Raw genomic sequence first — 1,104,432 nt, forward strand, 5'->3', positions numbered from 1 at the left:
TGTGGGGTTTGTGCCCAAAAGGAAATGGGAAAGACAAATAAAGAGGAATGAGAAGGAAACAGGAAGAGAGGAGTAATGAAATCTCCAGAGATGGGGTAAGCATACATTATCCTTATTTTCCCCAATGCTATTATGTGAACCTCTTCTCTCATTCATTTCCAGAAACCACTAGTAAAATCTACCAGGATCATGATCACGCTCACTTTGTTTGAGAGTACGTGTGTGTGCATGCGCACCCGTGCACAACTTGAAGAGAATGAATTTCATATCTTGGCTGTCACGATGCATAACCAAGGTTACTGATGCAAAGGAGAGAGACAGAGGAACAGAGAGAGGGAGAAGGAGGGAGTGAGGAAGGGAAGGAGGGAAGAAAAAAGAAAGAAAGAAAGAAAGAAAGAAAGAAAGAAAGAAAGAAAGAAAGAAAGAAAGAAAGAAAGAAAGAAAGAAAGAAAGAAAGAAAGAAAGAAAGAAAGAAAGAAAGAAAGAAAGAAGAAAGAAAGAAAGAAAGAAAGAAAGAAAGAAAGAAAGAAAGAAAGAAAGAAAGAAAGAAAGAAAGAAAGAAAGAAAGAAAGAAAGAAAGAAAGAAAGGGAGAAAGAAAGGAAGGAAGGGAGAGGGAGAGAGAGAGAGGGAGGGAGGGAGGGAGGAGACATGGAGGGAGGGAGGGAGGAAGGAAGGAAGGAAGAGAGGAAAGAAGGAGGAAGTATTCCCTTGAAAGTAGAGAAAGGAATTCAGGAAAATCTTGGCATGCAACTTCCATAGGCCGAGAAATTGGGGAGGGTTCTGGAATAATGTTATTTAGATCTCAACATACAGGTGGCTCCAGCTGATTCCTTACTGGCACTAGGAAGAGATGTTCTTTGTGAGGTTGAGGTACTTTCTAAAACTCCTCTAGGGCCTTATTACTATTCAATCTTTTTATTCTGATAGACTCTGCCCTGCCTCCCTGAGTTGATCTTTGACAACTGTGCAAAGTTAGTCATACCAATAGCAGGAAGGATAACAACCGTGTTTCCATTACACAGCAGGAATTGGGATGCAATGTTAGGACTTGGATGGGATGCACCAGGGACTCTCCTCCCCTAATAAGGGATGGCTCAGTGCACAGAATTCCACCTGAAAGTGCCCTGGCTATCCTGTATCATGTTGCCACTCTTCTTCTTTAGTGGGGTCAGACCCTGAAACCAATGCCATTTGATCAGAGCCATGATTTAGTATCTTGACAATTCCATGCTCCAGGGTTTTCTACAATGGAGAGGTCCTTCAAAACTGTTTTGGTCCAACCTCCAGATTAAGACTCTTGGTAATGCACCAACCTAACCCACACCTGGACAGCTTTCTTTGGGGGGGGACCCTGTGTGTTGGATCATCCAGCTGTGATTGCTGGGGTCAGCCTTAGCAGCCTGCTGTGTTTCTCCCCACCAGTGCCCTTTGCCTTTGAGCTGAGTATTCCAGAGCCAAACTAACCATATGATGTAACATCTTTTCTATTATATTTCTGGGAGGAAACTGCAACTCAGAGCTGTTAAGATGTTGCTCAAGGTCACATAACTAAACTAGATTCTCAGAAACAGTTTTGTCTAAATCTAGACCATCTGTTCTCTCCACGTTACCACCCAGCCTCCCATTATTTATATTCTGAATCACTCCAAAAATGATTTACAGCTTTAAAATTAATAACTGAATTCTGGTTTATAAATCAGCCTCCTGTGGATTTGGGTAGCATGAATAAATTCCAGTGAAATTTAACCTAATGATAAACTGGTCCTCAGTACTGTAGATCCAGAAACTGGACCGACGGTGAGTTCACCAAAGTGAAGACACCCCATAAAACGACCTGAAACAAATGCTCTGATCTTTTGCAAGTATTAGAACTACAACGGGAATAGTTTGGCTTCCATAAGTCTCCATGTAACCATATACACTCTGGATAATGCCACTTAAGAGACTATTATACACTGAGACTAGAGATCATTTGCAATTATCCTCACCTCTCAATAAGCCGCCTTAACAGCAAATTGAGTTCAACGATTAAACCTTATCTGTAAGCTCAGAATAGCTGCACTGGGGACTAGAATGAGTCAGTGCTTCCAATACATTCTCGCCTTATCTTGCCACATTGCAGCACCACCCAGCTGCTGGCACAGAGATCCCTCCATAATTCTCAGCTCTTTCAGCTGGATCTTAATTTTGGAAGCACGGTGGGTATTTGATGTGCTTCACTAACACATTTGGACCCACTTCTTTTCAAAGTGATTCTTACTGATCTCCTTTAAATAGAACTTTGAAGTTTTCTTCCTTCTTAGTGGGCCCATCTCATTGGCTATCTACCTAAAGAGTTATCGCCAACAGTCTGACTAATATTACAAATGCTTTTAACATTATGTTAAGTCATTTACTATCCAAGCCTCAAAAGCCAATTTTTCAACCTCTAAAAAGAAACGAAGTTTTTCTCAGAATGGCAGGGCATTTCTTTACTTGGTCTGTTCTTTAGCACCACGTTGGTTAGGAACAAAATTTCTGTGTTCACAGCTGAGTACAAATGCCAGCAACAGCCCCAGTTATGTGGTCTCAGGCATGTGCCTTAATCTGTCTAAACCTCGGTTTCTGTTTCTGTCAAATAAGACTATCTACCTTTATATACATTGAAAAATGTATATAAGGCACTTAGAATAGACTACAGTACCTAACTATGTGCTCAGAAAATATTAGCTATTGTTATTCATTAAAGTATTGTCATAAATTAAAAATAAATGAATATCCTTAAAAAATGCAAGTTATCGCTTGGAGATGGGGTAGAGGAAAGCATTTGTGTCTCCAAGGTATTTATATGTGTCCGTGGATTAGGCTTCCATTTAGCTTTAACAGGTCTTCTTTCAACTTTTCTCCTGTATGATTAATGTATTTAGCAGAGGACTGACAGAGTAATCTCTCTAAAACCCATCACTAATCTGGTTACATTCTGTTCAGAAGAATTCAATGGATCCTCATCATCAAATAATTCAAACACACTACAATCTCTTTGTCTTGACACCCCTCACCCCTCTTCAAAGGGCCTCGAAATGTTAACTGTGAAGAATCTAGCAGAGGGCTTGGGACATAATTAGCACACATTAAGTCTTGCTCTGTCTTCCTTTCCTTGAATATTATTGCCCAACTCAGCTACAACTCCCTCTGCACTTCTGTGGGTAGGGACCGCTCAATGTCTCCTGAACATAACTAATATTCCCAACTGCCTCCATGCCTCATCCTATCGGTCAAACTTCCTTTTCCTTCAAGCTCAACGCAAACGTTAACCCATCTATAACTCTCTGCCTAGTATTCCCATCTGAGGAAGCTCTGTGATTTTTCTAAACAACTCCCTACTCTTGTACAGTTTACTACACACTTCTGGAATTCTCCAAAAGTTTCATACTGCTTTGGAAATGCTAAGGAGTCCTCTTTTAGCCAAAGGTAGTGCTACATGGGAAATGGCCTATTAGGAACCCAACACCCCTCCAAATTTAGGAATTGACTGAGGCTTGAACATGTGAAAAAGACTTTGAAGTCTAGCAGACCTGGGTTTGAGTCTTATCTCTGGGATTTAACAATTACTTGGCCACGGGCAATTACTTTACCTTTATGGGAATTGTTTTTCCTCTAATAGGACTACTAATACCCACTTCTGAGGTTTTGTTCTGCAGATTTGAGGTAATATATGAAAACCCAGAGCCCAGCCAAAAAGGATCTGCTAAGTAAACAGCAAATATAATTATTATTTAGTCAACTGGCAAAACTACTGGCTCTAGTGGTCAATTAGTCAAGCCTGGATCATACCGAAGCCTCACAGGAGTTCACTGAGTTTTTCTAGGGTATAGGTGAGCTGTGTCAGTCAAAGAGTTCAGTTCAGCTATGGCTCAGTGCAAACCCAAGTGATACCTTGCTTTGAGAGGTCGAGTCAGATTCCTCTGGAAGAATATGAATCATTTTCATGAGTATATTAAACCACAAAGGAAGTTATTCTGACTCACTGTTACATCCATGTTTCCCTTTGAGAAAGCAGACACTGGAAAACACACTGATCCTACATCTTTTAGTGTAGGTATCAGTATTACATCTCCATGTGTAACTAAGGAATATGAGGCCCAGGCATAGATGTGTGCTTGTCCAATATTTCAAACTTATCTAATAATAGAACTAGGTCTGAAACTAGGTTTTCTGACTCCTGAATCAGCATTCCTTATATGAGGTACATGAAAGGGCCGAGCATATCACTAGCATACTCAATAAGTATTCATTTTATTTTCCTTTGTTCTTCTTTTCACCTATTCCAAGTTAAACCTCTATTAATTACAACTGCTCCAAGCTTGTTTCAGTTGGGAAGTTGCTTTTGTTTATGAACAGGAAGAGAAGGAGTCTAAAATGATGGCAATAAAATCCTTTTTCCCATGGTGAAGTTGTATATTGTTCATACAATGGAATCAATTTGGCTAAAGAATTCAAACTTTAAAGGAAAATCTCTTCATCTCTTCACAGTGGGTAAGAAACAAGCATTTCTTTTCTCAGTATGAAGAAAATTGAAGTGCAGATAGATGAAAGTTATGTCTAAAAGATATCAAAACCTTTTTCATTTTGCATCTGGATGTTTTTGACATTATATAGAGTCAAAGCAAATTTCTGCAAGTCTTAGAAAATCAGAGTAGAGGAATAAAGAATAAAATCGAAATTTTCTAGGCCTCTCTTTTATCATCACTTTATGCTTTTGGCAGCAATGCTTCTGTATTCCTCATTGTTTCTAAATATATCTATATTTTTTCTCAAAATCACATTTGCTTTTGAAAATGTTTATCATGCTTAAGGTAAATGAATTACTTCGCAACCCATTGACTGACAAATTAATTCTTTTTGGAGACAAAGTAAGCAATCATGTTAGATTAAAATTCCTCATTGATGAACATTCCAGGATGCCATTTACCAAGTATTCATATGTTTGTTAAAAAAAAAAGGTAATATTTGATAAATTGGTGTTTATTCAGTTTTTTATGAATTAGCATTTTGAGTAGGCATAACTCAGACATATATTTAAAAGCCTTCAGGAGGGGTTACCTGATCTATGTGTTTCTTGGGAAAAAGAAAACCTTTTTCTTTAATGTTTTATAGGTCAAGATAAAGAGTATCTGAAGGAATACAATCTTTATACTAGACACAGAGGGGCCGCAGCCATTCCACCACTCAGGAAAACATTCTCTCACTTTTTCTTCAAAATTTACACCAAAGGAAAGCAGAAGTCGCTATATAAATAGTTGGATTATTCTCCATATCTATAAAGATCCAAAACCTAATTAGGTTAAAATTTTGTATACAGGTATAATGTCTTCAGTATGAGACAGGCAGTCAATAAGAGCAGTCCATTAATTGCAAGGGAAGAGAACCTGTAACAGACACTTTGTTGCCTATTAACTATCCATTTCCCTTTATTCTACACCATCAGAATCCCAGTTGTTTCTGTGATATCAATGTTTCCTCATTAAAAAAAAAAAAATTTCCCAGCCTCCCTTGCAGGTACGTATGGCCAGTGACATTCTCCTGGCTAATGAAATGTAAGCAGAAGTCATTATGTGTGGCCTCTCAAAAAGCTCTTTAAAAGCACATTGACAAAGACCTTTGACTCTGCCCTTTCCATTCTTCCCGCATGGAACATCGATGTGATGCTAGAGGCATTGCAGCCGTGGGTCAACCCTTAGGACACATGCATGAAGAATCTGAACACAGGCTGAGTGGAAAGAGAAAAAGCCAGGGCCTCAAGCGGCATCATGGAACCATTTTATCAGTCTGGGAATTCCAACTTCATGCATTCCTTATTCTAGGGGACAAAAAAAACAAAAACAATTTAAAGAGCTCTAACTGGATAATTCATAATATAGTGAGTTTTCTGTTATGTGCATCAAGTATTTCTTTTTCTCTTAAATATCAGGCTTATTTATCCTTTGAAAGGGAAAATTTTAAATTAACATTTTTTCTTCCTTGTGGAGTCATTTTGTGGTAGAATGGACATTTTATCAGCAGCATAAGGATTTCTATATTGATCATGCTCACCCTGGAAATGTCCACAACCCCAATTATACAGAACTGATTAAATCATCAAAGAAGATAGGAGGACATATTTTATATGGACCCAAAGCACTGTCTCCTTACTATTTGTACTGTTACTACCACTACTTCTATTCTACTACTATTAATATTGATAATGCATAGAAACAATGAAATGGGAAGAGTAGTTCTCTTTTCAGATATGAATGACTAAAGCAGCTTTTTCCAACTTAACATTTTATTAATTATGAAACTTTTTAAGAAGCCACTTTTAAATTAAGATATAATTTTCAATAAAATGTACATCTCAAATTTTCAATTCAATGACTTTCATCAATTTTCATCACCCATTTATTGTCAGTCTTTTTAATTTTAGCAATATTAGTGCTATCTCATTATGGTTGAAAATTATTTAATAACTAATGATGTTGAAAATCTTTTCATTTGTGTATCTTTGGTGAAGTGTTTGTTTCAACCCTTATTTTTTACTTGGTTATTTGCTTTCTTATTGAGTAGTAAGAATTCTTTACATATTCTGAATGCAAAGCTTTCATGGAATATGCGCTTTATAAATATTTTCTCCCAGTCTCTGGTTTTTCTTTTCATTGCTGTAACAGTGTCTTTTGAAGAGTCAAACTTCGAAAATCAGTCTGAAATCAATTTTGTGTTAATTTTTGTAGATGTGAGGTAAGAGCTAAGAACTGATGCTTAATTTCTTTCCCTTTTATTCCTTATTTTTATATATAGTTGTCTGATTGTTTCCACATCATTTGTTGAAAAGATCTTTTCCTTCTTTGAATTACCTTGGCACCTCTGTTGAAAATCAATTGGCAGTTTTGTTGGATATCAATTAGATTTATACACATACCCCACTATGTTCCATCAATGTATGTCTTTATTTACCCAAATACTGTCTTGATTACTATAGCTTTAGGGTTAAGCCCTTAAACCAGGTAGTACAAGTCCTTCAACTTTGTGTGTGTGTGTTTTAATTGTTTTGACTATTTGCAATTGTTTGCATTTCCATATAAAGTTTCCATGAAGTATGATGTTAGCTTTAGGGTTTTTGTAGGTGCCCTTTGTCAGGTTGAAGAATTTCATTATTTTCCTAGATTTGCTAAGAATCCTTTGTCTAAATGGGTGTTGAATTTTGTCAAATGATTTTTCTGCACCTATTGAGGTGATCATATGATTTTTAATTTTTAGTTTGTTAACATGGTGAATTACAATGATTTTCTTTTCTTTTCTTTTTTCTTTTTTTTTTTTTTTTGTCCTGGCTGAAGGATATATCAGATATTAAACTGATAAGAACAGAAACTACAGTTGATCTTAGCCAGAAGACTGAGAAGTGATCTACAATTTTGATTTTCAAATGTCAAACCAATCTTGTACTGCTGAACTAAATCCCACTTGGTTATGATTTTTTTCTCCCTTTTATATATTGCTGAATTTGATTTGCTAAACTTCTGTAAAGAATTTTTTGCATCTATGTTTATGAGAAATGTGATAAACAGTTTCCTTTTTATTGTATCATCTTTGGCTTTCGTATCAGTGTAATGCTGGCCTCATAGAGTGATTTGGGAAGAGTCTTCTTCTATTTTCAGGAAGCAGATTCTAAACTTTACATAGAAATACAGACAACTGCAAATAGACACAAAGAAACACAATTTTTTTTTAAGAAACACAGAGTTGGAGAACTTAACACCACTTGATTTCAAGACTTAACCTTAAAAATTATGTAGAATTGATAATATTTCTCCTTTCAGTGTTTGTTAGAATTTACTAGTAACTTTTGTGATTTTACCTCACAAGAAACTTGTTCATTTCATACAAGTTGGAAATTTATGGCCATAAAGTTGTTTATTTTATTCCCTTATTAATCTTGTAATATTTGCATGATCTGTAGTGATGCCTTTTCCCTCAGTCCTGTTATTGGTAACCTATGTCTTCTCTTTTCTCATCAGTCTGACTATACCTTTTTCAATTTTATTGATCTTTCAAATAGTTTTTTGTTTTATTGATATTCTATATTGTTTTTGTATTTTCTATTTCATTGAATACTCATATTTATTATTTCTTTCTTTTTGCTTACTTTGGTTTAACTTTCTCTCTTCTTTTTACAGTTTTTTAAGGTAGAAATTTATATTACTGATTGAGGTCTTACAAATATAAGCATTTATTGCTATAAATTTTCCTCTAACCACTACTTTGGCTGCAACTCACAAGTTTCGTTGCATGGTAGTTGCACTTTCATTTAGTTCAAAATATTTTCTATTTTTCCCATGTAAACTTTTTCTTTGACTCATGCTTTACTTAGAAATGTGTTATTTAATTCACAAATATCTGGGTATTTTCCAGATATGTTTCTGATGTTGATTTTTTTTTATTTAATTTTATTGTGGTCAGAGAACATACTTTTTAAATTTCAGTCCTTTTTACATTTATTGAAATTTGTTTTATGTCCCAGAATATGGTCTGTCTTCATAAATGTTCCATGAGCACTTGAAAAGAATATACATTCTGCTGTTCTGGGTGAAGTGTTCTGTAAATGTCAATGAGATTAAATAGGTTGATAGTGTCATTCAAGACTAGTGTGTTCTTACTGATTTTTCTGTCTTCCTCTTCTATTAATTATTGAGAATAGGATGTTAATATATCCAAATATAATTGTGGATTTGTCTTTTTTTTTGTTTTATTGGTTTTTACTTCATGTACTTTAAAGCTCATTATTAAGGGTAAACAAAATTAAGATTGTTATATCTTGATCATTTGACACCTTTATCACTAGGAAATGACCTTCTTTACCTTGTTTAGTATTTTATGAACTCTCATTTTCGATCCTTTTACATTAAACTACCTGGTCCTTTATAATTAAACTGAATTTTTCTAGATAGCATATGATTGAGTCTTCCTTTTATATCAATCTTACAATCACTGCCTTTTAATTATACTATTAATTTTTAATGAAATTATTGATAAAGTGAGGCTTAAACTTACCTTCTGGCTATTTGTTTTCTATCTGTCCTACCTAGTGTTTGTTGTTGGAGTGTTTTCCTTTTTTCTTGCTGTTTTGGTATTAACTGAATGTTTTTGATTATTCCACTTTACCTACATTGTTGGATCATTAGTTAAACCCCTTTTGGGAGTTTTAACAGTACTTCTAATATTTGCAATATACATATTTACATACATCTTTAACTTCTACATTCAAGTAATATTATACAACTTCATGTATAGTATAAGAACTTACAACAATGTACTTCCATTTCCTTACTTCTTTCTGGCCTTTGTGTCATATTTTATTTTACATATGTTATAGACCCCAAAATACACTGTTATTTTTGCTTTTAAAAGCCTATTATCTTTTAAAGTCTTTAAAATACTTTTGAAAGCTTTTAAATGTTCCCATATAATTACTGTTTCCAATGTTCTTCATTCCTTTGTGTAGATCCAAACTTCTGGTAACATTTTCTTTCCTCCTGAAAGATTTATCTTAACATTTTTTGTAGTAAAGTTCTGATAGTCATAAATTCTCCTTAGCCTTTTTATGTCTGGAAAAAGTCCTTATTTTTATTTTATTTTTAAAACATAATGTTTCCCGGATATAAGAATTTTAGGTTGATTTTTCTTTTTCCTTTCAGTTCTCTAAAGATGTTTGACCATTCTCTTCTGGGTTAAGTGTTTTTTGATGACAAGTTGGCTGTCACTCCTCTATACTTAACATGTCTTTGTTTTTCTAGGCTGATTTTAACATTTTCTCTTTAGCACTGATTTCAGCCGTTTTATTATGATATGCTTTGTGGTGGTTTCTTCATGTTTCTTCTGCTTGGGGTAATTTGGGGCTAATCTGTCAACTACTGAGATAATAACTTCCTGAAAACTGTATCCAATGCCCTGTGTATGAAGATATTTTCCCACTCTGGTTTTTGGGAACATCAATTGTTCCTGACCCTATGTGAGCTCTGGGGATTGTTCTGCCTGCTCCTTTCTGTGATTCTTTCCCCTGACTCAGATAGTTTCCTGATATGCAAACCTAGATCAGTATTCCAATAAAGATTTGAGAAGAAGACTCCTTTGCAGACCGCTGGAGACATGCACATTTTATATATATGATGAATTGAATATATAGCTATACAGTCTTTATTGCTAGTCCTCTGCCTCTGCCTTCCTTGAATTTCCAAATTCTGAGCCCTCTCTTCTTCCTTTAGTAAGATCACTGGGTTCTAGGCACATTTAAAAAAATAGGTTAAGTTTACCTTTGCTACTTTCCTAATTCATTTTCTCACCTCTTTTACATTTCTAGTCCCTTTTTTCAGGCCTCTGGGACAAAAAAGTTCCAGGACCCTTCCCTTATGTCTTCAGTACAATGTATGATTATTTTTTTGATACAGATGGAATCACAGTATGATGGAATATAGGGAGTTGCAATCTACACCTACTAGGAATCAAGTGTTCTATATTCCAAAATTACCTATCCCTCCTTCTTCCAATCAAAATTCCTCTTCCTTCTGTGGAGGATTAGAAAATCCTGAAATAACAAGGAAGAGTGTTGGTTAAGAGGGTGGGCTCTGGAATCAGACACCCTATGTCCATACCCTGACTCTGCTACTCACTAGCTATGTTACCGGGGCAAGTCACTTAATCACTCTAAGCCTCAGTCTCTATTTGTAAAGTAGAAATAATTACAGGTTCTGTTATAAGGCAACGTAAGGATTGAATGACACAATCCATGTAATGAATTTGGGACAACGCCTAGTGTAAGTGTTACAAAGTATTGAGTATTAGTATTATTTGCTCATGCAGTATGTAACTGATGAACCCCTTGGAACTTTTAGAAGACATTTTTACAGTTTTAAAGGATGTTTATTAGTCCAGATAAACCTTAGATTGGTCAAATGTATGCCTCTTTTTCCTTTGTATTATTCCACTTTCAAGCAAAATGAATAGGGAACATTACATGGCAGGTTTATCTTTCCTGGATATCTATTCCTGTGTGTTACTGTGTTGTGGCTCTCCAAGACCACCCTCAGGTTTCATGACTTCTAGAAGAACTAACAGGACTCAGCATAGTTATACTCATGGCTGTAACTTATTACAGGGAAAGGATACAAAGAAAAATCAGCAAAGGGAAAAGGCAGATGGGCCAAGTCCAGATGAAACCAGGCACAAGCTTCCACGACTAAAGTCTCATAGGACATACTTAACTCCCCCAGCTTTGAATTGTGACAACATGTTGTCCACCAAGGAAGCTCATTAGAGACTCAGTGCCCAAGGTTTTTACTGGAGTCTAGTAACATAGGCACCCTCAGCCTACCATGTATCAAAATTCCAAGTTCTCCTAAGGAAAGCAGGTGTTCAGTATAAACCATATTGTTTTTACAAATAGTTTAAGCACAGTGAGCCACTCTTTTATTTAGGGGAAGTTTTGTATCAGTGTTGAGAACTGTTTACCAGTCAAGTTAACAAACGCTAATCAAGGCTCAACTTGCAAACAGGCCTTTCTAGGAAGAGCAGTATCAGGTCTACTATGTTCATTCTTTTCTGCATAGTCACCTTCTCCAAGGTCTTAAGCTAGCTTTTCAAGGCTTCCTGCCTTGCTCAAAGATTCTTCAAAACTCCCAATACCTGCAGTGCCAGCAAGAGTCTTAATAGAATGCAGTGAAAGGGAGAGGCAGGCGAAGTGTCCAGGATTATCAGCACTGTTTTTCATTATAACCCCGGCCTAATACAACATGTTTATGGACCCTAAATTGCTGCAGATATTTTTCTTCAGTATCACTGGGTTAGGGGCAAGAATTTAAGAAAGATAAGGCCTACTGAAGTAGGATTAACTTGATATTTAAGAAGAATACTCAGCTGTACAGGCTCTTTCTATCTCAGTTGTATTATCAGAACATGTTTTTGTAATTGTTGTTAGAAATAAAAATGGTATTGCGCCGATCCCCCAAGGTTGAAGATTTTGTCAAAAATAACACATTTATTTACTTGCAGGTATTAACTACTTTGGAAATAAGGGTTTTTTTCTTTACCTTATTGACATACAATGAAGAAAGATACTTATAAGATACATACATAAAGGATTGGATCTCTGTCCATAACCCTGACAGCAATACATCCTCTCTCTGATCACTAGGTGGGAAAACTGTAAGGAGTCGTGTCATGCCTCATGCTGAGATCTACAGCTTAACAATGTGCTCATTTGTCCAGTAACTGATCCCATGAAAATGCATTTCAAAAAAGAATGTACATATTCTTGGATACAGCTGGAATCACATTATGGTGGATTACGGAGGTGTACCAACTTTGGCCTAGATCTGGAAATCAGTAACAACAACTACAAACCTTATTTTTTAAAATTCATATGTCTGGAAATTTAAAACCTACATGTTTGAACAACTCATAAGTCCAATTCAAAGGTCAATTAATAACTCACACGCTTAAATAATTCTTAGGCCAAAAATATATGCACACGTGTGTGTGCATGCTTTTTTCAATTACCGAAGACATTGTAAATTGATACAATAATCCCGTTCTTATTCTGTTGTATTTGGATTCTACTTTCAGTAGCTTATATTTTAATCATTTCTTTCCTTCCACTTCAATTTTCAAACTTTCTGCTTATTTAAATGCATATCTTAAGGCTCTAATTTTTTCTTGTAAATGCTATTTTAGTTATTTCCCACTAGTTCAAATGTGTAGCATTTTCATTAGATTTCAATTTTGTCATTTTTAATTTTTTTTATGATTTCTTCTTTGACCTATGAACTATTTAAACATCTGGGTTTTAAATTTCCAGGCATATGCAGTTATAAAATGTACTGATTTCTAAATGAAATGCATTGCTATCAGAAAACTCTGTCCAAATTAGACTAATTCTTTGAAATTTATTGACACTTGCTTTACATCTGAACATGTGCTCAATTTCATCCCCAAGTTGTACCGTTCAGAAATACTGAACTACTTGGTATCCCCTCAAAGTGCCAAGTTCTCCCACCTGGAACTCTCATTTCTTTGCTTGGGATTTTAGAACTCTTCCTGGATTCATTCTTCTCTTGCTTTACTCCTATTCAGCCTCCCTGAATCGTTCTAACCAAATTAACACTCCTTCTGTGTGTTCTTACCTTTTTTATAACATTCATCCCCCATATCAAGTTTTCTTCTAATGTGTCCCCCATGTCAAGTTTGCATTAGGACCACCTGACATGCTTTTGAAAAATACAGGTTTATGGTTTTATCCCAAACCTACTGAATTAGAATCTCCAGGAGTAAAGCCCAGGTATCTTCAATTATATCAATTTGACATTAAAGTCAATCTTTATGGATATTAAATTTGATGAACCACTGAGTTATACTGTAATCATTTGTTACTTTGTCTATCTTCCTAATGGTCTTTGTTTATTTATGACTGTGTCCCCAAAACCTAACATAGACTTATTATGTTGATAAATAAAAGAAACAATAAATGTGTTATAAATTTTAAATAATAAACCAAGCAGTTGCCCATGTGGTATGATATAAGGGAAGGCTACTTGTTCAGTCTAGGATTGAAGTCTAGGCAACTCTACCAGCTTCTGGTGCCTCAAGTAAATGCTAACACTTCTATTAAATTTAAATGATCTAATCAATTTAATTAATTTGTTCATGACTTCATGGAGTTTCAGAATTGTAAGAGATCATATAATATAAATGAGTAAACTCCTGTCATTATGCAGATGTGTAAACTGAGAATGAAAGGTACAATTGCTTATCTGAGATGTTTAGCAGGAAGATGATAAAATTGGGATTAGATCCTTCACTATTTATTCATGAACAAAGAAGAGGAATAACGAAGAATACTTGGGAAGAAAGGGACTACAGGGTGAGGAAACACCAATATAAAATTTACATGATTTTGATTTGTTGGAATGTTAAGTAGAGCAACCTACAAAACTCAGATGAGCGTAAAAAAACAAAACCCAAAAAACCCGAAAACCTAAATGAGGCTAATCCACAAAGGAATACAAACGTTAATACAAAGTGTCAAAAACTAAGAAAATCTAAGATAGAAATTTTTGAGTTTAGGTTTTCCTGAGTTTTACCTCCATGTCTAAGCAACCAAGTGTGAATTATAATTTTAAGAAATGCCCCCAGTTTGGACAGTAAATTAATAACTTGAAGAAGAGTATAATTAAATACCACTTCTTTTTCTTTGGTTCAGATTAATTTAAGTTTCATGTGGGCTTGGATTAATTTTACATGGCTTCAGTTAAATGAGTATACTGATTCAATGAAGAAATTTTACCTTGTTCAGTATTTTTAATGTTTTAACTAATCTAGTTGCTGTATTTCTTGCCCCTAAAGTGCTCCACCAGATGGCAGTAACTGTACCACCTATTCTTTTAAAAATGGAAACAACCTGTGAATTAAACCAAATTTATCTTCAAGTATTTGGTAGAGTTAAATTTTCATTGGCGGGAGGAAAAATTTGCAGAAAAAAGTAGGTTGAATATTTTGTATGTTAAATTAGAGGTATTGTCACAAGGCCAGTGACAATTAAAAATTAAAAAGAAGAACCAAAACGAAAAACACTGACCTTTGTAAAAAATGTATAAATTGAGCCAATAAAAGTGAAAAGGCCAAATTGGCCACATATTGAATACATTTCAGTGAAGTTTCGGTTTTTTATACTTGGTAAATTATGGTGTCTTTGAATTAATTTCATAGATTTTACTTGTAAATATTTTTGTTTGACCATAATCCAACTAAAATACTTCAAATAGATAACAGAAATCACTGAGGTCTCCAAAAATCAATGGAATTAACATTTATCTTCAATCTCTTTAAATTTACTGAAACCAGTCAAGAGAATTAAACTTTAATTCTATCCAGTATTACAGCAGCACATAGAAGAGCTTTCTTTGACTAAACTTAATCTGGGTCAACAGATTGCAGGACTGGCAAAATGAACCAGTATATACAATCATAGATTGAATGAACAGAAGAATAGCATTCAGAACAAAGGAGGGGTAGTCTAGTCTACTTACATTGGTTAAAACATAACCTGAGGCATTGGGCTTTGGGACTGTGTCTTCAAGGTAAATTGAAAAAGTAAAGAGTATCTAAAGAACATGGACCAAAATCTGAGTAAACTGAGTAACAGGGAATGTTAAACCTATGGAAGGAAATAGAATGCCATATCTGCAAATATGTAAAGGACTGTTATGTGGAAAAGAAACAAGACCTTTTGGGTGACGTCAGCAGACAGCTGGAAATTGCAGTGAGAAATCTTACAAGAAAGGAAACTCTCCATAGCACAGAAGGAAGAAGAAAATATGGGATTAAGATGGGATGAGGAAGAGGACTGTTGTTAGACCCAGAAATTCACCCTAACGGACAATGGCTCTAACACTGAGACAATGATGGAATTTAAGATCTTGGGTTCCAAAAAGGCAGGCAGTTGGAACAGAAACCCCTGCAAAAAGGAGAAACCTGAAAGGGTGTACCCTCGATATAAAGGTGGCTGCAGAAAACTGCCTGCCAATTCAGAGAGAAGTTTGTCTGTACTATGGTGGAAGGAAACTCTTCCAGAGCCCAGGTTTCCCAGGTTTCCCACTGTAAGAGAGACTTTTCTCCTAACTGACATTTCCCAGAAATCGGATTTACTGCCTCAGGGGCTGGTGAGCTCCGAGCCATTCATACCATGGAAATAATCAAGCAAATGCTGACTATGGCAGAGTCCTGAAGCTCTGCCCAGCATCTGGCAAAGGGGCTTTTTAGGTGAGATCCTTGAAACACACTCATAAATACAAGTTTTAGCTTTTGTTAAATGACACATCCGATAATATACAGAAGTATTCCAAATTATACTGAACCTATACCATTGCCAGAGTCAAAGCCTAGCTTCTAAGAAAAGGAAACAAAGCCTTGAGTCAACTTTCTGGAACATCTGACTGTTTCCTATTCTGAGCCACAGATATTGAGGGAGGAGATACACGGCTTTCAGGAGACTCGCCTGCTTTTAACTAAAAACATTTTGAAGTTATGTCAAACAATGTTTCCTCTTCAGCTATATTTAATTAATTTAAACATACTTATGAAAATAATAATAACAAGAGCTACCAGATATTGTGTCAGAACTCAGTATGTGCCATGAAACAAAGTAGGCACTTTGCTTTTTTTCCAGTTTATCCTCAGAAAAACATTATGAGGAAGGTATTATGAAGTAGATGAAGAAATCAATATTTAGGAAGGTTGGAAAGTTTATCCAAGGCCACAAACCATGTAACAGTCACCATGGGACTTAGGTCTTTGCGAAGCCTCAGCTCCTAACTAGGCTCTATTGCTCACTGTGTATTATATAGGGAGAGGTCAAATGATCTATTCTGGGTCTTGTGGACGTGACAGAATGGCCGAAGAGAAGACACCTGGAAACTTCCACATGCAGACTCCATGTCTCCGTACGGGAGATTCTGATACTGAGCTAGGGTCCAGATGCCTTATTTAATTGACTGGTTCCCTTGGTGATTCTGAAGGACATCTACTTTTCATAACAACTATCATAGGGGACATGAATTCATATTTCCCATAATGAGCTGGCATATAATAATCCCGTCTCCTTTCAACCCGAGATTATTTTAATTACGTGAGAAATTATTATGAACCCTTAAGCTCAGAGAAGCTGGCCATCCAAAAGGAGGATGAGTTAACAGACCCAAGTTGCCTGCAAAAAGAAAGGATTCCAGGTTTAAAGATCTTTTAAAACACTGCATTTTACACCTTCCTGTGGGAGAAGGACAATCTACTGCAGTATGTTAAAGACTGACAAATCCTGCAATAAAGAAACCTGTTTAATTCTATTTAATCCAGGATTTCCCCAACATAGTTTACCACTAAGTTTTCTCTTGTAGCACCTCTGAATCCCACAGCAGTACTTAAGGTTCAAGCACAAACATTCAGGGAGCTGTGCCAGCAACTATTGTCAGGACGTCCCAGCTCTCTGTCATGTAAACCCTTTGCTTCCCAGACCCTCTCTTCTTTTAGTCTCGTACCCTTCTGCCCTTGCCTGGCTATCTGACTTCACAATTACCAAGCAGGTCTGCACAGCACACCACACTCCTGCCTTCCACTTTGCCCTTAGCTCATTGTAAAGTGGATTGGAAACCTCTGAGGTGTTTAAACTTTCTGAGCCAGCATTTCTCAATAGCTGGTGCAAATACTGGAGAAGTCCAACTGGACAGAGTAACAGGCCAGGAGGTTGATTCTACCCTGATATTATCTTCATGTATTTAAGAAACAGTCCTGTCTTCAAATATTTAAGAAACAGTCCTGAGACGGAGGAAGACTTGGCCTTTGTTTTTTCGGCGGCCATAACTAGCACTTTTGGGAAAGGACTTTGCACTATCCAACACTGGAGTGGAATGCCCCATCATTCATTAGTGAGTTACCCTTGACATATTCAAGTGGTGGTTGGATACCACCTTCCAAAGTTATCTTAAAAAGGATGCCTGTAGAAGGCTGGGCTAGATAATCTAATTCTAGAAGTCTAGTCTTTTTTTAAAGAGAGTACACATCCTTTATAGAACATTTGCTATGGGTGAACTGATTAAATCATGCCTCCAGTGGTTTTATTGTAATTAGCAGGGCCTGGCAAACAACTGAAGCAATGACATAACCAGTACGACTGTTTAAATTTTCAAAGCCAGACTCAGAGAGGACCCCTGAGGATGGAATAATTGTGTGCTCCACTTAAATATATGCCCCATACTAAAATGAGTTTGCAAGTTTTGATAGTTTAGCCATTTGACTAACTTAGTGAAAAGGCATTACAGGAGAATAGCATGCACACGTTTATACATGGAAAAATGTAAAATATTTAAATTGCTTTAAAAGCAAGTAAAATAAAATGATTGTTAACAGATTATATATTGTGTGGTGGGAGTGGCATTGTCCTGTTTTCTTTCCTTCTGGGAACATATTCCTGTGTATGACAATGGGAATAGGTGATTTGCTATAGGAAATATATCTCATTACATACAAATCAGAGAGATCCCCTGATGTAAAAATGAGGATATCTGACGTTGAGATCTTTTTGCCCATTATTTGCAAATGAATTAGTGCTTGATTAGATTTTTGCAAAATGAAGTTTCTGTATCAGACAATGTAAAAGAAGATAAAAACCATAATAAACCCAGTTGTGATACTTTGTCAAAAGCTGAAAATTTTTATGGCTGATCTTAGTTTTGGCAAATCTTCAAAGAGCTCTCAGCAGACTTATTAACAGAATTTTGCAGTGGAAGAAACTGATGAGGTTACACAAAGAATTGGTAACAGAATGAGGGGGAAAATAATTTAAGACTCCAGAGCCTTATTTCTGGCGAAGCACTGTCTATCAGATCCTTGGTAAGTGGTGTCTAAACTCTTTTTTAAAATTCTAGTTAATCTTCAGTTGAGTAAGTATCAAGAAGGCACCAAAATGTCACCAGCAAGAGTCAAGTGTCATAGTGATGAAAACCAAAGAAAATCAACTGTCATAGCTTGAATCTGTGACTATCTGGGACATTCTAAATGTGCTGGGTAAGTGTCTCTGGAACGACTTGGACAAGGACAGATGACAAACGTAAATGAGCTCTGTGAGGTAGGTCTTACTCAAGTTAGTATCTTCATAACCTAGGGAAACAGCAAGCACTAGATAAATGCTATTGAATAAATATTGTTAGATGGATAATTTATTATGCTTTAAAATTTAATTTTAAATATACAAATAAAATTTTGGACAATATGATTAGTCAACAGTGTAATTCAAGGGTTTATTAATAGAACAGAAACTGAAGGGAAATAGTATAAAACCTGAAAGAGCATTTTTCAACATCGGGAGATCTTAAAAGAGAAAGAGGGTCCATCGTACGGGAAGAGAAGAAAGAGAGAAATCAGTATCCTTATTTTTTCAGGCTACTTAAAGAGTTAGTTCAAAGTTATCACTCCTTTTTTCCTCTCAAATTAGAATAAGCTTAAAAGAGCTTAGTCATCTTCTGAGGTACTACAAGTCTATGACTCTTATTACATTAAAACTGGCTTAATTAAAATATATTTCCATTTCCAAATTATTTTCAGAAAACTGAATTCAGTTTCTTTAATAAAGTCTGATTATTTTGTTCTGTTTTGTTTGAAAATAATTATGCCTACCATTTTTTAATGAGTCACATAAAACAGACATGAATAAAATAACAAAATTAGAAAAGGCAATTTATTAAAATTTGATAGATAATGAAAATTTGCAGCATGTCTAGCTTGCTTTTTTTCCTAATTATCTATTCTAATTAGCTATGCTTTTATATAGTATTGATACTGTATCTTATCCCTAGGCCATATAATAAGAGAAGCGGAGTCTTTTTATAGGAAAGTATACTTTTTCTTTGTGCCATTATCTGATGCCAGTGCTACGCTGAGCCAGACCATTCAAGAATTCAGTTAGTGATAATTCAGCAATGAGAACTTTAACTACTCCAGGAACTGGGGTTAGAAGCATTTGGAATCAGGCAGTGTTACCTATAATAGATTTAAATACAGTTTAGGAAGTACTTCAACTAATCAAACTGAACATTTACTGGATCACAACCATTTTTAATATTCACCTATAAAACATGATCTGTATGGTTAGCTTGCTTTCTAAATGGAATAGCTCAGATATCTCAAGCTAACACCCTACAGAGTTAGAGATGGACCAGTGAGCTGAACTGGAGCCTGACTCATTCTCTGTGTCCCCTGATCTAAGTAGTTAACACAACACAAACTCACATCTGTACCCTGTCCAATATAACCTACAAATATCACTCCCTCTTTGGTGCAAAATGAGATATTTTCCTTTATCAAATTTTGTTTTAAAAAAAATTAGTTTTCCTTTTTCAGTACTTACTATATGCCAGGCACTGTGCTAAGTGCACTAAATTTACTACCTCTTTGGAGCCTCCTTTCAGCTCTGCTAATAGGTTATTATCCCTGTTTTTCAGAGGAAATTGAGGCCTGTTAAGATTGTTATTTAGTCAAGTTATTTTCCAACAGCAGTTTTCCCTCTAAAATAAGTTCTGGGGATTGGTTTGAATCTTGGGAAACGTTCTGTATCTTTTAAAGAGAATTGATTTGGTTACAACAGGATGGACTCCATTCTTACTACTAAACATGTCAACTACTTGACTTCAATCTGGAATTTTATTTGGCCCTCATTTTACTGCCTGTCTACCCTAGTTTATCAAGTCAAATATGAGTGTATTGTAACAAACTGGGTTCAAGATCTTCAGAATGAATATCAGAAATCTGACTCTGAATGTCACAGGATATTTCCCACCAGACGGAAGAAGAAAAAAAGAAAAGATTCCAGTATTCCCTGCCATCCACAGAATCATAAATGTATCTGAGGTGATCACAGAAAGACAGAGGCAGAGGTCAGAGAAGCAAAAAGAGCTAAACCAACCCTTGTTGTTAGGGCTCAGGGGAAGGTAGGAGCCGAACAAAAATGATGGGCACTGTACAAGTCGATTGTAATATTTTGTTCATGTGGCAAATATACCTTGGGTTCTAGGTTATCCCTCACTTCTAGCTGGTAACACTTCATATTTACCCAGTGTGCCTGCATCTAGAGTTTAAGGAGACCATATTACAATGGCAGTGTGCACACGATGGGGAATGGGATGGGATGGCTGAGGGATCAGGTCAGGAGACTTAGGGCCAGCCCAGGTCTGTGAGTAACTAGCTAAGGAGATTTTGAACAGATCCCATAATATCTATGGAACTTACTGTCCCATAAATCCAAACACGTTACATCATCTTTCGGGTGATTTACAGATTTATGATTCTAAAACTCCATCGATTTTTTTTTTAATTTCAGTTTCTTTTTCTCAGTTATTAGTTAGTCCACTCCATGCTCACCTGGCTTATATTGTTTCTGTCTATACCTGTCACACTGCTAGTATTAGAAATGGTCACGTACACAGTACTCACAGACCCTAGACACATACCAATATAAAATACCAAATTCTGCCTTCTATATGTGTGACTAAATTAGACCATATGGATGTATAAGTTAGTAGTAAGCTAACAACTATTAGCTTTGGAATATCTATTGGTTTGTAAACCATTTCTGATGATTTCCATAATCCTGTGGAATACATATTTTACCATTACCTAAGCTAAGAAACTGAGACTCAGATTACATAAGCAAGGCAAGATTAATCAATGGATGACTGTTGCATTAGTTGACCCATGTTATTCTAACTTAACAAATTAATTTCCTTTCACCGTATCATGTTTTAAGTGGCACAAACATACTGCATTGTTGCAATTTAGATTCAAGAGTGAGAGATAGAAGAGTTATGAAAGTTCTATTTCCAGATTAAGTGAGGCCAGAAATTTTGTCTGCAGCCAGTGATCAATGAAGGAAGCCTATAGGCTGACATGGTCATCAAAGGGGTTTCCAAAAAAATATTTTCTGAAATAATACACGACCACTACTGGGGAAATTTGTGCTTATTTCCAGCAGAGTCTAAATGATAGACATTTCTTCTTTCTCCTGCTAGAATCCCTAAGCAGATAGTGAGAATTAGAAGATCTAAAGCATGTGACGTTAATGACACATTTATTAGGACCTCTTAGATCTCGTCATGGCAGTCAGACAAGATGCCAAGGAAGCAGAGGCTCAATGAGGAGTCGACCGGATGAGGGAGATGTTGCCTGCTCAACAACAGAAAAAAACTGGTGCTCAGGGAGAAGCTCATGCCGGGAGAGCAGAAATTCCCATTGCCGCACCAAGGATCGTCCCTCCCACCACGAGAGGCACAAACCAGCCCCGAAGCCTTAAGCCATTTAATACGAAAGCATTTGCTTTCTCCTGCTAATGGCTACGAAGAAAAGTGCCTTGCCAATCTTCCTTAGAACTTTCTTTAAGGGCTACAAAATTTAAAGAGAGGGAGTATCCCTGTGAAATTTCTTTTCTAATGATGGAGTGTGGTTTGAAGCTGTCCAGGAAAGTCTTGTAAAATATTCCAAAAAAGGACACCCCAAAATGAAGGTGGCCTGGCTACAGCAGACATGTCTGTTGGTATCAGCTCAGCACAACCGCACTCTTTTTTCTCACTGTTTCAAAAAGAATTTTGGCCAGAAGATTAATTTGCCCAGGAAGAGGCAGAAAGACAACAAACTAAGTTAAGATGATGCAAGAAAAGCCCTTAAAGAGCTTCATTTGTACTAAATTGGTCCTGAGGAAGACGATGCTGCTTTAAAAGCCTTGCAAAGAGCCTCTTACCCCCAGGCAAGCTCATGGATGGAGATAATCACCCCCAGCTGACCTATAATTACCTAGTTTGGACTGAATCCACTCCGATTATGTGCCGCCAAATGGATTTAACTGAAATTCAGATTTGCTAAAAATAAAACGGCTAACGACCCAGAGCAAGTAACAGTCTCTAGATGATTCATCATAAAGACTAAACTTAGCTGGATTATCATGTCTGCTTGCCAGAGCAGTTGCTGTCTTGTTTTTGTGGATATGAAATTTCATCTTCCTCTAAAATGCTTGAAAATCAGCAATTCTGTTGAAAGCCACATACATGTATCTGGGAGACTGAACGATGGCTTTCTGAACAAAAACTGGCCCTCTAGCCAGAGGCTACTGCCGTGATTACAGCAAGCCGTGCAGGGAGCCGACGTGATTGCTCAGCCATGCTGCACTGAGAAGGAAAAGCACCATTGCACTAATGCACAAAATTCTATTATCCATCAGATGCATGACAGCACTTACTGACTTGCCGCTGTGTGCAGAGACTCAATATGCTGGGACTGGAGGTCATACTATTGAAGACACAGCCCGTGCATTGAGGGAGCTCCTCCCATAATTAAAGAGTGGCTGTGAAAAAAGAACTATGTGTACCTGGAGGCTCTCTCCTACAATTTACCTGCCGGGTGAATTAGAACAAGCCGTAGAAATGGAATACTATAAGGATAATAATATTATTTTTTTTAATTAAAAAAGTTTATTGAGGTATAAGTGATGTATAACATCATATTAGTTTCAGGTGTACAACATGATTCAGTATTTGTGTGTATTGCAAAATGATCACCACAATAAGTATAGTCAACATCCAACACAGTTATAAATTTTGTTTGTAACTATGATGTGATGAAAACTTTTAAGAACGTCTATGAATCTTTTTCTGTTTAAGAAATTATTCTTAAATGAGATGCTCTTTTGCAAATGGAAAAGCAAACAAATATTAGTTTCCACTTATCAGAAAAGATGACAGATATACTTACTGAGAGCTTGAAGCCTCATGTGTTTGAGTTCCTCTTTACCTCCTTCTTCCTGCCCAGTTTGCTTTGCTGGCTCTCCCTCAGCCCAAACAGGGTAACAGCATCTATCAGGGAGCTCAGCAGAGCGTAGTCACTAAAATAATGTTCATGCTGGAGCTCGATGATAGAAACCTTAGGCAAGCAACATTTTAAAACACTATCACTCACAGAAGTGTTCTTCAAAACCATGTACTGTTGATCTTTTGTTACTGGTCCCTCGTGTGAACCTCCCAAAGTAAGGGGAAATGAACAGATTTGATGCAGGTGCTTCTACTAGAGATGAGAGGAGACTTCTCAGTTTGGTACGCTGCCATCCTGTTAACTGAACACAGTACACCCTACCTGTACTCACTGACCCAGATCCTTCTTTCCAAGGATGACCATCCTCCATGGAAAAGTTCTGCTCTGCTGTTCAACCAAGGTTGAGAGTGGCCAGCCCCTCAACTAACTTTCACAAGTAGTGAGCTGACATCTACAAAGTGGGGCGAAATACCTCTCTAAGATTCATGAGACAGAAGCCTGGCATAATGGGAAAAACAAAGCAAATGTTTTCTGAAGTTGTTTGTAAATAAGCCAGGACTATTTATATATTACCACTTCATTGTCAATTTCCATATGTGAAAGATGATGGATACCATTTCAAAAATGCATTGAAATGGCTTTCCAAAGGAAGGGTCCACCTCCTGCTTGGCTTAGGCTGACAATGTCTGGGGAGATATGTTCCGAATCAGGGACAATTCTCTTCCATTTTAGACAGCTTTGTGTTTGGGATCCTATATAATCAGACTTTTACAAATTAACATTTCAAACCTAGTCATTTAGCAGGTAGTGGAAACCTAACTTAGAGGGGAAACACAGAGCTGGAAGATCAAATTGTATTTTCAGCTCTGCCAGTTACTCTATGACTAACAAATATTTATTGAGCTGACAAATAAAACTAGGACTGACCTTGGGCGAGACTAAGCTAATCTTTCTGAGCCTCAGTTGCCACATCTGTATGAAGGGGAGAGTAATATTTGCTTCACTCTTTTATCTCTCAGGGCTGCCGTGAAGACAAATAGGAGGATATAGGAGAACACAGTGTCCTTCAGAGTAAATGTTCCAACTAAGTTTTTCAGTATTTTTAGTATTGAAAAATGTGCTGCTTAACACAGGTAAAGGAAGCACTTTAGTCCATCCTAGCCCGATTTTTCCAATCTGACATGCTTCAAATGTAGTAAGGGGAAAATGCTGCTAAAAGATACTGAACCCTTCCCTGAGAGTTCTGAATGATAAACCAAAGGCTATATGACTTTTCAGCCCTTACAAAGCATGAGGAAAGCCCATTTTATAAGGCAGAGAAAAGACAGTGTCACAAGTATATAAGTAATGATAGAATCCAAGGCCATTTTATTTTCAGTGGCACTGTGTGTTCTCTCTGCTTTAGCAAAGGCCTACCACTTATCAGTCTAATAGAGGAAGTGAATTATTCCCCAAAATGGAACTTTACATTGACATTTCCAGGAGGCTACAAAATGCACAAAGCAGAAAAACAAGGAAGAAGGAGCCTATCGTCTGAGGTGTTATGTCAACATAATATACTGGAGGACTTAACACTCTCACCATCACCTTGACAATAACCAAGATACAGAACTATGTATCGGCCCTCTGTAGCTACCATGTTTCCTGTCCTGTTTGGAAACGCCCAGCACAGTGCTGGGACATAGTAGGTGTTTGATTAAAACTCGTCGATACTGAATCTAATGTGTCACACCGCCCTCATCAACACTCTTCTTGTGTTGAATGTCCATTCTGAAAGATCAAATTTCATTGCTCATTCAAAGAAATTTTCACATACTGAAAATCTTCTGAGAATTTAATATGTCCAAAGGACATGAAACCGACAGACTTGAACATAGACCTTATCTGTGTTATGGAAAGGAGAGCTGCAAACTGGATCATGCCATCACTCCTATGCATCAACCTCACATGAAGAACTCCTCCCCTGGTCATTCTGAATGACCAGGAAACAATGCAGCTGTCGTCCCTTCTTAGAGCCCAGAGGTCACAGTCCCTGACCATGCGGTAGTCAGTGATGACTGAGGATCTACTGTGCTGACAGCCCCAAATAGAGGAGGCAACACCGATATTTACAGCAGCACTATTTACAATAGCCAAGACACGGAAACAACCCAAGTGCCCACCAACAGACCATTGGTTTAAGAAAATGTGGTGTATATATATATACCATATATTCATACAACAGAATATTACTCAGCCATAAAAAAGAATGAAATATGCCATTTGCAGCAACATGGATGGACCTAAAGATTATCATACTAATATGTGATATAAGTCAGACAGAGAAAGACAAATATCAGATGATATCACTTATATGTATATCACTTACATTTCTCACTTAACTGTCCTTTTCCCAAGAAACGCCCATGTCTTTCATTTAGTTTAACATGTTGGGTTTTTTAAACATATACCTTGATTTTATTTTGAGGTTTTGTTGTCTTGGTTAGTTGTATTTTAATTAGGTGGCTTCTCTTATATTGATGATTTATGAAATGTCCATTCCTGTTTATACTATTGCCTTCTTTTTTATTGGCATATGCAGATTTTATTATTTTGAGTTTTGAGACACTGATAATTAACATCATAACTAGATCTTCATAGAAAATTCCATGATAAACATCAAGATCTTGATCTTGATGTAAACAGAAGGGAGTGATCCCCCCAAATCCATTAAAACATCACAGATTTTGTAGAGTAAAGTATGAGAAAACTATTCAAATCTTGATAAATAAAGCACCAAGATGCCACTGCACTGCAGCCAAGATTCATCTGCAGTGCACCGCGGGCACCGCGGGCCGAGCTGACATTAGATGACCTTTCTGACTGGCCATCTACAGCCCATAAGCATTCCTCAAGGTGTCAAATGAAGGTTAATAAAAATCACTGAGAAAACAAGAAACAAAACTGACTACCACTTTGCAGTATTTGCTAGCCTAAATAAATAAGACAATGACACAGGACAATTTTGCTGGTTGTGGATCAGTGCGAGTAAGTGGCACTGAAACTGTAGTTCTCATGAATGTGTAGGCTGAGATGGGAATATAAACAGACCACCATCAGCGTTTGACAGGGTAGGGTAGTGGGGTCTGGCTTACAAACTCACGCCTTACCTCCAGTACTAGCACTATGTAGTTCTATCCTGTTTCTGCAGTTTAGATTTTGATGGGCTTTAGAAAAGGACCGCAGAAGATCCCCTCCCCAGGAGACATGAGAAGAGGGGATGGTGGCTCTGGGGATACTTCACAATTTTAACCTGGAGTCCTGACCAGCCCTCCATGCTTCACCGACCCTTTTTTGTTTTTCCCATTTGTCCTCTTTTGGTTTCCTGCTTAGCTTCCTGATCCACTTATTTTATATCCTACTCTTGGGCGCCCTGTCCTTCCCTCCCTTTTGACTGTTTCCTGAGCACCTACTATGTGCCAAACACAGTATTACATTCTGGGGCACAGAAAGGTACAAAAGACAAGTTCTCTGCCCTCAAAGGAGGCATAGTCAAGGCTAAATGTTATCTCCTTTAATCCTCACAAAACCCTGGGAAGCACTTATTTTCCCATTCATGAAGGAAGAAACTGGAAGTCAGAATGGTTAGGGGATGTGCCCAAAGTAACGCAGCCAGGGCAAGGCCCCCATGAGGCTGATCCAAGGGTCAGCTCCTGTGCTTCTCCACCAGACCTCAGCCTCCTGGATTCCCCTCCTTACTCCACCCTCATTCTTCACTTAGTACTTCCCCAGTTCTTCTACTCTAACTTATAACAATTTCCCTTCTCTGTTCTCTTTGGAGAAGGCAGACAATTATTTTTAATTGATAAAAGTCCATTGGTTTTCAACCCAGTTTTTAAAAGCCCTGTGAAAAGAACAAGACTTGATGTTGGTCCAGCCTTCCACAGATGATCATGAAAACCAGACTTCAAAAGGACTTGGAGAAAATTTTACTGATTCCTTACAGAACTCCTGCCTAGTTCTCCTTTGGCCTGTCTGATCTTTTTGAAGTTTATGGGTATGAGGATTGGACCCTGATTCATAATTCAGTGCCTTCAGGTACTTTCCCCAACTATTATTAAGAACTGAAATATGTTGCCCAAAGCAGAGCTGGCATATTATAGGCCAGGAAAAGAAGCCAGGCAAAGAAAGGAGGGCGGGAGGGAAGGAGGGAGAGAAAGAGAGAGAGAGAAAGAAGGGAGGGAGACAGGGAGGAAGGGAAGAGGAAAAAAGAAAGAAGGAAAGAAAGTCTACCTTCCAAGTAGAAAGAAGAATAGAATGTTTTCATTCGTATATTGTGAAAGTTTGCTGTTAACCAACCACAAAGTATCATTATTAAAATAACTTTCTACAAGAAAGCAAAGGGAAACAAAAGGAAGACCATGAATGCTTTGACACCAAATTAAAGAAGCAAATAAATAAATATAAATAATAAAATAAAATGAGATCAAGCTACCATTCCAGAGGAAGAAGACGAGAAATAAATAAATCTCTTCAAACCAAACTGTAGGAAAACAGTCTCGTTGGAAACAAACACGCCTACAACAGAATTGATCACTTAGGACAAGAGAAAAGAGCAGAAACCAGTAAATCAACAAAGTATGAAACTGAAGTGTAGGGTTAATGTTCACCTAATCAATACCTAACACCGCAGATTAACGAGGCCCTGGCAAGAGAGTCTAACTTTTTCATATCACCAACACCCAATGGGGGAGGATGTGAATATCAATCAAAACACGGTAACAAGGGAAAGGAATCAATCACCTGCTTCTCAGTATTAAATAAAGGTAGCCCACAGAAAGAGCTGGTGCCTGCCTACCACCTTCCTCAGTAAGAAAACAAGAAGGCATTAATAAGAGTTCATCTGTGAAAACTTTCTGTCAACAGTCACAAGCCACACTATAAACAAGACTTTCTACCAGGACGGGAGTCTAGAGGTGTATTAAAAACAAACAACAAAGCTTTACCTCTGATTCAATCTGCAACTAAATAATGTAATAAATGGGATGCTTTTAATGGCAGATTGCAAAGTTTTCCCCTAAATCATAGTTTTTAAAACATCATTACTTTTCTGGCAAGCACTCTAATCTGATTACATATCTTTTAACTTACTTCTATCTGGACTTGTAATTACATATATGAACAAATGCAAATCAATTCATTTCATAGCCATAATTAAACTATTTAAGACATTCAAAATTTTTTAATAATTTTGGTTCTGAAATATATATTTGGTTAATAGAATTTGCAGCACATTATATAGAGAGAGGAAGAAAGTACTTTATGTCCATCAAACAATAGAATTACATCCATCTGTTATTTTTTAAATGGTGACAGCAAAATCAATTCTAAGGGGGTGAAAAGAAAATGAGATTCTGAATTTCTCACCATACCTTCTAGTTCCCCTTGACACACTAATTAGTTTCCCACCCTCTTCTCTTATGCCTTACAGCATGTTTGCCTGGAGGAAAAATGAAACTGGCAAAACAGAAGAGAAGCAGTGACTAATGAAAAGGACAAGAGAGAAGTGACAATTCCTTTGAATGGAGCCATTAGCTACACGCTGTTTTCAGGGCTCCGGGCCTCAATATTCTAACACTTTCAATTGTTTTCAGAAATTCCTATGGAGAGTTACAGACTGTACAAAGCTCCATCCTGGATAGTTTGCTATTTGTACAGTTAAGGATGGCATGCCCTTTCTGTATCATTTTTCAAGATTATTATTGCTTTTCTCCGAGACTCAAGAGAAGAGACATAATGAATACTGTCTCCTTACTACAATCATCCTGTCATGAAGTTCAGAAGAAAATCTTTTCAAAGTTTTGAATATCAAATGACAGCAAAAATCTCTGATAGCTTTGAAAAGCAATTATGTACAGTTTGGGATCGAATTTGATATTTTAAAACTTATATATGCTTTTCAATAAGGGGAACTATTTGAACGCATATTTTTCAGGGATCCTTGAAACAGAACAAAATTAGAATTGAGGTTTCACTAAAAATTACCCAACCCTGGAAAGCATGTGACTGAATCCAGTGTCATCAACATCTGGCAAGGTACTAACACATAAGAAATGTCTCTGCCATTGTACTGTTTCAGGCACATTTCTACCCTACCGTAACTTTTTATTCAAATGTCCTGTTATATGCCTGAGGAAAAATAAAGCACATTCAAAAGGAAAAAGCAAAAAAAAACAAACAAGGAAATGTCTTTCAGCTCTTTTATCTTCAGCTATATCTTCCAAAATTGATATGAGCTAATTGATTATGTTTTTCACTACAGCGTGGTCTAGGGTTATTTATGCCTGTTAGAATTCTGAAAAGTTACAAATGGAATTAGCATTACCTAAGATATGATTTTAAAATTTAGAGTAAAATAGCAAATTGACATTTGGGGCCAATGCTCGGGGGAAAAAATCCTGTTGCTGTGGAAATGAGTATAGATGCAGACCTTAAATTTCTCTGTATTCAAAGGCTAATTCTGACTTGAGGTTAATCTTATACACACACACACACACACACACACACACACACACACACACACACCATTGAACTTGAGGAGACAAAGCACCAGGCTTTACCAAAAGAAAGTAATTTCCTGGCAGTAGTCCCTTACCTATTGTTACATTCAAAGATGGTTCCTACTAGTTGGCAAGGTTGGCTGGATCTTAGCATCCAATTCATTTCCTTAGGGAACACCTGCCTGGGGATAGTTCTGTCCACTTCATGGGCTTCTCCTTGGGTCTCCCCTCTATGGCTTGGTACCTTCTAATACTTGAGTGAATTCGGTGGTTCCAGGGCAAGCAGAGGAAACACCAAGAAAAGACTTGAACTTCTACAAAGACAGCTGATCATGCAGCTCTCCTTGTCAGCTTCTGATATTAATGGACACTTCAACTCTCTCTGCACCTCTGATTTCTGTCCACAAAATATGAGGAGCATTCTTTCCCTATCAGAATGATGAGTACTTAAAATAAATTTCTGTCATATCTTAGAAACTGTTTGCTAAAATTAATGTCAGTAATAGATATTCAGCAGTTTAGTGAAGGCACCTGAGGCATATGGGCCTCAGGTAAAGGGCCCATAAAAGTGCCTTTCAAAGACGCATACATAGAGAATGGACTTGAGGACACGGGGAGGGGGAAGGGTAAGCTGGGACCAAGTGAGAGAGTGGCATGGACTAATATATACTACCAAATGTAAAATAGATAGCTAGTGGGAAGCAGCCGCATAGCACAGGGAGATCAGCTCGGTGCTTTGTGACCACCTAGAGGGGAGGGACAGGGAGGGTGGGAGGGAGACACAAGAGGGAGGAGATATGGGGATATATGTATATGTATAGTTGATTCACTTTGTTATAAAGCATAAACTAACACACCATGGTAAAGCAATTATACTCCAATAAAGATGTTAAAAAAAAAAAAGTGTCTTTCAAATGTCCACATGGACTAATTACTATGAATGTGTGGATTTTATTCTGACTTGGAGTGTATAACAGCTATTTGTAGTGACCAGGGGCTCTGGTGTTTAGTGTAAATTGCTTCTCTAGAACAAAAGAATTTGGGTTTCTTCTTAACCAGCAAAATCAATCCACGAGTGCTACCTTCTTGATAGCTGAAACACCATGGCTTTCCAAAATGGTAGAAGTAGAGAATCCAATATCAAAATATTTTGATTTAGTTTTATTCTGCTTTTATTCAGTCCTTTCCTCCTTTGAGTCTTGATTAGCCTTTAGTTCCTGTTCTGCCTATCTCTGTCAAGAGAAGAGATAAACAACTAGAATAAAAATTGCTACTAAACTATATATTGAATTTTAACTCAGTATTTTCTTTCTTCATTTACTGACCAGGACTGTCAGAGCAAAGGATGGATTAGGATCTTTGTTTTGAGGTTATTTTGTCAAGTGGATGGAGATTTACTTTTTTCTAATTGTCCTTATCACTTGGAAAGCTGTACAGTGAGCAAGAGGTACAGGTTTCAAAGGTAACCATATTTTAAATATCCCATTTCCTATTTAATACTAGTTCAGAATATTTCAGATCAAAGGAACAGAATTGATCCAAAGTGCTTTAAGAAAGAAAGAAAAAAGAAAATAAAAAAAGATTTGGTCAGAAAAAAATTTTGGTCCCAAGCCAGGTTGTCTGGAGGTTCACCATGTCATCTGAACTTTTGCATTATTTTTCTGCAATTTTCTCCAGTTGGCTTCCCCAGGTAGCTACAGCAGTTGTTAAAGAAAAAAATTATCCTGACACTTGTTACAACAGTAAGGCAGACACAGGACTATTGCAATAGGCTATTGTTATAATAGGCACTATAACAATGAGGTTCTGCAGTACGGGAAAGAGATTGAGCTCAACTCTGAATACAACAAGGAAAACTAAGGACTGATAGCCAAGAAGCAAGGTGAGGGGGTCAGTGGATGGAAAATTACTAAGAGGAAACATCAGCGGAAAAGGGGATTCTGCCTAAACCTACCTGAGAGGGTTCTTGCTTAAGGCAGACCAGGGTGATCACATATCACCTGTGGGACGGTGACAGATGAGAAACTGGATTAGATATTGAGGGTGGTCAAATAGTGAGGGTGAGGGAGTCTCTCTTGATAACCTGAATTAGCAGGATTCTTGCTAAAACTGGGTCTTGAGGAGATGTTCAAGACAGGGTCTAGCTGGGCTCAGAGGCATCTGTCTAGAGTCTGGTCAAGAAAAGAGTCTTTGTCCCAGTTCCAAACTCCCTGTCCTCAAGGGACACCCAGTCACGGGAGAGAAGGAGCCCCAGCCCCAGCCTTCTCTGCAATGGTCCAGGGCACACTGACTGGACCATCCCAGGGCACGTACTGCCCCCAGAAAATGAGGACACTCAAGTTAACTGAAAGCAATCAGAGCCCACCTCAAGAACTGGAGTGGGGCCGTTGTCACTCAAACTACACAGGGGATAGGTAAAGAAATTCAGGTAGTATTACAAGAAAGGAAGAGGAAAGATGCTGCTGGTCAGTAAACAACAGAAGTGCTTGGCATCTCTCTGAGCACTGATGGCCTCGTAGCTCTCCGTAGGACAGACAGTAGGACAGTCAGTGGTTAAACACCTCTGCATATAAAGTCCCTAACACAGCATTTGGGTTATTTCACAGACACATGCAAATATTCAATTCCTTTCTATGCTCTTCCCGCAACTCATAAATAATTGTGCATTTTTTAGAACTTTGGTCAAACTTAAACATACTGCCTGTAATTCATGGAGCACAGGTTTCTCTGACCCCCAAATGTCCCCAAACTGGTATATTAGCATAGTATTAACTGACTGCACTAAGGGACAATGTAAGGCAGAGCACATTCATTCCTTAGGCCTTCCTGACAACCGAACTTCCCTTTTCTCTGTAGCAGTCATGAATGTCTTAAGATGATCATGCTAGGGACGAAACATATCCAAAGGCTGCCCCTCTACAATAGGATCCTGTCGCTTCTGCTTTTCTCAGTCACCTTTCACAAGTCACCATTGCCCCTGGTCACAGAAAACTTTACTCCTAGAAACTCCCCTAAAGGCTCATAAGCACTAAGGGAATATTGGAAACATAATGGAGGTCACTGCATACTTTTAGCTGCAGCTTGTGACATTATGAGAAACCCAATACCTGTATTTTGCAGATGGACTAGTTAGTATACAGTGGAGTCCCTTAATCTGTTTGCAATTCACTGGGCTTCCTACGTGTAAGGATTGGTGTCTTTCAACAATTCTGATACATTTTCATTCACTATCCCTTAGCTATTGCCTCTTCCATTTTGTTTCTATTACTTATCCCTGAAATTATATATGAGGTATACATTATATATGTATATGTGTGTGTGTATATATATATATATATATATCTCTCTATCTTACCACTCCTATAATCCATAAGCACACATTATATATGTATATATATCACTCTTATCCTCCATAAGCATAGTAGTTATTCTGCTTTTCATAATTTGCTTCATTTTGTCTTTTTGGATCTATATTCTCTATTTTTTCAGTATTTTTTTTTTGTAAATGAATGAGCAGGGCTCTGTTCCAATAAACCTTTATTTACAAAAACAGGCAATGGGGTTTTGGAACTGGATAGAGGTTGCACAACACTGCAAATGCATTAAATACCACTGAATTATTCACTTTAAAATGGTTCGTTTTGTGACACGTGAATTTCACCTCAATAAATTCTTTTTAAAAAGCAAATAGGCAGTTGTTGGGATTTGGCTCACAAGTAGTAGTTTTCTGACACGTGACCAAGATCAACCTTTAATTCTCTGCTTAAATTCATTCCAGGCAACACTAATTTGCAGTTATGTAACATCTACCTGCATACTTATGACAGGTCACTCACTACCCCACAAGGTAATTTTTTTTCACTTATGGACAGACCCTGATCCTATCTGGAGGGTTTTTTCATACACAAAATCTCCCTCCCTATGCCTTCTATCCACAGAGAGTTTACTTATGAGTGTCTGCTTCACTAAAGGGACTCCATGCCAGGTTGATTTAAAGGATGAGTTCACTCTAATTGGAGAAATACTGAAGGGGGACATGCTTATATGCTAAAGCACCAGGCAAAGAGAAATTGAATCCCTTAGTTAAATATACTCGACAGGATGGACTGACTTCTCACGTACACACACATCCATCATCAGCAGATTTTTATTAGATGGAAGATACCTAGGGTTGGCTCAAAGGAAAGTGGTGACAATCGGCAAGCACTCCTCCCCAGAGGAGAGGAGGCACTCCTGGCTGTGGAGATGGGTACTTATGATATTGAGGGTCAGGGTCTCCTGCTTGACTTTGGCCACCCAGGAAGCTCTTCCCCTTGCCACTCAGTATCACCAGCGCTGGCACGAAAGGGTCTGCAGTGAGCTAGTTCAACGTGGCTAGCAGTTCTTCCAGTTCTGGCCGAGCTCTGAACCTTCCTTTGAAGTCTTCTTCAGTGTGCTCCCTCACTGACAGTTTGACTCCTTCAGGAAGATTGCTTTGGATTATTTCCAAGAAAATCTCTGCAAATGTAGCGCTCAAACCGCTGATCTGAACCACTCGCTCATGGGTGGTAAGAACTGAGTCCAGGAGCATTTTGCTGCCTTGGTCCTGCAACTGCAACGCCTCCACGGTCTTGGTGGGCATCGCCTAACTTTCCTCGACTTTAATGGAGAGATGGTTGCAGAGGCTGTGAACGTATTGGGCATAACTCTCTGCCAGGGCCGTATCATATGCAGTCAGGTGAATGTTTAAAACCCCATATTCATAATCTGTCCCCAAATTAATGGGTCTTACTTCCACTTTTCCCCTCTTCTTCCTGGGCTGAACAGGAAACAAAAGAGAAAGAAACTCTTGTGCTTTAACTAGGTGCTTGTATCTTCCAATGCCATGCGTGGGCTGTGACCTGCGGTGCCGACCGACGCTCAGCAGAATGCCACCTGCAGAACAGAGGGGATTCTCTCCTGAGGTTCTGAACCTCAAGAGGGAAAAGGCTTGCTTAAAAATGGTGTCATTCCTCAGACACAGCGCCTTTCCCAGAGCTCCATTCATCCTTTGCTGCTGCGCGGCCTGTAACTGTGCCAGCTGAAGATCGGCCCAAGAAGCCGCGACCGCTGGGCGTCCGAAAACACTCTATTTTTTCGGTTTTATCTTCCAGTTCACGGAGTTTCTTTCTCTTCAGCTCTATCTAACATGACATTTAATCCATCCATAGGATTTTTAATTATTTTTGTACATTTTAAATTTCTACAAGTTCTATTTGATTCTTTTTCCTATTTGTTAGGGAGTTTTTTTTAATAGTCTTGTCTGCTCGAATTTTCAAGCTTATTTTGAATTGATTTAGACATATTCCATTTCATATTCAATTTCTGATAATCCCAAAGTCCCTGTGGGTCTGTTCTAGTGTATCTTGTCCCACCTGTTCTCATGGGACTGACTTCACATGCTTTGTGATTTTTGACTATGGGCAGCTCACTTTCTTTGGAATTTTTTTCTGTAAAAACACTTCAAGGGCTGGGTTGAAGTTAAGTTTCTCCAAAGGTAAATTATATTTGCTTGCGTCACTAGCTTGGGATCACTTCGAAACAAGGAACACTTTAAATTTGCTGCTTAAGGTTTTTCAGACCACATAGATAGAATAAATCCAGCCCACACACATTCACAAGGGCTGAATTTAGTCACACAGTCTCAGATGTGATTAGTTTTTTCCTCTACCCCACATCATGGTAAGCATAGTTAAGTTTCTTTGCTTTCCCCTTCTTCACAATGAGGTTTCTTTCTTACTTATACTAAGAATGTAAAGGATATACTTCTCCAGAGTTCCAGCTTTATTCATAAGTCTCTTGTTAGGTTCTCTACTTTATCCAGTTCTGAGGACTTGTATCCATCGCCTTTGCTTGTACAGCCTCAGCAGGAAAGCTCAAGGTCTCAGTGCAGATAACTCCAGAGTAAAAGGCAGCATCAACACTTGCTTGCCCCCAGCATTCCCATTTAACTTTGGTTTTGCCTCTGCATATTCCTTCCTTTTTATCAGTGTGTTTTAAAAGGTTTTCAAAGTATATTTTATCCCGAATTTTAATCGTTTCAATCACAAGAGTCATTTACGGTATCTAACTTACTACGTTGATAGAAATAGACATCCCTGGGAATAAAAAGTTTTAGACTTATTTTTTATTCTGTTTTTGTTTTGTTTAATTTCTTAACTTCTGTTATTCAATTTGGAATAATATAATTCATGAATGTCCTACTCTGGTTTCATTTATGTTGGGTAATGTTTATAAACTGATGCTTGATAAATAATCGCATACAAAGTTAAATATAGCTAACTTGTCTAGGATCCCAGTGTCTACCTTTTAGACAACTGGGGAAAACTGTGTCACTGATTCTCCATCAATCACAGTGTACGACCAGGGCTAAAATAGATTCTATGCATGTCACTTGTTTGTCAACCACAAATCCTGTACAAATTGCTATAGCACTGACTGGCACAAAATAATCTGGGGTAGAGTAATGCACAGCAACAGAAAGTCAAACAATGTTGAGTAGAAAATCAACTATCAATAAATAGTGAGCCTATTTACTTTGGTTTACATTATGTCCTTATATCTTTGGGCATTTATTTTTTATCATTATTTGTGAAATCACACAAATAAATAATCATTCAGTTTCATAGGTTTTCTTAATCAATGATCAGTTTGAACTTCAAATTTTTAAGTCTAAAATTTTTCTCATTCTATTCCTAAATATTATTGGTTAAGTAGTTTGCTATTTTTTGTCAGAACTGTTCTTTTTTAATTCATTCTTTAAAGCTAACCTCACTTTGCTCAGTTGCTGACAATTGTTAAAAGCTTTCTTCCAAATGTAGATGATAAACTAAAATCGAGAAAGCTGTTGCTCTTTTGACATGAAAAAAAATTAACTCTCTTGATAGAGAGAGTGTTACTTGTATGTCTGCTCATAATTTTTGGATGCATCAGTAATCCTAGAAACATATGAACTATTTTGAATAGTCATGAAAATAAAACTCTAGTCTTGTTGACCACCGATCTTATCATCTACACAAGCCACTATCAACATTCTAATATTTGCTCGCCACAAGCTTTATTTTGCCTTAAGAAAATCAGTTACCAAATGACACTGGACATCTGGATTTCTTTTAGAAATTAAGCAATAGCTTATATAAACTGACCACAGGTTTCCCACACTGAACTTCAAAACATCAAATAATTTAAAAAAGAAAATAAGCCTATTTATTGGGTGTTATAGGCAAAAAAAGAAAAATGTGGAAGTGACACCAATCACCAAACTCTTATTCACATACTCTTGGTCCAAGACATTTTGTTCTCAAGGTTTCTTCTACAAATTACATGTAACCTTTAGCAGACTTGATGCTGATGGCTCCTACTGAATCATGCTTTGGTAACTGTTGGACCATTTTACTCAGGGATTTTTGCTCTTAGAGCAAACAAGGTAGGCCACTCAGTTGCCCCATACCTGAGTTAACTATTCATCAGAAACAGGCATGGTCCCGGGTTGTGTATCTTACCTAAGCTGTTGAAAAGTTTATTTCTCACTGATTTATTTTTTTTCTAAAACCCATTCAGAGAATTTGAGTTTTATTAATTATTGATTGAACTGATTTATCATACTTAAGAAAAATCAAAATATTCTCCCTGCTTGTATTATTGACCAGTAAATACTACGTTTGATTTATTGTAGTTTTAAACCAAAACACATTCGAAATCTAATCCTAAATGAGCCTGGATTTTGTGACTTTTTCTATAATCTTTATATTCTGTGGAATTCTCCCCTACCAGGTAAGAAAATCACAAACAGAGTTAAGAAATCTATTCAGAAGTGAAAAGGGCAGGCAAGAAATCAAGAATGACTTGGAGATTTGGAGCTCAAATGACAAAGAGATTTTTGGGAGCCATTAATAGAAATAAGGAAGTCAAGAGAAGTGAGTCTAGTGAGAGGTGGAAGAGGAGAAATCAATTTTTTTACATATTGATTTTGAATTAAAAATGCAAAAGTGAAAGGAATCACAGATATAAATGTAAAAAATGAAACAAGGATTGTAAATAGCACAGGTAATTCAAAATCCAGGAGCAACCTAAAATATTAATAAATATGACAACATAACCATGAAAACTTTTGAATGACAAGAAACATCAGCAAAGTCTGAAGACAAGTGACAAATTGGATATAACATTTTGGCAACTGATAAATAAAAGGCTAATATTCTTAATGCATGAAGGACTCCTAAAAACTGAGAATTTGAAAACCACATACAGCAACACAGGAAAAAGTAGCAAAAAAAATGAATGAGCAGTTCACAGAAAAATTAATTCAACTGGACTTTAAACATGGGAAACAATAATTAGTCTCACTCACATTAAGAGAGATACAAATTTTAACTCACTAAGAAACCACTTCGCACCCATCAAGTAGGCAAAATCCATAGTCTCTTTTGATAAGACTGTGGGGAAACAAGTACTGTAATGCATTGTTGGTGGGACTGCAAAATTATATAACCCACATGGAGAAAATCTGACAAAACACAACCAAATTACATGTATATTTATTATCCATTGATCTAGCAATCCCACTTCTGGGAGTCTATCTCAAAGATACAGTGGGAAAAAATGATATATATGTTTATATATATCATATGTAATATGAGAGAGAGACTGAACCAGGAAGGAGCTACATTTTAGACCCCATCAGTACACAGGGCTGATGATGATCCTATGACTGAAAAGATAACAAAACGATGCCTAACTTGCGAAGGGACAAAAGAAAGGATGGATATCAATATTAAAATGGGGCAAATCTCAGCATCTCCCGAGGCTGGGTCCCTGGGAGGAACTGTTCTAACTCAGCAAAAAAAATTCATTTTTCCTCTATTTGCAACCAAGAAATAGGCAGCTTCTCAGGCACAGATGCCTGGGTATTGAGAAAATGAAACTAGTTGCATTTGACATGACAAGAAAGGCTGTATCATTGGCATAGAATCCCCTTAACAGAGTGTTTCTCTCTGATGAGCAGACACAGAGTCTACAAAATCTGCCAGAAGAGAAAGGGTTGATGGTTCTAAGATATCTTGATGAGATGATAATATCCTGCACTGAGAAAACACCATTTCACGTTATTCTCTACTATGAGGTCTACAATCAATACCCACTATGCACCCTAATTCTGAGTCTTAAAAACAGTCTTCAAAAACATTGAATTCAATGTTTTTCTTCCAATTCTTGAAGGATTTTGGCTTTGGGTACCTCTGGGTATAGGTACTAGAGATATGGAACTGTGGAAGGAATTTTTAAAAATATTTTCTCCTTGACTCATCTAGGTTCTTTCAGAGGCAGGCAGCATTTCTCCCACCACATTCCAGTTTTACAATGTCCTTTGTCCAACCTACCAGGTATAAAATTCAGGCTTCTTATTGCTGAAACCTATAAGAAAAATTAATTCCCAGCATATCGTCATGTATAATACATCTGGGAAAGCAAGTGACTCATGGCCTCAGTGAAATTTTGGCAGGATTTTTACTGCCACACCATTAGCGCCTACAAATGGGGAGAACATATGTATTAACAACTGGAGAAATCTCATATGGGATGACATCATCTGCATACGAGCTGAAGTGTATACTCCTATAAAATAAAACCAAATATTTCTCTGGCAGCAATCTAGCTCATTAAGAATTCTAAATCATGTACCCTGAAAACCTGAAACAAAATTCTGAAAAGTTGGCATATACAGGTGAGCTTCATCAGTTCCCAGGTTTACTCACATCCCCTGTGACACAATATGGTGATGTTTTGATATGCTACGAGGGAGCACGAGTGCCCCTAAAATGTGATTCTTTTCTATATTTTGGGATGTGTTTGGTGGATTAAGTTTAGGGATATTTGGTCAGCCAGCAAAGGTGAAGAAAATCCTACCAATCAAATGTGTCTCAGTAGGTGATAATAATGAACTCAATCAGACGGCTGTTGCAGGGTAGATATTAGACAGAACAAGTTGGTATAATAGAGTGAAATGTTTGAATGTTACCAGTCCTCCTAAGTGTTGATCATACACCAAATCTTTGGGTACCACCAGCCAGGTAAAAAGAGGATACCCTCAGATCATACGAATTCCTCGATTAAAATCCAGTTAATTGATCCAGCCCTTCACTCAACCAACAAGCAACCTGAGATGTTTGTGCTCCCATGGAGAGGTGGCTAAAGTGTATGGAACACTCGGTTACTCAAAGGCCTGAGTGCATGTCCTGGCTCTGTCACATAGCAGCTAAATGAACTTGAGCAAGTCAGTGAACTTCTCCTACATCCTTTCCTCCTGCTATAAAATGGGAAAGATAATAACCATCTCACAGGATGAGATTAGTGAATATATGTAAACGTTTTCCTCTATTTTAAACTGGCTCTTGAACATCAGGCCTGGAGAGTCCTTGTTTTCCCCCCAAGATGTTGACATATTTGTGTTCCATTTTATTTCTATTGATTAGCTAATTAACTTGGAAATAGTTTTCTTAACTGCATTTCATATTTTATTAACTCTGCTTGCTTCTGACATTTGCTTAAAAGTTGGTTCTAACTTTTAAAAGGGGCATATTCTTTCTTAGCTTTTTACATATTTAAAAATTAATTTTTAAAGCATCTTTATGATGGTTTTTCATGTCTCTTTTATTAGAGTATTGGGAATTTAATTAGATCCGTATAGGGCTTAATCCCAAGCCATGGAAACTAATGGTAGGAATTTAATAGGCTGATGAGTGAATGATTTGAGAACAGGTGGACTTTTCTAGTGACCACACAGTAATTTTACCAAAGTTATAACTGAAAATGCCTCTGAGTATGAAAGGCATGGGTGCTGAGCTAGCATCTCAAAAGGAAGTTCTCCACGAGGAAGCACTCTAGCGCTGTCAGTAGAACTCTCTGTGGTGATGGATATTCTACATCTGTACTATCCAATACTACAGCCACTAGTCACATCATGACTATTGAGCACTTGGAATATGGCTAGTGTGACTGAGGAGCTGAATTTTTTACTTAATTTTAATTTTAAAATAAATTGGATGAGATTTTATATACTTCCTTAAAACCAGAACCCCTCCAACCTTCACTAGTTGTCTTTTTCTGTCTCCTGTGTTTATTGTCAACAAGTCCTACTGGTATTTCTTTTCTGATATATATCTGGTAGCCATCTTTCTTTTTCTTTTTCTACCTTGTTTAAGGACTTCCTCAATCCATGCCAGTGAAACCCAACAGCTTCCAATCTTCCTGCTTCTAGGCTCTCCCCTCTCCAATTCAGTTGCCAGAGTATCTTGATAAATTACCAAATTCATTATTGCTTAAAATCCTCCTTTGCCAATAGTATGAAAATTCACGTCCTTAGCCTGGTCTTCAAGACTATAGTATGATCCAACCTTAAGGTCTCTAAATACATCTTGGCTTCAGAGTTCACTTCCAAACAGATGACTCATTTATCTCTCAAAAGATGTCATGTCTGGTATCCTCTTATCACCTGTTCATTCTGTTCCTATATAACCTTCCCCCTGTCCTATCTATTCACATATTGCTGTATTCCAGGATCCTCTGTGACAGTGGCTTTTAAACTATTGTTTTTACTATAACCTATAAAAAGAAATTATTTAACATGATTCTATAGCATACACACTGATATTTTCTATTCTGTTGTACTTCATTCTATTCTATTTCTTTTTTATGCTTATCTTAAACCACTAAATTGACTTCATGATGATACTAGGTCATGGGCTGAATTCTGTTCCCTAAAATTTATATGTTGAAGTTCTAACCCTCATTACCTCAGAATGTGACTGTATTTGGAAATAGCGTTTTTAATGAGGTAACTAAGGTATGATCAGATCATACGGAGGGCTCTAATCCAATGTGACTGTTGTCCTTATAAGAAGAGAAGATTAGTACACAGACCCACATAAAGGGAAGACCATGTGAAGACACCAAGGGTAGATGGTCATCTATAAGCCAAGAAGAAAGGCTTCAGGAGAAAGCAAACTGCTGACACCTTGATGTTGGACTTCTAGCTTCCAGAACTATGAGAAAATAAATTCTGTTGTTTAAGTCATCTGTTGTTTAAGTTTGCTAGGGTGGCAGCACTGGCAAATTAATACAATGCTTTAATGGGCTGAGATTCACAATCCAAAAAACACTGCTCTATGAGCCTTCCCTCAATTCCTACAGCACATTTTAATCATCTTATTTTGTAGAACTTACTTTCTCTACCAGTCACTTAGGCATGAAATTATATACTACTCTTTAGCTTTGTGTGTATGCCTTGCCTCCCTGCCTTTATTTTAAGATCCTTGATAGTACAATATAGTCTTGTTTTGTTTTCTACAAAAAAACAAGCACTTTCTTAGACACATAGTTATTAAATATATTTTTGTTCAATGAATGAGATTGTTCTTTTTTTTAAGGCAACTAAGCAAAATCTAACCACTAAACACTGTCATCCCTCTTTAACATCATTTTTTCATACCTGTCTTCCAAAATCCCAATCTAAGTTAAGGACAGCAACGTGCTGTCAAACGCAGCCCCACAGTCCTTCTCAGCACTGCTCCACGCAGCTATTCCCTGTCCGTCCATGCTGCCATCTTCGGTCTAAACCAAGAAACCAACATCAGAGCTAGAATTAATGGAGTGGAGATGCAAATATATTCTACATTCTCCTTGTCCATAAAAATTATTTTATTTAACTTATTAATTTATTTAAAATGAAACTACCTAGTACCATTCTGCCCCCTTCAGTTTCAGCTCCTCCACAGTCAAACATTCCAAAAGATTCTATATGCACCCTGTCTCCACTTTCTCATCTGCCATTCTCTCATCTACCCACACTAATATGGCTTCTTTCCCGCTATCCACTCAAAGGACTCTTGCCCAGGTCACCAGGAATCTCCAGCGAACTAAATCCAATAGATGGAGTTCTTCCCTCATCTGTCCTACCTCCCAGCATTACTAAACACAGTTGCTCATTCACTAATACTTGAAACCTTCTCTCTGGAATTCTGTGACCCCTCTATTTCCAGTTTTCCTTACTCCAACACCAGCTATTTCACCGTTCCTCATTTGTAAGACCTCTGAGTGTTGCTGTCCCTCAGGACTTAACCCCGGGTCCTCTTCTCTTCTTTACTCTCACCTTAATGACATGTATGTCAAATATATATGTACACATATGTGTGGGTGTGTGTATCTCTCTATATATACACACACATATACATAAACACATAGTTTACTGGAATTATCAGTTTCACAAAATAAATAGTTTATGAGACTATATGATTCTCTCTCATACTTTCTACTCCACTATATGATACCTTATTCTATTTAATTTTTTAAAAATATTGGTCTTAACCCGCTAAATTGATGTGATAACACTAATGGATCGTGACTCACAGTTCTAAAAACACTGCTTTCCCGTGACTTTAAATAACATCTATATGCTAAAAATTCCTAAATTTATCTCTCTCTTCTCACTTCCAGACTTGTAAATCCAACTGCTTATCCATTTGGCCATCTAGTAAGAAAATCAAATGTAACCTCATGAAAACTGAGGTCTTTATTTTCTCCACATATCTTTATTTTTCCCAATTAGCAAATGATACTACATTGAACCCTGTTGAGCAAGCCTGAAAACTCTAGGTTGGCCTTGTTTTGCCCTCTCCTTGGCTCCCTTCACTCACACAGAAGGAATGGAAGATCAGGTCTTGTCAATGCTACACAGGGTCAGAGATGATCAGAATCATTGCAACAACTGCGTTCTGATGTCAAACTGTGACTTTTTACCTGAAGTTACTCAAGGCCCTCCTCACTTCACTGCTTTGGGACAGCTGTTTAGTACCAGGTCTATCAGGGCAGGCCAGCTCTCTGAAGGGTCATGAGCTCCTTTTTCCATGAAGCCCCGAGTCTGTTTCTGCCTCATCATCTCTGGATGGATGAAGAAGTACAGCTGAGGACTGTACTGACCCATAGTTCTACAAGCCTGTGAGTTTCACCCATCCCTCCCTTCCCGGTCCCAAAGCCGGCCTGTAAACAGCATCGTACCTTGGCTGTTATAAGAAAGAGAGGCTACAGTGGACTCCGAGTGTCTCATCCTGAGTCTGCAGCCAATGAATAGTTCACTGAGAGGCCACACATTAAAAGATCAAGTCATCAAATGATTAATTTTCCACATTTATGTATTTATCAAAAATAAATTACTTAAATTGTTCATAACGCCTTTAATACTTAATATTGGCTGGATTGGCAGGGTCTACAAGAGTCGTGGGAAGCCGAGGCTGCAGGGTTCTGGATCTTCACACTCCCTCCCTCAGTCTCTTCTCCTCTGCCTCAGTCCCCCGCTTGCCTGGGGCTGGCAGCCTCTGTCTTTCTTCCACTAGCAGTAAGTTCCCACCCTTCGCCTGCCAGCAGCTGAGGCAGCAGGGAGTAGGGACACATGAAAATTAAACATTCTTTTTAAAAGCTGTTATGAAAAGACAGAACCATCCTATGGTATTAGAGGTCATAATAGAAGTCAGATAGAGGCCTGGAGGGTTATGAACTGGAAAGGGGGTGCAGGGAGAGGGCTTTCTGGTACTGGAAATGTTCTATATCTGGACCTAGTTATACAGACATATACATATGTTAAAATTCATTGAGCTATATATCCTTACCACTTAATGCATTTTGCTATTTCCATGTTATACTTCAACACAGAGTAAAAATACTGAAATCCATGAAAATAGTTACAAATATTCCATGCCATACTAATTGTTATAAACTTTCTACACAGAAGAAGAATTATTTTTTTTTCAAAAAAGAATTATTTTTTGATAATTTGGTAAGTTTTGTCATTATTCACACAGCAAAACCTAAATCCTAAAACTGCCAAAACATTTATAGGACGGAAAGTGACTTCAAAAGGATCTGCAAAAGAGAAAAGGTTAAAACTGAAAAGTTCAAAGTGAAATGCTGAAATTTGGGAAGTATTCATAAAAATAATGTATTTAATATACTCAAATATATATTGGAACACAGTATGGTGTTTCCTTAAAAATATTAAAAATAGAACTACCCTATGATCCAGCAATCTCACTTCTCGGTATATATCGAAAGGAAATGAAAACAGGATATCAAAGAAATACCTGCACCCCCTTGTTCACTGTAGCATTATTTACAATGGAAACAACTTGTGTCCATCAATGGATGAATGGATAAATAAGATGTGAAAATGTATATATATATATATATATATATATATATATATATATATATATATATATATATATGCAAAAAGGAATATTATTTAGCCATGAGAAAGAAGGAAATCCTGCTGTTTGTGACAACATGGATACATCTACAGGGCATTATGTTAAGTGAAATAAGCCAGACTGAAAAAGGCAAATACGTACTGCATGATATCACTTATATGTGGAATCTTTTTGAAAAAAAAGTCAAACTCAGAGAAACAGGGAGTAGAAAAGTGGTTTCCAGGGGCTAGGGAATGGGGAAATAGGGGGAACAAACTTTTAGTTATAAGATGAATAAGGTCTAAGGATCTAATGACAAACATGGTGACTACAGTTGATAACACTGGGTTCTATAATTAAAACTTGCTAAGAGAGTAGAAGTTAAATGTTCTCACCAAAAAAAAAAAAAAAATTAAATCTATGCGGCACTAGATGTGTTAATTAACTAGATGAGAGGTTGCAGAGAAAAACAGAAGTAAGAAATAAAAATGAAATATGTGACAAATTTTGGGGGTAGGGGTCATGAGGGGCAGGAGACGCACACAGAAGCAGGCCTGGACCAAATGGCAGCCTTGCAAGGGACTCCTCAAGACTGAAATTTGGGCTGTAAATGTCATGTCTCTCCCCTCCCCCACTGTCATAGGGCTTCAGCTTCTAGCAAATACCTTTTATCAGCAGAGAAACTCCTACTGTGGCCAGGCACCCACATGTTCCTACTGCTGCAGGCCTATGCTTTGGTCTGGTTCTTCCTGCCACAGAGGTGTAAGGAGCCAGGGCCTTCTGAGGTTGGAGACCTCTCTCTGTCCCCCAGCCCCACCCCTGCACATCCGTGTTCAATTTCCACTTGTTTTGGCAGTCCCTTGACTTATTTTGTAGTTCGGGTTTCATCTGGAATTTACATTCCCGTTCCAAGTTCTCCTTGTGAGGTTTGTGTGATTTCCAAGAAAAGAAGGGAAAATGATGACTTTTACAATCATTTTCAAACCAGACGTGGCTATTTGGGAATTTTAATGAATGCATAAAGATCAAGGGAATTGTTTTTACCTAAAATACTTCTTAATTACAATAAAATAGATTTCTGTGAAGGAAAAGCATCCCATTTCAAAGTAGTCAAACACATAACAAACAGACTTGTGGTTGCCAAGGGGGAGGAGGGGTGGGGGAGGGATGGAGTGGGAGTTTGGGGTTAGTAGATGCAAACTATTATATATAGGATGGATAAACAAAAAGGTCCTACTGTAGAGCACAGGGAACTATATTCAATATCCAGTGATAAACCATAATGGAAAAGAATATGAAAAATAATATATATATATGTATATGCATAACTGAATCACTTTGCTATATAGCAGAAATTAACACAACATTGTAAATCAACTGTACTTCAATACAATACAATACAAAAAAATAAAGTGTCAAACAAACAAAAGCCTTTTAAATTTGGAGTGAAGAAGAGCTACAGGAAGAAAGTCTCTGGATGGGAGGCGAGGTCCCACCAAATCTCTTTAGGAGCCTCTCACTGATATTTCTCCTTCCACCATCAAATCAGGTCCCAAGAGAGCACACTATCTCCCTTTAAAACTCTGCTTCTAAGTGCCCTTCTCTGTTTTCAAATTAGAAGACTGAAAAAGTATAAAGGAGGCTCAGGGAGGAAAGGGTATCTCATCAACTGAGACTGATGTCCCCTGAAGGATAAACCCTGCACCAGCATACTAAAAAAGGGCCCCGCAAGTGAGAATGGGAGGAAAGAGGAGGCCAGAACACGGCACTCTGTGCTACACCAGAGATTCAACACAACGTAACTAGACTCATGCAGCCAGTTGTCAGGGCCAGTAGGCTAGAGAGGAGTAGGCTGATGGGTTCAAGCACTCTGGAGATGTGCAGGGATCCATGACCCCAGAAATTTTTCCAAAACCTTTTATGGATTCAGAGCAGGAGTGGACTGATGAAAGTGACATATCATCCCTACAAGGGGACTGGCCTGTGTATTCAGTGGAAGGTGGGGGGTCTGAAGGCTGGCCAACCTGGAATAAAATCTCACTCTGGGGACACAGGCAGTTTTCTGGAATCCCACACCCCCGTAGCTCAATATTGACTTATTTTACTTTCAACCAGACTTTGTTATGTCCCTTTTTAAAGTTGTGAGGCCCAGCAACTTATCAAATCATCAATCATTCAATCAACAGATAACACTAGTTGAAAAATCAACAACTCAAAATTCTATCTCTTTGTTTCCCTTAGCATAATTGAGACAAGAATTTTTCCTGTTGTAGCTTTCTTTTAAAAACTAAAGAACCCATAAATAAATTAAATGTACAAAAAAAGAACAAAAAACATAAAACACCATGCTTTTCAGAGTGCAAATTTCTAGTCCTACAGTAGTTAACATCTGTTAAAAATGATTAAAGAAAATAATTTAGGGGATACAAACAAACATTATTTAACACTTCATGAAGCAGGCAGTCTCTATTCCCAAGGGTCCAGAAAACTCCAAAATGGGGTAGAAGGCAGAGAGCTTTCACAGGGTAAAGAATAAGAAACAAGGAAGAGAAAACCAGAAAATAAAGAAAGAACAAGGAAATAAGTAGAGCCCAGAGCTGATGTGGCATTTGGGGATTGGCTACAGGATGTACTACATTTCTGGCCAAATGGAGAACTTACAGGGACTGGAAAGTTATCTCAGTTTCAGTTTGCTGATGTGGCACTGTGGCTCCATCTTGGGCCTAGAAATTTCTTTAAACAGTAGGCAAATTTGAAATGAGGTTTCAAAATAGACAGACAGGAGAGGGGATTTCCAGGAAGAGGAAACGGCGTGTGCAAAGGACAAAAGCGTGAAAGAGTACAATGTTTTGGAAAATTTATATGGCTTTTTTTTTTTTCTTTCCCCTTTTGCTGAGCCTAAAGTACAAGATTAGGAAAAGAGGCAACGTCATGAGAAGATGGGTTAGTCAATAAGAGGTGAGTTAGAAAAAGGATCTAATAGAATCACAGTAGGAGAGGTTGGTTGACTGTGTCAAATTCTCTTGTGGGATCAAATGACATAATGACTAAAAAGAGTCCCGTGGATTTAGCAATTTGGAGGTTGTTGATATCCTCAGCAAGGGAAATGGGGAAGGGTTAATGTAGTGTAAGTGCCTGACAATTAGCTTTTTTTATTGTAATGTAAGTGCCTGCCATTAGGCTTTTGATTGCCAAGGCATCTGTTTCAAAGACATGCATCTCGAATAAGCATATTTCCAGCTACACAGCTTAGATAGTCACCTCACCCATGAAGTTCCCCCTTATAAAGTGCTGGATAACCTAGATAACTGATCCCTTGTATGACCCCCCTTTTCCCTTCCTGTGCTTTAATTCCTGCTCTTAAAATCACCAGTAAAAGTAAATGTCAAACTCTTTTCCACAGTGTTTTTACCATCAGGACAGGAAGAGAATTCTTATTATTCTACATCCTTGCCAATACTTGCTATTGTGAAACTTACAAAAAGTTCCTAATCTAGCATGTTGGAAATTATAAACCATTACGGTTTTCACTGACATATTGTTGATTACAAATGAGGTTGACAGATCTGCATATACTAATTGGCTATTTGGATTTCCTCTTCTAGAAAGAACTTGTTTACCTGACTTTTTTTTCAATTAGATTATTTCTCTCCCTTATTGACAGGAAGGAGTTCATTATATATACTAATTACTAGTCCTTTGTCAGTTATATATGTTGTAAAGTCTTCTCGTTTATTACTCATCTTTCACTATTTTTCATTAATGAAAAAGAACTGCTTAATTTTAATGTAGGCACATTTATCAGTGTTTTCCATTAGTTTTGTGTTTTGTTTAGAAATTCTTCCCAACCCTGGTTCATAAAGACATTCTCAAATATGCTCTTCCAAAGGTTGAAAATGTTGCCTTTCACATTTAAATCTATACTCCAACTGGAATTGAATTTTGTGCTATTTAAGAAGTAAGATCTCAGTTTAATTTTTTTCCATATTGACATCAATTGTTCCCATACAATTTATTGGAAAAAATCATTTTTTCCCACCTCTCTTCAATAAAACCTCTGTCATATACCAAAAAAAAATTTTTTTTAATCACCAGTAAAGTGTGAACCCATGAAATCGTAGGTACCCCACCCTGGACCCCAGTAAGGGCAGAACCCCAGGTCTGTGCTAGCATTGTCTCTCTCTCTCTTTCTCAATCTCTCTTTCTTTCTCTCTCTCTCTACCTGCAACCACACGATATAGCCCTGGGTGTGCCGTGTACTCTCCAGGACTTGTGAGTAATAAATCTTGTTTTTTCAAAGTTCCCTGATGGTTGTTGCTGAGGTGCATCCTGTAATCATAATAAGAACCACAAAAGCTGGCCCAGACACCACTGACTCCCTCCATGTCCGTGGGGCCCACCACAAGTAGTATGGGCCCCAGTGAGTTCCCCCAGGTAGTCCTAGTCAATAGCATCACTAAGGATAGGCTGAAACCAACACAAAACAGTTCATTTCATCACAAAAATAAAGTCTAAAGCCAGTGCCAACTAAAAATTGTCACTTGCCATCTGCCCTACGAGGATTAAGTCACTAGCCACTGAAGTCACTGACCTTCATCACACCCTGGAAGGAGTTCAGGGTGGAGATCAGGAATGAGGCACTCTGTGCTCTGGGAAAAACTGGAAGAACAGGCCTTCAGATAATTAGATATTTTCAGGAGAAGATTTTATGAGCCCAAATTCTTGCATCTTCTCATATCTAGAAAAGCACTAAAATCACAAGGGAGACATCTGCTCCTGGTGACTAGCAGCACCCTTCTCGTGACCAGCAGTAACCTTCTGCCAGAATGCGTGTTTGATTGCATGTATCCCCTTTCGCCAGAATCACATATGTACTGATCTCTCCCCCCAACCTCTTCAGAGCAGTTCCTCAGAGCTCTCTGAGAGGCTGTCTCCTGGGCTATCGATCTCATTTTGCCCCAAATAAAACTTAACTCACAACTCTCACGTTGTACATTTTTTTTCACTCGACGTCAGATTGCAGTGAGTTGAAGCATGGGTGGGAGAAGAGAATACAGAGAAATACAATATAGTTCTTTTTTACTTGGCTGTAAAAGGAATAAAAATATGACTAAGAATACAAATGTAAAATTAATTCAAATATCAGAAATGCCATAAAGTCATTTTCTACCCCAGAACCTCAAAACTTAACATTGAGTAAAAATTGAAGTAGGCCCAGTTTGGATCCCTAAAACATCAAAAGTAGCTTGCTAGAAAAGTTTTGCTTATAAGGCAGGTTCCCTGAAGAAGCCCAGATCACTCACTCTTACGGACTCCACACATACACTCAGGAACAAGGAGGCACTCTTCATTCATTCAACATTATGTGAGTGTACACTGAAGGTCCACAAAAGACCAGGCCCTACACCTGGTGCTGGGGATACAACAGCAAGAAAAATGGACCCAGTCCATGTCCTCTGATTACTTATACAGATTCACAAAAATATAATTCTAAGGGCTGTGAGGAAAAGGTACAGGGTGAGATCTCTTAATAGGGGGATGTGAGTTAGTCTGAGCGATGGGGGCTGGGTAGGAAAGACATCGCCAGGAAAGTAGTGTTTGAGGTGAAATCAGAAGGATGAATAGGAGTTAATTAGACTAAAGGGGGAGTGTTTGCTTTGGGGGAGGGGAAGCATTTTCAGTGTAGGCAGGAGAAGGTGAATGAAAGATGAACTGTGGTGGGAGTGCTGAGGCCGACGGGATGGGTGATAATAAATGAGTGAAGAGTCAGGTAGGAGTAAGACTGTGAAGGGTCTCATGGCATGTTTCCATGACTTTGGAAAACCATGGAAAGCTTTTAAGCCAAGGAATAACATAACCAGATTTTAATTGTAAAACATTCTAGCTGAAAGAAGATGAATGAATTGAAGGAATGTGGTGGTGATGGTGGAGGTAAAAAAAAAAAAAAGACAAATTAAATAAATAAATTTTTAGTGACATTAACAGGGCTTGATAGATTAGTGAAAGAAAAGTCGTAAGGGTTGTGGAATATAACGAGCATAGAAATCAAGAATATTAGGAATACTCGTTCCATTGGTCCCTTGAAATTCTGAAGAACAGGAAACAGCAAAATGAGACACCAAAGACATACTAAATTTGCAGATTCCTATTTCTGTCCATTTATATGTCAAAAGATGATATAAAACCAAGTGCAGTAGCTTGACTGAGTATCTGGCTGGAAGGCAATCACACAAAGGTACATCTGCAGGGTCTTGGCCAGACTTGATTAGAAATCCTGAAGAAAAGTCAGGTCATCTCTTGAAAACTATGCTCTAGGCTCTTTGTCCTGTGTAGAATTGCTAGCTGGAAATAGCAAGAGAATCTTCTCATATGCTATTTGTAAAACTGAGCTGGGTGTTGTTTGCAGCTAAATTAGAGTAATACATCTAGCACACCCAAGAACATGAGGGCACATAGCTTTTTCCCCTCCTTGATTGTGTGTACTTATTCTTTAAGACTGTGTCTGTAGGTCAAGTTGTGAGCTGTCTGTCTTCCTTACCATTTAAGGTACACATCCCAAACAAATGGCCTGCTTTGACTTGGCTTGACTAGATACTGTAGAGCAATCTAGTCACATGTTGGCAAGATGTGTTAATTCTTTTAGGCAGGTGCAGCACCAATTAGCACTTCGGAGTGGTTATTTGGTCAATTAAGTTCCATTCAATCAACATTTATTGAACATCAGGTACTAATATACCAGGCACTGTACACTAGGATATAAAGATCCATAAGAAATAGACATTGTCTTTGAGGAATTTATAGTGTAGTGAGGAAGGAAACATAAGTAATTAATTTAGTTCAAGTCACTTCTCTTTATAGAGGACCTACTACACACCTACTACTCTCATTACCATGTTGGCACCCAATAAACCACTGACTCATGAGTTTAAGCACACGAGAATGTATATCTTCCTGAAGGGTGTTTGAACAAGGTACAGAATGAGAGAACTGAATTGATACCATGTCATTTTCTAATCAGCCTTATGATGACAAAAGTTCCGAATTTTGGCTCACACCTAAAATTAGCCTTTGATTTCTAGGCCTGCCCTTCATTATTGCTACCCATCTTTTATATGAAAAGTTTGTTCTACTCTATTTAAGCCTGACAACAGTAAAAATATCTACCACCTCAGTCTTTTACACATAAAATGGAAAAAAATGACTACAGACTTACAGGGCACAAAGTCATAAACAAGGGCACATGGTAGAGAGACCATTCCATTTCTGTCCTTCCAAGGACACACATGAAGGATGGGTCTCGCTTGAATGTACTGGTACTTATGTGCTTTGGTGCCCGTTAACCCGAAACATCACTGGGGAATGAGGCCAGGCTAGAGGGGATATGACAGAGCCTAACTCTCTGAATCTATCTGACACTTGCTGCTGTAAATATTTACTCTGCTAGATTGTTCAGCCACTTTCAGATAGATATAGAAATTTGTGTTGGCTGAGAGGTGTCACAATGTAGTGATTCTCTATTAACATAGGATACCTTTTTAAAAACCCATAGCTGATCATGTATCCCTCATGCTTATAAACTTGTTGGTTCCATGACGATAAATTACAAAATCATTTAATAATAAACTTAATTATTTGGCTCTTGTTAACCTCACTAATACTATCTCCTACCACTTCCCTACTCACACTCTGGGTTCCTCAAAGTTACTGAATTTTGAATCTCTGAACATGTGAGGTCATGTCACACCTCTGTGCCTTTACACAAATTCTTTTGCCTGCCAAGAATGCCCTTCCCCTAATCATGGTTCTAGGCTCACTTTAAATATCCCTTCCTTCTGGAAATCTATACTCAGCAGTAGTTCTGATTCTTTTCTCTTTCCAGACACATACAAGACTGCATTTTCCCCACATGCTTGAACTTAGGTGTGGCCATATGACCTGCTTTGGCCAACGCAGTATGAGAAGTTCATTTGTCCCTTCTATGTGAAAACAATTAAGAGCTTATGCACAACATTCTATATTGTCTCTTCCTTTGACAAACCAACTGAGGAGACCCACTGTTCAAGATTACAGAGCTACTGGATGGTGAATATTACCACAATCCTGAACCATGTCACCACATAAAGAACAGTTGCCCAGGTGAGTGACCTGATCACAGGAGAATTTTTAAAATGTGAGAAACATCTCAAAAAACAAAAACACTAATTCGAAAAGATACATGCACCCTAATGGTCATAGCAGCATTATTTACAATTGCCAAGATATGGAAGCAACCTAAGTATCCATCAACAGATGAATGGATAAAGAAGATGTGGTATATATATGCAATGGAATATTACTCAGCCATAAAAAATAATGAAATTTTGCCATTTGCAGCAACATGGATGGACTTGGAGGGCTTTATGCTAAGTGAAATAAGTCAGACAAATACTGTATGATATCACTTATATGTGGAATCTAAAAAATACAACAAACTAGTGAATAAAACAAAAAAGAAGCTGACTCACAGATATAGAGAACAAACCAGTGGTTACCAGTGGGGAGAGGGAAGGGGGGAGAGTCAATAGAGGGGTAGGGGGGAAAATGAGTTATTATGGAATTATATGAAATCATGTAAAACTTTTGAAAATTGCGAAGCACTATAGAATTTTAATAATAAAAAAATACATAATAAAAACTAACAAAAAAGTGAGAAATAACTCCCTGTTGCATTAAGGCCCTAAGAGTTGTTTGTTCCCAGCTACAACCTCTCCATCTTGACCAATAACACCCACCTACCTCCTCCAGGAAGATTCACCTGCTAATTCTTCTGTACGCCCACATGTTTCATTGAAATCTGTTTTAGTGAATACCACATCGTATTCCTATTGAATTCTTATACATCTGTTTCTCTCGGTAGCCAGTGACTTCCTGAAGGACGAGGGCCATGTCTAATTAATCTCTATATCCCCTAAACTGAGTGCAGTATCTGTAATATAGATGTCCAATACATATTTATTGAGACCTAGGTTTTATCCCTGGCTCTATTGAGCAATTCATTTAATAACTATGTGCTTTTAGCCTCTTCTTGTGAAAATGTAGATGAGAATGGCCTGTCTCTGCAAGGTCAAACAAGTTAATAGGAGTGAGAACACTTTGAAAACGAACAGGACAGAAACCAACAAATTATTATCGTTATGAGCTACAGCCAGACTGTCAGGAAAGCAGCTGAACTGGAAGTTGTCTACAGAAAATATGGGGAGACTGCTTTTGTATTCCTCTTACTTATATGCAATTCTTCAAGGTTTTTTCATTTCTTTTTGGAAAACACTTTTAAAAATCACTAAGGAAGATGGAAGACAAGAGGAGGAGCAAGTTCCCAGGCCCCAGAATGCTCTGACCAAATTCTCATCCTACATCTCCTGTACTGTTTAGTTAGTGGTTCCCCCCCACAGGAAGTGGATCACGTGCACTGCAGCAGATGGTACTGCTGTGCTGTCCATCTCTCCCCAGCACTCCCCACTCCCAGGAACACCCACAGCTTCTTACTGACAACTTCTTTTTGTTCAAGGGCTTTCTCTGGCTACAAGAGTGTGCTCTGTCTATACGAAACCCAGGCTCAAATTTCTTGGTGCTAATGCCCCTGGCAGCAGCCCTCAACCAATGATGAAGTAGATGTTGGTGGATAAATACTTCAGCTTCCTTCCCTTTTGGATGGGAGAACTCTGAGCCATGCTTTACTAAGTGGCTTAGAGGCCACTGAGGCACTGAGCCCTAGATGCCCAGAGCAGTCCCTGCCCATTGCACATCTGCATTGGCTTCCTTTTTAAGTCAGTTCTTTTTTCTCCACTTCTTTGTCAGTATTTCCTAGGATCCCCCTGCAAGGAAAATATTTGTATCCAAATCCTTGTCTCTGGCTCTGCCTCTAGAGAATCCAAGGCAAAATAACCCACCTTCCACAAAGTTTTATGTTTTAATATAAAATAATTAATAAATATATAGATTTATGAAACAATAATTATAAATATAAAATATATAAAATAAATAATGTGAACATATAAATAAAAACATATAAACATATATAGGCACACCTCAGAGATATTTCAGGCTCAGTTCCAGACCACCTCAACAAAGCAAATATCACAATAAAGGGAGTCACGTGAATTTTTTGGTTTCCCGGTGCATATAAAAGTTATGTTTACACTACACTGTAGTCTATTGAGTGTACAATAGCATTATGTCTAAAAAAGTACATACCTCAATTAAAAAATACTGCTAAAAAATGCCAAAACAATTACAATAGTAACAACAATGATCACTTTATCAAAAATCACAGATCACCAGAACAAATACAATAATGAAAAAGTTTGAAATATTGTGAGAATTACTAAAATGTGACAGAGACACAAAGTGAGCAAATGTTGTTGGAAAATTGGCACCAATAGACTCAGTCTACTCAGAGTTGCCACAAAGCTTTAATTTGTAAAAAATGCAGCATCTGCAAAGCACAATAAAGTGAAGTGCAATAAAACGAGATATGCTTGTAAAATAAATAAAACGATATGAAATTAAAAGTTACTACTTACTCTTGCACAAACAGACCTTCTTTGGATTCATAAACAGTCTTTAGTGCAATGTTGTCTTATCAAAAGAACCAAAGTGCAAAACACGTTACTCCAGACACTGTCATCACAGGAAATTATTTCAACAGCATCCTTCCAGGGGGGCAGGTGGGCATGAGGTCGATCTACTGCCCCTGGGAGGGTGTGCGATGGTGGCGGCCCAGGCTCAGATCTTCAAGAAGACATCAGTCCTTCAGATGTAAGATGAGATTTATCGCAAATGACCCAAGAACCTTCACCCTTAGCACTGGAGCCTCAATCTGTCTCTTTCTTGAGTTTCTTTCCAGTCACTGGGAAGCAAAGTACAGGACAAGTCCCTTGTCTTTTTCTTTCTCCTAATGTTGAAATGGCTGATTAAAATGAAGAGAAACTGTCTTTTATCAGCATTCCAACAGCCATGGCAGTATTATTCCTCAAACCTTATTACCTTTTGATTTCTAGCTTCTTCCGCAATATTGTTTTCAACATTTCAGAGAATAAATTAGATACAATTTTTACTGTGGCTTGAGTATACAGCATGGACGTCAGAGCTGAAGCTTGCCTCTTTACCAGTAAAGCAGGCCCCAGAGAAATAAAAGTCAACCACAGAAATGATTTAGTCCCACAACTGTGGCAAAGGGAGAAAAAAATGTCATAGAGAGTATGTTAGAAATTCAAAAAAGCATGCTCATTTTACCAAATGGCATGAAATCGTTTACTTTTTTTTTTAATTCACATGAAATCTCTCAGGTTATAATAAAGGCCAGTTATTAATAACAAAGAAGCTTTGAGAGGCAGGTGGGGAGGGAAAATATACGCAAACTTGGGCTGAACATATGTGTGTGCTCTGGCCATTTCGACCACTTTCCCAATCAGCCCTGATGGCAGAGAGTAAGTCACACTGATTACTGAACAGCTGAAGTGATTATGTCACCCGCTGTGTAACAGTTCGGGCATTTGAGGGTAGGAGTGCGTTTGCTGTGCAAAGTGACCCCTGGCAGCCTTTCAGAAACCCTAGCTAAATTTGAAAATGGGTTTGAGAACAATAGCAATTTATGCCAAACCAATTCAATAATTGACCCTAGGTGGAGAAACTAGAAGGGAGCCTGTTTTGGAAGCAGAACATTTTCAAATTAGAGGGTTGACTTTTCTCAGATCATTTTCATTCTGGGATTCTTTTCCATTTGTGAATTGTTTATTTTACTGTGTTTCTGCACAATTAATATAGTAAATTGTTCACCAGGCACTTCACATTTCATGTGTTCATTCATTCATTCTATAAATAATTATTGAAGACTTACCATGCTTAGGGCACTATCTAAAATCTACCTAAAGAGAATAACATTACTGAGGACGTGGACCATGTCATCTATGTGGTCGTGGTGAGCTCAGCTGGAGGTGCTGGCAGGGTCTGGCACGCTGTGTGGTCTCTCTTCTCTCTTCTCTCTCTCTCTCTCTCACACACACACATTCAGAATCCTGAGCGTCTGAGGTCAACATATAAATAGCGCAACTGTAACAGTAGCAAAATACCTCCATGATTTCTGGGAGTTAAGAGACCTGATGGCTAAGCTAGATTTTGCCAGTGACTTTCAATTTGGCCTTCAGCAAATGAATTCACCTCTCTCCACCTCAATTTCCTATAAAGGTGAAAACTTTCTCTGTTAGTTTTTACTACTTTATCCTCAGCTCCTAGAATAGAGCCTAGTGCTGGTAAAGCTCAATAAATCTCTCTTGAATGAATGAATAAAATAGTTTGGTTTCAGATGGCTAGGGTCTGGGCTAGCCCACAGAGGAACTAGAAAGACTTATTGACTGTCTCTGGCCTATGGCCTTCACTAAAAGCAGACTTAGTCACCTCTTTGGCCCTTCATTTTAGACCCAAAAACTAATCGGAGTGTTAGTATCTAGTCACTCTGACGATGAGGGCTGCTGAGGCCGAGAAAAGAAAGGGCAAGAGGAGAAATTCACCCCAATGCCTCACACAGAACTGGTCCAGGTGTTGGACGTAGGAAGGGTGGAGTGGGGTAGATGTGGGGAGATGGCTTTGGTGGTGACAGAACACATATGAGTTCAGGTCCATCTAAGCTTTTAAGATGTCATAGGAAAAAAGCACCAAGTCAAAAAGTCCAGTGACATCTTTTCTGATTACTTTGGGCAAACTTCGGTGCTAATTTCTCTGTGATTTCATTGCATCTTGTATGTACCTCTTTTATTGCCAGCACTGTAGGTCACTGTCTATATTTGTTTGCATAAGCACAAGGGTATGTGTTCACGGAGACTAAAATGCTTAGAACACAGCAGATGCTTAATAAATGTTTGTGGGAAGAATACACTGTCTTTCTTGGCATGGACATTCACAAATATCAGGTTACTGCCTCCCGACATAAACATTTTAAAAGTTTAGTTTTATACTTGATAAACTTTCTTGCCCATCAGGAAACAAAGATGTTAATGCACCTTCACAAAGTGAAAGAGGGAAGCTATTTCTTCACGGCTCTCCTCTGAAACATTTCTCAGCTCACTCCTTCTTCCATGGAAATGATTAATCACTTCCAACAATTGGTGCTTTAGGTCACCCACAAAACTCACATTACAACCTTTAGAAAACCCAAATATAGATGTACCACAAAGGTAAATTGGAGAGCATCTTTTTTCTGTTGTGACAGTATTGTGTTTGCAATAAATAAAATCAGAAGGAAATAAAACATTGTCTTCATTACAGAGAGTGATTCCCACACAGCCAGGAAGTGGTTTTTACATGGGTTCATCAGGAACTGTCATTAAACAAAACTTACTGTAGGCAAGGAAACAAATCTGCAAAGCATTGTTACAATCGTTCATCTACCTGTTATCACAGAAATAGCCTCTTTGCAGAGTCCTTAAATTCATTCTAAAATAAGTTTCACTTAAATACACTTTAATATGTGACATGGCATTATAAGTAGGGAAGGGACCCCTGAGAACAACCTGTCTGTTCATTTAATTGGCAGGGGGCACTGTTGCCAGTTAATAATTGGTTCCAATGTTATGAAACTTGATGCATTCGCTCAAAATTTGATTTCCTACACAGGGATTCTACTTGTTGAGGACCACGGATCTGAGTAAGAAGGCAGAGGCTCTGCTTCCTTGCCAAGCAGGTGGGGTCTCCTAACTCTGTCTGGTTTACTTCAGGTCACTAGGGATTCTCTAACCTAATTTTCTACCTAAGTTCTCTTAACTAGTTCGCTTGGGAATTGCTGACTTTCCTGTCTTCACTCCCTGGTATCACCAGAGTAGCTCAGTGGACATGCTTCCTTCACAGGCAGTGACCTCCATAGAAGGAATGCTGGCAATCTTTGGTCCTAGGGCTTTGCACCAGACTAAAGCAATAATAAATGAGATTTCTTTCAGGCTGGGCATGGTGAGATGACCACTCTCTTACTTTGTTTACGTGAAGCATTTTAGGCTTAGAATGAATGCCTTATTTCACCTTTTTATATGAGTGGGATTCATCAGTTTAATTTGAACAGCCAACTGTTCCAGATCTTAGGTTAAAATATGATAAGAGTCAGGGTGATTTTATTTATTATAAAATTAAATTTCATTTATTGTAAAAATTTTCTTAGTAAAATTAGTAAAGAAACTTTAATTAAAACATTGGCAGGGGCTTCCCTTGTGGCGCAGTGGTTAAGAATCCACCTGCCAATGCAGGCGACATGGGTTCAAGCCCTGGTCTGGGAAGATCCCACATGCTGCAGAGCAACTAAGTCCGTGCGCCACAACTACTGAGCCTGCGCTCTAGAGCCCGTGAGCCACAGCTACTGAAGCCTGCATGCCTACAGCCTGTGCTCTGCAACAAGAGAAGCCACCACAGTGAGAAGCCCGCGCACCTCAACGAAGAGTATCCCCTGCTTGCCGCAACTAGAGAAAGCCCACGCACAGCGACGAAGACCCAACGTAGCCATAAATAAATAAAGTAAATAAATTTTAAAAAAAAACAACATTGGCAAACTATTCTATTCATTCAACAAATTTGTACTGAAAGTCTATTATGAGCTGAACTGTGGGTTGGTTTCTTTAAATGCAAAGACTCTGCCCTAGAAGAACTCAATCTATTAGAGGAAATTAAGCCAAAAATATATTACAGAATAATAACTACTATGTAAAGTGAAAGTGACAACATTGAGAAAGGACCTTAACTCAATTTCACCTGAGTTTCTATCCTGTTGTATCATGTTCTCCTGGGCACTTTACATTTATTATCTCACTGCTAAAAGACACTGACATAATCAAAGAATCATTGAGGATTAGTAGCTATTTTTAAAACAGTTAAGGCCTTAAAAAAGACATTTTTAAGCACTCATATGAAATATGCATAAATCATTTAGGAATGAGTGACCTGTATAAGAATATATGTTTAATCTTTGTCCAAATGGAGAAGGTGGCTAGAAGGAAACAGAAAGCTAGAGACAAAGAATTTGAGAAGGGGGTTCACTGAGAACTCCAGCTAATGTAATAGCCGGAACATTTTCATTTATCCATTTGTTTACTAACCAAGTACACATACCCCACTACACAGAAGCGTTCATTTAAAAGGAAAGAGAGACCAGGGCAAGAAGAGACTGGTTAGAAAGAAGAAACCAGGTAAATGTGTCTGGGGAAATAATCTGTTTCCACTTGTCCTGCCACAGGCTACTATTAATGGGCATCAACTCTGCACGAGGCGCTAAAGCCAGGTGCGCTGAGAACGTCAACTCAACTCCACATCACTGGTACCAACCAGGCATTACTATCCAGTCGAACAGATGAGGATGCTGGGCCCCTGAGCATGAAAGGATTTATCTAGACTGACTCCTAGTGGCAGAGCTGGAGTATGAACCCGGATCTGCTGGATCCCACTAGCTATATTCCACCACCACCCCACTTTAGTATTAGATAGTGAGTGCAAAAGAATTTGCAAAAGCCAAGATTAAATAGGGAAAATATTTAAGGATGCCCTTGGAAAAAAACAGAACAAAAACATATTCACCTGCATCACAGAGGAGATAGACAATAAATTCCAAGTTGCTCATTTCTGCCTGGCTTGCTTTTGCCTGCTCATTTCTGGGTCTATATTTGGTATTGTAAAAACTGTTAATCCTATAACATAGAATTAATGAGACTGAAACAACAAAGGCTATAAACAATTAAAGAGACAGATTTCATTTAATACTAGCAAGTGAAAATGTATAAAAAAGAAAATAAAGTGGCAGGTTTTGTAAAGCTGAACTTCTGCAATCAGCAAAAGAAAAATATGTTTCATGTGCTACTGATAGTAGCAAATGTATCCTTTATGAGTTGTCATGTAAATTTAAAAATCATTCAATTTTTCCCTTCCTTTTCTTATTTTACAATTGCTTATATTGATTTTATTCATAATATCTTCCTAATTACTAGTTTTCTTTAATTGCCTAGTGAAATAATTAGCAAACTCAGGCTTGCAGTGAAATTCTTTAAAATTAGGAACTCTTGGCAATGATACTATGTCAATTCAAACTTCTGAATTTTTCAGAATTGTTGGCCCAGGAATAATGTTTGCTTTGCAATCTTTGTTAGGAGAGAGTTCTTAACTTTCAACTAAAAAAAAAAAATCTTTGACATCCTTCAAAGCATCTCTATAGGCCAATTATTTTCTCTGTGGGTTATTTCTAAGATCCCAGCATGGTATACAAATTTTGCTTTCTGTTGTATGTTTTCCCGTTTTTCCATTCAAAATGTAATTTCCTTATAGACAATCAAAAGTCTTGATCTTCAATACTGTAATAACTTGAAGTTATAGTTAGACTAACTGTGATGATACAGTGTTAGAAAAAAAAAACAAAACAAAACAGGAATAGAAATTCGGCTTCTTGTTTCCCAGACTGGGAATTTCCATACCTCAAGAAAACCCTTTTACTTGTTTGCTTGAATTAATGGCCAGACATTATTTTCAAATATCCATGCCTTCAGATAATATGAACTATCAAAAAGACTTCTAGGACAGGTCCTTCCAGCCTAAATCTGACCTCTCTATTCTCTCTTGGCTGGACTGATTTCAAGAAGTCTCCTCTTCCCAGTGTTCACTCTTAGGAATACTGAGTACACTGTTTGCCAGGTGTGTACCCTTACGAGATTGTTCAATATTCAGCTAAAATCGGGATAGGCTTTGTGCTGTTACTGCTCGCAAAAGTCTTAGGTAATAATATCAATGGCTTTTTGGTGCCTGATATTGGGAGAATGGGGCACAAGCAAGACCTCACATCAACCTCCAAGTAATGAAGGCAGAGATCTTTGAAGAAGAAATACCCAACTTCATCGCACCTGGCGGAAAGAACACTAGCTCTACAGTTGCAATTCAGATACAGTGAATGGCTGAACTCACCTACAACGCAGAAGAGCACTGCAGCTCCAAAGGTGATGTGATGTGATGTGATGTGATGTGAAGATGTGATGTGATGTGATGTGATGTGATACAATACGGACAAACAGTTGGCACACCATGAGATAAACTTCAGGGTACACAAAAATGGTTGAATAGTGAATATTTGGACCATCTTTTTGAGTGAGCATTTCTTCAACCAGTATCTTATTTCAGGAATATCAGGTGCCACTCTGGTGTTCAGGCAGGTGCTTTGTTCTCTAAGAAGAGTCTGTGAGAATAGCTACAGAGGACTGCATAGTGTGATCAACCTCCAGTGACTCTAGTGGAGACCATCACGGCAGCCATGACCACACCTGTCGGGGAAGCACCCGGGATGAATAGATCTTCCACTCAAAAGGGGAAAGAGGATTCATCAAGGACTTCGCAATCGCTGTGGAAATTTAGGGCCTGTATGTGTATCAGGAATTAATTGGGACAGTATCTCTTGAGATACTAGAACTTTGTAAAAAATTTCTAACCACATGCTTTTATAACATGAAGAATACACATTAAGCAAAGAAGGGATACTTAATCAAAGAACCAAGTCCAAGGTCAGTATCAAGGATAGCATTTGTTGGGAATAAAGGCAACACTTAGCTCTAATTCTCCTGGGAATTAGGAGAAAAAAGATCCATACAGGGTGTCATAACCTTTACGTTAACCACAAAGTAAGGACAATAATAAAGGAAGCTAACAGTTTATCAAACATGCATGTTTTTCTAACACGTATATCCAGGTATACTTTACTGCATGGCAACTCAAATAAAATGCTTTGATTTTCATGAATGGCCTTCTAAGATATTAGAGAAATAACTAATTTTTGAGAAACTTCAGTTGATGGGAACAGACGGATTAAGAGACATTTTGTTGAAAATTGGGGGACAGACTATATATTCTTTATCTAATTTCCAGCCACTTAACTTTGCAATTCTGATAAACAAATATAATCAATATATGCTTAATGGCACAATGATAAAATGAATAGTATTCTGATTAATCAACTAGTATGTCAGAGACCTTAATTTTAATAATTCAGAGCTCATAATTCCTATGTGACTATTTGTCAGTAAATCATATGGAATGTCATTAACCCAAACTTTATATATTGTGATGCTAGGTGTGTCTGTGTGTGTGTGTGTGTGTGTGTGTGTGTGTGTTTATTTATATTGGTATGAATCTTGAAAGATGGATAAATGAATTTTTCAAAAGGCAGGTAGGAATAGATAAAGAAAGAGAAGTGATTGAATGAAATAGCACTGCACAACAGCCTGGTTTAACTCCTGATGCTAGTAAATAAAATATACTTGAAATATCTGGGAAGCCTGACAGATGAAAAATATTGAATATATTTTTAAGTTTTTTTTCTTTTTTTAAAGTTTAGATTGAGGCTTATAACAAAACATTCCGATAGAATGGGAAAAAATTCAATCAATTGTATGAATGTTGTATCTCAAGATGCAAAGCATCCAGCCATGGCTGAATGACCAATTTTCACATTTTCTCCCTCTGCAAACATTTCACTCAACATTTGGACTTATGCAGATAGAGCTGAAGTAATATATCCCATAGGATTGAAACATAATCAAATGAAAGAAGAGATAATGTCCCTGAAAACATTTTGTAAATTACAAACAACCACATAAATATAAGGTATTATTTTTAATTAGTGATCCCCTTAACAGCATTAACTATAAATAATAATATAAGATAGACGGCAGATTTATTGAGAGCTTTCAAATAGATTCTGTTCCTTTGTGCTGTCCTTACTTGCTGGCCCCATGAAAATACGGATGAGGAAGAAGGCTGAAGACAAGCTTGTGAGATTGTGAGGCTATTCCTGACTTAGAGAACCTCTGAATGTCTTTAACAGCAACTTTGGGGAACGTGTTTCCTCTGTGCTACATTTATTGAACAATTTTTGAGCACAGTGGTTCAAAGCCTGAGGTTTGGCATCAAGCAGAACAGAATTTGTCTCTTATCAGAAGTGAGACCTAGGGCAAGCTATTTAACCCCTATAAGCTTATCTCCTCACCTATAAAATGTGAGGATCAGTAGTTATCATTTATTCTCTGCAGGGTGCTGTGCTTTCTTACACTAATGCTTACTCTTCAGCATTTAAGTTGTGCTCTACAAAGTCCTTAGCACCTTGACAGCACACAGAATCCCTGACCCACACAATAATGATTACATTGTTTTTAAAAATAGAGGCAATAACTCTATTCAACACATTTGCCATTCCTTAAAATATAGCAAATCAAGCAATATATAACCAATATGCAAGAAAAATATTCTTGTTTTGTTTTCATGTCCATCTCTCCAACCCATCAGAGCAAATCACAGCACAGTAAAAGGAGTGTCAGGTAAAATGAGCAAATCCACATGTCCGGTCCTTTGAATGTGTCCACCTACAGGACAGAAGACCTCAGTGTTCTGGGGATTCCTAAGTCTGCCGCTGCGCCATGCCTCCCCTCTGCCAGCTGTCTATTCCCTTCCCCAGTGCTCAGGCTCTTGACCTCTCAAACAGTCATCACTCAGGCTGTGCTCTTACCTCGTGCAGATTTACATCAGCTTAAAAACCACACCTCCCCCAACTTTGGTTACTCTCTAGATACCCTTGATGTGCTCTTGGTCCTTGCCTGACTCCTGAAGGTTTCCAGTGGGAGAGAGAGGGCCACCTCACTCTCCACTCTGTCCTTCACTGTTCCCCCTTCTCTCTGAGAGAAGTTCGTGAGACATAAGGAACACTTAATGATACAGTCTGAGGCATTTACATTTGAATAACTTCACCCATATCCCAGCTTCTCCAACACTGGTAAGTGACTATGCTCTTGGTAATTATATGACTAGGGTGATTGGGCCCCTTCTAAAGAAAGAAGGCATGCTCCAAGATACCTTGCCATCTTGATCGGCAGCTAAGTTTTGCCATCAATTTTAATGCAAGTGTTTCAGAAAAGAAAATAGGTAGGTAAGATAGATAGATAGATAGATAGATAGATAGATAGATAGATAGATAGATAGATAGACTAATAGCTATAGACCTAGGTCTATTAGCTGTATAGATGTGCATATAGATCCTAAATATAGTTATGGCTAAAGAAAGAGTTCTAGACTACATCCTGCCTCACCACTCATGGGCTAGATCAGGGTGAAGAAGGCTTCTGTGCACATCAAGCAAGGGCCGTAAGGGCCTCTTCAACATGGTGCTGGGGTAGTCCTCCACATGTAGGCACAGAAACTTAATTTTTGCAGCCCAAGTACTTCTCTAGACTCACAAGAAACTGGTTTTATTGCTCAGAATGTTAACATACTGCTCTAATTGCAGATAAACTTAGGAATGAGGATAGATTGGCCACATGCAGAGGGCAAATGAGTGATCATATAAAAGGTGCATCATGAGGAAACCACTCAAAGAATACTTGCCACAAAAATTTTTGCACCAAGCCAAGATAGCCTGGTAATTTACCTCTGTACTCTAAGGATATTTATCTCTCAAGAACATTTTGGCCCAATATAGGACAACTCTAATGGGCCATTTCAGCTCCGGACACCCTGTGTGATGAGGTAAGGCTGTGACTGAGGCTTCATCACAGTTCCATATTTTCCTCTACTCCATCTGACTTATATGTAAACTAGAACTAACCCCTATATATTCCATTTGGTTTCCGTGTATACCCATCTGTGATGCTCTATTCAATAACTATCCATTCTTTTCCTCTTTTCTTTGAAGTTTTGTTCACTTTGAAGACTGTCTCTGTTAAAACAAGGAACATCTAAATTCATCATTTAAAAAAGTGGCTATTTCCACAGGTTTCATCATGGAGTTTTGGAATCAATACTGATTGCACTAGTCATCCTAATTAGTGGAACTATTTTCATTTTATAGATTTGGACTTAGAGCCTCTTGAACTTGGTATATACATCTGAGCAAAAGCATTCGTGTATTTTTCATTTTCGTTAAGAAATGAGAGCACTTGAAGAAAGGCCCATGGTAATGGCTACCATAAAGAAAATAATCCAAATGTTGATGGAACAGAGAGATTCTGAAAACAAAAGGAAGTTAAGATATTTACCCAAGGTCAGGAAGCACATTTGTTGTAGCTCTGAGAATAGAATGCCACCTAACTCCTTGGCCAGCATCTTATACAATAGCTTCCTATAGTCAATATTTCTTATCTTGCCATGAAGGGCAGTAAACAAATCTCTTTAATATAACAAATGTGAGTCCTGGCACCTTGGCTGTTTACTTGAATTTACTTCCATCCTTAAAATCTCCTTTTCAGTCCATTCTCAGGAGTACTTCAGTCCGTTTTTGCTGTTTTTTAAAAATTATGTAAATTTATTGAGTTTAAGGAACTGACAGGTAGCCCTCATTTTACAAATTAGTTACATGTATGAAATTTCATGCAATTTCTATCATAACTCTAAGGCACAGTCAAATACTGAACAGTTCTTGATACTCTTTCTCCAAAATATCCAAATTAATTATTCTGCCCTCCATAATCCCATAATTCTTATCATATTTATTTGAATTATCTGTGTATTTATCTGGCTTCTTTAAATGCAGGTGATTTTTCTTATTTATATTTGAATCTCTAGTTTTTAGTAGTTTCCTGGTATAAGTGTGATTTAATAAATGCTAAGAGAAAAAATATTTATATGCACTTTTTAATGATATTTTTTGTTCTAGCTTCCATTATATTTCCAAGAACTACATACAAGAAAGAAATGGAAACCCAATGATGCAACCCATGAAAAGTATCACACTTAGGGTTTTCCCAGTGTTCACTTTACATGGCATTTTGCTCTTGTAATTGTGCAGCAGGGAAGGAAAAATCTCTTGGCTCTGCCAGTGGTAGGGGAAAGTGGTGGATACAGGGGCAGAGTAGAGGAAGGAAGAAACCTCTATGCCTTGACTATTTCTTTATAACAGATGGGGTAGAATCATTTATTCATTTGCTACCCACTGTTTTCCCTGGGAATGCAAAAAATATTGTAGGGTTCAAAGGAAAAGATGAAAATGGAGAGAGTGCAAGAGCTTCAGGTGGTTATCAAAATTTCAGGACTGAGACTCTCCAGTAGGGGCAGAATGTGTTTTAACTTTCTGAGATTTAAATTTCTGAGCCTTGCAGGGCAAATCCAGAGCCATTTGGACACCACTCACTGGGTGTGTGGTACCTTCTACTTCTGCAGATCTGAGAGGGCTGTTATATGAAGATAAATTGCAACTCATGTCTGATGAGGGAGCTGGAATGGATAGTTTATATCTAGCAGATCTGAGGGGTGAATGCAGAACTGAGGCAGGGGACAAATCAAGAAGTCAAAAGGTTGTCAGCCTGGGTTGTACAGAAGAGAATAATTTGGAACAAAGAACATGAAGGTACATAAAGTTGGACGCATAGCTTATTAAAAATGTGTGGTCTGTGTATCTGTGTGTGTGCAGGTGGGGGTGCAAGTCAGCAGACTTAACATATACACAAGTATCTATGTATATGTGAGTATATACATATATATGCATAATGAGTGTATGTGTTAGGACATGTTGAAAATGATCAAAGAAGACAATTTAGGTGATACAAACAAACTTAACACTTCATGAAGTGGGGAGTCTTCATTCCCAAGGATTTAGAGAACTGCAAAATGGTGCCAAAGGCAGGACGCGTTTATAGGATGCAGAACAAGGAACAAAGAAAAGAAAGATAGAAAATGAATAAGGAACAAGGAAGTAAGTATAGAGCCCAATGGCATTTCACGATTGCTACTGGATATACTGCATTTCTAGTCAAGCGCAGCATCTACAGGTACACGAAAGTTATCTAAATTTCTGTTTGCTGATGTGCCCACCCCCACCCCCGCTGGCAGGAGCGGGTCCATCTCTCGAGCCTAGACAGTTCTTTCAACAGTCTTTAGTGAAGCCTTTCATGACTCCCCAAGCATGTCTTTGCTTCTTCAGCAGGGCTCCCATTGTACTTGTGTATTCCCCATGAAAGTAATTTTCTTACTGTTTGTCTCCCTCTTTCCCATATTTGGCTGCGAGCTGCTTGAGGAAAAACTTGTGTTTTTCATCTTTGTATTTCTAGCTCTAGAAAAATTCCTAGTATGTGGTACACGCGGGAACAATGCTTTATAAAATATCAACTGTCAACAGAAGTTTGGCAGTTTGGGTACAGTTGGAGGCTCTATTTTTTCCTTGTATTCAAAATTATGATTCACATAGTTGGGGCATTTGGGAGACCTTATGGGATTAGGAAATGGTTGTCCCTAAATCTGAAACTGTGGAAAGGAATGAGTAGTCCCAGCTGCCTTGTGTGTATATCTGTGCCCCAGAGCCATATTCTCATGCTGTTTGTACTTTTAAAGGAATCAAGAATTACAGATTCTAGTGCTGGCTCTGCCACTTTGTAATCTGTAGCATTTGACCAGTTACAAAACCTTGATCTCTAAAGTTTTTCCCAGCTCCAAAGTTATTTGTTGAGGAGAATTGTGCCTCTGCTATGGCAAAATATCTGATTCAGATCAGCTTTCCCACTGAGAAGATCTATAAAAACTGAATAACACATTTTTAAAAATAGCTGTTTGAAAAAAATGGGAGAACAACTAAGGCAGCCAGGACCTGAGGGCAAAAGATCCTGGAAAGAAGGAAGGCACATTGTATTGTGAATATTCACCATTTTCCTTCCTAAGTATTTGCTGATCCATAAGTAGTACAACACTCAGGCTGAGCAGAAACTGATTGTTGAAGTTTTTGGCAGCCAGAAGTTCAGAGGTAAACATTCAGGACTCGAGAGATCAAGATCCTCAAGAAAAGATAACCTCAAAGAGGTGAGCTTAACATTCTGCACCACGTTTTTCCTCAAGGTATTTACTTATTTTTGAGCTACAGGGGGCAAGAGTGGATATTAGACAATATGTTAACTGGATGATAATGAAAAATATGACATAACATAGTTCATGTGATGCAGCTAAAGCTATACTTAGAGGAAAATGTATATCCTTAAATGCATATATTAGAAAAGAAAAAAATCTGAAAATTATATAAATATCCATCTCAAGCAGTTAGGAAGGGAATGGCAAATTAACTCTGAAGAAAGTAGGAGAAAATAGTAAGGATAAGAACAGAGTTAACTGAAATAGAAACAACTGTATAATATAATTAAAAAAAAAAAATTAACCCAACCTAGAGTTGGTCCTTTAAAAGAATAATAAAATGAGTAAACCTTAGTAAGAAAGATTAAAAAACAAATGAGAAAGTAGCAACGAATCATAAATACTAGTAATAATTACATAATTATTATTTATATAAGTATGTAACATAATTATATGACATAATAATTACATAATATATAAATAATATAATTACAAATCTTATATACATTAAAAATACGAGAACATACTATTACTATTATGACAATACATTTGAAAATGTAGATAAAATTCCTTGAAAAACATAAACACCAAAACTGACACAAGAAGTATATATACTTATAACATATACACATAAAGCCCTTAATTTAAAACATTCCAACAAAGAAGATTCCAGGTTCAGATGGTATAAGTAGTAATTTATTTATCACATAGACAAATAAACCAATTTAGCAGAACTGAGTACCGTATATGGAAATTCATTTGTGACAAAGTTGACAGTAAAGTGCAATGGGGATTGAATGGCCTTTACAATAAATAGTACAGGTTAAGTGGATGTCCATAGTGTAAAATTGGAATTTTGAACTCCACCTCATATCACACAAAATGTCGTTTCCGAGTGGCTTGAAGAATGAAATGTGAAAGGTAAAGCAATAAAATTTCTAGAAGATAGACATAGAAGAATATCTTTTTATTTTGAGATAAGCAAATTTTTCTTAAACAGAGCACAAAAAAGTACTAACTATGAAGGAAAAGATTGAAAGTTGATTGTTATTGAAATCAAGGTCTTCTGTTCATCAGAAGATACAATCAATAGGGTGAAATGGTAAGTCATAGAAAGGGAGTAGGTATTTGCAACATGTACACCCTAAAAAGGCTTTGTGTCTGAGAATATGTAAGAACTCCTATAGGTAGACAACCTAATTTCAAAAGGGCTACTGGAACTCTCATACAGTTAATGGAGGTAGAAACTGGGGTAATTACTTTGGAAAACTGGCAATATCTATTAAAGCTGAATAAATAAATATACATATATGTGTATATGTGTGTGTGTGTGTGTGTGTATATATATATATATATATATATATATCTATAGATAGATATATAGACATGACTTGCTATGACTTGGCAATCAACTTTCTCATACTATGTGCTCCAAAAGACCAAAGAGACAAGAACAACCAGGTTCATAGCAGCATTAGTTGTATCAGCCAACATCTAGAAACTACTCCATTTCCTTCAACAGCAGAATAAATAAATAAAATGTGAAATATTCATATAATGGAATGTTCTATGGCAATGATAATGAATAAATTACTGCCATACAAACGATGAATCTTACCAATACAGCATTAAGTAAATGAAGTCGGACACCAAAAAGTACATACTATATAATTCCAATTATATAATTTATGGAATGAAAGTCAGAGTTGTGGTTTCTTTGGTGGGGACAGGATTACTGGGGATCCAGGGATGATGAGGGAGGCTTCTGGGTATCTGTGATGCTTTATTTATTGATCTGAGTAGTGGTTACATGGGTGTATTTACTTCAAAAAATTCACCGAGGTAGTAAACTTATGATTTTTGCATTTTTATATAACTGTTAAATTTCAATTAAAAATTATATTTAAAAAATGATTTCATACTGTTTTTCTATTTAGTACACGCAATCAAACTCAGAAGTTCGGGACAGAAGGACAAGGGAAGTAAACTGACATTCAACTTCTGAAAGTACCAGAAGGCTCTGGACCTCATTACCTGGCAATACACTCTTTGCACGGTTTACACCAATGTGTATTTAAGCAAGTGGAAAGAGATCAGCCCAGCAGGCCAGCCAGACCAGTCTCCAGTGTAGACAGACTATGAGGTCATATTGGGGGGTTATTAGAGTTTCACTAACCCCCAGGTCCCACCCTGACAAAACTTACTTCCCAGTAAGCAGCTACAGTCCCTAAAGTTCATACCAGCAGGTCGAGATAGCACTTATAAAAAGTGGGTCTGAGGTTCCCAATAGAATTTTCTAATTTTGTTTGTTCTTTTATTTACATGAAAGTCTTTGAACACTCTGTCATTATAAAGATTGATTTCTCTTTTGCAGTGAGAATCCACAATTGAAAAATATTTTCAGAGACTAAGATTTAATAATTTCTTAAAGTGATGTATGTGGATCTCTTGAAGTCAGGCTACTTACTCTCCAAGGTCCAGAAGAAATCTTTTTACCCAGGAAAGGACTGTTTCCAGAATGCTGCAGCTAATGTAAAATTAAGCTACCCAAGAAGGCTAATTTTTTACCTATTACTACCTATTATCACGTTAGCCTAGATAAAGGGTCAGCAAACTATCGTACATAGACCAAATCCTGGACAATGCCTGTGGTTGCAAATAGTTTCATTGGAAAAACAACCACGCCCATTCATTTACATATCGTCTGGGGCTACTTTCAAGCCACAGTGACAGAGTTGAGTCGTTGCAGCAGAGACCACTTTAGGCCCACAAAGCCGAATATATTTACCATCTGGTCCTATGCAGAACAGATTTGCCAGCCACTGGCCTAGATTTTTGTATTACCTTCCTTATCTCAGGAGAAAGCATGCTCCTATGGGAAGAAAACTCAAAATATGTACTTTTTTAAATGCCAGAGTCAATTAAGTTGAGATAGAGAGCTATCAGAAAGATCTAGACAGAGCAAACAGCACAGCAAGGGGCACTGCTCATGTGGAGAGTAAGCAAACCCAGCAGCCATTCTTGATTTGGAAGGATGCTGATTCCTTTGTAGATTAAAAAAAGTACTATTAGATAGAATTATTTCCAAAGAGTATGGTTTTCTTCTAATGCCTTAAATGATGTAGTAAATACGACAACTAAGACTAATGTATGAGCCCCAAGTGGATCTTGGATTAAAAATAAAACATAAAGGATATTATTGTGATTAATGTGGAAATGTTAATATGTGCTATAAATTAGATAATAACATAAAATCAATGTTAAATTTACTAAGTTGATAATTGTAGTTTTATAGGAGAAAGTCCTTGTTCTTAGAGGACTGAAGGTTCATGATTATCTGCAACTGAGATTAAAATGAAACATCAAATAATCAGAGAGAGATTGAAAAGGAAAAAGCGAATGTGGCAAAATGTTAACAATTGGTGAATCTGAGAAATGATATATGGGTGTTGATTGTACTATTCTTGCAAATTTTCTGTAGGTTTGACAGTTTTCAAAATAGACTGTCAGAGGAAAATCTTTTAAAAATAGATATTGAAAGTTTTTTTCCTCCAATACTTCGGGAAAGAATGAGAAAGATAAAACCCCATTTTTTTTTTACTGAGAAGTTAAATTTGTCATTACCATATTTATTTAGATAGTCACATAAGATTATATTTCCTTCTCTTTTTACCAAGTTTTATCTCAGGCCTCACTGCACCCCTAAACTCTTCATTTGATTTCCTACACACAAGAAAAATTGTGTTAAATATTTTCTCCAGGAACACATTATACATATTACACATGAGTATACCTACAGCACACGTTATAACCATATCCCTCAAATAAACATTCCCTCTAGTTAAACCTCTGTTTTAAAATCTTTAAGGAATTTGTCACATTATGGCACAAACAGAAGATAAACAAACCAGATCCAAAGGGATCTCCAACACATGTCCCTCGTCGCTTCTCAGAAATACGGTAGCATGTAACCTCGCAAGATTGACACATTCACAGATGACAGTAGAGGATCACCAGGGGGAATACAACTATGTCTGGCATCATAATCTTATGTTGTTGCCAACTGCTGACAGATATTCCACACGGCGCTTAGCTACTGTGGCTTCAATATGAATTTTGAATTGTATTTGAGAGTCTACATCTCTGAGAAATAGAGGAGTACTTTTCCCAGTGTCCTTCATGGCAATCCCTAAATGTTAATGTGTCTACCTGCAAAGAGAAGTGTGAGCAGCAGCCTCTTGGATGCCAATCATCTTGATAAAGAAGGGGGCCACTGCCCAGGTAGCTCAGACCTCACTCGAGTTGTTAAAGAGAAAACAGTACAGGTCTCTGGTTCCCAAACCTACATCTGATGTAAAAAATTAGGTTCCTCTCTCTAGGTTCTTAATTTGAATTCAGTCCTTCTGTGCAGAAGACAATTTACTTAACTGACTTGGAGATTGGCTCTTCCTATATTCTAGTTCTTTCACTTTTTAAAAAAATTCCAGGGCTTTTCAGTAGACACCACTATTCTTTAGAGTTAACAGTTGGAGCAGAGGTACACCACAGTATTATATAGGTGGTCAAGACAAACTGTTAAGTGAGGAAGGAGAGGAACAAGGGCAGAAGAAGCTTTAAGTGGAACTGAGTGTACAGTAAAAGCTCTACATGTATCTAATGAGGCTAAGATTGATAGGTGCTTAAATATGTCAAGTCAGCCAACATATCCAAATGACAAATTCTGCCCTGTCCCATGGTATGATTGCAACATGGGCAAATGGGGCCACAGAGCTGTAACATTAAACTATCACAACAATACATAACATCAAGAATGCTGTGTTACTTCACAATCCCTGTTCATGTTCCGAATGTGAAATGAGCAACAAACCTAATGATCCATTTTGATGAGGGGGTCAGCAATGTGTATCCTCTCTGGGTTAAAATACTGAGAGCATCTCAAGGCAATTTACTTCTTTTCTAAGACAAAGGAAATAATCCTTTATCTTAAATAGGAAGTTTGTGCATTTTTTTTACCTCCCAAAATTATCTAGGTAAGATCTAAGTGCTTGTTGTATTGACGGAGGTAGATAGGATAATGATAAAAGATGCCATCTAAACTCCTACTTATTTACCAGTTACACTGTGGGAAGAATAAAACACAATGTTGTTTTTTGGGGGCCCAGAGCTAATTCAAATAAGCCGAAAAGTTATGTGGCTTCTACAAAGTCAACATATATGTCAGAATAGTAGAATATTGCTCTTTTAAAATAAAAGAGAAGACTCAGTAAGTAAGGTCATGGGCACTAATTAGGAGAGAACCATAGATTACATCATTTAAGTTTTCTTCTCTACTTCAGCCATGACATCTAAGATCAAAACAATCTCTATGTTCCCCACTGCCTACCCCCTTTTTAAGAGCTTCAGTAGATACTGCTTATGACTTATAAGGACAAGAAATGAGATTAGGAAATTAGTCTGAAAGCCTTGGGAAAGCAAAAGAGGCAAGATTTAAGTGAAGTCATTATTTGTTTATCTAAAATGAATCCTTGGGAGCAATTACCACCTCGTTCAAAGAAATAAATATGAAACAGTAAAACCTGCATCAGAAGCCATCCACACCTGAAGGAAGACTTTGTCAGCATCCAATGAAAGAATATACAGACAAAAGTCTCTTTAGAATTGCTTGCAGGGGATAAATCTCTACCCCAAGCTAATTGTTCTCATAATTGGAGAGGAAATGAGAACTACTAAAAAAAGAAGGTTAAGACTCCAGGGTTGGGCTGACTGGCTGACTTACTTAACAAAACAGTCTATATTTTGTTTAAAACTGGAGCTCATGACAAAGGTTTGATTTTGATGATATACCACATCAATAGCACTGACCACAGAATTCACCCCATCCACAATATTCACACCCCATTCACAAGATCCTGTCCTATCTACCTTGGAGCCCTGTACATAGTAGGCACTCATGAAATATTTAGTGAAATTAAGGAAGGTAAGAGGGAGAGAGTGAATATGTGAGTGAGTGAGTGAATGTGTGAGTAAATAGAGAAATAAATGTTGAATTGATATAAAGTACAAGAAAAATTATTCACATTAACAAATATCAGAACGTCATTATAAGAATCTGTGGACTGTACAGCCTTTTATAGCAGGGAGATTAATTGCTCATGGTATACTAAAAAATACATATATTGTGTCTAGACTTTAGAAAAACAAACTTAGAAAGCTGTGTCTATCATTGCTGTCAGTTCAGAAAGTGCTGAGAGCAAAATTGAATGAGAATTTTCACAAACTCTCATCATGAAAGATTTGGTTTGCATGACTAACTTGTCTCACCCTGTCAGATCGTTGCCCTTGACTTCTGAAGGAGATGCTATGGGCACCAAGCTCTGTATGGGGCGAGGGGGTTGGGGAACGGGTGCTACCCAGATGAGAGAATAACCAGCCACCCTTCCCAAACATTCCTGTTCATTTCAGGTTTTTGTTTTGGGGCTGTTTGTTTGTTTGTTTTAAAGAGCCTTTAGCTCTTTGGGTAGCCTGCCTTCTCATCAGATATGGTACTGATGTTTTTGTCCAAAATATTTTATAACAGTCTCCCATGATACTTCTGTGTAGCAATTTGCATTTCTTATCTTGAGAACTGTCTGATTTCTTTTTCTGTGCTTGGTGTTTGGGTTTCTTCTGTTTTACTATCAAAGGAAGAAACTGCACAATCTGGTAAGCCTCTTAAGAAAAGCCACAGAAGCACTGGCAATCTACTTTAGGGAACATATGAGTGATCGAATATGGTTTTCTATACAATTAGGAGTAGCACTGAGAAGACTGAGGAATCCATACCTGAAGCTGCCACCTAAGAGCTTTTCAGCATGGATTGATGCCTTAACCTCTCTGATCTCCTTTTCCTTCACTCTAAATGATTGGGGGAGGGAAGGGGAAAGGAGGAGGGTGAAGAATGAGCGGCAGCTTGTTTCCTGTCTTACTCAATTTCAGGGACTACTGTGAAGATCAAATAAACTGTGAAAGGATTTTGAAACAGAAAAGGGCCTTACCAGCTCACTGGGGTTGTTTTAAGTTGTCAGACCTTACTTGCTGCCTGTCATATTCTCCCTAATTCTGGTGCCTGCTGCTACTCACCCTTTTGATTCTTGGCCTATACAAAAAGCTGAAATTCCTCCAAATCCACACAGTGTCAGGCAGAAGGTCTGTAGCTTCTGAACTGGTCTAGGTTCTTACTTGGGAGGATGAATGGGACTAGGGAGAGAGGTGATTTAAATTGGGGCATTTCTGGTAGCCCTTGATTGAGGGTGGTAAGCAGAAACTGGCCTGGATGTTTAGGTGATACCTCTGTGGTAACTTTCCTTCAAGGATGCTCTTGACCTAGGCAGGATGAAGAAATTTCCTTCCTTTCTAGGTACAAGTGGTTAAGAATCTTACCTCATAAATGCCCACAACCATGAGGAAATTATTCTGAGAGAAAGAAGATGACGACAGAGAGAAATCAATGGGTGACACTGAGAAAAACAGTGTCCTGAGACCAGCATTTCCCCTGCTCTTTTTAGTTTGGTTTCATGATTTTTTTTTAACTTAAGCCAGTTTGAATTGGGTTTCTCTCACTTGCAACCAAGAAAGCTGGCTGATGGGACAAAATTCAAATTTGCGGCATTTCCGAATAAGAGCGTTTACTGACCCCTCTCCTTCTCTCCCACTCCAGGATGCAGTCCATCAGCAAATTCCATTGGCTCCTTCTTCAGCAGCTATCCAGGATCCCACCACTTCTCACCTCTTCAAGAACTACCATGTTTCTAGTCACCATCACCTTTCCTCTGGATTCTTGCCTTCTAGCAGTTCTCCTGTTTCCACCCGTTCCCTGCCATACTCTCCTCACAACAGTCAGAGGGATCCTTTGAAAATAATCACTTCTCCAATCAAAACCCACTTCTCAATCTCACCCAGAATAAAACCCAAAATTCTTATCACGGCCTCTAAGACCCTCCATGATTTAGCCCCTTCTGCACCTTTTGACCTCATCTCTATTACTCTGGCCCTTGCCCACTGCACTATATCCATACTGGCCTCTTTGATGTCCCTGGAACATGCCAAACACCCTCCCACCTTAGGGCCTGAGCTACCTCTGCCGGGAAGGTTCTTCTCCCAGATAGGGCATGCCACCCCCCACTTTTCACACAGGTCTCTGCTCAAATGTCAGCAGAGAGACATTCACTGCCCAACCCAACTAAAATAACATCATTCCAACAGTCCCAGACCCATTTCAATCTCTATCATCCTTACCCTGCCTCATTTTTTATAACACTTAGCACTATTATATTAAACATGTACTTATTTATTTTCTTTCTCCCACCGAAAAATTCCTGAGGACTGGAACCTCAGCCATTTTGCTTACTGCCATCAACACACCTAGAACAGCTCCTGGCATCCAGGAGGACTCTGCAAATATGAGCTGCATAATGATGCATGCATGGCTGAGGAAATCCTGTGTTTATTCCAGAAAGAAATCAAACTACAGGTAACTGGCCTGTGAAAGCAAGCAGGTGCAATCAGAACTTCATCAGTTATTGCACATTCATCCCTGGGAGGAGCCCTGGGACACATGCCACTTGCGGATAACATGAGTGATGCTGGTCTCAGGACCCACTCCTCTCAGTCTCTCCCAGGAGCACAGTTGGCAGTGAGTCATCCAGCCTACCCAGGTGACAGTAATGACAGTAATAACAGTACTCATAATCCAAGATCACCTACTTAATGCCAGGCACTATTTTAAGTGCTTTGCTTTTGTTAATTTCTTTTAGTGACCACAACAACCCTGTGAGAAAGGCCCTGTTATTACACTTATTTAAGATTAGGAAATTATGTCACAAGTGGTCTGAAAAATTTGCCCAGAGTCACAAAACTGCTTAATTGCATAGCTGGGGTTTGAACCACTGCAGGCTGGTGTACAAATCCAGATTAGCCACACTACCGCTGGACTGCAGATGGTCTTTACCATGACCTACAGTTTGAAATATAGTCCTCATTGTCTCTTAGTACACACACACACACACACACACACACACACACACACACAATGTATAAATAAAGTAAAAGCTTCACAAAACAATGCTTGCCTGCTAATGGATTATGACCAGAGAGACAAAAAATAAAGCAAAGGGCCCTGTTTGAGGTCCTCTCTACTCTCCATCACACACACCTCCATCTCTAATTCTGCTTTTAAACAGGTTCCAGGGGTGAATTACACTTAAATCCCCACTGGCTCAGTGAAGGGACGTTATTGGACAGCTCACTCTATAAGGAAAAGGATACATCTAGGAGGACCCACCTAGAGAGAGGGGGAGAAAATATGACAAAAAGAGCAAGAAGGAGATATTAACTTCTCCTACTACACAATGTTGCCTAAGGCTAGCCCCATCCTGCTTGTTGGAGAACTTCTACAGATCGAGAGGTGAACCACTGTTGTGTAAATTAAAAAGTTGCTTCGGACTTCCCTGGTGGCGCAGTGGTTGAGAATCTGCCTGCCAATGCAGGAGACACGGGTTCGAGCCCGAGTCTGGGAAGATCCCACGTGCCGCAGAGCAACTAGGCCCGTGAGCCACACTACTGAGCCTGCGCGTCTGGAGCCTGTGCTCCGCAACAAGAGAGGCCGTGATAGTGAGAGGCCTGCGCACCGCGATGAAGAGTGGCCCCCACTTGCCACAACTAGAGAAAGCCCTTGCACAGAAACGAAGACCCAACACAGCCAAAACTAAATAAATAAATAAATAAATAAATAAATAAATAAAATTAAAAAAAAAAAAAAAAGTTGCTTCAACTGAGGCTTATTAATATTCCTCCAGGTCTGAGGAATGTTAGCTCAGCTCCCCTTCTGCCATTCAGAAGGCAGTGTCATTCGTTATACACTGAGGTACCTGCTGGGAGAGGATAGGACGGTCAGCTATTTTGTCTAACTTCAGTTATCTAATTGAGGTTATATTCTGCTGTTCTTAGCATTACTATTAGATCTTTTAAATATTTTAATTAATTGCCTTTTTATCTTTCATATTTGTGCCTTAAAACAGTTTATAGATAAACACTTTCAAAATAGCTAAATAAACGATTGACCTCTGAATAGAATGATTATCAGTCTTTAGAAAACAACCCCTGCTTTTCACTTGTACAGTCACTGTGTTCCCCGAGGTAGTTTTAAAGTTCTTTTCTAGAGGTTCTGGAAAGCACAATATACTTTATTTGAATGGCAGACGTTAGTGAAAATATTGGGATACATTAATAGGCTTTATAACTCACCATCCTAAAGCTTAATCCAAAAAATCAGCTATGGATGAATTTACTTGGAAAAGTTTTATCTAGTTGTATTTATGGCTAGTTGTATTCATGGCTTTTGACCCACTTTCAGCTGATTTCCTAAACATGGCACAGGGTCTTCAAAGACCTCAAATCCTGATTCAGGTACTATATAGAAATGTCTTTTGTGTTGTTTCTGCTCCTTTTTTTCCCTAATATTTCACCACCCACTTTTAAATTCCCAGGGGCTCCTCTTAGAAAATCAGTTCAGGCTGACCCCCAACTCACAGCTTGCCTCTGAGTTACAATCCCCAGTTACAATCACCCCAAGAACCTAGTCCTAAATTTAATTTTTAATCTTCTCTGTGAATATGCAAAGTCCCTTAGAAAGTAGTTTTGGAAGCTCTAGAATTAGCTCTTAAATTATCCCTCCTTCCAAAATAGATTTTAGAGTACACAGTGAAAACTTTAACCATCTTAGTGACACTGAACTGAGTAAAAGTGTGTGGTCTTGGAAAGAACAAAACTCAAAAGATCAGAGTTCATATCCCAGATCTACTCCTTATGAGCCATGTGAGCTCTGACCAGTTCTTTGGTCTTGGTAAGCCTCTCATTTCTCATCTAGAAAATGGAAGGCGATAATATCTCCTTCACCGCTGTGGCAGGTATCAGCAATGTCACAGGTGAGGCACCTGGCACATGTACTCAACTAGATGACAGGGCACAAGATAGCCTGGTGCTAAGAGCACAGGTTCTGGAGCAAGTCCGAGTTTGAACACTCCCTCTACTGCCTAAGGGTGGTGGAGCCTTGAGCAAGTTATTTAATTTCTTTGTGCCTCCATTTCTTCATCTGTAAAATGAGCATGATAACAATAAAAGCATATAGATCACATAAGGGTTAAAAATATTTTTAAACATTCAGAACATATCTAACAAATCTTGTCACATAGTAAACAAAATGTTAGCTTTTAGACCCCAAAATGTTAGCTTTTAGACCCTTTTTTCATACATATCCCTTGACACATTCCAGGGATAACTTGAGGGACTTGGATATTTTCTTCAAAATATAGAAATTGCATATATTTTTCTCCCCAGATAGGCATTAAAAAGAGAAACACTGAAGGAAAATTTTCTCTGCAACTCATTTATGTGTTTGTTTACTGAACATAAGGCCATTAAAATCACTTAAGTTTATAGAACATTAAAACATATATTAGGCCAAGGGAAATGCTGATGCTGAAAACATTTGCTTCCATTATATTCCTGGTTAAATAAAAGAAGCATTTTATTTGGCCAGTGAAATAGTGCTTCCTCAGAGAACTCGGGGAAGATGAATTTCCCAAATGCCCCCGAAAGTTGCTTCTGCATAAATCCAATCTATCCTAGAGGTATAAATAACAGCAGAAAAAAAAAAAAATATCTTAGCAAAAGCTGAGCTTAATGTGTACTCCACCTGGTGACAAATAATTTAACTAGTCTCCCAATTTTTGAGAATCATGAGAGGAAAAGCTTTATTGTGCATATGACAAGGTATAAACAGGAGTGAAAGCCAAGAATATTTTCCCTTTTGGCAATAATGGAAATGTCCTAGGTTAACTGATTTAGGACACCTAGGGAAAAGTTTCTGGAATTGTACTAGTTCAGCTTTACTTCCATCATCGTAGTACACATTTAGGAATTAAAAATTTTAAAAATTGCCCACTGGTATGTTTTTGAGTCGCAATAAATAGTAGAAAGATCAAGTCAAGCTGAGAAGAAAAACTAATCTCATTAAAAGTATAATTTAAACTGTTGTGTGTTTTCAAATTACATGCTTAATGCCATCAGAGCACTATTACCATAAACTGAAAATGACTAGAAGCAGTATTATAGGCCAATATGCTGTTTCACCTCTGTGTGGGTTTGATATTGCATTTGCTTGGGGCCTATCTGGAGCCTGTTGAATGAACTATAAGATTTTGGAAGGTCCCCATCTGGCCTAAGCAGCCATGGCTCTTTTTATAATGAAAGATTAGAACCTGAAGAAGGACCTCTACATGGATGGTAGTCACTGGACTATCGAGGCCCACGTATATCCTAAGCCCCACTTACCTTAGAAAGCTCTCATCATTTCCCACTGCTGTCTCCACACTGATCTCAGAGAGCCCTGCACTCTTTCAAATAAGTAGCAGAAGCATAGCTCCAACCTGACCTTGTGCACCTGATGGTATAGCTGATGCAAGGCTGAAACATTTGGGTAAGCCTTTCTCAAACTCTCAGCCATAACAAAAGGAAAAAAATACATTCCTAGAGTGAAGAGACTGCAGGTACTTCTACTTAACAGATCTCACTTGCTTTCTGGGGCTCACAGTATCTAACTCATCCTCTTTCTGGGTTCATCTCCCCAAGTGGGTACCAGCATGTCCTCCAAGTCTGCTAGGAACATGGAACTAGATATATACACTCTTCTGTTTAGAAAAAAGAGAAAAGACTGAGCCGGACAAAGACTGTGTTCTCTCCCCTCTACCTAAGACCTACCTTCATAGTCTTTATTTCTTACTTAAGAACCTCCTCTTGCCCTTGTAATTGACATCAGAACAACGATTCCCTTAAGAGAGGCCATAAACTCTCTACAAAAAGAAGTCGCCTATGGACCTCAACTGAACAACCATATCTCAGTACATAATGGCTCCTGAAGAAGAACAAGCATACATATTTTATTTCATCCTTACAGCACCCCCTTGATTTGAATAATTGGCCTCTTCTAACTAGTAGATTTTACCTTCTAGATGGTAAAGTCTGTATCACTTTGGAAGAACTGAAAAAGTTAGGTGCTACCAACCTGGGAAATGAATTTCAAAATCAACTTATTATCAAATAAAACTTTTTACATGATAAATTAACACCATTAAGTCATAGCATTATACATAGAACATTTAATATAAACTAAAAAGGTCAATAGAAAAAAATCACCTTATTTTCCCAGGCACATGGCAGTATTGCGCGTTGATAGGACCTGGGGGGGAGATACCAAATTTCTGCTTTGCCTGTCTCTTCAGTGACTCTATGCATGCCATATAAGGCAATATCAAAAGAATGAAAGACTGAAAGCTTCAGTATTTACAGTCTAGGTTCCTACAGTATTCAGATTTAAAGGACAAATTAAAATAATATGGAAATAAGTTATTTATAACTTATAAATTACAAATTATTATTATTATAACTTACAAATTATGACATGAAAATAAAAATAGTATTCTAATTTTGGGCATTTTTCTGGATTCTATTTCTTAGATTTATTACCCACCACTAAAAATACTTGGGGGTTAAGCCCCAATAGTTAGAGAAACATAACTCAGAGAGATACACTTAAGATTAGCTCATGAAACTTTGTACTTTTTCTTTCTAAGATAAAGAAGTTTTCACTCCAGGTCTTGGAGGTGATGAAATGAAATTACACTGAAAATGCCATGTGATTACTTACACCGGATGGGAAACCTGGAAACAATTCATAAGAAAGAAAGAGAAAGAGAAAGAAAAAAAAAGAAATGAATTCGTGAAGTTTCTAAATGTACTTAATTGAGATATATTATTAACTAAATTGTAGTTTGCAGTTGTTCCTTGTTACGGTTTCTGATTCATTTACTTCTGGTTCATTTGCTTGTCATAAATTGTAGAGCCCCTATATACTATATAGGACCTACTATAAAGCACAGCAGAGTCACTGCAAATGCATTGCTGAATTGCTTTTTGCCTCAGTAACCTTTTATCTCACCACCTGAGACATACATTTTTATGATGTGGGTTTATCTGGGATAACATCAAGTAATTCAGACATAGTGCAGGCTCAAATGCAGCCAACAAACTTTGTAGAATTCAGACAACTTCCTACTGCCTTTGGCCCCAATTTTTCCCTAAATCTACCATCTACTCATTTTCCTTACCACCCTCACTGACCTTCTTTTATCAAGACTTATCCCTTGACACTCAAACTCTTTGGAGACAGTGAAACTTTACTTAAAATGTTCAACCAGAGAGAGAATCCTTTCTTCTTTTGTTCCTTCCTCCCTTCCTTCCTTTTCCCCTTCTTTCCATCGATCCTTCCTTCTTCTACATTCAGTGAACATGGAGAACCAACAATATGACAGATACTGCCTAACGGATACATATGTAACTGTGACATAGTCTTCACCATAAAAGATTTTACAGTCTGATGGAAAAGACAGACCTTCCAACATATTGAGTTGGCCAAAAAGTTCGTATGGGTTTTTCTGTAACATCTTACTGAAAAACCTGAATGAACTTTTTGGCCAACCCAATATTATTACATGGAAGTGGGAAGATGTCTGAACACGTTTCTTTGGGAGCATGGACACAGGTGGTCACGTAACTCTGTTTGGAAACAAGATGGACTGTTTCCAGGGTGTGGGACATTTGAGCCAGTAGAAGAGTGGAGCTGAAGAGGTAGACAGGAGCAAGACCATGGGGAGATCAACTGTACCCAGGAGAGTAAACTTCATCCTGTGGGCTAGAGGTTGGCAAACATGGCCCTTGGGCCAAATCCCCATCCCACCACCTATTTTTGTAAATAGTTTGGTTGTAATACAGCCACACCCAGTCTATTCAGCATTATCTGTAGCTGCTTTCATGCTACAATGGCAGAGTTTAGTTGAGACGGAGACCATATGGCCCCCAAAACCTAATTATTCACTACCTGACCCTTTACAGAAAAAGTCTGCTGACCTCTGCAATAGAGCAATGCCTTCCAACTTTTTCCCCCACCCCACATCGTGGTATGCAAGGAAAATGGTAACATTTGAGCAGTAAGCTGAGTTAAACAGAGATGCTGCTCATGGCCAGAGGCAACCAGACTGGGGCCCTGAGCTATGCAGAGCCCTCTGTGAACAATCTTAAGCTGGCAGGAGTGTTAGTATTTCATCAGGCTAGGACCTATTACTAGTGATGCTGAAAGCTCAGCCTCTGTACACTGGTGCCAAATCCAATCTCAGAGACAGAGTTTTGGGTGAAGTAGAAAAGCACGGCTTTATTGCTTTGCCTGGCAAAGGAGGACACAGTGGGCTCATGCCTCTCTAAATTGTGCATCCCAACCCGGGAGGATCTGATGAGGAGCTTTACAGCAATAGTTCAAGGGTGGGGTTGCTGGCAAGATTAGGGTGTGCAGGGCCTGTACTTCCTTAATCTCGTCTCAGGTGGTCTCTTCTAATCTTGATGCGCTCCTCTGGTCCCTTTAATCTTGCTTCAGGGGGTTTCCTGGCTGCTCCTCCCTTGATAAGCAACTGTTCCAATCTGTCCTTTGGAACTCAGGGAAGGTCGCGGAGGCTGGAGTCTTGCCTACACGAAATGGGGGACAAAAAGGCTTTCACGCCCAGGAGCCCCAAAGGGTCCTTTTCAGTTTCATTAGCACATGAGTTGGGGGGAAAAAAAAAACACTCTTTGTAATGAGAAGTCACTGGAGAATATTTTAAGCAAGAATGTACATATGTAATGTTTAGCCAGGAGAAAAAAATGCAATGAAAAATTCAAAAGTAACTTCCTTAGGGAAATCAGAGATTCAAGGATTTATAGTTCTAACCAGCAAGTTGAAATCAATCACGCAAAAAAAAAGTATGTATTTTAATAACTTTTATCGGAAAACTATCCTGTTAGGTTCCGACGGGAGACAAAGACATATGCCTGACATCACAGAGCTTGAGTTTTAGACCATGCTTTCCTCAGAGGATTGGAAAAAGGGACACCCCCTGTCTGCCAGTTTATTCAGGAGCTGAGGAGAGATGGAAGCCTCTTCTTGGCAGCCGTCTGTGACTAGAAGCTCCTGCCTGAGACAGAACCCAGAACTCTGAGAAATGTCAGGAGTTGCCTTGTGCTTACAAACGACAAGCAGATTTGGGCGTGACTTTATCACCGCTCTGTAAAGCTAGCTGCTCACGTTTGTGGCCCTTGACTGTGTCACATTGCCAGAAATTCTGTCATTAGAAATTCTAAGCTGAAGAATTTCTTATTAAATTGTAAACCCTCCCAACCCCAGAAGTGGCTGAGATACTTTCATCTAACAGCTTATTGAAGCTTCATTCACTCATGAAAAATTTACTGGGCACCTTCAGTATTCCAGGGGCTTTGCTAAGCCCCTGGACACAAGTTAAAGTCAATGGCCCCAGCTTCGTTGAGAAATAGCTAGATCAGGCTCTGAAGGAATAAGACCCAGGATAGCTGCAGGAGGGGAGTGTGTGTGTGTGTGTGTGTGTGTGTGTGTGTGTGTGTGCGCGCATGCACGCGCGTGTATTGAGGGCATGTTGGAGAAATGTCAAGGTCTTTAGACAAGAGGCAGAAGCAGGTACAGAAAGTAAATGTTCCAGAGACAACTTTCAGCCACTTCACACTTTTGCCTCAGGCTGTCTCTGTAAGATAATTTCTTTTTATAACGTGTCACAAGAAGCAGCACCACCCATGCCTCACGTGCCTGCATGAGGTATTTACATAGTTTCCTCAGTTTTGTTCTCTGATGCCTGATTACTAATTTCCCACTTAAAAAACCTGACCACTCTGATGGCAAACCAGGAAAGCAACAGAAACAAGAGAAAGATTCTTATCAGAACCAACTGACACACAAAGCCAAACTGGCGTTTTGATCCATAGCCGCTGAGCAACTTGGTAACACAACAGCCTTGGAGGTGCCATTCTGCATCCCCCTGACCTTCATCATTCCTTTCCATCTTTATACCTGCCCTGTTCCTGGCTTTAGGATGATGAAAATGACCTGGCCAAAAGACAGATTTCTCAACAGGTAATCTTTCAGTAGCTTTTGAACAACCATTTCAGGGACTTTGAAAATAATGTCATAAATGCTAGGGTGTACTTTACACCCTAGGTCTTTTCAACTTTATCCATTTGTATTCTATCTTCATTGTCCTGAGACACATAAGTTGCATTCTGATTCCCAGCCCATTTCTTTGCTGGGAGTAAATCCAGTGTCACTTTCCTCGCAGGTGTGGACCATTAAGACTAGATTGCCTTCGAGATTATTTACCTGATAAATGACTTCCATCATACTCCAGCAATATAGCCAATCCTTTATATAATTGCATGGTTACAAAGGGAGCAGTTTAGAGTCTTTGCCAGCATAGGTGATCATCCAGTTCAACGAGTAAATTTATTCTAGTAATAAGGCACAGAGTGAAGCTTGGAAATGTCATCTGGTGTTAAACCTTAGAAGATATGATCACATCTGATTAATCTGATGTGGTGCTTTGCCCTACACTCAAAAGATAATAGAAATTTGTTGTGGTATTTACCTTTTTCTTGCAAATTGCTCTTGAGATATTGCTACTCCCCAGGGTCACCTCACTAAATACTTGTTTTTCAGAACTTGCTTCTATAACATTCAAGCCAATATAATCAGTATTCTTGGAGAATCTACTATACTGTGTGCGAGGTTTTGGGCTAGGTACTAGGAACCCAGCAATGTACAAAATGCTCCTACTTCCTACCCTCAGGAAGCCTGGAAGGAAAGAATAGGAAATCAGTGAAATTGCTATCTACCTGGGCTGCCACATATTCTCTGTTTGTATCCCCCACCTCAGATCCTATCTCTGCTTTTCCCAGTCCTCTGTACCCCTGAAGCCTAACCTACACAGACGCTGTGATGGTTAATTTTATGGATCAACTGGGGTAAGACATGGTGGCCAGCTGGTTGGTCAAATATCACTCTAGATGTTCCTGTGAAGGTATTTTTAAGATGTGATGAGCACTTAAATTAATAGACTTTGAGTAAAGCAGATTATTCTCCATAATGTGGGTGGGCCTCATGCAATAAGCTGAAGACCTAAGAGCAAAGACTGAGGTCCCCTGAGAAGGAAGGAATTCCACCTTTGGACTGTGTTCTGACTCAAGATTGCAGTAGCAACTCTTCTCTTGTTCTCCAGCTAGCCAGGCTGCTCTGCAAATTTCAGACTTTCCAGGCTCTACAGTCAATAATGTGAACCAACTCCTTAAAATAAATCTCTCTGTCTACCTCTTTCTCTCCCTCTCTCTCTCTTTATATATATATATATATTTATATATATATATATATATATATATATATATATATATATATATATATACACACACATATATATATGTATATATATATATATGTATATATATGGTCCTGTTTCTCTAGAAAACCCTGACTAATATATCCATAGGCTCCCTATTCTCTGGCTTTGGATTTGGATTTGATTTTGTCAATAGGAGGCACAGACAGAAGATCGGAGTGAAGGGGGAAGAGTGAGGTATTCCCTGGCTCCCTTCCTGTGGGTCCATGTGTTAGCAATGACTATGTCCATCCGACTGATGGCTGTGGCACCTGTCCAGTGGTCCTTTCCTATCTTAATGTTCTAGGTTTCTCTTTCTCTGGGTTATGAAAACCACTCTGTCCTCTCACTTCTTCAGGCCTAGGGGAAGCTACAGTTTCCTATCGCTGTTTACTTGGGGTATTCACCATACCTTGTTGGTGTCCTTCAATCCCACTTATATCTATGTAAATAGTTATTTCACCTAAATTCTCCTAAATGTGTCCATTTGAGTGTGCCAGCTATTTCCTATTGAGACTGTGACTCTGAGTCACAAACATTCAACAAAATCTCCTCTCTTCTCATACTTTAATAAAAAATAGTTTTGTAATACATAGTATACTGGCCTCCAATGAGTGGATTACTATTTCATGGTGTTTATGAATTTTTTACAGGTAAATTCTCTTCAGTGTCAGCCTGTTTACAAACAAAGAATTTTGTCCAAAAAGTTTTAGAGCAAGAAGGAAATTGATTAATTGTCCAGTTCAACCATGATCCAACACAATTTTCACACTGAAGAAATTAAATGCAGAGAGCTGAAAAGACCACACAGCGTTACACAGTTAGTGTTAGGACTGATTCTAAAAACCATGTTAAACTTTAAATTGTTAAGGAAAATTTTATGTCTTAAAATCTATGATTTCAAAAATATCTTAGATGACAAGATTTGTCCTTCACAGACTGTAGAAGAGCTGATATAAAGTCATTCTGCAGATAAAAGGCGATCTCACTGATGAACTGCTCATCGGATGAGCCAACATTGTGTTTTATTCTCAGTTTGCTCTAGTTACAAGTATTTCATCCCAAAGTATTGGCAGCACACCGTCTTAGCCTAAATATATATTTGCACAAAGACCTATAACTGCCCAAATGCAGAGACCTCCTCCCACCGTGATAAAGTACAATTAACAGATAATGACATCCATGCCTTGGGTGGTGGTCAACGTTTGGTGAATTAATAAAATTGCACAACTGGTTTCCATCTTTGCTTATTTCTAATCTTGTTTATCAGTATCAGAGGCCATGGCTCCCTTCTGATAAATTATAATTTATCAGAAATTTATAATTTCTGATAAATTGGGTCAGCTTATCTGTTATGGGCTGAATGTTTGTGTCCCTGCCCCAAAATTCATATGTTGAAATCCTAACTCCAAATGTGATGGTATTAGGAAGTGGGGCCTTTGGGAGGTCATTAGGGTCATAAGGGTGGAGCCCTCATGAATGGAATTAGTGCCTTACAAGGCGCTGAAGAGACCAGAGTTCTCCCCTTCTGACACGTGAGGACACAGGCGAGAACCAGGAAGCAGGACCTCATCAGACACCAAATCTGTTGGTGCCTTGATCTTGGATTTCCCAACCACCAGAACTGTGAGAAATCAATGTTTCTTATTAAACCACCTAGTCTATGGTATTTTTGTCATAGTATCTTGAATGAACTAAGACACCGATCTAAAATAGAAATTGTTTCTGAATATGGATCTTAATATAGTTGTAATAGTTCACATCTGGGCAATTCTCTCTTGTTAATGTTTTCAGGAATGTGGAGTAGACATATGTGAAACTATATCACATATAGTCAAGATCCCAAGGTAGACTTTTTTGGAGGCCTATAGAATATTAGTCCAAAAGAACACAGCAGCTACCCACACTCAATTCTCATAACCACTGAACAGCTGACAGGCCTCACTGAGATACTCTTAACTGTCTTGGCTGGATCAAAACCACTGAAGCTGAAGCTGCTGTACTACACTTGCTAATCCCTGAACCAGGCAGCCCTCCATCACAGTAAAAGAGAGATCTTTTTCTGGCTTCCTGCAGGCTCAAGAGGAAAAGGGTTCATTTAGATTTAGATAAGGCTGAGAATCCGCCTGAGCCCCAAAGCCGCAGGAGGCTCTCCCCAGCTGAGGGCTCAGGCGCCTGCATCTCAGTGCCCCTGAGAAAAGGGGCCACAGCTCCAGCTGAGCGGGTAATATTGGCTCCTCTCCTCCTCTCCCTCCTCCAGGGCCTTGCCATTCCTGCCACATACTTTTTCAATATAGATTAAACACTTGTAATTCCATTTTTAGTTAAACTGTATTTTGTCAGCTCCCAGGTGTTTCCTCCCAGACACCAGTGTGGAGGTGAGCTTGTGATTTATCATCCGAGTCCTACACAGGATAACAGGAAAAAAGAGTTTCAGGAGCTGATCTTCTTTAGCGCAGTGCATTAAGGTATCTGGAGGAAGAAATGCATGATCACTTAATATAAAGGAAATGGCCACTGGCCTTTGCATCTTTAACCTCACGCTGTGCAGAAATCTACCTCCACAGGAATGTGATGCCTGCCTTGTGTGAAGCCCAACACATGCTCCAAAAGGCCAAGAACCACACCTGTTTAGTTTCAAATGCTCTAATCAGCTAGGAAGAAAGGAAGGAAGAAAAGAAGATGGGAGAAAGGAAGGAAAAAAGAAAGGAAGGGAAGGAGGGAAAGAAGGAGGAAGGAATGAAAACAGGAAAGAAGGAGCTCACATTTTCATACAGTTCATTTATCTGATCTTTATGAAAATAATGGACCATTATGATAGGACCAAGCCAACTTGATACCTCTCCACCCTATTGAAGGGGAAGGAACCTAACACGTGCTGAGTGCTTGCTGTGTGCTGGATGTTTCACATATTCTCTAATAAAAATAATAGCTTAAATTTATTAAACTCTATGTCAGGGATTATTGGGATGCAATTGATGTATGTTCTTTCATTTAATGCTTACAATCTTTCAGGTACTATTTTTATGCCCATTTATCCCCAAACTAAAATTTGAACACAGAACACTACAAAATCAATCACCTTTAAGTTTAAAAACTCCTCACTGTCTTAAGAATATTTAGTCCTGTTTTAAAACAGAGCTAAACAAGAAAACTGAGATTGGATTTAGTTATCTGACTCATCGAGAATCAGGCTTCCACTGAGTGGTGGGAACAGGATCTGAACCCAGTTCTATATGATGCCCAAAGCCCAAGTTCCATCCGCTGCACCATCTTAACTTCTTGAATTCCGACTGAAATCCATGTGTTTATAATCATCTAAAAAGTGCTGGATGATGGAGCCTTTGAATTGCAGTGGTCTCACCCCACCCCTCCCCTCCTCTCTCCTCCCATATGGGAGTCTTACAAGGAGTTGAATTTTACCCTCACCTACATGGCCCCCTCATTGCCACCACTCACCCTGCCTGTGTTCTGGCTCTCAGCCTCAAGACCATGAAATCCAGGATCCAAGGAAGGAAGGTTCCAACAGTCATTCAGCAATTTTGCCCTACACTAGATTCCAGACATGTATCAATCCTGGCATTCCTCATGCATTCATTCCATAAACATTTAATGGTTATCTCAATATAAACTATGAAAGGTCTTAAGGCTACAGAAATGTGTGTAGTGGAGTGAGCGCTCCTGCCCACAAGAAAACTCAATGTCCACTATAGAAATAGACGTGCTAACCAAACATTTATGAATAAATAAATGCCCTGGGGGGTTTAAATCAAGTCTAGATTCTATAAATTAGACCTAAATGGAAGTAGACCAAGAAGGAGTACTGAAGTTGTCTTATGGGAGTCCCAGAGAAGTTAGCAATTGGCCTGTCTTGAAGGAAAAACAAGAGTTTACCAGACCTCGGGTTCGAGCCCTGGTCTGGGAAGATCCCACATGCCGCGGAGCGACTAGGCCAGTGAGCCACAATTGCTGAGCCTGCACGTCTGGAGCCTGTGCTCCGCAACAAGAGAGGCCGTGACAGTGAGAGGCCCGTGCACCGCGATGAAGAGTGGCCCCCGCTTGCCGCAGCTAGAGAAAGCCCTCACACAGAAACGAAGACTCAACACAGCCATAAATAAATAAATAAAAAAATAAATGAAAGTGGATGTGTTGTTTATAAAAAAAAAAAGAGTTTACCAGACCTAAAAGCAGAAGTATCAGGCAGAAGCCCTAGCATGCACAAAGGCAGAAGTAAAAGAACACATACGATTCTGGAAACGACCAGAGTTCCATGATGGGGGTGGGGTGTAGGGAGAGTGGCAGGATCTTGTGCTGCAAACAGGTTTTGACTATATTTTACAGGCCACAGAGTCATTAAACAATCTTAATTCCTGGTTGCAGCTCGAGAGGAATGATTCCATCACTAGTCCTGCTTGAAGGTGAGACATAGGCTCCAGGAGACTGGGCGTTCCGTTGCTGTGCCTGCTTCATCTCCCTCAGATCTGAGCGGATGGAATGGAACAGCCTCCCCAAGGCCTCTTGTCCCTCCAATATGCTAGAACATCCCAGCCAAAGTGCTTACTGGCCATCACAGTTTCCCTGTCTCAGCTCTCCTCTCTCTCCCTCCTCCTGGCAACATTTTGAATCTAAAATAAAATCTGCTTCTGCCTATAGTGAATAATTACAATAATAATGGTATTTCTAAGAGCTTTTTGTCTCCCTCCCCGCTTCTGTCCTATGGAGGCCCCAGGGGACTGATAAACTCAGCAAATTTACGTGATGTGAAAACCAAATCATTTATCCAAAAGCTGCCTAATGAGGTTACTTTGGAAAGGAACACTACTCATAAAACAGAAATCAAAATGCCAAAAGGCAGAGGAAGAAATGTTTCAATAGTTGCATTCCTGATACCCACAGGCAAAGGAAATACAGGACAAGTGATACTTAAAGTTATCAAAAGCCATGATGTTATTTAAGGCAGATCATCACACAGGTGAGAATATAAATAACTCTTTACATTTCCAGAGCAGCATAGTTCTTAGCTTTTCCCAAAATGTTTTCACAAATACCATCTCAGTTGAGACACACAGCTGTTTTGTAGAGGTTGCATGCTCAAAGAAACTAGGAGCCAGGTGTTTGAATAATTACCCAACGTCATGTGACCCATAAGTGATAAAGCCCGGATAGAACACACACCTTCTGCCTCATGGTCAGCATTCTTGTGATAAGCTGAATTTGATGCCCCCCGCCCCCCCAGGAAGAAGCTTCTATTATTCCACAAACATATGTTAGTGCTGATTATGTGCCAGTCAATATTCTAAGTGTTTAGGGATATTGACACATTTAACCCTGATAATAACCCTGAGGCCCAGAGAGATTCAGTAACTTGTCCAAGCTGCCATAGCAGAGCCAGGACTTGAACCCCTGTGGTTGGATTCCAGAAACAGAGTTATTCCAGAAACCATGAGGTTATGCTGCTTCTCTGAGCTCATATTCATAATTTTTAAACGAAGAAAATGGTTCATCTCTCATTTATTATCTACTAACTTTCTAAAGGCTGACTGACTTTTTACAGGTTCACTCTTTTTTTTAAAAAATTTATTTATTTTAGCTTTGACCACATTGGGTCTTCGTTGCTGTGCGCGGTCTTTCTCTAGTTGCAGCGAGCGGAGGCTACTCTTCGTTGCAGTGCGTGGGCTTCTCATTGCGGTGACTTCCAGTTGTGGAGCGTGGACTCTAGGCACGCGGGCTTCAGTAGTTGTGGCACGCGGGCTCAGTAGTTGTGGCTCGCGGGCTCAGTTGCTCCGCAGCATGTGGGATTTCCCCAGACCAGGGCTGGAACCTGTGTCCCCTGCACTAGCAGGCGGATTCTTATAGAGGTTCACTCTTGAAAGTTCTTCAAAGTCAGTGCATTTTAATGTCTTAGACCAGGGGTCTCAAAGCCCTTTCATGGGATCTGTGAGGTTAAAATTATTTTTATAATAATACCAAACATTATTTGCCTTTTCACTCTCATTCTGTAGACAAGTGTACAGTGGAGTGTTCCAGAGGTTACCTAATGTGTGACATTGCAGTAAGTGGCATGCAGAAGCAGATATGATAATGTAACTCTCATCTATTAAGCCAGACATTAAAGTAATTGGCAAAAATGTAAAACAATTCCACTCTTCTCACTAAATTGTCTTACTTAGGAAAACAGTGATTTTTCATTAAAAAAAATATGGTAACATGTGATGGATTTATTACTTTTCAAATAAGTTTATTTAAAATTTTTCATTTTTAATTTTTAATAAGGTAAATATTAAAAGATAACTCACATAAACAAAAACTTTTTGGGGTCCTCAATGATTGAAAAAGTATGAATGGCTTCTGAGACCAAAAAGTGAGAATTCCTGTCCTAGATTACTTAAAATCTACCATCATAGAACCTAGTAATGAAGAGCTTTAGGGTAAGGTTCAAGAGGTGTTAAATACTTTAACATTTGGAAGTGACATCTTCAATGTCATATTTACTTCTACTCATTCCTTTATTAATAAGTAAGGAAACCAAGGCCCAAATTGATTAAGGGCTTGTACATTTAGTACAAAACTGGTACTACAAACCACATTTTCATCATAAATTAATTCTTTTCAAACTTTTGTTGAATAATAAGTTTGAAGGCAGAGTGGGAAATTGGAAAATAATAGTAGGTAAAATGAAGCATATGGATAGTATTTTAGAGTTTTCAAAGTGCTTCCATTCTCATACACTCCAGCATACACTCACAATGTGATTCCTAGGCAGGATAGATAGCCCCATTTTTTTGGTTGATTTTTAATTTTATTTTATTTTTATCAGATAAAAAAAACTTATTTAGCTTTAAAAGTGAAATAGCACCATAAGACTTTCAACTATTAACAGCGGTCCCTGCCTCACCTATCCCTACCCTTCATATCTTGTTCTCTAGCACCAAATACTTTTATCTCTTTGGGTTGTTTCTTGTCATGTTACAACCATGTGTCTAAACTCTATACTTACACTTCTATTTCTTGGCTAGTTTATACTCTGTTATTTGACTTCCAACTAGAAAATTGAGGATTTAGCCCTTGTTTGGCTCACCTATTGCTTTATTAAAATCTATCCTCAAAACGTAAAACCTTAATGCAGTCATCTATTATAATCTCTTCTCACAGTTGCGTGGTTCCACTAGACTCAGGTGGGCTTGTCTAGGTGTCTCAGGGTCCTTCATGTGGCTGCGGTCAGATGGTGGCTGAGGCTGGATGCATCTTGAGGGAGTCGTCTTCTGCACTCACGTATCTAATTGTTGCTGCAGTGGCTAGCATGGCTGAGGACTGCTCCAGCTGAGGCTTGTGGGCCTCTATATGGTCTCTTCAGCATTGTGGTCTCAGGGTAAGCAGACTTCTTAGATGGCAGATGAAGGTTCTAAAAGCAGGAATTCCAAGAGAACAAGATCAAAGTCATGATGTTTTCTGACCTGGTTTTGGAAGTCACTCAGCATCACTTCCACTGCATTTTGATGGTAACAAATGGGTCATGAGGCCAGAGGGGAATAAGACTCCATCTCTGCATGGGAGATTGGCAAGACCACATAGTAGCAGAGCACATTGATGGGAAGCATTGACAGGGGCTTCTTTGGAAAATGCAATCGGCCACAGCACTCTCATTCCAACCTGCACATCCCTCCTTCCCTCCTCCATCTTCTCAACATTCAGTGTTTACATTATTATTTAATCCACGTAAGTATTTTCCACAGCTGAGCCACAGAGTATATATTGATTATGTCACTTTTCTTTTACATGATTTTATTTTTCTGGAAGTTAACGATTTGTAATTTTTCCTTTTTAAAAATTTTTTCTTAATTTCTGTGTTCCTATGACTAATTCTTTCCCAAATCTTCAACAGAACTAATAAAATTCACCACTCAGTGCAGTCATACACCTCAAGGAATCTAACACGTCCAGTTTTTTTTCCTTTTAGAGATTCTTCCTACAGCCTTGGCCCTTCTGATCCAAGATGTGCTGTGTGAGCTAGTCACTCTCTCTCTCCCTGATATGCAGTAGGCTACATGGGGACTTCCACTAATCACTAACCCCTTCCCTTTCTCCTGTGTTGAATCATCTGTTTCATGGATGATGTGTCTTCTTCTTTGTTGATTTATTGAGTAATTGTTCTATTAGCTTGACAAGAAGGGCTGTATGAGAGGTAAAATTTTTGAGAAATTGCCTGTATGAAAATGAATTTATGTGACATTCACACTAGTTTTTCTGGATATAAAATGCTAGGTCAGAATTTTCACTTGGTGTCTATAAAGTCATTGTTCCATTACCATCTAGCTTCAATGTGTTGTTGAAAAGCCCAGTGTCAATCTGATGCTCAATCTTTTTTGTGAGACCTAGTTTCCTCCTTCTCTTTAGCTGTATTCAGATATTGTATGATGATGGAAGTTCTTTGTTATTCATTGTGCTGGGCGCACAGCGGATCCTTCCAATGTGAAATCATATTCTGTATTATTTCTTTGACAATCACCCCCAACCACCACTATCATTTTATTTATGATTTACTTTTGAAATTTCTGCTAATCAGATATTGTGCCTTCTTGACAGCTCCTGTAAATTTTTTCTTTCCCTAATTTCCACCTCTGTATTTCAGCTCTACTTTCTGGAAGATCTCATCAACTTTTGCATTCCATTCTTCTATGGATCTCTTTGAAATTTCTACCATCATGTTTTTATTTTCTAAAAGCATTTTCTTGTTTCCATTTTTTTTTTGTTTTTTTTGTTTACAGTATTCTCTTTTCAATTAATGGAAGCAATATCTTCTGTGAAGATTATCAAATACAGGTTTTTAGGTGACAGTAGTTTCCTATTTATTCTTCTGAAATTTCTTTTTGTTTATTTTAGTTTCTTTCATGTTGGAAGCTTTCCTCAAGAGTCTGGTACACTTGGTTTTTCATTCATATTTAAGAATGGGGTACTACAGATTTAACAACTGTTTTTCTGATTGAGAAGGAATGAGGTGCTTTTCCAGGGGTGCTACCGAAGTGACCATATCTATTGGTCTTTTCTCCTTAGCTGGTAAAGAAAAGCTGAAGGTCATAAGTCTGGTAGTCAGCACTTTGGGAACAGGGTAGAAAGAAGAAGATGAGATAGAGGAATTAACATCTCTATTGTAGACTTTTATTTAATCCTTTGTTTTTTAGCACTTTACCCCTGATTTTCAGTTTTCCAGGAGCTACATGCTACTGTTTTGTTTAGTTTGGAGTCTTTTTTCTCCTTTGTTTTTATTTGTTTGGTTTTTGGTTTTTCTTTATTTTTTTAGATCAAATACATAGCTTGTTTTTTAATGCAACTGGAAAAAGTTTAAAGTTATGCCAGCTCAATGCACAGCAGTTGTAGAGACAAGAATATGGTTGAATGGACAAATCCACTGATCTTGCACCTGAGTGACGCTCTCATGAATCTACGATGATATCAAATCAAACTAATAAGAAAAACATTTTTTTTGGAAAAGGGTACTCATTGTTTTTCACTATGATAAATGCCACAGAGGAGGAGGTGGATGATATAATATGAAAGGCTTCTGATGGCGCTAGTTTTAAGAAATGAGAAATATAGTAGTCACAAGGGATTTTCCCAACAAAGACAACAATCCAGCAGCTGAACCGTGGCTAAAGAGCCAGTTGGCCTTTGGCTCTATTTAATAATGTCTATTTGATAATGCAATTATTTCCTCACTAAGCTGAAAGTATCTATTTGAGAAGTGGGAGAAAAAAAGAGAGGTACAATCAAATATTATTTTCTCCTCTGAATACTAACTTTACGATGAATTTTTTTTTTTAATGTTTTGTTTTGTTTTGGCCACGCCCCGGGGCTTGTGGGAACTTAGTTCCCTGACCAAGGATCGAACCGGAGCCCTCAGCAGTGAAAGCCCTAACCGCTGGACCAAGGAATTCCCTTTAAATTTGTTTTATTGCACTAATTAGATTAGACTTAGATTACACTAAGTGTACAACTCAACGAACTTTTCATGTGTGTATACCTGTGCAACCACTATCTTGTCAAGAGAGAGAATATTCCCAGGGCCCAGCAATTTGCCATGTGCCCCTTCCTAGTCACATCTTCACTTAGAGGTAATCACTATGCTGACTTCTAAATCTATAGCTTAGCTTTGCTTATTCTTGGACTTCATAAAAATATAATCACAGTTTGTACTCTTTTGTTTCTGGCTTCTTTCACTCTTACATTATATCTATGAAATTTATCTATGTTATTATGTGTATCTGGAGTTTCTTCTTCTTGTTTTTTTTTCTTTCTATTTAGTGTTCCATTATATGACTATTCCACAATTTATTTCCATTCCCATTGATGGAAATTTTGGTTGTTGTTTCCAGTTAGGTTATTATGAAAAAAGCTGCTATGAACATTGTTGCACATGTGTTTTTGTGGGTACATGCATTCATTCTCTTGAGCATATCTATAAGAGTAGCATTGCTGAGTCATAGGTTAGGCATATGTTAATTTTGGTAGGTACTGCCAAATCATATTCCAAATGCAACTGCTGTGTTCTTTACTCTCATCAGCAATGTAAGAGAGTTTCAGGTACTCCACATCTTCACTAATACCTTTAAAAAATATTTATTTATTCATATGTTCCAAAATTATTCTATCAATTGATTTTGTTCCATCAAATTTAAATTGAGACCAGTTGACTGAAATGTCCTGATTTTAATGATCATTGTAGGACAAGTTTGCCATAATAGTACCTACCATCCACACTCTGATAGCTAGAGTTGTTTACAATACTTCCTACATGACTTCTGGGGCTTTTCTAGGTCTGGCACTTTCTACCTCCTCCCATTTTCAATGTTACTGTTAATTCCCTGAAGTGTCCTTGAACACTTTTCACTTTGTGCTTTTCATAGAAGAACCTTTTGAGACTGAATCACAATCATTAAATCTAAATCCCTATTGCTCAACAAGCAGCTTCTTATTTCTTGGCTCAAGCCAATTTTTTAAGTTGATTCGATTACTTGAAAGAATATGGAAGAAATTGTGATCTATTGACCAAATGAGAGAATGTAGTTCAAGTACAAAGAGCCTCATAACACTCAATAGGCTTTTTTTAATGTTAAAGGGGAATTATTCCTGTAAAAAGAATTCAGCAGAGTGAAGATCTGTCCTATTATCTGGGGGAGATTATCTATTCCATGTTCAAATTGACTTCTTTCCATTGTTCCTCTTTTCCACTTTACATGTAAAACTGGAAACCTGAATTTAATTCCAATAAAGGTCTGATTCTTTACTTTTTTATTTAGGTTGAATGAGCTCATGAAGAGGGGGCAGCTAACTGGATCAAAGTAAATTTAAAACATTATTTAGAAAAAACTCTGTTATGGGTGAGCTGCTCTATCCTTTAAAAGTATATTTTATTAATATATTTGACATGTCCAAAAAGGGTCACACAGGTTATTCTTGAACCTGTATGAATAATTGTAAATATTAAAAGGTAAATCTCATGGCAATATCAAAGTGTCACCAAGAAATGTGCTTGGTTATGTCTTTACAAGAGGTCAACTAACTCAAAAATTATGCAATACCCAGTTTGTGATCCTAGCTTTTAAGTTTAGCAATTTGATTTTGTCAGCACAGAGAGAGTAAATTCATCTCTTAGGACTAATTCATACTAAAGCAAGCTCACAAAAGACTTGTGCAAAAACCAGAATTATAGTTTATGAATTAAAAATGAGAAGCATAACTGTTTTAGTGCTTCGAACACATCAGCATTTTCAGTGCATTTTCTCCCAGTGGACACAAATGATAATCATGAAGCTGTCTCATGAGCAAGGGGGTTATAGTTAAACGTTTCAATGGCATCAGACCCTGGTAATTCAATGCATACATTTCCACGGGGAGAAGAGTGAAGGATACTTTGTCCAGGGCATCCCCTACTCTAGTTGTGCAAATAAAAATATCTACTCTAGCCAGCGTAAGCAGAAAAGCTATTTATTAAAGAGCATTAGTTAGTTTATGGAATCTTGAAAGGGCCAGAGGCTTGGAGACTATGAGCCAGGGGCAACACCAATCACCATGCAAGAGCTCTGATGATGTCACGGCTTCTGGCCTCGCTGAGCACAGACACCACTGCTCACGCTGCAGATGCTGGGTGTGAGAATCTCACCCACTGATTCCCGAGAAAACAAAACAACTCCACTGCTTCTCACACCGGAAAATGGAGCCTGCTTTTAGCACCTGCTTCGTCATGTTACATTCTTCAGATGCAAGCTTTCACGCAGATGCATTTAATTGGTGAAGCCAAGGTCACATGACTGCTGCAAGGAAGGCGAGGAAAGTGAAACATGGCTTATATCTCATGTAGATGGGAATCATAATGTGGGACGTTCCCAAAGATCAGCAAGTGTTCAAAAGAAGTTGAGTAGCCATAAAACATGACAAGTAGGGACTTCCCTGGTGGTCCAGTGGTTAAGACTCCATGCTTCCAGTGCAGGGGGCACGGGTTCAATCCCTGGTGGGGGAACTAAGATCCTGCATGCCACACAAGGAGGCCAAAAAATAAATAAAATAAAAAACCATGACAAGTGCCCTGTAGAGGACACTGCCAAAGTTTGTTTAATCCTGTGACTCTTTCCTCTGATATGCGAGAAGTGCACCTACTATTGCAGTCAGGGAGGGGGTTATGGATGTGGCTGTATAAACATAAAATTTGTTGAATTTTTGGATTAAGATTGGTGCACTTTATATATGTTATAGCTCAATTTCAAATTATAAATGATAAGCAAGGAAAAATACACTTTAATATTTAAGGACTGGATGTCATTTCACCATGACCCTTTATTAATTTATTCCTTAAGCATTTAATGTTTATTTGCCCATATGTTTCTTATATTATATGAGGAAAGTAAGCTCTGGTACATCTTTGGGTGCAAGGCTTATTCCATGGGAGACATTATTGAAGTGAAATTACTGGTGAGACATAATGAACATTTTTAAATCTCTTAGTGCATATTGCTGAATTACCAGAAAAGTTGTACCAATATATATGCCCACCATCAGTACCTGGGTGTGATTTTTTCATCCCCCTCAGCAGCTTTATGAGTTACCATCTATCCTATTGTTATAAAATTTATTGACCAAAAAAGTTCTCTCTTTGTTTTAATCTGCACTTCTTTGATAACCAGTGCTGTAAATATCTGTGAATGAATATGAAATATGAACATGACTGTGAAAGTGCTTTCTTTACTGTCAATACATGCCACCCAGAGAGCAGAGCACAGCCACACTTAGGTCACTCATTCTATTCTCGTGAGATGGTTTATATAAATCTTAATAAGAGAACGAGAAGAATGGTATAATCTGTTCTTTAGGCTTCATTGTGTCGTAAAAATTTTCAAGTATGTACAATTTCATATCACTGTTGGAGAACTGAGGAAACCTAACTCTAGTGCCAAAAAAACCCAACCAACCAACCAAACCAACAAACAAACAGAAAAAAGGAAAGTTGTATTTGATGACATCGTTGTCTTTTTTGGTCCTTAAAGAGGGAAGCAGGTTCCTTTGGAGGAGAAGCTGAGACCACAGTTTCACATGAGATGGAGGAATAAATCCCCAGATTTCTTTAGACATTTAATAGAATTCCAGGAAAAAGTTGCCATCAGCAGAGGGCTCTGAAATCGATTCAGGTGATAGTTTATTTTAACTTAATATCATCTTGGGGAGAAAATCAAGTAACTTTATTGAATAACCCTTCAAACTGATGTCTGTCTCATAGCTCTTACACTTTCATCTACTTCCCTGTAAAAAGACTCTATTAATTAGGGGCTTGACAAGGAAAAGAGACACTCTTTGCTATTTAAACAAAAATAAAAATTCCCGAAACAGTTATTCTCACCTATAAATTTTTCCTAAAACGTTACTTTCATTTGTCAAGTTCAAAAAAAAAGCTATACGAATTTAAATTGTAGTAGTATTATAACATTAATTCAAGAAGGATTTATACCTTTAAAATAGTGAGTCCTTCCATCTAGCTAAAAAGCCAATCTTCTTTCATATCTTTCTTCAGCTTTTGTAATTTTCTTCATATAAGACCTACACATTTCTTTTTTTATTGGTTCATGATTAGTTAATGGGTTTGGGGTGCTATAGTAAATGGAATTTTTTTTCATTATGTTTGCTTACCAGTTGTTGCTGGTATAGAGAAGTATTGACTTTTGTGCATTTCTCCTGATTCAGATGCTTTCTGAACTCCCATTAATTTAAAATCTTTCAGTTGATTCACTTGGATTTTCCAAGACAATTTTCGATGTATTGATGCTGAAGGCAGGCCATTCTACTGCTATAAGATGACTTTGCCTCACCCTGTTCTGAGCCTTTCCATGCTCATGTTTACAACAGTCTCATTTCAAACTTGGTTGGCCCTTGTGCCTACTCACACTGAATGCACATGTGCGTGTACACACACACACACGCACACCCAATCTTGCCCAAACAATACTGAAGAGATTTATAACATGACATCATCAGGAATATTCTTTATCCCCATAGAGCCCAGCTTTAGGTAAAGCTTGATCCAATAGCCCTGACACTTTCACCAAGGCCCTAGTTTCCCTGTCTCCCTACTCTGCATAGTGTCTGGTTACCCCCCGCACCGAGACACCCACTCCATCTTCCAAGAGCTCCAAGTTTTCTTCCTGTGGAAGCCAAAGCCGAAAGCAAAGAGAAACAAATTAAAATTTAAAAACAAAACAAAATACCAATAATAAAAGACACAGTATCAGTTCTGGAACTTACTTTCTTACATTATCCAAAGGAGAGAGAAAGAGAAGGAGTTTCTTTCTTATAGAAACTTCTCCCTCGTGGCTGCCTCAACAAACATCTCACATCTAATTCTGTCCACGGGTATGACATGAATATCCCTGATCCAGTCACTCTACTGAGGGAAAGAGACACACTGGTAGATTCAAGACAGTCAAGACCCATCCCTGGAGACAGCACTGAGGTCAAAACCAACCCCTGATGGCTAAGAATGGGGAGGGGCGGCCAAAGGAGAAATAAGAGCGAGGACGAATGCTGGGCAGCAGACAAGAGATATACACCACAGATGGTAGGTGCTAGCTACAGGTTCTTTTAGTTCCTATACCCTACAAATCTATACTTACCTAGTGCATGCTGTCTTAAGGCAGCGTCCCTCGCAAAAATTAAAGGTCCCAATCAGTGCCCAACCAGCATTAATTCATAGTTCCTATGATTTTACCCTGAACAGAACCACAGTATCAGGATGTGTGTATGACTTCCCAATTCCTGTCTCCCCTCTTCTGAGGAAGTGAAGACAGAAGGCTTTATAACCGGAGGGTCTTTGGATTAGCTCCCCACTAAAGCCTCAGACTGAAGCACTATCCCTGGCTTGCCACAGTTCCCAAAGAACCCAAGAGGGAGAGCACCAATAACTCAATGAAAAGTCACCACCTGCCACTGAAAACCCAACTCACAAACAAATAATCACCCTCTTCCCTGCTCCCCATGGAATACCTTTCATTGTAAAGAATAAATTTGCTTTTAAATAAGAGTGCGGTCTTGCTCATACTCATACTGAATTTCTACCTTTGCCCTGGAAGATGCCACCAATTCATTCCAGATGCAGCTATTTCCCCTGTGACACAGGACTCCACTCCTCTGGACTCTGCACCTTGCTTTCAGATCTGATCATTTCCCACCAAGCTGTGTAGCTGATTCTGGACAGGCCTTATCTCAGGATGCTTGCCTGATTCGTCTGTCTTCTCTATAATACTTTTGACAATGCTATAAACATTCTATGCACTCAATAAATATCTTTAATGACTTGAGAATTTTATTCCCTTGGAAGAACTATATATCCCTTGAAGTGGAACAAAGCAAGCTGAGACTGTACACATGTCCATGGAATACAACCCATATTAGTAATTTCTCAGCAAACTTCCTCTTAGATTTTAATATGCAAATTTCATAAAACACATGTACCTTTAAATACAATGTTTTCCAGTCAATAATGATAAAGGAAAAAATTTATGTCACCAAACCTCAGTGCAACATTATTACGAACACGTCGTGCAGGTAAAAGTCTTAAGTTACATCCAAAATACAACATCACACAGAGTATAAAGAGTGTGGGAATATCCCAGCTGTTGCTGGTGTAAGAGAGTGGACCCTAAGAGAGGATCATAGCACAAGGGGTCATGAAGATGCGATGACAAAGGTTATGCTGGAACACATTGGTGATATGACAAGAATCTGGTGAAAACCTTTTTAAGAATAAAATAAGCAAAGTTGGTTGTTTTGAGTGTTTCTGCATCCTAAAGCCTCAACCAGCTCCTTGAAGACTAATCACAGTCTTCTGCTTAGGAGCCTTTAGAGAAGCCTCAGAAATGTGGCGCCTCTCTACAGTTCCTCTCATTCTGATAGTCTGCCTGAGATTGTGCTTTTTTCACCCAGTCAACGCCAACTCCTTACAGCACCTCCTTTCATAACCCTTGACAAACGATGGCTTCAACCCTTCTCCCCAATTCCATTCTCAACTTCTTTCAACCTGCAGATGACAAAGAATTCATTACAAGAAATGAACATTTTCTTGTAAACTTTTATTAGCTTTTTCCCTAACAACTATATTTATTGCTGTGTATCCATTTCTATGCCCTATCATAAACATAATATTTAGGACACAGAGTAAAAACTGTACATGTTACTGCATAAAAAGCATTATTAATAGTCTTACTAAGCGTTTGCTGATCGAAAGGGATGGTTAATTTTTTACTTCCTAACATGGTAGTTACTTCTGCCTAGACCTTTTACTGGGTTTTAGTTACATTTAGGAAATTGGCTGGTTGTTTTGTGTTGACATGTAATGGATTATAATTTTTCTCCTTTTAAATGATGAGAAATAGGATTTGGTTAGCGTTTTCATGCAAAATGCCTGATTTTCAGGAACAGGTTCTTATAATTACCATTTCGTTATATTAGACTGGACAAAATAATTTTTCAGCATTTTTGAAGATTCTACTATACTCAAAGCACTGGGCTGGGTGATACAGAGAAATCAAGGCTATCATTACGTGATTCCCCCACCCTCAAACAGCCCCAGAATAGCAGGGGAGATAAACATCTATTCATCAAACTACAATACAGGTCTAATTGTGGGAAGCAACAAAATTGAAGCAGAAACAAAGCTCTGTGTGAGCAGAGAGATGCATTAATTCCAACTGGAACAAAGGATAGAGACTTGACAATGAAGCTTAAAACTATCAAGTTAAAAAAGAGAGTTTACAAGCATTAACAAATGTGTTTGTGCATGTTAATCACAGCATTAGGGCTCTAAAGAGAATGGCACATATGTCAAATTCTCACTTATCCCCTCAGTAGTAGGGATGAGGTACAATTTTGCATTGTTGGTGAAAAGGAAAGTCTATTAAAAAACAAATAGGGTAAGCAAGAATATGAATGAAACATCTACTTCTTAAGCAAATAAGTGCTTGGATTATTTTAAAATTATACATTAGTCATATAACCTTGAGCAAGAACTTAACTCTGTTGGCTTCATTTTTCTCATATGTAAAACTGGGACATGAATTAAATGATGTCTGAATGTCTCATAAAGTGAAAAATGCTATAATTATATAATGTGCATACAATTCAAATTATTGAGTGCCTGCCATGTATACAATGCCATATGCACTGGAAAGTATTAAATAAACATAATGCACAACCTCTGACTTCAGAAACATCATCTTTTTGGAGAGGTCCATCAGTGTCAGGATCTGTGCCCAAGTGCCAAAAGGCAAGGTCCAAATAATAAGCAACTTGGGAACTGAGAGAGCAAGAAGGTCTTGGAGCTAAGGGAAACATCTGTGGGCGGGGGGCGGGGGGGAGGACTTAAAATATGCCGCAAAAGAAGTTTGGATTTGAGGAGAAAATTAAGAGGAAGAAGCCACCAAACTTCTCTGCCTACCTCCCACCCCTGACTAAAGGCAACCCCAAAGGGGGTGTACAGGAATCATTAGAGCTCCAGATCACTGTTTGGAAAATACTACTTTATCATTCAGCAGTTAGCCACTAAATGCAAATATCTAGGCCATGCATTAGAGCAATTGGTAACGGCTGGTTTTCAAGGCTTCTATAGTATGTTAACTTACATTTTGTTATTTCTGTGAGTACTGTTCTTAGTTTTATGTGGTCATCAATTCAAACTTTGAAAATAAATCTACAGTCTGAGCAATAGCAGTAATGATGAAAACCTTGATATCTTATTCTTAGTGTTTATTATTAATAATGGTTGGGTCTGGACCTAAATGTAAGGCCAGACACTATAAAACTCTTAGAGAAAAACATAGGCAGAACACTCTATAACATAAATCACAGCAAGATCCTTTTTGACCCACCTCCTAGAGAAATGGAAATAAAAACAAAAATAAACAAATGGGACCTAATGAAACTTAAAAGCTTTTACACAGCAAAGGAAACCATAAACAAGATGAAAAGACAACCCTCAGAATGGGAGAAAATATTTGCAAATGAAGCAACTGACAAAGGATTAATCTCCAAAATTTACAAGCAGCTCATGCAGCTCAATATCAAAAAAACAAACAACCCAATCCAAAAATGGGCAGAAGACCTAAAGAGACATTTCTCCAAAGAAGATATAGAGATTGTCAATAAACACATGAAAGAATGCTCAACATCACTAATCATGAGAGAAATGCAAATCAAAACTACAATGAGGTATCACCTCACACTGGTCAGAATGGCCATCATCAAAAAATCTACAAACAATAAATGCTGGAGAGAGTGTGGAGAGAAGAGAACCCTCTTGCACTGTTGGTGGGAATGTAAATTGATGCAGCCACTATAGAGAACAGTATGGAGGTTCCTTAAAAAACTAAAAATAGAACTCCCATACGACCCAGGAATCCCACTACTGGGCATATACCCTGAGAAAACCATAATTCAAAAAGAGTCATGTACCACAACGTTCATTGCAGCTCTATTTACAATAGTCAGGACATGGAAGTGTTCATCAACAGATGAATGGATAAAGATGTGGCACATATATACAACGGAATATTAGCCATAAAAAGAAACGAAATTGAGTTATTTGTGTTGAGGTGGATGGACCTAGAGTCTGTCATACAGGGTGAAGTAAGTCGGAAAGAGGAAAACAAATACCGTATGCTAACACATATATATGGAATCTAAAAAAAAATGGTTATGAAGAACCTAGGGGCAGGACAGGAACAAAGACGTAGAGAATGGACTTGAGGACACAGGGAGGGGTAAGGGTAAGCTGGGACGAAGTGAGAGAGTGGCATGGACTAATATATACTACCAAATGTAAAATAGATAGCTAGTGGGAAGCAGCCGCATAGCACAGGGAGATCAGCTCGGTGCTTTGTGACCACCTAGAGGGATGGGATAGGGAGGGTGGGAGGGAGATGCAAGAGGGAGGGGATAAGGGGATATATGTGTACGTATAGCTGATTCACTTTGTTATAAAGCATAAACTAACACACCATTGTAAAGCAATTATACTCCAGTAAAGATGTTTAAAAAAAAAGGAGAATTAGGCACATAGAAAAATATAAGGTGAAAAAATATAAGGTGATAATTAACTCAAGGAAAAACCAAAAGCTGTACCACAAAGTAAACTTTATTATAGTATATCTAGCTCTAAAGTGATTGGTATTTAAACAATCATAATGATATAAACACTGATTACTGATTTATCTAAGATCATGATATAACTATTTGAAAGGATGGGAAAGAGGAATCAGGTGGCGGTGTCCATTAAATCCTTATCTATCATAAAGGGAAGGCAATTAGGACTCAAAGTCACTCATATGTGGAATATAAAAAACTGATAAACAATAAATAAATGAACAAACCAAACAAAACAAACACATAGATACAGAGAACAGAGAAGTGTTTACCAGATGGGGAGGAGTTGGGGTGGAGGAGGAAGAAACGGGTAAAAGGGATCAACTGTATGGTAACAAACAGAAACTAAATCTTTGGTGGCAGCATGTTGTAGGGTATACAGAAGTAGAAATATAATGTTGTAACCATGAAACTTATATAATGTTATAAATCAGTGTAACCTCAATAAAATAATTTTTAAAGTAAAAAAATAAAAAAATAAAAAAATAATGGTTGGGTCTGTTCAACGATTCATACACCTTCCTCCCTGAGTGTTCAGGGCTGCTATTAGCTCATTATTACAGGTATTGTCACTGGGCATAGTATTCTATGAAGTGTAATGGTGTTCTGATTATTACATTGTGGCATGTGAATAATGCACTCCATCATTTCATAGGCTATCTTGTATAAGGGTATCTTACTATTACTTTAACATATCTTAGGAAATGAGAATGAAATTTTAATATCAGAGATGCTTTCAGTTAAACACAGTGACTTGTTCCCAACACAGTAATCATACACATTCATTGTACTTAACAAGTTGGGAAAACTGAAAAAAAAAAGTAAAGTACCTGCATTATTTTTTCTGTAAAAATGCATTTTAAACCTTCACCAAAAAAAGGAAACCAAATTATGCAAAGGTTTTGTAGCCTTTATACAGTTACAAAGATAGTCTATTTTATAACATACATACTCAATACTGTATTTTTTTAACTAACTGCCTTCATGGCCAGACCCTCTGTCAACCTTCCTCATGTACCATGTGAACTTATGACTAATTACTTCCTGTCAGTCTGTCTTTTCTTCTAACTTCATAAATCACCATCATGACAAACACCTCTGGATATTGTACAATAAGGTAGGTTTTTATCCGTTTAAAAGGGGTCTGAGAGCACTCAGCTGTTCATGTAAACATATTATCAGGCACTGCGTAGATCCAGTGATCAAATTCTACCTTGAGGGAATATGCACCATGAGGACAGGTCTGGCTAATGGCTGGATCACACTAAATATCATGAGTTTCCCTTCAAGCTCTGAATTTAAATCAAGACTTGCTCCTGATTTTTAATCTCCAAACCATAAATCCACCTTCGAAAAGCTAAGTGGAAACGGAAGACCAAGATTTCAAAGGGAGCAACGGCTATGGTCCTATTTGTGACAAAGACATTTAAAACCTCAATACAGCAAGTCCTTTATATCATCCTTTGCCATCACATCTAAGGAATCTTTGTCTCATAATTTCTTTTTTTTTTTTTTTTAATGATGACAAACTCAATTTTTTTTTTTTTTAATTTTATTTATTTATTTATTTTTGGTTGTGTTGGGTCTTCGTTTCTGTGCGAGGGCTTTCTCTAGTTGTGGCAAGCGGGGGCCACTCTTCATCGCGGTGCACGTGCCTCTCACTATCGCGGCCTCTCCTGTTGCGGAGCACAGGCTCCAGACGCGCAGGCTCAGTAGGTGTGGCTCACGGGCCTAGCCGCTCCACGGCATGTGGGATCTTCCCGGACCGGGGCACGAACCCGTGTCCCCTGCATTGGCAGGTGGATTCTCAACCACTGCGCCACCAGGGAAGCCCTGTCTCATAATTTCTAATTTGACAGGAAGCACCAAAACCCCTTTCCCTGGACAAAGGGACAAGCTTAAGGATAGAAAGAAATTTGGGAACAAGGTGCCATTTATCTGAAGAGTAGCATTGTCAATTAATGTGTAGCTCCACTGAGATGTAAGGTGGAGGGACACCTGAAAAACAAGGGAACCATGTGCTTTTGTACATTAAAAAGGCCAGGTTCTTTATTTCATAAAAAAGTAAGACTAAGATTTGTTAAAAGGAGGAATACACATGTCTCATGAAAACTAGACTTGGGTGATTTTTGAAAGAAAACAAATTAATTCTCATGGTCACCATATTGTTTATGTCAAAAACTTGACGAGAAAATCAAATCACAGCTCTGCTATTGGGCAAAGATAGAACAAGAGTTGAAGCACCTTCCATTCTCTCAACCCCAACTCCCTAGGACCAGGGCGCCCCCTTCAGCCATGAGGAGACTTTTAGAGCAGACGAAGGTCCACTGACATCCAGTCAAGATAACTGAGGACACAACTGGGAAGGCACACGGTACTGAACAAGTTCTCCCAACACTTTGGTGTGTCCCGAGACAGAATGTGGAGACGCTGAGTAGCAAAGGGTTAAAGAGAGTTGCATGGGAGGGGTTAGAACATAAAAAGCATTGTCAAGGAGAAAGCTTAGCATTATGGAAGTAAGGAGCATGTATATGAGTCACTCTCTGATGGAAGACTTACCAAAGGAGCCCCTATGTTATACCAGGACGTAATTCCAAATACTCACACTCTGCTCTGGTTCAGGACGCTTACAAAGGAATCAATGAATGGGCAACTCAAACCTCCTTTGGAAACCAGTGTGTATTCATTTGAGGAAAATAGGCAAGGAGGTGGCATCTGGAGGGCACTGGCCAACTCCAAGAAGTGTGCAAACCTGTATTCATCTACCCAGCCTGGGGGATTTTACCTATGATTTCCCAGACTCTTCACCATTCCCCTGCACAGAGGATCCCTAGGAACCATTCTCCAAATCTCAAAAGCCCTCTGCAGGAACATAAATTTCAGTCTATCTGGTGGTGCTTAAGCAAATCATGTCTTACGATGTTTTAGAATAAATTCACACATGGTAGGAGCTTGAACTGGATAACATCTTTGTTTGCATAACTATTCTATAACTTTACTGGTAGCTATTCCATAACTCCCTGGGTAAAATCAGGGTGCTCAAGATTTGATTTTCTATAGGCACAGAGAAGAAGTGGGAGGAGGAGGAGGGACAGAATGACGAGGAGGAGAAGGGAGAGGAAAACACGGCGCAACCACACCAGAGCACTTTATTTAGCCTTAAAAATCCCAATGTTCCAAAGTCTATAAAAATTAGGTTGCTTTCCTTCTCTAGGCAAGATGGTACTTCGACTCTTACTTACTGCACTGGGCCTGAAAACTCAAGAGCACCACGAGACAGCCAAAAGGGTTCCACTGAACATTTATATCCTAACAAATGTAGAACCAATTAATATCCAGAAATAACTTTCACTGCTTCCCCCTGCCTGAAGATTGAATTTTCTAATTGTCCAGACCATCTTGAACCCACATAGAGAGATTTTCCAATGAACTTCTTGATTCCAGGGATAGCAAAACTGCCAGCAGTTTCTTTCCAGAAACCTTTCCTAAATCCACCTTGTCCTCTCTGAACTGGCTTTGGTGGCTGGGAGGGGACTGTAGTGGTTCTTTTTTCTCCTCTCTGCCACCCTTGACTGAGGTCCCGGACATTGATGAGTCATTTTTAAAAGAACTGCCACATCTGGGTGCTGATAGGCTTCCACAAAATGGGAATGATAAGATCTGGAACTGTCTACACCATTGCACCCCCGTCCCATGCATTTGGAAGTAATGTCCTTCTTAAGGTAAGTAGCACTGATACTCAGCTTCCTGTGAATCACTATTGTCTAACACTCTTACATCAATGAATTAAGTGCATGCTTTCGTACTAAAGTCTCCATGCAGTTTTCCTGTGCTGTCTCCCTTTAGGGTCATGATTCTTAACCTTGTTATGAATTTGATTAAATGACCAATCTCTCTGTATAGAAAAAAAAAAAAAAAACAGATGCACAAATACACAACATTTCAGAGGGTTTCTGGGTTCCCTGAAGCCCATGAACTGATTCCCTAGGGGCCCATGGACATTTAGTTACTAAATCCTATGCAACCACATTGCTTCTGGAAATACTTACAACATTAAGTTTTCTGCAGCTGTACTCTGAAAAATCAGCAGCTCTAACTCATTCTAAAAGGCTCAGTCACTTACTTTCATTCAAATGTATCTTTAAGATGAGGAGATGACATTCTCCCAGAGAATGGAGGGAAATTGCCCTAAATGCCAGTAACCAGACTTTAAGCATTACACATAATATCACAAGAACTTGAGCAATAGGACTGCAAAAGGACAGGACACATGTCACAGATACTTGGGAATACATTTAGATAAAGTCTATTGCCTACATTTGGACTGAGAGTTTCCATACACTTGACATCATTGGAATACTCAAGAATTACAAATATTTGTCATATTTTATACTCTGCAAATCTGTCTTATTATATAGCCAATGTAGATAAGATCTTGCTAGAACTTCTTTATTTTAGTACTAAATCTCACTTTATAATAAAAGCATGCAGCTCAACCCCAATGGCAGAGTTTTAACTAAAATTTTATATTATGTTGACATGAAGCAGCGAAGTCAGTAACAATACCTTAAGACCCCAAAGAGCAAAAATACACACAATCAGCAGGAAGAGAAAGGACAGTGAGCCCAGAAAGGGAAAAAACACTGGAGGCAGAGAAATATGAGACTCTAATCCTTTAGACATAAACTCTAATCCTAGAAAAATACAGAAAAGAAGACATGAAGGAAGATTTAATATATAGATTTACATAATATAAAAGATAGAAACATTTTAAAGGAAGCATGGACTTATTCCAAAGCTAGGAAGGTATGACATACATACAAGGACAACACCAGCTTAATCCCCTAAAACAAACCTCAAAATCATCATAAAGCACTTAGAATTTTCTTGGAGAATCAATTTAACTTGTAATTTAAGGTGACGTTTAGAATTGAAGAAAAGCTGACAAACAAAATTCTTCCTGCATGTTGGTATCAGATTTCATATCTTTCTAATGAAGAAGACCATCTGGCTTTCTTTATTCATGTATGCAATCTTTTCAGATGCGGCACTATTTGCTTCTGCTTAATTTTGTAATATTCTCTTTTCTTCCTTCACAGCTTTCTTCTCGAGCATGCCTTAGAGAACAACATTCTCTAGAATACTGCTGAATTGCATGACTTCTGAGATTCTTAGGGAAACCTTTCATTGTTTTTGCTACGGGAAAAATCTTTGAGGAAAGTTATTAGTATAGTACGTTAAAAACAAGAAATATTTATTAGCCCAAGCAAGTAGGAAGCTGGACTAGATTTTTATACAAGAATATTTTCTACAAGAATCTATGGCTCTATCGCATGTAGGTTAGAAAAGATTGTTCCTGTGCTCAGAGGGCTTGCAATCTAGCCTTCAGACAGAATAAATAGATATGAAATTTCAGGCACTAGATGATCAGTGTCAAATAAGTGGTACATACAAGTGTGCAGAGAAAGCAGGGGATCATGCAGGGTTGGGGTAATCATGAAGTTTCACGGACCAGTTTCAAGGAACTGGCTGCTCTCCGCATGGATGCCTGAACAAGATGGAGCTGCATGAAATATACTGATCACGATTTCAGAGACCTCGAACCTCATTTCTTACTTATTTCCCTAGTCAAACCAGCTTGTACTCTTGGTGGCAAGTTCTATATATCTACCCAGAGAACCAAATTCTAATAAAATTCCAGGAATTGAGAAATCAAATTTAGATTAAAATCAATCTTACACTTGTTCACTCACTTGGTATAATAAACACAACATGAAAGAAGAAAAAAAATAAAGTGGGAAAAACATAAAGCAGTAAATGGTGTATATTTAGTTGTATTCCATTAGCCATTTTTCCCTTCTCAGGTGAAGCTAAAAGTGGTTCTGGGAAGAGAAGATTATAGTGACTTTGGTTTTTTTTAAAAGCTTAGTAAATTTGGTGATTTATTAACATGCTATCTTACTACTAGTGTACTAGTATTTTGAGGCTCAATGAAAAATGGTTTCACAACTTCTTTTATGATAACAGATGCTAGCATTTTAATGCCAATCCTTCTCACACAGTGTTGGATCATCTAATAGATGTGTAATAACTAGAAATGACTCTGGATAGAGGAATTTGAGAAAAAACAAAAATGCTCGTGAATACTTGAAGAAGATGATGAACAAATATACACATCTTCTGTGCCCTGCTACTCCCTTTTGAATTTAAGTTCAGTTTGGTGATTTTTGTTTTTGACCCAGATTGAATGGCGCTGGTCTAATGAGTAGAAGAAAATGGATTCAGTCATCTCAGTAAGTCAGGAAGATATATGTAGACTCCTTGTACTGGGTGTATATTCTAGTTAATTTCTAATAGGAAAGTGTTTAGAAAATAAATTTGGTTAAAAGAATATGTAGTTATATAATTAAAATATTTGTCCTACAAAGGTCTTTTACTATCATCAAGTAAAATTTACCAGGTTTCAAGGGGATGCACGGATAAACTAGGAGCAATAATGTAAAGTTTAAAGAGTCTAACTCAGGTTTCCAATGCTGTATCTCCTTTCCTCCTTCTCATCTCCTACCATCTGGCCCTCGGGCAGTAACCCGGCAGTGTAAACCTCAGTTGATACCAGAAACTACAAACTACCTGCTGCTGAGGCATTGAGGCTCCGGTGTCCTGGAAACCACAGGCACCGAATTTGTAATCTCTATTCCTAAAATCTGAGGCAAATAGTAGCTCTTCTCAAAAAGCTACATCAATCTGGGAAAAGAAAACCAAATCACCTTGGCGTCTGATATGCAAAGTCAGCGGGATTCATAGGATACTATTTTCAGCAGGTTAGGATTTAGGGCATTCGCCCAGAGTAGGGGTGGGGTGCTGGGCGTTTCCAGCAAGTTCCCAGGTGATATTACTGCTGCTGCTGCTTAGGAGACCTTACTCTGAAAACCACCGGTCCATCGGTAAACTCCCTTCTTCCCGTCATCCCTGCCCACACGGCCGTTTCCAGGCAGGCTGAAATTATGCAGAATGCCAGGGCTTCATGTCTGCAGGGACAGGCTCTTGGTGGCACATGGTGGCACAGCACCTAAAATGACTTCCCATATTTATTTTGATAATATTACAGTATCAAATTTGACATTCCTCAAACGTCACTAATTTTTTTCTATGAAGATTAACTTTTGAAATTAGAGGCGACAAACTCAACAGAATTATAATTATAAATTTATTCTTATTAATGATGTTATTTCACTCTTGTTTTCTCTCTGCCCCTCACTCCTGATTCTGCCTCTTTGTAAAATGTCTCAGTGGGAATAATGAAGCAGCTTTTCCATTCTCATGGACTTCCCCTTGCTCCAAAGACATCTGAATAAAGAAGAACAACGTGAATGGTAATTCTGTCCTAGTTCTATCTCATGTGCTTGGCCAAGAATTCACACACCACCAATATTGGAATATTCTCTATAGGGCACTGTGTGACTAAAACAAATTTCCATTCGTTTCCATTCTGTGCATCTAAAACATTAGCTCAGATTCCTAATTTTTATATTAATTCAAGAACATATGTAAAAACAGTTTTGAAAGTTAATGATATTATGTAATTGTTCTGGTCAAGACTCTTGGTTGCAAGGAGAGCAACCAACTCAAGCTAACTCAGACAGAGCCATTTGCATACATCTGGAGTTTCAGGAGAAGTGGGTCTCCGATTCAGGGGAATGTCAAGGAAGCACAGTTGGGCCCTAATTAACTACAGCTGGGAAATGGTACGCAGAGCGGCCAGGGACTCTCTCCACCCTCTTTCTCCCCACTCCCACCATGACTTCTCTCATAAATGATGCATTTTCCCTCAATTTCTCTAACTCCACTAACTTTATCCCCTCTCCCGTCCCACCCCATTCCAGCCAAACACACACTCTACACGGCCTTTCGTCTTGGCTCCCCACAGCTTAACTGTTCCAGTTTCTCAAGGTCCAACCCATAACCTTACAGGAGAAAAAAATGGCCCCAGTAATTTCAGCTCCCCCGCCCCCAGTGTGGATTTTTCTTCCTCAGCAGTGGGGGCTGGTCCCCCATAACAAGCCTGTTAGCTAGGCCTACTCTTTCACAGGAAAAGTGGGAGCAAGACCAATGAAGGAGGAGAAAGGAAGCAGGATCGTGTAGAGAGATAAGTAAAACCTGACACAAGGCTACCAACAGCCTCGGTCAGCTCATGGCAACCATCAGAGTTGATCCGAGCTGGGGCAAGATCCAGGGCCAATATGCCCCTTCATTGACAGTCACTGGATAGGGGCTACCCCTGCAAAGAGGCGTGACCTTGGGTGAGTCACTTTCCTTCAGCTGAAGCAACTCTCAAAGAGGGCTGACAGCCGAGGACTGTCTTCCAGCAGCACTCCCAGCGGCTGGAGACTGTCCTTCATTCCTGAAAGACATCTGGGCAGCACATCACACCATACACTGCAGCCTACCCTTGCACCATATGAATCCACTCCTTTCTATAGGTTCTGGGAGCAACTCCTCCAGGACTCTGGTAGACTTCTCCTCCTGGCGGAAGCTTAGAGGAAGGCCAGTGAGAAGAACCAGAGCCTCCTCTGCTGGAGCTGGTCTTAGTGCCACAACTGATGTTCACTGTCTCCCTCCTCTACCACCCAGTATAGGTTCCTCTCACCCGCAGCCAGCACATCCTCTGGTCACCATTATTTACCTGATGGTGTAACTCAGAGCCTCCCTGGAATGGCCTTCTCTGATTGGGGTTGCTGTACTTGTCTATTTACAGTCAAGGTAGGGCAAAGGAGCACCAAGACGTATCCAAGTGAATCACGCCTGTGCAAGATGTATTCCTCCATGTTCCCACGTGTTCCAGCAGCCCTACACCCTCCTCCTGATCAGGATCAGTGAGCTCTGCCAAAAAGGAAATCCATCTTCTTGCCTGCTGTTCTTTGGCACAAGGAGCCCAAAGTACCTAGACAGCAGTTTTAGCTTGCGGTTCAAGGGGAGTTTTGCTGTGTCCCCTGACGAAAGTGATTCCTCTTTGAGAAAAACAATCTCTAAACTCACAGGAATGGGAAGCGCAAATTTCCTAAGTGGGTCGATGGGAGTTATGGCTAGTGGGAACACTCCTGTTTCCCCCACACCTGATTCCTGAACTATATGTTTCCACCTATTGGAGACATAGCACCATTGAAAGGTCTTTGATTTAAGGTATTTTGCATCCTAGAGGATGGAGTCTCATCCTGGCAAAGTATTATTTTTGAGTTAGCTATTCAGCCGGGTCTTCAACAGTCTGCTCCTTTATTCTATCAAGCTGGCAACTACTGGATGATGCAGTATGCATTACACAGTGAATTCTATGGTCATTGACGCCCACCTGTACCTCCTGTTCAGGTGTCTGTGTGTCTGTTGGCCTGATGTATAGGGATCCTTGCTTAGGGACTGAACACTCTGTAAGCCCCATGAGAGTGGTATTGGCTGAAGCCCTCCAGGCAAGAAAAGCAAACCACCCATACCTGGGATATGTGTCCTTCCTGCAAAATTGAATTCTGTCCTTCCAGGATAGAAGGGCTCAAATGTAGTCAACTTGCCTCCAAGTAGACGCTGGTCTTCCCAAGGGATGGTGCTGTATTTGTGGCTCATTCTTTGTCTCTGCCACTGGTATTGTGGACATGAATTGTCCGCTTAATTAGCCTTCTTAAGTGCTGTTGAGCTTATGTAGAACTCCATCTCTGCAATCATGGCTACTTACTTCATGCATGTATGTGAGCACTGGAGTAAATGAAGAGAGAATTTGGCTGATTTTAACAATCTATTTTGTTGTTCAGTGCCTCTTCCATGCTGGGTATTAATATGCAATAGAAAGATCTTCACACTTTGTCTTCATGCCATATGCCCACCCATGTGCCTCTCCCCCAGATCTCCATGTCCCCAATCTTTTAATCTTTCTTCCTCTAGACCAGCCAACCAAGACATTCACTACTGCCCATGTGTTTTGTTTCATCCTTGAGCCACAAAGTAAAAGACCAGATGCACTGCCTGAAGCTCTACCCACTGGGAGGGCTTTTTATCACCACTTTTTTTCAAGAATATGCCTGAATGGTACTATAGTGCAACCACTGTTCATTTTCAGCTACTCCTCTTATTAACAATGCTTAGACTTTTTCCTCTTCCATCAGCTGTTATAAAGGATGACCCATGTTACCACAGATGCAGACTGAAAGAGAGCCACTAGGACAATAGTGGTAGAGAAAGTGGGTATCTGCCCTACATGCTAGTTCAGATTGTTTGTGCCCCTAGTTCTGTTTATGATCCCAGATGAATATCTTCCATCCTATGAATGGTTAGTTGATGTACCTGACCTTACCATACAGTGGGTCTGATAAAATCCAGCTCATAATGGACAGTTCTGCCCAAATGAGCACTTGGTGTCCCATGGTCAGGTGTTCTATCTCTCCTAAGGCCAGTAATATGCCAGGAGCTATCTTTTAAAAGATGTATAATTCTCTGCTTCAAATGGCATAGTCCTTCTCCAATACCCTGTGGACCTGTGTTGTGGTTTTTCCCAGTAAGGACTTACCATAAATTCCACATGATGCGTTTTTCCACCACAAATATCTATTACAGCACTATATGGCCTGATAGATCACATACCTCGAGTGGCAGGGCACTCGCGCTGCAGCCGGGACTTGCTGAAAGACTTTCTTGCCCTGGGCCTAACTCAAAGCTGGCAGCCTTTCGTGTCACCCAATACATAGGTCAGAGTATTATTCCCAAGTGTGGAATACGCTGCGTCTAAAACTTAAAAAGGCTACCAAACATTGGATTTTCTTCTTTACGGTAGAAGTTGCAAAATAAATAATCTGTCCTTTACTTTGGAGGAGGCGCACTGATGTGGAGGATGTGAAGAGTCCCTGAATGTTTAGTCCCCATTCTCTATAGCACATGTGCCCTTACCACGTTCTCCAACATACTAGCCATTCCTTGCTCATCCATGCTGTTTTACATGATATTATCAATATAGCAGACCAGTGTTATGTTCTATAGGATGTTCATCTGGTCCATATTATGACAGCTGAAGAGAGAGTTGACACATAACACTGGAAAAAATGGTAAATACTACTGTCCAAAGTGAATACAAACTTTGTTTCTCTTTTTGAAAAGAGACAGAAAAGAATGCTAAGGAAGAATTCCTAAGGAAGACTGATGGCTAAGGGTCATTTTCTGTTAGCCCTTCCATCATCTGGGAATAAGTACTCTAGTCCTAGAGAAGGATTCTGGGCAGGACCACAAGCATGTGTACTACACAAAAACCAATATTCTAAGAATTAGTATTATTAAAACTAATTTTTAATAAAATAATGTGACTATAGGATACTTTACTATTCATGAAGTATTTTGAAAAATTACATTTTTCTTTACAACAACTCTGTGAGGTTATCAGGTTGGGTATTATTACCTTTAATTTACACATTTTTAAAACTCTGAGGCTCAGAGAATTTAAACTAATTCCTTATGTTAGAAAAACTATCACTCACTTGATGTTTGATGTTTCCACAAATATCAAACATTTGATATTAGTATAATTATCAAATGATTAAAAAAACCCCACACAACCTGACTTCAGATTAAGAGGCTTTCCACTCTCCCACTGAGGATTTCTGTATGATAAATGAGACCAAAGATTCAATAATAAGAGTATAACATCAAGCTTCCCCTCTAGAATATGTGAGTGAATTTTTTAAAACTTTTCATTACAGCTCTGCTCTTTTACACTAAGAAATAATTATAAGGATTGACACTCAAGAAACAGGTCAATCAGTGAATTAAAAAAAGGATTATTTTTAAAGTAAGAGTACTTGACAGTTCTCGTGGGCTGGAGGGAGGCATCTCTTCAGACTCTGAAATAAAATAAATATCTTCTCTGAGAGTTAAAAAAAAAGTCAATGCTTAAAGGATTAGAAAAGAATTACGCAAATTCATCTTTGAAAGAAAGACATACCTAGACCCACAAATTTCAACTATAATCAGAATGAAAATACAGTTAAATCTAAAGAACTATAGTAAGCCATATTAAAGGGGCTTAGTTATCCATGGAGGGAGAGAACGAGTAGCTCCAGTGGCAATACTGGCATTATCAAGTCAGCCCTGTCCCTATTAGAGTGTGTCCAGCCCAAGAACTGATGGCCCAGGCCCAGTGGGAGGCAGATTCAAAAGATGAAGATGGATGTATAAGGCCATCTTCGCTTGAACTCACTAAACATCTTTATGAAAATAAACCCTATGCTGATGTTGGCAATGATGGTGTTAAAAACCAAGTGCTAGTAAAATTCCACTCCTATAATTCTACTGTCAGGGCTCCTTGTTCCCACCTTCCCCATCACCCAAAAAAAAAAAAAAAAAAAAAGGTCATCAAGCCTTCATGCCTTTCTTGCATGGCAGCCAGAACATTTGGTGGAAACTCCCCAGCCACTGAAATGTTTACTCTCCTAATTTTTCACTCAGTTTGTTCTTGGCACCTAGAGAGGAAGAACAGTAACTATCATAAGACCCATATGGCAGGAGAAGGCCATTGGCTTTGCACAGACTGATGGATGTGCTTATTCCAGAAAGCTTCAATTTCCAGCAGGAATGACAAGCCAAAATCTGTATGTTTTCTCTTCTGAGGCAGCCAGGATTTCTTCAGCAGTGCCCAACCGTCACAAAAACCCTATAGTAGGAAGATCGTGTGCTCGCCATGGGACTGGACTTAGGAAGAGTAAGTTCGCAGAAAAGTCTCTCCCTCAGAAGATTCTCCTTTCATTGCAGCCCTGCCAATGATGCTCCTAAGTAGAATCATAGCCGTACAACATCCTAACGGCACAGCTCCTCCTCGGGCTCAGCCTCCAGTCACAGATCATGCTCTGTAATCAGCCAGGTTCTGGCAAGGAGTACTCTCTATAAGCTACTTCAGTGTCATGTGCTGATAGACATCCTGGTGGCTGTAATGTTCCTTACTGCTTTGTAGATGTAGGCTAAAGAGTATCAGGGGCTGTGTTCCAGAAGCAGCAGCTCCATCTAATGATGATGGAACGCCATCTACATTCCTTGGTTTCCTCAGCTACAACTGAACACAAGTCTCCCAAGGAATCCTCAGGCTACTCCAACTTTCTTCACCAAAAGTGAAGCAAAGTGATACAATAAAATAAGCCAGTCAAGGAAAAAAAGGAAATATCTATTACTCCCTTTTTTCTGCATTAGATTGCTTTGCATATATTAGTGTATGATAATTATATGTTTAATACTGTCTCTCCCCACAAGGCTGTGAGTTCCTTGAGGAGCTGTGGAAATAAACAATTCCATCCAAATGAAAAAAAGCAAAGGTTATATCCATTCAGAGCTCGCTATAGCAAGGGAGTCAGCAACCATCACTTTTATTTGGTAGAAACTCAAATGCAGGCAAGGGAAGAGAGAAAGCTTTATAATGCCAAAAATGGAAGGGTTCAGGTAGGCTCTGATTGGAACTTGTTGGCATGAGGAAGCAGAGGTGGGCAAAACAGAAGTGGTGCATCTTATGTGATGAGCTTGGAGAACATGTTTGGCTTTCTGGTTGGTCCTGATTTGGAAACAGAGGCAAAAAATAGGGAAGCTGGCACTCATAGGCCAAGTCCTGACCATTCTTGGCTGATTGTTACAGACTGTGGGTCAGAATTCTTTCGTCATATGTAGTCTGACAATTGTCCATTTGTATATCAGTCTCTCAGTCTCCCCATTTTATCACTGACTCTCTTGCAGAAAGTTGAACAATTCAGGAAAGGTAGATATCAAGACCTTTACCTTCACTGCCTGAGGATTCTTCAGTTGTCTCCATGGTCAATAGTATTACAAAATCTTTTTGACCTTTTTTTTGTTATATCATCATGACAATCACATGAGTAGGTTGTACAGAAGCATTTAAGACTCTGGATAAATTACAACAAACCAGCATCATAACCACTATGACAAAAAAAGAATAATGAATAGTCCCCGTAAGATGATTCAGAATCAGGAACCCTAGTTGCCTAACCAAGGTCAGGAGAATAAATCCTACACGCTATGAAGATCAGCCTTAGAGAGCCAGGATTTTTCCTTAAGGCTTTTTCCTTAAGCCTCTTCTACCTTCCTTGTGCCCATTTCATTGATCCAAGTATAGCAAGAAATATTAGCAATGTCACAGATGCCACCAGAACTAGCCAACAAGAAACAGCAATAGAAGCGTGCATCACTACTCATGCCAACTGATCTGTTTTCCATTTAAGGCAGAGGTGGTATTGTTAATACCATCTGACTATTTGTCTATTTGTCTGGTTTCTACTACTGTGAATACTGCTCTGTTTGCATAAACAATGAGTCATTAATTCTTCCAGGTAGAGTATTTGAATAATTATGAGTACCCTCATTTAGGAACTCACATCTGATTTATGGAATTGTAAATAATATAAGATTTTATTATTTATAGATTTGTAATAATAATATATCTTCTCTCCAGCCTTGGTGACTTAGAGAATTAAGTTCTCTATCTACAGAAAACTCTCAGAATACCTTTTCTGAGGTAAATGAGATGTTAGTGTGAAGCAAACAGGACCAGTGTGTCGGCCACAAAGGAAGTAGTATCCTATAGGGGCACGTGGAGATCCAGGGAAAAAGAAGTCATTTATGACATATAGTTGGAACTAAGCCATTACACTATCTGGTTACATATTTGGATCTCTATTATTCTTTTCCAAATGATAAGTGTTTGGTCATTGCCCTTCAAAGGTTGTTGAATTAAAATTTAGAATTATCTAGGATCTGATCAAGAGATTATAATAATTGGTCCTTTTCCTGGAAAAAGAAGGACACTAGCAAAGTCACAGGTTGATTTTTTTAAGGTCATCTGTTCATGCAGATGCAAATGGAAATATCACCAGCTGTAATTCCCTATGGTCTCATTTGATGAGACCAGAATTGCCCAGAGGTTTTTATGATAGGGATCTGGTAATAGCTGGCATTTCTAGCAATCAGTGAGATTGAGGGGAGTGGATAGCATTTAGGATAATCTAAGAATGGCATTAGAGTATACACTGACTAACAACTATTATTATGAAGGAATAAAAAAAGAAAAAGAGCTGCAGTTAGTCAAAAACCAGTGATCTTTAGAAACTGAGAAAAAGAGTGAATATACACAAGCAAATCAAAAACAAAACAAGAATTAGGCAGGTGTTTTGGTCCAATGTCTTGGGGGAATCTATACATTATCTGAGGTCATCTGTTTTAAAGTTCTTGAGCTAGTGCCTACTTCTGAAAATAGAGCTGTTCTACAGGATTTCTGAGAATCCTCAGTTTGAGGTCCCCTATTCGAGTAGTCTTCCAATTATGTGGAATTTTGAATTGCCTCTTTAGTTGTGAAATGTGAACGCAAAGATTGACTCCCTGGAGTTTCACTGCTGTGTTTGTTGTTAACACTACCAGATCAGGTTACTTCCAGGGAGGTTCAAGGGCAGTTTTTCTTTGATGTCTCTTCCAATATATGAAACCTCCTGGTTGAATATCATACAGAGCCTCTTTGGGAAGATGTTGTAGGAAGGTGGCTTTCATCTGTTGGTGATAGGGAATGGGTATAGTACATGAGCCCCTTGCAATATTTTGTCCTATCTGCATGCAGTAGGGAAGAGTTTAGTACTGAAGATGAAATCACTAAATGCATGAGACTTCCAGTTACCAATGTGTCCCTCAGGGAGTGGACCGTATGACCATAAGAACTAGTGAGAATACTTTGGCCAAGGGAGCTCAAGGGTTTCTGAAGGTTCTCCTAATTCTAATTTAAGGAAGCCTTTTGTTCTTTTAACCTTTCCAGAAAATTACATGTGGTAAGGACAGTAAAGGTTTTGAGAAAAGGGTAACACTTTACAGAGTTCTTTTTTTTTTTTTCCCCATATAGTGTGTGCCTTGGCCACTGACATAAAAGTTGATATCCTACAGGTTGGAAACATAAATTCAAGCAGATTTTTAGCAACTGTAGGGGCTATAGTTTTTCAGCAAGGAAATGTTCCAACCTGTTCTGAAAATAGATGTGCAATAACTAAAACATAGTCAAATCCCATGGAGGTGGAAGCAGGATAAAGTGCATTTGAGGGTGTTCAAAAAGCCCTTGAGGCTTTGGTTTCTGGCCACGTCCTACCTTTATAATTTTTCCAGCATTATGTTGTTAACATGTGGCATATGACCCCAAAATAACCTCAGCTGTGTTCTTTAAATTCCCCCCCACCCCCGGTGTTGATTTAAGATAGTAACCAATTTGTCTGTACAATGATGAATAGTTTCAGGCCAATGAATAGTTTCAGCATCTGAGGGAAGCATGCAACCAGATTTTTCCCATTCTTCCCTTTACAAACCAGGGGCTAAATGTTGGTAATTTATAATGGCCTCTTTGAATCCCTCCAGGACTTATCCTTTCAGGGATTAGACAGGATAATAACCTGCTTGTTTGACATACTGATCTGCTAGAGCATTTCCTTTAGTTTCCATACTATGTCTTTTTGCATGAGCCTCAACTTTTATAGTAGCCACCTCTCTAGGAAAGCAGGAGTGTGTCTAAAAGTTCCTTAACTTGCTTTTCATTTCTAATGGGGGTTCTAGCAGAAGTGAGAGTCTCCTTTTGTTTCCAAAGCACACCAAAGCCATTACTATGCCAAAAGCATATCTGCTGTATGTATATATGTATATCTGCTATATGTATATATGTTTACTCTCTGGTCTTTGGTTAATTGACAAGGTCTAGTAAGTGCAGTAAGTTCTCCATTTAGGCTTATTTTACATACGGTAGAGGACTATATCTACCTATGGAAGAGGACTATATTCTAAAGGGGAGCTTAAATTAGTGATATCATATCCTGTTTGATAATCTTCAGCTTCTGTTTTGAGGTATGACCATCAATAAATAATCAGGTCAGAGTTCTCAATAGGAGTCTCCAGTAAACCTGGGCAGAGTACAGAGAGTTTCCTAACAGAGGTATGACAATCATGAGGCTCCCCTTCCAGCAAGAATGGGAGAGCGGTAGGATTCAGGGTATTGCAATGGAGAATAATAATGTGAGAGGGAGAGTGAAAGAATTTCATAAAAAGTTAACTGGCTGGCTGAAAAGTGTTGTGTGTTCTCCGCCAGCAGTAATATCTATACTGCATGAGAAGCCATGAGGTCAAGCAGGGAACCCAGATCTAGTTCAACAGAAGCACCAACAAGCTTTACGGCAACAGCTGTCATATCAGGAGTAAGGTTATAGTAAGCAATTAGTTTTTGGTGGTTCCCATGAAATTGAGTTACAACGGCAAAATCTTGTCTAGACTGCACAAATAGACAGAAGGGTTTTTTGTAGTTAGTGGTGTCGAAGTAAGGTTGCTGAAGAGCCCTCTTCAGGTTATGGAAGGCCTGTTAATGTTTGGGCTCTCTTCAGAGAGTTTCATACCATAGACTCAGTCAACTCCTAAAAAGGCATTGCAATTTCGGTAAAATTTGGCACCCATTGACTATAATATCCAGTTAAACTTAGAGATTCTCTTAATAGTTATTTTTTGAAGGGGCTAGGATAAGTTTAGATTGTTTTTAGTCTATCCAGAGAGAGTGCTTTTCCCTCGTTTATATAGGTCATACCCTACATAAAGAACCATATTTTAGCAAAAGTTGTCTTTTGAAACTGTATGTCCCTTTTCTGCTAAGGCTGAGAGAATGTAAACTGAATACTTTTTTATGGGCTTCCTTGTTCTCTGAACAAAGTAGGAGATCATCCACATATTTTTCACAATTGAATCAAAAGGGAAATTTAATCTTTAAGTATTGATGTGAGGAAAAAACCCTGTGGTGTGATTGTCCCGGTGTATTGTTGTCTTATTCAGGTAACGGCAAAAAGATATTGCCTATTCTGTTCTAAAGCCACACTGAAAAAGACAGAGCAACAATCCAATACAGTGAAGCAAGTGGCTTCAGGCAGAGTTAATGACAGGATGGTATTTACATTAGGTACTACCCGGAACCAAAGGATAACAATTTTGCTGATGGCCCTAAGGTCTGAACAAACTGATATCTTCATCTGTCTAGTTTCTTTACTGGCAGGACAGAAGTGTTACAAAGGCTATTGCGTTGTATAAGACCTTTGTATATAAAGCTTTTAACTAGAGGTTTGATCCCTTCTTTTTGCTTCTGGCTTCAAGAGATATTGGGGAAGTCTGGATAATAGTTTGGTAGGATCCACCTGAATTTTGCTAGGTTCTGCTTGTATTATTTTTCCTATGTCAGCTGAAATTTTAGCTCATAGTGTCAGGTATGATGTAAAGACCTTTATCTGCGCCACGTATCAAATATAATGGAGAAGACAAAGGACTATCCAAAGAAGACACAACTTGATTACAAATAAGAGTATCCTCAGGAAACAGTCCTTCTGGTGTGTATTTAATATTACAGTCTCGTTTACAAAGTAAATCCTTCCCTATTAAGTTTGCAGGGGTGGTATCACAGAACAGGAAGGAATGTTTTTAGTTAAGGGCCCAAGGGTTACAGTTAAGGGCAGCGAGACAGGCAACATCTGTGATTATTTGAAATACATACCATCTGAGTGGTGTGTTTACTCTCAGGAAGAGGTTGAGCAAATATGGCAAAGCCTAATGTAGAAAGAGGATTGTCTATGTCTACCAGTAATTGATGAGGTTGACCATCTATATTTATATTTAATTCACCCTGAATGTTTAAACTTAAGGAAAATATTGAGCTCTTTTTCCTTCCCTGAAGCATCCCTCATTCATCTGAACTAAAGAATTTTTCTTTGCCTTGGTTTTTCTTTGGTTAGATGGGACTGCCTTTTTTTCCAGTGTCATTTCAATTTATAAATATCTACAAGTGTCCTTGTTAATAGGTGGTTAGTTGGGAAGTGTGCCACCTAACTATTTGATCTATAGGACCTTAAGGTTATTTGGGGTTTCATCTTGGTTTTGGTTCTAAAGCCCTTTCAAAATGTTCTGTCAGGTGTAATTCAGGCAAAGGAACTATTTACCATTCCAATCTCATCTTTGAATTAGATCTCCAATTTCATGTTTAACTCCATTGTCAAAATGAGAGGAAAGGACTGCCCCTTCTTTAACTCCCAAATATTTTTGGAAGGATTTTCTAATCTTCCTAAAAATCTCTTATTATTTTATTACTTTTCTGTTTGCATGATTAAACTATCGTTCAACCAAATTTTAAAATGTTTTAAAATTTTTTTTAATTTTAAATTGTGGTTAAGAAACACATAACATAAAACTTAATCTCCTTATCATTTTTAAGTGTTCAGTTTAGTAGTGTTAACTACATTCACATTATTATGCAACAGATCTTCAACTGATTTTTACTGGAAATATTTTGGGTATGACTTTTAGGGGACTGCTCTATTGCAGGGGTGTACATTTTTTGACTCTCAAGTTTATTGTGGAAGGAAGGATCCTTATAGTTGCCTTTCTGGGTCAGTCCAATCACCTTTTGCAATTCAGAATTTAGCATCTGAGGTTTCAACCAACATGTGTACAACTTAATATAGATCAGGTAACCATGGGTCTAATGCACCCCAAGGAATTTTAAATTCTTCTATGAATATTTGCTGGTCTTTCTGGGTTTAGGGAAATCCTAGTTATAGCTCTTGATTAATTTGGTTCCAAAGTTTAAATTCTACAGTTGCTTACACACTTGACTCATGGGAGGGATGGATTTTAGAGGAAATTGGAGTTTGGATTCTTAAAAGAATTAGGTGATCTGGACAAGAGAAAGAAAGGGAGGAGTCAAAAGAGGTATAAAAGGAGAGATCAGAAGGGAAAAAAAGAAGAGGAATATTTGGTTAGTGGGAGGCAACTGGAGGACGAGGACAGGGAAGATTTACGTGGGAAATGAGTCTTATGTTTTGTTATATGAGTTTGTCAAATTGCTCGTTAGCATTGGCAAACAAATCTTCTAGTAAAGAAATCGTTGATGAGAATTTTATTTGGAGGCCTCTGCTACCAATAAAAATGCTGCCCATTGGGCCTGAAAAATATTATTCTCTTCTTTCTAAGGTGTCTCTCAAATGAACAATTGGAGATTGGAGACAAGATGGCGGAGTAGAAGGACCTTGAGCTCACCTCCTCTCATGAGAACACCAAAATCACAACTAACTGCCACACGACCATCGATAAAAAAGACTGGAACCTAACAAAAAAGATATTCCACATCCAAAGACATAAAGAAGAAACCCAGCAAGAAAGCAGGAGGGGCACACTTGTGATATAATAAAATCCCAGACGCCCTGGTGGGCGACCCACAAACTGAAGAATAATTATATCGCAGAAGTTCTCCCACAGGAGTGAGAGTTCTGAGCCCCATGTCAGGTTCCCCAGCCTGTGGGTCTGGAGGAAGAGCCCCCAGAGCATTTATTTGGCTTTGAAGGCCAGTGGAGCTTGATTGCAGGAGTTCCACAGGACTGGGGGAAACAGAGACTCCACTCTTGGAGGGTACATACAAGGTCTCATGTGCACCAGGACCCAGGGCAAAAGCAGTGACTTCATAGGATCTTGGGCCAGACTTACCTGCTGGTCTTGGAGGGTCTTCCGGGGAGGGAGGAGGTACGGGTGTGTGGCTGTGGCTCTCTCTGGGTCATAAAAGTTGGTGGCATAAATATCAAATGAACAATTGTATTCAAGTCAAATGTTCCCTAGAGTGGCCACTGAAAGCCAAATCATCTTCAGTGAAGTTATGCCATTAGAAAAATAGGTACAAGACTTAAGAGAGCACCTAAAAGAAGCAGAAATTTTTCCAACAAAAAGAGATGATTTAGTCTTAGACAACCCCATAGCAATGGTCGCTAAAAAGTGATGATTGTGAACCTCATGCCTTGGGCCTCAACTAATACTTATCTGCCTCCAACCACAGACCGGACAGTCTGCACCCCCAACAGGCAGAAAACTCAGAACTTTCAAAGCCAAGTTCTCACATCAGAAATTAAAGGTGGAAGGAGAACCTTATCTAGTTTTATTGATGACACACGACAACATTTTTCCAAATGGATACTAGCTTGATGAGAAACCATAAACTCAGTGGTCAGTGAAGCTGGCTTTTGAACAACAGGCTTATTATACCCTGTAAAGGTCTGACTATGATCTGTTTGGCGAGTCTCCTTCTGATTACAACACTTTTAGACACACAACAAAAAATGGAAGCACAAAAGAGAGCAAAAGAGGACGAAAAGGAATGGCTTGATTCCACCAAGGATGCCAAACAAATGGGCACCAATAACAAAACCCTGGTATCAAACTGAGAATAAATAGCCAAGTTATACAAAAAGAGCCCAGTTTAGGCCTAGTGCTGACTTACCGCAGGGGCGTGGATTCAACAAGCCTCAAGCAGCAAAACACAGGGGCCTCCATTGAGTACCACACATCTAAGTGGCAGGCCATGCAGAGCGGATCTCAGTGAAACCTCCAGGAAAACTGTGGAAATAAACAAAGACCATCCAAATGAGAACAAACGGGCCTACTTATTCAGAGCTTTCTATAGCAAGGGAGTCAGTCACCATCACTTGAGCTTGATAGAAACTCAAAGGCAGGCATGGGAGTGGAAAGTTTTACAGTGCAAAAAAGGAAGACTCCAAGTCTGCTGTGACTGGAGGTTTGTTGACACGGGGAAGCAGGAGCTAATTGGAGGCAAGATATCTTATGTGATTGGTTTAGGGAGCATATTTGGCTTTCTCTCATTGGTCCTGAGTTGGAAGCAGGGACAAAAAAATAGAGAAGCTGGCACTCATAGACCAAGTCCTGACCGTTCATGCCTGATTGCTGCAGAAGTGTTGGTTTGACTTTCCAGGCTGGTTGCTGCAGAGATTATGGGTCAGAGTTCCACTGTTATATATAGTCAATCCATTGCCCATTTGCATATTTAGTGTCTCAAGGAAAACCCTATGACTTGTTTAAATTTTTCTCAATGGGTTCTAGCCCCAACCCTGGTAAAGAATAGAAGCTCAATAAATATTTGAGAAGAAGAAAGAGAATGAGGGAGAGAAATAAAAGGCCCAAACAGCAGTGAACCTTAATTAAGTATGATAAGCTAAAGGAAGTGTCCATGCGATGAAGCCATTCGAGAGGTCATAGGAGGCATGCCTTCAGGTGGCATTGCTTAGCTGTGACCCACAGCAACAGCAGTACATAACCTTCCAACATGTATGCAACAGTCCAAAAAGATGTCACTTAAACAGAGAGAAGCTATAGGACACCATGCGAAAATGAAAAGAGTCACAATGACTGGCAAAAAATATTACCCTCCCAGGCAAAAGGGATGGTCTTTGAGGTAGTGTCTTGTGGGACTACCTATTCAAGTGTCTTTTCAATCACTTGCTTCTGAGGAGTGAGCACTGTCAGAAACTTCTGAAATTTAGTAATAAATAAGAAGTGGCTGTTTACTTCCAGATGAAACTTTACATTGCTCTCATAGGTACCTGAGCTAGACAGGACATTACAGGGCATTAGTCCAATGCCTCTGCTTTGCACATACACCTGCATACGTGTACACTGCCCAGCCCCCCACCCCCTCATACACACAAGAAACAGAGAGAATTTAAATAGATTCCAACATTACCTGGAGAAAAACAGTTATGGGCTCTTTAAAAAGGAAGTAAATCAGTGCCTAGGGTGTTTGTGAGAGGCCAAGTTAAGAAGCTGGAAGTAAACCAGGGGAGGTTAGCAAAAAATAAATTGTATGTTAATTTCAAAATAGCATTTACACTGGTTCCAGGCTTCAAAGGGCAAGGATCTGAGGAAGAGGAAGTATTCAGAGGAGGAAAATTATTCATCCTAATTGAAAAAGGACAGTCTTGAGGGATTTACACTAGGGAGGCAGGCTCTTGGGATTATCGTAATCTGTCCCGTTTTTAGCTGAGCTGTGTAGAGCAAAAAGCCACCTCCCCTGGGCAAAAAACTGAAAAGCTGGGTAGCCCTTCAAAACAAGTGATGGTCAAGGGCATCAAGAGATATTAGGTTTTAACTCAGAGCTAAAAGAAAAACAAGGAAATTTTAATAGCTTGAATAGCCAAGAGCTATCTTAAGGTGTTGGAGCTATAGAGATAACTATAAAAGTCTAAAATGATATGGGGAGGAGAAGAGGAAAAATAATTTTCCCTCTACTCTTCTAAGTTCTTGGCTGAGACCCATGTAATAATAGAGATTAGCAAGAGAAAAACAAGCAAGTTCATTCATATGTATATCTAATGTATGCATGGGAGATACCCAAGGAAAACTGAGTAACTCAAAGTGAAGGCTTAAAACTCCAGCTGATACACAGCATCTTCAACAAAGAACAACAAATTCATGGAGAAATGATAAGAGAAAAGAAAGCAGTTTTTGACTTCCAAGGGAGGCAAACTGTGGGAAGGTAGATCTATGGGAGAAAACTAGGAGTAGATAAAGGCTAGTTAGTAAAGTTTGTTATGTAGATTCCCCTGGCGCCTTCTACAAGCTGATAAGGTCTAAAGTTGTTTCTGGGGATTAACTTTTGTCCTTCCTGGTAGAGAGGAGAAGAGGGACACATTTACGTGCTACAAAATTTATTTAGGCAAATAGGGGGAGGGCAGGGAGCTTTCCTTGTATCTGCTTCTTCTCAGTTGCCTCAGCTCAAAACAATTCTTATGCTAAAGTGGCATATTTGAGGTGGCATATTCTACTACCCTTCTGGGGTGAAGGATTCTTTATGCCTTATACTGGGTTAAATAGTGACCCCCCCCCCCAAATTCATGTCTACCCAGGACCTTTGAATGTGACCTTATTTGAAAATAGGTTCTTTGCAGATATAATCAAGTTAAGATGAAGTCATACTGAATAAGGGTGGGCCTTAATCCAATGACTGGTATCCTACTAAGAAGAAGGAATCTGACACAGACATAGGGGAGTAGGACAGAGGCAGAGACTCTAGTGATGCAAGCCAAGGAATAACAAGGATTGCCAGCAAGCACCAGAAGCTAGGAACTCTCTGAGACAGTATGGCCCCCACCAACAACTTGATTTTGGACATCTAGCCTCCAGAACTATGAGAAAATAATTTTCTGTTGTTTTAAGCCACCCAGTCTGTAGTAACTTGTTACAGCAGCCCTAGAAAACTAACATAGGCCAGAGGAAAAAATTGGATGAAAAGTTCAAAAATGGATGTTACATAAACTCAATACATATTTATTGTGCATTAACTATGCCCCAAATTGGGGCTGTAGAGAATACAAAGATACTTATGAACAGATCCTGCATTGGAGGAGCTTAGAATCGAAACTGCCACTGACTTTCACAGAAAAAAAAAAAAAAGATTTTCTTTTCCTTTCAGTGACGCTGTCAGGTTAGCCACATAGTGGAAGACTGATATAAGAGAATCAAAGTTGTGAGTACTCAGTAGGTGGGCCATATTGTGAAATGGCTTGCAAACCACTACAGAGAAAAAAAATTATAACTTCAGGACAAAAAGGTACAATGCAAATCAACTGGTTTCTTAAGCAGCTCTGTAGAGAAAAGTAAACTTTCTGAACTACTTTTTCTCCCCCTTCCCCCAGGATTCCTTTCTTTTCCATAATTAAGAAGCCAACATGAAGCAGCAGGAAGCAAAGTGTTGGTGGGGAGGTAACTACTAATAGCAACATCAGTGCTGACACTTGCTGGAAAAAAACCTGTGGCATTTTTACCTATAACAAACCTGTCATCAGTGAAGGCACTTAAGAAACGTGCCTTGCTAGTCTTCTGAACACTAGAAAAATAATTATGGTAATGTAAGGCATTTAACAAACACTTCATGAGTGAAAAAGGAGTGATTCTTCTTTTGCCCAATTCCTTCCCAAATTATTAGTTCATAGGGATGGAAATTGACTTCTCTTTTCCCCCAAATGATCAAATTAGAACAATTCTATCTAGTTTTAATCCCTGAAATTAAAAAAAAAAAATTAATTTATAAAGTCTGGAACTGACTATTCCTGGGGTTAATTCCTCATGTGACCCTCCACATCTTCTTATGTAGATCTCTTTGCAACATCATGTGGGTTTGGGATACATCAAAGAAAAATTGCACTGCATGGAGTTAAACAGGTAAGGGGGACTTTATTCAAGACCATCTCAGTAGAGGTCAAGACTACCGCAATAGGGGACGGAGACTGAACATAACTCTGAATACCACCAATGGCACCTGGGTATTTGTAGCCAATGGGCAGGGTGAGGGAGTAGATAGAAAGTTATTAAGAGGAACTTGGTTTGGTATCAAGGATAGAGGGACTCCTGCTAAACTGGCTTGGCAGGATTCTTGCTGAACTAGACTGGCAGGCCAAGGGTAAGACCTAAAAGACAAGAGGGCTCAGAGCAACCTGACTAATGTTCAGTCAAAGAGCGAGAGCCCTTGTCAGATGATACACCCAAGTAGCCTTTGCACTAACAGAGGTGTGTTAGCCCAAGGTCCAAGAAACGGACCAGATTTACCCACATGTTTGATTGTCTTTGTTTTATTTTCTTTTGGTTTATTGGCCAACTATTCAAATAATTTAGAAATCACCCAAGTAATTTTTTACTAATTGGTATTTGTGAATTTATAGAATGGCTACAATTCAAATAACTCGTATGCTTATATCAATAAAAACAAAACTATTAAAAATTGCTTTCGTGGTAAGTTTGCTTTGTTTCTTATTGTTCAATGGTTGTGACACATAAAGGAGAAAAGGAAGACAAAGAGTAGACATGAATCAGGAACAGGGTCTCACCAGAAGCACACACAGCTATGTCCTGAGGGTCTCCCAATTCCTCCCATTAGGAGAGCTTCAGACCTATTGGCTGACTTGCTCAGAGTCAAATGGAGAAGTCAGGATTTGAAGCCAGATCTGTCTGACTCCAAGATTAAGATTCTTTCCATTATACCAGCAGTTCCCAAACACCAGCTCTTGGACCTGGACCAGCTCAAAATTAAGTTGTAAGCTGTCAGAGCAAAATGAAAAATACGAGGACAATGTAGTGAGTTTTTTTTAAAACAAAATGAATTCAATTTAAAGCACTGTCCTTTTTCTGAGATTACAGCCCACTTCTGGTGTTTAAAATGTTCTTTCTCTTATGAAATGATAGTGGTTATGATGGTAATTATTTGTTTTTGGTTTTTTTTTGTTTTTCAATGTCCTTTGTTTTGTTTTTGTTTTTCAATGTCCTTACCAGACAAAATTTAAAATTTGGCCAAGCTATAAATGACACCTGAATGTTTTTGATATTTTGGTCACTCATGGAATTCCAGAACCCAGAAATCAGGACTGCCAAAAGGTAAGTTCCCATGAAACATAGAGGAAATAGGCAGCTTGGCACGTTCATTCAGTGATTTCCTCACCTGCATGTTCACTTCAACCTCTGAAATTTAGAGAAAAGTCACTCTGATTAAAAGAAAAGTTAACATCTCTAATTGTATTAGAGAACAAGGACAGACACCAAGGCACAGCTAGAGAGGATGAGAATCAAGATGATTCTAAGGAGTAGAAGAAAATCAGCCACTGGAGGGTCTAATGGCAGGAGGAGAAAACAAAGGATATTGCTCAGACTGAGAAGAAATGTGTACACTATTGCTTCTGCAGAGAGGACAAACAGAATCTTTATCCTCTGCGGAATCCATCTTGTTTTTTTACCTCTCCAGGGTTTTACCCACTGGAGGGATGCTTGCTTTCACCAAAGAGGGTGCATCTTCCTTAGTGAACAGGCAGCAGAAGTACGGGCAGATCAGCGTTCCTGTATGTGCAGGAAGGTTTCTCATTTTCAAAGGTTACTATTTGTAAGTGACCATTTTTAAAAATGACCAGACATCTCTGAAATAACAGGAGGTGTTCTATTTTTCACTTCTGTCCACTTGCTTACTTGAAGTAATAGGAAAAAAGAAGAAGAAGAAGAAGAAAAAGGTCTTGTTTCCTACCTAACCAAAAGAGACAGTGTGTCATGTTTTAAGAGCCTTACAGTCAAGAAAACCGGGTGTGTAACGGCCCACGTTCAGTGGGTAGCTCGGGACGGCTCTCTAAACTCGTGGTGCCTCTGTTTCCTTGCTAATAAAATGTGACTAATAATATTCCCCACTCAGTAGAGTTGCTGTGAGAATTGAAAAATGTATGTTCAATACTACATGTACCTCCAGGTATATCCAATAATGTTAGCTAATATTATGTGGACTATATTTACTGTAAGTAGGAATAGCTGAGCATGTCCCAACTCAGAATAAATAATAAGCACATACTACTAAAGAGAGCCTATTGACTAAACTTGAAGTAAAAAATTAAAAATTATTGTTCACTACATCAGCATACCGAGGGCCTAACAAGGACTTCTAGCTGTTGTTCTGACTCTCCCACTGATTGGCAGCTACAGAGGACTAGGAAGGATGCCCACCCCACCCCCATTCTTCCTCATTCCAGAGACTCGACCTTTAACACAGTCCCCTAGGTTTCCGCATTGGAATGGGCAGGGTTAGCTGTCTGCCTCAAGAACTCTAAGGATGTTGGTCCACTCTAGCCAGTAAAAAGCACTGTCCTAAAGTCAATAACTCTGTCCTTAGATTGACTCAGACTCTGAGAGAGGCAATACCATGTCAGGGCTAGGGCATAGGTATTACTCCTGAGACTGGTCAGCTACTTCAATCCTTGTCCTAAGTTTCGGTTGGACTCTTTTGAGGGAATCCATTTTCCAAAGCTCTTTCAAATTCTGGATAGCTCTTCCGAGTTTATTTCTAAGTATCAGTGTCCTTTCTTATTACTTCTGGATTATCTCATACACAACCTTTATTTTTTTAAGAAGTCATCAGAGTTCATTTTAAGCCAAGATTTCTTTTTCTTATCAATTTTTTTTCTCTCATTGTAAAGTTGATAATCTTTGTGCTACGAGATTTATGAAACAAAGTTGGATTGCTCCTGGAGGCCATCTAAAGCCAGATTCCTGAAGTCAGGGGTCGCTAAACTACGACCAGCTGGCTAAATGGGCCCGCAGCCTGATTTTGTAAATACACTTTTATCGGAACACGGTCACACCCATTCATTTACATATTCTCTATTGCTGCTTTCACGCTACAAGGGCAGAGTTAAATAACTGGGACAGAGATTGTACGGCCTGCAAAGCTGAAAATATTTACCATCTGGCCCCTAATAGAAAGATTTACCGTTTCCCTGCCTTATGAAGTCAGACGCTATAAGAAAAGCTGGTCAACTCTGAGAAAAGTTAGTTGGCTACCATCCTGATAATTAAGTAGCCATTTTTGTCCAAAATTTTCCAAGATCGCAACATGTCAAAAGGAGATCTGACACTTGAAAACATTTTCTATTTTGATGGTTCAAAATGGGACCAAAATTACCATCTTCCAATGGGAGTTACCCAGGTTCTTCTATGTGAAGCATCCTCTCCCAGAAACTACCTCCAGTTAATTAGAGTTGAATACCTAAAAAGCCACATTGGGGGTAATTTTGGTGGGAAAATAAGAGGATGTGACAGTCATAAGTCTAGATTACATTTAGTGACTGGGAAAAAAACCTCCAAATTTGAAAATCCTTGGAAGAAAATTTAAAGAACAGTTTAGTTAAAAATTAGTAAAGTTCCTGTCTCTTTTCTCCTCACAAGAAGCCAACTGTACATCACAGGGGCATCAACACCAATATTTCTGAGCCAAATCTGAAAACAAATAACAAGCACTGGGTATTAATTTGCATTAATAAAAGAAGCACATTCTTGATGGGTTGCTCCCTTTGCTGAATAAGAGACAAAGGTCTGGAAAATGAGAACATGAGATGGCAGGCCAGAGGAGCTACTTCTGGCTCCTTATGCAAAGACATGCTTTTAAACTTTAAAATAAGATATACTTCAATTAAAGAACAGGAGACAATCAAGTTCTATTAAAAATGAAGCTTTCTAATACAATTTTTATCTGTTTATTTGGCCACATGTTCCATGCATTTCTCCTTTTTTGTGTGTGGGTTGTGTACAGCTGGGTCACATACATTCTGGATGACGTTTAGTTTCACTGACTTTCCTTAATTCAGTCACTGATGAAATCTGCCACCCATTTAAAATTGTCACATCCCTGGTGGAAAGCAATTTGGAAAAACATTTTAAGAGACACAGAGTGTTCACAGCCTTTGACCTAGTTATCCCACTGTTGGGAATTTATCTTTAACTAAACAATTATTTATAATAGCACACACACAAAAAAAAACCTTTCCATCCAGAAATAAGAGAATAATTGAATTAAGATACATCAACTAGAAGAACTGTTAGTTACACAGCCATTAAAATAGTTATGGAAATCATGTAACAATACAGAAAGTATTTATGGAATAACGTTAAGGGAGAAAAGTAGAATGTAAAATTGTATCTGCATTACGATTACAATATGAAAAACGATGTCTGCATAAGAACTAGGACCGGAAGGAACACAAAAACGATTTTTTGATGAACTGAAATATAGGATTACTTAGGGTGGTGGTAGGGAGGCTGTATTTCTTTAATAAATGTTTATTTTTATGATGCTGTTTATAAGCTTAAAAACAGGGAAGAACATCTCACTTTTCCCCCTTCTCTTTAATATTTAAAATAATTTAAGAACTATATCAGTCATGGTCCAGTTACGAAGAAAAGAAACCATTCCAACTAGACTAAGCCGGATGGCGTTTATTCCCGGATCAGGGCAATGGCTGAGGAAACAGAGTCTAGGTTGAGTTTCCAGAAATAATTCTCAAGGCTCTAACTGGGCACCCCAAAGAGCTGCTTCTCCTGCCATGACCAGGAAGCAGCTTGCAAAACTAGAAAGCTCTGTTTACATCTGTTAGCTCCCAGAGAACATTGCCTCTGTATGATCTGCACCAAGGAGATTGAGCTTCACGCTTTCTTCTCTTACTGTGTAACCCAGTTCTGAATTTAAGTTTTGGACAAGTGCAACAGATCGACAATACCTAAATCACATGCAAAATGCTTTACAGCTTCCACGGTACAGTGAGGCACTAAAAGGAGGCTGACTAGGTGGTAAACAAGCCAGTTTCTAGTATCTGCCACAAAGAATTGCCAGATAAAATACAAGACACCCAGTTAAATTAGAATTTCAGATAAACAACAAATAATTCTCAGAATTTCCCAAATATTGCACGGGACAGACTGATACTAAAAAAGTATTCATTGCTTACCTGAAATTCAGACTTATTTGGGCATCCTGCATTTTTATTTTTTAAATATGGCAATCATACTGCCATGGAAACCAATAGAAATTGAAATCATTCCCAATTCATACAAAGCTTTGGTGATATTTATTCTCAGATACGGATTCTTGCAATAGAGTAGCCACAAATTTCTAATGGAAGCATTTTCTTTTTTTAAACTAATAAATATTCTCTCAATTCTTTATAATTTCTCCAAAAGTAGGGAGCAAAGAGGTGTTTATATGTTGGTTAGACTCATAACCAATCAGAATGTATCAGTGCTGGATGGCCCCTCTAGAGAGAATGTATTCCTTAGAGGTAATTTTTTCTCTACTGCTTTCTTTTAACAGACAAGAAGTTAAGTTAGAACAGAGTCAGAGTTAGCGCCCAGGACTCCCAGACTTGACTCTTTCAGTCAGGTGCCTCTGAAAAGAATAAACGTCCTTTATCAGTTGTGATACATTCAAACATAAGTGTCTAAGACAAAAACATGGAGTCCTGATTAACCTCTCATAATTACTGAATGCCAGGGAAAGCATGAGTTGCCACTCAAGAACTGTGGTAGGAAAATCTCTGGACTAGGATGGCCTGGATTTTAGCCCTGAATATATTACCACCCTGCTCGGTAAGCTTGAGAATGTGATAATTCTCCTGAGTCACAGTTACCTCATCCTTGAAATGAAGTCATTAATACTTTTCCTGTTTCCTTTACACATTGTCATAAGGATCAAGTAAGTTCACATCTGCAAAATTTTATGAAATGTAAGAAGTGCCATATAAGAAACTTTACAGTCTCATGATTGAAAATTACTAAAGTTTAAAATATTCAATATTCCAAAGATTATCCATCTGTGGTGGGCTTGTTATATGCAATACTTTCAATTCTTGCTTATTTTACCCTTGAGCAAAGTAGGTTTAAGTAGTGACAGAAGTCCCAAAGTAGAAATGGTCTAAACAAGATAAACAATTATTTCTTGCTGAAGTAAATGAACTCTGAAGGTAAATGGGACTTAATTATTCTTAGGGACTCTGGTTTCTTCTATTTTGTTCCTCTGTCATTCTCATCATACAGATTCCACCTAATTGCCCAAGATGCTGATCAACTCCAGCCATCACATTTGCATTACAGCCATTAGAAGGGGAAAAGTTTTGAAGAAGGCATACACCTTCCTTTTGTGTTGAACATGCTTCCTTGAGTGTAAACACCATTTTCACTTATATTCTGTTGCCATAATTTCATCAAGTGGTCACACCTAATTACAGCAAGCTGTAATTTCAGACAGCCACATGCTCATCTATAAATCAAGACCTCTATAGCTAAGTCAGACAATATTCTTTGCCACCGCAGGTAAAAACCAAATATCTTTCCACATGAATTAGAGAGAGTCTTAGTTTGGGCTGTTATAACAAAGTACCACAGACTGGGTGGTAACAAAAATGTATTTCTCACAGTTCTGGAGGCCGAAGTCCAAGGTCAGGGTGCCATCATGGTCTGGCTCTGGTAAGAGTCCTCTTTCAGGTTGCAGACTGCCTTCTTCGTGTTGTATTCTTCCATAATGGAAAGAAACTGAAAGAGTTCTCTGGGGTCCCTTTTATAAGGGCACTAATCCCATTCACGAGGGCTCCACCCTTATGACCTAATTACTTCCCAAAGGCCCCACCTCCTAATGGCATCGCATTGGGAGTTAGGATTCCAACAAATGAATTTGGGTGTGTGCGGGGGGTGGCGCAGACACTGACGTTCAGTTCATTGCAGAGAGGAATTCAATTAAAGCTTAGAATCTTTTTTTTTAATGCAGACATAGAGTGGAAAAGCCAAACAATAGTTGCTTTCATCATATAATTAAATTACTGTCTAACTAGATTATAAGCTCCATGTAACAACAGTAAAGTGTCTGACACATATCTGATCATTTATAAATATTTGAAGAAAAATCAGCTGTTAGAGGCAAAGAGGAAGGAATCACAAATTTTATCTCTGCAGAATCAAGGCGGCCAAATATGAAATTATTAAATTATTGAGAAAGTGAAACAGAACAACAACTTGCAAAACTGTCTTCTAACTCACAAAACAGGTAAACTATAACAAACTGTGACATGCAAGCAAATCACTGAAGATCAAATTTCTCACTTCATTCAGACCCATATGTTCCAAGACAAAACTACTTAACTTTGCCTGGATTCATAAAATCTCTAACTGGAAAACTCCCCAGTTTACAAATTCTGACCAGTTCCTGAGAAGCCCAGCCATATGATCAACTCCAGCCTGCAAGTACATTTCCCTGACTCCCTCTTTTTCAAAACACTCTGTAGTTACCTTGGTATGTATCAATAATAATATTAATGAATTTAACTTTGATACAGGTTGTATTTCTAATGTTCTTTGCTCAGTAGTGATAGACCACGTTTTATTAAATGTCACAGTTATTGTTAATGTCTCAGATTTTTCTTGAGCAGTAGACATGTCAGTGTATTAATATGGATAGATAACCAGTGTGAGAACTAAAGAAATTTTTTCTAACACAAATTGTATGTTATTTAAATTCTCCCTGGTAAAAGAGAGAAGAAATGAGCTGAGACGTGGGATCTGTTCAAATAGACAAGGTCAGGATAGGGAGCAGGTACAGGGAAGAAATATTTTGCAATCATTAAATGAGTCAATAAATATCATACAGAAGTGAGATAATATATCAAATATCAAACAACAAATATCAGTACAGAAGTGAGATTTATCTTTTTGAAAAGTATTTTACTCCAATGAATTTGGTCTTTTCTGCAAGCCTTAAAGTCTCATAACTTTAACACCAGGTTTACACTCAGAATAAATATATGAGTACACAATTTAATTTTGTTTCTTATAGTATATGACTTGGGGCGTATATTATCTGAGTTTTAATTATCTTGTTTGTAAAGTAGAGATATTATATTACATTTAACTTAGGATATTCAACCCAATGGCCCTCTTTTACATAATTAAAAACACTATAAAATTATATGTTATATCTGCATACTTCATTATATATAATCATACTGCAGACACTATATGCTGGTGATATTCTCTTTACTATGTATCATTGTATACACAAAATCATGTTTATTACACTTTATGAGCAATTCAAACAATTTTTCTCATATAGTTTTGACTATATACAGTATTTGCCTGATGTGCTGACTCTAGAAATGAATCATCAAGTAATTTTTTATTCCACTGCAATACCTACAACACAGATGGGTTGATATGAACACATCAAAAGAAAAAAATGGTAAAACTGTCAGCATGCAGTCAGTTCTCCATTTTGTTGGCCAAATCTGAATTTTTATTCCTGAAGCCTAAGACAAGCATATTTAAATGATATAAACAGTAACAGAGTAATCTCTATAGCAAAGAAAATGACTATGTTAATGATCGTCACATAACTACACTGAAGGCCACCAGAAGATGGCAGTCTTATTTCTTCAAGGAATAGGACGACTCTGAGACAAATGGGTGGAATATGAGATGACAGATAGCGTGGAAGATGAAATCGTTCAGGTCACTGCTGGCTACTGCCTGTCGGTGTAATTCCTTCCCAGGAAAGGCCAATGAACTCTTTCTGCAGGAAGTGCCAGAAACTAAAAAGCCTGACTTTCAATGCTATGGATTACACCACGAACGATTACATAAGGAGAGAAAGAAAGAGTTCACAAGTCATCGGAAACTTTTTCACCACTGGTTTTTTCTCATCTTTCTTGGCATGTTCCTCTTTCATGCTGTGTCAGCACACGTGAATGCTGAGATAAAACCTAGGGTATTCCTCTGATGTTTTCTCTAGACTCATGGACGGAAAGAGAAAACGGATTTACTGTGGTCAAGAAGAGACACTGAGGCCGATTAGCTAGTCATATCCACATCCTTCAAAGAAGGTATCCCAACCTGAAATACATCTAAATCCAAAATATATATATATTGATTAACCTCCTTCTCAGCCTCAAGGAATTAGGCATTAAGGCAGCAGATTGGGCCTTCATGCTGTGTGTCTTCAAAAACCCTCTCACTGATTTTTGTGACTTTCAGATGCACCACCATGAGCTGAGCACAAAGAAATCAAAAATTCTAAATTGAAGTTCTATAATAGTTACCCTGCTCTTTTATTTCCTACCTTTTTGATAAGCTGCTTCTCCCCAACCTATGCATATAGAACAGAAACAATTTGGTTTACCCTTGAAGAATCCCTCCCCCACCAAAAGAGAACACTGGCATTATTCACATTTTCCCAATATGGATTCATGTAATGCCATTTTTTCAGTTCTGTTCTGAAGGCTTGGAGAATGGTGAAAGTTCACATTAGTTAGCATAACCATTTAATTTCCAAAATTAATGAGTAGAACTCAACAGATTGAGTGCATTGTATTGGAATATCTGATTCCTTTGGAATTGCTCTGAAACTCAGAGAGGGTATGATGACCAAATGGTGCTAGACTAATGATCTTTTCATATTACGGATATGAAAAGAGAGAAACAAATATTGTAGCATGCATAGCAATATTGTTTCAATTTGTTGATGACAAAACACATTTCATCTCAATTAACAAGTAGACTTTGTTATGAAGTGCTAGCCAGATTGCTAATAATTAAAGACTTAATGTGTCTTCAGTCATTATAATAGGACAGTGATGAGAGGCTGTAAAAAGTGTTTGAATTCTGTTTGCTCTATTTATTTGGTGAAAGGGAAAAAATCCCTATCTTCATAATGATGAATTAAGAAATAATGCATATGATTATTCTGGGTCTTTGGGAAAAGTTAAGATATCATCTCTCAGTGCTTGCCAATGATGATACCCCAGTACAGAAATGGTCCCCAGAGGATCGCAGGCCAGTTCAGATACCCTTCCCCAAACAAGTAACTCCCTGGCCCTTGTTCCAAGTTCCTGTCTCCCACATATCTTTATAATAGACTCACTTTTTTAAAAATTAATAATTGAGAGCTTAATATATGTATGCTTTCCCATACTTGTTATACTCTTGGGTAACTGGCCTAAATGACCAGTTTTAATGTTTGTTTTGATTTGGGCAATCTAATTGTTTTAGCATCTTCTGTTGAGATTACGTTAGTCACTCATTTCTTTCTTTTCCTGCAACTTAGGCATGTGGGCATGGTTCCATGCATTCAAATTATCACCAGCATCAATTTTTTAAACCCAAATCAGTTTAAGATGTTTGTTTCCAATATATTTTATGCTGAAGCCAATTGGAAATGATCCTCAGTATTTATTGAGGACCTTCTTCCCCCTAAGATTTTTAAATGATGCGCTTTTGCCCTACAGCAATATTTGCCACTTCAAAGTCCATGTTGTGATGTGGCTTCTTCATATCTTCTGAATGGGCTTTTATTCACCATTATCACTGTAACAAAGAAAACGGATGGACCTACACATGTTGCCTACCATGCCAGGTGCTGTACACAAAAAGTCAAAAGAAGTGCTCTTTGGCCCTTCAGGGCTTTCTTTTAGAGACGAATTAGATCTCAAGTAGGATTATGATATGACTATTCCTGACTGAAAAATGCAGACTGAATTTTCTGGCACAAATACTCCTTAAATTTACTCTGTTTCATGCTGATCCAGAGCTCATTCTCTGATCAAAAAAATGAAGAGATCAGCAAACATTGAGGATACTTTTTTACCAGAGTTAGACAGCCATTGTACTTAATCTTCTTTCACATATACACACTGCATTTCCCATTTAATCCCAAACACACAGAAAATTTGCCCATGTGTGACTCTAATTGACAAGTATGGCAAGACTGGGTTTTCTATACTCTATACTGGTATTTAATACAATTGGGTAAAGAAATGACTCAGATCATAAAATTTAAAACTATGATAATCACAGTTCAATTCATATGGAGTTTCATTTAAAGGGTCAAAAGTATATTCCTATGTTCTAGTTTATTTATTTTTTCCAATCTCCTAGAATTGTAGAGAGGAAAATGTAATTGATTTTGATTTGCGTTTTTCTCACTGGCCTTGTGTGGTGTAATTTAGTTTAGTTGACTTGCGAAGGTCACTCATTCACAACAGAGATTCGATCAATATTTATTGAGCACTTACTTCATGCCAGGGACTGTGCTACATGCTGGGGATAGAACACTAAACAGAACAGACAGTCCCTACTCCTGAGGAGCTTTCAGATACTTTTATAGCCAACTAGAAATAAACGCTAGATATTCAATTCCTTAATTTTCTGATCATTTCTTTATCCAGTAAGATATGATTACCCAACAGATTTAATTATTGAATATCTGATATTTCCTCAACTCTCAGTAGGATGTTTTGGCAGAAATTTTTCAGGTGTCATTAATTCAGTAGCAAAAATGCTATGAACTATGATCATGTTCTGAAAGTAGAGTTCTTAATCTTAGTTACAGAGCTTTGTGATTTTTTATTGTATCTTAACAAATAAAAAGGAGAAATTTTTAATTTTCTTACAGGAAAATTAAGAAACTATCTTTGGCTCAAAAACATTTTTTTTAACGTGGAGATGTCTTTTAAGAAATATCTTGCACATTATAGTCAGTTAGTGAGTGAATGGCTTTTTGAATGAATATAAGATCTATGACAACAGAGACTTTGCCACTTTCCTTTACTTGTCTGTTTCCAGCACATAAAACTGAGTGTCTACTATGTGCTGGAAATAAAGAAGTGAATTTATTTATATTTAATGACTGAATGTGGCCTCATTGATAGCAAAAGACCAATTCTTACTATTTAACTGGAAAAGAAAAAAAAAAAATCACATGAAATTCCTCAGTGAAGAAAATTATTGTGATAGCTTTAGTCTACTAAATTTTATTGTAAATACTGGTTTATTTGGATTTATTTCAACCAGTTAATTTGAGCTCTCTATTCTGTTTTTAGGTTCCAAGCATTTTTCCCACTTTTACTGTTGTTGAGAAATCTGTTGTCAGTACAAGAGTAGCTTCATTGTAAGTAATCTGTCTTTTCTTTCTGGCAGCGTTTAAGGTCTTTGGTGTTCTACAGTTTCATTACAATGTGTTTACGTGGGGATTTCTTTCTTTTAAAAATGTATCCTGCTTAGGACTATCTTTATTTTGTAGATTCATATCCCTCCTCAATTCTGGAAAATTCTCACTCATTATCTCACTGAATATTGCTTCTCATTTTTTCAATTTTGTCTATCTGGATGCAAGTTAAATGTACGTGAGAGCGTCTCATTCTCCTCTCCGTCTTTTAATCTCCCTCTCAGTTTATCTTTTTATCTCTTTTTGCTGTTTCCTGATGAATTTCACTATGTCTAGCTTTTAGTTCACAAATTCTTTCTTCACTGTGTCTAATCTACTCTTCAGCCTATTAAATGATTCATTACAACAGTTGTATTTTTCATTATCAGAAACTGTATTTTGGTTCTTTTCTAAACCTGCCTGCTTTATTCTAACAGCCTATTAATTTATCACATTTTTATTTCATCTCTTTTTATAACAATTTGTAGTACACCTTTAAAGAAAATCATATGCATCTTAATTTCCCATTATTTTAAGTTCTTGGGGGCCCTAAATTTGCTTTGTGTTACTTCCAATGACACTTGCTCTTAGCCTGTGCAGAGAGCATGGCCCTACAGAAAGGATTCACACATTAGTTTAGTGTGTCCCGGGGACTACGCTAATATGCATTAGCACTGCAAGTGTTCAAGAGGTAAACGTTATCTTTTCAAAACTGAATGAAATGTGGCCAGACCTAGGTTACGAATTCTCAGCGGTGACATTTTTTTTTTTCCTTCTATCCACCACCAAGGCCAACACAGACACTTTTTCTCAAAGTCTACCTCTGCTGATACATATATATTTTTTCTTAACCCATTCTTTCACCAACTGTTAGGATACTGGTTTTATATACAGTTAAAGTTAATTGACTTCCCATCTTACAGAGCACGAGTCTGTCTCCCACTCCAAGGGGCAATGAAAACCTGGTCACTAAATCCAGCCAGTGCCCCTAAGACAGCGCATCTCCTTGATTTTCACCTTCCTCTCATGCGGGTTTTCTCTTTCTATCTTTAACACTCAGCCATGCAATCAAAATGTCTTGTTAAATTTTGCCTAGCAACATTTTGGGGGTAGTGAAATACCTGGTGGGTCATACTGCTAGAAAGAAAAGTTTTGCAAGCTATTTTTAACTCTCCTTTGTTATTTTACTTTCGGTCCCGACACACATTAATGGAAAGCGACCATTTTCATCTGCATCAAAGGTAAAGAAAAGATGATAGGTAAACTCTTCCCAGGTGCTGGGACATCCATACTCCTTCCAGAAAAGATGTCAACTTCCAGACTCCCCTCCTAATGGCACTGCCTGTATTGCAGGGTATGAAGGAAGAGAAGACTCTGCGCACGTATAGATTAACACTGCCGATCAGTCCATGTGAATGTTACTGAATCTTTATTTCTTCTCTTGTTAACATTTCTGTCTTCCATTCTGGTATCCCCTTGACTTGCAATCCTCTTTGAATTGAGGACTTTTTTCCTGAGAAAAAGAATCAGATCTCATCCAATCTGAGTAGCATAGAAACACTCATTACAGGACCATCCATACCCACAGACTAGGAGGACAGACTCCTAAGTCATTCAAAGAGAGATAATATGTTCCTGTTTTCAAGCACCTATTTTTCCTCCAACCAGTTTCCAGTTAAAGAGCATGTTTTTGTTGTTTAAAAGGAAGCTATGTGCTTTAAAGATAAGAATAGCAGTGAAAAGTAGAAAAAACAGTCCTTAAAAACATCTTCCTCTGTGGAAGGCATTGAGGAAGTCATTCAGTGATCCTGACAAGCTAAATAAGTGGCCTAATAATTTTTGCAGAGGTAAGGTGACTCAGAAAGAATATGAAGAATGCTTACAGGAATCTGCATATTTATCTTCTTCTTAAACATACTCTTTTCAACTCCTACTCTCACATATATGGACAAAGGAAAGGGTGAAAAAGGAATTTAAAAGCCCACATGATGTGCAGGCGATTAAAAGTGAAAGCCAGATCTGCTGACAATTGACAAAAAATCAGGTAGTCATTTATTTAACTGCACACCAAGTGACGAGAAGGTGAGATGATTACCAAAGAGATGAATCCTTTGTTCCAGCCTCACGGTTTAAGTCATTTCAAATGGAAAGGGAACTTCTTCAATTTCTCTAGGACACCAGCCTGAAGAGGTTTTTCAATATTAATGCAGGTAATCAGGATCAAGAATACTATTTGCCTCCCTCACAGAAAGAAAAGATTATGAGCCACTGAAACAGATGGGCTAGGAATGCTGCAGGTATTGCCTCAGCTGCATGTCAGTGAGATACAGGGAAGTCTGTGCAGTTTGGTTCTTACAGTTTTGTTCAGTGGCATAAAAATATGGTTCAAAAGAGAAACCCCCAACTCCCTCCCTATCTTCAGTGACCTAGAGAAGAATTTAATTTCCACTTTACAACTGCTAGAATTCTGACCCAGGAGCATTAAGGTTCTGGTACAGAAAAACTGGATACTGGAAGCAAGAATACAAATACATTTTCATCTTCTTTGTACTAGATTTATGAGAGAGAAAAGAATTAAAACTTACTGAGTACCCAATATGTACCCAATATGTGCCAAGTAATGTGCAAGGCACATTATATATTTTATTACATTCTCACAATAACCCTATCATAAGAAGAAAATATCCCAATACTTCATAGGGCTAAAAATACTTTGAAAATACTATTATTCATGTCTCCGATACTTTGGGGTTCAATTTAAAGGTAAAAAATAGAGTCAACTCCCACTCAGAGTGATGCAATGGTCTCTGTTTAAAGCTCAAGTACTGGTCACTCTGAGCAAAAACAGCTGCCCTCAAGAGAATGCTGAACATCTACAAGACAGACTGCATCCCTAGCAATTCTTAGCAGCTAAGGGGCACCTTCAGGAAAGGGGAAGCAGTGGCCCGTACTGTAATCCTCTCACGACAGATGACATGGTAGCATCCCACCATGCTAGATGAATTCATTTCCACAGTATAGGGCTGGAACACATCTGGATAGGTTAGATCAGAATGGAAGCAAAAAAGATTTGGAAGAGTGTTGCTACTGTCAAATTAAATTTTAGTTACAAGTAACACATGAATACAGGCCACTCGAGAAAGCTGAGTGAGGATGTTATCATCAGTCCTTGGGAGATAAGAGTGGCATTGCACAGGCTGAATGGAAGTGGCTGGAGCCGGGAAGGCTCCCTTCCATTCACCAGCTCTTCTGTTCCAGATGAACACAGCTCTGGGAAGATATGGGTCCCACAAGGTTAACCCAGGAGACCTATGTCACCAGGAGAGGGGAAATTGCCAGATGGTGGCCACACTGAGGCAAAGGCAGGAAGGAGCTCTTTTTCCTCTTCTTTATAAGTTGCCTATTGGACCACGTGCAGAAGGAGAGGGTCAGATGACCCTCACCAGAGGTCTGTATCTCTATCACTGCAGAGGGTCTTATGTTTAGACCTAGAAAGTGAGATCATCCACTGGACAGGGACATGAACTCTGAGCATGAATTGTCTAGATGATGGGAGAACATCTTTTCCTCTTGATGTTAAAATATCTCTTGCTATGCAGTGTATTAATACAGGATTCCTGGAGGGCAGGGATAAGACCAGTAAGTTACTTTCAAGAAAAAAAAAAAAAAATAGCAAGTGTGGTGTAAGGATTTTTGAGGAGATAAAATTCTGAACAGGCTGAACTGTAAAGAACACAGACAACAGCCTTAGGGGTACAGCATGGGCAACAGCTCAACAAGGATCAGGGTAGGAAGTTGACTGATCATTTCTCTATTCCCTCCCAGGGTGCAGAAGTCTTTGCTGTGACTAGGAAGTAGCTTTACATAAAAGTCTACCAGTCCCAAAAGGATGGAGGCGCAACCTATCTAGTCAATTCATGTCCCCGTGTCTTCCTGAGGCCATCTTTGAATCAGACCCAGACATGTTCACTGCTAAACTAGATTGCAAAGTTCTGTGATCTGTCACCTAATAGATCCCAACTCCTAACAGAGTAAGCAAGCATTCCTCAAACTATACTCCATGGAGATACAGATACAGTTATTGATATACAGATATAGATATACTGAGAAATCCAAGGGACTCAGATTAAGTTTATTTAAGTCAATGGTTGCCAAACTTATTCAATCATAGGACTCTTTAAAAAATAACAAATAAAATCTCTTGGGACTTCATTGATCATATTTAATAGACAGTGGTCAAGTGGGTAAGAGTATCATTTATATTCTCTAGGACAACTGGAAATTCAACCTTACCTCATTGTCTCATGAGTTTTGCTCATCCATTTTTCATTGAAAATTTATTCAGAGCAAACTCTATGTCCACATAATAACAGTTGCTGCCTAATACATAGGGAAATAAAACAGACATGGGTCCTGTCATCTGGGAATAAAAAACAGACAATAAAAAATATCAAATGATTACTAATAGTATCTAGTGCTATGATGAAAATAATCAGCATATAAAGAAATATGGTCAGAGAAGGACTGGAATAGGCCAAATCCTTAAAGAATGAGATGGAGCCAACCATGAGAAAGCTAGGAGCAAAGGTATATAGCAAAACAACTAAAACCAGATGAGCCTGAGTGAGATGCTATTTTTATTTTCCATACTGAAAAAATAAAATTATATTTCGGTATATTGCAAAGAACTTCCATCAATGAAAGAAACTTCCAAATTCTAGAAATTGTCTTCTTGTTATTCTATAATTCTGGAAGTAAAAGTTGGGATATTACCTTTAAGTTTCTTACATTATCTTGTGTTTCTTTTCAAATTAGTCATCAAATTTATTTCTTGTTCCATATCCACCTACCTTGATGGATTCTATGTTAAAGAGAGTAAAGATCATGTCTGTCTTATCACTTGCTATATCATAGATGTTCAAAAAGCATTTGTTAGGTGGTTAAAACAATTTATTTTTATGAATAAGTATCTTGGTCCTCAGGAGTCCGGGCAAAACACTACAGCATCTACTACAAATATCTTTTTGGTTGATGCAATCTTCATATCCAGAGTATTTGTTTTACATTGTTTTTAACTATGAACCATTTATTTGTCATTGATTTGGGACACATAGGTTAAATAGATACAAACACAATTTTTAAATTATTCAATATCTAACAATATTCTTTAAAACTGAAGTAATAAAGCCCATGGGTATATTCCTTTCTTCAATTAGAAAAATATTTAAAGTGATTAATGTGCCTCAACGATCTTAAGTGTAGGATTATAGTGGCATATGTGTTATGAGCTGTGTTTTCTATAAAAATATATAATTTTTCAAAGAATGACCAATGACTGAATAAACATCACTTCCATTTCAGAGTGAAAGGATGGATGACATAAAAATATCATAAGTCTGGCTGATTTAAAAATTACTATTTCAAGGGAAACTAAGACAAAGACAAAAAAGAACAACAGAGGAGGAAATTTAATAATGATAGATAACTTTAAGCTAGGAAAGCTCCAACTGGACTCTTTGTTCAATGGATCCCTGATAGAATAAGTGCTTCTGAGCCACGGTCAAACTATGCAGTACCATTGTTGAACAAAACATTTTTAAAGACACATTTGCTTGACCTACAGTTCATAGAGAGTAGTCCTCTCAGATCCTCTGGATAAAAGAAACCTGAGAAAGTCTTTTTGATTCCCTTAAACAGAGTGCCATCTCCCCAGAATGGTGTTCTGTAACACAACTGTCGCCTCCAAATCTTCAACAGCCTCCTGGGTGAGACAGCTTTGGGAAAACAAGGCCAACAAGCAATGCATTTAAGGATGGTTCCAACTGGACTCTTAACAGGAGAGGCTGAGGAGGTTTGGTGCATTTGGTGTTTTTGTCATTGTTGTCTTCTTTTCAGCTTTCCACAAAATTCACTGTAACTCACAAGGCAGGAAAGCAAACAGGGATTTGGGGCCATGAATAAAGTATACGCAAACAGCTACACCTAAGCATGATGGCAGGATGCGACAGAGACATGGTCAAGGGCGAGGGAAACGTTGACAGTGTTCATGTTGCCTTAAAAACTAAGCTAAGAAATTCACAGCCAATTATGGTGACATTATTTCTCAGCCAAGTAACCAAGTGAATAATAAGAGAATGAATGAACACTTAGGGGGAAGGATTTCTAATAATTAACAAGCTAATCTGCCATATTAGAATTAAACTGTATCAACTGATTAAAAATACTGTCATTTCGTAAAATCAAACAAAAGTAAAGCAAATATATTTGGGATTTTCAAAATTGCCATAAAAGAAACAGAAATAATTCTGACGGATATCCTAGGTCTGGAGCTTACTTTTTTGATAATGTGTGTGTGTGCCTGCATGTGAATGTATGTATGTGTATGAACGTACATATGTGCGTGTGTGGGTACATACATATGTACAAACTATATATGTGTGTGTGTTATGTGTATGTGTGTGTATATATATATACTTTTTACAACCTCTCAGTTGCTATTGTGGTATTCCATGTGGCCAAATGAACATATGATCTGTATACACTTTTGCCACCACTTTATCCCTCAATCTTATGAGATGCACAGTGTTAGTTAGAATTCAGAGGTGGAATTTCAAATGCATTTATGTCCTGGGAACACAGAAATGCCTGAGTACTTGCTTAACAGTGATGTGTCCTCCCTACATACCTCTTTAGAGGGGTATATATAAGAAAATGAATCTGACTCACAGTATGACTCATCCATTCCAGCAGTTAAGTTTAAAACTCCCAGTCCCAGTAGTTGAATAATATCCCCACAGCAAGGCTGCCTGTTTAAAAAACTGTGTTGAGCACAAAGCTCAGGCTTGAGGACCAAGTGTGATCTTTTACTCTCTCCAAATGTGACTCTTAAAGATACCAAGTTCATTTATTTCTAGAAAGAGAGAGAACAGCCAGCCTACCCAAGGTGAACCTGGCCCTGAATAGTCCTCTAACCTCTTGAAGAGAGGAAGTAGGAGGTACAGGCCCTGGGAAGAACCAGAAAACCTTCACGTATTTTTTAACACAAAATCACTCTGACTGCTAGTTAAACGGTGGTTTAGAATGCTAGCCTTTGGCATACCTAATGCTTTTCTCCATTAGGAAAGATGGTAAAATGCATGTGCTTACACAGAAAAAGAACAGAAAAGATTTACGAATAAAATATTAAAAGTGGTTCTCTCTTGGTGGTGAGAGAACCACTCTCACCACCAAGAATTATATTCACATTTTATATTTTTTGTGCTCTTCTGTATTTTTCCCAGTGGAACTACATCATTTCTATAATCAGGAAAAAATATTTTTAATTATGCTTTTTCATATTAGCTTTGACTTTTAGTTTATGGTCATGTTAGAATGATATTCTATGTATCTTACGAAAGGCATTATGGCTTTTTAATTGCAGTTTTTATTTTTGATGGGGCAGGGAAACAAAGACATGAATTCTTTAGTTCCATTTTGTTTTTGTTTTTTAAAGTCTTTACTGAATTTGTTACAATATTGCTTCTGTTTTTTTATGTTTTGGTTTTTTGGCAGCGAGGACATGTGGGATCTTAGCTCCCCACCCAGGGATCGAACCCGCACCCCCTGCATTGGAAGGCAAAGTCTTAACCACTGGACCACCAGGGAAGTCCCTAATTCCATATTGTTAATATACATCTTTCATAGGTGCAGGAGTTCTGATTTTTCAGTATTGTCAGCAGTCTCTGGTTACATTAACCAAAAATAGTCTATTTAAAAACAAATTTCTTGGAAAGAAGGAAAAGTATTCAAAATTCATTATTTCATTTATTCCATTATTGAATTCATTTATTGACTGCTACACATTGGGTTTATAGAAATGAACAAAATATAGCCTCCGACCTCAAGGAATTCACAATCTAGTGGGAGAGGCTAATAAATTGACAATCATAAACAATTATATACATATACATATGCTACTGAAGCAGGTTCATGTTGCCCAACACACAGCAAGCCAAAAAGCTGAGACAGCGAAGTCTGCAGCAAAGAGCAGTTTTCTTCGCAATAGAGCCAAGCAAGAGGACAGGAGAACCAGTCTCAAATCCACCTTCCTGAAGGCAAGGGGCTCAGGGTATTTATGTGATGAATAAAGAAGCAGGGCGGTCTGAGGTGTGGGAAGTGTGGGGAGCCTGGGGAAAAATGATTGGAAAATGGTGTGCAGGCATAACTAAACTACAGGTCCCTGCACATTCGAAAAGACACAGAGTGGACCCTTGCACAGGCCCAGTTAAAGGGTAGGTGGCCCCATCCAGTCTTAACCAGCTCAGCTGGAACTAGATGCAGCTGACTCCAGGTTTCTGGAAAACGACTCAGGCAAACATCTCATTGTTTAGACTGCATGCCACTTGGAGGACATGCAAGTCCTAAGACAACCTTGGTTAGTAAGGCAGCTGAAATGGATTTGACTAATTACCCATGGTTTCCTATACAATACACCTATATACATATATAGATGTATATGTATGTATGTATGTATGTATGTGCACACACACACTATACATATATATATACACACACACACACACACACACATATACACACACATATATATATAGTTAGGGACAAGCTAAAAGGAACTCTTTCTAGAGGAGATGATGTTTAAGCTGAGTATTAAAGAACTCTAAGAGTTAACTTGGCATTCTAGAAGGGAGTAGAGGGAAAGATTTGTGCAGCAAAAATAACAGTATTTGCAAAGCTATCAATCTATGAAATACTTTGGGGCATTCAGGAAATTTCCACAAATTCAGAATGGTTGAAACAAGGAGCATATGTGAATATGATGGAAGATGAGCCTGCAATTAGATCACAAAGATTTTATAAACCCATTCGGAAGAAATTTGATTGAACTCTTTGCCAATGGAAGGCCATTAAACACTTTTAAACTTAGAAATCTCTATGTCACTTTAAATTCAAGGCACCCAAACTCAATACATCTAGTTTCCCTCCAAGACTAGCTCTCATCTGGTATTCCACTTTCCAGTGAAAGTCACCAGCATCTGTGCCGTTTCATAAGCCAGAGAAATATGCAGCATCCTTCACACTAAACCTCTTCATCCCCATTTTCATCCTGTCACCAAACCACTACTAAAATGTCTCTCTAATCCATCAATTTATCTCCTCATCCACTGTTGCCACCCTAATCAAAGTTACCACTATCTCTCATCTGGACTATGGTGGTAAAGAACTATCCGGTCTCCCCAGTTGATTCTCCTGCAATCTGATACTCACATCAAAGCCAGATCTGTTCAAAATGCAAATCTAACCCCATCTTGACCACGTCTAAAACCTTCACAATGCTCTTATGATGAAAAGGGCCTATAAGAACCTGCATGGTTAAGCTCTCGCTACCTTTCCCAACTCATCTCAGCTCACTCTCTCTGACCACCAGCCATTCCGGCTTCCCTCAGTTCTGCAAACACAGCATGTTCCGCCTCCGCCGACTCCTGCTGCAAGCGCTGTTTCCTTGTTCTAGATTAACCTCCCTTCCCTCCTCTCTGCTTCTCATGTCTCTCCCCCATCTCAGGATGTCGCTCACTTTCCTGACATCCCTGTGTAGGTCATATGTTCTTTAGTGTGGTTACTTCATTATATGTCTTTCCCATTGAACTTTTCGCTCAGTATTGTATTTCTGGCATCTAATATAGGGTCTGACAAATAGTCAATGCTCAACAAATCTTTTTTAACAAACAAACGGATAACATTAACAGTTTGTGATTTTAAAAGTTTATTCTGCTAGCAATACAAAAAAAAAATTGCATGAATAAGGTTAAAGGTAAGGATAGGGTTAAGAAATGAGTTTCATGATCAGACTAGAGATGATAGTTGTGTGAGCCACACATGGCAGTGAGAATGGAGAGGAGAGGGCAAATCTGAGCCCGATCAAGAAGTCAGAATCATCCTATGTGGCTAAGATTTCACTTTGAAACCAGGAAATACCTGTAAGCAGTCAGGAATTGCTAGATGGCTGTCATAGAAATATTTAGATGCTCTAGGTCTTTGGATCAGGAATATTTCCTCAAAGCAGAAAGCATGATTCACTATTAATGCATAAATTTCTTTTAACAGTGACAAGAATTATCCTAAAGTAAATTTAAGTTGGTGGTATTTTGGGAGGGATGCAGTGGGGAAAGAAGAGAGATTTCAGAGCATGTGTATTTCAAAGGGTTTATCATGTGATATTGATATAACCCCACCCCTACTTCCACTTCTACTTATTGGCCTCTGATAAGCAATTTGGCTTGAATCCATTGGGGGTCCGAGATGACTATTACCAGAATGCTACCTGTAGCTTCACGAACATGTCAACTCTGAGGAACTAGCGTTTTTTTTAATATTGTAAAGAGTTTATTTTAAATGAATAGAATAATATCCTGTTTAATTTATGTTTCAGATGTCTCAGGCAAGACTAAGCCACCATGGTGTAGTCTTAGGCCACAATGAATTCCTGAGAAAACTTGGGACTGTAGTCATCTATTTCAAAGGACTTAGAACAAATCTAAAGACCTGACTGTGACAGCTCCATGTTCTCGCTCTCAACTACTAAAACACAAAATTCAGCCAAGTAAATCTGAAGATAGGATTGGCTTCGTTCAGTGATTCATGAATCAGGCAGCATCCCATTTAGCAACTAGAAGGATGCTCCCAGGGGATGAATTGATACAAATGGGAAGTTTTTTAGGAAGAAGAGTGGAGCAAGGGAGCAATTAGCAAAAGAAAAAAAGGATTATTTTTAGGCCCAGACATCTTTTGGGAGGGGTGCGGATGGCAAGGGTTATATCATGCAGATGACCTCTTCTTCCTCTGGAGGAGCGGGGAATGGAGAGGATCCACATGACATTACTTTATTGGTGCTTACCAGAAAATTCCAGACTAGTTGATTAACATTACATTTCTGGTGAAGGTCGAAACTGCAGTCAGGTCAGTTTTTACATCTAGCTTTGGTATCATGAGCTTTAGCACAAGTGACGTCATTTCAAGCCTGTGGTTTTTTTCCCTTAACACAACCAACCACAAGCATCGATTCAGCTCCTATACATACATCTCTAGGAATTTTCAGTGTGCTTTGTAACCCATGAATGTGCCTATTACGAACCATTAGCAGAAATTTCTCTTTCAGTTAGAGTGCTTCTCTGTGAATGGGCTCATCTTCTTAAACGTGGAAGAAGATTAAGAGCCATTCAAAGAGATCTGCAAGCTGTCTAGTAGGGATGCAAATGTGCAGGATATGGACAAAATGAGTAGCTCCACTTGTGAAACATTTGGATTACGGGAATTTAACTTAGAAAGCACTGCTACTTTCCACTTGAGAAAAGGTTTTTTAATTTTCATTTCTTCATAGTCTGACTCCATTTCCTCTCTTATTCCCAGATGTGGTTATGCATTTAGTTCTTGGCATTCTAATTTTCTGGTTCTACACTGTGTATCTCAGAGCTCTCAATTCACAATTCACTTCCTTAGCCTCACTCTCAACTCTTTCCTTTTGACTTCAAATTTACATCTGCTTCTCAGAGATTTAGTCCAACATCTCCAAAAGCACACTGGACATTTTCAACTCAAACTTAAGATGTCATGTATACACCAAGCACATCATTTTTCACCTACTCCCATCCAAAGAAACATTTTCTATCAGTGGTAGTAAACTTGGTGTCAGCCTTCACTTAACACTTTCTATGTTGCCTCATTCAGATGGGTAATCAAGTGCTACTGACTTTCCCACCGCATCCTACTACTTCTCAAACCTACCCTATCCACCAGCATTCCCTTAACCTTGCCCACCACTTCCTCTGCTGACACCTGGTCATGGATTTCTTGCTCCCTAACCTTCAGCAGTCTCTCACAAATGTTTATCAATATCCCACCTCCTTCACTCTCAAAAGATGTCCAGGCTGTCTATCACAAGCTCCTTAAGTTTCTCTATTCTCCATCTCCAAATCTGTTTCTCTACCTAAGAGAAAAATACGTATTTTACATTTTCACTAGTGTATCCACTTCCCTGTGTCCTGAACCCTGTTTTTCCTCACTTTTCCCAGCATTTAATTCTATCATTTATCCTCTGTAGTTCCTTCATTTTCATTCATTCAATATCCATTGGTATTTTTTCCTTCATTTACAAATTTGTCTAGATTTTAAATTTCCTAAAAAAAAAAAAAAAAAACCTATTATACTCCTTCTAGCTACTGTTCTAGCTCTGTCTTTCATTTCTGAAAAAAGTTCTACAATCAAATTATCTCTGTATACTTTAACCTCAATTTTTTCTTCACCTAAATAACCATTTGTCAATACGTGATCAGCCATTACATTACTAATGAAACCACACCTTCAAAATCATTAATAACCTCCTAATCACCAAATTCAATAAACTTTTTCAGTCTCCCTTTTCCCTGACTACCCTGTATTATGTACCATTTAACTATTTTTTCCTTCTTTATCTCTTTTACCTGGTTTCCATGACATCACCCTCACTGCTAAGCAGATCTTTCCCTAACTTTGACTAATCTTTCTAATCCTTTATTGGTTCCCTAAAGTCTGTCTCCATAGCTACTTAAGCTTTTCTCCATGACCTTTTATTTTCCTTCATCTTCTCCACATTCTTGCTTGTTAATTTTTTTTTTTTTTTCCTATTGCTTCTACTTCAGGACTCATTTCTATGGAAACAGATCCCAAGTTTTGTGTACCCTCTTCCCATACTACAGCCAATGACTCGTTACCACCACATTTTCCCAAATTCTACATGCCTAAACCCAAATTTACTATCTTCACCAAATGTCTCCATGTTTGTAGTGGACCCAGGATGTTTCCAGTTCCTCATTTACTAAGTGTACTTATTCAACAAACATTTACTAAGCTCATACTCTGTCATTTGAAGATCCAAACGGAAAACCAGAAACCACTCAAAATGTTCTACACAGAGAGAACTTAATACAGAAGATTTGTTACACAAGTGATGGAAGCCAAACAGGGGATGATGAAGTAACACATAGATCAGCAAAAGCTAATCTTGACTAGAATGATGAGGAGAGGAGGTTTTGGTAGAAGGTTCAAGATTTAAGATCACCCAGAAGAAGCTGCAACCATGGCAGAAGCTACAGCAACAACAACAAAAAAGATGCAGCTGTTGCCAGAGACGCTGCTCAAGCAGGAAGAGAGTGAGAAATATCCTGGATTCTCACTTCTTCTTGTCCTCCAGTGTCCACTAGTGCCTCTTTCTGGACAAACCAATCCAGAAGCCAGTGGTCATCATAACCTGGAAAATGCAATCCACAGAAGTTACCCCTCTCCCCACGACTCCAGGGGAGGTTACATAGAGCAGAGTCAAAGAAGAGTGAAGAATGGATCTGAGAGCAAAACAAGCCAAAGATGGATCACGTTGACTCTATTCTTGCCTTTCTACCATATTTTATTCTCATACACCACCAGCAAGCTTCCACCTAATATGGTGCAACTCTTCTTTACGGAAAGTTGTTCTCATACTCTCCTCAAAGAAAGGAGACACAAAGATCCATCAGTCATTATTTTTATCTCAATAATTCATGAACTTCAGGTGATATGCAGTCATTCACATCTATTTTGGATGTGGCTTCTTATTGGTCTAGTGACTTGTGAACTAAATTGTAAAGTTTAGCACCACCAAATTCCCTTTACAAAAAGAGTACAGAAAGGAAAAGGGAAAGGGGAGAGAGAATATCCATAGCTCCTGCAGTCTCCATTTCAGTAACTGGTGTCAAGACCATAGCTGATTTTTTTAAATAGCAGTTTTATTGAGATATAATTCACATACTATACAATTCACCCATTGGAAATGTATAATTAAATGGCTTTTAATATTGTCACAGATAACATGCAACTGTCAGCACAATCAATTTTAGAACATTTGCACCCTCCCCCCAAAAGAAACCCTATATTCATTAACAATCACTCCCACCCCTTGTTGAAGATCTCCCCATTTCTTTGAAGATCAGTTTAAAATCCAGTCACCCCAGCTTTCAGGCACTACTCCAGACTCTGAAATTGGAAACATTTACTGTCTGGCCTATTCATTTGGATTCCCCATAGTGCTATTCATCTTTTTATGTATATGCTCTGTTTCCCCAATTAGATTATAAGTCTCTTAAGAACAAGACTCTTGTCTTGATTGAAGAGATGGAAAACATATTTAGAAATGTAGCTGCCTCACTGAATTTAATCCTCTTTTATTTGTTTTTTGATTAACTCATATTACTGAGAACTTTTCCCCTAACAGAGATTTTCTTCCTTAATCATTTCCCCCAAGAAAATAATTCAAAACTGATGGAATAGATTTAACCAGCAAATTTAAGGAGTGTGTGAAAACATGAAAATGGAACAGTTAAGAAAAACGCATCAGAAATTTTTTGTGATTCTCATCTATTGACAATATGCATTCAAGATGTGCTGGAAATGCTGATGTTTCTTTCGTTCCAGCATTACAACAGTGTCCCTTCACTGCAGTATATAACAAAGGGTGATACTAACACAAGGCGGGGAATAAAACAGTTTCATTTCGTCTCATATATGTTGAATTTACAACTTAAATATGGTGTTAGATGTAGTACACTTTTAATCAATTCTTTCAAATGTATAAACATTAATATGTGGCTTTAAATATGTAAAGACACCTTTCAGTCTGTTTCCTGAAATGAAACACTTGAATAATTAACACTTTTTTTCAATTTCTTTTTTTTTTTTAATAAATATCAGGGTATTGGTAAGTAAACTTTCCTTTCTATACTTATCTTTTCCTTTCTCTTCCTTCCCCTTCCTTCATTCTTTCCCTTTTTTTTTTTTTTTTTTTTTTTTTTTTTGCCACACCACAAGGCATATGGGATCTTAGTTCCCCGACCTGGGATCAAACCCACACCCCCTGCACTGGAAGCGCGGAGACTTAACCACAGGACCACCAGGGAAGTGTCTTCTCTCGTCTGTTCTTACTTCCCTCTCACTCCTTTCATTCCCCTTAGGAAGACATTAGGACAACTTCTTATATTTGTTAGGAACAATCTTGAAAAGCTAAGAGAATTAAATTAACTGTGGAAGAAGAAGAAAGTTCATATAAAATTAGTATCAGGTTCTCCCCATCTCTACATCTTATGGTCATCATGAAAATAATAACAGGTCATATATCCTGCTTTATATTAAGCTCTGAAATAAATCCTTACCTTGAACAGTATTTTGAAATATATAACAACTTCCAAATTAGGCAACATCAGGTAACGTTTCTACAGTACTTGTTTTGTGGCTAGAATTGTGTAAATGTTGGGGATGTTTCACAGTCTGGTAGAGAAAGACACATAAATGAAATAATGGCAACACGGTGATAAAAGTGCTGTCTAAAGTGCCATGGGAGCACTGAGCACAGTCAATCGTTTCACCAGTATTTCTGAATGCCATGTTTGTGCCAGGTACTATTCTAGATGCCGGGAATACAAAGTTATTTTCCCTCAAGCAAATCATGGTTAATACAAAATTACCCTACAGTGTAATAATCAATTGCCAAGTTAAAGCTGAATACAGAATGTCGTGGAAGCCAGAGGATGGAACTAGAACAGAGGGGGAGATTTCGGGAATGTCACAAAAACTCTGGAAAAGAGTTCACTGCAGAGTGGAATCTTAAATGATGAGTAGGAGTAGAATGTACTTGATCTCATAAGAAAAAGGGTGTGTGGAAATAGGAAGGATAAGAACAGACCATGCCATGCAGAAAAGATCTTTATAGAGAAGTAAACAATGTGCTGCCTTAAAGGACCAAAAATTGGCATCTCTGAATTTCAAGGGGCTCCTGAAGAATCTACAAGAGATAAGACCGCAAGCAAGACTGAGAAGCAAGGAAGAATCAGGTCATGAAAACCTTCTGTGCCGTGCTTAAGGACCATAGATTTTATCTTGAAGACAACAGGGAGGCACTGAAGAATTAAAAGAGGAATAACATGATCAGCTTTATTTTTTAGAAGAATCAGTCTATGTCTGCAGTGACAGGCTGTATTGGTGGATTGAGGGTTGTGGGAAAGGTAAGGGAGATAGAGGGAGACCCACAAAGAGTCTTTCTTGCCGCTCCCCAGGTGAGAAATGGTAAGTGCCTGAATTAAGGCAGTGACAATGGGTATGGAGAAGAAAGTAAGAAGGCTAGAGCGAATTTAGAAACAATTGTGCTTGTTTCTAATTGTGTAAAAAGGGTATAGAAGAGGGAAAACTTAAGGATAATTAGATGCCTGGCTTGTGCAACATGTAAGGAATTGGGCAGAGGAGTAATTGGGGTGGGAGGGAGAGAAATGACTTAAATTTTTATTTTATTTTCTTATATCTTTATTGGAGTATAATTGCTTTACAATGTTGATAGTTTCTGTTGTACAACAAAGTAAATCAGCTATAAGTATACATATATCCCCATATCCCCTCCCTCTTGAGCCTCACTCCCACCCTTCCCACCCCACCCCTCTAGGTCGTCACAAAGCATCGAGCTGATCTCCCTGTGCTATGCAGCAGCTCCCCACTAGCCATCCATTTTACATTTGGTAGTACATATATGACAAATGACTTAAATTTTGCACATAGTACGCTTAACATTAAGAAAGGGGTTGGTGCTGGATATGTGTGTGATAAGGTATGGATGAGACCACTAAGACCAGCAGAGAGCATCTATAGAGTAAGAGAAGAGGAGACTTGAACCAACACAGGAGCCCAAGATTCCTGCAGAGGAAGGAAGAACTGATAAAGGGCAGATAAGCAGTTAGACAGAAAACTAGAGAGGGTGTTAGAACCACATGAGTAGTCTCAAGAAGGAGTAAGTGAACATGTCAAATTCCACAAGGAGATAAGTATTTATTCCTTTTTTACTTTTCTGTTTTCTACATTTTTTTCTACCTCCAGCTTATATTTTAATATATAAAAACTCTCATATATAACCACCAGCACTCCATCTTTATCCTATCCTGCAAATTATTTTATTAGAAAAAAATCTATTTTTAAAGCCATGTGGGATGACAAAACTTGTGCTTTAGAAGGTCAGTCTAACTGAGAGCAGTTTGGAGGCTCTAATAATAGCCCCAGAGACGACAGAGAGAAGGGAGTGGATTCAGTAAATATCATACTTATTGAATTGATAGAATTTTATATTTAAATTAGAGGTAAAGAGTGAAGGAAATGAAAGAGCCACAGATATTTAGAGATATCAGGCTTGAGTATCTGGAAAAGTAAGATCTGAAAAACAATGCAGGCATTGGGCTGGGGAGGGGAAAGGCAGACGACAATGAAAGGCAATCCAGTCTGTTCTCCTAAGTGTATTCTATTTGCTTCTCACCCCAGACATAGTCTGGTAGTAATGGGTGCTACTCATCAAATATTTCTGGCTCTCCACCTCCATGGCATATGGTAGAAATGCGCTTCTTTCCTGTACTTATGGATGAGTGCACCTCGTGCTAAGATTTACCCAATCAGTTGTGAGCAAAAGGAACCAGAGCACTTTCTTGCTTATGTGAGACTCTCCAGAGCTCCTTTCCTTCTCTCACTACAACCGTCCACGTTTGAGTTGGCAGCTATTCAGGCAGCCTGAGTACTTGAATAATAACGATGAGCTGCTAACCCACAATAGACACATATCATGAATGAGAACTAAAATTTGTTGCTTAAAGCCACTAAGTCTGGGGATACCTCAGCATAACCTAGCCTATCCTGACAGACACATACTCCCTGGGTGATTTCATAAACTCCCATATCTTCAGCTGTCACTGTGCACTGATGAAATCAGTTCCACAACTTTAGCTTTCAGTCTTGAAATCCAGACCCTTATTTCTAGCTGCCTGTAGGATGTCACAAGCATTTCAAATTGACCATTCTAAAACTGAACTCATTAATAGTGACTATATTTTATTTCCAAGCACTTACTCTGTCCCAAGTGCTTGCCATACCTTTTACATAAATTATACCATTTCATTCCTATAATAAATCCAAGGGCAACATACCATTATATCCCAGCTTTAGACTGTAAATCCTAAGGAGAACAGGAAGTGGTAAAGGAGATGAAGTAGATGCTCTTAGAGCAGTAGAAGAAGAACCAAGAGAGTCAAAAGAAAAGGGAGTGATAACTAATGTGAAATATCACAGATAAGTCAAAGGAGGTAGAAATAAAGTGATTCCAATGCTTTGCAATTAGGAACTTACTGGTAACTTTCAAAGGAACACTGAGGTAAGGAGTAAAGGAGATACAAGGCGGTGGAGAGAGTGAATACAGAAAACTCAAGAATTGTGATGATATCTAAGGGAACAGAGGAGATAAGGTATCAGCTGGAAAAGGTTGGAAGGTTTAATTTGGGGATTGTTTATAAAGAGATGCAGGCATGTTTATAGGCTAAGATGAGAATTTAAACATATAGGAGAGAGAATGAGAGAATAGTTGATGATGCAAACTTCAGGAAGAACTAGACAGAAATGGTACCATGAGCACAGATGAAGGATTTAGAGTTAGGCATGAGGAGGAATTTCTATTCTTCTGAAGTTAAGTACGAAAGAGTACAGGCAGGTTTGAGGGGAGGAGTCAGGGTTTAATACAGTTCATGCTGATGATGGTCTCCAGAATCCTTGTTAATGTGGCAAGGCCAGCTGCTCAGAGATCCAGGAGAAACGGGCAGAGGGTTCACTTAAAATATTTATTTGATAAATCAAAACTGTAAACTTATAAGAAAAACAATTAAAGGAAGTGAAAATAAATCCCTCCTCTCATTAAAAAAAAAAAAAACCTACTATTTTAACCATATTTAACTGTACAGTTCAGCAGCACTAAGTACATTCACATTGCTGTGCAACTCATCATCTCCTGAATTCTTTACCTTCCTAAACTGAAACTCTGTCCCCATTAAACACTAACTCCCCATCTCCCCTCCCCACCCGTCCACCCTCCTGTCCCTGGCATCTACCAATGTACTTTCTGACTCTATGAATTTGACTATTCTAGGTACCTGGTGTAAGTAGAATCAAACAGTATTTGTCTGTACCTACTGTATATTGGAATGGCATGATACTTCTTAAAACTGTAGGAAACTTTTCCATGATTAAAAAAAAAATTTATTTGAACTTAGAAAAATAATCAGGTTAAAAATAAAACATTAAAGATGCAAATTGGAAAATACTTTTTTAGAAAACAGTAAACCCCATAATGAGTGAAGAGTGAGTGCTGATTCTTTGTCATAACCACCTTCTGTTTAATCATTCATGAAGCTATGTATCGCAGGATGATTGGAGCTTACAAGTAATCTTGAACTTCACTGTTGTCAATAGTTTTAATTTCCTCTAGGAATAAGCTTTTTGTTAGAGCTACTGATTTGTCCCTGATGTGTGATTTAAGTGGTTTCTCAAAGTGGGAAGAAGACCAGTCAGGTAGAAAGATCACTGAACAGAGACTTAGCAGATCTCACCCCCAACCTAGTTCTACCACCAGTTAGTCATCGTCTCCTGAAAACTGACTCACTTCTCCATCCACAAGACCGTTCCAGTTTTAACTACTTACTTCTACTCTACCACCTCACCTACCCATCTCCATGTATAGCAAAAGGGCTCCTGACCTTTTAAAAAATATGACTCAAGAGAGCAAAGCATTTCTGGATAAATTCCAAACTGCAACACCAGTCTTTGCTAATCAAGAACTTCTTCTCCTAACTGTAAATATGCCCTCAATGGTCCAAAGAGGTCATGGACCCAGCGACTTTCTGGCACATGTGCTGGGATAGCACAGAAGTCAAAGAGTTTCCCAATAAAGTGTAAGAAAGTGTGTATGACCCTGTCAGAATGGCTATCATTAAAAAGAACACAAATAACACATGTGGAGAAAAGGGAACCCTCGAACACTGTTAGTGTAAATGTCAACTGGTGCAGCCATTGTGGAAAACAGTATGGCGGTTTCTCAAAAAACTAAAAACAGAACTACCATATGACCCATTAATTCCACTCCTGGGTATATATCTGAAAAAAACCAAAGACATTAATTCAAAAAGATACATGCACCACAATGTTCTTAGCAGAATTATTTACAGATGCCAAGATGTGGAAGCAACCTAAGTGTCCATAAACGGATGAATGGATAAAGAAGATGTGGTATATATATATATATATACAATGGAATACTACTCAGCCATAAAAAAGAATGAAATTTTGCCATTTGCAGCAGCATGGATAGACTTGGAGGGCATTATGCTAAGTGAAATAAGTCAGACAGAGAAAGACAAATACTGTATGATATCACTTATATGTGGAATCTAAAAAATACAACAAACTAGTGAATATAGCAAAAAAGAAGGCTCATAGATATAGAGAACAAACTAGTAGTTACCAGTGGGGAGAGAGAAGGGTAGAGGGGCAATATAGGGGTAGGGGATTAGGAGGTACAAACTATTAGGTATAAGATAAGCTACAAGGATATATTGTACAACATGGGGAATATAGCCAATATTTTTAATAACTATAAATGGAATACAACATTTATAATAGCTATGAAATTGTGAATCACTATATTATACACCTGTAACTTATATAAAATTGTACAGCAACTATACTTCAATAAAAGAAAAAAAGAAAGTGTGTATGTGGCTGTGAGTAGTATGTGTCTGTGCATGTGTGTATACGTGATATATGCATTAGTATGATACAAAATGCTATAATAAATAAATCCTATAATGTAGTAGTTTAACATAAAAGTCATTTCTTCTCTCTCATGTAACAACCCAATGCAGGTGTTCCTGGCTGGTGAATGTTTTTCCCTTGGGGAGTAGGTGGTCCAGAGACCCTCAGTCCTAACATCCTGTGACTCTACCATACCCTAAGTTCTCAGAGTTCACTGCATCCAGGAAGAAAGGGGAAGAGAGGGTAGAGAAGGCATTTCTTAAATGAGGAATGATACACATCACTTCCGTGGTGAAGTACTGATCATACGGCCTCCCCTTGAAGGAAGTGAGGCTGGTAACGGTGGCTCTTAGCAAGGCACCATTTCCCACCAACAATATGGAAGGTGAAGCATAAATATTTATGAACAGTGAGCCACCTCTGCAGAGCCAGTCCCTCCACTACACCCTTCTTCCCACACATAAAACACACTCACTGCCTCCCCAAAGAAGTCAACCCAAAGTCCCATCCAGTCACTGTATCTGGGACAACGTCCGAATCCCTTCATGGTGTATGGTGTTCTCCATCAGGGACAGGTGTGTCTCCTTGTGGGTCGTGATCCACAGTCCAATTAAGGTTTCCTTTGTGTAAAGGGGAGAATGGTGATACTTAGCAGCCATGGTCCACAGCAATAAGGAATCTTTCCAGGAAGAAATAATAAAGACCCTCTGCCTTCGCAATGGAAGAAGTTACATGCTTTGACTCTGCTTCTGCTTTTTCTGAGAAACTCCCTTGTCCATAGCTCTCCATAGCCCCTGGTTCTGTTCCCTGGGAGTTTCTTTTTGTCTGTTGTCCTCCATGGTCACCTTTGAACTGGGCATTGGGAAGTGTTCCCTCCTTGGAGGCTACGGCTTCTTCAGCGCATGTCCCGATGGTACCTTCAAGCTGATTTATAAGCACAGGACTTTTTTAGTCCAGGCTTGTGATGACTTTGACATTTCAATTCTCTTAGGCTTCTGATACAATGGTTTCTATTCAGCTCCATGTGCCAAGAGCCTGTGACATTATTACTCAACATTGCTTAATTTTATGGCTTTCATGCTCCCAAGTCTTTCATCTTAATGGTAGTTTCTTTGAGGCCACCTAAAAAATAGACTTGGGTGAGAAAGAAACATCCTTAATTTCTTTGTTGCAAGAGGAAGGTTTCTGTTTAACTACAAAAATCGTAATATGTCTTTGTTCAAACTTCTATTCATTCTTATTACTTAGTGTTTCGAGTCCAAAACCATTAGATTTTCCAATCCTGAAAGTCCCAAATTTTGAGAAACTTCCCTATTATTTCTGCTCAAAGTCTCCAACTCTTGCCTATGCTCATCTTCTAGCTTTTGATGGCTGTGGCATTCCTTGGCTTGTGGCCACAGCACTCCAGTCTCGGTCTCTCTAGTCACATTGCCTCCTCCTCTTCTGTGTGTGTGTGTGTGTGTGTGTGTAAGAGTTCTTGTAGCCTCCCCTCAGCATTTCTTTCACTTTCATCATGACAAATATTAGACAACAAAACCCTACCCAATCCAGATTTGGTCACAACTGAAACTCACAACTTAATAAAAGGAGGAGCATATTCAGGGCTTCCAGCTATGAGGCTCTCAATCCCAGAATCCTTATTAATTAAGCACAGTTTCCTATTTTCTTATGCTGCAGACGAGATCTTTCTACCCCTCCATGCCTCGATGTCTCCTTGAGGGCTTGGGAATTTATCAGATAAAATTGCTCAGCCTGGCCTCCTACTAAGAACTCAGAGTGAGAGGAGTTTTATGGGCAGAACTCTGAGCCGTGTCCTTGAGTGAAACAGTCAATGTCATCTCAACCCTGCAGTTGCCTTATTAAGGAGGTAAACAAAGTGAAGGAGTGGGTTGGGGCTCTGAGAGAAGGAGGAATGAAGAGAACACCTGCTTCATGCTCTGTTGTTGCTGGTAAAACAAACAAAAGCCCAAGGTTTTCATATACATGAGGCTGTCTTTGTTGCAATATCTTGTCAAATAAATTGAGTCTTTAATGTGCAGTATGTTTCCCGCCCCCTCCCAAACTTTCACTATCAAGAAGATGCAGTATCAAAGGACTGCACACACTCAATTTCACGAACCAATAAGCACAGCTTTTGCATTAATTGCCATTTCGGCCCCTTGGAAAAGAATGACAAGAGTTATCAGGAAGATGTTCATTATTGCCAGGCTTTATCTGATGGTAATGGAAATCTGGCCAGTCACAAATTGAAGATTCCCAAATGAGGACCAGCTCTCAATTGAGAGAACAGGACTGGCTGCTCCCAGATGGTTCCTTGCACATTTTATTAGCAAGAACAGCTACAGGTGAAATTTCTCCTTCGTGCAGCTTTCCCTCCATTGGCTTCCTGGCTCAACAGAATGCCAGTATTTCTGGTTCTGACCCTGATACCCAGTTCAGATGTCTTGTGGTCATGACCATATTCCGTGACCTGTGCCCTGGGCCATCACTGGAAGATCCAGGCAAGGGCTCAATCTTGCCCAGACTGAATCAGTCATTAGGCTGTCCTCTATGCCTAATGGTGAGGCCTGGGGACTGACATTTACTGGAGCTGAGTTGAGGTGATGGCAAGAGTTGAAGATAGAAAGGACATTAATTTCTGCTTCTGAGACTCCAGAATTGCACTAAGATCTTCTCTTCCAAACTCCAGGATGTTCAACTTTTTCTCTAATTTCATGAGCTTCCCTAATATCTCTCCAATGAATTCCTTTTTTTCTTCAAGCTAGAAAGGATTGGTTTCTGTTTCTTGCAACTTAAAGGAATCAAATTAATATTTCCTTTGGGGTGTAGCTTAGAAACCATGAAGCTCATTATATTTTCAGCATATTGCTGAAAATGAGTTCTAAATCCTCCTGGAGAAGGGTCTCAACATTTTCAATATATATATTACCTTCCTTACTCTCTCCTCACTTCCCCTGAATCTTAAAAACAAATTTCAGGAGACTCGAAAATTTATCACTCTTCCTGGAGACTTGACCTGTTCCATATCAGAGTGCAACTGGAGTCGGGGATACCCAGGAGAAGACAGAATATTAACTGGAGCACAGGTTTAGAGAGAATCCTGTGTTCTGGATGCTTATCCAGAAACTTCTCCTGACACCCGCACCCCACCCCCACGTACCTCCCAAGGCAGCTTCACAACAAATTCCCCTTGAACCACAGACAGTGGATTTCCAGCAAAAGCAACAAGCATGGCACCACAGTGACTTCTATGCCATCCAGTGAGCCACAGTCATGCCCTCTCCAATGAGGTCTGGATCTCAGTTCTGGAAGGGTCCTTTTCCTGGGGTTCTGCCAGCCCTCAGGATAGTGGCTGATCCTTACCTTTACTATTCTTGTACTCTAAGGTTTACTTCCTTCCTATTAATCAATCTCTCATTATATCCATCTTCTGTTATAGTTGACAATCTTTACACTAAACTTCTCTTTTAATAATCTCTGTGTAGTTTTTGTCTCCTAGTTGGACACTGACTGGCTGATATAGTTAATATCATATATTAATTAATATGATGGTTAGTATTATGTGTCAACTTGACTGAGCCCTAAGATTCCCAGATATCTGGTTAAACATTATTTCTGAGTGTGTCCACGAGGGTGTTTCCAGAAGAGATTAGCTTTTACATTGTTAAACTGACTAAATCAGATGGTGTTCCCCAGTGTCGGTAGGCACCACCCAATCTGTTGAGGGCTTGAACAAATCAAAAAGGCAGAGGAAGTTTGAATTCACTCTATATCTACCCTTGGCACTCCTGTCTCAGACTTTCAGACTCAAGCTGGAATCTACATCATTTGTTGTCTGGTTCTCAGGGCTTCAAACTACACCATCGGATTCCTGGGACTCCAGCTTGTAGATGGCAGCCCATGGGGCTTATCAGCCTGCCATAATCATGTGAGCCAATTCCTCATAATAAATTTCATTATATCTAGATATAGATATAAACCTCTATATGTCTTAGAGATATAGATATATAATAAATATCATAATAAAAATAAATATATCTGTTGCTTTTGTATCTCGGGAGAACATTGACTAATATACCCCATTTTAGAGATGAAGAACTGAGGCTCAAATAAGGTAAACAAGACACCTATGGTCACACAACTACTAAGTGGAAGAGACAGAATTAGAATACCAATTCTGTCTGACTACCAAGGCTGTCCTCCATGACCTGGAAATTCCCACAGCCCACATAATTCTGAACACATTCAGTAATTTAATGGAGCAATTGCAGATAATGCCTTTAGGCTTAATGTCTTCTAAACCAGTGCTCCTCAGGGTTGTTTATGGACCTATGCCAGTTTGCAAACTGTTTGCTACCAATGTGCAATGAGATAAGTACAAAAATTGAGTCTAAGCATGTAGAACATTTCATACTGCTACAACATCCAAGTCCATTTGTATTGTATTTTACAAAAGTATTAGGTCCACAACAAAGTAATCATTTTAAAAAATAGCTAAGTCCTTTCCCATAGATAGTTTTCTAAACCTTGGGCTCAATATTAAGTCTAAATGTACTTTTGTAGTTGTTGCTGCTCTTTGAATCATATGTTGAATACCTCTTATCAGGGTGGGGACACAAGGTGATTATAGCTGGTGTAACTGTTACAGAATATAGATGTGTAATAAAGCACATATGAGATTAATCATCTTTGCATAGTGTTTAAAAGTAGACAGATCTACAGAGGACTTACAGAACTTTTTTTGGACTTCACAATGTTTATCCATATTAGTATAAGCCCCAATGTATTCCCCGACTTCTCTATCAATAATCAGTTAAGGAAATTTCAAGTAAACAGTCTAGATAAAACATTAAGTAGACATATGAAGCCATATTAAATTATTTTGATTCAAGGTGTGGTATAAATATATAAATATATTCAAATATAATAATCTGAACATTATGTATGTCCCTAATTCTCAATATATTTCCTCTTAAACTTAGATTTTAAAATATTAACTGGTCATCATATATTTACTGAGTGACAGCTTATATGCACGGACTGAGCTAGTCTTTGTAGTGACACAGAAGTGATATGAGATAGCCTTGTGTAGTTTCTAATCTGACCCAATCTCAGAGAGTAAAATGGAAAAGCAGCAATGGAAGTTAGCAGTTAACAAAGGATTAAGTTCTGTGGAATAAATGACAACTACTCCAGAAGGTCAGAACACACAGGAATCAGTAAGTGCTGAGATGATGAGGCCATGGAAAAGGAGGCTTTGAGTTGGTCCCTGACCATATGCTGTGGCTAAAATGACCTGACCTGATTTGAGAAACAGCAAAAGCAGCACAAAGATACCCAGGTGTAGAAACACTGTAAACCCACATAATGTCTCAGAAATTACCATGGGGCAGCTCACGCAGAGTGCAATTTAGAAAATGAATACTAGAGTCCAGTTGATCACCACCCATAGCACAGAAATCTTACCTTTCCTTTAGATTCTAATGGATATCACCATGGAAAGGAGAATGAGTGTTCTAGGTTTTCTTCTGCAGAAAATATAAAAGGCTTACGGCTTCAGTCTGGTAACTTTTTCTCTGGCTGATTCTCCTTGACTACTAAATAGAGGCATGATTTTAAGGGGGCAGGAAAAGACTTTATTGGAGAGGGTTGGGATAAATTCACTTATAATTCTGCCTCTCTTACAAACATGTTGCATTTAACAGAATTCCCTGGCTGAAGGAATGAACTACCCCTATAATGACAGTTTCCCCTTAAATTTCTTCTTAAACATGCTTAAAAGAAAAAATATATTTAAACACATTACACATACTCCTGTCGTCTTAATTAAAAGGCATTAAATATAATGTTACTTCGAGGGGGGACAGAATCAAAGAACACAAAGACTATGCCCCTATACTCAGTGGAATGGATTGGAATTTTTTATGTTTAAAAAAACTTTTTCATGTTTAGATTTAGAATATTTGCCATCCTTGCTGTCAGGCTCTATTTTTTTTCTTAAATTATAATTAGTGCCTTTGCTTTTGCAACTGCAAGTTCTTTACCCTTTGTTATTTACTTCTTTTCCACTGAAACAAGTTAATAAAACAAGTAACCAAACATATTAGAATTGTGCCCAGAATAAGGGTAAATGGGTTTTGAATGAAAATTTGAATTACTCCTCAAGAAGTTTAGGTCTTTGACATACATTACTTGACTTTTTATTTGGAAAAACATACTAACACTCTCTCAGAGATTATAAAAAAGTTTATTTTTTATCACAGAAAATTGAAAACATCAAAATAGAAAGTTTAAATGGTCATAATGCCACTTCCTGGAGACAATTTCATTTCTATATCCCAAAGAAGCTGAGCTGGACTTCCGGGGTGGTATCATCATCCAAAGTCTGTCTGTTACTGCTCACCCGAGACAGGCCTTAAGAAGACTTTGATTCCCAGGAAATGTGACTCTTCATTCCTGCCGTCTATAATTTGATGTCTTCAAAAAAATTCTACCCCACTCATCAGTCTCCCAACCCCAGAGAGGCCAAGTTTATAAAAGCAATCATAAAGTAGAAAGGTACACCCTTTCAATCTGCTGTTCCCATACTGATTTGCTGTCCTTCAAATGCTGGCACTTTTCAAAACTACAAAATCATCCTCATTTTAGATAAATGTATCATATTCTATAAAAAGAAATGTTGTTACTTTCAATCTTAAGAAATCAGTTGGATTTTAGCCACTTTTTGATCAGTGGTTCCTGTAGAAATAAAACCATTAAGAAAAAAAATTGTTCAGCCTTGGTTAAAATTAAGAGAAAATGTAGCACCCAATCGTATCTAATAAGCCTTAGGAGAAAGCATCCTGCTGACATAAGTCTATTATAGTTGTGTGTTGGAAAGATAAAGTACAAAAGGTAAAAAAATATAGTAACATTCTTTGAAAATAGGATCATAGTGAACAAAGGGCACTGATAAAAGATGATCCTGGTGAATAAAAGGTCTCTCAATTTATACCCTTACAGGTCCTGTCTTGTTATCTCTACTGAGAGCCAGAAGAGGGCTTCTAAGATATTTAACTGTTAACCATGAAGTTTCTGCTTAAACTCTCGGTAATATAACCTTCAACCACAAAGCATATAAATATCACAAGGCTCATAAAAAATTTTGATTTATGAAATAAAATTCATTCCCATAATTTACAGAAGAGCACTCCAAGCGTTGTTCTTGATAACCCTTTTTATTTGCATATCGTTCCCTACCTTCTGCTAATCAGATACATCTTTGCATCTAATTTTCTCTGCAGATTCTAATCTAAGTGTACAACCAGAAGGCCGTTTTCTTCCACATTCCTTAAAACTAGTCTGCAGAGTTTCACTGGTCTGCACATTCATTACGCAAATAATTATCGAACACCTACTTTGTGCCAGGTAAACATAGCTCTTTTCCCCAACCCTAAATTTATTTAAATTTATAGACTATCTATCCTGATATTATGTTCTTCCTCCTGTTTAGGGACTGAAATATGGTGATACAAAATGAAATCGCCTCTTTTTCACATCCTTACTTGGCAAAATAAAATGCTAACAACCCAGTGCCACTCTCCAAATGTGTATTTGCAATATTATTGCTCCATGAAATCCAAAACAGCTACAACAACCGATCCTGCTCCTTCCCATCATCCCCAGACTATGTCTATTTATTGCTATATTTTCAGCATCTAAACCTGTGACTTCCGATTTATGTTTATTGAATACATGATTACTGGATGGGTGGATGGACGTATCCATCTCTTTGAGCCAGGCAAATTACTGATTAAAAAGACCCAAAGCTGGACTAAACCAGGGAACCAAGATGTGCCAGATGTGTCTAAATGGACCACCATCCATTAATAATAATAATAATAGTTATCATCATTACTATTAACTGCTTAGCATACGCTGTACTGCTCTAAGTACTTTGTGTATGCTAACTCATTTAGACTCCAAAATGAATCTAAAGAAAATAGTTTTATAACCCCATTTCACAGGGAAGAAATTGAATTCAAGAAGATAAGAAACATGTTTAAGTGGAGGAGTCCCAGATTCCACTCTTAATGACTACACTATGCTGCCCCCCCTTTAACAAGGAGAACAATAAGAAAATAAAACAGAAAAGAGTACAGAAAATTCACCAGCGACCTCCATCCTGTCCTCATCAAGCTCACTCTCATGAGGCATGAGCTGCAAATTCTAACTCATGGCAATGCTACTCTATACGAATCATAACATGAAGCAGCATTTTTATTTATTTGCAAATGTTATTAGTCATAACATCAAGCAACACTTATTTCCAAATTTTCTGCTGCGTTTTTTTAGAGACATCCCTCAGAATCCATTCTATCCTTCACAGGGCCTAGCATTAAGTCATGTTCATAGTAGGCACTCAAAAATACTTTTTGGATTTGACTAAATTATTTTGGAGTTGCTAAGATTCGAATCTCACAGGTGCATTCGGCAAACCCACACAACTGAAGGAATAAGATTAAAGCACAAAGAAGCAGAGGGACAATTCCTGACATAATGGAACATCTTGAGAGATTAAAACAAACATGTATAGAAATCACCTGAGGCTCTGAAAACTTGATTAATTATTGCAGGAAAACCAGGAAAATACACCAACCCCGACAAAGCTTAGCTTCGAGCAAAAGCTTCATTATGCGGTACTTGGTACATTGAAAGTACGCCATTAACAGTACTTATTAACCAATGGCTGCTCAATGTTACATAAATTATTGTCATGAGAACTATTCCTTCAACAATAAAACTACGAAAACCACAATTTCCCTGACAGATTAACAAAGCCTTATCATTTGCTATTCACAATGAGTTTAATGTTTACCCCTCAGCAGTCATCACAGACAAGGCATCTGTGTAGCAGTGCAGACGCTCCCCAACTTAGAAACGAGGTGCTCCAAAAGAACACGGGAAGTGGGCTGTCTGAACTCCAGGGGGCTTCGTCCTCTAGAGGCAAACACATACATGTGGGCTGGAGTTCTACACGTGTCCACAAACACCTAAATTACTCATGATTTGGTTAAAATGCACAATATTGGGAGAGGGGGAGAAAATATCATGTCTATATTCATAATTAAACAACAGGAAAGGTAATAAGACTGAGGAAAGAAACTCAGTCTGAAAAAGAACCCGTGGACAGTGTCAAGGGCTTCAGGGCTGAACACACTGCTTTGTTACTTCACTCTGTTAATGAACTTCACTTCCAGCCCTCTCTGCTCCCGTCTCACAGACTCTTCTCTCTTCCTCCATCTTTCCAGGCTCCTCTGAGCCCAGGATCTCTGACATGCTGCTGCTTCTGGCTTTGAAGCTCCTCTCCTCCACCCACCTTCCCCACATCACCTGGCTACCCCGTACTCATCCTCAGATCTCAGACTAGAGGGCCATCCAGATGAGATCTGGCCCTTCTAAGAACACAGCATAGCATCCTGGGCTGAGAATACATGCATTTAATCTCTGTCATAATTATTAGGAATTAGTACAGTTACTTGTTCTGAGTATTTCTTTAACCCTGTCTCCCCAACTAGAGACAAGCTCCATGATATCAGGGACACTGCCTGTCCTTGTCACCTCTATGCCCACATTACATAGCAGAGGCCATGCTCAATAAATATTATTTGTTGTGTTCATGTATTTTTAAAGCAATCTTCCCTTTTCTTGATAAAAATGTAATATTCACATGATTCTTACACCATGATATAGTTTGAGGATTTTGTCTTAGAAATGCAACAGAGGAAGAGAAAAGGAATCTTCCTTAGAGGGCTGAAAAGAAGGAAAATTAGATTTTTTTACAGTGGAATAAGCATTGGAGAAAACAGTCAAAAGAAATCAGCTAATACATCCTCTGAATGCTCTCATTTCAGAGGGAGGAAGCAATTGGTAGGGAAGAAATCATTGCATTATACAGTTTCTAGAACGGACCAGAAGGAAGTATCATGCAGATAGCCTAAGGCTGTCTGAATCAGGGAGAGGGTTTACAGGGTCGAATGAAGGCAAGACACATCTGGCAATTCATGTTTAGTACAAACACAAATTAAAGGTTTGTAGCTCAGGAAATGGCTTTTCAGGGAAGTACTCTTTTGACTTGGCAAATATAATTTAGCTTAGCTTATCTTTTTTTTTTTTTTAACATCTTTACAGGAGTATAATTGCTTTACATTGTTGTGTTAGTTTCTGCTGTATAACAAAGTGCACCAGCTCTATGTATACCTATATCCCCATATCTCCTCCCTCTGAGTCTCCCTCCCACCCTCCCTATCCCACCCCTCTAGGTCGTCACAAAGCACCAAGCTGATCTCCCTGTGCTATTCGGCTGCTTCCCACTAGCTATCTGTTTTACATTTGGTAGTGTATATATGTCAATGCTACTCTCTCACTTCGTCCCAGCTTACCCTTCCCCCTCCCCGTGTCCTCAAGTCCATTCTCTATGTCTGCGTCTTTATTCCTGTCCTGCCCCTAGGTTTATCGGAAGCGTTTTTTTTTTTATTTTTTAGATTCCATATATATGTGTTAGCATACAGTATTTGTTTTTCTCTTTCTGACTTACTTCACTCTGTAGGACAGACTCTAGGTCCATCCACCTCAATACAAATAACTCAATTTCATTTCTTTTTATGGATGAGTAATATTCCATTGTATATATGTGCCACATCTTTATCCATTCATCTGTCGATGAACACTTCCATGTCCTGACTATTGTAAATAGAGCTGCAATGAACGTTGTGGTACATGACTCTTTTTGAACTATGGTTTTCTCAGGGTATATGCCCAGTAGTGGGATTGCTGGGTCGTATGGGAGTTCTATTTTTAGTTTTTTAAGGAACCTCCATACTGTTCTCCATAGTGGCTGTATCAATTTACATTCCCACCAACAGTGCAAGAGGGTTCCCTTCTCTCCACACTCTCTCCAGCATTTATTGTTTGTAGATTTTTTGATGATGGCCATTCTGACCGGTGTGAGGTGATACCTCATTGTAGTTTTGGTTTGCATTTCTCTAATGATTAGTGATGTTGAGCCTCCTTTCATGTGTTTGTTGGCGATCTGTATATCTTATTTGGAGAAACGTCTATTTAGATCTTCTGCCAATTTTTGGATTGGGTTGTTTGTTTTTTTGATATTGAGCTTTAGCTTATTTTTTAACTTTTCTTCATTCATTTAATATTTTTTTTTCCCAAGCACCTGCTATATTACCAAATCCTGAGTTAGGTCTCAAAGATACAAGATTTCCCTTGCCAGAAGGAAAGGGAAAATGTGAACTGGGTCAAGAGAGCTGCCACTCGGCAGAGGTGGCTTTTAAGCGGAGGCTGAGTGAAAGGAGTTTGTCTCTCCAACAGAGAAGGAAAGGTGCTCCTGGATGAGAGAGAGAAGAGCGCGTGCAAGGCACGGAGAGAGCCTTTGGCATGTTTGAGAAAAGAGCAGCGGTTCTCTGTGGCTGGAATAGAGAATGCATATTGTGGGGAAGCAATGAGCTCAGACAAGACAGGCTAGATCTCGAGGAGTCTTGCAAGTCATGAGCTTAAAATTCCCTCAAGACAAATGATATTCAAAATCCTTCTAAACACAGACACATTCTTTGAGAAAATCTTATACCAAAGTCCAGCCTATAAAGTAGAAAAGAACATAGCTGTCCTGGGCTGCTGAGTGGCCACCTGACCCCTCACCTCCAACCTGCACACACAGCCTAAGGTCCTCCCTTGAAGACCCCAGACCTCTGAACACTCCTGCTGTGGACAGTGCAGAGTTGTTTGGGCAGGGCAGGTGCTCAATAAATAAATCAGCTAGAGTCACATGATCAAATGAGGCTTTCACTTGTCACTCTAATTTTTGCTTTTCAGATTACTCTGACTGCAGTGGGGAATGAACAGGAGATGAGCGGCTGGCACAGCAAAGGGCAGGCATGTCAATTAGCAATCCAAGTGTGGCAGGATGCAAGACGGTGGTGGAGTCTTGTTTCAGCCTCACAATATTTTCCCCACCCTCCCTGACATTACCCCTCTCTGTCGGGCTCTAGGGTTGCAAGGGAGCAATATGTGATTGCTGCTACAGCAGAAGTTGCCTTCTGACTTCCTCAGCTAAAGTGTAAACCACAGCTGGTTCCAGGAAGAAGAGAGGTCTGAAGAGGCAGAAAGAAGAGACCTTCCCAAACTGGGAGGAAGCCTAAGATGAGTATAGACCAAAGGTTTCATGGGTCTGAAGCTTAAACAATTTGAGAGATCTTCTTAAAAAATGAAGTTACGAATACAAGCTTAGATTTTAAATTAAGAAGGAGAAATCACACAAACTACAAATTTTAAAGGCATTTAAAAACAGAAAACATCACAAATCCATAAATATAATATTTTTTTTTGATAAACTGCCCTACACACCCATTTGATACTGCTTTTGCTTACACTTTCCAGCTGCATACTCGTCAATGATTTCTTCATATAACAATTGTGTATCTTCTACAGAAAAGGTAGATAATTTAGCATTTCTTCTAGCATGGTCAGTTGCACTTTGGTATATTATTGTCTTTGGTTATTTATTTAAAATTTAGAAATTTTTCTTTCTGTTTACTCTTTTTGGTAATATCATGTAAATTTTTAGAATTGTTGTCAAATTCAGGAAACCTCTATCAAGTCTCTTTTATGCGTGAGCTGGAAGACTTCAGGTCATTTCAAGTTTTCTTTTGCTGTGACAAATCTTACTCTTTTGATTGATGACACCCAGTGACCAGTTTGTCATGTTGTTGTCTCCATTGTAGTGCTGCATTATGCATTTATAATATGATCAATGAAGTCACTATTTTATGTCAAACAGCAAGAAATTTAGATTGTTTTCCAGTGCGTTTGTATGAGTCACTCCTCTTCATTAACTGGATTATTAAGCAATCCAAAGGCATATTCATTATCTCTGTGTATCACTTCCTCTCACACAGAGAAAATTTTTGGCTGGCAAAAGAATTAAAAGTTATTCATAGGGTTTCAGTGTGAAGAGTAGCGTACATGATAGCCAACCAACAACATTTGGTGAAGACATGACAATAAAGAAGTAATATTTGGCATCTGTTTTACTTACCTAATGCTTCATTTTTACACATTTTCCCATTATTTAATTCTGAGAAAATGATTTGGGATAATTGAGTCACATTTACTTTTTTATTTTGACTTTTTTCAATGTGCTCATACAAAACAATCAAATGTAGTGATTTGTTCAATAACTCTCATGATTTCAGTAATTATCATTATTTAAAGAACACCACTTTTCATTGTACCTCTGAAGGGCAAATCCCATTCACTTAAAAATTTAATAGGCATAAGTACTCTTTTAAATGCTTAAAAATAGTACTAAACATTGTCAATAAAACGGTTGTCTCTTCTCCGTTCTTCAAGGTGTTCATCTACTGCACTTGTATTTGACTGACGTGTACTTCAAGTACCTTCTTGTCTGTGGAGTCCTCCTGACTTTCAGGCAGTTAAGTCTAACTTACTGGAAACACTTCATAAATTATACAATATATTCAATGTCTTACCTTGGACTCACTAGCTGGAATCTTATAACAGTTGGAATATTGTTCTTTTTGTTGTTGTCGTTCATAATATCTACTTGAAAAATATTTCTAATGTCTGTTGTATGTCTTGAAAAATATTTCTAATGTCTGTCGTATGTTCTGTTTAATTCTCTGTAAATATTACCGGCATCATGATTTTGGAAAAACAACAACAGCAAGAGCTTTCTTTTATTAAACAGTGCTATCAGGACAAACATGATACATATCAAAGTCAATGAATTTTCCCAATAAAGGTGTTATTGAAAACTCTGCATGCTCTGGTGATCATACAAATTTTTAGTTTCAGTTGCAGTAAGAGAGTTTTTGGCGTGCCAAATTGTGTCTTTTTGTGTCAAACTGTCTTTTGCCAAAACAGTCCGTTACATTTTTTGGCTTCCACTAGAATACTCTCTTCCCATAGCACCTGAATTTATGTGTAATTAATAATTCTGGGTAACAATGTATTTAGCTTATCTGAAATGAAGGCATATAAAAAATTCAAATTTATCTTTAGTCTGCTGCCACACTGTAGGGACCTACGTAGTTGTATAATAATATTTCTCTAATATAAAATACATTAACATATCAATGAATATGTGTAGGAGCTCTGTCACTGGACCATTTGTTTCCTGAGGATGTTTGGCTACGTTGGTGGTAATTCTGCATGCCAATTCATCTGCAACCCCCAGACGACTTCAGGGCAACATGCCTCAAATACACTAAGATGTGAGCTCATGTGTTGGGATGAAAAAAAATGTGATTTCACACATAGAAGTACTTAATATTTAAAATACTGCTATAGATTTATGTTCTACAAATACAGAAATTTTGACAAATAATGTTTTTTATGATTTTCATTTTAAAAAGAAAATGAATGTCACATTTATAATGGTATATAATATATCAACAAGTATATTTTCTTATGGAGAATTCTAACTAGGCATTAGTAGGAATTGCTTTAACACTAGCATCTGATGACAGGAAGAATTTCCCATAAAATACCTGCTGGCTCCAAACTTTTCAAACCTCGTTTTTTCTCCACTGCCCACATATTTCCAGTGCCTTAGGATATATTTATATTCCAACCAGCCTGTGGTCCTGCACCATTGTTTCACGAAGCTGAATGAGTCCTGGGAGGATTCCTGGAAGCCAGTCCTATACTACACCTACCGCTAGCAATAACATAATCACGCACAGAAGGCCCTAAACATGATCTAAACAAATTAAACATTTCCTCCACTCAACTTCCATATAGTGTGATTTCCAAAATGCCGGTAAACACCAAAGCCACCTAACATGAGATGGAATCAGAGTGGAGACAGTAGTCCTCACTGATCATGGTTAAAATACATGATCATATGAATACACTGCCAGGGTCCTTCTGATAACCTCAGAAGGGCCCCTTGAAAGTGAGGCTCCTTGAAGCAAGTTTTAATTAGCTTTATAGTAAATCCACCTCCTGTCACAGGAATAGAACATCAGGGTCAGAAAGCAAAGGGAGCATGCCCTGCCCAGTGAGCACCTCCAAGGAGAAGGACTAAGAAGTGTTCCTGACGAGGCTGCATTCTTGGCATCAAAACATTCCCTTGCCAAAATGAGACATGGAAGCCACACAGCCACTGACTTCTAAGGACCTCAAAAGCTTGAAGAGCTGCGTTCTTACAAAAAACTAGAGGGGACACTTTGAAGTTAGGTTTTTTGCTGTTCTTATTCTTGTCATTTCTATTGCCACTGTTGCTGTTTTCTAATAAACTGGAAACTCCCTAGTCCCCAGTAATGACCAGCTTCTCAGCAGCCTCACAGGACAGGGGCTCAGAATATACTTTATTTGACAATAAAGAAATATAACACATCTAGCATGCCCAAGTTGAGATTATGGTTGCAAATCCATGCCCATTATTATCTCATTATTTCATGTGAGATACTTATTATTTCTACCATCTCAGTAATCAGAGAGGTTAAAACAAACGTATATCATTATAGATAGAGGTATGACACTAGCTGAGGAAAGTATTAAGGCATTATTTTCATTGACAATAATTTCAAAGGACAGTCCATGACACCCTAAAGATATTTACTCATATTCTCATTTTCAGAAGCAGTGTAAAAAATGACTGCCTTTCAATTCCGTAGTTATATATTTTCTTAATTGTTTAGGACAAAAACTAAGGTAAAAATATTTCACTGAAAACAAACAGTGTCCTGCCTTGCACTTGGGTTTTTCCACAACCCCCTGCTGCACGGTAATCAGAGACCCTAATGTGGTCTTGCACCTCCATGAAAATTTCTGGATAGAATCGCCATGTATACAAAGCTCCCCTGGTTTCCGACCAACATTCAGAAAACAGTGAGCACTGCATTCATGGCTTCTGCAAAGAATACTGTGAACTACTGTTACAGAAACTGATGCCTGACAAATAATCAGTTCCCTGAAAATGACCTCATTTAGTTGAGTTCCTAGCACTGAATAAAATGAGATTATGTGTTTGCTGGCCAATCTGAAATGTGAAGTATGTTGAGTTATTCCAGTGTGTGACATGCAAAATCCTTTCAATCTGTGACGGTATGATGCTGTGAATGTGTAAGATCAGGTGAGGACTCAGAGAAGGAAAAAGGGGGCGACATATATACTGCCACTCCAACTTGCTGGAGGGAAAACACACTGCAAGTGTCAGAATCAAAATAAACTGGGCATAGAACAGGATGTCAGAGATGTTTATTTTGAAACATAAGCCCCAGTTCTATTCTGCCACAGGGTAAAAATGTGTTGATTTTCCATTCAAATTAAAAGGAAGTGAGCACCACTTCTGTGCCAAGTGCAATCCTGGGCACTGGGGATGCAGCAATGGGCGAGAAAGACACAGCCCTTGCTCTCTGTCCTGCCACAAAGAGCCAACGCAGGGCTTGTCTGAGCAGGACAAGCTCTTGACGTTGTGTGCGTTCTTCTCCGAGTCATAGAGAAATCGCAGGGAGACCGCAACGGCAGTCATCAGAAACAAAGCATCCACCTGAAATTAGTTAGAGCCAAATAGAGCAAACAGCTCTATGGATTTTTTAACACTGAAGCCCATAATTCAAGTAAATAAATAAGTTCGGCTTCTGAGGTCTTGAGACATTTCTTCAGGAGTCTGCATTATAAGGTAAGGTCCCTGTGTCCACGTACTCCTCTTCCACACGCTTCAGAAGCCCCGCTAACGTGCGTCATGCCAGGATGCCTTTAAACATCCCGCTCATTAAAACTCCAGATTCTGGGTCCACGCTCCTCACTGTCGCTCACTTTCCCATGAGGCTTAGCTACAGATGGAGAATTTACTCCTCACACAGACCTGAATGCGGCGGGCAGCACCATCAAATGAAATTTCTCATCCCAAATTAATAAATTACCATTTTATTTCTTAAATGTGGACATCACTCCCGCATTCAACAAATTTTACTGAGTTCCTACAATGTACCAGGTGATGCCGTAGATGTTGAAGCTGTAAGAGTGAACAAAGCCGATGAATTTTAAGTCCTCTAGCAGCCTACATTTTGAGCATCAGAAATAGAAGTTTCTCCACTCTTCAAGGCATTATGGGACTCAGACAATGGTATGAAAAAATCCACACTGGAACAATGAATTGTCCTATTTCATCAATTCTAAGATGCACATTTTTCACCTGTTAACATCTCTGAAACCAAAGTGCATCCTACAGTGAGCAGATTCTCATAGTCACTGCCATTATAGTGACATAGTTTGTGAGGGAATAAAAAGATCCCTTGATTATTCTGATAAGATCAAGAAAGCACCAGTACACAAACAATAACTAATAATAATAGTAGGCAAACCTCAAATTTCACTGACCAAAGATAATAAAAGATTATTTCTCTCTCAGCCCAATGCTAGCATTCCATTTTGGATAGCTCTCCTCCAAGCACTAATTTAGAAACAAGATTCACAGGGAACGCTCTCCAGTCCAGGACTCTCAGTGTTTCCCTGCGGGTCTTTACCATCTGGCCGGGCAGAAGGGAAAGAGTATGGAAGATCACACGTGGGAGATCATGTGCGGGCCAGAAGCAGCCTGTGTCACATCTGCCAGTATTCTATTGGGCAGAACCGAATCACATGGACACGCTAACCTGCCTTCTCACTGAGTCGCCTGGGCCCTGATAGAAAGTACAGCAACTGCGCCCAAGAGCAAAAATCAGACTCAGCCATGGGAATCTACAGATCTTGGATCTTGCTAACCCCAGGGCAGAAGTATGAAAAATAAGAAGCTCATCAAATATGTTTCACTTGCTTAGTATACAGGGTTTTTAAAAGCTCTTTCATGTTTTCACTCTCACTCCTCAAAATAAATTTTTGGGATTGGTATTTTTAGGCAAATGAGGGATGAAGACACAAAAGGGTTACTTATTTGCCTGATTCTACATGGTACAAGTAGAGTGAACATATCATTTATCTTTTAAACCAGGACACTTTTGAGAAGGAAAGGGAGCACTCTTAACTGCACTGGAGAGCAGATATAAATTGGAACAATCCTGGGCAAACTGGGATGTACTGTCCTCTACTTACCAGGGGCAGAGTAAGGACTTAAGCATACAGCTCCAGACCCTGAGTCTGATGTTCTTTCCTCTACACTCTATCTGGTCTTTCAGTCTAATTGAATCTAAGAAATTCTTATGGAAAACAGTATTTAGTCCATTCTAGGGAACTATGTTAAAATTGAGCCTTTAATGATTGCAAATAATATGTTTGCAAAATTTAAACCAAGCTCAAAAGGTGCAGTAAAAGTCACAGGTGTATAATCCATACAAATGAAACAAACTGGGCTTTAATTGGTTTTACAGTAAAAACCAAGGGGAATATAGATTTAATGGATTCTGTTTTATGCATAATGAAAGAAATTGGACACAAGGTTCCATGCTGTGGCCAGTGATTCATGTGAACAAAGGGAATCTGCCACTAAGTGTATGTGTGTGTGGTAGAGAGATTTTCCCCTGGACTTGTGAGTAGAGTGATCATATAATTTATCATCCAAATCACAACACTTTTAAGAGTGAAATGTGGTTCTAATAATAATTATGTCAGGGGAACAGACATAAATTTGGGCTGGCCAGGGCAAACTGGGATACATGGTCATCCCTTAAAAGAGGAGGGGGCTTTCTCCTCTCAGGGATTTTCTCCCTCATCCAGCCTGGACAGGCTCTAAACGGGGTTGCAGGGGAGACACTAAAAGTCATTGCTACTTCACTGGCCCACCTTTCTTTTTAGAAAAAAAAAAAATGTAGTTAATGAGGGTTTCCCCAGAAAATGCAATATTTCCTTTTCCTTAATTAACATACTGACCAGAAACCTCTCTGATTTCTGTAATTATAGGAAGAACTCTAGATGGTAAGGCAATCACAATTCCTGAAAATGCTTTTGATTGCAGATAATGCAAATGTTTAATTTATTTATTGTTTAATGTTTGTTTACTTGTACTACTAATAATATGTCTGCACTAAATTGTAACAATGTTACATAACAATAACTATTTCATCCAATAACAGTGCCTGAATGATTCTTAGGAAATAAGCTACCAAATATTGAGGGAAATGACCAATTGTTGGATTGAACAAGTAGGCCTATTTAACCCAAAGATTAATCCAAACAACTTACTTGCATATAACAATGCCCAGATCAGTACCTACTTTCTTTGTCTTTTAGTTCTTAAAAAAGTAATATTTCACCCAGAAGCCATTCAATAAAATATCAACAGGAAATTTTATGTAAAAAAGACAATTAATTTTGATATTGATACAACTGCAGAAACTGGGCATTCTTTACACATTTTTTTTTCAATGTGCAGCTCCCTTGGAAGTCTGGAAATAGAAACCCCCTATCCCCAGGACAATTTTCAGTCACAGCTTGCCTGGGTCTGATCATGCCAGGAACTAGAGCAAGGGTCCTTTGGGTCTTACCAATCGCACTCCTAGTGGCCTCTGGGGTGGGGTCTCACCAATCACACTCCTAGCGGCCTCTGGGGAGAAACCAGAGATGTGAGCCATTTGACCCTGTATTTGGTTTGGGCCAGGGTACGATCATCACCTGTGCTTCATGCTGCCACTGGGCACACAGATGCTACTCTGAATTCTTGCAACCATTATGCACCCAAAACACTCATGGACTCAAGTGTAAATAGAATAAGATATAGAAACAGCCCCCAAACACTATGTACCCAAAACACTCAAAGATTCTAATGCAAATAAAACAGGATATGCACTGCAGTGAAAACAGATGTCTAATATCTTTATTATAGCGATTACAATAATCATAGGGACCATCCTTATTCCTCGGTTGTGCTGATGTTTCTTCTATCAACTTTAACTTTAAATGTTAGGCCACTGCTGGTTTCTTAGAAGCTAATGAAAGGACTTGCACTCATGGAACCTCCACTTCTCCAGGAGCCAACGACCTAGGGAACTCTTCCCTCTGAATGCACACAGCAACGATGTGATAGTGATTTTTGCACGTGCCAGATGCACGCTAAAGTTTATGTTTATGTTTTTTGGAGATGCTTCTTTGGTATGTGTTCCAGTTATCTTTGCAGTGCAACAGACCATCATTAATTTAGTAACATAAAACAATGACCATTTTATTATGCTGACAGATTCTGTAGGTCAAGAATTAGGAAAGGGCACAGTTGGGACAGTTTTTCTCTGCCCAACATGTCTGGGGACTCAATCTGAAAGACCTGCATGGCTGAAGGGAGGCATCGCTGGGGCAAGAGGATGTTTCCAAGGTGGACTCTTCACTCACATGTTTGGTGCCTGGGCTGAGCTGTCTTAAAGACTGGTTCAACTAGAACTGTTGAACAGAGCATCTACAAGTCGTTCTCCATATGGTTTGAGCTTCTGGTAGCACGGAGACTGGGTTCTGAGTGGAATTTCCTAGAAAGAGAGAGTTCTAAGCCCAGGTAGAAACTGCACCAGCCTCAGATATCACCACCAAACCTGTAACTGTTGTGATAAATGCACCCAAGTTTACATGGAAAGGACCCAGACTCCACCTCAGAATTTAGAGACCATGCTTTAAAACTGCGATGTATGATACAGCAAGTGTGTCCCTTTTTCCTTCATTATTATGAGACTTGCATTTGGGGCTAGCCAGTAAAACCACCGCAGTAACAGCTACAAATTAAGCTTTATTTTTAAATATTAAGCAAGCTAAGAGATGACTCGTGTAGTAGAAAAAATATTGTTGCCAGTAGTTTTGCCACTTTGAAGATGGTAAGTAGAGCTGAGTATACACAGAGTCGAGAAAATACTGAATCCAAATCACCAACTCAGGACAATGATGGGGCAGACCCACGCAAGACCTGCCGTGGGCCATTGTTAGATGAATGTTTTGCCCACTTTCTCCTGTCTACTCCACTAATAGCAGAAATTCAGTCGCAGCCCAGCCCACTGAGACATTACTCCATGACCAAAGACGGATACCACCACTGCTTCTTAATTAACCCCTACCCCTATCTTCAGTCTGACAGTCTCAGCACTCACTTGCCTCTGTTCTTAGACTAGTTTGGGGGTGAAAATAATGTTCTCTGATGACAAACAGTTAAGTGGTAACAGGAGCTTAAAATGAGGGAACTATTATTACAGTCTTCATTCTTGGTGTCTAAGATGCTGGAATTTGATAATCCTTTGGTTATTCATAGTACTTTGTTATTACTGGTGGTGGTGATGGTGGTATTTGACCAGGGTTTTAATGGTGACCAAAATAATTGGGTTGGTCCCCTTTTTCATTCTGGTCATAGAAAAGTATTCCAGAGAACAGAGAACAGCACTCTTCTTCTCCTCTCCCTTGCTTTTCTATCCCATCTAACAAGTAAAACACAACCCTGTTCTTCTTGGTCCCAATCCATGGGAAACTGATGGAGAAATTCAAAGGACTGTGTATGTTCATGATTCAAAGGTTTGTGTTTTCTCTGAGTTCCAGCTCTGCCCGTTACTATCTGTATTACCTTATGCAACTATCTCAACCAGTTTCCCTGTCTGAAAAACAGATGAGAAAAGTAGTATGTACTTTATATGGTTGTGGTGAAGCTATGCATGTAAAGCGCTTAGCATATCATAAATGTGCAGTAACCCAGGCAGTGTAACTGTTCTTAGCTACTATGTCTCTAGTCCCAGCTGGAGCTGATGAGTCTGTTTCTTCCTCCGGTCTGTATGATCACAACTTTGAAACTTCATTTCTCTCCAAAACTTTATCATGTCCATGCTTACTCTCAGCTAATTACTTCTGAATGTACAGAGGAAATCTTCCTCCTGAGGGGACCCAGACATTCCCAAAGCCCCAGACTGCCCTAGGGTTTAGAGTCCTGGGTGGGAGATGCAAATTCCTAACATCTCCCTTTTTCTCTGCCCCACCTTCCCCACACATACATGTACATAACACGGAGTATGGCAAAGAGACACAGAAGTTGGCCTGGCCCTCGTCAGGAGCTGCCATTCCCCTGCCAAGCTTCCCCTTGAAAAGGGCCAGCTTATGCTAGAGATGCTTTCTCAGTGATTCAAACTGCCAGGAATGTGGGAACCAGATCAGAAATTACTCTGCTGATAGTTTCCTACACAAACCACAACATGTCTGAGTCCACACTTACCAGGGACAATGGACGGGCTGCATTCCAGCTCTAATTTCCCATCATTATAATGTTTTAATACTTCTGAGCTGTGGCCAGGAGTGTTTTGGAGCCCACTTATGCCGGCTCACAAGCGCTGATTGATAACTTTTCAGGAATTTTGTGAGCAGTTGTCATACATAGGCATTATTTAAAATTACTTTATGTAAACTTACATATTAAAGGAGTCATATTAAAAATAAAGACAACAAATACTCAAAATGCATCACATCCTAATTATTAAACTGCATTTTTCTGTTACCTTTGCCTTTGAGGTTATTTACGCCTATTCTATCTGTATGTTAGGAAGAATTTATGATGATGTGCTAGTGCGTATCATTTGTAGCTTTAAATTGATCATGGCGGCTACCAATCAGAGCTTGATTTTTTTTGGTGTTGTTGATTGTCTTGACATGAGAAGTAATGGAGAAAATGCTAATAATGCAAATTAAACTCATAAGTGTCTGTAGCCATTACAATGTGAGTAGCACAAAAAATTGAGGACTATTGTCCCAGTATTTGGAGCAAAGAAGTTGCTCAATCACTGACACACTGATGAAGTTCTGATAAACAACTTCATTGTTTCACTTTCATTTCAGTCTTACTTATTAATATAAATAAAAATATCAACCAACATTCATATCAGAACTGTACTCATTCATCAATTACAACCTTAGGTTGGCTATATACAAATAGAGTTCAGCAAAAATCAACTACAGCATTCCGAATTGGCTATATGGCATTAACAATAAAGAGTATTTTATATTTTATTATTATTTGTCAATTGTGTGTTACACATCCTTTATATCAGTAAAATTTATAATGTACTTATGTACATATATATGTACAAATATTTTTTTTCCAAAAGACTGTTGTTAAACATTTACTAGCACACTACTGCTGCTGTGACTGTTTCTATTAATTCCTTACAGAGGGTCAGACAGAGCTCAGAGAATTTGAATCTGTTTTCATATGCCACATGTAGGGGGTTCCAGGATTCTCACAGTATTGATCTTTATTTCTTCAAATATTCATGATGGCATCTTTGCCTTATTCACAGCATGAGGAACTTTCAAAATGAATGATGCTTTCACATCAGTATGTTTATTATAATTTTATGCCAATAGATTATACAAATATGTAGGCTAATATTGAAACTTTAACTTTCTTTCACAGATTTATTGCATCTGTGATCATATTTTTCCTAAGAAGTTTGCTTGCGTAACAGTAATAGAAACTTGCATTTTTCTGCTTTGTATTTCTCATGATAACAAGTTCACCATGTATGATTTCACTAAGTCACTGAACTGGGAGTACAGATTAAATTTCACTATAGTTGTTTGAGTTACAGAGTGTTAGATTTTTACCTACTAACCACACAACTTAATAGGAACACCCTATTTAATGACACTCCAGGGGAATCTGAAAAGGGTATGCCTCTCTCTAAGCTTTTTTTTTGCAAATAGGTCCGTTGTTCCCAAATGGAAATGAGCAAAATGTTTGATGGTTTTTAAATAGTTGGTTATAAATAAGCCTCTTGATTTTAATTTTGAATGTCAAAGTTATCATAAAATCCTTTAGGAAAAGGAGTTCAGTTTGAAAACATTTAAACCTAGGTTCTAATTTAAATTAAAGTGAAAGATTTGTCTGATGCTCTGGAAACCCGCAAGTGGAAGGCAAAGTAAGAGGAGGCCAGCACTTCACAGACATCTGTACACCCCAAACTGAAATGTTTGGTGAAATATGGGAATACGGGGAATACAGTTAAGAGTGTTGAATGGATTTCTAGAGCCCGGGCATTTTCCCTCTGTGACACATATCCCAACATCAAAATCGGGGTCCTGCCTTTGCCATATAACTAGTCCAAGAGACTCCACACTCTCAGCAATCCTTATTTAAATGTTTTATTTGGTCCAATCTAAATTTTAGGTGCTACATATATTTTATACTTAATCTTTTGGCTTTACCCATATGAGATATGAAAAGAAAGAAGACACAAATTACCTTTCACTTACACTTTTCTTCCTATATTTGGAGATCACCAATCTAATCTCTTCTGGAGAGGAAAATCATCTAATTCTTGGCGATTGCGTGGGATAAGCCTAATATTCTCAGAGTGTGCACTTCATGACATTTCCATTGGTTTTACAGAGGTTCTAAGGTTTCGTTGCTTGGGGGCTTAATTTAGCACATGTGTAAATACATTATGTCTCTACAGGCTAGAGCTATGGACCATCTCAGAACCAGCCCCCAGACAGCAAATACCAAAATTCTTTTATAACTGTAAGAAACTGAATATCCATCCCCAGGAAATTATTCAACTCATTACAGTAAAATTTTCTCTGTGCCCATGTGTATTACCTACACTCGGGCACATGGCCAGGCCAAAGTTTAGCTAGATTAAGAGACAACTGCACATGATCTAAGGTAATACTTGAAATAAATAGTTCTCCTGAATTCCTGAATTGCTATTCAAAGGAAGATAATGAACTTCTTCATAGTTCCCAAGAAGGTGTAATAGTACACAAAATACGATTCTAGCAAGGACCAAGGCCATGAGCCAATACCTAAATTGCTCTAAGCTATACATCCAGTCTCAGAGAGCATTTGTATTTGAAATACTGCCTAACCAAAAGGAGCTCATGAACATCTTGAGCAAATGCTAGAAAAGTTTGTAGTGGGTTTTCAAATCTTTATTATACAACAATCCCTTCCCACCCAAGTCATTTAGAATCCCTTTTGTTCATTTTAGCTTAATGTGCTAAAGGGAGTCTGGCCACAGGGGCTTCTCATCAGAAGGGAAATAAACTGATGTAGAGTTTTGCCAAACATTTATTGATAGAACATATAACTGATCTATTGAACAAGTTGGGCACAGTAGAGTATGAAGATAAAGAAAGAAATCTTTATTCTTTCTCATGTATACCTTTTCTTTTCTTCTCTGGGCAATTTCTTAGACCTCATAGTTTCTCCAGCTTCTTTCAGATAATAATAAACGGTACCATCTTTAGGTATAAAAAAGTCTAGTCCTGTCTAATATCAGGTTTCACTCTCTAAACTGATTTAAAGTTTTTCTGACTCCTCTGACCTGAGTAGTCAGGTCAGACTCAAACTCAGGCTCAAAACCCAAAGGGCAGGAGTAGGCTCTGCCTGGTCCCTATTTCTTTTTCTTTTTTTTTTTTTTTAACATCTTTATTGGAGTATGACTGCTTTACAATGGTGTGTTAGTTTCTGCTTTATAACAAAGTGAATCAGCTCTACATATACATGTGTTCCCATACCTCTTCCCTCTTGCATCTCCCCTCCCTCCCACCCTCCCTATCCCACCCCTCTAGGTGGTCACAAACCACTGAGCTGATCTCCCTGTGCTATGCGGCTGCTTCCCACTAGCTATCTATTTTACGTTTGGTAGTGTATATATGTCCGTGCCACTCTCTCACTTTGTCACAGCTTACCCTTCTCCCTCCCCATATCCTCAAGTCCATTCTCTAGTAGGTCTGTGTTTTTATTCCCATCTTACCCCTAGGTTCTTCATGACCTTTTTTTTTTCTTTCAGATTCCATATATATGTGTTAGCATACTGTATTTGTTTTTCTCTTTCTGACTTACTTCACTCTGCTCAACATCACTAATCATTAGAGAAATGCAAATCAAAACTACAATGAGATATCATCTCACACCGGTCAGAATGGCCATCATCAAAAAATCTACAAACAATAAATGCTGGAGAGGGTGTGGAGAAAAGGGAACCCTCTTGCACTGTTGGTGGGAATGTAAATTGATACAGCCACTATGGAGAACAGTATGGAGGTTCCTTAAAAAACTAAAAATAGAACTACCATATGACCCAGCAATCCCACTACTGAGCATATACCCTGAGAAAACCATAATTCAAAAAGAGTCATGTACCAAAATGTTCCTTGCAGCTCTATTTACAATAGCCAGGACATGGAAGCAACTTAAGTGTCCATCGACAGATGAATGGATAAAGAAGATGTGGCACATATATACAATGGAATATTACTCAGCCATAAAAAGAAACGAAATTGAGTTATTTGCAGTGATCCCTATTTCTTCATCTTCCTCGTTCACTCTTCCTCCCCCTCACTGTTCTGCACTTGATTTGGGGAAGTGCAGTGGCACAGGGGCTTCAGAAGGGGAAAGGGTAAAAAGGCTTCTGACTCTTAGAGTGGCAATCCGTCACCTCAGTCCTCTCTTCTAATGTTGCTTCGTTCTTTCACGGGGCAGCTCTGAAGAACCTTTCTCCCCCTTCCCCACAGAGATTACTCCCCCAAAGAGTCCCTTTCCTGGCCTATGAAGTCTCTGGCTGGACGCTGAGAAGCACCCCTCACGGTCCCACTCGCAGTACCGCTGTCTCTGCTGGGTTCTTTCTGGTAACAGGCAGCCCTTCGGAGCGGGACCCTTTTCAAGATGAAAAGCCTGGCCCTTGCTTCCTGCTTGTTCTGGCTCTCAGCAAAACACTCAGCACCTTTCCTTGCCAAACTTGGAAGTGTAGGTGTCCCTTCCTCTTTGTGTTGCCATCAGGGCAATGTCAGCCAGCTTCTTGCCTTTGGACCTTCCAGGTGAGGACCAGAGGCAGTCTCTGAAACTCCAAAGCCTAGGAGGCACAGGTCAAGTTCTCCAAGAACTTTCTGTCCATCTTTGCTCCCATCCAGGGTCGTCCCTCAATGACACAGGACCACAAATTTCCTTAACGTACATGTCATGAGAACGGGATTGAAATGGCAGTCTCCTTCCTGACAGACAACCCTACCAACTTCGAGAGGGTTTCTTGAGGCCCTCAGGTTCTCCTTGATATACTGGGAAGTAATCCTCTCCTCTCCCCAGCAGAAAGAGAAGGCCCCTGCACAGTCAACCATTTATTTACCTCAAGGAAACCCTCATCTTCTGGGCATGATAGAGCATCCTTTTCAGAATGTGGGGAACTTGCCACCGACTGTTCTTAGCTCTGGGGCCTCAGCTATGAGTGAAACAGCAAGAATCTTACCTAACATCCTGTTACACACATATGCTCTATTCAGGACCCATTCTATAAAGGTCTCTGTGGGCTTATCTGCCTTCCCTTGTCCATCCCATCCAGGTATCTACTCAGGGTCTGCATTCTTGCAATGCTGCTCACCTTGCTCTACAATTACTTGGACTGAAACTAATACCTCTGAATGCCAGTCTCTCGTGGCTACTGGAAAGACCACAGGTCATACCCAGCCTGCGGCACACCCACCAATCTTCAAAAATGAGCCCATTACCCTTAGTGTGAAAACAGGGCTTCTTTCCTTGAAAATCTGGAAATATGTCCCAGGGATGCTTAGGCTGCTAGCAGAGGTGAGAAAACAAATTCCCAGCACATAAAATGGTTGTTAAGACAAATATAATCAGCATTTACCACGGGAAAGTCCACTTTCTGCAGGTGTATATTAAATACAGGAGAGAGAGATATCGAGAGAGAGCACAGTTTGTCCGGGGACTGCGGTGTGGCAGATTGTGTAATGGTGAAATGAGAGGGAGGGAGGTAAAGTGAGGAAGAGTTTGTTTTGGTTCGGTTTGGTTTTTGGGGTTGTTTGTTTTTGAAACTCAGTGGTCTTTAGGATTGACCAGAAAAGCTGAGCGAGGAAGGGAGATGCCCATCTCCTCAGATGAGGCACTGCTTAGAAAATAATGAGCCAGAATTTTTTTCTGCCACGATTGGAACTCCTCAAAAGTAAAGAGGAAAATAGGGGTTTCCCTGGTGGTCCAGCGGTTAAGACTCCACACTTCCACTTCAGGGGGCGCGGGTTGCATCCCTGCCTGGGGAACTAAGATCCCACATGCCGTGCGGTGCAGCCAAAAAAATAAATAAATAAAGAGAAAAATGTTTCCTAGACCTTTCCATTTTGATAAACACATTAACTTTCACATAATTTTATTTAAAAAAAAAATAATCTCAATGGCAGAGCAGAATTGGTTGGTAGAGAAGTCACCCAGCATGAATATTACTGGTAAGGGTCCAGCTTCTGGGATGATGTTATTTCAACATTCTCAATAATATCATACTTAGAATTTTAACAGAGATCTTGCTGAATTCCTACTATGTGCAAGGCATAGTGTTGGTAGAAGAGATAATCATATAGAATATATATGCTATGAGCATTCACTCTGGGGGAGCTATAAAGAAGTAATTACATAAAGAAAACTTACCCTTTACCTTAGTATCTTCAGAAATTTCCACTTTGCCAATTTAAGAGACCAAACTTTACCTCTTGATCATTCTAAATCAAGAGTTTTGAATGTATTTAACACTTTTTTTTAAAGAGGGCGCTGGAAAGGAAAAGAAGGAAATGTAGAAAACGAGATCAACAAATAAATTCAATAATTTACCACCAGAAGTTTCCTCAGAGCCGCCAGTAAATCTCTTACAGAGTACATAATTAATATTTATGAGTGAGACACAGTAGGGCCTACATCTGCCATTGCTTGGTAATTCACTTAATTTCTCTAAGGTTCCATTTTCTTAGCACTGTGGTAGAATCAACTGACCCCAGTCCCTTGGGCAAGAGGGACTGGGTTTGGTGTGGAAGAAGAAAAAATTTGAAACTTTAGAAAATTAATCAGAGGCGGGTCATCTTTCTTGGATGGCAAAACAAAACAGGTTTGTACCTGGCAGAAGCTCAGAAGCTCTGGTAACTTGATCCAAGTCCAGGAAGGAGTCAAAGGCCCTCACAATAGTGCCAGAGTTTATTGTTCTCAAGAGGCAGGGTGACTATTTTCTCTGCCTCAGATATTTAACTGTATTATCGCAGAGAAAGTAATTTGGACTGTGATAACATGTGCCGGCATCCCAGGTAAACTCGTGAGGAAATTTACTTGGTTCATCTCTGGTGAGGAGACTGAAGTGATCTGAAGTTCCTATCTCCATCAGCCCTGGCAGCACCACGGCCCACAGTCTCGCCTCTGAATAATTCATGACTGTGCAGACAAGAGCCTCTTGAATTAATAATCGGGCTAAGGTTTAGGAAGGTAGAAAGGGTGGTGGAGAGTAATGGAGATTCTCAAGGAAAGGTGTAGGAGACTGGAGAAAAGACTGATGGGGGAGGCAACAGAGATGAAAGAGATCAGGAAAGAGAGAGTTTTGCATGGTTCACCCTTCTTTTGAAGGCCAAGTCCTTAGACAGAGATACATTCTCCTCTAAAATCTGAGCCGTTAGAAATCTTCAACCTCCATGAGAGCTGGGTGTGTGACGGGTTGGAGAAGACTGGCAGGATGGTGGCAAGAAGGCGGGTGATGCCCAGGGGGAAACGACCACCTGCCCCCTCATTTGCAAAGGCTTGATCACAGATGGAACTGAGGAGGAACTCCTCCATCCCCACCCCATCCCACCCACATCCTGGCGTTTTCTAAGCAGGGCCACCAGTGACCTACAGAGTGGAGAGTCCCACGGAACTGCAGCAGCAGAGAAGGTACGAATGGCCCACGTGGCTGCCTGCCACAGTTTAGTAAGGAGCAGTCTTCAAGGCCAGAATAATAAATCTTTGAAGGTACACTGTGAGTATCAAATGAGACCATTTAAGTGAAAATGCTTTTCACTCCACAAAGTGCTACACAAAGATATTATTTTCAATTATGTTCTAGTCACTCAATCACATACATCTTGCTACAAAGTTATTGGTTTGGCCTTCTGTCTCTAATTCCAAAGTAATCTTTTTTAATGCCTACATATTATGATTCTGAGTTGAAAGCCACCTGGATTAGGTATATATTCTTTTTCTTTTCTTTCTTTTTTTTTTTAGGTATATATTCTTTATTAACCAGTTGGCTTGTTCCCAAGATAGACTAGGACAGACATCTGAAGCCCAGAGCATAAATAAGAAGGAACTATGTTCATTTACTGAGCTGTTTTGGAGCATCTGCTTTGTCCCAGACAGCGTGAGAAGTACCAGAGACAAAAAAATAAATGAACAATTTGTACTCTCAGGAGACCTCAGTCTGGGGGAGGAGACACAACAATTCAGCTGAGCTTAGGACAGGATGTGTTAGGACAGAGGATCACTTTTCTTAGGAACAGGTCAGAGAGAAGCACTGTACTCCAAGGAGCTGGCCTGCTTATGTGGACAGCAGGGTCAGCATAACACCCATGCCTATGAAAAGGGAATTAAAATTGGTTGCCTAGTGATTGAGACTGGCAGGTCTGCTGTTGCCAAGAACTAGATTACATAATTAGGAACTCTGGGTTCAAGAAACAGAAACCTTGTCTAGAATATGGTGTGTGGGGAGTGAGCAGCAAAATATTAATAAACATGAGAATAAAGAAAACAAATCTCAACCATGCAGAGTGGTGCTGTATGGTCGATTAGAGTTTGGGCTTTCAATCAGGCCACCGACATTTGAATTCCAAGTTCTGTTCCTACTCACTGTGTGACGTTGGGCAAGCTATTTAACCTTTCTTGCCTCGCTTTTCTCATTTTTAAAATGGGGTTAACGAAAGTACCTACTTCAAAGAATTGTTTTGTGGATTAAAGAGAAAATCCTTGAAAAACTTTTAAAGCAGTTTGGGCAAAAAGTGGGAGCTCAGTAAATGTTATTCATCAGTGTTATGTTTCTATGCTGCAGGGAAAGCTAAATGGTAAGAATTCTTGGGAAGGAAATCAATCTCAGTCAGGCAGGCCTCATGAAGTTTGGAATATTATGAACTGGTAAGTCACGGAGAATCTGAGTAGTGCTAAAGACCAAGTTATTTTGTTCCCCCCCCCCAACCTAACCCCACCTCAGCTATGGATCTATTTGTTTTCACCCGTCTTCACCACTAATATGACTCAACTTTCCTCCCTGAACCTGCATCTATTGCTTCTTTCCTTGACTTTATTGCTCCTGCCTTACCAGCTTCTGCTTGTTTATGACGTCCCCATGCTGCTTTCTCTCTGTGTGACACTTCTGCCCCCAATACCCACTCCCAGTTCTCTCTGTATTTTACGTTCAGATTTCCTAAGAGAGGGTCAAATTAGTCACTAATATCCCTGTCAGGCAAGACAGTCCTATCAGCCACTTAATAGGTGTCTGGCAAGTCAAGTGGGCTCGCTCGAGTTGGGCATATGCTCCTGGTGCATTCAGCAGTGGCCAGGATGAGGGCACTGGGTAGAGCAGAGTATGTTCACCTGAGTGTAAGGATACACTTAGGTCTGCTTCCCACTGGAGGGCTTACACCAGAAGCTCCCAGAAGTGGGCACTGGCTCCCTTGAGGAATGTGAGGCTGAACTCTAGTTCACCAGTACCTCCAACCACCGTCTGTCAGGAAAAGGTAACCAAACACTTTTTTAAGTGCACAAAACACAAAATAAAACACCAGTATCTTCTGAATTTCAAACACAATAATTAACACGGTTGAAGTCATTCTTAGCCATCATATCTCCTGTATTATAGAACCTATGTCCTCTTTTATCCAAGAATCCAAAACCCTGTTAAATTTTTGTCTAAATTTTAGTCTCTAAAGGGTGTAATTTTCCTTCTCTGTAAAATGAGATGATTGCACAATATTGACCTTGACAATGCCGCTCTGACATTCTATAATCTGTGACTCTCTGTAACATGTCCTGCGCTGCAGCCTGCATCTAACATCTGTGGGGTCCAGAGCGAGAGTACAAATGGAATTCCACATACATAATGCAGCGTAATATCATAGCACAAAAGTTCTATAGATAAAGGGAAAAAAGCAGCTACATGAAATATGTTTGATAACATACCTTTAAAAGACCTGGGAGGCTAAATTTGAATTTGGAATTCCTGGACTCCTTAGAGTCCCAGAATGTGGCAGCACTGGGAGAGCCAGCCCCTCCCTGCCCAGGCCCCCAGCTTACAGCCTGTTTCCTCTTTGCTTCTCATCCCAGGCTCTATCCTGCATGATGAGGGGTCCGGTGCATGCACGTAGACCCCACTAATCCATATATGCAGCTCCCTCACCCCATCCCCCATCCCCCAAACCACTGCTCCTTGGCCATGCCTGGGGCCTAGCGGTATACACGCTGTCAGTGGTCTGGTTAAAATGGACAGACATGGGGGCTTGGCTCTAGGCCACTTGAGCAGAGAATCTGGGAAGCCTAGGGATTTCACGTGTAGCATAGAAAGGAGGGCGGGGGCTCTAGGCAGGCACATCCTCTTGGCCTCCCAAACTCCTCATCTGATGGGGAGGGGCTTAACCAGAGTAGGGCCAGAGCAGGACCCTCTAAAGGATGGCTCCCCAAGCAAGGGCCACTCTTACCTAAGTCTCAGAGGGGTACTACACTGCCCGTGACTCCCTGGCCCACACTTACCAAATTAAGGCAAATAAGCTACCAGGTAACTGTTTTGCCCCTAATTCATTTTTCTGACCTTGAAATTCTATGCAACTAACCTAATAAAGGGATAAATAGAAACATTTTAGGGAATAATGGGTTTATTTGGTAAACTTTTGTTTGCATTCTACTGTGTTCAAGGCTGCCAGAAAGAAACTTCCTTTGTCTCTACAGTGATAAGGACGCTTCCCAATTCAATTCCCCTAAAGTGTGACCTTCTAGATTTCATGAGGAATCCTGATTTTGCAAATTTCTGAATTACAAATTTCAGAAATTCAAAACAATGAGACAAAAAGAGGTGACATGGTTTGACCACAGTTGTTTGGAAGTGGTCACACAGGATTCAAGCCAACTCTGACCAACTCCGAAGTCCAGATCCATAACTATTCTCAATTCTCATGAGATGAAATATGTTCAAACGACCCCTGGCCACATTTCACCTTACTGGCATAAGTCACATCATCTGAAAACATTTTGATTTTGCAAAGTAATATGTTTTATGCACAACTGAATTCCTGTGTCATGCATGAATGCAAAATGAAAAGAAGTATGTCTTTAAATTCAAATCAGTGGAGACTGCCCAAGGACAATAAATCCATTTATTATAGAGCGAAATGAAAATCAGTAGAGCCAAGAGAGTAAATAAAGCCCGCTCTCTCTCAGCACAACCTTAAAATCCAGCTGAGTCCAACCAAACATACATACACCCATACACCCCCCCCCACATACACACACACAGAGGCAGAGTACTTTTATCCCTCATGGTGCAGGCTGTTATTGAATTTCTATTCTCTGCACTAAATAATGGAATTTCTACTTTCTAAAAAAAATATGGAAGAAAAAGAAACTGCCCATTAAAAGAGAAAATTTTGCATTCACTAATACCACCCCTGAATAAAGAAAAACAAATTTTTTTCCAAATTGCCAGAATTACTGTAATTTTGAAATTCTAGAGACGTTCTGAAATGGTAAGCTTGCTTTGCTTTCTGGGTGAGGTTACAGATGAGCCCTGTCCTTGCCTGGCTATAAGCCCACTCACCTCAGCAAGCCTTCTGCAAGGTCCCCTTGCCAGTGAGCTTGGTTCCCTCTCTGTAGGAAATGCTTGTCCTCTCCTTTGACGACAGTAATTCAAACCCTTAATTTGTGGCTTTATGAGAGACGTTTGTTAAAATGTATTTGATAAGTATTTACTGTGTGCCTACCTTGTGATCAGCACTATTCTGGCTCTGAGAATAAAGCAATGAAGGAAACAGACAAAAACCTTACCCTCAGGGAGTTTACATTCTAGTGATGGGACACAGAGAATGATAAAATAAGATAGGTAAGTGGTAGATGGTGAGAAGTGCTATGAAGAGAATAAAGCAGGGAAGGCGGAAGCAAGTGTTGGAAGTGGCAGGTTACACTTCTGTGCAGGGTACCAGGGAAGACCTCACTGAGAAGATCATACTTGTGTAAAGACCTATGTGAAATTAGTAAGAAAATGAGACCTGTGTGTATTTGTGGAAAGAGTATTATGGGCAGAGAGATCAACAAGCGCAAATGTCCTCAGGTGACGGTGTGTATTAGTTTGCTAGGATGGCCATAATAAAATACCACACGCTGGTGGCTTAAACAACAGAAACTTATTTTATTACAGTTCTAGAGGCTATAAGTCCAAGATCAAGATGTCAGCAGGCTTGGTTTCTTCTGAAGCCTCTCTCTTTGGTTTACAAATGGCTGCCCTCATGCTGCTTCTTTACATGGTTGTCCCTCTGTGCCCTCATGACCCTGGTATCCCTCTGTATCCTAGTCTCTTTTTATAAGGACACCAGTCCGATTGGATGGGGGCACCCTAATGCATTTTAACTATTTAACTTAATCAGCTCTTTAAAGGCCCTGTCTCCAAATATAGTCACATTCTGAGGCAGGGGTGCCCAACTCTCAGGCCACAGACTGGTACTGGTCCGTGGTACTGGTCCGTGGCCTGTTAGGAACTGGGCTGCACAGCAGGAGGTGACAGGTGGGTGGGTGAGCGAGCAAAGCTTCATCTGTATTTACAGCCGCTCCCCATCGCTCACATTACCACCTGAGCCCTCCTCCCGTCAGATCAGGGGTGGCATTAGATTCTCAAAGGAGCGCAAACCCTACTGTGAACTGCACGTGTGGGGGATTTAGGTTGCGCGCTCCTTATGAGAATCTAATGCCTGATGATCTGAGGTGGAGCTGAGGCGGTGATGCTAGCGCTGGGGAGCGGCTGCAAATACAGATGATCATTAGCAGAGAGGTCTGACTGCACAGAGACCATGATAAATCAACTGCTTGCAGACTCATATCAAAACGCTATCAGTGAGTGGCAAGTGACAATTAAGCTGCACCCGGTGGCAGACTTTATAGTGGCAAGTGAGTTGATATGCTTCAGTGGTACAGCTGCATCTGGTGGCAGGCTTTAAGTTAGAATCTGACACTTATTTTAGTCTGCACATTGCCCACCCATTATTTTATTTACCACTTCTGTCCGCGCCTCTTTCCTGCACTGCGCATTTGTCTCAGTCACAGTTTTGGTAAGCCCACAAGCTAACCCTAGTCAAAATGAGTAAAAAACAAATGTCGCTGGAGAGCTTCTTTGAAAAGGGGGAAAGACCCAATGATGAGACAGCAGAAGACTCTAAGACTGCCAACAAAAAAAAAAAAAATGTAAATGTAAATTGATACAACCATTATGGAGAACAGTATGGAGGTTCCTTAAAAAACTAAAAATAGAATTACCATACGACCCAGCAATCCCACTACTGGGCATATGCCCTGAGAAAACCATAATTCAAAAAAGACACATGCACCCCAATGTTCATTGCAGCACTATTTACAATAGACAAGACATGGAACCAACCTAAATGTCCATCAACAGATGAATGGATAAAGAAGATGTAGCACATATATAAAATGGAATATTACTCAGCCATAAAAAGAAACGAAACTGAGTTATTTGTAGTGAGGTGGATGGACCTAGAGTCTGTCAAATAGAACGAAGTAAGTCAGAAAGAGAAAAACAAATACCGTATGCTAACACACATATATGGAATCTAAGAAAAAGAAAAAAAGAAAAAAAAATGGTACTGATGAACCTAGTGGCAGGGCAGGAATAAAGACGTAGACATAGAGAATGGACTTGAGGACACGGGGGGTGGTGGAGGGGGAAGCTGGGGCGAAGTGAGAGTAGCATCGACACGTATACACTACCAAATGTAAAATAATTAGCTAGTGGGAAGCAGCAGCATAGCACAGGGAGATCAGCTTGGTGCTTTGCGATGACGTAGAGGGGTGGGATAGGGAGGGTGGGAGGGAGACGCAAGAGGGAGGGGATATGGGGATATATGTATGCATATGGCTGATTCACTTTGTTGTACAACAGAAACTAACACAGTATTGTGAAGCAATTATATTCCCATAAAGATCTATTTTAAAAAATACCAAGAGTGCTACTTAAATTACGGGTTCATTGCAACAGGTGATTCACATTCTCCAAGCCCGCTTTGTATAATATGTGGCGACTGGCTATCCAATGAAGCCATAAAACCTTCAAAACTGCTTTGCCACATGGAGACAAACACCCTGCATTAAAAGACAAGCCTTTGGAGTTTCTCAAAAGAAAAAAACGTGAACACAAAGAACAGAAGCAATTACTGAAGGCCACCACTTCGTCAAATGGGTCTGTACTGAGAGCATCATTCTTAGTGGCTAACTGCATTGCTAAAGCTAAGAAGCCCTTTACTATTGGTGAAGAGTTGATCCTGCCTGCTCCTAAGGACATCTGTCATGAACTTTTAGGAGAAGTTACAGTTCAAAAGGTGGCACATGTTCCTCTCTTGGCTAGCACCATAACTAGACAAATTGACAAAATAGCAGAGGATACTGAGGCACAACCGTTAGAGTGGATTTAATGAGTCACCGTGGTACGCAATTCAGGTTGACGAGTCCACCGATGTTGACAACAAGGCAACAGTGTTTGTTTTTGTGCGATATATTTTTCAGGAGAATGTGCATGAGGATGTGTTATGTGCACTTTTGTTGCCAACCAACACCACAGCTGCAGAACTATTCAAGTCTTTGAATGATTACGTATCAGGAAAACTGAATTGGTCATTTTGTGTCGGTATATGCACGGATGGAGTGGCTGCCATGACTGGACGGCTTTCTGGTTTCACTACTCGGGTCAAAGAGGTCGCTTCTGAATGTGAGTCTACGCACTGTGTCATCCATAGAGAAATGTTGGCTAGCCGAAAAATGTCACCTGAACTTAACGTTTTGCAGGATGTGATTAAAATTATCAACCACGTTAAAGTACATGCCCTTAACTGCACGTCTGTTCCTGCAGCTCTGTGAGGAGATGCACGCAGAGCACACACGTCTTCTCTTGTACACAGAAGTGAGATGGCTTTCTAAAGGTAGATCAATGGCCAGTTTTTGAGTTACGAGAGCCACCCCGGAGATTTCTTTTAGAAGAGCAGTCACCACTGGCAGCACGTTTCAGTGACACAGAATGGGTCGCAAAACTTGCTTACTTGTGTGACATATTCAACCTGCTCATCGAACTCAATCTGTCACTTCAAGGGAGAATGACAATTGTGTTCAAGTCAGCAGATAAAATGGCTGCATTCAAAGCCAAACTGGAATTGGGGGGGTGACAAGTGAACACTGGGATTTTTGACCTGTTTCAAACATTAGCAGAGATTTTGAAAGAGACTGAGCCAGGGCCTTCTTTCTCCCAGCTGGTGCATGATCACCTATCTCAGCTTTCAAAAGAGTTTGAGCATTACTTCCCAACCACAAAAGACCCCCGAACTAGGAAGGAATGGATCCGCGACCCATTTGTGAATCAGCCAGGTGAATCGACTTTGTCCGTGCTAGAAGAGATCAACTGCTTGAGATCACAAATGACAGTGGCCTTAAAAGTATGTTTGAGACAACTTCAAATCTCCATACATTCTGGATTACAGACAAGGCAGAATATCCTGAGATTGCCACAAAAGCACTGAAAAACCTGCTTCCATTTCCAACATCCTATCTTTGTGAAGCAGGGTTTTCTGCAGTGACAGCAACCAAAACGAGATTACGGAGTAGACCGGACATAAGCAACTCACGTCGGGTGTCACTGTCTCCCATCACCCCCAGATGGGACCATCTAGTTTCAGGAAAACAAGCTCAGGGCTCCCCCTGATTCTGCATTATGGTGAGTTGTATAATTATTTCATTATATATTACAATGTAATAATAATAGAAATAAAGTGCACAATAAATGTAATGCGCTTGAATCATCCCAAAACTATCCCCCCCACCAGTCCATGGAAAAATTGTCTTCCATGAAACCAGTCCCTGGTGCCAAAAATGTTGGGGACCGCTGTTCTGAGGTACTGCGGGTTAGGGCTGCAACATAAGAATTTGAAGAGGTGGAAGACACAGTTCAGTCCAACTTGTCTCACTCTTTCTGTTTCTTTCTCTCTTTTTTCCTCCTTACATCTCTTCTTTCAAATCTTTTTTTTTTTTCATTTTCTCACTCCTTTTTATTCTCTCTACTAGTTTGCAAATTATACTCTCTATACGCTAGGTCTTTTAACATGCCTACTCACTACTTTTAAGGTCAAGGTTTTCCAGTTTCCTGGAGAATACCAGGTTCTTTGAACACTTGAACTCTAGTCATCTCTTCCCAATTTATATGTTGTTTCTGTCCAACATTTTAGTTTCATCTTGTTTTATAACCCCAATTAGAAGTTATTAACATTGTTTTTTGAAGTCAGAGTTTGTTAGATTCACCCTATATTTACTACTTTCATGTATAGAGTCAGACCTCCCATCTGGGATTATTTGGTTTCTATCTAAAGTACATCCTTTAGAAATTCCCTCAGTGAAAATCTACTGTAATTAACACTTTCAATTTTCAACTTCACTGAAAACATCTGTATTACTCCCTTGTTATTGAAAGGTAGTTTCTTTGAGCGTAGAATTCTAAGTTTACAGGGTTTGGTTTTTTTATTCTCAGCATATTGAAGATAATATTCCTCTGTATTTTAACTTTTTTGTTGCTACTGAGATATTAACCTTCTGTCGAACTGTTTTCATATGAGGTGATTGATCTTTTCTCTCTCCATGTATTTAATAACTAGAGTATCATTGATACTCTCCACTATGATGTGTCTTTTTATGTGCCCCGCTGGTAATTATGGATTTGAGGTTTGAGGTCTTTTAACAGTTCTTAAAATTCTCAGTCATCATCTCTTCAAATATTTCTTCTTCTTCATTTCTCTCTATTATCTCCTTCTGGGATTAGGTACATAATAGAAATTCTCACTGTATGTTCCAAATTCATTAACTGCTTTCGTTTTCTCTCTGGGTTGACATATGGAAAATTTCTTCAAAACCACATTCTATTTTCTTGATTCTATCTTTAGCTGTTTCTAAACTTCTAATTAACTCATCAACTAAGTTCAGTTATAATGTTTTTAATTTGTAGAAATTTGTTGTTTGACAAAACTTTTTCGTCATTTTTATAGTTTCTTGATATTTGCTGATATTTTAAGAGTATATTTTAAATCTTAAATAATGTTAAATATATTTATTTTATATTTTCAGTCTGATAATTGCAATACCTGAAATTTTCATGTTTGTTCTAATGACTGTTGGTTGTCCTTGTTCTCACTGATGGTGAATTGCTTCTTTGTATATTTTGTGATTTTTTTCAAGTTTATTTACTTATTTATTTTTGCCTAAGGGTCAAATCTAAGACTACTTTAAATAAAATTTTTGGTTTGAGGTTTTCAAATACATCTGTGGGCAGACTTGTGATTATGAATTCTCAGGAGGGGTTTATATTTTTTTCTTCACCCTGAATCAAGATTTAGGCAGGCATTTTCCCTTGCTGTTTCATGCCTGAATATTCTCAAAATCTAATTATTTTTATGTGATGTGTGATGATTACCATAGGAAGATCATAAATTTGGAGTGTGAGAGATCTGATGTGAATTACCTTTTAATTAGGTATGCTGTGACTAGCAACCTAACATCTATGAATGTGGATAATTACATTTACCTCACAAGTCTACTTTAAAGACTGAATGAAGTACATGTGTGTGTAATATCAGGCATAGAGTAGACCCACAATGTTAGCTTCCTTACTTAGGGAATGCTCATGTTTCACACATATCATTATTTTTGCAAATGTCACCTGCAAACAAATCTTCCTTTGCCAGTTGGGAAATAGGAAAAACAATCTCAGTCTGTCTTCTCTTTTTCAATCTTTATTCATGCAACTTCCCATCTGCTAACAATGCTCTAGTTACAAGCTACAATAGAACAGTTTTATCTTCCTAGAAGTACAATTCCTACATCAGGATAGGTAGCCAATAAAAGTAAAGTATTACTAAAATAAAAGTTATTCTTCCATAGGGAGCTGTTTGGGATGAGAGAATAACACACACACACACACACACACACACACACACACACATCTATTACAACTTGCCTCTCAAACTCTGTAAAAACTCTTGATTCCTAGACATCAAAAAATCAGGTGAATTTAGTTTGGGGTTTTTGTCTCCTATCTAAGTTTAGACCAAACAAACTTCATCTCTGTGGAATACTGTAGGAGACATGGTTAAAGATTTAGAAATTACTACATCTCTTAAATTTATGACAAGTATTCCAACAAATAGAACTCCTCAAATTGGATAACTTACTCAGTTGGAATTTTTTTGGCATTTAACTTTAGAGGGAAGATACAAGAGGAAATGAACTCATACTAGTAATTAAGGGTCCAAAAAATGAAATTTTCAGATAATGTCCTTGGGTTTGTAAAAATCTATTCCAGTCTTTCACAGTTTTTGTATTTGTGACTATAATTCTAGAAAATAAAAACTAATATTCATGGCATAAAGGCATGGGAAAATCCCCCAATATTTAAGGGATATAGGATTAGTGTTTACACAGTATTTAATTTACTAAATACGTAGAATGTACATGTTCATATTAGAAAGAGCTCACCTAATGTTAATACATTAACAAACACTAATATGTATATATTTATAAGCATATAATATATCATAATCTGTATCATGTCTCTTCATTCAAACTCAAGTCTAAGAAGACCTATTCTTAAATATTGTAGAGGTCCTGAATTCTAAGATGGTAAGAGAGTTCTCTCCCTCTTGATTAAAAGGAACCTTGAAGCTCTGAGCAGTGAGATAGCAGAACATCTCTGAGACCTTCTCTTTCTAGAGTTGGAACAGTTCTGTCTTTATGGAATTTAGTAACAGAAGCTCTTCTACTCAGAATTCTAAAAGGCTAGGCAGCCATAGCACTAGGTATGAACCTAAACGAATTAACCTTGCCACAAGCATCCTTCAACTATCAGGAGTACTAGGCCCAAACCTTCTTTGAGAAAGTGGTACCTCTTAGACATTTGTCTTTCATACTGTATTGCGGACACAGAACAGCTCTGCTTTGGGAATATTCTGATGCTCTGCCCTTTGTAGTGTCACTGAGCAATGTACCAGACCACATCCAAGATCATTCAGAGGAAGAAAAGTGAAATCATAAAGAAGTCTGCCAACTGCAATACTCTGATGGATAAGGCAAGAGGGAAACATCTTTCAACTCACCCTGAAATGGTGATTGGTTTACTCTCTGAAGCATGAGGACTGAATTCCTTACAATATTATTTCTGCTAGAATTCTGCTGTTGCCTTTTTACATCAAAAAAAAAAAAAGTTCCCTTTGTTAAGCTTAAAATATTTGTCTTAAAAGAATCTTTCAGCAATGCAGGTTCATTATACAAGAATCCCAGCGTGAAGGTAAAATGATTAAGGTCATGGTTATAAATCATTCAATCTTCAGAAAGTATTTCTTGACCACTTACTTTGTGCCAGACCCTGCACAAGGAATTGAATACAGCAGTGTCTGGGGTGGAAACAGCTCCTAACGTCATGGAGTCTGCAGTCTAATAAAGAGGGAGATAGCTGAATAATTACAACTAAAATGATGGTTATAAAAAATGTATAAGGTATAATAATAACAAAATCTCAGGCACCCTATCTTTGGAGATATCAGGCAAGATGTTTACTCCCAAAGTGACATTTAAGCTGAAATCTGAAGAAGGAGTGGAAATTGGTCATATGAGTATGCAGGGAGGGGTGTTTCAGGGAGAGAAACTCCAGAAAGAGGGATGACTAGCTTGTGCAATTCAAAGACCATTGAGAAGGTCACTGTGCCTGGAGCACTATGAGCAAAGTGTGGCGGCAGAAAATGACCAGTGAACATAAGTCAGACTCTTTATGACCTTGGAGGCTCTTAAAATGTTGATCATTACTTTAGGGGCACTGGGAAGCTTTGAAGGTTTTAAGCAGGAGAATTAAATGACCAGATTTTAATATTTTAAAAGAGTGCTCTGGGGCTTCCCTGGTGGCGCAGTGTTTGAGAATCTGCCTGCCAATGCAGGGGACACGGGTTCGAGCCCTGGTCTGGGAAGATCCCACATGCCACGGAGCAACTAGGCCCGTGAGCCACAATTACTGAGCCTGCGCGTCGGAGCTTGTGCTCCGCAACAAGAGAGGCCGCGATAATGAGAGGCCCGCGCACCGTGATGAAGAGCGGCCCCCGGTCGCCGCAACTAGAGAAAGCCCTCGCACAGAAACAAAGACCCAACATAGCCAAAAATAATAAATTAATTTTTAAAAAAAATCACAATTTAGTCTTATATAAATTCAGCCTCTAAATAAATCTAATTTATAAAAAAAAAAAAAAAAAAAAAGAGTGCTCTGTGTTCAGTCTGAGGTTTGTCCTCAGTGTGTAGAAAGAACACACAAGTCTCTTCTCTGGGCAGAAAATGCAGGACAAATGCCAGCCTACAAGGATAGATTGGGCAAATGTGCTTATCGCAGGGCAATCCATCCTCACTGTTCGGAACAACTTCCAAACATGTTCTTCTATGACCGCACACAGACTCATAGCCTGCCACATCTCAGTTTCTCACAAGAACAGAAATATTACTTGCCCTTCATTGACATTGACCAGCACTATGGTATAAAAATATTCTCCTTGGAGGTTTTAGTGGCCTGTTCTATAACTCAGGTCATAGCCCAACTTGCAGATAACTTTCTGTCAAAAATCAGATACCAATATATCATCAAAGAGACTGTATTCCTCTGCCTCAATATTTGTGCCTGGAAATCAGTTGATCTTTGGTTTATATCCCAATCTAGGGTTGCTGATTTCTTCCAACTTCAGAGGTTGGTGTTTGGTTCTAGCATTAATTACGAAGTGTATTTGGGAAGATCATGTTGGGCTATTTAATACACTGTCTAAGGAAGGAGATGATATTCTTTTCCTTTCTTTGACCCCCAGCATCCTCTCTCACCCTTTCTTCTGGAGTCAGTAGTTTAGGAAACGGTCTCAGGCTATTCCAGGTTTGGTAACTATCCCCATGCTCAATCACAATCATCAGTCTCAAATGTGTGGCTCTCAATCTACACTGGCCACATTTGAGCATCTTGGATTCCATCTACAACCAACCAGCACATACATCTTCCAAAACACCTGAGAACAAAGGGCTGTGCTGTGTCTTCAGAAGCATAAATGTCCTAAAAGAGTCGTTCACCAAGCATGAGTTCTATGTGTTCTCTTGGATCCTGAGATCAGGGTGATGAGACAGAGGTTGGCTCAGCTCTGAGTTCAAGGAGTCTGCCTCTGTATGATCAAGGCCCATCGGGAGACCAAGCCTAAAGTCTTTTCTTGCTCCAGGATTCAGCTAGCCTCCCACTTAATACATTTTTATGTTATCAGATAAGAGAGAACTTTGAGTGGTTGGTTTTTGAGACATCAGAGCTTCCAAACTGATCTTCATCAGAGTTTCACATGTTTGAACGGTGAGAAGGCCAATGCATGTGAAGAGGAGTGAACAGAGAGAAGAATAGTAGGATTTGAAGAGAAAGTTAGTGAGAAGCCAGATTATCCAGACCTTGGAGGCCACTGTAAGGACTTTAGCTATTACTGAAAATAAACTAAGGAGTCATTGCAGGCACTTGAGCAAAGGAGTGACATGATCAGGATTATGTTAAAATCTGCCACTTGTGGAGAACAGACTGAAAGGGGCAAAGGAAAGAGGTAAAAACCAATTAGAAACAATTGAAATAATCCTGGCGAGAACGGGTGGTGACATAGCTCAGAGAAATGGTTGTGAAGGTAATGAGAAATGGCTGATTACTTTTCAGTAATTCTGTGTCTGTCAATCCAGTGTAGCTATTACCTCATGTTAACAAATAATAAAATAAAATTATAAAATAAAAGAAAACAAAATAAGATAAAATAGAATGACAAAAAATTTTCTGATAGCCCTAGGCCATGATGATATACAAATTCTGGATAACATAGTCAAAGGCTCACTTCAGAGGGTATCTAAGATTCCAAACTCAATGGCATGATCACCTGACAGATCCTTTGACCCTCTCAGTTGGGGAAGTAAGAGTTTGGGGAGATTGGGTTTGACCTCAAAGGGCAACAGAGAAAGAGAGAGACGGATATACAAACAGACAGGCAGACACAAAGACTGTGGAAGTTGTGAGACTTCAGTGCAAGTATGTATATGGCCATTTGCTTCCCACAATTTGATTGTCTTCTGGGGTCACCAGAGCTCTCTTGGTCCACAGTGATGTTATTGCTCTACATGTAAGTCAGAGACAGGGCAAAGGATAGAGACACAATGTAGGTACCATTAATTTGGACCTAGACATCCTCCACATGGGGTCTGGAATCCTGGGAGAAAATGTAAGATTGGGAAAACCCAGCACCTTATTCTACTCCCTAGAAGAGTGCATTCTCTGGCTCCCTAGAAGAGCCAGGCACATTGTTTTTCAGTTCTTTCTCCTTAGTATGACAAAGGCCTCTGCTCTCTGTGGAGTTAATTTTCTGTATGCTTCATTTTCCTGGAAAACATAATGCTTTAATCATTCCCAGTTTCAAAAAGTCTCTTCTAAAAGCCAAAAGGGTGTTTTTCTCATCTAGCTCAGACACAGAGTTCACACACTGCAGCTCTGACAAGATGGGAGGACTTTCTCCCATGTGCTGGGTCACCGAACACCCTCCCTGGTGGACTTAATCTAATCCAGTCCACCGAGGCCCCTAAACTGGCCAATTGGTTGTCATCACTAATTAAAGAGAACATTTTAAAGTCATTTCATGAATGATTCACAGACATATCTCAGTGTCCTTTGTATTTGTGATGGCATTCACAGAAGTGAATGTACTTGAAAAATGTCCCACAGCTCCCAGGAACTACTTCAATCAATATTTGCTTTTTTTGCTTGTCCTTGGCCCTATCAGGTCACCTTATCCTTGAATTCTGGAAGATTTTTGCTCCCATTTCTCACAATTTACTTCTAAGTTAATCCTCTCTTCACCAGTTTTTCCCTAAATCCCATGATTTCTGTTCTATTATTTTTATGTTCCTGAATCCTATGGCACATCATTCTAAACCATTTACCTGAGATAACCATGTCATAATTCACCATCATTAATGCCTTTTACAAAATGATCTCCAAAAATATTTTTAAATTCCCATCACCAACTCTAATGGCAATGAACCAAGCCCATGAGAAGTTATTAAGCAACTGAAGAGATGTTCCTGAAAACCATTACCAACTGGGGTCCCACAAATGTTTTCATAGCCGTAATTCAGAAGGCAAAACATTTGGCATCATTTGGTGTCAAGGTTAACATTTTATTACGGCACTTTCTCCTAAGGATTGTCTCAAGATTCCAGCCCGCTCATTTTAAATGCTGGAAGACAGTAGCTGTTAGAAAGAAGCTTACATTGCTTGCTTAGCATGCCTCCCAATAGGCAGCTCTACAATGTGAAGAAGAGTGCCATCGGCTCCTTTTGTGATATTTACTCTTGACTCACCCCTGCTTGGGCTGACAGAGGGATCAGTGCCTTTTTCACTGACCTGGTTTTCCCCGCTGCTGCAAAGAAATAGCACAGGGCTTTGGTACCCCAACTGTACCTCAAATAAAGGGAAATATGTGCTTCAAGAAATAAGTCTTTCTGGTTTGCCTCTTGATGTTTGGGGTAGATGCCAAGGCCCGGTACAGAACAGTCCATGCAAGGGAAGCTCAAATACTTTGCTAAGCAGCCGTACCTTATCAGCATCATGTGTGTTGTGGTTATAGAATGTGTGTCTTGACAGTTTCGAAAGCATGGTGGGACAAGCAAGAAAGGAATGAACACATGGAAAGGACTTTACCTTTAGAAGGCTGTTTTATTAATGTGTATTAAATACAGAAACTATCTTGAATTGTCTGTTCTTAAACAGAGTATCTGACATCCCTACTTTAGGTTATACGTATGACAAATCTACAAAGTCAGTAAGATAGAACAGAATAATAATAAATGGCTTTTTCCCTGCGTCAGCCAGGGATTTTCTGTCCCAGAATTAGATCTTTAGAATTCTAGAGCTTTGGGCTATGGCTTTATCAATGATACCAATGAGCTTTCCAGGTTCTAAAGAAGGAGCAGGTAGAAAATAAGCCTACTAATAGTTTGTGAAAAATAGGCACCAGATAAAAGGCATGGGTTACAGGAGGACAGCCACTAGAGAAAGAGTAAATGGAGGCAAACAAGTGAGGATGGGAAGAATGTAATTAAGGAAGGCAATTTCTTCTTCCATCACTGAGCCAAGAAGACACTTCAAGTTTATTTAAAAAAAAAAAAATCAATGGATCCTGTCCACAAGTTACACATCTTTTGGCCTTGCTCACCATTCTGACCAATCCCCTTCTCCTGCACTCTACTTCATGTGGAACTGAAGCCTGGAAACTATTTCTTTATGCTGTGGCACCACTGGTCTATGGATTACAGTGCACATGTGTCCAGTTAAAGAACGAATCTTTAGGGCAAGAATCAATCATGTCTCTTTATACTCCCTCCAAATGCATTCTACTGCTGAGAAACTTAAGGGGGTTTAGTAATTGGTCCAAGATCACACAGCTGCTAGGCAGAAGGGTGAGATGTAAGACCAGCTCTAGACGGTTGCAAGTCTCAAATGCAGCACCATGTCTCATGTAAAAGGTGATCAGCCATTATCCTTTGATGGACTGCATGGTTAGAGAGTAAATAAAGTTAAAAAAAAAAAAAAAAAGAATTTGGGGGGACCTCCCTGGTGGCACAGTGGATAAGAATCCGCCTGCCAATGCAGGGAACACGGGTTTGATCCCTGGTCTGCCAAGATCCCATATGCCACGGAGCAATTAAGCCCATGTGCCACAACTACTGAGCCTGCGCTCTGGAGCCCGTGAGCCACAACTACTGAGCCTGCATGCCACAACTACTGAGCCCGCGTACCTAGAGCCCATGCTCCACAACAAGAGAAGCCACCGCAATGAGAAGTCCGCGCACAGCAACGAAGAAGTAGCCCCCGCTCGCCGCAACTAGAGAAAGCCTGCGCGCAGCAACAAAGTCACAATGCAGCCAAAAAAATTAAAATTAAATTTAAAAAAAAAGAATTTAAATCTAAAACGCTAGCAGTTTGAGAAGAATATTTCCGTAACACCCAATTTCATTCTCTAGTTTCCTTAAAAGGACATAGGAAGGGGTCCAGGACTGGATATAAGAGGAGCATTTCTTTCTAATTCATGAAAAACTTAGAACTCTCCTTTAGTAAGTCATTGAACCTCACATGCTTTTGTTTATCTGAAAAAATGAAGATACAACACTAAACATTAGTTTATGTTTCCCAATTAGTTTAGAACCTTAAATGATTACACTGTACCAAACATGAGAATAGTAACTAGAATTTTAGGGCATGTATTCCAAAATTCTTGATTATTTATTTTAAAAACAGACAAATAAATAGGAAAAACAACCATGGGTGTAACCCCTCCCACTTGACCTGACTGCCTTGGGGTTCACTGAAGGGTCTCAGCACAAAGATCCAGAGAAAGATCTAAGAGCCCACCTACAGCCTGCTTCTCCCTCAGTTTCCTCAAGAGATGACATTAGGGCTTATTTAAGTGTGAGCTGACAATCCTGACCCCCACACAAAATCTGAGAGATTAAGGCTGGTAAAAGGAAGAAGTGTGCTCTCTAGACACTGGGCAATTTATTATCGTTAAGTCAATTATACTGAAGAAACACTGATTGATTGCAAACTATGTTCCAGGCACTCTGCTCTGTGTTGTGTATACAATAATGAACACGATGAGGTTCTGTCCTCAAGAACCTTTCAGAAAACCTAACTGAATCCCAAGCTGACACAAGGGTGTTTTTATAGAATAGAGTGAGGGCAGAAATAAGGGAGGAATCAAGGCTACTAGAGAAAAAGAGAGAGTTCTGAGACTCGAAAGATGAGTAGCAAGTAGGAAAAAGGCATAGAAGCAGTGGGGAGAGCATGCACAAAAGGACAGTGGCATGAAACACACAGTAGATGTGAATAAGAACAAATAATTTAGGGAAGATAAAAAGAGCTGGGTAGTGCTGGAGAGGAAGGGAACATGGTAGTGTCTGGGAAGGAGGCAGAGGTTATATCATAAGAGACCTATAAACCTGATGAGAAATTTAGGTTTTAACTTGAAAGCTATGGGGATTAAAGAGAGTTAAGCAGGAAAGTGCATTTTAAAACACTTAGTCTGGTGGAGCTGTAGAAACAAAGAGAGTATAGAAATAATCCATGAGAGTTTTGAGGGCCTAGACTGAGACTTTAATAGAAGAGGTTGAAAAGTATAGGTTAGATATCACGGTGGCAAAATCTACATAATTTGAAAATCAATTCAATGTGTGTAGATAGGGACTTCCTTGGTGGTCCAGTGGTTAAGACTCTGCGCTTCCAATGCAGGGATGCAGGGGACGCAGGTTTGATCCCTGGTCGGGGAATTAAATCCCATGCGGCATGGCCAAAAAAAAAATATATCTATATATGTATGTGTGTGTGTGTGTGTGTGTGCGTGTGTGTAGATAGAAGTAAATTAAATAGGGGAGAATTTAACTCAGATGTCTGGTTTGGATAGCAAAATGATAGGTGATGCCATTCACGATGGTAGGCAAGACATGTGTGCTGGGATAAGGTTAATAAAATGAGTGTCCCATACGTTAAGTTTATGGTATCTGGGGAATGGAAATCTGAGTGAAGTTGTCCAAGGTCTTGAATAGACAGAGATTCGAACCAGGGATCCAGATTATCATGGGTACACAGTTAAAACTTTGAGATCAGATGTCATCATTTAGGGACAAAAATATAAAGTAAAAGAACAAGAATCTGAGGACAGAACTCTCAGAAATAGAGAAGGAAAGGGCAGAAGGAATGAAGCATCAGGGAGGAAGGAAGATAACCACGGGAGAGTGATGTCCTAGAAGTCAAGGAAAGAGAGGGGTCTGCAGGAGGAGGGGGTCATCGACAGTATCAAATCTCACAGGGCAGATGAGAAAATAGCATTATATTTGTCAGAGAGAAGATATAAATATCCATTTCTAGGAGCAGAGTGAATGGGTTCTGAAAAAGTGAAGATAGAAAATAGAGACTACTTTTCAGTATGCCTGGTTGTAAAGGGTGCCCTGATATAGGGCTCTAAGAGAAGGAATACAAGGGGCTGACAAGGGGGTTAATTTCTAAGTGAGAATAACTTTAGCATGTTTCCAAGGTGTTGAGAAGCTAGTGAAGAGGATAAGTTTAAAAATACAGAAGAGGGGTAAATATAGAAGAGATGAGAGAGGATGAATGAGCTTAAGATCAGCTGTAAATAGAAGCTTCTTTCCCTAAGGCTGGAGGGGAAGAAGTAAAGATGTGAGTGAGCATGAAGTTTATCCCACTTCAACTTCAATTATCTTTGGGATGCAGACAGCAGCTTTACCAGCTAGAAGGGAAAAGGGAAAGTGCAGAAAAAGGGGCTTGAACAGAGTAGTTAAAATCTGTGATAAACATGTGGTGACTGGGAGAGGAAACTGACCAGAGGCAGACAAAAATCTTGATGAGTAGTGTAAATGGTCCATCTGAGGCTGGAGACCATTAAATGATCCTGGTATCAAGAACTCAGATGTGTGATTTTCTCTAAAGGTTGGAATGATTACAAGATTTGTATGATGGAAAAACAGAGGTAATCATTAAACACACGGGGAAGAATTTGGTCAAAGCAACAAATTGTGGGGTCTGTTCGGAACTGATAAGAATGCTAAATCATAAGAATGAACAGGGAGGAAAAAACTGAAAGGGCTGAGGGACTAGAAATCTCAGTGCTGGTAAAGAACAAGCAAGTGGGGACTTCCCTGGTGGTGCAGTGGTTAAGAATCCGCCTGCCAATGCAGGGGACACGGGTTCGAGCCCTGGTCCAGGAAGATCCCACATGCCACGGAGCAACTAAGCCCATGCACCACAACTACTGAGCCCACGTGCCACAACTATTGAAGCCCGTGCATCTAGAGCCTGTGCTCTGCAACAAGAGAAGCCACTGCAATGAGAAGCCCGCGCACCGCAACGAAGAGTAGCCCCCGCTCGCCACAACTAGAGAAAGCCCGCGCACAGAAACGAAGACCCAAAGCGGCCAAAAATAAATAAATAAATAAATTTATATTAACAAAAAAAGAACAAGCAAGCGTGCTAGATACTTAACATGCAGGAAGGATGGGATGAATTCATAAAGGAATGTTACTTTTGGCCTCCACTTCTCCTTTAAACCTGTCAGGTAGGGGCATGGGGTAGAATGTCCTCTGCTCCTAGAAAAGCAGGCTCTCAACTCTTTTGGCCTCTCTTAGGTAGTGAAAAGTTCTACAGATCCTTTAATTCACAAACATTCCAGTAATCAAAAATGTCCATTTCAATATCAATCCACAATTCAATTCTCATTGAAAGATGAGGCTTATCCCCCTCCTCACCTTGAATTAGGGCTAGTTATAGGTGAGCTGACCACCACTTGGGAAGGTAAGTTTGTGGTTGGCTTCTCCTCTCTTTCTCCCCACAGACTAAGCTATTTCAACTCTTGCCAGAATGGAAGCAGAGCCAGGCTGAGGGAGAGTAAGGGAGACTGGAAAGACCTTACTTGACTATGCCTGTTTAAAGAAAGCTTCATGCTCTCTGAATCCAGCAAGTATTTAAAGCTTATTCTTCTCCCAAGTCATGTTTGTGCCTTCTTCACAGATGTCCCTCCTGGGCCCCCCTGACAGCAATTATCATCATGGACATAATCCTCTCCTTCAGCCAACTACTTCTGATTCCCTCTGAATTTCTGTCCTGGCTTTTTATTGCTTGACGCCTCGCCTGGCAAGGCAATATCTTTATAGAAGAAGAGAGGGAGAAAAAAATAAATAAATAAATAAATATACACACACACACACACACACACACACACACACACACACACACACAATCTTATATATACTCACATATTTATTTCATTTCTTCCTGTGAATTTAAATTACTGTCTGATGTTATTTCATTTCAACCTGAAGGAGTTCCTTTAGTATTTCTAGCAGGACAGGTCTGCCAGCAACAAATTCCCCCAGTTTTTGTTTATCTGGGAATATCTTTATTTCATCTTCACTTTTGAAAGAGAAGTTCATTGTATATAAGACTCTTTTTTTTTTTTTTTTTTTTAATTAATTAATTAATTTATTTATTTTTGGTTGTGTTGGGTCTTCGTTTCTGTGCGAGGGCTTTCTCTAGTTGCGGCAAGTGGGGGTCACTCTTCATCGCGGTGCGCGGGCCTCTCACTATCGTGGCCTCTCTTGTTGCGGAGCACAGGCTCCAGACACGCAGGCTCAGTAGTTGTGGCTCACGGGCTTAGTTGCTCCGTGGCATGTGGGATCTTCCCAGACCAGGGCTCGAACCCGTGTCCCCTGCATTAGCAGGCAGATTCTCAACCACTGCGCCACCAGGGAAGCCCGTATATAAGACTCTTGATGAACAGTTATTTCTTTTTTTGTGTGCTTTCTACAAATGTAATTTTTTTCTTAATTTATTAGTTTTTTAATACACAAAATCAGTTGGAATGGTAAATTTTCACAAACTATGTACGATTAATTATAATCGTCAGTAATTAAAATAACACAAGTTCACAGACATATACATGGACACTCACACTTGTTCTAGATTGGATTCCTCAATACATGGGGTTCTCCTGAACCCAAACTTTTCTTGCCAAACTCCAGGTTGAGAGTTCACCTTTTCCAATTTCACATTTTCTCAATTCTTTTTGGAATCCTGTGGGTATTATTTTCCCCTTAGACCAGGATTGTGGGGTCTTTAAAAACTAGAAACCCTAAGAGACTTGTTACTGCTGAAGCACCACCAGATTTTGTGGTGTGATGTGATGGACACAGAAGAAACCCAGGAGGGTTCTTGATGATGTAGATAGACTGGAAAAGTTAAAAAAAAAAGATGAGAAATAAGAGACCTGTTTCTTCTCATCTTCCTCCCTGAGTGGACACCAAGAGCCAGGACAAAGCGCATTTGAGCCTTTTTTTAAATTAATTTTTATTGGAGTATAGTTGATTTACAATCTTGTGTTAGTTTCAGGTATACAGCAAAGTGAATCAGTTATACATATATGTATATCCACTCTTATTTAGATTCTATTCCCATATAGGTCATTACAGAGTACTGAGTAGAGTTCTCTGTGCTATACAGTAGGTTCTTATTAGTTATCTGTTTTATATATAGTAGTGTGTATATGTCAATCCCAATCTCCAATTTATCCTCCTACTCCCCCCCCCTTTCTCCCTTGGTAACCATAAGTTTTTGTTTTCTACACCTGTGACTCTATTTCTGTTTTGTAAATAGGTTCATTTGTACCATTTTTTTTCCTTTATTTATTTATTTATTTATTTATTTATGGCTGTGTTGGGTCTTCGTTTCTGTGCGAGGGCTTTCTCTAGTTGTGGCAAGTGGGGGGCCACTCTTCATCGCAGTGCGCGGGCCTCTCACTATTGCGGCCTCTCTTGTTGCGCAGGCTCGGTAATTGTGGCTCATGGGCCTAGTTGCTCTGCGGCATGTGGGATCTTCCCAGACCAGGGCTCGAACCCGTGTCCCCTGCATTGGCAGGCAGATTCTCAACCACTGCACCACCAGGGAAGCCCTGTACCATTTTTTTTTAAGATGATGGAGAGTTATTTCTTTCTTTCAATATTTTGAGTATGTCATTCCACTGCCTTCTGGACTCCACTGTTTTGGGTGAGAAGTCAACCATTCATTGTATTGACATTCCCCTATTGTAAATGAGTCACTTTTTTCTTGCCGCCTTCAATATTTTCTCTTTGATTTTGGATTTCGTCAGTTTCACTATGATGGCCTAGAAGGGAGTCTTTTGTTTTTATCTTAGTTGGTGTCTATTGAGCTTCTTGGATTTGTAAATTAATGTTTTCATCAAATTTGGGAAGTTTTCAGCCATTATTTTCTTAAGCATTTTTTCTGCCCTTTTTCCTCTTTCCTCTCCTTCTGGGAGTTCCATTACATGTATATTGCTACACTGATGTTATCCCACAGGACTCTGAGACTCTGCTTATTTTTTTCTATCTTTTTTCTCTATGTTCTTAAGACTTCTCTATCTAGGGCTTCCCTGGTGGCACAGTGGTTGAGAATCTGCCTGCCAATGCAGGGGACACGGTTTCGAGCCCTGGTCCAGGAAGATCCCACATGCCGCGGAGCAACTGGGCCCGTGAGCCACAATTGCTGAGCCTGCACATCTGGAGCCTGTGCTCCACAACAAGAGAGGCCGTGATAGTCAGAGGCCCGCACACCGCGATGAAGAGTGGCCCCCGCTTGCCGCAACTAGAGAAAGCCCTCGCACAGAAACGAAGACCCAACACAGCCATAAATAAATAAATAAATAAATAAATAAATAAATAAATAATTTTTAAAAAATGGTACCCATTCTCACAATTAAAAAGAAAAAAAAAAAGACTTCTCTATCTACTAAAGCCTACACTTGAACCTACTCAGAGTCAGTTTCTATTAATTGGTTTCTCCCTTGAGTATAGTGTCATACTTTCCTATTTCTATGCATGTCTCATAATTTTTAGTTGAAAAACTGCCATTTTAGATAACTTATTATAGCAACTATGAATTCTGTTTTATTTTTCTGAGAGTTGCTTTCATTCGCCTGGACATAAACTGCAAGGCTTATCTGCCCACAATGTGCACTGAACAGAACAGATGTCTCTGTTCAGTTTTCTTATTCTTATTATTATATTATAGTCTGTCTTTTTAGGGGTCATCCTTGTGGCTACATAGCTTTGTGGTCAGCCAATAATTTGTGTTGAGATCTTCTGCCTATTGATCTGTATAAGGACCAGGAAGTACATTCCAAGTTGCAGCAAATTCTCAAGTCTCCCTTGACTTATAATTTATGCTGCAAAAAAACTGGGATAAATGTAGCTTCCCAGTAGGCCAAGGGTTATGGAGAGCTTATCTACTCAGCCTTTTTAGAGTTCTCTCTTTTCCAGGACCACCTCATTAAATGTCTTGTTAGTCCACTGCTCACCCTAACCAGGACCACAAACTTGGGCAAGCAAAACTACAAGTTTTCCCCATTTGTTTCCTACCACGTTCTTCACTTTTAGTTGACAGGGTTATAGATTTTTGCCTCCTTCCCCAAATTGATTCTGCCCACTCTGACAATAATGCTACTGAATTTTGCAGCCAGCTCTAAGCTGGTAAAACTATACTTCTTTCCAGTTGTGCTGGGGTGGGAGACAGGCTGAGAGCAGTCCAAGCAAAAAGGCGTTAGACTCCTGCTGTCCTTACCCAAAGCACTCCAGTTTTTTAAAGAATATATGCTTCTCAAATTGTGGTCTACACAATATGGACTCTGTGGTCCAGAGTCCTGAAATATTTTTTCTTTTTAAAATTTTGCCAGTTTGTCAGAAGATTCACCAACTTCTTCATACTACCCTAATGGAAGTCCCCCTAGGCTGGTCTCTTAAAATTACGTCAAGCTGACATTACCTGTTTGGGAATGACATTTGTTCCCTACAGTTTATGCCCTGTGATCTGCAGCTGGAAGGGAGGCAGTACTTTTCCAGATGCAGCCCACTTCCATGCCCCAAGATGCTTTAGCTTTCTCAAGCATGAATCAAGCCTCACTAACCTGTGTCCTATATCTGTAGAAATTCCATAGCAAGCTCTTAATGTGGTCTCACTGGAGTTCTTCTTATTAGACTTGGAATTAGGAAGCACTTTCCTCCTGTAAATACACACTTCTCTCTTGTGATGGGGTGGACTCAATAGGGTAGCTTTCTCCAAAGAAATCCTCTCCTAATTCTCTTTAGGCCCAATAACTGAACACTTTTTAGACCTTTAATGTGGTTTATGTGTGAATTAAACCATGGTGACTTGACTTAGAATTCACTTTAGAAGGAAGCCTCTACTGTTTATGGCCTCAACTAAACTTGAGATAGGAGGAGTCCCATTTTAACATCCTGTGTCAAGAGTAATCTGATGAAAGATTTGCAGATTCATAGGTGAGGTTAGATGGCACAAAAAATACTGTAACATGGGGGCTTGTGTATTGAGGGCTTACTCAAAACCCCAAAAGTGATTATTTTTCTAATTTAGGAAACTTCAGTTCAGTCCATCTTTAGAAATGGATGACATTCCCTTTTTTTGTGGAAGGAGGCAACTCTCTTGACGTACTGCTCATGCAGACAACTAATTAAATGAAACAAAACGGTCCACAAACACAGAAAGTCTCACCAAGAGGTCCCTGCGGATGGTTCAAGTAATTATGCCTGCCAAGAGAAGATACTGTAGGAAAGATATTATGTTCAGAGAGCACACAGTGTTATTAGTGTTAAATTTTGGCAAAATTTTGGCAGGCTGAGACATGATAGCATCCCTTAATGTATCACTGCCCTTAAGAAGATCAAAGGAGAAGAAACCTCTCTGCCTGCCTTTTTCAGAAGTTAAAAGAGATTTAAGAATGGAAGAGCTCAGTTGTAATGCAGTAAGTTAACAATGGATTACCAGAATCTAACAATTCCTGTCTTACTTTCATTTTACTTAATTAAGTAGGCAAAAGGCAAGAGTCATATCTCTTAGAAAGCAGTGCTTCAATACTGCTAATGTTGGTCCAGAAAGATTTGTTGAATGAATGAAATCTCCAGCTTCCCTAGGGATATCTTCAATCAGAAAAGAAGACTTCAAATGAACAATCATCTATATGGGGGGAGGGGGCGGATGTTGAGGATATGGCACTGACGTTCATAATAAGCACATTTATTTTACACATATAGGAATACAGCTGTCTGCTTAGATAGTTTTGGCATCTACTAAAAACATTAAGCACACTGTTAGACAAATTAATTTTCAGGTCTCAGTTTCTCCATCTATATAATGAGAGGATTTAACTAAAATCACAGAGAGGAAATAAAATTTGCCCACTAAAACTGAGTGGTAGTTGTTATATGATTACCATAAAGAAAAGGATTTTTGAGCTCTACAAAGGCCTAGGGGAAAAGTACACTATGATGGATAAGAAATGTTTTCCACGGTCAAAGGACAGAAGAGTAGTGATTTAAGTTGCAATTTTGCCATCCTTGGAAATATATCTAAGGACTCTTTTACTTTAACATCCTATGATTTTATAATTCTATGGTATAGTCTGTATTATACCTTCTAGAACAAGGCAGTCTGGTTTGTAAACAGAAATAGATCCACTCCACAGAGAACTGAGGATGAAACTGGTTTCATTTGTAGGTAGATCAGTTACTCATTTATCTGATGAGATTTGGGGAAGAAGAGTGGACAGAAGTTCTCTTGCATCATTAATTCCAGACATGTTTTTCATGGGTCAGATTTTTCTTTTCTACAGGTTATATGTAATCACCCACAGGAAATTAACTTGCCACACTAAAACATAATTGAATAATACCAATGGACCCATATATTTTAACTGAAATTTTAACTTTATAAAATGTTTTCACATTTATTTTTATCCTGCATCATTGTTACTTCACAGTAATCCTGTAAGACAAATATCCTTATTCTTATTTCAGGGGAGGAGCTTGATGCCAAGTGAGGTTAAGTGAATTGGTTGCCAAGCCTCCCTGGGTGGAGATGGTAAGTGTTAGAGATGGCACATGAATGCAGTGTATTTAACACCATGTCCAGAGATTTTTATACCACAGCTAATCCTTTTCAGAAAGAAGTTTTCAGTAGGAAGATGAGAAATGGCATAAAAGCAGTAGGTACTGGAGAAGGCGGGAAGGGAGGCTGGTGGTGATGGTGGTCAGATGTTTAGGGAAGAAAAGGGAAATCAAAATCTCTGAGACACACATTACTGACTCCCACATTTGTATCTCAACATCCTTTACTATATACCAACCACCACCTCCACATCTCCATGAAGAGAACTCTTGATTTTCAGCCCACCCTTCCACCCCACCAAATCTACTCCTTCCACAGTTTTCTATATACCATTACATGGTGCATTAGCCTGCTAGGGCTGCCATAACAGAATACCAGACTGAGAGGCTTAAACAACAGAGATTTATATGCTTACAGTTCCGGAGGCCAGAGTCATGATCAAGGTGCCAGCAGGGTTGGTTTTGGTGAGAGTTCTCTTCTCAGCTTGCAAACGGTGGCCTCCTTGCTGTGTCTTCACATGGCCTTTCCCCTGTGGGTGCAGAAAGAGATCTCAGGTGAACACCAGTCCTATCAGATTAGGTCCCTGCTTTTATGGCCTCATTTAACTTTAATGACCACCCCAAAGGCACTGTCTCCAAATACAGTCACATTGGGAGTAAGGACCTCAACATATGAATTTTGGGGGAACACAATTCAGACTATAGCAACAGCATACAACGTTTCATCTACTGTTCAAGTCAAAAATACTAGGAGTTATTCTTGATCCCTCTTTTTCTCTCACATCCCACATCCAATCAATGTACCTTTATTTTTTTCTTAACACCTTTATTGGAGTATAATTGCTTTACACTGTTGTGTTAGTTTCTACGTATAACAAAGTGAATCAGCTATACGTATACATATATCCCCATATCCCCTCCCTCTTGCGTCAATCTACCTTTAAAACATACCTCTACATCAGTGACATCTCATCACCTCCACAGCTACAGCTGAAGACCAAGCCACTCGATCTCTCACCTGGACCACTGCAATAGCTTCCTAACTGGTCTCCCTGCAAAGTTGTCCTTTAACCCTATAAATCAGATTATTCCTCTTTTGAAAACCAGTAATGCTTCCCATATCACTTAGAATTCAATCCAACCCGTTCCTTAGTGTTAGGAAGGTCCTCAACAACCTGGCTCCTGACTATATCTCCAAAGTAACTTCCCCCTTGTTCACTAGGCTCCCCAGCCAGCCTGGTTCTCTTGCTGGCCCTTGAACACTCAAAATTATTCCCATCCCAGGGGCTTGGCCCTTTCTCTTCCTCCTACCTAGAGTGCTCTTTTCCAGAACTGCCCATGACTTACCCTTCATATCAGTCAGGTCTTACTCAACTGTCATCAACGAGGGAGGCCTTCCCTGACCAAACTAACTGAAATAGCCCCCAGCCCTCAAACTGTCAAAACCATACAGCTCACTGTTTGCAGTAACAGGACTTCACCATCCTAGGAAACTCTTGCCCAGGAAAATTGATTTGCAGATAATATTATTGCTTATTTCAGGAACTTTTCAGTATTCATTTATCCAAACAACAATAGACTTCATTCAAGTAAATTAGCTGGGCTCATCAAATGGTTTCCTCTTAAATTCCAAATCCAAGCCTCTGGTGTGTTCAGCAATCCCAATCTGGACTGACACTGAAAAGCCTGCCTTAAACTAGACCTTCCAAAACTCATCAATATCCCACCTTTTCCCTCCCTATCCAAGGCACATCTCAGACTGTCATGGCAGTGCTCTTCCTTTCAGCACTGAAATCACAGTAGTAATTGACTCATCTTTGCTTTATCAGCAGGTTATTTTGATGATTTGGGAGAGGAGCTGGCACTTGACTCTGCCCACCTTCTTTCTACTTATCTTGTTTAATTTGTATTCATATCATTTATTACTAACAGGTACATATACAATCATTTATTTGTTGCTGATCTATTACCTTTTTCCTGGAATAGAACATAAGATCCATAACGGCAGGGATATTTTTTGCCTTATCCTTGGCAAAATTCCTGGAAACTAAGACACTGCCTGGCACATAGTAGGTTCTCATTAAAACAGTTAATAAATAAGTGAGCTCTGTAGGTTGGCTGAGGCAGGATTAAGAAGACAAGGCAGATATAGAAGCCTCTTCATATTCAGTGAGATGAACTGCATTTCTGGGCCCCTGGAAAGATTATAGAGGCTATAGACTCTCCCTCTGATCCTGCACAGCACTGAATCACCAGGGCACAGATGCCATGGGTTCCACAAGGCTGGTCTCCTGGGGATTCTGTCCATTCTAGTACCCCTGCCCCACCTGAGAAAATACAATCATCACCATTGGTCTGCTCTGCTTTCCTCTATTATCTTTATTCTAACTCTTTCCTTCCATCCAAGGAAAGAGGGACATGACAAAATAGAATATCTAAAAATACTTCTGGTGCCCTCTCTCCTGAAGTTTGAGCCCTATATAAAACCTGGCCAGAGTGAGGCTGTGTACGAAACATACTGACATATTGGGAGAAGTATATATACGAGGACTGCTGGATAAAATTCAGGATGCCAACTTAATTTTGAATTTCAGGTAAACAATGAATCACATTTTAGCATATCAGAACCAATATTGCATGGGATATACTTACACAAAAAATTAATTTGTTGGACCTCCCTGGTGGCACAGTGGTTAAGAATCCGCCTGCCAATGTAGGGCACACGGGTTCAAGCCCTGGTCCAGGAAGATCCCACATGCCGCGGAGCAACTAAGCCCGTGCATCACAACTACTGAGCCTGTGCTCTAGAGCCCACAAGCCACATCTACTGAGCCCGCATGCCACAACTACTGAGCCCGCGCGCCTAGAGCCCATGCTCCGCAACAAGAGAAGCCACCACAATGAGAAGCCTGCGCACCACAACGAAGAGTAGACCCTGCTCGCTGCAACTAGAGAAAGCCCACGTGCAGCAACGAAGACCCAATGCAGCCAAAAATAAATAAATAAATAAATAAATTTATTTTTTTAAAAAATTAATTTGTTGTTTATCCAAAATTCAAATTTAACTGGCTGTCCTATGTTTTTGTTTGCTAACTCTGGCAACCCTAATCTATTCACTTATAAATGGGCACAGGTAATAAATATAAGCAGACTGTTGAATGCATGTCCCCATATGCTAAGGATGATTGGGGCTTTTGTCAATTATTTTGTAAAATATAAATCCCTATGAAACAGTGATTTCCCATTAAAATACCATGAAAGTATAGCACTAAGGAACACATGCCAAGCCAATTAAGGCATGGTCATCTCTAACCCTTTAGCTTTTCTTGATGTTCATACAGGAATAAATTAAGACACATAAATAAATGCTACGGAGAAATAAAGACGACCCAAATGAGAACAAGGAAAGCCTACATTCAGAGTCTCTATAGCACAGGAGTCAGCCACCATCACTTACATTTTGGCAGAGACTCAAATGCAGGCAGCGGAGCGGGAAAGCTTTATAGTGGAAAAAAGGGAAGGCTTCGGGTGTGCCCTGATTGTAGGCTGTCGGCACAAAGAAGCTGTAGGAGGCTAACCAGAAGCCGGGCATCCTACGTGATTGGCTAGGAATATATATTTGGCTCTCTCCGGTTGGTCCTAAGTTGGAAACAGGGACAAAGATTAGTGAAGCTGTCAGTTATTAATCAAGTCCTGGCCATTTGAGGCTGAATGTTAGGGGTGATTGTTTGGCTTCCTAGTTGTTACCAGACGTAGTAGTCTGGCTTCCTACAAATCTGAGGTATAGTAGGCTGGCCTCCTGGGTTGGTTTCCTGGGCAGCTTACTGCAGGTTGTGGGTTAAGTGTTCTATTTTTTTGTGTGTGGTATGGCCATTGTCTGTTTGTATATTCAGTCTCTCAGTATGAGGCTGCACTATCCAATATGGTAGCCACTAGCCACATGTGGCTATTTAAATTTAAATTAATTAAAACATAAAATTTAAAATTCAGTTGCTCAGTCACATTAGCTACATTCCAAGCTTTCCATAGCCATATGTGGCTGATGGACTACCAAACTGGACTGTGCAGACATAGAACGTTTCTGTCACTGCAGAAAGTTTAACAGACTAGATGACAAAACACTTTTATAACTTTGTTTGTTAGACTTCCAAACCCCTCTAGGAAAATGCAAGCACCATTATCATCCTACTGGAAAATTTCCACCTTCTCTCTTCTCCCTCTGAGTCTCATTTATTCTGGTTTTCCGCAACTTCACATTCTCCATTCTGTCTCTTAATTACCAGACTGTGCCTCTGCCCTCTTTTATGCTTTCCCAGTTTGCTGGGTTGATGCTTTCCTTTATTCACAAATCGTTTTGAAAAGTTACTCTAGTGAGTACTTACTGAATTACCTCACTAACTCTACTTTTCTAGAAATTACCTCCTTCTTCACTAGCCACAAGTTTATTCCAGAAGCTGACACGTTCCTACAGCATGTCACCCCACACCCACATCCTCTGGTCTCATTGATTGGGTACCTGACACAGCTGGGCAATCAGTCTCTTCCCTGGGAACTGGAAAGCAATTCCTTAGCCAGAGCAAGCAAGAGATCTGTTTTCTACTGGGTTACCAGTCTGCAATAAGTAACTGTTACTTGGGAGCAGGAGGTACCGGCCATTTTCTACCAGGCCATGCAGCCAATAAGGAAACAGTGAGAGAGAGTAATGAAACAGATGTAAACAGAGAGAGAGGCAGAAATGAGAGATGCAGAGAGGGCTTTCTGGGTTCCCCGCAGCACGGCTATCTGTTGTTCCTAGGGTTCGGCTGCTTCATTGCCCTCAAATTCAATGACATGGTCCATTATCCCTCCAACAAATTTTCTTTTTTGCTTAGAGTAGTCTGGATTGATTTCCTGTTATTTGCAAGCAAAGAGTCCTAATCAATATAAACTGTAATCAAGGGAATTTGGAACTTGCCTATTTAGACCCTTTTTCCTTCTCAAAGCATCACACATGATCATCAAGCCTTCCTTTATTGCAAGCTGGTGCAGGATGTGTATGGCTAATCTCTTGAGAAGAAATAAAGGAACACAGGACCTAAAGTGCAAAGTAGGATAGGTTTATTTTTAGAATAAAGTAGCTCAATTAATAATGCTCACTTTACAAGTCCTACCAGTAAAAAAATGGAAAAGGGAAGGAAGAGATGGGCATTTTCTATAATTTTATTTAAATCATTAAAATTCCATAATCATTTTTTGAAAATAGAAAGAAATTAAATTCTTACCTTTCGTTAATTTATTATTTATTTATTCAATAAATATTTATTGAATATCTTTTATGTACTGGGTACTATGAATGACACTGGGATTCCTAAAGTATAATTTTCAAAAAGCTAAAATTCTTCCTTTGTATAATTATAAAATGAATGCATGTCAAAGATTTCACTCAACTCATTAATGAAGGAACTGTTGGAAGGCAATCCTTCCTCTATCACTCTGTATTCCTACACAGGGTGTGCCTCCGGAGCCCTGAAGCTGACTCGCTAGGATGAGAGGGAATGTCTCCTTCCCCCGCAGGACCACCTGCTCCTCACATTTAAGGGTGTTCCACACGAAGCTGCTTGCCTCCTTCATGGCAGGGGCATCTGCTCCCGTTCAGTGATTAATAATATCACTCCTATCTCGCCCGGAACCAAATGTGTACTTTCCAGGGTAGAGATCTTCCCCTCCTTCCAGAGAGGATCTGTTTACATTCTGAGTAAAAAATAATATCTCTTTCCCTAGAAGGGGGAGGGGCGGGTGTCCCAGCTCCTATGTCAGTTCTGAGATCCATAATTTGGGGGTTTCTCTCCTGTGGTACAACCTCCTACATGCACGGGTGTAACCATCTGGCTCTCATCACAACACCTAGTAAGGTGTTGGGCTTGAGGAACCAGTGCTACACTGTTATTGCCGTGAATAATAGAGGTGTAACATCCTGTTCAGAGTCTGGTGTTTCTGCAAACAAAGGAATATCTCAGATACTTCACAGTTTCTGACTTAATAGGAAGTAGTAAAATGTTAAAAATGGTTCAAAGAAGAATTTGAAGAATGAATATAAATATATATTCATTAGGTATATTATTATTCATTATATGTATACAATAAGAATCAAAAATGCTGAAATTAATTGACTAATAGATGTAAAACTGGTTAATATCCTATATGGCAACAAAACGTAATGTCTGAGGTATTATCATTTCAATAAGGCATAAGCTATCAGACAAATTCTTTGCATTCCTATAGATGAGAATCATTTGCATAACTATCAGTCATCTGTAACTTCTACGTACAGAGTTCTAAAATAACTTAGTCAACAGAAAGATGAAGATGTAGACCCTTAGAGAGTCAGATAATCTTTGGAGGGTCCATCTAGACAACAAAAGGACATCCAGCAACCTCTTTGCCCATGTTCAAGTCTTAGACAATTTTCCCGATAGCTTAAAAGAGCAAAAACAGAAATGGTCCTGACTTTCTGAAGCTTAGTCTTGTGAAAGACTGACATTAATCAACTAATGACAAAACAGTTGAGTAACTGCAAATTGATGAATAAATTGAAGATATACAGTGACATGAGAACATATCATGGGGAACCTGATACGGTTGAGGGTCAGAAAACGGCCCTTAGTAAAAAATATTGTCATGGACCAAGTTTTTATATAAAACAATTACTTTTTAGTTGTGGTTAAATTCAGGTGGCACAAATCAAATGTACTGGGGATATAAGATGAAGAATAATTCTCTCTCCCACTCCTAATCCCCAGTCACCCTGTTTCTCTCTGGAAAGAACTAGTGTCAACAGTTTCTGGTGCATTCTTCCATCCTACTCTAAACATATACATATATATAAATGTATGCAAATATATTTACATACATTTTTACACTAAAAACTATATACCAGATGGTGTTCTGTCTTGCTTTTTTTATTTAACAATTATTTTATATCAGTACATATAGAGTGCCTTATTCTTTTTAACAACTGTAAAACTGTCCATTGAAAGGATGTACCATCATTTATTTAACCAACTGGATAAACTGTTAGTTGAAGAAAAATATTTATGAGTATGATCATTTTAACTAGAATGTATGCAGTGTAACTCATTTCATATGTAAGTTTCATTTTTTGCCAGGTTTTAATTGCCCATCGCGTTTGTGAAAAGACTACTGCGTTCCTTTGAATAGATATCATCCCCAGTCTTGGCTCTGTTAATTGCTAGGTGCAAGGTCTTGGGCAAATTGCTTAAATTCATTTACCCAGAAAATTTGAATTAAAAACGCCTGCGCAAAATCTGGTTTGAAGGGTTGAGGTAATAATATGTGCCAGTGTTCTGAAATTTGACCCTTGCAGCCCTAGGAGGCAGAAATCTTCGCACTCTGAGACACACCTTCCCTCCCACGCCCTCCACCACACACACGCGTTAACCAGAGCATCTCAGCCATTTAATCTGGTTATTTATTTTAAGCTTCTAAGTAAGATTTTATTTGAAGACAGAAGGGAAAAAATTTTTTTTAAATTTGAAAAACACCCTGGAAAATTATTAAATATAAAACAATGCATAAATATAAGGTATTATTGTTATTATCTTTATCAGGATTGAAAAGGAATCATAAAGAAAATGGGCAATGCAATTAGGACACTAGCAAATCCACAGGTGCTGCAGGGATAGGGCAAGTGGTGCAGCAAAACCAGCTCTCCTGCAGTATCCCTCCCTGAGATTAAGTCAGCCTGTCAAAGGCAATCTTCCGAAAATGATAATTTAAGGAAGAAAGCAGGAGTAGGAAACTCAATGCTGGCTTGATTACTTGAGAACAAAAGCTTGAGAGTAGAAGGCTCCAAATGAATAAGTACGCAATTCACGACCAAAGTGTTAAGGGCCTACAGAATCCTGAATGGATGTATTTTCAGTAGCTTGGGGGCCTGATGTTATTTTGAAGTACCACCCTACTCAGCCTTTTCCTGAGAAAAGCGCATTTCATCACAAACATAAACACAGTGTCCTTGGCTTAAAGCTTCTGTAGTCTCTTTTGAGTGCTATAAATTATCTTATGCTAAGATACAATGTTATTATGTGCTATAAATATTATAATATCAACCTTCCATATATGTTTCCACCACACACACACACACACACGCACCACTTTCAATCTTTAGTGTCAGGTGACCAAGGACATTAAAAAATTATATAAAAACATATACATGGCAAGTCTTTCTCTTCCAAGTGGCAGCCATTCAACACAGGAAGATGTGCTGTGCCCTCTCCTTCATGGCAAACACTGCATTAGGCACCAAAGATACAGAGGTGAATGAGACACAGTCAGACCTGAAGGGAGCTCAGTGTTGGGCAGAGTAACCCGGCAGATGACTAGGAAGGGCATTCCAATCAGAAGGACCTTCTGGTGAGAATTATTAGAATTAACAGGACTAAACTGCTTCAAATGCAAGAGTCTAGAACATAGACTAATAGCTAAATAAGTAATTGAAAACATTACAGTGTTTGACTCCACTCTCTTCTGGTTCCACTTTCCTCTTATGGTGAAGTTCATCTTTTTAAATGCTCAGCCTAGCCAATACTTCAGACTAGCTCTTGAAAAGGACTTACATATTATTAATAGTTTTAAAACCAGTGTTACTTTTCCTAATACATTTTTCATTTATTAATGGTGTAGTGAACCATTATTGAATTTTGTATAACATTGAGCTCTCTTTTAGCCTAAAGAGTTTGCCCATTTAGCCTCTCAATCTGTTTCTTAAGAAATGATAATATTCTCAAGCAATGACAGTTCTACCTTTTTCTTTCTGATCTTTACACCTTTCATTTCTTTTCTTTTTCTTATTAGAAGGACCAGAACCTACACTTCGATGGTAATCAATAGTAGGAAGAGCAGGCATCCTGTTTTATTCATGAATTTAACGGGAATACATTCTAACAGCTGATCATTAAACATCGTGTTTACTTCTGATGTTTTATATCCTTTACTGAGTTAAGAAAAGTCCCTTCTGCTCTTAGTTTGCTAAGAGTTTTTATTGCTAACAGATTTATTAGTTGATGTTGAATTTTATCAAATGATTTTTTTCTGCATATGGTTCTTTATTAATCTCCAAGTAATGTGGAGATTTATATTGGTAAATATTCTAATGTTGAACTATCATTTCATCCTGCAATTGACCAACTTGGCTATTATGGTTATTTGTAATATGCTGTTAGATTCAATTTCCTGTCCTGCCTACGATTTTATTTTCTTGTACTGTCTTTTTCCAGTTTTTATATCAAGGTAATAAAAATGAGTCAGATAGCTTTAGCTCTTTGTATATTTTCAGATATATTTTTTATAAGATATTGCTTAACTACTCTTAGAAAATTTGCAAAAATTTGCCTATAAACTTGGCCTCATGTATTTTTTGGTTGAATAGGTAAGAAAAGAATTTTTATTAGAATTTTATTTTTCTAATGGTTATTAGTTTATGCAGGTTTTTTGTTTCTTTTAAGTCGTGTGTTAATTTATCATTTTCCTTAAAATATGTCCAGTCAGTTCATCTCTTTTCAATTTTTTTCATAAACAACATTCTTTCTCTTGACCATAGTAAATCTGATGCTTTCTTAATGTTTTGCTCTCAAGCTCTTAGCAGATATTAAACTTTGACAACTAACCTGTCCAGTTTTCTCCTTGCCTAGGCCCAATATTAATCAGTCTGTGTTTACTGCCCCCCATGGGTGGTATGACACACTGGCTCCTTCCAAGACTATCAGTGAATGTTGCATAACCCAACTGTTGTCCCGTGACTTGTGACTAAAAAACAGAGCTTCTTTAAGGAGATTGTTAGTGTACCAACTACTTAAAGAAGTAATGCAGCTTCAGCCCAAAGAAAAAATTATTTCTCCCTATTTCAACGTTTTGCATTTGCAATGGCTTATTCATTCTCATGAAGCAGGTCAAAGTCACACACTTTACAAATAACAGAAAGATACGCAGCTAGACTATGCCATATATGCCTTATTATGAATTTTAGTTTGAATTTTATGAAGAACAGGGAGCTCTTAACTACTTTTCAGGAGCTATTTGGGGTCACAAGAAGAGCACTCCTTTGTATGACACAGTTAAAAGAATTGTGAGCCTAAAGAAAATGTAATCAATAAGGAGACAGTGTAAAAGTTCTAAATGGACCCAGAGAGATGCATTTCATTTATTTATTTTTTTTAATTGGGGTATAGTTGTTTTACAATGTTGTGTTAGTTTCTACTGTACAGCGAAGTGGAGTTCCCTGAGATGCATTTCATTTAGAATGTTCAGTTCATGGAAGCATTCGACCAAGAACAAACAATAAATGTTTGTTGTCTAGATGTTTTCAGGCAACAATTTTTTTCTTCTTGGAAACAGAAAACAAAACACAAAACTCCACCTGCTTCCTTGAACTGCATGTCAACTGATTTCAAAATCCTTGATTACTCCCATTTGCTTCAAATATGGTCCCTTAATCATTCTCCCTTACTCACCAATGGCTTCAGCAACTGCTTTGCTGTCTAACTGTCCACCATATGCCCTGACATAATTTATTGTGATTTCAACATCCACTTTTGACACTTCTCAGGTTCTTGATGTTTTTAGCTCCAATTATTCTTAAGCTCTCAACACCACCTGAGCCATGCAATTGATGGCCATACCTGTCAAGATGAAAGACTGCACTGAACTACTGAAACAGGAGGGAAGGGGGCAGGACACAACTTTTGAAAGAATGACATAGCCTGAGGACATGACATAAACTGAGTAGAACCAAATGGGTCCAAGATGGCAGACAAGTCAACTTCCACTAGACCTTGAGCTTCAGTATATGCTCACTGTAACACATCAGCAAGCTAAATGACACACCCATAGGTGCCATGACAGTTCCAAGACAGACCATAAGGATCAAAAAGTGGGTGGTGGCCCAATTCCTGGAAACCCCCGCCCCTTCCCAAAATAGCTAGAATACTCCTCCCACTCATTAGCCTACGAAATTACCCACCCCTATAAAAACTGACAACCCCATACCCTGGTGCATTTCTCACCTTCTGAGATGGCCCACAATCTGTCTGTGGAGAATGTTTCTCTCTAAATAAACCCACTTCTTACCTATCGCTTTGTCTCTCACTGAATTCTTTCTGCGACGAGACATCAAGAGCTTCATTAAGTCCTGAAACCAGGTGTGTGATCTCAGTTGGAAGACTGGGGGTTTTGTCTGGGTTCCAGTCCCGGCATGTGGGTTCAAGTCCAAATCTGAGGTGCATGGTTTCACTATCATTTTTTAACTTCCCTCTTTCTGATTCTCAGGTTTTGTGTTCCAGTGTACTCTAAAAACTCCATTCCAGTAATATTCTGACCCTTGCTGAGACCTCCAATAATACTACGTTTTCAGTAAATAATATGACATTAATGTCCTCACTTCTCCTTGTAGCTATTTAGGATTCAATGTAGAGCAAACACTTTTAATGTCCTTTCCCCTCCCTCCCTCCTCTGAATTCCCTCAACAACACCCAACTCTGGTAGTTCCCTTTCCTCCTCACCTGCACCAAATCAGTTGAATGAGTCTGGCGAAAACCACACAGCTGTGCTGAATGGACTCACCTTAATTAGCTGAGTTAATTTAAATTTAAAATAATTTAAGTTTAATTAAATTAATTAAATGTTGTTTATTTTACCCCAAGTTATAAGTGGACAATTAATTTAGCAAAATAGTGCTACTATAAATCCTTATTAAGCTTTATCTCCCCCACTTTAAAATAATTAGAAAGACCCTGTGGGGCCTTCCCAGGTACAAATCCTTTCCATGTCCCCCATTTCTTGTTCATAGGAAACAGGCTTCATTTAGCTTCCTTGACCTTTCCTGAGGTCCTAAGGACAGATTCAAACAGCTGCTTATCAGGGAAGGGAGGGAATGCAGAAACTAAGGAGGAGCAGTCAAGAAACAATAGTGCAGCAGTGGGGCAGGGTCCTGGTTCCTCCTCAAGGAATATACAGAACCATACTTTTGAGTTCTGTAGAAATTAAGGCCCCACCCAGGTGGAGGATGGTAACTTCAGACTGAGCACAAGATTCCTGGAACACTACCCTGTTACCTCACCACCAACCAGTCAGAAGAAAGTCTGCACAGAGTGGAAGATAATGAAGACTCTGCCCCTCTCTCCAAATGATTCTCCCTTTGAAGCATTTCACGGTCAAGCAGAATCTTTGCTGTTGGTTTTTGGACACAAGTCTGACTTCTCCCCAGATTGCTGGCCTTCCAGCCTCTATTTTGAGAGAATTACCCCTCCCCTAGCTAACACTATCCCTCCACTTAGCATATACACTCACACCTTCTCAAGGATGTCACTTGTCAATTTACTTTTTTCCTTTATTATTAATATTCAGTATATTCTTCTCCACTGTATTATTCCAATTGACATATAAACACACTTTAATATCACCCAATTTAAAAAAAAAGAAAACCTCCATGATTTCAATATTCTTCAAATATTTTCCAACTACACCTTACTATTCTCACACCATATTTCAAGTAATAGGCAAAGGGAAATAATAAGATTTTATTACCCTTAGGATAGCTACACAAATGTAGGCTTATAGAGAGGTTTATTTAATTTTTATATTAACAAAAGACATGTATTTTGGATGTTAAATATAATTTTAGTGAATGTGATTATTGATCCAAGTATTTTAAAGTTTGAGTGTAGCCATGTGAATAATACATATACCATCCACGCTGAAGCTGCAATCTCCACTGTTCTACAATGACAAATCTCTGTGCTATTCCTGTAAGTCATATTGTCATATTTCATATTGTCATTAAGTCATACTGTCATTGCTAAGGAGAGATAACATTAGCATGGAGGCCTCAGAGGAGTATTTGGGATCATTTTTTTTTGGCCACACGGCACGGCATGCGGGATCTTAGTATGGAAGTATGGAGTCCTAACCACTGGACTGCCAGGGAATTCCCTGGGGAGTATTTGGGATCTGAACAAGATGAGCCTCAGAAGGCATACAGGAAACTACTCTAAGCCTTGGTGTGAGAATCCTATCAGAGCCTTTAGTGATAGAATCAAGTAGAGGTATCTGTCAGGTAAGAAACTGTTGCTGAGAGAAGAGTGAAGGCCATTCCTCCACAAAATGCAAAATAGGAAATAAACAAGAGACCATGGTTTTGCTCCTTTTCCAGAATTCGCTGGTATCAATACAATGTAGAGGAACGAACAAGGTTTCCTAATTTATCTGATAGAAATTTAAATTCTCGCTCTGTCTGTCACATAGCCTGGGACCTTGAAAGTACTTTATCTCACTGTGCATAGTTCCTGCCTTAGTAAAATGATGATTAGACTCTCTCCCTTTTAGAATGGTTACAGGGATTTGAAATATTACATATAAAGTACTATCACATACTAGTCATACAATATAAGGTAGTTGTGATAACTAATTTTTGTTGATACTGTCTTTCCAGTCCCTTTGAAATTGTAAACTCCTCTTTCACTTTGCACTCTATGTGCTAAATCAAATTACATATGGTGCTCCTTAGACAAACAGATACATGAAATATGAGTAGGAGAAATACGATGACGGCTATTGAGGGTTTCCTGTTGGCAATGGTGGTGTCTCTTAGAATACTTGGGGCCAACACCTGTTCCCTGCAGGCAGGTGGTAAGGAGGTCAATGTGTTGTCAAGAGAACTAACCTACAAGTAAGAGAAGTTCATCCTATCCTACATTTTCAAGACTTAGACCCTCAGACCGGTAATTGGATCTTTGCATTTATTCAATGTGGTTGTTTAGTCCAAACACCTTCTACTTCCTGTTTGAAATCTCCAGAGTCATGAAGACAGATCTTCTGATTTATCAATCAATTTCAGAGTCAAGTAACCATTTGGAGACATCTATATTAAGGTAATCAGTTAAAAGTTGAAGCCTAACTATCACTCAGGCACTAAATGAAGAAAAGAAACAAGGGACTTCTGCTTCTGGACATGATGCAGTAACAAATACCCAAAGTTCTGACCATGTTAAACAACTTAAAAACTGGACAAAATATATGAAATAATTACCTCCAAGCACTAGACGGTAGGCCGTATCAGGCTGTGATCCCTGAGAAAAGGAATCAAACAAGGTGAGCATTTAATTGTGCTCAGGATTTCTGCTTGGAAAGCACTTTCTGAAGCATAGGCAGAGAAAACAGAGAATAACGCAGTAACTTGCTGTTTGAGAAGATTAAATGCTGTTGAAAATATCAGTGACTTGAAAACAGCAATAGAGACTGTGCAAACTAAAGGAGAGAGAGAAAAAAGACAAAATAATTTTAAAAGAACAGCTTCTTAGTGACTTCTGAGACAATGTCTTAGTCTGATATATTGTAATTGAGGTCCCAGAGGAAGGAAATGGCTACAGAAAAACATATGAATAAATGATGGACAAAAACTTTCCATTTGTAATGGAAATTATAAATTCACAAATTCAAGAAAATTAACAAACCTCAAGCAGAAGAAAGAAAAACTACATCAAGGCACATCATAATAAAACTGCTAAAAGCCAGTGATAAAGAAAAATTTAAAACAACCAGAGAAAAAGGAATTAGTAGTAAAGACCTCACGTCAGAAAAAGGAAGCTAGAAAATAATGTATAAACTTTTCAATTTCTGAAAGAAAACACTGCCCATCTAGAATACTATATTCAACAAAAATATCCTTCAAAAGTGAAGGTGAATTATGTGGGATTTATCTCAGAAATGCAAGAGTGGTTCAGTATACAAAATCAATCAATGTAATACGTTACACATTAACAAAACGAAGGGGGATAAAACCACATGATCATCTCAAGTGATGCACAAAAAGCACTGACACATGATAAAAACACTAAACAAACTGAGAATAAAAGGGAACTTCCTCAACTTGATAAAAGACATCTGGGAAAAACCCACAGGTGACATCACACCCAATGATGAAAAACTGAAAGCTTTCTTCCTAAGATCAGGAATAAGACAAGCATGCCCACTTTCACCACTTATGTTCAGCATTTTACTAGAAGTTTTATAAAACTACAAAACATTTTTTAAAGAAATTAAGGAATACCTAAGAAAATGGAAAGACGTCTGGATTGAAATACTTAATACTGTTAAGACGACAATACTCCCCAAAGCGATCTATAGATTTAATCAATGCAATCCCTATCAAAATGCCAGTGGCTTTTTTTAGCCATTTTAAGTGCAAATCAAAAATACAATGAGATACCACGTCATACCCACTAGAAGGGCTATAATTTTTTTTAAAAAAGGAAACAGGTAGCAAGGCTGTGGAAAAATTAGAACCCTCCTGCATTCCTAGTGGGAATATAAAATGGTGCAACCACTATGGAAAACAGTTGGGTGGTTCCTCAAAAGATTAAACATAGTATTAGCATATGATCCAGCAATTCACTCATAGGTATATATTCAAAAGAACTGAAAATAGGGACTCAGTCAAATACTTGGACATGAATGTTCATAGCAGCACTATTTACAGTAGCCAAAAGGTGGAAACAACCCAAGTTTCCATCAATGGATGCATGAATAAATAAATTCTGATATATCCATACAATAGAATAGTATTCAGCTATAAAAAAGAATGATGTACTGATGTTTGCCACAACATGATTAGCCTCAAAAATGTCATGCTAAGTGGAAGAAGTCAAATACAGAAGGTCACATATTATATGATTCCATTTACATGAAATATCCAGAACAGGTAAGTCTGTGGACACAGACTAGTGGTTGCTAGGGGCTAGGGCAACAGGGAATGAGGAGTTACTGCTTAACAGGTACAGAGTCTCCTCTGGGGGAGATGAAAATGTTTTGGAACCAGATAGAGGAGATGGTTGGATAACACTGTGACTATACTAAATGCTACTGAACTGTATACTTTTAAATGGTTAATTTTATGTTATGTGAGTTTTACCTCAATAAAGACAAATAAATAAAACTGATTTTCTCCAATTGCAAAAAAGGTGAGAATTTTATCAAACAAAAGCTGAGAGAATTTACATCATTATAAAAACTCTCAGTAACTAGGAATGGAAAACCTGCTCAACCTGATGAAGAGTGTGTGTTTGTGTGCGTGTATGTGTGTGTCAAAAAACCCTACAACTAGTTTCATACTTAAGAGAAAAAGCTTAAACTCTTTCCACTTAAAATCAGGAATGAAGTAAGGCTTCTACTCTCCCCACTTTTAATTCAACATAGTTCTGAAGGGCCTACTAAGTGGAATAAGATAAAAACAATAACTATATAAAAGAAATAAAAAACATATGGATTGGAAAAAGAAAGAAACTGTCTTTACTTGCAGATATGTAATCATGTATGTAGAAAATCCTAAAGAAACCACAAGTTACAAAAACTAGTAAGTGAACTGAGGAAGGTCCTAGGATATAGGATAAATCAATTATATTTATAAATACTAACAAAATACAAAAAATTAATTATATTTCTAAATACTAACAAAAAACAACTGGGAAATGAAACTTTTTAAATATCAAAGTTTATTTCAGAAAAGTATCAATAATATGAAATAGTTGTGAATAAATTTAACCAACTATGTGCAAGTCCTGTACAATAAACTATCAGAACACTGCTGAGAAAAAAATAATGAAAAACACAGAGAGATATACCATGCTTATGAATTGGAAGACTCAATATTAAGATATCCATTCTCCCCAAATTAATCTTCAGTATATCACAACCTCATTCAAAACCCCAGCAACCTCTTTTTGTAGAAATTGAAAAATGTATTCTAAAGTTTTATAGAAATGCAAAAGGATTAAGCAAAATAATTCTAATATGTAAGAACAAAATTATAGAATTTACCCTACTTGGTTTTTAAGACACTGTAATACAAAAGTCAGCAAGACAATATTGGTGTAAGGACAGAAATATAAATCAAAGTAACAGAATAAAGTCCAGAAATAGGCACACATACACAGTCAATCAATTTTTTTAAAATGCCAACTGAGAAAGAAAAGTCTTTACAACAAATGGTGTTTGTACAAGTGGACAACCATATTTTAAAAAGTAAAAAAAGAACTGCACCCCTTATCTTACACCACATACAAAATTAGGTTGAAGTGTTAACCTAAGCATAAAAGCTAAATTATAATACTGCTAAAAGAAAGGTTAAAACTTTTAGGAAAAAAATACAGGAACCTCGGGTTCCTACTCTTGGGTTAGGCAAAAATTTCTTAAGATAGAACACAAAAAACACAAGCATAAAAGAAAAATTGGTAAACTGGACTTCCTCAAAATTTAAAACTTCTGCTGTTTGAAAGATAACATTAAGAAAAAGAAAAGGTAAGGTACACTCTAGGAGAAAAGATTTGCAATACATACATCTGACAAAGGACTTATATCCAGAATTTATAAAGAAATTTTACAATGTAATTGTAAGCCAACCTAATAAAAATGGGCAAAATATTTTAGCAGACTAATGATGTTATTAAACACATGACTAATAAGCACATGAATGACTAATAACATGAAAATGTGCTCAAATGACTTAAAAATAACTAGTAAGCACCTGAAAAGATGCTCAACATCATTAGTCATCAGGAAAATAAGATTTAAAACTAGAGATAACACTGGAAACTCACAACCACTAAAATTAAAAAGACTGACAATATCAAGTGTTGGTAAGGATATGGAACAACTGGAACTCTCATTCACTGCTGATGGGGATGTAATATGGTGCAATCACTTTGGAAAATAGTTTGCAGTTTCTTATAAAGTTAACTTACTCTTAACATACAACCTAGTAATTCCACTCCTAAGTATTAACCCAAGAAAAAAGAAAACAGAGACTTGTATATAACATCTTTATTCCATTCATTAAAAAGAGATTGCTTGGGCTTCCCTGGTGGCGCAGCGGTTGAGAATCTGCCTGCCAATGCAGGGGACACGGGTTCGAGCCCTGGTCTGGGAAGATCCCACATGCCGCGGAGCAACTGGGCCCGTGAGCCACAATTACTGAGCCTGCGCGTCTGGAGCCTGTGCTCCGCAACAAGAGAGGCCGCGATAGTGAGAGGCCCACGCATCGTGATGAAGAGTGGCCCCCGCTCGCCGCAACTAGAGAAAGCCCTCGCAGAGAAACGAAGACCCAACACAGCCATAAATAAAATAAATAAGCCCTCCTTCCTCCTTGATAGTCTATAAAAAAAAAAAAAAAGAGATTGCTTTCTGCACTGCTTTCTGTAGTACCAATTATAATAAGTCTGAGTGTGTGCATAAAATATATAATATACAAATAAAAATTTAAATAAATAAAATACTGAAAAAAAAATCTTTATTCAAAATTGCCCCAAACTGGAAACAACCCAAATATTTATTAACATGTAAATGGGTAAGAAGATGGTGGTAATATACACACATACAATGTACTATTACTCCATAATAAAAAGCAATAAACTTTTGTTACATATAATATCATGGATGAATCACAGATTTAAAAAAACAATGCTGAGTGAAAGAATCCAGGCACAAGAGTACATACTTTTTAATTCTACTTACATGAAGTTCTAAAACAGGCAAAACTATAATTACAGAGAGCAGATTAGTTTCTTGAGGCTAGTGCTGGGTATGGAGATTAATTACAAAGGGCAAGAAGAAATCTGGGAGATAATGGAAGGACTCCCTAATTTTACTTTCATGAAGGTTACACAGGTCTACACATTTGTTGAAACTCATTAAACTCTTCCCTTAAAATTATGTATTTTACCTTATGTAACGTATGCTTCCACAAAGTTGTTTTTAGAAAATAAGAAAAACAAAGGGCATACATATTTAACACTATTTATGGAGTTAGGGCCCCCAAGAATGAGTGAGTACTTAACAAAACTGTAGGGGATTTTTTTTTTCCATCCAGTTTTTGCCATTTCAGAAAATCCAGGGCACATTTCTTCCTGACAGACAATCAGGAGCAAGAGGGAGGGAGGCATTCCTTGTCATAAAACCTTACATCACCTGATTCCCAATTACCTCATCAATTAGGCGGAACTTTCAGGAAACCCCCAAGAGCAGAGATCAAAATCAAATCCAAGAGAAACTTCTAATCATCATGAAAGAAAACCTCAAAACCGATTTGGCTGTGAACAAAACAAGGTGCACAGGGCCCTACAGCTTTTAATAATCAGACATACTCAGAGTATCTTTTTTAAACATTACAAATCAAAGGTGAGGGCTGTGGCATTTCTGAAAGAAATGCTCTGAATCACCTGTGGAAATAAGAGACAACAAGCTTTGACTTTCACCAAGCCTCAGAAACCTCAATGACTGAACCCCAAGGGGCTTAAAGGACACCATTGGGTCAACAGAATCATAACTATATCAGGATAAAAAAAAGAATTCCTCCTTTACACTTCTTCTTAAAGGAGGTGAGGAATTTTTGTCACCAGAAAAATTAGAAATTATTCGGTCACCAATTGACAAATTAGTTGATTTAACAGACTCAGAGTAATGCGTACTTATTTAGAGTATGTTTTTTAAGGTCCGATGAAAGTCTTGAGGATTCTAAACAGAGATGCTAGTCATTTCAATTGGTTCCACTCACTGACTGGGGTCTGCATGGGGTAAATAGAGCAGGACAGGACTTGAGTCAGAGGCCAGAATGATGGCTCTGTTGCATGCTGGAGCACGACCTTGAGGGAGTCACTTGACCTCTTGTATTCCATTTTTCTCATTTGCAAAGCAAGTCTTATTGGACCAGGATCTGTAGAAAAGGAACTAGGACCTGCAGGCCTCAGAATGCACAGCATAAGGGAGGGTTGAGTGTGTGGAACCTGAGGTCACGGATGAACGTTAGGGCTGCAGTACCAGAGGGGTGAAGTAAGGGGTGTAGCTCAGAAACAAGGTCCATTGCCAGGAAATTTCCATAGACAATCCTGTGAGTAATCTATAGATGGGTGTGGCTGGCTTAAAGGATCTGACCAGGTAGACAATCAATACAACTATTCAAGATCATGGTGAGGATTAAACAAAAGCATAAGTGCCTACCTACCACAGTGGCTGGCACAGAAGAGCACTCAGAAAAAAACCTTAGGTGTTTGTTATGGGTTGAACTGTGTCCTTCCACCCTCACTCCCAGAATTCATATGTTGAAGCCCTAACCCTCCTACCTCAGAATATGACTGCTTTTGGCGATTAGGCCTTTAAAGGGGTATTTAAGTTAAAATGAGACCATTAGGGTGGGCCCTAATCTAATCTGAACGTGTCCTGATAAGAAAAGAGAATTTGGACACACAGAAACACCAAGGATTTGCATACACAAAGGAAACGCCACATAAGGACACCAGGAGAAGGCAGCTATACACAAGCCAAGGAGAGAGGCTTCAGAAGAACCAAACCTGCTGAAACCTTGATCTTGGACTTCTCAGCCTCTAGAACTATGAGAAAGTTAATTTCTTTGTTTAAGCCATCCAGTTTGTGGTATTTTGTTATGAGGGCTCTAGCAAACTAATGCAGTATTCAATGTGAATTGAGTCAAAAAAGATGAGCTACATGTTCAAGTAATGGGGAGTATGTATTTGTAAGAAACGTGAGGCACCAAAAAAGCCACCTTCTCGTTGGCATCGTGGATTCTGTAACAACAAGCAAAAAAAGGAATGTGTGCTGATGTTCCTATCAATAATATGCTAAATGACACATAAAATATCATTCTTTAGAGTGTTTAAAATAATACTTTAAACTTTGCCTTCTAGGGAGTAGTCTAAGGCACAGAAGAATGCAGGATGAAATCCAAATATTTCTTCATGAAAAACTCATGATGTTCTAGAACTCTCTAGGAGTCAGGGTGTGAGCACGTCCCAAGCCAAACCCCTATGTCCCCCCACTGTGCCCCCACTGCTCTGAGCAGGTTTGTCTAGTAGCCCAAAGATACATGCTAGATGGCTTTAGGGGGTAATCTGAATGTCCTTTCCAACTTAATCAATGGAACAATGAATACAGGTTGTTCTGCCTGACAAATCAAGAAAAAAGAAGGTGGTATCAGAAGAACACAAACCAACAAATGTCCTGCTTTTATTTAGAAGAAAAAGGTGAATTCTGGAATTCAAAAGTGGGTAGATTGCATGTTGGCAGCATCCTAAACAGAATTCTTTCTGCTTTGAATGCCAGGCCTTTAAAAGGGAACAGGAAAAGAAAACGGGACAATTAGGCAGAGAAAGACCCCGCTGAGAAAAGGGAAGATAACCAGCTGGCAGCCTCCTTGCTCCAAGGTTGCAACCCCATCAGGTTTCTCTGCAGGGAGGGCGGGGAGTGGAGAGGACGTCACAGATTGTCCCAGTGCAATGGCAGTGCTGGGTCGCTTGAGACAGCTCTCTTGGGGGAGAAGTGTCTGCTTCCTGCGCTCCTGCCCTGACTGTGCCCCGGCTCTCTAATCATGCGCATCAGTAGCACAGGCGGAACAGCCAAGGCATCTGGCATTTTCCAAACCGAGCGGGGCCAGTGAAAAAGCCACCTATCCATCATCCGTCCAGCCTGCGGGATAACTCATTTCTGTGAACCTGAGGGATGTTCCTTCAGAGTAACGCAGGTGACAGAAGAATACAAATGACCTGTTTACAGATGTCGGTGCCAAGCAGAGCAGCCGGCTCAGTGGACAGCAGGAGACGCTGGCGGGTTTTAATGTCTTGCTGTCCGGCCATGGGAGTGCGTGCACTGACTCACAGACTCACCCACGACCTTGGAGGGGTCTCTTCTTTGTTCCTCAGTCTTCAAACAAAATAAACTTCAGTCTAGCTATGTAGAACAGCATTTATCTATCATTTATTTTTTCATTCTTCCCTTCAATAAATGTTTGTGGAGAGGCAACCGTGCCAAGCACTGGGCTAGGTGCAAAGGAGTCAACCCTGAATAATTCCAGCTACTCCCCCTACCCTCCCCCCGTGAGGTGGCTAAGAAACAAGCCAACATACTTGACGACCACAGGGTCTTAGAGATACAGTAGGAGCATCTTCCCGTGTCTAGGAGGAGAGTGGGGCAGGTTTAATGGATGAGACATTCTAGAAAGGGAGAAATTGTATAATCTTTAAGAATACCACAAAAGTCACATCATCTGGGAGGAGTAATACATTTCCTTTCATTCTCTTTTCAGTGGGGCAATCCTCAGATTCAAAAACATCCTGTCATTTGTTGTACCTTGTAACAGGCACTGTATTTCCCTTATTGGTAAACCAACGCATCTTTCTTCTCACCTCATCCACCAGAATAGTCCCCCGGGCAAGGAGGAGCCCAAGGGCGGGGGATCAGGCTGATATAGGGGAAACTCATCATTTCTAGCCCTACAGGACAGCACGGGGACAGTGGTGAAACAGAAGAATGTCCCTGCTCCAGGCTCTGTCCAAGAGAGTAGAAGTTGGTACACATAAACTGAGGGGAATGATGTGAGCCACAGGCTTTTGCATTGGTTCACATTTGGATTCTGGAACAGATCATTTTGGGGCTGCCCTCACTTCATGGACAGGTAGCAGATATTGCCCCCCCAAATTTACTGAAGTATAATTGACAAATAAAATTGTATACATTTAAAGTGTAATACATGGTGATTTGACATATATATGTTTTATGAAATGATTGCTACAAGCTAGTTAATTTAACACATCTATTACCTCACATAGTTATCTCTACTGGGGAGTGAGAATGCTTAAGATCTACTCTCTTAGAAAATTTGAAGTTTACAATATTATTAAATATAGTCACCATGCTGTATTAGATCCCCAGAACTTATTGCTGTCCTCAAGTGACCTATGAAAATAGCTCAGCTGGGTATCGATGGACCTGCCACAGGCCTGTTTAGTAGGAGCAAGGGAGCCAAACAGAGGATATGACAGAGGCTCAGAGGGGTCCACAGTCCCAGCAGGAGCTGAGGTGAAACCAATTAAAGCAAGGGCCCTGACCAAACCATGGAAGATGTAGCCATGAATTACATCAGCCTCCAACATCAAACTACAAATGGCAGCAGAGACTGTGGGCAAAAAATAGTGCTATAGAGACCAGAGGAGCCAGAAATAAAGAGCCTTTCACTCTGCTGGTGGGAAGTTACAGGGAGCCTCTTACCCAGATGCCATCCTGGGAAAGAGGAGGGAAGGGAGGAGATCTGAAAGACCAAGCATTCAACCCAAAGGGACTGCTTAAATTACTGAATCAGCAAAAGGATGGTCACCAACATGTTTAGGGTTGGCAGAATTTCAAGATTTTCCCTTCCTTCTTTACTTTCATATTCTGTTTGGATTTTCTACAATGGGCTTGAATTATTTATCTAATCAGAAAAATGCGCTGTGTTTATCATCCTAAAATTACTGGACTGGACTAATCAATTCTCTCCCCTCACACATACACACAGCTTATCTCTCCTGCTATCTCAAAATGATCAGTAACACAGGGAGAATGAAAGTTACATTTTCCTTGAAGTCTCAACTTAGGGTGAATAAATTTGCCGCCACCCTCTGCATCCCAGAGCCACACCTGAAACTCCAGATCCCGTGCTGTTTCTTTGTTGAGTCACCACACCCTTTGTCCCTCAGAGACAAACTAAAGAGGTGGAGCAAATTAAACAAAGAGGGTCCAATTTCACAGTCTCTCCATAGACCCAACGGCAGCAGTAAGTCAACCCCCTAGATTGAGTGAAATGATCAGGAGAAAGGAACAAAGTTTAAATAGATCAAAGAGAGTTCTCAAAGTACAAGTAACAAAAGAAGAAATGGAAGAAAAAGATGAACTTTTCCCCTGGGGAGGCGGGGTGGAGTGGGGGATTAGACCCTGAAAGCTAGTCTTCATTCTTCAGGCAGATTTCTGCATTATATTTTTGAATTATTTGATGTCTATATCTTCCTATACTATAGAAAACACTATTGTCATCCCTTGTATACCTTCATTTAATTGTGTATTACCTTCCAAAGCAACATTTCCACTGGACTGATTCTTGCACACTAAGACATCCAGCGAGGTGGTGTAGCACCGTGTCTTTGAGCTTCAGTTCTGGAGTGACACAAATTTGGATTCAGCATTTTGCCAGTCAATCTCCTCTTCAGTTGTGGTGAGAAAAACTCAGACTATCTTAAACCTAAAAAGGGAATTGTCTGGGGCTTCCCTGGTGGCGCAGTGGTTGAGAATCTGCCTGCCAATGCAAGGCACACGGGTTCGAGCCCTGGTCTGGGAAGATCCCACATGCCGCGGAGCAACTAGGCCCGTGAGCCACAACTACTGAGCCTGCGCATCTGGAGCCTGTGCTCCCAATAAGACAGGCCGCGATAGTGAGAGGCCCGCGCACCGCGATGAAGAGTGGCCCCCGCTTGCCGCAACTAGAGAAAGCCCTCGCACAGAAACGAAGACCCAACACAGCCATAAATAAATAAATAAATAAAAGAAAAAGTCTAATTGGAAAGGGCACTGACAATATAGCTAATATTTATTTAAAAATAAATAAAAATTTAAAGTCTGAAAATCCAGCAATTACTGAGATACTGACAATTTTGAGCAATACTGATAATACTAAGTTCTTCCAATATAGAAGGCATGGTTCTAAGTGATTTTCATGAACTATCATGGCATCTTATCATCTGTAATCTCTCTTGCTGCAGACTCTTTGGAGTCACGGAGGAGAGCGCAGCAACTGGGCTGCAGAGGGCAAAGCGGAGAGGCTCCCGCACAGAGGATCACTGCCCACCAGCGCTCACCAGCCCGAGAGGCTTGTTGAAACAAGAGTTCCAGGCCCAATCCCAGAGCTCTGAGTCACTAGGTCTGAAGTGGGTTCCAAGAATTTGTGTTCTAACAGGTTCCCAGGGACAGTGATGCTGATGGCCCGGGGACAACACTCTGAGAACCACTATCTGAAAGTAAGCCTGAATTTACTGATTACATTGCTCGGAAAGATCATCTAATATTGGTCTAAAGATTCCACTTAATCAATAATAGCTCTTTTCTTTCCCATAAATTTGACAACCATTCTCTCATTTAATTAAAGTTTACTGGGACTTCTCTTAAATATCCCACCTCCTTCACTAAAATTTTTTATATCCAAAAGTAAGTCAAACATATTTGTGCATTGTGTTTTTAGTTTGATTTGATAAAATAAGACTACCCTTCCTACCCCTCACCCCACCTCTCACTCCTGGCAAAATAAATTACCTATTCTGTTTCTTTCCCTTAACATGAGGCTTTCTTGGACTCAAAATATAAAAATCACAGCGTAATTTTCAATAAATGTTTGTATGATGTGTAAGATAAAGATAGAATGAAGATGTTTACTTAAACCCGATTAACTGTATGCTCACTGGTTGATTTTAATATTGATATTGCTAAGTTTGCAGTCCATTTTTATCAATAATATGACAATTGCATATGCAATTGGGGTAGTGACATTTTGTGTATATGCAATGTTCTGAGAAGTATGAAAATATATCTACATAATCTATGCCTGCACAGCTTACTGTTTCTGTTAATGTGATTTTACTATTAGGCCATCTTCACTAACATAACTTTAGCATTTCACTGTCTTTATCAACATGGTTTTGCTATTCCAGGAATCTCTTGCCCAGGAAGATAAAAGTTGCAAATAACTTCATTGTTTATTCCAGGAACTTCCCAAACACCATTTAAATGAATATCAAACTGTTCAACTCTTCAATAAATAGCATCAAACATCTGTTTACTCCTCACAGCTCTTTAAAACCCTTGCCTTAAAATCCTTTCCTTGTTGGGTCTACAAATCCTAAACTATTATATCATGATATTGATACTTACCCAATCCTAATCAAACACCTGTATTAAAAGATCTACCTTAAACCTGACTCCAAACGCTCATATATATCCCCATCCAAGACTCTATTAAGCAGTGCTCTCTTTCACCATAGTAAAAATAAGCTCAGCTTTGTCTTATCAATAGGTTATTTTAGTGTTTGTTCGTTTGTTTTTTCCAGGGAGCCAGTGTTTGACAGTCTTGGAGTTCCTACCAACAGCCATTCTAGATCTCCTTACTGTAGTAGCCCAAGACCCTTGACTAGGGCACTGCTACTCTGAGTTCCCTTGACCTCCTGCCAGGGAAACTTGTTAGAAATGCACATTCTTAACCCTGCCCCACCCCCAAAACTACTCAGTCAAAAAACTCTGGTGGTGAGCTTCCAAAAGGCTGAGATTAACTTCTAGTAAAAAGGAACCCATTTTAGGAATTCTTTATTGTCTGCTCATATTTGAAAAATATATACATATTCTTGGTGCAAACTGCCTTATTACAACTACTTGTTTCTATCTGTCCTTGTCATTTTGGTTGTACATCTATAAGAGGAAAGTTCATAGAAAAAAGGAGGAACAGAGGTCCCAATAACTCCCTTCATCAAACTGGCCCTAAGAAACTGAGAAGTTCAGTGGTTTCTTACCAGAACTCATCCTTTGAACAAACTGTCCTGGTTCCTTACCAAATCTAGGAGGACTTTCCTCAGTCTTCATTTGTTTTGCCCATGGGAGTCCAGTTTGGGAAAGATTTCTCCAAGCTCTTCCATCCTCTGTGATTAATCAGAGATGGCCTGGCCATTAGGCTGTGGGGCTAGAGTCATGAGGTTCACAAACCACCCTTTCTGACTAACCGTTCCCAGACTCCTATGGGTTTATCTCCATCCATATATATAACTGCATTCCCTCTGGGCCAGTTATCTAGTTCTCATATTTTTACCACTACAACTGCAAATCATGAGCTTAGCTTTCTAAATGACATAATTCACCAAGGATCATTTAGAATTACAGTAATCACTCCAGGGAAACTTTTTGATATAATCGAAAGTGTTCATTTGAGAATCACCTTCGAACCAAAAAGGGAACAAAATTTCAAATATCCAATTTTTGCAAATTTTGATTAGCATAAGGAAGTGGTTAAAAGAAATTCAGACCCAAAGTTGTTTCCTTAAAAAAATTCTCCACCAAAGCAAAAGAAAATGTGAAAAACATAAAACTATCTCCCTTTTTGATTCCCTCAAATTACAAAATGAACCTACTGGCCTTTATCCTATGATTCTTTTCTACCATACTATACACCTTCACTTCTCTCTACTCTTGTTTGCTCTCTGGCACTCTCCCCTCCCTGCCTAGCTGGACAGAAACCCCCAAAGCTCAACTAACTCTTTAAACTGCCCTCAGAACAGGAAAAACCTCTTGTGGTTGGTTTTAAGCTAAGGTCTCACTATGAGTTGAAAGCCACTGTCAAATAGTTTCCAAAGTCTATATAAGATAGAAAGAAATTTGCAGAGAAATGTAGGATAACTTTAGAAACCAATAATCCAGGGCTTCCAGATATACAACAATTAATTAATACATTATGGAAACTCAGGTGCAGAAAATTAAGAGAATAAGGCAGAATGGGAAGATCACAAGGGTAACTGAATAGAGTTCTAATTAAAAAGGGATCTAGAGAGGTTTAGAAAAGCTTGAAATATTGAGCACAGTCTTTTGGTGGCTATCCCCACAGACTTTCCTGTGAAAATAGACTGTTCTATGATATAGCCTTGTAGCAAAGCACGGATAAGTTCATTTGCTATTTCAAGGACAGGCTCTCTACTATTTAAGCAGAATTTAGGAGTAGATCTTGAGGCAGATGTGACCCCAGCTTTCTTCTCACTTTTTATCAATAGTCTTAAGCTACAAAGAGGGAATTTAATACGAAAGCAAAAACTAGAATGGGAAATAGCCTTTTACCAGGCCTCAAATACCTTGCTGAATATTTTTAAAAAGACTTGAAACAGAAACAGAGTAAGACTCAGGATACGTTTATTCCTTTACAGAAAACAAACAAAAAAAAACAGCTAGATACTTCTGCCTCAGTCATTCTATATGGGAAAAGGCCGTCTTCCGATGAAGTCATGAGTAGTTATTGTAAACAAAAATGCATTGGAAAAACAATTATCCTGTGTTGGTCAAGAAACTACAGGAACAAAATGAAGTGAAAAGTCAGTAAAGGTGCCCCAGGGGGAAAGTGAGCACCCAATTTCCTGTTTTACTTTTAAACTTACAAGTAGAAATTTCTCTAAATATTAAAGGGAAAACTTGCAAAATATTTATTGACACAGGCAATGCAATATCCACCTGAAATCCTACCACTGTTATACAACCTCACTTCTGGAGGGAACTTTTAGAATATATTAAAACGGAGCACAGAACTATTAGAATACTCAGTGGTGGGTGTCTCTAACAATCCTGGCACGCCTTGTGTCCCAGCCATAACCATCACCCTCGGATCTTTAACCGAGCAACATGTTTTCCTCCTTAATGATCACACACCTGGTAACTCATATGCAGTGGCTTACTGTGCAAATTGAATTCCCAAACTAAATATGCTAATAGTTCCTTTCTTGAAGTCCCTGAGGGCCTTCTATTCATCATAATGGCATAGCTAATTTGGACACTGACTTACCCATGTCAGTATACCTAAACCAAGCTCACATTGCGAATCTCAGAGGCACCAGACTTCTCATGGGCAACATATCCTAGTAAGCTGACCGGGGCTGGGCCCATCAAGGTTAAGACTGCCCCACCTAACCGTCAACTCAAATTTTCACAACAGCCTCTTAGAGTTAAAGAGGGACTACAAACAACAGCCAAAATAGAGAAAGGACTCCTCATACCTTGCGGCACCCCGGATAACACTGGTATCAGTCCTGTTGATAATCCACCGGAAACGATACGGGTCCCGCCTAGGCCAGTTCCGCCTAGCTCGACTCCGCCAAGCGCGGGTTCCGCCTAGCCAAGGTTCCGCCTAGCCCTGGTCAAAAATATTCGGGGGGCTTCCCTGGTGGCGCAGTGGTTGAGAATCTGCCTGCCAGTGCAGGGCACACGGGTTCGAGCCCTGGTCTGGGAAGATCCCACATGCCGCGGAGCAACTAGGCCCGTGAGCCACAATTACTGAGCCTGCGCGTCTAGAGTCTGCGCTCTGCAACAAGAGAGGCCGCGACAGTGAGAGGCCCGCGCACCGCGATGAAGAGTGGCCCCCGCTTGCCGCAACTAGAGAAAGCCCTCGCACAGAAACGAAGACCCAACACAGCCATAAATAAATAAATAAATAAACAAATAATTCCCATTTAAAAAAATATATAGTCCATAAAGCTCCAAAATCTGAAACTTGAATTTATCACGTGCTGGCAACTATTTATACAGCATTTACATTGCGTTAAGTATTGTCATAATCTAAAGATGATTCAAAGTATACAGGAGTATAGTATTTGCAAGCATTATGCCATTTTGTATAAGACACTTGAGCATCCCTGGATTTTGGTATCCACGGGGTCCCACAGGATTACCCAGTGACAACTGTACGTACTTGTCCAGGACACGAGGATAGCTATTCCCTGCTTCCCTGTAGTACCAAGGCCAAATATTATTTTCTTTTTGGTGGCTCCTGAAGCTAAAATTCTACAGTAGTAAATCCGTGTTCTGCTTCTTTTAGTGGTCCTTTAGGTCAAAATAATCAATATTTGTTTACATTCTCCTGGAAAAATCAACAATACACCTGGACTACTACGGCCAAAAGTGTTATTGAAGTACCCTCCTATTCTTCATAAGTTTTCAACCGCAACCTCAAGGATCTAAACTTCCTTGTGATTCTATTCTTATCTAGTATGTGGATGACCTTTTGTTGTGTTCTTAAGATGGGGCATATACCCTGAGAAAACCATAATTCAAAAAGAGACATGTACCATAATGTTCATTGCAGCACTATGTACAATAGCCAGGACATGGAAGCAACCTAAATGTCCATCGACAGATGAATGGATAAAGAAGATGTGGCACACATATACAAGGCAATATTACTCAGCCATAAAAAGAAACAAAATTGAGTTATTTGTAGTGAGGTGGATGGACCTAGAGTCTGCCATACAGAGTGAAGTAAGTCAGAAAGAGAAAAACAAATACGACATGCTAACGCATATATATGGAATCTAAAAAAAGAAAATGGTACTGATGAACCTAGTGGCAGGGCAGGAATAAAGACATAGACATAGAGAATGGACTTGAGGACATGGAGGGGGAGAGGGAAGCTGGGGCGAAGTGAGAGTAGCATCGACATATATACACTACCAAATGTAAAATAGATAGCTAGTGGGAAGCAGCAGCATAGCACAGGGAGATCAGCTCGGTGCTTTGCAAAGACCTAGAGGGGTGGGTTAGGGAGGGTGGGAGGGAGGCTCAAGAGGGAGGGGATATGGGGCTATATGTATGCATATGGCTGATTCACTTTGTCATACAACAGAAACAGAGTATTGTGATGCAATTATATACGAATAAAGATCTATTAAAAGAAAAAAGATGGGGTGAGCTCTAAGATTGATTCCATCTATTTGCTTACTGTTTTAGCTCAGAGAGGGCACGAGGTCTTCAAGAAGTTACAATTTTGTCAAAGTAACAAACTAGGTTTCATGCAGATTAACAAACCTAGAATATGACTTATCCCAAGGAGGTAAATTTCTTTCCCTTATCAGATTTGGCTTTTCAAAACTTTATCAGGCCATTAGCTGAGAGACAACTAAGAGAATTCCTGGATCTGACTAGCACTGCAGTTCCTACTTTTTCGCAGTCTTCATGTCACTGTACGATTCAATCAAATCTTCTGTAATCAACCTCTTCGAAAATCTAAGCACAAACACTCCTTTCATGAGTTAAAATTAACTCCAAAAACCTCCCAATCTGGGCCTATCTAATTATCATAAGCTTGTCTAATTGTATATAATATGAGAGATTTGAACAAGCCCTGCATGTTCTGACTCAACTTCTGTGAATCATTAGAGATCAATATCTTACTACAGTTTCTTACTTGACCTTGTGGCAAAAGTCTACTCATCTTGTTAAGGGCATGAGCCACAGCAGCCAAACTAGTGAAGGCTCTGTTAACTTTTATTTTATTTTATTTTATTTTTTATTGGGGTATTGTTGATTTACAATGCTGTGTTAGCTTCTGCTGTATGACAAAGTGAATCAGCTATATGTATACATATATCCCTTCCCTCTTAGATCTCCCTCTCCCCCCGCCCCCAGTCCCACCCATCTAGGTTACCACAGAGCACTGAGCTGAGCTCCCTGTGCTCTACAGCAGGTTCCCACTAGGTATCTCTTTTACACGTGGTAGTGTATATATGTCAATCTCAATCTCCCAATTCATCCCACCTCCCCTCCGCCCGCGGTGACCACACGTCTCTTCTCTACGTCTGCATCTCTATTCCTGCCCTGCAGATAGGTTCATCTGTACCATTTTTCTAGATTCCACATATATGTGTTAATATACAATATTTGTTTTTCTCTTTCTGACTTACTTTACTCTGTATGACAGACTCTAGGTCCATCCACGTCTCTACAAATGACCCAATTTCATTCCTTTTTATGGCAGAGTAATATTCTATTATATATATGTACCACATCTTCTTTAACCATTCCTCTGTTGATGGACACTTAGGTTGCTTCCATGTCTCGGCTATTGTAAATAGTGCTGCAATGTACATTGGGTGCATATGTCTTTTTGAATTATGGTTTTCTCTGGGTTAACTTGTTTTTTAGGGTCTCATTTAAATTTGTCAGTCCCTCATGTTGCACATTCTTTGTTACTTATTGAAAATAAAAAGTACCTCTCTGAAAGTAGACTTACCTTCTAGGAAATCCTATATTTCTCTCTCTCACATATTTCTATGCATCATTGTAATGCTTTGAATCCTGCTACTCTTCTTACATCACCTTTAAGAAGAAGGCACTTATGACTGTCTAACCTTTGCAAACTATCTAGGCCCTTCAATAGATAGGCTAGAAACTAGTTTAGAAAATCAAGACTTAGTTTTGATTGTTGATATGACATATCTTAACACTGAAACAGGAAAATATCAGGTGGTTCAAAATAGAGCTGCCATGTAATGTGGTCCTCTAAAAGGAACAGGGGCTATTTTAGAAAAAGGGTGTTGCAATTACATCTCTCTAGACCTCTCTGGTACCTAAAATATTACTGAGATCCAGTATGCAAACAAAGAAATTATGAATTTGAAGACTTTTGCTAATAACCCCATAGCTAATTCTGCAGGCTCTTCAGATGAGTGATTGTATTTATTCTCTTGGTTTAGTTCGGGTACTCGTGGCTCCTGAGAAGTGGAATGCAAACTCTGATTTGTCTGCGTTGTGGTTTTCAGATCTGTGATCCCCAGAGTTTTGCATACTGTGTGTAGCTGCTGTCACATTTAATGATCCAACAAATGTCTCCAACAAAAAAAGAACAGGAAAACCTGACACTTATGGCAGTTGAAAAACCACCCCAGAAACATGATACTTGATTGTAATAAACTGACGTGAAGTTGTGGCTTGATCATGCTTCCAGATATTAATGGTCTATCCTTCAGCTCAGGCTGAAGAAGCTGAGAACAGAGAGCATGTACACTCACTCAACTTTGTCTACAATGTCATGAATTTAGAATTCTATTGTCCTCACTAACATAGCTTTGGTATTCCTCTGTCTTCATCATCATTACTTTATTATAACTTCATTGTTCCAGAAACTTCCTGAAAAACTCATGTATATGCACATCAAACTGTTCAGTTCTTTCTTCTTCAACAGATCATATCAGACAACTCACATTCACATTCACAGTGCTCATTTCCAAAAATTGCTATCTACAACTCCTTTGTTTGTTATCAATAGTATGTGGGAAATGAATTTAGTAATCAGTACATGTTGTCTCAAAACACTGAAGAAATAGATTAGAAAATAATTCAAACAGATTGTGACAATCTAGAACATTGTTTTGCTATTTAAAAAAATATGAATAGATCTGGAAGAAAATATGACGGAGTTTTTACCTGTGTGCAAAAGAGCCAGACTGCAAAAGAAAGGGGCTTTTGGAAGAGAGAAAATATATGGTATTTATAGCTCCATTTAACATGGCAATCATATGGTTTTGTTTGTTTGCTTGTTTTGTTTTTGGCCACGTGACATGCGGGATCTTAGTTCCCCAACCAGGGATTGAACCCGTGCCCCCTGCAATGGAAGCACGGAGTCTTAACCACTGGACCACCAGGGAAGTCCCGGCAATCATATTATGATTGGATAATGTTTGGGTCAGTTTTAGCAGACACCAGGAATTCCCATTATTAAGCAAAGAAATAAACAAAAAATGGGATCTCAGGAACAATTTTTGGATACCCCAGCCATTCCTAGATCCTGTGGTTTTTGTAATACATGCCTGGTTTGGTAATGCCTGCTATGCATGGCTTGTTTAGGAAGACATGGATTTTAGAAATAGAAATTATTTTCCTCTAGAAATATAAATGTTTCCTGAACGGAGAACAGAGGGCAAACTGTCTTGATTCTTACCCATGCTTTAGCATATCTCTTTAATGATAGAAATATATTGGTTGTCACACAAGATTACTTTCTGTTTTAAAATCCTGAATTAATACTGATAATTGTTTTACTTTTCACTTGTCACTTTTCTAGACTTCATGGGCTCACCACCTATATATATTTGCAAGATTAAAACCTATGGCTAATTCAGCACCTCAAGTGTACATTACAGAATGTTTACAGGTAAGTGACTAAAGGGTTCTGTTGCTAAATGCTTTAGAAATGCAGAGTGATACACAGTTAGATAGGTTTCTTTACTTCAGGATTTCTCAAAGCTTTTATTATGTTCATGTGCATTGCGAATCTCCAAAGGGCCTTAGAGCATGCACTGTTTCTCAAAATTATTTAGTCAGGGAATCCTTTTAGTGGCGAAATCCTGCTACATCCATTGCATTTTTAGTGATCATCATGATGTCTTCTTTGGATTCTAACATCACAAACAAGCACATTGAAACATCACAGTGAAATTATTGGGATATGGTTCTATAGGTGGTGGTTAATTCTCACATTTTTTTCTTGAGCTGTATCCTTATATTTGGATACACATCCTGTGAGGATCTAGAGCGCACTACAAGTTCTTTTTTTTAATATATAAATTTATTTATTTGTTTACTTATTTATTTTTGGCTGCATTGGGTCTTCGTTACTGCGCTTGGGCTTTTCTCTAGTTGCGGTGAGCGGGGGCTACTCCTCGTTGCGGTGTGCGGGCTTATTGCGGTGGCTTCTCTTGTTGCAGAGCATGGGCTCTAGGCGGACGGGCTTCAGTACTTGAGGCACGTAGGCTCAGTAGTTGTGGCTTGCGGGCTCTAGAGCGCAGGCTCAGTACTTGTGGTGCATGGGCTTAGTTGCTCTGCAGCATGTGGGATCTCCCCGAACCAGGGCTCGAACCTGTGTCTCTTGCATTGGCAGGCGGATTCTTAACCACTGCGCTACCAGGGAAGCCCTACAAGCTCTCATAAGGACCTGCTAATCTTCCTCCCAGCTCCCATTACTATTATCATACCCTCTTGCTTATCATTGGGCTGAACCATTAGATTAGGCAGGTAGGGATTTGTTCCCTAACTAACTCTGTTTTCTGCAACTTGAACAACACCTTGCCCGCCACTTGGATATTTTGTTTCCGATTCAGTTATAGGCACTAAATTTCAAGTCAAGGAAGAATTTTGATCTGTGGTTAACATCCTCCAGTTAATCACAAGATTCCTCTTTACTTTTTAAATTTTATTATTTCATTAATGACATTTTGGGGATATAGCATCCAGCATGCGTTTTGTTTTGTACTAAGCAACCTCTTGTACTGGCCATCATTACCAATATTAACCTGCATGGTCGGGGTGGGAGTGGGGAGAGAACAGGATACGTGAGGATTATTTGGGGAAGGGTTGAGCTTTTGAAACTGCCCTCGCAGACATCCCAAGCAGCATAAATAGTTGTCCTCAGTTTGCTAAGGGGTAAACATGGCTCATGAGATCCATGGAGTGTAATGAACAAGACTATTCTAGATTTTGATAGGCTCACTCGGGTCAGATTTATGCTAGAATGGCTCAATTCTTTCCAACAGTTTTATAATGTCATTTTATTTTACTTTATCTAAGTTAAAAGAAAAAGATTGATTCGAAGTAAAAAGTTAAAAATCAGTATATTTTTAATACTTTCGTAAAATGTTTCTTAAGAAAGTATTATCAGGAACTAATTGTAATTACATCCCATGGCAGCCTGGGACCTCTTCTCATTTAATTACAAATTGAACAATTGTGGTTTCTGGACTGACAACAGAGCAAAATGTGGGCAAATTGTCAATTAACTTTTCCTAATTACTCACGTACAAAATTCAAAACAGTACCAAAAAAATAAGCTATCTGTAAAAGAATAGCTGAACCCAAGCATACACTGCAAATATTCCCAAATTATGAAAACTATGTCGCCAATTGGAATGCCTGCAAAATGCAAGATTAGTGCCAAGTTGCTAAGTTTAAACAAAGTGCAAATAAATTACGTGTTTCTAGACAAATGCTTGCCAGGGTTTGATATCACATGTATCTACTCATTTGGTCAATGTGAAGAACCTCCTGTGTATTGTGTATTCTTCCAGCTAACAATTTAAACAAAACTTCTGAGCAGTTTATAATAATATCCCTTTTATTCCATTTCTCACCTATGCTTTTTTCTTTCTTTCTTCTTTGTTTTTATTTTTTCTAATTTTAGGGCCAGTCCTTTTCTATCAGGAGGTCTTCTGCTTCTCCTAGGATTTGGGGCAAAGACATGCTAGGTTTTCCTACTTGTGTTTCCTTCTGAAATTGGATTGATAGCCTGGGGAGGAGGGGCTGATCTTCTTGATCTTTGTTTTAAAAGAAGGCTTCCTAAAAAGGCACCTTCCTTCCCACTCCATTGAGGCAGTGGACATCATGCCCAAGGAAATGGACATTATAATATTCTGGCCCATGTCCTCTGCTTTGCCTCCCTCTAAGTTTATAAGGTGAAACCTGATGGCTCCTCCCCTTAGCTACACCCTTCGTCCTGTGACTCCACAGTTTGTCTCACAAAAGCGGTGGAATCTACTCCCCATACCTAGCCTTATAACTTGCTTTGACCAACAGAATTCAGTAGAAGTGGCGATGCACCAGTTCTCAGCAAAGCCCATCCGCAGTCCCACACATCTGTCATTGCACAAAAACACACCCAGTTAGTTAGGTTGCTAGTGGATGAAAGAACCCCGCCTAGGTGCCGCAGTCATCCGAGTCTAGCCATCCCACGTCACTCAACAACCTGTCGACTCCAGACATGTGAGCAAGTCCAGCTGGGATCAGAAGAGTCCTGCCCAGATCAGCTGAACCTCACATCCCATGAGCTAAATAAATGATTATGAGGTTTAACGGCTGCTGTGTCACATTATAGTGGCAATAAATAACTAATACCACAGGTAGTGAATGTAATGGGATTGTGATTGGCCCCTGGCCTCCATCTAAGTCTCACTCTTGTTAATTAACCTCACAAAAACACAAGCTGATATCATATGTCAGTGAACTGTGGGGAGCCTACTTACAGTGTTAGGTGGTGTGGTATTAGCGGTTTCAACAAATTCTCGAGTGATTTAAAGGCCCCTGAAAAAGTTGGTCTACTGAAACAGTTGAATGGTGGCGGTCCAGAGGGGTGGGGGAATATCCAAAAGCAAACTACATTCTTTATATATATATATATATATATATATATATATATATATATATATATATATATATATATATATATATATATATATATATATGTACATTCTCAATGATAGAAGTAATAAGCTGAAGGCTTAGGCTTAGTATAAAAACAAAACTTTTTCATTTGTTCTCAGCTCCATTTTCAACTACCTACTCAACAGGTTGCTGGAAACCAACAATTGGTTCTTTAGGAATGCTTAATGTGGATATTACTTTGAGGTAGACAGGATGTTTTAAATGTATGTTTATTGAAATGGATCGATTTTCTTTTTTTTTTAATTTTATTTATTTATTTTTGGCTGCATTGGGTCTTCGTTGCTGCATGGGGGGCCTTCTCAAGTTGAGGCCAGCGGGAGGTACTCTTCGTTGCGGTGCATGGGCTTCTCATGGTGGTGGCTTCTTTTGGTGTGCAGCACGGGCGCTAGGCCCGCGGGCTTCAGTAGTCGTGGCGCACAAGCTCAGTAGTTGCGGCTCGCCGGCTGTAGAGCACAGGTTCGATAGTTGCGGCGCACAGGTTTAGTTGCTCCGCGGCATGTGGGATCTTCCCGCAGCAGGGCTCGAACCCGTGTCCCCTGCATTGGCAGGCGGATTCTTAACCACTGCGCCACCAGGGAAGCCTGATCGATTTTCTTTAACAAATTATATGTTTGGGGTTTTTCTGTTTCACAGATAGCTTTTACTTTTAGAATCAAGTAACATGATTCTCAACGCTATTTCCCCTGGGGTAGCTTCCGAAATGTACTAAATCTCCTACCAGAGTGGTAAAATCCAGTGCATATACAAAAAGGGCATTATTTAAGAGCATGAGGCTAAAAGTGGATTTGGAAGGGTAACCAACTAAATACCAATAGCACCTAAGTTATTAAAACAAAAGCTCAGACGGTCCTCGCGGAGAGTCGCGGCGGTTTCCTGCTTCAACAGTGCTGGGACGGAAGCAGCGCTCACCCGCCGCTCCGGCCGGCCGCTCCGAGCCAGCCCGCGCCACCACCTCACAGCGCCCCCCGACCGCCCCAAGGTCCCCGCCGCCGCCTCTCCTCCGCCGCCCACCATGACGACCGCGTCCCCCTCGCAGGTGCGCCAGCACTACCACCAGGGCTCGGAGGCCGCCATCAGCCTCCAGATCGACCTGGGGCTCCACGCCTCCTGCGTCCACCTGTCCGTGTCATACTATTTGGACCGCGATGATGTGGCTTTGAAGAACTTTGCCAAATATTTTCTTCACCAGTCTCGTGAGGAGAGGGAACATGCTGAGAAAATGATGAAGCTGCAGAACCAGCGGGGTGGCCGAAGCTTCCTGCAGGAGACCAAGAAGCCAGACCGTGATGACTGGGAGAATGGGCTGAATGCAATGGAATGTGCGCTACACTTGGAAAAAAGCGTGAATCCGTCACTACTGCAACTGCACAAACTGGCCACAGACAAAAATGACCCCTATTTGTGTAACTTCACTGAGACTCATTACCTGAATGAGCAGGTGAAATCCATTAAAGAATTGGGTAACCAACTTGCGCAAGATGGGGGCCCCCGAATCTGGCATGGCAGAGTATCTCTTTGACAAGCACACCCTGGGAAACAGTGATAATGAGAGCTAAGCCTTAGGTTGGCTTCCCGTAGCCACGGGGATGACTTCCCTGGTCACCAAGGCAGTGCATGCATGTTTGGGTTACCTTTACCTTTTCTATAAGTTGTACCAAAACATCTACAAGTTCTTTCCTTAGTACCATTCCTTCAAATAATGTAATTTGGTACCCCCCCAAAAAACGAAAAACAAAAAAAACAAAAGCTCAAAGGGTTTCATGTACATGTTTTTAACATCCAACATTATTTTTTCCCTATCAATAAGCCTTCTATCTGTAAAGGAAATTGAGAATTATATATATAAGAGAGAAGAGAGGAACACAGAGAAAGAGTGAGACAGTGAGAGTAAGAGAGAGAATGTATTAGTGTGTATGAGAGAAACTGCAGGAAAACATGTAGATTTATCAGGATATAGGCTCTCTTTATATTTTATTTTCATAAATGTACATTCAAAGTTGAGAGTCTACCAGTGAACACCGCTGAAGAATATCAAAGTCATCTTGTGTTAAAATTACTTTTATTCAGGATGAAAAATACAGATGTAACCAGATTAGATGATAGTCTATGATTAGTTCTTTATACCACATATTTCAAAAGAACTACATACTTATTTCCCCTTGTTGTTACTGCAATATATTTCTTTATATTTATTATTCCTTAGAAGGTTACAATGTAGTGTTTTATGTAGCTTTTCCTTAATAGCAGATGGAGAACATGTTGCACACAATTACAGGCAGAAAAAAAATACATAACTTTTCAAAGTAAGGACAAGGAAGACACCAAATCTACAACTTGTAGTTCAGAGTTCAGGGAATTTTTTTTTCTTTAAATAGGTACTTTTACTGGGTATGATGTGGTCTGATAAAAGCTTTAGATTTTTCAGACTGCAGTAGCATAAAGCTATTTCCAACACGATGGATGAAGACGGATCTGAGGTAGAAAGGTGGTCATGGCTTTCCTCTTATATAAAACGATTTTCTTCTTCTCAAAATATCTCTGCTGCAAATAGACACCCTTGTCCCCCAACCCACCCAACCTATTCTAAAAGAGTAGGAATTTCTAACTTTAAGCCTCCTTCTGGCCAGATCCCAGTTAAAGAGAACTCAAAGTTAAAATGTCCTGATGTTTTAAAAGCATATATGCTTGAATCAAAACACATTATTTTCACTTTTTTTGGTTTCTCTACATTTGGTAAATCACATAACATGTTTAAACTGAATCAAATACATGTTAACTCAGAAGCCGAACCAAATACCCAACTGAATGCACTCAAAGGTATAAGGCAGGGTGCCAGCATCTAAGCATTAATTTCATTCTTCTATAGAAGCAGTGATGTGGGCTTTTGAATGAACATTGTTCCCAAATGTATTGATCAAATGAAGGGTAATAAAAGGGCTGTTCATTCTCTCAAAAGGTAAAATGAGACATTCATTAAATTTGTGTCTGCTTTCAGAAGGAAAATAACTGGGGGCTTCAAGAGTCATAGAGGGCTTGAGTATACATAAACAACTGTAAAACTTTCTTCAAAGGGAACCAAAGACAGCCATGTGTTTTGGTATCACAATTAGGTAAATGTCTGCTGTGTATTGAATGATGAAAATCAAGACCTGGGAACTAGGAAAAGTTGGACCAAGTTTTGTTTCTGTGTCAAAATGAAAATATGCTTAAATGGGCAACCTTTGGTAAAATGATCTTTGAGATTATTATAATCCTGTCATATAGACTGGAACATGAAATAAATAAAGAAATCAAGACCTACTGATACAGAGCAGGGAAATAAAATGCAGGAAAAAAAATCCCAATAGAAATGCCAGTTAGGCCCACAGGATTTTTATTGTGGTTATCCAAGTGATCGCTAAAGAAATAAGTGTACGATGTCAAATAAAGTTAAACAGTATACACAGAGCTGTAGTCTAATCCATAAACATATAATATTTGATTGAAATATATGAACTTATTAATTTGGCCATACCATGGAAACAAATAAAGAAAATCTATTTGGTCATGTGGCTGATGAATTATAAATAACCAAAACATAATGGTAAAAGAGTCAAAGAAACAAATGAAGTTATTGTACAAGGTTAATACGAAGGAATGTAAAAATGTAAAATTGTCTTCTAATTCTTACGCAATTTTTATGGTTATTAAAAAGAAGGTATCATATTAGAAAGCTCCCACCCACTTTCCCAATACTGTATACAGTATACAAATCAGTGACAAGTGTATTACTTCCAAATACCACTCTGTTCATTAATTTACAGTTGCATAGAAAGGGAAGAAGAAAACAATAATATATGATTATTATAAAAACAAAATATCCTTTTCTCTTTGGATAGTCAGTATTTTACTCCTTCAGTAGAACACACAGTCAGCGCTCAACAGCATGATTCAAAGAGCCATGGAGCTTCTGATGAAATGGAAGTTGAAATTGGCATTTGCTGAAAAGGGCAATACTGTAAGTTAAGAAATGTTGGTTGGCTAGATGAATACTTCACATTGCCTGTGGGAAGGGAAAATAGCACTGTCAGAACAGCATTTACAGAAAACATTACAGGTAGCAGAGATCTGTCAACTCTTAAAAAAAAATTAAAGTGTTTTTTTTTTCAGAACTAGACAAGCCCTATTTTGCTTTGTTCAATGGGGACTCTTTACTCCCATGTGACTTTTGTTCCTGGGATGAGGTCCTTTGCTCTCATCCTGAAGTTACTTAGTCTGCTTTTTATCCACTCAGCTGATATAGGGGAAGTCTGGAAGACTTTTATTTTGCCCAGGCTGGAAACCAAGTTAAAATTGAGAAGACTTGTCTTTTTTTTTGCAGGAAGGTACCAATGTTCAGTGATTTAGGCTGGTGTAAGCACCGTCTCTCCCTGAGGGTCTGTGGGAGGTCTCCTGCAGGGTGGTACCCTTGACAATTCCAACTGGTCTCAGTCCCCAGCTGGGGTCCAGACACCAAGAACTCAAGACAGGAATTACAGTCCAAGGGTGTGCAGTGGTTCCAGTTAAAGGCTCAGGGCCAATGTACATAGGCAAGGGAGGATAGAAATCCAGGCCACACTAAGGGTAGTGGTATCAACCTTTCGAAGAGAAGGTCAAACAGTTCGGTCCATCATCATTAAAACCCATGTCCTCAAATTCTTCTCTGAATGAACCTTTCACTTGCATGCTCTAATGGATATCTGGATCTCCCCTGAAGACACAGCTTCAACACAGGACTGTTTTTCATCCCTCACACTCCTCAGATATTGGATAGGTCCATACTGTGTTTTTCACAGCACTTTCTCCCTCTCCTCCCTAAAAATACCCAGCTTTGACTCTCTTGTCATCAGACTATACCGCCCACTATGCAGTCATCTTCTGGCTCCTTGGTTCACGTCCCCTTACCTCTTGAAGAAAAAAATGGCTCACTGTCAACTCACTATTTATTTTATTTTATTTTATTTACATTTTTTATTTTTGGCTGTGTTGGGTCTTCGTTTCTGTGCGAGGGTTTTCTCTAGTTGTGGAAAGCGGAGGCCACTCTTCATCGCGGTGCGCGGGCCTCTCACTATCGTGGCCTCTCTTGTTGCGGAGCACAGCCTCCAGACGCGCAGGCTCAGTAGTTGTGGCTCACGGGCCTAGTTGCTCCGCGGCACGCGGGATCTTCCCAGACCAGGGCTCGAACCCGTGTCCCCTGCATTGGCAGGCAGATTCTCAACCGCTGCGCCCCCAGGGAAGCCCTCACTCACTATTTTTAAATGTTCATGATTTCAGTGCTCACATAGATGATTCTTCCAAAATTCTGGCCTCTTAGTTCCTTGAGCTCCTCTCCTCGGAGAATCCATCCTCACCCTTCTCAGCCACTCATTCGAAGTTGCAAATCTGGACCATCACCAATACCTGCATCCCCTCCAACATTTCAGTTTCAATCATCCCACTTTCTGACAACCCACCTGTACCTTCCCAGCTGACTTCCACTAGGACCCCAACTTCACCCATCCTTTGGTGCTACAACCCATTGATACTTGGTCTCCCATACCTAACACACCCTCACTTCTCTTCCTACCAAACTCAGGTGCTTGTTCAATCATTATCATCAACCCTTTGCCTCTTCCCTTGAACTGCTGTACTCTCTTGGCCAAACCACAACTTCAACTTTGGTTAAATGCAATACTTGGCCTACTCTGGTACTGTGCTCATGAACGTGAATGTTGCTGAAGGGCCACACATAGCCCTGCAGACAGGCCTCAGGTTAAATTCATGAGCAAGAAAGTGGTGGCCTTTAATGCCACCTGGTAGTCACTCTACTTCTCTATCCATGTGCTCTCCTGAGCCCCAAGCAGCTACTACCCATCCTCCAGTCTCTTCTCACACCTCCGATGCCTCCTCCCCATCCTCACTCTCTGCTGAAGCCCCTGCTTCTGACTCACTAAGACATCAGAAGCAGTCAGAAGGCTTTTACTCTCTGGGATGAGGTTCTTCCTTCTCACGAGCTCTCACACCACGTCCAGTAATCTACTTCATATTCCTTCGTTGTCCCTCCAGTTACTGAAGATGAACCATCTGTGCTTCTCCTTAAGATCTCAGCCCCTCTTGCCATTAAGGCAGTAACCCAATCAGAGGGTTCACTGTTTCAAAGAGATTCATAAACAAGTTCATGAGAGAAAGTGTTCTCCAAAGATTTACTGTGGTCTTGGGACACACTGTTTCTAAGAGCACCTGATAAAGAAAATACTGAAAGGCACATGGCTATAGCTGCCAACAGTTCTCAGCAGAATTTTAAATGAAAAATCAAAACCTTTTCCCCTCAGAGTAACAAAAGCCCCTTTGGGTAGTGCTCCAGTCAGTGCTTTTAAGTCCATGTTCTGTGATAGCTACCTTAAGTAGATACCTGGGAGAACAATGTCAGTCAAATCTATCCAGGGTAACTTTATATAGTACATATGAGGCCTTTAAAAAGCTGTTTGAACACAAAAGGTCTAGCACTTGGCATTTCGGGCATTTGGAAGGACTGGCTTGGGAGGGGTCCCCCTCCCTGGACTGACAAACTGTTGTATTTAATCAACTAACATGTCAAGCAAGTTTACTTATTTACATGGGGAATAAAGTAGCACTAAAATCGATGGTAGCTAATCACTTACTCTAGGTTATAATCTATAACACCCAAACCAATCAATCCATTAACTCTTACCTGTGGCCTGCTGGGGAGATTTGCTGAAAGAGAAAACAAAAGTAATCAATTGAAGGTGGTACTGTGGTTCCCCCTTTCAGGCATGCAAAAGTGTGGACTGTACCATTCCCAGCTGTTAAGTGGATGTTAATAAGAAAAGAAGAACAGGTTTGGGGATTTTTTTTTTTTTTTTTTTTTTTTTTTTGCCTAGATGCTTTAACAGGGCTAGTTTCCCTAGTTAGCTTCTCATATCTCATGTGCTGTAAGATACAAAAATTCCACCAAAATATGCAAAAGATATGCCAGCTCTCTCAAATAAGTACACACTAAAGCATTCAGTGAGTAATTAGTTTTGCAAAAAATCTCAAAATTTCCTGTTGAAATCAAGCCATATATTTAGTTTATGTATTAGAACAGAGCAAATTCTGTACATTCTACTGAATAGTACAGATTCTGACCAAGAGGTCATTGGGGAAATGAAGGAGCCCAAATCTTTAGTTTCTGCCCCCCTTACCCCAAAGTCTAGGAAGATGGTGGCGATGTGTTTGCGTCAAGGAAAGGTCTGGCCTAGTCCTCAGCACTCAGAAGTCTTCTAGGAACTTGGGCTAATTGTGCCTTCCATGGTCTCAGTTAAGAGCATAAGAGAACTTAGAATATGGTGTCTAATTTGCCTTTGCATCTGAGCAGCTCAATTCCTTCTTGGTTACAGAGGCCATAGGACAGTGTAGCTGATGCGGTGGGACCTGGGAGGGCAGGCACTAGCAAGTCTCTTCTTTAAGGCCTCTGCTTTTTCATCTCTCCCTTTTACTGTGCCATCTCAAAATTATTGGACTGGTACTCAACCCTGGGGGACAGAGGGAGCTCCACCCTCCAGTGATGGTAACATCTTTTCTGGGTCAAATAAGAATTGTCCCTAATCAAACAGCATGTCACTCCTTTCATCTCTCATTTTTCTTTGCTGAGGGAAAAAAAAGACATCTGTGACCACATAGTGGGTGCTTTGTGAGAAAGAAAGTGAGCAAGAAGGGCAACTTCCTTATGATGCCTGGAGGGAAAGTGTGAGCCCCAGCAGTACTGGGGGGAATGATCAGGTTAAAAAAGCCTAGTCCTACCAGGCATGTAAATTATATCAGGAGAAAAAGAGTGGATCTCCTTACACATATGGGAGCTACACCTGTATGGGAACGACACCATCCTGAGGGAAAGCTTAGTTGCATTAGCATGAAGTACACCATAGGCAGAGTTATGCTTCTCTTCTAAGTAACAAATACCCAAATCCAAACAGAAATCAAATCCATTTTGCTCCAAATCAACATTTTAACCCTATAGTCTTGTAAGTCAAACTGAACAAATCATACAAGTATATTTTTTAAAGAAATCAGGAAAACATTGCATTGTAGTAGGTCTTGAGATTTTGATGAACGTCAGTAAAGCTGAATAAATATAGGCAGAAGGAGACCTTCAAGATGGCGGAGGAGTTAGACGCAGAGATCAGCTTCCTCCACACAAATACATCAAAAATACATCTACATGTGGAACAACTCCTAGAGAACACCTACTGAACACTGGCAGAAAACCTCAGACTTCCCAAAAGGCAAGAAACTCCCCACGTACCTGGGTGGGGCAAAAGAAAAAAGAAATAACAGAGACAAAAGAATAGGGATGGGACCTGCACCTCAGCGAGGGAGCTGTGAAGGAGAAAAAGTTTCCACACACTAGGAAGCCCCTTCGCGGGCAGAGACTGTGGGTGGCGGAGGCAGGAGCTTCGGAGCCACGGAGGAGAGTGCAGCCACAGGGGTGCGGAGGGCAAAGCGGAGAGATTCCTGCACAGAGGCTCGGCGCCGAGCAGCACTCACCAGCCCGAGAGGCTTGTCTGCTCACCCGCCGGGGCGGGCGGGGGCTGGGAGCTGAGGCTCTGGCTTCAGAGGTCAAACCCCAGGGAGAGGACTGGGGTTGGCGGCGTGAACACAGCCTGAAGGGGGCTAGTGCGCCGCAGCTAGCTAAGAGGGAGTCTGGGAAAAAGTCTGGACCTGCCAGAGAGGCATGAGACCTTTGTTTCGGGGTATGCGAGGAGAGGGGATTCCTTCCCAGTGTGCCCACCGAAGGCAGAGCACTGCCTAAGTGAGCTCCAGAGATGGGCGTGAGCCGCGGCTATCAGCTCGGAACCCAGAGAAGGGCATGAACGGCTAATGCTGGTGCCAGTGCCACCAAGAATCCTGTGTGCAAGCACAGGTCACTATCCACACCTCCCCTCCCAGGAGGCTGTGCAGGCTGCCACTGCCAGGGTCCCGTGATCCAGGGACAACTTCCCCAGGAGAACACACGGCGCGCCTCAGGCTGGTGCAACGTCACGCCGGCCTCTGCCGCTGCAGGCTCGCCCCACATTCCAATTATGACTATCATACCCCTCCCGCCCCCCGGCCTGAGTATGGAAGAGTGTCCTAATCAGCTGCTGCTTTAACCCCCTCCTGTCTGGGCAGGTAACAGACTCCTGAGGGCGGTCTATACACAGAGGCAGGGCCAAAACCAAAGCTGAACCCTAGGAGCTGTGGGAACAAGAAAAGAAAGGAAAATTTCTCTGTGCAGCCTCAGGAGCAGCAGATTAAATCCTCACAGTCAACTTGAGGTACCCTGCATCTGAAGAATACCTGAAGAGAAAACAAATGTTCCCAAAATTGAGGTGGTGGACTTTGGGAGCAACTGTAGACTTGGGGTTGGTTTTCTGTGTCTAATTTGTTTCTGATTTTATGTTTATCTTAGTTTAGTATTTACTGCTTATTATCATTGGTGGATTTGATTATTGGTTTGGTTGCTCTCTTCCTTTTATATATATATATATTTCTTTTTATTTTTCCTTTTCCTCTTTTTGTGAGTGTCTATGTCTATGCTTCTTTGTGTGATTTTCTCTGTATAGGTTTGCTTTTACCATTTGTCCTGAGGTTCTGTCTGTTCGTCTTTGTTTTTGTTTTTGTTTTTGCTTTTCTCTCTTCCTTTTCTTCTGAGCCATGTGGCTGGCAGGGTCTTGGTGCTCTGGTCGGGTGTCAGGCCTGAGCCTCCGAGATGGGAGGGCCAAGGCCAGGACATGGACTACCAGAAACCTCCCAGCCCCACGTAATATCAATTGGCGAGAGCTCTCCCAGAGATCTTCGTCTCAACACTAAGACCCAGCTCCAACCAATGGCCAGCATGCTCCAGTGCAGCACGCCCCATGCCAAACAACTAGCAAGACAGGGACACAACCCCACCCATTAGCAGAGAGGCTGCCTAAAGTCATACTAAGTTCACAGACACTCCAAAACACACCACCAGACACGGCCCTGCCCACCAGAAGGACAAGATACAGCCCCATCTACCAGAATACAGGCACCAGTCCCTGCCACCAGGAGGCCTACACAAGCCACTGAACCAACTGCACCCACTGGGGGCACACACCAAAAATAACAGGAACTATGAACCTGCAGCCTGCAAAAAGGAGACCCCAAACACAGTAAGTTAAACAAAATGAGAAGACAGAGAAATATGCAGCAGATGAAGAAGCAAGGTAAAAACCCAAATAAATGAAGAGGAAATAGGCAGTCCACCTGAAAAAGAATTCAGAGTAATAACAGTAAAGATGTTTCAAAGTCTCAGAAATAGAATGGAGAAAATACAAGAAATGTTTAACAAGGACTTAGAAGAACTAAAGAGCAAACAAACAATGATAAACAACACAATAAATGAAATTAAAAATACTCTAGAAGGAATCAATAGCAGAATAACTGAGGCAGAAGAACAGATAAGTGACCTGGAATATAAAATAGTGGAAATGACTACCACAGAGCAGAATAAAGAAAAAAGAATGAAAAGAATTGAGGACAGTCTCAGAGACCTCTGGGACAGCATTAAATGCACCAACATTCGAATTATAGGCGTCCCAGAAGAAGAAGAGAAAAAGAAGGGTCTGAGAAAATATTTGAAGAGATTATAGTTGAAAACTTCCCTAACATGGGAAAGGAAATAGTTAATCAAGTCTAGGAAGCACAGAGAGTCCCATACAGGATAAATCCAAGTAGAAACACTCCAAGACACATATTAATCAAACTATCAAAAATTAAATATAAAGAAAAAATATTAAAAGAAGCAAGGGAAAAGCAACAAATAACATACAAAGGAATTCCCATAAGGTTAACAGCTGATCTTTCAGCAGAAACTCTGCAAGCCAGAAGGGAGTGGCAGGACATATTTAAAGTGATGAAAGGGAAAAACCTACAACCAAGATTACTCTACCCAGCAAGGATCTCATTCAGATTCAACGGAGAAATTAAAACATTTACAGACAAGCAAAAGGTAAGAGAATTCAGCACCACCAGACCAGCTTTACAACAAATGCTAAAGGAACTTTTCTAGGCAGGACACACCTACAATAACAAACCCAAAACAATTAAGAAAATAGTAATGGGAACATACATATTGATAATTACCTTAAATGTAAATGGATTAAATGCTCCAACCAAAAGACACAGGCTGGCTGAAGGGATACAAAAACAAGACCCGTACATATGCTGTCTACAAGAGACCCAAATCAGACCTAGGGACACATACAGACTGAAAGTGAGGGGATGGAAAAAGATATTCCATGCAAATGGAAATCAAAAGAAAGCTGGAGTAGCAATACTCCTATCAGAAAAAATAGACTTTAAAATAAAGACTATTACAAGAGACAAAGAAGGACACTACATAATGATCAAGGGATCAATCCAAGAAGAAGATATAACAATTGTAAATATTTATGCACCCAACATAGGAGCACCTCAATATATAAGACAAATGCTAACAGCCATAAAAGGGGAAATCAACAGTAACACAATCATAGTAGGGGACTTTAACACCCCACTTTCACCAATGCACAGATCACCCAAAAAGAAAATAAATAAGGAAACACAAGCTTTAAAAGACACATTAGACCAGATAGACTTAATTGATATTTATAGAACATTCCATCCAAAAATAACAGAATGCACTTTCTTCTCAAGTGCTCATGGAACATTCTCCAGGATAGATCATATCTTGGGTCACAAATCAAGTCTCAGTAAGTTTAAGAAAATTGAAATCATATCAAGCATCTTTTCCAACCACAACGCTATGAGACTAGATATCAATTACAGGAAAAAAAAATGTAAAAAATACAAACACATGGAGGCTAAACAATATGCTACTAAATGACCAAGAGATCACTGAAGATATCAAAGAGGAAATCAAAAAATACCTAGAAACAAATGACAGTGAAAACACGATGACCTAAAACCTATGTGATGCAGCAAAAACAGTTCTAAGAGGGAAGTTTACTGCCATACATCCTACCTCAAGAAACAAGAAACATCTCAAATAAACAACCTAACCTTACACCTAAAGCAATTAGAGAAAGAAGAACAAAGAAACCCCCAAGGTTAGCAGAAGGAAAGAACCATAAATATCAGATCAGAAATAAATGAAACGGAAAGCGAAATTAAGGAAGCAATCCCACTTACCATAGCAACAAAAAGAATAAAATACCTAGGAGTAAAGCTTCCTAAGGAGACAAAAGACCTGTATGCAGAAAATTATAAGACACTGATGAAAGAAATTAAAGATGACACAAACAGACGGAGAGATATACCATGTCCTTGGATTGGAAGAATCAACGTTGTGAAAATGACTATACTACCCAAAGCAATCTACAGATTCAATGCAATCCCTATCAAATTACCAAAGGCACTTTTTACAGAACTAGAATGAAAAATTTTACAATTTGTATGGAAACACAAAAGACCCTGAATAGCCAAAGCAATCTTGAGAAAGAAAAACGGAGTTGGAGGAATCAGGCTCCCGGACTTCAGACTATACTACAAAGCTACAGTAATCAAGACAATATGGTACTGGCACAAAAACAGAAATACAGATCAATGGAACAGGATAGAAAGCCCAGAGATAAACCCATGCACATATGGTCACCTTATCTTTGACAAAGGAGGCAAGAATATACAATGGAGAAAAGACAGCCTCTTCAATAAGTTGTGCTGGGAAACTGGATGTAAAAGAATGAAATTAGAACATTTCTTAACACCATACACAAAAATAAACTCAAAATGCATTAAAGACCTAAATGTAAGGCCAGACACTACAAAACTCTTAGAGGAAAACATAGGCAGAACACTCTATGACATAAATCACAGCAAGATCCTTTTTGACCCACCTCTCAGAGGAATGGAAATAAAAACAAAAATAAACAAATGGGACCTAATGAAATTTAAAAGCTTTTGCACAGCAAAGGAAACCATAAACAAGATGAAAAGACAACCCTCAGAATGGGAGAAAATATTTGCAAACGAAGAAACTGACAAAGCATTAATCTCCAAAACATACAAACAGCTCATGCAGCTCAATATCAAAAAAACAAACAACCCAATCCAAAAATGGGCAGAAGACCGAAATAGACATTTCTCCAAAGAAGACATACAGATGGCCAAGAGGCACATGAAAAGTTGCTCAACATCACCAATTGTTAGAGAAATGCAAATCAAAACTACAATGAGGTATCACCTCACACCAGTTAGAATGGGCATCATCAGAAAATCTACAAACAAGAAAACCTGGAGAGGGTGTGGAGAAAAGGGAACCCTCTTGCACTGTTGGTGGGAATGTAAATTGATACAGCCACTATGGAGAACAGTACAGAGGTTCCTTAAAAAACTAAAACTAGAGCTACCACATGACTCAGCAATCCCACTACTGGGTATATACTCTGAGAAAACCATAATTCAAAAAGAGTCATGTACCACAACGTTCACTGCAGCACTATTTACAATAGCCAGGACATGGAAGCAACGTAAGTGTCCGTCGACAGTTGAATAGATAAAGAAGATGTGGCACATATATATAATGGAATATTACTCAGCCATAAAAAGAAACAAAATTGAGTTATTTGTGGTGAGGTGGATGGACCTAGAGTCTGTCATACAGAGTGAAGTAAGTCAGAAAGAGAAAAACAAATACCGTATGCTAACACATATATATGGAATCTAAAAAAAAAAAAATAAATGGTTCTGAAGAACCTAGGCGCAGGACAGGAATAAAGATGCAGACATAGAGAATGGACTTGAGGACACAGGGAGGGAGAAAGGTAAGCTGGGACGAAGTGGGAGAGTGGCATGGACATATATACACTACCCAATGTAAAATAGAGAGCTAGTGGGAAGCAGCCACATAGCACAGGGAGATCAGCTTGGTGCTTTGTGACCACCTAGAGGGGTGGGATAGGGAGGGTGGGAGGGAGACGCAAGAGGGAGGGGACATGGGGATATATGTATACGTATAGCTGATTCACTTTGTTATACAGCAGAAACTAACACAACATGGTAAAGCAATTATACTCCAATAAAGATGTTATAAATAAATAAATATGGCAATTCACAGTGAAAATATGCTTGTAGATAAAAAAATTGAAAAAGCATTTGTTGGTCTATTAGTAAAAAATAATATTCAGGTTACTACTAGTATCATATATATTTGGATGATGCAAATGAAAAAACCAACAAAAGATTTTGCACTAAAAAAATTAGTTACAGCAGTCAGTGGAAATTTTAGTATGTTGGTTTATAGGCAACACAATTAAATTCCCTTCATTAACTCCTTGCCAGGAAGAGATGGAAACGCTTGCCTCTCTGCTCTGAAATTCAATGTAAATAATTAAAAGAAAATTTTAAAAGGCCATAATTCAAGGATGCTATCAGGACCAACTGGGATATTAATCCAAGATAGATGAATTCTAAAGTGTTACGTGCAACAATATACAGACACAGTAAGAAAAAAAAAGTCATGTTTAAGTAGGCAATTCATGCAATTAGGATTTAAGAATACAATTTCATTTTAATTCCTAGACTTCCAGGAGTGGAAATTCACTTGTGACCATGCTAATTTTTAATTCACAAAGGATCAAAAGTCAAGATTAACATGCCGATCTCAATTCATTGTATGCTGGTGACAAGCAATTTTAAAGTTCTTGTTAGTTACAGGGGCTCAAGGGATTGGTTTGCCACTAGGAAGATGCCAATCTGATCTGCTTTCAAAAAATCCTCCAAAGGTGGTCAGTAAGCTTCGGGAATGCGAAGGCTTATTAAAATATTTGCTAGCTTGAGCAACTTGAAAGGGGCAACAAAGCTAAGGAATCCTACAGAATCTTCTAAGTACCATCTGGGGGAAACTTCAACAACTAAACCTTCCTTCCCAGTGGGAATATGTAATCATTCATTCATTCAATTCAGAAATGTATTGAGCACCAAATCTATGGCAGGTGCTTATTTCTATTCTGTATCCATTTTCTTAAAGAGTTTAATAACTTTAGGCAGAACTTTAAAAATATATATCAATTTTACAAATAAATCAGTTACACCTTTATTTTTCTGGAAAGCTGTCCCTATCTTGGAGATTTTTATATTATCAAAGCAAAGTATAATATATAAATACCAAGAAGAGCAATCTAAACCCAAATTAATAGCAGAACCTCGGAAACAAAAAATAATAAGATCTAAATTTAAAAGGATTTCTAAAATAATACTATCGTCATTTCCTATATGGGATGTACTTGAGCTCTTCAAAATAACATATGATTAGTAATACTCATCCACAGAAAACTATAAATATTACAAATATTTGTGAATGTGCAAACTTTGACTGTGAGAACACAGGGCCACATCCTGTTAAGGAATCTTGGGTTTCTGCAACTCACCCTCACAATAGAGAATTGCACAGGTGAGAAGGCACCAGTGCAAAGTGGGAGTTTAACCTGTCATGTAGATCCCACTGAAGATACATACTGTTCTCAGGAACCAATAATAGCTATTAATGGCTAATAAGATACCAACCAATGGGAATTTTACACTTGCCTTTAAGGGAAGCCAAAAAATGAAATGAATGCATCCCTCTCTTAAGATTTATTTTTGCCCTATAGTTATGTTATTATTTATTTTTAATTATATTCTCTTGTAAAATATGACATAGATTAGCCTTATACAATATCTCCATATAAGAATATACTGTGAAAAAGATTTAAGAGTAACTGCTTTAAAAAAATTAAACTTTTAAAACATATCATAAATTCTTGTATAAAAATTTTAATATGGAAATTATACATTTTATATCCACTAGAAAGCATATATTTAAACATATTTCCCATCCTAGCTCCCATTGCCAATTGACTTTTAACTTGAAAATATTCAATATGATAGTTGAATAAAAACTTCTAAACAAGACTTACAGAATTTGTTCTTAACTAATTATTAATGTATTTGGATTCAAGCTGAACTAAAAAGTAACTTAATTTTGAAACTCTGGCTTATAAAGACTATGATGAGGTTTCATGTAGACATTAAGTAAAATATAATGCAGAACCAAAATCTCTATTAAATTTAACCTTGAATTATAATTAATACAAAGATTTAATCTGTTCATCTATTATGGCTGTTATAGAGCCTAGTAAATAAGTAACAATCTGATAGCATATGGGCTTCACCTGACCCTCTGAAGCTTCTGTGATACTCTACAGGACCAAAAACCTGTGTGTGTGTGTGTGTGTGTGTGTGTGTGTGTGTGTGTGTGTGTGTGTGTGTGTGTGTGTGTGTGTGTGTGTATGTGTGTGTGTGTGTGTGTATGCACATGCTTTTTGGGGGGGTGAGCACGGAGATTGATATATGGCACATATGATTCTGCAAACTTTGAGAAATGAAATTACAAACAATAACCTGGGAAATTATATGCTCCCAAATATAAATATATTTACGGACTTGTGGAAACTGCCATATGTCCTTTAGGCAATTACTTCTGAAAATTCAGAGAAGATTATATTTCAAATAGCTGTTTCCACTTCCCACTAAGGTTGGCATTTTGTAAACTGTAGAGTGGTATAAATTGAAGCATACTTTTGAAACGAAGTCAATATATCATGTTTACCTACACTCCTGATAATGTCTTTTCCCTCATTTAAAATGATATTTTCCGAGGAGAGGATGGAAAAGGGTGCGATGAGAAGCTGTTTTTTATGTATACATATACACTACATATACAGGATATATGATATATAACAGTATATGTATATACTAAAATCTTAGTCTAATAGCTGACTAGATTTAATCACCCTGAAAATTATAAATGTATTTTTAATCATATTTATTTAAAAGATTATTTAAAATATAATTGTAGCACTATATACTATGTATATACAGTAAACTGTTTGTTTGAAACAGCAGAAATGTTTTCTGTGAGAGCTCAGCAGAAACTGCAAGGCGGCAAGGTACTGAAATCAAAATGGGAAAAAAATCAATAAATAGCAATCATTATATAATTTCCTCTGGGATTTGAACTGTTTTTATTTGGTTATTTTCTGGCTCTTAGTCTCCATATGGAAAATTCACAGGGTCATAATCTGTGATGCCTTAAATAGTTTGGCCTTTATACAGTGACTATTTTATTCCATGAGAAAAGAACTCCAAAACCAAAAAAAACCCAAACCAAAACAAAAAAAAAAAGGAGGGAAAAAAAAGGAAAATTTGAAAATAATCCCTTTCTACACCTGAATTTGATGACATCAGAAGACAAGGTCTGAAGAGAAGAGAGGGAATTACATTAGAAAAAGCTATTTTCAGACCTTGTTTGGTATGTCACTAAAAGCTCTCTTTTGAAGTAATACATGTTTCTTACTATAGCCTGCATTGAAGGGGATAATTTCTCCTTAAAGACAGGCTTGTTTTATTTGCCTCATGTTATCACTCAGAAGGCAGACCAAAGAATCCCAGAGAGCAGGTTCTCACTGGCCCTGCACACAGTGATGTGATGGTATCTAGGCTGGGCTTCATTTGCTTTGCCGACATACGGAATGTTTGATTTATCTTCAAATAATTTACAGTCTTGTTTCTAATACTGGTTTTTGTTATCTTACCAAAGAAGACAAAGGGCCCCACTCAGGAAAAAAGAAATGGAAGGCAAAAGCGTAGCAGTCGCGTTATGATCTTTCATACTCACGGCAGCAAGATGGAAATGTACTGTTGATCTGCTCCATGACCTCTGTGAGGTCTGTGCTGGTGTCATGAGGGGGGGCCAGCAGGTCCTCTGCCGCTGTGACAGCAGATAGAAAGAACAAGAGACACTCTGAAATCAATGTCTGGTCTTCCACTAAAACGCAACTTCATGGAGAAAATACTAGTACTGGCCTCTAAATATCAAGGTGAAAATAGTCCTCCTTATAAAGGATAATTTTAGGGGAAAATTCCAAAACTATTTTTGTATTTTTTTGTGGTTAACAGAATTTTACATAATTAAAATTTATTAGATGTTTCTAAAGGAAGAACCCACATGTCAGGGGAAAATTCACGAGTGACAAATAATAGTCATGTTATTGCAATTTATTAGAATTCCACTATTGTGCATTACAAGTATTTTTTCATCTGAGAAAGATAGATAGTCCATTAATTTCTTTTTCCTTCCTTCTTTTTGGAGACTTCAGTATAGGCTAGCTTATACTGCCACAAAACTAGAGGTAGTTTTTTTTTTTTTGGCCATGCTGCGGGGCATGTGGGATCTTAGTTCCCCGACCAGGGATCGAACCCATGCCCCCTGCAGTGGAAGCGCAGAGTCCTAACCACTGGACCGCCAGGGAATTCCCACTAGAGGTATTTTATAAGATACTTTTTACTCTGATGTTTTTTAGTCTATAATCGATAGCAAAATAGTTCTCTTATTTAAAAATTAAAATAATATTAATATTTTAGATTTTTGTCAGATTAATGCAGCAAAAGATAAATTAATTTGCTTAAAGTATGTGGTCCTCAGCAGAATTTTAGAACTTAATTTCATCAATAACAAAATGTCATTCCAGAATGCCTGGTTGACAGGGCCCTTCCTAGCAGCAGTGACAGGTCCACATTGTGACCAATGACAGGCTGGGTGGGACTTCAGCCTCAGATGGGGGTGGGAGAGGCAGCAATGTCTGTAGGAGCTAGGATGGAGAAAGCAGAATACTGAGTCTCCAGCCCTGGGCAAAGAAAACTATGTTTGATGTAATATTCTTTAGTATTTTATTCTGAATGTGTAGAAGTACGAAATTTTAGAGACAGGAAATTTACTGAAAAAAAGAATTGTTCCTAAGGCAAAGAAAAAAATAAATTGTGCTCATCCCAAAAGGAAAGAGCTCTTTTTCATCTTTCATCAAAATTCAGTCCACTACTACACCTTATATAAACAAGCGCATTATAGTTTATTATTCTAAAATGTTTGCTTTTTTGGTATAGTTGAAATGGCTTTGTACTCAGCTGAGACCACAGAGAATACAAATTCCTTTATGCCCAAAGGCACCCATGTGTAAGAATGTTATTTAAAATGAAAAGCAAACAAATGGCAAAGCCCAGAGTAGACCAGGGGAGGGAGTAGCCAAGTCTTGGGGACACGGACCTGCTTGATGGAACTGTGGGCCGGGGTCCGGATCCAGGGAGTAGTTCAGTGCGGATTGCTGAGGTGAAGCCCAGGGGGAGACGCCATTGATTTGGGAATCAGATTCAGGCTGGAATCACATTCAGAGGTTAGAAGAGAGGAAAGATTCAAATAATGATCAAAGAAAACATTTCCGTTTCTAACTTCCCCTCCCCAACTACAGATAATTAAATCACATAACATTCTTCACCCTCAGTCATTTTCAAATACATTTTAGCATCAGTTGGTGGGCTCACCAGTATTCACGTGAGGACCAAGTGGTCCTTCCCTTTTGATTTGGGCACCTTGAAGAACTCACTTGGTTATATGGCAAGATTTACCTATCAATGTCAGTGTCATTCCTCAATTGTTCCATTATTTTTATGTCAACCAAGTGAATTTGGAAACATGTTGCATTCATCTTTAAAAAAATTAACACTGTTTCTCATACAGTAAATTTATCTAATTTCAAAATTAGCTCATTTTTTATTCAAATCAATATTTAACAGCAATATTGGAGAGTGGTGAAGAGCACGATTTTGGATTTAGCTGCTTGGATACAAACTCAGTCACTCAGAGCTGAGTAATTCCGAGGAAATTTTTTTTCTTTTTTTTTTTGTGGCTGCACTGCACTGTGGCATGTGGGATCTTCGTTCCCCGACTAGGGATCGAACCCACACCCCAAGCATGGAAGCATGGAGTCTTAACCACTGGACCACCAGGAAGTCCCTCTGAGGAAATTTTATAATCGTCTGCTTTTTATTTATAAAAATTGGATTTTTTATTTATAAACTAGTGGTAAGAGTACCTGTGTCAGAGGGTTTTGTGAAGGAGGTGATCAGTTAGTATTTCTAAAGCGATTAGAACAGAATCTGACACCTAATAAATACTTCACAAAGGCAGAAAGTTTGAAATTGACAAGTACATGGTCAAATTAGAAAAGTGTGATCCACTGTAAAGGGAATGCAGAAGTTACAATGTTTTTTTTTGTTTTTTTGTTTTTTAAATATATTTTTAATAAATTTATTTATTCATTTATTTATTTTTGGCTGCATCGGGTCTTCATCGTTGGGTCTTCATTGCTGCGTGCGGGCTCTCTCTAGTTGTGGCGAGCGGGGGCTACGCTGCGTTGCAGTGCGTGGGCTTCTCATTGCAGTGGCTTCTCTTGTTTCAGAGCTCAGGCTCTAGGTGCGTGGGCTTCAGTACTTGTAGCACACGGGCTCAGTAGTTGTGGCTTGCGGGCTCTAGAGCACAGGCTCAGTAGTTGTGGCACACAGGCTTAGTGGCTCCGTGGCACATGGGATCTTCCCGGACCAGGGCTCGAACCCGTGTCCCCTGCACTGGCAGGCAGATTCTCAACCACTGAGCCACCAGGGAAGTCCCAGTTACAAGGTTTTTGATGCTGATTTTTCCATTACATCTATATTAGCTGAAGTCTGGTAGTTTTGCTAGTTTTTACTATCAGAGTTGAATTTTCCATCAACTTAGCATGGCATTCATGCTAAGTCATTAAGAAGGGATAAGAGCTCCACAGTCTGGAATATACAGAGCTATTTAGATATCCGATATCTCGAGAAGCATTACTGTGCAATTCTGAAGGCTCACAAGCCATTAGGCAGCTCCGTCTAACAGGAGGAGGCGAGTCGGGGGAGGTGAGGGTGAGCAGAAGAGCCTTCGGCTCTCTGAAGAGCATCAACAGACTACAGCAAACACAGCTTTCAAGCACAGCTTCCTTCTACAACAATTCTACCTATGCAGTAAGTCCTTAATACTCACACTTCATATTCTAAATAAAAGAGTTCCAGAGAAAAGTCATCCCTTACCCAGGCACCATTCAGAAACATCAAATTCACATTACTAACAATGTAGCTTTTCCAATGTACAGCAGTGGCGCCAAGATAAGCTTCAAACATTCAAAGTACTTAGAGAAAACCAGCCAGGCCTTGGGGAAGGTCTAATGATGCACAATTCCAAAGTAAACCTTCCCCCAAGCAGTCTCACAAAAAGTCTGAAACAGTGACAGACATTCAGAAAGTATAAGGGGTATTCTGTGGCCCGCTGTGCAGGTAATGCAAAAATTACACTGTTTTGAATGATTCTGACATGTTAAAAGATACTGATAGCAACTGTGAAAAGATGGTTTTCTAAAATTTGAGAAAATCACTGGAGAGAGAGTTGTTTCTACCTTTGACTCAACAAATCATTTCTGGGGAAAGTCATTCCTATTCACTGTGTAGGGGCCCCATACTGCATAGGCCAGAGAAAAAGGCAAAAGATGACATGAATTCTCATGTCAGGGATTCTTCAAGAGAGAAAAGTTCCAGGCCCATTTGCTGGGATTCTATACGATAGACACCTGCTGCAAAGACATCTTCACTACCAGTTCTGTGACATGACGCCTATTCTTTAACTGCTAGATGTAATCAGGTACTTAATTCTCTATAGTGTGTTGTGTCTTTATAGATGATACTACCTTATATATCATACTATTTTGTTATGGTCCCTAACAAGATTGCAGGTAAAAAAGGCAGAAGCTGTATCTGATGCTTCTTTTATATCCCAAAGAACAGTGTTTTTCAAAATTGCAGGCTATTACCCGTTGATGAGTTATAAAACCAGCACTAAGAAAGGAAGACAGAAGAAAAATAAGAGGGAGGGAGGGAGGAAGGAAGGAAGGGAAGAAGGAAAGAAGGAAGGAAAAAAATAGAAAGTAAGAGACAGCATTTTTTGATAACAGCAATTAGCATTTTGTATTCATTATACATGTATGCATTCATCATAATGCAAATTGTATTTTTTATTGTCAAGAAAGTCTGCAAACAACTGCCATAAAACATGTTATGGCAGGAAATAATAGCTATGTTAGGAAATAATAACTGCAAATTAATAAACATCTGTTACTTAATTTCTTGAAAATAGCTCATTGGAAGTAGGTTTTACCATGAAGAGTTCAGGTCACTTCCTTTCCCTTCATGTCCACAGATGTTTCCCAAATGTAATTTATGCAGATATATGTTATAGGATCTTTTGCCTTAAACTATTCAGAGCTGAGATAGATTTCAGTGTTAAAGAAGAATGGGCAATTCCATCTTAAGCTGGGAAAACGCACTTTTTGGCGCCAGTGAGCATTCAATGCTTATGTTTGAAGAGGGATTTCTAAGCCAGTCTAAATCCACTATGGAGAGGAGAAACCAGAAGTGAACCTCTCTACCAACTCTGGGACTGAGTCCCATGGGACATGGGACTGGGGCAGATGGTGTGGGGGCAGGTGACATCAAGTTCTGCGCACTCTACCTGCTCTAGCAGCTGCCGAAGCCGGTGGAGCTGAGACTCCAGCTGCTTGTTGTGATCTTCCAAAATCTGCATCCTAGCCTCCAGCCGACCTTTATGCTGCCTGAGGAGTTTTGCTTCTGCTATAAGTTCTGAATCCTCCGACGTGTGATGAGGAGACACAACAGAGTCTGGAGGGGAGCCAACAGGGAGGCCCCTTCTCAAGTGTTGCTCTTTCAGCTGCTCGTATTCCACTTGCAGACTTCTAGTGTAGAGAAGGGAAAACCGGAATTAGTATTGCATACCTCACCTTCTCACCAGAATTGTCCATGAGCTCCACATGTAGCCCACGCTACTTACTTCCTCATAGGTAAAAACACGTACAACAATGATCTAAGCAAGCATGAATAAAACCGTGCTTTTAAATAAACAAGTGCTCTAGCAGACACCATCCCTGAACCCTGAAATGCAGCTGTAATCTGCAGCCAGCTGCTCAGCGTGTTAATGTCCTCTAAATCTTTGCCTCCACTGTACTTCCTGGACTATAGTCCTGAAAAAAGAATGGGTTAAGGGTCATGTTGAAGTGAATATGAAAGAATTCCCCATCAGAAGTTTTCCCAGGGTGACACATCTTCTCCTCCCAGGTCTAGCACACCTTTGTTCTTCCTCAAGGTCAGCAATGATCCGCTCCAGTTCTCCGCGTTCTTCCCTCTCTACCGACTTCAGGATCTGAGCGGGACTCTGGGGCTGGCTCACAGGGGACTCCCCGCCGAGCGTCTGGCAGTACTGCTGGATGAGGGCATGCTCGTCCTCCCTATGGAGACAAAGGAGACACACAAAAAGGCTCACATCTGGACATGGATGTCTCCGGAGGTAAAGGAAGTAGAAACAATGATGGTCAGGATGGCTACTGAGCCATGACTGCCTTAAAGCTCAATGTCCCAATGACCTCACTTTAAAACTCTGGGAAGATATTTTACCTAATAGTGTATGTATACTATACACACATACCAACATTTCATGCTTTGCTTTGGTCTAACATGTATATCTCACAAACCTTAGAAGAGATATTTTATTCAGCAGAGGATATAAAATAAAGTACAACACTTAAATAGTTAAAAGACTTTATAGGCAAAATCAATAACTGAATGCCAAAAGAGTAGGTTAAAAGACTGTTAATTAAAAATAAACTGTTATAGACTGTTTCCCCTCCCCGAAATTATGTTGAAACCTAATCCCCAGTGTAAAGGTGTGTGGAGGTAGGGTCTTTGGGAGGTGATTAGGTCATGAGGGTGGAGCCTCCAAGATTAGGATTAGTATCCTTATGAAAGAGACCCCAGAGAGCTCCCTTCCTGCTTCTGCCATGTGAGGGAACTACAAAATGACAGCTATGAACCAGGAAGGGGGTCCTCATCAGGTACTAAATCCACTGGCTCCTTGATCTTGGACTTCCCTGTCTCCAGAACTATGAGAAAAAAATGTTAGTCATTTATAAGCCGCCCAGTTTGTAGTCTTTTGCTATAGCAGTCCCAATCAACTAGTTGATTTCACTGTCTTTAGCATGTGGTTAAAAGCAATTTTATAACGCTTTGTAACCCAAAGCGTGGGAGAAGCAAATCCTTATATTCTTTCATTTAAATAACTTAGCATAAATTATAATTGTAGATATTTATAAAATAGCTATAGATATCTTACTTGATATTATCAGCATGTCACTTCTAGGATCAATCATTCTGCATTAAACAAGGAACTCCATTTAATTGACTTGGGTTCTTCCACTTTTCTAACTACTTGTCTAATGAACTAGACATATTAATAATGTGGTCAAATCTAATGATTGACAGAAACAGAAGTATAACAAAGAAGACAAAGTTGATATGTTTATGTGAAGGAAATGCTTATCAGCAAGACTGGAGTCCCTTCCCTTCTTTTACCAGAGATCCAGTCAGATCTCCTTGTAAATGTGCAAATGACAGACTTCCTGGCTAATACTAGCAGGAGAGTCCTGCTATAGAATACCTTTGGCAGACTGTACCCTGATCTGTTTTGATGGCTTTTGGTAAACAAATCCTGGAATCTATGGATTTACAGGATAGGGCTTCAGAAAAACATCTTGTAAGTTATGTAGCTATCAGAGTATAAAATGGAGCTATTCCATGACTGAACCAGCTCCCTACTGTGTAAGTGATGTGACTGCAAATATCCCTTAAAGACCTCATCTGTTACCCTGCGGTCAGAGCACATCCTAACGCAGAAGTAACCTGGTGAGTGGCACGGGCAGTCCTGGACCTTTTGCTTATGAGTAATGCTTGATACTAGGTGAGATCTTTGATTCTGTGAGTCAAATTTGAAAATCCAACCCTGTGTTATCACACTTTACTCTGATAAAGAGGGGACATGAAATTGCATCTGAGAGGTAGTGAGTTCTTAGAAAAGGTATCTCCTGAGCACTGAGATCAGAGCAATATAAAGAAGGAACTGAAAATAATGACTGTTAGGCCTGCAAAACAGCCAAAGCACAGGTTCAAATGAGCCACTTGCTGATTTACTTTGCTTCCTTTATCAGTAAACCTCCCTAATCTCACCTTCTTTCTACTATCAAATGAATAAAAAAGGAGTGGGACTCTTTCAACACAGTTAGAAACCGGAAATAAGAAACATAGATGGGAAGGACTGAAATAAGCTATGGCATCATCCTTTGATACCTGTCCTGCGAAAACACCATATCGCTGTGAAATAAATAAGGGAGCCTCTTAGAAGAATCTCATGCTTGCTTCTAAATTTAGAAGGGTGAGGATAAGAGGAGAGAATAGGTCCTGCACCAATGCAGAGCAGCAGTGTTTGAAAGCAGAATCCAGGGACTTCCCTGGCGGTACAGTGGTTAAGACTCTGCACTTGCACTGCAGGGGGCACGGGTTTGATCCCTGGTCGGGGAACTAAGATCCCACAAGCTGTGCAGTGCGGGCAAAAAAATAAATTAAAAAAGAAAGAAAGAAAGCAGAACCCAAAGCTCCTAGGATGCCCCTGTCGCAAAATCAAACAGAAACCTGGCAAGGAGGTATGCGTGTGTGTGTTTGGAGGTGGGGGAGGGTATTTTCCTGAGAGGGAGTAAATGGGTAATTTATTATTATACCCTAAAAATAACTGTATTATGAGGGAGCAGAGAAGGCTGTGAGGCTAATGTATCAACACCACAGGGATACCAATTAGCTGCTAAGGATGACAAGACTCTAAGTCAGTGATGCTTGGAGGCACTTCACTCAATTTAAGTGAAGAGAGAGGCCATAATAAGAGAGGATTAAAAAGTACAGATCTAATAAATGGACAGGACAAATGGACAAAGCATAAAAATACAGTGCATATAAACTAAATGATAAAATGAAATAATAAAGTAATAAAGTAAGAGTAGAGGAGAACATTTGTAAATATTTCTCAGGCGAAAAAGAGGAGTATAGAAACTAAAAAGACTGAGTATGCAAAAAAGAAATAATAACAAAAGAAAAATGTTCATATATATCCCAGTGAAAATGTTATCTATTCAGGATAAAGCATCTCAAGAAATCAGCCAGAAATCAAAACAAAACAGGAAATCATTTGTAAAGAAAGAAAAATGTTTAGCTTCCAACTCTCCATAATATTCAATGTCCAAAGTCAATGGACAAGGTCTAGAGTCCTAACCTAGCCATTCATATGACCAACCAAGTCAAGTAAATGTACAGCAAAGCGCTTTGTCCGCAATTTCCTTCCTTTAAAGATTTTTTCTGTTCCAGGCTTCAGAGTTGCAAACAGCAATGCCAGTGCCAATCAGGCCAGCCCCCCAATTTGATCCTTCCACAAACAACAGTGTCGCTCATGGGCAGATGGAGTGAGACATCCTGATGGCAATGGCCTAAGGAGATGTCCTTGAGTTCCAGCTACTCAGATTCCCCAGGACTATCCTGAGTCCTGTCTCTTTTTGAGACATGGTTGCTCAATTCCTCCTTGAAAGAAAATTAGTATCCTTAAAATTAATGCCTTTAAATTGTCTACAGTCAGACTTTCAGGAGAAAAGGGAATACTGGGAATTGGGTTTATGTGGGGGTAAAAAGCCACGAGATTGATTCAGGTCTAGGCTGGGGAGGTAGCAGCCCGTGATGCATGGAGGTACAACGACTAATTAACCAGCTTCACAGAAGATGAACATTGTGAGGAGTCAGGGAGTTGGTTTCATAGACCAGTTTGAAGGACAGAGAAAGGCTCAAACTGCAGATACAAATGACTAAAAGGGCCTTGGGTAACTTAGAGAGAATTACAAGTTCAAGTCTCAAAATTCATATCTCAAGTCTCAAAATTCAAGCCTCAAAATTCATATCTCATATCTCTTTTATTGCCTATGGCTGAGATCACCCAAAACCAAATTTGGGAGATTGGGCCCAGCAGATGTTGAATTACAAATTTATTATTGTAATACTTATTCATCTTGTCAAGTCAATAGTACTGATTAAAATGAAAATATTCTAAAGGTAAATATTATACATTTAAGGGAGAAAAAATGACCATTTCATGTCAAACCACTGGATTTTAGGTCCAGAGTAGGGTTTCGAGGGTTGAGTCCTTGTTAGCGTTCTCACTTGATGGAACCCCTGCATGTTCACAGGAAAAGAACCCCAGAATACTCAGTAGTTCAAACTGTGAAAGAGCAAAGAAATTCCAGATTGGCTTTATCAAAGTAAGATTTATTAACATATTCATTAAGAAAATATTAATGTACCAGTAACTGGAAAACAATTTCTCTTTAGTGATTTATACATTCTTACACTACTAATTTAATCTCCCATAGAAGGGAGAATTTGGTTCCTTGCCTTTTCCAGCACCTCGAGGCCACCACATTCCTCCATTTTCAAAGCCAGCAGCGTAGCACCTGTAAAATCTCTGTATCTCACCTCTGCTTCTATGGTTACCTCCCCTTCCCTAACTGACTCTCCTCCCTCTTTCAAAGACCCTTGCAACTACACTGGACCCACCTAGGTAATCCAGGATGATCTTCCCATCTCAAGATCCTTAATTTAATCACTTGTGCAAAGTCCCTTTTGCCATGTAAAGTGACACATTCATAGGTTTCAGGGATTAGGATGTCGACTTCTTTTGGGGCCCATTATTTTGTCTACTTCAAATGCCCTCACCATGTTCCTCCCCTGTGGGAACACTTATCCATCTCCCCTCTAGCCTGTAAGATTCCTGAAGACAGATGGACCTTTATCTACACAGTATTGGGCGCATGGCAGTGGTGTTCTGCTAAGTGTTTACCAGCAGGTTCTCTACAAGATAAGTAAATAAAAAGGCCCTGATTTGTAACATTTTTAATTCTATGGTTTAAATACCTTCCTCACGGCCAATTTAAGCTAATGACTTCACAGAAGGTAGAGCTGCGAAAAGATACACAGTTGCACACCACCTGACACCCCAAGAGCACAGATTATAGTAAAGTGAAGTAAAATAATTAGGATGTGATGAGTTTTGAGTATTACTTTTGTTTTTATTTTAACCTAATCTATTGAACTGCAAGTGTATACAAATGAACTTGAATAACTGCTCTGTTTAACAAGAAGCTTACAAACTTCTTGAAAATTTAACAACCAGCTTTCACAATTGCCTCCAGCACGCTACTGCAAGGTAGGGTTACAATAAATATTTGCTGGATGGAAGAATGAGTTAAGATATCTGCTGATAGTATATTAAAATGTATTCAGCTTCTGATTATTGTCTTTTCTCAGGCATTGGTGCTAAATTTAAAAATAAATAGTGCTTATTCTAATTTGAAAATAGGAGAAACTAACTTTGAGCATTGCCTTTACTCTGTTCACAAGATGCAAAAAACACATTTTAAAGAATTTAAGTTTGGTTTTAATTATTTTGGTTTTAATGATTATTTTTTAATTTTGTTTAATTCTTTAGCTATTTGTCAAACGTGGTGGAAGTCATGTGGATTCAGGATATTCAAGATACTTAACTGCTTTATAAGAAATACATACTAGGAGGTTAAATATGAAACAAGCATTATGAATATGCTATTATCTTGCTTTGGGAATTGTTCCAAACTCACAGTACATTAATAATAAGGTAAATCACTACTGTATTATTATATAGTATTAACTTGCTAATCTTTGAAATTTAAAATTGAACAATCTCCTGAGAGCTTTTATTTATAAGCTTAATGATAGTAAAACAATTTTTAAAAAATATTGACCAGGGCTTCCCTGGTGGCGCAGTGGTTGAGAGTCTGCCTGCCAATGCAGGGGACATGGGTTCGAGCCCTGGTCTGGGAAGATCCCACATGCCGCGGAGCAACTAGGCCCGTGAGCCACAACTACTGAGCCTGCGTGTCTGGAGCCTGTGCTCCCAACAAGAGAGGCCACGATAGTGAGAGGCCCGCGCACCGCGATGAAGAGTGGCCCCCGCTTGCCGCAACTAGAGAAAGCCCTCGCACAGAAACGAAGACCCAACACAGCCAAAAATAAATAAATAAATTTTAAAAAAATAAAAAAGAAAAAAAATATTGACCAGAAGACATTCCATGTTAGAGTGCCCTAAGGTATTTCAACTTGGCTCTCTCCATGATCTTTTTTAGTATAAAACACCTAAGAACCATGTTCTACAACTTTCCTGGTTAACTTACAGCTTCCCACCAGATCCAGACCACAATGAATCTGTGTGAGTCAAGTAAACTTGACACTACTGAAATCTTATAGACATCATTCGGAATTTAAAATGTTAATTCCAAGGTGGTGGAGGGTGGGAAAAGTTCTGGCACACAACAGTGGGATAATCAGAGATAAAATATCTGTCTAGAAAGGTTTTTTAAAAAGTATTCTTAAGTTAAGGAGGCTTTTCCTAGTTGCTAATAAAATCAGATATTGGCAGAGGAGTTAACACTTTTCAATGAAGGGTGGGGAAGAGATGTCCAAGCCTGTATGGGTTATAATTATTAAATAGCAGAGATTATGGAGAAAATGTGAGCACACAGAAGGAAGAGAGTTTTACAGAATGGCACATATTCTGTAGAATTACATTTGTTAAATTAACAAGAAATATCAGACAAATGGAATGAATATCTATACCTGTATTTATAAATAAAACAATCTGATTTTCCTGAGGCAGATGAGTGGCCAAATGTAGGATTTTTTTCAGTAACTTATATGAAACTAAATAAATAAACATATCCAATTTATACTATCATGCCTTGAAAGCATAAAATCTACGTAGACATTTTTATAACCACACTTAGCAATTTTGATTGGGATCAAAATTCAGGGCTGCAATCAATGAAGATTATATCCGACAGCCATAATACAAGAACTAGCTTTCCCAGGCAGCACTAATTTCATGATTTACTTACACACTTCCTGTGGTAGAGCTGCTATCGGTGAGGAAAGACCCATTAGTCCTTTCCATCTGGGCCAGTCTGAAAAATGAAAATAAGGAGGTTAGAGAATGTGGCCATATAGGGCATAGTCGATTGGTACATCCTCAGTGTTCCTTAAACTGTCCTAATTCTCACAAAGTACAGAACGGCCCAAATCCCCTAGCAAGACTTTGAAATTAAAACAACATCTAATGTTGAGCTATATTTCTATCACCACTGCCTTAAGGCCTGGAGACCTTTATTTTATATCATGTTACTTAGTCTCCTAATAGACCTAGTCTCGGAATTGAGCTCCCGGACCCTTAAGTCAGTCTTCATTCTCACACAAATCTGATTATGTTCCTCTCGTGTTTAAAGACTCTCCATGACTCCCCTTTACCAAAGGACAGAATCCTACTCCTTAGCAAGTGGACCCCCCATTATTGGACTTCAGCTTCTGTCCCTTCATTCCTTCTCATCCTTTCCCCTTTCTCCACCTGCAATCCTTTAAATAAACCATGTTCTTTCCTAGCTCAATGCTTTTGAGTATGTTTTTCCAATGGTCCAAGCCTGACTTTCTCCCAAAATTTCTACTTGGCCTAGACTCAGTTCAAATGTTACTATTTTATGGTGCTTGAACTAACCTTTTAAGGCACAGGTAGTAACTAGCACTGCCAATGCTTAGTGTATATTTTTTTCCTGAAAGTTTGTACATACCATCAAGACCAGCCTATACTCTATATTGTTTGGGGACTCTAAAATAAACCCCTATAATAAAGCTTTAGCATACATTTAATTACATATTTTAATTCATATGTGCACCCTCTCCTGAGAACACTTTCAATCCCTACTTTCATTCACTGAAACTGGGTTACATTATCTAAACCCTGCTTGTACAGTGTTTGGATTCTCATGAGCTCAGTAATCACATTCCATGGAGATTTAGTCCATAGAATGTATAGCAGGTGTATGGTAAAGTGCAAATTACAACATGGAGAGATGAAAGCCCAGATTTCAAATATGATGGAATCACGACTTCTGCAAAACTACCTCCCTTAAATCAAGGCATGTTAATGACATAAGATTAATACAGAAAGAGATACATTCTGGGTGGCAGTGCAGTGGAGGGCTCCTATCAAAGTTTCTTACCGTGTAGCATACTGTTCTATTCTTGAATGGGTATCATCATGAAACAGCTGAGGAGACTGTGAAGGGCTATAAGAGAGAAAGCAAATAAACAGTTTTACACACAAATGTTGATAGATGCTACTTTAGGAATGTTAGCTTAGTTAAATAATAATTTGACATGCAAACAAACCACTAGGATTGTTACCCAGGAGGCAGAACTATTATTTTAGAACAAGAGTTTAGTAATCACCCCATGCTAATAAAGCTGATCAGAACATCAGTCTTGTGCATATAAAGCTGTGAATACTCACTCATAGTGCTCTGGCCACATACTGATGAGTGTGATAGGACTGCAAAGAGGGCAGAGGGAGACAAAAGTCATAGAACAAACACTTTAGAGCAATTTAAGACAAAAGCAGTGGGGTGGGGTTTCCCTGGTGGCTCAGTGGTTTGGAATCCGCCTGCCAATGCAGGGGACATGGGTTCGAGCCCTGGTCCGGGGGGATCCCACATGCCACGGAGCAACTAAGCCCCTGTGTCACAACTGCTGAGCCCACGAGCCTCAACTACTGGGGCCCGCGTGCCTGGAGCCCGTGCTTCACAGCAGGAGAGGCCACAGCGGTGAGAGGCCTGCGCACCGCAATGAAGAGTGGCCCCCACTCGCCACAACTAGAGAAGGCCCACGTGCAGCAACGAAGACCCAACGCAGTCAAAAATAAAATAAATAAAATAAATAAATTTATATATATAAAAAAAAGCAGTGGGGCGTAGGGGTGGGGGACATTCTCAATTGTCTTCCACTCCCATGTTTGGTTGCCCTGAGGTCCACCGTGACAAAATCAAAACTAACAGAAATGACTGTTTATTCTAGAAGAGATACTGTGTATTCAAGTGCCTGCAGGGGCCTTTTCACAGATATTACAGGATATTTGTTATAGATAGCAAACACATCTCTAAATAATCTGATTGAAAAAAGAAACAGAACGCTCTAAAATAGCTCAAAATTATGGAATAATTTAAACAATAATGTTCCATGACATACCGAAGGGAGATGCAATCATATTTTTGTTTTTCCTGGAGAAGAAACTTGATCAGAATGGTAAAGTTAAATACCAAAGACTACACTGTATATTGACGGCAGAGTTGCGATAAGACGAGAATGTTCTGAATCTTTGCTCAATTTTAAACGTAAAAATCCAAATCCAGGTGTACACAAAGTATCTCAGCCTCACAGATTCACTGAAAAAAAGATACAACCTAGATGCCACGCTTTCCTCTACACCCGGCCAAAATTCTCAATTATCCATAAAACTGAAAGCAACTTTTCTAGATCATGATACACTCACTCTCTTCAAACAAAATTTTATCCAGAAGTTCTATCTAAGAAACTGACAAAAAGAACATTGCTTGAATCAGGGCTTGAGACTGGAACTTGATTATTCAGTATCCCTACCAGCCCTGGGGGTACACTCCAACCTCCCAGCACTGCCTAGAAATCCCGAGGTCTCCATGTATCATTTGAAAACAAATGATCCTAATTAAAAGCTAGCTTAGGGGGCTTCCCTGGTGGCGCAGTGGTTGAGAGTCTGCCTGCTAATGCAGGGGATACGGGTTCGAGCCTTGGTCTGGGAAGATCCCACATGCTGCGGAGCAACTGGGCCCGTGAGCCACAACTACTGAGCCTGCGCGTCTGGAGCCTGTGCTCCGCAACAAGAGAAGCCGAGATAGTGAGAGGCCCTCGCACCGCGATGAAGAGTGGCCCCCGCTTGCCACAACTAGAGAAAGCCCTCGCACAGAAACGAAGACCCAACACAGCCAAAAAAAAAAAGCTAGTTCAAACCCTAACCTTTTTTACTGGAGGGGAAGGAAGAGGAGGGAATACTGATGAACGTGGAAATTTAAAATTCTAAAGAAAATTAGTTTTCTAATTAAGTAAAGTCTCCTGCAAAAGCTAATGCTGATTGAAACAAAGAGGAAGGAAAGTTTAAATTATTCTAGATCTACTTGATTCTCCTATTTCTATTACAGATACATACTCAAGAACAAGTTAATGATCTCATTATCTCCTACTGGGAAGCAAAAGTTGATGTCTGAATAGCAAAGATTAAAAGAAGATGGAAGGTCATCTTATTGGGATGGAAAACTGAGACTCTTTGGACCTACTTTCAAAAACAGGCATTTATCCGGTCTGTGTCTGTCAGAACATCTGTACTGTATATAGACTTAATTACCCATGTATAAAATAGATACAACAACAATGAAACAAAACAGTATTATTCAATAGTCTTTTACATCACTTTTCATTAACTCTGAAATATGGATGGTGTCAGGTAAATGATTTGCTATACACTTTCTAAAAAATAGGAACTGCTTGAGAGACCATTTCTAAAATTCAAGTGTGCCACAACATTCGCTGTGAGCGTTAAATGTAAGAAACATGTATTTTTTGATCTTAATTGAACTCAGGAAAGCTTTGTGAAACTGCTTGACTGGTTCCTGTAAGGTTAATTCAGTTAGCACAATAAGTGATTCACTGAACTAAGATAAGAATGGCAGAAAGATGAATTGAAGTTTCTCAAGAGAAAGTTTTTTATATATTGTGAAAATTTCTAAGAAAAGAAATAAAGATTAAAAAAAACCCCAGAAGTTTAGGCTTTACTGACTTCAAAGTACCTTGATGTGCAGAAAAAAAATGTTACGTGATAAGCTTTTTCATTTAATTCTAGAAGAGGAAAACTGGGCAATATTCTCCCTGCATTGTTAGAATCTATGATTAAAGGGGGTTAAAAATAAGACCAATCTATGTGTTAGCCCAGACTTCATAATGCAGCCTATCCCTGCTTTCCAAAGTGGTGTTTGAACAGAGTTTGGTTAATCACACACTAATATGGAAGGAATCAGACTCTACTAAATATACTTAATGTTAACCCAGACTTTCTTTGAAGAACTTCGTGACTCCTTTGGTGCCTTAAATTCTCAGCAGACTGCTCCTCATGCTTCCAATCTTTTTGCCTTCTGAAGTCCATTTCTCCCCAAGCGGAGTAAGTGCAGTCCCAGTGTGCTCTAACATACAAATCTTCAATAGCTCCCCACGGCTCTCAGGTAACCTACAAACACCGTGGCATGGCTTACAAGGTCCTTCATTATCTGGTTCTTGCTTTTCTCTCCATTTTCATTTCTTGTCACGATTTCCAGCTTCCCATCCCAGTTTCTGAAACAATCTTGTCTTCAGGCTTTTGAAAATGTTTGCCTTGGCTTGAAACTCTCCCTCTCCTCCCCAGGCACCAAACACTGAGCCTTTGGCCCTATTACTCTTTCAGTTCTCAGGTTAGCTGTCACTTCCTGCCAGTGCAATGCTCCCACAACCATAATTCCACTTACTATGAGTTGGTTCTTGCTACAGTAAGAACTTAAAAAAACATGAAACTCATCTACTCCACCTTAACCAATACCAGGGAGAGGTGTCTATTTTACTCCTTTTAATCTTCAGGGAAACCTTTTTGGCCAGTAAATCTCACTCAATTCTCAAATTACTTTGTCACTCTTTGAGCCTGTTTCTCAGGTTTATTTTCAACGGTAACTCTTTCATCAAGCTCTACTCATTTATTTTGATTTCTTTTTTGAAAAAAAATTTTGCATAGTTATAAAATTAATCAAATAAGCCTAATCATGGATTTGTTTACCTTCTTTTACTAATATCTAATTTTCTCATAAATCCGCTCCACGCATGCATGTATAATTACTGGATAGGGGATAAGACCTTACATTTTGCAGAGATGAAAGAGAAAGAAGCAAAAGAAAATTCTAATCAGCTTCACATATAACTTCAACACATTTACCACTTTGCTGGTTTTTCTCCAATGTTCTCTTCCCGCAAATAGGAGAATAAATGAAATCAAATTTTTAACTACCCACTCATGTAAATTGTTACACCAGAAGATTAAGTGGCCTTGTACTGGAAAGGGCTCAGTAGAAAAATGAACTATACCAACTCCAAGAACGCATCCTAGGAGTGAAGAAAGAAGAAAACCTGCCCAATGTATCCAGTAGCTCATAAATCTTTTTCAAAAATGATCTTGTGACATCTGACTTAATCTTACACTCCTTCTTTTCTTTCTCTTGTTTTCCTCTCACTGACAATGCTGGTACATTCATGTTAGCTAAAATGAAGCATCTTCAGAGTTACAGCCAAAAATCGTAGCACAAAATTATTTGGCATACTTTTCTGTTCTTTTTTACTTTCACTGAGTCACCCAGAATAGAATGATTGATGTCAGTGATTATTTTGACAGTGAAAGGCAAATTATCAAAATTGCTTAAAAGGAGTTTAAAAGATCTATCTATCTGTATGACTCATATGAAGATGCATATATCTGGGACATAAATGGTCCCAAATGGTTTATCCAAAGAGTGAAAGGCACATCACTACTTCAAACCTATCAAATTATCCTATAAATAAAAGCACTGTGTGATAATTCTATGCTTCAGGCAGTTACTCCAAAGGTTATTTAGATCTGATACCAAGATAAGTAAAATTTTGTCTTTATTAGAAGGTGTTCAGCATAGTTAAGCTATATATTAGATACTAAAACAAATAATGTATTATCATACACTTTTGAAAAAAAAGAAAAAAAATCTACCCACAAAACAGAGGACCAAAGATATAACTTTCCTTATAGATTTTAAGTATTTGAGTAGTGTCCTTTAAATTGAAATCGTTTCAAAAACATTTCTTCTAAAATGTACTGTGGAAAAAATGACTGGGAGGCATATATCTTAAATTGTACAGAATTTGAAATCAATCGAGGTTATCAAAAAGTTTGAATTTCTTGGTATGCTTTAAATGAGTATGTGGTATTTTTATCTACATATACAGCTGCTTTATATTTCTTTCTGCCTGCTCACCCATAATGTTACCTATAGAGGGATAAAAATACCTACTATGCTTTGGCTGTGGTCTTTCTTCTACTTCTTAGCAGTTCAACAAATTGAAAAAAAAAGACTGCACATAAATGTAGCAAAGCCCCTGGTCTATAGGGTTTTATCTGGAAAAAAAAAATGGACTAAATAGTCTATCCCTCTATTTTGACATCTTTGAGACACGGACTGTCATAATATACTGGACGATTACTATTCTCTGATTCTCTCTCATGTACACAATAAAATGAATTATGAGTTTTGAAGGTTAAATGTCAACACATTTTTATACTTCTTATTACAATTTTCTCTACTGTATAATGTAGGAAACTCCAGACTTCACACTTCGGAGCTTCTCTTCTGTAGTTATTTGAGAGGGCATATTTCTGTAACTAGAACTTCACTATTCTTTACAACTAGGCACTCTGGTGATGATTAGCAATAAAAGTTAATTTCCCCCAAGATTCAAGCACAAGAAAATTGCCTTGGCCGGCATATTTATGCTGATATTTTAAAAAAGTGATTCAAAGATTTAAAATTTTATTTATTTTGATCTTGATGTATAATTGTTTAGTAATTTAAAATTTGCTCTTGCATTTCTTCAGGCTCACTTTAAAATTTCTTTTTCTTTTCATTTCAGGCTATAAATTGCTCTTCTCTGCTTTATAATCCCAAAGTAGTTTTGTTACTTGAAGCTTTGTTTCATTTATGTTTGTAAACTCAAATTATATACTTTTAAGAAATTTTGTCTATTTCATGTACAATATAAAGCTGTCTCATTTCGCTGTCTTCATGTTCAAGAAAAAAAGAAATTAGAAATGTAATGTGAGATTTTGATGAGATTTAGTATAGGTATATATCTGAAGCAAGAGATTAAGTATTATTAATAAACTTATATTAAAAATATGTAAAGGGGGACTTCCCTGATGGCTCAGTGGTTAAGAATCCACCTGCCAATGCAGGGCACACAGGTTCGAGCCCTGGTCCGGGAGGATCCCACGTGCCACGGAGCAACTAAGCCCGTGCGCCACAACTACTGAAGACCTCGTGCCTAGAGCCTGTGCTCCGCAACAAGAGAAGCCACTGCAATGAGAAGCACGCTCACTGCAACCAAGAGTAGACCCCGCTCGCCACAACTAGAGGAAGCCCGCGCACAGCAACGAAGACCCAACATAGCCAAAAATAAATAAATAAAATAAATAAATTTATAAAAAAAAAAATGTAAAATGAGTGCAAAACATACTACAAGAAATAGTAAAAACATCCCACAAAGAGAGAAAAATGGAAAATAAATAAAATAATGAAAGAGCATATAATACCACAATTTAAGTATTTTTAAGAATAAAAGAGATGACTAATGCAAAGGCTGACACATTATTACATATTTTAAAAGTTTAGGAACACAGGCAAAATTAAACCTGGAAGTTTTGCTGTGCCGTCAAAAGCAAACAGTCAAAATTCATGTTGTGAAGACTGGTTCCAAGTTTATTTTACCTCTTTTAAAATGAAACATTTTACCAAAACACAAATTCTTTTTTGGTATCAGATTTCTCTTTTGTCACTAACATAAAAGTAGCAGGTATAAGAGCATATACAAATACAAGTTTTAATAGTAAAATTAAACTTACGTCTCTAAGTTGTCACCTTCAAGAACTGTCTGGACAGGCAGGTAGCCAAGCCGAGGATGTTTGGCAAAGTATTTCTTCGATCTGAACTTATTCTTCAGCACCTTTGTGAAGTCCCGTACATCTTCCCCAGATGTTGTCTATGAGGTTGAAAAAATTACACTTTTCTCATTAAAATGGAAGGAGACAACTATCTACAATCAAATTAGAGTAGATGTAAACTGATGCAATTACATGACCACAGTTTCAGTAGCTTTATGTATTTTTGGAATAGTATACAAGGTCATAACACATGGCAATCAGGACTCATCATTAAATATATCCAGCCATTAGTTTACAATTTTAAATTTTCTGTTTAAATTTTAAATTTTCATAAGTAGATAATTTCCCCAATATGTTAAAAATCGGGCCTAAAAGTAAAATTAGTTTTGGCAATGTTATTGGTTGATTCCTTTCACTAAAAAAGCGGCAAAATGTTATTAAACATTTGGTGATGACGAAGTATTCTGGATATTATATGGTTTTAACTAAGGTGAATAAATCAGGGTGAGCTATATATACAGCCTGTACAAGTCAACATAAATTGTAATCTGGAAAAAGAGAAATACGCAAGAGAGAAAGAGCAGGGCCACACTGGTTCTCTATATTGCAAGAAATACTGTCAGATTCTTTGTTCTTTTCCAACCATACAAACATATAATTATTCGACACGGACTAAATTACTAATGGCGATATAAAATGTGCCTTTTTTAAGAAGCAGTTCAAGATGATTAGTTACTAATCATTTAGGGTGAGGTGGGCTGAAATCTACCCCAACCCCCAAGCCCTCATCCACTCAATGAACTGTTCCTCTGAGCCCCAGTTTTCTACTCTGTATCATCAATTCTAGTTTTTTTTGGAAAATGTTAAACAGACATCAACTTTAGTCCTTCTGAAACTGTATTTAAAATATTGATGTGTGCAGAACTGAACTGAAACCTTGGTCATCTGACTCCTACTTGGCTATCCCTTCTACAACTAGACAGACCTCACGCCAACCTCTTTACAAAGCGAAACCAGAGGACTTTTCTATAATAACAAACTGAGTACTAAATATATTGACTTACCTGCCACCTGCTCCCCTCCAGGCCTTGCACCCTCTCCAGTCTGTCTTTTCCCTCATGACAAGCATGCCCAAGACTCATACAAACTTGTTTTGCAAACAGAAGTTTAACAAAATGTAATTATTTTTTAAAACAACTGAATTGAGTCAACCCTTATGTGGTTTTGTTACTTTCCATTTGCTCCCATTCCACCTAAATATGTCTTCTTCTAGTAAACAGTTAAGGAAACTTTTGATTCTCTAAGCTTGCAGAGCAGAGAGAAAACATAAATCACCCAAGCTACTTATACATCAATTTTCACTTTATTTAAAAGGATATGTATAGCAAGCAAAGCCCACATTATCAGTAGGCCTTGCTATCAGACCCACAATGTCAAATCTTTTCCTGAATAACAAAGAAAAAACTATTTAATACCTGCAGTTATATAGATACAGACCTTCCCAAATATAAAGTGTAGAAAATGAGCTATTAATGGGAAAAAAAAAAAAAAATCCAAGGCACTCTGTAGAGGAAGAAGGGTTGCTGTAAGATGATGGTTTGGGGGTATTAAAATCTAACCAGGCAGAACAGGAGAGAGAAGCAGAACACAGTTGGGAGTAAAGAAGGCAATATTTAGAGACACAATGCCTGGCACAGAGAATAAAGCCAAAAGGATATATCACTACTATAAAGGACATTTGGACTTTTAGCAATGGGCATCACAACCACCTATCATTAAGTTTATACATATGTTTATCCTGAATGTTTTGGTAAAGAGAAAAAAAAGGAAGAAGTTTTCCATGATAGAAATACAAAAAGAAGGCTCCATGCAATAATAAGCATTTATGACCCAATTTATTTCTATGTCTGCTCTTAACACACTGTTAATATACAAGGAGATAAAGAAGTAACGGCCTCCAGCTTTTGCTTGGTCCATTTCCATCTGGCAATAAGAAGGTTTTTATTGCTCGGGCCAGTGATTTTCAAGCCATATCCAGGTCTTTAACTCAGGCAGCCCTGAGTGGGGTGGGTGGGAGAAAAGGCCAGGTGGGCAAGGCACCGGGCCACTTCCCCAGTCTGCCTTAGCCAGGACAGCGTACAATACAGTGCCCTTTAGTATATTCATGCCGTTGTGCAACCATCACCACGATCTAATTCTAGAACACCATCATCACCTCAAAAAGAAAGAAAGCCTGTACCGATCAGCAATCATTCCCACCCCTCTCCCAACCCCCATCTCCTCCCCTCAGCCTCTGGCAACCACTAATCTACTTTCTGTTTCTGTGGATTTGTCTACTCTGGACATTTCTTATAAATGGAATCAAATAACATGTGGTCTTTTGTGACTGGCTTCTTTTACTTAGTATAATGTTCTTCTAGCTTATCTCTATTTTGGTTTCAATGTGAACTCTTGCTTGGGAAAAAAATGACACATCATTAAAAGTACAAGTCCAATTCCGCATCACACATTCTTTAGCTAAATACATTCAGGACATGGAAGAACAAAGCAAAACCAACCGACCAACAAAAAACCCTTCTCTCTCCCACAAAAAACAAACAAAAAACACCTACCTGCCTCCCAAAAACTTATAGCAGGGGTTTCAGATAATGCTCAAATTTGATATTTAGAAAAAATGAGTGCATTCTCATATACAGTGCTAATGAGGAAAAGAAACTACCACCAGCAGTTGTAATCTAAGGGCACTAAATTCACTAACGCCATAAACTTTATGCAATATTAAAAGGAAAAGTGAAAAGTAATTCATCCCACAGGAATGTGATTCTTTAGCTGGGATAGAGCCAAGGAAGTGAATTATGCCTATTTTCTCACCAAAAAAGGTTAAAATAGGGTATTCCCTGGCAGTCCAGTGGTGAGGACACTGCACTTCCAATGTTGGAGATGCAGGTTCGATCCCTGGTCAGGGAACTAAGATACTACTGCATGCCGCATGGCGTGGCCAAAAAAAAAAAAAAAAAAAAAGGCTTAAATATATTTGTACATATTTGGTCTAATTTCCTATCTAATAACAGTACCTAATATTTCTCTGTTTGAAGGTGCTAGAGCAACGGTTTGGTAAAAAGCTAAACAGAGGACTACCCACCTAGCATAATGAATATCATCAAACTCAACTCTGTCTCCATGCTAGTATGGAGACAGAGTTATTCTTGTTCTTTTTAAAGCAAACAACTATTGATATTATGATATGAAGATGAAATCGAAAGGATCATTCATTACTACAGAAATCATCCAGCATGTTAAGTTATCCACACATTTCTCGAAAGACTAGGTTTTCACTTATTGCTGTAAGAAAAGAAATAAAAAGAACAAAAGACTTTGTAGATCTCATTAGATGTAACGAGGGTAATATATTAGCACACAAGTCTCACCTTATAAATAGCTTTCCTTCAATCTTTTTTTTTTTACTATCAAGGGCAGTGAGAGTATCATCACTATTTTGACCCAAAAGAAAACTGACACTAAGGCTTTCAGGGATTCAGATTGACAAGGTCAGTAAGGCAAGAGCTGCTCTTGCAAACCTGGGTCTTTTCACCACACCAGAGCTACATCACCTCTCCAAGAAAAACGGAACAGTCTTAAGTTTTGTAAGAAAAAGAAGCCATAGCCATTGACTAAACTATTATTACAGTCTGAATTTTGCCTTTATTTTAAATAAAGTACTACTAAGATATCCTGTGGCTGATTTTTACAAAATTTATATTGAAATGTCATTTTATAACTTTTAAATTGCATATATAAGAAATGCTCAGTGCAAGTACAATTAGAAAAAAAAAATACACATGGAAGAGAAAAAAGAGAAAAATTAAAATTGCCAGCTCTTCTGTCACCCAGAGATAACCACTCTTGAAATGGTTGTAACTGGACTGTTTTATTTTTTAATCCTTTTTATTGCAAAATAAAACACAGATATATAAAACTATATGCAACAGGCACCTGGTTTAATAAAATAAATTATATGGTGAATATGATCCAGTCAGGAAATTGAACTTTGTTGGACATTTCACAAGCCTCATTCCAGTCCTAACCCCTTCCCACCTCCCTAAAACCAGCATCCTCACTTTTATGATAATAACTTCCTTGTGTTTTCAAAATAGCTTCATCACTCCAATGTCTGTCCTTAGATACTAGAGTTTAGTCTAGCTCATTTTTTAAAATCAGATATATTTTAAGTCACTTTTAATCTACCAGATTTCTTCTTCATACTTCTTCATACTTGCCATTCTTCATACTTCTTCATACTTGCCATTTCATTACAATTTATCTGTTGGAAACTCAGGCAATTCAACCTGTAAACTTTTCAAGAGTAGGATTTTGCTGGTTGCATATCTTTGGTGCAGTTTAGCATGTTCCTTTGGATATCCTGCAAATTGGCAGCTGGATACAGAGAATGCATGAGACTCAATGAGACTCAGGTTTGCTCTTTTGGCAAGATTATTGGTGGTGTTTGGTAGGATTATAGCAAACACATGATGTGTGGTCATCTCTCTTACATAATCCTAGTAGCTTTCATGCTAAATGCCTATATCCATCCAACGAGGGCTTTAAAATGGTGATATTCTAATTCTACCGTTCATTTTTAGTTGAAAACAAATCTTAAGGACATCCCCTTCATCCATTTAGTCACTCAATAGTACAGTTCATTCAGGAAAGGCAGGATTACGTGTTTGATTTTTCTCTTTTATTGACCAATTTTCCCTGTAATGAATTGGTTTCCTACCATCTTCCAAAGAAGACCAATTTTTAAATTATTTTAAGATATCATTATGAATTCATAGATTAACATATTTGATGAGTTTTGATCTATTGCAATTACTGTTGACCCTTGAACAACATGGGTTTGAATGACGTGGGTCCACTCATACACAGATTTTTTTCACTAAATATGTACTACAGCACTACACAAACCGTGGATGTGGAGGGCCCACTGTAAAGTTATACGTGGATTTTCCACTCTCCAGGGGGTTGGTGCTCCTAACCCCCGAGTTGTTCAAGGGTCAACTATATTATCATTATTGAAGCTCAAACTGTCCTATCTTTGACCAGTAGGAGCCTCTTCCTTGTTGTCCCATTTAGTTTAAGTTCTACTGGTAACAATATAGTTAATGCTCTCCATCAGTCCGTAGGATGTTATGTCTCTAGTTACTTTGGTTGCCTAAGCCTGGTCTCTAATAAATTCCCTAAGAAGTGCTCATAGGACCAATATTACCTGAGCTCTTCCATGTTGATGATGCATTTCCTGTGTCCTTTGCTAGTTACTAGAAAGTTGGTTTTTCTGGATATGAAATTCTTGGCTCATATATTTTTCCCTTGAGCTGCTTAAGTATGTTCCTCCATTTTCTTTTGGTATAAAGTATTGCAAGTTGAAAAGTCTGATGGTTATTTAATTTTCTTTCCTTTTTAAGTCATTTTTTCCTTTTGTTTAAATGACCAAAGGATTTTTTTTTTTATTTTAAAGTCCATTAATTTTACCAGAATATGCCATAGTGTTGATCATTCTGAGTTAGTGTTCTCAGGCATAATATACTCTTTCAGTATACAGATTCACTTTTTCTTGTTCTTCCGGGTTTTTTTTTTTTTTTTGAGGGAGGAAAGATTTTCTTCAAAAAATTTTTTTTGGAAGTAGAATTGATTAGTTTTCCTTCTTTTTAAATTTTATTTTATTTTATTTTATTGTTTTATTTTTTATTTTTGGCCCCCCCATGAGGCATGCAGGATCTTAGTTCCCCAACCAGAGACCAAACCCACACCCCCTGCGGGGAAGCGCCGAGTCTTAGCCACTGGGACACCACGGAAGTCCCTTTAATTTTTATTTTTAGGGTTTGTTCTACCTTATCTTGGGTTTCTTCTTCAGGGACTCATATTATCCATACTTTCAGTCCTTTTTTTTTTTGCCTATCTTCAGTATTTGTCATTTTCTCTTGAATCCCTTATATTGCTTTCTTCACTTCGTTTTTTTTTAAATTAATTAATTAATTAATTAATTTATATTTTTGGCTGTGCTGGGTCTTCGTTTCTGCGCGAGGGTTTTTTCCAGTTGCAGCAAGCGGGGGCCACTCTTCATCGCGGTGCACGGGCCTCTCACTATCACGGCCTCTCGTTGCGGAGCACAGGCTTCAGACGTGCAGGCTCAGTAGTTGTGGCTCACGGGCCTAGTTGCTCCGCGGCATGTGGGATCTTCCCAGACCAGGGCTCGAACCTGTGTCCCCTGCATCGGCAGGCAGATTCTCAACCACTGCGCCACCAGGGAAGCCCTTTCTTCACTTCTTTTTAAGTTTTAAGATTTGCCTCTTATTCACCTTCTACTTCTTTTATGGTGTTTATCTGTTCTGTTTATTAAGACTAAAATTAATTAGTCTTAATTTCTGAAATTATTTTTCTTTTATTTCTAACTCTTTCCTATGTTCTGTCACCCCAAAATATGCCAAAGGGGCATACTGATTAGTTTAAATTAAAGTTGATTGAGAAACAGCCAGGGCAAGAACAGTCTGACCCCTACTCTTTGTCCCCCTGAAAGCAGGAAATAATCTCCCATGTAAAAGGTACCCTTCCTACACCAGGACACAGAGAAACATCCTTATCGCTAGAAATAGGGAATTCAAGGCTGAGAAAGCTGCGTGAACCATCTGCTTAGATTCTTCAGTAATTGGTAGCAAAGCCTTAATTTCTTTGTCTTGTCAGTTCTTCACAAAGTTATTGGGTTTTTTTGCCTAAAAGGTACAAAACTGCCTGCTTCGGTCATTTCTTTGAGTCTCTCGTATGCACAAAATTAAACTTTGATTTTCTCTTGTTAGTCTGTCTCATGTCAATTTAATTATTAGACCAGTCAGAAGAACCTAGACGGGTAGAGGTAAATTTTTTCCTCCCCAACAATATGTTGCAAGTTTTGTGACTGGTGGTGGTTTGTTACCACCTAGATTTATTTGGGGGATATCCCATTACCTAGTTTTGTTGTAAATATTATCCAGAGGTTCGGTTTTGCTGTCTAGATCTCTGTCTCTTTTTATGTAACTACTTTACAAATGGGAAGAAAATGGCAAAGGCAGAAGAGATTGAAAACTCTGAAGCCACTGCTACCACCATCTCCCCCAAATCCTTCTGGACTCATTTTTAACAAGCACATAAGAACTCTCACATCCAAATGAGGCCTGTCCTTCAAATTGTCATTTTTGGGAATCAAATGAAGGTGACTCACTGTGAAAAACATTTAAAAACTGAACCTACACAGACAAGTGGGTATGTGAATACTTTAAAATATACTTTCCTCTGTTATGCTGCTATTAAGAAGCAGTGAGATAATAACGAAAACTTATTTGGATAATGCTAAGTAGTTAGTTCTTGACTTGCTCCCCACCAACTAGTACAAATCAATTATTTAAAAAGTGTTGCTGAATTATAAAATGTAGCCTGGGGTAAGTCTGTCCATGTAACTCTCTACCCAAATCCCAAAAACTCCTGTGTAAGCTGGTATGAGATGATTTTTCACTCTTGAGTTCTATTTTGCCAACCAAAGTTGGGGGTATTTTAAATTTTCCTCTGTTTTACTCCTTGATTGGGAACAAATATAGACTTCATATAGAGCAAAATTTAGAGTTAGAGAACTACAAATAAAAAAACAAAACCATATTCATTTTAAATCTCCTCAAAATTTCTTTGGTCAATTCATGACTTGGGATGGCACTGTTACCTAATTCCTTAACAAATACTCCCAACATTAGACTTTTAACTTAACTACAAATATGCATAAGTTATAGACAGAGGAAAACAAGGAAGAACAAGGAGGAAAACCAAGATTACACAAGAAACAACACAGTCTTTGGCACATGAGTAGAATAATTATTATTATTTGGATCATACACAAATACAAAAATCATTGTTGAACAACACCCTCATTAGCAGGAATTACGTCTTACATATAGAAGTCAATAGTCCCAAACGATAGATGCATACTTCTAAAGAGAACATTTCATTATCATAGGGCTTATCTTAAAGATGTTCCAATAGTTTTTTAAAAATTGCAAAACAATCTCTCAGTTTTGCTTTAAGTTTCCTAGATTTCAACAAGTTGAAATTCAGACACACTGAATTCTATAGGTAGGATGAAATTAGTAAGATAAGCTCAGAGTGTTTCCAGTTCTAATGGAAAAATATGAAACTAAAGTATTAGCATTAACAGAATCATCAAAGGGTCAAGAATAAGTAATGAGTCATCCAAAGTAAAATGGATTTTGCTCAAATGTCACCTTAAAAGCTAACAACAGGGCTTCCCTGGTGGCACAGTGGTTAAGAATCTGCCTGCCAATGCTGGGGACACGGGTTCGAGCCCTGGTCCAGGAAGATCCCACATGCCACGGAGCAACTAAGCCCGTGTGCCACACTACTGAGCCTGCATTCTAGAGCCCGTGAGCCACAACTACTGAGGCCGTGTGCCACAACTACTGAAGCCCGCGTGCCTAGAGCCCGTGCTCCACAACAAGAGAAGCCATCGCAATGAGAAGCCTGCTCACCGCAAAGAAGAGTAGCCCCCACTCGCCGCAACCAGAGAAAAAAGACCCCAAGCAGCATCGAAGACCCAATGCAGCCAAAAATAATAAAATAAAATAAAATAAAATAATTTAAAAAAAAGCTAACAACAATCTAAATGCACTCAACTTACTGGGAAAATAATGTAAAGTGGGCAAGAACCGAAAACCCACCTTAGGTTGCTGAGATCAGAGAAAGAGCAATGAGGCTGTGCTTTCAGCATACTGGCAAACATTCCAAGTCTCATCTGAAGAAGTAAGACTGCCAGAAACAAACTACACTAACTCAATGGAGAGCTTTCCAAAGAATGAATCAGCATTTTCTATATTTGATGTTTATAGTCTTATTAACACATTGATGCTGGCAGGGGTGGAGAGGGGTGGACAAAACAACTATTTCTAGTTTTTTCCTTTGTTCTTTTTGTTTTTGTTTGTTTCTTGCCAACCATATACAGTTGTAAAGAAAAGATGTTACTTCACTTTTAACTTTAAAAAGAAAACTTTTTCTATTTTTTCAGTAGAAAACTGATTTTTCTACATTTTCTAAAAATACTGAAAATATGAAATCTTGGGGTTTTTCTATTTTATTTCTTTTTTTATACAGCAGGTTCTTATTAGTTATCTATTTTATACATATTAGTGTATATATACCAATCCCAATCTCCCAATTCATCCTACCACCCCCCGCCCCCGGCTTTCCCCCGTTGGTGTCCATACTTTGTTCTCTACAACTGTGTCTCTATTTCTGCCTTGCCAACAGGTTCATCTGTACCATTTTTCTAAATTCCACATACATGCATTAATGTACGACATTTGTTTTTCTCTTTCTGGCTTACTTCACTCTGTATGACAGTCTCTAGGTCCATCCACGCCTCTGCAAATGACCCAATTTCGTTCCTTTTTATGGCTGAGTAATATTCCATTGTGTATATGTATATATATACATATATATACATATATATATACACACACACACATATATATATATATATATACACACACCCCACATCTTCTTTATCCATTCGTCTCTCAATGGGCATTTAGGTTGCTTCCATGACCTGGCTATTGTAAATAGTGCTTCAATGAACACTGGGGTGTATGTGTCTTTGAATTATGGTTTTCTCAGGGTATATGCCCAATAGTGGGATTGCTGGGTCATGCAGTAATTCTATTTTTAGTTTTTAAGGAACCTCCATACTGTTCTCCATAGTGGCTGTATCAATATACATTCCCACCAACAGTGCAAGAGGGTTCCCTTTTCTCCACACCCTCTCCAGGATTTGTTGTTTGTAGATTTTCTGATGATGCCCATTCTAACCTGTGTGAGGTGATACCTCATTGTAGTTTTGATTTGCATTACTCTAACAATTAGTGGTGTTGAGCAGCTTTTCAGGTGCCTCTTGGCCATCTGTAAGTCTTCTTTGCAGAAATGTCTGTTTAGGTCTTCTGCCCATTTTTTGATTGGGTTGTTTGTTTTTCAAATATTGAGCTGCATGAGTTGTTTATATTTTTTGGAGATAAATCCTTTGTCCGTTGATTCGTTTGCAAATATTTTCTCCCATTCTGAGGGTTGTCTTTTCATCTTGTTTATAGTTTCCTCTGCGGTGCAAAAGCTTTTAAGTTTCATTAGGTCCCATTTGTTTATTTTTGTTTTTATTTCCATTACTCTAGGAGGTGGCTCAGAAAAGATCTTGCTGTGATTTATGTCATAGAGTGTTCTGCCTATGTTTTCCTCTAAGAGTTTTATAGTGTCTGGCCTTACATTTAGGTCTTTAATGCATTTTGAGTTTACTTTTGTGTATGGTGTTAGGGAGTGTTCTAATTTCATTCTTTTACATGTAGCTCCCCAGTTTTCCCAGCACAACTTACTGAAGAGACTGTCTTTTCTCCATTGTATATCCTTGCCTCCTTTGTCATAGATTAGTTGACCACAGGTGTGTGGGTTTATCTCTGGGCTTTCTATCCTGTTCCATTGATCTATATTTCTGTTTTTGTGCCAGTACCATATTGTCTTGATTACTGTAGCTTTGTAGTATAGTCTGAAGTCAGGGAGTTTGATTCCTCCAGCTCCGTTTTTTTCCTTCAAGATTGCTTTGGCTATTCGGGGTCTTTTGTTTCTCTGTACAAATTTTAAGATTTTTTGTTCTAGTTCTGTAAAAAATGCCTTTGGTAATTTGATAGGGATTGCATTGAATCTGTAGATTGCTTTGGGTAGTATAGCCATTTTCACAATATTGATTGTTCCAATCCAAGAGCATGGTATATCTCCCCATCTGTTTGTGTCGTCTTTGATTTCTTTCATCCGTGTCTTATAGTTTTTCTGGTCTTTTACCTCCTTAGGTAGGTTTATTCCTAGGTATTTTATTCTTTCTGTTGCAATGGTGAATGGGATTGTTTCCTTAATTTCTCCTTCTGATCTTTCGTTGTTAGTGTATAGGAATGCAAGAGATTTCTGTGCATTAATTCTGTATCCTGCAACTTTACCAAATTCACTGATTAGCTCTAGTAGTTTTCTGGTGGCATCTTTAGGATTATCTATGTATAGTATCATGTCATCCACAAACAGTGAGTTTTACTTCTTCTTTTCCAATCTGTATTCCTTTTATCTCTTTTTCTTCTCTTATTGCTGTGGCTAGGACTTCCAAAACTATGTTGAATAATAGTGGTGAGAGTGGACACCCTTGTTTTGTTCCTGATCTTAGAGGAAATGCTTTCAGTTTTTCACCACTGAGAATGTTGTTTGCTGTGGTTTGTCGTATATGGCCTTTATTATGTTGAGGTAGGTTACCTCTATGCCCACTTTCTGGAGAGTTTTTATCATAAGTCGGTGTTGAATTCTGTCAAAAGCTTTTTCTGCATCTACTGAGATGATCATATGGTTTTTACTCTTTAATTTGTTAATATGGTGTATCACATTGATTGACGTGTATATATTGAAGAATCCTTGCATCCCTGGGATAAATCCCACTTGATCATGGTGTATGATCCTTTTAATGTGTTGTTGGATTCTGTTTGCTAGTATTTTATTGAGGATTTTTGCATCTATATTCATCAGTGATATTGGTCCGTAATTTTCCTTTTTTGTAGTATCTTTGGTTTTGTATCAGGGTGATTGTGGCCTCGTAGAATGAGTTTGGGAGTGTTCCTTCCTCTATAATTTTTTGGAAGAGTTTGAGAAGGAGGGGTGTTAGCTCTTCTCTAAATGTTTGATAGAATTCAACTGTGAAGCCATCTGGTCCTGGACTTTTGTTTGTTGGAAGATATTTAATCAGTTTCAGTTTCATTACTTGTGATTGGTCTGTTCATATTTTCTGTTTCTTCCTGGTTCAGTCTTCGAAGGTTATACCTTTCTAAGAATTCGTCCATTTCTTCCAGGTTGTCCATTTTTTGGGCATAGAGTTGCTTGTAGTAGTCTCTTATGATGCTTTGTATTTCTGTGGTATCCATTGTAACTTCTCCTTTTTCATTTCTAATTTTAGTTTTATTGCTCTTTGCTATTGTTTTCTTTGTTTCTGTTTCATTTATTTCTGCTCTGATCTTTATGATTTCTTTCCTTCTACTATGGGTTTTGTTTATTCTTCTTTCTCTAGTTCCTTTAGGTGTAGGGTTAGATTGTTTATTTGAGATTTTTTTTGTTTCTTGAGGGAGGATTGTATTGCTATAAACCTCCCTCCTAAAACTGCTTTTGCTGCATCCCATAGGTTTTGGATTATTGTGTTTCTGTTGTCATTTGTCTGTAGGTATTTTCTGATTCCTTTTTGATTTCTTCAGTGATTTCTTGGTTATTTAGTAACGTATTGTTTAGCCTCCATGTGTTTATGTTTTTTACTTTTTTTTCCTTGTAATTGACTTCTAATCTCATAGTGTTGTGGTCAGAAAAGATGCTTGATATGATTTCAATTTTCTTAAATTTACTGAGGCTTGATTTGTGACCCAAGATGTGATCTATCCTGGAGAGTGTTCCATGTGCACTTGAGAAGAAAGTGTAATCTCCTGTTTTTGGATGGAATGCCCTATAAATATCAATTAAGTCTATCTCGTCTATTGTGCCATTTAAAGCTTGTGTTTCCTTATTAATTTTCTGTCTGGATGATCTGTCCATTGGTGTAAGTGAGGTGTTAAAGTCTCCCACTATTATTGTGTTACTGTCGATTTTCTCTTTTATAGCTGTTAGCAGTTGCCTTATGTATTGAGGTGCTCCTATGTTGGGTGCATATATGTTTATAATTGTTATATCTCCTTCTTGGATTGACCCCTTGATCATTATGTAGTGTCCTTCCTTGTCTCTTGTAACATTGTTTATTTTAAAGTCTATTTTATCTGATATGAGTATTGCTACTCCAGCTTTCTTTTGATTTCCATTTGCATGGAGTATCTTTTTCCATCCCCTCACTTTCAGTCTGTATGTGTCCCTAGGTCTGAAGTGGGTCTCTTGTAGACAGCATATATATGGGTCTTGTTTTTGTATCCATTCAGCAAGCCTGTGTCTTTTGGTTGGAGCATTTAATCCATTCACGTTTAAGGTAATTATCGATATGTATGGTCGTATGACCATTTTCTTAATTGTTTTGGGTTTGTTTTCATAGGTCCTTTTCTTCTCTTGTGTTTCCCACTTAGAGAAGTTCCTTTAGCATTTGTTGTAGAGCTGGTTTGGTGGTGCTGAATTTTCTTATCTTTTGCTTGTCTGTAAAGCTTTTGGTTTCTCCGTCGAATCTGAATGAGATCCTTGCCAGGTAGAGTAATTTTTGTTGTAGGTTCTTCCCTTTCATCACTTTAAGTATATCCTGCCACTCCCTTCTGGCTTGTAGAGTTTCTGCTGAGAAATCAGCTGTTAACCTTATGGGAGTTCCATTGTAAGATATTTGTTGTTTTTCCCTTGTTGTTTTTAATTATTTTTCTTTGTCTTTAATTTTTGTCAATTTGATTACTATGTGTCTTGACGTGTTTCTCCTTGGGTTTATCCTGTATGGGACTCTCTGCGTTTATTGGACTTGGGTGGCTATTTCCTTTCCCATGTTAGGGAATTTTTCGACTATCATCTCTTCAAATATTTTCTTGGGTCCTTTCTCTCTCTCTTCTCCTTCTGGGACCCCTATAATGCGAATGTTGATGTATTTAATGTTCCAGAAGTTGAAATTTTGTTTTATATCCCTATATATTAACCAGTATTGACAAGAACATACTTGAACCTGATACTTTAAAAGTAACATGAACTTGTTTAAAAACTGCAAAAATGCAATACAAATCTGTTTTAAGTGTTGTTAACTTTTTTTAAAAAAAAAATTTTTTTTTTATCTTTGGCTGTGTTGGGTCTTCATTTCTGTGCGAGGGCTTTCTCTAGTTGTGGCAAGCGGGGGCCACTCTTCATCGCGGTGCGCGGGCCTCTCACTGTCGTGGCCTCTCTTGTTGCAAAGCACAGGCTCCAGACGCGCAGGCTCAGTAGTTGTGGCTCACGGGCCTAGTTGCTCCGCGGCATGTGGGATCTTCCCGGGCCAGGGCTCAAACCCGTGTCCCCTGCATTGGCAGGCAGACTCTCAACCACTGCACCACCAGGGAAGCCCTGTTGTTAACTTTTAATAAGCTGTTTCCGGTCCTCCTCTCTTCTCACCAAAATCTCAACAAAACTATCAGAACAAACTAGTCCTGTCCAAACTCAGTTCATAAGCAGAGAATTTTGCAATGATTCCATCCCCAACAATTTGAATGCTGGGAGTAGCTCATATTGCTGACCTTTCTAGCAACAAAATTTTACAAATATCTCATCCCTTCTACCTGAGCTAACATGACTCTCAAACCATCTTCCTATCTGGGCTAATGCTTCAGTTCCTGATAGCTATATTTACCAATGGGTAAGTATTCTCTCTATTGACTTTCCCCACTTCCCCACTTTTCCTACATGGATTGGGCCACTGCCCCTCAGCAGATGCATACAGCCTCTAATTACTTTTCTTTCCTGTTAGCTGTTAGCATGAGTCTGTATTCTACTTATGAACACATTCCCCTACATGTTGTTCATAACTGCAATTTCATATTGCAGTTATGAACGAGATGAGTACTGTTGCTCCCATGATAACACCATCTCCCCTACAATCCTCTCCATCATGGGCTGTAAAATCAAAGGCCAAGAATAAAGGAGGTTTACACTATTTCCCCCTTAGCCTCAGCTTTAACATCTACTAAAACCGATATGCCTATCTGTTCCCCTTCGACAGCACTTGGCCAGATGCCGCTATCATCTGTCACTTCTAAAGACAAACTGATGATCTTCTAAACACCATCTCACCTCCAAAACCTCCTATGTCCCACTTCTATCACGTACTGGGGTCTGGCCACACATCAGGCTTCATCATAACTCAAAACATCTTTCAATCCCAAATCTTTAACTTGGAAAAAACTTTCACTAAATCAAACCTTCTGACTGTTACTCCTAATTCTTGCCCCCATCATCTTGATCTCTAGCCCCTCAACCCCCTTTGGTTTCTTCAACATGAGGATAGCCCAAATCAATCCCAGTACCATTAACACCTTTGAATCGTGTAGCTCGTGGCCTTCAATTCTACCTACCATCTTTTAATTCCAAAGCCGTTGAGCAATGATGGAGTCACAGACTGCAAATCCTTGCCAACCAACTTCAGCTGCACTCTTGTGGCAATGGAGCTGTCAATTTACTCACTTCTTGGTGACTCATGCTTGCCCCCAGTAGCATTTCCAAGTGGTTTCCCTTTTCATTCATATTTAACCCTATCCAGCTCTCTTTCACTGTCAGCAACTGCATGAACTCTTATAAGTCATATGTGAAATTCATCACCCTCGCTCTCTAATTTAAAGAACTATCTACTTTATGCCCTAACATATAAAAACGCTTCTAATTTGAATTAAATTTGGTTATTTACAACAGAGAATATAGACTTTTTAAAAAAAGATCCAATTACGGTAATTTTCACTGTGAAATTAAATGATCATAAACTCTTATTCCAATAAAAAAGAAACTTAAAATTTGATATAAAATGTAACTATTTTTAGAATAAATGTTAATCCCAGAATTCAAACATACAGTGCATGGGTAACAAGAAAAAAATTTGAATATTATCTTGATCCATAAGCTTACTTATTCTTCAAAAAATATATATAGTCCTGTTCAATCTGTCCACATAAAGACCTCTTTTTCTCCTTCATTATATTTTTTCTGTATCTCTAGTCCCCAGGAAAATGCCTGGTATATAACAGGTACTCAACAAATATAATATTCCAGCAAGCATACAGAAAATTCCCCAAATGGAGTTAAACCACTAAATCCATGCCACTAACTTTGAACAAATCACTTACCTTCTCTAAGACTTAGTCTTTTTTTAAAAAATAAGGATGAGTTAATTTCTTAGACTCTTTCCAGCTTTAATATTCTATAAATAGTATTTATAATGTCATATATGAGCACATTTAGCTTTTAAGTACCAGAATTAACTAAGCATAGTAAGAAAAGTATGAGTCATCCTTGTCCCAAGGAATTAAAAAGATAGTTGAGGAGGCAAAAACACCAACACAGAAAACAATACAAGATAACACAGAATCAAATACTAACTGGTAAAGTAGGGGCTACTGTTAGAGGCCACAGAATGACGTGTTTTGGTGAGGGGAAGCTGGAAGAATTTGGGAAGATTTCACACACAAAGTAAGAGTCAAGCTGTTTTTGTGAAAAAGTGGGATTTGAATGAATGGAGAGACAATGGTAACAAGCATTAAATATAGTCTATGTCATGTTGTCTGTTTTAGATGAACTCTTTTTGGGCCTAATGAAAGAATTTTAAATGTACGAATTTGGATTATAGAGTGGTAAGGGGAAAATAAGAGTTTTTAAAAAATCATTTCCTAGCAAAAGAAAAATTCTACTTCATGTCTGTAGATAAATGTTTTATTATCAATTTCATAAAATACTTTCATAAATTATGATAGCTAATTCATACACCATTAGTCTTTCTACATCTAAAGACAAACACCATCATAGATAATAAGCTGATATGTTTCAAGAAATATTTCTTGAGCTTTGAGGGTTTAAAATAAGACTTTTAAACTTCAGAAAGTTTTTAACGATAGAAACATTCAGAATCAGCTGGAAAACAAAATTGAACAGGAAAGAAATCAAGTCAGTAATATGACTAGAGCATTTTCCTAACCACAAACGGAGATGCACTATGAGAAATGCCAACATCAGGATTTATACAGAAAGGTCTAATCCATTTAACACTTAAGCAGTGCTTACTATGACTGCCTTGAAAAATTCATATTTGAGTTCATTTTTTAAGGCAGACACCAGATGAGTTTAGGGAACGTTGAGTAAAAGATGAAGGCACCGTAAATAAAGCTCACTTAAGAAAGTAATTTTGGAAAGCAGTAAAATCAAGTAATTCATTACAATTTGAATTTAACAGTATGCCTTTCAAAGATTCAATTTATACATATTTCTAGTCATTTTATCAAAAGTTCTGGGATCAAATGCAGAAAATAACCTGTCCTAAGAGATGATTTATGAGTAGGCTGCTGATTAAGATCACTACACAGGGCTGTCCTGGTGGCGCAGCGGTTAAGAATCCGCCTGCTAATGCAGGGGACTCGGGTTCGAGCCCTGGTCAGGGAAGATCCCACATGCCGCAGAGCAACTAAACCTGTGCGCCACAACTACTGAGCTTGCACTCTAGAGCCCAAGAGCCACAACTACTGAAGCCCGCGCGCCTAGAGCCTGCGCTCCGCAACAAGAGAAGCCACCGCGATGAGAAGCCCGCGCACTGCAACGAAGAGTAGCCCCCGCTCACCGCAACTAGAGAAAGCCCGTGTGCAGCAATGAAGACCCAACGCAGCCAAAAATAAAATAAAAATTAATTAATTAATTAAAGAAAAAAAAAAAAGATCACTACACAAACCCCAGAAAGGGGCAAAAAACCTCCCAAAGCACATCTGCAAAAAGGAAGCCATCCCGTACAATGCAGGGTAAGCTGTAATCTTAGATATGATAATGGTGACTTTGCAAAGACTAGGTAACAAGAAGAGCTTTGGGTAACTTACAGATTTTATTTTAAAATGATAGCTGGGGAGTGAAATTCATCAGCATATCAGTGATTCTCAAGCTCACCCCCACTGACCATAGATTGATGTTGAAGAGATGTAGATTTCAAATTGTGTGGGTACTTTGCAAGATCATTTTCAATTACTGTATTTAAGACCAAGGAAAATAGTAATTTTATACACCTTTACTGACGTTATACATCTTTAAATATGTAGTCATTTTTTATACATCTTTAATGTATACTTACCTTATGATTTTTCCCATTTTGACATTAGTTCTTTATCATCAGTTTCCTAAATTTCTAGCTCTGATCATGCAAATTTCAATACTATATTTCTCCCCAATTCAAACACCTTACAGTGACCAGCAGGGTCTGCACAGCTTGATATCTGCAATTCTCTTTCATTCCATCTCTTACCAATCTCATTCTCCCTTTTGTGAAGGGAGAAATCCACTCTTTGTGAAATCCACTCTAGTTTCTTTCTGTTCCCTAGCCATTCTCACCTCTTCCCCACCCCCAGCTCTGTGGTTGTGTGACCTGTGCAGCTGCACAGGGTCCCACACTCAGAGGCTTCCTGAGCTTGGCTTAATGCTCTGTTGTTGCCATCTTGAAAGTCACAATAAATTTTTAGCAAGGGGGCCAACAAGTTCATTTTGCTCTGGCTTTTCAAATAGCCAGTGCTACCTACCACACCCCCCTTGGGGAATAATAAGCTCCACTTTCTTCTGTGCCCTAATCATGCCAACCTCTTCCTCACCTCCAGACCACCGTGCTGGATCCTTTTTCCGAAATACCCTTCTATACCAGTTCTTTACACAGCTGATTCTTTCTCATCCTTCAAGCTCAACTAAAATGTTAATTTCTCTGAAAGACCTTTCCTGATTTCTTTATCTAAAGTGCCTCCTCTAATATTCTACCTCACTATCCATTTATTTCTTTAGAGGCACTTACCACAATCTGTAATGATCTCGTTTATTTGTTTCCTTGTTCTCTGTCATACATCTCCTCCTCTTAAACAGAGTAGCAGGAGAGTCAGTAATCTTGTCTATCTTAGTAGTACACTGATGAATTATCAGAGCCCAAAACAGCATCCGACACATGGTAAGTCCTCAATACTTTTGTTGAGTGAATGAATATGTTAATCATAGTAATAAATGGTGCTTCACAAATTTTCTTGGGATATTTTTTCCTAGTTAAAGTTATTATGCGCTATGAGTATTTCATCTATTATAATTCAGCAACATTCTAGAGATTTTTTTCTCCACATATACGATACCTATTTATTTGAGATAAGATACCTAAGAATGTGAGTGAGATTTATATGTGTATATTTTGTAAGTATTGCTGCCTTTCCGCCAATTTATGACCCAAAAAGCAACTCAATTCCCTAAACCAAAGAAAAGGTACAGCTCTATGAATAAATTTTGGTTCACTATTAGGAAAGAAGCTAAAAAATAGCGATCAACAGAAAATGAAGATAACTTCAGAAAAAAATATTTTAGATCGACGGAACAACAGGAATCAATATCCAATACTAGTGAGGCATTAACAAAGTGTGATAATAATGTAAAGTGGTATAAACCTCTTTTGGAAAATAACTTGACATGAGGTATTTTGGCCATTGACCCAGATCATCTACTTCTAAGTGCTTTGACCCAGATCATTTCCATCTATGGAAATGTAATTTATGTAATATATGGAAAGAGCTATTTTCACAATAATATTTATGAGTGTTGCTTATAAAATCAGAAAACTGAAAATAAACTAAATGTCCAAATTTAACAGAATGGTTAGATAAATTATAGTAATTCACTCAATTAAACATTCTATAACACAGAAAGATTATATTGCAGGACAACATGGGGGAATACTTACTATACAACATGTTCAGTGAAAAAAGCAGTAATAAAATTATAGAAATATGAAAATAAAATATTAAAATCACTGATATGGAAGAATATTGCTAGGTAGTTTATTGAGGAGCTAGATTTATGAATTTTTTACTTTCTCCAATTTTCTACATTTTTGTTAATGTAAATACAATAAACATATTTTAAGTATGTCTAAAGAAACAATTTCTCATCACATAGTATTATTTTCAATGTAGGTCAGTGTGAGCTCTTAAAAGAGTTTGCAAAAAAAAAAAAAAAAAAGAGTTTGCTACCAAGAATGCGAAGTTTAATATTAAAACACAGATGTAAATAAAATTTAATAAATTAATTTTTCTGAAAAAAGTATAATTGTTCTGTGCTAATAAATTCAACATAATATATTTGCTTAAAAGAAAACAAAACAACAAAAAATATATGGTTAAGTGATCTTGAAAGGGATTTTTTTTCCAAATAAAGTTAAGTCTAAATAAACTGAATACTTTTAGACACTAGCTAGTTCAAAAGCAGTATGTTAAAGCAAAACCAAATAAACAAACACTGGCTCAGTACTCACAGGTATACAGTATTCCACCATTGGGTAATGTAATTTGTGACCTTTTGCTGTTCGACCCGAAAAAAAGCAACTCTGGCAGACATCATAGTTAAAATGCTTTAGGCTTCTATACCTAGAGAGAAGAAAGGAAAATTCATTGGCTTGAAAGCCTATTATATCGTCCAAAACACTCACTTGTGGTAAGGAATTTCATTCGTCCAACTCACCATGAAAATAAAAGTTATATTGGCTACAAATGTGGAATTTGCTTATTTAGTATTTTAGCTACAAATTAGAACAAAGAGAATCTTAAATTTCACAAAGGAAATTAAGGAAACCATCTCCCAAGTGAGAAAAAAAGCTAATTTTTGTAGTTGAAGTCTCTAAAACATGTTTTCATCTGTTTCAACATAATGAGAAGACAAATATCCACGCAAAACGAAAGAAGAAAAAAGAGATGTTTATTAGCTTGACACATCAAAATTTAAATTATCACTTATAAATAAAAAATGAGTTTCAGGGCTTCCCTGGTGGCGCAGTGGTTGAGAATCTGCCTGCCAATGCAGGAAACACGGGTTTGAGCCCTGGTCCGGGAAGAGCCCACATGCCGCGGAGCAAATGGGTCCGTGAACCACAACTACTGAGCCTGCGCGTCTGGAGCCTGTGCTTTGCAACAAGAGAGGCCGCGATAGTGAGAGGCCCGCGCATCGCGATGAAGAGTGGCCCCCACTTGCCGCAACTAGAGAAAGCCCTCGCGCAGAAACGAAGATCCAACACAGCCATAAATAAATAAATTAATTAATTAATTAAAAAAAAAAATGAGTTTCAAAATTCCCTGACAAAGGCTTCTTGTGTGAAAGTCGGGTTAATGTACTTCATGCCAAACTTGGCTGAAGTAACATGAAGTCATTTGATTACTTCTCAGTTAGTATTTAAATGCTAAACTCCTGCTTACCAAGTTTGACCCCAAAGTCTTAGAAAATCACCAATTTCCATCAGGGTCATATATGTATAATGAGTCATGCAATTATTATGCATGAACACTTCTGTAACCTATGTAAATAGAAACTCAGAAAGATCTCTGGTTCTGGAGCAAAACAGTATAAATAACAATAATAAAATAAGCTTCACATATTGGTTATTTGAGGGAATGCCATTTTCAGATGGACTGAATGTGCTAAAAGCATCCTATTTCTTCAGAAGGCAAACCCCCAAATGAGAATAAGTGGGAAGGAATGATGGACATACACTGAAACTATACAAACAGAACAGAAAATAGCCTCCTACCACCACTGGTAGTAAATCAGCCTACCTGAAGCCAACAATTGGACATTCTTTACAGATGTTGCATTTGGCCTGATGCTTTGCAGTCTCAGCTGCTGCCACTCGATGTAGAACCGGCAGCCAAACCATGGACTGTGGTTCCAGACGCATCCAGTCTACAAACTCTTTCACACTTATCTCTGGCTTGTTGTTATTCTGGTGAAGAAACAAAAATGTTAAAAGTGAAGAAAATGCCTTCATTTAAATTGCAGCAGGTGTTGTTGCTTCAAAATCTTCTGAAAATCTGTATAAAAGTAAAAAGAGAGTTTATATAACTCTTTCTAGGTCAGTTAAATCACTAAATATTTAAGGTTCTTCAAGGAAAAAAAAATTCTAAAATTTAAAAAGAGAAAAAGAAGAAATTGTCATATACGAAGAAGAAAAAAATCGCAATACCTTAATAGACTTAGATTTAAAAAACAAAATCAAAACCCACACAATTCTAGGTACTCTTCACATAGATATTTTAAAACTATAAAACTCATTTATCTAAAACAGTAAACATTTGAGAAAGTAAAGACTCACTGATAACTTCCTAAACTTGAAGGCCATTATAAATGCCAATAAAAACTGTTATCTCTTTGTCCTGCTCCAGTCCTGTTACATCATACCAGGAGCACATTACGATGAATATATTTTGCAGGATTTCCAAATGTATCAATGATAAATTGTATAAAATGTCTTGGTCTCTCTTTAAATCTTAACACTAAGTAATTTTCACTTGTGCAAAGTTAAATTCGTACCAATGTCCTTCTCCTGCTGTTGTCAAGGTCATTCTATGAACCAGAACATATGAGAATCATATTTAGAATTTTCACTTGGTATTTTTTGTATCTCTAAAACAAGAAAAAGGGCCATTATAAAATGTAATAAACCATAACATCAGTTCTTCTTAAAGAGATGGTGTGAGCATTTTTTTCCCTCAGCAATGATAAATCACTAGACATGCCTTGGCAAAATATCTGTAGGCTTGTACTTTATGCATACTTATAACATCGGTAGAAGCATTTCTAAAATGCTTTTCTACACAGTAAGCATCAAAAAAGAAACTAACGTGCTTTTCCAGTTTAATGTCAGTAACTTAGATCAGTATAAAACTTGTGTACATCATTCTCCTTTTGTACATATGTTCTCAAAGAAAAGAGTGCAATTTCAATAACGTCTTTAATTTACATTTTTAAAAAATCTTGCCTACAAGGAGGTCAGGGCATTTTTATTCATTTATTTAGCAAACATCTATTAAGTAGCTATGATGTTCAAGGCACTGTACATAGGGATACAATAGTAAAAAGATAGAAACAGTCCTTGTTCGTGGAGCTTAGGTTTATATAAAAGGAAAAACCACTAAACAAGTAATTATATAATTCAGTATGTTTTTATTATCAATTTTAATGAGCATGATAAGAAGGCAGAGGAGATTCAGGTGAATATAGTAGGGACACATAACCTCATCTGAAGGAGTCAGAGAAGGATTTTCAGAGGATGTGAGATTTAAGGGAAGATCTAAAGAATGAATAAGGATTAGCAATATCAAGGGAGTTTGTGGGTGGTGAGTAAGGAAGAACATTCTAAACAGAGGGCACATGTCCAAAGGCACTAGGGCCGGAATGAAGGAACTAAAACAGCACGGCTGGAAAGCTCAAGGGGACCAGTGGTACAAGATGAGGGTGGGGCAAAAGCAGGGCCAAATCATAGCAATCTAATGGCACTTGTTAAAGATTTGAGGTTTTAACCCTTGAGGAACGGTAAGTCTCCTTGAGGGGGTTGCTGTTGCTTGAATCAGATGTGCCTTAAGAAATAAAATCAATTTACTGGGATGGTACCAGCGTCTTCTGCCACCTGGTTCCAGCCCAAGTCCCCTGTTCCATTTCTCAGAATATCCTCAATACCATTCCCCACACATTCTATACACCAGTGATCCTTCATGAACGTTTACCTGTTGGAAGCAGCTGCGAACACTGGGTTCAATATTACTGCCCCCAAAAGCTGCTACTTCCCCCAGTTGCCGAGGGATCTGGATGGCATCGTGAAGTAACAGGCCAAGCTGTCTCTGGTCACACATTTCCGTGGGCCCAGCCACTTCCTTAAAGAGATCTACAAGGAGGAGAGGGAAGAGGTTAACCTCCATCTGCCTATTCTGGAATTTTAAGTAAAATATACCTTTGGTTATGTGGAATGAACGACGTAGATTAAAAAAAAACTTATGGGGATACGAATTACATTAGTTGTCGCCTGAATTCTGACAACCTTAACATTCTGCATATTTGTAATCAGGAACTGGTTAACTACATGTTTCCTAAAACGATCTACTGCAGTATGTAAATACATATAAACAGACCAATAAATACAAATTTTCTTTTTAAATGGTCCAGTATATGCATGTGGGTTCGTTCAGTGGTCTCAATAAGGTTTCCCTTCTTATTGAAAAAGACAGACAGCTAAAAAGAAGCTTTCTTTATGACTTGTTAAAGGAATGAATGTATCTTAAGTAGCAAATTTTAAAAGATTTGTTTATCAACTTTTTGTATTCACTCCTAAATTCAATATTCATTAAACATATATATTTTAATTTCTTTTAAAGATTTCTATACTCAAATCTATTTTGCATAAGAAACATTAAACAGTATAAGGAGGTGTCTTTTATTGTTAGGGGTTATTTTTTTAGGCCCAATCAGTCTCTCGTTCCTTATTAGTGATAAAAATTATTTTTGTTTTACATCATTTCATGTAATAAAATACATTAATTCAAATGTAAAGGACTTAATGAAAACTCATGCATACTTTCACACAGTTCTTAGGCTTTTCTACTCATTAAAAAAAAGATGTTTAAAAATTTTTTTGATTCAGTAAAATAAAAACTCTTTTCTTCCTTCTAGAATTGGCTTATCTTCTTTTCATCACTTGCAGTATTTTGAAGATGAAAATTATTACCATATTTCCAGCAACAAAGCTAATATATTCAAATAAGTTACTTTTGGAGTAGGGAGAAATTTCATGTAAAAACAATCCACTTCATTATAGAAACTAATACTTTTTGGAAGAAATTTCCAAGTTCCAAAAATTCAAAATCACACAAATTCTAAACGGTTTTCATGTGAAGTTTTCCAAGAAAAAAAGAACGGCGAGTAAATATTTATTGGATCCTAAAAACCAATTTCAAACAATACCTGATAAATGAATATCAGATCAAAAGGTATCATTCCTTTTTTTTTTAAGGAAATAACGCTAGATCTAACACTGTCAACAGTAAATTTTCAAACAACTAAACCAAGCTCAGTGATACTGACACAGTAATTATAATGAAGTATGACTTTAATTATAAGCACACATAAGGAAAGCAAATTCAATAAAAATACATTTAATTTTTATTATCATTTGTTCTCTTAGATTTGGTTAGAGTTCTACTTGCTTCTTTTCATTTGTCAAAAATAAGACTATCATAGCCAGAAAGTATTTATCCAGGATTCTTATTATGATTCTCATTGTAAACCCATTCCTGAGAAGAGGCCTCCTAAGTCAATACAAAGTTGATGCATATGAATAATAATAATCTGTAGAGAGAAGTGCACATGTTCAGCAACATCAATCATGCCCAGCTTTCCTCTTTTGAGGAAGATAGCTATACTACTATGCCACTATTTAGGTAAAACTACACACAAAACATAAGAGAAAAGACTCCTTAACATTCTGACATATTTCTGAATTCTTATGAAAGTTCACAGGTTGATGTTACAGTCAGATACGAAAAGGAGTATCAGGATGTGGGGATGGATCAGAGGAATGTTCCAATCTAAAACCCAAGTCCCAATAAGTAATCACAGAAGAGATGCAAAAGGCCATTCAAAAGGATCTTTGTAAATGTGTTGTTGATGGGGCAAGGAAGCCACTGAGTTACAAGCAGGAAGGCCAGAGTGTTGTTAGAACCTAATCAAGGGACATTCTCAAAAAGGCACAAAGAGAAAAGAAGGTGTCACCGGGGTAAAGACACTGACGTAAGCCATTGCAAAATCAGCGTTCAGATGGATACCCATTGACCCAGAATAGCACCTCTGCCATTGAGTTTGGAGAGCAAAGTGTCTTGAATATTAATTCCAACAAAGAAAATAATAATGAGGAAGTGTTCTGATACCACTGGGGAAATCAAAACTGGAATCAGAGTTGCTAAGGACCTCAAGGTAAAAAACAAAACAAAATCCCAGAATATTTCCAGAGTCTCAGTACTCTGAGGAAAGATTTAAAGATTTCAACCCAAAGATTTCTTATTTAATTAAGTTCTAAATGGCATACTTCATGGATTAAATTAAATATCAGAAATTTTCATTGCAGCGCTTCTGCTTCCCCTGCTATAATCTGAAAGTTCAATGTGGAATTATACAGAGTATTGTTTCCCGACAATTGTAGAAAGTGTGTCCACTGTAGTACGAGTGTATGAGTACATGTATGCTGAAATACCTCTTCATTTGAAAAATTATATGCTTCAGAAATACGTGTGAAGGTATGTGTGCAGATAAAAGACATTTTCTGTATATTGCATAGAATTTGGTTTTTGCTCTAAAACTACAGCCATCATGTTGTAACTCTTTCTTTTGGCCTCAGATTACTCCAATAATCAGCTTGAAAAATACAGGGAAGAGGAATCGTTGATCTAGAAAAACAGATGACCCTTGCATTTTAATAAGATTCATGATAAACTTTGAGGTTGGATTCGCACTCTTCTCAGAGTAAGTTGAGCACCGTAACGTAATTGTTACTTTCAGAGAACCCTAAAGTCTTTTAGGAACACATGAAAACCCCAAATCACAGCTGATTTTTTTTAAAGTCCTTTTCTAATTTGATACACTGATGTTTTCACTAACATTTTTCTTTCCCACTCATTATAGAAATAATTTTTTTAGCTTTGAAAATTATATCTTCTGACAATTATAATGCTGAAGACAATTTAAATTCTAGATAAAGTGCCACCAAACAGAAGCCTGTGCAAAGCCTTTTTCTGCATGGCTTACTAGGTTCTGACTCCATCAAGGCACCTCGCCTCCTGATCCTACAGTCAGCTTTTTGTTTCATTTTCGCTGACATTCTTGTCAAACTATCTAAAAAAAAACAAGCCACCATGATCTAGCCCTGGAATTCAAAAACAATTGCCTCACAGCCATCCCAGAAAATAAAAGTATTTTAAAATGTATGTTCACAGAAGATGAAGAACCTAAAATTTATCGGACCTGGGATCAAATATCTTCCTGTTTTTGGTATCTCTCTATTCATGAAATATCCCTCTCCCTCTCCCTCGAAGGTATGGATATATCTGTACAGAATCATATGAGGCTATGCATGGCAGGATCCATTTACCCACATTTTATGGATAAAATTAAATCTAAAAAATTTACAGTAATTAAGAGTTTGGAGACATAGCAGCAATTGCTACCATTTATTCAACAACTGCTATTTCTAGGTACTTTTCACATATGATCTCTAGTTGCTTTCAAAGCAAGAATTACTAGCTTCATTCTTTGTTGAAGAAAATTCACTAAATTGCAGCTCCCTGGAATGTGAAATGGGAATCTTATGACTACCTCTTAGCTGTCGGTATTCAGTGGAATCATGTAACCTGCCCAGAGTCATCCAGCAGCCACTAAGTGGTAGAGCTGAGATTCGAAGGCAGGTCTCCCTGGCTCCCGAACCTGTCCTTTTCCAAATGTCAAGATGCCCTTCATTAACTGACAGCTAAAAGGTCACCACTGATTTATCTGGTGAATAAGAACAAATGTAATGAAATTAAAAAATATATCACTTTATTTTCTTATACTATAAAATATAATTATTTGTCTCACTGTGACTGTAACAGTTCTAGTACATGCTGATTTTCCTAAGCATTGGAAACATACGGAAATAGAAAAGGTTTGGGCTTTAGAGTCAGAAATATCTACGATCTAATTCTAGCCCCACGATTCACTGTCTCTACAGCCCTGACTAGATTTCTAACCTATCCCAAGAATTATTTTTTTCAGCTGGAAAATGGAAATCACAATGCCTACATTATGGGGCAATTATGAATTAAATGAGATATAATCTGCAGTCAGTTCTTACTCCATCAATGCACCTCACATCTTGATCCTATAATCAGCTTTCCATTTTACACAAATTCACATCACTTTGCACTGACACCCTTTGTCTAGCCTCGTACATGTATGATCAGAGTTAAAAAAAAAAAGGGAGCTATTATTACTAGCAAATCATATAAAGTAAGTCTCTAATAAGTTGTTATTATCATTATTATTACTAAAAACATTATTGGTATAAGAAAGGTCTTACATACATCTGTATTTTTCTTCTAAGAGACCTTTGGAGAGAGAGATCAATCCAATCTTCAGACTCTGCACTCTTATTTTTCCAGTCCGACCCCTGAAATTATAAGAATCTCAGTGTGTTAGATGCATTTAAAACTGTATACAGTATGCTAATTATTTCTGAATATCTATTTCCTTGAGGCTAAACGGAAAAAAAATTGCATCTTAAAAATGCAACTTTCTATTCACTTTCATTAATTAATGTTAAACCCATACCATAAGTTCATGACATATTTTAATAGTATATTTGACTTAGTCTGGAAGAATATACAGCCTGAAGTCACTTTACGTACAACATATGAACTAGGAAGAACAAAAGAAAGTAAAATGAAAATGCTAATTATAAAGCTAAAAATATTTCATTTTTATAAACACTATGAATTAAAATCTGTTAATAATTATAAATGCAAGATTCAAAATAATAGCTAGAGATATATATAATATGCATGACAATACAGCAAGAAAGGTATAATGATATATCTAAAAACAGATGTAAGGAAACTGACTGGAAAATTAACTATAGGTTGAGGGCTTATAACTTGTTGAATACTTAAAAACTTCTCATCTTCATTGATTTTGATCTCTGTCAATGCAGTTTCTATAAATTACTACTGCAATTGTAATAGTCAATGATCTTAAACACACAGGTGTGCAATCTTTATTTGGGGAAGTATCAAATTATAATTAAATACAAAACATATTAATTAATTAACACTAGAAAATAGCTTCATATTATGCCAATGAGAGACCATTTCAATTTCACTTATAGTTTGACTGGAAGAATAATTTTATCTTTAAAAGCATAGAGTTATATTTATTCTTTTATCAAAGAATAAATGAGTTGTTTACCAAATGTCACACTGTACTAGATCCTGGGGCTGGGGAAAGGGAAATGCAGAAGCTACAAAAATTAATCCATGATCCTTGCTATGAAATAACACACAGTCCAGAAAAAAATCAAGATATAAAGATTTCTATCTTTATTATTTCATATAAACAGGATCAGTTTTCAGTTTCAGTTTTTACTGTTAATTTTCTTATGGTATGTTTTCAATACACAAGTACAACACATTCAAAACCTATAACTAAATGTTTACATAATTACATGAATACTTAAAATTTAGTAATTCATACTATTTAAAAACATATAAATATTTGTACCATGTAACTTTAATTTTAAGTATCCTTATTGTCAAACTGTATTTAAGTCTGGCTCGTTGATATTTTTACTATTACGACTAATTGATATCTTTCATTCTCAAATTATAAATACTCAATTAAGTTTCTGTAAACATACAATGACATATAAAGTATGAAATAAATAAAAAAGGAAAACATGCTTAGGGATTGGTAAAATGTATTTTCAAAATAGTCCCTCAATAGCCTAGAGTTTATAATCTATACTAAATCATACCCAACAAACATATTGAACCCTTGCTATGTACGTGTACAACATTCAGAATTGACCTATAAAATAACTAATACTTAAATTTTAAAATAAATATAGCCATTATAAGCAGAAACCTAAAGTTTATATACTCATTCCAGTTTCCCACAATTATCGAAATACTAGTTCCAAATTAACCTTAAACTGAGCCATGCTGTGAAGTGTGTTTCTACTTCATATTTTTTAGGTGTTTCCTAATTATCACACGAAAATAGACCATGTTTTCTTCCCTCCAAAAATCAGGAAATTTTATTCTCTGTACACAATCAGACAATAGACTTGAAGAAAATAACAAAAGGCTGTGCAAATAGACTAGTACATGACTGTGGCTAAGGACTAAGTAATCCTTTAAGGGAAAAAAAGATCAAACTGGTACGTATTGGAGGCTGATCTCCAGTCTTTGGTGACAACACCAGAAAGGAACATCATCAGGAAGACTACTGAAAATGGCAACCATCCATTCATGGCAGCATCAACGATTATGATGGCTTACTGTGATCCCAGCATTGGTCTATGTTCCATAGGAACCAAGAGAAAAGTGTAAGACATGATTCCTACCCATGACTAGCTGGAGAGGTGAGACAAGGAAACAACTAGAGAATCATAAGAAAATATTAGACCAATCTTACGCATGGAAATAAATGAGGTAATTGTGGCTGACTAGTCATTAATGACTGGTGGTTAGTCTGAGTAGTTATTAGTCTCACAACATTTGATAGAGAAGATAAGTCTAAAATCAGACACTGAAGGCACGACACAGCTGGACTGTCCTGACTAAGAGAAAGTAGATTATCATAGGAAAAGCCCAGACAAGGGGACAGAGGAAGGGGATGTGAGCACCAGAGGCAGGATTCATCAGGTACAGTGAGAACTTGCATCAAGAGTAAATGGTTGCTAAAGTTGTCCAGGTTATAGGGAGCCAGATGATAGAGGGCTTTGATGTTAAATAAGATATCAGAATTTGAAAGGTAAGAGGGAGTCAATGAAATTTATTGTGAGTGACATAACACAATATTTAAGTATTTGATTCCCTGATAGTTTTCATAAGTAACTCTTGAAATTAATTCAACCAGAAAGATATGTACCTTATAAATAAAATTATATCCACCTTGGAATAGTGGGAAAAATGACTTAACACTGTATCAAATGAGGTTAATATTCTCTGCAGGGACAAAAATATTTAAACCAAGAAATCCAGACTACTGCTTTAAATCTTGATTTAAACAAATTTAATTTCCACTAAATTTAGAAGGAAGATTGTGGAATTAAGACTTTTTAGCCCAGGAAGATGAAGACTGAGAGAGGCTGTGAACTTATAAATGGAATCAATTTTATCTTTATAGTTTATAAAGTCCTTTCTATATATTTATTAGTTCATTTGCCCTTCACAATCACTTATGTATGTGAAGCAGAGCAGATATTTTTATCTCAATTTTTCAGATGAGAAATTGAGATGCCAAAAGTTAAGCTGCTGTCAAGTTTTAAAGCAACCAGAACCAAAAATTTGGATTCTTGTCCTCTACAACAGAAGAAAATAGGCTCTCTTTTCAGACAATTCAGAATATTAGGAGTTGGGTACATGTTAAAAGCTGAAAGAAATAGTAAACAATATAATTTATAAAGTACTATCTTTCTTAGATATGGCAGTATGGTAGGAATAATCAAGTGATTATCAAAAAAGCTGAATATAGTTCCATATCTACTACTAATATGCAGTAGGTGGCTATGGATAAGTTGTCTTATCTCACTGGGTCAATTTCTCAATCAGTAAAATGAAGAGGGCAGAATGGAAGATCCTCAAAGTCCTGCTGCTTCTAGAATTCTAGGATCTCCTGTGTGTGCATCACTCATTTATTTCAAGAGCTCGTTGAATATATTTCAAGGGCTGAAAATACCAGGTCTGGCTGCAACCAAAGCAGTGCAGTAAAAAATACTGCACAAAGCAATGCAGTAAAAAATATATGGTTAATAGATGAATGTCAGATTAACTGAATGAATGGACGGGTTAGATCATGGTACCATTTCCAAGGTTCAGAGACTTCTTAGGGGTCCATAACATCCTGGTGCATTGGATGGAGTAGATCATAATTCCATCAGATTCTCAAAGGAAACTAATGACTTGAAAACAGTTAATAACTTGTTTGGATAAAGAAATAAGTCATAGTTGCTAGAGAAATTTAGGTAATCAACTCTGCCCCTCTGAGACTACCATCATATGAGTAACTGTACTTTTTCCTTAGGTTAATTCATGATATTCCTCTCCAAGGTGGAAAACTCGACTGAACGGACACTGTCCTAACCTAGCATGGTCTTTGCTATATTTCTTTGGCATGGAAGGGAGATAAATCCTAAAAGCTTTTTGTCCTTTAAAAAGGAAAATTTCAAGATACTGTCTTTCTAAATAAGAAACAGTATCTCTGTGTTGCATTTCTCATGTGTTCACATTTGATGGTAGAAAGTGAAAATATGCCAACATTTAACTCCCTAGAATATGAATTACGATGTTTCACATCCTGCTTCCTTCCCAACTAAGTGGCACTATTCCCTTTGGGCTGTCCAGCGAAAACAGCATATGGATGTGTTATGGGCTGAGTTACATCCACCTAAAATTCATGTGTTGAAGTCCTAACTCCCAGTACCTCAGGATGCAACTATATATGGAGAAAGTCTTTAAATAGGTAATTAAGTTGAAATGAAGTCATTAGGGTGGGGACTAATCCAATATGACTGGTGTTCTTATAGAACATTAGGACACAGACACACACAGAAGAAAGACCATGTGGGAACACAGGGGGAAGACAGCCATCTATAAGCCAAGGAGAGAGGCCTCAGAAGAAACCAACCCTGCTGACATCTTGACTTTGGACTTCCGGTCTCCAGGACTATGAGAAATAAATTTCTGTTGTTTAAGCCAACTAGTCTGTGACACTTTGTTAAGGCAGCCCAAGTAGAGTGCTAGAGCCACAGATAATGCCGAAGCAGGGTGATTTAACATCTTCTCCAGTTCTTCCTTAAAACATGGCTCAAAATACACACCTCTGGCTCTACCATACTCCATAGAGCTTAATGAAGTCCTTAACTAAGTATCCCATGACTTTAGCATTCTTCCTGGGACATAAAATTAAGTTATAGGCTTTGTAGTTAAAACACCTAATTGACCGGTTATTTTAGTGACTACTATAGAAAATGTCTCTTAGAGGGTTAAAAAATTGAAGATCAACTTAACAGTGAATTAATGTTAACAGTCATATTTTACCCTAGGAGTATAAAAATTTGCGTTAAAATGAAATGTACTGAAAGATATCACACAGGGAGATAGTAAAGCCCACATTCATCATGGTAACAGAGATCCATGCTATCTGTTCTTCAGTAAGTTTATTAAGAGCCTCAAGCACACAATGGCTATTTGATTATTTTTTAAAAAGACATTGTTATGATATTTGTCAGTATTGAAAGATAAAAGACTTTTCTAATCAAAAGAATAAATGAAATTTTAATTAACTGAAAGCTCTTGAAAGCTCTTGTATCTATCATTTACTTCTTATACAGAATCAGTCAGCTGCTAAACCATGCGTGCATTTATGAACTATCATCCATCTTCTTTCTAAATCAATAAAAAACTGATAAGCACAAATTTTCATACAGCTAATTAACAGAAAATAAAATTTAGAGTCTGACAGAAAAACAATAGTTCTAATTTTCTTATTTCATCTTTGCATACTTTAACCCCCTACCAGAAGAATGAATAATTCTTAATGTTTCAGAAATGTCAGCCCACAGCAGGTCCTTCTAGAATTGATTATTTTACAAACGCATCGTCACATTTAAAAAAGCCAGATTAATGGCAAATGAGTTTTGCTGAAAGCTGGGAGTGCTCTTTATGTAACAGTGAGCATCTAATTAAATTACAGATATTGGAGTGTCCTATAGTATAAATTATTTAAAACACCATATATACACATAACCACCACTGTAATAAATAAAGCTAATACCAAAAGAGAAATTAAATCCTTTTAATTGCCAAATTGCTCTTAAGTTGTCATACAAGAAATGCAGAGTGGATTATTACGAGCCAACAAATTTTAAAATTAATAACAATAACTACAGAATTTTGTCTTTTGAAAAAAGAAATACTATAAAACATTATGGAGGAAGGAAATTGGACTTCTTTCCATTAGGTTTCCCCTAGCATGGTGACTAAAAACACTACAAATTTGACAGGCTTTATAAACTGAAGCAAAATCTTAAAATCATAGATGGACATTCTTTTTTGTTCTATTGTTGGTTAAGAGCTCAATTTTTGGAAAGTCGTTCCTTTTCAACAATTAACATAAATATTTCCACTGGGAAAAGGACTTTGAAAGAAAGTATTTTCTTAAAAATTCACTGTAAAAATTTAGACATTTTGCACTATCAACATATTTCACCCAATGACTGTATTTTAATGGGAAAAAATGCACTTACGTATCATATACATTGAGTAGCCAGTTGAGACACATATCGACACAGAGAGGAACGTTGACCAGATTTTTATGCATTTGTTCAAGGCCATCATAAATTGTTGTCAGACAGTTGACGACATCTGGAACACTAAGAAGCTGATCGTTTTGGTTCAGCTTGTGCTGTTTGAAAACTTCATTTGTTGTATTCAACTCTAAGAGATCCACTAATCAGGTGAGAAAAAGGAATATGCACAGTCATTACATTATAGAACAACACTGAAACAAAACCACTGCCAGTCTTGAGTTTTTAGCTTGATTCTTCAATTTAAGAATCTATCCTTTTTAGCTAATTTCAATTTTTAAAGAAATAAATAGCATTTCCATTCTTACATCTCTAAACTCTTCTTTTATCCACATCTCTTATGTTTATGCTTTTGAATCTAAACTCTGCTACTTTTCAATATGACCTCACTTTTCACTCTTTGGAATATAAATTTTTCCTACTTTACTTTTCTGGCTTTCCTCTCTTCAGCTTCTTTGTACTTTTAAATGTAGGAAAGCATAAATCTCTAAGTCTAATCCTAACGGTAGAACATCTAAAATACGACATTGCTCTTTCTCCTAACTTTTGAGAGCAGCCAGCTCACCACTCTCTCATTCATCCTTTATACCACTGTGTAACTGATCATTCTTAAACAGTTTCTCCACATGTACATCATGAGATACAAAGTTCACTGAAGATATTCTGTTAATAAAACAGGTTTGGAGAAAAATAATAGTTCTCCACCACCTACTGAATCAAGCCTGGTCTGTAAGTCCCTCAAAATCTGGCTCTAACCTGGGTTGCTTCCCATGATCCTTTGGCACATAGGCAACTTGTAGCTAGGTAGGATTATAGGAGGTTCACAGTACAGGTCCACCCATCCACGGCTCTTCATGTATTTGCTCCCATTCCTTACCCTTCATGGACAGAACCTCTACAGTGGGCATGGCTGGTGCTAGACTATGCAGGGTGGGCACATAAGGATAAAGTGGAGCCCTGCTCTTGAAAGTGGCCAGTCTGAGGAGCAGGATAAGCATACTGATAACTTCACTAAAGGGGGTGGAAATGCCCTAAAAGAAGAAGACATAAATTTCTACGAGAACTATTACTGCTAGGGGAGTGGAAGGAGCCTAGAAAAAGCTCCCTGGGAAGGTGGGATTTGAAATGGACCTTAAAAAATAGCTAAGATACAAGAGATCCATATAAAGCAAGGAAAGAATTCCAGGAAGAGAGAACTGCTTGAAAAAAGACAAGAATTCAAGGAAGTCTAGGCAGCTCTGAGAACCGATGATGGCAGTGTGGTCACACATGGGTGGCACATCGTTACCGTGAGTAAACGCACAGAGCTCAGGGGGCAGGCCATGTTGGCCTAGGGGGCGCCCTCCAAGGCCAGGAGGAAGAGTTTAGACAAAGAGAAGAACATTACATAATCTTTCCTTTCAATCAACTTTGAGTCCTTCATTAGCTAACTGAAAACAGGAAAACATATTAGATTATCAAACTGCCATGTATCTATATATTTACTGAGTGTGGAGGTGACTCTTCTAAATCTAAACATATAGGTTTGGAAAATTACAGAACCACATGAACTTAAGGTCTGCTCATGGAAATGACTGCTTTATAAAATTCTTCCCCATCTCCATACTTAACTTTTTAACGTTAAAAAAATAAACTTGGGAAAACTTTTTTTAATATATAAACAACTACTTTCTCTTTGCATGATACACAACTGTTCCCTCAAAAGTATGAGATATTTTGATAGTTAAGTAAAATGAACAAATAGCTTCCTTTGTATTCTTCTATTTTTAACCATTGAATAACCACTAATTTTGAATTCTTTAAAGACATTTATGAAATGTGTCTAGCTGCTTAAATACCATAGAATGATTTTTTTCCCCCAAGTTATCTACAATGGAAAAGAACTGCTTTAAACTTATGCAGATTAAAATTATTTTTAAAACAACTCAACAGAGAAGTCATTTTTTTTAAAAGAGAGAAAGACACAAATATAGAACACACACGTGTGGACAAAAGATGAGTCCATTTTCTTTAGATGTCAAATACATCACTGGTAAAATTTCAGCTAATTACAAAAGTAACCTGTATAAGCTTCACGTGAGTTCGAGATGGTGTCAGAAAAAAAAAAAAAAGAACCATCTGGAATTTTGATTGTCATTTGTACCTCATTTCTTGGCGCTGTACACTATTTTCAATTATAAACTTCCAGAGGGCAGGAGTAAAATTCAAATTCATTCTTCACAGTACTTGACAAAGAGAAGTGCTTAATAAATGACAGTGGCCACAGAACTATAATTCCTCACAGATATAAAGAAACATATTCAAATACTGCCAAAATGCTCTAAGTTTTCTGAATTTCAACACTAATTATCCCAGCAACACAGCACTATTACATCCCTACATGGCCTAAGGGTGACAAAAGACCAAATTCCAAAAAGACCATTTCCTGAATCAGGCTGTTCTTGTATTTCTTCTGGAAAAGCCTCCTTTGTGATACACTTTGTAGCTGTGACAGTAATTTGCCACATCCCACAGACCATCATGTCTTCAATTTTTAGTGATTTACTCTGACACTTTGCCTTCGTGCTTAAGCCAGGAATACATCTCCCTGAAGTGCGTCACATTTAGGTACCTTTAAAGACTGACTACATTTAAGTCACAGAAAATTATGATTTTCTCTTTTCAAAGGGAGACAAATGACAGCTCAGTCATGCAGCAAATGAAACAAATAGCAGAATCACTTTCTACCAACTTTCAGGCTTTTCTTTAAGCCCACAATGAGGCAAAGGGGGTTGAATGGAATTGGATCATCATTCTCCTGTTCTGCAAAAACACACACTGTTTAGCATCCGACCTTGGGCTTCTATGACTCTCCTCCTCTCTGTCTGACTGTCCCTTCTTAGCACATTTCCTATCTCCTCTTCCCCGGACAGCTCAGAAAAGTCAGTGGCACTCAAGGTCTCATGTCTGCCCTTTCCCTCTATAAAGCTGATGCTCTCATTCACTTTCATTACTACAGTTATTACTTCTCTCTGGATGACTCCAGGTTCTGTTTTCTCATCCTGATCTCCTGCTTGAATACCTGATCCACATTCCTGCTGCTTTGTTCCCAACCAGAGCTATATTAGCGTCTTCCAGGAATCTCCACCTTAATATGTCCAAATAAAGGTCTTGCCTTTTTGTTATGCAGAAATCCAGTAATGCTGTTACTACACAGACCATGAGTCTGCAAATCCCAAGATATCCTACCACTCTCCTTCTTGCACACTCTGCAATCTATCAAGTACCAAATCCCCCCAATTATTAGCTCTCCTTCCTCCTTACAAATCCATACCCTCATCTCCCCTCCTATGCTCAGCCTCCATCACCTTTCACCTGAACTCTTTACTTGTCCTCTCTTCCCTTGGTCCTTTGATCTTAGATATTGCCTAATGCATACATCCACGATTGGCCCTATGTCCTAACTTACACAAAACAGAAAACTGTTCTATAGCACCCCAGTCTATAAAGAAAATATCCAAACATTAAACACAACATTGTGAGAGCTTGAGGAACAAAAAACTGAGGGAATCAGAGAAGATTTCATTAAAAATGACCTTGGGGCTTCCTTGGTGGCGCGGTGGTTGAGAATCTGCCTGCCAATGCGCGGGACACAGGTTCGAGCCCTGGTCTGGGAAGATCCCACGTGCCACGAAGCAACTGGGCCCGTGAGCCACAACTACTGAGCTTGCACGTCTGGAGCCTGTGCTCCGCAACGGGAGAGGCCGCGATAGTGAGAGGCCCGCGCACCGCGATGAAGAGTGGCCCCCGCTTGCCGCAACTAGAAAGAAAAGCCCTCGCACAGAAACGAAGACCCAACACAGCCAAAATTAAATAAATAAATAAATAATTTTAAAAAAAAGTGACTTTAAAAAAATAAATAAATAAAATAACCAGCTCAAAAAAAAAAAAAAAAAAGACCTTGAAACTGGACCTAAACCAATTTTAAGGACATTTCAGAATACTGGACAAACTAGCTCATAAGCTACTCCATTTAGACTCCATTATTACATGATGTTCCCTGAACTCCATCCAAGCCTTTGATTCTTATGAATATAACTCCCTTCCTTCTTACCCTTGATTACAGCCATGTGCCTAAATCCTGTGTGGCTTTTAGATCCTGGCTGATATGCTTCCTAGTCAAGGAAGCTTTGCCTTACTCTTCACAATGAAGGGAATCTCTGCCAGTATTTCCCTTTGACTTCTCTGTTGCTGACTAGCACATAAAGTTTTTAAATCAAAACACAAAAGAATATGTATAATACATATGTGTGGTCTAAAGAAAAATAATAGAACAAGCTCCCATTAATTCATTACACAGCTATAGAAACAGGCTATCACTGTATGTTGGAAGCTCGCTGGAAAAATCTCCTTAATTACATCCCCTCACAATCACAGGGAGAACCACTAATCTTTGTATTTCACTTTTAATTTCTGAAAGTATATATGTGTCCCTAAATAACAGAGCACTTAGTTCTGCCTGGTTTTGAACTATATAAATAAATGGAATCAAATTGTACAAATTTCTTCTGCTACTTGATTTTTTTCACGCAACTTTATAATTCTAAGATTCAACCATGTTGATGCTGATTTCAAGTTTATTTATTTTTGCTGCTGTATATCATATTTATGAATATGCCAAAATGAAACAAATGTTACTATTAATAAGTGCTACTATAAATCCTATACATATTTCCTGGAGTACTCCGATAATTTTCAAACTCAAAGCATTCACTCGTGGGGACTTCCCTGGTGGCACAGTGGTTAAGAATCCGCCTGCCAATGCAGGGGACATGGGTTCGATCCTTGGTCCAGAAGGTTCCCACGTGCCGCAGGGCAACTAAGCCCGTGTGCCACAACTACTGAGCCTGTGCTCTAAAGCCCGCAAGCCACAACTACTGAGCCTGCGTGCCACAACTACTGAAGCCCGTGCACCTAGAGCCCGTGCTCCACAACAAAGAGAAGCCACCGCAATGAGAAGCCCGTGCACTGCAACAAAGAGTAGACCCCGCTTGCTGCAACTAGAGAAAGCCCGTGCGTAGCAACGAAGACCCAATGCAGCCAAAAATAAATAAATGAATAAATAAATTTATTAAAAAAAAAATCATTCACTTGTGTCCTAGGAGACTGCTCTGTGCCAGAGATTGTATGAGGCCTGAAGTGGAGAAGAAAGCAGACTCAGCCCTCACATGAAAGCTTAGCTCATTTGGAGAGACAGATGGTAAGTAAGTAAATACACAGAATATGAAATATTATGACAAGTGCCACATAAGGAAAGAACGGAATCTATGACATGGAAAATCAGGAGTGACCTAGTTTGGAGTAGAGTAGCCAAGAAAGACTCATTAGAGATGGGTGAGTTAAACGAGGACCTAAAAAGGAAAAGAACGCACCAGCCACAAAGAGCTAAGACAGGAGCTCTTCAGGCAAGAGGAACAAAATACAGAGGTCGCCATTTCAATGTCCACTAGAACTGTGAGAGCCCACCGTGGGCTGTGGTGAACGAGGTGAATGGAGAGACCGGCCAAGGCAAAGGCCGTTCTGTGCCGAGGGCAGCAGGATCTGTTGTAAGCAGGGGGGTTGTGTCCACATGTAACGTGCTATCTCCGAATTTACGTTCCTTGAGTGTGGGAACCAAGTCTTTTTATATTGTTTTATCTCTTGCACAGTCTTGGAGTCCGATACATAAATGAACAATGACAGTAAAAACAGTGTGCCCTCTTTGTTAGGACACTGTGCTGGGGGGAGATTTACATGAAATGAGAGGCAACCGTTGACCTAAGGCAGGTGTCAACACAGATGGGGCAATCCTCCTCACATTATCTGTCACACAAAGCCACGCAAGAGGTGCTGATGGGAGAAAAAGTCGTTACAGGCCATCATAAAGTTCTGGAAAAACTGGAGGCAGGTGGGATTAGCTTGTAAATGTTTCCAAAAGAAGTAAATTTTTAACAGAATTGGGGAGGACTAAAGGGTTACAGACGATTGCAGAGGAAGAAGGGTCAGGGCACTTCGAGTAAACAGACAGGATGGGAGAGGAGGAAGCAGATTAATCATAAACAGGTAGCTGGATCAGTGGTGCCAAGGCCCCGCTAGGAGGGCAGTGGGGTCAGGAGGCAGCGGGGAAAGTGGTAGCCAGGTGGCCCTAAGGACATCACCGCGAACGTTTACAATCGAACACAACCCAGCGTATTTCTAAGTGTGCGTTACTAAATGCCGTTTAGCTTAGAGGTGGGAGGCATCTCTCTTCTGCTCCCCTCTGGTTTGGAGGGATGAGCTGAAGGATGGAGTTTTTTCTTTAGGACTCGAAAAAACCCACAGAAGAAAACAGCAAATGCGTTAATATGTTTATCTGCCCAGAAGTATTACTAAAAACTGGGCCCATGTTCACAGTGATAAGAGCAGTCTCCCATCAATGGAGATTTTGTGGCTGAGTCATTTGTCCTCATTTTATAGCTCATCAGGCCTGAGAAGCCCTTCCAGGTCTGTCAGCTGGACTCTGGACATGCAGCTGAGCCTCTTTCAAAACTGCTGTCACCCTGGCCCGACTGAGCTCACTGAAATCCCTTCTGAGTGCTCCTAATTCACTTCCTATTCCCTTACGGCTCAACATACAGATCACTAGCCAGAGTGTGCTGGCTTTATATTTTGGGACTGGTCACTCTGCCATACTTGCTGTGACCACTACAACCTGCCAATGATCTCTGGGGCTCCGAGGATTACGGGCTTCCAGGCCATCTCAGCCTCTCGTCCATCCCCTAATCTGGAGGTGTTTTTCAGCCCTTCAGACAGCTCTTCCACACGTAGCTTGTTTTTCTTATTCTAAAGCTTTGCGTTACTATATTTTCTCGGAATGATTCTACACTTCTCTTTCCTCAGCTCTCCTCATGTGACCAGCTTAAAATGTACTTCTAATTTCTACTGACTTAACAGAGCAGGTCTTTAACCTTAATATATCATTTTTCTAAGGGTATTCTGCAAAGCTTCACTGAACAGCCTAGACGTACAACAACTGTTAACAAAAGGCAGCAAACAAGACTATTTGGAATTATTCAAATTATGCTGTTGTAAACGTATAGGCAAATGTTACTTTCCATATTAACTACCTGACAAAGCCTAAATGTTCTTTGAGTAGACTCAATCATTAAAACTGCAACCACAAGTAGAATGCAGACAGCTTAAATCTATATTCTATTACAAGCATTCATATATATACTTAAATTTAGGTATGGGGAAAGGCATAATCCTTTAGTAAAACTATCACAGACTATCACTCTGAACATACTCTCTACAGGTTAAAGTTCATGTTGATAACATTAAATGTCTCAAGACATGTTTAAATGAACACAGAGCCCTTTATCTAATATTCTAGGTACCAGTTCAAATTTGGATCAGGAATGCCATTTTTCAGTGTTTCTTTACCATATGATTGCATTGATTCAAACTGTTTGGAATCCTACACTTCCAAATGAATCCAAAGTACTAAAAAGGCAATGACCTACTACTCTGATTCCTTGATTTAATCCTTTTAAATTGGGTGGCAGCATAATTTTTGAAAAAGCTTTTAATGTGACTCCTGTATTTTGGTTAATTTCGTTCTCCAACCGAGAATGGCATATGTTCATTGATTTTACTACTGCACGCATGCTGATGGGGCAAATAATAAGGCATTCACAGAAACACAGCCAACTCCTTGAGTGAAGTACACTGAAAATCAGATTAACTCCACAAACACATCACCCTCTTCATTTATCTTTGTCTTAAAAAAAAAAAAAAACAAGAAAGGCAATCCAAACAACAGAGTGATTAACTTTGGCAGAATAAACTCACAACATAGTGCTTTTTGTAGTCTTCGGATTTTGATGGCTGTACGGTAGGCAGAGAAACGTACATTATTCAGGTCAGCTGAAATGGAAAATGGAACACATTCAAAAGCATGCTTATGATTTAACTTACATTGCGTGGCAAGAATATATTTGTTTACTTCAGTGATGGAAAAGTATTATGTCTGTTCACATGAAAAGGTCTATTCCTAAAATCTACAACATTTAAGAAAATAATTAAATGTTCATTAGCACCATGGTGAGATACTTTCCAAAGCAGTGCTACACAGATTTCAAGAAAGCATTTTCAAATAGGAAACGGAGGGAAATGAGGAAAAGGAAACATAGCCTGTTGACTTTCCATGGCCTAATAAATACATCCCACTGTAGGCTGAGGGCCCTGCCTTCTCTACAGCTAAGAGGGATCCTCCTCCAGGGCATTTTCCCCAAGGACAATCAGTTTTCTGTCAACTAGGCTGTCCATCTCACTACTCACAAAGCTAGTCTTATTTCTATGCTCCTTCTGTCCTGATCTATTTGCTTCTTCTGCCCTTTTATCAATCTGGTTAAAATTATACTATAATCAATACTCAAATCTTTAGAAACAATAGATTAACTCCAGTTAATAACACTGTATTGTATATTTAAAAGTTGCTAAAAGAGTAGATCTTAAAAGTTCTCATCACAAGAAAAAAAAATATGTAACTATGTTTGATGATGGATGTTAATTAGACTTAACTGTGGTGATCATTTCACATATATACAAATATCGAACAATTACGTTGTACACCTGAAACTAATATAATGTCATATGTCAATTTTATCCTAATTTTTAAAAAATTACTTAAAGATTTAGCATCAAGTTGAGAAAGAAAAGACACTGGAATTTCTTTCTCTGTCTCCTTAAAGACAGAGTATCCGTATGAGAGACTAGAAGAGTTAGAAGAAAACTCAGAAATCATCAACATTGGCCCCTTCGTTTTACCAGCTAAACAATCCAGTGGCTTTTCTCTTGCTTGATAACCTTTGCAGCTGTCCTCACCTACCCAAACAGAAGCTCACACAGAAGCCTGATATTGAAAGAGATGAAAAGGAGTGCCCCCTCCTTGCTGAAATGGGAGTGGGCATGAGAGCTTTGGGGTGCCACTCTTCCTCTCCAGCAGCAACTTAGCCCCCCCCAAAAGAAAACTCTTTCAAAGCCACTGGAATGACCTAAGGGAAGCAGCTAAATAATCAGTTCAAAGTCACATTCTACTAGAAATCTACAAGGTCCTAATTCTCATCTCACGTGTTTTCATGCATTTTTATATTAAAATGAATTTAGCTTTTAATGACAACTTAGACAAAATGAAACGAGGCAAGCTAATTTAATAATATTTACTAAATATAAAGTGAGTGAAAAGCACATTTAAAGCAGTGGATTAGAGGCTGCTGTACTCTAATTGTTTTTGTTTTCACTCAAAGCTGAAGTTTAAGACGACTCAGTATGAGAGAGGTAAAACAAATTACACTACTTTTAAAATCAACCTTCTTTGGCCCTCACCATTTCAAACCCTGCATTCTCTTAAGAAGAAAGGTAAAATCTGTTTATTGCATTGACCTTAGAAATTCAACTGCTTTCACATGCCCATGACATGATCCTTTAAACATAACATGCCACGTAAGGAAAGATGGTGACTAGTGTCCATTTAAGAATATACAACTCTCAGTTGTTTAGGTTAATTCATTACTATTAACTAAAATAACACTCACCAAGAGATTGAAAGAGTTCAGTCATTTTAGGATGATCCCAACAGGTTGTCTGTGTTTGATGACTGGAAAAAAATAGTAATATATTTAAATAAAGGAATGTATAAAATAATAACTGTCACACAGAAAATATGTAAATAAGATTTTTATTCAAATTTTTAAGATACATGCAAAATTATCCCCCGATGGATCACTCAGAAACCTGATGCCCAGTTATTACTTAATATTTGAAACAATAGATTTTTATTTGAGCAATTATATCATGAAACTATAGATGAAATAATTTGCTTTATCTATTTCAAAAAGCATTACAGCTAAAGATTAAAACCTAGATATAAAATGTGACTGTCATGGACCCTGGAGCCTCAGCCTTGATGTAGCCAGATCAGTGTAGGCTCCAGAATAATTCTACTCATGTTCGGTAGATATAGATGCTCATTCAGAATAAATCCTCTGAGAGCAGAAGTGCTCTGAAGAGGTGCTAAACTTTAGAAGTCCTAATCAGATTTCCAAAGAACAGAGAAATAGTTTAACTGTGAATAACATCTCCACCTCACAATCTACTGAGTCTTCCCCCTCTTTAACCTTGAGTCTTTCTTTCTTCAGTGTAAATTTGCCCTTTTTCCCCGTGGGGACTCACTCAGAAACCTAGAGTTGGTACAAAGCTTATCTTAAGCTGAAGACATCTGAGAGTCAACAAATGCAGAAAGAAGCCTTGTCAGAGCTTCCTTTATCTGACTTAAAAGTAGCATCTTCTTGGAAATGAGGCTACCATAAATCCTCTTAGGAGAGTTGCAGGGCTATGAAGAAGACAGAAAAACCACTAGCACCTGCACAAACAAACATTATCACAAACTTTCTTATCTCATGTTTGTTCTCCTAAAGAAACACATATCTTTCCTAAAGAAACCTACTGGTTCTTCTCATAGGAGCCTTTTCTCCCCAGTTCCTTTCCCCTGCTAAATTGAATATATAAGCCCCAAATTCCAACCTCCTTTCTGAGTTACTCATCACTGTATGCAGATTGCATCCATAAATAAACTCTTTTCTCTGCTAATTTGCCTTTTGTCAGCTTAATTCAGAGGCCACCAGAAATTGAACCTAAGAGGGTAGAGAAAAAAAATGGTTTCTCCTCCCTGATATGCTCTTCATGAGTATCTGGATTCTCCACTCCCCTTACATATGTGTTTCTCTTTTGTCATTTTAACTTCACACTCCTCTCTCAGCTCTCAGACTCCCCTGGTTAACCAGTATTTTTTACAGGTATTGGAACAGTTTTCCTCATGATCTTATTCTTCACTTTAGAAGCAAGTTTTTATACTTTCTCTTTTTTTGTAAATTCCAAAACTAATTAGAAGTTTTTGGGAATAAGGTAAGGGTAATAATACAGATCAATGTAGTTCTTACATTAGGTTCCTTCTTTGTATGTGTGTGTGTGTGTATGTGTGAACACCTCTTCGGTGGGTCAGTGGCCTTTTTAAAAAATAGTTTACTGTCCATTATCTAGGTCAGAATAGAGTAATAACATTTAATAGTACTCCAAAGACTTCTTGGATGACACTCAGTTTTTATAAAACTGTTTAGTAAGCTAAGTGAAATTGCACAGTACACAAGAGACAGTGATATTAAAATATTCATACAATCAAATTTCAGGGAAATTATTGTTTAAAACCTATGTAATATATCAAGAAGTGGGGCATGTAACTGCGAAAAGAACATAATCGATGTTATTGTACACAGGTAACAGAACCCCCAAACAACTCATAATTTGCTTTGAAAAATACTTCAAGTTTAGATTTGAAATTAGGTATGTAAAATGTCCTGGAAATTCCAAAATCTCGAACAAAATAACATATGTTCAATGTGAAGGTCTGTCTCTGGAAGAGTTGGAAAGTTGTCTGATTCCTCTACCGGGTTCCTGACACCAATGCGAAGGCAAATATTTCCAAATATTTTGCTACCAAACACCAACCAAATCATCATTCTACCCTTTGACTATCTAAATTGCTCCAAAGACCACAGAGAAAGCACCAAAACTGTGTGCCCTGATATTTTTACTGTTCACAGTGTGGCCCAAAGCTTGACAGAAATGCAGAATCTCAGACCCCTAACTGTACTGAACCAGAATCTTCATCTCATCAAAATCTCAAGTGATTCATATGCACATTCAAGTTTGAGAAGTGCTGACCTAAAAGGCTCCTAATACATGAATGAAAGTACAAAATAAAAATAGAAAAGAAATCTCCGAATTTTGCTAATGAAACAACCTCCTCCCTACTATTAGTAAGAATTAAAGAAAAAAAAGAATTAAAGAAGGATTTGCTGAAAATACAGTATAATGGAAAGAAATTCATCACAGGCTCCCAGTTTTAAGAGAGCCTACCAGTATTCACTTGATCTCTTGTCTCTTCTCTGGAGTAATTTCAATCGCCATGGCAACACTGCTGCTCAGAGATAGGCATCCCATCGTGAAGGACCAAACCAGGCTCAAGGACCAAACCAAGGCTCAAGACCCAAACTAAAACTATGAGTAATGCAGAGCCAAACTTTATACTGAAACAACAAATATAAGTACACTTTCTCTAGAATCACAAGTGTTGTGCTTTGGCAAACAACCTCTATGGTACCACAAGGGACAAACACCGCCAAGCAGTCAGACAGAGGACTGAGAATTCCATGAGAACACCCGCTTGCTAATGGCTCTTTTTAGTGAAACCACCACTAGGAGCTGAGGGAACACACACATTTGGCAAACAGATGGAAGGAGGGAAGCGGCACCTCCCTTTGTGAATTCAATACCAGTTGATTCATTAGGCAGAACTGCCAACGCTGAAAATAAACACAGCCTCTCGTTACAAAAGTACAACTGCAGCTTACCAAACAGCAGTTAAAAAAAAAAAGTAGTAGATGCAGTTGGCTGTTGGATTTTCTTTCTTTCATTCTTTCTTTTTTTTTAAGTTGGGGGAGGGTTTTAAAGCAAAATCCACACTCAATCCAAAGGCTCCAAGTATTTGAACAGCTGCAGATTGGTCAGCTCATCCTGCCAAAATGCTTCCAGCCCTCCCAGGGGAGGCAACCAAAACAGAATAAAAGAAGCATTTTCCCCTCAAAATAACAACAGTTTAGGTTCTGGCCAATCTCAAATATGAAAGAGGAGTAGAACTTAACATTGTACAGCTTGATAAACTATAAAATAAAGTTGCAATTTTGTTACTAAAGATCCTCTTTGTAAGAGGGAACAGACACAGGAATCTGTCCAAGAATAAAACGAAAAATTAAAAATCTAACCAAGCATCAATTAGGAGTTAAGTCCAAATCACATGAGGCAAACAACAGAGAGAATATGTAACATATCACTAACTAGGGTGCCCAGCCAGACCAGTTTTGCTTGCATGGGGAAAAATGGTGAAGCCTTTGATGTGGGCCAGAAATTAGTGAGTGATACACCTGTGTAGCTGAGTTTATCTTTGGGCTATTTTAAACTCTGCAAAATGAAGAAAACTGATAGTAATGCAAATGGTATTTTGTCCACAGAAATGCAAATTGCGTCCACTCAAATGCAGTTGATTATTGTCCTGATGGATACTGACCAATTTGTCAGCTTTGCATCCATCGTTAATTCATTTTAGCATCCCTAACTTGACTATGAAGACTAGCACTTAGTATTCTCCTTGGAACCTGTTATAACTTCTTACCCATTCCCTTATTAATTAGTGAGTTGAATGAAATCTTTGACACATGCTCTTTTAATATTTGTACAAGTCAAGATTTTACCTAGTTTAAATTTTATTAAAATTAAAAAAATTTTTATTTTTAATTGAGATACAATTGGCATATAACATTGTGTAAGTTTAAGGCATACAACATGTTGGTTTGATATATTTGTATATTGCAATACGATCACCACTGCAGCGTTAGCTAACACCTCTATCACATCACATAATCATCATTTCCTTTTTTGTGGTAAGAACATTTAAGGTCTAGTCTCTTAGCAACTTTGAAGTTTATCATACAGCATTGGTGTCTATAAATCACTGTGCTGTGTATTAGATCTCCATTACCTAATTTTTAAAATTATCCTTCAACACCTGGGACAGTTCTGGTTTATACCTGCTGTCACATATAATTATTAAAGTGCCCCCGTACTCTTAAGTGTCCCAGTTGGGATAACACATGACCCTAGAGTTTATGGACTTTGAGGAAATATTAAATCAGTAAGGTTAATAAGTAGCATATGCTTCTACCTATTCTTATTCATAATGTATTCTCACAAGCCACAGAAAGTTAAACACAAATAAGATTGTACACCAATGAATAAACACAAAGAATGTTGTGTCACAACACTGCCCAGTATATAAGACAATGAACCAACAGCAATTTACATGTAACGTTGATAAGATACTAATGTCTGGGCAAAGGCTGCTCTGGGGAAGGTACTTTTTAAACGCATTTGTTCTCATTAGAGTGGTCTCATTTTTTCCATTAAAAGATGTTGAGATGGGATCCTGGTTATCCAAAAACTGACACTTTGCCAAACACACTTACTTGTTACTTATCTATCCAATTTTATGTTTGAAACTGGATTTTGTGGGTTTTTCCATTTATCATTCCATTCCAATTTTAAAGGCGTATAAGAGAAAAAAATTGTAGGTGAGTGAGTTCATTAAAAATACAAGTGTGAGAAAAAGAATAGGTATAATGCTCTGGATAAGACAATCACAGAAAGAGAAACATTTCTTCTTTGCTGTACATAGTGAAAGATAACACACTAGGTGAGGATGTATAATATTAATTACAGTAATAGTCTATTATTTGAGTGCTCAATTTGTACCAGGTACTCTTCTAAACTCTTTCTATGTGTAACCTCAAATCCAAACAATAATTCTGAGTTTGGTGCCAATATTATCCCCACTTTACAAATGAAGGAAACTAGGGCAAACTTAGATAACCTGCTCAAGGTCACAGTTAGTAAAGAGTGGAAATGGAATTTGAACACAGATGGTCTGATTTAAAGCCTGAGTTCTTAATATGGAAGTGTACTTGCACGATTGGGGTTTTAAAATATTTCTGATGAATCTGTCTAAATTTGAGTCTGAGGTCCATCATTATAATCATTACAAACAACCTCGTCTCTCTTGCTTCTCTCACTCCTGGCAAAACCCAAGCATGGATCAGCTCAATTACTTGCCTTCTCTGGACGGGAGCAGCTGTGCATGAATACAGCTGGAGAAAATCACTCAACAGACAGACTGATTTTACTTTAAGCATTTGACTTCAAACCTCAAATGTCCAAGTGCTGGCAAATGAACTACATTCCCTAATAAATGTGCCTCCAGAGACCAAAACAACAATTTACTACAGCCATTTCTTTCCCCAAACCTAAGTACGTTTCCCGGCCTGCCTAAGTATCATTTAACTGGATCTCACACTTCATTGTAAAAACTAAAAACCATCAGACTAGAATTCCTTCATCTTCCCACCACTGAATCAATAAACTTCCCTCCATCTGCCAGATTGCCTTTTTCCCTCTTTTTAAAATGAGGAGTGATCCCCTCTCCTATCAAAGGTTCTTCCCAAAGATTTCTAAACAACTCTTGTGTAGTTAATCCACCCCTCTCAATAAGACTAGTCTCAGAATGTAAATGTTGAAGGGTCTGCCATCCTTAATATCTCTCTCTCTCTCTCTCCCCAACCCCCGACAACAACACACCCCCTATCTTGCATCTATATTTCCTGCTAGCTAGCACCCCTTTTCTCTTCTTTACAGACAAAATTCTCTAATGAACAGTCCACATCCTCATGTCCCATTCAGGACTCAACCCACTTCTATTTGATTTCTAACCTCACTCCTCCACCCAAACTGGTCCTGTCAAAATTATCAGTAAACTCCATGTTGTCAAGTGGAATGCCCGCTTTTCTGTCTTCAGCTCGCTAGACCTCTCCTCACAAGCGGGGGGAAATAAGGAAGAGACAATAAATTTCACAAGTAAGTTACACAGTATAGTAGAAGCTGAGAGGTGCTGTGTAAAAAATAGAATCTCCAGAATGAAGTTGACACAGGCGAAATGTAGGCTTTTCAAACACCCTCTTTACATATACTTATACAAGTTATATATAGGAATCAAGCAGGGCTCCCAAGTAATCAAATTTGCATTCAGGTGACTAAAGCATAAAGACTGAAAACACATTGTGGCAACCTGATGTGATGTCATTTATCTGAGTAATATCTTTTTAAAGACCTAAGAGGTAACATTTTGGAATTTTTAATCCCCTCAATCTTGGTTTCATCATGCATGAATATATGAAGAATATGGAATACTCCTATCAGTAATATTGATTCTTTCTCTGTGTGTGTGCTTGTGTGTTTGTGTGTGCTTGTGTGTGTGACTAGGGTTGAGGGGCCTCTGGGGAGGGGGCAGGGGCAGCACATGAGGATGCTGTGTGAGGGTAAACGTATATGTTCCTCAGGTTATATGTAACTTCTTGAACCCTCACAAACACTTTCTACCATTCTCTAGTCTTTTAAAGGCAGAAAATCCAAGGTTATACTTTTGGAAACATAAGAATAAATCTAAGGGAAAACTTAAAGTTTGAATGTCAACATTTCAAGAAAAAAAAAAAACCCTTCTGTTCAAGATCCAAATAAGATAGATGATCCCACTTGACAATGGATATCATAAAAGCACAACATCTTCCTTAAGAAAATGCCATTAGTTTGTCATCATAATGAAGACACAAATCGGGAAGACTAAATTGTAAACAATGGATAATTCCAAATCTGTTGGATTCAATTATAAAACTGCTGTTAAAAAGAAACAATAAGCCCAAAATGGAGTCACTCGTGCTACACCCCACCAAGACTTAATACCTAACCTCACTGCAGTTTCAGCCTCTCCCGGGAGTGGAATAAACCAATCAGTCAGGAATGTCCTGGTCAGCACTAGTGAGGGAATCTATATAAGACGACTCTTGCATTCCCTTTCCCACAAAAGAAGATGACCTGGCCTGAACCAGTCCTTTCTTTTATTTTGCTAATAACCTTCTTGTTATCAGCCTCAGCCCCACAGTTTCTACAAAAGCCTTCCATTTTGTACAATTCCTTGAAGCTCCTTTCTCTTTACTAGATGGGCTTCTGTCCAATTCATAGATCGTTGAATAAAGCCAATGAGATCTTTAAATTTACTCAGTTGAATTTTGCTTTTTAACAATGTACTTAAAATTATTTCACATGTAGGATACAAAATAGAAATTGTATCTATTTCAAAGATACAATCATGTAAAGGGCTATAAAGAAACACACCCCAAAATGCAAGTGTCAATACCCCAGGCATGAATGATAGAACAATAAGGCAAGGTTTGTTTGAGTTTGTTTTTAAGTAAAGTAGTAGGATTAACGACCAAAATGGATATGCCTGGGTGTGAGAGGAGATTCAGGTGACACTTGTTTTGAAGGCACTGGAAGACTGGAAGAATAAACACTTAATAAATGCTGGGGAGCCTCTCCTCTAGGTAATATCTCTACTTGGACCCAGAACTCAGAGGGAGTCCCAATCCCACCCAAGTCTACCCTCCTGTCTCTTTAAACACTCAAACTAGGGAGAATCAGACCATCAACCAACACTCCTGCAGGTCGTCTGTTGTTGCACTGGGGAGCCCTGTACACTCCTGCCTGGGGGTGTTAACCCCAGGATTATGTTCCCACCCGAGTTCAGTTTATCATTGTATCCTTAAAGTTTGTTTTTCAAAGCTGAATTTATATCATTTAGTTTTTTTTTTAAATTTAACTACTTTATCTCTTTCACATATATTTTTAAATGAGAAATTAATTCTAATTTTTTCTATAGAGTTGTATTGAATCTTCTACTGTATCATTTCAGCTAATAATCAGTACAGAGAAAGATATTCTATTTATTTCACAATTTTCACATTATTACTTCTGTACTGTGGCTAATTGTAATGACTATTTAAAAATTTAATCAGTACTAATTCAAGTACAGATACCTTTTATTTTTCCTTCCCTTAATGACCCCTCAGTGATCTTTCCTGCACCGTATGGTAGACCTTTATTAATGGCATCCCTGACTCTAAAATCACACTGTGTAGTAAGGCTGATGGTGCTGTTATAATTCAATGTAACTGAGTAATCTAGAAGATTCCAAGCCAAAATTCCACTTCATAGTTATAATAACTCTGGCACCAGCAACGTATGGATGAATGGCAGGAAAGATGGTATCTTCTTAAGTCCTGAACTAGTCAATGTATTTCTAAGACAGTGTCAACTCCACCTAAATTATCTCAACAAACTAGGACGCTGGTAAATACTCTAGTAGTTGCCCATTTGCTGCGCAGCAGGCGGTCTCCTGCTTAGTTTTCTAGTCAGCCAAGGTAGGCTCCTCGTTTGTCTGAAGCTGCCTCCGGCTCCAGAAGGTTGAGTGATCCCAAGGTGCTTACATTCTTTCATAAAGCAATTTCATTCTTACCTCCTCATCAGCAGAGTTGGCCCAGTGAGTTTTAAACATTTATTTTCAATAAAAATAAAGTCACAGACCATATTTCTTGGAAAAACAGACTCGCCAGTACATTCTCTTATATTTCTATTTCATTTACTTATTTATCATTAAAACCAAAAACACAAGCCCCATTTCTGGAAAGAGACTCAAAGTGTGTCCCAAGACTTCTCCACTTAAAATTCTAGAACCGAAAAGATGCCCTCTCCCATCTTGATTAAGGAAGAGGAGAGTGATGAAGGCTGCTATAGAAAACCTTTCAGAGAGAACTATCTTCCATTATTAGAAATCTCTTTGTTATGGATTTATTTTGTTTTGGGATGAGTTTCCTTAACATTTAAAGATAAAATGCTTTATGTTAATTTCTCTTTTGGTGTTGTTATACCTATACATTTGTTAGCTTTGATTTTCCAGTGAGGCTGGATATTTGAATTTCCCATTGCTGCCACTCCTCTCTGCTCTTATTTAGGGAAGAAATATTTCACCTACATCATCTAAGCAGGGTTCGCAATTCCTTTAAAGAAATAAGCATTAATTCTCTCCTTTAGACTGTACATACATGAGACAAGTATATGCAGTTTATGCAAATAAATTGCATGACTGCTATAAAGAACAACTACTTGCTCTCCAAGATTTCATTTTTAACTATAAACTTCATTTTTTTTTTTTTTTCTAGCAATTGATGGATTAGGGCAATAGAGGGTACCCTTGGAAGGCAAGACAGGGGTCTAAAACAGTACTGCAGGATTACCCATATTGAACACAAGGACAGAAAAGGAAATATAAAAGAGATGTAATAAATTGAGGAAAATCTTGATTTAGACCTATTCATAAGGGGGAGTTAGAACAAGGTAGAGACTGCAAGGTAGCGGTATTTGTAGATACAGATTAGTTTATTCTGGTTAATACATTGTAATATTGAGGAATGTCAGTTGTAGAGAATGTGACAGGTATTATCTATATAATCAGAGCTGACTCAAGTGTTCATGTCAAAGCTGGGTGTGTGTGACTGCATTATAAAGAATTAAGCTTTGTACTTCAGATTCTAGTGGGAAGAACAAAGCTATAGAACTGGTGAGCTGTGAGCGTGAGCAGAATCGTCATTTGTACCAACACAAAGTCACGCACTTGGGGTTTAGAGAAGACACTGTAGAGGGAGAGAGGAAAACCGTATTTCCTAATTATCCTTTACTAAATTCTATGAAGTAGGATGGCTTACTAACAGGCTGAATAAGTAGAGCGTCACCTATGCTAAAAGCCCCTATAAGGGGACCTATAAGCCAGCTTTGTTGGCCAGGCTCCTCTCAGATGGAAATCTCCCCAGTGCCAGAAAACTCCAGACCTTGTGAATGAGCAAAGGTAGAGGAGGACCAGACAGTTTGCTCCACCACCTCAAAACTCCTGTCATGATCCCACTGGCAGGACTGTGGAGAATGACATTTGCTATCGATAGAAAAGCACCTTTGTCCATTATCAGACCACAGTGTGAACCTTCCTTAATCACATATTCGGCCTACAGGAATTAGCTTATCGTGAACCCTACAGAAAAGGCAGTGTGCAGCGCTGGAGAAAGCATGGTCTTGCTCTTAGACAGCTCTGCACTTAAGTGTTGGCACATAGCAGGTGCACAGTAGATGGTAACCAGTCTATAGTATGAAAGAAAGGATGTCTGCTCATACTTTCTCCACCTGACTGCACTTTCCTAAATATAATCCTTTATCCTACCCAAATTTTCCATGGGACTAAAAATTTCTGTCCTCTACCTCCTCTAACACAGAGAACAGGAGGCAGTAGGTGCATAGTGGTCAAGGGTTCAGGCACTGGAGTCAGTCCCTGGGTTTGAATGCCAGCTCTTAGATTTCCTGGCTGTGTGATCTCAAGCAAGTTGTGTGTGTTCTTATTACCTAAGCCTTGCCTATAAATGGGGGTAATGATACTACCTATACTTCACTGGGCTACTGTGAGAATTAAAAGAGATAACCCCTGCACAGGATTAGCACAGTGGCTGGCAAATGAATAGTCAAAACATATAATTTATTACAATGGCCATTATTATCACCCACTATGACTATTTATTATTATTATTATTATTATTTCTGGATCAAAAAGAGAAGCAATGAGTTTTATATGACTAATATGACATATTAAGAAAATTCAACCCGACTTCCCTGGTGGCACAGTGGTTAAGAATCTGCCTGCCAATGCAGGGGACACGGGTTCGAGCCCTGGTCCAGGAAGATCCCACATGCCGCGGAGCAACTAAGCCTGTGCGCCACAACTACTGAGCCTGTGCTCTAGAGCCCGCGTGCCACAACTACTGAGCCTGCGCTCTAGAGCCCGCGTGCCACAACTACTGAGCCTGTGCTCTAGAGCCCGTGTGCCACGACTATTGAAGCCCGCGTGCCTAGAGCCCGTGCTCCGCAAGAAGAGAAGCCACCGCAATGAGAAACCCACGCACCGCAACAAAGAGTAGCCCCCGCTCTCCGCAACTAGAGAAAGCCCGCGCGCAGCAATGAAGACCCACGCAGCCAAAAAATAAATGAAATTTAAAAAAAAAAAAAAAAAGAGAGAAAATTCAACCCAAGGCTTTTATTCATCATTCCCTTTACACCTGAAACTCCCTGGATGTTAAGTTTTAGTTGCGGAAACGAACAACCTGTAGAAAGCACAACATATGACCAAAAATTTACAGAGAAAGAGATCGTGCTTTTACGGTAGATTTTTGTACATTGTGAAGGCAGCAAGAGCCATTTCAAATTTTCTTAAATTGATGGAACAATGAGCTGTCATTGGACTATACTAGAAAAGAAAAATAATTAGATCAGCTTTGGAAAGTCTACCTTAGATGCAGCAAATACCATTTAAAGATATGAGTTTCAACTTAAGATATTAACATAGAGGGATTTATACTACATAGACTCTTACGGTTCAGATCTATATTATATCATTTTCTAGAAACAAATGGGTCATGGAGCCATGGCAGTACACCTCAAAATATTAATAATGAATTACCTAGAGAGAAAGAAATACATTGGGGAGCCATCCAAGTATGTTTTAACTATCCTATAAAATTAAAATACAAAATAAAAACAATTTGTCCTTCCCATTCTCTGCCATCTTTCTTGCTATATTCTGGCATTAGAGTATATAAAACTATATACTTAAATATTGAAAATATCTAATACTTCTACCTGAAGATTATTTTTTTGTTGGCCATATTAATACATCCTAATATGCTCCAGGAAACTCTAGTTGCATGACAATCATGCGAAATTTGTTTCTAACATTTTTCTTCTACTTACTTGTGCAGCCATGCAAAGGCAAGTGTACATTAAAAGCCTTTTCATTCATCATTTACTTGCTTATTAATTTATTTGGGAATTAAATTTTGTTTTCATAATGATTTTTCTTCTGGAAACACTGGCCTGTATAATCTTATCTCCAGTGACTGATGTTCCTTCTTCATGAGGAAATAAACTGTTAGGTTACACAACAAAGCAAATAGTGAAAGAATCTGGATAAACAAGTTTTCTAAAAATAAGAGAATTCACTCTATATACATGGGCAGATTTCTAAATATTTGACAATCCTACGGCATTTAACACTAAAATTTTAAAATGTTTAAGAAAATCCAGTCTTTAATGATGTTGAAAATATTTCAGGATGCTACAATCCTATAGGTCACATTAAAAATATTGGTCATCAATGTATTATATATATTTTGAAATGCTGATTATAGTGCTCTAGCCAATAAGATGCCAGATAAACCAGCTTTCACTCTACCTGTCTGCCCCATAAGAACTTTGTAGACTGAGCAAGGACACAATTCTGTTAGATCCTCTCAAAATTATAAAAACACCGAATTAGTGAAATTCTCACTTAGACAATGTAATTCTCAGTCACGTATAACCGACCTGGACATATAGAAATTCCTTTTAATAGTAATGCTGAAATGACAGATGGATTTTTTAAAGTGCCAAATCAAATAGATAACCATTGCATAAACATAATCAAGCAACAGATTTAAAATTTGTTTTTCTTTTTTTTTGGCCGTACCACACAGCTTGTGGGATTTTAGTTCCCCAACCAGGGATCAAACCCACGCCCTCCACAGTGATGACAAGGAGTCCTAAGCACTGGACCGCCAGGGAATTCCCGAATTTAGTATTTTCTTTACCTAGTAAGAACAAAAATATGCCTCCTGGATCCAATTTACATTTTTTAAAAATCAGATGATACAGAAGTCTAGGTCAATTCAGTAAATTAATTAATTTGATTAATTTGCATGGACTTCTAGATTTCGTATAATACATGTATTAGTTTTCTATTGCTGCTGTAACAAATTACCACAAAATAAATGTCTCCCTGAGCTAAAAACAAGGTTTGCAGGGCTGTGTTTCTTTCTGGAGGTTCCAAGAGCACATCCCTTTTCCTTGCCTTTTCCAGCTTCTAGAGGCTGCCTGCATTCCCTGGCTCATACCCCCGTCTGCAACTTCATATAACCTAACCTATTCACATCCAAGGGTCAGGATGTGGGCATCTTTGTATGGCCAGATTCTGCCTATTGCAGCACATCAGATTTATACCAAAACCTGTAATATTCAATTCAAGTCAATATTCACCCAGCAAATTGAAACTCTCTAATACTATAACTATTATTATTATGTAGAATATAAATTAAAATGTTTTAAATTTGGATCAGATGATCGCATCTTTTCTTAATAAAGACGTCAATTTGCCGAGCCTCTGACTTCTTTCCCTTCATGCCTGCGCGAATTTGATACTAATCAACTGCTTTGCTACCTTATACCTAAATTTATCACAACTCAGTACATGGTAGATTATACACTGATAAAAGTATTAAATTCTCTTAAGACAATGTAACATATATTGCTTATTATATTTATTATGTATTATGGCAAAATTGTTTATTTTTTTTAATCTGAGGATACATTTCAGACCACAATAAAAGCTTCATAGGAAAATACTATTTCTAAACATTTTGATTTCACACACAAAGAGGGATACTGGAAGAGCAGATTATTAGTGTTGGCATGGATTTTGGAGATACCACATGCCATTTTAGGAAGGATATAAAGGACACTTGGCCCAGAGATCTTCACTTGACCCGTGTGAGGTCACAGGACTAATCTGAAACAGCGCTGACTCCTGATAACAGGAACGTTCTTCTCATAACTAGGCCACCGTTCAACTTATACATAAAATAGATCCAACTACAACTCTTATCACCTTTATCACATTGTAAATCAATAATTTACATCTCAAGGGATTTCACAAGATGAATTTTATCATTCTGTCCAATGACAACACACAGACTAAGCCAAGGATCAAATCCTATGCAGACCTTATGTAAATTATACAAAATTTATAAAATGCTACATAATAAGGAGAAACTTACTATGTACAAAAGGAGAAACTGTCAAGTTGACAACAAAAATGCTGCATAATAAACCTAATGTTGTAGATAATTTCCATAAGTCTAAAAGAACTTGAAAATATTGAACTTTTTAATGATAAAATACTTTCTTTTTGGTGGATTAAAATAAGAGTACAAGTACTTTTTAAATGCATTTTCTGGGAGACACAAAAATGGCTTAGAATCAATACAGTTTGAGAAACATCATTATGTCAAGAATATTTAGGAATTTTGTCATTTTCCCCAAATATTTTAATACCTGCTTTATAAAAATATCAGCTAAATATACCTGTAGCCTCATCTAATGAATTACAAATATCACTCTTGAGTTTTAAACTAATTTCTTTCAAATATTAAATATATATTCTTTATATCTTTATAAACATAGATATATAATTTCCTTCATATAATAGGACTGAAATCCGTTTTTTAAAGTTAATTCATAACTTTGATACTTAACAACGGTTGATAACTTAAAGCCTCTTAAGTTATCAACATAACTTTATTTTCTTGGTATCATAAAGGAGAATTAAAATCAACTTACTTGATGTAATAGGGCACTTTATTATGTGAAATGGATCTTTGCCATGGCAGCTGCACTGAAGCTGAAGAAACAAAGGGCGGTTATTGGAAACACTGCTAACCCAAAAGCCTTATGCCTTAATGCAAAACAACTGAACACGTTTTACAGCAAATTCAGTGAGAACTGCTGGATTCCTATAATTATGAAATCTGCTAGGCCAAACAAAGAGTGGCTTTAAAGATTCATTTGAAGCAAGGAAAGAAACAGTACAGTCTCAGTTTCTAATGCCAACTTTAATTGAACCTGTTGATACAAATATTTTTAAATATCAAGTTTTACTGTTTACAACAATCAAAAATTAAAATTTAGTGCTATCTGGAAATTGTACTCTGTATATATTTTGATTAAGCTAAAACCAAAGTTAATTTTACCTGGTATACCCAGATTGTAAACTAGATTTCTTAAGACTGAATTTTCCAGATCATTAATAACACTCTTCACTTTGCTTCATAGTCACAGGAATAACTATTTAGGACAAATGGCATTTAAAGAAACTCAATTATATGAATTTTTAAAAGGGAAAATTAAAATAAACATAGCCAAAGGGTTGTAAAGAACCAAGGCAATTATCTAGATAGAAGAATTCCAAATACTTATTTTTACCTGAAACGCACAGAAAATATAGTTCCCTACTTTTACACTAGACGTCACTACGATTGAGATTTTATGTTTTGTTTTATTGAGGTACTAATTTTTTACAAATCCATTTACTCCTTTTTTATAAAAATATTCTTTTCCTACATTAAACCAATTATTTTAAGACTTATTAAGAAGAATTGTACATATGTAACTAGAACTATTAAGGAATTTTGGTAAATGAACTAATAAACAAGCAAATTCAAATAAAACTTTGCAAATATCACTAGATTCTCATATAACCAGTTGTCACTAATTTTTCTTTCCTGAATATGGTATCATAATACTATCTTACTAATGTGTAGCATTCTAAACTTTGCAAAGCATTTTCAAATACATCTATTGATAAGGAAGTCAACTATGAGGAACTAAATATTAGAGGTGAAATTACTTGCCCAATAAATAAATGGCTGAGCCAAGACGTGATTTCAGGATTTCTGACCACTAGTTCAGCAATATTTCTATTCAACAATTCTTCCTCTCTTTATAAAGTATGAGCATTCCCTTCTGCAACTATGTCCATGAAAGTATAAAAGGCAGATGAAAATGTGGAACTAGGTATATTAAATTTCTCATTAGAGCCAACCTCGTTTCAGCACTGGCACCAGGCTAATAGGTCGGTTTTTATTTTGTGCCTAACTAAACAGCCTCCTTTTATAACTATGGGTAAAATCCAAGAAATACAATAAAGCCAAAGATTCTGAGCAGCAATGGATAACAATTATTAAATTTATTAATTGGGATTTTGTTTACACTTCTCCATTCATTTTAATAATTGTTTTGATTTGAATAACTTTGACCTCCTTGGACTGCCAGTGCTAGGCAATGAAAGGCAATGTGCTTGAGTTTCACAGTTTTTACAAGTTTCATTTCCTAATGAACAAGAGTTTGATTTTTATTATGAAAGAATGGTAGTGAGGTGAAAGTGTTCAGTTTCATCAATACGAATAAATACATATGCCTTAGAACTATAGAATCTCAATTATTTGTTAAATTTCTCTTTAATTTGGTCTTAGCATATAGCTTTACAGTCTATAAAATTAAGTGTAAGCAATCTGGAGTTAATTCATACCTAATGAGTATTCTGCAAGCCCATTTATTTCATCAACATTGATAGTATCCAAATGGAAATGCATCCTGGCACCCAGGTAGACAGTACACTCCAGGAAGGACTAAACATCACTCAAAGATAGGCTACCTAAAAGCTCAGGGGTGTGAAACAGGTGTGTGTGTGTGTGTGTGTGTGTGTGTGTGTGAGTGGGGGGGGGGGGGGGAGGGGGGGTGGAGTAAGGGAGGGTGGAGGGGAGAGAGAGAGACAGACAGACAGACAGAGAGAGAGAGGAACACTAGCGAGAGCTAGCTTGAGCACTAGAGAGGCATAGGACAGAAAAGTCAGGAAATGACTGATTAGGATTCTTCAAATTGTGAGAGTAAGAAAAGCCTGACCTTGAATTGAGGTAAAGCAGATTACCAACCATGACAAAGATTAAGAGAAAATATAAATGTAAGCAATTTAGTTCGAAGACACGATATTATTACTTCAGTTTCCTCTATGGCTATAGGTCCAAAGGTACCATAATTGGGAAAATAAGCTTTGCATTAAGTTTCAACCTTCACTTAAATTGAATTAAACAAAGTGCTTGCTTACATATGTTTGCCAGAGAAAAGGAAAGGAAAGGAATTAACATTTAGTGAAAGCATTTGTGCGAAGAACTGTGTTAAGTGCTTTGTGTAACTTGATCTGTTTTCTTATTTAAACCTCAAGGTAATCAGAGGAAATAAGTATTATTATAGTAATTTTAAGATAAAGAAATTAACTTTCAGGGATTCACAGGCCTGGTAAAAGGCAGAATTAATATTTTAATCTCAATCTGGGTGACTCTGAATTCTACATTCTTTAGTTTCCTTAGCAGTGAGTGATAAACAAAGTAGGAGTTCAAATTACTTATTTAAGATCTCATGAACAGTCCATAAAATGAAAAATTTCAGTTGGCGACTACTGCATAAAAATCTACATATGTGGGTTTGGCTAAATCTGCAATACTTAACCGGAAGAAAAGCCAAGTATGATTGCAGTGAGCCTAATAAACCAAAATCTTCTCAAAGATTTGTGGTAAGTAATTTTTTTTTTTTTTTACTTTTTAAAGTTCCAGGTGCATTTTAAACAAATATGCACTTTTTAAGGAGGAAAATTAATTAAGAATTTTAAAATATAAAAATGATTTCTTTATTGTGAAAAAGTTGATAATCTTTGCATACGGCATAGCAATGCTATGATACTATATTAGTTATTATAACAGATGGTCCAGTGAAAAACCCTAGCTAAGATGAATTAATTTTTACTTCACTTCAAAGACTTGGCACGACCAGATTATAGAAACAATAACCAATAAGCAATCTTGTCATTGATGTTGACATCTTCTTTTATATATTCATCTGATAAATATATTTATAGCAAAGAATATAGCTTCTTGAGTGAGAGTGAAATAATATGCTGATTCATTCAATTAATGAGATCAGTCAAGTTTATTGGTACTTACTAGAGAGAAAATGCTGTGAGGATGGTCCAAAATCTCTATGGGCTTCCTGAAGCTGTTTAAGGCGATCGTCCACAGAAACCTGCACACACACACACACACACACACAAGAAATAACTGGATTTCAAAACAATAACCTTAATAATATCCTTGATTTAAGTATTATAATAAATGATGCTACTGCCCAAGATATGATTGCTGGTACAGACTCCTTTGTATCTGGAATCAAAATATTGGTATGAAAATAGACCCCTTCTGACATCAAATAACAGTAAATAGTGCCAGGTACTCTTCCAAGTAGTTTAAATGAATTAATTCTTTTAACCCTCACAAAAATCATATTGGGTATTACTCATTATTATCATTGTTTTATACATGAAGATATTGAGATAGAAAGAGGTGTCCAAGGACATAAAGTTAGTATGTGGCAATGCTAGTATTCATACCCAGCCCATCTGATGCCAGAATCTATGCCTTAGTCAAGGCATAGATTGTTATTAGTCAAGGCAAGTTAAGTTATTCTACACTTAACTCAAAAGCAGTAACATTCTAAAGTATCTAAAGTCAGGATGTGGTCATGGGGTCAGTGGCTACTCATCTCTCTTTTGTAAGGAAGGTGGTAAAAAGGGTTATGGGGAGCAAATGAAAAAGAAGTCTAAAATATTCCAAGGGAAAAAACAGACAGATGAATAGATAGATGATAATGATGATGATGAAGATTGATAGATAGATAGATAGATTAGATAGATAGATAAATAGAGATGGAGAGTGAAAGGACATATGAATATGGACATATGAATTCCTCCAAATTCACGTCCATCATCTTGATTTGGAAGTATTCAAGTAGATACCAGCTGAATGATATACTCTATATTTTTTAACCACATTCTTAGCTCTCTATATTTTGAAAATGCAGAGTTGGTACCCTGAGAAACTAATTGCAAATCAATAACAATTGCACATAGCCTTACTGACATTTCCGTTTCCTTTTCCTGGTCTTTGTCTAGTAATGCTAGTCAGGTGTTTCGCTTAGATTGCCAATCTTATTTTCAGCTGCCTTTACATGGAACGTGTGTCTCTGGCTCACTGGGCACCTCTAGTTTCTCCTGGTTAGCTATTTAAATTACATTAGCAGGTACTTTGTTTGTTATGGCCAAAAAGCATTCAAACCCCACACTTTCACATTCCAGAGGAGAACACAAGATGCTGCTCTTGAAATTTAACACTGTTGTCTGCCAGCGTAAATTGTGCTCCTCTTGTTCAATCAGCAGCTAACATCTGAGCTGAGTGGTTACCAGGCTCAGAGATCAGGATGAAAGAATACACATCCTTTTTCACGCATAACGTATTCCCTGACTTCCAATCTTTGCAGATAGTAATAACAGAAGCAGAGTGGGAAGGGAATCAAGATGGACCACAGGAATACCTACGTGAAGATAATGAATTAGAGAAAGGGAGTAGAAGAGATGAGTACAAATCAAATGCTTTTGTGTTCTACTCACTAGAAAAGCATGTATGAGTTTAACAGATCCTGCTTTACTAATCCCAGATTATTAATATTCTTTTCAAAGACAGAAAAGACTGTCTAATACTATACACTCATTTATTACCTCTTCAACTTCATGAATATATAAACCATTGGGTGGTTCAACATTTGAATTAATTCAGGACCTATCATGCTATAAAATATTATACCTTTAAAATAAAATGATTTTATGTGCTACCTCAAGATTACATATTTATCTTGTTATATATCACATCATTTTAGGTACAAAATATAGAGAAAGATTAGTAAGAATTATTTTTTCAATCTTCCACTTAAACTATCCCACTACTTTTCAGGGGGAAAAAATGATTATTATGACTCCTAGAAACTGGCCACTAAATGTGACAAAGCTCCACAAAGACTGAGCCAAAAACTACTGACTGGCACATGTGGTGACTTGCAAATGCTGATACTTAGTAACACTCAGGAGGACTCTTCTTGGTTTGGCTCTTTTAAATCTGAGATGCACAAGTTAGGCCTAGTCATTAGAACAACTGCATTAGAGCAACTAAGATCTAAGGGCTAAAGGTAAACACCACTACAGTAAAGTATGCTAGCTGGAAAAAATGAGCAAGATACCTAAATAGCAGGCAGAGGAAGAAGAAGGATGCGGACTTTCTTAACTTTTCAAAAGAAAGAAAAAAAAAAAATACATGATTAAAGTAAGAAAAATGACTCCTTTACGAGCCATTATGGAAAAAATGTTTCTGTGACCTACTACAGGTTTCAATTACTGTGATTTATTTGACCTTTTGCAATTTTCTAAAAATATCATATGAAGAGAACATCATAAAATTACATTAAAATCTATATTCATAAATAAATGAGGCCTTTGGGTTCAAGATACTGAAAGACAACTGATGTCATCACAGGCTAGAAATCCATTATCGAATACAACCCATAAAGAAAGAGAAAAGGATCACAGGTGGTAGAACAGAGAGGTAGGGCTTAAAGACCAAAGTGTAAGCCTGCATTATGAAGAGGAATCAGCTGACACCTGCAAAAGTTTCCATCGCATATTAAGGTCATCCAACTGGCGAGACATCTTTAGGGACGGGTGCAGGTCAAGTGGAGACAACTGACTGGATAAATCATTCACTGTTTTAACTTTTAAGTTGATTGGTGCAATTTCTTCTCTAAATGCCTGGAAGAAAAGGACAAGAATAATGTCATCAGAAAAGAATATAACAAAAGCTAGTATTCCATATTTCCTTAAAAAAAACCCCAAAACACCAAGACTAGCTAAGAGGCCATAACTATAGCTGCCCACTCAATAATAGCTGACTCAATTCAGGTCTTGAGCAACCAGGACCACCAGCCAAAGAATCACCCTTTATAAGCCAGAGAATCTAAATAGATGCACGAAGAGAAAAATTATAATGCAAACTCATTTAAATGATTATGTATTTCTTTCAAATTTTTCATGATATGCAATTTAATCTGGAAAATGTTTCCCACTTTTATCCATTTTACTAATTTCTAGTCTTGATTTTATCTTTAATTTTCTTTCATATTTTCCTTTTTTAATATGGATACCTTAATATTTTTTCACCTGATGCAACAACTTGATTTGAACTCTTTCCATTTAAAATTACGTTAGAAAGTGGCCAGTAAAAAAAAAGCTTTCCTAACCACAAAATCTATGCATATTATATACTCATAGATTTATATATTTATATATCTCTTTCAAAGTCATTTATGACCTCTCTTTGCAGTTAAAGGTAGGCCAGGAAGAGCAGGGTCTATCAGAAAAGACGTAAATGAAGCTTAGAACTGACAAATTACAGTTCCGAGCACAGTAAGAGAGCTGTTATAAGTGGGGATTGAAGGGGTGTATGTGAAGAGGGGGAAAAAAAACAAAAAATACTTCAGGTCAATGACAGTGATATGTCCTGTGAGAATGAACAACAAAATAATGAAAACACTAAGTTTTCTCCTTTCTCCACATAATTCCAACCCCCTCTATTTTCATGTATCCTTTTCCCCACAAAGTCTTTGCTTAGATCCGACCCATCCCTTAAAAAACTCACTGGAGTGCCTGACCCATTGGGAAGATTTCCCAGAGGTCTTTCCCTCCCCAGCCCGAGCTGCAGGCCCCGCCCATGTGCTCCTCAGCATTCTACCTGCCATCTCCAACCTAGCCAGGATTTCCAGGCTGCACATCTCTGGACACACAAATCAGGTTTTACGGTGGGAGACATTCTTGATTGTTTGGTGCCATATGAACCACTTGTTATAGATTTTAAGCATCATTTCTTATCAGAGCTCTCAGTTTTTGGTATTGTAAGCATTCATATTTTAATGCTCCCCCACCCCCCATAGAATGGAAGCTTCTTGAGAATGGACAATCTCCAGTCCTCAGCACAAAGTTTGCAATACAAGAAGGGCAGAGTCCATTTCTAATGATGAAGGCTCAAAAAATGGTACTTGAGGCAAGATTAAGCCAATATGGAATTGGGAACAGAACTGGGATATTAAAAGAGAACAGCATAGCTTTAACTCTTTGGTGTGTCAAAAATTAATCATGTACCAAACTTACAGGTATTAGGTGTTATCAACATACTATTAGCATCAGCTCTCAAGTTTCAGCATTTCTATAATCTCCACCCCTTAAGAGACGAGGCCTATGTCTATGAGCTCCCTTTCTTCTCTTTCATCACTCCAAGTTTAGCTAATGAATAATAGGTATCAAAGTGCTTTGAAGGCTATAAAGTTTTATTAAAACACTACAATATTAATTTGACTTCCTCCTTATGCTTATAGAAAGAAAATCTCTCTAGCCACTTCCCAGTTCCCCCTTTTATAACATGTAAAGGCTAGAAATAATCATTATGGTTGGTAAACATCAAAATAATATTAAGAATATGACCTTATTTTTAAAAAGAAAATTAATTTTAGGTAAACCTGAGAATATGTTTCAGCATTTCAAAATTCTTGAATATGTCCAAAAACCACGAGGAAGGTCAAGCTGGAGAGTCAGAAGAACAGATCTGGAGCCCAGAGACAGAGTGAAAGATATGGACTTTGGGGGTAACTGTGTAAATGACACCCGAAACAGTGAGCATGGAAGTCAATGTACAGAAAGAAATATCACTAGAACCCTGAAGACACCAGCATTTCAAAGTCAGGCCTGGAGATGGACATTTGGGATTCAGCTGTAAATAAATGATGCCTGAGGTTGTGGGGTTAGGTAAATTACTCTGTAATATAGCATAAAGCAAAAAAATAAAAAATTAAGAATCACGTAGAAGAAGGGAAGCCCATGAAGATGTGAAAATTGCTGCAGCATGGAAGGAATTCAGAGTTGTGATAGTTTTTCTCCATGACTGCAGATGCTGGTCTTTCATGGATGACAGAATGTGCACAAATAAACGGATTCACAAATACAGTTCAATGAGAAAAGCAGATATATGGTAACAGAGACATTATAGGTCTAAAGAATTCATAATTAATATAGAAGCATGGGACAGAGAGAGGGGTGGGAAAAGAGAATTTTTCAGTCTTTGGACTCTGGACTTTGAAAAGACCTGAATGCCCTCAGATTCAGTTTGAGACCAATTACAGAACTCAAATCTTTCAAGGTTTCTTCAGTTATGACTTTACATCATACACTAATAATCAGCTTTTAAAATCAATATCTTTGTATTTTGAAGGTATTAACGATTAAAAATGAAATGCTAGAAAATATTCTCAGATTTATATAATTTTAAATAATAACCAGTTTTATTTCAAAAGATGGGGACAGTTTTTTAAAAATTATAACTTCAAGACAGATTTTTTTTAATCTTATAGAAGAAATTTTTTTTCCCCTCTATAAAAATAATGCTTTTTCTCTTACAAGCCACAGGTAAAACCATTAAAAGTCCTTAGACAGGGCTTCCCTGGTGGTTCGGTGGTTAAGAATCTGCCTGCCAATGCCGGGGACACGGGATAGAGCCCTGGTCCGGGAAGATCCCACATGCCGCGGAGCAACTAAACCCGTGCGCCACAACTACTGAAGCCCGCACGCCCAGAGCCTGTGCTCCGCAACAAGAGAAGCCACTGCAATGAGAAGCCCGCGAACGGCAACGAAGAGTAGCCCTCGCTCATTGCAACCAGAGAAAAGCCTGTGCGTAGCAACAAAGACCCAACGCAGGCAAAAATAAAATTAATTAAATAAATAAATAGATAATAAAATAAAGGTCCTTAGACAAACAATGCATTTTAGGTTTAATTTTGTTTTTGTGGTCCAGTGTTTTATGGTAATGAGGAATCTTTCTATTAAGAAAATTTATCTTTTGGTTTTTAAGAGCTCCAAATTAAGGGGCTTTCTAAAATAAAGCAAATTTTAAAATGGTTTCAGATCTGTTGTATGTTCTGGTATAAAGAACCAATTTATCATGTTTTGGCTGCACTTTCCTATAGGAGAATAAAAATCTATGTGGTTTTCTTTGCTATGAAAGCAGAAACATCTGTTAGTGTTAAAGGTGCTGACCGGCAGCCCGTTGGCAGATGTGAATCCCAGCCCTTCTCCTGTCAGAGGTGTGTATTCTGCAAATAAGAATGATGAAGGATAATTTTAGGAAGTTAAAATTATTTGATTACCCTAAAAGATTTTGTTTTCCAGTTGCTTTGGCATATTTAATAATATTTGGCAATAATCAGAACTTATTTTCACCTGCCTATAGCTTCACTGGGATTGGGGTATACTTTAGAGCACATGTAAAACACCCCGGACTTTGCGTCAATTTTACTTGGTTTAAAGAGACTTGGGTTTTATTTTCTTTTTTCCTAATAAGATGTTAAAATATCTTAATCCACAGTTTATTACTTTGTCTTAAATATTAGCTGTATTTTTCCTAGCTTTCCCACATAAGCAGAAATTTAAACAGAAGGATTTGGATGCAGAGATGTGTAATTTCTTCAATCAAATGGGATTAACAACTCCCAAATTTTTAGTCCAGATATAACTTCATTTTTCCCTCAACACTAGTCATCCTGTATTAAAAACTGATGCTTTCAAAAAAAAAAAAAAAAAAAAAACTGATGCTTTCAAATTCAAATGGGTAAATTTTTGCTCCAACCAAGAGGCATTTTTGCAAACCAAAAGAACATACTTTTTGTAAACCATTGGCTTAAAGATTTTCAGCGTTTAAAAATCATCTTTTAAAATACAAGAAGTGTGCAACTTCCAAAGAACCTATCCTAAAAGGTTTTATTTTCAGTTTGTTATTTTAACTCAGATTCAATTATGGAAAAGTTCTTTGGATACTACAGTCACAGGAAGAAGCCTACTTAATTCACAGGGTCACTGGAAACATGTATATTTACAATGAAAGATGGCACCCCAATACTCTTTCAGTAATAAACATTTTTGGTTGAAAATTTAATACGTAGCTTTTAAAGATTCAAATTCAAGTAGCTGATCAAAGTTAAGCTTAATTACATTAATTATGAATGAGGTCTCTACAATGAAAGAGAAGAGCAAGAAAGAAATCATGAAAACTCCACCACTTCCTAGCTGTGTGCGCTTGAGCAGTATCTGCAATGTCATCATTTGTAAAATGGACATAATAGTAATACTTATCTTGATGGGTTGCTGGGAGGATTAAAAGAGATTCCAATGTAAACTGGCTAAGAACAGTTCTTGGCACACAGTAAGCATCAGTAAATGCTATCTATTATTATTATTCTTATGTCTACACATATATTTATTTACTGATGTAATTTGCCTGAGTAGAATTCAGTTAATTTCCTAGACCTTTCTTCTCTTTTCCTATTCAGCCACAGGCGAAACAAAGGGATAGTATTATCCACTACCTGTGCACAAAAGATGTGTATCTTTTGCAATAAAAATTCCGTTCATGATATTGATATTGTCAGCCTGATTTTTCATCCGTTTATCCTCTGATTTGATTCATGACTACTTAGTATATAGTTTACTATGCTACTAAAAACCTAATACACTCTAAATCTGTTATTTGTGTCTTTTATGGCCTAAATTCCATTAACTGCTTTTCTGGATATGTTCTACAATACGGGAGCCAAAGGGAATCTAGACCAGAGGTCTAACGTCCTTAACTTTGGGCAATACCTGATTACAAACAGAATTTATAGCTAAACTAATTCTTCATTACACATTCAGACAATAAGATATAATTAGCAGATAAGAACTCCCAGGAAAACAGTATACTTTTGATTAAACTTCTAAATCCAACCACCGATTTAAAAAGGAACCTGCCAGACTACACCATGTGGATGCCATTCTGTAAGATTCAGGCTGTGAGAAACACTGTCAAAGAAACAATTCAGTTTCTTCAACAAATACATTGCAAAGAAAACAAACAAAAGATAAATGGGAAATCTGGAGATTAAAAGGGACTTTAAAATATTCTTACAGAGACTTCCCTGGTGGCGCAGTGGTTAAGAATCTGCCTGCTAATGCAGGGGACACGGGTTCGAGCCCTGGTCCAGAAGATCCCACATGCCGTGGAGCAACTAAGCCCCTGTGCAACAACTACTGGGCCTGCATTCTAGAGCCCACGAGCCACAACTACTGAGCCCATGCGCCACAACTACTGAAGCCCACGCGCCCAGAGCCCGTGCTCTGCAACGAGAAGCCATTGCAACGAGAAGCACGCGCACCGCAAGGAAGAGTAGCCCCCCCTCGCCACAACTAGAGGAAGCCCGCGCGCAGCAACAAAGACCCAACGCAGCCAAAAAAAAAAAAAGACCCAACCTCAGTAATATAATTAAAGGTCCTCTGCTGTATTATTAAAAAAAAAAAAAATACTCAACAAAAACAGGTAAAACTAACCTATATTGTTTAGGGATGCACAGCTGGGTGAAAACGTATAAAGAAAAGTAAAAGTAAATTATTGTAGAAGTCACCTTAGTCGTTATTTTGGCGGGGATGGGGGTTCTGATGGTGAGGGGCATATGGAAAACATCTATTATGTCTGGAAAAGCTCTACATTCTGATTTTGGTGGAGGTCGTAACAGTGTTGGCATTATAACAATCCCTCATAACAGTTTATATATGTGGCTCTCCTTATTTGTGTTATATTTAACAATAAAGGATTTCTTAAATCCTTTATCTGAGGCAGGGATGCTGACCATGGTTTTCTCAATGTGGTCCTGCAGCGAGTCGATGAGCAAGTCTCCCACAGGCTTCCAGCCATTCCGCACGGCCTCCGCCTCCTTCAGGTCAGCATCGAGCTCATCCATCGCTCCCTGCAGGTCTCTGAGCTTCTCCAACGCCTTGTCCACTTGCTTTTGCCAATTGCTAGTAACAGCATTTAGACTTTCCCACTTCTCTTTGACCTCAGAAGACTGCTTACGCATGGCTTTGGCAATCTTTTGGGCTCTCTCCTCAGGAGTCAAGTCTGTGGTTAAAAAAAAAAGAAAGAATATTTGGACGCTTGATCAACTCTACATTCTTAGAGCCAAGTGTGAATCACCTTTTGAAGGGTTGCTACCAGCGTACGCTAGCCAGGGTAAGAAAAACTGTTTCCATACTTCCTCCACTGATCCCTACTACTTCTCCAAAGAAGAAAAGAGCTACTCAGAGTAAAAGTGGCCCAGTGGTTTTGGTGACTTCTGAATTTTAATGTATTTGCAAACCTTGAAATGTAACAAGATAACTCAAGAAATAAAACAATTTTTCTTTAACATAAATTAATTACATAAAATCCAGAGACAGCTTTTCATTAGTTTTTCTTTGTCCTCAGAGAAATGGGAATGATAATTGGGAGAGAAATAGCTTTAAGTCATGAGGAAAAACTCTGAAAAAATAAGATTAATTTATCGTGTTACAAAAAAATACAACTGAGGACAAATAACATATCTTAGGTACTCCATCATCGCTGAATCTTTAATACAAGGCATTCTTTGTAGCCCAGAAGTGTAGCACGTCCACAAATATTTCAACAAGAAGACAGCAAGGCTTCAAGGACCACCCTAAATACTTAATAGAGCAAGAGGGCTTCCAGAATGTCTGAAATAAAGTAGACTTTTCAGACAGGAAAGGGCAGGCATAACGCAAGATGCTGCCACAGGACAGGGGCAGGAAGAAAGAGTAAGAGTCTAGAAGACAAGCAAAGGGAACGGACAGAAGTCAAAGTCAAGTTGAAAGCCAAGGGTCAGAAATATAGTGATGAGAAGCTGGCAAGACAAGGGCAGGGGAACTTGATGGTCATAGAGCAGACACTCTCAAAACAGGTTAAATAGATCCCCAGCTAAACACTCCTGGGCCTCACTACCCTCAACACCCCAGGATGCCTCCTTTCCTCTCTAGCTGGTTTGATGGTTGTCCTAAGTGTCCCCTGGACAACAGAGAGGCAAGTCAGAAACATACAGTCAAGGCAAACTGTACACTAATTTAAGATAGAAGTGCATATTCTTCTTTGTGATAACATCCCATCTTTTAGTATCAATCACATTAGCAACATCCACTTCCCCTCAAAACATTCCAAACCATTCATAAAATGCACTGAAGTTCATCAAACTTCTGGTAAGATGAAATTCATGGTAAGATGAACTGAAGCAAGCTCTCCTAAACTGTAACTTTCCTACGCAACATAAATTTGTCTGCCTGTCTTTATTTAAATATTATTTAAAAGTCAAAGGGACAGAACATTTATTTTTATCTAAGTTTCCAGAAATTTCGAGACATCAATATTTACATGAAAGCAGCTATAATAAATCTCTGGGAACTACATACATGATGAAGAGCTTAGCAACCACAGGACTCCGAGTGTGCTGCTGAAAGGCTGTGAGGCTACACAGAAACATGACCAATCCCGACAGCTGAATTGATTACAAGAAGAGACAATGTTATGATAAGTAGATAGGCTGAGCATACCAGTAAAAGATAAATAAGGAAAAGAAGTGAGTTAGAGACCCAGCTTCAAGGAATGTTTAGGCTCAGATACAGTCCAGAACAACGGTGATGGGAGGGAGTCGAGAATCCTGGAAAAAAGCCCTAAAACTTATAATATGTCAGGATTTCAAGTTTAGGAAACTTAGAAAAAGCTTTGTAAGGAAAGGTACATCATTAAAAGGGCAACTTTATTTAAATCCTTAAGCCTTCAAGATTTTTTTATAAAATGAAAAATATGTAATATTAATATGATCCATATTTTATATACATATACCATGCTCTGTGTAAGGAGAAAAAAATCATCCTTAGCCTGATAAGAAAGGGAGTTGATAATTTTTATGATGGTAACACCTGAGTTTGTTAATTAGTCACTTCGGCTTTTTCAAAGATATATTTTAAGCACTCATGTTTTACTGACTTTTGTAAAAAAGAAATACAGTGCCAATTTCAGAAGAGACAACTTAATTATGATGATTTTCCTCTGGATAAAGTAAAAACTGTTTCTAAGTCAGTCACTGAATAACCTGGCAGGGGGACATACGGCTTCTTTGTCCTGTGACAAAATACCCAACACTGGCTGTGACTTTTTGTCTTCACTTAACATAAAATCTTTTGATTGAGCAGTCCTTTTGTACTATTTATAATATAATTCCCACTCAAGCAGCTACTCAGAAGAAAAGTTCTACGTTCAATTCACCATCTGTTTGCCAGAAAGGAAGCATATTAACTAATCACAGAGTCAGAATAAAAGTGCTTCCTGTTGCAGCAGCAATCTCAGTTTAATGCATACTTTAAACCAAGAACAGAGCGAAGTAAAAAGCCAAACACAAACTTTCCAGGATGTTTGTGAAACAGGTAATAAGTAGCAACATGTGAAATCCCAAGTTACGAGTTTGGGGTAAGAAAATTAAAAAAAGGAATTAAAAGAGCAAGAGAGCATAAAAGATGAAAATAATAAAGGGATATCCCAACATTAAAAACAAAAAATCCTCCTGTTACTTGAAAATCAAAGGACAAAGTTTGCTTCAGATTTTCTGAATGGATACTTTGCAATAAATTTTAAGACCCTCATGCAAGAGTGGAGAATCTTCTGGACCAGTGGTTCTGAATTCTGGTGACATATTAGAAACCACCCTGACCGTTTGACTGTTTGCTTGCTTGTTTGTTTTTAAATGCTGATCCCCAAGGACGAAGTATTAAAAGATCCTGGTTTAGTTGGTCAAAGGTGAAGGGCGGCATGGATAAATTTTAAAAAGCTCCCCTGGTGACTGTAACGTGTTGCCAGAACGGAACACCGCCAGCCTACTGGCTTATAAATTGATTTCTCTGGTCACTGCTGTTGAAGCTGGACAGAGTGTTTCCAATCCAGTGAGCTGCTCTGTCATTCCCACGTAGAGCAGGGCACTAACTACTGAAGGTGGGAGAGCAAATGAAGCTCCAAGATAAGAGGGTAATCTAATTTGCATTTGAAAAGGCAGTAATAGAGGCTAATCAAGAGACAGAGGAAACAGCAGGATAAAACCAAGTAAATTCAGTGACAGTTCACAGACCAGAAGCACTTTTCCTAGGTCACTTTCCTACTCCCTGGGTGTGTGTGTGTGTGTGTGTGTGTGTGTGTGTGTGTATGTTTCTGAGAGAGAGTACTTTGTTTCACTCTTCATTCTCCCATTCTTCTCCCATCACACCTTCTCACTTATCTGGGCAAACTCTGAGGATGGAATTGTATTTAATTTTTATATTTATATTTATATTACATAGTATATATAGTATAATGTGATATGATGTATTATAAATATTAACATATTTACTTTATACTTATATAATTAAAATCGCAATTTTTTTATTGTGTTACAAAACATTTAAGGAAGAGTAGATAATTATCTTTAGGAAGAAGGAAGAAGAGAGAGGAACAAGGAATGACCAATCCTGAAGTTTTCTTTCTCGTCCGGCGGTTTTTAGTCTTCAAATATGCAAATTAATTGCATGGCATTTACACCACTCTCTCCTTTCTACCCTGGGCAGAAAGACTCACATGCTTCAGTGGAATACAGGTGGAACACGAACCTGGACCAGAAGCAGAGACTAAGACTTGCAATCAGCACTGCTCCCATCCTGCCCTTGGCTCCTAGGTGAGCTAGATGACCTGCTCATCCCAGCTTTATCAAGTGGGAACCCTATTTTCTCATCTGGGGAAACATTTTACACTAAGGGCCTCTTTTACCTCTGAAATTTAATTATATAAGAAAGGCAAAGCCGCTGTATGTCTCCAAGAAATCTTATAATAGAGGAGAAAAAAAACCCTCCTTTTGTGTGCCTATAATTTTTTTTTTACATTTAAAAACATTAAAGTATATGTTCCTCCATGAAATAATGTACAAATCGATTAGAATCAGCCCAGTTATTTTAAATAAAGATTTTCCATATTTATCGTATTTCCTTTCTCTATTACAGAATAGACACATAATCTCCATAGTGACTTTTTAGAGTCTAAAGCCTTATGTCATGCATGTTTGTTCTTTTCATCTTGGTTTTGCAGTACTCAGTCTAGAGACTAGTATGTCCTCAATATATATAATTACTGAATTGAAATTTTCAATTTTCTGAATGGAATTTCCAGCTTTACTCTTTATTGAGAATATTCAACTTCATAATTTTAAGTGGAAATCTTCCCACTTGTTTTTTCTTCCTCCTTTCCAAACCCATGACAGCATTTATATTAAAAACAACAACAACAAAAAAAACCACTTTTTTTTTTTTTACTGTGAAAGAAAAGGATAAACCTTACAAAGTCATTTCAAGTATGGTAATTCCATCTTATTTGTACTGTTTGCTTATTTTTTACATGTATCTATAATCTTATTGTATTTCATCAAGAGAGGAAGAGGAGATATTAAGACAAACAAGTATAGGAAAAAATTCTCCAGAGTAGCATTTTCACCCCATGGACAATATGGTGCAAGGAAAGATTTGTTCATAGGCCAATTCCAATACTAATTAGTTACATAATCATAGATATATTCCTTATCTCCTTGAACTTCAGTTAATATCTATAAAGCTACCGATACATGCCTGGCACACAGAAAAGCTTCAACAGAGGTTAATTTCTTTCATTTTTAAAATGATTTTGTTACTAAGTCTGGGAGGTTTAGATATCTCTAGAGATTTTCACATAAGCAAACCAAGCTGATTAGCCAACAAGAATTCACAGGAAAAAACAAAGCATTCCTGTAGATCTAGAGACTAGACCTGACTTACTCTCACTCTCCGTCTTCATCCCCACTCCATTTTTCTCTCTCTTCTTCGTGACCAAAAGATGCTCCTGATTCAGATAATGCAAAACATATTCTCCTCAAATTTTCTGATTACATGATTAAGATCAACTTAATCTGTCTGAAATGATCAGTGTTGAAGAGGACCCTGCCCACTTCCTATACTGTATGATAACTGGTGACAATTCATTAGGAACCAGATTAAAAGTACACCATCAAGTGCCATCAGCTGATTACTACAATATTTCTAATTATTTTCATCTAATAAATTATAAAGATGACAATAGTAAGAGGCTACCCAAAGTAGATTAACCTGATAATGTGTAGCCTAAATCTTTCAGTAGGAATATGATAAAGATGATAAGGATCCATCCATGCTGCCAACGAACTTGTCAAACCCTTAAGGGAAAAAAAAAGATCGTGGACAGATACATTTAGGAAAAAGCAAGAACTCCAAAGTAAAGAGATTTAGGGAACATATTCCACAGATACCAAAATATAAGGTATTAATGGCGGTTATGGGTGGAGCTGGGATGGATGGAGATAATAGGAATATAGACCACACCGTGGAGAGAGATAACCAGCACTTCTGACCAGAAGTCAATCAAGGTTGAGCTAGAGTCTGAATACTCTAACGTTTCACTCTTCCTATAAAGTGGGCCAAAGTAAGTAAACCCAGCACTGAGCTAAGGATGAAGCATGAAGAGACCATTAAGAAGGTTAACCTCCAAGGAAAAAGGTAGGAACAGCAGAAAGACCATGGAACAGAACTAGCTAAGCCACATGAGATCCATTTTCTGTAATGGAATATTCCCTGAATTTCCTCACACTAATGGCAGTTTTATAATTTATTCAAGTCAGTTTTGAGTGCTGGACAGTAGCAGACAGGTCACTGATGGTCCTGAGAGGGGAGAATAGAAATTGGGAATGTAAGTGCCAGGTGGGCAAGGATATGTTTTGTTCACTGCTGTCTCCCCATATCTAGAATACTACCTGGCACATGGTAGGCATTCAATAAGTACTGGTCAAATGAATAAAAAGATCTATGTTCAATATCTTTGTTTTGATAAAAAAAAAAAAGTTACCTTTAAGATCAAAGGACAGGGCTCTTCAATTAAAAGTCTCGCATTTCTGGCCACACCACTGCCCATCTCTCCCCAGGCTGCTTCCCTGAGGAACATAGCCGCTAATGATCCATCAACGTACAAAAGAAGACCTGGGCTTTCTATTCAAGCTTAGCCATTCTTACGAAAGAAGTTAGGCATGTCTTAGGTTTATGTATTGCCAAAATAAGTGAGAAGTTTAAAGTGGAGAATTTATGCCTTGGCTAGGATTATACTTTTTAAAAGATAGCAAACCCTCCAAATCACTCATGAAGACTCCAGCTCTCAAGAGGAACAGCAACAACAGGAAAAGAGGAACACATCACACTGAAAGCGTTTAGTCTCCTCCTGTGCTTTATGTTTAAATCAGAGTGACACTCCAGATGTTGATTTCAATAAAATACATACATGTAAATTATTGCCATCTTTTTTTACGAGGCACGTGTGATTTATGGATGGCTGTAATGGTGATTAGAGACCATAACAGATAGTAAACAATTAATTTAAAATGCTGTGTCCATCAAACTAACCTTTGTTATCATATAGTTCTTCATCAGGAATGTTGATTTATTTAAAGTGAATTTCACTATGATGGTATTCATTAGCATGCGAACAAGTTTGTGAAATTTTTATCCAATCAATACGCTTACTCAGCCGGGTCATTATATTTTAGGAAAGTTGAAGACTGGATAAATTACATCCATTCATACATTATGGAACCTTAAAATGGGAAGGATCACACTGGATCTCTGTAGTTAACACTGGAAATGAAAGTAACATTATAATTTTCTGTGTTTTTTCATGCATTATAACTTTACTAATCTAATTTGGACTTAACGAAGCTAATTAAATTATTGCCTTGGTCTATAGGCCTGAAAGCAATTATTATTCCTTCCAAGTTTTTTTATGAAAATTAAAAAGACAAAGTCTAATATTGCCTAAACACCTTCTCCCTTGGTGCTAGGAAATCAGTGAACTGGTATGTCATTCTATTAAGCAGCCTAATATTTCAGAAAAGGAAAAGTAAGAATGAAGGGAAAAGCATATTAATTATTGCATGAAATTTTTATAAGTAGAGGAATATAGAAAGCAAAATCTTATTTTTACTGATTATCTAGAAGTGCTTTGATTATTGGGGTAGTTCAGATAGTATGCTATGATGGTTCAGGGCATCAAGGGTTGTGACAAGGCTGAGGTTGGTGTTTCAGCTCTGTCACATGGGTGACAGTAGGCATCCAAACATCTCAAAGTCTCAGTTTCCTCATCTGTCAAATGAGTGGTAACAGTACTCATACGTCAAAGAGTTGTTACGAGAATTAAAGGAAACGGTGCCTGGAACACTGTAGGATGCTGATAAATGTTGATTTGTTGTGAACATCTATGTTGACTAACATTTCTCTCTTCTCCCTTCCTTTTTGGGCATTGATTCCTCCTCCATCTAACATGATGCTTATAAAGGGGGTCTGCCAATCCCAGAAGACCCTGAGCTCCACGTTACTCAAGCTGAGAGAGTTGTTGCTCTTTCTTGGAATGTGCTGGATCTAAAGAAGGGTTTTCCCTCCCTGGTATGTGGTTGTGAGGTATAAGGTCATAGGAAAGCAAAGAAAATGAAAACTTGTGGAGAGAGGCAGAAAGGAAGACATGGAGAAAGGCTCTGACTGCCATTTCGATTCCTGTGGCCAGCTGTGTCCTTGCCTTCACTGTAATTTGGTTATGGGGGTTAATACATTCGCCCATGTGCCTACACTTATGGAAGCTGGCTGTCTGTCATTTACAATGAATGGGGTTCTAATTAATAAAGCGGTTATTAGGGAAACAAAAAATGCCCTGGGGAAAAACACCCATGAGTTTTACTACTTAATTACTTAGGTTAGGTTATGTGTAATTTGGCCTCATTTTATGAGATGCAAGGAAATAATTATTGCCATCTTTTTTATGTAACCTTATGTTATACTGAGAATCAATATAAAAGTAATTTCTAAACTCTATGATAATTTCACCTTTTCACTCATTTAATGATCATGAAATTTTATTTGCACAAGTTTGCTAAACTGGCACAAAATGGACTGACATAGTAGACTGAAAAATGTCATTTATTATTTCTTTGTTGTATCGTAAAATATATGAGATTTCACATAGGTGAAAAATACTCCTAATTGGCTTTCTAAAATATTATGAAGCATTTAATAATTAAAAGAAAACAGCATATTCTGAGTTAAAATATTAACTACTACTAAATACACACACAGCTGTCAAAGACCAAAGAGGAAGAACACTAATCCATACATACTTTTTTATCTGAAAGGTTTACTATTAGCCATTAATCACAGGTACAATCGTATACAACTATAAAAAGCTGTGTATGAATAAACAACACACATACACAACTATAGACACTACATACAACTATGAACACACTAAAGCAACAGCTGCTTTTTTTTTCCTCTATCATTTAAATGAAACAAAATAAATTAAGTAACTTCACCAGGCTGAAAAAGAAATAATGTTCAGACAGCCTGCAGTAAAATAATAGTTGTAGTAATAGTAACGCCTTGACTGGAATAAATTTTAAAGAAGACTCGAGGGGAAATTTATAAACAAAAAAAAAGCAATCTTTTTTTGTCTTAAAATTAAAACCTGAGCAGAGGAAAACAGCTTTTCGACACCCACATATACAATCATTTGTATAATTTTCTAAACACTGTTAGAGGTGAAATACCCTATTAAAGAGTTAATTTAGTAATCGATACCATAGCCTCAACTCATAAAATGTGTGTGTGTGTGCACATCTGCATACACACCTGCCTGCATCTGTCTGTGTGGTAGAGAGGGGGACGTAGACATAAGGCTCTAACTCCCCTGTGCAATTTTGACTTTTAACCTAAGCTGCAGGTAACGAACATGTGAGAAGGCACGTGTATTCCCTGACTACCTCAAGAGGTGTTCGGGCTGTCTTGGACATCTACTTTCACTATGCAGCTGTGTGGTTTTCAAAGGAATTCAAATCTGGGACTGAGAACAGCAGGGAGGTTGGGTGAACAAGGAAGAAGCCAAGAAACATTCGTGCAGGGTTAAGAGGCTCTAGACACTGAAAGTCAAGAAGGAGCTAGGAGGTCAGTGGTCAGTGAGCAGAGAGAAAGAGAGAGGAGATAAAAATGAAAGGATGAGTTGAAAGCCAGACAAAAAACCAGGGGTTACGGAGAGTCACCAACATAGAAGCTTAGTGCTCTGTCCCTCGATCTACCCTACATTAGCTGATGACCTTGGTCAGCACCACAATATTTTCTTAGCCTTTGTATTTTTATTTAAATTTTTTTTAAAAAGGCATACTGTATGATCTGCTCAACTCATTGAGATAGTTAGGAGAATACAAAAGTGGTTTGAGAAGTACAAATACAAAGAACAATGTGAATAATGATGAGACATTTGTTGTTCCACTGTTCTACTTTTTAACAGATATAAACCAGGTGGTTAAAATCAAATGAGAAACAATTCAACTTCACTAAGAGGAAATATTATACACTGACATGACACAATTGAAATCCAATTAAGTAGTTCCATATCACTCAAGATAAGGGAACTATTGACAAAGTTGTGAACTGTGTAAAATTTCTGTAATTATTCAGGTAATTTTAGTCCGATTAAAAATTATATTGACTTAATAACCATTTATAAGCAGAATGAGTAATTCTGGGTAGCTGAGTGATCCAGAGAGCTACATTTCATTCATTTAACCTGATTTTTTTTTTTACAGTTGCCATTTTGGAAGGAAATTTACTAAAATATAGTATAAACTCCTACGTCTTCTCTTAACTGATTTATATTCTGTCTTCAAAAATAAACAAACCACAATTCATAGCTTCAGCTTTTCTTTTGTTGTAAAAGGCCCCAAAGACTACTCTTTTATTTTAGAATCCCCATGTATCCTTTTTATAATTTTCTTTCTCCTCATTGTTGTCAGACTTCTTGAAGTCATTTCTCACTGTCACCCTTTTCCCCTGTCCTGTCATTTCCACCTTGCTACATACCCATAATTCACTGGAAAACAAGTTAAACTAGTTACAACAGTGTCTAAAGTAAGAGTTAATACCTCTGAGAGGGTAGTTTTTCTATGAGCTAATAAGATCTTCACTATATTTTCTACATAATATCTATCCTGGCTGCTCAGATAATTGTTCACATTCTTTCAGATTCTCAGTAACTGAGAAAGGTCACTAAGCAAGGGCAGGGCTGAGCTTCAGATACAGATATTAATAATATAGTCAGAGAGATGACAGGGTACCAGGGAGGCAAGGAGGAGAGCTGGGAGAGGAATGGGTCCAGTAAGAAACAAAGCCTGCAGTGAGTGGGACAGAATGAGCAGGGGCTGGGCAGGCAAAGGAGGAAGGAGTTGGAGATCAGGTAGGAGGGACCTATGGGCAGAAAAAAACCAGAATGGACAACAGAATAAAGTTAAGAAGACCATTACCTGCAGGACATCATGAGAAGCTGGTGGGTGTCAAATGGACATTAGTTTGGAGCAGAGAGAGGCATGAGAGGCTGCCACACTGGAAAACTGAGGCCAAATCACTGTGCAGCCTTGTATGGCAGGTAAAGGAGCTCAGATCCCATGTCAGTGACTACCAGTGGTTTTTAAATGCCAGTTTTGTGTTTTAGATGTATCACTGTAGCATCTATTTATGTTGATGCAGGGATACCAATTAAGAAAGTATTGTGAAGCAACCTAAATGCCCATCGACAGATGAATGGATAAAGAAGATGTGGCACATATATACAATGGAATATTACTCAGCCATAACAAGGAACGAAACTGGGTCATTTGCAGAGACGTGGATGGATCTAGAGACTGTCACACAGAGTGAAGTAAGTCAGATAGAGAAAAACAGATATCGTATATTAACGCGCATATATGTGGAACCTAAAAAAATGGTACGGATGAACCGGTTTGCAGGGCAGAAATAGAGACACGGATGTACAGAACAAACGTATGGACACCAAAGGGCGAAAGTGGAGGGGGATGGTGGTGGTGGTGTGATGAATTGGGAGATTGGGATTGACATATATACACTAATATGTATAAAATGGATAACTAATAAGAACCTGCTGTATAAAAAAATAAATACAATTTAAAATTAAAAAAAAAAAGATGTACACACACAAAAAGTACTGCGGGAACTCTCTGACGGTCCAGTGTTTAGGACTCCACAGTTTCACTGCCAAGGGCGTGAGTTCAATCACTAGTCAGGGAACTAAGATCCCATAAGTCACGCAGCGTGGCCAAAAAAAAAAAAAAAAAAGAAAGCACTGAAAAGTCCTAGCAAAAGATGGTAAGGGGCTGAAATAGGGCAGTTAATATTAGTAATGATTTTTAAATGTTTAAAATATACATACTTGAAAGTTGCTAGGAGAGTAGACCTTAAAAGTTCTCATCACAAGGAAAAAAAATTGTAATTACGTGAGGTGATAGATGTTAACTAGACTTACTGTGGTGATCATTTCACAATATATACAAGTATCAAATTATTATGTTGTACACCTTAAACTTGTACAATGTTATGTCAATTATATCTCAATAAAACTGGGGGAAAAAAGAAAATATCTAGCAGAGCATACCTGATAAAATTCTTTGTCAGCAACTGATCACTTGGTTGAAATAATTAGTTTGCTTGTTTTCAACAGCATTGATCAATTAAAAGATGCCTGAGAGCAACTCATCCTGTGCTATGCAGTAATAAAATAAAACTCCATAAGCTATCATAAAATGCATATATACACATGTGACACTATAAGATAATTGATAACAGAAAAAAAAGGAGCCAGGAGAAAAGGCTTTGGGAGAGAAAAATCATGGCAAGAAGTATTTTCTGGAATAGTTACTTAAAAACAAAGAGATGGATTCACCTTGGTGTGTCCTTTGGCACATTACACATAGCATACTCCATAAATGCTTATTAAATAGAACCAAAAAATCATTATACAATTTCTCCCTGCTCTAGCCCCTCCAACATTGAGTACTTTGAGTAGCATCACACAAGATAACTAATGTTCAAACACTATTACTGATAGCAGTTGTTCGTAAGTCATGGTAAACAACAAAGTATAAAAGCTATTACAGATGATTTTCTTTTATTTACTTTTAACAAGAGGTAAAGTCAGCCAACATTACACAAAATAATATCAGGAAAGGAGAAAGCGTGAAAATTGCTAATTGTAAAAAAACAAGCAAAAAAACCCACTCCAAAACAAAAAAAATCATAAAGTTAAACTGACATGACTTTTTTTCTTGCCTCCCAAATATAGTATATGAAAATAGGTCTTAAAAATGTCCTGATGTAACAGCAAAATAAGGACTCAAAAGCAATATGTTTTTACCCTTTAAACTGACTAACCACTGAGGAAAAAAGTTTATAGCAAAGTGAAACTCTAGTGATATAACACTTTTTTACTGCTATGAAATAGCTTATTATAAAAACGTTTCCTCCATTCTCTGAAAAGTACTGGGGAAGCAAGGAGATGAGACAAGCAGATTTAAGGTAGACTTTAAATTGGATAAGGTGAGACAGGTGAACTTCTTATTTTTCTTCCAAGCTTAGAAAACAAAAACCCAGGGAAATAGCGCCTTCTTCTTGCTGTATTTAAGTCGAAATGCTCTGTCCAACTTTTCCAGGGCCTTGTAATCTGCACCAGACAGCACGTACAAGCTCCTCACTCCTACGTGCTGTCCAGGCACAGCCCCTGACCCCACCTCCCCCGCCCCAGCTCTGCTGACTTCCCCTGACACACAGCCGCTCTGCTCCCCACTCTGGGCTGCTGCTTCCAACCATCCTGCCCCAGCTAATCGCTTCCTACCCACACCCGAGTGTGCTCAGCATACAAGTCATTCAACCACCTGCTATGTAGCTGTGTGCATGTTGTGGGCATACGTATGTCCGTGTGTGTATATAATACATATATAATTCAGAAGGCATAATTCTCCAAAGATAGAAGTAACAATCATGAGTGATGTGCAGACTGAGAGAGGCGGAGACTCAACAATGACTTAGGTCCCCAGTATGCTGACTAGAAAAACAGTGATACTGCCAGCAGAAAATAAAAACCAACGCTGGAAAAGATGATAAGTATGCTGTGTGTGTCTCTGTACACACAGGCACACAACAGGTCAAGAAAATCACGATCCTGATGGGAAATTTATTCCGATTGAAGTAGAGCTTCCCTGAGAAAGGCTGAGGAGGAAGATGGCTACTTTCCAAATGTCTGATCCAGTTCCAGCTACAGTCAAAGCATTTTCCAACTGTACTTCCCTTACAAGTAATAAATGCTCATGAATTACACATGCTGGACATAGCACGAGGCAGTCTTTCAGGTCTGCTTTTACTATGGAAAGTGAATGACGAGAAAATATTTTGAATGGCATGTTTATTTTTTAAAATGCATCAGAATGCTTTTATGCCAAAAGTGAAAAATCAAAATAAAGATGTGTTGGCCCCCAAATTCATCTCTTAAATCTACTATGTGATTTATTACTATCTGCTAGTAAGGTAGATACTGTTTCAGTTTTAAGCCAAAGTACGTAAATAATATAGGTTGTTATGTTTAAATTAAAGAAACTCTGTTGTCTGCTTGTAAAAGAAAGGGGCTTTCGTGTCTTATTTAAAAAAGTAACCTTGAAAAAGAGAAGTTAAATAATCTTACTTTCCAGATATTTAAATAATTTATGTTTACTCTTGTATTTTAAATATTCTTCGACTTACAATTATTTATCATGTAGTTTAAATATAAGAAATATAAATTTTTATTTCTTAAAGAAATTATTTTTAGTTACACTACGCTTTTTAACAAAGTATTTTTCTGCAGTTAATTCCCCTTTAAAATAATGATACTGAAGTATACAGCCATTTTATTTTTTAATTTAAGAATCTAAATATTTGTTAAAAATGACATATTTGACTAAAGTAATACTTAAAAGAGAAATTTTAATACTAGATCCTGAAATTCTGTAAGAAATTTTAAAATATCAGGTCCTGATATGCTGTAAGAAAATTCTCTTGTTGATTCTGGTGTTTTGTTCTCACCTGTGTTTTTATGATGTACTAAAGAAATCAGTCTCACCTGTTTTTGATTGTAGGTTTCTTCTTGGTTCTTCAGGGGCCTCAATTGGTTGATCAGCCAGGAAAACTCGAGCTTGGTCTATAGCATTCAGGACAGAATACTCTTTCTCCTTTAACTCACGTCTCAGTGCCTTTGCAAAGAGAAGCAAAAGTTGAATTTGTAACGTTATGTGTTCAAGTCATGGAACATCTTCAATTAGACCACTTCTGATCACACTTGTCAAGGGAATGTCTAATCACCAGCATGTTAGCGAGATCAGAAGTAAAAATGTAAATTTTACACATATGAATGATGAAACATGAATAAAAGCAAAAAGATGATTCCTGTAGAACTTATATGAAAAAAAAAAATCAGAACCTCCAAAATTTCTCCAAAATTTACAATATTCACCTAAGGGAAATTGCTACAGTATATCTGATCTTACACAAAATGTACTTTTAGGGTTATCACTACCATCAGACTGCTAAATCTAAGATACTTTTTTCTTATAAGACTGACTGACCAAAAAATTACATCCAGTGGTAGAGATAGAGGCGATTTCACAAGTAGTAATGAGATCCTCAGAAGTGTTTTACATTCTTTGGAATATATTAAGAAAAAAATTAAGAGATAGAAACAAATTAAAGTACATGAAATCAAAACTAAACCAAAGAGAACACATAAAAGACATTCTCCAATTATCTTAAAATATATTCCATCTCTCATGCTGAGGCAATTACAATTTTTCCCTTGTGAGGTTTTTCATGCAAATATATGTCTCAGAATAGTTTGTCTTTAGCACTTCTGTGGTTTTAAGTAGGGTCAAACTTTCACCTCTGCTCCTATAAAATGTTTGGTGATTAAAACTTAATTGACTAGGGTTTAAAAACAACAAAACTCGTCCAGTGACTACTGCAAGATAAGAGTAAATGAAGACTTTCTCATGTGCTATTTTAATACTGTAGCTAAATCAAAATTACTCTTAATATTGTTACCTCTTAAATTATGTACATAAACACCTACTGGCTCTAATATTTTGCTTTTAATACAGTTCCTCGGCAAAGCATTATGAAAACTCAACTTTTCATTTTCTAAAATAGTACACTCTAATAGTATTTTAGAATCAACAAAGTCCTTCTGAACATAAGTATTTTTTGAACAGCATTTGATATATGTTGGGATGACGGGGTATTTGGAGGCCATATCCTCATCTTCCACAGTAAATAAAAAGCAAAAATTTTTAATTTCTAGAAATATCAGAATAATCTTACATAAAAAAACTGAAACTAAACAACAGAAAAACACTGGTAATGAAGTTGAAAGAGACCATCACAGGTGGGGAGGGATGAGAAGGGCAGGCAAGGAGTAGAGAGAACTGGCGTGACAGTGACTGTGTCCTGTGCACCTGAGACTTAACAAATACTGGGTGCTGGAAAGTCACTGAAGAGCTGGACAAGACGGTGGTGATGGTGGGGGGCTGTCAGATATATATTTTTGTTTGCTTATAGTATCATTGTCAGATCTCTGATAGTCATTAAAAAAACAAGTCTGGGGACTTCCCCAGCCATCCAGTAATTGGAACTCAGAGCTTCCACTGCAGGGGTCACGGGTTCGAACCCTGGTCAGGGAACTAAGATCCTGCGTGCCACGCGGCATGGCCACAAAAAAAGTCTGAGTCTGAGAGAAAGCCCCACAGGTCTGTAGAACCTATTTTCCTTCCTGACCACTAAACCCCAGCGCTTCATAAAACAATCCTCTCTGCACGGAGTGTTGGCAGGGGAATGTCTCCTGAACTCCTTGGAGACGCCGAGGTAGGGAAGTAGAGGAGGCAAGCGTGGGCAGGTGGGAACTACGCAGAGAAAGTAAAAATATGGGGCTCGAGCTCTAATGCCAACTCACCACCCAAATATCCTAGAGGACAGCATACATTTAATATCTGTTCATACTCTACTTTGCAAATTTAATTTTGTTATTCAATTTGTTCTATTTCAATTATATTTAATTGCATGTCAGAAATGAGTTTAACTTTCAACAGCACTACACATATAATCATTTCACTGCCCTTTACCTCTCAATTAGACAAAAAAGAAAACCAGCATTTCCTAACCACCTGGTGAACATTAATGATAAGATAATTAGACTCCAACAGAGTTGTTTTGTACACAGAGCTACAAAGTGTCCTTCAGATTTAGGTTCTAATATCACGACATATTTGGGCGGTCTTAAATGAGTATAACATAATCTAATTGGAATTTTTTCTATTTTAATGACTTTTTATTTTCATTCAAAACAATTCTGTTCTCAGGCAATAACAAGTATTGGCAAGGATGTGAAGAAGTTGGAACCATCCTACACCGCTGTTGGAGTGCTTAAAATGGTGCATCCACTTTGAAAAACAATTTGGAAATGCCTAAAAATGTTAAACATCGTTATCATATGACCCAGCAATACCACTCTTACGTACATACCTAAGAGAACTAAAAGCATATGTTCACATAAAAACTTGTACATGAATGTTCATAGCAATATTATTCATAAGAGCCAAAATGTCATAAGACACAACCCAAACACATCCATCAACTGGTGAATGGGGACTTCCCTGGTGGTCCAGTGGTTAAGACTCCACGCTTCCGTTGCAGGGGGCATGGGTTCCATCCCTGGTCAGGGAACTAAGATCCCGCATGCCACACGGTGTGGCCCAAAAAAAAAAAAACCCCAAAAAAGTCACCATCAACTGGTGAATGGATAAACAAAATGTTGTATATCCACACAATGGAATCTTACTCAGCAACAAAAATGAATGAAATAGTGATACATGTTACAACATGGTTGAATCTTGAAAACATTATGCTAAGTGAAAGAAGCCACACACAAAAACCCATTACTATGAAATGTCCAAATAGGTAAGTGTCTAGAGACAGAAAGTAGATTGGTGACTGCTTAGGGATGGGAGGTTGAGGAAAGAATGTGTACCTGCTCATGGGTCAGGCTTCTTTGGGGGGTAATGAAAATGTTCCAAAACTATCATAGATAGTGATGATGGTGGTACAACTCTGAATACACTAAAAGCCACTGAACTGATCACTTTAATAGAGTGAATTTCATGTTATGTGAATAGTATCTCAGTAAAGTTATTAAAATAAAATAATTCTGCTCTTTTTCCCAAAAATGTCCTCTAGGCACTCTATTTAGTAACCTCTCTCCCCCCTCATCTGCAAGGTAAAAGCTCATCTTGTATACGTAGTATGTTCCCACCTCAGTGTTCCCAGAGCACATCCTATTTCTTTAACACAGTTCATCCTGATGTATTGTGACCATGCCTCTGTCCCCTCCATTACACTGTCAGTTCTTCCAGGTAGGCTCACCTCTTACTCATTCAAAATTCTCAGTGCCTGTCTAGACATATACAGAAAGTACTCAATAAACGCTTGAGGAACAATGAATAAAAGAAGACATGCTTTCAGAATTAAATACTATGTATGATTTTAAATTATGACCAAGCAAAATATACCAAAGTCTCCCAAATCTGATTACCCTAAAATGGAATAATTATTGGATTCCAGTTAGCTCTGGATTATTTGAACTAGTTTGAAAATTATTGGTAAATAATTTCTTTTTAAATTAATTTATTTTATTTCTTTTTGGCTGTGTCAGATCTTCGTTGCTGTGTGCGGGCTTTCTCTAGTTGCAGCAAGCGGGGGCTACTCTTCGTTGCAGTGCACGGGCTACTCATTGTGGTGGCTTCTCTTGTGGAGCACGGGCTCTAGGCGCATGGGCTTCAGTAGTTGTGGCACATGGGCTCAGTAGTTGTGGCTCGCGGGCTCTAGAGCACAGGCTCAGTAGTTGTGGTGTACGGGCTTCACTGCTCCGCGGCATGTGGGATCTTCCCGGTCTAGGGCTCGAACCCGTGTCCCCTGCATTAGCAGGCGGATTCCTAACCACTGCGCCAGTAGGGAAGCCCGGTAAATAATTTTTGATGCAAAGTTAATTTTCCCCTATAATCTAACTCAGCTAGTAAGTACGAAGTACTTCAGTTTGCTGTGGGTCATTATTTTATTAATAGCAAATATCCTTTTCTCTCCCTAAACAAGGAACTGATCTCACTGAAAGGGGTGATACTTCATCTTCCCTCGTTTTTCCATATCCTAATTCATGAGGTAACTGCATAGGGCATTGTTTCAAAATGAATGCAGTCATTAGATTGAAGGTAGTAACTGTTATTACTATTGTGTCAAATCCATCTAAAACATATTGGCTTAAAACAATGACAACTTATTTTTCATGATTCTGTGGACTGGCAATTTGACCAGCTCTTCTGCTACTGCCATGGGGGATTACTCCTAAGGCTGTAATCATCTGTGACTTGAATGGGAATAGAAGTCCAAGATGGTCTCACTCACATGTCTGGAAATTACTGCTGGCTATTAGCTAGAGCACCTCGGTTTCCCTCTATATGGTCTCGAATTGTCCAATAGGCTGGACTGGGTTTCTTCAACATGATGATTGGTGTTCCCAAAGGGCAGAGTGAAAACTGCAAGATCTTTTGAGGCATTAGCTCTACAATAGCTCTGTCCAAAAAAAACTTTCTATAATGATGGAAATGTTCTACAGCTATGCAGGTCAATATGGCAACACTAGCTGTGTGTTGCTATTTGGTATGTACCTGAAAAATGACTGGTACAACTAAGGAACTGAATTTTAAATTTTATCTAACTGTAATTGATTTAAATTAAATAGAAATGGTCACACGTGGCAAGGGTTCGCGTATTAGACCGCACAGCTCTAAGAATCTGCACATCACTTCCACCACATTCTATCATTTGAAGCAAGTCATAAGGCCAGCACAGATTCAAGAGAATGGAAAAATATAGTTCACCTCTTGATGAAGGGAACCACAATGTCCCTTTGCATGGAGTTTTGGACATAGAGAGCAAGTTTCATTATTTTAGCAATCAGCCACACAGGATAAGGGGGAAAGGGAGGGTTGGGTGGGTAATATTGCCCCATGGACTTGGTAATATTTTATATAAATTATCATGAAGGCATCAACAGTGATCTTTGAAGAAAGATCTGAAGGAAGTGAGGGAGCCAGCCATAAGAGGGAGGGTGGCAAAAGAGCAATCCAGGCAGAGGGAGCTATAATTGCAAAGGTCCTGAGGGAAGTGTTTGCCAGGCTTAGCAGGCTGGCACTGTCAGAGCTGAATGAGTGGATGTTAAGGGTAACTACTTCTGTAAAAATATTTTATATCATGAAAGTTAGAGGGGAAAAAATGCTTTATGGTTGTTAGGAGAGGTACCTGGTAACCACATATTTCTTCATACAGCAGATATCTGGCTACCTTGCTGACTCAAGCTTGGCCATCAACCTAAAAGTTCTCCGTGTGGCAACCTGTCACAAAGCTTATGCATTTTCTATTCTAGTACCTAGGTGGAAAGATCCTAATCCCCCTCCCAGACAAACACACATAAATGAAGCTTGGGCCTAAAAGACCCACGATCAGCTGTAACAAGAAAAAGATACAGAATAATTTCAAAAAATAAAACTGAAAATTGTATTTTAAAAGTTGCGTGCTCTAAGGTGTTTAATATAAAGGGATACTCAGCTACCTCAAGAGTCAAGGATAATAAATGGAGGGCACAATGATTGTCCCATGGCCGTAATATTTGACTTCCCTGCCATCCCAAGGTGGCATGAAAGTGTATGATAGAATTTTCCAACAAACGTTTCCACCAAAATTAGAATTTCAGAACTCATATTAAATTCATACAGTCTACAAAGAAATACGCCAGGCACAAGAGAAGACAGCAATTAATAAGCCTATGATTCGAACTCTTAAGGAACTTATAAAGAGAGAGAATAGCGCTAGTGAGAACGTGGTAAGTGCCACCCGTCTTTGAGAGCCGTATAAATAGGGCACTGAGGAAACACACAGAGGAGGGAGGGAGGTGGAGGGGATAGCAAGCAACGTCTCAAAAATGTGTAAAGTGTGTTTTGAAAAAGAACTTGGAATCAGATTAAAGGTAATTAGGGGAAAAGCAATTCAAGAAAACAGAATAACAGGTAAGGTAATTTAGTCCCTCATTGTTTTCCCTATTAGGTAGCTTCTGCATGCTCACTTAAATGAAATGAAGCCCCCGGAATGTCAGACTGATGAAGACCTGATGCGCATATCAGAATTTAACTAGTAAAATCACAGAGTTTTCATTCTCAATCATTTCTATGAACCCAACAAGCCCTTCAGCAGAGCCCGCCTTCCCTCCCACTTCTCTTCAGTGGCTCCTGCTGTTTCCATGAGTGTCAGGCAGCAGAGTAAATTGCTTCTTAGTCAACTTCAAATGCCTAAAGGGAGATTCTCAGTGATCCTCCTGAATGGTCGGGGAACATTTCTCCCCACCCGCTATTAGTTCATGGGAAGGCAGGGGATTAAGGGATAAGGCGGTATAAAGAAGTGACCGGCATGGCTTAAGTAAGAAAGTCTTATCAGTCAATCATTTCCTCTTCATTTGCATCATGAACGTGACATCGCTCACCGTGATGGCTGAATTGCTGCCAAGGAGACAGCAGTACTATCGGTTGCTCCTGGAAGCACTGACATGGAGATGCAAAGGATCCTGCAAGCCCCTTAGTATGAACACAGGGTCTGAGAGAACCTGGAGGGAGCAGGGGAATCCCTGCCATCCCCTCTGTCCTCAGCTGGCAACTTGTCACACTGGACTGAGACAGGGGGAGAAGAATGACAAACACGTGGGTGTGCACTAAATCCCGGTGTCATCCCCTCTTCTTTAAATCACAACTGTCCCCTCGCCTCTCTTTAATCTAAAGCCATTATCCGCATTGTCTGTATATCAAGTGGCAAAGGTCACTGGGATGCACTTTTCTTTAAACTTTCTAGATCATATTAAAATTATGTGATCTTTTTGTTAAATTAGATCTTTTTGTTCTTCTGCTAAAAACCCTCCAATGGCTTCCTGCTGCACTTAGAAAAAATTCTCAACTTCCTACCAAGATCCAGGGCTTCCCTACTCTCTGAACCTCAACTACTGATACACCCTAATTTCCAGTCTCAAAGGCTTTATTTCTGTTTCTAGAATATGTCAAGCTTTTCCCGCCTCGTGGCCTTTGCAATCCAGAAAGCTTTTGCTTCACATCTCCAAAGACTGGCTCCTTCTCATTATTTAATCTCCGCATTCGGTATGTCTGTTGGGTGAATGAATAAAGAAATGAGTAAACTGACATGAAAGAAAATGTGGGATTCAAGGAAGGAAAACTCCTGGGAAATGGGAGTAGCTCATACAAAGTTGGTCTGCAGAAGAAAAAAAGCATAGCAGCAGGGGAGGAAAGTAGTCATCTCCTTAGAGCTCTTCACAGAAAAAGTTATTTCTCAAGACATAATATCTGTGGGCTTTCTTAGCAATCTCACTGATCCTCACTGGTCAAAGTCAAAGAGATCCACAAGGGTTACCCTTCCTGACCCTTTAGGGACCCAGCTCTAATACCAAACTCACCGTCAGTATAAACATCCCCTGCCCGGCAGAGCCAGCCCACTCTCCTCTTTACCACTACAGCGCTTGGCATCCACTTTGCTGGAGCGTTCACCACGCATTTCTGTCCTGGCTTCTTTGCAGACCTGACTCCTACACCAGAATGTTCTGAAGGTTCACATCTATGTCCCAGAGGACAGAGTAGAAACTCAATGAATTTGTGTATGAAAGAATCAGGAGGCATGTTTAAAAAGTGTTTTGTGGTGTAGTAAAACCAGATAGAGATTTGCAGCCAACAGCCTTGTGTCAACAGTCCAGTGCACACCATTTAGGCACACCTTTACCCACCACGAGCCCTTGAATTTGTCCCGTAACTTCTCTGCAGGTTAATAACAAAATCACTCTACTAACTTCACAGGTGAGATACTGAATGCGAACATACCTTGAAACTATTCAGTGCTGTAGAATAACTAGTTACTACAAAAATGATGCTAATTGAAAGTCTTACCATCAGTCTCAGCTCTTCTCCGAGACCGAGTTTCTTTCCTCGGACTTTATTCACTGTTACTGTGGGGGAAAGTTCTAGCTGTTTTATCTACAATAAACAAAACCAGTACCCAAACCTCCATTAGCAGGAACAATTGAATTTAACTTTTGTAAGGGGTAAATTATTTAATTATGAGCAAAGCAGAATTATGTGGTCCTCCAAGATGAAGTCAAAATGTTTGGTAAGCATCAAACTGTGTTGTAAGACTATTAGGTCACTTCAGATTCTCAGAAGGCAAACAAATAAATGTAGTGTCTTTTCGTGAACCACTTTGTTCCAGAATAAAACGTCAATGTAAACCTCTGTGGTGGTAAAAATGGTTAGCCAGATTACATCACTCACACTAATTTGGCATAAATATCATATTTCTTCAACTGATCAGTCCAACAAACAGTGGACTTTTTTCCTATCCTTCTAGGCACAGCTAAATCAAACACAGCCACCCGTTTTCCCTCTTTCTTCTTTTTGGGAGAGAACTTAAACTGGGCATCCTAAAACTGTTTTCTAAACTGCCATGCTGACATGGAATACTGGCGTTTTCATGCGAACAATACAAGGTCCACAGGAAAAAGGGACAAAAATGAGAAATCGTAAGCAAGGTTGCAGTGAAACTTTACTTTCATGCGTTGCTGGAAGCAGAAAACTGGTTCAATCATTTGGGAAAGTAAGTTGGCAATATACCAAGAGTCATTACTATGTTCATATTGTGTGAAACAAGAATTTCGCCTTTGGGATTACATCCTAAAAAAATGATCCAAAAAGAGCTACAAACACAAAAGTTTTCATTATAACATTATTTTTGATTAAAAAAATGAAAGCAACTTAAACATCTAACACCTGGAAAATATTTAGGTTCACTACAATACAGTTACACTAGGGATCATTAAATAACCTTGAAAAATCATTGTGAAAATGACTGCATAGCAACATGAAGAAATAGATATGACATGTATCTAAGTGGAAAAGACAGGGAAAAAACTATGTACCCTATTAAAACTGTGTGAAAGGTGAATATGCGAAAAGAAAATAACCCAAAATGAAAATGGATGTTTTAGAGTGGTAAAATTATGGCTAGTATTTTGCTCTTTATTTTATAAAATCTGTAATAAATTATTTTCACAATTAAAAATTATGCTTTTAAGAAAAGAATGCCAAATGGAATCAAGTTCATTTATAACTGAACAAATTACTACTTTTAAAGAACAGCATTATTAAGAATTACAAATGTGTTTTAGAAGCATACTTTTTATAACAATCATAAAACGTTTGCATTATGTTTTTCTTCAATGACCTCTCTGAAGTTAGATTTATTTATAAATGCAATACATGACAACGTAGTTACTAAATGAGAGACTCCATATGTTTAAGTCACTCCCTATGTTTGTTAGGGATCTTAACTCATCTAGCTTTTAAGGTGTCAAATTTAGACACAAGAGGGAATCTCAAACACTGGGAGAATAAGCTATATTTTAAAACCTACTTCAACAATCAAAAATATGCCTATTCTTTTCTCCCATAAAAAAATCCTTCCAACTCTAGTTTTGAATAATTTAGGCAGTATTAAGACAGGAAAAAGGTAACCTCTTGGGTAACCTCTTGCCTGACTACAATATTAAGGCATAAAGTATAATGGTGTTGATAAATTTTCTTACAACTTCAAGTACGTTATTTCCAGCTCTTGGGGAAAGATTGTTGCTTACATTTCTGCCAGCTATTAGCTTTATTAAAGATTCAGCTATTTAAAAGTAGAAATATTTTCAAAATGTAATATTTTTTCATACAAATAAAAAAGGATTATAGAGAGACAAAGAGGAAAAAGGAACATTCATACCAAAGGACCTGTTATCTCTGGGTATATTTCATTCACTCAACGTTCAACAAATATTAACTGAGCATCTAGAATGCCAGAAGTAGACAAAGATACGATACAAAATAATTATCTTAGATGATGATAAATGCTATGGAAAAAAGAGAAAAGCAGAAGAAAATAAGAGAGCTTAGGAGTACTGGTATGGGAATTACAATTCAAGTAGAGAAGTCTAGGTAGGCTTCACTAGGAAGGTGCCATAGAGCAAACATTTGAAAGCAATGGATAGTTATCCATGTGGATACCAGGGAAAGAGCATTCCAGGCATAGAAGACAGCACGGTACTGTGACCGAAGGCACAGTGTAGCTGAAACCAGCATATAGGAGAGAAAATAGTAGGAATAAGATGAGCAAGGTGTCAGTGCGAGGTAGGTCAGATGATGTAGGTTTTGCAGACCGTTGTGAGAACTGTAGCCTTTATTCTGAATTACATAGGAAGTCACTACAGACTTCTGATTTATCTGAATAGGAACACTCTGGCTGTTGTGCTGAGAATAACAGAGACGTAATTGTAGCTCTGAACATCTGGTAAGAGGTAGACAGACTCAAATTCTGTGTTCTGAATGTAGAACCAACAAGATTTCGTAACAGACTGAATACGCAAGAAAGACAAGATTGAAGGTGATTATTTTTTACCTAGCAATCAGAATAGGATTCTATCAGTTGAAATGAGGGAGACTGGGTAGAACAAGTTTTGAACGGCAGGTTCAGGAATTTAGTTCAGACATATACTAAGCTGGAGATTCCCAGGTGGAGATGGTATGTAAACATATAAATTTGGGAGTGATTGACAGATGACATGTAAAACTCATCAGGAGGTCAGATGAGTTCAGGAAGGAGTAAGTACAATATAAAGAATCTGGCATGGCCTGACCCCTGAGGCATCCCAATTTTAGGAGGCTGAGGAAAGAAGGAGGAATTAACAAAGGAAACTGAGAAGGAGCTACCAGTGAGGTGAGAAGAAAATCAGGATAGAGTAGTATCCCAGAAGTCAGGTAAAGAGACAGAACAGAAGTACACTTAGTGAGTCAACAGGAAAGGGAGGACAAATAATGGTCACAACTCAGCCAACATCAACAAACAGAGACATGACAAGTTACAATGAGGGACATATAACTCAGAGTGGGGACTCAGGACAGCTTACTTACTTGAGGAGAAAAGAGATGCTTGGAGTAAGTTTTAAGAGGCTTTCGCTATTGTAAAAGTGTTGCTTTATGTATGTCAAAACATACATTAATGTTTTTCTTTTTGATGCGAGCAGCTCTGGCTATATAATTTGCAGAACGCTGTGTAAAGTGAAATTGCAGGGCCCCTTGTCCAAATATTACTAAGAATTTCATGATGGCGGCAGTAGAGCATTAAATCAAGTGCAGGGCCCTTCAAAGAACAGAACCTTGTGTGATCGTGACCGCATGGGACGCACATCCATTATGCAAGGCATCTGAACTGTAACAAATAGGTATTGCTGGTATGGCAGGATTTCTTAGCTTCTGGTTTAAAAAAGGCACTTAACTCATTATTGGAGAATGCAAGCAGAAAAAAAAAAATGATACAAGCATAAGGAGAATATGTTAGAATGCAATTTACTTTTTTTCCCAACTTGCTTGCAGGGCTAAATCAGCATATACAGATCTGAAGTCATTATAGTATGACAGCAAAAAAGGGCAGCAGAGTCGTTAAATTTGATAGCACTAATAAAGCTACATGAAAAAAGGGAAGGAAAACAGGCTTACTTTTCATTGGTATGCAGACAAAATTTTTTAAATCTCCATAGTGTTTTAAAAGTTTTGGTTAATGTCCCTGAATGAACATTTAATATATAAATTCATTTTGGTTCCACCCCATTGACATAAAAAATGATGCCTGAATCAGAATACTAAGTATGAATGCTAAAACTAAGATGGGAATCCTCTAGCTTCTCACAGTAATAAAACGGTATTCTTCCCTACACTTTAAAAAATGTGTGCACACATAAATGTATTCCTTCATCTAGCAAATAAATATATTCAGTGTTTCCTATCATCAGGCGCTGTATTAGGTCCTGAACTTATATTTTCTCTCTCTTTCAGCCTTGTTCTACATATAAACAAAGAGGGAGGGAAGCAACATCTCTTGCTCTACTGCATACTCCAAGTCACACCATGGCTCATTTGGAGCCATGGCTAATTTGGAGGATTTTCCCTCCAGGAGTTTTGATAACACTCTTTAGTGAATTCTTATTCCAAGGTCTCTTCCCAGCTAGAAGGCTACATACTTGCACTATGGAGCTCTTCCAACCTTCCCAAGTACAAACAATCATGATTTATCTGTGTCTCCCTGGCTGTGTGTTCATACTCACATTACAGTGCTTTTGATACCTACTTTAGTCACTTGTTTTCGAGCCTGTCTCTGCCATTAGATGGTGAAATCTGTGACAACAAAAACAATCTTAGGAACTGATGTATGCTCAGCCCCTAGCAAATTATGTAGCAAACCTCAGGTGCAACTCAAAAGTTTCCTGAATGAATAAATAAACTGTTAGATAAATGAAACTGTCTCTGGGCTAAATATGTCCAGAGGCAGTTCATTAGCAAGGAGCTGTATTGGTTGGTTTTACAGACCTCTACTTGCCTACATCTGTTGTCTACTCTTTAATTTCACCACTAGGGACCGACAATTATTAGGATGCCTTGCCTCTCCCTCTAAACTCGGACATTCTATGACCCTTTGGGGTGAGGTTCCAATTACCCACATCAGGCTTGGGAGACAAATGCAGTTAACCGAATGAGGTGTGGCAGGTAGGTGCAGGCTCACATAGAGAACTGTTGCTTCAGGTCTTCACACAGACTTTGCTAACAGACCTTAGGGGGCTGTGCTTTTAATAAGAAGGCAGTCAACATAGGTGGCAGAGGCTGAAGGGGAACTTGGGAAATAATTTAATCAATTTTAGAAGAAGGTCAGTTTTTCATTAGGTAACTTCATAACACAGCAAGACACTGAAATTTCAGGTTTGCAGACAGAGTGTCAGATTACTTTAGTAGGGAGAATAACCATACACACACACACACACACACACATACACACACACACACACAAACAGACTAAATTTAATGGTGGAGTGTTGCTGTTTTAAAGACAATGTTATTTTAATGAGTAAGCTTGCAAATGTATCTTGGCAATTCAGTTTAAGGCCCAAATGTCCTGATTCTTATATAATGAGGTTTGAATATAGGAATTCAATTGGGTTAAGCAAAGGACAGAATAGCCCTGAAGGAATGGAAAAGCCCCTAAGATATTGTACCTGAATCATACACTTTCAATTATTCTTGGTGATTTCCTTTTCTAAAGTCAAACATGAATTATACAGCAGAAAGGGTGTTAGAGCTCTGATAACTGCTCCTACCTAAGTTAATAGGTACATTGTTATGAAAATGACGTGCAGGTACATTGTTATGAAAATGAAGTGCAAATTGAATGGCAAAAACTGAATCTGGGGGCTTCCCGGGTGGCGCAGTGGTTGAGAATCTGCCTGCCATTGCAGGGGACACGGGTTCGAGCCCTGGTCTGGGAGGATCCCACATGCCGCGGAGCAACTGGGTCCGTGAGCCACAATTACTGAGCCTGCGCGTCTGGAGCCTGTGCTCCGCAACAAGAGAGGCCGCAATAGTGAGAGGCCCGCGCACCGCGATGAAGAGTGGCCCCCGCTTGCCGCAACTAGAGAAAGCCCTCGCACAGAAACGAAGACCCAACACAGCCAAAAATAAATAAATAAATAAATAAATAAAATTTAAAAAAAAAAAAAAAAAAAAAAAAAAAAAAAAAAAAACTGAATCTGCAATTTTATCCAATCTACAAGTATCTGACAAGTAAATTCATAACATTACAAATGAACGCTGCATACATCATAGGTGCTTTCTAAGTAATTGTTGATTGAATGATAATCTCACACTTTTCAAAGTGAAGCTACATATAAGTGACCTCACTTTCCAAAACACTTTTTAAATGATACTACAAATTTAAGTCAATAAGTGGGAAAATTCAACTTTATCAATTTATTCTAGAAGTCATTAGAAATATTATATATTTTAAAGTAGTAATCTATTTTGACATTTGACGGGATGAAATTTGTACCTACGTGAGAAAAAAAATAATATGATTGTGTTGTTTACCAAACAGATACCTAAAAAGTTTGGAAGATGATTCCAGTTTAATTTAACAGGTTGACCCTAGATTGTAATGGGGGGCTAGTTCTGCTGGACAGTAAATAGCAGATATTAATATGGTTTTGTTTAATTAAAACAACCCATATAGCCTAGACAGTTTTAAACAAAACAAAAATGATCAAAACTGTCAAGACAAATTCTCAGCAATTATGTGAGATGAGATTAGCCTCCATTTACTGAGTATTTACTGTGGACCAGGTCTCACGCCAAACACTTAACCATCAAGGCACTTTGACTTATGATTATGATTATGATTTAACAAGTCTGCCTATGTGATGGGTTGTTAAAACATTGAACAAAGTATTTATTATGGCTGTTGCTGAAAATCTGTTAATGTTCTGAGTCACTGGTTTAAACATCCAAGAAAGTAGAGGTATTTAATTAAGGGTCCAAAATATATTGATGTTTCATAATATCAGTTCCTGGAACATTTACATAACAGAAGGGAAAGATGCCAATCCGTGAGTCACCCACTTCACTGTATAAGATAGATTTTTGAGCTGAGCCTTTGCTGTGGGGCTTTCTGCTTGCTCATTGCCTAGGACTGCTACATTTTTCAAGAAGCATCAACCCTACTAACTACTTTGCTTTTCTGATTTGTTTCTGGTCTATGGAATGTTTGCTGTATTTTGGAACCCAATTTTGCCATGCTTGATTTTCTGTTTTCTACATTTTATCTATAATTATTAGGTGTTTGAGCGGATGAGGTGCTTTGAAGTATGACCTTACAGTACCTCTGACCCTGAAGTCTCAGAGCCATCACCTAAACATTTAAATGTATAATATTCCTTCTGGATACAGTCACAAGCACAGAGCGTTTAGGTATAGGAATGACTAATATATGTCACTGGAGTAGAGGCTGTGCCTTATTGCCCTCTGTATATTCAGCATCAATTCAACATATAAGTCATTCCGTGAACAGTGGGGGTGGATGGATGGATGGATGGATGATGAAGTGACTTGCACTGCCATTATCAAAGAAAGGTTATGAAAAAGTGTCATTAAATCACTGATGTACATATAAAGGACTAGAGTATAGAAATATATGTGGGACTCAGAAAACTTTGAGAATATATGAGTTCCCATAAACCAACCCTTTTGTATCTGAGGTGACTGAACACCTGTATCTGAGATACCAGAGCCTCTTAACCCTCTGTAGATGGTGCAAGCAGACTGGATCCAGGGTAAAGAGATGCAAATGTAAGATAATGTATACTATTTCTGCTCTTTTACTTATAAACACTCAAATATTGCCTTTCAAGGTAATTAGATTCACGGTTAAACATATATAATTTGCCTATTAGCCTTTAATAAGTTAACTAAAGGCAGTGCATGCAGAAGTGTCTTATGGGCTTGGCCTTTCCATGACAAGCTGTTTTCTTTTATTAAGAACAAGAAATAAATCACCTTCCAGTCTCTAGGCTCATATCTTATCCCATATAAATTCTCAAAAATATTGTTACTTCAATGGCTTCATCCAATTATTTGAGGAGTCTAAGTTTTTTTAAGGCACCAATAGGCTAACACAACAAGTGTATGTTATGATGTCAAAACCTATAGTGCCCAAACATAGTGAATCTAAGGAAAAATACAAAATGCAGACACAGAGCAACTAAAATTTAAAATATACTATAAAATAAGTCCTAGTTTAAAGAATAACCCCAAACAGCTATTGCTTATTGAACACTTACTATTTGTACTCTGCTAAGTGGTTTATACATAGTGATGGTCAGAACAGGATAGCAGAGATTGGAGAATATGCCCCACAGCCTAGTTTATAGGGTTAGTGTGGGAATTGAAATCCGATCTACCTAAGCCCACGTGCTAGGTTCAATCACTGTACAGAAAGGGCCAACATAAGGTGCCTAGAATAGAGAATAATACACCACTATCCAAGTGAGAAGAGCCAAAGAAAAGTTTTCAGTGAACTTGAATACATACACTGCTGAGGATATGCGTTAAATAGTCAGATGCCTACCTATAATTATTTTCTTCAAATTCTTCATATGACTCCTTGACATCAGATTCTGACATCACTGGAAGCAACTTTTGAGTCGCCTAACAGTTTTCCAGCATGTAGTAACCCCACATCCACCTAAGGTTCTGAGACATAGACTTGTTTTTTAGTTTGTATATATCGTCACTGAAAATTTTAATGTAAAACTTAAGTGTTAATTAAGTGTAACATCAGCACAGGTGGTTTTCAGATGTATCTGGTAGATGTGTATTTGTCTTGTCCATAGCAGAAGAACATATGGTATCTCTTTCTAAATTGATCTTTAAAAGATTTGTGTACAACGATATTCAAGACTTGCATTTATGTGATCATATCTCCTGGAATAATTAACAAATCAGATCAGAGTTAAACTTCTTTGCCTCGTATTTAAAAAGAAATCCATCTAGTAATCTCAAGATACTCTACTTGAGCTTGGAGAGATTATGTCAAATTAATTCAACTTCCCTAAGTAGTAGTGTGTGGTTCAAAATAAAGTAATTCAGACAGCCACCTGTAAAATGAGAGAATGAGTTTGAAATCAAATACAAGGTCCCCTCTTTCTATGGGAAAATTTTAGAGAACAAAATATCTTGCCTAATATTATTATCAAACCACTTAAGGGTTGATTTTGATTGTTCTCACTAGGTATATACTTTTAAGTCATAAGGCAAGAGTTCTTTGAAGTTAAAAAGATTTTTAAAAATTTATTATGACAGAGACTTAAATACCAAGAAGTTAGAAAAAAATGACAAAGTTTGTAATAATAGAAAAAATGGAAAGAAAAAGACTAAATGCTACATTTAATGCTAAACATATCTGTGAAAAAATTAGTTTAAAAATTACTTTATGTTCTGTTTAAAGCTACATCATAATGTTATAATTGAATTCTACAATCCCTTAAGGAAAAAAGATCAGTGATAAATGTGCACACGAACTGAAAACATGCCTGAATTATAACCAAGGGACCAAAGTAGGGGGTTAGAGAAATGGGTGGTTAGACAGACAACCAGAGATTTGGGACAGCAACGTGCAGTTCACAGCTCAGCCACGAACCTTGTTGGCAATGACTTCTCATAGCACAGAGAAGACATAGGAACTGTAAGTCTGAGAGCTACAAACATAGGCTCTCCCTGAGTGGACGCTCCATGCGGACAGGGACTGTGTCTGTTTTCTGTACCTCTGTCCTTCTGTTGTCTTAGAAACTGCCAGACACACTAAGTAAATGATAAGTATTTGCTGGAAGTGAAGGAAGGAGGAAGGAAAACTCATATCTCATTAAATCATATGCCTCTCATTTGCTTCCACTATAAATAAGGGGATTGGACTGAATTATTTCTTGGGTTCCTTTCAATCCTAATAATTGACAATTCTAAGTTGTACACACTCACTCGCACACACACAGACACACACAAGATTTTCCCTGATTAAAAAAATCTGAAGACCAGGGGAAAAGATATCTCCAAGGACATGGGAAAGAAAAATCTTGCCTGAAACATAGAGCAACCACATGTACACCCAAATGGATTTTGATTTTAAGAAAAGACCGAGGATAAATTAGAGACTTAGGTTAGAACATAGGCAAGGCTGAGGTTCCACTACGGTTAGACTATACAATGCCTACAGCTGGCGAAGTTCAGTAAGAAAGGTAAACTACTACAGGTAGGTGTCACATCTTTAAATATTACCCTAATTGTACGAACTATAGTGATTCGCCCTCCTTGTAATAATTTATAGCAATTAGAAACATTACTCTTGGCAGTTTGGAAAGAAGGTTACTTTTGACAGAATGTGACTGTATTTGGAGATAGGGTTTTTAAAGAGGTAATCAAGTTAAAATGAGGACATTCATTAGGGTGGGCCCTAATCCGATATGACTAGGGTCTTAATAAAAAGAGGGTATTTTGAGCAGTTTTAAGACACAGATACCCACACAGGGTACACCATGTGAAGACACAGGGAGAAGACGGCCATCTACAAGCCAAGGAGAGGGCCCTTACAAGAAACCAACTCTGCTTACATCTTGATTTCAAACTTCTAGACTCCAGAATTATGAGAAAATAAATTTCTGTTGTTTGAACCACCTGTTTATGAGCTTTATTATGGTGGCCTTAGGAAACTAATACACATCTCCACAAACTTACTCTGAACACTATTCCATAATTTATATCTCCTAGCATCTTAGCCTGCCTAGTTCTCAGAGTTAAATATGAAGCTTTTGGCAAACATTAATAATATATAATATTAAGAACACTTATAATTTTGGATCATTGATAAATTGGAAGGCAGACTATGATAAAATATGTTCTAGAATCTAGAATCAACACAAACCTCTACAAAGGACTATTTCCAGTGAGGATATAACAGTGAGTGAGAACACATACTCAGAAAGTCTGGGCTATTCATATAAACCATCTAATGCATAACTCAGAAAGTTAAAGAAGTACAGACTGTTAAATGGAAACTCTTGACTTACTGATAAGAAAAATCCCTCAACAGTAGTCTGGATCATGCACAATGTGCTAAATGATAGTTATTGTGATAAAGAAGTAACCTGAGAAAGTCTAGAACCAGGCACCAAGAAATCTAGAAAGCAGGGACAATCTATATCCAACTTTCACTATTCCCCTCCTCCATCCCCAACCAAGGGGATTTTGAGTAGTTTTAAGACTCAAAGGATTAATGGAATATGAAAACATCATCTTTATATTAGAATTCTAAACTATATCACCATTACCCTTCCTTCTTTCATCATCATTTTGACATCTGGCTCTCTCTCATGGTCATGGTGATTTTATGATCCACATAGACAATCCTTCCACTACCCAGCCTCTCAGCTCCTCAACTTGCTCTCCTCTATGACCTTATTCTCCACCCAACTCACACAGCTCATTTTAGCAAAAAGACACTGGATGTTGTCATAAACCATAAATGCACCCCTCCATAAATTCGACTTCAGCATCCCTTCTCTGACCACCACCTGTTTTCTTTATAGAACGTGCTCCCAGTTTCCCAATTTGAACAATTCTTCAGCCCCCCGAAGCGCTGACTTTGAACACCGTTTTACTTCCCCTCATATCTCCCATATCCTCACATCTCCCCTTAGCCAGCTTCAATCCCATGAGCACTCATTATACAACTCCCTTGTATTTCTGTAACTCCCTGGCCCCTGTCTTACTCCATCACATTTGCTTGTTCCAGTTCAGCTCTCCAATTAATTCCTCACCTTCACTGGAGCAACTAAACATGGATGAAGAAAAACATTCACACTGGCTGTTCTCACGTTAAGTTCATGAGCACTGACTCCAGGTCGGCCTGTTATGCTGCCCTGCAGTCTTGGTATATTTCCTAGTTTATTGATGCATCCACTTTTACACTACATTTTCTACCTCCTCTCTCCTCAGATGTCCACATCTTCTTCCCTCTTCTTATATTCAGTTGTTGACCTTTCATCTTATTTCACTGAGAAAACAGAGACAATAGAAAGAGAACATCTATATGTTCCCACACCCACATGTACCAATCTACCTTCATCTGTACCCATATATTCCACATTTCTTCCTGTTAAACTGGATGAGCTCTTCTGCCTAATACAAACGGTTCCACTTGTGCACTAGATCCCACCCTATCACTGTTCCTACGTGGTACCCTCCCTCCTGCGTCACTGACTTTTCCTGCTTTACAGGATCATTCCCATCATCATAGAAACATGTTGAATTATTCTCCATCGTTACAAAACCATTACTTGACCTCACGTTCTCCCTCCAGCTACTGTTTCATTTCTTTGTTTCCTTTGTTGTAAAAATCCTTGAAAGGGTTCTCTATACTTCTTCTGCTCATATTCTTTCTTGAATCTACACCAATCAGGTTTCCAACTTCACCACACCACTGAAATGACTCTTGTCAAGGTCAACAAGACTGTCTACAGATGGTCACTTTTCTGTTCTCATCTTATTCTGCCTCTCAGCAATATCTGATGCCCGTGATTACACCCTCCTTTATGAAATACTTTCTGCCTTTGGTATCCTAGACTCTGTTCTCTCTTGGCTCTTCTACCCTCTGGCTCTGCCTTCTCAGTCTCCTCATCTTCCCAACCTTTAAAGGTAGGGTGCCTCAGGGCTCATGTCTTGGAATTCTTGACTCCCTGGATCATCTCATCCAATTCCACGGCTAATATATATGCTGATAATTTTGATTTGTTGACCTTTCCCTCAACATCAGACTTGTATATCTAACTGCCTAATAAGCATCTTAAGCTTAAAATGTCAAAAAACGAACTCTTAAATTTCCTCCCCAGACTGCTCATCCAGCAGTTTCCCACATCTCTCTGAATGATACTTCCATTCTTCCATTTGCTTTGTCCAAAAATCTTTGACTCCTGACACTACATCTCTTCTCTTTTTCTCCCAGCCCATGCATCTAATCCATAAGCAAATCCTGCTGTTATTTCCAAATATATTCAGAAACCAGTTACTTCTTACTATCTCCACTGGGATATCCTTGTCCAAGTCATTACCATCCCCCACTTGGATTACTGAATTACATTCCTGAACTCCTGAACTTCAGGTCTCTATTTGAAAATCACCCCACTTATGGCACTTTCCTAAGCTTCTCCACATAAAATAACACTTCTGCTGCCTATACTATCCCCTCCCTCTCTCTCTCCTTGACCTTGCTTTACTTCTTCCATGGCACTTACTACCATGGGACATATTATATATTTATTGCTTATTGGTCTGATGTCTGTATCGCTCAGAACCAGGCAAGAACTTATGTTCGTTTGTTGATTCACCAGTGCCTAGAATAGTGCCTGATGCATATTAGGCACTCAGATACTTGCTGAATGAATGAATTGACATTACCATCAGCATCATTATCAATATTACCTTTATTATCTAAATGCCTGGGTCCAAAGGGTTGAAGCAGAGCAACTGCACCCTAAGACAGAACAAAACACAATCTAAAACAGGGTAACCTTGGTGGGAGCAGGGGTTAGAACATAGCCAGCACATACTGGAAATGTCGATGTGCACTTTACTTGTTAAAGCTAGAAGTGGACAATCATTTCCTACCTCAAGATTTCAGTTTTAATCAAAATGGTAGCATACGGTCACAAGTGCATTTTGTTCCTTAACAAAGCACTTCCATTAGAAGAGCTTTATATTATTCTACTTCATCACTAATACCTGAATCCTCAAAAAGGGTATATAATAATTAATAGAAGGGAAAACTGAAAAAAGTAAGGAGAAATTGATTTTCTTACATCAGTAATTTTAAATCTTCTATCATCATTATTATTTTTTGCATATTATATACCAACAGTGTCTTCTTTTTTATTTTAATCTTAGAGCTATTTCTCTATCATATTCTCTTTTCAAGTACGAAGAGAAAATTTACCCAAATGGTAACTCGAATAACCTGGTCACAAGCGTTCAAAATAAGATAAATTTCTAGGTCTTATCATTCTGTATTGAAGCAACTTATAATATAGAGGATGTCTTCCTTTAGAAGAAGCATGTGTTTGTCAGTTTTTAAATGAGAACAGAGTTCTAACATCACATTAAAATGTACAGATTTAGAATAAGAACTTGCGTTGCATGTGAAGAGGAAAAAATATAACAGAACAAGGTGATAGCATTTGTTTAGTTGAAATAATATATTTTTGTCATTAACACAGTTCTAGTGTGGAGAAAACTATTCATAAATGTTAGGTACTATTATAATTCTCTTAGTGACATTTAAATTCTAAGCATGCAGACTTCGAAGTGAATTCAACAGAAATTGCAACAAGAAAAAGGAAAAGGTTCACTAGGAACAGTAAAACAATAAAACCAAAAAAATTACAGTCAAAAAGCAAACAGAAAATATTTGTGGTTCTCTTAAGGTCATTATTAGAATTAACTCAGAAAGTAAGTCTCTTGTAATAGAAAATAATTTTGTAATGTACAGAATTGTATATCTGGGAAGTTCATTTTATAGAAATAGGCAGCTAGGAGGTAAAAGGGTTCCATATAGAATGAAATAATTGATCATTGCATCCTAATGCATTGAAAAGTCATACTTTAACATCTAACTGGTTGAGAGATTTGGTTTAAACTGGTTTTAAAGCTTTCAGTAATAGCGTGCTCACATTATTGTTTTGTTGGTATTTTACTTATATATGCAAGGCATATTAGTTTGCCACCTGCTTGGTGATAATATAAATAAATTGCAAAGAATTGTCCAATAAGATATGTGAATTTTCACCATGAATGTGATTGATTAGGGAAAAAGATACTTGAGGATGAACACAGTTTTGGCTTTACCTATTGTGTGTAAAATTATGGAAGTGAAAACCTTTATAAAAGGCTACTGTGAAAAAAAAAAAAAAGGCTACTGCACACCCAGAACACATCAACAGCTGTTGCACAATTCTGTGGGACCTTCTTGTCTTAAACTTTTGCCATTTGTGCTCCTTAGTTTGGTTCTGATGGTCCTAAAAAGGTAAATTTTGTTTGTTTTTTAAAATAAGTTTATAGTGGAATATGTTATGATTCTGCAAGTTTATCTACTAGATTATATGCTAGCTTAGCTGTGTGTGTATTTGCTGTTCAGAAATTTCACAGTTGACTTTGTTTTTTCTCTCCACGAAGAAAAATATAAATTATGATAATGGATAAAAATTTACATTAAAACAAAAAACAAAAAACAAGGTGATATGTGATATATGAGAAAATGGGTATGAAGATATATAAATGAATGAAAAGTTAATGAGGCAAAGAATTTAAATAATACAAGGTTATAAGAATTAACACGTCAGTTGATAACATTCAGTATATCTGCTTTTCAGAGTAAAAGTACAAATTTGCATAGAGATAGATATTTGAGCAGAATAAAAATGTGACAAAAAAGGGTCTAAGTTCAGACAAAAGAAACCCAAAACCCATAGAATGATCTTAAATACAATGGTCTTCATTTGCTTTCAGATTTATATCTATTCTATTTTCTTACTACTACAAGTCCTTATTTTTTCTACTTTCATTTAATAAAACAAGATAGTATGTAATTCTTTATGACTCTGTAACTTCTGAATTTAAGATTAACTTATAGTAAAATTTCCCCCAATATAATATATTAATATTTTTAAATCTATTAGAAATAGATAAATTTCATGATCAGCTAAAAGCAATATAGTGCTTTAGATACCTGCAATGTTTGAAAAAAACCTTCAGTTAAATATGAAGAGAAAACTTAATTTGAAACTAAAGGGAGCAATGCATGCAATTTGAATAAAATGCCTAAATACTGATAATTAGGGACAGAGGGGGGAAAAAACCTGTCATAATTGGTTCCACTTACATATTTATTTTATTTTGAGTACTTATTTCACCAAAATCAAAATGAATGACTAAAAGGAACCCACCGTATGTGATCAACTTACTTTACAATGATCATACTGGAGTTGTAAGGCTGGGACATCCCCTCCAATAGGCATTTGTTTTCGAAGCTCTTCATCTTTCATATTCAGCCATTTGATCAGTTCTTCTAAAGACGTCAGCAACCTGTTCCACTTCTCAGCACTGGCCTCCAAATGAGCCCTGTGAAGAGATAACGTTGACCACATTTAGACATTTGAAACGCATCCAAAAAATTATGTACCTTCCTTTAGCCTAATAATCATGTACAACCAACTAATGCTCATGTCTAAGAAGGAGGCTGAAACTTTGTAAAAAGAATATATATTTCTTGTAAGAAACAGTTATTTCGAATAAGCTAGAATATTAAGGATATGTTGGTAATACCTGTCAAAAGTTAAAACATACACCTCCACACCACAAAGGCATCAATATGAGGCTCTCAAGAAGAATGTCCATGATATAATGTAAAATTATTTAAGCAAGTTTCAGTAGTTTATGTATAGTAATATATGCACATTCAAATGTAACTTTTTTCTCATTTCATCTATATATACAAAGAGAGGGATAGAGAGAAGAAATCATATGCATATAAAATTTTTAGAAAGATACATATCAGAGGTAGTTACTACTGAGAACATGATAAACGCTTAATTTTTATATATTTTTGTACTAATTGAGTATATGCAACAGGCTCGTATGATTTTTCTTTCCAAACAAGCTAATTTGAGGGGGGAAAATTACTAATGTCTTGATTTCTCTTGTATTCAAATAAATTACTGAAAGCAGAACATCACCAACATTTATCTCAAAAAGTTGAAAAACAATAAAGCATTACTTGGACAGAACACTATTTGGCTTATGGCTGACTGATGTCCAGTGACAAATGTTATGAATAGAAAACAATTGGACAGAAATCACTGCAGTACTTTATACTCTGATTCAAAGATGAGATCTTTGTTTCAATAATAATTTCTGTTTTCAGCACAGAAAAGTATCTTCAGGTTCTTAAATTATGAACTTCATAATTAGGGAACTATGTTTAGGAAAAACATTTTTTATGTGATGAGGGCTTCAATAAGAATAAAGCCTTTGAAAATAGAAAAGTAAATAAAAGACAAACTTGCTAGTTGCTCCTGCTAGAGCTTTGGAGAAAGCCCAAAGCCTTGGAGAAAGCCCTGCCTCAAGCCCGCACCACATGAGTTGGATTTAAAAAGATAAGTCAGTCAAAAACAAGTCGAGAGACTCAAGGAATCAGTGTTTCCTCAATCTTGCATCACCCCAGTGGACAGACCATGAATGTGGACTTACATGCTAAACTGCATGAAATGGAATTATCTTGACTGTCCATGACCTTTCAGAATGAAAGGGGCAAGGCTGATGGAGACAGACATAAGCCTTGTTACACAACAGCTTCCAAAGACTAAAGATTTATGATAGCAAAAGATGACTCATTTGGGGCAACCCCAGGTACAAGAAATCTCTGTTGACCATGTTTTACAACCTCTCATACCACAACGTTCACCTTAACATTGGCTTATGATCCCCACTTCCACAAAATTGCTCCTTTACTGAGTGATATGAAACAAATCAACCAAGCACAGCAACTACTGTCCCTCAGACCTATCAGTAATTTCCTTTTTGGACATCTGACCTACTTGAATCTTTGTCTCAAAGCTAATAGCTCTGCTATAGTTCATTCAAACAAATATTTCCCCATTGATCACATTACGTGGTATTCCCAGCAGTGGATATTCAACAATATCGTAAGTCTTGTTTAAAAGTTCATAATGTTTTTCAGAAAAACAACTATGTATCTCTGATCTCTAGTTCATCTCTAATTCCTAAAACAATGACCGTAGTCTATCAGCCAATATTCTTGGCTAAAAGAAAAAAATGGGAGTTCTGCATATCTCTAAAATACCATGAACCTGCATTCTGTCACACACAAAAGACCAACTTTCCTGCAATCCATTTATAGTTCCATTGTCAGCTGGTTAATATAAAACAAACTATAAAATTCTATGTCTTATTCAAAAAAGCTAGGTACGAAATAATTTTTTTAAAGTTAGGAGTACAGAAAAAAGCTTGAGGTATCATAATTATAATTTGAAATTCTATTTTATTCTCCTGTATTTACAGTCTTTTCTGTTCATTCTACAGGTGCTATGATTGGCCTCACATTACAAACTTATGCTTTAATGAGATCCTGATTCTGTTTGAGGGCCAGCTTTTCTGTGTTCATATTGATTAATTTTAGGCCAAATATGTCCCTGATAAACCTATCCCTGATAAACAATACTTTTACTTGGCAAAGAACAGAACTAAATAATTTCAAGTATATTAACTGAAAATTCTCTCTGCCAGTTACAAAGCATTTTGTCCTCAGCATATCTGACCGAGTTGGTGCAATTTCATTCCAGTATTTTTAAATCCAAAAAATAAATATTGGACTTCCCTGGTGGCGCAGTGGTTAAGAATCCGCCTGCCAATGCAGGGGACATGGGTTCGATCCCTGGTCCGGGAAGATCCCACATGCCGTGGAGCAACTAAGCCTGTGCACCACAACTACTGAGCCTGCGGTCTAGAGCCCGCGAGCACAGCTACTGAGTCCGTGCGCCACAACTACTGAAGCCTGAGCCCCTAGAGCCCGTGCTCTGCAACAAGAGAAGCCACCACAATGAGAAGCCTGCACACCGCAATGAAGAGTGGCCCCCGCTCGCCGCAACTAGAGAAAAGTACACGCGCAGCAACAAAGACCCAACGCAGCCAATAAATAAATAAATATATTAAAAAATAATAAATATCGATAAATAAATAAATAACAGCCAGAAATCAGAAGTCCTTAGTCAATCAAGAAGTGCTTGAGTGTCTTTGTGCGCAAAACACTTATGCACACACCCTGACCTCTTATTTTAGATTATTTGATCCTGCATCTTCAATGTCTATAGTTCAACTCTTTAATCAATAACCAAACCAGACATTACATTCCTATGACATCTAGTTACACACTCATTGTATTGAATAATATGATAATGTCTTTTCCAATGCAGTTAACTTTTTGACTGCACAGAAATAATGAAATTGATCATTGAAATCTATGGCATTCAGCACCTGAAGAACTATTAATAAAGATGAAGGCAATACTCTTTTAAGCGAGATACTAAAGTGACTTTGAAATAAAAAAGATAACATTGGTCTATGTGCTTCTCTGTATCTTTCTTTTTCCAAAGTAAAAAGCAAACTGATCTGACAGAATCTCTGCCTGGAAAATCTGTTCTGGTTATTCTCCGATAGATTATAAATATGTGTTTGGTGGATTACTACCATATGCCCAAATAAAAGCATGCTTCTGTAGTAGCCTTCAGTGTCCTAGTTTCAATTTAATTCTTTCATCTTTCAAGATGAAAGCCTTTTCTTGGGCACTGGGTTGAATGCTTTGCAAAAAGGAACCTTACATTTGTGTTTGGTATAGTTGTACTTTTTCAATTCTACTTGAAACATTCTGAGGCTTATATTTCCCCAAGATTACAGTTAACCAGTCATCAATCATGCTTTCAGAATCTTCACTTAAAATGTTTCTTTATCTAACACATATCTGTGGGCACTCACATTTTGGATAATAGAATTTATTATCCTCTCATCTGCTTCAGTTCATTCTTTGGGTACCTGACATGTGCAAAGCAATAGATACTTTCATTGCATGTATTAGCAACTCAGGGTGATGTCTACTTCAGAAAATGCTTCACACAAGTTAATTCTATTTAGATTGAGTCATCTATTTTACAGCTCTCTAAACATTTTTAAATGACCAGTTATTTTTAAAACTATAATATGAAAACTTTTTTGAACATAAACATCCATAAAAATGGCACCTCATCATTTAAATATTGTAGAAAAGGAACTATGAAGAAAACTATGTATTAATATTAATATCTATTTTAAATCACCAAAAGCCTCTACCTTTCATGTTTCTTCAAAGAAGTTTTTATCCCTTCTCCCAAAGTACAGATACAAAAAAAGAGAGCAAACAGTGTGAATGAGTAAGAGGAGCATTTATTAAAATAAAATTCAGTTTTTCATTTTTTCAATAAAGTCAAACATCTATGGAGCACCCACTCTGATATCAGGCACTACACTGGTTCAGAAATAGAAGGTTCTAGGGTCAAGGTAGGAGGAAGACAAGTAAACCAAATATACTCTGAGATACGAAACCTCATAACAACTCTCTGAGGCAACTACAGCTCAGAGAAGGAAGAAACTTGCTCAGGAAGCCATGGTGAGAATTTGGAATCCACACTGAATTCTAACCTCTTTCCACTATGTTGCTTTCATCATGGACAGCACTTAAGAGGGCAGATAGAAACTGCCAAGGTATATTTGTAGACAAGTAAAGGTACATTTGAAAAGTAGTAGGTCTGCCAAAGAATTTGATGACTCAAATTAAGAGGAGTAAAGATATACTATCCCCTATTGTGTAAGGAAGAAATGCACAGAATTAAATACCCATGTTGGCATTCTTACTACAAAGAAACTTTTATTTTATGGTAAAACCCATAGATTATAAATTGAGTTATAGTGAAAGAAAACACCTTCATTAGTGCAAGAATAACCAGTAACATTAAAAGGGGATTATTTCTGCTCCCAGAAAAGGAATTAAGACTGACTAGGAGAAAGAAGTAGGGTCCTCAGAATTCAGTCTGTTCTGAAAAGAACACCAAAGCTGTGCTTCCAGTATTGTAGCCACCAGCAACATGTGCCGATTTCAATTTAAAGCTTCAGTTAACTACAATAAGTAAAATCGGAAATTCAGTTCACTAGTTGCACTAGCCACATTCCAACTGCTCAACATGCCACATATGGCTAGTGGTTACTGTACCGAACAGTGCAGATACAGAACATTTCCATCATTGTAGAAAGTTCCACCGAAAAGCACTGAGCCAGAGGAAAACAAGAAGGAAAGCTGCAGAATCTTCCTCTATGAGATTTGAGAAAAAAAATTTTTAGAAGTTTTACAATATGGTTAGCATAATCGACTACCTAAAGTTAAAAGTGGTGTCAATGACATTGTAAAAGTGTGATAACGTTAGATGTAATGATGATGTTAAAGGTTAATCTCCTCTAAGGGCCTCTAAAAAGGTGCTCTGAATCTTTAAGAGGCTCATAAAAGAAAGGGAAGATAGAATTTTATCTTTGAACACTGTTTTCATTAGATTTGAGAATTTCACTGGCCTTTGAAACCGTAAGTTAATAAGGATCCATATTAAACATTAACATATTAAACATTAAGCTGATAAGTGGATATTTAATTAACATAATCCGAAATTATACAAATTTAACATAAAAGTTTAAGCCATGGCCTTCACATTACTGAATTTATTAGTAATTTCCAATTCACATTTTTCCAGGGAGTAAAAAACATTGTCAAAAGTTCCTAAGAGCCTATCTTCTAGCTCAGGTTTCAAATCACTAGCTATCTTTGCTTATATCGATCTAAGTGGAATACAGACTTGTGTGTATTGTTTTTTGATTGCAAAAGAATAGTTGGTAAATTAGATCTCCGTATTTTAAAAGTGTGATCAAAGTTATCCGAAAAGGGACTTCCCTGGTGGTCCAGCAGTAAAGAATCCGCCTTCCAATGCAGGGGACACGGGTTCGATCCCTGGTCAGGGAACTGGGATGCCACATGCCGCGGGGCAACTAAGCCCGCGCGCCACAGCTACTGATCTCGCGCACCTTAACGAGAGAGCCCGTGTGCTCTGGAACCCTTGCGCCACAACTACAGAGCCTGCACGTCACGACTAGAGAGAGAAAACCTGCACGCCACAACTAGAGAGAAGCCCACGGGCCGCAGCGAAAGATCCCACAAGCCTCAACGAAAATCCTGCATGCTGCAACTGACCCGACGCAGCCAAAAATATAAATAAAAAAAAATTAAAAAGTTATCCGAAAAGACTGGAAAATAGTACTTAAGATATTAACCCAAGGCGTTGAGTCACATGTAATTCCGTAGTTCCAATGACCACGCCGTGGCCAAAGGAGGTAGCGTCAAGCATTTCATGTAGACATAGTGAATGTTCAATAAATATCAGCTGTTATTATGATCTTTGACAGATAGTCTCTTTTCTAAAAATGATGATAAATTGCAGCAAATATTCCTGGCCATGACAATACTGATTTTAGCACAATGAAAGCACAATTTGAAATACAGAATGCACAGAAGGGACATCTATCTGATGGCCTTATTCTCAGAAAAGAAGGAAGCAAGGCTGCATGCAGAGAGGGAGATTTTGAGAGGTTTTGGGAGCCAATGAGGAATCGAAATCTTTAAAAGTTAGGGATAGTGGTGATTATGATAGAAAATCATTCAGAATTGCAATAGCAATTCTAAGTAGAAACTGTCAAGTTACAGTTGAAGAAATGTTATCATTTTTCACTTTCCAGTGCAACACTAGGAAGCCCAGAATTTAGATCAGGGGATAGGGAGGGTATGGTTATCAGAGCATCAGTGATTGGAAAAGCAGACAGGAATTTCAAGGTCCTGACATTACTGAAATGGTTTATAATGAAATCCAAGCTGGGTAGATGGGGTTGATGAAGTCTGAAAAGTGGAAGGGTTTAAGCAACTAAAGATAAGGAGAAAGATGTGTAGGTTTGGGAAGATGAAGGAAAAATAAAAAGAAAGCTAGGAATTCCTCAGTTGAAAATATTAGAGGATGTGCATTTTTAAACAATCTAGTTAGAATATTGTAGACAAATTATATATACAGAATAAAACTACAAAGTTAGAGGATAGTATATAGATGGTCCGGGGATATATGAAGCTAATGAAGGAAGGTCCTCTTCATAAAATCCATAACTTTAATGTGAAGGAGAGTTGTTTTACTGATGATATTCTAAACAATCCTGATTTGCTACAACAGAGGGCTCTTCTCCAACTAATATGGCAAAATCAATGGCACTCAGACGTGCATGGCCAGGTGGGATGTAAAAAAATAACATGTGTGCTCTGAAAGCAATTTGCCCCTGGTCTCCTGAGACTGATCATCCCAGGGATGCCAAGATAACATGGGATGTTAACTAAGTCCTAGGCCCGGGCAGATCTATGGGGCTTAGAAACAAAATAGGGATAAAAGCATTTAGAGATAAAGTAAGAAGAAACTGAGAAGTCAACATATACAGAGTTATCAATAGAGACATCGACACCAAGAATGATAAGTGAGGAAAAGATGCAGAATAAAAAGGAAGTCAGATGCTGAAATCAATGAGTAAAGTAGAAGAGTGTCCTACAGATCAGGAGGAAGCAGGAACAAGACGATGAGAGGGTAAAATAATAGATGTATCCACTTCTAATGACAAGTTGTTGAGAGATGGAGAAGCAATGCTTAAGAAACAGCAATGAGGCTGCCAACTTTCCCTCTTATCCCTGAGCACAGGGCTCCTGTTCAGCCAGTATCTGCTGGCGCCATACTGGGAGTTTATGGCTAGCATTCTAATAGGTGTCCATAGTAGTTGTTAAATATTCAGAATGTTCCTGTGGACTGCCAGGTGAGGAAAATGGGAAAACTGAACTCTATTAAAGAGTGTTTCAAGTAAAGCAGGCAATTAAGGGGACAGTCAACTTTCAATTATAGAGAAGAGTGGTGGGAGAGTTTAAACAAATATTAAAGACATAGGAGAATTTGTTCACAATAGAAGCCAGTGCAAGTGGAGACTATACTTTAAAGGAATGAGAGGAAAGAACAGAGGAACAGGAATTCATAGTGCACTCAGCAAGCAACATTTTCAGTAAGGACTGAAGGAGGCAGCTGGCTGTGGGGGAAGTTACTCTACGTTTTTGTTAATGAGAACACCTCCACACCCCCAGCTCCTTGGGAAGGGGTTTTCTCACTAAGTACGTTCCTGGCCTCTTCCCCACCCTTTCACTCTCTCTGTCCCTGTAGAGGTGGAGTGAGGAATCTGATTTGTAGATCTGGGGAATGACTGGATCTACTTAGCTCAGCCCACTCTTCCCTTTTGAGAACAAGCCTGCAGAGACTGAGTTCTTTTCTACTCTTCCATGCAGGGTTTCCCACATGGGAGGCCACATTGTCCAGTGACTGCTGGGAATTCTGCCTGCTTCTGGAGTCCGGTTAACAGCCCCATTTAGCTCTCACTCTAAGCCACCTCCTCCAGCCTAGCCTCTGTCAGTAATGAACATGACACTGTTGTTCTCACTTGTCCTTACTTTTGTTTCCTATTTCTTCTGAATCCAGCCAGGAAAGAGGGATGCTACTTGCTGGGGACCTTCTCAGAAGTTCCCAATATTAGTGACTAAGAAACAAGACGGGGTAGGGAGAATTTCCATGTCTTTTGAACTAATTAGTTCCAAACATAATGGTAATCAATGAGAGTAATAATAATAGTTAACAATTACTTAGTGCTTACCATGTGCCACTGTTTTAGGTACTTTATAAAGTCTAATTAAATCAACTATTCATGATGACTCTATGAGGAAGTTACTCCTATTATCCCTATTTTGCACAGGAGGAAATACATATTGGCCAAGTAACCTCCCCGCAGTGTCACAGCTGCCAAGGAACAAAACTAGTGTTGAAACTTACTAGGCAGTCTAGCTCCAGAGTATTAAATGCATCCTGTACCACTTCTCTCTGAGGTGTGCTTACTATATGAGGGCCCATTACTAAGAATAATAAACCATTTTATCTTTTTTTAAATTGCAATATAATTGACATATAACATTAGTGTCAGGTGTACAACATAGTGATTCAATATTTTTATTGATTACACTCCATACAGTTATTATAAAATATTGACTATATTCCCTGTTCTGTACATTGCATCCTCGAAACTTATTTGTTTTATACCTTAATTCCCTTCACCTATGTTGCCCCTCGCCCACTCCCCTCTGGTAACTGCTAGTTTGTTCTCTGTATCTGTGAGTCTGTTTCTGTTTTGTTATATTTGTTCAATTGTTTAATTTTCTAGATTCCACATGTAAGTGAAAACATACAGTATTTGTCTTTGTCTTACTTATTTCAGTAAGTATAATACCCTCCAGGTCCATCCATGCTGTCACAAATGGTAAAATGTCATTCTTTTTTTTATGGCTGAGTAATATTCCATTTTATATATATATATACACACACACACATATATATACAAACACACATATATATGCATATATATAAATATTGCATTGTATGTGTGTGTGTGTGTGTGTGTGTGTATATATATATATATATATATATATATATAAAATCTTCTTTATGCATTCAACTGTTGATGAACAGTTGCAGGTTGTTTCCATGTCATGGCTATTGTAAATAATGGTGCTATGAACACTGGGGTGCATATATCTTTTCAAAGCAGTGTTTTCATTTTCTTTGTCTCAATACCCAAAGTGACTGTCATCAAAATAGTATGGTACTGGCACAGAAACAGAAGCATAGATCAATGGAACAGAATAGACAGCCCAGAAATAAGCCCATGTAAATATGGTCAATTAAATCTACAACAAAAGAGGGAAGAGTACACAATGGGGAAAAGACAGTCTCTTCAATAAGTAGTGTTGGGAAAACTGGACAGCCACAAGTGAAAAAATGAAACTAGACCATTTTCTCACACCGTATACAAAAATAAACTCAAAATGGATTAAAGACTTAAATGTAAGACCTGAAAACATAAAACTCCTAGAAGAAAACATCTCTGCAGTACACTCTTTGTTGGTCTTAGCAATATTTTTGGGGGGGGGGGGGGATTTGTCTCCTTAGGCAAAGGCAACAAAAGCAAAAATAAAGGAATGGGATCTAATCAAACTAAAAAATTTTTGCACAGAGAAGGAAACCATCAACAAACTGAAAAGGTAATCTACTGAATGGGAGAAGATATTTGCCTATGATATGTCCCTTAAGGGGTTAATACCCCAAATATATACAGAACTCATACAACTCAATACAGAAACAAACAATCCGATTAAAAAATGGGCAGAGAACCTGATAGGCGTTTTTCCAAAGAAGACATACAGATGTCCAACAGGCACATGAAAATATGCTCAACATAGAGGAAAATCGTCAGGAAAATGCAAATCAAATCCACAATGAGATATCACCTCACAACTTTCAGAATAGCTGTGGTCAAAAAGACAAGAAATAACAAGTGTTGGTGAGGACATGGAGAAAAGGGAACCCTTGTATACTGTTGGTGGGAATGTAAATAGGTGCAGCGACTATGGAAAACAGTTGAACGGTACTTCAAAAAATTAAAAATAGAACTATCACACGATCCAGCAATCCCACTCTTGGGTATTTCTCTGAAGGGGTCTCTTAACAGCTCTCCTTGTCTTTAGAACTTTGCTCATCTAATAATGCACTCTCCATAGTTGTGTGGGAGGGATATTTCCAAAGCTTAAATCTAATCATGCCACCTAAAAATCTTCAAATTCCATTACCAGTGGAATGGAGCATGGTGCACACAGGTGTTCCCTGATTTGTGTCTTACCTCCCTCTTCACCTTTTTCTCTAGTCACAGTCTTTCCCCTCTACATCACCAGCAAATTCTATTCTCAGTCAGACCGAACTTCTTAACTGCTCCATGAAAACACAGTGTTATTTCTGGCCTCCTGCTTAGGTATCTTTCTCCAGTCCTCATCCAGTCCATCTGGGGAAAACTATACATCTTTCAAGGCTCAGCTTAGTATAATCATCTCTCTCATGAAGCCTCTGATGATCATCTGAAGTGAAAGTAACCACTTCCTCCTTTGGACCCATCTTAGCCTGAAGAGAACTGTGAACCCCCTAGGGGTAGGGGCCATATCTTATTTATGATTCACAATGCCTTAAACCTAGAAGTAAGTTCTTATTAAATGCTTGAATCTCCAGAAATGAGTAATATGGCTAAAAATTATTTTAATTTATTATCACATTACTAACACATTTTACTGGAATGTATGATTTGTCTTGATCCAGAATCCCATTGGCAAAAGCTTATTTCCCCATCTTCTAAAAATAACATTATTTATTAGATAGTATTCCAACTATAGTTTATGAGTTCTTTCTTTCTAGGTTAGAAAAAAAAAAAATGTGACTTGACAGGCTTAGGCAATAAAGGCCATGAAAGGTCAAAGATTTTTTTTGTCTTTATTAAATTCTCCTTCCTGAAGAACTCATCCTCCAAACTCTCAAAATTCCAGGACCATGTACACAGTCTTCATCAGGGCCAGGCCTGTGGCTTTTAGCCTGTTAGACTAGTTGGCTTTGTTAGAACCTCAGTGAATGTTTTCTACTATGTTAACACTTTAAATCTTTTTATTTATTTATATTTATGGAGAACAGAAAGGTGAAACCCAATGGGATCTGGCCAGTTGAAAATTCAATTTTAAGCAATCACAAGTATATTCTCTCACTATACAATACTCCCTAATTTTCCTCTCTAACTAAAAAAGTGTAGTTGGTTGATAATGTCCAACAGGATCTTTACACAGAGGTTTCCATAGTCATGCTACATTACCCCCTTCTTTAAGTGTAAAAAGAAGTGCAAATATCCCTTTATGAGCCCCAGAAGAATAAAAACCTTTCAGGATTTCTCTTCAGAAAGAAAATTTTTAAAAAAATTCATTCACAATAAATAAATAATCCGTGAAAGATTTCTGCTCTCCATGAAGTAGTCTATAAAATGCAGAAACCAGTTGAAGCAGATCCACTGAACTTTTATGTAAGAAAAAATAAACTAGATGCTACATTAGACAGAAATTACATAGATTAAGGAACTATCAGATTACCCCATTCAATCTTCACAGCAATCATGTGGGTTAAATATTTATATTTTGATTTTGTAAATGAGAAAACCAAGGCTCAGAGAGACTAAGTGACTTGCCCAAGATCAGTAAGTAAATAGTAAAATCAGAGTCAAATTCAAGACCATTTGGTTTAAGGTTGTACATTTTTCAATACATCATACCGTTTCTGAACTTTAAGATTTAAGAAACTGACCTAGGTGCAAGATCCAAGTCTTTCTACCAACATTCATGTTCTTAGTCAGTTTCCACTAAACTCATATCCAGTTACGTATTATCCACCATCTAGTGAACATAATTCTAAAATGTTCTTAACTCCCAGTAATAATATTAATAGCTGTCACAGTAGGTCTTTTTTCACTCTCCTTTCTTAGTCAAATTCTGATCCTCAAATTCATCCTTATTTACTTTTTACTTTCTCCAAATGGAGACATGAATCATCAGTTATCCATTTTAGTGTCCATAAGTGATATCTAATTTCTAAAAGTACATCTTCAAATTGGATATACAAATTGCATGATGAAGCAAAACACGTTCATTGCCAAGAGTCAGAAAGACCTAGATTCAAATCCTCGTGTGGCACTTCTTAGCTCAATATCTTGTCAAGTTCTTTCTATTCATTAAGCCTCTGTCACCTCATGTAAGAAAGGATTTTACTAGTCACCTCACTAGGATTTTTTGAATACTAAATAAAGAAATGTTTGTAAAGATCCTAACACAATACTTGGTTAAGGTAAACACTCAACAACTAGCAGGTATTGGTAACATCATTAGTATTATTAGGTTTAAAATATGATATGCAAATTTGTGACTAGTCAGGAACAGTGGACAGAGGGCACTGGACATAAATGGAGCTAAAACTGTAACTTTAAAAAAAATAGTCTCTGCATTTAAATCTTAAACTATTTCTGAAGAAGTAGCATGCTGGTAAGGCTTCCTGTTCTCTTCCTGATATACAAAAATCATGAAAACCCTCCTTCCCCATTATTTTCATTTTGATACTGACAATGCTGACCTGATACTGGCAGATTTTGCTTTTAAGTCGTTCCATCTTTGGTTCATATCATCCAGTCGATGCTGAAGCATAGTAGCCTCTTCAGAATTTCCCAAAGCTTTTACCATCTTCTGCCTGTTTCCATCGAGGCTTTTAAATATGTCACTGTGGGCATCAATTTCTGCCTGGATGTCCTGAACAGAAAAAGGCGAAGAGATAATGCAAATATTAGGTATTAGTGTCAACATTACTTGGGATTGCTATACAAACTTTACTTTTTTCATATTCCACAAACGAGTTTTTTTAAAAGCAAAATAGTTAATTTTAGCTTAAATGATAACAAATTTAAGTGTTTTCACAATTTCTACATTGAAAATAATAGTTTTTAAATCTTTAAGACACTGATTTCCCCCATTCTTAAAAACAGAATGTATCAATATTATAATCTAAATTTCATGTATCAGCTAGTTAGATGTTCAAGTTCAATGAGAAATTTTTGAAATTTTATACAATAGTGGCTGCCAAATCACTCAACTTTGTTTAATACCCAAATAAATTCTTCCTCCCCTTTCCACACAGGCCAAACTTCCCTCAAAACATTAAGTTTTACAGAGGTCACTAAGATATTACATAATTAAACTTTTTTTTTTTTTACATTTAGACAAACTTATTAATAGTTCAGCCTTTCAATCTAATAAAATCTATTTCTAAAATTTAAAAAAGCATTCTCATAAAAATGTTTATCCTCATTAAGAAATAAAAAATAATGACAAAATAATATTTCTCCTGTTAAAAAGGAGAATATTTTGTTCACTTCTATAAAGTAAATTTGAGTGTAGTTTAAGTAAAATAAGAATTAACATAAATTAATAATAAAAATTGGTTCAGACTTTGAGGAAGTACTTTGGCAATTTGTATCAAAAGCCTTAAAACTGTTGAAATTACCTATCCTAAGAAGATTTATGTATAAACACATTTATCACATTGATTGTTTTTAAAATAAAAAAAGTAAAAACTTTCATAATATACATTAATGCTAGTTTATTATTAGGTTTTAAAATGGAGGAGAAAAAACTATATATTGTGATGTTAATTTAATTTTTAAAGTAGGTGTTTAAATTAGCCTATGTGTTTGTAAATCATTGCACACACATACATTAGAAGACTACAAGAAATAAATCAAAATAGTGCAATCTCCGTATAAGAGGATTAAAGGTGAATTTAGTTTTCTCCTTTACACTTCTCTGAGTTTCCAAGTTTCTATAAAAAACAGGGTTTCTTTTTGTAATTAAACAAATACAACAAATTTAAACTTTAAAATACAGAGGGTCTTATCAATTGTTTAGTACTCTCCTGTTATAAGGTTGTCAACTCAATTTTCTATATTAATTTGGCAATCACCTTTTCTTCATGAATAAATGGGATGTGTAGCTAACTCTAGTGTGACAGCCACTACCATCCAACAACTGAGTATGAACTTACAAACAGAAAAGCAGACACCAGAAGGGGCCATGAAGGTGTGGGGTGAGTCTCCACGGCATTAATTGGTAAGGAATATTAAGGCAACATATTGCAGAAATAAAAATTATATTTCTGGTAATGAATCAGAATTAGTAAAAGAAGAGCAAACTCAAACACTATAATTTTGTTACATTTCTCATCTTCAGTTTTCCTGTATAATCATCATTCTTCTTTAGTTTCTCCAACTCTAAGTGAGCACGGTAAAAATTTAAACAGAAATTCTTCGAATACTCAGAATGATATTATTAATTTAGAACTTACACCTGATAAGCAATCCACGTATTCCATTAAGAACCAAGGCTTAGCGGCCAGCGTTGAAGTGACTGCTCTTCAAGCATCTACAGACCTACACAAACCAGGACACATGGAAGAGCCTTGTACAACTCACTACTCCAATCAGCATGGTAAAAAGGTGTCACACGAGGTTAAGGGGCAGAACTGCTGTATTATAATTTCTGGGAAGATCTGTGACATCTAAGATGACATTAATAGGATCATATTTGAGAGATGGGAGAGGTGAACACAAAGTTTGATGGACGGCTTCTGCAAAATTTATGCTCTAAATTTGCAAGCCCATTGGTCTCTGGGTTATCTAACAACAAAGCCAAATCAGGTCTTCCTGCAAAGTGTAATCTGAGTACACCCAGAATTAGGGTTAACCACTGAACAAAAACTCTAACATTGCTGACTCTTCTGCATTTTACTAACACCTCCATCCCAGAGAGTACACAGCAGACACTGATTGGGAAGCAGGGAAACACAGCCAGATACTGATTCACTGTTCTCAGGCTGGGCAACAGTATGCATGTAAATGGCAATCTGGTTGTAAATTTAACTTGGGAGGTTTCAAATAGAGATTCTCAGTAAAAAAGAAAAAGAAAAGGAAACTTCTGCTGAAAGATTCTTTGATGACATCTCCTGAACAACATAGTCCTATCCTTTAGAATAGAACTGTTTTATTTTTTGTGTCCTGAAATGCATTTTAAGACATCCAAAGAGATATATCAAAAGCCAAGTTTTAAACTTCGGCTGTAAATATGCACGATAGCCATCTTTCTCAAAAAGCTCAGTGACAGAGTAAATAAGCAAGGCCTCCCTTTGCTCTGTATTGTCAAGGAGAATTTGGCCTCTAATTTCCTGTGCAGGTTCCTAAACATCATTATCAGTGTCCCACACCTAAAATCACAAGGCAACTTCAAACCACAACTTCCTGTAGCAGCCTGACCTATTTGCTTCTTTTCATATTCAAGAGACATAGAAAGACAGAAGCACATCAAGATTCATAAATAGTTTCCTCAGTTTCACAGGAGCATTCCACAACATGAGGAAACTTGGATACCAAAAGCACGAAGCACATTTGCCTCTTCACTTCAGATCAGGTGATGCCTTTTCCAATCTGGCCACAATGACAGATGGAGTAAAACAAAACTGCATCACTGGCCCAGTCAACGATCGTTAAGTATTTCCATAACGTTTTGGTTAAGAGCACCACCAGTGATCATATATTCATGTTGCAACATAAGTTTCAATATGTGGAAAACCCTTCCACACATGAGCCTCATCAAAAATTAGGAAGAAAATCAACAACCAGAAAATGATCAAAGAAAAGGAAATCAGCATACATTGTTTTTTTAATTTAACATTTGGTGGCATATTTATTTGGCCAAATATATCAGGAGCTCCTAAAGACAGAAAATCATCTTAATATTTCTTCTGTATTCTTCAGAGTCTCTGTTACACAGAGGAAGTCTAATGAAAAATAGATGTATATGGATACACAGATACGTAGATAGATACATAGACGGATGGATGCAAAATTGCATAAATGAATGTATGAATAAGTTCATCTTGATAGACTGGCATATTAGCCACTGTAATGCCAAGAGAAATCAGACAAATAATTAGAAGGAAATGTAGTAATCATTTTGTTTAATCTCTTCGTTCAAAAAATTTAACAGGGAGAAATTATTATTTAGAAGCCTGCACTGCAAAGCCTTGCCTAAGCTCTTCGCTGGAAATTTAGAATTACCCGCAGTTAATGAATCATGCTCCTTCATAGATCCCTGTGTAATGATGCACTGGTTTTAAAATCAAAATGCCAGCATGGGAGTCTGTCAGATCATGACCCTGATGTAACATCAAATGCTAAAATAAATTAAAGTTCTATGAAAGAGGGTTAACTCCCACTGTGCAGCTGGGAGACTTGCCCTACTAATGCTTACCTCTGTCACCTGGAAGCCTTTCTGACCATTAAATAAACATTAAAGCACAAAATGGTTATTGATAGTTAGTTATGGGAATGTAATCCATCTAGAAGCACAAAACAGTGCTCTTCCAACCATTTAACATAAGCCAGTCATGTGCAAAGAGGGACCCCAGCAAAGTATTCAAGCAGTTAAACTAACATTTGAAAACAGAAGAAATACTTTAAGAATTCACTCGAAAGGCTTGCAGTGTACTTTCAAACAATGTAAGCATAATGTAGAAGGTTAAGAAAAGCTAGGGGTTAGAATAAAGAGACTACATATTTTTCTCTAAGTAAAATACCATCAAAAGCCTAAGATGCACACTTTCAGAAGAACCTTGCAGAAGACAGCTACAAAAGCTCACAGAGGTTCACTGATCAACAATTAGTCTTTTTTTATACAACACCTACTACTCAGGTCAAAATAAACTGCACAATAAAGCAAAACATTTATTCATTTACTTACTTAATAATTGATATTTTAATACCAGTTTTGCCCTAACTGGACATTTCTTTAATGATATAACCCATAGAGGTATTATATGCAAACACTTTATAATGTAAATCACATACATTTTATTTCTTTATCATGTTCTATAATCAAGTAGTGGCTGCAACTGTGTAAGCAAAAATATTTCCTTAGATTATTATAAACAGAACTGTTTGAACCCTCTTCTGAGAAACAGAGATTTAGAATAGTACCACTAAGAAGTCTTCAACAACTAAGTTGGTATTAGAATAGATTCATCCTCTTTGGGCCTTGCTGACATAATTTTGGTTTATTTTTGCATGGCATATTTACCTAACCCTACATGGCCACAGAAGTGTTTTCTCTGAAGGAATCCTGACCCCTTTTCTGAAGGTGAAGAAGTGAGGTTAGCAACAACTTCCCAACTATATCCCAAGGCTCAGGCTAAATCAACAAAGTTAACCATTAGGGGAAAAGAAATCCACTGTTCCTTTCAAAAGTGAGACCGGAATTCAGAGATAGTTTAGGATTGATTGTCAAGAGCTCAGTAGGATCACTGCCTGAGTTTCAGGTTTTGAAAATGAGGGATCATACCTTTTAAAAAATAGTCATGTATCACCTAAAAAAAATACAACCTAATAATATCCTCAAAGGTCATTATGTGCCATGTAAATATGCTTTGAGACAGTTTGTGAGACTTCTGGGATAGTGAGTGATTGCAATTAACTAATCAATTAATTATTACAATTAACTTGCTGATGTCAACAAATTATTCAATTAATTATTTATAAATTATATTTTCTTTCAACAACTAATCTCATAAATTTTAACCACTCTATTAATAACTATGGAATCACATTTTGACAGATAGAAGAGTGGCATCACCTGGTCTACAGCAGTATTTAAAAAGTAAGAAATCGGACTTCCCTGGTGGCGCAGTGGTTAAGACTCCTCCTGCCAATGCAGGGGACACGGGTTCGAACCCTGGTCCGGGAAGATCCCACATGCCCCAGAGCAACTAAGCCCGTGCGCCACAAATACTGAGCCTGCGCTCTGGAGCCTGCGAGCCAAACTACTGAACCCGCATGCTGCAACTACTGAAGCCCGTGTGCCTAGAGCCCGTGCTCCGGAGAAGCCACCGCAGTGAGAAGCCCGCGCACTGCAACGAAGAGTAGCCCCGCTCCCCGAAACTAGAGAAAGCCCATGCGCAGCAACCAAGACCCAACGCAGCCAAAAAAAAAAAAAAAAAAAAAGTAAGAAATCAATGCCAGTAATGTTCTTTTCCCATTATCTGTGATTATAAATATATGTTAGACAATAGAGTAGGAAAAAAGTTAAATTACTAAGTGGAACAAATTTACAATTAACTGCACTTTCAAGATAATTTGAACAAGCCAACTTGAAATGATAGAAAATTAAGAAACAAAGTACATTTTAAATTCCAGCATAGCAAACACTGCTATCAAGAAAAATATTTTTCACAACAAAATAAAATGTTCAAAATCCTTGACTCTATACCAATTGTTACTAAAACATACTAACATCCTAGTGAGTTAAAATACAGTGGCTTTCCTTCTGAGGTGCACTTTATATAAGCAGGTTTGATCTGCACATGAACACGAGTTTAAGAACAGTTATTAACAAATGTTTTCAAGTTATCAAACTATTGCCCCACCCTAATTCCTAAAATCAGATTGTATAAATGAAACTGAACAAGTTTGAAAACCCAGTCAAAGGTTTTTGTATTTTAAATGTTTTAAACTACAGTCCTGGGGCACCCAACTCTTCAACTCCTGACCTGTGATAAAGCAGTTACTATTGCCCAGAAAGCTCTCATTTTCTTCCCCAACACACATCTCCCACATATGAGCCCACAATCTCACTCAGTTCCTTCCTTAATTTTAAAGTCATCTTAAGTCCCAGTTTAAATATCATTGCTCCAGGAGAAACTTCACTGCACTCAGGTTAGATTATGTCTACCTGTCGCTCTTACAGCTACCTCCTTTTGCTCAGTCACAGGCTTACAGAATACAGACTTGTTTAAGGTCTGTATCCTCCTACTAGGCTGTAAACTCAAAGAGTGGAGGCCTACCCTGTTATCCACGCCATCCTTGAATTCAGCCCAGTGTCTGGTACATACTGTGTACTTCATAAATATTTACTAAATATTAAAGAAAGAGTAGACCTTGAAATTGGACGTTGACTGTGTCTTTCCAGGATAAAATTTTTAAAAATTAGATATTGCAAATTGAGCAGCAAAATATAGCTTCAAATTATAATTTTAAATATTGGTCATCCTAAAGGATGTCAATATGATAAAGGAAATTTAGCATTGAGCGGTTTCTCTCTGTGTTGTCACTATGGGAAGCATCTTTTCCCAAAGGATTCACCACGAGAGTGGTACTACTCAGACTTCCTCTCTCTCTCTCACACACACACACACCCCCTTAGAGAACTACCATTACCATTAATCATCTAGTAGCAGAACTGCATAAATTAATAAAAGGCAACAGTCACTCAAGATGTCACTAAGCTAAAATTGTCCATTATTCTATCCTCTGTGACTACTAAATAAATGGAACAGACAGTACACAGTGCAGATGGCCAAGTATACCAATATATTAACAGCCACTGAGTCCATCAGATACTTCCATTACGAAGTATTTTCAAGGAGAAAATCAATTCATTAAAATCAAGGTGGCAATAAAACCAACTCATAGGCTGGATTTCAGAAAGGTGTTTTGGTGGATCAGCTTTCTGTGTCAACTGTGAGTCTGAAGTCTCTGTAGAGTCACCCTGGTCACAACTGCTCTCCCCTCATCACCTGGTTGGGTAATTAGGATCTGCTTGCTGGCTGGCACTTTTTGCCGTAAGGTCATCCTCTCTTGGAGAGAAGTTCCTGTTTCAATCTCCTCTTTAAGACCACTCTGGGGAACATGTGGTTCCCTTCAATCAGGGCTTCCTGATCCTTGGTGAGCTGTCACCTTGCAGAAACAGTAGAGAACGTTTCCGGTCCCCTGGATCCCCAGGAACTCTGAGTCCCAAGTGCAATTTGCCCATCCTGCTAATGCTGGAAAACCACAATTCTAGCATCACACATTTTGGGACTAGATAACCAGATTACAGATCCCAACGATATGCCAAACATCCATGTGTGAACAGATACCCAAATATAAGTCACAAACCACTAGATTTCTTTAAAATTCAAAAAATATCAACTAGATATCCCCTTTCAATTTATCTCACAAACAAACTGCTGTCTTGAAGTTATGCTGAAGGTCTGCTGTCATCTGGAAATTTCAGTTATCTGACCAGTCTTCAACTTTTCAGATTAACATTATTGGAAGACCCACGCCTATCCCAACCTTGTACTCTAGTTTTCTTAAAGCCTGAAATGGTTTCAGGAATCCAGCAAAACACCTTTTGCTCTGGGAACTTAAACATCAGCCTGAACTATTATAATTACTGATAAGAAAAGTGTTAAATCACCAAGTGTTAAATCACCATGTGATCTGCTCTAGAAGCAGATCACTAATATTGAGGAAAAGATAAGACTAAGGAAACTGAAAATAAAGGACTATGGGAAGACCGTTAGCTTCCAAAGGTATCATGGGGCTTTTGCATTGGAGCAGTAAGCCTTGGTCATTCCCTAGAACTGGCATTTTTGCTTTCAGAGTTGGGGGAAGGTAGTTGTATTTGAGAGGTGTGAGGTAGTGGTACCTTTCCATAATACAGTTTTCCTGGCAATGAATCAATGTAGCATAGGCTAAATATATGAGACAGCTTTTGTGAAAATACACAAAGGATTTTTTTTTTAAATTGAGTTGGAGAAAAATACATTCATGTATGACAACTTCCTACAGATGAAATATGGCAAAGAGATTAACTTTCACGTAGATTTTTATAAAGGCATCTAACACAAAAATAAACATATATGGAGAACTTCAGACTGTGAATGGCAGCAAGATTGTTTCTCTGAATTTGCTCTTTGTCTCAAAAAAAAAAAAAAAATCCCAAATCAAGCTTTTGACAGGACTAAGCCTGTAGGCTTCTTTTACTGTCAATTTAACTACTAAAAGAAAAAATAAGAAATATGCAGATACTAAGGTTTAGGAATTAAAGGAGGAAACTAATATGACCAGAACTGGTAACTTTGTCAATAAAATAGCCAAAAAGCTGAGGCAGGTTACTAACTTCTGGTATCTGACCTAGGCTTTCAAGACTAATAGCAGCAATTACAATACAAAAGGCCAGCTATTGACCACAATTACTGCATCTCAGGGGGTCTAAGTAATGAATTATTCATGTAACGTAAGACCTATATACCTTTTTAGGAAGAAACAGACAAATCTATACAAACCAAGCTAACAGACCTCTTTATGGTCATAAAGTTTGTCACCTGCTGTTACCAGCTGCCATAAAGAAAGTTTCTCTAACCTCCTCCACCCCTTCTAAACGGTGAGCAAGTTGACCAGGAACCGTCCTTTACCCTCAGGAATGTAGGTGCTTAATAACATATTAAAGGGAGAGGTCAAAGTGAACCCTGTGTTACAGACCTTACTATGACAGTTGGGGTGCGGGGAGAGAACTGGGAAGGAGGGAGCATTCAGCCAGGAGAAGCGAATTCTTCTTTCTCCACCCTCTTCCCACTGCACTGTTTCTACCATCAGGAGGCAAGCAATGACGGCAATTGTTTTGGAAAAGCTTTCAAACTTTTCAAGTGACACGGTTTTACGCCTTTTTCCCCGGGCAATTGTGGTTTTGTAAGAAAAAGCCCATTATTCTGTAAATGACTCAATACAGTCTTGCTTATATTTGTACTTGCAATGAACCATAGGGTATTCGTGGTGAGAGCCACAGAGTACATCTTTAACAAAGGATAAGTAATTGATTTATGCACAGAGAGTACTTCATCCCTTTCCTTTCTTTAAAGATGGGAAGTTGAAAGAACATAGGTGTTTGGCATCCAAAGGCTAAGGAAGGCAGAAGCCCATGAGCAGCACGTGGAGGTTTTCTGTTTTAACTGTAAATGTAAGGTGGCCTTTGGCGGGCTAGACTCAGTCCTAGAGTGTGCCAAGAACTTCCCCATGGAAAAAAGAACTAAATGCAAAAATAACGATCCAAGCATTAAAGCCCCACAGTGCACACAAGCACTCCACATTTAAGACAGACAGAACCAGAAAGAAAAAGGAGAAGTCTGAGGTCAGATGTGCCATTGTCACTGTGAGGCATCCTCTCCTGACTCTCAGAACTGAATCTTCAGAAAAGAGGCTGGAAAAGTCAGTGGTCGGCCACTGCAGGGAGGTAAACCTGAGGGGTATGGAAAACAGAACCCAGGCCTGATGAAGTCAGACTTTGGCATGAAAACCCAGTGTTGTTGCTGGTTGGTTTTTTTTTTTTTTTCCAAAATAACTTTCAATTAAATTAACAGCCGACTTGAGTACAAAGGATCTCTTCTGATGTGAAATTCTAAAACTGACAGGCATCATGAGAAGCCCTCCTGACCAAAGGAAAGATTGCTAACTTATCTTTAGTTGAAAAAAAATTTTTTTAAGAGGATATCAAATCAAATGCCTTAAAAGTTATATTAAATAATCAGAATCAATAGACTATCCACCATCTAAATGCATAGTAAAAAAAAAAAAAAAGACAAGAAAAGGAAGAAAGAAAAAAGTACATTGATGAAGTCTGCTTTCTGCATACCTTTTCAAATTTTGTCAGCAATTCCCGTAAGCTGAAGTTCAGACCAATCATCGTCCAGTAGCCCTTGAAGCCTACATCTTTCCGGCAAACTTCCTTCAGACAACAGCATTTAACTTCTAAAAACTGTATCTTTTCTGGCTATACTTTAAAACCCTTTGTAAAATCCTTTACAAGCCTTGCCCTTGAGCTATGGTCCATGAACAGCAGCAGCTTGTGCTGGGACATTTTAGCCACCCAACCGTGGGTCCAGGATTTCATGGACTTCAGAGTTCGCAAGGAATAGACCTGCTTGGATGTTCTCTGGTAGCCGCGTTCCACGAGGCTGGCATGGTCTCCTTTTCCTCTGGAAAGCCCAGGATTCCCTTCTGTTCACCTCACTAATGACCTGCAGCCCATAACTGTTCTCTCCTGGGCCCCAAGCTTAGAGTTTGTTCTCAATTACACAAAGCAAAAAAGAAGCTATATCCTGGAAACTTGCATGAGAGAAGGCAAAAAAAAAAAAAAGAAGAAAAAAAAAAGAGCCAAGTATTACCAACTTCCTCCATTCAGACTAGTTTCAAGAAGAAAAAGAAAAAAAAAAATCCTGGGTAAGGAGCCAGTTTTCAAAAAGCATGACTTATGTAGAGTTCGAACAGCAAGGAGGGCACTCTTGTCTGAAGAAACACCCAAACATGGGACAAGAGACCACCGGCTTGCACTCTCCCAGACACTGGCAGCCTGCGTTGCTATGGTAACCACCAAGCTAGTTTCAATCCATTTCCCTAAATCAAGCTATGCCTTAGGGATGCTGTGTCAGTGCAACAGAGCTAACTTATTTAAAAAGCTGTTCTAGCCACCGGGAGAAAAGTTTAAGCAGCAGGTCTCATGGTCCCCTTTGCAGAGTTTGCGGCAGGGAGGGCAGCCTCATCTGCTTTGGCTCGCCGATCTGACAGGAGTGTGGTAATCCACTTCTCTTTCCAGCAGTTGTTTATTATTTTAATCAGCATCCTCCCTTCCACCACCCCTCACACACAGTTTAAAGCGAAGCTCACTCCCACTTCCTGGAGACCTCCCCGCCCCAAACTGCAGTACAGTATCTCTCAAATTATCTCAATCCTGAATGATCACAGGATCCATATTCCACTTTGGAGCTCACCCAAGAAAATAAAAGGGGCTGGGTGAGCAGAACAATACAAATCATCAAACAAAACATGTGTGGTCAATTGTATTCTTTCTAAAAAGGTTTTGACAGTAAAGTGGATGGGGAAAATCCTTTTAAAGGAAAGTTGCTTTTTTTTAAAAATCTCATTGACTGTTTTCATGTGGGGAATATACTTGTTTCCAAAATAAAACTTAATAAGAGAAACTACTCAAAATATGAGTAATAACCAGTTATTTTTAAATGTGCCCTCCATTTTGATATTAAATTATTACTGGCACCGAGAGAAACACTATCTTCTACAAAGTGTTAAGAGTTTAAAGGCTTTCAAAGAAAAAGTTGAATCCACTTCTATTATGGACATTTGCACTGCTACTATGGACATCATTCCAAGGCAAAAATGTGATTTTGTTTTTGCATTATATAGTTATTTAGTATAACAATAAAAGTATGACAGATATGTTCATATGAAACATATTTCTCTAGTTGTGTGCAGAATTTCATCATAAATATGTAATGCTCATAAAAGTGACACTCTCACAAATGGAATGATGTTAATCTTAATATAACTAAGTTTTTTTTTTGCATCAGGGCATAGAGGAAAGGAAAAAATAACCCTGATATTAGAATGTGTATCTCCTAAAAGGCTATTTGAATTACTTAAATATCAAAATTGTTAGCACTCATATGGAGAAAGAGATTCTATTAACAACAGAAAAAAAACAAAATGCTATCAGGGAACAGTATACAATGTAGTTATTATTTTTTGGATTTGCAAACCATTTTTCTTTCCACGTCATTCTCAACTTATTCATATCAGTATTTAAATAGCATGTGTTTTACATATGCGGATCTGTACAAAATTTAACAAGCTTTCATAAATATTTTCATCATTTATTCATAAAAACCAACATGTCTCCAGAGGCAAGCTGGCTCTGTGAGATTTCTAGCAGAATGTGTTTCACCTCAAAGTGCCCAATTCAGATTTATAGATAGACGCTACTAATTTCAAAAACAAGTTTGGTAAACTGATTGTCCAGAAATTTATAAATAAAATTAATCTGTGCAGTTTGTATCCAGAAAGAAAGCACTGACATCAGCATGAAGACCAATCATCAGAAACAGAGAGAAGAAACTTATACAGAAATTGACCAGGCCAACCCAGATCTGTGAGGGCTCTGGGGCCACATGCTGAGATCTTTCAGCAGCAACAAATAAACTTTTTACATAAATACAAGACAAAAGGAACCACCAGCACCAATACCACCTCCAGCACCACCATCACAAAAAAATAAATAAAGGAGAGAGAGAAAAAGAACAATCTTCTTTCTCAGCTGGGCAAACTTCCAACTACCACCCAGGGTGCTGGATGACTGTGATGGGAGACATGTGCAAACATGCAACCCCCCATGCACATATCAGAAGAGCGAATGAAATAAAAACTCTCTGTAACAACAGAGAGTACCACAGTCTTTCTCTTAAAAACAGTCTTATGTTTAGAGGGTTTTTATACCAAGACAAGAATGGTATCATTAGAGCTCCGAATATCTTGTATCCTTAGATACAAGATTCCCTTCTTTATCAGGGAAAAGAAGCAGTGTATTAGGGAATCTTCCCAAAAGACAAGAGCAGGGGAAACTTTATCAGCATGATGGGCACTTCAGTCCTAGAAGAGATAAAGACAGCATAAGGAAAGAGAGGAAAAGTATGTTCTCACATGGAATTCTAGAGTGGAGTGTCCAGAAGTCAGAGCCTCTGCCAGCCACTCGCCTCCCTGATGCTCCCTGCAAATTCTCGATACCCATTCTCAGGACTGACATCCTCTGCTTGGGGAGAAAAGGGAATACTTAAATAAAGCTCCCTACTCACAGTTATAAAATATCAAAAACTAGGAAGATACAGATGAACCTAGCTATGATGACACCATTTTCAGGAGAAAAATGGAGGAAAATACTCAGTGGATCCACATGGAACCATTCAAAAGAAAAAATGTTTAAATGCTCACCTAATTTTAAAAAGAGGGTAACTATATCCTCACTAAAACACTGGAAAGCAACTAAAAATGTTGTTTTTTTAAATTGAGGTATAACTGACATTAACAATAGACAACTTATTTATGTAAAAGTCCAAAGATATTCCATAAAATTCAAATAGCTAAACACTTAATATATTATTCAAAAGTACTGTGCTCTTTGATAACTGAGTGACACATTAGAAGAAAGACTTGTAAAATGTAAATGTGAATTGTTTTTGTAACTGTGAGCACATTTTATTATGTATTTGTGTTTGATATCTATAAATAGGAATACTTTCTCAGTTTAAACTCTGTATACAAAATAACCTCTTGGTAATATTCCTTACATCTCCATAGCCCTTTCTTTTTTTTAAACCAAGTACCTCTTCGATAAATTATCTCCTGTAATTCTGTAATCATTAAAACAAAAAATACAGGCCCCCAGTGAAAGCACTGCATCACTAGAGAGACTTAGTAAATTGGATGATGAAATTTGAAGTAGTTGACATTTTGCCAGTCTAAACTAGTGTGCAAATAAATTGTGCACTAAACCTTCGAGAAGTGGAATAAACATAATATAATACTATCAATCTGTTTGTAGCAGATCAACAAACACTGACTATCCTAAGGTTCTCCAGTTAAACAAGCCATGCCTCAAACATAGACAACACAGTTCCATGAGAAAGAGGTTACAGAACCAGAGAGAAGCACAGGAAAACTCAATAAAGGAATCAGTAAAATCTAAACCTAAATTACTTAATAAAAACCACATTCCACTGCCAAAATGAAGAGACCTAAATGTATATACGGCTTTGGCAAAAACTTTCAAAGGCTAGGTTAATTTAAAAACTTTTTACACTTAAAAACTATATTTCATTTAATTTGTTAAAAGATGACTTACTTATTTAGCAATTTCATCAAGGCAAGAAGACATTCTTTAGGGTTCAGTCAAATATAAGCAAAAAGAGAAGTCTAAATGCTTTGCTGGAAAACAATTTATGCCTTACCCATATAGTGGATCCTAAAGTACCCTTCTCACTAAACATAAACTTCACATTTATAAACACTGTAAAGACAAAGTATGTTTTCTATGCAAAACCTAACAGGTTTCTCTTTATATTGGTCAAGATAAAGAACAAAAAGAAAAGAAAAGAAAGGCTTCTTGGGAGCCTCTAAAGCAAAGCATATGGAGGTCAATAGGTGACTACAAATAAATCAGTACATCATGGCTTTATTCAAATTGAAGAGCTTCAGGCATGGGTAGAAAAATTTACTTATTATAAACCCATTCAGACTTAAGGAAAGATCCAGATTATAATGGCTTTGAAAGGAATATACACAATTATCTTTTTCATAACTTTTCTAACTTGGGGTTTATTTTAAAACCAACATAGACTCTACACCCCAATCATGATCTGAGATTTCAATTCATTGTCTACTGCTGCTGTGGTTCTATTAAGGGGAGACTACATTATAGCTTTCTAGTTAACATCAGCCAGCAACCAAGTCTGTCAGCTGGTAGCTATTTAAAGTAATATACAGCCCTAAAGGGCAGAAGGTTCAATCTAAAATGGAGGCCTGGGCCCCCTGATGAAAAGCGGAACTCTCCTTTTATCCCAGGAAGTTCAGGCAATATGCTTTGTACACAAGGAGTTATTTTTAATGTTCATCTCTTCAATAATGTCATCTATTCTGATAATTATGCAGGTAGCAATTGGGAAATAAAAATTATAATTCATAAGAAAAAGATTCTATAAGTATTTCCATAACCTACAGCCAGAAGACTCTACTAGACATTTTTAAAGGCACAAAGAGCTTTTTTTTCTTAAGGGGAGTGGATGGGTGCGGTGGGGATTGAGGAAGAAAAATGCCAGCTGATCTGCTTCTGAATTAGCCAAGCAGGTGCAGGGGTCAGCCTTGAGCAACCTTCTAGATATTTAATGATTCAGACAGCACTTTATTAGGTGACTAAAAATAATGCCAGGATACGTTAATGTTTCAAAACCATATCCTTCCTAAAAATATGCAGCATCAGACAAGAGTGAAACCATCTCATAACGGCCGAGCCTCACAATTCCAGATGTGTACTGACAGCACAAGCCTGTGGGATACGCAACCAAATTGCACAGGGCTTTGGAGAAGGTCCTTAAAGATTTTCTAAGGGTTTTCCAACTTTCCTCAGCTCCCCAGATTGAGAAAATTAAAGCCAAAATCGAAATACAAATTTTACTAATAACAACGAATGTGTCAAGATAAATCAACATTGAAGGTGCTGTTTTCACTCCTAAATAACACATTGGTACTCTTCCCAGGAGGGCAGTGTTTCTACAATCTGAATATGTATTTAAAAAACTGGACATTCAGTGAACCCCGAAGAAGTTCAGACTTAACTCAGTGAGATCAGCTATGCTTACGTGTATAAAAGAAGCAGGGCTTTTGTGATGCTCGCAGGCCCATCCATTCAGAGCTGAGTTACAGCTTCAACTCTGATCCATGTTCCTGCCATCTTCCTGCTTAGCGTCCCATTTGGAATTCTCTGCAAAATCACACCCCAAACCTACTTCAACTCCTCAAAAGCATGATTCACCCTCACTAGTCTCAACAATAACCAGTCAATACACTTATCACATGAACCATTTATGCTTACAAATATGGCTCCCCTCAAAGTCATAGAGTACAATCATCCTTTTTTTCCCCCTGAGAATCTTTAATTTTATTTACTTTCTGTACCTTTATCTCCATTCCCTCATATATTTACACTAAGCAATGAGTTCTCCATTATGTCTTTGTTTCTGTCCCAAAAAGTTTCAAAAAAGTACTCTATAGACAGTGAACCCAGACAATGCATTATGCAGCTCATAATAAAATCTGTAGGCTGACTAGAGAATGAGGAATTCCTATGTTTGATAGCATTAAGTTAAGCCATTACGTTTCCTGGAGATTATTAAAAGCAGAGAGTTGACTTTTAAAAATCTGCCTAACTTGGGGCTGGGGATCATTTAGCAATATTCATCAAACAGTAAAATGCATATAAACTTTGAGTCAGAAATTCTATCTCTAGGAATTTAATTTGCAAGCATGCGTACACACATATGTACAAGGATGCTCAGTAAGTCATATCTGACGTAGCAAAAAGCTGAAAACAATCTAAATGTCCATCAGTAGGTAACCATGTAAATAAATTATGGTGGAGTCCCACAAAGGAATGCTGTACAGCTATGGGAAAGAGGGTGATGGTAGTTATGTGCTGATAAGAAGTAATCTCTAATATATATGTGTGTGTCTGTGTGTATACATATATATATATTGAGATTGATGTAGTTATGTTAAGGTACAATATATGACATACAGACAATATTTCTGGACTGAGATAAGAAAATAGCAATGACGGTTACCTCTGAGAGAAGGATTGGAAATACCAGTGCCTAGAATGGGACCCTTTCTTTTGTCTTTTCTAGTGTGTGAACATTTTACCATGGGCACGTGGTACGTTTTCCACACAAAATTAAGTCAAGAAATAGATGGAAAATTCCCAAGGAAAACACATTTATCTTTCTAGGTAGATAGCTATTAAAAAATGGTGGCCTCATTAGATCTGAAAGTAAATGCCACCGGAGACAATCATTTTTGTCTCTGAAAGCTTCAGAAGCTTTGAGGTGCCAGATGGTCTGACATTCTAGCAAATCAGCCCTCAATAGAAACAAGCCTTCAGCAGCAGTGGGCTGGTCAATGGTAAACTTTTCTAAAAGAGACAGAGACAAAGCCTTTTTGTTCTCATAAGTTACTCTATAACTAGTAACTCCAGCTTATTTAAGTAATAACTTTGTGTCTAAATAAGCATTATACAATTCAAGCTATTCTCTTCCTAAGGAAACCAGTACTCCTATTGTCATCTAATACTGTGATATTCTAATGGTACAAAAAATTGGGGAAGGCTTATAAAATCCATTGATATACACCCAAAAAAGGTCTAGCCTGATTTGTTCAAGGCAATTGAAGTATGGCTTCATCCTTCAAACTGGGCTAAGTGATCCTACCTAGTAGGTTGGCAGAGAGATTTGAGTATCAGGGCTCACTAATGGTTTAAGAGGTGCTGCAAATACAAACAGCAATTTCTTTCATGGATCTAAGTTACAGTAGTGAGAGAGAAAAGACCGTGGACCCTGCCCTGCTTGTTGTGTCTGGAGAAGGTATCCTTGATGTTCTAACAAAATACTGCAGGAAATGTACCAGTACAGGTTAAGCAACATTGGGATACCAAGATCTGGCAACTTCTCGTTTAAGGCTATATCAAATAGTTGAAGGAGGTTTATAATCTCTAGCTCCATACTAAATATTGTCAAGCCAAGGGTTTAGAGAGCACAATTTAAACCCAAAATTTGATCTGGCAGGTGTTTTAACTTTAAAATAAAACTACGAGACGATTGTAGTAATAGAGCCTTTGAAAGCACAACACCAAATCTAGTATTTGTGCTTATAAAAGGAGTCCTGGCATCAAAATTATAACCTTGGGAGGCTAAACAAATACCCAAGTGATGTTGTTACTGCACAAAACCTTTTTGGAATATTGCTTCTGAGATGCCTTTATAATTAACAAGAAAGCCAAATAATAAAACTGATCTCATTTTTTTCGAACATATTGCCACTTTTACCAAAAGTTCTTGATACTGTCATATCAGCCCTTCTATCTTTATTTAATGGCTCTCCAAATCCCAACCCCAAAATATCTAAACTGTAATGTAGCACTGTTCAATAGAACTTTCTGCAATGGTGGAAATATTCTCTATCTTTGATGTCCAAAAGAGTAGTATGGCTATCAAATACTTGAAATGTGGCTAGTGTGACTGAGGAACTACATTTTGATTTTGTTTAATTTTAGTTAATTTTAATTTAACTGTAAATAGTCACATGTGGCTAGTGGCCTTGCTATACATTCCAGGTGTTATTTCCTCACAATATTCTCAAGGACGTACTTTTCTAACTTTCTCTAATACATACTTGCCTTTTTCTCTGTTGATAGGATTCTTTTCTCTTAAATAATAGCCTCCTTTTTTTCTATCTGTCCAAATTTTATCCAGCCATCAAGTTCCAATTCAATTTCCACCCTCTACTCAAAGCCCTGTACTATAGCTTTAACTCAGTAACTTCCTTTCCACATTGGCTATCTCCATTACGCTGCACTATTATCCTGTACTTTACTTACACATAGCTTGTTTTGTTTAGAGGTTATTTTTTGAATTTGTTTTACCTTTCCTTTCACCTCATTAGGGAGTAAGCTCTTTGAGAGAAGGAGAAAAAGTTAATTTGTGCCTCAAATGACCTGTAGACCGCTTAACATATGGCCATTGTTCAATAAATAGTTTTTAATTGACAAGAGTAAAACAATTAGAATTTACTAAAATGATACACCCTTAATGTGATTTTATAATTGAAGAGAAAGTCATGATCTTGGTAGACTCTTACACAATTACAAAGTTACTAAAGGAGTTCATCTAATTCAACTTTCAAGTAAAAAATTCTAGGGGTTGCTTTAATCCATCTTTCCATTTTCAGAAAGGATCCCAAGTTACTCTAAAATTTTGTACTTATCTGACTCATAAATTTCCCCAAAGAAAGAGAGGTGCTAGTCCTTCTGTAAACCACTCAAGTTTAACTTCAAGATAGAAAAAGTTAATTTGACTTTATTTCTTGAGTCATACTTTAAATTTTAAAAGAAAGTGCTGCCCTCTTGTGAAATGAGGTAGAAGATTTATCATTTTACTGACAGTTGAGTAAATACTGCAACGGGATAAGAAGTTAAATTTTAACATTAAAACAAAATAGAGCGTATCTCCAAATTGTATGTATTTCCCCCTCTGAAGTCTCTCCCTCCTGGTCTTGGTGAATTTTCCAAACAAATGAGGAATGGGTCGTCATAGTGAACTACTTACACTGTACTATAACTGCAAAATAATGAATGAATGAATGACTGGTATAGTTTCACAATAATTAGAATAAAAGATTGTCGTTTTTTAATTTGTATTACTGAGGGGAGAATGGGAGGAAGAGCCAGTGAATGGTACATGAGTCAATGACAACATGGCAAGTCTAAAGTCAACTCACTGTATGACACTGGGCAACAGTTGTCTTCAAGTCCACTTATTTCCATATAAGGTGAGTATTCTAATAATAACCCAACTGCATAGATTTGTGCTGAGATTAAGTGAAACAGCAGAGGTAAAATAAAGTCTAACAATTGCAATATATTTTGTCCTTTATTCAGGCAACTATTATATGGTACTAGGTACAGGTACCAGGTACAGATAATAGTTACCACTTAAAAAAAAAGCCATGAAAGTATTACTTTGAAGGAGCTCACATTCAGAGCTATCCATGAAAATACAAGGAAAATCCTTCCATGAAAAACAAATGTGAGCAGATTCACAATTCACAGAAATGACTGCTATAAATCCTATGGGCTTTAAGGATCCAATTAAATAGATCAATTTACTAAAAACTTCCTTGAGTGACAAATAGAGACTATTTCAATCTAAGGGTACTAAGAACTAGAATAGGAAGGAAAAAAAAAACCAAAACCAAATTTAGTGTTATTTAATAGTCTCCTCTCTTTCCACAGAGTATGCTTCTTAGAGTGAGATTTCACTTCCCATCCCACCCACTCCTCTGGGAGTGAGATGAAAGGATGAGAGGTTAGCTGGACAAAGAGTAAAATAGTATATAGCAAGAGTAGACTAAACCATCTTGACTATTTTTCCAACATTAGCAATTCACCAATTTTCACTTACCCCTCACACTGGGACACACATGTGAATAGCTTCCATTTACACATGAATATTAGGAACTGGTGTGCCCATAAAAGAACATGTTTAAAACTTGGAACATTCTTTGATTTGATTCTCAGCACTCTAAGGGAGTTGTCTATTTAACGTAATCTTCAGGAAATTCTTTTGTAATGAAGAAGATCTTCTGTCAAATTAAAAGCCACCCCCTGATATATTTGTTTTAGCAGTTTGAATTTTTATGCATGAGAGTTTTTTTTTTTAACTTGGTAAAACAACTGACTTCTTGACTTGTATTATGATAGAGAATGAAGGAGTGTCTAGATAGCGAGGTGAAAAAGTGCCTTAAGGAAGAGTATGGATCTTATATTTAGTAATGTAATACATTTTTGGCACAGATTCCTTTAAAAAACCCCTTAAAAAAAACCTATAAAAATGCAGGAATGACAATCATGCTGTTCTATTATTCTAATTAGTTGCCTCTCTGTTCAAATACCAGACAGCCACAGAGGAACCTAGAAACATTTTGGTGAGCTGAGAAAAAAGATCTCCAATTAAATGTTAAGAAGAGAACATTAACATGCACATGATTTATAACATTTTAAATTAAATAATGCTTTGATTTTACTGGACTTAGGCAAAAAAAAAAACGTTGACTCATCATACACTTCAGGGAATGCTTCTAACAAATAAATGATGGTTAAGAAGGTGGGAAAATATATGCCTCAGTAACTTTTCAAACTGAATAAATTACATTTCACTAATTTTCTTAATCTTGTAGAGGGGGTAGAAATTTGACAAAGTGAACTGTTAAGTATGTACGGTAAAATAGAAGTCGACCTAAGTCTTGTTACCATTTATTTAATCAGGTAAAACAGAATCTGTTCAATGAGCCATATTAAAGATCAACAAGAAAAAGTTTTCAAGTTCAAAGAATAAGAGAAATGTGCCCCCCTAGCGTGTGCTAAATAATGTTTTCAATGAAGGTGTGTTGATTCAATGTGATGGACCAATGAACACCATTTTGACGTACATTTTTTTAAAGAGGTGCTTTCTCCCTCCTCCTCTCTCTAGCAGTCAACCTATGGGCATCTCCCACTTGCTGCCAGTCAGGACCATGCTCCCAGCAACTCAGAACACTGACCAACACAGCTTTCTACATGTCTCCCTCCCCCCGCATTTTTTTCCCTTAATCCCCAACATCCCCTCTATTCAGCACGAATTTGTTAATTATCAACTTTAAGGCTGCTTTCTCTGGTTCATTTTATTTTATTTTCTTCAGATTCATACTTATTTGCTCTAACCCTTAATATTTTGTCTCCTGTTATTAATCAAAGAGCGAGGGCCAACCTACCTTGTTGACTTGTATTAACTACCTTGTTAATACTGCAAAGCACCATCTACCATGTGGATCATATTTGTGTCATTTACCTAAATCCTCGTGTTTTCTCTATTTTCAAATTGAACTAGGTGCAAGGTCCAAGTTGGAATACAAAAGTTGTCTTTGGAGCCATTAAATTTAAACACATCTTCAGACCAAATGCTTTATAATTAAACAGTATCTAAGTTCTATAACTGCTTATTTAAGTTAAACTACAATTCTATTGCACTAGATGAACAAAATTATGCATAATAGTTAGGACAAACAAAATGATTCTTTATAGTGTCCTCAAGAAAAAAAATTACATGAGAATAAGAATTCAGTTTAATCACTGGTATGGATATATTTCCAAGACTTCAGAGAATCTATGCCAACTAGATTTGAATTCATTATCACTATTTACTAGAAATGAGATAAAGCTGGTTTGTCTGATAAACTAAGAGTTATGAAATGCTAGTTATTTTTTTAAAAAACACTATGGAAAAATATAACTAAAAAACTGCTAGGGAAAAAAATAAATTAGGCCTCTAAAAATAAATGTATGATCAAATATATAATTAAACATATACCTAGCTATCATAATTTTCTCTTTATTTTAAAGCTCTTAGAATTATCATTAGGATATTAACAGTTTATACAACTAAGTCATATCACATGTGTTATGAATTTTCTTCTTTTAATTCTTAATCACTCAAATGAGAGGTCATTATACCCTGAATACTCTGGTATTTTATACCAAAAGCCTAATTCAGTTTAGAAAATTATTATTGTACCTATGTATGAAACTCTGTATTTTGGATCTCTGGATCGAAAATGACATAAACATCAGCCATTGGAACTAGTCAGAGAGACTTTTTCAAAACTGATTTTAGAGTTCATTTAAAACAGCATAAGAGGATGATAAAGATAACACATATATTGGGACCCACAAAATGGAGGCCACCCCAGTGGCCCAACCCAGGTCACAAATCTGAACCTAAGTCAGCTTGCACTTATGGGAAACACCTCATATCAAGGAAACAGCATACACCAATCACAATCAGCCACAGCTAGCTTACCTTACTCTAGAAAACGGGACCTTTTAGCCTTATAAGAAAATCCCGACCTCCTAGCTAACCATGTCCTTGTTTCCCCACTGCCTCTTCTAAATGCAATACAACTCACTTTTGCCACAAATCCCTCAGGAAGAGCGCCCCATTGCTTGTGAGGCACTGTACTCTCCTAATCCATGGACTGCTTCCCTTGAATAAAGGACATCAAACTTACTAAATGGTATTATTTTTGTCATTGGACAAGGATGAAGATTAGGAATTTTTTCTTAATAAACACTGAGTTTTGTACATGGTTCTATAGGGTTTTGCTTTTCCTAAATGGTACTGATTTACTTCAGCAATTATGGAGCCATGCTTTTATTCATATGTATCCCTCTTATGCAAATGTAAAAATAAATTATAGTCATATGTGACACCATATTAAAGAGAAAAGTTTCCTACTGATTTTTCTCTTTTCAGGAAGATGATGAAAATAATTAACTAAACCACAAACACGGCAAGCCATAGATACTAGAAACTCAACAGTACATGCAAAACGTAATTTTGAAAAGTGTACACATGCATGTATGTATAAGTATACAGCAGTACAATTTCTGATCCAGTCTCAGGACAGCTTCAGCAAAATTAACATAAATCTTTAATAAAACCCAGTTATTTATAAAATAAATGGAAACTTGCATATTTCCAACAAAACTATCCAATTCAACCTACTCGTCACTGGACAAAGTTAAACTCATTTTCTTCCTGCTTTTCCTGCATGCAATACTTTTAACTTGAACCTAGACCTTGGGTAGTTCCCTTAAAACATATTATTTTCCAGTTCTTTCTGATAAATCAAAACTTAAACTTCCACTTTTGAAGTCCCCTCCCCATTTCTTCCATGAAACTCTCTAATTCTAAAATGGTGACCACTCATTTTACTTTCTAGACCTCATCATTCTCTGAGAGAAACAAGAGTCTTTGATGACACAGTACCTTTAACTTTTGCCTTATACTTTACCTCCATGCATCAACAAATTCTCCAGGACAATGTGCTATGATCTTCACTAAAGCTGTATGATTATGTTGGATGGAAGAGCTACTGAAAAAGAGTGCTTTGGGTTCTGATAGACTCCAGGGGGAAATCAAAAGTTAGTCTATGTAAATTGAGGAGCAAAAATTATTAAATTAGGCTCAGAGTCAAAATTTTCTTGATTACAGAACATCTATTTAAGAAGCACATCCCATAATACATCACACAGTTGTAAATGTAATTTATGCAGGGAAGTCAATATAATAAAATCATACCAATATTTATTCCCCTAATTCTAAAGGTGACTACCCTTTATACTCAGAATAAACAACTGCCCTATTAGAAAAAGATCTCCTTCTTTATGGGTTGGGGATATTGTATCAGTGTCTTTAAAATTTTCTAAAAACAAAGAAATAATTTCCAGTTAAAAGATAAGAAAATGGAAAGTTCTGGAGTTCCTTGAGAGGGTGGAGGAAGTGGGTAGATTTGTGACATTTTATCTCTAAACTGACCTTCTGTCACTACTTCATAAAACAGTTGGGATTGAGCCATAAGCACTGTAACTTGTCTGAGAGGGAGGAAAGCAAACACAGAACACAGAAATTTAAAAACATTCCTCCCAAATACCTCAAAATATATTTTACCTCCTGGGATTAGGGTTAAAAAAACAAAAGATCGCATGAAAAAAAGAAATTGATTATGGCGAAAATGATATCAGATTAGCAGGAAGTTAAAGAGAAATGACTAGAAAGAAGATCTAAACATGACTAGGCCAACTAAGAAAAAAACCTGAAGCTTTATACAATATTTAAACCTCTGTGGACCCACACTACAAATTAAATCCACACCTGTGAAATTTCCTGGCTCCTAATACAGGGTATTTGTACAAGTAGTATAAATTTAAAGGAAAATTAACTATGATTAAAAAAGAAGTTCAAACCATGCTTTTGCAGGTTTTTAACTAAGTCAAAATTGGCTAACCCACACACAGACACTCATTAAGAAAATATCATCTTTTCAAAAAGGGACATACACTCTATGCCTTGTTTGAGATCTCATTAACTTGGAATAAGTTCCAGTCAAAGGCAAACAGGTTTTACATACCGTACTAGATTTTAATTACAGCTAAATACAGTTGCTAATTTTGTATTCATGTAAACACCTGCATTGCCTGTGTCAAGATTCCTGAGCAATAAGATTTCTGTGAACCTAAAAGCATAAAATGGACCAATCACAAATTAATTACCTTATTCATGGAAATATTATTCAGATCTTGAGTATTTTTTCCTTATGAACTGAGTTCTGCTTAACTGAATTTACTGAAAGCAAGACAAACTCAAACTCTAAAATTAGTATTTTGTTATATCACTTAGTATAATATCCAGAATCTATGACTACCTTAGGACCAAAGAATAATTTCAATAATCCGTTATTATCATTGGTGAGAATGTGTTAGGATCACTAAGATACTAACATTTAAGGATGTAATTTTTATTAATTCACCCTCCTCTATTCCAGAAAAAAAAATTCTCTTATTTTACTTTATTTACTTACTAGTCTGAAATAGAAAGTCTTTGTCCAAGAACTTTTGGTCTTTAAATAAAAAAGGGAAAAAAAAAACTGGCAATACAAACTACTTCAACTGCATTAAATGAAAATAACTCCAGTACATTTTGGATTGCAAAAACAACAAAGATCACAGTTGAGAAGCAGCTCTTTTAAAAACATTTTGATCTATAATATAAATATTGGGACCATGTTGGCAGACTTTCATACAAACCCCTAATAATAACAGTTGTTAAAACAAGTATTCATATAGCAATTTTCATGAGACCAGAGCTTTGAACAAATAAATATAAACTGTGCTCATGATTATATGTCTCCCTGCCTCAAATCTGGATGTTGCAAGATGCTCTTTAAGGAATATAAAAATAAAGTAAGTCATTCTTTTTCTGGCAGTTTTTCAGGAAATCGTAAGCTAATAATCTTAGTTGAGAATAAATATATAAATTTCATTTATGATACCTGTTCAGAAAATAGGTGCAAAAGAAAGTTTAGACTTTGTCTATTAAGTAGTCTATTCTTGCAAATACTTTCAAGCTTAACAGTAAACCATAAAGTTTCTGAGGTTCTTTAGTAATATAGCAAAGGATGTTTGCAGTGGATTTTAGAGGGCTCTCTCATCTACGTTTATATAATGATTCAGTTAATACAATGATTTACCATAATTATATTATTAGTAGTATGATCATTATAATAATCAGTATGATGATTCCACCTAAAATAAACTTGATAAGTATTTCCCAATTTCTATATGAACCTCTGACACAATGAAGAACTGCCTGTCAATGCGTCAGATTCCAAAATTTCTTCCTTACATTAAAGAGGGGAAAAAAAGGTGCCTCGTGATATGTCTTATCTTCCCCTTCTGCTGATATCACAGAACAAACACATTTTCAAAAGATGATCCTTCCTCTATTCAAATGTAATGATCATGACTCTTTTAGTTTTCTCTTCTTTTTTTTAACCTAAAATAGTTTCTTTGCTAAACCGCTTTTCTTAAACTCCTTTTTAGTGTTAGATTTTATAGCTTTATCTTAATGTTGCCCGCATAATTTCTGGCACATGCTGGAGTCTTTCCTGGAAATAGCCCCTCTTTCATATTCCCCTGATAATGCTTCATGCCCCTTTGGCCAGGTTAATGCCAACACATTTTTCTTTCTACAGATAACTTCTAGAAAGTATGCTTTGACATCTCAAGACTTGGTTAAGCGCCCCCTCCCTCTACCTAGCAACTCCCATAGCGGCTTCCTGCAGACAGCCCTAATACAACACCTGCCACCGCACCTTGCCTGTTTATATGGTTTTGTGATTAAAGAAATACTGGCAGTAAAAGCAATAAGACAAGAAAAAGAAGTAAGAAGCAATAGGACTTGGTATTGGATTGCCTGCATGTGGCAAATGATGGAGAGAAAGTCTTCAAGAAGGATGCCTAAATTTCTGTCTTGGGTAACCGGGCAAGATTAAGCAAACAAAGGAATACAGTAAGAGACATGCATTTGGGTTTTTAAAGGGTCTGTGAAATCACCAACTGAAATATCTAGTAAGCAGTTAGACATAAGAATTTAGAGCTAAAGAAAGACAAATGCTGGAGATAACAACACACACACAACTTCCAAAAATAATTTTTAATACTATTGTTAATCCAAAGCATGAATTAGTAACTCTGATTAATTGAAAATCAATTATAATCTAATTTTCCAAACATATATCCTAGGCCTAATTTCCTTGCTAAGAAAATGGATACTGTGTTACTAAGAATTCTACATACAAAGGCAAACAAGGATAGACCTATGTGAAATGACTTCTCTCATTGCTAAGCAAAAATTCTAGTGATTTACCACCTGTGAATCCATGCTCAAGGGCAGCATCCAGGGTCCAGAGATAAGCAGTCCCAAAGGGTATAAAATCAATATTTACCACATTCAAAATATAACACTGCAGACTCAGAGAACATCAAAAATCCATGAAATATATTTTCAATTTAAATATGTTGCCGAAGAATAAAAACAGTGTAACTATATCAACAAGGATGATAACAGATGGACAAGAGCTTATCTTAAGCTTTCATCTTAAGGATGAAATGGTCACTACCTTTAAAAAAAAATTACCCTGCATTTCAAATTTGTTTAAAATGTTTCAACTAGAAAATCATTAGTGTTTTTAAAATAGTGCTCTCATTTGATAAAAAGCTTTCCTGAGTTTGTGAACTACATTAACCATTTGGAGTACTTCAGCACCAACACCTATATTGAAAAAGCAGTTTCCTGAATGTTATCTTGATGCTTAGAGCTTCCAAAGTCCTAAAATTATACAGAGTGGCATCTAACAATAACTGGTGCATAAGGTCAAATAGATCTCTTCTATTAATAATAATTTTCCAAATCTCCTAATTTACTAAAATTGTTTAAATGGCTCATGTAAAGAAGACATAATAACTCTCCCCCCTCAAAAAAAGATTTTAAAAAGAGAGAAGACAAATTAAACCAGAAAATTGGGGCTATAGTAGGCAACAGTAATTGAACAGAGGGCTCCTGGCAATTGTAAATGAGTCCAGAGCTCCCTGACTGCCAAGGCAAACATAAGAGCTGAGATCAGTTATATCACTCCCCAATATGAATTATAGATTGGGGGGGGGGGGGAGGCAAGATGTTGAAACATATGTAATGTATAGAATAACACCATTTCTTTTTCAGAAAAACATGTATGTGAATATAAGCGTGTGTATGTACATTAACATTTTCTAGAAGGCCACGTACAAAACTGGTTGTTCTGGGTTGTAGTACTTGGGAGATAAAAAATCACAGTGTGGGAGATATTTATAATTTATGTGCTACTATATTCATGTTTTTCTTAAAAGAAATGCATTATTTTATAATTTCAAAATCTAATATAAATAAGTGCAAAATAATAAAGAAGATAGTGGATATCAGTATAACCTAAGGACCAAATGACTGCTTTAGATTCTAAACATGATAATATGATAAAAATAAAGAAGCATGATTTCAACCACATGATTACAAAACAATTACCATTAAAAAAACTCAATGTTATTCTATTACAGTGTGGAATCAAATTTAAAGATAGCTCAAAGCAGAAATCCAATCATGTTATTTCACAAGACCAGTGAGAGATGGAGTGAAAGGCAGTAAGAGAGAGGAAGAGAGAGAGAGGATGAATAAGTAGGAAAAAACAGCAAGGAAGAGTTATTCTCAGAATGACTCACAAGAAAAAAATAAAAATTCAGACACATAAAATTCTATACTGTAAACAACTATAATCCCAAGTTACGGTCCTGGAGTAAACTATAAAGATGACTATGAAAGTGTCTGGAAAAATGGAGAAAAGAATATTTCTGTTGCTCTAGTCTATCTTTATTATCCTCATCATTAAAAGAAAACTTTGCTGGAGAATCCAGTTAAAAATGATTAATCTCATTACAAGCATAATGAAGTCGCAAATCAAATCATGAAAATTTCCATTTCAATGCAAGGGAACTATTTATTAACAACTTGCAATGTATTGTATCTTAGAATTTTCTATTTTAAAAATACCATCATACATATATTATAATTTTTAAGGTACTTAAAATTCATACATGTAAATTATAAGCAAGAACCCCTATATGGTGCCAAAAGTCATCACATTCTTATAACAAAGTAACAAAATAATTGTCTAAGAGATCACAAGCCAAAGAAATTGAGAATAGGCTTATATATTTTAAAAATGTGGATAGAAAAGAAGGGCTGTCTACTGTCAATTCAGAAAACACGATTGTACTAAAAGGAAAATATAAAAAGCTTTTTAATGGCAACCACGAATAACTGGAGGTTTTACGTTGTTGATAAAACATTTCACACTAGCTTACAATGGCTCCAAATACATATAAAAAATTAAAACCGTATTAACCAGCCTAGCAATTCTACTCATACGTGGAATACTCAAAATAAATTAAAACATATGTTTACACAAAAAAATTGTGCAGGAATGTTCACAGCAGCATTGTCCATAATAGCCAAAAAGAGGAAATAATGCAAATATCCATCAACTGATTAATGAATGAATAAAATGTGGTATATGCGTAAAATGGAATATTATTTAGCAATAAAAAGGAAAATACCAATAATAGCTACATCATGGACAATTCTTGAAAACATGATGCTTAGTGAAAAAAGCCAGTTGTAAAGTTCCACAAATTATATGATTCCATTTGTATGAAATATGCAGAATGGCAAATCTCTAGAAATGGAAAGTAGATTTGCGATTGCCAGGGGCTGGTGAAATGTGGAGATTAGAAAATACTTGCAAGGGGGTATGGGATTTCCTTTTGGAGTGATAAAAATGGTTTAAAATGGACTGTGGTGATGGGTGTGCAACTTCATGAATATACTAAATACCACTGAATTGCATAATTTAAAAGGGTTAAGTTACATTGTATGAGACTTACATCTCAATAAAGCTGTTAAAAAATTTTTTTTAAAAAACCCTCCCCCATTGCATTCATTGATCTCAATAAATTCATTGACCCTCCTCCATTGTACTCATTGATCTCAACCATATAAACCCTATTTCTGAGACAACCCTGCCAGAGGCAGAAAAAATCTAAACCATCCCTGCCACGCATCCGTGCAGAATTACTGTAAAGTCTTCTGATTGTCCCCCACGTGGTAGCTCTAACCACGGATGACCAGCAGACTCCTTCAATGGACGCTCAGAAATTGAAAGCACCTGTTACCAGGCTCCCAACGTATAACAGGACTTCTATGACCAAACTCCTCGAACTTGCTGGTGCCCCAGCTGTCAGGATTTTTCTAAACCCTAGTTCTCACGGCCTACTTACCCTACTTCAGAGCTCTAAATTCCAGAGTTCCTGACCACTGGAGACTGCACATCCACGAATCCCATGCCTGGATCTGTCCTCCTCGTGCTTCACCCACCAGCTTGCACACTGGGCTACTGGAGCATGATCCTATCTGGATGTGGCTGACAGTGAGAATCCCCTTGTGCAGCCTGATTTGACCGCCAGGTTGTACAGCTGGACATCTACGGCTAACAGAAGACCTATCACTGCTCACCAAACCCCAGAACCTTACACCTCCTAAGCAGATACTATACAGACAGCATGTGCGATTACAAGAAAGTCAAATATTGATGAAACCTTTTCTGAGAAAGTGCAAAATAAGATTTGTTTTCATTTATTTTCAGTTTCCTGGGGTTGAATACAACCATTTGGAAAGAATTTATCATACTGAAGGGAAGAAAAAGAGTGAAAATTATCCTAAGAGAGCACTACAAATATCGTCAATTCCTCAAACGGAACTCAACAGAATAGTCGTGTAGTACAGCACAGTAAATGGTATGGCTGTTCCTTTTGATAATTATTCTGGTGACTATCTGAAAGAAATTGTGTGTTCACTGAGACAATGTCCTCACTACAAAACAATGGATAACTCAATACCACGCTTCTGAGGAAAAAATATTTTTGTTTTCAAAACGGAGAACCAGGAGATTGTATTTCAAGTTTCTTTACTCCTTAAGAAATACCTTATCTGACTGAATAGGTGAAAGAATTATACACTCCCAATTCATTCTGTCAAATGCCTCTTTTTTTTTTTTACATCTTATTGGAGTAAAATTGCTTTACAAGGTTGTGTTAGTTTCTGCTGTATAACAAACTGAATCAGCTATACGTATACATATATGCCCATATTCCCTTCCTCTTGCATCTCCCTCCCTCCCTCCCTATCCCATCCCTCTAGGTGGTCACAAAGCACCGAGCTGATCTCCCTGAGCTGATCTCCCTGTGCTATATGGCTGCTTCCCACTAGCTATCTATTTCACATTTGGTTGTATATATATATATGTCCATGCCACTCTCTCACTTCGTCCCAGCTTACCCTTCCCCCTCCCCATGTGCTCAGGTCCATTCTCCATGTCTGCGTCTTTATTCCTGTCCTGCCCCTAGGTTCTTCAGTACCATTATTTGTTTTAACATTCCATATATATGTGTTAGCATACGGTATTTCTTTTTCTCCTTCTGACTTACTTCACTCTGTATGACAGACTCTAGGTCCACCCACCTCAATACAAATAACTCAATTTCGTTTCTTTTTATGGCTGAGTAATATTGCATTTGTATATATGTGCCACATCTTCTTTATCCATTCATCTGTCGATGGACACTTAGATTGCTTCCATGTCCTGGCTACTGTAAATAGTGCCTCAATGAACATTGTGGTACATGACTCGTCTTGAATTATGGTTTTCTCCAGGTATATGCCCAGTAGTGGGATTGCTAGGTCGTATGGTAGTTCTATTTTTAGTTTTTTAAGGAACCTCCATACTGTTCTCCATAGTGGCTGTATCAATTGACATTCCCACCAACAGTGCAAGAGGGTTCGCTTTTCTCCACACCCTCTCCAGCATTTATTGCATGTAGACTTTTTAATGATGGCCATTCTGAACGGTGTGAGGTGATAGTTCATTGTAGTTTTGATTTGCATTTCTCTAATGATTAGTGATGTTGAGCTTCCTTTCATGTGTTTGTTGGCAATCTGTATATATTCTTTGGAGAAACGTCAATTTATGTCTTCTGCCCATGTTTGGATTGGGTTGTTTGTTTTTTTCATATTGACCTGCATGAGCTGCTTGTATATTTTGCAGATTAATCCTTTGTGAGTTGCCTTGTTTGCAAATATCTTCTCCCATTCTGAGGGTTGTCTTTTCATCTTGTTTATGGTTTCCTTTGCTGTGCAAAAGCTTTTCAGTTTCATTAGGTCCCATTTGTTTATTTTTGTTTTTATTTCCATTTCTCTAGGAGGTGGGTCAAAAAGGATCTTGCTGTGATTTATGTCATGGAGTGTTCTGCCTATGTTTTCCTCTAAGAGTTTGATAGTGTCTGGCCTTACATTTAGGTCTTTAATCCATTTGGAGTTTATTTTTGTGTATGGTGTTAGGGAGTGTTCTAATTTCATTCTTTTACATGTAGCTGTCCAGTTTTCCCAGCACCACTTATTGAAGAGACTGTCTTTTCTCCATTGTATATCCTTGCCTCCTTTGTAAGAGATTAGTTGACCATAGGTGCATGGGTTTATCTCTGGGCTTTCTATCCTGTTCCATTTATCTATATTTCTGTTTTTTGTTTTTTTTTTTTTTAAATTTTTACGCTTTATTTATTTATTTTTGGCTGTGTTGGGTCTTCGTTTCTGTGTGACGGCTTTCTCTGGTTGTGGCGAGTGGGGGCCGCTCTTCATCGCCGTGCGCGGGCCTCTCACTGTCGCGGCCTCTCTTGTTGCGGAGCACAGGCTCCAAACGCGCAGTCTCAGTACTTGTGGCTCACGGGCCTAGTTGCTCCGTGGCATGTGGGATCTTCCCAGACCAGGGCTCGAACCCGTGTCCCCTGCATTGGCAGGCAGATTCTCAACCACTGCGCCACCAGGGAAGCCCCTATATTTCTGTTTTTGTGATAGGACTATAGTCTCTTGATTACTGTAGCTTTGCAGTATAGTCTGAAGTCAGGGAGCCTGATTCCTCCAGCTCCGTTTTTCTTTCTCAAGATTGCTTTGGCTATATGGGGTCTATTGTGTTTCCATACAAATTGTGAAATTTTTTGTTCCAGTTCTGTGAAAAATGCCAGTGGTAGTTTGATAGGGATTACACTGAATCTGTAGATTGCTTTGGATAGTATAGTCATTTTCACAATGTTGATTCTTCCAATCCAAGAATATGGTATATCTCTCCATCTGTTTGTATCGTCTTTAATTTCTTTCAGCAGTGTCTTATAGTTTTCTGCATACAGATCTTTTGTCTCCTTAAGTAGGTTTATTCCTAGGTATTTTATTCTTTTTGTTGCAATGGTAAGTGTGAGTGTTTCCTTAATTTCTCTTTCAGATTTTTCATCATTAGTAAATAGAAATGCAAGAGATTTCTTTGCATTAATTTTGTACCCTGCTACTTTACCAAATTCACTGATTAGCTCTAGTAGTTTTCTGGTAGCATCTTTAGGATTCTCTATGTATAGTATCATGTCATCTGCAAACAGTAACAGTTTTACTTCTTCTTTTCCAAGTTGGATTCCTTTTATCTCTTTTTCTTCTCTTATTGCTGTGGCTAAAACTTCCAAAACTATGTTGAATAATAGTGGTGAGAGGGGGAAACCTTGTCTTTTTCCTGATCATAGTGGAAATGGTTTCAGTATTTCACTATTGAGAATGAGGTTGGCTGTGGATTTGTCATATATGGCCTTTATTATGTTGAGGTAAGTTCCCTCTATGCCTACTCTCTGGAGGGTTTTTATCATAAATGGGTGTTGAATTCTGTCAAAAGCTTTTTCTGAATGTATTGAGATGATCATTTGGTCTTTCTCCTTCAATTTGTTAATACAGTTTATCACATTGATTGATTTGCGTATATTGAAGAATCCTTGCATTCCTGGGATAAACCCCACTTGATCATGGTGTATGATCCTTTTAATGTGCTGTTGGAGTCTGTTTGCTAGTATTTTGTTGAGGATTTTTGCATCTATGTTCATCAGTGATATTGGCCTGTAGTTTTCTTTTTTTGTGACATCTTTGTCTGGTTTTGATATCAGGGTGATGGTGGCCTTGTAGAATGAGCTTGGGAGTGTTCCTCCCTCTGCTATATTTTGGAAGAATTTGAGAAGGATAGGTGTTAGCTCTTCTCTAAATGTTTGATAGAATTCACCTGTGAAGCCATCTGGTCCTGGGCTTCTATTTGTTGGAAGATTTTTAATCACAGTCTCAATTTCAGTGCTTGTGATTGGTCTGTTTATATTTTCAATTTCTTCCTGGTTCAGTCTCGGAACGTTGTGCTTTTCTAAGAATCTGTCCATTTCTTCCAGGTTGTCCATTTTATTAGCATAGAGTTGCTTGTAGTAATCTCTCATGATCCTTTGTATTTCTGCAGTGTCAGCTGTTATTTTTCCTTTTGCATTTCTAATTCTATTGATTTGAGTCTTTTCCCCTTTTTTCTTGATGAGTCTAGCTAATGGTTTATCAATTTTGTTTATCTTCTCAAAGAACCAGCTTTTAGTTTTATTGATCTTTGCTATTGTGTCCTTCATTTCTTTTTCATTTATTTCTGATCTGATTTTTATGATTCTTTCCTTCTGTTAACTTTGGGGTTTTTTTGTTCTTCTTTCTCTAATTGCTTCAGGTGTAAGGTTAGGTTGTTTGAGATTTTTCTTGTTTCTTGATGTAGGATTGTATTGCTATAAAGTTCCCTCTTAGAACTGTTTTTGCTGCATCCCATAGGTTTTGGGTTGTCGGATTTTCATTGTCATTTGTTTCTAGGTATTTTTTGATTTCTTTAGTGATCTCTTGGTTATTTAGTAGTGTATTGTTTAGCCTACCTGTGTTTGTATTTTTTACAGTTTTTTTCCTGTAACTGATATCTAGTCTCATAGCATTGTGGTCAGAAAAGATACTTGATATGATTTCAGTTTTCTTAAATTTACCAAGGCTTGATTTGTGACCCAAGATATGATCTATCCTGGAGAATGTTCCATGAGCACTTGAGAAGAAAGTGTATTCTGTTGTTTTTGGATGGAATGTCCTATAAATATCAATTAAGTCCATCTTGTTTAATGTTTCACTTAAAGCTTATTCCTTATTTATTTTCCTTATTTTTCCTTATTTATTTTCATTTTGGATGATCTGTCCATTGGTGAAAGTGGGGTGTTAAAATCCCCTACTACGATTGTGTTACCGTCAATTTTCCCTTTTATGGCTGTTAGCATTTGCCTTATGTATTGAGGTGGTCCTATGTTGGGTGCATAAATATTTACAATTGTTATATCTTCTTCTTGGATTGATCCCTTCATCATTATGTAGTGTCCTTCTTTACCTCTTGTAATAGTCTTATTTTAAAGTCTGTTTTGTCTGATATAAGAATTGCTACTCCAGCTTTCTTTTGATTTCCATTTGCATGGAATATCTTTTTCCATCCCCTCACTTTCAGTCTGTATGTGTCCCTAGGTCTGAAGTGGGTCTCCTGTAGACAGCATATATATGGGTCTTGTTTCTGTATCCATTCAGCGAGCCTGTGTCTTTTGGTTGGAGCATTTACTCCATTTACATTTAAGGTAGTTATCGATATGTATGTTCCTATTACCATTTTCTTAATTGTTTTGGGTTTGTTACTGTAGGTCTTTTCCTTCTCTTGTGTTTCCTGCCTAGAGAAGTTCCTTTAGCATTTGTTGTAAAGTGGGTTTGGTGGTGCTGAATTCTCTTAGCTTTTGCTTGTCTGTAAAGGTTTTAATTTCTCCATCAAATCTGAATGAGATCCTTGTTGGGTAGAATAATTGTGGTTGTAGGTTTTTCCCTTTCATCACTTTAAATATGTCCTGCCACACCCTTCTGCCTTGCAGAGTTTCTGCTGAAAGATCAGTTGTTAACCTTATGGGGATTCCCTTGTATGTTATTTGTTGCTTTTCCTTTGCTGCTTTTAATATTTTTTCTTTGCATTTAATTCTTGATAGTTTGATTGATATGTGTCTTGGTGTGTTTCTCCTTGGATTTATCCTGTATGGGACTCTCTGTGCTTCCTGGACTCGATTGACTATTTCCTTTCCCATATTAGGGAAGTTTTCAACTATAATCTCTTCAAATATTTTCTCAGCCCCTTTCTATTTCTCTTCTTCTTCTGGGACCCCTATAATTTGAATGTTGGTGTGTTTAATGTTGTCCCAGAGGTCTCTGAGACTGTCCTCAATTCTTTTCATTCTTTTTTCTTTATTCTGCTTTGCAGTAGTTATTTCCACTATTTTATCTCCCAGGTCACTTATCCGTTCTTCTGCCTCAGTTATTCTGCTATTGATTCCTTCTAGAGAATTTTTAATTTCATTTATTGTGTTGTTTGTTATTGTTTGTTTGCTCTTTAATTCTTCTGGGTCCTTGTTAAATGTTTCTTGTATTTTCTCCAATCTATTTCCAAGATCATCTTTACCATCATTACTCTGAATTCTTTTTCAGGTAGACTGCCTATTTCCTCTTCATTTGTTTGGTCTGGTGGGTTTTTACCTTGCTCCTTCATCTGCTGTGTATTTCTCTGTCTTCTCATTTTGCTTAACTTACTGTGTTTGGGGTCTCCTTTTCACAGGCTGCAGGTTCATGGTTCCTGTTGTTTTTGGTGTCTACCCCCAGTGGATAAGGTCAGTTCAGTGGATTGTGTAGCCTTCCTGGTGGAGGCGACTGGTGCCTGTGTTCTGGTGGATGAGGCTGGATCTTGTCTTTCTGGTGGGCAGCACTGTGTCTGGTGGTATATTTTGGAGTGTCTGTGAACTTATGATTTTAGGCAGCCTCTCTGCTAATGGGTGGAGTTGTGTTCCTATCTTGCTAGTTGTTTGGCATGGGGTTTCCAGCACTGGATCTTGCTGGTCGTTGAGTGGAGCTGGGTCTTAGTGTTGAGATGGAGATCTCTGGGAATGCTCTCATCGATTGATATTACAAGGGGCTGGAAGGTCTCTGGTGGACCAATGTCCTGAACTCAGCTCTCCCACCTCAGAGGCGCAGGCCTGACACGCAGCTGGAGCACCAAGACCCTGTCAGCCACACGGCTCTGTTAGAGGGCTTCCTTGGCAGCAGTTGGATGAGTGAGGCTGATGGTGAGACGAGAAGCAGGAGAAGCGATAAGAAGGCACCTCCAGCAGTTCCCAGAGAAGCGACAGATGCATGTTCTACAGTAAAGGCAGTGGCTCCTTTGCCTTTATGGTATAGCTGCTTAGAAATGAGCTTTAAAGGAATTCGTCTTTGAACCTCCTGGTCACCCGACAATCCAGAACTCTGAGTGTGTGGAAGCCCATTGTCAGCATCATTGGGATCCATGTTTGGCTATCTCAAATGCTTCTTTGCAAATATGCAATGAAGTATTGACAAAGTACTAAATTATGCCATATATTGTTTAAAAGCACACTGTAAAACGGTAAAAGTTTAGAATATAAAATGATGTATATTCTTACACAGCATCTCAAACATCCATGAAAGCTAATCATTGGTATGTTCTCATTATTATCATAGGGTGAAAATAAACACGTAAATCTAAATATTAGCTGCCATTAGAGAGTGCGTTTCCGTGGCTCAATACTGAAAACAATATTTTATAAAACTGCATATCCCTGCTGTTAAGAAAGACCATTTAAAGGTCTGAGGACATGGAAGCCATGTTTTCTATTATTTCAGTCCTCATATTTCTGGAATTTCCCAGGGAAAAAGTAGTTAAGATAAAAACCATACCTTAATCTGTCTATTAAGTTTCTCTTACAGTCAGCCCTCTGTATCTGTGGGTTCTGTATCCTCAGATTCATCCAACCTCAAATCAAAAATACCAAAAAAAGAAAAAAATTCCACAAAGTCCCACAAAGCAAAAGTTGAATTTGCTGTGTGCTAGCAACTAATTACATAGCATTTACATGGTATTAGGTATTATAAGTAATCTAGAGTTGACTTAATGTATACAGGAGGATGTGCATAGGTCATATGTGGATACTAAGCTATATTATATATAAGCATCCTTGGGTTTTGGTATTTACAGGAAGTCCTGGAGACAATCCTCTGCAGACACCTAGGGAAAACTGTACTTCCTGATCTTATATTTGGGGAGTTGCCCATCTCTTACTGAGACTCTGTAACTGTATCCATAAATGTTTCTCAACTTGATTTCCTTTTCTGTTTCAGTATATTTAGAAAAGATTTCTTTAACTGATGGATACAGCTGTCATCCAGAATACAGACAGCATGAATAACCAAAAAACCAAATTAAAAAGAAAAAAAGATGTTTCATTTTCATATCCTTTAGAGAGGCTGAGACTTAAGTTTTCTGACAGGACTGAGTTAAGAGGAAATTGAGTTTTCTCACTACAACTTTCTCTCTCAAGATACTCTGAAGGCTGGATAATTGATCCCCAGGGAACTCAGAAAGCTTACAAAGATGCGGGTTCTAATAAATTTCTTTTCGTTTTGATGTACCCTGTAGCCTCCTCAGGTCCCTCAGAAGCCAAGGCATCTGAAAGACTTTTCCTTTAACATCTGAATGTCAGTCCTCCAGGATTACTCAGAAAAGTTCAGAATTACTTCACCATGGAAAATTTAGCTTTTGTCCCTTCTAAATTCTTTTCCTTCCTTTTCTTTCTTTTCAAAGTATTAGTATGCCATAGTGAAGTACAAGACATTATTGCCTTCCCAGTGCCAACTGGAATATAATTTTAAACAAAATAAATGACTTTTTTATAAAAGGACGAAAGATAGAGGTCAAAGCTCTCACAAACAAGAAACGGGAGAAGAAGCAAACTGGAGAACTGACCCACAGTCGACAAAATGAAAGAAAATATTCTATATTTCCTTGAAATCATTACAAGCACTGTTCTCAACATCTTTGATTACCTGCTAAATTACCGTGAGTTTCCAATACCTATGCCAAGCTCTCTGTTCTGCCTGCTCCTCCTTTCCATCACAAAACCTTTTTTTTCCTTAATTACTTGTTTCCACAAATTACCCTGTCGTTTTTGAAACTTAAAGAATGACGAATCATGAACCATGAATATTCTACAAGTTCTGTGAAAGGAAATTTTTTTACAAGCTTCCTCTCTTTGCTCCAACATTTGGAATACGAGCTGTGTGGTAAAATATCCAAGGATCAGCATAGCTGAAGGTTGCCACGTGAAATGAGTTAATTCTAGACAGGAAGTTACTCAGGAATAGTCCCTGGACATCTTAAAATGAATAGTTATAAATGCACAAATACACTTTGGTTTTTACTTCTAGTAAAGCAATCTTAAAAACGTGCCCTACATTCTCATCCTGGGAGAGGGTGTTAGTTATCAGGCTCAGCAACAGACCAGGATTGAGAAGAGCCTTTTCGGTGTAGCTGATCTGACAGCCTCTGCTCCATCGCAACCCGTGTCAGGGGACATCACTGCTAACACAACTACAGGGACAAAGGGACGAGAGAACCACAGTTGAAATAATAAAAGTATCTTCTTTTCTTCTTTCTTTTCTCACTCAGATCAAAAGAAACCTGAACATTCTCCTTAGGATGCTTATTGTAAAAGATGGGGAGCTGAGTGAGGGACAAGGAAGGGTGACAACTGCAGCACAGGACAGAGTCAGGTAGATAAATACTGACCTCAAGCCATCAAACAGACGAAAAAGTATTAGTGGTATGCAGAAAGACTTAGGAATACATATGACAAATGAACAGTTCAGGTCATTACTATTCAATAAACATTATTAATAACCTGTTATGTATAAGCACCCTGAAGGTCATCAACATGAACAAGACTAAGCTCTCTTTTTGAATGTTAATCCTTCCCACAATAAAAATGTACTAATTCCCAGATGCCATTTTTGAATGCTCTGAAATTCTAAAAATTATCTTCCATTTTCCAAATCTCCATTCTGCATTAGCAGGTGTGCAATATGCCTAAAATAACGTGAATATATTAAATTTTGAAGTGCTCTTAGAGGTGGAATTATTTTTTCAAATATCTAAATCATGTCACGGCTAAAGGAGTAGCAGAGTTTCAGCTCAGATGAGGAGCACTGTGATTACATGGAAACATCTGCAATTTAGTTTAAAAATATGATGAAGAATTCATCAGTGCTTTAAAGACTCAGTCTCCACATTTAAATGATGTATGTAACAAGGGCATTTATGATTCAGTGTCCCTGCTTCCTTGCTGGACACAGAGAATGGTTATCATGAAAGTCAGAATTATGGTTACTTCTTGAGAGAAGAGAGGAGGGTCCAACCAGGGAGGCACACACAGACAGCTTCGAAGGACTAGCAACAACTTTTTCCTAAGGGCTTTTATTCTAATTCTTTATACTGTACATATATGTTTTATATACCATTCTGTATATATGCTGCGTTGTACAATAAAAGGACTACATCAAGTATCCCTAGGACACAAAAGAACACACAAGAAACGGGAGGAAAATGTTCACTACACATCCTTTCCACTTTTTAAAAAAACTAAATATATGTAGTACTTTTTGAAAAATTAGTAAAAGCCAACAAATAAGTATATATGTTAAAACGTCACCTATACATCACAATAAAATTGAGGGTAGGTAATGAAGATTTGCCTTCATAGTTAAAGGGAAAGATCTCAAATATAGGAGTAAGTGTTCCTAGTGCCCACACTCAGCATAAAAGAAAATTTCAAAAAAAAAAAAGAGCTTCAAATGTAGTAACCAATTTTCCATACACATGGTAATCATTCATCAAATTTAACAGTTGTAGAGCCTTATTTCTACAGCCCAAAAATTCATGATATATTACAGGTACAGGTTAAGTGTCCTGATTCGTTAAACCAGTCCTACCCCAGGATCCTCCTGTCTCCCAGGGCAGGTTGCTCTTCTCTACAATGACAGCTGATGTATCCCAAGAAGATCAAGGTTGTGAATTATCCAATCTATAACCCTTGGCCTCAGAGTGCTCAAAGTGGGAAATTAGATTCATAGAATTAGAAACCCTCTGTCTCAACACACCAACAAAAATAAAATCAACTGAATGTTACCATGTCCTCTAATTAGATGACTCAATTTACATAATGAGTAAGCTAGAAAATCCAGTTCAGACAGCAATCAATAAATGAATGAGCTTTACCTAAGGAACATCTACTAGATCTACTAGAGAAAAAGTCAAAGAAAAGCTACAAATATTAGAAGTTCTAAAGGAGCATGGTTTCAGCAGAGCTTCTAAAGAGCAGAGCTTCAGTGCAATTCTTGTGGGATAGGAACCAATGGTTTCAGATGGAAGTTTCAAGCACTGGAGTTCTGTACGCATTTCAAAGAAAGGGGCTAGCACACTCCTCCCAGGAATACAATAATGAAAGAATAGTATATGCATTTAGATATCAACAGAAATATACATTGGGACAAGAACTATGAGAGATGAATAAAATGCCTGATTAAAAAGTCATGTTTATATATACCCAAAAGAATTGAAAATAGGGACTCAAGTACTGTACACCCATGTTCACAGCAGCATTATTCATAAAACCAAATGCTGGAAGCAACCCAAGTGTCTACCACCAGAAAAATGGATAAACAAAATGTGTTATCCAACATACAATGGAATAGGATTCACCCTTAAAGAGGAGGGAAACTCTGACACATGCTACAGCATGGATGAATCTTGAGGACATTATGCTAAGCAAAATAAGCCAGTCATCAAAATAAATATACAGTATGATTCTACTTTTATGAGGTACCCAGAATATTCAAAATCAGAGACACAGAGTAGAACAGTGGTTGCCAGGGTCTGAGGGAAAGAGGGACTGAAAGTTATTGTCTAATAGGTAGAGTTTCAGTTTTGCAAAAAGGAAAAGAGTTCTGGAGATGGATGGTGATTATGGTTGCACAACAATGGAAATGTACTTAACATTGAACTGTATACTTAAAAACCATTAAGATGGTATTACATGTATTATACCACAACTTTTAAAAAAGAAAAAAATCAGCCAATATGTTGCCAAGACAATTATTTTATAGCATACCTGTTACTAAAATTACATCCATATATAATTTCATACATTTATATACATATAAAATCTATAATGGTTCAAAATAGGCTTATTTTCTCTGGTGGCTATGTGCAAAATAAATATTAACATATACTGTGTTTATGTAAAAAAAAGGAATGAAATTTTGATGCATGATAAAACATTAATGAACCTTGAAAACATTATGCTAAGTGAAATAAGTCAGACACAGAGAGACAAGCATTGTATAATTCCATTTATAGGAGGTGCCTAGAGAGTCAAATTCACAGAGACAAAAGTAGAACTATCAGGGTGCAGGGAATGGGGAGTTATTGATTCATGGTACAGAGATTCAGCTTGAGACAGTGCAAGGGTTCTGGAGATGGATAATGGTGATGGTTGCACGACATGGTGAATGTACTTAATGCTAGTGAGCTGTACACTTAAAAATAGTTAAAATGGTTACCAAAGAGGCCTGATCTCCTCAGACATAAGCTATTCACCAGAGCTGCAAACTGAAATATAGGTACCATAAATGCACGAAGTGAACTGTGTGTAAGGAAAATAATGGCACAAACTTGATGCCAGACAGGTGACAACCTCAACGTTGGAGAAAACACAGTGGCTGGTAGGGCTACTGAGTAGAAACAGAGCAGGGGAACATCTGCTCACTTCCAGACAGTTGCTGTCTTGTACAAGTCCACTGCTATCACAACGACCAATTCTCCAAGGGAAATTATTTTGAACTAATGGAAATGAAGCTTCTCATAAATTATAGCTCTGGGATTGTGTCTTGAAGGTGGAGTAGAATTGTAAAATGAGAGCCAATGACATGTTTGAGGTGGGAAACCATATCAGGTATTTATAAAACCTGGTCCTTAACCTAGTAGACGATCTAGCGTTAGAAAAAAGGTACTTTAAACTCACTGTGCAATTTTTGCAACTTGTCTGTAAGTCTAAAATCATCTCAAAATAAAAAGTTTTTTTTAATTAAAAAAAAAAGGAAAGGAAAAGAGGTACTTTGTGAACAGAAAATCTGCAGATGTTTCTGAAAGCCATGCTAAGAATTATGGACTGTTTATTACTGATGCATAAGCAAGAGTTTTTCAGATTTATTGAAATAATTTTTGTAGTATCATGGAAAACAAATGGAAAAGGCGAGAGATAATAGGAAGACTGGTTTAAAAATGTAAATCAGGGGTCTCACTAATTCTCTAAATAAACACGCATCACTTAACATATTTTTTTTCATTGAGCTATAGCTGATTTACAACATTGTATTAGTTTCAGGTGTACAGCATAGTAATTTGTTTTTGGTTTTTTGCAGATTATATTCCACGATCGGCTATTACAAGATACTGGATCTAATTCCCTGTGCTATACAGTGAATTCTCGTTGCTTATCTACATATATTTTAACCAAGAACTTTCCAAATCCGCATTTGCTTTAAAAGTTTGAGGTAGTGAAAATGAATTATTTGCTGGCCACTGTCAGGCTTTAATATCTGTGAAGCAGTTACTGAAATATTGTCTCAGAAGAAAACTATTTACTCGACCCAGGGTCAACAGAAAGATTTTCGGCTGGAAATTGATTTTTTTCCCCGTTTCAGTTTCAGAACTAAGATTTATAAATCTCCAATTTTGTTTCTATTTTCAAAATAATTAAGCATCATTCAATGTTTCCCAATCATTTTTGTCATATATGCATGCATAAAAGGGAGGTGAAATATATTCAACTGATCCAAAGAAATAATTTATGTTTTGTTCCATGTTGCATAGAATTGATTCTAGTAAGTAACAGAAGACTAAAGGGTGCTAGGGAAAATATTCAGAGCAGATCAATTCATAAGCATTTTTATTATTACATTTCCTCATAAATTTGGTAGCTTTTCACTGAACAAAGTACACCAATTTTTTCTCTTGAATCCTCAAGCTTTTCAACCACCTCCTTTGAAAAATCTAAGTGAATTCTAATGATAGTGATTTTATGTCAGGTATTAGTTACAATCCAAAAATAGACAAAATGCTTTCGTAACAAAATTCAAGTTTTTAATTCTGAAAACTAACAAAGGTGATAAGTCACAGGTATCAAATATACACAGGAATTAAATATACAAATAAACACCTTACCAACAAATGATCCTATCAAATTTCTCCATGGAGAGCAAACACCATAAAAACACAACTCAAAATGTGTAAGAACATAGTTTTTCATACTATACAGGTAGCCTGTATGGGTATCTGAAATATTTGATGAAGGTAGAAGAGAAATTTTGGTAAGAAATCTATCCAGTATTAATTAATTCATTGTTGACCTAGTATTATGGAAGTTCACTGTGTCTGCTCTGTATTTGAAACTCAGTCTGCTTGTGTGCTCAAGCTGAGTTATATCCACTGGTTTCTTTCCAGTAGCATCTCATCAATTCTTCCATGTATATCATCTAACTGGGTACAAATCTCTCAGCCCCATTACTCCCTCAACCTAACTGATGGCATTTGGTTTATTTCCACTGCCAAAAAAATAACTATACTCATTGCCTCATGAAGCATATACTTCTAAGTTCCTAGAGCTACTTACTCAAATGCTTTCCTAAAGGTCTGACTTCCTACAGTAACTTAGTACTGTATGGCCAGAAGCCAGCTGGACATCTCTAGCGGGAGAGCTGACATGTATGTCAAGATCTCAATGAATTCAGAACCTAACTCTTCATCCCTTCCCATTGTCCCCTCTGCCCAGCCTCAACCAACCTTAGCCTCGCTTCACTCTTCCTGGTAATGGTCCTCCCAACCATGCCTTCTGGTCCTCTCAGCTGAAATCTAGGGAAACATCTCCAACACTTCCCTCTCCCTCTCTCATACATCCCTGATAACCAGATATTGGTGACTACTTTCTACTAATTCTAACTGCCCATATCAACTATTGCTTGTTGATTTTCACTGACATTTCTATTCTTCAGTTGTTATTGTTTTGCCTAAAGTATTAATAACATCAACATACCTGGTTCTCCCCCTTCCTTCCATCTCTTACCTCTCTATGTTATACACTGTAGCCAGATTAATCTTTCTAACACACACTGATGCACTCCCTTGCTCAAAAACCTTTAATAACTTCCTTGAATCTAGAAAGCATCAAGTTCAAAATTTTTACAAGAAATCCAAATTCTCTGTAATCTGACCTAATTCTACCTTCCTCCTTTTAGTAAGTACTACTTGGCAATACTGGCTTAATCCCATTCCCAAACTGCTACTCAAACTGCCCCTTCTGTCCCCAGGGCCCTTGTCCCCTTTTCCACCACTCTCACCTTGAGAAACATTGACCAGTTTGCCAGTTTTCCCAACTAGAAGTAATGTCTCCCAAGTCTGAATTACTGTTAACACTTTGTGCCTCTCTTTCAATAATAACTTCATTCTACTTGTTTTCTTTTATTGTTACAGTGATATAGCTTTATCTGCCCTCCAAAATTCCAGAGTTTTTTTTTAAAGGCATCACTGTCTTTCATCTTTATATCTTGCCTTCCCCTACCAATGCAGGTTAATTTCCCTAAGCTGTGCACTATAACCTGTTGTTGAATGAAGGGAACAAATTTCATAAATATTCATTAAAAAAGAAAAAAGCCTTGAAATCTGTAAAACACTGACACAGCAAAGAATGAATTGGGAATATTGAAGCAAATGTATTTCCTGTTTCTATAGCTTGCAGGGCCCTAGGACCTTTTACACCAAGAATTTCAAACAGCTGACTTAGTAATCTACCCCAAAGGGGGCTATCCTTTTTCTTCACTGAATTCTGTGTGCCATAATGAAATTAAAAGAAAACTTCCCCAGTGTCCTAAACGAGATCCATTTCCATTTATGAATGAAATAAAAATACAACACTCTGTAAGGAATTTCAAAGGTGCATTTTATACCTAAGTTCCTTAAATGACTGAAATGACGTCATAGGCTCAAGCTTTACTGATGTCACTAGTGTTTCTATTAAGATGGATAAAATGTAGTGCTAAGTCAATTATTTCAACCTTTCTCATCTTACAAAGAAACTGAAGGTCAGAGAACTTAAATGACTCAACTCATGCCGCTAATAAAGTTGCAAAGTCAGGACCCACACTGCGTTCAGACCTCAAGTCAACAGAGCTACTCCTTTGAGTGATAAAATACGACCAGTAAGAAAGTAAGTTTATATGAGAGATTCTTCTATAATTTTCTGGAAAATAAAACCTGGTTGATTGGGAGCATTGTCATGGCATTTCTTTATAATGCCTCTCATACAGTCAGCTCTCTGCAGCCACAGGTTCCATATCCACTGATTCAACCAGCCTCAGATCAAAAATATTCAAGAAAAAGAAAATTCCAGAAAGTTCCAAAAAGCAAAACTTGAATTTGCCACACACCCAACAATTATTTACATAGCATTTACATTGTATTTACAATGATTTACATGGTATTTACATTATATTAGGTATTATAATTAATCTAGAGATGATACCGGAGGATGTGCATCGGTTACTATATGCAAATACTAAGCCATTTTATATGGGACTTGAGCATCTTCAGATTTTGGTATCCTGGGAGGGGGGGTGGGGGAGGGCAGATTTGAAACCAAGCCCCCATGGATACCAAGGGACAACTCTTACTTTGTGTTCCAAACATAACTCACCAGTACTGTCTTTATACTAGTATTTATGAAGTTGCTAATAATCTCACCCTTATAGTAATTAGTCTTCTCTAATTTTTAAACAGAAGTGATTCAGAATGAAATAGATATCATTTGCAACAATCATTCACCCAATATGAGAAGAAAAGTCACTTTCCAAAGCAGATGGGAGTTTCTACAATCCTTTCCTGTTTTCTAGAGTGAAATTTCCTCTTTGTGAGGAAACAAATCTAAAAGATGCATTTATAAATGTTCATGCTTTATTTCCCCTTGGATTAGATGATACAGCATTATAATACAGATGATTTCTAAAATACCTGTAAAGATATCAGAACAAAACACGTATTATTAATCCATTTAAGAATAATAAACCAGTATATATCTCTTATCAGCTGATCCCACAAATTTGTATATGGCTATTGTTCTTAAATTTGGTGTCATAATTGTACTATTTTTTTTCTTAATTATAGAACACCACCTGTTGTAAGATAAAACAATTAACAGATTGGGGGTGGATACTGTGTTTATATAAATAGTTTATACACAGAAAATATTCAACTGGTTATTAAATAAAATTTCATGAAAATGTGATAAAATACTTCATAAATATGATGAAAATCTATTTATACCAAGACTAAGTAAATCTCTAAATGGATGAGCAAAAATAAACAGGAGCTTTAAATAAATTAACTGTACCCATAAAAAGAAGTAGGGGTAAAGAAGGAAGAGGAAAAAGGAGGAAAAAGAAAAGAAGATGGAAAAGGTGAAAAGGAGGAGGAAGAAACAAAATGAACATTTCTTTTCCATAACCATCCAGATCAGCTTACCAGTTCCCTTGAGCATTTCCTGGGAAATGAAGCAGATGCTTATTACACTCTCAAAATGGGATCTCATATGCAGGGTAAAAGGTATGGCAGTGTCTCAGGTATGAAGAGACCTTCATACAGGTATGAAGTGTTACCTGTGAACACTAGAAGAATCTTATACCTTTCCTAATCAAGTATCAGTGACATCCACCCGTTTCATATACACAGACTGTACATGTTGATTATTAAAATTATAAGACTCTGCATTTGCCAGTAAGAAGGGAATACACAAATATAAGAAGATAGCCTCATTATAATAAGTGCCATAGTAAAGATATTAAACTTATAGGCACCATGGGAGTCCCTGGGAGGAGATAAACTAATTCTCCCTGAAGGCATTCAGAGAGAATTCCCTGAGAAGATGGCATCTAAGATGAGCCCTGAAGGATCAGTAAATGTTTCTAGAAAGAAGGCATTGCAGACAAAAGGAGAGACACAAAATCAGAAAAATGCATGATTCCTTTGAAGACCCATGAAAAATTTGATGTACAGTATGGTCTATCCACATTAGCAATAAAAAAACGATTTCTCTCTAAAATGGAACTCAGATTGCTATTCCCACTCCTACTAATAATAATTATTAAATAAGACTATTACAATTAACTAAGCATTTTCTATGCACTTTGTCTATAATATCTCATTTAATCCTCACAACAACCCTAAGAGGTAAGCACTACTATTACTATCCCCATTTTACAGATGAAGATACTGAGGCCCAGAGAGGTTAACTAATTTGCTCAAAGCCACACAGTATGACTTCAGGATGGCCTTAGAGCCATGCTCTAACCCATGCACTGAAATATCAACCCTAATTATACTGCACCAGGGCAGCCCTCACTATACAAGCATCTTGTCAGGCCTGTCTCATTTAATATACTCTGTACAAAAAGAAGGGCGATCCCAGACCTCAGACTCACCTCCTGCCTCTAGTTAGAATCCTTTTCCACTCCTCTCCTCTCCCTTCTTTCCTCTCATTGTTTCAGACCGCAAAACTTCCATTTCACCCTCTGTGAATCCCTTATTCCCTCTTCATTCTCATGGTAATGTCACCAACAGGGCAGTAGGATTAAAAGAAGAGTACAGCGTCTGTGTGAGACAGACAGGAAAGTCCCCAGAGCTGTCTGTCCCCAGCTCACCAAGCCTCTACTCGAGAAGGCAGATTTTCATGAAATACAGAAACAAGGATGCACAATGGATGAAAAAAAGTAGTAAAAAAAAAATAGGAAAGTATTGTTTTGGATGCTATTTCTCATTCATGGCAATTCAGCAGATCAACAGCAGAAATTGAATATCTCCCAAATATTACATTTCAAAGTATCATGGTTCTTCTTGCCCTTTACAAACTATGCGTTTTCAAGTCGATTTTTAAAATAAGAAAAGGCTATATATATGTCTACCAATTAAGCAGATGGTACCTTTATTAGAACCAGAACAGAAGTTAAAAGGGCAACAGCACAGACACCCAGATTAATTTACCTATGTATAAGAGTTAAAGGAACCAAAATTGGACCAAAAACATATTAGCCGATAAAATTCAAATGGAGAGTTTAGCAGCACAGGTGGGTACCTAAAAATGATTTAAATGAACTGGCACATAGTAGTGACATTTTCCATTCTGCAGTCATGGTCATCACAATGTGTTATGATCTCATTAAATTCACAAGCTAACCCCAAATAAGCCAGGCTCAATAGAAGCAGACGGTAAGCAAAGTAAACTAATGATACAAAAGGAATACAATATATTACATTCCTTTTGCCTTCTCAGCAAAAAGGAGAAAGAAAGGGAAACAGACAGACAAGACGCATTCTTATGTACATACAGGATATCTGGCTTGGGGCACTGGCTCAAGAGAAGTCCACACTTAAACAATACATGTGGTGAGCTATTCCAGAGTTAAAGACCTTTTTTTTTTTCTTTTTAAGACACCAAGTGCCCTTTCTGGGTCGTCTAGGCTTTAACCACCCACACGGTTTTAAAATGCTTCCTTATTACTAACTCAATTGTAATATAAACATTAATTCACAAAAATCACACGCTCAGAATTGGGTGAGATATTAAGAGGTCACGTAAATTCTCTTCTTTCCTATGGAGTCAGTCTAACTTTGTCTTCTCCTGATTATGTGCTACAAGTCACAGAGGTAGGATACTTTACCTTTTTGGTACACTGACAAACTCAACCAAATTCCAGGGCAACTTCACACAGATTAAAGGAACTCTCCAGAAATAAATCATGTAGAACAACAAATGTATTCCCCATCGTGTACTTCTTGAAAAATTTCACAAGGCACATTAACACCTGTTTCCATGCAGACACCGAAAGGTTTTAAGAGTAAACTGGACTTCTTTCATATTCGGGTTTAAGAGGTTGTAGAGCTGTATTCTGCTTCATTAGCTAATTATTCTACTTCATCCCATAATGGGTTGCATTTCTAGACTGGCCAAATTGATAGGTAGAGTTCTCAAATGATAACAGCATCATTTAAATTAGAAAGCACTGCTTAAGTGCCAAATATACCTAATGGCTTAAAAAGCAGTTGTGCTTGACTAATGAATATGAAATTGTGGTCATACTTCTACTTACTGATTGAAAAAATTAATAATAACTTAAAAGCCAACTAGTCTCCTGGCACAATAATAAAACATGTACTGACCAATTTGATATGAATTTGCTGTGCTCATTCAGTCACATAGATCGCAAATTCATAATATGCTACTAAAACTTTGAGGGGTCATTTATGATTTTAAACTTACTATGATCACAAAGCAATTATATCTAATATAATGGGCTATTTGCCAAGTGTCACAATGAAATGCTTCCGTTTTAAAAGACTAAATAGTTTAATTTCATCAAGAATTGCACGTGGTCTATTTAACTCTCCTCTTACAAATAGTTCTTCTTGAAAAAATACAAATTCTGATGGAACATGAAACTTATTAAACATTACATCTAAATATGTCATATTAAATCTTTGAGTATAAATAAAACATATTTGGTGCATCCTGACTTTTTTTGGCTGCTATTATTGTGTTTGGTGACACAGCATCATGCATAGCTTTAACTAATAAAGCATGTAACCATAAAGTATTTTAATCTCCAAAAATTAATTATGACAAAGAAAAAGAAGTGAGCAAAGGTTTTCATAGTGCCAGGTACATAGTAAGCACAAATAAATATTTGTCAAACGAATGAATAGCTGGACAGATAAATAAAATTGAAATGGACTTCATTTTTTTAAATTTCATGGTTAACTACTGAGTACTAAAATTATTTGAAGCAAATAGATTTTGAAAATCAACTCTAACGTTTTTTAGTCTGTAACTAAAATGAAGTTACCAACTTCCTATTTTGTACTTACCTAATTTATACTGAGGTATAAATTCAAATTTCAAATAGAAGATTGGCTGTGGCAGAGTATTCATATAAATTGAAGAAATATTTATTAAGGAATATCATATTCAAGAAGACATTGTGCCCAGCAGTATCAAGAATTAAAAACTAAGTATAATTTAAAAATTGAAAAAATATTCAGCCAAAATATTTTCAAATTTTGAAGTAGTGTGACATTACAGAGGAGGGGGGAGAAGCTCAAATTTATGCCCCAACACTTTTCTTTTCCAACGTATGACAGTGACATTAAAATTATTATCCTAATTATAACTTTCAAATAGTGACAGATGACTTCTCTGATTGGTCGCTATACCTTTTAATTTAGTTTGCAAAAAAAATCCATCTTCTGAATTACAATGTAAGTGCATTAACACTCACATGTATTCTCTTTTTAAAACACCAAGGTGCAATTTAATCAAAGCAAGCTTTTAGAGAACCAACACAATACAACGTAAGGGACTTCCGAAAGGCCTGCTAAATCTGGGGATAGATTCTGATGATCCGGAGGAATGACTGGACTGCATATTTCAGGTAATCCTCCCTAAATTCTCAGGCAAGTGCTGAATGATACTGAGTGGGCGGCAATAAATTTGAGATTATGCTCCCTGCAAGTATACTTCCCAGTAGAATAGTAACTCTATCTATGTAGCTTATTAAATACAAAGTGATTATGCTTCAACAATCTGGCCATGTAGAGCAGGGCTGATGGACATTTATAAGGAGCCAAATAAAAAGAACACATTTCTAAAGAGAAGTCCAACTCAACTCTCCTAAGATGACCTGAAGAAATGCAGGGGGCTAAGATCACTCTAATGCAAACCCAAGGGCAATCAAATTCCTACAGTTCATCCACAGAGAATGGTCACAATGACTTTAAACTGGAGTATGTTCAAAGCAAATTTAACTCAACACTCACAGCCTTAGGCTTCATAAACATAACTTCAGCAGGTCTGGCTTTAAAACATGTGCTCTCCTGATGCTGTTAGAAGGAATTAGTTGCCAAATACAAGCCTGGGTACCAAATTGATGCAACCTGCTTTTTCAGACTTCCAATCATACTATTTTAAATTCAGGGAATATCAAATGAGAACACAATGATGGTTTTAGAATAATGAGCTGATGGCAAGGATTAGATAGCTGAATCAATGGGTGATTTAAAATATTCTTAGTTCCTGTTACTAAACACGTTATCTGCATTCTAGAGAATGCTTCTCTTTCTAGTCACCAGAGTAAGGTTGTAGTGAATCTAACTCATCCAAAACTGGTATTAAATCATTAAGAACTTAAAATGTGTGGACAGATGGAAGACGAGAACACACTCTGGTCTAATAGCAATGAAAACTGGCCTCTGATTTCTCAAGAGATCATTTCTATTGACCCTGAATGTAACCAACAGCATAACAATATTATGACACTAGTTCTGCTTGAAAATCAATGATGCAGGGTCTGAACTGAATTCATGGTGCTTTATTCAATAGTGGATTTCTGCTCACAGATTCAAAGGCAAAGGAATAGTCAATAAAAGTCACAAACAGTCCTCTCATACTCCTGACAGATTTCTTCACCAGGTGGTAGACTGCCATGGCAGGTTGGCTGTGTTGCAGCCCACCTGCGCCTGGAGCAGAACCTGGCACAAGAAATGCAGGCTCGCAATTCACAAGAGCAGAACTGGCATAGATTTCAGAGACACCATCCAATGAGCCAGCGGGTATATGATTTGGGGAGACGAAAGAATTCTTTTCAAACACTGGAAAAACATTCTGGGTCTTTTTAGAAAATACTAAGTAACTGTAGTAATATAGATGAAAAGCAGTGTTTAAAGTCTATCAAAGAGGGCTTCCCTGGTGGCGCAGTGGTTAAGAATCCGCCTGCCAATGCAGGGGACATGGGTTCAAGCCCTGGTCCGGGAAGATCCCACATGCCGTGGAACAACTAAGCCAGGGAGCCACAACTACTGAGCCTGCGCTCTAGAGCCTGAAAGCCACAACTACTGAAGCCCACGTGCCTAGAGCCCACGCTCCGCAACAAGAGAAGCCACCGCAATGAGAAGCCCGCGCACCGCAACGAAGAGTAGCCCCCGCTCACCGCAACTAGAGAAACCCCGCATACAGCAACAAAGACCCAACGCAGCCAAAAATAAATAAATAAAATAAATAAATTTATTTAAAAAATTAAAAATAAAAAAATAAAGTCTATCAAAGATGTTCACTTTGGTCAATTTTATGTTATGTGAAATTCACCTCAATTTTTCAAATCCGAAAATAAAAAGTCTATCAAAGAAAAATCTGTTAGAGAAAATGCAAAGTTCCAAAGCAACCACTGATCCATGACTGAATAAAAACAAATATAACTGATTCACAATTGTGATCAGTATCACAAGGCTTGCTGCTGCAAATGATTATGGCTTGTGGCTTAATCCAAAGAGATTTGCTAACAGCTACTTCCTCTCATCTGTGCAAGTCATTTTTATTATTTGAAGATAACTAATAAATTCTCTTCAAATTCCAACCACAAGCCTCGCTTTATTAAGTAGTTCTTAAGTAACAAGGCTAATTCTAGTTAACTGTGAGAATTATTTAAGTGATAGTTCAGAGTCAGTAATTTCTTAAATGGTTCAAGATTTCACCTTGATATGCTGTAGGGTCCACTATTTATCTAGTTCAGAATAACTGAATGAAACACAGGATTAAATGGTGTATATCCTTAGGGCCAAATGCTGCTACTAATGAGGAATTACCACATGGAGATCCATGAAAACTCTTTCAGGATAAGGGAACAGTGGTGCAAAGGTCTTGTGGTAGGAATGAGTTCGGTGTGCAAGAAAAGAGGTCAGTGTGGCTCAAGTGTATTGGGTTGGCCAGGGGGACAGGAGTGATTTTTTTTTTTTAAATAATAAGGCCAGAAAGACAAATGGAAGCCTGATCATGCAGGACCTCGTAGGGCAGGTTAAAGGGTGTGAATTTTACTCTTAAGTGTGATGGGAAGCCTTTAGTGTTTTAAGTAGAGACCTGACATGACTTGATTTATGTTGCTAAAAGATCACTGGGGCTGCTTATTTTACTGCAGGAGAGTATGACAGAAGCAGAAAGAACACTTAGATGGCCACTACCTTTGTCCAGTTAAAATGGCGTGGCTTTGATTGATTAACTGTGAAGATGGAGAGAAATGGTCTGATTGAGAATATGCTTTGGAGACAGACAAATGTGCTCCCTGATGTGGACCAAATAGGGATAGAGCATGAGATAGGTGAAAAATGAGCAATTGAGCATTAGTTACAGGGTTTTATTTTGAGCTAAAAAATTCAGAAACTAATCAGGATGAAGATAACAAGGTGGGAAAGGGTACCACATGAGTACAGAGAAACTCCTAGGCCAGGTGTCTGAAGCGGGAAGCAGTTGGATGGGCTTTCCAGAAGTAATATCTGATTCAACACCGGAAGGAATTTGATAGGAGACTCCTAAAGAGAATACTCTACATAGTCAGAAAGAATAATACTTATGAAGGCTCAGAATTAAAAGATTAGGTCCATACATTACAGAAACTGAATAACAGACAAATAATAAAGGAAACGACTTGTGGAAGTGAGCCGTTGAGAAGTGTGCAATTTTATATGATATACATACTGATTCCTCCCTGAAACTATAGATATACTAGTTTGGGACATTGTGTCAATAAAAGTATTTCTGAACAATCGTAAGTTTTTCATACACTAAAACACTATGATCGATTTGTAACAATACTTTAAACAATTTAGTACTTTTTTTTCTGATCTTAAATTCTCTATCAATATTTTAACACCCTGTAAATGAACACCAGGAAAGAGGCACCTCCTATGTATACTACTCAAGGTGAAGCTTTTGATAAAGGAAATGAAGTGCTCTAATTTGGAATGCCTTTAGAATACTTAGGGTTTCTTAAAGACTCATACATTGAAAGATAGAAGCTATTTTTGTTTAATATCAGAATTGCTTCTAAACTCTTGTAATTATCAGGTAAATTCTTCACTGGGAAGGAAACAATTTAGGAAAAGGTTATATTTCTAACCTTATACAGAATCCATAGCTCAAAGTATGAAAGGAATTTATCCTTCCTCACATTTCACACCACTGTGCACAACATTCAACTACTTCTTTGACAAGTTAAATGTAACTAACTAACTAACCTGCTGCTGGTAATGGAAGCACCACAGGTCAAAGGAAGCTGACAACCAGCTCCTTTTATTCAGTCATTTGTTCATTTTGCTTGCAGAATATGCAACGCACACAGAATTCATACTATATATCTGAGAAAATAATATAATGTTTCTTACGCAATTTGTATTTTTTCACTCATTTTTCTCCTTCAGCTGCTCTTCCTAGAATCTGCTGAATCTTTCCTCTGTGCTTTACTGATTTTGTTTTAAGGTAACATTTGAATTTATGTTCTTGTTTACCACCAAGAATCTCACTCGACACATTTGAAAACAGCATGTTTTGGAAGCAGGCAGAAAGTATTAAACACCAGCATTGTACTGCATAATCTATTATATATATTCTATTCCATTAAAAAATTAATGATGGACAAACCAGATTGCCGAGAGCACTTCCAGTGCTAAGAAGTTATTGAAAATTTGGAAAAAAAGAAAAAGGCTATGGTTCCTAATAAGAGAATCCATTCCTTCCTACAGTAACGAGGTGAGGGAAAGGCAGGAGAAGCTAGTAACAGTCTGACAGATGCTTTTAATAGCAGTGGTCAGAATAAAGAAAACAGTATTTAAAAAATATATATATGTATGTATATGCATACATTTTAATATGTATGTATGTATATATATTTTATATTTTACAAAATATAATTAAATCTTAGCACAATTTTTTAAAGTTCCTTTCTCAGTTTTCTGCCTCTTATGCTCCATCAAGGACCCCAAAGCTCATAAGTAATCCACAAACTCAAACTCACTATCATATCAACATATACAACATTTAGGTGAAAAGACATAGCTATGGACTTAACTGTGGAAAATATATGTTATCCTCATTTATTATTTAAACCTTTCAAAAGTGTCACTAATGGTGGTGTTACTCTGTTATTTTTTTTTAGCTTAAATTTACTCTCTATGCTTTCCATAGAGATCTTTCAATCCATTTACTGTCCACTAGGGAAAAGGATAGTATATAAAGCAGAAGGAAGTCAATCTTGGTACTATTTTGACTACGAAAATGCCATTTCTAAACATTCGAGACTGCCCTCACAACTTTAAAGGAGCTCTCATCTTATGAATTTTTTTTGTAAAGTTCCAATGATACTTTGGTGAAAATTCTCTTCAAACCTACATCCTTTCTTCAATATTCATAATATATGGGAAACTGATGTGGCTCTAGCCCATATGGAGGGCAAAGATAGTTCCCAAAGCAGTTGTTGCTCTTTTTGCAAACATAGCTGAGGTTAACCAGAATGAACTAATGGTGAACTATGCAAGTATGAAAGAGCTGTCCTCCCAGGACTCATGAATGGAGCTCCCCTGCCCATCACAGCCCTAACTCCCCCACTAGAATGTGAGGACCACGAGGGCAGGTTGAATTTGTCCATTAGCCGTATCGCCAGCCACAAAACGTTGCCTGCCCATAGCAGGTACCTGATCGATGGTTTGTGAATGAGTCGGGGAATGGATGAATAAATAAGTGAAAGAAAAAATGTATCTGCCACCCTCATGCGGATCAACCGAGGGACACCTTAATAGATTAGGGCTGTTTACTAATATTAACTTTTCAAGACCATTTTTATTTTCTTTTCCTACAAATAATCCAGCCTAATTGCCCTGCAGTGTTGTTATGAAACACCAAAGAGAGTCATGTCAAGGGCCACCCTAGTAACAACATCATTCTCAAATTCTTCTCTCCCTCAAAAAATGTGTATATGTCTGTCTGTCTACCGACCTGTCTTTGCTAGAGGGCGAGGAAACCCAAATTTTGAGCTTGAGAAACACAGTAATATTCCTCTCCTTGGATGTGGGGAGGGAAGAGAAAAGGATGAGGCTCTACTGAAAAGGCAGCACCGTCTTCATTTTCCCTCAATAAAGCCAAAATAGAAAAAGTTAAATATTTTCTCAAACCTTCTGTATTACAGCATGTTCTATGGACTCTCTTCAATTGAAATGACCAACAATGAATGAGTTTCTACTATCCCATAATTCTGCACTTCATTTTTTTTTTTTAAAGAGTGCAGGAATTTACTTAAATCTTTGCTGACCTGAATCTCATTGGGATTGAATAAGGTTTGGAATTCCAGCAGACCACTGCTATCTTTGTTGTCTTCCGCATGCAATGTAATTGCCCTTTTCAGCTTCATGTCCTTCAGAACTGAAATAGCTTGGATATTTGGGCTTATTAGTTACGAAAGAAAAAGAGATCTTTAAGCAAAAAAAATAATGAGTTCAATTACAAGATGGCTTGGATTCTGACAAAGAAAATATTTGAGAGTAAAACTGATTAAACACCAGGACAGGATGTCAAACAGAGCTGCAGAATCATTCTCCCTGAACGTTGTTTTAAAAAAACAAAATAAAACTTTAAAAGTTACTGTCTTCCTTCTTAGTGAGACCCTGACCTTGTGGGATGTCTCCTAAAGCTAGAGTCTATAACAACATTATTGAGCAACATGATGGATAACAATTAAACATCACAAATCCTTCTCTGTAGGCAAAATCTGGTTACTTTCACTGTTGTGGACTTTCAGTATTAAAAAACTGGTACACATTTGTGACAAAAGAGATTGTTCCCAGGAAAACTGCCCTCAAAGTAAAATTAATTAAATTGGTACCGTAATAAGAAGAAAGTGAGTTCCTGTCCTTGGGTCTGGTGAAAGTGAGGGTAGCTTAATCAAGTTTACTAATATGTCTAAGAAAACAAATGTCTCAGGAAAAAAATGGTGGCCAACATAGAAAAGCACAGAGCAGAAGAACAAAATCTGGTAATGTAACAAATCCTTAACAAGGTTCTCCAGAAAAAACAGAAATATATATATATATACACACACATCGAGAGAGAGAGATGATTGAGAGGCTTAGCAAGTCAAAAATCCACAGGGTAAGCCATCCGGCTGGAGCCCAGGGAAGTGTTGCTGTTCAAGTCTGAAGGCAGTCTGCTGGCCTTCAACTGATTAAATGAGGCCCACCCACATTATGGAAGGTAATCTGCTTTACTAAAAGTCTACTGTTAAATGGTAATCTCATTTTAAAAAGAATACTTCATAGAAACATCTAGAATAATGTTTGACCAAATATCTGGGTACTATGGCCTAGCCAACTTGTGAGAGAAGAGAAAAATGAACTGTGGGGAAAACAAGAAGCCACTGCAAACGTGTTTTGTGCTACAAATCATCCTGGTCTGTCAGGGACTGACAGGTATATCGGGCAAACAGACTTCAGTGCTAAATCTGGGAAAGTCCAAAGCAAGACCAGACAAGGTTATCCTACAGGGAAAGATATTTCATCAGCCTTTATCCTCATCTAAATCTTACCAATAATTCTTCCAGTTTGGCTCTGACCTTCTACGTTACATTTATATAGGTTCATGGGCACACCAGTCCTTGGAAAAGACATCCTCCAATACAAATGAATAAATTCATTGTGGTTTATACAGCTGCTTCTTGTGAATTTTGATATTGAGTATCCATCTCTAAGTGTACGGATAAAATCTAGGAGCCAATCCAGCCATGAAAATGTTATCAGAATCACAAACAGCCAAAAAGCCTGTTATAAGTCAGACAACCAGCCTTTACCTAGAAGCCCTTTCTGCAACCTTCAACAAACATGAATGGCAGTGAAACTTTGGAATGACTGAAACAGTATTTCCTAAACTGGTTTCCATGATAAGAACTGGCTCAAGGGGGGAAAAAAATGTTTGAAAAACCCTGAGATGAACAAAATAAAATATGTTTCTTTACTACAGGACTTTTCATTGCCTTGAATATATAATGTGCATTGCGTGGCACCAAAGGAAGACATAATTTGCAGAATTTTCCAAACTAATTGGACCACAGAAATCACGTTCACAGTAGACATTTTAATATCTTCCAGAACAGGGTTTAACAGATAGCCAGTTTGTTAAACACAGGCCTAACAAGATATATCAATGCATGGGAAACACTTCAGTTCATCAAAATATTTCCAGAAACATAACTTCTGGTTCTTCACTGATGCTCATAAGCAATTACGAAGACTCCAAATTTGTTTTGTATCTTAGTATATGATTCAAATGTTGATTCACTGATGAGTTTCACCTTTAAAAAGAGCATAGATTACTTTTCTTTTTTCACTTTGCCATACTCCCAAACCAGCAAACAAGTATTCAGCAAAGACGGTACAAGGAGATCAAGGACACCACGTGGTGCAGCAGAAGCCCCTCACTTTCTGCCTCCTTAAGGGGCTCACCTGAGGCTTGGTGGGCAACACATCCCTCTACCAGTCAAAATTCACAGGTCGGGAGTCGATGGGATACCTGTCAAATTAATCTGATTGACTTAATAAGCTCCACTAAATTTTTAAAGTTTATATTGACACTTAAACCTCAAATAGGAACTGAAGGATGAAGTATCACGGTAAGAGAATAAGATTTGGGGGAAATTGTGTGTTGCAGGTTTGCGGGGGGGATTTCTAACTGGGAGGGGATCTAAATCGAGTAGCATCACACACACAAAGATCCAATTCAAGGATGCTGGATAACGCATGTTTATGACAATTTGGATCGACGCTAGTTTGACCCACTGGATATACAAGCTTTAGCACCAGATCAATTTGGAGAGAAGGCCTGAAGACTACTTTAAATATAATACAAGGTATTCATACAAACTCAAAAACACATATTTACTGAAATGAGAAAATAGAAAACTAGTAAAAATATTGAAAATGTCACTACATTGCATGGCACTTAAACTGAGCATTAGCTAATTTTAAATGATTGCTTTCTCCTCCAATGCTGCCAATATTGCCAGCAACAGATGTTGTTACTGCAAATGCTAATTATTATATGCCCTAGCCACCATCTAGCTCGCGCTCTTTCTCTCTCTCTCTCTCTCTCTTTTGGTTTGTATTAGCAACTACATCTGTGCATGTATAAAGTGCATACGATTTGAAATTGTGTTTTGTGTAGGATGATGTCACCATACCAAAATAACAAAGAGATCACTTATTTTATTCCCCAGTGTTAAACACTGTTTTATAAATAGTACTGAATAAAATGAAGTTCCATCTATGATCTCTGACCATTGTCACATTTCAGGTTGATGGGGTACAATCAGAATTTATTTCCATTAGGTTCTAATAAACAAATACCCTCAAAATAAAATGTTAAGACACGGAAAAAAGTCACAAACTATATTCCATGTTAACTTTCCAAGAAAGAGTCACTGCAGTGTGAACTTAAATACCATTAAAACAGGTATACAACTTGAAAATTATTCTTTTTAGCAACTCACAAAGGTAAACATTTACAAAGAAAAGGGAGATCCAAAAGGAGAATAGAAAGCTGTCTGAAATCCTCAAAATAATTTCTTCTGATTAATTTCTAAGTATCCTAGATATCAGAAAACTTACTTCACCTGCGTTTATACTAATGAAATCTGAAAATGAAAATTTATTACTTCATACCTAGTATTAAGTTCAGTTGTTATATATAAAAGATGAAGGTTAAAAAAAAATGGTGCACACACTAAAGTTAAAGAATTCTGAGATTAGTTGCAAGAAACATGGGCCTGTAGCCTTTTAAAGTAGAGGTGACACAATAAATAGAATATTCATTTCTAAGTAACTTTCTACAAGTAATTGACAGGTCACCTCTTGCCGAAGTTATGCTAAGGGAAAAGTTATTCAGTCATAATGAAAGAAGAGTGGGAACAGATCTGGAATTGAAGTTTAACAATGAAATTGCAGAGGAAGTTCTATTATCAATGCCCTGCCTAGCAACTGATATTCTATCTTAATTCATTTCATCAAATGCTCTTGAACATCTGTTATGTGCCAATGCTGGATATCAAGGCTGTGATTTTCAGTATATAGCAAACCTTTGACAGATGTCCTATAGAATTTTGACGCATAGAAAAATCTATTTTTGTTACAAATTTTGTACCTTGTTGTTTTGAATATAACCGTCAGAAATAAGTGATGAATTGAGTAGGTCCTGTGAGGTGGTACAAAGGCAACACAATCAAGTTTAAGACCCAAGAGGTAATATCAAGCTAGTGCTAAAGAGAGATCTTGTGTTCACTGGGAACCTGGAAAAGCTTTTTCAGGGCAGTAGAATTTTACTCAATAGCAACAGAGCTGTAGGGGAGCCAACGATAGACAATGATGAGTGTATCCTTCCATAAACACTACAAGAGACTAGGCTCAGATCAAATACTGGCAGACGTTTGTTTTTGTTTTTTTTTTGCTGCACTGCGCGGCTTGTGGGATCTTAGTTTCCTGACCAGGGACTGAACCTGGGCCCTCAGCAGTGAAAGCACGGAGTCCTAACCACTGGATCTCCAGGGAATTCCCCAGTTTTCATTTTTTAAAGCCTTCAAACATGCTACCAAACTGCAATATTTAGAATCAAGCAGCAATTACAAAATGTCCTATCCATTATACTAAGGAGACAGATGATGGAAGAAGGACGGGTCCTTATAAAGAACCTATCTTTAGTGGAATAATAATAAGTCACTTGTAATACAGTATGATCTCACTTATTTGTGGAATCTGAAAATACTGAGCTCTTAGAAACAGAAAGTACAGTGGTGGTTGCCAGGGGCTGAGGAGCAGGGGTATGGGGAGATGTTGGTCAGAGGGTATAAGCTTTCAGTTACAAGAGGAATAAATTCCAGGATCTACGGTACAGCACGGTGACTAAAGTTAACAATACATTATTAATGTTATATGTCAATCATACCTGCACATCAGCCTATAATTTTATGAAGTGTTAAAATAACATTCAATTTTTAATTATTTAAACTCTTAAAATCAGGTCATTGATTTCTTAAGACTAGATCATTCATAATCAGGTAGAAGTTACGCCTACTTCCCAGTCTTCTTTTTCTCTCATAATCCCGTTTGGCCTTTCTGAAGACCATTAGGGGAGGTACAGCTACAACATTTTTGGGAGACCTGCTACATCTGTGTGTTATGTAGGTCCTTGCCATGCAGAGTCTGTCTCACGGACAACTCTCAGAGATATGAATTACCACGACTACCACATAGATGTGGAAACAGAGTTCATACAGCTTGAAAGTGACAAAATAGTGTGATCAAAAATCAAAGGCTCCGGAATTATATGGAAACAGAACTAGAGATAAAGATGCAGGGGTAGCCCTTTTGTGGCCATCGCTGAAACGCTAGCGGCCGAAATGAAGTTCAATCCCTTTGTGACTTCTGACCGAAGCAAGAACCGGAAAAGGCATTTCAATGTGCCTTCCCACATTCGCAGGAAGATTATGTCTTCTCCTCTTTCTAAAGAGCTGAGACAGAAGTACAATGTCCGATCCATGCCCATCCGGAAGGACGATGAAGTTCAGGTTGTACGAGGGCACTACAAAGGGCAGCAAATTGGCAAAGTAGTCCAGGTTTACAAGAAGAAGTATGTCATCTACATTGAACGAGTGCAGCGGGAGAAGGCTAATGGCACAACTGTCCATGTGGGCATTCACCCCAGCAAGGTGGTTATCACCAGACTAAAACTGGACAAAGACCGCAAAAGATCCTCGAACGTAAAGCCAAATCTCACCAAGTAGGAAAGGAAAAGGGCTAATATAAGGAAGAAACAATTGAGAAGATGCAGGAATGAAGTAATCTCGTATACAACTTTCATTAAAAACTGTTAAAATGAAAAAAAAAAGATGCAGGGGTAGACATAATTCATATTCTGGAAGTTCTTACATTTCAACTATATCTAAAATCATTTAATGCAAACATTTTATTTATTTAAATCTTAGAAGAATATGAATATTGATACACTACTCCTGTGTCAGGAGTGGACTAGACCCTTTTAGAATTAATTAAAAATATATGTGAATTCCCAAGAAAATATTAATTGTTTAAATAATGCTACCACTATGCTTGTAACTTCTGCTTTTATTTTGAGGACTAACAGATATATCTGTGAATCAACATCTTTTAGAAATCATTGGAATATCTGACTTTTTTCATAAGATGTCAGAACCTTTTACTGTAGGAACTGATATTTGCTATTTTGCTCTCAAATACTTAGGAAACTATTTACTTCATAACTTCAATGATGGAACTGCTTCCTAAGAAATTTGAAACCTGTAACATCAAATAGATGTTGACCAAGTGTGGAAATATCAAACAGTTGTAAAACAGTTCAAAGGAAGTTGAAATTTTGTCATAGACAAAGGGCCAATAAATATAAGGAAAAATTGTTACAAGTAATCAGTGATTGCAATGTAAAACTATTTATCAAATTGGCAAATATTTTAAAATTATAAAAGTCTTGGCTAACAACAGTATGATGAAACCAATATTCTCATACACTATAGGAGTATATTTGGGGACAGCCACCTGACAGTGTACAGCTTTTGATCCAGCAGAGCCACTTATATGAACTCATCCTAACAAAAAAAATCACAATCCGTTACAGTCAAAGGTTTATACAGAAAGAATCCATTGCAGCATTGTAAGGTCAAAATTAGAAAAAAGTCATTTGTCCAGTTCACATAGTACAATGGAATATCTAACACTACCATTAAAAAAAAATCATGATTTTTTAGTATAAAGAAATATAAAAATGCTTATAAAATACTATTATGAAAGGAAAAATCAATATTCAAAAAGGCAAAAGGCATGATATAAATATGATTCCAAATTTGTATAAATATGTTTTATACAAATACATTTATACAAAGAAAAGTAAAATGAAATAGAGGAAGATGTTAATAACATTCCCCCCTGAGCAGCTGAATTAACTGGTAAGTTTTATTTTCTTCCTCCTTTCTTTCTGCATTTTACAAGAAGAGCATGTTCTTTTTAATATATCCAGGAGTAAAAATGTAAATGCTATCTTTAAAACTAATGAAATCTTCTTCAATTTGCCAAACAAAATTAAAGGTGGTTTGCTATACATGCACATGCATGTTTAAAAGCTGACTGTCATTACTGTGTTTGACAACAGTATAATTCACAGCTTTTTCTAAAAAACAATTTTTATGTCAACTTCAAGATGAAAAACCAAGGTTCAGCAAGGTAAGTGACATACCCATTTCATTCCATACAGCTTTTATGTACAGAAAGATAACTCCCTCACTCCCCCTCCAGGGTTCCCTCCACTATCCCTCACTGTTTCAGAAGTAAAGTCGTCACTCAGTACCTGGCAGGTGATTGGTTCCAGGACCATCAGAGATAGCAAAATCCATGGATGCTCAAGTCCCTTATATAAAATAGCATAGTATTTGCATATAACCTATGCACATTCTCCCATCGTCCCGCATACTTCAAATCATCTCTAGATTACTTATAATATCTAATACCATGTAAATGCTATGTAAATACTTGTAAATACACTCTAAATACTATGTCAATAGTTGCTGGGTGCACCACAAATTCAAGTTTTGCTTTCTGGAAATTTCTGGAATTTCTCTTTTCAAAGATTTTTGAGCTTTGGCTACATGGATACAGAACCCGTGGGTAATGAGGGTCAACTATACCTTAATTCTTTATTTAATCTCCCAAAAGATAATATAACATGGAGAAATATTTAAATGAGTACCCTTCCTCAATTCCTTCCAGCCCTAACCTACCACCTCATTTCCTGATACACACTTGTCCTAAATAGGTATATATCAGGAAATGGGGTGGTGGATTCCCAGTCTTCAATTTTTGGCTTTTATTAAAGGAAACATTCTACTGTTTTACACAGTGCTTTGAGCCTCTAATGAGGTTTCTCCAAGACTGCAATAAATATTTGTTAATTTTGATTTAATTTAAAGAGCAGGGAGGTTAATCAAGAGCAATTAATCAAGAGCACAAACATGTTATAAATAAATAAATACATTTTGAAATCTCCCAACTCTTCCAGTTATTTATAGTCTCAGAATATGCCATTCCAATTCAGACTTAGAGCACAGTATAAAATGTGTTCCACACAATTTTCAGTAAATAAGGAGCAACTCTAGGTTTCAAATATTACAATTTCTATCATTCTTTCACCAGATGAGAAACTTCAGTTTATCTGGCAATGTGAAAAGTGTTATGTATATTGAGGTATCAAAGACAAAAAGCTTAAAGATAATAGCATGTGTCCTGAAAGAACCACACCACATGTGATTAAGTCAATTATAAAGCAGCAGCTTTAAACAGCAACTCAGAAGAAATGCAAAAATTGAAACAAAAAGATGCAAATATGAATGGTCTTTGTAATAACCTATTAGGAGTAAATCACTTTTGTGATAAAAGTTTATGCGTCTTTCCCAAGCAGAATTAAGAAATTAAGAATTTCGTCTTGATACACTTCTACCAACCTCGACAAATGTGAAAGTCAAAGACATTATGTCAACACCCAAAATGAAAAGGCCCCATTCACTTCAACAAAAGTTACCAGTTCCAAATAGGATTTGGAAAATCTTGTTAAATAGGGGTGCAAACCAAACTCTCCTATTAGACTGAATTTTAAAGAATGAATGCTTTCATAGAGGACAATTTTCTTTCTAATCTCTATAGGAATTAGTAAACTGTAATAAATGAGGGTATCAAGACTACATATTTCCTGCCCTGTGAAGTCACAAACTTTTGCAGTAGGCATATGCAGCTTTTGTAAAAGGAAAAATGAGAGTTTTAAAATGCCTTTCATTCAAATTGAAATGAGCTAAAAGAATGAAAAGCTACAGAGCAAATATTTATCATCAGGTGAATCAAGACACTTTTAAGCTATTTTGTATTTGCCACAGTCTTAAGTTAACAAAATGTGAAAAATGCACAGAGAGCAATTGATTTTTTTAAAAGATCCTCAACAGTTAAGTCTGCAGAGCTTCAAGCAATCTTTTCAACCATTATCATAGTAGAGTTGCCGCTGCTTTTGAAACATTTTATCATGAAAATATTAAAGCATAGAGGATAGCTGAAAGAATAGCAAAATAAACACTCATACACTGACAACCAGATTTAACAACTGGTAAGATGTTACCATACGTGTTTTACCTAAAGAGATATATTTTTTAAAATTTATTTATTGGGAATCATCTTCAGGTAAATCACTCATACCAACTACTTGATTCATTTGCTGCCAATCCATCTCAAGAACCTATAAAATATACTTTTATAATATAGGCCCATAAGATCCAAAAATAGAATATACCCTTATCAAAACAATTCAACCATCGCCACTATTAATAGGTCCTAAGACAAATCACTTAACCACTCTAAGCCTGTCTTCTCACCTTTAAAAAATGAGGGTACTAAACTTGAAAATATCCAATGTCACCATTGGTTACAAGGCTTTATCATTTCAATACCCACAGGAAAACTTCTCTCACTGGCTTATTCAATCTGCATACGAAATTCAGAGAAACCTTAAAACCCCTAGAAGGTGCAAGACAACTGGTCAGAAGCAGCCCTCTACCCCAACGCTCAGTCCTATGGATGCACTTCTAGAAATCACTCCAGATTTAAAGCGAGGGTGACATTTGGCACAAGTAAATTATTGAACTATTTAATTGTCATAAAATGTAGATTCTCAACCACATGAGACTTCCTGAGATTTTGGTTTACATTATAATTTCTCCAATCTTTCAATAGCTTCCTATCAAGATTTGCTGCTCAGCTTTTATAAATAAGCATAATAGGTCATTAGGCTTCCATTAGAAGCAATTACTTCAAAAAGAGCAAATGTTGCCCTTTGTTTACCACCATACCACGTATCTCCCACAATGACAGGCTATGTAATGAAGCAACCTAGGATTTGCTTCAAATATTAATGCAAAATAGCACTCAGTCATTACAGTCATTAATTCAAGTTATTCAGTACCTATCAAAACCTCACTCTCTAAATAGAGATTAGGCAAAAATCATCTAAGAATCATCAGAAAGTTTAGTTATTGAAATTCAAGAAAGATCTTCCTCAAGCCTCCCCAAATCTTACCTGTGCCCACCAGCATCTGAGATAAATAATGTATAGATTATAAAAATTATGGCTGCCCTAATTCTGGATTAAATTGAAATTTCAGAATATTTCTTTTGACTAGATAACTGATGCCTCAGGGGCCATTAGTCCTGCTCAGAAGACATGGTCCCTTTCATGTAGCTCCAATGTGAATCTAAGTTGTTTGGAAATAGTATGATTTTGCTGGCAGAGAATGTATCTTAATATGGAAGCTGGCTTGGTGCCCTAGAAAAGAAGAAAAATGAAATGACCCTGCATTGCAGAAAGATATGGGGTGGTTGGTATTCAACATTCTGCCACCTGAGTTGAGACAAACAGAAGCTTTTATCTAGCATGTTCTTTCACTATTTCAAAAATGATTCCAGCAGTCAACAGTAGTGAAGCATGTGAATAAATACTGTCATTGTTTTTGTTTGCTCACAGAATAAGAAATTACAGAAATTTTAATATTTCCATTTAGTAATACTCTAGCCCTGTACAGCAAATTCATAAACATTAACTTATCGATCCTATACTACCTTTCTAAAGTAAATGGAATGCATATTACTCCCACTGTCTAGAAACTGAGGACTGATACAGCACTCGAGCATCACAATAGATCAAACAGCAAATAAAATAATCAAACTGAGGTCTTCTGATTCCAAATTCAGCATTTTTGTCATGATACTTCACTTTTATTGTACTCTAAAGAACTAACATGAAAAACAAATTACACATTTTATAGTTCACAAATTAAAGTTTACAAATTATTTAGCAAAAAGTGCTATAAAGTTTACAAATTATTTAACAAAAGCTGTCCTAATTATTATTAATAATTAACACCCCCCAAAACTATCAAATTCTATAAGATAAAGTAGTAAATTTATAATGAATTTGAAATATTTTTCCACCCTTTTTACCTAACATTCATGGTTTCAAACTCTTACTCCCAATCTAATGTTAAAAAGCAGTAAAGACAGAAAGTAGACTAGTGGTTGCCTAGGGCTGGGAGAATGGAGGGGAGGAAATAAAGAATTCTCATGGGTAGGGGGTTTCTTTTTTGGGGGGAGGACAAAAATGTTCTAAAATTTCATTACAGTAATAGTTGCACAACCCTGTGAATATACTAAAAAACACTGAATTGTACACTTCGAGTGAATTATATGTGAATTACTGTACATCTCAATAAAGCTATTTTAAAAAAAAAGGAGTCAAAGTATAGCATTTTTACTTATCATCATAACATTGTAAATCTAAGGAAAAATTGAAATTTGGGTTATTTATTCAATATTTATAAATACTTGCTCTGTTCAAAACACTCTTTTAAAATAAGATATGGCCCCAAATTCAAGAAATTGACAATAATTCAGAAGGTGAAACAGAGAAATACACAGTGAATTTTAATACTAGGCAAAGTTAAATATAAATTCTATAAAAATAAGAACACATAAAATGTAATGGACACTAGAGTAATCTCCTGGAAACTTAAATATGTAGCCAAGTATCACTTGGCTGTGTGACGTTGCGCAGCATAAAATATTAAAGCACATTAAGAATAAAGCTCTACATAAATATTAAGGCATTGTTTCCTCATACATAAAATGAGAAAACTGGTTAAATAATTTCTACGATTTCTATGTACTCTAAAGTTTTTTAAATCTATAATTTAGATTAATACTAGATAGACTGCTACTGTGAATTATTTTCATTTTTGCTTGAAAAATTGTCATTCTCTCATCAATTGAGTTACAAGTAAAAGCATAACTTTTTTTGTCACTATCATACCAAAATGACTTACATCCAAAGGAAGGTTGTTCCATTTAAAGAAGACATTCAAAAGAACTATGTTCTTATTTCAAAGATATGAGTATTATATAATTTTTCATTTTAGAATTCTTTCTTGAAAACGCTCTCCATGTTTGAATATCTCCAATATTCACAAACATTTTTTCATTAAAACTGGTCTAAATTTTGGAAACAGTCAAAAGTCAACGATCTGACATACATAGCTGGCAATCAAAAAGTAATTTTTTTTATTGAGATGAAAATGTTAATGAGTGATTTTCATAGCCACTTCTGGTAAACAAGTACCCAGTGTTCTCTGAATACAAAGAGCACACTTCTGTGCCCTATGTCTTTGCTCACTGAGTTGTCTATTCCCAGAATTCTCTACACTATTCAACTCTCCCTATTCTCAAGATCCCTATTAGGTGTTACCTTTTCTCTAAACTCTTCTCTTACATTTTCAAGTTAAAATATACTCTCTTTCTTCTGTGTTCAAACAGCTTTTAACTTTATTATATGATATTTCTCACATCCCATTTTAGACATTACAGTGTTTGGGTTCCCAGCCCAGTATCTGGAATTCAGAGAGTTTGGAACAGACTACTTGTTCCCACAATTCAGCAAATCAGTTAACATCACTATATTTTAGTTTATATTCTACAACATGGTTTGATTTTTCATCTAACAATGTCATAAAATATTTTTAATTGATATCACGTATTTTCTGGGAAGATACAGGAAATTAGCATTCAAGCTGCTAGTGGGCATGTAAATACCTATTACCTTGCAAGAGGGAAATCTGGCAATATATAGCAAACATCATTAAATGTCCAATTGATCCAGTTATTCTATTCTAAAAACATATCCAGGAGATAATCAGGATGGTCTCAATGATTTATGACAATGTTCATCACAGAATTATTTATCATGAGAACATTGGTAATAACCTAATTATCTAACCATAATGAATCCCTTAAATAAATTATCCTGCAGCCATTCAATAGAATTTTTATTTACACTATTTAAAAAAATCACAATATAACAAAATGTTTAATGGCATGGAAAAACATTAATGGTGTGTAAAGTTTGAAAGGAAGGCTATAGAATTCCAAAGGAAACCTAATGGCAAACAATACTTCCCGTGCTTCCATATCACAATCATACTGGCATGAGGGATGTCAGTAGGTGCACACACATCTTGGTCTTTTAAAATTCTGAACCCTGAGTAAATATGATCTTAGATAATGTTTTTTCCACCAAAAAAAGTTCCCTTTTCCTCTATCTCTTTAAACTCTTGCAAAGAGTGCCCTGAGAAAAGTAAAACAACTTATCCTCCATTGTTTTTTATCCAAGTATCAAGAGCTTTACATAAAAGGTTACAAATAATAGTATACCTATACCAAGAACAGTAAATTCAGATGTTTTGGGGGTAAACTTAGACTCAAAATTGATGGCATCAAAATAATTCTTAAAAGTGTTGAGAATACATTTAAGAGTCTCTGTATTTCTTTCCATTCTCTTCTAAGCAAGCATGTTTGTTTCCTTCTGTATCAGTCACAGTAAAGATAACCTTTCCTTTGCTTTGTTCAGTTTCCAGGAATGGAACAGGACTTCTTGTTAATATAATGTTTTATGGAAATCAGGATTACATCAGTTTCACTGTGTGCTAACTAGATCTTGAGCTGCCGTCTAGGAGTCTAATCAATAATCTAGAAGAGCCCTGATAAACTGGGGAATACTCATCTTGTAAGAGTTTCTGTCACTAGCTTATTGGTCAAGGGAAGCTTCTTCTTGCACTTCTTCAAGGTGAATCTCAAACAGAGAAAATAACCACAGAAAAATGTCAAAGATTTTTTTCCTACCCCATTGCTAAAAGCAGGGATGGCCCAAGTTGCACCTCAGACCCAGCAAGTCAAAATCTCTGGAGCATGAAGCTTTTGGAAAAGTTCTCTGGACAATTGCAATGTGAACCCCTTTGTTACGATCTAAAGGTTCCTTCAACAATAAGGATAATAAGGACGATGATAACACCCCAACGCCCAGAGACATTAGGAAATCTCTATGTTCAAGGCACTATGCTGGGCACATCACGTGGAGCATCTTGTTTGATCCACACACCATCAATCGGTGAGAACAATCATGGTAATAGTGATAATAACCAACTCTGAGTAACCAACACACATGGTATTTATTATGTGCCAGGCTCTCTTTTAACATTTTATAAATGATAAAACTTTTAACTTTTAAAATTCTCACAACCACCCTTCGAAAGAGAGAGACTAATTCCAACTCCATTTTCTGAAAAGGAAGCTGAGACACAGAGATGCTAAATGACTTGCCCAATGTCACCTCATTGGTAAGTAGCAAAGCCAGGATTATGTGAATTCACACAGTCTAATTCTAGACTAGCATCAACTCTCTTAACCATTAAAATGCTTCAGAACAAGTTATTTGAATTCCTTGTTTTTCATGGAAAATCCAACATGGTGTTTATGTTTATGCTGCTTACCATGTACCTGTGGCACATGACAGCCATTCAATTCATGATCTTTGAGTTGAATTGCAAAAAAAAAAAAGACAAAATTTTTATTAGAAAAATCCAGTCTAGAAAATTAGTTGGCTTTTTAATTTAATTTTTAAGGAGCTATTATGCCCTTTTAAATATAATAATTAAAAAAAAACTATATTTGAGTATAGAAAAGTAGGCTCAGTGAATACATAATTCAATACTTTTGGTACAGAAGCTCTAAATTATGAATCAAAAACTAAAACTATGCTAAAATTTGCATTAAAATGAACGAATCCATCTTCTCAAATCTACAGAATGAGCCCATTAAAAAAGCATCCAACGTACAGATTTAAACTAGAACAAAGTCTTTGTTCTCTTAAAATTATATAGCCAGAACTCATATATCAAAATAGTTTTGAAAAGAACATATTTCATTTTGCTTAAACTTCTAGGAGAAAACAAGTATATCCCCACCTCACAAAACTAGCAGCAATAAAATATCCATTATAGATGATCTATTTCCTCATCTGTAAAATGAAATGGATGAATCAAATGGTTTCCAACATCCCTTGCTCCAGGATTCTATAGCTCATGACTCTAAAGGATGCTGTTACAAATTTACATAAAGATAATTGAAAATGAAATGTACATAAAGATAATTTAGAATTAAACACCTACTACTTAGTTAATGTGACTTCTCTTTCTATACCTTCGATAGATGCATAGCTCATTTTAGTCCAGTATAATTCCTAAAGCTATCTGAAATTAAGTGTAAAGAGACATTGAATCTGGAATCCAAAAACCTATGTTTAGTTCAAGTTGTGCCACGTACTAGCTGAGCAATTACTGACGTATTTCTTAACCTGCCAAATTACAAAATCTGCTTCTCCACTTGTTAAATGGGAATATTGACAAATTTCTTACCTACCTAGCTCTTAAGGATAATCATGTAATTATTAACTAATACCATATGTATTGATGATAAAATACATGAGAAAATACTCTGGAAATTCTAAAACACTCTAAAAATAAAAAGAAATTACATCAGTAGTAACAAGACTTTTTTCAGTCACGGAAGCTTGCAGTTATTTTATTGCTGTGTTTAACCACTTCTCTTTCAATTTTCTTAAAGCAAAAGTAAAATAGTCTATTGTGGAAACAGTTCAGTGTGTTCTTCCATTTGATGTTTTTCCAAAATTCTTGCTCAAGCTTTATCTAGATCTACTTTCATATCAGCCTATTATTTATTAAGCATTAAAAGGTTCTGTCTGCTTTTATAAGTGAGTTTTTTTATAAATTAATCTAGAATTCCACAGAACTGAACAAACTAGAAGAAGAAAAATGAAAAGAAACCCTCTGATGCACTTCATACGCTTTCCGATTTCAATTATTTGGACTCATTTTACCTTGCCCAGAAATGAATAAACTTTGTGAAACTGAGAAAGCTACCATAGCATGAAATTTTCTATATCTTCCTATCTCTATGATAGGAGTTCTATTAATTGCTTATTTTAAAGGGCTAATAATAAACTACCAAATATACTAAGAGAAGCTGGAAGTGTTCACAGTCACTAGTAAAGGGAGTGGATAATGTCTGTACATTTAAAATCTAGCAGTGCATCCCGCTTGGAAATTTCCTCTTGAAATTTAATAAACATTAACCCTACATAAACACAAATCATCAATATTTTAGTCACAAATTATCAAATTTAGATACTCTAAAAGTAAAGGAGACCTTTTATCCATATCCATAATGCTATTCCAACACTGTCAGAATGACTGTCCCTGATCTGTAGATTACATATCTAGACTTACACAAATAATGATATCTTGGTTGTTAAAAAGCTATTTAAAATGCAATCCTGTAGAATGGTTTCAATTTTTTTTAGTTAATTGGAAAACCATTACATCATATCTGATTATACTGCTTTTAGCTAAAAGTCATTGATAGCATGAGTTTTCTGATTAACAAAATGTTAATTTGGTAACTTTCAAAAAATAATTTTAAGATATACGTTGACTTGGGGAGCTGTGGCAAAACAGAGATCAGGGAGTCATGTAAAGAGTGCTGCTGCTTTTGGAAGCCACAGGATAACATCTGATGGCAAGTAGGGATGTAGGTACTGTCTCTCTTGACCTGCCTCACTTTCAGCTGTAATCTCAACCCGTTGAAAAAGCACAGAAACAGAGCGAAAGTAAGGTAAGTAATCTGCCCAGGTGTCCATACAGCCCTGAGGCAACATACCCAGGACATCGATGGAGACGGGTGAGATGTAGGCAAATCCTTCCACATTTGGCACTTTTTTCCATTAAATACCTCAGGCTTCACAAATGTTTTGAACTAACCGAACCGTGTTTCTCACACCGCCGAGAAGAGACAGTGCTCATGTGATCAACTGGAGCTCTACCTCCAGGCAAGAGACCTCTGACCTTTCCTATGGTTCAAACAATATGTGTGTGATTTGATTACGGAAGGAAACTGAGGGAATCTGAGAGTTGACCTTCAAATGTGTACATCTCAATACTCAGAACATGACAAAGTAAAGTTCCATTGCCCTAGAACACTCGAGGATTTAATTATTCAAGGAATGCAGAATTTTCCAAGAAAAAAAAGGGAGGGAAAGGGGGAGAGGAAGCATAAAATTTAACTATATGGTGTGTAAATCATTTGAAGAACACCATTCCACTCTGTGTCTTCTTTAAAAACACATAATCAGCCTTAACTACCTCTAAATAAAGGGGACCCACACACGTAGATGAAAAGTGGTATGTAAACATACTTCTTCAGTGAATCTGAAAATCTGTTCAGAGATGATGTGCCTTTGTCATCATATACCTTTGCTTTTCGGCACCATAAGCCTCCACATAGCTCTTTGTTGTCTACATGCGAACACACACACACACACACACACACACACACACACACAGAGCAAGACTTTTGTAGACATCACCCATCAATCAGATTGCTGGGTAGAATCTTCTGGTCTCTGTTCACAGAGTGCTCAGAGGCAGCTGCTCTGATACCACAGGAGACATGGTTTTTCAGGGATGACTTTGAGATCAGCACTGTTCTGAAAGCCTGAGTGCTCCAGAAGACTAGGTTAAGAATAGTCAAGAGTTTCACTGTACGGATGAATCAGTAGCACCAAAATGTGTGTATATACCACATAGAGAGAAAAAGACTACCAACTGGGGTGCAAGAAGAGAACAGTAGAAAGTAAGAACAAAATTACACTCTACTAATATTTAACATGGAATCTTACCATGGCATATATGTATAATTTTTATATGAATATATATATATATGTACACACACATATATTTAAAGTATTTTTACTGATAGGACTACTTGATCAAAAGGTTTGGAGGTGATCAAAACCATGTAAGCTAAAGTGAGTTACGTATATATATATATGCAGGCAAATAGAAGTTATATTACTTAAATCAAAATTTTTTAAATGCTTAAATCATGAGGAATTCAATTTATAACACTAATTTTATATTTTTCTCATTTTTCTATAATGGCTCATATCTCAATCTACTTTACAAAAAGCTGCTTTTACCATGCCCTCAATTAATAAATATTTTATGAAAATTGGCACTAAGGAAAAGAACGGCACTTATAAAACATAAATTTATTCAGCTTTTCTGCAAAGATTTAGTGATGAAATATCCCAAAATAATCAGATAACAGTGAAAACAAATTAAAAGTCAACTTTATTTTTTAATTATTTACATTCACCTTTGCTTTTACTGTGCTCTGTTAGAAGAAAAATTATTTTCATAGCATTAATATTTTAAAGGAACTAAGCAATCAACACCATATCTGGAAAAATTAGCATCCAACATAAGGTGATTTTAGGTCATCAGGGCAATTTCAATGCTGCTAATTATATCTTCAAGTAAGCAGCACTTATGTTTCAGTACCCTGTCAAATTTTATGGGATGTATGACCAGGAGGAAATATTTTTAAATGCAAAAAATACAAGTGAAAGTGTAAATAGGTTAAGAGAAGGGGAAAAGGATATTTTAACTCCAAGAGCTATAAATTCCAAGTGCCTCTTTTCATTCCTCCCTAATCTTCAAAACGTACAGGAAAAAAACACACAATGAGAATATTCAACACAAATTTCCAATTGTGTCATTCATAAGCTATTTTCCTATAGACGAAAGATGTATGAACATAAGCAAAGAAAGATAGGGTATCACAGAGGAAAAAGTCTGATGAAAGACTGAATTTCCATATAATATGTAAAAGCAGAGATCCTATAAGAGGAATAAAAAAAGGGGATAAAATATTAACAGACACTGGATTTCAAAAGGCAAATATGAATTTAAAATAGTCATGTCTCCTAACACTTTTTCCCATTCATTTCAGTCTGTAAATGTATTTACAATAGACTGCCTCTATCTTTTTATGAAGAAACACTGAACCTTTAGCATTTTCTCTCTAAGAAACTAAATTTAGAGAATGTAGAAGGTATAGGGAGAGATAAAGTCATGATAGCATTTAAAATTTAAGGGGAAAAGAATTTATAGTGTCTTAAAGTAAATGAATAGCAAACTTATTTAAACTTTTAAGTATTACACATAGACTACTGATAATTAAAATACAGTTAAATACTTTCAGTTGGTATAGATACTTTACCCATGTCAGTATTTGAGATGGCAACTGTTAATTAATATGCAATTCTGCAACTAAAACTTTTATTCATGTTATATGACCTAATATAGTTCAGTAATTAAGATCAGTTTTCAAAATATAACCAAGCAAATAAAATATATTTATTTCATAGTAATTTTGCCACTTCCTGTCTTAAATTTCTGGTTCTTCAGCCAAATTTCATGTATCACTGCCTTATATTGACACCTGCTGGAAAGTACTGGAATTGTAGATCTCTCATTTCGTTATCTGGACAGTTGTAAATCTTGCTTTTGAGAAAAGAAATGTGAAAGATAACATCTTAACTGAGAATAATACAAATTTTAATTTTCCAAGAGAAAAAAGTAACATTTAATGCCAAACATTTAAATTTAATGGTTTCTGTAGGAAATTATAATCTCAAGAAGTCTGCCCAAAGAGTATTTCTGTTGGGAATTAACTTATCCAATGACTTCATTAACTTAACTTGTGTTAATCTGTGTTATGATTATGAAACTAATTAAGCAAACTTCTCCAGTATTTGAACTTCCGCTTTTCACCTTAGACTATCTTAATACCTTGGTCACATGACTTGAGGAAAATACCTAATTTTGTGAAAGTATGCATACAAATGGATCAGAAAAATGATCCAGCTAATAAAACAGGATGTTTTATATATTCATACCTGTAGATTAAAAGGATAAAATAACATGCATTAGTGAATGAGCTTTTCTTCTCTATTATCAAAACTGCTTGTTCATGAACTACATAAACATTTTACCAGAATAAATTTATTCTCTGAAGTGCACCAAAACACAACATATTAAAATAAATAATTTATGAATTCTTACAAATGAATAAATTAAGTTGTATTAAGTTTTAATTAACTTCTTATGCAAATGAAAACACTTCTAAGTATCTCTGCAAAGAATGCCCACTACCTTAATCTGTCTCCTAACACTTTCCAGAAAAAAAAAAAAAAGATTCCAGACAGAAATACACTTAATTGACCAAACTGTAAGAAATAAGAATATATGATAGAGTTAATAAAATTCTGCTTTTCCCCTCTAATCCACTGCCATATAATAAGCAGGATCTAGGTGCTCAGACATGTACTACTTTATAACATCAGAAAAATAACATTGTCCTAGAGACAGTTGTTCCAATTACAAATGAGTTTGGGCAGCTAATAGGGCAACAAGATACATTCTTGCAAATGGTACTAAGAACATGAAATCAAGGAAGAATATTGTACTGCAGTGCTGGATAAATTGCTTTAGCATTCCGGTTATAATTCCTCCCTTCCCTGCTTAAATCACTCCAATTTCTGACAAAAGTAATGAGATAGTATGCACCTAGTTTAAATAAAACAAAACCATGATCAAAAATATAATAGCTAACTTTTAAAAAAAATATAGGAGCTCATTCAGTGGTTTATGTTTAGGATGACGTAGTATTTGAAATTTGCAACTGTCAAACAAGTTGCCTTCTGAAAGTGTACTTAATCCACCTGCCCAAATAAAATTCAGTTCTTCACGTTTAACTATAGTATATGAAGATTCAAGAATATGGGGAATATTTTACCATAAGATGAAGTCCAGTAGTTTCTAAACTGTGTTTTAATTTTTCTAAATTGATAAACAATTAACTATAGAGAGAGGAACAGTTTTTAAGTAACCTACTCAAAGATTATTTTAAACTTTTTAAAAATTTACTGACATTTACTTAAGATTAATTTGCCATTTACTATTAAGACCACAAGTATCTCAGAGGTAACAGGTCTTAATGAATGTAGTTTTGCTGTATTTTCTCTCAACAGTTCACTAGCCCTTCTCAAAAAAACAAGATTTTGTCAATTGCAAAATAAAATATGCACTAAAATAGTACTTTTCCTGATTCTTAAACAAAATTTAATTAAGCAATTCACTTTAATGGCTTTCACAGTCAGTCACTAAGAAAAGGAATCTTTCCTTGATAAGAACCCTGAAAGATTAGATTTTAGATCCTGAGAAGCAGTAGAATTGTCTGACACCAGAGATCCTCATTTTCAATCACTCAGTTACCTTACAGAGCTTCTGATATCGAGGAGAAGAAACTGCCATCCTTTGTAAACGATGTAACAAAACCACAACTTTCTGCAGAGACGTTCTCACCACAGCCATCATTTTAAGTTTACCACACTTCTGCAGACACCTCAGAATTTGCATTATAAATGAAGAGCAATGATCATTTCCTCCCGGTCACTGGACAATGATTTGCCAGTTCTCTGAGCATGCTCGTTTCCAGGAAAGCATTTGAAAAATACAGGGGACTTAGGTGCCAGGCAAATGAAGGCTGGTATTCCTTCAACTTCTTCTCAATTTAAAAAACATACACAAACGCCACCCAGAAAGCCCCCAGCAGATGCTCACAGCCAGTACTTGCTCAGCCCGGCACGGCCAGACAATGAAGCAAGTTGCTGGGCAGCCAAAACGCTGCCTGCTGCGGGCGAGGAGTAGCCAAAAAGGATATTAAGTGAAACATTAAAGCTGCAGATACAAAGCAGACATCCCCTGGGAGCAGAGATTCAACACATCACCAAGATGCATGCCTTGTAGCAGGCTTATATTAAACGATCGAGTGGCATTCACTCTCTCATTCTAAAGAGGGATGGGTTCGCTCCCCGACTAAATGCAGCTCTGGCTGTGTTCTGTGGGATGAGTGAATAGAGCCCATTACAAATCTTGAGCAGAACAGAAGGGTACTGGACTCTAATGATATCAGCCCAGATGCTGAGTGCTAATAAATCACCTCCACACAGGTCTCAGAACAAGATCATCTAAAACAAAACAAAAAATACCTGCAGCGGGTATGTGGCTTTACCTAAGATACCCTAAAAGCAGAGTCATCTACAGGCTCTCAGATGCCTGCTTAGGAGGAAAGCCATCAGAAATCGAATTTCCAATGTTAGGTTAAGACTCCTCTAATTAAACAGTAAGGTTAGAAAAAAACAACAAAGTCTGTAATTGACTATTAACATTCCAAATTATCACATTTCCCCTTAGACAGAATCTTCATCTCATTTTATTTGCCATAATGCTGTTTTACTTTTATGAGTAAGAAATATAAGACAGTATATATATATAGAGAGAGAGATATATAGATATAGATATATAGATATATATCATATAGATAGAAAAACGCAGTACAGAATTTTGGGATTTTATGTTTATATGTATACATTTCAGATAAATTTTCTACTTCAGCTTGAATACCTTTATAAATATCAATTGGGGTAAAGTACTGTTAGGAAATAAGCAAAATAACCCAGAATGATTAAATGACTGGGCCAAAGGGCACAGCCAGAAATAGAACCCAGAGGTTTCCCATTATCAGTGTCCTGCTCAAATTAATAACCTGGGTAAGTCTGCATTTTCACCTTTCTCTACTATTGTCATGATTCTTTAAAAGAAATGCAGCATTTAAAAATATTTGTTTCTCTTCTTTACTTTTCCTGCCTTCTCAGTCCTTCAATTTTAGCATGACTTAAAGCCCTAAATTGGGTCTTACAGAGTTGTGTTTATCAAACAGTGTTTTTGTGGGCTTCTGCTTGTCTACTTTTTCTCTGCAGCTCTATACTGAGAACCTATACTGCCTCCCTCTGGATAGGCTAACGATGTCAAAATATCTACATAAAGCCAAAATCGGAAGAGGTCATCAATGAATGATGTGATTAAAAACAGCAATTTATTTGGCAAATGTATAGAAACAGGAAGTAGATCAGTGATTATTTAGGGGTTGGAGAATTGGCAATAGGGGATTGATAGCCAAGAGGTACAGGGTTTCTCTTTGAGGTGACAAAAATGTTCTAATTTGATTATGGTGATGGTTGCACTACCTTGAGAATATAGTAAAAACAACTCAATTGTACAACTTAAATGGATGGATTGTATGGTATGCGAAATTCCAATAATGTTGTTATCAAAAAAATTTTAAAAAAAGTTGTAATTCCTGTCCCTAAACCAGCAGGTGAAGTTTCCACAGTACAGGTAATACCCCCCAAACACTATGCTGGGTATGGAGCTGGGTATGGGGGAAAATCTGAAACAATCTAAATAATTAAAGTCTGCACCTATGGAAAAGAGGATAAAAATTAGGCTGAAAGCGAACACAGGAGATGAAAGCATAATAATCCCAAAGCAGAGAGCAAAAACAGCAACCCCAGAAAGACAATAGGGCAACAGAATTTTACCCAGGAAAGAATCGAAGCATGTTAATTAACTGGCACTGATAAAATGTAAAGCTTGTATTTTGAAATATAATTAAAATGATAATAATATCTTAGAATATGGGCATGAAAATTCAGAATAAATGCATTTGAATGAATAGATAAACTGACTGGGAAGTCAATAATAGACTTTTATTCAAAAGCAAAAAAAAAAAAAAAAATGTTTCTGCATCTTTGGCCAAATTCTCTCATCTGAATCAGATCCACAGTGACAACTGCATAGCAGGCATCTCCTCCTGGATGTTACTCAGATGCCTCATTTCATCATAGTCAAAATGGAATTTACCATCACATCACACTCCGCACTAACTTGCACTGCTGCCCTGACTTCTTCTCCTATATTCCCAATCTCAGATTCTAACACCACCTGGCAATCTTCTTTGTGATCATCCATTCTTACCAGAAATGGCATGTATCATAGCATACTCTCAGAAATTAATCTTCATCTTCCATTGTGCTTCCAAACTATGCTTTGTCAAAATGTACCCAAATTCACCTTAAACCAAATACAGAATAAACTTCTTCACCTTCATGAAATATTACCACGGCCCTGCATCCAGCTGTGTTGAGACACAAAGCAAGTACAACCACAGAATGTGTCGTGTAAGCAGTTCTACATACACCCCTTGCACACAGAGCACATACTTGCCAGGGTCCTTATTCCATCGTTCTTACGCACACGTGTCTACCACCACCACCATGCCACCAGAACATTTATTTTATAATTTCAGGTGCTTTTCCACATTCATTTTCTTCAACAAATATCTTTCTATTTCCAAATAAGTTTTCATTTTAACTGTCCACTCACACAAAAGGAGAGTCATTAATACAAAAACCCAGAGGAAAATTAAAATTCTTTTGCCTCAGAAATACTCAGCAAATGGTACTAAGTCTCTAAAAATCATCTACCTATATGGTGCCCAAAACAAAGCCATGGATTTTTTTTTTAACAAAGTGAAGAGAACGTTTTAAAATTAACAGCATGTAACAAAGAAGCAAGGGAGTGAAAAATCATGCAAACTACCATAATGTGAAACATCCAAAACATAAACAAATGCATGTGTTTATCTTTAGATAGATTTTAATAGGCTCTTAATAAATGCCCTCTTTAATATTTCTTATGAGACAAAATGGATTATTTTAGCAACATTAAATTAGTTTTGAGAAGCATTTACCATTCGTGTTATAATGTATTTTAGTCAGCAACCTTTCTTTCTTGATGCTGGTTGCCATAAGACAAGTAATCCTGTGCTTAGTTATTTTTATTCAGAAAGATTTTAAACATCTCTATTTACATGTATTTCTTCCACAATTTGAATATTCATTAAATATTGAGAAGAGTTTTTTGGCTATGTAAGAATATATCCCAGAATAAAATGTATTGGAAGACATTATTAAACTCTAAAACAGGTTTGCTTTAGACCTGCTAAAACAAGGTTCATTTCAAGCCTCCTTTGCTCTTTGTCTAAAACTGTTACCTTCTCGAGTGCATAGCCTGGGTATGTTTTGAGTTTAACATCATTACATAAATTGAGTATCTGTGAGCATTAATAGGTCAGGCTTATCATTGTTTAAGTCATAAAAAATAATATATTCTAGCACATACCCAAATTTAGAACCCTCTATAACCCTCTAAAAATGAGATGATAGCTAAATATTTTATCAATTAACATTTATGGCGACCTCATAAGACTCCAGAGGGTAAGAGAAAAAAGACAAAAAAGAACAGATTTATCTTTGACACTTACCTGCTCACTCTCATTATCAAGTCACAGTGTATTATACAATGAATCAATGAATAAGAAATAAGAAGTAATGTATAAGTAAACATAGATTTTTGATAAATTAATCTTGAGAATTCAACCATAAAACACCCTAATAGTCTTCATACATGGGAATAAGTTATTAATAAGTCTATTCCAAAAGGGTCTTTGTTTAAAATTCATAACTTTTTAATGATAATAATTTTAAACTTAAGAGAAAATTTGTAAGAATAATTCCAAGAAAGCTTCTGTACCCTTCAACCAGACCCACACACATATTTGTTAACATTCTGATGTTTCAAGGGAAAAGATTTCCTAAGAAAGGATTCAGAAAAGGTCATCATAATGAATTTCCTAACGGTGAAGTTTTAGGGTCCAAGGGCAGTGGTCAGTATTTATTTAGAATTTCCACATACAGCTCTGCGTAGGCAACAATACGGAATAATGCAATCTCTGCCCTTGAAGAACCATGTGATCAACTAGAAGAGGAGACAGGCATCAAATGACAATGGATCACGCGTTCACAAGCATATCAGAAATAATAACTGTCAAAATGCTGTGAGAATGGCACGGCATAAAGAAGTAATCAGATGTAAAACTGTGGTAAACAAGGAGTCTTCTCCATTGAAATAGGTTTCAAACCAAGTTCTAAGTGAGAAGGCCTGTGATGGGCAAGAGTAGGTCATTCTGCACAAAGAAAATGGGAAATTCAAGGGCACTGAAGCAGTTGTACTTGGGGACAGAAAAAAGATTCAGACATGCTTCATTAGATTCCTCAAATATTTTTTTCAAGGAAAGATTTTGTGTTATCACATTTCATGTAGAAGAAAATTTGAACCTCAGACTGCATTCACAATCATAGTTATCAAGCTAAAGACATAAAAGTAATACCCTCAAGCCTAATATTCTTGGTTGTATACTAAGCCACAGAGCCTTGGCAGCTTTTATATTAAGTATTTATAATAAATGGAGAAAGAAACAACTTCCTGTTAAGAGGACATGCCCTTATCATTCAGGCTTCAATAAGGCTAACTGTAATAGGGCTTAAAATGACAGAAAAATAGAATAGTTATGAGCCTGTAAGTCTAAATAAAAAACTATTACTCCCATAAAACAAGGTATTTTTTCCTCAATTATTAAGTGAAAGTACTTTATAGATCTTATTTCCAGAAACCAATTATTCATAGGGGAGCATGGATTTCATACCAAAATAAGGTGACAACCTCACCTTTGAACGGTAATAAACTTTGCATGTAGGTGGATCAAAAGAGCACCGCAAAAATGAAAATACAAGGCGCAGCTCCCCGTGCACTTGCCTGCATCTGCTGCGTGAGTTCCCTGGCCAGGACGGCGTCCTGAAGAGCATTCTCCCGCTGAGAGGCATCTGCAAGCACATTAACTGTGGTTTCTGCTTCTTGGATCCACTTCAGGAAGTTCTCCAGGTCCCTGCGAGAGGCCTGCACTGTCCTCAGCTCACCCTCCAAGGCACTCTGTCTGTCAGCAACGCTGCAAGGAACAACACGACAGGCACGTCTCCGTTACTTACAGCGTGACAGTCCACATCATGCACACCCTAAAGAAAAATTAACAGACGGCCCCCAAGCAACCTTTATTTATTTAAGTACCTAATGTAACTGGGAGATTTGTTTATACGTGTGTCTTGAATAATCCTTAATGGAGGGGTAATGTGAATTTTGAGAAGAAGGAGAGGGAGAGAGATATAAATATTAACAAAATCACATCCATATCCTAAAATAATTATAACATTTTACAGTTCGTAATTGTACGTTGTTATTCCCCGTACATTTTATTTCAGTACCTTAGTATCATTCCTGACACTCAAAAGGCAATATCAATAAGTATTCATACAAGTGACTAAATGAATTCTAGGAAGAAGTAAAATCTGAAGAAGTGTTTAAGATACAATCAAATAATTTAAAGGACTTACTTTATATATTTTAAACACTTCAGATCAATGCAAGTTGGTTCTTCAAGCTGACAGAATAATATTATACTCGGAAGACACTGGACAATCAAGTTTTTATAAAGCTTTCATTAAATCTACATCAAAATTAAAGTATATAACTATCCTGGAGTTGCATGATTTAACAGACACACACACCTGTAAATCCAACCTTTAAAACTTCATGTATCTCAAAGCTCCATATAAAGACAACAACTTAATTTGCGAATGGGCACCAACAATTTCACTCCTAGGTATTTAAACCCAAGAGAACTGAAAACATATGTCCACACAAAAACTTATACAAAAATGTTTATAGCAGCATTATTTAGAAGAGCCAAACAGCAGAATCAACCCAAATATCCATCAACTGGGAGGGGAATTACTATACAAAATGTAGTATATTCACCCACGAAATATTACTCAGCCATAAAAAGGAATGAAGTACTGATACACGCTCAGCATGGATGGACCTTGAAAACATTATGCCAAGTGAAAGAAACCAGACACAAAAGGCCACATATTGTGTGACTCCATTTATATGAAATACTTAAAAGAAGTAAATCCATAGAAGGAGAAAGTAGATTAGTTGCTGACTAGGACTGGAAGGGAGAGGGAAATGGGGACGGACTGCTAATGGGTGGTGGGTTTCTTTTCAGGGTGATAAACTGTTCTGAAATTAAGAGTGTGGTGATGGCTGCACCACAGAGAAAATATACTAAAAACCACTAAGTTGTACACTTTCAAAGGGTGAATTTCATGGTATATGAACTGTTGTCACAATTTAAAAATCAACACGTGTAATATGATCTTATTTACATATTTTTTCTGTCTGTCCATCCACTCATCCATCCATTTATCATCATCCATCCGTCTTCCTATCTGTATATATAGATAGAGGGAGAAATGTCTGGAACACTAACCTAATATTAAAATAGTTCCAGGTGCTGGGATTTGATGTAATTTACTTTCCTATTTGTACTTTTCTGCATTCTTTGAATTTATAATAAACAAGTATCTTTTTTACATATCAATAAACACATTCCTTTTAAAAAATGGGTAAAAGATTTAAACAGACATATCATCAGAGAAGATACATGGATAGCAAAAAGCACATGAAAAGCTACTCAACATCAGTAATTATCAGAAAAATGTAAATTCAATCCACAATGAGATATCACTACATATTAGAATGGCTTTAAGAAAATGACCAAACCAAGTGCTGATAAGAATGTAAAGTAATTGCAACTCTCATACACTGCAGGTAGGAGTGTAAAATGGTACGGCCATTTTGAAAAACAGTTTGGCAGTTTCTTATAAAGTTAACCATGCACTTAAGATACAAGCCAGCCACGCTATTCTTAAGTATTTACCCAAGAGAAATGAAAACATATGTCTACACAAAACCTGTATGCAAATGCTCATAGCACCTTTATTCATAATGGTCCAAAACTCATAATAACCCAAATGTCATCAACTAGTAAATAGATAAACTGGGGTACATGCATATAATGGAATACTACTGAGCAATAAAAATCTAAAAACTAATGATGGATACATCAACATGGATGGAACCTCAAATGCATTTTGCTAAGTGAAAGAAGCCAAACATAAAAGCTACATACTACGATCCCATTTATATGACATTCTGGAATGTCATCAACTTCAACTCAGCACTTACTTACTGAAAAACCGCCAACAGTGTTTGGCTGCCTACAGAACAAATTCAAATTGCTTCTGCTGGAACTCAATGTCCTCCATAATCTATCACTAACTTACTTTTCCAGCTTTACCCCCCTAGTTATTTCCAATAGTTCAGATCAAAGTGGTATGTTCCTTTTTCTCTAGAATATTCTTAATACTGTGTCCACATAATTTTATACCCACATAAAAAATGTCCTTCTGACAATCTTCACCTATCAAAGTCCTTCCAATCCTTTAAGGGTTAAAGCTACCTCTTTCAGAACATCTCAGCCCAATTAGGTTTACTTGTCCTGAGTTCATAAAAGGTTCAAAAACCCTCTTCATTCAGAAATTCATCATATGTATCCTGGAAAAGCCCTTAGATTGTGATCTTATTTCACCCTTAAATTTTACTTTATCTATATCACAGAGATTTCTTGTCTGTCTCCCTGTTCCATAAACTCACTATGGGCAGAAGCAGTCTTTTGTATCTCCATATTCCTCAGAGACTTTATTATAGCGTTATGATAGTTTTATAGAATAATGAAAATCTTTTTATAATATGCCTTTAAAATTACCTCCCCAACTCCACTTTTCAAGAAGCTACTGACAGAAGTCCTCTACAATACATAGTTTGTAAATCCAGAAAGAAGACAATATAAGAAGCTTAAAAACAAGAAATCCAACAGGCTCTCATGCTAATGGTGAAAGGAGATCTCAGAAAAGAGGGCAATGCACCAAACTGGGTCAGATGAGGGCTGTCTTCACCATTCCAACTGTTATGTTTCTTGTTTTAATTTGACAAAATTAACAAAGGAGACACTCTGATAAAACAATAACTCAGAAGAGGACAAAAACAAATAAACTCCATGAGATCCTAGGAGGAAAGCACAGAAAATCCCCAGGATAATGTCTGTGCAGCAGGCCTGGAAAGCTGTCTCCAGAAGAAATGTCTACGAGAAAAAATATTAGAAGTGATAGACTGCTTAATGTGATTGACCTTGTCAATCACCAGGCCACTGGAAAATGTGGGAAGAATTAGCAATAGGTGCAAAGAAAACTAAGCATATAAAAACAAGGCAATTATTAATTTCAGGTAAAATAAACAGAGAAGAAGCAAAATTATAGTAAACTTTAGTGCTTGGCTGTTAATGATGTTTAGACAGGCATAATAACGTCAACACTGAATATCTGCTTCTCTAAAAATTCAATGATAAGATGGTACAGCCACTATGGAAAACAATATGGCAGTTCCTCAAAACCGTAAAAATAGAATTAACATGATCAACAAGGAGAAGAAAAAAGGTGCCGCTAGGGAGAGGGACTGTAGTGAGTAGTGAGAGTACCACTCTATTATAAATATTTCAGTATTTTAAATATTTTTGTAATCATATTCATATATTTAATTTTTTATATTTAGAAGTTATCCACCAGAATTTGGGTGGTTGGTGGTGATGGTGTTTAATCTTCCACCTAACCCTGCCCATATTTTCAATTATTACAATATCAACTGAAGAAAATATTAAGAATAGCCAAATAAAGATTGTGCCAGGGCTTCCCTGGTGGCGCAGTGGTTGAGAATCCGCCTGCCAATGCAGGGGACATGGGTTCGATCCCTGGTCCGGGAAGATCCCACATGCCGCGGAGCAACTAAGCCCGTGCGCCATAACTACTGAGCCTGCACTCTAGAGCCCGCGAGCCACAACTACTGAAGCCCACGTGCCTAGAGCCCGTGCTCCGTAATAAGAGAAGCCACCGCGATGAGAAGCCCGTGCACCGCAACCAAGAGTAGCCCCCACTCACCACAACTAGAGAAAGCCTGCACACAGCAACGAAGACCCAACACAGCCAAAAATAAAATAAATAAATTTAAAAAAAAGATTGTGCCAAAAAAGTACTAGAATTAAAGGAGTATACAGGCACAATTAATCAACCATGAACAGATGATTCTAATTTGAAGAACACTCATATAAAATTTAGTAATTATAAAATTTAGTAAAGTGGGCTATTCTTATTTTAAGAACACATATAAAATTTAGTAATTATAAAATTTAGCAAAGTCAAACACGTTCAGCTTACATAATCAATATCCTTTATTCTTAAGAATATTCACACGTACATGACAGGTTATGTGGCAAACAGCTAATGTAGAAACACATCATTATGAATTAGCTCTATTAAACCCTAAGAATGCCCAGACTAGGGAAAAGGATGCAAATGTCTAAGAACCTCACGGGTGAAGGCAGAGATTCCCTCTACTTGAGAGACACTTATAAACTTAGCAAGCATGAAGGAAGGACCAGGCTAGCAGGGGAGGTGGAAAGCCTAAAGTGATGCTTCAGAGGAAAAGGGAGCTAAGAGAATCATGAGCACCTGACCTTAGACAGTGTTGGTTCCACTGGGTTGGGTAATACCAGCAGCATATTTTGGTGACCGGTGGAACATTCTGAATCCAGAAGCTAGGGCATTTATTGTAAAACTGTCAAATTATCTACTAGTCATCAGTGGGGAAAGAGATTCTCCTTTAAAAGTATTCACTTTGTAGGAAACTGCTAAAAAATAACTTTTAGACAATGGTTAAGAGATGTCTACTTTATTGGTTACTAAAGCAAAAGACTACAGGATTTGGATCAAGGCAGACATGGCTCCACCACTGACCAGCTGTGAAACCTGGGGCAGTTGCCCACCTCACGCATCATTTTCATCATCCCTAAACTCCACTTGCCACACAAGGTTCTCCATGGTCTGAGTCTTGCTTACCTTTCCAAGTATCATCTCATTACTCCAAGCCTCATGCTACCTACAAAAACGAACCAATTACGAACCCTCAAAGTGGTCACTGTTTCACATCCAGAGCTTTACTTTTTATTTCTTTTACTTTAAATATCCTTCCTCACCCCTCCATCCCCCCACTAAACTTTTCCCTTTCCACCTGGTTAATTTCTACTTACCCTACAGAACTTGGTGCAGATACTTTCCAAACCTATAGTATCTCATTCCGTAACATCCCATAATTTCTCTTATGGTGCCTATTAGCAGGCCATTACTGCTGGAACAACAAATCACCACAAACATAGTGGCTTATAACATTTATCCCTAACCTTGTATATGAATTTGGTGAAATACTGGGAAAGTAATTTTATTTATAGGATGCAAATGTGCAATTTAATAATAAATGTCCTGGGGAATTTTTTAAAATTCACAAATATCTGGTGTCATAGTTTTTTTACCATGATCATAATCAACAACTAAAAATAATGAACATACTGAAAACTAAACTCTATTTACAGCAGTCCGAATTGTCTTCATGTTATTATAATAAATATACATTTAAAAATGTATAACCATAGTGTTTATACTAATTTATAATCTGATTTTTGAAATTAATATAATTTCATATGAAATCTGTAACAGAATATAGCTAAAAGGTATCAGCTCTCCACATCATTCATTTTACTCTTTTTTGAAAAGGCTAGAGTATGGTATACTGGACACGACAAGACACTACAAGAATCTTTTATTTATTTTCAAGGAATTTCACATGATTTATCATAATACCATAAGGCAAAAAAATCACTAAAATTAGATGCTCAGAGGTATGTACACACACTTTATGACACAGGCTAATAAATTACTTTTAATGTCATTTATACGCTGCTCTCAGAAGGAAACCACCCAATTTTACCACCTCTGCCATTTACTAGCTATATGCCTTGGGGTAAACCACTTTAAATCTCCAATTTTCTTTTTCCATCCTTAAAATAAAGAGCTTGGACTAGTTGAGTAAAGGGCCCGTGTCAGAATCACTAGGGGTCCTTTTAAAACTACATAGCCCATCGTAGAGATTATAAAACCTACTGGAAGAGTTCCTCCATTCTCACTCCAACCCTAGCTTCAAATTCAGCTTCATTAAGAATCACTGCATGTAGGGACTTCCCTCGTGGTCCAGTGGGTAAGACTCCGCGCTCCCAATGCAGGGGGTCCAAGTTCAATCCCTGGTTGGGGAACTAGATCCCACATGCATGCCGCAACTAAGAAGTACATATGCTACACTAAAGATCCTGCATGCCGCAACTAAGACCCAGGGCAGCCTAAATAACAAATAAATAAATATTAAAAAAGAAATCCTTCCCCTAATTAAAAAAAAAAAAAAAAAAAGGACCACTGCATGTAAATGAAACTTTACTGATGGGAATAGATACCTGGTATGCAGACAACAAAGAGGTTGGGAAGCACGAATGTGGAAGATTCATTCCTAAGATCACATCCAGCACTGAACTTACACTAGTCTACGATTCTCAGTGCAGAGTTTCTATCTGGCAGTTCTGGTTGCTACATCTCAAGATCACAACAGAGCTGGAGGAAGTTCTGAGAAATGCAAATGAGAGAGTATAACGGAGGAAAACTAGCAAAGAAAAAGAAATGATTTTAAGTTCAGGAAATTATGGCTACTAGACAAAGGCAGAGAAGATTTTTTAAAAAAAAATCTTGTAAAACCCACAAATCATAAAGAATAAAGATAGGCTGAAAACCTAAAAGACAGAATTTTTGAAGTTTAGGAGGATAATTTTAGCAAAAAAAATTTTTTACTTCAAACAGAAGTAGCAGACTATACAATTCTTTAATGCAAGAAATGGTGCAGACTGAAAGTATAAATAACTTCTCATAAGAGATTTAAAGAATGCATGTGTGGCAGATTTATAATAGTTTATATTAAAGGGAACTGGGATTTTTTAAATGTAAACTCTTATCTTTTAAAGAGATTTCTGTTATGAAAGCAACTATGATAGGCTACAAAATAGCTTATAGTCATTTTGTAGCATTACAAAACATGGCCACCCATATAACTGACTTTTTAAAAATGTTATTTTAAATGTTAAATAATGCTTCATTTTTAAGCTACAAGATATAATATTGTTTAATCAAATGTGCATGTGCTTATAATTGGTCAGAAAGAGTGTCTGAACACAAATAGATATGTCTTTTTTTTTTAAGACTTCAGTGGAAAAGAGTGTCTTAGCAAACCCACAGATATGTGTTGCTAAATTTTGGTATACTTTAAAGGTGATGTTTACAGTTACATGAGATTTAAATATATTTATCTCTTCTAGAGTGGAAAATAGTAGCATCAGTAGTTTGAGTGGCATGTAAAAAACTTACAGTGAAACAATTCTTTAAGCTTCCCATTGAGTACCTTCACAAGGTAATTTGTCCTTTGGTGTATAAAGTATCATTTATCTAGGAAATATATTAAAGCACACTTTAATGCAGTGGATTTAATGAAGAATTAGTCACTGGAGATATCCCCAACCATCTATGGTACTTTGTGACCCGTCTCTGTTGCACAGAGATTGGGTCATCATCAAGCACTTAAAAATTCACTCCATGGAACTCAAGCAGACTGTTCTAAGCTCCTAATACCACACCACTTGGGAAGCTTAAGAGAGGTACCCGCAACCCCCCTATTCAAGACAGAACTATTCCTGTGTGAGGATTTATCATACCACATCCCATTTCCCTTTTAACTAAGTCACTACCAGATATTTGGTCTTAGCCAACCAATACCGGACCATAACCCCAATATTGCTCCATACCTTCCCCAATCTACCCCCAAAACCCTTCTTCCATTAAGCCTGGAAACCTATTCTACGATTGGGAGATTCCTCAGATCAATCCTTTCACCCTGTCTTAAGTGAAATTGGTTTCCCTAGTGCCATCAATTTGTCTGCAGACTTGTAACGAAGTTTTTTTCTTTTTTCTCTCAGACCCTATATGCCTCATGATGAACAACTGCTGGAATGAGGGTCCGCCTCCTTCGAATTGCTACTTCCAAGCCGCTGTTCTCCCATCTTCCAGGCAAAATCTTACTCCTTCAAAGCAGAAGACATTTTCCATTATGCTCATATACTGACCTCCAGGTCCATGGTAACTGCACATAGGCTGCTCACTGCCTCAACAGGTAAGTGGAGTCTGAAATCCAACTCAAGATCTGCTTGCCAAGCCATAGGCTCCAGTGAGGGACTGCACCTCCCAGGGAAAGGGACATGATAGACACCATTACGGACTAGTGGCATCCGGTCTCCACTCCCTTACAAATATCTTCCTCTCCCCTGCTCCCTCTCCGTCTGACTTTCATCTGCATTCTTTCTACTTGCCTCAGAGTAGATACACATTGCTAAAGAACACCACAACAGGGCTATCTTTCCTTTACATTATTATTATAAATCACAAATAGGCACCCATCACTGCCCAGCACTAAAGTTCCCCTAGGGAGCTCTCTGTCCCACCCACCTAGATTCTACAACCAATCCTCTTTCTTCAAACTTCTCTCAGTTGCACCTCCAGCCTCACTGAGAGCACGCCTCATGGATCATAAAGAAAGCAGAAGTCATTGCACTGAGAATATGTCATCTTCCCACTACTAAGGCTCCAATCCACATGCATCTATACTCATCTTCTCACCGTCCTTCCTGTCATAATGGAAAAAGCATCCCAGCTCTTACCAAACTCAATTCTACATATCTCACCTTATCAACGGAAGGACTTCTTTCCTCTTCCTTTGTCACCTCAGTCTGACATCACTCTACTAGATCATTCCCATGAGCATACACACATGCTTTATTTCTCATGTCCCATTTTAAAGAAAAGTCATTCACCTCTCTTTAACCTTCATTGCTTTCCAGGTACTACCTAATCCCTCTGCCCCTCTTTACAACAAACTTCTCTGGTGATCTTTCCACAAATCATTTCTATTTCCCCAACTTGATCTCCTTCTCTACTTTCTACCCCATTACTCCCTTGAAATTGCTCTTTTCAAAATCACCAGAATCTCCAAAATGTGGAATTCCAGGAATGGTGTTGTGTCATCTTTTCGAATTTCTCAGCCTAATTAAACACAATGGATCATTCCCTCTTAGAAATGTTATCCTCTCTCCATTCCCTCTTAAAAATATTCTCTTCCCTATACTTCTGAACACCTGGATTTTGTTTCTACTTCATTCGAAGATTTTTCTGAGCCTTTTCTGTTCTCTTTTCCTTTTTTTGCTCCATCACCAAACCCTAGACTCTATGGACTCAATCAATCTCCCTCTTCTCCATCTTTATTCTTTTCCCAGTGATCTCATCCAATCCCACAGATTTAACCTCCACTGTAGATGCTTAGAACTCCCCAGTTCCTATCTGAGCTCTGGAATGTTTGAGTTCCAGATTCACATATCCAATTATCTATTTGACTTGGATATCTAATAGGCATCTCAAATGAGCATGTCAAAATCCGGTTCTTGATTTTTTTCTCCCAGAAACTCCCACAGCCTTTTCCAGTGAATGGTACTACCACTCATCCTTTCACAAAGTGCCATCTTAGATTGTTTCCACTCCCCCAAATTACATATCTAATCCATCAAACATCTTTTCTACTTCCGAAGTACATCTCAAAGCCATGACCCTCCTTCCACCATTGCTGGCACACAGTATCCCAGGATACCCACCATCTCTCACCTGGACCACAACAATCACTTCTTTACTGGCTGTCCCAATTATTCTCTTACACCCCTAAAATATATTCTCCTCATAAGACTAAGAGAGATTCAATTGAATATTATAAATTAGATAGTGTCATCCCTTGCTTACTGATTCCAACAGCTTTCCATTGTACTTAACAATATCCAAACCCTTTCCCATGTCTTATGAAGTTCAGCATGATGTTGCCTCTGCCTCCCTCTTCTACCACTTCTTAAGCCCCCTTATTCATTATATTTCAACCACATTCTATGTTGTTTCCTGCCTCATGACTTTTACCTTTGCTGTTGACCCTAGAATTTTTTTCAGATGGTTCTTCTTAACCTGAATCAGCTCAAATGCTGCCTTCTGCATTATGCTTTCTAAATTTAGCCGAGCTAAATAATTCCCTCTCTTAGGTAGCACTTCTTTAGTTTCTTTTGCCTCCAAAATCATCATCTATAGTTATGTATTATTTTCTTTTTACTACCTGGCTCTTCCTATGAAAGGTAAGCTTCCTGGGGGGTAGGCACAGGGCATTGTTTATGGCTGAAGCTTCAGGGCTGATCACAGAGCTTGACAAAGATAAGGCTAAATAAATAAACATTTAATTAACTAACTCATGGGAAAAAAGAACAAATGAAAGCAAAGACAAAGGCTACAGGCACTGGTCCTTTAGGTTGTTTATTATGGAGTTAAATGCATTAAGAAAATAACTGCTTGCTTGAGCTTGATATGTACAAAATGAAAACATTAGTATTGTTAGGTATGTACCACAAAGACATTATTGGTAAATTTTTTTCAAAGGCAATAAAACAGTAATTGAAATATTAAAACAATATAACAAAAAAGGAAAATAAAGAAGAGTATAATTTTTACACTTTTCTTCTTTACCAGTTTCCTTCCCAGCTCAGAAGGGAAAACTAAAAACAAAATGCTAGCAATGAAAATAAAAGAAACAGGTTGGAAAATAAAGGTAACATTCAGGGAAAGAAGTAAGCTTCGGAGAGGATAAATCAAATTGACTGACCCAAATCTCTGAACCTCATACCAGCGTACAGGCTCAAAGGATATGGCTTCCAGTACTTTTCACCTAAGCTCATTAATTTGGGAGTGACAGCTGCTACAACATTCATTTTGAGAGTGCAAAGGATGGGCCAGGTTGATAGGACACAATCCCCATATGAGTATCTCCACTGACCACAGTTCAAAGAAATTGGCCAAATCAAACAATGGATAAATGCTGAAGAAGAACATTTCATTTTTATTAGTCAGCTGGGACAATAAACAATCACTGCTGAAAAAGTAATAACAGAAATAATGAAAGTTTCAAAATATACAATAAAAATAACTGGGAAAGCAATCAAAGGCAAATTCAAATTTTTGGAATGTAATGTTTTCAAAATAATCAAGGGCTTCACAAATTCAGTCTTTAGTATACACAATATTTATATAACCCCTTGTAAACTATGTGCATTCCACATGTCCAGCAGGATGTTATTAACAAGTTAATGAACATTAATTAGAAAGACAGTGTCATTTCTAAAGAAGAAAGTTCCTTCACTAGATAAATCTGTATTTGTGGCTCTCACATGAGATAAACTTTTAAAAATACTACACCCTTTCTTTCCAGGACGGTTAGACTTCCGCTTAGGCAGAAAAGACTTAAATGCAACGTAAATTCAGCAATTGTGATGATTTTACTAACTGCTATGGTCTGAATGTATCTGTCCTCCTCAAATTCCTATGTTGAAATCTCAGTGCCCAATGCGATGGTATTAGGAGGTCGGTCGGCCTTTGGGAGATGATTAGGTCTTGAGGGCAAAGCCACCGTGAATGAGGTTAATGACCTTATAAAAGAGGCCTGAGAAAGCTCTCTTACCCCTTCTGCCACATAGGGAAACGAGAAGTCTGCTACCCGGAAAAGGGTCTTCACCCGACCATGCTGGCACCCTGATCTCGGACTTCCAGCCTCCAGAAGTTTGAGAAGTACGTTTCTGTAGTTTCTAAGCCACCCAGTCTGTGGAGTTTGTTACCGAAGACTGAACAGACTAAGACACTAAACAAGAAAACTGCATTTTCTAAAAGTTTCATCTGGTAATAAACATTTAGAATATCTATATTGCACTCAGTAAATCAGATAACCAATTATTTTCTCATTAATGTAAATAGAGACTATTCAAAATGACTACAGACAAACAATTGACGATGACTAAACCTTCCGCTAATTTAACCATACACAGTACTGTTCAACAGACCAAAGGGCAATGGATTTATAAGGAAGACATAATATGACAGAGCAGATGATGATAATTTGGGGTAAACTTTTGTTGAGCACATACCGTGTATGAGGAACTTTTATACCTAATTCTTGATCCTAACAATAATCTTACCCATTAGATATGTTCTCTGCTTTACAACCAAGAAATTGAGATTCAGTGAGTTGAAATAACTTGGTCAAAGTTCACACAGATGTTAAGTGAATAAGTTGGGATGTTAATCAAGGATTGCCAGATACCACAGCCACTGTGCTTTTCGTCCTGCCTGTACAAACCGAGAAATGCCTAAAAGTAGGCAGCAAAAGATGGCTTCCGAGGGATGGAGGGCAAAGAGAAAAATACACAATAATTAATGATCTATAGGATATTCCTTATAACATAAAGTTATATTGTCTCATTTCCTTCATAATATTTCAGCATAAATAACTATGTGTGTGTATATGTATGTGTGCAAGTATGTGAGTATGTATATATACATACACATATACATGAACATATGCACTCCAGGGTTAAAATAACATTTCAGACCCACATGAGGCATCTACCCTCTGAAAGTTACTATAAGCCCATTTCAATGATCATTATCTCAATTTGCACTACAAAATTTGTTAACTGGCATTAAGAGATGTAAGAAAAAATTTTCACCAGCAAAAAGAATAGTAGTCAAGATATGTCAATTAGTTTAAAATGTTAGAGACAGACCTGTTGTTTACAGAGTCCAAAATACTGGGAGCCAGTTATGTTTAAGAATTAAAAATTTTTTGTACATTAGAAAACTATTATTATGAATGTATCTAAATGACATGTTAACCCCAACTACGCCCTGAGGCAGCAAACACATTAATATTTCTGCAGCTAGGAACAAGGCTATTCACACTAAGCGGGATAAATAAAGACCATAATAAATAGCCTCATGTCAATTCAAAGCTTTCTGTTATCAGTGAGTATTGGATTTTGGCGTGGTAGATAAGGGATCGTGAATGGCCAAATGACTTAGTCCAACTGCAATTCAGACAAAACATTTCCTTTGAATGCTGATATTAAATTTCATATATTATACCGCAATAATAGTGTTCCATGTGCAATATAATAACCCTTCACCCCTCCAGAATTTGGCTGACTACAATGTACATTCAGAATACGGCTGGGAGATGAGAGAAAAGCCATGGTGTAAAGGTGCTCCAGGGCCACTACAGCAGGCACAATGGCCATGTACTGGAGAGAGTTACATTTATTCGTAGCAGAGGCCCCCATATCTTTAAGCAGATCTGGTTTCTAAACTCAACACAGGTAAGAACCAGTAAACAGAATCACAAAGATCTGAGAGGTGGGTACACAGAACCGTCATCAGCAATAGCTGAAGTTCTGACAGCGAAGAAGAAAAATAAAGCGATTTTTAAAGAAAGAGAAAAGCCCAACTGCACAGTCAAAAAAGGTTTAGATTCCAATCTCAGCTCTGCCCATATGAGCTGTATGATCTTGGGTGTTCCTTAACTTCTCTCTACTTCAGTTTGTTCATCGATATAATGTTGATGAAAATTCTTCCTATCTCCTATGGGTGTTGAGAGAATTAAATAAAATAATGCAAGTGAAGAGCTTAGCACAGAGCCTGACAATTAGGAGACGCCCAATACAATTTATACGCTAAAAAAGAAGCACAAAATCTCACAAAACATAGCAGCCTGAAAAAATTCACCACCAATTCTTCACAGCGTGGAGAGCATTGTCATAATTTAGTAAAGAAAAATATCATCTTGGCTCTGCCATGTGCCTTTGAACGTGTCATTTAACTTGTCTGAGGGAGCATTAGCGTAAGCCAAGCATTCTCGATGGAAGAGATACATGGTTCTTGGTGGTGCGAGGTGGCGGAGGGGAGTGGGAAAAATCTACTCTTTTTACGTATAAAGCGTAACTATAAAGTACAGAAACAGATACACAGGATACCCGCGGTATTAAAATGTCCTGTGGGCACGTATCTGAAAAGGATCCTTAGGCGGGGTGGATAATGTAAAAAAGGTTGAGAAACACTTGTTTAAATGAACTGTAAGGTCAGGTACAGCCCTTATAGTTCCTTAATTCTCTCTTCATAACAATAATGTCAAGAATTCAAAAAATGTTTAATATAGGTTCATGTACTTTGCTAAAGAAGGCAAGGAAAGATTTGTATATTTCAGAAAGATCTTCAATTAAACAGTTAAAAATTGTAAATATCATTGTGTTTAAAAGAGAAAATCCTGGCAATACATAGAAAACCCAGCTATCACTATGATGGGATCCCGTGAGCCACAATTTTGTTGTATTTTCTCTGCTTTATAGATAATAATATACCTAAATCATGTCTGAATATTAACATGTTTACTTATTTCCCCTAAAACACAGAAAGAAAATAGAATAAAGACAATGATTTGTCACTACCATAAAACTGGAACACTGTGGTTGTCTTAGCTATGATAAATGAAAGATCACCCTGGAATATAATTCATCTTTAATTGCCTCTTCCATCTAATCTAACCACTGCAGTAGGCTGTCTTAAAATATTTACAAAGTAAAAGCAAAAAAAGAACTGGAGTTGCTAAATAAAGCTGGCCACACATTCCTAAGTGATCAATGTTTCTGGTATTGTTTACAATAAAAACAAAGTCATAATTCTTACAGATAGAATTTGTGGAAACACATAGATAAAGTATGCTTAAGGACTATCTCTCTTAATGTTAAGGCTGGGTTTTTTAACTGAGATATAATTGACATACAAGACTGTATTAGCTTTAGGTGTACAACAATGATTTGATATATGTATATATTGCAAAATGATTAGCACAGTAAATTTAGTTAATATCCATCACTACACATGGTTACACATTTTTCTTGTGATAACTTTTAAGATTTAGTGACTTTCAAATACACAATACAGTATTGTTAACTATAATCACCATGCTGTATCTTACATCCCCAGAACTTATCTTGTAACTAGAAATTTGTACTTTAAAGCTGTTTTTAATTCCTCCTCTTCCCTGCCTTAGTTTTGGGATTCTTACTTTATCCAAATTACCTGTTACAACAAGAGAAAAGCAGTTGTAGTAAAATGCTAGCAAGACCAATATTATAACTATATTCTGCTTTAAACACTTTGAAGTTTTGTATTTGCTATCCTTGTCTTTATTTTCTCCAGAATCCTAGGGATATGCAGTGACACATTCATGTTCATATACTGACTCATAATTCTTTTCTTTGAGTTTCCCAAAATTTACATTAGAGATTCTAACTAAAAATGACATTCTAAAAATGTACAAAATACCTCCATATCAAACCGTTACTAAATGCTTGTCCATACTTTATTATGAGTAATATATATCATAAAGTGTTCTGATATTATCCATTCTATTCACTGCAAAATAAATGTGGTTTTGATATCAAGTTAGCTTTCAGGCAGTTGCATCTGAATATTCAAGATGTGTGAAACCATAATTTCATTTAGACACAGGTATTCACAGTACTATGCAGGAAGCAAACACTTTTTTACTGATGATGAATATAAATATGCAATCTTAAAGAGATGCTAACCATTGTTTACAGTGCCTCAAATTCTAGATGCTCAAGTGACAGAAAAATTTCTCTTATAAACACGTATGCTATTTTAGACTGTTCCAAATATACTGATGAGACAGAGTAACGAAAAGAAAAGATAATAAGTTAGTTGAAGCCCAACATACACTTAGTATACTTCAGGAGTCTAGTGTGGATCCATGTGTTCTCAGCCAAAACCGAGGATGACCTGACCAAATAGCATACTGTTTTAATTACCGTTAGGGATAATATTACCCTGATGCCTCTGTAATACCTAAGTGTTCCTTACCATCAGAGTACTACAAAATGTACTCTAGGCAATGCCAAGAGGCATAAGAAAATCAGAACACATAAAATGATCACGGGCAAGGTTTAGACTCATTCAAGGAAAAATTCCATTGCAGAAATTCAAGTACCTAATGTATAAATATACACTCTGTACTAAGTGTGATAATACTCAGTACAGCATAAACATTTAAAAATAATAATAAAATATGTGACCTGTTCCACACGCTTCCATGAGAAAGCCAAAGCAATCAAATTCTCAACCTGACAACATACATACATACATACACCTGCCAGGGCCTTAGCATTACCTTTGTTTTAGATTGATCCATGATGTTTTCAAGTACTCCGTGGTTTCCTTCACATTCCTCGTGTCATCACTGCCATATTCCTCCAGCAGTTTCTGCAGGACGTTGTCGAATGCCATTACGATACCAGCACCAGGAGCCAGTTCTTGAAGCAACATCTAAGGTGTAATTTCAGATGTAATTGTTAGACTGGATCACTCAATAACAAGTATGACCAAAACACTGGTCCTCCTGGTAGGTTTTAATATGTTACAGACACAGATATCAAAAGAAGGAAACAAATTATAAAACAAACTCTTGCATGTAAGCTCAAACAAAAATAATTCTGGAAGTGAAAAGTGATCAGGTACATAGCAGATAACATTAAAAGATTACTGTCTTTTCTTCTTTGATACGTTTTACTTCCTCAAACCAGTTGTCTTCTTTCATTCCTACTGCTATATCTGATCCTTACAGGAACATGTATCTTATAGGAATGAACTTACTATAGAGTTAGTTCCTCTATATGTGCTTGAAGATATGGAAACGGCAACAACATGGAAGTCTTCTTGTCCCTGGATCACTGTGTATCACTGTTTACAAAGTTAACTGCTTGGGTGGATCCAGTAGCTAAGCAAGGTTTACTGAGAGTTGCTTGAATAAACTAAATTGATGCTGTATGTCCAAAGGCATTGGTTCCTTGATAAATTTTTTTCCACCTCTGAGAGCTCTTGTATCAAGATACTCCCCATGAAATCTAAATGACAAATGAATGTTCTTAAAATGATTTTTGTAGCGACTAGCAGAAAAATCCACCCTAAAGTTCCAGAATAGAACTACGCTGCTGATTAGAAAAGAATATTCTTTTTGAACTATGGTTTTCTCCAGGTATATGCCCAGTAGTTGCATTGCTGGGTCATATGGTAGCTCTATTTTTAGTTTTTTAAGGAACCTCCGTACTGTTCTCCATAGTGGTTGTATCAATTTACATTCCCACCAACAGTGCAGGAGGGTTCCATTTTCACCACACCCTTTCCAGCATTTATTGTTTCTAGATTTTTTGATAATGGCCATTCTGACCCGTGTGAGGTGATACCTCAGATGAATGGATAAAGAAAATGTGGCACATATATACAATGGAATATTACTCAGCCATAGAAAGAAATGAAATTGAGTTATTTGTAGTGAGGTGGATTGACCTAGAGTCTGTCATACAGAGTGAAGTAAGTCAGAAAGAGAAAAACAAATACCGTATGCTAATGCATACATATGAAATCTAAAAATAAAAATGGTACAGGGCTTCCCTGGTGGTGCAGTGGTTAAGATTCCACCTGCCAATGCAGGGGACATGGTTTCGAGCCCTGGTCCGGGAAGATCCCACACGCCACCAAGCAACTAAGCCCGTGTGCCACAACTACTGAGCCTGCGCTCTAGAGCCCATGAGCCACAACTACTGAAGCTCGCGCGCCTAGAGCCCGTGCTCCACAACAAGAGAAGCCACCGCAATGAGAAGCCCGCACACCGCAATGAAGAGTACCCCCGCTCGCCGCAACTAGAGAAAGCCCGCGAGCAGCAACAAAGACCCAACGCGGCCCAAAGTTAATTAATTAATTAATTTTTTAAAAATGGTACTGATGAACCTAGTGGCAGGGCAGGAGTAAAGACGGAGACATAGAGAATGGACTTGAGGACATGGAGCGGGAGGGGAAAGCTGGGGCAAAGTGAGAGTAGCATCGACATATATACACTACCAAATGTAAAATAGATAGCTAGTGGGAAGCAGCTGCATAGCACAGGGAGATCAGCTCGGTGCTTTGCAACGACCTAGAGGGGTGGGATAGGGAGGGTGGGAGGGAGGCTCAAGAGGGAGGGGATATGGGGATATATGTATGCATATGACTGAATCACTGTGTTGCACAACAGAAACTAACACAGTATTGCGAAGCAATTATACTCCAATAAGGATGTATTAAAAAAAAAGAAAAGAATATTCTGAATATGATGATTGAAACATTGATATCACTTTTAACTGTATTCCTCTGGTTAAGTGTACAGGGGCTTTGCTGTTTATTACTTTTGAGTCATTTGGTGAAGACAAATCAGCAGATAGCATAAACACAGAGAATGATCCAGGAAACCAGGATACCTGGCCACTTGCTTTTTACGTTGTAACCATGGAAAGTCTACATGTCTGAAGAATAAAAACACTCTCGTGTCTGAGATTTTTCCCATATATCCTTTATTATATTCTTCACAAGCGTACACTTTCATTTAGGCTATTTGAAGGGTAAGTAAATGTTACACCAAAGTATAACCTAACAACCATAACCTCCAACTCAAGAATATTTTCTATGATTGTAGAGATTTAAAATAGCACTTTAAAAATACCATAAGTGTTCAATATCATCAACTCTATAATCAAACTAATCACAAAAAAGGTACCTGCTATGATGATATTGATAAAATGGTTTGGTTATAAAGGTATTAAAAGAAACTAAACTTACTTAATACTTGATTTGTTCACTACAGTAGCCCTCAAATGAAAGTCTCAGGAGATTTCATAAATAAAAAAAATACCTTCAGGGTAGATATGGAAGGGAACAAAAGGAGGGTTCCTGGGATCCTGAAAATGTTTTCTTTCTAGATGCTGGTTCATGGGTAAGTTCCATTTGCAAAGAGTCAGTGAGCTATAAATCTAGGATACATGTACATTTCTATTTGTTATGCCTCCAGAAATTTTTCAAAAACCTTCCTGGTCAAATTCTTTCTATAAATTTCAGTGTACATTCTAAGCACTTGGGAAAACATTATGACAAGGGTCCTAAAAATTACAGTTAGCAACAGAACAAAAAAAGCACATCCCACAAATTGATAATGCCAGAAAGTATCTAATGAGTCTTACTTGATTATCAGAAATTTGTTTGATAAGCGGATCCCTTCGAGCTTGTTGAAGAATATAGAGGCGAGCCTCGTATTTTCTCATGAGCTCCTCCATCTCTTCCCTGTGGTCATCCCACTGAAGACTGTCAATAATCATGTCCTCCAGCCGCTGCTGTCTTAACTCCACACCATGCTGGGTGCTATCCCACTGGTTCTTGACCTTTTCCACTGGAGGAGGCATTATATATATTTTTTAAAATCCCAGAAAGTAACTATCAGGAAAGGGAAAAAATACCTGATACCAAATTCATCACAAATAAGGTTATGTATAGAAAAGAGAAAGGAGGCAAAATGGTACATACATTTTAAAGGAATTTTATTATGTCTGCCACACTGTATGACTGATATATTTCTGAAACCATCCTTGAAGAAAAAATCTTGAATTAAACTCTATTTTAAATGCATTAAAATATCTCACAATAAAGATACTATCATAAACTGACAAGCCGAAAATTATAAAGAAAATAAATTCCTACCTAATTTATATTTACAGAACTTGAAGAAGGTAGATTTTAACAGTACATTATGAGAGAACTTTATGACCAAAGATATAGTCACTTGTCATCCTCTAAGGAAATGCTCTAAGGTAGTATTGATTTTAAAAGAAAATAAAATACTGAAGAATACTTTTCACATTTGTTTTACTGTAGCATAAAACCTCTCTAAAAGGAAGTGTTTTTATATATTCAAGAGAAGCGCTAAAAGTAAATTAGATTCAAGTTCTAGGTACCCAGCAGTTTTTTATTATAAAAAAAATCCATATTGGCTCTTTTCCTCTCTCTTTTTTATTGTTTCTATTTCTCTTTCTTTCATTCTCTCTTTCTGTCTCTTTCTCTTTTCCTTTTCTCTCCTCTACTTTCTTTCCTCTTGTATTTTTAACATGTGTCAAGGAAAAAGAGATCTAAGGAAACTTAAACTTTTGATTAATTACTTCAGGGGCAATTCATGATTTGAACTGAAGTACTAGTAAGCAATAACTTTAAATATCTTCAACAACCCATTCGTAATAAGTAGGTAGAAAGCTAGAAACAAACTTCTAGAAGATGCCTTGTATGCCAGAAAGACTGAAGGGCTGTAGTTAAGCACCACGCCAAGAAGAACTTAACTAAAAAATAACATTGCAGCTAAGTCATAATGAGACCTTTTGGTAAAATTCTTCAAACAATACTGGGTTATAGTAAACCATTAAGAGCTATCAGTTTAAGACTGTTCAGAAAAATGTAAATTATACTTATGTATAATAATTCTAAAAAATTGTTCAGTGAGATTATTTTATGCTGTCTTATCTAACAGTTTAAATAAATTGCTTACGTTTTAACTTAGGGAGAGGGAAAATTTATTGTAATGGTTTACTTGTCAGTTACAAAGTTACATAAAGTACTATAACTAATAGAATCCTTTAATACTGAACAAATAAAACTAAAGATATCAAGTGACAGCAAGTATCAGAGGTTTATCATAAAAGATAAGCAAATTATCCTATTCATTGGAAATAAGTGCAAAAAGCAAGTTACTATTGGTAGTACCCTCTGGCTGAGGGTGGTTTTTCATATAATGAATAGTGATATGGACCACGCAGCCTCTATACCAGAAAAAACTGAGAGAAAACAAAAAGAGGGAGTAAAATTGAAAAAGGAAGGTATTCGGGAGAAGAAAACCTTAAAGCAAACTTTGGACAGAGAGGAGGGGTGGAGGAAAAAACAAAAGATGGTAGAAAAAGCAAAGTGGGGAAGCCTTTGTAAATAGTTTGGTGTCACCAAAGCTGAGAAGCTCCTTTGCCACGTGATGGGAAACAGGGTCACTCCAGAGTTCGATAGGCAGAAGCAATCCACCAGTTAATAAAAAAAAAAAAAAAAAAAAAAAAGGTGGGAAAGAAAGAAAATGGCTTACTTAGTAAAAATAAACTAATATTGTGACACACTAAAAGTTCTCTGCTAACTCATCTCTTATAATAACCTTGCTGCTGCAACATTTATTTTGAAATCAAAACAGTTTTTATAGGGGGAATAGTTAGTTGACTTTCCTTCAGAAATATTAGACTAGGTAATAAAATATCTTCCAGTTTATATTCTGCCACAAATAAATATTTATTAAGTAACTAATTGGTACTGGGCCCTGGGGGAGCCCTCAGGGCCAAAAAGGGGAGTATTTACAATCTATGGAGGGGAGAGAGAATTAACTGTGAGATCTACAATGAAATTATGGGGGAAAAGGTCACAGCAGGAACTAAAGATAGAAAATATAGTTCACCAGAGACTAAAAGAGGGTGGGAGAGACTTCAAAAAGAAGGTGACATTTTAGCTGCTGAGTAGAATTTCACCTGGGGAGAGGCCAAGAAGAAAAAAATAACGTGAATAAAGGTAAGGAGACTAAGAAATGTCAGGGCGTTTTAAAGAATATATACAGTACAGAATAGTTACAGACAGTGCTGAGGGCTAAAGAGAGAAAGGGAGTGATGGAAGCAGACAGTGATTGCCCCTATGTGACATTCTTGAGAATTTTGACTTTGTTTTGTACGTCATACAGATTTAACGGATGCTTTTAAGCCAGAAAGCAAACTTGAAACAGGGAACTTTGTTGTTGCTGTTTTGCATTTAATTATTGTTTTGTTGTATTTTGTATTTAACTGAAGTATTCCCAACTTAGTGCCAGGCACACAGGTGTATAGTAACTGCTCAATAAATATTTTTGGAATGATTTTTGAGAAGATGAGTTAAGAGACACGGTAAGATTTGGTTTCCGTGAATATAACAGAAGAATGGATTTGCATTCCTATGGGTTTCTCTAACTTTTGTTGTTTTTGGTTCCTTTAAAAGAAATTCTAACTTAAAAGAAAAAACTTCAATGTATTAGTAATTACTTAAAAGTAATGATATTAATACTTTAAGGAATTCATAAGGGAATTATGACAATATTCACAAAAAATAAAAAACAAGGGAAAGCTATGTTATTAATAGAGTATCAAATATCAAATCATCAAATAATATTAATTTCTGGTTGAATAATCTTCAAAAATGTATGTGTGTGTGTGTGTGTGTTACCATTTTCAGGGAAAGTGAATGATGATATATAATTTTTTTAAAAACCTACATTTTTCTGTGATTGCTGTTCTCACATCTGAACTGGAAGCTTTATTTTTCAAATTCTGTGCCAATGTAAAAACATAATCAAGCTGAGGATGGCGCTGTTCTAAGTCAGCCTTTGTGATCTGTTAAGACAAAATGATTGTTAAAATAGGTTAATAAGCCATATGATAAAATAGTAACAAAGCAAAATTGGTGTGCTGACATCAAAGTTGTTGTTTTCCTCCTATAAGAGATAGTGATGCATCAGTGACATAGCGGAGAAAGTGCAGGAATTGAAGTCAGAGGTCCTAGGTTCAAGTCTCAGTTCTCCCACTTATCACCTGGATCACCAGGCAAGGCACTTTACCTCTCTGTGGTTTTGTTTTTTTTTTAAAGATTTATTTATTGATTAATTGATTGATTGATTGATTGCTATGTTGGGTCTTCGTTTCTGTGCTAGGGCTGTCTCTAGTTGCGGCAAGCGGGGGCCGCTCTTCATCGCGGTGCGCGGGCCTCTCACTATCGCGGCCTCTCTTGTTGCGGAGCACAGGCTCCAGACGCGCAGGCTCAGCAGTTGTGGCTCACGGGCCTAATTGCTCCGCGGCATGTGGGATCTTCCCAGACCAGGGCTCGGACCCGTGTCCCCTGCATTATCAGGCAGATTCTCAACCACTGCACCACCAGGGAAGCCCTCTCTGTGTTTTTATTTTCACAAAAAGAAATAATAAAATGCTTGCAGTTCAGCTATATCAACTCTGAGGAAATTAAACGAAGAAAATCTCTTTGAAAACTAAAAAGTGCTTTCAAAACATCAGCAGTGATTTCTGCAGCTGATGCTTTGCATATCTGTCCTACATCAGATATGAACATATACTAATGGCATCTACAGGGATGGTGGTAAAGTATTAGAAAAATCCTAATTGGAATAACTGAAAATTAAATAATCTTAGTCATGAAAAACTGCTGCTCTAGAAAGTTTGTGTCTCTTAGTACTAACAAATATGGGCGAAAAGTTAGCAACATCAGGAAAATGGTGTGTTTTACGTATAGAACTAATAGCCATAAAGATTAGGAAACACAATTTCCAAAGATTCTCTCCCAGCTCTTCCTCTGTGAATTCACTAATTTTTCAGATTTCAATTATTCCTACAGTGTCAAATATTATTTCTAAATGGCTTATTCACAACTTCTAATCCTGAATCGCAAACAGACAGTTCAATGAATGCTGATCATTTCCTTCCAAATGGCATAAGGGCCTCTCAACACAGCATATTTGAAACTAAATCAATCAAACCCTCATCCACATTCCATTTCTTCTGTGCCTGATTTCTGCTAATTGCAATGGCATCATCGCAGCCCCTCGGCAAGGGCTCTTCTCCTTGTTTGAAGAATCTCGTGCACAATTCCCAGTCTTCTTACTCAAGCACAGCATTGTTATCATCAGTCTCCAGCCACAATTTAAAAAAGAAAAAGGGAAAAACAAGATGCTTGGCAACTGCTTACAGACTAAACGTCCAAAGAGCTTTGCGTGGTCTACAAGCTCCTTCACAATGTGAACTTGAGCTGCCTTTGCTCTCTTACTTCCCACTACACCTCTTTCCTGCACAATTCTTGACCCAATATCCTTCATGCTCCCCACCTCATGTCTTTATTCACCCTGGTCCCTATACCAGGAATGCCATTTATTTTGTCTCTAAATGTCAAAATCCCATGTAGTCTGCCTTCCTTCACTGTGGAGGTAATCCCTTTCCTCTTTCTGGCTCCCCCTTACAGGTGGCGTGTACCTGTCCCGCAGCTTTTATTAGACTGTGCCTGGCCACACATGTTTTTTTTTTTTTTTTTTTCACACATGTTTTTAATATGGGAATAAAACTGATACCTACCTCACAAGATTATTAAAGTGAATGAAATAATACATGTAAAATACTCAGAAAAATACCTAGCATACATTAAGCACTTAATAAGTGTTAGCAAGAGCTGTTATTATTTCGTGGTTCATTCCCAGTTTCTATCTGGTATATTCTTTTCAATATCCCTAGACAGCACACAGCCCAGTACCAAAAACACACTAAATGTGGAAAAAGAACTTTACAAATTGATATTAGATGGCATATGTATAGAAATAAAACTATAGTCAGGATATTCTCACTTATGATGTCAGCAATTAAACAAATAAGCTCATTATGAAATATAAATTGAAAAGGCGCTTCAACAAATTATTCTACATGACACTAGGCATTAAATGTAACACCAGTTTACATTTATACTGAAGTGGCTGGATTTACGATATCAGTTTTAGATCATAAAAATACAGTGACTCTACAGCTCACATTGTTAAACCTTTTCTTACGTAAACAGCACAAATGCAAGAAAAGCTTTACTCATCAGAGCTAGCCCAGGATGGCTGTTTGACAGGTCAAGAATTTTTTAAAGCTCATTCTCCCAGAGTTTAAGATAAACAAAAGTGATCCAAACAGATCTTGGTGTTTCCATGACAAGCCTTTACACTAGGTACCTACTTTCATTCGGGAGATTGTCTTATTGATCTCTTCTACATCCCCGACGGTGACAATGTTGGACTTCAGCATCTGGTCGATCAACACCAGCCAGTCGGCCAGTTCTGTTATCGTTTTATCCAGATCAGCAGGAACTGAAATTTCTGAAGGACGAGGAGACTGAACAGGAATATCTGATGCAGATGATGCCAGCACCACCTTTTGGACACTGGGATGAGCTGAAATAAAAAACGTAGCAAAGTATCAGTAACACAGCAGGATAATCTGACTGTGGTGATGTAATGATGACATGTATGTGTATTTATGTAAAACTTAGTTTAAGTAAAACAATTGAAAGAGGTTTTTATTTTTTAATACTGAAATGGCAATGGTATTTCCTGAAGTATCTATATGTCTTTGGTTGCCATAATGGCAATTAAACACACAGTCTCACCACATTCTAGGGCAGCAATAACTCAAAAGTAACTAACGCTGATATCAAGAGAAAATAAAACAAAAAGTACATCAACCATGAGAAAATTAGGAGTGTTATTTTATTTTGTCAAGATGTTTTTGCTTTAATTGTAAAGCCATTTTATTTGTAATTTTCTGTTCTTTTTCACTTCCCTTTACAACATGAGCATTAGTCATTTTTAATAAACATCACTGTGAACACCTATGTAATAATCTATGTATATAGTCTCTAACTTTTAGTTACCTCTTTTCCTACAGCTGGATACTTAGACTACTCCTGAACTTTTACTTTAAAAAAGAGCTTGCATATACGGTCAACTAATATTTGACAAGGGAGCCAAGAATATACAATGGAGAAAAGATAGCCTTTTCAATAAACGGTGCTAAGATAATTGAACATTCACACATAAAACAGTAAATTTGAACCCATGTCTTACACCACTCGCAAAAAACTAACTCAAAATGGATTAAAGACTTAAATGTCAGACCCGAAACCATGAAACTCCTAGAGGAAAACAGAGGAATAAAGCTCCTTGACCTGGGTCATGGTGTTGACTCTTTGAATACGCAACAAAATCAAAACTGAACAAGTGGGACTACATCAAACTAAAAAGCTGCTACACAGCAAAAGAAGCCGTCAACACAACAAAGTGAAAAGACAACCTACACAGAATGGGAAAAAAAATATGTGCAAACCGTATGTCTGATAAGGGGTTAGTATTGAAATGTATACATATAATTCAGACATAAGAAATGAGAAAATCCTGTCATTTTAGACACCATGGATGGACCTTGAAGGCATTATGCTAAGTAAGTCAGACAGAGAAAGACAAATACGTATGATCTCATATATGGTATCTAAAAAGAAAAAAAATTCATAGGAAAAGAGATCAATCAGACCTGTGGTTACCAGAGGTGAAGGGTGGGGGGAGAGGAAATTGGAGAAAGGTGGTCAAAAGGTACAAAATTCCAGTTACAAGATAAACAAGTACCAAGGATGTAATGTACAACATGGAGACTATAGTTAACACTGCTGTATGATATATAGGACAGTTGTTGAGAGTAAATCCTATGAGTTCTCATCATAAGGAGAATTTTTTTTTCCTTTTTTCTTTTTTTAATTGTATCTATATGAGAAGATGACCCATTTATGGTAATCACCTCACAATACATGTAAATCAAACCATCATGCTGTATGCCTTAAACTGATACAGTGATGTATGTCAATTATTTCTTAATAAAACTGGAAAAAAACTGGGTGTAAAGAAGCATAGAACTTAACACAGGTGCAGCTATAGCCATCTGTCAAGGATATTTAAATTCCTATCACAACACTGCGTCAGAGAACAAAAAGAATAATATTAAGGAAATTCAAAAAAAGTGCTTTTGCTCTTAGGCTTTGCCTACTTATCATCTTCTAAATGAGGTCTCTTGATATTCTTTTTAAAATTTCAATATCCTCTCAGCACACCTGATTTCCTCCTGTGCTCCACGGCCAACCTCAGTGGCACAGTCTCTCTTAACACTTCTCTATTTTTCTTCCAATGTACCATGTATTTCACTTATTTATTATGTGTATTTACTGATGAATCCCTGACACCTAGAACTATACCTGGCACATAGTAGGTGCTCAATAAATATTTGTTGAATTAAAAAAAAAATTTGCAAAAGAAAAACAACAACAAAAACCAGAAAAAAAAAGAACTTGCAAGAAGTATCTTTTTGTGTATTCTTTACAGTTCTGATTGCCACCTTAGTAGAAATTTCCCAAAACAGAATTACTAGGTTAAAAAATGTGAAAAAATTTAATGTATCTACTACTGATTGCCAAATTGTTTTCCTTCAAAGTTGGAAATTTAGGCTTCCAGCAGTGTGTGGAACTGATGAACATCCTGCATCCACACAAACAAAATTCTGTCTCTACGGATAAACACACATCTTTCACCATTGCGTCATTTCATGTCTTCTTGGTTACCAGTGAGGATAAATATTCTTCATGTTTGGTAATCAAATATGGTATAATTTATAACTGTACGTGTTCTTTATCTGCTTCCTTATCAATTTGGATGAACTCTTTATGCAAGAAGGATAAACCCCGTCACATTGCTGAAAACAGTGTTTCTATTTTAGGATTTAAATTTTTTTCTTTTTAACATATAGATGTTAACAAAGTTCGGTTGAGCAAATCCATAAATCTGTCTTGGGGGACTGTTTTCTCAGAACTTACTCTTGTCTTCTCCGAAGATCTGATATATATTTTCTCTATATTTTTTGTTTGTATGTTTTTGTCTTATTTTGAACAGTGGGAGACTGGTAATTGTTTTTCTTTAGTTTTTATACAAGAGGTGGTTGAATTAATTATTAGATCTATCTAGACCCATTTTAGCATACAGTATATTAAATGAGGCTTAAATAATTTTCTAAAACATGAAGTCAATCTGTAAATTCAGCACAATTAAAAAAAAAATCCCAACAGGTTTGTGTGTAACTTGACCAAATTATACATTCAAATTTTGATTTTAAAATTAATATAGGAAAGAAAAGGGCCAAGAACAGTCAAAACATTTTATTTTTGATAGAGTCATGCCCTACCAGATATTTAGTTGTATTACTCAGCTAATAATGAATGATTAACCTCGTGTATTACAGATCCAGACATTCAAACAGACCACTAGAAGAGAACAGCCACAGTGCGTAGGTGGCAGAGAAGCCTGACCTTGGCAGAGACTACATTATAGATCAATGAGGAGGAATTTACTGGTCAATAAATGATGCTGGGAAAAGTGGTGACCCATGGCTGCAGCAGGAAGATGATGGGACAGATTTTGACCTCACATGCACCTTAGGAAAATTAATTTTCAGTGGAATTAAGGACCTGCATATGAAAACTACAATTGTAAAATATAGAAGAATATCTTTATGACTTCAGAGTAATAAAGGATTTCTAAAATAAATCACAAGAAGGAAAGCTATTAATAGATCATTAATGTTTAAGAATTCTGAAAATAGTACCACAAATAAAAAATTTAAAAGCCACAGATTAAGGGAGAAGGTATTTGCAATGCACATTCCAGACAAGGAATTAGTAACAAAAGTAGTTTTTTCAAACTCAAAAAACATCAACCAGCAATCCACAGAAGAGGAAATAAGAAAGACAATAAACATATTTTTAAAAGGCTCAAGCACACAGGTAATTGAGGAAACGCAAATTAAAATGAAGTGCCCTATCTCCACAGGTCATAGGTTCCAAATGTGATGTCTGGGGAGCTCTGGGTCCCTAGAGACCCTTCCACGGGGTGTGGATGCCAAAACTACGATCATCATCATAATAAGTTATTTGCCTCTTCCTGCTCATTCCTTCTCAAATGTAGAGTGGCGTTTTACTCAAGGCTACATGACATATGGTATCACAATAGAGCGAATGAAGAAGCAGATACAAGAATCCAGGTGTCTTCTCTTACGGCAGAAATTTAAAGATTTTCAAAAATGCAATGCCATATCACTTTTCTAAGTTTTTTTTGTTTTCGAAAATATACTTTCTTATGTTAATATCTTATAAAATATATTATTTTATTAACAGAATGTTTTTTATTATTGTTATTTTAACAAGTTAATAAACAAATAACTTTTGAAAGTTCTCAGTTTTACTTTCTAACTAGGTAAATATTGATAGACATAACTCACACAAACAAAAGGTCTTTGGGGGTAATCAATAATTTTAAAAAGCATACAGTGGTCCTGGGAATAAAATGTTGGAGCGCTGGAAACAATGTAGAACAATGAGAAGCCTCACATTCAGCTGGTGGAAGGGTAACCTGGAACAACTAGTCTAGGCAGCAGCTAGCAAAGTAAAGTTGCCCATATTCACCACGATCACCCCAGTGATTCACCACCATATACCCTAGAGAATACCTCATACATCATTCTGCCCAATCCTCACTGTCACTTTTTGTACTTTTAAAAAATTGAAAACAACCTAAATATTCATTCATTGTTTCATCAAATATCTATTAAGAACCTACAATGTGCAAGACACTTGACTAGATGCTACAGGTATGGGAATGTGTAAGACAAAGGCCTTGACCTCGCAGAGCTTGCATTCTGGTGAGGGTGAATGGATATACGTCACGAAGTAAAACCGATGCAAGAAGTTGGAGAGAAACAGGATGTATCTTGGAGAAAGACAGGATGTATCTGACATATGGTGGTCAGGTCAGGAAAGGCCCATCTAAGAAGGGAATATTTGAGAAGAGAACTGAACGAAGTGAGTGTGTGAAACATGCAATATCTGAGGGAAGGACATTTGGGTAAGAAAGAAAGAAGAAACAGCAAGCACAAAGGCCATAAATGGAAATGTTCTTGGCATGTTAGAAACAGCAAGAAGACCAGTGTGTTTGAGGCAGAATGAACAAAGGAAAAAGTGATAAGAAATGGGATTACAGAGACAGGTAGCAGACAGATCATACATGGTCTTCTGGACCATGGTAAGACTGTAGAACTCACTTAACCTGTTTCTAAAGCATCACTTAGCTGCTATCAGAAGAATAGATTATCGAGGAGTGGTAAGATAAGAATAGAATCAGGACAGCAAGTTAGGAGAATTGTTCACTTTAAAATGTCCCCAGAAAACTATTTTCCAGTGTCCTCACCTTGCCTCTTCCCTTGCCTCCAGCAGCATCTGGTTCTACTCTGGTCCCAGGAAAGGCTAAAAGTCTCACCTCCCATGAGAGGGAATGCCTTGCACACACTGGGCAGTGAAATACGTCTTGTGTTTACAGAAGATGTTCTTTTCAAATGATTGAAAGCAGAATAAGAAATCACAACTGCATTGTGTTTTTAAATAAGTTTTTCTAATTCATATACAATGCTCGTAATCATAAAATTTTGTTATGTATAAAATATTTTGTAAAGAACTAAACTGTATCTTACCAGCAATTCTTGTCTGAGCAACAGAACAGGGTTCCTGGATGCGTTCCTTCAGCGCACTAGGCACTTCTCTGCATACCTAGAGCATCAGGCCAAACAGAAAGAGAAGGATAGTATATAAATAAAGACGATTATATTTTCTGAAGAGGAAGCGTTCTTCTAAATGATAATGCCGCCGCTTTCCTCCCCCTCAATGCCTAAGCTTCTGTGTCCACTTTCACTAACTACTATCCACTGTAGTCTTGCTTGACCCCCAGCTCCACTAGCATCAAGAATGTCATCCAGTCCTTAACTGCCTTGCCCCTTTGCAACATTTAATGCTACCACTCCCTCGCCCTTGAATTTTGTTAATATTCTACAATCTTGATTTTACTCCCACCTCTCTGACTGATCTTCTAAGTGTCATTCCCCAGCTCATTTTCCTCTGCCTATCCACCAAATACCAACATTCTACAGGGTAGGTTTTTTTGGTCTTCTAACCCTCGATACTGGCCTCTCTCCCTGGGTCCTGGTTTCTAATGGTTTCACTTATCACGTGGAGTTTTAAGAGGCTGAAGACTCCCCAAAACGTATCTTCAGTCCAGCTCTCCCTGTCAACTGTACATTCAGACGTGCCCAAATATGGATTCATCATCTGCCTCCTTGACACTCTCTTCACAAAGTTGTCTAATGACTCTAACTATTTTCCCAGATCAGTTACCCTGATCTGGATGGTGGGCTTTGCTCAGAGGGGTTACTTGATGTCCTGATGTCCTAAGCATATCCATCCTTGGGTTCGCTCCATCCATCTCTGTGGTGCAGCTATAGTGATCTTTCAAAATGTAACTTGTTTAAAACCCATCAACAGTTTCCCACTGCTTTCAAGGTGGTGAAATAGCCTCAAGACGGAACTCGAATTCCTTGTGATGCATGGTGAGGCCCCTAGGTCTCTGCAAGCATCTCTTGTCCTTCCAATTCATATTGAGCTACTTCCAGGACCCAGGTTCACTCTCTGTCCCCTCTAGACCCTTTCACTTACTGCTTCTTTTCCCTGCAATGCCTTTTCCTCCATTCTCCATCTGACCAATACTCATTCATCTTTTATCATCTTAGCTTGGATATGATTGCCACAAAATCTTCCATGGTTATCGCCCAAAGCCAGGTAGGTGCCCCACCTTTATGTCCCCATGGATACCTCTTTGTTATAATTGCTTATCTACTTGTCTCACCCACAATAAGCTCTTTGGGTTAGAAGCATTTTCATGCTCTTTACTGTATTCCTAGCTCTTAAAATGGTGCCTGGCATAAAATGAGAGTCCAGTAAAAACCTATTAAGTGAATGAATAAAAGCATGAATGAATGAAATATCTCAGATTAGTATTTCTTAAAATGTGTTTGTTGAAATTCTCTACAGAGTAAGCATTGCTTGGTCTCAGACATTCGTAATTCACATAATTAGTATAAAATCTGTGTGAAGTCCTGTGATAAAGGAAGGTTTGGCTCCATCTAACATCGTGCTCCCAAAGTGACTACCATACCCTATTCTACACAATACCCACTGACATCCTCTGTGTTAAATAAATGCATGTGCTCTGATTGATTATGCACAAGCTGAGTCTGGCATGTTTGACACGGGGCCAACAAGCCTGGAAAGCAGCACAGGGAGAGAGAGTAGCAGATGAAGTCAGAGAGATAACAGGAAGCCAGAACATGATGAACCTAATAAGTCACAGTAAGGACTTTGGCCTTTACTCTGAATGTGATGGAATACCATTAGTGGGCTTTGTTCAGGGGAGTTACTTAAACTGAGTTATGTTTTAACAAATACTTTGGCTGCTTTCCTGAGAAGAGACTGACAAAGGGAAAAGGAGGAAACAGGAAGACTAGTGAAGTGGCCACTGTAGGAATCATACAACAAGAGATGACGGCGGCTTGAAACAACTTAGTGGCCATGGGGTAGCGAGAAATAGTCAAATTTATGAAATTTCGCAAACCTAAGAAAAGCCGAAAGAATTGCCCAGGGAACACCCATGTGCCACTCAATATGTACAACTGTTAAAATTTTGCTGTATTTGCCTTATCATGTATCTAGTCATCTAGCCATCCATTCAAACCGTCCATCAAAGAGACAGGCATTTTGAAGGAGAAGCTGATGATAGTGACTCCAAGGTTTACGTGTTTGTTTGTTTGTTTGTTTTTTCTTAAATTTCCATTTGATCTCTTGTTTAGCATGTTTTCTTTTTATTATTAATTAATTAATTAATTTATGGCTGTGTTGGGTCTTCGTTTCTGTGCGAGGGCTTTCTCTAGTTGCGGCAAGTGGGGGCCACTCTTCATCGCGGTGCGCGGGCCTCTCACTGTCGCGGCCTCTCTTGTTGCGGAGCACAGGCTCCAGACGCGCAGGCTCAGTAGGTGTGGCTCACGGGCCCAGTTGCTCCGCGGCATGTGGGATCTTCCCAGACCAGGGCTCGAACCCGTGTCCCCTGCGTTGGCAGGCAGATTCTCAACCACTGCGCCACCAGGGAAGCCCTGTTTGTTTGTTTTTAATTGAGATATAATTCACATGTCATAAGACTGAGTCCAGGGTTTTTGGCATAAAACACAATAAGGATGTAATTACCAGTAACTGAGGTGGGAGAGGTATACTAAGGCACAGGAGGGAGGTGGAGATCAGGAGTCTGACTTTGTATGTCAGTCTGAGATACCTATTAGACACTGAAGTGGAGATGCCGAGCAGGGAGCTGTGATGAAGTCTAGAGTAATGAGAGAGTCCAGGCCAGAGATACAGATGTGTGAGTCATCAATCACAGTAACTCATCAAGACGGTAATTCTCAAGCAGAGAGGCTAGATCAATAAAGCACCTAAATCATTAGATATAGAATGAGTGCTATCATTTTAAAAGGATAGAGAGGGAGGAAAATGACTGATATGGGACCTATCCAAACCAGGGCAGAAACATATCCATTCAATGTCCCAGACAGACCTCACACTCTATTATGGTATGTACCCAAGCCAAAATATATAGAAATCTATTACTTTATCTACCTCTGTTTTAACTGCAAAAAAAGTAACAGTATGAGAGAAAGGACTTTATCTTAGTCATATTTGTAGCCACATACCATTACATCCCACGTGGAACCTAGTAAATACATGTTGAATGAATAAAATCATTAAACATAAATCTACGGGGGCTTCCCTGGTGGGGCAGTGGTTGAGAATCTGCCTGCCAATGCAGGGGACACAGGTTCGAACCCTGGTCTGGGAAGATCCCACATGCCGCGGAGCGACTAGGCCCGTGAGCCACAATTACCGAGCCTGCGCGTCTGGAGCCTGTGCTCCGCAACAAGAGAGGCCGCGATAGTGAGAGGCCCGCGCACCGCGATGAAGAGTGGCCCCCTCTTGCCACAACTAGAGAAAGCCCTCGCACAGAAACGAAGACCCAACACAGCCATAAATAAATAAATATAAATAAATAAATAAATAAATCTACGTATGTGAAAAGTCACGTGCAACATCACAAAGTTATTTTAATGCTTTCATTTTCAGAGTATAATTATTAGCATTTTATTGCCTAATTCTAATATATACTCATTATTTAATATAGTATATAATGTACAAATCTCCTAGGCCAAAAAAATTCCATGTAAAATAAGTATTCTTTGAGAACATATGCTTCCATCCATGACAGATGAAAAAAATATAATTATCAATATTAGTAAGCATTAATAAAATGTGCCCATATTGGGGTATACTTAAAAGTAAAACAGTTGCCTGATTCCACTTCTTTAACAACAAAATCAGTAAACATGAGAAAGGTGTCACAGTAATTCTTAACACACACCTTATTCCATGTCGAATTTACAGTTCTTAAGCTTTCTGAAATTTTTTCTCTTTCATGTAAACTCAGACTTTTATCTGAAAGCATTTCTAATTCAGTTCTATTCAGCCATTTGAGTTTTTCAGCTTGATCATCCATCTCCTGGATTAAGTCCTAAAGGAGTCAGAAGAGAGGTATGGTTAAAAGGTGGTAATACCAGGAAAAGATCAAGAACTGTATTAGGAATCTCTTTGGGAAATACAGTAAGTCCCCTACATATGAACCTTCAAGTTGCGAACTTGCAAAGATGCGAACATGCGTGCCAGCCCCTGTATGCCAGCTGTTGCACTGTACTACTGTACTTTTCAAGGTACTGTACCGTAAAGATTAAAAATGTTTTCTTTATTTTTTGTGTTTGTTTTTTATGTACATATTATCTGTGTGAAAAGTATTATAAACCTATTACAGTACAGTATTATATAGCCAATTGTGCTAGTCGGGTACCTAGGCTAACTTTGTTGGACTTACAAACAAATTGGACTTAACAAACGCGCTCTCGGAACAGAACTCCTTCGTATGTCAGCAACTTACTGTACTCCTATAAATGAGGACCTTTCATTTCTTAAATGGAAAATAAACTTCTAAGAAGCCTGAACTTATCTTAACAGACTGTAACTAATTTGGGAATGACCTCCCACCTTCAGTGTGCATTGTGTGTACATGAACTGCTACCCCTGACCCCCTGTCTCTTAACAGTCATATTATATCATATTTAGATTGACAACTTAACATTCTGTTCTTTGCTAATAAAATGATGTCTATTCTAATGAAAGGCCAAAAAAACCCCAGAAACAACAGGAGCATTTTATGCATGCATCTCTACCTTATCTCTACCTACCCTAATATACTGTCCCATCCCCTGTGACTGCCCCCAAATTGTTTATCAAAGGCATATTCCAAGAAAACTATTGAAATTTTTAGATAAGACAGGAGCAAGTTTGTTAGATATTTGTCACATTTTGAAAAGGAAACTTAATAATTGTTTGCCATGTATTTTTCATCAATATTAAAAGTTTCTTTCCCACAATACCTCAATCATACTCCTTTAGAAAAAATCTCTTATCAGATTAGTGGGTATCCTTTTAGGTATACTTTGTTGCACGCAGATGTGTGTATCCACACTCACACACAATTTCTTTTTGTTTAGTAAAAATGTGAGCACATTATGCTTATTGTTCTACTACAAGTACTTTAATTCTTAACACAAAAATATAAAATTTGTGGATATAAAAATGTATGAAAAAAAAAAAAGAAAAAAAAATGTATGGATATTTGGGTATATTAACATATCTATATATCTTTATGTATTTTTATATGTTGTATATCTATACAACTATAAACAATTCTTGCTGGTTGCAGATCAACAAAGAAAATTTGATTAATACAACCGTGATGCTAAGTCCATAGTAAGCTGCAGTGAGTTACTCTCAACTCACTTTGAGTCTTCTTGTAGGACTCGGTTTTATGGATAGGAATCAGTAATTATCTTCTAAGTCCAAAAGCAAAAAACTATACTTCACAGCATTATTATATTCTAAAATGATGACGTCTGTTTAAAATATTCCAAAAAACCTTTGGTCCAATACTGAGACCACATGACATTACTTTTACGTGTGTGAAGCCTTACCGCTGCAAGAATAAAATGACAGCTGCTCTTTAAAATTAAAAAAAAAAAAAAAAGATATTCCTCTTTAAAGTTCACCACATTTACCACAAAGTACAAAGTTTCTTCCCCTTTTCTTCTTCAGTCATGCAGTATCTTATCTGCAGTGAAAATATTCATGCATCAAAAAACACTGGCAAATATAGAGACAAATAAACCACTTACTGTTAATTCTTGCAGATTTTCTTCCAGCTCAGTGGTTGATCTTTTCTGCACAGCATTCTCAGCCTTTGTTAACCAACAGATAATCTCATCTAGTCTTTTTCTATAATCCATCACCTGCTTACTTTCTCCTTTTAACCTAAAAGATTATATTATTGAAAAATACTGAGAAAAATTATCCAATTAACTAGAACATTATATATTTGCATTAGATATTCTGACTAAATATGTCACACACACAAAACAATTATTTTAATATGTATTATTTTAATATGTATTCGTAAATGAGTGTTAATAGTAATACATACGTTCTGCAATACCAAAGATTATTTGCAAACATAAGAATAAGATCTCTTCCTTCATTAAATTAAAAAACATTAAAACTAAATAATGTTGTCTTCTCTCATCGTGAAAAACTATATAGAAATTTAATACAAAGGACTTATTTCAAGCTAGATACCACTGTACAACATAATGGAGGTTTTAAAAAGAAAACATGAAAAATGTCTTTATCTAAAATAATTAAGGAAAAATACATAATTCTTTATGAGTACTCCATGGAGATAGAAAAGTATCATTATATGACATATTATTCACATTAGGTTGCAACTATTACTCTACTTTATTCATAGTAAAGAAAGAACAAGAACAAGGCAAGATACTGAGAATGGGAAATTTTTACAAATATTCAGAAAGACAAGAAAAAATAGAAATTTGATTAGCTCATTAAAATAAGTATTATATTTGAATATAGCACCAAGTTATAAAAAAAGATCTAGAAAAAACAAAGCCAAAGTTTTAAAGGCTGTAAGGAAACAAATAGTCATATGAATATAAAAAAAAACCTGCCTCAATTACAACTTTTTAATGTTATAAGAATAACATTTATAATTACATAAGCCATCTGTCAAAAGATGAGAATATGACTAGAACTCATATGACAAACAAGATTATGTATTTTTAAGAAAGAGTTTGAAAGCTATTTAGAGCTTGGTGGTGGTATCATTTTTATAGCTGCTGCTATTAGCTGCTGGTTTAAAAATAGAAAGCAATTTTTTAAATGAATTACACTATGTCGTCCCTAATAAGAATTTACATTTTTTATGGCTATGACTTTTTCTTTTTAATCACAAATAAACCTAACATAATGATAACTATATATATATAGAGAGAATAAAATGCTAAATAAATCTTATATATTTAATAGAGAGCAATATTTGAAGGAGAGTATTTTAATGTTTAAAAAACTGATAAGGGAAAGGGGGGAGGAATAAATTAGGAGTTTGGGATTAACATATACACAATACTATATGTAAAATAGATAACCAACAAGGACCTATTGTATAGCACAGGGAACTATACTCAATATTTTGTAATAACCTATAAGGGAAAAGAATCTATCGATAAAAAAGAATATATATATATAAACTGAATCACTTTGTGGCACACCTGAGACTCACACAACACAACATTGTAAATAAACTATACTTCAATTTAAAAAAAAATTAATGACAATCACTACAAAATCACAAGTTTTCATTTTTAAGTATCCATCAGGAGAGAACACTGTTTCAAGATTTAAATAAATAAATAAATAAAGCAATAGTACGAATTGTTTAGACTACCAGTACCAAAACAGGTAATTTACCCTCTGTATGGAAGAGTCTTTAAATAACAACTTTGGAAACAACTCAAATACTACTATAGACCTTGTGTTTCAAAAAAAAAAAGTTGTAATTTAAATTTCCAATGTTTCATAATCATGACTAATTTAGTATTTTGAAAATATATCTATGAAGAAAACTAGCATTATCAAGTAATTTCAATAAGACATGTTTGAGTCACACAAAATTTTCATCTACAAACTAGCTAAATATAATCTACATTTTAAATGTTATCACTAAGTAAAAACAAGTTATAAATTCATGTTCAAACAGTAGATAACAATTGCTCATTAAGGAGTAACACCATAAGTTGCTGAACTGTGTAAATATTTAATGACTGGCACTCAATACAAAAATAAATTGAGGGCTTCCCTGGTGGTGCAGTGGTTGAGAATCTGCCTGCCAATGCAGGGGACACGGGTTCGAGCCCTGGTCTGGGAAGATCCCACATGCCACGGAGCAACTGGGCCCGTGAGCCACAACTACTGAGCCTGCGCGTCTGGAGCCTGTGCTCCGCAACAAGAGAGGCCACGATAGTGAGAGGCCCGCGCACTGCGATGAAGAGTGGCCCCCACTCGCCGCAACTAGAGAAAGCCCTAGCACAGAAACGAAGACCCAACACAGCAAAAATAAATAAATTAATTAATTTTTAAAAAAAAATGCTTAAAAAAAAAAAATAATAAATTGAGCTGTGTGTTGTTTCTCAATGACTGATAACAGTACACATAATAAGCCCATAACATTGCAAGGTGGTCCCAATTTGAGATAAATTACAACCTGAAGTAAAGTTAAACATGACTTTATGAAAACAAATATTGTTTTAGTTAAAATACAAGATGCTGGAGAAGAGATTCATTATTCTTTTCTCTTCCAAAAAAATGAGTAAAACATGTATTAGCTTCACCTTGTTAGTCCCAGGAGCAATAATTACCACATTCCACAGAGATCCATTTGAAATTGATTAGGGGAATTCCTGCAGTTAGTGTTAATACTACGCCAGCAGGTACATCTTTTCCCTTAAGAAGACCTGAGAGATAGATCATTTTCAAGCTAGAAGGACTCTCCCTGCTGACTCACTAGCATGGCACATAAATCCTATGGGACCTCAGCTTCCAATCCTGCCCCTGGTCCCCTGAAGCCTCTTCACCATCCAACCTTCACAGATTTCTTACCTGGCCATACTATTTAATGCCTCCCACCTTGTCTGTTCTGTGCCTTTTCCCTACAAGACCATCTGTAAGGGGAATTTATGGAAAATTGCTGTAAATGCTTCAAAACCAGCTTCAGGATCCCTCCCCTGCGATGCCTCAATTCCACAATCCATCACCCCTGTGTCCGTGACAACACTCTATCTTCTTAATAAATGTGTCATTTAACCACATCAGATCATTTTTTCCTTTAAACATTTTCTTCATCTTAGTCTCTCTGAGTTCCTTAGTCGTTCATTTTTACCACGAATAGTCAGGGAATAATACTTTTTACAAACACCGTCTCCTTTAGTCTTCATGACACTCCTCTAAGAAGATATCCTAGTTTTCATTCACAGGGGAGGAAACTTGGCCAGCGAACTCTGAGGTCTTCTGAAGTTTTACAGGCATAGTATTTGAGAGCATAAGTTAGCACTGTCACTAATTTTCTGTGAGACCCTAGACAAGTTACTTAACCTCTCCTCTCTGAGCCTCAGTTTCCAAAGCTGTACAATGGGTCTAAATAGTCCCCTCAGAGAGTAGTTGTGACGATTAAATGAGGCCAAACCCTGTCTCTTCCACATGGCAACCTCTCAACCAAGACACACAAACTATGATTTGACTCCTACCAAAACACACAAAATAACAGATGATGTTATTTTACAAAAAGTAGCCATAAGCCAAATATTCAAAGTTCAATATTTTATGTCATACTATATACTTGATAAAGTATTAGATTAGCCATTAACATAACAATAGCTTATCACTAAAATAATACATCATCTACACAGTTAAAATTAGCAGGAAAAAAATTACCTGGGGCTTTTTAACCCAAAACTATCATTAACCCACCCCTCCCAAAAAAAGGCCATTAATGAGATGAAATGTATTAAGTAGGAATCATCCATTAAGACTTGATTGTCTCAAAACATAACTTCAAATAACTGTATAGTAATATATAAAATAATATGTGTAATGTTGAGTATTATATTCACTGGTAATCAAACGTGTTTGTAATCAGAAGACACCCTAATAAAATCTGGGGCACTGTAACATAATCTGACATAAAAACGCACAATAATACATTATATTTATTATGTCACATAAATAAGGAACTGTACTATGTACTCAGCACTGACGTATAAGGATATACGACACCCTTAGACACCAAGAACTACCGAGTGAGAGGGATTAGTCATGAAGACCCCGAGGCCCAGTCAGGAAACGAGTGAGGGAGAGGCCTGACCCTGAATCCAGATCTTCAGACTGGGAGTCCAGGGTGTTCCTCTGCCTACTTCAAGTTTCTGCCACATAGTCGCCATATCATAATAAACAGGAAAAAGAGAATAAAGGTTTTTTTTGACATGTATGATATCTGAGTAGAAAAGTAAGACTACAGACAGCCTAAAGACACAGACAGAGACGATGTCCTAAAAATACAGAACATGGACATTGGAGGTCTTAAGTGTCAATAAAACTCCTACTGTATTAACATCAGACAATAAAAGGACCTGGAACTCATTGGGTCGTATCTCAAAAGGCTCTGCCCAAATACCTTCACCCCGTGCCCTCGAATTATCACGGCTAAATCACCTTGGCCGCCGATCCTTCACTTCTGCAGCGATCGCACCCCAGCGTTGGTTTAAACCTGCCAGCTTGTCCTTCAAGAAGCTTCCATCTGTCGGGGAGAGTTTCTGTACAATCCCATCCCCAGTTCTGTTTAGTGCTGCAAAACTGGGCTGGTGGTTGCCAATGCCCTCCTCGAGCTCCTGTGACAGAGAACAACTCAAGATTAACTCCACTTCTACACTAAACTGTTCTGAGGTAATGAACCCACCCAGGTACCATTGGTGTGGTGTCAATTTAAGTGTTAGAGAAACAAAGCCCTGGAAGGATATTTTACGTATATGAAAAAAGGCATTTTTAACACTTCAATTACATTTCATTGAACACATTAAATGAAATCTATTTTGAAATCTAACCCACTCTCATGAATGTCATCAGGCAAAATAGAGTGGAAGAGGACAGCCTAATAACATAAAATAAATCACTGCTGTTTACATTGATGCATAAGCATCAATCATGTTTGATTGAAGTGAATTGCCTATCTTCTATACACGTGCTTGAAAGTGTCCCTTAAAAAAATTTTAAACCCTCTACCCCTATATACCACTACGTCCTACCATATATAAGTAACCCTCAATGTGCATTTTACTGAGACATTGCTTCACTGGTCTGTAAATTTTTAAGCAACGGATTAAGAAAGGATATTTTAAAGTCAAATTTAAGCACTTCTCTGTAACTCTAAAAATAAGAAAAAATGCATTAACATATTTATGAGAAAAATAAAAGCATTTTCTAACTCCTCAGAAGCCTTCTACATAAAATATATTTTAAAAATTTAATAAAAGAGAAAATATTTTCAACAATGGTAAATTGAAATTTTGCTTGCTTTCAACCATTATTTTTAACGACCCATTATTATCAGCAGAACTGATTTAGCTATTGTGTTATATTTTCCCAAGACTGAATTAGACTTACATGAGCAGCTGTCCTGATATAGCTCAAGAATAATTTACTTTTATGATAATGATCAATGATACAAAGAAAATTAAGACGCCTAAGTGTTTAAGTATAGAAAATAGAGATGAGGTATGCAGATATCGTTCTGGCCTTGATGTAGTCCTGAGTACAAAATTTTACAAGTGTTGTTCTAAGCATAAAATTTTAAAAATAAAATTGTTTTTCACATATTCCACTAAAGAGTATTTTTTTATTTAAATTTCTTTAAAATCCTAGTTAAAAATTGAAATAACCATTTTCTCTTAAACCTTTAAAACTGGAAACTAGAACTGGAACAAAAATTACAGATTGTCTATATACTCCTGAAAAATTAATATAGTGAGCCCTTACTTTCGAAATCTGTCTTAAATGGCGCATACTAAATAAATATGCCACCTTTTTTAGCAGATCCTCATCCTCTGACAGAAAGCACTCACCTGCTGATGTATCCTGGCTTTCTCTAAGTCCAGGCCACCATCTGGAGCAAAAGTATCAGCCAGCAACTCTTCAGCTTCCGTTATCCACTGTGTGAGGTCATTAAGGTCACAATGGAACTGTCTCCATTCTTCCACAGCCCTATCGAAATAACTAGAGGACAACAAACAAAATAAAATAGGTTTCCAAACTTTCCAGGACCGTCTAGAAGCAATTTTCTAAAACGAAAATTCAAATCTCATTTAAACTGAAAGCCTCAAATGAGTGAATTCACAGCTCACTGCTCTGTAAGACCAGTTTCCGTAGTGGATTACAGTTAATGATTCCTCTTAGAGAAACATGCATCATACCAAGAGCAAAGCAATCTGCATACACCACCCCGCCCCCCATATTCATGCACACATACACACACACTAGGCAGCGTTTTAACTGAAAAGACAGCCTTCTCTGGCTTGGAAAATCAAGATAGATTAGCTGCAGGCATGTTAACCCACCCAACTTTAAACACTTAACATTTCAAACACCATGAAGTGTAAAACATGATTAATTACTCTATTCCCTTAGGAAAAAAATAGCATTTTACTTCCAAAACACTTAGTTCCCAGCTAGAACAAAACCCAAAAGGCCAAAACACTTTAAAATTTCCTTACAGTATACTGTTGGTGGGAATGTAAATTGATACAGCCACTATGGAGAACAGTATGAAGGGTCTTTCAAAAACTAAAAATAGAACTACCACACGACCCAGCAATCCCACTACTGGGCATATACCCTGAGAAAGCCATAATTCAAAAAGAGTCATGTACCACCATGTTCACTGCAGCTCTATTTACAATAGCTAGGACATGGAAGCAACCTAAGTGTCCATCGACAGATGAATGCATAAAGATGTGGCACATATATACAATGGAATATTACTCAGCCATAAAAAGAAATGAAATTGAGTTATTTGTAGTGAGGTGGATGGACCTAGAGTCTGTCACACAGAGTGAAGTAAGTCAGAAAGAGAAAAACAAATACCATATGCTAACACATACACATGGAATCTAAAAAAAAAAAAAAGTTCTGAAGAACCTAGGGGCAGGACAGGAATAAAGACACAGACGTAGAGAATGGACTTGAGGAAACAGGGAGGGGGAAGGGTAAGCTGGGACGAAGTGAGAGAGTGGCATGGACTTATATATACTACCAAATGTAAAATAGATAGCTAGCGGGAAGCAGCTGCATAGCACAGGGAGATCAGCTCGGTGCTTTGTGACCACCTAGAGAGGTGGGATAGGGAGGGTGGGAGGGAGACGCAAGAGGGAGGAGATATGGGGATATATGTATATGTATAGCTGATTCACTTTGTTATAAGGCAGAAACTAACACACCATTGTAAAGCAATTATACTACAATAAAGATGTTAAAAAAAAAATTTCCTTGCAGTCTATTATCTCTGTGTTATGGACTAAATTGCATCCCCCAAAATTCATATGTTGAAGCCCAAACCCCCAACATGACTATATTGGAGACAGGGTGTTTAGGGAGGTAATTAAGGTTAAATGAGGTCATGTGGGTCATTAATCCCATAGGACTGCTGTCCTAATAAGAGGGAGAGACACCAGAGATATCTCTCTCTATGTCTGCCTCTTTCTGCCTCTCTGTCTCTCTCTCTCTTTGCAAGAGCACAGAGGAAAGGCCATGTAAGGTAAGGATACAGTGAGAAGGTGGCCATCTGCAAGCCAGTAAGAGAAGCCTCACCGGAAACTAACTCTTCCGGTATCAGCCTCCAGAACTGACAGAAAATAAATGTCTGTTGTTTAAGCCACCTTGTCTGTGGTATCTTATTATGGCTGCCCTAGCAGACTAACATACTCTGTGCAGGGACTAATCCAGTGTGTCCCATTGACCTGAACACCGCACAGGATGGGAGTGCCTGCAAAGCTCAGGTTAGGCAATGAAACAAAGACTATCAAGACTTCTATTCAAACATAACTCCTTTAGAAATGAGATAAAGTCAAACTCCAGTGCTTGTCATATTTGGAACAAATAAGTGTAAAAAAGAAAAGCTCTGTTGGATTGGGATCCTAAAGAATTTCCCTCTGCCTCTTTGTTTAGAGTAGTTGTACCAGGAGAAGTTTAGAAGAGATCTCTGAAATTTTAATGATTCTACTAAAATGTTTATATAATAAAAAGGTAATATTATTTTAAAAAATAATAAAATGGTCCCTGACATCGCTAACTCCTAAATAATCTTTGTTTCCTTCTTTCATGAAAATCACTGAATAAAAATTCCATTAATATTTGTTGAGTGCCCACAGGGAAGCAATGTTCTATTGGGCATAATGAAAACAAGAGCACTTCAAACAAAACACTAAGAGAATATATTAAGACAATCTTCATTAGTCGGCACTCAATAAATATTCATTAAATGAATGGTGCACGGATAGATAGGTATAGGTATACATAGGTAGGTGGATGGGTGAAGTCTTCTATGATGAAACTGAGTTTCAAACACTTTTTAAATGATGGAAAAAGAATGACTGATTAAATTAAGAAGGAAAACTATTCCTGGTAAAAGATGGAATTCTGAGTAAGAATCAGAAAGCTGGGAAGGTAAAGAAGGTAAAGGAAATTTTAATCAAGTTTATGTGAAATGAGTGAAGAAAACTTGTTTTTGAGCAGTACGTATAAGGTACTAGAAATTAGGCCAACTGGAGAACACTGTTAAAAAGCTTCTAAGGTCAAGATAAGAAGTCTGAACTTTGTCCACACAGCAGTGAGGGGCACGAAGAAGATACAGAGGATAAATATCTGGGAAGATATTCTTAGGAGAGAAGATACACAAAGATCCAAGGATCTAAGATGAGAAGGAAGAAATATAACTGGCTTATTTCTCCACTGTTCCACTGTTTGTCTAAGATGGTTCTAAAATTACTTATTAAGGAAAAATATGAAAGCTAATGCCATGAACCATTACAAAAGATGCATAAGGGACTTCTCAAAGAAAGATACCTGTTTATTTTCATGGTATTTATCTTTTACCACAGGCCAACAATACTTAAAAAATTTTATAAGCAAAACAGCACAGAGACCTGGCATAGACAAATGACTTGGTGGTCACCCAGGTGTGATTATGACTGATAACGGTTATGAAACCATGAAAGCACAGGATATTTGCCATTGCCTCGATGTTCTATGAAAAGAAAAGAATAGAAAGGAGTGCTCACTTACTGCTTGTAAAAGTGGGCACATAGGAATGGGGAAAAATAAACATTTTAGGATAGGTTACCAAGGTTGGAAGAGAAAAACTAAACGAAAATTAGGAATAAGAATAAGAACATAATCAACTAATGCATCCAAGTGCTGGGCTAAAGAAAATAAGAGAGACAACTTCCTAGCAAGTGAAATCTAGTAAACACAGAAAACAAAATAATAAAATAAAAATGTGATAGAGAAGACTTTTCTAGCATAAGAGAATAGTGTTCTGTGCTCAATTAAAAAAAAAACTATGGAATATTTTCTAAAAAGTTAAAATTTTTATAATCAAGTAAATGGCATGAATATCTGCAATCAACGTTACTAATCATAACGTTCTTGAAATTCTGCCACATTAGCCAGATGCATATATGCAAATAGGATAATTGAAAAAAAGAAGAAAGTTATCATTATATACAAATGATGTGTCAGTATACTAAGAAAGGCCAAGAAAATCAAATTTATACCCATACTCACAGGCATACACTCACACACGTGCGCGCGCACACACACACACGCACAAACACACGCAGTGCAGAAAATGCAGAAATAAGCTACCATAAGAACAATAAGAAACAATAAGAAAAGCACAACAATAAGAAAACAACAATAAGAAAAACAATACACCCAAATGAGTGAAATACTACATTTCAAATTCATCATTTTTTCAAAAATTGATTGAGATGACTAAAATTTTACTGGAAGAATAAATATAGAAAAAGAATATGAATTCTAATGTTAGAATAATTAGAGAAAATTTACTGTGGTAGATGAAAAAATTAATAATGCTTTAAAAATGAAAGTGTTATGGTATTAGACTAAAACTAATAGTGTGAGAAGGCAGAATTAGCAAAATTAAATAAACATGAAGTTGAAATGCCTTTAAGTTTATGGTAAAGGAAGTATCACCAACAATAACGGAGAGTTAAATTATTCAGCAAAAAATATAGAGAAAATTGGTTGTTTATTTAAGAAAAACATGGCAAAATAGAACAGATTAGTGTTTCTTAACTCAGGCTGTATAAAAAAGTGAGCTGGGGAGTGTTTAAAAAGTAGGGATGCATGGCCCCTACTCTTGCTACTAAAGAGTTGCTATTTACAGACATAGAGAACAGACTTGTGGTTGTCAAGGGGGAAGGGGGGGAGGGACGGATTGAGGGTTTGGGATTAGCAGATGCAAACAATTATATATAGAATGGATAAACAACAAGGTGCTACTTTATAGCACAGGGAACTATATTGCTAATGGAAAAGAATTTTTAAAAAAGAGTTGGTGTATAGAACCACCAAACTGGAGCCTTAAAACAAAATATGTATCAAAATAAAATTCAGATGGTTTAGTTTTTACATGTAAATTTTAAAACAAGCAAAATTGTTTTAAATATATATAAATATTTAATTACTCTCACAATGAAAAGGTAATTTATATGCATATAAACAAAATGAAATTACAAAGGAAACGACATAACATATAATTATAGAAAACTGAAATTTCTATATGTCAAAAAACACCATTAACAAAGATAAAGGGTACATGGAAAGCTGTGAGTAATTAAGGAATGAACAAAAAATATGAATGGCTAATATTCTTAATATAGAAAAAAGCTTTTGCAAATTAAGAAGTAAATAATAATACTATGATAGAAAAATAAGCACAAAACATGACCTACCCATTAACAGAAGAAATAACACTGGTGCCAATAAACATATGTAAAAATATTGAAATTTTGCTGATAATCAAAGAAATGAAAATCATATTGAGATGCAATCCATCACTATACAATTGGCAAAGGTCTAAAAAAAAAATCTGTCAATGTTAACAAGGGTTCAGTAAGAAGGACACTTTCACATATGCTGTTGGCAGAGGTATAACGACCAATACTGTGATGCAATCTAGAGCCTTAAAATGTTATTATTTTTTAACAAATTAGCCTTCATCTAATAATCAAGTCTAATTAAAGTCAGAAGTATGCATAAAGCTGTATGTAAGAGGATATTCTCTAAAAGTACAGAGAAGTTTTTAAAAATCCATACAAAGAAATACACCAAAAGATTATTAAAAGTTACCTTTCCAAGGATTGTATAATCACATGAAATACGTAAGCTAAAACAAAAAAAGAAGATGAAGAGCACCATGCCTATTTTTGTGCGTATGTCTCTAAGGTTTTCCGGTATATTTTTCTGTGTTAACGTTACTCTTACACTGTAATTTATATTGAGCTATTTCACATCATATTTGACTTTCCATACATACACAGCTACCATCAAAAGTCTTACCAATTTTTGTTTCTACCTGTTAATAGGCCTGGTCAAAAAGTAGAAAGAAGGAGGCTCAAAAACATTCTATTAAACAGAAGGTTATTTTTTTAAAAAAGGCTTTGGGGTTATATATGGATTCCAATTATCTGTAGCTGTCTCTGCTCTTCACTCACATTAATCATCAAGTGTGTGGAGAAATTGAACATTACTGAAAATCCTTTTCAAGATTTTTAAAGAAAATGGACACTATTCAGATACTAAAAATTAAAGGTGCTTCCTTTTCTCCATTGTATATGCTTGCTTTCTTTGGCGTAGATTAATTGTATGTGCGTGGGTTTATTTCTGGGCTCTCTATTCCATACCATTGATCTAAATGTCTTTTTCTGCCAGTACCATACTGTAATGATCACTATAGCTTTGTAATATAGTTTGAAGTCAGAGACCATGATACCTCCAGCTTTGTTCTTCTTTCACAAGACTGCTTTGGCTATTCGGGGTCTTTTGTGGTTCCATACAAATATTAGCATTCTGTGTTCTAGTTCTGTGAAAAATACCATGGGTGTTTTGACAGGGATTGCACCGAATCTGTAGATTGCTATGGGTAGTAAGGACATTTAACAATACTAATTCTTCCAATCCATGAACACAGTATACCTTTCCATTTATTTGTGTTGCCTTCACTTTCTTTTATCAATGTCATATAGTTTCCAGAGTACAGGTCTTTCACCTCCTTGGTTAAATTTATTCTTAGGTATTTCATTCTTTTAGATGCAAAAGGATTGCAAATGGGATTTTTTTCTTAAAGTTCTCTTTCTGATAGTTTGTTATTAGTGTATAGAAATGCAACTGATTTCTGTACATTAATTTTGTATACTGCAACTTTATTAAATTCATTTATTAGTTCTAGTAGTTGTTGGTGGAGTCTTTAGAATTCTCTATATATAGTATCAATCTCTTCAATAAGCAGTGTTGTGGAAACTGGACAGGTACATGTAAAAAAATGAAGCTAGACCATTTTCTCACACCATATATGAAAGTAAACTCAAAATAGATTAAAGACTTAAGTGTAAGACCTGAAGCCATAAAACTCCTAGAAGAAAATACAAGCAGTATGCTTTTTGACATAGGTCTTAGCAATATTTGGGGGGATATATCTCCTCAGGCAAGGGCAACAAAAGCAAAAATATACAAATGGGACTACATCAAACTAAAAAGCTTTTGCACAGCAAAGGAAACCATCAATAAAATAAAAAGGCAACCTACCAAATGGGAGGAGATACTTGCAAACAATATGTCTGACAAGGGGTTAATATAAAAAATATATAAAGAACTCACATAACTCAATATCAAAAACTCAAATAATCCAATTGAAAAATGGGCAGAGGACCTGAAAAGACATTTCTCCAAAGAACATATACGAAAGGCCAATGGGTACATGAAAAGATGCTCAACATCACTAGTCATTAGGGAAATGCAAATTAAAACCACAATGAAACATTACCTCGTACCTGTTACAATGACCATCATCAAAAAGACAAGAGATAACAAGTGCTGGTGTGGATGTGGAGAAAAGGGAACGCTTGTACACTGTTGGGGGGAATGTAAATTGGTATTACCACCATGGAAAACAGTATAAAAGATACTCAAAAAATTAAAAATATAACTACCCTCTGATCCAGCAATTCCGCCTCTGGGAATAGATCCAAAGGAAACAAAAACACTAACTTGAAAAGATATCTGCACCCTCATTTTCATAGCAGCTTTATTTACAATAGCCAAGATATGGAAGCAACTTAAATGTCCATCAACACATGAATGGATAAAGAAGATATATATAAGAATATTACTCAGGCATAAAAAGAATGAAACCTTGCCATTTGCAACAGCATGGATAGACCAAGACGGTATATGCTAAGTGAAATAGGTCAGACAGAGAAAGACAAATACTGTATGTTTTCACTTACATGCAAAGCCTAAAAAACAAAAGAAACAAATATAACAAAACAGAAAAATACTCACAGATACAGAGAACAAACTAGTGATTGCCAGAGGGGAGGCGGTAGGGGGAATGGGTGACATATGTGAAGAAGGATTAAGGGGTACAAACTACTAGTATAAAATAAATATGTCACAGAGTTGTAATGTACAGCACAGGGAATATAGTCAATAATATTGTAATAACTTCATATGGTGCATAAAATGTAAAAATATTGAATCACTATGCTGTTCACCTGAAACTAATATAATATTGTAAGTCAACTATACTTCAATAAAAACAAATAAATAAAAGTGCTTCCTTAATTATTAAAATATTATATATTACGTTGCAAATGATCATGTATATGTGAGCTGATTCTTCTTTAAGGAACTACATCACAATTTATTAAACAGGGCCTATTACAAGGATTTGAAACATATCCTCACTAATCTTAATGTACATATGAACTTATAGACCTTTTTAAAAAATTAAATATTAATTTAAACATACCCTTTACGATCATTGTACATTCTATTAATTCTGTCCCATTTTGCATTCAACTGAGTAAGTGTGTCCCGGATCTGAATGGCTTCAGGTCCAGAAGCTTCGAGGATAACATCTGGTTGTTTTTCATGAATGATTGCAATCTGCTCTCCGAGTTTGTCCAGTTGGTCTTTGATGGTCTATGAATATATTGTCATATGTTAACAAAATTCAGCAAGGAGATAAAAGAATGGAATCACAGGAGGCCAAAAATTTATATTGAATAAGTTACTTAAAAATAATGAGACATCATAATCGTTGCTTATCAAAACTGGAAACTTTAAAAAAAAAATAATACCCTGTATTGGCCAAAGCATGAGGAATGTTACATAATATCCTAATGGTGGGAAAAAAATCCTCACAGATGTCCAAAGTGGCATTTGTACAGGACATATAAAAAGCTTCAATAACATTCTGTAAAGGTACTGAAGTGTTTGAAGCTAGAAATTATTTATATTTTCAAATACCTAATAATACTAATTTAAATGACAGAAATGAGCTATCAAACCTATCAACTCTATCAGCAATTTTATTGTGACTTGATACATAAATGCAATCAAATTATATGAAAGAGTCTTGATATTAGTTTTGTGAATTAACTGAAAACTTTCAGATCCCTAGTTAACTTACAATCAACATGTCATTCCATACCCAACCACTAGCCAATCTTAAATCGTTATAGGTGGCAAGACAAATGTCAACATTTTACATCAAATGACAATCAAGTCTACGAGAAAGGAATATAGTATGTGCATGTGTTTGATTTTAAAAAGTCTCTGATGTTGCAAAGCATTAATAACTGTGCATGCTTAAAAATCCATACCTACTTTTAATAAATTAAAAATTTTGACAGTATTTCATTGGTGGATATAGGAAAAGTTTATTTTTCATACATATTATTAATTCCTTGGCACAAATGTAAAAGGTTATGGATAATCTAAGCAGGCACAATGACAAATTCCTTGCTTTATTTCTACATCAACTGCAGCTATTCAAATGCAGTGTCCGGATATTTACCTTCAGAGAATCTTCCTGAAAAGAGAAGTCTTCATAGACAACAGAGCTTAATTCTGGAGTATTAAGTGATAATTCAACATCATCCATGGAAAGTAAAACTTTGTTAATTTCAACCAGATAATCTGTGGGGAGAGGTGGTGAGCTAATTCCAGAAGCAAGCTGACCTGTTCTCTGTTGAATAGGGATTGCCTGTAAAGACATGAATAATAATAACACACATCTTTTAAATTATTCCCACAATGAATAGTAGCAGATTGAAAACACAAAAAACAAACAAAGAAAAAAGCACTATTTTGTGGAGCAATTCAATACCATGAGCAAAAATTTAAAAATTTGTTTTAATTTTTTAAAATTTGCCCTGCACTGCTATAGAAACCATTAACAATCTCTATTTTAATTTTCATCTGTAGCCTGTTGTTAAAAGGCTTAAATAAGGTGTTAATGCTTGAAAGGTTTTCTTTAAGACTTAAGCCACCTAAACTCATTTAGCAAACAGGAAAACATAAGGACTCCTTTCCTAAGTTACTGAAGAAATGGGAATATGCTGCAAATCATAAAATTCTGTATGAAGTAAAAATTTTAATACCATTATTATTTCACCTTTTTAAAAAAATCCTCACAATTAGATTAAACACTTCTGGGCCTCACTGGTGAAAAAGTAAATAAGTGAAACATGTATTTGTAACGTAACATAACAAATACAGTAGGGGGTTTAATTAAAATAATATCCAGGCAATTCAGTATATAATCTTTTTTTTTTAATTTTATTTATTTTTATTTATTTATGGCTGTGTTGGGTCTTCGTTTCTGTGCGAGGGCTTTCTCTAGTTGCAGCAAGCGGGGGCCACTCTTCATCGCGGTGCGCGGGCCTCTCACTATTGTGGCCTCTCTTGTTGCGGAGCACAGGCTCCAGACGCGCAGGCTGACTAATTGCGGCTCACGGGCCCAGTTGCTCCGCGGCATGTGGGATCCTCCCAGACCAGGGCACGAACCCGTGTCCCCTGCATTGGCAGTCAGATTCTCAACCACTGCGCCACCAGGGAAGCCCTCAGTATATAATCTTAACCTTTGAGAACAATATTACAAAACATGAATATCCTACATAAGATGATAGATTCTACCATGCTAAATTCAGGCAGATTCTAAACTGAGTGAATAACTTATTTACCCTAGCATAGTATTTCCTGTATCCTCTAATCAGAGCTTTCTAAACAATAAAGTGCTCTCTGGGATGGGCCACTCGTCCCTGGGTTCACGTCCTTTACGCCTTGATGGCTACCATTTAATAATTGCTGCCTACTGCTTGCAAATGGCCAAAGTACATCCACTCATGAATTAAGTGGATTTCCTTGACACTTTCACCATATTCCTATATTGAACTTCTGAAAAATGATATTCCTCTGTAAACTCAGATGACAGTGAAAATGATCGTAAGTACATGTTCACTGAGTCAGTGATTCTGAAAATGGTTACAATTCCTAAAAGAAACCAATACCCAAGATTAACAACACTGAGTGAATAATATGTTGTTGAATCTCGAGGTCTGCATTTCTTTGTCTCCTAGAATTTGATAAACTATGACTTTCATCAAATGATGGGAAGTCCTGGATAGCCAGGTGAGAAGCAAGCCTATTGATTTCCTGACTTTATCCACCGGCTTGTTTATACTTGACACTAATAATAATTTTATTATCCTAATGCCACACATTCAAATTTTAGTCAGAAAACATTTCTAGGTATTTAACTATACATCTAAGAAGGCAAACTATATGCTATATTTTAAGCAAATATAAAAGAATGCTGAAATAAATAATGTGTTCACCCAGGAACCAGTTTTAATAAAAAGATATGAAGTATTTCTTAATAAAAAAATGTTTTTTAATTTTTTCAGATTTTAATTTTAAATAGCCCAATTTTTTGGCAGATCACAAAGGGAAGCTCAATTGTTCCTCTTCTTAACTTTAAGGAAAAAGAAAAGGACACAAAGAAAGTATTTACAGGTTGAGAATTCATGTCAAAGGAGTAAAAAAACTGGGACCTGTTCTCCTACTTGGCTCTCTCATCTATCAACCAGGGTCTTGCTCAGACAGCCTCTGTTTTTCCAAGACCAAAAAGGACTCTAGGCCTCCAGCTGTTTGATATGTGCTTGTAGGACATTCAACTTTAGAGTACTTTCCTCATTAGTATCACTAAACATCATACACCAGGTTTTTTTTTTTTTAATCTGCTCTGCCTGCTTACTGGTGAGAGTCACTTCTATACCATAACAACCACTACAAGGCCAGGAATTTTGTGCTGCTTCTTCAGTTACACAACAGAGTGTCATTCTGCAAGGTCACATGTATCTGACTCTTTAGGGTGAACTGGGGAGGTCAGTAGGTATTGTAAATATAAAGTCCCAATGGTTTTTTAAAAAAAATCACGTTCATTAATACTGTATTTTTCTATTAATAATATACACATAATCTAGGCTTCCTGAGCCTCCATACTCTTGCTGAAGCAGCAAGTCCATTCAAGATTCAAATATGTGCTTTCTATATTCCCAAAATAGATTTTATCCCAAGACAGTGATCAATCAAAATGCCCTAGGAGGAAAAAAAAAAAAAATGTCCTCAAGATCTGACCCAGACTTTACTTCTGGATAATTTTAGTTTTAAAGAATTCAGCTAGGACACAAAGATACAGATATACTACAAGGTAGCATTAAATGTTACATGATGCACCTCATGTCATACAGCAACCTAAATTCCAGATAGATTAAAAAATTGATTTTAAATGACACTTTACAAAAATGTTCTAAGTTTTGTTTTTATCAGACCATAGGGAAAACTTGGAACAAAACTGAGTTGAACATCGCCAGCTCTCTGGAGGATGAGGACTTTTTAAGAAAATCACAAAGGAAAAACCTAGCCATGTGTGGCTAAACAAAAATTTTAAATGGTTGTATATTAAAGGTAAAATAATTAGAAGATAAAAATCAATAAGATGATACTTTTCATAGAAAATATGACAAGAGGTTAACATCTTTATTTATGAAGAGCTTGTGCATATTTTAAAATAGTAATACCCTAGTAAACAAATGAGAAAGGGTCATTCAATATATATTTCAAATAAGAAAATGAGTCTTTTTTTTAGTTTAAATAAATTCATAACTCTTAAAAAGCCACCTATATCACTTTGTAGCAGAAACCATGTAAAAGGCAGTCAATGAAAAGGAAAATGATATGCATGAGCCCCTCTGTACCCTCAGGGGAGGCTCTGGAGGTATTTGACCTTAGGAACTATTTACATCAGCGGTCCACAACCTTTTTGGCACCAGGGACCAGTTTCGTGGAAGACAAGTTTTCCACTGAGTCGGGGGTGGGGCGGGGATGGTTCAGGGGGTAATGCGAGCGATGGGGAGTGATGGGGGGCGGCAGATGAAGCTTCGCTCACTCGCTCGCCGCTCACCTCCTGCTGTGCGGCCCGGTTCCTAACAGGCCAAGGACCACTACAGGTCTGCAGCCTGGAGGTTGGGGACCCCTGATTTACATGATAAATATGGGACTGAAGAGAAGGAGGCACTGAGGACGGATGTGATTTTGACTGAAACAAATTTAATGTCCCTGCCCTAACATAAACTAGGGACTTTGATTATGATGTGTCAACGTAGGCTCATCGGTTGTAACAAATACATCTCTCTGCTGCAGGACATTGATATCATGGAGGAGGCTATGTGTGTATTGGGGGTGAGGGGACAAGGGGTATGTGGGAACTCTTTGCTGTGAACCTAAAGCTGCTCTAAAAAATAAAGTCTGTTTTTAAAGAACAAAACCAATAACAAACAAGAAATTTCATGTCCCTTCTCAATAGTCTTTGGTTACCCACTGCCTGTCACCACCTTCCATTTTCTCTCTCTTCACCAATCTCCACCATTTCTCCTCTCTTACTCCTTTTCTCATTTCCAACCTGAATTCATAAGGAGGTTAATCCAAGGTTAACTGAGGGAGGGGCCTGTGAAAGAATTTTTTCAGCTAAAAACCTTCTCATGCTTTTTGTCAGTGCACACACCATCCAATCCTTCCTATGCCCTTCCCCATCTCCTCCCGTCCATATAAATTTTCTCAAATCATTCAACAGGGATAAAATATTGCTCACAGCATGCAGTAGCTCACTGCTCACCTAAAAGAGAAGAAAAGAAAAGAAAGGAAAGGAAAAGGAAGGGAAGGGAAGGGAAGGGAAGGGAGGGGAGGGGAAGGGAGGGAAGGAGTTCTGTAAACTGGTGGTCCTCAATGCTGACTGCACATTAGAATCTTCTACAGAGTTTTTTTTTTCAAGCGCCCACACCTAGGCACAACCTGAGAGATTTTGATTTAACTGGTTTGAGGCTCGCTTTCTTTTTAAGCTCTTCAAGGGATTCTAATGTTCACAGTTAAAAAACAGTTTTAAAAACTACAGATTTGAAGAAGTATATGTGTTAACGAAATAAGGACAAAAAAATTTTTAATGTTTTAAAATAATTTTAATTACAATAACTAATGCTAGTGAAACCCAAATGAAACAAGCCTATAATAGTATATGTTAGTACTTTTGAAAAACAAATTTATTTATGTATTAAAAGTCTAAAAATTATTTCTATTGTGGACCATTAATGATTTCTGATTTGGGACCCAAAGATGAAGAAGTTCCAGAGAAGAAAGATACTTTTAAAAGTAACAATTAAACAAAGAACTGTAATATAATCTGAAAGATGTTAGAAATAAAAATGGAACCGAGTCTTAAAAGACAACACATTTTTCAGGTAAAATAAGAAGATAAAACCCACACCAGGGAATAACAATGAAATTAGCAAGATTCCAGAGGTGCTAAGGCACCAGTATGTTGGCATAAGGTAGAGAAAACCAGTATAGCTATACTGCATGGTGAATGACAGTGAATCAAAGAGGTAGCCAGAGGTCAAACCGAAGCCTCTACATACCATTATTGTGACAAACCTTGCGCTTAAAGCTTTTTCTGCATTTTGCAATCTTTTCCTGAACAGGTTCTTAGGGAAAGGAATCATAAGATCAGCCATGACTTTTGGGGGAATAATGCTGAGAAAAACACAGAAGATGGGCCGGAGTTAAGAAAAACTGGACTTAAAAACCAACTTGGGGAATAACTAACGGGTGAAAATCATAAGAGTCTGATTTATGGAAAGGTTAGTAGACTGAGGAAGTTAAGTTACTCTCCCAGGGTCATATACAAGTAACTGGTAGAGCCGTATCTAACTTCAGGTTCAGACCTGTATCTACTTCAGTCGGACCTAATGGTTCTAATCCTTCCTCAATGTGGTGTGAGGAACAGGAAATGACTGATAAGATTGTGAAGTTTCTACCTTGAGAACTGGGTAGTTTTTATAAGTAATAACTAAGATAGGGAATAAAGCAGGAAACAGGTTGGAGGAGGGGAGAGAGGGCTAGTTCAGCTTGGGACCTGTTACAAGGCTGCAGTACAAACAGATAGAGACAGCCAACAGGCACCAAGCCGAGAAACCTGAATCTTCTAGTAGATTCCAACATCATCAACTAAAACTGGTTCTAGAAGGATTACTTAAGTACAGACCTCTGGGAAACACCAGCACATTTACAGTGCAGCTGCAAAGATGGCTATTGAAAAGGGAGCTGGTGGTGAATCTTTTCCTAGAATATAAATCATATTTTATCAATTTCACAAATTTAGTTATTTGTAAACTAGAAATTTTTTTTAATGTGGTCAAGACCTCCACACATAAAATACAGAACTGAAGGAGAAAGTCACTCCCCAAAGGTTTAAAACATTATCAGAACTCCAAAAGAGATGTCCAATAATAAGGTTTTATGTTTCTATTTTCTGTGAGTCTCGCCTCATCCAAAAATATAAACATATCTAGCAATACACACGAGAAAGGAGGAGATACCATTCCAACTGGTTTGTTTTCAGATGTCATTGAATGCAACATCACACTTCTCAATGGCAAGAGCTGAAAAAGTTATTTAGGTGGAACAGAGACTCTCCCATGACAATACCTTAGTTTTGTTGTATCTTGTGTGCAAAAGTAGTAACTGCAAACGGATCTTTTCTTTTTTATTATCCTCCATAGGTTGATGTAACATTTGTTCTCCTCTTTGTAGAACTTCCTCAATCTGGGCTCTCTCCTCATCCATCTGAATGTTTAAAAGATAAAAATTACTCAAAATAAAAATGCACAGGGTCACTTACTATCAGTTCCCAAGCAGGAGAACTAACCTACAAAGTATAGTATAAGTCAACATATGTTTATCTGAATGATATACAACAAAAGTTTATGTTTTTCTTAAAATATTTCATATATGAAGTTAAAATAACTCATAAAGAATGCTAGTTTAGCAGAAGTTAAATAGCACTAAGATAACACTACCTTTATAGTCAGAAAGTATGTCTATTTTTTAAGCATTATGTAAATCACGTGACAAACCTTACATTGACACTCACCAGAAAGTCACATTTAAATCTGTTCTATCATGTTTGGCAGATATTTGGTAAACATCATTAATGTAAAAATATAATTAACAGAGAAGAAAAGTGAGAACACCACGGTTTTGAAAATCTGCTTGAGCCAACCTTTTCATCTTCATCACTGGATTCCAAGCGCTTTTCTGTAACTTGTAACATATTTTCTATATCATTTTCTAATTTTTCCAAGTCAGAGAAAGGCACACCAGCTTCAAATGCTTCAGTGGTGACCAGATATTGGTATGATAATGGTTCCTGGCCAATCAGCAACTGTAGAAGGAAAAACGTTCTTTGAAAAGATATTCTTGTTTGTAGATTTTTGCTGGAGAGGGTGTGGAGAAGAGGGAACCCTCTTGCACTGTTGGTGGGAATGTAAATTGATACAGCCACTGTGGAGAACAGTATGGAGGTTCCTTAAAAAACTACAAATAGAACTACCATATGACCCAGCAATCCCACTACTGGGCATATACCTGGAGAAAACCATAATTCAAAAAGACACATGCACCCCAATGTTCATTGCAGCACTGTTTACAATAGCCAGGACATGGAAGCAACCTAAGTGTCCATCAACAGATGAATGGATAAAGAAGATGTGGCACATATATACAATGGAATATTACTCAGCCATAAAAAGAAACGAAATTGAGTTATTTGTATTGAGGTGGATGGACCTAGAGTCTGTCATACAGAGTGAAGTAAGTCAGAAAGAGAAAAACAAATACCGTATGCTAACACATATATATGGAATCCAAAAACAAAAAAAATGGTTCTGAAGAACCTAGGGGCAGGACAGGAATAAAGATGCAGATGTAGAGAATGGACTTGAGGACACGGGGAAGGGGAAGGGTAAGCTGGGACGATGTGAGAGAGTGGCATGGACATATATACACTACCAAATGTAAAACAGATAGCTAGTGGGAAGCAGCCACATAGCACAGGGAGATCAGCTCGGTGCTCTGTGACCACCTAGGGGGTGGGATAGGGAGGGTGGGAGGGAGGTGCAAGAGGGAGGTGACATGGGGATGTATGTATATGTATAGCTGATTCACTTTGTTATAAAGCAGCAACTAACACACCATTGTAAAGCAATGATACTCTAATAAAAATGTTAAAAAAAAAAAGAAAAGAAAAGATATTCTTAACTTGACCTTTCACCATTTAATCAGTGTCAAGAAAGAACTCGCATTTATTTGAATTGACTTTAATTTCATTCATTCCCACAGCAATAATTTTACCAACTTGGGCTTCTCTGATTACCCATGTTCTCCGAACTCCAGCCAGGGATGTGAACGGGTGTGCAAGTGACTGTGGCTGCCTGGAGTGGGAGGAGGGTTCTGGGACCACAGGTGAGCACAGCAGGAAACAGTGCCATGATCCAGAAGCCATTCCTGCCATGGCCACAGAGAGGAAGAAAGGCCACTACCTAGTAGAGGGACATCCCAAAGAATGCCCTCCCAGTTAACTTTCCCCAGTACAACGCCCTTTGGATTTTGATACCGAAACTTCGAAAAAGTACATGTTTCTCAATGCAGTATTTTCAGACAGTATCTATATAGAAAGCCTTTACATCAATATTTATGTGCCTAAAATCAATGTAACAAATTTAATAAAACTAAATGCAGGAAAATAACATGCAGTGTTGGCTGAGCGTGGGGAAGCTAGCAATCTCACACTCTGGTTATGAACGTATAAATTGGCACAAACTTGCTGTAGGAATCTTTGGAAAAATCTATTTAACAGCATTTATAGGTACAACTTTCACAACAATATCAAGGAATTCTAAGAAGTGATCCTAAGGGCATACTAAGAAATGAACAAAAAGACATGCATAAAAGAATTTTAACAATACAGTATTTATAAAAGTGGAAAATTGACTTAGAATATTTAACAGATCATTTAATTGAATAGCTGTTAAAAACCTTGTCAGAGGAGACTATATAAAACAATATAAAATATTTGATATTTTAATATCACATACACATAAGAGTGTATATGTATGTCAAAACGTTAACAGAAATTATTTATGGAGACAACAATAATTTTCTTTGTACGTTCTCTCACTCCATCTCCTATGTCTCCTGCATTACTCTTTTACATATGTAGGAAAAATCTCCCATAGATCTATTGAAAAGAATAAGTGAGCTTAGGTCAGAAGGTAAGGAAGTAGGGTCAAGGCTAAGGAAGACAAAAGTTAAAGCAAGATTTCTGTTGTTTTCTTTAAGTTGCAAATAATCTAAGTATATCCACAGGCTATGAAAGATTGTTTGGCCTATTATATCAAGTATTTCAAAACAAAGCAAAGTTAGAAAATATTTACTTCCTGCAAAAAAGATGATCCTTTCTCTCATAATTTCAATACTTTGAAACCTTTTCTCTAATGGGTTATTTTCTTTAATACTAATTTCTTATATTCTCTCCTTCATATGCATAATCAAAATAAATAAGAACAAATGCTCCAAAGTGATAAAATCATTTTAATTAAAAAATTCTTGATATATATACCATATAATTATCTATCACATAGCTACATATCTATAAGAAAAACAGTTTTATAAAAAAACATAATTGCTTACTTTGGCACTTTTGATGTGTTGAGAAACCTTTTCAAAGTTTCTGTTCAATTCAGCTAATTTTGGTTCTACAAGCTCCTTGCTTGAGCCTCCACGTGCATTCATCAAAACAACAGCTTGATCACGGACATTTTCTACTTGGAGATTAGCATCATCCAGCTCAGAGAGTAAACGCTAATTGTAAGTAAAACAAAATTATCACATGGGAAAGATCAAAACCAAACATGGGTGTAATGCTAACTCGGATGTAAAGGTAGTTTAAATAAATGTCTGAGATTCCTAGTAAGAGATTTCAGCACCATCAATTTGAATAAGAGCTGTTCATACATACGACTCATGCATGTTACATGGGAAGCATTTTCGATCACTACCAGATTGGATAAAACTTTATTTTATGATTGAATAGTCTATAAGATTTATTGTGTCATTTCTTCAACCATTTTATTCTAAGAATTGCTAAGCTTCTTGAGGCTGAATAAAGGAATAAGTGGCAAGGAGTAGACTGTGACTTCTTTTCCCCCTAGAAATACTATTTACCACCATCCCCCTTCCCTTGGTGAAGGTGAACTGATTTGGAAATTGGTTGAATATTATCATTTAGTTTTTAACTAAAATATGCAACAACATTATGCAGTTTCCTCAAGCTAATTTCACAGTTGTCATTAAATTCATTCTCAGGGCTAAGAAAGGAACCTGCCTCAATTTCTACTTCATTGGTAAGTTTTTGAAGAGTGTTGGAATTCTCTCAAGAGTATGGCTGTAAGTAGATTTTGAATGAAGTCTTAAAAATAAGCTAGCTAATCTGTATGCATCTATAAATTCTGCAGATGTTTTCCCGGTGATTTACGAGAATGAATGATCCAGCAATGCACCCAATCAGCTAATACATGGAGCTTAACCCACTGTTCTGAAGAATTTGTGCTTACTTGTTATGGTGGCTGAGAGAAAATAAGTAGTTTGAGGAACTGTTTTTAAATCAGTGTATATAGATAGAAACAGGAGAACATCAGCTTAACTATGGAATTTTTAGAATGTGTTCTCTCACATCTAAATCTGATTGTAATAATAAAAAAAAAAAACAGCCGTTGCTTGTCTCAATTTTTGCTAGTTGTATAGTGATTCTTGAAATTCTCTTTAAGAAAAATCAAGTGGAAAGAAATAAACACTTTGTAAATAAGGCTTGGCTTTCATGAAAAATTGTTTAAAGGTTATGTTAAAAGGATTTAATAAGTTCACTAAAAGTGTAATCGTGGAAATGTGGAAAATGTGGTGAGTAAAGGAAACTACCTCATTCTTCGAAGGTTTTATAGAAGCACAATTAAACACTCTAAAATGGCTTTGTTATGAATGAACCATCTGCTGTGAAAGAACTCTATTTGTAACGTCTAAAGGACCTGGAATAATTGTATTTTGCTGGCAACAGACACATGGCTTTATTGTTTGCAGGTTCCTCATAAAATCTTTAATTATGCACTGTTTCTGTCATCAATAAACAACGTAAAGGGAAAAAAATACTCATTCAAGGATGTCTGCAAAATGTTGAGAAAGTACATTTGTCACCTAGAATTCAATTGTTCATCCATGCCTGACATGACAAAGGGTTCAAAGGAAGGACTCCTGGGGCCTGAGTGGTAAAAAGAAAAAGATTCCCAAAGAGAATTCTTAAAAGCTGCTTTTGACCTTCAACCTTGAAACTAAATGTAGAAACACAGGAATGAATAAGGGGTACCCTGGGCACTTTCTGAGACTCTGGAGCCCCCGAGACAACAATTTCTTCTTTGCTTAACACCACTGAGTAAGGGTATCAAAAGGCTGAGCAAAGTGAAGAGAGAAGTCTGCCAGACTTTGTGCTTCTGAAAAAGTATACTATCTTTTTCATACAGCTGATTCCTCTGCAAAGCTGGGTCAGGGGGCAATATGCAGCAAGAAATGAAAGCCAAATACTCATTGTGAAGTCAGTTTTACTTTGACTTTCTATACTGCCACCAAATTTTGCAAGTCATTAAAAAAATAACTAAGAATGACCTTTTGCCGTGAACTAATGACCCAGCATTCAACTACCTTGTATGACAAAATGGAGACTTTTTTTTTTATAGCTTATTAAATTACAATGGAAAAATTTTATTAACAATCACATAATGTGGTATTTTTAGATGGTAATTCTTACAAGAAAGGAACGGAACAAAAAATAAGCTAAGACAAAATACAAAGAACAAACAAAAAAAGACTCAGTTTGTCCCACCAACATAAAAGCTAATGAATCTACTGCATGGGAAGCATGTGTGCACAAGTAACTTGCAGTACTCCTCGAGAGAAAGAGAACAGCAAAACCTTCCATTCCCAGAAGCGTTACTGATCCTCTACATTCGCTACCTTCACAATTTCTTCCCGTTTACTCGCTGGCTTTTTTTCTATCTCATCCAATAGCGCTTCAGCTTGATAAAGCCAGGTGCTTATGTGAGCAACATTTCCATCAAATATTTCCAACTGGTTTTGGTGGTTCTAGAAAGGAATTAATAAAATCATATGAAATATTTAAGACAATAATCTTAATCTTAAAGACAATAATCTTAAAGACATTTAAAAGACCTTCAAAATGCTAACTGTGTGCTGAATTTCAAGAAGAATTTCCACCTTCCTACAAAGCTCTTCCCCAGTGGATAAATCTCATTCCTAAACATGCACACTGTGACTGAGCAAGCTTTAATTTTAATTTAGATCTCAATACAATGAAAAGTTGAAGAAGAATAAAAGGTGAAAGTTTCTTTTTTAATTTCATTTTGTTTTAATCCCTATCCCTCATTCTTATATTACAAATAATCTCATTGGCCCCTCCTTGATCATATTTGTTAAAAAACTCTTTTAAGGAAGTAATAATATTAAAAAATGATTCAAATATTGCTTGCTCAATGGACTGTAAGTACTTAGAGGCAGGGCCCGTGTCGTTTCACCTCAGTACCGACAGCGCTTAACATTACACCTGGAACAGATCTCAGTGAAACTTCCTGAAGCAAGGTATAACATGTGATTGAGAGATATACATCTGAAAACAGTTTAAGTCCGTTAAAACTACGCAAAACTGCTGAGGCTAAGGCAAGAATTCAGAACTTGATGAAAAAGAGTGGGGGAGCCTTATGATGAAACCAAAAACTTTTAGGAACTATATTTTATAGGATGAAGGAAACTAGAAGAAACTTCGAAGAAAAGTGTTTAAAAACAAGGAAACAAATTATTAATCTGTAATATGGAAAAATCATTGAAAAAATAAAATGAGAACCAATAAATCATATGAGCAAAGTTTTGACAGTGGTCTGGATTCTAAGTAAGAAGAATTTATAAACACCAGACTTATTTACCTTGATAAAGCAGATAAATCAAATGTTCTAATAGGAGTAGAAAGATATTATTTGAAAGGAGAAATTAGAAGGTACGGACTGCAGAAGACAGAAGTAAGGGCCATGAGCATGTGGAATAAAACTAGTTACAATAAAAATGAATATATAAAATATTTAATGAACATATTTTATGAGCCAAGAATTTCACATTTGTTATTCAACATTTAACAACTCTGTTAGATATGTTCTTTTAATCCCATTTTATATATAGGGAAATTAAAGCTTAGTGACATTAAGTAATTTACCCAAGGTTATGAAGATAGTAAGTCGCGGATGAACTCTGGATATGAATCTGACAGATCAAGACGTAAACCCACCAAGTTCAATGCCCTACGCGTTCTGGTTGATTTCAAGAAATATCCAAACACACAATAATTTATTTTTCTCTGTTTATATCCATTACCCAGTAATTCTATGAATTTGGAAAAAGTCCTATCTCAGATATACCAGAACAAATAATAATTTATAGATGAGAACTTTTTTTTAAGGGAAGAGAAGGTACGGTTGCCATATATTCATTGTTATTGTAAGAGGGACAGAAAAACACTATGAAATTAAATGGTCACTATTTCCATGAAATACTGGTTAACAGCGTAGTAGTATTGTTATAACCAAAGACTAAAAACATATAGCATTTAACAATTACCATAATCATCATAACAATATCTAAAATTGGTTATTTTAAATATAGTTTTATAAGAGCCCTACATGTTTTACATCATAATCTCAAAAACTGTATGAGGCAGAAATTATAATAATGTCCATTTTACAAATGAGAAAACTGAGACTTAGAGAGCATTTAAGTATTGGGTTGGCCAAAAAAGGTTGTTTGGGTTTTTCCGTAAGATGTTACGGAAAAACCCAAACTAACTTTTTGGCCAACCCATAACTTGACCAATGTCAATCAGTTTGTAGTCAAAACTTTAACTTAGGCCATCAGATGCTAGAACTGGTGCCCTTAACTAGTACACCAATATTAGAACATTACAAATATTATATATATAGTTTATAATAGTATGAAAATCAAATACAATATTAAGTCATTAAAATGTAGCAAATAAGGTGTATTTACTAAGATATTAAGGTACACATTTCTATGTATATCACAAATGGTTTATTACTTAATAGAGACATTTGAACTCTTTCTAGTTATTATCTTTTCAAAGGAAAAGATAAAATGTAGTCTAATGAAATTAATTCACAAGCAAAACATTATTGTGACAAACAGAAAATAGGATTTGGAATCCTAATCAAAACAGTATTCGTTTATACATAATTAAAGGAGAGAAGATTTCACCATGAAATTCTTCCTGAAACATACCATCAAGGTGTTGCACCAATCCTCGGTCCAGGTGCGAACCCGGCTCCACCCGGCATTAAGGACACAGAGCTTCTCTTCTAAAACAGGCTCACTGCCCTCGATCAAGTTCTGCAGGGCAGCACTACTCTCTGTGATGGTATTTAAATCAGCTTTTCTCTTTTCCAGATCTTTCAGAATATTCTAGAAAATAAAAGTTCCCAGACCTACTTGATCTTTCAAAACATTATAAAAGTTTATACAACCTTCATTTTTAAAAAACTTTTCTTCCATGTATACATGACTCCCTAGATAACTTACACATGTCAAAGGTTCACAAGATTCCACAACTTACTAACATGATGAGAGTTTTTAAGTTTCAAATAAAAATTAAATATTTAATTATGCAAACACCAAAGAATGTAACAAATTTAGATGTGGAAAGGTAATTATTTCATTTATTTTAAGTATAAATTCCATTCATTACACACCAACACCAATTATCTTCATCAAAACTCTAGAAATAATGAATCAGTTCCATTTTCAGTAACTACAAGTGGGCAAAGCAGGACTATCCCAGAACTCAAAATTCTAAGATGACTTAACATATTGTCTGTTTATAAGCATTACAAAAAACATTTCATCTTGTACTATACATCATAGGAGAACTAGCACGTCTAAGCTTTGGTTTTACACTTGTCTTAATATGTAAAGCTAATACTCTAGATGGTATTATGATTTATTTGATTTTCACATTCATAAGTTTGACCAGGCAAGGTGTGCAGTCAGAGAATTATAAAGAGAATGTCGTGTTCCAAAATTAAAACTACAAAATTCTTTCAATCAAAAAGTAACATGTGGGCTTCCCTGGTGGCGCAGTGGTTGAGAATCTGCCTGCCAATGCAGGGGACACAGGTTCAAGCCCTGGTCTGGGAAGATCCCACATGCCGCGGAGCAACTAGGCCCGTGAGTCACAATTACTGAGCCTGCGCGTCTGGAGCCTGTGCTCCGCAACAAGAGAGGCCGCGATAGTGAGAGGCCCGCGCACCGCGATGAAGAGTGGCCCCCGCTTGCCACAACTAGAGAAAGCCCTCGCACAGAAACGAAGACCCAACACAGCCAAAAATAAATAAATAAATAAATAAATTTTTAAAATAATAATAATAATCTGTAAAAAAAAAAAAAAGTAACATGCATATATCTACCCTACTGCTGTTGTACCTTTTTAGAAAAATATTTAAACAAATAATTTCAAGAAGTTCAAATCTACATTTAATCTCACATCATTAAGTCACATTTTGAAAGGCATAAAAACTACAAATTCACAAGTGAGTCAAAGTATAAGGACTCATTTGGCCACATCAATTACTAGTATTTTTATAAAGACACTGAAATATTTCTCTCAAGTGTTCTCCAGCAGGGAGGGGAAAAAACAAAAACAAAACAGAATACCCACAGCCATGCCCTCTGCAGTTAATAACTTTCTGCATTCCTTCAGTGGCTATGGACTGATTGACTACAGTAGTCTTTTAAAACTATAAGAAATAATTAACTACAAGCAATTAAATATAAACAGTACACACACTATGTTAATAGATTTTATTGTAAAGAAAATGGCTACGTTGAAAATAATGATTTTTAAGCTATGGAATAAAAACACTAAGTTCCAGAATGCAGATGCTATTTAAATTTTTCATTGAAAATAATTTTATATACTATTATAGTGGAAATACATTAAAATGTTTTGAAATATGCATGTTTCTTAAATCTGACAACACAACATTGAAAAACTGGGTGATTATGTTACATACTGATGTTTCATTTGGTTTACTCTAGTGAAGAGAATGTGTTATGAATTCATGATTTGTATATACCATCTTCATTATTTCAAATCTGAAATAAGATTAAATGGGAATTTAAGAGTGAATAGTTCCAGAAGAAACAAACTTATCATATTTACTGTCTTTACCTTAAAAATGACGAGAATCAACTGAAAAACTAATTGAATTTATGTGAGTGCACAAAGATTGATGATTAAAAATTAAATATGCAAAACTTGGTATCACTTATGTACCAGCCATAAGAAATTAGTAAAAACAAAAAGAAAAAAAAAGAAAAGCATACTTCATACATACCAATAAAATAAAATAAATATGTATGTATAAACTTTTTTGCATACATGATAAAGTTTACAAAGAAAAAAACCAAGGCATTATGTAGGGATGTAAGGGAATTTGGGGGGGAAATGAGACATTCCATGTTACTAAAAAGACAAATATAACAAAGATGTCAATTCCCCTCAAAACAAATTTATAAATTCAAGGCAATTCAAATCGAAATTTCTAACAATTTTTCTAAGAATTTAAGAGTGATAATTCTAAAATTCATATGAGTATATACAAAAGAAGAAGCATAAAGTCAGGAAATCCTGTCTTTAACTACATGTTAAAACATATCATAAAGCCACATAGTTAAACAGTTGAAGAACATTTCAGAGGGTCAGATCAGTGAAGCAGAAAACAAAGCAAAGTAACAGGTAAAAAGAATATATGAATTGAGCATGTCACATCAGTGGGGAAAGGATAATTACACAATAAACAGTGCTGAGATAACTGGTAAACTATTTGGAATAAAAGGTTAGAGCCTTACCTCATTATATACACCAAACTAAATTCCAGAAGGATTAAAGCATTAAAGGTAAAAAGATGAAACTATAAAAGAGCTAGAAGAAAATATAAGTAAATAATTACATAACTTTCGAGTAGAGTTGGCCTTTCTAAGCACTAAAGGCAGAAATAGTTAAGAAAAAAAGCATTTTATTCTTTAAAAAATATATAATAAGTTTTAAAAAAACATACAAAACAGAAAGGAAACTACAGTGGCAAAAAACAAAACAAAATAATTTTGTACCAATACACAACACCCTAAGCATTAAGAACTGTAACAGGTGAAGAGCTCTAAATTAAAAGACCAAACTGTGATAGAAGCTATAAAAAAAAAAAAAAACCTTGCACCAATACACAACACACTAAGCATTAAGAATTGTAACAGGTAAAGAGCTCTAAATTAAAAGACCAAGCTGTGATAGAAGCTACAAATGGCCTATAAACTAATGGAAAATGTTCTAATTAAATAACCAAAACATGTTATTTGCCTACTGCTGTCAAAAGTGTAGTTAAAACAAGCAAGTAGGAATTCTCACTCATAGCTGCTGGGTACATTTCTGAAGGACAATTTCATAACAGGTATAAGATGTTAAAATGGATATATCCCTTGACCCACTATTTTTAGAGCTAAGAATTTATCCTCAGGAAATAATTACGAATGCATGCTATGATTCAGCCACAAGTATTTTTATTCATCACAGCACTTCTTACAATAGCGAAAATTGGTAATAATTTAAATGGACATGAATGGAGGAATGGGACAATAAAAAATAAAGTATACAATGAAATACTATTCCTATCTCCAATGTGTGACACAAAAACACTTGTAAGTAAAGGAAAATGTTAAAGATATAAGGCTTTTCGAGAAGGTCATGAAACACTAGATACGATACAATTCTGTTTTAAGTATATGCTTGTGCCTGCATGTCTATATGTGTCTATAAAAAACTGAAATGATAACAGGGTATCTTTGATTAGAGATGATTTTTGCTCCTGTCTTTTTTTTGTACTACACTATGCAAATGTTACTCAATTTGCTTATGTGACTTATGGTGCTATAAGAAAATAATGGCTTTCAAAGTGTATTGTAGAAAGAAGATAATATTTCCTTGAAAAACTTAAATTTAACAAAAATAAAGTTTGGTGCCTTTGGTTGACATTCATCCACCATAACTCATGAATTCCAGTGTTTTTCACTTCCTTTATATATTTCTTTTCACTTCACACAGCCCATGGCAATTACACTTTTCATGAGCTATTTTCTAAACTGAGAACATTCTTCCTAGTGATTAATATCTTGACTTTCTTACAACAATTATCTCCAAAGAAGCATTCAAATTAAGGAGCTGTATTATCCCACGACCTCATAGCACCTCCTCTTCACTCCCCATCAACTGACATCTGTAGAGAATGTTAAAACTGATACCTGCAGCTTTATATAAACTTCTGTCACAGGATTAATCATTTATTTTCAGCACTTATCTCTAGTATACGTGCTTCTTTCTTAGAAAATAAATTCAGGAAAAGAATGCTTCAGTTAAAAAAAAAAAAAAGAAAGAAAAACTATCAATACTTTGTGTTTCATTCAAGTCTTTTTCCACGTCAAAAGACAGAACTAGCAAATCAACTCTCTGATCTCTGTGACTTCTAAGTAACTATAGGGCTAGAGAAAACTCTTGGATCTTTTATTGATTTTTTTGAAAATTCTGTTCCTATGCTCTTTACACCGGTTAGTTTGCAATAGAAAGATTAGTTACTGGTACAAAAGTTACTATAGAAGAATTAATAAATAAATTCAGCACAATACTTTGTGAAGAATGAATACTCAAAAAATGTCACTGCTTTTGAAGGTGATAATTATAATACTTTCAAGTACCACCTAAGCATAATGACTACAAAGCCCTCGTTGATGAGCCATGTGAGTTTAACTCTTTTCAGAATCAAGATAAAAATATCTTCTGAAGATAGTTGTTTTTAAAATATTCTTATTCATTCTTAGGACAGAGACATGGAAAAAAGATAAGACTACATTTTATATGAAATGGAGAGAAATTACATCTACCCAGATTTCCCTGATCAAAATGCCACCAATTACATTGGCATAATATTGGTGGTTCACCTGAACTACAACTTACTTTAGCCCAGGAAATTTCTGTATCCAAGTCACCAAGCAAACTTTCTGAAGTGGATTTCTGTACCAATTCAGTTTCAGTAACAGAAAGCCATTCAGAGAGAGAAGCAGCCTCTTTCTTCATTTTCCGAGCCAACTGTGATGCTCTTTCTAGATCCTGTTTTCCCTCTGTCACCTTAGAAAAAAAAAAAAGAGAGCACAAGAGAGATCAACATAGTGGGAATGAATCAGAGCATTAACTAAAGACCCAAACAGATTCATACTGAACCCCCAAGACAGACCTAACCTTCATCTCTGGCACCTAGAATCACACCATTCTTACTTTTCTGCAGGGGGACAATATACTGTAGTAGTTACATGTCAGGCAACCCTGAGTTTTCACCTTAGCTCTCCACTTACTTCCTAAGAGACCTTGGTGGAGGTTCAGCCCTCAAAAGGTTGCTATGAGTTTTCAGTGAAAAAAAATACATACACAAAGGGCTTGACCCAGTCCCTGCAGCGAAGTTAAGAAATCAATGAATAGTTCCTTTTATTATTTTGAACAGAAGATGCCTTAAAATCCTCTCAATGAGGGATTCTGTTTAAAAAACACACTTAAAAACACACAGATATTCTAGCAATGTGAGGGGGAAATAGCAAGATTTTTTACAATCATATGTTTTACAATTAACCACTTAACGTAAAATACAGTAAATGGCTATGCAACATAAAATTTTATTATTATTTTGCTCTTACTGCTGTTGACGGAAAGCAAAATGAACTGAACTGACATTTACCAGGCTCTAGAGACAGCTCTCCTATTGTGCTAACAAATCTACACATGTTATACAATAAAACCCTGTGAAAGGCACTATGTTTTCCATTTAACAGAACAGGGCAGTGAAGCTTAAAAAGGTTAAGGCCATAACCAGGGCGGCATGACCATCAGATTGAGGCTGGTCTGACCCTTTGCATTACATGATGGTACTCTCAAACTAAAGTCATTCACAACCTAACACTGAGTTGACACTTCAAAGGATGTCACAACACAATACATACACAAAAACATGTTCTTCCTTTCATGTGCACAGATGTATAGATGATAAAATTACCTAAGTAGTACAGTGATAAGTCATGTATGGGAAGAAATTTTTTTAGATGATACAAAATTTCTTAGATATAAAAACCAAATTTTCTTAATAAGTAAAATGGGATTACATTTCTTTTTCACTGGTCCCATAGGTTCAGTTTTACTCTTTCATGTCTCAAGGATTGATTATTATTAAATTCCTTCTTAAAAGTGAAATTTTTTTCTATGGAGTTTAATTAAAATTCATGACTCTAAATTAATAGTACTTCAATGCAGACTTTAGGAGACAAATACTTGAATTCTTTTAAAAGATATTATGATACTTATCTGACTTTGACATGCCCAGGCAGCTACACAATTATCATAAAACTTAATGCTACCAAAGATTTCTGTAAACCAGGAAGAAGATAATTTAAGTTTCAACTTATAACAATTTACACTCTTCTCAGCCTAATCAATACATTTCAAGATGTACTGCATATTGAATTAGGCCATATCAAGTTGTAAATCTTTTTTTTTTTTTCTGGCCACGGGGCATGTGGGATCCTAGCTCCCTGACCAGGAATCAGGGATCAAACCCACGGCCCCTGCAGTGGAAGTGCAGAGTCTTAACCTCTGGACCACCATGGAAGCCCCTCAAGTTGTAAATCTTCTACCTAAACATTTATCCCTTCTCCCTCTTGGATATGCAACCATTCCCTCTCAATAGGATCATTCCCACCAGGTATGAAACATACTCAAATGTCTGTCTCTCCGTTTCTCTCTCTCTCTCTCTCTCTCTCTCTCTCTCACACACACACACACACACACACACACACACACACACATTTCCTACTTTGGTCCCACCTCCCCTAACGACTTCCCTCTCTCCTACCTTCCCCATACAAATTCTCGAAACCATCTCTCACCTCCCATACGTACTTCAAGCCATGACATTCTGGCTTCTATCCCCATCACTCCACAGAAATTGTCTTTCCTAAGTTCAATAATGACCCCAATGGCAACAGATCTGATGGACATTTTTAAGTGGATGTCATATTTAACTTTCAATAATATTCAGAACAGGAGCCTACACTCATTCTCCTAAGGCCCTCCTTCCTTTGGCTTCCCAGACCTAGCACTTTCCTGGTGTGCTACCACTTCTTGCTACTTAGTGTGGTTCTGTATATATATATATATATATAATATATGGTTGCACAATGTGAATTTTTAAGGTGCATAATATGATAATTTGATACACATACATTGTGAAATGAGCACCACAGTCAAGTTAATTAACACATCCAGCATCTCACAGAGTTATCTTTTTTTTTGTGGTGAGAACACTTAAGATCTACTTTCTTAGCAGATGTCAAGTTTACAATCACAGAAAACAGCATGGTGGTCCCTCAAAAAATTTAAAAAAGAACTACCATATGATCCAGCAATTCTACTTCTGGGTATGTAACAAAGGAAATGAAATCATTATTTTAAAGAGATATCTGCACTCCCATATTCATTGCAGCATTATTTACAATAGCCATTGATAAATGAATGGATAAAGAAAATGTGGTATACATATGTATATAAATATATATGTGTGTGTATACACACACACACACACACACACACATATATATACACACACATACATATATACTTTAGTTTCTTTTACAAGCTCATCTTCCTCAAATTCCCTCCTAAATGAGGTAATCCCTCAAGACTGAATTCAGGCCCTTTTCTTTTTTCACTATATCCTCTCCCTAAACAATTTCATCATCACTGAAAACTTAACCACCTCTATGCAGATGACTCGTAAAATTTATATCTTCAGCCCAGATATATTCTCCAGACTTGAATAACTTTGTGAATATCTGACATATGCGATGAACTCTCTCAAAGGCACTTAAAATGTCAACATGTCCAATACTTGCTTATGATTTCTCCACGCTTCTGCCTTTCCTTCCAGTGCCCTGTCCCAGTGATGGCACCATGATTTTCTACATAATCAAGCCAGAAACCCAGGAGTCATCCTTCATCTCTCACTCCTGAATCCCCACATCAAATCCTTTACCAAGTCCTGCTCATTTCACTTCCTAAATAATGTCTTTAAAAAATCAGCTCATACCATCTCCACTGCTCCAAACTAGTTCAAACACCATCATCTCTCACAAAGAGCGTAACAATGACTTCCTAACTGGTCTTCTCACATCCATTCTTGCCTCTCTGCAATCCACCCTCCAAACTGCAGTGGGTGATCTTTTAAAAAACATATATCTGAGCGTGTTATCTCCCTGCTAAAACCCTGCCATAATGGCTCATTGCTCTTAACACAGAGATTAAAACCTTTACCACAAATTCTAAGACACTGGTCGGATCTGGTCTCATCGCAACTCTCCAACACCATGTTCCCACACTTGCTGTCTCTGTTTTAACCACACAAATGTACCATGCTGCCTCCTGCCACAGGGCCTTTACACATGCTGTTCCATCAGCCTCGGAAGCTCCTCCACTGGTTTCACCCAGGCTACTCCTATTCATCCTTCAGATCTCAGCTTATGCACCACTTCCTCTAACCCAGACTGGACCAAATCCCCCTTTACATATACTCCTAAAGCACTACATACATTCCTTCATTACACTTCGGGCTAATAATCTGACATTACTTTGCATGGCTACTTGATTAATGTTTTCTTCTTTTATTTCTCTGAGTTCCATTAGGCAGAGAGATAATTTATGTTTTTGCTTACCACTGTATCGCTAACTGCCTGTATAACTCCTCACACACAGTAAAGTCTCAATTGTGTTGAATGAGAAAATGGCTTAACTCCAAAACCATAATTACAGTTAGAGATCTGTTGTAAAAACCAACCACACCACTCCCATTTATAAAATGCCCGATAAATACAACAATATTTCACAAATAACTTCAGTTGTATAATATACAAATAAGTTCTAACATATGTGTTCCAGATGTGCAGTGTATCAAAATGATACACAATGTATCACACCAGTAATCTAATCCTGCAGAAGTGCGGTCCAAATTGCCCAGGGAATGTAGGACTGTTCTTTCTTACTAATCTGAAAGTGATCACAAAATTTCAGCTAGTATTTGCTGGGCTTGTGTAGAAACTTCGTTAATATTTAATAACCAGAGAAGGGTCTAATGTATTACCTAACACAGCTTTTCAATATTGATGAGAAGGTTTCACTTCAACACATTTTTTATTTGTTTCTTTTTTTGTTTTATTGTGTTTTTGCTTCTCTGGTTTCAGGGCAGAGAGTCTCAATAAGAGAAAACATTAAGCCTATTGGATCCAGCTGGTCACTCACAGTAAAGGGCCTAACACCTTCCCCATGAATTCACTAAAATGCCCGAATTATAGATGTTTCTTGAAAGGATTTTAAATCCTGACAGATTAATGTGAACTTCCTGTCACTATTTATTAGAGTCCTAATGTTTTTAACATTTCTCAGTAGATTATGCAATCTAGAAATCCAAGGACCAATAACTTGAGTTTATACAGAAACTATTATTTGTAGAGTTTCCTTAGAATAACTTAGGAAAAGTCAGTAGCCATTGAAAATACAGAAATTAACCTGGATTAAATATTAAAAATACAGTTCTGTGTAACTATTCATCATTGTAATAGTAACACATACATTTAAAGAAATATAATAAAAAGTATTGGCATAAATGAAAACGTATATTATTAATGCCATAAAATTCAAATATGCTTTCTCCCAGAAGTGAAATGTTAAAATACATAAATGAGAGAGACAGAGGCGGGCAGTGCACTTGCTCTGCTCACCTGGGCACCCAGGTCATTGTAGAGAACTTTCAGAGAAGTCAGCTGCTCATCCATCCCCTTGGGGTTGTCAGTTTGCTGCTTCTGGACAATGTGCCTTCCTGTTTTGATTACAGTCTCCACTTCAAGCTTGACTTCACTCAAAATTTTATAGAGTTTCTTAAAAATAAAGATGACAAATTTTACCTATTAGTGATAACATGCCTGCTGGAACCATTTCAGAACATGGCTTACAAAGATTGACAGCTAAGAACTAACTATGGAGATCAAAGGGCTTTATCTTTCCCAGATCTGGTTCAAAGGATGAGTAAAATGAAATCAAGGCTGTAGTGACTCTTTTAAATCAGATAAGAAAACACACTCATAGAGGTTATACTTGTTTTATTAAAAAAGAAAAAAACTCAAACATGTTATCTTAAAGGTTTATGAAAGTACTTGATAATACGAACATATTTCCTACATAAAATGGGAAAATATTAGGACTAAAAACTGAATGTCTAACATTTTTTAAACTACATTTTTTAAAATCCTAAATGCTATTACAAGAAAAAAGCCAACACTGGCTATTTCTGGCTGTTGGAATTTGGAAGCATTAAGATTCATTTTTTTTCTTACAATTTTCTGAAGTACCAAGTCTACCACAATGAGTGCATATTAATTATACAATGAAAAGACATATAAAAACTAAATACATCAAGATGTATATGACCATAGGAAGTCGAAGTTATGTAGGTCAAATTCAGAGCTGCCCTCATCCTTGTTACTTTAAAACTAAAAAGCTGTATTCTGGGCAGGTTCTCTTATCTCCATGCATCATAATCTTGACCTGAAACACCTCATGTGGCACTGTCACATAATAACAGACCACCGGACTAAGTTACACGATGTCAAGGACAGTGCTTGCTCTGTTGATCTCTATATCTCAGTAAATAAATATTTACATTCATACGTGCACATGCGCACATATTATATATAAAAATTCATCCTATTTTTTCATTCTTCCGCCCATTCAAGCTTTCAAGTAATCAAACAACCTTCAGTATGCAACAGACATGTGGAGACTGCAATTTTGAAAAGCACAAAGAACTCTTCCCAGACTTTTCTTAGCTTAACTTGTGTCATCTTCAGTTTTTTCATGATTCTTCCCAAGTAGAACACTAGTTCTACGATTGTGCATGCTTGGCCACATTATTTTTAAATTTCTATGCAATTGAATTTTAAAGTTCAAGACTAAAACAGTAATAAGGCCTTTTAAATAATTCCTTCTTTTACATCTTAGGTTTAAACTTTGATTTAAAATTTTATTTTCCTAGAGAATGATTTTTTATGCTATAATATTCCTGACATCCATTCTAAGTATAACTTCTTCTTTCACACTTTAGGTTTAAACTTTATAAATTAAAATTTAAAATTTTACTTTCCTTGCGAACACATTTGTCGTACATTGCAATATTCCTGACATTCATTCTAAGTATGGTTCTTCTAGCTAACTCAAATCTATCCTTTAAAATTTAGCTTATTAGTCACATTCTGCCAAAGCCCTCCCTAACTTCATCCTGTGATTAAGATGTATTTTCTTCTTTTTTTTGTAATCATGTTATATACATGTTTATTCTAGTTTCCTTATCTCATTACACTGTACTAATTGATTTTACTCTCTGCAGGCTATCTCTCTCCTATCTCTTCTAAATTCCTGGGAGGAAAGGACCACACTTCTAATTTTTTAACCTGTTTTTCATCATTTATTCCTATTCTTAGCACACTTTAGACTGACAATTATTGAACAAACCATGTACATAAGCGCTGGATGAAGCCATATCACCGACGGGAAAACCCACTGGACACATTAACCACCCAATGGCCTCACCATACACTTGTCCAAGTGGGTCTGTATGACATCAGGGTCCACATCCTTCACATCCAGAACATGAAGTTCTGCTTTCACACCATCCAACACACGCTTGCAGTCAAGCATGCGCTGTTCAAAGTTAGCAGGCTTCTGGAAAAGCTGGAACTTTGTGGACACCTCTCGAAGTTTCCTCTGTTTGCAGAAATGAAAATAATAAGCAATTCACATCAGAATGATAATCTTTCTCAGCAGACAATATTAGCATAACACATACTGCTAGAAGGCTGTAAAATAAAGCAACAATAAAAACATTCTTTAAAGGAACTTAGTGAGGTTGCCCGATCACCTTGGGGGACTGCACAACCCAGTGTCATGAATTACTTGACACTCAGTGTCTCAGTCTGAGATATAATGAAAGGCTAAGCTAGCCTTGCTGGAATTAAAACTGCATTAATTTTCTTACCTGTTTGTAAAACACAATTCAAGAACCTAGAACTCACAATGCCCTTCATCACAAGGTCAGGGTGAAGGTCAGTCTGCATCCCCCATTGAGGGGCTAAGTGGTACTGCATCCCATGCACTCAGCCTGCCCAGTGTACCAGCCATACCAGTACAGATGGAGGCTCTGCGTCAAGGGAAAAACCTATACAAAGCAAACATCTAAATCTAGATTGCTCTCTCTTCTCAACTCAACTAGAAAACACAGATCCAATAGTTTCCGGTGCACCTTCAACACATCACTCCCATCCAACTCTTTACATCACAGAGAAGACCAAAGGCATCCAAGTCGTCAGCTCTTTCTCACTTTCTTTTTATGCCCAACAGGCTGAAAAGGAAAAGGAAGCTGCCCTTCCCCTTCACCTGCAGCACATCCATCTGACTTCCTCCTCTGGCAGTCCGGCCTTCTGGGGAGGTCGGAGGCTGAGAACGTGTGTTTCTTCTCAGCTCCTCTAGGGTTAGCTCGTGGGCTGAGATCTCCGCTTGGATTTTCTACAAAGAGATTAGTAAAGGGAGAGAATGTCTGGTTTGTTTTTTTTTGAGTTTCATAGAGTCATACAACAGATAAGAATATACTGACCCCTATCCATGTTTTAATAAGTGTGTGTATAATAATAATATGGGCCACCTGTATCGTAGGACTGCTGTATGCTGTGCACAAAGGCCTTTGTATTTGTCACTTCAAATGTTCGCCACTCATTTATAAAGAGGGAATTTCCCCAGTTTCATAGCTAAGAAAATTATAATTTTTAAATGGTGATCATTTGCCATTATCTCACATAAAAACCCTGAGAACCCCCAAACCCACATGCTGACCTGTGAGTAAGGCTGGCCTTTCTCACTGACTCTCCGTTGGGATGGCAGGAGGGGCTGGTGCCCTCGCAGGTGAGGAGATGATTACATATGCTCTCTTTACGACTAGAACACCCTCACATCCATGGCAATACCTGGGCTTCCTGAGGAACTTGGAAGGCATCTATCCTGTCGGTCAAGTACGTTGTGAGCTGCTTGTCTAACTCCCCTAAGCTCTCCTGCAAGACCTGAAGCATGTGGTCAGTTTCACGCAGGACCTGGAGTTGCTTTTCCAAAGAAATCTGCTTGCTCTCTGCCTACAGGGGGAAAAATTTACCCATTAGTCGCTCAGCACAAATATAAACAGCTGAATATAAGAAAACCCTTATGTTCTAACCACCAAGAAAAGGAACATACTATAAAAGCACTACTTTAAGACTCTGGCCTGCATTATAAATAAATAATAATTAGCAATGATAACAGTGTAAAGGTCCTTCTAGTATCTTACACATCTTGCAGGAAATTACTAATCTTTACTTCTTTCTATATAAAATGACAAAACACAAAAATGCCCTTAAGGGCACTATTTTAAGTGAAATAAGAGAGAAGGACAAATGCTGTATGACCTCACTTATATGTGGAATCTAAAAAAATCACAAAAACAAAATATGTTATGTTACATATAACATATAATATAATGTTATATTTCAATTATACTTCAATAAAAAGGGAAAAATGTAAAGATTTCCTACATACCATATTAAAATAAAGGAGAATAAAAATATGCCATTTATTACAGATTTAGGGTATTTTTAGGACTCAGCAATAAACCTATAAACAAGAATATAAAATATAACAGAAACGTCTATGAGTACAGTGAACATGGAAATCTCTCTTTTTGCAAAGTTTAAAGAAGTTCTACAGATGTGCATAGTGTTGAGCCACTATTTATTGAACTTCTGGGTTAAGTTTGATGCTATTCATGATCTAAACATCAATAGTTATTTTTTAATATGTGTTTGAAAGCTTCTAATACCCACCCAACTCTCCTATAAAAACAATCTCCTTTCTCTACTTACTGATATGGACACGCATGTTGTGATACATTCTGAGTATCTATCTAAGAGACTATGGCATTTTATAATAGCAGCTTATATCAAATTCTGATGGCTCTAATATTTACTAGGATAATATGAGTCATTATTCTTATATACACCTATAATATGTTCCTTAAAGGAAATTAAATAGTTCATAAGTAGAAACAATCTCAAAAATAAATTTTTAAATCATCGAGTTCTGCCTGCATTATAAGTGTAAGGTCTGCTCCTCCCCACCTAGTATTTCAACGCCCTCAACACCCCCATTGGTTACCAACTTTTCCCCTTGGTATAAGTTCCTGAGGTCAGCTCCATATCATAAACATCTAATCGACACTCACACATGGCCCGGTTCTTACCAGGTGACTCAGCTCTTCATATCGACTGTTGAACACCTCCAGTTTCTCACTGATGATATCATCGAGGATCCCTCCATCGATCAGAGTCTGGCCAAGTTCCCGAATCTGGGTGCGATTGTCCGCTGGATGTCGCAAAACAGATTCTAGAGACTGAACAGGGACAGGGGCAAAAAATAATGCATTTACCAAGGCAAAGTGAATCAAGGATTCTAAAAATGTTCGCTTTACTTAAAACCAGTAATTCCATTTTCTAGAAATCTACTTAAGGAACAAGATCAAAAATGATTAATTCAGGGACCTCCCTGGTGGTGCAGTGGTTAAGAATCCGCCTGCCAACGCAGGGGACACGGGTTCGAGCCCTAGTCCAGGAAGATCCCACATGCCGCAGAGCAACTTAAGCCCATGCGCCACAACTACTGAGCCCTCGTGCCACAACTACTGAAGCCCGCGTGCCTAGAGCCCATGCTCCACAACAAGAGAAGCCACCACAATGAGAAGCCCACGCACTGCAACGAAGAGTAGCTCCACTCGCCGCAACTAGAGAAAGCCTGCGCGCAGCAACGAAGACCCAATGCAGCCAATAAATAAATAAATAAAATATAATACATTTATTTTTAAAAAGATTATTTCACAAAAATGCCCCTCATGGTATTAATAAACACATAAAATTGAGAACTCAGCATGAATGATGATATATGATAATTCCATAAAAATAATTTCAATGATTATTAATTACATGGGAAAATGTTCATGGTATAATACAAAGTTTAAAAGCAAAAAACAGTACTATACAAATAAAAGAATTTCAAACTGTTATTGATTATATTACTAAAAAGTTTCTATAGCATATATAAAATTCAAGGCACTGTTTTAGATACACACTTTATATATACATAAATTTAATCATATGGCTACACATTATTCCCATATTACAGATAGGAAAACTGAAGCTCAGAGAAGTTAAGTAATTTGCCAACACACACACAGTAAAAAGAAGAGCTAAGATTCTAACTTGGCTCCAAAGACTTGGTGATTCCAAAGCCTTTGATCCAGTTACTATAAAGTACTACCTCCCAGCATATATACATAAAAATAATAATTCAGAAGAAGTACACTAAAATGTTTTAAAGTGTTATCTTACACTTTACTTTATACTTTTCTCCATTTTCCATATTTCTAGAATGCACATGTATTAACTCTCATGTTAGGAAAGTATGTGTTTTTAAAATAATCTTTCAAAACATTTTTTAATACTCTGAATCTCTCACTCTGCTATTTTATTTGAGTAATGACATCTTTTCTCCAGAAGAGCATCTGGCTCCTGGAATTTAGGTACCACATTTGACTTATTTCTGGCCTTCAATCCAGTCACCTACTTAATTACTACAGCCTATTCTTACAGTTTTAAAAGCAGAGCTACCATCTCCCTCTTCTTTTTTTTTTTTTTTTTTTAAGAAAATCTATTCTTTTCACACTTTAATCCACTTAAGAAACAGTTATTAAGTTATCATGTGCCACAGGCTGTGCTGAGGAACTAACTGGGGAACAACAAAAAAATTCAGGCACATTTCTTGGCCTCAAGGAACTCAAGTTCAGGCTTGGGGACAGGATCCCAGGCCTCCAACACTGCCTTCTCCAGCCTATCCTCCAATTTTCACATCTGAAGACAACAGAATAGAAGCCACTGTAAACACAGTCCTTGCCGTGTCTAATGAGCAAAAATAACTTTATGAAGAAACAAGAGAGCATTGTCCTAATAACATAAGGCAGAGTTTTATCCAGGGACTGGTAAAAACAATCTGGAAAATCACTAGAGCGCTTTATGAAGTCTAAAATGTACTAATTAGCAAACAACTAACCACCTCATAAGGCTGAGTTTAGTGGGTCACCAATAATCTAAATATCCATGATGTTATAAATACTTCAGGCAATGGAAGAAAACACAAGTTATGCTGAAAACCACCAAGGAAGCAAAAGTATTTGCTGGCATAAGGCATTATGTTCCTTGTTTGAATACTCATTCAGCCTCATTGCAACAAAAAGAACCACCCAGAACGCGGGCTCCCACCTCCAGGGCTTCACTGACGGCGTCTGTCTTCTCAGGCAGGGCCTCTGTGCTCTTCATCCGTTCTTCCAAAGTGCTGAGCCAGGTGGTCTCAAGATCCAAATAGTGAAGCAGTTCAATCCAACAAGACCATACCTCCTAAATAGGCAGGGAAAAGTTAGACAAGATAAGAAGTCATTTAGAGATACAATGCATCTCTACTGCTGCACATTCTGTCTAATCAAGAATAATTTCATTTAGATACAAGTATAAATGGGCGTTTAGAAACTGATGAAGCTGGTATTTCAAATAAGTGAAATAAAATCGAATTCTTCGATTAACTGTGTTAGACCAACTGGAGGGAGGTAGGAGGCTGCTTCACTAAGATAAATTCCAAGGCTCTGTTTAAATGCCGAAAATAAAACTATATAATTAGTAGAAGAAACCAGGAGGGAAACATTATTACTTTGTTTTTAAATAGAAATGTTAAAAAAAAATACTCAGACTTGCAACACTTTTTAACAGCTATACAGGAAGTTGGTTCCCTGGGTCCACCCTATACCAACTCAGAGCTAATGGGTGTAACCATTTGATGTAGACTCTTTCCAACTTTTTTCTAAATTCATATGAACATGTCTATATATGAACAGAGCGACTTTTTACCCAAATTGGAATTTTACTATAATTGCTGCATTAGTTGCAGTCACTTATTCCTCATTACTGTGGGGAGTTGGGGGCTGGGGTACGATTCATCCTCCAATTCCTAGGAGCAAAATTATGGGAGAAACAAACCCCTTGGGAGGAGCCTATTTGACGGATAAATTTAGAAGACAGAGTTCAGCATGGAGCCTACTGGGTTGGTCCTCTTTCAGATCCACTGACTCAGAGAGGACACATTCTAGTAGCATTCAACCTCCTATGAGGAATACTTACCAGGTCAGGGGTCAGCAATTTTTTCTATAAAAGGCCAGATAGTAAATATTTTAGGTTTTACAGGCCACATCTGGTCTCTGTCACAGATTCTTCTTTATTTTTTCTATGTGTTTGTGTTGCTTTGTTTTTAACAACTCTTTAAAAATTAAAAATATACAAACAATTTTTAGCTCCTGGGCCATACAGAAACAGGCCACAAAATAGATTTGACCCACAGGCTGTAATTTGCCAACCCCTGGCTAAGACTAAAAGGGAAAAGAGGTGTCTGGTCCCCCAAATTTCTATAGGCAGAAAGCAGGCTGAGAAATCTACTCAGCTGCAAGCAGAGCCCTACTTCTTATGGGAAGGAAGGGATGGCTTACAGAGAAGCTCTCACAAGAAGCAGCACTGGCCCCTAATCAAGCAACAGTCCCTGGCCCCAGAGTAGGAGCCCTGACTACACGTGCCTGGCTAGATTTCAGAACTACTAGCATTAGATTTCAGAGTCACTAATACCAGTGCCTGCTCTTTTTACCTTCCACTGCCCCAACTTTTTTGAATGGGAGTGTCCACTGAGGTTTTCCTGTACCGATCTCACCACTGTGTTGGGTATATGAGGTTCAGATAACTTATCTTTTTAGTGCCCGGGTCGCCAGATCGAGAGGTGCCACACCCACACACCTGCACCTGAAGAAAACTGTTCCGAGGAGCCACATTTGCGTTTGCACCTGATGTAGATCGCATGATACTGGATTCTGAGCTTGATGCTGCACTGGATAAGACCTTAGGAGTCCCTGGGAGAGTGTAAGAGTATTCTGCATGTGGAAGGAATGTAACTAACTTATGACCAGAGAGTGAACTATGCTGGATTAACAATGGCCACAAATTTATTACAGCTACTCCCATGAAGTGGTGAAGTTGTCTTCTCCTCCCCTGAATGTGGGCTGACCTTGTGACTTGCTTAGAGCAAAAGAAGGCTACAGAGATGATGCTGTGTGAACGTGCAGACACAGCCTTTAAGAGAACTGGCAGCTTCTGCTTTCTCCCTCTTAAAAGCCAGCTGCCATGCTGCAGAGAAGCCATGAACCTGAGAGGCCACGTGGAAGGGGACCTGGTGGATGAGAGTGGACCTGAGTGGAATATCCATAAACCTCATGGAGCAGAAGGGCCATGCAGCTGAGCCAAATCAACCCACAGAATCATGGAAAATAATAAATGGTTGTTTTTGTAAGCCATTACATTTTGGCAAGGTTTGTTACACAGCAATTAATAACTGAAACATAAGTGTATGTATTAAAAATATAAAAACACGTTTGGGAAGATTATACATCACCTTCTAGATAATGATTACTTTAAGAGAGGGATCAAGAGATGGCATGAGATGGGGAAAAAGGGAACGGGTTCTGTAATGCCAATTAATTTTATTTGAAAAAAGAAGATCTGGAAAAATATGGCAAAATGTAACATTAGTTATAGCTGAGGGATATGTATATGGGTGTTAGTAATATCATCTGTACTCTTCTATAAGTTTCAAATGTTTCATGATTTAAAACATTTTAAAGGAATCTAGAAATAATCAAGGTAATAAAGTTGGACTCTTTGGAAGAAAGGCATCCTTACTCTAATTTAGAAATTTGGGCTGTTTCTACCCAAGATCTCTTGGTAATCCCTCACATAATTTTAAGAATGCTTCCATTGTGAAATCTTTTTTCTTCTTATCACTTCCCCTTTCAAAGGCATCAAGGTGTCATCTTTTCTCTTTTATCTACTTTGTTTTCTTACACTTTTCCTTTTCTTCTCTCAAACTAATTCCAAAATAATTCTAAAAGTAATTCTGCAAGCAATACTAAAACCTTGAAATATTTCACTCCTCATTCTCAAACTGTCACCTCTGGGTCATAAAGACAGTGCAAAGAAATGACACAGAATTCATGGTGGTCTCTTTGTTAGCTTGGGATAACCTGGGGACTCCATTATTTAAACATATTTTGAGTAGTTACTTTGGCTAATAATAGACAGGAAAATAAACAAACCAAAAAAAAAGCAAAATCATGGGTGATTAGGGCAGAGAAGAAAACATGGACAAGACTGTAGTAGAATTCAATTCCAGGATCATCTACTGGGACTTAAGATTAGCCATACATAATGTTACATATTATGTTCACAGAATGTTAAATTCTCAAATGAGTAACCTCAGGTGTTTTAAGTTAGGCAATATCTTAATATTAAAGAATGAGGCTTTGTTGAGTTGTAGTTTTCTTATTAACTAATCCACATTACACTTACTTTATATAGATTCAGAACAAGTGAGTAAGGAGTGAATTTAGTTTAAATACTGCAGTTGTGATTACCATTTTAGGATTCATCACAATGCAATCATTTGTTTTAGGTTGAACTGAATTTAAATTGCTATAAACTGAAGGGCTTCTTAAGTCTTTTCAATAAGATGTAACAAATGTCACACTAATGTAAGAACAAACAATCAAAAACTTAATTTTATTAAAAAAAAAACAACTCATAGAATCATCTACATCTTAAATCCTATGGCCAGGGTAGGGGAAATGGTCCAGCAAAATACCAGCACATTCAAGTTAGTCTTTCACTCTAAATAAAACCTATAATTTTAGACACCGCTCTAAAACAGAAACCTCAATTCATCTCTGTGTACTAACCAGGCAAAAAAAAAAAAAAAAAAAAAAGGAGGTACTCACAGTATATGTCTTAGAATTTTAGGACTGGAACAGACTCTACAGATCATCTGTAATATGAAAACCTTGAAAACCTTGATTTCACGTGTAATAAATGTCTAAAGCTAAGAAACTACTTTTCCAAGAAACTTCCACTAACTGAAGGCAGATCTTGATCTCCAGTTTTCTTTTCTCTGTTTCATTTTTATCAACCTATTACCTAAATTATTATCTAATAATTACTACTACTGTTATTATTATTATCTCAATCATGAAAGAACTACTTTTCTTTTATGATCTAGTATTTGAAAAGAAAAATGGAGTTTTTTTCCCAAGATATGGAAGCAGCCAGTACATTACAGTGTGAATCTCAGAAATGCATCAGTGAAAAAACACCATACCTCCAGCGTGTGGCACTTTCCGCGAATTCTATTACAGAGAAGTTGGTAATTCTCCAGCACAACATTCAGCGCAGATGTCAATTCCTGGCCACCAGAGGGCACTTTTGCAGCTAATAACTTGATGTTGTCCTTGAGAATCTTCACTCTCACCTCCTTCTGTAGCACATCCTCTTTCGCCCTCTGTTCCAAGACAGAATGAACTTGAAAACCGGCTCCCTGTCTCAGGAACCAATTTCTTTCTTTTTCAAAAAATAACTAAGCCAAAATTAAAACATCCAGATGATTCTAACTACCTAATCAGAACATTATTAGGTAATCCCTACAGAGAGTGCTTGTGAAATAAGAATGCTAACTACAAAATTTCACTCATTATATACCCCAATGTACACAGTCCCCATGCAGACATTCTCATTTAATAACAGCACTGTTAACACCTAAGTTATCCCAAATTATGTTTACTGACAGGAAGTATTTTCAAAGTCTGGGTCCACAATAAGAATTAAGTGAATTAATTTTAATTGACCACTGGAAGTCGAGCAAAAATGGAAGTGCACCATGGTAGAAGTATTCTTTAAAAATAATATAAACATATTTTTTTCTCCTGTAACATAAGTATATCTATCCTTCTGATAATTAACAGCATTTCAAAGATGACAAAGTTATACTGGGAAGATCTGATCTAAAAGTAGCTTCCTGCCTGACTCTCCTTCCGTGCCTGATGAAGTCTCATACTCGGGAAAATCAACCTAAAACAGCCTTTCACTTTCTCTTGTAGCTTTCTTTACTACTTAATGGTTTTAAATTTCTTTAGGTTGGGATAAAATAATTAAGTGTAGTGGTTTTTTTAAAATCCTAATGGTTGTTTGGCAGAATAAAAATAAAATGTTGCCCAATCAAGAGTTTTAATCTCATTTTTTTTTTAATTCTCATTCCTAGTGACCTTAAAAAAAAAAAACAAGAACAAACAAACAACAACAAAAAAACCTCACAGAACTACAATGTCAATAGTGCAAATAAGATGGTTCTTAACATGGTAGGCTACCTTTAAAATACCTTATATACTGAATATTTTTAAAGTTTCAAGGAAAGCTACACTAAAAAACGTATTTCTGTGAAAATACTAAAATAAAAGTCCTTTTTATTTACTTTGACTCATATACAATAATGCATTGGTGAAAAACAATCCTTTTAAAAAATATCTGCACAGATTTTTGCTTTTGTTATACTTGTAGGCAAGTTGCAACTCTTATTTTTTTAAAAGTAGCTTTTAAGACACTATCTCCTTTGGCTTCGACACTGAAGGACACTTGAAGCAGTGTTGGAAAAGTGGGAATGATGTCCAGTTCTTTTATTATATAAAAAAAGAGAGTGTGCAAGACTACTGACACAGAAATATAAGTTTACAGGAAATACATCCTGTGGACCCAACTGATATTAAATCCCTTGACGACATTCCTAATGCTCCTCTTACCTGCTCCAACAAAATTCTGGTATTCACGTGTGCCCCATGTATTAGCTGGAAGAATACAGCTGGTGAAATAAAGATAAACCCCAACCTAATTGGGAAGTCTCTCTTATTCTTTACAAAAAAATGACTCTTCCTGAAAATTTCTGGAAATAGATAGCGGTGATGGTTGCACAACATTGTGAATATAATTGATGCCACAAAATTTTTGAGTCATTCACTGTGGCTCACCAAGGTTCTAATGTAAGACATTTTCTCAGGGGCCCTCAAGACTCAACTCATGGGCCAAGTTAACACGTGGACTCTCAACTTCCTATCCCTACAAAAATCATAGCAGCTGACCCTCCTTTTTTTTTGTTTTTTTTTTGTAATTTGAAATCTTACTGTGAAAGATTATATGTACATTATCAGGCCTTACAGCTAGGTAGATGATTGACTGATTGATTTTAAAGGGAGGAGGGGAGATATAAAGCCTCTTGACCCTGACTGTCCCAGCCTCACCTTCATTTCCTCCACAGCATTCTCAAGCTCTTCTGGTGACTTGTATTCAAAATCCCTCTCCAGGTAGTCTTCTTCTGCTTGGGTCATCCATTCCTGCATCTCTGCCAAGTCTTTTTTCAGGTTCACCACTTTTTCCTGACTTTCAGACAACCTATTTTTTTGAATAGTAATCTAGGAAGGAAAAGCCATTCACTCGAATAAACAAATCCTGATACATTAAATGTCAACTTCTAGTTTCTAATATCAAAAGACACAGTAGTAACTTTCCTCAAAGAGTCTTAAGGTTTAAAATTCAGATGAAACCCTTTATACATTTTGTGCTGATGTTGTGGAATATAAGCAATAATGAAAACAATAATTATAACTGGGATTCAGTATCACATTTTGGACATTAATCTGGAAATATCCATTATAATTCTGAAAATGCATAACTGTTGACAGAGTAATACTCAACTGAAGGACTCTTACCTACATCCATAAAAGCATGTATTTCAAGGAAATCTACTCTAACCTTATTTATGGGGAAAAAAAACCCTGAAGCAACCAAAATGTCCTTTTTTTCCTTTTTCACAGGATTCCCCATTAAGACTGCACTTTTTAAAAGCAGAGAAGAGTACATTGCTATCAAAGATGTTGATACAACACTGCTTTACAAAATTTTGGTTTTGATAATCTACGGTATTTGTATATTCCACACAGATACAAAAAAAGTTACATTAGAAAATAGGTATTTGTCTGAATCAGGTTCAATAGCTTTTTAAACTATCTTAAGAAGCCTAAAAATATCTTTCAGAAAGATCGCTCTAACCACACACTGACTTCCGTGGGAGAAGATATCATACCACACAGATCATCCAGGGCTCACTTCACTATTCAACCTCCCACTCAAATGAAATCTCGCAGTAGCGGTCACCCTGCCAGGGCTTGCTTGGCTGTGAAACTGACGGTGACAAAAGGGCAGTTCAGGAATAGGATGGCTCTCTCGAGAGTAAAGGGGAATACTCAGTGGCCCTCCTGTTCCACTCTCCAAACAGGATCACAGTCATAAACATAGGCACTAAATAGGAGCTTGGATTTCACTGCCCCACATGGTCCTCAGAGAGTCTACTGCCAGCAATATACACAGCCCTGTTTCCCAAGTCTTGTTGATCAACACTTTAACCTAGTGAACTTTTTTAAAAAATACAGATTTCAGGGCCCCACTTCCCCCAAATTCTTTTTACTAGTAGTTTCCAAACACTAGTCAGTTATAGAATATTCATGGATCCACAGAGAAGTGAGAAAAATAAAGACACTGTAGCAAACTTTTCAAAAAAAGAAAAGCTTAAAATTATCATTAATTATCTGAGATGATATACTTTCTACATTTTGGCATTAAGATGTTTTTCCTTTCACGATATCATGCATATAATAGACTGTTTTTATTTGTTGATTTTATATGTCTATCCTTTCTTAGAAAAGTAAAAATTTGGCAACACGATGTTTGTCCAAAATTTCTTCAACCTTTTACTACTCAGTGATATACCACAGTCTAGAACGGCTTTAGATAATTACATAGCAAGTGGCTGCCTCCTTGCTGGAGACACTTAAAAATTTCCCATGTATTTATTCCCATACTTTGAAACAATAATAATCCACAATTAATTCTATGTTGTCATATGTGTATGTATGTATATATGTAGATAGATACACAGATCTAAATATCTATATGTACCTATGCAACCATCTAGCTATCCATCTAGCTATTGTCTTCCTTATTCCTCACTGTCACTTCCAAACCAGTTTCCTTATTTACTTCCTAAAAAAACCCCAGCTCCGGGCTTCCCTGTTGGCGCAGTGGTTGGGAGTCTGCCTGCTAATGCAGGGGACATGGGTTCAGGCCCTGGTCTGGGGGGATCCCACATGCCGCGGAGCAACTAGGCCCGTGAGCCACAGCTACTGAGCCTGCGCGTCTGGAGCCTGTGCTCCGCAACAAGAGAGGCCACGATAGTGAGAGGCCCGCGCACCGCAATGAAGAGTGGCCCCCGCTTGCCACAACTAGAGGAAGCCCTCGCACAGAAACGAAGACCCAACACAGCCATACATAAATTAATTAATTAATTAATTTAAAAACCCCAGCTCCTTCAAGCACATGTCATCAAATTATAGCACATTTAAAGGAGTCTGAATTTGGCTAGAATATAAGATGATACTATGAAAGTATTTTCTTAAGTGTGACAATGATACTGCAGTTTCGTAGAAGATTGTCCTCCTTCATGGAAGAAGCATGCTGAAGTATTTAGGAGTGAAATGTCATAATATTTTCGACTTCCTATCAAAACTACATATATAACAAAAAAAAAAAAGGTATGCGTGTGTGTGCCTGTGTGTGTATGTACGTATGTAAAGAGACAGGGAGGAGAGAGAGAAAAGGCAAATGTGGTAAAACATTAACAACTGGCAAATTTAGGAATGGCTTATGGCCGTTCTCTCGACCATTATTTCAACTTTTCTTTAAATTTGAACTTGTTCAAAATAAGGAATTTGGGGGGAAACAAAATAAAATACTCGGGGATGCAAATATAAAATTTTCCTGTATAAACATTAAACAAAAAACATTGTATTAAGAGATATGTACTATCTACACAACTGTCTGTGGGGTATTCCTGCATTTCACATTTTCTCCTCTTGTTTTTTACCCCTTTCTCACTCACTTCAGCTGTATGCATCCTCCCTATTACTCCGCTAACAAAACAGAAGCAATCAGAAGAGAACTACGTCATATTCCTACTGTACACATAGTTGCCTTCCCTTCATTACCACAGAGGGACTACCTAATAGCAATTCTTTCACTTAGAGGGGGGTCCTCATCCCCTCTTGCCTAATCACAGACTTTGCTTCAGCAATTCACTTCTCTCAATCTCTTCTGCATCATTTTCTCTTTCTAAATGAAGTCCTTTTCGGCATGCAAACTTCCAGTAATACCCCTTATTTTTAAAAATTACAAAAACAGCTCTTTGGATCCCCACGTCCCTTCCAGCACCGACCTCATTTCTCGGCTCCCTTGAATAGAGAAATTCTCAAAGTTGGTTACACTTGCCCCAGTACTTCATTTGCTTTCCTCTCCTCAACGTTCTCCAATGCGATTTTCTTTCCCACCACTCCACTGGAACCACTTTTCTCAAAGTCCATAAAAGCGATCATCTTGTCAAGTCTAAAGCTTGCTTTCCAGTTCTGATTAGTCTCAGCAGTCCTCAGCATTGAGCACTGTGAAAAGCTTTCTCCACTTGGTCACTGGGGCCTCACGCTCTCCTGGCATTTCCCCTCTGGCTGACCTTTCCTCCTTAGCATCTTTGGCCAGTGGTAAGTGCTAGAGACCCCATTTGCATGTCTCGTAATCTTGAATTTAATCCTTCCAGTATGGAAAGCATCACTTCACCTGCTCCCACAAAAGCTTCTCCTTGAGTCTTCACCATTTCAGTAAATAGCACCACAATTCACACAAAGTGGAAGCTTTGCAAAAATCCTGAGCTGTCGTTAACTATTCACTTTTCCTCATATCACATATCTAATTCATTACTAGACTCCCAGCTCCATTTTCAAAATATAGTGCAACCCAACATTTCTCATGACTTCCACCACTATCTCCCTAGTCCAAGGGGCCACCCTCTCTCTCCAAGACTGCAATAACCTTTAAGTATTCTCCCCATTTTTATTCTTGCTTTCCCAGAGCAAATTATCCACATGGAAGCCAGAGTGATCTTAAAAGATCTTTCATGTATTAATTCCTTGCTCAAAACACTCTGCCATCTATGTAAAGTCATACTTGAAATAAAAGTCAAAATCTATGCTTTAAAGACCATATACAGTCCATCTCTACCTACCTTCTGACCTCAAATCTTCCCATTCTCCAACCTGCTAACTCCTTCCTTCATTCTATTCCAGCTACAACAACTTTCCTGTTCTTTACTGAATATGTCAAGCTCATTCCCACCCAGGGGCCAAAGGTACAACAGCACCCTCCCTTCATTAAAAAAACATGACCCAATTCTGGCCCCAACCTGCCATCCATGTTATAGTTATTCTAGACCACAGTTTTTCAAACTGGATGGGCTATAACATCAGTTTACTCTGTCAAAAGAAGCCACTATCTACCTCTTGAAAACCACAGGCAGTGAAGTTTAAAAACTCACCTCTTTGCTACATTTCTCCAGTTGTGTTTGGTAGTCAGCTAGTTTTGTTTGCATCCAGGTTTTGATTCCAGCAACTGGAGAGCTTCGAAGGTTAGCTTCTATTTCTTTCATGTCTTTCAGAGATGATTCAATTGTTTCTATTTCATTAACAAATGCCTGAAAACATAACAGAAGCCCTTGTTGCGTTCATGCCTATATAAGTAGATGCCATTATTACAGTTTGTCTGCCTGTATCCCTGCAAATATTTTAAGAACAGACTGCTTGGGAGTCAGGACTTTTAACTACTTAAGAAATATTGTTTTAAGAAATTCATTTCACCTGGATGTTTCATATAGCCATCTGCCAAATTAGATTGGAAATACTTGACTCTCAGCAGGGAATAGTACTTTTAATTAATTTAGAGAAGCTTAATGATTTCATCAAATATAAAATGCAAGAAGTATTACTGGCAAACTTCATTTGTAAAGTATGTTTTTCTTAAAGTCTCACCATGTGGCACAATAAGAGTGATATACAATTGGTAATTATGACACTAAGATTGTCACCGTACATAAAACAGCAGCTACTAATGAACTAAAATTGCTCTTATGTTCCCCACCCAAAATTTAATCCAAAAAAGAATAGATACATGTACATGTATAACTGAATCGCTTTGCTGTACACCTGAAACTAACACAACATTGTTAATTAACTATGCTCCAATATGAAATAAAAATTTTTTAAAATTCTATAACCATGGCCAAAAATAGAAATATGAAAAATCAGTCATTTGTTGACTAGCTATAAAGTCAAAAAAAGGTTTATGATGAAAGATATTTTATCTAGGTTTATTGTCATGTCATATTCTTACAATTTTAATAAGAGCAGCAAATAAGAAGAAGAAGAAAATGTTATTTAGTACAGCAGGTTCCCTAGATCAGCAGAACTCACAGAGCACTGGTCAAGCTGTCTTTGTAGCCCTTCGGCATCTCCTTGGACAGCCTGCTCTTTCATTAAGAAGTCTTTCACACCATCCATCCACTTCTCAATGACTTTCGAATCAGCCTAAATCAAACACAATAACAAAGGGGGATATTACTCAGTGGCATTCAACCTACTACATCTCAAGATCTACTGCTACTGGGAAAAAGGCAACTTTTCAAAACTCTGATAGCATCATTTTCATTTATTTTATTTCTTTCTTTTTTAAACTTCCAACATTGAAAATAATTATTTTCTTCATTGTTGCCTAAAATCCTCATGAGATGATATCTTGGTGATCATTCTAAAAATTTCAAAACACTCTCCAGTGAACAAAGTTATTTTGCTTAACATGAGCAATATCTATGATTAAAAATTCAAATTAAAGGTAAAAAATGCTTTTCTGGGTATAATCAGCTTAAAAATCTTTCATTCTCATATAATTTAGAACAATTCTCTCCTTAAGTTGGCTACTCAAAGCAGGAGTAAATAAATAGCACAGTGGAGGGAATACAATAGATTTTTCTTAGTTCTGCGGTTGGATGCCTTGTTATCTAAGAACCCAGTATGGTCCACTACCCAGCTCCATTCTTTCATCCAACATTTACTAAGCACCCACTGTTATCCAGTTACTGTGTGTGGTACTGGGGGAAATGAGAAAGGGAACATTTTGCAGAAAGAATGAGACTTCAGACAGGTAGTAACATTGGAACTGGACCTTGAAGAATACAAATAATTAGGTCCAACTTAGCTCCAAAACTAGAGTAAAGTGATGGTCATTTCTTTCCAAGGTCCCCCATCCATCATTGGTTGGTCTGATTTGTTATTTTCCCTTTCATTGAGCTGAATTTGTTTCCTTGTACTTTCCTCAATTATTTGCTTCTCATTCCTCCCTAGGAATGGAAATAAATTAACTATCTTATTCAAAAACAACCTTCAGATTGGAAGGCAGCCACTATGTCTTCCCTTAGTCTTTTAGTGATTAAACACTCCCAATTCTTTCCATGATGTCTCTAGTACATGATACCCAGATACTGCACTCAACACTGTGATCAACACGCTCTGAAAATTACATCAACTTTTTAATGTACTTAAAATATGCCACCGAGAACCAAGTACTCTTATCCTTAAAATGTTGCAATGAATGACGAAGATGGAACCTAACTGGTATTTCACGTATGGATATTACATTCAGAAAATGCCATCTAAATTTTTTTTTCAGTTTTATTTTTCTTATTAAGAGTTGGGTTTTGTTTCCTTCATTTCTTTAAATTTGTTTAGATATATATTATTCATAATATTATGGTTAGCTAAAACTCCAAAATTCCCACAACTACCTCAAAAGTACATTTTCCCTATCCCATACTGTTTAATTGACTTCTGTAATAAATTCAGAACTTGATATTTATAAATACTAAATTTTGCCTTGTTATGTTAACGATACTACTTAATACTACAACAATAAAAAGCCAACAGAATGATTTGAATTTTTAGTCTCTCCACTTTCCTATCAGCTGTGCCTCCCAGCTTTCTCTTATCTGCAAATCTGACAGTGAGCTATCCTTTTTCTGTTGGGTTTTTTTGGGTTAGGTTTTGGGGTTTTTTCCAGATGAAAAATAAGGCCAATTACAGTGCCTACCTGAGCATTCCCCCTGAGGACACCATCGCATTCATTAACCAACAAACATTTCAGCTTCGTTTTCAAAACATGGGAATCGGCATAATACTAGCATCTAAGTAGCTTTCCACTTCCTTCCGATAAGGTTATAAGAGATTTTCTCAAATACTTTGCTGATATCAAGACTTACCCAAAATGATAGTTTGTCAGCATTATTTGAACTAAATGAGCACACATGAAATGTGAGACTATGAATCTGTATTATCTAATAATCTAGTATCCCTCCTCCAAAAAATAAATAAAAGCAAGCAGTACTTAGGAAATGAGTCCGGACAAGGCTTATGAGTGGTATCCATGCTGATTCCTGGTGACCACCACATTCCTTCCTAATCACATATAAGATCTCTGGTTGATCATTCATCTACAGCTTTGCCAGAAACTGACATCAAGCTTACTTCAGGTCTTTAGCCTCTAGAAAATAATGTTCCCCTTATGTAGGACATTCACCCATCTCCATTTTTTTCTGGTAATTTCCTCACAAGTTGCATAATCCGACCTTGAGATCATGGGTAAAATCCCACGTTACTCAGGATGTAGATTTAGGCATCTGAAGGACTGTGTCGTTTTTCCATCTAACTCATAATTCAGGCTCTAATGCACCCTCAATAATGACCATTCTCCACTTTCTAGTTTGCAGGGTCATTCTCTGATGAAGATGGGAAGCAAAAAGTGCTTATATAGCTGGGCCTTTCTATCTCCTCTATTCATGTTATACCACTCTGTGCAAGCACTTCCTCGTTCCCCTTCTCCCAAGCAAGCTTTGAAAGACCTTTCAGTCACACTGTGCACTTTCCCCAAGCTTCCTTTCCCTCTGTTCTTTAGCCTGTCTGTCACTATTCTCATACACCCACACTACTCTTATAGATTTTCAACTGGTGACATATCTCTTCTTCTGGGTTTGCTCCAGCATTCTCAGATCTTATCCTAGAAGACTGCTTAGGAAGACATGATCAGGGCAGGGTTGAGTGGGGTGTGTAAAAGATAAAAGTGCAAAAACAGAGAAAGTACGAATATATCTGTAGAGTTCATAAAGGGCCTTTTTAACTGTCCATTTAACTTGTTACCACTTCTTGCACTGTTAATCTCCAGTCTGAACTTTTTAAGAATTCAAGGCAGAATTACTGCTGCGTAACTGGGCAATTCATTAAATCTAGTTTGAAATAAGGAAAATTGATAGTCTCCCAGGCCAAGAATTTTTGAACTTTATATGGAAGCATTATATTCCAAGAAGGTTTTAACCACAATCAGCCCTGACTGAGGCAAGCAGCCTCAGTGATCCCCATCATTGGCACAGGAGAGGAAATTTTATGGCATCAACCCCCTTCCTCCCTCCTTCGGACACATACAGACCCTTGTGAGCAAACACAATTCACACACACCTGCTCCTCCTCTTACAGTGAAACATGAGAAAAAAGAAAGAGGCAAGCAACAGACATAGACAAGCCACGCAGACCAACTGATGATCCCAATAGGAACAAAGGGAACAGAGAGGAATCTGAAAAGTGTTTTCATGACTAAAACTCCTGCAGGTAATCCTGACCACACTGAGTTCTAAGACAGGCAGTGTGCCCCATGAAAAGAAAGACCAAGGTCTGAATACCTAGTTCAGCACCTTACCAGCCTTGAGGCCTTGAGAAACTAATTTCTCAATTTCTCTTCTGGGAGCTTCCATAGCTCACCTATGAAATAGGAATAATAACAACTGCCTCGCCTGATTGTTTTGAAAAACAGAGATGGTACAGAGCAGGTATGCAGTAAATTGTAGCTAGTATTACTCAGATCTACAAAATCAAGTGCTTTATTACCAAGATTAACCCCATGAAAGAATTACCACTTCAAGTTCTGGTGTCTATTCCTAACAGACACTTCATAGGAATAAGTAACCAGGGTGAGTACATATTTGTATAAGCATCCGTTTAATGTGTTTAAGTGCTGCCAACATTAATGCTTGTTCCGTCACATAACTCATGTTCAAAAGTGGCTGTTTGAAAGAACTACTGCTTATGATAGTTCTGACTAGACCCAGCTAAATTCAGCTCAGCAGAAGGAAGCCAAGTACATGAGGAAAGGCCCAAACTCTAGAAATGCCTGATAACAGAAGCTTCACAAGGCATCCCTACCCTGTGGCTACACAGTGCAGGAAAGGTTTTTAGATCACTAAGATCACTACTAGCAGCCATTTGTGTGCAGGTAAATGCGGGAGATAGACAGCTCTGCTCTGCCCTGTAGCATCTCCTCTTTCCCTAGAAGGAAAATATTATCTCAATCCACTTGCAGCAGATGTTTCCTGTGCTTTTAAAAAAAAACCAGAATCTGCTCATCTTTACGTCAATTGTACAGCAAAGAGGTTACAAAGAAAGTGAAGGAGTTCACATGAAGAGTGTTCCTCTGCCCATTTAAAAATCACTCAGCTGATGCACTTATGAGTTTCTAATGCACAATAATGAGTATTTAATTTTTCACCATCTACATCGACTTGCAGAATGAATATAGAAATAGATAGAGATATATGGAGATATTTAAATTGGGTAATTTCTAACTTTCTATCTTCTCTGGGGAGACTTCAGTTCTTTTAGAGCAATACGAAAAACTTTAAAATACTAGTAAATTTCTGAAATAAATGTCTGTTATTATTTCACATGCAACAACAAACTGTAAGTACTTATCTAGGGTAAGCATTTCTCATTCCTATTTATACTCATAAATTCTCAGAGAAATATAAAATGACTAATATGGTAGTTTTGAAAACCAAAGTATGGAATACTCTCGTTTGGAGGGGTCAAAACGCTACATTGACCATCACTGCTCAAAAGCTCTGATTTGTAAGCACTTTGGATGAGTAACACCTGCTGCTGGGTCACAGAAAAGGAATGTGAGGTCATTAAAACAATTCCTTTAACCCTACACACCCCATCTCCTAGCCCCCAGCCCCTGAGCCAGGGATAGAAGAAATCTGAAGCCTGGTAACTCTGAATTCAATACAGTAAGATTCCAAGGTACACAACTTCCTCCCAGGATTTTATTCACAGCTAAATTCTTGGCATTTTATTTTGCTCCTCCCCCATCTGTTGGAATGTCCACAGCTTTTTAAGCAGCCAATATCTAACCCAGGATATAGGCAAAAGAATTGTGAAAACCGAATTAAAACAGTATTTTAAGGCAGTAGGGTTTTTTTATCTGTTTTATAATGTTCATTAACCTCAAAACACTCTAAAAAGAAGTGTTCCCTCGCTTAGTAGGGAAGGCCAACAGTGACTTTGTTACTACATTTATTTATCAGAAACCACCAGAGTTCTTAAATTTAAGGTTCAGAAAGCACCAATATTCCCTTTATTGAAGTAAAATGCATTCAGAATGAGAAAAAAAAACTCTTATGAGATCATTCGATCAGTTATATGTTACCTAGAAAGAATTAAATCAGCTATACTGCATATTTTTGTTAGAAAATATTTACCATTGGGTTTTTACCCTGAAATGTGTTCCAAAGTAATTTCTACACCTGGTTCTGCATGTCTCAGAGCTCCAGCACGTCCCCTTCCCCACTCTGCGTGAGAACACAGAGTGTTCAGTGTGTGTCTTTGCTCAGCAACCGAAGGAAGAGTTCTGACTACATGGGTGTCCTGCCAAGGACAACTGGGCATTTAGATTTTATAGATCCAACCTCATTAGACGGGACGAGTGTGTATGATGTCTGCAGGCACCTTCAAGGCAGAGCCTTTCACATCCGCTTACCTGCAGTACCCCAGACAAGGTTCCTGTGCTCAAAGAGCTCATGCCCTGGGGGAGGACAGACAGGCAGGTCTCAGCCATAATAAAAGCTGGCCTGAGACGGGGGGTTCTTGTGAAGGTGTAAACAACGTGTAGAAGAAAAGGGAATAATTAGCTGCAGGTGTGATGGTGAGTAAGACCAAAGACTGCTTGTAGAAGCAGCTTACACTTAAAGGAGGAACCAAGGAGGCTGTGAATTCCTAGCAAGTAAATGACATTTCCGGAGAAAGGCAACCGTCCAATGTGTTCTTTGTGACCCACCGCACTGTCTCCCCACCCGCAGCAGTGCACAGGAGAAGATGCAGACAGGGCTGCAGGGCAAGGAAAGGGCAGGAGCTATGAGATGTGCATGAGAGCACTTTGTACTATTATGGCAAAGACAACCAGATCCTTTCCAGAAATACAACTGGCATCAGTGTAGACAGTGAATTCAAGAGAGGAGAGGTTGCAAGCAGGAGTCAGATTTAAAGGGTTAATGGGATTACATGGCGACAGGGCAACAGATTACATGAAAGTCTGCAAACAGAAGAAGGGGCTAAAGAGGTGGTCCAAAGAGGAGGGAGCATTGGTAAATACCAATATAAGAAAGAGTTTTGTGCGGGCCTTGAGGACAGTTTCACAATTTCATGGTTATACCACCCTGCAGGGGATCCTGAATACAGGAAAGGAAATAATATGAAATACCCTTGCAGCCCCTGAATTCAAAAATGTTATTGCTGGTGATAAGTGGCGTCTTGGGATTTTATAATATTTAATCCCCATAACTCATAAGAAAGTCATGTCAGTAAAATCAACAGTGAAAATATTACCTTTTTTGTGTATTTTTAAATATTTTGCTTCCTGGAAGGAGTGGTAGGTCTTTCCATAAGAGTTTTTAAAAGTACCAATTAACATTTTAATTCTTAAGTACAGGAAGTGAGGTTATTAATTTGGCATGTAATAGATAAAAAAAGAAGAATTTAAGAACATATTTGAGCATGACACTGTGAATAACAATGCTGGCCCAACCTCTACCTGTACAAAAGAAACCAGCCATGTAGATAAAGGAAATGCAGGCACATAAGGAAAACAGTATTTGTCAACAAATAACAGAAAACTAAAACTTGCACATAAACAGATAACAAGATAACCTGACAAGTATTGTAGGATGGTAGGAAAAAAGTTAACTGCATAGCTATGAAAATACTTTCAAAGTTTAAATGTGCTGTGTCAATGAAAAGCATTATTATTTTGAGTAGTGGGATTGATACTCCAATCCATACTCATGCATTTGTGTACCGTCTATTTACATATCCCTCATGGAGTTCCAGTATCATCTGGTTCTGTCAGTGTGGAAAAAATGATTAGAATTAGTAATATTCAGGAACTTTTCTTCCTGACTTTGAGCATGTTAACCTCAGCAAGGATCACTGTTAACGTTAGCTGCCTCCAGGAAAGGAAATGGTATTGGGGAAGAAAGGGAACTCTAAATGCTCACTCTCAATACTTCTCAATTATTCAATGTCTTCAGTGAACAGTATTTATGTATTTCTTATATAATTTAAAATGCATTTTAAAAATAAACAAGTCAACCACTTTGTTCCTAAGAAACATCATCATAAATTGGCATTGAATCAAAAACCTACTGTACTTCATGCCTTAAAGACAAGTAGAACGTGAATGCCTAAAAAAATAGATACCAGGTCATTGAAAAAGGAAAAACAATTTTAACCTGTAAATGAATATTTACTGCAGTTATCTCTAGGGGAAAAAGTAAAAGTTTTTCTAAGTGAATTGTGAGTAATTAAGTAACAAGCAATTCCTTCAAAGCAAATAAAGGAGCAAAAATGTTCTTTAGAAATAAACATTTCAATAAAGAAGTTGAATTAGGGCATACTGACATCGTCAACAATCTTGTAGTTAGGAAACAAAAAATAAATTAAAAATATGTAAGTTACATTCCAAATCTGTTACTGTAATAAAAGCAACCAAAACAAAAACAAAAACAAAAACAAAAAAAACCCTAAATATCCAGACACAGGTGCTTAAAGTGAGATATTTTTAATGGAAATAACTGTGGCATATGCTCCAACTGGCCACTTTAAGTGCCTGGATTTGCTACATTAGTAACAACCCAGTAAAGCCCACATCTGGATTACTATCACCACAGAACTCTATTTTGTGTTTTGGAGGAATGTTTATTCTCTTTAAATTCCATATTAAAATATTGGCATGCATTTAGCTAACCCTAAAATAAATACACTTTTAAGAGTCAAAGGAGATTAACCATTAGATTAATCTTCACCTGTAAATTTCCTGAACTACATCTCAGATTTAAATATGAAAACAAAGCAATGATCTTTTGAATTTGATCAAAAAAGAACTGTGAAAAACTCATGAAAAAAGGATAAGTATAATCCAAAAAGTCACAGCTACATGAGCTGTGTGGGAAATACTTAATCCAGCATTGCTCAACCTAGGCACTACTGACATTTGGGCCAGAAAATTCCTCCATTGTGGTGGTTGTCCTGTGCATTCGCTGTAACCTTGGCCTCTACCCACTAAGGTGCCAATAGCACCCTCCCTTCCCCACAGGTGTGACAACCAAAAATGTCTCCAAACATTAATAAATGTCCTTCTGGGAGGAAAATGACCCCTGGTTGAGAACCACTGACAATCCAATGCTTGGATCATAACCAAAAATTTTAAATTATGAATAAGGGTAATTTGGGTTTTTAAAGTTGGAAAGAATTACAACTGAAGACAGACAAGGGGAAGTGGATCCACTCACAAAATTAAATGAGCCAAAAATACTGAACCACAAAAAAAACCCTCCTCTTCAAAATTAATGGTTTGTTCTAATGAGATCTCACTGTAAAACTGCAGCTTAAACTTAGAGAAAACCACTTCCTTCCACTACCACCACACACACACACAGAGCCCTTGCCACCTTTATTCTCCCGGTCATGAATTGGAACTGTCCATTGACTCCTGTGTCAAAGAGCTTCCCTCAAAGTTCAGTGATCACCACACTTGCTGGTCTTTCTGGATCTCTTCACACTGATCTGTATAGTCCACCAGCTTCTACCACATGTTCTCTGATTTTGATTTTTAAAACATCATTTTCATAAATTTTGTCTCATATATATTCATAAATTTAATCTCATATATATTCTCTTGGGATCTAAATCCAAATATATATATATATATATGTAAAATCTTCAAATCCAAATATATAATATATATACACACACACACACACACACATATATATATCCCCAAATCTAAATCTATTACTAATCTCATTTTATTCACTGGAAAATATTATTGAGTGCCTTCTCTGTGCCAGGCACTGTACGAGAAGTATACCCTGGGATACATCAGTGGAGGAAAAAAACCACAAAAGACCAAGGTAAAGAGGCACTGGGGGGGGGGGGGGGGGGTAGGGAAGAGGGTGCAATTGGTTCATTCTTCATCCAGACCTTTTCTATTAGAAAACCAGGTGATTTGGAAACTTCACTACTTCACTTCTCCATCTTCCTCAGAGGTGAAATGTTAAAATTCTGACTGTCCCGTCTGACATGGACTTTGACCACTTTCTCCTACGTCCTCACATTTATCCTTTCCTCTGGAACTCTCCATCCAGTTGACCTCTACCAAGAAACCTTTTTGCAAGGCCAAAGGAGATAAATGTGTTCCCCAGCACATTAAAAGTATGTCTTTGGTTGGGATTTATACATGCCAACTTAAGTACATAATAAACATGGGGCCAGAAAGAATGCAAAATACTCAAATAATAGTTAGTTACTGATAATTACTATTTTACTCTGTAATAAACTTAAACTCCTAATGGCCTTTAGATTTACCTCAAAAGTTCTGAGTTTGGGGGTAATTTCTTCAAGCAAATGCAGATCTTTGGAAACCTTGACCTTTAGTCTGTTCCACTTTCCTTGAACATCATCAAATTCTTGCTTATACAGTTTTTCTACATCTGGAGAAACATTTTTCTCCAAAGCCTTTGTTTCTTCTGCAAGTTTATGCAGTATAGGTTTTTGATTCTCTAGGATTTCATCAAGGGCCTGGAAAACAGTTTTCAAGATTAAAAATACACACAATAATTTGTCTGTGCAGATGTAGTAATACTGGCTATAAACAGTCAAAGTCACTTTTTAAAAAGAATTTGATCAAAAAAGAATTGTGAAAAACTCATGAAAAAAGAATAAGTGTGATCAGAAAAGTCACAGCTACATGAGTTGTGTGTCGTTTAGACACAATGTATCCTCTGCACTAAAAACCAGCGGAACAACACGCCCAGTGAGGGCCCAGTGTGCTGGGCTCCATGGTGGATCTGTTGCATCTGATGAAATAGTGCAGAGGCACATATCTTAAATGACCAGGGAAGCATTTTCATTCAATACAGTAAAAAAACAACACAATTGATTGTCTTCATTTCATTAAAGATACTTTATATGGTTGAGAATTTTAAGCTAGTCACAATAGAAGGAGAAAAGATGCTTTTATTCTATTAAAAATATTTAATAACTATCTTTTAGCTGAGGTCCTACATTATAGTGGTTAACCTTCAAATTACAAGAAATATAAGAAATGTTTGACTAATTTTGACCAAAACTAATATATTTTTTAAATAGCTGAAAAAATATTTCAAAATATGTGATATGAGATATTAGAAATGAGCCTAAACTTCTTAGGTCTGTAGGTCTTAGGACCTATAATATATATTACCTTTTCTTCCTGCAGGGCCTTCTCCACCTTTGCAAGATCATTCAAGACATTCAAAGACGTCTGGGCCTTATTTTCGGAATCATTTAGCAGATCTGTCAGCGTTTTCAGTGTTTCCAAATACGCACGTCCAGGTCGGCTCTTCAGTTCTGTTTATTGAAAAATACTTACTTTGAGAAAATAATGGCAGGAAACTAATATTGTTATATGTACTGTTAATCTTCCTATTTAATAAGTGAATTCTAATACATAAGAAGTTAAACTCTGTAATTAAGATTAAAAAGGGTCTCTGTTAGAGACACAATAAATCACTCCATTGGCATTTCTGAGAGTCATATAGTGACTTCATTCCTGCAGATGCTGATGTTTGAAATATTAAGTAACCCACCATCATTTTTCTCCATTTCATCATGATGAAATGACTCTCTGAAGATGGTACTACAATGTTCCTTTTGTCTCATATAATCTCCTTTTCCCCAGTGGCTACACAAAGAATAAAAGGAGACAAAGATCCCCTCAACCAGTCTTCCTCTAAGTTCAGGCGTGTAGACAAACTGCCATCCACAGAGGGGTGGACGTTACACTGAACACCACAGCCAGGCCACACAGGTACCCTGAGAAATAACGGCTGCACAAGGCAGCTGGAGTGATGTCTACTTCAGCCACTGATGTCAAATTTACAGACAAGCAACACTTGTGTAGAGAGGAAGCCAGTTCATTTGACGCACAAAGAGGTGAAACCAAGTAGCAGCAAAAGTCACAACAGCCAAAGGGTGGAAACAACCCAAACGCCCATCTACAAATGAATGGATGAACAAAATATGGTGTATACATACAATGGAATACTACTCAGCCTTAAAAAGGAAGGAAATTCCAACACGTGCAACCCACACAAAAGAACTTTGAGGATAAGTGAAATAAGCCAGTCACAAAAAAACAAAAAATGTATGATCCCACTTAGGTGACGTATATAGACTAGTCAAACTCATAGAAACAGAAAGTAGAATGGTGGTTGCCAGGGGCTGGAGGGAGGAAGGAATAAAGAGCTGCTGTTTAACGGGTACAGAGTTTCGGTTTTATAAGACGAAAAAGTTCTGGGGATGGGTTGCACAACAATATGAATATATTTTCCACTACTGAACTCTACACTTTAAAATGGTTAAAATGGTAAATTTTATGTTATGTATATTTTACCACAATTAAAAACAAAAAAAAAAAAAATAAATTTACCAATTGTTTTAAAGTTAAGAAACTGAACATTTAAACTGCTTTGTCGGGGCTTCCCTGGTGGCGCAGTGGTTGAGAATCTGCCTGCCAATGCAAGGGACACGGGTTCGAGCCCTGGTCTGGGAAGATCCCACATGCCGCGGAGCAACTAGGCCCGTGAGCCACAATTACTGAGCCTGCGCGTCTGGAGCCTGTGCTCCGCAACAAGAGAGGCTGCGATAATGAGAGGCCCATGCACCGCGATGAAGAGTGGCCCTCACTTGCCACAACTAGAGAAAGCCCTCGCACAGAAACGAAGACCCAACACAGCCATAAATAAATAAATAAATAAATAAAAATTAAACTTAAAAAAAAAATAAAATAAACTGCTTTGTCAAAAATGAAAGCATATTTTAGAACAGCAAATTGAAAAGGAGGTACTCTCAAACGCTTCACAGTCTAAGTTAACTGAATTCAATAAACAAAGAGTATGGTGGCCAAATGCCTTTCCAGAAGAAAGGAAACATGATACATTTGCTTACCATGCACATACAGAGTCTTACAAGTCATTATATAATCTACGATTGCTGCAAGGAAGGGTATGGTTAAGTGTGTAGCTGTTTAGCATGCACTCCCCATAACGTTACATAATGCAACACAATTCCTGACTTAAAAGCCAAGGAGAAAAAAATATAATATATGAGGGATGAGCTTTCAAAACCTTTAACAGTTAACTTTCCCAAACCAGGCTTATTTCAGAAGTAAAAACTCTTGAAAATTTTTCAGACTTTGAAAGAGGAAGACGATTTCTTTGAAAAGAGGAGATGGCATTGCTAAAACTGCAACCATTTTGAGCAAACAGAAGCAAGTGATCATTCTTTTTAGGCCTGCTAGTAATGATTATCAGCTGGCCTCCTTCAGTGAAAAGGAGAAACAACATGCCTAAAAAAACTCTTTAAAAATCATCATGTCCTATTAACCCAATTTTAATAGCACATGAAAGCTGTCTGCATTTTTACAAACAAGGGTGAATCCAGGAAATAGCCTGAGTATACTTTAAGAACTGGAACAGTACCAGGCACAGAGGAAAACAGAGTGAGGCTGGTGCAAAACAAGCAAGTGTACTAAAGGTCTAAATATTGGGAGTAATTTTTAAGTTAAGGCAAACTGAGAAAGGAGATGGTGGGTTTGTCTAATACGAAAACGCAAGAGAATGGGTTTACCGTTCTCGAGTTGTTGGTGACGCTCCTCTAAATCCTGTTGCACAGCTTGGTAACGGCCCACAAGGCTCTCAAAATCCCGCTGGACAAAATCTGGGGCAGAAGGCTGAGACTTCAGGGCTGAGCAGCTTGCACGCAGCATTTCAATTCTGGGGTGGTGGCTACGGAGGTCTGTTAATTCTTGCTATGAAGAGAAAATATGACCACATGATTCGCTGAAGATGAACATCCTCACAGAAAGTTAATCAGAGCAGAATTAACCTAAAGTTCATGATACAAGGAACATCTTCTGAAATACAGGACTGGACACAGAATTCTTTCATGTTCTGGATGGTTGTGTCTTTACCTGACAGGAATCCTTCAAGCTTGGCAAGGACTGCTGGGGAGATTCTGAAAAGGGCGTGTGTTTTACCCACTCCTCTTTTGTCTTTACGGTCTTTTCAAGCTCATCAAGGTGCTTAAAATAAGCATTTATATCTTCCTGTAGTTGAATCTTTCTTGCTAGATCTTCCAAATGCTGGGATATATTCTTCCATTCTGATAATACCTTCTCCAGAACATTTTTTATTTCTTCAGTAGGAAGACCTTCTACGCAGACATGAAAAATAAGCAGACACTTTATAAATTATTACAAAATTTGTTTTGGATTTGTTATAAACATTCTAACCTATTCAAAATAATGAGGCAATGTCATACATAATGATCACTCCCTTAAGTCCCTTTTAACACAACAACATTGTAATGATGCACTTAAAAATAACTAAGTTTAATTCCTTGATAAAAACAGGAGAGGGGGAGCTTAAAATAGCAGTTCAGGAGGGGGATGGCCAACACAAAAGACACATAAGTGGAGTGTCAGCCACTGCCTTTTCTACAGAACATGTGTCTCCATCCTTGGCAACCTACTGTTCTACTAGTTTCTAGTCTGAGCATGAGAAATAAAATGAACTGTCTGGACTTATCTGGGGCTCTGACATCAGAAGGTAGACCCTCTGTCATCAAGAAAAACAGCTGGCTAGAAAAAGGAGGAGGCAGCTTGAGACTTGTGATCAAACCACAGGTCACAGGAATTGCAAAACGAAGGGCTGGAACTCCCAGTGCTGGGAGCAATCTGGTGAGCGCAGGAATACTGCACCAGTAGCCAGGCCCAAAAAGCATCAGCAAGCCTACTGGGAATGCTACACACAGACCAGTAAATGCCAAAATATAAATGCAGTGCTAAGATTATCTACTTTAGAAACACATCAGGAAAAAAAATGCCATTATGTTTATTACTGACATCTCATAATTTTGTCTCATATTTTTGAGAGGCAGAGAATGTTCATAGAAATAAGTTACATATAATAATAGGTTTTATCATTGTCCTTCTCTTAATATAAAATACCATTGAATCACTGAAAATTACTATGAAAAGGTATGGGAAATCTACAAAGGAATCTTTATGTCCTGAGGAAAGTATGCATGTTGAAAGAATGGGTTTAACATCTTTATTATTTGAGCAGGAGCAATAAAACTTTGTAATCAAAATCCAGGGTAACGAGAGCCCTAAAGGGAAAAACCAGGCATATAAAACAAAAGGTCACTTAGGATCCACAGATGATGCAATTCTGAAAATTTCTGTAACGCACCGTATCCACTGAAAATTAGAAATGCAAACGTGACATTACATAATCTGGATATATCACCCATGTCAATTGCTGAAGTAAACTGTCCACCATCACACAAGGAGTAGACTATTACACCTAGACAAAACATTCACACCACAGTCCAAGTTCAATTATCCCTGTTAATGGAGGTCATAAACTAACTAAATTACCACTTTTCTTTTTTTTTTAATTAATTAAATTATTTATTTATTTATTTTTGGCTGTGTTGGGTCTTTGTTGCTGCGCATAGGCTTCCTCTAGTTGTGGCGAGCGGGGGCTACTCTTCGTTGCAGTGCGCAGGCTTCTCATTGCGGTGGCTTCTCTTGTTGCACAGCATGGGCTCTAGGCGCGTGGGCTTCAGTAGTTGTGGCACGCAGGCTCAGTAGTTGTGGTGCATGTGCTCTAGAGCGCAGGCTCAGTAGTTGCGGCGCCCGGGCTTAGTTGCTCTGCAGCATGTGGGATCTTCCCGGACCAGGGCTCGAACCCGTGTCCCTTGCATTGGCAGGTGGATTCTTAACCACTGCACCACCAGGGAAGTCCTAAATTACCACTTTTCTGACAATCTGAGCAATGGAGATCTAGGCTGTGCGTCTGCCAGGTCATTTCTATTTTAAGTGGGCAAAGGAATAATATCAGCCACTTCATTTACATGTCAGGACAATTTATGATAAACAAGAAAATTAAGCTGGCAAATAAAATTTTGAGATGGAAAATTATCACCACTAATCCAGAAAATAGGTAAGAGGTACTCATTTTACGTACTTGGGAAGCTGAAGAAACTTCTTCCATAGTTTTTTTTTAATTCACTGACAATATTTCACTATCCATTCACTTTACCCTTTCAAACCAATTCTCAAAATTTAAATCTCCCTCCTCTAAGCTTGATATAGTTTGGATGAGTGTCAAGTAATAAATAAAGCACAATTTACATCTTAAAAAAGGAAAACTGTGTATTGTCTTTTAAAATAATTGTTTTGCTCCCAGAGATCCAAAGTTGTAGCTTTTTCTATTTCTACAGAACATCCAACTCTTAGATGACTAATCAAAAGCCAAAATCAATATCCCATCCTTTTATTAATTTTCTAGAAGGGATAACATATAACATATTCCTGTCACTCTCACTTGACTTTAGCTTTTCAATCTATCACTATTAAAATCAAGGGAAATGTTTACAAAACATAGGATCATCATCAAATTCCATAGGCTTATATGTTGATATATTGGGAATTCTTTTTGGAGGGAGGTGGTAAAAGAAAATTTTACTTTGGCAGCATTGGAGAAATGTAGTTACATTAAGGTAAATTCATTGAGATTATTTGAATTTTGATCACTTTTAGTGCATTATATTGATTTATGACGGGTATTTTTTAATAGTTAAATTTGATAAGGTGTTGTTTATATTTGAAATTTTTACCTGCATTAAAGAACTTTTTTCCCCACACAGACCCAGTGGCTCAGGGGAATGTAAAGATTAATATTTTTGCCAAGCAGTTTTACGTATGATTCTTTTTCTCACCTTGCTTTGAAAGGCTTTTCTTATAAACCCTATTCCTTACTCCAACAATGATAACTGCTTTGGAGGTCTGCTGAAACTCTCCTTGAAAAAGCCACAGACATCCATGGCAGAATTAGGAATATTAGTTTGACGAGAATCTTCTAAAATGTAGCTTTTAATCTTTACATTTCTTGACTTTTTATTGTAGAAGATGGAAATATATACAAATAAATAGAACAGTAGAATGAACCTCCTGTATCAATTACCCAGCTTCAGTAATTAATGACATTCTACCATTCTTGAATTATCTATATACCCCTACTCACTCCTCACCCATTTAATCATTATTATTTTCACATTTCTTAAAGTAAAATTTACTTACATTGAAATACATGAAACTGTGCTGTTTTGAGAAACCTACACACACTTATCAGTACATAGAATACCTCCACCTCTCCAGAAAGTTTCCTGGTGTCCCTAATGGATCAATCACCCTCCTCCACCCCAGAAAACCACATTTTAAAAGAAGCTTGGATTATTTTTCTCTCTGCCTTTTGAAAAATATGTTGATTTATTTTGTATATATACTAGGGTCACACACACATACATACACAAAAGTATGTATGTGCCCAGTATATGTTCATTTATTTAGAAATTATGGAAATGTACCACTGTCATAGATTATTTGTACAGCTTAATTACTTCCTTCCTTCATCCCTCTCTCCCTCCCACCCTTTCTTCCCTTCCTCCTTCTTTCCTTCCAAACAGAATAGTATTTTCATTCAAACTCCACCCTAGCTAGGTGTCTTATTACTGGGTGTGAACACCCCACTTGGAGATTACTTTTTCAAGTATTTACTTGAAGGGGCCTAGAGACAGAGCGAGAATATAATTTCCCTTGAGATACTTCAATAATTACAATAAATTGTGTGTTAAATTTATGTTAGTTACAATCATAGATTCTTCACTTCTACATCGACACTGTAGCTTGGAAACCAGACTTTATCTGGGTGTGTGTGGGGTAATTTCATGAGTCTATGAACTGAATTAAATTCATGTCTGTGGGGGGAGGAGAGAAGATGGCGGAAGAGTAAGACGCGGAGATCACCTTCCTTCCCACAGATACAGTAGAAATACATCTACACGTGGAACTGCTCCTACAGAACACCCACTGAACGCTGGCAGAAAACGTCAGACCTCCCAAAAGGCAAGAAACTCCCCCCGTACTTGGGTAGGGCAAAAGAAAAAAGAAATAACAGAGACAAAAGAATAGGGACGGCACCTGCACCAGTGGGAGGGAGCTGTGAAGGAGGAAAGATTTCCACGCACTAGGAAGCCCCTTCGTGGGCAGAGACTGTGGGTGGCAGAGGGGGGAAGCTTCGGAGCCACGGAGGAGAGCGCAGCCACAGGGGTGCGGAGGGCAAAGCGGAGAGACTCCCGCACAGAGGCTCGGCGCCAAGCAGCACTCACCAACCCGAGAGGCTTATCTGCTCGCCCGCCGGGGGCGGGCGGGGCTGGGAGCTGAGGCTCGGGCTTCGGTCGGATAGCAGGGAGAGGACTGGGGTTGGCTGCGTGAACACAGCCTGAAGGGGTTAGCGCACCACAGCTAGAGGGGAGGGAGTCCGGGAAAAAGTCTGCAGCTGCCGAAGAGGCAAGAGACTTTTTCTTCCCTCTTTGTTTCCTGGTGCGCGAGGAGAGGGGATTCAGAGCGCCGCCTGAACGAACTTCAGAGATGGGCGTGAGCCGCGGCTGTCAGCGCGGATCCCACAGCGACAGGGGCGCAGAGGAAAAAACGGAGAGACTCCCGCACAGAGGCTCGGCGCCGAGCAGCGCTCACCAGCCAGAGAGGCTTGTCTGCTCAGCCGCCGGGGTGGGCGGGGCTGGGAGCTGAGGCTCAGCTTCGGTCAGATCGCAGGGAGAGGATGGGGGTTGGCGGCGTGAACACAGCCTGAAGGGGTTAGCGCACCACAGCTGGCTGGGAGGGAGACCGGGAAAAAGTCTGCAGCTGCCGAAGAGGCAAGAGACTTTTTCTTGCCTCTTTGTCTCGCGGCGCGCAAGGAGAGCGGATTCAGAGCGCCGCCTAAAAGAACTCCAGAGACTGGCGCGAGCCGCGACTATCAGCGCGGACCCCAGAGACGGGCGTGAGACGCTGGGGCTGCTGCTGCCGCCTCCAAAAATCCTGTGTGCGAGCACAGGTCACTCTCCACACCGCCCCTCCCGGGAGCCTGGGCAGCCCGCCACCGCCAGGGTCCCGTGATCCAGGGACAACTTCCCCGGGAGAACGCACTGCGCACCTCAGGCTGGTGCAACGTCACGCCGGCCTCTGACGCCGCAGGCTCGCCCCGCCTCCTCTGTACCCCTCCCTCCCCGCGGCCTGGGTGAGCCAGAGCCCCCGAAGCAGCTGCTCCTTTAACCCCGTCCTGTCTGGGCGGGGAACAGACGCCCTCAGGCGACCTACACGCAGAGGCGGGTCCAAATCCAAAGCTGATCCCCAGGAGCTGTGCAAACAGAGAAGAGAAAGGGAAATCTCTCCCAGCAGCCTCAGAAGCAGCGGATTAAAGCTCCACAAACAACTTGATGTGCCTGCATCTGTTGAATACCTGAATAGACAACGAATCATCCCAAATTCAGGAGGTGAACTTTGGGAGCAGGATATATTAATTTTTCCCCTTTTCCTTTTTTTGTGAGTGTATATGTATATGCTTCTGGGTGAGATTTTGTCTGTATACCTTTGCTTTATAATAGCTTTATTTTACATCACTATATTATAGCCTCTTTCTTTCTTTCTTTCTATTTTTTCTCCCTTTTACTCTGAGCCGTGTGGACGAAAGGCTCTTGGTGCTCCAGCCAGGCATCAGGGCCGTACCTCTGAGGTGGGAGAGCCAACTTCAGGACACTGGTCCACAAGAGACCTCCCAGCTCCACGTAATACCAAACGGCAAAAATCTCTCAGAGATCTCCATCTCAACATCAAGACCCAGCATCACTCAATGACCAGCAAGCTACAGTGCTGAACACCCTATGCCAAACAACTAGCAAGACAGGAACACAGCCCCATCCATTAGCAGAGAGGCTGCCTAAAATCATAATAAGGCCACAGACACCCCAAAATACACCACCAGACGTGGACGTGCCCACCAGAAAGACAAGATCCAGCCTCATCCACCAGAACTCAGGCACTAGTTCCCTCCACCAGGAAACCTACACAACCCACTGAACCAACCTTAGCCACTGGGGACAGATACCAAAAACAACGGGAACTACGAACCTGCAGCCTGTGAAAAGGAGACCCCAAACACAGTAAGATAAGCAAAATGAGACGACAGAAAAACACACAGCAGATGAAGGAGCAGGGTCAAAACACACCAGATTTAACAAATGAAGAGGAAATAGGTAGTCTACCTGAAAAAGAATTCAGAATAATGATAGTAAGGATGATCCAAAATCTTGGAAACAGAATAGACAAAATGCAAGAAACATTTAACAAGGAGGTAGAAGAACTAAAGAGGAACCAAGCAATGATGAAAAACACAATAAATGAAATTAAAAATACTCTAGATGGGATCAATAGCAGAATAACTGAGGCAGAAGAAAGGATAAGTGACCTGGAAGATAAAATAGTGGAAATAACTACTGCAGAGCAGGATAAAGAAAAAAGAATGAAAAGAACTGAGGACAGTCTCAGAGACCTCTGGGACAACATTAAATGCACCAACATTCGAATTATAGGGGTCCCAGAAGAAGAAGAGAAAAAGAAAGGGACTGAGAAAATATTTGAAGAGATTATAGTTGAGAACTTCCCTAATATGGGAAAGGAAATAGTTAATCAAGTCCTGGAAGCACAGAGAGTCCCATACAGGATAAACCCAAGGAGAAACACGCCAAGACACATATTAATCAAACTGTCAAAAATTAAATATAAGGAAAACATATTAAAGGCAGCAAGGCAAAAACAACAAATAACACACAAGGGAATCCCCATAAGGTTAACAGCTGATCTTTCAGCAGAAACTCTGCAAGCCAGAAGGGAGTGGCAGGATATACTTAAAGTGATGAAGGAGAAAAACCTACAACCAAGATTACTCTACCCAGCAAGGATCTCATTCAGATGTGATGGAGAAATTAAAATCTTTACAGACAAGCAAAAGCTGAGAGAGTTCAGCACCACCAAACCAGCTTTACAACAAATGCTAAAGGAACTTCTCTAGGCAAGAAACACAAGAGAAGGAAAACACCTACAATAACAAACCCAAAACATTTAAGAAAATGGGAATAGGAACATACATATCCATAATTACCTTGAATGTAAATGGATTAAATGCTCCCACCAAAAGACACAGGCTGGCTGAATGGATACAAAAACAAGACCCATATATATGCTGTCTACAAGAGACCCACTTCAGACCTAGAGACACATACAGACTGAAAGTGAGGGGATGGAAAAAGATATTCCATGCAAATGGAAATCAAAAGAAAGCTGGAGTAGCAATTCTCATATCAGACAAAATAGACTTTAAAATAAAGACTATTACAAGAGACAAAGAAGGACACTATAATGATCAAGGGATCGATCCAAGAGGAAGCTATAACAATTGTAAATATTTATGCACCCAACATAGGAGCACCTCAATACATAAGGCAAATACTAACAGCCATAAAAGGGGAAACCGACAGCAACACAACCATAGTAGGGGACTTTAACACCCCACTTTCACCAATGGACAGATCATCCAAAATGAAAATAAATAAGGAAACACAAGCTTTAAATGATACATTAAACAAGGTGGGACTTAATTGATATTTATAGGACATTCCACCCAAAAACAACAGAATACACATTTTTCTCAAGTGCTCATGGAACATTCTCCAGGATAGATCATATCTTGGGTCACAAATCAAGCCTTGGTAAATTTAAGAAAATTGAAATCGTATCAAGTATCTTTTCCGACCACAACGCTATGAGACTAGATATCAATTACAGGAAAAGATCTGTAAAAAATACAAACACATGGAGGCTACACAATACACTACTTAATAACGAAGTGATCACTGAAGAAATCAAAGGGGAAATCAAAAAATACCTAGAAACAAATGACAATGGAGATACGACAACCCAAAACCTATGGGACGCAGCAAAAGCAGTGCTAAGAGGGAAGTTTACAGCAATACAAGCCTACCTCAAGAAACAGGAAACATCTCGAATAAACAACCTAACCTTGCACCTAAAGCAATTAGAGAAAGAAGAACAAAAAAACCCCAAAGCCAGCAGACGGAAAGAAATCATAAAGATTAGGTCTGAAATAAATGAAAAAGAAATGAAGGAAACAATAGCAAAAATCAATGAAACTAAAAGCTGGTTCTTTGAGAAGATAAACAAAATTGATAAACCGTTAGCCAGACTCATCAAGGGAAAAAGGGAGAAGACTCAAATCAATAGAATTAGAAATGAAAAAGGAGAAGTAACCACTGACACTGCAGAAATACAAACGATCATGAGAGATTACTACAAGCAACTCTATGCCAATAAAATGGACAACCTGGAAGAAATGGACAGATTCTTAGAAATGCACAAACTGCCGAGACTGAACCAGGAAGAAATAGAAAATATGAACAGACCAATCACAAGCACTGAAATTGAAACTGTGATTAAAAACCTTCCAACAAACAAAAGCCCAGGACCAGATGGCTTCACAGGCGAATTCTATCAAACATTTAGAGAAGAGCTAACACCTATCCTTCTCAAACTCTTCCAAAATATTGCAGAGGGAGGAACACTCCCCAACTCATTCTACGAGGCCACCATCACCCTGATACCAAAACCAGACAAAGATGTCACAAAGAAAGAAAACTACAGGCCAATATCACTGATGAACATAGATGCAAAAATCCTCAACAAAATACTAGCAAACAGAATCCAACAGCACATTAAAAGGATCATACACCATGATCAAGTGGGGTTTATCCCAGGAATGCAAGGATTCTTCAACATACGCAAATCAATCGATGTGATACACCATATTAACAAACTGAAGGAGAAAAACCATATGATCATCTCAATAGATGCAGAGAAAGCTTTCGACAAAATTCAACACCCATTTATGATAAAAGCCCTGCAGAAAGTAGGCATAGAGGGAACTTTCCTCAACATAATAAAGGCCATATATGACAAACCCACAGCCAACATTGTCCTCAATGGTGAAAAACTGAAACCATTTCCACTAAGATCAGGAACAAGACAAGGTTGCCCACTCTCACCACTATTATTCAACATAGTTTTGGAAGTGTTAGCCACAGCAATCAGAGAAGACAAAGAAATAAAAGGAATCCAAATCAGAAAAGAAGAAGAAGTAAAGCTGTCACTATTTGCAGATGACATGATACTATACATAGAGAATCCTAAAGATGCTACCAGAAAACTCCTAGAGCTAATCAATGAATTTGGTAAAGTAGCAGGATACAAAATTAATGCACAGAAATCTCTTGCATTTCTATACACTAATGACGAAAAATCTGAAAGTGAAATTAAGAAAACACTCCCGTTTACCATTGCAACAAAAAGAAAAAAATATCTAGGAATAAACCTACCTAAGGAGACAAAAGACCTGTATGCAGAAAATTATAAGACACTGATGAAAGAAATGAAAGATGATACAAATAGATGGAGAGATATACCATGTTCCTGGATTGGAAGAATCAACATTGTGAAAATGACTCTACTACCCAAAGCAATCTACAGATTCAATGCAATCCCTATCAAACTACCACTGGCATTTTTCACAGAACTAGAACAAAAAATTTCACAATTTGTATGGAAACACAAAAGACCCCGAATAGCCAAAGCAATCTTGAGAACGAAAAATGGAGCTGGGGGAATCAGGCTCCCTGACTTCAGACTATATTACAAAGCTTCAGTAATCAAGACAGTTTGGTACAGGCACAAAAACAGAAATATAGATCAATGGAACAGGATAGAAAGCCCAGAGATAAACCCACACACATATGGTCACCTTACCTTTGATAAAGGAGGCAAGCATATACAGTGGAGAAAAGACAGCCTCTTCAATAAGTGGTGCTGGGAAAATTGGACAGGTACATGTAAAAGTATGAAATTAGAACACTCCCTGACACCATGCACAAAAATAAACTCAAAATGGATTAAAGACCTAAGTGTAAGGGCAGACACTATCAAACTCTTAGAGGAAAACATAGGCAGAACACTCTATGACATACATCACAGCAAGATCCTTTTTGACCCAGCTCCCAGAGAAATGGAAATAAGAACACAAATAAACAAATGGGACCTAATGAAACTTAAAAGCTTTTACACAGCAAAGGAAACCATAAACAAGACCAAAAGACAACCCTCAGAATGGGAGAAAATATTTGCAAATGAAGCAACTGACAAAGGATTAATCTCCAAGATTTACAAGCAGCTCATGCAGCTCAATAACAAAAAAACCAACAACCCAATCCAAAAATGGGCAGAAGACCTAAATAGACATTTCTCCAAAGAAGATATACAGATGGCCTACAGACACATGAAAGAATGCTCAACATCATTAATCATTAGAGAAATGCAAATCAAAACTACAATGAGATATCATCTCACACCGGTCAGAATGGCCATCATCAAAAAATCTAGAAACAATAAATGCTGGAGAGGGTGTGGAGGAAAGGGAACACTCTTGCACTGTTGGTGGGAATGTAAATTGATACAGCCACTATGGAGAACAGTATGGAGGTTCCTGAAAAAACTACAAATAGAACTACCATACGACCCAGCAATCCCACTACTGGGCATATACCCTGAGAAAACCATAGGTCAAAAAGAGTCATGTACCAAAATGTTCATTGCAGCTCTATTTACAATAGCCAGGACATGGAAGCAACCTAAATGTCCATCGACAGATGAATGGATAAAGAAGATATGGCACATATATACAATGGAATATTACTCAGCCATAAAAAGAAATGAAATGGAGGTATTTGTAATGAGGTGGATGGAGTTAGAGTCTGTCATACAGAGTGAAGTAAGTCAGAAAGAGAAAAACAAATACAGTATGCTAACACATATATACGGAATCTAAGGGAAAAAAAAAAAGAAAAAAAAAGGCCATGAAGAACCTAGTGGCAAGACGGGAATAAAGACACAGACCTACTAGAGAATGGACTTGAGGATATGGGGAGGGGGAGGGGTGAGATGTGACAGGGTGAGAGAGTGGCATGGACAGATATACACTACCAAATGTAAAATAGATAGCTAGTGGGAAGCAGCCACATAGCACAGGGAGATCAGCTCGGTGCTTTGTGACCACCTAGAGGGGTGGGAGGGGGAGGGTGGGAGGGAGGGAGAGGCAAGAGGGAAGAGAAATGGGAACATATTGTGTATGTATAACTGATTCACTTTGTTATAAAGCAGAAGCTAACACACCATTGTAAGGCAATTATACTTCAATAAAGATGTTTAAAAAAAAAAATTCATGTCTGTGTCAGCTTTTAGTGAGTGTGGCAGAATTAGAGTGCAGAGATTCATTTATTTTAAAAAATCTGTTATTAAAAATTTTTAGGATGGGGTGGGAAGCTTAGAAATTGGGACACTCGTCTGAATAGGGTCTGTATGTTCGGTTTAATTTTCTCATTTTGGGGGAGTGTCTGCCTTTTGTTAGTGAGAGTAAAAGTGGTTTTTAACATTTCCCACTGTCATTCCACTTTATCCATTATTCTAAATTTACAGTACTGTATTTTACTTCTCTACATGTGGTTAGTGCCGTTAATCCTACTGCTGCTTTAAAACCAGAAATGTTGAACCGAAATGAAAGCACAACTGGGTGATTCTCCCGGCCTTTCCTCCTCTTCAATACATTTGAAATAAATCCTAGGCCATGGATAATTAATGTAGAAGAAATTTCTTTACAGAGTGTAATTTGCCCAGCGTCTGCTTATGTAAGGATGCAGATATATGGGAATCTTGCATGATACCACTACACCAGTGGCGCTGCTTAGGATGCAGATATATGATTCAGTTCAGTTAGAAAAGCACATCAAATTCTTCAGTAAAACAGATGTTTGAATAATTACATCACTGGTTTTCTCAAACTAGTTTCATCAAAAAATTCCAGCATGGTGAAGTCTGGTAGGACCTTTCTACCTAATGCATGTGAATTAAGTTTTGTGACTTCTCTTGTAGCACAGAAATGTTCATAAAAAATGAAATTATCTGTTTTCATTTGACTTTCACGACTGCTATACCAAACCCGGTTTTCTTGGTTTAGCTTATTTTGTTCCTAAAGATCGTCAACTACTATAACAGAGTAATGGGGCACTTGGATGATGTAGCTTTAAGAATTGACTCCCATATGTCTGGCAAAGTATTGATTAAAAAAAAAAAAAAAAAATCAAGGTTCTCACCTTTTCCCATTTGCTCCAAAAGGATTTGTCCGGTTTGGTTTAATTCATCTAGTCTGGAACTTCTTTCCATCTGTTCCTTTTCTAATCCCTGAAAATAAAGTCCCAATATAAGAAAAGTGCAGACTTTCTTCTCAATATAGTATTAATGCTTACTGAAGTTTTTATATTTAATGTCCCTCCCACATTCTCTTGAGGTGTTACAGTCAAAGTTTACCTAAGAAAATACCAAGATAAAACTATGCCATTTCAGGCTGCCCTCCAGAACACTAGAGATGATTAAATTTCAAAAGGTAAATTCAAACAAACAATATAAAACTTTGGTATCCTTAAAAATGGTCTACATCAAAAAAAAATCTTTAAAAGTCTTTGCTGAATTTGTTAAAATACTGCCCCTGCTTTATGTTTTGGTTTTCTGCCCGCGAGGCATGTGGGATCTTAGCTCCCGGATCAGGGATCAAACACGCACCCCCTGCATTGGAAGGTGAAGTCCTAACCACTAGACCACCAGGGAAGTCCCTGGTTTCTTTTATAAGAAGAAAAAATTGTACACTACCTACATGAGTTCCTATCAAGAGGAGGTAATTAAAATTAGTATTTTAGATCCAGAATATTTATTCACATACATGGCCTCAGTATACTCCACGCCATAAAAATAACAGTTTGACTGAAATGAACTGAATGCACTATGAAGACAGAGATCACCAAACAAAAATAAATTAATTAATACGAAAGACAGAAATAATTTGAGCCCAATATCATTTGTTGGTGTTACACTAAGTGTAGGGTCTAACACAAACTTCAATTACCAGCATAATTCATACATAATTTTTTAACAATAACAATATGCTTTAGGACCCAAACCAAACTATTTTATCCTTTATATTCAAAGAGTGGCTCTTAATTTTAATATTTATGTCTCTATGATTTTATATTCTCAATGTCCCTATATCTCAGAGACAGGGGAAGACAAAATCTTCCAGAATTAGTTAGAAAGGGCTGAGCAAAACCATGGACACACACATACACACACATGTGTTGTATACACAATCAGTATTTGAAATTTCTCCATTTGATAATTACCTAACCACTCAAATAGTGTCCAAAAGAGCACAATCAAAGCATCCAAGCAACCCATATTACTTCAACCAGACAACCTAGAGAAGAATCCCACTTCTAGGGTCTATGAATGTAAGCACTATCAAATAAATTTAACTCTCCTATTTTGATCCACACAAACCTTAATGTGACCAAGTCAAACAACCATTTTTATAGTCAAAGATCAAGAAAGAACAAGAGATTCTACGAAACACCACTTATTTTTGTTAAACTATCAATGTAAAAAGTCACCGTCAAACTGGAGAAAAATTATTACCTGCTTTATACAAACTGATTTTTTGCTACTTTTTTATGGTGGTGGTAGATTATTAGACTAGGGATTCTCCACCCAGGTATTGCATCAGTGGGAACAAGTTATTCTTTCACTAAAATAAAATTAAGTTGATATTTCCCAAATTTGCAAGAAAAATTAGCGATTAAAGCAATGGTTAAATTTTATTTTACATTTTTCTCAGATCTTTGGCATCTACTACTTCTTGTCTGAAACAACAAAATAAACGAACTTATAAATAAAGGAAAAACACAGGAACTGCCAATCATGCCTTACATAAACATACACAATTGTTACTTTTATCCCCTCAAATATTAGAGTAACAATTTCTGGAAGTAAAATTGTTCCTAGATCACAGGATGGCATTTAACTTCTCAGTGTTTTGTGGGACTTGTTCCATAAAGATCACTGTAGCTTCCAAATTCTCTGCCACTTTACTGCCTTTGAGAATTGGGTTGTTGAACGATCATTAATATCATCTGCTGGCCTTCCAGAAGCATATGGAATGATGGAGCACAGCCCCCATGCCTGGCTCTCTTGAGCCCCTGTGCAGAGGGCTTTGATGACGGTGCTTCCACATTCCCCCTCTCCACAGTCAACACGGTCTCCTTCCATAAGCCAAGAACTTCATAGAGTGCTGAAAATACAGGTTTCAAGGGAAAATCATCCACACTTCCTAAGCAGTGGCAGCAGGCATATAAACAAATAATGACACAAATGCAATAAGGGCTTTCACAGAGGTATGGTCAAAGCAATACGGAATCTGCCTCATGAGGCTAAAGGAGGCTTTCTGAAGTAGGAGGCATTTCAGCCACACAGCAAAGGCTTAATAAAGGGCCATTCGGAGCCCGGAAAGCAACACATGGGGAAGGCAGGATATTGAGAAAAGCGTAGGAGTCAGGAGGGCTGGAGCTCTGACGAGTGAGTGAGAGGTGCTGAGTTTCTGCTTAGAGGTAGGGAAGAGAGCTGTCTGGAAGTGCCTTGTAAGGGCACTGTGGCCTTTACATTTTATCCCCACAGCAATGGCAAGTCATTAACTAATTGCAAGCGCTGGAGCTGTATAATCAAATTTATATCTTAGAACTCATCAAGAGTGAGATGATATTAGTATGTTATTAGTAACAATGACATTAAATAATAACAGTAATTTCATAAATGTGTATTTTAATGAGAATTATTTTAATAGTTCACTGTTAAGTAAAATGTTGGCTGATGGTTTGAACTGGACATCTTAAAGCTATGTTAAGAAGATGTACTACTATTGAGATGATTATCTTTTAAAATTTATTTGATTTTAATTTAAATCTACTAATGCTGTATATTAATAGATTTTCTAATTTTAGACTATTTGTGGATTCCTATAAAAAACATACTGTGTGGTTATAAGTAAAAGATTGCCTTTTCCGATATTATTGAGTTCTAGTTGCTAGCATTTTAAGTTTAAAAAAATATCCTTTTTAAATGACATGTAAAAAGGGAAGGTAAACAGTGGCAAGTGCTGCAAAGAAAGGAAGTCTGATGAGAATAGAAATCTATCCTTTGGATTTTGAAAGCAATCGTCAATGGTGACCTCTAAATAAGAACAGTTACAGTGGAATGATAAGGCAAAAATCAGTCTCAACTTCTCATCCAAACATTCAAAGTCGGCCAGGGTCTGATCCTAAACCACCTCTCCAGCCTTAACTCTCTACTACTTTTACACATACGCCTAGCACAAAACAAAACGAATTATCTGTTCCAAGCATCACAACACGCTTGCCCCCCTCCGAGCCTCTGCTCAGGGGCACTGCCTGCCTGGTGTGCCCTTCTGACCAGCTCCAAGCCCCCTCCTTCAGTGTCACTTTGCCTTCTGGACTTCACCAGTGTATAGAGACAGCTGCAAGCCTGGCCTCCTCTCAATTCCATCGGTACCTACCACTTTCTAACTCACATCATCTACACATACGTCTTGTTTTTTAAACATTCACCAAACTCTTTATAAACGCCATTGCTGATGCAGATGGTGATACAGACTTGCTCTAGGTGCCTAAATAATTCATGCAAGGATGTACAGAGACTTAATGAACCCCAAAGACATAAATCACTGCAATCTCCTGTTGCAATTTACAGTAACACACGTGCGGTACAAAGTAGCAGAGCTACAATCCCATACATTTTATAGTGTTTATTTGTTTTAAATATGTCTCTCCTCTAAAAAGAATGTATATAGAAGAAATCTTGAGATTTGAAATAGTTTCTTGCATTCGGAAGGCAAAACATTTTCAGCATACACACATGTACTATTAGATACCAGATTAAGATAGATCTAATGAAGCTAAAAATTAGTAAGGACAACTGGATCACCTTAGCAAGTGTCCCTTCCTGCACATCTCAATTAACCGGTTAAGGAAGGAGGAAAAAAACTCCTCCTCCACCCAGGAATCCAATGCCAGCCAGCTTGAATAGATTCAAAATGTACTACAGCGTTCTAAAAGGTATCTTACGGCTACATTTTGGAAGATTTTGGATCCCATCACATCTTTATGCCAACAGCAAATCCATCCTGATGAAATATTTTATTCACTGTGATATTTTTGTTTTATGTTTTACCTTCAACTTCTTTTTCATTTCTGATGTTTCTTGCATCTTCTTATACTCTTTTATCTCTGTGGCCTGAATGGCAGTCTTTGATTTCAAGATCCAGTTCAACAGCTCAGCACTTACGGCATCAAACCTGATTTGAGATTCAGATGTTACCAAATGTCAGTCATTTTCTTCTATTGTTTCACTTGGCTCAAGAAAGAGGCGTGTGTTTTTAAGCACTCCTCAAAAATAAAGCCAACCCAGAAATACAGTAACATACAAAATAAGACCATACGTTTACAATTAAAAGTATGAAAAACAGGAACAAAATCGTAATGTCAATAAATAAAGAAAATAATTAAATAAAAATTTTAAACATTATAAGAAACCACTTATACTTTCGTAAACCCTTTGTAGATCATGAAAAACAGATTTGGTTAGATCACAGCAGAAAAGAACAAGTACAGACATTCCTAAGTTAATGCCTTCTTTAATTCAACATGTAATTACTGAGTCTCCTATATGCCAGGCACTGGCCTGGGCTCTTAATGTGAAGGTAAACCAGCACAATCCCAGGAATTCACAGGATGCCTCCTAACCCAATCGGGGAGGGAATGGCTTCCTGGGGAACAACAGCATTATGCCCAGGAGTTTTCCGCATAAAGGGAGAACAAAGAAAGGGAGGAACACACTTTGCACACTATAAGTAGTTAGGTGTGGCTGGAATAGCAAGCACTACTCAGGGAGGAACAATTGACAATGTGGCAGAGAGCCACAGGGACCAGTAACTGGAAAGCCCTGCAGGATAGATTAAGGAGTTGGACCTTACCCAAAAGACAGCTGAGAGCCAGTGAGGGGTTTAAAGTGTGGGACGGACATGATTATATTTACCCTTTTGTGTTCACTGAGGAGAAAGAATAAAGAGAGGCAAGTCCAGAGAACAGGCTGTGGTAGTATCGGAAGCCAAACCAAATGACAGTGGAGAAGGAGAAAAGGGGACAGACTTGAGAGGTGTTGAGAAAGTCAGTCAAAACCACAGTGAGGAGGAACAAGAGGAGAAACAGTCACTGGTTGCTGGCCATATGCCAGGCCCTTCTCTAAATGGTTTATATGCATTATTAAGTCAAGGAATCCTCACGACAACCCTGTGAGTATGCACTATTATTATCCTTTCTAATGATGCAGGAATTGAGCTCGAAGAGGTTTTAAATAACTACTCCAGGCAGCAAAGCTAACAAAAGGTAGAGCTGGGATTCAAGCTGAAGAGTCTGTGCTCTTGTCCAGGGCTTTGCCCCAGGGCTTCTCAAAGCAACATCTGGGTATTTTCAGAGACTTTCAGGTAAGCACAGGTTGTCCTTGCTGATTCTTTTTGGAAACTTTTGGGAAAGTGTTTCTAGTGAATTATGAATATTTGTCTTTGCATCAAGATAAATTTTTCTTGTACTTTGAATGGGATTTTGTGACACTCTAGGTACATAACCAGGGGTCACAGTATCACTCAAACAAGGGTACACGCCTCCTGTCATCTTAAGAGCAGATTTCTATTTAATCTTTCAGAGAAGAGGAGCACAAACCAAAGATCATATGTTTTAAATGACCTTGGAGACTTACTCCATCTCTGCCCTCAATGTAGCAAGAGCAATGTGAACGCCTTAGAGGCCCAGCGATCTCAGGTCATGTTAACAGAAATGTATCTAGATTATAGGAAATGACTGTCCCTATGGTGACTGAAAACAAAAAACAAAACAAAACAAAAAACAGCCACTAGCAGCACCAGGAGAAGAGAAGGGGAAATAAACCATCATTTCTGAAGCATGTATTATAAGCTGTGCTAAGCAGTTATTCAAGGTTCACATCTGCTCGGACAGCCCCATTTTAAGACAAGCTAATAGTGTAAGACAAGCTAGTAGTGTAATAATAAGACAAGCTAATAAGACTAAAAACATTAAAGGATCTGGAAACCATGTCACATTAGGATGCTTAAGAATACTTAGACTTTAGGACAATGTAAATTAGAATATGAAACCTATCCTTAAATTCTGAAGAGGTACCATATTGAAGAGAGATGACGTAGCTCTATATCACTCCAAGATGCAAAACTAGCACACATGAATAGACTTAGAGGGGCAAACTTTGGGCAAAATTTCTAATAATGAAACTTCACTGCCGTCTATTATAATGAACTGGATGTACTCAAGCCTCCATTTGTCCAGGAATGAACTGAAGGCATTTCTGCATCAATCAAACCATGGATAAAAGACTGTGGAATCCACAACTAGGTGCCCACCCAACAGACACCTCCCTCCCCACACTTCTTCCTTGCTGCCCGAGTACCCCAGAACACAACTATAGAGACTGAAAAGGCAGGACAGTTTCAACCTTCCAGGAACCCAGGGTGTGGGCAAGTGACTGAGTCCGGGCCAGTGAGACCAGGGTGCGGGAGTTAGCTGATATCTTCCAGGAAAGGTTTTTCTCCCTGATTAAAAATTTTTAAACTAAACAAATAAGGAAAAACTGCTCTACCTGCCTATAAAGCAGGTTATACAAGGATGTCATGCCCAGTGCTACAGCAGCATCTTGGGACCATGAGAAGACAAGGGAAAAGCCAACATGCTGAGGAGGGCAGAGACAAGGTGCCAGGATGCTGACCCACAGCATCCCATTAAAACTGCCCCACCTCCGGACTTCTTGTAATGTGAGATTATCAATGACCTCATCGTTTAAGTCACTTTGGGTACAGTATTCTGTTTCTTGCAGCAGAATTCACCCTATATAACATGGTCGTGTTTAAGATTTTATAGTTACGCACTGTGATATTGTGATGTATAGTGAGAAATGTATATTTGGTCTTTGTCCCTATTTCTGGCACAGTGTTCCCCAAACCCTTGGAATTTCCAGTGATGAGAGCCACAAAGGTGTCATTTGTTATGTTAGTGAGATGACTTTTGGATCCCAGCTAAAAAGGTGGGCTGGTTGTTAGGAGACCCAACCCTGTGATTAGAGGGTTGGAACTTTCGGTCTCACCCCCCTGACCTCAGGGGAGAGGAGAGGGGATGGAGGTTGAATCAATCGCCAAAGGTCAATGATTTAATCAATCATGACTATGTAATGAAGCCTCCCTAAAAACCCAAAAGGATGGGGTTCAGAGAGCTTCGGGTTGGTGAACACATGGATATTCAGAGAGAATGGGGCACCTGGAGAGGGCATGGGAGGTCCACACCCTTTCCCCATGACTTGCCCTGTACATCTCTTCAATCTGGCTGTTCCTGGGTGGCATTCCTTTTATAATAAACAGATAATCTATTAAGTAAAATGTTTCTCTGAGTTTTGTAAGCTGCTCTAGCAAATTAACTGAACCAGAGGAGGTGGTGTTAGAAACCTCTGAATTATAACCAGTTGGTCAGAATACAGGTAACAACCTGGATTTGCGACTAGCGTCTGAAGTCCCAGGAGGAGGTCGTGGAAACCTCCAACCTGTAGCCAGTCGGTAAGAAACACAGGTAACCTGGGCTTGTAACTGGCATCTGGTCTGGGGCAGGGGAGGAGGAAGAGAAAGCAGTCTTGTAGGACTAAACCTGTGAAGTCAGAATTGGTACCAGAACGTATTTATGCACCCTAGTCTTTTACAACCTTCCCAGCTTCCAAATGCACATAGTCAGCACTGGAGAGACACCCTGCCAGATACACTGACAGAATATAAACACTCAGGAAATGAAAGGTCTGTGGTGATATCAACATCAGAAGCATCTCCCTCATCTGCTACCTTGGCTCCAGAAGTAAAAGTTCCACAGCCGCTGCTTGCAACTCAGAAGTCCACTGGTCCTGCAAGGAGATGCTCTTAGGAGGACTGCCTTATTATCAAAATGAAAGTCATCAGATAAAATTACAATCCTGCTTTGTCTAATAAAAGCTAAACTGGGGAAATCATATCATTTTTATTCAGGCAAAAATAACAGCCCATTTACCCAAGCACTGGGATTCTTCTGTCAAAGGGCAAGAATGATAGCACTACTCAAGGGCTGCTCTGAGACTACCTGCTCCAGTGCCTGTGAGGAACAGTACCTCGCCCACAGGAGAGCTCTGCAGAGGGTCTGACACTAGTAAAAGCTCACTATATGCCAGCCATGGTTATTCCTCTTATAAGGATCCTGAGTTTCTTTTGAGTCAGCAATGAAAAGATATTTTACCAAAGATGGATTTTAAAGCTAAACATGAAGAATCTGCTAATAAATATGACAAAGGAATTAACAAAGAAAGAAGACATGAAAAAAGAAAGAAGGGGGAAAAGGAAGAAAAGGAGACTGAAAATGAATTACTTCCCTGAAGTAAGTTTTTTTAAAGGTGAGAAGAGGAAGGAGAGTCACAAAGAATAAGGAGATGGATCTAAAGCAAAATTGTAGAAACTGTGATAGAGAAAGAAAGAATAAATGAGGGATCATGGACAATCATATCCACCCAAGGTAACTGATGGGAAAGGAAGAAGGGTTCTGTCACACAGTTCTCCCAATTGAACCCAAGATAAATAAAATCATCCAGATGATTTAGATGCTTAGCACTGTAAAGTGGAATATTCAGAAGACTCAGAGGTAGTGAGTGGTTCAGTAGTTGAATTTCCATTACAATAATTATGTCTAAATTTGCGTACGATTAGTGATCAGTACAAAATAAGTTCTGAGTACAAAATACATTATGTGCGGGATTGGGTTTGGAAAATAGTCTCTATCTATTCTCACCTTTTCTTAGTTTCCAAATCCACAGGGATCTGTCTCTTCTTTGGGGGAGGAGGAGGAGGCAGCTCTTGCTTAGACCTTTTTGTAGTTACTTGTTCTCTTAGGCGAACTGTCTCCAAAAGATCCTTCTGAGGAATCTGGGACATTCCCAGCTTTGCGACAGCCTGAGTCACCTGAAATAAAAATCATCCAGTTTTAATGTTTTATAACAGCTTTATTGGGATATAATTCACATGCCATAAAATTCTCCCCTTGGAAATGTACGGTCCAATGGTTATTAGTATATTCAGAGTTGTGCAACCATGCCCACTTTCTAATTCCAGAATAGTTTTATCATTTCAAAAGGAAGCCCTAAAGTCTCTGTCACAATTACTCAACTCTGTTATTGTGGCAGGAAAAAAGCCATAGACAATATGTACTGATAAATTAATGGGCATGACTGTGTTCCAATAAAACTTTATTCACAAATACAAGGAGCTGATTAGATTTAGTCCACAAGGCCTGTAGTTTGCACACCCCTGCTCCAGACCTCAGGAACGACTACTTATCAATAACGTACAGCAATATATTCAAATGTATATACTGACCTTGTATCCTGCAAGCTCGTTGCATGTTTATCAGTCTAATAGTTTTGTGTGTGTGTGTGTGTATGGATTCCTTAGGATTTTCTATATAAAAGGTTATATCATGTGAGTACAGAGATAGTTTTATTTTTTTCCAATTCACATGAGTTTTATTTCTTTTTAATGCCTAATCATCCTGTCTAGAAACTCTAGTACAAGGACATCTTTGTCCTGTTCCTTACATGAGGGAGAAAGTATTCAGTCTTTCATCACTGAGTGTAATGTTGGTCGTTGGTTTTTATGTAGAAGCTCTTTATTAGGTTGAGAAAGCTCCCATCTATTTCCAGTTTGGTGTGTGTTTTTATCATAAAAGGGTGTTGAATTTTGTCAAATGCCTTTTTTATATCTATTTAGATGATCACATGTTTTTGTCTTTTATTCTATTGATATGGTGTAATGCATTGACTGATATTTCAATCTTCCCTTCTAGGGATAACTCCCACTTGGTCACAACGTATTATTCTTTTTATATGTTATTGGATTTGATTTTTAGTATTTACTTGGGAATTTTCACATCTATGTTCATAAGAGATATTTATACATAATTTTCTTTTCTTGTGATATCTTTGTTTTGGCATGGGAGAATACATATTTCCTATAATTATTTGGGAAATGTCCTCCACACCTCTACTTTCTGGAAGAATATGTAAAAGATGATGGTGATGACGACAATGATTTTATTCCAATAAGGTTGGTAGTGATATCATCTCATGTTTCTGATTTGAGAAATTTGAGTCCTCTCTTTTGTGCTTAGTTGGTGTGGCTAAAGTTCTGTCAATTTTGTTCATTTTTCCAATGAATCAAATTTTGGTTTTATTTAATTTCTCAATTGTTTTCTATTCTCTTTGTTAGATATTTGTACTCTAATGTTTGTTATTCTCTTTCTTCTACTTGGTTTAATTTACTCTTTTTTCTAGTTCTTAATGGAGAAGTTTAGGATGTTGACATAAGATCTTCTTTTTTAACATAGGCATGTAAAGCTATCAATTTCATTCTGAACACTACTTTCACTGCATTCATGAGTTTTGGTATGTTTTGGTTTTGTTTTTATTAATCTCAAATAATTTTCTAATTGTCCTTTTGATTTCTTCTTTTACTTCTTGGTTCTTTATAAGTGTGTTGTATAGTTTCCATATATTTTTGAATTTCCTAAATCTCCTTCCTTTATTGATATCTAAATAAATTATATTATCTTCAGAGAACAAAAAAAAAAAAAAAAAAAAAAAACCTTGTGCCCAAAACAGTCACTCCCCATCCTTCTCTCCCTCTTGGCCCCTGGCAACCACTAATCTACTTCCTGTCTCTCTGGATTTGCCTATTCTGGATACTTCATATAGATAGAATTATAGTGCATTAATCTTGTGACTGGCTACTTTTACTCAGCACAGTGTTTTCAGGGTTCATCCATGTTGTATCATGTATCAGTACCTCATTTTATTATTGCCTAATAATTGCATGGATATACCACATTTTGTTTATCCATCCATCTATTGATGGATATATCAGTTGTTTCACTTTTTGGCTATTATGAATAATGCTGCTGTGAACATTCATGTACAAACCAAAGTGTTAATTTTGTTCAATTTGTTAAAATATTCTTTAAATTAATAAGATTATTTAAGATTTCAAGATCATTTAATGGATTCAGGTCCAAGTGTTATCAGTTACTAAGGGTTGAATGACTGGATATCAGTAAGTTTTTTGAAGGTCTACTAAAATTTACTTTAGAAAACTAAAGATATTCACATGTCAATTTTTCAATTTTATAGTAAACCAGGTATAAGAAACCAACTTTTTAGTTTAGCTACTACTTTTATTTCATAAAAACTAAAACAAACCTGAACGTAAAATTTCCACTTAATAGCACAACACATTACCCAAAGCAAAAGGTACCTGGTTGGAGGAATCTTCTAGTCTCTGAACCAAGGAATCCCATCTCTGAGTCAGTTCCTCTGAGTCACTGTTTATCTTCTTGGATGCCTTAGGATTATCAAGTAACTGACCCACATCCTGGCCAATCTCACTCAGCTGATCCAACGCTTGACGCTTCATTTCCATGTCTTCCTTCAAAATCTAGTATTTCAGATACTTATTAGATGACTCTCTTTTAACAGGACTTTATCTTCCTGTTCCCCAGTCAGGAAATGTAAACATGTATATTTTATTGTAAAATTCACCTGCCTTGCAATTAATTCCCTAAAGCTAAAACATAAGACTCCTGGTTCTAGATCATTACATGGCAGCATTTCAGAGTTAGGTAATGAGTCTATTCACTAAACTGTATTAACCGTTGATATAAAACAGTAAGATATCATAGGCTTACAAGACAGATGCTGACAATGACATCACTTACAGCCAGTCGTCGAACACTGACACTTAGTTCCTTTTGGTCTTTGAAGTTGCTCGTCTGGACTTTATTTAAAGCCTCTTCTTTTTCAGTTAACCATGCTTTCAACAAGCACTACAAATAATAATCAAAGTTAGAAATATATTTAGGGAATCATTTGGTAATTCAATTCAATCAAGTTCCAGAATCTCCAATTTTTATGTTACTAGAGGCTTATCCACATCTGGGATAAGAAGGACTTCAAACACCTAAGCCTGAGGCATAAATGACGCAGGAAGGCATCTTTCTTTAAGATATTACCCTTCTCAGATTTGCAACAGATCGACCTGAAATTAGCCCCACTCCTGGATAACTAAACCTAATTCTCAGGGAAGTAGGTGGGTCTAAAAGGCTAAATCCAACTATCCAAGTCTCCAAAAGAATCACTTTTTAACTCTCTAGATGCAGAGGGAAGGTCAGAGATTTTCTTGTCTCAGCCCCTCATTTTAGGGAAGAAAGAGAGAGAAGCCAAATTATATGTCCAAGATCTCTTGGCTTGTTAACTGCAGAGCCAGATCAGAGACCCACACCCCGAAGCCCATGGTTTTTCCATGCATCTTGCAGGACAACCACACTAATGCTCCAGATTTGACAGCAATTATGACTAGAGGACAAAGTTTGAGGATAGTCCAAAGTCAATATAAAGATCTTTAAATTTCATTGGCCAGTGATGCATGTCTTTTAGGCAGAAGATATTTAGTAAAGTAGGGAGATAAACATGAAGGAGGAGTAAAAACAACAAAAATGGCTGCATTGGGATAATTTTTCCCAAAATGTAGTATTTACCACAGAAACCTTTTTCTATAGAGTTGAGGGGGGAAATTCTTGGTCATGTGTTTGGAATCAACTCTTTATCTAGTTATTTTATTTACCAGTTTATTTAACAACCATTCTCTGCCTTTATATTCCACCAAAAAAGGACAAAGGTTAGAAAATACAAGACAAATATGGATCCTGTCCTCAATGTAGTAAGAGTGATAAGATACGCACAAAAATAACTGTGCCACCAGTTAGAAAGTGCAGACACCACAAAGAGATTGCTTACAGTTTTGAAACAGTGGGGAGGGGGAGGGAGTTTATAGGTGACTTCATGGTCCTAGATGGATATGTCACTGGCAAAGCCCACTGGGGTACCGGGAAAAATAAGGTGGAATCTAGGTGATAAGTTCTAACCTCCTCTTTTGTGCTAAGTCTAGTTTCACTTGCCTATAGGAGGCCGTGTGCAGAGTCTTTGCACCTAACAAGGTGGACTGGTTCCCAGAGGAGACCCACCATGCCCAGCATCTCAGCTCGGCAGCCGGTGTGCAGAAGTGCTGTGCATGACACCTCAGTCCAAGATGGCGGCAGCAGGCCATGTGCAGAGAGGCTGCACCCAGCACTGTATAATCTGGAGCCATGAGCAACACACTTGCACCAGACCCGCGAGAACTCCACCCCCTCCCTGCCAAGAAGAACCCTCTAAAGCAGCCCCGCCAATGATTGTTGGGGAGAGCATGGACTCCAGAGCGCAAGCCCACTCCTCTCCATTCTTTCCTCAAAGAATAAAACTTTCGGACTTCCCTGGTGGCTCAGTGGTTAAGAATCCGCCTGCCAATGCAGGGGACACGGGTTCGAGCCCTGGTCCGGGAAGACCCCACATGCCGCGGAGCAGCTAAGCCCGTGTGCCACAACTACTGAGCCTGCGCTCTAGAGCCCGTGCTCCGCAACAAGAGAAGCCACTGCAATGAGAAGCCCGTGCACCGCAACAAAGAGTAGCCCCCGCTCGCCGCAACTAGAGAAAGCCTGCATGCAGCAACGAAGACCCAACGCAGCCAAAAATAAATAAAATTTAAAAAAAAAAAAAAGAATAAAACTTTCCTTTGCTTCTGAACCAAACTAGGTTTCATTCTATTGGCTCGAGCATCACTGGGCAAGAGGGCCCTTGTAGGAGTCGGACTCGAAAGGGTTGGTAACAGGTGGGGAGAACTTAAAAATAAAGAGATGGGTAAAAAGGCATTCCGAGGAAGATGCCACACTTAAAAACACAGAGGCTAGAAAACCAGTTCACTCTTCCAAAAACATGAAAACAATACAACAAAATCCATAAGCAACCTATGATGCGCCATGCACTGGGAAAAGAGAAGTGAAAAAGAACCAGCACTATTCTCGTGGCCTTGACAGTCTAGGAATGGGCTACAAAGTGGGAATTCAGGATTTGAGCACTGGGTACATGGAAGGATGGAGGGAAAGTTAAGTTTGGAAAGGTAGGTTAAAGTCAATCACAGAATACCTTGCTTGCCACACTTGGCTTATGCTGCAGAAATTTTGAACTAATTCTCAGAGCCCATTTCTATCTTAAAGCTTCTGCAACTGAGTGAACAATAATCCCTTGAAAGATTTTCTAATTCAGACACAGTTGATTGGTCTCATTCTCTTTAACAGCAAATTATCAATTAAGTACCAATGTTGGTTTCAGTTCTACATTTTAACACGATTTCTCCTTCCATATCACTAACAGAAGGCCATTCAAAGGTCATTTTTAAACCTAAGGTAATAAATGGCCAAAATCCCAGCCACTCTCTATTTTTAAATATTTTTAATTACCAAATTTTGATTCTTTCCAAATTTTAAATTATTTTACTTAGAGGAGTAACACAATGGTTACCTAGCAATCAATGTCTCCCACAATCATTAATGAAGTAAAATTTTAATTATTCTACATGACTCATTGGCCTGAATTAAAGGGACTAAGTAAATTTAAATCTTTGTAAAGGGAAATGTAAATATTTCAGAAATCAGAATCAGGTCCATTATGAGATTCTTAACAGGACAATTCTGGTCTTGGGGGCAGGTGGCAGTAACTTACAACTTCACTGGGACAAATTTTGCAATCTGCTTTTTAAGATGTTCTCTCTGCCACCATATTTAGTAAATCACAAAACATCATACATCTGTTTTTATTCCATGAAAAGAATATAGTTGCTTTTTGTGGATGGAAATGAAATGCATTTAAAAGACTCTCAATGGACACTGAGATGTGGGAACAGAGTATCTGCTTATTTTCTACACCACAACTCTTTGGCATTTTGAAGAAAAGTCTTGCTTATTTGTATTCTGTTTTGACGGTTGCTTTTCTGGAAGGATGAAGATGGGCCAAGGGCCACCACTCAGACTGAAAACTTAAAGTGGCAGCTTTACACCAAAGGTTCGTTTTCTATGTTAATCCTTAGTGAAAAAAAAATTAACTAAGTGTTCAATCAATGGTGTTACTAAATAATATTTTCTTATTAATTTCAGTAGTTATCCTGATTAAAAATCACAAAAAATTCTTGTGGTTTAAAGTTCACAAAGTATTGAATGGACTCATTTACCATTATGTACTGAGCACAAACCATATGCTAGGCTGTATAGATACGAGTTCAAATACATTACCCAACACAAATGCAGTAAAAATTATGTCATGCAAATCCTAAAAGTAGCATATCTAAATACTAACATTCTCAGTAGTGAACAAAGTCAAATTATTATTACAATGGAGCTAATATATAATGCAATCTCTATGAATAAACTGCATGATAAAATGGACACAAAGCTGACTTTTAACATAATAAATAATTATTTGTAAATTTTCCTTTTGAGGAAAAATAAACAAGACTTTATTCTAATGCCATAATTAACGATGGGTTTATTTTTCACCACTTATTTTGCCCATTATGGATAACAGCTTCATACCTGTTCTTCCAGTAATTCCTGCCACAGAATGTTGATTTCCTGTAACCTGTTCCAACGTTCTTCAGTCCATCGGCAGACGGCTGTCCAACGTTCACCGAGTTTCTAGAAAAGGAAGAAACCGTCCTTTGTCAACAAAGCCTTCAGAGATAATTAACACAATCCTTAAAGAAATTCTTGGCATCCATCGTTCTCTATTACAGAGCAGCAATTTATGAAAAATATTTTTATGAAAGTTGCTTTAAATAATACAGATGAATCCTACAAATTTATAGATGAGAAAAACTAATTTCCATAGAATTTAATTATTTCACACTACATAGCTAGAAAGTGGCACAACTAGAACTCCATTCTGTAACTTTTGACCCCAAATTCCTGCTCTTTTCCATTTTATTGTGGTTTTTATATGAGAATTTGACAGTTTCACATATACCTTCGAAATAAAGCAAACATTTATTTTCGGTGCTTCCATTTTTTTCAGGCTATCTTTAAGACAACATTCAGTGCATCAATTGTTTCTTAACCATCTTTTACATGCCAAGACAATTTTCATCTGTAGTACCAAAATTATGAAAAAAATTTTTTAATTTATAAAAACTATGTTTTGAATGAGAGAATTTCTGTGAAAAAAATACTTAATTGATTTGTTCTGTTTACATTGCATGATCCATAAAAAATTCCACAAAACTTAGCAACAGAATATTACAAGTATTAGCAAAACTAAATAAATAAATTTGATTAATTTAAAAAAATCATTCTTCATGATGACTTCCCCAAAAATTATTTTATTACCGCTTTATAAATAATGATTAACAAATTGTAAATTTTATTTCTTCATTACTTGCTTGGGAGCAATAATTATTTAATTAATATTATCTTATTTCAATATTTAACACCAGAGTAAGCTTTGCATAGCTCAAAGGGTAGAGAACACAGAGCCAGAAGACAGGTCTGTTGTCTCAGCATGAAAACTTATTGCCTACTTAAACCTCTGAATTTCCTCACTATTAAATAGGCAAGACATGAATGCCTACCTCTCAGATTACTGTAATAACTAAATACTACTGCACCAAAGGCTCAAAATCACTGGCTAATTTTAAATGATACAAAAGAAAAAGAATTTCATATGATAATTTATAGTCTGAAAGTTACTGAAAATCATCAACTGGCAACATTATATCAGATAATCCAAGTATTGTTTAAGTAAAATACCCTTGAACAACAAGGGTTTGAGCTGCGGGTCCACTCATACTTGGATTTTTTTCAATAAATACATTGGAAAAAATTTTGGAGATTTGTGACAATTTGAAATAAAGACGAAGCACATAACCTAGGGATACTGAAAAAATTAAGAAAAAGGTAGGTATTCATAAATGCATAAAATATCTGTAGATATGCATATAACACAAAATATTGGGTTGGCCGAAAAGTTCGTTTGGTTAATAAATATGTTATTCAATAAAGTTCTTGGTGAAAATGAAAAGTGTGTCTTTTATTTGTCCTTAAAACTGAACGAACTTTTTGGCCAGCCCAATATGTCCTAATGGACTGTTTGTTACCAGTAACGCCTCCAGTCAACAATAGGCTATTGGTAGTTAAGTTTTGGGGAAGTAAAAAGTTATACTTGGATTTTCAACCACTTGAGAGGTCAGTGCCCCTAACCCCAAGTTTTCAAGGGTTAACTGTCAACCAAAAACTCTCTTTATAAAGACTTATAAAGATACACTATAGTCACTGAGCAAAAAGAAACAAGGTTCCCAAAACTGGTGTTGACATTCACACACTGATCTACCAAAGAAACTGGGATATTAAATCCCACACGGCTGAAATTCTCAAACTTTACATTTTTTTTACATATTCACTGGGCCCACTCCCAGGGACTTAGGTCTGCGTAGAGCCCAGAAATATGCATCTTAACAAATTCGTCAAGTGATTCTGAGCAAGAAGTCTGTGGACCACTTGTTGAGATCAGTTCTTATGCTTCCACATCTTCTTCATATGCCCAAAGAAGCTGTGGACCACAAGCGGCCCCAACCATTCCCTAAGGGCTGAAGTAAAGCAATGATACCTAGGTTCTCCTGTAAACCCCCATGCTGTGGAATCCCAACTGGGAAGTACAACCTAAAGAAGATTGTTCTACGATTCTAAATAAACAGTGAGACCGAACAGGAAGAAGAGGGGCAATGTGCAACTGGGGCTCAGACCACAGGTCCCTTGGGACCATCCTACTTTACAGGGTCCTTACCTGTAACTGATCTTCCAGAATAGCTGTAGCACTCTCGCCACTGTTTTCATCAACAATCACCACCATGTGAGTTAGGGAATTTACCTTCACCTGTTCAGCCTCAAGATCATTTTGCAAACTCTAGAGAAAAAATTAAGATAAACCATTATGTCTACTCTTTCCCATTTATCTATTTAAAATCCACTCAGTTGTCAACAGTAATTAAGGACACTTAATGAGGCATGGTGTTTAAATCTCCAATCAGTAGCCTAAGTGTTCTACTAATGAAACAAACCCATTATACATCTTTACATTTCACTATGAACCAAAGCACTTTGAAAATGCAATGTCATAACAGATTGCAAATGGGATGTCATCACTTTTATTATTTTTATTCCAAGTTTTGGCCAAAAGAAAAAGAAAAAAGGTGTCCCATAAACAAGTTGCGCGCCTATAGTAGGAATTAAGAATAGAGAATCATTAAGTCAATAAAGTCCCAAACTTAAATACACATAGTCAGAGATCATTTTATCTAGTGCAACATGGTATAAAGTGACAGATAAGTCGAATGCTATTTGATAGTCAGAAGCTGTTCTGATTTGTTACCCAGGAAAGCAATTAGGGGTATACAGACAATTTCTCTTCCCACTTCTTCCATGGGAAGAGCATTGTAGGTCACAACACATACGTATATAGGTAATTTATTCAAATACTACCAATAGTGTCATCAGATGCCTTGAGTTTTTGTGTTTAATCTATCCCTAAAGCTTTATTTCAGTTATCTAGATATTTCATTGAAAAATAAAATTCTTCAGTTCGCAGAGATGCTATTTTACTCTACCTTTCCTTGACTATGAAAAGTTATCTCTTACATTTGTGACCAAATTAAATCTCCCACCAAATTTTGAATCTTTACCTAGGAGAAGAAGCAATAGCCTTCCTGAAAGGATTAGGTACAGATCAATCTGAGGGTTTCCTTATTTCCCCACACACTGCATTCATGCAACACCCTAGGGTTCTTAACCACTCATAGGTCCAAAAAAAAAAAGCCCTGAGAATCTTATGAACACTATGTACTTTCAGAAGAAAACTACACATACCCACATAAAATTTTACCTGTGCTTTCATCCCTGGCTCAGAAAAGTCACATTCCCATGCACTCTACCCTACAGGCTGCTGAATAAAAGAGCACACTGAAGAAGTGTCCCATCTCTGCACTAATGATAGAAGCCATCGGCTCCTGAGAATGCTGAGGGCTGCTTTTTCATATTTGATAAGGTATAAAAGAAATATGAGCCAGATTTACTTTATGATCTTCTAGCAGCTTTTGTAGGGATTTTAAGTCATCATCTAGGGGGCAAGTTTCCATCTTCTGAATGCGTTCTTCTGTGAGTGTTAACCAGGCGGAGAGCTGCTGTAGCTGCTTCCTCTGCAGTTCCATGAGCACATCGTGCAGCCTGTCCGAGGGGAACACAGCATTATTCCCACTCCTTCTTCCCTTTGCAACAGCAAATGCACACTCCAGGCAGCAAAGAAATTGGGCAGGGAACACATTCTTGTCTAACCATTTAAAGTAGCATTTGGTCTTTAAATACAGAAACCAGCCAAAAAAAAAAAATTATTTCCTAAATGGAGTCAATTAAATGCAGTCAAAGAATGCAAATAACAGCACCCTCTATTTGTATCAGAATCATTGTTTCTTCAATCAGGAATTCCTGCCTATTAAATAGGTGGAAATTGCCATGGAATGCAGTTTGCTCCTTAACACACAATACACGAAACAAAATGAACCATGGGGAAAAAAATACTTAAAAAAATGTTACATGGGACGAAGTGAGAGAGTGCCATGGACTTATATACACTACCAAATGTAAAATAGATAGCTAGTGGGAAGCAGCCGCATAGCACAGGGAGATCAGCTTGGTGCTTTGTGTCCACCTAGAGGGGTGGGATAGGGAGGGTGAGAGGGAGATGCAAGAGGGAGAGGATATGGGGATATATGTACACGTATAGCTGATTCACTTTGTTATAAAGCAGAAACTAACACACCATTGTAAAGCAATTATACTCCAATAAAGATGTTAAAAAAAAAAGTTACAAAATAGAATTGGGGATAAATATAACATAGTCCTGTCTTCACATGAGAATTAATGGTTAGCCAATTTTAATACTGCAAAGTCCATATTAAATGTCTTTGCTAATTTCTGTATTGCAACTTTTACCTTTGCATTTGGTTAACATATCAAAGGGGACATAAAGATCATACAAAATTCCAGCAACACTACATAAAGAAAAGAGTCAAAATTTTACAAGGCAAGTTCTCTGGTTATCTTGTTCTCACAGACATGCAGACTTTTACTTGTGCTAAACTGGGCAACGCAGTCTACGGAATAGTGTTCCTTTCTGAGCTTCCACTCACCGGGACTGTCTGTCCATACTTGCCACCCTTAGTGCTTCCCATCTGGCATTCAGCAGGGTCATTTGTTCCTGAATCTCAAACTCCTCTTCATCTGACAGAGTTCCTTGTGTTATCAGCTGGTTTCCTGCCTGCAGGACATTGCCAACACTGCTCTGGTGCGCCGTCAGCTCCATCATAAAAGCCTGAGAAGGTACATCATTATGATTTGTGGGCTGCTCAGTGAAGAAGAAAAATCTTAATAAATTGTTAATGTCTAAATATTAATGCTGTGAGAAAAAGTAACCATGTAGAGTGCAAATAAATAAGACTTTGATCCAATTTTTTAAGCTCTGATTATAGGGAATCAGCAGCTGCCTGAAGGAAAAAGAATAGATCAAAGAGGACGTTACATGTGATAACACCAGCTATTTTTAAGTAAATGCTGATTATGCTGCTGTTAGGTCGTGAACATGGAATTATGAGAAGATATAATAAATAAAGCACCACGCTCACCCAAGAGAAAGTGCTTAAAGAAAATGACCATTTCTATTATTTTCAAACCAAAACAGCAAATCAGACCTGCCAATTAATATATCAACACCAAGAAACTACTTAATCAAAAGAATTCTTCACATAATCCAATCACTACACTGCAATATATCCCTGAAATAGTAGGAAATTTTCAATATATAAAATTACACAGGAATAGTGGATATGAGTTTTCTTAATCATACAATAAATAAAAATAATCACTTCCTGGGGAACATTCAAATCTAAAAATTTGGTGTATTCATTAGCCATTTTGTGTTTAACTATAATGGTACACTTCAGAAACGAGCAGTACTATGCACTGATTTTTGTCAGTGGCTTCACAGAATCTACAAATTACGGTAAGATTAAAATCCGAAATCTAATTCCAGTGCACAGTTAAATCACCCACACCAATTCTGTAACAAAGCCCTATTTAAATATCACAAGTCTTAAAATATGCCATGACCTTTCTGTGGAGCAGAATTCAGTAAACAACAAACATCAGAGTACAGCCCCTGATTAAGACACAGGCACCATGGCACATATATCCTGCTCATCAGCTATAGATTATTTACTTCGTGGGTTGCAAACTGGTCTTTGACTTCTTCAACATCATCGGAAATGTCATCCTGCTCCTGGAAAGTGTCCTCGGCAGAAAGCAACCAGGTCAGCACTTCCTCCAGTGCTATCTGATAGCTGTCCAGATCCATGTCAACCTCGGTGACAGTGCTGGGGGTTTCAGCTCGGGGACCCTCTTGCTCCTCCTCTGGCGCTGAGCTCTATAAAAACAAAGCCAAGAAAACTCACAAGCGTTGTGAAGACCAGAAGGTGTTCAACAAAGACACACTGGATGCAGAAACTAAGGTAGGCACCACTGTGTCTTAGGCATCCACCTGATTCTCAGGAGCTAGGTGAGCCACGCCATGAAATAGAACGCATTTATTAATGCTAGGATGGCAAAGCGTACAAAAGCTGCATCACTCATGGATTCTGTACTCAGGGACATTCTAATATAGCTGGGAAGAGACAAATAACCCACATGAATCACTTCTCAACAGAAATAAAAAGGCTATTAACAAAGTTATAAATTCCATGGGTCCAACAAGGAATGCTATTTGCATTCTCCAAGGGCTAAAATAGGAAAGTTTCATAGAGGATCTGGAACCTGCTGGGCCTTGAAGGATGGATGTCATTTAAAGAGACAGAGATTAGAATCCTGCTTTGACCCTAGTTAAATTGCTTTTACTGAATTGCATTTTAGACACTGAAAGACAGCCACACATACAGGCTGTCGTACTGATGATATTTTTTTGAGGCAGCTGCCCTCTAGTTTACTAGCTGGTCTTTTTTTCTGAAGAGCCCGCGGAATAAGTTATTCCAAGCTCCTTCTAGGCAGTGGAGTATTTTCTTATATACTTTAGAATCATATAACCAAACCTACCACCTCTCTCATTCATTTGTTCCCTTCCAGAGCAAAAATTCTTTAAAATTTGCCTACAGCCTGTCACCACTTTATCACCTCTCATCCACAGTTTTTATGTACTACCTCAAATATACACAAACGTATAGAGAACAATACAAGAAATGCTCATGTATTTAACTGCTACATTTGTTAACACTCCCTTTCATGCTGATTAGGCACTGGTCCCCACCACACACCTGGAAAAGCTTTTGCCAGTGTTACCAATAACCTTCTCACTGACAAATCCACTTTTCTAGCATCAGCTTTAGGATGACCATGTAATGAGCAAAAAACAGAACATTTTTGATAATCAACAGTACTAGAACAACACACATAAACCACAACTGTTCCAAGCAAACCCGGAGGTCCAGTCACCTTATGTTCCTTAAGCTCTCGGTGGCATTCCCTACATCTGACCAGTCCCCGCTCTCTTGAAGCTCTCCTTTCCCTGCTTCAATAACACCATCTTGGTTTTCCTCCTAGTTCAACAGCATTTGCCAACATGTAAGTTATGAAGCTCCTCAAAATTAAGTGCAGAGCCTTCTTCCTTCTATGTCCTCTACCTGCATGGCTTCATCCATTCCCATTGGATTTAAAGAACCATCTACATCCTGCAAACATTTACCTTTATATTTCTGGCCCCAAACCCCAAACTCCTATGTCCTACTTCCTTAACATCTCCACTTCAATGTCTCATAGGCATATCAAACTTTGTCAGTATTTAAACCCCTACTTTTTTTCCCCCAAACCTCTTCACTTTTCCCATTTCAGTAAATGCCTCCTCCATGCACTTAACCCCTCCAGCTAAAAATCAGGGAGCCGGCCTTGGTCTCCAGCTTTTACCGCCCACATTTAATACGTACGTATAAGCCATTCCTACCTTCAAAATTCATCTCAAATCCATCCAGGCCTTTCCATCTTCACAACAACTGTTTGTCCTCAGCACTGCAACAGCCTGCTACCAGTGTCTTTGCTTCCCCGCTGCTACCCAGACTGCTACCTCCACCACCCACTTCTCAAAGAGCAGCCAGAATGATGTTTGGAAAATGTAATCACATCATAAGACTTCCCTGCTTAAAATCTTTCACTGCTTTCTCAATGCTATTAAGATACAATTTAAAATTCTTAACATAGTTTACAAAAATACTGTGACAGCAAGAAACAGAGTGAGTGTGTGAGTGTGAGTGTGTGTGTGTGTGTGTGTGTGTGTGTGTGTGTAGGGTTGGATTTCAATTAGGTTAATCAGGGAAGTCGTCTCTGAAAAAGTTCCATTGAAATTGAGGAAAGATGGGAAGCTTGCCATGCAAACAGTGGGTGGAGAAGCGTTTCACAGAGAGCAACCCACACGTACAAGAATCTTGGGGAAGGAGAGGAAGAAGTCCACCACGATTGGCGTACTGTGGCCTGAGATGAGTTGGGGTGGTGGGCTGGGCCTTGTAAACCACAAGAGGAGATGGGGTGTTTAATTAGTATGAGGGCTGGAACAGAAAGAAAACACACACCAAAGATATTCTGGAGGAAGAATCCAAATGGACCTGGTAAACAACATGCAGCAGTTAAAAACAATGAATCAGTGAGCCCACAGATGAAATGATGGATGATTAGGAGAGAGATGGTGCCAAAGACAGAGAAGGGAAAATGAGTTAAGTTCTGGACCTAAAACCCCAAAACTGGAAAGCCACAATAATCCTGGAGGTCATTTAGTATCAAAACCTCGATATTCTAATGAGGACATCTGAGAACTAGGAAAGTTAGTGACCAGCCAAAGGTCATTCAGACAGGCACTAGGATCTATGAGGTCGGAAGTGGAAGGCATTATCTAAATGCAGGTGTTCAGAGGGTATTCATTCACATACAAGAGGAGACTTTCAACTGAGAGATTAATCTAAAGAGAAATTCAGGAATTATTTGCTGACCACCTAATGCTCTACAGCACATGTTTGTAGAAAGAGCAGAGGAAGTCTGGCTATTAGTGTTCTCAGGAAAGTAGAGGATGGCAAGATATGTCAAAACAGTAGATGATTACAACTTGACCACGTTTTATCTCTCCAATTAACTTAATTCAACCTCTAAGGCATTAATGAAAGCATTAATGAAAAGGTTAATATTAATATACCTGCTCTTTTTTTTTTAATAAATTTATTTATTTATTTATTTTTGGCTGTGTTGGGTCTTCATTGCTGCATGCGGGCCTTCTTTAGTTGCGGTGCGCAGGCTTCTCATTACGGTGGCCTCCCTTGGTGCAGAGCACAGGCCCCAGGAGCACAGGCTTCAGTAGTTGTGGCATGCGGGCTCAGTAGTTGTGGCTCGTGGGCTCCAAAGCGCAGGCTCAGTAGTGGTGGCACGCAGGGCTTAGCTGCTCTGCGGCATGTGGGATCTTCCCGGACCAGGGCTCGAACCCGCATCCCCTGCATTGGCTGGCGGATTCCCACCCACTGCGCCACCAGGGAAGTCCCAATACACTTGCTCTTAATCAAACAGCAAATGGCTTCTGCAATTCTTATCATGTCACCCCGAGCCCTAAACAGAAGTGATTATTTTATCTACACACCATGAAAGGCAAATGAAATCTCCCTCCTTTTTAAAAGAGAATAGCCTTCACTAATAAGAAGTAGAATATTCCATCTTTCTAACAAAAGGAACCCCGATCCAATGAAGAAATGATTCTAAAACCAAAAGGCAAACTCCGAAGATTATTTGAGCCACTGAAAAGGATGCGTCATTAATGCAGCATAATAACTACACTACTAGAGACAAATGCTTCTCAGCAAACATTCAATGATAAAACATTAGGGCTTTTCCTCAATATCACTTGATCCTCAAAACTACTAAAAAGAGCCCTTGGTTCACAATCTGGCCCTATCTCTTGCCTTCTTTTCCTCTAAGCTTTTTCTTTTTCTGTAAATCATAGTTTTTTGAAATGGAGAAAATAAAAGAAGTGGTACCTACTACCCAAAGAAAACCTGAAATAATAAGTCCTTTGAACCTTGGAGAAGAAAAAAAAAATGCTATGCCAATTCAAGACCATTATCATTATCACTAACATTTGAAAAAAAATCTTGTTGAATAAAAATGAATGATAATACCTAAACAAAATGAGAAGGAAAAATTATAATAATATCTGCTGTTTATTGAGTGCTCATTAGCATCATTTTAGATACTTCAAACTTATTAACTTTATAAAGTGGGTGGTTTAACCCAGATTTTGCAATAAAACTGAGGATGAGAGGGTAAGTAACCAACCCAAAACAAGAAGTAACAGGGATGAAATTTAAGCTTCAAAGCCCATGCTTTCTGCCTCTCCAAAATGTATTTCTTATCACTGTGAAATCCATGTGTATCTTTTGATTGTTTTGTTGATAAATGTTAGACCAAATGACTTTTAAGGTCTCATCCCACTGTTAACTCTAGCCTTGCTGTATGAAATAATATATTTTCCTTCTTAAAAAGTAAAATCAGTAAAGTTATGGTTCTCCATTACATGCATGTGATGTGTGACAGCATGCCAACTGATAAACTGAACTTCTGATGCTGAGAAACCAAGACGTTCTCAGTCAAGAAAAAAAATGCTCTGAAAGTGTTTTTATCTAGTACCTAAGAGAAAACAAATATGGCAAGTCAAACACATTAATAAAAATTTACCTGTACCTGAATGTTAATTTCTCCTTCTTCACATTCTTTCTTATATTTCCTTGGAAGTGTCTCTACCTCACGGATGGCATCTATAGTGACTTGCTGAGGTAGCACCTCAAACAAAGATGTTAAATACATAATTATGGATTTCTTGTCAGGAAGCTGAACAGCAACATCTAAAAGTGGAAGAAAATAAGAACCAGCTTAAATTAGATGTCCAAAGTATGTGAATTGCTCAATACTGGATACAAAATAACTGTCTTAGTACCCATAAACAATGCTAGTATATTATCTTTGCAATACCACAGCTCAGTAAATTTCTATTTCATATAATATATGAGTCAAAGGTAAAGATGACTACGTACTTTTTTTTGTTCAATATCCCATTTCTTAAAAATCTTCCCTAAAAGCTTCCCCCATAAGGCTCAAAGGTAAGCTATCATCTCAGATAATGTCACAGATTTCATTCATAGTATGAAAATAAGTCTAGAATTCAATCCTGCAACATTTGTAACTAAAGTTTTCATAACATATACAAGAAGCTCATACAAAAACACATTTTAATGAAATAAATCAAATACTAAATTGTTTATCTAATAATTCTGTTTCCCTAAAACTTTAAATCTTATGCTCGTATTAACTATTCAATTAAATTAAATTAAATTACATTTAAATTAAATTTCCTCCTGAAGGATCCTAGAAATTGTTAAGCACAAAAGTATCATGTCTGTAATAAGATGGCTTGTACCACATTTCAAAAGGAAAAACACCTCCTCAATTCTCACAATTCTTTCAAGAAAGGGGGAACAAAAAAGCACTGCTTTTCAAGTATTCAAAACTGTAAAGCAAAATCAAGGTTGTAATTAAACACTGAACAATACCTTCAGGATCTAACAGCTTTTCAATTCCTAAGTAAGTTTGAGCCTTGCTGAAGGCATGTTCAAGTCTCTCAGTTGGGGACATTTTGACAACTCTATCCCAGCTGAAGAGATCGGGTCTGAAATCAGAATGCAAATAAAATTCAGTGAAGATGAAATATGTGGAAACAAAGTTGTTATTGTTATAATCGAATACATTTCAGTTTTAGATTTTTTTATTTGTGAATATAAATTTAAAAGTTTATCTTTTATATCTCAAAGTCTTGTCAAATATATAATATTTTAAAGTAATCTATAAATATGAAAACAACAGGTAAAACATTCTAAGGTTATTGTATTGGTTAAACATGCCTGTTAAAATTCTGGAGTAGCCACTGAAAGACTAGAAATGGTATATTTCCCAAATAGTGAAAGAAAAAAAAAGGGAAGCAGAACCTACCAGTATAAAACAAGAAAGAAAAGAAGATATAGAAAAAAGAAAAATGAAAAGCTCAAAACAAGCGGTAAGAATGAACTTAAATACATCAATTATCGCAATAATGTTAATGGACTAAATTCTCCGATTAAAAGACCAAGTTTAGCAGAATAGAAAATCCAGCTCTAATCTCTTCACAGGATACTCCTAACGAAAAGACCCTGAGAGAATTTCTGTCCACCCCTCTCCAAAGAGCTACTGTCTAGTATTTCTATCTTGATTTTCTTTTAATCCCACAAACTGGACATTATTGTTGCTCTGACTTACTCAAAAGTTGATCACTTTCTCTGCGCTCTATCTGCTCTTGCATCTTGGACCCACCTACACTTCTGGGATTTGCCTCCCTCGTCCCCACCCGCCCAGTTCCCTCTCCGACTCCACCTCCTATTATTCCCCTTATTCACACCACTGCACCCAGTGGCCTCCCACATGCCAGGTACCTCCTCCCCTCTTGCCTGACATATTTTTCTTCAGCAATATTTACCATTTCTATATGCTCCACAACTAACATTTTCATTTTTAAAAAACTGTCTGCCTCCCTCTATTTGAACATTAATTCCAAGAAGGAGGACTGGGATTTTTGCTTGTTTTGTTCTCTGCTCTACATCCTGTGTCCGGCACATAGAAGGCACCCCACACATACTTGTTACATCAATTAAGTAACAGATGGAAAAATGTTTTAGCTAAAATTCAAGTTTTATGATAGCGTCTCTTAACGGACTAGAAACAGTGGGCAACCCACTTAAGCTGATAAAGGAGAAGTAGAAGAAGATGGGGTGTGGGGTTTTTTTTTAACCAGATAAAAGGTATATGGAAAAAAAGCTAAAGCAAATAGCAGTCTTATGGTAAAACATTAAAACCACTCCCTTTGTTACCAAGAACAAAACATTCTGCTCACTACCACCAATGCAAACTGATATTGTATTGAAGGACAAGGCACAAGTGAAGGGGAAAGGGGAGAGAAGAGGAGGGAAAGGAAGGGGAGGGGAGGGGAGGGGAGGGAAAGGGGGGGAGGGGAGGGGGAGGGGAGGGGAGGGGGAGGGGAGGGGAGGGGAGGAAAAAAACTATTATAATTCATGGTCATCTACCAAAAAAAGAAAAAAAAACTTACAGTAACAAATTTTGGTAAGAATTTAACAAGTTTCCAGTTATAAGATGTAGAAAAGTCAACTGCATTTTCATATATCAGCAAAGAACGTACAGGAAATAAAACTTGAGACAATAAATAATTTACAAGAAGAATAAAACACATAACAAATTTTGCCTTTCACATTTAAATTTTTGATGCATCTGGAGTTTATTCAGGGTATGGTGAGGCAGGGATCCAATTCACTCATTTCCATTTGTTCCATACCATCTATTAATCTGCAACATCGGCTCAGTTGTAGATCAGGATGGAGCTATTTCTGAGCTCTTTATTCCATTAGGTTGAACTATATGAAACTGCCATTTATATCAAAAAAAGTCAAATATTGGCAATTTCATATGCTTCAGCCTATTATTATATTAGTGTTTTATTTATAGTACTATATAGTCTCAATTAATATAGCTTCATAATTAGTTTTGGTTTCTGTTTAGGAAGTGCTTCAGCCTGTCTCTTCTTCTTCAGAAGAGTAGTGGCTCTTTTTGGTCCTTTGGTCTTTTATTAAATAATTAGAATCTGTTCACAAGTTTCATAAAAAGAATCATTTATCTATTTTTAATTGGGAGTTTTATAGAGTTTTCCTATAAAACTAAAGTAGGAGGCTGAAAACTGTCACAATTCTTTGTGTATATTACTGGTTAGTGCTGAATGAGTTAGTTCACATTGAACTATGTGAATTATTTTACATTTTTTAACTTACAAATATGTAGAAGAAACCATGGACACTGCACTGTGGCATTTAAGTCCTATGGAAACAAAGACGTGATGGGTAGTTTTTTTTCCATGATATTTCTATTCTTTATGTTTTCTTAGAGCGTGTACAGAGGAGAGAGGCGGTAGTGGGAAGGGCCTTTAGGGAGTAGTAAGTAAGGGAGGGACAGAGAGGAGGCACAAATCTGTACAAATCTGCACATCCAAGAAGAGTCACATCTCACTTATGTCGGTGGAGCACGGCATTAAAGGCAAGCCCATCTGTCCAGCTGGTGGTGAAGTTGAGGACGTTGACCTGGCTGTACGGCCTGGTCGACTGGCGCACCCAGCTCAGCAGGATCTTCTCACTGTTGGTCTGCTGCAGGTCTGACATGATATCCTTCATGACATCTTTCACCTGTTCAAAAGAAACCATGGCTGCCAATAACCTCAAGTAGTCACTGGAATCCAGTCCTTGAATAAGGAATATTATATGCATGAACCGTTGGATCAGGCCACTGGTATTCATTTTATTTCAAAACTTTCCTTTAAACACTGGAAAGATAAATACATCTTAACAGTAATGATTTCGATTTAGAGGTGATTTTAACCTCACCTTTACATATTATGGCATTTTCTATATCTTAGCAATACTTATGTTACACTTGGCTACACTGAACATTTCTTTCATAGCCACAAAAAAGTAATATTTTAAAACTATACTTTACAAACATCTTTTAATAGGAAGAAAACTCCATTTTTATTTTCTACAGAAATGTGGAAGAAGGTAAGAACTTTTGGCTGACTTTAAAATCCAAGAATGAAGCGCATTTCCTGATGGCAATAACAATTATAATCTAGAACTAATATTTTATATTATTATTCTAAATTAGTACATATAATTTAACGAAGTGTCCAAAGAGTGATGTGGACATATCAAAAAAACCCCACAAGAGCCAACTTAAGGGGGCTTGAGAAATAATTAACAATAGTGAAAGATCAGAACCTATTAAGTAAGTAAAAATCCACTAAATAAGTAAAAATCCACACAGATATATAAATGGATAGATAGATAGATAGATAGATAGATAGATAGATAGATAGATAGATAGATAGATACAGAGAAACAAGAGACAAGGAAAAGCTCTTCTTCATAAGTGGAAAGACAATTAACAAATGTAGAAGAAATGATGAAATTAGAAAATCACTTTGCCAAGCATTATATTAATAACTGATCAGGTAAGAACTATGAATGGATCTCAAAATTAACAGACAAAAGTGTAAAAAGTAGCTGACTATTTATACAGTCTCAAAGTATATCTCCACAAGATACTTTTTAAAAACAAAGGGCAGTCACATTACAGTGGAGACACCTGCAGATTCCACCTCACCCAAATGATGAGAGTTAATACTGCCAGAAAAAAACTAGTGGACAGCATATGCTTCCTGATATGGTGTATTAAGAAAAACTCAATATTGGGACTTCCCTGGTGGTGCAGTGGTTAAGACTCCGCACTCCCAATGCAGGGGGCCCGGGTTCCATCCCTGGTCAGGGAACTAAATCCCACCTGCATGACACAACTAAGAGTTTGCATGCCACAACTAAGGAGCCCTCAAGCCGCAACTAAGGAGCACAACTGCTGCAACCAAGACCCAGCACAACCAAATAAATATTTTTTTAAAAAAAGAAAAACTCAACATCATTTTTGTGGCATTCCTCCCAAAAATGAATAACCTGAATCCAATCATGAGAAAATATTAGCCAAACCCACATGGAAGAACATTCTACAAAATAACTGTTCAGTATTCTTCAAAAATGACAATATCATGAAATACAAAGAAAGACTCAGAAATTATGCCAGATTAAAAGATGACTAAAAAAACAAGACAAATGAATGTAATAAATGATCTTGTATTTTCTTTTTCTATAAAGGATATTATTGGGGCAATTGACAAAATCTCCAAGAGCTATAGATTACATAACTATATTGTTTCAATATTATTTTCCTGATTTTAATAATTACATGCTAATTGTTAGTGCATGATATAATAATTACCATATGTATAATAATTAATACTAGCACTGTAAATATTAATATTATGTATTAGACATTTTATATTATATTATATTAATATAATAATAATATTGTAGTTATGTGAGAACTCCTTGTTTTTAGAAAAATGATTTGTTTTTACAAAATACTCACAGATCTATTTAGTCAAAGAGAAAGAGGGGGAGAGAGAGAGAGAAAACACAGAAATACAGACAGCTGTTAACATTTGGAGAATCTGAGGGAAAGGTATCCAGGAATTCTTTGGGCTATTTTTACAACTTTTTTATAAGTATGATATTTTTTAAATCTAATATTTTAAAAACAGATATTTTTTTTTCTACGCCAGGAAAATAGAGCAGTTTGTCAGTCTCTTTCACTCCAAATTATTATAAGTTGAATTGTGTCCCCTCCTCAAATTCATATGTTGGAAGTGCTAACCCCCAGCACCTTATAATATGAATATATTTAGAAATAGGGTCCTTAAAGAAGTAGTTTAGGTAAAATGAGATCATATGGGTTGGCCCTAATCCAATATGACTGGTGTCTTGGAATGAGCAAAGGAGATTAGGACACAAACACACACACACAGAAGACCACATGAGGACACAGGAAGAAGGCAGCCGTCTACAAACAAAGGAGAAGAAACCAACCTTGCTGACACACCTCGATCTCAGATTTCCAGCCTCCAAAATTGTTAGAAAATAAATTTCTGTTGTTGAAGCCACCCAGCTGTGGTACTCTGTGGCAGCTCTAAGAAACTAATACACAAATGATACATTTCCAATTCCTATTAAGAAGTGATTGAAAATCTTCCCACCTGCCAGTGCAAAATGATGCTCCAAAGTAATCCTAAAGTCAGTTTGTGATTTCCATCTACAATGTCCGTTCCTCCTATATTCACTAAATCCACCTAGTAAAATGAAAAAAATAACTCATAAGACAATTTTTCTACGGAAACCCAGGTTTCTGTTCTAGCTCGTCTGGACAGCAATATAAGTAAATGACAAGAAAAATTTCACTTTAGAGAATCAGGTGAACCTAAATCTCAAAGATGTATTACTTATACAATAGATCAATAAAGTAATCACAAAAAGCACAACTATTCCTTCACTCATAGAACAGGTTCAATACGTCTCATAAGAAAAATACTTCCAAAAATCAGTTGATGCCAATGTCCAGAGCAGGTGGTTGGTTTCAAAATAAATCATCCCAATGGCATCAAAGGACCCCCCCCAAAGTCATATTACAAACTTACATTGTTCTGATGTAAAACCTGCAGCACTCTGTTAACATTATTTAAAGCGTGTACCCTTGTGGAGCCACGTTCCTTCGGCTGGAAAACAGAACACAAAATCGAATGAGACAGAGAGTCCCTCCATGTTGCTGTCAAACACCGACACTGAGATGCCCATGAAACAGCAGCTCAGCACACAGAGCCCCTCTGTACCAGGAGCTCTGGCTGGGCTCTCAAGCCACCATGAAGGCTGGTGTTGACAGAATGCAAATTCTCCCACTAACAGCACCTTAAGATAGCAGTTCCTTAGCTTGCCTGAACACTGGAATCTCCTAGGGAGCTTCCAAGAATACCAGTGCCTGTGTCCAACAAAGACTGTGACTTAATGAGTCTGGAGTATAGTCTGGGTTTGGAAGTTATAAAAGAGTTCCCTGGTGATTCTAAGGTGCAAACAAGTTTGGGGACCAATGCTCCACCAGGGACAAAGCTTCTTCTATCTTAGTTGGGCAGGATGAAGAAAGATTTAGAAGTTATGTCCCCTCCACCCTGCACTAGTGTAGCCAGAGCAGAGAGGATTCAGAGGTGCTAGCCCAGGTTCCAGGTAGGATTACAAGGGCCCACTGGGAAGACTGGAATTGCCACCCAGGGAAAGGTGATCTGGGAGGCTTCTTTCTGCCTCATTGGCCAGGGAATCTTATCTGACAAAGGGATCAATCTCTCCAATAGGTGCCTACCCACCATCTGGAAGGCAAAAGGTAGAGTGTAACACCCCACACTTCGGCAAGTAAGAAATTCATCTTCAGAAGTGCATCTCTCTATACCTTTTATAGTAATTCTACCTCTAGTGTTAAAGGTTGTACCCATAAAATACATCCTCTTCATTGGCAAAGTTATTTCTGTGTGAGTATTGGGTACCTTACACATAAAGCAATAGAGTTGGATTTGATGACGGAACAAACATGAAGATAATACTGAAAATCTGAATAAAAATAAATGCCATCAGTTTTCATAACTTTGTTTTTACTATTTGTTAAATAACATTTAAATGTATTTATCTCTACTTTCTACTATTCAAAACATTATGCCCTCTTTACATATCCTTTCTTCTTTGTAATTCTCTACTGTCTGAGAGCAATAAACACATAAAGTATTTTTTTGATAAAAATAGAGCCCTCAATAAAGCCTAAATATCACTCAATCAAAAAATTCATTAAGACCCCTTTTTAACATTCCTATTTCAGCCTTTACATTGTAAGGACCCCCAAGAGGGTCTTCAAGTGTCAGTAATGATGAGAGATATGCCGTTAGCCTGGTTCTTGAACATGGCATCCCTCACCAGTGAGGTTCCCGTGAGGCCTTCTAGAAGATCCAGTAGCTTCCTTCCATCTTTGAGGTCTGTGAACATATCACTGATGGGTGGTTTTCCACTCTATAAAAGAAAAAGTACAATTTCAGCAGCAGAAATTTCATACGTAAGTGGCAAATAAATGAATAGTTTCATTTCTTCCAATTAAAAGTCTGGATGACCAGCAGACTATACAGACTAGACTAAGTTTGCCTTGTATGGAAAGAAGTACAAAGAACTTTGAAATCTGTAACAAATGTTTTGCGCTGAAAGACATAAATTGCATTATTTCTTAGAAAGGGAGCAAATAAAACTGTGATTAATGTCAATATGCCTTGTATGTACAGATGACCCTTGAACAACATGGGTTTGAACTGTGCAGGTCCACTTATAGATGGATTTTTTTTTCAGTAGTAAATACTAGAGTATTACATGAGTATTACATGATCCGTGGTTGGCTGAAACCTCTGAGGTGGAACTGGGATAGGAGGAAGCTGACTAAATTATTCATGGATTTTCAGTTCTACAGAGTCAGCACCCCTAATCCCCCGTGTTGTTCAAGGGTCCATTGTATTCCTGAGAGAGAAGATGTGTTAAAAATATACATGAGGGCTTCCCTGGTGGCGCAGTGGTTGAGAATCCGCCTGTCAATGCAGGGGACACGGGTTCGAGCCCTGGTCTGGGAAGACCCCACATGCCGCGGAGCAACTAGGCCTGTGAGCCACGACTACTGAGCCTGCGCGTCTGGAGCCTGTGCTCCGCAACAAGAGAGGCCGCGATAGTGAGTGGCCCCCGCTTGCCGCAACTAGAGAAAGCCCTCGCACAGAAACTAAGACCCAACGCAGCCAAAAATAAATAAATTAACTAATTAAGTAAAAAAAAAAAAATACATGAGCATACAGCACCTGGGTGCAGAGGCCAAAGAAAAGTGTGCAGATTCTTATTCCAGCTCTGCACTTTACATTCACAGTATAAGCATGGCTTTCGGTACTTCCATTATGGAAGCAGGTCACGTCGTCATCAATTTCAGCTCTCCACTTCAATTTCAGCTCTCAGGCACTAGGTTCTGTATTTCTAGGTCCCAATTTCTGAATGATTAGGACACTTTTGGCTCTGTGTCTAAATCCAGTATCCATCCTGTATTTTGAATGACAAAACTTATAGAATTTCTAAACTCTTGTTTCTGACTAATAAACAGCATCAACTTCCCCTGATAAACATATTCTAGCGTCCATGCCAGAAAATCCTACCCCATTCACAGGTAGACCTTGCCTGCCTATGTGTGATATCATGGTTGTTCGCAAAGGACAATTACTGCACAGAAAATCAGGATGCCTCGGTTTTAATCTGTCTGACCGTTAACTAACTGGTGAACCTAAATCAGCTACTTACTACTATTTACCTTTTTCTAAATCACAGGTATTATAAAGATCAAATAAAGAATATTATGTGAAAATGTCCAGATAGCTATAAAGCACAGTGTAATAAATGTTGTATGATTATGTTGAATCAAATTATTCCCTTCTAATATGAAATCCCCAGAGATTAATAGTTTTAGTTCCTGTCAATAATAAAGATATTTTATAACCAATAATTATTGTATCTTCTTTATTCTTCACATTAAAACATATATATAAAGTCATACGAAACAAAATTTTACTCTGAGCTTGAAATGGGTGAGGGGGAGGAAGGAAGCCATCCTAAAGTTTCCTAGAACTTGGCACTTTCCCTTTTTAACGCTCTTCCTGATTTCTTATATTTTTAATTATGTGTAATGTATAGTAAACTAGTGATTTCTATCATGTAGCTTTTCCATAGTTCATATACTCTAAATGAGAGGAAGTATGGTAAAGTCTTCACCTTAGAATCAGTAAAGAATAAACTATGACTTATTTATATCTGAAACAAAGCTGCTTTTCTATTTCCAGCTGCCACTATGTGAGCAGTGACGATGTCAGAAATACATGGATTATCTCCATCGATCACAATGATAAACAGATTTGAGTGATGCAGGAGACCAGATCCAGAGGCAATACTTCAACAGGCAGAGCGGGGAAGTTTTTTGCACACTACAGACTTCCTACCTGCTCTCAGTAAAAGCAAAGGGCAGAAGTAGCCCTGGTCATCTGCTACCTCTTACCTTCCTCCTCTCAAAACCCACCCAAGTACACGTCAGCAAACTAGCCACCAAATACCCAGATTCTCTTTCAGGAAGACGTGAACAACTCTGGTCTTAGAGCAAAGAGACAACAACATAGGTAAAGTTCATGGGAGAAACAAATAGGGATATCTAGGCACAGAAAGGACCTTAGGAATTACTGATGACAAGGGCAGCTAAATAATGTCTGGGCAGCATTTAACCCTTTTCAAATCCACTACAGTATCGATTTTCCAAAAAAGAAACAAAGTAACACAAATCAGCATAGACTAAAATAAAGTAAATATAAATATTAGTCCATATTACAAATAGTTATGAACGCCCACTGATGACCTCATTGTAGACAAGCCTCCTACCAGCCGTGTAACTTTGGAAAAGTGGCCTTTCTACATCTATTAGCTCATCTGTTAAACACTAAGATGACAGATGTTCAGTAAATGGTTGATATTATCATTCAGTACATTATCAAATCATTACAGTGGTAATGTTTCTTACTGTCATAAAAGTGCCATAAAATTTCAACAATAGACGAAAGAATGGATAAAACAAATAAGCACTTCATCTTAGGCAGGAATGTAAAAGCAGATTCTGAACCTGAGTACATGTAAGTGTCACTTCATAGAGAAAGATCTTCCAAGTCCCGAATTCACTAATACGATGACCTGTAGGGATATATCCCATTCAAAACTAATGAACCTGATGATACAAGAGCACACCTGTGCTTTAGGTATGCACTGTGAGACAAGCATAACTCAGCAGTAAACCCAATGGATTCTTCCCTAGGCTTCACTGCTGCTCAGTGGTAAAGTGGGAGGCGTTCATTAAGAGGCAGCATTAATTTTTCCACATGAGACACTCTTTTCCTCTCTCTTGTCCGGGTCATTCATGTGTTTACTGAGGAACAAATCTTGAGAAAGACTCCTCGTGAAGCATTCTCTTGAAACAAAGGTAACTGAGACACAGTTCTATCCTTCTAGAAGTCAATCACTTACACTAGGGAAACCAATGCCTTTATATTCTTTAAAAAAAAAAAAAACCCAACAGTAACAGCAATACAATTTCTTTATACTTTTCCAAATTTCAGATAAATATTGATGGCGATCAGTAAGAAATAAGTTTTGTGCTGTGTGCCTATTCTCCTAACACTCCGCCACCCCACGCCCAGTGATGGCACGGGTGGTGTGTACTCTCATCTGGTACCTTCAGAAGAGCCACGTACACCTGCAGGAGGGAATATACAGCCCATGGATCTCTTCACTGGACAATGAAGGAAGGTACCAGGGCTCTCACAAATCCAAAACTGTGGTTCAAAACTTACATATAAAACACACACCCACACTCCCCACACACATAGCCAATCACTACAAAATACTACCTATTCCTGACAAATGCAATTTAGGAACGTCCCATAGGCAGATGGAAAGAACCAAACTATACCAAAGAGCCCGTTCCACCTACCACCTAGGAGAGTAACACCTATAAGTATGGTGATTCAGTGCTTTGTGCTTTACAACGGAGGTCAGAAAATGTCTTTCGTAAAGGTCCAGATAGTACTTAGTTTAGGCTTTGCTGGCCAGGTGGTCTCTATCGAAACTTCTCAACCCTGTTGTCAAGATGTGAAAGCAGCACAGACAATGTATAAGCGGCTGAGCCCATGGGAATCGTGACTGTGTTCCAACAAAACATGATTTGTGGACGTGGAAATCTGAATTTCATATAATGTCCACATGTCATGAAATATTCTTCTTTTTTGACTTTTTGTAACCACCTAAAAATGTGAAAACCATTCTTAGCTCGTGGGCCATACAAAAACAGACCACGGAAACATGAAATGTCCCTAGACATAATAATAGCATGACTTACCATGTATCAGATATGCTCTAAGAGATTTACAGAGATTTAGATGCATTCTTTGTTTCTTTATAATAGAACTTTAAGGTAAGAAAACTGAGACATAGAGGTGACATGACGAGTGAGAGGCAGAACTAGGATGTGATACCACAAGATCTGACTCCAAATCCAGGTTCTCAAAGTCCACACTAAACTGCTACTAAAATTATGAGGGCACAGGGTCATGACATATAGGAAAGGAAACAGTTAATCAGTGGTGCGGCGGAGGAGGTATATTTAATGACTTCCCGAAGAGAGCAACAAGATATATACCACATTTAAATGAACTCAGAATGAAATTTTTCTCCAAGCTCATGGCTTTAAAGCATCTCTGGTACTTCTGAATCACAGGCTCTAAACATAGGATCCACCCTGGGAAACAGTTGGGAAATGTCAGAAGTCATCGTTTAATAAAAATAAAAGCTGATTCAGCCTGACGGTTAAACTCTTATTTAGATTTTTAATTCTTTGCAAAGACTTATTTGCAGAAACTTCTCTGACAGACAGAATACAGTTTAATAATTCAATTGGACAAATATTTGGTGAATACCTCCTTTGTGCCTGGCCCTGCAGAAATGCCAAGTTCAGGTCACCCTCCCCATTTACAAGCAAGGGTTTCCACAGTTTTCCAATAAACACAAAATAGTACAAATGAATAATCTTGAACTTGGAAGACAGATAAGCCTTGCGTCGCATTTACCTTAAAAAAAAATTTAAAAGGCCACATGATAGGAATCCAAACGACAGATGTCACAGGTGACTCGCTTTGGCTGCCTCCTCTCATCCCCTGGTCCCCTGTACTTCTTTGAACTCTCTTAACACCAGTTCTAACACCATTTTGACTCCAAGAGGGACCAGCGTTAATACCTACAGCTGAGACACTGAAGCTCCTGAATCGAAAATGTCAGAGGACAGAAGCAAACTGTCATCACAATGCAGGAGGGATAAGCCGGGGTTTGAGGGAGGGCAACGGCTGCAAATACAGTCATGGATACGTGATGGTTCAATTGAATGCGGCCAACCTGATGGGCCCATCACACCTGGTGAATCAGCCAGCCCTAAAGGCTGAAAGAGCCTGTGCTCAGTTTCAGCCAGCAGCGGCCAATTGAGAATCCCAGCCCACTGTTGGTAGGACTTCTGGTTTCTCAAAAGAGCTGGAAATCTGAATTTATGTGTATAATCTCCTGATATTTGTAATGTCCTAAAACATTGTGCTGGATCAACAAATCTTGTCTACAGGCATACTGGATCCTAGGATGACTGGTAATCTCTCTCATAGGGCATAACCACACACAGGGGAAACACAAATTAGTCAACAGTGAGTCCTCTGAGGAACTGAGAAACTGTGGAAAGGACACACACACACACACACACACACCCCACCATCCACAGACTAGGGAATATGATTGATTGCAAAATACCAGCAGAGTCCTTATACTTGCACAGACCAAAAAAACAAAGGAGTCACACCAGATTCCTCTCCTTTCACTCATTCCTCATCTCTAATCCATAACAACCCTGTCATTACTACCTCCGACAACACATTCCGAAGGTGACCACTACTGCTTAGTGGCCCCACTCTCATCCACGTCTCCAATACCAGGCCAACCAACCTCTTTACTTCTGCAAAAGAGTCAGAATAACTCTAATTTTAAGGTGCAGATCACATCATGTCATGTCTCTGCTTTAACCTAATGGACTGCCATCACGGGGAAATACAATTCAAACTCCAAATTAAGAGATCCCATGTGATCTGCTCTCCACCCTCTCTCTAATCTAATAATCTAATACTGTATTATTCTCCCCTTTCTTCAATACTCGCAAATCATAATTATTTCCATCATAGGTCAAGTTTTTCAGCAGCAGTAGTAGTAGTAATGGGGAAAAAAAATCTATAAAAGATTGAATAAGAAAGCAAAATTTAGGAAGTGCAGTTTGGAGTTCTTAAAAGGGTGAAATGCTAATGCTTTGTAGATACAACAAACAAACCAGAAGTAGAACTGGGACTTGGATTTGGGGTTCAGAAGACGGCCTCCTTTATGTGGTGTGCCCTGCTGACACTGACAAGTGAGGGATGACAAACGCAGTCTGGGCCTTCGTGGCACTCAGAATCTAAACAGAGTTAACAAAGTCTGTACCAACAAGCATGGGGAGCAGAGCAAAAGGGATTTATGAGCTAGCTTGATTCTGCCAAATTTGTACCAAATAAGAAATATAGTACAGAGTCTATCCTGTGATTTACCTAATCCCATTATAAATAATGAAGTTATTAACTGTGTATAATATGGAGAAGAGTGAAAAGATAACAGTTTTTAAATGCTTTCACCACTAACATATCTGATGACGGTATCTTACAAACAATAATAAATTTGAGCGCTTTCACACTGTTTGATTATTCGGTCATTTATTTATACTCTATTTTCAAAACAGGATTTGAGGGAGTCTATTCAATTCAGTTAATATCCCCACTGTTTACAGCATGTGTGTGTATGTATGTGCCTGTGTGTGTGTCTAATTCTGTATCATACACATGGATTTATATGGCATATATATATATATATATATATATATACACACACATATATAGTGTTTATATCATAATGTTTTTGCATTCTTCTCAAGTCAATCTGACACCCCAATCAATTTTAAAGTTGATTATTTTAAAAACTTAAAAAGAAGTGAATGATTTAATTTAATATTTCTTTTAATATTTTAAAAACCAGAATCTTTAATTTATGAATCCCAAATCTCAGCACTAATAAAAATGTAGCTCTTGTAATTCTTCATTTTCTTAAAAACCAATAATGTATCAGTGAGCACTAGGTACAATGTCATTCTGGTTATGTTTACGTGTAAATGGATTTCTTTAGAGTATTTTACAACAGAAACGTACTTTTTCTCTTGATGATGGAATTAAAAGTGGTTTTAAAAAGTCTCTTTGGATTTCTTCTATTATCTAATTTTTTGTAATGTGTATTATAGTATAAAATAAATATAGATTGTTTAAAAAGTGGTATCTCTAGTTAAAATTAAGCAAACTGATGAAATTAGGTTCATCACAGTTATGACGCATATAGCTTAATGGATGAAATGAAGAGTGCATAATCTTCAATGTCTACTTTATGATTCAGCCTCAGGGTGAAAGAGTGAAAGCAGCACTGCTTTCGACTGAAAAGCAAAATGAGTGCAATAAAATGCCCAAGGAGGTCATTAAGCACCTTGACAAACGAAAACCAGCAAAATGTGCCACAGTCGCTTAAAGAATTCGTGAGTGTGTGGCTCTCGGCCATTCTCTTTATGAATTCATGGCGGTCAGCACAAGTTCTTAAGAACCGAACAAGATTCCGCTTAGAAGCTTGTTTGGAAAGAGGTGGGTAAAGAAGAAAAGGGAGAGAGAGACTGGAGAAACAGATGGCTCAGGTAATCCTACTCGTGTCATAGTAACTACACAGCAGTGATTTATGCAGTGCTTACAATGGAATCAAAGCAATGAAGGTGCATTTACCTTAGAAATTATAGAAAACCATAAAACACAAGCTAAATCAAATATCTTTCAGAGAATCAAAAGTCAAACAGCATGTAACAGAATTTTTACCTTGATTTTGGTAAACAAAGTAACCGAGATAGTGCTGAGAAAGCTGGGATGATAAGGAACCACGTGTGGGCTCCCACGCCTGGCGGCCAGGGGCAGGGCCACTTGCACACTCCACGGGCAAATAACCAGGCGAGGTCTGCAGGCTGAATAAACCCCAACTCCATATGCCCATCAGGCAAGGTCTGCAGGCCGACTCAATAAACAATACAGCTCATTCCATATATGTACAACTGGCAAAGCACTGAAAATGTTTGAAGAATGCAGTTCCTCAAAAGATAGGCTTCCATGGGACCAGGGTGAGGCATTAGTTAGGGCATTGATAATGATAACGTAAAGGAAAAGAAAACATTTCCTTTGTTTAATAAAGGAGAGGCAGCTGCCTTGTCCCTTCCTTCTCCTTAGGGTGTCTCCTTAAAAACATAATAGGCCCAATTTTTTGGTCAGGAAGTAGATAAACCCATCTCCAACTTTCCAATGCAAAATAACAAAGACCTCAAAATTAACTCAACAGTCTCTCTGGAGGTTGACAGGAGACCAGCACGAGGAGCATCTATTTGTCTCTCCAGGAGGTACACACTCGTTGTTCTTTATTCTACTTTACTGTATGCTTGTGTGAAATTCTGTCCAGACTTTCCGGTCTTCTACCAACTGCCTGCAGGCACCTCATCTGATGTGAGTATTCAATAACAAAGTGTTTTCTCTGTATTCTACGTTGAATAAAGATCTTTTGTGAGAGGATTTTTTTATTTTCCCAACAGATTATAAAAATAAAAATAACAGTGTCAGATACCTCCACTTCACACCCAGTCTGACTCCCCTCATGATTAGCCATGGCTGGAGGGTGCCTACCAGTAGCCCTAGGAGCTAAAAGCTTCCTAGGGCAAGTACAGTTGAAAATGGTCCCAGGGTCTCCTAGTCCTCTTTAACAGAAAGAGCTTCTTTCCCCCAAAACCACCACCTCTTCAACAATCCTCTCTTTATAACTCACTGGCCCACAGTGACCTAGACCTACTCATCCACGCACCAATCAGAGCCCACCTCTGAAGGTGGAGATGGTGGGGTCACATGGGCTGAATGCAAAAGCACAAGGTAGGTGGCTCTGCTCTCCCCTCTCTAGGTGAAGGGTGAAAAGGAATTTCTTCTCAGCAGATCAATACAAAAATTGATCATCAATTACAAAGACATAGCATATACTACCAAATTTCAAATTTGTTTTAACGATTACAAATACTAATAGGCTCAATCAAAATCATTTATTAAGTTCTCAATATGTACAAACACAGCATGTTAAATAATATTTATGTATATTTTCTTTAATTTAACCACAGTAACTAGGTGAAAGTCACTCTACAAGTATAATGTTTGGAACCAAAACAATCAAACTGAATGAAAACAAACAACAACAACAAAAAACCCAAACATGTTTATGTAATATAGCTAAAACATGTCTGGAAGCTGTTTAGGAATATGAAATGCATTTTATTGTTTGCTTTAGAGGTACTGGTGAACAGACATAAATTGAAACTTAAGGAACCACTTGAATATTTATGGCCCCCTAAAACAATTAGTTGAGTCGCCAGACACATATTCATGAAAATAAATCAGTAGTAGACCCAGTGTGTAACTCCAGCTCAAATCTCTACTATAGATGTTATTTATCATCACACAAGGAAGCCTGTACAGTCTCCTTCACGATACTAAAAAGAGGACTAAACATCTACAGACTGCTTTTGTTGCACCCACCTACACATCCTTTCCCACGTCTATTTTTGTGACCAACCACTTCCCACGTGAACAAAGTTGCAAACAATCGGACACTGAAAGCAATGTCCCACTGTCTCAAATGGAACACACTGGAATCGCTCTTCACATTGAAACGTGTAAAAAACGCTTCACAGATTCCCTCTCTTAAGTCCTATCAATTTAAAGTTCAAGCGTGGAATAGTAACTACATGAAAACTTGGCTCATCTTTGTCTTCGAAAAAGAAAAAGCAGAAATCTGCCCTAAGTGAAGTTCAGCATTTTTAAGTTGGCCTATTCTCTACCTAACCTTTATTTTTAAACTTCCTTTGAGAACCACCTCACCAAACTGATAAAAGCGCTTCTGCAATTTGTACGTCTCTGCTCTGACAGATGAGCAGCTCTGCAAGTCAGCCAGAGAAAATGCAGGCTCAAAGTCAGAACAAATTTCCCAACACTGAAACAGTGAGGCCTTCGCTGCCTCCCTTGGGAAACCAGCTCACTAACAAATGAGGCTCTTAGAATCAGAGTGAACAAAAACCCTCAACCTTTACCCACCAGACAGTAGAATAAAGTGGGCTTAATGAGCCAATGCTTCTTTCTGTTTCTGGTTTAAAATATATGAATAGCACAGATCAGGGATACCACAAGTTTGGGAGGGGGTGGTCCCTGATAGAGCTTTAGTTTAGCATTCCTAAGTAATTATAATCTCCTATAATGTTTCACAATAATGTCTCAATATTTCTTAGCAACATGAGGCAAGCTATTATGCTCAAGTGTGTTTTATAGCTAAAGGAATAAAAATCAAGTCACCTGAAAAAAATTGGCTAGTAATATGCCCAAGGTCACAAATAAATGAGCAGCATATCCAGGAATAAGTATTTAATTTCCTAATTCTGATCTCCTTTAGATAATCATTTTCTCCCGAGCTCTTCATAACTTCTCAAAACCCAACAATCATAAGTTATTCTACACTGTGTGATTTCTCAGGATACCCAGACTCCAAAGCGGTGTGTATTCTGTGACATAGTAACAAGGACTTGCAGCAAAAAGAATATATATTTATAGTGAATGCTATCTTAGTTATCAAAATATTATTCAGTATTCCCAAGCTGTTTACCAAATCCCTTATTGAGGAATGAATTGAGCTGATTTTAAGTTTTAAATCTCATTTTTCATCACCATGAATTTAGTAGATGGATCCTATTCGAAGAATCCTATCCCATAAATAAGAGAATCATATGTATTAAATCCAAATGATGATTTAACAATCGCTCCAGCACATCTCCAAGACACCAGGTAAATGTAGAAACTTTGCATAGCTGGATTTGTTTTTGTGAATAAATGGAGCAAAAGCCCCGACGCATTCGTTTCCATGAAATAACACAATTTATGCCATTTTGCACTCAACTCCACACTCTACTCCCATCTAATTCCAATACAACCACTTCCAACCAGTCTATGGATATATACAGTATTAGGTATTTAAATGTATGTTTCTGTCACTGCCATTCATTTATTTATTAAGCCTACAAACACTCACTGGGTGCTTACTAAATGCCAGAAGCCCTGCACCCATGGAGCATACCACTGTCTAGGAAAGGAGAGACAAATATTTTGAGATGCAATTATTTAAAGGACAATTATGATAAGTGCTTCAAAAGCTAACACTTTAAGAATATAGAGCATATCTACCCTAGTCTGGGAGCTCAGAAAAAGTGTCCTTGGGAAAATGACATTTAAGCTTAGGCATGAAGGAGGAGTAGGAGTTGCCCCAAAAAGATGGAGGAAGGAGCATGTGCAAAAGCCATGAGAAGGCCCATTGCGGTGGCCAGAGTATAATGAGGAGCTAAAGTAAAGTGAAACTAGGAGTAGATTGGAGGGGGCAACAACATAGGGTCTTAAAAGCCAAATAAGAACAAGGGGCAGCCACTGAAAGGTTTTACTGAAGAGAAAAGAGGTATTTAGACTTACACTTTAAGGTACACTCCAGCTATTCTGTCGAAAATGGAAGGAAGGTTCCAAGGTTCAGGTGAACCATGGAAAGGAAGAACCAGTATTAGATTATGACAGTGGCCCCCTTGTTCAGGAATAATTTTCCAAAAACGATAAAGTCATGATTCTCATATAAATGTAATATTAAAGTATGTTAAAGACTTTAACTCATTAAGTAATCAGGGAGCCAGTAGGGTGTTACAACCGGTTCAAAGAAAAATTCAAAACACCACATGTTTCTATGCAATAAAGGAAAGTTGAAATAAATTTACAACAGATGCAAAAACAAGTCTATCCAAGGGGAAATAATCAATTGCATTCCAGCTACTTTGCATTTTTATGGATAAGAATCATTTGCATTACTATCTGTTTTCTACAACTCTCTGAGTTGTACAGTAGCTCAAAGATGATGGAAAGCAGATAACCCAGATGGCTGAGCTGACAGGACTCCCACTAATTTTTCTGCTCATTGTAAAGTCTTTCGCAATTATTCCTAACTCAGATAATAATGACTTGGCAAAGGGGGGTGTCAGAAAAGATGGAGAAAAATGGACAATGTTAATGTTGAATGTATATGGTTCTAGAATCAACAAGATTTGGCATTTGAGACTTTGGCTGGGGGCAGGGGGGTGGGGGGTGCCTCAAGAAGGAGATGTCCAGGGGAGGAATTTAAAACAAATTCCTAAATGGCAGAAGATGCCATCAGGGGCTGTTTGGATTTCTCAGCACAGGGGCACTATTGCTCTGTAGAGGGACTCATACTGCACAGAAGAAGCGGACTCAGTCAATAATTATATTTTAAAGTCCACCACAATATACCAAAAGACATGGATAAAAAAGAAATGAAATAAAATCTGTTCTCCTCAATAGGATTTTGTTTCTCTTGCTAGCCTGTGGATTACTTAGCGACACCATGCCCAAATACAACCTTATCCCAACTCAGCAAGAGTCTGTGGGGAGTTTATGGAAATCTCCCAGTTTAGAACTGTTATTCCCTTTCCCAATCACCAGCATGGAAACAGCCTGACTTATGGAATTAAAACAGCCAGAGGAAAGGAAAAAATGTGGCTGAAGTTTAGTGTGACTGCTATGAGCTCTCCTTTTTTTATATATCCAAATAGTCATAATTCCTTTGATAAATGTGTTCTAGATCCATCCTAATTTCCTTCTAGACTTTGATTTCTTACTAGAAGTAATCTGAAAGGAAATGTTTCCAGGGTCAGCTCTACTTTGACATTTTTCTCCAAACAAAACAAGCTTTTAATAGTGGCCTTAATAAAAAATTGTTGTTGAAAACAAAATCTAATAGTGGCCTTAATAAAAATTGTTCTTGAAAAACAACAACAACAACAAGCTTTTAGCTTCCATGTCAGTTTACATAACTGGACCTGTTACTAAAAATGATAACATTACCTGGTCTTTTCATTGTCTTGGTAATAATTACAAGTTTCCTGGGGCAAAGAATTTACATGGGACTTAAAGACCTCATTTAATAGTACAAAATAACATATACATTATAAATGTATAAATTCAAATATCAAGTTCACTAAATAAACTATTCTAGTACTACTGGACTTTGTGTTCAGGTCTTTTTAAAGATATCAATGACCCATGACAAATATTGAGATACTTCTTGAGAGAATTCGGTTGGGTACATGACCCAAATGGTCAACAGATACTGAGAACCGTTCAGTGGAAAAGAAGTCACAGGTCAATAACTGCAGTGAGGATATTTTTAAAGCTCAGCGTGAAGGAGTACTTGGGCAGCACTGAGTTCAAGGTTCTAACTTTGCATGTATCAGTAATGGCTGTGGACCTGGAAATGACGTGGATCTGCTGGGCAATGCCCCAGTTCAAACGTCTATCACGTGCTGTCAAGGTAATGTCTTGTCTGAGCCAAATTCGTGGCAATAATGATAAGGTTAAACATTTTCAATTATTCTTTCTCAATTGTCATCTCTATTCTCCTACTTTCCCCCTTTTTGTGTCCTATCATACTGTCTACCTCTCTCTAGTCTCATAGAAGAGGAACAAAAGTAATTCACCTAGTTTCAAATGTTCCCTAATTGTAGGTCCACCAAGACTATGAAGCTTTCAAATCGGTCTTCAAAATCAGTTCTAAGGTAATTCTTCCCCAATGACTCAAATAAGCTCTAAAAACTAGGTCTGCTTAACTTGCTCTATCTAGAAAATGACCATATTATCCTCAGTAATAGTCAGGATGGATAATCTTACACAACTGAGCACGCATGAAACCCTTGGGATAAAATATCTCATATCCAGACCCTTTTAATTCCTAAAATTACGTTGCCCAGAATCTGGTCACACGAAGATAGATACTTCAAAAGTTTTGAATAATGTTGACTCTAAAGCACCCAGATGTTACCTGTGCCTCTTGAACAAAGCAAATAAAAATTTACTAAAAACACCTATGTCTGCTTTGGAATAATCCTACACATAAAACCACCAATTAAGAGAGTAATTCTTCTTCTTGACCCTCTGTCAAAGTCAGGCAGTTTTCACATTCCTTACATTCTCAGAAGCAAGATAAAATAGCCCTCAACAAAAACTTGCAAAACCTAAAAATACATTGCAATCAGATAACCAATTGTAAATAGTGGGATGTGGAACAATTTTTAAACTGCACTGTTACTCAAAGCAATCCTAAAACATTCTCATTTTGCCTCAAAGAAATACCAATGTTTATTTTCCTGGCCTTTGCAACCTTCTCAAATAGAAAAATACGAAATTTTTGAATTTAAAGCCCCATAACGGGTCTCTCTTTATTTTATCTCGCTATAGTGTAGTCCTATAATCCATTAACCTGAAAATTCTCCTCCCATCTCAGATTTAGAGGACAAAATTCCAACTCCAATAACCAGTGGATAATTATATTAGAACAAGTTGAAAAATAGCACTATCAATTTCTCTCTTCAGGATTCTCTGTCCCTAAAAAAATATTGATCAAAACATTGATTATGTTCCAGGTGGGTTAGAAATGCTGAGATAGAACAGATTTGGGGGCAATAAGTGAGGAAGTTCACAAAAAAAGAAACACAGGGCAGATAAGCATTATGAGCCACACCCATGAGTATGACAATCCCTAAACATTTCTACATGAGGTAGAAAGGCCGCCTGAATGATACCAACTTGCTTTTAACCAGGCAAAAATGAAATCATCATCTTTTTAGCTAAGTTAACACAAAATTTCCCCAATGAGATATTATTTCCTAAATGTATGAAGAATTCACAGAGTCCAAAGCAGCACACTGTCACCTTGGTATCTAGAGAATGGTAGGTAAAAATAAAGAGCTGTTTACACCATGAATGTTTATACCATCAACTGTTTACACCAGAATTTCCATTTAAACATATTATAGAGAATAAAGGAAAAATAAATGTATCTGCATACTCAGAAGATTTCATGGGGAAAATTCACTGCACCTCCAACCAAACTCCATCAACCAGAATGAGACACCTGAATCATCAAAGTTTTTGAAAGACTCTGTTACCTTTGAAAATCGAGCATTTATCCATTTGGTAAAAGTTTTCTTCTGCACGTCATTGTGTTCATCTGTGGGAGGGAAAAGGAGAGAGAGGGAAATGTATGAGAGTTTGTACCTTTACTCAGGGTGCTAAATAAGATTATCTCCATCCTGGAGAGTTTTAAATCGTCTATTAGTAGAGTTCATGAGGCACAATGATCCACAGCTAATGAAGAAGGGATGGCTGACGAGTTCAGCATGTACGGAGCCTGCTAACGAACGCCTGTAGCAGAGGGAGACCCGGGCACCTTCCCAGGGAGCTGGCCTTCTCACTCCACACCTCGGCATATTACCACCGGCCATTAAACCCACATTCATGAGGAAAGAATCAGGACTTTACTTTCAAAGTATTATACGCGATACTTTCTGTTGCATTTTGTTCAAGTGCAGTTTCAGCATGATAAAAATGTTATAGAACATTCAACACAAAAATCAAAGCTATCCTTTAAAAACTAAGAAGCTCATGATTTCCCTCCTTTTCATACAAGTCCTACACCCTCCAAAACAAACACTACTATAAGGTTTATAGCCAATTCCATAACCCGTTTTCCTGTAGTAAGACTGACAGGACAAAGTTTTAACAATCTATAAACGCAATCTACACATTTTACAAGCAGAGAAATCAGAGTAGGTTTTTAAAAAGTGACCAACTTTGGTTTGGATTACAAATTCATTTTCCAGGCCACACAAATAAAAACTGACCTTAAAAAACTAAAGCATCCTGAACTTCTTGGAGATGGGCAGAGTGACTTAGTTAGGTATAAGGAAGCCATGTAAAATGGGAATAAGTAACACTTACAAGGTCATTGTGAGGATTTGCGGATATAAGTGGAAAACACTTGGGAAAGAGCCGGCATTGAGCTCTTTGTTGTTGTTCTAGTTATAATTATTATTATAGTATATATGTGAACAAGGCAGATAAATATCCATATTACCCTTTCTGTTACTTCCAATCCTCTTCAACTGCTCCCCAATTCTCTGTTAAAACTAGCAGAGTCATTGTTGGCTTAAATCCTACAAAGCAGCATGTTAACAGTCCCCGAGTAGTTCCAAAAGCTGCGTAAGGAATATTTGGAATGGCGCAGAAAGCTGTGGTTCTGTCTGTATATATACACACTGCTTGTTTCACTACCGTGCATACTGCCAAGCTGCTTCCCACGTGATAACAGCAAAATAATAAGAGAGAAGGCTCTAGTGTGCTCTGCCCTCAACGCATCAGCTTCAAAGGGCTGCCTTCAACCCAGACCTCCTCACTCATCCCTAATAGCATAATTAGGCGTTCACCCACTACTTCACTAAGTTAGCGGTATCTTTGGGCTTTACTCTGTTCTAGGAGAGTTTGTAATTAAAAGGTCACTCCTGGAATAAATATAGCAGCAGCGTCAGAAAAGAGTGCACTTCTACAGATCCATAAAGGTAACTGGAGACTGACTCTGAGACACAAAGGGGGCAAGTGGATGAAAAACAAAACGGCTCTCTAAGAAAATTCATGTTGTTAATTGTGCTAAGAGGTGGCCTTCCTTCCAGAAAGGACAAGACAGTCAGCATCAGCCTCGATTTCAGGCTTTCTACCATCTGATCAATGCCACATATAAGCCAGTTATTAACCAAGAGGATTTGCTGACACTCGGAATGTCTCAGCCTTGACCATCACACCCGAGAGAGACAGAGCTGAGATTACATGCAGTATATAAAGCAGGAAGACACATCAACCTGCAGAGTGCTATAGTAGCCCCACCAATATGAATTTAATATTAAATATCAGTGTTCAGAGCACTTGGAAAATCCAATAATTTTGCTATGAACAAAAATATATATAAAGGTCATAAATATTAAATTCTCTTAATTCTGTAAAATTCATACAATTTAATAATTTTTACCATAAAATGGGGGAAATTTTGAAAAATAAATTTTATTTTACATTTTATATTTATTTTTCTACATTTCTGCATTTTATTTTTTCTTAACCTCTTTTCCAAGCATTTAACCTTCTTATTTTCAAAAACATATTAAAATATCTAATACTGGGTTCCTCTCTAGAGATAGTGTGAACCAAGAAATGAGTACCTGTCACCTTAGCAAATGATAACTAAGAACCTTCAATTTTATCACACATAGAATGAGATCAAATTTTAAAAATAGGTTCCCATCATACAGAGATGTTTATAAAAATTAAAAGGTAATGTTTCTATGATAGTCTTTATCTTAGGGTCGAAGTCTGAATATGAGTCTAAGTAAATGATATGAAATAAAGTGTTGGCTTGTAAAAGATAAATTGCCTTGCATTCAAACTTTTCAAAAGTACTCCAAAATATATAAACACTCTGCTTTATTCATTTTCCTGGTACAGTTAAAGGGGGGAAAAGGGATTTATATCTCAATAAGCCTTTAGTTCACAATTTCCTTTTTTTCAGACACACACACACACACACACACCCCTCCTATTTTCTACCAGACAGGAATTCAGTAAAAGACAGGAATTAGCCTGCAGCTTTTCAGTTATGAGACTTTTTAAATGTAACAAATCTGAACACTTACTGGTATAGAACTGCCCTCCACACCACAAAAAATTATGCTAACAACCTTGGCCCAGGTCTCTGTTTCAGGGAGGCAAAAATTTGCTAGCAAAGCGATAGCAGGACAACTAAAATCCTAAATCCCACTATTCTGATCAATCATTTTGCCCTCCTAGAAATTTATACCAAATTTCAAGTCTCAAATTTGTTCAACTCTCCATTATCAAATCAATTAGTCATTTTGATGTTTCCAAAATAAAAATGTGTAAGCAGACAACACAAATTTATATATAACTGGATTATTTATATATGTATTAAGTAAGTATAATTTACATGCTAAATATATTCTTTCAGGATTCCAAACAAGTGTTTTCTCTAGATTTGGAATTTTTTAAAAAACATTTCATTTCTAAAAGCCTTTCTTGGCTTAGTAAATCTTACCCATTAATGACCTTTCTCCATTAGGGGGACAAACACGGGACTGAATTAGGAGAGGAAAAATGTGTTAAATCCCTTAAGGCTGATTTTCCAAATTCTTCCTCTAAATATTTTGCTCTTCTTAAAACGCTTCTGACAAGCTCACACAGATCCAAGGGCCGCTGCCCAGCTTGGAATTTTATTTCTGTGATGGGTAAGAGAAGTGAAGCAAGAAACATCAACAAAACCGCCTGATAAATCTTCAAGGAAACTAGTTTAAATTGTTTTTTCACTTCACCAGCTCAAATGCACATCAAAAATTCTTTTAGCAGAACCTAGCAACAAATGTCAATTTAAATCTTAATCTGGAAATGTGGCAGGGAAATTAGGAGTTGTTTCCCCTATGGAAACACACAAGTCTCAAGAACATGTATACCACCATTAAAACTCTACTACAATTAGAGAGAAAGAAGGATCCTTGAAGCACATCTTTTAAAGCAACTGAAGAGTGTCTAACTGGCTGGTGATAACCTGAGTTCAAAAAAATGCAACTATTGGGAAAAGAAATCCTTAGACTTTAGGCCAAAAAAGAAATATCTTGTTGGATGGTTTCAAACTTAGATTGACCTTATTTGAAGACTCTCTCACACAATTTAACACACCCTAGAAAGCCAGTTTCTCATTAACAAAAGAGATTATTTCAGAAGCAATGAAAGTATCACAGACCATACTCCCACTTCTTTTTCTGGGTACTCTACGTGAATCAACCCCAAGACACATCTCCCACTAGGGCGTAGTCATGTCATTTTCCTCCCTTGCTTTCTCACCCCCAATCTGTGCTCTCTGAACATCACCAATTCATTTATTCAAACAATACGCATCAAAATGTCATGTGGAAACATATAAATATTTGTAATAATCTGTAAAATATTATAAGCAGGTAGAGAAAGAAACAGAGATGAGACAGACTGCTCTCAACCCAAGTGCTTAAACTCCTGAGTCTGTTTCGAAATCTGACATCCTCTAACACAATATTGTACATCAACTATATTCCAGTCAATCAATCAGTCACTTGTTAAACTATTCCTACCAGAAACAAAAAACTCCTTTTATTTTTAAACAATAAAATTCAATTCAAAAAAATTTTTAATTTTTAAGTTTTTTAAAAATGTTTTTGGTCTGACGTTCTCAGAAGACCTGAGGAAAACCTTAAAATTAAAAACGTGCTTTTCAAAACTGTCAAAACTACCTAAATGTATGAGAAGTTCAGATAATTAATATTTCAAATGATCTTTCTGTAAGTTTATCGCATTTATATTTTGAAGTGATTAAAGCTGAAAACTGCATTTAAAATAGACTTTCACCAAGGGACGACTATATAGCTTTAAAAACTCAGCTATTTTTTTTTTAATTTGAGTCCTTTCTATTAGAAGTTAAGTAAACAAATATAAGTAAACAAAAATAAATGTTTAGGACATCTTCAAAATATAAGTAAATAAATAAATAAATAATAAATGGCTTTTGCTTCACTCTTTAAAAGCAAAAAACAAGCTGATGGTCTCTTCAGGAGAAATGGAGATGGATGGAGTGAGAAGGAAAGGAAAACAATTCCACTTATCAAATGAGAAGGCTGAGATCCAGGGACTAAAGTTAAATGAATCATCCAGCATCACTCACCCAAGAAGTGGCAGAGTCACAAACAGAACTAGTGTGACCGACTCCTGAGCCTGTGTTCAATGCACTGCCAAGTGACCAAAGAGGTCAACGAGAATTTCATGGGGGAAAGGGGGCATTTAAAATATATTTTGAAGAACAGATGAAATCTGCTTCTAAGAAGATGGGAAGAAGGGCATTCTAGACACAATGAGACATGATAGAATACTACACTGCCCTCAGACCCAATACCTGACAAAAAAGAGCATATTTAATAAAAACATAATTGTGTATCTACGAGAAAACACAGAGGGCTGTAACACATAATGATATCAAAGTAACGTTCTAAAATAAACCAAACTTCGGAAAGTTTTCAATCCTGAAAACTGTTTACAAAGTAGAGTTAGAAATATATGCTCAAAAAGCGTTCTCGTAAGAAAACACAGATTCTTTGAAAATCAACCTCTTTAAGCCAACACATGCTCTGCTAATATGTAACCCACCCACTCTGCTCCCAAACTCATCACAATTCTGGAGCCCTTGGGTTCCAGAAAGTCCACAGTCCCACCAGGACTGTGTACAGTATTTCCATCATTTTCAGCACTGGGGGAAAATGTTTGTTCCAGCTGAGAACCAACCTAAACAACGGAAACTATCCACCTCACTATCACAAAATCAGAGTGTAAAAGAACAGGATGGTATAAAAGGGTACCTGATCAAGCGAACCCCATCCTGAGACCAGAAATGTCAGAAGCAGTTAGTTGGTACCATAAATCAAGTCAGGATCCATGTCTCCTAATCTAACACTCCTCCTGCTCTCAAGACTACCTTCTTGGGCTTCCCTGGTGGCACAGTGGTTGAGAATCTGCCTGCCAATGCAGGGGACACGGGTTTGAGCCTTGGTCTGGGAAGATCCCACATGCCGCGGAGCAACTAAGCCCGTGAGCCACAACTACTGAGCCTGCGCGTCTGGAGCCTGTGCTCCGCATCAAGAGAGGCCGCGACAGTGAGAGGCCCGTGCACAGCGATGAAGAGTGGCCCCCGCTCGCCGCAACTAGAGAGAGCCCTTGCACAGAAACGAAGACCCAACACAACCAAAAATAAATAAATTAATTAATTAAAAAAAAAAAAAAGACTACCTTCTTTTTTTTAAACATCTTTATTCAGATATAATTCACATGCCAAACAAGTCAGCCATTTAAAGTATGCACTTCAATGTTTTGGTACATTAAATTATTAATGTTTTTTTTTTAATTAATTTATTTATTTATGGCTGTGTTGGGTCTTCGTTTCTGTGCGAGGGCTTTCTCTAATTGTGGCAAGCGGGGGCCTCTCACTATCGCGGCCTCTCTTGTTGCGGAGCACAGGCTCCAGACGCGCAGGCTCAGTAATTGTGGCTCATGGGCCCAGTTGCTCCGCGGCATGTGGGATCTTCCCAGACCAGGGCTCGAACCCGTGTCCCCTGCATTGGCAGGCAGATTCTCAATCACTGCGCCACCAGGGAAGCCCTATTAATGTTTTAAATTGTGGTAAAATATATATAACATAAAATTTGCTATTTTAACCATATTAAAGTGTATAATTCAATAGCATTTATTTCATTTACAATGTTGTGCAACAATTGCCGCTATCTATTTCCAAAACTTTTTCATCCACCAAAACAGAAACTCTGTAACCGTTAAGCAATAACTCCCCCATTCCCTCACTTCCCCAAGCCCTGGTTACCTCTAATCTATTTTCTATCTCTATGTATTCGTCCCTTCCTAATATTTCATACAAGTGAAATCACACAATATCTGTCCTTTTGTGTCTGGCTTACTTCACTTAGCATAATGTTTTCAAGGTTCATCCACGTTGTAGCATGTGTCAGAATTTCATTCTTTTTTTGCAGCTAATAGTCCATTGTATGTATATGCCACATTTTATTTATCCATTCATCTGCTGATGGACACTTGGGTTGTCTCTATCTTTTGGCTATTCTGAATAATGCTACAATAAACTGGTACACTAGTGTCTGTTCCAGTCCCTGCTTTTCAGTTGCTTTGGATACACCTAGGAATGGAATTGCTGGGTCATAGGGTATTTCTATGTTCAGATTTTTGAGGAACTGCTAAACTGTTTTCCATAGCAGGTGCACTATTTTACACTCCTACCAGCAATGTATATGGGTTTCAAATTCTCCACATCCTCACTAACATTTACTTTCCTTTTTAAAATTATTATTATGATAGCCATCCTAATAAGTGTGAAGTGGTATGTCATGGTTTGTATTTGTATTTCTCTAGTGACTTAATGATGCTGACCATAGACTACATTTTAGAAATGCAAACTACCAAGCAAAATACTACCCAGTAAAATCCCCAAACTTTTTATCCTGAAAACTTTCTGAACTAGCCCAAGTTCAAAAGCATGCTACTACAAAGTGGCTGGGATTCAGAGACAGCTCTTTTGCATTTAATCCACACAATATTGCAGAATGATTAATTTATTCCTCAAAGAATTATTTTCAGAATTAGATATAACCATTAATTCCTGCCCATCTTCTAATTTTAGAGTTTATCTACCTCGTACCAATTTTCTCCTTGATGAGCTCCTCGTGCTTTTTAAATGAATGCACAGGAATACAGGAGGGAATGTTTTCCTACTTTCACTTTTTAGAGCTGCTAAACTTAACTGAAAAACATCTGTAAGGCTTATAGGCATCTGACATTGTTTGAAACCTTCTCTGTGGGAATATCTTTTAGAAAAACTCAGTATCTTAGATATAACCATATTATATGTGTTGCAAATGCAGAGGAACAAGGATTTAGTTTATGGGGACAGAAATGGTAAACTTTACATACAAACACTTCACTTTGGACTTTTGCCCTGAGAGAAAGAGAGTTTTATTAAAAGCACTGGAAATATCATAGAATAAGGAGATGTTATTTAGGAGGAGCTGAATGAGTCATAAAGATGATGAGTCACTGTCATGAAAAGCCAACAGAAAACTAATTTTTTCTTAGTGACTGACAAAAGTTAGACTTATTAAAGAATTTTCTGTGAAATTTGATTCTTCACTTTATTCCAGTTAAATAAAGATCTATTATGTTCTAAACACTGTCTACAGAAACCTCAAGAAACAGTGACTGTTTCATAAACATATATCTCTAGATGTAGAAAATCCATGCAAATGAGTTTCCATGAGAAAAATGTTTTTGAATATAAAAAACATTCCAGTGATCTGATCTCAGACAAGTTCTTTGTCATAAGTTCTACTTTCCAAAATAGGAGCAAAAACGTGTCCTTTCAAGATGGTTAAATATTCATATTTTTGATTTTTAATTACCTTTTTCCCCATATTATGAGGAATCTCAAAGATTCTTTAAGATTCCTCATAAATCCATAGGATAAAACAATAAAAATATCCAAGAAATGTACTTCCCAAACAAAAACTTAAAGACAAATATTCCAAGAAAAAGAAAACAATAGTTTCAAGTACCCAAATATCTCCCTGCACTCCTTTGTGGGAATGCTATTATTTTATATAAAGCTTTATATAAAGGTTTGTAGAAAACTTTTAACTGTATACCATACAGTTATAATCACGACTATAATCGTGACTCTGGGTCATCACCTAGATAAAAATATATGTACACTGAAAAACAGGGGGCAATGACTAATCACTGAATGAGCACTGGAGACGCCAATGATAACATTCCGAAGCCAACAACTCCAGTGAGTTAAAAGGCAATACGCTTTGGCTACCCTCCTTAGAACTGCTTCAATTTAGTTCTCTGCGCGTCAGGATCCATACAAACTCCTTGAGACAGATGCAGACCCAGAGAATAACAATCCATGCAAACACGAGTGCTGCCATTCGATTTGGCTAAGCAGAAAAGTGCCCAGGTAGCCCCCAAAAGCAATGCAACCTCAAGGAACTCAAGGATAAAACAAAAAGAATCTCCTGCTCGTCAAGATTGGACACTTGCAAAAGTCTAGACAGGGCTTCCCTGGTGGCGCAGTGGTTGAGAATCTGCCTGCTAATGCGGGGCACACGGGTTCTAGCCCTGGTCTGGGAGGATCCCACATGCCGCGGAGCGGCTGGGCCCGTGAGCCACAATTACTGAGCCTGCGCGTCTGGAGCCTGTGCTCCACAACAAGAGAGGCCGCGACAGTGAGAGGCCCGCGCACCGCGATGAAGAGTGGCCCCCGCTTGCCACAACTAGAGAAAGCCCTCGCACAGAAACGAAGACCCAACACAGCCAAAAATAAATAAATTAATTAAAAAAAAAAAAAAAAGTCTAGACAACCTTAGGGGCCAGAGTGAACATTCCCGCAAACAGAGCTGCCAGCTTGTTGACTACACCCCGTCATCTGGAGAATCATGGGGCTGGGACTCTTCCCCTCTTTCCCTCCTCTTCATGTTTATTACTTACCTCCTTCTTCTGCCTGCCTCGCATTTTGAACATCCAAACCTTGCTACCTCCTGCCTCCCTGAATATTCTTTTCCACCACCCTTCCCTGGACCTGTCGTAGCCTAGGTTACCATTTTGGAATTCTCAGCCATAAAGCCCACTTGGCTGCATGGGTCCTGGTCGCCCTGAGGCAATCCAAACACCATTTGAGTGTCTCTTTTTACCATTTCTCTTCTGAAGTGTCTTGATGCATCTTTTCTTTCTCTTCTTAAAACTTCCTGTATAATGACTATAATATACTTTTAAAGATTTCAACATAGGAAGTGTGATGTTACATTTGTGTTAAAGTCAGAGGCTTCAAATATTTTTTACTCATGAAACTCTAAAAGAATTTCCAGGCACATTTTTAAGTTGACAACTAATATTTATAGTAAATTTATTTTTTTTATTTGTTTATTTATTTATTTATTTATATTTGGCTGCATTGGGTCTTCATTGCTGTGCGTGGGCTTTCTCTAGTTGCGGCGAGTGGGGGCTACTCTTAGTTGCGGTGCGCGGGCTTCTCATTGCAGTGGCTTCTCTTGTGGAGCACAGGCTCTAGGCACGTGGGCTTCAGTAGTTGTAGCACGCAGGCTCAGTAGTTGTGGCTCACGGGCTCTAGAGCGCAGGCTCAGTAGTTGTGGTGCACGGGTTTAGTTGCTCTGCAGCATGTGCGATCTTCCCGGACCAGGGCTCGAGCCTGTGTGCCCTGCATTGGTAGGCAGATTCTTAACCACTGCACCACCAGGGAAGCCCTATAGTAAATTTAAATACTTAAAAAGATGTAACTCCTAGCACATTGTTAAGGAGCTGCAAATCTAGATCATTCGATTAACAGAAAATGTCTCCTCTATTCCCTAATTGGCAAAACTAGTCCTCACTGTCAAACTAATCATCTAAATTAGACATAATTTCTGACAGGGGAAGTCTGACTTTAGTTTTCTATTTAAAAACCGAGTTCAGATTTTAAATATTCCATAATAAAGAACCTACAATTTAAAAAATTAAAATAAAATAAAAACCATGTTCAGGGAATTCCCTGGTGGTCCAGTGGTTAGGAGGTTAGGACTCTGCGCTTTCACTGCCAGGGCCCAGGTTCAATCCCTAGTCGGGGAACTAAGATCCTGCAGGCAGCAAGGTGCAGCCAAATAAATAAATTAATTAAATTTTTAAAAATTAAAAAAAATTAAAACCACATTCATATGTACTCCAGGGCAAAAAGCTCACTTCAGAATTCTCATTCTAAGGTAGGTGGGTGGATAGATGGATGGATGGATGGACGGACGGAAGGGGGACACAAAGCCTTGCCCCAGATGTAGTAAGGCACTGACTATTTTAATAATTCTTAAGGAAGTGTTCTTTGCTTTGCATTTTGAAACTGCCCCCTTGTTTGGTGCCCCAAAGTAATGCAGCACAGTAAGATTTGGGGAGGGTGAGAGGTGTGTCTTTCTCTTGTAAACTGCAGGAGGGGAATCCTGAAAGGAAAGATGGGAAAGCAGAAGGCAGGTACCTAAGATGCCTCCTCAAGTTGCTTAAACAACCTGGAAAAGCTGGCCACAAGGGGACACACATATTCCAGTGTGCAAACCACCCTAGGGGCTCATAGTTGTCCCAACCCAAGAAAACACTCCAGAGAATGGTGAGCTGTAATTTAATTAGAAAGGCTAAACTCCAGAGGTGGCCACTACAAAGGCATCAATTATCTGTGCCGCCATTAACACCAGAGCCTTTGCTAATTAATTTAATGAATGTGAGAAATGTGCTTTTACTGTGGCTTGAGAAGTGGCATAATTAGAAGATTAGAAACAATCTCCCACTGGTGAATTTAGTGTTATTCAACGCATGTGAATTGGCCAAAATATTTTATAGACATGTCCCAGCATCGATTAAACAATAAAATCTAGCAAGTCTAGGAGGCTAGATCCCTAAAGGCCCTGTGTTCAGCCATTAGCTGGGAGGATTCTAGTTACCCGATGCTGTCTATAAGTCTAACTAAATCTTTTCTCTAAAACAGCATTGTCCCATAGAAATATATATAATTTTAAATTTTCTAGTTGCCACATTAAAATAAGAGGTAAAAATAATTTTAGTAATATGTGTTATTTAACCCAATACATCAAAATATTATCATTTCAACATATACTCAATTTATTTTAAACTATTGATATCTTACATTCTTTTTTTCTTACTGTCTTTGAAATCCAGTGTGTATTTCACATTTATAGCACATCTTAGCTTGGACTAGTCACAGCAGCCTTCACACTGCATTGCACAGCTCCAGAATATTGCTGCATTTCCTGCAACTAAAACCTTCATGTCCTTCAAAAGGACAGAGAGCCTTGGCTTTCCAAGCTCATGAAACAGGCTGCATGAAATTTTTTTTGAGCCTGCTTGCTAATAATGATTGTTTAATGAATGCCAATATGCACAGCAGGTTTGGTCCGAAAGTTGCCTTCATTATAACCCTGATAGTGGGACAATGGATACCCTTCACACCCCACTTTTAAGCACTGGGGGCTAATATTACTGAGCAAAACTATAGCAAAAATTAATGGTTGTGCATAACCAAATTGGTTTTGTCCATTTTATAAGACTTTCAGCCCAATACATAGACAATAAGAATAGGAAATATTTCTAAGCCTTTCTTATAGTCATCATTTAAAGTTTTATATTTCCTACTCTTTTAATGAAAATTAGTTGTTCATCTATTTTGTAGAAAACACTGTGCAAAGAAACAGATGGTGACATTTACTGAGCATCAGACCAACTATATTGGTCCCAAAAGAGATCCAAGTGCTGCCTTCAAAAAGCTATCAAGGGGAGGTGTGTGGAGAGTTTTGGAGAAGGGTGTGAGACAAGTACATAAATAACAGATGGACAACTATAGCTAATATATTAGGTACAGATACATTTATAAATTCAGAGGAAAAATGTTTCTTCTTGATGGAAGTGAAGAGGAGATCAGAGAAGAATTCAAGGAATAAATTGCATTTGAATTAGGCCTTGAATTGATATGTTAAAGGCATATAAAAATTGTTAAAAGGGGCATTTATGGAAGAGAACAGCTGAAGCAAAGTCCTAAAGGCATGAAAAGAACAGGACAGGCAGACAAAAATGTGAGTCGTTTCTCTGGCTGGATGGCTTTAGACCAGAGTTGCAATGCCACTGAATTTTGGAAATAGACTGCAGCCAGACTGTGGAGGATTTTGAATATCAAGCTGAGGGTTTAAACAAGCAAGCAATGTTGGTCACTGACTTTTACTGAGCAAAGGAGTGACACAATCAGAAGTGTCCCGTAGTTGAGTTTAACATGAAAACTAGATTTAGTAGGAAAGGAGGCTGGGAGAAAGGAAGCTAGTTTGAGGTATATTATAATCTCCCATACTAGATATCTGAAGCCTGAAGTAGTGGAGTAGCAATGAGATTAGAAAAAAAGGGATGGATGCAAGAAGTATAGAGTTTTAGAGGTAAGGTTGCCAGGACTTGACTACCAAATTATTTCAAGGGTAATGAAGGAGAAAGAGAGTGAAAAAAAATTCCCAGCCTTTTAGGATAACTTGAAGGATGATAGTGCTTCTCTACTTTAAAAAAAAAAACAAAAACATAACAGCACAGGAAGAGAAATGGATTAGGAAAGGAAGTTCTCCTTTGCACCTAATGAGTTAGAGATTAGCAGGATATTTGGGTGAAGATACCAAGCAGGACTAGAGTAAATGGGAGAAAGTCTTCACGTAGAGGAAACCACCCCAGAAGCTCAAGTTTTCAGAAGAAAGACATATTCCACAGTGTTAAAGCAAGGTACCGGAGGATCTGGGGGAAAATGAGGCCTGAAAAACGATAAGTGAACTTAACCCCTAAGACCCAGATGGCATGCAATGTTGTGTGGTAACAGGGAAGCTGGCTTTGGGCTGGCAGACGTGTAAATTATTACAAGTTTCCTGGGACAATATTACACACTGATATTAACATACTTTTAAATTATATAACCATTGATCCAGAAATTCTGGAAATTTATCTTAAGGAAATCATTAGATACACAAATATTTAGATATCTTTAAAAGGATGTCCTTCAAAGCACACTTCATAATTGAAAAAAACTGTTAATCTAAATGTCCATCCGTGGGGATTACTTAGAAGCATATTTTCATACATAAATACAACCGTCAAAAATGATACTAGAGAAGAAAATAAAGACATGGAAGGATTTTTCATAATATATTAAGGAATAAAAATGCAGGTCATCAAACAGTACACACGGTGCTTCATTTATACAATGTATACATATATGACCAGAAAGGTAAGAGCCAAAACATTAGCACTGTTTATTTCTCAGAAGGTCCTGAGAGATTCTTATATTCTATTTTTATTAGCTGTATTTGCTAATTTCTGAAATGAGTGTATAACACTCTGTACCATTCTTTTCTTTAAAGCACCCACCCATCCTGCAAAAGTTGTCTTTTTCTCCACTTTAATGTGGACAAGTAGGAAGGTTAGAGAATTTGGCAGCTATAAAAATAAACTGAGCTGAGAGGAGGTCTGTCTGCCAGTCTTGTCTGCCTCGGAGGGGGATGGTGAGAATAGGAGACTTCCGTGTATCTGTAATTACATGCAGACAGGAAGGATCTAGGTGGGAGGGAGAGAGGTTAGATGCCAACACGGAGTACCCAAGAAGGGCTCCCTTATGGAGCCAAACCCCAGAGGATGAGTGAGAGAAATGTATCAGGATCCATACTCCTAAATTAGATGCAGTTAAGGGCACGTATTTCTAAAAATGAAACTCTCCAGGTTAAGTTGCTTTTACTTATACCTGTCTTTCCAGTGAGTTTTCCACTTCAGCCTGAAGAGATAATTGGCTACATGTAAAATAACTGTGCCTGAGTCGGCCCATCTCTCCCAGTCTTCCAGTCCATTCACTATGGAAACACTGGTGAAGAGGGAGTTGCATCACTTAAAACACACCTTTTGCAATAAAGTATTCCTAGGCAAAATGATCGGCGCACTGATCAGTTATTAAGGTGAGAAGACAAAAGAGACGATTAATGCAAAACGTAAAGTTACTGACAGATTGCACAAGCTACCTAGACTTTCTCAAAACCTCGTATTTTACTCACTTTCAGAAAAAGAACACATATCTGGGAGAAAAATGTATTTGTCCTTTGTTCATGTACTTTAATGAAATACCATGCCATATAAATGCAATTTTTAAATAAGAAAAATAGAGTATTTCAGAAGTAGTTTTTTAAACTTTTTTCTCTATTTTAGAATGTTTTAACATTGAGTCACAACAAGTTAAAACCAAGACGTAAGATAATTTTTAAAAAATGAAGTCATTTTAATAAATTTTCAAAATTGCAAATCCATTAAAATGCAATCCTTTGCCCAAGATATTTATAATAAGCAGGAAGAACATGCCAGAAAGGAACACTATGTTTCCCCTTAAAAACTCAGGGGTAGGACTTCCCTGGTGGCTCAGTCGTTAGGAATCCGCCTGTCAATGCAGCGGACACGGGTTCGAGCCCTGGTCTGGGAAGATCCCACATGCTGCAGAGCAACTAAGCCCGGGCGCCGCAACTACTGAGCCTGCGCTCTAGAGCCCATGCACCACAACTACTGAGCCTGCGTGCCACACTACTGAAGCCCTCACACCTAGAGCCCATGCTCTGCAACAAGAGAAGCCACCGCGGTAAGAAGCTCACACACTGCAACAAAGACTAGCCCCCACTTGCCACAACTAGAGAAGCCCACGCGCAGCAACGAAGACCCAATGAAGCAAAAAATAAACAAATAAAAAATAAATGTATTAAAAAAAAAACAACAACTCGGGTAAAGATTTTTCCCATGAAACTCACAGTTAAAGAAATCAGCCCATGGGGACTTCCCTGGTGGCACAGCGGTTAAGAATCCGCCTGCCAATTCAGGGGACACGGGTTCAAGCCCTAGTCCGGGAAGATCCCACATGCCGCGGAGCAACTAAGCCCGTGCACCACAACTATTGGGCCTGCGCTCTAGAGCCCGCGAGCCACAACTACTGAGCGCGCATGCCTAGAGCCCGTGCTCCGCAACAAGAGAGGCCACTGCGATGAGAAGCCCGGGCACTGCAACGAAGAGTAGCCCCCACTCCCTGCAACTAGAGAAAGCCCGCACATAGCAACGAGGACTCAACACAGCCAAAAATAAGTTAATTAATTAATTTTAAAAAAAAGAAGAAGAAATCAGCCCATGAAGCACAGCACTCTTTGCTTAAAAGTGTACAAACTGAAAGTTTATGAATAAAATAATTTAAATATAGCCTTATATTGAAAAACGCATATTCCCTCATTTTCAACTTACATAACTATATAAAAAGTTCACAAGAGTTATTAATAATTTTTATTGAAAAGCTTATTGAGGTAGGGTTGGATAAGGGAGATAAAAGATAAAATCCACAGTATGAACAAAAATGCAAGAAACCAATCCCCTAGCACACTAATGTTATCCTCTATGATCATTTATCCTCTAAGTCACTTTTTTTTTTTTTTTAATTTTTGGCCACACTGTGCAGGATGTGGGATCTTAGTTCCCCGACCAGGGATCAAACTTGCGCCCCCTGAGTTGGAAGCGTGGAGACTTAACCACTGGACTGCCTGGAAAGTCCCTATGTCACTGTTGAAAATTAGGATCCTGCCTCAAATCAGCACTATCTTTATTTAATAGTCTCTACTGCGGGTCTGATATTTACTTGCCTTTTTTTGAAAATTTGTAAATTCAATCTATACCATCTCTGGGAATAGCAAAACTTGGTAATTCTTTTCTATATATAATAGATCTTCCTTTCCTTCGTCTTAAATGTACCTCATTAAAGCATCAAAAAGTCTAGATTAATTAAACTTAGTTGAAGATTAATTAATTTAGTTGAAGATTAGAAGAACAATTCTTGTTTGCTCTTCTGAAACAAATGATTTTATAGCCAGTGATTACATCTTCTCTCCACTTTCATCATTTTAGACTGAAGAGTCTTAATCATTTTAGTCAGTTTTATAAAAACACCAAAAGCATTTGCTCCAAGACTTAGGTTTCCTTACTAGACGTCTCTCACTGTAAAATTGTTTCTTAAGTAGGAGACTAGAATCTCAGAGAGTAATCCATGTGCACAGTCAACACAGCTTTGCATAGAAAGGATATGTTCTCTGTTTTCTTTCATATTTCCTTTCTAATGACACCCTAAAAACTAGAGTTCTTTTACATTGCAGCAACCCAATGGCCAGTGTCTTCTGAGAACACTACAGTTGCTCCTTCTCTTCCATCATCCTAGACGTAAAATATAATTCATGATGACAAAGTTTTCTTGAAGTGAGCAAGAGAGTGAATCAAACAAAAAGATTTGGACAGATAATCTTTCTTCAAAGCATTAGCACTTCCCTCAGGACAAGGGTAAACTAGCAAACCTGACTGAACCTGAGTTAAAAGCACACGCAATAATATGCCCCAAAGAATTGAAAGCAGGATCTTGAAGAAACATCTGCACACCCATATTTATAGCGGTATTATTCACAATAGCTAAAAAGTGGAAGCAAACCCAGTGTCCACCTATGGATGAATGGACAAACAAAATATGGCATATACTGACAATGGAATAATATTAGCCTTTTAAAAAGGAAGAAAATTCTGATACACTGTACAACATGGATAAACCTTGAGGACATTTTGCCAAATGAAATAAGCCAGTCACATAAAGAGAAATACTGCATGATTCCATTTATACGAGGTGCCTACAGTAGTCAGATTTATAAAGACAGAAAGTAGAATGGTGGTTTCCAGAAACTGGGGGGAGACTGGAATTGGGAGTCATTGTTTAATAGGTACAGACTTTCCATTCTGCAAGATAAAAAGAGTTATGGAGGTGGATGGTGGTCACAGTTACACAACAGTGTAAATGTACTTAATACCACTGAACTGTTTACTTAGAAATGGTTACGATGGTAAATTTTATGTTATACGTATTGCACCACAAAAAAAAAAAAAAATTAGGGAAAAAAAGCACATGCAATAAACATTTTTCGTTTCCATTTCAACCTGATTTTCAAAGAAGAAATATTTAGTATGTCTCAACTCATACATTCCCCAATAAGACAAATGAGGAAATTTCACTTGGTTCCAATTTCATCTTTTTTTTTTAACATCTTTATTGGAGTATAATTGCTCTACAATGGTGTGCTAGTTTCTGCTTTATAACAAAGTGAATCAGACATACATATAAAAAATATGGAATGCTTTATGAATTTGCGTGTCATCCTTGCACAGGGGCCATGCTAATCTTCTCTGTATCATTCCAATTTTAGTATATGTGCTGCCAAAGCGAGCACCCAATTTCATCTTTTAAAACTCATATTTTTAACACATTCCTTTGGAATATAAAGTCAGATATTCTGAATTCTAGAATCAGAATTGTTTTCACTACGACCATGCCTCTAGTTATCTCACTCCAGAGGAAAGCATTTGTTCAAACTCACTGTGGTAGATACTGCTGGTTACCCACTCAATCATCCTTTTTCCCTTTCTTGCTTACAAATCTAACCTCATTTTTTTTCCCCTTGAAGCAAGATAGCCAGTTATAATACTCACCTCCTCTTGAAACTAAGGATAACCATATGGCCCAGCTGGGGCCGATGGTGAGCCAAAAGCCATGTGCGTAAGTCATTTTGGGATCAGATCCTCCAGCCTCAGTCAAGCCTGCAGCCCTGGTCAACAACTTGACTGCAACCTCATGAGAGTCCCTTGGCCAGAATCACCTAGCAAAGCCACTCCCAAATTCCTGACCCAGAAAACCTCATGAGACAGTAAATATTTGTTGTTTTAAGCTGCTAAAGCTTGGGGTAATTTGTTATACAGCAATGGATAACTAATACAGATCTGATGCTAAGTTTCAGAGTAATTTGTTATGCAGCAAGAGATAAATAACACAGCATGTACCCAACCATCAATCTGACACCTGCACTGAGATATCTCACAGACTCATTTCAAACTTAACACATCTGAAACTGAACTGTTGGTCTTCTCTCAAATCAATTGTCTCCAGTCTTTCTTAACTCAGTACACAACACCTTAAACCACCCTCTTGTTCATGCCAGGACCCTGAAACCAATCCTTGGCATTCCACAATCTATCTAATACCACAATCTATCACCAGTTTCTGTTGGTCCCAAATTCCTAAATATACTTTAACTCCGTCCACAACTCTTCATCTCCCAGTCATCCCCCAGTCTGAGCTACTGCTATCTCCTGCTTGGAATCCACTAACCTAATGCCAATAACCTGACACCATCTCCTAATGTCTGTTCTTGTTCCCTTTCAATCCACTTTCTAAATGCTGGCCAGCTTGACAATGAACTCTGCAACAATTAAATTAACATGGTTTACAAAGCTCTGAATCATCTGACCGCTACCTATGCCAAGTCTAATCTTGCAATGCTCTCCCCTCCTCTCAGTAGCTCCAGCCACACTGGCCTTTGTGTTACTCAGTTGCACCCAGCCCTTTCCTGCCCCAGGATATTTGCTCATGCTGCTCTGCCTGCTTATAGCCCATTGTCAACCTGCTTAACCCCTATGGCTATTTCAGGTCTAATTTTAAACATCTTTTCTTCTGGACCTCCCCAGTCTCTCAAAGTACCCTGTTTTCTTTTCCTTTGCACCCTATACCTATCTCAATTTGATTACCTATTGATTTGTGTAAGTCCATGAGGGCAAGAAAAGTCTACTTTGATTGCCATAGTATATGCAGCTCCCAATACAGGTTGTCAATTTTAAAAATTATTGAATGAATGTATTTAATATGTTCATTAAGTCCAAACAAACTGTATATTGCTATAATTCAATCTAGACTTATAAATTGTCCACTTCAATAAAAGAACATGATTCTATTATATCTACGGCCTTTTCATCCATCTGCAAAATTTTAAAACCACGATCACTGAGATAACCCAGATTTTCTTTCTCATTTCCTCTTTTCCACGTGTCTAAAGATCATTTTATCATGAGCAGAGAGTGAAAATGTGACTTCTAGAAACATTAAAAAGAAGAAGAGCTAGAGTTAAAATAGTCCCTAAAGGCAGACAAGAAAAGCAATTCTAAAGCTCATTAGAAAATTAAATTGACCCCTGATTCATCTAAATAAGAACATTCTATCCTGGTGTTTATAGAGTTTTGATGAACAATCATTTCCCTTTCCAAAGCCTGGCTGATTTGTAAAGGCAGAAGGATCATGACTGCACAAGATTATTTTTTGATGAAGAAATCAGAGACCTGCTGATGGGAGAACCAAGAAATACTAATAAGGGCAAGCTGGAGCACAGCGTAAAGCAACCATACCCACTTACTCTCTTCCAGTAAATATTATACTACGCTGACTTGCAACCGGAGAAGGAGTAGGTCTGGAAGCAGACAGTGTGGGTTCTGAGGCCAAGCCACACACAGGGAGCAGCCCCACAATAATGTCGGCAGCAGCTAACCAGAAAAGAAACTGTGCAGGGCCCTCACGGTGGAAAGAAATAGAAACCACACATGAGTCTTTCCCCCTACATTCATACACACAGACCGTCAGCCCAGCACCAAGACTAAATTCCAAGATCGCATGGGTTTATGTACAAACACATAATTGTGCCAAACTTTGATAAACGGCACATATTTTAACTTAATAGATTTATGTGAATACATACTAGTAAACTACAATCTCAATTATACATATAAATACATGTTATAATATATTACATGCACACAGAAATTATGGTAAGTTTTTCACTTCACTAAAAGTGCCATTTTAATAAAAGAACTTAACCAAAGACACCTATGGCAGTTGTACACATAATTCTTTAATGTATAAATTACCAGAACTCAGTTTATTTTTTTTCTACATAAGAATATAAATAATATAAACATTTAGGACACAATTATTATAGAAATTTTCAAATCAAAACAGTAACCATATATAATGTATTCATATATACATAAATAAGATTTTAGTACTAATACTCATGTTAAACATACAATTTATAAAAAGGCTGCTACCCCTTGTGTGGCACGAAAAAAACGTCATGCCATAAAACTGCCATGCAGAAGGTGGCAACTGTCAGAGACAAGCCTGTGCTCTAGAACGGAGAAGAGGTGCCGCACACAGCACTCAGGCAGGAACTAGGAAACAAGAATACCAGTTTTTTTTTTTCCTCTCCTTTTTTTTTTTTAACATCTTTATTGGAGTATAATTGCTTTACAACGTTGTGTTAGTTTCTGCTGTGTAACAAAGTGAATCAGCTATACATATACATATATCCCCATATCCCCTCCCTCTTGCATCTCCCTCCCACCCTCCCTATCCCACCCTTCTAGGTGGTCACAAGCACTGAGCTGATCTCCCTGTGCCATGTGGCTGCTTCCCACTAGCTATCTACTATACATTTGGTAGTGTATATATGTCCATGCCACTCTCTCACTTTGTCCCAGCTTACCCTTCCCCCTCCCTGTGTCCTCAAGTCCATTCTCTACGTCTGCATCTTTATTCCTGTCCTGCCCCTAGGTTCTTCAGAACCTCTTTTTTTTTTTTTTTTTAAGATTCCATATATATGTGTTAGCATACAAAGAATACCAGCTTTAAGGCCATCAAGGGACACACTCCAACCAGCAAGCAAGACCAAACCATCTAACTGGCAGGGCAACCAGGTGGGTCCCCACTAGGAAACAGTCAGTGTAACAGCTTTATCAAAGGTCAAAGTGAAGTAGTAAATCAATAGTCAGGCAAATCAGACTAAGTAGAGATATATAATAATCAAAGACAAGTCAAACAAGGTCACACATTCAAAGAAAGAGCCTGGCCAAAAAAAAAAAAAAAGTCACGATGACACCCAGCTACAAGGAAACTGAAATGCTCTTCTGTTGATATTGATAGTAACAAAATCAGAACACCCTTTAAGCTTGAGGGAGTAAATCTAGAAACACAGCTCAGATCAATTTTAGATCCTAAAATAGGCAGATAATGTGCATTTCCCTAGCCATAATCAAATATTCTAACATGTTATAAACTAGAATGTATTAAAGTTTGTATACTTGCATAAATACCATTTAATCCTGAAAACCATGAAATGCTCCCAAGTCTCATCTATTAATAGTTCTAAAAGGATCAGTGTTGAGGATACCATAGACATATTTAGCAAAGTCCACATGTTATTCCAGATAACTGACTACGTAAAGACTCAATTTTGACATATATTTTACATAAAATGTTGTCAAAAAACATCCAAGTGTGTTTATGTTAGCATGTTGTACTACTGTACGTCCCATACTATGTAGCTATTGCCCAGAAGGAGAAAAATTCCTAGTTTAACAGTGGGAAGAAAAATATTAAAAGGAGATTTCATCAAGATTGAGGAATTCCTCTAGATTATCCTATTCTTGGTTTCTCTGCTTTCTCTTCATCATAAGAGTTGAGTGTGGCCAATCAGATAAATCAAATGAAAGAGAGTAAAAAGAAAAAAAATTCTATAAATGCCACATGACCTGCCAAGAGGTACTTTATTTTATACTAAGAAGATGCAGTGCAAGCAAATGGAAAAAACACACTCACAATAATTCAAAGGCTTTCCATCACAGAACCTGTTCACAACTGCAGATCTTGAAAAACATTTTACAAGCACCAAACTGCTAATAGTTGTGTAATTTGAAGAAAAGAACTAGAAATAATATAAGCACATCATAAGAAATTATCCTTTTATAATAATAATGAAAATAATGATAGCAGTAGCAGAAGTAGTTAATAGGTGCAGAGGTCTTACCATATGAAGGCATGGTACCACTCCCCCTGCATTATCTCATTTTTTTGTCAATTGAGATATAGTTCACATGCCACAAAATCCATGCATTTGAAGTGTACAATTCAGCAGTTTTTAGTATATTTGCAAAGTTATGCAACAATCATCGCTATCTAATTCCAGAACATTTTCATTATCCCCCATACCCTGTACCCATTATCAGTCATTCCCCATTCCCTCCCCTCCCCCAGCCCTAGGCAACCACTCATCTACTTTCTATGGATTTTCCTATTCTAGACATTTCACATAAATAGATTCTATGATATGTGGTCTTTTGTGCCAGGCTTCCTTCACTTAGCATTATGTTTCCAAGGTTCATGTTTGTATCAATACTACATTGCTTTTTATGGCTAAGTAATGTTCCCTTGTATGGAGAGACCACATTTTGTTGATCCATTCATCAGCTGATGGGCGTTCTGGTTGTTTCCACCTTTTGCCTATTACGAAGAATGCTGCTATGAACATCTGTGAACAAGTTTTTGCGTGGACATATGTTTTCAGTTCTCTTGGGGATATAACTTAGAGTGGAATTGCTGAGTTAGATAATGCAACACTTAACTTTTTGAGGAACCAGCAAACTGTTTTCCAAAGATACGGTACCCATTCGACATTTCCACCAGCAGTGCATGAGGGTACACATCCTCATCAACACTTCTTTTCCATATTTTTTTTTATACTCATCCTAGTAGAATCTCATTGTGATTTTGATTTGCCTTTCCCTAAAGACTAATGACGTTGAACATATTTTTCACAAGCTTATTGGCCACTTGTATATCTTTGGAGAAATGTCTATTCAAAAATTAGCCCACTTTTCAACTGGCCTATTTCTCTTTTTATTGTTGAGTTATAAGAATTCTTTATTTATTCTGGATCCTAGATCCTTATCAGAAATACAATTTGCAAATATTTTCTCCCATTCCCTGGATTGTCTTTTCACTTGCGTTATCTTATTTAATCCTCGTAACAACCATGAGTTTGTCCTATGAGTATCCCCCTTTTATTGATGAGGAGACAGTTACTAAACTTGTCCGAGGCTTCATAGCTAATAAGAGTTGAAGAAGAGATTCCAACCCAGGCAGTCTGCCTCCACTCATTAGTAGGATGTACTGTCAGAAACACTGAGCTCATTAGGTGCTATAGCGTTAGGCTTAAATAAATAAGCAGGATTAAAAATAATTAACTTAAAAAGAAACAGTATTACTGATGCTTTGCATAGAAATTACCAGAGGGCCCTCCTCTTGTTTATACCAGTCTTCTTGAGAAGAAAGAGTGGCTTAAAATAAAGCACATTCAGCCTTACAAGGCAAAACTTGGCCTCTAAACAGTGCCTATTCTTTTCAATTGTAGGAAACTTTCTTATTGAGTTATGTAGTTGAAACAAAGGAATTCAGAATACAAGTCGTATTTTTGCTGAGATTTAAACATTGTAAATCATCACAGTGGGTATTGTGTTAGGGGGAGGCCTATTTCTTTGCCAACAACTGTTCTGTTCAAAATATATGCCTTCTCCAGCTCTACACAACCACTCTCTGAGAAGATGAACAAAGCAGAGTTTGAGCAACAACGATGTCATTCCGACCAGTCGCTCCTTACTCTCCTCTTATTTCTCCCACCACCCATGTTCAATATAAAAGTCAATCTACAAATAATTTTAGTATGTCTGTAGAATTACGTTCGTGCTAAATATAGGGTGAAGTAGTGGTTTTAAAGGAATATGCTAGATCTACCAATACTGGCATGGAAAGGGATTCAATATGTATAGCTAAAGCAGAAACAAAAAACAAAACAAAAAAACCTGTAAAACAATATGATTTTATATTTATTAAAAATAGGCATTATGACTATATATCATAATACATCTGCTAGCATATGCACACAAACCAAAAAAAATAAAAAATCATCTAATGATGGAGATTTCCCTCCCCGGGAGTAGGGCATAATTTTTATGTAATGAAATGGTTGACTTTTTAAACATATATACATAATATTTTGTTTTTTAAAAAAAGGGTAGCATTCTCTCCAAAAATTCTACAAACCTTAAAAGCCATGGAAATGAATGAACACATATGAATAAAATGAACAAATGAACAAAAGGTTATATTTTGTTCTATATCTGGAGACGTTTTAGTGACTTTACAAACTTCTTGAAGTTGTGAGAAAAATTGTGTACCTGCACATGTGATTTGGAGTGGTGGCAGAAATTCCATAGTTCCTAACAATTTTTAAATGACTCCCTGACCCAGAAAAAAGTTTAAGAACTTTATCTCAAAAGATTATTATAAGGTCTCATTTTATAAAAGGTCAAGACAGATAACAAATCTTTGTTTTATCAGATAACAAAGCAAAATCCCTTCAGCCAAATACAGTAGAGACATCTTCTAAATCATGAAAAATAGTCACTAGATCTCTTTTAGGTCCTCCTCTGTAATTCTTAGGATGACCCTAAGCCAATCGTATTTTTAAGCTTATGATTTACAGTTCTTTCTAAACACTAAAAAAATGGGTCTCTGTCCTTTGGATACAACACAAACACCTTTCCCAAAGCAAAAAGAGAGGGAGGGAGAGAGAGAGAGAAAGTCCACCCTATGAAAACTAACTTTAACCACATATACAAACAAATTATTTGGTTCCTTCCTTTAAATATTGTTTATTGAGCATCTACTACAAGTCAGACCCACTGTTCTCTAGTTAATGTCATTCTTATTTGTTACAGCCCAAGGTTTTTCCTTCTTTCTTCTACTTGATGCAACATACAAAAACTGAAGGAATGAATGTCCAGCACCAGGCCATCTTAAATGTCCATGTGATCATTCTCAACTGCCTGTACAAAGGCTCTTTATGGGAAATGGAAAGGAAGAGTAGTGATAAACTTACAGGACTTCAATCCTTAGATCACTAAGGATTATCAGTAATAAAAGAAACACAAACTTCCCCTTACACGGGGTCTTAACATTCCTAGACTTTTTCTCTTGGCCTTCATCCAGCAAATAATTATCTCCTTGAAGATAAGTTTCTCCTTCAAAGTAAAAGGTAATCAAATTTGCCATAGGAAAACAAAAGACTTAGGCAGTGTCTAAGCTAGTAGGTTATTAAACTGACATCTACTTGTCTACGACAAAACCCTTCTTCCATTCTAACAGTAAACTGAGTATTTCTGAAATGTATACTTTCTAAAAATTATTCTAAATATTATTATTCTAAAAGTTCTAAATATTATTCAATGACAATTGCCTTATCTATATAATGATGACTGGGATGGAGGTCAGAAAAAAATCATATGTATAAAATTATCAAGGAAGAAGTGATGTGTCTAAGTGACATCTATTATTGTCTTGGAAGTATTTTCTTAATAAATCCTTGACTCATATGTAAGTCCTTAAGAACATAAGTAGAGATTTCTTGGAAGTGACATCTCCCATAGGTATGCTCCTTAGTTCAAACTAAATTAACATAAATTTTACTACTATAGCACATCAACTTTTATATTCATATGATAATTATAATGTCCAAGTTCTTATGCCAACAGCAGAATACAATGAACATAAAATCTCTAGCACCTGCCTTAATAATGCTGATTGACCTAAAATAAGTTTCTTCCAAAGGCCAAACTATCACTGGATTCGCAGATGAACAAAGAAGCACCTTGTTAACTAACCTCTGACCTTCTTCACTTTTCATAAAATGAGTCATTTAATTTGGCTACTCACTTGTTTTGTTCCCAAATACACTTCAACATCATGTTTCTCCTTAATAACATCCTGCCACATGACACTTTGAGAGAAAACCATTAAATCACATTAACTGAAGTATATGGCTTCAGAATAAAGTGTAAAAAGTGGAGAATCATGAGTGGTTTACATGTTTTTGTCACAGCGAAGTTAAGTCTACTCTTTATGATCCATTCCAGAATTGCAAATCCCATGCTGTCTTTCCAGCTGAAAGCACATGGGTCATTCCTTCCCTTTTCCCCATCATCAGATAAACATACAGGTCATAATATAATACACACACACACACACACACACACACACTTCTTCCAGTGTTTTTAAAAATTAATTACAAGTCAGCTGCCAAAAGAAAGTGACAAAATTTATTTCGGACAAGCAGGAATGATTGGGGAATTAACCACCATGCCAAATTCTTTGTGCAGAGGTTCTTTTCTTTAAAAAAAAAAAAAAGAAAAGAAAATGCAAATCAAGAGTTATCCACCACAACGTGAGAAGGACTTGACCCACCATTGCTGGTTTTGAAGATGGAAGGGGGCTGTGAGCCAAGGAACATGGGCAGCCTCTTGTAGCTGGAAAAGACAAGGAAACTGATTCTCCCCTAGGGCTTCCAGGAGGAATACAGGCCTGCCAACAACCTGATTTTAGTACAGTGAGACCAGTGTCTAACTTCTGACCTCCAGAACTGTAAGATAATAAATTTGTATTGGTTTAAGCCATCAAATTCATACTAATTTGCTACAGCAGCAATAGGAAACAAACACACCCACTCATCTGCAATATTTCTCAGTCATTCATCCTTGCCTGTGAATCACAAACTTGGAAATATAAAATCAGAAGTAGTAACACAAAGCAGGGAGAGCAAAGCTGTAGATATCCAAGCTTCTATACAGATCAGCACCTACTAACAAAGCCTACACAGGGTGTAATCCCACACGAGCTAAACCAAAAGAATGAAATTTGGCCTAAGAGCCTCCTTTTATCTTTCAAGGGAAAAATAACTAGAAAAAAAACACAAAAGAGACAGCAAGGGAGAAGCAGGTCACAATCAGAAGCAATTTCTGCAGGTATCAGCTGAGCTCCTAAACTAGAATCTGACACTGCAAATGCAACAACAGGGAAGAATCATTCACACACAAGTTCTCTCAATCACAGCTACACCCAGGAGAAGAGTTAGCTCAGCTTTTGGCAGCAGAATCCTAAATATTGAAAACCATGAAGTGAGCTTTGCCATAACTCAATTTAATTCTTCAACAGAACCAAGATATTCTGAAGCTACCAACCCCAATGCCCAGGTCCTCAATCCTTCCCTTGATGTACTACAATAACCTTCTATACTATCCACCCTCCTATTTGCATCCTAAAGACCTTTGAAAGATTAACTTCTTATGATCACAAAGTTCTGCACTCACAAAATCTCCAAACATCCCCCAATGCCTTCAAAATCATGTATAGCTATCTATATGATATAGTGTGAAGTAACCTACTTAGCATGGCATTCAGCACACTTTCCTATAGTCATCCCCTACTAATCTGTGCCCTCTGCCTGGAATTCTCTTCCAGCCCCAATACCCCCATCAGTTTCCGTATCAAATGGTACCCTCTCTTTCATGGAGTCTTTAGATAGATTTACTCCCCTGATCCAACTCTAAATACCCACTCCACCCCCAACTTTTAAATTCACATCGTATTTTGTTCCTTACTTATAACAAAATATTTGGGGGATTTTGAAAGTTAATAATATTATATCAGTGTGTATCCATGCCCATGTTGATCTCCCCTCCTAATGAGATTCTTAATTCCCTGAAGGAAGAAACTGTCTTATTCCTTGGCCTCTTTCACATAGTTCCTTACACACCATAAGTATACAATAAATATTTCCTGAATTACCAAAGAAATAACCCAACATACCCTTAGGGAAAAGAGAAAAATCCTGATCATTACGAAGAAATTAAGAGTCAGCCATGTAAGAAAACTTCTTTGACAGGGGTAATTCAACTCCAACAAAATTATAATGTTTGGGGTGGGGGGGTGTTTTGTTTTGTTTTGTTTGCTTGCTTTAAGCAGGGGGAAATTCTTACGGGAACTGTAGAGTAAGTAGTTTCTGTCTCTCCCCACCTGCAGTTATTCCTACCACACAAAATCAAATTCCTACCAGCTGACTTAGGGCCTAGAAGCTGTCCTGAAAGAGGAGATTTAAGACCCAGCTGGAAAGCAAGCAAGTAACAACAGGAGGAACAAGATGTAACCAAGTCCACTCACCTCTCAACCATTTTACATCACACCAGTCCTGGGAAAGCCAGGCTCTCAGTGCATTGCTTTCTAAACGAATCTATCCTTAGAATATAAGTTATAGCTACTAGATCTTGTGGCAATTCACCATACCAATGGACATGTGTACATAAATATATAACTAAGAGCTGGGGCACTTCCATCTCCAATGGGACAAGTAAAGATGGACAGACTAGAAGTCAATCTTTTCCTAACTTCTGACTCAAAAGCCTAGAAAACACATAGAAAAGAAGATAAGCATAAAATATAGTTCTGGAAGATACTGGGTTTCATATCATAATATTTTGTCTCTCTATTTGTCTCTCTGTTTTTAAATTTAAGTAGTAAATTATTATGTGCTACTCTTAAATCATTATGTGTTATTCTTAAATTCTTCTGAAAACATGAAATTCAAAGTGCTAAGTACTAAGAAACTTAATTCAAAAGCATATTTCAAATAGCAAACCAATACAATATCAAACTTAAAAATCAAGCTAATAACAAAGTAGACATACCTATAACTAACTCTTCACCACATTTCTATTCTGGACAAAGGTCCTCAAATACAGCTTTATTTCAAAGTGTTACTCACAGAGCAAACTCAGCCTCATAGGTTATCATCTATCCTGAGGATCCAATGATCATTTCACCCAATTGAAATCAACTTTCACATCATGTAAAGAATGACATTTAATGTTTTTTTCCTTTTTTCTCTGCCTTGCTTCAAAAACTCTCCAGGTGTTAATGCAGACCTCTTCTCCATATCTTGGCAAAGTTTACTTTGAACAGGCAGTTTCTCATGACCTTCAAGTCTGTGTTCAACAAGGAAATCATTTGGCTCTATATCCTATTCAGTTATTAATCACAAACAACAAAGGAAAAACTTTCACATGAAAAATGTAAAACCTATGTGGGCCAGCATTCACTGTGGGTCACTCTGGGTCACGTTCACAGCTAAGGTCATTGAGGCCCTTGGAATGACCTCCACTTTTTAGAACCTACATTTAACATTGTGCTGGCGAAGAAACATCACAGCTCTGTGACTTTTAGATAAGTGCTCCTGGAGGTTTGTACTCAGAAGAGGGTATACTGACAGACAGCAGCTGGGTGATGGGGAGATGGGAGGGTGTCGGGAGGGGCAGGGATACAGGTGCCTCTGTATGGGCTGATCACCTCCCTTCCTTGGGTGGGCTCTTTCAGTGAGTGCCTCGGGGGGAAATTTCTACCCGGTCTAGGGTGACCGCACCAGGACCTCAGCATTTTGACTCCATCCATTTAAAGAAATGTAGCTGTTACATTCCAGCCAAATTTTACTTTTTAAAAATCAGCTCCAATGAGTTGATTTTTTTAATTAGCAAGGCAAATATTTTACTCATTTTCTTTGTTTCCATTACTATTATTATAACTATTATTAATGTGGCCTTTGTTTTCATTCTTTAAATTTTAGTAAGGCAGTGGCAGCATAATGAAAAAATCGCTGGAATCAACGTGTGTCTCTAATTTAAAAGGCACTTCTTCTTTCCTTATCAGCCATCCCTTTTAGGATCCAGAAATAAACCCATCTGGTCTCCCCCTCAATTCCTGGATGCTTTTAACTCAAACACAGCCTTCTAGACTAAGCCCAAAATTGAAATATTTTATAATATTATAAGTAGTTTATTTTGGAGGTGATCCCAGGAAACGCTGGTGGGGAGTGAAGCATTGAGACAGGAAACAAAAGGTAGCCAGCAAAAGGGTCATTTTCAGTTAAGTTATCACTGAATCTTAATTCAACAGGGAACTTGGGAGAACCAGTGTAAAATGCTCATCTCAAAGGTATCTTACCTGAGATGCAAGAGAGCTGGGGATTTATACTATAGCAGTCACTGGCAGTGGGTTGCTGGGGGCTGGCACTTCCTGCCAAGCCTGGGTGTGAGCTTTTCCAGCCAAGCAAAAGAATGCAGGCGCCTGAATTGGCAGTCTCCGTGCACCGAAGTGCTCAAAGCAGGGGTTATGGTTAGGGCACCAACAGCCTTTGCTACAGCTAGGATCGGGATTATTTCCAAAAGGATAAACCAGAGGCAACCACGTTAGATGACACATACCACAGAATACAAGGTTGAGCGCTTTTCCACAAAAATATCCTTCAAAAAAAGAGGATGCCACCTTATATTTAAATCCTGAAAGGTCTCATATTATGGGACACTGTCAATTACTGTGTTTTAATCTGAAACAGCAAAGGACTGTTTGGGTAAAACCCAGTAATCTGAAAGGACCTCAACCATGTTCAACTTGGATGCTATTAAAGGTCAAGCAAAGAGATTTAATACAGACTTGGTTATTGAGGGTATGACTTTTCAACTTCAAGTGGTGGATGGCAAAGCAGCTCAAAAACAAAAGTGTGTGGGAGGTGGATAAGCCAGAATCCTCAGATATGACAATACAAATAAAGAAACATAGGAAATGCTTGTCTTGACTAGTAATTATGGGGAGTGAAAATAAAACAACATGTGGTACTCACAACTGGATACTGGCTGGAGCTCAGAGATACTGACATATTTATATACAACTGATGGCATTAAACTTAACACAGTCCTTCTGGAGAACATTTAGTCATACATGTCAGAAACCCTAAAACTAAACCTCTTGCCCCAGAAATTCTATTTCTAGGAACTTATCAGAAATAAGTAACTGAAATGAAGAATGGCAGCAAACATCAATAATAGTAATAACAAATATTTATATAGCACACACTAGAGCAGTGCCTGCCTGCTCTAAATGTTTTATATCAGGGTTCCCAACTGAGAGTGAGTCTGACTTCTAGGAGACACTTGGCGATGTCTGGAGACATTTTTGTATATCAAAACTGGTGGGCAGCGAGGGATGCTGTTAAACATCTACAATGTATAGGACAGCTCCCCCAGCAAAGACTTCTCTAGCCCAAAATGGCAACAGTGTCATGGTTGAGAAACCCTGCTCTACATCCATTCACTTAAATAATCCTTGACAATCCTATGGCATTTTTATTATCTCCATTTTACAGATCAATAAAGATAATTTTTCCATGCACTGTTATACATAATTTTGAAAAACTAGGAATAAACTAAATACCAAAAAACAAGGAGTTAATAAATTATGTAAAGCTACCCAATGGAAGCATGAAAATTACTTATTTGAAATATAATAAAACTAAAATACCAGAACAAAGAATTAGAAGTTTTATATAATTACGATTATTTTAAGATATGAAATATAAAGACTAAATGGGAAAATGAAAGTTACTATTCTGTTAAGATGACAGAAATAGTAATGGATATTTTTTCCTTTCTAACATTCTTTCATATTACTGTGATTTTTTAAAAGAAAAAACACTCAACAATGGAGATAAGAAATTTGGAATTTTCCTTAAACAATGAAAGTTCTTATGAAATAAGGAATATCTTATTTTAACAACACAAGAGTTAACAAGCTAAGAAGACAGTTAATATCAAGACATTTAGGAAGAAGGATTTCCATGGAATAGCACCAAATGTTAGTGTTTTAAATTCTGAAGTCATAATATTCCTGTTCAGGGTAAGAATGAACTAGCTAGATTTTATATCTACTTCTCTATCGTTTACTTATTTCATGGTTCACTTTCACCTAAAGATAATGGGCAAAAAGAATCAAATTTCAATTCAGCTAAGTTTGATTCATAATAGCATCTCTATTACATAATGTAATTTAAACTGTTATTTTAAATGTATTAATAATAGTAATAATATTAGTATTAGTAACATTATTATTGTTGCTATTATTAGCAACATGTATTGAATGCTTCCTATGTGGCTACTGTGTAATCTAATCCCCGCAACATCCATATGAGGTAAATGCTTTTATGGACCCTATTTTTCATCAAAGCTCACAGACATTTAAAATTAAGGAATTCAGGGCTTCCCTGGTGGCGCAGTGGTTAAGAATCCACCTGCCAATGCAGGGGACATGGGTTCGAGCCCTGGTCCAGGAAGATCCCACATGCCGCGGAGCAACTAAGCCCGTGTGCCACAACTACAGAGCCTGCGCTCTAGAGCCTGTGAGCCACAACTACTGAGCCCGCGTGCCACAACTACTGAAGCCCGCACACCTAGAGCCCGTGCTCCACAACAAGAGAAGCCACCGCAATGAGAAGCCCGTGCACCACAACGAACAGTAGCTCCCGCTCGCCGCAACTAGAGAAAGCCCGTGCGCAGCAACGAAGACCCAATGCAGTCAAAAATAAATAAATTTTTTTAAAATAAATAAATAAATAAATAAAATTAAGGAATTTGCCAAGGGTGTACAGCAGGTACCTGCATTGAAATTCAGGCAGTCTGACTCCAAAGCCCAACTGCCCCAATCAAAATATAAGTGTGCTGGGGACAAGGTGGGGTGAGGGAAAGACAGCCTCTGCCCTTGCTCCTCTCCCTACAGCAACGAACTGACAGTATCTGATATGTAGGATGTAAAACCTGCCTTTTGAAATATGTTTCCTAATTTTTCTGAGTAGACCTAACAATGAATTAACCAACAGGATCTCATATTTTAAATAATTTTAAATTACTAAAATTAATTTTTATTATTTCAGGTTTAAATACTGTAAATAATTACTTTAATAATCAATCAATATTGACAAATAAATACTTGCCAAAAACAGCTGAATGAATTCAAAGGAGAAAAAAAATAAGGCTGTCAGAGTTTCCACAGGAAGTCCTACAATCGATGATTGTAACATGAGGGGATTTCGTCTGATCCTCATATCCTATTGGATACCCTGTTCTCATAGATCTGAGGATTAAAAAAATAAGTCTATGTACTGTCAATAGGAAAATGGATACCTAAGACTAAGGAATAGGGGACTGTCTGTTTAAACAATTTAAGCATCTGTTTCTAGAATGCTGAAGAGGAATGGATAGGAAGGTTAAATATAAAACACTATTTGTAGATATCATATTATTGGGCTTACATGTCTCTAGTCTAGTCTCACCTCCCCAGAGCATATATTACGAAATGAAGTCACTAAAAACAAAATGCTGTGATCTTCCGAGATCCCTGAAGCGAAAATTAACTTAACTAATAACAGGGATCGGGACATGAATAACATATCACCATGCAGAAAGGAGGGGAATTTGGCATGAACCAAAGTACAAGCTCCTACCCAGGCTGAGCTACTATCAGCTCAAAGCAGGCTACAGGTTGGTGTGAGGGAGAAGGAGGAACAACTGGTCTCCACATTCCACACCTACAAAAACCTCCAAACTCCACACCTGTGAGCTGTCTCAGTCATGGGCTACAAGGTCAGAAAGGAAGATGGCAGGTAAGGAAAGCGGAAAACCTCCTTTGTGCATGGAGCTTAGATTTCTTCCCACCATACATATGTATGTGTCTGACAAATTGTGAGTAAATCTTATCAAAAATACAGCCTTATTGATATGTGGAGATTTCAATGTATAAAGAATCCTGGTGTGTCTTTCTTAGCTGTATGTTTTTAAACACCAGCAATAACTGAAATGAAGGAAGATACCAGCAAGAACAACAATAGCAAATATTTATACAGCACTTACAAAAGCAGTAATAGGCTGATCGAAATGCTTTCTATCAGGGGTTTTCGACCAAGAGCAGTTGTGCCCCTGAGGAGACATTTGACAATGTCAGGAGATATTTTTAGGGGATTTTAGACATTAGTAGGACTGACAAACACATTCACCACCATTATCCCTTCTGATAATTTGGACATCAATCTGATTGGTGGGGTCCCGTGCCATACCAGTTGTTAAATATTTTTAATAGTATACCTCTGCCTGAATATACTATAGTTAAAACAAATATCATACCTAACAACACCTGAGATGTCAACAAATATTTCTAATAATATGGAGTACTTCAGATATATTAACCGAATGTCAGCCTTTGAAAATAACTTTCCCCTTTTCCAGGTCCCAGAAGGCCAATGACACCTGAAAAATCTTTTTCTTAATCTAGTTATCACAGGAATTGGCGCACTTGCTTTGTGAATATACTTGCAACTGTGACTGCGTGTAAGAAATCAAATGCAAAACCCTAACTTAAAGAAAAACTTGGTACAAGTTATAATTATTTCATCTGTAAATCTACAAACTTTTAACAATAACACTTAAGGAGGTCTTTGGTTAATGTTATTAATAATAACTTGATGAATAATAATGTTATCAGCGTTGGTTCATTAATTGTGACATAGTAAGTGTCACATAGTCATGTAAGACATCAACAACAGAGGGAAGGGGACGCAGTGAGGGGTATATGGGAACTCCCTGTACCATTTTTGCATTTAATTTCTATAAATGTATAACTATCCTAAAATAAAATTTCCTTCACACAAGGTAAAAATACACATGATAAAGTTACAGTATATTTTTCTGTACAAGAAAATAAGAAAAGCTAATTCTGGTTCATCCATATTACATTTTCAGTCTCACACACTGTTGACTTAACAGAACAATAAAGAAAAATGGTCAAGAATCATCCAGGTGGCTTTTGACTGTGCTGCTGGATTCCACATGCACGCCTGCTTTCCATACATTTCTGACTGGAATTCCATCTCATTCACAGAACAAAAAAAAAGACAACTGAGCAACTAAAATGTGCCAGGAGCTAGGGTAGCTCTGAGGATTCAACGACAAGAATGGGTCCTGTCTCCAAGCTCATGGACTAGAGCTGGGTTTCTCAAACAGGCAAAATGATCACTTTGGGGAGACTGTTAAAATGCAGCAATAGACCACACTTTCAAAAACACTGATCTGTAACATCTGTCATAAATGCTGGGACAGATGAACACTTCTAGGGATCACTGACTTTGATCCTGGCAGGGAAGCTGTGCGAGGAGAAGGGGAGAGGGCACCCAACCCCTACCTGGAAGGCAGGGAAGAATTCCTAGAAAAGGTTTACTTGACCAACCACTGGAGTGAGTTGGTTTTAATCTAATAGTAGAATGAACTTGAGGACACATCCTGCTTAGAGTGGGGAAGGCTCAGTACCAAGAACATTTACAGCTTCCGAAAGTAACTGAACGCTGGTTACCAAGTACCAACCCCAGCAGCTGGAAACCAGCAGCACAGATGAGTCTAACTCAGGCCACTCCAGGATAGAGAAGGGGGCTTTGTTCATTGGAATTCAGTTACCAACAATATATGCAAAGAGGATTCTAGGCCTGATGGTATGCTGCAGGAAACCATCCGGCCTCTGCTCACTTGCATAGTCATCTCCCTGGAAGAGCTTTTTCATGTGCTAATGGGTTTCTCCATTTTTGCCTACTTCAGTAGCAAAATATCATATCATATTGACTCAGGTTGTTTGGCTTTGAGATTTCTTTGCTCTTTATGTTTTTGTCTCCTCTACATTCAGCCTGCCAAGAGGTGCATCTCATGATTGTCAGTGTGTCCATTTTTAGCAGCACTCAGGCCCCCTACCCTTCAAATTTACCTCAAAACTGAATACCTAAATCTGAATTAAGGAAACAGTCACTAAAATGAGGGCCTAAGGCGCTTCACTGATGTCCCCACACTGCACACATGTGCAAACGTCCCTTGTCATCTATGTGCAGCCTGCAGACCACACAGTGGTCCTGGGCTGCTGGTGACCAGAATCATTTAGTTTAAAACCTGATTTAAAACACCCCAGCAACTACAACAGGACCCAGAAAATAGCAGGTCTCCATAAGTATTCTCTGAATCATTTATTTTGGGCTCTTTTTTTTCTTACTTCTCTTTCTTAACCATGTGTGGCTGGGTTGAGGTTGACAGAAAACTGAGCACTACTCCATGTAAGAAACAAAGATGAGAAATTTTAGAAAATTACAGGGAAATCAATGCCTACTTTCTTCCTAAGACAAACCCAATATGATAAGAATGGTCCGTCGTAAAACACCAGGCAAATACTACCTACTGGACGACTTCCAAATTATGGGAAGTAAATGTCAATTCTTTATTACAGTAATCAAGAGGGAGATTTACCTTCAGCACCATTCATTTTTATTTCAATTTTATTACTTAGAGAAATTCTGCAGCCTAAGGCCTAGCAACAAATTCAGCAAATACACAGAATGCAATCTCAAGCACTTTTTTTAAATGGTGCTCTGTTCATTTAGCCACAGACAAATTCTCATCATAAAACATAGGATTCTTCTTGTTACAGCAAAAGAAATGGGTAGGAAGGAGGTGGATGGATAAGAAGGATCTAGTGAGAAAATGAGAACTGCTTCCTCAACCCATTTGCAAAATATCCGTAATTTCCCAGCTTAAAAATCCATCCCTATGAAATCCACCATGATTTTTTAAATGCATAGGAGCAAAAATAGAATGTAATCATATTTTAAAGAATGCACATGGTCAGAGATAAAACATAGTAAGAATTTCATTTCATGATTTCTTTTCCCCTCCAAATGTCCCATAAATCACTGGCCCCGCAAAAACTCACAAACTATACTTTTCCTTTGCCTGCTGTAACACTAGTTATTCAGAGTTGGACAATAAATATTTGTGAACAACTAACTAAACAGTTCTCAGAGTACTGTCAGATACCAGACTGCATGGGTGAGTCGGAGTTATGTAGGGAGAAAATGAATCTGCTGGGAAAAACTGTCAAATTTCTTCTGTCAAACACAATCCAGGCGCTTCTAACACCATAAAGGGAGATCTTGCCTAAGAGTCGAAGCAGAAGCTAAACACACAGAATCCAGGAGTCGAACAAGAAAACAGGCCAGGTCAAAAGCCTGGCGATTCATTCTGGCAGCAGGTTCCTAGCTGGGGGCGGGCTGGCTAGGCCAGAAGAAAAGGGTCAGTGTTGGTATGACAGGAGGGACTCTTTCCCAGAAGGCCAAGCGCATGGCTATCAGATGAGGCATTCCCATTGACGATACGCAAGTGACCTAGAAGAATCTGTGCAAGATGCCTATCTTACAACTGCTGTGCAGCCCAGCCTCTAACAGTATCTGGATCAATGGCATTAAACTGAAATCTATCGTGTTTCCAGACCATTATGACGGTTTTCCTCTATTTGGAGAAATAGTCCTCTCTGCAGACTAAATAAAGCTTTTTACATAAGGCACCAAAAGGCAAACAGGTCACACAGCACAGAATCATATGGGAGGCTGTGTGCCCTTTCCCTTTGCTTGCTTTGCTTGCCTGCAAACAATAAAAACCTTTCTGAACAAATGAAAGTGAACTTTGAAACCAGCAAAACATTTCAGGCACCCCGCCACAAAGATATTCTCCAAGCAACTGCAGCCTGTTTGCTGTCCTGCATAGCTCTAAATTTCTTGCCACTTACGGGATGTGTGGTTAAATGAGCCCAGCAGAGAATTACAGCTTTGAGGCTTTGATGTCAAAAATCACTAACAGATCTCGATCAAAGGGTGAGAAAAAACTGGTAAATTTTCGCTATGATGGTGCACGTGGGGCCTCATTCAAGCCAATGTTTTATCTTCATTTAATATCTACACTGTATTTTTTTTTCTGTTATTAACTGAAAAAACTCTACTAACAGAAACAGCCAGCATTTATTATAACCCTTCCTGCAATTTGCCAAGCAGTGCGCAAAAGGGATTTTACACCTTTAAAGACTTAGAACAGCCCCATTATCTCCATTTTGCAAGAGAGGAAACTGAGACTCAGGATGCAGAAGAGCTGGGACTCCACCGTGTAAGTCTAAGTCCAGAGCCTTTCTGCTAACACTAACATGTTCCACAAATTACACAGAAAATGGGTTATTCTAAAAATAATACTGGGGGACTTCCCTGGTGGCGCACTGGTTAAGAATCCGCCTGCCAATGCAGGCAACACAGGTTCGAGCCCTGGTCCGGGAAGATCCCACGGGAGCAACTAAGCCCGTGCACCACATCTACTGAGCCCGCGCTCTAGACCCCTCAAGCCACAACTAGTGAGCCCACGCACCTAGATCCCGTGCTCCTCAACAAGAGAAGCCACTGCAATGAGAAGCCCGTGCAACGCAACGAAGAGTAGCCCCCGCTCACCGCAACTAGAGAAAGCCCGTGTGCAGAAACGAAGACCCAACGCAGCCATAAATAAATAAATAAATAAATATTTTAAAAACTAATACTGGGAATCACCATCCCTATGTACATAAGTTATCGGAACATGAAAATGTAATAAAATAGTGAGGGCACCTAAGTAATTACCTGTCTTGAGGGCACCTAAATAATTACCAGCCTCAGCACAGTTTGGGATGATGACAGCTTCCACAGCCGAAAGAGAAAGTGAATATATACAGTCCAAATCGAAAGACTCAACCTTCTGTCCCAGAGATCCACAAATCAGGCCTGTCTTTTAAGTTGGAAGTTAACCAACTTAAAACTCAAAATTCAAGTCAGTCATTCAAAATCTGCCATTTTGCATGAATTCCCTTCAGAATCAGTAGGGGTTTAAAAGTCAGAGGTCCAAACAACAGGGGGGAAAAGAAAAAAGGGCAATGTATGAAAAGGCAATCCATTGAAGAATTTGTCCAAAAGCCGAAAAACATATGCAGAGTTCAATTTCACACACACACACACACACACACACACACACACACAAATGCAAGTTCAGACAATTATTTACTACTTTTCATCTCTCTGCCCTTTGTGGATAGCAGTTTAACAGTAAAAGCATATTGGCCCCAGAAGTTACCCAAATGAACTAAAATATATGTACACAGGTCATTATTTTTAATATTTTTTAAATGGGATGCACTATGACAGGATGGTTTCATCTTTAGTTGAGAAAGAAAAACTGTGCTTGTGGGACTTTAGATGTAAAGCTGTACATTTATATATTCATAGAAGAAAGTGTGGCAGGACAAACAAAACTAGTAACAGTGATCACAGAGGGGGAGAGGAACTGACAATTTGCCACTCTGTATAATTTTAATGTTGCATTAAAATTTTTAAGAAGGAGGCTGATTATTTAAATATATTACTAAAAATGAGATTTAGCATCAAAATGTAATGCGATAAAATGCTTCATTAACTTGAGAACAACCCACAGAGAGGGGCCCCACTAATTCCCACCTAGCTCACAATCCAAGTTTCAATACTTTGTGGTTTAGACAGAAAGTTTTTGACCTGGGTTCCTTTAGCCCTGGACTAAAATTTCACTTTGTCACAGTGGTAGGACTGGGCTATGACTCATCTTCCTCTGCCAAACAATTAAAGTTCTAGCTCAGCGGGAAAAAGCTACTTGAGCTGCCAGTTCAGTGAACTGTTCAAATCAAGGTCAAAATATTGGGGCAGGGGCAAGGGAGTCACTGAGTCCAGATCCTATCTAATTCTCACACCAGTCCTTTCGGTGGCCCTCCAACCAAACCCTGACTTTGCAAATGATTAGAATAGGAAGCACCTGGTGCCCGCTAACTAGGGTCAAAGAACCCAAGTGAAACATGAAACCAGGATCCGTGTCACAATCATACCTTTCAAGTAATGCCAAGGAAAAACACAACTAAAAAGATGACAGAGTGCACAGCTTCAGCTTAAATGTATTTTAAGTACCACACAAACATAATATTTGATTACCCATTCCTACACTGCAGGTAGCAGGCAAAGCTCTTTCTCAACTGACTATATTTTTATAATTTTTACAGAACTTACTATTGCTTTTATTTACCTGGAACTCTTACTATTGCTTGCAAGGTGCTTTAAAATATGTTACATCATTAATCCTGACCACAATCCCCTCAGGGTTACGCCTGGTTGGGAGACCAGTCTCAGAAGTTCAGTGTCTTACACAGTCGATAGTAGGGGGAACTGGGACCCAGGTCCCCCCCCCCAAACAATTCTTCAGTACCATGTTAATCACACTTCTCATTTCCCTCGCCCAAAATTCTTCTGTTTCAAACACGTCACTCTGTCTACCCTTCGCCCAACTGAACAATTTTTTTTTTTCTCTCAAGCCTCTGCAAGTTAAATTCCACCTGGTCTGCCTAAGCACCAACTCATTTTCTTTATAAACATTAAGATCAGCTAAAAATTCACAAGCCCTGAGAAATTCTCCAAGACAAACCTCCCTGCACTCTGGTCACTCTAAATGACGTGTTCCTTTATTCTCATACAGTCAACAGGCGGGTGAGGCAGCCGCTAATATCTGGCAAAGATAATCACACCCCTTCCTTTCAAACTAACTTTGGCACCAAGAACCTTTGGAGCAACCTCTCTGTAGTGTCCCCAACTGACCCCACCTCCACATTCACACACACAGGCACCTCAGCCCCTGATGAAATTCTTATTCCAAAGTTCGCCACCTGCCTTGCTTCATGAAGACGCCACCGACCAGGAGCCCTGTCTCTTCAGAGAGGTCTGCTCAGTGTGCCCTGAGCCAGCCTACTCCCCTGTGATCGCTTCCAAGAGCTTCTTCCTGATGACAGTTCATCTTCAGACGGGCCACTGTCTCCTATAACGCACGCCCCTTCGTCAGCACAAACCGGAAACGAGGAGGTCCAGCCCTCATCCAGCCTCCTGCTGCCCAGAGGAACCTGTCCATCCAACCACTCCGCAAGCAGAGGCTGAGACTCTGCTGCCAACAGGCAGGGCTTCGGTGCTGAGGTACAGCACTGAAAAAGCTTCCTTCGTGCCCCTCTTCTGGAGCTTTCAGTCTGGTAGGGAACCAATAACTCTCCCCTGTGCACCTCCATCTTGAATCCATGTCAGAACCACTTGGATAATTTCTTTAACAGCTACAAGGTCAAGGCCTCGGTTTATTTATGTCAGGCTTCTCTGAGTGTGGGGCTCCAGCACACTGGTGATTCTAACGTGGAACCAAGGTGGAGAATATTTGAACCCATTTATCTAAAAGGGAAACGGCTGCCACAGAGTCCTGTCAGCCCGACAAGAAAGCAGGAAAGGTGGCAAGAAAAGCAAGGCCTCCCAGATGTGGCTTCCTGAGCAGGGCAATTTCTAGACCTAAATCATCTGTGCATTAGTAGATGCCTGCAACTCCAAATAATTTTTTATTTCAAACTTGCAAGCCTTTTTTTTTTTCAACTTTGTTCTCCTTCAATTAGATTATTTGTAACATTTGGTCATTTGTACACAGATATAAAGTAAATATTGTAAAATATAAAGATTCTATATCAAAGATAGATAGATACAGATACTCAGATTTCAGCTTACTCAGTTTTCCCTTGTTATATCTCAAGGGATAGCTGAGAGGCAAATGTGCTAAATTAGAGTTCCACATTTTAGAAGACAACAAAGGGCAAAAGGATGGTCAATTTCAAAAATAACACTGAAAAGCTAATTTTCAACAAACATGTATTTTAATTTATTCCATTTTATTACTTGTTTTATTATTCCTGTTAGGTTCTGCAACAGCCATTTGAAACATCAACCCCTGTATGGTCAAGAGTTTAATGCAAAACACTTATGGTTTCACTCTTTCCAGCTTACTTGAGGTCTGTAAATAAAGGATTCAGCCCAAAGTTTAATCTATTATGGAGACTGCTTTGAAGACCAAAAAAGGCCACTGTTGTAATGGAATATGCCATCCATAAACATGTACTCTTTTTTATATCTTTATAACAAGATCACTAAAGAGATCTACCCTGCAGATACAAGAAAATAGTAAATTAATAACAGCCAATAAGAAGAGCGTCTAGGCCCTTGTAGAATCTGAAATCATGTAATACTGATTTTCTATTTTTATTAAAATAGAATACCCTGAAATATTTATTTTTTTAAAAAATGCTTTCTATTTTCTTAAAGCCTTTGGACTGATCACAGGGCAGGAAAGAATGCTATCTGAATGAACCAGAATTCATATTTAAAGCTGCAGTCTACTCATTTTAAAGTTTGCTTAATATTTAAAGGTTTGTTTGTATTTTTTTCTTCTAATTATCTTCTGATTTCAACCACTATAGTTACCTGAGACCCTCTGTAGCAAGACAGTAACACGCAGACTAGCAGCCGATGAAGACTATTCATGCCGGGGAAAGAAAGAGGATTAAGTGAGAGCCAAGAGATAACCTCTGAAAGGCCACAGGCTGCAATGCTGCTCCTGTACGTGGGGTTTTAATTCAGTTCCTGGAAGGTATTTTAATTCTCTGTTGAGACCACATGGATCTTTAAATAAGAGAGAAAAGTAATAGCCAAAAAAGAGAATTATAGCACGCTGATTTCCCATTACACTTGGCCAAGAAACCAAATTTGCTAAGAAAATATGGGCTGCTCCAAGCATTTTAGTTGAAATGTGCTCCAGAGAGAGGATGCCTACCAGCATTTACCACATCATTCATATGGAGTTAGGAAGGAAAACATTAAGAGGGAAAGAGTAATTCCAAAGGAAAGAAAACCATTTTTTAAAAATTCTAACCAGCCTAAAAGTTGTCCCATAGTAACAATACTCAAGCATGATACGTAAGGTCAAATATTACACATCACTTGAGTTTTTTTTTTTTTTTCTTCAGAAAACTTACATGGCCAGTACACAAATATATAGATTAAACAAGATATGGCCATCTGAACCCATTAGAAAAACTAGGTCACCCTGGAAGTAAACTCCAGTGACAATGACCAATCCAACGTGAAGTTCTGTGTCTGCATTTCTTGTGAACGAGACTGCCTTAAAGCAAAACTCCTCCATTTACAGCCCCCTCAAAAGTACAAATGTCTGATCCTCCCCTTAATCAGCTCTGAACTATTTTTAAAAGTAAAATACATTTTTAGTCAGCACAGTAAGTCAAGCACAATAAGCTATCATCATACAACAGCATGAAGGAAACTTTCTCTACAGGACAGTAAACAGTCAATACATAATAAGCTAGTTTGAAAATACATGAAGTACATTTGTCTCAACAAAGGTATGGCTCCTTGAGTGCTTTTTCCTAAGAAGCCAAGAACTGGAAAACAATCGCATGCTGAAGCGAAGGATGAAGCCCACAGAGCTGGTCTCGACTATTCAGAGTCTACAACAGATGTGGCGTCAGGAAGAACAGGCCGGGCTGTTCCCATCACCGGCTGGCCGTTACTTAACACACAGGGTTCAGTAAGTGACTGAGACAGCCCTGTCTTCGCTGATGTCCTCTTTTCAAAACCTCACGGGCGGGAGGGCAGGGAGTCATGCAAGTTGACAAACTTACCTGGTAAATGTTTGCCGGCCTGGCGAGCTACTTGCCGTGGCAAATCAAATCTGCACTTTCTCCAACGAAATGCAGTGGCCGCCGGGCCACTCATCACCTACATTTGCTTAAGTGAGGAGGAAAAAGATGCAGAGGAAGTGGATTTTAACAAAAGCAGCCTGCGAACTGCACACTGGGATGTCCTGTTTTGGGGTGGCTTTTATTTTTCCCATGAGAGGATCTGACTAAACCTAACTGAATCTCCTCTAAATACCAGACAGGAAGTCACACTTCGCAGTTAGTGAAAATTCCTTATGTCACTTTTTGTTGTTGTTTTTTTAATTGTCACAGCTAAGAGCCTTTGAATGTTTCTGATCTACTACAAAGAGATTATAACTTTGCTTCCTGTTTTTGACAGTGTCAGCTGGTAAAGGACACCTCCACCCACCTCCTTACCCACTATGAATATAAACAGAGGCGTTTGCCCTGAGTATACAACTGGGCTGAAGAGTTTCGTTACATATTAACTATACTTCAAAGAATAAATCAGACTTGTTATTTCACTTTAATATGCACATACACCTTGGGGAAAATGAAACTCAAAAGGATTTCTTCTTCATTCCTTAGAGATTGCTATTATGGAAAAAATTAACTCAACAACACAGAATAATAAGATGAGAGGTAACAGTTTTGATTCATATTTTCCAGCCTATTCTATCTTGTGTATTTGCCTTGCTCTTTTGCTATCATTTATGCAGATGTCATCCACACACATACAACAAGCAAGGAAAATCATTACCCACATTGCCTCATCTGCTTTCTTATTCTTGTTTAACTCTTTTTTCTCTCCTGCTTTGAAATAGAAACTTTCTACTTATAAGCAAAGATTTTCATAACATATGTACCCTTGTCAGGATACACACAGATTTAAATCAGAAGGCATCTCTCTTCCTGCTACTGGCTGAGATACAGAAAAGAGAAGCAGTCAGTACTCACCCCCACTCTCCTCCTCCTTATCTCAGTATTTTTCTAGACTAGAAGCCATATGACTGGTAAAATACTCTCTCTAAGCCTCAATCTCCAAATCTGTAAAATGGGAGTAGGGACCTCACCTGTCTCTGGGATTGTTGTGAAGACAGAGACAATGAAAAGCACAGTGATACAGATTATATCACACAGTCAAAGCCCAATTCTTTTTTTTTTTTTTGGTAACAGCTTTGTTGAGATATAATTCACATAGTATGCAATTAACACATTTAAGGTGTATAATTCAGTGGTTATTAGTATATTTTCAGAGTTGTGTTTCCATCACCACAATCAATTTTAGAACATTTTCATCACCCCAAGAAGCACTCACTCTTCATTTTCTCTCCCTACCCACCAGCCTTAGTCAACCACGAAAATTTAATTTCAGTCTCTATAGATTTGCCTGTCCTGAGCACATCACATAACTGAAATCGTAGAATATGTGGTCTTTTATGACTTGACTTCTTTCACTTAGCATAATGTTTTCAAAGTTTCATTCATGTTGTAGTATGTCAGTATGTCATTTCTTTTTAGGCTGAATAATCTTCCATTGAATGAATATGCTACATTTTATTTATTCACTTATCAGTTGATGGATATTTGGGTTGTTTCTACCTTTTGGCTAATATGAATAATGCCACTGTGAGCATTCATGTACAAGTTTTTATATTGACCTATGTTTTTATTTCTCTGGAGTATATATACCCAGGAGTAGCATTGCTGGATCATATAATAACTGTGGTTAACCTTTGGAAGAACTGCCAAAGTGGCTGCACCATCTTACATTCCCACTAGCAATTCATGAAGGTTCCAATTCTCTCCATCCTCACCAACTCATATTGTTATCTGTTTTTTTGATTATAGCCACCCTAGTAGGTATGAAGTGACATCTCACTGTGGTTTGATACACATTTCCCTGATGGTTATCAAAAGCCAATTTGCATCAGTATCCCCAAAATGTCTCCGTTTATATAGGCAGGGCTAAATACTCAAAATACACAACAACCAGTAAGACATGGGTACCACTTAATCAGAATGGATACTGGCTACAGTGCTGAAGCAAGATCTTGAAGGTGTCTAGCTTTACCAGTGGCAATTTTCCAATAGGTATGAAAGAATTTCAACGTTTTAATCTGGTATAATATACCCGCTAAATACTGCTGGCCTTCAGATTATATCTCTAGCAAGAGGCTGCTAAAGCAGTTGGCTTTTCTTCCCCTACCCAAGGGCTGCTTATGAAAACTTACAAGACAATTAAATTCGCAATGAAAATATGACACTTTAATCATTTATAAATCAGTGGTTTCCGCCTGTCTTTCTGTATTTGTCTTCTTCCTAAATAGAAACAGTCTCAATTAAAGCAGCCCTTTATAAGTGAATAACCATAATTATTTACAGGAAGAAATTTTAGACCAGATTTAATTTAAGATTGAGGATATCACAAAATTTTAAGGAAGCCAAGAGGGACAAGTCAGGATCTAGACACTAGCAACATTTTCCCCTTTTCTCTAAAAAATGTGATATTGGGAGAAGGATAGTAACTATTCTAATTGAAAGGGATTATCTAATTCAAAGGGATTATCCAATAAAATTCAAAGAGATTATCTAACTTGAAATTCAAAAAATCTAATCCAATCTAACTCATATTAACATATTTTCTAATTCAAAGGGATTATCTAATCTAACTTAATCTAATTTAGAGGGATTATCACTTTTTCAGACCCCCTGGTGTTTGAACAAATTCATGTACAATGATGTTAATTATCTCTTTCCTAAAACATTCTATTTTAGGATTTTAATTTTTTAATCCCTTAAAAAAATTAAACAGAATAAAATCTACATAAAGCATAGGAAAGAAAATACAAAAAGGCTACAAGCTTTAAAAAATAACTTTTTCAATCGGCAAACAATAAATGCTAGAGAGGGTGTGGAGAAAAGGGAACCCTCTTGCATGCACTGTTGGTGGGAATGTAAATTGATAAAGCCACTATGGAGAACAGTATGGAGGTTCCTTAAGAAACTAAAAATAGAACTCCCATACGACCCAACAATCCCACTACTGGGCATATACCCTGAGAAAACCATAATTCAAAAAGAGTCATGTACCACAATGTTCATTGTAGCTCTATTTACAATAGCCAGGACATGGAAGCAACCTAAGTGTCCATCAACAGATGAATGCATAAAGAAGATGTGGCACATATATACAATGGAATAATACTCAGCCATAAAAAGAAACGAAACTGAGTTATTTGTAGTGAGGTGGATGGACCTAGAGTGTGTCGTACAGAATGAAGTAAGTCAGAAAGAGAAAAACAAATACCGTATGCTAACACATACATATGGAATCTTAAAAAAAAAAATGGTTCTGAAGAACCTAGGGGCAGGACAAGAATAAAGATTCAGACATAGAGAATGGACTTGAGGACACGGGGAGGGGGAAGGGTAAGCTGGGACGAAGTGAGAGAGTGGCATGGACATATATACACTACCAAATGTAAAATCGATAGCTAGTGGGAAGCAGCCGCGTAGCACAGGGAGATCGGCTCGGTGCTTTGTGACCACCTGGAAGGGTGGGATAGGGAGGGTGGAAGGGAGACGCAAGACAGTGGGGATATGGGGATATATGTATATGCATAGCTGATTCATTTTGTTATACAGCAGAAGCTAACACACCAGTGTAAAGCAATTATACTCCAATAAAGACGTTAAAAAAGAAAAATAACTCTTTCCCTTATTTTTCAATATAAGGCCTGAGGCCTTACAAGATGTATTAATAATATGATTCATTCATCTTCTAAGAAATTTTCCATGTCCCAAGGCTGCACTGTATAATCCATTGTTTTCATTATTTCTTGGCATACAGCTGACTATGAAACTGACCGCTGAACCTTCCTATGTCAAATAGAACTTTCCACTGTGGGAAATTTCTAAAACATTCATATTAAGCTAAGTGGAAATGTCATCATAGTTCAGGAGCAAATATGGTCTGTATCAGCCAGTACAATTTCTAAACTAGATTCTACACAGGAAAGGCAAACCATTGAACAAAAACAAGTACCAAGCCTACAATGGAGTTTCTGCAAACACTGGACTTGAAGAAAATCAGAAGCAACAATCAGTTTATCAAAGTTATCTGAAAGTTCTTCCAAAAGGATCTAAAAGAAGCGCACTTTTAAGAACGACTCTAACGTCTATCCACTGACCCCTTCTTCTGCTAGATTACACAGTGGCCTCATTTCTAGTTCTTGTGAAATCAATAGACCATTTAAGTTGCAAGTATCTGTCTAGGGTATGCACCTTCTTATTCAATCTGGTGTTGACAGCAGTAATCAAATTTTGTACATACCACTAGCTCTATTATAGCTCAACAGCAACTGGCTGCCAGCCTAGGTTTACTCTCATCCAAAAGGAAAGAAAGGAGTGGACTGCAGAATTACAGAACAAATCAGCTGAAACTACAGGAGATGGTGTGGAAGTGAGAGAGTGAAGCAGAGGCATTCAAGACTAATCCTCCTTCCACTGGGGAGACATACACCGGTCACATCAGCACAGCCAAGCCCAGGTCAGCCAACCTTAACCATTAAAGGCAGACATTTTCTTCATTCCCTCTATTATCTGCAAACCCTCTGGGCTTTGAACATCTTATTACAACTGTCCGTCCTAACTACTGAACCTACACCTAAACCTGCAGAGCAACAGACAAAAGCCAGAGATAAACCACACCCTCCAACACCAGAGAAACCAAACATGAGGGAATACAAGTTACAACACTTCCCATGAACTGTCCAGACACAACTGGCTTCATTTGTAACTCTTCTGTATGCACATAAGCTAGGATCAAGCCTTTTTCTCGGATCAAAATGTTTTCAATTAATCTTCTGTAAAAACAAAGTCAGCCTTAAAAAAAATTGGGAAGGGGGGAGAGATCTGACTTTGAAAGTCTACTCAACTTGCATTTTTAGAGTTCAAAATCTCTAAGAAAACCGTATTCCTGCTAACAGATATTCTCTTCTTAAAGGGAGCATGGAAGATATCATTTCTTGGTTTGACAAGCAACTCTCCTCATTTTTTAAAACTTGAAATAATTTTAGATTTACCCAAAAAGTTGTAAAACTAGTACACAGAGTTTTCATATTCCCTTCACCCAGCTTCTCCAAATGTTATCATCTTACATAACCAGAGTACCATTATCGAAACCAAAAAATTAGCACTGATGCAGTACAATGAACTACTCTAGAGATCTTTATTCAAATTTCTCCAATTGTTCCCTTTTTCTGGTTCATGATTCAATCCCAGATCCTGCACACAAGCAACACTTCAAAAATGTATCCTTTCATTCACTATCTAATGAATGTTTCTGATCCCCCCAAAAGACCTATTTTCTTTAAGGTTGATGAGGTAGTTTCATCATTAACCACTGAGTCTTCCAGGCTAGAAATGTTTATTTCCTCCACAATGCTCTTCATACCTAATCTGTGAGTCTTATCTTGTAAACACAGGTCAAATAGGGTTTCACAATCCCTTGTCCAAAACCCTTAGACCAGATGTGTTGCCAAATCAGAACTTTTCCGGTTTGAGAAAAGTTACACTGCACATAGGCTATACATTATATTAAAACAAAAACAGCGGGATCCAGGGCAATTTCCCCTAATCAAACACACTAATACTTCTACAGTAAATATGTGTATTTTATGAGGTGAGTGGGATAAATAAAGATTTTAAAAGCATCCCAACACTTCAGGTCCAATTTTGCCACCAAATGAGCTCGGGTCAAGCTCGGGTTTTACTATCAAATGAATTACAAAGAAAATATCTTTCAGTTTTTAGAGCTCTTTTTAGCTATTACAACTGCAAATGAGGGAGTGTAGACCTGTACCTATGAAATCCGTGGCCTCATGCATCTCCCACCCACCTTCACACCACATCCTCTTTCACCTCCAATGTTGCCTCTGCCTCCAGGCTCTCTTTACTCCAATTCACCCTCCCACGGAGCCTCCAGATTGGTCTTTCTAAAGTACTTGCAACTCTCTAGCTTCAAAATCCTTAAAGATTTCCCATGCAAGGAAGGAGGTTGGAGTCTAATCTTCTTCATGAAGTTCACAAGGCTCTCCACCAACTGAGCCAACTCCTCTGACTGTAACAGCGCTACACCAAAGAAGAATACAAAAATGAAAAAGGCATAGTCTCCATCCTCAAGAAGCTGCCATTTAGTTCAATCTCTTGAATATTTTCACCTAAGTAAAAATATAGAATATAGCTTCTCCAATCATCAAAGAACGTATTGGGATTTTTTTTTTAACTCATTCTTTTCTAGCTAAGAAATTCTACCTTAGTTCTTGATCACGTTAAAGATTACTAACAAAATCCAACATGTTGACATGAAAAAGATTTTTCACATGATTCTAACAACACATGTCTAAAAATACTTGCTATGCTACTGTTGCAATTACAAAGAGCGAAAGCCAGGAAAACTTTTCTAAAAACAAGCAAACCCAAAAAAGTAACATCAAAGATGGTATTTAATGGGCTGAATGATTTCTCATGAGATATTGTTTTTCCAAAGCACAAAGATATAAATAAAATCTGAAACCATGCCTTTGTTTCCATATTAGTATACTAATGGAATTGAATGACATTATAACCAACAAAATTATGTTAGAGAGAGCTACACAAAAATCCCCACCATCAAAGAGTTTAGAATTTATCCCAACCACACAAAGGCTGATCTCCAGTGCAGACATTAAGGAACATGCCAATGAAAGAGGAAAGAAATCATATTTTCAGTATTTTAGTTTTGTTTTCTAAGGTGCAAAGACACTTACTTGGAATGATGAATTAAAAGAAAAGTTCCTAGACATTGTATTTCAAGATAAAATTATCACCTTTCTTACAATTATCTCAGGAAAAGTGCACAAAAGCAGTAAGAGTAAGAGGTAAAGAACACCACCACCAAATCCCATAATGAGGTGGGTAGAGAGAGGTAGTAGGTATACCCGTGCTCTTCCTACACCAAGAGAGGGGAGGAGGGTTCCCTCCCAGGGTGGCCCTCCTCTCACAACAGAGTGTGTGAGTGTGTGTAAGTATGTGTGTGTGTGTGTGAGTGTGTGTGTGCACGCGTGCGTGTGCACACATGGCAGGTTTCTCACTGGCAGTGTTGCTTCCAAACAGAAGTGACAACTGGGGCTTCCCTGGTGGCGCAGTGGTTGAGAATCTGCCTGCCAATGCAGGGGACACGGGTTCGAGCCCTGGTCTGGGAAGATCCCACATGCCACGGAGCAACTGGGCCCGTGAGCCACAACTACTGAGCCTGCGCGTCTGGAGCCTGTGCTCCGCAACAAGAGAGGCCGCGATAGTGAGAGGCCCGCGCACCGCGATGAAGAGTGGCCCCCGCTCGCCGCAACTAGAGAAAGCCCTCGCACAGAAACGAAGACCCAACACAGCCAAAAATAAATTTTTTAAAAAACGTGAAGCTCTTTAAAAAAAAAAAAAAGAAGTGACAACTGCCTGGAACGGACAGAGGTGAGGTATCCGGTGGCGGACAGCAATCGTGGTAGAACAGGCCAACGCTGCACAGGTGCTGAGTGATGCCACTGCTCTGTAAAATCCAGGATCCAATCAGCCAGGGCCCTGGAACCCTGCAGTGCCTACTGCTTAAGACAGGGGTCCCTGGGACAGCCACTCAGGTAGCAAACACCTCACTCTAGCAGAAGGAAGGAAGGTTATCACCATGGTTCTTCAGGGAGCAGGAATCGTTGTTTAAGGAGACATCAAAAGTGATGAATAAAACTCAAATGCTTTACAAAGAAAGAGAATTTTAAAAACATTACCAAAAAGGAAAGAGAAAGGGAGTAATTTTCCTGAATTTTCTAAATGTTCTGTTTTTATCAATCAGGTGAAAAATAAGTGTTGTCATTTCTCATTTACCTTTGTATTGTCATCCTTTAGCATGGAGCCTGGAACATTTTAAGGACTTAATGAGCATTTACTGAAAGAAGAGACACGAGCTGATGTGGAAGACCAGGACAGTGAGAGGAACCCTGGGCGTCTCTCACACCCAAAGAGCCTACACAACAAGCCCGCCTGATGCAGAAAGGAGGTGCCATGGTCTATGATACAACCAAAATCAAAAATAGCAGTTCTGGGGACTTCCCTGGTGGCGCAGTGGTTAAGAATCTGCCTGCCAGTGCAGGGGACACGGGTTCAGGCCCTGGTCAGGGAAGATTCCACATGCTGCGGAGCAACTAAGCCCACGTGCCACAACTACTGAGCCTGCACTCTAGAGCCCATGAGCCACAACTACTGAGCCCGCGTGCCACAACTACTGAAGCCCATGCACCTAGAGCCCGTGCTCCGCAACAAAGAGAAGCCACCGCAATGAGAAGCCCACGCACCACAATGAAGAGTAGCCCCTGCTCCCTGCAGCTAGAGAAGGCCCACGCGCAGCAACAAAAACCCAGCGCAGCCAAAAATAAATAAATTAATTAGATTAAAAAATAGCAGTTCTGAGGCAGACCGCAGCATTGCAGAAAGGGACTAGAGACCTGTGACCAAGTGAGAAGGGTGCTTTTGGGAATGTAAAAGAAGGATTAATTTGGAAATGGAAGTGCTATAAAAGTAGACGCAATCTCATTGGCAAGCTGCAGGGCTGTGGAGCAAAGATCAGCCAGTGAGTTTTCTTGAAGTGCATCTGCTGCCATTGTGAGGGAAACTTCTCTAGTTCCTAGAAGGTCCCAGAACACTCAAGCTTCATGGGAAGGTGTGAAGAAAAGAAACATGGGGACTATTCTTTGCTGTTAGCAGTAAAAACATCTAGTGGGAGAAGTGACCTAAGAGTCCCATAGGGCACAACAGCCTATGAATCCAGATGTGCCATCCATAACACTTTGTTCCTTGGTCACCTGCAGTGACAATCTCAATTCAATGTTTCCTGTGGAGCTCTTAGGCCCTTATGCGAATCTGAAGATGTTGGCCACTCATTAGATATGGGTATTAACTGGCGTGAGTCATCTGTATATTCAGCCTGCAGCTGAAACCACACAAAGATAGTCCTGCCTACTAACGGGCACACCCACCCCACTCCCGTGTGTCATATCTCTGGCCATGGCAATGAGACATAATCATCTACTTGTGACAGCTGAGGACTGGGAATGGGGAGAAAATGAAGGATACAGGCAATAACAAGGCAGAACCAATGCCAAGGAGCTGACCTCAAGTATTTCAGTTCCAGGGTTTCTAGGATGAAACAGTTTCCAAGCAATAACCAGGTGAGGAAAAGAGAATGCGAGTAAGGGTTATCGGTCAAGAATTTATGAGCCATGCAACTTAGGAACAAGATTCCCGGGCTCTGGGTCTGTGGGAGCCAGTCAGCTAACTGGTTTACTGAGCGCCTACTCTGTTCCATGCAGTGCAGACGAGAACCCGTTCCCAGGCCAGCAGAGTGAGGCAACCCCAGTGCTGCAGAGGGTGTGTGTGGTGCTCACTGTCACTGCCTCGGGGATCAGCCCCTGAGATAGGCCGGGGCCTGCAAAAGGGGGAAGGAGAGGGCAGCGGCTACCAAACAAAGGGGGACTGAACACGACAAAGGCAAGAAATGCACAAACAGCCTGTTATTAACATATTCTAAGAAATGACAGAGAACAGGGAGGAAGATGGGAGGGTGGAACTTGGAAACAATACCAGAAGGTACAAAAGTGAAAACAACGGTGATCCAGAAAGAAGAGGAGAAGAAAGCCAGGCCCTTATTCCAGGGCCGTCCCTGATGGTAAGCAAGCTATTCCACAGTTTGCAGGTTGGGACCATTTATGTACCATTTCACACAAAGCTCCACTTTCCATAAAATCTTTCTCCTCCAGAGAACATCCATGAGTAAATCTGTCTATCTATAAAAGATTTATAAACAGAGCCAATGGAACAAACTTGGTTTTAAATTAGGAATACTGCACTAAAAATGACTTCCCAGAGGTTGCCAAGTTCCAGTAGAGGGCTGGAACTACCAGTGTTTCTACTGGAACAACAGCATGTAATTTGGTCAGTAAAAACTGACCAATTTTAGGGACCTCTGAACTTTAAAGTTCTTTCACATTTATTTTCAAAAGTCTTACAAGTTAAGCTGTGTTGATACCTCAAGTCCTGTTTGAAAAATGAGGTAACTAAGGTTTCATGACACCAAGTAAAACACCATATTCATGCCGTGGGTGTTCTGAACCTCTGAACCAACTCCCTGCCCCAAAGTCTTTCCTCCCATCCCATTGTGGGCCTTCTAGAAGCAGCTTGCTGTCTGTCAACACCACTGCCTGAACTAATGTGAAGCCCAGAGGTTTCAAAGTTATTTTTCTGAGAGTAAACAATACTATATAATACTTCCTCTCTTCCTCAAAGTCATAGCCAAAAACCATATGAAAGCAAGAGGAAGTACATGTTCCTCTACAGCAATCAGCTTCCAGGTATCAAGTAGCCATAGCAGCTGCACCCCACCCCAGTCCCAACCTCTGGCACAAACACAAGCGGCAGGATCTTGAGGCCTGATATGTCTTTCCACAAAAGAATGACAAAAGGCTCTGACACTTCCACTCCCAAGGGCATTAAAACCATAGCCCCGAAGGAACAAGGTGGTTACTTTTCATATGAGTTACTAAACTGAGCCCCTCCACGCCGGAAAGAGGGGGCAGGAAAGGGAAATGAAAGCAAGTGACTCTAGGTTCTGGATTTCACATGCAAGACTAGCCAGCAACAGGTGCAGCGTTCCGGTGAAATTAAGACTCTCCAAACGCCTCCCGCCTCCGCAGCACAAAGGGCGCAAGCACAGAAAGCCAACATTAGCAGTGCTGTCAGAAGTGGAAGCCATCATCATCTCCTAGCCAGCAGCAATTCTGAAAAAACAAAAAATTCACCAGACAGTACACAAAATATTTCTCTGCTGACATGAGACTTCTTTCACACTGTCCTCTCCTTAAAACACTTTACTCGAAAATAATTTAAATGTTGGTCATAATAAAATATTTTTTAGTGCTAGTGACTAGCATAGTGCCTGGTATGGAATAGGTGGGCAATAAACATTTATTGGATGAATGAATGAAACAAGCAGGTAAATTAAAAGTTGCCTTCACAAATAAAGATAACCAAAATCTTACCCTCAGAAGAGTATGTACGTGTATTTTTCCCCGTTTCTCCAAGAAGGGAACAAAAGGCTGGAATCAGAAGCCAAGAGCAAGAGATATCACAAATAGAAACATATCAGGATTGTGAAAATGACTATACTACCCAAAGCAATCTACAGTTTCAATGCAACCCCTATCAAATTACCAGTGGCATTTTTTACAGAACTAGAACAAAAAATCTTAAAATTTGTATGGAGATGCAAAAGACCCCGAATAGCCAAAGCAGTCTTGAGGGAAAAAAACGGAGCTGGAGGAATCAGACTCCCTGACTTCAGATTATACTACAAAGCTACAGTAATCAAGACAATATGGTACTGGCACAAAAACAGAAATATAGATCAATGGAACAGGATAGAAAGCCCAGAGATAAACCCACGCACCTATGGTCAACTAATCTATGACAAAGGAGGCAAGGATATACAATGGAGAAAAGACAGTCTCTTCAATAAGTGGTGCTGGGAAAACTGGACAGCTACACGTAAAAGAATGAAATTAGAACACTCCCTAACACCATACACAAAAATAAACTCAAAATGGATTAAACACCTAAATGTAAGGCCAGACACTACAAAACTCTTAGAGGAAAACATAGGTAGAACTCTGTATGACATAAATCACAGCAAGATTCTTTTTGACCCACCTCCTAGAGAAATGGAAATAAAAACAAAAATAAGCAAATGGGACCTAATGAAACTTAGAAGCTTTTGCAGAGCAAAGGAAACTATAAACAAAACAAAAAGACAACCCTCAGAATGGGAGAAAATATTTGCAAACAAATCAACGGACAAAGGATTAATCTCCAAAATATATAAACAGCTCATGCAGCTCAATATTAAAAAAACAAGCAACCCAATCCAAAAATGGGCAGAAGACCTAGATAGACATTTCTCCAAAGAAGACATACAGATGGCCAAGAGGTACATGAAAAGCTGATCAACATCACTAATTATTAGAGAAATGCAAATCAAAACTACAATGAGGTGTCACCTCACACCTGTCAGAACGGGCACCATCAGAAAATCTACAAACAACAAATGCTGGAGAGGGTGTGGAGAAAAGGGAACCCTCTTGCACTGTTGGTGGGAATGTAAATTGATACAGCCACTATGGAGAACAGTATGGAGGTTCCTTAAAAAACTACAAATAGAACTACCATACGACCCAGCAATCCCACTACTGGGCATATACCCAGAGAAAACCATAATTCAAAAAGACACATGCACCCCAATGTTCACTGCAGCACTATTTACAATAGCCAGGTCATGGAAGCAACCTAAATGCCCATCGACAGACGAATGGATAAAGAAGATGTGGTACATGTATACAAAAAGGAACGAAATTGGGTCATTTGTAGAGACGTGGATGGACCGAGAGACTGTCCTACAGAGTGAAGTAAGTCAGAAAGAGAAAAACAAATATCGTATATTAACGCATATATGTGGAATCTAGAAAAATGGTAAGATGAACCAGTTTGCAGGGCAGAAATAGAGACACAGATGTAGGGAACAAACATATGGACACCAAGGGGGGAAAGCGGGGGCGGGGGGGGGTAGTGGGATGAACTGGGAGATTGGGATTGACATGTATGCACTAATATGTATAAAATAGATAACTAATAAGAACCTGCTGTATAAAAAATAAATTTAAAAAAAATAAAGAAAGAAACATATCAGGAAGTGCCAACCACCCCATCCCCTGGCTAAAGCTGAGAAGCCCTGTCTGCCATCCCTTGGGATTAACAGATCTACACAGGGAATTCTCATTTGGAGAAGACCAAATGGGAAAAACAATCATAATCATATGAGCAATCAGCTTTTGGATTTTCCTTTCATTCAATATGCCATTTCACCTAACAGTTTCCACCTGCCATCACTATAGAATTTACAAAATAAATTTTATTGTATAATCTTTCAACACGATGAAAATAATCTGCTGACAATATGTTATGGAAAATATCTTGTGCTATATGTGACATGTATAAGAAAAATACGAATGTGGGTAAGATGAACCAGAAATGAAGTCATTTTATGAGCAATAAAAACTGACAGAAAAAGTGGAGGAAAATGGCAATTAAATTGAGTCCACAGATGGAGAATGTTATATGAATACTGTATTAAATAAAAAGAATAATTATCAGTGTGAGAACATCACTGATTTATATAAGGGGCTTAAAAAATGATAATGATATTAATTATAAAAATAGGGTTTCAGAGCACAGATAAGAATAAATCATCAAAATTATCAGGACATATCAGAGAACAAAGCAGTACAAGTAAAAATGTAGTGTAATAAATAATTTTATAAAATGACTATAAAGTATGACTTGATTTAATGACACATTTGATTCAATTTTCTTTAAATTCATGAATTTCTCTTTTGTTTACAGCTTAAGTATTCTGAGTAGAATTTCTCTCATCCCTGTATATTCAATTTAAAGAATCCTTAGATTTTTCAAGTCACTCCAAGATCCAGAGTAAACTCCCGCTTTCTTTTACCTCAAGGTAACAAACACCCAAAGGTCTTGAATGAAATTCTTCGCTGAGATCCTAAGTGCCTAGTTAAGAATTACCTCAAACTTCAAGGAATAAACTGGAATAGGAAGTCCATTACAAATATCATTGGTTTTGAAGTGAGGCCTTTTCATTCATTCATTCATCCATTCATTCATCTGCAAGGATCTATCATCCCTACAGGTCAGGCGTTGTGCAAAGCACTATGGGCACACAGGTGAAAATCCTGGTCCCTGCCCTGACAGAGATCACAGTCTGGCGACCTCTTAGCAACAAATTAAACAAAGCAATTAGCATGGTAACAAGTGTGCTGAAGCAAGCAACAGGACGGATGGTAGGAATAACAGGACGAATCTACTTCAGATTGGTAGTCAGGGCAGACAACTCAGAAGAGGTGCAATTTAATCCGATGCCCAATTATAGTAGACGGGGCTAGCCAAGAGCTAGGGGAGGCATTCTAGGCAGAGGAAAGAGTCTGTAAAGAGGTGGGTTGCGGAGCTGCATGCTGGCCACTGCTGAGGCGATGGGCTGCGATAGAGGAGGCTAATTTATAAATACGGAAGCGGAAGCGGCATCTCACCAAGCAATTCGCCCAACATGACTTTTCCCTGACACACACCTTCCCCTCGGCCTGGAATCCCTCCCTTCCACACTCTCCTCTGCCATCTCGCAGGTTCCTCCTCTGGGAAACATCCCTTGACTCTCCAGGGAAGAATAAAACTCCAGAAATGAATCCCTCCTAATCCGTGATCCCACGGCACCTAGTACTTGCCACTATTACACCCCCTAACACCCGGCACTGAATCGCTTGTTCAAAAGCCGCTAAGCAGAGGTCTTGCTTTATTTGTCTCTGTTTCCCAATAGTCTATCCCGGAATTCGGCACCAGCAGACATGCAATAAATAACAAGTGAGTGAGGGAACAAACCGAGACAGAAATGGACAAATGAACACAGAAGGGCCACCAATGCCAACTCATTACTCAGCCTAGGAGGTTTGGAACAGCACCACCGTTAAAACTGATTAACCCATTTATAGTCTGGGGGGAGGGCAAGATGATTTCTATCCCCATATGATTTCCATACAACAAACACTTTGGGACAAATCTTCTGGCATCACAGAGCAGTGATGGAATAATGTTCAGAGTGTCATTAGATATGGGCTCCAATCCATTCACAATCCACAAGCATGCATGAAGTGCCAGGCCAGGTATTAGGCTCGAAAGCTGACAGTGGCTCTGTCCTGTTCCGGAAGATCTACAACTAGCAAGCAGAGCAAATCCTATTTCCAAAATATCGCTAATGACTCACATTGTAAGATTCTTTATACGGAACTAACCTCTTTCATAATATTTTTACAAGAAAATGTTTTTTAAAAAATTCCAAGGTCACCCATAGGACAAAATTATTTAGAATCTGTTGCTCAGTAATTTTCACACTAATTCTTGGCTCACTGAGTCATTCCGAGGTTTCCTTTCTACGACCAATGCACAAAAGTTTAAGGAACCATAACATTCTAAGTGAGTCTTCTTTACCTGCCTGTGACCCCTTGCCGTCCCCATGTGTAGACATGGTTGTCACTTCCATTTCTTGCTGGCTCAGCACGTCCTCCAAAGGTAGTTCAGGTTCACAAACCAACCGTGCATGCTTTCTGAAGTCACAAAGATATGTGGCTGGAGAGTGTGCTTTGCTGGAGTCAAATTTTAAAACCGGGCCAAACAGTGTGGGAATCGTGGGGATAGGAGTCCCTCCCCAACTGGCCTGACCAGAATGGTTGCATTCCTGCCCCGTGACACAGCCCAATCCCCTTCTACTGCATCTGAGCCTCTGCCAGGCTGTGGAGCCTGTCGCCTTAAAATCCAGACGTGCGACAACACTTACCTACTTAGGAATAGCCAGGTAAGGAAGGCATATGCATTTCTACAAACACAGAGGAGCCTAGCGCTTCCTCAGTTCTCCTTAGTTTGTTCTTACATTTGTGCCAAATGAAAACGTGGGTGAGGAATAATGTTTAGGAATTAAATGATAAAAAATGTTCTTAAGTGTCCAGCTCTTCCAAGAGAGCTTGTTCTCATAAATTTTACAATTTTTCAACCTATATACTCTAAACTAATCTCTAAAGCTTTTAGAGATCTAGCCATTAATACACTAAATAATACATGCTGTCAAGCTAAAAGGTAAACTCTGCCTCTTCAATCAGGAGTAAAAACACTACCGAGTGAAATACAAACTGCATCTTTTTGCCAACCTCAACGCACAGCCCTCTTCTCACTTCATTCCCAATCACTGCCCTCATCCAGGTTTTCCGTGGGCCAAGCTCCACCCTCAGCCAACACCCGAGTGTCGACTTAAATCTGGCATCCTTAAGGAGGCCTTCCCTCACCACTAGAGCCCAGCCCAGGCCCCGTGAAGCCCCCTCATGACGCACTATCACAGCACTGCAGGACATTTATCCCCTAAGCTATGAAACAACTCTTTGTATATTCTGCAGTTTGGTGTCTGTTTCTTCTACTAGTCTACACACTGCAGAGGCCGGCCACCAACACTGAGTGTTCATCAGTTTTGTTGACCATGCCCAGTACAGTGCCTGGCCTGGGGAGGGGTCATGCAACAAAGAGTTATTTCCACTTCAAGTTGTCGTCTCTGTAAAATTACTCTTAACACAAGTATCATATCATATCGCTTAACAAGTATCATATCATATCGCTTATATGTGGAATCTAAAAAAATTGTACAAATGAACTTATTTACAAAACAGAAACAGAGTCACAGATGTAGAAAACAAACTTATGGTTACCAGGGGGTAAATAAGGGAGGGAATAAACTGGGAGATTGGGATTGATATATACACACTATTATATATAAAATAGATAATAAGGACCTACTGTATAGCACAGGGAACTCCTCTGAAGACTCTGTAACGGCCTATATGGGAAAAGAATCTAAAAAAGAGTGGATATATGTATATGTATAACTGATTTACTTTGCTGTACACCTGAAACTAACACAACATTGTAAAGCAACTATATTCCAATAGGGACTTCCCTGGTGGTGCAGTGGTTAAGAATCCACCTGCCAATACAGGGGACACAGGTTCGAGCCCTGGTCCGGAAAGATCCCACATGCCGGGGAGCAACAAGCCCAGTGCACCACAACTACTGAGCCTGCACTCTAGAGCCCGCGAGCCACAACTACTGAGCCCACGTGCGGCAACTACTGAAGCCCACGGGCCTAGAGCCCGTGCTCCGCAACAAGAGGAGCCACCGCAATGAGAAGCCCGCGCACCACAAAGAGGAGCCCCCGCTCGCGGCAATCCTAGAAAAAGCCCGCGCACAGCAATGAAGACCCAACGCAGCCAATAATTAATTAATTAATTTTTTTAAAAAAGAAATATAACGTGAAGCCCATATGTGCTTTAAAAAGAAAAAAAACTATACTTCAATAAAAAAAAATTCCCAAAATTAAAAAAAATTAAAAACTTAAAAAAAAAAATTTGTCTAGATTCACCAAACTACCAAAGGGTGTCCATGGGCAAAAAAGGAAGGGGTGTGATGATAAAGAATAAAAACCCTAATCTACACCCTCATCATAAGATATAAACATTTGATGAATCGAGGAACACTTATATTCTGTTTTTAATGCATTGAACTTATTTTTACTCACTGGGAAAATGAATAAAACACTTCTAAAGGAAAGATGATTTAAAATAAACAGAATTATTAAATTAAGAAGTTATTTTTTATAATAAATAAAAATATGTATTTCAGTAGTTTTAGTATAAAACAACTTTTAAAGAAGAAATTCTCAAGGGACGTTCACAAGTTTAATAGTTACTGTACGGTTCAGCTAACAGATATCCTTGACATATTCTTTTTTTTGAGATATAATCGACATATAACATTACATTAGTTTTAAGTGTACAGCACAAATAATTGATATATGTATGTACTACAAAATGATTACCACAATAAAAAGTTTAGTTACCATCCATCACCACACACACCTTACAATTTTTTTTCTTGTGATAAGAATTTCAAGATCTACTCTCTTATCAACTTTCAAATACACAATACAGTATTTTTAACTAGAGTCACCATACTGTGCATTAAATCTCCAGAATTTATTTTTGTAGCTTTTGACCACCTTCATCCATCTACCCCACCACCCCCAACACCCTGCCCCTGTAATCACCAATCTGTTCTCTGTATCTTTGAGTTCAGGTGGGGGTTTTTTTCTTTCTTTTTTTTTTTAGATTCCACATATAAGTGAGATCACACAGTATTTGTCCCCCTCTGTCTGACTTATTTCACTTCGCATAATGCCCTCAAGGTTTACCCATGTTGTCACAAATGACAGGATTTCCTTCGTTTTTATGGCTGAATAATATTCATATATATATATATATATATATATATATATATATATCCCATCTTCTTTATTTTTGTGTCAGTAGACATTTAGGTTGTTTCTGTGTCTTGGCTATTGTCAAAAATGCTACAAAGAACATGGGGGTGCAGATATCTCTTGGAGATACTGATTTCATTTCCTTTGGATATATTCCCATAAGTGGAATTGCTAGATCATATGGCAGTTCTGTTTTTAACTTTGGGGGGAACCTCCATACTGTTTTCCATAGTGGCTGCATCAATTTACATTCCCACCAACAGTGCACAAGGGTTCTCTTTTCTCCACCTCATCACCAACAGTTATTATTTCTTGTCTTTATGATAACAGCCATCCTAACAGGTTTGAGATATCTTACTGTGGTTTTGATCTGCATTTCCCTGATAATTAGTGATGCTGAGCACCATTTCAATGTATTCTTGATAATGATGAAACTTCTCCAACTTTCTTCCAGAAAGACTCATCTTTGAGCCACTAAGCCCCTGGGGTTTGCAAAGTAAGGACACTAGGCAGGTAGGATTACAAAACATATCACACTCCAACTTCTACCAGGTGTTTCCATAGTTACAACCTACCAATTGAAGGTTCACCTCATCTTATTTCTATAACAGCTCTGTGAGAATATGCACATACCCTCCAGAAGAAGTAACAGAGTAATCATTAACACACTTACCATGAGTTGCTTTAATCAGCCAACCATTAATACCCACAACACTCCAATAAAAAAAGGGAGCTCTGGAAGAGGGCAGGCCTGGATGGAGTCAGAAGGCCCGTGAACAACATCTAAGGGCTGGGTCAGTGGAAAAAGGTTCAGAGAAGGTGCAAAAGTCCAATTTTGCATGAACCTTGATGGCAGCCAGAAGGTCCCAGCTGCACTGTAAAGATTACTCTGGAAGACTAAACACCACAGCTTTTCTTTCACACAAATTACTTCTCAGTCTCCCCCACCAAAAGGAAAATAATGGGAAAGAACGGTCCTTGCGCCCCTGCTCTGTTGTTCCTTCTCCTGTTTCCCCTCTCTCTCACCCTCTCCCTGTTTATGCTAAAACTAAAGACTTCAAGCCCAAGATCTGCCTGCTTTAATCCACAAGCACATGTCACATCTCTTTCAGGAAATTAACAAAACCCCCTAACACAGTAAATATAAACCTAAAATCCTTCAAGAAGTCCACACACCCCACCCTGCCCACCAGAATATTTCCTGGAAATCTGTCTCTTTTCAGACACAAATCCATCAGACAACCAACAACAACGAAATGAGATTTGAAGGAAAGTGAGTAAGACATTTCCCTGAAGTCCAGGTAGCCCAGAGAAGCAGAAAGAACACTGAGCCTGGGGCCGTGGTGTAATCCTGGGAAAGTCATTTCCCCCGCCATCCTTGAATGAATTTTGTCAATTATCAGGCAACAGAAGTGGACTAGATGGTCGCATAAGGCATCTTCCAGCTCTAAAATTCTGTAAAGGTCCATGTTACCACAACAGCCATCCATGGTTACAAGGGAGAGGGAAGAACCGAAGGAAGCCACTTACCTCTAAAAATGATTTCTAAGTCAGGAAATGCTGCAAAGAGACCATTTCAGCTTGAAGGTCTGCATGCTCTTAGTGTTCGTTTAAAAAGTTCGGGGGCTTCCCTGGTGGCGCAGTGGTTGAGAGTCTGCCTGCCAGTGCGGGGGACACGGGTTCGAGCCCTGGTCTGGGAAGAGCCCACATGCCGCGGAGCAACTAGGCCCGTGAGCCACAACTACTGAGGATGCGCGTCTGGAGTCTGCGCTCTGCAACAAGAGAGGCCGCGATAGTGAGAGGCCCGCGCACCGCGAAGAGGAGTGGCCCCCGCTCGCCGCAACTGGAGAAAGCCCTCGCACAGAAACGAAGACCCAACACAGCCAAAAATGAATAAATAAATAAATTAAAAATAAAGGAATTACTTTAAAAAAAAAAAAAGTCCCATTCCTTACATTTGTGTTCCATTACAACCACAACCTGTGCAATGTCTAACAGAAAATCTTCCCACAAACACTAGCAACATGGAAATTATGTGGTTGCAATGTGAGAAGTTTGTCTCAAAATAACCTGGATATTTGCAATTCACATGCACGATAAATGATTTCGAAAGCCACGAAGCTTGTCAGGCCTGGCAGAAGCTATAGAAAATGTTAGGATAACCATACCTAACGGCAGCAAGAAATCAGGTGCCGAGAAAAGACAGCGACTAAAAAAATTTAGGGGACCATACTACTTCCGGGATTGCCAAAGAGTAATATTGTGTCGCATCTTCTATCCTGTCAATAAATTTTTTCAACAAAATGATTTCCAAAGTAAATCTCTCATTAAGTATTTATCAATTTTTACCAAAGTAATAAATGCACATCGTTTTTTAAATCAGATAGGACTACAACAAAATGCAGTAGTCCTGCTTCAGTCTTGCTTTCAAGAGGCTGCCCCCTTTCATCTGTTATCTATCTATTCTGACATTCATTTATACATTTCTAAATACTAAGTTTACACTGCTCTTTTCTGATTGTCAGACATTATTTACAGAATGTTTATTATAGTGAATAAGAACTTAACTCTCTTATATTCAATCTCTCAGTTTCTGATATCATACTTTTAATTTCCAAGATGATCTCTGATTCTCTGAATCTGATTTTTTATAGCATTTTCTTGTTTCAAAGATGCAATTATTTTCCCACATCTCTGATAGATATAATATTATGTACCGTTTTTCTCTGTTTCCCCTAAGTTCCTTTTTCCTGTTGTTTGGGTGTGGCTTTAATGACAGAGGTTTTCCCCCAACATCTGACTCCTGGCTGCCCCTCACATTTCAAAATGAGGCAGTCAAATACTCAAGTTCTATGAGCTTGGGTGTCACCTGCCAACTGCTGAGCTCAAAGTAGGTCATCAGATTCCATGCTGTGACTATACTATACTCCCAAGAAAAGCATCCTCTGATTGGGGCTGGGGTGAGCTTCAGGAATTCTGATGTGCCTTCATCTTCCTGCTGTCAGACCAGAACCTCACCATCCCCCCTGGGACAGGCATCCCAAGGCAGAGTTCAATTTGTCCAGAGAATGTATAAATCTCTGTTCTCCTGTGCAGGAGGGAAAGATCTGGGAGTCAAAGTACACAGTTTACAGTTTTTAGCTCCAAACTTGTTCCACTTGCCCTGACCCAACCTCAGACTGTGCTGGTGACTCTTAAGTCAGGGTGCTTTCCAAGTCTGGGAGGTGCTTCAGGAGGCCTCTGGCTGCCACCCCCTGCTCTGGTCCCCTCAGCAGTCACCACTCTACCATCATCCTCCAACACGTGATGCCTCAGCCACACACAGCGACCTTGTCTCCACTTCCCCTTGGCCACGTAAGTTTATTCATTTTTTGTCTTTTGTGGCAACTCTAGTGCTATGACTGCAGTAGCAATGATAAATACATATGTACTCTTTCACTTCTAACTACAAGTTCTGCTCTCTTCTATTTATCCTTAGGAAGACTCCTAAAATGGTCTTATTACCATGAGCTGGGCACTGGTTGCACATGGCAGTAGGGTGCAGGAAAGACCTGTCTCTTGCAATCTCGAATTCCAAAATACAATCTTGCCGAATATGTTAAAGTCAAACCACACGTTGTACAGTAGTATCTGTAACATCAGATGTAACTGTCAGTTAATTATTCTCTTCATGATTGGGTCCAATTTGGAATTGGAATTCAATATTTAAATACAATACAGTAACTTCATATGTAATGAAATTTTATAGTTATAGTACAAAATTACTTTTTACTTAATCTTCAAATGTGAAATTTTACTTTACACTTAGTAATTCAATCCAGCCAAATTACAGCTGCTATTTGGGGACCTCAGTGCAGACTGACTGTGTGTATTGAAAATACTAAACTGCCTTAAAACTTCTTTTAAAATTCAAATGAATTTTATCTCTGAAAATGTGTGCTAAAATAAACACAGAAACTCAAAGTTCATATTTATTAAAGAAAAAAATCTATAACTGTACTAAGTATATCATTAATAATGAAAGAAAAAACACCCAATGTAGATGTTCCTATAACCCAAATGCTCAGGGCCTCACAGAACTGCAAATATGCTTTAAAACACAGAAGGCAATTCCCATAATAGTAACATGCTGAAATACAGAAATAATTACTCAGTACTTTCCTTTGGACTAGAAAGAACTTCTCAGCCGGATGTCGATATTTCCCTACAAAACCCAGTGAAACTGACTGTGGCTACCTAAGGAGGATAGAAACTTCTCAAGCTAAGAAAGGTAAGGTTTTCCAGCATATTCATAAAATTGCAAACTTCTGCCTAAAACACTTGGTTTAGAAGCTCACGTACAGCCAGTCTGATTAAGCCACTGGAAGTCGTGGAAGCTCGTAGAAAATATTTTACCAACGTTGTGAAATATCTCTAATGTATCACAAAAAGATACTAAGTGATGAAAGAAAGCAAGAAATGTAATAACCTGTTCTTTCCTTTATTTCCTTTAAACCTTTATGTTTCTGAGATAGCAGAAGTTAAAAATTAAAGTAACTGCTATTGACTTCAAACTTTAAAGCAAAATAAGTATTAATGTTGTGCTCCGTGGATTCTGATCCAGGAATATTTAATACCCCCTAACATTCAAATCAGTGTATCTCAAAAATGTATTTCCTTGCTCTTTTCTATCACATCATTAGAGCGGGATGATCTTTCTGCTCTCATTCAAACAATAATAATTGTGTCAATTATAATAATCAATTACTCTTGATAAGAGGAATGGAGATGAATGATTCTAAAATATTTACAAATATTTACAGTATTTAATCCACAATTTACCTGGTGGTTATGACAATTTAATGGCCTACTGAAGTAAGTATAATCAATCCAATCACCAAATTTAAAAATTACTAAGGTTCCTTCTTTCCATCTTTGTTCCGTAAATGTGGGAAATAGTCCTTGAGTTCCTAGGCAAGCCAAAATACTGCCACTCTCTACATCTTAGCAGAATTTACCTTCTAAAAAAGTCAAAATCAAATACTCCCTACACATCTTCCTACATCCTAAACCTAAGGTATTCTACTTGTTAATCCTTTATACAGGTATTCAGTCCCTATGTGTCAAGCATCCTTCAAGGCAGTGACGTAAAATGGTCCATGAAATCCTGTTTCTTTTTCTCCAGCACCAAGATATCAGTCTCATTTAATGAGTTCCTGTGTGGAAAACATTTCCAAGTTAGTTTCTTTAATTTCCAATACCTAATAAGGAAAGATAAAAGCCCTACGTGATGAGTCACAACAATCAGTTTGGTGGTTGAAATAAATTCCTGGACCACAAAGTTACCTGCAGGGCCACTGTGAAAGGCCACTCACAGACTTTTGGGGATTAGCTGATACAGGTTCTCAGGTGAGGAACAGTAAATCCAGTGGACACACTTGCTGCATGCTCACTAATGCAGGACGAAATGCAGGGAGTCACAAAGATGTTTGTCACATAAACATCCAGACAACTAAACTCTCTACTTAACAAACAGAAACAGCCAAATCCCAAACAAAGGCCCATATATGCTATGAAACACAAACGAGGTTCCATTTTTTAAATTACAGTTGACCCCTGAAAAAGGTAGAGGTTAATCCAAGTATAATTTACAGCTGCCCTGCCATGTCCATGGTTCCTCTGCATCTGGGGATTCAACCAACCATCCAGTCGTGTAGCACTGCAGTATTTTCTATTAGAAATATCCACGTATAACTAGTCCCACACAGTTCAAACCAGCACTGTCCAAAGGTCAACTGTATATTGTTCTTAGATTTTCTTGTAGTAAGATAATTTTGGACTTCTTTACTATGATTATCATTTGTTTGGCGTTAAGGACTAAGCACTGAGAAGTACTACAGAGTAGTGATTTAGACTGTGGCACAGCTACTTGGGTTTAGATTCTAGCTCTGCCACTCACTACCTGTGCTATGTTGGGTAAATTACTTATCCTCTCTGTGCCTTGGTTTCCTCACTGTAAAATGGGAATAATAACAGAAGTGCCACTTTCATAATGCTGTTTTGAGAATTAAATAAATTCATGTGTGTGTGTCCATATGTATATACACATATATGTGTGTACAAACACATATGGGTGTTTGCGTAAATAAATAATATTAAAACAGTTAAAGAGCAGCTGGCATAGGAAGCAGGCAAAAACCATTAAGCTACTCTCCTTGTTACTGCAATGCTTCTTATACACCAAACTTTTTCACATGGTATTTCAGATTAAAGTTAGGCAAACACTAAACATGTGCAAATGTATTTAATACAATGAGACAGAGATTATTTAAAATTATCAGCTGACTCCAAACATCTGTGCCCATACAGCCGTCCATACACGGTAAGCTTATCTGAATGCTTTCAACCAGCACCTTCCCCTGCTCCATCCCCATCAGCAGAAAAAGGCCATAAGAGAATATGGTAAACAAAGCACAAGGAGCATCTCGGAGTTGAGAAAGTACTCAACAGATTTTAAAAAGCTGACTCGGGTGAATGTTCCCAGTAGTAAATGAGGCTTACGCGAGTCCATCATCAACCTGAATGCTAATATTTCACACCTGGACTGAAAGGAAGGGCTGAAAAATAGAGTGAGTGGTACTAATTGTTTTGATTAATGTTTTTACACTAATTCGTTTTGATTAATATTTTTGTCTCAGTAATCCTACCTATGAGAAACTGTCCTTGGCTCCAGAAAGCCCCCTCTCGCCTTAGTTTATATACTTCCTTGCTGTCCTGCTTCTCCCCTTACTCCCTACATTGTGAAACCCAACCAGAATGTCACACTGTGTGAGTATCAGGCATGTGCCAACCAACACAGCGGCCGGAACCTTGGGTGGGAGTCCATTCAGCCAGGCCTGGTAACTTGGACCAAGAGAGGTAGCTGCTGTCTCACTCAACAGCCTGCAGCACATCAAGAGCAATGATGCAAAGGGGAAAAGGAGGATGGGAATGAAGGCAGAAAATAACAAGTATAATAATCACAACAGGAAAAGCAAGAGCCTCCAACAGTATTCACTGAACACGCTTAACTCATTTAATCCTCACGGCAACTCTACAAATCTATTAAAATTTAGTAGAATCATTCTTTCCCTTCTACTTAGTCCCCGGATTTCACATTTTTTAAATGTAAAATTTTACATAACTTGGGACAAAAATTGAAGGCAAATACAATGCCTCAAATAAATCTCATGGAAAATAAAATTCTACAGGAAAACCTACCAGACTCCCTTATTTACAGAAATGATGACGAGAAAACAAGAAGCAGAAGGATACTAGGGAATTAAGTTACTCTTGAGAACAATCATCTTAATCTTAAGGACCAAATGAATGTCTCATAAAACAAACAATTGAAAGCATTTGATCAACAAATCCTTAAGTATCAAGGAAGAGAACACGTAGGTACAGAAACTCTGGCATACCCAAAACCAGCACTCCCAAGGAAAAGACATTATGGACAGAAACACTACCTTGGGCCATGACATTATATGGGTGAAAGGCATGTGGCTTAATTTAGAAAACTACAAAAGAATAATGAGAAAAAAAAGCCTAATTAAATATTATACAAATCCACTTTAATTCAAAAACATATCAAGCAAGTTTGTCTTTTTACTATTTTTTCAGTAGAGGTGATACAGGAATTAAACTGAGCAACCATGCAGTTCTTGCTATCTTCTAAATAAACCTAAAGGAGTAAGAAAGAAGGAATATAATGAAGGAAGATTATTCCTCAAAGAGCTGGGAGTGCCAAAGAAGTCCAGGGCACGGCATCATTAGCAAAGTTATTGTGCAGCCTCACAACAGTTGCCAAGCATTTTCAGTATATATCACAGAGTAATAAAATTCTAAAAGCAGAGTACCTAAGCCAAAAATGAAACTTAGAAAAAAAGATAATAGGTCAAAAAAATGGTAAAACATAAAGACTTGAGGTTTGGAAAAAAAAAAAAAAAAATTCCCATCTGGAAGCTATTTCCAGGAAAGGAAGAAAGAACAAAACCCAGAAAGAAAGCTTATGTTAAGAATTACTGACCTTCAGAGCAGAAACGTACACATAACTATGGGAAAAGTAACCATGAGATATGATCAAATATCACAGGGTTTCTTGACAGGAAAGTCTGAGGACCACTTTTTTAAAAATTAATTTACGAAAAGAAAGGTAAGAGTAGGTGTTATCCTCATATTACAATTTGATAACTGACCAAGATAACAGGATCTTTTACATTTGTTGCTGATTTAAGGCAAATCACCAGCGAACTTCTTCCCATATCTATTTTTTTAAATGACTTTATAAATCTGTACCTGGTTTACAATAAAGGATGTCACAAGTCAGTCTATTAGTCTAGAAACCACAAAGAGCTGAGGAGATAGCTTTCTCAGTATCATTCACTGTCCCATTATGAGGTACCAGGGAAAACGTTTTTGGGGGCTCAGGGCCATGGAAAAAAACTGTTTCACATTAGTAAATGTCTTCTTGAAAATTTATGGGTAATATCAACTAACCATTTCTCTCTTTGCATTGCCTAATAGACACTCAAACAAATGTGCATCCAAAGTTTAATAATGGGACAGGGCATTGCCTAATAGACAAACAAATGTGCATCCAAAGTTTAATAATGGGACAGGGCATTGCCTAATAGACAAACAAATGTGCATCCAAAGTTTAATAATGGGACAGGGCATTTTATTATTTTTTGCATTTTATGCAAGCAGAATGTCTGTGTACTAACTCCTCTTGGCTTTATCTTACTAATCAACTCGTTTGTTCTCCTCTCTGCACTTTTGTTGATTTCTTTTTTTCCAAATTCTACTTCATATGTGACTTTCTGTAGGAATCAGATGGGGTATGTCTTTTAAATATTACATAAAACTTACTGTAAGACCCAACTAATAACTCAGATGTATCCCAGTCTACAAAACAAACAATTATATCTTCCCCATAGAATCAATGTAGGGAGTAAATGAAATAATGTATGTGAAAAGTCCCAGCACATAAGCTGACCTCTCTGCCTCCTCTTTTAGGAAATACTTTCTCAACCTAAAATTAATTTTCCTCATGTTCTCTGGATTTAGCAAGCAATCAATTAGGTCACACATTGCTAGCTTTTACGGTGTAACTAACCAGTTACAATTCTAAAAGGTTAATGTATATCCAGATACTTCCCGTAAAAAAAATTGACTTTGGCTAAGACTCCTGGACCCTTACATTACATGAAGTAAAAGTTTAACAAATTACGTGGAATTTTAAATGAGGGTCGTGTAAATGAAGACACTGTAACAAAGGGATCGGTATATTAATATATTTTTGCAGACCTTCTAATTTTTGACCTTTTCTTTTAACATAACTGCATTTCCCCACTCAGTGGTACACCAATGAGCCCACTGTTAACCCAATCTACAGGAGTGAGAGCTATGAGGTTGGTCAAAGCCAACAACTGACACTCTCTCCAAATAATAATCAATATCGCTCTACCATTTTTAATACAATAATGAAAGAGTAGCGAAAGATGAAACACTGGGGAAAACAGATGCTGTAATCCCAAAGCTGCATCTTCCATTCGGGAGGAGGGAGTGGGCAGAAAATAGCCCTGACCAGGAAGCCAGGGAGCCAGGAGTCAAAAAACTCTTAAGCAGCACCCAGGGCCACGGCACTCGCATCTGTCAAATGGTAGTCACATCTATTCTCTGGATCATCATAAAACAATTCCTAGGACTCTAACATGGACAAAGTGCTTTTCAGGCAGATCCCTACTAATGCCAAGCTGCCACATTCAGGTATGAAGTCTGTACACTGCATGAAGGCACCGGGGCCAGGGGGCAGAGAGGCTGAAACCCAGCCAGCCCAGGGACTCTGAGGAGAAGGAACACTTTTTTCTTTGCACAAAGGCACAGCCCACTAAGTAAGTGTGTCCAGCACACCGTGTGCATCTCTCCAGAGGGGAGGCCTTTGTCCGACTGCCCACCTAGAGGGACTGCTTTGACCTAACATTCATAAAGACAAAACATCGCCAAGCAGCAACCCTAACAGACCCAAAGAACTCACCGCCTCTCCGATACCTCCTCTTGCAGCGCCCATGGCAACCGCTATGGGAACAAGAGTCCGGAGCTGGGCCCTGACCAAGTAGTGTCGGAATCTCAGCCCATTTCCCCTTCCCCGACCTCTTCTATCACACCAAACACCCAAACCTTCCCCTCTCTGCCCTGCATTTTACCCACGTCCCGCCCACACTCCCATCAGCCCTGGAAAAGTGCCCTGACCCACTGCCCCTGCCAGGCTTGGAGAAGGAGTCATAACGATCAGCTACAGACAAGCCCAGTCCCCCGACCCTGCTCCCTGCCCTGCTGGGTGAACTAAGAGGCATTTTATCAAGAAACAATGTTATAAAGGATGATTACCTCTAATGGCTCTGTTAGTGCTGTCCTGTCTTTCAGCTACCATTAAATGTGACATAAGATTCTGCGGGCCAACTTATAGTTTAGAGTTTCAAACAAGCAAATCAGAAACTTTTCACAGCACAGTAAGTGCCCAGACCAGGGATCCGAGCCCCTCCTCTTGATTTCTCAAGCAAGTCACTCAGCCTCACTAAACCTCAGTTTCCTTATCTGTAAAAAGAAAGAAAGAATGAGAGGAGACAGAGGAAGGAGGGAGGGGGCAGGGGAAAGAAAGAGAGAGCGAGAGGGAGAAAGAGAAAGAAGAAAGGATAATAAAATACCTTCCTCCCAGCTCTGTTGTGAGCACTACAAAACACAGTACATGGGAGTGTCTGGCACAGACTAAACACAGAAAATAGTGACCATCAGAAGTGCACAATCCCTCACCCACGAGGCCAACATCCAAAAAGCTCTGAAAACCAAAGGTTTTCTCATAACCCATCTGGCAGCAAGACACAACCTGAACTGACCTGAGGCTATTTACAACCTCGTTTGTGTTCCATCTGTGTGAATATTCATACATGTTAATGCAGAAATATTAATCTATTTAATTACAGGGTGCTGTCCCAAACTCCCCCAGAGACGTTACATCATATATGGTATATGTCCCAGAAGCTCTCTAAAACCAAAAAAAAAATCATTAATTCTGAAACACATCTGGTTCCAAGGGTTTTGGATAAGGGATTGAGGGTGTATCATAACCCATCCCTAAACTGAAGGAGATGGTGGTTTGTTGAATCAACCCAAGAGCAGTTTCATATGCTGGATTTCAACTACGTTTCCCATCAGCAAGTTGTCACAGGCTGTCAGCACAGCAGGGGCTCAGCCCTGGGGCAGGGCAGGATTCAGGTCCTGGGTCTAAGCTGGCCAGGCACAGGGTCAGAGGCTGAAAAGCTGAAGGGGTGAGCAGAGAGGGGATTTGGAAATCAAGCCTGCTGCAGTACCTCACTTGCTCTCAGAGGACACAAGCCATCAAGCACATTCTTATAACTTGTTTAGTCACTTTTTTTTCTAAATTTTCAAAGTGAATCTAGTTTTCATTCCCAACACTGGCTCCCTCGAGTCTGGGCAAACTGCCATGGAATCACAAGGGCCACTCAAGGGTTTTTTTTTAAGCTGTTGAAAACATTAAGCTAAATAAGTGAATATTCTCCAGCCTCCTTCACTGGGTCCTTCCCCACACTTACCATCCATTAAAATGACACTCCATTCATTCCAAAGATACTCCACTCTTAGTGGATTAAATATATAATATGCATACTATAAATGATAAATATGAGTAAAATGAAGCATAAAAATGAGCAGTAGACGGGGAAAGTGGAGAACTTTAAGAACGAAATCAAGTTAATGTTTCCCTTTATAGTACCGTCCTCTGACCTAGACAAGAAGGGCCCTGCCTTCAACACTGCCCTTTTGGGGGGCTCTATTCTGGCCTCTTCCTGCCCCATTCCTCCCCGTGGGATGGAGAGAACAAAGGGCCAAGGAGACATGTGCACCCAGAGCCCATGCAACCTCTACTGCCCAAATGAGCCCTCAGCTCACTTCCCAAGGGTGAGCCACACCACAGTTTGCAAGTGGGAGAGAGACCATGGAGGTTTGGCCAGGGTGACCACCAAGTTGTGCACAAGGCCCTTCTCAGTGCAGAATGGAACAGACTTGGGAAAACAAGGGGAAAGGCTAGCTTTCCCTGCCACCATGTTCTGGCATAGAACTCTTAGAAGGTAGAGAACTCTAAATTCAAAACTAGCCCACCAAGTTGTTATAAAAGTATACTTGGCATTATCCAATTCTCCCCTTCTTCTTTTTGATATCAGACACCCAGCCCTCTCCCTGTTCTCCTGCAATTTTTAGCTCAGCACATGGCCACCCACCACAAATCACAGTTTTCAACCTCCCCTGCCACTGGAAGAGACCACATGACCAAGCTGCAGCCAATGGGACGGCAAAAGGAATCTTGGATGCGATCTCTGGGTCACATCCTTCAAAAAGGAAATTGCTTATGTTTTACTCCTTCTCTTTCCCCTTTCCTTGGACTAGAACTTGGACAGAGTGTTGAGGGGCAGCCGCAAGCAAGAAGATGAAGACAGCACTGCAGGACGACAGAACAACAAGAAAGAAGGAACCAGGATCCCTGAGAGACCAAATGGAGCAGAGACACCAAGGCACCTACCAACTCTGAGCTGTAAGGTGAGGGGGAAAAAAGCTTTGCTCTTGTTTCAGCCACTGAATTTGGGGTTTCTTTGGTTTAGCCTCTTTCTAAGTAACATATCTGCAAATGATCTAAATAAACTGGTTATAAATTAGAGACTTGTATATAAGTCAACTACAGTGATCTCAGACAAAAGACTATAGGACCAAGCCTTAGCAAGAAAAAAAAAAATGCAGAAAGGGAGGAGGGATTTTGTATGCATGCAGAATTATTTTTTTCAAAAATCCTACCAGAAAAATGTATAAAATATAAACTTAAACACACAAGAAAAAATAAATAAAAGAGCTCCAAATGAGAATTAATCATAGCACATCAAAAAGTCTATAGAATGACCTGAAAATGCTCAGTCTATCCTAGAATGTTTTCTTATTGAATATAAAAAAGCAAAATTTTAGATATACCTAAAAAATAAAGACACAAATTTTGCTCGTGTGATATGATTAAAGCTATTGTTACATGTTATTTAAAAAGATTGGAAAGAATACAACCACAACTATAATAAGTACTCGTATGGTAGTAATAGCTAACATTTATTGAGTGCTTCTATGTACCAAAGTACTTTTACATATATTAATTTAATTTTTACAACAAAAGGAGGAAGGAGGTACTATTACTATGCCCACTTTTTTGATAAGGAAACTGAGGCACAGAGCAGCTAAGCAATTTGTCCAGGTTTACACAGCCAATGGGTGGCCATGTTTAGACTCAAGACTATATGTCTTCTGATACGGTTTTGAACCACTCCCTATAGTGTCACTACAAGAGAGTGCTGATAAAATGTTTAAATACAGTAGGATTTTCTTATTCTGCTTTTCAAATATTGTATGAAATAATATCATGCTATACTTGATCCCTAACCCAATTGAGAGATAAAATGCTTATCCCAAATGCTATCATATAATCCTTTCTATAATCCTAACAACAATATTGCTTGTACGAATCCATGTGTATAGAATATTTGGGACAGTCTCAAGATCAATGCAAACAAAACTGAAATTATAGCAATGAGGAAGAAGGTAACAAAACACAACCCTTCCCTAACACAGCTTTGACAATTAAATGCTAACAATTTGGTTCTCTGGAGCTTCTAAAGCCATCAGTGTTAGATCATCTAGCCCACACTCCTTACCCTACAAACAAATCAATTAACTGTACAGAGAAACTGACTAATTATACCTAACTCTCTGAGACTAAGGTAAGTTCTTTCTCTTTAATAGGGTGTCCAGGTTTTCTACAATTGATCAACTAAAGCAGTGATTTTAATTTAGGCTCCAAAAACCATGAAGGACCCTCAGGGGCCTGAGGTGGGCTTCCGGCCACTCCCATCCCTTAAAAACTACCCCGTTTGTCAGCCTGTGTTAAAGAGAACAGCAATGCATTGTCGCATTCCTAAAATGGGCCTCCAGCTAAGACTTGTTTTCAGAAAGACTTCTAAGGCAAAAGAAAGGAAAGAAGGAAGAAAGAAAAGAGAAGAAGGGAGGGAGGGAAGGAGGAATAAAAGCAGGGAGGAAGGGAAGAAAGGGAAGGAGGAAGGAAGGGAGAGAGGGAGGAAAGACAGCAAAGCAAAGTATTAGCATCCTTACCATCAAGAGCCCTATACCTGGGTCCTTTTGGAGTGCTTAATCTAAAGATAGCTTCCTACTGCCAGAATTCATCTCATAGAAAAATTATCACCATCATTTCATTAAATTGTCATTTTTGTGCCAAATAAAAAGTTAACATAGTCTCCGAATAAAGGACAATCTTGGAAAACAAAAGGCAGTTGACAACCTTACACTGACATGTATCTACATTATATTGGCCTTAGTCTTCTCATTTCATGTCTGAGTGTTGAAAAGATCAAATGGTCTGTCAACCAGCATTTGGGAAACGGTCATAGGCTAACACGGAGCTAATCAATCAGTAAAATAAAGATATAATAAAGATGAAACTGGTATTTGTTTCAGGGATTACACGTTTATTGAAAGCAACAAAAAACATATATTTATTGAACACATACCATGTGTCAGGTACTGTTCTAGATACTAGCAATTCAATTCATACAAAAGACCTGCCCTCATGGAGTTTACATTCTAGTGGAAAGAGGCAAACATCAGCAACCAAACAAGTAAATTGTAGAGTATGCTAGTGGGTGAGAAGTGTTATGGGAAAAAATTAAGCTGCGTAAAGTGGGTGGAGAGTGCTGAAGAAAGGAGGGTTTACACTTTTAATCAGGTGGTCACCCATACGATTACCCGAGGGAAGAGTGCTCCAGGCAGGGGCCACCAGGGCAGAGGCCCTGAACTGGGAGGGCTGGCTCTGTACAAGGAGCAAGAGGGCAAGGGGAGATAACTCCAGATCACCCAGGGCCTGTGGGTCACTGTCAGGTCTTTAGCTTTTATTATAAGTAAAATGGGAAGTGGCTGCAGAATTGTGGACCTAGAATGACAAAATCTACTTCTGTTTTTAATAGGCTCACTCTGCTGCTGGTTCAGACCAGCCTTAGTGGGACAAGGCGGAAGTGGGGAGACCAGTGAGGAGGTGAGTGCAGAAATTCAGGCAAGTGTACAGTGGCCTAGACCACAGCAGTGGCAGTGGAGATGGTAAAATATGACAGGATTCTGCATAAACAGTATTTGGAAAATAGAGCCAACAGGATTTGCTGAGGGACTGGATGGGGTTATAAGAGAAAGAAAGGACTGCAAGGATGACTCCAAAATTTTCAACCTTCAACCTGAGCAACTGGAAGAATCAGACTGCCTTTAGGAGAGATGGGCAAGACTGTGGGATCAGGTTTGGCTTGTGGGGGGAGATCAGGAGTTCAGATTTGAACATACAAGTGGAGATGCCAAGCGGGCAGTTGGATATACAAGTATGCAGCTCAGGGGGAGAGGTCTGGGCCAGAGATAGAAATGCGAGTCCAGTGTTCAGATGGCACTTAAGACCATGAAACTGGGGAGATGACAAAGAGAGCGAGTGGTGATAACGAAGAGGTCCAAGGACTATACCCTGGATCCTCCAAAGTTGGGAAGAAGAATCAGCAAAGACGAATGAGAGGGAAACTGGGAGAGTGTAGTATATTCCGGAAGCCAAGTCAAGGAAGTGTTTCATGGAGGTATGAATGATGAACTGTGTTGACACTACTGAGAGATCAAGCAAAATGAGGACTGGGAACTGACCCCTGGATTTAGCAATAGGGAAGTCTCTAGTAACTTTGCTAAGAGCAGTTTTAGTTGAATGGTAGGGGCTATGCCCTTAAGTGCCATTAAAGTGGTTTCAAGAGAGAATGAAAGGAGAGGAATTGCAACTGTGTATATAAAACTCTTCTGAGGAAGTCTTTCATAAAGGGGAACAGAGAAATGAGGTGACATTTGGAAAGAGGTGGGAGAATAAAAATAATAGTTGGTATGCTGATGGAAAAAATCCACTAGAGAGGAAAATAGTAGGGATGCAGAAGGGAGAGGGAAGATGTCCTCGAGTGAGCAAGAGAGGATGGGATACCATTACATGGTTGGGGTGGCCTTGGGTGGGTGCCGGTTAGAGGTAGATGTGGTGTCAGACCTTGTGGATTCCTCTTCAGTTGACTTCAATTTTCTTAGGACAAGAGTAGGCAAAGTCATGAGCTAAGAGTCAGAAGAGGGAGGAAGGGGTGAATGTTTCAGGAAAGAGGAGATGGTATGAAATAATCATGTAGAACAGTGGGAGATGGTCGCCAAGTAGCATTAAGGTCTCACGTGTGACCATAAATTACACTGAGGCAAGGAAGGAAGGATGTGTTTTTCTCCAGTCATGTTCCTCTGCATGGGGGCTGGTACAGAATAGGTGTAGAGTTAGATTTAACCAGGGGTGGAGTCTGACAGAGATGTGATGAAGCAAAGACAGCAAGGGAATTGAAGGCATGAGAAAGGAGTGATTTCGATTGACCATGTAATCTCAGTAAAGGGCAAAGAGAGGACACGAAGGGATGGGCAAGAGCATAATGGTAGTGGGATGGATAGATTACAGGCCCGGCTGGAGCAGAGACTGCTAAACTTATGATAAAAGAGAGAGTGAGCTAGGGAATTCCCTACTGGTCCAGTGGTTAGGACTCTGCGCTTCCACTGCAGGGGTCCTGGGTTCAATCCCTGGTCCAGGAACTAAGATGCTACAAGCCATGTGGCACAGCAAAAAAAAAAAAAAGAGGGAGAGAGCTAGAAATATAAGATGCTTTGGGCAGAAAGTGTGACACTTGAAATTCAGATTATGGAGGAGTTGCAGTCCTAAATGATGATATGGTTTGGCCAGGACATAGGCACTGAAGTGGACGACAAGAACACTAGAAAGAGAAGCTCAAAAACTGAGAGAGTAGAGTGTTGGAAGAATCATCTATGTTTACATTAAAATCACTAAAACAAGAGTAACTTTTTTTTAACTGAAGTATAGTTGATTTATAATATCATGTTAGTTTCAGGTATACAGCACAGTGATTCAGTTATACATATGTGTGTGTGTGTTTGTGTGTGTGTGTGTATACACACACACACATATATTCTTTTTCTGATTCTTTTCCCTTACAGGTTATTACAAAATATTGAGTATAGTTCCCTGTGCTATATAGTAGGTCCTTGTTGGTCATCTATTTTATATATAGTAGTGTATATATGTTAATCCTAACCTTCTAATTTATCCCTCCCCCACCCTTCCCCTTTGGTAACCAAAAGTTTGTTTTAAAAGAGTAACTTTTAGAGAGAGTGACAGTGAATCAAGAGCTAAAATCACCGAGAAATGAGAGGGAGTGATGGGTGCCCTCCCAACAATGAGATTTAGTGGGTTATGCAATTCAATGACATGAGACTTAAGCTGGGAGGTCTGGTCAGGATGTGACATGGAAGCAAAGGGGACACGACCTGACCTCTCCAGGAATAAGAGAGGGTGGGAGAAAGGAGGTACCAGAAAGATCATCAGGAAGTGGGGTCCTCTGGTGAGGACCACTACTCTTACTCCATGAGTATGGGAGAGACTGGCTTGTTTTCAAATGACAAATGTATCAACATTTTTGAAAAATGTTTGATGTTAGAAAAAATAAAGCACTGTGATCCCACTCCACCTGAGCTTGAGCACAAGTTTCACTAATTAAAAAAAAAATTCTGGGGGCTTCCCTGGTGGCGCAGTGGTTGAGAATCTGCCTGTCAATGCAGGGGACACGGGTTCGAGCCCTGGTCTGGGAAGATCCCACATGCCGCGGAGCAACTAGGCCCGTGAGCCACAACTACTGAGCCTGCGTGTCTGGAGCCTGTGCTCCGCAACAAGAGAGGCCGCGATAGTGAGAGGCCCGTGCACCGCGATGAAGAGTGGCCCCCGCTTGCCACAACTAGAGAAAGCCCTGGCGCAGAAACGAAGACCCAACACAGCCATAAATAAATGAATTAAAAAAAAAAAAAAGACTTTCCCTCTATAAAAAAAAAAAAAAAAAATTCTGAACCAGACAGGTAATTAGTCATTTATGTCTGATTATTTGCCACTTTTAGCAACAAAAGGGAAAGATTCATCAACAAATAAAAATTCATTATATGCAAAACTGGGTCAAACATTATCAGAAATTTTGCCCTTCAAACTTTGTGTCTACTCACCCTAATTCTGACAATCAGGTCTTTTGTTTGAATGGCTCTGAGACAACAGAAGCAACATAAGGCCCAGAATTTGAGCTGTGGCAATAGTGTGGGTCCCCAGACGCATGCCAGAATGTCAGATCACCAATTTAATTCCCATCAGAAAAGACTGAAACCCACAAGAGGCAACTCTAATAAGACGCAACTTTTTGGTGACTCGTAGGCCTCCTTTGAGAAAAAAATGAAAACTGTGGTAATTTTTCTCTGAAAATGTGCAGAGGCACATTTGTAAAAATTCTGTACATGTTACAAGCATTTCTTAATAACCCTCTCCACTCCCTCCCCGAGCTAACCAAGTCAGCTAGAATAACATCTGCCAGTCGGTTTCCTATGACTCTGGGAGATAAATGCAGTCAATTCCCAAGGGGTAAACTACCAATATCTGCTAAAAATATTAAAAATCAAAAACCACTTCTTATTCCTCAACTTCCACTGCCATAATCTACCATCTCTTGAATTACCCTTTCTCCAGATGCTCATTCTAGGGTCAGTCAAAAATCTCAGAAAATACAGGGTTTTTCCGTAAAAATCCCGAACGAACTTTTTGGCCAACCCAATATGAAGAGAAATAAAACAGTTCTTTATGAAATTTTGAGACATTTTAAGGATATATTTAAGAGCGTTCTACAGATACTGAGGAAAACAGTCAAGATTCCAGCTGCCAGTTTTCAAGGATGTGATCCCAGCCCAGGCCACTCTCTTGGGAGACACAGATAACAGGTAGGTAGGTAGGTAGGTAGGTAGGTAGGTAGGTAGATAGATAGATAGATAGATAGATAGATAGATAGATAGATAGATAGATAGATAGATAGATGATAGATAGATAGATAGATAGATAGTTAGATAGATAGAAAGAAAGAATACATCCCCTTACTCATCTCCGTCCCCCCAAAACCTTAACAGAAAGGCTTCACCTGCCAGGTGTTGAAGGCACAAAGCAGAGTTCTTCCCTACCACTCTATCCCATCAAGGCTATCTCCTACCTAAAGCTTTCCAACTCCCCCCTCTTCTCCACCCCAACCACCACTCCTTAGTTCAGGCCAACAATACCCCTCCCCCTTCAACTGTGACGGTCACACAGTGGTCCTCCAGGCCTCTAGCCTTGCCCCATCCACTGCCCCAACCCAAGTCATCTATTCTCCTAAAGAGTAAATCTGATCAGATCAGCCATCTGTTTAAAACCTCTCAGAGGCAGCAAAACCTTCTAAAACCAGGAGTGAGAGAGAGGAGGGCATCTCCAATTGCCAGAGAAAAACAAATAGTAAGTATGTGACCAGATATTTGAATTGGGGTTTATGTTATGGGGTGTGTGTTTGTGTGTGCTGGAGGAGTAGTTTGAGAAGTACCTAGAAATTGGAGGATTTTTTTTTTAATGCTGAGGTTTGAAAAAATATGAAATATTTCAAACCTGCAAATAGACAATAGTAAGATGGCACAACGTACATCATTGTAAGGGATTCTACGGTGCACTACACAGAAGGCAATGCATACATTCGTTCCGCCAGCAGCTGAAAACGCTGGCAGCTGAGGGCTCATAGCTGCGCATCACTCCAGGAATGGCAGCTGGCTGAAGGTAGCTGGCTTGGCCAAACTTTCACCTCATCTCCTTCCCAGGGTCAGCCTAAAGTCAGTATACAGGTCAAAACATGAGTCCCAAGACTAAACACCATGGTCTCACTTGGGGAAACCTCTGAAGAACCATCCCAGCTCCAGGGCTCCCTATGGAATCAGATGGTGCCCCTGTTGTAACTGAACTGCAGTTCAGTTTTTCCCTTCACCCAAACCTTCTTTCCTTGTTTCTTTTAGGAACTGTTCTCAAGGGCACACAAATCTCTGTCTCAAATTCTACTTCCAAGCAACTGAAATTAAGGCAATCATCACTCAGCTTTACAAATCAGCATTATTGCATATTTGCTTCAGATACTATTTTTATTTTCATTGAGGAATTACAGACACAGTTGAAGACCCTCCTCTCCCATTATCTCTAGAGAAGTCCACAATCTTTAATTCAGTGTTTATAATTCCATGAACATTTTTGTATTTTTGAATGTATTTATGAATACATAAACACTACATCGTAATTTCTGAGGATATCTGGACTTTATATATGGTACCATTCAATACATTCTGCAGCTTGTTTATACTTAAAATTATTTTTAAGATTTATCAATGTTGATATAATTAGGTCTTTAACATATGCTCTAAAGCAAATGTGTCAAAATATTAATAGCTGATACATTTCAAATGAGGGCACACATCTGGTATATCATTTCCTCTACGTCAATATTTACTTATATTGACTGCTTCAATATTTTTTAAATAATGTTAAATTTTAAATTTAAAAAAATTCTTTCAGGGTTACTTTTAGAATACAATCCAAACTCCTAATCGTGGCTTACAAGACTCTTCATTAATTGGTCTTAGCTTAACTTTCCAGCCTTTATCTTTACTTCTCACATCCCACTTCAGCCACACTGAGTGATTTGCAGTTCTTACCTCCAAACCTCTGACATGTCAATGATTCCCTCGATCTTAACAGCCCTCCTCACCTCCACCTCCCAACTTTTTCTCTCACTTGTACTCACTCTTCAGATCTTAGTTTAGATATCCATTCTCCCTAGGTGGCTTTCCTGAGGCCCATAGACATCAGCTAACCCTCCCAGGAGCTCACACAGCATCCTGTGCTGTTTCACTTTTTAAAATTCTAACTGCCTGTTCAGCCTGTTTACTTAAAAGCTTGTGCAACTGCCCTCTCTAGGTGAAAGATAACTGACCCCTGGAATTGTGTCTTAGTCACCCTGTGCCAGTCCAAGTGCTTGCCATATAGTAGGAGCAAGGCAACAACATGCTATTCAAAATGTCTTTTATGGATAGGATGGATGGATGGATGGATGGATGGCTGGCTGGCTGGATGGATGGATAGATAGACAGACAGATGATAGATAGGTAGATACAGACAAATAAGTCCTTCCCTAACAATCTCCATAACATAAAATAAAGCTGAATCTTAAAGCCATATTCACAGCCTAGAGAAACAATTAAATTGGCCAAATCAAAACCTTAGGAACCACAATGCACAACCCAACAAGGCAGAATTTTCAAATGAGCCCTTCTGTTTCTCCTTAAAGGTCAAGGGAACCACCATTCTGAAATACCAGCTTCTATATTGGAATTTAAAGTTAGCCCACTGAATACAGTAAGTCCCTACCTACGAACAAGTTTCATTCCAAGGGTGCGTTCGTAAGTCCAATTTGTTTGTAAGTCCAACAAAGTTAGGCTAGGTACCCAACTAACACAATTGGCTACATAGTACTGTACTGTAATAGGTTTATAATACTTTTCACACAAATAATACATAAAAAGCAAAAAATATAGAAAACATTTTAAATCTTACTGTACAGTACCTTGACAAGTACCGTAGTACAGTACAACAGCTGGCATACAGGGGCTGGCATCAAGTGAATATCCTGGGCTTGAAATAAAGATACTGTACTACTGTACTCTATACAGTACTGTACAGTAAAGTACACAAAAGCACAACCACTTGTAGAGGATGCACACATGTGACAATGTACACCAGGCACTTGAACTAACTTACATGATTGGACATGTGAACACACATTCACATCTTTGAAAGTTCACAACTTGAAGGTTCGTATGTAGGGGACTTACTGTATTAGGATTTGAAAGATAGAACTCAAAAGAAAAACAACATGACAATAATAACCTCTTCTTTTTTCTACTCCTCAAACCTCCACGGCAGAGCATCACATTAAGAAAAGCATTTGTTACCTGAATAATTATGATTTCTGAGCGCCCCTGCTTTATTGACTGAACTCCAATCACCTTTCCACCACTTAATTATTCCCTAAATGGAAGGTATTTCTCAACACCTGTTCTTAATTTATTTTCAATTTGCATTTACTCTATCCTATCTGTTGAAGCTGAAATTAGTATTACAGGATGACATTATCCTCACATGAAACATCCTATTCTTCAATTAAAGTTCCTCTGAAATAGTTTTCCAGGCTCTTTTCACACGTAGATTTTCTTTTAGCTGTCCAAGATTATTATTTTCCCTTTAAGATGAGATTAATATTACCTTTCTTTGCTACCTTTTCAAAGAACTTTTATATTATACTAAATAAATATGAATAACCTTTTTCTTTATTCTCATTTTAATTAACCTACTTTTTTTCTGCAGCATGACCTTTCTTTCAGAATATACATATGGAAAAAATTACAAATGCTATTGAAACAATTCAATTCAGTTACCTACATAAACTGACCAAGAGGCAATACTTTAGAAAAACAGCAGTAGTCAATGTAACTAAGGAGTAAAAAACTACCTTTAAAATGTAGAAATTAATCAAGTTAAGAATATTAATTCTGGGGACTTCCCTAGAGGTCCAGTGGTTAAGACTCCACGCTCCCAATGCAGGGGAGCATGGGTTCGATCCCTGGTTGGGGAACTAAGATCCTGCACGCTGCACGGCACAGCAAAAAAAAGAAAAGAATATTAATTCTGGAGGAAGAGCTAATACCGAAAGGGCTGTAACATGACTTATAATTTTTTTAACTGTACATCTGATTGAAAAATATATATATGAATTATAATTTGAAAAGCTATACATCGGATTGAAAAATATAAAACAAATCCCATGAAGTGAAGTTTACGTGGTGGTTTTATACATGTTGTTACTAACTACTAAGGATCTTTCAAATCCTCTCCCCTACTCCTTCTCTACCCGTACCATGCTGGTCCAAGCCCCCATGATCTCTAACCTTAGTTATTTTCACAACTCTTACCTGCTCCCTTCCGCCCTTCAGCTCTGCTCCCTTCTAAATTTATCTTTCATGCTGTCCACTGAGTTATCTTTTTGATAAACAATACTGAGCCCCTTCGACATTAACCCACTTAAAATCCTGTAGTGGCTCCCTACAGGGAAAAGATCAAACCACTTAGCATGCTTCAAAAGAGCTTTCAAAATCTGGTCCCACCCTCTCCCATCATCTGAGACACGTGTCCCAGCCACACTCACCTACCAGCTGCAGATTCAAAATGCATTGTTCTTATCCATCAGCTTGGAATGCCCTTCCTCCATGATCCACACGGCTACTTCCTATGCATCCTTCAAGGCACACCTCAGCTACTTTCCTCTTAAGGCTCTCTCTTTCCAGCCCCACCCTCCTTCCCAACAAGGAAAGACTTTGTCCTTCCCCCTCCCATTGTTCCCACAGCCTCATGTACATGGTGCCGGGTTTTGTGCAGGGATGTCTCTTTACGCCTCTCTTCCCAGCCAGCCTGAGAGCACCTGAAGAAGAGACACATGTCTTGCTCACCTCTGGGCTCATCATCTAGCAACACTGACTGAACAACAAGCATTTGCTGAGTGAATACGGTATGTATATAAGCAAGTCTGATTCATTAAACCATTAAAATGCATAGTAAGCTTTTATTGAGCACTTACTGTGTGTGGCAACTAAGCTAAAGGCTGGCAATCAGAAGGTCAAATTAGGAAATCATGTACCCATACACAAACAAGAAGAGCCAAAAATAGAAATAAAGAGTGAACAAGAGGGAAGGAGATGGATTGTGACTCTGTGATCGATCGAAGAATAGAATGCTTTGTGGCATTTATGCTGATGTTTGAAAGATGGGGGTTTCAAAACTAAGGGGTGGGGAGGGAAGAACAATCAAGCACAGAAAACAAAGCAAGCCATGTCCCAAAGGCAAGAAAAGGACGACTGGCCTCCCTCACAGGGTATTTTGCAGGCGGGTGGGGGGTTGGGGGTAGGCTAGAAAGATAGGTCAGCATCAGACTTCCCTAAATGTTTCACTGAAACATACATGCAAATGAGTTCCCCTCTCTGAGCAATCTGCCTTGATGCCAGGTCCCTAGAATAAGATCTGTGCTACACCAAATTCTCAATAAGGCCAGCCCCAGACAGAGGGCAAGCATGTGTGTGCATTCTCCAAATACCAACACTCTTCTAACAGGCTACATCTCTTGAAAAAGCACACATAAGTTAAAATAATTCAAGTCACTCTGATAATTTTTTACAGACAAAGCATTAAAATGGGATTTAACATATGAGGAAGAGTCTGTTATATTATAGAACTGGCCACTGATACCACATGTAAAACTACAAAAATAAATATCTTTACATCCTTCAGTATAACATTTTCCAAACACCTATGAAGGGACTATATATGGTAACAAAGTAAACTAGAGCATACATGGAGTTTTATCTCAGGGCCCCCCAGAAGGTGGCTTTTGGATAAGGCCAGGAGCCTTCAACACCAAATAAGATGCAGATTCACTCTCCCAGCTCTGAGTCATACTTGTACTTTAAATTTTAAAAGACAGTATAATGCAAATCATATACGTGATAAGGGGTCATGTTGGTTGCAACCTTTAGAGCTCCCTAAGTAAAATGTGAAACTGGCCCCCATACACAAAGGGCAAGGAGAGATGGAAGAAAGAGGCAGACCACTCCTCACTGGTAGGTGACAGGTTTAATAAGCAAGGGAACTTACATATGAGGCTTGTCTTTGGTGACAGCAAGACGAGTAGATCTCTGCCTGGCCAAATTCTTAAGAGTTTATATAGAGTCCTTAAGGGATTTAGTAATATATATGACCCAGATGGTCTCAATAACACATTACTCTCTCAAGGCTACATCCCTGAAGTAGCTCCTAGTGTAGGAAGAGTGAGTGGAACGTATATTCCAAGGATGGGGAGGGGCTGAGGAGCCTCTGATTGCCTGGATCCTCCTTGCAGGTCAACCAGCAGTCACATCCCCTCGATGACCTCCTCCAACAGGTTAATATCCAAAATATATAAAGAACTAATACAATTCAATAGCAAAAACAAACAAACAATCATTTAAAAATGGGCAAAAGATCTGAACAGACATTTTCCAAAAGAAGACATACAGATGACCAACAAACAGGTACATGAAAAGGTGCTCCACATCACTAATCATCATGGAATTGCAAATCAAAACCACAATGAGATATCACCAGACACCTGTTAGAATAGCTGTTATCAAAAAGACAAGAAATAACAAGTGTTGGTGAGGGTGTAGAAAAAAGGTAATTCTTGTGCACTGTTGGTGGGAATATAAATTGGTGTAGCCACTGTATAGAAGTTCCCCCAAAAAATAAAAACAGAACTACCATATGATCCAGGAATTCTACTTGTGGGTATTTACACAAAAAAAATGAAAACACTAACTCGAAAAGATACATGCACCCCCAGGTTCACTGCACCATTATTTACAATAGCCAAGATATGGAAGTAACCTAAGTGTCCATCAACGGATGAATAAAGAAAATGTACATTGGAATATTTTTCAACCATAACAAAGACAGAATTCTTGCCCCCTGCAACAACATGAATAAACCTTGAGGGCATTATGCTAAGTGAAATAAGTCAACAGAAAAGGACAAATAACCTCATGATCTCACTTATATGTGGAATCTTAAAAAACAAAATCTCAACCACACAGAGAACAGATTGGTGGTTACCAGAGGCAGGGGTTGGGGATGGGCATGAGTGAGGAGAGGGTCAAAAGGTACAAACCTCCAGTTATAAAATAAATAAGTCCTGGGGCTATAAAATACAGCATGGTGACTATAGTTAATAATACTGTACTGCATATTTAAAAGTTGTTAAGAGTAGATTTTAAAAGCTCTCATCACAAGAAAATACAATGCTATGACTATGGTGCTAGAACATATGTTAACTAGACTCATTGTAGCATGTTTCACAATATACACAAATATTGAATCATTACGTTGTATACGTGAAGCTCATATAATATTATTTGTCAATTATACCTCAATTTTAAAAAGATAGTATAATTTTTAAACTGGCAATATAACAATTCACTTTGAGACATGGATCATTTACGACCTAGAACCAAATTTGGTTTTTAAGTCTATCTGTTTTGGGATGGATTTTGGTTTTATTTTGTGGTCTATTTGTTTCAGATATATCTGAAAAGCCTTCCTCATAAGGATGACGGGGGCTGAGGGAGGGGGAAGAGGAGTTAGTGTTTAATGAGGACAGAGTTTCACTTTGGGAAGATGAAAAAATTCTGGAAATGGCTGGTGATGATGACTGCACAACAATATGAATGTACCTTAATGCCACTGAACTGTACACTTGAGAATGTTTTAAAAGGTAAATTTTATGTTATGTATATTTTGCCATTAAAAAAAATTATCCAAAAAAAAAAAAATTTACCCACACTTTGGTCAAAAGGGACAAACTTCCAGTTACAAGATAAAGTATTAGGGATGTAATGTACAACATGATAAATGTAATTAACAATATGAAAGTTGTGAAGAGAGTGAATCCTGAGTTCTCATAACAGAAAAAAAATTTTTTTCTCCTTTTTAAATTTTGATTTTATATGAAATGATGCAGGTTCACTAAGCTTACTATGATAATCATTTCATGCTGTACGTAAGTCAAACCTAATATTATCCCTTCTGTATATACTGGACCCTTTAAACTTACACAGTGCTGTATGTCAATTATATCTCAATAAAACCTCAGGAAAAAAAATTTATTCACACTTGTACAACCTCTGCACAAAAGTCTCTGTTCAAATAGAAATCATCAATCCCACTCAGGCCTCACCAGGTTGTCTCTGTAAGCCTCAACCTTAAAACTGCCTCAGGAATAGATCTCATTAAATTCTGAGACTGATCTCAAATTCCACACAATGACTTACAGAAAAGCAATTATGTATCTCAAACCACCCTGGAGGTTGTTTAATCAATGAAGAAATGAATATTCCCTTCTGTGTCTTCAAAGAGGTTAAAGATTAGAGCTCAAAGACTTTATGGCAAATAACTCAAGGACTATAAGAGATTGGGGGTTTGGTGTTTGGTTAGGTTTGGTTAAATGAATATAAGAACATCCCAAGACCTCTGGGGTGTATTTATAGATCCTTAGGGAACTTGCTGTGGTGGTCCATACATCACTTAACTCCTAATTCATCATTGACAAAAAAAATCATTATTCATCTTTTAAAATTCACTCATTTTTAAATTACTTTATAGCAAAAAGAAAGTATAGTTATATTAAATGTAAGTACTAGATTTCACCTATTTAAAATTACAATAACAAGGAGGCAAATACATATGTAACACCTTAACCTTAAAGATAAAACTAGCATAATGTTATTATGTTTTTACACTTTATATCATATCTTAGAAATCATCCCATATCAATACAGAAAGAATGTGTGATTTTTCATTGCAAATCATTCCACTGTATGAATAAATTATAACTTAACTAAAAAGGAAAAAAACGAAAGAAAACCAACATAGGATGGATGTGAGGATTTTTCCTCACCACGAGTCAAAACCACATCTGCCTTGGAAATTTTTCTTAGAAAAGATAGACAATAAATTTTTATGATGAGTTCAGATGACTCCACAAAAGAATTCAGGATTCGACATTAAGCTTGCAGCAGGAAGAGGTTCAATGCACCAAGTTGAAGACCAAGGTGCTCCATGAAGAAATATTTCAGGGCTGAATATTTTGGTAAGATCCCATGGTTCAACAGACCACAATAAGAAATGCACCAAGTTTCATCACTCTCCTGACTCACTTTACACAGTTTTACCTTTGCTCAACATGACCAAAACCCTTCAGAATACAAGGCAAAAGAAAAAAACATCCAATACCAAGAAATCCATTACCTCTTAAAGTTATTTAAAAAGATTTTGTAAGTAGAAATAATCTTCAACATTTGACTATAGTTCTCCCTTGCTCCTTTGAAATGCACAGACCACTTTCACTTTGGTTCCAAGAGCCTTAAGCCTGCCTCCTTTGTCCATAAATCAATGGCACTAAACAGAATAACCCGCGGAGCTTGTTAAAACTCCGGATGCTGGGACCCCACCCCACTAACTGAATCGGAATCCCCAGGGGTCAATCTGACATGCAGCCTGAGTTAAGAACCGGATAGAGGCTGAACCCAAAACCGGACTTTCAAAATAAAAGCATATGTTTACATCTATGTAATTACTGAACTAATATTAAATCACAAGACTCACATAGCTGATGAGTAGCAAGAGAAGCAATCAATCAGTATTAACCTCAAAATGCTATTCTCCACCCCCAGGTCTTCTTCACGAAAATGTCCTACACCAAAATCTTAATTAGAACATGGCATGAAAGAAATGTGCAAATATTAAAACTATGGAATTAGAGAAGATGATCTAAGCAGATATTTTTTCAACCACGGCAGTTTTCAAAGTTGTGCCACTTTCGAGACATAAAGTCATATTTTTTATTGGATTTCTCTGCTACATCAGAAATGCCATTATGTGCTTTCTTCTGCTCTTTGGGGGGAAAAATGTTACACAATTCAATGCTAAGATTATTGAACTGGACAGAAATCATAATTAGCCAACCACCCACCTCCCAAAAAACGTTCATCTGAAAATATTCACCTATGAAATGTTATTCTCCTGCTCTATATCATGAGCTCAATGGCTGTGACAAAACTGATTTTTTTTTTTTTTTTAGTAAATTGAGTTTTCAAAACCAATGTGAGGTTGTACCACTCCAAACCTTAATCTTAGCTGCCAGATGAGCCCACACACAAACAGTTCCCCTTATTAGCTAGGCTAGGAGACCAAGCTTCTGACAGAGAAGGCCCACGGAATATAAAGAAATCTCAGGTGTTTGGCTGTGAAAAGGCATCAGCACCAAGGCCGGAGTGCTACGGGGGAGCCGGGCCCACCTGCCTCCCACGCTGGATGGGTGTTAATCGAGGAGCAGAGGAAGGAAAAGTGAAAGGACTAGATCCGGCTTAGATTCTTCAGTCCACAGCCATCATTTTGAAGGTAAATATATATTAAAAACTCACACTGACTCACCTTTCAAATACTAAACTGACTGTATTCATTATTAAACACTTACGGCATACCAAAAAAATAGAAAGAGTAATACAGGAAACACCTCTGCCTCCACACAAACAGCTTAAGGAGAAAAAAAATCTAACCAATACATGTGAAAGCCCCTGAGTAATCTTTCGCAATAAAATTTTAAGTAATTTTTACAACCATCAACGATCTTGCATGTTCCCTTGTTCCCAGAAAATCATCCTATTGGCATCTAGCTCAAATCTGGACTCAAATAAGCCTCAATAAAACTGAGTTTTCCGTTCTGTCTATATAAAAGTACTTCCACTGTTTAGAACATTCTCCACAATTCATGTTTTTCTCTCAAGAACGCATCACCGACACAGCTTTCACAACCCTTATAACAGGTCATGAGAATCACATGAATACAGAAATCTTTTCTATGATGGCACTACTTCAGCATAATGAGGTACCAACACAGAGAATATTTTTATGCGCATGGCAAGAATAGCTGCTCTCCTCTGCCGGAGTTGAATTTCCACCAGGGTCACTGTCCCTCACCACAAATCCCCAGGGCTCATGGAAAAAAACCAAATCTGCTCAAAGACTCCCTTCAAAGCACAGGTATTCCAGACAAGTAAAGCTTCAGAAAAAAAGAAAAAAACAAAGAAGAAGAACAACAACAACAAGAAGAAGAACTATTTTTCACAGTCCCTTAAACTCTTTAGGAAAATCCCCTCACAGATATTTCTCTAAATGAAAGAGAAAGAGGTAGACCAATGGGAAATACAACGTAACCACTGTCTTTCCTAAAGAAAGGCCTCTAAAAGATAAACAAATACGGTAACTTTCCTCATAGTTTCATAAAACCCCATCTTGTTAAGCAAGTTTACTTTATTGCAAACATAGCATCTTTTTAGGCCTGCTATAAATGTAACCTGGTATATATAATATTCCATATTAAATAATTTGTTTTATTTTTATTTCACTGGCCTCTCTTTTCTTCTCTCTCCCTCCCCCTACCCCTACCAGCTCTTTCAACGCCAGATACCCATCTGGGCATCAGACCAGGACTTAAAACTGTGCCATATCGCAGTGCATCTGAAATCCACTACCTTTTTTTCACCAGTCAGTTAAAAGCCTTGAGCAGCAGACAGGGGAAAAGAGAAAAGGGAATTCATGTCAGAAACAGATTATCAATTTTTCTACCTTCCACCCAGAGGACTGCTAACTCTTATTTTCCCCTTTGCTAACTCTTAACAGAGAATGACAGCAGAGACAATAATCAGGGCCGGGAGCAGCACGCTGTCTCCTGCAATCGGCCCTCCTTTAGCAGCGCTGTGATGCCAGCCGGAGGCCTGGAGCAGCTCTGTCTCACAGCCCAGGGTCCCAGTCTTGTAACTATGAAGGAAGAGGATATATAAATACAACTGATACTCTGCAAATTTTCTAAGAGATAGATTTAGGTACAAAATAAAAAGGAACGTTCCGGCAGCAACAGAATAAACTACCTGGTAAATTAGGAAACTGGGCACTCTACAGAGGTCAAATGCAGGGTTTCTAGAGTCAGATCACCTGAGTTCTCACCCCAGCTCTGGTACTTTCTAGTTCTGTAGACTTTTTCATTGAATAGACATTCATTGCTCACCTACTGTGAGCTAGACACTGCGCTTGGTCCCAGGGATATATGGGTCCCTACTCTTGTAGAATTAAATTTTAGTAGGAAGGACATTAACAAGCACAAAAAACAAGAAAAGTACCAGATAGCGATAGAGCATATGGGGAACTTAAATATAGTGATACAGTCAAGAATGACTGGGAGAGGTACTCTCTAAAGTCAGCAGGGAAGTTCTCTCAGAGGTGACACAGAAGCCTAGCTCTAAATGACAAGAAAGAGCCCATCAGGCAAAGGCAGGGGAAGAGGGGTGTGCAAAGGCCCTGAGGTAGGCATGACTGGGCCTTTGGAGAAATAGAAAGAAGGCCAGTGTGGCAAATTATTATACTTCTGTGTGGCTCATGTCTGTCATCTGTAAAGCAGTGGTTGTGAGGATTAAACTCTGAGCACCACATCTGCACACTGTATGTGTTCAGTAAATGGAAGTTGCTAGAATTATCATCATTATCATCATCATCATCAGTGAGATTCCCGTCACTGGAGGTGTGCAAGCAGAGGTTGGGTAACCACCCCACAGGCATGGCCAGGTGATAGGGCCTCTAAGGTTCCCTCAACAATTAGATCCCAGGATTACACAAGAATAGAAAAGGTGAAGAAAGAAATGATAAAACTGTTACACTCAGGCTTCCTGCCTACAGGCTCTGAAAGAATGCTTTCAATCATACAACGATGTGGAGTTTACCGACTAATTCATTCAACAAATGTTCCCATCTGAGAATCTCTGCTTCTAATCCCTAAACAGTCAAAATCCCCACTTGGAGCTAGTTGGCACAGTCTTTAGCCCTGAAGTCTACCTTCTTTAGGGGGCTTTGAGCTAAAACTTACCACACCAGCACTGAGAAGAACAGAAAAGGTTGACTTATTCTATGTTACTGGCATTAGTGTCAGCTACTGACAGAATAAAATAGCGGAGAGGATATTCTTTGATTTTACGCATATCTCAAACCATTTTATTATTTCATGTTTAAAATGTTCCAAGCAGAAGTTTATGCATCACAGACTCCATTGACAACATATTTCACTTAAAAAAAATTCTTACTCTTGGCCTACTCTCAAAATACTTAATAAATTGTTAAACTTTCTGAAGCCCACTAATTCAGGCTATCAAAGATGCACTCAATGACGGATGAATTTGACTTGCATGTTTTAAGGTAGCGAAAGATCTACTTTTACCCAAGCCCAGGCCCTGAATCATTAAAGGTCATATTCTTTCAAGTTCTTTTCTAAAAGTCACTCAAATCCAAGGCAAATGTATTACAACCATAAAGAAATGTATGACTTTTATATTCATGAAACTACTTCCTCACCTACTCTTGATATTTCAGATTTCTGCTTAGATGGTGAAAATGACTTTAAAAAATTATTAAACCTCATACACTGCATAAAGCAAATTAATATTGAATAAGGTCAATATAAACAATCCTAATACCTTAACATAAAATGCACCAATATTTTTATGATGCCAGGCTTTTAGACTGTCCAAACTCAAGGATTTGGAGAGGAAGAGGAATCTTCATAAACCAAGAGGTAAATTTACCAGTATAATCTCAACATCACTTCTCTTTTCCACCCTAATCTCTATCCCCTCCCCCATAGATAGTCCCTCAAAAGGAAGAAACATAGAGGAACAGATTTGAATCAAAATTCTCCTATAGGACAACATTCCCTTAAAAAAATGAAAAAGTAAAAATTCAGCATAGAACGCATCCAAGGAGGCTCTTTAAAAATATGCATTATAGCTGAGTAATATTCCACTGTATATATGTGCCACATCTTCTTTATCCATTCATCTGTCGACGGACACTTAGGTTGCTTCCATGTCCTGGCTATTGTAAATAGTGCTGCAATGAACACTGTGGTACATGACTCTTTTTGAATTATGGGATGGACCTAGAGTCTGTCATACAGAGTGAAGTAAGTCAGAAAGAGAAAAACAAATACTGTACGCTAACACATATATATGGAATCTAAAAAACAAAATGATGAACCTAGGCGCAGGACAGGAATAAAGACACAGGCATACAGAATGGACTTGAGGACACGGGGAGGGGGAAGGGTAAGCTGGGACGAAGTGAGAGAGTAGCATTGACACATATACACTACCAAATGTAAAATAGATAGCTAGTGGGAAGCAGCTGCATGGCACAGGGAGATTAGCTTGGTGCTTTAAGACCACCTAGAGGGGTGGGATAAGGAGGGTGGGAGGGAGACACAAGAGGGAGGGGATATGGGGATATACGTATGCATATAGCTGATTCACTTTGTTGTACAACAGAAACTAGTACAACACTGTAAAGCAATTATACTCCAATAAAGATGTTAAAAAAATATATGCATTATATGTAGATGATTCCTTTGACTTAATCTGAACTAAAGATCCCTGTTCAACATGTAAATTTTAGAGTACCATGAGAACTGACCACTGAGTTATTATTTACCTTAAAAGAATCAGAAAAGTGCCTTCCAGAAAGCAAGATTGGAACTAATAGGCCCATTCATATCCAAATTTATCTACTGCTTTTCGTAACATAATCCAGCCAAAAGAATGTGATTCAGATCTCAGCTATGCAACTGCTAACTTTTCAATGTTTTTTGAAGTAGGAGCCATCAAAAAAAAAAAAAAAAAAAGTAATAGTCATCACCTTGGCATTAAAACACTCGAAGCAATTTGAGATTATTAAGAATACTTTAAAAATACTTTAAAAATATAAGAAGTAATACAGGCTCATTGAAAAGCTTTAGAAAGTACATATGAGTAAAAAGAGAAAAATTATAATCCCCAAACGCCAAGATGACCACTATTAACATTTTAGTATACACTCTGCTAAACTTTTTTGAAAAAAAAAATAATTTTCACATAAATGACTTCATATTGCACACATTTTTTGTAACATCAAGAACATACTTCTATGGTCATATACATACACAAACATTTTTATGAATGTGTAATCTTCTACTTTATGAATACACGCTAATTTAATTAGCTCCACTGAGTTTCTATATGATTAATTCAAGTGCCCTACACTAAAAGGAACAGAGTAGGTTAACCATTGTTTCCCAAAATTATTTTGCCTATGACATCCTTATTTGAATTACAGATTAGAACTTATGCTGCTTTCAAAATACTTTGGGAAATTATGATTTCACCAGTCCTCAATATTGCATTTTTATGGTGTTTATAATTTTTTTCTGTGATCAACTTTTTGCTTGTATATTTCTGTGTGTTCCCTAGGAACAAAACTCCAAAAATAGAGTTACTGGGCCAACTGGTTATGCATATGTTAAAAACATGTAATAATTTTTGCCCAACTATCCCCCAATAGTGTATGAGAATAGCCAGTCTTCTGAAATAATCATTTTTAATTTAAAGAATAGTTTGAAAGTTATGGGTACACATCATATATACCCAGTATTTTTAAACTTATATAATTACTTTTTTATGAACATGGCTAAAGTACATAGTTATAAATATCAAAGGTCTTACTGTAATGGAGGTTGACTCAGAAAACTATTTAAGAACATAACTCCTCACAATTTATAGAACATGACAAGCATGGATACGTTAAATTGTCTCACGTTCATTTTCCTCCTTGTTACATTTATATATTTCTGGATATACATTCTATACTCTTAAGAAGATATTAGTAATCCCTTATATCGACATAGTACTCTATACTACTAAAGCATTTAAATCAAAAATAACTTGGGGGCAATAAAACATTCTCAGAGCATACTTTAAAATAAGATATTAAGCTGTACCCCTCAAAATATCCTTCAAGCTACATATTTAGAGTCAAGACTGTAATAACCAAAATCTTTACCAATCAACCAACAATAGTGTCATGGAGGTAAATGTATCTTAAATGTATATCTCTATTAATTTGGAGCTTATTTTCAGTGCATATTTCTCCAGATTCATACAATAAGAAATAACTTCCTAACATAAATAAAGATGGTGCACACAGCAAAAACAGACTTTAGGTTCCTTTTATGGTTTTAAAGTGACACTGGATGTAAGTTTATAGCCCAAAGTAACTCTCAAAGTTACTTAAGTATAGTGTTCACACCCAGGGTAGAGTTCTGTGCAATTTTCAAAACTCAGAAAGGTCCTGCCTGCTCAAAAATATCTCCCCATAGAGTCTATCTCAGAATTGTATTTGAAGCTTTTTAAAAATACAGAAATTTTTATTCAATAGTTCTGTAGTGGAGACAATGCATCTGCATTTTTTTAAAAAAAACTCCCCAGTTGATTCATTTGTACAGCCAGAGTCAAAAAGCACTCGGTTATATAAAAAAATTGGGGGAGGGAGTGGTATCCTTAAGTCCCCAATTTAAATGTTCATATGAAAACCATTAATCTGTCTTAGTCTAGTTTATTATATTACCTAAGTGGAAACTGTGCCTCGGGAAGGTTCATAAGAAGTTTCAAAAAGGGAAGAACAGGTAGGAAGACACCTGTTGGCCTAGAAATGGTCACCAAACGGGATGGAGGAAAGGCGGTATGGAAGCAAAACTCAAGAGGATCCATCCCAGCATAAACCACAGTACTTCCTACTTCAAGCATCATTTTTTTTAAGCTGCATTTTGTGTTCAAGGGGTTTCTTATAAATGAACAGCAATCAACTAACAGGTGGCAGTTTCACCAAGCAATGCCAAGCAACATACCAGGAGACCAAGTTGGGTTGAGAAATTAAGATAGGATACACAGAGATATTATATTACCATTTACAATGTAATAGTCATTTGTCAGAATTATGTTTCTCAAAAGAAGTTTGTCTCACAAGAACAGTACAAAACAAGCCAATAAAAACCTGTCTTCTAAGTAGTTTATGCATAAAAATCATTCATTTTCTTAAGCTTCCATTACTTACCAGATCTGGACTTAATGATGTCACTGAACTCGTTCTGCCCACCATCAGCCCTGGCCTCGTGTTCTCCATACTTGGCCATCTTAGCTGAGTTTCAATATAATCCAAAGACTTTACAAGGTCCTCTTTTTAAGACTTTCAGTTTTCTATAATGATCAACATCAATACCTAAAGAGAAAAGGGAAAGTATTAATTTGAAAAATATATATATGACTATAATGTATATGTTGACATATATATTATCATGTATAACATATCACATATATTGCTATAATATACAACTATAATATGTATAATGACTATGTAATATATATGACTATAAATATCAAACTATACATATACATTATATATAGTCATATACAGTTATATAAAGTTATATATAGTAACCATTCATTCGGCAAATATTCATTCAGAGACTATGTGTAAGGCACTGATCTGGACAATGGAAATGTGACTATCAAAAAGAGACACAGGGCTTCCCTGGTGGCGCAGTGGTTGAGAGTCTGCCTGCCAATGCAGGATTCGAGCCCTGGTCTGGGAAGATCCCACATGCCGCGGAGCAACTAGGCCCGTGAGCCACAATTGCTGAGCCTGCGCATCAGGAGCCTGTGCTCCGCAACAAGAGAGGCCACAATAGTGAGAGGCCCGCGCACCGCGATGAAGAGTGGCCCCCGCTTGCCACAACTAGAGAAAGCCCTCGCACAGAAACAGAGACCCAACACAGCCATAAATAAATAAATAAATAAATTTAAAATGTTAAAAAAAAAAAAGAGACACAGCCTGTACTACCTTGAAATTCATAGACACCAAGCAATTAATTATATAATGAATTATTTCATTATAATACTAATATGTTACAAATGTATAAAGGAGAAGCATAGAGTAGTATGAGCATACAGAAGAAGAATCTGATTTGCTCTGGGCAATTAAAGAAGGCTTCCTTGAAGAGGTGACATTTGAGCCAGTGCTTTTGGAGAGAACAGCCAAGAGGAGAGAGACCTGTTGAACTAGGTGAGGTAGATAGGACCAGGGACAGGGCCTTAGAGACCATGTCAAGGCTTTCCTAAAGAGCAGTGGGGGGACCTCCCTGGTGGCATAGTGGTTAAGAATCCACCTGCCATTGCAGGGGAACACGGGTTCGATCCCTGGTTCAGGAAGACCCCACATGCCGTGGAACAACTAAGCCTGTGCGCCATAACTACTGAAGCCTGCGCGCCCTAAAGCCCATGCTCCTCAACAAGAGAAGCCACCGCAATGAGAAGCCCGCGCACCGCAACGAAGAGTAGACGAGTAGACCCCGCTCTCGGCAACTAGAGAAGGCCTGCGCACAGCAACGAAGACCCAACGCAGCCAAAAAAAAAAAAGAGCAGTGGGAATCCAGTAGATGGTTTTAAGCTGGGAAGCAACAGATTGTGGCCTAAATAAGGGTAGATGGAAAGAAGTGTGTGGACTTGTGGTATTTTATATATCAAGTAAAGGTCAGTAGGATTTGGAAACTGATTGGATGTAAGACGTTCAGGATACTGAGGTGCAAAATGACTGCCCAATTTTGGCTTGGGCAATTGAGTCATTCACTGAGCTGGGGAACACTGAAGGATGAGCCTCTAAAGGAAGACATAATGAGTGTGACGTGGATTTACTGAGTTTGAGATGCCTCTGAGATATACAAGTGGAGATAACAAAAAAGTCTGATCTCAGGAATGGTCTGGATTATATATAAATCTGGACGGTTACATGTTATCCATTGACACAGATTTTATTCTGGAAAATACATCATGAAAATTCTGCTGAGAATACATATCACTCAAAATAATTTTAATCTTTAGCAATTAATTAGTCAGAGGCACCTTTGAAGTGTAAAGAATTGAGGATTCTATCCTGCAGTACCACTTTTCTTTAAGAATGTCAATAATAATAGCCCTAGTACTTTCTGGAACACAATGCCCAAACAATCCAAACAGAATCAGAATTCAAGTTTAAGTTCAGCAACTTGGCTATATCCTAACATCCCCTTATGAGCACCCCAAATGCCAGTTAAATAAATTAATCATTTAATTGGGAATATAACAGTCAACACATCCAAATATTAATCTACAAATAACAGACATTAATTCACATATTACAATAGATATCACAACCAGAGTTTACGGCTAACTAGGATTAGACAACTCAGTTCTTTATTTCAAGGATACACCATGTGGCATTATTATTTTGTAATATATTTCATTTCACATATTTATGAAATAATTAGAAGTTTTACATATTACAATGTTTTATGACATATAACATTCAAGGAAACACCATATTATTTTATAATATATAAATATATAAAATATATTATTTTTTTCCTTACCAGTTAGGAAAAAGGTGTGTTCTAATAATAAAGAGATCAAAATTACCTTAGAAAAATGTTTTAAGTGTTAAAGTGTTTGACGCACATGAAGACTGTGGTGGATTGCTAAAGCTTTAGGAACAATTTCCCCTCTAGTAGGGAGGAATACATGGATTGGATCATCAGCCTGCCAGACTTCGTGAGGGTATAAAAAACATTTTTCATTTTTTATATCGTCCACTACTGTTATACTTTATGGATTATTATGTAATTAAGTTCTTTTTGAGGGGTATATAACTGCAAAAGATTTGCTGAATTCTTAAGTGTATTTTATTATATTCAAGAACCAAAAACTTTGTTCAGAAGAATGCACATAAAATTTCATTATGGAAAATCAGTTTTGCCCCCAAAAAATTCTCTTTACTAGAAAGCAACTAATTATTCCCTTTGAAAGATATTTCTAATGCTCTCCTTCATAAGTGGTCTTAGCCAAGGGTCTTCTTCAACACTTTCCAAAGACTTTTCCCAGTCACTAAAAGATAAGTAAACTGTTCACACAGAACTTTATTTCATTTGCACATTAATATTCCTTCATCATAATATTTTATTTTGCCACTACTTAAGATAAACTCTCAGATTTTCTCTTCTTTATATGCTACAAAGATACAGCAGTAAGGGGGATCAGAGGACAAGAATGGGAAGGTGGGAGAAGCACAGAAGACCATTTTAACACTAACAGATACCCACTGACTGACACTTGGTGCCAGTAATGGGCAGGGGTCTCCAAGCTGAGTAACATATGGCAGCAATTCATTATTGGTTGTCAGAAGACAGATCAAAGTTTCATCACTAACAATGTGCCTCCGTGTGACCCTCCACTTCTACATCAATAGTATGGAAGCAAGGCCATTTTCCACACCAAGCTAGGTGAGAAACAGAATAAATGAATGGGATATTGCTTTACAAGCTTTAAGCCCCTCTACAGTTGTAATTTATTGTTACCTCTGCTCTAGGTTCTGTTGCCTCATAATGATGTTCTGCACAGTTTAGCCAGCTCTTTCTCACTGAAACCAGTACACTCTATATTCACCAACTTTCTTCAGAACGTCTCTGGCTGTCATATGGGCCAGAAGCCGTGAGTGTGCGGCAATAAACCCGGGTTGAAAGTATGGGGGATGGCCTTAGGGGCAAATCTAATGTTTTAATTTTTTTTTTTTTTTTGGAAATTACAAAATGTAAGAATACAAACACGTTTAACGATGTGCAGTTACGATGGAAATATGGTGTGGGTCCTTAGGCAAAAACTATTCATTCATTTACACCGGGAAACAAAACCTAAGAATGCTAGAGAGAGTGGAAAAGGAAGCCCAGAGGGCCAGAGTTTGCGGCTCCGCGTGAAACTTAGTAAAAGACACCGCCCAGTGCCAAGAACTGCCATTCATTCTCGGAAGCGCTCCAAGGGAAGGTTCATACTGTTGTGGTTAATGCTGTTTACAGGGGCAATCAATTTTAGGTAAACACCTGAAGGAGAGTTAAAGAGCTGTCTCATCGGTCCCATAAATGCGGGTCCAGGTGGCGGGGAATGACCCCGCGTAAACCCTGGCCCTCGCCACCTGGCCCTCTGGAAGCCAAGACACCCAGAAGCTTCGCATTCCAGCAGCTCTCGCCTGACTCGCGGCGCTATCGGCAGGCTGCGTGCCCCGGGCCCACCAGCAACCAGCCCGGAGGGGCCCACCCGACTTCCTGAGGCCCATGCAAGTTACAAAGGAATGGATGAGGCTACTGCCGGGGGTCCCTGAGGCCGCGAGCTCCCGCCCGAACCCCGGGAATCGGGGCTTCCCCGAACTCGGTTCACGCCCGCTACGGCAACTGACCGTCCCAAGGGGAGTTCCATGAAGAACCGACCCGCGAGGCCCTGGTGACCCAGGTGACCTGGAGGTTGGTAAAGAGGAGGCTCTCCCCGGGGCATCCCTGTGAGAGGGGCTGTTAAACCCAGGTTAGACCCGGGCTCCCCAGTTAAGCGTAAAACAAAGTGTGAGTTCCCTGGCTCTTGGAAGTCGGACACGTTTTCTACCCCCCCCCCCTTGAAACAACCCTGGCACGAGTCCCTTTGGTAATCTGGGGCTTGGCGAAAAAATTCACTTTTAACAGCGTGCCTTCTAAAAGTTGCACAGCCTAAAATTAGTGCTGTCTTGGTTTTTAAAGGGGCCTTGGGCAACCAGAGCGTCGGACCCGGAGCCACAAAGGGACATGAATTACCTTACCACTTGTAGCAAGAGATGCCAAGGGTCCGGGAAACCAGAAGAGGCGACCGCGCGGGACTACGCACCGACCGAGCGCCCCTCGTCACCTCTCCAAAGCCCCACCCTCGGGAGCAGCAACGGCCCGGAGGTCGAGCACGTTTCCTGCCAGGCGGATAGCTGGGAACCTCTCCCCACCCTGTCCTTGCGGACACCTCCGGGGCCCCGCCTTCCCGGGGCTGGGGTGTGTGTGACAGGCCCTCTAGGAAGCCACGTCCCCTCTTGGAGATCACTGGCCCGGCGCGCACGGAGGCGCGACCCTCTCACCCCAGCCGGGAGGAAGACTGGGAGAGTCAAGACGGAGCCCGGAACAAGTCGGAGGAGTTTGGGTCGTTCGCGACTACACGGATTCCGAGGACCTCCTCGCCCGAGCTCTCTCCACGTTTCTGGCATTCTCTGTCCCGCCGCGGGGAGCTGAACGGAGGTTCCCAGGAAAGTGCACGCAAAACTTGGTTACATCTTAGGCTCAGCCTCGAGAAGGAGGTCGGGACGCTGATCCTGGGCGCGGGAGCCGCAGAGAAGTCCATCCTCCCCGCAGCCTACGCCCCGTTTCCCCGGGGCTGCGGTCACATTACCCGGCCCGAGGCTCAATAATGCATGGGCTTACCTGCTCCCGTGACCCGCGGGCCCGCCTCTCCTGCCCGCCGCCGCCGCGTCCCGAGCGGGCCGAGAGCTCCTCCGCTGTGTTTGAGGCGTAGTAATCGCGGGGGTGTGTGCGAACGTGAGCTTTGTGATGCGGCGTTTTTTAAAAAGGAACTATGGAAAACCAGACAAGATCCGAGAGAAAAAAAAAATTTTTTTTGACACCCGACTGAAAACGCCCCTAACTTGTGCAATCTTCCTGCCCCGTAGTTCCGCCAAAAACAAAAACAAAACAGTCCTAGTGCAAACCTGGAACGGGCGCGCAGGCACCAAGTTTGCCAAACACTAGAGAGTTTTCCGTCTGCCGAAATGACCCGCAAGAAGGGGGGCACCGCTCCCCGAGATTCCCCAATCGGCTTCGGGAGCCGGAGGCTCCTCCTCGCCCCTCGGCGGGAGGAAGCCCGCTGCAGGCTGCGGCTGCCCGCTCCCCTCCTCCGAGGAAAGGCGACTCCACAACTTTGTGCGCGAGCGGCTCGCTCCTCCGGCTCCGCCTCCTCCCTCCCCGCCCCGCGGGCCTGCCCCTTTGTTGGCGAAGGGAGGGGAGCGCCGGAGGCCCTGGAGGCAGGGGAGGGCGCAGGACCGCCGGGGTGCGCGTGGCCGCCCTCCTGGGAACTGGCTCTTGTCCGGGCACTCGGGGTTCGCTCTCCCGAGGAGGAGGGGGCCGAGCAGGTCCGGCCAGCCGCTCCCCCTCCCCCTTGGCTCTCCCGCCCCGCTGCCGCCGCTGCCGCAGAGCCGGCAACTTTGTTCCGGGAGATCAGCTCCTCTCGGCTCCGGGTTCGGCCCCGGCCCAGGCGGTCACCGCAGGCTGGGCTCCGGGAACGTGGCGCCCGGGGTCACCTGACCGCGCGCCCTCCCCGGCTGCAGCAGCGGGGCTGGCGCTCGGCTGGCCTGGGGCGGCGCACCCGGAGCGGACTGTGAGTGCCGAGAGCCCAGAGCTAGCATGGATGCCTCGTGCTGACACGATCCCCTTTATTCAGCTTATCCGAAAATGGGAGTCACACCCACCCCAGGCAAACCTGGTCTTTAGTCAGGGTGGTTTTCTTTCTCCCATCTCAGTGTGCTGATGTTGCTGAATTTGGGGTCCTAGTTCCAAGGGTATATTTATTTTATATAATTTTCTTGGTGTCATTTTTAATGTTAAGAAAAACTGGAAATTTTGTTTTACATTCGTTCATACGTACAAATACTGTTTGCGCTGACCTTGTTTTTCTATTTTTCCAATATACATACACACAAACATCTATTACAGAGCCTGTTGCAAGGCTGAGGTGACGGCAAAATATGAGTTTGTGCTGTGTGTGAATTTTTCTTCCTTACATATGTCATTCACAGTGTGTTCCTGTGATTCTTTTACATGATCATCACACTTGGGAGGGGAAAAAAAAAAAAACAGCAACCTAAATTCCTAGTTCGTATAAACAATGAGGAAAGGATGATTGATAAGGGAGCTCTGGTTTATTGCTGGTTTAATATTTGAGAGTTAACAATTTACGAGGTAGTAAAGATAAACCACTAGGGGCCTTAAACAAATTTTTCAGAAAGAACTCACTAGTCTTTTATTAGTTATAAAGTACAAGTTTCCCCAGTCCGTTGGGGGGTGGGGGGAGGTTCTGAAAGATAGTATTCCTTAAAAAGTCTCTAGCTTAGCCTCCTTCCTTTGGGGGGATTTTCTTCACATAAGCCAGATAAAATCCAGAAGATTAATAGGAAGTGGGTATAATTTATTCATCCACATTCATTCATTAATTCATTTTACAAACGCCAATTTGTGGCCTGCCAGTTCCACTGGCGCTGTGAATAATGCAAAGATAAATCTGAGATGTTGCCTTAAAGAACTTCAAATCTAGTAAGTGAGATAAGGCAAGTAAGTAAGGAAGGAAATGCAAGATCGATGATAAGTGCTGTAAGAAGAGGACAGATCAAGTGCTTTCTGAGTCTGGCTGTATCAAGGGAGACTGAGGTTTCTTTTAACTGATAATTCTACAGACCCTTAAAGCTGCTCATCATGCACTGTATCCCGGTGGAGTTGATGGAAACTCAGATTGCTTCCTTTAAAATAAAACCACATTGGAGCATCTGAGGATTTCATTACTTAAAATTATGTTAAGTGAAAAGCACTTTGTAAATTGCAAAGTGATACACAAATATTTATTTAACCCAAAATTTTGGAAAATCACAGTCGTTTGGGGGCATAGAATTTCTGAGTTTTCAAGCTCTGAGGGGACGTTTAGCTAAGCTTGCTGGAAAACCCTAGGGAAAGGGACACATGGGACATCAGCCTCCATCTCTATGATACTGACTCCAGCCATGCCCAGCTTCAGGGGTTTATGGGTGCCTTACCTGGGAACCTGTGCCTTACCTGTTTCTAGCCCTTCTCCCCTCATCCAGAGACTGATATTCTCTGTAGGCCATGAGCAAAAGGAGCCAAAGAACTTCCTACTGATGGGATAACCGAGCAGTCCCATTCTGGTCCTGCTCCCTGTTTGCTTTGTAAGTAAGGAAACCACATTTAACGGGAGATTTTGACCTCGGAGGACTCGGAGTTTCCATAGAACAGACAGTGTGACCTTCCTTCACAGCCTGAGAATGGAGCTGAGGGGAACGTGGAGACAGACCATCAGGACGTGGGTAGCAGTTACTGCCCCTCGACCAACATTCCAGCTGCAGTCCAGTGCCTGTGATAAGGCTTTGTCTGCCCGCCCCGAAGATGGATGTAGAACATTCAGAGAAAGTGATAGGAATGTGGCCTGGATCTGCCATTAACCCAAACTCTGAATTGCCTCACAGTCACCAGAGAACAGTGACAATTCAAGAAAACTGAACTGATAATCTCTGGGATAAAGCCCTTGACATAGGAGAAAGTATGATGATATGAGTATAGATTTCTATATAAAGATATAGGCATGTGTAGGTATATATAATACACAGAGACGTGATTCTACGTAGGTATGGTTCGTATACAGGAAACTGCATCCTAACATAAGAGCCAAACAGAAAACTTTGCGACTAAACTTTTATGCAAAATTATAAAAACACAGTTTCTCTCTAAACGACAGAAAAATGGGGAAATGCACAATGTATAAAAAGCAAGGCACTCCTTCAGCTTTACCGTTGGTGTTGACTGTGAATAAATACCCCCCATGGAAGCGTTTAAAAGAGGGACATAAGCTGGAGAATTTACCTCTTATCTTTTTCAGGTCAAGAAAGTATAGCTCTGTGGCTTGTATATAATAAAACTATAATATTTGCTGAATATTGTTGCTAAATTCTTCAGTCAAATGTCTAATACTTGTGCAAGTTGAAGAACCATATAATTAAAATTCATTGATATAATTAAAGAAGCAAAAAGATAATAATGTATGAAATTTTTAGAGGATAATTAGCACAAAGGCAGTTTCTTACAATTTAGTGAACTTAAGAATCACCAAGGAGCATATTTTAAATTCAGATTGCCTGCCAGCTCCAAGAAATTCTGATTTACTAGGTCTGGTGAGGCCCAGGAAGCTGCAGTTTTAACAAGCAACCCATGAGGTTAGATCAGGATGGTTGTGGAATTGCACTTCGAGCCACTGTTCCCTAAGGGGCTGGCCTCAAATAGGCCACTTTGGTTGATTGGATGGGTCTAGAAATTGTCCTACGAGAAAAAAAAAAATCCATACTGGATCCATCATACTTTCAAAATACCCACGATTAGCCTTAGCTCTTTGCATTCAAGTGTTTCATTCAGTTGTGGATCACCCTTGAGATTACCAGAGGTCATTCACACCTCAGGAGGCTTCTGGGCAATTCAGCCTGCTCTGTGGCAGGAGGGCAAGGAGGAGAGGACTGTGGAGGGTATGGGAGCTGAAATGCAGGGTCCAGAGAAGCTAAGGACAAAGTAAAAGGACTAAGGTGTTGGGGAGAAAAGAGCAACTGATACAAAAGGAGAGAATAAAGGAGGCTCTGAAACAGAAGAAAGAGGAGCAGAGAGTAGAGGGTGTAAACCCAAGACAACTCCTTCACGGTGTGCCTGCCCACTGACAACCAGAAAACTGGCGTTAGCATCCTTGTTACTTTTACTCGGTTTCATTTACTTTGCATAATTTTATCATGTTGGCACTTGCAGGGATTTTACAGAGTCTCCCCTTCAACCCTCTAATTTTGTGGGTAAAGAAACAAATGAAAGATGCAAAACTGACTAAGGAGTGCATTTAGGTAAAAAACAATCTCTTGGCAGAAAATGTCCAAATTACTAAGAAGGGAAAAGAGCATCGCTATGTTATATAAGTTCATTGTTAACCTGAAGAAGGAGGCGGGCAGAAGATAATGTAGCTGAAAGATAACAGGCTGGATTTAAGTTACCTAAGTGCTAATTATTATATTGATAGTTCTCAGCTATATGACCTTGTGGACCTTAACCTTTAACTTCCTGTCTGTGAAATAGAAAGAATATCTCCCTCAAATGCTGTTGTGAAAATCAAATGAATTACTTAATAAAAACTGTTTATCACAGTGTTTCGTACTTTTAAACTTTTATTTTGTTCCTACCTCTTTCTCTTAATTTAAGAGGATTTGGTGCCATCTTGTAATCATCTTCATTTATTATTTTTTTTGAAAACATTCCTGGAGCTCCCATTATCTGCTGAAGGGCTGGGTGTACCAATGGGAATAAGCCACAGTAGCTCTCTTCAAAAAGCTCCTGTCTAGTGAGAGAGACCAACACATAGATGGACAACTATAAATTAATATGGGTGCACCAGTACCGCCGAGATGTAACATGAGCCTGGAGAGGAACGTGTAACCCAATAAGAGGAGACAGGGACAGAGGGGTATCAAGAAGTGACACCTGAGCTAAGCCTTAAGAGATCACAGGGATCATAAAGGACATCTATTGTCTTGCCTCTGCCCAGCATCTTTTCTATTCTTTTGGAAGGAATGTTACCTCTTCCTTTAGGTAATTGCTCTTCTCCTGCGCCAATCCAATTTTGTGGGGCTGTCAATCACTTCTCCATCTTGCCTTGGGGTGGGCTTATGACTTGGAAACAGCCAATCATAGGCCTCAACCCCAGTGATAGTGATTAACCGGAAGAGAGGATGGGAGATCCAGGCTAGGCCCATCTGAGTCCTTCCAGAGGAGTTTTCACAGTGACACTGGAAGGGAAACTTCTCTTTTTTCTCTTTGGAATTAGTAAACTGGAGTAGCGTAAGATGGAATCCCTCCACGCCCATCTCCTGCTCCTACTGCTGGCCAGGGTTCTATACCTACAGAGGAGAAAATGAAAGCATCACACCAGGAGCTGAATAAATACGGAAAAAGAGACTTGAGGATGTAAGAGTCCCTGGAAGGCAGTGCCCTTTTTATAGCTCCCTTTTTTCTGAATGTTAACCTATGTTGGAATTCTATCACTTATGACTGAACGAGCCCAGTGTAATATAAAAATTAGCCAGGTAAAGAGGAGCCCTAAGTGAAGGCCTGAGGGTAAGAAAGAGCATAGGATGTGTGTGTGTGTGGCGGTCGGTTGCAGGGGGAACGCTTCCTTTGGTTGAAGTCCTCCTTAACCCCCTCAGTTGTCTATGGACAACGCTAGACATGCCAAACCAAATACATCCACTGCCTCAGCCTGGTAAGGATGGGGATCACCATCTAGATTTCCAGGCCGTGGTCATACATTTTATATGCCTACATTGTGCATTAGTTCCCCCACCTTAAACTCCAGTTGGATATTGCAGCTGGAATGTGTCCTAAATCAGCCTGTCTGGCAAGAGCCCTAACCCTCAGCCTAGTTCTGCCTGCTTCCTTGCCCAGGGCCAGAGTTCAGGTTCCTGGATGTACCCTTGGGTCCACTTACAAATAGATACACCCCTCTGGCATTGAGAATCCAGTCTGGGCTGTGCGCCTCCAGTTCCAAGGCAACAGGAAGGCTTGATGCAGTGAGGTCCGTGTTCCTGATGCCCCTCTCGGGGGCAAACGTTAAAGTGCGCAGCTGACTGATTCAAAAGGGACCTGCTTTACAACCCAAGCTGTCTCCATGGCCCTTCTTTCCAAGACTCCTCCCTCTGGGCAACGGCCTCTCTGTATTGTGGGAAGACTTAAACCTGAGCCTGACCAAGTTATGATGTTAACCAACTGGCCCTCCTTTATTAACCATTTTTTTGCATCTTGAAAACTCTCAAAGTTTTCAAGCGGTTACCAAATTCTTCTGTGTTCTCACCCTGCTTTTAAAAGACATATTACTGCATCAGTTTCCCCATCCTGTGTTGTGTGTGCCCGGAAGTCAGCGGACTTCTCCCTCTGGAGAACTAGCAGGGGCCGCAGATGCACAGGTCAGTGCCTCCTCGGTGATTATTGCGCATTTCCGGCCATGTGGACCTGAAGAAGGACTCAAAGATCCAATCACTGTAACAGGGTAAAATATTTGGGCAGTTTATTGGTAATGTGCAGACAATTTTAAGTATTGATTATTTTAATAAACTATTTTACAAAATTAGGACAAACTGTTTTTTAGTGTAGTTACAGTCACCACAGATCTCAAACTAGTGGCTGCCTGCACTAGAATGAAATTATGTCACCACATCAACTGTATCTGTCCTCCAATAAGCATCTTTATTCATGTGTCTGTTCTTTGCAAAGAAAAGCAATTCTACTCAGGTACGCACTGTGGCCCTGCTTTGACACAGCAGTCACCTCCACCAAGGAGGCGTCCCAGAGATCTAAGGACCTAAACGGGTCATTGGTCAACTCACATGTGCAGGCAGAGCCTTCTTTAGAGAATACTTCTAAATTAAAATAAGGGCCAAGTTTTTGTTCACATTTGTGATCCACTTGGCCTCATGAAGTACTATTTTATTTGTTAGAGACTAATATAAAAAGAACAGATGCAGGCTCAATAGGTCAATGTTACATTCTTGCTAAATGATGCCTATATGATAACAAATCTTGCTATCTGAAAAAAAAGGTTTCCCTGTATTTCAAATTAAGAGAAATGGACAAATTTGTTTCTCACGCAATACATGGTAGTATGTGGATGGTGGACATAGAGATAAGTACCGTATTTATATTTAGAGTTGCAATTTATTTCCACTAAAACAAACTTACATTAAATTTACGCCATTAATTTGAATTAAATATGTGACTTTCTTGTATTAAGTTAGGGGTGGTGTTTTCTGTTTGTTTTTTTTTTTCCTTAAATAAATGTGCAAGAGCTGTAAGCATTAATTGTCTATATTTAAATACACATTTAAGTAATATTATAATTAAAATAATGTAACTCAGTGCCAGAGTCTATAGATTGTATTTTTCCTTAAATAGGGTTAGAACATTACTCAAGTTTGAAAAACATTGGGCTAACACATAACTGTGTTAAGACTGCTCAGTACAATCGTAGATTTTTATAAAGTATTATCAGAAACATCATATGTCACTGTGTTTGTATAATGCTGAATACTTCAATCTCTATATAGTCAAAAACTCAGTTTCAGTGGCTTCCAGATAAAGATGGAGATTAAAAACATCACCTAATCTTGCTTCTTCCAAAACTCCACTGAAACTAAACCTAAGAGACATATTTTAAGCCATAAGACTACAGGATAAAGATGACCATGACGACAACAATTTTGAAGCAAGAAAGTAGATGGTCAACTGGAAACTGACTTTGCAGGCCTGAAAAAGACTAATTAGGTCAGCAGTGGAGGGAGGCTGAGAATAAATCTAATTTCCACTGAAATGACAGCCCCACACCCAGGAAGTGATGGCACCAGGTACCCTAAAAGAGGAGAGTGACGGGGAGAAAATAAAAAGGATTGGTTGTAAGAGGAAGTTAGATCCCTCAGTTCCTCGGCCCTCCCTAAACATCTGGGCAACTGCCTCTCCCCAACCCCAGCAGAAGATCAGGAACGTATTCTTTGGATCAGGGAAACCAAGCCAAAGGTAAGGGAACTATGCTCAAAGAAGGGAGGATTGAGTATGCATATTCGAAGCTTATATTGCCAGCCTCTGCTCCCAGGGCAGCTCTCAGAATACAGGCAGCGGGTCTGTATTCTCCACATAGGGATATAGATCATGTAAGTACATTCTATGGGGAATCTGAACACCCAAGAAGAATCACTTAAAAGCAGACAATAGAAGTTCCAAAACAAACAGATGACCCACATCACCTACATACAGAAAAAAATGAAAGTCATCCATGAACTGGGAGTTTCACTCAGCTTTTTATTAGAACACACTTAATCATGCACCAACAAACAATTTAGAATTATCAGACATCTGAGGATAACCTCTCACATAAATATCGGAATAAAATGTATAAATAGAAAAAGGCAACTTGAAGTAAACAATGACTAGGCTGGCAAGGAAAAAAATTTTTTTATTACTATTAATATCTACAGAAGAGAGTAGAAGGTTCTGAATTAATGAAACAAGAATAAGAAGCTCCAAAAAAAACAGAGTTACAGAGAACAACAACAAAAAAATTTAAACATGGTTCTAAAAATGAAAACTCAATAGGTATATTGAAATAGAATGTAGAAGAAATCTTGCAATAAGAAAACAAAAAGAAAAAAACTTGAAAAATAGGAGGGAAAACATAAGCAAATTAAAGGACAAGTCCAGAAGTTCCTCGAAGAGAGACTAGAGAAAACAATTATTTCATCAATGAAACAATTTAAGGTTTCTGAAAATTGCTGGATATATATTTCTAGTGTGAAAGGGCTTACTGAGTGTCCAGCAATGAAAATAGGCCCCCAAGATACATCATAGAGATATTTCAGAGCACAGAAGACAGCGAGAAGATCCTACAAGTTTCCAGAGAGAAGGGAGTGGGGGCAAGGTCACATACAAAGTAACAGGAACAAAAATGACTCTGAACTTCTCAACAGCAACACAGGAAGTTAGAAGAAAATGGAGCAATGCATTCCAAATTCCGAAGGAAAATGATTTTTAGCTAATATTAAATGTCTAGCCAGCTTTTCAACTAAGTTGTGAGGAGAAAAATCTTTCACTGAATAACTTTACCTTCACTCCACACACACATACTTTTTCTCAGAGAGTTCCTGAAGGATATGTACAACCCAAACAATGGAGTAAATCAAGAAAAAAGAAGACATGCTTTTCAGAATAAATGAGATCCAACACAGGATGAATGCAAAGGAATTCTCATATTTACCCAAAATCACGCACCAAGCATGGGGGCAACCCATCTGGACTCATACAAGCCCAAATGCTCCAGAAGAAACTTAAGAAAATAAAATTGATATAATACTCAACCCGAAGAAATGTACTGAGAAGATATTTAAACATCTGGTAGACACGTATACCGAGAAATGGTAAGCGTGTGCCTAGAAAACTAGGTAAATGAGAAAACGATAATTCTTAACTGAGGGAAAACTACAAGTTGTGCAGTAAAGGAAAAGTAATCATAGATGTTTACTAGATGACTCAATACCGAATAGCCTCCAGAGTCATAATAAGGTTAACCCTGAACATTGAGTGAATTAAAATTACAGTAAATCTCAATCAGGAAGGTGAACAGCAGAGAAGTGTTTATGACTGGGTTCGGGAAGAGGGGAGGAGACAAGATATTTAAATCTTCATCTTCATGATAGGAAGTCCATAGATAATATCTAAACCTGAAAAAAACAGGAAGGACTATTACAAGCATGTGACAGAGATTTGGAGGTAATATCAGAAGAGTAGCTTTAAAAGTTCAAAGTAGATGTTTCTGAGAAAGGGGATATGGAGAAAAGCAGTTGGAGACTGACATTTGTCTTTGCAAACTTTGTAGAGCTAACTGATTCTTTAAATTATGGACATATTTAACTTTAATAAAACGAAAATAACAGGCTGACAGAATTCATAAGTGCATGCAGAATAGTATGAAAAGCAATGGTTTATGGTTAGACCAGAGACCCAGATCTAAGTACAGGAGGCAGGCCACAGTATGACTTTCGTGGGCCCTAGGCACTTTTGACTTTGTGGGCCCCTCCCAGTATAATATCAATATTTTAAATTATTTTCGATGTAATTTATAAACTTTGACTTTTTTTTCTTCTTAGACAAAATTTAATAAAATTTCATGAGCTTTTTAAAAATATCATGGGCCCTAAGCACTGTGCCTGCTGGTTAAATCCACCCTACAGAAGAAAGAAAGGAGAAAAATACAGATTTCTGTTTACTCTGTAGTTAACAATGCTCTCTCTGCTAGGGATCAAAATTTCTAGGTCAGAATGATGGCAAATTAAATAATTTTATAAACAATAAAACTTTTTTTGGTCTGATCCAAACACTGTTAGTACAAAACTGTTTTACACAGTATTTTCTCTTGATTTTTCTAAACTTATTTCACAGCAGTAACATCATGTTGAAATGCTTGAACCTAGCTGCTTAACGTAAACCAATAGTAAAGTTTTTGGATGTATTTTCAATTTTCCATAGGGTTATTCTCAACTGAATACAATATTAAAAGGCTTTTCTGTCTCCAGTTCTTTCTCCATTATTATAAAGTGAACCTGACATTTGCTGTTGCTACAGTCTTTATACGTCTGTATGAAGATTATATCACACATTGTGATCAGCTTAATCATTCCCATTTCAGTTGGTTAAGTTGAAGAGATCAAGACTTTGTGCCCAAAGATGCAGGTGAAAATTTAAAGAATTTCTTTAAAATTTGCTTGAATAATACCTTGCAAGTGTGCAACTCTATACATTTGTCTCAGTACTTTCTCTTTTCTACTTGGATGTCTTTCTATTGTTTGCATTTCAGCATATCTAAAACTGAACTTCCCTTTAATGTTATCTCCCTCTCTTGACTTACTCAATCCATTCAATTGGTAGCACAATTCTGGTCACTCTAGCTTGAACCTAGGATTCTTGCCTCTCATCCCCATGCTCAGTGGTACCAGATCCCAACCTTACCACCCCTTCTCTTCTCTGTACTTGAACTTTTTTAATGGCCTCCTAAATGGCCTCACTCATCCAGCTCTTTCTCCTTCAGTCTATCCTACACTTTTCATTACATAGTGCTGTTATAATCATGTTGTTCAAGAGTCTTCAACGGCTCCCAATTGCCTCCTGGATAAAATTGGCCATTTGAGTCTGGTAGCAAACTACTCTTTTGCTATTCTCAGACCTTTTAATTCACTTTCGTCAAAAAATCTTTTACAGCACACCCCCATACCTTTGGTCCCTCTGTTCTTTCTTCTGGAGTGTCTCCTTGTGACTTCTCCCTTTTTATTAACGTGGCTCAAGTCCATCTTCTCTTTGAAGCTTTTCTTGACTACTCATCCCGTAATGATTCGGGTTCTTTGGATTCTGAACTCTTATTGTCAGTACTATTCATTTAAAATGTATCATAATGCCTTTTGGAGTTCCCTGGTGGTCTAGTGGTTAGGATTCAGCACTCTCACTGCCATGGCCTGGGTTCGATTCCTGGTCAGGGAACTGAGATCCCACAATATATGCAGCCAAAAAAAAAAAGCATCACACTGCCTTTTATGTTTAGTTATAGCATCTTATGTACGCATCTTGTTGCCTAAATAAACTTTAAGCTCCTGAGGACCCAGAGTGTGTCTGATCCTAACATGGTATTGGTCACATAGTATGTGTCCATTCAATAATTGATTGATAAAGGAAAAATATTTTTGGCTGAGCTTTTCCATTTCCATGTAGATACCTGGCATTATAATATATGTATATGAATGTGAATGTACTTAATACCATTGAACTGTACACTTAAAAATGGTTAAGATAAAAATTTTGTTATGTATATTTTATGACAATTAAAATTATTATATATATACTATACCAAAGTCCATGTTTTATATATCTTCAAATTATATCTGACAATTTTGATGTACTGATACTATCTACTTGGTTTATCAAATGCAAATGAGTTGGAAGAAAACACTGGGTTCGAGTCCTTGCTCTATCAGAGAACAACTGTATGATGACCTTGGACAAATTGCTTAACATTTGGCGCCTCCACTGCCCGTTCTGTAAAATGAGTGGACGGATTCACTGGATGATCTCCAAAGGCCCAGTTGTATGAGTCTGAAACTTCGCGTCTCTGGAGAGCACACATCATCTCCAGCATCATGGGAGAAAACTCTTGTCTGGCTCCCTTCCCAGATCTGCAAACCAAACCGTACTGAGCATAACGTATTCCACTCCCAGCCCTGTGGATTCTAAAAACTGTTTGGGAAACTGAGAGCAGCTATGAATTTGGAGACCTGTGCTTCTGCCCTACCCTGGTTGTGCCTCTTTTTTGGGAATTCCAGCCAGGCTTGTACTCAACCGGCGTGCTGTCCCAGTAGCACTCATTGTACCCAGGCCCACTGGGAAGGGATAAACCCCTCCCTCTGGTGCCCTCTTACCAAGCCTCTTGCTCCAGCTCTTCCTTCAGGGTGTGGGAGGGGTGGGGAAAGGCACTTTTTCTTCCCTCAACTACAACAGGAAGTGCTCGGGAAACAGGTCTCATTCATCAGTTTAGCACGATTTCTGGAGTTTATTAACCTCACATTTTAAATTTATTTATTTATTTATTTATTTATTTATTTATTTATGGCTGTGTTGGGTCTTTGTTGCTATGCGTGGGCTTTCTCTAGTTGCGGCGAGCGGGGGCTACTCTTCATTGTGGTGCGCGGGCTTCTCACTGCAGTGGCTTCTCTTGTTGCGGAGCACTGACTCTAGGCGTGCGGACTTCAGTAGTTGTGGCTCGCGGGCTCTAAAGCTCAGGCTCAGTAGTTGTGGCGCACGGGCTTAGTTGCTCCGCAGCATGGGGAATCTTCCCGGACCAGGGCTCAAACCCGTGTCCCCTGCATTCGCAGGCGGATTCTTAACCACTGCACCACCACGGGAGCCCTCACCTCACACTTTAAGTGGAGGGACTTTTGTCTGTTTTGCGGTTGCAAAATCCTTTAAAATATATATTTTTAAAAATTTCCCACTTTGGGGGAAAGAATATTGTTCTGATGGTTGTCCTTTGAAAGTAATTATGGAAACTGAGTTGTTTGCTTTTTTTTTTCAAAATAATACTAGGTTTTGTTTGAATTTGCACAAATCTCTACTTCATCTTTTAGCTCAGATTAGTTACAGTAACTACAAATCTGTCAACCAAAAAGGCAATTATATTAACAGTTTTTTAGAGTGCTGGCACATTGTAAAATCCCAGTTTCTACATGCAAAGCGTGGGGCAAAAGAGGAGGGAGGGGGAATTGTCATCTTAACTGTAGATCAACAGCCCACCCCAGCTTTCCAGGAGTCCTGAACGAAGGGTAAAGCCAAATACTTTAGGTCTGAGACCACTGGACTCTCAAACAATTTTTGTTTAAAAAAGAGAGGAGAGAGAGAAATTTCTTGCTGTCATTGTCTTAATAAGTATTTAATTATTTAGTGATCTGCTGATTCTCCATGGGATTTAAGGTTATTTATATAACGATTAAATAAAATTGAAACTAAATGGCCAAGGAAAGCTGGACCGAATTAAAATTATAGATTGGAAAGATAAGATAAGGTCAGGAGCAAGGTTAAGACACAAAAACACATGGATAAATTTTTGATTACTTCTTGGTGTTGTGCCACCATTATTGTGAATAACAATGCTTGTTTAATTATCACAAAATGTTAATACCAGGCCATTACTCATAGACCCTTCTCCAAGAGCTATTCCCTTAAGTGGCTCAGTGCAGCTGTGCCAGAGCCCTACATATTTTGCTTATCTCCCTTCAGATAATGGTATGGTCTGTCCAATATTAACTTGAGGGGTCATTCCATCAACAGAGCCAGGATTCCTGGGGTTAACTTCTTTAAATTCTAGAAGTCTCATTGTTCATTTTTCTGTCTTTGTGATTGATTAACTGTCTCGCGCTGGCTGGATGAATAGTGTGGTTTCTCTGTGGCACCTCCTTGGACTTGAACTCCAGCCTCTCCAGTGGTTACCTTAAGTAGCGGGGTGTTTGGATTCTGTCAAATAGAGATTCAGTGGTTGTTATATCCATTTTTCCGGTTATGTTGGAAAAGAGGCTTTTCAGTCAGTAATTTTGTTTCTAATACCAGTTGTGTGGTTTTGTGATTACAATGCAGTTTCTTCAGAAAATTTCAATACTATATATTTTTTTCCAAAAATTTCACAACCAACACATTTTAAAAATATTAAAATAATACTGCTTTCTTTTTTTAATCTAGAAAATTTTTCCTAAAAAGGAAACTCAATCCCAGTTTGTTTATCATCTCCCCTGAAAACGAAGCTTTTCTATCTTTAACCGAGATGTTCAGCCTACAGGCTGGGCTGGAGGTGAAAAGGTCACAGAAGAATTATTCCAAAGGAGAGAGTATTAAATGTTTCTGCACTCCATTGGTGAATCAGAAACAGAGAACTAAGGGCTGGATGACAGCTCATACACTAAAGAATTCTAGAGCTAGAAAAGAATGTTGCCCTTAGGCTAATGATTTCAGAGCTATATTTTCTCCCTTTGAAGTTGGCCTTGGGTAATAGATGTCAGGAGTAGAGGGTGGGACAGGGGCAAAGCAGAGACTATGGCCCGTAGATTCTTTTTTAGCCATTTTGCTCTGCTGTAAGATCATGTCTCTTGATTGGGGAGGGGCGGGGAGAGGTACGATTGACACACAAAAAAGCTGTACATATTTAATGCACACATTTTTGTGAGTTTGAAATTAAGTGTACACACATGAGACTATCGCCGTAAACAATGCCAAAACCATAACCATCACCTGTGAGCTTCCTTCCTCCCTCTTTTTTTTTTTTTAAGAACATTTAACATAAGATCTCCTCTCTTAACAAAGTTTTAAGTACACAGTATAGTATTATCACCTGTATGCACTATGCTGTACAATAGATCTGTAGAACTTACTCATCTTGTGAAACTGAAACTGTGTATCCTTTGACCAATATCTCCCTGATTCCCCCTCCCCATGTATCCTGATTTTCAGTCCGCAAATGAGGTCATCATAAAGAAGAAAGAACTGAATTCTCTCCTTCTGAGGCTCATAGTAAACATTTCTTGTAACCTCAGAACTCTTAGGTCCTAAAAATATCCATTTAGATTTACTTCACGAAAATTTTAAATAAGGAATTTCACATATTTCTGTCTAAACAGAAGAGGCACTCAGAGCACACCCTGTGGTTATATTCCCCGCTCTGCCACTCACGAGCCGTGACTTCAGGAAAATGTTTTACCTCTCAGTTTCCTCATCTATAAAAGAGTGATAATAACACATACCTCATAAGGGTGTTATGAAGGATTCAATGAGTACAATGCATAAATGAAGTTTAGAAAACATGGTATACAAGAAACGGTAATGACTCTCTAGATTTTAGTCAACAGAGCCTGATACGTAGTCAATAAAATTTTTGAAAGTTTTACTTTGGTTTTATTATGAGACTGAGCTATGGTCTTATAAAAATTTTATTTCATTTTATTTTCAAACCTTACAAATAGCTGTGATATATATTTTGCAGATTAAAAAAATTGAAACTTCGTGCTATGGACTGAATGTTGTGTCTTCTCAAAGTCATATGTTGAAGCTTTAACCCCCAATGTGATAGTATTTGAAGGGGGTACTTCTGGGAGATAATTAGGTTTGGATGAAGTCATGAGGGTGGAGCCCCCATGATGGGATTAGTACCCATATAAGAAGAGGGAAAGACCAGAGACCTCTCTCTCTGAGCCATGTGAGGGTACAGGAATAAGATGGCCTTCTGCAAATCAGGAAGAAGCCTCTCAAATTGGCTGGCACCTTGATCTCAGATTTCCCAGTCTTTAGATCTGTGAGAAATAAATGTCTGTTGTTTAAGCCACCCAGCCTTCTGGTATTTTAGTGCCTATGGTATTTTAGTAAGGTCACTCGAGACCACACAAGCAATGAGTAATTGCACCAGAATTTGAATAAGTGCTTGACACCAAAGCCTTGGCTTTTTCCATAAAACCATGCTGCCCCCAAATGTTACAGGGAAGCTACTTGGGTTTCTCCAGACAGAAAGTTCCTCTGAGCCAGCCTGAATCCAACTGGTCCATTTTGCTATCTGTGTTACCATATGTAAGTTACTTGACTTCTCTGTGCCTTGGTTTCTTCATTTGTCAAATGGGGATAATAGTAATACTCTATCTCACAGGGTTGTTGAGATAATAGTATGAAGACCTATGAAGTATTTAGGACAGTGTCTGGCATGTAATAAGTTTTAATATTACTATTACTGTTATTGTCACTACTACTACTACTACTACTACTTATAACTTTGGGGTCAACTCAGATTCGTCTTTGTGAGATGGGAGGAAAGAGCACCAAATATTGTCTTTCAGCACAGACTGTAATACTTTACATAGTACAATACTAGTGTGTTCCTTGTGGAATATTAACTTTGTGGTTTTCTGAAATCATCCCTGAAAAATTTACAACAGAATTTGACTGGCCACCCAGCAGAATTACCAGCAGAGTTTTTAGAAAACAGATTTCAATCCACACTCCCATCCCTAGCCCGACTCCTATCTCTCACCCCCATCCTCATGCCAGACCACTTATCAGAATCTGCAAGGATGGGCCAGAAATACCTACATTTAACAAGTATCCCAAGTGAGTCAGATGTGCAGTCTTCTAATCTAGCCCATTTTAAAACAAGGGAAAAAATGAGACCCAGAGAGGTTACGTGGTTTTCCCAAGGTTCAGGGCTCTTTCCACCATAAGGTGCTAATATTCACGCAGATGTGCTGCCTGATTATTCTAGGTCTATTGCCAGCACAGTTTTTTGTCCTTGTCAGCCAGAAGAATTATAGACTCAATCAAAATGCTGAACTAGTCTCACAGATCCACCCCTGCACACCAGGGATGTTAGGAAGCTGAGGGCTGGGGGAAGACTTGAGTGGCAGCTACCCAAACTCCTCCCCCCTCCTCTGTGAACTGGGATGTGGGGTGACAAACATGCAGAGAAAGCAACTCACTTAAGCAGGCCTGGACTCTGGGTCTGCATGAATACGATAGGGTTTTGCATGCAAACATGTAATTTATCTTCTATTTGGTTTAGCCCTGGTTGAAAGATAATCCTAGGTTAGCCTTTTTGAAAAGCATCTTATCTCTCTTTTGTATTTTTAACCAGGTGTGACTCTCTTTTTCTGTTGTTTCGGCTGCTGTTGACATTGGGGTTGAATTTGGACCCACTGATCTTTCAGAAGATGCCTAAGTTGTTCATTTACTTACTCTCTGACAAGCTTACCTGTGCTTGTAGAACCACCAAATGGTTTTCATAGCAAAAATGTTTCTGAGTTGTTGACTTGTAAACATAGCCTTAAAGTCAATAAAGTCTTTTCTCTGAGAGCTCCCAGGTATGTCAAGAAATCTAAGACAAAAGAAAACAGAAAACTCTCCTTAAGGCTCTCATGAAACCAATTTGTAGATATGGTCTAACAACTCTCTGAACTATTGTTTAAAAACATAGGAACACGATCTTTTGTTGAGGGTGTTTCTAAGTATCTCCCAGACAGGGATAGCTTATAAAATATGGGGGACAGCTGTAGCCACCAAGAGAAAACTAGGAGAATTGTTATAAATACCTAGTCTTGCTCAGCCAGCAGCTAAGCCGGAAGAATGCCTCTTGTTAGGAAGCATGCTTCTACTTTCCTAAAAAGGAAAAATAAAATTAGTCATAGGGGCTTGTTTCTACTTCTTGACATGATATTCCCTAAGTGGAATCTTTCCTTTGGGTTGCCAGGAGCAGGGAGTTGGAAGGAATACATGGTCATTTTTAACCTAGTGGTTTTGCCCCCTGAAGCCCAGAGGAAAAAGAAATGTTCCCATAGCAAACATTCTGTACTTCCTTTATAGTTACACTCATCAATCTTATAATTGCTTGTTCAATATCTGTCTTCCAATTAGACTATAAATTCCATGAGAGTGATTATGTTTTTCCTTATTCACTACCATGTATCTGGTATAGAGCCCTGGCACGTAGTTTGAAGTTCAATAAATATCTTTTGAATAAAATGCTGAATAAATTGCGTTGAAGCCATAGCCTTCAACGGGGATGATTGGAGCCAGTAGATTTAAATTGCAGATGAAACCACTAGGTGAATTTGGAGTTGCTGTAGGTGTACAAGGTGGTGGAGTATATAATGGAATCGATTAGATGAAAAAGTGGGAATTTCTAGTTTTGAAGGCAAAAACAGGGAAGAATCTTGTGATTACATTGAACCTGGTATAATTACATTGGTAATAATTAAGAATCAAAGAGAAAAATGCCAAATTGCCCATAGGTCTGCCTGTCGTAAAACATCTTTCATATATTATACAGCACATATTAGTATTTTAGGTTCAGTTGCTTTAACCAAGAGGGGCTGCAGATTTTTCAAAGTACTAGTGTAAAAGTAGTCACATCTGTGACAAACTGTACAATTTCAGCAACACAGTTAGCATCTTAAAGCCATCTGGGGTAGTGTAACATCATTGCTGGCTTTATTGTTGATACATAAAGCTCTTGAAAAATAAATCTCCAAAGTTAAACATATGAAGTGTCTGCAATAGTGTCATAAACACTATCTGCTTTTAAAAATTAAGAGAACAAGATCATTTCATGGGTACAAGCTTCTTTGATGGGATGAATATCTATCTGAAAATATGATGATGAAAGAGTCTAATTGAAAAATGGTTGCGAGCATGTCTCTGTTGAACTTCAGTCCCTTGATAGTGCTGCCTCTACCGAAGGAAGCTGAGAGTGACGGGCTCAGAACTGAATAGCAGATCAGGATCAAAACTGGAGAACCAGGAACACGCAAAGTGCAAGAGACAAATACTATCAAATACTGACTTTTTAGTGAAGGAATTTTGAATAGACTACACTTAGAAAAAAAATCACTTGGAATAACGTATGCCTGCAAATTTAAATATTTGACTTGTTTTTAGAAATCTGCAACTTGATAGCTTTATTAAGGTATAATTACATACAATAAACTATACATATGTAAAATGTACAATTTGATGAGTTTTGACCTATGTTTATATTTGTGAAACCATCACCACAATCAAGACAATCCATCAATCTCCAAAAGTCTCCTCAGGACCCTTCTCCTCACTCTTGTTCCTTCCCCTAGGGAAATTCATCTCTTTTTTTAAAAATGTTTAAAATTGTTTAAATTATGATAAAAAACATAACATAAAATTACTATCTTATGGATATAACAAAGATTAGAGCAGAAATTAATGAAATTGAGAATAGAAAAAAATAGAAAAAGTCAATAAAGCTAAGGGTTGCTTTTTTTTTTAAAGATCAGTAAAATTGAGAAACCCTTAGTTAAAGAAAATAAAATAACTAAAGTCAGAAATGATTTCAACCAATGCTACCAAAATAAAAAGGATTATGAAAGAATAGCATGAACAATTGTATGCCAACAAATTGGGTAACCTAGAAGAAATGCAAAAATTCCTAGAAACACACAACCTGCCAAAACTAAATCACGAAGAAAAGGAAAATCTGAACAGACCAATAACCAGTAAGGAGATTGAATCAGTAAACAAAAACCTCCCAACAGATCTCCCAGCTCTCAGATGTCAGGTCTAGAGCATCAGGAAAGACTAAAGATTGTAAGAAAAAAATAGAAGCCATGTTTCAAAAACCTGTATTACAGGTATTTCATCAGTTTAAGATGAGTCTCAAATAGCTAGCAGTTTGGTTCTCAAAAGATTTCTGAATTGTGTGCACTTACTAGGGCAAGTGGGTCAGGACTCTGTCATGAGACAGGTGGAAAGGAAAAATCCAGCAACAGTATTTTCTCTAGCAATAAATGAGATGTGGTGATCAGGGGAAAGTAAGGTATACCAAATGGGCAATGTCAGTCAAGACAACATGGCACAGAATATCTGTATTCTGGCCAGGTCACAGAGACTTGGCATAATAGTATGTGAAAAAAGGGTCTCGAATTTATATGGAAGGGAAAGTAGATGCAAGTGAATGCACAAGTAAAAAATAATTCGAAGAGACAAGCTACAAACACTATAGCCAATAATATATCAAAAAATCTACAAACAATAAATGCTGGAGGGGGTGTGGAGAAAAGGGAACCCTCTTGCGCTGTTGGTGGGAATGTAAATTGATACAGCCACTATGGAGAACAGTATGGAGGTTCCTTAAAAAACTAAAAATAGAACTCCCATACGGCCCAGCAATCCCACTACTGGGCATATACCCTGAGAAAACCATAATTCAAAAAGAGTCATGTACCAAAATGTTCATTGCAGCTCTATTTACAATAGCCAGGACATGGAAGCAACCTAAGTGTCCATCAACAGATGAATGGATAAAGAAGATGTGGCACATATATACAATGGAATATTACTCAGCCATAAAAAGAAATGAAATTGAGTTATTTGTAGTGAGGTGGATGGACCTAGAGTGTGTCATACAGAGTGAAGTAAGTCAGAAAGAGAAAAACAAATACCATATGCTAACACATATATATGGACTCTAAAAAGAAAAATGGTCATGAAGGACCTAGGGGCAAGACTGGAATAAATACGCAGAGCTACTAGAGAATGGACTTGAGGATACGGGGAGGGGGAAGGGTAAGCTGGGACAAAGTGAGAGAGTGGCATGGACATATATACACTACCAAACGTAAAATAGATAGCTAGTGGGAAGCAGCCGCATGGCACAGGGAGATCAGCTCGGTGCTTTGTGACCACCTAGAGGGGTGGGATAGGGAGGGTGGGAGGGAGGGAGATGCAAGAGGGAAGAGATATGGGGACATATGTATATGTATAACTGATTCACTTTGTTATAAGGCAGAAACTAACACACCATTGTAAAGCAATCATACTCCAATAAAGACGTTTAAAAAATTTTTTAAAAAAAGAGAAGGCATAAAATGGATGATTCTTCTTTGGTCATTGTTTGGTACAGTCTGATTTCCAAATCATGTATATTCTTTATAGTTTCCAACGACAAGGAGATATATACGGAGAGAGATAGATGGATATATCTCTCCTAACAAAGAAAAGCTCAAGACCAGCTGATATTACTGAAGTCTACCAAACATTTAAAGAATTAACTCTTATCCTTCTCAAACTCTTGCAAAAATTTGAGCAGAAGGGAACACATCCAAATTCATTCTATGAGGATAGCATTACCCTGATACCAAAGCCAGATAAAGACACTATAAGAAAACTACAGACTAATATCCCTGATGACTATTAATGCAAAAATCCTCAACAAAATGCTAGCAAACTAAATTCAACAGCACATTAAAAGGATTATACACCATGACCAAGCCAGATTTATTTCTGGAATGCAAGTATGTTTCAACATATGAAAATCAATCAATATAATAGACCAAATTCACAGACTGAGGGACAAAAAGCACATAATCATCTCAACTGATGCAGAAAAAGTATTTGACAAGATCTAACACACTTTCATGGTAAAAACACTCAACCAAATAGGAACTGAAGGAAATTACCTTCATAATAAACTGCCAACATAATAAAGCCAATATACAAAAAACCTATAGCTAACACCGTACTCAATGGTGAAAGACTGAAAACTTTTCCTCTAAGATCAAGAATAAGATAAGGGTGCCCACTTTCACCACTTCTATTCAACATAGTATTGTCAGTACTACCCAGTGCAATCAAGCAAGAAAAAGAAGGAATAAAAGCCATCCAATCAAGTTGGAAAAGAAAAAGTAAAATTATCTGTTTGCAGATGACATGATCTTTTATGTAGAAAACCCTAAAGATTACACATGCACACACACACACACACACACACAAACCTGTTAGAACTAATAAATTCAGCAAAGTTGCAGGATACAAAATCAACTAACTAAAATCAGTTGCATTTCTATATACTAACAATTATCAGTTGGAAAAGGAAATTAAGAAAACAATTGCATTTGCAATAACACCAAAAAGTACTTAGGAATATACTTAAGGAAACGAAATGCAAGTACACTGAAAGCTATAGAACATTGTTGAAAGAAATTTAAAGAGAAACAAATAAATGGAAATACATTCCATGTTTGTGGATTGGAAGACTTAATAATGCTAAAATGTCCATACCACCCAAAGTGATCTACAGATTCAATGCAATCCCTATCAAAATCTCAATGGAAGTTTTTGCAGAAATAGAAAAAAATCATCCTAAAATTCGTATGGAATCACACAGGACCCTGAATAGCCAAAGTAATTTTGAAAAATAACAAAGTTGGAGGACTCACACTTACTGCCTTAAAAACATATTATGAAATGGTAATCAAAACAGTGTTTATAGGCCAATGAAATAGAATAGGGAGCCCGGAAATAAACCCTTGAGTATGTGCTCAAATGATCTTTGACAAGTGTGACAAGACCACTCAATGGTAAAAGGGCAGTTTCTTCAACAAATAGTGCCAGGAAACCTGGATATTCACATACAAATAATGAAGTTGGACGCTTAATTTACTCATAATGGAATAAAGACCTAAACGTAAGACTTAAAACTGCAAAACTCCTAGGAGAAAATATAGTGGGAAATTTTTCATGCATTAAATTTGGTAATGAGTTCTTGTATATGAAACCAAAAGCACAGGCAACAAAAGCAAAAAATAGACAAATGGGACTACATCAAACTTAAAGACTTTTTTAATCAAAAGACATGATCAATAGAGTGAAAAGGCAACCTATGGGATGCAAGAAAATATTTGCAAATCTTATATCTAATAAGGTATTAATATCCTGAATATATAAAGAACTCCTACAATTCAACAACAACAACAAAAAATCAGTTAACCCAATTAAAAAAATGGACAAAGGACTTGAATAGATATTTCTCCAAAGACAAATGACCAACAAGTGTATGAAAAAATGCTCAACATCACTAGTCATCAAAGAAATGCAAATCAAAACCACAATGAGATAACCTCATATTCATTGAGAAGGCTATCGTGAAATAAAGAAGGAGAAAGAAAGGAAGACAAAAAGAAAGAAATGAACAAGTGCTGACAGCGATGTGGAGAAGTTGATGAATTGTTGGTGGGCTTTTTAAATGGTGCAAGCACCTTGGAAAATAGTATGGCAGTTCTTCATATTATTTTTGATTGCTACTTTAATTACTCAATTAATTACCTTAAATTAATTACTAATTTAATTACTCATACAATTTTAATTTAAATAGAACTACTATATAATCCAGAAATCTTACTTCTGGATATATATCCAAAAAAATTGAAAGCATAGTCTAGGAGATGTTTGCACATCCATGTGCATAGCAGCACTATTCACAATAGCCAAAAGGTAGAAGCAACAAAAATGTCCATCAACAGATGAATGGACAAACAAAATGAATATACATACAATGGAATACTCTGCCACCTTAAAAAGCAAGGAAATCTTGTCACATGCTACAACATGGATGAATCTTGAGGACATTAGGTTATGTGAAATTATCCAGTCACAAAAGGACAAATGCTGTATGATTTCACTTATATGAGGTATCTAAAGTAGTCAAATTCATAGAGACAGAAAGTAGAATAGTTGTTGCTAGAGGCTGGGGAGAAGGGGCAAAGGGGAGTTGTTTAATGGGTATAGATTTTCAGTTCGGCAAGATTAAAAGGTTCTGAAGATGTTTCACAACAATGTAAATATACTTAACACTAATGAACTGTATGCTAAAAAATAGTTAAGATGGTCAATTTTATGATTTTTTACTACACACACACACACACAAATTCTATAAATAAATAAATAAATAAATAAATAAATAAAACTGACCATACCAAGTGTTGATAAGAATGTAGAGGAACTGGAACTCTCATACACTGCTAGTGAGAATATCAAATGGTACAACCACGTTGGAAAACACTTTGTCAATTTCATAAAAACTAAAACTATATCTCCTCTTCCACTCTAGGAATTTACCCAAGAAAAATTAAAGCATAAGTCCATACAAAGTCTTGTATAAGAATGTTCCTAGTAGCTTTATTTGTAATAGTCAAAAGCTAGTAACAACCCAAATATATATCAACAGTGAATAAACAAGTTGTGTATATTCATACAATGACATATTACTCACAAAATAAGTATACTTTTTAGATATCATTTATTGAGTTTTTATTATGTACCAAGAACTGTGTTAAATGCTTTAAACATGAAATCACAACTCTATGAGGTAGAAATAATTAGCCTTATTTTACAGATGATGAAACTGAGTTTGGAAAAGTTGGTAGCACAATATGCCAAAGCCAAAATTTGAACCTAGGTCTAGAGTAAGGCCAAAGGTGGAATGCATAATCCCTACAGCGTATTTCTTGAACTCAACAGGAGCAATACACTGGTAATCTGACAGCAAACCTCTCAGTTGAAGAATTCCTTAGAGAAAAGGAAGCTCTGGATCTCTGGCTATTCACCAGTGTTTTTAACTGACATACAGCACAATGTTGAGAATGTGGACTGTAACGGTTTTTGTTTTTTGTTTTTTTTTTATAAATTTATTTACTTTATTTATTTATTTTTGGCTGTGCTGGGTCTTCATTGCTGCACGTGGGCTTTCTCTAGTTGCGACAAGCAGAGGCTACTCTTCGTTGCAGTGCGCAGGTTTCTCATTGCGGTGGCTTCTCTTGTTGTGGAGGACGGGCTCTAGGCACTCAGCCTCAGTAGTTGTGGCACACGGGCTTAGTTGCTCTGCCGCATGTGGGCTCTTCCCAGACCAGGGCTCAAACCCGTGTCTCCTGCATTGGCAGGTGGATTCTTAACCACTGAGCCACCAGGGAAGCCCTGTAATAGTTTTAAATGTAAACTCCCTAGGTGTGAATTCCCACAGTTATTATTCCCTAGTTGTGTGAGCTATTTAATCTCTCTGTTCCTTTATCTTTAGGATGGAGATAATAGAGCCCACCTCAGTCTCTGTACTTAGAACAGTTCCTGGCAAGTAGAGTTTTACTTTTTTTAACTTCTTAAATTTAACTTTGAATGCTTCCTATCTCTGTTAAGGGAGATAAGCCACATTTTGAAAAACTTCATTCAATTTAATGTATCAAAATCTGTTCAGTGCAATGCCCTGAGCTAGGCATTGTTGGGGATCCAAGCTGAGTCAGATGACAGAATCTCTCTCCTCAGGAATTCTGTAGTCTGTTAAGCAAAATGCCCTATTGGGCTAGTCAGTATTGTTAACATTTACACGCCCTGTGCTTTGTGATTGATTGGACTTTAAAAATTTGACTTTGCAACATTCTAACCTGTTTTGCTTTATGACATACTGTGTATAGGCCATTTCCCATTTAGGGCTTCCTAAATTACCAGCAGCACTTCTTTCTTGATTAGCAATATTTCTTGATATTAACATTGTTACTGAATGCAAGTTTGTGTGCCTGACACACAGTGAGGCCAAACAAGCTAAAACGTTGGAGTTAGGAGCAGAGAAAGGTTTATTGCAGGGCCAAGCAAGGAGAACAGGTGGTTTGTGCTCAAAAACCCTGAACTCCCCAGCGGTTTGGGGGAAGAAGTTTTATTTCTTTATTTTTTAAATATTTACTTATTTATTTATTTATTAGCTGCATCGGATCACAGCTGCAGCACCTGGGATCCTTCATTGTAGCACGCAGGCTCTTCGTTGTGGCACGCGGACTTCTCTCTAGTGGCACACAGGCTTCTCTCTAGTTGCAGTGTGTGGGCTTCTCTCTAGTTTTGGTGTGCAGGCTTGGTTGCCCTGTGGCACATGGGATCTTAGTTCCCCAACCAGGGATCAAACCTGCATCCCCTGCATTGGAAGGCGGATTCTTAACAACTGGACCACCAGGGAAGTCCCCTTTGGGGGAGAAGTTTTTAATAAGCAAAATTTGGTGTGAGGGCTAAGAGTATGTGACTTTCTTCTGTTTGGTTGGTGGTGAGGTAACAGGGCCGTGTTCCAGGAATCTTGAGCTCAACCTGCAGTTACTGCCTTCTACCTGGGCAGGGGCTTTAGTTCGTGTAGAAGAACTCGAAGATAATATTATGTATATCCCTTGAGGAGGAACCAGGACCCTGCTTTATAGCTGCACTATCGTTTCTTGACAGCTCTTCTTTTGTTTCTGCATTACTTCTCCTCCCTATTTAGTAACTGTTTGAATCTGCTCTTTGGAACTCAGGGAAGGTCTAGGAGGATGAAGCTTTTTTCCTACTAACAAGAAATGAGGGACACGAAAAGTTTTATGCCCAGTTTAACTTACTAAGTTAAACCGATTTTGAAATAAAGGTTTAAGTATTTTAAGCATCGTCAAACATAACTTCTAGATATTGTAATGTTATACACAGAAATCAACACACCCCTTTAGTGAGGGGCAGGAGGAATCACAGGTTATGACAGCTTAAGGCAGACCGACTTTTTGGTGTTATGTAGGTGACCTCTTTTGCTTATGTGAAAACTCACTAACATTGGAGCTGGAGTGACTGTAGGACGACTACATCTATTAGAGATCGAAGCTAGAAATAGGTTCAATTTTGGCACAGTGAAACTTGTCTAAATTGATCATTTGACCCCTCTGCAGTGTTGGCTTTGGGAAAGGACAAATAGAACTACATCAGGTTCTCTAGGTTAGGGATCAGCATTATGAGAAAAGCTATGAAGTAGAAATGTGCTGTGGGTTGTGTTGACTGAAAAAACTTCACAACCTAAAAGTTGAGAATTATGTTTTACTCAGAAGGCATACTGAGGACTTAAGCCTGGCAGACACCCTCTCAGATAGCTCTAAGGGGCTGTTCGGAAGAGGTAAGGGAGGAATCAGGATATATAGGAGTTTTTGCAAAAAGAAAAAAAAAAGCCCACATAGTTGGAACATCAGACGATTACTGTTAATTAAAGAAAAAACAGACATCTCAAGTTAATGAATTTAGCACTTTTCTATGTATAGGAAGATGCAAGAGTCTGGGCTCATTGAAATCATTCCTTTGATATGCACCTTATCTATCGAGGGCCAGTGTCCAGTTTTCTTCATCCCGAATCCCCTCAGTGTGCACTGCAGACGGGTGGCTGCAGTGGCTGATGCCTTGATGACAAGGCAGGCAGTGACACTTTGTCCACAGTTGAACTGTATCCTCTAAAATTTCATATGTGAAGTCTTAACCCATAGTAGCTCAGAATGTGACCTTATTTGGAAATGGGATTTTTACATACATAATTAGTTAAGTTAAGGTGAGGTCAGTAGGATGGGCTCCTAATCCAATGTGACTGGTGTCCTCATAAAAAGGGGGGGGGGGAAATAAAGGGAAATTTGGGCACAGAGATTCACACACGGGAGAACACCGTGGAAGAGCAGAGTTATGCTGCCTTAAACCAAGGAACTACCAGAAACCAGGGGGGAGACCCAGAACAATACTTCCCTGCACCTTCAGAAGGAGTATGGTCCTGCTGACACATTGATCTCAGACTTTTAGCCTCTAGGGCTGTGAGACAATAAATTTCTCTTGTTCACCTTCAGAATGGGAGAAAATACTTGCAAATGAAGCAACTGACAAAGGATTAATCTCCAAAATTTACAAGCAGCTCATGCAGCTCAATAACAAAAAAACAAACAACCCAATCCAAAAATGGGCAGAAGACCTAAATAGACATTTCTCCAAAGAATATATGCAGATCGCCAACAAACACATGAAAGGATGCTCAACATCACTAATCATTAGAGAAATGCAAACCAAAACTACAATGAGGTATCACCTCACACCAGTCAGAACGGCCATCATCAAAAAATCTACAAACAATAAATGCTGGAGAGGGTGTGGAGAAAAGGGAACCCTCTTTCCCTGTTGGTGGGAATGTAAATTGATACAGCCACTATGGAGAACAGTATGGAGGTTCCTTAAGAAACTAAAAATAGAACTCCCATACGACCCAACAATCCCACTACTGGGCATATACCCTGAGAAAACCATAATTCAAGAAGAGTCAAGTACCACAATGTTCACTGCAGCTCTATTTACAATAGCCAGGACGTGGAAGCAACCTAAGTGTCCATCGACAGGTGAATGGATAAAGAAGATGTGGCACATATATACAATGGAATATACAATGGAATCAGCCATAAAAAGAAATGAAATTGAGTTATTTGTAGTGAGGTGGATAGACCTAGAGACTGTCATACAGAGTGAAGTAAGTCAGAAAGAGAAAAACAAATACCGTATGCTAACACATATATATGGAATCTAAAAAAAGAAAAAAAAAATGGTTCTAAAGAACCTAGGGGCAGGACAGGAATAAAGATGCAGACGTAGAGAATGGACTTGAGGACGCGGGGAGGGGGAAGCGTACGCTGGGACGAAGTGAGAGAGTGGCATGGACATATATACACTACCAAATGTAAAATCGATAGCTAGTGGGAAGCAGCTGCATAGCACAGGGAGATCAGCTTGGTGCTTTGTGTCCACCTAGAGGGGAGGGATAGGGAGGGTGGGAGGGAGACGCAAGAGGGAGGAGATATGGCGGTATATGTATATGTATAGCTGATTCACTTTGTTATAAAGCAGAAACTAACACACCATTGTAAAGCAATTATACTCCAATAAAGATGTTAAAAAAAAAAATTTCTCTTGTTCAAGCCACTCAAAATGTGTACTTTGTTACAGCGCCCTAGCAAACTAATATAAGATGGGAAGGGAATTCTGTTCTCTTTTAATTTTTCTTCTCTTTAGTGCTACACTAATGTTAGGGCTCTTCTGCAACTTGATTTTTTTTTTTAATTTAAAGACACAGGGAGGGACTTCCCTGGTGGTCCAGTGGTAAAGAATCCACCTTACAATGCAGGGGACGCAGGTTCAATCCCTTAGTTCCCTTAGTCAGGGAACTAAGATCCCACATGCTGCGGGGCAACTAAGCCTGCGTGCCACAACTACTGAGCTCGCATGCCTCAGCTAGAGCCCACATGCCGCAAAGTACAGAGCCCATGCACCCTGGAGCCTGCACACCACAACTAGAGAGAAGCCCACACACCACAACCAAGAGCCCACGTGCCTCAATGAAAGATCCCACATGCCTCAACAAAAATCCTGCATGCCACAAGACCTGAAGCAGCCAAAAATAAATAAATAAAATAAATAAATAAATAAATAATAAATCTTTAAAAATAAATAAATAAATAAAGATACAGGGAACTCCCTGGCTGTCCAGTGGTTAGGACTCCATGTTCTCACTGCTGAGGGCCCTGAGTTAAATCCCTGGTCAGGGAACTAAGATTCCACAAGCCATGAGGCACAGCAAAAAAAAAAAAAAAAAGATACAGAGATAAAATAGTCATTTCCTTCATGGTACTTAAGATCTGCTACAGGAGATAAAACAGACCAACTGCGAGGGCATACTTTGAATCTCACCTCTGTCGCTTATTTGTTGTGTGACTTTGGGCAAATTACTTAGCTTCTCCAAGTTTCAGTTTCTTTACCTGTAATATGGAAATAACAAGATCACCCGCCAGGGTTGTTGAGTAATTTGAGATAATGTATGCAATCCAATAGAGCACCCTCACAAAATACAGCTATTAGTATCTCAAAACAACTACAATTTAAGGCAGAATATGAAGACAAGATCAGAGGTATAATTGGTGCTTTAGGAGCTCATAGGGGTGAGGTATCACATATGGCTGGGGGAACCTGGATGAAGGCAGTGGCATTTAGATTGCTCTTTAATTAATTGGCAGATGGGATTAGTGAGATGACACTCATGGTGAAAAAAACAGCATGAACAAAGGCAATGTGTCTACAAAAAACAGGTACATTCAGCAAGCAGTGAGGTGTAGGCTGGAGGGTTCGATAAGAATATTAGCTTAACCGTCTTCCTTAGAGAACACCCCTGACAACTTTGGCTTAAATGGTTTCCCACCTCTGCCCCATACCTCTGCATCTCATCACCCTATTTATTTCCTTCTTAGCGTGTATCACAAATTGTAATTCTCCTGTTTATTTACCTGTTTACTTGTCTATTGTCTGTAAGGGTAGAGTCTGTCTCTCTTATTCAGATATAAATCCCAAAGACATGTTAAACAAATATTTGTTGGGAAGAAGGGAGAGAAAGAGAGAGATTGAAAGGAAGGAAGGGTGGGAGGAAAATGAATGATGGAGAGTAGAGGAGTATCAGTAGGTCAGGTCAAGAAGTAGTTTGGAACCAGAGCATGAAGAAGTTCTTGAAACGGAGGACTGAAGTCCCAAAGCAGACCTCTGAATCACTGTTCCCAGGGAAAGATTTGGTATTTTGTCTATACAACAGCCACTTCTGATGAGCCTTAACTTCAGGCCAATATGGGAAATACTATATACCAATGGTTCTCAAACTATGGTGCCTAGACCAGCAGCATCGGCGTCATCTAGGAATTTGTTAGAAAGACAGTTTCTCAGTCCCTACTCCAGACCTACTGACTCAGAATCTGTATTTCAACAAGGTCCTCAGATGATTGAAAAGCACTGAGAATCAAAATCCTGTCTCTTGCTGTGACATCCAGTCTTAATCCACTTGGGCTACTACAACAAAAATACCATCAACTGGGTGGCTTAAACAGCAAGCATTTATTTCTTACAGTTCTGGAGGCTGGAAAGTCTAAGATCACGGCGCCAACAAATTTGATGTCTGGTTTATAAACAGCTGTCTTTTGGCTGTGTCTTCACAGGGCAGAAGGGGAAGGGAGTTCTCTGGGGTCTTTGTTATAAGGGCACTAATTCCATTCATAATGGCTCCACCCTCATGACCTAATTAACTCCCAAAGACCCCACCTCCAAATACCATCACACTGGGGATTAGGTTTCAACATATGGATTTGGGGGGACATAAAACATTCAGTCTATAGGTGTCCATTTATTGCTTTGCATCTTCCAGGCCTGAGAAGAGAATTGGGCTAAATGTACTTTGAAGTAATGGGACTCTTAGTGCAGAAATCAGAGGTATAAATATTCCCACTCTATTTGGTGCCTGTAGATAGATCTCGGCCTCAATCATAAGAGTTCCTTAAAACTGCAATACACAAGTAGTCTTTTAAACAGCAGTTATTCTGGGACATTCCAGTCTGAAGCCAAAAATGATCCCCCACCCAAGAAAGGAACTCAAAAGAAAAATACCAGTGACAGTAAACCACCACAATTAGAAAAAAAAGACAATGCAAAAACAAAACAAAACAAAACCCCACACAAATAAACTCAGAGAAATAATCTGTCCATTTAGGAAAATGCTGAAGTCTGTTTGTGGGGAAATATTTAAGATAAAGACAGGGGACTAAAGGAGTAGAAACAGACCAAAATCCTTCAGTAAATCATGGAATCTGTAAACTGGTATCAGATGTTCGCCAGTCATAGAGCCACAGGGAGCCTTAGCAACATTTCAAATTCTTCCAAATAAGGTAACCCCAGCCAAAAGCTATGCTCTTAAAGACAGCGATTTCCTCTTACCTGCTCATCTACTTGGTTCAGAATGAACCAACTGTTTTCAGAACTATAGTGCATTTATACATGTAAGATTAGAAGGATTGTAAAAAATGTTTCTTTACACACTCACACCACATTTTTACTGAGTCAGACTTTCCAAGGTATCAGTTGGAGAAAAGGATTTATAATCCTATTTATAGCCCAAGAAGAGAAGCTGTCTGTGGTTTCATTTGGTGGTTAGGGAGTAAAGAGGATTTGTTTTCCCATTGTAACATAGCAACTTGATTTCAGCGCTGCTCCTCTGTCATATGTACAAAGGGAGATGCCAAATACTCCAAGAGAGAATATTCCAGAAGGTGCAGAGATGGGCTTTAGTCAGCCTATGAGTTCACAGACATACATACAAAAAGTAACTACTTCAAGCTGAAGGTTTGGATTCCAGAAACTTAGACAGTGAGTTGTATAGAATTATAGGCTTCTAGCAAAAACTCTTAATGGAATGTTAACTGGAAGAAGTAGTTGTGTGTCGATATATCCATCTCCTCTGCCCCAGGTGGGCTGGGAGTGGGGTGCTGCCTGGGCTGGAGTCTGCTCCCTTGGGCCCATTGTCCCTGCCAGGTGATAAGCAGCTGCCTTCGTCTACCCCAGTGTGCCACACAGTAGCGTTCTCTGTGTGTGACAAGTTGTAAAAAGATTGGAAAACACTGGTGTGAATTACACCCACGCTGTAGGCTTTCCAAACGTGTGAATAGATTGATGATTTTAAGTGGAACACAGGTATGACATTAAAAACATTGAATTGCTTAATGAGAAAAAAAATTTCCCATTCAAGTTTCTTTCAATCCTTCTAACAGGAGGAAGAGAAATGATCAGTTGGGTGTTACCATATCTCCAACCAATTAATTTTCCTTTTAACGAACAGAGACCAGATCACAGGCACAGAGCTCTTTTCTTTTGTAGTGATTTCAAGTTTCATTTAAAAATAAACGTATTTAGACAAAAAAGGAGTTGATGCAAAGAAAACATCGAGCAAAAAATGGTACAAATTGCACCTTCCCATATGGCAAAATTGTGAAGACTATATTCAAATGACTGAAGTTCAGAAAACACCATCTATTGAATTTACTCCACAATATCTCTGATAAGTGATTTAAAATGCTTCTAGACTTAGCAAGCATGTTATCAACACAATTTATTTAATTTTCAGACACATTAAATTGTTAAAACTTTAACACTTTGCATTGAAATTTGTTTCCCAGGTTCTTCCTATCATGAATTCTAATTAAATATTTGAAGATATTTCTCTTTCTTTAGTATCCTCTCCCATACTTTTAACAACCTTCTTTTCCTGGGACACATACACACCAGGCCATCTTTCCTCAAGCCAAACTCTCTTCGATTTCTCCCCCTTTGACGTAGTTCCGGTCACACTCACCCCCCTGGCAATTCTTCTCTGGGCTTAGTCTAATTTATCAGTCTCTCTTAAAATGAATTAGTAAAAACTATTTTGGTTGCATATGGCAGAAAACCCAGTTTAACCTAGCTTAGGCAAAAAAGAGATTTTACTGGCTCACATAATTTAAAACTCCAGAATAAGTTTCATTAAAGACATGGTTTGAAACAGAGGCTCATAGAAGATCCCCAGAATAAGGATTCGCTGCTTCTCTCATCTCCCAGCTCCATTTCTCTAAGAAAGAAATTCAATCAGGCTTTTCCCTCCGGATAGCAAGACGGTTAAAGAATTCCAGTCTTACCTTCTTACAATCTCATGTCTAGTAGAGAAGAGTGGGAATCTTTCTGGAATTCCAGAAAAAGTCTCATTGCATATTAGTAGCTATGAATGTGTCGAATGCTTTCCCTTGAGCTAACCCCTGTCACCAAAAGAACACAATATGCTGATTGGTCAGGAGTTAGGAATAAAGACATCTTTATTGGAAATGCATGGCCTTAGGTGGGGAAACAGTTGGTGTCCCAGAGGGAAAGCAAGCTGTGTTTACTAGAAGAGCTTGTGATGTCCAGATATGAACTCAGTCCCCTGGGTGAGGTAAGACCAGAGAATACAGCAGGACTATCACCTCCTTTATAATGAACTTTATATATCAGTATAGGAGTGATTGAGAGCATGTTCTCCATTCTGAAACTATACCAGGGGTTGTTATTTTCCAGTCCTCTCTCTATGTTGGTAACTCATGCATGATGTGAGAAATAGAAAGCATTACATCAACATAAGACAGTGTTCTTTGGTTTCCAGACCTAAGTATATGATTAAGATGAGCTGGTGAAAAAAGAAGGAAGAAGAGGAGGAGGAGGAGGAAGAGGAGAAGAGGGAGAAGGAGAAGAAAAGAAAAAGGGAGTCCTAGTATTGGATACCCTGATAGCAACCAGGTATGGGAACTGATAGCAAGAAAGGAAATAGGAAAAACATACCAAGTGGTGACTACAGTTCAAAAAGCAGAGTAGAACTGCCAAAAAGAAAAACAAAGTTACCAGTTTCAAACCTCCATATAAGGGCTTCCCTGGTGGCGCAGTGGTTGAGAATCTGCCTGGTAATGCAGGGGACATGGGTTCGAGCCCTGGTCTGGGAAGATCCCACATGCCACGGAGCAACTATGCCCGTGAGCCACAACTACTGAGCCTGCGCGTCTGGAGCCTGTGCTCCGCAACAAGAGCCGCGGTAGTGAAGAGGCCTGTGCACCACGATGAAGAGTGGCTCCTGCTTGCCGCAACTAGAGAAAGCCCTCACACAGAAACGAAGACCCAACACAGCCAAAAATAAATATAAAAATAAATAAATAAATAGAAATTATTTTTTAAAAAAAAAACCTCCATATAAAACTGCAGCAATCAAGACAGCGTGGTACTGATATTTTTTAAAAAACCATATAAATCATGGGACGCAGCAAAAGCAGTGCTAAGAGGGAAGTTTATAGCAATACAAGCCTACCTCAAGAAACAGGAAACATTTCGAATAAACAACCTAACCTTGCACCTAAAGCAATTAGAGAAAGAAGAACAAAAAAACCCCAAAGCCAGCAGAAGGAAAGAAATCATAAAGATTAGGTCAGAAATAAATGAAAAAGAAATGAAGGAAACAATAGCAAAAATCAATGAAACTAAAAGCTGGTTCTTTGAGAAGATAAACAAAATTGATAAACCGTTAGCCAGACTCATCAAGGGAAAAAGGGAGAAGACTCAAATCAATAGAATTAGAAATGAAAAAGGAGAAGTAACCACTGACACTGCAGAAATACAAAAGATCATGAGAGATTACTACAAGCAACTCTATGCCAATAAAATGGACAACCTGGAAGAAATGGACAGATTCTTAGAAATGCACAAACTGCCGAGACTGAACCAGGAAGAAATAGAAAATATGAACAGACCAATCACAAGCACTGAAATTGAAACTGTGATTAAAAACCTTCCAACAAACAAAAGCCCAGGACCAGATGGCTTCACAGGCGAATTCTATCAAACATTTAGAGAAGAGCTAACACCTATCCTTCTCAAACTCTTCCAAAATATTGCAGAGGGAGGAACACTCCCCAACTCATTCTACGAGGCCACCATCACCCTGATACCAAAACCAGACAAAGATGTCACAAAGAAAGAAAACTACAGGCCAATATCACTGATGAACATAGATGCAAAAATCCTCAACAAAATACTAGCAAACAGAATCCAACAGCACATTAAAAGGATCATACACCATGATCAAGTGGGGTTTATCCCAGGAATGCAAGGATTCTTCAACATACGCAAATCAATCGATGTGATACACCATATTAACAAATTGAAGGAGAAAAACCATATGATCATCTCAATAGATGCAGAGAAAGCTTTCGACAAAATTCAACACCCATTTATGATAAAAGCCCTGCAGAAAGTAGGCATAGAGGGAACTTTCCTCAACATAATAAAGGCCATATATGACAAACCCACAGCCAACATTGTCCTCAATGGTGAAAAACTGAAACCATTTCCACTAAGATCAGGAACAAGACAAGGTTGCCCACTCTCACCACTATTATTCAACATAGTTTTGGAAGTGTTAGCCACAGCAATCAGAGAAGACAAAGAAATAAAAGGAATCCAAATCAGAAAAGAAGAAGTAAAGCTGTCACTATTTGCAGATGACATGATACTATACATAGAGAATCCTAAAGATGCTACCAGAAAACTCCTAGAGCTAATCAATGAATTTGGAAAAGTAGCAGGATACAAAATTAATGTACAGAAATCTCTTGCATTTCTATACACTAATGACGAAAAATCTGAAAGTGAAATTAAGAAAACACTCCCGTTTACCATTGCAACAAAAAGAAAAAAATATCTAGGAATAAACCTACCTAAGGAGACAAAAGACCTGTATGCAGAAAATTATAAGACACTGATGAAAGAAATGAAAGATGATACAAATAGATGGAGAGATATACCATGTTCCTGGATTGGAAGAATCAACATTGTGAAAATGACTCTACTACCCAAAGCAATCTACAGATTCAATGCAATCCCTATCAAATTACCAATGGCATTTTTCACAGAACTAGAACAAAAAATTTCACAATTTGTATGGAAACACAAAAGACCCCGAATAGCCAAAGCAATCTTGAGAACGAAAAATGGAGCTGGGGGAATCAGGCTCCCTGACTTCAGACTATATTACAAAGCTTCAGTAATCAAGACAGTTTGGTACTGGCACAAAAACAGAAATATAGATCAATGGAACAGGATAGAAAGCCCAGAGATAAACCCACACACATATGGTCACCTTATCTTTGATAAAGGAGGCAAGCATATACAGTGGAGAAAAGACAGCCTCTTCAATAAGTGGTGCTGGGAAAATTGGACAGGTACATGTAAAAGTATGAAATTAGAACACTCCCTGACACCATGCACAAAAATAAACTCAAAATGGATTAAAGACCTAAGTGTAAGGGCAGACACTATCAAACTCTTAGAGGAAAACATAGGCAGAACACTCTATGACATACAGCACAGCAAGATTCTTTTTGACCCAGCTCCCAGAGAAATGGAAATAAGAACACAAATAAACAAATGGGACCTAATGAAACTTAAAAGCTTTTGCACAGCAAAGGAAACCATAAACAAGACCAAAAGACAACCCTCAGAATGGGAGAAAATATTTGCAAATGAAGCAACTGACAAAGGATTAATCTCCAAGATTTACAAGCAGCTCATGCAGCTCAATAACAAAAAAACCAACAACCCAATCCAAAAATGGGCAGAAGACCTAAATAGACATTTCTCCAAAGAAGATATACAGATGGCCTACAGACACATGAAAGAATGCTCAACATCATTAATCATTAGAGAAATGCAAATCAAAACTACAATGAGATATCATCTCACACCGGTCAGAATGGCCATCATCAAAAAATCTACAAACAATAAATGCTGGAGAGGGTGTGGAGGAAAGGGAACACTCTTGCACTGTTGGTGGGAATGTAATTTGATACAGCCACTATGGAGAACAGTATGGAGGTTCCTGAAAAAACTACAAATAGAACTACCATACGACCCAGCAATCCCACTACTGGGCATATACCCTGAGAAAACCATAGGTCAAAAAGAGTCATGTACCACAATGTTCATTGCAGCTCTATTTACAATAGCCAGGACATGGAAGCAACCTAAATGTCCATCGACAGATGAATGGATAAAGAAGATGTGGCACATATATACAATGGAATATTACTCAGCCATAAAAAGAAATGAAATGGAGGTATTTGTAATGAGGTGGATGGAGTTAGAGTCTGTCATACAGAGTGAAGTAAGTCAGAAAGAGAAAAACAAATACAGTATGCTAACACATATATACGGAATCTAAGGAAAAAAAAAAAAAGGTCATGAAGAACCTAGTGGCAAGACGGCAATAAAGATACAGACCTACTAGAGAATGGACTTGAGGATATGGGGAGGGGGTGGGGTGAGATGTGACAGGGTAAGAGAGTGTCATGGACATATATACACTACCAAATGTAAAATAGATAACTAGTGGGAAGCAGCCGCATAGCACAGGGAGATCAGCTCGGTGCTTTGTGACCACCTAGAGGGGTTGGAGGGGGAGGGTGGGAGGGAGGGAGATGCAAGAGGGAAGAGAAATGGGAACATATTGTATATGTATAACTGATTCACTTTGTTGTGGGGCAGAAGCTAGCACACCATTGTAAGGCAATTATACTTCAATAAAGATGTTTAAAAAAAAAAAACCATATAAATCAATAGAACAGAATTTGGAGCTCAGAAGCATTTATGGTCATTAGATTTTTGAAAAGAGGGCCAAGACAATTCAATGTGACTTGTCTTTTCAACAAGTGGTATTAGAATAATTAAATACCCACATGCACAAAGATGAATTTAGATCCTTACCTCATATTATACTCCAGAAAAATTCAAAATAGATCGTAGAGCAAGGTATAAATCATGTTAAATTAGACTTCATCAAAATTAAAACATTTTGTGCTTCAAAGGACACCATCAAGAAAATGAGGGCTTCCCTGGTGGTGCAGTGGTTGAGAATCTGCCTGCCAATGCAGAGGACACGGGTTCAAGCCCTGGTCTGGGGAGATCCCACATGCCGCGGAGCAACTGGGCCCATGAGCCACAACTACTGAGCCTGCGCATCTGGAGCCTGTGCTCCGCAACAAGAGAGGCCGCGACAGTGAGAGGCCCCCGCACCGCGATGAAGAGTGGCCCCCACTTGCCGCAACTGGAGAAAGCCCTCGCACAGAAACGAAGACCAAACACAGCCAAAAATAAAAATAATAATAATAAATAAAAAAATAAAATTAAAAAAAAAAGGAAAATGAAAAGATAAGTTGTAGAAAAAGAAAAAAATTTACAAATTATATGTCTGATTAATTACTAGTATCTAGAATATATAAAGAATTCTTTCAAATCAATAATAAGAAGACGAACAACTGGATTTTAGAAATAGACAAAAGGCTTGATGCACATTTCACCAAAGACTATATACAAGTGGCTAATAAGCACATGAAATCATGTCCAACATCACTAGTTATTAGGAAAATGCAAGTTAAAACCGTAATGAGATACTGCTTCACACCCACTAGAATAACTACAACCAAAAAATCAGGCAGTACCAAGTGTTGGCAATGATATGAAAAAACTGGAAACTTCATACATGGCTGGCCAGAATTTAAAACGGTGCAACCACTTTAGAAAAGAGTTTGACAGTTTCTTAAAATGTTAAACATAAATTTACCGTATAGTGCAACAATTTCACTTCTAGGTATCTACCCAAGAGGAAGGAAAACATTAAGTCCACACCAAGACTCGCATATAAATTGTTCACAGCATCATTATTCATAATAGCCAAAAAGTGGAAACCATCCAAACTTCTATCAAGTAGTGAATGGTTAAATAAGATGTGCTATAAACATAATGGAAGACTATTCTGCAATAAAAAAAGGAACAGTACATGCTACAACATGGATGAACCTCAAAAATATTATGCTAAGTGGAAGAGGCCCGTAACAAAAGATCAAATATTATATGACCCATTTCTATGAAATGTCCAGATAGGCAAATCTATAGCCGGAAGTGGATTAGTGGTTGCTGGAGGTGGAGGTATAAATGGGGCTCCAGCAAATGGGCATGGGATCAATTCGAGCAGATGGAAATGTTCTAAAATTGGATCGTGATGGTGGTTGCACAGCTCCATATATTTACTAACAATCATTGAACTGTACACTTAAAATGAGTGAATTTTATATGTAAATTTTATATCAATAGAGCTGCAGAAACAAACTTTGTAAGTAAAAAAAAATTATGTTTCAACCAGATGGTGGAATTATGAGTTATTTTTATATATTTCTGAATTTTCCAATGAAAAGTGCATTTTTAAATCAGAAGAAAACAATAAAGATAATTTTTAAAAATTATCCTCTGAGAGTCAAAATAAAATCACTACGTGATGGACCAGAGGAGAGTTAGGTAAAGTCACCTTGATAAAGAGACAGAATGGCTCTCAGGCCCGCAAGATTTGACAGTAACCTGACTAAAGTTAACAACACATTTAAAGAAAGAAGAATCAATCAGCAGAGAACACTGATCAATAAAGAAAGCAAAGAAAAGGGACAGTCGTAGAGGCAAGTACTGCAGGGCCTTACCTGTGCCACGCAGAGAGCCTGAAGGCTGGTCACAGAGCCCGTGTGCACAGCCCCATGGTAGAGATGGATGCCATACATCTCATAGAGCTTTGGGCCATTAGGCACTCTAAATACACTGCATGCTCACCATAAAACATTTTTCTAACCTTTTTTTCCCAAGCAGCTTTATGTACAGAGAAATCCTAGTTATATTGTTGTATTAGGAATTAACACATATTCTGGTTTATATACTTCAGACTCCTGATGTTTACACAGTGTGAGTTGGCTTGTCCAAGTTGAATCAACTCTACGGTGGTGGCAAGATGGAAATTATGCATCTGGACAGCTAAGAGAGACTGTGGAGTGTGATAAATACATTAAGATAAATGTCTCCCTGTGAGACCACTTGGAAGCCAGCCAGTCAGTTCACCTTTCTCAGTGACAACCCAACCTTGACAAGAGCTTCTCACTCAGACTTCAAATATCAAGAAATCCAAGACACCAAGACATACTGAAATTACTGTATGCTCAGCATACTTTTTTTTTTCTGGCCACGTGGCGCGACATGCAGGATCTTTGATCCCCGACCAGGGATTGAACCCATGGCCCCTGCAGTGGAAGCACGGAGTCTCAACCACTGGACCACCAGGGAAGTCCCAGCATACTTTTTTTAAGAAGCCACTTATGGGAAGGATTTTAATTATTTAAATCGTGTACTTACTGACTCTCGATCCATCCAGCCATAGCAATGATAACTCCAGCACGTGCTAGTTCAATTCCACCCTAGTCATAAAATGAGTCCTGTTTAAATGGAGAGCTTCCTTCCAATAACTTCTGGTGGTGGTGATGTTGGAAAGAGCCTGTGGCTTTGTACCCTCTGCCTCTGGGGACGATGGAGCTCATTTATTTGAGCACTAAGCTACAACATATGGGCACTTTGCAACACTGACTTTTTGTCCTGGTTCATAATATCTACTCTCATCCCCATAAGGGACTTTAAGGCCAAGCCCTTGTATCTCATTCCTGCCTGCCCTCTACCTCCTTCCATACTCACACTCTCATCCTAGCTGGACCCTGATAGTGCCCCTGCCTTGACCTGGATGGATGATTTGATTCTGGCACTCAGTGCTCTGAACCACCATTTCCTGGAATAGTGGTTCTCAGTGTGGTTGCTGCCATACTACAATTCAATTCTGAATGTTAAGCACCTACAGTTAGCGTGAGACTCTGTAGGTTTAAGGGAAGTCCCCAACAAGACTGCCTTTACTTCAGGCACCAGCTGCAAGTTTGGGGGTCTCCGGGCTACCTGCCCTTCTGATCAACTGGTTGCAAATTTCGGGAGTTTCTACTACCCCTTCAGGTTTGATAATTTGCTAGAATGACTTACAGAAGTCAGGAAAGTGCTATACTTATGATTACAGTTTTATTGTAAAGGATACAAATCCTTTGTATCCAAGGACCAGCCAAATGAAGAATACATAGGGGGAGATCTGGGAGGGTCTACATGCCCTCTTGCCATGGAATCAGGACACGTCCCCCTCCCAGCACATCAATGTGTTCACCAACCAGGAAGCTCCCCCAAGCCTCAGTGTCCAGAGTTTAATTGAGGTTTCATTATATAGGCATGATTGATTGAATCACTGGCCACATGACTGAACTCAATCTCCAGCCCTCCTCCTTTCCTGGAGGTTGAAAGGGTGTACTAATATCATTGTGCCTCAAAGACTCAACTCTCTGACCCCATGGTTGGTCTTTTGGGCCTGAGCAGCCCCCATTCTGAGTCATCTCCTGAGTATGAACAGAGGTGTGGGGTCTTCTCTGGCAGTCCAGTGGTTAAGACTCCCCACTTCCACTGCAGGGGGCATGGGTTCGATCCCTGGTTGGGGAACTAAGATTCCGCATGCCACTCGGTGCAGCCAAAAAATAAATAAATAAACAAAATAAAAAATAACCAACCGATTCTTAAAAAACAAACAACAAAAAAAAACCACAGGTGTGATCCAAAGGCCCACCATGAATAACAAAGACACTCCTGTCACTGGGGGAATTCCAAGAATTTAGAGTGTCCCCTCCAGGAACTAGGGACAGATGCCAGTCAAATTCTTTACTATACACAGTTGCATATTGCAATTGCCTAATAACCTTTTTAAAAATTGTCCATTCCTGGATCCCACCAAGAGATTCTCATTTAATTGGTCTGAGGTACAACCTGGATATAAGCATTTAAAAAATCTCTGCCAGACAATTCTATCATATCCTACAAGTTGTGCTAATGGCCCTGCTTTATCCCCTTAGTTTGAACTTCTAGGACATGTATGCTCCCCCAAATTAGACTGGAATTGCTGGTTTGTTTAATGGAGCTCCCAACATGCCACTTGGCTGGGACCAGACCACTTAGGATCTAGCTCAGGTCTGGAGTCTCTGTGTTACACAACTCTAAGTGGCCCCATTCATTTCATAGCCTATGTGAATTGTGCCCTGGATTTATGCAGTGTACACACTACACAGGGTGGCCGTGTCTTGATCTAGTCACCACACATCAAGTTTTCATCAAAATTTGCCAAATGACCAACTTAGCAGGTTTATTGATTTTACATATTTATCAGCTTGAATAGGAATATGTTCACATTTCTAACAGCTTTCACTTCTAATTTCAAATGTAAAACTGTCTAAAATAAATCAGAATTTATCTAAAACAAACTTGTATATTAAGAAAAAAGTAAGAGCTGAAAGATTCCCATATGAAATGCTGACATTTTGCTAAATTGAACATTCTGTAAAAGAAAATAGTGAATTTTGTAAATTCATATAAATTTGACATGTTAGTCTACAAATTAGCTTTTAAAAAACTGACCTTCAATGAATTGGAATCTGCATATTATTTTCTTGGCTTCTGCTATGATTAGCTTTCATCATCTAAAAAATTTGCTTACATGAAAATGGGTTAAACCCATTTTCCACCAAGATTTCTTTGGGCAGCATGTGATTAAGAGATTACATTTTTAAAGTGTTTAAAATAAAAAGGCAAGAGTAGGGAAAAGGAAAACATGAACCACTTCTGACCCACCACGGTTTTTCCCAAAGGCCTGGGAAGTACTCTTCAGCAATGAACCAAGAAACTTTTGCAGCAGAAAATAATATTTTTTTAAGCAGCACTTGGCAACTGTGTTGGGATAAGAGGTTGTATTTGACATTAAGGCCCTGACACTGGTACATTTCCTGAAGAAAACAGTGATCACCTTTATGCATGTTATCCTTACAAAACCAGTTCAAGGTACTTACGTGAGCCATTTTTCTGACCATCCATCTAAAGAAAAAACTGTCCAGAAAACTTCTCTTTCTGCTTCAGACTGGAATAGGAAATAATTTTTAATAAACTTCTTTTTCTGCCACCAGGAAGAGAAGGGGATTCGAGTTTGTGATTATGATTGCATTTTAAGTTACCTAAGAAAATTGCTAGTGAGAAAAAAATTGCCTTCTAAAAAATAAACCAAAGCAACCAAATAAAAACTTCCCTAGCCCTAGCTTTGAAAGCTCATCCTGAATTCCAGACCTCTAGTTTTCAGTTTATTTGAGTTTTTGATGAATTTACCAGCCCTAAGAGCTGACACTGTAGGACTCAATAAAAATCCTAATAAATATGTAGCTGTGGTTGGTAGTCTTTGAAAAATAAGTAAAATTTCCCAACTTGTTCTACAAACCTCAATTATCTCAGACTATTAGAGCATCTGGAACTAGGGAGCCAAAAGTTAAGGGTTCAGAGCAATTGGGTTCCAAAGTTTCATTTGGGTGGGCTAAAGGTGCATATTAGTTTGGCTTTTCCACCTCCTGCTCCTTCTCAAGAGAATAAATAATTACAGTGATTTATCTTTGAAATGTGCAGCTTGGAGTTGCATGTGGAGAAGTCACATGATGGTGTCAGCACTTCAGCCCGAAGTAAATAAAATGGTGAAATATATTTAGCACACGATAAGGCAAGGCACTGAGAAAGAGAGATAAAAAGAAGAAACTGTCTCTACATGATTAGAGAACTTTACAAAAAACCAAGGTTTTGCAAAAAGAAAATAATTATAAAAAATACAAACAGTGGGAAAAAACCCAGAAATTCTTCCAAGTTCCAAATTTCCATCCTAATTCTAGCTCCCAAAAAGCCAGTCAGTTTCTCAGGCTCTTGGCCTGGCTTCTTCTCTTCCAGGTTTCAGCCTCCCTCCCTGTGGTAAGTGCCCGATTTTGGATACAGCGGAGCAGTTGCTCTGATCTCTAATGCCTTTCAAGGCTGATGTGAAGATTCAACCTAGTGGTGGCCATTAGTGCTTCCCTGCCTTTTCCAGAAGCCCCAGCCAGGCACTTTGGCAGCACTATGGTGCCTGCCATAAAAAAGATCTGCCCTCCAGAAAAGCTGCTTTCCAGTTCTCTTTTTCCTCCAACAAAGGTTGAGTCTGCACACAAATTTTAATTTGCTTCCAAGTACTTGAAAAGTCCAATCAATCAAGCAACTGACTGGGACTTCCCTGGTGGTCCAGCGGTTAAGACTCCACGCTCCCAATGCAGGGGACCCAGGTTCCATCCCTGGTCAGGGAACTAGAACCCGCATGCTGCAACTGAAGATCCCACGTGCCGCAACTAAGACCTGGCGCAGCCAAATAAATAAATATTAAAAAAAAAAAAAAATCAAACAACTGACTTTTCAACTGACTTTGCCATTGAGCACAATAGTTTGTGTGTTGGATGTAGCCTTGGATATGTCTATGCACAGAATCTTATCCCCCTCCTGCCTGAACCTCTCTCCACCCCCATTCCTGCCACCTGAAACTGCTCTTTCCATCAGTCCTCACTGATGACCTCCTAGTTGCTACATCCAAGTAACCATCTATCCATTCTTATCTTATTTCCCAGATCACAAGAAGCTGACACTGTTCACCGGTTAATCAACAAAAGACATGGATAATGTCCTTTCTGTTTTGCTTGTTTTTCCTTCAGAATCTCTGACCACTTCTTCACGGTCTTCATTGTAGCGTTCCCTTTCTCTACACATTACTTAAATGTGAACTTTCTGCAGAACTTCATCAGAGACCCTCTTTTCACTTATCTCTTTATTCTTGAATAATTGGATTCAGCCCTTTGCTTTCATTGTCACCTACATGTTGATGACTCTCATCTAATATCTCTAGCCTGCCTCTCTCCTGAGTTTTGATCTCATATATCTGAGAGTCCTTGGGGAAGCAGAGAATGGGAGGATCCAGAGAGGAGGGACACATTAATGGGACCAGAGCTTTCACTTTCAGAGACTCTTTTACTCCTTTAGTGTCCTAAAGAAACTTAAAATATGCAAAGGATGCTGTCTGCTTTGCCTGGCACCTTAATATTAGTATATCGTAATTTTACTTAGAAGTAAAAAAAAAATTAAGCATGTATTTCTCTTCTAAGTCAATACTCAGGTAGACAAGTTGAAAATTTAACAGTTCCTTTAGACTGTATGTCATTATTTCAGAACAGGATTAAGAGGAGAGGTGATAAAAAGAAAAAGCTATAGTGTTATTATGGGGAGATGGTCAGTGACGTCTTTCTTATATTTCTTATACTAATATTAATATTTATACTAATTTGTACTAATACAAGGTAGGACTAGCATTGGCTACAGATGAAAGAAACTTTCTCCAAATAACAGCTTATTTCAGTCTTCATGGATGTCTGAAGGTTCGTAGTCCAGAGTTGGGATGGAGACTCTACTAAGGAAAAAAGCTTCAGGAAAAAAGCTCTAGCTGACTTCTCTTCCAATCCTGGGCTGTGACCTCCATCTTCATGGTCCAATATGATGGTTGAAGCATCAAATTAATGTTCCCAGGAGCAGGCAAAGGGCATGCTTACACAATCTTTTAAGTATGTTTTCCTGGAAGCTTTCCAGTAACACTTCTAATTATAAGTCACTGGCCAATTATTCACATTGCTGCTTGCAGTTAAGAGAGAAGCTAGACAATGTGGTCTTTATTCCAGGCAGTTCTGTGTCCATCAAACATTGCGCTTCAATTACTGTGGATGATGTGAAGAATATGTGTGGGGAGGAGTACAACAAGCAGTGTCAGCAATACTGTTTTCTGAACAATGAATAAAACCTTGAGAAAATACCTAGATTTATTTGATCATGACAGGGAATGGAAATGTTCCTTTGTATAAAGATTTTGTGTAGAAAAAAGATATTTGTATGGATAAAATCAATGAGCTCATAGGATTCTTTTCAAGGGTCCTCATGCTTGCTCAGTTTCAGGTGCAACACAGCATGGGGAGAATCCCTTGCACTAGAAGGACTTAGGGGCCCACAGGCCATTTTCCCGAGAGGCGGTAGGCAGGGACCCATTACACAGAAGCTGAGAGAGCCATAGAGCCATAAGTGCCTCTGGTCCTGGTGGGTAGACTTGTCTGAGAAGCTGCCAGCTTGGGATGGCTCCCCACAGAAGGGTCTCTGTTATTTTGTGCAGTTCATCTCTGAGTATTCCAGTGAGGACTCCCACCATTTCTCTTGAATTTACAGACTCCACCGTGGGGGTTTTTCTCCCCGCTAGTCAACTTAAATCTTCCTTTGTTCAGAATCTTTCCTCTTCCTCTGTTCTTACCCCTTCAACATGACCACAACCTCAAGAATGTGATCTTTGCACACAACATTCTACCATATCCAGCAAAAAGCCTCAATAGACCACTCCTAGTACTTAAGGAGATTTTTGTTTGTTACTCTTTTTTTATTTTGTCAGGCAAATCCACCTTCTTCAAGTACATGGGTATGGGTATGTCTGTGGCTTTTGTGGCATTTCTAAGCTGTAGTGAGCCTTTCTAAGCTGTGAGCCTTAGATTAAAGGTGTTATAAAGGAAGTAAACAACAACCAAAAAATTCTTAACTTTCTTACTAAAAAGCTACATAGAGACCTATATTTGAAATACTGATATTCTGAGAGATAAAATAATGTCGAGTAAATATTTCACATGTACAAATAATTCAATTTCACAATTGTGTTTTAGAAATGCTTGGCTTTTAATCAAAGAGACACACACCTGCTTTTCTAAGTTAGGTTTCAATCTATACATCAAATGCGAAGTTCAGTAGGACATCTTGGGAAGGGATTCAAAAAACTGTAAATAATAGCTGCCTGTATACTCACCAGGGACCTGAGACAGTGGTGACTCCTGGGTCCTACATTAACCCTTGTCTTGCCACTGGGCATGCCTATGGGGCAAGACTTGTACCCTGGCAATCTCATTAAAGTAGCATAATGTAAAAGCAGAAAGAGGAAGTCCTTTCCCTATCTCCATGTAAACTGATGGAGATGTTGTGAAAAGAGCAAGGCTTTAGAGATACACCAGCCTGGATTCAAATTCCAGGACTTCATTTAGTAGCAATACTTTGAGCAAGTTACTTAACCCCTCTGATAAGAAAGCAATGAGCAGTAGAAGCCAGCATGGGTTCATTAATAACATCTTACGTCAAACTAACATAATTTTTATCTTTTATGAGGTCACTACTATGCATAGACAGAGTGCATTTTAATTTTGGCACACCATTAGAAAAAAATATCTCGAGATATTCTTGTGGTCACAATGAATAAATGTAAACTGGATAATCATTAAAAGTAAGTTTGGAGCTAGTTGAACAATGACACACACAGATGTGTATTAATGTATCAATTCCCCCTGGAAAGGATATCTCTAATAGCAGGAAAGTCTCGCTCTGTTATGTTCAAGATTTTATCAACAAATTGAATATAAAATGTATTAAATACTTGGGTGGCTCAAAAGTAGGAGGGACAGTGAATGCACTGGATAACAGAATCAAAATTCAATATGGGGCTTCCCTGGTGGCACAGTGGTTGAGAATCTGCCTGCTAATGCAGGGGACACGGGTTCAAGCCCTGGTCTGGGAAGATCCCACATGCCGCAGAGCAACTAGGCCCGTGAGCCACAACTACTGAGCCTGCGCGTCTGGAGCCTGTGCTCCGCAACAAGAGAGGCCGCGATAGTGAGAGGCCCGCGCACCGCGATGAAGAGTGGCCCCCGCTTGCCACAACTAGAGAAAGCCCTCGCACAGAAACGAAGACCCAACACAGCCATAAATAAATTAATTAAAAAAGAAAAAAAGTGGGACTCCTGATATTCATCCCACTTTAAAAAAAAATTCAATATGATCTCAATAACCTAAAAAAAATAGCTGAAATAAAGGTTATTAAAAGAGCTGTGTCAAGTTCATCATTTAGATTCATAGCTGCTTGGGATATGGGTATGGGCCAGGGTTGGCAAGGGTGTCAGGTCAACATGACCAGAGCAAGCAGACTGGGTCCGCTTGGCTGGCAGGTATGGAGAGAGTCAGGGAGAAGAGACCAACAGGATGGGGCTCCCACTGGCCAAATCTTAAAAAATTTGAACAGTGAAATTTTAGTATTGATTGTATGGATTATAACTAATTGAATAAAATAGGAATCCATGAGCCCATACTGATAATAAATAAATAAATGAATTAATATGTGAGGGAGAAGAGAAAAGTCTATCTTAGAGTAGAATGCCAACTAAGAAATATAGAAGGACTGATGGACATAGGAAAAGATCATAGCAATAGTTTTTTCAAACAAAATCATCAATGGAGGCTAATACTAGTGGACGAAAGTATACAATACTTAGTAATTAATTTTACAGTGAAGAACCTGTCCAAAACCATCTTATCCAAGTTGTAAAAGTGAACATCACCAGAAAGGCCTATCTTGATGAGTGAGAAGGTTGAAGACTTCTGGTTCTAAATTATACCTCAATATGTAAGGGCTAGAGCGTGACTATAGAAGACAGAGCCCATTGAATCATGAGGAGTACAACAGCTACAAACGCATGCTGATGCATCTGTGTTGAATCAGTGACTCAAATACCACCAATGCTTTTGCTGTGAGTGATGTGAGTTTTCCAAAAGGGAAACTAACTCTTGAAGAAATTCTGAATAAAACAAAATACAATGTTCCCTTGATTTACATGTAATTGTGTACTTGGAAAATGCACTGTATATTGAAAGCTTGCAAAAACATTTTATGTTTAATATGAAAAATGGATTTAGGTTGTGGGTTCAGGTAAACAGGCTTTTAACCTACAGGGATAGCCTGCTGGACATTCCAAAATCTTGCAGGATGAAGGATAATTCTTTATTGTGTGGAACACCCATACATTGCAGCATGCCCAACCCCCCGGTCCCTCCCTAATGGCAGTAGAACCCACAAAATTATTATGACAACCCACAAGTGCCCTACTTTCTTCCAGAATGTCCCCCTGGACCACTGTTATCAGTGTTAAGGACCACTGGTTTAGAGACAAGTTTACATCTGCCAGGAGTGGTCAGTGGGTTATTTCTGCCTCATTGAAAGCTTTGTCTAAGTAAATCCCTTCGAACTCTAATATTCAACAAGTCCACGATTAAATCTCATGAAGCCATTACTTGTTCACCTTCTGAAATATTATAATTTTTTCCTTCTTTGATATTCAAAAAGATACTCAATTTATACCAATACTTAAAAGTTATGTTAGTCAGAACTCTTTTAGCTTCAAATAACAAGAAACCAACAAAAACTTGTGTACATCCACACGCAAAAGAGGAATTTACTGTCTTAACTTGGAAACACGAGTGTGGAGCTGATTCCGAAACAACTGGATGCAAGAATTCAAGTGAGGTCTTGGGTACCTTTATCCTTCCTCCTTTCTTCCTTTCCCCTTTTCCCTTCCTTCCTTTCTTTCTCTCCCCTGCCCCCTCCCATTCTTTTCCCTCCCTCTCTCCCTCTTTTCTCTCTCTTTCTTTTTCTCTTTCTTTCTGTGGGCTGAATCCAGGCTCTCTCCTGGTGATGGGCAGATGGCTATGGGCCATCCTCCATTCACATTCAATCTGCTCTCTGAAAGGTCTCTGCTTCTCCTCTCCTACTCTGAACTGTGCCCCACAGTTCAAGAAGGCAACTGTGACTGTGAAAAAAATCAATGTTGTAATTAGTTGTTTAATGCCTGTGTTTCCTAATAACATGTAAGCTCTATGAGGACAGGACCTTGTCTTTCTTTTTCATTGCTGTATCCCAGCAGCCAGCATAGCACTGTTCATTCTAGTCATTTAAAAAATACTTATAGAATGAATGAATTGTTCTGTTGGAACTAGAGGCTGCCCTGCTTCCAGTGCTGATATTTCTCCACAAGAATTTCCTAGACATTTTGAAAACATGGGCAAAAGGCAGCAGTAGCTGTGTATTCTATAAGCAGGCACTGGGATGGCTTATGGTACTGAGATGCAGAAGCAGAAAAGAGAAATCCAATGGGAGGGATCCTCTTCACCCCAGATTCACCTAAAGGGCTTCTCCATCCAGAATTATCCAAGTTCATCCCCATCTCACTTTTGTCTGAGAATTACTCACAGGAGACTAAAATCAGTGTGAAAGAAATTGACTAATTGATTCAATTAGTACATTACTGAGGTAATTTCAATTCATTAGGCCACTTTAAAATTTCATTCTATGTATGCTTTTACATATTGTTCTTTGTAATGCACCAATAAAATTAGGCATTACACTGAATCACTGTAAAAGAGTTCTCCTGCATAGTAATAGACTTGAATGCCAGGCTATACTGTAGGAAGCACTTTTCCACACTTAAAAGCATTACATTATATATTATTTTGCATATGTTCCAAGTGACAGGGGCTTCTTATTTTTCTTATGTGGAATAAAAAAATTTTTTTGTCAGGTTGCTCTTAAAATTGTAGCTGAACTGGGTGGTCAGAATTGCTAGTGTTTAAACAATGCGAACAACATCCTTAATATACCTATTTGTGACTAATCCAGTGGGCGTGACACTCAAGGGAAAACAACAAATTCACTTAGCATGAATCTGAAAACTTAGAGTTTAGAACTCTGTGCTATTTTTTAACATACAAATTATTAAAGGAATTATGGGAATTTTGTTTGCAAAGAGATGCTGATGACGGAAAATTAGGCATTTGAAGATTTTAAATGGAAAAATGAAGTTTAATGAACAAATCAGAAGAATGCAATCTAAGCTCTTCTCCCATATTTCATGTCTTTTAAAAATTGCGTCTTTTGCTGTAATTTCTATGTCAAATACAATGTATTTCCTACAGCAGAATCAATTCCATAAACAACTTTTACCTTTTTAACAAAACTGGTCTCATAGTCAATCTAAGTACATTTTGTAAGAATCACTAAAGTATAACAATGGATTAATCTCTTGATCATTCTACATGCCATGTACTTCCTAAGCACTTTATCAACATCACACTTAATTCTCACAACAAATCGTTTGATAGGTACTTTTGTTATCACCCCGTTTTACAGGTGAGAAAACAAAGACTTGGAGATGCTAAATAACCAGTCCAAAGTCACACAGCTAATAAGATTTGGAGCTGGGATTAATACTTGGAATGGCCATGGCCAGGCCCTGCAGCCAGTCCAGGGTCCAGCCCAGCCCATCAGCATGCCACAGCAGTAGCCACACCCCAACACAACAGGAGGGTGTATGCAGCCCATATAGGGGACACCCCTTGAGCACCTGGCTCTTGTGGCCAGGTGGGATTGTGCCTCTGAGACCCACAGAACATCTCCTAAATAAGGCTACTCCTTTGAGACTGGGAGAGCTGATTTACCTAATATAAAGAAATAAACACAGAAAATTAGGCAAAATAAGGACACAAAAGAATATGTTCCAATCAAAATAACAAGACAAAAAACTCAGAAAAAGAACTAAGTGAAACAGAGATAAGCAAACTACATGATAAAGGGTTCAAAGTAGTGGTCATAAAAATGCTCACTGAACTCAGGAGAAGAATGGATGAACACAGTGAGAACTTCAACAAAGAGATAAAAAAACATAAGAAAGTACCAAACAAAAGTTATAATTGAGCTGAAAAATACATTAGAGGGGTTCAGTAGCAGAATGGATGAGGTAGAAGAACAAATCAATGAGCTGGAAGACAAAGCAATAGAACTCACCCAGACAGAGCAGCAAAATTTAAAAAGAATTAAGAAAAGTAAAAATACTTTAAGGGACCTTTGGGACAACATGAAGAAGAATAACATTCACATTACAGGGGGTAAAAGATAAAGCTTTGGAATGTGTTCAAATTATAGTTGCTACCAACTTAAAACAGGCTACTATTTGCATAGTATGTTATATGTGAACCTCACGGTAACCACAAGGAAAAAACCTATAGTAAATAACCAAAAGAAAATGAGAAAGGAATAGAAACATAACACTAAAGAAAACCACCAAAACATAAAGGAAGAGAGAAAGAGAAGAACGGTACAGAGAGGAACTACAAAAACAATCAGAAAACTATTAATGAAATTAACATACATATCAAGAAGAACTTTATGAAAATGGACTAAATTTGACAATCAAAAGACATAGTGGCTGAATGTATTAAAAAAAAACAAGACCCATCTATGTGCTGCATACAAGAGACTCACGTCAGAAGAAAGGACACACACAGACTGAAAGTGAAGGGATGGAAAAATACATTCATGTGTATGAAAATGAAAAGAAAGCTGGAGTAGATATAGTCATATCAGACAAAATAAACTTTAAAACAAAGACGAATAAAAGATGAAAAAGGGCATTACATAATAATAAATGGGTCAATCCAGCAAGAAGATATAATATTTATAAATGTACATGCACCCAACAGAGGAGCCCAACATATATAAAGCAAATATTAATGGACTTAAAGGGAAAAAATGAAAGCAATACAACAAAGGTATGGAACTTTAACACTCCACTTACATCAATGGATAGTTCAACCAGACAGAAAATCAATAAGGAAAGCTCAGACTTAAATAACACATTAGATCAGAAGAACTTAATAGATATGTACAGAACATTCCATCCAAAAGCAGCAGACATACATTCTTCTCAAGTGCACATGGAACATTCTCCAAGATAGATCATATGTTAGGCCAAAAAATAAACCTCAATACATTCAAGAAGATTGAAATCATATCAAGCTTCTTCTCCAACTACTATGGTACAAAACTAGAAGTCAAACACAAGAAAAAAATGGGAAAAACCATGAAACCATGGATATCAAACAACATGCTACTGAACATCTAATGGGTCATTGAAGAAATCAAAGGAGAAATTAAAAAATACCTGAAGACAAATGAAAACAGAAAAATGACATACCAAAATCTACAGGATGCAGCAAAAGCAATTCTAAAAGAGAAGTTCATAGCAATATAGGCTTACCTCAAGAAACAAAAAAAACCCCAAATAAACAATCTAACTTTACACCTAAAGAAACTAGAAAAGAAGAACAAACAAAGCCCAAAATTAGTTGAAGGAAGGAAATAATAAAGATCAGAGCAGAAATAAATAGAGACTAAGAAAATCACAGGGAAGATCAATGAAACTGAGAGGTAGTTCTTTGAAAAGGTAAACAAAATCGACAAACCTTTAGCTAGACTTACCAAGAAAGAGAGAGAGGACTCAGACAAATAAAATCAGAAATGAAAGAGAGGTTACAATTGATACAACAGAAATACAAAGGATCATAAGAGACTGCTATGAACAACTATACAGCAGCAAATTGAACAACCTAGAAGACATGGATAAATTCCAAGAAATATAGAATCTTCCAAGACTGAATTATGAAGACATAGAAAATCTGAACTGACCAATTACTAGTAAGGAGAATGAAACAGTAATAAAACATCTGGATCTGATTCCAAAGGCAAGGGAAACAAAAGCAAAAATAAACAAATGGGACTACATCAAACTAAAATGCTCCTGCACAGCAAAGGAAACCATTATCAAAATGAAAAGGCAACCTACTGAATGGGAGAAAATATTTGCAAATCATAGATCCAATAAAGGGTTAATATCCAAAATATATAAAGAACTCATATAGCTCAACAACAACAACAACAAACTTGATTTTAAAATGGGCAGAGGATCTGAATAGACATTTTTCCCGAAGAAGACATACAGATGGCCAACAGGCACATGAAAAGATGCTCAACATCACTAATTGCTAGGGAAATGAAAATCAAAACCACATTGAGAAATCACCTCACACCTGTTAGAATGGCTATTATAGAAAAGATAAGAAATAGCAAATGTTGGAGAGGATGTGGAGAAAAGAGAACCCTTGTACACTGTTGGTGGAACCATAAATTGCTGCAGGCACTATGGAAAACAGCATGGAGATTCCTCAAAAAATTAAAAATAGAACTATCATATGACCCAGCAATTCCACATCTGGGTATTTATCCAAAGAACACAAAAACACTAATTCAAAAAGATATATGCAAAAAAGAAAACAAGAAAAAGATATATGCAACCGTATGTTCATTGCAGCAATTTTTACAATAGCCAAGATATGGAAACAACCTAAGTTTCCAATGATGCATGAATAAAAAAGCTATGGTATCTATATCTATATCTATATCTTTATCTATATATGCAATATATACAATGGAATATTATTCAGCCATTAAAAAAAGAACAAAATTCTACCCTTTGCAACAACATGGATGGACCTTGGAGGCATTATGCTAAATGAAATGTCAGAAGAAAGACAAATACTCTATGATTTCACATATATGTGGAATCAAAAAACAAAACAAACAAACAAAATAAAACAAAGACAAACTCATAGATACAGAGGTCAGATTAGGGTTACCGGAGAGGAAGGGGCATGGGGGGCGGTGGGCGAAATGGATGAAGGGGGTCAACTGTATGGTGATGGATGGTAACTACACATGTGGTGGGGATCACTTCATAGTGCATACATACGTCAAATTATGTTATAATTATAATGGTGTACACCTGAAACTTATATATTAAAAAAAAAAAACTTGGGCCATCTGACTGCTAATCACAGTTCTATGTTGCCACTTAGGACCTACACTGCATATTTCACAAATACACATACTCTTATGTTTATATTTAAAGGAGATCGTGGAATTGAGATGAATAGGCAACACTCTTTTTAGTAATCCATCTTTCCAATGCAATTTTAAAAGTTACCTTATTCAGTAACTGCTAGCCTCATTACACTACAGTAATGAATAAAATGACGGAAAATACAACCTAAACCCAAAGATAAATTTGAGACTTGAATTGCACAGGTATATTGTATAGTTTATCCAGATAGAAATGATTCAAAAACTACTTAAGTGTTTGTCTCTTTGGGCTTCTGAATCTTGATTCTCCTAATGAGTAAGGTCTACCTTAGCTGAAGAAGGAGGAAGAGAAGGAAAAAAAAATGTGTGAGCATGCCTGAACCCATACCATACTAATTATACTTTCTTACTTTCTGTATTCTTGATGCTCTGGCATCTGGGGCCTTGCTGACCAGGGAGGGACTGCTTCTCCCGGGGTTAGATAATTCCTAGAAATACCAGAATACTCAGGGCAGCCCCTACACTCCAGAGCCTGCTGAAATTATTCAAAGTAGCCAATCCTAAGACTGTTTACCCTGCTTTGCCCATTCCTTCCTGTGAAAACCACAATAAAAGTTCTTGCCCATGCTTTCTCCTTGCTCCCTCTGCCTCCTGACTGACTCTAATTCTTCCCTATGTGGCCCTGCATGGTGTGCCGTGGCTCTTGTTTCCAGGGAATCTGTGAGTATAAAAAAATTCTTCCTTCATGACAGTCATTTCTGTATCTGAGTGTCTTACCATACCTGATTAAAACAAATCCTGAGTACATTTTAAAACACATATCCTAAATGAAGATTAACGTGTGTGTACAATAAATAGAATGAACTGTGAAATATACTCAGTGGACTTCAACGTTGTTCATTTATTCAACAAGTATTTATATAGCGCATACAATGTACAGAGACACTCTGCTAGGCAGTTTCCATCTCACTTCAGTAAGGACCCAGTGCAATCATTGCTTCTCTGCCAAGCACTCTGACAAGTTGTTCAGAGACATCAAAACCTGTGTGGATAAAAGTGAAACCAGGTGGTTCAAAAATGAACCCGGTGGTTCACAATGGTCTCCATCCAGTAATAGAGTGGATGCAAGGGACCTGGAATTATGTTCCTGATTCTTACATGGCATCTTTGTAACTGAACACACTCATTAAAACTTGGGGCATTATCATTTATATCATTTGAACAATTAGCAAATGTGTGACATGCAATTAATTTGTTCATTAAATAGCTGCAATTGTATTTAAAAGCAAAATGTGAAACAAAGGGAATAATTAAGATCTCCAAATTCCAACTTGCTACTAAGGACAAAGAAAGCTTCTTGTTCAGGATTTCTAAAATTGGACATGACTTCTGTAAAGCTGATGACTAATCCAAATCTCTATTTCTCTTCAACTTCATAGTGAGTTTCGGAGTTTGAGTAAAATATATTATATTGAAAGAAACAGAGATGATGGCTATGATGAGATAAAAGCCCTATTCATACAATTAAAATAACAGCTCACGCAAATGCTGTCAGTGATTTGAGATTCTTTTCAATGGCAGATTTATCATTAATGACTGAAAGAGAGAAAACAAAGGTCAATTTACTGGCTGGATTACACATAGCCTTAATGTGCTCCTAAACACAGTGACTGTGGAATAACTATCCGGATTTTACAGTCAGAATAAGGCAGACAGAATTTAACAAACAAATTTGCCTCAATTTAACCAGTAGGTGTCACTATTTAAATGTATTGGCAATACTTTTCCTACAGAGTTCTGCGTGAAGTCCAATAGAAAAAAATCCATTTTGAATAACTTAAAATATGCTTATAAATCCACACTCTTATTTATAGATCAACTTAGGGACTTAATTTATTATTTTTAAAATAATCATTGGAAAATCATTCTAAGCTTAGTGGTGGTATACCTACAAATGATTCAAATTTAAATTCAAAATATTTTAAGAATGAAAAAAAAAGGGTCTAATATAACAGGTCTACTTCTCAAGGAAAAGGAAAAATTCTGCTACATTTTAGGACAGGGTTTCCATTTTTAAGAACTACTGATATCCTCTAGCTCTATGTAATTTTGGATGAAAGAAAACATTACTCTTTAAATTTATTAAGGAAAATTGTGCCTAATTGTACCTACCACCTAGGTACAATGGGTTTGGGTGTATGATATTATCTGTCAAAGGAGGATACGAATGTAAAAGTGTTTTGGAAAACTGCAAAGTGGTCTATACATGCAAGGTAAGATTTCTTCCTACTTGCACAGTGTTGTTCTACTGTACTTCCCACAAATGATGGCTCCAGAAAAGGGAAGGGAACTCAGTTACAAAACACCCACTTTTGTGAGAAGAGTATTACAGCCTCACAACCACTTTGTGGAGGTAAATTTTATTTTCCTATTTGCAAATGAAGAAAGAAGGCTGATAACCTGGGAAAGTTGATAAGTCTGTCTGACCCCAAAGCCTGGGTTCTTCCTACTGAGTGACCTTGTGATATGTAGTTCGTAAACTGAATCATATTCTTAAAATTTGCTGCACTAAATTGAAATTCACTTACAGAATCCTGCTAGTCAGAGGAAATCAATGATAGAACACTTTATAGAGAAAGATACAGTAAAGCAAAAGATTCCATCTAAATTGGCACGTGAGGATTGCAGTTAAATAGGCCATACATATTGATCAATCAAAAACTTGTGATTCGGTGCCCTAGGATCCATCTGATAGATTTTCTTGTTTCCAGATCAGCAGCTTTCAGACATCATTTCACCCCTCTTTGTGGCATCTCAGTGATCTGTGTGTCAGAATTTTAACAAGCACAAGAAGAATACTAGCTGGTCTTTCACCATCTCTGTTATAGCACAGTAGCTGGTTATTACTGACTAGAAGCTTGATTTACAATATAGTTTTAAAGGAACAAAGTAAAAATCTAACTACTCTGCCTATTCTTGGAAGTATTGTTCCGTATTTGCACTTGAACATATTAATACAAATAAATTAGCAAGAGCCCCTGCGTTCAGACTGGGAAAGCTTCAAGTCAATATTGTTCTTCCCCTTGCTCAGCTTTTAAGGAGGAAGAGAGACATAGACTGAGCTCAATCTAACTGGCTGTTGACTGAATTAAACAATTTTCCCCTAAAAAATATTTTCTGCCAATTCAACATGCCCTCCTGTCCTGAGCATATACGGACCGACCGAGTTTCTACATCAATAGATATACTTAACACTAATCACGTTGCTTCTTGTTTTGGATCCTTCAGTGGACTCCAGGCACCATACTTAGCATGGTTTCAAGATGTTTTCCCCCACCTGTATCCTTCTCCCTCTCTTCCCTGCCTCTCCCTGAACCTTACTCCTCTTCCTTCAGTTCTCAACTAAAGCTGACTTTCTGGGAAAGAGTTAGGGCATTTGGAACTTCTCCTTTAGCACCTTGGGCATAATTTATATTTTCTCATTATACATGTGGTTTACTAAAATCTCTGTCTCTCACCATCTAAGCTCCTTGAAGGAGAGGCTGGCTTATTTATCTGCACATCTCAAATGTCTAACAGCGATTGACTCATAGCCAGTTCTCAGTGCTGGCAGGATGCTTATTTCTAAACGGTTTAGACACTCTCTCTTTTCCTCTTCCCTTCTTCTTGAACAATTCAATTCTAAACCCATTAGATGGGCCCAAGCAAGGTAGATGTTACACTGGGGCAGGGGACGGGGGGCAATTCTGGGAATTACAGATATGGATAGAAAAACTAGAACAAAATTTATAGTGTTGGATCAGAATTAGAGTATTGGTAGGAACTCCCAAATCTAAATAGATATATATATAGATAAATATAGGTGTGGACACACACACAGACACATACACTCCCTGATTCTGTCCACTGAGAGGGCCTGGGAACAGTCACACATCAAAACCAATGAGCACACCTAGTACTGAGATCTTGCTTTCTAACTAGCATTCTCCACTAAAGGAAACTGGGGTTCTTTTCAAAATGTCTGATTCTACATTGTCCGGATCAGGAGGAGTACAAGGTAAGCATGGAATATCTTGGACTAGGAAGTAAGGAAGTGCTAAAAAATGATGAAGACGTGTCAAAAGTCAGCCTTGAATAGACTCCCACTGACCAAATCTGGGACACTTTCAGCATGAAAAGTAATAATTATAAAATGGATTGTAACCATTAATTAAAATAGGACACCATGGGCGCATACTTACAGAACTTATTCCATAATAATTGAATAAAATGGAAAGTTTGATGAGTAATGGGATATTTACATAACTTCAAAGCACTTCCCCTCAAAATATGCATTAATCACAAAGGGTTAACTATAGTGGAGAAAACTGGCAGAAAAGCCTTATCAAGTGAACCAACTTAAGATCAGTAACAGGACAGACCAAAACCATGCCTGCCACCTGAGAGACTACAATGCAAACACAGTGTCACTTCCAGGATACCCCTGCTTTATTTATAAGCATAACCTGAATCTAATCAAGAGGAAACATTAGACAAACCCAAACTGACAAACGGATGTTCTACAAAATGACAAGCCTGTCATCTTCAGAAGTTTCAAGATCATGAAAGTCAGGAGAGACAGGAATCATGCTAGATTGCAGAAGCTTAAGGCAATGTGACAAGTAAATGCAATGCATTATTCTGAACAGGAGACTTTTACTTTAAAGGACCACTGGTGATTAAATGGGGCCTGGGGATTAGATGGTAGTAAATTATCAACATTAATTCCTTGATTTTAACGGTTGTACTGGAGTATCTTATTTGGTACCTTACCCTCAAATGATTTGAAAAACAAAAAAATTCTTTCCACTGTACTTGTAACGTCCCCCCCCCCCTAGATTTTAGATTACTTTCACTTTTTAAAAGTATTTAAAAAACAAAAACAAAAAGCAGACCGCGCCATTCGTATTTTAAAATTCTTAGCCGATTACCAATTAGTCCATTTTGTAGCTATGATGCATACTGTCTCGGCCTTCATGGATTTAACGGAAGAATTGTGTGCATACAGTTAATTTTGGCGAAAAACTAGGAAAAAGTAGAGATGAACTTTTGACTTTTCTGCACAGGCACTCTTCTAACTACGATGCTGTATCACTAGCGCCCTTCCTGCCCAGCTGGCTGCCTCCCTGCAAGCGAGGGAACTGATCCCCGCGGCGCGGGCTGCCGCCGGAGTCCCAACCCCACCTGAGCCCCGCGAAGCAGTTGACCGGCAGCGACGCCGACCCCACCCCACCCCACCCCACCCCACCCCACCCCACCTCCTCCCGGCCCGGGGGACAGCGCCCGCGCCCCACGCCCAGCCCGCTCGCTGAGTCGCCTCTGGCCTGTGGGAGGCGGGGTCGCGTGTTGTCGGGCTTGCGCCTCTCTCAGCCAGGAGACAGAATTCCTGAGTCCAAGACATCGTGTGCTCGGTGATATTTACATTTTAAAAATAAATTAATTTTTTAATGAGAGAAGAGGAAAACTATCTACCAGGAGTGGGGTTCGAACCCACGCGGACATATGTCCATTGGATCTTAAGTCCAACGCCTTAACCACTCGGCCATCCTGGTGCAGGCGCACAACCTTCTCTTCGCTCTTCCTACAAGTCGTACTCCACCGTCCTCCTCGCGCCCGCCCTTGAAAAGGCCGAGGGCCCTTCGCCGCCGCTCCCTTAGTTTTCCCAGCCCGAGACGGAGCTGCCTGGCAGCCGGAGCCTCCTTTTTCCGCCGCCGCAGCTCACTGTTGCCCCTGGCCCGCCGCGGCCGCCAGGGCAACTGCAGCCGAGCTCGGCGCGCTTTCGGCGGCGGCGGCGGCGACCCTCCGCTCGCTTAGGCGGAACTCGGGCCCAGCCACTCTACTTTCGGTTTCGAGGTGCGCGGGCGCGGGAAACAAACACGCTCGTAAACCTCTGGATTCCTAGCAGCACGTTTTAGGAGGCGCCCGGGACCGGTGGCGGTGCCGGGACGGAGCCCAGAGAGTGGCGTTTAGTTTGTTTTTTGGTTTGTTTCATTCCAGGTAGAATAAACTTCAAGGAATGAGTTGCATGGGCAGCAGCAGAGTTCTTGGACGCCCGTCCCTATGGGCCGCTTTTCTTCTCAACAAGTCACACGGGCAGGGAGTGTTGTAGCGACCTGTGTCTATACTGCGGCGCCACGTGCAGGGAGCGCGGCACCATTCGCCCTCCCGACTGGCTTCGGGCACGCTTCAGACGCAGTGCCGGGGACCTCCTCTCTGTTCCCAGACCCTCCCTTGCACCTAGATGTTTATTTTCTCGTATCTTAACTGTTCTGCAGTGCCCTCCTTCCTGCCTCTGCACAAGAGATTTCAGTTCGTCCTCTCAGCTGACTTCCTTTTCCAGGGCTTTCGCGCCATTCTCCACCACACAGGACCTGGAAGCCACCACAGAGCCAAGGCTTCTGTGTTCTGGAGCGTCAGGGAGCCTGGGGACTGAGCCACCATCCGGCAGCCACGCCCTTGTTGAGACAGTGCAGGCAGCTTTGACCGAGAACTTACGTCATCCAGGAGACTGTACGCATTCACGTCACCAACTGGCTCCTCACCCACTGGGTCACACTGTGAGAAACCCATTGCCCTGCCACCTCCTGGACGCCTGTGATCCCTGGGAACACTGCCCTGACCTGTGGAGGCCTTCGCCCAGCTTGCTGCCCTGGTTCTCTGAGTTCCAGTCAAGAACATGACCGCCCCTGAGGGAGCTCCCCCAGATAGTAGTGGATGAAATTGTCCCCTACCCGCTTTGCCACTTAACATAGTGAGGGATCAGTGGCCTGTGTCTACATTCCGGCCTTAACACTATCCCTCCCGCTGAACGTGAGGCCTGGCCCTCCAGGAGCGTGCAGTCAAGAACAGGGATAGAGCATTTCCTCCGGCCTGGCCCTGCCCTGCTGAGAGAAGAAGGGGAACTTGGACTCTTGCCAGGGTCTAGAGACATTTGTGTGATGATGACACAGGATCACCACCCACTAACTCACCATCTCCATCTCGGAGGCTAAGTTCTGGCTTGTGCCTTAGGAAGCAGGCCTCAACATGGAGGAAGTTCCCCAAACGTCAGAAGAGTGTTCAAAAGATGCTGGCGACTGCAAGGCATGACAAAGATCCACTTGAATGTCAGGACAAAGTGTGAAAGGCACGGTGCAATGACACTTGTTATAACTGACGATATTAGAGAGCAAATGACAATATTAAGATAGATTTTATAACATTGGAATGGCTTCATGTTCGGGAAATTGCATTTGACGTACTTCTTATGGGGAAATGTTTCCCTCTATTTAAACTATTTTTCACTGTGTGTGTGTGTTTGTTTAAGCCATGATATTCTTTATGCATTCTATGGTGGTTTAAAAAATATGTCTATAACTGCTTTGATACTCCTCCCTTCAAGACATAGAGCCTAATTCCCTTCTCCTTCAATGTGGGCTGGATCTTGTTTCTAAGGAGTAGAATAAAACAGAAGAGACAGTATGCAACCTCGGAGAGTAGGTCATCAAAAGGCACTACTGCTATCAACTTGGTTTCTCTCTGTCGGATGATTCCCTCTGGAGGAAACCAGCTGCCATGTCCGGAACAGCCTTTTCAGAGGCCCATGTGGGGAAGAGCAGCCAGCAAGGAACTGAGGTCTCAGCCCAGTCAAGCCTTCGGATGACTATAGCCCTGGCCAATATCTTGACTACAACCTCTTGAGAGACCCTGAATCAGAACCACCTAGCGAAACCCTGATTTCCTGACCCTCAGAAACTACATAAGGTAAATATTTTTGTGTTATTTTTATGCAGCTATAGATAACTAATAGACAAACTAGCCAGAGTTAGTATCTCTAGCTTTGACAGTGTATTCACAGGCATATATTTTGTTTCCATACATGTTATCTTAAAAAACCCTGCTGATGGCAACACCAATTGCCTAAGATAATGGGGGACAAACTAGATCACTCTTACATGATTGGCAGGAGTGTAAAATGGTATGACCACTCTGCACAAAGTTTGGCATTTCTTAAAAGAAACAAACATACAACTACCATAGGACCCAGCAATTGCACTCATGAGCATTTATCCCAGAGAAATGAAAACTTACACACACACACAGACACACATTTGTTGCACTTTAATCAATTCATGATAGCCCAAAACAAACAAACAAACAAAGACCCTGCTGACCCTTTTGCTAACATTGAACTTTCCTTCTTCCATTTGTTTCCAAATTCTTGAATGGAGTTGCCCAAACTTTCCAAGTCCACTCATTTACTTTCACTTTTCCCCAGAATCCTCTGCTGTGTGGCTTCTACTTTTCTCTCTCTTTATCTTTTCACAATGAGAGTATCTTTACTAAAAGACATTCAAACTGTGAAAGTTGTATGAAGTTCAAACAATACAGAAGTGAATAAAGTAGAATGCATAACCCCTTTCCACAACCCATGTCATTCCAGTTATACTGAATTGGGACCCCTTGGCCCTTAGAGATGCTAAGCCATTTTCTGTCTCTCTCCTCCTGATTCTATCTGCCCAGCTCTCCTCCAAGGCCCAGCATAAACCCTACCTTCCCACCACACACAGAATTGTAAAGTGAAATGAGTATTAAGTTACACTTACCTGTAAATATGAGTGTACAAAACTTAGGAAGTTCCAAATTAGACGGCAGAAGCATCCTTATAACTCTGCCTGATCTTATTTATTATAATAATTAAGGTATGTGATAACATTAGGCTAACAGTAAGGTATGTGATAACATATTATTTTTAGTGACATAATTTTCTAAGTTATAGAATTTAAATTTTTGTCTCAAATCTCATGAAATGTAGAATACACATTTCCTATATATTAAGCAGCATATAAATTAGTCTTTTTGTCCATAATTAAGGGTTGTTGTTATGACAACAATGATTTTTTCTACAGAGGAAACAAGAGGCAGCAGGATGTCATAATGTAAAGATGTTATTTAGGCTGTGGAGTCAATAGATCTAGTTCAAATTCTAATTTTTTCCAAGCTGTGAGGCAATATACTTAACGTCTTCAAGTCTCAGTTTCCTCATCTGTAAAGTGGGAATAATAACACCTACCTCAGAGAAATGTGACAATTATATGAAAAAAATATATGTAAAGTATCTAGCAGGGTGCTTGGCTGGAGGTGGGCTCCTGTGATAGTCGGTGTTTGTTGCTTTTGCCACAGCCATTCCCAGTTTGATTTCGAGAAAGGTAGACTCCGCCCCCTGCCCCAGGGGGTGAATTATTATTGGCCTTTTGCAAGTAATTGGCCTGGGGCAGGGATAAGGGGGAGAGTGGGCCAGTGATCCAGTTCAGGCTAATGAGAGATAAGGAAAGTTGGCTGGGGCTTCTGACAAAGAATTAAAAAAAAAAAAAAAAAAAAAAAGCAGTCTTGGGAAGTGAAAGCTTGTGCTATTCCTTCCCTTTTTCTTCCTGCCTTCAATGAGCTGGTGTGAAATGAAGTTCTTGGAGCTGTGTTAGCATCCTGTGACTACAAGGGGACAAGCCAATGGATAAGGAGCTAACACCCAAAGATGTCAGAAGGATAGGTTTGAAGGAAACTGCCCTTCGAGACCGTTATGAGCCATAGCTAGCCAGAAACTACCTCCAATCTGCCTGAGGTATGGGATAATTAACACATCTTGAAATATATGCCAGTGGTTCTCAAAGCATCCGGATCACCTGGGAACTTGTTGGAAATGCAAATTCTCAGGCCCCACCCCAACGTCCTGAATCTGTGTCTCAGAATTGGGTGATTGTGAGGCATGCTCGGGTTTTAATGGCCGTGTTTTCACCGTAGGTTTCTGAGGAAACGTTTCCTAAGGGCTCAGACAGTATGTGTAGCGTGGATGAAGGGTTCTACAGTATTCCGCAAAGGTTGCTTCCTTGACTGATTCCCCATTATTGGCTTGATTTCTTATCATTTATCTTTTTTCCCCTAAGTGAGCCTATCTCCTGAGGGTGCACTTGCTGTCTTTCTGGGTTTAAATAAATATACAAATGATTGCGTGGAACCCTGACGCTGCCTTCTCCTCAGGTGTGTCTTGTCTTTGATAGACTCTTCACTTTCGCTTTACCAGAAATCTCTCACTTCCTAATTTCATCCTAACACCCTATTATTTCAACATCAGTTAAACCCTTCAACTTCCAGGTTACTTTTAAACCCCCTCCTTATCTCAACAGTGAAGAAATATGGCCGTATCATAGATTTTTCGGAGTATTATTGAGACAGGCTGGCACCTGGGACCTGGGACCGTTTGCTGCAGTGCTTACACCTGGACCAACATCTCCTTGAGGAACAGGATACAAAGAAACTATAAGGAACTAAAAATAACTGCGTACATGCGCAGCTGGGGCAGATTATGAACAACAAGATACGAAAAGACCAAAAACCCAACTGCTACTTCTGAGGAGTCAGGAGCAAAGGCAGGGTACTGCGCATGACCCCTGCACACAGCACCGCCAAGGGGGTGGGCAGACCACCTAAGTCACCCTTGCAGCCCAACGCATGCATCTGGCCCTACCCTCACCCGTTTAAGGGACCACCTCACCCCTCTCAGAGAGCGAGCGAGGGAACCTGTTACTTGTTTTTGCTCCCTTGGGCTGCAGCCCAAGTCCCAGTAAAGCCTTGCCTGAATTTCTTGTCTGGCCTCTTACCAGTTTCTATTGATTAAAGAGTCCAAGGTCGGTAACATTATCACTAAGCAGCATCAACACTAGGACATATTTTCTCATCTGAAGGTGAGAACGAGAAGCATTCTGTTGCTTACATTGGGGATTACGAAATACTTTCCAGGCACTTTCAGACACCTGAGTGTGCAATTCTTCTGGGTTCCAAAGAACAGAGTTGATGGCTGAGCGAGTGTGAGGTCAACCAACCCTGACTGCTGAAATTGTGGTGAGGCTTTTTCAGACAGCTCTGGGCCGGAGATACCACAAAGGGATGCAAGGTTGCTGGGACATGGGACAAGGGTCGGGCGACGGAGGTTTGTATTGCCTGGTGCCTTCCATCTCCCAGCAATTCAGGGCTCAACTACAGAGAAGTCCAGTGGGAATTTTGCAAAGGACTCCTAGCCTGCTTTCAAAAGGGTTCTTTACTCTCTCCTCCCTTCCCCCTCATCTTTTGTCTTCCAATTTAACTAAAGACAAACTTTGTTTTATAGAGCAGTGAGTTAGCATTACTTTACCATGAGAAGCACTTTACATGTTACCTCATTTTATTCATTTTACCTAATTTTCCCCATTTCTGTTTTAGTTCTTTATTCTTTAAGTGTTCTGCCTCTATCTTGTTTTCCTTACTTTGTCTTTATTTGCATTGCCTTTCAAAGTATTATTACTTTACATCCAACTGAAGTTATATTTATTCCTTGTTTAGATTTTTTCTTAATCTCTACTAGTTTTGATTTTATTTTACATATTGTAGCTTTTAATTTTTATTTTATAATTAAATCTGGTTATTTTATCTTGTAATAATTCACTTTTCATGACATTTCTATTTTAACCCTTATATTTTAATTTTAACCATTTAGTTTTTCTTAATTTTCTCTCTTCCTTGTGTTATTATACTAATTTTTTTTTCAGGGATATTTATTTTACTTTGGGTTTTTGGCAAGTAAGAAATATGGCCTCAGGAAGTGGCAGTGAGGAAAGGCCACATCTCTGTCCCCACAGTTTCCACAACAAGGAGAGGGACAATCTAACAAAAGGTAGGGTCTTCCTGTAGCCACTCAGGGTGAGACTCAGACTCAGTTGGCTAGATGTTAAAGGGCAGGGTGAACTTAGAAAATGTCATACAAGGGGACACCCAAATTAAATATTATATATATGTTGGGTGACCGTACAGTTTATCATCCAAACTCAGACACTTGTGAAAGTGAAAGGAGAAGCTATTAAAAGTTATGCTGGGACAACAGGTCTGCAAGAAGCTGGTTCCAGGCACCTTACGTATGTAAAAGAAATATGTATGCAAGTTTGGACCAGAGTTAAGTAATATCAGCTCTGCCCTTAATAGATGTTTATTTATTTATTTATTTATTTTTTAAAATTTTAATTAATTTATTTATGGCTGTGTTGGGTCTTCGTTTCTGTGCGAGGGCTTTCTCTAGTTGTGGCGAGCGGGGGCCACTCTTCATCGCTGTGCGCGGGCCTCTCACTATCGCGGCCTCTCTTGTTGCGGAGCACAGGCTCCAGACGCGCAGGCTCAGTAGTTGTGGCTCACGGGCCTAGTTGTTCTGCGGCATGTGGGACCTTCCCAGACCAGGGCTCGAACCTGTGTCCCCTGCATTGGCAGGCAGATTCTCAACCACTGCGCCACCAGGGAAGCGCAATAGACGTTTATTGAATGAACAACCACACTGAAGATTAGATAAATTTAAATGTAAATCAAAACATAATTCCTGATGTGTGAAGCTTTCTCGTTGGGTCAATTAGGAAAATCCAGACAGAAAATTGTAACCGCCTTTACAGCCCACGTATCTGGTGTGCATTTTGGATTGCATTATTAACCACACAATAGCCCACAAATATTCATCTTTTTTTTTTTTAAAGTATAAACAGCAATTCTTTAATTTCATTTGGTTGTGGACAGAGAGGAGGAAAGAACTGAATGAAGGTGATTCACATGTTTTGCCTCTAGCTATCTGGGAGGGTAATGATTCCATTAAGTGAAGGAGGTCCATCAGAGGAAGAACAGAATGCTGAGTTGGAGGAACCTATGGGACATTCAGGAAGAGAGGTCAAGCAGACAGTAGGATATAAAAGTATGCAGTTCAGGTGACAAATCTAGGCTAAAGATGTAGATTATTGAGTGCGTGGCTCAGGCAAACATCTGAGTGTCCCACGGTGCAGGCGGAACAACAGGTGGGGGAGGGGCAGCCCCAGGATGTTGCTGTGTCATGTCTAGTGATCCCAGGACATGCTTGGGCAGTACCCAGCTGCATTCATTATGAGCTCACCCCTGCTACTCAAAAACAATATTTTTCAAAGGTGAGAATAAGAGGAGTCTTGCAAGCAGAAGAAAAAGAGTCTAGCCTGGGTGCCACCTGCTCAGGGAGGTTGCCCACTTACACTGACAGCACCTGGGTACATTGGGTACAGTTGAGACTGTATGTTTCCTCCTTATCAGGCAAACTAAAGAGAGCTGCTGGGGTCATCAGTGACCAATCTTCTCTCCACAAAGGTTTGGAAATTATCACCATAGGGTAGCAAAACCATGGGATGGATGAGATCAACCACAAAGGAGGTACAGAGAAGAAAGAGTCAAGGGTAGACTCCTTGGCCATTTCACATGACAGTGTGTGGGCTAACTCATCTGACCCAATACTCTGAAAAATAGATGAGGTACCTCTGTGTTTTTATGCTACCAAGTGCTGGGGAGCAGTCATTTCCCTCCCCTTTTTTCTTAGTTGCCTTAACCACATCTGATGATTTATTATAGCTGTGTAGTGTGCAGGTGTAGCTATAGAGAAGGCAAATACTGTCAACTAAGCCCACACAGGGTATGTGGACATTGACAAATCACAGCCTCTTTCTCCTGTCAAATAAATCAGAGGAGTTGGTAATATAAATCCGAATGCATGAATATTTCCTTTTGTTTTGTTTTGTTTTGGCAATATACTTTAAGGAGGTAATTCAGTTGTTCAGTTGCTACATGGTGTACCTTTAATTCCAGGAGTTTTTGTTTGAGGTGTAAACTGTAGTATCTATTTTGTTTTTAAGTCTTTGTGAAAATTTTGAAAATGTATATATATAAATTTATATATTATACATTTTATCATATATATACATATACATTTTCTTCTGAATAAAAAAGCAGACCAAGCAAAGAAACAATAGACTAAATGGAATTAATAGCATCAGTCTCTCCTAATTTTATTAACTGTTAAAGAATAATGCAATAGTTGGATGAAGAGAGGAGTGGTAATTATATTTTATCAAGCTATGAGGCACAATTTTTTCATTTTTTCTTTTTTACAAAAAAAAGTAAAAGGAAAATAAATTAATATGCAAGTGAATATAAAGGCTCTGAGTTATCAGAAATCTATACAGGCCTTTAGGTGTTAGTAGGAATTTCCAAAATTTTCAACCCACTTACTACATTGAATTTAAGCCCAAACAAAATTATATTATAGAATATCATAGTACATAATTTAACCAAATTATACTCACAGGGCATATACAGAGGGAAAAAAAAAGATAACGTACCAACTTCTAGTTGAAACCATTGTCCCTGTTGACATGTCAGCCAAGTAAGTCGTTTGCTCACAATTTCTATTTGTTAGTGCACAGATGAAAATCAATTGGGTTCGTTTACAGGAAAGTTTACTTTCAGTATTTTCAGCTTCGTGTCCCCTGATCCCACTCTGCTCTTTTGGGTGTCCACAGTTATCTTACTGTCTGACCTTAGGAACTGGTCATCCTTCCTTCTTCCTTTCTTTCTTCTTATTTTAACTCTCAGATTCATTCACACCACTGGATGATGCCTTGCGAAAATATTTATTTTAAGCCTCTTGTCTCTTATCAAGAAGGAAAGGATTTCTCTTCACCATTTTTATATTCCCCAGTGTGTTCTGCCAGTCATTTTTAATGTGACACTGAAACTCTTTATCAGTGAGAAGGGCTGCTAATAAAGCTATGGTTTCCTTTTGGAAATGAGCACTTGTTGCAAAGTTATTTCACATATTGATAACCGCCAAGGCAGGATGCCAAACACAAGAAGCTCCCCTACTGATGAGTCCCAGCATTGAAAGAACAGGCACTTTCTTTCATCTCCCAGACAGATTTACTTTCTCCTGGGTCTGTGCATGTTTTAACATCTTGCCACTCAGTAACATTTCTTGTTTGACAGGTTTCTTCCATGAACCAGGTTACCAAGTGCGATGAAGATCATGAAGAGAGGCTGTTACCTCATCTATGCCCTTTTAAGGGTGCTTTAGACCAGGGGAAACCACAGGGCAGGGCAAAAGAATAAACTAGTTAAAACATTCCTAGCCGCAAGAGAAATTCCTGTTTTGTCACATGCAGGCTAAATAATTTCTTTTTATCTAAGGGTGACATTCCTTGTATGTCCTCTCTACCCCCTGGAGATTCTCTTCTTGATTTGGTCCAAAACCGTCTTTTGAAAGAGTTGGAGCACCAGCTGCTGGCAGCTGGGAGGCACATAACAGTAGGTCTGCCAGGACGGCTTCAACAGGGAGAGAGTGAGGCCTTGCAGCCCAGCCGAGCTCAGAGCTCAAAGAAAGGGCAGTTTGGGGTCCTCCAATCTCTCCTTGATCTTCAACTCCTGCAGCAGAAGGAATGGCCTTGCCAGTTATTTCTCTGCACAGTATACCTGCAGTTGAACATTTTTGTATTGAGTGAGTATTATGGATCCCTAAAGAGCCTGTATGTGTGTGGGGGGTGAGGGGATGCCCTGACATACTCAGGAAAATGGACTGAGGCATCTCAGGGGAGTCTCATAAAAAGAGACTTCAGTGATTGAGGACAGTTTCGGACTGTTTCTCAAAGCCACCACCCTGAAACACAGCCTTTTATGACTAGAAGCAGGGAGCTAAGTATTTTGCATAAATTACCCCCACTAGATGCCACGTGAGAGAGGAATATGTACAGCTGAAACCCAAGCCAACACATTTTGTCCACAATTTTAAAAATAATCTGTTTCATTTGAATGGAAGAAGAAAGAGGGAAAAAATCCCTTCTTAAAAAGTTTTACAACTTTCTTTGCATCCCACCTTGGTCTGTACCTTTAATAAGGTACAGAGTCTTCCTGGCCCTACCTCGTGGCAGCCAACCCTGGTCTCGATTTGCCCCCAGTTCTGCCCACTTCAGTCCCTATGACTCAGATCTTCATCCTCTCTCTGTGCAACCTTTTCAGACTGACCATTCCCTTGGATGATCTGCTTCTCCCCAAGTAGCTTTTTCTCCAATCCCATTTCTCTTCCTCTCACCAAGACTTCACCCTGCTCCCAGGACACTGCCCCCTACTCTGGGCCCAGCACCCAGCACAGGACTGCATTCTTAGCTTCCACTTCTTAGAAAAAATAAGATGGTAATATTACTTCACAGAATTGTCATAAAAATACGAAATCAAAGCATCTTGTAGGGGAGTTCCCTGGTGGGCTAGTGGTTAGGATTTCAGGCTTTCACTGCCAGGGCCAGGTTCGATCCCTGGTCGGGGACCTGAGATCCCACCAGCTGGTGGCGAGGCCAAAAAAAAAAGAAAAGTGTTATACCAACAGGCATTGTTATGTTGGTTGAACGTGTTTGCTGTGGGAGGACTGTTGAGCAAAGTGTGGTCAGATCCAGATTGGTGCCCACCAAGTAAACAAACCGAAGAAACAGAGGGGGCATGAGTGTAGAACAGATATGAGGTATCATCTATCTCCAAGAAAACTTAGAAAACTGAGGCACTGCTCAGTGTCAGCCAGTGAGCTTTGGTACGTGTGGATATGTATTCGTTCCCTCTTTCATTCTTTTCCTACCTTGTTCCATAATAGATTTATGGTGGCTTAGAACAAATCTCCAAGTGTGGGTACCCTAGGCAGGTAAAAGGGGCATATAAGTGGAGACCACATCGATGGGGAAGTATAAAGATCCTGACATAGAAACACATTCAGTACATGCATGTTCCTGTTGAATGGCTTTAGGTGCATCTTTGTTTGGGATAGTGAGACTGAGCACATGCAAATAGCTGGGCCTATCTGAAAATAGAGAGATAAGGATATATATTATTAATATATATACATATGTATTTATATATATGTATGTATGTGTGTAATTTGCATGCTGTGTTCTTTTTACCCACTATAGAATGTTATGGGATGCTGGGAAACTGAGAGAGGGCTATGTCTGAAGAGTTCGCTATAGGACCATGAAAATGTATCTATTTATCGATAGATTAGGAAAAACAGAAAAGGTCCAAGAAGTGGCTAGGGATGTTGCAATTAAATTGGGGTATAAAATACTTAAAACATAAACATCAAGAATTAAAAAATGACAGTTTTGGGGACTTGTCTCTCACTCCTCATTTTTTAGGATGTCACTAGTATTAAAGCATCCTATGCAGTCCCACTCAGATCATCCGTTCAGAAAGTCTTCTTTCTCACCAGTATATATATATAGTCTTTACAACAAAGCTTCTAGTGTATGAGGACATCTTGTCCATTCTTTATAACACATGTAGGTAATAAAGATGCTCAATATTTATATGATGGTGAAGTTATTACACTCTAGATCCAGTTCATTTTCCATTTCTAATAGTCCTATTTTATTAATTCCAGTGATTTTCAATTCTGCTATCAAAAGCAAGTCAACTGTTACTCTGATTACAAATGGATGTTTCAAACTATTACAAATGAGTGACTTGCATGCTGCAGTTCGAGATGCCTTGCATATTTTGAAGAGAGGCGTCTGATGGTAGAAAATAGAATGGCAGGATTTATACAGAGAATCCAAGACTACCATTACCCTATTTTATTATTTTTAAGTTATGCATAATATTCAGTAGTTTCCTGTCAAGATAGGAAGTTTATACTGTAGAGCCTGACAAATATTTGCATATGACATTTAACTATAAAGCATTGGTACAAGAAGAACCCTGTTCTCTTTCCAAGTTGTTATCTTGAAAGGCCATAAACTTACTCTTGTGATGTCACAGTTCAAACATTTTCATACTATTGATCGGCTTTTTATTTATTTATTTATTTATTTATTTACGGCTGAGTTGGGTCTTTGTTGCTGTGCACGGGCTTTCTCTAGTTGCAATGAGCAGGGGCTACTCTTCGTTGCGGTGTGCGGGCTTCTCATTGCGGTGGCTTCTCTTGTTGCGGAGCACGGGCTCTAGGCGCGTGGGCTTCAGTAGTTGTGGCACGCAGGCTCAGTAGTTGTGGCTCATGGGCTCTAGAGAGCAGGCTCAGTAGTTGTGGCGCACGGGCGTAGTTGCCCCGCGGCCTGTGGGATCTTCCTGGCCCAGGGCTCGAACCCGGGTCCCCTGCATTGGCAGGCGGATTCTTAACCACTGAGCCCAGGGAAGTCCCCTGATCAGCTTTTTATAAATTCTAACTCTTATTATCCTGGATAACAATGCATCCTAGGTGAGCATCTTTCCTATTTTTGATATTTCTGGAGTTGTCACCACCTATAGTCTGTGGCTGTGACTGCAGGGTTTGGCATTTGGCTAGTTAGGAGTCACTGCATATGTTAAAATAGCTTTAAAAGATTTCCACCTTCAGCCCCTGAAGGATCTATTGTTTTGTGATTGGTTCTTTCATTTTGTACATAAGTGACATTAGTGTATGAAATTTGCAGATTTGCCACAAAGTCTTCTTCTTACCCAGAGTCACCTTGCAGAGTTTGCCAAATGAGCATCACAGGATCAGGTAAACCCCTCTATAGCACCTCTTGGTGGCACTGGAGCACCCTTTCCTAAGGAAAAAGCCAGCATTTCACCCACTTCTTGGCACCACAGTCAGAGCTAGGAAGGGCTTCTGGGAAACAGGGCAGGATATGGGAAAAGCCAACTGATCCCTTTTCTTTAGTCTATTGTGACCTGGCCTCCACAGCTGAACTTCTTCTGGGGCTTTTTGACTCATAGCTTAGAAAGAATTAGGGGAAAACACTTGCCAAATTGAGCAGAACAGCTGCTTCCTGATTAACTATTTTTTGAGTGGAACATCCAATTTCATCTTTATAACATGCTTGGATATAAGGAATGAAATGCCACCGTGAAAACAATTCTTTCATTGTAAAAGAATTTTAAAACCCTAATATTCAAAGAAGATAGGGTCTTGGGTTTTTTTATTCTATTTTGTTAAAGACTATTAACAGAAGAATATTTACCTTTCCTCAGAAGTTAATAACTATTAACTTAATTAATAGCAGCTCTCTCAGTCTACAAGAAAGTTATGCAATAATGAACATAGCACTTAGCATGTGCTAGGCACTGTCCTAAGTGCTTTTACATATTTAGTCATTTACTTCTTCCAACAACTCTATGAGGTAGGTCCTATTATATCCATTTTACAAATGAGGAAACTGAGGCACAGGGAGGTTATGTGCCCAAATTATATAGTTGGTATATGGCAAAGTCATGTTTTGAACTCAGAGAGTAGGGTCCTGAATCTGTGTTCTTAACCACTATGCCACACCCAGACAGTTACTAAAAACCAGGAAGAAAAATTCTTGCCTTTTCAATAAGCAACAGTACACTAATCTCTTAGTATACTAAAGTGAAGTTTTTACCTAATTCTCCAATGTGAAATGTGGGGAATTAAAAAATACATAGAGCCAGCAAACTCCTTGACTTTTATGAATGATTCCAAACGAAGAAACTGCTTTATGGGTTGAATTCATGAACTATTCTCTCTTATGGAAACTAGCTGGTGGCCTGTATTTCCAATATCTCTTCCCTACCATGAAAGACATAGCAATGGAGCTGTGTGAAGACTTTTTTTTTTAGAGAAAGTTAATTAGGTCATAGGTGAAACCTATCCCTGGAGTTAGCTGAGAAAGACTTGGGAGAAATCTGAGAAGAGCCCAGTGGGACTTGGTTTCCACGATTCTCATATTTAACCATGAAATTAAAATTAGGATCAGGGCTAGACGTCATGGTCATAAGCAGATTAGTCAGTGAGCTCCAAAGAGTTCACATACTCTTCTTTTTACCCCTTTTAAAAGTTCACTGTCTGAAGGACCCGAGAATAATGACCACTGAATAAACTCTCTCTTTTATTAATAAATAAGTAGAAAGAGTTAAGAGTTGCCTTAAAAGAAAGACAGGAAACATGGTAAGTGCAGGTAAGGGCATTACAAAGCTTGCAAATGAAACCAAATCTCCAAAACATGATGATTTTGCTAAACTATTATAAATAACTCAGGAGAGAAGGCAACATACCCCACATGAATTATTTTTCATCCCCCCCTATTCAGAGTTCCATCCAGTTGTTGAAGCCTCAAGCAGGTAGTAGAAGAATTTTTTAAAAGATTAATTGAAAACGTAGACTAAGATTTAAATGGTCAACACACAAATGCATAAACAGGATGTTTATAATGTAATGTTTATTAAACTAACATGAAAACCAGAATTATTTTATTTTAAATTACTACATTTCCATGCATGAAAAGAATGGGCCACAGTAAAACAAAAGTAATTATTTCTAAGACCGTTTTTTAATATTTCTAGTTCTGTATGCATTTTCAGAATTTGACACCTGTTCTTTACCATAGTAACCAACACAGAGTTGTTCAAAATAAAGTTTTGACCCAAACTGGACTATGGAGATGCAGATGGGAGTGAGATGAACTCATAACAAGCAAACCAACACCAACAACCAGTAAAAATGTTTCATCGATATTTATATACCATATTTACAAAAGTAAAGTTAAACCAACTGGTCATTATGTACGTGCATTAGTAAATATTGGTAGTTTACATTTACATATATGTGCGTTTGTAATAATCAAGTACAAAGATAAATTTTAAATTATTTTTATTTATGAAAAATATATATAATGTGACAAACATACTTCAATTTGAGTGCTTGTTCAATACTCAGTGCTTAAAAATCTTTGGAAAAAAAACTCCCAAGATACATTCTGATGGAAGATATTAAAAGTAAAGAGGTAAGGAGATAATAGTAAGTGTTAAATGTGATTTTAATAAGTAGAGGAGGTGAGCAGAAAGAAGATATACATCCAGGTGGGAATCACATAGCATAAACCAGATGAAGAATCAGAAATGGAAGATGTGCAGTTTTTCCCAAGATCGGTTCACTCGAAAATGAACACAACAGAGGTACTTTCAGGATAGGGTAAATGAAGCCTTGATAACGAGTTCATACTGTGAGCCGATGCAGAACTGACTTTCTCCTAGAGGTCCATGTACAAACATGCCTTGGACATCTACCGGAGAGTACGCTACCACGTCAGTTCCTTATTTGTCTTCCTTTAAGAGGCAAGGGTGCTATGTGCCATATAATGACCTCACAAAACTTCAGTAGGCATCTGTCCTTACAGATGAAACAGCGGGTGGGATCAACTCTCGTTCCAAGTACGAGCTGGACTGCAATTCTTGGACCTCGAGTTTTTTCCTTTTCTGAAGACTGAGGTCCCTAGGGATTAGGGCAACTCACCCCAAAGCAGACAGCCTCAAAATCTTTCCCAGCGTGCTTCCCGGCCCATTCTGGTCGGGGATGGGGTGTGGCGGCCCGAGCCCGCCTGCTAGTTGAGGCAGGGGCAGCAGAAGCAGCAGACGGTCCGGCAGGGGTTCTTCTTCTTGTACCGCACGGCCTTGCTCACCTGCACCTTGGCCTGGCCGGTGTAGTCGAGGGTCTTCTGCACGTTGAGCTCGATGACGTCCAGGGTGTCCGCCTGCTGCTCCACCAGCATGGCCATCTGCAGGAAGAGGTCGTGCAGGTCGCGGATGCGGCTCTCCAGCCGCAGCATCTCGCGGTGGCGGCTCTCGATCTCGTTGAGGGCCGCCCGCGCGCCCTTCACGTCAGCCAGCAGGTTCTCAGAGAACACGTCCCACTTGCCTTGTTCGAACATGTCCTCGATCTGGTCGCCCGACACGTCCTTGCCCATGATCTCCAGCTGGCGCTGGATGCGGATCTTGCAGTTTTCGCGCTGCTTCATCTCGGCCTGGTTGTACTCGTGCATGGCGGCCTGGAAGGGGCGGGTGAGAGCGCTGTAATGTGCGCGCGCGATGCGCGCCACGACCGAGTGCGCGCCGTGCTGGGCCTCGGCGTCCTCGCTCAGCGCCTTCATGGCGCTCAGCTTGCGGTGGATGCTCTCGCCCCGGGCCTTGATGTCCTTGGCGATCGAGTTGGTGTCGCGCTTGATGCTGCTGAGGCGCCGCATGGACGTGAGGAAGCGGGTGTTCTGCTTTCCCAGCCGCTTCACGTCGGCAGTCAGCTGCTGGTTTTCCTCCTGAAGGTCCTGGATGTCTCGGTACAAGGATTCCAGGATGTGGTCCGTCTCGAACACGATATCCTCGGGGGGCGAGTCAAATTCATTGTCCTTGTGTGGGAACTGCTGTTCATACCGCTTGGTTAACTCCACAAATTCTACTAGCCGGTCCTTCATTATGCCTGTAAATAGAGATACTGAGGTTAAATTCCTCAGAATTTAATTTATCAAGAGTCAGATATTTGCACTGAGGGAATTAAAGATTGAAATAAAGAAACCACCTGCTCACTGCTCAGCACTCCCAATGCTTTACTCCTGGGTGTAGGTAAGAAATGCACTAAAGGAGCTAAATGTTTCAGAACATTTTGCTTATGAGTAAAGGACTAACGTGACTGAGAGTCACGAACACACTTGTATTTTATAGCTTGTAGTGTCTCAGTGCAATAGCGGAGGTGCCTGGAACTCAATCAGCAATTTCAAATTTTAGATTGCATTGGGAATCCATCTCTTTTTCTTGCTTTACAGTTCTCCAATAATCGCAAATCAAAGCACACCAGAGAAAAGAAAAATAAGAAGAAAAGACTTGCAAGGATAATGATTGTTAATTAAGGCCAGTCAATTTACAAGGCTTTGGGGCCAACTCTTAAGTGTTGTCTATCCTGTGTTTATTTCAGCACTGGTGAGCATCCTGTACATCATAAGAATATTTTTTTAATGATAGAAATCATGGTTTAATTTTTTACCTTAAAATGTTATAATAAAACATGCTTCAAGTAAAACAACAACAAAATGAACAAAGACAAAAATCTAAAAAGGAAGTATAAAATTTGGAAGTTGAAATCTCCTTGCTCTTCTGCCTAATATCACCCGTACATACTGCAGTTTGAATGTCTGTTTGATACTCAGTGCTTAAAAATATTTGGGGGAAAAACCCCAAAATATATTCTACTGGAAGATATTAAGAGTAAAAGAGATAGAGAAATAGTTAAGTGTTTTATGTGATTTTAATAAGTAGGAGAGGTGAGCAGAAAGAAGATATTTATCCAGGTGGGAATCACATAGCACAAGCCAGATGAAGAATCAGAAGTGAAAGATGTTCAGCTTTTCCCGAGGTCCCTAGTGGTGTATCATTAACAAAACTTTTTAAAAAAAGTTTTATATGGAAAATTTCAATCGTACACAGCCCTAGTAGCAGTAATATAACTCCCATTTATCCATCACAGAGCAGCAATATTTGCCCATTTTCAATGGCTTCTTGAAACAAGTTGGCAGCTCAAACAGCATTTCCGTGTTTTTATAAGAGTGGTTCTGATCAGTTCCCTGCTTAGCAAGGCACAACAGTGTTCTCTATGTCCATATTTTTTCCAGTGAAGTAAAAAACTTTCATTTTTAATAGCGTGTATAGATGCCAAAATAATAAACATTTTGCCCTTTTATATAAGATTTTGTGGCTAGAAAGATTTCTTTCTACTATATAATTTGCAGAATAGAGAGGGAAAATGTCAATAGCAACATTTAATGGCTACTCAATCTATCAGGGATCTTGCTCTCAAATTAGAAGCTTCTCTCAAGTTGAAGTAATTAATTTTACCGCCCCACTAATGGAATGCTGACAAGTTGGATTTAGTGATAAATGGAAAATGGTGAAATACTAACCACGGGTTCTTGTCTGCCATGGTCATTATTTACATAAATTAAGCAAGGTTTAATTCCATAGTGGTGATTTTTAATACAAGTTATCCTGCTTAAAATGCCATTTCTGCTTTCTAGTGACAAAAATCAATACCGGACTTTCTCAGTGATGGAGAAGGTGACTCCTAGAAGCACAACTGAGAGGCAGAAAAAAGACCCAGGTGGACCAAAACTGTGCCCTCCCTGGACTGAACTGCCTGATATCCAAATATTTCCTCATTTTGAACAAAATTTAAAGACAAACCACAAGTTGGGGGGGGGGATTTCAATATATGGCAGATAATGGGTTAACGTAATTAATGTATCAATATTAAAAACTCCTGCGTCCCCAAAACAAAAAACCACTTGCCCAAACAAAGACGATGAAAAGGCAATTCATATAAGAAGAACTATAAATGCCAGCGAACACAGGGATAGTTAATATGTATCAGGTACTTACTGTAATGCCAGTAAACATGTTCTAGGCCCTTTTCATGTGCTACCCTCTTTAATCTTCATACGGACTTCATGAAGTAGGTGTTGCTATTATCAGAGTTGGTAAGTGAGTTTAAGGAGGTTAAGGAACGTACCCAAGGTCCCTGGTAAGTGAAGAGTCCGCCTCTAGAGTAGCCCCACTTAACCACTACAGTCAACTATCTCCAGCAGGTGTATAAAGGTGAGCATGAGGGACTTCACTATCAAAACAAGGAAATGCAAATTAAACCACTGAGATTTCTTTTTTCCCCCTAAGCTGGCAGGAGTTTTTTTAGATAATGATTTAAAAGAGAATTCTGTGAACGCTGAAAAAAATGCTTATAGGAGGGCAAATTGATAGAACCTTTTTGAGGGCAGTTTACTAATATGTATAAAAGCTTTGAAAATGTGTATTTGTTTTGTCTTAAGTACATTTATTCTAAGGATATATGCAGGGGTATGTGAAGCTCACTGCTGTAAATATTTTCATCACCACAGTTTTCACAGAAATTCAAAAATGATTTAAAGGCGCAAAAATGAGGTATTGACTGCCACATAATCACAGAGTTTAGAAGGCTATAATGGGATGAAAAGTGTAAATACCATTTTGGGTAGAAAAACTATGTAAAGGGAAGAGAATGAGCAGTGCTACCATGCATACATCCGGAAATAAAGACTTGAATAATACACATCAAAACATAGTTTTCTTCAAGTTGTGGAATTATAAATCGTTTTAATTCCTTCCTTGTGCTTTCCTGTATTTTCCAACATTTTTATAATGTCCATGTAGATTTATTAATTAAATGAAGCCCCAGAAAACTAGAAGTATTTGTTTAAAGGACTAACTTCTTTTTTTACTGAAAAATGTGAAAGTGAAATATTACATTTATTGCATTATTTTTTTAACATCTTTATTGCAGTATAATTGCTTTACAATGGTGTGTTAGTTTCTGCCGTATAACAAAGTGAATCAGCTATACGCGTACATATATCCCCATATCCCCTCCCTTTTGCATCTCCCTCCCACCCTCCCTATCCCACCCCTCTAGGGGGTCACAAAGCACCGAGCTGATCTCCCTGTGCTATGCGGCTGCTTCCCACTAGCTATCGATTTTACATTTGGTAGTGTATATACGTAAAGGACTAACTTTTTAAAGTCCTTCTTTAAGGTGCATGCATTGCAATCAGGTTACCACCTTATATGACATGGGGAAAGTACATTAGTTGGCTAGCATCAAGTTGAGCTGTATTTATCTGCTTATGTTAGTATCCAATATATTCTACTCTGAAACAAGTGGATAGGACAGAGAATGGATCAATTCTGATGAACAAGGCAAGAAATGGTGATTGATGCAAGGAAGGCTTAGGAGGCGCTATCATGGGAGGTCAGGGGTGGTTAAGGGGCAGCACCACACACCAGAACATTAGGAGCCTGCTTGTTGGTCTCTCACTAGTCCTAGACAAGTCCCAGGTTCTGTATTACTCTCCTAAAGCCCTGAAAAAGCTATTTGGGGGAATCATTTCATTCATAATATGAAGAGCAAAGTGCACTGCAATCATATAGAAAATGGCCTTGGAAGAATATATTCAGAGGCAGTCATTCCTTCTCAAGACCTAACAACATGAAGCCATGGGTCCTAAATCAGGTGAAGGTCTAAGCTCACTTGAAGGCTCAAGTCCATAATCTGGTAAGGAGAGAGGAAGGGTGTGGGGAACTCAAGATTCTCTATGGAGGTGTAGACAAGAAAGTAGCCTTTACCTTGCCTTCCAGCCTACCTTTCCTGGCCCAGCCCAGCCCCGAATGAGTTGGTCCCACTGATCTAGAAGGTTTCCTGGTTGCCAGGGAGGAAACATTAGGAAAATTACAACAGAAAGTCAACCAAGAGGCTTCTAAAAATGTTCCCCAAAAGGTTAAAATGGGGGAGACCTTCAAGGTGGTGGAGGAGTAAGACGCGGAGATCACCTTCCTCCCCACAAATACATCAGAAATACACCTACATGTGGAACAGCTCCTACAGAACACCTACTGAACGCTGGCAGAAGACCTCAGACCTCCCAAAAGGCAAGAAACTCCCCACGTACCTGGGTAGGGCAAAAGAAAAAAGAAAAAACAGAGACAAAAGAATAGGGACGGGACCCGCACCACTGGGAGGGAGCCGTGAGGGAGGAAAGGTCTCCACACACTAGGAAGCCCCTTCGCGGGTGGAGACTGCGGGGAGCGGAGGGGGGAAGCTTCGGAGCCACGGAGGAGAGCGCAGCCACAGGGGTGCGGAGGGCAAAGCGGAGAGATTCCCGCACAGAGGCTCGGTGCCGACCAGCACTCACCAGCTGGAGAGGCTTGTCTGCTCACCCGCCGGGGCGGGCGGGGGCTGGGAGCTGAGGCTCCCGCTTCGGTCGGATCCCAGGCAGAGGACTGGGGTTGGCGGCGTGAACACAGCCTGAAGGGGGCTAGTGCGCCACAGCTGGCCGGGAGGGAGTCTGGGAAAAAGTCTGGACCTGCTGAAGAGGCAAGAGACCATTGTTTCAGGTGCGCGAGGAGAGGGGATTCAGAGCGCCGCCTAAACGAGCTCCAGAGACGGGCACGAGCCGCGGCTATCAGCGCAGACCCCAAAGATGGGCATGAGACGCTAAGGCTGCTGCTGCAGCCACCAAGAAGCCTGTGTGCGAGCACAGGTCACTATCCACACCTCCCCTCCCGGGAGCCTGTGCAGCCCGCCACCGCCAGGGTCCTGTGACCCAGGGACAACTTCCCCGGGAGAACGCACAGCACGCTTCTGGCTGTTGCAACGTCACACCAACCTCTGCTGCTGCAGGCTCGCCCCGCATCCGTACCCCTCCCTTCCCCCAGCCTGAGTGAGCCAGAGCCCCCGAAGCAGCTGCTCCTTTAACCCCGTCCTGTCTGAGCGAAGAACAGACTCCCTCAGGCGACCTACACACAGAGGCGGGGCCAAATCCAAAGCTGAACCCCGGGAGCTGTGCGAACAAAGAATAGAAAGGGAAATCTCTCCCAGCAGCCTCAGGAGCAGCGGATTAAAGCTCCACAATCAACTTGATGTACCCTGCATCTGTGGAATACCTGAATAGACAACGAATCATCCCAAATTGAGGAGGTGGAATTTGGGAGCAACTGTAGACTTGGGGTTTACTGTATGCGAGTGACTGGTTTCTGGTTTTATGTTTATCTTAGTTTAGTATTTAGAGTTTATTATCATTGGTAGATTTGTTTATTGATTTAGTTGCTGTCTTCCTTTTTCTTTCATATATAGATATATATATTTATTTCCTTGTTCTCTTTTTGTGAGTGTGTATGTGTATGCTTCTTTGTGTGATTTTGTCTATATAGCTTTGCTTTTACCATTTGTCCTAGGGTTATGTCTGTCCATTTTTTTTGTTTGTTTGTTTTTTAATATAGTTTTTAGCACTTGTTATCATTGATGGATTTGTTTTTTGGTTTGGTTGCCCTCTTCTTCCTTTCTATTTTCTTTTTGTTTAAATTACTTTTTAATTTTTTTTAATTTTTAATAATTAAAAAATTTTTTTATTTTAATAACTTTATTTCTTTTTATTTTCTTTTTTTCTTTCTTTTTTTCTCTCTTTTCTTCTGACCATGTGGCTGACAGGGTCTTGGTGCTCCAGCTGGGTGTCAGGCCTGCGCCTCTGAGGTGGGAGAGCCGAGTTCAGGACATTGGCCCACGAGAGACATCCAGGCTCCACATAATATCAAATGGCGAAAGCTCTCCCAGAGATCACCATCTCAATGCTAAGACCCAGCTCCACTCAACGACCAGCAAGCTACAGTGCTGGACACCCTATGCCAAACAACTAGCAAGACAGGAACACAACCCCACCCATTAGCAGAGAGGCTGCCTAAAATCATAATAAGGTCACAGACACCCCAAAACACACCACTGGACGCGGTCCTGCCCACAAGAAAGACAAGATCCAGCCTCATCCACCAGAACACAGGCACTAGTCCCCTCCACCAGGAAGCCTACACAACCCACTGAACCAACCTTAGCCAGGGAGCAGACACCAAAAACAATGGGAACTACAAACCTGCAACCTGCGAAAAGGAGACCCCAAACACAGTAAGTTAAGCAAAATGAGAAGACAGAGAAACACACAGCAGATGAAGAAGGTAAAAACCCACCAGACCAAACAAATGAAGAGGAAATAGGCCGTCTACCTGAAAAAGAATTCAGAATAATGATAGTAAAGATGATCCAAAATCTTGGAAATAGAATGGAGAAAATACAAGAAACGTTTCACAAGGACCTAGAAGAACTAAAGAGCAAACAAACAATGATGAACAACACAATAAATGAAATTAAAAGTTCTCTAGAAGGAATCAATAGCAGAATAACTGAGGCAGAAGAACGGATAAGTGACCTGGAACATAAAATAGTGGAAATAACTACTTCAGAGCAGAATAAGGAAAAAAGAATGAAAAGAATTGAGGAACATCTCAGAGACCTCTGGGACAATATTAAATGCACCAACATTCGAATTATAGGGGTCCCAGAAGAAGAAGAGAAAAAGAAAGGGACTGAGAAAATATTTGAAGACATTATAGTTGAAAACTTCCCTAATATGGGAAAGGGAATAGTCAGTCAAGTCCAGGAAGCACAGAGAGTCCCATACAGGATAAATCCAAGGAGAAACATGCCAAGACACATATTAATCAAACTATCAAAAATTAAATACAAAGAAAAAATATTAAAAGCAGCAAGGGAAAAACAACAAATAACATACAAGGGAATCCACATAAGGTTAACAGCTGATCTTTCAGCAGAAACTCTGCAAGCCAGAAGGGAGTGGCAAGACATATTTAAAATGATGAAAGGGAAAAACCTACAACCAAGATTACTCTGCCCAGCAAGGATCTCATTCAGATTCAACAGAGAAATTAAAACCTTTACAGACAAGCAAAAGCTAAGAGAATTCAGCACCACCAAACCAGCTTTACAAACGCTAAAGGAACTTCCCTAGGCAGGAAACACAAGAGAGGGAAAAGACCTACAATAACAAACCCAAAACAATTAAGAGAATGGTAATAGGAACATATATATCGATAATTACCTTAAATGTAAATGGATTAAATGCTCCCACCAAAAGACACAGATTGGCTGAATGGATACAAAAACAAGACCCGTATATATGCTGTCTACAAGAGACCCACTTCAGACCTAGGGATACATACGGACTGAAAGTGAGAGGATGGAAAAAGATATTCCATGCAAATGGAAATCAAAAGAAAGCTGGAGTAGCAATTCTCATATCAGACAAAATAGACTTTAAAATAAAGACTATTACAAGAGACAAAGAAGGACGCTACATAATGATCAAGGGATCAATCCAAGAAGAAGCTATAACAATTATAAATATTTATGCACCCAACACAGGAGCACCTCAATACATAAGGCAAATGCTAACAGCCATAAAAGGGGAAATCGACCGTTAGAGAATCATAGTAGGGGACTTTAACACACCCCACTTTCACCAATGGACAGATCATCCAAAATGAAAATACATAAGGAAACACAAGGTTTAAATGATACATTAAACAAGATGGACTTAATTGATATTTATAGGACATTTCATCCAAAAACAGCAGAATACACATTCTTCTCAAGTTCTCATGGAACATTCTCCAGGATAGATCATATCTTGGGTTACAAGTCAAGCCTTGGTAAATTTAAGAAAATTGAAATTGTATCAAGTATCTTTTCCGACAACAACGCTATGAGACTAGCTATCAATTACAGTAAAAAATACAAACACATGGAGGCTAAACAATACACTACTAAATAACCAAAAGCTCACTGAAGAAATCAAAGAGGAAATCAAAAAATACCTACAAACAAATGACAATGAAAACACGATGACCCAAAACCTATGGGATGCAGCAAAAGCAGTTCTAAGAGGGAAGTTTATAGCAATACAGTCCTATTTCAAGAAACCAGAAACATCTCAAATAAACAACCTAACCTTACACCTAAAGCAATTAGAGAAAGAAGAACAAAAAACCCCAAAGTTAGCAGAAGGAAAGAAATCATAAAGATCAGATCAGAAATAAATGAAAAAGAAATGAAGGAAATGATAGCAAAAATCAGTAAAACTAAAAGCTGGTTCGTTGAGAAGATAAACAAAACTGACAAACCATTAACCAGATTCATCAAGAAAAAACGGGGGAAGACTCAAATCAATAAAATTAGAAATGAAAAAGGATAAGTAACAACTGATACTGCAGAAGTACAGAGGATCATGAGAGATTACTACAAGCAACTATATGCCAATAAAATGGACAACCTGAAAGAAATGGACAAATTCTTAGAAAAGCACAACTTTCCAAGACCGAACCAGGAAGAAATAGAAAATATAAACAGACCAATCACAAGCACTGAAGTTGAGACTGTAATGAAAAATCTTCCAAGAAACAAAAGCCCAGAACCAGACGGCTTCACAGGTGAATTCTACCAAACATTTAGAGAAGAGCTAATACCTATCCTTCTCAAACTCTTCCAAAATATAGCAGAGGGAGGAACACTCCCAAACTCATTCTACGAGGCCACCATCACCCTGATACCAAAACCAGACAAAGATGTCACAAAGAAAGAAAACTACAGGCCAATATCACTGATGAACATAGATGCAAAAATCCTCAACAAAATACTAGCAAACAGAATCCAACAGCACATTAAAAGGATCATACACCATGATCAAGTGGGGTTTACTCCAGGAATGCAAGGATTCTTCAATATATGCAAATCAATCAATGTGATAAACCATATTAACAAACTGAAGGAGAAAAATCATATGATCATCTCAATAGATGAAGAAAAAGCTTTTGACAAAATTCAACACCCATTTATGATAAAAACCCTCCAGAAAGTAGGCACAGAGGGAACTTACCTCAACATGATAAAGGCCATATATGACAAACCCACAGCCAACATTGTTCTCAATGGTGAAACACTGAAACCATTTCCTCTAAGATCAGGAACAAGACAAGGTTGTCCACTCTCACCACTATTATTCAACATAGTTTTGGAAGTTTTAGCCACAGCAATCAGAGAAGAAAAAGAAATAAAAGGAATCCAAACTGGAAAAGAAGAAGTAAAGCTGTCACTGTTTGCAGATGACATGATACTATACATAGAGAATCCTAAAGATACTACCAGAAAACTACTAGAGGTAATTAATGAATTGGGTAAAGTAGCAGGATACAAAATTAATGCACAGAAGTCTCTTGCATTCCTATACACTAATGCTGAAAAATCTGAAAGAGAAATTAAGGAAACACTCCCATTTACCATTGCAACAAAAAAGAATAAAATACCTAGAAATAAACCTACCTAAGGAGATAAAAGACTTGTATGCAGAAAACTATAAGACACTGCTGAAAGAAATTAAAGATGATACAAACAGATGGAGAGATATATCATGTTCATGCATTGGAAGAATCAACATTGTGAAAATGACTATACTACCCAAAGCAATCTACAGATTCAGTGCAATCCCTATCAAATTACCAATGGCATTTTTCACAGAACTAGAACAAAAAATTTCACAATTTGTATGGAAACACAAAAGACCCCGAATAGCCAAAGCAATCTTGAGAAAGAAAAACGGAGCTGGAGGAATCAGGCTCCCAGACTTCAGACTATAGTACAAAGCTACAGTAATCAAGACAGTATGGTACTGGCACAAAAACAGAAATATAGATCAATGGAACAGGACAGAAAACCCAGAGATAAACCCACGCACATATGGTCACCTTATTTTTGATAAAGGAGGCAAGAATATACAATGGAGAAAAGACAGCCTCTTCAATAAGTGGTGCTGGGAAAACTGGACAGCTACATGTGAAAGAATGAAATTAGGACACTCCCTAACACCATACACAAAAATAAACTCAAAATGGATTAAAGACCTAAGTGTAAGGCCAGACACTATCAAACTCTTAGAGGAAAACATAGGCAGAACACTCTATGACATAAATCACCGCAAGATCTTTTTTGACCCACCTCCTAGAGGAATGGAAATAAAAACAAAAATAAACAAATGGGACCTAATGAAACTTAAAAGCTTTTGCACAGCAAAGGAAACCATAAACAAGATGAAAAGGCAACCCTCAGAATGGGAGAAAATATTTGCAAATGAAGCAACTGACAAAGGATTTATCTCCAAAATTTACAAGCAGCTCATGCAGCTCAATAGCAAAAAAACCCAAACAACCCAATCCAAAAATGGGCAGAAGACCTAAACAGACATTTCTCCAAAGAAGATATACAGATTGCCAACAAACACATGAAAGGATGCTCAACATCACTAATCATTAGAGAAATTCAAATCAAAACTATAATGAGGTATCACCTCACACCAGTCAAAATGGCATCAAAAAAATCTACAAACAATAAATGCTGGAGAGGGTGTGGAGAAAAGGGAACCCTCTTGCACTGTTGGTGGGAATGTAAATTGATACAGCCACTATGGAGAACAGTATGGAGGTTCCTTAAAAAACTAAAAATAGAACTCCCATACGACCCAGCAATCCCACTACTGGGCATATACCCTGAGAACACCATAATTCAAAAAAAGTCATGTACCACAATGTTCCTTGCAGCTCTATTTACAATAGCCAGGACATGGAAGCAACCTAAGTGTTCATCGACAGATGAATGGATAAAGAAGATGTGGCACATATATACAATGGAATATTACTCAGTCATAAAAAGAAACAAAACTGAGTTATTTGTAGTGAGGTGGATGGCCCTAGAGACTTTCATACACAGTGAAGCAAGTCAGAAAGAGAAAAATAAATACCGTATGCTAACACATATATATGGAATCTAAAAAAAAATGGTTCTGAGGAACCTAGGGGCAGGACAGGAATAAAGACGCAGACGTAGAGAATGGACTTGAGGACACGGGGTTGCTATAACAACATACTACATACTAGACGGCTTATAAGCAACAGAAATTTGCTTGTAAACAACAGAAATTTATTTCTCACAGTTCTGGAGGCTGGAAGTCTGAAATCAGGGTGCCAGCATGGTCAGTTTCTGTGTCTGGTAAAGGCCTGCTTCCTCGTTCATAAATGGCCTTCTTCTCACTGTAACCTCACATGGCAGAAGTGGCAAGCAAGCTGTCTGGGGTCTCTTTTATGGGGTCTCATGACCTAGTCACTTCCCAAAGACCTCACCTCCCAATACCATCACCTTGGGGGTTAGGATTTCAACATATCAATTTTGGGGGGAACACAAGCATCCAGATCGTAGCATTCCCTAATTGAGGTTTTATATTTGGAGCAATTATTAGCTTCTAATAACCTAGATCTGGATGAACACATGAAAATCTTTTCACTATTACAACCATTACCTTCTCTCCCACAATAATTTCTTCATATCAGTCTCCCCAACACTGTAATGTTTCAGTTATTAGAGCACTCAATCAGGTAGTCACTCATCATAACTGTCCAAAAGCCCACAAAGTTATTAGCAGTCACAGATAATTCTCTTCTAACAAAGATTCACTATGGTTATGACTGACCCAAGACTGTTGAAATACCAAAGCACTGATACTTGGAGGTAGAAGTTTTACAGTCGGGGGCATAGAATTGACAATTGAGGGAATGCTAGCAGATGGCCTTGCTAAGGGAGAAAGTAAAGAGAGGAGCGCTCCAGGTTCAAGGGTCAAATCATCCATAGGAGTTTTTCCACTGTTATCTGTATCAGCATTTACAAACAAACACAGTTGTTGTTGCTGTATCTTACATCTGATTTGGCTTTGGCCTTGGAATATGAAGCAAACTTTTGTCTGGAAAATACAGAGGAAATCTACGTAGAAAGAAAAGATGATGGGGAATAAATCATTGAGTCTAGTTTAATTAAACTTTATATTTCATAAAAATATAAAGTATTTTTTTATGGAGTATTTTTTTAAAAAAGAGAAGTCAATAGAGTTTTCAGAATCATTAATGACTTTTCTTTTCCAACTCATAATACTAGCTAAGGACAATCCCACAGAATTTTTACATTTCTTTTTCTGTTCCTCTTCCTCTTAAAGTCTTATAAGCCACTGATCCTAATCCTGTTGGCTGGTTACTCCTCTTTAATCCTCCAAGGAAACAAATTATTATTTTCAGCTGACATTTTTTACACGACTGCAGAAAAATCTCAATTATCCAACATCATCAGTGCATGAGGTTTTCTCATGTAAGCGACTTTTACCTAACCAAAGTTTCTCCCTTCAAATGTGAAAAGTATTCACTCCTTTTTGTTGGAAATCCTCTTCTAAACTGCACTGACATATTTCATTTCTTCCTTAAAGAGAGAACATTGGACACAATTTATTGGTGACTCAGATTATCATTACTAACATCTTTGAACTGTGTGATGATGCACTTTTGTTTTGAAATGTTTCTCTTTCCTCATGGTTACAAGGTCAAACCTTACCTCAGTCATCTCCATATACTGCTGTTGACATTCCTCTCTCTCCCCATACAGGTTGTATCAGACCAAGAAATTATATAAAAACCAAGCACTTAACAATGGTAAGCTATAAGTGGGTCAGCAACACTCTAGAGTCGAACCTAAGTAAAGCAAGGAAAGAAAAACTAACTCAGTCAGTGGCAAACTGAGTGTCCAATGTGAGCCTGCCTTTGTACTGGACAACTGATATATAACCAACCCATCAACAATCTTCACAATAACTATGAAAGCATCAAATTGTTAGATTATTTCCATGATGTGATGACCATCAATTCATAACCTACTTTCTTGACGTGACTTCCTATGTGGCCCATTCTTTCCCCCCCAAATATGTACGTACTCTTTGTGAATGGTTGAAAAAAATTTTTCAACCAACATTCTTTCCATGTCCTCCAATCAAGAGGTACAGACTATTTCTCAACTTCTTGAATTTGGAGTGTGGCCATTAGACTGGAACTTGCTTTGGCTAATGAGATGTTAGTAAATATAATGCAAGCAGAGGCTTGAAAAGCACTTGTGCAAAACAGCTTATTACTCTTGTAACAGACCCGTGATACAACCATATGAAGAAGCCTGGGCTAGCCTGCAGGAGGCTGAGACCTGGGGTTTTAGTAATCCCAGCTGAACCCAGCCCCCAGCTAACCCACCGACTGACTGTAGCTACATGAATGAGCCAGGAGACACCAACAGAAGATGGATCAGCCAATCGAAAGAATTGTGAGAAATAATTAATCACTGCTGTTGAAGCCATTAAGATTTGTAGCAGTTTCTTAAGCCACAAAAACTAACATACAGAAATTGGTACCTAGAAGTAGCATGTTGCCATAACAAAAACCTAAAATATTCAGTATCAGCTTTGGGACCAGACAGCAGGTGAAAAGTAGTGAGATAACTATTAGCAAAAACCAGAAAAATAGCATGCAAACTGTTCGTGGAGACTGGAGAGGTGATGAGGAAACTGTACCGCAGTCAGGGAAAAAGGCAACCCACATTCTGCTGCAGCAAAACAACTGGCAAAAGTGATGTCTGTGGCAGCATGAAAGATACACAATGGGGGCCTTCCCTGGTGGCGCAGTGTTTAAGAATCCGCCTGCCAATGCAGGGGACGTGGGTTCGAGCCCTGGTCCGGGAAGATCCCACATGCTGCGGAGCAACAAGGCCCGTGCGCCACAGCAACTGAGCCTGCGCTCTAGAGCCCGCGAGCCACAACTGCTGAGCTCGCGTGCTGCAACTGCTGAAGCCCATGTGCCTAGAGCCCGTGCTCTGCAACAGGAGAGGCCACTGCAATGAGAAGCCCGCGCGCTGCAACGGGGAGTAGCCCCCACTCACCACAACTAGAGAAAGTGCACCCGCAGCAACGAAGACCCAATGCAGCCAAAAAATAAAATAAAAATAAATAAAATAGGCACATTTAAAAAAAAAAAAAAAAGATACACAATGAACTTTGAAGTTAGCTGCAAAGATCTCCAAGAAGAATGTTGGAAGAGTTCACTGAGTGTTTCTAGCTGCATATAAGGTTCTGCAAAAGAGGGATGAGCTGAAAAATAAATTATCTAGTTAATAAGCATTATTTAGAGAAAATAGAGAAGAACCAGAACTCACGTGACTGGAAAAGAAAATCTTTTATCTCTCCAGTCTCTTCAGCTGGAGGACAAGACTTTTAGAGCAAGAAATGGCCTCAGAGTGAAGACCTTTGTAAAATTTAACGTGGTGCCTCATAGCACTTCTCAGCTGGACAAAAGGGCCTCTAAGACTCCCTGAGGCACTGTCTCATAGCAGCTTGATGCTCAGCCCAGAGGAGAGAAAGATATGTCTGACTTGAAAAAAAATTCTGGCTGTGGGTTTCAGGGGCCTGAACCCTATGGGATTCTTAGGAAATGCACAAAGTTTTTAAGAGGGTTTTACTGACAAGCACAAAAGTATGACCTAAAAGAGACAGAGACCATTCAAAGAAAAAGAGGCCTCTGGATGCTCGATTTTTTACAGTAAGAACTAGGCTAAGGAAATTATTTAGAAGCAAAAATAAGCCATTTCTTATGGAAAAGGAAGAATGTTTCAGAGGGTAGAGCCAAGAGCAGTAGAGAAATAGACACCAGTGAACCATTCCCGAGGAAGAGAACTGGGTCCTAATCAAGGAACCTCCCCTTGCTCAGGAGGTGGGGGGGACACCTAGCAGCACGGACCTGGATAGAGCTGCTGTGCAGTGCTGATGCTATTTATATTCTGTTTCTGTAGATTTGGGGGGGTTATCTTTTCCCTGTTTCACCATGATACGTTGGGTGTGTATGGGGAAGTAACTTGTTTATGATAACTAAAAACTATGATAACTAGATAACTAAAATATATGATAGTTATGTTATATATATAGTATATATATATCATATTTATATGCTATATAGATATATGATAGTTAGTTATCTATGATAACTAGATAACTTAAAAGTTCATTGTCTCAGCAGTGGCATGGACATATATACACTACCAAACATAAAATAGGTAGCTAGTGGGAAGCAGCCACATAGCACAGGGAGATCAGCTCGGTGCTTTGTGACCACCTAGAGGGGTGGAATAGGGAGGGTGGGAGGGAGGGAGATGCAAGAGGGAAGAGATATGGGGACATATGTATATGTATGACTGATTCACTTTGTTATAAAGCAGAAACTAACACACCATTGTAAAGCAATTATACTCCAATAAAGATGTTAAAAAAAATAAAATAAAAAATAAAAATAAGAAGTTCATTGTCTCAGGATCAAGAGGATCCACATCTGAAGGGCTGTATCTGAGGGGTCTCATCTGTATCCAGAAGTGATGGAGATCATGGATAAGCCTCTGGACTTAGAGGCTGATGCCTTAATGGGATGAGGCTTCTGAAAATCCTACGATGGGGGTGAGCGTATCTTTCTTGCAGGAGAAATGTGAGTCATTTTTACCAAAGGCAGACTATATTTGATTGCCAAAAAAAAATCAAACCAGCCACAAATTCTTAGCAGTACCCCTGATCAACAAGTGGTGTTGATGGAAAAGACATGCCCTGTTAATAAAAGCTCTTAACCTTGGGCATTTTGGGAGAGTGAGGCGAAGCTTCATTGGCAGTAATCTGCGGCCTTCTCAGCAGTCAGTGTATGGCAACTCACAGGGAGGGCAAAGGGCTAGGAAAGTCACAGCCCTGGAAATAAGTGGGGTACCCCTAGAAGAGAAGGTGCAACAGAACCTGGGGAGCACATGTAAGAAAAGGAGACCAGCCTGTGTTGAGCAGTGGTCAACATATTAACTGGTTCTGTCTGGCAAAGTGTTTTTAATAGTTCTTTAGTTGAGGGGGCATCAAAAGTTAACTGTCAATCCATATACTTATATGTATGCATGCTTACATTATTTGTATTAAAACAAAAAGTATAATTCTCAAAAAAAAAAAAGCATCAATTTCTCTACTCTTCCAATCTGGGTTTGGCCGTGAGACTTTCTTTGACAGAGAGGACAACAGAAAACATGCTGCAAGCAGAGGCTTGAATAGCACTAGCATATTGGGGCTTTTCCCCTCTTACTACTAAGAACACTGAAACCTCTATGTGTGGAAGCTCTGGCTAGCCCCCTGGAGGATGACGACCATATGAAAAGAGAGGCCAGCCCCCAGGTGACCCACCGCTCCATCTGTATGACTGAGCGCAAGTGAGGCCATTGGAAGAAGCACTCAGTATTTACTTTCTGCCAGGTACTGTTGTAGAAGTTTTACATAGATTATCTCATTTAACCCTCATAACCATAAGAGATAACAAATCGTGATTTGGGGATGGTTTGTTATCCTGACAAAGCTAATTGATACACCCCTCTTTAGGTTTCTCTATACCCCAAGATGTGTGTTCTTCTTAAACAGGACCTAGGAGGACGATGTGACTCATGGATAAATTGTAATTTTTGGAAAGTAAATGCTGTTGCATTTAAAACAGAGTTCATTGCTACAATTTAAAACTATAAACATAGGGCTTCCCTGGTGGCGCAGTGGTTGAGAATCTGCCTGCCAATGCAGGGGACACGGGTTCGAGCCCTGGTCTGGGAAGATCCCACATGCCACGGAGCAACTGGGCCCGTGAGCCACAATTACTGAGCCTGCGCGTCTGGAGCCTGTGCTCCGCAACAAAAGAGGCCGCGATGGTGAGAGGCCCGCGCACCGCAATGAAGAGTGGTCCCCACTTGCCGCAACTAGAGAAAGCCCTCGCACAGAAATGAAGACTCAACACAGTCATAAAATAAAAAAAAATAAAAAAAAAAAGAACGTGAATTTCTTTAAAAAAAAAAAAACAAAAAACTACAAACATAATAATTGTCCTGTTGATATATGACACCTACTTGATGATCATGGCCTAAGTACACACCTGGATTTTGATTCAGTATACATTTACAATTTTCTATTCATATTGTATACAAACGTTAATGTAAAGCATACACATAAAAGGAGCATGTGTTTCTTAACAAGTCTGAGGACAGTCTTCCTTTCCTTTTGAGGAATATGGTCATAAGCATGGTGAGGAAAAAAAAAAAAATGATGCTAAAAAAAGATTATCTCATACACAAGCAGCCTCTACAAGCAAGATTCTGCAGAAGCTGTTTGATAATGCAGTATGCTAAATCAGGGTTCTTGAGCAGTGGGGGCAGGACAGCACAGAGATACTAGGCAGTTCTAACCTTGGCTGAGTTTCAGTCTGATAAGAGGTTCTGAGAACTTGAAAAGCCAGTTTTGAAATGGAGGTAGATAGTTAAGTGTATCACAAGTCTGTTGTTCAGATCACTAAAGTAAAGAACACCAGTTAGGCAAAATACAACTTCCAAACATGACTCTCCTGCCATATTCCAAACCTCCCTTTGTCATCCAAGACTGAACCAGAGACAATTCTTGCTAGCAAACTAAAAAGAATAAAAATTAGTGTAATGTGTACCAGGTTCCTAAGGAACATTAGAAGTGGATTAAGACCCTACTAGTCTTTCAGAGTGTTTAAGGCAATCAGGATACTGCTTCTCAGTTGTAGAATCTGGTTAGAATTCCACATCCACTCAGGGCAGTGGAAGAGAGTGGCTAAGTGTTCAGCCTGAGGAGACAAACTCTGCCACCACTGGGACTAGCCTGGGCTCTCTCACTGGTTTCAGGGTTCCCAGCAGTAAGAGAGGGCGATTCCTAATAGGTAAGTGCTTTTCAAATGTCTGCTGATGTCACATTTCCTTGTAGTCACCTTCTCTCTGCCTTATCTTCCACATGTATAAATACCAACTGCGTAAGATGAGGAAGAGAATTAAATGAGATAATCCAGGTAAAGCTCTTAGAAGAGTGCCCAGCAGACAGTAAGCACTCTGTATATGTGCCCGATTATCATCTATTCTGTGATTTTAATTCACTCAAAAAACGAATGCAGATTCAGTAACTATTGGTATAAATAGTGCATTTGTTGATATACTGCTGAGTTTATTACTAACAGTTTGTTACTCATCTCATAATCATAAGTGAACACTAATCCCTGTGAGTCACCAGATTGTTTAAGGTTTTCAATAACTTTTTTTTCCAACTCTTTTTTTGCAAAAATTTCTTTTTTTCTGAGTATGAATGCAACCCTTGCTCTTTGAAAAGAAGAAGAAATAATCCAATGACAGAATTGTTTTACATGGAAAGTAAACATTTCTCATCATTTAATACCACTATATATAGTAACTATAAAATAACCAATGATAAAAGGCTAATACATATTCTTCCAGACTGTTTTCTAATCTAGAAAGTTGTGAATTCTTAAGAGACAGCATCCAGAAGAACTGACCCTGATACTGTGAACTATGGAATATTTTTCTGGTAAACTCTAAGAGTTCTCTGGGTTTCTTCCTGCCAGGGGACCCCTCAGGGATGCAAGGCTATAGGGCAGGTACAACCATACTTTCCACCACCAACATTTTCGTGCAGGTGGTATCAGGTAAAAAGGAACACCGAGGGCAACCCGGAAAGGGAAAGGAAATTCTTTAAAAAAGAGAGAGAATCCTTATGTTTTACTTTCACACTTAAGAATCCCAAAGCGGTTACTCCAATTCCACACACTTGGGAGACTGAGTCTTGAGGTGCCTAAACCAGTCTGAGGACTCAGGGTTTGTAAAGTCAGTGGCTAGGCTTTCTTGTGGGAACAGATGAACAATTTTAATTCAGTAAACATCCTTCGAACATCTCCCTCATAAATGTCTCACAAAGGTAAGCCCCATTCCCCAACCCACGAGGTTTTGTTGCTAGTGGGGGAGCAGTGTTTGTTTTGCTTTCCAGGAACATACTGGGAAGAGGTCTTGCTCATCAGCTAACTGACTTGAGTCCTGAAAACAAATGTGGCGCGTGCGAGAAAGAGCGCTCCCCTGGGTGTCAGAGGACTGCTCCCCGTTTCCTTCTCTAGCTGTATAAAGTAGAGCGAGACATTTCATATCTCTGAGTGTCAGTTTCTCCATCTGTAAATTGGTAATGACACTGCCTATCTCATAAGGGTTTCTTTTTTGATCAGTAAATGAGGTAGATAATGTATATAAAGGCACTCTGTAAATTTAAACGTCGTTTACAAACATGGTGTTAGGAGTTATTATTTTGCACAGTTGCCACTCATAATCAGTTTATGTCACCAGGTAGTTTATTTAAAATACTACAAGTACTACTCCTTAAGAAACATGTGCAGACCAAGTGATTTTAAATGATCCTGTAAAACCCAACAACTATTCTAATATCAGTTTCTATATTATTACTTAACTCAAGTGACAGAATATTAATGCCCTATATTCACTCAGAACCTCAGCAAAGTATGAGTTAAATGCCTTGCATTTACTGTATACAGGATGTCCAAGGAAACAAACTCATTTACCATAATGAAATTTAAAGGGAATATCTCACATTACACTTATCAAAGAAGACAAATAACAACTCTTTGAAAACAAAACTAACAAACTAAAAAGAAGGAGCTGACCAAATTTCTTATACATTTACCCCAATATAAACTGTTCCACATAGCAGTTGTGTTGTTTATTACTAATATAGCATCAACGCCAAAAATATAATCTTACAGATCTTTTAATATTAACAGAATTTTAAATTTCCCTTATATCTGAGCTTCTATTTTGTATTAAAGAGATGCTGCATCTTTGCAGTAGCAATTGGCAACGTTCATAATTGGAATCGGGGGATAACCTCCTATCCGACCAAAACTGCAGAAAATTCTATAGCTAAAGAATAACTTTATTTCTTCTCTCATGAACAAACTATCAATATCTGTGTAGAATAATTACCAGCAACCATGAAACACATACAATTTTAAATATCATACCTTTCATTTTTCTGTTGAGCATTCATTATACTGTAATCAGATTTTAACATTTTTTTTTTTTTAAATCTCAATTGTATTAACTAAAATATATTCAAGAGCGTAGAAATCAGGGCATCTTGTTAGATAAACCAAGTTGGGCACTGTGTTAACTAGCTTCTAAGTAATATTCATGAAATAGACTATGTGAGTTAATGTTCTTGTGCACATCTTCAGGACACATATGCCTGCACAAGCTACTGGCACAGACACTTTCATGTGTTTATTCAACAGGTATTTTGTGAGTATCTATTGTACTATGTGCCAGGAAATATGAGGGGATGAGGTTAACTCAGTGAGCAAAAGAGTCATGGTCTCGGTCCTTTAAAAATATATTTTTTAGATAAGCAAAAAATGCTTATAGAAAGTATTTTTTAAGAAATAAACGAAAATTTCAAAAATGTGAAATAAGACTTTTGAAATATTTAAAATACAGGTATAGCTGAAACTAAACTTATGCAACTTGCTCATTCTCAACAATTTAAAGACATAACTATGAAGATACTGAGGGAAATACATCTTCAGTTTTCTGTGTAATTACAAAATTTTTCTTAATTTCAGTAACTGGTGTCATCTATGACGTGAAAATAAACACTATCAATCTCCAGGGGTGCTCAGTAAGGTGCCTGAGACACAGTGACTGAATTCTCAACAAAGGCAAGTATTTTCTCACATGATACTTATGGTTTTACTCATGTTGGTAAACATACACACTCTCCGTAACTATCAACAGGAAAATTTGTAAATGAGAGCTACTCACTTTTAACTTTACTGCCCTTAGTCTGTCCTGGCCCAAAGAAACTCCACTATGGCCACGTCATCCTGCCCTGCAACCAGAGATAACTCACCCCTCCCAATCCCTATCCAAATTCAAAACTTGCCCACTTAGGGACTTCCCTGGTGGTCCAGCAGCTCAGAATCCGAGCTCCCAATGCAGGGGACCCGGGTTCGATCCCTGGTCAGGGAACTAGATCCTGCATGCCACAACTAAAAGATCCCGCATGCTGCAACTAAGACCCAGCGCAGCCAAATAAATAAATACATATTTAAAAAAACAAAAAAACAAACAACTTGGGACTTCCCTGGTGGCGCAGTGGTTAAGAATCCGCCTGCCAGTGCAGGGCACAAGGGTTCGAGCCCTGGTCCGGGAAGATCTCACATGCTGCGGAGCAACTAAGCCCGCAAGCCACAACTACTGAGCCTGCACTCTAGAGCCCGTGCTCCACAACAAGAGAAGCCACTGTAATGAGAAGCCCATGCACCACAACGAAGAGTAGCCCCTGCTCGACGCAACTAGAGAAAGCCTGGGTGCAGCAACGAAGACCTAACACAGCCAAAAAATTAATTAATTAAAAAAAAATTAAAGATAAAGCTTGCCCACTTAAACATCCCAATCCTATGTTCCATCCTCTACTTTTTTAAGGCAGTAAATAGCTATTTTGATGAATGTACCTGTTCTTATGTGCTAGTAGCTTAATATACTATTCAATCCAGAAAACACACTTGTATGTTTAAAGAAGACCTATATTCTGGGTAAAATGGCAAATTAAACATTACTTTTGTTCCCTTCCAAAATTCCACTAAAGGAACTTTTGAAAAGGCATACACCAATGAGGTAAAGAACAACACAGAAGAGAGTAGCAACAAAATTTTGGAAGTCGTAAACAAATGGGCAAGTGACAACTAGCCCAGCAGATACAAGAAAGTTGAATCCTAAGCAAAGAGTGGAGAAGGCCAAGAAATGATTACACCATAAGTAAGTACTCAAAGGCTCAGGAACCAGAATTGAAGGCTGAGTACTTACGGAAAAGGAGGTGATGGTGGCAGGGTAACAACAAATATGTTTGGTTAGAAGCCTTTTTAACAAGTGAGTGTATCCACCATCGCCTGTCCTACCCTGGCAGGAGAGGAGCAAGGCTAGACTCTGAATCTAGACTAGGTTAGAGATACCCACCTGGAGAGAGGAGGATTAAGTGAATGTTCTTATAGGGAATGTTGGACCTCCAAGCCCTCTGTTCACCTACCATCCAGCACACTGACCTATGTCCTATAGGCAGGAGAACGGAAGACCGTTTTCCATAAAGTAGAAAGAAAGAAAAAGAAGTAAAAAATAACAGAAAAGATGAGGAGTTTAGGGGTCCAATCCTTTAAGTTCAAATTCCAAATAATAGGAATTGCAGAGAGAGGACATTATACAAGGAGAGAGAGAGAGAGAAACAGATCACCTACAAAACATTAAAGGTCAAAACACTTAAAACTAACGGAACATGGGACTTCCCTGGTGGCACGGTGGTTAAGAATCCACCTGCCAATGCAGGGGACACAGGTTCGAGCCCTGGTCTGGGAGGATCCCACATGCCACGGAGCAGCTGGGCCCGTGCGGCAGAACTACTGAGCCTGCGCCCTAGAGCCCACAAGCCACAGCTGCTGAGCCCGCGAGCCACGACTACTGAAGCCTGCATGCCTAGAGCCCATGCTCGGCAACAAGAGAAGCCACCGCAATAAGAAGTCCGCGCACCACGACAAAGAGTAGCCCCCGCTTGCCGCAACTAGAGAAAGCCCGCGCTCAGCAATGAAGACCCAACACAGCCAAAAATAAAAATAAATAAAAATTTATTTTAAAAAAAACTAATGGAAAAATGCCTTTTAAACTTTTGAGGAAGATGGATTTTCAACCCAGAATTCAGTCAAACCATCAATCAAATGTGAGAGTAGAATAAAGACATTTTCAGATTTACAAAGTCTCAAAATTTTTTATATCTATGTTCTCTTTCTCAGGAAATAAGGAAGTGAAGCAGAAAAGATACAAAATAAAGAATCCTAACATGAGTTCTAACAGAGGAGAGAGGCAAAGGCATTCCAGGATGATGGCAAAGGGAAACTCTAAGATGGTAACTATGAACCTGGCTGAAAAGATATCTGTCTAGATTAGGTGAGCAGGTGGCAGGAGAGATTTCTTCAGAAAAATGAAACTGATAGAATTCCTGATGGGTCAAAATTGCTTAAGCAGAGATTTAGACAATTTGGTGTTGAGTAGGTTGTGAGTGTAAATGAAACTAACAACAACAATAAAAACCAATTAACTTCCAGAAGAAACATTATGTAGTTACAGGAAAGTAATCATGATATAGTACATGGCTCAGCTGTGATTAGCATTTTCATAATCATAGAAATACAATCATGGAATACTGATCTAACAAATTATAATGGAATTGTGTTGGGAGGATGGGAGGAGGGGACAGAAAGGGTGCGTGTCTGGGGAAAAGAGGTGTGAAAATGAGCTAAAACACCATCTTCCATACAGAGCAGGCAATAGGTCATGCCTAAAACAAAACAAAAAACAATCAAGAAATAGTAACAGAAGCATGTTATTTAGAGACATGAATATAAATACTAAAAGAAACAGCAAAAATAGTCGAAAGTAGCTGCCTTTCGGAAGGGGGAAATTAAACAGACTTTTTGTCATTAGACTTTTATTTTTCATTAAATGTTTTATGGAACTAGTTGACTCTAATTATGTATGAGTAAGTTTGATGAAACTAAAAAACTAGAGAGAGAAAGAGGAAAGAAGGAGGGCAGGAAGAGATGGAGAAAAGGAGGGTGGGAGGGAAGAAAGCAGGAAGGAAGAAAAAAGGCTTTCTAGATATCGAAAACACTAATCCAAAGGGCAATGGTGTGATTTATGAGTTTGGCTTGGCGCTCTAAGCAGGAACTCTTTAGGAATCCTCCGTCTTGTCTGCTCACTTCTTTCTCTCTCTCTTTCTCATGTAAACATCTCTTTACAGGTTCTGCTTTAGAATTAACACTTATACACATTTATAAGTGGAATCTGAAACTCTCCTCAAGTTAATATTTTGACTGAACTAAATCCAAAATTCCTGCCAGGGTTTAAAAAAAATCTGAAAAAGAAAGTGATCCTAAAATAAAGCTCAAATAATAAATAATTAATTTTTTTAGAAATTGAAAAGAACACAGCACTGGTGAAGCGGGGGAAGCCCTAGCAGATATTAACACCTACTATAAGACAATAATGAAAAGCGTGATACTTTTGCCAACCTGAAAATTAGATAAATGGACACAAATAAAACATGGAGAAATAGACCAATTATATATAAAATGTTAGTTTATGAAGAAGCAGCCATCAAAAAATAATAGGGGAGGAAAAAATTTAAGCAACTAGAGTGATGTAATTGACTAGCAAGAATGTATTTCTCTCTAATCCTTACCAAAGACCCCATAATATACCTCAAGAACATCAAAGAATTAAAAATGCAAACATCAGTAACAGAAGTATTAATAGAAAATAAAGTGGAATATTTATCAGTACTCTGGGATAATAACTTTCTATGGGATTTGAGGTTGTGGAAGAACTCTCAAAGAAAAAGACAACCAAATCTGATTATATAAAATTTGAAATCTCTATGCAACAAAAAAGAATAATAAATATTAAAAATTAAAGCAAGAGATTGGAAGAAAATATTTGCACAAAGCATAATAGACATTAGGTAGGTACACAAAATTGTGTGAATAGACAACCTCAACTGATAAGAAAATAACGTGACAAAATATATTGAGGAAAATATACAGAAAGACAATCACAGGAGGTAAAATATTCTCAATAAAAATATGAAATGATAGTATCTGCTCTTCAGCAAATAAATACAAATTAAAAATAAGATACTAATTTAGACTTATTAACTTAGACAAAAATGAGGGGGGAAAAAATCACAATACAATGTTTATCGATGCTTTAGTTACTAGATGGAAAGAATAAAATTGAAAACACTTATTGTGTTTATGCTGCTGTCAGTGGTAGGTGTAGGCATCTAGATGTCAACGGAAAGGAGAAAATGTTCGTGGCACTCTAAGTTTCAGCAAAGGGCAATTAATACCTTGAGAAATTTTCTAATTAAACAACAACAAAATTATGCTGACTAGATGGAAGTTTCTTCTACGAACTGTTCATCTTTTCAGATGAGTTGACACTACCATAGTTTTGGCTCTTTAAGGGATAAGCTTCATTCTCTAAAGAGTTCTACATTTCCGAAAGGAGAAAAATATTACAGTCCACCACCATAGCTTTTTATTAAAAAATTCTCATTCTCAATGAAAACATAAAAGTTGAACTAATTTACAAAAGTATCCAATTGGATTCACAGTGGTTAAACTCGTCACCCACCTACACTGCAGCAATAAACCAAGCTCGAACTACGCAAAATAGAAAGTGTAAGAACAAACGTTTAGAATTATTTCCTCACCATTCATATACTCCCTATATACAGTATTTATAGTAAAAGCAAGAAAAAAATTAGAACATGAATTGAGTCATACTTGCAATACCAAGGAATATGCCGAAGCATGGAAGTAAAGATGTGAGGAAACGTTGCACATGGTCGTCATAGGACATCACATGTCCATTCACTTAAAATTCACACTTCAAGTCTGAGTTATATTTTCACTTGCACCATAGTCTTTCATTCCAGTGTTTAGTATCAACGTTGTTTTGAGATGCTGGATGGTGTAGAGATGTTTACGTTGACTTAAATGAGATACAGCAGAGCATTCTACACCTCCATCTACATCTCGTAAACGCTGCTCCATAATGACTTAGTCCTCCCTTCCCCGCAATCAGCCAAATGGATGGTATTCTTTCTTTCTTCTTTTGAACCAGGGACTGAACCTGGGCTTTGGCAGTGAAAGTGCCAAGTCCTAACCACTGGACTCCCAGGGAATTCCCCGGTGGATGGTATTAGCATCCATTGGGGAATTAGCATGAGTTGAGCTGCTCAGCCAGCCAAGAGGCTACCAACTGCAACACCAGTGCTGCATCCTCTCTCAGCAGAGCCGAGAAAGTGAAGTGGAAAGATGAGAAGTCAGAGAAGACACTGACCTCTAAGCGAAGGTTCTCCAACCTTGGTCTATAATAAGACCCAAAGGCAAATCTGTCAAGCACCCTCCTAGGCCATAATCATCAGATTCTTAAAATTAACGCTTGAAAAGCTGTAATATAGGGACTTCCCTGGCGGTCCAGTGGCTAGCACTCCGTGCTTCCAATGCAGGGGGCGCAGGTTCGATCCCTGGTCAGGGAACTAGGATCCCACATGTTGCACGGGGCAGCAAAAAAAAAAAAAAAAAAAAAGCTGTAATATAAACTCATGATTCTCCGGGCTTTAAGTTTACATCATTTTACTGTATATTACATACTAAAATATTAACAAATCAGCGTCTAGCAATGGCACATTGAAAGAGACACACAGAAACTTCTTTCTCTGTTCCTTAGCATCTATCTTATTCAATAAATGAAGGAGTCATTTTCTTGTTCTCTCTTTGCCAGTGTGTGCACTCACATACTATACACACACACCACACACACACACATGCATGTGAAGGATTGGTCAATTTTGAACTAGACAGACCAAAAGATCTTCCTTTGTTTAAAAAGAGGTCCCTTGTCTTATAACCAAAGCCAGGCTCATAGCTTCTATTTTTATATAAATTGTGTTTCGTAAGAGTGGGACACTTTCTCTGACCTTAGATTAAGCTGCGTTCCTGACTCCATGATCTCACACTTTCTGATACCTCCTCTTTCCTAATATTCATCATATTCTATTGTTAATTGTTTCATTGCTTGTCTTCTTTGCTTGCCAATAAGCTCCGTGGGATCAAGGGCTGTACTTACTGTGTTTGCCATGCACCCCAAAGTGTCCAGCTAATAGAAGAGCCTCAATAAATATCTGTTGAATAACTATGCTTGCTAGACTGATTCTTTCTTTCAGTCGTTTTTGATGAGGGGAGGTGTCTTGTACACCAAGATGAAGAAGACAGTCATTGCCCTCAAGGTGCTCACAGGCTGGTAGGGAGGATAATGATAAAAAATGTAATAATAGGGGGATATATGGGTTTACTTTCTGAGCTCAGTAGAAAATGGTGAACTCAACTGGATAAGGGGAAGGGAAGGCTTCCTAGAGAAGGTGATGTCTGAGCTGATTCTAAACCGTTTAACAGGGGTTAGCTGGGCAAGGAGAAGGGGAAGGGACCAGGCAGAGACAACCTGAGCAAAGTCATAAAGCATTGAAGGCATAGGAACTAGAGCAATTTGGTGCTGCAGGAGTGAACCAAACATATCAATATGTGCTAGGAGTTTTACCAGATTATTCTTTAGGTGACTAACATTTCCTACAATGACCTGACTCAAATTCAGTGCTTTTCCTTTTGAAGAAAAATAATTATTCCCTATTTCAATGAATCAGATAATATATTTTCCTGACATAGTTATCTGTCTCATCCTATTAGATAGTCATTTAAAGCTTTAAGACAGCACCTCAAAGTTTCATCTGGCATAAGATTTTTCTGGAAAATCTTATTCTCCTAGAAAGTTTACTGATTCCTATAAATTCACTGCTTTCCCCCCCACCTACTTTTATCTACAACTATTCCAGGAATTTGGCATCTCTCCCCCAGTTATCAAGATAGTAAAAAGCCAAGCCAGAAACATCTCTCTCTCTCCAGCAATCCTGGTCGGAAGCCAGCGAAGGAATTTGGGCCAGGCTCTCCATTGGCCACACTGGGAATATGCTATGAAAGACAAGGGGTGAATATCACTATATCAAGCCTGCTGGGATTAAGGCTCAGGTGCTCCTCTGTTCCACAGTTCCCATGGCTTCTGGCTAATCTGAAAAATTCCAATAGGCTTGGTCACCCTCAAGGGCATAATGGTTCAGGGCAATGGTTCTTAAACTATAGCATGGATCAAAATCATCTGGGGAAAATGTGTTGAAAATGTCAATTCATGGGCTCCACTTTTAAAGATTCTGTTCTAGTAGACCTTGAACGTTGGCCTGGACTTCCCTTTCTGTTTTCTTTTTGTTGTTGTTTGTTTGTTCATAGAGGACGTTTTAAAATATCCCAGGCAATTCTGATCTTATAACCTACAGGCTACATACTGAGATTCACTGGACCAGTTTGGGGCCTGTCAAAGGCTTATAAAAAAGGGAAAGGGGAGGATGGAGAGAAGAGAGAGAAAATGTAGCTTAATATCACAAAATCGTTTACCATTTAACAAGGGTAAAGCCTTGAACTGCAGCGAAGACCAGCACTTCTGCCGGTGGTCTGGACAGCCTGGGTGTTGGCTTAGCGTTCTCTACTATGCACCCCGCCCCACTCATCCTAGCCCACCCTCACCTGGCTCTTCTGCTCCTAATCTTCCCAGGGTTAAGGCTACTGTCTTCTTGCTCTCTGGTTAGCTATTTGAAATCCTTAAGGGCCTTGGACAAAATGCCAGCTTTCTGGGCTTCACTCATCAGGGCAATGATCTGGGTTAGAAAGAAACAGCGAGGCCCTCATAGAGGAGAACGCTGTCTTCCAGAGAAATGTAGTGGATGATGTGATACTCAGATCCCTTCACGACCAAGGCCCTTGTTCCCCCGGCTGCCAGGAACATTGGTTGCGGAAGGTTCACAGCTCCAGGAATTGCCCTTGACTAAAGGGAGTTGCTCTGTCCAAGATGACACTTTCTGCCTGAATGCAGGCCACATGATGTTGGGGATACAGTGACCAGCTCCCTTGCTTCCTGGTGGCAGAACGATTCTGAAGGGCCATCCCACCTCCAAAGTTCCCCACCGTTGAGACCACCATTGTACATGCACTGCAGTTAATTCCTCCCCTGCATAATTCTGCTGTCCTCCCTCCCTGCCAAGTGTTATTCCCAGGGCACCTCCCAATAAATTTCTTGTGTGCAAACCTCAGAGTTTGTTTCCAGGAAACCTGACCTAAGGTACTGGACTTGCCTCTTTTAGTCAAGTAGTGAGAGCACAGCGTACTGGGCCTCTGCACCTTACTTCTTGGGTAACGTTGGGTGGTCCCTTCATCTCTCCCAGGGTCTCCTTCCTCATCTATAGAATTTGAATACAGACAACAACAGTAATAATACTTATTATATCTGTTTTGCCAGGCTTTTATGAGAATTAAAGGAGAAAATATCCATGAGAGTACTTTGTAAGTAATGAAGAACTGTACAGTCTTGTCAGCTGACATCACTATATGTTGGCTAACCATGTGATAATCAGGGAAGGGGGGAGGAAGAAGTGGGATATCTACTAATATTATACAATTCAGCTTACACACTGTGCCTGCCTTTATCTGAAATTAAAAGATTTGTGTCACTAGTCAATACACCCAGGCACATAATAGAAAATTTAAAAAAAACAAAAAACCCAGGAGGTGAGACATGCATTGCTGCAACCCTGAAACTGAAACAGAAATGAGAACAATCCTTGTTCACTCTTTTTCCATATGAAGAGAGCAGTAGAGTTATTTCCACTACTCTGAAAAGTCGGAATTCACATGATTACCCAAAAAGTTATGCAATGAGCAATGAAATGTCATTTTATATCTTTGAACAGAGAAACAAGTAAAACAACTGGGTATACAAAATGGGGAACACTTTTCTAAGCAACTTCTTATTTCTGGATTACCTTGATACCGTATCCACTAAAAAGAAAAAAAAAGTACATTAACTGAAAACATTTAATTAGCTCAAGACAGATAACTGGAAATTACCAATCCTAAAACTTCTCCCTACTAAAAATTACCAAATTATTGACCCTTACAAAGAACTTGAATGAGATACACAGATGATGTCTGGTATCCACAGACTCAGAAGGAGTGACCAGCAAATGACTTACCCTGACAGACGGTTTCATTATCAGCAAAAGTCACAGAATGGTTAGCACTCGGAGGAGGCTTAGAGACCTACCAGAGCCCCTAGCTCTGGCAATTCTCCGCTCTCAGGGAAACCACAGTCAAAATGAGGAGGCCAGACAAACCCACATGAAATATTAACCAAAACCCTTCCCTTTATTGTTCTCTGAGCACTGAATGAATTACAGGCAGGCACAGAGGAATTTAGACCAAGGGGTAAACATGTGGGCTGGATCATCCCGGAAGGCTTCGTGTCAGTCTCATATAATAAATGTCTAGATTTCCTGGTAAAGCTAAAGAAATGCTGAATGAAACATTTTGTTGGTATGTGGAGAAAACATTTCAAAACTTCAAGTTGTAGATATTTGGACATTTTAAAACTTCACACTTCCAGTGAGTTTGCTGATTTGTTTAGGTACAACATTAATTCAATGTCTATAATCCTTACATGGTCCAAAGTAGAGGCCCCTGAGGAAAAAGAGAATTAGACCGTGCTTGCTGAAGAAAACTCGGAGAATTATTCCATGCCAAGGTAGGCTGAATCATGAAATGATGAGAATAGTGAAGAGTTGGGGTCAGATTTTTTTTTTTTTTAGGGGGGGAGGTCGGGTTGTTAGTCAAAAATATCTTTGTCGGGACCAAAGGAATCGACCTGAAAATAGAAATGAGGGCCCGAACCAGGAAACCTGAATCATTTTGCTCAGCAAAAATCAAGAAAACAGGGGACACAGCAGGGCCAGCTTCACTTACCAAGATTCTGGACGTTAGAAGCAGGAGGGGCTGGTAAGTACCTGCTTCGGGGTAAAACCAGAACAAAATAGGCCCCAGAAGGCAGATTATAAACCAGGAGTATAAGATCTGGAGTTGTTATGGACCTGCCTGCATCTGTTAGTAAATCTTCTACCACCAGACTCTGCTCTGTAGAGTAATACCCCCTGGCCAGCCTTTCTGCTTCCCCATGGGAGCGATACTACAGATCTTAGCAACAAAATATTGAGTGCATCTAAGAAACACAAAGCGCTCAACTGAGGCAACTCTGAGGACAGTTGTGTGGAAGCTGTGGGAACCTTCAGTCACTCCATTAAAATGTTTTAAATTCCCAGGAGAAATGTTCTGATTATTCTAGGTTTATTCCTAGACCAACCAGGTATTTCTTGGGGTGAAGGTGGGGGGGGGGGGGTGCCACAGCACAATAGGACCAGAGGGAGCCCCATCTTATGTATTGATTGGGCTATTCCTGGTTGAGGGAGAATTGTCAGGATCAGGAGCGTGACTCTACTTTGAGTTCACCACAGTGTCCAAAACATCATTCATTCATTCATTCACTCGTTCATTCAGAAAGACACCGTATCAGAGCAGAGTGGTTAAGAATGCAAGGTCTGCAAAGGGGAAAGGTGAGGAGGAGGGATAAATGGGGAGTTTGGGATTAACATATACACACTACTATATATAAAATAGATAATCAACAAGGACCTACTGTATAGCACAGGGAACTCTACTCAATATTATGTAATAACCTATATGGGAAAAGAATCTGAAAAAGAATCGATATTATGTATATGTATAACTGAATCACTCTGCTGTACACCTGAAACTAACACAAAATTGTAAATCAACTCTAATATAAAATAAAAATCACATCAAAAAAATTTTTAAAAGAAAGCAAGGTCTGGAGCCTGATGCTTGGGATCAATTTCCTGGCTCTGACAATTACTAACACTGCACTTCCTTCACCAGTGAAAAGTAGTTAACTATAGTACCTATCTCACAGAATTGCAATAAGGAGTAAAAGACTTGATTCATGTAATGAGCCTAGAATAGTGCCTAGAACATAATACGCACTCAATAAATTTTAGCTATTATTAGTATTCAAAAATTTTTCATGAGTACTGACTATATGCCAAACACTGTGTGAGCTCCTCATTATCCTTGAAACCAAACCAACTCTTCCATTTATGTTCCTACCTTAGTCGTTAACTAGAAACGTGGGAGCCATCCTAACCTCCTCCCCCTCCCTCATTGCCCACTTCTGGGTTCTGTGGCCAGGTTCCACCTACTAAACATCTGTCAGCTCCTTCCCTCTTTTCCATTCTTCACTGTCGCTACTTGACTCAAGTCTTCTTTAATTTCTCATCTTTTTTTTTTTTTTTAATTTTTAATTAATTAATTTATTTATTTATGGCTGTGTTGGGTCTTCGTTTCTGTGCGAGGGCTTTCTCTAGTTGCGGCAAGCAGGGGCCACTCTTCATCGCGGTGCGCGGGCCTCTCACTGTCGCGGCCTCTCCTGTTGCGGAGCACAGGCCCCAGACGCGCAGGCTCAGTAGTTGTGGCTCACAGGCCCAGTTGCTCCGCGGCATGTGGGATCTTCCCAGACCAGGGCTCGAACCCGTGTCCCCTGCACTGGCAGGCAGACTCTCAACCACTGTGCCACCAGGGAAGCCCCTCATCTTAAATATTACAACAATCTCCTCTGTGTCTCCCTAAGGCCAGTGCCACTCTCATCCAATCTATTCTCTCTCTTGATTCTAAGTTGTCTTTTTAAAACAGGTATCTGACAATATCATTCGATTGATTAAAGTCCTTTACAGGATAAACTGAGAGCTCGTACATGACATACGGACCTTCGTGACCTGGCCCAGCCTGTCTCTCCAGGCCCCTCCCCAGCTGGTGTCCACCCCTAAACAGGCTGATCCTTCTGCTGGGTGGTCTAGCTCTCCATCCGCTGATGACTCCTCCTCTTACATTAAGCTTCATTATTTAATTAATACTTACTTCCTAACACTTATCATGACTGAAGCCTGTGCCAAGTTCAGGGAGTACAATGATGAAGATCACACTCAACCCTTTCTCATAGAAAAAGTAATGTTGAGGCTCTTGAGAGAGAAATAAAGTATGGAAATTAAGGTAAAGTTGTCTCCAGTTTACCACTGTTTCCCTCACTAGTTGGATATCTTATGGAATTGGAGAATTTGAATATATTCTGGTATGAGGTCCAAAAGCACCTCAGCAGATTCCAGTCCCAACAGTGGATTTACTCATTTTGAGTCATACAGCTATAATGCGTTAGAAAAGGTTGATTTGAACTATAAAAACAGTGATCAGAAAGTTGCTTCAATATGGAGTTACAACGTTATATGCCATTAATCAGTCACTTAAAAATGCCTGTGATTGCCTAGGGGTAATAACAGGCTAGACTTATTTTTACATGGTTATTAGATAATATGAAATATAGTCAATTCAGAATCTCTAAAAATCACACCTTTCTAATTAATATATTTTTAAATCACTTATTGAATGAAACACTGACGAATAAGCTCAACAGGCTGCCTACAAAGACAAGTGGATGATTAAACCCAAAACCTTCCTCGTTCTTCCAGCAATGATGACGCACTTCATTGAAAATCCCAGATCTGCAAGAACTTCAGTCATATTGGGACAGAGGCTCTACTGTGGGCATAGATTTGTCATTGCACTCACCTTCTATTAGATTTTCCAGTGGATTTGCCAGCCTTCTACACCAGTCTTTAGGGCCCTTGTCAGCAAGATCCTGTCTTATTCTCAACTGTATAACCAGAGCTCGGTAAAGAGACAGGCACAGAGAAGGTGCCCAATGACTGTCTGCTGGGCTGAATTCAGCTCAACTCAGCTCCAACAGAGATGCTGTCCGCTTCTCTATTATATCCCTTCCTAAGAGCTGCTAACCAGCTGCAACAGACGTATCAGCTTCAACATTTTAATTTCTTAGCTCCAACTGGTATCCACCATCTTCACAACTTTTCATGTGGCACTAATTTACTAAAGACAAACTGTCCAAAATATCTTGATTCAGAGTGACATACAATCACTACGTAATGTGACATACTTCTACAACACCATCCCAATGAAAGTAATAACAAACCAGTTATTGAATAATGAAATTAATTTTCTCTTGGGCCTCTGTGGCAAAGCACATGATTTTAATGGTTATCTTACATCAGTCTAGTGACCCTAGCGGGTATGCTGTACCAACAGGTGCTCTTGGAAACAAAACTTTAAACTGTTACTTCCTATACCACCAGCCCCAGTTAGCAGCGCCTGCATTTCACATCTTAATCTTATTTTAAATACAGCCAGAGCAAACCTCACTTTTCAAAAGTTCATTAACAAAGTCTCACAATTAAGAGAGCAGCGCTGTGACTCATTTTTGGATACCCGTGTGGAAATAACAACTCCCTTTGCTGAGAAACGGCTTAAACAAGTGCGTGAGAACCACAGGAAGTAATACAGACCTCGGCTACTATGAGCCGAGTCTAGATAGAATTCCCTCTCGGGACGGTGTGGTGCTTCTAGGCGCTGCCACTACCTGTTGCCCCCATTCTTCTAAAAAGAAAACAGTCTTATGTGGGCTTGGAAGGAACTATTTCAAGGCGGTATCAACTTCTCCGTATTTCTTGGCTCCTGAGTCATCCTGCCAAGTTCAAGTCAAGAAGTCCCCAGTCTGGTATTTTTGAGAAAGTGCAACCTAATAGGAAGTGAACAGATGATCAAACCGAAGTAATGCCTCCACTAATTAAAAAAAAAAAAAAAAAAAAATCAGCCTTTCGACTCAAAAACAAAAGTAGTCTTGGGTGGATACTGTATAAGGGAAGCCTACAACAGGTTATCTCTGAAATCATTTCTATGAAGCCCTAAATGCGCAGTCCCTTGTCCACTGGGAGAAAAAGCAATCACTCCGCTCGGTATTAGGAACCCAAATGCCGTGTTCCCCGACGTGCCGAGAGGCGGCAAGAGACCCAACATCCCCCCAAAGTCATCCCTCGTGTCCCCGACCAAGCGAGTCGCTCCGCAGCTCTCAGCGCACAGCCTAGAGGGGCGCGTCCTCGCTCCTACGGGCGGTGAACGAGAGAAAAAGAGACCCAAGGGGAGAAACACAAACCAGGAACGGGACGGCGCGTGCGAACCGAGAAGCCCTCTCCAGTGGGCGCCCTGCCGCGCTGGGCGCCGGGCGAGGATGGAAACCTGTGGCGCGACTCCTGGCGGATGGTCTCCCGGCGCCTCCAGCGGCTCCTCTGCGACCTCCCTAGCTCCGCGCCGCCGCCGCCGCCGCCGCATCTGGGCGCCGGCCCGGTCCCCCGGGCGTCGGAAGCTCCCACAGTAGGGGACCAGGCCCCGCCCCCGGACGGCGGCGCGGGCTCCCCGCGCGCCCCGCCCCACCCCGCCCCGCCAGCAACCAGGGCGCTCCGGACCACTGGGAGCCCGGCGGACCCGCTCCCGCTTCCTCCCCGTCCTGTGCGCCCCCGGATGCTCTGCGCAGAGGAGCGGAGAGCCGCGGAGGGCGCCGCTCGAGGCAAGTCACCCCTTTTCCTAGCCCCCTCCTCCTTGGCGCCCCCCAACGCCGGGGGCGTGGCCCAAAGGCGCGGGACTTTCCGCCGGGATCCGCCCTGCGCTGGTGACGTTTGCGGGCCGTGCCGGTGCGTTTCCCGCACGGTTCTGAGTGTTGGGGTGACTGCGAGGGGCTCCGGCCGGCTCTGCACCTGCCGCGCGACCCTGTCGGCGGCCGGCGAGGAGGCTGCGGGTCCCCCCGAGGCTGAGCACCGCCTTCCCAGAACCCACCGGGATTCAGCCCTTTCCAGTGAGCTTTAAACGCCATCCCGGTTCATTCATTCATTCGTTCGCTCGATACTAACCTAGTGTCCGCACAACTGCTGAGGAAACTGCGTGGCCAAAAGCACCGCCAAGACATTGCCCTCAAGGAACCGGCATTCCGGTGAGGAAAGATGAACAGATAAAGTGTTTATCATGTGAGGTTAGTGGTATCTTGAAAAATAAGGCTGAGGCTTAAAAGGTAGAAAGTGCTCGAAAAGGGAGGGTGAAAAAAAGACCTACATTGATGGGGAATGTCAAAGAAATGCAGGAGCCAACAGAAAGAGCTCCCAAAGCCAAAGGAGGAGCAACTTGAACAACAAAATGAAGTAGTATTAGATTACAACCTGAAGTAGAAACAAACAAAAAACCCCAAAACAACATCCCCCGCCATGAGTCCATAGCAATAAATGGTTGGATACGTAAGTGGTGAAGAGATAGGCTCTCCTTCAGAAGAATTCCTAATAACTTGTGCAGATACTCCACCCTCAAGGAGTAGAAGCCTAACTTCCCACTCCTTAAGTACAAGCTGCTCATAGTGACTTTCTCCCCAGAAGTACGATATGGAAAAGGCGGAAAAAGAGTAGCTTTACAATGGGGACATCTGAAAAACACTGCCTCAGCCAGGTGATCAAGGTGGACATTAACAGTCATAAATCATATTGATAGTGTGTGCTCCTGATATGATGTGATGAAAATGGCACTTTACCTCTGTGATCTTCCTCCCAAAAACCCATAACCCCAGTCTTGGCATAAGAAAAACATCAGGCAAATTCCAATAGTGGGACATCCTACAAAATACCTGACCAATATTTCTCAAAGCTGTGAATGTCATAACAAAACAAGGAAAGTCTGAAAAACTGCCACAGCCTAGAGGATCCTAAGGAAACCTGACAACGAAATGTATGTGGTGTCCTGGATGGGATCCTGGGACAGAAACAGGCCTCTAAGTAAAAACTAAGGAAATCTGAATAAAGTATGGACTTTCGTTAGTAGCAAAGTATCAAGACTGGTTCATGAGTTGTGATGATGTACCGTACTAATTGTACAATGGTGATAATAGGGAAAAATGGGAATGAGGGTTATGGAAACTCCCTATATTATCTTTGTAAGTTTTCTGTAAATCTAAAACCATTCTAAAAAAGTTTATTTTAAAAGTAAAGCAAAGTTAAGAGAGATGAAGGGGTACTATAATAAACTGAAGAAAATAGGTTGATTGCAAAGACCTCTAAGATAAAACCGTTGAGGGGGAACAGTGTGGATATTTGGGTTAAGACCATTTCAAGCCAAGGGATCTGCAGATGTAAAGGCCCTGAGGCAGGAGCATGCTTGGCTTCTTGGAGTAATATCAGTGTGGGTGGAACAGAACGAATGGGGGAAGAGTGATAGGTGGTGGAACTGGGGTGGGGAATAGAGCTTGTAAGGCCTTGGTGGTCATGATAGTTTTTAAATTTTACTTTTATTGAGAAGGGAAGACATTGAAAAAATTTTAACAGAGGTATGACCTGATGTGGCTTTTTTTTCTTCAGCCCACTGTTGTGTTGAGGATAGATTAAGGGTCAAGAATGGAAGTAGCCCAGCCAGTTAGGAAGCTGTGATGGTTAATTTTACATGTCAACTTGACTAGGCCTGGGTTGCCCAGGTATTTGGTTAAACATTATTCTGGGTATGTTTGTGAGGGTGTTTCTAGATGAGATTAGCATTTGAATCCATAGACTGAGTAAAGCAGATTGTCCTCCCCAGTGTGGGTGGGCCTCGTCTCATCTGTTGAAGGCCTGAATAGAACAAAAGGCAGGATAAGGGAGAATTTGTTCTCCCTAGGCCTGACTGTCTTCGATCTAGGACATCAGTTTTCTCCTGACTTCAGACTTGACCTCAAACTGGAACTCAGGCCATTTACTCTCCTGCTTCTCAGGCCCTCAGACTCAGGCTAGAATTATACCACCAACTTTTCTGGGTCTCCAGCTTGCCACCTGCAGACCTTGGGACTTCTCAGACTCCATAATTACATGAGCCAGTTCCTTATAATACAGTTCAATCTCTCAATATAGATATAGATATATCTCCTATTTGTCCTCTTTCTCTGGAAAACCCTGACTGACACAACACCATGGCAGTGGAGCTGGTGAGAATGTGCAGGTTCTGGATATGTTCCCAAGGAGGGGCTGACAGGACTGGCTGACTAATTGGGTGGGGTGAGAGAGAGAGAGAGAGGGAGGAGTCAAGGATGAGTGCAGGTTTTTCCTTGGAGCAACAAGAAGAAAAGAGGTTCCTTATGCTGAGGTGGGGAAGACTGCCTGGGAAGCAAGTTGTGGAGGTTGAGGGAGGGGAGGGGAGGTTTGTGGGGACTAAAGCGTTCCATTTTGGACACTTGAAGTTTGGAGTTGTTAAGTTGTCAAGAAGGCAGTTGGATCGGTGAGTTTGGGATGATGGGTTCAATCTGGAAGTCTTCAGCACGTACATGATTTGCAGACAGAATTTAGATGTCTGAAGTCTGAGTCCTGGGGCACTCCAAAGTTCAGAGGCCAGGAAGATGAAGAACAAGAAAGGAGAATGAGAAGGTATAATCAGTGAGATAAGAGGTAAACTGACAAAGAATGTTCCAGAAGCCAAATGAAAAAATGTTTCAAGAATGGTCAACTCTATCAAGTGGTGCTAAAATGGGTAAAACTAGGATCAAAAACTAAATATGGAGGTCAATGGTGAACTTGATGAGAAGAGTTTGGTGGTGTGTGGTGACCAAAGACTCCTTGGAGCCCAGAGAGAATAAAAGGAGAGTAAGTGGAGACAGAGGAATGAGGCAGTAGCTGGAAGGAAATGTACAGTCAAGGGAGAATTTTTTTTTTTTTAATTAGAAGATATACCTACTTGTATGCTCATGGGTATGAGCCAGAAGGGAAGGAAAAAGTGACAATGCAGAAGAGAAAAGAGATAATTGCCAGAGCAATGCTCTTGAGTAGATGAGCAGAGATGGGATCCAGTGCACAGATGGAAAACAGGGGTTTATTGGGGAAGATAGGGTTCTTCCCTGATGGCAGAGGGGGAGGCAGAATGTATGGGCACAGAAGCTGGTAAATGTGGAGACAGGAATATGTATCATCAATGAAGAAGCAAGACCATCGGCTGAGAGTGAGGAGTAAGAGGAAGTTTGAGAAGAGAGGAGAAAGTAGGAAGTAGCATTTCGGGACAGGGAGAGAGTAAATGGACTTTGAAAATATAGTCAGATTGTTGAATAGTACTAAGGGTTCATTTGAAGTCCGGGATCATGAATATAAAGGGAGGCCAGTTGGTATAGTTGTGTGTTTTCACGAGCCTCATTTGCCTGCTTGGGCTCATAAAACTAGACAGAGGTCCAGATATAACCAGAGTTTGGAGCTGCCAGGTTAATATGATAGAGGAGACAGGGACAAGAGTGTTGAGTGTCTATGCAAGGGAATGATTATAATGAAGGACCATGGCATCTAAACCGACTAACGAGAGAAGAGAGGACATGAATGATAGTGATGAGGCCAAATAAAAAGATATTAGGTTAATGGATTGGAAGTTCCAGGATGTCAAGAAATTGCTGCAGTTAGCAGGTTAGAGAGATTCGGCTGGAAAAAATACAAGTTGGGTTTGAGACAGTGGACTACGCAGGGGTGCAGATATGGATAATGGCACGTTCTAGGGGTTCTCTGCAATTGACCTGACCACCCCAGCCAGGCCCCCAGCTAGGTCTTCTGTGTTTTAGATATTTTTCTGCAGATGTTGGCTCTCACCTCCAGTCTAGATTTTTTGAGCCGTGAGTACTTTAGGGCAAAGACCAGATAAAGCAGGGCCAGCGCTTGAAGAGGGGCATAGCTACCACATAAAGGCTCATCCCCTGTATACTGTGGACATCATCTTGTTTACTACTGCCATCCCTCATCTGAAGGGCTCATAAACGCATTGAATCTTGGGGTTGGAAGGTCATCTATAAATAGTCATTTTATATCCCTACACCATGTTTACATCACCAACCGCCATTTCTCTTTTCTGTGCTAGTTTTCAGATTACCTGAGGACATGTGTTTAACCTATCTTTTAAAAATTGTGATTAAAATACATGTGACATAAAATTTACCATTGTAGCCATTTTAAAATATGAAGTTCAGTTGCATTAAGTACATTCACATCGTTGTGCAACCATCACCATCCATTTCCAGAACTTTTTCATCTTCCCAACTGACAATTCTGTACCCATTAAACACTAACTCCTCATTCCCTGTCTCCCCAGCCCCTGGCAACCACCATTCTACTTTCTGTCTCTGTGAATTTGACTACTCTAGATAGCTCAAATAAGTAGAATCATACAATATTTGTCCTTTTATAACTGGCTTACTTCCCTCAGCATAATGGCTGAGGAGTTTATTCATGTTATAGCATGTTTATTCATGTTATAGCAGTTTATTCATGTTATAGCATGTGTCAGAATCTTCTTCCTTTTTAAGACTGAATAATAGTCCTCTTTCAGTGTCTGCTTTCCTTTTTCTGGGATATATACCCAGAAATGGAATTGCTGGATCGTATGGTAATTCTATTTTTTTGTGGGATCATTATACTATTTTTCACAGCAGCTGCACTGCTTTACATTCATACAGCAATGCACAGGGGTTCCAAATTTTCCAGTTCTTTGTTGACACTTGCTATTTTCATATAAGCTCTCTTTGATTCCCTCTCTATTTGATACCCTGCTGGGCACATGATACTGTATGAGTAAATAAAGAACTGTTATTAACCCTGTAGAAAAGGGAGATGAGATTAAATGAATCAACTTGTACTCAGGAAGCCCCACCTCACACATCTTGTTGTCTTACTGTACCCACATGTGGCTACCTAAATTTAAATTAATTAAAATTAAGCAAGTTTTTAAATTCGGTTCATCAGCTCATTAGTGACATTTCACCATAATAACTAATGCTTATTAGTATCCAATATATTGGACAGTGCAGAATAGAACATTTCCATTATTGCAGACAGTTCTTTGGCTACTATATTGGACAACACTTCCTTTTTTATTTTCTTTTTGGACAGCACTTTCTAGATCCTGGTAGCCACTTCTTCTTTGTCTCACAAATCATATTTGGATAAGCTTTTCCAGAACTGGACAGCCAAAATTTAAGATAAAAATCCTTCTTTTAGAAGGGAGGAAATATGCTGCCTGAAATGTCTATGGCTCTTTGGCACATAAATGGCTGCTCTGTGAATTCTCAAAATTTTTATGTTTGAATATTAATTTGGACTTTTAGTGATCATGTGTTTCTGTTGCACTTGATAATTACCTTTATGAACACAGACTTATAAACTATTTAAATATTTCTTTACATCCTTTGAAACACTTACCTACTAAACCATAAGTTTTGAAAAACATTCTCAGAATCACATTGGAGGCTGTGTCTATTCTACTTACTACTGTTTACTCAAAGCCTAGCACAATACCTCAGACATTGGAAACTCTCAATAAATATTTGTTAAATGATGAGTGAGTGAATGACCACAGTAAGCCCCGAGAAGAACTTGGGGAAGCTCAGGGTACTGAGAGAGCATTTTTAGAGGGTGGCAGGCAGGCATAACAAGATTTAGGAATATGTCTCTAGCATTGAAATAGCTTAAAAAGACTTTTTTTTTTTTTAAACAGAACATGGAATTTAAGCTATGTTCTTTTATCCCACTGTTGAAAAAGTAGCTTTAAAATTCCTATAAGGTTCTTGTCTATTGCATGTTTATAAAACTTCAACTCTATTTTATGAATACTTGCCACCAATGAATATAAAAAGAAAAAATGAATTCTAGATTTTACAATGTCAGCATGTGTGCAGATATCTTCTGTTTGCCCCTTCAGATCCACTTTCTACTACCCTCTATCCTGCTCTCAACCCTGGGAGGTTGATCTGAAAGGATTATTCTAACAGGCTCCTGTGCTCTTTGCTTCCCTTGGGTTTGGCCAATAGGAAACTCTTGCAGGAGAGCAGAAGCAGGGGATGAGGTCAGGGAGTTTATTCCAAACAGAAGGGATCTCTGTGTCCCTCAGCATAAGCTCACCGTTCCTCTAAGGTGATCTGTTCTACGTGATTTGCTCTCCCTTCGTTCCAGATACCTCTCTCTACTCATGATTCTCAGGCCTGGGTTATGACAGCCCAGAGGTCCCTACAGTTCCCACTCTGCCTACACCTTTATAATAGTACCTTTATTTATAAACCTTCCTTGAATTATTCTAATTTGAACGTGCTGTCTCTTTCACATTGAGACACTAACTGATACAGCATTCTTAAATGGTAGCTAGAACGTAGTGTCCAAATCCCTGCTTTGTTATGTTTATACCTACAGTCTATGAAAATGTTCCCTGATGATATTTTCATCTTCTTATATAAATCCACTGGTTAGCTTTTTGAAGAAACAATGTTGTATGTCATATGATATAAATTTTTCTCTAGTACACTCAGACTAGAAAAATATTCTCAGATTCACAGACAAATCTTTTTGCATATAGCTTCTCTACATAAAATGTAATTTATGAAAATATAGAAATAAGATTTTATAAATAGGTAAATTTTTAAGGTTTCAGATATCCCAATATCTAATAAGCTCTTTAAAAATATGTGAGGAAATCGTACCTCAGTAGTTCAAACAAGCCATCGTTACTCAATATACACAGCTTACCAGAGAACACAGTTGCTAACCCTTTCTATACACTGAATGTTTCCCTGAAATTCATATGTTAAAACCTAATCCCAATGTGATGGTATTGGGAGGTGGAACCTTGGGAGGTGATTAAGTCATGAAGATGGGGCACTCAAGAATGGGATTAGTGCCCTCATAAAAGAGGCCCCAGAGAGCTCTCTTGCCCCTTCTGCTGTGTGAGGACATGGAAAGAAGATAGCCGTCTATGCACCAGGAAGTGGACTCTCACCAAATACCAAATTTGTTGGTACCGTGATCTTAGACTTCCCAGCCTCCAAAACTGTGAGAAATAAATTTCTGTTGTTTATAAGCCACCTAGTCTATTTTTGTATAGCATATAGCCCGAACAGATTGACAAATTTGAAGCTCGAGATTTAAATGTACAATTAATTATTAGCAAACAACAGATCATTAATAATAATAAACCCCATAATGCTAATACCTATATCAAAGATAACCAACACTTATCATCTGCATCACAAATATATGAGGTATGCACAACTCAACCCCATTTGACAGAGCAGGAAATGAGCCTTCAAATCTGCTGTCCAGGGCTTCCCTGGTGGCGCAGTGGTTAAGAATCCACCTGCCAATGCAGGGGACACGGGTTCGAGCCCTGGTCCAGGAAGATCCCACACGCCACCAAGCAACTAAGCCCGTGAGCCACAACTACTGAGCCTGCGCTCTAGAGCCCACAAGCCACAAGTACTGAAGCCCGCGTGCCTAGAGACTGTGCTCCGTAACAGGAGAAGCCACCGCGATGAGAAGCCCGCGCACCACAACGAAGAGGAGCCCCCACTCGCCACAACTAGAGAAAGCCCGCGCAGCAACGAAGAACCAACGCAGCCAAAAGTAAATAAATAAATAAATAAATTTATATGTATATATATATATATTAAAAAAAAAAAGAAATCTCCTGTCCACTGTTCCAGCACCAGCAAGCAAAGGACCCTAGATTCAAATCCTAGTGTCCAACACAAAAGTCTATGTTCTTAACTACCAGTAAAGCGTCCAAGAGCAACTCAAAGGCCACAGAAAAACCAAAAAATAAGAACTTTCCAAAGCAAATAATTTATTTCATCCTGTTTCCTGCATTCAAAGAGCAATGTCAAAATCTAAGTAAGCTTAGAAAAATTATTTTAAAAAAAAGAAAAGAAAAAAAAAATGCAACAGATAGCTCTCAGAAAAGCAAATCTCTTGTTTAGTAAGCTTATTTTTCTGTGCATGGTACACAAGATGGGGTAGAAAATGAGGGTGGAAATTGTACTATTTTGGTACTAGTTAAATTTTACAGTTCCTGAAATGACACCATTGTATTTTTATTTTAATGCAAATTGCAATTAAATGAAAACTTTCCTCTGCTGTATTGGCATACTTGTTGTAAGAGGCCTGACATTTAGCATGTATTGGCTACTCTATGCATACAAATAGAACATTCTCTGTGAAAGAGAACGGGCTAAACAAATCTTGACTACAGATAGCATAATTGATCTGTTTAATAGCTCAGTAATTTTTCTGCAACTGATTTTGCATAACAACTTGCAAAAGTATTTTAAGTTGAGATGTTGCTCAATACTCACTTCTGGTAAACCCTTTTTGCACCATAGTCCCGTCCTGCGGAACTGATAAAAGTGAAACCAAAAAAGCGTAAGCAGAATGTAACAAATAAGCCATGCCTTTTACAGATAATATTTAGTCATAAGCCTTTAAATACTGGTTTTGAATTTGAGTAATTAAATTAGTTCTCAAAAGTGTAGCTTTCACAGACTAAATATTTTTACATCCATATTTTGTTCATTTAGAAGAATTTGTGCTATCCATTTAGAAACTACATGTTTCTACAGCAAAAAGATGTGGTTTTCTTCTCTTTTTCCTCTTCATCCATTTTGTCCCCTTGCTGCAGCTCCAAGTCTTTATTTGTCTTATTTTTCCCTTTAACACACTCTTCAGATGGACTGATTCCTTCCTCAAAGATGGTTTATAATTTCTGTGAGTTCATGGACCACAACCAGCATTCTTTCATGACCCTAAAGAAAATATAAAAATACAATATTGGCACCACAAAAAACAAAAGTGTTTCAAAAGATGAGTATTTTTAAGATGAACTTAGTAAGAAGTGATACAATGAAAATAGCTTGAAGTCTGAGAGTGAACTCACAGATTCAATGGACAGTCTTTCCTTGAGGATACCTGCTCTTGGGATGATGATCTTGTTGAGAAGACTTTGGAGAAGCTGACAGATGTTCCTCTCAGGTCCACAGCTCCTTACCTTACTTACATGTCCCAGTGTGAGCAGGAATCCTTGGTAGGAGCTGACATGGTCCTGCATCACTAGCTCTGGGTGTTGAAAGCAGGCCACTCCATCTGACCTCTTGAAACGCTGTTTTCTATAAGTTGATGATGGCAAAGGTCAATTATGAAACAGGAACTTTTGACACAACTCAACATCCCTAGTCACAAAGAAACATTTACAAAACACATGCCCCCGTGCAAATCAAAATTCATAATTGATTACAATGCAGATATGAGTGCTGGACATAATCTATTCATGCCTTATTTCTTTCATGGTCATAGTACATCATTTCTCCAGCTTAAGTAATGGGTACACTCCTCTTCAAGGAAAAAGAATATATGGCACCCAGTGTTGACAAATTACCCAAATATAATATAAATGCAATGTAACATAAACGTGGTACAAATTCCTTATGACTACAGACTCTTTAAAAAACTATAAAATCCAAACCAACCCACACACATTACAAGTATAAAGTTAATAATATTAAAATAAACAGCATTGATTTAATATACTTTTTTGTATTTTTTTGTTACTATTTGGCTGCGTTGGGTCTTCGTTGCTGCGCATGGGCTTTCTCTAGTTGCTGCAAGCAGGGGCTGCTCTTCATTGCGGTGCACGGGCTTCTCATTGCAGTGGCTTCTCTTGTTGTGGAGCACGGGCTCTAGGCGCACGGGCTTCAGTAGCTGTGGCGCGTGTGCTCAGTAGTTGTGGCTCGCAGGCTCTAGAGCACAGGCTCAGTTGTTGTGGTGTACAGGCTCAGCCACTCCGCGGCATGAGGGATCTTCCCGGACCAGGGCTCAAACCTGTGTCCCCTGCATTGGCAGGCAGATTGTTAACCACCGTGCCACCAGGGAAGCCCTTAATTTTTTTTTTTGATGAAGCAAAACCACAAATGTTTGCTCCAAAAGTAGAAAAGTGCGTTGGGGATTTGGTATTTCACTTATCTATGTGGCTGTCTTTATTTTGAAGACAATGCTCATTTGAATGATCCTCCTTATCATGGCTATTATTTTTCCTTTTATTTTATTTTTTAAATATTTATTTATTTGGCTACGCTGGGTCTTAGTTGCAGCACGCAGGATCTTCGTTGTCGCGTTCGGGTCTTGCGGCATGCAGGCTCCTTTAGTTGCGGTATGTGCGATCTAGTTCCTGACCAGGGATGGAACCCAGGCCCCCTGCATTGGGAGTGCAGTCTTAACCACTGAACCACCAGGGAAGTCCCTGATTTTTCCTTTTAAACTATACATTCATCTTGAATCATTAAGCCAGCTTGATGATTTTTTTCAGCTTTACTGAGGTATAATTGACAAATAAAATTGTAAGCAATTTAAAGTATACATGGTGATTTGATATATGTATACATTGTGAAAGGATTCCCACCATCTAGTTAATTAACACATCCATCCATCACCTCACATATTTATCCTTTTTTTTTTTTTTTTTTTGGTGAGAACATTTAAGTTCTATTCTCTTAGCAAATTTCAATTATATAACACAGTTGACCCTTGAAAAATATGGTGGTTAGGGGTGTCAACCTCCCACACAGTAGAAAATCGGAGTATAACTTTATAGTCAGGCTTCTGTAACCGCAGTTTCACATCCAAGTATTCAACCAACCACAGACCGCGTAGTATGCATTTAATTGAAAAAAAATATGTGTATAAGTGGAACCATGCAGTTCAAACCCATGCTGTACAAGGGTCAACTGTACAGTATTATCAACTATAGTCACCATGTTTTACATTAAATCCTCAGACCTTATTCATCTCATAGCTGAAAGTCTGTAACCTTTTACCAAACTTTCCTTATTTCCCCCAACCTGCAGGTTCTGACAACCACTTTTCTAATCTCTGTTTCTATGTTCGACTTTTCTTTTTTTAAATTATAAAAAAATTTTTTTGGCTGTGCTGGGTCTTCGTTGCTGTGCACGGGCTTTCTCTCGTTGTGGCGAGCGGGGGCTACTCTTCGTTGCGGTGCGCGGGCTTCTCATTGTGGTGGCTTCTCTTGTTGTGGAGCACAGGCTCTAGGCGCGCAGGTTTCAGTAGTTGCAGCACGCAGGCTCAGTAGTTGTGGAATGGGCTCTAGGGTACGCAGGCTTCAGTAGTTGCGGCACACAGGCTCAGTTGCTCCGCAGCATGTGGGATCTTCCCAGACCAGGGATAGAACCCGTGTCCCTTGCATTGGCAGGTGGATTCTTAACCACTGTGCCACCAGGGAAGTCCCATATGTTTGACTTTTTTTAAAGATTCCACGTATAAGTGATATGATGAAGTAATTGCCTTTCTGTGTCTGGCTTACTTCACTTAGCATAACGCCCTCAAGGTCCATCCATGTTGTTGCAAATGGCAGGATTTCTTTCTTTCTCATGGCTAAATCATATTACATATGTACTTTATGTATTGTTTATATTTATTATATAAATATAGATAGGTAGGTAGATAGATAGGTATTTATGTATAACATATATTCCTTATCCATTTATCTGTTGATGGGCACTTAGGTTGTTTCCATATCCTGATAATTGTGAATAATACTGCAGTGAACATGGGAGTGAAGATATATCTTTGATATCTTGTTTTCATTTCCTTTGGATTTATATCCAGAATTGGGATTGCTGGGTCATACAGTAGTTCTATTTAATTTTGGGTGGAACTTCCATACTGTCTTCCATAGTGGCTGCACCAATTTATATTCCCACCAACAGTGCACAAAAGTACTCTTTTCTCCACATTCTCACCAGCAGTTTTTATCTCTTGTCTTTTTGATGGTAGCCATTCTAACAGGTGAGGTGATAACTCATTTTGGTTTTGATTTGCATTTCCCTGATGATTAGCGATGTTGAGCACTTTTTCATTTACTGTTGACCATTTGTATGTCTTCTTTGGAGAAATGTCTATTCAGTTCCTCTGCTCATTTAAAAATCTGATTGGTTTTTTTGCTTTTGAGTTATATGAGTCCTTTACGTATTTTGGACATTAACCCCTTATCAAGATATATGATTTGCAAATATATTCTCTCATTTGGTAAATTAACTTTTCATTTTGTTGATGGGTTCCTTTGCTGTGCAGAAGCTTTTTATTTGATGTAGTCCCATTGGTTTATTTCTGCCTTTGTTGCCTTTGCTTTGGTGTCGAATCCAAAAAATCATTGGCAATGTCAAGGAGCTTACCCCTATGTTTTCTTCTAAGACTCGTATGGTTTCAGGTCTTATGATCAAGTATTTAATCCATTTTGAGTTGATTTTTGTGTATGGTGTAGGATAGAGGTCCAGTTTCATTCTTTTGCATTTGGCTGTCCAGTTTTTCTAACACCATTTATTAAGGAGACTGTCCTTTTCCCATTGTATATTCTTGGCTCCTTTGTGGAAAATTAATTGACCATATATGCATGAGTTTATTTCTGGGCTCTCTATTCTATTCCATTGATCTGTGTGTCTGTATTTATGTCCAATACCATACTGTTTCTGTGAAAATGCCATTGGAATTTTGATAGAGATTGCATTGAATACCTATCAAACTGCTTCGGGTAGTATGGATATTTTAACAACATTGATTCTTCTAGTTCGTGAGCACAGAATACCTTTTCATTTATTTATGTCTTCTTCAATTTCTTTCAATTTTCAATTGATTGAAAATCAATCAATCAGAACTGGCAAAAGTGTTAGGATTGGCCAACAAGGATATTCACCTCCTTGGTTAAATTTTTTCCTAGGTATATTATTCTTTTTGATGCAATTGTAAATAGGATTGTTTTCCTAATTTCTCTTTCTGATAGTTTGTTCTTAGCGTATAGAAACACAACTGATTTTTGTATATTAATTTTGTATCCTCTACCTTTACTGAATTCATTTGTTACCTCTAACAGTTTTTTTGATGGAGTATTTATAGTTTTCTATTTATAACATATCATCCACAAGTAGAGAAAATTTTACTTCTTCCTTTCTGATTTGGATGACTTTTATTTCTTTTTCTTGCCCAGTTTCTCTGGCTAAGACTTCCAGTAGTACATCAAATAAAAGTGACAAGAGTGGGCATCTTTGTCTTGTTCCTGATCTTAGAGGAAGAGCTTTCAGCTTTTCACCATTGAGCATGATATCAGCTGTTGGCTTGTTGTATGTGGCTTTTATTATGTTGAGGTACATTTCCTCTATACCCAGTTTGTTGAGAGATTTTATCATGAATGGATGTTGAATTTTGTGAAATGCTTTTTCTGCATCTACTGAAATGATTATATGATTTTTATCCTTCATTTTGTTATTGTGATGTATCGCATTGATTGATTTACAGATGTTGAATGATCCTTGCATCCCTGGAATAAATCCCCCTTGATTGTGTATGATCCTTTTACTGTATTAGTGAATTTGGTTTGCTAATATTTGTTGAGGATTTTTGCATCTATATTTATCAGGAATATTGGCCTGTAATTTTCTTTTCTTGTAGTGTTCTTGCCTGTATTTCGTATTAGGGTAATGCTGGCCTCATAAGATGAGTTTGGAAATGTTCCCTCCTCTTCTGGTTTTTGGAAGAGTTAGAGAGGATTGGTATTAATTCTTCTTTAAATGTTTGGTAGAACTCACTGGTGAAGCCATCTGGGCCTGGGCTTTTGTTTGTTGGGAGGTTTTAAAATTACTGATCCAATCTCTTTATTAGTAATGGAACAGTTCAGATTTTCTATTTCTTCATGATTCAGTCTTAGTAGGTTGTATGTTTCTAGGAATTTTCCATTTCTCCTAGGTTGTCCAATTTGTTCATATATAATAGTTCATAGTGACCTCTTGTAATCCTTTGTATTTCTATGGTATCAGTTGTAATGTCTCCTCTTTCATTTCTAATTTTATTTATTTGAGCCCTCTCTCTCTTTTTTTTTCTCGTTGGGTTTAGCTACAAGTTTGTCAGTTTTGTTTCTCTTTATTAAAAAAGAAAAAAAACCCAGCTCTTAGATTCAATGATTTTTTCTACTGTCATTATTCTCTATTTCTTTTATTTCCATTCTGATATTTCATATTTCCTTCTGGTAACTTTGGGCTTATTTTGTTCTTCTTTTTCTAGTTCCTTGATGTGTAGAGGAAGGTTGTTTACTTGAGTCTTTATTTCTTCTTAATATAGTCATTTATTGCTGTGGACTTCCCTGTTAGAACTGCTTTGCTGTATTATATAAGTTTGGGGATGTTGTGCTTCCATTTTCATTTATCTCAAGATATTTTAAATTTTCTCTTTTGATTTCTTCTTTGACCCATTTGTTTTTCAGTGGCATTGTTCAATCTCCACATATTTGTGAATTTTCCAGTTTTCTTCTTGTAGTCAATTTCTAGTTTCATACCATTGTAGTAAAAAAATATGCTTGATATGATCTCAATCTTCTTAAATTTATTAAGGGATGTTTTGTGGCCTAATGTATGATCTATCCTGGAGAAAGTTCCATGTGTACTGGAGAAAGTGTTTATTCTGCTGTTGAATGGAATGTTCTATAAATATCTGTTAAGCCCATCTGGTCTAACATGCAGACTAAATCCAATTTTTCCTTATTGATTTTCTGCCGGGGTGAATCTATTCATTGTTGAAAGTGTCAAAGCAAGCTCTTCTTTGCATTTATAGTCATCTGGAAGAGAAGAACATGTAGATTTATAACAAACACAGTATAAAGCTCCATTTTGAATTAGAAATAAATGTTTCAAGATAGTTCTGTTTGATATTACCTATTTTATTGCTGCTGCTGCCATAAAGAATCAAGATGCTTATCAGACGGAGTGGAAAAAATGTTGATAGAGACTGCTTTTACAATCTGCTTCTAGTCACACCAATTTTCATCCCCTGACAGCTCCTCATTGAAAGCCTGCCATCTTGTCTCAGTCTGGGTCTTACCTCTGTCTAAATGTGACACAAGATGTGGGGAGGAAAAAAATCCCCCCTGAGAATTTGCATAAAGTTGATAGTCATAGAAATTTGAAGTCTGAATTCACATTACCTGTGTGGGACAAAGAGCCTCAAGGAGACAGTTTAATTTTTAGTGGAATTGGTTTGGTTATGCCACCAGACTGGCTGAAGCAAAGTCACACCTTCTCTGAAATTTGATGCCATTTTAGCTTCCCTAGTGCAGTCCTGAGACTGTCATCCTCTCGCCTCTTCCTTCAGACTCCTCCAGCGGCTTCCAATTCTTTATGCAGCAATCCCTCCAGCCTGCCATTTAAAACATTCAACAAACTAGCCTCAACTTACCTGATCATACCTCTTCCTGCATTCCCCTTATGCAGCCCAAGACTAAGCTGCTGCCAGTTTATGCAACTTGCTGTTCTCTGAATGCATCTTCAGGCTTTCCAATTTCTTTATGTAATTTCCAATTTCTTTATATAATTATTTATATAACTGTCCACGTAAATTCCCTTTTCTTTATCTTTGCTTATTGAAATTCAAGACTCCTTGATGTAACCTGTTCTTCTTACCCCACCTACTCTAAAAGAATCTTTTCTTTTTCTGACCTTTCTGAACCCCTGTTTGTATATTCTTTCACCCTTCTTTCCTTCCTTCCTTCTGTCCTTCCTTCCTTCCTACCTTCCTTCCTCCCTGTCATTCATCAATCACTCAATAAATTTTTGCTGAGCGTTTATAGTACTGAGCACTCTACTGGAACAGATGGCTCCTGTTCTGGAAGAAGGTCACAGATGGATGGGAGTACATCTAAGTGGGACCTGATGGAGGCCCGGGCTGGAGGGCAGTAAGATGCAGAGTATAAGAGTCAGACCACCTGGGCTCTGCCAGTACTAGCTGGACCAAGTTACTCACATCCCTCTGCTTGCTTCTTTATTTGTAAAATCAAGATTATAAGGGCACCTACCTCACAGGATCCATATGAGGATGAAGTGAGTTTACTATGTAAAGATCTGAGAAGAATGCTTGGCAAGTAGTAAGTACTCAATAAATACTATTAGTATTATATTGTGAATGGAGGGAAAGTGGTGAATGAGAGTAGATTTTCCTGAAAATATGTGTCTGAGAAACCCTACCCTCTACCCTGCATTCTCCACTACTTGTTGAAAATTAAATAGACAAACAGACTTTTGGCAAGACACCTCTTTCGAGTTGATTTAGGAGCTGGTTATGTATGTTTCAGGTGCATTTGATGACTTCTGTTCCTATAGCCAAGTTATTATCTCTTGACCTAGAGTGGCTTTTAAAGGTCACTATTCACACTTGAATTTTTTTTAAAAAATCACTGTAGAGCTGATAAGTTTACAAAGAGGTTTAAAAAAAAATTTTTTTTAAGCTTTTCTGTAAGGCTATATTAACACAACCCTCTAGCAAAGCAGGGCGATCATAGAGTGAAGCTAGAAGACTGATTTTTAAGATGACAGGTCGCAGAAAGTATAGGTTACAGAGTCAGCAGGCAAGTAAATGGTCTTTTAAAATATTACAAAGTATTTTAATTAAAGTAGGGAGTTTTTGGAAGCAGATTATCTGCTTTCAATTTTGGGTTGTACCTTTCCTAGCTAGATACAGTGGGCAAGTTATTCAAAGTTCCTGGGCTTCAGTTTTATCATCTACATTATGGGATAATACCTCTATTCAGGATTAAATAAGACAGTGTACATAGAAGTGCTTGAAAATAGAGACAGAAGGGAAGAGAGGGAAGGAGGGAAGAAAGGAGGAAGGGAGGAAGGAAGAAAGGGTGAGTGCCAATTATATTCCAAAGAAAGAGCCAGAGATTTATGCTTGACTTTTTAAACTTATACTTAAGGTTAGAGTGTACTTGAGAAGTGTTTTGTTACGGCATTGACTTTATGAGTTAAATCCACCACTTTTCAAACTAAGTGCATAGAGTGCTTTGACTTTATTGAGCTGCTTGCTTTCTTATGTTATTACTTGAATGACGTATTAACCCATTATACACTTTCATCTTTGTAATAGTTGAATTGCATTTCAATGCCTGACCATGAGTTACTGTGGCTCAGAACACTTAAGAAAGTTGACTGCATGCAGAAAATTTATGAGTAGCTGAGTGAGAACATGGCAGATTTCCAGAAATCACTTTTATTGAGAGTTGAGTCCGTCTTTCCTATGAAAATTATTTATAGGGCAATGTTCCATTTGAGGGAAAGTGAAAATTAATGGCATTTGTCAAGATGATGATGAATGTGTTTCAACACCAGTGGAAAAGAACAAGTTTCACAGAAAATGTAAACTCTATACTGTATTATTTACCATTATAACTATTTCAGGCTCTTTGGTAAAATGTTAGGAAGTTTGGCTGACTTAGATATCATTCACTGTGCTAGCTATTCTCTGTGTGTCCTCCCAGGTTCATCTTCAGCCATTCTATCTGCTTCTTCAATCCCCAGGAGTTCCAAAGGCAGGAGGAGACTAGGCAGAATATTTCTTCTCCACTCCCTTCCAGGTGACACCGAGGTTCTGGCAGTAACAGTGTCCCTGATCACTGCAGCTCCTGTGGAGCCTGGGGCCTGCTTGCACCTCTGGAGAAGGAAAGCCTTCCTGCCGGTTCTGGATCCCTCAGGTTTCCTTCCTGGTTCTCTTCACCTATCTTCACTTATGTAAACTTAATAGATTCTCATCTAAATCCTGCCTGGAAGGAACTTGGTTTTTGCTGGGGCCTAGCCGGATATATTCTCCATTAAACAAAGTGTTTAAAACCCTTCTGGAGCATGTTCTGGGGTGCTTGCTCTTACTCTCCCTCACTTTATGCCCATATTCCTTTCCTGTCTGCCTATCTGGACTTCAGGCTCCAGTATCAGCCTTGCAGAGTCTGCTTAACCAGCAATCCAACTGTGTAAGGTCGACCCCCTGTATGTATATGTATACACACATATTCATATATATATTCATGAAATTAAAATATCAATAATTCCTTTTGTACCTTCTCTTTCAGCACTTTAAAGTCTATATTTAATGTACATTTTTTCTAAGTTCCTTTTAAAGTTTTCCTCTATATCACTAACTTTCGATAGGTTGATTATTATGTGCTTTTTGTTTTTGTGTATTCTTTGGAGCAGGGCAAGTTCTTAGACGTAACACCAAAAGTATGATCATTAAGGAGGACATTAATAAATTTCCAGAATTTAAAACTTCTGGGGCTTCCCTGGTGGCACAGTGGTTGAGAATCCGCCTGCCATTGCAGGGTACACGGGTTCGATCCCTGGTCCGGGAAGATCCCACATGCCGCGGAGCAACTAAGCCCATGAGCAACAACTACTGAGCCTGTGCTCTAGAGCCCACGAGCCACAACTACTGAGCTTGCGTGCTGCGGCTACTGAAGCCCGTGCGCCTCGAGCCTGTGCTCTGCTACAAGAGAAGCCACCTCAGTAAGAAGCCGCACACCGCAACGAAGAGTAGCCCCACTCGCCGCAACTAGAGAAAGCCCGCGTGCAGCAATGAAGACCCAACACAGCCAAAAATAAAATAAATAAATTTTTAAAAAAAGAAAAACTTTTGTGCTATGAAAGACCTTGCAAAGAGGATGAAAAGACAAACTGCAAACTTGGAGAGGACTTGCAAGCCATATACAGTATCTAACAAAGGCCTTATACCTAGAATATCTAAAAAACTCTCAAAACTCAATAGTAAATGATCCAGTTATAGAGCAAACAAAAGGCATGAAAAAAATATTTCACCAAAAAGAAATAAGGATGGCCAATAAGCACGTGAAAAGATGTTCAACATCATTAGCCATTAAGGAAATACAAATTAAAACTACAATTAGATAACACTACACACCTATTAGAACTACTAAAATTAAAAATAGTGTTACCACAAAAGACCACATATTGATTCCATTTATGTGAACTGTCTAGAATAGGCAAGTCTATAGAGACACAAAGTAGACAGGTGGTTGCCAGGGGCTGGGGGGAGGTGGGGGAGTGGGAAATAACTGCTAATGGGTGCAGGGTTTCTTTCACGTATGATTAAAATGTTCTGGCATTAGATAGTGGTGATGGTGCATATGTGAAAACCCACTGAACTGTATGCTTTAAAAGGGTGATTTTTATGATATGTGAATTGTATCACAATTGTTAAAAAACGGAAAAAATAGTGATAATACTAAATGCTAGCAAGGATACAGAGAAACTGACTTTCTCATACATTGCTGGTGGGAATGTAAAATGGTATAGGTGCTCTGGAAAATCATTTGGCAATTTTTTACAAAACAAAATATGCACTTACCATATAATCGAGCAGTCACACTCTTTTATCCCAGAGAAATGAAAACTTATAGTCATACAAAAATCTATATGTGGATGTTCATAGCAGCTTTATTCATAATATAACAAAATACTACAAACCACCCAAATGTTCTTCAACGGATGAATGGTTGAACAAACTTACATCCATACAATGTAATACTACTCGGTAATAAAAAGAAATGAACTGTTGATACAGGCAGCCACCTGTATAGACCTCAAGGGCATTATGCTCAGTGAAAAATGATACTGCTAAAAAGTTACATACAGTGTGATTCCATTTATAAGGCATTCTCAAAATGATAAGATGATAGAGATGGAGACATTAGTGGTTGCTAAGGGACAGGGATGAGAATGGTGGGGTGGGGGAAGGTGAGAGGTGGGTGCAAATACCAAGAGTTTGTTCATGGAATCACTCTGTATCTTGATTGTGGTGGTGGTAACATGAATCTATATACGGAATAAAATTGCATAGAACTACAGACAGACACATACCAACAGTGCCTGAAATTTTTTTAAATGGTGAAAAATCAAATAAGTATAGTTAACAGTAAGTTACCAAAATCAATTTCCTGGTGTTGATGTTGTGCAGTTATGTAAGATGTCACCAAATGGGGGAGGGTACATGGGACTCTGTGCTATCTGTGCAACTTCCTGTGAGTCTATAATTATTTCAAAACAAAAAGTTAAAAGAAAAACACAATTACAAGGTCATATCCCCAGGAATAAATACTAAATTTGAGTGTACAAAGTCCAGATAAACACACACATATATGAAATTCTTTTATGAGGAATTTTTTTAATGTGCTATTTCAGATCAGAGAGGGAAATATATACCTCAGCAAGTGGTATTAGAATAACTGACTAGTCTATGGTAAAATAATATGAAATAAAACTGTGTTGTTTTTTATTTCCTTCACCAAAATAAACTGTAGAATATAAATTCCAAAGTAGGTACTCAATAAATGTTTGTTGAGTCGCTGGATCAGTGGGTGTAGAGTTTATTTGTTGTTGTTGTTGAGGAATTGTAGCTAATACAGAAAGCAGAAGACAATAGGTGTTGACCACTCCGACATTCTCTTTTCTGGGAGCTTCCATCTCTAGGTACAGCCATCTTGCCAGAGGCCTCCTGAAAAGCTCCAGGGCAGAAACAACACATCCCCTTGTGTATGTAGGATAACCAGGAGAGAGAGGTTGCTTTGCGGGGAGTCTTGGAGTGTTCTCAGAGACAGGCTATTCTACTCATAGAGATGTACTGAGGATTCACTGAGATCATGCATATAAAGGGCTTAATACACTGCCTGGCACATAATAAACACTCCATGATTGCTAGCTCCTGGAGAGCCTTGTCCGCAAGGCTAAGGAGTTTCAACAAGAAAGAGTTTGAAAGAGCACTATTAGCATGAACAAATAAATAAGCGGGCAAACTTTTATGGAAAAACAAAACTCTACTTGAGAATGTTGAAGACAATGTCATGGGACTAGGTCTTGAAGGTGAAGTCTTTCTAAACCAAAGGCATAGGAAAAGCAAAAATGTGGGAGCTGTGAGAGGGCTGTGGGTATATTCAGGGAATGACATCACATAACCTTTCGTTCCCACTAACCCACTGTTGTCCAGGTCCATCTCAAACCAGATTTCCTGCTGTAGCCTTCCAAGGTGTGTCTCTGCCTGGAGTTTTTCATCTCTCCAGTTCTTTCAAGATATGGTGAGCAATCTTCTACAATAGATTATATTCATAATTTCATTCCTCTGCTTAAAACTTTTTGTGGCTCTTCACAGTTCATGGATGGGGTGCTGTATTTAGGATTATGGCCAGCTATGAATGACAGAAAGCCCCAATAACAATGGCTAAAACAAGACAGAAGTTTATTTCTTTCATATGAAGTTCCAGAGATAAGTATTCCAGTTCTCATATGTAGAGCCAGGACGTCAGGGACTCGGGTTCCTTCTAGCTTGTTGCTCTACCATGTTTGAGCTTACCTTGTGGCCCAAGAGCATGACTGCTCCAGTTCTAGTCATTATGTTCCTATGTCTTATTCTGTTCAGGCTGCTATAACAAAAGTACCATAGACTGGGTGGCTTATAAACAACAGAAATCTATTTCTCATGGTTCTGGGGGCTGGGAAGTCCAAGATTAAGGTGCTGGCAGATTTCGTGTATGGTGAAAGCCCAATTTCTAATTCATAGATGTTTGTCCTTTCTCTGTGTCTTTACATAGCAGAAGGGTCAAGAGATCTCTCTTGTGTCTCTTTTATAAGCTCATTGATCCCATACACTGGGGCTCCAACCTCATGACCTAATCACCTCGCAAAGGCCACGCCTCCAAATACTATCACATTGGGAGTTAAGATTTGACAAACGAATTTGGGGGTGGGAGGGCAGGGACAAACATTCAGTCCATAGCACTATATTCTAACCATCAGGAAGGAGAAAAGATGAATATGAAACCTCTTCCTTTAATATCATTCCACAGAAGTCATACAGGCTGTCCACTTACATCCATTTGCCAGACCTTAGACACATGGCCTGTCTAACTGCAAGGGAGGCAGGGATTAATCTCTATTCCAAATGGACATGTGTCTGACTAAAATGGGGGGATTTATAAGTACAGGAAGAAGAGGGAAACGGACCTTGGGGAAAACAAGATGTCCTTGTCTCAGGCGCCTAACATTTCAAGGGTCTCCAAAATTCGACCTCATCTCCTGCCTAGATTATAATCACACCACCTCGCTAGTCTATCTGCTTCCACTTTCAGATTCTTTTACGTCACTCTCATTAGTCATAAATTTAAAGCACAGGTTTACCATATGATCCAGCAATTCCCACTCCCGGGCGTATGTCCGGAGAAAACTATAATTCGAAAAGATACATGCACCCCAGTGTTCACTGCAGCACTATTTACAATAACCAGGACATGGAAACAACCTAAATGTTCATTGACAGAGGAATGGATAAAAAAGATGTAGTACATATATACAGTAGAATATTACTCAGCCATAAAAAAGAACAAAATAATGCCATTTGCAGTGACATGGATGGACATAGAGATTGTCATACTGAGTGAAGTAAGTCAGACAGAGGAGGACAAATATCATATGGTATTGCTTATATGTGGAATCTAAAAAAGGGGTACAAATGAACTTATTTACAAAACACAAATAGTCACAGTGGAGAAAACAAACTTATGGTTACCAAGGGGGAAAAGGGTGGGGGGAGGGATAAATTGGGAGACTGGGATTGACATATACACACTACTATATATAAAATAGATAACTAATAAGAACCTACTGTATAGCACAGGGAACACTACTCAATACTTTGTAATGACCTATATGGGAAAAGAATCTAAAAAAGAGTGGATATATGTATATGTATAACTGATTTACTTTGCTGTACAGCAGAAACTAACACAACATTGTAAATCAACTATACTCCAATAAAAATTAAAAATTAAAAAATAAAGCAAAGATTTAATTAAATTATTCTCTTGTCCCATAATCTTCAATGGGTCCCTATTACTTACATATTAGGTCCAAACGCTTTTACTGAACACAATATTAAAATCCTTCATAACACCATTTCAACTTGTTCTCCCTCTTCTTCCCTACCCTACTTTATCCCTTTCAACTGGCCATTCTCTGAGTATACCATGACCTTTCCATTCTCCATGGTTTTTCCCATGACAGACCTTCCACCAGAGTGATCTCCTAAAAGCCCAGCACCAACTTTTGAAATGCTGCACAGACATCCAAACGTCTCCCAAATGGTATTTCTTTATAAAGTCATTTTTCACCACTTCTACTAAAAATAACCTACCAGTTCTCTGAATAGTTGCTGTTTTTATGCTGCATTCCTTTATAATAAATTGTAAAATGTTCATATTCATAGCAACAATTATATTGTAAATTGCATAGTACCCACTACATGTTACTCACCTTTGTAGTACTGGGAGCACCTAATCTCTGAATTTTTACCTAAGAGCTGCATAATACATATTTGTTAAATAAGATTGGTATATAAGCACTAAATTTATAGAAAGAAGGAGAAAAACCTCAAGCCAGCTCACTTTGGATGAGGCACTCATTCAAATTGGATTAAAGGCTTTATCAACAATCTAGTATTACTTATTACATAATTCTCTCTAAGAAGTATGTGCTCATTTGGAATTGTTTTGAGTGATTTGTGTTAATAATACAAAGCTGAATATGGATTTGCATCAGGAAGAACAACTAGTAAGAGCTATTTTCAGCTCTAACAGGGAAGTGACAGTTTTTCAATTTTTAGCATAAGTGTTATAACTTATCTCAGTCAAACACTTGCTAGGTCATTTAATAGGTCACTTATGTTACTTAACTTTCTATTTTAATCTCTCAGGCCTATTCAGAAATAGGAAGAAAAGAAAATTATAGTTTTGACTGCTACTAATTTTTTTGTGACAGAGAGTTGAAATGAAAATAGTTTCAACGTTGAATTGTCTGTGTGTTAAAATAGGACTACAAATTCTATTTCATATTAATCATTTGTCCATGTTGGCCATGTTGGCTCTTTAATAGGTTAAGACAGGAAAAATATGGCTATATTTGTTGAAATAAACAAACTCCAAATTTAAGATGAATAAATTGTTTGAAAATAAACCCCACATTGGCTTTATAAGAACACCTCTTCCTAAGAAATGGGATTTCATATTAACCCTTTTGTAATTTCATGTTATTTGTCCCTCTGTCTATCCCACATCTGACTTCTTTTTGTGGCCATAGTTCTTGTTTCTGATCTGATTAAAACTATTTCATGCACTTGTATTAACCTTGGTTTTAAGGGAGGACTGGGACACCCGTCAGAGCTCAGGATTACACATCACTCCAGCAGACTCCTAAGCCAGAAAAGAAGGCTTAGGGAAGTATATGGATGGAATGAAAATAAACCATAAGGCTAATATTTTTAGTTCTAATTCTATCCAATGTTGAGTCATTTTTTGATACGAGGAAAGTCAGTTATCTTTCTAGGGCAGGGGAAAACAAAAGAAAAGAAAAATCATTCAGCCAGTGACTCATGGAATCATCTAGGTACAAAACAAAGCATAACAAAAACAACAAACCAGTATCTTTTTGCAAAGGTTAGTTTTGAACATACTCTAGGTTTTTGGTTCCTCTACTCACTTTGAATAAATAGTTGCCATCCTGGAATTTAATTAAAAAAAACAGATTTTGACAGAGAGTTTATCATTAAATGAAAGAATTTGGGAGGGTGTGTCTGGGAGCTAGAGTGTTCCTTAAACTGACAGTAATTAAAATGTGTATTTAGGGTGCCCCCTTGGTGACATAAGGGCTCAAGCTTACGACACTGAATTGGGGAGGATGAATGGAATAATGCGTGGAGTAATGGGAGTAAAGCTTTGCACACCCAGCTGAATGTTCTCGACAGGCTAGAGCTGTAACCAAGCTTCCCCAGGCTTCATCAACCTGAAGCCGAGGAGGGGGCCTGGAGAATTTCTGAGAGTTCCCAGAGGGTTCACACATGTACTCACAAATGTCCACACCTGTCACCTGCTGCCACAGTCCTGCAGAGTCACAGCGCTGTCTATTGACAAGTCTTCCCAGCACAGTTGTCTACCATCACACTGGAGGCAGTGAAGCCCTTAAGATGACAAAGCTGTTGATGTTCTGCTGTGAAGTGGGAAGTAGCTGCCCTGATCCCCACCCCCATTCACATGCAAGACTTTGTTAGATGAGTTCCTAAGCTGTGCTCCTTGTTTCCAGTATATTAGAGATTTTAGTAAAATACCCGTTTGTTTTTCCTTATTGCCCCCAGTCTTCGCAGGTCTCCGACTTGGTCAGGCTTATCATGCCTGATTCATGCCCCAGTGCTTCTTAGCTCCAAGACAGAGAGGAAAGGACTTCCGATAGGTCACCTCCCCAACTTCCACACATTTAAACCAGTCAGAACATTCACAGCCTAGCAGAGTGCTGACACATGGATGAAGAGCCATAAATGTTTGTCAGGGAGCAAATGACCAAATGAATCTTAATAACAATCACAATTTGAATCTTCTCCCACAATGCTCTTTAATCTACATGCAAACAGGCTACTGGCAGACTTAGTCAACCCTTTTCCCCAGACATCCTGGTTTGTCCAAATTCCACTTAGATTCAAGCTGCCTATCATTTAATTTCATTTTATTTCCCAAATAAATCCGTGAACTGAGTATTGATATCCCTATTTTATAGATAAAGGAAACTAATGCACAGAAGTTTCAGGATCTGCCCCACCCAGATGACTTTTATCACATCCTTGTATCCACCCCCCAGCTGCTCTAGGCATTGGCTGCTATCAACTTCTGAAGAAGTGCTTTCTTCTCCAGGGAATTGCCCCCGATTGAGTAGGAGCCGCCTTGCCCTTGGTGCAGACCACAGCTAGTGACTAACACTGGGATACTAAATACTGAGCTCCTTGTCTCAAGAAGGGACCAACTCTGAGATGCAATTAATGCTCCAGAGTTCCCACTGAATCAGTGTCATTAAGAAGTTCAGTGGTGGCTCTCTTCTGTAGGCTGGAATTGATGAAAGATTCTGTTACAGAACTAGGATCCCTAATAGCCATGGAGATGATAGGATTCCCAGAAGAGCAGAAGCCATATGGTAGCACTTTACCACCAAAATCAACATGGGTATAATGTTCTTAATGGGCAGCAAGTTTGGAATGGAGTGGATAGGGGGCTGATCTCTAGGAATCTATGGAGATATTTAGTAGAAGAAGGTCTTCTAAGGAGTGAGATAGATGTGCATCCACCAAGGATATTGCTTAATATATATCATCAAAAGAGACCAAGAATAGATGAGCAGAAGCCTATGATCAGCTGCCTCAATGGAAAGTCATGATCCCTTGCCCAGTTTTCAAACCTGAGCCAATTTTCAAACCCACCACAGAACATCTCCATTGTCTGAAAAAGAGGCTAGATCCACATGAAGAAAGACCCTGCAACACCATGGCAAGTATATATAGTACTCATTCTCCCAGTTCTTCCCCGAAGGGTCTTATGGCTGTGCACTAGGGTAGGCATGCACTAGAGACAGGGGAATACATGGCTCTTTTAAGGACTATTAGATACAGAGTCTGAGTTGATGTTAATATCCAGAGACCCAAAGCACCTTCTGACACCCTTGTTAGAGTAGGAGTATGTGAGGGTCAAGGTATTAATAGAGACCTAGCCAGGTATACATGTCCACTCATCCACAGATCTACACAGATATCATTTCCCCAGTGTTTGAAAGTATAATTGGAACAGACATTAGGATTTTACAGAACCTTCGTATTAGTTCCTTGACTTGTAGAATAAGAGTTATTGTACTAGGAAAGGCAAGTAGAAGTCCCTGAAACTACACCCTCACCTCTCAGCCAAGACTGTAAATCAAAAACAATATTACATCTCAGGAGTGGAATGGTAGAGTTTAGTGTCACCCTCAAGAATTCAAAGGATGCAGGGGTGATGGGTCTCATTATATTCTCCATTTAATTCATCATTCTGGCCGAACTAAACCAGGTGAATTGCCTTTTTTCCCTGCATATGACCTTGATTTTTAATAATAAAGAAAATAAAGGCTCTCATGTATGAATAAACTTCAAATCCTCCTACTTTACCCCCTCAATGAAATTTCTGCATTCCTTCTCTAGTCTTCAAAAAAGGAGCACCTCTTTTCTCCTCAAATAACACCCTCCCATTTAGATTTTATCTGATCTTGAACTTATTCCATCAAATTATTCTCTTCTCTTTTAACTTCATCTTTTCCCTCGACTTGTTCTCAACCCTCAGTATATAAAGATGCTTCAGTTAGTCCCAAGTTAAAAATGAATTTACCATTCTACCAGTAATGGACATTTGGGTTGTTTCCGTTTGGGAATCCGCTATGAACTTTCTGTTTATGTGTTGTTCTGTATACATGTACAGAATAATCTCTAAGTCAGTGGTTCTCATATTTAGTTTTCATCAGAATCATCTAGAGGACATGTTAAAATAGATTTCTGGGCCCCATCTCCCAAGTTTTTGATTCAGTAGATCTGATGTAGGGCCCAAGAATTTGCATTGCTAACACGTTCCCAGGTGATGCTGATACTGCTTGATCCAGGGACCCTACTTTGAAAACCACGTCTATACGTCCAGTAGTGGAACTGCTTGGACATAGGGTATGGATATCCTCAATTTAGATCATACCGAACTGTTTTCCAAAGTGGCTGTACAATTTACAGTACATTCCCACCAAAAATTAGAATTCCTCACCAATATGTGGTATTATAAAACTTTTGATAGTTTGCTAATAATGGTGGGCATATAGTGGTATCTCATTGTTCTAATTAACATATCTCTGTTTACTAATCATGTTAAAAACACTTTTTAATGTTTATTATCCATTTGTATTTCCTCTATTGTGTATTGCATAATCAAGTCATTTATTTTTCTATTGGATTTTCTACCTTTTTAAAAAATCAAATTGTAAAAGTTCTTTATATATTTGGAAACAAATTTTTTATTGTTGTTATTCATTGATTACATAGGCTGCAAATATCTTCTCCCAGTCTATGGCTTGTATTTTTATTTTTATTTTTTTATTTTATTTTTTTATTTTTATTTTTTAAAAATAATCAGTTATCATAACTTTATTTATTTATTTATTTATGGCTGTGTTGGGTCTTCGTTCCTGTGCGAGGGCTTTCTCTAGTTGCGGCAAGTGGGGGCCACTCTTCATCGCGGTGCGTGGGCCTCTCACTATCGCAGCCTCTCTTGTTGCGGAGCACAGGCTCCAGACGCGCAGGCTCAGCAATTGTGGCTCATGGGCCTAGTTGCTCTGCGGCATGTGGGATCTTCCCAGACCAGGGCCCGAACCCGTGTCCCCTGCATTGGCAGGCAGATTCTCAACCACTGCGCCACCAGGGAAGCCCGTATTTTTATTTTTTAATGGTATTTTTTGATAAGCAGAAGTGCTTTCTTTTAATGTAATTAATGTACTAATCTTTGCTTTAAAAAAAATAAAATACATGATTGCTAAGTTTAATTTAACTGCTCTACCCAATCCTGCCTTATGAAAATAACAAAATGTTCCTATCAAAATTACACTGCAGGCTTCCCTGGTGGCGCAGTGATTAAGAATTCACCTGCCAATGCAGGGGACACGGGTTTGACCCCTAGTCCGGGAAGATCCCACATCCCGCGGAGCAACTAAGCCCGTGCGCCACAGCTACTGAGCCCATGCGCCACAACTACTGAAGCCCGCGCACCTAGAACCCGTGCTCCGCAACAAGAGAATCCACCGCAATGAGAAGCCCGCACACCACAACAAAGAGTAGCCCCCGCTCACCGCAACTAGAGAAAGCCCAGGCGCAGCAACGAACACCCAATGCAGCCAAAAATAAATAAAATAAATAAATAAATAAAATTACATTGCAATGTTAGTACAGGTTTGATGTTTTGTTTTTGATACAACTCTACTAAAGTTTGGCACCAAATGCACTTTTAGAAAGTTTTAAGGCTTAATAGAGACTAATAATTTCTCAATGCAGCCTAGAAGTTGAGAAAAGAATACTAAGAATTCTTGAATCTTCCAAATACAGGCAGTCCCCAATGCATAGAATTTCTTGCAAATACAAATGACCACCCCCATCAGGCTCACATGTATTGAAATGCCTCTTCTGCTTCTCCCAGTGACCAGACTACCCAGGCATTGTAAACCCATGCTGACGGCCTCATGGAGCAAAAGAAGGGGGGAAAGATGAGAAGAAATTAAGGCAGAGAGTTCTGTCACTGCTGCCCAGAGGCTTTTGCTATAGTTCACGTTTTACTCTTTCCCCCAGGCCTGTATTCCCACCTCCTGTTTCCCCCATCTCCACTCCAGAAATCCCTGCCTTTGGGTAGAGCTAAGAGATTTTCCTCTCATTTGGCCGACAGCAGTGAGTGGCTTGAGAGGGGTGGACCACAAGGGCCAGTGCTGCAACGTCAGGTTTCTTCTTGGCAGTCCAATTTGGAATTCACGAACAATTTTCTTCTATATTAAAAACAAAAACAAAACCACAGTTATAAATGGTAGCTCATTTCTACAACTAGAACATTACACTCTAAGTCAAACAAGTTAGTATGTTTGGGCTTAAAAAGCTAATCACCATTTATGACTTTTTTTTTTTTTAAATAAGAATTTTCTTTTTCTATCTATCTATCTATCTATCTATCTATTTATTTATTTATTTATTTATTTATGGCTGTGTTGGGTCTTCGTTTCTGTGCCAGGGCTTTCTCTAGTTGTGGCGAGCGGGGGCCACTCTTCATCGCGGTGCGCGGGCCTCTCACTATCGCGGCCTCTCCTGTTGCGGAGCACAGGCTCCAGATGCGCAGGCTCAGTAATTGTGGCTCACGGGCCCAGTTGCTTCGCGGCATGTGGGATCTTCCCAGACCAGGACTCGAACCCGTGTCCCATGCATTGGCAGGCAGACTCTCAACCACTGCGCCACCAGGGAAGCCCTATGACATTTTTTTAATGGGAGAAAAAATGCTCTGAATTCCAAACAACTTTCTTATAATGACTTTTGAACCGCAAACCACTTAAAGGATGGAGACAGGAAGTACTCAATAGAGTCACATGGAATGAGTTTCTTGGCTCCAAAGTCAGGGGGGCAATTGAAAGAGGGAAAACTATCTGGTAGACAAAGCCGCGTGCAAATCCCTGCAATGTGCCAAGTATAAGAAGTGGAGTTTGGCAGGTAGCTCTTGCAGGCACTTAAGCAGCTAGACTGATGGGAATATGACTAAACGCAGTTACTGCTTTCCTAAATTTTTGTAATGATGAAGATATTTCTAGCACCTGGCATCAGCTTTGTAGGCACTCATACCAATAGTTCCACCACCCTCTCTCCTTTGTTAACAGTTGGTCCAACAGGAGGGAAGTGTGGGAATTGAGACTGTAGCCCTTTAGGCACTGACTGGGAGAAACTTTTCACCTGACAGATTAAAGCAACATGACTCTTGCCATTACCTTTGGGCAAATATCATGGAAACTTTGCTGCCAAACTGCTTAACTTCCTGGCCTAAGGTCTCCAAGTCTCTTCTGGAAATTGTTTCTAAATATGGTCCAGAGGTTCTGCAAACCTTTATAAAGTGGTCTAAGTGAAATTTTCTTCCTCTTTGGTGTACCTGAATAACTGCCATTTTTCTGGAGAAGTATTAGAAACAGACCAGAGTCAGTAGTCATTTATGTGAAGCATAAATTGCTTTTTAGATATTATTAAAGAATTCAAATATCAGAGCCCAAGGTTCTTGAGCATCTTCTTCCCACCATTAACAGGAAGAAAGACCTATGAAGGTTTTAAATAACCCCATTGCCTGAATATATCTGGTTAGATTTAAAATCTTGCAGAAGCCAGTGGGCCCAGAGAGAGGAAGAACGGTAGCTTTGGAAGGGAAATGTCCATGTCATTGGGAAAGAATAAAGGCCAAAACTTAAGGCTGGTGAGAGAATCAAAGGAACAATTCGCAAGCAAAACCGCCTGTAAAGAGACCAAAATCAGTCCCTTGTGAACGAAAGGCAGGCATTCCTATGTAAGAGCTGGTGAAGGTTTTCCATGGCAGAAATAGGGCACCTCAGAAGATCAGGGTACAAAGTCTTTCCATAAAGCATAAGACCAAGAGCAATTTTTTGGTTTTTGTTGACAGCTACCGAGGAAAAGCAATCAAGATGTTCCAAGAAAAGACCGCAGAACAATAGCCGGGGATAAAATAAAAAGAATGCATTGGGGTTTAGCAGCGGTAGTCTCAGGAGTGGAGACAGAATCCCTGAAGTGTAGATGGCATTCGGACCTAAATGCCGTATCCAGAGACTCCTCACAACCTTTAGTGTTACTGCTTATGCCTTCCTTCTCTATTCCACAGCAATGGACAGATTGTTTCTTGTTCTTTTTCAATGGCTTTAAACTCTGCTACTATTTTAGTCATTTCTAGATACCCAATTAGCTGACAGATCGCTGATGCAACAAGGATGTGGAAGATCCCACTTCATCAAGCCTCACTGTGGCCTTGCACCCTACACCCCCCTCCCCAGCCCTTCTTACAGTTCCCCTCGTAGGGAATTACAAATGAGCATCCCTAGGGAGTCACGCTGGGCAGTCTGGAAGGCAAAGCCCTCTGTGCAGCTCTCAGGAGACTTCAAATACACAAGCCCTCTTCCCACCCCACTCCTTTGGGCTAAGAGACACATTAATATTTGATACCCTATCCCTCGAGTTTCTTGCTTGGCTACGGGGAAGCAATTTGCTTCTCTTAATGGAAGGAGTTGCTGGATTTGCCCCCCAGTGGGGTGAGGGCTTTGTTGTGAGGGCTCCTGGCTGTGAGTCTAGGGTGTGGGCTCAGGCTCCTTGGCCTGATCTGCCTCCCTCCTGCCACCTTTCTGGTTTGGCTCTTCTCTGCGGGAGACGGTCGTTGCAGTTTAAGGTCTGATTTGGGGTCTCCTCCTTCACATAGGAAAACGTGACCCTTGGGTTTGTTTAGATGTGCCAGGGTGAAGTGGCAGTAATTGGGGACCCGAAAACATCACTGGTCTTCCCACCAGGTGGGTTCAGATGCCATCCATTCGTCCAAGATACCACTTCCTCTCCCCCTGTTGGGCGGGGGGTAGTCCTCTTAAGTGTGTTCTGAGGTTCTTCCGTTGATCCAAAATTTTAGGTGCCATCCTATTGAGCCTGCTTGGAGGAACGGCTTGCTCTGGACTTGCAGAAGGACTACTTGATCCTCCTCCCAGAGGCTTCATGACCTGGAGCTGGCTGGCCACCCTCTCTGGACCTGCTGCCTTCAGCTCAGAGCCTCCCGCAACCCTCCTAATCTTTACATTACGGTTAGTGTATTTGTGTCTCATTTAAGAAACCCTTCTCTACCTCAAGGTTGTGACGATATATTAATCATTGAATAACTTTATAATTTGTCTCATATTAGATCTCATATCCACCTGGGGTTGACTTTTATGTATGGTGTGAATTGAGTCCAATTTCATTTTTTTCCCACACGGTACACAACAGTTTGAGCTTCACTTATTGGAAAGATTGTCTTTTCTCTCCCTTCCCTGCAGTACATCTATGTCATTTATCAAGTATCTTTTTTTATGGGGGCCATTTCATTTTTTTTTTTTTTTTTGCTGCTGGAATATAGAAATATTATTACTTCTTTATATTGATTTTGTATCCAGCAACCTCCCTTAAATATTTTAAACTACATTAATAGATTTAATATGCTCAAATTACTTCTAAGCATTTTGAATGCCTGACCAAGCAAACACGTGCTCCTTGTAAGAAAAACCTTCCAAAGCATTTCAAAGGCTCTTGAAAATCTAATTTAACTTATAAATTTGGTAAATCCATTTCTCTTAAATATTAGAATACCACTTACAAACTTGCTCACGTTCTTACTTCTTTTAATTTGAAATTATAAATCAATTACATGTTTTAAATAAATAGAATCATATTTATCTATCAGATAGTCTAAAAGGCAAAAGTCTCCTAAGTATTACAAATACTTTATTTTTTTATTATTATTATTTTTTCATGTTTCTCACTGCCTCTTTGATCAGGTCTTTATTCAAAATTAGCTGTCCAAAATGATTTGACCTTTACTGAGTAAATAAATTTAGGTTTATGCAGCAGCCTTCTTTTCCTCTGTGGTGGATTTCTTTTCTGTGGGCTTCTTTTCAGCTGCTGGTTTCTTGGTCACTGCAGCCTTTTTTTCCACCAAAGCCTTCTTTGGCTTCTTCAGCTTCTTAATGCAAACAGCCTCCTTTCCTTTCTTTCCCACCGCAGGCTTCTTGCCTGGAATCCCCTTCTCATCTGATTTGGCTTCTAGCGCTGCTGCTGCCCTAGCCATCCGGATTTTGTGGTTCTTGGCCTGGCAGAGAACGGTGTTCTGGCGCATGGTCTTTGCATATGGGTTTAGCTTCAACATGAGTCTCAGGTTTTTCAGTGGATTCTTCTTCAGGACTCTGCGATGAATCTTCTTGCGTGGTGCTCGGAGGGCCCTTCGGATCTCTGGGCTTTTCAAGATTCTGCTAAGGTCTGTATCGAGCATCTTGTGCATGGGGAGGTTGTAGTTACTCTTGAGGGGAGCAGCTTTATGCCAAGTGCCATACAGCTCCTCTAACTTGAGGAAAGCACTTTCAGTCCAAATGCAGAAACGTCCCACATGCCCACCAGGAGCAAGTTTCAAAATGTTCAGTTTGCTTATATTAAGCAGAGTAATTCCAGGAATGTTTCTGAAGGCCTTGATGATACCGTTGTCCTCATTATAGATGATGCAGTGTCCCCTGCGCTGGATACGGTGACGGTTTCTCATTTTGCCTTTGCCAGCTCTCATTCACTGCGAGGCGTAGACCTTTTTGATATCATTCCAGGCCTTAAGTTTCTTCAGAAGCAAAACAGCCTCCTTGGTCCTCCTGTAGCCTTCAACTTTATCTTCAACCACCAAAGGAAGTTCAGGAACTTCCTCTATATGATGACCTTTAGACATGACCAGCGATGGTAAAGCCGAGGCAGCCAACGCAGAGCAGATGGCATATTGCTTCTGCGTAGTATTCACTCTGCGGTGCCAACATCGACAGGTCTTGGTTGGTGCAAACATGCGGGCCCCAAGACACATATTTCCAAAAGTATCCTGGCCAGAACGGTGAGTTCCACCACCTCGAACCCTGGGAATTCTAGCCACAGCTCTACCAGTTCCCCAAGACTCAGCACTGGTTTGATGACCTGCTAATTCACTGACAGCATAGGGCTGTCTGTTGTTTTTGCGCAAGTTGGTGTGCACAAAGTTCACAATATCTGGTCAAATGGGAGCCTTGAACACAGCAGGCAAAGTGACATTTTTGCCAGATGACTCCCCCTTTTCAGAGTACACTGATATCAGTGGACGAGCACACGCCATGGCGGGGAGAGGAGAAGGCCATTCTCCCCTCAACCCGGCGGCTACCACAGGAAAAGCTACAAATACTTTAAATAACATATATAAACAGATTATTCCTAAACCTAACATGAAAGTATTAATACTAATGGTATGATTTAATTTATCACCTTTGCATTTAATTATAAATCTTCCTCTGGTTAAAAAGTCATTCATCTACTAAATGAAGCAGCAGTTTTAACATTGAAGATGATCAGAGAGGTTCTATTTCAGGAGAACTGAGGTTACCACCTGGAGCAAGTCATTGTTACTAATTATGCAATTTACAACCAGAAGATTACTTACCAGTAAGAAATTTGAGACTGGGAAGAGGACCTGGGGGAAATTTAGGTTCAGGATAATCTTTTCTGAACTACAGGTGGACACGTGAGTCCTAAAAACCATCTCTAAGAGTGGCTTCCAAGCCCAAACCCCTCAAGTGGAATTTCTCAACCTGCCTCTTTGAGTTCATAAAGTAAATAACCCAGCCGATAGCCATTCCTTGAGCCCTCTGCAGGCCCAGGGGTGTGCACACCAGCAGCAAGTGAGCCTTTGGGAGGACAGGCCAGGGAAGAAGACTGCACAAGCCCTGTGATTCTTGGAATTTGTGTTTCAAAGCTTGGTCTGTGTGTGTTTGAGCCAGGGGTTAAGGGAGTATCAGCAGGGATGGGTACATCCCCTTGACCCATGGACTTTTCAGCTCATGGGAGGGTGCAGCTAGAGGGGAGCCATAGCAGGACCTTCTAAAGTGAGGGGGGCCCAACACCAGGTCCACTCTTGCCTTGATCTAGGGGCAGAACTGCACCTAAACTAGGACAAAACTTCAAGTGCTTTTCTGACTTTTTAAAGTAAAGCTGTTAAGCCAAATATAAAGATTATCCTAACAAATCAAGGGACTCAAAAGTAGAGACGAAAGCCTATACCAACAGCATTTTGCTCTCTCGAGGGCCCCATAGAATAAGATGGTGACTGGACATATTTTTGTATTTCTATAGAACAAATCAGTTCCTCAGACAACTGAAACTCTTAACTCACTAAAACTTTATTATTAGAGCAGTCCTCAGTAGTTGTAATGCAAGAATTCCTTTATAAGAGAGGGTTAGAGGCAGATATCTAGTTGGAAGTGGGGAGACTTGAAACTGCATTTGCAGAGTGGTTTACATAAGCTGAAGAAAATGTGAAAGGAACAGGTGGGGAAAGGGCACCATTGGTACTTTGCCATGACTGTGTGTGCCAGTCTGTTCCATCCCCCAAATTCCTTTTTGGCTTTAAGCTACCATAAATAAATTAACAGCATTAAAAATATTAGGCTTGCTTCTGTGTCATTTTCTTTTTGGGCCACTGTACACAGCATATTAACACAGATCCTTTGGGGAATGCTAAGTTAAACACTCATAGGTGACAAATGAAGGAGAAATAATACAAATGAATAAAATCACAAAAATACACATACAGATTTTGAAATATGTTTCTGTTTTATGAAAATAAGTGGAACTTGTGAAAAAAACCATACTTTGATAAGCCCGAAGGCTTCTCTTCTATGCACATACTTGTTCTAAAAATTCAAGATGAAACAACTTCCCTGTGTTGAATCAAAACTGCCAGGCATTAAACCTCCCCTAGGAACTAGACAAATCTTATACTTTCTCAATTCAAATCAGAAGAAAGGTATAAACTCAGCTCCTATTCTCCCGGTTAACCTGTGACTTTTACTCTATGTAGACCATAATGAATCACATGTTTAACTGGATACCTGAAATGTTGCATAGAAGGTCATTCCTATCCAATTCACTTTTTTTTAATAGTAGGTCCTTGTTGGTTATCTATATTAATATAGCAGTGTATACAGGTCAATCCCCAATTCCCAATCTATCCCTCCTCACCAATCCATTTCACTTCTTGTTCTCAGATTCTGTATGCTAATTTGTGATTACTGATGTTCAAGGGCCTCAGCTGAACTGACTCAGCTATGAAAAACTATTCCTTGCAATCTATATAGATAACTGATTGAAGCAACTCTAAAACAGTTAAAATTTAATATATTCATAATTTTGTAAAGCCTTGTCATGGGTCTTTTTTACTGACATTAACTCTATAGAAAAAATTGTTCCCCCCAAATCCACATCTTTTAGGCTTAAAGGATGGTCATGACTTTGAGGTGGATAGTCCCAACTCCTGGGGGATGCTTTGAGATTTGGGGGCATATCCATGCTTAATCCAGTGTGTTAATCTAATTCAATGAGTATTTATTGAGTGCCGACAGTGGGTAAATCACTATGCTAATATAATGGAGAAAACAGTTACATATTTCAAAGGAACTTATGTTCAAATGAGATATGCCATATGTACCCAGTTTACAGCATGATTTATGTAATTATTCTTTACTGTTGTCACCAAAATTGTTTCCAATCTTTTGTTGTCATTTAAGATGCTGTCGTGAACATTCATCATTCATTCATCTTTTCACTGAATATTGATTCAGTACCTATGATATGTCAATCATTAATCTTAGTGCTGCAAGATTTCATATTACTGCAACAAATGGAACATGTACATAATACTTCAAAGTTCCTTTGTGAAATTTCTCCTGTGAGAAATTTTTGTTCAGAAATTACACCAGCTTGTGACTGAATGTTATCACTAAACAGAGAATGACCAGCCTATAAAATCTCAAGCGAAAAGTTATTGAATACATGCCCATGGCAATCATATCTGCTCTAGGAGAATTTTAAAAGTACAGAACACTTTATCCTTTTGAAGTATATGCCCAATTAGAGGTAAAACCCTCCAAAAATTGAGAGTTCTAGGTCTGCTCAGATATATGAAACCCATGGTAGCTGGGAAAAGAAAAGCTGAAGCTAAGGACATTTTTGACCACAGCAAAATAGGATCATGTCCAGCAAACTTCTTTTTAAAAATTCCCTAGATTCCATATCACCTAAATTCCACATCATCACTTAATCCAGCTAAACAAAAAACCCCAAAGTAAAATATGTATGATGATAAGGGAAAGATCGCTTGCTTTTCTCCTAAATTATCAGTATAGTTGCCTTTGAGAACACAGCAAACCAAAGTTTTGTCTTCAGCATTTCAGTCACAATGTAACTTTCCTGCTTACCATGGTTGAGAAGCTCAAGGTGCCTAATTATAAAATGTTCTCTATCACTGGTCTGTTTGTTGGCCTAAAATACTGTTTTGGCGACCCCTAGTGTGAAACATGATATCAACACCTGTACGTATAGAAAATCCTTTTATGACTAAAACTTGCTTACAGAAAAAGGGTATCTAAAATAATTTTTCACCAAATGAGATGTGATTTTAGTTCATTTCAATTTGAACTTTGTATTTTTCTGCAATAGTAATAAAATTTAAATATAATTTCTGGATACACAAGATCTTTGACAATCAATAAGAGGGTCGTTATTTAGAGTATAATACACCCATACAGTGGAATAGTATGCAGCTTTAAAACAAGACAAAAAAACCAAAAAGAATAAGGAAGATTTTTATATACTCATATGAGATGATCACCATGATATGTCAAAGAAAATAAAACAAAAAGCAAACAAAAAAGTCAAAGTAGAGAACTATGGTAAGCATTTTGCTACCATCTAAATTTTAAAAGGGGTAAAATATATATATCTGTATATACTTAAATAAATATATCATATATATTTGTGTTTTCATTTAAAAGATCTCTGGAAGGATAAATAAGATATGCATGGCAATGGTTACTTACTAAGGATGGGTGTGGGTAGTGAGCACATGTTGGGAACTGCATTCCTTTGTATACATTTTTGGTTTTGAATGATGCCTTGACCATTCAAAATATTAAGTGACTTTAAAAAAATTTTAAAGCCCACAGCTTTAAAGATAGACCAAGAAAAGATGAAAAGAGAAAAATGTTACCTCACATTTGCAGACTTAAAAAATAGACTAGACAAAATGTAATTTTCTATCTAAAAACATATATTTTTTCTTTTCCTTATACATTTTTTTATTCTATATCCTTTCCACTGGCATCTTGTCTTGCTTATTTTCCTTACTCAAATGCCAAATTGTACTATGGCATTTGATAGTTACATTGAAGCAACCTAACGGGCAGGATCCACTTGAGGTGGTATCTTGGGACTGGAAATAGTAACGGCTCTCCTGGCATGTCTTGCCAACAAGGCCACTGGTTCCAAACCAAAAGTCTTTATTGACAAGAAGTGTAAGAAAATGTGATATTCTTTACTAGGTGACAATTTAAGACTCATAAGGAACATCTTTAAATATATATAGCAGATACCCAGGAATAAATCTAATAGAAGATGTGAAAGATCCATATGGAGAAAATTATATAAGCTTTATTTAAAGTCAAAAAAATAGACTTACATAAATGGAAATATTTACTATGTGCATAGATGAGAAAATTCAATATAGTTAAGATGACAATTCTCCCCAAATAAATCTATAAATTCAATGTAACTACAATTAAATGTGAAGCAGGGTTTCTGTGTTATCTGTAAGCTGATCTTGATACATGGAAGGTTTTTTTGATGACTTTGAGAGTCATTTGGGGGACTAAGAGTACAAAATACTATTCAGAGATTTATTTAGATTTTAAAAGTTAATGTTCAATTTATTAAAGTTATAAATTGAAAAACTGCCTCTTTCCTGAAGCATTTAAGCTCAGCAAAAAATCCTAAACTATTTATTAGCTTAGTAAATTTTCACAATCACTTTTAAGAGGCTTTTGGATAAAATTTAGTTTCACTCCAAATTTTTACTCTTAAACATTTTATACCATACCTTTTAATGTAATACTTCAATTTTCCTTTCAAGTATTGCAATTGTCTGACTTAACAAATCAAACCTTATCATGTACTTAAATTATTTTCACAAATCTAATTAATTAAATTTACAAATATGTTTTTTAAAGTTCTCATATATTCCACATCACTGTGTAAAACAGTAATGAATTGTGCCCCAGCCCCACCAAATGGTGGGGTTAAAGGCCCCAACAAACATTTAACTGCTAACCCCTAGTAACTCAGAATGTGACTGCATTTGGAGATAGGACCTTAATGTGAAATGAGGTCATATGGGTGGACTCTAATCCAATATGACTTGTGTCTTTCTAAGAAGAGGAGATTAGAACACAGACACAACAGAGAGGGAAAACCCTGTGAAGACACAGAGAGAAGATGGCCATCTGCAAGACAAGGAGAGAGTCCTCAGAATGAAACCAAGCCTGCCAACACCTTGATCTTGGACTTCTAGCCCCCAGAACTGTGAGGAAATAATTTTCTATTATTTAAGACACCCAGTTTTTGGTACTTTGTTTCGGCAGCCCTAGGTAACTAATATACCTTGGCTCTTAATTAATACATGTAAATGTATTTCCCATCTAGCTCCAAAGGTCTTTGAATTTGAGGTTTTTCCTCTCATATCCTTAGAATCATTCTTAATGATATAGAAATAATATTAATTTTCATGGCTTTTATTTGATTACTCAATCACATTTTCCATGAGGATTTTACTGACAATTCTAAATTCATGTGGAAGAGTAAAGGATCAAGAATAGTTAAGACATTTATGAAAGAAGGTACAGGCTTTTACCCTGTCAGATATCAAGACTTACTGTAAGGCTACAATAATTAAGATCTTGCATTACTGGTATGGGTACAGACAAAGAGCCTAATAGAATAGAATGCCCAGAAACAGACCTACACATGTACAACAGAAGCATTAAAGATGAGTAGGGAAAGGGTGTACTATTTAATGAGTGATTGGTTATCACTGGGAACTAGTTAGCCATATATAGATCCCTAAAGCAAAACAAAACAAAAACTTCCAGGTGGATTAAGTTTCTAAACATGAAAAAGCAAAATTCTAAAACTTTTTAAAGAAAATGAAGGAAACTGTTTGTTATGGTCCCAGAGTAGAAGAGAGTTTTATTTTCATTTTTTTAAACCAAATGCAAAAAGCACAAATCATAAAGGAAGGCTGATACATCTGACTACTTTAAACTTAACTTCAGTGTAACAAGAGATACCCTCTCTTTCCATAAAGAAACGGTAAAGATGAGCCCCGGACTGGAAAAAAAATATTTTCATTGCAAATAACTAGCAAGCGAAGTACCCTGATTATTTAAAGATCTCCTTAAAAATTAGTAAGACAAAGACAAACATCCCAATAAGAAAATGAGCAAAGGATATGAATATGCAATTCACAGAAGCAGGAATATAATAGGCCAATAAACATTTTTTAAAAAGCCAGATAAAACACATAGCTAAAGCTACATATATCAACAGGGATACTGACGAGGAAAAAAACAACTTTCATAACCATACATACATAGTGTCATTTATATGACGCTTTTAAAAATGCATAACAAAAACATCTATTGTTTATATACAAACTTTCAGCAATCAAAAACACAGGATCAGGATAATTAACTGTAGATTCAAGACAGGATCCTGAAGTGAATAAATTAGGGAGGGGAATACAAAGAAATTTTCAAGTTCATTTGTACAGTTTTATTTCTTTAAAAAACAAAACCAAAACAAAATAACAAAGTTGGAAACAAAAATGGCAAAATGGCAAGGTTTGTTATATCTGGATGGTAAATCCACAGGCATGCCTTATAATAGTCTCTACGTTTTAGTAATGATACATTTGTTATAACAAAGTTTAAACTGAAGGGACAACATTTTTTTTTTCATTTTTGATACAGGCATTTATTTGATCCCATAAGGAATACTTCTGTAATTTAAAAAAATTTTTTTAAAATAAAGTTGAATGTATTTAAGGAGTGCAACATGATTTGATACACATATACGCAGTGAAATGGTACTACAGTCAAGCTAATTAACATATTCATCTCCTACCATAGTTACGTGTGTGTTGAGAACACCTGAAATATACCCTCTTCGGAAATTTTCAGTATGCAACACAGTATTAACTATAGTCATCATGCTGTACATTAGATCTCTAGACTTACTGGTCCTACAAAACTATAACTTTGTACCAGAATAAAAGTATTTTAAAGTTATCTTTCCACCTAGTAAAGAGTTCTATTTGGCTGTCATGCAGTTGTTTATCCATTCATCAAACGTTTTTTGAGAAACAATCTCTGCCAGGCTATGAGGATATCATAAAAGAAGCTTATGATACAAGACATCATCGAAGAAAGTAAACAATTTTTTCAAGTAGTTTGTATTCGCGTGAGGAAGTTCTTAAACCAAACATTTGTCATAAAGTGATAATAACAAAGAGACGTACAGGATAAAAAGAGGAAGAATTTACATCTGTCTGGAGTAGCCAAAGGCAATTTCAAGGAGATACTTTCGAGCTGACTTAAAGGGAGAAATGTTTGCCAGGGGAACAAAAGCATTCCAAGCGGTGGGAACAGTTCCTACGGAGAAATGGAGAGGCGAGCCGCACGGAAAGATGAGAAAGAAGTATAGGCTGAGGGCGTGTAGGGTGGGGTGAGAAGTTGGAGGGAGGATATCAAAATTAGAAGCTCAAGAGGAAGGAGGGGCTTGATGTGGGCGCCGGAACATGTCGGAACTGGTGCTGTACTTTTGTCACCAGGCAGGAAACGGCGGCCCTGCAAGCGTTGAAATAACTTTCCACACAACTTGTAAGATACTTGGTTGGCACCAGAACTCGCGTCTCCTGACTTCAGCGTGGTCCACCCCTGGTTGTGAAGGGGCTACTGTGCCTCGTTAGCTTCGAAAGCGTAATTACACCAAGAGTTCATTTGCCCAGGTGCTTATAGCCCTGTCCTATTAGAGTTTCTCATTCCCACTCAGCCCCAAACCGCCGGAGGATGCTTCCCACCTCCCAGACACCGCGCTCCATTAAGCCGCCCACCGTCTTTTAAACATCGCTCAGGGGTCCCAAGAAGCCTGCGCTCACCACCTCTCGGAGACCACAAGTCCCAGCATGCAAAGCTCCTGTTAGAAAAGGGCCACTAACTAGACCAGGATGCAACGCTCTGCGAAGGGGGCGGGGCTCTTTATAGGGGCGGCCCAGTGGTAGCGTCGCCTGGGCAACTCCAATTCGGTGACAGAATACACTTCCGCTTCCGCCTCTGAGCCCTGGGACCGGGAGTCTGCACGATTTCGTAGATGTGACGCCATCCGTTTGCGACCGCGCGGCTCTGGAGGTTACGCCGGGTGGCCCCTCTCCGGTTTGAAGCCCCAGAGCAGTTGGTTGTCGTCTGCGGCCTCTGACCTGGGAGCAAAGGGAAAAGCGGCGAGATGACGGACCGCTACACCATCCACAGCCAGCTAGAGCATCTGCAGTCCAAGTACATCGGCACCGGCCACGCCGACACCACCAAGTGGGAGTGGCTGGTGAACCAGCACCGCGACTCCTACTGCTCCTACATGGGCCACTTCGATCTTCTCAACTACTTCGCCATTGCCGAGAATGAGAGCAAAGCGCGAGTCCGCTTCAATTTGATGGAGAAGATGCTGCAGCCTTGCGGCCCGCCAGCCGACAAGCCAGAGGAGAACTGAGTCCCCGCCGTGTCACCGCTGTACGTGAGCACCTCTCCCTGACTTCCGCCGGTTTGCCGTCATTACTGCGTGTTCCTCCCCCAAGGGGACTGATTTTCCATGGCTCTGTTTCTCGTGCTTTACTTGTGCAGAGGTGCTTACTGGGGGCGTCCCGCCTGACCTGCCTTCCTGTGGACCCTGTTTTCTTGTGGAACACAGCGTTGGGAGACCGTCAGGACCCCTGAGAACTGTTACCGGACCGTGGAGAGAGCCTAAAGCCAGCAAACGTTAGAGAAGACGGCACTGGAGTGAGACGGGATTTAGAGGCTCGTTTTCGGCTAGTTGATTGTCGTTGTTGTTTTTTCCATAAAGTTTGGAAATGTTTCAGTCTCTTGGTGTGGACTACTTGTGTTCTGGTGGAGGGGTCCAGGGACGGCTCTGAACTGTGGTTTCAGGGGAGGCGGGAGGATGGGGGGCGATAAATAAGGGGGGGGTGCGGAGGGGTTGGGCGGTAGTGCAGGACCAACGTTCATTGCCGAACACTTAAATGCGTCCTGCACAACCTTTAGAATGTTCCCCAACCCCGACTTTTCCCAAGAGCTTTTTTCAGGCCCATAACACTTTCAGTATTGAGGTTTGTGATCATTGTATCCCTTCTTTTTCTTTCATTCAAAAATATCTTTGCTGGCATTGCCCTCTCTCTGTAAATTGCATCCTCTCTTTCTTTTGGGACTTTGTGGATGTGTCTCGAGAATTGACAAGCTGTCAAAACGCGTTTTCATTAATTCACCATTTAACAAATATTTGTTGAACGCTATGTGGCAGGCATTTCCCACGCTTTAGGGGCTTGTATTACACTAGTTGGGGGAGCAGGAGGCCCCACCAACTGTAGACATAAGTAAGCAAATGTTAGAAGGTGCTGTGGAGAATGGGAGTAGCAGTAGGGTTGCAGTTTTAAACAGGACGCTCATGTTAGACTATTGAGAAGGTGACATTTGAGCAGAAACTTTAAGGAAGTGAGGGAAATAGCCATGCAAAAACTAGGGATATTACTTTCCAGGAAGAGGGAACTTCCAGTGCAACGTTCCTAACACAGGATTGTGTCTGACTTGTGGGAGGAACAGCAAAGAAACAAGTATGGCTGAAGGGAGTGAGCCAGGGGAAGAGTACAGGGATAGATTATGGAGAGGGAACAGATAAGAGTAGAGCCCGGTAGTCCAGTGTAGACTTGTGGCTTTTACCCTGAAAAGGTGGGGAGCCATTGGAAGATTATTAAATGATACGATCTGACATATTTCAGATCAGTGGGTCTCAAACATTTTGGCCTTGGAACACCATTATATTCTTAAAAATTCTTGAAGACCCCACAGAGCTTTTGTTTTAGAAGGTTATAGCTGTTGTTGGTCACCAAATTAGAAATTTAAACTGAGAAAAATTTTAAATAACCTGTAATTCATTTTAAAATAACAATAATAAAACCATTACATGTTAACAAAAACATTTTTTATGAAAAATAACTATTTTCCAAAACAAATAATTTCGTGAGAAAAATGGTGCTTTTTTTTTTTTTTTTAAACAATTTTGCAGATGTCTTCAATGTCTGGCTTAGGATAAGACAGCTGGATTCTTGTATCTGCTTCTGCATTCAAACTATTGGGATATGAAGTTTTGGTTGAAATATTTAAAAAGTCACTTCACATAAATATATAGTAAGGGAGAAATCTTTTTTTAATTTATTTTAGTTATTTAGTTTTGGCTGCGTTGGGTCTTCGTTGCTGCGTGTGGGCTTTTCTCTAGTTGCGGAGAGCGGGGGCTACTCTTCGTTGTGGCGTGCAGGCTTCTCATTGCAGTGGCTTCTCTTGTCGTGGAGCATGGGCTCTGGCGTGTGGGCTTCAGTAGTTGTGGCACATGGGCTCAGTAGTTGTGGCACATGGGCTCAGTAGTTGTGGCTCACGGGCTCTAGAGCGCAGGCTCAGTAGTTGTGGCGCACAGGCTTAGTTGCTTCGAGGGATGTGGGATCTTCCCGGACCAGGGCTCAAGCCCAGGTCCCCTGCACTGGCAGGCGGATTCTTAACCACTGCGCCACCAGGGAAGCCCCAGGGAGAAATATTTTAATAGCCTTTTCAAATAATTGTGGATATTCTTTGACACTCTAGCAAAACCCAACAAGTGGTAATTTCTTAGAAATTAGCTACAACATGGGGTCTGGTCAATCAACTTTTCATTCTCTATTACATTAAAATTCATTAATCTTGAACTTTGTGGATCTTTTACCCATATGTGATTTTGAAATATCTTGCATTGCTCATTTGGAAAGTGTTGGCTCACTGAGTTACACAGGCCCTCTAAGTGTTGACACATTTCATTGTGTCAACATATCAAAATATGTACTTCGTACGTATTATTAGTATCACCACTGATCTCATCAGGAAAGTCTTATAGTATTTGAAAGCTGAAAAAGTAACAACAGTGGTATAAGTTTTCCACACTTTGGAGTTTTTGCTTGATAGCTTAAATTTGGTCACTGATAGCAAATATTGTCTGTTGTTTTCCTTGAAGTGACAGGCCCATTTGGTTCATTTTCAAGAAAATATCTGTCAAATACCCTGAATAACTGCAGTTTGTCAACTTTCAAGTAAAAATGATGTTCCTTAAGAAAAAAAGCCAACTGAGTTTGTAACTGAATATCAAGTGCTTTTTCTTGAGAAAACCGTTGTGCTTTGGTGGCAGCAGAAATGCTTTATGCATACTACCAATTTTGTCATGAGAAATATTTAAAAAGATGTGTCCTCATGGGCTAAGAGTTCATAAAATCAGTACGTTTTATTGCTTCATCAAGGACATTCTGAAGTGAAACTGAGTAGATTTTTTAATTTTGTTTTTATTGAGAGGACATGGCAGTGGAGAATACAATGACTACCAGTAGTTCAGTGCCACTATCTTGATTGATGCTAAGTGCTAGTAGTTTTACTCACTGTTGCTTTTGTACCATCTGTACAAATGTTAACACAGTGAAAATGGTGAATAAAATCTTAGTATTATTAAGAAAATAGTGTTGACTTCACAGATCTCTGAAGTTCCTTTCCTACCATTTTCACTTGAAAATAAAACTGGGAGACTGACAGATTAAACTATAGTTATTTAGACTTGAGTATTTAGCAGATATTTTCTCCATAAATGAATGAGATGGGCCATCACTTCAAGGAAAACAACTGAACTGCTCTTTCAGAGGGTCTTTCTGACTGCTGTGTTGAGAATAGATATAGGTAATGTAATAGAGAACAGATTGTAACTGTCAGCAATTAAATAAAAGTATCAATACTAATGCTTTTCCCCCCATAAAGAGTAGGAGAGAGTCAGCTGTAAATCCCCGTCCTTACAAAATTGGCATGAGAGTGAGCCCTTGTCCCTCATTGGAGTCTGTAGCAGTAGACCAAGAGAGATGACAACCTGAATTGGAAGTAGAGAAGAAGGCACTGGATATTTAGTATGGGGTAGCTTATATAAAGGATCAAATGAGGACTTCCCTGGTGGTGCAGTGGTTAAGAATCCGCCTGCCAGTGCAGGGGACACGGGTTCAATCCCTGGTCCGGGAAGATCCCACATGCTGTGGAGCAGCTAAGCCCATGGGCTGCAACTACTGAGCCTGCATTCCAGAGGCCACGAGCCACAACTACTGAGCCCACGAGCTGCAACTACTGAAGCCCACGTGCCTAGAGCCCGCACTCTGCGACAACAGAAGCCACTGCAATGAGAAGCCTGCGCACCACAATGAGGAGTAGCCCCCGTTCGGCGCAACTAGAGAAAGCCCGCACGCAGCAATGAAGACCCAACGCAGCCAAAAATAAATAAATAAATAAGAATCAAATGAGTAATGTGGAAAATAAAGAACTGCAAGAATTTAGAAGAAAGTTAGTAACCTAAAGACCACCATGAACTGGCTTGGTTTATATTGTTAGGATTCATAGGGACAAGGATTTTGGTCTGTTTTATTACCTGATATAGCTCAAGGGTCTAGAATTGTGCCGGCACATCACAAGTGTTCAATAAATGTTGAGTGTTGAATGTGGAAAGATAGGGCTTAATCTAGACAATACTCTAATATATGTTTTAGGCAGTCTTCAAGTTCACCAAAGTAGGTCAGACCAAAGAAGAGAGATATTTGAAAACATGCTTCTTAGATAGTAATAATAGCTAACATATTGATAGCTTTTATGATGTACTAAGTGTTCTATCTTATGTGATCTCTGGGAGGTATTATCTTTGTTTTACAGATGAAACAGCTTCAGAAAAGCTATTTGCCCAAGGTCACACAATTACTATGTGGCTAAGCCAGGATTTAAACCAAGTCTTTCTAGTTGCAAAGTACAAAGTCTTAAATATACTGTTGCCCAGGCAGGTCTAGTATATGAAAATCATATTAGAATAATTTGAAATAAGTTACTGTCTCAGATGAAAAATGGAAATATTAAAAGTTTAGTAGGTTATAATGAAGGAATATCAGACCAGTGTGAAAGTTCTTATATAACTCTAAGTAAAAAAATGTAATTTGAAATATATTGCATAAAGATAATTTTAATGGGAATAATAATTTATGTGGAAAAAATCCATTCAGAGATTTGAAAGTAAACAAAATGCAGTTCAAATAAATTTACTTGAACCTGTTACTCTTTTTTTCTGTACTGGTATAAAATAATATTTGTATCAAACACAGGAGGGCAGCAGATGATACTCTGGTAGAAATTGCTTTTGGAAAGAGCTCTAAACTTGTAGATTTCTGCTAATGGGAGAAAATCAATTCTTTTTATATTTATTTTCAGTGATGTCATTAGAAAGCCACTTCATGAACTATAAAGTGAGAAACATGTTTATCAAGTTAAAAGCAAGTTAAGGTCTAAATCCTAGGATAACAATGTTATCTCAATTAATCTTCACAACAACGCTGGAAAGGTTATTATCCCATTCTACAGTAAGCAAACAGAAATAGGAAAAATTAAGTTGTTTGCATAATCTCACTCAGCTAGTAAGCAGTTGAGCAGGGACTTACACCCAGGTCTGATTTTAGCATCCAGGTTTTTCATAGGGTAGGTCAAGGTTTTCAAACTATGTCTCACAGAATTCTAATTGCATGAAAAGTTATAGATGGTTTTTTTCTGGGGGGAGGGCGGGTGGATAAGGGGAACGGAGTATTTTGGTTAAATAAGTTTCAGAATTGCTCCACACGATGGAGGTTCATGCTTCAGATTAATATTTTAAAGTTCTGCAGTTAGAAATTTTGCTTATCATTTCCTAAACTTATTTGAACTTGGAGTTCCTTTTCTTAAGAAATACCAAGATAATTTTGAGAAATTTTTGGGAGGGTTACTGCTTTTGTCAACGAAAGAAATTTGAATAGAGAAATGATGTATTCAACCCTGGGCTTGAGAAAAATGAATTTGCTGGCAGTGTGTGGGTGGAACTCATAACCACAGATAACTTTCCTTTCCTTCTTAGATTATTCTAATTCCTTCAGCTGAAAATAAGTACATTTGTGAGTGAAGAGTTCTTTGTTCTCAGCTCTGATACTTTTCATGTCTCCAAAACTAGTAACTTAAAGACATTAGAAACAAAAGAGACTTAATTATATTGCACAAATTAGTTATGAAGTTATCTAGGGTCCATTCTTTTCCATGGCAAGGATGTGAAAAAAGCAATGTTATTGAGGAATTTGGACATTTTTGTTTACTCATTTTATTAGTGTCTGGAAGATGTATACTGAACAAAGCGTTGGCAGTGAATGATCTGACAGCCAACAGTTGGTCTACGTCAGAGAGATGACAATTTGTTCTTATTTTTTTAAATTTATTTATTTTATTATTTTTTAAACTTATTTTTGGCTGCATTGGGTCTTTGCTGTGTGTTGGCTTTCTCTAGTTGCGGCGAGCAGGGACTACTCTTTGTTGCAGTGCGAGCAGGGACTACTCTTTGTTGCAGTGCGCGGGCTTCTTATTGCAGTGGCTTCTCTTGTTGCGGAGCACAGGCTCTAGATGCGCAGGCTTCAGTAGTTGTGGCACGCAGGCTCAGTAGTTGTGGCTCGCAGGCTCTAGAGCGCAGGCTCAGTAGTTGTGGCGCACAGGCTTAGCTGCTCCGTGGCATGTGGGATCTTCCTGGACCAGGACTCGAACCCGTGTCGCCTGCATTGGCAGGTGGATTCTTAACCACTGCACCACCAGGGAAGTCTGATAATTTGTTCTTAATTTAACTGGCTTTTTATCTCACATCCCACATTCCTTCCAGGCTCCCCATGTCCTTCATTTTCCTTACCTGCAATACACACATCACACATACCTGCCCACTCAATCACTTAGCACGGAAATAGTGATTAATTAATAGTGATTAATAGTGGGAAGGGGTAAAAGGTGCTAGGAGGAAATCAAGACATGGAAGAATCCATCTCATCTTTCACTGGGTGCAAATGGCCTGCTACAAATGGCCATTTACCTCCAGATCCTTCCTTTCCTCCACTTCCCTCATTTCCTATCCACTGTTCTCAGTTGTTATCTTGTCCCCCAGCCTTGCCTCTCATCACTCTATCCTCCTGCTTTAGTGAACCTTATCCTTTCTTCCTCCATGTTGCCTCATGAAAGCAGTAGACTTCAAAACAGAAATGTCTTCATACCATTAAAAATAGGGAACAAATGAAGTAGGCAATTTTAGGGGTTGTGGCACACAGCATTGAAGTGTGTTCACCTTCTCAGCCTCCCTTTCCAATCCAACCCTCTACTAGCAGACCAGAGCACCAGTCCTGGTTCTGGTCTACCACTGTCTATTTCAGAATTCTACCCTTTATAATGAGGATAATATCATGGTCCTATCTCCTTCACCAATTTTGATATGGATCAAGTGATATTGTACTTTTTAGAAAAATTTGTCTTTTCCTAATTAATAGGAAAGGTATAAAGAACAGTATAACATGGATATACCTTCTTCCTCAAATTGACAACTGTTGATGTTCTGTCAAATTTACTTCTCTCTTTCCTATTTTTAAAATAATTTTGCAAATAATGTATGTAAATGTGGCCCTTCTAAAAAATGAAAGGAAGCACTACAGATAAAACTAATGTTTTCTTTGACCACTCCTAGCCTAGTTTTTTCTCTCTCCTCATATCAATCCCTACCACCAAAATGATCTCTATGAGTGTACTTTCAGTATATCCATTAGACCAAACATATGTCTCTGTCTGTCTATCTATCTATCTAGTATAGAAGTATTTTGTGTTTTAAAAAATACACAAATGAAACTATTTGTCAGCTCCTTAAAAAAGCTAAACATATAATTACCATACAATTCAGCAACTCCATTCCTAGGTACATACCCGAAGAAATTGAAAGCAAGGACTGGAACAGTTATTTGCATGCCAATGTTCAGTGCAGCCTTATAGCCAAAAGTGGAAACAATCCAAGTGCCCATCAACAGATGAATGAATAAACAAAATATGGTATATACATATAATAGAATATCATTCCCATAAAAAGTATTGAAGTTCTGATACAAGATTCATAGATGAATCTTGAAGACATTATATTACATGAAATAAGCAAGACACAAAAAGACAGATATTATATGATTCCATTTATGTGAGGTACATAGAATAGGTAAACTCACAGACACTGGAAGTTGCTTAGTGATTATTAGGGGTTGTGGGGAGGCACAGGGGTAATTATTAATTAATAGTTACAGAATTTTTGTTTAGGGAGCAAAAAAGTTTTGGAAAAGATAGTGGTGATGGGTGCACATTGTGAAAATAATTAATGGCATTGAATTCTGTAATAACCTATATGGGAAATGAATCTGAAAAAGAATGGATATATGTATGTGTTTAACTGAATCACTTTGTTCTACACTTGAAACTAACACAACATTGTAAATCAACTATACCCCAATATAAAATAATAAATTAAAAAAAATTAATGCCATTGAATTTTACACTTAAAAATTATTAAAATGGTAAATTTTATGTTACATGTATTTTACCACAACTTTTAAAAATTAATAAGGTAATATATCAAAACCATTGAATAGTATACTTTAAATGAATTGTATGGTGTGTGAATTGTCTCAATAAAGCTGTGTTTATATATATATTATATATAGTATATTATACATGTAATTCTATGCTTTTTTCACATATATATATATTATTGAATTATAATTGACATACAATATTATATTAATTTCAGGTGTTCAACATAGTGATTCCATATTTTTATACATTACGAAATGATCACACGCATTATATTTTTAAGATCTATCCTGTTTGAGAGATATGGACATGTAGTTTATTTCTTTTAATGCTACACTGTGAGAATATACCACAATTTATATATCCATTCCCTAACTAAGGGCACAGAGATTGCTCCCAACATTTCACTATTTCAAATAGCGATGTACTGAACAGCCTCATACATGTCTCCTTAGGTGTGGGCAAGGTGTTCTATCAGGATACAGATGTGTATCATGTGTTTTGAAAGGTGTAAAGCATTGTATAAATGTAGGGTTCTTACTTTCAGAACCTTTACTCTTGGCCATTCATTTAATGAATGTTTATTGAACCTGCACCAAGGTAAACAGGGTCACGGGCTTTGTGGATCTTACAGTCTGTGGGGAAGAAGATGAGTAATCAGTTGATTAGAATCAGAGGTGACAAACTCATGAACACTTCAGTCTCTCCAAGGCAGTTCCTTCTGCTCTGTAGTTTTCATCTGGACCCACCTCAGCTTCTCACTCTTCCTTCCCTCCACTTGCCCCCTTTCCCTCCCACTGTTTCCATTTGTTATTTAACCCCCTAGGCAGCATTTTAATCATCCCAACCTCTTTTCCAAGAGTCCTTCCTTTATCCTTACTTACTTGCAAAACAAGTAGAAGCCTTGGAAGAAATTTTTCAGAAAATGAGTTTAAAAGGGCACAATGGACATTTTCCCGTGAAATTTAGGGCTTGAACATCTCTTGTCTTTCTGCTAGGTTAACTCTAACATTAAATGGTAAAGAATTATTAAGCAAGGACAATGATTTTAGCTGATACTATTCATCATGTAGCTTAGCATTCAACACACCACAGATGCTTTAAAAATATTTATTGACCAACAACACTAGTAGATTCTATCATCAGACCATGTAAAGCACAGTCCTAGGCACTGAAGAGATACAAAGATGATAAAAATAAGGAAATAGTTAATGGGGAAAACAGTACACAAATGCATCTCCTGATTCTAGAATAGTGGACACTCATTAACTTCATTTGTTGAATTGTGAATAAGTGAATGAACAAATGAATAAACAAATACATAAGAAGCAATGGGGATTGGGTAAAGTTGAGATGGGTATTGAAAATGCTGAACATAGGGGCTTCCCTGGTGGTGCGGTGGTTAAGAATCCACCTGCCAATGCAGGGGGCACAGGTTCAAGCCCTGGCCGGGAAGATCCCATGTGCCACGGAGCAACTAAGCCCGTGCGCCACAACTACTGAAGCCCGCGCACCTAGAGCCCATGCTCCGCAACAAGAGAAGCCACCGCAGTGAGAAGCCTGCACACTGCAACAAAGAGTAGCCCCTGCTCACCGCAACTAGAGAAAGCCCACGTGCAGCAACGAAGACCCACGCAGCCAAAAAATAAATGAAATAAAAAAAAAAAAGAAAATGCTGAGCATAGATTGCTTATCACTTGGCATATGAATAAGCAAAGTGAAAAATATCAAATACCCAAACAACTTGACAATTGCACATAAATGAAAACCTTAAGCTAAGTAAATCTCAAAATATATTTTTGATTTAATAAGCAATTTCACAATATCCATTTTTATAGGATCACATGAGAATTCTTTTTCTTAATTTCTTGGGGAAAGGATATTTTGCTGAACACAGACATCTCCCATAGGTGGTAGAAAATAAGTATCAATTTATGGAAAATAAAATCTGGGATACATACATCTCAGTAAGGACCCACTTTGGGGATGATGAGTATAATATGGCAGCACAGGACTAAATATGCACCTTGTTTTCCAGTTAATTTAAATAGACCTGTAATTATTAGAGTCTGAATTGTGAAAATATATTTATACTCGTCAGGTTGTCACCTGATTTGGCATTCATTTTTTTCTCTGTTTTTAGTATTCCCTCTGGTTTTTGTTTTATCTCCCTCCTCACTTATCTCCTCTTGATTCTTGTTGTTCTGTCATAAGAAACTTAACAGATAATTAGTGTAATGGTGCCAATACATCTTTAACCTTTTCTCTCAGCCCTAAAACTTCTTTAGGATTCACATATTAAGACGTGTAGTGCTAACTAATTTCACATACTCTGAAGTTCATGTCATAGAGACATGAAATTCTAAGGTAGCAAATAAGACATATTTGTGTGAAGGATTCTGTAGTTTGATAGCACATATTTATTTTTATAAATGAGCATTATTAATGGGAGATTGAATGCTAAATAATACTTATATATCTTTAAGAGTGGGTACAGTAGAAGGAGGTTGTCAGGGTTATTCATTTGTGTTAGGAGCACTTGAGTATGTTTAATGTACTAATCATATTTGAGCTGGTTGTTCATGCTTCTGTATCAAATCTCTTTTTAAAAAATTTAAGGGTAATGAATTTAACAGAAGTATGTTTTGAATAAGACCATAAACGTGGGTTTATTCACTATTTAAGCCAATAATTTTGCTCACTACAAACTCTATGATGAGATAAAAACTACAACCCTACCTAGGCCAGGACTCTTGGAAAGGTTTCTAGTGAGAAGGTAGAGGAAACTGCCTGGATGCTGATACCTGAGAGCCAACCAAAGGACACGTCTTGCCCAGAGCGTCATGTGTGCTGTGAAAGGCCAGTGTTGCCTCCTAACAGGGCTCTTCAAAGAGTCAGAGTTTGGACAGTGGTTATTGATTTTGTATTTATGGAAGGATTATTTTAATTTTTAGAATATATATATATATATTTCTAGATATATAGAAAGAAATAGATACAGATATATAGAACTAGATATCACCATACAGAAAGTTTCTTTGATATTCAAAGCCTGTAAAATTACTCATACTTGTTCTTTGTCAGATTAGGGCTGCCTCATGCCTTTATGAAAATCATATTTGTATGTATTCAATTGACTCTTCCTCTATAAACGAAGAGTTTGCCCTACATCTAGGTAATTTTACAGATCATTAAGGCCCCTTTCCATTCTAATGTATCATTACTAATTTATATGAAAGCCCACTTTTGCCTCCAACACAAGGTCCTGGGCAATTAACAGGGTAAAATTTGGCTCTCACTGTGTGTGATGTCCTTTTTTAAGTTTTAAATAATAATGTCATACATGTACAGATTTCTACTGAAACCCTGTGTTTCCGCTTAGCCTTTGATTTTTAAAATTCCAATTAGTATTAATAATAACTGGCTCATTTTTTCAAGTATGCATGTAATAACACTGATTTTTATGAGCTTTTTATGAGCTTTATGACTAGGTCTAATTTGCTGAAATCTTTCATTGTCAGACTATTTGTGGGAATGCTAAAATGCAATTTTATATGCCCAGCGTGTTAATAGTCAGCATCAGTTGGCTTATCTGTCATATTAAGCATTGAAGTGAATATGGCATTGATTTGTACACCAAGTACTGTACCCAGGATGGCACCTCTTTTCTTTGTTCTTCTGCCTAATCTGCTGAATATTTTCTGTTCCAGATTTCCACCAAGTAACTGAACCTTAAATATCAGAACTGCACAGCACATAAACCTAAAAAGGATTTAATTCAAACTACCCTCTAATTTCTATGTGGTATCTTTAGTAACAGCTTCCTTGAAAGAGCACTGCTGCTTTTAAGAGATAATGTTAAATCTACATTCTAAATTGGTGTCATGGCTTAATTTTTTGTAATGAGAGATTATGATTTTCTAAAAGGATAGAGTTTACCACAAATATGTGGTTAATAAAAGTCCAAACTGTATCCGTTATAGTACTACTTCTAGAAATTCCTCCCGATGCAGCCACTTACATGAAATTTGTATTTATCCTTTCAGGGTGTACAAAGGAGTTGAGGTAGAATGCCAAACTGACCTGGGAAAATCTGGTGAAGGATTTGTCCTTTCTACATAAAAGGAACTTGAATGGAGAGACAATTTTACTCATTTTTATATACTCATTAACTATATACAGTGCTGGGATATAGTAGGCACGCAATAAATATTTGTTGAATGTGTCTTTATGCCTAGGGATTTGTCTTCTCTATTCTAAATAAGGATTATTTTAGTTGCAAAAAAGGGTATTGAGATCCACACTGCCTGAAGTAAAAAGGGAACTTAGGGGCTCATGTTACTAACCAGTCCAAGTGCTTCTGTCTTGGTGCATCATGATCCAGGATTCAAACATAATACATGATCAGAACTTTGTTTTTCTCTGTCTTAATTTCTTATTTCTGATTCCTCAGTGCTGCCTCCATTTCCTGAAAGTTGCCAATAGCTCCAGGGACTATATACTTCCAGGTTCAAGCCCCAGATTTTTCCTGAATCAATCATTTTGGTCAGGGGTATTAATATATTGACTAATTTAGCCTTGGGCATGTGTTCCAACCCTGGATTCCAAGTGGAGTCACTGCCTCCAGAGGTGCCTGACCCCACAGTAGGCAAGGGTGTGGACCCATTGAGAGAAATAGGGCAACAGTTACCAGAAGAAGATTGAATGGACACTAGAAAAAAATAAACCATTGTTGTCCCCTGTAAATACTTATACTTTGTCAAATATTTAGTCAGTCAACTACATGCTACATACTTCAGTTCACTTATTTGAAAATGCATATTCTCCCCCCCCCCCATTTTTATATCTCTGAAATTGGGTTGCATCATGTAAGCAGGGAGTCTCTTCTGAAAGAAGTGGGTATTGAACTTGGCATTTTATCAATAGTAGGCATGTGACTCAGATAAACAAAAATGAAGACAAGAGAGGTGTTCTAGAAGGAATAGAACAGATGGTAAGAAAAAAATGGAGGTACAAATATGTACCTTAGGAAGAAAGATACCCCTGGCCAGAATGAGTGGTTCAGGGAAAGTCAAGAGTGGAAGGTTTTTAAGGAAATCTATGTTGGAGGCCAGATTGTGAAAGATCACCAAATGCCCAATGAAGGAGAATGAAGGAGTCTGGACTCAATGTTATGAGTCTTGGGGTAATGGGGATAGCCAAGCAGAAATTTACTTGTTCAAAATTATGCTATTAGACGATTAACCTGGAATCAATATGAAGAAAGTATTAGAGATGGAGTGAAGGAGGTAGAAGGGGCAGGGTACAGAATGAAGAAGAAGAAATTTCTGTCATCTGTCATTGAAGAATGAAGGCAGAGCAAATAATCTGAGAAAGAAATAGAAATGAAAATAATAGAAGGCGAGCAGATCCATTCTAATACGCGATTCAGGAGGTTTTCGAGCTCATGGCCTCCCACAGACACACCAAATCTACAGCTACCTATGGAACAGTTTCCTCTGGATAAAACCCAGAAACTAGCTGAGCAACTCCTACAGATTGGGTGAATGAGAAAAAAGCCACATTTAAGCAAGTAAGAGAGGCTGAGAATCAATTTTACCATTAACCCCAACCCCAGTGCACCAACCACAATAAGAAGGAAACTCAGGCCCCATGGCTTCTCCTTGAGGAGTGAAGGATTTGACCCATATCTGGTACCCCAACTTTTAAGACCTGCCCCAGAGAGTGAGCCCCCAAAACATCTAGCTTTGAAAGCCAATGGGGCTTGCATTCACGAGATCCATAAGACTATAGTGAACTGAGAAACCGTTCTTTAAGGGCTCTCACAGACTCACCCAGGCCGGGGCTCGGCACAGAAGCAGTGGACTGAAAAGCAGCCAGACTTCCTCTGAGAGAGGCTTATTTGCTTATCTTAAAGCATCCGCCTGAGGGGGAGGCATCTAATCGAACACACATCTAGGGTCCCACTGAAATATTCTTCAAAGATGGAGGCCAATGAGTGCCATCTTTCTCTGCCTCACTGCAACTCACCGGTATCTACTAAAAACAAGCTTATGTACTCATCTGGTACCCTGATTTTTGCAGCTGTCTCCCAGAAGATACCTCTAGATCGCTGGGCTCTAATGGTGGGCAGGGTTTCTGCTCACAGGTTCCCCCAGGACTGTAAAAAAACTGAGAAAGAGTTCTTAGCTACCAACCCTAGGACACAGCAGAGGCAACAGATGTAGGTACCCAGTCTTTCTGTGAAAGAAGCCCATTAACTTATCTTCATAGCTGTGGCCTGAAGGGCAGGCTTCTAATTCAACCCACACCTAGTACTGATTACAATCTAATCCAGAGAACAGGGAGGCTGGTGGGTGCCATCATCATGCTATCTCTCTGCTGCTCCAGGTCATTGTTGTCCCAAAGAAAGAGCTTGTACACATCCAGCACCCTGAGTTTTGTGTCTGCCACCCAGAGGACACATCCCGTGATAGCCTGGCTCTGGTGCAAGTGGGACTTATGATCAGTAGCAAAGAAAGAAACATTTCTTAACTGGCTGTTACCCCAGGGCACAGTGCAGAGGGAGCAGGCAGAAACACTATTCTCCCAGTCTTCCCCTGAAAGATGAATATTTGCATACTTTAAAAGCTGCTGGCTGAGGGTCCGGATTCCAGTCATCCTGAATCTACGTACTGAGTGAGATCCTCACTTTTGAGACACTGACAGCTCTTGGTATGCCCTTAACTACTGGGAACCACTAAAAAATAAAGTAGGCTGCTTCAACAATCACAAAGATTTGAAAGACAACCAAGAACTAGGGCAAGGTTAAATGAAAAGTTTCAACTCCTACATGAAGCCACTCCTTCAAGACTGTGAAAGGTGGCTGTTTTATCTAATGCATAGAAACCAACAAATAGAGTCAAAGAAAATGAAGAAACAGAGGAACATGTTCCAAATGAAAGAACAAGATAAAACTCCAGAAAAAGACCTGATAGAGAGTTCAAATAACAGTCATAAAGACGTTCACCAAGCTAAGGAGAAGAGCGGATGAACAAAGTGAGAATTTCAACAAAGAGATAGAAAATATAAGAAAATACAAATAGAAGTCACAGATTTGAAGAATATAATAACTGAACTGAAAAAAATACAATAGAGGGAATCAACATTCTTCAAGTGGAAGAAACAATCAGTAAACTCAAAGATAGAACCATGGAACTCACCCAATCAGAGCAGCAAAATGAAAAAAGAATGAAAGACAGTGAAGATAGCTTAAGCAACTTATGGGATAACATCAAGCAGACCAACATTCTCATTATAGAGGTGCCAGAAAGAGAAGAAAGAGGGGGGCAAGCCGAAAATTTATTTAAAGAAATAATGGCTGAGAACTTCCCTAACCTGGGGAAGGAAACAGACATCCAGATCTAGGAAATCCAGAGAGTTCCAAATAAGATGAACCCAAAGAGACTCACAACAAGACACATTATAATTAACGTGTCAAAAGTTAAAGACAAGGAGAGAATCTCAAAAGCAGCAAGAGAAAAACAACTTGTTTTGTACAGGGGAACCTTCATAAGACCAACAGCAGACTTTTCACCACAAATGTTGCTGGCCAGAAGGAAGTGGCACGATGCATTCAAAGTGTTGATAAGAAAAACAAAACAAAACAAAAAACAAAAACAAAAACAAACAAAAAAAACCCCCTGCCAAACAAAAATAATCTATCTGGCAAAGTTGTCATTCAAACTGAAGGAGAGATAGAGAGTTTTCCAGACAAATAAAAGCTAAAGGAGTTCATCACCACTAGATTGGCCTCACAAGAAATGTTAAAGGGACTTCTATATGCTGAAATGAAAGGACACTGATTAATAAGAGGAAAAGATGAATTATAAATCTCACTGGTAAAAGTAAATATACAGTAAAATGCAGAATAATCTCATTTTATAAAGGTGGTGGGCTAATCACTTATAAAGCTAGTATGAAGGTTAAAAGACAAAAATAGTTTTAAAAAAACCTGTAACTACAATAATTTGTTAAGGGATACACAAGATAAAAATATATAAATCATGACATCAAAAACATAAAACATGGGGGAGGGAATGAAAATATAAAGCTTTAGAACATATTCAAACTTAAGTTGTTATCAACTTTTTAAAAACTGTTATAAATATAAGTTGTTTTATGTAAGCTTCATGGTGACCACAAAGTAGAAGCCTATAGTAGATATACAAAAGGGAAAGCAAAAGGAATCTAAGCAGACCACTACAGAAAATCATCAAATCACAAAGGAAGAGAGCAAGAGAGAAAAATCAACAAAGGAATTACAAACAGCCAGAAAACAATTAACAACCTGGCAATAAGCACTCACCAGTCAATAATAGCTTTATGGAAATTGACTAAATTCTCCAATTAAAAGACATAGAGTGGCTGAATGGGTAAAAAAATAAAAAGACACTCTATATGCTGCCTACAAGAGACTCACTTCAGCTTTAAGGACACACACAGACCGAAAGTGAAGGGATGGAAAAAGATATTCCAAGCAAATGGAAGCTAAAACAAAGTTGGGATAGTTATATCAGACAAAATAGACTTTAAAACAAAGACTGTAATAAGAGACAAATAAGGTCATTATATAATACTAATAGCGTCAATCCAACAAGAGTATATAATATTTGTTAATAGGAACACCTAAATATATAAAGCAAATATTAAAAGAGCTAAAAGAAATAGAAAGCAATACAATAGTGCTAGAGGTTCTATCAACAGACAGATCATTGAGACAGAAAATCAATAAGGAAACATTGAAAAAAAAATAAGGAAACATTGGCCTTAAATGAAATATTAGACAAGATGGACTCAAGAGGCATATGCAGAACATTCCAACCAAAAGCAACAGGATACTCATTTTTTTCAAGTGCGTAAGGAACATTCTCCAGGATAGATCATATGTTAAGCTACAAAACAAGTTTTAATAAATTTAAGAAGACTGAATCATATCAAGCATCTTTTCTAACCACAATGGTATGACACTAGAAATCAGTTACAAGAAGAAAACTGTAAAATTCACAAATATGTGGAGATTAAACAATGCTACTGAACAATCAGTGGGTCAAAAAAGAAATCAAAAGAGAGATTTAAAAAAATATCTTGAGATAAATGAAAATGGAAGCACAACATCCCCAAATGTACGTAGTACAGCAAAAGCAGTTCTAAGAGGGAATTCCATAGCAATAAATGCCTACAGTAAGAAAAAAGAAAGACTCGAAAAACAACATTACTCTACACCTCAAAGAACCAGAAAAAACAAAAAAAGAGCAAATGAAGTGCAAAGTTATTAGGAGGAAGAAAATAACAAAAATCAGAGAGAAAATGAATGCCATAGAGACTAAAAAGACAATAGAAAAGATAAGTGAAATTAAGAGCTGATTTTGGGGGGGGGGGGCTGTGTCACAGCATGTGGAATCTTAGTTCACTGACCAGGGATTGAACCCGTGCCCACTGCAGTGGAAGCATGGATTCCTAACCACCGAACCACCAGGGAATTCCCAGGAGCTGATTTTTTTTTTTTTTAAATAAACAAAAATTGAAAAACCTTTAGCTATACTTACCAAGAAAAAAAAGAGAGTATATGAAATCAAATATATGAAATCAAAAATGAAAGAGGAGACATTATAACTGATACCACAGAAATGCAAAGGAGCATAAGAAACTACAATGAACAATTATACACCAAAAAAATTGAACAACCTAGAAGAAATGGAAAATTCCTAGAAACATACAACCTACCAAGACTGACTCATGAAGAAACAGAAAATCTGAACAGAGCAACTATTACTAAGGAGATTGAATCCATAATTTAAAAATTCCCAACAACAACAAAAAAGTCTAGGACCAGATGGCTTCACTGGTGAATTCTACCAAACATTTAAAGAAGAATTAATACCAATCCTTCTCAAATTCTTCCAAAAAATAGAAGAGGAGGGAACACTTCCAAAATCATTTTATGATGCCAGCATTGCCCTCATACCAAATCCAGACAAGGACATGACAAGAAAAGAAAATTTCAGACCAATATTCCTGATGAATATAGATGGCAATATCCTCAATGAAATATTAGCTGGTGGAATTCAAAAATAAATTAGAAGGATCATTTACCATGATCAAGTGGGATTTATTCCAGGGATGCAAAGATGGTTCAACATCTGCAAGCTAGTCAATGTGATTCATCAACAAAATGAAGGATAAAAGTCATATGATCAACTTAATGATGCAGAAAAAGCATTTGACAAAATTCAGTATTCGTTTATGATAAACACTCAAAATAGTGGGTATACAGAGAACATGCCTCAACATAGTAAAGGCCATATATGACAATCCCACAGCTAACATCACATTCAACAGTAAAAAGCTGAAAGTTTTTTCCTCTAAGATCAGAAACAAGACAATGATCGCCACTTTTATAAACATAGTATTGGAAGTCCTACCCACAGCAATTAGGCAAGGAAAAGAAAGAAAATGTGTACAAATTAAAAAGGAAGAAGTAAAACTGTCACTATTTGCAGATGACATGATATTTTATATCTAGATAACCCTAAAGACTCTACCAGAAACTGTTAGAATATATGAAGTCAGTAAATTGTTGGTTACAAAATCAATATACAAAAATCTGTTGCATTTTGATACACTAATAACGAACTACCAGAATGAGAAATTAAGAAAATAATACCATTTACAACTGCATCAAAAAGAATAAAATACCTAGGAATAAATTTGACCAAAGAAGTGAAAGACTTGTGCACTGAAAACTGTACAACATTGATGAGAGAAATTGAAGACTCAAATAAATAGAAAGCTATTCCATGCTCATGGATTGGAAGAATTAATATTGTTAAAATGTCCACATTATCCAAAGCAATCTACAGATTCAATGCAATCCCTATCAAAATCCCAATGGCATTTTTCACAGAAATAGAACAAACAATTCTAAAATTTTTATGAACCACAATAAACCCCAAACAGCCAAAGTAATCTTGAGAAAGAAGAAAGGTGGTGCTATCACAATTCCTGATTTCCAACCACACTACAAAACTATAGTAATCAAAACAGTATGGTATTAACATAAAAACAGACACATAAGTCAATAAACCAGAATGGAGAGCCCAGGAATAAATCCACATGGATATAGTCAGCTAATTTATGATAAAGGAGCCAAAAATATACAATGGAAAAAGAACAGTCTCTTCAAAAAATGATGTTGGGGAAACTGAACAGCCACATGCAAAAGAATAAAACTGGACCACTATCTTATACCCTACACATGGATTAAAGACTTGAACATAAGACCTGAAACCATAAAATTCAAACTCCTAGAAAAAAACATAGGTGGTAAGCTCCTTGACATTTGTCTTTTCAAGGACTTTTTCAATTTGACACCAAGGCAAAGGCAACAAAAGCAAAAATAAACTAGTGAGACTATATCGAATAAAAAGCTTCTGCACAGCAAAGTAAACCATCGACAAAATGAAAAGGCAACCTGCAGAATGGGAGAAAAGATTTGCAAATCATATATATGATACAGGATTAATATTCAAAATATATAAAGAACTCATAAAACTCAATAGCAAAAAACCAAGCAATCTGTTTTAAACATGGGCAGAGGGTCTAAATAGACATTTCTCCAAAGACATACAGATAGCAAGCAGGTACATGAAAAGATGGTCAACATCATTAATCATCAGGGAATTGCAAATCACAATCACAATAAGATATCTCACACCTGTTAGAACAGCTATTATCAAAAAGACAAGAAATAACAAGTGTTGGTAAGGATGTGGAGAAAAGAAAACCCTTGTGCATTGTTGGGGGGAATGTAAATTTGTACATCCACTATGGAAAACATTATGGCAATTCTTCAAAAAATTAAGAATAGAAAAATTTTTGTTGTGTAAGCTACCCAGTTTGTGGTACTTTGTTACAGCAGCCCTAAGAAACTAATACATATAGTTTTAACAACAGTTTTCCAGGTGGTACAATTAGTTTCAGATACATAGAGGGGTTTTTACAATAAAACAAAACAAAGCCCAACCAGACCAATTGCAACCTTAACAGAATGTCTTTTTATTGTAGACAGGCTTTCTTTGCAGTAGTCTTTGAAGATCTAAAGTGAGGTATTCAGCATGAAGGATAAAAAGGCATGTGTGACAAGCAACTTGTCACCAAGTCAGTTCCCTCAGAACTAATCTTCAAAACGAAAACTCCACTGTCTATCCTCAGTGTTCTTGGAAGGCATGGTGGATCTAGGCAATGTGGCCTTACACAGACTAGATCCACACTCCTCCAAAGGCACTTACATCCACTTCTTTCTTGACCTGCTGCAGTCTCTATAAACTAACTTTGACTAGTTCTGTCAGAAGAGACAGGAAAGGAAATAGCTAGATTCTTAGAGGTCTCTCAATGGCTGGGGCTTTCCACTGCTCTTCAGCACTATTCTCAGATCCATCCCACACTGCCTTATTTGGATGGGGATTCCCTGAATCCCCTTTGAAACTGGAGAAGTCCCCCAGAGCCACGGGGGAAGTGGGCACTGGCCTGCACAGGCTGAGAACTAATTAGTGACTTCCGCCTGCCTCCCTGCTTAGACCACTAATACAGGCTTTGCACAGCATAGAAATTAAGGATCTAAGGCTCAGGCTCAGGCCTCTAAGGATCAGGGGGGTAAGCTGCCTAGATTCAAATCTTGTCTCTGCTACTTACCGGCTGTAAGAAAAAACGTGGAACATGATTGGTTTGTGACTCTAATTCCTCACCCATTAAATAGGAATAATTCTAGAACCTATTTTTAGGTATGTTATGAAGTTTAAATGCTTTATTACATATAAAGAGTGTAAACTAATACCTGCAACATTGTAGGTACCTAATAAATGTAAGTAATTATAATTGTGCTATAACCTTTATGAAATCTCCATAACACTGAGAAATTATCGTCTGAAGAAAATATTTAGAAACTACATCCTTATGAGAAAGTTATATATATATGATAAAATATATAACTATAATATCTATATATACTTGGGAAAGACACTTCATCTTATTGAGTTCCAGTTTTTAACCTATAAACACAAGATTCTGCACATACACTGCCAAGAATAGTGTGTCTGCACACACATAAGCTAAATCCCTCCAGTTATTTAAAAATAATTGCCTCTATACATCTAAAAACTTCAAAATCCAGCCCTCATAATCAAGAAAGGTAATTGGTGTGTGGGAGTATTTTATTTCTTTTTAAATGGGTAAATTTTTAAAGAGAGAATATTCTTACAGTAGAGCATACTGAATCAAAGAACATAGTCATATAAAACAATGATAATCATTTCCTGAATTTCTTCTAAAATAATTTTGACTCATGTTTATGTGTCTTCAGATCCTACACTATGTCATCATTCTACTCTTAGGGAAACCGTTAGAATATGACTAATTCATCACAATTGGTACCTATTAAAAGATTAAGAACCAACTGAGATGAATTCAGAAAAAAAAGAGGCATCACTGAAAGACATGTTTTTATGAGTGGCCCATAAGGTAGAGGGAAAAAAACAAAATGTAAAAAAACAAACCAAGTAGCATAAGTTTACAGGAAATATGGGGCTAGAGGAACAAGTACCACAGGAATGAAGTAAACAGACAAATGCAGAATGTGGGACATTAAGACATTATGGACCTGGTTTCTTCCATAAATCAATGGCATAGAAAATAAAAAACATTAAAAAGAACTTAGGAGACATAGCAATCAAATGCACTGGGAGGAACTAGTGTGGATATTGATTGAAACAAAACAATACAAAAAACAGTTGTAAAAACACATTTTTAGACAATTGAGAGTTTGAATATGGACTAGGTTTTATACAATTCCAAGTTATTGTTAATTTTGTTAGTGTGATAATGGCTTTGATGTCGTATAAGAGGTGCAGCGTGAAGTAAGGAGGGGTGAAATAAGCTGATGTCTGGGGTTTGCTTTAAATACTTCAGCAAAGGAAAGAAAAAAAATATGATATACATGTGGCAAAATCTTGGTATAGTTGTCCCTCAGTATCCATAGGGGGTTGGTTCTAGGACCCCTCAGATACCAAAATCCATGGATGCTCAAAAACCTTATATAAAATGGCATAATATTTGCATATAACCTACGTACATCCTCCCATATCCTTTAAATCATCTCTAAATTACTTATAATACCTAATACAATGTAAATGCTATGTAAATAGTTGTGAATACAATGTAAATATGTAAATAGCTGTCCATACTTGGCAAATTTCAAGTTTTGCTTTTTGGAACTTTCTGGAATTTAAAATATATATATTTTTTCAAACCAAGGATACAGAACCTGCAGATATGGAGGGTCAATTGTAATTATTAAATTTGAGCAGTGGTTATATGGGGACTTATTTTACTATTTTTTCTTCTTTGTATATTTAGATTTTTCATAATGTATTAGTCTGCTAGGGCTGCCATAACAAAAAAATCACAGACAGGGTCGCTTAAACAACAGAAATTTATTTTCTCACTGTTCTGGAGGCTGGCAATCTAAGATCAAGGTGTCAACAGGATGGTTTTCTGGTGAGGATCTCTTCCTGGCTTGCAGATGGTTGCTTCTTCCCTTCCCTGTGTCATCACATGGCCTTTTCTCTGTGCATGTGCATCTCTGGTGTCTCTTCCTCTTCTTATAAGGACACCAGTCATATTGGGTTATGGCCGTATGGGTTAACCCATATTGGGTTACACCAGCCATCCTTATTACTTCATTTTACTTTAATTACTTCTTTAAAGGCCCTATCTCCAAATACAGTCATTTTGAGGGTTAAGGCCTTGCAAAATATATAGTTTTAAAATATTACTAGTTTTTTCTAGTAGGTAAAAATATAACTGCATGTAATTTTAGCCTATTAAAATTTAAAGGTAGAGGTTGAGTTTTACATCTTGTCCTTGCCATAAATAACATTTTTACAGAGTGAATAATAATAATATTAAGTATCTAAATAGTACTATTTAAATTTCCTTTACAGATTTTTTTCTCTTAACATTGTCACATATTGTAATTCAAGACAAGGTAAGACAGGTATCATAAGAATATACATGCCAAGCATATTCCCAGCACACTTATGATAAAATTTGGGAAGTAGGATATGGGAGAAAAGGGACAGAAAAAAAACCCCAAAAAGGCACTAAGTTTTCAAGTTGGGTGTCTAGGAGAATGACGGAGCTGGTGGAATTATGAAAACTGAAATATGAAGCTAGTTATAGTGACAAGATACTGAGTTCAGGCTGGAATATTGAGTTAATAGGGCAGGTAGGAAGCCCAGGGGAAAATGACTCACGATCTCTCAGGGCTAGAGATTCACAATTTGTGTGCCTGCAAGTGATTCAGAATAAGCTTATTAAGGACATGAGTGGAAAGGAGAATGAGAGAAGACAGAAGAGGGAGAAGGTTTGAAGCTGGAACACTGAAGAACCACCCACATTTAGGGAAGGGGAAGAGGAAAGTATGGAGATAAAAAGCGTTTGAGTGTTGGAAGAACCAGGAGATACAGAATCACAGAAGCTAAGTGAGGAATTGTTTGCTGCCAGAGCTGACATTATTTCCTCAATTCAGAGATAATAGCTTTGAATGGACAGATAATTTCATGTAGGATTTCCTTTAGCTTCTTGATAATTGCTTTGCCTCTGCTTAGAGATGTTAGATATTTCCTTGAGGCTCTTTCCAACCCTTTCTCCCTCTCCCCAGCAAGTGTACAGGTAGAAAATATTGAAAGACTATATAAAATGTAGGTATGTGAAATCTACATAATTTTGGAGTATTGATGTATGACATGGGATGCCCAGGAATCTGGCTTGTTTTGAAGTGTTCAAACTGATGGATTACCAAAGGAACTTCTAATTAGGGTAATATCAGGTAGATGTCATGTAGCCAATTTTAAAAAATCCATTAATTTTCCTTTAAAAAAAGAAAAAGCCCTGGGAGGAGAATGCAAAGGAGGGGCAGGTCAACCTGGTAAATGGTTCAGAGAAGTCAACGATGCTGAAGACTGAGCCCAGTGTATCAGCAATTAGGACATGACTATTGATTGCGAAGGAAGGAGGTAAACTAGAATGGTTGGGAAGCCCAGATTCCAAAGGGGTGGATTCTAAGATGCTCTGCAGAGAGTAAGGGCCAGAATTTGAAGCAATGGTGATAGATACTCACTGACAAAGTTTGATGGTAAAGGAACATTAGCTATAGGTAAATAGTTGGAGGGAATGGCAGAGCTGTTGGACAATTTTATATTAATGTTAATAATTTTTTATTTAAAGAATAATAGAGGCCTTGGCTTGAAGGTAGAAACCCAAGAGCCAACAAAGGGGAGGACTTTGAAAACACAAATAAGAGGTGACAATTGATAGAGTCTAATCCTGGAGCAGTTGGGGGTTTGAGGTTTAAGGCACAAGGATTAGCTTTTGCTGGGAGGAGCAGTTTCTCAGAGAGGAGAAGGAAGAAAGATAGCTAATGGGAAGATGAAAAAATATTTGTGGAAACTCCAGGGGGAAGGAAGTACTTCTACTTGAAGTAGAAGGTAGCTCCATCCGTTGAGAGTGAGGAGAGGCATCAGTTGAGGTCTTGGATGGAAAAGGTTTAGAATTGTGGAGATAGAACATGCAATGGAGAGAGGATGAAAAGGATACTAAAAAGTGGTAAATGCTCTTCTGAGATTATATGAATTCACAGTGGATCCAATTAACGTATTCCTCTGGTGTTCCAGCAACACGAAACAATTTGGGAAAGTAACAATAAAAGTGGATGGGGGGAGATTCCTGACCCTGAATGGAGGGAGGTCTAGGGAATGAAGAGTTTCGTGGTGGTAAGGAAATACGTGCATTAGAAAAAAAAAAAAAAAAACTGACCTATACTGGGTAGGGAGATAAGGGAAGTCAGAATGGAGGTAATGGACTGAAAAAATAGGAAGGAGTTCTAGGGATTAAAGGTCACAGAGACATTTTTTTAAAATAGGAAGCAAGACAAACCAGGGCAGAACAAGAGGCTGCGGTGTGAGATGAGAATTCTATAAACTTGGAGTAATGTATTCACTAAGTCAGTCCCTTACATGGGTAACTAATGAGTTCCCGGAAATGTGTTCAAAAGGCAAATGTATAAGGAAAGAAAACCCATAAACGTTATAAATGGTTCTCATTACTACAACAAAGAAACGATTGCAAAATTCCTCATTACGGTTTCTGCCAGCTCTGCCTCCTTCAGGCTTGAGCCGACTGGGGAGCAAGTAAGAGTTATAGCCTCCCTGCCCCCGCCCTTGAACCCCAAGCAGGAAGATAGACGGGGGCTGGCATCAAGCCACCCCTGACCCAAGCACCTAGAGAGATTAAACCTGGCTTCCAGGGTCAGGCCAGGCTGTCTAGTTGGAACAGGGGAGGGGACAGGAATTGAAGCTGTCGTTAAGGGGTAGAGGCTGTCTGCCAGAACCATCATGAACTACCCCACCACCCACTGGGTGGAACACGGTCTAGACTCTGGGACGTGACCCCCCCCCACCTCCTTCCAGATGCCATCTGTGGGGCAGCAGAGGTTGAAGGACACTGTCATTCGGTCTGGAGCACTGGGTATTGGGGCCATAAGCCACCAGCACTACTCAGGCTTCCCTAGGAGCCGGACCTGTTGGTGAGCAGCTGATAGCAGCACGCATTACTCGGCAGCTCGTGTCATCTCTCAGCAGATGATGACCCAGATGGAATTTGGTGTATGAAAGGTAGCTGGGCTATGGGGGTGGGTATTAATGTACAGTGTACAACTGTGCAGTCTGTTCACAACTAAGATGCTGCATTTGCAAGTTGAGGTCCGCTGGATGTGCCAGTGAAATTTGGATATGAGGGTTGTCCTAACTAGATATGTAACTAAGGAGAACTGTATTCTCAATCTGGGATTGGGGAATGAATTTGCTTTATTTTATTTTTATATATATCTGGTAGATCAAGCTTGTTATTTATGTTTTTCAAGCTTCCTATATCCTTACTATTTTTGTCTGCTTAACCCAACAGTAATGTAGAGAGATTCTGTTGAAATCTCCTGCTATAGTAGTTTTGGTTCTTAAACTGGCCCCTGTACACAGAGGGCAAGGACAGACCTAAGAGGCAGACCACTCCAGATAGGTAGGTGGCAGGTTTAATAAGCCAGGGAACTTACATATGAGGCTTGTCTTGGGCAGCTAAAAGGTGAGTAGAACTCTGCACCTACCAATCTTAAAAGTTTATATAGAGGCCTTAACTGGGTTCAGTCACGTACACAGTCCAGATGGTCTCAGCAACACCTTTCTCTCTCAAGGCTATGTCCTTGAACATGGCTTGCACTGTGGGAAGGGTGGGTAGAGCGAATATTTCAAGGACGGGGGTGTGGTGGGGGGTTAAGGACCTCTGATTGCCCAGGTCCAGCTCTCGAGTCTACCAGTGGTCACGTCCTCTCGATGACCTCCTACAACAAGCAGTGGATTTGTCAACTTTTCCTTGCATTTCCACCATTTTTTGCATTTTATATTTTGATGTAATTTTAATAGAGTTGTTCCATAGCTTTGCTGCAACAAAACAGTTATAATACTTCAGGATATACTGTCTTATAACCTTACTCTTGAAATCTGTGAGTAGAGACAAGTATCCTTTTTAATTATTGTATTTATTTTTTTTATTGGTAATACATTTGTTTTTTGGTCTTGTTAGATAATTATACCATAAGTGATTTGCTATTCATCTATTAAAAATACAGAAGGATAACTGAAAAAATTATATTTCAATTGCTGAGCATCAAAGCTGATCTTGTGCTCAATGAAAAAATGCAGAGTGGAAGTTATTTTGTCTCAATATGTTTAACTTTATTCATTCATGAGCTATATGTATACATTGTGATAAAAAAAAATACAAGGCTAAAAATACTAAATATTTATTGAATGAAAGTTGAATGAGTAAAGTCAATTCTGTGTTCTTGTTTTTTATAAGAGGTGACTCAGATTGCAGTTTGGCCAACATATTCATTCATTTAACCGATGTTTTTTGTGGTTTTGTTTTTGACCTTTCGATCCCCTTCACCCATTTCTTTAAACTTTGCTTTAAATTTAGGCTCAAGAACCTCACATCTTCTGCAGGTCATTTAAGAAAGCACCTAGAGTTCCTTTCCCCCTCCTTTTCTACTCTCCAGCCTGCCGTATCTACATCAGATGGTCTAACGTGCTCTACTTGGAAGTGCTTAACTGCATGGGCTAAAGAGCATGGACTCTGAGTCAGCTTGCCTGGGTAAACATTAAAATGTTAACTGTGATTCCCTTCATTAGAGCCACCATTTCATCCCCTCCTCAGAATTTCTGAAAAATCACCTATTCCTTGAAAGTTGCATGCATGCCCCCTCTCTCACTTCCTTTATTGAATTTGTTTTTGAAAGTCTTTGAAAGTTCACTTCCTGCATGAATGCTTCCCTGCCTGAGGGAGAGGTAGTGAACTTGCCTTTTTTTATCTAAACCTGTACCTCCCATCCCCCAACCCATCCAAAGCCACAAGGTGACTAACTAGTTGTGGGGGGGAGGCACCAACAGATTGCTTAGAGGCAGGTATTTTATTTTCTGTCTCAACAAAATGTTCCTTTGTGTGTTTTTTTACACAAATACAATAAAAACAAAACTATGGCCTCGATCTCACAATTTACAGGATTTAACGTCCTTTTGAATTTTTTTTTCATATTTCTTAGATATAAAACCTTTTCCCTCTGAGAAACAGGCAAGAAAAAGGATGTCCCTCCTCATTCTTCCCCCACTCTTGCTTATGGTCCTTTTATTCTTTATTCTTTACTTTTTCCTTTTGCTCCCTTTTAACAATTTGATTTGCACATTTTGTTGGCCAATAATGACTCAAGAGTGGAGACAGCGAGAAAAAATAGAGGGGGAAGAAAAACCTCTTTGCTGTGGTGTCATTTTACAAGAATCACACCCATTGACTTAATAGGCACCACCAAGTACCACTTCATTAATTCTTTTATGAATTCATTCATTCAACAAATATACTGTTATGTGCCTGGCACTACACTAGGCACTTTTTCTTGTTCTACAAAAACAAGTTGTGGGTCTAAGCTTTATGTTTTGTTCTTCTGCTATAGAAACTTAAGAAAATAACTACTAGAATTCATATCTTCTTTTCTCCCACTTTGCAAGACATGTGACTTTGTGTATTTTTGTTAGTTTCTTCTCTTCTCACTGAAGTGTAGGAAAAAGAGCCAAGGTTTAGAATTCAAACAAAACTGGGTTCAAATCCCGGCTATCTGTGTGAAAAGAGACACATTTACACAGTTTTGAGATTTCATCTGTTAATGGAGAGTAACGACAACTAGAGCAAAGAGATGTGGAGATTCAATGAGATTCAAAAGTATGTAATTTTTTATACTCTAAGTGCCTTATACAAGGAGACTTCCTTTCATTATGCTATTGTTTGTCTTAGTTTATAAGCCCTTTGGGGATAGTTTATAAACCCATTAATCTGAATTGCAGTAGTATTAATAATCGATAGAAAAAGTAAACACATAATGCTAGCCGAGCAAGCAAATGTGTAACCTGAACACATTTAAGTAAAGCCATTTATTGATTTTGCAGCAGGGTACTTCACATGCAGGCCGTGTAGTTTCAAGGACAATCCATTTGCTGCTGTACTTAGCTGGGGAAATTCTGCAATGAAAATTCAGAAATACAGGTATTTCTGAGGCACTTCGTTCCCTCATGGGGGGAATTTCTTCTTTTCTTGCTCAAACAGTAAAGTTATAGTGATATATTTACACATCAACATTCGTGAGGTGGAATTGTGGAAAAACCGGGTAGTTGCAATGTGACAGAATTGGGTTGTGTGTGACCATGGGCCACGAGCAAGTTACATGGCTTCTCTGCGCCTGAGATTTTTGAGCTGTAAAATTGGCGTAACGTTTGTGCATGAATTAACGCGTACTTAAAACATCTGTCACATAATTGACAATCAGTGTCATTTCCTCCCCTCTCAGGTCCACCTGACCGGTTACAGGGAAATCATCCCGATAAACAACACCTGTTGAGTGTGCCAGGCCCCATTCCAGACGTTTCTCGCCGTTCGCCTCATTTAATTCTCGCAACAACCTGACGGAGAGCATTTGACACGTAAAGCTAATGAGGCTTCAGCAGCAGGCCCCCTTACTGACACGAGTCCCCCCCGAAGTCCTGCATCTAATTTTCTATCTTCCCTTGAAGAACACCCCTCCCCCCATTGTTTACGCTTCAGGCCCCACAAAATCTCAATTCGTCCCGGATGGGTACTATTCTTTTCCTAATTTTGCAAAGACGGGTGAAGTAAATTGCGTCAGATAACACACTTGTTAAGCAGTGGAGCAAGATTTGAACCGAAGCAGCCTGACCCCAGAGCCCGAACTCTTGGCCACTGGAGGTGATGCCAACGGTGTCGCTGGGAGAGAGGCAGAGCGGACAACGCCGGGGCGGAAAACCAGCGCACGAGTCCCCCGGAGCAGCTACGGCGGGCAGGCTGGGGTCGGAGGGGATCACCCCGCCGAGGCTCCCCGCCCCTTCCTCCCCTTCCCCTTCTCCTTTTCCGCGCCGCCGAGCCGGAGCCGGAGCCGCGCCGCTCGCCCCGCGGCCGCCCGGCCCGGCCCGTTTCCCTCCGACTGCCGGCGCCAGGCCGCGGGGTCCGGCTCTGGAACTTTGCAGGGAAGAGAAACTTGGCGGCGCGTCGGGAGGACGAGAAAGTGAGGCGCGGGGCGGGGCGGGGCGGCCGCCGGAGCCGGGCGCGGGGGGCGCGGCGCTCAGGTGGGCGCGAGGGGCCGGGTGGGCGCGCGGGCGGCCGCGGGGCGGCAGGTGCCCCGCGCGGGGCCGCCGCGGGGTGCAGGCCGCCCGGCAAGGCCGCGCGGGCGTGCTGCGGGGCGGCCGGGCCGCGGGCGGCCGCCTTTGCGCGGCTCCGGGCGTGCTTCCCCTTTCTCTCCAGCCCGCGGCGGCTCGCTCCTGCGCGGGGCGGGGCGGGTGACGGTGACGCGGGAGCGGAGGCGCTGCCACCTCCCGCTCGCCCAGCCGTCTCCCGCGGGGGGCGTGTTTTGCCTGATCCAAGTTCAGGGCCCACAGAGGCTGAGGGGCTGAGGGGCGGAGGGGGCGGGAGGTCTGCGTTACCGCAGGGTAATCATTTCTGAACCACCCCAAACGTGAGAATCTCAAGTTCAAGCGTAGCCCGTCCCCAGAGAGACTGAGTTGATGAGAAGAAAATGAGAGTGGAGGCGAGGGAAGTCCCCACAGACTTCGGGAGAAAAGGGACCGGGGGCTGTGGCACCCCGGGGACCCTAGGCGACGCACAGAGCAGAATGACGGGGGCGGGGTGTCCTTGTTGGGTGGCGGTAGTCGCGGTAGCGTTTGCAGGTGCGCAGCTGTGTTGTTTGGATATCAGCGAAGGCGCCCGTGCGTGCGTGCGTGCGTGCGTGTGTGCGTGCGTATGTGTGTGTCTTGGTGGGGGAGGGTTGCCGAGAGAAAACGACCCCCGGTGCTAGTTTCGTTTACCAAGTGTGAGGAGGTCCACAGGAGCCCCTTGTTCTATTGAGAAAATGAGTCAAGTGACAACTATTGCAGCTACCTCAGTATCCTAGTACTGAGCATCTTTGAAAGAAAGAAGAAATGACTCCGAAGTGTTCATGGAGTACATAATGACACACAAGATTTATGTTGTCTGGTGCGGGGCTGCCTAACCTGAGGCACCTCTCATAAGCACCTGGAGAGTTTTTCAAATTAGCCCTATTGGGCCCACCCCAAAGGTCCTGAATCACAGGTGGTGGGGCTGAAACCTTGACCTGGGCATTTTTGTAAAAGTTTCCCTGGGGATTTTGCTGGGGTTGCCTGGTTAGGAAGCAGGAGGTAGAAGAACTGGATTCTACTGCGTGGCATTGAGCAGATTTTAAGCACAGTGTTTCCTCATCTGTAAAGTGGCCCCTAAGAATGTGTTCTAAAGGTAAGATAGTATGGGATGTGTGGTAGTGTGCTGAAAAGGGAGAAATCGGAATAATGATACAAAATTCTGGTGCAGTGGCAACAAAGGATGCATGCATTTGTTCTGCAAGTGATGTGTAGACTAAGCGGGAGGGGAGAGGAAGAATCACCATGCCTGGAAAGGAAAGGAGGGGGTTTGTTTTCAGGTGATCAGATCTGTAACAGTGTTGGTGTAAACTGTAACTCAGAAAATCAGTATCATCCAGATGAAAAGCAGGCAAGCTCCAGCCTGCCCCACCTGCAGATGATGGTTTGAAAAATGCACCGTGTATATTTCCTCTTCTCAAAAACCAAAGGCTTTATATTATTTTCATTTAGGCAAATCAAGAGCCAGTAATCACCAATGTGTCCTGCCTTGTGATAACCCCAGTCTGTCTGAGGTTGCATGTTTTTCTACTACATGTGGGTTTTTGTTCCATTATTCAACAAATTTGTGCTGAGGACCTTGATGTAAGCATGCTCAAAATACAAAGATGAGTAAAATGCTGTTTTTTGCCCTAGCCATGTCTGTCTAGTGGAGGCGACTGACGTGAAAATGCCAATCATAACCTGGTTATGATGATAATACACGTAGAGAATGAACAAAGTACCATGTGACCCAGAGGAAAGAGAAACTCCATCAGCTTTGGGGGAAGGGCATCAATAAGAGGCAACACTGGAATGGGAAAATTGCGCCCTTCTGCAAAAGCTTTGAGAATTTAGGATTCTGTGTATAGTCAAATCTGTGTTCTTACTTTTCAATCTGATGAAATTCTCGTGTAATCATATGCTGACAGTCTAAAGTAGAAATGACTTCTGGTTTCATGATGACTCTTTTAAAAATTTACTAGGCTTTCTGTCATTTTACCTTTGTAAAAGTCTCAGCTATGTCTAAAGTTAATCCAAGAAAGAGGTTGTTAAGCAAACAAAAAGAAAAAATGTAAATGTCCTACATTCTTTTTTTTTTTTTTCCTACATTCTTTCTAAATATTTAGTTCCACTTAATAATATTTAGGTAAGTTCTTTTAATTACATGCACTTTTAAAGGTTATACTTTTTTTGGGTGGTTCTCAGTGTTAATTAGGAAAGCTTAAAATGATTTAATAGAGGAGAGGGACATAAAAGGAAAACTGTAAGAGGAATAAAAAGGGAATAACTAGAAGAAAGAGTTCAGGAGGAGAACGGAGTTTGCCAAAATTGGTGGAAGAAAGGGGCAGAAGTAAGCACTTACTGGGAAAAGAGTCAAAAAGAAATGGGTGAATCAAATATGGCTGCCAGCTTCTTTGGGGATCTGTTGTCTTACATTTTGATTGAACACGTTTATAGACTCTTAGTTTTCAATGTTATTTCAAAAACAGAGAGAGGCAGTATAATGTGGTAGTTAAAGCATAGGCTAAAGAGCCCCGAGTTTGAATAATTTACTAGCTAGTGACCTTGGGCAAGGGCCTTAACTAGCTGTGTCTGCTCATTTGTAAAATGAAGATGTTAATGTGAGCTACAGGAGGCTTGTGAGGATTAACAGCTATGATGCTGTAAATCTGGACACCTGGCTGTGATAAAGCCTCAATCAGGAGTGGCCTCTGCTCTTGTTTTTCTTCTCTAACCTTACTGGATCCTAGTGGAAGCACTGGTAAACTGGGCAGATAGCACTGTTCTTCTTTCCAGCTTAAGACACTGGAATTGGGAGAGGCTGACTTGCTAAACTTTAGCAGCTAAATTCGTATAAGCTAATGGGTAGATGAACTGAAGTGAGAAGCTATGTCTTCTGCAATTTAGTCCTGTGCCTTTGTCCTGCTTCATGCTGTTGCTGATTCGGCTATGGCTGAGGTTGCCTCTCCCTGGAGTTTAAAGGCGCAGAGTCTGTAATCATGGGCATCTGTTACAACTGTCCACACACACTGTCACCCAGTGGCTTTCCACTTATTGTTGATTTCTACATAAATTACATTTTTCTTTGAGGTTTATAGGTGGGAGTCAGTTCCTACAGGGGGTAGGGGAAGACAGTGGGAAAGCCATAAGGAAGTCACACATGGAAGAGCTTTCAAAGGGGGAACCCCTCTCTCCAACTTCCAGTAATGTGTTGTAATATTACTAGAAAAAATAGTCAGCTTTATTGCTCAGCGACTTAACTGCTTTCATCTGCAGCTGGTGGTTCTGGTGCAGAAATAATATTTCCTAGCATATCCCCTTTCACATACATGTGTCTCGTCCCTGAAGAGGCGGGGGGGGGAAGGGATCATGGCTCTGTACAGAGAGCTCATAGATGTGGGTCAGATTTTAATTAGGATGTTAATTGGTAATTTGCAGTGGAAAAGTATGACCAAGAATCTCTTTATTGTACAAAGATACAGAAATGCATAAAGGAAGAATGTTTTTGAGTAGCCCCTCATCGTTGGTTCATTTTTTTCTCATGAAGAAGTGTACTTAATCTTCATAGATGACCTTTCTACTTTCAGGTGCAGATGGCCCCCAATTTCATATCTTTCAATTCATCATTTTTGACCTTCTCAATCAAGCAATTAAAAATGTATGTGCCCAGGATAGTGTTGGATGCTATAGGTGATACTGGAAGGTAGAAAGTCAGCACTTAGCCTAGGGTGCAATTAATACAAATGCTAAATAGGTGTGGCTCGGTCTCCTGAAAAGAAGAGATCAGAGGGCTCTCAAAGAGTTTGAGAAAGCTTCCTGGAGGGGGAGAAGGGACGTGTCCTTGCTGCAGGGTGAGAATGGCCTTTCAAATCCCCATCACCTGGGGATGCAGGAACAGTGGGTGGCATTAGGGATAGAGAGATGAAAGAGTAAAGGTACAAATAACTGAGACCTCGAGGCTGATGCCCCAGAACCACCCCAGGTATCCCAAAAGACTAAAGCACATTTACTTGCCGGGAAGCCTTCAGGATGGAAGAATATTAGTGGCAAGACAAAGCTTCCTCTGACGGGCTCCTGGAAATTCACAAGACATGAGAGAAGATTTCTTGAGTGGCTATGATAGGCAGTATCTATTTGTTGAATACATTTGCTAAATGTATCAAAAATATCTGGGAAAGTTAGGGTTAGAATTAGGGCTAGGGGTGTGAACAGTTTAATCAAAGTATAAGTGATTCTTCTCTATTATTGGGAACAGGGGTTAGAGATGAGGAAGTCACAGGATCTCTGGGAAAGGGAACTGGAGGGGAGGTATCGGGAGATGACTTTGATTGGGACCTTCATTATTAGACACAAAGGCTCTTGAGTCTTGCCCAGATGTTGGATGCACCTTAGCAAGACCTGTGAGTTTGGGTCGCACTAAGTTAACTCATAAGAATCTAACACATCCCATTTTCAGGTTATTAAGTTATATCTGAAAGATGAAAGTGCCTAGCAGACCCATTTACTTTTTCTCAGCCAGGTTTAGGCATTTTCCTCACGGCAGGGGAAACCAGTTAAAGGCTGGAGGGCTACTTGCTGAGAAAAGAGAACAAAAGGGTTGACTGATTCACAAAGCCATGGAAGCCTATGATATGCCCTTCACCTGTTCATGAACAAGGACTTCCTTGCTGGTAGGCTGGCCGGCCAGCCTCCCCCTTGCACATGATTGCACGTGGTAGAGACGCCTCGCCGGATGAAATGCTCTTCTTCAAGTCTCCTTTCCTAGACTCCCAGATATCACCACCAGCCTTTACTTATATTTGTCAACCACATGTCAGATGTTTATGATTTTGATTTATTTAGTTATGATCATCTTGCCCAAACTGGAGGTCATTTCTCTTTGGAGAAAGTCTAGTACTTTTGAGTACTATTTTGGCAACTACACCAATTTTAGCTTCAGTGGAGGTGTGTGAACTTGGAGTCACTCTTATCAGAGATAATCAAGTATTGGCTCGGCCTCAACTTGGATCAACATCTGGCTGAAGGTGCAACTGCAATAATAATAGGTTCCTCAAGCATCAATTTGTGTGAGTCCACGAACCTGAGGACTTTGAGCTGAGGAAGAGAGAAGAAGCATCTAGAGGTAAGAGAGATGGAGGGGAGTGGTGTGTGGGGGAGATGGGATAGGATGGTATTTGGCAACTGCCCATCCCTAACAACCCCTTACCCCAGGAGCACAATTACCTAGCCTGGGCTTTTGGGGAGAGGGGCTAAAAGCATGAGCTGATAAGACTAATTTTTGTGGGGTTTTTTTGGAGGAGGACCAAAGGGAATATAGTGTCTTCAGCAGTTTGAAGGTCTGGAATTTTGGGGGTGTGTTGGGAGGTGGCACCTGAGGCACGGAAGGGCACGGTTCTCTGGGCAGCATGCCTGAGCAGCTGGTGCTGGGGCATGCCCTTCTCCTGCCATGGATGAAATAGTCCTTGGCCAGGGATACATGTGGGGTGCATTTGTGATCAGAAAAAAATGGCTTTTAATATACGTATCATCCAATACAGAACAAGGTATTTATAAATAGTTCATTCATGTTTGGGGAAAATAAGAGCATGAAGTTTTTAGCCACCAGATAAATAGAACACTTCCCATTATTATCAATTTACAGTGTTTTCACACACGTCATTTACCCTGTCTTATATAGGTGTTGACATTGCTTAATAAGGGTGAATGTGTCAAAATATATAAAGTAGTGGTTCTCAAACTTGTTCTCTGGAACTGTAGATTCCTCAGGAGTGCTCAAAGGTGGGTGTGGATTGGGAGAAGAGATGAGGGAAAAGTAAAGCAAATAGTCTTTTACCTTGTTGCTCCTTCAACTCATCTGTTGAATTTTTATCTGTTTTCTATTTTGAGCTTCTGATATGATATCGTTATGAAAAAGGGTGTATGTTTTCAAAAGTAAGGGCGCCACTATTACGTGAGCTTTCAAAGGTTAAATTTTATCCCGAATTATAGGGCTGCCCTGTATTTGGAAAGTAAATCTCCCTGTGAATATCGTGCTCGAGTCAGGACGTTGGCTGTGTAATTGTTTGTGGGGATCAGAGTCTCTCTCCCAGGCCTGATTATCATTAATAATAGAAATGTACCTTTGGCTTTCCTAACGCCACCTTGACTTATGATTTATCTTTCTGACAGTTGTGGCTCCCAATCTGGAGATGAGCACAGCCACATTTCCCATTTTTGAGCCTCAAGACTTTGCTAAGGATGAATGTAGGGCAGGGTTCTGGGCAGAGGGGAGATGAACCAACAGGAGGGTTGCTAATGGAAGAGAGTGGAGAATCCAGCTTGGAGCAGAGGAGAAAGAATTGCAGGCTTGGGGGTGGCTAGGGGTCCTGAGATAGAGGCATCCAGGATGCTAAGAAGTGAGATTTGGAAACAAAGACAATTGTGTTTAAACCATATATATATTTTAAGAAAACCCTCATCTATATAATACAATTCCTCACGTTAAAGAATGCCGAGGCAGCACGGTTTTGTACAGCAAGCACAGCAAGAGACCGTGGGTTGCGGTTCTGGTGCTGCCTCTGTTCTTGGCTTTGTGACCTTTGAGTCTGCTTCCTTATATATAAAATGAAAGTGTTAAACTAAGCGCTCAGCAAGCTTCCTTCTCTGCTGAACAACCTGTGCTTTAGGGCAAGTGTTTTCATGAATATCTATGGATGTGCCTCTCGGTGCACATTTCTCATATTTCACGTTTCTCATATAAACACAAATTAGATATTTCTTTTTCAATCTATGTGGTACCACCATCTGTTCAGGATGTTTTTCAATTGAAAGTTCCATTTTTTTGAGCTTTAACAAGATTTGGGTGGAATCTTTCATTATGAAATATGAAACATGTATTTGGAACATCTTTCATGTTGAAAAAGCACTGGGTTAATGCATTTTTCCCGTGTTTCATTTTGACACTAAGCTGTGTTAGATATAAAATAAAATGGCATTACAATAAAATTAAATGGCTTTAAAATTTGCATTATCAGTCATCTATTATTTAAATACTGTATTTCATTTACAAATTTCAAATTTGCCAGAAATATTTTGGTAAACTAGTATAGCTCACACATGAATACACACGCACACACATTTTATTTTTCCTTTTGTAAATATAAAAGAAATTTGAAGGATATACACCAAACTTAATTGTGGCCACCTCTGGGGAATGGACTATTAGAAGGGCCAGTAAACTTGGAATTTCTACTTTAGGTGCTTTTGTATTGTTTGTTACAATGAACACATTAGTTTTTATAATTTCATTCATGTGATTTGTTATGGAATGAGCCTTTATGATAAAGTATCTTATTTTACTGGATTTATAGATACAATCACCATTTGACATAAGTAATTTTAGACCTAAAGTAAACTAGTATCATTTTGTTAGACCATGTAGAGAAATGAATACCTCTTCTTTGATGGATTTAAGAGTTGATGGTGTTCTTTTGGGTGTGTACTTGGACGGGGTTCATGTGTTAGATAATGTAAGCGAAGACTTTTCTCCAACCCTTACAAGGCTTGAGCCCAGAGATGAAAAATAAGTTTCATCATACTTGATTGTGGCTAGAGTGATGTGTTGAGAAAGATTCTGAGATCATATCTAAGTTCCAATAACTGGCCTGACATGGGTACTAGAGGATGAAGAAAATGGCTAGTCATTTGCCATTTTTGGCCGTCCCTGAAGTCAGGACTTTTAGATGATAAGTTTCTTTATGAAGGTAAACATTTCTTTTTGTCCAAATCTCTTAAGGACTCTAGTATATAGGTTATACTTAATCAGATAATATTTTATGTAGTTAGTGGACAGTTTCATGATGAATCATGTTAAGATTGCAAGGACTGGCATCTTTTGTATTCCTCATAGAAGCTGGCATGATACTGTACTTAAAAGAACTCAAGAATTAATGACTAATGAAATAAATGACTGATTTGTTTGGGCAATGTGAGGTTATCGATAATAAGGATAATCCAATCTGATTGAGCATCAATTAAAATAAATAATTTCATCCTCCTTTATAGAAATATTTACCAGATTGATGTTAAGTTGACAAAGTGAGCACTGTGACTTATAATTTCTTTCTGTGACCCTCTTCAATCATCTCAATTTTTGACACCAAGAGAGAGTTAAATGGCTTACACACATGAAGGTGGGTAGCTCAAGTTTTACATTTGTGGTTTGAAAGGGCGCCAATGTTACACATACACTGGATGTAGAGAGAGGGCTACACATACTGTTTACATTCATAAGGAGTAGGTGATGGAGAAGGAAAAATACAGAAAGAAAGTCCTGTCCCCCCCAACCCACCCCCACCTTTTTTTCTTGGAAAAAAAGAGGAAAGCACTTAATCAATCACAGAGTAATGTGAAACTGCCAGCATACTGTTTCTCCACTTATTTCAGACTGAATTTAGAAACAAAATCCCGTATTTGGATGACATCCTGCTTACAACCATATGAACAAGATACTTACTCGTCCATCCATTCATTTAACAATTTCTATTGAGCACCTACTACCTGGCCAAGCACTGTTCTAGACTCTGGGAATAGAGTCATGGGCACAAGACTGCGCCCCTGCCCCATGTGATTCATTACAGATGAGAAAATTAAAGCTCTCCAAAGTGTGTTGCCCAATGTGGTAGAATTGGGACTCGATCCTCAGTTCAGTGTTCTAACCTCTACACCACACTATCTCACGTAATTTTGGAGGACCCTGGTTGATGATCAGCAGGATGGTTCTGTCTGCCTTTTCTTTACTCTCCCTTGTTTGTGGTCCACTCTTTTCCATCCTATGCAGAATTGTATGGCTGCAGAGAGATACGCTGTCTGTGAGAGTGTTCTAGGGCAAATCATATTCAGTTTCTGAATAGTAACCTAAGATCATACTATTAAAAATGATATGTGAGTAAAATAAAAAAATTGGAACAGTATTTTTCCAAAATCTTGAGTTTTAATTTGGTAGAATGGAACCAGCATTTAAAAAAAAAAAAGAATTTAAAAAATCTTAGAGTGCATCAAAGCTAGTAAGGTAAATATTATGTAACACTTTTATTCCATGATTATATGTTTATATTAGGTTGCAACATGAAAATTTTTCTTTACTATTGGTCGTGGTCAAAAACATTTGAAACACATTGGCTTAAAGGGCATCAGGTAAGATAGTGTTTGTGACAAAAATAGAGGTGTATGATTATCCTTAGCTATCATTTGAGTGTGTGTGTTGTTTACCTAAAGCATTCATAGCAATAAAGTAGAATTTGTGTGATGAAAGTACTAGTAGAAGTTATCTGGCGTCTGAATATACGCCTGAACAGATTTTTTTTTCTTTAAACACACACTCGTTGCAGTTACTGGTTTCCCTGTGTCCTATACTTTTATTGCGGTTTCCTGTATTGAGTGGTTTCGTTATTTTTTGAAACATATTTGTTTTGTAATTTAATTGCATGGCATATAGAGAAACTTGGGGAAATAAAGTAACTAATTGAGGCAATGTCCTATACATTATCTGATTATGATAAAGTCTACAGCTGATTATAATAGAGTTGTTAAATATTACATACTAATTTTAAAACTGATTTAATATTTTATTTTTCTCATTTAATTTCTAAATGTTAGTGGATTTTGCCTGAAGATATTTATATTAAAAAAAAGAGTAACAGATACAGTTCCTTAAATTGGGGTTTTTCATAAATTATAGGAAAAATCACTAATTTGGAATTTGTGATAATTTGGGCAGGGATTGGACTGACTGATACTTTGGAAAGATAAGAGCTTGATGCTTAAAAGAAAACTGTGCAAATAGATTTTTAGAGTTTTAAATATGTGCCTAAATACATCTTTGGAAGCACATAAGGAAAAAAATCTACTTTTCTATGTTGTAATTTATTTCAGAGATATGTGTAGAGTCTCAATTATTGAGATGACCAGGACAGAGGTGTATTTAAATATTATGTGCTTATTCTTTGTAAGGCATGAATTTATTCCCTAGAGTAAGCTTATAATCTAATTATGGAGACAGAAACATAGAAGAAAGGCTAACCTTAAAAGGGTGTAGAGATGTTTTTCTCTCCTCAGGCAGAGGACAGGAGAACAACATACAAAAGAAAATTTCCTTGAGAAGGGTCTGGGCAGGAAAGCTGACTGAGCTCTGGTTGCTGGTATCAAATACCTTCCAGTGGGATTGCATTATGGGCACGTTTACTGTACTTGAGTTCAACTAGTCAAGGTCAAGAGAAAGAAAGAGAAGAACTAACTAATAATTAGCGCAGGAGGTACCTAGCATTTCACACAATGGGTTTATATTCTGGAATAGTATATCAAGGGGATGTGAATCTCTTCTTCCTTTAGATGGTCTTAATTCTGCTCAGCTCTTACCAGATACATAAATATTTTTAGTTCAGCACAACTGTACCCCACTTACTCTCAGCAAACAACCTGACATCCTACCTCATTTAAAAAAAAAAAAAAAAGAGGCTATAAATTGTGAACTGCTTCCTTCCCATTCATCCTTCCCCACCCCTGCTGTTTATTGTTCTCTTCTCCAGCCTCAGATGTATCTCTCTTAGTTAAGACCCGTCTTCTCTCCTCCAGGACTTTGCTCCCTCAGTTATACCCTCTCCTTCATAATCAAAGGCTGAACATACAGAGGGTAACCTCAGAGGTTAAGCAATATGCCCATGGTCACACATTTAGAAAGTACAAAACCGTATTCCAACCTGGCATACTTTGGCTCCAGAGCCAGGTTGGAATACGGTTTTGTACTTTCTGAATGTGTGACCATGGGCATATTGCTTAACCTCTTTGTGCTTCAATTTTTCCATTTGAAAAATGGGACTAGAAATAATGCTTACCTTATAGTGCTGTGAGCACACCATGAGCTAAGGCAGGCTAAGGGGCTTGGAACAGTCTCTAGTACAAGCTCTCAGTGAATTGTTAGTTTCCACCATTCCTCTTCCTCCTCCTCCTACCACCGTTAACCTACTAATCTCTAAATCTCTATGGTTTTCACCCCTTAGCCCATGTTTGCTGAACCATTTCCTATTCTGGAAAAGAATAAAGCCAAACATTCTCTTGACCCTGGTCCCTTTTTAACTACTATATTCTCTTTCCTCTTCCTTCCCAAGTGTTTTACAGACTATTCAAGGTTAGCTGTCTCTACTTCTCCCTCTTCTATTAGATTTTATTTTCTTTGTAGAGATTGTTTTTTTTAATGGGATATTGACTAGATACAAAAATTATAAACTATTTTCTGTTTTGACTACTCTGAAACCCTATGTATTTAGTACTTTTAACTTGAGTTCCGTGTCCCTCCCTAAATCCTTCCCTCCCCATTTCTCTCTGAGCGTTTTACTTTCTTCATAGATTTACTTAATATTTGTGCATATTTATGAATACTTCTGTATATTGTTGAACTTTATAATTGGAATTATACAATATAAATTATCCTGAGGCTTCTTTTTTGAGCAAAACTATAATTTCATCTATTTTTATTGGCACAAAGAATGTCATATGCCAAAATTTATTCATTTTCCTGTTGATGGACATTTGGACCTTTTGCTCTTCTAAATGGGTTTGCTATGAACATTCTTGTATGTGTATCCTGGCATACATATACACAAGTTTTTCTAGGATTCATACCTAGGAATGGAATTTCTGGGACATTTAATATATACCCCTTTGTATCATTGAATATTACAAATTGTTGGTAAAGTGGTTATGCTATTTGATAAACCCATCACAAGTGTGAACATTCTTGTTAGACTTTTAAATTTGGGGATGTGAAATGGTATCTGACATTTGATTTGATTTGATTTCTATTTATTTATTGGCGCTGCACAGCTTGTGGGACCTTAATTCCCTGACCAGGAATTGAACCTGGGCCATGGCAGTGAAAGCACTGAGTCCTAATCACTGGACCACCAGGGAATTCCCAGCATCTGATATTTTAAATTATGTTATCAGATTACTGATGAAGTCAACCATCTTTTCATTTGTTTCTTGACCATTCTGTTTTATTTCTCAGTGAAATGCTTTGCCCAGTTTTCTTAACATTTACTGTTTTGCCCAGTTTTCTTTTGGATTGTTTATCTCATTTATTTATAATTCTGAGATAATAAGCCTATCTCCAAATTTGTGGTTTGTCTTTTCACTTTCTTTATGTCCTTTCCTCCTCCTCCAGCTGCTTTTGAAAAATTTTTGTCACTGATTTCCAGCAATTTGATTATGATGTGTCTTAATGTGGTTTTCTTTTTCTTTCTTTTTTTAAAAAAGCAACTTAGATATAATTTATATGCCATACAATTCACTCATTTAAGGTGTACATTTTTCGACTTTCAGTATTTTCATAGGGTTGTGCATCTATCACCATAATCAATTCTAAAACATTTCAATACCTAAAAAAGAAACCTCATACCCCTTAGTCATCACTTTCAATCCTTCCATCCCCCGGCCCTAGGCAACTACTAATCTGCTTTCTGTCTCTCTATACTTGCCTATTCTAGGAATTTCACATAAATGGAGCCATACAAGATGTAGGTTTTGTGACTGATTATTTTTCACATAGCATAATGTTTTCAAAGGTCATCTATGCTGTAGCATGTATCAGTACTTCATTTATTTAATTGCCAAATAAAATTTCTTTGTATGGGTATATTATATTTTATTTATCCATTTGTTGAAAAGACTCATTTTTTCCCCATTGAATTGACTTGGCACTCTTGTGAAAAATCAACTGGCCATAGACATATGGGTTTATTTTTAGACTTTCAATTCTATTCCATTGATCTGTATCTAGTCTTCTGCAAGTACCACATTGTCTTGATTACTGTAGCTTTACAGTAAGTTTTGAAATTGGGAAGGGTGAGCCCTCCAACTTTGATCTTGTTTTGCAAGATTGTTTTGATAATTCTGGTTCCCTGGAATTTCCATATGAATTTTAGGAACTGCTTCTCAGTTTCTACATAGAAGTTAGCTGGGATTTTGATAGATTGTGTTGTACTTATAGATCAATTTCAGGTGTTGCTTTCTTTATTTCTAGTAACGTGTTCCTCATTTCCTTCCGAGTCCTCACTGGTAGCACCATTAATGCCCATATTCTTACTAACAGTCTAAGGCTATCTAGGCTTTCTCTATCATGTTTCTCAAAATTCTTCCAGCTTCCCCCCACTGCCCAATTCCAGGGCTATTCCATATTTTTAGGTATTTGATGTAACAGCATACCACTTCCAGGCACGAAAGTCTATATTAGTTTTCTGTTGCTGCCATAACAAATTCACATAAACCTAGTGGCTTAAAACATTTATTACCTCACAGTTCTATAGGTCACAAGTCTGGGCTGACCCTTCAATAGCTCTTTAGCATTATCTCTCACCAGTCTTTGTGTATTTTAGGCTTTAGTGATAACAAGCTGCTGGTAGTTCCCTGTAGATATCATGTCATTTACATATCTCTGCACTTCTTATGGTGTTCCCTTTACCTAATGTATTAGTGTGGGCTGTTGTAACAGATTACCATAGACTGGGTGGCTTAAACAGTAAACATTTATTTTTCACAGTTCTGGAGGCTGGAGGTCCAAGATCAAAGTGCCAGCATGGTTGTGTTTTTGATGAGGACCCTCTTGTTGGTTATGTCCTCACATAGCCTCTCCTTAGTATTTGTACCTAGAGTGTGAGTTGTGGTCTCATTATCCCCTTATAATTTTTTGATAATCCCATCATAAGTACTCTACCCTCATGACCCCATTGAAACCTAATTCTCTCCCCAAAACCCCACCTCCAAATATCACATTTGGGGGTTAGGCCTTCAACATACGATTTTGGGAGGACACAGACATTCAGTCCATAGCATTCTGCCCCTGCCCCCCTCAAATTCATATCCTTCTCACAGGCAAAATACATTTATTCGATCCCAACAGCTCCAAAAGTCTTAACCTATTTTAGCATCAACTCTAAAGTCCAGAATCTCATCTAAATATCATCTAGATCAGCTATGGGTGAGACCTGAAGTATGACTCAGCCTGAGGCAAAATTCCTTTCCAACTATGAGCCTATGAAACCAACTAGTTATGTGCCCCCAAACTACCATGGTGGGACAGATATAAGATATACTTTCCCATCCCAAAAGGGAGAAGTAAGCAAGAAGGAAGGGATGGTGGGTCTCAACTAAGTCCCTAACCTAGCAAAGCATACTCCATTAGATCTTAAGGTTTGAGAATAATCTTCTTTGGCTGGATGTTGTATCTTCTGGACCTACTGGGGCAATAGTCCTGACTCTGCAGCTGTGCCAGGCTGGGGTCGTGTCCCTACCACTCTGGGTGGGCCTCACCCACACAGCTTTGTTAGGCAGTGGTCCCACCCTTTGAAACCTAGGTTGGGGCAGCCTTGCCCTCTCTGGGCCCATGTACTCTGGGTCTGTGGTGGGAATGGCAGCCTGATAATCTCTGAATCTTCTTGAAGTGTCGTTCTTTCTCTTGTCTTGAAGAATAGTGTATGATCACAACCGAATAACTCTATGGTCAGGTCCTGTAGGATCTGAGAAGTCTGACACCCTGCCTTCATTTTGTCCCATCTCTTCCCCCTTCAGTTCAAACTGGCAGTGTTCCTGCTGGGGTGGCTGATTAGGTCAGGTCCATGGTTCACACCCATACTAATCTCCTTATCAAACAGTCAGTCAGACACAGTGTTCTCTCTAAACATATTTCTCATTTTTTTTGCAATATGGATAAGCTGAGACTCTTCCCAATCTTTAAGTTCTTGGTTCCTTTTTGCTTAACAATTTTTTCTTCAATTCCTTTTTCTCTTTTCACGTTTTACTATAAGCCATCAGGAGTAACCAATCAGCTCCTTCAAAACTTTGCTTAGAAATCTTTTCAGCTAAATATCCAATTTCATCACTTGCAAATTCTACCTTCTGCAAAACACAGAAACATGAACACAATTCAGCCAAGTTCTTTGTCACTTTATAACAAGGATTGCCTTTCTCCATGGCCCAATAGCGAGTTCTTCATCTCCATCTGAGATCTCATCAGAAAGGCTTTTACCATCTATGTTTCTACCAGCATCCGTACATGATTGATTACTTATGTATTTTCTAAGAAGCCAGACGCTTTCTCTACAGCTCTTCTCTTTGCTTTCTGAGTTCTCACCGGAATCTTCTTTAAAAGTCTCTTCACAGCAATGTTGGCTTTTTCTAGCATGCACCTCAGAACGTTTCCAGCCTCTGTCCATTACCCAGTTCCAAAGCCCCTTCCATATTTTTAGGTATTTGTTATAACAGCACCCCACTTCTCGGTACCAGTTTCCATCTTAGCTGGTTTGGGCTGCTTTTACAGATTACTATAGACTGAGTGGGCTAAACAACAAACAGTTATTTCTCACAGTTCCAGAGACTGGAAGTCTAAGATCAGGGTGCCAGAATGGTTGGCTTCTTGGTGAGGGCCCTCTTCCTGGTTTTATCCTCACATAGCCTTTCCTTAGCGTGTGCATGCAGAGAGAGCGAGCTCTGGTCTCACCATCCTCTTATAAGAGCCCATCATTGGGAGGTCTACCTTCATGACCTCATCTAAACCTAATTCTCTCCCCAAAGCCCCACCTCCAAATACCATCATATTGGGGATTAGGACTTCAACATGTGAATTTGGGGTGGGGACACAGACATTCAGTCCATAGCACCTATCATGCTCATCCCGCTGTATTAGCTGATGTCTTTATTTTCTACATTAATCTATCGAGTAATCTCTTCTAGAAAATTGGATTCTGCTGCTGAGTTGAGCTAAGTGGCTCGACTCTGTGTTCCCGTAATAGCATGAGGTTCTTCAGCTTCACTTACTATGTTGTATCAGAATTGTCTTTCACATGTTGGTCATTCATGGATGTGTGGAAATTTATATCTTGTATTATCGGACTTTTGCTATTGTAAACATTGCTTTATTGCCTAACCTTGTTCGTATGTCATATAGCACATTAGTCTAGCTGCAGGATATATTCTTTTTTTTTTTTTTTTTTTTTGGGTATATTCTTAAAACTGGAATTGTGAGATCAAAGGGTACACACATTTATACTTTTGATAGATATTGTCCAATCGCTGGGATATACCAATTTATACTCTCACCAGCAATACACGAGGAATGACAGTGCCTTTCTCCAAACCCTTGACAACACTGTATGTGTTAAAATCTTGGAATCTTTACCAATCTGATAAGTGAAAAATCTCAGCATAGTTTTAATTTACATTTCTCTTGTGATGAGCATCTTTTAATAGATTTAAGAGCTATCTCTGTATTCTTCACTAAATGAACTGTGTCTGTTCATATGTTTTGCTCATTTTTCTATTGAGTTGTTGGTCTTTTCCTTACTGATCTGTAGAAGCTCTCTCTATATTAAGGAAATTAGCCCTTTGTCATGAGTCACAGAACCCTCCCTCCCCCCACACCCCGCTCCAGCTTGTTGTCTTTTAACTCTGCTTATAGTGTGTTTTGTCATGCAGAAAATTTGATTTTGTTACATGCTTGAATTTATCAATTTCTTTTTCATGGCTTTAGGAGTTTGTGTCAAACTTAGGAAGGCTTTCCTTACCACAGGAAGTAATTTCAAGTATGTTGAAAGCTTACATTTATTGCATTCTTCGTAATTTAAAAAGTTGATAACAATATAGAAGTTCAATAATTGGAGAATGATTGCTTTAATTGTGATATCGCTACATAAGGGGTTATTATGCAACCTGTATAAATAAGGTTTAGAGGAAGTTGCTCACATGTTTACAAATGAATGTCATGGGGAGATGTTTGTGTTCAGGGTGAGACCAGAATCAAGACCATTTCTATTCCAGATCATCTCCATGACATAAAAAAATGGAAAGGAATAAGTGGAAGGCAAATTAATAATTGTAACTGGGTGGTGAGATTATTTTATTATGATGATTTAAAATGTCTTCTGGTTCTTTGTCAACTTCTAAAACGAGCGTGTCTTTTTATAGTAAGGAAAAATACCACATGGATGGCCCTGCAATTCTGTGTGCATCGTATACTGTGTGCTTTGTAGGATCCACTTGCTTCAGCTACTTGACATTCTCCACACCCTCAGCAGCCCAGCAATGGGACAAAGAAAACCGATAATTGTTTGTCCAGAATAGAGCTAGTTTATCCAGATTTTCTTCTTTTCTTTTTCTATTGTCAGATATCAGGATCTCAGGGAACATTCTCCTTTACGTATTTCACTGTGGAATAAGTGCAGCTCAAATTACAATGGTACCCTAAAGTCAGTGTGTAATAGTGATTTAAAAAAAAAATTCTCTTTGAAATTCTTAATAGTGGTCTGTCTTTCTTTTAAAATTAAGCCTTTTTCCCCCTTTTTTGCTCTCTACACCCTCGTAACACTTGGGAGAGTATTTCTTCTGGGCTCTGTTGAGTTATAATTTCCAAACAATAAAATGCAGCCAATCTCAATGCTTGAATTTTGACAAATGTGTTTATCCTTAGAGCCGCCACCACAATTAAGATAGAACATTAGCATCAGGAGACTACAGAGGCCTGACTTTAAAATATATATAATTTAAAAGATATAATTATTTTATACTAACATACTCTGGAACACCTACTACAAGGGTGACAGTTAGTTTTAGGTAGAGTTTTCAAAAGAGGTATAAATGTTTGAAAAGTTAATGGCTTATACAGTAACTGTATATAGTTAAATAATTAACTTCACAAAGGAACTCTGCTTTGGTTATAGCATAAAATTGTAATAAGTAAACACGATAAAGAGCCATATGAGCCATTAGTTGAATTCTTTGAGGTGCTGAGACTTCAAAGGGACAGTCTTATGCATTTTGGGTGTTTTGATTTCTTTACATTTCCTAGTCATCTTTTTTTCTTAATCCTGCAAGGCATTTGTTTATGCTCATATCAAAATGAATGATACTCTGAGGCAACTGGGGAGCATTAGCAAAATCCCTTCTTTAGGATCTTATATGTGAGTCTGTAAACATATTAGCAAGACTGGAGAAATTGAGATAATTAGGATAGATATATAATAGCAAGTTTGGCAAACATGATTAAGATTTCCCCACAGAGCAGATTGTTTCCCGGTAAAGAGATTATTTTAAATATCAAACCTCATTTCAAAAGAGAAACACTTAAAGAAGCTTTCATCTGTTGGAGCAAGAGCCTATGTTTGTGTAAATCAAACCATTGCACAATCTCAGAATCTGAATGTGGAAATTTCATAGATTCTTTTCAGTGTGGTACAGTTAATGCTGGAGGTGGGTGGGAGTGGGGATCAGTGCTGTTATTTTGGCTGTTTTGGTTTTATTCCCTCACATTTCAGGGCTTGGCCACCCTCCTGTTCATTCTGCCCATCAGCTACTTCTCCCCTACTCTTCTTTTGTCCTGTTTTCTCTTTCTCCTTAGCCTCGTTTCTTGGAATTGTAAAAGAAACAAAAAGAAGGCTCTCACTTGCAATTTCACTTTTTATTCTGACTACTATAGATTGAACTTCTTAAAAACTGTGTACTTCAGATAAAACAATGTTAATACTAAGTTTTATTAATATGCTTTGCATTTGAGAACCCTCAGGTGAATTGATCCAACCTGGAAATCTAAGTTGAAAGTTACTTCTTCAGTCTTTAGATATTTTTTTTCCTTCTGTTTGCCAGTAGTTACAATGGTTTGCAGGGCATCCAAAGGATTAAATACTAATTTATCTTAAGCATCGTTATGTGCTTATGGAATTGATCTAGAGATTAGAAATGAATGTATATCCCAACTCAAAATAACAGCTAAATAGATTTAGTAAGCAATTCAGAGGCTTGGATAATGTTATTGGAAAATCATGGCTATAAGGATTTCTATAAAAATATATTATCAGAAATTTGTTGGGCCATTTATTGAGAAAATTTGTACAGCAAATGAGTGCCAGTTCTCTAAATTTCATAGCCTGGCTGACTATCTTAGCTAGTTAGCTGCCTTAAATTCCTTTGGGGGTATAGTAGTGTTATTTGTCTGCTAGGGCTGCCCTAACAAAATACCACAGACTGGGTGGCTTAAGCAACAGAGATTTATTTTCTCATAATTCTGAAGGCTAGAAGTCCAAGATCAAGGTGCCATCAGGGTTAGCGTCTGGTGAGACCCCTTTTCTTGGCTCATAGACAGTTGACTTCTCTCTCTGTCTTCACATGGCCTCTTCTCTGTGGGTGTGGATAGAGAGATCTCCAGTGTCTCTTCCTCTTCCTATAAGGATACCAGATCTATCAGATTTGAGTCCCACCATAGGACCTCATTTAACCATAATTACCTCTCTAAAGGCCCTATTTCCAAATATAGTCATATTTAGGGTTAAGGCTTCAACATATGAATTTGGATGGGGGGCATAACTCAGTCTTTAACAGGTAGAATAAATTATAAGTAAATAATTATAAGTATGCAGTGATACTACTTGGGCTAAGATTGTGTGAACTAGTTAGCATTGTACCATTTTTTTTTTGTATGAATCATAGAAAATAGTTCATTATGTTATAGTTAAAATTTTTTTTTTTTTCTTCAAGATTTACTTGGTTCTTTTCTCCTGCTAAACTTAAGCTCCTTGAGGCCAGGGACATACCTTATTGCAGTAGCTTTCAAGTTCTTTTGTCTTTAATCTAAATTAAATGCATTTTACATCATAATACAGGACAAACACACACATACTCAAAATAATTTCTCAAAGCAAAACCTTATTATGGAAATTGTGATTTTTTTTTTATCCTTTCATTTCAATAGGGAAAAAATGCTGCTTGTGACCCACTAGATTGATTTCATGACCCACTAGTAATTTGTGACCCACTGTTTCAAAAACGGTGGCTTATTAGGTTTTGGTTGATAATACTTTACAGAGCTCCTGGCACATAGTAGGCCTTCTGTAAATGTTTATCAATATATGAATGATTGAGTTGCATGAGTAATAAGGAGCTAGAGTAAACTAGAGAAATTCTTTAGAGGCAGATTTTGTCGATTACTTGTTGTCCTTTATTACTTAGTATTCCTGTTGGCTTCTATTCGTGGCAGTGTTCCCAGACTGACTGAATTCAAACCTCTTTAGGTGGCAAGTGTTTTGTTTTTTTTTTTTTTTAATACTTTTTATTTTAGAGTAGTTTTAGATTTACCAAAAAAGTTACAAAGGTAGTCAAGAGAGCTCCCAGATACCCAGCACCCAGTTTCCCCCATTATTAACATCTTTCATTTCTATGGTATATTTGTCATGATTAGTGAAGTGAGCCAATAATGAGATGTTATTATTAACTAAACTCCATACCTTATTCATATTTCATTAGTTTTTCCCTAATGTCCTGTTTCTGTCCCAGGATCGCATCCAGGATAGCACATACATTCAGTCCTCTTATCTCCCTAGGGACCTCTTGGTGGGGACAGTACCTCACATTTTCCTCTTTTGATGACTTTGACAGTTTTCAGAAGTACTGGTCAGGAATTTTGTGCAAAGTCCCTCAATTTGGCTTTGCCTGGGTTTGTTTTCTTCACAGTTAACTGGGCTTTTGGGGAAGAAGACCATAGAGGTAAAGGAAGAGGATACGTGCTGTGAATATGACTTATTACTGTCGACGTTGACCTTGATCACCTGGCTGAGATGGTGTTTGTCAGGTTTCTCCACTGCAGTGTTCCCTTCTTCCCCTTTCCATACTGTACGTTTTGGAAGGGAGTCACTGTGTGCAGCTCACACCCAGGCAGTGGGGGTTACACTACCTCCTCGAGGGCAGAATGGCTACACAAATTATTGGGAATTTCCGTACACAGGATTTGTCTATTCTCCCTCCTTATTTATTTATTTATATCAGTATGGGCTCATACTGATATAAATGGATGTGTTATTTTATACTTTGGCTTGTAATTCAACACTGCATGAATTATTTTGTTGCTCAGATAGTTCCAGTTTTGGTCATTGGGAACTCTTTCAGGTTGGCTCCTGTGTCCCTTTGAGATACTGCCATCATCATTTTGTTTTTGAGCACTTCCCTGCTTACTGGCTTTACAAGATGCTCTAGGTTTATCTTGTGTACTCCGTGTCCCAGCCGTAGAATCAGCAATTTCTCCAAGGGGGCAGATTTCTTTTATCGGAGGATGTTATTGGAAAGAAAGATCTGAGCACTGGGTGTGCTCTTTGCTATGGTGTGTCACTGCATCTGGGTCTTCTCAGACAGAGATAGGAAATATGAACCTGTGTATTACACATATCTCTAACTATTTCTATATCCATCTGTATCTTTGTTAAGCTAAACATGAGCTCATAATGATATCTCTGACTCTAATCCAGTATGACATGGCTTATTCTAGCCTTCCCCTCTTTCTCATCTGTAACCTTCCTCTCCAACAGTGAGAGAAACTTGGCTGTCAGCATCCACCATCTATTTACTAATTTTTCATTCCAGTATGTGGTTTCAGAACTGTTAATTTGTACCCCCATGGGAAACAACTTTACCAACTAGAGTGCAGCCCTTATGTACAGTTCCTCTTGTCTTTAGTCCTTTCCAAAGTTACTTAGGTCATCACCCTTTTTCTCCAACCCACTTCAGTGAATTTATGCCATACATTAGCAGTGGATTCTTTTATCACAATCTGCATTTCATTCTGGGATCCCTTGACCTCCTGGTTGATTTTTTTTAAGTTTGCATACATTAAGGTTTACTTTTTATGCTATATAATTCTATGGGTTTTGTCAAATGCATCGTGTTATATATCCATTACTACATTACCATACAGAATAGCTTCACTGTCCTAAAAAATCTTCTGTGCTTCACCTAGTCAGTACTCTTCCCTACCCAAACGCCTGGTGAGTTCAATCTGGTTTTCATCTTTACAGTGTTCCCTTTTTTAAAATGTTATATGAACAGAAACATACAGTACGTAGTCTTTTGAAACTGGATCCTTTTACTTAGCAATATGATTTAAGATTCTTCCATGTCATTGCATGAGTTAGTAGCTCATTCCTTTTGATTGCTGAATAATATTCTGTAGTATGGATGTATCATAGTTTGTTTATCCATTCATCTGCTGAAGGATATCTTGCTTGCTACCAGTTTTTGGTGATTATGAATGAAGTTGCTGTAAACTTTCATGTACATGTTTTTTGGGCAGATATAAGCTTTCCAATCAGTTGAGTAAATACCAAGGAGGGTGGTGGCTGGATGGTATGGTATGTTTATGTTTAGCTTTGTAATAAACTGTCAAACTGTCTTCCAGAGTGGCTGTACCATTTTGCATTCCCACCAGTATGATGGATTGTTGCTCTGCATCCTTGGCAGAATTTGGTATTGTCAGATTTTTTGCTTTTAGCTGTTCTAGTAAATGTGTAGTTGTATCTTGTCTTAATTTGCATTTCCCTAATGACAAATGATGTTGAGCATCTTTTCATATGCTTTTATGTCATCTGTATATCTCCTTCAGTGAAGGGTCTAGTCAGATCTTTTGCCCATCTTTTTAATTGACTCGTGTTCTTATTGTTTAGTTTTAAGTACTCTTTGTATATGTGCTTATAAGTCCTTTATCAGATATGTGATTTGCAAATATTTTCTCCCAGTCTGTGTCTGGTCATGGGCATGTGGGTTTTAAAAAAGTTTTTTGGGTGATTCTGAACTTCTAGTTCAAAGTCCCAGACCTGATTGAAATAGGAGAGTTGGATCACCTCTTCAGCTACCTTCTCCACTCCCTTTCCACTTCTTACTAGTTAGCCTCTCTGGGTCTTGATGGCCTCATCTGTAAAGTGAGGAATATTAATTTACCTTCCAGAGAGCGGCTATCTTTCAATTTTCAGTTCTATGATTCCGTGACCACCTGACCTTTTGAAACCCTCCTGGAATGCTACCAGTATACAGTTAAATCTCCTTACCTTTCTAATTGCTTTCACAAAGGAAAAGAACTGCATGATCCCGACATCGAGAGCCTTTTATTTCTTTGTGGAATTTTATTGCTCCCACTGCCTAAAACTCAACTGTTATGATGGCATGTCAAAGTGAAATAAATCTGTCAGTAACTTTAAAATGACAGTAGGACAGAAATCTACTGGATCATGTCCCAGAGGTACTGCTCATAGAAATGAACTCCATGTTTACCGTGTATTATAACTTTGTACACTTGTAGGTAGGTGAGAAAACAATTTGGCAGTTTAGAATTTCTCTCTATCCTTCCTCTGTGTAGTTACTCCATCATTAAAAAGCAGATCCCATTTCTATAAAACTCGGGGTTTTTTTCCCTGCAAAAATGTCCCCTGAAGGGCAGAACAGAAAAACTACAAGTTATTAGACTCACAAAGAGTTAAGGGTACAGTACCTTGAAGGTTATCTACAGATGGAATAATTTTAGATATTAATTAAACCTTAGAACAGTAACACAAAAAGTACAAAAATAATTGCTAAAATTTCCTAACAAAATTGAACTTGTGGAGGCTCTTATACCATCCCGTGGTGTTATCAAATAAATGTGGGACGTGGAGACCCTTTTCAACTTCAATTTTAGTGCAATGCATTATAAACTCAAACCTCATAGTCAGACAGTCCTGTTACCCATTTAGTTTCTGTTTCTGGCTTCTGCCATTATGCCCATGTTGTCTTATCTTAATGATTTTGTGGGAGTAGCATAGCACAGGCTCTGGAATCAGAAAGAGAGAGTTTAGAACTTCATTACTTATTAGCTGAGAGATTTTTGGCAAGTTCCTTAACCTCCCTAAACTTTGTTTCCTCATGTGTACCATGTAGATAATAATAGCACCTACTTGGATTGCTGTGTCAAAGAAACTAATATAACTTAAAGGGTGCTTGGTGCAGTGCCTGGCATAAATTTGTTGCTGCTGCTGCTACTACTACTCGTTTAGATGAGGTCACCTAGGTGTTGTATTTTGAGTGAGAATATCAGAGGACCAAAGACATTTCAGGAGCCTGTGAAAGAGACTGTTGTTGAAATTCCCTGGCAAAATCATCCTTGTAGAAACTCTTACCCTTCCCAAGAGGCTCAGAAGTAATGGTCAGAGAAGTAAGAGAAAAACCCAGAGAGAAGGGTACCATTGACACTGAGAGAGGGTTATTCCAAGCAGGAAGGAGTGGGGAATAGCACCAGAGGCTGCAGAGAGATCCCAGACAAAAGGGATTGGCTTACCGAGTACAGAAGGGCATCCATGGAGTAGTGATGGAGACAGGATAGCTGACAGCTGGGGGTTCAAGACTGAGGCATGAAGGATGCTGAAAAAGTAGAAAGCCCAAGTGGAGGTTACTCTCAAGAAGCTTGGAGGGGAAGCAGGATTATAAAATGTAGCTAGAGGTGATCTGGGATTTGGGTTTTAATTTTTTTTTTTTAATTTGGGAGAAACTTTAATATGTTTGTTTATAGAGGAGAAAGCCAATGGAGAGTTAAAGATGGGAGTTTGAGGAGATACAGGGGTGCTGACTGATGGAATAAGTTTTTTGAAGAGTTGGGAAGGCATGAGAATTTACAGGACACACGGAGGAAGGAGCTCTGGACAAAAGAAGGGGCAGGATGGGTGATATAGACAAGCTCATAAGTAGTGGGAAGGCGAGGAAGGTGAGAGTTTGTTCTCAATAATCTCAGCTTTCCAGGAAATAGGAAGGTGGTGAGGGTGTTGGAGATAGTTTGAAGAGAGGGATGAAAGTTTAGAAAAGCTACCCATCGAATGGGATTGAGCTGACCTGGCGATATCAGGCAATATCCGTCTTCATGAATGTCTTCATTTGTGGGAGTTTTCCCAGTATTTCTCAACAGAATATGGGAGCATCATAATCAGATGGTTAAATCTGACCTTGTGTTTTTAATAATTTTTTGTGGTTTTGAAGCTTTTCAAGATAAAACAATTGAAAGAATGAATTCCCCTGTACCCTTGGCATGGATTCACCAATTGTTAACATTTTGCCACGTTTGCCTTATAACACTTTCATATATAATAATTACGTTGTTGAACTGTTTGAGAGTAAGTCAGACTTTATGATTGTTTAATCTTAAATACTCCAGCATTTATCTCCTAGGAACAATGACATTCTTCATAACCACATAACAGTGATAATACTCAAGAAATTTAACATGGTCACAATACAATTATTAAATGGATAGTCCATATTCAAGTTTCTCCAAATGCCTTTATAGCTTGAAAAAAAATCCAGGATTTTCAGAATCAAGCATTGCATTCAGTGTAGTGTTTTTCACCTCATTTAATCTGGAAGAGTTTTTAAGCCTTACTTTGTCTTTCATAACACTGATGTTTTTGAAGCATACAGTCTAGTCATTTTTTTTGAAGATCCATCAATTTTGGTTTGTCTGTTTCCTCATTGTAAAACTTGGGTTTTGTGTTTTTAGCAGGACTACTACATATGTTATGTTGTATTCTTATCAGTGATTGCATCGAGGCACACTCAATTTGTTCCATTATTGGTGATACTAAATTTGATAATTTGGCTGAGGTGGTATCTGGTAGGTTTCTTTACTGTAAAGTTACTGTTTTCACCTTTTAAATTAAGAAGTAATTTGTGGGGAGATAGATGCTTGGGAACTATGTAGACTATGTAAATATCCTATTCTTCAAATTTTACCCTCTAGGGTAAAGGTGTAGGAGTTTATGTGTTAAAGCAAAAGCTTAAGAGTCACTGGGGACATTTTGGGAGGAGGAGGAAAATATATCTTCTGATAATCACGTGTAATTATTGGTGAAGTTCATGGACTAAGAGTTCAAGGTATCAGCCTGCTAACTCCGAAAAGGAAAGGAAAATTTTAAATAAGATGAACAGTAAAGAATATGATGAAGGAGTTATGTAATTAGTGCAAGGCAGTTCATTGTTGTTTTAATTTTTAAGTGTTTTAAAAAGTTTTAATGAAAAGTGTATGATAGATTGAAAGCAAAATAATATATGGTGCCGCCGTTCAGTCTTAGATGTTCAGTAATTCTCCTGTTTTAATCCTCTTCCTTTATGGATCTCAGAGTCTGCATCTTTCTCAGTTCAGTTTATCCAGATAAGAACTCTCTGGTTTCCTCTGGGGGTCGGGGTGGCATGTTTACCTGACTACAGGAGGGACCCGGTCACCCAGTTGTTCTGTATGCAAAATAAAAACTTTCAACCAATGCTTTTCTGACAGCCTCATACCTCGACTTCTTACTCTCTGGCACTGCTGAGTGTCCAGCCCCTGGCGGTGGGGGGGGGCTCTTCTCCATTCCTAAGTCAGTTACTGCTCTTGCATTTGCTTTTCGTCTTTCAAAATTCATTGAACTCTCTCCAAGACAGCTCATGTCTCTCCTCTGATGTCCTTGTTTTGGCGGAGGTCTGGAAGAGAGATAAGATAAATAGATACAGTCAGCCTCCCATATCCTTTTACTTTAAAATGAGTGGCTAGTACTCCTAAGTTATGAAAAGCCTCTACCCCCTTCCCTATTTCTTATATCATCTTGCTTATTGCAGTTGAATTTTATGATGAAATTTTAATTATAGTAGAGAGAAAACTAGAATAACTATCAATATTTGGCATTTGTGTACTGCTTTTATTTCTTTGCTCCAAAGGCCAGCCTTTGGTCAATCATTGTCAGCTTAGTTTTTTTCATGCCACATGAAACAGGAATGAAAATTGATGCCATTGATTCTATTTTAAATCACTTCTGACTGGTCCTGGTTGCTTATTAATAAAAGGTGAAAGTTTGGGGTTGTTTTTTTCACTTTTAATGTGGTATTTTCATTTCAAGCTAGACACTGAATTTTCCTACTTAAAACTTTAAAATTCATATCCACACTTTGTATAATTTGAATCACATCAGTACATTTTACTATAGAAACAGAAAACACATAGCTGCTTACATCAGTGGGCCAGCCTTACTAACTTCTTTGAGAGCCACAAGTGGCTGTGTTCTTCCATCTCATGTACCATCCTGGTCTTTGATATATGGCTAAGCAACATGATTATTTTGTTGCACTTTCCAACATGCATGTAACAGAAAATCTTTGCCACATAGTGTAAAAAATGTTGACATATATCAAACATCACCTGGTGAGCTTACTGCGTTCACCAAATATCAGTCGGTTGAAGAAAGAAATGGACACTAGTCAGTGTTGCTTTGGGAAATATAAAAAGATGTTCTCATGGAGGGCTGTTTGAGGAAGTGATGCCTGGCTGAAGAAGTCATTGCAAACAGCGACAAGAGCAGGGAACGGGGAAGAAATCCCGTGAGCCGAGAATTACAGTCTCTCAAAAAGGAGAAGTGACTTGAAGGTTGAGAGGCTAGCCTATGGCCAGTGAGAGGTAGTTTGGCCAGAAGCCATGGGCCTTAGAAGAACTGTATGTTTATATGTATTTGAAAGTGTTATGTTTCGGTTAGAGAAAATTAAATCTAGAGGCACCTATTGAATATTTATTGAGTTGAATTTACTAGAAGATAAAGTTGTTATGGTTTAAATCTGTTAAACATAATGCATACTGTGTAATGAAAGAACACTGGATTAGGAGTCAGAGGATTTGAGTTTCATCCCTGCCGCCTAAATCCTCCAGGTGAGAAAATGAATTGATAAAGTACAAGGCAGTACTAATGAAAAAGTCAACAAAAGCAGAAGGTGATTTCTAATTCAAACTGCTGTGGATGAAGAGAAAAACAGTCTCCCGTAATTTCTTTCTCCCCATTCCATGCAAGGAAGAATAGAAAATTTTTAGTAAACTTCATTGAGGTTTAATGTCCGTAAATAACAAGATGCACCTATTTTAAGTGTATCATTCAGGGAGGTATGACATATATATATCTCCATGTAATCATCTCACTGATCAAGATATAGAACATTTCTGTTCCTGCAAGGTTCCCTCATGCTCCCCCTCCATGCACCCTGGGAAACCATTGATCTACTTTTTGTCACTCTGTAGATTAGATTTTCCCCCCAAAATTTCATATATGGAATCACATAGTACATATGTCTTCTTTTATGTGTAGCTTTTTTTACTCAGCCTAATGTTTTTTAGATTTATCTATGAGATGATCATCAGTTTGCTCATTTCATTACTGCCCTTGGGGTTGTTTTCAGTTTGGGGCTAATAGGAATATTTGTGTACAAGTCTTTTTTTTTCTTAAATTTATTTATTTTATTTATTTATTTTTGGCTGTGTTGGGTCTTCGTTGCTGCATGCGGGCTTTCTCTAGTTGTGACGAGCGGGGGCTACTCTTCATTGCAGTGCGCGGGCTTCTCATTGCAGTGGCTTCTCTTGGTGCGGAGCACGGGCTCTAGGCGTGCGGGTTTCAGTAGTTGTGGCACGTGGGCTCAGTAGTTGTGGCTCGCAGGCTCTAGAGCATGGGCTCCGTAGTTGTGGCGCAAGGGCTTTGTTGCTCCACGGCATGTGGGATCTTCCCGGACCAGGGCTTGAACCCGTGTCCCCTGCATTGGCAGGCGGGTTCTCAACCACTGCTCCACCAGGGAAGTCCGTGTATAAGTCTTTGTGTAGACGTGTTATTAATTCTCTTGGATGAATACCTAGGAGTAGAATTTCAGGGTCATGCAGTAAGTGTATGTTTAACGTTATATGAAGCTTTCAATCAGTCTTCCAGAGTGGTTGTACTGTGCTATGTTCCCACCAACAGTGTCTGAGAGTTCTTGTTTTCTCCCTTGTTGGCAACACTTGGAATTGTCAGTCTTTTAAGCTTTAGTCATTCCACTTGGTATGTACGGTATTTCACTATAATTTTAATTTGTGTTAGTCATTGAGGAAATGATGTTGAGAGTCATTTATGTGCTTATCAGCCATAGGTATGTCTTCTTTGGTGAAGTGTCTTTTCCAGTCTTTATCCATTTTCATTGCGTTGTTTATCATTGAGTTGTATGAGTTCTTCAAATACTCTAACAAGTTCTATGTTAATACTTTTTTTTTTAAAGCTTTTTTTTGATGTGGACCATTTTTAAAGTCTGTATGGAATTTGTTACAATACGCTTCTGTTTTATGTTTTGGTTTTTTGGCCACGAGGCATGTGAGGTCTTAGCTCCCCGACCAGGGATCAAACCCGCACCCACTGCATTGGAAGGTGAAGTCTCAACCACTGGACCGCCAGGGAAGTCCCACAAGTCCTATGTTAGAGATATCCATTGTGAATATTTTTCTCCCAGTACGTGGCTTGACTTTTCAATTCCTTAATGCTTTCTTTTGAAGAACAGAAGGTTTTATTTTTGGTAAAATCCAATTACCAATTTATTCTTTTGTGGTCATTGCTTTTTGCATCCTAACCAAACAATCTTTGCCTGTTCCTATGTTTTCTTCTGCAGTGGTGCTGTCAAACAGAAATTATGTGAGCTACACATGTAACTTTTTCTAGTAGCCACATTAGAAAACTAAAAAACAATTGGAGTTAATTTAAATCATATATTCTATTGAAACCAGTACGTCCAAAATACTGTCATTTCAACATGTAATCAGTATAAAAATTATTAATGAAATATTTTACATTCTTTTTTATCCTAAGTCTTTGAAAGCTGGAGTATAGTTTATCCTTACAGCACATTTCAGTTTGGACCAGTCACATTTCAAGTGCTCAATAATATGGCTAGTGGCTACCATATTGGACAGGGCAGTAATAGAAGCTCCTGCTTTTTTTTTTTAGGTCTGTGATCTAATTTTTGTGTATGACGTTAAGTGTAATTTTTTTTTTCTCCATACAGATAACCAGTTCCCATACCATTTATCTTTTTCCAATGGAATTATGTTGTATCTTTGTCCAAAATCAATAGATCATATGTGTGGGTCTATTTCTGGACTCAATATATGTTTCCATTTATCCTTAAGCCAGTATGATCCAGACTTGATTATTGTAGCTTTGTAGTAGGCCTTAAAATCAGTTAGTGTAAGTCTTCCAACGTTGTTTCTCTTTTTCATTTTCACTCTTCTACGTTCTTTTCATCTCCATGTAAAGTTTAAAGTCAGCTTGTCAATTTCCACAACAAAGCTGACTGTGAATTTGCCTATTATAAGAGGGTTGAAAGATGGATCCCCAAGAGATATATCCATATCCTAACCCCTGAAACTGTGAATGTTACCTTATTTGTAAAAAAGGGGTCTTTGCAGATGTAATTAAGTTAAAGATCTTGAGATGAAGCGAGATCATCCTGAGTTATTCAGGTGCATCCTAAATCCAATGACAAGTATCCTTATAAGATAGACGCACACGGGAGAAAACACACGACACTCACAGAGGAGAAGGCGATGTGAAAATAGAAGAAGGCAATGTGAAAATAGAGGCAGAGATTGGAGTGATGTGGCCAGAAGCCAAGGAAGCCAAGGAAGCCAAAGAATGCCAACAGCCACCGAAAGCTGGAAGAGGCGAGGAAGGATTCACCTCTAGAGCCACTAGAGGGAGTGAAGCCTCGCTGACACCTTGATTTCGGACTTGTGGCCTCCAGGACTGTGAGAGAATACGTTTCTCGTTTTAGCCACAAATTTATGGTAGTTTATTGTAGCAGCCATAGGAAACAAATACATCCAGTATCAGGTTGAGGAAGTTCCATTCTTTTCCTAGTTTTTTTTTTTTTTTTTCAAGAATGGGTGTTGGATTTTGTCAAATGCCTTTTCTGCATCAACTGAAAAATCTTTTTTCCTGCTATTTTGTTAACATGGTCATAATCTATATAGACTCTCTGCTTTCATGGTATTAATTTTAGTATGATCATAGCTGTTACTCCAGTGACACCGGTTTGTGAAAGTTTTGGGTCCTAACACATTGTTTCAAATGGTAAACATGTCAGCATGGATCTTCTTGCTTTATATTTGCTAAAGACATTTTAGGAAGTCATTGAAGAGTCGGGAGAACAAAACTGTATCTCAGAATACTTAGAAGAGAAAAACCATGATCGTAAAATTTATCCTGAATGGTTCTCTATAACAGGGACCACACTGGTAACCCACTGGTCCAATTTGGCCTTGAGAGATACTTCAGTTGGCTTCCATAGTGCTTCCAAAATTAAGGAATTTTATATTGAAACACTATATACCATGCTTTTCCTGAAAATTATATACACTTGGCAATGCTGGCCTGAGCTGTATAGAATCTGCCCCTTACACAAAGAATGATCTTTTCACTTTACCATAATCCCGCTCTTTTTTGTTATAAACTCCATAGAGATTTGAGTTTACAACCTTTGCTCTAGAACCTTTGTTGGAGCACATTGTAATGCCAAGGCATGTGTCACTGAGGGAAGGCCTGGAGAAAAGGAGGGTGTCACAGTTGCCAGGTCAAAATATTCATGTTCCAAGAGAACTTTGTGGAAATAACCTAAAGGTAAAAAAGGATTTTCATATAATTCATTACCAACAGGAGAGACAGTCTGATTGATGACTTGTGGATAAAGATGGGACAAAGGAGCATTAAAAAAAATCAAAACCCTAAGCCACACAAAGAAAACAGCAAAAAACAAACAACAAAATCCTCACCTACCGCAAACGAAGAAAGAAGTACAACCTTATGATGTAAAATGTGAGAAGTGATGGCAAAGCAAAGATGCCAAAGAGTCTGCAGATGTGTGGTGTCTATATCCCTCCACCCCCCTGCAAGACATACTGAGGAAAAAGATGATCAGACCAAATCCTGAGAATTTTCACAGATGTCCTCCAACTGGGAAAGAAGTCAGTGACATCCTTGTGAAACATCAGGGAACCTTTACATACCACTGTTGGATCTTGCCCAAAGCAGGACAGTTTGCCACCTTCTGGGGTACTGTGCTGAACTGGGCAAATGAACTGAAGCTTATAGGCATGGAATATTCTCTTGGCTGGCTTGAAGGTGGACTGGTGAGGACTTAAAGGAACCTCAGAAGTGATGGCTGATTTTCCCCAGCAAGCTCTGTATTCAGCTTCAATCAGAGTTCTACAATCCCCCATCTTCCTAAAACCCTCAGGTCACAGAAAAGGTAGATAGAAACAACACTCAGCTCTAAAACTGAAGCTCTGGATAGGGAAGACAAACACATCTTAGGTGAAGAGGAAAGTGCACTGGGAATTCACTCTCAGTATGTTAGTGCAAAAACAAGGTCTGTTGTTAACGTTTAAGGATAAGCAAGATAAAAGATATGACATAGCTGTTGTGTAAACATGTTATAACATGGGAGATGGGGGTGAGAAGCAAGGAAAATAGCATGCAGAAGACAGATGAAGAACCAAGTCTGGAAGAAAACACAACAAAGGAACAGACATTTATATTCCTTATATGTGTTTGACTCAACAGAAAAAATAGTATGATTTCACAAAGTAGTTCAAGGACAATGTGAGAATGTGATGAAAAAGGAAATTGTATAGCTGAGAAAATCGATTTTCAAAAGAACATAATTTTAATCCAATAAGCTAGAAAAACCAATGGACAGAATTTTTTTAGAGAATCACAGTGAATGCAAATCAAAAGAAGATGGAAACGGAAAATAAAAATCAAGTATAAGAACAACTGGTGACTGTGAAGTAGAAAAGCCAACCAATGAAAGATAAATTTATTCAGATATATAATATGAATGGGATACTATACTAAGAAGAATGGAATCTGTAAGTTGAAAGATCATACTGTATACTCGGGGGAAAAAAACTGATACAGAATAATTGACACTGAGACATAGCCCAGTTAAGGATATACAGGGTACTTTAATGATAAAGAATTCTTCAGGCATCCAAGCAGAAAAATCAAATCACCTCCCAGGGAAAATCACATAGGATTCAGTTCTCTCCACAGAAATCTATGATGTCAAAAATCAGTGAAGCAGTTACCTTCTTTTCTGTTAGGTGTTGAAGGAAGGTGTGAATCCAAAATACTTGCCTCGCTCCGTTTTTTTTTTTTTTTTTTTAATGTGTAGAGATAAAAAGCAGATAAAACATTATAAGCGCTCCTTAAGAAAACAACTTGAAAAAGAGCAGTCCATCAAGCAATGAATAAAAATAATTCAGGAACGGATACGTTATGATGAACACTGAATTCATTTAAGTATAGAATTAAGACTGACCATCTGGGAGAATAAGGTGGTGGAGCACTTGTAAATGTACTAAGCGCTGGTAAGCCAAAAGTAATACAAGCGATGGAAATCCGGAGATAGCGGTGAAGGTGCATAGACGTGTGAGATGTTCTTACGTCATATTTCAGAGCTATGGGACTGTTTGAAACCTGGAGTGAGCTCCATATTACACGAAGGCCTAGAAACATTTAAGTCTTTTTACTTAGTGTTTACAGGCCTCTTTTAGGCACGTGTATCTTGCAGGGAAGAAAGCAACCGCTGGAGATTTGCTTGTTTCTTTTTCTTAAATCCAAAGAACATTTTAAAATTACTTAAAGCATACACAGAATGATTCCACAACTATAAAATAATTTCCGTCTAATCTTTCTGCGCCTTAGTCTCTGCAGCTGTAAGACCGGGAGGAGTAGTTTTTCTCACTGGGGGGTCGTGAGGATTGCGTTTATTTACCTGTGAAGCGCTTAGCACAGTGCCTGGCTCACATTTAGTGGGCACATTTAGGCTGCCATGATTTCCACGCGGCACGAATAGGAGGTAAGTTTGGCCTATTGCAGTGTTCTCCTAGCATCTGTCGTGTTTCTCATTTATGATTTGGCTCTGGGCGGTTCATCCTGGTGGTGACTTAAGTGAACAGTCCCCGATACGCTACGGGGCTTCGGGCTGGTTCGGGTCTACCTGCGCCAGCTCTGCACCTGGGCGACCTTGGCTTAGCCCACACGGATGACTCAATCGGCCAGGCGTCTGGGCGCCTGTCCTCTTCCTCCGCCCAGGCCGCCGACCCCCTGGCTCCCCAGCGGGGCCTCCTCCTGCCACGTGACGCCCCCGCCAGGGGCCCCAGCGCCCTCCTCGCGGACGCGCCGTTCCGGCTCCCGGGCTCCGCCTGTGCGCGGCCTCCTCGGCGCAGCCATCCTCGCGGCTGCCGAGGGCGGCAAAGCCCACGGCATCTGCCATTTGTCATTCAGCCCGTCGGTACCGCCCCGAGCCTTGATTTAGACACGTCTGGGGCGGATTCTGGCCTCACTCTCCTGGCGGACAGACGGACGGACGGACGGGGCGGCTCTCCTCCCAGCCCGGCGGACCGCGGGCCTTGGCGCGCGGGGCGCTTCCCCGGGTCGCCGTCATGGCCGCGGAGGCGGCGCGCCCGAGCTGCCGCGCCTGAGTTCCGGGGGGCTCCGGTCCCCGCAGGGTAGGTGTAGGGGGCTCGCGGCCGCGCTCGGGGGCCGTGGGGCCGCGGCCGGCCTGGGGACGGCGGGGTGGCGGCGTTGCCGCGGAGCGAGGACCGCGCTGGGCTCCGTGCCGCGCTCGGGAGGGTGTGCCGGTGCCGACGCGCCGTGTACGTGACGGGGTCCGGGGCTCCTCGGGACGAAGTGTGAAACTCTGACGAATTGTCACCGGGCAAGCCAAGTCGGCTCGAACAACAAATTCTTTCGCCTGGTCGTTTTTAATGCCACTTTTTGAAGCGCTCGCGTATAGTTGGTATGCGGTAAATAGACCTCGGGTTTTGAAACCTGGCAATCTAACCTTGCTAAAAGGCCAGGAAAAAAGTCTGTGAAAAGTAATAATGTGACTAAACATGAAATGTTTGCGTTTACATTCATTATGGAAAATGTGACTCGTTTTATGCTTTAGTATTAGGGACCCTATCAGGTATGCTCTTAAGACTGTTTTAAAATGTGGGCTCTTAAAATTTTCCTAGGATAACTGATAATGCAACTTTGGTTATTTAGTCTCAGCATCAAACTTTAAGGGCAGTGCTGGGGTTTTTTTTTTTACTTCTTAATAAACATACTCCTGTAATTTTGACTTTTTTTTTTTTTTTCCCAACAAATGTGTTACTTTTATGTTTTAGGAAACCAATAAAAATTAAAAATAGAAACACTCAGCTTAGGTCCTCCTTCTTCCAGGAATCCTTCTCTAACCCCTCCCTCCCCAGGCAGGATCGGAGGCCCCTCCTGTGAGCTTTCTGGGGCCTCACTGAGGTCCTGGTCCCTTATGTCCTCCCCCCCACCCGCCCCCCCTACTGTGTATTAACCCATCAGTCTCGCTCGGAGCCCAGTGGATACTTAGCACATGGTAAGTGATTAATACTGTTTAACGACCAAAGGAAAAGATAAAACGAGCTGATGTTTCACAGTTTTAGCTCTAAAGTTATAGAGTGGTAAATTAGATAAGAACATTTACTTAAAGTTAAGGATCTAGAAAAGTTGACAACATCCGACGTCCGTGCTGCACGTCCTAGCAGTTCCACTCCTGGGTATTTATCCTGTAGCATGATGTTTTTCAAAGCTTGAAGCCCATTTAGTGGGTCGTGAAATCAGTTAAGAGGGTAAGGATCAGAATTTGTAAAACACGAACCAACAGAGAATAGAAAATATCAGAATGTGTCTCAGGTCATAGGGTATTTGCTTCATGAAACTTTTTTCTTTTTTTCCCTCAGTTTTATACACACACAGATGTGTGTCATGATGTAAAACGTCATTCCTCAGTATGAGTCATGGTCAAAAAAGTTTGAAAGCCACTGCCCTAGATAAATTTTCATACATATACAAAAGCAGACGTGTACAAGAGGGTTTACTATAGTGTTATTTGTAAAACCCCAAAGCTGGAAGCGACCTTCATGTCCATCTGAAGGAGGAAGGTAAATTATACTGCAGTCATAAAATGGAACCCACCCAGTACAGTGGTGAATGAAGTAGTTTTGTGTCTTAACACAAATGCGTCTCAATAATGTTGAGCCAAAAAAAAAAAAAAAAAAAAAGCAAGTTGCTGAAGAAGACTATCATCTATGTGAAATTCAGAACCTGGTGAAATAAAGCTGTTGTTAGGGGTGCATACATAGGCATTAAAAATAGTAAAGAAAAATTGTAAAGAAATTAATACCATAAAAGTCAAGTTAGTGATCATCTCCTGGGGATGAAGAGGGGGAATGTGAATGTGAAGGGACACACTGCAAGGTTTTGGGATGCTGAAAATGCTTTTATCTCCTGACCTGGGCAGTGGTGACATGGGTGTTTGCTTTATAACTCTCTGTTAAATGCTACATGTAATGTCTGTATATTAAATTTCCCCCAAAGTATATTAAAATATGGGTGTCACAAAATGAAGAAACCTGAAGCTGTCCAGCTTTTCTTTAAAAAAAGAAAAGTCATGATCAGGAAGAGGTACCTAGGGAATTTAAATAATATCAATAATGTTTTATTTCATAAACTCTGTTGTGGATACATCAGTGTTCATTAAATTATTTTTTTAATCTTTAATAATTTTTTTTAATATCTAGAAGAAAATAAAAATCATTCACAGATAATACTATGAACATTTTACTGTGTTTGCTTTCTGAAAAGCGACTTTTACGTATTTTTTACAAAATTGAAATTGTTTTATATAGAATATAAGCTAAAATCAAATTGTTTATAAAAAAATTAAATACTGAAAAGTATATGAAAACATAACAGACCTTCATTGACCTTCATCAGGGAGTTTAAAATGCTAACATGCTGTTATATTTACTTCAACAATTTCAGTTCCTCAGTCACTCTAGGCCACATTTCAAGTGCTCAGTAGCTGCATGTGACTAGTGGCTCTTATATTTTATTATGCTGTATTATTTTATATTATGCTATATTATATAACAATATTTGCATCATTGCAGAAATTTCTATCGGAAAACATTGTTCAAGATACAAACCCTTTGTTGGTTACGTAAACTGCAGGCAATTTTTTCTTTGTGCTTTTGTGTCTTAAGATGTTCTTTACTATTAAGGAAATATATTTTGAAAACTTTTTCTAAAAGTTTTAAAGTTTGTATTTTTTACATTTAGTTCTTTAATTTACCTGACATGTATATGTGTATATGTATATATAGATGAACATATTTTATTTATGCAATGGGATCAAGATTAATGTGTTTGCTTTTTCCCATGTGGTAACTGTCCCAGTACCAGAGATTTGCAGTGCCACCTCTGTCATATACATATTCCCAGAAATGCTTGGGCTCATTTCTGTATTCTCTCCTCTGGTCATTGATTTGTCTCTTTCTGAAAATACTACCAATTTTTATTTTCTTTTGTTTTATATGTAGTGTATTTTTCAGTTCTAAGAATTAAAAAATTTTTTCATTATAATTTTTTTTATTTTCCTCTGAGATTTTTAGAAGTATTTTCTAGTTCCAAATGTGGAAAGTTTTATGAGTTATCCTTTTGTTATTGGTTTTTTAACTTGCAGTGTAGTCAGCAAATGAGGGTTCTATGCTACCGATTCTTTGAAATTTAAGAATTGCTTTACGGCCTCATGGTTAGCTTTTCAACTGCTCCTTGAATTGAGAAGAATATATATTCACAGACTTTTGGGGCAAGGTAGGTATATGTCTTAGATCAAGCACAAATATTGTGAGGTTCAAATCTTTTTTAACCTTACCAATTTTTTGGTTTCTTTGATGTGTCAATTACTGAGATTGGGGTAATAAAAATATCACAGTAAAATAATGAATTTTCTCAATTTCTTCTTGTAGTTCTGTCAGCTTTGCTTTATAAAAGTTGAAAGTACATACAAGTTTGGAATTGCTCTTTCTTCTCTGTGCATTGGACCTTTTGTCATTCTATAGTGACGCCTCCTCACCCAAAGGCCTGTTAACCTTAAAATCCATTTTGTTTTATAATCTCCTAGTCACACCTTTCCCTTAGTTAGCATTTGCTTAGAATATTTCTTTCAAATAGGTAAAACTTCATAGTTTTTTCTAATCCACTCTGACAATTTGTCCTTTAACTGGATCTATCAGTCCAATTAAGTTTAGTGTAATTACTGATATATTTAGGATGAAAGTTAGCATTATCTTTTAGGGTTGTTTTTATCCTGTCTTACTGGTTTTTTCCTCTGCCACCTTTTTGGATTTTTTCTTATTCCATTTTCCTTCCTCTTGACTAGTATGAAGTTTACAAATTTATTTCTTTTAGTGGTTTCTTTCAAAATTGTAATGTACCAACTTAATGTAAAGTTTATTAATTCTTCTTTTGAATAATTCAAGAAGCATGAGTTGTCTTGACACCAGTTAATCTCCCAGCTTAAATGTTGTTGTCTTCCAGAGTTTAGTTCCATTTTGATTTTTTTTCCTATAAATTTGACATCACTGTTTTTTCTTTTCATGAATTCTTTGTCATTCCTCCTTGCATCTCAGATCTTTCTTTTCTTCTTCCTCAAATATATATTTTACAAGCTTGTTTATTAAGGGGCTGTTGATGGCAAATGTTATCTGAAAATGTCTTTATTTTGCATTCATTCTTGAATGATGATTTTGTTAGACATATAGTTCCAGGTTGGCGTATCTTTCTCAGCCCTTTGGAGGTGACATTCCATTGACTTCTACTTTCAATGTTAGAATTAGTTCAAATAACTGTTATTGGTTGATAATTTGTCTTTTTTTTTTTTTTGCCTGATTTTAAGATCTTCTCTTTCTTTTGTTTTCTACAGTTTTATGACAGAGCGTGTCTAGATGTGGACATTTCATTTATCCTGGATTTATTGTGTTCCTGTCTCTAAGGTTTGTTTTTCATCAGTTCTCGAAAGTTTTATCTTTTATGTCTTTCAGTGTTGCTTGTCCTCCATTTTTCCCATTCTTTCCTTTAAGAACTCTGATTAGACTTCTGTTAGACTTTGTCATTCTGTCATCCATGTCTTTTAATCTCGCTTTTATATATTATACATATTTTTGACCTTGTTGAATTCTAGATAATTTCTTCAGATCTGTATTCTGATCTTTGTCTAATTTTTGTTTTCTTCTTCAAATTGAACTATAATTTAAAAACAATGAAGACATAAGAATAAAGTATATGGCTTGATGAAATTTACATATGTATATGCCTGTGTGATCACCACCCAGATAAAGAAACAGAACATTTTCATCCCTGCAAAAGTTCCCTCCTGTCTCTATCCATAGAGCCATTCCTCTCCCCTAGTCAACTATTCTCACTTCTATCACCATAGATTATTTTCATGGGTTCTTGAACTTCATATAAATGGAATCATATAGTTTATTCTTTCTATATTGCTTTCCTTTTGTTCATCCACATTGCATGTATAAGTTGCAAGGGATGACAAACTGTGGGCCAATTCCAGCCCATAACATATTTTCATATATGAAATTTTATTGAATATAGCCATGTCCATTCAGCAGGGTTGGGTAGTTATAACAGAGACCATATGGCCCATAAAGCCTAAACTATATATTATATGACCCTTTACAGAAAAAGTTTAGTGATGTCTCTTCTATAGTATTGCATTATAAGGATATACCACAATTTATTTATCCTTTTTCTTGTTGATAAGCATGGGAGTTGTTTTCAGGTTTTGGCCATTATAAATAAAATTGCTGTATATGTTCTTGAAACTGCCATTGGTGAATGTATATACTCATATCTCTTGGATATATACCAAGGAGCTGAACTGATGGTTTTTGGGTAAGTTGATTGCATTTCCATGAATATTAATAATGTTGAACATCCTTTTATATCTTTTTTGGCCATTCAGATTTCTCTTATGAAGTGTCTGTGTAAATCTTTTGGCCACTTTTTAAAATTCGGCTATCTTTTTGTTAGTGATTTTTAGTTCCTTATGTATTTTGAATAGGAAACCTTTATCAGATACATGTTTGCAAGTATTTTCTACCTGTCTGAATTTGCCTACTTAGTCTGTTAATAGTGCCTTTGGATGAACAGATTTGTTTTTATGAAGTCCAGTCTATCAGTGTTTTATTTTTTTGGCGGGGGTGGGTGGAGGGTTAGTGCTTTTTTGTACCCTGCCCACAGAATTCTCTTCCACCTTCATTGTTGCCCTCCATCAAGGTCCTGAAGACATTTGCTTACTGTTTTCCATCGGAAGCCTTATCATTTTAGTCCTCACAGTTGGGTTTTTGATTTATCTACAGTTGATTTTGTGAGGTGGGGGTCAGTATTTATTTTCCAGGTGGTCATCTAGCTACTCTACACATTTATTGAGAAGACTTTACTTTTTCCATTGAATTGCAGTGGGACCTTTGTTAAAAATGAATGATCGTATATTTGGGTCTGTTCTGGACTCTAATCTGTTCCACTTAAACTATTTATCAATTCTTTCATCAGTACTGCACTTTCTTAATTATCATAGTTTATACTAAGTCTTGACATATAGTACTGTAAACCCTCCAGTTTTGGTCTTCTTAAGGATTGTGTTAGCTATTTAAGTGCTATGCATTTCCATGCACATTTTAGAATGAGCTTGTCAACATCTATTTAAAGAAAAAGTCTACCAGACTTTTGATTGCGATTGCATTGACTCTGTAGAACAATTTTAGGAGAATGGACATCTTAATAGAATCTTCCAATTTATGAACATGGTAAATCTCTTAATTGAATAAGTTCTTCAGTTATTCTTAGCACTGTTTTATGTTTTTCACTGTGGAGGACTTACACACTATTAAATTTATTTCTAGCCACTTGATTTTTTTGATACTATTGTAAATCGTATCTTTTTTTCAATTTTATTTTCCAACCATCTTGCTAGTATATAGAAATGCAATTGATTTTTGTATATTGAGCTTGTATTTAGTGACCATGCTAAATTCACTTTTCAGTTCTGGTAGTTTGTAGATCTTTCTAAAGGTACAATCATGTCATCTGTTAAAAAAAAAAAAAAAAAAAAGAATAAATTTGTCTTTCTTATCTCTATTCATTTTTTTTTTCTTGCCTTATTGCACTGGCTGGAAACACTGGAACAGTATTTAACAGAAGTGTTAAAATGGACAGCCTTACTTTTTCCTGATCCTAAGGGAGAATATTTCACTTTTAAGGATGATGTTTACTGTGCATTTTTTGTAGATGCTCTTTACCAGATTGAGAAATTTTTCTTCCATTTCTGGTTTACTGAAATTTGTTTTCACAAGTGTGTATCAAAATTTAAAAAAAACTTTTAATTATGAAATAATTTTAGATTTACAAAAGAGTTACAAAGGTAGTATAGAGTGTTCCTATATATGCTTCACCTAGCTTCCTCTAATGTTAACATTTTACATAACCATGATGCATTTACCAAAATTAAGAAATTAACACTGGAGCAATACTATTAACTATAGACTTTATTCATATTTCCCCAGTTTTCCCACCAATGTTCTTTTTCTGTTCCAGGACATAATCCATATACCACATTACATTTCGTTGTCACGTAATCTACTCTAATCCATGACAGTTTTTAAGTCTTTTCTTGTTTTTCGATACCTTGCCACTTTTGAAGAGTAATGGCCATGTATTTTGTACAGTGTCCCTCAATTTGGGTTTGTCTGATGTTTTCTCACAATTAGACTCAGGTTATGGACTTTGAAGGAAGAATACCACAGAGATGTTGTGTCATTGCATCATATCTGGGGGCACATGATATCCATATCAACACATTAACCTTGATTACACAGTTTAGGTAGTGTCTGCCAGACTTATCCATTGTAACCGTTCTGTTTTTTTGTTTTTCACACACTGTTTATTAGAAGCAAGTACACATTCAAGGGAAGGAGAGGGAAAAATATCAAGTGATTTGTGAGTATATATTAAAACTACCGTAATAGTTAATAAATATTTTGAGGGATTTATTTTGAGGTTGTGCAAATGTCCTGTTTCTCCTTAAAGTTTTGCTCACTAATTTTAGCATTCAACTGACCTTGCCTGTAGCAGTTATTATTGTGGTATTCTAGTGGTGATTTCCATTTCTTTTATTCTTTCTATGTTTATTAACTGGAATTCTGACTCGGGAACCAGACTGCCTGAGTTCAGTTCCTAGTTCTGCCCCTTCCTTGCTACAGTGTAATATTGGACAATTACTTAACTTCCCTATATTTCAAATTTCTCATCTATAAAATGCAGATAACAAGTATCTACCATAGAAGGTTGCTGAGAGGATTAAAAGAACTAATATGTAGAAAGGACTAAGAATTGTGCTTAGTGCCTAGGAAGTACTCATTTTTTTCTTTATTTCTTAATGTGGTAAGTTATTTTAATTTTAATTATTTTAATAATCATACAGGTTATCTTATTATGAAATCATCTTGTACTCTTGGATAAAGCTTACATATATGACCTGGATTTAATTTACTCTTTAATTTTTTTCATGTAATATTCATGAGTCATACAGCAGGTGTTCTTTTGCCACAACAAAGGACACAATGAATGATAGATTCCTAAAAATATATATATAAATTACACAAGAGCTTAGCAACTGAGGTGGCAACATTCCTAACTTTCTAGAGCGATTTCTATCTGACTCTTTTGGTAAAGCTAGAGATAGAGATAGCTTTTGCAAATGAATCTTTTTAAATATTAAATTGAGCACATTCAAAACTTGGCATATATTGTGAAAAATGGCCACTCAGCAGGAAGGAAAAATGATTTTTAACTTTTCTACATGTTTTACCTTGAACATTGTATTATCGTAGAGGTTTCAATATTTGGAATATTTAAAAAGATTCATTTGCCAACAGTATGTATTGAGCACTTTCAGTGTGCTAGACAATGTGTTTTTCTAGTTTGGGATACGTTTTTTGCTCTTGGGGGAGCTTATGGGACAGTCAAAATCATTTTAAAAGTTGAAGTTAGGCCTACTTGAATCATTCAGGGAAACTCAATTTCTGTTACTTTTTAAGAAGTTGATAAAATTGAATTCTAATATCTTTGTTTTTTCCACTCCTCTCAGCATCTTGGATTAGGTCCTTATCATTCTATGCTATTTCCACCCATATTGAGGTTTTCCTTCCCTTCCTATCATGTGTAATGACCACTGGGGTCATTTCCCTGGAAAGAATCCTTCAGTGACATCCCAAGATTTGAGAAAATAGGTCCTTGACTTCTTAACCTGACAGTGGTCATTTTTCTATCTAGTCCCAAGTGGCTTTACTAGCCTTATAGTCTTACTCCTCAGAATTAGTCCAGTGGCACAAGTGGTCTTAACTACTCATTAGAACCTGAAGTCAGTGCACTGTTTTTGAGGCTATGCTTTTTCTTGCCAGGAAATGCTCTTGGCAGGCTATGCTTTTTCATGCCATTTCCTCTGTCTTAAGTGAATTTCCCAAAAATCTTCTAGGCTCTGTTCAGAGAATACTCACTCCACAATCCTACTAGCTAGATAGGAACCCTGTAATTTGTAATCTATAGCCCTTGTTAAATTCTTTCCTTCATCACCAATCTTTATATCTAAATGTCACTTCCAGTTGATCAGGTTCTTAGAGATGGGGTTCCAGTGCTTGCCATGATACTTTGCATACAAAGAGCTATTGCTAAATAGCTACCACTCTTAAATACCTACTATAATCGAGCTACAATTTTGCAGAGTGTTATTGTCTCTCTTTTAAATTGTGAAGAAACTCAGTATCAAAGAGATTAAGAAACTTGCCCAACACCAGTGTAGTTAGTAAGTGACAAAACTGGTCTGTCTGATTCAAAAGCTCTTGCGATTTCTTGTATGTCATCCCACCTTGGTACTAAAAATAAATAGTTAAATAAAATTATTAAACAGACGTATTTTTGGTAAAACACATTGAAATTGCTTCACTTACATTACCAATATGCTACTTGGAGTCGTCGTTTCATTGACTAAGTTAATTGCTGTGGACTAACTGATGTACTCCTATTTTCTTTGGATTTTCCTTCCAAGTTTTCATTGATACTAATGAATAAGGTTTGATCATCTAATTTTAGCTTATTTTGGGGGTAAGTGAAATAGAAACTTAAGCACAATTTGTTTTATTTTGAAGAAGAATATTTTGCATTTGCCTAATAACTTTCACTAGGTAAAAATAGTCTGCTTGTCTTTTGTGAAGTACTTTTTCTATTGAGATGTAAAATACATGGGTGTGGGGAGAGCATATAAAGTGTGCCAATCTTAAATAAACAGCTTGATGATTTTTCTAAAAACATATTGCCTGTATAATTACTGCATGAAGATAGACAATATTACATCCATCCAGAAAAAGCAAATTCTCTCATGCACCCCCTAGCCATTCTCTCATGCACCCCCTAGCCTCCCCAGAAGTAACTCTTTTGATTTCCATCACTCTAGATTAGTTTTGTCTATTCTTGAACTTTAAGGGTAACCAAGTAGTATGTACTTCTTCGTGTCTGACTTCTTTCATTCAGCATAATTTTTTTGAAATTTATCCATGTTGATGCATGTATAGTTTATTCTTTCTTTCTCATATATATTTTTTCTGATTAACATTCCATCCTATCAATATACCACAATTTGTTTATTCATTCTGTTAATAGATGTGTGGGTGTGTTCTGATTTTGGCTATTATAAATAAAGCTGCTATGAATAGTCATACACAGATGTTTTGGTGGACATTTGTAGTATTTCACTTGGGAACATATGTAAGACTAGAATTAAGTCACAGAACAGCCGTATATTTAGTTTTAGTGAGTTCTGCCGAACAGTTTACCAACAGTGAATGAATAAATGGACACTCCTGGTAGCAGTGAGAGTTACAACTGTAGTTCCACATTTTCACCAGCACTTGATATTATTATTTTTCATATTAAGCCCTCTGGTGGATGTGAGATGCTGTCTCATGGTTTTCATTTGCATTTCCTTCATTATTAATAATGTTGAGCACCTTTTCACATGTATCTTGGCTAATTTGATAAGGTAAAAATAGATATATTTTTTGGAGCAGTACTTGTTTAAGTCTTTCACACATTTTTATTGGGTTGTTTGTCATCTTATTGATTTGTAGGAATTCTTTGTATTCTGGAAAATGTCCTTTGTTGGATGTGTATATTGCAAATAGCTTCTCAGTCTGACTTTTCTGTCTTCTCTTTTAGTGATGTTTCTTCAGGAACAGTTCTTAATCAAATCCAGTTTATCAATTTTTTAAATAGTTACTGTGTTTTGTATCCTGCTTTAGAAATCTTTGTCTATTCCACAGTCATGAAGGTATTCATTTTCCATTCACATTTAGGTCTGTGATCCACTCTATGATCTATCTCACATTTTTGTTATGATGTGAGATAAGGGTCAAGGTTCACTTTTTTTCAGTATAGCTGCCCTTTTAAAATTCAGAGATTATATTACAAAGGAATAAGGGAAGAATGGATATGGGGAGAATTGGCTGTCGTTGCCATAGCTTCTATTTGTATGCACTTTGTAAGTGCTTGATATTTGATTAACTCTCAGCTACCTCTAATGGCAGCCTCATAATCATACATATAGGCCTGTGATAGAAGACTTTCCCAGATCTACTTAACAGGAAGAGTACCAAGTAGTGACGGGGTTAGCTGCTTCTTAGTGAGACAAATGTTCGGATCTTGTTAAAGTTCCTCTCAAATTACCAGTGTTTCTTCTTTATATGGCACTGTTGCCATCATAGCAGTTGGGAGGTAATGAAATTCTAAATCAAGAAAATCTAAAGAAAGATGTGGCTCCCCAGGTCTTACAATAGGGTGGACTATGGTGGGAGGGAGACCAGATGAAACATCTTTTGGTCTTGGTTAGCTCCTAAACATCTCTCATCCTTTATATTTTGGAAAAGAGACTGGAGGTCTAGATTCCAGGTAATTTTACTGTTGGTTACCACTACTGCAGTTAGTAGATGCAGATTTTTCATTTCATAGGAAATATTTAGTATTGCTAGACCTTGAAACGAAAGGTCTCTGTTTGATAATTAAGGCTTGGACCCACCCAGTGTTAAGTGTCCTTCCTTTTTTCATTCCTGGGGGAAAATACTCTGAAATATCCTAGAAGGGTAGATGTATTAGTTTGCTTGGGCTGCCATAACAAAATACCACAGGTTGGGTGGCTTAAACAACAGAAATGTACTCACAGTTCTGGAGTCTGGAAGTCCAAGATCAAGGTGCTAGCAAATTTGGTTTCTGATGAGGCTCTCTTCCTGACTTGCAGGTGGCTGCCTTCTTGCTGTATCTTCACATGGCCTATCCTCTATGCACTGGGTGTGTGCATGGAGAGAGAGTGGTCTCTGGTGTCTCTTTGTCTTCTACTAAGGTCACCAGTGCTATTGGATTAAGGCTTCATCCTCAACCTCATTTAACCTTAATTATCTTTCTAAAGGCTCTATCTTCAAATACAGTCACATTGGGGGCTTCAACATATGAATATTGGGGGGCACAATTCAGTCCATAACAATGGGTTTTCTAGAAATGCATGCAGCAGTAAAATATTGGGACTGAATATAAGCTGCTTTAGTGTTCATGCTGCTTTCACTCTCTGCCATATATTTCATAAGAATAACCAGAGTTTTCATAATGCAATTAGTTTAGTTTAGCTCCTGCTGGAGATTTTGAGAGCTTGTGTGAAGTAGAGCTGTTGTGTTAAATCTATCTGTACTTCTGTGAAGCATGAAGTCAGTGTCATATGTTTTAGGGATAATACCATGTCACATCAAAGAGATGTTTAAAACTGCAATCTAGAAAATTGTTTTTAAACATCTGGGGAAAGATGTTCATATTCTGAGAGGATGTGATGTAGAACATCATTCACTGTGACGTTTAAAAAATCTACAGTATATAGGAAAATTGTTGATTTTTCTGATACCTTTCTGGGATTATTAAGATAATACAGATCCATCTTTGGACGTTGTAGATTATAAATTTCGCCAGTACACTTTAGGAATTTTTGTTTTTTTTTGTAGTGACTTACCTGTTTCAGTTAATCCCAGTTTTTTTCCCCACAATGTCGGAGGAGTAGATGATGGAAAGCATTCTAGTTTTAAAGCATAAACATGTTACTCAGATTTTTAAAAATTAGAGTAGGTGGTATCTCTGTGTGTGTGTAAAAGAAGGAACGTTTGATTTCCTCTATTAGGTTGGCAATTCAAAATATAATCACCTAAATTCCCTGCCCCCTCTTATGCTTGCTTCAGTTAAAATAAGAAAGAGGAAGAAGAAACTTGTTGGTCCATGAGGTTCCAAGATTTTGAAGAAGATTGATCAAAGGTTGTATATGTTGAAGTCCATGTTTATTCCATGAATCTTATGTTGGAAGCTCTCAGCTGTTTAGAAGCCAGCATCCCTATTTCCTGTAATTGTTTTGACAGGTAGAGAAAGTGACGTAGTCTTTTCCATATCTTGCCTGGGAAGATATGGAATTACCTGAATTACATATGTGTTGTTTTTAAATTGGAAATGTCAGACTTCACTGGCCAAATAGGATCCAAGACTACATAAAATCTTTGTGGAAGATTTAGGAACAGCTAACATAGAGCTAATTCTAGTAAAGGCAGCGTCTGACCTCCCTTTTTGTTGCATGGACTGATGTATAATGGTTCCTCCTGAACTGTCACTTTCAGATCCCCGTTTTTAAGTGGGAAATGAAGTGAAGTAAATAGAAAAGTTTTCCAAATGAAAAGGAGATCATAAATCTGTTAAAAGCAGGTGACTGTGGTAAAAACACAGGCAGTATATAGTAGCAATAGTGAGGCATCCTAGAACTAGTAAAAAATCAACATAATAGAAGGAATTTGATATGAGCAGAAATCTACTTTAAAAGGCACAATCTCTTTTTAGATCAGGAGGAAGAACAGGATTTGATAGCTATAGCTTATAAATGCTCTTTACATAATTAAAGAAAGCATGTATCTACTGGATACGTTTTTTTCCACAAGAGATTTGGTGGCATTTTTAACATGACCAAGTGAGAAAGATTTGATGACAGAAAAGACTGTTGGGGCCCTCAACATCTATATTGAGATGTAGAGTATGGTAAAGTTGGTTCCTTTGATTGGCAGCATTTGATACCACTGTCCATTAAAATCATTTAACTAACTTACCTTGTTTGGATTACACTAAGGAGCCTTGTGTATCACTCAGGAGAGGCTAGGTTATGCTATAGCACAAATGACTCCAAAAGCTCAATGGTTTAACACAATGAAAAGTATTAGTTTATTGTTTGCCCATGCCACATATCCAAAGTAGATTGGAAAAGGGAAACCTGGAAGACACACTGGGGTCACTGGTCCATAGCAATTTTGAAATCCCTCATGACAGGTATCATGACATGTAGGGGAACAAATATTTCTTAATTAGGGCCTGATTCTACCTTCTTGTTCATTGTTTTAAGAGGCCTGGATTCCTGTAGCTCTCTTTCTTGACCCAAAGAAAGTTATTTTGGGACTGGCTTGCTTCTTTTGGAAATCTTGACCCTTAATCTCATCTTCTTCCTCAGTCATTTTATCCATATAAATGACTTAGTGGATACATTATCTATCATTGCCCTGAGGCAATTTAATTAAAAAAAAAAAAGATTTTCCTAGGCTTATGACCTTCGAAGTCTTTAAACTGTTAGTATGGGAGTTGAGAAGTAGTTAGTTCTTTTAATACTGCAAATCTGAAATGTTTGATCCTCCATTCCTCCACTTCTTGAAAACTGGATAGTCCTTTTTTGAGCTCATCTCTTTCTTGAATACCTTGCCAAATGCAGCCAATAACCAGTGCACTCTTCCAGTGTTTTGTTTTGTTACCTCTTCGAGGGCTGCAGTTTCATTAGGTAGGTGATCTGCCTCCCAAGGCACCAGAAGCAAATGCTTTACCAAATATACCACTGTATAAGATACGCCACTATCTTTCCAGCTCTTAAGATAATTTTTCTCACTGCTTCCTGACCACAAAACCATGGCCATGTGTTTTAGGTTTTTGCTAGAGAGGCATCCTACTTCTGGTACCAATTTCTATATAGTCAGGATGGGCTAAAGTTACCTGTGCTAATGAGCCATCCCCAAACCTCAGTGGCTTCACAGAAGAACAGTTTATTTTCTTGTTCACACTAAACATCCATTGTGGATCTGTGGGAGACTCTACTCCATCCACACTGTCAGACTTAGGCCTGTGATGCATCACCGTCTTGAGCTGTATGCTTTCTGAAATACTTGGTCTTCTCGATTTACATGGTAGGGAAAGATAATATTAAATGGTCTTGTGCCAGTAATTAACTGTTTGTTGGCAGCCCAGAGCTAGTCACATGGCCCTGCCTAACAAAAAGTGAGTAGAGAAGTCCAAGCAGGAGTATAAACAAAAGGACTGGTACTGTGACTCTAAACAGTTAAAAGTTTTAAGACAGTAAACTAACTATAAAAATATATTCTATCATTCCTTGACAGATTGATCTCAAATGACCTGGAAAACCAGGTTTGAATGTGGAATTCTTAGTCTTGAGATTTCTGCACCTTTAGAACATGGCAGTGTAGGGAGAGCTGGCCCATCTTCTCTTTTCTTCACATTCTTGGCCCAGTACTACACTATGAAGGGCACACATTTGGTTATGTCCACACCCCTACAAACAGCCACCCCTTGGCCACCTCTTGAGCCTAGTGTGGCACATAGAGTGGCATGATCTGTCCTAAAAAGTAACAGGTTTAGGTGAAAGGACTGTGCAGTCCCTGGTGGCAGGCTTGAAGCTCTTTGAACAAGAATTCCATGGTTCCAGGATCCTGGAGCATAGTCTAGGAGGGGAGTCTGGGCCTGGGTGAGTATGTCCCCTTAGACACTTGGACTTTTCACTGTAGAGGGAAGGGTTTGCTGTGAACCACTCTTGCCTGTGTTTAAGGACAGTGCTGAGCAAGTGTATTATCTGTGTTGCCTAGGAAATGAGAATAAGATATGAATGAGCACGTAAAGCTATACCATTCTCGTGCTTACTAATTTAGCTTCCTAGATAGAGCTAGAAAGGGAAAATGCCCTGATCACCAAAGTTGGGTTGAATGTCTTGATAATTACTATTTTTATTATAAAGTCCTCATTATAATATATAAATCAGTTTCTTATGTGTTTGCTCGTAGCAAATTTATATCAGTCCTAGGTTTTCTGACCTTATGGAGGTATTCGGACTATGTCACATCTCTCTGAGTGATGCCCTTACCCTGTTACCATGTAATAGGAACAACTAAGAAACTGTGAGATCTAACCATCATGAAGGGCAGTCAGCCTGGGGAGCAGGATCTGGGTGATCAGATCAAATGTTAGCTCTACTACTTCATAACCGTCCAATATTAGGAAGGTTTCTTTTCTTTCTGAGCCAAAATTTTCTTATTTGTATAAAGGGTATAAACCCACCTATTCTCAGGTTGTTGTGATCAATATAACATACACCAAGTGGCCTACACAGAAAATATTCATAGGTCAAGCAAAGGCTTTTTCTCAATTAAAATAATGAAAAGTAATGAGGTATTTTAAGGAGTAAATCTTGAGATTTAGTACAGGGAGGGTGACATAAGGAAGGAAAGAGGTGGGGGTCCCTGGAAGATAAAGTCCTTAGTTTAATATCCTGAAAAGAGTGCTTTGGGGCAGCCCTAGGCTTTTGCTTATCTCCAAGGGAAGGTATGTATCTTTACTATCTCAACCTAATAATTTCTCTTGAGCTTCAGTGTCCTGATTTGTTAAATGAGGATAATAGGAATTGCTTTGATGACCTTGATAAGGATCCTTTGATGGAGTGGTGGAGATAAGAGCCAAGGGAATGGGTTGGAAAGTGAATAGGAGGTGAGGAAATGGGGATTATCTGTTTTCAATTCTTTTCTGTGAAGTTAATCTGAGAAAGTTAGTCTGGAAACATAGTGGGAACTGGAGGGCAATGCGAGGTCATTGAAGGTTTTGTTTATTAAAGGTTGGGAAATACCAGAGCATGATTGTGTGTTGGGGAGAAGTACCTCTAGTAGAAAGGGAGAGGATGATAATGGAGAGAAAACTTTGGATGGCGAGGTGGGGTTGACCTTTGGTGCTAGGAAGAGAAATTTGTAGGTTTAGCATTGGGAAGATGAGATGCTCCATCCAGTAACACGCTGTGTCTCTCTCTCTCTCTCTTTCTCTCTCTCTTTCTCTCTCTCTTTCTCTCTCTCTCTCTCTCTCAGTGAAGCATTAAGTAGGGATGTTAGCAGAGAGATGTATGTACAAGTGTGGGGAGTGGGAGGTCATTTGGAAGATAGTAGAGAAAGTGGGAAATTAATAAGAGTGGGGGAGTGTTCTGGAGTTGTGCAGGCTCCGGAACCCAACTGAGTCTGAGTTGACAGGGTTAGAGTGAAGTCCCTCTCCCCAGCTGTGAGACCCCATCTCTGAACCCTTTGTCGCCATTTCTCTTGCAGTAGCCTTTCCATTCTTTTGTTTTTGAGCATTTTTGATATTACCTGAGGCACTCTCCAGTTACACTGAGCTGCCTACTGGGGCTGTCCAAGTTAAGGTCAAGGTACCCGTTATTATTTGGTTAGCTCTCTGATTACAAAATTGTATAGGTTTTGAGTAGTCTACCCAACTTTTCCCCCAGCTCATGCTATTATTGGTGTGAGATTTTGTAGAGAGTGAGGTTGTTCAGAAATGACTAAATTGTCCTTATCTCTATATAAGGTCATTACAATGGACTGAATGTTTATGTCCACACAAAATTTATATGTTGAAATACTAATGCCAAATGTGATGATATTTGAAGGTGGGGCTTCAGGAGGTAATTAGATCACGAGGGTGGAGCCTTCATGAATGAGATTAGTGCCTTTATGAGAAGAGGCCAGAGAACTAGCCAGCTGTTTTTCCTGACACGTGAGGTACAATGAGAAGTCAGCAGTCTGCAACGTTGAAGAGGGTTCTTACCTGAACCCAAGCATACTGGCATTCTTCTCAAACTCACTTGGAACATTCATCGAGATAGACCACATTCTGGGCCATAAAACACATCTTAACAAAGTTAAAAGGATAGAAATCATATGATATCTGCTCTCAGACCACAATGGAATTAGAGTCAATAATAGAAAGACAACTGGAAAGTTCTCAAAATACATGGAGATTAAACAACATACTTACAAATAATACATAGGTCAAAAAAAATCTCAGGAGAAATTTAAAAATATTTTGAACTAAATGAAAATGAAAACACAACTTATCAAAATGTGTTGGACACAGAGAAAGCAGTGCTTAGAAGGAAATGTATAGCATTGAATGCATATGCTAGGAAGGAAGAATCAATCTATGTTTCCATCTTAGGAAACTAGATAAAGAAAAGCAAACTAAATCTAAGGTATGGAGAAGAAAAGAAGTAATAAGAATTAGAGCAGAAATCAATGAAATTGAGAATAGGAAATCAATAGAGAAAAGCAAGGACACAAAAATTGGTTTTATTGAAGAGATCAATAAAATTGATAAGCCTCTAATGAGGCTAACTGAGAAGAGAAGAGGGAGGATACAAATTACTCATATCAGAAATGAAGGGACATCACTTCGGATCCCTTGGACATTAAAAGGATAATAAAGGAATACAATGAACTACTCAGTGCCCACAAATTTGATAACATGGATGAAATGGACCAACTCTTTAAAAGACAATCTGCTAAAACACAGAAGAAGAAATAGACAATTGAAGAGGATTTCTCAATTCAAGAATTCAGGTAAATAATTACCTTCCAAAATAGAAAGCACCAGGCCCAGATGGTTTTACTGGTGAATTCTGCCACACATTTAAGGAAGAAATTATGCCGGTTCTCTATAATCACTTTCAAAGGATAGAAGCAGAGGGAATACTTTTTAACTCATTCAATGAGGCTAGCCTTACCTCAGTAGCAAAACCAATAAGCAATTACAGCAGCATTGTAGGATACAAGTTCATTATACAAAAGTCGGTTGCTTTCCTATATACCAGCAATGAACAAGTGGAATTTGAAATTAAAAACACCTTCCTGGGACTTCCCTGGTGGTCCAGTGTGTAAGACTCTGTGCTCCCAATGCGGGGGGCCTGGGTTTGATCCCTGGTCGGGGAACTAGATCCTGCATGCATGCTGCAACTAAGAAGTCTGCGTACTGCAACTAAAGATCCTGCATGCTGCAACTAAGACCCAGCGCAGCCAAAATAAATTTAAAAAACAAACAACGAAAAAAACCACCTTCCCATCATTTTTACTGTGAACCTAAAACTGCTCTAAAAAATAAAATATTTTAAAATAAATATTAAAAATATGAAATCTATGAGTTCAGTCACTACTTTAGCTTACCTTTTACCTTTTGATTTTTGAAGTGAGTAGTCTATGTTAAGGTAACGAGGAACAAACATCTTTTCAGAGAATTTGTTCCTTAAACTGAAACTTACTCTTTAATGCAGAAAAATAGAATTCCTTATTCATGATTTGACATTCAACTACACAGTAGACTCTTAACACACAGTGAGTAAGATACTTATTGTTCACAAATGGATGTTATTATTTTAGTGTTAAAAATAGATATACAAGGGGTTAGGGACAGAAGGAGGTTGTGGGAAAGGAGGTGGGTGTACTTATGAAAGGATGACATGAGGAATCCTTGTGGTGTTCAGTATCTTGGCTGTCGGGGGATCTGTGAGCCTGCAGGTGATAAAATTCTATAGAAGTAAACATAAACACACAAATAAAATGAAACTGGGAAAAATCTCAAAAGACCAATATAGGGCTTCCCTGGTGGTGCAGTGGCTAAGAATCCACCTGCCAGTGCAGGGGACATGGGTTCGAGCCCTGGTCTGGGAAGATCCCATATGCCGCGGAGCAACTAAGCCCGTGCACCACGACTGCTGAGCCTGTGCTCTAGGGCCCGTGAGCCACAACTGCTGAAGGCCACATGCTGCAACTTCTGAAGCCTGTGTGCCTAGAGCCTGTGCTCCGCAACAAGAGAAGCCACTGTAATGAGAAGCCTGCGCACCACAGTGAAGAGTAGCCCCTGCTTGCTGCAACTAGAGAAAGCCTGCATGCAACAGCAAGGACCCAATGCAGCCAAAAATAAATAAATAAATAAATTTATTTTAAAAAGACCAGTATATTGTATAATATATATGATATATATATACACACATATACTGATTGTGACATTGCACTTCAGTTTTGTGAAATATTACCACTGGGGAAACTGAGTAAAGGATACTAAAGATCTCTCTTAAAACTTCATGTGAATCTGCAGTTATCTCAGTGAAGTTACAATTAAAAATGCACACACAACTACTATATAAAACTAATATATAATTTTTATTTTTGTTTTTAGGTTTTTCCCGCCTGATTGACAACATAGTCATCATTGGCTTTTGTAAGTTGATATTTTAATTTCTTTATCCAAGAAAGGTGAAGACCTTGTATATTTTCTAATTACATGAGAATATTTTTCTAGAGAACCTGAACAAAAATTAGAGCAAAACCTTTTTTTTATTTGGTTCTTATATTGTTTTAAAGATAGTCTCACTTTTTCTCATGCCATTAGGTGATAGTTATTTTGAGAAAGTTTGAATTACACATCTTGGGCTAGGGCCATCTGTTTCTTTGGAGTGACTTCCTATCAGGGTTATGATTAGCAGGAGCAAAGTGCCATCTGTGGAGCTGAGGTGGCACATACATCCATCCTGTTGGACATCACAGTCTTCACCTAGAACATCCTTGTGGCAGATGGTAAGAGGGACACAACATCCTGGGAGAAAGCCACTAATGTGAATGGTTTGACTAATGAGGTATAACAAATTCTGTTTCGTTTATCTGTGAAAATCTGGCAATGAGATGAAATGAAGGGAGAATTGCAGATTGGGAGAATTTAGCTTTATTCTCATTTTATCATTTGGAGTAGCTGTATTTCTGTTCTGTAACTTTTTCTTGTAGCATATTGAAGAAAAATTTAGATCTCCTGTTTCATGGTAGTTTTTTTAACTCAGTGAAATCTAAACATTTGAAATAGATTTGAACAAACATTTTTAACCTGGGAAATGAATTATCCCCTCTATCACTGAAAACATTTACAGTATAAATGGCTAATCCTCTCCACTCCAACCAAACTTTCTTCTTCCTTAAGTCTTCCTCATCTCAGTAAATGGCAACTACATTCCTCCAGTTGCTCAGATAGTCTCTGTGGCACCATCATCCTCTCTTCTTTCTGTCATCCCCTATACACCCAGCTGTCAGGAAATACTGTCAGCTCTGCCTTAAATATATCTAGAAGATGACTGCTTTTCACCATGTATTCGACTACCATACTGGTCAAAGCCTTCATCTTTTTATTAAAATAGCCTCCTAACTTGTTTCCCTGCTTTTACACTTTCTCCCCTATAACCCATTCTCCAAATGGCAGACAGATAAATTATTTAAACTCTTAAGTCTGATCATGTTACTTTTCTGCTCCAGTGACTCCGGTGCCTCTCTTCACAGAGGCTTATCAACTTGTACATGATATGGGCCCCCATTACCTCTGATCTAACCTAACCTTTTACTGCTCCCCCTCACTCACTGCTTTAGCCATACCAATATTCTTGTTCCTACATTGGGGTTTTGCAATTACTGTTCCCACAAATAGCCACATGACTTGCTTCCTTACCTCCTTTAAATCTTTGCAAAATTGTCATCTCCGCATCCAGGCCTTCCCTGACTACCTTATTTCAAATTACCACTGTTTCTCCCTGCCTCACACTCCCAGCACTTCCTATCGCTACAGTACTTTATTTATTATTTTTAAAATAAATTTATTTATTTTTTTGGCTGCGTTGGGTCTTTGTTGCTGCGTGCGGGCTTTCTCTAGTTGCGGCGAGTGGGGGCTACTCTTCGTTGTGGTGTGCGGGCTTCTCCTTGCAGTGGCTTCTCGTGGCAGAACACGGGCTCTAGGCACGCAGGCGTCAGTAGTGGCACGTGGGCTCAGTAGTTGCGGCTCGCGGGCTCTAGAGCGCAGGGTCGGTAGTTGTGGTGCACGGGCTTAGTTCCTCCGCAACATGTGGGATCTTCCCAGACCAGGGCTCGAACCCGTGTCCCCTGCATTGGCAGGTGGATTCTTAACCACTGCACCACCGGGGAAGTCCCAGTACTTTATTTTTTTAACCACCTTCTGATATATTTTACTTGTCTGTCTCCCTTTCACTTGAAGATGAACTCTACGAGAGTAATAATTTTTGTGTGTTTTGTTTACAAAGATGGGAAAGTGGGATAGGGAAAATGGATTGTATAGCGGTTACTGACTTTGCCTAATACAACCTTCTCTTGTTGCCTCGTGACCACAGAGATAGGTAAGTGAAAACAGCAACTAAAATCTCAATCATCTGTATATTTCTAAGGATTACTGGGAGAAAAACTAGGTTTGAAATGTCTTCTAAGAATATACTTCATTTTCTTTTCAGTGCTTGTTTGATTAGAAGTTCTTTGATAAAAATGAGTAGATATTGATACTTTTAGTAAATGATTCCTAATACCATTTTGTTACTGAAGATTTAGAGTGTTCTATCAGAATTTAGTTCCAGAAGTGTGCTTTTTTTTTTTTTTTTTTAAAGCCTGGTGTCTGTAGGCTATCCTTTTTTTTTTAATTAATTAATTAATTAATTTATGGCTGTGTTGGGTCTTCGTTTCTGTGCGAGGGCTTTCTCTAGTTGTGGCAAGCAGGGGCCACTCTTCATCGCGGTGCGCGGGCCTCTCATTATCGCGGCCCCTCCTGTTGTGGAGCACAGGCTCCAGACGCGCAGGCTCAGTAATTGTGGCTCACGGGCCCAGTTGCTCCGCGGCATGTGGGATCTTCCCAGACCAGGGCTCGAACCCGTGTCCCCTGCATTGGCAGGCAGATTCTCAACCACTGCGCCACCAGGGAAGCCCCCAGAAGTGTGCTTTTTAAGAGCTATAAATTAAGAGCAGACAGAATGGTGGATAGCCCAAGTTTTAGAACCAAGTGTAGCCTGGCTTGAATTCTGGCTGTGATTCCAATAAGTACACTATAAGCAAGTTAATGAGGCTTTCTTAGCCACAGTTTGTCTTTTATAAAATTGAAATAATAATAGTTGTGAGGCTTATGAGGATTAATTGAGGTGATAGACCTGGCCATTAGCAACATTCAGTAACTAGTAATCCTTTAATCTGATATTGCTCAGTTTTATAAGCTTGAGATACTAGTAATAAATTATTTTACAGTTTACTTTGTAGAGAAGATAGTCTTTTATAATTTATGTCATTACATATAGTAAATTTTGAAAAAATTACGTATATTTTACAGAAGAGAAAATGACTAGGAGACATGAGCTGCTCTGTAATGTGACCCCAGAAAATTTTTTGCATTTTTTGTAATCTCTACACTTTAGCAATGTGGAGAGGATGAAATTAGATAGTGTAGATTTGTCAGTACTTATTTGTAAATATAAAACATTAATGCAAATGTAAGGAATTGGAATATCATACTGAGAGAACTTCTACCATGACTTTCAGTCATGATGTAGTAACAGGAACTGGATTTATTATCCTGCCTTAGCAAAACAAACAAACAAAACCCCATAAAATGTATGAAACAAAGGTTTTTAGACATTGGGTGACAAGTGGCATAAGACAGTTAACCCTGAGATAAGGGAAACAAATGATGTGCCCAAGGCCACAGTGTAAGAGGGGAACCCAAACACAGCCCAGTAGTCACCCTGAATTGAGGTGATAAAGCTGGCAATTCAGGGAGGTTGAAGCAGCTAGAATTTGCAGGACAGAGGACCAGAGAGAAGAGAGAGCTCTGGAGATCTTCAGAGGGTTCCCTTGGAGTCTTCAGCTGAGTGCTGATTAGTGCATGCTTACGAGAGAACTACCCAAGGCTTGGAGAAAAACCATTGGGAAGGGAAAGTTAGCTCATGTAGGGCTGGGAAGTGTGCATCCCCACCATTCAGAGTAGAAAAACTTTGTAATACAAGTGGCATTAGATGGAGTGCTCAGAAGGGTATTGCCTCAGTGGTGAGGCAAAATTAGCCCTAGACTAAAGGCTGCCCTGATCCTACATAAAAAATCTTAAAAGTGGGAATTCCCTTGTGGTCCAGTGACTAGGACACGGGTTTTCATTGCTGTGGACCTGGCTCGATCCCTGATTGGGGAACTGATATACCACAAGCTGCACTGTGCGGCCAAAAAAACAAAACAAAACAAATCTTAAAAGTAAGCCATTAAAGAGGAATCATAAAAGTTTTTTAGTAAAGAGCCAGATGGAAAATACTTTAGGCTTTACAGGCAATATGACCTCTGCTGCATCTACTTAGCTCTGCCATTGTAATGTTAAAGCAGTCATAGACAATATGTAAATGAATGGGAGTGGCTGTGTTCTAATAAAACTTTATTTACATAAATAGACTCTGGGCCAAATTTGGCTCGTGGACTATAATTTGCAGACTTCTGGTTTACAGGGTCAAACTGTGGGACTTCCTTGGCAGTCCAGTGGTTAAGACTCCACACTTCCATTGCAGGAGGCACGGGTTAGACCCTGCATGCCGCATGGCGTAGACAAAAAATTAAAATAGAAAAGAAAAGGGTCGAATTGTTTCTAGTCGCTTAACTCCAACTCAGAACAAAGCTCAAGAATATATAAAGAAACACAAAATATCCAGCACCTAACAAGGTAAAGTACACAATGTCTAGCATTCAATCAAAATTTACCAGATATGCAAAGAAACAGGAAAATTCAGTAGTAAAAGAAAATTCAATCAATAAAAATAGACTCAGAAATGAAAGATTTAATAAAGATATTAATAAACAAATTTAATACAGACTTTATTTAAGTAATTTAATAAGATTTTAATAAATAACATAGTCACTAAATGAAGATATTAAAAACATTAGTATAACTAAGTTTTATATGTTCAAGATAATAGAGGAAGCATAAATTTGTTAAGAAAAGACATGAAAGCTATAAAACGACCCAAATTGATCTTCTAGAGACAACATAAACATCTGAGATGAAAAATACACTGGATAGGATTCACAGCAGACTAGACACTGCAGAAGGAACAATTGCATGAACTTGAAGACACAGCAATAGAAATTATACAAAATAAAAGACACAAAAATCCTGGGGAAAAAAGCCCATCAGTGAGCTGTGGGATAACTTTAAACAGCCAAAAATATTGTGTAATTAGAGTCTCCAAAGGAGGGAGGGAACAGAAAAAAATTTTTTTAAATAATGGCTGAAAATTTGCTAAATTTAATGAAAACCATAAGCCCACAAATCTCAGAAGCTCAATGAAAAGCTAGCAATTACCAAAAAAAAAAAAAAAAAAAATGAAGAAAATTACACCAAGGCACAACATAATTAGATAATTTAAAACCAGTAATAACGAGAAAGATTTTAAAATGGAGAACGAAGAAACTATAAATTTAGAGGAACAAAGAACAACAGCAGACTTTTCATCAAAAGCAAAGCAAGCCAGAAGACAGTGGAGCAATGTCTTTAAAGTAATGAAAGAAAAAGCTGTTAACCTAGAAATCTATAGCTAATGAAAATATTTTTCAAAAAAAATAGTGAAATAAAGACATTTTCACACATTCAAAAGCTTAAAGAGTTAATCACCGTTAGACCCACACTACAAGAAATGTTAAAGTCCTCAGGAAGAAAGAAAATAATACCAAATGGAAGTAAAGAGCACCAGAAATGGTAAACACCTGGGTAAATGTATAAGGTTTTGCTTTTTAAAATTTAAATCTTTTTAAAAAGGTAATCGTTTAATCAAAAATAGTAATAGTGGAGTTGGGGTTTATAACATATAAAAGATGTGACAATAATTGCACAAAGGTCAGGAGAGGAAAAATTGAAATATAATATTAAAGTTTTTTTACCATATGTGAAGAAGTACAATATCCCTTAAAGGGATATTGTAGTAAGTTAAGGATATAGCCATAAACCCTAAATCAACACTAAAGCATAAAAAAATAGTCATAAGCCAAAGGAGATAAATCAGAAAAAAAAAAAAATTAGTTCAAAAGAAGGCAGGGAAAAAGGGAAAAGGGAATGGAGAACAGGTGGGACAAATACAAAAAAAAAAAAAGCAAGATGCTACATTTCAACCTAACCATATCAATAATCACATTAAGTATAAATGATCTAAATACTCTCATTAAAAGGCAAAGAATATCAGATTAGGTTCAAAAAAAAAAAAACCAACAAGGATTAACTCTATGCTGCCTTCAAAAATAGTGCATAACATATATATAAAGACACAAATAGGTTACAAGCTAAAGGATGGAAAATAATATACACTTCAGCACTAATTTTTTAAAAAGCCTGCGGACTTCCATGGTGACTCAGTGGTTAAGAACCCACCTGCCAATGCAGGGGACACAGGTTCAATCCCTGGTCTGGGAAAATCCCACATGCCGCGGAGCAACTAAGCCTGTGTGCCACTACTACTGAGCCTGAGCTCTAGAGCCCATGTGCCACAACTACTGAGCCCGTGTGCTACAACTACTGCAGCCTGCACACCTAGAGCCTGTGCTCCGCAACAAGAGAAGCCACTGCAAAGAGAAGCCCATGCACTGCAATGAAGAGTAGCTCCCACTCGCTGCAACTAGAGAAAGCCTGCATGCAGCAACGAAGACCCAACACAGCCAAAAAAAAAAAAAAAGCCTGGAGTGGGGGCTTCCTTGGTGGTCCAGTGGTAAAGAACCTGCCTTGCAATGCAGGGGATGTGGGTTCAATCCCTGGTCGGGGAACTAAGATCCCACATGCCATGGGGCAACTAAGCCCGTGCACCACAACTACTGAGCTCGCGTGCCTCAATGAGAGAGTCCATGTGCTGCAAACTACAGAGCCCACGTGCTGTGGACCCCATGTGTCACAACTACAGAGCCCATGAGCCCTGGAAGCCTGCGTGCCACAGCGAAAGATCCCTTATGCCTCATCAAAGATCCTGCATGCCGCAACTAAGACCCGATGCAGCCAAAAAAAATACAAGAAAATAAGTTAAAAAAAAAAAAAGCCTGGAATGGCTATATTAATATCAGACAAAGTAGAAATTAGAGCAAAGAATATTGCCAGGGAGAAAGAGGGTTCTTTCATAATGATAAAGTGGTAAATTCATCAAAAAAAGTCATCTTATATGTTTATGCACCTAATAACAGGGTTTCAGTATATACAAGGAGAAATAGACACATCCACAAATATAGTCAGATTTCAGTACCCTCTCTCAACAGATACATCAAGTAGATAACAAACCAATAAAGATATAGAAGGCTGAAACAGCACTATCAACCAGCTTGAACTAATTGACAGTTCTTAGAACACTCTACCCAACAAAAGCAGAATACACATTCTTTTCAAGCATGCCCAGAACTTTATCAAGATAGACCATATTCTGGGTAAAAAAAACAAGACAATTAATTTAAAAGGGTTTAAATCATACAAAGAATGTTCTCTGACCATAATGGAATTAAATCAGAACAGAAAGGTATCTGGAAAAATATCTTAAACTGAACAACACACTTCTCAATAACCCAGGGGCACATTCTAGGCCATACAGAACACATTACATTTCAAAGAATGCCAGTCATACGAAATACATTCTCAGACTACAGTGGAAATAAAATGGAAATTAATAACAAAAAGATAGTGTAAAAATTCTCAAATATTTGGAAATTAACACACTTCTAAATAATGCCTGCTGCATCAAAGAAGTCTCACGAAAAATTTAAAGTGAAAATATAGTCTATAAAAATGTGTGGGATGCAGCTAAAATAGTGCTTGGAAGGGAATTTATAGCATTAAATGTTTATATTAGAAAAAAAACTAAAATCAATAACTGAAGTTTCCACCTTATGAAACTAGAGAAGAGCAAATTAAACTTAAAGCAAGCAGAAGAAAGTAAATAATAAAAATTAGAGAAGTCAACAAAATTGAAAATAGGAAAATGATAAAGAAAAACCAACAAAATGAAAAGCTGGTTCCTTTGAACAAGATTAATAAAATGATAAACCTATAGCGAGGCTAACCAAGGAAAAAAGAGAGAAGACATAAATTACCAGTACCAGGAAGGAAAGAGGAGCCATGACTACTGACCTCATGGATTTTACAGGGCTAATGAGAGAATACTACAATCTCTGCCCACAAATTTGAGAACTTAGATAAAATGGACCAATTCCTAGAAGGATACAAACTACCAAAACTCCCTTAGGGAGAAATAGATTACCTGAACAGCTCTATATCTATTTAAGACATCAAATTAATAGTATATGTTAAAAACAAACAAACAATACCACCACCACCACCACCAAAAACCTTCCAAAAAAGAAAACACCCAGGCCCAAATGGTCACACTGGTGAATTTTACCAAATAACCCATGAGATATAAATGAAAAGGGTAATTGGAAGTATTTTCAACTGAATGGAAATGAAACATATTTCCAAATAATTAGGATGCAACTATAGCAGTGCTTAGAGGGAAACTTATAGCACTAGGTATCTATATTAGGAAAGAACAGTCTCAAATTAATGGCTCAAGGTAAGGGATTGTTAAAATTGCTTTCAAATATCTGAATGTCTTTTGTTAAAAACTATGTTTCATATTGTTGGAGAAGACAATTAGAGGTGGTTATAAAAAGGCAATTCTTAGCCCTTCATAAGAAAGAAATAACCATCAAACTTCCACAGCTATGGACTGAGTTTCTTTAGTGAGACATGCTTCCTTAGACATTCTTCAGAGTTCTTCCCAACTATTAATTTCTGAGATAAATGGTAGTGAAGGAAAAAAAAAATTTCTCAGTGTTATTAGGCTGTAGATAAACAAGCACATTTAAACTGATGTGTTATATAGTAGGTAATGCAATGTAAGAATGAGCAGTAATTTTTTAAAATCACAGAACTATAGAATTAGAAGGAGCCTTAAGTGGTGTTGAGTCAAACAACAGTGGCCTCAATTCCCTGCCTTTTTAAATATCAAAGCGTTGGATAAAAAAAATTTTTAAAGGGGGATCCATTGAAGTTTGCAGATCAGCAAAAGCAGTGAAGGACAACTAAATCACTGAATGACATATTCAGAATTCAGAGAAAATCCCATGAAGCTCAAGAACAATCAAGAATATTCTAGACATGCTTGTGTACTAGGTAAAAGTTGGATAAATGCCATCTACTTTCCAAAGCCTTTTCTGGCTCTCCAAGACTTACTGGCCTGTCTCTGTCTTCCCACAGTATTTTGTACACTCTGCACTGTAGCATCTACATACCATCATCTATCAATAAGGGGTCATGAAAAATGAGACAAGGAGTTAAAAAGTAAGGTTTGCCGTTTATCACTGGCAGTCTTTTCTTGTGCTAGAAAGTTAATCCATGTTCTCCTAGTGAGTAGCATGAGGGTCAAATGAAGTAAGACATGTATTAGTTCTTTGAAAACTTTAACGCACTAGCTACATAAAACAAATATTCCTATTAGGTATTTTTCTCTTCATGTGGCAATAGTCTGTGAATTTCTGCCTAACACCAATACATTTCTACTTAAAATGGTTAAACGGCAAGAAGTAAAACTGATTGTACAGAAAAACAACATTGCTGCTTTATAGCAACCACGGACTTGCCTCAGGTTTTTTTTTTTTTTTAAGACCAATTAGTGTTTCTGTTTTGTATAGTAGCTTATCTTTTATGACAGTTTGATCTTGGTTTATTACTTGGCCCCATAAAATCCTAGACTTGAGTGTTAAATTTTTAGTGCTAGAGGAAATCATGTAATCTAGAGGCTGAAAGTTAAATTTTGTGTCTTTTTATTGAAAAGGAAGCATTTTCCCCCTTTTAACAAGTTTTATATTGGTTTGATTTTCAACATCAATGATAATAGCTACCATTATTGAGCATTTCTTATATGCTAACACTGCTCTAGGTGCTTTACACAGGTTATCTAATTCTATCCTTTGCAAGCCCTATGAAAGAAGGTATTATTCCTTTTTTACAGATGAGGAAGCCGAGGTTCTGGAAATATTGTTAATTGCTTAATTTACAAAACTACTAAAAGGTGACACTAAAATTTGAATGTGAACCTGACACCAGAGTCCATACTCTTAAACACTGCCTCCTTGAATGAGCGATACAATGCATTGGGCTTAGAAATAGATTCTGATTACTTATTTAATACAATTACGGAGAACGTCAGTGAATAATTACATGCAGAGGTGGTAGCTAGGGGCAAAGGAAACAGCATGGGATTTAGAAACAATATTTAAAGTTGTGACTCATATACTTACTTGTTCTGTGACTTTGGCAAATCAATTTGTTACCTCTCTTGAGGCTTTTTTCCTCATTCAAAAATAGAAATTCATAAAACCACCTATCTCAGATGGTTATGGTGAAGATCAAATTGATGTTTCTAAGTGCTTTGTAAATGCTTTTGAAAAGTATATAAGTGAATTGATGAGTGTATGTCGTCATTTGCCATAGCCTTTCTTCAAGTAGTAAATTTTCTGAGTGCTTTTAAAAAAATGATTTGATTTATAGAACTGTAGTGAGTTTCCAAAGCAGCTCTATTGAATTAGAGTGATCTATTATAGAAGGAGGTTCTACTCATAAGACCAGCTTTCTTCGATGAAGTACATCGTTTTTGAGGAACGATTATTTCACAATACTTCGTAAAGGAATTCTTCACGGATGTTTCTGTCTCCATTTTGGAAGAGTAGGGAGACACAGAGGCCAAAGTGAATCAGTGCCAGAGTCAGCTTTGAGGTTCCTAATATAACTGTCACACTGAGCCTACCAAGAATTCCGCTACCTTTCCTGTGCAGTTGGGAGTTCTGTATTTTCTAAGTTTATTTCTGTCCCAGTTTGAGAAAAGTGAAAGTCTTTACCTTGAGGACTGTTCAGTACCCTATACAAAATGGCATCTTTGGCAGTCAAATGAATAATCAATGAATGGACCCCCCCCCCCAGGTCAGTCCCGAAGCTCCTAAGATGGGCACGTGGGAAGGTTGTGTTCTGTGTCATGGAGTGAGTTCTCCATACCTTTCATTCCAGTATTGTTTATTTTCTTTTTGGTTTAGGAATTTTGAAACTTAACCCGTCTATTCCCATGTTTACTCAGGATTAGCAGCAGAAATGGAGGGGAGCACAATGAAATGAGCGCATTTTGTTACGGGCTGTCGTGAACGTGGTGTCAAAGCAGCAGCTCGGAATTCAGTGGAGACTTTGGAAATCTTTTAGTTCTGTGTGTTCAGTGTGGGTAACCAATCAGGATAATCCACTTTCTTTCCTAGTCCCTCTGGTTCTCCCCTCCCCCTCGCTAACCCTCTTCACTCACATGTGCGTGCGTGCGCGCGCGCGCATGCACACACACACACACACACACACACACACAGCTCATTCACCCACAGACTGTCATTTAAGAGCTTGGATTACCAGTTTCGGTGATTACCTAGGTCACATCAAAAAGCTAACTGTTCTGTCTCTGTTCGTGTTTGTGTTTTGCAAACAGAATTTATGCAAACGGAGTCTCTCTTTGGGTCTCGTGGCCTTCGCTGGAGATGAGGCCTGAGGGAAGCCCCAGGAGTTACAGCTCTCAGTTCATCATACGGTAGTAGTTTACTGGGTGTGAACCAAGAAGGGCAGTGCGTGTAGCCGACCTCCTATCATCAGCAGAACCATTAGGTTGAGAATAGAGTGTCCCAGTGGTTTAGGTATGGTGACACGAAAGAAATTGCAGATTAAGTGAGACCATCGCTTGTGGGATTGCAGGGTGGAGAAAGAAAGGGAGAGTGAGCGGGCCTAGTTTATTTATGGAATGTCGGGGGGCCATCGTGGCTGAGCGGGCCCTAGAAGCGGAGGACTTCCCTCAGCGCTTGTTTTCTCCCTCTGACCTTGGATGAACTAGCGAGCAGTATATTACGCCGGGTGACTGTGCCGGTTTGTCATGGTTAGCATTCTGGACTGTCACTGGAATGTAGGAAACGGATGAATTTGAATTGAACCATGAGGTGGTCTGCCGGCCCTCTCCTTGTCTCGAGGAAACCTGTCGCTGTTTGTCTGGGCCTGGCCTAATGAAAGCAATGGAGGGAAAGAGAGGTGGGCCTTTGATCTCTTTGTTGCAGCTGCTCCCTGGGAACTCACTGAAATCAATGCCCTGTTTTCCTGAAGGAATGAATGGCTCTGCCTAACTAGCTTTGTGAAGCCGTGGGGGAATTCACTGCCTCTGTTTATTGACAGCTGAAAAGGAGCACATGGGGTGGAATGGACCTTCTTGTGAAAACCAGGCACAGGGAAAATTAGACCTCAATTTAACACAGAGGAATTTGGAAATTCACCCCAAAGGAGACGTGGTTTCTCATGCTTACATTAGAATTACTCAAGTTTGGGGCTAGTGTGTAATGAACAATGGAGGTTCTGTCACAACTGTGTTATAAGTAGGAATATGATATGCATAATAAATGATGTTAAGTAGAAGTTGATGCAATACCCTCCTTATTTTTTTAAACACAGAAGTAGAGAAAGACAAATATTAACCATGATATAATCAGGTGATTCTTTCATTTTTGCTTTAAGAAGAAGAGAAAAAAATTGAAACTTATTTTAAGCATTGTTAATATGCTATCACTAAGTCTCTAGAATGTGTCTTTCATTCATTTATGTTTCAAAACATCTTTGAACTTTGTATCTAAGTTTCATTCACGTTAGCTGTTTGTGCTGTTCTGGATTGTGTGTGTTGAGTGGAAGTACTACAAGTCACATTTATTTTTAAAAATGTTTATTCTTGGGATATTATAACTGGAAGTCTGTGTCAAGCATAAATGAAACTGGCTTGTAGATCAATTTAGCACTTGCGATGAGAACAGTTCATAAATCCTAAAATTACTGCCTTACTTTTGACAACCCAGTAAAGAAAAAGTCGAGTTTATCACAAGGAAACATCACCATACCTTCTTTTATCTCTCCCCTCACTTGCTTGATTTCCCAGGAAGAATTTATAGCTTTTTCCTCTGGCCCTCAGCCCTTTGTGCACACCTCTATTATAACACTTAACACATTGCCCTGTAGCTCTTTGTTTAGGTGTATTCTTTTAGCTGGAAGTAAAGCAGCTGTGTCGTATTCATTTTTATATCTCCAAACCCAGCAAAGCTCTTGGCTCAGTGAATGTGTGCTGAATGAATGGGGATTGATAGCTCCCTGTACATTACTTTGAATGTAATTACTTATCCAGGCTTCAACTGCAAATACTACATTTAGGAAAACCTGATTGATCTATTGTTACCTGATTGGTGCCATAGCTTTATTAAAATCTTTCCTTTATGGAGAATTATTAAACAGTTTTTCAATGTGGCAAGTTTGTTGGGCAGTCCATCAGCCTCTGAACAGGAGGCATAGAAAGTGTATGGCATTGTCCTTTTCAAATCCCAAGCTCTCTTCTTTAATATTCTTTTAAAAAAATAAGTCTCAGCACAGTGTTTAGGTATTTTCAGTAAGAAGATGAAAAAACTTTTGAGTTTTGTAGACTTTCACCTGACCAGATTTAGTGATTGAGATGGATAGACTTCCATTTTCAGGATTTAATTCTATGATGTAATGTTAAATAATGCAAAACAAAACCTTTGACAGTTTCTTTAACCAGCTTTACCACCACTGTATGTTATGAACCTCTTGTCAAAGGAAGCAAACACCTTTCCTTCTAAGTGAAAAGTGTGTAAGGGAAATTTTGATTCTAGGGGACTACTGTGATTTCACAGGACCCTAGGACAAGCCCAATTCCTGAGTTATTCTCAAGTTAAACCCAATTTCTTTTTAAACCAGAGCTTTAAGTGGGAAATAGTTGTCAACATTCTTTGGGAAAAATAACATCTTAAAATCATAATGGAAAACTTTAGAAAAGGTGGGTGCAGGGGAGAGGTAAGTAAGCACGCAAGTGCAGGAACTGGCTAATGTTTTATTCTCCATGTTATTTTTGTTTCATTTTTACCACAAATATTACATTAAAAGCAACCTGTTTGGTTTCCTGTCTTGATTAAAAGTAAGGATGAAGTTTAAAATACAGGTTTACAAATTTATGAGTCGTGGTAGCAATCTTGTAGAGGGATAGGTGCTTGTATGGGTCATACAGATGTGGTCGATTCAGCAGGTTGTGATTCTGCTGAGATTTTAGATTTCTTACAAAACAGAAAAATTACCATGGCCTTGATCATTGATAGACTCTCGCCCCCGTAAGTATTAACTTGTAGATAAGAAAGCTGTAAGCCTCTTACTTAGGTTTTATAACTCCAAGTTTCTGGAAGTAATTTCGTGTGACATCATACCAAAGTCGGGAGGGGTAGAGGGTGGAAGGAGAAGTAGGAAATCAAACGACACTTTTCCGTTTGATGTTTCAGCTTAAAAGCGGTGAGGCATATCTTGTCTACATTGATAGAACTACATACAGGCCCCAGGGAGTGACTGTAGTTAAAAGTTGTGTTCTTGCTGTGTTTATAGAACCAGATAACGTCAACTACATGATCCTCCATAAAAGAGTCCTTTTCTCAGGCCTGAAGACTGTTGTCATATACAAGAAGAATTTCAAGTAATTTAAGAGTCAAACCCCCGAAATACGTTTGGGGAATCAACATATATTAGATCTTTGTATTTATGTGTGTGTTTATCTCCATAGGCAAACTTCCTAGCAGAAAGATGCTTCCCTCTTAGACGGCTTCCCATCCATCCAAATAAAGCAGCCCTAATACAGGCTGATCTAGTCATTGAAAGGGAAACATCTTCCTTACGGGTTAGGTTGAATTACAAGAAAGACGGGTATGCTTACTGTCAACAAGTTCTGCCCTTCAGGCCTCTCCTCTGAGTAGTAAGCTTGTCTTTGAAAAAAAAAAAAATTGCAGTTAAGCAAAGGTTCCTTTTGGTTTTGGGTTCTTTTTTGGTTTGGTTTTTGTTTGCCTGTTTGTTTGTTTGTTTTTGGCTTTTTAATGGTCTTTCCTTGCTCTTTGTCGTCTTTTTCCCCTCTTCCCCAGTGCACCCTCAGCCCTACTTGGGTACTTGCTTCCTTTTCCTAAAGGATAACGTTCTTAGTTGACCTTTTTACAAAAGGTTCTGATTATCATCCGATTTCTTTCTGAGGCTCTGAAAAATTTTCACTTGCACTGGGGTCTCTGGAAAAGAATTGCAAATACAGGAGTACACCTTGCTTCCCAGGTGCAGTGTTCAGCACTTCACTCACATTAACTCATTTAATCCTCAAAAGGCTTTTAGGCTATAGGTATGGTTATCATCTCCATTTTACAGGCGAGAAGCTGAGGCAGAGAGCTGCTCAACAAGTGGTGTGAGGTTTCTGAGTGGCTCCAGGTGACACCTGGATCTGAATGCAGGCATTCTGGCACCATGGCCCCAGCTCGTCACCACATCACCACGTCACCACGTTACCAGTCTCTCTCAAACTAAAAATCCTGTAAGAACTTAGAGGTGTGTCTCTGGAAGGTTGGAATATAACACGATGGCATATTGATGGAAAGAAGTTTTTGATCCTGGCATTCCTGAACTCACGTTCTGTATATAAATGTCTCCTAACACAGTATCGGTGTGGTTTTTCTCAATGCCTTTTTTTTTTTTCTTTAACCCTTTGACATTTTTTTCCTCTTCTAGGATTTCTCTCACATCTGATGTGGCCTCTGTTTCATGTCACATCTGAAACTCCTCTGTACCTCAGACTTAGAAAGGTAAGTGTGTCTCCGCTACACCCTCTGACTTCTGCCCAGGCTGCTCTCTGTGGCCAGTTGTGAGTCTGTGTTCTCATTCTCCTACGTTAGAGCACACGCCAAAGCTTCCCGCTCTCCACGGTAGAGGGGGTTATGTTCCAGAAAACACTTGCTCTCCGAGAATTTTCATTTGAGGAACTGCAGACCTTGAGGGAAAAATTATGGTTGGGGAATATGAAAGCCTATTTTTTACTCTTTAGAAAAATCAAGAGAACATGCTAAGAACTGTCATTGATATTCATATAACTTTAGAAATAAGGGGCACTATACAAATGCCTTTTATTTGTCATGACTTGTTTACTAGAAACTTGTGATCTCCCTCCCTGACACTTAAAAAGATGTTTTCAAATAAAAACAAATTAATGCTAGGGGAAATTTGGGGGTATTAGACTCCATTTAGAATCATATTTAGTATGTTGCATACATCACAATTCAGAGTCTCTAAATCATGCTCCTGAAGTCATAATGTGAGGTGATTCTCAATTTCCATATATTCTGTCCAAATTTCCTAAAATTATGAAGTAAGTATGCCACTAAATCCAGTGGAGGTAACCTAAGTTTGCCCCTAAATTTGAGGGAACTCGTGGTCGACAGGATCGCCAATATTTATCAGAAGTTTTGATTTTTTATTTTTCTCCATCATACATATAGAGATTATGATTTGTTTTAAACGGCTATTTCAAAATAATGACACCTAGTCATTAAATTTCATATCCAACATTTTGGTTGTTTTTCTCCTTTAACATGTATTAGTTCTCTGTTTAAGCCCATCGCCTTCTTCACCCCAAAGGAACCCTCCCCCTATTTTGCAGCTTTAGCGCTAAGAGTGTTGCTTAACCATTACTTTTGGCCTCTCTCCACATATTTTTTTGCAAAATGTCCTTGACTGTAATATGCCATATTTTTTTATTCCAGTCTTCTTTGTAAGTTTTCTTAACATCCCATCTTACACTTGAGTTTTTTTGGGTTTTTTTTTTTTTTTCTCCTAAACTAGATAAACCACTTCCAAATTTATTTTGCTCTTGGACTGACTTCTAGAAAGGCTGTCCACAGCTGCTCCAGGTGAAGGGCCAAAGTGAAATATTAGATGTGTGTGTTTAAATTCCTGTTCTCCAAATGGTTCTAATTGAAATTAATCCACTTCCCCACTCATACATTCAAAAGAAAGATTCTAGCGCAATCCAAATGTGCCAGAATCACTTCTGTATATCATTTGGGTGACTTCATGATACCTGTAAGACCAATTCATGCCAGGCCTATTTGTAATTGTTTTCTCTAGTTAAATGTGACATTGCCATTAAAAGCACAGCTAATAATATTATACTGCTTAAGAATTTAAAAATCTTTCAAATACATGACATACAAAGTTTTGAAGGAGGCAGGAAATAATTAGAAATTTCTTTTACAAGTATGTGTTAGAAAATGGAATTGTGTCATGATCCAAATTAAAGAAAGATTATTGAAGTGAACCAATAATTCATACTTTCTGTTATATATATTGTATTCTGAAACAGGTTATTCATATTTCCTAATTGTGAACTTACCCAGTGTATAAAATCATTCTTGATACTTATTAACAGGCCACATCTACTTTGTACATAAACTTCAGACTCTGCCCCAGTCATTGTGCCTCCGTATGGACATATGTAATGCATAATCTTGTAACAGGTAGAGTGATGTAAGCATGAAGAGAAGTTAGGGAACTTGCTTAAGGTTACATACCTGGCAAGTAGCAGAGCCAGTGTTCCGACCTAGAGCCATGTGACTCCAAAGCCAGTGCTGTTTGCGCTCCGCCAGCCCATCTTTCTTGGACTGGATCCAGCAGAATACTATCATTTGCTTAATGTTTTTTAACTAACTGTAGGAACACAACCTCGTATTAAGTAGAGTATGCTTCTAGTAAAAGAATAAGGGAGAGTAAAACACGTTATCATACCACTTTTAGGTAAGGAAAGTTACTATCCAAGAAATAGCATTAATTTTTTTTTTTTTTTTACTTCCTTGACTCCCTGAACAAACAAAAAGTTAAAAAGTGAAGGCCGTTGGGGATGAAGGGCGTTGGGGGGTCATAATATAGGAGGGTGTTAAATATTATGGTTACAATTAATAAATAAAGCACATATCTCTATCAATGTGTTTAAAATAGTGCTGGGAGTTATGCGTGTTTATACTATGACAAAGTGTACTTTATCTGGGGAATAACTTAATTGATCCATTATGTGGCATTTACCAAGGTAATTTTTCCCTTTTTGTTTGAGCACAGGAACTAAAAGTGATTCATAAAACAGACGCACACACACACACACACACAGTCAGCGTGCAAATTAGAACCACATTAGGGTGATCATCATTTTTTGTTGTTTCCCTAAAATGGTTCCCGTTTGCTAGTTCCGATTCAGGGGAGATTTAGAGCTCCCTGTCAACACTCAGTTTTACAGAGAAACTTCAGTGTTCAGTTACTGCTGTTAGTCTTTTCTGTGCACAGCTTTTAAAAATTGTTTTCTGTGTTTTTTCCTAAGGAGTTACTGATTTTAATGCATAGAATGGGTCAATGCAGGAGCATAATCTGTCTGTCTGTTGTCTGAGGTCTCTTTCTATAACGCGAGCCCTTAGCATATCGCTCTCCTGATTAAAAACTTTCAGTGGATCAGTCAGGACTCTTGGTTGCAACTGACGGAAATTAATGGGACCACTGAAGAATTCCAAACAGCCAAGTGACGGGAGCGTATTTGCATGTTAGAAGAATCACTCTGACAGCGGCATTGTGATTAGAATGAAGGGATGAAGGGGAGCCAGTCTGAGAACAGAGAGACTTGAGGAGCCAGTAGGGATCTCGGTGTCCAGTACTAGAAATGCCCCTTTACTGATAAGCTCTTTACTTGCCAGGCTAGTAGTAGTTTGAAGGAAGCCACATGAAAATTGAGTTCTGGCCAGTAGGGTGGGCCGGTCCCCCATTCTCCAGCATACCCTCCACCACCACTAAGTTTCGGGGCACCACAGATTGGAAGGTAGCCTCCGGCACATGGTTGCCCCTGTTGGATGGTGAGAGTTGGGGCTGAGCCCTGTGAGGGCTCACTGACTGCCCCCTCCTCTCTTCCATCTGGGCTCCCCCATCTGGTGTGAGAAGGGAAGCAAGTGTCAGCAGAGACCAGACCCTTAGGAGAGGAGAGCGGCCCTGCGCTCTGGTTTGCCGAACCTCTATCTGCTTGCTCAGCGCACCCTGACTTCTAAGTTCCCTGTCTGGGGGTTTTCTTCTTGGGCACCATTTAATACCAAATACTCATTTTCCTAATAACCAAAGCAGAGAGCGGGGACTGTTTTGGCACGCCCTGCCTCTGTGATGGGGCACTTGCTCCCCAGATATCTCCTCCTCTCCCGGGTCCGTCTCCCCTCTGGACGTGCCCCACATGCCGGGCAGACTTAGTGGGTGCTTGTGCAGCAGGAAAATGGGGTCCCCTGTTTGCTGATTCTCGTATGTCTGAAACTCTTCCAACCAGAGCTCCCTATTCCGAAAGTTCTAATCTCGGCATACTGGCTGATACATCTTGGCTTATCTAGAATCCTCTCTGGTTTTCATCAGGGCCTTCATAAGCCTCATCCGAAGTCTCAGATATTCAGCCACAGAATTTAAATGGAATTTGTTTTGAGGACATGACTGACCTCAAAGTCCAAATCCCTGTAGACATTTGGTGTCACAAGGACCTACCATTACTGCAACATCTTTGAATCAACAAATTTGTCACATTTATACCGTTTCTCCTCCCTGACACCACCCCAGTTTCCAGCACACTCTCATTTCCATCTTCTGGAAACCAACAGTTTCCAGAACTGTTGGAAACAGTTGGTTTCCAAACTGATGGAAACTCTGTCCTGGCAGCTGATCTGGGAGGCACGTCCAGGCTCAGAAGCGGCGGTGTCCTGGGCCTCAAGATGCTAGCAGCTCTGGCCTGTCTTTTCTCTTCCTAGTAGACTTCTGTTTTTTCCTTTGGTTTTTAAGCAATTCAGAGTTTAAGATAAAGGCCTTAAAGATAACTTTCTCTGTCTCTCTCTTTCTAGGTATTTGCATAGGAATCAGAGGCGTTAATCTTGTGAGTAAACTCTTGACATCTGCACTTGTTTCCTTCCTTCCTTCTCTACCTGCCCCCGGGACTAAAGCTCAGGACAGCTGCCAGGTCCCCAGCACCTTTGCAGAGTCCACGCTCCTCTCTGCAAGAGGAAGCGTGGTGGCATTTTTTGAAAAATAATCTGGCTCCCATTGTAGCAGTTGAAGCTAGTCTATAGCACAGATGCACGTGAGTCTGTGATTCTTTGCACCTTACTCAGGCGCCCCTCACAGGTCTGAATCTCATTCCACGGTGTCAGGTATGCAGGAAGTACTCACTTTTGTATTCCCCATTCCGTCAACCTAGAGAGAAATTTCATTGCAGTCATTTTTAGGTGTCTCCCTTTCCCCCATGGAGTGTGCCCTAGAATCTGGAGATTTCCCTGGCACCTGGTAGGTGAGGGCTGGTCTTTGGTATATGACAGTGGGGTAGTGGTCGCTTGAAGCCCTGCCACTCTTGCCCCAGGCCTGGCCTCCCTGAGCACACCCGCAGCTGTCCTCTAGAGGGTTCTGCCCTGCCTTGGGGACAGAGCTGTGCCAGGGCCCCTTTTCCTTTCCAGCCCCAGGAGCTGGGGGTGGAGGGGACAGTGTCTTTTTCTCTCCCTCTTACCGCTCTCTCCTTCTTTCAACCCTGAAGTTGGGCAGAGTCTCCTCACTGGGTTTAAATGTTAAGAAAGACAGACTGCTTCTGCTGTCATCTGGGCTAAAATACAAGGAATTACAAAGCCTGCACCTGTTTTAAATGAGCTAGAAAGGATGTTGGGAGGACAAACGAAGTAAAATTCCAGAGTTGTCCTGCTGCACTGATTTGGAGGCTGTAATGAAGGCAAAACATCACCCAAACACTGGTAACTATGGAAATGAAGAGAAGGAAACAGATTTGAGAGACAGTAAGCTCGAAGAATCTGGATAGCTTAGTCAGTGAATAAAATCTAGTATGCCTCCAGAGTTTCTAACTTTGGAGCAGCTGGGAAGCAACACGGTGAAGAGACTGACTGTTAATAATGTGGACTCTCAAATCCCACACTCTGGATGCAAAGCCCGGCTCAGCTGCTCGCTGATTGTGTGACCGAGGGCAAGTTGGCATCACTCCTAAGCCTCAGTTTCCCCATAAGTAAGATGAGGTTGATGCTTCCTTCGCATATGGTTGGTGGTTTGGAGCATTAAGTAAAGTGATTAAAACAACGGCCATGACCTGGTGAGCATCCAGTACATGTTAGCTCTTATTACATAGTGGTGCCAGTAGCTAAAATCGGTGATGCCGGAGGAGCAAGGCCGGCGGGTTAGCCGTGCGGAGCCCCTGCTTTAGGATAGGTGACCTTCAGGGGCACTGACAATATCTAGGCTGAGAGGTGCAGGAGGAAGGTAGATGGATTCGCCTGAAATTTGAAAGAAGTTCAGGATTGAAGATAGAGATTTGGGAGGTCTGTGACCCCAAGGAGTAGTTGGAACCTTGGGTGGTGACTGAAGCCCCCCAGGGATTGTGTGAGAAGGTAGAGGGCCAGGTGCCGGGCCCACAGATCTGTTCAAACTCTGAGCGACCCTTTCACAAAACGACTCCACTGTTGTGAAATGAATATGAACGTCCTGTTTACGGCCTCCACCTCAGAGGTATAATCTCAGTCGCGGTGATCCAGCTTCCCGAAGTAAGACTTAGTTGCCCGTAATCTGCCAAGTCGGGTGGGCTCCTTTCCGTCTGGAATTACAGTCCTTAGAAAATAAAAAACTTATCTGGGAGGCTTTTAGAAAACAGGCCCTGCACATCCTCAACCCAGAGGAGTCTTTCGCTGGAAGCCGAGGCAGGCCTCCCGGTGTCAAGGCTTGCCCAGTTCTTTCCCACTCACATCATTTGAAATAAAAAAGTCAGTCTGAAGAATTTACTTAAGCAAAATCAGGAGTAGCTCCAAGTGAATGAGCTGGAACTGGAGGGAAAATCCCTTTGTTCAATTCGGGTTTCAGTGAACGCTCAGCAGGCAGCTAAACCAGTTCATTAACAGAGAGAAAGACGTGTTTCTCAAAGCGGCTCTCAGAAGCTAATGCTTAGAAAAACAGATTGTGACAGCAGAAATGCATTCTAGAAATCATAACGCTCTAGATTCAGGAAACTTTAGTTTTTGTCATCACTGAATAAACAAATCACTTCCACCTAAATATCGCCCCTTTATTTAAGACAATTCCCTCTAACTGATCTGTTTACCGTGCACCAATCCCCGTTCCTAGAAAAATGTGATTTTTCTTGCAACTCTGAAGCTCAGAAACAAGTATATCTAGAAATGTTTAATGTTATTGGGTCATTTTAAAAAACCGTATTCTTTAAAAAAAAATAATAGAATTGACATATTAAAACCTTTTTTCTGTGATTTTTGAAATCCAAATTCTGACCTGAAAAACAACAGTCTGCAAGTAGCATCCTGTCAAACGTAGATGTGTTATTTTTCCTAACTGCCTTTGCTCTGCTTTATTAAATTGTTGTAGACTGCACATGATTTTTCCCCTGGGGCCACGCATGCTTTCAGGTTCTCTGTTGCATTGTTAACTATTTAAGCATTAGACTGGGGCTGAGATGGCAGGTGGGAAAGGCCGAGGGACTTGATCTCCTCCCTGCCAGAGTTCTCCGCTTTCACTAGTGCTGCTTACATTGAACGGCTTAAGAATAAGCTCCTGTGTGAGCCCTCGGAGGCCAAGGAGTATTGTTGAATTCAGAAAGGAATCTCTTTCTTTTAGTGATAATTTGAATATTTTGACAATGAAGCTAAGCTACTCCACTGCCTGATTTGCGTACTTCATGTCATGTGCGCCCTTTCTAGTGAAGCAGAAGAGAGCCTCTGCCTCTCTGAATTCATAAATTGGCATTGTCCATTGATGAGATGGGTAGGAGCAAAGGAGGAATCATCCAGAAGAATTGTACTCTCTTGCTTTAATGTTTTTTACAGCTCTTAAAAAAAATTAATATAGGCCTTTGGAGACCACCCAATTAAACCACCACGATAAAGGTTGAGTATTTTGAGAAGAGAGATGGACCATGAGGATAATTTGTGAAGTGTTTATGCATGCAAAGCAAGGAATACGTTTAAAACAAATACTCTGGACGATTCAGAAAACCTACTCACCTCCAGTCTTTTCCCTAAATTGTGGTGGATTATTCTTAAACTTTAGTTGTCTGAAAATGGCCTTAATTTTCCTGTTTTTAACTTAATTTTCCTGTTTAATAACTTATGTTATTCAAAATAAATGGTCATAGCCTTTTTTGAGCAAATTAAGAGAAGAAAACAGGCGACCAAGTGAATAAATCGCTTAGGTGAGATATAATTGGCTATGTTACATAATAGATTTACCTTTGTACTGGTAAAGAGAATCCCGAAAAGCTTTCCCCCTAAGAGGATCGACTGGTTAGAATAGTCTTAGTTGGAAGAAGCCAACTTTTATAATTGATTGGTGAACAGAGGTACCCGTTTCCACATGCTCACCAGGGATCAGCGGTACGAAGCTGGCTGTAGACCTTTCTGGAGACTTGGTGAAAACATAAGTTCCCAGGGCCTCAGCGATGCTGTCAGTCAGTGTTAGTTTGTACTGTGGCCTAGGAATCTGTATTTTTAAAAGATTGCCCTGGTAATTCTAATGTATAGCCAGGTTTGGTAACCGTGGAATTGTATATGCAAATTGGAGACTTCAGCCTTTTCACCCTGCACAGTTGATAAATCTATATGAAGATATGAAGCTTTTTATGTGAAGCTTTTGTTGAAAATGAATGTCTACTAGTTATTGCTGATTTTTTTCAATTCATAATTTGTTTCAGGTTCTGTTATTACATAGATTTGCATACCTGTTTTATGGTATTCTAATACTGTTGATTTTTAAAAAATGCCATTTCCTCTGAGTTCTATTTTGAATATTTTATGTAAGCAATTTCATGGTTTTTTTTTTTTTTTTTTTCTACTTGCAGAAAGCAGGGGAAAACATCAGGGTTTTTCTAATCCAGTTGCAAGTAGGACAAAGGATATAATATAAATACTTAAAGATCTTCTTGGGCAAGATTACATGAGACGTTGAAAACCTTTGAAGTTACAACATTATGAACTTCAGCACACCTTTTAAATATATCAGATGATCTAAATGTTACAGACTTTTGCCATATGGTGTATCTGAGACATTTTAAAATTAAGGGTGGTGGGTCTATTGAAGTATTATACTGTAGGATTTTAACATCTGAACTTGATCTATCATCTATTAAAATGCCTAAAAAGCAGGAGAAACTCTCCTCCACACATTAGCAGTTGTGTATGTGTTTGTGCCCTTGGAAGTGAGCAAGCTCAAGTTGCCACGTAAGCGGGGGTGGGGGGCAGGGGGGGTGTTTTCCTAGCTTCGTTCACTTAAGGTGTGCAAGATCTCTTCTTGCAGGTTTGAAGCTTCAGGCTCCTGAGAGGTCTCCCTGACTGCCTTGGAGCTGCTGTTTCCTGTCGCCGAGTAGGTACGCAAGCAGTGATCGCTTTTAAAAATTACTTCTATTTGAGCATGTTTATTAGTAATTGCTTGTAAACACATAGTAAAAGAGGTCAAGGACATGCAGGAGGTTCAAGGCACTTCAAAAAGACTCTGGTAGAGAAGAGCTACATTTCCCCCTCAAACTGTGAAATACCTTAGAACAGAATTCTTTTAACCTTTTCTATTTTAAAAAGCAAATTAGTATCCTCTGTGTTTCCGGGAATCAGATCCTGCAGTTAGCAACTTCTCATATCCTCTGCCTTCCCCACACACAGCCCCTGTAATACCTGCAGATCTCTGGAATTTTCTGCTGACAACGCTGTCAGTTCAGAAGCTTTAAAGCTGCCCTATCTTCACTCCTCGCTTGTGTACATAAGAAGATGTGTAAAGGTTGCCTCCCATTTGTGGAAGATGTTGACTGATAAGCCTAAGGAAGATGCTGGTCACGTACCAGTTGCACTAGGGAGTCCAGCTACAGCTTTCAAGGCTTTGTTTGGAAATACTGCGGTAAAAGCTACTGCTGAAGTCCGCTGCTGTGTAGACAGCTTAGCCGGGGAGGATGGCAAGGTGGGAGTGGAGAGTGGTTGGTTTAGCTCAGAACATCCGGGTTTGGCCTCTGGTCACCATTGTCGTCATCAGTCGTGACATTAATGGAAGTTAACACTCTTAGAAGTTAACACTGTGCATTAGGCTTTGCTTAGTACAGTGTATTACCTGCAGTATCTTTTTATTAGTCAGTGCCTATGGGCAAAGGACTGAGGTGTCTGGACCTCAGTTTCCTCATCTGTTAGCTGGGGATAAAGATGCCTTTCTAGCCTATCTCACAGGGCTGTCAGATGGGCATTAGTAGACAAAGTAGCGTGAGAGGACTTTATGAGTTCAACTGAAATGTAATACTGTTTTACTAAAGGTTATTTTGGCTCCATTTGAAATAGAATATTCTTACTAAATAATATTTTGATTTCTTGGCCAGAAATTGAAATTCATCCCAACGTGGCCAGCATGTCTACTAGGAACTGAGAAAGGCACTGGCAGTTCTCATTAGGGGTGTGTGTGTGGGGTGGGAGTGTCTTGCCCTTGTATCTTCTGGTCACTGTATGATTGACATTGGAAGACCGTGCGTGACAACCAGTAAGATCCTGGAATGTGACTGCCAAGTATTGGGTGGTGAGTCTGTGGGCTGAAGACAGGTAGGGGGTGGTGAGCACCCCAGGCCCTGTGTGTCTCTGGAGCTTAGCGGGACAAGCTCAGGCAAAAGGGACAGGGCCATCGCCAGGCAAGCCGGGAAGGAAGAACAACGTGAGGCATCGCTATAGGCTACTGGGAAGGAGCAGCAAGCATGCGGCAGTGGGCAATCGGGGCTTATTGTAAGCAAGGTGCCTGGCCTCCAGGGCGACAGGAGCACAGAACAGCACATTGACGCCCCTGCGGATGGGCTGCGGATGGACCACACATGTGGATTGCGAGGACAGCTACTTAGAGAGGTTCACATTCCTCCCCATTGAACTGGGTATGATTGTAATGGTTTGTTAAACAAACAAAGAACCTAAAGCTGTGAATGAGGGAGAGAAAAGACTTAAGGTGAAAAGGAGAGGAGGCCCTGCTTGCTAGTGTTCCACTCTTTTTAAGCTCCCCCCACCCCCTTCCTTGACATTCCTTTCTCCCTTTCAGAGAAGACAGTGCAGTAACTTGGAAAAGTTGCCTTGTCTCTCCAGTGCCATTTCCTTTTAAACTGGAAACAGGATGAAATAAAATGTCTGTCACCTTACCAAGAAAAAAAATGAAAAACTGGGGTCCTCTTAAAGGACTAGTGATAAATATTTTAATATTTCTAACCAAGTATTTCTGGGTGAACAGTTTGCTTGGCATCCTTTGAATTTATTGGATGTGCCGTGGAAAGGCCAAGAGAAGATTCTCAGTCAAGCACTGGATAGTAGCTTTGTCCCGTAAATAACACATGTGGCCGCAGAGGTGGGCAGACCTCTGCTTCTGGAGGAAGGGGTGTGAGCTTTGGAGTGGGCACAGCAATTTCACTTTTCTCTCGGAACTGTGTACACAGTTTATAGTCAAGTGAGTTCCGGATGTTCATCCATTGAAAAAGCTTGGAAAAAAAAAGTGTAAATTGTTTTTTGAAACTGCCAATTACATGTGTCCATTCAGTTAATCAGATTAGGTCTCAGGCCCTCCTTGTGGGAAAAAAAGGAACCATTTAGAGGTTTCAGAACAGTACTTTTAAATCTGCTATTCCCGCAGGGTAATGAAGTTATCCATGGGGGAGGGATTAGTGATTACGTGTAACTTTTTTCTTGTGGACAGCAGTCTGTTGATACAGCGTCCTCACTTTCACTGGCTCCCAGATCCCCCCGCCTGGCACATCGGACCCCTTGTGTTCAGGGTACTGCCTTCTTTGCAGGCCCGTCTCCTGCTACCCCGCTTCTGCTCACGCCTGCCTTCCAGCCAAACTAGACCACATGATCCGTGTTGCCCTGTGTTGCTTCATGCCTCTGTGCTTCTACGTGGTCTCCCCTCTGCCTGAAATAGACCTACTCCCTTTTGTCCACCTGGTTCGCTCCTAAACTCAGCCCAAGTAGTCATTATAAAAATTTAGAAAGTACAGATACTCAAAGAGGAAAAACAAAGAAAGTCATCTCTAATTCAGCCCTCTAGCGACCCTTTGCTGACATATTGTTATCTGCACTTTCAGCCCTTTTTCTATTTATTTAGAGAGGTGGTTTTTTTAGGATGAAACAGTCCACCCAAGTCTTGAGCATCCTTTCCCGGTCTCATGTAGCTTTTAAGGTTCCGTCAAGAGATTTTAACTCGGGCGTCTGGCTTCCCGTCATCCATGTGACTAGTAAGCTTTTCTTATTTCTTTTCTCAGTGTGAGCCTTTGCCCTCACACACTTCCTGGGAAGGAATCAGGCTTTTCTTTTCCCTAGAATGGTAACCGTATTAGGACAATAGGCCCTGCCGATAATTAGGTAAGTTTTGGTTCCTCTGTGCCCTGCTCTTAAGAGTTCCAGGAAAAGAGATCACCGCTGTCAGCTATAGAAACACATCGTAAAGGGCATAAAGGCGAGTAGCCGAGGATTTGTTGGGAGGGGGGAGGGGGATATATTTCCAGCTGTCACAAAGGAGTAGTCCCTGCCGCTGACTTTAATGACTAGGAAATCTTCTCCTAACACCAAAGGCTCTTGTCTGGATTTCGGGTCCGTGCTCCACCCCACCCCCTACCATGCTACCTAGAGTTCATTAACAGTCTTCCTGACACATTCCGTCCCATCTCAGCTTGAGAACCAGTCCTGGGCCTCACGCTTGCCTCTCTGGATGCGCATACCCCTTTTGCTTGCTTGTAGACCTTTGTCTGTTTCTTCCTAAATGTTAATATTTAAGAACACCGTGTATGAGGTGGGGCGAGGAGGAGTGGGGAGGATTTAAGACCCTGTAAAGATGTTTCCTTCCCTCCTCTCTGCCTGACGGGTATTATGCCGAGTGACCGGTCCCGTGGAGGTGCTTTGGCCCTGTCTGGGGAGCCCCGAGCTGTGTAAGCCCCCTGCTTCCACTCCATGCAGGTGCGGGAGGGAGTGGTGTCACAACAGGATGGCTTCAGGTGACGCCCCGTGGTGATGGAGCCTGGCTCCTGGTCAGCGGTCCTCTTTTGCCCGTGGTAGTTTGGTTTCTCTCTGTCTTCTGTGGCTCGTCGAGGCTCATATTCCTGGGCTTCTGCCTTTTCCAGTGCTTCCTGCCATCCCAGTCGAGACAGAGTCTTATGGGCATTCTCGATCTGCTTCTACCTCTTTCTTCTCTCCCCACCTCCATGTGGGCCTGGAGCGGCCAGTCTTGACAAAATCAGTTACATGTTATCTTTGATGTGCTAAACACAGTATAATAATAAAAGGCTCCCATCTGTTAAAAAAAAAAAAAAAAAAAAAAGCCCACCTCTTCCCGTAGAGTGGGCAACCAAACAGGATTTTTGAGCTATTAGGGTCTTGTTTTGTATTATCACCATCTAGAAATTATTTGGAACATCTTACCAAATTTTTTTAAAATGCAAACTTAATTCTCATTTTGCTTATTTTTATCACCACAGACTTGTCACTACACTACCTTACCTAAGAGGAACTGAGGGAATTGAGGCAGAAGGCTTCTTCTGTCCTTGGAGCCTCCAAGAGGGACATGCCACCACACGCCCGCTTCCATCTGGCTCCACAGTGCAGAGTAGGTCCCCTAAGGGAGGACCAGTCTAGCAGCGGCCTGCTGTAAAGAAAACAAACCCCTCCCCAGCCCAGGCCACCCCACTCTACCAGACCACTTGGGGAGGACAGACACTGGTGATCAAGGTTGATCATGCGCCCTTACTGACGCTCTGAAGCCACCCACATACACAGAGCCCAGAGTAATTTACAAAGTCACTTACAGAAGTCAGATTCAGAATGGTATCCACTTCCCTGCAGCCGAGGGTATTATTCGCTATTATTTAGTCTGGGAGACGACCTCAGGGTCTCCTCCACATGGAAGTCTCTTGGCTGGCCTGAATGCCCGTTAGGCACCATTAAATTCAATACATCTAAAACTGAACTCCGAACTCCTGTGTTTTGCTAGGTTTTCCTTCTGGGGCTTGACATTTCTTTCCCTCTCCACCGTCACTGTCCCCTCTTTCCTCTACCATTTTCTAAGTCCTAATTTAACTACAGTAGTCCCTCCTTATCTGAGATTTCACTTTCCATGGTTTCAGTTACCCATGGTCAATCTTGGTGCAAAAATATTAAATGGAAAATTCCAGAAATAAACGATTCATAAATTTTAAATTGTGCACCATTCTGAGTAGCGTGATGAAATCTCATGCCGGCCTGTTCCATCCTACCCGGGACGTGAGTCATCCCTTCATCCAGCGTATCCTGCCTGTTGGTCACGTAGTAGCTGGCTCAGTTATCAGACCCGCTGTCGGTATCACAGTGCATGTGTTCAGATAACCCTTATTTTATTTAATAAGCACAGGAGTGGTGATGCCGTCAATTTGGATGAGCCAAAGAGAAGCCGTAAAGTGCTTCCTTTAAGTGAAGAGATGAAACTTAACAACTTAATAAAGAGAAAAATCATATGTTGAGGTTGCTGAGATCTACAGTAAGAAGGAGTCTTCTATCTGTGAAATTGTGCAGAAGGAAAGAGAAATTTGTGCTAGTTTTGCTGTCTCACCTCAAACCGCAAATGTTACGGCCACGGTTCGTGATAAGCACTTAGTTGAGGCGCGGAAAAGGCATTAAATTTGTACAATAAGATATTTTGGAAAAGATATTTTGAGAGAAAGAGAAACCACATTCATATAACTTTCATTACAGTGTTTGTAATAATTGTTCCATTTTGTTCTTGTTGTTGTTAATCTCTGGCTGTGCCTAATTTCTAAATTAAGCTTTATCATAAGTATGCATGTATAGGAAAAGACATAGCATATGTACAGTTTGGTAATATCTGTGGTTTCAGGCATCCACTGGGGGTCTTGGAACGTATTCCCTGTGGATAAGGGGGGCCTACTGTAGTGGATTCCTGTTGCCTGGCTCCCCTGGTCACTGGTCCTGGGATTCCCTGCCCCTTGTAGTTTGGCTTCTCTTGGTCTTCTGTGGCTCTTTGAGGCTTAGATTCCTGTGCTTATTATGCCTTTTCCGTCGCTCAGCAGGAATGCCTCCTATTCCTGTTGAGACAGTGTTTTGTTGGCATTTTTCTACCTGTTTCTACTTCTCTCCCCACCTCACTCTACCTCCACATAGACCCAGAGTTAGTGGCTACCCTTGACTAAATGTGTTAGTCAGCCTGCTAAAATACTACAACAGAAAGCCCACCTTCTCCTAGTGCAATAGAGCAATACATCACTGGCGCTTTATGATTTGGTCTGTGTCTCTCCAGCCTGTTTGTTCATGGTACCCCCATGTTTACATCCATATCCAGTCATATTGAAGTACTTATTTTCAAGTACCCTGTGTTGATTCATTCCCTTGGCCTGCAATAGACCACCTCCCCCTTGAACACCAGGTAAACTTTCTGGCTCAGCTTAAACTTTGGCTTCTCCGTGAAGCCTCTCCTGATCTCCCAAGCAAGGGATAATTACTCCTTCGACAACCATATTTCTTATCCATCTTGAGTTTCAATGATTGTTTTCACTTTTTTTCATGCATAAGTCTTTATAGAGCAATTTAATTGCATCATATCTTAGTTCTTAAGGAAGAGCATCTTAGAATGTACACGTCCTGACTCCAGGCTTGTATACTACCTCTCTCCCTTCCACTGGGCATTACTTGGTTTTGCCTGACTTTCTAATTTTTGCCAATCTAGTTGGGGAGGGGGGGTGTTAAGAAATAAAACAAAAAGTGTCAGATGTGGTAAGTGCATGACACAAGGAAAAAAAAAAAAAAAAACAGGCAGGGAATGGAGGCATAAGGAGTGCCAGGGATAGGGGTGGGGATTAAATAAATTAACCAGGATTGAAGTTTTGCCAGTCAAGAAGGGGGAAGGCCCACAGAGTAAAATGTACATGGGAAGTGATTTTAATGATGGACCAAGAGATCTAACCTGGATAAAACTGTACATATTTTCATTTGTTTATTGGCTACTTGGGTTTCCCCTTCTGTGAAATATCTTTTTATTTATTTTTGTTCTTGCTTAAAGGTTTAAAGGTTTTAAAGGTTTAAAGTTTTGGTTTAAACATTAAGCCTGTAATCTGTCTGGAATTAATTTCCTATATGATGTATGGTAGGAATCCAGTTTCCTTATTTTCCATATGGATAACCAATTATTAAGTAGTCCATTCTTTCCCCAATGATTGCAGTGCCAGCCCTGTCGTATATTAAGTTTCCATACAAAAGTGGGTCTGTTTCTCGGCTACTCATTCTTCTCCATTGGTCCACTTGTCTAATCCTGTGCCTATATCATACTGCCTTAATTACTGTAGCTTTTTAAAAAAAAAGTTTTTATCTGTTATCTTTTACCTTTTCTTCTTTGGTCTGTTTGTATGATGATGAGAATGAGCCAGTTGAGTGGAGAAAGTCTTGACTATTCATGACTTTTCCTCTTCCATATAAAATTTTAGAATGATCTTGTCAAGTTCCAACAAAGAACCTTGTTGAATTTTTGTTGGAACTTCAGTGAATCGGTATATTAATATGAAGAGAGCTGACAATATTACAGTAATTCTATCTGTATTTCTCTATTCATGAACATGGTATATTTCTCCATTTATTTAGGTTTTCTTTTGTCTTTTAGTATAGTTTTGTAGTTTCTCCATAAATATCTTGTTTGTCTTTAGTTAGATTTATTCCTAGATATCTTTGCTTTGTGGCTAATTAATTTTAAATTATATTTCTGTTTGCTGGCATTTAAAAATGCAGTTGATTTTGTATTTTGATTTTTGTAACCAGATACCTTGTCAGACTTTCTAATTCTCATATTCTATGTGTGGATTCTTTGGAGTTTTCTATATAGTCATCTGTGAATGGCAAAAGATTTATTCCATTCCAATTTTAAGTCTTTTTATTGCTTTATTGTTTCGACCACAACTTCTAGTACAAAGGTTTAACAAGGAACAGTGATAATAGGCACCTTTTTCATATGACAAAGATAGTAAACTGTTTCATTAACTTAAAAATTATCTCCTCTTTCCTGTTTTTTAGTCTAATGATGCACATTTTAACAATTTAACCTATGGATGGTCTACTGTTAATTAGTCTCTGGGTTATAAAATGTTGCTTCATGGTGCTAATCACTAGTGAGCATTAGGACTAACAAAGATGTAAAAATAGCACGTACCCTCAAAAGAAGCCACATTGGCAAACATAAAGGTGCCTAAGAGTCATCAGGGGAGTTTATTAAAATTGCGGATTCTCAGGTGCTCCCCCAGCAAGTTTGACTCAAATGCCTGCCTCTGGGGTCTTGCACTTGTCACTGTCCTTGTTGTTGTTTGTTGTTTTCTTCTTTTAAAATCCAGTTCCTTTAGGGATATCTCTATTCTCTGTAGGATATTAATGATAGTTGTTTCTGAAGTTTTCTCCATATGGTCTTTTTTCTTCTTCATTTTCCTAGCTGCTTTTTTCTGTTTGTTCTGTGTCGGTTTTTCCTAATAGATGCTTGCTTCTGATTTCTGGTGATCCTTGGAGGCCTACTGACTTGTGAGTGGAGCCATAGAAAAGCTGATGGAAGCTTTGTGTACTTAGATAGGGCTTGTCAACAAGGGCTTCGTTGTAGGGGAATATGGGTAAACCCTTCAGGACTGCCATTTGTCCTTGTCGTTAGCTCTTTTCTCTTGGGCTAGTCAGCTTTCCCAGAGAAGATTCTTTCAGTCTCCTGTCCTGGAGAGTATAATAGGCCTGGTTGCCTTTGTTCTGATAGGCGAATAGGGGAAGTACGCAAACTTCTACTTAATTCACCCTGTTTCAGCATAGTACCCCCTTCTCATACCCTCTTTCGGGAGGGGGTCAGAGGGCTGAATGCACTGACAGACTTTAAACCACTCTTTCTGTTACTATACCCGCTCTTATCCCCACTTCCAGAAGTACCTAGTGCCCAACTTGGAGACTTTTGATGGGGTCTGCAGGGTGAATCAGGTTGCTTCATAGCTTTTCATTACTGGCTTAGAATTCCGCTTTCTTAGGAAGGCTAAGTCAGTTACTGCTTGTTTACCTGCTTTCCAGCTTCCAAAAGTTTGTTGCAGTTTTCTCCTTTCCTGTTATCTTAGGCTGTGTTTTTGAAAAAAATCTCATTAATACTGTTTTAGTAGAGTTTCAGGAGAGACTGGGGCTACATACTTTATTCAATTTACCATGTTTAGCTAGATATTACTCATACTGTTTGTGAATAGAAGGTTAGCACCCCGTCCTTTTTCATTTTTTCTAAGTCTAATGCATAGATTTGATGTTCTAAAGCTGTGGTATAATTTTCTCTCTAGATATTAGGTAAACAGTTCACTTTGGCTTTCTTGCTTATCTTCAGCCTTGTTTCTAAGAAAATAAGAGCTTAGTCACTGGGTTAACAAAATTAAGCCTCTCAAGGTGACAGTTTAAAAGAGTCAGTAGGCTGCAAACCTGATTGCTTGGCAGGCTAGGGAGGCAGGGGCTTGCTGTGCATGGCGCCCCCGAGAGCAGAACCGGGGGCGGGCAGCCAATGCTTCCCACCACTGAAAGCAAATTGTTTCAAACATATTAAAGTGGAGATGTCTACCCGGTGTTGAATAAATAGTTCTGGAGGGAACACAGAAGAACCCTTTGTGGAAGCAGTTTCTCACCAAACCAATCTTCCCTTTCTAATTGAGCCGTGGTTTTCAGTGCTCTGTTTTATCTCCACCATGACCACCTTAGCCCAAGCCCCTGCGGGCTCACCTGGACTGTTCCAGTCACTTTCTTGATGGGCTCCCCGTTTCACCATCTCACCATGTGGAAAAGGAGCTCATTCCTCTGCCTGGGAGTGACAAGGAAAGTAGGAGTTGGCCAGGTAGACAAGGGGTGGCGGGATAGCCCAGGAAGGAGCATAGCATAGTGTGGAAAACACAGAAGCGTGAGAGAAGGTGGCACGTTAAGGAGATACCAAGTAGATGGATCTGCAGCTGTGGTTGCCTTTGGGCCACTGTGGGAGAGAGGTCTGCAGACATAGTGGGGTGACAGGCTTTGGGGATCCAGCCTGAGAGTTCATCCTAGGCAAGAGCCTTCTTCCAAGTGGTATGTCAGCTCAGGTGTTATGGATTTTAATGATAGCATCTTAGTACTTTATTGAGGATACATACACACACACTTTAATAAAAGACTTTTAAAGATGCTGACAAATGAATCCCTATGATTTTGAGGGCAGCCTTCCCTCTAGTCAAAAGGTAGGCCTGTCTTAGATGATAGGATCTATTAAATTATCATCGGTACCCACGTTTGAAACGAAATTTGTACAAGTTGTTTATTGCTTGAATTTCCAAAGAAAATTATTATAGACCCCCTCCCTTTTTTTTTTTTACTTTAACCTGATAAAATGCAGTGACCGAGGCACAAAATATATGGTCCATCACTTAGGAAATATCAGTGACTTTGTGAAAAGTGAAACTGAATTGATAGCACTGAGAGGGATTTTCCCTTTTTTCATCTAAGTCAGTGTCCTTTAACCTGTTTAAATCTAGAGCCCCTTAGAAAATCTGAAGAAAGCTATGGTCCCTCTCAAGAACTCTAATACACATGCCTCCTAATTTTGCACAAAATTTTTGAGAATTCTCAGCCGTGGGCCCTGGAACCTCTGCCATGGGCCCCACTTATGAACCCCTCTTCTCAGTTAAGGCTGAGAACCCAGCCACAGCCATCCGGTAGGGTACTCATCAAGCTTCACATCTGTAATCCTCAACCAAGTTACTAGCCCAGCCCCAAGAGCTCCCCTTTTGCTGATGAGACATATAATGAGCCCCAACTCTTCTAACACCGTACTTGCTCAGATACAACACCTAACAAGTTTTTACAATGCATGTGCATAATGAAAAACAAGCAGTAGCGACCACCTGGAGGTTCTGGGTATCTTCTTCCTCCAGCTGATATTTCTGGATGGTTTTTTCATAGATGATAGAGACTTGCTATCAGAGTCCTTCAAATATTGAGGGGAGCACCCTCTCTAGAAGCCTCCTGGAGCCAAATAAACAATGCATTTCCACCTGCCCTGCTCCATGATTGGCTCTTTCATATTTTGTGACTGTTAGAAGAAACAGAACCTTATTAGAGGCCCTTTTAAAATTGGCCTTAACACATTTATATAAAAGCAATCCCAGGTTTCAGGACTAGGAGAGAAAAACACTAGGAGAGAAGGTTTGGAGTAGAACCTTCTTGCCCACAAGGAGTGATGAGTGGAGCCAAGAAAAGAACTTAGGAGTACCCATGTTGGAAGACTAAAAATGGAAATTCAGTTTCCTCTCAGAAATGGGCCTTGCATCGTGTCACTGGGGACAATGGAAATAGAAGCCAGAAGTCATAGTTTATTTTGAGAATGTTGTAAAACATTTGTCTCCCATTAGCTGATTGTGTTACGCAGCATTGGGGACGTCCTGGAACTACACTTGTGCCCTGACCTCTCCCTCCGCCGTTGTATACCATTAGCCCTCAGGGAACACAGTCCTTCCTGGCTGTTGCCATATATATATGTTCTTATTCCAATCTGATGCTCTCTCATCCCCAAAATAATCAGCATGAACAGAATGGAGCAGATGGCACAAGCCTTCTTTGGCATACTGGCAGATCTGTATCACTCACTCAGTATTTTTAGAATCAAGGGGATTGAAAATTATGTCCTGAGATGTTTTGGGGGAAGACTTACTGTCTTTCCAGGGTGACAGGTGTTGAAATATTACCGTATTTAAGACTCAAATGCAATCTGTATGTCAGGTTACAGAACTGACTGATTATCATCAGGACCATCCCTTTGTTAGTTCTCCGTTAGGATTGTTGGAGGTTTGCCAAATAATAGAAAGTTAATCACAAGTCTGTTTTAAGGGTGTGGCCAGAAAGCTCATCAGGTTTCAACCAAAGATTTGAATCAGCAGCAGCCAGCCAGTACTGGTCAAGTACATGGTGATGGGAGATGCTGTATTATCCACACGGTCTATTTTTTAAAAATAGCTGGGCTTTGATCCTCAGCCACAATGAATTTATAATCTGTTGGGGAGACTATGTTTATAATAGTTTGTGATTATATCATGAAAACAGTGCAAATATTTATATTTGAAGATCCGTATTAATGAAATAGAGTTATGGTGAATGAAATGTTATAACTATTTGTGAATTTGAGTTCATCATTAAAAAAAGCCTTCCTGAAGAAACTGAGGAATGTTTACTATTATAAATGAATTCAGTTCAACATTCGAGGACCAATTTTGCACTTAGGGTTGGACTAGGTGTATTTAACACAGAGACCGAAACTCAAGAAAGATAAAAGTCTTGGCAAAGACATTAATGCAATAAGTTTAATAAGTATAAAAGTAAGCGCTTAAGTGACCTAATGTTTTGTTGTTGTTGTTGTTCTTTGCAAGTTTAATGGGGAAAGAGTTGGAGGAAATGTCTCACATTTAAATACAGTATGGCCATGTCTAAAACGCCTTGATTATATACCCACCATCTTTGAAGGCCCGAGGGAAAGGTAATGAGGTCTACAGCTTGTTGGACTTCTGAATCTAGGGAAGTGGCTGGAAAGTGCATCTGGGAAAACTTTATTCAATGCTAAAGGCAGGTACTTTTTTCTTGAATAAATCTTATTTTTCCTTTGTATGCTTGGTGCGTTGGTGAGCAATCAAAGTTGATATCTGTTGAGAAACAGAGCTCAGGCCAGTTTTTACTTGCAACCTCTTATGTCCTGTGTGTGTGGAGCATGTGCATTATCCAGGCTACTGGCTCCTCCCACTATGAGTAACGGATGGTGAAGCATACATAGCAGAGAACGTGTGTCTCTTTTCTATTATATCCATAGTTGAGTGGTTAGAACCATGTGCCAGTTTGCAGCTGATGGTTTCTGCTTTTAATCCCAGTGTTTATAAATACTACCATGTAGTTGTATGGTGTGTTTTTAGATTACCGAGTGCTTTCAGATCCATCTTGTTTCAGTTGGTTGTCCCTACCAGCTCATTTACATGCATCAGATAGATAACACAAACTGAAACTCAGGACAGCTAACAAAGGGGTGAGCTGGAATTTGAAGTAGGGAATCTTTCTAGTGTATTCATAAAACAAATGATGGGATCTACATAAATACCTTCTGTGCTTCAGGGAAACGCCTGAGGGCAGATGAGCAGCCTAGCTGTGCCTGAAGGAAAGGGTAGCCTTGCCTTCATCTCTTTTGACAGTGAAACTGAGAGTGCCTGTGCCTTCCAGTACAGCAGCCACTAGCCTCCTGTGGCTACTTAAATAAAATAAAAATTTCAGTTTCTCAGTATCACATTTTGAGTGTTCAATAGCCATCCATTTCCATCACAGAAAGTTCTGTAGGACACTGGTCATCTCTCGTAAAGCAGGAGTTGGGGAGAATGAATTTAAAGTATACATGCAGGGGATTGGTGTAGGTGAGAAGCCAGACCAGCTCTTTCTCCTGAGTGACTAGTGCTGTTTTGAGTTCAGCTATAAAGAGAGCAAGAAAAAAATGCATTTCAAACTTCATATTGTGTGTACATTTTAATCTCTTAAAGTAGACCTGGATAAAACACAGCAATTTCAAGTGAATGAGTATATTTAATGATGATGATAAATTCTATGCCTTTATAGCTGGGCCAGTATTATAGCCAGACTTAGGCTGGATGAGAAGTAGGACACACCATGAGTCCTGGCAGCAAAATCTCGGCCACACAGGCTAGAATTCCTGGAAGGAATCACTTTGTGGCCAGGGTGGCTGGGATGCCTCAGGCCGGGCGGCGAGGTGAACCGGCAGACGGACGGTGCAGGACAAGGAGCTGGGGGAGAGGGCTTTGGACAGAGCTGGGACTGGGGCTCAGTTCAAGTCACACTTGGTCACAGAGGAATAAGCTGTGTGTGTGTGTTGCCATCAGAAAGGAGGTTTGGTGCCAAGATGCTAGCTGAGAATGCCGGTGTCCCCGGCTTTGGATCAGTGCTTGAAGCTTCAGGTCAAAGTGCACACGTCAGCTCTGAAGGTTCCAAGCAGGTGGGGCAGGATGGTGAGGGGTGTCTGTCTGGTGCTGGCTCCTTGTGAGCTCTGACCAGACACTGAAAACATCCGAGCTAGTTGATGCGGAACACAAGAAGTTTCCTGCAAGTTTTGCCCCTTAAAAAAGGAATGTGTTTGTCTATGGTTGCATGTGCTAGGTGCTGATATGTTTAAAGATGCTTGAACTATTATTATCGTAAAATTTCATCTAGCTAGACTCCAGCTTTCTGATCTGAAAGTAACTACAAAGGTAAGTAAAAATTAACTTTTAACAGTAAAGAGCAGCTCTAAAAGAGTTGGCAGTAAATGAATGACTGCAGGGAACAGACGCCTTGAAGACCTGCTGTGATGGGTCAGGTTGCTGTGAGTGCCCTGCTCACTTGACAAAGTTCAGAAAAAGCTGGCCTGGGTACAAAAGCTACTCCAGTGTGTTTAATGTAAGCATACAGTACGCTATTTTATTATTTTTTTAATAATTGGCACGTGAAAGGTTATGTCCATTGCCTGAGGATTAACTCTGTCTAGAATAGCGCAGATTTCTAGGTAGCCAGGCTTTTACTGTGTTGTTCATGATGCTGCTTTGGACTCTTAAGGCTTCCAAATGATGGTCTGTTCGTAGAAGAAGAGCCTGGATTTGGGTGATCTGCCTGGGTTGGAAGGGTGGTAATAACTGGGATTGGAGGCAGGTTGAGGCGGCAAGCCCACCTCCTAGGAGTGGCCTTCCAACAGGTAGCTGGTCCCCCAGGCTGGGGCTGGGGAATGAGGAAACGTCCCCAGAAACGAATGGGGAAAAGAAGAGTAGAACAGTTTCCTGGAGGTTGGTGCCTGTACATCTAAATGTGCTCTGAGCTCTGCCCGAGCTGTCCCTTTGTCTCCGTGGGAATCTTGTCTCCCCTCTAAAGGCACCACATCAGTGAACTAAACTAGCTTTATTCCCACTTTGTCTACATCGTAGACTTGAGTCCTGCACGGTAACCTCACAAATTAACTTATATGTATACAAGTTATTTCGGCTCATCCCCTGGAAGTTTAAACAGGTGTGATAAACAACTTATGTTCTGCCAACAGTGAGTGAAGGGGACTAGCCCATGGCTTGAATAAGCAGGGATGATTTTTTCTGTACCAGTAAAACACTTGAACACACTGGGAAGGTTTTTTGTTTTTTTCTTTGAATTGGTAGACTGAACTTCACAATGACCCGAAATTATGGTTTGAAGTCGGTAATACCGACTTTAAGGAAATAGCTGTCTGTATCACAAGGGAAAGTGTGCTTCATCTACCATCAAAACACTGTGCACTTGACTCCTGCCACCCAGGAGAAGCAGACAGGTGGATTCATATGCAGAAGGACCTCTTACAGCACACAGGAGGATGGAGAGTTGTGCTGCATTCAAGCCATTTAAAGGAACACGTTGATTCCGGGGAGTTGTTTTCAGATGAAATGCAAGGAAACTGTTCCTCTTCTCTCCACAGACAGTTTGGTGATCCAGGACGTGCCCCAGCTCTAGTGATGCAGATTGCCTTTCTGCTCTGGAACCTCATCCATGCCTCAGACTTGCTCCTCTCAACCTGAGACTGCGTGGAAACTGGGATGTGGGAAGCAGGAAGCAGAGACAGTGGTAACTGAGAGGCCCATGTCTGGGTAGAACCAGGTCCGGGACCACAACGCTGCCTCCCCCCTGGCCTGGCGCTCAGCTGCTGTGGCTCTGCTGATGTGCTCAGCACCGTCCTTCTATTTGTACTTAAATGGCACAGCATTTGGTCAGCGCATCTGAAAAGGAAGGTGTGAGAGACAAAGCCCATGGCCACCTACCCCTGCCAATTATGTGGCAAGACGTTCCTCACCCTGGAGAAGTTCACTATCCACAATTATTCCCACTCCAGGGAGCGACCTTACAAGTGCTTGCAGCCAGACTGTGGCAAAGCCTTCATTTCCAGATATAAATTAATGAGGTGAGAGGCTTTAGAAAAGGTATGTACTTTCACACATTACCTTTAAAAGGCTTTGCTAGCCCTCAGACCAAACACCGCAGGGGAAAAGGGATGCAGAATGTGGATGCATTTTAGCCTTTATGGCTGTATCTCAAGTGATTACTATAGTTTTTGTATGACAGTTGTGCTTTGCAGTGTCCAGTTCACTGTTTCAACAAATATTTCTTGTGTTCCTACAAGAAGCCAGGCCTAAGGACAGAAAGATGAGAAGACACATGGCTAGGGAGATAGTCATGCAAACACCATTAAAATGTAACCTAAGGGCTTTGACGGAGCTGTGCAGGTGGCGGAGGTTGATGAGACCTGGGGAGGCCCCTCAGCAGGGTCCGGTCTTTAGCTGCGATGTAAAGACTGAACGGGAGGCGACAGTGAGCAGCCTCTGGGAAAGCCCTGGGCCTCGTCCTCGAAGCGCACATGCGCAGAGGGCAGCGACGGATGGGAACAGGGGAGAGGCTCAAGACGCAGGGGGGAAGGGAGCAGCTCAAAACAGGCCTCGTCTACTGTCCTGAAGGGTTTGTTTTCTTCTGATAAGTCTAAGAACTGAAAAACATGATTTGGTCAGGATGTTAGAAAGATGCTCTGGTAGTAATTCGGAGAAGAGGGAGGAGGCCCGTAGACTGACCTGCAATCTGTTGTTAGCAGTCCAGGTGTGAAATATGCAGAGCTGGTCCCGGTTCTGAGAGTGAGCATGGAGGGGAGGGTTCACCTCCGAGCGCTGGCTTTTGGAGGAGTTTCTCAACTTGCCTCTAAAAGCCACCCTAACAAGTGCAATTCTGTTGGGTATACAGATGTTAAGTATGTGCATTTAATCAGATTTTCAAAGGCATCCATGATACGACAGAGGGTAAAAACTACTCTTTTAGGAGATAGGTCCTTTTTTAGAAATAGTACATTTAGTCTGAATTATCAACATTTCTTGAGTGCCTATTAGGTACTCACTTCCCTGAGGAAAATGAATATATGAGATGTAGTTTCTGCCTGTAAAGGATTTTTATATTATAGAAAGACAATATATACTCAAAATCAGTAAGTGACACAGTAGGCTGATTGACAGTGAATGCTGTGTGTGTTATGTACTGAATATATGGTACCTTCAGAGCTATACACACAGAACTGCCACTAATCTATGCCTCTTTTGATACCTGGTTAAGGGAAATGCATCTTTTGCCTCTAACTTTCATGAAATGAACTTTTAACTTTCAGACTAACATACAAACGCATAGGTAAGAGTCAGAATTTAGCAGGACAGAGTTTCCATCTGAGTGGTATGAACACGAACCACATTATAATTAGATCTGGGAATGCCCCTGGAGGAAGGCACTTGAAAGAATTAAAGAGAGAGATAAATTATGGCTCTTAAGAATAGCACTGTTATAGATGATGTAATATAATAAGCTGATTTGTTAAAATAAGCCTATACACGCCTAAAATTCAAATGTGTTCTGTACATCGGCCGATCTCTAGTAGCCATAAATATGTGTTGAGTGCCTACTGTATGCACCGATTTTGTTGCAAAGGCTTCCTGTTTTGCAACACGCTTCTTATGTGTACACAGTAATTATCCTTACCCGAACACCAAAAGCAGTGTTAGCTACAGTTAAGCCACAGTGAGGATATTATAACCATGGATAAAGACCAAAACACATATAGGAGATAAATATTTGGAAAAGACAGTGGCGCTAACAGATTACTGGAATGACAGGAATTAGGTGGGATTACTGTGGTAAACCGCACTGAAGAAGATGTCTTAAGCAATATTTAGGAGGTAGGTGGTGGTGGTTCTGAGGAAGGGAAACAAGTTGTTCAGCTAAGGGTGTGAAGAGAAGCAAAAAAGGGAAGCAGTGTGCTTCATGCAAGAACAGCCTTCCCTGCTGCAGTCACCGACATTTCTTGCCTCTCTGGCCTGAAGCAGCGATCTAATAAAGGGATAGAAGAGTGGCGAGAGGGCAGGATGCTTTAGGTTTTGCTTTTTTTTTTTTTAAAGGCAGCATTCCATCCTGTGTCCCTCAGTTGTAACATAAGATCCATTTTATAAGCAGAGGTTGAAGAAGAAAATAACTGACTTGCTTAACTAGAAAAGAGAACATGGGACTTCTTAATACAGCAAAGGATGAAAGCAGTTACATGGAGAGAGCAAAGGGCAGGAACAGTGATTTGGCAAGGCAGACGAAGCCCCAGTGTAAGCAGTTACCCCAGAGGAATTCTAAGATCATTGATGTGGTCCAGGTGACACCAAAAGACGGTGGTATTTGGTGACTATAGGACAGACTGAAACTGGTGGTTTCTTGGGTTGTGAGGTAAGAGGAAAAGTTAGGGAGGGAAACAAGATGTGGAAGTAATTTCAGCTATAAGATGATCATGTTCTAGATTGGAACTGTTGCATGAGCAGGTGAGGGGGAAATTAAAAGAAGAATTGGATGCCAGGCAGAGGAAAGAGTCAAAAAAGAGGGGTGGTAGCTGGTAGAATGTGAAAACTGTTATTGCTCAGGTAAGAGTTGTGTCCCCCTGAGCCTTTCTCATAGGTAGGACAGCAGTAGGACAGGAAAGTGTGGGTAGGAAATACCAGGTCCAGAGTTGTTACCTTGGCACTGATCTACACAGGGGTGATCAATGAAATTTAATCAGGTAAAAATCCTTCACAAAGGAAAAAGGGGAGAGGGACAAGATCCAGAACAGAGCTTTAGGGTTCCTAAACATTAGTGCTGGACCAAATAGAAAGAAAGTTGTTTAAATGTCAAGTTTGTTATTTGCCCTCTAGCAGCCTCGAAAAACCCTTTCGACAACCTATGAATGTATTTAAATGCATGTGGAACCTGGAGAGACCAGCATCACTTCAGATCCCCCAAATACCTATTGCATTGTCCCCGTTCCTCAGCACTGTTTGTACCTGTCTCATAGAACCTGCCGCAGTCAGTGTATGTTTCCCTGTACTGTCCTGGGGTAGCTGCTTAGTCCTTCTAGAAAAAGTCCTTTTGAACTTTGCCGAAGAAATTACCAATGACCTTTAGGAAGCGAGTTGAAGGTGGTCTGTCTAAGAGGGATCTTGAAGAAACGGAGACGGGCTGCATGCATGTGACATGACAGCCAATAGGAAAGTATTAAACGGCAGAAACTAAGACTTGAGCGTAAAGGTCTCATGGGAGGCGGGAGGCTGACGCTCCGAGAACAGGTGGTGGGCTTGGCATTCTGGGTCCAATTAGACACTTTCTCTGAGGTTAAAGATGACAGACTTCTTAGCTTTATGTCTAAGGCCTGAACTTTTTGTCTCAATAAAGACCAACCAGAAATTGTATTAGAAACAGTAAAACTAACAACACTGGGGGGCAGGGGTATGGGGTTCTGTGTAGAAGGCAAATTGGATCACTTCTGGAAATTCAGAAATTTTAAGAGTATAGAATAGTCACTTAAACCCCTTCCTGAAAAATATTTCATGATCATATATCTTAAAATGCTTGTATACTTGTATTTGTTTAGAAATCTCTTTGTGTACATTAGGAAAATGTGTTCTCCAAGCGTATTCTTTACAGGTGTGAAAACTGCATCATGTAGTACCTGTTTTTTCATTATACAGTTTATGTGTAGAATCTGGAAAATACAGAAAAGTATTTTAAAACTAAAACACATATACCACCACCTAGAGAAAACTACTATCAACATTTTAATACTGTTTCTGTATGTTTCTTCAGCTCGTAAAAAACTGGGTCTGTTGTGAACTTCTTCCTTCTGCCCCTAGGCACATGGCTACCCATTCACCCCAGAAATCCCACCAGTGTGCTCATTGTGAGAAGACTTTCAACCGGAAAGACCACCTGAAAAACCACCTCCAAACGCACGACCCCAACAAGATGGCCTTTGGGTGTGAGGAGTGTGGGAAGAAGTACAACACCATGCTGGGCTACAAGAGGCACCTGGCCCTCCACGCGGCCAGCAGCGGCGACCTCACCTGTGGGGTCTGTGCCCTGGAGCTAGGGAGCACTGAGGTGCTGCTGGACCACCTCAAGGCCCACGCCGAAGAGAAGCCCCCTAGTGGAGCCAAGGAAAAGAAGCACCAGTGCGACCACTGTGAAAGATGCTTCTACACCCGGAAAGACGTGCGGCGCCACCTGGTGGTCCACACAGGCTGCAAGGACTTCCTGTGTCAGTTCTGTGCCCAGAGGTTTGGGCGCAAAGACCACCTCACGCGACACACCAAGAAGACACACTCACAGGAGCTGATGAAAGAGAGTCTGCAGTCCGGAGACCTTCTGAACACCTTCCACTCCATCTCTCCCCAGTTCCAACTGAAGGCTGCCCCACTGCCTCCTTTCCCTTTAGGGGCTCCTGCACAGAACGGGCTTGCAAGCGGCCTGCCAGCTGAGGTACACAGCCACACCCACGGCCCCTCGGAGCAAACCTCCCAGCCTGTACCCGCGCTGCCAGAGCTCCTGGCGCCGCTCCACCCCGCAGCATCCCCCAGCTCTCCCCCCCCACCCCTCCAGAATCACAAGTACAACACCAGTTCTACCTCATACTCCCCACTTGCAAGCCTGCCCCTCAAAGCGGATACTAAAGGATTTTGCAATACCAATTTGCTTGAGGACTTGCCTCTGCAAGAGCCTCAGTCACCTCACAAGCTCAACCCAGGTTTTGATCTGGCTAAGGGAGGTGCTGGTAAAGTAAACCTGCCCAAGGAGCTACCTGCAGACGCTGTGAACCTAACAATACCTGCCTCTTTGGACCTTTCCCCTCTGTTGGGCTTCTGGCAGCTGCCCCCTCCTGCTACCCAAAATGCCTTTGGGAACAGCAGTCTCACCCTGGGGCCTGGGGAATCTCTGCCCCACAGGTTAAGCTGTCTGGGGCAGCAGCAACAAGACCCCTCACTTGCCATGAGCACTATGAGCCTGGGCCAGCTCCCCCTGCCCCCCATCCCCCACGTTTTCCCAGCTGGCACTGGTTCAGCTATCCTGCCTCATTTCCACCATGCATTCAGATGACTGGTTTTTAAAGCGTACCTTTCTTATTCTGGAAGATGTTTTAAGAAGCATTTTAAACATCAGTTAGTTATGATACAAGGAAAGAGTGAGAAAGCAGGACTGGAATATGGCTTATTCAGTGATGACGGGCTTGAGAGAAGAGAGTTCTCGAACTGCATGTATTGTGCCAATCTGTCCTGAGTATTCATGCTTTGTACCAAATTTAATAAGCAAGTATTCTTTAATGGAACTGCAACCATTGTCATAACCGACATCCATACGAGGGCTGCTATATATAGGTGTTTGTCAAATTGAACTTAATCGTAAGCCATGATCATAATAATGTTAACTAAATAACTTTATGTGGCACTGCCTAGTAAGGGAACTATGGAAAGGTTTGGATTTCTCCAAAATGGGAGAATTTTTAAAATAAGAAAATAACCTTTATATTGCATATTATGACTAGGCTGTGTATTTCTTTTCAGGGATTTTTCTACCTTCAGGGTTGGATGTAGTTTAGTTACTATTGCCATAGCCAACCTATAGTTTTACAGAAACAATTTCTTGTGGAATAATAGATGTCTCCATTTTAAAAAAGCATTTTAAATGTAGTTTGAATATTTTCCACAGGATGCTACAATGTGAGTTATCACTTCATTTATCTTAAAGACTAAACTGATTGTCAGTTACATCTGACAGAAAAAAAAAAAAATCACTGTGTAACCAGGTTAAGCGGTAAAATAATCCAGGCGTCAGTCAAAAAAAGCATTTTACTGACTTTAATATTGATTATATTTTTAACAGGAATTTAAGAATATTACTGGAATTTAAAAAAAAAAAAATATATATATATATATATTAAACAAGAATTTCCTTTGCTCTGTCTGGCTTAAAATACTACTCTGCTTAAGTATTTTTAATCACCAATAAGTAAATGCATTTTAAAATTCATCATTTAAGTCAATATTAGTTTTATTCAAAAAAGATAACGTTTTACAATGTAACTATAATCTATCTCTTGAATTTGGTATCTAATGAGTTTTTAAAATATAAAACCTAACCTTTTTTTAAAGCTCCTTTGTCTTTTGTGTTTAGAGGCTTTCTATATGAAGATATATCTTACATATAATAAACTCTACAAATTCTGCAAATGGCTTGATTAATTTTTATATACAACCATACCGCGGAACTATCCACATGGAGATAGAAAACAGTTCCAGCTCCTTAGCCGGCTCCCTCATGCCCCCTCCTGGTCATTACATCCCCTACAGAAACTACTATTCTGACCTCCATTCAGCATCTATTAGAAACTAACCCCCTCCACCCTTTTTTTTTTTTTTTGAGTAAAATAATTATGATTTAAGGTAGGAGCTTATATGTTTCATTAAATTCACAGTGCTAAGAACTTATAGTTCTAAAAATTACTGTATAACATTCTGAATCCTTCCAGAATGCTATGTAATTTATTTCTGAGATATAGGTCAGAATACTAGCTACTGAAGTTTTGTCTAGGCTAGGCTACCATGATCCCGTTTTACAATGGTGTTTACTACTAATTTCTAGTACAAATTAGAAATTATTTCATATTGGGATTTCTTCAGAAAATATGCCCCCATAATAACTGTTTATTTTTGCTTGTTTTACCTCTCAATAGGGTGGGGTTGGGTAGAGAAAGGGAAACCTTGAGTTCGTTTGCCCATTAAAGCAGCGTATTAGCCACATGTGAGAAACCGTGGTTCACAGTCCTTAGAGGTGATGCTGCTGACCATAACAGGGTGGCAGGCATTGTAGATCAGCTCCCTGGGGCTGGGCTGTTGCATGTGTGGAACTGACATGGTGGCTCCTTAAACTGCGGTTTCACTTGCAGGGAAGAAATGAGACAGAGGGACACAGGTTACCTCGTCAGTAGGAATCTACTGCTCTGGGATGTCTAAGTTCCCAAATCCACTCTTACCTCTCCAAGGGAAGGCAATCTCCCACAGCAAGCGGAGGGTGGTAGAGTGGCAGCTCCCCTCAGCTAAAGCTTCCCAAATTCCATTTACAGAAGCTTCCATAAATACTTTTATGTGGCTTACGAGTCTTCAGTCAATTCCGGAACACATACCTGATTCACCTGAGCATAGAACATAGCATTTAGTTCCCAAAATACAGATCGTAAGACTTTCAGATGTCGTGTTTGCTGTACCACAGGTGGGAGTAGGTTGGTATTCTCCTAATTAGACAGAAAAAGATGGCTTACTCCTAAATAAAATTCCCTGAGTTTAATAAAAGATTAAAAAAATTCTTAGATTAAAAAGCATGAGTTAAGTATAAATGACTCTACAAAAGGAGTTTACTAACCCTTAAGATAACCAAGAGAAAAAAATAGTTGAGACACCACCTCCCAAAAGAGCTACATAAACCAATGGTGAAATGAACAGTTGACTTCCAAGTTGGCCATGATAAATAAATGGCCTGAGGCCACTTAGAGCGTCCTCTCCACAGGGTGGGAAGGTTACTGGAACCTGTTCCTTCCACTGTAGTGTTCCCCCAAAACCGACTGTGTACACTGGTATATGTGAGACAATTCTACATGGTATACAGATGGACATTTAAAATAGGAGTGGTAACTAATTATAGTTTAACGTTCATTAGAAGCAAATAACAAAGCTGAGATTTCACAGCTATTATATAGAATAAAGCTAGGTAAAAAACGATTTTCCTAGAAAGCAATAATGTTAGTACACCAAAGACTGTTTCACTAAAAGTTTCTAATATCAAAGTAACATTTTCTTTAAAAGCTTATTAAATGTCCACTTAAAAAAAAAAGCTTCAAGTGAATCTTTAAATCAAGCATTATCATACAGGTTGACATGGTGTTTAATGATTTGGGGGGAAAATTTTGAAGGGAGTGGATAAGAAAATTTGAAGCTAGTTTTTCCTTGTTCTACATGATGTCTCGAGAGAAATCATGGGCATGTAAACAGATGTTTCCCCTTCCTTCCCCTTAGGTGGCTTTCCTGGGTACACAGCCATCCAGGCTGAGGACTTCTAGGGAGCCAGTCCGAAAGCAGAAAGAAAAGGCATTTACTTTAGAACTCCGTTGTTTCCACATTGAGAATGTTAAGTAATATAGGCCTCTTTAAATTTTCAATTGTTTTAACAATTCACATATCAAAAAGTCTCCAACTTCATAGCAGTCCTATTCAGTGTCAATCTCAGGGAACTGTCCTTGTTTGGAAAAAGGGACAGGGCAGTAACCTTCCAGGTCAAAATGAAAAATCATTCCCCTTTCCTGTTAAATCCAAGAAACAAAATGAAGAATCATTCCCCTTTCCTGTTAAATCCAAGAAACAAAAACTGAATGTCATTTCAAACTATATGTTTAACAAAAGAGTAAATTTCAAGAACATACATTTTAGTAACCCAAATCGGGATTTGTCCAAATTCCTCTTTGATTGGCCTGCTATGGATTCATTCTCTTAAAGGCTCATTAACTGTCTTGCCCATTGGATGATCGGCAACACCTGGATTAGAGGTTAATTTTTTTTTTTTTTCTTACCTGGCCTCTAGGAGTTAATCTTTTTTTAGAAGATTTAGTAAATCCTTGCCTGAATTTTGCTCCAGAAGCAGGGTCCACTGCTAATCCTTTGCAGACATAAACAGATTTGTTATTATGTAAAAGCAAACATTAGCAACAACAGAAAAAAGAAATGATTACGAAATCCTCACACTGGATTCAAAAATCTCTATTCTTCTTTTGTTTAGTTTTGTAGCTATAGACAAGTTCTCAGTCCCCATCCTGGGCCAAATAATAAGGAAAACAGAAACTGTCTCAGGAGCCTTCTCTCCTCTACCCCTAGGCCTTCACTTACCCGTGGATGGGCCCTTGGACCACCACCTCAGTGGCCCACCATTTATACAAGCTGACCCTCAACACCTCTCCCCACTACTGCCCTGGCTTTCAAAATGTACCCTGAGTATTTCATGTCTTCACAATTCTTTGCCTGCTTTCATGCTAGAAAGGGTTTGATAAGCCTTATGGAAGCATGAGATGCCTTCCCTCCCAGGGGTTATTTACACAATGATGGACTCAATCCCCAAACAGGACTCTTTTCCTTCGTGTCCAACAGCACTGCTAGGTATGGAGATGTAGGAGTTTATGGATATAGGCATACCATACCACAGTCTGTTTTAAAGGACCACATGGTATGGGACGGGATTCTCAAGGAAATCATTTAAAAAAAAAAAAAAAAAGTATTAGTGCTCTCTGTCCTAGAGGCCTCCTTTCTAATCAGTGTTTTATGAAGGGGGAATAACCAAACAACCCAAGGAAATCGTGAATCAATATCAAAGAACACAGGATAGAAAGAACTCAGTGTTCGTATTACCCAAAGATCTCCAAGTTTTATTTTTTCCAAGGAATCAGCAACTGACCCTTCAATACTTATGACATTTGCTACGCAATTAGGTTAGGTAAGGAGGGGAGGCTAGTGCAGGGAAGATGCTTATAACCTGATCAAATCCACTGGCTCCAGACACCAAAGCAGAACCTACACCAACAAAACTTCATAGGCAATTCACTAAATATATGAAGCAATGCAGCTCTAGAACCCAGAACTACATTTTCACAGTGATCTTAGTCTCTCTGTATAAAGGTGCTGGAGAAGCTGCTGCCCAGAGGTACCTTCCCTGTAAATCTGTCACTCTTATATCAAAACCCTTGAGAAAATAGCCATGTAGATATTTGCTGACTAGGCTATAAACTCAGTTCCCATCTGAACATTAGAATCTTCGTGAGAATGAAGGAAGAGCCACACCTTTTTCTAAAACAATTTCCTAACATATATCTACTAAATAATATATACCTACTAAATAATATATAATATATACTAGTATATAATATGTACTAAATAATGTAATATATAATAATATATAAATATATGTTTATATAATTATCTCCTTAATCTTTATATTTTTTGACCCAGTTTTCCCAAAGTAGATAAAGATTTGCTTGGCTCTACCATTTCCTATTAAAAATTACTTGTGCAAGTTGCTTTTCCTCTCTGTGCTTTCCTCACCTGTAAACTAGGGATATGAATAATATGTCTACTCCTCTGTGTTACTTTGAGGATTAAATGAGGATTAACGAAGATTAATATATGAAGAGCTTAGAAGAGTGTACAGCTAAGCATGGGCTACTGTCCATGAAGAAGGGAGATACTCAGTACAGCAAAAAAGTAGAAACAACCTACCTATTCAAGTCAGGATAACAGATAAACAAGTTCCATTGTATTTTTATGATATGATACTATGTTTTTAAAGAAACTCTTTGCCATAGGGAAATGTTCAAAGTTTGTTAGTGAAAAAAATCAGGATGTGTACACAGACTATGACCCTAGCTTTGATAAAAGAAAAACAAAAAAGGAGTATAAAGAGAAAAAATGAAAAGAGATATCAATGTTAACAGGGTGTGGAATTATGGATGTTTTTTATTTTCTTTACACTTTTTCTTTATACCATTTATACCATTTCTTTATACCATTTTCCAGTTATCTTCTACAGTAAGCATTAATTTCTTACATGGCAATTAAAAAAAAAATGCTCCTTCTCAAGAGACATTTTTGCAGACTAACTTAAAGTGTCTAGAACCAAAAAGCTTCTAGGTCATCCTAATAGTCTAACTTACACAGATGCGCATGCCTGGGGATGTGACACCAGCATCGGTGTTAATCACATAGAGTCTGGACATCTCGCCAAGCATTTAGGGCCCTCCTTGCTCTAGTGCCAGCCTTCCATTCTAACTTTAACCCCAGTTCTTGTCCGTGCTTTGGCCAAATGGGCCATTTGTTTCCAGAGTATGTCCTCTGCATTCTTATTTCCATATCTTTGTTCATTGCTTCTGCAACTTTTCTCCATTGGTCAAAATCTAGCTTATCCTGGGACTTCCCTGGTGGTGAAATGGATAAGACTCCATGCTCCCATGAATGGATAAAGAAGATGTGGCCCATATATACAATGGAATATTACTCAGCCATAAAAAGAAACGAAATTGAGTTATTTGTAGTGAGGTGGATGGACCTAGAGTCTGTCATACAGAGTGAAGTAAGCCAGAAAGAGAAAAATGAATACTGTATGCTAACACATATATATGGAATCTAAAAAAAAAAAAATGGTTATGAAGAACCTAGGGGCAGGACAGGAATAAAGATGCAGACATGGAGAATGGACTTGAGGACACAGGGAGGGGGAAGCGTAAGCTAGGACGAAGTGAGAGAGTGGCATGGACTTATATATACTACCAAATGTAAAATAGATAGCTAGTGGGAAGCAGCCGCATAGCACAGGGAGATCAGCTCGGTGCTTTGTGACCACCTAGAGGGGTGGAATAGGGAGGGTGGGAGGAAGATGCAAGAGGGAGGAGATATGGGGATATATGTATATCTCTGGCTGATTCACTTTGTTATAAGGCAGAAACTAACACACCATTGTAAAGCAATTATACTCCAATAAAGATGTTAAAAAAAATACAGTAAGAAAAAAAAAAAAAGACTCCGTGCTCCCAATGCAGGGGGCCTGGGTTCAATCCCTGGTCAGGGAACTAGATCCCACATGCATGCTGCAACTAAGAGTTCGTATGCCACACTAAGGAGCCCACATGCCTCACCTAAGGAGCCGGCGAGCTGCAACTAAGGAGCCAGCAAGCCACAACTAAGGAGCCTGCCTGCCACAACTAAGACCCAGCACAACTAAATAAATTAAAAACAAAGAAACTGAGGCTGAGTTAAAAAAAAAAATGTAGCTCATCCTGAAAGCTCATCCCAAATGCCTCTACCTCTATGAAGCTTCCTCTCTCTCAGACTGTCACCTCCTCCATAAAGCCTCCTCAGCAAAGTTGATCTCTTGATTCCCTTAGGACTTTTATATCCCACTGTTAAATATTAGATATAATAATTATTGACTGCCTCTCCCCCTAGACTTTTTAAAGAATCCATGGGTATAAGAAACAACCATACACAATAACTATGTGCTGAGTGAATGAATCCTTTTGAACATCCATGGCAGCTGTGTATCAACTTCATGTAATGTCACATGTTCTCTTGGGCAGAGATTTTCCTGTACATACATAACTTCTTAGAAGACTCTGGGACGGATAAGGACTGTGCCTGACACACATTTCCCCTGACTGAGAATTCAGAACAAAATGTTATAAATGAGAGATTCTAAATGCTTATTTTACTCAAGAGAGTTGAAGAATGACAGCCAGAGTTTTAGAGGGCTAACTACCAGCTAGATGAAGACAGTAAAGGATTTATGTGGAAGACGAGTGACACCAACTAGCCTAACTATCGACTGTAAATCTAGAAATAGCAAGACCAACAACAATTTTTAAAAGACCCTCATATTACAAATAGATTAATACTGACCAGAACAAAAACAATGGCCAGCAGATGCGAATCTGATTCACGTAAGGGCCTGTTTACATTAGTGAGAGGGACTCAGTGCTTTTCTCCAAGCCTTAAAGAGTTTTGAAAATTAACCTCCCCTCAGTAGACTTCTGCTTCCTCCCCAGAATGGCTCCGAATGAAATGTGACTAATTTAAAGGCACACTAACCCTGACAATTTTAATTTTAAATATAAACAGGTGAGGCCACAGGAAAGAATAGAAATTAAATTGAAAAAGCATCTTAAGCCTGAAATAAAACAAAAAGCTACCTCTTAAAGCTAATTAACAGGACAATTCTATCATATGCCAGTAATCTAAGTGAGCAATTATAGACTCAAGATACCCACTTTTCTCCAACATATTTCATTCAAAAAGTATTTACTGAGCACTTCATAACTGCCATGAACAATTCTAACAGCTAGGGATACAGCAGCACAATACAAAATAGACCAAGCAGACAGATCCCTGCCTTCTTGAAACTTACATCCCTTTTTCTGGGAGTGGGGGGACAGGAAGGAGATAAACAAACCTGTAATGAATACTAGATGATGATAAATGCCATTTTGAAAAACTACAAAGAGAATTATGGAGGCCTTGATCACTTCTAAATAGAGGGTGTGGGCGAGGCGCACAGGAAGAGGACACTCAGCAGAGAACTGGAGGGAGGGAGGGAGGGGGGGAGGGAGGGAGACAGCAGTGCAGATCAGTGAGGGAGGGTTCTGGTTTTCAGCAGAGGGGCAGCCCGTGCAAAGGCCCTGAGCCAGGAGTGAGCAGGACTGAGAGGAAGCAGTGGACGGCGAGGTCAGGTTGGCACAGAACCCAGTGTGGGCCCTGCCGGACTCTGCCTTTTACTTAGCAACATCACAGTAGCTATAAACCACCGTTAACTAGTCAAGAACAAATATAATACTGTTTTGCTTAGGTCTGCTGGCCTACTCCTCTGTTTCCTAGTGTATCAGAATGGTGTCTTTGTAGCGTCCCGCTTAATGCCACATACTGGGACACGGGACTGCTAAGCCCTAATTCAGGACCTTTCCACTGGTGCCTTGCTGCTGCTTTAAAGAAATTATTTGGTTCACGGAAGGAAACTCTTCCCCTATTTTCAACACTACGCCTGTCTCCCCCGATTCCCAGTCTCTTTCCAGGTTTACTAGAGCGGGGAATGCAAATCCTGGACTCCGAGACTGTACTCAGATTTGACTTGGCACGCTGTCAGAGTTGTCTAATCCCGATGAATTAAGAAATATTCCCTCTTGGCAAATAAGCTTCAACCTCAAAATCAAAGGGATGTTTTTCACTGGAAGGGAAGCATTATAATATATTCGTTGAAAAAATGAGAAGGCATAGTAGAAAGAAATTGTCTTTTCTGAAGGACAGTAATTGTTACACTTTAGAAAAAAGCTTGTTAGTGGAAGTTTTACCAAAAAAACACATATATAATTTGAATTATTTTTGTTCTAAGTGAAAACTAAAACCTACCCCATTGTTAAGTTTTTACAGATCAGGAAAAAACTCATGATTTGAGTTTAGATGGCTGTGGGGAAATTTTTAAAATATCAATTCAATTTTTAAGCCCATGATAAGCAACTCATGAGGAATTTAAAAACTAATGATAAAAATTTCTAGTGCTATTATTACTTTGACTGTGAAACTGGCACTTCTTATTCTGGTTCTGATAATACCTTCAAAATAAGACTTGTGACCAGATGGGCCAATATGATCATGAATTAATTCATATTGCCTTCACAGTACATGCTGATCATAAAGAAGAATGCCCATTATTACTAATGCAGCTCAATGAAGAGAGAAAGCACAGTAGATATCTAATCCAGCTCTGCTGTTTACCAGTTGTGTGCCTTAACTGAGCCTCAGTTTCCCTTTCCATAGATTAAAACATTTGGAGGATTATTGCGAGGATTAAATGAAATGGGTCGAGCATATAGTAAGTACTATAATGGTGGTCATATCTTTCCGCTACTTTGAAGAAATTATTTCATTCTAGGGAGGAAATTCCTCCCTTTTTTCTTTTTTTTCAGCCTTACTGAGATCTAATTGAATATATGTATAAGTGTGAGGTGTACAATATGATAACTGATACATGTATATATTGCAAAATGATCACCACAATAAGGTTCGTTAACACACCCCTCACCTCACATAGTTACTTTAGTGTGTATGTGGTAAGAACATTTAAGATCTACTCTCTTAGCAGTTTTTAAGTGTATAATACAGTACTGTTAACTAGAGTCACCATGCTGTACTTTAGATCCCCAGAACTTATTCATCTTATTACTGGAAGTTTGTACCCTTTGACCAACATCTCCCCATTTCTCCCACCCTACCCTCCACCCATGGCAAACAACATTCTATTCTCTGTTTTTACGAGTTTAACTTTTTAAGGTTCCACACATAAGTGAGGGCATACAGTATTTGTCCTCCTTCTCTCCGACTTATTTCACTTAGCATAATGCCCTCCAGGTTTATCCATGTTGTCGAAAATGGAAGGATTTCCTTTTCTTTTTATTGCTGAATAATATATACCCCATCTTTATCCATTCATCCATCAACGGACACGTCAGTTGTTTCTATATCTTGGCTATTTGAAAAATGCTGTAATGAACATGGGAGTATGGATATCTCTCTGAGACAGTGATTTCATCTTCTTCCCTTATTTTCAACACAAAACCTGGCACACTGCCATCTCCCATCCTTAATCTCTTTTTAATTTTACCAGAACAGAGAACATTGGTTCTAGACCCCGCTGTTGTAATCAGATCTGACCTTGTACATTGTCAGAGTTGTCTAATCCTGGTAAATTAGGAAATATCCTTTCTTGGCAAATAAGTTTTAACCTCAAACAAACCCACATATCTTTATATCCCAAAGCAACTTTGGATGTCATAGCTTTTGCTGACTGCCAGCAAATCCCAAAGCCAACAGTGGCCCCCTCTGACTCTGTCGTTCGATAGTTGAGATGCTCACTCCAGCTCACCTGGCCTGGTTGGGACCACACTGGCCTCCAGGGCCCTGTTCTGCAGCAGAGCTCCCACGGCACTGGTTACAGTTGTTCCTTTTTCTGGACTCATCTGAACCCTACCCTACAGAGAGAGAGAGAGAGACAGAAAGACAGAGAGACAGAGAGAGAGGGGGCAGAGGGGACGAGTTCTGTAACCTCAGGTAGCACACAGGATGTAAAGCTGTCTCCCCTTCACCAGCAGCAGGCTGGAGCCATGTCTGGGACCTGCGACACCCAGGGGAGGGGGACACGCACACCCTGCACCTTAGTAGCCTCATTCCTGTCCTCCCTGCTGGGGCTCAAAACCATGTCTGGGTTTTAGAGCTTTCATTCCATAATCAAGCCCTTGGTGGAGTGGTGATATGTTAATCCTGTAAAATTAGTTGTATGGAGACATAAGAAATCACTTAATGTCAATAAGGATAGTTATGGAACATTTTAGTTTTTCATTACACTTGAAGATGATTTTGTTTTTAAATACATGAACAGAGAAGAAAAACAGACACTGGCAGGCAGCAAGTGTTTTAAACATGGAATTCCAACGTCTCCATGCCGCTCCCCTCCCTGCTGAGCAGCAGTAGCAGAATAGCCACATTAATACAGAAGAAGGACCAAGAGGTTCCTTGGGAGCTCCTCTGTATACTCCTTTCTACCTCGCTACTGATCCCTCAACATCTCCATGGCAACTCCAGTATAAAGATAACCTGTTCTTCCAAGTGAGACTCCTCACTTGGGCAAGGACAGCTAGGAGGCTAGAGCAGGCAACTCATCCCCAGCCAAACAATGAAAGCTATTTTCAGAGGCCCATATTGGTCTCTTTTGGTTAAGGGTATAACACATTTTTATACTTGATTATGTTTAAAATAGAAACACATTTCAGCTGTGCTGTTAACAGCCCTTCAAAACTGAAACACCACCTCCTTTTTTGTTCTCCTTCTGAATAAGCTCCACTATTAGGCAGGGCCCCAGAGTGGTGAAGCTGGCATAAGGGAAACAGCGCTGCTGTTCAAATACACTCTACAGCGAGTTTACTCAGAAAGCAAGCAATTCAGAAAGCAAGCAATTTTTCTTCTGTGTTCCCAATCACCACTTAGCTCTGGAAAACAAGGAGAGGAACAGGGCCAAGTCACTGGCTGCACTCAGGACAGCCAGCTGGCCTTCTTCAGGAATAAAAAGCACTTCCGTCCGCTGCTTCCCTCTGCTCCCCATGGGCCCACTGACGCCCACTAACTTTGTGGACTGGTTAGAAGAATCGTTCGAAGAAACATAATGCACCCTTTACTGCTTTAGGAAGTATAGGTAGAGTTGTCCTTTTTCCAAAACTAAGTTGAAGTCAAGCCCAAAGCAGTCATATTCCCCCCCAAATTGTGGTGCCTCTCCCACTATAGGAAAAGACCATGAGAGAGGGGAAGGAGGGCGGGGCAATGTGAAAAGAGTAAAAGGCCGGGGCACCCTGTGTGCAAGGCACTGTACTGGTATTACCTATAATCCTCCCAACAGCTCGGCAAGACACACGTTAAAGTGAGCCTCAAAGAATTTAAGTAACTTTTCCAAGTTTACCTGTAGATAATATAAAACTGAAAGTCAAACCCTGACTACTGACTGAAAAATCTGGGCTCTTTCTACATTGCACTGCTTCCCATGATATTTCAGGTGTAAAGATTGAATCTCTACAACTATATTTATCATAACCACCCTGCCTGCCCCACCAACACACCTATCTGCTGCCTCCTGTGTTCCTTTATCTAGATGTGTGGTATTATCTGCCAGGCTCTGGAGCTAAAAACCTTTTTGCCAACCCTGATCCTCTTTTACCTTATATTCGATCAGCTTCTCCATCTCAACAACTATTTCTTAAATCTACCCGCTCCTCCACACACACACACCCCATAGTCCTCCTACTCTGAGCCCTTATTTTCCTTTCCTGTTGTGTGCCTTCTAACTGGCTCTCGCCAAACCATCTTGAACACTAACTGCAAGGGTGACCTTTCTAAAAAACCAATTCCATGTCACTCCGATCTGCACTATGTGTCCAGTCTACACTGCATACAGAAGGACACATGAGGCCAGTGACGGATGGTTGGACAGAAAAGCTGAGAAGGTCAGTCTGCAGGGAGGAGAGAAAGCAGCCGCAGAGTAGGAAGAAGAGACAAGACGGAAAGATGGACAGGAGGACTTCCTGGGTTCCAGGGAACTTTCAATTCCTGCTTCCAGGCCCTCAGGCTGGTTGGCCTCAGATTCAGGGCACCTATTCACTTAATCCCCTTTTTCCTCCTCTCTGAGCCAGCTTGGCTTAAAGCCCTTCTGGCTCTGACGCTCACCTTGACTGTCCCATCCCGTCACTCACCCACAGGCGCTCTAGGCTTTGCTCCACATGGTGGGCTCCTCAGGTCACGAGCTGGACACTTTGTGCACAATGTCCTTCCCAACTTCAAATCTAGACTGGTAAACCCATTTGCTATTTTGCAGAAAGTATCTGCTCCTCTTTGAAGCCTTTGCTGAATCACAAGTGGCCTGTGCCTCCATCTCGCTCCTATATATGCCAACCACTACACCTTCCTACTGCATTGTTTCCAAGGCCACCTCCTCCTCCGAATCACAAATCCTTGGTCAACCAGCACTTGGCACAGTGGCTGCTTCAGCATAGATATTCAGTAACTGTCTAGTATATGTTGAGCTAGAGCTCAAGTCCATAGTCCGTGGGGTGTGCTATCGTTAGAGAGGGTCCCATCCCTATTACATACTGGATATCATGGAAATCTTTCTAAACATGCTTCACACTGTTAAGTATTCAGAACAATTTAATTTTTTCTTGTTATCTAAGCCATGTTTATGAAACTAATGGTTTTCATGGTATGCTGTAAGCTATGTCCCCGGCACCTCTGATGTGTACGGAGCTGTGTGCTCTCTCCAGTGTTGTTTTTATAAATCTGTCTTCCTGGTCCAGTGTTATTTTACTTATTTGTACCTATTTATAACAGCTGTTTTATCCATTTACTTTAAATTGCTGACTCTGTGGCTTTGAATAGGGTGAAGACCCCTCTCCACAGAGCAAACACATGACCTGCAGAACAAGGCCTCCTTGTGACGGCTTCCCCCACTTAGGCCAGTTTCACCTCAGGTTCAAGATTCTTTTTGAGGTGGTTAAGGCTGATAAACCACCATTGGTTAGAATTTTACCATACTACTACAGAAACACTACTTATACATCTACGTCTTCAACCTAAGAAGCTTCAAACACTGTAGAAAATTTTTTTCTACAACACCCAAAGGTGTTGTTAGCTGGAAAGCAGCCCTCAAAAAGAAGCCAAGTCCCATGAAGATGAGTGACAGTAATTGGCTATCTTGATCCTTACACTTCTCAGGATGGGTAATTTAGGTTCCCTAGCAAATTCTACCTGCTTTCCCTAGGCATGTAAGGGCACAAGAGCCAGCACTTGGGGAGAGATATTCACCTGTACCCTGGATGCCAATTTGGCTGCTGCCTGGGCTGGATCAAAGACTCGGCGAGAAGATTGATCCTTGCAGAAATTAATGTGTCGATTGGCGGCGGTTTCATTAAATCTCCTCATACAATATGGACATTGAATATAATCTGAATGTAAAGATAACAACAAAAAGGCAGTTAACATTTCAAAAACAACTCTGGAAGGGACTACATGAAATGAAGTAAATAGAATATGAACTCTGCTCCAACATGAAAGAGAGGTACCAAACTCTGATTTGAGACAGCCTATTCCAGAGGTGGAGACATGCAAGGGCTCAAGTAAAGGACAAGGTGGGGTAAATTTTTTCTACCTATGCACTTATTTCAATTAAGAGTGTTCCCTTAAAATGTTTACATGCTATGGTGTTTTTCAGAAAATAGATTAATTATATATACTTAGGAACTTCCCAAATAAATGAATTATTTAGTGGACAATTATGTAAAGAAAGGAGTCCTAGAATCACAGAATATTGATATTGATGACTGAAGGGCACAGACGAATCAAAAGCCCAAGTTGTGGTACCGAGTGGGACAGAAGTTTATACAAAAGTTATGGAGCTACAGAGGGAGTAAGATGTTTCAAAATGTGGGTTTGGGGGATGGGATTTGAAACCAATGTCACACTCCTTCTGCAGTGGCTAGATTTTCCCACTGAACTCCTAAGTGAGGAGGCAATTAATATGTTCAGAAAGGGGGTTAGGAAAACGGAACAGGTGAGAGTTCCAAAACAGAAAAGGGAAGAGCTTCCAGTGCTAGAACCTCTCTGGCAGCCCTGGGGGCGTGGGGTCCTCTGAGGTTCTGGGGAATACCCACTGGTCTCAATTTGTCTCATTTGCAATTACTAGACAGTGGGAGAAAGGAGAAGTGAGAAAGATCCAAGGTCTTCTCAGAACGTGGAGACGCTCACATGTTCCAAAGCCAGGCTGGAGCCTCCTGCTCCAAAGCAAGGGGGACCATGGGGGTTGTGTTGTGTTGTTTTGCTTTAGGCGCCTTGAAGGGATGACAAAGTGGATATGGTGTGACATAAGAGAATAACTACCTCTCTCCCCAGGAAGGACCTGAGACAGCACCACCTTAAACTCTGTATGGAAGTTTGGTTTAGTATAGAGTCAAAATTCCTACATGTGCGAATGGGTATTTAAGGCAGTGATGTCTTCAAAGCTAAGAGTTTTTTGAAGACATCTTTTAAAGCAGTTTGGGGAGTTTTCTACTTGAACAAATCATTTCCTAAAATGAATACTCATAAAATGAAAGAATTGGAATATGTAAGAAATTGGAATGAAAGAAACGGTTAGCACTTAACCTAACAGTTTATTGCACACTCTGGAAGGCATTACTTCATCATTAATTCCATACTTACTGAACACCTATTATGCTCCAAGCAACTTGGGGATACAATGTCTCTGTAATCAAGGACTAAGCATTCTAATACAGAAACAAAATTTTCCCATGGTGACAAATTCCTTGAACAAAATAAAACAGGACAAAATAAAATAGAACAAAATAAAATAAAATAGAAATGGTGAAGGCTCTGCAGCCTGCCTGACTGGTTTTGAGGCTGAGCTCTTCACCTACCATGTGTGTGAACCTGGGCACGTTTCTGAACCTCCTTAAGCTTCAATTTCCCCAGTACCTACATATCACCTGTATCATTGAGTTGTTATGAAAGTTAACTATGATAATCCACAGTAGGGCCTGGTACAGTGGGTGGGTAGAACATGCTGTAACTATAATGAAACAGGCCCAGCCAGGTTGTGTTCCAACTATCAAACAGGAAAGAAACTGCTTATGAAAAGTAAAATAGAAAGTGCCATTATCATGCAGAACTCATTTACGATGGTGTAGAAAAACATCTAGAACTGGGTTCGTGGTTCAGGGGTTATTTCTTTAGTTTTACCAGCTGAAAAGTCAAGGTTTATATCAGAAATGCTGCTACCAGACTCAGTTTGGGCAAAGACAGTGACTATGGCAGTGACTGTGTTGCTTCCTTAATCCCACTTGTTCATTCATTCATTGCGCCCTTCTGTGTGTTTGGCACTATATACCAAGTTGAAGTGTAGTATTTCCCTGCTGACAAAGATCTTAGAGACGACTAGAGGCCTAGGTAAAGAAGCAGACAATTACGACTCTGGGGAATAAGCTTTGAAAGGAGGAAGCACTAGGTCCTCCAGGAGTCCACAGGAGGAACATGAAGCCCAGACTTAAGGGGCAGAGGAAGAGAACGTCAAATATACTGAGAACGCAAAAACTCTTTTCTTGCAACAATAATTTGAACACAGCATGACTGAGCTACACGTTCGGCCCTCATCTCAATCTGAGTCACCTCTTCCTCTATCAATAATGATATCATAAAAATCACTATGTGCTATCTATTTCAATAGATAATGATTTATAACTAACTAACTAATTAATTATTTATTTTTGGCCACACCGTGCAGCATGCGGGATCCTAGTTCCCTGACCAGGGATAGAACCCGTGCCGCCCCCTGCAGTGGAAGCTTGGAGTCTTAACCACTGGACCACCAGGGGATTCCTGATAAGGATTTTTAATGTCTTATTCCATATCTCATAAAAGATTAAAGTAGAAAAACAAACATCATTTAAAAATGCAAGCACTTTGTTGAGTACCCACGTCTACATAGCCCTGTGAAACGTGGACCAAATGTCCCAGGACCACTGAAAATCCCAATTGTAAATATTCTATATCACTGCCCTCATAAACTGTCACATAATCCTGGAAAGCTGAATGATTGGCAAACTTACTTAAGTCAGTAAGAATTAGAATAAATATATGCACGTCACAAAAACTGAGCCATGAAATAAGGAATCATGCTGGAAAAAAAATGGAAATTACTTGCAAACTCATACATACTAGGCCATATGATTAATAACACTAGTAATATCTGTATAAATTTTCTAAGTATTTAAGCTGGAGAATATATGGGCTAATATAAAATCCCTGCACAATCAAAATAATTGAATAGTAATGAAAATGTCCTATTGGAGGTAATCATTTTGCTTGGTGCATAAAATTATAATAAGGGCATAGGGAAGAATTTAATTATAAAACTGTATTTTAGCATAAAAATGTAAAGGTCAGAAAAATAAACTGTACACTTGATGAGGTCTTAAAAAGGGAATTATTTATTTTAAAGAAACAGTAATCCCCACATTTTAAATCCAATGTGGAAATTAGAGAAATTCACACAGCAGACCATCTGACATGGTTTCACTATTCAACTAAAGAACTAGAAGGTAGCCATCAACCCTGCAGCTTCTGCTATTAAAATGAAGTAGTTCTCATAAAAGATGCTTTTATTATACAAAGCTTGTTGCCAAAGTATTACCAAAATCATAGCCATAGATCTTTCTATGGAACATCTTAAGACAACACATGATTTCAAGTTAATTTTCATAAGCACCTAGGAAAAATGAAGCAATTATTAAGAGTATTTTCTGGTACTGAAGTTCAGATGATTTATTTTTCGGATGATTTTTATAGTATTACACTTTGGTTTTGTTTGTTTTACTTTTTATTTTATTTATTTATTTTTTGGCTGCGACCCTTGGCTTGCGGGATCTTAGTTCCCCAACTAGGGATCAAACTCGCGCCCTCGGCAGTTTAAGTGTGGAGTCCTAACCACTGGACCACCAGAGAATTCCCTTTTTATACTTTTTAGAATGAACTTTGAGGAAAAATTTACGTGCATTAAAATGCACCTATTTTAAGTGTACAGTTTGAAAAGTTTTGACAAATACATACATTTGTGTAACCACCCCAATTAAAATATGAAACAAGTCTTTACCTCCAAAAGTTCCTTCATGCCCCTTTTCAGTCAATAATTCCCCCAAACCCAGACTCAAGCAACCAAAGATCTATTTTCCTGTCACTAAAGATAAGTTTTACCTCTTCTATATCTTACTACAAGACAGCATCCATGGTGTGCTGCATGTATAGTTGCACTTTCTTCTTCCTGTTCAGTTGTATTCCATTTTGTAAATATTCCACAGTTTATCCATCCACTTGTTGATGGTCATGTTCAGTTTATGCTACTTAAATGGAGCTGCTATAAACATTAATATGTAAGTCTTTTTTAAGGACATGTTTTCCATTTTTTTGCACAAACACCTAGGAGTGGAATCACTGCATAGGTAAGTGTATCTTTAACTTAAGAAAATACCAAAGTGGCTGTACTATTTTAGACTCCCAGCAGCAGCAGCAGCGTATGAGAGTTCCAGTTGTTCCATGTCTTAACCATCACTTGTATTGTCAGTTTTTTATTTTAGCCATTCAAGTGGGTGTGTAGTGGTATCTCACTGTGGTCTTAATTTACATTTCCCTGATGAAAATGATGTTGAGTATCTTTTCACATGCTTATTGACCATTATTTTGTGATGTTCTGTTCAAATACATCTCTTGCCTTTTCCTTATTGGGTTGTTGTCGTATTATTGAGTTATAAGACTTCTTTATATATTCTTGATATTTGACTTTCATCAGATACATGTATTATAAATATTTTCTTATCCTGTACCTTGCCTTTGCATTCTCCTAATGGTGTCTCTCAAAACTAATGTTTTTAATTTTGGTGAAGCCCAATTTATCAACTTCCTTTTTAAAAAACCTGTTGCTGCATTTTGTGTCCTGCTTAAAAAATCTTTGTTGACTCTTAGATCAAAGATGTTTGGTTTTTCTAGAAATCTTATAGTTGTAGCACTTTATAGGTCAATGATTCATTTTGAATTAAGTTTTGTGTATAGTATAAGACTATCCTTTCCCAGGTTGAATTACTTTTGTTAAAAATCAACTGCCCATAGATTGGGGGGAGATCTATATTTAGATTCTCTTTTCTGTTCAATTGATATACTAATACCAAATTGTCATGATTACTGTAACATTACAGTAGGTCTTGACATCAGGTAGTGTAAGTCCTCCAATTTTATTCTTTTATCAAAACTATCCTGGCTATTCAAGATCCTTTGAATTTCTGTGTAATTTTAGAATCAGCTGGTCAATTCCTACTTGGCAAAGAAAACTTGCAGGGATCTTCATTGGAATTACTTTGAGTCCATAGATCAATCTGGGGAGAACTGACATCATAACATAATGCATGAGTCTTCCAAACCATGAAAATGGTAAATCTCTCCATCTATTTTAGTCCTCTTTAATTTCTCTACGCAATGTGTTGTGGTTTTCATTTTAAAAGTCTTACACATATTTTGTTAAATATATGCCTAAGTATTTCATGTTTTTTACATGATTATAATGGCATTTTTCATTTCATTTTTTCAATTGTTTATGCCTAGTATATAGAAATACAATTCACTTGTGTATATTGACCTTATAACCTGAAAGCTTGTTAAATGAACTTTTAATTTCAGTAGCTTTTTTTGTAATTTCCTAAGATTTTCTACATTTACTCATTCATGATCATGTTGTCTGTGAATAAGGATAGTTTTACTTCTTCCTCTCCAACCTTTAAATTTATGTGTATGTATGTATGTGTGTGTGTGTGTATAAAATATATAATTTTTTCTTATTACACTGGGTACTATGTCCAGTATAGTGTTAACTAGAAGTGGTCAGAAAGGACATCCTTGCTTTTTTCTTGAATTCAGTGGGAAACTGTTCAGCTTTTCACCGTTAAGTGGGATATTAGCTGTAGATTTTTCAGAGATGTCCTTTATTAAAAGGAAGTTCCCTTCTCTTTCTACCCTTCTAAGAGTTTTCTTTTTTAAACATGTATGGGTATTACATTTTCTCACAGGCTTTTTTCCTGTAGCTACTGAGATGATCATATGCTTTAAAAAATATTTTGTTAATATGATGAATTACATTTACTATTTTCTTCCTTCTACTTAATTTAGGTGTAATTTATTCTTTTTTTTCTAACTTTTTAAAGAGGAAGTTTAAGGCAATTGATTTAAACCTTTCTTCTTTTCTAATATAAGCATTTAAAGCTATAAACTTCCCTCTAAGCACTGCTTTAGCTGAATCCCACAAATTTTGATATGTTTTCATTACCATTCAGTTCAAAATATTTTCTAATTTTTCTTGTTCTTTCTTCTTAGATCCATGAGGTATTTAGAAATGATTTGTTTATTTCCAAATATTCAGGAGCTTTCTAGATATATTTTCATCATTAATTTCTAATTTAATTCTGTTGTGGTCAAATAACATAGTCTGTATGATTTCAGCCCTTTTAGATTTATTAAGACCCACTTTGTGCTCCTGCACATGGCCTATCTTGGTTGAACGTTACATGTGTACTTGATAACAATTATATTCTGCTGTTGCTGTGTATCACACTATAGCTATAGATGTCAACTGGGTCAAAATGTTACAAGCATTTCAGACTGATAGGTCTTCTTGATGAATATATCTTTTTAATTACCATCTCTGTTAATAATACTTGCCCTGAAGTTTACTTTTCCTGATATTAGTATTAGCTACTTCAGTTTTAATGATTATTATTTGAATGCATATCTGTCTTTTCCTGTGCTTTTAACATGTCAATCTACAATTGTTCAGACATTGCTGGTATTTCTCTTTTTATCCAGAGGAAAAGCACAAATCATAAGTGTATGGCTCCATGAAATGTTCACAAACTGTGCACACCCATGAAACCAGCCCAGATCAAGACACAGAGAGTTCCCACCAATCCCCCTTGAATCGCCTCCCAGTTGTCCCCACCCCTCCAAGTAAAATGACCTCCTGACTTCTAATCTCAGAGACTGAAACCTGAAGTTTCTAAAAAACTGAGTTTCTGATATTTATAAATAAGGAAGTCTGCATTTCTGCCATCCTTTGAGAAATCAGACCCAGCAACCTTGGGTGTGCGTTCCTTTGAGGCAGCCGTGTGCTGAGGCAGGAGCAGCTGTCCCTTAGGGAGGATGTAGCCTCTCTAGGCCCACCTGGCTCACCTCATTTTGTCACCTGCCTGGCTTGCTTATTTGTGTCTTTATATTTAAGGTGTGTTTCTTGTGGAAAGCATATAATTGGACATTGCTTTATTATTCAGTTTGACAATCTCTGCATTTTATCCTAAGTGTTTAGGTCATTTATATGCAATTGTCCATATGGTTAGGTTTAAATCTATCATCTTGCTATTTATTTTTATCCTACTGGGTCTTTGTTCCTTTTTTCCTCTTTTCTTGTTTTTTTTTAGATTGAATTTTTTTCCATTTTATCTCCAGTCTATGTATTGTCTTATTAGCTATACATCAATACTTTTAAATGTTTACTCTAGGGCTTATTAATAGGGATCTTTATGATACAATACTCTACCTTCAAACAATGCTATACCTATTCATGGATACCATAAGAACCTTTCAACAATATACATTCATTTTCCTCACTCAACCTTATCCTATTATTTTCATACATATCACTTCCAAATGTTATAATACCCATAATATGTTATTACTTACACTTTAAATAGTCATTTATAACCCTCAGCTAACATTATACTCAATGGAAAGCAAGACAAGGATGTCTGCTTTCACCAATGCTATTTAACATCGTACTGGAAGTTCTAGCCAGAAGGTTTAGACACAAAAAAGAAATAAAAGGCATACAAATAGGTAAAATTATCTCTGTTCACAAATGACATAATCAAATATGTAGAAAACCCTAAAGATTCCACACCAGAAACCAACTGTTAGAGCTAATAAGCAAAATTCAGCAAAACTGCAGGACAAAATCAACTCACAAAAATTGCCTGTACGTCTATACACTAACAATCTGAAAAGAAAGTCAACAATTCCATTTACAGTAACATCAAAAGAATAAAATACTTAGAAATAAATTTAACCAGAGGCAAGACTCATACACTGAAAACTACAAAGCACTGCTGAAAGAAATTAAAGAGGACATAAATGAATGGAAAGACATTCCATGTTCACAGACTGGAAGACAATATTGTTAAGATGACAACTACACCCAAGGTGATGTACAGATTTAATGCAATCCCTATCAAAACTCAACGGCATTTTCAGAAATAGAAAAAAAACCCATCCTAAAAATTCATATGGAATCTCAAAGTTTCTAAATAGCCAAAATAATCTTAAAAGACTCTCTACTTCCTGATTTCAAAACATACCACAAAGCTATAGTAATCAAAACAGTGTGGTACTGGTATAAGGACAGACATATAGAAAAATGGAATAGAATAAAGAGCCTAGAAATAAGCCTTCACATATATAGCCAATTGACTTTTGATAAGAGTGCCAAGACCTTTCAATGGGGAAGGCACAGTCTTTTCAACAAATAGTGCTGAGAAAGGTACCACATGTAAAACTAGGTATCCAACTTCCAATGATCTTACTTTATACCACATTCAAAAATTACCTGGATCAGGGCTTCCCTGCTGGCGCAGTGGTTAAGAATCTGCCTGCCACTGCAGGGGACATGGGTTCGAGCCCTGGTCTGGGAAGATCCCACATGCCACGGAGCAACTAAGCCCGTGAACCACAAGTACTGAGCCTGCGCGTCAGGAGCCTGTGCGTCAGAAGCCTGCGCGTCTGGAGCCTGAGCTCCACAACGGGAGAGGCCGCAGCAGTGAGAGGCCCGCGCACGGCGATGAAGAGTGGCTCCTGCTCTCCGCAACTGGAGAAAGCCCTGGCACAGAAACGAAGACCCAACACAGCCAAAAATAAATAAATAAATAAATAAGTTAATTAAAAAAAAAAAAAAAAAAACTTCCTATTTAAAAAAAAAAAAAAAATTACCTGGATCAAAGATCTAAATATAAGAGCTAAAACTATAAAAACTGTTAGAATAAAAAACACAGGGGAAAGACTTCAAGATACTGGAGTATTTGACATCAAAAGCTAGGCAACAAACGAAAAAATAGGTAAATTGGACTTCATCAAATTACTTTTGGGCATCAAAGGTACCATCAAGAGAGTGAAAAGACAGTCCACAGAATGAGAGAAGATATATGAAAATCCTATACCTGATAAGGGATTTGTGTTAACATTAATCTAATCATGCCTCTAGACCTAATTTCTAATTTACAGAAAGACAGGGGATGGATTACAGGATTACAACTTGAAATGGTTAAAATGGTGATTTTATATTTTATATTTTTATCTCAAAAAATTAAAAGAGCTGTGGGTATTTGATGCTATGGAGCTATTACAGAACTGCTTGAACGGCTCTGCCCAGCTCCATTCTCATAAACCAGGATGTGAAGGGCATCCCCTGGAGTTCTGTAATGCCATGACATTGGGTGCAGTGGTGCACTCATGTTGAGGTAGAGTTAGAAGGAAACACAGAATCTTTACGCAGAATTGAAAAAAATAGGATAATATAAATTTTATGATAAATTTACTTTTATATAATTTAATTACTATTGTTAATTTTAGAGTTTATAGGAGGAAGGCATAATGACTAGGCCAAAAATCAAGCATAGCCTCAATTGGTTAAGAGTAAAATGTCAAAAGCAAACCAAACTGGCCACACACCTAGGTTGATGGACGGAGGGGGTGGAGGTGGGAGAGGCCGGCCTTCTTTAATGGCTAGTGTACACTGCTTTGCTGATCGAATCGCATTAATGAAGTCTTCATGTTGTTGTCTCCAGTTTAGATTTTCTCATGGGTTGAGGCTACAAAAAAATAAAACATATACTAACCTAGACTATATATCTCACCATTATAATATTTTTTAAAGCTAGGATTTGAATTTACAAGAAACAGAACTGTGAAATTTGGAGAAAAAAGAGAATTTGTTTTCCAAAAGTACCAAAAGAGGTTTGGAAAATACAGTAATAAAATTTGCAAGTCACAATAGTGAGGGAAAACACAAAATAACAATCAGAAAAACAAAGAAATTACAAAACTTTAAAGGAAGACTTAAATGTAAGATTAAAAGTGACTGTCTTCCAAGTTAATTGCTGGATTTAATGCTACTCTAATGAAAATATAAAAGAGATTTTTTTTGCCACATCTGGAAAGTATCTGAAATACATTTGGAAATCTAAGTGAGCATGATTAAAAAGAAAACAGTAAAGGTGGATTATACTTACATGACATTACACTGCATTATCAAGCAAAAATGAAACCAGAGAGCCAGAAAGAGGCTTTAATGTACTGAAGGAGATAATCAAGAACAGCAAGGAAGATATCAATAGTACCTTGGATTGAGGAGCCTTCCACACAGTGGGAATGTCAGTGCCCTGTAATCTTTGTTTTAAGGAATTGAAAGCTTTACGCTTTTTGTTGAACAGTTTTCTACATATTAGTCCATGCCTTTCCTAGAAAAGAAGGAGTGGGGATTAAAATTTTTAACATGTACAATCACAAAGTTCGTAATGCCTCAGTGTACTCAAGCAGCCCCTGCTGCAGTGACTGGGTTGCACCTTCAGAGCCAAGTTCATTCTCTAACTCTCAGATCACAGCAGAGCAAATCCATCTGGCTCTCTTCACCCATGTTACACATAACGAGATACTGTGTTTGGGCAAGGTCAATAAAAGGCCTCTTCAGCTAAAGAAACTTACTTAAAATTTGGTCTTACATATTTAACTCTATCATTTGGGCTCAATGAATAGTTCCAAGCATTAAATAATGTTGAAAAGGCAAACTTTCTAGTTTAAGTTGAAATAAATTATTTCTGATATTCGGCTAGGTACTCACTGAAGCCAAGGAACTTTTCTTATTTCTTCTATTCTGTTTACTGCCTTCACTGCTCTTAAATTCCAGAAGCAAGTCATCCAGGAATTGAGTCCCAATAACCTTAACATTGTTTTCCCATCATTTTGAAGGAACTCTTTGCATACAGCAAAGGGAAACTTAGCTTCTTACCAGTGGAACCTTCTCAGAAAAACTCTTCTTACCACTCAACATTTCAAAATTGAGTTTAACTGGGTTACTTTTCTACACACAGCAAATCAAACCACTTAACTCCTGAAAAGGAGTGGAGAGGTTTCAAAGAAATATTTGAGAACATCTGCAAGAAACAACTGGGACAACCATACCACGAATGAAAAATACACCAATTCCATTTAAGTTATGAAGACATTTTCCCTTAGTGTGTCCAAACATTTCACATTCATGAAGTCATTTATTTTAGAGCAAATCTAAGCTTATAATATTAAATTTTAAAATATTACAATACTTATAAGACAATCAGCAGAGAAAACTAAGACAATCGGCAGAGAAAACTAGTCCAGGCAGTAGACCTGTAAGTACTCAGCATTTCTGGTACAAAAACCAGGGAGCCAGCACACAGAGCTTTGCCTGTGTACCACTTTTATAAAGTCTGCACTGCAACACTATGGGATTATGCCAGGATCTTTGCCTTCCACTCTTAAGTCCTCTTCCTTGGTGGTCATGTTAACTCATAATAGCTATCACTTAGACAGTTGCTTTGTCCAGACCCAAAAAATACAGGCTCCATGAAAATCACTGCACCTGGCTACGAACAAGCCATACCATTTTAACTGAAGGAGAGAGAGAGCTGACCACTTGATCAAATGCTCTTTGTAGCCTAGAAATGGGTCAATGAAGTAGAACTCAAGAGGACCCAAGAACACTTGGCATTTAGTGATCAAAATGATTTAGTGTCAAATCCATTCTCATGGGGTGCAGTCCTGGGTTAGCAAAGGCAGCTCCCTAGTGGATTGTTGGGCCACAACAGGCCCTGTGAGTTCCCCTTCTAGGTCCAGCAAACTCTAGCTGCGGTTAACTAGAACAGATATTTCACTTTTAAATTCCCCAGAGAAATAAAACTTACAACCTCATTCGGTAGTCTTTTGCCCCAAATGTAGTCAGGTTTATAGTCCAAATTCTTTAAGTTCAAAACAAGTCTCTTTGACCTAAATGTCCCAACTAACAGTTCATTATCATTTAGATTTTTGTTTTAAATCGTTTTTCTTGGGAACTCCTTCATAATATGGGGGGCCTACTACCTGTTTCCCTAATTTTGAAATAAATCAAGCTTTTATTCAACTTTATAGGCATCAATCCGGGGACTTGACATGCAGTTAGCTTGAATCTAATTAACAATTAGGTCTTGGAACAAGCCTTACATCCATTTTGTTCAAATTACATAAAACCCCTGAAACTAGAGAGTTCTGTCTTTATACGTGGCAAAGCAAGAAACAGAGGGAGGTTAAAGGACTTGTCAGAATTAGTGACAAATTTGAGGCTAAAAGCCAAGTTTCCAGATGCTCCAAATTCAATGTTCATTCCTCTTGACTAGCTAATTTCCCTGGTGCTTCGGCCTTAAAATTTGAATTTTTGATGCTTATAGAAAAGGCGAAAGAGCCAAAACCTCTCAAGAGACAATCAGCTGTGCCAAGATACTTTCATCTGGCTTCCTTTTAGTAAGAGGACCATGTTTAATAAGTTCCCTTTTGAATGGGGCAGCACTGATCTGCTTAAGTGTCCTCTGGGCCTGCCAGCCATAGGTTATGTACTTTTCTCCCCTTGCTTTCCCTCCACATCTGTCTTTAATCTTTGCCACTGTGGCCTCCTCACTGACTTGACAGTTCATTTAACTCCAATGAAACACATCTACAAAATGTCTTTATGTTTACCAGAACATCTGCTGCAAAGCGTCTTCCACAGACTTCACAGGGAAATAATTCCTGATTGCCATCTGTATAGGATCCAAGAGCACATTATGTTAATTTCACGGAATTGCCTGCCCGAGAAGAAATGACTAACTGGAGGAGACCTCAATAGCTTGATATCCTCACTCTCTTTTCCCCTCTCCAACTACTTCCTTCTATTAGGAAGATCCTTTGTAAAACTCACCCGTTTTCTTCTCCTAACCTAGACTTCTCACTTCACTGAACAGATAAATTCCATATGCTTCAGGCAACCAGAGTATAATTATTTAATATTTAATATATTCTTAAACTAACTGCCTGATAGCTTAGCTTTAGACATAAGTACAAAGTTGATACCCTAGTATGAAGTCATAAACAATCCAATGGTAACATCTTTAAGACTGCTGCTAGAATGTAAGGCCATGTACGTGCTAAATGAAGGCATGCCATTTTATCATGGACAGTATGGAAAGGGTCGCCTAGTCGTTGAATTTAAGGTAAACTTTCCTGAGAATGGCTTTCTCTCTCCTGATAAATCTCTTTGCCGGAAAAACTCCTACCTGAGAGGAAGGAAGTAGAAGAGGATGAAATGGACCAAATAGAATTGGTGGGCTTTGCTCCCAATCAGGAAAGACAGAGCCATTACAATGGAGAAGCACATGAGGATGATGAACGTCCTCCCAGGGGTGGTGCTTAGTGTAGGATCTCTTTATGGGGCCTGTGAAGAACATTCACTGCTGACATTTTATATGCAGTAGAGAATGAGTGAAGGACTACAATCATAATATGCTCACTACTTGCTACTGTTTTTTAAAAAATATTCAATTGTTGTAGTGTTTTCGAAGTTAAATGAAGAATAAACTCAAACTAAAAAAAAAAAACACAAAAACTGACTGACTGTGCCCACTATATCCCAATGCCTCAAATTACCTGACCCACAGTAAGGTTCTCAATAATTACCTGTTAAATGTATGGGTCAAACAAGAATTGAGTTTCTACCATAGGACCAATCATTTATTCAATAAATAATTAAACACCTGCCATATGTAACTCTGTGGGAATACTGAGAGAAACCATACATGGGTCCAGCATAGAAAAGGAAAGTATGTCCATAAATTACTTTAAATGAAGTCAGAAAAGCAAACCATTGTGGAATTCTGAAAAATAAGAGTTTTGTTTCATATTACTGCCTTTCAGTTCATCTGGAGTTGAGTATATAAGATTACAAAAGCAGTTTGATCATGCAGAAGATTTTGTATTAGACTAACCATTTGGGCTCTATTCTACAAACAAGGGGAGCAATCAAGGACACTGAGTAGGAAGAATCTGAACAGAGCTGTGGAAGATTCATATGACAAAGCTGAGGAGGGATGAATGGACGGTGGTTGAGAATGGAAAGTGGGATATTAGTTAAAAGGCTAAAGATGTAGGCCGGAAATGGAAAGGAAAGAGGAAATGGGAGAAACTGTGGTCAAAGAATCAATACGATGACTAGATTTGGGGGGAGTTGGGAGGTGACAGAGAGAAGAACGCTGAGGGACTGAGAAGACGGTAGAACTATGGATAGAAATAAAGAATTCGAAAAGAAGGGCCATCTTGTAAGAAAAATGACCTCAGCTTTGGAAATAGTGAGTTTGAGATAGAGTCATCCAGCCAGCAGGATGGAAATGAGGGAGGTCAGGGCTAGAGACACAGATGTAGGCTTTGTTTGGAGAGTGATGTAAAGGCATGATATTGCCAGGGAAGAGGTCATGGAAAGAGAAGTACAGGGATGATCCCCAGGGAACTCCATATTTAAGGGCCAAGAAGATGATGGTGATAAGCCAGAAGGAGAAGCAGGAGAGAACAGGGTCATGGAAACCATGGGAAGACGGTTTGAAAAAGGAAGGCCTGATTAACAGGAATCAGATGGTAGCTCATTACAGACACTGTTGATTTAAATGATTTCTTCTCACATCTGCCAGATGGTATTATATTTGCAACACAGGTCATCCATTACAGCATACAGAAATACCACTCTTCCTCTCTGTTCTTCTGGCCTTCTAACTCTATAAAAACTGGGTCTTAATTTTCTTTTTTTTTTTCCAGCAAGGATATCCCACCCTGCCACATACTTACTCATTAATAAAAGCTACTCATCCTAATTACAAAACTGCTACTTTTTTTCTAAAACACTAATGAAGGATGATTTACTTTTATGACGATTACTGTAACATTTGTAGGGTGATTTCCTGTTCCCCAAACACTTTTCCTATGTAATCTCATTTAACTCCTCACAGCAATCCTATGAGATAGGGTTGATACTTTTTTTTTTCTTAAGAGATAAGAAAATGAAGGTTCAAGGTTAGGTGACTTCTTGAGGACAACAGGTAGTAAGTAGTAACACTGAGACTCAAACTTGAGTCTCTGTCTCTACAAGTATTAAGACTATTTACTCAATGATCACCATAAATATAAAGATACTGTATCACTACTAACCTGCAAAGCAAATGGAAGTCCCTGGAGGATCAATGACCTTTGCTTTAAATCAGTGAGCTGTGAATTCAATGCGTTTGAAATAATGACAGCTACAATAAGACTCAACTGAACACCTGAGATAGATGGACCACCACATTCTGAACCACATTCAACTTGGAAGCTTGACAATGAGGAAGAAAGCGAACATGGAGAACCAAACACAGAAATCAACAGAACCTTAAAAGAATCCTTTGAAACAACCAAGATGCCCTTCAATAGGTGAATGGTTAAACAAGCTGTGCTATATCCATACCCTGGAACACAGCTCAGCAATAGAAAGGAACATTACTGATACATGCCACAACCTGACTCAATCTCATTGCTGAATGAAAAAAGTTAATCTCAAAAGGTCACATACTGTATGATTCCATTTGTAAAACATTCTCAAAATGACAAATTTGAGGGGGAAAAGAGATTAGTGATTGCTAAGAGGTAGGGATGGTCAGGGAGGGAGGTGGTTGTGACTATACGGAGGTGGAATGAGGAAGACCTCTGGGTGACGGGACAGTTCTGTATCTTTATTGCGGTGGTGGTTATGCCTGTAATAACATGGTATGAAACTATAAACACTCCTTATACCAATGCATACTTTCTGGTTTTTACATTGTACTGTAGTGAAGATGTAACTTGGGGGAAACTGGATAAAGAGTGCAGGAATCTCTCTGTAATATTTTGCAACTTTTCATGAATTATGTCAAAACTAAAAGTTTACATATCTAGGGGTTGGCAAATTGTGGCCAGTGGGCCCAATCGGAGGCTGCATGATCTTGTAAATAAAAGTTGTAATGGTACACTGTCAGGCCCATTTGTTTGTTTATAAAATATCTACTGTTGTTTTCGTGCTACAATAGGAGAGTTGAGTAGTTTTAACAGAGACCTTATGACCTGCAAAACCAAAAATTATACTTTCTGGCCTTTACAGAAGTAGGTTGCCAATGAGTGTATGAGAATGTAGTAATTAAAAATGTTTTGTGGGAGAGTAACATGGAAAATTTTAATATGCATTTTTATTCACGTATTTACAAATAAAGACTGGAAGGATATATATACATATATATATGGTACACACACACTACACATTTAATATATAGTAATTACCTCTGAGTGGTAAGAAAAAAGGTGACTATTTCTTTAGTTTCCTAAATTTTCAATTTTTCTATAAAGATTATGCATTGCTGTTTAAAAATAAAAGAATGACATTAAAAAAACCCTTTTGATAGAAAAGATTCTAAAACAATGTGTATTAACTTAGCTATTTCTAACTTTACCCTCTCTAATTGGAGTCTCAGTAGACTATTAAAGTGGGTATTGTTTTTATACATTGGTTCATAATCTTAAGACAATTTTTAAAATGAGGAAAGCGATCTGGAAGTGATCAACAGTTTTGTTTAGTATGTTAACAATGAAAAAATAAGCATTACAAAGATCTCAGTTCAAAAATTTTATAAGAAACCTGGAGAGGATTACGGCTGTAATGAAATTGGAAGAAATTCTACTTGAGACTAGACATTCTCTTTCTGAGCTGGAAGTTAAGAATGCTTTGTAGAGATACCTACCAATCCACATTTCCTTATAAAGGCATTACAGAGAAGGAAAAAGGAAGACATTTTCTCATTTAGCTGTCAGTGAGTCAAGAAACTCTTTTTAAGTCCTTTGCAGTCCAGGACATGCAAATATTAGCAATACTGACATCTTCCAGGGCCTTATGGCAAAGGGGGTGGCACGCTAGCTGAAATTTATTATCTCAGGAACATGACTTATAAAAAAAGGAACTGAGACTAATGAGTTAGGATGGCAAAGAGAACACTCCATCTTATTTTTGCTTTCCCCCAAAGCACTACAGTAAAGGGACGTAGAAACATGGAGGACCAGGAGGACAGGGAGGAAAGAGGACAAGAATAAAAAACTGGAATCTGGAAAGCTGATGGACCATGGTAGTCAACCTGGAGGACATAAAACTACATCAAAATCCACTTCCCAAGCTGATGGCAGAAGAAACTGAGAACCATCCAGATTTACACTGCAGAGCCCTTCAAAATCACAGAAACCCCTGGAGCAGCACATACCTCTGACACAGGGACAGGATATGTGAAGAGGAGAAAGAAGAGACTGCTAAAATATGGAGGATCAGGGAGAAAGTTTTCTAAAAAGAAGTGAAGAGTCCTAGAACGCCCCCCTTCATCCCACAGCCCCTGGGTGATTGTCCTTCTCCAAGTCTAGCAGAAGTCTACTCTCCAGAAAGGATGAGAGGAGGTCTGTGCGTGAGTCAACATGAGGCATAGCTGAAGGCCTGGGTAGGCAGATACAGATGTATACACATACACATGGTTGATTCTCATTATCTGTGCTAGTTACATTCCATAAATCCCTGCAAGCACTAAATGAACAAATACTGACTCATTCATTACTCCCAAATAATGCACTATACAAATGCATTTGTATTTCCCTGGGGAAATACAAAGTTACAACATTTTTATCAACCTATCAATACACAACCTTGTTTTATGAATTTGTTTAAAGACACCTTATTTAAATATATATATTGTTGATTCAATAATATTGAATCCATGGCCAACCACACTATAATGCATGCTTGCATGAAGATTATCTAATAGACCTATTTTCTCCATAAGGCACATCACAGCCTTCCTGCACTTAGAAGCATTAGACAGCCCTTCAACACTATGCTTGGGAGCCTTTTAAACAGTGAAATCACCAAGAAAAAGTGCAAAATTATGAAAAGCATGGCACTAAATAGACCATAAAAAGGACACTTGTTTACAGTAGGACAGCTGAAACAAGAAGGCAGAGTATCACCTTGTTCTACCTTAGCTGGGAACATGTGTGTTGGGTGACTCAACTTTTTAACTGGTATGTGCATATCTGTGAATGGCCATGAAAGCACCATGAATATTGACTTAGGGTTACAAATTTTAGTGAGGAGGTGAATTTGCAAACAGGGATTCCATGATTAATGAGGATTAACTGTATATGTATACACATATATACATACACACACACAAAAGTGTCTATGTATATAATCTAGTGATTAATCTCATGACCAGTGATGCTGGAAGCAGAGAATATCCCACACCCACCTTCCTCTACTTGGCTCACAGAATTCTGCCTGCCAGACCCTTACTCTCAAGGCAGAATGGAAGCTTCCCTGGGAATATAATCATTCCATGGAGAAAGAGCAAAAGATACTGACACTGGGAAGATTCCCAAACAGCTCACCCAGACCACCCTACAAAAAAAAGCTCAAAATCCTCCAATGCTACCCACCCAGAGTTCCTAGTGTTCTCGTCCTCCAATATTAATCATAAACAAACAGACAGGAATTTCCAAAGATCTGAGGAAAATCTGTAGCATGTAAGCCCAAAGTAAACAAAAGAGAAATTTTAAAGAAAATTAAAGCTCTTAGAAATTAAAAACTCAACAGTAGGTTGGCAGATAGAATTAGGGAAATCTCCCAGAAAGTAGAGTGAAATGGCATAGAAATGGAGAGAAACATAAGCAAATTAAGAGTACTTGTCCAGGAGGTCCTACTCCAAATAATAGGAGTTCAGAAGAGAAAAGGAGAAAATGCGAGGAAGAAAATAAAAATAATTTTAAACTATTTCCAGAAGTGAAAGGACATGAGCCTCCTGTTTGAGAGGACACCCACACAAATGAAAATATGCCTAGAACAATAAATATCATTGTAAAATTTCAGAACACTGAAGACAGAGATCCTACTTAGAGGAAAAAAAAGTAACATACAAAGTATGAGGAGTCAGAATGGCTTCAGATTTACAAATAGTAAAAATGGAAATAAATGGGGAAAAATTCTCTAAACTTCTGAGGGAAAATTATTTACAACCTACAGTTTTATACCCAGCCAAGCTATCAATCAAATATGGGGGTAGAATCCATTTCCAGACATGCAAGCTTTCAAAAAGTTTACGTCCCGTGTACTCTGTCTCAAGAATAACTGGAGGATATACTCCACAACAAGGTGAGTAAAAGATACAGCAAATAGGCATTCAACAGAGGAGGGCGAGAAGGGGATTCCCAGGATAACAGCTGGGCACCAGAACCAGAGAAGCAACCAGTTCAGGCTGGAGGAGTGTGACTAAAGACACAGACATGCCGAAGACTGTCATAACCTAGATATTCACTGCCTTTGTAATCTGAGGATAGCATGTCCTATATATATCTGGCTCTCATTCTGTTCTATACTTGGCTTGCTTGACGAAATCCCAGCGAAGTGCCTGCTCACCCTTCATACTCTCATGTCTAGATAAGCTAAGGATACTCATTTCACTCCACAGGAAAGTTCTGCACTGATCTCTTCAGAGACAGAGAGAGGTCATAATAAGTATAGAAGCATAAAATATAAAATGAGCATACAATTGCTAAGCCTAGTTTGGCAGGAGATTCAGGATGCTTCAACTATGGTGACTTGTGTTCCCAGGACTCACTCATCACCTGGCTCACTGACATCACCACATGGGGCTCTTGTAAACTCTAAGAGCTGAAGTCAGACTCAGAAACTATTCAGCTCATCTTCTCAAGGATGCCTTGATCAAACGGTAGCAATTACTGCCCTCACTGAGCTAGATTTGTGCTTCTCAGTTGCTAAAAACAAGATACTGTGTTTACAGGGATGCCATGCAGGTGATGATTAATATAAAAGTCCAGATAATTCATAAAACTTACCCAAGGAAAGAAAAATTGAATAAATTGAGGATTTATTCAAGCCACCTATAGGTGGCTTCTGTGTTCTATTTCTTAACTTGAATAACTTGTTCTACTTCTTAACTTGAATAGCGGGTATGTTTGTTTTATTATACATTCTCCATAAGGCCATTAGAAGTTTTACCTTCTTCTGACCTTTAACTGGAACAAACAAGCTAGATAAAACATACTAATGTCAGCACACAAGAAGCAACATAAAAGTATTGATAATCTAACAGTAAAGTTACAAGATAGCTAAAGTTCTGTCCTTCACCTGAGGTGATTTGATGACATCACAACAGAGATGTGGATACATCACTGGTAATAATCATAAATAGTAAGAACTTTTGATACTTAGGGTCTTCTTTCTGGCTAACACTGAGGCTAGGTCCTTTTGCTCCAAGTTTAAGCAATTCTTTTCTCCTCTAAGTTTAAGCAATTCTTTTCTGAATTGTCTGTCCCAACTACCCATTCATTTTTATATTTCTTAGTGACCATTTACCAAATGCCAGGCTCTGTTCTAGACCTTGGGGATAAAGTAGTAAACAAAAATACCCTGCCCTCAGTTTGTTCTAGTGAGATGAGACTGAAAAGCAAGATAAAATCAGATGCCAGTAGATGTTAAGGAGAATAAGAAGCAGGCAAGGAGCATAAGGAATGCAGGGGAGGGCTGTTTGTGCTATTTTTAAATACATGGTCAGGGAAAAGTTTATAGGGGAGGTGACAATTGAGCACCATCCTTAAGGATGATTTATTTACAGTAAGAGCACTTCAGGGGGAACAGCAAGTACCAAGATCCTCATTTCAAGTGGTACTTATCACAGTGACTTGGCATTAGTTGTATTTTGCTGCACACACCCTGCCTCCTCAGACAATGCAGTCCTTGAAGGCAAAACCCTCTTATTGCTTTGGACACCTAGCATTTAACATGGAGCTTATGTTAAGTTCCCAACCATTGTTTATATGACTGACATCGTAAATATTCCAAAATGTTATGAAGTAATACAAAATATCATGTAAGAACTTTTTTCCAGAATAAAATCAAGATCTTTAAATTTGGAGGATAATCAGTCTAAATCACAATATGCTTCACCAAGACTAGTGGCTTATAGGCACATTCTCTTAACTGCAAAACATATAACGTGTTAATTTAAACCATTTGGGTCAGGTGTGGTGAAATTAAAAGCTCCGAAGATGGAATCTGAAGAGCACCAAGTCAAAGTAACATTCTAGATTCTTGCTGGTTTTAAGAACCTTCAAATGAGATGGCTACCAAAATAAATGGTCAATCTCTTTAGGATTTAGTACATTCCTGATACTAACATAAACCATCATCTGGCCCTTTGCTTCTGCAGGCTGGCATTTAAATACAGTATTCTACTTCTGTAATGACAAGCTCTTCAGCCAAGTTTTTTCTATCAGTGTTGGTAGAGTACCTAATGCTACTGTTTTTCACAACTCCTTTAAAAATTCGACAATGATTAGATTTAGAACCGATTAACGTACAGAACAAGATAACACCTCCCAGCTGAGGAAAAGCCATAATCAAATTATAGATGAAGACACTTTCTAATAACTTAGATATCAAATGCAGCTCACCTGCTAAGAATGGTTCTGCCTCAGCCATTCTGTACCCAACTCAGACCAACAGTGTCCACAGATTTTTTTTCTTCAGAACAGTCCAGATAACAACATATTAGTCATGGACACATGAACATGGGTCACTAACAACTTGTCTGTTGCAAGAAAGTCACAGTTTACCAAATAATTAACAATTGTGATGTGTCATTGCTTGAACCTTGAAAAAGTTGAGAAGTTAAAAAATCTCATCAAAAAACAGGGAAAGTTTTCAACTATGTATTTTAATCAAGCATGAATGGTTCCAAGCATTAAATAACGTTGAAAAGACAAGCTTTCTAGTTTAAACTGAAGTCAATATTTCTGATGTTGAGCCAGGTACTCACTGAAGCCAAGGAAGTTTTCTTGATTGTTTCTTCTATTCTGTTTCCTGTCTTCACTCTTCCTAAATTCCAAGAACAAGTCAGCCAGTAACTGAGTCCCAATAACCTCAATATTGTTTTACCATCCTTTTGAAATAACCCTTTGCAGACAGCAAGGGGAAACTTAGATTCCTACCAGTGGAACCTTCTCAGTGGAAGGTCTTCTTGCCACTCTATTTCAAATGAGTTCTTAACTGGGTTTCTTTTCTACATACAGGAAATCAAACCACTTAAGTACTGAAAAGGAGTGGAGAGATTTCAAAGAAATATTTGAGAACATCTGCAAAAGGCAACTGGAACAACCACACAAATAAATGAAGAACAAATCAATTCCATTTAAGTTATGAAGACATTTTCCTTTAATTTATCCAAACATTTCATGTTCATGAAGTCATTTATTTAAGCAAATTTAAGCCTATAATATTAAATTTTAAAATATTACAATATTTACAAGACAGCTGGCAGAGAAAACTTACTGGTATAAACACAAATATTGTACTGTTTTCTTTTGAATACCTGCCAGTAAAAATTGCAGAGCGAACAGTTTTATCTCTTTGAAGATCCTCGTTCATTATTGTACATAACAAAGGGCCCGTAATGGGGAATGCACCTTATCTTAAATGATCCACTGTCACAGTTTTAGACCCTCAACATTCTTCTTCAAGTTCAGCAGCTCTCTTTCCTGCCTTCTTTTCTCCAGTTTGAAGGCTAATTTGTTAGCTTTCTTCTCCAGTCTCCGTTCCTGTGCGAGAAAATGCTGTTATTCAAATCTTCACACTGATGCAGACTGACTTTACAAAAGGAAATTCCCGTGACCACCCCCACCCCAGCTCTTTCTAAATCTCACATCTGAAAAAATTACTTTACCTTGCGCTCTTCTTTTATAGCTTGCTTTCTTGCTCTTTTATCTTCTTTGCTTTCACTTCTAGAACGTGGTTGGGTTGACACCTTAGGCAGATCACTGTCATTAATCATCTGCATTCGTTCAACTTGCTTTGCTGTGAGTCCTTTCTTAGGTAAGACATTGAGAGGTATTCCTGTTTTAGAAGATAGTTGGATTTGTTTGGGCTGAAAGAAAGATCAAATGGCATTGTGGTTTTTTCCACTCCTATTAAAAAACAGCTCACTAATGGCACATTTTTGTTGCTTTTCATAATAGTGTTGCAAGCCACAAAGGGGCTACTGTGAGAAAATAATTTGTACACTCCATTTCCTGCACTGCATATTTCGAATAGCTCAGGACACTAGGACTTACCTTTGGTTGATACTTGATAAGTTGTGGATGGTTATATAAATTTGAGTATGTACCTTAAAAAAACACACACACACACACAAAAATCATGTATCAGTAAGTATACTTTCAGTTCAGTCAAACATTACTGAGTTCCTCCTATATTCCTGACTTTAGTGTTTTCATAGTTCAAAATAACAATGGAGTCTCTCTTATGTTTTTAAATGTTTCAATTACAACTCAATAATTGAAATATTATTTTTCAAAATCATTTTCACAAATACGTACTTTTCCAAAAAGTTGATGTACCCTATACTTTAAAATTACTATCATACTTTTAGCAGTAAAATGGACACTAAGATACTTACTACAAATAGATTCACAATCCCACTTCTCTTTGGCTTCTTCAAGAACTACAGTAACAATCTCTTCCTCAGACCCACTGAGCTCATTCACTGGCAGGTCCTGATCCTCGAAGGGTTCAAGAGTATTCAGTTTTACACAACTTTTGGTTGAGTTTTCAAAAATGAAGATAGAGGAGGGGAAAAAAATACCACCCATTATTACACTGTTATGTTACTGAAACTGCACTTAAAGAGCTTAGGGAACTACAACATTTTTTAAAATCCACAAACTCATTTGCTCCATCTGTCACTTCCTGTCAAAATCAGCTCTACTCAGGCTTGCCTCTCCTCTACAGCAGGTTTTGGACATACATTCTGCTGATAGGAAGGAAAATTCTATCTGCGTCTTTGCAAGGTTTTAACACATTAAACAAGATGGCATCTTTCCTATATAACATGATCTTTTTTAAAGCCTTGAAAAGCATCAGCCCATATGCCTCTTCAAAGTATTCAAATAACTCACTCAAAGAATATAGCCCTTGTCCTGCTCTGGGATCTACATATGATAGTGATCAGGGAACATCAGACCTTTCTAGCAGATGTAAACACTTCATTAGTTTCTCTCAGAGAAATCACCTTGATGTGGATGATGATTTACCAAATATTTGGATAGAAAGTTATGCTAATCAGGCTGCAGAGACAAACTCTGATCTACTTCTCAGAACACCTTTTTCAGGAAGATGAAGAGTGTATATACTTAGAAGTCAGAGTAATTCTTCAGCCAAAGAGGCTAGAAGCACCATCTCCTTCTCCAAGTGGAACATGACCTTGTACTCTAATCCTCAGTTATTCCATCATGACTCTCAGGTCAAAGCTATAGAGAAAGTGGTTCTCAGTATGTTTCCACCCACTGTTATATTCAGCTTCAAAACTCTTAATAGCAAAATGTGAGCCAAAGGTTAAGGAAAACATACATTTTCTAAACATGGATCTTGACTGGGTGATTTTCTAGATTCAGCTGTGCGATTATAGACTTTATTTGAAACGAAAAAAAGGAAGTAATCAAGGAAAAGTCACCATACTTCTCTGCCTTCTCTTTATAGTAGTCATTCAAAACTTCCTCTAAGCGACTGCTGTCTACTTGAATGGAACCTTCCAATTCAGCATTATCCAGAGCTCCAATTTCATCATCACCATACTGCTCATAAAACTTGAATATAAAGAAAAAAGATAAGATGAAAAATGAATGTATGCATTAAGACCATAGCATTTAAGTGTTATTTTTACATTACTTTTACTCCTGTACACTATTTCAGCCCTAGGAGGATCACAACTACCACTGAAGTGTTAGCAGGGATTCAGCACCGTGACAGTACGGTGTGGAAGACATTCTACTCAGCACTCTAAGGCTGACATCTAGTCTGAATACAGGCTGCCATTTAATATGAAAATGACCACTGACAAAACAAAAAGACAACCTACAGAATGGGAGAAAACTTTTGCCAATGATGTGGCCAGTAAGGGATTAATATCCAACATATATAAACAGCTCATGTAACTCAACATCAGAAACACAAAAACCAAGCAACCTGATTAAAAAATGGGCAGAAAACCTGAATAGACATTTTTCCAAAGCGGAAAAGCAGATGGCCAACAGGCACATGAAAAGATGTTCAACATCGCTAATCATCAGGGTAACCCAAACCAAAACAACGAGATATCACCTCACACCTGACAGAATGGCTATCACCAAAAAGAATTCAAATAACAAATGTTGGTGAGGATGTGGAGAAAAGCGAACCTTGTACATTGTTGGTGGGAATGTAAATTGGTGCAGCCACTCTGGAAAACAGTATGGAAGCGTCTCAAAAAACTAAAAATAGAACTACCATATGACCCAGCAATTCCACACCAGAGTATATATCTGAAACAAAAACACTAACTTGAAAAGATATGTGCACCCCAGTGTTCATAGAAGCATTATTTATGATTGCCAAGATATGAAGTATCCATCAACAGATGAACGGATAAAGATGTGGTGTGTGTACGTGTGTGTACACACACACACACACACACACACACACACACACACAATGGACTACTACTCAGCCATAAAAAAGAATGGAGTTTTGCCATTTGCAACAACATGGATGGACTTGGAGGGTATTATGCTATAAGTGAAATAAGTCAGACAGGGAAAGACAGATACAGTATGATATCACTTATAGGTAGAATCTAAAAAATATAACCAACTAGTGAACATAAATAAAAAGAAGCAGACTCACAGATATAGAGAACGAACTAGTGGTTACCAGTGGAGAGGAGAGGGAAGGGAGGAGGGGCAATATAGGGGCAGGGGATTAAGAGGTACAAACTATTAGGTATAAAATAAGGATATATTGTGCAAGCACAGGGAATATAGCCAATAGTTTATAGTAACTATAAATGGAATATAACGTTCAAAAATTGTGAATCACTATACTGTACACCTCTAACTTACATAATATTGTACATCAACTATACTTCAATTTTAAAAATGAAAATGAAAGGCAGTTATTCTGTTCAGCTTGGTGAACAAAATGCTAGGCAGAAATCTTTACCTCATAATATTTCACAGATATTTTCAAATTCACTGATTATGCAAGCTAAAAGACCATGTAACTAAAGAGCCTCCTGTTTACGTACAAATTTCATTCTGGTTTAGATGATGCTTACTGTATTATTCCAATGCTGTTAACTCTGCTGGGCTTTGTAAAAGAATAAGCAGGGGGTGATACAACTCCTGAAGACTGAGGTTATTACTAATAGTTTGCCTATTGTTTGGAGAGAAGAGGGAAATGAGTACTTAGTGAAAAGGCAGCAAAGTCAGAACCTTTATCTTAGATTCACCTTGAAGGAACTTACTCATTTACGTAACAGTCTGAATCCCTGCCATATGCCAGATACCACTTTAGGCCCTGGGATGTAACAGTAAGAAAATCACTCAAAAAAAAAAGGAAAGAAATGGAATTTTGTTTATGCTCAGGCCAATGCTTGAGGAAGACAGCATAATATTAGGGATCGGGATCAGAGAGGTTCAGAATCAAAATATCAGATTCTACGAGGAAGTCAGGAGGTTTGATCAGTCACCTTCTGACTTATACACATTCTTTCCAGAATTATAACTGGGGTGGTTTTATGCTCTGTTTTAATAAAAGACATAGTCTGTTTCTAACGCTGAAAGTTCTAGCTTTGGGTTCCAATGTCATAAAATGTACTAGGAACTAGTGTTAAAAGGCCCCTTATGTGGAGAGTTTACCTTCTCAAATCTCTCATCATGTAGGGTCAGCTGTTCATTTCTCCTCATGACCGAGGACGTCAAAGAATACTCAGTAAAGTGACTTTTTGTTTCTTCTTCCCAGAAAAAGTGATTTTCTACAGCCCCAAGAGGTTTTCCAGGGGAAGACATATCCTCATCTGATGAGCCTGCAGGGTCATATTTATCATCATCACTACCTCCTTCCTTCTCATCATCCACATCTTCCCACTCACTGTCATCTTCAGCCTCAGATTTCCTAAAGTCAGAGCCATAAATTAAATGTCAAAACAACTTGAAAAACAACAGAACCAAATGACTTTGCACAAGTAAAATTTGAGGGTATTTCAGAGGCAGGATTCTTGTTTAGGCAGGAACAGCTGTGCTGCTTGACCCGTCTGGTTTGGCTGGAAAAGTAATGAACTAGCAATCAAGCAACTTGGACTTTAGCCCCATCTATCAATGGTTTGTAAAGACCTCAAGTCTCACATTTTCTGCTCTAAAATCAGAAGTCTCAGATTAAATGCTCTCGAAGGCCTCTTCCAGCTATAACATCTAATGGTTACTATCCTATAGAAGAAGCAACAGTCAGGTCATTCCTGCTTCAAAACAAACCACACATACTGTGTCTCCATTCCCTCTTCCTCTTCTGTTGGCTTATTGGCCTGAAGAATAAAATCATCTTCAAGTAGATTATCCGGATTATCAAAATCAAAATCATCATCAAGAGCCGCGACAATGTCAGGATCAAAATCCAGCCGAGGGCCTAGAAGGAAAACAAAAATTGAGCAATAATTTCCAAGAAAGCATGTTTCCTTCACTTAACATAATCTGAGTAGCTATTATATGCCAGACTCTGCCTATGTATTGAGGATAAAACTGATTAAAAACTTTAAAAAGTTCAGTTCAGGAATAGACACAGAGATAGAGAACTCCAAGAAAATTTAAAAAAGAAAAAAATCCCTCTGGTTTCAATACCCACTAGTAAAAACCTTCATTATAGATCTACAATATTAAGCTGTGTCTATTTAGCAAAATCCAAAGCTTTTACCCACAGAAAAACTGGGCTTTAAATTCACCTGTTAGAAGTAACTCTCACCTGTTAGAAGAAATAAATTTAGTATTTGTAGCCTGTGAAACTTTGTCTTTTCAGACTATGAGATTTTTAAAAATCCCAACCTGTTTCTTCAGCTGTTTTCTTCTATATGTATCAATAAAAATACTAGAGTCCTAGAAAAACTTTCAAGTTCAAACCTGTAAACTGACACGGCTTCCAACACCCTTCACAAAATGGCCACTGTCTGACTCTACAGCCTCATTTCATATTAATCTTTACCCTTCATTCCAGGCATGCTAAAAGGTGTGCAGATTCCTGTATCTGTGTTCTCTTGCTTTTGCACATAGTTTCCTCTGTCTGGAATATCCTCTCCTCCCCACCCCACTCTCCTTCATTCACCTGCCTAAGTTCTACCTAAGAAATCAACCTTGCCTCATGTCCTCTAGGACACCTTGCCCAACTCCCCCAGGCTGGGTTTGGTGCCTCACCACTATTTATTCATTTGCACTATAATCGTAATTTCCCATTTATTGTCTATCTTTCCCAACTGATGGTAAATTCCTTGAGGTCAGGGATTATGCTTTTATTCTGATTTAACCCAAACATGGTCATAGTGGCAATTCAGAAATCTGTAGAATGAATTAATGAATGAATGCCACATGGCAAATGTTAGTCAATAACTAAGGTAATTTAGCAGGAAATATCAAACACCACTTCTGTGGACTTCCGTGTTTGTTCTAAAATACAGTATTGGTACTGCAAAAAAACAAACATTATAATTTTTGGTGTATCTGGAACAGACGGTAAAATGGACTTCTATAAAATACTTCTACACTCTTGGGAGAAACTCTGAAAGCTAACAGATTAAGTATTTTCAAGATCGCACTATATGAATGTAAGGCTTATTGACTATCGTTGTTTCCTTTGTAAGAAGTTAGGCGAGGCTAAAATTCCCCTACTAGATCACCAAAAATAATTTCCCACTTTCCACTCCAAATAGGAACTTTAAAGACTAAGAATGTGGGCTTCCCTGGTGGCGCAGTGGTTGAGAATCCGCCTGCCAATGCAGGGGACACGGGTTCGAGCCCTGGTCTGGGAAGATCCCACATGCCACGGAGCAACTAGGCCCATGAGCCACAACTACTGAGCCTGCGCGTCTGGAGCCCGTGCTCTGCAACAAGAGAGGCCGCGATAGTGAGAGGCCCGCGCACCGCGATGAAGAGTGGCCCCCGCTCGCCACAACTAGAGAAAGCCCTCGCACAGAAACGAAGCCCCAACACAGCCAAAAATAAATAAATAAACAAATAAATAAATAAATAAAATTTAAAAAAAAAAGACTAAGAATTTGATGGCAATGAAAGAAAAGGACGAAGATCACAGTCATCCCTTCCTAATTTAATGATCTTTAATCTGAATTCAAACACATCTCAATTCTTTAAGCACTTTACCAGGGACAAAAAAACTCTATATCATTACTATACGTTTCTTTCTGTAAAACACAGCTCTATCCACTTGAAAAGTTAAAGAAATTATACACACCTGAAACAGGAGCTGCTTTATTTAACAATCCAACATCTTCTTCAAACTCTGATGCAAACACTGAGGAAGGCAATTTAATTCCAGTGGTCTTGAAAAAGAAGTTACACAATGGTTAGGTTTATTTAGAAATACTTTTGAACTACGAAGAGTTGAAATGCGCCCCCAAAATTCATGTCCACCCAGGAGTTCAGAACATGACGTTATTTGGAAACAGATTCCTTACAGATGTAACCAGTTAAGATGAGGTATACTGGGCGATGGGGGGGCCTAATCCACTGACTGGTGTGTCCTTGTAAGGAAGCCACGTGAAGACAAGAAGACACACGGGGAGAACGCATGTGAAGACACACGGGGAGAGCGCATGTGAACGCGTGGAGGCAGACTAGAGCGCTGCACCTACAAGCCACGGAAAACTAAGGACTGCTGGTAACCACCAGAAGCTAGGAGACAGGCATGAACAGATTCTGCCTGTGAGGCCCAGAGAAGGAATAACCCTGCTGAAAGCCTACTTTCAGACTTCTGGCCTCCAGAACTGTGACAGAATAAATTTCTGTTGTTTTAAGCCACCCAGTGGTAATTTGTGGTAATTTGTTACAGCAATCCTACTAATACAACTACATTCTGCATTGTCTCTCATCTGTGCTCGTTACATATTTTAAACATGTATATTCCATCATTATCTCAAAAGCAACCTCCCTGCCATACTTCACAAAGCTTTCTCCAGTATTTTATCCCACTTAATCCTTACAACCCCGTCAGTTATCAGCATATTTCAGTGAAACACAAGCTAAGAAAGGTTAAGTGGCATGCCTGCCTGAGACTAGTTAAGTGGGGTTTTGAGATTCAAATCCAGGTCTCATAACTCCACTCTCCTCAAATTTCAAAACAAAATTAATCTTTTCCTATTTAAACCAGAGATAACATCCTCATCTCTAGTACTGGCACAACTTTTCTCCAAATTGGCTGCTTAAATCCTAGGGTGGTCGTAAATCATTTCTAACCACCCATCCCTTTGACCTCTCTTGTACACAGTCACTTCACACCTGTCTTCTGGGCGCCATCTTACTCATGGTTGACCAGGACACAGACGACCACAGCTGCCGCTCAGTCTATATCTAGTCCAATCTTCGTATTACTGCCAGGTTAAAACTCCTTAAAATTTTATAATATGGCCTTCCCGAACTTTTAACAGGTTTTTTCACTCCTGATTTTCAAGGCACTATAAACTCAAGGTCTATTCTATGTATCCTGTTACTCAATAATGCAACCTCCATGTAAATCAAGTCCAGTTCCTCACATTATGGAATAATTCAAAGTAACTTATGGAGCATACATGTGCTGGACACGATGACCCACAATACTACCTCACGTCCCTTCTTTCTGACTGGAACGGTCCTTCTTCTCTCTTTAATAGAACCCACCCATTTTTTTTTTTTTTTTGGCTGCACCAAACAGCTTGTGAGATCTTAGTTCCCCCACCAGGGATCAAACTTGGGTCCATGGCAGTGAAAGCCCTAGTCTTAACCACTGGACCGCCAGGGAATTCCCGAAGCCACCCTTTTAGTGACCAGCTCAGTTCCCTCCTTCACCATGAAGCCCTTCTTGATTACTGTTCTGGAACTTTCCTTCCTGTGAACTCCCCTCATTCTGCAAACCATCCAATCTACTTCAACATGCGCTGGCGCATACTTTCTGACCGGTCCTTATGCTTTAGTTTCATCCCTACAACCACTCAGTTAATAATGAGAGTCACCACCAGGTGTTCTCTGTCTGTGGACCTGCCCACCACCCCGTCCTCAGTCTGGCAGCAGGCAGGAAGCTGAGGCACACCTTCTCCCTGGCTCACAGACAGAGCCTGCTGAAATGCGCGCCTCTGAGGAGCGTGAGTGCGTACCTAGTAAGCTGTTATGGCTTCCAGAGTTTTTCGATGGCATAAACATGGACAAAGATCTGGCATTCTGCTGTAGAATCCTATTTTAAAAAAGCTTTACTGAGATATGGTTCCCATACTACAAAATTCAGCCACTTAAAGTGCACAATCTAATGATTTTTGGTGCATATTACATTAATTTTTTAAAAATTGTGGTAAAATATATTTAAGATGCTCTTTGTGATTATCTATCCTTGGAAACCGGGGTTTAAAAAAAAAGGGAGGATCAGCTTGCGCTTAGTGAATTACCTTTGGAGATATTTTTCAAATCGTGAAAAACAGTCAAAGAATCATATATATAATTAAACTGTAGATAGTGATTACATTTTTTAAAAAAGGGAACTGTAATTTTTTTAGTGATTGCAGTGGTTCTGAACTACACGAGGTTTGCCCAACTGCTTTCCACTGTGGCAGCACCTGCTTTTCCTTCAAGTGAAAATCAGGGGCTAATCAAGCATTAATAATTTCTCCACTGTCTTTCTGAACTGTTTTTGTTTTTAGGGCGTATTCAATATTGCTGGTTTACTCAATTTTCGTGGTTTGTAACAAATTACTTTAAAGTTGAAGAAACACATGGGACTTATCCGTATTTTTGCATCATGCTACAGAAAACCAATGGCACTTGTTTTCAAACATAATTCACTCGTCCTTATAAACATCACGGAAGTGTCCAGTAAAGAGTGTTATTCTGGGGAATTCCCTGGTGATCCAGTGGTTAGGACTCTGCACTTCCACTGCAGGGGGCATGGGTTCGATCCCCGGTCGGGGAACTAAGATCCCATATGCCATGCCGTACGCGGCATGGCAAAAAAAGAAAGAGTCTTACTCTGTTAGAAAAGCCAATAAGATAGTGGTTACTTTTACCCAAAATGAATTAAGAATTAAAAGCTAATCTTTTACTGGCCAACACAATTCAGCCAGAAGAATGTTAGGACTTTATTAAAACTTTTCTTACTACATAAGATAAAGATGTTAAGTCACTACTGGACCACCTCCCCTCCCTCAGTGGGTCGTAGAAGGAAATGAGTCAATAAGATACATATCCTATTACTGACACAATAGCCTTGGGGAAGAAGGTGTAGAGAAGTAGCTTCTGTTAAAGATGTGGCAGTGGGGTGTGAGGCCTCACAAGAGAGCTATGACCTAGTGAGTGAATGAACAGGTACAGTTATTACCTCTTTTTTGGTATGATACCCTGAAACCTAACCCTTCTGACTTTCCTTAAGCAACAGGTATAGACTGGAAGAGCTATGATCACATCTTCCCCAAGGAAAACAATGTCTAGACCATGAAAGGACTGGAGAATGAGCAGCAGGGGAAATTGGTGCCCTTTGTATCTCTTCTTTTGTCAATAAACACAGTACATTAGTATCTTCTTTTTTTTAAAGTGCCAAGTGATATAAAAGTTTCACAGGGAAATTTACTCTATACTAATACTAAATTAAAAATGAGATAACAAAGGCATGCAGCATGGGCATCCTTAACATAAGCAGGTAGAAGAAAACAGAACTTAAATTAGGAGCACTAATTTCATATAAACATGTGCTCTCATATGTACTTAAAAGATAAAGAATTAAAGGGGACTGCATTTTTGTTGAGAAGAGTAACAGAAACTTCATTACAATCTATTGCCTCCATTCTCTCTTAGGGTTAGCCTGCAGCTTCTACAAGCGTTAAAGATCTGAACATTCTGCAGAAGTTCCACAGAAGTTAAGTCTATCTTAGAGCAGTTTACGATGCTGAAACAGTTAAGCTGTTAACATACAGAACATGGGCAGCTTTTCTTCTACTGAAAAGTGCTATCTAGCATGACCGTAACTATTAATCAAAAGTTCCAACCTTGTCAAAAACCGTTACTTTCAACAACCCGAGAACAGGAGACCTACTCCCTCCTGACGGGATGTATGTGCATACACACATATACAATTTCAAGCGAAGGCATGGCTTATCTTTGTCCTCTTCAGACTGACACCATTTCTTGCCCCAAACAGTTATCTTGATTTAAAAAATGGTGGTTCTTCACTCACAGCTCCTCAACACTCTCTCTCACATGTGAATTGCTAAAAAGTCTTACTGAAGTTGCTAAAGCTTCTTCTTTCTCATCTTCCCTGTAAGGTGCACCACAGGTATCTGTGGGAACGAGCTCTGCGGGCCCAGACGGTTCCCTCAGGTGCTGCAGGTAATCATAGTCGTCATCAAAGAACACGCCATACTTCCTCTGCTCTGCTCGCCTTTCTTCATCTTTTATCTAGGATCATAAACAAAACGGAATTAGCACCTGTTCCAAGGATAAGGCTCAGGAACCTTCCAATGAGCACAGCTTTCAGAACAGGGGACAGATGGCTCATGAACAGTTTGGCTGATAGGAATGAGACAAAGAATTCTTGACAAACTCGGGAAACACAAAATGCCACATAAAATTAAAATGGAATAAAAAAAAATTCCTCCTTCCACTAGACGTTTCTGGGCAACAATTTAAGCCAAGAAACACACACACACACACACACTTTGTTTTGTCATGTATGTGGAGGATTAGAAGACTAGGGGGCACTGAAAAGTAAGTACAATTTCTTGTATTTATATGCAAAGAAACTTCTCAATGCACAATACCAACTGGCTTTACTAAAAAGCTACATATGCCAGTGTTCTCCAACACTTCCTTTCACATTACCCACACTTAACGAGTATACTCTGACTGATAATTACCAAATCAACCTCTTAAAGGCTCCCTGGTATTTCCTAAAGCTAACTCATGAGTTTTATATTTTATGAGATGACCAGGAAGCAAAATGCAGTCTGTGGTTACGAAACACCAAGATCTTATGGAAAGCAGAGACTAAGCATATGGTTGTGCCCTAAATAACACCATGAAGCTTTGTTGCTGATGGTTTAGTAAATATTTTCCACTACTCTACAAGATTGCTCATTTAAACATCTCCAATAAAGATAAATTATCCATCAAAATAAATATGCACAATGTAAAAATGAACATATTGGGCTTCCCTGGTGGTGCAGTGGTTGGGAATCCACCTGCCAACGCAGGCGACACGGGTTTGAGCCCTGGTCTAGGAAGATCCCACATACCGTGGAGCAACTAAGCCCGTGCGCCACAACTACTGAGCCTGCGCTCTAGAGCCCGTGCTCTACAACAAGAGAGGCCACCACAATGAGAAGCCTGCACGCTGCAACGAGGAGTAGGCCCCGCTGGCCACAACTAGGGAAAGCCCACGTGCCGCAGTGAAGACCCAGCGTAGTCAAAAAAAAAAAAAAAGAATATATTTACTGAAAATTAGATCACAGATTTTGTTTTCCAGAAGATCACAGTTATTTGAAAATAGCAGTTGGCTAACATAATTTATTAAAAACTATCAACAGTCTACCTACAAACTTATTAGCTATAGAACAGGACCCACTTTCTGTGTAGGCAACAGAACCCTCTGGGGTGCAGTCTCATCTGCTGCTAAAGGATCTCGTTGGCTCCGGTGGACCAGGTGAAAAGACACAGCTTTCTTCTTCTCTATAAAGGGCTTTTTCTTCCTGTGAGGCTTCAAAGAAACAGAATCAGAATAATAAAATAAGTCAGAACAACAACGAAACAGTGAATAATACCATAGTCCACATAGGCATCTGCAATAAGTTATGTTATGATCAACAGATTTTTAAAACCTGCGCTTCCAGGGCAAGAAACATCAACTACGTTCAATACAATGTATACTACCTTCCTTCAACAAACGTTTGTTGGCACCTACTCTGTGCCAGACCTTGTTGTAGGCGCTGGAATACAGCAATAGGTAAGTCAAAGTTCCTGTTCTCCGCAAGCAAATCATCAAGAACATGACTTCAGGTAAAGACAATAAAAACAAAACACAGCGATGTGCAAATAGCTCAAGAGTTACTTTAGAATGAGCGCTCAGAGAAGGTCCCTGACAGTCTGAACCAGAATGACAGGAGCCTGCCACAGGAAAATCTGAGGAAGACAGTTCCTGTACCAACTATTAAACAAAACCATGACACAAGAGCTTAAGTTTAGTAAGACTCATCATCCTTCTGCGTTTTTATTTCACTACACAACCTTAATTTTCTGAACTGAGAAACCATCATTCCAGTTGAGTAAGCCGCCTTGCTTCGGGCCCAACCTTAGACCCTCCCTTTCCCCAGAGCAAAGAGATGGGGCAGACACCTGCCACTCCAATGTCTGGAGAGACTAGCAACTCCCTCTCTGCTCGACCCCATGAAGCACTGGGGGGCGCGTTTGTTTGCCATGTCACAGGTTTTTAGGCCTCTCGGGACGGGGAGGTGGTAAAGGGTAGGCCATTCTCTTCTGTCTACTCCCCAGGAACGCTTGGCCGCGGGAGACCCACTCTAAACTGCAAACTATGCCCGGGGTGGTGAGGGTGACCCAAACCGGTGCACTGGGCCACAAGTCGCCTGTCTTCACCTTCTGACCAGCCCTCCCAGTTCCAGGCCGCAGTAGCCACTGGCGCCATTGGAACCAGCCCGGTCTCTGCCAAACCAGAGCGCCCCGCCCCCGAGACAGCGAGGCTTGCTCACCATGCTTGCAGCCGCTCGGCGCTCACCCCAAAGACGGGCGACGGCTCTCTCCTAGTCGGACGGAAGGCGACACGGTACCTCCCGAACGCCACTGAGGCCCAGCTCGCAGCCGCGTCTTTACGTCGCTCCACACGTGCTGCCCCGGGAACCGGCCGGGAAGTCACGCAGTAGGCCGTGAAAACGGACCAATCGCCGAAAGGCTGAAGGGTCACGACCGGAAGTTACGCAAAGCTCACGCCGTCTCAAGGATCGCGAGAAGCTATTGGCGGGGGGGCGGGGCTTTTCTGGCCAAAATTAAATCAGCTGCGGAAGAGAGTTGCGGGCGTGTGAGCTGCGACGAGGCGAGAAACGAGGTGTCTGTGTTTGTGGGCGAACTTGCTTTTATAGCGCCCTCTACCGAGAACAGAAGCCACGAATCTAGCATCCCCGTTGACAGTTGTATTCCATGCCTATTCCCAATCGTAAACAAACAAAAAAAACACACACAAAAAAACTGTGTACACAGAAGGAAGGTGGGCACCCTCCCGGGTCACCGAGGTTTCAGGTTCCCTCTCCTTTGGGCGGGCGCGGAGCTGGTTGCCTTAGCAACGGAGGATCCTAGGGCCTTGCTATTCTAGGCTGCACCAGGCTTAATTAGGTCTTTATTTTCCGCTTAACGAACTGCGTTCAAACATCCAGTTAACAAAACCCTCCCAGACTCTGTTGACAGTAGAGGCGTTTGGACTAATAAAATATATTCAGAATCTCTTTGGTGTTTGCATACCTTATCTTAGAAGGTGGAAACTAATGTTTATTCTTTTTCAAGCCATTCCTCAAACGTTTGAAAGTAGTTTAAGCAAATAGGCTATAAGCACACCTGCTTAAGATTTCAGGTAGGTGCTGGCGCGCTCTCATAGCTTTTCCTGGGCAAAAGAGGATAGTAATGCATTCAAAGTTCTATCAGCAGACCTTTCCTCAAATTTGTATTTCCCCTTCCCAATTTCTGGTGTCTTTCCAATGTCTGAGTTATCTTGAATTGTGTATTTATGTCCTACCTATTATTACTATAAAATCTATAGAGGGCTTCCCTGGTGGCGCAGTGGTTGAGAATCTGCCTGCCAATGCAGGGGACACGGGTTTGAGCCCTGGTCTGGGAAGATCCCACATGCTGCGGAGCAACTAGGCCCGTGAGCCGCAATTACTGAGCCTGCGCGTCTGGAGCCTGTGCTCTGCAACAAGAGAGACCGCGATAGTGAGAGGCCCGTGCACCGCGATGAAGAGTGGCCCCCACTTGCCGCAACTGGCGAAAGCCCTCGCACAGAAACGAAGACCCAACACAGCCATAAATAAATAAATAACTTTTTTAAAAATAAAATCTATAGAATATTTATAGTTTTATTACAGTAAAAATTATAGGAACAATTTAGGACCACAGAACTTGTGCTGGGATAATGCTTTGTAACAGGGATAATATTGATACATAACACTCCTATGTGCTACACATTCATTATAATTAAGCTTCATGAGTGCAGGTTTTGTTTTGTTTTGATCTGTTTTATTTACTACTGTATCTATTTTCAGGACCTAGAATAGTGCCTGGCATGCATACTCAATAAATACTTGTTTAAATGAAGTAACGTTCTGGCACTTTTACCTGAATTATCTCAGGTCTTCCTGACACTAAAACTGAGGCATAAGAAAGGTCAGAATTGGATGGGTTTGCTTGTCTAAAAAAATGCATCATTTTCCATTGAAGCACAAATTTCCCCCTACAATATTGAATGATAACAGTAGTATGCTAGGTATACTAGCTGAAATTGGTTTCTGGCCTTTGTTTCACTCTTACTGTGTAACCTGGGGCAAGTGAGCTTCAGTTTGCTGACCTGAATGTAAAACGGGAATGATAATATTATTAACACTTACCTCATAGTATTGTTGTCGGTTTAAATGAGAAACTACATGTGAAATGCTTGGACCTGTGCCTGGCTTGTGATCAGCATTCAATGAAGGTGAGCAATCGTTCTCTTTCCAGCTTAGTGTAGTTATTCACTTAATGTCATTGTTGCCTTAGAATGGCCAGCTCCTGAAACTAGGGCCTTCACCATCTGGGATCTGTCAGCAAACACGTGCTTTGGCTTCACATCACGTTCACATCATGGCTCTCTGTTAGCTTGCATCTTGACCCAACCTGTCAGCTTCCTGGAATCCTAATCCTTTTGATTTCCCTTAATTTCTGGTACCTTTTGGGTCACTTATATTACATACATAGACTCTTTTACTTGCTTCTAGTCCCTAGCGATTTTATGTTCTTTAAAATTCTTTTTAACTGCACATCCTCTTGATATTGCTTGGCTTTCTGCTGACTCCTGTTCTTAAGAGTCACAAGTACATACACTTCATTGGTGAATACACTTTGGAAATATTGATCCCAATTAATTTTCCTTACTGTGCTAATTATAAAATGAATTTTGAGTTTTCTTTGGTATGTTTTGGTTGTGTTCAAAGCACTCAGATGATGTGTAAATGAAATGATTTTACAATCCTGGAGGCAGTCAGGTGATGAAATAGTTTATTAAAATTTCATTGTAGTAATTTCTTCACAGTCTTAATTTACATTGTCTATGGGGCTATTTTTATCCTTTTCCACAGATTCTGTTATATGTGCTGATGATTTTTAACTTCCTCTCTATAGCCCAGACCTTTTTGCTGACTTTCAGAGTCATATACCCAATTGTATGTCTATCCGCATATAGCTGTAGTTGCTAACTTTTCATAATTAGATAAATACCCTAGGGAGGAGAGACCTGGCATTTTCAGTGTTTGTTGACCTAAGGATGTGTTCCTGGATGAACTTTTAACTTTGGCTGGCCCAAGTCAGACAATCTGGAGCAGGGAGTACTCAACACAGGAAAGAATTTGCCCCTAATTGTTCTTGCAGGTATACTCAGCAGTTCAAATTTAAGCTATAAATGATCTTTTCCCACAGTCAGTTGAAGTTTGTTACCTCTTTAGCTCAGTCCCTGATTCCTCTCTGAGTCTTCTCCAACCTTTCTTAATCTCTTTCTTAATCTTGCTACCACATTATTCTTCCTAAAAGACAACTCTCATATTATTCCTATTCAGAATTTTCCGATGAGTTCCCACTGCCTACTCAATACCTCCCAGGTGCTTTAATACAGCCCTCGAGATCTTCTGTAGTTTCACCATAGACCACAGTTCCACATTACTTTCCTTTTATTCCTCACTCAAATTGAATGAAACCAATGTCTCCCCAAATACAGTATGTACTCTTCCAACATTACAACTTTGTTTACATCATTCCCTCCAACTGGAGGGAATGATGTAATTTGGTACCTAGAAATGGTACCACTTTCAGCAAAAGAGCAAGAAAACCTTTACACAAATGTTACATTCTTAACCTTTCTCTAGAGCTTTATGTGTTCTACTATTAGTGTCCACTTTTTACAGGACAGAGTTCAAAACTCACAAACCGAACAAGGACTTGGGTTGTCTGGACAGCAGTGCTGGTGGCAGCAACTCCACGCCATGTCTGAGTTGAGGTCCCGCAAAGAGTTTTGTCAAATTTAATAAAGTTTAATAAATCCGATGCTATCAAAGCACTGTAGAAAATGAAAAAATTGTCCATTACTTACCTCCATTAGGTTTTAGAAAGTAATGTTTCCATGTAGAACCTGGTTGAGTGTGAGAAAAATTGGAAAGTAGTTGTTGAACTACTACACCTACCTTGGAGATGTATTGCTGATTTTTAAGGGCATACTTGGGGCCAATTTTCAAGCCTACTCTACTCTTTGGTCCCAATCTTCTCTCTTACAGGTCTTCCCTCCAGGATAAAGGTACACAAAATTGCTTTTCAACTTTCCACTCATACTTTTGCCCTTGTCCTGGAGTTGAGGGAGGCTCACGTACAATTTGTAACCACTGCTGAAAAACATGAAAAGTATATTGCAATTCCTTTTCTGGTCAAAATATGTTCCCAAGCTCTCTCCATGTTTGTAGTACATTAAATAAATAGTAGGCATAATGAGGAAGTCTGTTTATTTTCTATATTAGAAACTCTAAAGGGACTATCTTATTTTTATACATTATAATGTGAATGAAAACAGCAATATCAAATCTCCTCAGATATAAAAAGACAGGAAGTTTTTAAAATAAACTGTAAATTGCTGTTTAAAGCAGTAATTCTTTAGACGGATATTTTCAATTAAAAGTACAAACCACGAGGACTTAAATACAAAACATTTTAAGTCAGGCAGAGTTGAAATTACAGGCAATTAGAAAAGCTGTCTTATTCTTGCTTTACAGGTGAGGACTCTGTGAGCTGTTAATTTAAAAATACCGAGCACTGTCTGAATACAATAGAAATTGGAACAAACTGAAGCTGGGAATTTCCCAATGATTTTATTGAGGTAACTTTTCCCAATTTTATACATATATGCATTTATATATACTTAAGAAAGCTAAACAATGTTCTAAGGCACTTGGAATTGTGCACAGCAAAGTATCCTACAATATTATACAACTACATAAAGCATAATTTTGCTTTTTAAATAACACAAACACCAATACGGAATAAAAAAGATAATACATAGTCTTTCTTTCAGGTTACAATAGTGGAATTACATATACATATGTGTGTATACTTGTAGATATTTATACCCACATACTATAATACAGTACAGGTTTAAGAACAACAACAAAAAAAGAGAAACCGTCATGTAATCAGTACACAGTTCCAGTTATTTATAGTCACAGATATTATACCTGTGTAATATGTAGGGTTAGATCACTCACTGGAAATTAGAAATCATTCAGTCAGTCTGATAACGATCACAGCTTACCATTCTTATCACTTTCACCAAAGCTTGAAATAACGAAAAAATGCATATAGTTCTTTATATAAAAATCACTGTTACACAGAAAAAAATGACTAGTTTGAGTTTTTAGTAGGTACTAAATCTGGTGAAATCGGTGCAGAATGTTTTGAACACATTGGCACATTTCTAAGCCACAGAAGAAATATTTTAAAAAATAAAAATTAGTGCCTATATTTTAAGTGATGAAAGTGGTTTGACCCTAGATTCATTCAGGTTGTTTTTGAATGCGAGTTAGCATTGCCATGGCGATTTCTTGTGGAAGTTCTCTAAGCAATGTAATACATAGTCAAACTATAACAAAACATCCAGTAAGGGAAAAGCCCCCTAAATTGGCAAGTGGCACAAATATTATTGGCATTTTAACATACCACAAAATTCACCTGAGGGTGGAGTGGCATTCTGCCTCATTTACTCCCTTCAATTTATTCTTAAAAAAAAAAAAAAAAAAGTATTTCACAAGAATTCTTAAGCACCATCTAAAAATTCACAATATAATCACCTTTATTGACTGAGTTGCTCTGCTTCAAAAAAGATATTTAGAAATTTTAGTATTGAAAAAAATTATAGTGGTTAACTTAATTCGATCTGTTAGCCACAATACATCCAAATAATTTCAAGACATATTTACCATTCAGTTTTGGAGATAAAAAGTTACGAAAGGAATAAGTATGTTTATGTACTGTTAGTATAGTATAATAATGTTTCACCTAGGTAAAACTCAGTTTGTGTATGATCATCGTTGAAGTATGAACAATATGCAAGCAATCCACAGCTCACCCATGTTTCCTTCATAATTTAGTATTCACAAATCTAAGAAAAGTCGAACTGCATGGCTATATTTATGCAGGGGGAATTCAAGCATGTGCATGTGGATTAAATGCTTCTTTAATAGGATAAAGAGGCAATTGTTTGGGAACTCATGGGATGCAGCTTACCAGGTGAAAACTAATGGTGATTTTCATAGACCAAGAGTTTTGTTTATGTGGATTGTTAGCTGTCGTGTTTGTGGTTAAGCCATGCAATGATCCTCAAGACACTGACAAGGATTATGACCAACAGTGTAGTTCTGAGGTAAAATTGTGAGGCAAAAAAAACAAAAAAAGTGTGCTTCATGTGAAATCTCCCCTTTAAGTACATACAGGGACTAACCAAGCGACTATGCCTGTCAGAACTGCCTAGGCTACCCCATAACCTCCTCCCTGAAGAACTGGTAAACTAAAGCTGCATCAGAAGGCTAGAAACAAAAGGCTAGAAAAATGATGGGGGAGGAAACTACTCAGGGCCCAAAGAAATGCAAGGGAGTCAAGATGATATTTTGAGATAGACACTTTTTCCTGTGTCCTCAAATTGCAGTAGACAGTGGCATTT

General features: G+C 38.4%; 6 protein-coding genes, 1 long non-coding RNA gene, 2 other non-coding genes and 6 pseudogenes across 19 annotated transcripts; 5 read left to right on the forward strand and 10 right to left on the reverse strand.

The window, feature by feature from the left end:
• Positions 1-7,316: 7,316 nt before the first annotated feature.
• LOC137769758 (U2 spliceosomal RNA) lies at positions 7,317-7,420 on the reverse strand (annotated as a pseudogene).
• Positions 7,421-34,107: 26,687 nt separating this feature from the next.
• Positions 34,108-35,031, reverse strand: LOC137769500 (large ribosomal subunit protein mL48 pseudogene; annotated as a pseudogene).
• A 224,122-nt stretch (positions 35,032-259,153) lies between these two features.
• LOC137769357 (ferritin heavy chain pseudogene) lies at positions 259,154-259,669 on the forward strand (annotated as a pseudogene).
• Positions 259,670-260,185: 516 nt separating this feature from the next.
• Positions 260,186-765,935, reverse strand: UTRN (utrophin). Of its 6 annotated transcripts, none has more exons than XM_068550755.1 (75): positions 765,815-765,935; positions 760,579-760,743; positions 663,807-663,868; positions 648,908-649,000; positions 647,593-647,670; positions 647,155-647,247; positions 644,529-644,701; positions 641,978-642,093; positions 641,112-641,272; positions 636,577-636,780; positions 635,492-635,673; positions 634,379-634,529; positions 633,094-633,213; positions 630,852-630,953; positions 627,108-627,215; positions 626,648-626,827; positions 624,135-624,304; positions 619,429-619,552; positions 615,453-615,540; positions 603,250-603,491; positions 602,907-603,087; positions 600,481-600,626; positions 599,604-599,816; positions 590,283-590,396; positions 589,352-589,507; positions 585,180-585,350; positions 583,214-583,393; positions 579,238-579,372; positions 577,170-577,319; positions 575,869-576,030; positions 575,285-575,413; positions 574,442-574,615; positions 572,578-572,733; positions 567,722-567,892; positions 562,945-563,124; positions 560,602-560,730; positions 558,232-558,402; positions 555,764-555,925; positions 555,190-555,327; positions 549,164-549,352; positions 548,114-548,286; positions 540,129-540,279; positions 538,723-538,898; positions 534,282-534,417; positions 532,418-532,567; positions 528,600-528,675; positions 523,221-523,435; positions 520,727-520,844; positions 517,599-517,804; positions 514,721-514,875; positions 498,455-498,644; positions 415,817-415,989; positions 403,034-403,190; positions 379,544-379,673; positions 365,298-365,566; positions 359,200-359,346; positions 356,660-356,738; positions 353,445-353,505; positions 338,960-339,021; positions 337,215-337,289; positions 329,307-329,508; positions 323,365-323,450; positions 318,988-319,145; positions 317,041-317,207; positions 315,750-315,861; positions 295,628-295,764; positions 289,394-289,432; positions 289,104-289,169; positions 287,949-288,014; positions 281,229-281,387; positions 280,598-280,838; positions 277,286-277,394; positions 275,861-275,953; positions 264,851-264,873; positions 260,186-262,183 (listed from the first exon to the last, which is right to left on the reverse strand). In XM_068550755.1, the coding sequence occupies exons 2-75, from the start codon at positions 760,655-760,657 to the stop codon at positions 262,175-262,177; spliced, it is 10,299 nt and encodes a 3,432-aa protein (XP_068406856.1). In that variant the 5' UTR covers positions 760,658-760,743; positions 765,815-765,935; the 3' UTR covers positions 260,186-262,174. The 6 variants fall into 6 exon arrangements, with proteins under 6 accessions (XP_068406856.1, XP_068406853.1, XP_068406854.1 ...); XM_068550752.1 differs by having other exon boundaries at positions 641,106-641,272; XM_068550753.1 differs by lacking the exon at positions 765,815-765,935 and adding an exon at positions 765,172-765,349 and having other exon boundaries at positions 641,106-641,272.
• On the forward strand, positions 477,415-477,867 carry LOC137769325 (large ribosomal subunit protein uL24-like; annotated as a pseudogene).
• LOC137769737 (U6 spliceosomal RNA) lies at positions 681,097-681,203 on the reverse strand. Its single transcript, XR_011075054.1, has one exon. It is a non-coding gene; the product is annotated as a U6 spliceosomal RNA (small nuclear RNA).
• Positions 765,936-785,427: 19,492 nt separating the features above from the next.
• On the forward strand, positions 785,428-826,152 carry LOC137769098 (single-stranded DNA-binding protein, mitochondrial pseudogene; annotated as a pseudogene).
• On the reverse strand, positions 825,720-825,802 carry TRNAL-UAA (transfer RNA leucine (anticodon UAA)). Its single transcript has one exon. It is a non-coding gene; the product is annotated as a tRNA-Leu (tRNA).
• A 14,193-nt stretch (positions 826,153-840,345) lies between the features above and the next one.
• STX11 (syntaxin 11) lies at positions 840,346-876,979 on the reverse strand. 4 transcript variants are annotated; one of them, XM_068550951.1, is made up of 2 exons: positions 876,745-876,979; positions 840,346-842,310 (listed from the first exon to the last, which is right to left on the reverse strand). In XM_068550951.1, exon 2 carries the CDS (start codon positions 842,303-842,305, stop codon positions 841,442-841,444), a length of 864 nt encoding a protein of 287 aa, XP_068407052.1. In that variant the 5' UTR covers positions 842,306-842,310; positions 876,745-876,979; the 3' UTR covers positions 840,346-841,441. The 4 variants fall into 4 exon arrangements, with proteins under 4 accessions (XP_068407052.1, XP_068407056.1, XP_068407053.1 ...); XM_068550955.1 differs by lacking the exon at positions 876,745-876,979 and adding an exon at positions 871,814-871,881; XM_068550952.1 differs by lacking the exon at positions 876,745-876,979 and adding an exon at positions 846,599-846,741.
• Positions 876,980-910,286: 33,307 nt separating this feature from the next.
• On the reverse strand, positions 910,287-911,600 carry LOC137769337 (large ribosomal subunit protein uL4 pseudogene; annotated as a pseudogene).
• An 8,094-nt stretch (positions 911,601-919,694) lies between these two features.
• Positions 919,695-920,458, forward strand: SF3B5 (splicing factor 3b subunit 5). The gene is made up of 2 exons (XM_068550957.1): positions 919,695-920,112; positions 920,224-920,458. Exon 1 carries the CDS (start codon positions 919,832-919,834, stop codon positions 920,090-920,092), a length of 261 nt encoding a protein of 86 aa, XP_068407058.1. The 5' UTR covers positions 919,695-919,831; the 3' UTR covers positions 920,093-920,112; positions 920,224-920,458.
• A 48,666-nt stretch (positions 920,459-969,124) lies between these two features.
• On the reverse strand, positions 969,125-976,213 carry LOC137769360 (uncharacterized). Its single transcript, XR_011074956.1, has 3 exons — positions 976,113-976,213; positions 974,122-974,204; positions 969,125-969,213 (listed from the first exon to the last, which is right to left on the reverse strand). It is a non-coding gene; the product is annotated as an uncharacterized lncRNA (long non-coding RNA).
• Positions 976,214-983,796: 7,583 nt separating this feature from the next.
• PLAGL1 (PLAG1 like zinc finger 1) lies at positions 983,797-1,049,477 on the forward strand. 2 transcript variants are annotated; one of them, XM_068550773.1, is made up of 8 exons: positions 983,797-984,150; positions 988,428-988,497; positions 1,003,955-1,003,996; positions 1,019,237-1,019,310; positions 1,023,406-1,023,437; positions 1,027,836-1,027,919; positions 1,043,054-1,043,533; positions 1,047,306-1,049,477. In XM_068550773.1, the coding sequence occupies exons 7-8, from the start codon at positions 1,043,382-1,043,384 to the stop codon at positions 1,048,543-1,048,545; spliced, it is 1,392 nt and encodes a 463-aa protein (XP_068406874.1). In that variant the 5' UTR covers positions 983,797-984,150; positions 988,428-988,497; positions 1,003,955-1,003,996; positions 1,019,237-1,019,310; positions 1,023,406-1,023,437; positions 1,027,836-1,027,919; positions 1,043,054-1,043,381; the 3' UTR covers positions 1,048,546-1,049,477. The 2 variants fall into 2 exon arrangements, with proteins under 2 accessions (XP_068406874.1, XP_068406873.1); XM_068550772.1 differs by having other exon boundaries at positions 1,027,850-1,027,919.
• Positions 1,049,478-1,049,629: 152 nt separating this feature from the next.
• On the reverse strand, positions 1,049,630-1,084,322 carry ZC2HC1B (zinc finger C2HC-type containing 1B; the record flags this gene model as incomplete). Its single annotated transcript, XM_068550774.1, is given in 10 exon segments — positions 1,049,630-1,050,384; positions 1,050,479-1,050,637; positions 1,052,066-1,052,151; positions 1,058,944-1,059,049; positions 1,062,423-1,062,562; positions 1,071,921-1,072,038; positions 1,072,040-1,072,060; positions 1,072,589-1,072,708; positions 1,074,993-1,075,054; positions 1,084,208-1,084,322. Coding segments are annotated over 9 exon segments (810 nt in total), but the record flags the coding sequence as incomplete, so codon positions are not given.
• Positions 1,084,323-1,084,578: 256 nt separating this feature from the next.
• On the reverse strand, positions 1,084,579-1,098,347 carry LTV1 (LTV1 ribosome biogenesis factor). 2 transcript variants are annotated; one of them, XR_011074915.1, is made up of 11 exons: positions 1,098,191-1,098,347; positions 1,097,053-1,097,184; positions 1,095,714-1,095,887; positions 1,091,710-1,091,797; positions 1,089,738-1,089,879; positions 1,089,117-1,089,372; positions 1,086,901-1,087,028; positions 1,085,843-1,085,979; positions 1,085,499-1,085,551; positions 1,085,111-1,085,280; positions 1,084,579-1,084,985 (listed from the first exon to the last, which is right to left on the reverse strand). XR_011074915.1 is itself a non-coding variant. In XM_068550771.1 (11 exons), exons 1-11 carry the CDS (start codon positions 1,098,191-1,098,193, stop codon positions 1,084,875-1,084,877), a joined length of 1,425 nt encoding a protein of 474 aa, XP_068406872.1. In that variant the 5' UTR covers positions 1,098,194-1,098,347; the 3' UTR covers positions 1,084,579-1,084,874. The 2 variants fall into 2 exon arrangements, 1 of the variants encoding a protein (XP_068406872.1); XM_068550771.1 differs by having other exon boundaries at positions 1,085,111-1,085,311.
• Positions 1,098,348-1,104,432: the final 6,085 nt, after the last annotated feature.

The sequence above is a fragment of the Eschrichtius robustus genome, chromosome 9 (genome assembly GCF_028021215.1).
Source record: "Eschrichtius robustus isolate mEscRob2 chromosome 9, mEscRob2.pri, whole genome shotgun sequence".
NCBI lineage: Eukaryota > Metazoa > Chordata > Mammalia > Artiodactyla > Eschrichtiidae > Eschrichtius > Eschrichtius robustus.

What these genes read in the sequence shown, in the direction of transcription:
- UTRN (XM_068550752.1), bottom strand. Translation starts at nt 760,657, where the DNA reads ATGGCCAAGTATGGAGAACACGAGGCCAGGGCTGATGGTGGGCAGAAC. An exon ending in AACAGCAATCACAGAAAAAT is followed by an intron (nt 517,805 to 520,726) that starts GTAGGTTTTTAA and finishes TGCCTCCTCCAG; the next exon opens with TGGAAAAGGTCAAGAACCAG. An exon ending in CTACTCAATGTATATGATAC is followed by an intron (nt 323,451 to 329,306) that starts GTAAGTGCATTT and finishes TTATAATTTCAG; the next exon opens with GGGTCGGACTGGAAAAATAA.
- STX11 (XM_068550951.1), bottom strand. Translation starts at nt 842,305, where the DNA reads ATGAAGGACCGGCTAGTAGAATTTGTGGAGTTAACCAAGCGGTATGAA.
- SF3B5 (XM_068550957.1), top strand. Translation starts at nt 919,832, where the DNA reads ATGACGGACCGCTACACCATCCACAGCCAGCTAGAGCATCTGCAGTCC.
- PLAGL1 (XM_068550773.1), top strand. Translation starts at nt 1,043,382, where the DNA reads ATGGCCACCTACCCCTGCCAATTATGTGGCAAGACGTTCCTCACCCTG. An exon ending in TCCAGATATAAATTAATGAG is followed by an intron (nt 1,043,534 to 1,047,305) that starts GTGAGAGGCTTT and finishes TTCTGCCCCTAG; the next exon opens with GCACATGGCTACCCATTCAC.
- LTV1 (XM_068550771.1), bottom strand. An exon ending in TAAAGCAGCTCCTGTTTCAG is followed by an intron (nt 1,089,880 to 1,091,709) that starts GTGTGTATAATT and finishes TTTTCCTTCTAG; the next exon opens with GCCCTCGGCTGGATTTTGAT. An exon ending in ATGATGAGAGATTTGAGAAG is followed by an intron (nt 1,087,029 to 1,089,116) that starts GTAAACTCTCCA and finishes TTTATATTCAAG; the next exon opens with TTTTATGAGCAGTATGGTGA.